The sequence below is a fragment of the Lissotriton helveticus genome, chromosome 2_1 (genome assembly GCF_964261635.1).
Source record: "Lissotriton helveticus chromosome 2_1, aLisHel1.1, whole genome shotgun sequence".
NCBI lineage: Eukaryota > Metazoa > Chordata > Amphibia > Caudata > Salamandridae > Lissotriton > Lissotriton helveticus.
The window spans coordinates 1,226,657,302-1,227,704,246 of record NC_136059.1 but is presented as its reverse complement, the minus strand read 5'-3'; the positions used below and the strand labels follow the sequence as shown (position 1 = coordinate 1,227,704,246).

The following is a 1,046,945-nucleotide window of genomic DNA, read 5'->3' as shown; positions in this document are numbered from 1 at the left end:
TTTCAAATGTGTGCACGGGGGGGGATACAATAAGACACAAATAAAGTCATCATAGAATCTATTCAGCGGAGTGAAGCTTGGATACATTTCAGAGCCTGCAGCAAATGGCCGACCTCAAGGAACACAGGTTGTTTACAAGCCACTTACGCCGCCAGTGCAAAACTTTTAATATGAGAAAAAGTGACGTACGGGCGGCGCTTGTAAATAAGCCCCCCAGTTCTTTAGATGTATTGGACTCAAAAGCTGAAAAATGAAAATAGTATTTAAATACGCGCATTGGAATGAAGTGACACACCGGCGGCGCAAGGGGGTTGTAAATAAGCACCTGGGTGCGTATCTGAGAAACATTCTAATGGTGTGTTCGAAGAACTGGATTCCTGTGCAATGGCCATGCTGCACGCAAGGGACGTCTGTTGCTGGTCGTGTAAAACTGTACAAGAAATCCGGTTACACTTGCTGGTGGAATGTCCAAATATCACTCTGTTTGGCCCATCACTCCTTCATCACACAATGTCTTCCCTTCGAACAAGCCCAAGTCAGAGACTACAACACTTCTTTCACAGAGAGTATCCTCTCCTTTCCTTGTTCCAACAGGGCACATTCTGGTGAACCTGTCTCGGTTGTCCTTGAATCAAATTTTTGGGAAACTCCATCCTCCTCCCTCATCCTCATTCAAAATACAGTCAGTCCCCTGAACCTTTCTGATGTTCTTTAGTCATTTGTCTCTTTCTGATGTAATAGTCTCCCAGTCCCAACCCTAGGGATGTATGACGTTACAACGCATACTTTTACAACGCCTACCTTTACATCGCAAGTTTTACAACGCATACCATTACAACGCATAATGCTTTTGGGCGCTGGAGAGTGAATAGTTTAATTTACTATTCCAACTCCAGTCCCCGTGGATTGTAGGGAAGGTGTTGGATAGTACATTAAACCTATTCCCTATCCTAGAGCGCCCCCCACCGCTATGCGTTGTAATGGTTTGCGTTGTAAAAGTTGCGTTGTAATGGTAGTTCGTTGTAAAAGTTTCGTTGTAAAGGCTGTATACCCAACCCTAGATGTATCTGTCACACCCTCCTTAGCATTCAGAAATCATTTTGGTGACGAACACTGCACCCCGTAAATTAATATCTTAACAACAACATTACTGTTGTTTCCTGTATGAACGAGGTTGTCAGGTTGGGGGGCACTAGGTAATTTTAAGATTAGTGGTCATCCCTAACTAAGGGGTATACAAAAGTTACTACAGGTGAAACTCAGTGATCAGTGCAACAACCCTTTCCTGCTTCAAGGGGTTTGATTATTGGAGCTTCAAGCTGTCCTGGAACTGAGATCGTGAAGGAAAGAAAAAACAGGGAGAGAGAAGGAAAGGCAGAGTCAAATAGAGAGAGAGAGAGAGAGAGAGAGAGAGAGAGGGAGAAAGAAAGAGTGAAAATGTAGTGTCATACTTGAAAACATCTGATAACACCAAAAATTGTGATTTTGTGTAGGAAACAGGGAGCACAGTTCTGTCCAGTACTTTTACTGAGCTGATGGTTGCACCCAGCGTCGGATTAGTAACGAGGGCACTCGGGCAATGCCCGAGGGGCCGGTGTGCAGTCTCAGCTGTGGGCTGCTTTTTTGAGCAGACTGGGGGCGATTTGTGCTATTTCTGTATTGTTCAATGCCGTCAGCGGCCCAGTGGGTGCTTGAGTGGCCTTTCTGGAGGTAGATGGGCGTCCATTACCTGCCTTTTATCAACGGGCAGAGGTGTCACTCCCTTACTCTCGCTGGGTCGGCCAAATAATGTGTGCATATTGAGCGGGGCAGGGGGCCTGAGCTAAAGTGGCATCACTTGTTTTCAGGTGTTTCACCACTGTAACCTAATCCGTGCATTTTTTTAACCCCCTTCTTAAATAAAATTTCGCTGAAGCAGTGTTTTGCAAGGCAATATGCAAACGTGGGCCACTTTTTTTTTTAGCCTGCCCGGGCCGATTTTTAATCCCAATCCAACCCTGGTTGCACCACCACATTTTGCTTGATATAGGCTTAAAATTCTAACGTAAGTTTTTCTAGACCCAAATTCGCTCTTAGCCAAACAAGGATATTGGCCACAAAACTACCTCCCACTTGATACATGATGACTAAACAGACTTGACTCTAGAATAGGGACTGGAGACAACTCTGACGGTCACCCAGAACGGTCTTCTCACCGACTTAGATGGGGCCCAACCCAAAGCAATAATCCTCCTTTATCTTTCTATACTTTACATCATATTAGACCACCATATTCTGCTAAATGTCCTGCAATTATGTCGGGACTGTCAGGAAAGTGATCCAACCCTACCTTACCTCACTAATCACACCAATCCGAATGGGCAGGTGTCAGTCAGGTAAATATAACTTTGCAGCACCAAATGTGACTTCCATGTCAACTTTATCTTTCATTGTTGTCTGTAGACCAGTACGTAGGATGTCATTATACTGATTTCTAGATGTTTGCACATTGTACCCACATCATCAGGCTCGAATTGGCCTACAGTGCATTCTGGCAGTACCCGAACAACAGGTCTAACAGATCGGTGTAGGAACTGATTTTTTGGCTGTTTCTGAGCCTATTTTATTGTCTGCTAAGCCTGTTTTTTTCTGTTGATGTCTCTGATATTACCACAAACATTGCCTGCTTCAAGCAAAAATGCATGCAGTCTTCCATATCTTGCAAACACCTATACAGTTTCTCTTCGAAGTTTTGAACTCCTTTTTGCAAAAGTGGGCAGCTTTTCCGGCCATCTGATTCGCTAATGTGGGCCACTTTCAATTTGTTGTTTAGGCCTATTTTCCCTCCCACTCAGTGCTTTAAATGGGCCGGTACTCACCGGTACTGAGTACCGGTAATTTTTATTTTTAACCTCCTGAGTACGGCACTTTTTCCTTGCCAAGGAGCGTACCGGTACTCATGACTGGTAGGCTCAGTGGTACTTGTGCTGCTGAGGCTGTCTGAACGCCACTCTCAGCCAAAGCGCCACCGTAGCCCTGTGCCGAGCCGCTGCTGAATCAATCAGCAACAGCTCATTTACATTTTGTTAGTGTGGCAGGGGAGCAAGCTCAGTATCACGCTGTGAGTGACAGGGTGCGATCAGACCCTTCACTGTAAATCACAGGTGTGAAATTGTGTGGGCACTGAAAGTCCAGAAAACTGTCTGAGAGTCTACAAGAAGAAAGCTGCGGGACGTAGGAATTGCAAACCATTTTTAAGTCTGTTGTGAGCCTTTTGTGCCAGTGAATGCCTGCTTTTGTGTGAGAGAGCTGAAGCGACAGAGAGAGCATTGAGACATTATCTGAAGGTATTTGAAAGAAAATGTAAGAAATGTTTTATATGCAGGCCCGGACTGGCCGTTGCGGGCACTGGGCAATCCCCTGGTGCGCCACAAGGGCGGGGCCGATTTTGGGCCCCTGGGGGCCGTTTTTGTTACAGGGCCGTTTTAGCAGCGTTGCTGCAAAAACGGCCCTGTAACAAAATCGGCCGAAAACCGGCCCTGGCAATGAGCGCCGGTCGCACCCCCAATCCCCCTGGGGGGTGGGGGGGCCGGCCGAGCACTTTGCCAGGGCCGGTTTTGGTTCTCAGTCCGGCCGTGTTTGTATGTGCATGTTTACTTGGTCTTGTGCCTGTGTGTGAGTGCGTGCTCATGGACAAGAGAATGTATGAATGTTGTAACCTAATAAAACAAGCAAAACTGAAGCTGCAAATATAAAATAACATTTTTAAAAAGGCAGAAACTAAAGCTTAACACATTGTTGGCCTTCATTTATTTTTTTTTGTAAGGAGTTAACCACTTTATGTTCATACATTTATCATGTGTTTTGGTGTGTGCTGAAACTGCTGTACCTAATATGTCCCTTTAAATGCAATGTGCGGTTTACACAGTTGAAAGGGGCATAGTAGGAGGCAGGTTATTAATTGTCTACATATGCCATGCCCACATGTACAGAAGGAATTTACACAATCAGGAAATGTAAGACTATTGATAAGTGTAATTCAAGGGCAAAATGATTACTTGACAGATGGCAGTAGTACCTTTATATAATCATGCCCCGCCCTCAGCTCCGCCCCTTGCCCCGCCCCCTAGCTCAATTTCATGAGTACCTGCACTTATTTTTTCCCATTTAAAGCACTGCTCCCACTCCTACCTTGCACACCACGTCTCTATGCAGAGCAGATTTGGTAAACAGGCCAACACTGTAGAATATTTGGGATGCATTTAGTTCTCAAGAAAGGATGTTTCTTATGCCTGAATGGAGCTAGTTGTAAATGGGCGAAAGAGAAACAGATTTTCTCCCCATAGCTCCTTTGCTAGTACATAAAGTATGGAATCTGGGCAACCTATGTGTCAGTGCTAGAAAAGGGAACACGTCCTGATGACTATCAGGTGGGAATGAAAGAATAATAAGCCTAACAGCTGATGCACAGCACTACGAAAACATTATTGTAAAAAATGCAAGGTAGCTAATATGTTCATTAAGAGCAAACAATAAGAGCAAAACAATGTGGGGGGCATTTTTAGCTTATGCATTAAACATTTTAAGTCAGTTGTGCCATTACAAATGAAAAATGACTGGAAGTGAGTTCGACATTGCACCAAAAGGTGTAGGCAGGCCCCAATTGCTATGCATTATCACATCTGCATAATAACATAGGAGCAAAGGTGGAACTGCTAGACAAACTCAATTCACTTAGGTAGACTCAAAAGCATACAAGAATGGAGGAAATGTTTCAGTCAACACTTCTAACAAATAGGATTGCATCATGGTAGCATTCCTTATCATTTTAGATTACCGTTGCAGAAAATCTCACATTAATGAAACAGCAGCCAGCAAAAAGTAACGTGCATAGAGAGGCCGTGAGCATAACTGACTACTTCCACCATAGGCATGAGGAGGAGGCGATGGCTGCAGATGAGGTTTTGTTGGTTAATGTCACACACACAGACAACCAGGGCAATCAACAACTCCTACAATCTCCCCATGTGACACGCTGAATCATCTTACCTCAGGCTGTCCCTTGGAAGTGAGGGGAGAAGATAAACCAAACAAGACACTTGAATGCAGTTCCAAGAAATTGCCAGTCGATGGCATTAATTCATTAATTCCATCTGTGACTTTGTGATTTGTACCAGGAGATCCCCTAAGTGCAACGGGTATTCTCAGACGTGGGCACCTTGGTCCCTGTGTCATAGGAACCAAGCAATGCTTCACTGACGAGGCCTAAGTATCACAAAACTTCTCTGGGGCTGCTTGTGCTCCCCTCCATATGGTTTACATATGGGCGGTGTAGGAAATTGGGGTACTGGTTGAGGGAGGGTGAAACCCTACTCAAGCGGCAACCACAATATTTGTCAGGGTGAAACACAAGCAAGCCCTAAATTAACCTGTGCTCAACCCTCTGTTAGCTTGTCTTAACTTAGAGCAATGTGTAAAGAATGTATCCAGTACACAAACAATAATAAAGTGAAAATACAACTCAAGAAAAAACCCCACACCAATGTGGGAAATGAAGTAAAATTTTATAAATTATTTGATAGCAAAACGACAAAAATTCAATTAGTAGAACCGGCGATGTGCAATTTTCAGGATTTAGGTAAAAATAGAGCTTAAAAGCACAAAGCGCCAACCGGGTTTATCTGGTCGCGCTGGACCGGGATTAAGTCGCGAGATCAGGTCTACCGCAATGGAGGTGGGCTGGATACAGGGACCAAGTTAGTTTCACTGTGAAATGTACCTTAATTCTTGTTGTGGAGCATTGCACCGAGCAGCAGCGGTCCTGAGGAGCAATGCAGGATTTGCATCGAGAATGCATCGTGCAGCAGAGGATCCAATGGTATATTATGGTACGTCTATTTGTATAGCGCACTAATCACCCATGAGGGTATTCATGTGCCTGAGCAGGTGAGTAGGTGAGTCCTCTCAGAGTAATTCGAAGAACCAGGTCTTCAGCTTCTTGTGGGACTCAAGAACTGTGGGGGAGCCTGTGATGTGATGTGGGAGGCCGTTCCATGTTTTTGGTGTGACGTATGAGAAATAACAACCTCCTTTTCTGTTCTTGTAAATGTGAGGGTTGAGTGAGAGTGTGACTGAACATAGATGTCTGCCAGGCTGGTGAAAGTGTATGCGGTCGTTGAGGTATGGTGGACCAGAGGACTGAGATACAGGTTTGCTTCGAGTCTGCATCACACTGTGTCGGCTCCGATGAGGAGCTGCGAGGTCTGCGTCGAGGATGTCACACTGTGGCGGTTCTGATGAGCTGCGAGCGCTGTGATGAGATAATGCATCAGGCTGCATTACGTTTCATCGGTTCTGATGAGGTTCTGCGAAGAGCTGTGTTGGGTTGCGCTGCATTGGCTCTGGTAGAGAACACAGCTGGACTGGCAGATCACCTTTAGCCCTCACCAGTCCTTGGACTAGAGGGGCACCCCTTGGGAGTTAAGACTAATAGAAGGCAGATCCAGGTGCAGGATTCAAGGTGGCTGGAGCCACCCTGAGGCTCCGATTAGGAGGCCAGTCAACTAGCCCTTGGAGGCACTCTGGTGGTCCTGGGGACAAGATGCACGGCCAGTCCCTCTCACCAAGACAGTCAGGTACCAGGGCATCAGGGCAGCAGAGCAGTAGTCCTTCTTGCAGCAGAACAACACAGCAGTCCTTCTTTGAAGTCTTCCACGGGCTGGAAGTGTACTGATGAGTTGGTCTGAGGGTCCAATAGTTATACCTGGTGCCCACTTTGAAGTGTGAGAAGCTTCTAGAGTTCTCCCCTACAGAGGTGTCTGTAATGTCCTGCCTCCCTGCCCCGACCCCAGCTTCTCTGGGGACAGAAAACACTAGTGTGAAATCTTTTATGAGTGTTTGTGATGTGGAAGTTTGCTAGGTGACAGCTCCACCCCCAAGTCAAGTCAGAGATGGACCATCCTGCCAACACATATTCCCCCTTTGTTTCACTCTCTGGGAGTAATACACAAAGACGAACTGCCAGCTACATCTAGTCATGTGATCCAGGATACAGGCTGCAGTCACCAAATGGTTAGGACAAGAAAATGCCAACTTTCTAGAAATATAAATGCTACAATGGTTCAGGTTATTAGTTTAAGGGAAAACAATTGTGACTTCAAATGATTCATTTAAAGAATCCCACCTAAAAATCATGAAATAATACAGTACCTTTAAACAATTATCAAAAAATATATTTTTTCATTAGTGGAAAATTCAAATATACAATAATAAAGAAGGGGGCTCATAAGGTTACACAAACATATATCAATAATAAAGACAAACTGAGGTATAAACAAAATTAATGTCAAAAAAGGAAAAGATATGTACAATAACAGGTTTGTAGGATAACAAAAACATTAAACACATAATGCTTCCTCTTATTTTTTGCCAAGGAAGGCGTCAACGGCATTTTGATCATATTCATTTGTCAGGTCATCACAGGTCCTTGAAGGATGCCGTTTGTATGTTTTCAGGTGCCAGGTAAACCCAGAATACACTGAACAACATACTCATCTTGGCCTCCTCTCATGAGTTATCTAACACCAGAGCAGAAACAATGGAATTAATTTTGACCCTCAAGACCATGAAAACAGAGACAAAATATGTCAAAGCCATCAATCAGGTGACACCATCAGAAGCAGTACACATGGCAGAGGCTCCAAATACAGATTATGTGAGGGTACAAACGAAAAGTATTGTGCGAATAAAGTGGAGGCAAGCTACACCAATCAGATGTGGGTTCCTCTCAAGACAAAACATCTTGCTTACGCACACCGCAAATCCACTTTGCCAGAGTGCGCCAAGGAGGAAGGAGGCACACCCAAACTGATGGGCCTGAGGTCAAACAGAAAAACACCCAATGACAAGATTGACACATTCTCAAATAAATGAATCTCCTATAGTCCTCGCCGCAGATGGACAAGTGATGATCAGGAAATTGTTATGATCTTGTTAATGGGAGAAACTACCAAAGAAAACATTAACACAATCAAGATGTGAGCTATAGAACCAAAGCCTCACTGTCACAGTGATGACTGACTCAAGGGCATCCGTGAACGTAATTGACTACTACAAAGACTAGCAGCATCTAGGCCTCTGATAGGCTGACACTGATACCACTTGCAAGAATCTTTGAAACCTACATATCACACAAAAGGAACTCATTCAGATCTCAAATCACAGAAAATAGGACCGGCACTATGTTTACTTGTTTGCCCGCAGTGTGAACACCAGGGACATCTATGAGATTCTGAAAGACTAACATGAACTGTTTGTTGACAAGGTTGTCTGAAATCAAAGCCCATCAGTCACATAAACAAATCTGTACAACCAGTGGTGCTCAGATACAAATGCATTATTTTCCACTCAAGAGTAAAAGTAGAAGTAGAACTAAGAAGGCTGGTACAAATGGGAGTCATTAAAAGGTTTGTGGACCCACACCATGGGTCTCACTCATCGTAATAAAAGAAAAACGAAACAACCAGACTCATTGAAGATAGGCATTGGCATGAGGCTACCAAAAGCAGCCACTAAAAAGGGAAAGACACGCTAATCCCATGTAGATGACATACTGGCACACCTAAATGGCACTACATGTACTCTGGTTACCACCAACCGATGTTGAAAGAAACAAGCTGATAGGTTACCACCTTCTCCATCCATGTGGGGCTCAGATACAAGAGACTGATATTTGTGGTATCATTTCAAAACTGTGTCTGTGGGACACTCTTATGTCTGGACAGTGTCATCAAAATAACTAATGATGAACTTATGTATGCCACTCCCATTGCAGAACACCACTGCCTACTGCAGAACACTCTTTGACGCCTAAGGAAATCAGGGCTAACACTACACTGAGAAAAGGTTCTAAGAGACCCCATAGACTTCTTCCATTAAGTGTTCTCAAACAAGTGCATGTGGTAGATTAGTGTGGATCCCAAGAAGGTTGAAGAGATCCAACAAGTGTCATCACCACAGATTGTAACAGATGTATTCAGTTTTGGGGAATGGTAAATTACTCTTGATGGGTCTTTTCCAATTTGGCCACCTTAACTGGACCACTCTGCAACATGATACAATCTAATGTCGCTAGAGCTTGGTTGAATGAACGCCAGTGGGAATTTCCAGACATAAAAACACCCTTCTAAATGACACAACAATGAGATACTACAGCAACAAAGTGGACAATGAACTGATAGAAGATGCCTGTTCTGCAGACCTTGGCCCAGTCTTATTGCAAAGGAAATCGATAACAGCTGAATGCATTTTTGCTAGCAGATCACTTACTGTAACTGAGAGACGATAGTCTCAGGAAGAAAGAGAATCCCTGGCTGTAAAGAGGGTATGTACACACTATCATTTTTGCTTTCATTGCTGTGATTTCAAAATTGTGAGTGTGATCACAAGCTTCTCAGCTACCTGTCTGGAAGGACTCTCCAGCACCTGCCACCCAGAACTGAGAGAGGTGCTCTCCAACTTCGAAAATATAAGTTCACATTCTCCAATAGGCTGCCTAGAGACATTCCATGGGATTACATGCCTCGTCACCCTGTGAGTAAAGAAGAGATATAACTGAGGAATTCAGAAGAACACATTTAACTGGAGGCACAAAGTGTGTGCCCGAAACCACTGTCAACCACTGAAATAATCTAACAGCCAGTAGAGGATGAATGTATCCAACCAGCAATTGGGTCCATAACGTCCAGTGCATGGAAAACAATCCTCTCTGGCCATCAAAATAAAAACATGACACTACACAACCCGTCACGGTGCGATGGAGAGTGAAAAATGAAAGGAGTTTCTTCAAAGAAACCTGATACTGAGAGGTGACAAAATAGTCTTGCTAATAAATCTTCAAGACTACACAGTGCAGCTTGCACACCAAGGCCTGCCAAAGACCAAAGCGTGCTAATGGAGAAAGTGTGGGTTTCAAAAATGAACACTAAGATAAAAGACATTGTGAGGGGCTGTCAACGTTGTCAAGTGACATGTGAACCATACAAGCTACAATCATCACACCATGGTCAAATGTAAGTGGAGATTCTGAAGGAAACAGCTACTAACGATCCATCAATGTGCACCCTAAATACCCAGTGCTGGAGAACATACCATCAACTACATTTGAACACGTCAATCCTGAACCAATAAAGGTTTTAGCTGAGTAGCGGTAACCAACATCTCTGAAAAAAGACTTTGGACCGCTGCATCTCACAGACTGCCAGGACAGAAGAGAAAAAAACAAACAGCAAGTTAATTGACAGGGAAAAGACAAACAACGGGCTTTCGCCCTTGACCATGTGCCTGTTACATACAATTAAGGGACAAATTCTGTACAGGCTTCAAGTGGGCTCCCTGGACAGAGATGGAAAAGCAGGGCACAATGATCATTGCAGAGATGGGAGAGGATAAAGTAATGCAGAATGTATCCTTGTCAAAAAACAATCATATTCCAGACCACTGGAGACTAGGGCTTAAAACTCAAGAACCATAGAAGCAGGAGATGGTGAATGTGCCTGAATCCTCATCCACTGAGACAGAATATGTGTCCAGAGGAGACTGGATTAAGTTACTTGATGAGAAATATGCTTATGTCACCTCAAAGTCTGGAGGACTTTATACCATACCAGGCTGACAGTTCACAGATATGCGAGAAGGGTCAGGTTGGCCAGTTGTGCTGTTTTGTTGTTTACATCAATGCAGGGGAGGGATGTAGTGTGCCACCCAGAGCCATCGTGTGGACTTACATGAATGAACGGTGACGACAGGCGTGTCCTCATTGAGTAAATACGGAAACTGGTCTGCACAGCCTCCATAACCACCAAAGCAAGTTTTGAGGCATCTTTTTTTTAGCGGAGGAGTGTCGCCCCACTAAGAAAAGCCTCAGGCCAGAGTTGAAAAATAACACGGTAATAAAGTGATTTTTTTACCGTTTTATTTTTTAGCAACTGACCCCTACTGAACTGAGTGACAGGATGGGATGTGGCCGGTACTGCTGTGCCGAGTGGCAGCAACAGGGAGCTGTGCCATTTAAAATGCAAATGTCTGTTTGGCCAGCCATCTTGCAGTGGCCAGCCAGACATCCGCATTTTTTATCTTCTCTAACCTAAGAAACCGCAGGCCTCCAGTGCTCTTAGGAGCACTCAGTGAAGCTTCCTCCAATCCTGGCCCTGCTCTCATGCTGGTGAGAGCAGTGCCAGTATTGGTTTGAGGAGTTTGCTGATGGGTCCCGGGTTGGAGCCTGCCAGAAGGCCTAAGGAGGACGTCGCATCATGGAGGAAGGTAAGTCTGTTTTATTTTATTTTTTATTTTTGACACCTGCCCCCCACTCTCCATACATGGTAGCCACCACTGATCTTTTTGAACCAATGTCGGTTAGCCACTCCACATTCTGTAGCTAACCAATCCATTCATCTCGCACGAATCCAATCTACACCCAATTTCAAACGTAACTCTCTTTTGAGGGTTACCTGTTTGTTGAGTGTGGAACCCCATCCCATTTTCTCTGAGTTTGTCCCACTTTTGAGTGGTCTGTCTGTTGTCCACAGTGTGCTTTGCAGGATGAAATGACAGATGTTACTCTTCTTGCCACTCAGGATAAGCAAGAGATGGGGATTGGAGATTTCTGGCCAGACCAGGCACGACCTGACCGGATGTCCAGCTCTCTCTCTTTCAGCCCTGTATGAGCTGTAATAGAGGTGCCTGTCAGTGGCTGAGATGGAGAAGATGCAGCCCAGGAGGGGTCCTATATAAAGCTGCTTCAGGACCACATTCAGCTTTAGAGCTATAAATATCGAATGCAGGCGCTTGTCGTTTAACTGCCATGAATGGGTGAATGAAAACCATGCTTGGGTTCTGTATTGGGAAAGGCCTTTGGTGTTTATTTCTTCCATTGGGCCTGCTTCATAGTGCTCTCATATTGTCAGAGTAGCAGACAGAGGCACGGGGAGCATATGATTCGCTCAAGATCAAACAGTTTGTTAAAGTAGGAGATTCAAGACTGCAGCACACCACTACTTGCTCCAAAGTCTATATGTTTACTATTATATTGCATTTTGGTGAATATATTATGAGGCTATGCTCGGCCCCCTGCCCCTGGTAATAGCCAGTACAGTTTTTTGTTTAACTACACACTTACAAGTAGCATTTAGATTGATTCTAAATACTTTCAGTCTTGCTGGAAATGGAACAGAGAAATAAGTTCAAAATATGATTACCCAAGAGCACAACATTTGGTGAAATGAGGAGACCTATGCCTCCTGGCTCCATGTTTCAAACCAGTCCAATATATCACAACTGCGATTGCAGTGCTTCTGATCGTAGTGCCAAAGGCCTACCTTTTCCAATGAAATGTCACAGTGTTTATGCCCTACCCATATTCAGATTACACTATTTATTTAGGTGGAGTAGTTAAGACAAGATGAGATGTCAAGTATCCTAGTTCTGTGGGTAAAACATACCACTGGCCCACATCTAGTTCTGTTGTCTGACGATTGCATTGGCTTGCCCACCATTTTATGGGCCTCCTGTAAAGAAAAAACTTTTAAATAGCTCCCGCTACCTGTAATTAATAAGCTCCCTTATATTGGCTTAGCATAGACGTTCTTGTTTTGTAATTGATAAGCAAGATAAACGGGCCACAGGTAAAGATGCTCTGTCGAGTGTTAAACGCCAAATTAATGCCAACTGTAATATATGGAGCCTTTACCTTTAAAGACCACTTAGAGGTTTGGCTAGACCATGCTCAGAACCAATGCCATCGTGCAGTTTTCTCGCTGCCCGGCTGTACTTCTGCAGCATGCCTGCTACTCGAATTTAACCAGCCGCAGCCCGTTCGGGTAAGAGCGATAGGGCCGGTGGAGGGAGGTGCGGGGGGGATTTTGACAGACAATAATAATTAATTAATTAATTAATTTTCCCTCCTAATTGTCCGTCTAAATCACCCCATCCCCCCAGCTGGCCCCACCGCTCTGACTTGCACGAGCCGCGGCTGAATTTAACCAGCCCAGACAGAGCCTAATATTCTAGTATTCCAAACTTTACAACTCCTAAACTGAGAAAAATCCTAACTTTAAGACTTTCAGTATTCACAGAAGGCATTTAGGAGTCCTAAAGTTAGGAGTCCTAACTTTACTACTCCTAAACTGAGAAAAATCCCAACTTTAAGACTTTCGGTATTCACAGAAGGCATTTAGGAGTCCTAAAGTTAGGACTCCTAACTTCTGTGAATATCGAAATGAGTAAGTGCTTTCTGTGAATATCGAAATGAGTAAGTGCTTTCTGTGAATAACAAAATGAGTAGGGGCCTTCTGTGAATACAAAAATGGTAGTAAGTTTAGGATTTTGTCTTAAGTTAGTTCTGTGAATCGGGCCCAATGAGTCTGGAGGCTCAGGGTTTTTGGACTTGCCATGGAAAAAAATGCTAATGAAGAAGAAGAGTCTATTACATCTAAGGTGTAAAGTGATTCCATTGAAAGAATATCACTTTGGGCATATTAAAGGTACAAAAGATCTGTCATGTTGACTTTGTGGAGTGCAGTCAGAGTCTCTAATGCACAACATTTGGATCTGTGCCCATTTAATGCCACTTAGAAAGTATTGGCTGCGGCCAGTTCTCCTGCAATTAAATTTGAGAATCTGTAAAGATGCAGTTGCTGCCTGTCAGTCTGGGAAATTTCCGCAATTGTCTCCCACTATTTGAAATGTACGCATTTGGCAGTCAAGCACTTGATTGACAGATCCCTGAAAAGCCTTCTCAGATCTCGGCGGGTATAAGTCTCGAGGAAGACCGGATAAAGGTTGTATACTTCCTCCTAAGAGCTAAGAAACCCCTTCATATGAGATAAATTGCCCCAGGGCGGTACCGCGAAAGCAGGGGGAAAGAGATGGCAAATGAGGACAAAAAAAAAACCAAGAAAAAAAAAATCCCTGAAGCAGTACTGCCGAGCTCAAGACCTCGAATATGTTTAGATCTTGAACATACCAATGGAATGATCAATCAATGATGACATTAATAATTTGTTAATGAGTGTACACCATTCATTTGAATGATTAGTATTTTTAGAATTTAACTTTATATATTGAATCTTAAGTATGGATATTTAAGCTACAAACAGATGTTTCTAATGGACTGCAATGACTTCCAGCTAATGCTCTGAAAGGAGGGCTTGCATTTTACTATTGAGCCAAGAATTTTAAGAACCCATTCTAATTTATTGTAATTGTGTGTTTTTTTCATGCACTTAGTCACTGTTCCAACCATTCAACAGATCTAATGCTTTCTGCTATGCTCTAGCTAAGTCGTCTGCTGCTAAATATCTGTATACTAGTTCTTATAAGTAGAAACAAGATTATTTTTATCCTTGTTTTCTCCTTTTTTAATTTATTTTCTCTTTATCTTTTATTTTTTGTATAGGTTTTAATTAACTAAAAACAAATAAAGACTTCATACTCAAGTACATTTTTGTAAAATTTTATAAAATTGCATAAAACGTTTAGAGAATTAAGCTTTTAGATTGATGTGTGGTTTGCAGGCTCCCTCATTATTTTCACACGATGGGAAAAAGATGTAAGTTGATTGTGATATTTTTTCTTTGGGTCTTGTAGAAGTAGATGCATAGCTGGTTCAAGGAGGGCTCGTTCTATATGGATGGAAGAGTTAGTCATTTCATCTACTCTTGCAACATGGCAATGGCGAGCAGTCAATAATTTCTAGAGCAGGCAGCAAAGGCAAGCGCTTGGCGCTCAAATGCAGAATGACACAGAGATCACACTTGATAACTTCAATATGCGGTCAAGTTATAACTTTTGGGTTTGGCTGATTTAGGGATTGGGTTATAAAATCCCCAAAATGCTCTTCATGATTTATACTCCAAGTGCTTCCCACCAACCTTCTTCCAATACCTCCACTTGATCACAACGATTATTGAAATGTTAAAAGGAAATTTTAAGCAACCACAGCTGAGTGGTTGAAGTGGAAATGTGCCTTCAAGTCGAGATCAAAGCTATTTACTATTTTGATTTGGGTAGCAATTGACAACATTGTTAGCTCTTTTCTCGGTGCACATTTGGGGGCCATAAAGCGCTAGCTGATGGATCAATGTCTGCAAATGAGGTTGGTCAACAAATTAATACATTTAAATAATTTCAAGCACATTAGACTCCAAATGGAAGTCAGAGAGCGGTTACGTTTTATTGAAGGTTAAAATGAATACAAATGCATCATCAAATTAGTGTCAATCAATAATCAATACATGAATGCATCAGTTAATATGAAGTTCAAATCAGTGAAAGTCATAAAAGTAAGAGGTGAAACTATCATAGAGATGCCTAAAAAAAAGCTAAGCTAAATCAGTTCACCCATAAAGTGAGTACCCTACTTTGTTCTAATCTGTTTGGAAAAGGTTTCAAGAGTGTTCTGAACCTGAACTGTAACCTACTCTTCACTAGCATAAATCACACAATTCTAACATTTGCTACACTTACACATAGTTCCAATAAAATAGTCCAATCTGCTTACAGTAAAAAGATACTATCTTGAGCTCATTAGTTTCTCTGGATCATCCATAATACACCCTCTCTAAGTATCCTTCAAACTTACATTAACTTCAACAAAACAAGATACATTGGACCAGCTTGTAATCTGCAGGTGAACTGTTGCAACCATCTAGGGGTTTCACTTAAAAGCAGCACATTTCACATAGGAAAGGGTCAGGGTGAAAAGCAATCCCTATCCTCTAACTCATAAGGCATGCCAACAACTAACTAGGACTGGGAGCGGTGTAGTCCCAATACAGACTTTGGTGCTCCTCGACTGGAGTCGTCTCTTTCTCTGATTAGTTAAGTTCAAATGAATCAGCTAAAACGTTCTCTTAAGAATGACAGATAGAGATTGGCATTGCGAGCCTTTATATAAAGAATTAATAGGCACATTACAATGATCATGCCATAAGCATGTTTTAGCAGCACCCCACATAAATCATAAGTACATAGAATTTAGTAGAGTTCTAAATCTGGCATGGATTCACCTTCTTAAGGGCAGGAAAAGGGTCTCTCTCAGGTACAGACATCAACGTCCATTTATAGAGCTTTAGACAAAGACTTACTTACATTCTGTGGGAATACATGGTTCTCAGGATTTGCACCAATAGAGAAAAAGCTAGAAAAAACAGTTTACTACAAAATACATTTGAGAATTCCCTCAGAATAGAAATATATTGATATTAAGTTGTTCTCACACTTTGTAGTTGAACAATTGAACAGATACATTGTTTGAGCAAAAGCCGGAGACAACACCGAAGCTGGTCCTCGTACATGTTATGGAAGGGATCGGGGGCATTATTTACAAGCGCCATCTTATGCTTCTGGGCTTTACCCTGGCGTAAAGGGATATCGCTAGGGCTTGAAAGTCAGCAGTGGCTCCCTCGGTCTCTGCCTGGAAAAATGGTCTAGACTTTTGAATGGCTCTAGAGATCCCAATCTTTGTAGCCAGGGGGTGTCCCCGAAAGCACTTTAAGATCTGGAAGAGCTGGGCTGACTATCGAGGGCTGAAGCTTGAGCCACCACAGGGGGACCGGAATCGAGACCCAGTGTGACCTCCACACTTTTCATTGTTATTGTCCTTTATTTTCTGATTATGTTTATGCCACTTCCTGCAGCCCATCGGCAGGACGGTTGCCTCGTAGGTGATGATATCTTACAATTGTACAATGACAGTTTTTGATGTGATGTGTTGCTTTGGAATAGACAACAGTGTGCTGGGGGTGGGTAGGGGGGATTACAGTTTTGAAGTTCTGATTTTATTTGTATTGCTTTTCACTTTCTCCTGAAAATGTATGAAAATGGTCAAATTCAATTTATGTATATTCATGCAGCGGCTGCCCCTGGGTCACAGAGCTCTGTGTCATATGTGATGTTTTGACAAATAAAATATGTTTTAAAAAAAAAAAGACGGAGACAATCGGATATAGTCGGTGAGAAACATCTCTGGGAACACTCTGGGCCTAGTCATGCAAACATTAGTAATACTTTAGTTACAATAGAAATCAGCAGTAGTCATCACGTGGCATACTGTGATGTTGAGGCAAGATGGAGAACAGTTTAACACACAACCTGATGTTAGTTTAAGCCAGTTCGAGATGCTCTTTATTAACAGAAAATCAACTCTCACAGTCCCCCTGCTGACGAGTTTAATGATCACTTAAATTCTTTACTACAACACATCAGTCATCAACTTTGGATCATTTTGCTTTGTCTCTCCTAGGTCCTTCAGTGTGTTGTAAAGTTTGCTTTGCATCTCTTAGACTTTGACATGGAGTCTTTTCTGCCTTCGTCCTCTTGTTGCTTACATCTTCTTACATCCACAATTCAACCCCTTCTGTGATGAAATTCATTTGCAAAACTTCAAAGAAATAAACAAAAATGCAATTCCAATAAATATAATCTTATGAGGAGTTAGTAGTAACTTCAGGATTCCTCCTCCTACACGACCAAGCTATTCTCCTATTTTAGCAAACCCTTTACCAATGGATCCAAAGATTGATCCTAATCTTTCCCAGGCACCTGATTATGCCAGTTCAGTTAATTCATGCTTTATGTACATAATGTTAGTAATATAGCTGTCAAGCTGCTTATCTATTCAGGGAATGTATGCTCAGCATTCCCGAGCATAAATTACTTTGCAAACTCTGCCTTCCTTTGAAAGGAGCAAATCCAAAGCATGTACATTTTGCATAATCACAGCTCTTTCTTATTGAAAAGTAACTCCTGCAAGACGATCAACAAAAGTCGACAGTTTTCAAATCTTTACATCATTGAGTGCCACTCCTGTAGATGGCATAAATGCTCAACATATTGCTAAAAATCTGCCTAAAGATGTGCTTGATTATGATGGGTGTAAAGCCTGTTTTGCAGCAGCTCAGATTTGCATCAGCATAGTGAGATTTACTGAGACACTTTGATTTCTTGTCTCTGCTATGTGAATTATGATGTGATGGCTGTATCCGACGATCTTGTTTGTGTGTGCTGCATTTCTTCAATAAAAAGAGTTAATACTAAAGATGTGCTTGATTCACTTAATGTATTGTTCAAGAGGGATGTCTAACTCATTAGTATGGTAGATCCTGGGAAAAAACTAAAGCTGCATAGCAAGTACCCACCCAATTGTGTAGTAGCTGAAAATAACCTGACTTTCCGCACACATAATCTATGTTCTTTATGCTAATTTCTAAATTTGAAAAGGGTTTCCCTTTCATTAAATGAGATATCTGTCACCGTTGGGAAGGAGTAAACCATCCACCAAGATATAAATCAGGCCCTTAATCTTGAAGACGGTTCCTTTAAAAACTCCTTACCTTTCCCAATAATATGTTCTGTATTTGTCTTTCCTTCTTCACTTTTCTCATCTATTCTTATTCATTTGTTCAATTCATCTACAAACCCCTACCCTCTTCGTTAATATTGCATGTTACATGATGTAGGCTAAGGTTAGTGCTGCTCATGATAGTCACGGGGTAAGCATTTCACCACATACTCACTCTGATCCCTTGATTTTGACCCTTGGTGAGAGCGGCACATTTTCTAAAGGACTATTAAAATCAGATTAGAACTGTTTAATAGAATTCAGCTGGTAAAATAGATTCAAGACGACAGAGCAAGAGAATGAATATGACAGAAGCGAATGAAAGTATGCTGCTCTCTCTTTGCTGTTGAGGCAGGAAGATAAGAGCAGACGGAGCAATCTTTTACTTCCATGACCTTTGCATATTCAGACAACATTTGATAATATACATTATATCTGTACACATTCTCATGCTGTGGAAGATGTTAGGCCTTTTTTTAGGGTGAGGAACCATATCTACGGGAGCATTATTAGCTGGAAATGTCATTCCTTCCCGGCAAGCAAATATCCAACAGCTATCCAAACTAAGAAACAAAGACAGAAACTTCCAAACCTACAATTAAAACTCTATAGCATAGTTGCACCACATTTAGCTTAAATCAGATCAAGGAAATTGCTAAAGAGTTATTCTTCTATTTATTTACCCGTTGTCTTTACCCTACACCAAAAAATCTACCAGAAATGTTATTAGCTAAGTGTGTTATTGTCCTCTGACCGTTACCCTAACCTTCTATTCATTCTTAGGTATTTTGCCAGCTGCCAATGTGAAATGGCTTTTTGCCACCACAATTCCATGATCTCAGGGAGGCTTGTTAGAGTCAATCAAGCAGTCATCAGCATCGAACTTGATCTTAGTGAGGTATGTCCAGCCTGGACTTGAGTACTTCCGACCGATCTTTCTTTCTATTTTGATTCATTTTGTATTACTCAACACCAACCCTAAGCCTGTGACATCAACCTGGCCCAGTTGATCTTGTTCCACTAACTCACCATCTTCTCTAATCATCTCTGGTCTCGTCTTGGATGTTAACAGTCTTTTCCTAGTGGAAAAACTGCTTGGAGGTGCTCAAAATTTCTGGATCTGATAGGCTGATTCACTCTCCGGGGAGAAATTTCAGTGTTCTGTCCCAGATTCCACTCCTTTGGGAATTTTCTGCAACAGGTTAGTCTCGGCCTTCCATGAATTTTCACTGTCCCGATGTATGCATATCCTCAATCCAGTTTTTTCTTATAACAGAGTTTGCTGGAATGGTTGCTTTCCCCTTAGTCTCTGGTTCAGCATACTGTTACTCTGATGGAGATTGCGGATTACCGGCCTTCCTCGTCTTCCTCTAAAGCCTATGACACCTCAAATATGGGGGCACTCAAGGAATTGGCAGATGTTGTCTCTGCTTTTCTTCCCCTTTGTATCTTACCCTTTTGGTATGAGAAGAGTGTATCCAATTTGGCAGATCAGCACACTTGACAGCAGTGTTGGGAATCAGGATCACTCGGTGGGGTCCAAGCCAGCTCTGTTCCAAACAAGTCTTGCGAATGTGTTTCTTGATGTGGACCAAGTCACCAGGGTTCAAGTCATACTCTGGAGATTCTCAAACATCTGGAGTAGCAATGTTGACCTGATGAGAGATCAAACTCAGCACATCAGACAATACTTTGCAGTACTCGAGGACCATGTCATCTGGGATATTCACAAAGTTTAGCTGCTGCAACAGTGGATATTCGCGTGGCTCTTGCCATCAAAACATCATGAGGAGACAGTCCAGTTCTTTTACAAGGGCTATTTTGGATACTCATGAGAACTAAAGGAAGAGTGTCAGGCCATTTAAGTGATGTGTGTAGGAAAGTGCTCGTTTTGCATGGTTGCGCTCCACATTTTGCCTGATATCTGATGCACTTTGATTGAGTGTGCACTGTGTCCTTGCCAATCAGGTTCCTAGAGCCTGTGTTCTTTCCCAAAACTGTACCTTTTTTTCCACAATTGGCTCACCTCTGGCTCCTTTGCAAATCCCTTGTAAAAGAGAATGTCTGTAAGGGCTGCAGCATGTATTGTGCCACCCTCAGGGATCCTAGCACCAAACACACACACCCTGCCATTGCAGACCATATGTTTTGGAGCAGACAAAACTTACTAGTCGACATGACACACATCCCTGTGTGCCTTGCCCACCAACCACTGGCTGTGGCACAGGTAAGCCACCCCTCTACCAGGCCTCACAGCCCTAAGGCTGGGTGCACTATACCACAGGTGAGGGCACAGCTGCATGAGCAATGTGCCCCTGCAGTGCCTGTGCCATTCACAGACATTGTAAGTACAGTGGAGTCATATTGAGTACATGGGCTGGGAATTTGTCAGTACGAACTCCACAGCTCCATAATGGCTTTAATGAATGGTAAGGAGATTGGTATCAAACTCCTCAGCATAATAAACCTACTCTGATGCCAGTGTTGGATTTATTACGAAATGCACTCAAGAGCATCTTAGAGGTGCCCCCTGAAAAATGACCAACTCCCTTTTGTCCATCTGACTGGTCTGCACCAGCCTGTCACACATGGTTCTGACTCCCTGTGGTGGGAGGCCTTGTGCACTCGTCGATCAGAGACAAAGGCTGCTTGGGAGGTGGTGGATCACACCTATCTCCAAGCAGGAACAGAATTCAGGGCAGTGAGCCTCAAAGGCTCTAAATATCAAAATATGCTAGCCATGGTCTCTCCAGCTAGTGGAGAGGCCAGTCCCCTTGACCAAGCCCCACTTTTCAGCAGGATAATTAGTAGTCAGGAGAGGTAGGTCCCCTCTCTGCCAGCATCACCTCTAAGGTTTCTGGACCGAGGTGACCCCCTCCTTAGGAAATCATCCATCTTGAATTGAAGAATTTGACCAAATAAGGTTAGAGGGAATGCACCCTTTCCAAAGGGAGGGGACCTTCTAAGTGTGTAGTCACCCTAAAGACAAGTAGCCCATTGGCTACCATCTGCCAGTAACGCACTAAATTCCGTATTTAGTGGCACCCCTGCATCTTGATCCTCAGATTCGAAGGACCAAAGAAGAAGACAGAAAAAGACTGCTGTTAGACCAGGAACTGACCCTCTGCAGACATAACTCGGCAAGAACCCCACCACCTGTAACCGGTTCGCCAGCTGGACCTGCTGTCCTTCCAGAAAACCTGCAAGGCCTCCAAAAAACCCCAGAGATCTTTCAGCCTTCACCAAATCACCAAGAACCTCGCTTTGAGCTAGAGGCTCTAGTCCCCGGCATCAGCTGGTACAGGAACCACAGTGGTGGAGGACCGACACTTGTGTTGATGCGAACCTGCAACTGCCGGAAGAAGGCACTGCAGCTGGACGGCTTCCACGACCTAGAGGGATCCTTTCGGCCCAAGCCACAGCTTTGTTCCTGAGAGCCTGTACGTTCCTGCAAGTGTCCCAGTCAGCCTCTTCCTGCACCGCCTGCACAACTGCAGCCTCTCTGTGATGGCCTGACGACGGCGGAACTCCTCCATCCCCACAGCCGTGACTGCTGGGTTGGAGGTGCCTCCATTGAATATACAGTAACTTGCTGACAACAACCACAACATAATTGGTGTTGGTGGTCTACTGAATCCTCTTCATCTCCATTGCTCTCTAATGACCGCAAGGGTGAATATCATTGTCGGTATCGACCGCCGCAGTGTAGATACCGAGTCCTGCACCTCCTCGGCTGCTCCAGTCTCCATTAACATTGGGCTTAGTGGCCTATGCAACCAGCTGCGACAGTGACGTTGGTGGTGCATTACCTACCTTACACGGAACCTTGCCCAGTGTTAGTCTAAATCCCCGAAGACTGAAAAAGTAAGGTGTGTACTTGCCTGCTAATGCATAACACTGTTTTCCTTCTTTGGATTGCATTGCATTCTATCCATTGCATACACCTGTCTATCTTTTTCCAGTAACCATTGTTACTGTTTCTGATTGACAATACTAAAGTATTCTCAAGACTGTAAAGCATTTCTACTTTCTTGCAAAATTATTCCAACTGAATTTTGAAAAGTATTACTACTTTGAGCATTGTTATTTACCTGCAAGTGAGTATTTCTTGGGTCTAGAAATAAAATAACCGAATAATAACTTTTCATACAAAACAATTGGTCTGAATTGAGTCCTTGAGTGTGTGCTATCATGCGTACAATAAATGCTTAACACAGCCCTATGATAAGCCTAACTGGTCGACCACACTACCACAAATGGAGCTTTTAGTATTATCTACTTAAGCCTCTGTAAACCTCTAGGGATCCAATGGACTCTGGGCACACTATACCTTACTTTGGTATACTATATAAAAAGCCAACTTCTTACATTGGTGGATCAGCGGTGAGGTCTATGAATTTGCATTTGTTGGACTACTTAGTCAACAACTGACCACACAACTGGAATCCAAAATTGCCTTTAGCTTCAATTCATTTTTGAATTGACAATTTTTCTTAAATTTTGAAAAGTCTTGTTAGGGTCTTGGGTAGATCCCTTTAGTATTTTTGATATTTAAAACTCACTGTGGTTGGGGGCAAAAGTACTTAGACTTTTTTTGTCCTTTTTAAAAGAGATTCCAACTTTAGTAAAATAATGGATGCAGGGATTATGGTTGTGGAGCTCGACCTGACCCATACCTCCACCTCAAAATGGGAGAGCTAAGGTCTCTATGTGAAAATCAAAAAAATCAAAACTGGTCCCAATCCTACCGAAGTCCAGTTCCAGGCACTCTTGGCAGAGTATACAAGGAACCCACCTAGGAGGAGGATGAACCCCTGGCAGAAGGCGAAAGTAGTGATGAGGTCAATTCCCAACTCCTTCACCTACATGGAGAAGATGTGACATGTTGAAGGAAATAGTAGAACGGACTGGAGTTGGATAACTCCCACCTTATCTATCAACTTCCAAAATTGTTCCTAGCATCAGCAAACAACCTGTGGAATGCAAAACAAAATTAAAGAGATTATATTGGAATGAAGACAGGCTGTCTAGAATACTTAAATCTTCACTTACAAGGTCATGGATTGCAACTTCTGACTTACTCTGTCTCCAGGATACCTGGTCATTAAGTCCTATAGTCATACCTGGCTTCCATGAAATTCTTTATGCGAATAAAAGTAATATATTTGGAAGGGCCACTGGTGCCCTCTTTATATATCTTAATATTGCCTGAAGCTTAAAATTAAAAAAAGTCCCAGTCGAAGACGACATGATACAAACGATCACACTCGATGGCACAAAAAACAATGGCCGCAAGACAAGGTTCTTATTGATTAATCTATATTTAACAGTTTTGGGCCAGAACGGGCAAAAAGGATGACACAGCTATGCAACTTACTAGATGGTGTTTTCTGTTACCACACTAATCACGAGATAATCATTTGCGGTGACTTTACTCTCCAACAACTTGAGACCGCAATCCACGAACACACACCAGTGAGCACGCCGCTTAACCCCTTCGAGGCTGATGACGAGCTGGGCTCGTCATGGTGCACACCTGTCGTGCGCTGATGACGAGCCCAGCTCGTCATGAGCCCCACCCTTGGGGGAAGCGCTGGCGCTCCCCCCGAGGGTGTCCGATGTTGCAGGCAAGTACGGGGATGGCAGCGGAAGAGTTTCCGCTGCCCCCCCTGCCCCTCCCCATGGGAATCCCTGATGACGTCAGCGCGCACTGCGCGCGCTGACATCATCAGGGATTCCCAGGCACTCGGGAAGCCATTTGTTTCCTGCGCGCCGAGGACGAAGGTAGGTTTTTCGTGTCTGGGGGGTTTGGGGCCGCAAAGAGGCATCAGGGGAGAGGAAAGAGATTTTCCTCTCCCCTGATGTCTCTTTGCAGGGCATTTCTGCCTCACGATCGCGCACAGCGTCGCGATCGTGAGGCGGAAATGCCCCCACTAGCACCAGGGATTTTAAATTTAGGTTATAGGAAGCGACCCCTTGGGCAAGGGTCGCTTCCCCCTTCCCAGGGGGGGCAGAAATTCCCCACTAGCACCAGGGATTTTTGTTGGGGCAATGTTTTTGTTTTGGAAGCGACCCCTTGGGGGTCGCTTCCAGGCGGCCAATAATTTGTTTTATGATTTTCTGCCCCCCCTGTGGGCAAATCGGCCTGTATTTTTTTGTCCGTTTTGCCCCCAGTGGGGGGCAGAAAATCCCCACTAGCACCAGGGAATTCAAATTTAGTTTATAGGAAGCGACCCCTTGGGCAAGGGTCGCTTCCAGGTGGGCTGTGATTATCTTTTTGATTTTCTGCCCCCCTCTGGGGGCAAATCAGCCCGTTTTTTTGCCCGTTTTGCCCCCAGGGGGGGCAGAAAATGCCACTAGGCACCAGGGATTGTTTTTTTTGCAATGGAAGTGACCCCTTGGGCACACTTCCAGGGGGGGGGGGGTGAAATGTAGATTTACATTTTCTGTCCCCCCCCGGGGGCATTTAGGTCTGTTTTTTCAGCCTGTGTTCCCCCGGGGGGGGGGGGCAGAAATACGCCACTAGACACTAGGGATTTTTTTGTTTGTAATGGCGGCTACCCCTTGGGCAAGGTTTGCTTCTTAGAGGGAACTTGTTTTAGGATTGTTTTTCTGCTTCACCCCCCCAACCCCTTGGGGGTGAATTGACCCTTTTCTTTTCTGATTTTTGGCACACTCGGCCCTAGGAATTGAGTTTTGTAGTGTGTGGAAGTGAGCCCTTGGGCAAGGCTTGCTTCCAAAGGAGGTTATATTTTTTGGTTGTTTTTTTACTGGCCGCCTCCCTTGGTGCCAGTTGGTCTTTTTTTTGTCCTTACTGCCCCCGTGTGAGGGGGGTACTGTTAGGACCAAAAGACCGACTGGCACCAAAGGGGTCAGGCAGTAAAAAACTTTCAAAAAATTAACCAGTGTCTTGATGGAAAACCTCACCTAATCCCCATTGGTCTAAGCCCTATTTGATGGCCCATCTGGGCGAAAGTAAATTTGGGGGGCAAATTTGTGTGTTGTTTTTTTAATTGTTATATTGTTTGTGAAATGTGGTAGTAATTCTTTTTTCTTCTCTATTTTTGTCTTGTTCCAAGCTTTTGCTGTTTGGATTGTTCTTGGTTGTGGTTCTGTTACTGCTGGTTTTGCAGCTTGTGTAGTTGCATGTGCTTGGTAAGTGAATGTATTTTGTACTACTTTCCCTAGATGATTGTGTTTTTGAAAAAGGTGTACTTATAGCAGTTTGTGGGGCTCTGTGTTTTTTGTTTGTTTATTTTTTTTCAGCATTAGTGCTTGATGTGCACTTTGTTTTCTAATCTGTAAAAAAAAAATGTATTTCTAGTGGGGTATCATTTCTTTTTGCTGTGTCTCAGCAGAGTAGGTGCTGGTGAGTGTAGCTATATTTTGTAAGAGTGAAATTGTTTTGGATTGTATAGATCTTTGTGTGAAAGCCTTACCTTGTTTACTTCTTACTTAGCACAGTGTAGGTTGTTGTTCACTTGTGTGTGCAGTCTTCTTGCTTTGTAAGGATAATGGCTAGTCGCAGGATTACTGCTCAGCAGGTTCTTTGTTTGCTTTTTGAGTCTTCCTCTGACCATGGTTCAGAGACTGACTCCGATTCGGACCCAGAGGTAGGGGAAGAAGATTCAGGCAGTGAGTTTTCTCTTCGCATGGAATCATCGGATGATGAATCTTCTTCTAGTGCTGATGAAGTGCCTATGGTAGAGGAGGACATTGATGTGCCGGTAGTGGGCCAAGAGGCATCTGGGCTGCTGCCTAGGGCTGCAAGGTTTCCCTTTTTTTTACGTCAGCAAGAGGCATGTGGGCTGCAGCCTGCGCCCAAAAGGCTTCACATTGATGTGGTGCGCCAAGAGGCATCTGGTGCTGTTCGTCTTCCTGTTGGTGTAGTGCAGCAAGAGGCATCTGGGGCTGTTAGTCTTCCCATTGGTGTAGAGCGGCAAGAGGCATTTGGGGCCGCTAGCTTTCCCCGGTGGTGTAGTGCAGCAAGAAGCATCTCAGGCTGCTAGGCTTCCCGTTGGTGTAGTGCAGCAAGATCCCTCTGGGGATGCTATGTTTTCTGTTGGTGTTGTGCAGCCAGAAGTATCTGTGGCTGTTAGGCTTCCCGTTGGTGTACAGCAGCAAGAGGCTTCTGGGCTGCAGGCTGGGGTGGCTGCTCCTCCCGTTGATAGGGATGGCCTCTGGGTTCCCCCTGGCATGGTGCAGCCGGCATTGCCAGATTTCACTGGTGTTCCTGGGAGTAGAGTGAATACTGAGAATTTTCTGCCAATACATTTTTTTCAGTTGTTTTTTGACGATGTGTTTTTGCAAGAGATTGTTGAGCAAACTAATTTGTATGCAGAACAGTATTTGAGGGACAACAGTGCCAGCCTTAAGCCCCATTCTAGAGCTACCCGGTGGACTCCCACAAATGTTGAAGAGATGAAGAAGTTTTTGGGATTAACTTTTTAGATGGGCTTGCTAAGGAAGCCATCAATGTCTTCATATTGTTCCACTAGTCCCTTGATGGCAACAGCTATATTTCCAGCAGTCATGAGTCGTGATCGGTATATGCTTCTTCTTCGGATGATGCATTTCGTTGATAATGGTTTAGCGTTGCCACGCGATCACCCTGATTGTGACCGTCTGTTTAAGATTCAGCCTGTCCTTGATCACTTTGTTGATCGTTTTTCTGAGATCCTTGCTCCTGGTAAAGAAATTGCAGTGGATGAGTCTTTGCTATTGTTCAAGGGCCGCTTGGTTTTTAGGCAATACATTCCTAGTAAGAGGGCACGCTATGGAATCAAACTGTATATGCTGTGTGACAGTGGGACTGGATATGTCTACAATTTCAGGGTGTACACTGGTAAGGAGTCCAGCATTAACCCTCCTGGTTGTCCTTCCACTTTTGGAGTGACTGAGAAAATTGTGTGGGAACTAGGTAGAGGATTATTTAACAAAGGCCACCATTTACATGCAGATAACTTCCACACTGGTGTGCGGTTGTTCAAGGAATTGGCCAAAGTGGGCACTGTTGCTTGTGGCATTATGCACTGTAACCGTAAAGGTTTCCCAAAGGAACTTGTTTGCAAAAGGCTTGTGCGGGGACAGTCTAGTGCATTGCGATGTGGGGAGATTCTAGCTGTGAAGTTTTCAGACAGGAGAGATGTGTACATGCTGACTACTATCCATGATGAAAGCACTGTACATGTGCCTGTTTGGGGTCAGGGTGCTGAAGTGCGCAAACCTGCGTGCATTTTAGATTACAATAAGTACATGGGTGGTGTTGACAGAGTAGATCAGAGGTTGGAACCTTATGCTGCTCTTCGAAAGGCTTACATTTGGTACAAGAAGTTGGCTATCCATCTTTTCCACTTGGCATCCTTTAATGCTTTTGTTGTGTTCCAGAAGTCTTGTCCTCAGTCGAAGATGCCTTTTGTTAAGTTTCAGGAGTCTATAATAGGCAGCCTTGTACTAGTGGAACAAGCAAGTGTTCCTAGATTTGGAGTGGTGGAGGATGTGGCTAGATTGGAAGATCGCCACTTTCCTGAATACATTCCTCCCACATCCGCAAGAGACTTTCTGACTAGAAGATGCAGAGTCTGTTGGCGAAGAGGCGTGCGGAAGGAGTCTCGTATGTACTGCCCTGACTGTCCTTCTAAGCCTGGATTGTGTGTGTCAGCTTGTTTTAAATCGTACCACACGCAAAAGAAGTTTGGGGAGTTTTAATAAGCTGTAAAGTGAATTGCCTGGTCCATATTCTGTAAAAAAAAATTAGTTTGTTTCAAGGATTGGCATTAGTGCAATGTGTTTAGATTTAGAATTTGTGTTAGCTGATTTGTAGGTATTTCCAGTTGTGTCGGCACGGAGATCCCACGCAAAAATGTATGAAAAAGTGTTTTTTAACCTAATTTTAAGGTTTGCAGGGAATTCTGGGTAGGTAACCCTTGGGGGATCCACGCATGCCATACCTTGCTGGACTCCCCCGGGTGTCTAGTTTCCAGAAATGTGTGGGTTAGGTAGGTTTCCCTACATGGCCGCCGAGCCCCGGGCCAAAAACTCATGGGAACCCCCTTGCAAAACCCGGTTGTTTAGTGATAGGTTATTTTGATGTCGCCTCCTTAGGTTTGGGGCCCTTGCCTGTCGTGGGTCCTTGAGCCACCCACGCAAGTGAGGTACCATTTTTATCGGGAGACCTGGGGGAACGCTGGGTGGGTGGAAATTTGTGAATTCACACAGATTCCAGAACTTTCCACCACAGAAATGTAAGGGAAATGTGTTTTTTTGTCAATTTCTTAGCTTTGCAACGGATTCTGGGTAACAGAACCTGGTGGTAGGCAGTCGAGTCACCCCATCCTAAATTCCCCTGGGGTCTAGTTTTCAAAAATGTATAGGCTAGGCTAGGTTTCCCTAGGTGCCGGCAGAGCTAGGGTTCAAAAACAAAAGGTAGGCTCTTTGCCAAAAAAGGGCACGATTTCACTGCGAAATTGAGTTGCGACCACGTTGCGTTTTGCGCTGTTTCCTGTCGCAGGCACTAGGCAGACCCAGGCAAGTGAGGTACCATTTTTTGGGGGAAACCTCGGGGAACGCTGGGTGGGTGGACATTTGTTGATCCACGCAGAATCCAGAACTTTCCACCACAGAAATGTGAGGAAAATGCGTTTTGTTTGTCAATTTCTTAGCTTTGCAAGGGATTCTGGGTAACAGAACCTGGCGGTAGGCAGTCGAGTCACCCCATTCTGAATTCCCCAGGGTGTCTACTTTTCAAAAATGTATAGGTTTGCTAGGTTTCCCTAGGTGCCGGCACAGCTAGGGTTAAAAAACGAAAGGTAGTCTCTTTGCCAAAAAAGGGCACATTTTCATCGCGAAATTGCGGTGCGACCACGCTGCGTTTTGCGCTGTTTCCTGTCGCAGGCACTAGGCAGACCCAGGCAAGTGAGGTACCATTTTTTTCGGGAGACCTGGGAGAACGTGGGTGGGTGGAAATTTGTTGATCCACGCAGATTCCAGAACTTTCCACCACAGAAATGTGAGGAAAATGCATTTTGTTTTGTCAATTTTTTAGCTTTGCAAAGGATTCTGGGTAACAGAACCTGGTGGGAGGCAGTCGAGTCACCCCATCCTGAATTTCCCTGGGTGTGTAGTTTTCAAAAATGTATAGGTTTGCTAGGTTTCCCTAGGTGCCGGCAGAGCTAGGGTGCAAAAACTACAGCTAGGCATTTTGCCATAAAAGGGTCAATTTTTAACTGCAAAATTCTCATGCTAGTATGAGTATTCCCAATTTTGAAAATGTGCAAATATATACTGTTTCTAAACTCTATAATTTGTACCCAATTCAGAAATACATAGGTGTCTTTCATGCGGATTTTTCCATGTATACATTTTCCAAGAATAGGTGCTCTATACCCAGTAAATAATAAAATACCATTGCAAGTTGCTGCTCAGTTTTTGGCTCTGGGTTCGTCGGGTTCTTGGTGAAACTACAAGTCCTATATATCCCCACAACCAGGAAGGTCAAACGGATGTAACGGTATATTGCTTTCCAAGAGCTGTCAAAATTACAAGAAGTTATAGGTGAAAACGTTGAGACAAAAGGCTGTTTTTTTCAACAAATTTTCAATTATTCCAATATTTAACTGTTAGTTTCTATAAAGAAACCTTCATGGATTTAGACAAATGACCCCTTTCTGAATTCAGGATTTTGTCTACTTTTCGAAAATGTATAGCTGTCCAGGATCCAATATTGCTTTCAAACTCATTTCTACCATTAACTGGAAGAAGGTTGAAAGCTCTAAAAATAGCAAAAATAGGCTATGTCCCAGAAAAATGCCAAAACTGTGTGAAAAATGTTGGTTCTCTGACAAAAGACTGTCATTCCCTAAAAGCTGAGAAAATGGAGATTTCAGCCCCACAAACCCTTTTTTTATAACATTTGCAGGGAAAAACCCAGAGGCATTCATTTCCATCCCGTTTTTCCCATTTTTCTGAAAAAAACTAAAATTTCACTGTATTTTGCTTAATTTCTGGGACCCCTCCAAGGGAATCCACAAACCCTGGGCACCTTTAGAATCCACATGATGTTGGAAGAAAAGGACGCAAATTTGGCGTGGATACCTTATGTGGTCAAAAAGTTACAGGGGCCTAAGCGCGCACTACCCCAAATCTCCGAAAAAAGGCTTAGCACAGGAGGGGAAAAGGCCTAGCAGTGAAGGGGTTAACCTGTTATGTAGCTTGCTCAATAAACACACTCTTAAATCTATCCAATATACATTGGAAAACAGTACAGCAGATCTACGATCTCCTAAAACCTTTAAAGGAATAAGCACACTGTCTGCAGCAACTCTAGTGATGAAACTAAAACTCTACATCAATAAACCAGTAATTCACAGGTTAATGCCAATGATAGCACCCTTGCGCCTGGCAGCAGAAACACCAACATGATTGAAAATCAAATGTTACTGCAGGCAATCAGGAACCCACAGACTAATGCTAATGGTAGCGCATTTACGTCTATCAGCAGAAACACCAATACGGAACCTCAGTTAGTACGTCAGGATGACAACAACTTGAGCGTTAAGGACTCTGATGCTGACATGGCGATAGAAACACAACAGTCTGATTCTGCCTTGAGGTCTAAAACCATCCCCGCCAACTTAGTACAACGTCTTTGTCATGACTCCAATCGAGAAGTAGACAGGGACAATAACACTCAACTAGCAACAATGCCCCCGAATCTGGACTTGAGCTCACAGCCTACCTCAAACACTAATATCGACCCACTAGCGGGAACTGTTAGCATGATGGAAACCGCTCAGACGGAGCAAGTTCAAGTTAGCAAAAATGGAGCGCTGGGGAACCTCAAGGAGAAGCGAGGAACCATCCCTAAGCATAACAGAATATGCTTAGATCCTACGGGGATAACTAAAATAAAACTTCCTAGAGAGACACCCTCGGCACAACCCACTAACACACCTGATAGTTCAGACTCTGCTAGGATCGGAATCCATCAAACTAATAATGATCTCTTAAACCTCAGTGCCCAATCTCGTAAAACTTACAAAGCTATGCTTGACGCTATTAAAGATATTAAAAACCTACTGTGCCTGTCTGAAAAATGGCTGGCAAAAATTGAGATTTTTCAATCTTCCTACCATGAAACGCATGTTACACAAAGCTCCACCCCATTGGCTTTATCGAACAGAATTTACCGTCCTCGCACGCAACTCAACTATCTGACTGATAGTGAGCTATTATCTATTGTATCCACATATGAACCCATGCCTACCACTAAAACTAAGCTAGAAGAAAACCATAATATTCAAACTATAGTAACGAAAGCCTGTATAAACTCTCAGGCTAATACTAGATGGATCAATGCCAACAATCTTAGGAGAGTGGCATTAACGCCTGAAGAATCTCTGCCACCCTTGAGCATTGAGCAGAAGCATTTTCGCTGCGCTCTACTCAATTGTCGATCGGCAAATAAACACGCGGCAGACATAGCTGATCTCATTCTTAACCATAACATTGACATAATCATTCTAACGGAAACATGGCTCTCTGACTCTTCATCGCCCTGCCTAGACCTACTGGTCCCCCCTAACTACCAGATTTTGAGGCAGGACAGAATCATCAGAAAGGGTGGTGGCATCGCTTGTATACATAAATCTAACATTTCCATAACAAAAATACAAGCTGAGCCTTTAGAGTCTTGTGAATATCTAGGCATGTCCTTAAGAGCAGCAAATAACCTGAACTGTAAACTACATGCCTTATACCACCCCCCCCCCCGGGTACTAAGACCAAATTCATAGACCAGTTGATAGAAATCATAACTTCTAACTCTAATCTGCAGACGAGCGATATATTCTTAGGAGACTTCAACATGCATTGGGAAGCTCATGATGACAATCAAATCACCCTCTTAAAATCCTTCCTGGATAGCCAATCCTTAGTCCAAGGATGTCATCTCCCGACCCACAATAAAGGATCTATTCTTGATTGGATCATAGCTAAAGAGAAATCTATTGAGAACATTGCAATCACACCCTGTGACTGGTCGGACCACCACATAATTACCTTCGAAATCCCCCTCAGAAAATCTAAATCATCTACACAAGCTATTAAACCTAAAAAATGGTCTAGAGACACCAGAGAAATTAATATGGAAAACTTAGCGGCATGATGCAATATTGATCTGCAGCCACCCATGAGCATGGAGGACGTCAACGACCTAACATTACAACGAAACAATGTCCAGCATCATTGAGGACATAGCCCCGCTAAAACTAAAAATATTCTCAGACAAAGACAAAAACCCATGGTTCAACGGTGCCCAAAATGAAGAAAGAAGGTCACTGAGATTAGCGGAACGCAAATGGCGACAACACCCCTCCTCACCCCAGCTAACCTTACTGAGACAATCCAGGAAAGCGTATAATAAAAGCATTATTAAATCTAAAAAAGAATTCTTCAGGAAAGAACTGGACAATGCAGTAAATAGACCAAGGAAACTCTTCGATCTACTTAAAGATCAATCAAACAAGGCGGCCAAAATAGCTCCATTCCTTGCTAAAACTTGCTTAAACAGCGAAGACTTCTCCATCTTCTTTACAAACAAAGCCAACTCATTGGAGATGGAACTCAAAAAAGCGGCGGATGACATTGAATTGGAGAAGGACCAGGGAGATAAGGTGCTGGATGAACCAGAATCAGCCGAACCCAAAAACAGTGCTAGATGGTCAGATTTTACACAGGTCAGCGAATTAGACATTTCAAAGATCATGGCGAACTCAAAACCTAACAATCATTACAATGATCCCCTTCCGGCGAAATGCTGGTCCTCCATAAATCACCTGCTAATCCCGGCCTGGTCCAAGATCATTAATGCCTCATTGTCTCAAGGTCAAATACCGGCCTGCTTAAAAACAGGACAAGTCATCCCACTCCTAAAAAAAACGACTGAGAACCCCTTAGATGCGAACAACTTTAGACCGGTAACCAATATTCCCATGTTGGCCAAAATTCTGGAAAAATGTGTCCAACATCAATTGAGCCTACACATCTCTGAATTCAAGCTTCTAAACGACTGCCAATCCGGTTTCCGCCCAAATCACAGTACAGAAACTGCGATTCTGCACATAGTAGATGACGCTTTACTGGCTCTGGACCAGAATGAAACATGCCTCCTAATCTTATTGGACCTGTCATCAGCTTTTGACACGGTGAACGATGCCTACATCCTCGATCGACTGAAAAACAGGATGGGATTTGAGGGTACAGTGCTATCCTGGTTCAGCTCCTTTCTGGAGAATAGATCGCAAAAAGTAATGGTCAATCAAACCCTTTCAAGCGCAACTGACAATACTATAGGAGTTCCTCAAGGCTCAACGCTATCTCCATCACTTTTCAATCTATACGTAGAACCTCTTACGGAAATACTTCAAAAAGCTAACATTGCTTACCATATGTATGCTGATGACACTCAGCTGTATATCAAGGTTGGGTCGACTGATGATATAAAGACAATGAACATTGCTCTAGCAAGAACACTTCGATGGCTATCCAAGAACCACCTAAAACTAAATCCTCAAAAAACTGAATTCCTCCTGATTACTCCTAAAAATAGCAAAACATTGATTGCTGAATGGTCCAACCTCATCACGGCTCTAAAGTGCACTCCGAAGATTGTGGAGTCAACTAAATCTCTGGGTATCACTCTGGACAAAAACCTTAATATGTCTGTACATATCAACACAATGGCAAAAAACGCCAGGTTCCACTTAAGCTACTTAAGAAAACTAAAGCCTTTCTTAAACAAAGCAGACCTCAAAACAGCAGTTCAGGCATTGGTCATCTCAAGGATTGAATACGGTTGCACAACTGCTCCCTAAGATCTCAACAGCCCCATTGAAAGCATGCCTTAATGCAGCCACAAGACTCATAGCGGGGTCCAAAAAAGCTGACCATATCTCCCCCCACTTGAAAGCTCTCAACTGGCTTCCTTTCGAAGCACAAATCCAGTTCAAACTGGCATGTGTCACACACAAAGCAATTCACAACAAATCTCCAGTCTACCTCGCCAAGAAACTCACGATGTCGGGAGGGTCCCGTTCCTCCAGGAGCAATGCTGATCTACTACTGAAACCGGCGCGCTTCCATAAGAAAAGAACTTATGACCGAGCATTCTCGGGGGCGGCACCGAGAATTTGGAACGCCCTCCCCCCGGAGTTGAGAAGAATTCCAACCATCGCAAAATTTAAAAAGGAAGCAAAATTGTTTTATATGAGGAAATTTCTCCCTTAAATCCTTAAAACTGTACTTCATTTATTTCATTCTGCCTGGCTGGTAGAATTTCCACACAAGCAACTCACTGTACTAGGTTGGAATGTTATACTAGTTTTTATCTCATTTAAGTTCCAAAGACTTTATGGAAATCTATCTGTGAACTTTTTGGTTATGTTAGCCCTTACGGATTTGCTAATACCGTAATCACCAATGGCTAATAACATGTAAAGGTAAGAATGTTGTTTATATGCTATTGTAAAGCGCTCTGACACCCTGTGCAGGGTCATGTTCGCGCTATAGAAAACAATAAAAATAAATAAATAAATAAATAAATGTACTATGGAGCAGTTGGAGAGTTTCAAAATCCTCTCACTCCAAGAGAATGACCACCTTCCATTTTACACGGTGTTGCCATTAAACTCGATGAAGCGTGACCACCACAAGATAATTGCCACTTCAAAATATGATGAAAAAACACAATTAAACTGGTGAATTAAATGGAGCTCAGTCCCCCTGCAAAACTTGAAAACTTGGAAATCCACCAGTGGTTCTCTTTTAAAGGCGCAAAATGGCAAAACCCTATTTGAAAATTGGGACACAATCATCAAAGACATCCATTCCAAAATTGGCGCCTTCCTAGGCCTAAGGCCTGACAGTTTTAGCAAAAGGGTCTTGTAGGTAAGCAAGCAGAAAATTGGCAGGACACGGAAATTACTTTACGAAACCCAAAATCTGCAATTTAAAACAGACTTGCCACAAAAATTGAAGGGTCAATTAAAATTACATAAGCAGCTGATCTGGTCTAATAAGCATGAACAAATGAAGAAGGCATGGCTACACATCTACTCACTATTAGGCAAATGTAGTCATGTTGAGTTGTGGGGCTACATAAAAAATAAAATGTCCCACCATAGCTCACGAATCACTGCAATAGACAAGGCTCAGTAGACACAGCATATAAACAAACTGAGTGTAGCCAGAACAACTAGCGTTTTTTTAACAATATTTTTAGTACAGAGCCCGAGGTTTTATACAAGGAACCCATTTTTACTGCAAAATTAATTTCTAAAACTGTGCCTAATATTAGAACAACGGGAGCTCAGGGTCGAAATGGTATACCATCAAAGTTTTCAAGGATTACATTGAACTATGATCCTCCATACTATTCCCACTATATCATACATGCTCAGTTACTGGGCAGGTTCCGGAAAGTTGGAGAGTTTCCATATTATATCCAATATTTAAGAAGGGGGACAGACCGGATCCTGGCAATTACTGTCTTATCACGCTTCACGCCATGGAAGCAAAGGAATATGCCTCTGTCCTCATAAAAGAACTGGAGTCTTGGGTGGAAGAAAATTAATTGATCCTGTTTTGTCAAACTGGCTATAGGGCAAAGTTATTACTCATTGATAACACCGTGGCTATATCCTTTTTAATCCAACAAACCGTAAACCAGAATTCGTATCCCTTATATGCATGTTTCATTGATTATTCTTCTGCATTTGTCTCGGTGGACAGGAACAAATTGTGGTGAAACTACAGAACTGGGGCATCCTGAATAATTAGCTGCGGACAATAATATCATTATATACTTCAACTTGGGTGAAGGTCAAGTTATCTCAAACAATCTCAACAGGGAAAATTCAAACAGACAGTAGATTAAAGCAAGGGTGTGTCCTTGCCCCTCTTCTATTTAATCTGTATACTGCAGACATGTTCTCAGCCTTAAAACATGCAAATCTGGTCCCACCAAAAATTGGGGCATTTAAGATTACATTACTACAATCTGCAGATGATATAGTTTTATTAGACTGCTCGAGAATGGGGATTCAGAACGCCCTGAACACCCTTCACAATTATAATGAAGTAAATAAAATGACCATCAATGAGACAAAGACAAAAGTCATCGTTTTGGACGGACAACCAAGAAAACAAACTGCGTCAGGAGCCTGGGCCCCTTAATAGTCCATAGGACTGTAATGATTTCCAGGCAGGTTCCACCGGAGCGTCAGGAATCCGAAGATAATTCCTCAGCCTTCCCCTACGGCCTTCCGACTCTATCAAACACTAGAGTAACGAGAGGCTCGCCAGGGGAAAACAGGGAGACAAAACAAGGAAAGGTGGGGGAAGAAAATAGCTTGACTGTAATCTTCTTTGTGAAGTAGCGTGAACACTGTAAGGACTTCTGGTGGACGTGGGGCTGAAAGAAAGATACAAGCTTTCTAATCACAGTCTTCATACACATAGAACTGAAACTTATCTTTTTTCTGTACACAATCTCTACATACCATGAATGATTCAGGCTAAGCCGCAGAACTGGCGTGTAGTGGTTGTAGGTCTTGGCTTGAGCTAACGCTGGAGAACAACACAACAATAGTAACTACCCTGATACATCTAAGAGCATGTGTAATAAGGTCCTACAATGCAAAGCTCTCACTTGATCCTGTAGAAGGCTCCCAGACGCTTGTCTAAGCCAAATGGAACTTGACCATAATCAGATGCTAACTCCACTGTCTTGCCTGGAAGCCTATGATGCAAAACATATATCTTTAGGACTCAATGTACATATATCACAATCAGATAACATATGTGTAGCGCACAGCGCTGTTACCGTGATTCTGGGTTGGGTAGTAGAAGGTCTGCGCCCCACTCGAGTCCACGCAAGTATCCCCAAACACACCTTTGAGGCTGGCCAGGAACAAATAACGTGAGGGGCCAGCTGATTACAGCCAAGTGTGAAAATGCTGGAAATGGTAATGAGGGACACCACCGGATGGCGGAGACAAAGCCCGGCCGCCGGGTGGTCAGCTCGGAAAAACAAAAGAAACCTAAATACCTAAAAAGGGTCACCCTGTACCCGGCCGCACGGCGGAGACTAAGCCCGGCCGTCGGGCGGAGCAGGTTAGCAAAGGGATAGAGGATGGGAAAGATAGCCCGGCCGGACGGCGGAGAACAAGCCCGGCCGTCGGGCGGAGCCAGCAAGCAAAGGAATGGAGGCGGGAAAAGGTAGCCCGGCCGGACGGCGGAGAACAAGCCCGGCCGTCGGGTGGAGCCAACAAGCGCTGGGATAGAGGCGGAAAAGGTAGCCCGGCCGGACGGCAGAGAACAAGCCCGGCCGTCGGGCGGAGCCAGCACAAGATAAATGTGCAGCAACTATGCACAAGTAACGGGACAAAAATTGGGAGCAATACAAATGCCAAGGAACGAAAGAACGGAGGACTTCCGACTTCAAACGAGAACCGGCAAGACCAACAGGAAGTCAGGCACACTGGAACAAGACGGAACAGGGAACACTACGGAGCTAGACGCAAGAACGTAAAGCGTCGCTCCAAGGGCTCTGGGGTATTTTATAGTGTTTTCTCTAAAAAGGACAGTACGACGGGAATCTCGGGGCAGGACAGTACACTCCCCCCACAATTCCCCTCTCCTGGTTTGGGTTTGTCAGGATGTTTTTGATGAAACATACGTATCAGACGAGGGGCATGTATATTTGACACTGGTTCCCATGTCCACTCTTCTATTCCATAACCCTTCCAGTGGATTATATACTGAAGGTTCTTTCCAACTCTACGGGAATCAAGTATTGCCTCCACCTCATACTCTTCGGAATCTTGGAGGGTTACAAGAGCAGGTCTTTGAGGCAATCTGGTACCTGGTTCGACCGGTTTCAACAGTGAAACATGGAACACAGGATGAATTTTGAATGAGGGGGGAAGTTCCAGTTTCATGGCCACCGGATTTATCATCTTCACCACTTTATATGGGCCAATGTATTTGGGGTTGAACTTGCGTGGACCCCCTAGCGCTATATATCTCGTGGAGAGCCAAACTTCATCCCCTGGTGTGTAAATGGGTTCTAACCTTCTGTGTAAGTTTGCCCCTTCTGTGTATCTCACTTTTGCCATCTCCAGACAGTCTAGTGCATTCTTATGTATTTGTTGTAATTTCTCTATTCTGTCCGTGGCAGCTGGAGTGGAACCATCGGTAGGGATTCCTGAAGGCAACAACTTGGGGTGATACCCATAGGAACAAAAGAACGGGGTAGTGTTGATAGAGGAGTGTGGGCTATTATTGTAGGAAATCTCAGCTAGCCATACGAGCTCCTCCCAATCCCTCAGAGAATGCAATACTTGATTTTGTATGTATTGTTCAAAGCACTGATTGACCCTTTCCGTCTGTCCGTCCGTCTGTGGATGGTGACTTGAGGACAATCGGACCTCGATCTGGAGTAAAGAACATAAACACTTCCAGAAACGTGATACGAATTGGGCACCTCTGTCAGAAACCAGGACGGAAGGGACCCCATGGAGTCTGGTTATCTGTTGCATAAATACGGAAGCCAATTCTCCTGCTGTGGGTAACCCTTGTAAAGGTACGAAATGGGCCATCTTCGTGAATAAATCTACCACTACTAACAATGTGTTGTTCCTTTTCTTAGTAAGTGGCAACTCCACTATGAAATCAAGAGACACTGTATGCCAAGGGCCAGGAGGGGAAGCCAACGGCATGAGTAGGCCCACTGGATTAAGATGAGATACCTTGATTTGAGCACAAACATGGCATGTTTTAACAAAGGATTCTATATCTTTGATCATTCCAGGCCACCAAAACCGTTCTCTCGGGCCTTGGTAGTCTTCTTGATTCCTGGGTGGGCTGCCACCGGATGAGAATGGTACCATTTCATCGCCTGTACCTGTAACTCTGTAGTGGGTAGAACAACTCCCCCCTCGACACATGCCAATCCCCCTCTTGAGGAAACATCTCGGGAACCCACCAAGGTTGTCACGTCCATTGCAGCCTGACTGCTCTGAACTTGTGCTACAAAATCATCTTCAGTCGACATCCCTCCTATTATACTTGTCCTGGGGATGATGTATGGTTGTTCTACTACATCTGTAGGAGATGCAAACCCTAACCTTGACAGGGCATCAGCCTTGCCATTTCGTCTCCCGGGTCTGTATTGGACGGTGAAGTCGTATTCACTGAAGAATTGTGACCATCGCAGTTGTCTCATGGAAAGGGCCTTGGCAGATTTAATGTATTGTAAGTTGCGGTGATCCGTATACACCACCGCGGGATACCTGGCACCCAGTAGATACTGCATCCATTCTTCGAATGCCTTTTTAATGGCCAGAAGTTCTTTATCTCCCACTGCGTAGTTGTATTCTGCAGGGGTGAACTTATGTGAGAAGTAGGCTACTGGATGACACTCACCAGAATCTGTATCTATTTGGGACAATACACCTCCCACTGCCACTTGAGAAGCGTCCACCTCCACCATAAAAGGGAAGGCTGGATCTGGATGACGTAAAACAGGGGCGCTAGTGAAGGCCGTCTTCAGGAGATGGAAAGAGTTGGCAGCATCCGGGGACCTTTCCTCAACAGAGCGGTAATGGGCGCCACTAGAGTAGAGAAATTTTGAATGAACCTTCTGTAGAAATTGGCCAAACCCAAAAAAACTTTGGATTTCCTTCACAGTACGAGGTGCTGGCCATGCCAATACCGTGTCCACTTTGGTGGAATCCATGCGAAGACCCCAAGGAGAGACGATATACCCTAAAAAGGGGACTTCCCGAGTGTGAAAGGTGCACTTCTCCAACTTGCAATATAGGCGATTATCCATTAATCGTTCTAACACATTGCGTACATGCTGCACATGTTCCACCATAGAGGGAGAGAAAATCAGAAGGTCGTCTATATATGCAATAACATATAGGTCAAGTATGTCTTTTAAGACTTCGTTTATAAAAAACTGAAATGCTGCAGGAGCATTGCAGAGCCCAAAGGGCATCACGAGATACTCGAAAAGACCGAATTTGGTACAGAATGCGGTCTTCCATTCATCCCCCTCCTTGACCCTCACAAGATGGTATGCGCCACGCAAGTCTAACTTAGTAAAAATGTGGGCGTTGCGGATTCGGTCAAGGAGAGATGTGATCTGGGGTAGTGGATATCGGTTCTTGATAGTGACGTCATTTAGCTTCCTGTAGTCAATACAACAACGAAGACCCCCTTCGGGATAAAAAATAGAGATGATGAGGCTGGGGAACGGGAAGGTCTAATAAAGCCCTTCTCAAGCATGGTGTCCAAATATTCACGTAAATACGCATTCTCCTTTTCTGTGAGAGCGTATACTCTGCTGCATGGAATCTTTGCCCCTGTCTCTAGGTCAATACGGCAGTCATAGACCCTATGTGGAGGGAGGATCTTGGCTTCTTTTGCATCAAAGACTGATCGTAGATCTTGATAACAGGATGGTAGTTCTGAATTACCCTAATCACAAATGGGTACCTTGTCAACGGAGGCTCCTACTGCTTGTGCCCCTGATGCTGGCGGAAAAGCTATTGTAGAGGTTTCCCAATTTATATCGGGGTTTTGGGCTCTGAGCCAGGGAATACCCAGGAGCACCGGGAATTGTGGAGAACATATAAGATCAAACCTTATGTCTTCCTGATGCTCAGGTTCTATGGTCATGTGTAGCAATGTAGTATGATGTGTTACTGGGTCCGAAACAAATGAGCTGCTGTCTATGGTGGTAACATGACTGGCTATCTCTTTTTTTGTGCAGGGTATCATGTTTTCTCTGGCCCACTCTACATCCATGTAATTCCCTGATGCACCAGAATCAACCATTACCAAAACATGTAAGCCATGCACTCCATGGGACAGAAATGCCGACACATACAGATGATTTGTAGGGGTGCTATTATAATCAGAGGAAGAGACTGTTAACCCAGACCTACCTGGAATCCTTGTCTCACAGGATTCCAGGCTTCCTAGTTTCCCGAATACTTGGATTGGGCGGGTTTCACAGGGCACTCTCTCAAGAAGTGACCCGCCTTCCCGCAATACAGACAAAGTCTAAGTGTTCGTCTTCTCTGTCTTTCTTCTTGTGTGAGGGCCCCCCTTACTATGCCTATCTGCATGGGCTCACTCTCATCACCGGTCTTATCTACCGTACCCTTCTTCTCTCTCAGAGGCATATATCTTGCTTCATGTTTACCCCTCTCCTTCTTTCTTTCTTGAATACGATGATCTATCTTTACCACCAAGTCAATAAGATCAGTACAGGCTGTCGGTAGATCTACAATCTGTGAGAGAGCATCCTTTAAATCGTCTCGTAATCCCCTGTAAAACATGGTACTACGTTTCTCCTCTGGCCAATTGGATTCAACTACAAGTCTGCGAAAGGAAGTGATGTAAGCAACAAGGTCTTGATTACCCTGCTTCAGACTCAATAATTCTGTATCCGAGGAATGGGTATAAACATGTCTGTCGAAAAGTTTACGAAACTCCCTCCTGAATGCGGTGTAACTATGCAACAATGGGTCATCTCGGTCAACTAACGGTATGGCCCAATCTGCAGCCGCCCCACTGAGGTATGATATCACAAAGGCCACCTTTGCCTGCTCAGACGGGAAACGTTTAGCCTTACAGGAAAAATGCAGTTGACACTGGCTAAGGAAAGCGGCACATCGTGCTGCGTCTCCTGTATACCTTTCAGGGGGTGCTAAAGGTAGGGAAGGAGGTGTGGTGACCTGAACCACTGATGGGCCTCCCCCCGTAGCTCCCGCTGCATGTTGTCTCTGTAATGTATCCACTCTAGAAATCAATGATTGGGTCTCGACCTGTAGGTTCCCCAACATGCTAGCTACATCCGATAGGGAGACAGCTTCAAGATCCATGACGCTCGGGCAGAACAAACCACGTGGGCTTTACGTTCTGTAATGATTTCCAGGCAGGTTCCACAGGAGCGTCAGGAATCCGAAGATAATTCCTCAGCCTTCCCCTACGGCCTTCCGACGCTATCAAACACTAGAGTAACGAGAGGCTCGCCAGGGCAAAACAAGGAGACAAAACAAGGAAAGGTGGGGGAAGAAAATAGCTTGACTGTAATCTTCTTTGTGAAGTAGCGTGAACACTGTAAGGACTTCTGGTGGACGTGGGGCTGAAAGAAAGATACAAGCTTTCTAATCACAGTCTTCATACACATAGAACTGAAACTTATCTTTTTTCTGTACACAATCTCTACATACCATGAATGATTCAGGCTAAGCCGCAGAACTGGCGTGTAGTGGTTGTAGGTCTTGGCTCGAGCTAACGCTGGAGAACAACACAACAATAGTAACTACCCTGATACATCTAAGAGCATGTGTAATAAGGTCCTACAATGCAAAGCTCTCACTTGATCCTGTAGAAGGCTCCCAGATGCTTGTCTAAGCCAAATGGAACTTGACCATAATCAGATGCTAACTCCACTGTCTTGCCTGGAAGCCTATGATGCAAAACATATATCTTTAGGACTCAATGTACATATATCACAATCAGATAACATATGTGTAGTGCACAGCGCTGTTACTGTGATTCTGGGTTGGGAAGTAGAAGGTCTGCGCCCCACTCGAGTCCACGCAAGTATCCCCAAACACACCTTTGAGGCTGGCCAGGAACAAATAACGTGAGGGGCCAGCTGATTACAGCCAAGCGTGAAAATGCTGGAAATGGTAATGAGGGACACCACCGGATGGCGGAGACAAAGCCCGGCCGCCGGGTGGTCAGCTCAGAAAAACAAAAGAAACCTAAATACTTAAAAAGGGTCACCCTGTACCCGGCCGGACGGCGGAGACTAAGCCCGGCCGTCGGGCGGAGCAGGTGAGCAAAGGGATAGAGGATGGGAAAGATAGCCCGGCCGGACGGCGGAGAACAAGCCCGGCCGTCGGGCGGAGCCAGCAAGCAAAGGAATTGAGGCGGGAAAAGGTAGCCCGACCGGACGGCGGAGAACAAGCTCGGCCGTCGGGCGGAGCCAACAAGCGCTGGGATAGAGGTGGAAAAGGTAGCCCGGCCGGACGGCGGAGAACAAGCCCGGCCGGACGGCGGAGCCAGCACAAGATAAATGTGCAGTAACTATGCACAAGTAACGGTCACAAAAATTGGGAGCAATACAAATGCCAAGGAACGAAAGAACGGAGGACTTCCGACTTCAAACGAGAACCGGCAAGACCAACAGGAAGTCAGGCACACTGGAACAAGACGGAACAGGGAACACTACGGAGCTAGACGCAATAACGTAAAGCGTCGCTCCAAGGGCTCTGGGGTATTTTATAGTGTTTTCTCTAAAAGGGACAGTACGACGGGAATCTCGGGGCATGACAAGGACAACCTCCAATAATTATCTAGGTGTGTGGCTGACATCAAATGGAGGAAACAAAACTCACTTGGGCCATCTGAAAACCAAGTCTGCATTCAGGGGCGGCTCCTTCATGTGGGCGGAGGAGCATCAACCCACTGCTTTCTCGCAGTGCCAGAAGCAGAAACATAAAATGGTATTATAAATACCATTTTATGTTTCTGCTTCTGGCACTGCGAGAAAGCAGAAGTGTTTGGTTGGGGACAGGCGGGTGGACGCTCCTGATCTAAGTCAGGGGAGGAGTGGCTTGCCCACTCTGAGGGCACTGACTGTTTGGTCGGCCACAGGGCGGACCAAACCAGTCATACGCACTGTGCCTTTTCTCCATGTAGGCTGCATGCAGCCTACATGGAGAAAATGGCCTTCCCATAGATGCCTGTGTGATCGGCGTCCCAACCAATCACAATGCTGCCATTGCAGCATTGTGATTGGCTTAGGGGAGGGAGGTTGCCTGCTTTCTGTGAGAAGCAATGAAGCAGAGATGACGTGGGACCAGACTGGGCCAGCGAAGGTAAGTTCACTTTTTTTTGTAAATTAAACCTCCCCTTGCACAACTCATCCCCGCGCGACTCCCACCACCCCCCCACCCGCGAGCCATGCCGTCCACGTCTGGCTGCATTGATAACTATGAGACTGAGCCAACTTAATACAATATTAGATAGCCCATCTACAATCCCAATTCGACTGGTTCTTCAGGCCTCCCTTTTACCTGCACTCAATTACAGGCATGAAGGCTTTCCAGGTAACCTAACTAAAATACATGGGTGCCTTTTTAAAATATTAGTATAGGATTATCAACACCTTGAAATCAGCTCTTCAACACATCTTTATCCAAAAGAAGAGTCCTTGGTCGAATTAGTTAATTAACTCAGTGGACACTCTCCAAATAGACATGTCTGTGCTAAAACGATCTTGAAAATACAGATAAAATCACAGTCAATATTAACTGATCTGGCCAAACTAAGCCGTACGCTGGTATTTGAAGAAGTGGCTACATCATACACTAATACATGAATAAGATCTCCGTGCACACGTGTGACTTAGATCAATTTGAATCCATTAATTGTGGTGCTGTCCTTGTCGCACTGTGTCTCTCAGTGCCTTAATAAACTAATTGCTGGTGTGATAATGTTATCACAAAAGGGCGCGCTCCTTTGACATGAAACACAGATGTTTCTTAAACTTTACTTAAATGAATATTCATTGATTCCAACATTGTTGATGACGTATTATCTTTATTCGAATATTTAATCTTCATCAAATTTATCAGTTCATCAAAATATTTCCAACATCCATTATAGTCATGGATTATCAATTGCGTTTAATTGTACCCAATGCATTTCGAGTTATCAAGCTAACCCTTCATCAGGGGTCTATGAGAAAGAAACATACAGGACCTTAGTATTCAGTACATAACATAAAAATTCATAAACATGCAAAAACTGTGCATACTCTAGGATTACAAAATACCGGAGGTTCAAGCATGTCATGTTGACTGGTGTTTATGTTTAATCATGCTCTGAAAACCAGACGAAAATATATTCTGAATAATAAAACAAACCATGATAATGTATATGAATTCCTAAGTGGAAGAATGGTCATGTGAAGGCTGTCTAGTGAATCTCCTGGAGAAACATAAGAACGCTACAAGTGATCAAATGCCTAGTGCATTTCGTGGAGTGGTAAGCCTGGGTATATGCGGCATCTTACCGGTAATGGAACTAGTTGGCAAAGTGCTGTTAGTCAAATTGCGCTAACAGCCTAAGAAAAATGGGCAAACTATAGCGATAAGTAACGGCCAGTCTGAAATACGAACATCAACAATTGTATCAACGCTGGAAAACTTACTTATGAAAACGTGTTAAACTTCCAAACTCTGATGTCGGCAGGTTCTAACAAGAGCCAATCACTGTGCTTCTTGTAGAAAGTATGGTATTATTTAAATACAGATAAAGAATAGCAAGTTTGGGGCAAAGGCATGCTATTTGTACTCAGGTATTCTGCAGTGTACCTAGTATTGTGATATGGGGGCATTTTACTCCCCCCAGAGCACACAGTAAGGCACCACTGACCATGCCACCCCCAGGGATCACCACAGGGAGGGGAGTTTGCGGTACAGTTGCCTTTGTGGGGAGCCTTTGGTGCAAGGACCCGGCTCAGCAGCCACATTACTGGCAAGAGAGTCATCTACAGTTGGTAGTGCTCAGCAGCCTATATGTTAATAGAAGCAGTGGCTGCTGCTGACTGAGTTTCTACTGTGCCTTTAATGGGCTGCTCCTTGCACCTCTTCCACTGTAGGTGTTGGGTCTAGGAGAGGACATTCCCGGGAGGCAGCAAACAACGGAAGAAGTTACTGGATCCCAGTGGCCTTGCGGAGGGAGCAGCCCGAGTGCAGAGAGAGCTGCTCGGATACTGGCAGCTGATTAAGGAACCTCCTTGTTTACAAAACATGCGGGTGAACCGAGCAGCACAAAAGAAAGGCGTGCGGCCGCCATTGTAAAACATTAAGCATGGCGTGGAATGTAAAAAATAAAAATAATGTTAACTTGCAAAGCGACCATGAGCTGCATTTTAGGGTTTTAAAAACATGTGGTGGAGCTACTCAGCACAAAATAAAGGCGAGCGGCCGCCATTGTAAAAGATTAAGTGCGGCATGGAAATTTAAAAGAAATATATAATTATAATAAAAACATATGGCCGAGCTACGCATCACAAAACAAATGTGCGTAGCCACCATTGTTAAAAGGGAAAGTGTGCTTGCTTCCCATAATCAAATGCAAGCATTATAGACAAACGGGCAGACGGAATTATTAGGCACTATTAAGCATTGCGTTTGTACTGGTGATTACAGTACTGTGGAGAAACCTTATCTTATATCTTTACAGCACCGAATGACAACCGACCTCAAAGAATTTCAAATATAAAACGTAATGATTGTCGGCACATGCAAGTCTCCAAAGAAGGTTTTTCTAGAAAATGTAAACTGCTGCCGAAGAAGAGGGCTGCAGAGCGTCCCGTTCGCTCCAATATTTCCTGCTTGAAGTAGTGAGAGACTCTCTTCAACCACCCCTAATACCCCAGGCGTGTAAATGTACACAACGATATTCTGTAGCATGCAGAGAGAGGCAGACAGTTGGGCACTAGAAAACATACCAAAAACTGGTCTGGCGCATGGAGCAGCAGTGCATTGTTTGGATTTTACATGCAATTACACTTCACTGTAGAAATGTTTCTTCTGTAAAGACTTTACCATTTTTGTTTACGTGTGCAGCTCAGTTAGTGATATAGTTTGCTAAGTAAAAACAGGCACCGTGTTGAGACATTCAGCACGGTACCCGCCGGGGATGAGTGACTGTGACTGAAGTTGAAATAGAAGCGGGCGCCGTGCTGAGACACTAAGCGCAGCGCTAGTGAGTGTGAGGTCACCGCCAGAGCTATCCTCAGTGGACAACGAGTAAATAAAACGAAATGAAGACAAGTCGGATGGGGTGGGAGGCGGTGGAGAAGGAGAGTGAGCAGCCTTTGATGAGCGAGTGGGGAGGGGGGAAGGGAGGAGGAGAAACGAGAGACACGGCCTTGCGGCCGTGAAAGTGAAAGCTCTAGGCATTGCTGTGGGGAGGGGGGAGGAGAAATGCGACACGGCCGAAAGCCTTTGATGCAGCAGGGGGCGGTGAAGCTGCTGGCGGCAGATGGCTGGCTTTCATGTGCACGCGCATTTTAGGTCAATGCGCTTGCGCATTGAGCTTGCTTTTCACGGGCACTGCATGGAATCGCTCCAATGGTTAAGCTCTGGATAAGCCCCTATATTCTCGCAAGCTCAATGCGTAAGCGCATTGACAGGCGAGAACTAAAAAGGGCTGAACAGGGCGGAAGAGCACTTCGCGTTCTAGTCGACTTGTGCGGCTCTTTCGTCCTTCCCCTCCCCACTTGCCTGTATTCCTTCTGGGTTGTTCTGACATGTCAGAGTGCTTTCGCCAGAATTTTAGTCTTGTCTGCAGCGGTGCACCCGATGCCTCGGGCCTTCACCGTCTTCTTACTTCAGCGGTTCACTGAAAGACGCGGGGGCCTTCACTCAGTTTTTTCACTTCAGCAGTTCACTGAAAGCCGCAGGGGCCTTTACTCATCATTTCCCTGACTACCCAGTTGTTTACCCAACGCCGCGGGGGCCTTCACCTTGATTCCTGCAAAATATAAGGAATTGATTATCTACAAAGAATCCACCCTTTCCAAGTTGGTAACATTTATATTGATTTGTATTATTGTATAATTAATACTTATCTGATATAGTTTCCACGGTGCATGGAGATTCTGTTCCCTTCTTCCATTGCTTGATGTCTTTAAGAAAGATAAATATAATATTAGTCTCCAGGGGCTGATTTATTTTATTTGCATTTAAGCCCTGCACATTTTTTGTGTATGAATAAGTTGGGCTTAATTGATTCCAAGCTGATCATCACTGAGGTTAGTTCTACCTTATATATTCTTAATTACTCTGATGTGTGTTCTAAGTAGAAACCACCTAATAGTCTACTCTTCCATATAGATATATACCATTTACTTTGCTTGTGGATACCATCAGACCTAAGCGGGAGAGGGATCGTTACAGATAGTTATTCCATAGTATTACATTAATTGTGCGTCATTGCTATTTTCCTAATGCATACACATTGTAATACATATACCTTATTTTCACTACAGGAATCATAAGGACCATCCGACTAGAAAATCCCTACCTGATGCGCTTTGGTGAAATGTCTTCCCTTTTCCTTGTTTTGTTTCCCTTCTTCCCCCATTCCTACTGTGTTAGCTTTAACACTGTTTGGCTGGAATTGGTGGGTGTGGAAAGTTGGGACCTCGCTTCAAATCTTGCATCTCGCTCCTGTGGAAACAACTGGGGAGAATTACACAAGGTTGATGTGCCTCCAGACTAAAGATATGAACCCTAAGTGGCACACCCTTTCCATGATAGTTAAGTGCGGACTTTGCGGATACAAAAAGGAAACGTTTTGCCAGCTTCTGTGTTGTTGCCCTGCTCTATTGAATGACGTTGCATTCTGTTAAAACCACTGTTCCTAACACACAGGATACGGAGCTGCAAAGAGGCAACACATTTTGTTTTTAACATAGTGGAGCCATGTGACGTGGCGAAATTTGGCAAATACATTGGCCTGCTACAAGAATCACTTAAAAACACTAACAAGTCTGATTACTGTCCTACCAAAAAACACTAAATTAGTGAATGTTAATGTTTTTCTGGTTGCTTTTTAGTAGGTGTTGGGACAAAGCACTTTTTTATGGTTTTAGACTTTACATCATCTGCACATTTAAGTTACTTGCATAATAATGACCTGGCCATTTTAATGGGGGTCATTATGATAGTGGTGAACCCGCCACCGGCAGCCTGCGTGGTGCCTAGCAAGTAGTGCAGGGAAATGCACAACATGCATTTTTGCCATTGCGGCGGGTGCTGTAGCCAGCAGCATCCGCCGCAATGGTAAGCATGCACAATGCGACCGCCACAGTGGCGGTCACATTGTAATTGCATCTGCGGGACCGCTGCCATATGGGCGGGTGGTCCCGATTCCCAGGATGATGGCGGACTGACTTAAGTCCGTCCTCCATCATAATCACCCCTAGTCTCTCTTATAGCTGCGCTTTCAGTACATGATTAGACAATTGTTTGATCTATGGTATTCAGTCTATGTGCACTACGCGCATTGTTTGCACAGCTAAGCTAATTTGTACAGTAATGAGCTGGCATTTAGCCACTGGGTCTGTTTATGATTCCCAAATGTTTATGGCATTTACTTATATTCGGCCTCTACTTGCGTTATATCCTTGACATTGTTTATGCTCGTGTTCTAGACAATAAGCACTATATGTACTGTTTGCACAGCTAAGTTATTTTGCACAGTAATTGCCTGGTATATTAGCCATTGTTTCTGTTTATGATTCCCAAATTTGTATGACATTTATTTAAATTGGCGTGAACAAGAACCCCTTGGCAACCAAGAAATGAAATTAAATAAATGATAATAAACAGACCTGAAGAACATGTGAAAACAATAGATTTTTACTTTAATTGAATTGATACAAAATGTGTAATTATAAGTTGATGGGGTCGAACAGATCTCCTAGCAATTGTTAATCATAAAACAAATGACAGTAAAAACACTATATACAGAAAGAATCAGCAACGAACAAAGACAAATGACAAGACAATCCTAATGAAAATACATTAAAAAAAACGTTATATAGAAGTTCAAAATGTGCAGATATCGTGCACAATAGAAAATATAGACTAGCAATGTGATCTATTAGTTCACTTTGTATTGTTATTGTGCCTGAAAGTCCATGATACAAAAAGTCAAAAGATCTGTAGATGTGGCAATAAGTGAATCTATGTATTTAAATTGGGCCCTCACATGCGCTAAACCCTTGAGATTGTTTATGCTTGTGATAAATTTTATAGCATTTTCTCTATGATAAAACTTGTTTTTTGTAGCCTATTTGCACATATATTGTAATTATTTTAACTAATTATGCGATAAAGGGATATGGACTGACTGGAAAAGATGTGGACTCTGTGCCCATCTTTCCAAAAGTAGTGGTTAGGGGACTTCACACAGGTGGGACAGGCAGCCTAAGTAGCATTGAGGACAGCGTCAATGAAGAGGAAATCCTTTCAGAAAGGTTGACCAAAAGGCTTTAGAAAAAGAAAGAGCAGAGATAGGTCTAGCACCCATAAATGTTGGCAGCAATATAATACCTAGGGAAAGAGAATCTTCTTATGACCCTGAAATCTCCAAAGGGTTTGTCCCCAAATTTGAGAAAGGTGATTATATCACAAAATGATTCACAGCCTTTGAGAGGGCTTGTGGAATGAGGAAAGTGAAAAAGTCACACTGGGAAGCATTGCTTTGGGAACTGTTCACTGGTAACTGCAGGGACAAACTTCTGACCTTTACAGGGGCAGATGCTGAGTCCTATGACCTCTTGAAGGGCACCCTGATTACGGTCTTTGGACTCACAACTGAGGAATATAAAATTAGATTCAGTAGGGCTCATAAAACCTCGAGTCAGTCCTTGGTTGACTTCAAAACTATTCAGCAAAATCACTAGATGGTTGGTTAACTGCAAGTGATGTGCATGACTATGCTGGGCTTTATAATTGTTTTATGAAAGAACACATGTTAATTAATTGCACTAATGAAAGGTGTCATCAGTATCTGGTAGACCTAGTTCTAACGTCTCCCCAAGAATTGGGAAAGAAGGCAGACCATTGGGTCAAGATCAGGGTGACCAAGATAACCACTGGGGGTGACCAAAGAAAGGGGTTACACAACCTCCCCAGGGGAGAGGGGGTGATCCCCCTAAAGATAAAAAACAAGAGTCTTGAAATGATCTGAAGACTTCAGCATGGGCTGAGGTAGAGTTAAAAACCCATACAGCCATGCTGGAAATCCCAGAGATAGTGTGTGTTAAAACAAGAGCACAAAGTCGAGCCCAGGGTGAAAAAGAAGTGTTGGTGCCTGGAAGAATGGCCCAACCTTCCAAGAGGAAAGGTAAGAAGACTGGGGGAACAGCTTCTGAACAACAAAAAGCTCAGGACCCCTCTCATCAGGAGAGGACTTGTCACCCCAAATGGGAACTGAGCCTAGTGAACTTGAACCTTACCAGGTTGAGCTCTTGGGTCCAGGGGGACCCTCTTGGGAACAGCTGTGCATTGGACAGCAGGTCTGTCCAACTATTGAAAGCCTGAGACCGCAAGCTGCTGCACAGAAAAAGAAGATGTCAGTGGCTCCCACCGGACCTATTGAGAGGAGGGACTCCTTTACATTGAGGCAAGAGACCCCAAACCTGGTGCCACTAGGAGAGTGGTAGTGCCTCAGGCGTTTAGAAAATTCCTCCTCACATTGGACCCAGAAATCCCCCTAGCTGGGCACCTTGGCCAGACAAAAACTTGGAGTAGACTTTTCAGCCACTTCTACTGGCCAAACATGTCCCAGAAATTGAAGGAGTTTCTCATCTCCAGTGTCACATGACAGTGTTTGGGGTTCCCTTTGAAAGGGTAGGGGTGGGGTGGACATTGTGGGTTCACTGGAACCTCCCACAACATTGGGAAACACATTTATACTGGTAGTAGTGGATCATGCTACCAGTTATTCCCCTTAGGACTACTGAAGCCCCTGTAGTAGCCAAAGCTCTCATTGGTATCTTTACCAGGGTAGGGTTTCCTAAGGAGGTGGTATCAGACCGAGCTTCCAACTTCATGCCCGCAAACCTGACACATATGAGGAATGAGTGTGGGGTGAACTATAATTTCACCACACCTTATCACCCACAAACCAATGGCCTTGTTGAAAGATTCAACAAGTCAATGAAAGGCATGATCATGAGACTCCCAGAAAAACTTAAAAGGAGATGGAATGTCCTTTTGCCAAGCCTAATATTTGCCTACAGAGAGATGCCTCAGAAGGTAGTAGGGTTTTGCCATTTGAACTTCTGCTTGGCCATCCTGTTAGGGGACAACTTTATCTTGTAAAGGAAGGTTGGGAGAAGCCGCTCCAAGAACCTAAACAGGATATTGTGGACTATGTACCAGACCTTTGCTCCTGAATAGCAGCGTACATGGAGAGAGCATCCAAAAATCTTGAGGCCATCCAAGAGCTCCAAAAGCTCTGATATGACCAAACGGCTGCATTGGTAGAGTTCCAACCAGGGTAGAAGGTGTGGGTTTATGGAGCCTATGGCACCGAGGGCCCTCCAAGACAAATGGAGTGGTCCTTACCCTACCCTAGAGAAGAAAAGTTAGGTCACCTACTTGGTGGACCTGGGCACCAGCAGGACAACCAATAGGGTGATCCATGTGAACCACCTCAAACATTTCTGTGACAGGGCGATATGACCATGCTTATGGTCACTGATGAGGGTCAGGAGACCGAGAGCGAGCCTCTCCCTGACCTCTTTTCTTTCAGTCCCAAAGATAGGTCAGGAGATTGAGTTGTCTACTCAGGCACCCTCTCTGCCCAACAGCAGGCTGACTGCAGGCAAGTATTACAACAGCATGCTGAGCTCTTCTCCTTAAGCCTTGGACAGACACACTAATGACTTGATGTGGACACTGGAGACAGCTTGCCTGTCAAAACAAAGAACTATTGGCAGTCTGAGCAAATTAAGGAGAGCATTAAAGCTGAAGTAAGCAAGATGCTGAAGTTAGGGGTTATTGAACCATCGGAGAGTCCCTGTGCCAGCCCAGTGGTCCAAGTCCCCAAACCTCACCTATAGGGTGGAAAGAGAGAAATTAGTTCTGTGTGAACTACAGAGGTCTCGATGCTCTCACTAAGACATAGCCACACCCTATACGCAGTGCTGATGATGTGACAGACAAATTGGGTGCAGCCAAATTTCTCAGTACCTTTCTCTTAACTGCGGTGTACTGGCAGATTGGTATGGTACTTTAAGCCAAATAAAACACAGCATTCTCCACACCTGATGGGCATTATCAGTTCACGGTTATGTCCTGTGGTTTAAAGAATTTCCCTGCCACCTTCCTAAGGTTGGTAAATCAAGTCCTTGCTGGGCTGGAGGCTTTTAGTGTAGTATATCTAGACGATATTGACATCTGGTCCTCCTGGGGAGGGTTTTATAGGTGCTGCAATCTGCATAACTATAAAGGCATTCAAGTACAAGAAAGGGCAGGGTACTGTTATAATCTTGGGGCATCTTTTTGGTGGTTGCCAAGTGCCACCCTTACAACCCAAGATCCAGGCCATCCTGGACTGGGAAACTCCAACCACCCAGACCAAATTCAGGGCATTCCTTGGCTTGAATGGGTATTACCAGAGGTTTGTGAAAAAGGTATTGATCTACTGTGACACCCCTCACAGAACGTACCTCCAAGAAGATGCCCAAGAAAGTGAACTGGGCAGTTAGTTAACAAAAGGTTTTTGCCACTCTGAAAGAGGCAATGTGCTCAGCACCAATTCTCAAAGCTCCTGATTACTCCAAGTAGCTCATTGTGCAAACTGATGCCTGTGAGCTAGGGATAAGAGCAGTTCTATCCCAGACCAACTATGATGGTCAAGATGAGCCTGTTGCTTTTCTAAGCAGGAAGTCACTCTCAAACAGTGTTGGAGTGCCATTGAGAATGAGGCCTTTGCTGTGGTTTGGTCCCTGAAGAAGTTGACACCAAATCTGGTTAGTACTGACTTTCTTATCTGAATTGACCACAGAGCTATAAGATGGTAAATGCAGATGAAAGGTGAGTACCTAAAACATTTGAGGTGGTCCATCTCCCTACAGGGAATGGACTTTACAGTGGAACACAGACCTGGGACTGCCCATGCCAATGCAGATGGACTTTCCAGATGTTTCCACTTAGACAATGAAGACTCTCTTGGGAATAGTTAGTCTCAATAGTTAGACTCTCCATCTTTCATTCGGGGAGTTGTGTAGGAAAGTGGCCCTTTTTGCATGGTTACCCCCCACTTTTTGCCAGATATCTTATGCACTTTGACTGATTGGGTGCTGGCCCCCTGCCAATCAGGTTCCCAGTGCCTGTGTTCTTTCCCAAAACTGTATCTTTGTTTCCACAATTGGCACATCTGGATCCCATGCAAGTCCCTTGTAAAAGGTACCAGTGGTACCAAAGGCTTTGTATTCAGAGAGGGTCTCTAAGGGCTGCAACATGCATTATGCCACCCTCAGAGACCCCTCAACAAACATATACACCATGCCATTGCTGAGTGTGTGTTTTGGTGCAGACAAAACGTACGAGTCCACATGACAGACATACCTGTGTGCTATGTCCACCAACCACTGCCTATGTGCCTGCCCACCAACCACTGTAAGTCACTCCTCTAGCAGGTCTCACAGCCCTAAGGCAGGGTGCACTATACCACAGGCGAGGGCACAGTTGCATGGCAATGTGCCCCTACAGTGTCTGTGCCATTCATAGACATTGTAAGTGCAGTGGAGCCATATTGAGTACATGGGCTGGGAGTTTGCCAGTACAAACTCCACAGCTCCCCGATGGCTTTACTGAATGCTAAAAAGATTGGTATCAAACTCCTCAGCATAATAAACCCATACTGATGCCAGTGTTGGATTTAATATGAAATGCAGTCAGAGGGCATCTAAAAGATGCCCTCTGAAAAACAACCAACTTTCTCGAGTCACACACAGACATGTTTCTGGTTCCATGAGGTGGGAGCCCTTGTGCTACTTGTGGGTCAGAGACAAAGGCTGATAGGGTTGGAGGTCCCCAAGAAGGGACAGCATTCAGGGCGATGAGCCTCAAAGGCTTCCTGCCCTTGATATGCTAGCCACGGCCTCTCCAGCTAGTGGAGATGCCTGCCCCCTTGACCATGCAACAGGGGGAAGACCTGGTATCCTAATTATTTATAACTTGTATTTTACAACAACCCCACTATTTTCTTTTAGTGATTGGGTTATTTATTCACCCTATTTTTGTCAACTCTTTCTTTGTAAAAGGACCTTATATCCTTTTCTTGGAACACATAAGTAGTAACATATACATATTTACATACATGACAATTTACATAACATTTATCACAATATACAATACCAACACTTTTTAACAAACACCAATTTGAAGTTATTACACATCAACATAAATACATAACAAAACCAATGTGCCATATATACTCCGAAATGACACTGTTAGATTTCATTAGGCGTTTTTATAATTCAGTCCAAATTATTTCCTGAATCAATTAAGTTTTCTTTGGTATTTTATACACATTTGCCAACTTAATAGCTATTGCCGATGCTTTTCAAGCCACACGGATTCTCAATGGGCTCTCATCAGGGCTTCTTACTCACAACACATTGGAAAAATCTGCCAATGTCCTGAACAATTTTTTCAGTGACCATGCGTCTCTCTCAATTTGGAAAAGGGACCAATGTTCTTGACCCTTTCATATGTCCTTATGATGATGGTTCAATAATTTGGGCAGATTTTCCTAACTTGGGGTATAAAATCAATACACATCTTCGCATTGTTTAACTGGCGGAACATTTCCATAAAGCTGTTCGAAAGTGTCTGCTCCTCAATAACTTAGTCGCATTCTTCTCTCCTTTTCCAAAACCAAGTTGCCGTGTCTCATCGCGCTGCCAAGTGAATTCGAAACGGAAGACCAAGCACCACTTTTGGCAATAATGTCGGCGGGAAAATTAGTAGTCAAGAAAGGTGTGTCCCCTCTCTGCCAGGACCACCCCTAAGGACCTTGGATCAAGGTGGCCCCCTCCATAGGAAATCCTCCATCTTGAATGGAAGGATTCAACCCAATAAGGTTAGGGGGATGATACCTTCCCAAAGGGAGGGGACAGTCTAATGGTGTAGTCACCATTAAGGCAAGTAGCCCATTGGCTACCATTTGACAGCACCTGTAACACCCCAAAATTCAGTACTTAGGGGCACCCCTGAACCTTGATCCTCAGATTCGATGGACCAAGATCGCTGCTGTACCAGGAACTGAACCGCTGCAGACAGAACTCGCAAGAACCCCGCCACCTGTAACCGTTTCGACAACTGGACATGCTGTCCTTCCAGAAACCTTGCAAGGCCACCAAGAAACCTCGGAGACCTTTCAGCCTTCACCAATTTGCCAAGAACCTCCCTATGGGATAGAGGCTCTGCAGGAACAGGAACTGCAGCAGTTGAGTACCGGCACTTGTGTCGATGCGACTCACTGCTGCAAAAGAACCCCAAGACCGCACAGGTAGAGGACCAACATTTGTGTCAACACTCTACCCTGCCAGAAGAAAGCACTGCAGCTGGACGGCTTCCACAACCTACAGGTATCCTATCAGCCCAACAACCCAAGCTGTTCATAGCTCCATTCCCGAGAGCCTGTACTTTCTTGCAGGTGGCCCTGACAGCCTCCTGCACGGCCTGCACGACTGCCGCCTCTCCATGACAGCCCGACAGCGGCTGAACTCCTCCAGCCCCAGTGCATCTCCATCCCACGACCGCGACTGCTGGGTTGACAGTGCCTCCATTCGATCTACAGTAACTTGGTGACGACAACCACAAGGGTAGCGTTGTTGGCGGTCTACTGAATCCTATTCATCTCCATTGTTCTCCGCTGACTGCGAGGGTGAATATTATTGCCGGTATTGACTGCTGCAACGTAGATACTGAATCACACACCTCCTTGGGTGCCCCCAGTCTCCACTGACTACCATTGGGCTCAGTGACATCTGAACTTGGCTGTCCAAGTGCCGCTGGTGGTGCAGTACCTACCTTAAACTGAACCTTGCCTAGTGTTGGTCTAAACCCCAAAGACTGGAAAATTAAGTTGTATACTTACCTGCTAATGCATAACACTGTTTTCATTCCTTAGGGTTGCATTGCATTCTATCTATTGCAGTTAACTTTCTATCTTTTTCCAGTACCCATTGTTACTGTTTCTGATTGACAATACAAAAGTATTCCCAAGACTGTACATCATTTCTACATCCTTGCAAAATTATTTCGACTGCATTTTGAAAAGTATTACTACTTTAAGAACTGTTATTTACCTGCAACTGAGTATTACTTGGTTTTAGAAATAAAATTACCAAATAATAACTTTGTATTCAAAACAATTGGTCTGGATTCAGTCCTGGGGTATGTGCTATCATTTCTTGCCTTAGTCTGTACAATAAATACTAAACACAGCCCTCTGATAAGCCCAACTGCTCGACCACACTACCACAAGTAGAGCTTTTAGTATTATCTACTTAAGCCTCTGTAACCCTCTGGGGATACACTGGACTCTATGCACACTATACCTTACTTTGGTAGTGTAAATAGAGAGCCAGCTTCCTACAATGTGGTAGCGCAAACCTTTACTAACTTAGCTTTCATTGCCCAACTCAGCATCTCTATGATTCCTGATGCTTCTGGTCTGTAACTACAGTGAAATATTTGGTCAGTTCCTGGGGTGATACACAATAGCTGCATGATCTCACTTTTAAAGTGAGTTCCTTAATCCGATTCAAGATGAAGTGGCATCCCAAATCGCGGTATTAACTCTCTCGACAATAGTTTGGCAACTGATAGACTGTATACAACCTCAAGAATACCTGTGGGTCTATATGAACTATCCGCTGAACAACGTCTGAAACTCAACTCAAAAAACAGAAAATGGAAAACCAGAGTGAATCAAGTACCACAGGATACCGCAACGTTTGTGAAAGTACCCATCAGTTATCGATTGGTTCCGCCCTGATCATCATCTGGGCCTCCTCACACCGAGGAGAGCAATCCTGCAACCACTTGGGAATTGTAAAGTGGATGTCCTAGTGTGTTTGAAGGTGTAAGGCAGATAACCGTAAAATGATAACTGAAAAAGCAGTGCGTGTTAAAAAACAAATGATGGTGTGAATGACGTGAAAGAATATAAAATTGGAGAACTAGGAGAGAAAAACTTTATTAGGTATCTCCTATGTTTCCAAAATTTAACAAGCACTGGCGTTGCCAATAGGTCTCGCAGTAGGAAAGTTGTAGCTATTACAATTGCAAATAACAATGCCTTTTATTTTTGTTTTCATTTTAAAAACATAAAGGGCTTTGTCATTTACAAAACCAATAGCTCCAACTTTCCTACTGCGAGACCTATTTTCAACATTGAATGATCCACCTCCAAGACGGCCTATTAATTAAAACAGGCTGGTAACAGCAAACGTGAAATTGTGAGGCACGTTTAAGAAAAGTACTTATAAACAACCAAATCACGAAAGCACACAAAGGAATAAAGCGTTTATTCCTGCTCTCGCATACCAGTAATTAACATTAAACCGCTTTTAATCCAAATATCGGTAGGAAACCCATTTGAGCTACAAATACTGTAACAAAACACGTTCTGAAAACGGATCCGTTCATCAATAATTCACAAAACGCCCCATGCAGCAATCATACCATGAGCTGAAAAGAAAACATGTACAACCGTGATCATACTGGGGCTAGTTCATCTGCCGTAACGACAATTTACATAACAAAATGTGACGTCAATACATTGCAGAAATAACAGACACCCAAGTAAAAAAAAAAAAACAGACCCACCAATCTCATGGTACATACTGTGCACCAAACGGATGTCTACTCATGAAGGAAATGGAACCCAAAATGTACGTTGGCCATCTGCTACACGTCGACTGCTTTAAATAAATATAACTGCGTTTATGCCAGTACTGTTTAATGGTATGCTTACATGTTTAAATTCATGACATCATCTTTGTCAGAATCCAGTATTATCATTCGTTGAGAAGGACATTATTATAGGAACATTTGCGATGCGTGTTTACCACCTTTGTAACGTTGCCTAAATACAATAACAACATCAAGCAAATCTATTATTTAATACACAAGTATGACGCGAGTATACATGACCGAGGAGTTCATTTTGAAAATTTAAAAACGTTAACACTGGAATTCAAAAAGGACCGTATGTGCTCAATATGGGTTCGGTGACTAAACACTGGTATGTAAAAGAAAAAAAAAAAAGAAGCCCTATAATTTATTTAAAAGGTAAAGTACAGAAAGGTTATGCAACAAAACCACGATGGTTAGACATCCTAGGTCCCACAATGTATAGACAACTTTGTATGGGCTTGACTGAGCGCAGACCCACGTAGGCAACCCACTGGGGACCCCCTAGAACCACAGGCAGCGTTAGGCCGCATAAATGCCATGCCATTCAATTTTGAACGGAGTTTATGAAAAGCCTGTGCATAGTGAGATGGTTTTATGTGGAGCTGGATACCACACTAATGCCGTTTCCAATTACACGTGCGTTACTATTATCCAATTTCATAGCACTCAATAACTTACTCTGGAAGTATTGCAAACTAAGCCGACCAAGCTTGGGCCATGAATTGGTGATCAGTGGAAAATAGCCAAGTCAGAAACGAGCATTTAGCGAAGTGAAGCCACTTATATCATCCGACAGAGGGGCCAAATTATGTGACACCGCTTACTAAATTATGCACCACGTTTTGTAGAATAGTAAATTAATTAAACTATTAATTTAAAACTTATAATCCGTTTGAGATAAAAACAACGTTTTTTGTTAAAAATCTGCAGGTTATAGGGAAAATGCGACCAATCCATCATTATGTGAACAAGCATTGGCGGTCCCTTTCAAGTGAAAGCGGGATGTAATTAGGGGGGAGGAGAAGTCTGGGCAGGCAGGATGACTCAGGGGAGGGGGCGGAGCGGGGAGAGCGGCATGTGGATTGTACAACAGACGGAGGGCATTGCTGTGGGGAGGGGGTGTAGGAGAAATGCACAAGGCGGGCAGGGGAGGGGGCGGAGCGGGGAGAGCGGCATGTGGGTGTTAAGAAGCCGGGCCTTTGAAGTGAAGCTAAGCTTCACTTCAAAAGGTGTCGGAGGAATGCGGCTGACGGTGATTGCGGCTGTGCACGCGCTTTTAAGCTCAATGCACATGCGCATTGAGCTTAAAAGTCACGGGCACTGCAAGGAATCGCCACGATTCCTTGCTGCTCAGTTAAAAGTTGTTTAAGCCGCAATAGGCTCGCAAGCTCGATGCGCATGCGCATCGACAGGCGAGACCTAAAAATCAGTGCGGGATATAGTAGATGAGAACAAATAACTACTGTTTAGATCTTAACGGTCGACATGTTTCTGCAGACTATGGACCCAGCTAGGTGTCCTGCTGCTTTCATCAGGACCACATCTCGCTACTGCTTTACCTCAAAGAAGAAGTAGATTATAAGTATTACTTTACGTGTTTTCAAGTGAACAGGACGTCCCTTGACAGGTACTGGTCCTCCTTACTACTAAAAAGAGTTGAGAGAACAGACACAGACAACAGACAAACATGGAAATTAAAGTCAATACCAAATAGAGTACGACCAACTTCAGGTATGCGTATTAAATATCCCCAATTATGTCATTTCATGTACATCTGGGGCTCTTATTCAGGCCCATCACCTGCTTACCTGTTGGGTAGGAGGATGGCACTACGCCTCACCTGGCTGCGGCTCAGGTAGGTAGAGCACCGCGCTAATAACGACAAAAAAGTGAACATAAACACATCAACACAACGAGTAGGTCACATCAATCTGAAATCAAAGTATTTATAGCCACCGATGTAATTAGTGGCGTGTACTAGTCTTAAAAGACTTAAGTGATCATATAGTGGCAGTACGATTATCATCCCCTTGCCTGTTAAACGAAAATGTGTGTTTGATCTATATTTCTTCGCGGCGTATTACTAGAAAAATACTAGAAAAATACATACCCCGGAATGTAAATTGATTGCTATGTATTTGTTCATTTACCCATCATCAACTACTGCTCTCGATAGAAGTATCGGTAAAGTTAACAAAGGAATCACCGTTGTGCTTAGTGTGCGGTGAAACGCACTTGTTCTGCGATGACCCGCACTTATTCAGGGAGCGGAGGGCAGGTCCCCAACGGTAACCCCCACAAACAGCTGTATACACAATGATTAACATGGAGTCCCTCGATGTTTAGACTCCAAGCCCACATCGATAAAGGTCTGTGAGCGAAAGTTAAAAGTACTCAGGAACCTCCCTACAAGTGGCATCATAAAAGGAAAAATAATAGACTGTGGCATCTCTAGGTAGAATATGCCTCGACTCATCGTGAGAACAGGCACACAATGATGAGGATGTATCTCAGCTGATTGCATTGTGGCATTTCCACAAAGTCGATCTAAAGGCGGGTAAAAGGAACATCAGAATTTCCAATGTGAGTCATAGTCACTGCAACTTTCTTGCCTATATTTTGCTTTTGACAGGTCAAACATCATTGGCACACATCTTCTGCCATCATTCTGAAACTAGGATTAAACAAGTAAGAACTGAAGGTAGATACCATTCCATTTCAGCCTATAGAGTTGGACCATGCATGTGCCTCACCATTGCCTGCAGGAGAGAACCAGGAAGAAGTGCTTTTCCCTCATTAGGCACCCAAATATCAATGGCATACTTTACACATCTCATCTTTTCACACTTAGCCTTTTCCAGCTCTTGGACAGAGTGTTGTAAGTCTTTTAGCTCATTGAAGGTGTGTACAATCTTCAGTAACATTTTGGACATAGCCTCTCCCTCTATATTGCATGATTCATCAAGATGGAAGGTCCTGTACTCAAGAGCGTAGTATCGAGTGACTTTGTGACAAAGTCACTGCCACTATTGTGTGCATCACACTTCACCACTGCAATTTCCTTAGGCAGTTGGAAAGCATTTAGCAGAAGTGAAACAAACAACCAATTATGGATAGGGGTGCTAGCCGAAGTCAAAAACCCCAGCTGCAACCATAACTGGCCAAAGTCATGCAAAACTCCAACCCATACTGGCTGTCAATATAAATGGTAACTCGTGAGCCTTTTGAGGTACACCAAGCGTGGGTAAGGGCAATCAACTCAGCAACTTGTGCTGAGGTTACAAGGCACAAATAATAAGCGTCTACCACTCCACTCATACAGCATAGGCAATTCCCAGGATGTCACGTTGGACTCTCAGACAAGACCTGTCAACATAGAGGGTATGGTCAGATTCAAGAAAGCGAACATCCGGTATGTTAGGCCTTGGTTTTGTGCACAACTCAGTTCCCCTGACACAGTCATGATTGGAATCACCCTCACCATCTCCCTACGGGGTTGACAATGGAAATACAGGGTTTAGTGTGTTACATCTCCAAATGGAAACAGTCTTAGCTGCTAAAATAATTCTCTAACAGTAGCTGCTGCTACCAAACAGGGGTGGTGGGGAGTGTCACGGGCACCAGGTATCCTCAGGATCGGAACGAAGAAAAATTGAGTCCACCTCTTGACAGCCCCAAGTCCGGATGGAATAAATCCCCTCGGACTAGTGAGATGGCCAAGCGAGGGAAGGAAAGGGTAGGAACTGCAGAGAGGGAGACCTGAGAACAGAGAAAAGAGAGAGAGAGCAATATCACAACATAATTCAGGGCAGGTAATCAGATTAAACGTTTGATAATAAGAACCCACTCTACCTGTAAAGTAAAATAAGGAGGACTTTCTATCGGGCGAGAAGTGAGGGTGAGTACAGGGTAACAGCACCTTCAATCTATTTTAAAAGACATAGAGATGGTTAGCATTCAGTTTCCTATACAGAGAACGATACCCTTTCTGTACATAGATTATACTCCTGATTCTCTCTCCTACCTTTTGTCAAAGAAGGTGCTTGCCTTTACCAGACTCCCTCAACAGATCTCCCCTAAAAATGATAATGATATAACACCCTGTTGTGGTTTTATCTAGGACCCTAAATTCGATAGTCCTGATTTATGCCCTTATGTGGTTATAATCAATAATATCCTTATAAAGGCATAAGAATCATATCCATATTTAGTCATAGCCCATGCTGTCCAAATTAAGCAAGGCTACTTCCCCAGGCTCCTAGCAAGTACAACAAGTTCTGTAAACAAACCAAACCTCCAGCAACCTGGGAAATCCCCACTGCTTTTGTTTTGATTTCATCCTAGAAGTCCTGTGAGCACTCTAAGAACGGCCAGTTCTTAGTGACATCTTTATTGACGTCTTATGTCCCACCTTACGTCAAGCCCGGCGCCTTTCAGGTATAAATATACCAACGTTGCCTTAAGCAAACACACGGTGGTGGTTTTGGAGCAGAGCGGCTATCTACTTGCCCGAGAGCCGAGCTGATGCGAGAGCCCACGGACGCTGCCCCTCCTCTTTGACGCACTGAGAGAGACGCTGTCTTTTCTCCTGCCGAGAAATCCAGCTCCGGTGTTTCCAGATACCTTCGCGGGTTACTGGGATATCGAGTCCTGAGAGAGAAATACATGACCTCCTGCTTTCTAATACCCAGGTACGGAGCTGACTAAAACCTTATAGAGAATTCTTGAGTCAGATTCTTGACAAAACCAACTTAACTTAAACTGCTACTTACTTACTCCTTCCCACGTATTAGGCTTTGGTCAGGTACACCGGGGTAGGCGTATTTAGAAGCACCAGTTGAGTACGTTAGTCAATGTATAGAAGTATGTATATATTTTATCTATTTTAAAGTATCTTATGGCTAAGAAACCATATCAATGCTTTTACAGTATTATTTCCTAATCCTCCTTTTACTGTACGCACTTTACTTTACTATGAGTATTGCAATTGTGGCATTTCATTTCTCTTGCATGAGAAAGAAGATTGCTCAATAAATAACAGCCTTTTATTGAAAACGCCCGTCTCTTTTTTCTCTGCACTCTGGTGAAACTAAGTATGCACACTTGACTGAGTGAAATAGCTGTCTATTGTTTTCACACGACTCTAGAGATACACTCTTATTCTGAGGGAGCAAAGTTGTCATGTTATATGGTTGTCAGAAGCTAATCCCTTCTTGTCTATCCAGGGAGGTTAAACTCCTCCTCGTTTATTCGAGAAAGTTTCTAGTGACCTCTGAGCTAGCTGGCAAAAACTTAAGTCTAATATAGTCAGTAGAGACCTAGTCGACCTCAGTCCTACGTCTACACTGCTGAATATATTATTCCAATGCGCAGAGCCTATTGGGAATACAGGAACTACACTACATGGCGCCCAACGTTTGGTAAGGCGATAAATCTAACGCAAGACGTTAGAGTAACTCAGTCGTGCTGTTTCACACAGAACCCTTTTCCCGTAAATACTCCAAAAGACGTCTGGAGTGGGTAAAAGGTTCAAATCCGCCGGAACTTAGTAGGAAGAGATTCCTATGTATAGTTTTTGGTTTAGTCAACGTTGAAGGATACAGTGTTCCAAAATATTGTGCACCTAATCTTTGTTTCCTTTAAACTTGATCTGCAAGAAAAAGTTTTCTGTCAGTAAAATGCCTGAAGGAGACGAAGAAAGAGATGCTAGAGCGTCTCAACTGTTGTTGGAGGACACAACTCTCCAACAGAATGACCCGAATGCTATACTCATTCCGGTCAACATAAGAAGAACTATAACTATTAAACTTATAGAAAATGGACTGACATCACGAGGTGGTATAGTCATATTTGTGATAGAGGCCCATGAATATCGGCAGACAGAGGTATTCGATTCATGGATAAACTTTCCAGCAGCAAACGCTGTAACACACGACTTCCACTATTACAAAATAGAGGAACCTCCGGCAGAGTACACCCCTTTCGAGGAGGTGGAAATCCCACTAAATTGCCAAGAGCACCTGCTCTGGTTTAATGGCGCCCTAAAACATAACAATCACATCACAAGGCTCAGTCCACTAGGTAGACCAGGAGCAACGTGGTCGGTTCTAGCCAGCTACACACCACATCCAGACATCGAAAAAATGTCAGTACCAGAACTTTTAGCACAGCTAAAACAACTGATTAAAATACATAGACAATTAGTCCAATATGTAATGCGAACTACAACTGTCCAACCAGCAATTAACATTCCACAGCTGACCCCTCATCAGGGGAACACAAACAAAATAACACCACAGAATATACAAACATGTCTTGGTAAAACACCTGCAAAACGGGAACAAATTCCATTCTGGTTAGCACAAAAAATAACTCAAATAGAGGCAGTATTTCCGGATACTACCCCTACTAAGAAACACAGAATTCTGACTATCTGTCTTCCAATGGGGATCGCACCACATGTGGAGGACTGTGACACTTGGGGCACAGTCTTTGCTTCCATTTACACAAAAACACATGGTGTTCCGTCCATGGCGGTAATACCAGATGTGCTAAGACAGATTAAAAATGAATACGGTCCAGAACCTGCTTTAACTCTGGGTATGAAATTACTGAAAGACTTCAAGCAGGTCTCGGCTATATTATTAGCCAACATAAAAGGAGAAGCAGCACCTGTGGCGATCCGCTAGAAATTGAAAGAAACAGATATAGCAGAACAACCATTTGAACTTGCCAGAATCATAGAAAAATCCTAAGAAGAACTAGGAAGAGATAGTTTGGGTGGGAAACCAGTGAAACCCCAACTAACTGAAAATCCTGAAAAGATGTTTATTAAAAATAATCTAAACACTCCAAAAAAGAACTGGGATGGAAATAAACAATCCACTCCAAAAGAAAAAAGATTCCAGTCCAGAGGAAGGTCTCCTCGGCGGAGAGAAAGATCTCCGGACCAAGGACACAAGTCTCCCCAGAGGGAGCCCTCTGAGAAAAGATACAACCTTAGAAATAGGGATAATTTGAAAAAACCTGATAGATATCATGATATTGACACACGTCCCTCTCGATCTTTTCAGACTTCCTCGCAGAAATCGGAAAGAAGAGGACGGTCAGAACACAGGGAAGAGCACGTCAAGTCCAAAGACAAGGAACCTGCTCATCTAAATAAAAAATTACAATTTCTAAGAAAGAAGGTAGCCAGTATTAAAATAATTAAACATGCCGAGGATACTGAGGACACAACTGAAAAACGGAGAGTGGGCCCAGACAATGCTAGACAGCGCAGCAGAAGTGACAATAGCTCGCAAGATCCTGATGAATCATCTGGAGACAGTGGACACGAATGAATACATTCAGGTAGAAACTGCAGATACCAGAGTTAGCAAACCTCATAAAATATACGAAATGACATTACGTATAGAGGGAGATAAGACTAGGAAAGTAAGGGGTCTATTTTGGGATAACCTTTCAAAAGGCTATGACATCCTTTTAGCTGAGAAAGACTGGCCACCAGAGTTTGTCAGGGAGTGCCCTCATGGCGAAGAAATGATTATGCCTGCCTTCTCAAATCATATTCCAATTCATAAAAAATATACATATGCAAGAAAATGGGCAGTAGCCCAAGCTCCTGCATTATACACAAATCATGTAGGATGGGATGAGGAGTCTCCTCCTCACAAAATCCAGTTAAAATGTCAACCCACTGCACAAAGGCAGTACCCAATCAAACAAGAAGCTAAAAAGCAAGTCAGGGAGATCTTAGATCAACTTGAATACCAGGGGGTGATTGAAACATGCACCTCTCAAATGAACAATCCTTTGTTTCCTGTCTCCAAGCCAGATGATTCATATCGTCTAGTTTTGGACTACAGACACCTTAACTCATGTTGCAAAACATTTGCAGTACAAAACTCACACAGTGCGGCACTAATGAATAACATCGTGCGCAAAAAATACAAAACGACATTAGACATCTCTAATGGATTCTTTTGTCAAAACATTGCACCTGAAAGCAGGTATTTGACGGCTTTCTCAATAATGGGGTCACAGAAAATTTCTGTCGACTCCCACAGGGATTCAAGAATAGCTCAGGATTATTCTCAGCAAGAGTAACAGAGTTACTACAAATGTATGATGATGAGGCATTATCATATGTCGATGACATCTATCTCACAGATGATGACTTGGACACTCACTTGAAAAGAGTGAACACCATAATACTTGGGTTTGCAGCTGAGGGTTACAAATTCAACTTTAAAAAGTCACGAATTGCCCATCTAACAGTCCTGTTTTTAGGATATGAATTATCAAGTGAAGGCAAAAGCCTGGCGGACAATTTCTTAGAGAAATGTGCTGTCCTCCAAGCACCGAAAACGCTGAAGAACTTACAATCAATACTAGGTTTTCTGAATTTCGGAAGAACATACATTCTAAATTATGCAGAGAGGGTTAAACCTCTCTATGAATTAATAAAACCTGATTTCAAACCAATCAATTGGACTCAAAAACACACAGAAATTTTGAGGTCATTGCAAGCAGACATGTTATCTAAAACATACAAACACGCGAAAACACACGCAACCTTGTAATCCGAGTCATCCCAGGAAGATGCGGATTCACGTACCTGACCTCTAATGAGGGAGAAAAGGTACCAATAGCTTACAAATCACACTTGTACACACAAGCTGAAAAAACATTCAGTCTTACGGAAAACATTGTACATGCGGTTCAAACTGCTGTAGCAAAAGAAAGAGCCCAAGCACAAGGCAAAAGAATAACTGTTTTAACAGCAGAATCAGCCTTTGAGGCATTAACAAGCCCACGCAATTTGACTAACGTGGCATTAGATCCAAAATGGATCGAATGGGAAAATTCTCTTGCTGCAGAAGACATGAAATACTATTTTGACCCGAACATGAAAAAACTAGAAAATCTAGAATATGAAGAAGAATATCCTCTGCCAATCGACATTCTACCTCTCAAACAATATAAATGTGTAATCTACATGGATAGATTTGCACAACACTACGATGTTGAGAAAAAATCCTACAACGCAGCGTGCGCGATTGTTAAAGGTCGCTGGCGCTTGGGTAAATTCAGACCATTAATTACCAAAACTGAATCACTCAGAAACTGTTCAACTCAGCGAGCTGAAATAAGATCTTTAAAGGTGGCGCTTGAAAATGCCGATCGCGAATTCCCCGCACTAATAGTGTGCGATTCACATTACTGCGTCCAATCTTACAATAATGACTTGCAGAACTGGGTTCAAAACGGTTACAAAGATGACACAGGTGCCACAATAAAGCATAAAAAGCTTTGGGAACAAGTAGTTCCTTTGCTGAAGGAACTACAAAAGACTCACGTGATACATACACTGAGTCATCAGCGTGATGGCGTTCACGTTGCAGGGAATTCATTGGCTGACACAGCCACAGCGGAAGCAACTAATCCGGCTTCCGTAGCCACAAAAAAGCGTTCAGAAAAATACATAGACGGGGAAACAATGCTGGCGGTAAAAACGTCTTTACAAGGCAACTGTGCAGCATTACCCGTGAACTATCCACTCAATTATACATACATAATAGATGCAAACTCCGTTCCTTTTGCTCGAATCTCTGGAGTGGGGGATAGAGTGATTCCAAACACGAACAGGAGAATCTTCTTGATTCAAGAAGCACATATGTGATTAGTTCCAAGGCACCAGGAGATCATGACATCTCTGAAAGAATTACAATCAGAATACTGGTGGCCGGGGATGAGCCTGCATAACTACAAATTTGCAAAGGGCTGTCAAAACTGCAACAGAGATCGCAGTGGCGAACCGGCCGGAGTATTGCCAGGACCCTTCTTTTAGAAAGCATAAGGCTATCTAAACGCAGAAATCCAATAGGATAAATGCGTCCCATTTATGTTTAAGACTAGATTCACTTAAAATGTAGACACCAGCGCTCGGCTAACGCCAGAACTGTTATAAAAGATTTGCGAGTCCATATCGGCACATACGCAATTGGCATGCTACATTCTGACCAGGGTCCTGCTTTTAGCTCTCGAGCTTATAAGGAGGCCATGACCAGCATGGGCATTGCATTGCGGTACTCTTGTCCTTTCCATCCTGAGGGAAATGGGATTGTGGAAAGAAAAAACCGGGACATAAAGCAATCTATAACGGCGAGGGTATTAGGTTCGGGTGATGGGTGGGTCCAACATTTAACAAGTGTCCAACGTAGTCTTAATAATCTGCCAAGAAATTCTCTAAAAGGTTTCAGTCTGTACGAACTATTGTTCGGGACTAGAATGTATATTCAGGACCTCGATAGTCAGACTTCAGTGGTAGAAGAAAAATGCTTTGATATCAAAGATCGTTTGGCTATTTTACAGGACTTAAATGAAACAAGAAAAGACCTGAGCAACGTAAAGTTAAAACAGCAGCCAACAGCCACTGAAGATAAACAACCTGTCCCAGCAAGGCCTGTCTGGATTCCAAAGATTGGGGATCTGGTCAGAGAGAAGATCGCGGTGAAGAAGGAATTTGGGCCTTCTTACAGAAAAGCAGTACCTGTCTCAGCTATCAACGGAACAAGATCAGTTGTACTACCGCCCCTTGCTGGTAAAAAGGAGAACCGAGTTGTATCTATCGACCTGGTAAAACCACAATCATGTGGCCAATAATAAGTAGTAGGCCCAGTGGACTCCCAAGAAGTAGCAGAGTACCAAAACTTGCTACAATACAAGAGGTTGAAACTGAGAGACTAATCACATTCGATAAACCTGCAGTGAATAAAAAAGGACTATGCAACAATGCCATGGAACTTGTGCCTCTTGAAACCCAAATTGCAACAGTTCGTCAAGAAACACCAGTCTACAACGATGTAGCCTCAGACTATGCTAATGAAACAAGGAAAAATCCAAATGCAAATGAAAATTCGGAAGCAATTCCAACAATTGACAGAACTGCATCTGGCTACTTCATCAATTTCGATGACTTTTCTGAGGATCCAAGCGAGCCTGAAGAACAGCAAACAACAAAAACTTTTAAAGACAAAGTAACAGAACTCTTTCATCAACTCAAAGAAACCTATCTGATTTCTCCATGGATTGAATTTTGGATTGTGTTAGGTGTTCTTTTCCTCCTGCTTTGGCTCATCATGGTTCTTTGTTTGGGAAAATTCATTGAGGGAAAATATAGTACAATGGACAGAGCAAGTCAGAACATCAACTTGGTCCTAAAACCACACAAGTCATCTCACATCGAGAAAAGAGAACTATCATCAGTGAATGTCACAGCCAATCCAATACCCGGTGGGGCAGCATGGGACAAAACGGATTACGAAATCTATGGCCCGGTCGAGCTCTTGAAATATCCACATCAGTTCAAGGTTTCATTAAGTGACTTTGTAAAACAGAGTACATTTTCTGATGATTGGGACTTTGAAAGTATTAATGATATGATGTCAGATTTAGTAATGTCAGCAAAATTTACAGGGAAACAAAAGAGGTCGCTGTACTGTTCCTATGGGAAATGGGGGAAGTGTCTAGCTGGCATGACCACGGATGTTAGAGTAACATCCTGGGGCATCCATTTTGTTGGATATAATGGCCTCACACACCCCGAAGGATGTCATGCTTCATCATCGGCAGTTGCTCCTCGTCGGGGAGGCGGTGCAATCCCCGACGGGCTCACCTCAAAGAGGGGCTCTTTGGCGGAGATCTTTTTCCAACTGCCTTATGGTGAGGTGGGGGTGTGTGGACCGGGCTAGGTGTGGTGGTGTGTGGGGTATTAAAATGTAGCAAGGGGTACCGGAATTCAATTTATTCTGGGGGTCCCCTGGCTGCAGTTAAAAAGAGGGGTTAGGCTCACTCCGAGTCAACAAGTTAGGTCAGGTGACCCTAGATGAGGCTAAAGGTGATGAAGGTCGACATGTTTCACGCTATGGGTATAGTCACCCGCGATTCATCAGGACCGTGTAAATGTGCAGTGTCAAAACATGCTAGTGTCATGTATGTCTTATGTTTACCTCTGTGGGTACTCCTATGCCTGGACATAAGGGAGAGAAAACAAGGAAAAACATTAGATGCTACTATGCATGTCAGTAATTCCAGTCAATGCCAGCGTGTTTATATAGTAAGGCATGCCTTTAGAGTTGAGAAAACATGCCTTGCAACAAAGTCTGTGTGCAAAGTGCCCAGTGAAAAGCACACACAACTGTTGAGCTTGTGAGGAGGTTGGTGATGGAATGTGGACTAAAAGCAAACAATTTAAAACCAGTTTTTTTAAAGGGAACTTAAAAATTAATCAATAAACCGCAGTTTCTGAGGATTTGGCTACTCCTGTTTTGTGAAACACAAGCAAGTATGTTTTTGCGACACCACTTGTCAATACATGCATCTAGAACACACCAAACACACACTGTGTCCCAAACGTGTAAAATATTGGGAAAATACCTATGTCCCACTCACCTAAAGGTTGAGGACTACATGCCACATGAGGCGTCGGCGGGGTTAGACATCAGGGAGAGCCCAAGGTTAAAGCTGAGGATATAAAGTAACATAGCGCCAGGGAATGGAGATTGATTTAAGCCTAGAAAGTGCATCACCAAGCAGCGTGGGGCTTGCTCAGTGTCTACCTATGCAGGAACCCTGTCTAGCGAGACTCACCTCGTTCCTCCTGTGTCCGCGCAGTTCGACCTACCCTTCACCGCCGAGCTCGAGTAGATATCTGAGCTCGGCGGCCTGGGAAATTTAAAGCGCGTTTGACAAATCGGCGTGTTCCGACGCGTCTCCGCCTTTTTAGTTAGGTCACGTGGTTAGGGGATGTACTATGGCGGCCATATTGGAGCGGTACTCAATTACAGCTACCGCTATGAGGGTGTCATGATGTATATAGATAGAGACTACAGATTACATCCTGACGGGGTCAGTTGTTAAGAACCCCCATTTATTTAAGCAAGTCACGTGAACTGAGTCGCATGTGTGTTGTGGTTTAAGCACAAACTATTGTACTTAGGTCATGTGGTTAAGGGGTGTACTATGGCGGCCATATTGGAGCGGTACTCAATTACAGCTACCGCTATGAGGGTGTCATGATGTATATAGATGGAGGCTACAGATTACATCCTGACGGGGTCAGTTGTTAAAATCCCCCATTTATTTAAGCAAGTCACGTGACCTGAGTCGCATGTGTGTTGTGGTTTAAGCACAAACTATTGTACTTTTAGGTAACTTTGTTGGAAAGTGTAGCGCTGGGGCCATCGTGTATCTTGCGCCTAGGGCATGTGTATAACAATGTGGTTGCTAGTCCAATATGGAACACTACGTAGTGGTGAGTGTGTACACATAGGGTGCTAAACATAGCACGTGGGGCATGTCGCTTGGTGTCTGGCGTTCGCATTGCCTCTCGTGTATTATGTATTACCCCGTCAGGATGTAATCTGTAGCCTCCATCTATATACATCATGACACCCTCATAGCGGTAGCTGTAATTGAGTACCGCTCCAATATGGCCGCCATAGTACACCCCTTAACCACATGACCTAAGTACAATAGTTTGTGCTTAAACCACAACACACATGCGACTCAGTTCACGTGACTTGCTTAAATAAATGGGGGTTCTTAACAACTGACCCCGTCAGGATGTAATCTGTAGTCTCTATCTATATACATCATGACACCCTCATAGCGGTAGCTGTAATTGAGTACCGCTCCAATATGGCCGCCATAGTACATCCCCTAACCACGTGACCTAACTAAAAAGGCGGAGACGCGTCGGAACACGCCGATTTGTCAAACGCGCTTTAAATTTCCCAGGCCGCCGAGCTCAGATATCTACTCGAGCTCGGCGGTGAAGGGTAGGTCGAACTGCGCGGACACAGGAGGAACGAGGTGAGTCTCGCTAGACAGGGTTCCTGCATAGGTAGACACTGAGCAAGCCCCACGCTGCTTGGTGATGCACTTTCTAGGCTTAAATCAATCTCCATTCCCTGGCGCTATGTTACTTTATATCCTCAGCTTTAACCTTGGGCTCTCCCTGATGTCTAACCCCGCCGACGCCTCATGTGGCATGTAGTCCTCAACCTTTAGGTGAGTGGGACATAGGTATTTTCCCAATATTTTACACGTTTGGGACACAGTGTGTGTTTGGTGTGTTCTAGATGCATGTATTGACAAGTGGTGTCGCAAAAACATACTTGCTTGTGTTTCACAAAACAGGAGTAGCCAAATCCTCAGAAACTGCGGTTTATTGATTAATTTTTAAGTTCCCTTTAAAAAAACTGGTTTTAAATTGTTTGCTTTTAGTCCACATTCCATCACCAACCTCCTCACAAGCTCAACAGTTGTGTGTGCTTTTCACTGGGCACTTTGCACACAGACTTTGTTGCAAGGCATGTTTTCTCAACTCTAAAGGCATGCCTTACTATATAAACACGCTGGCATTGACTGGAATTACTGACATGCATAGTAGCATCTAATGTTTTTCCTTGTTTTCTCTCCCTTATGTCCAGGCATAGGAGTACCCACAGAGGTAAACATAAGACATACATGACACTAGCATGTTTTGACACTGCACATTTACACGGTCCTGATGAATCGCGGGTGACTATACCCATAGCGTGAAACATGTCGACCTTCATCACCTTTAGCCTCATCTAGGGTCACCTGACCTAACTTGTTGACTCGGAGTGAGCCTAACCCCTCTTTTTAACTGCAGCCAGGGGACCCCCAGAATAAATTGAATTCCGGTACCCCTTGCTACATTTTAATACCCCACACACCACCACACCTAGCCCGGTCCACACACCCCCACCTCACCATAAGGCAGTTGGAAAAAGATCTCCGCCAAAGAGCCCCTCTTTGAGGTGAGCCCGTCGGGGATTGCACCGCCTCCCCGACGAGGAGCAACTGCCGATGATGAAGCATGACATCCTTCGGGGTGTGTGAGGCCATTATATCCAACAAAATGGATGCCCCAGGATGTTACTCTAACATCCGTGGTCATGCCAGCTAGACACTTCCCCCATTTCCCATAGGAACAGTACAGCGACCTCTTTTGTTTCCTTAGTGCAAAACACGGACACAAGCTGCAACTGGACCTTCCACCCACCCCGTGGGTGGTTAACCGTGTCCGTTGATCGATTGATCTCCTTCTCTAATCTCCCTCCTTTTGATACAGCAAAATTTACAGAACATGATTATTTACAGGGTTCATCAAATTATGAAGAAATGTATTGCTACAACCACTTTGCACATCACTATTTGCATAAATCTGCTCAACCTAGAAATGTTTTTAATTATAATCAATGGGAACATTGTGCAACTCCACCGAAAGGTAGTTCAAAAACATTTTACGGGAAATTCCCATATTTTTCAGGATTTAACACAAGTGATGCAGAAACGTTTTATTTCAAAATGTTAAATAAGACAGGAATGAAAACAATGCTGACTAATACTAAATTGATCTATTTGGAAACATTTTATGAAAAAATGATTACATTTGGTTTTGATTTCTGGAAAAACAACATTGAAACAAAAAACATCTGGGGTACCAAAGATTGGCAGGTCCAAGGTCTAGAAGCATTATTTAGAGCCTGCATGATCCCAGAACAAATAATATTCTTGAATGATACCATTCAACAGACAACCTGTCTTGGCCTAGCCAAGATAATAGACTTAAACAAACCGTCTATTCCAAAGCCAACACCTGACAGTAATAGCACTACAGATGTTGAGATAGACGTATCCCATATTTTTAACCAAAACAGAACACATCCTGATTGGAAAAAATGGTTGATCTGGCCCACAGACACAAATAACTGTCAAAATAGATTCCTGAACAAAACACAGGGGTTCAAAATGACCAGGCCAGACCCAAGATACCCCCAGAGACAACATCCAGGGATAGTCACAACATACAGTGTAGGGAAACTCTGCCTCCGATGGCTACAGACATCCACACTGGCTGAAATTAAGCAACACTTGACTTTACTTAAAGACGGTGCTGACTTGCGTGATTTCGTAATGGGACCACGCAAACAGCGTCAAAAACGTTTCATAGCGGCCGGTATATACGCTACTTACAACGAAGCTTGGAAAGTGATGCAAATTAAAACAGCAGAAATAATACGAGAAATTGATCGTATTAATTTGGAAAAATCATTTTCTGTTGTGGACAATGGGTTAATGACTCTGTCCTCCAGAATATATTCCCTGGACAGTATTGTATCCTCTGCTATTGATATCATAGAGCAGGACTTACTAATGTTACAACACGGTCAGTCCCAATTACGTTCTATTGTACAGCTTGACTGGACGTTGCAAAATCTGCGTTCAGGCTACGTGCCCTGGCGTTTAATCAACACAACGTCATTATTCTCTATCTTTAACCTTACTGATACACAAATCAGTTTGGCACAAAAAGGAGCAGACTATACGATTCTGAGCATTGAAAAACTTGAGAGATTACCATTGACAATGTCAGAAAGACCTGTCATTGAATGGATAATACACGGAATAATCACTATTCTGATAACAACTTTCCAATTTAGTTACTGCCAAGAGTATATACCAGCGGGCCAGTATGAAAGGTTGGGTAAAGGGTAGATTAAGTCATCATGGAAATTACCTTATACACACACATGTTACAGTGAACAGAAATAGAATGTATTTCTTAGTGGTAAAAATTGTAAACGATCACTAAGCGGTATACTTCTGTGTCAAGGTATTGACCTGCATGGGGCCTGTGAGGGGATTTCAAATAACCTTTCAAGTCACCAGCACGGCACACCTGCAACACAAATAGAGCCATTCTTTAGACGACTTTCTAACGGGAGTTACATTCTAATAGTGGACCACAGCTGTTGTGGCATGGTGCCAGGACAAGCCTATCTCGTGAGCGTGAGTTCCATGGTCACTTGCTGTATGCAAGTATTGTGTCCAAACAGCACTCCAGATACGGAGGCAACAATTTGGCCTTCTTTGAATATCTCTTTTATTCGAATTGATACTTTAAGTAGAATAAAGTCTGTACTTTTGCAGACAACTGTGCCCATAACGTCATCAAAAGAAACGTATGATCTGCAAGTTGCAAGGACAACGGCAGAGATACATACCCTTTTATCAACAAATTGCTCCGTGCATTTCGTAGAAATGCTAAGCCAAATCCTAAATATGTCAGATACCAGTGGTATCCCACATATATTTAAGACAATTTTTTCGGGACTGTTAACACCCTTCAAAACAGTTCTGGGCATTTTTCCTAATTTTGTCCATTCTGTCTTTGGCGGCCTACCACTTCTGTTGGGACTCGTAGCAGGCATTTTATTTTTGATCCTTCTGCTCCGATATGGCAAGCCAAGTCACAGACAAGACTCCGGCAACAATGGAAGAAACGATCCTAGCTATACGCTATCGGGACCGCATAACTAAAGTCCTTGGATTAGCCCGGCTAAGAGATCTGAATATGACCTGGTTTCTTTCATTCAGACCCATCTGGCAGAATTGCATCTTACCTGTGCTTCGATGTATGCTATGCGCAGAAGAATACGTGTTGGACGTCTGTCTTACACTACCATCAGCAGTACCATTGGATACAGATACTTTGCTAAGTCCTGTAACGGCTCATGCATCGTGTTGTCCCCAGCAGCTACCCATTCTGATGACGGCATTCGTTGAGACTTCACCACTACGATTAGGGGGTAGTGAAGTGCGAGATGAGAGCAACATCACCCAGGTACGACCTTCTGTGAGCATTGCTGATCCTGATATCGATGATAGCAATCATTCTCACGACTGCACTGTTGCGGCATTTTCAAACTTGGTCGAACTTTCACCTGAAGCCGTAGACCAATTTTTTGAGAGTCTGTCTGAAATGATGTTCTCCCCTGAACAGAAAGAATAACTTTTTAAGCAACAAGCACACAGCGTTCCCTGAACTCTGAATTCGGCCTTCAGCTTTGATAAACAAAAGCTACTGAAAATATTTGGAACTATTTTTTTTCTCTTCCCTGAAGCGAAATTATTTTTTCTCCACTTCCAAAATATTTACCTTTTTTTGGCACATGTACTCTGCTTAAAGTAGAACTATTCTTAGAGAACAGAGCTTCTATTTTTAGGAACTCTAGAGACAATATTTTACCTCAGCCTCTAGCATATGTACAGGATTTGTATTATTATGTGATGGAATGGTCTCGACCTTCTTTTCTGTATTAAGAGCCATTTCATGTGTAAATTTTCGCAATTTATTCAGCTGATATATATATGCATTTATTAACTGAATGATACCACTGCTTGAAAAACGTACAGTACCATTACTCACTTTCGTGTATTACCTTATACCATTTCAATATGCAACTTTATGTATTTTGGGGTGGTTTGGAAAACACATGCATCATTATATGTTTCATACTGCTTAGTTTTACGTAATGAGGGACATTAGATCGTGGAATGGGTGTTGTGGTTCTATCTAGGACCCTAAATTCGATAGTCCTGATTTATGCCCTGATGTGCTTATAATCAATAATATCCTTATAAAGGCATAAGAATCATATCCATATTTAGTCATAGCCCATGCTGTCCAAATTAAGCAAGGCTATTTCCCCAGGCTCCTAGCAAGTACAACGAGTTCTGTAAACAAACCAAACCTCCAGCAACCTGGGAAATCCCCACTGCTTTTGTTTTGATTTCGTCCTAGAACTCCTGTGAGCACTCTAAGAACGGCCAGTTCTTAGTGACATCTTTATTGACGTCTTATGTCCCACCTTACGTCAAACCCGGCGCCTTTCAGGTATAAATATACCAACGTTGCCTTAAGCAAACACACGGTGGTGGTTTTGGAGCAGAGCGGCTATCTACTTGCCCGAGAGCCCAGCTGATGCGAGAGCCCACGGACGCTGCCCCTCCTCTTTGACGCACTGAGAGAGACGCTGTCTTTTCTCCTGCCGAGAAATCCAGCTCCGGTGTTTCCAGATACCTTCGCGGGTTACTGGGATATCGAGTCCTGAGAGAGAGATACAAGACCTCCTGCTTTCTAATACCCAGGTACGGAGCTGACTAAAACCTTAGAGAGAATTCTTGAGTCAGATTCTTGGCAAAACCAACTTAACTTAAACTGCTACTTACTTACTCCTTCCCACGTATTAGGCTTAGGTCAGGTACACCGGGGTAGGCATATTTAGAAGCAACAGTTGAGTACGTTAGTCAATGAATATAAGTATGTATATATTTTATCTATTTTAAAGTATCTTATGGCTAAGGAACCATATCAATGCTTTTACAGTATTATTTCTTAATCCTCCTTTTACTGTACGCACTTTACTTTACTATGAGTATTGCAATTGTGGCAATTCATTTCTCTTGCATGAGAAAGAAGACTGCTCAATAAATAACAACCTTTTATTGAAAACGCCCGTCTCTCTTTTCTCTGCACTCTGGTGAAACTAAGTATGCATACTTGACTGAGTGTAATAGCTGTCTATTGTTTTCACACAACTCTAGAGATACACTCTTATTCTGAGGGAGCAAAGTTGTCATGTTATATGGTTGTCAGAAGCTAATCCCTTCTTGTCTATCCAGGGAGGTTAAACTCCTCCTCGTTTATTCGAGAAAGTTTCTAGTGACCTCTGAGCTAGCTGGCAAAAACTTAAGTCTAATATAGTCAGTAGAGACCTAGTCGACCTCAGTCCTACGTCTACACTGCTGAATATATTATTCCAATGCGCAGAGCCTATTGGGAATATAGGAACTACACTACAACCCATAAGCGATTGCTGGTTGCATTACATGTAAAAACACCAATGTCATTCATTCAGGGATGTATCCGTAGTTGTTAGGTACACATGTAAGCATTCAAGGGTATCCCCAGGATTCAATTACGACAATATCACCTTTGGTAACTAGTAGGTTGTATCAGTAGTTCAAAGAAATTATAAAAGTTCCAACTCCTACTTCAGAGAATGAGGAAAGGAAACAAAAAGAACCACAGTCTAAATGCCCTGGTTATGGCGTCACCAAGGTATTACCACGCCTCCTGCATGAGACCGCCTGGAATTGCGTGTCTCTCCAACGGGAGGAATCACGGATACATAGCGTAGAACACAGCCAGGTTCTACTGTGCCTCCCGCATGAGACCGCCGACAATGCAGGTCTCTCCAACGGGAGGGATCAAAGGTATGAGCAACAGAAGCCTCTGTTGCTCCGAATACACAGTGCAAAGAATTAAGGTTAAAGCGGTGCTGGGTCGCACCCTTACCAGGACCGTTCGGCAAACATGAGACGTCCGAGGAATAATCGGCGTCTTCTCCGTGGCACCTTCCTCCTGATAATCTCTTCCGGGAACGACACGTCAGCTGCGTGCTGCGTCATCGCGTCCTTCCGACGGCACTAGAGGATGACGGGAAATGTAGTTTCATTCCCGATCTCAGCCGTCTGCTGTTGTCAGTGCGATCGCGCTACATGGGCCCTGACAGGGAGGGATGGGGGATGGAGAGAGGGGAAACAGAAGGGGGATTAAAAAAAAGCCAATTACCTGAATCCTGCCGGCCGCTGCCTCTCCTCCGCCTTCTCTGCAACAGGAAGCCCTGACCAATCACAATGCAGCCTTACAGCAGCATTTTGATTGGTCTGAGTGCTGTGTTAATGCGCTCAGAGAGGGACTGGGAGCCTGGCCAAGTTCTACACCCTGGCTGTAATTCAGCCTTGGTGGAGAACACACACGCATGACTGTTTGCCTGGCATGAGACGTCCTTCCAAAATGTCATACGCACTTAGGGTGCAGCCACCACTCCTCCTCCTTGTGATGTGGGGAGCCCAGCCCCACCCCACCCTCACAACCTAGCTGCAACTGCAAATTCAATACAACAAAATTAAATGGTAATAACGGAAATTTATTATAATTTTATTTTTGTATTGAGCTTGCAGTTGAAGCAGTGGGGCGACGCTCCTCCGCCTTCGTGGAGGAGCTGCCACTGTTCACTAATAGAGGGTTAAGCAGCTATTTGTCAAATGCTGAGTTCGGGTATGAGTCATGAGGATCTCAATAGAATGTGGCCCCACCACAATCAAAGGGTAACCCATTACCATCCCCTCAATTTGTTGTATTCTAAGGCTAACTGCGGCAACCGCTTTGAGAAACCAGGCAATGCTGCTGCCACTGGATTAAGAGTAGCTGAAAAATAGCCGATGGGATACTTGATGTCTCCATGAGCTCGGGTTAGTACTGACAACGTACACCAATCTCTTTCATGACAAAAGAGCACAAAGACTTACTTATAGTCTGGCATTCCAAGAGCAGGTGCACTGCAAAACTAATTTTTAAGCTCCTGGAAGGCTTCCATGCTTTCAAGCTTTTGTTATCCTTTGGTACCATCATGTTATGTAGTTCCTATAAACCTATATAGGATCTGCTTGTTTAGACAACATACACTGCGGGATTGGTGTCCAGACTGATTCCCGACACCCCACCGAGTATGTTAGCCTGTATACCAGCTAGCTCACAGTGCCACTATAAACCCCTCTTACCAAGGGGAGAATAGTTCTTGGCAACTATCGAACATGACAACTCTGTCCCATCGGGGATTGTGGAAACGGTACCGTACTTTTTACTCAGTCACTCATGCTCACTTCGTCTCAGAGAAATACACAGAATAAACGGTGGGGACATTTTTCAATAAGCATTTATTGTACCAGCATCATTCTAATGTAAAATAGGTGTGCTGAGACAACCATAAGACAGAAAAAAACATAAATGATAGTTAGCACCAATAGAGTAAAAGGATGGTAGAGTCCTACCACTGTGCTAAAACAATGAATACAGGCAAGTATAAAAATAAATGTCAGTAAATAACGCGTCCTCCTACGATGCGACCCTACCTATATGTACCTAAGTGTACCTAGCATGTATGTAGTTGTAGAGCCAAGAATTCCTCCAGGATAAAGCCAACCCCATTACTTGGATTGAGAGACTGAGGGACTCTGTCTTGGTCTTGAGATGGCCACCCAGCGAGGGATGTCAGACCACTGCGCGCTGGAGTGTCTGAGTGCAGGAACCTCAGCGTCTCGCATCAGTATGTCAGCATGGAAGTCCTTTTCTCCTCTCCTGCCTCAGCAAAGATATGGTGTTTATATACCCAAAGCAGTACCCCAAGGGGGTAGGGGATATACCTTGCTGTGTCTTGCCGGACTAGGAGGTTGGAAGGAATGACCCTTATAAATAGTTATTATGCATGAGATGGTAGTCCTGCTGTGATTCCAAGAATCCTCATGCATAGTGAATGAGGCTAGTTTTCAGAGAAAACCCCAGGTCATTTAGGCATTACCGTAACTAGGTAAAAGGTCAGTACTAAGAACCATTATGTAGTGTAATGTCAGGGGAATATAGGTGAAAGGTTTGCTTGCTACCTGAGCCTATATCAGGCACCTGTATGAAACATAACAGGGCCATTGACATCCACGTATGTCAGCCTTAACTTCGCCACAAGGGAAAAGTTTGGGATCCATTGTTGGCAGTAGCCAACTATGCCCCAAAACATCCTCACTTCTCTTAGGGTAGTTGGGAACTTCATTTCAATAACTATCTCAATGCTATCATGAGACACTGACCTTACTCCCCTTCTTATTTCATGCCCCAAATGCATGTTTTCCTTCTGACAATATTGCAATTTCTCGGGCGAGACCTTTTGCCCGTTTTCAGAAAAATGGTTAAGCAAAGCACTTATGTCTTGTTTACAAGCTTCTTTAGTAAATGAGGCTATCAGGAGATCCTCAATATATTAAATAAGGTCAAGCTGCAGGGTAACTGCAGGGACTCTAGATTCTTTTTGAGAACCTGATTGAAATAGGATGGGTCACAACACCTCACAAGAGTTTTCTCTTGGAACCAAAATGTGAAGAGAAACTGACTCTCTTTTTGTAACGGAACTGAGAAGAATGCCGATAAATATCAATGACCGTAAACCACTCTGCTTCTGGGGGAATTTGGAATAGAATCAAGGCAACGTTAGATGCCACAGGATCAATCAAACAGTACGTGTAGAGCACAGCTTATCAGCCATGAGAGTATCTAGGAGCAGGGTTGCTGGGCTTTAGTCAAAGAGCCAGGTCTTGAGTCTTTTCCCGAAGCCCGTCGGTGAGGGAGATGTTCAGAGGTGGAGAGGGAAGGTGTTCCAGGAATTGTTGGTGAGGTAGGAGATGAAGCGGCCTCCGCTATGGCTACGGTGGACACGCAGTGTCTGAGCAAGTGCGATGGAGGCAGAATAGAGGTTTATGGATGGTTGGTGGAAGTTCAGGCGGTGGTTCATGTATGCTAATCCTTGGTTGTGGAGGGCTTTGTAGGCATGTGCCAGTAGTTTGAATTAGCATCTTTTCTAGACAGGGAGCCAGTGGACGTTCCTCAGGTGCTGGCCGATGTGGGTCCCTTTGGGGTAAGGATCAGTCTGGCCGCTGAATTCTGTATCATCTGGAGTTTTCTCATGAGTTTGGTAGTAGTTCCTACATACAGAGCATAGCAGTAGCCCAGACGGCTGGTGATTAGGGCTTGCATGACTGTTTGTCTTGTGCTTATGGGAAGCAATTTGAAGATTCTTCGGAGCATGAGGAGAGAATGAAAACAGGCAGAGGAGACTGTGTTGATCTGTTGTTGCATGGTGAGTCTGATTTCCAGGATAATGCTGAGGTTGCAGGCGTGGGCTTTTGGTGTAGGGACGGGTCTGTGTTCGGCTGACCACCAGGTGTGGTTCCAGGGGGAGGTATGGTTGCCAAAGATTAGCACTCTGGTCTTGTCTGTGTTGAGCTTCAGACAGTTGTCCTTCATCCAGGCAGTGATGTTCTTCATGCAGTTGTGCAAGTTGGTGGTAGTGTTGTCTGCTGAGAGCGAGAGGATGAGCTGGGTGTCGTTGGCATAGGATATGATGTTGATATTGTGGGTTCTGATGATGTCGTTTAAAGGTGTCATGTAGGTGTTGAAGAGGGTGGGGCTGAGGGGTGAACCTTGAGGTTGGCCGCAGATGGTGCTCAAGGTTTCCGAAGTGAAGGGGGAGGTGGATTCTCTGCGTACATTCTTTGAGGAATGATGTAATCCATCTAAGTGTGTCTCCCTTTATTCCGATCTGGTGCGGTCTATTGATGAGTGTGTGGTGGGAAATGGTGTCAAAGGCTGCAGAGAGGTGAAGAAGGATCAAAGCGGCCAATTCTCTTCGGTCGAGTAGGATGTGGATGTCGTCCGTGGCAGCGATTAGGGCAGTCTTGGTGCTGTGGTTGGTTCCTAAACCAGCTTGGGAGGCATCTAGCAGGTTGTTTCTTTCCAGGTGTTCGGTGAGCTGACAGTTGATGGACTTCTCCAGGACTTTGGCAGGAAACAGGAGCAGGGAGATGGAGCAGTAGTTCTGTAATTCACTGTTGTCTGCAGAGGATTTTTTGAGAAGAGGTCTGACCTCTGCAAGTTTCCATGTGTCAATAAAGGTGGCTGTGGCAATGGATGCGTTGAGGATGGTGGTGAGCTGGTGGCTGATCTTGTTGCTTCCTAGGTTGAGGAGGCAGTGGGGCAGGGGTCGGTGGGTGCTCCTGAGTAGATGGAGTTCATGATGGCCGTGGTGTCCAGTGTGGTGAGCTATTCCCATGAGGTGAGATGTTGGTTGGGGGGAGGCTTCCTTTGGAGTGGGAAGGCTGAGGAGGTGGGTGGGTTGGGGCTCTAAGTTCCTGTAGATGGTAGATATCTTGTTGTGGAAGTGATTGGCTAGAGTATTGCATGGTTCCTGTGAGGGAGAGATCAAGTTCTTAGTGGTTGTTGCCCAGGAGAACTTTATAACGATGGTGAAGAGTTCCTTGGTGTGGTTGGCACTAGCCTCAATGCGGTTTGCAAGGGTGTCCTTTTTTGCGTCTTTGAGTTGTTGGTGGTTTGGTCTGTATTGTCCCTGCTGGTGTGTCACATTCTCTCTAGTTGTTTGCAGTTGCGTTTCATTGTGCTGAGTTCCGGTGTGTACCAGCTAGCTTGTTTATTGGATCTGATGGTTTTTTCTGGTTTAATGGGGGCAACCCCGTCAGCGGCATTGGTGATCCAGGTGTTGAAGTTCTCACCTGTCTGCTTCAGGTTGGTTGAGGCGTTGGGTTGGGTAATGTTGAGTGCACACGTTCTTTTGTTCTGTGTCACTTTGCTCCAGCTGCAGAAGGGGGTGTGTAAAGATGCAGAAGTCGGTTCTTGAGGTAAGATTTATTCTGGTCAGTAGGACGCATACATCTTCTTCCTCCACGACAGAAATCCAACTGCCCACCCTCGCATTCTGGAATTCTTCCACCACCACCTTCTATACATTCTCCTGGCGCACATAGAAGCAGCTCACGCCAAAAGAATATACGGAACTAACCAACACTTCTTTCCCCTTTTACATCGAAAAGAAAACAGTAATAATTAATCATAAAATTAGCTGATTACATTTTACAAGCAAAAGTTAAAATTGAACACAGTGTTATAACATACAAGCATGGTAAATAAAGTGACTACAGATAAAGAGTCAGTAATGTAAGCCCTAGAAGACGTGGAACGACTTGTGGCAGTTGTTTCCCCATGACCTTTCACTCAGACTTGATCAATGAGCCTGTCCCCTTGGGATGATCCAGATACAGATATCTTCCCCTTGTTCCACCATTTACAATATTTTCAATTTCACAACAACTTTATTAACCTTCATCGTTTTTTTAACATCGGAGAACCTAGATTCTGCCGTGGGTAAAATCCTGGAATGCTTCACTCTCACCCACATTTACTCTTAACTCCCTGGAACCCAGTGTTGAGCGTGTTTGATCATATTTGTTCTGTGCCTCGACTCACAACCTACCTACATCTTCTATTTTCTTCTCTGGCAAAACAAACTCACCCTTACCCATCCATCACCTCACAACTAGGAAGAAGGTACACGTCCCCGCAGTAAAGCAAGAGGTGGCACACAAGTATCAGAATTGTCAGTAGTGCGCACTGCCCACAACAGCTTCTTGAGTTCCATTCGGCAGTCGAGTCCATTAACTTTTGACAATTGCATATTCTCTTTTATCACTCTGTTAAAGTGTTCGACAAGACCGTTACTTCTTGGTTGGTACAGGGACGTTTTGATGTGATGTGCCCATGAATAGTAAAAACTCCTCAAATTGTGTGGATGTAAACTGACAACCAATATAGGTAAGTAGCTCGTCAGGAACGCCTTCTCTTGCAATATTAGACTCAAGAAACATAATCACACATGCAGAATTGAATGTTTTCACGTATTTAACTTCAGGCCAACGACTAAAGTAGTCCATGAGGACTTTGCCATATTCCAGTATAGCTACCTGGTAAATTCATGGGACCCAAAATATCTATGGCCAATTTGACCCATGGCTTGCTGGGCACTTCAATTGCAATTGCCTCTAACAGACTAGGGATCGGTACCTGCTACTTGTCGCCAACAGTACAGTTCATGCAGTCCCTCACAAAATGTTCTACGTGCTTGTCTAAAGCGGGGTACAATATATTTTCTCTTATCCTCCTTTTCTTTGCACGCATACTTATGTGGCCTTCGTGTGCCAATGCAAGTACTTTGCTTCTCATGATATCAGGGACCACCAATAAAGATGATTGATGCAACAAGCCATCCACAACAGACAACTCATCAAATACATGTTTATACTTGCTGACAGGACCTTGGTCGCCATTCTCTCCTGCCCACCCCTTGCTTATGACCTTAAGGATTTCCTTGATTTCCTGGTCCTTGTCATGAGCCTCTCTCCACTCCTGCTCTGTATTGGCACCACCTGAATGACACTCTACACTACATAACATCTCAGGCTCTCGATTTGCGTCTTCTTCCCCATCACAACCACTGGTTAGTCTAGATAAACAATCCGCCAAAAGATTATTTTTCCCAGGCACATACTCAAAACGATAATCGTGTTCCATAAGCCTATTTTGCCATTTGGCAATCCTGGGAGTAGCTTTCTTACCCCCTCCTATGGTGAGTAATCGCACGAGTGGCTTATGATCAACATGCACCACAAACCTCGAAGCCACAGTTAAACCATGAAATGAGTGATACTCCACCAACATGCGAAAGCTTCCCCTTCAATCACGGAGTAGGTAGACTCAGCTCCTCACAGACTCCTGGAAGCAAAAGCTATCAGTTCATTCTTGCCCTCCCTGTGCTGCATGAGCACAGCACCTAAACCCCTTTGACTAGCATCAGTCATGATTATAGTCTAGTCCTTGGTGTCAAACGCCTTAAGGGGTGTGGCATGTGCTACCTCATGTTTAATCTGCTCAAACTCCTTGGCACATTCATTGTCCAGGCTGAATTTGACATTCTTTTTAAGAAGACATCTCATGTTATAGGTCTTGGCTGCACAATTGGATACAAATCTGGCAAAGAATTCCACGAGTCCCATAGAGGACCTCAATTGATCCTTGTCACCCTGGGTGCAAAAATCTTCAATTGCCTTAACTAGGCCAGATTTTGGTTGTACACCTTTGGATGATAATTTATATCCTAAAAAATCCACAGTGGGCACATTCAATCTGCACTTATCCACACCTAGAGTCACACCTCTTTGTTTCAGCAAAGTTAATACCTGATGTAATCTTTCGTTGTGTTGGTCCTGGTCAGCCCCATACACTAAAACTTCGTCCTGAAAAGCCATTACTCCAGTCATCCCTTTGAACATACTCTCCACGATTCTCTGTAAAACTGCTGATGCGGTAGCAAGTCCAAAGGGCATGCGCTTGAATTGAAAAAGACTCTACAGAGTAATGAACACAATGAAATACTTGGATTCAGCATTAAGTTCAGTCTGGTGATACGCAGACGACATGTCCAGCAAACGAAACCATTTAGCACCTTTGAGCGTGGAGGTCATTTGTGTAATGTTGGATAATGGATGTTGGTCTATCCATGTATGCTCGTTGAGATCACACAGCTCCGCAACATGTGTAAGACACCATTGGCCTTTTTAGCAAGAACCACAGGAGATATCCAGTCAGAAGACTCGATTGGTTCTATGGCATCACATGCAGACAACTTGTCCAGTTCTTGCTTCAGCTCAGATTGTAATGATAAGGGCACCCTCCTGACCTTGTGCACAATGGCTTGGGCTCCCTCCACCAACCTTATTGTATGTTCAAAACCTTTGAACAGGCCTAGTTCCTTCTTGAAAATGTCCGGATACAGGAATTCCCACGATTCTTCCCTGACTGCTTGCACTTGGAAAAACTCCTTTTTGAGTATTACCTGCGGGCATTATTGGGATCTAATATAATACCTAGATTACCTTGGTCTTTCCACCCTAACAGGCAAATGCTACAAATGTGAATTACTGCCTCTGAACTCGACTTACTGCCTCTGAACTCGAAATCAGCGTTGAATTCACCTATAACGTCAATGACTTTTCCTCCATAATCCACCGGGTGAATGGAAGACTCTCTTAAATTACGACTTTGGAATTAATCCTTCCAAACTTTCTCACTAACTAAAGTGAATGGGTGCCCAGAATCCGCCAGAACTCTGACACCTACACCTTTTATGTTTACAGAACACAATGGTCTTCTCATCCCATGTGAATTTACATCACATACGTATTCCGTATGTTCCATGTCCAGGATGGTGAAAATGTGGTCTTCTTCACTGGATGACGATTCCCCTTCAGAGGTTAATTCCACGTTGTGCACCTTTCTAGATGCATTTTTCCTACCTGAACTACACACTCTTGCAAAATGGCCTTTCTTTGAACATTTGGTACATATCTTGTCCACAGCTGGGCACACTCTGGCATTCCTAAAATGATTAGTACTACCACAGCTATAGCATTCTAATCTCTTCCTAGTAGTAGTATTATTAGTACTATCACCTCGGTCAGTCTTTCCTTGGATCTCTTTCACTTTTTTTGTATTTGCTTTTGACTGCCAAAACATTCTGTGCTTGCATTTTCCAATCAGACAATGTCATTTGTTCCATGTATGAACTTGTGCTTTCAATACTCGTCGCAACGTCAAAGTTTTTTGCAATGTCAAATCCGGTTTGGATAACAGGGCTTCTTGTACCTTCCTACTGCTTGTCTTTTCAACTAATCATTTCTTCTTTGAATGCACTATATTCACAAGAGGCTTCTAAAATGTGCAACGCACCCACGTAGCTTGACTCAGACTCTCCAGGTAATTGAGTTCTTTTGCAGAATTTGTGCCTCTGCCACGTTACATTTTTGCAAGCTTTGAATCGTGTGTTCAGAGCTTTGATAGCAGTGGCATCCTCCACATCATCACCTTCACCTTCTTCTATGAGAACAACTTCTTTTGGAATATGTTTTAAAATATTACGGCCCTCTGAACCCAAACAAGGTCTGAGAATAGCATTTTTTTTGTGTGTAAAGGAGTCGATGCCCCTGTTTCATAGCTGCCAAGGTTTCAGATTGCCATGTGTGACATTTTCATAATTTCAGTGAAATTATGAGTGACATTTTAACGACTATGAGTGACACTTTCTCGCGTTTAAAAATCATGCAATGAAGACAAAGGAAATTTCGAAATAGCAGAAAATTACAGCCATGTGAGCAACAAGAAACGCCAAGACGTTTTTAAAACTGCTGCAGAGCACCAGAAAGGGAAGGGCACTAACCCATGTGCTCCCTCCTGTGTGAGCAGAGGAGCCCGCCTTACATTAGTCCACACAGCTGGGCCAGTCAGTGTGTTGCCGGCCGGGCCGGCAGAAAAACATCACACTGACTAGTAAAGTCTTTGAGTGAGGCCAAACAAGTTAGAAAAGGCACGTTCTAATACTGCTTGCAAGTTGAATCCCGTTGGCGGCTGATGACCTTTACACAAGTTTATTGCCAGCCAGTAGCAGGGCCCCACCCGTTCTACCTGAAAAATCTGGAGGATGATGAGAGGACTCAGGGGCCTCTGAGAATGACGCGCGAGTCATGACGACGGACCCCGGGCCTCACACCCCCGCAGAATGAGAGAGCACTGAGAGCCCTGGCAAAAACTACATGCACCACCACCGTCACTTAAGACAAGGCAACAAGTTAAGGTAACTGACACACTACAGTCACAGTGGCAGGCTGCCTTAGTGACCAAAGTAAGTAGTAGTAGTACTTACGGTTGTGAACAACTTCTGTACTAGTCTCAAATAGTAACTGTGGCACTGGCAGGCCCAATTGTCTCTCTGAATGCCGGGGCCGCCGCGGTGGATACAGCCGCACGTGATCGCGGCGGCCGCACAGCAGGCTACATGCAACAATCTCGTCGCAGCGCCTGATGCCTCACCAGCGGGATTGGTGGTGTAGACCTCACAGTGATCATCGGGCGGCGGCTCTCCTGACTCCTCGTAAGTTAAACGGGGTCGGGCGGCTCGTAATATTGTCCTGGTGGCTGCTCAGCGCTACAATCCCGCCGGGTCACCCGTTTTAAAAGTTAAAATGAACAAGCTGTATGCTAGTATGGCGGGGACGAACCCAGTCCGATGCAAAGTGCCTGCAGAGGAGAGCTGCGGGTGGCAACGCCAATAAAAATTGCCGCGCTGCAAGCAAACCATACAGCCCGCCCCCGCTGCTGTGTCATGAGCTGCGCTGGCACCGTGCCGCACCCACACCATAATTTGCCGCCTTCTGTTAGTGCAGTTGATACATTTGTAGCGCTCTCAGAGCAGAGAGCTGAAGCAGTCTGCCTCTGGTTAACTGTTTAGGAGCACGTCGGAAGCAGGCGGCACCTCTCTCAGAGCAGCAGAGAGGGGCTGGGCACTGTGACAGGCGCTGCTGGTGGCTCGCCTGGCAGCAGCTGGCAAATGCGTGACAATGCATTTCAGTGCGGTGATGCGGATCACCGCACTGAAATGCGTGAGTGTCACACCTGTTGCGTGACGCTTGGCAGGACTGCTGTTTATGAAGGTGTAGGCACAGACTTCAGTTGCCAGCACCGCAAGACAGAAGAACAGGCAGAGCTGACACGGCGGTACACGGTTCTTCTCCACAGTAGAGGGCTCCCAGGACGCTCAAAAGTAGAAAAGCAAAAAGGGTGGAACTTTACACTGCTCTTGAAAAGACTGGTAAATGGGGAAGCTCTATGTACGTAGCACGACAGGAACAGCTCTCTATAAGCAGCAGCAGAAGAGGTATAAAGCAAGACAGCAGGCAGGACGGCAGCAGAGGCAGGCAGCAAGGCAGGCAGGCAGGCAGTATATCGGGCACACTTGAATTGTGGGCGAATGCAGCAGGGAATGGAACAGTAGAGTTGTGGGCGACTCCAACAGGGACTGGCACGTAGGTGTTGTGGGCGATCGGAAGGTCACTGGTGGGGTTGGTAGGGTGTCAGAAAGCTTTAAAGTTCGTAGAGTGCTAAAAAGCCTTAAAGTTCGTAAGTAGTTTGTTTGTAGTTACAAGATGCTCGTACCTTGGAGTTGCTTTAAGCATTTTCCAACATTCAGTAGTCCTTGAGGAAACACATGTAGGTTCTTTCCAGATCATCGCCAGTGTTGTAATTGAATGAATGTCCGGTCCAAATGGTATCTTCAAGTGGTTTATCAAGCAAGATGTAAGATGGATGTACAAAGTACAGAAAGAAACCCCACCAGGAGCAGCCTCCTTGCTGCTCAGCCCATACTCTAAACTGACACTCAACCAGGCATACCAACACTCTATGACCTCATCACTCATGCAAACATTCTACAACACATCCACACTGGCTGAGCAGCAAGCTGGAAGCAGACGCCACAATGTTCAACTGAACAGGATAGTGGCGCTGGGATACATTTTCTGTTATGAATTTAAATTCCCAATGGAAACTTCGCGTATTTGTAGTGCAAACAATAAAAATGTAGTTTTATTTGCAACCATAAAGTAAAACACAGCAAAAATAATCTGACAAAAACACTGTCACTCTCAAATTCCTCGCTCAATACTGTTTTAAGAAGGTCGAGTCACTGTCGCACGCAAACCTTTTCACTTCAAGATGGCCGCCTCATACGCAATATTTTCGTTAGTCCACTGCGGCACGAGGCTCGTCTAAAATAAAGGTACGAATCTCCCACAAAAATGGCGTAAAGCTGTTCGTGAATAAGAGGAGAAGCAGTGCGCACGTGGAAGGTGTTTACAAACAGCGCGGAGGGAGGGGCAGGGGAGGGGCAGGAGCACTGCGAGGCCGCCAGCAGCCGCAGACCACGAGGAGCGCTCGGCACCCGGGATAACCAGCCCCTCCCTGCAAGTACTGGAGACAGGGGTGACGGGTGAGGTCCGGCAGGGGTTTTAGTGAGCCTGTCATGAAGGCTGTTGTTGACGAGGGCTTAACACTTGTTTATGTTGCAAAGGCGATCTCTTGGGTCTACAGTTAGTGGATTTGTAAAGCACAAGATTTTTGTTATGTTCACTACATTTCCGATTTATCAACAGTTCCTCACTCTCTACTTAGAATATTATGATTTAATTTCGATGTGTGGTCTCATAACTTTTAATAGCTTTTTTTATGAGTCGTTTTTTTTTTTTAAATAATGGGTTTCTTGGATTTTATTGTATGTTTATTGGGTGTCATTGTTATTGGGTCTCACAGTTGTATTATGTATCATCGATTTGTTTGTTACTTTTCTGTTCTTGGGTGGTGCCCACCAATACGTTTTACAATTTATAGAGTCGTATGTTTTAGAGTGAATGGTGCCGTATGTGCAACAAGAGTCAAAGCTGATTGTTGTAACCTCAGCAGAAACGTCATTGGTTTCTAACCAAGGACCTATTTTGTCCACGAATTGGTTCCTCCAAACATCTTGTGAGACAATTGTGTAAGGAGACCCCGAATCCGCGGCCACTTGGATGACAATACCTCCCACTGAAATCAAACATAACGGTTTAGAAGAGGAAGACCCTGTAATGTTTACTACACTGATGTTTCATGAAGCAGTTTCTTCAATAGCCATGACCAGTGGACAGGGCACACTGGCAAAGTAACAACCGTCACAGTCCATCCACCACATTGTGTTACATGCCCATCAAATGCCTAAACATATCACTAGCAAGAGTCTCAGTCAGTTTCATCCACCAGATGCAGAATCACAGCCGTAAAAAAATGGTACCAAGATTAGCCTTTGATCTCATCCCCTTTTCTGATTTGTGCAATGCACTGGATGCTGTCTCCCATTGTTTATGAACTGTCCCAACATTGACAGATGTAGAAGTTAAATGACCGTACCATAAAGTGAAGCCTCACTTTTGAGGAGAGGCATTCTACAGTCACTTATAATTGGCTTCTGGGTGGATTACACAAATGGGGTAAACCATGGCTTTCGTTGGCCCGTCAGGTGCTACAGAAATCTGCAGCTCAAATTCAGTTGCTCACAAACTTTTTGGGCAACTGATATTTTAAGCTCCATCCATTGACGTGGGGGATCATGGCATGCATTTGTTGTAATGTATTATAGGACGCGCATACGGTTCTTGAAAGTTAGACATAGAAGTTATACCACCAGGTGTACCTTATGCTCAGCTAATCAGAGTTAGTGTGCTTTTGCAACTGCGAGAAACCGTTACCAATGTCACAAGGGGCTACCAGGGACAGTACATGGACTAGTGCCACTTTCAGCCTTGTCACGGCTACTGCTTTGAGCCCCTGCCAAATTCCAGAATTATTTGCCAATGTCCCTCTTCTGCGCCAGGCCACATGAGGTGTCCCTTGGCAGCACCACCCCTACAAGGCCTGCCCATGGCTGCTTCTCAATATCTTCCTTAACATTATAGCCTTTACAAATGGGTGCTGACTGCTACACCATTTCGTATCATAAGATGTCCCGTTCAGTGCGCATTGTGCGTCAGCAAATCTGGACTTTCAGTGGGCCATTTGGTATAATTTCTCTTCTGATGTAGTGTGGAAACTATTCTGCCTATGCCACAGGCTAAGGCTACTGACTTTACAGGCTAAGTTGTATCTTCACCCATCTCTAGAGAATTCATGACTTTGGTGGAAACATGTTATCACCTGTATTGATAACGTTTTTTTGACATTATGAGTGCTGCTTTATGAAGCCTGTAACACTGAAATAACTGTACCTGTGAGATCTCCTCTTTTGCTGACTGAATCTTTTAGGATCAACAACAGGTGAGTGGGGGGTGGGGGGCGGGGGTCGGACTAGGCAAGCAGTAACGACGGATGAAAAAACAAGCATTTGCAATGCAACAGGTCGCGCATTTGTGAAAGCTAGAGCTGTTGCTGTTAAAAATGGCAATGTTTTTTATTTGTGTTTTTGTATGTAGTGGAGTGATGATATCTGCATAGCGCTATTGCCACTTGTATGACCTCGCGGCGCTGGAGAACCAGAACATGGGAAAATAGGTTATGAGGGAGGGGAGACGAGAAGTATGCCGTTCGGGGAAAAAAGGAACAACAATGGAATTATATGCTGCCGGAGCCCCAACATTTTAAACAGCACTATATATTTTACAAACAAGACACGAAATCCACAACCTACTGCAGAATCTCAGATCACAACAAACACATCGTAGCTCAAACGAAAGTTAACAAAAAAGCCTGACAGATGGTGCTGGGCACTGGAATGGTCTCTCCATGTTCAATCCGTTACTGTACAGCTGCTGATTGTTAAATGTAAGTACTAAACTGGTACCAATGAGGTACATCTTTTCCACAGACAGTAATTTTTGTAACAGATATTGTTTTTAATAAAGAGCTCCCCCCACCCCCTGGGCCTTTTATGTGCAAGAAAAAGGGGTGCAAATGACGTCCCAGTTAAAACAGAAGGGAGCGGAGCTCACAGGGAGCTCAGGAGAACAAAAGGGAGCAAGGGGTTGGGTGGGTGCATGGTGGCAGCGTGACTGGCACAGGAGCTGCAGGTGGTTGGGTGTCTGTGGAGAGGTTGGGGTGGGTGCATGGTGGCAGGGTGACTGGCACATGAGCTGCGGGTGATTGGGTGTCTGTGGAGGGGTTGGGGTGGGTGCATGTTGGCAGGGTGACTGGCACAGGAGCTGCGGGTGGTTGGGTGTCTGGGGAGGGGTCGGGGTGGGTGCATGGTGGCAGGGTGACTGGCACAGGAGGTGCAGGTGCTTTGGTGTCTGGGGAGGGGTTGCGTTGGGTGCATGGTGGCAGGGTGACTGGCACAGGAGTTGCAGGTGTCTGGGGAGGGGTTGGGTTGGGTGCATGGTGGCAGGGTGACTGGCACAGGAGCTGCAGGTGTCTGGGTGTCTGGGGAGGGGTTGGGGTGGGGGTGGGTGCATAGTGGCAGGGTGACTGGCACAGGAGCTGCGGGTGGTTGGGTGTCTGGGGAGGGGTTGGGGTGGTGCATGGCGGCAGGGTGACTTTGGCACAGGAGGTCTGGGGGGGTTTTGGGGTCTGGGGAGGGGTTGGGGTGGGTGCATGGTGGCAGGGTGACTTTGGCATGGGAGCTGGAATGATTGTGTGTCTGGGGAGGGGTTGGGGTGGGTGTATGGTGGTAGGGTGACTTTGGGTAGATATAGGAGACTCAAGTACCTCTAATCACAGTCTCACATTTTACAGGAAGCCCCATTATTTTGTCACATCATTGCATTCGCCAAATGCTGGCGAGTTGGCACGAACGAAATGCCATTAACATACATACCTATGATGTTGTCCTAGCCTCAGATCCTTGTCAGACTGAGCCCTCAATAATCCCAGTTTCGAGCCGTAGCCGCACTCTGCTCCTCGCAATCCAGGCACACAGTGTAACCTGTCAGAGCGAGGGTAGGGGCGCCAGGGTTAGCGGCAGCTCCTGAGCTGGGGACACCTGGGAAGGGGAGTGTCCTGGTTGTGAGGGCAACTGAGCTGTTCGGGTACACCGGGGTTGAGAATAGAGATTATTTTGCCTTGCAGGAGGGGGGGGGCGACGCATGCAAACTAACATTCTATGCCCGAAAAATCAAAAGCAGGCTGTAAAGTATTGTACTGCGGTACCACGAACAAACTGCAATTCCCGCCGTGGGAGATATTAAAAACCGAGTGAGATGTTATGCATATGGCTACAATCACACGTGGCATCACATACAGATTTCAACATTTCCAGTCTGAGGTAGACACTACAAATAAAGGCGCTCTCCGTGACAGCAATATTTACGATACTTAGAATAAAAGTGTGCTACCATTCTGCCTGGTTATAAGCAAATCATAGTGAAACACTGAATTAGGAGACTTCGGCACAGAGGCACTACAATGTGCTAACAAGCCAACACTACTCTACAGAACGCATGTACTGCGCCGGAGCCCTGCTGCATGTCCACTTCGAGTGTAGAGAAAGCGCGCCTTAAAAGACGTGACTGGATTTAAAGCTTAATTGTGGTTATCTTGAAGTGATTTTACTCATTATATGTGGCAGGAGTTCTCCCATCCATCGCAGGCAGGCACGGCGCTTTGCGACCCGTACGCGTGCACATCTCCTGTCCTCCGTACGCACAGACAGGGAGGGAGAGAGGGAGTGAGCGAGCAAGAGTTGTGCTAACGCCGTCAGCCGTACGCGCGCACATCTCCTGTTTTATGTACGCGTGCATGTTGTAAATAAGGATAATAACACTACAGTAAAGGTAAAGCTGTAGTTTAATGCAGTAAAAGTAGCAGTAACCCTAACGCTAGCTGCCCAGGCACAAACTGACTCTCACAAGGTTCTAGTTGAGTCAGAGCCATCTAGAATGTAGAACACAAGAAGGAGCATAGAGAATAAAACCATAGAGTTTGATAAGTAAATAATATACAACACATCTCCCCTCATAATACAGAAAAGAAAACAGAAAACAACTATAAATAACAGAAAAGAAAAATAGCAAATTAATCACAACAAAAATCATTCAAATACAAAGGTGGTCTACGATACCTTGAATTCCTGACCACACCAGAATTGGAGGTAGAACCAGAAATTGAATGATTGGAAGTAGTGTTGGGAACGCTACTGCTGCATTCAGAGTCCTAAGCATCACCACCTCCATCACTCCGTCTGGGAACAGGAAAGGAATGGGGAGTAGTAGAATCTTCAGAAGAAGAAAACATATAACCACTATTCCTGTTACTGCAAACACTTTCTCCAAAAGAAACGTTAGAAGAAAAACCCTTGCTACTATCTTTCTTCTGATATAAAGCCACCCTCCGTAGATACCATTTCTCACCGTTGGACAAAATGAGATATTGTGGGAAAACACTTTTAACCATGAAAGGACCTCTAAATTTTGATAAACCACCCATAATCCTGCCAGGTTTCACCTTCACAAGATCACCTTTTTCAATTTTAGAAGAATGAAACTGTGGGCTTGAAGAAACAGAAGGCTGCTCCTCGTTAGCCAAAAGTTTTTTTAACCAAACGGGTGTTAACTTAGTTTTGGGAACTCTGCCTCGCATGATTTCAAAAGGAGACTCATCCTTCAACCCATGACAAGTAGTACGATATGCATATACCATTTCTTGCACCAAGTCATTAACAGGAACACCTTGTGTAAGTGGCATCTGAATAGTACCCTTTACAAGTCTGTTTAAACGCTCACACAAACCATTTCCTTGAGGGTTATATAGGGAGGTCCTATGATGCGTAATACCAGAGCTGCCTAAGAACGAACACATGGAATGAGACACCAACTGTGTTCCATTGTCTGTAATTATAACACTTGGGAAACCTTCTTGTTGAAACAAAGACCTCAAATGTCTAATAGTTGTGTCAGTGGTGATGTCACTCAAAAACTCCACAGATAACCAATTGCTAAACAAATCAATTGAAACTAAAGCAAAACGCTGAGACAATGGCAACTCACCCATAGGACCAATAAAGTCAATACACAAAGTGTGCCAAGGTGATCCAGGATCAGGCAACTTCCCAATGTTAGAGCCAACAGCAATTTTCAATCTTTTCTCACTTTCTTTGCAATAAGAGCAAGAATCAATCCAGGAGCAAACCTGAGAGTCTAAACCAGGCCACCAGAAATTAACTTTCAACCTTTGTTGTGTCAAAGTATGGCCCAAGTGACCTTCATGTGCCAAGGCTATCAACTTTTGCCTTAAACCAGTGGGTGGAACACATTTCTCACCACGCAATAAAATGTTGTCACAACACAACGAAAATTCGTCAATTATCTTTAAAAATGGCCTAACACTGACACTGACACACGACTCTCGCCTTGAACCAAAGTTCATCAATTGAATGACCTCACTCAAAACAACATCATCTCTCATTGCAGCAACCCATTCATCCTTAGACCCAAAGAAACAATATCATCAATCCAGGCAATATTACTGTCAAAATCTTCCAAAGTAAAACCAAGCTTACCCGTGTCCTCCGAGGTAACAGAAAGCCTGGACAAACAATCTGCCTGAAAATTCTTCCAACCCTGCAAATGAGAAATTTCAAAATGGTACTCCTGTAGCTTTGCAGCCAATCTAGAAAGTCTAGGGGAAGAAGAAATGGTACCACCAGGAGAGAATATACGAACTAGTGGTTTGTGATCAGTCTTCAAACTAAATTTTGTACCCCACAAGTATGTACGAAAGTAATGCGTACCCCAAGCCGCCGCCAAAGCCTCTTTCTCAATAACAGAATAATTTTTCTCGGACGGAGAAAGAGTGCGTGAGGCAAACGCTATGGGACGATCACCACCTTTGTGCTTTTGTAAAAGAACAGCGCCTATCCCAGAGGCGCTAGCATCAACCATCAGAATAGAAGTTTTAGTGGTGTCAAAAGGTGCAAGAATCTTTGCATTACAAATATCTTTTTTCATGTCATTGAAGCAACTATCATGTTCAACACTCCAAACAAATTTGCAGCCTTTCTTTAACAGCTCTCTCAAAGGTATGTTTTTTTCTGAAAACTTCTCAACAAATTTTGAGTAATACTCAATCAACCCCATAAAGGAGCGCAATTGGTCTTTATCATTAGGACTTTGAGCAAGACGTATGGCTTCCAAAAGATCTTTCTTCGGCTTGACACCATCAACCGAAATCTCATGACCCAGATATTCAATAGTCTGCACAAGAAAGGAACACTTGTCTTCACGTAAAATGAGACCAGTATCCAAAATCCTCTGCAAAACATCTCTGAGTACTCTGTTATGAGCAGCTATGGTGACACCAAAAAGCAAGATGTTGTATTGGAAGAAAACAACATTGTGTAAACCTTTAAAGATCTCACTTACCATTCTTAAAAACACACTAGCCGCCGAAATTAATCCAAACGGAAGCCGTGTGAACTGAAATATCCCCTCAGTGGTCACAAAAGCAGTGAGTTGTTTTGAGGTTTCGTGCAATCTGACCTGATGGTATGCACTCTTCAGGTCGAGCTTGGAGAAAAACATAGCCCCCTGAAGAGTGGAAACCATCTCACCTATATTAGGTAAAGGGAAAGTGTCTGCAATTACACATTTATTTAAAGACCTAAGGTCAACACAGAACCTCAATTTTCCGTCAGATTTTTTCGAAATGACTACCGGAGAAACCCACGCAGAGGCTTCAACCGGCTCGATCACACCACTCTGCAACATGTCATCTATCAGAGATTTCACCTCACCTCTAATAGACAAGGGAATTCTCCTTACTTTGTGCTGGACAGGAATACTATTTTTTTTTAATCTGATAAGACGAGAATACCCTTTCAATTCCCCCAGCTCATTTGAGAAAACAGGCTTGAACTCTTGGAGAATGCTGTCCACACTCTCATCCTCTATCACCATTATCTGATTCTTTGCCCTAGGATTGATGATAATATAAAGATCATATTGATGTACCCGACCCAAGATGGGTGGGCCATCCACGGAGACATACACTCTACCAAAAGTAGACCTTTTTCGAAAAACAATATCAGAGTCAAAGTAACCAATGATGTCAATTTTTTCTCCCTGAAACCCAGTAGGAGAAATATCACTATGAGCAAGTTCCTTTTCTTGCCATAAGCCCTTGAACAAATCCTGTGGTATTCTCGTATATCTGGATCCAGTGCCCACCATCAAGAACACTTCCCGTTTGTCGATATAGAAGAGAGCCTTGGGTCTATTTTGACGTCTCTCTTCGCCTACGACACCCACATCGTTGACAACAAGAAGTTTATCTCTTTGTTTAAAATCTTCACGTATATAATCCTCAACGACAGTTACACTCTGCTTAATTTTAGACCTACACATCTTAGAGAAGTGTCCAACAAGGTCACATTTGAGGCACTCTTTGTTTGCAGCAAAGCAAAACCTTGCATCAGAAGAATGGCTAAAGCTCCCACATCTTGAGCATTGTTTGTTACTTTGAACATTCCTTCTCTGAAAGGATTCATTTTTATTCTTAACGACTGCAATAGACTCTTCCTCATATTGCTCAGTCTCTGGATATGCCTTCTTGTCCGAGACCTCCGAAACATCCTGTTGTATGATGTTCTTTTTGTGAGAATCTATAACTTTCATACAATTCTCCGATTCCTCAATAACCTTTGCTAGCTCAATAGCTGTTTTTAAAGAGGGATTCTTCGCTGCCCAGAGTCTTTCTTGAATTCTTTTGTTCGAACACTGCACAATGAGTTGGTCTCTAATGAGTTCATCGCTCATAGCCCCAAATTTACACTTGATGGACAGCTCCCTAAGACGCGCTACAAACTCGTCTATAGACTCAGCCTCCCTTTGACGCTGCGTGTAAAATTTAACGACTCATTACAAGATTCTCTTCCTTTGCGAATCTGACTTCCAGCCTTGCGATAGCCTCTTTGTACTCATCCGGCATGGGTTGCCCATTAGCTTGTAGAGCTATAGGTAAAAACGGAAAAACCCTCTGCCCTTCCTTGCCAAGGTTACTCAGAAGAATTGCTTTCTTGCGCTTTGCGGAAAACTCCTGCCCATCTAAAGCTTCAAGGTAATTGTCAAAAATGATAAACCAATCCTCCCATTGTATTTGTGGGTTATCAACATCACTCAAGAAAGGTGGAGGTAAAATTACATTGACAGGAACTATCTGTTGCGCCATTTCTGGTTGGAAAAAAAAATTTCACTCAATACAAGAAATTGAAGATGGTGAAACGCACTTGTAAAAGTTCCTCAGAAAATAGTTAAACTGTTCCTATTATGATCCAAAAGATAAGTTTTTTTTTTTACTATCCTTCAATGAAAACACAGTAGTTATGCCCACAGAATATGCAGTCACGTACCTTGAAATGTACACGGATTACAGTCTCAGAAAGGATTCTTAATAAAAAACACAAATTCCCGATTCCCCTCGAGTTGTGATGAGAAGCGTGTGAAATGAGCTTCAAATAGCATCCCAAAATGGCCGCGATCTGAAAACGAGGCTTGGAACACAAAAGTCCGAGGCCTGGAACACAAAGCGTCACGTCACGCTAGCGCATGACCTCACTGCTTTATTGGCATTGTCCTAGTGAGCGTTGCTAGGAAGCGGGTTGCAGCGCCTCGCAGGGAACGTCGCGCACAGAATGCGGGATCAATTTAAAGATGGCAAACTACTCACAGACCGTTGGGTGAGTCACGGGCCTTCAAGTATTTCTACACGATGTTGCTCAGGAGCGAAATCCTTCCTCCAGCTCGAAGCACGCTGGGAGACTCTTCCGTGCGGTGGGTCCACAGCGATAGGGATCTGCTGCTTGTAGGCTGCTTTTAGAAGACACACTCTCCATAAGTGGTCAAAATAAACTCCAAAAACGATAGAAGTCTTCTCTTCACTCCTGGCCGGCCAAATCCGTCGCCAACAAATGTTGTAAATAAGGATAATAACACTACAGTAAAGGTAAAGCTGTAGTTTAATGCAGTACAAGTAGCAGTAACCCTAACGCTAGCTGGCCAGGCACAAACTGACTCTCACAAGGTTCTAGTTGAGTCAGAGCCATCTAGAATGTAGAACACAAGAAGGAGCATAGAGAATAAAACCATAGAGTATGATAAGTAAATAATATACAACAGTGCACATGTCATGTCCCCCTTCGGCAAATAAATCAATAACAATAGATCTCGCCAAGGCGAGGCGAGACCTAAAAAATTACCCTTGAAAGCAGCAAGCAGTGGAAGGACACTGGGAAAGGTAAGTAGTACTTCTTAGGTCATGCATTAGGGTAGGGACAAATACATGGAGTGGAAGCAAAGCCAGCATTCGGTGACCAACAGGGGAAGGAGATGAGTGGCAATCAATGGGTGGGCTCAAACTCCTGTAAGTAAACAATGTCTTGCAAGCATCAGCGACTGCGCTGTCTCTATGGTAAAGGGAAGAAAGGGTGATTGTAGGGTTTGAGGTGGGTAGAGGTAAAGGGAGGTGAGGGTGACTTGATGGTTCAGCGGTGGGTAGTGTTAAAGGGAGGTGAGGGTGGCTTGAGGGCTCCGGGGTTGGTAAAGGAAAAGGGAGGTGAAGGTAACTTGAGAGCTTAGGCTGAGTAGCGGTAAAGGGAGGTGATGGTGATTCGAGGGTTCAGGAGTCGGTAGAGATAACGGGAGGTGAGTGTGACTTGAGGGTTCAGGGGTAGGTAAGGATGATTGTAGAGTTCAAATGTTGGGTTCAGGTATAAAGGGAGGAAAGGCTGGATTTAGGGTTCAGCAATGGGTAGAAGTAAAAGGAGGCAAGGCTGAATTTATGATTCAGGGTGAACAGAGGTAAAGGGAGGTGACGGTTACTTGAGGGTTCAGGGGCAGGTGGGAAGATGCAAAAGGAAAGAAGGGTGACATGAAGGTTATAGGGTGGGTAGAGGTTAAGTGAAGTGAGGGTGACTTGAGGGGTGAGTGGAGGTAAAAGGAGGTGAAAGTGACCAGAGGGCTCAAGGGTGGGTAAAGGTAAAGGGATATGAGAGTGTCTTGAGGATTATACGGTTAGCAGAGGTAAAGGGAGGTCAAGATGACATAAGAGGCCAGTAGAGGCAAAGGTGAAACAAACCTTTTAAAATCATCTTATGTTTGATGATGATTAAAACATCATCTATATTAGTGATACTCAAAGTACGATCCTGATCTTTACATAAGGCCCCTTAGTCAACAGCAGCATTGAGCTGCTGTTTTCTCGATTCAGCACTAGCATTAAAAAGAACTTAAATAGGCAAGCATTTATTCAAAGGTTAATTGAAATTAAAGGAAGTAAGTATGCAACTAGGTTGTTTTGCACTGCATAACTATAGGAACACCTACATTTTTAAAGACATCTTGCAACAAAGTGTAAAAAGGTGATCAAGTTTCTTCAGAATTTAAAAAAGAGTATTTCATTAACATGCAGAGCTTTTTTTTCCAGGGGCTGGACCAATAGAATGCAGACCTCTCTCTTAACTCTGATTGTATGTTGCCAACCAATCAGTGTGATGTGGTGTTTCACAACATTGAAAGTGTGTTAGTATGACTGAGGGATAAGGATTGAGAATTAAAGAAGATGGATGAGAAGTAGAGGTGATGGGGGAGAAGTAGGTATGAGAAGTAAGGGTGTTAGAAGCAGGTATGATCAGTGAAGTAAGGGTTGAGAAGTAGGGATAATGGATGAGAAGTAGGAATGATGGATCAGGAATAGGGATAAGAATTAGGGGTGATGGGTGAGAAGTAGTGATTATGGATGAGAAACAGGGATGAGAAGTAGAGATGAAGAGTGAGGAATGAGGTTATCCTAAAACGGATGTTATAGAGGGAAGAGCAGCAATTAATGACATAATCCAAAATTGTTTTTTGCACATGAATGTGGCCTAGCTAAAATATACTAATATTCACATTTCTATACACCCTAATTTCAACTATAATCATGTAAATTTAGGATTTGCGTATTGGAACCAACGTAAAAGTTATTTATCAGTATTTTATTATGCAAATTCTAAATCTATAAGACGCTACGTGTGAGAGTTCAACTGAGCTTCTTTTGATTAGTTATGTATGCCTTTATTTGAAAGGTTAGGTGCATAATTTTTGTTGGTGGTAGGCAATGGCACTTCCTTTTTAAGTCCGGAGCTTATTTTCCATCATCACCCCTTGACCATGAGCAAGAGACACATCACGGAGAGAAGTGGGGAGGAAGCACAAAGGGTGAGCACATGACGGCCACAGGTTCAAATCTAGTCGAGTGGTGCGGACCCTGCAATGTTTTTGCTATTTTGGTTTGAGGCCCGAGCATATATTCCAATTGCACGTCAGGCGCGTGACACCCTCAGCAGCGATGTTCAGCCCTGCCAAGCATCACGCATCATGCGTTAGACTAACGCATTTCAGTGTGGTGGTCCGCATCACCGCACTGAAATGTATTGTCACGCATTATTGCGCCTCTTCAGCTTTCAAGCAGCCGGAGCACTGCTTAAGTACCACAAACTATTTGGTATTAGAAGGCCGCGTGTGTTGTGGTGTGGCATGCTTGGGGGCTGGCACAGGCACCTCGCACTAGTGACCAGGGATGGCTACATTGTTTCAAATACCGCAAGGCTCGGCAAAATTAATGACGTCATCCTCATGGAGACTGAGGGCTAGATGTAGGTAACTCTAATTTACCGACTCATAAATACCGAATTTTACCGATTCGGTATTTATGAATCGGTAAATTAGAAGGAGGGAGATGTAGGTAAGATTAAGGAAGAGGTATGGCGCCTTAGATTAAGGAATAGGTGTGGCGCCGCGGCCAGGGTGACTGACGCTGGAATCTGGGGATCACGGTTCGATCCCCGGCTCTGGCGGCAGGTTAGCCCAGCACCATGTGACTCTGGGCAATAGCTTGCTTAATCTTCCCGACGGCCCCCAGCGCCTAGAGACCCTAACGGGTGATTGTGCGCTTTACAAATGTGGATTATTATAGGTAATTTTTTATTTTGAATTACCGAATCTGTAACATTCGGTATTTACCGAATCGGTAAATACCGATTCGGTATTGCCCATTGATTCCTATGGGCCTTGAAGCCCATAGGAATCAATGGGCAATACCGATTCAGTATTTACCGAATCGGTAAATACCGAATCCTGCAAGGGTGCAGGGGGTGTCACTTTGACACCCTCTAGCACCCCAAGTACAGGCATGTGTGACATGTGGCACACATACATGCCCTAAGGGCATGTCTGTGTGTCACATTGCACAGGTGTGCATGCACAGATGTGCATGCACACCTGAATTCGGTATTTTACGACCCAATAGGATTGGGTGGTAAAATACCGACTCTTAAGGGCCTGTGGCACTCTTAGGAGTGTCTGCTACATATGGATTTACCGAATCGGTAAATATACCGATTCGGTAAATTTACAGAATCGGTAAAATATAGGCCCCCTACATCAGAAAACCCTATTACCGGTCGGTAGCGGCCGAATTCGGCCGTTACCAACCGGTATTAGGGCTCCTACATCTGGCCCTGAGTTTCAGCCAGAGCTTAATGTAGCCAATCAACACAGTCTAACTAGATCCCGGGCGGGGCCACGTTTGCAGCCAGCACAGTGGGAACCGTAGCTGAGCTGGCGTCTATATGTTCTGCCCCGAGTAAGACTGACAGCAGTGGAGCACTGTTATCGGAGAATCGGCTGATTTTTGTTTATTTTTCGCAGTTGGAATTTACAACTCAGAAGAGCCCTCTGAGCTATGTGGCGGCTCAACGATCTGCGACAAACCCCTTAAGGTACTAGCACTTTTGCAGGGGGTGCAGAAGTCAAGGAGGCTCCTCCATGTAATTTGCAGGTGAGCCCCTTAAAGTTTAGTGACACAGCTGCTCTGGTTCTGGGGCTCCCAGTGATACACTATTTCTTCCCCAGCTAAGTTACTCCAATCGTCCCGGTCATTGGCTCCCTGGTGAGACAGAGTAGCTGCCTGCATTGGAAGCAGCAACAGCAGTCTTGCCCCCTTGTACCAGGGCTCGCTGTTCCTCTCTATACATGGCGGCCTCGAGAGAAGCACAAGAAGTTGCGCACGGTCCGGGCTGGGGCAGGCAGCGCACGGACCATACTAACTCTAGTGCCGCTCTGCTCCAAGACCTTGGTGTCCTGATCTGTGTGTGTGTCCGGCGGGGCTGGGACAGTCAGGCGCGCAGTTGGGTGACTCGGCCCCATAAATAGGAAGGTACCATTGTGGGACAGTCGAGCTATCAGGCCAGGCCTAGGTGTTGGACAGGGGCTGTCCCAGGGCCAGCAGCGGGGGGGTGGCTGCATTGGAAAGCTGAGAGTGGGAGGCCCTCATTTAGGTCACAACTAGAGAGGCTTGAAGCAATTTTGATTTTTTAGACAGATAAATTACGATTTGAAAAGGTCTGTGCTACCTTAAACATGCCAATAGTCCAGTCTGAGGTGTGAGACTCCAGCTTTATTTTAGCTGCCGACGGAAAACCAGCGGCAGTCGAGGGAGTCTGCGAGGCACTCGGCTGATTATAATTAAATTATACACTTCTTCCAGACTGCTTTATCTTTTTTGTGCAATTTTGGCTAGTCTGATAAATAAAAGCCGTCTAACAATTATTCTTAAGCTTTGCAGCAGTTAACTTAGCGTTTCTCCATTTTCAAAGGGGTGTAATTTCTGATATTTGTGTTACCATTGTCGTCATTGCTTGATTTTTGCTCACGAGAAAGTGTCACTCCAAAAAGTTGAAATGTCACTCAAAATTACACAGAAATTATGAAAATGTCACACATGGCACTGTAAAACCTTGGCAGCTATGAGTTGAGCGCAGGTGCCGCGATTATACCACAAGTAAAGAAATAGAAAAAAAAATCTATTTCTTTACCTTTGGTATAATGGCTGCACCCGCTCTTTATTTTGCATCGCTCATGGCATGTTCTAGGACATCAGATTTAACATCAATGCAACATCAGAAATTACATCAATGACATAATTGATAACAACACTGTGCATGGCGGGGCATGAGTTATACTTCAGTTGACTAGAATGGTACATTTCTGTGTTTTTTTTAGTTTAAAACATTACGTCAAATGACATTTTGATCTAACTATAACATCACTTTAACCTTTGCTTTTTCCATCGAATACCTCTGCCTCTCCATGAACCTTCCATACTTCCTTTACACTGGGGTGTGGTTTGGTAAAAAGATCAGCATTTATGCACCAGGGCAGGCATTGTTGGAGCTGATAGCAGCAGGGCTGGATCAGAAGCGAAACGTGACAAAAACTTTTCTATCTTACTCTATCTCTCTGTCCGTTTGCGCACCCTAGATGAGTTTAACCAGGCCAAGATGCCATCTAAAAGGCAAAATATGGACTTTACAAATGCTGTGTAATGCAACCTAGTATTAAGGTTCTGCTGTTCTTAAACCGATAGGAGTCAGGTTAGATTATTCCACACTGTAGCTAGATGTTAACAGCCAGATGATGATACATATAAGTTACTGGTCGCTCAGTTAAAAAAAATTTACTCTAGTTGCAAGCTGGGGTCGGTGTAGTTGATGAAATTAAGCAAATTGGATATCTTACAGTGAGTAGCTTGGAAGCACTGCAGTTTAGAGGTTTGGAGAAGCATCTGGCTCTTTAAGAATTTGAGCCTCAAATCTGCATGAAGACAATAGAAAAGTGATGGCAAATAGCATTGAAAGATAGCATTCAAGTGGTTGGGCTCAGACCAAGAGGCCTAACAAAATGCTGTTTGAGGCAGCCTGCTTTCGTGCTGAAATGTGGCAAATACCAGTAACTGGGACTTTTGCAAGCATTCTACCAATCACATTTTGTTGTCTTACTCTAGCACCCTAAAAGCAATGAGTGTGGCCTGATACATTAGTTGGATCTCAAAATTTCTGTGCCCCACGTCTTAAACTGCACCTCATTGAGGCCCAAGGCTGTAACTCCGGGGACATGGCCTGGTAGTTAAGGTTAGACTGTTCATTCTGGAACAGGACCAAGACTGATTTGCACATGGTTGCTCTCGCTGTGGCACAGTGGGCAAAGTAATGATGGTCTGGAATGCAGCCAAAAAGATTCAGTATATCTGAGACTTTTTCATGTATTCCATTAGCCCAAGGTTCATATACCTTTGTGATGTTTGAAAGGTGTGAGACCACAATCCAGTGAACATTCCACACCAGTGAACCCATCCACTCGAATAAAGAATTGTGAGAACTTGATGAAGTAAATAGACTCCTACTTGTGAGTCTCCATCCAGAACTACCTGTGCTTCTGCTAGCTCCTCTAAGGAAGTCCCAACAGACCCACTGAGAGTCCGATTGTCATAGGATTAAGTTCTTAAATCAGCAAAGACGTATCCGCTGTCCTCACCGAGATGCAGCAATTATGCGGGCAAGCAAACACCATGGTATGTGAAGTTTGTCCCAGGCCCCTTAGTCAGGCTCAGTACAAAGGTGGGCCCAGGTGCTTGACGTGCCCCCCCACACTTCTTCACCCCATCCACACTCACCCTGCCAGTCCCCAGGCTGAAATCAGTTCTTCTATGCCTTTGTGCGACCGTGGCGGCGTCCCTCATTCCCACCCCAGATGGCAGCAGGCAAAAGAGCTTAGGACTGGCTGAGATGGGCTGCAGGCACCATCTGTCTCTGCCATTGGGACCAAAACACAGGTCGGATTGACAAGTCTCAGCAGCCTCAGCCGCACAGTGCAGTAACTTGACAGGACTGAATAGTGGACATGATGGCCCTGGATCCCCAACGTCTCCCTAGACCACGCTAGGGAGGTGCAAAACACTATTGGACACTTTCCACACAGTACACGTTTTGTCAAGAGAGTGCACAGATGAAAGGAGAACAGGACTTGCTGGTAGTCATGAATCTTTCTTCAACTTAATGCTATGTGAGAGCATATGCCTCACCAGAAACCCCCCATTTTGTACCTCAAAAGACATGATGGAAGCACAGTCATTATGTCATCAAAAAGCCGAATAGGACTGAAAAGGCCCTGTCTGCTTGTCCTGGTAAAAAAGGGAAGAAAAACTGTCAACTCACAGCCCACATGGAGAGAATGTACTTCTACATCAAAACTTAAGCAGTACAAAGAAAAATTCCCCTGAGCCTTCAGTATTGCATTGTATTGTAAATGCATTTATATTGCTCTTACTACCCCTGTACATACCTAGTAATACGTCCCTTAGTCCAGTACTGACCAAGGCTAGTAGTAGAAATCCCAGAGTCACGAGGAGATGCCTCCCACCAATGAAGGTCGTATTTTTGTGGAGAAAAGGCGCAATGAAGCAGGTGCAAGTGATCCATCACACCTCTTTATGTCGCACTGAAAGTGTTTCTCTTCCATCCCAATATTAGAAATAACACAAAACACAAAAAGGAATGTACCCCAGTTTAAATTGTATACACTGCAAAACATCATCAAGTGTCCTCAAGTTTAACATTTGTCTTAATCAAAAAACATATGGGTGTGCCACACGTGACATAGATAATGTAATATATCTGATCAGATGTCCCTCCATGATTATTGAATACATGGGGAAACATCAAGGCAAAGCCAAAATATGGTTCGCAGGAAATAAAAGTAATGTAAGAATTTCTAACAATAAATCACCAGTTGCTGTATATTGTTTTTGAGAAAAACATAATCTTTACCAAATAATGTTCCAGATTCTAGAAGTAGTAGAAAAGCAAATGGATGAAGAGACATGGATAAGATAATACACAAGGAATACTGTTGTATGAATTGCCTCAACAACTATATACCCAAAAGATTCAAACGACAAAGTACATATGAAATGTTTTCTTTAAATTCAGTGGATGCATAAGATTTCAATTATAAAAATTAGATTATTTTAAAACTTGGATTGTCGAAAAATTAAAAGCATGCACACTTGAGATGAAAAAAACCTGATTATAACTGCGCTATCTTGCCACAAGTATACCATGAGCATACTTTAAGGATTGACCAGTGTTCAAGAACAGCAAGTCATATTTTCTTAACTTCTTGAAACAAATTTAAAAAACTGTTTGAAACAATAGATTTGAGCAGAGGGACATCAAGTGCATTGAGTCTTAAAATCTATGGAGGGTGGACACAAAACAAGAAGTTTCACATGAAAAGCTTTTGTTTAAATGAAGGGAAGACATTTAATTTGAAAAATAATCCTGAATAGAAGTAAATTGTTCAAAAGAAAATAGCAAAGCATTAGGTTAGTAAATATCGAGAATGGGACTACAAAACCAGTAATATGATTTATGATAAATGTTATTGAGCTATACTGCTGAAGAAATACAACCCTTTTAAGGGGTTCACTGATACACCTGGTCCTTTAAACCAACAAAGAAGAGATTGGCATGGAAGCTGCAATATAAAACACTGCATTAACCTCACATGAGGGAGACTGTGTCATACAGTACCCTCAGGCCACTGTAGGAGACAGTCTAAGGAGTACAGGGATCAGGGGCCTTATATATGCATTTGTTACATAGTCAGCATAAAACCAAGGGGAGGTCCTGGCACATACAAGAATTCTATTTGACTAATATGGGTATACAAAATTTGCTTGCTCAACAAAGTGGGAGGGATGACATTTCTACTTATATCAGTAAGAATAACCTGACAGTTCTACACTAGGGGCAGGTGCATTCTGCAAGCTAGGCTTTTCTGAGCATGTGCAAGGCTTTGAAAGAGGGAGAAAGCACATGGCGAGCCCGTGGTTAACTAAAATGACTGCCAGGTACAAAATGGCTTTTAGCTCATGCTAACAGCAATTCCTGCAATCTTTAACACTGCGAGTGCACAGGTTTATCTGGAAAAGTGTTAACTAATAAGAAGATGTGTCAGGACACTTAGCTGTATGCACCTAAACCATCTTATTGAATGTAGAAGGACCTACAAGCTGTATTTTGATTTAGACTGTCTAATAACACGCGAGTGCATCTGAGGAAATTATGTGGACTATGTCTCAACCTTTCAACAAGCATGACATTTTCACAAAGATTTTTGTATTCTTTTTTGTGTGCAGGATTAAATTCAAATTTACACCACAGCTCACATCATAGTTCTTCTATGTAGATTCTGAAAGCTCACAACTGCAGGCAAACAGCTGCCTGTTGGTAGATACTTTGGTTTGACTTGATAGTATGTAGTACTGTGGCATAACTCTTAGCTAGTATCACTTGCTTTCTGAACCATTAAAAGATGGTTTAATGAAGTTTCTTCCACAACTTAGTTTTCAATAGTTTTTTTTTTTAATTTCCATGGTAAAGTCTTATAGATGCATAACATGGGGAATCAAACTCCCAGATTCTACTGTATTTTGTGCCTTACCCCTTTCCCTAACAACAAGGTTGTACACCTGTAAACCACATCCTACTTTTAAATCTTCTCTTCACCGCTTCCTGTCCATCTGCCTTCAAACTATGCTTCTAAACTGCTCTCACCCTTCCAAGGATGTAGACTCCCTCCAATTTGCCTATTTGTTTTGTATAATCTGTCACATTTGTATTTCAGTCACATACGTTTCCCCTCCCTGAAAGATAAGTTTTAGCTGTAATGACCTCAAAAATTCAACGTTTTTCCCTTCCCCCTCCTTTTTTTATTTTTTTGTATTTTATTTATTGAGATTTTCTGGTGCAATAAAAAGCGAAAAATACAAATTCATTATTCCTTATAAAAAGACAGATATCATCATACATAATCAGAAATGTTAATGAGTAAGACATAAATATTTAAAACCCTGAACAGACGATAAAAGCATATGTAGCATACGGACAGCTCTAAAATTCGGCATTCATAGATAAAACATTCCGTTAAAGTCTTGAATCCCTCCACTTTTTAAGTGGTGCCCATATACTTCTGCCCATTTCCCGAGTTTTTTTGCCCTTTTGTTCATATAAATAAGACTCTATATTATGCATTCCTAGTAATCTGGCGAGCCACATTTGAAAGGATGGAGCGGAGGTATCTTTCCATCCAGCAGAAATAAGCATCCGAAGTACCGCCACAGAGATAAAAACTAAGGCTTCTACATCCTTTCCCAGCTTCAGCTTATCATCCGTACCACGCATCGACCCAAAGCTCTAAAACTCTCGCCAATGAAATCTGACTCAGCGCACAAAAAGGCGACAAACTCATCGTGGGGCTCGCTTCACGATTCCCCCCACAAACACAGTTTCGATCCCCGGTCACAAACATCCACCCCTTTTCTTAGAGGGGCACCAGACTTCGTTTGCTCCAGAATTAATGGCTCGCCCGAGGAGGGTCTCAAAGTAAGCCCACCAAAAGGGATGTCAATAACTAGCAGCAGTCACAATACCAGCACCAAAGATCTTAGTCTTATTTTAAGCCCAAGCAATCATTTCCCAAAAGAACATATCAATGCATCGATCAACCTATCCTTGGCTCATAATTATTCCACTGTAAAAAACTCACTCGCAAAGGATCTCGGGCAAGGAGCCCCTCAACTTGACACTGGAATGCTTAAAATTGAAGCTCTCTTGGCCGTCACCAACAGAGCCTGGAGCTCTATGACTTGTGCTGCTCAGATGAACGCCGATAAACTTGACACCCAGCTAGCCATCCTACAATTGGTGGCTGACTCCATAATGGGAATTGACTCAAAACTTGACCAACTAAATTCGCTAATATGAAGAGTTCAAAATAACGTGGCCCAAAATCCTGCCCGCGACGCGAATCTAAACTTGGAACCAACTACAATCGCAACTGCATATCTAAACCATGCCCAAAGTGGATGTATTTGCGAGCCTCTACTGAACAAACTTGAAGCACTTCCTGACATAATGTCAACATTAATAGAAGACCTGAGGCTGCAAGCCAAATTCAGAATAAAGAATCATGATACCCCGCCTATCCACCTGCGAACCTCGGAAACCTGCAGACCATCAGAACCACGCTCTAACAGCCTACTCTGCCCAAACACGATCCACATCAGTTCAAAATTGGACCATTCTTCGCTCAAACCAATACCCAATATCCCCCCTGAGCAATTTCTGTCCGCGTCTTCGGACCCAGTCGGTAACTCCTTTTTACAAACATCGAGCGCTCCAAAAGCAACCACGCAACCCAATACCACAGTGTCCCTCCTTACCTCACTAAGCCCCCATAGGCCAGCCACTAAGAACGACAACGATTCAAAAGCAGGCACTCATTTGTCCAGAAAGAACAAGAAGAAGCTGAAGAAATTAAATAAAGCAAATAGAAAGGGGAATGTACTAACACAATGGCTTGGCAAAAATGTAAGCAGGCAGCCCACCGATCTGACCAATAAGGTTGAAAAACCAGCACCCCCAAACACAGAATCCCTGGAAACTATGCCGAACTACATGCAGCCACCAGTGTATCGCAAGCCTCCGGGCAACTGCCCAAAGCAAAATCACGATCTCGCTAACCCTTCCGATAACAGCCTTTTGTTCCCACACACAAATCGATCCCCAAGATTCAGAGCCCAAAAGCAAGAACACTGGAGGGAGGCATCCAACTGACACGAACAGAAGAGGAAGGAAAACAGCCCAAAGCAAACACAAACACAGACACCACTGTCTGGATGGCGCCCTTCCATCAAAAACCTCCAACGCACGGAGACCACTCAAAAACAGTCTGCCCACTAACGATTAAACCAAGCACCCACGCCAACTCTGAGTCCCTGGGTAATGACCTTGCTGGACCTAGCATCAACCCGGTTAAATTGGACCATGACCCTTGACCTGGACAACAACAGCACAGTAAAATACTGCTCTACCCCGAGTAAGAGTCTCAGGGTCAATGGGACATTTTAAACAGAGGTAACATCCTAAGGCTATGTCAGAATCTACCGGGCTTAGAAAATGTGAACACCACGGACATTGAGACGGTGGCCTTCATAGACCCCGCGCCTGGACAAAGAAATGAGCCTACACTAGTAACCTTCTCCAATCCGGAACGGGGGGAAACGCTGATGAAGAGCAAAAAACAACTGTCCGAATGGGGCATCCAGGCCAAAGCTTACACCCCTACCAATTACTCGATGTTCCTCAAAAACCTCTCTGTCGTGGAAAGGACTGCTACCACCAGACCAGATCATAAACAGGACAAATATCCAACCGAGCCATCGACAATGCTCCGGGGACTCCAACAGGAGCCAAACACAGCTTTATGGATCAAGCACCCCCTGCAAGTATTTGCCTCCACAGCAGGTGGCCCACGTACATGCATACTAAAACCGCACAAATCGGAAGACTGGTCCTGGCTCTCCCAGGTGTTAGGGTAAAGCGCCGGCTTCCGCGCACAGCCACAAACCAATCCACGAGATAGCCCATCATTTAAACATCTGCTGTTGGAACATCCGGGGCCTAACAAAGGAAAAGGCGGAGCGATTAACCTCAGGAATGCTGAAAACTTATGAAATCTTTGCCCTACAAGAGACCTGGGCCCTGGAAAACACCATCTGGGAAGACTTTACGATAATAGAATCTATCGCCATCCCGTCCAAGGTAGGCGGCCACGCGTCTGGGGGAGTGCTGATAGCAGTGAAGAACTCTCTGACTACAAAGATAGAAACCCTGTACAGGGGAGGTGGCGATCACGTCTTCATTAGCATCGAGAATAAGAGCCAAGCAAAGGGGGAAACCAAAACAAAAAATGAGCCTTGGATGTGTTTATTTACACCCAACAAAAGCAAGGCGAGAGCTCACTCTGACTACTATACTCCCAATAATGTACAATCTCGAAACTTTGTACCCCACCGACCTGTGGCTGATAATGGGCGACTTTAATGTAAACCTAATGGAAACCGACCCAGCCCGATCCTCTCAAATAACATCTCTCAACGCAATGTGGGCAATCCCGGAGACAAAATTCCAGTACCACCGAAAGGATGTGAAAGGAATACAATTGGCAACAAAACTGAGTCATCTTGGTCTGCGCACTCTCAATGGAAGGATCGCCACTGATCGACCGGCGGCATACTCACATTCATCCTTCTTCCGAATGGCCACCCTAGACTATGTATGGATATCACTAACGGCCTTCCACCTGGTACGCCAATTCCTGGTAACGCCCTCTCCAGATAGTGACCACGCCATTCTAACATGCAGCATTGCCTTGGGCCCCCCTCAACGTCCAACCATAAACCCGATAGGGGCGGCTTCTAGCCTACAGAGTGTGAAGAAACTCCGATGGTCTGAAAGCAACCAGGACGCAATCGAAGCGGAAGTAGACAAGCTTATGACTAGAGGGCTCCTGGCTGATATTAGCCACGTGACTGCCCCTACCTGGGAATCTATACTGACCAACTTAAGAGACCACTTCACCTCAACACCTTTAAACATCAGTTCAAAGGACATCCCGACCTCGACAACTCTGTTAGCGCAACAACAACTCACAACCACTGCCAAGAGTAAGTTAAATAAGCTCCAACGAACAACTGTCTACAATGAAAGTGATCACAACCTTCTGAAGGAGGACATAAACGCTGCACGAAAAGCTTACAGGAAGGCTCGCTTTAATCAAAAGAAATTGGAAGAAGAACAGCATTGGGCAACAGCCTTTGAGATTATAAAGTCTAAAGATCAAAGGAAATTCTGGAACTGGGTCAATAAGGCTACTCAAACAACTAAACCTCCTACCGCAACTAACATCTCCCCTGCGGAGTGGGAGTCCTAGGTCAAAGCGCTTTATTCCGCACCAGATGGTCAGAGTGCTAATAGCCCGGCCATCTTTGATCAACTAACTAATCAGGACGGAACAACAGTCCTCATTAATACACTAACGGACGATATAACCAGAATAATAAAGAAAATGCGCTCGGGCGGCGCCCCTGGTCCGAACGGCATCCCGACCCAAGTTTTCAAAGCCTTCGCCAGAAAATGGGCTCAGATTTTGACCCCCCTCTACGAGGCCGCGATTTTGGGTGGCCCCATCCCAGGGTCTTGGCATGGATCGCTCCTCGTTCCCTTCCACAAAAAAGGCTTGCGTTCCAACCCCGATAACTATCGGATGATAGCCCTTTTAGACGTGGAGGGGAAGGCATATGCTAGCATCCTATTAACAGCACTCACCGAATGGGCGGAAAACAACAACTTGGTCCCCTTCACCCAAACTTGTTTCCAAAGAGGGTGCCACATCGAGGACAACCTGATATGTATTGCCCATCTGATGGAATCCACCCTAGCATCAAAAGGAAAGGCTCTTCATCTGGGGTTTATTGACTTTCGCAAAGCATTCGACAGCGTAAGTCGGCCAAAATTATGGCAAAAACTTGCAAGATGGGGCATTCCACAGTCGTTGTTGAAAGCATTAATCGCCCTACACACTGACACATGGGTAAAAGTGCGAGTTACATCAAGCTGGTCGACCTCAAACAAAATCTATTCTACCAGAGGTTTAAAACAAGGGTGCACCCTTGCTCCAATGCTATTCAACCTGTACCTCGCGGATCTCCCAGAATGGCTGTCACGCATCCGTGCTTTCCCTCCAGGAATAGAGTTAAGAAAGATCCAAACTCTCCAATATGCTGATGACACCATCCTGCTAGATCAAACCCAGGTGGGTCTTCAAAGACTGTTCGATTCCCTTGCCCAGTATTGTACCACCAATATGCTCGAGATAAATGTGTCAAAAACCAAAGCAATGACAATATCTTCCGGAAAAACTAAAAAAATCACGTGGCTCGTCGAAGGGAAGAGACTGGAAACTGTTTCCGCCTATAAGTATCTGGGGGTGTGGATCGATCACAAAGGGAGAGCCTCTGCACATATAACTGAAATGCAGGCTGTTGCTCGCTCCCTGGAAGGGGCTTTTATAAGAACGAAAAGCGCTCTGCACTCCCAGGACCTAGTACCATTAATAAAACTGATCTCAGCAAAATTTCTCCCACAATCTCCTTCGGTGCAATATCATTTAAAGACAAAATGAATAATTGGTTGGACAGAGCTCAATCGTCGTGCTATCGCAGGGTCTTCCGACTGCCAACTTCAACTGCTCACGCCCAAATCCGGAAAGAATTCTTATTGTCCTCCCAGAGATGGATAATGAGCGCACGCTACATCAGCTATTGCCTAAAGACTAAGCATGCTAGCCCTTACACCTTAAAGAGCTGTTTATGGTCAGTCTTCAGTAACCACAAAACCTCCTGGAGTAAATATCTGTCATCATACCTTGAATCCCTCAAAGCAAAGGACATATGGTTATCTCCCGTCCCTATCGACGTGAAAACAAAACTCCTAACCAAACAAGCTAAAATTCTATCAAGCGACTCTGATGAGCAACGTGTCGCCCAGCTCTCCCATGGTCCTTGGGTCTCCAAATTATACGCCCCAAAAACTCTTCCGTCCTACCTTGCATCTTCTACGAAAGTCCACACAAAACTTCAACTAATGCGACTTCGATTCGGCCTAATTCCGCTGATGGCCTACAAGTTTGGCCAAGGATACAAGAAAGAAGTATCATCGCAGTGTCGCTTTTGCAAGCTGGACGACGAAAACCTTATCCATATCCTATGCATATGCCGAAAACTCAGGGCTCAAAGAAACTTCTGGCTGCGTCCAATTTGGCTGCTTCTTAACATCAGGACTTGCCAAGAAGCATTAGACGCTTGCATGAGGGGCGACTCCCCGCAGTTGGCGGCACGTTTTGTTAAGTTTATCTCAGAAATTAATTCCCCCAACTTTGTCTTCTGACCTAGTCTGCGTCTGTTCCCCCCCCAGTGACATTATCATCTGTCCTTTAATTTCCAATTCCTCTGTGTTCGCAATTGATCTGTGTACCTTCTCTTCTTTTCACTATGCAACGGTCATTTCCGTGAGTGCACTTTGCAATGATTTTAACTAATTGTGCAAATAAAAAAAACTTACTTACTTACTTACATCCGTACCTAATAACATCAGGGTAGGGGATAGATTGATTTTATAATCTAGCAGCCCCTCCCAAAATTTCATAATCTCCCTACGGATTGGGACAAGTTTATCGCACTGGTAGAATATATGTAGTAGATCTGCGGGGCCAACATTGCACCTAGGGCACCTATCCTCCTCCCTGACCCCCCAAACAAACAACTTCGCAGGGGTATGATAAAGGTTAAACAGAGTTTTATAATGTTGTGCCCTCAAATTTGAGAACCAAAATAATTTCTTATTTAAAAGGAGGGCTAGATCCAGATCGACGTCTGGGTCTCCCAGCTTTAGTGCCAGTTCTGTTTCGGATTTTTCTAGATCGTCTAGTAAACCCAACAGCAGATGATTATAAACTATTTTTTATCTTTTTGCCCCCTTCTACTAAGTACTCAATCATTGGATTATCTGTTGACAGAGATATCCTTGGTCTAAAAGCCAACAACATTCGTACAATCTGACCGTACAAAAACCAGTGGCTGGGGGGCAAGTCAAACTTCTGCTGAATTGCTTCAAATCCTAGGATATCATTTCCTTCTATAATGTCCCCCAAATTCATCACCCCATGCTCCTTCCAAAACAAACAATTCCTATCCATGCCAAAATGTGGAAAAAGGCTAGAATTCCATAGATGAAGGTTTTCAATCATCTTTGGAATATTCAAAAACTTTTGGGCCGCCTTCCAGGTCCCCCAAGCCCCTTCAAGGATCTTATACCGAGCCCTCTTATAATACCTACGATCTACTTCGCACATCAATAGACCGATAGCCTTTCTCCCCAATAAAAGCTCAAAAATGGAGGGGGGATACTGATTATCCGGACTTAAATCTGATTGAAAAAGTATGGTCATTTGTGTCAAAAGGCATGTCCAATGATATAACCTGAGATTCGGCATGGCCAACCCACCCCTATCCAATGGAAGAGACATAAAAGTAGTGGATCGCCTGACCTTGCCATATTGCCAAAGGAACCTTATAAAAATTGATTCCAGATTTTTAATTACTCTGTCCTCTAACAGAAGTGGTATAGCCCGAATCAGGTACAGAATTTTGGGGAACATTGTCATTTTTAAGACGTTTACCCTCCCTATTAAAGAGCGATGTAACACGTCTATTCTTTTCAGGTCTGCTTCAATTGTTTTAATAAGTGGCAGATAATTATATGCGATAATCTTATCAACTGTGGCGTTAACTCTCACCCCCAGATATACAGCTGAATTGACATATCTGGCATCCGTCTTAATAATGTTTTTAGTACATATTATTTGGGTTTTCCCTTCATTCAATAGGTACCCTGATCGGTTGCCAAAGTCCTTCGCCAGTTGGGCCAGAATAGGCATCGCCTCCATGGGATCGGTGGTTATTACTGCCAGATCGTCGGCATAGGCTAGCAGTTTACTTGCATAGGCGTTGAGCACCACTGGGCTAATCTGTGGGCAACCCAAGATCTTCTGAATCAGGGGATCAATGTATAATGAGAAAAGAATCGGGGAGCAGGGGCATCCTTGACGCGTCCCCCTTTTAATTACTATCTTCTCAGAGCCCTCTCCCATTACTAAAACCCGAGCTACCGGATCTTTATACATTGCTTTAATAGCTCTCATAATTTTACGCCCAAAGCCTCTACCTGCCTGAATCCCCCACAGAAAATCCCAGACCACGCGGTCGAATGCTTTCTCCACGTCGAGGAGGATCATGGCCATCTCCCCCCCCCCACCCCCGCGGCACCATGAGCTTCGAACAGCGCTATAGCTCGTCTAGTATGGTCCTTTGTACCTCGCCCAGGAACAAACCCATGCTGCCACGGGGAGACGAGACCGCCAATGATCCTACACAATCTCTTAGTCCAAACTTTGGAGTACAGCTTTGTATCCGCATTAATAAGCGATATTGGGCGGTATGAACCTGGGTTTTACCTTGGTTTCCCTTTCTTATGAAATATAATTATGTTTGTTTCCTTCCAGGAATCTGGAATCACACCTCAACACATTATACCATTAAAGAGGTCCAGAAGCAGTGGAGCAATCTCAATTTCAAGGCTTTTGTAAACCTCCAAGGGAATTCCATCAGGGCCTGCAGCTTTACCGGCTGCTAGCTCCTGTAATGCGGCTGTAACCTCACTCATACTCAGATCTCTGTCCAGCTCTTCTCAACCCTTTTCATCCAGTTTTGGGCCTTCATCCCCACTCTCCTCATTCTGACGACTAGGACAGCCCTCCTCATCATACAGTGTTTGGTAAAAATTCTTAAAAACCCTTAATATTTCCTTTGGCTCTGTATATTCTTTGCCATCCTCATGTATGCTAGCGATTGTGTTCTTAACCTTATCCTGTCTAATACGGAGAGCCAGAGCCCTGCCAGCTTGTTCCCCCGTTTCATATCGCTTTGCCCTGGAGGTCTGATATTCACTGGTTACCTTCTGCATTACCGTTTTCTGGATCTCTGCTTTAATAATCATCAGTTTTCTTTGGCTCTCAACACCATCTACCCCCTGTGCAATGTCCCTGGTATGCTGCTATTCCGCTTCGACTAGTTCCCCCATAAGTCTCTCTACCGCTCTCCTATCCTCCCTCCTTAATCTTGCTGAACAACTTATAGATTCCCCCTTAAGGCAGCCTTGAATGCTTCCCATACGCCATTATGTGACGTACTGTATCTGTTTGCATCGAAAAATTCCCTTGTCCATTTCCTGAGATGTTCTACAAATCTGTTATCTGCTAATAGTCTCCTTTCAAAAGTCCACCTAGTGTGTTTCCTTTCTATCTTATCCACTTCACAGGACAGGATCAGCGGATTATGGTCTGATATTACTTTCGGAAGTCTCCTTATGCTGACCTTATTCAATTCTGAACAGGAGATTAAAAAATAATCAAGCTTGGTGTATTTCTGGAAAGGATTGGAAAAATATGTAAAACCGGGGTTGACCGGCTCCTTATTCCCCCAGACATCCTTCAACCCATGTGAGCTCATAAGGGCATTCAAAGCCCGGAACACTCTGGGTTTCCGTCCTACATATGCCGATTGATTATACCAGTCAACCGAAATGTTTAAATCGCCACACACTATGGTAGGGTTGGGCCAGCTGGCTAGCTCTCCTTCCAGAAAACCATAGACCTCAGGATCATCTTGATTTAACCCATAGACTACGCATATTGTGTAGCCTAAATAGAGCTCGGCGATAACCCATCTCCCCAGACAATCGGCTTTAAGCCGCTTGACCCCACTAGGGAGGATCTCGCTGAAATTGCAACTCCCCTGACTGACGACATTTGTGATGAACATGCCAGCAACTCAAAGCCTCTAATAAACATCAGGTTTCTTTTTACCCATGGTAAGGGGGTCTCTTGGAGACAGAGTACATCAGTCCCATTATATTTAACAAAGTGAGCCAGCCTTTGACGCTTCCTCCAGTCATTCAACACGCCCACATGGATTGTACAAATTCTAATGTTCAGCATTTTCTTGATCAGGGTTATTTCCTACACATTTCAGAAATAGATGTATCCGTACCTTAAACGGGCCAATGCCTATGCCCAGACCAAACAAGAAACAAAGAAAAACTACCATACACCAAATTATCTCATTTTTTAGTTTCCGCCCCTTACCACCCTCCCGCTTCCCCCACCCCTCGTTCCCCCCCTCACCACCCAGCTCAGACCGCAGACCCCCTGAGATCCCCCCTGCACCCTCTCACATGAAGTGCTCAGACCTGGTCTGTGCAAGTGATGTTTTACAGTAGAAGCAGTGAGGAATATAAAAAAAAAAAGAAGAACAACAACTAATACAAATACAGTCGTGCCCCTTGTAAACTTCTATCTATATCAACAACCAACCGAACCACCCACCTTTCTATGTTATGCTTAACTAGGCTTAGAGAAAACATATCCATAATGAATAGCTAATTGCCCTGAGAGTCAAGATACTCCTTTGCTTTAATTTTAGATGCGAAGTATAAAGTCCTCCCTTCATTTATAATCTTTAATTGGGCTGGATTTATCAGGTAGGGCTGCATCTTCTTCTCCTGATAGGGTTTAATCATTTGCCTCAATCTCCAGCGTCTCTCAACGGTTGAGTGGCAAAAGTCTGGGCGGACAAAGAATGACACCCCTTCGCAGATCCTCTTCGCATCTGGTCTTGCCTTTTCTGCGATGGTCTGCCTCAGAACAAAGTTACCCAGGAATATTAATATTGCCCTGGGTTTGTCTCCTTCCCTCGTATTTCTACGTATTTTGAAGGGGGTATGGTGTGCTCGCTGAATTTCACCAGCCCAGTTCCAGCCAGAGAGCTCCGGAAATGCCTGCTTGAAGAGCTTAATAATGTACGCTCTGACATCTGATCCTTCTGCCCCCTCCGGTATTCCAAGGATCCTAAGATTGTTCCGCCTGAGCCTATTCTCAATGTCTTCAAGCTTCCACTGGATGTCTGCTACTTGAGAGCTTTGGGCATCAACCTTACTCGTGGCTGCAGCGACCTCAGCTTCCGTTGACACAACTCTCTCCTCTAGATTTGATACTCTGTCCCCCATATTGGTGCACGCTTTAGACCGCTTTCTCACCACACACTGTATCTTTCTCATCGCGGCCTGAGATTTGCGACTTTCCTGTCGTGTTTCCTCTCTGTGAGCGATTATATCTTGATGGATTACCTCCAAGAGTGATATTTGGGTTGATTCAACACAGGGGCTACCTTGCAAAGGCATTGCAGATGAGTGATCCCAACGTAACTCGCGGTGAGGATGCTCTGGCCCCTTTGATACAGCCACAGGTCTAACTGCCGTTGCTGGAAGTTCAGCAATCTAGACTCTGAGAGCGATCCCGAGCACAAACTCCCTTCCCCCTCCTGTTGTGTAAGACACATTTTCCCTAGCTAAACAATGCCATATACAGTGGAACCAACATTGCTTGTAGTGCCGCCTTCCTCCAAAATGTAGCACCTGTCTCATTCCATCCTAGATGTTGGCCCATCCATTTTATATCGTGTAAGTGAAGAGGCTATTACCTTTTTAGTGGAGGGCTCAGTAAGGCACCCTTTGGCATTCTTGCTAATTTAGTGTCAGCGATGTCATGGCTTGAATTTAATACTGAGCTCTAGATATTCTTAATCTTGTGGTAGTCCAAACAGTATAGATCACCAAGCATGCATCTTCTCTGTGCTGGTGCTCTCCGATTGTATTCTTGGTCCCCTCTACCCAGCTGTCTTCCTTGTTCTGCCTTCCAAGTTTCTAAATGAGTCTCTTTTACTCTCCCACAACTTTAGTTCGTGTTTTGCTGTTATACAAAACCAACTGTGAATCACTGTCCTTTCCTTACAGCCATTTTTCAGATCAGATAAGGTGCTTTTCCACACTGCCACTGATAGAGGGATGAATGATTAAATTACTGGGTATATCAGAACTGTGTCACTTCTGGAATTTTACAGCCCATTTCAACCTGCTCAAAAGTTTTAATTGTACCCCCTTTGAAGAAGTCCCCCCTTTTCTTCACCCCTCACTTTACAGCGTACACTGTTAGACGGCTTGAATTCAGGCTTATATTCACTCGAGGTGAAGAGAATTCTGAAACGTATAATTTCACTTTGAGTGCATCCTCACTTCTAGTTGCTCTTTATTGGAAACCACTGAAACTTGTCTTTGAGGCTAATAATTGTTCCATTATCTAACTGCTGCATTCTTTATGAGCTTCAAAATAGTAAAGGGCTGAGTAGTCGACCTGGAAGGAATTTTAACATATTTCAAATGTTTTTGGGGTCAGACGTTAGTCGGGACCTTTTGATTTTAGTAAAATCATATGTATGCAACATACTTATATGGAGGGCACTTCATCCACTGATCTGTTGTCATTCAGATTTGTTTTCGCCCATTAAAGAGTACAGCGTGGGTCAGCCCACTACTGTCTAATTTTAGTGTAAATGAAGGCATTCTGCTCTTACTGTATGACGCCACATCAGGAGGGGTGAAGAAGAGGCAGTGCAGTGCAGAAGAAATGCAGTGGTCACCACTACTTGCATATCACACCTTGCATCCCTACGAGCTTGAGCAGAGCAAAGTTCTGACATGAAATGCATGTGTAATTATCAAATAAAAGATTAAATTGGCACTGAAGCCATTGCACAAGAGGGGAACTTGCACAGCATTTCTGGTTCATCATGTCGGAGCAGCATGTGACGTCCTTTGCTGCCAAGAGCCACACTTGCTGTACCTCATTCACTGCTCTTCATATGCAAGTGAGGTGAAAGGCGCCCGTCTTTTCCTTGGTGTATCTGCTTCGAATACATTGTGTGTTTTAATGCACTGTAAAGCTGGGGCACAGATTAGATATGGGGAACATTGCTTTAACCCGCCTCAGACAGGCACTTGGTCCTACCAGGCCTTTGACCGTCCCTCCCATCGACCCCTCCCCCACCTTAATTCAAAAAGAGTAGGAGACCCTGGGTGGAGGTAAAGGTTGCAGTTTAAAGTTAAGTCATAAATCATGAGATGGTCAGAAATCATCATAACAGTAATCGATCATTGATATATGCCAGAAATCATGCAAAAATATCATAAATCAATCATGCAGTGATAAACAGTTGATCCCCAGCCTTAAGCCAGTTTGCAACACCATAAATCATCTTTCACAGCACCATCCGACACCGGTTCGTCTCCATGCACAGGATGTGAAGCCGCCTCGGGTTGCGTGCATCTGCTTCTAGGATTCCATTGCTACTGATGTGGGACATCCGAGGACCTGTCAGGCTCTCCCTGGGCTGCAAGTGCCATGGCTGCTTTGCGACTATCCCCTCAGGGTCTTTCCGTTGCTCCCCAGTGTTCCAACCATCAGGCAACCATAGGACTACTGTTATGACAATTCTTTCCTTTCAGACATCCTACTGACCGCCCTGATGTGTTATTGATGCCGTTTAACTGTGCTGTCTTCACTGTGCCCTATCTACTTTGCTACTATTGCCTCTGGCTCTCCCAGTTGCCCCTTATGGCCCAGCCGTCAGGCATCCCAAGGACTACTATTATGGCAACATCTCATTTTGCTAGCCTTCAGACCCACCCTTCTGTATTATTAAAGCCATTTCTTCCTGCTAGTTTTTGTGGATCCCTTCACCCCTGTTGTGAGCAGTGGTTGTGACTCCCCTGCCGTGATAGGTGTGGGTGGGTGGAACAACATTCGGGATCAGCAACTGACTGTTGACCCCTAGTTCCAGCCTTTTAGGCTTCGGGAGGAGGTCACAACCCCCTCCCGACATTGGTTCCTTTAAAAGGACCTTGACCAATCCTGAGCGCAGGTCTTCCTATGTCAGGACACAGCTAAATGCCAAAACCAAAAAGGGGAGGGGCAGACTGCGTATGCTCTCTGCTTCCCTACCTCACACTCCCTGTATTCCTCTGCATTGATGCCTGCATATCCTGGAGTCCTCTGACGTGTTAGATGCAGCCCCCCCATGGCCTGGCATCGCCTCCCCGGTCTGCTCTTCACTGCCAAATGTGACAACGCAGCTGCAGTACCCGCAGCTAATCTTCAAAGCTGTGGCAGTGGATACACGACTGGCATCTTGAAATGTGGTCTGTTCTAGTAACCAATACATCCAGTACAACTTAGATGTGCACTTTCACAGCCTCAGGCTGCTCGTTTTGTATGACGCATTCCTGACAGTCTGAAAGCTTTGAAAGCAATGCCCCAGACAACTTCCCACACGTGCTTATCGGGCTGCGCGTTTTTTAGGTCGAGCCTGGGCAGCGCATGCGCTGCTGTACGGCATGCTGTATTCGAGTACAGAATAGAAGCCCCGCCCATATTTGTCAACGGCTTGTGTCATTGCCCTTCGTAAATGCCGGCTTCTGATTCGTTAATAGGCTTGTTATTCCCTCCCCAGTACCACCTTGTCTTCATCTGTAACCGCCCATGAGGACTGGCCCTTTTACTTTGGTTGTTACACAGTACATCCTTTTTAGTCTGTAAGCACTATTTTCTTTCACGAGTTTCTTCTACTGCAGGTACGACATGCTTTCCTGCAACAATCAGCGCGCCAGCCCGGGACAATGGCAGCTACTTCTTCGAATAGGTCTCGCATTTACACAAGTTTGAGCTATTGGCATTGTAAATAACAATGCCTTTTATTTATGTGTTAATTAGCAAAACAGATAAATAAAAGGATTTGTCATGTACAATGCCAATAGCTTAACTCTCGGAAATGCGAGACCTATTGCATTGCAAATGCTTGTTAAACAGTGAACGCAGGAGCAGGGACTTTGTCACATATCTGTTTGTGAGACCTCAGTGCTTCTTAATTTACAGTGTGCAATAGTTCTCCAGTATAATCTGTAAGAAAGATACTACGGGCTTCTGTTGGGAGAAAGCACAGCTGACACACACATACCTATATATAATCTTAGGGAACTGAAGTATGTAAGACTGTACTAACCAATATAAACATACTCCTACTACCGGACTTCCAGAACGTTTTGGGAAGCTTGGATTGTGGGTTGGACAGAAGGATATGCAATAACAAATTCATGGTTTCTTTCATATATGCTGATTGCAACACCATTAATGCAAACAGAACTATCACTGCACAGAGTGCATTTGGAAGGGCGGGCTACCCAGGCGTTTTTTAAAGGATGCGGCATACAGAGACTTAAACGCATCTGGTCACATGTTAAAATTCACATTCAAAAGTTTAAATATTCTGAACGACAAAACAAATTATAATAATGCAAAGAATAATTTTAAAACAAAGTAAGAAAAGGAATTTCCAAAAGTCAGTTTCCGATTGTCTTCATTCTACTTATTGTCGCGTTTGTGGTTTCAAACTCATCTGGACCTCAATAAATGAACCTCTTGGAACAAAATACATTTTGTTAGTTTTATTCTAAAACAATTGTTGTGGGCTCTGGCACCAGTAGTAGGTGAAAATTGCAAAAAACACAGTTGATGGACAGAATGTAGAACAATGTCATACATTCACTCCAGTACAAGGATCTGGGCCTAAATCAATCGTTTAGGTAACACGTTGCAATCTCTGTCTAAACATCTTTGACCTATGGCAGAAATATAGGGACGGTATATCACGTCGTGCAGATCTTACTCTATGTAGCTGCTTCTTCATAATAGCGCATTATCTGAGCACACTTTTGTATTGGTCTTGTTAGTCAATCATTCAAACAGGCGTAAGATTTGCTTAATAGTTTATCCTGTTTGTTCGTATATTTTGTGATTGAATAGGGCTGGTCCATGAATAATGCATATGAGAACGCATGGGGCGTGGCTAGGAGTGCAATGAGGACGGCAGCACCCGGGTAGAGCTCCGAGCTGAGCCTCCCCTTCCCCGGGCTAATTATCCGTTAATTACCGTCGAAACCGCCTGAAACTGCAGGCGGACCGCCAGACAGCTATTCTCGGCATCCTGGCCGACTTTCGATTTGGAGATCCACCACCAAAGCACCGGACTTTCTTGGAGCTCGCAGGCGGGGCTCGCTGCCGTGCGACCGGCGAAGAGATCTACGTGAGGCCGGGGACTGGGCCGTGAGTCTGGGCCCCGCCGCGCGGCCTGTGATCCGGACTTGACAACATCCGACTCCAGCTGGAGACGGACCCCCGGGGGCCCCCAGGCGGATTGCTCCCTGTGCCCCCCTCCCTCCCTGCCGGAGTGGAGCCGAGCGCGGTTGCCAGGGGACATGTGGCGACATCGCAGGTGAGCCGGAGGCCCTGCGCTGGCGGTGGCCGAGGACGGGGCCGTGGGTGTCGGGCTCCCTGCCCAGACGCTGCGCTGCGGATGAACTGGGGAGCTCCTGGCGCCACTTGACCGACAGCGGTGACAGCGGGGGCCGAGGCGGAGGCCCACTACCTGAGTCCTACGGCGAGACCCGGGGTGGCGGCCGCGCTCGGGGCCTAGGACCTGAAAATTGCCTGGGCTCGCTGGCGGCTGCCCCTCTCCCCTTGCGGCGGAGCGGACATGGGAGACCTGGGCAGTTGCTACCCGGCGGAACAACACAGCGAGGCAGAAGATGCCCGGACTTGTGGTGCAGTGGGCGGGCCGGCGGCCCGAGCGCCTGCGGAGATGAGACCGGCGCTTAGAGTGCAGACCGGAGGCGGAGGTAAGAGGGCCCTGCCTGCCTGAATCGGGGAGACAACTGCAGCCCCCCCAACCGCTGGCGCTCCCTCCATGGACAGACCCGGAGCCACGCGGAGGAGCTGATATCCACGGCGACCGGCCCACACCGGCTGCACACACGTATAGACAGTGCCCATACCCCGCTGACCACAGCGCCTCCTCACTGGACGACCTGTGTGGGGGGGGAACACTACTGGATTGGGACCCCCCACCTCCCGCACTACATCATAGTGCAGCGGGCAGACCTGGGAAGCACAGTGCCAGCTGGTTGCGACACTTCGAGGCGCGGCCCCGCCTTTCAGGAAACGGGAGACTGCACGAGGCGGACACTGTGGGCCCACACCGAAAGCTGCGCTGATTGTTCCTTGGGGGGCCACTGGATCGCAACAACACTGCTCTGGGCGATCAGTTGACGGTGAGCATTAGCCGCACTTAGTGTCCCCGGACTCCCCAGTGACCACAAACCGCAGGCTGGCCCCTCCTACTGGCCTAGAAAAGACCTTCGGCCCCTGAGACTGTGGGATCGGGCTCACCTGGGGGCCCGGCAACCAGCGGGAGGCCCACGATACCTGAGACTGGGATTGGCGGCCTGACACAACACGCCGCTCCACAGGCCCACCTCTCACGTGGGAAACGCATAGAGGACAATCTGCGCTGCCCCGCGGATACAGGTGCCGGGAGCACCCCCCTGTGCTCTGACGACACGGCTGGAACTGGGGTCGACGGTTACCCCGCCCCCTGGCCTTGCTACCGGTGGAGTCGCCTCGCATATGTCCGGAGGAGTGAGAACCCGCACTGGAACCGGAGGAGCACCGCCGAAGGGAAAATCAGACAAGACATTACGCAAGATGGCGGCTGACCAGGTTACATCATGGTTGGATAGCATGCTCGCTGCCATGGAACGCTTGGAACAATCCCTCCAACAGACCAGGACGTCCCTGGAATCTAAAATAGACAGTGTCGCCATAGACCTTACCCACCTGCGCGATGACCACAAGAAATTGGCTGATCGCACTAAGGTGCTGGAGGGAACGGTGCATGATCTTGGCCCCAAAGTCTCACAAACTGACAAACAAGTACAAGATCTCCTGAACAGGGTAGAATTCCTAGAGGACAGAGCCGAGGACGCGGAAGGGAGGGCGAGACGCAACAACATCAGACTCGTCGGTGTCCCGGAAAAATGGGAAGGTGCCAGACCGACTCAACGTGTGGAAGACTGGATACGTGAGCTATTACCTGAGGACACACTCTCGCCGCAGTTTGTGGTGGAGCGAGCGCATCGAGTACCCACGAGACCTCACACTACCGGTTCCAACCCAAGGCCGCTACTCTTCAAGGTCTTGAACTACCGTGACAGAGACACTATCTTAAGGGAAACCAGGCGGCTCGGAGAGGTCCGGATCGATAACACCACGGTGATGTTCTTCCCTGACTACACCATACAAGTACAACGCCAACGCCATGATTTCCTGGAAGTGAAGCGTCGACTACGGGAAGCAGGCCTCAAGTACTCTCTACTCTTCCCTGCAAAACTGAGGGTAGTGGCACGAGACAACACCTACTTCTTTAACAACCCTGTGGAGGTGATAGCGGAACGGACACAGCGCCGAGACATGCACACCATCCTGAGACGCGACCCCGAGGGCGAGGACCGCGACGCAGACGCAGGAACAGAGGCCACGCGAATGACCGCCCGGACGATCCGACTCACCACTCCCCGCCGCTGGACCAAATGCTCCAGGAACAACGGGACGCTCTCCGTAGGGTCTCCCAACTCAGTGCTTCACCGACCTCAGACAATGCTCAAGCCACGAGCCCGCAGATGGCTCAAAGCGACGATGAAGCTATTTACGGGATTCCAGACTCTCAACTATCGGTGGAGCTTCCGGAGGTCACGCCACAAACGGCTGATATGCCCCATTGAAACATGACACATGCAACCGACGGCTAACGCCGGGGCGGCGGAGGTGAGACTCATGGACGACCGGTCACTGAGATGCAACGGCTGCGGCTGCAGCTGGGGAAGCCCCTAGCCGCCCTGGGAACAGACGGAGAAGCTCTAGCGCAGTGAGTACCCACCCACAGGTATGGACGCTGAGAGGGCACCGTGGGGGTGGGTTTGTTATTTCAATCATCCATAACACGTGGACGAGCTTCTACCCCGCACAATCGGGGGGTACAGTTTGTCTCTCTCACTGATGTGTGCATAGTCACCCGGAGACTAAACCGCCTCTGATGAGGACATGGCCTATTTGACTGCCGCATTTGACTATCAGGCGGGAATCGTTTGTGGCCCGGGGAAGGGCAACAGACAAATCGATCTCACTTGGTTAGACATTGGAGAACTGCCTTATTGATACCTAGCTCAAGCTGCCCCCTAGACTTGAACGTTAATATTTCGCCCTATTGGCGTGTTTGGACGGCGACATGTTCCGTTGCCGACCTTTTGGTATTTACTGCTGTTTAGCACTGTTTGCAAACCCAGTTGCATTCCTCTTTCCCCACATCAGAGTACGGCCTATGCCCTGGATAGCAATGTTGGCGTTTGTGTCTGCGGGGGGTGAGAGGGGGAGGCGGGGTAACTTGTGGAAGCGGTTGCCTGGAGGGTGGGTGACGGGAGAGGCGGATGCCTCCTACCAGGATAGTGCATATGGCTGAGATTAAGATCTGCACATGGAATGTGAGAGGGATGCACACACCATCGAGACGTTACCAAATATACTCATATTTACGTCGCCATAAATTCCATGTAGTTTTATTACAGGAAACGCATCTAAACAAGGCTGAGGTCCACGCGCTGCGTAGGAGATGGCGCGGACAAATTTATGCCACTGAATACTCCTCTTATGCCCGTGGGGCACTTATATGGATAAGGCCGGGGACGCCTTGGGCGGGCATGGATACACAGATAGATGCGGGAGGCCGGTACGTGATAGTGAGAGGCAGACTTGATGGACACCCGGTGGTACTGGCCTCCATATACTCCCCTAACACTGAGCAGGGGGGCTTCCTCGACTGCCTTTCCACGGTACTGGCGCCCTGGCATGGGCTTCCGTGGATCCTTGGAGGAGACTATAATTGTGTCCTGGACATACACTTAGACAGGTCCACTGCTCCCCCACCTAATGCTCAGGCACACGTCACGACGAAGGCTCTCCTCAACTGGGCCCAACAATGGCGCCTACAAGACGCATGGAGGACCCGCAACCCCACGACACGCACATACTCCTATTGGTCAGGCGCGCATGCCCTACATGTCCGCCTGGACAGATACATGGTTTCCCCTGACCTCCTTCCGCTAGTCCTAGATTCTCAATACATGGGCCGCACCCACTCGGATCATAACCCTCACACACTGACCATTGCGTGGGACGCCCCGCATCCTCCCATTCTCACCTGGCGCCTCCAACCAGACCTCTTACTTGATGCGACATTCCGAGAATCCTTGCTTACACAATCGGCCCAATACTTTGAACTAAATGCTGGCACAGCGTCCTCTCCCCAAACCGAGTGGGATGCTTTTAAAGTGGTGACACGGGGACTATGCCTGGGAACGCAGGGACACATGAGACGCCAAATTGAACGAGACCTGACAAGACTGGAATCGGAACTACTAGACCTCGAATGCCCTGCGGGGGCGGGGGGGCGGACGCCCGACTGACCACTGCTAGGGCGGAGCATGACCGCCTAATAGACCGTCTGAAAAGTGTTAACTTTGCGGCACACTCTGCTCGGATCCACAGACAAGGTGACAGACCAGGTAGATTGCTGACTTGGCTGATCGCACGGGAAGACCGATCGGCTCCAATATCGACCATACTGTCATGCCTGCCGTGTGGGTAGCATATAACGTTAGAGTTCATTCCGCTAAATCAGGCCGATTACTAGTGGTTGGCGTTGGTTGGCAAAAAGACATGTTGATGTATTTGCGCATGCGTAAGCACCACGCATGCGCTAGCGAATAGTGTCCGAGTGATAAGCCCGCCTTTGACGCCCAGGAAGTGCTTCGCGTTTAGCCAGTGAGTGTTTTTCCGTTCCGGGTTCACATTGGCGTCCGAGGAGCTAGGGGATTCAGGCGTGCAGGTATTGTGCGGCGCACATGTTGTTCTACGAAGCGACTCGCTTCTGGATACTGTCTTATGCTTTCTGTTCCTAGCGTGGTTTCAGTTTACCGCGGAGAGCGGTGGCAATCTTAGTTGGTTCCGGTTTTGTTCCTCGAGATATTCAGAGGATTTCTTTTGTTTGAATTGCGTCCGGGTTCTTGAGTGATCAAATACTTGAACTTGGATATTTCTCTGGACTTAGTTACAAAGCACCTGCTCGGTGCTCAGGGTGAGTGTCTCTGATATATAGAGAAAAGCGAGAGCAGTAACGCTGGAAATAAGAGTACCTAAAGGGTGTTGTTTGTGTTTAAAGGTGCAGACATTACGTACACGGTCAGTTCCAGCGCAGTACAGAGTTCCTGATATTCATTTCTTTTTGGTTCATGGTTCATTGAACTTCCACAAGGTACAATATAGACGCAGCACATATCATTTAGGGGAAGACACGGGGAGGGGTTGGTTTTCACTATTGTCTCTTCTGTATTTCTGCAGTGCCATAGCGGAAGATTCCATATACCCTTGCGTTGAAGAAGACTGTGGTGTGTCTGTCTTATCCTCCCCCTCCTACCCTTGTTTTGTTCCCCTGTGTTCCCCTGGGTTACGTTTTGGGCGTTAGTGTTCTGTCCTGACGCCCGGAGGGTGACTGGGGGAAGCAGGGTGCATAGCATCGTGGATCCAGGACACTTCCGAGACATAGAAGGTGCGTGCATGACACATACAAGCCGGAGATGGCAGGTCACTATACTCTCAGCGCCAAATACATGAGGCGTTCACGGAACATTACACTGGCCTATACCACTCCCGACTCCATGTTCCGCTACCTGCCATTATGTACTATCTCTCTGCCATACGATTGCCTACCCTGACAGCGGCACAACAGGATGACCTCGGAGCACCACTGGACCCCGAGGAGCTCCGCGACACCATCTTTAACCTCTCGAACGGTAAGACCCCGGGGCCGGACGGCTTACCGGCCGAGTTCTATAAGGCCGCCTCAGACATCCTGATCCCACACCTGGTGAAGATGTACTCCGCGGCTGCCGATAACTTCGCCCTGCCCCCGACCCTTAATGAGGCGACGCTTGTCTCCTTACTCAAGCCTGGCAGAGATGGCACGCAGATGGGCTCTTACCGCCCTCTCGCACTTTTGAACACAGACTACAAGATTCTTGCCTCCGCCCTAGCCCGCAGGCTGGCCCCCATGGTTCCTACGTTGGTACATCATGACCAAAACGGGTTTGTACCGACGAGACACACATCCCATAATATCCGACGACTATTTCGCTTGCAGGAATACGCCACGAGACGATGGCCACGAGCAGGATGCCTTCTGCTCGACCTGGAGAAGGCTTTTGACTCGGTGGAGTGGCCCTACCTGCGAGCAGTATTGGAGAAGTTTGAGTTAGGGGATGACTATCTGATGATGGTCGGCCTCTTATACAGTAAGCACACGATCCGAGTCCGCACTGGGACATTACTCTCTGACCCTATTCGAGTGCGGAGGGGCACTAGACAGGGTTGCCCACTGTCACCCCTGCTGTTCTCCCTAGCAGTGGAACCCCTAGCCGCGATGCTCCGGTCGCAGGGAGCTGACTGGGGAATACCATTGGCGGACGGACTACATGTGGTGTCCTTATATACCGATGACCTACTCTTATACATTAAGGACCTCAACGACGTCCCAGACTCCCTTACTACCATCTTCGGCACCTTTGAGGAAATGTCGGGATTACGAGTAAACTGGGCCAAATCGGGGGCCTACTCCTTTAGCCCGGACGTTCCCGAATGTGACATATGCATCGGGGGTGGAAGGTTGCAGTGGTACCCCAGTACGTTCAGATACCTCGGGATCCACATCTACCGAGACCCAATGGACATCTTGGAGGGCAACCTGATGAGGGCGATCGCCTCTACCAGAGCACAAGTGGGATTCTGGAACACGCTGCCGCTCAATGTCCCTAGTCGCATAGCCTTGGCTAAAATGATAGTGCTACCGCGGCTGTTATACTATTTTGCGAACATACCAACATATGTACCTACCCGGGTGTTCCGAGACCTTGAAGTCCTGCTACGAAACCTGGTTTGGAACAAAGGTCGGCCTCGGGTCGCATTGACGAAACTCTACATGCCCACTGCAGAGGGCGGACTAGCAGTTCCAAACATGAAATTATATTATCTGGCAGCGCAAATGCAGTGGGTGTCGAGCTGGTTAGGTGGTAAGAATCTGAGCGACACGGCTACAGATACCACCGTTTGGTCCCTGTTCCAGATTCAAATACTATTCCATCCGCTGACTCGGACTCCACGACCGCCGCAACTACTGCTCGCAGTAACGCGCAGATGCTTCCTCCGCTGCTTGCGCCTGACACGGACTACGACGCCATATGCGCCGATATTACCACTGTTAGGCACCCCGACGCCGGCAGGGACCCTATCCGCTGTACAGTTGGATAGCTGGATCGCCGCAGAGGTGGAAACGATGGGCGACCTTTACTCTGACGGCGCCCTACTACCCTTTGCAACCCTCGTGGAGGATGCATCACTCCCGGCTGGACAGGTCCTGACACACGCTTCCCTCGTTCATGCGTTGACCACCGCTTGGGGGGACATATCTAGTGAGCCACCGACACACCATGTGCAGTACTTGCATGTCATGAGCAACGGCACTCACATTATTCATTGGCTAACACAAGCGCTTCTCCTACATACACACCCGGCGACAGTACGCCTAAAGGAAAAATGGGCGACAGACAGAGGGCGGGACTGGACGGACAAAGAGTGGGCTATGATCCTGGCTGGCCCAGTGAACATCCCCCGCAGCCCTCGTTTTAAAATCATACAATTTTATATACTGCACCGCGCATATCTCACCCCTGACAAAATAAATAAATACTTTTCAGTGACAGACACAGCCTGCGGCCGCTGCTCTCTCATAGGCGCAGATCTCCTCCACATGCTCTGGCTCTGTCCTGCCCTCCAGCAGTACTGGGATGGAGTGACCAAGATACTCCGACATTGCACTAGGGAACACATACCGAACACGTGGGAAGCGTGCATCTTGGGTTTGTATAAGCGCACACACCTAAATAGGGTCCAGACTAGATACTGGGATCTTGGACTTATCACAGCCAAAAGACTGCTCACCAAGAGATGGAAAGCAGCCACACCCCCACACCTCCGACACTGGTGTCTGTCGCTGACAAATTGGGCGCGGGCTGAAAGCTCTGTCCTGCACCGGGAGGAGACAGCGGGGCTCAGAAAATTCCCCATCGCACGACAATGGGACGACATACTACACTCCTTCCTGCAGAAATGTACGGGACAGGGAATTACGTGAAGGAACACGTGCTGCCACCCCTACTCCCCGATACGACACCTTAATGAACACACATGATGCATCAAGAACCCTCCTGTCGCCGTCAGGCCCAACGCACTCTCTGACTTGTACTCTCCTGTCACACACTGACTATTACCTGCCCCGCTCCCGGAGATGCACCGTCACATGCGACGCTGCGACGAGGGCCCGTGCCCCACACCGGAATGCCACACCCACCGGCCGCTCATGGGCCCACCCCCCCCTACTAGCTCCGCTGCACTGGCGCCTTGCACCTTCCTGAGCCCCGGCCCCCCCCGCCTGCCTACCCCGCAAGACACAATTGACACGCTGACTCAGACTTCCACTTCCTCGACGCTATGGCAAACTCTACACATACCTGCCCCTACCTACCTCCTATATAACCCATGTCCCTGTTTTGTAGTTAGTTGTTGCTTTGGTTTCATCTTCCCTTAGACCATGTCCGTACACATGCAACTTCATGCTTTACACCATTTTGCACCACGGGACACCCTCGGGTGTGAGCAACGACGCTTGGACTCTTCGTCTGGGCACTGAGGTGCGGAACAAATCTTTTCACCAGAATGGATACACAGGGAAGTTACACGCCCCAAACGCGCGTAGTCGCCGAACGCTCTCAACACTCCCTCATATGGCGCCGAGCCCGCCCAAATATCGGCCCGCACAAAGGCACTCACTAATGACACACATTAGGCATGACAGGCACGGCTGCCACCGCTGCCACTGATGAGAGTAGATTCGGCACATCCACTTTGATCCACTGACTTTATACAGGAAAAACCCATAGACCACACACTTACTAAATGCTGAATGTATACATGCTATGGTATAATGTGAAATACTGACATACGCTGCCGGACCCCAGGGTTGCCGGACTTGAAGCTGTGTACTATTACCTTTTGTATTGCAAAGTTCTATATCTGCTGCTGGCCCGGCTGGGTTGTAAGCTATGATGCTGTGTACACTAAGTGTTGTACAATAAAGGTCTTTAAATTTTTTTTTATTTTTTTAAATAATGCATATGAGAACGCATGCTTAAGCCGAAAGGACACATGGACCTTACTGGAGATGTGTTAGCTGAGAATGGCTATAGGTGGATGGCTCATGTTTTTTTCGCTTTATGATGTCGGCATAATTAGGTGAATTAACTGCTAGTCTCCAACATCTGCATCTATTTGAAGGTCAGAGTGGAATCCCAGCAAGGACAACTTAGACTTTCAGTAAATGGAATGGCATTACATTAGGTAATTGTAACATATATTATTTGCAGTCCCTGGAAAGTAGAAAGGTTTAATGAAGACTAGTTATCGTTATTTATTTTGCATTTTCTTTTCTTCAGCTTCATGCAGCTTCTGAAGGAGGTGAGCCATCTGCACTTTGCAACAAGCATTGGCAAAGCCAAAAGGTTGTGCCTATGCAAGATCTATTGACTTAGTCAATGTTTTAAGACCTGTTGCATAGCAGCACAGGCTGCTTTAAAGTAAAGGGGAAATGAACGATATGCCGCGAACAGCGTTGACCGCGTCATAGCACTTTTTTTAAGCCATGTTGCACAGCTGCCAGCTTTGCAGTGAAATATGTCTAAAAATGCATAGGGTGGGGGGCAAGCAACACGAGGGAGGTGCGGGCGAGGATGGAGGAAACAGAATAAACAGATAGTGGGTGGAGGGCTGGGGGGAAGCAACACCAGGGAGGTACATGGGAAGAGGAAGGGAGCAGCAACGGGCAGCAGGAGAAGGGCATTGATATGGAGCAACATGAGGGAGTTGGGAGAGAGGGTGGAGTAAGAAGCAACAACGGAGGACTTGGGCCGTAGAGTGCTATGCACTCAGAGTGGGGGCAAAAGTACCTGGGGGCTTGTGGCCAGTTGAAAAATATTGGCAGCAAAACAAGAAGCTGTGCTAAGTCCATGCTCCACTGCAGGGACAGAAGCAAAAAGCAAGGAAATCAGAGTGACGTGGAAGCCAACCAATAAGTATGGGCAGGATCTAAGCCCATTTTAAGGTTTTTGTTAACAAAAGATTTCAACAACAGCCACGTATGTGGTGTCACTGGCAAAATCTAACAAGTGCCTACACTTGGTACTGGTGAGAACCAGCTCATTTAAAGTGTGGAAAAGTAAATTTTGCCATGTTCTGTGTCCCTACGCCTCATCCATCATATGTTATGTGTGCATGACTAATATGCATATGTTATTTCCCATGTCTGATTAATGACGCAATTCCAGTTGTGTCCACCTCTGGTATGTCAGTTTCCAGTCCTCGTGAATACTACGAATATCAGGCCTATGTAAAGTTATGTTGCCACGTTTCTCAGTGTGCACGTTATTCCATTATAAAGTCCCCGTTTCCAGGCCTCAACAGGGCCCGGACACTAGATTCAGCTCCTGTCTCCTGAAAGCCTCGCTGAGGAGCGATACAGCCCCCACCTGTATCCTCGACCCTTCACTTACTTCCTGCCTCGCAGTGCCCGGTGCAGCTTGGCTCTGCCTCTGAGTCTGCCAAAAGTATGTTATAGTTCCAGTTATCAGTTCAGTCCTCCTTCCCTGCATTCCTAAGCTACTGAACTGCAACAATAGTTTCCGTCATTGTCTAGCCTTCTCGTCTCCACGTTAGAGAAATACTGTATTTAAATGGTCATTTAATATTCTTCATCACGCACTACATGTAGAATAATGCATGGTCCAGTCTTAGAATCAAGTTAGCTTTTCCCCTCATGACTTCTAGTTTATATCAACATGTTCCCTAAACACCAGATACCAGATAGGGTTTAGGTACATGTCGCTCCGACCCTCTAGACTTTAGTCTCTGCTCCTAGCACAGAGTTCATAGCCCCCAGCTTCTCCTAGTAATACGTCATTGCCAGTTTACGCCCACCACCAGGTTAGAGGTCCCGGCTCCTTAGGTAGCCCCCTCCAATGTTTCCGCCCCATTCATGACATATTCTGTTACGTTTGCACCACATGTCTATGTACACGCCCAGTTACACCTACTTTTACTGTTATCTCTCGCGACTGCTACGCGTCACGCCTTCTGCTCCACCCACTGCTACGCCTACTGCAATGTAATGCTATGTGTTCGCGCTATGTATATATGCCTGTGTTTTGTTATTGAATATTAGCGCGCTCATCCCAGACCCAGCCCCGGCAGCTGCCGGGCCTTATTGTCCTATTCCTATGCAGGTTGTCCTGATCCTGTCCTTATGCTGTAATAAACCTGCAGAAACTCCTACTACCTCGAATCTTGACTCTTATTTATTGAGCTATCTGTTATGCTATATGCCTAGTCAAAAATAGGGTATTATTTATTTATTTACCACATAATGGCGCCCGAATAGGGACCTGCCCTTTCCCCACGCGTCGGTGAAGCCACGCCGACCCCCTGACCCTCTGCAGTCGTGACGGAACCATACCGTGCACTGGCAGATATTTCTGCTCCAAGTATCCCTCAGGCCCACGGAGGAGACGGAGGAGGCGGTCCAGCATCCGAACGAGACGGTGGAGGAACGCGGCGAGTCCCGACCAGAGCCCAAGCCGAGAGTCCAAGGTCCGAGGTATCCGGAGGCCCACCCGTAACTGAAGTCCGAAGTTCGTCGTCGTAGAAATCCAGTCCAGTCCGAGGCCTTCCGTTCCGTGCTGCCCGGTGAGTACCATTGCTGGGGTAGTATCTAGACAGGACCAATCTAAATTGACTCCTGGTCCGTGGGTTGGTGGTGCCCAGACTCACAAACGAAGTGTTCACCTAGGTGGATACGGGTCTTGATGTGTCCCTTTATGGGACCGGTATGTTCCGTACTGTTATAGCAGTGCATCTAGTAACTCTAGTCTGTTCCGTTCTCGAGAAAATTCTTGTATTTCTGTTCTCAGTATTCCAGGTAATATTCTGTTCAAACTGTTATTTATAATGTTCTTCATGTATTGTAATGTTGTGGTATGAGTGTGACGTGATTTCGTGTTTATTGTGTATTGTATTGTGTCCAGATTACAGTTCAGTCATGCCTATATTTTCCAAGTTACGTCAGTTAAAAACTAGAAAGGGTCTGCTGGAAGCAGCAGTTCCTGTTCCGCCTAGGGACAGTCCAGGTCATTTTATGTATCAGAAACATGGCATAAGCGCCATATTGTATCTAGATTTATGGGTAGAGTATACCAAACAGTTAGAAGAAAAATATAGATGGCCCGTATCGGGTACATGGGATGCCGAATGTATCATGCGAGTAGAAGAAGCATTATGGAAAAAGAAAGCCAGACAGTCACAGAAAGATGCCATCGAGTTATGGCGTAAAGAAGCGCATAGAAGAACCGAAAAGGAAGTCAGAAAGTCAGAGTTAAGTAGAGAATCCCAAGAACGAGCCCAAGAAAGAGAATTAATCGAGATAGGTGAACAAGTCAAAGCCGAACAGTCAGACAGACAGAGGCATGCCCTCATTAAGGGTATGTATCCTCTTCTTGCCGAGGGCTTGCCAAAAGCGACCCCAGAGGCATCCAGTAATTTCCCGCCACCATTAGTTCCGACCAAGCTACGTCACAAACCGACCGCAGCTGATATTTTTATTTCGTCCTATTTGGACGACACAGTCCCCGAATATGCAAATCCTGTTCGCGCTCCGCCAGTCCCTGTAAATCAGGCACTTCCCGCTCTTCCAGACACCGGAGTACCTGCTACGGTACCCCCGGTCCAGCCAGCATTTCAACTTCCCGCTCCGCCACGAAGAATGTCCGTCGATGACTCCAGTTTAGGGGCCGCAGGAGGAGGTCCTCCTCAAACCCCGCCGCCACACAAGCGTTTAACGTTAGCCGAATTACATGCACAAGCGTCACAGCGTACGCCTAGGTATCAGTCTGTTGCAGAAATAAGAAAATCCCTTGCCGAATGTGTCTATGATCCAGTCCCAGGCGAGGATAATATGGTTTTATATTCATTTCGCGTAAGAAAGGTGGCCGAGTATCTAGTCACCTTACCGAATATGAAAGAAGATCTAGACAGAATATATCGTTTCATCCGTACAGGGGATGATCCAGAAAGTATTAGCGAGACTATGTCTCAAAGGAAAGCCGAGATCCAGCTCATGATATTAAAGTTCCTGATCAATTGTCTAATAAGAGAACAAGATTACCCGTCTAAAGATTCCGCCGAAATGAGAATCCTGACAAGGTGGAGTGATAATATAGCCGAGGGTAAGCACAAGACCGTCGGTGCTATGGAGAGTATGTACAAGAAAATCCGTAAAGAAATAATAAAGATACACGAACAACGTAAAGCAGCACAAGTAAGTGAGAAAGAAAGTAACTCTGATACTGAAGAGGTAGACGACGAGAATCCCGCCAGAATAGCGTATGTAGGAAAATCTAGATTTCCAGATCGCCATTTACGCCTAGAACACAAGTCTATTTTTCATCATTCAGCACCAGAACAAGGTTCTCTAGAACAAGTATTTCAAGCTACCGATCACATTTTGAAATCACGAATCGGTTATAGTGAGTTAAGTACTATGCATGAACAAGAACTAGCCCGATCAGCAGTCCGATGGATTACTGATTCTACCACTTTTCCAGACGAAATAGTGGCACAAATGTTTCTGAAACTGCCCCCAGCCGAGCAGCGACTGGTGGGTATGTATATGATTCAGCACCTCATTACTCTGTATGAGGGTCAACATTCTGATCCAGGTCCGTTACATGATGTTCTGAACGAGTTACTCCAGTATAGATGGAGAGGTCTAGGTACCGATTTAATTAGTGTCATTCTAGAACAGCGTCACAAATATAGAACGTTCTTGAACCCGCATTTTGTTCATGTCTCACCTCCAGAAAATAAATCATTTTACATAGACAGACAGAATCCGTTACGAGAAGTCCACCCAGTCAGAGGGACGGGTGGCGAAATGCAACGAGTGTTTGTATACACTCCAATATCAAAGATGGAACTTCTTGAAATGAAGAAATTAATTCCCTGTCATGACAAAGATCCAGCGGGGTTCCATCGAGAATTAAAAGACATGCTCCGTATGGGAGAATACACTTACCCAGATATCATTAAAATGTTAAAAGTCCTGTTGCCCGCAGGGGTGTATGAAAAGTTAAAGGAAAAAGAATGGGAGGTGGGAGAGAAAAAGATCGATTGGACAGCTCTAGAAGCTGAAGACAAGGCACGAGTACCAGGTACCGGTCTTGGAGATAAATGTAAAGAATTACCAGAATTATTGATTCAAGTTTTACCCAGATTATTGACAACGAGAAAAGAAGACTGGGATGCAATCTCAGCCTGTAAACAGAAACAAGATGAAGATATTAGTGATTTTTATTCTAGGTTTGAAAAATGTTTCAGTATTAACAGTGGTCTCAAGACAAGTAGTGAGTCATACCCTCACCTTTTCGTTACTAAATTAGTCGAGAATTCAAGTCCACAAATTAAAAATCGAGTCTTGAAAGTCGAAAGCACCTGGCAAGCAAATACTCCGTCCCAGATGCTCCAGATGCTCCAGTATCACCAGAATAGAATCAGGGAAGAGCAAGAACACAAGAGAAAACGTATGAAAGATACGAAAATGAAAGTACTAGTTGCACAATCTGTTCCTCAAGACAGTCAGAAGAGGGGTCCGAATCAAGTCAGTCATCCTGCAGCTCCCGTTAAAGGGAACTGCAATTATTGTAAACAGCCAGGTCATTTTATAAACGAGTGTGCAGTTCTGAAACACAACATAGCTACTGGTAAGACTAAAGAAAGACCACGTCCGCCTAGACAAGAACAAGTTTCACAGACTCCTCAGTTACAGAATGCACCACAGACAGTTACAGTACCGCAGCCTATTGCTGCAACACAGCATGTCACATCACAGATGTACCAGTATGCACAGTCTGAGTATCCAGAGTACCAGCCATATTCATGAAACAGCCTAGAGAGGGAGGTAGGCTTGCCTCTCATCGAGATACCTGTAGATCAAGAAGGTCCTTATGTTCATAGTCAAGTATTAGGGAAAGACAGAAAGTTTTTGATCGATACAGGGGCAAGTAGGACCACAATTAGTCATGCCGAAGTTCCAGGGGCTCCGCTCTCAGGCTCAAGAAATGTTTCCCTTGGATTTTCAGGAAAGCCAATAGTTAATGAGATATCTAAGCCAGTTACTCTAGAAGTAGGTCCATTGTCCCGCACTACTGATCTGTTACTTACTAAGTCATGTCCAGAAAATCTGTTAGGCATTAAGACACTGAAAGAGTTAGGTGCAGTCATTTGCTGTTCCCCAGAGGGAATACGATTGTTCCTACGTGACTTCAAGGGTCACTATGTATTACGAGATTTTGATTCCAGACTGTCTAAAGTTCCGCAGCATTTATGGGCGCAAGGTCCAACTGATGTAGGTTACATGCAAATCACACCCTATCGTGTGACTCTCAAACCAGGTGTAGTGTTACCACGAATCAGACAGTACAGACTGCCACCCGAGGCTGTAGCAGCCTTATCCAAAATTATTGACGAGCTCATGGCTCAAGGAGTAGTTGTAGAAACTGACTCCAATGTATGTAATTCTCCGATCATTCCAGTCATGAAACGTACTGATCCAAATGCACCCCCAGTATATCGATTAGTGATTGATTTACGAGAGCTTAATAAATGTATTATTCCTCAGTACCCAGTAGTCCCAGATATCTCTTCCCTATTAACAGCCATTGATTCTGAAGCCACGTTCTTCACTGTCATAGACCTCAAGAATGCATTTTTTAGTGTTCCAATTCATCCAGACAGCCAGTTTCTTTTCGGATTTTGTTTTAATGGAAGGAGCTATATGTTCACACGCGCTCCTCAAGGTTTCACAGAAAGCCCTAGTATTTACAGTCAAGCACTCAAGAGACAACTAGACAACATTCATATGCCAACTGACACTGCCCTGCTCCAGTATGTCGATGATCTACTGATCACAGCCCGTTCTGAACGTGATTGCGAGCGAGCGTCACTTACAGTCTTGTATTTCCTAGCCGAGATGGGGCACAAGGTGTCACCTTCGAAGCTTCAATTCTGTGTCCAGCAAGTGGTATACTTAGGACACTTGCTGTCCAAGAGGGGTAGGCAGTTGACACCCGACCGTATCCAGTTAATAGCGAGTCTTCCCCAGCCCAGAACCCAGAAGGAGGTACGTGCCTTTATCGGCCTTACTTCTTATTGTAGACAATGGATTCCCCAGTATGCATTTCTAGCCAAGCCACTGATACAGTTAACGACACAGGAGGCAGCCGTATCGACTGTCCTCCCTTGGACATCTGAACATACACTTAGTTTCAACGAGTTAAAGAAAGCCCTATGCCAAGCTCCAGTTCTAGCTACACCGAACTACAGTAAGCCTTTTACACTTTTCGTTACTGAACGCGAAGGTACAGCATTATCTGTTCTTACACAAGATCAAGCAGGACAATACAAGCCCTGTGCTTATTTTTCTAGCACATTAGATCCAGTCGCCCAGGCGTTGCCTGTGTGCCTCAAGTCAGTTGCAGCCACAGCACTAGCTATCAGACAAAGTGATTCCATAGTTTTAGGACATTCCCTGACAGTACAAGTCCCACATTCCGTGGAAGTTCTTTTGAACCGAACACAAACTCAGCACTTGACAATTGCACGTTTAACAGGTTATGAATTGACACTGTTCCAGCCACACATAGAAATTAGACGCTGCAACGTCCTGAATCCTGCTACACTGTTACCATCAGTTAGTTCAAATTCTGACCCACATGACTGTGTGGAAGTAATTAACATTACGACAAAGCCAAGACAAGACCTGACAGACATTCCGTTACCAGATCCCGATCTGACACTCTATGTGGATGGTTCATGTATGAGAACTAGTACAGGAGAACTAGTCGCCGCGTATGCAGTAACTACTGACACTGAAGTTATTGAAACACACCGTATTGATACCCTGTCCGCTCAAGCAGCAGAGCTAGTCGCTCTGACACAAGCCTGTATACACGCCAAGAACCTGAAAGTTAATGTTTACACAGATTCACGTTACGCATTTGGAGTTGTACACGACTTCGGAGTGCTCTGGCAGGAGAGAGGTTTCATGACTTCTCATGGAACCAAGATTCAGCATGGTCTCCTTATTCAAGCCCTGTTAGATGCCATACATTTACCGACATCCATTGCTATCATGAAATGCAAAGCACATACGAAAATTATTGACATTATTTCCCAAGGTAATGATCTAGCAGATCGCACAGCCAAGCTTACAGCACAGACTCCAGACATTCCAGTTAACATGACACATACTCCAGATCCGACTACATGCATGACAGTTAAGGACCCTACACAAGATGTCATAGATATCCAGTTACATGCTACTCCCGAAGAAATCAAGAAATGGTCTGAACAAGGAGGGGTCCAGACAGATCAAGGATGGTTAACGAAGGGTAGAGCCACATGGTTTCTCCCCGACTCTATGGTTCAAGTCATTATCAATACCGCACATAGTCCAGCACATTTAGGAGAAAAAGCTATGTTAGACAGTATCCAGAATATTTGGTTCAATAAGCATTTACGAGCTGCAGCCAAACAGAAAGTCCGTACCTGTATGATATGTTGTCAGTTTAATCCAGGTAAAAGTGTCCCGGTGGAACAAGGTGGTTTCCAGCCCCCTGACCACCCTTTTGAGGTCCTCCAGATGGATTATATTCAAATGGAGCGATGTCGAGGTTTCAAGTATGTCCTTGTAGTAGTATGCGCTTTGTCCAGGTGGACAGAAGCATATCCAGTCCCAGATTACACAGCCGCGACCACTGCCAAGCAGTTGGTTCGTGAATTTTTCCCTAGATATGGACTCCCTAGAGTCGTATATTCTGATAACGGTCAGCCATTCTCCTCAGAGTTAATGAAGCATGTTTCCCTGTTGTTAGGGTACCAGTGGAAGTTCCATTGTGTACGCCATCCTGAAGCAGCCGGTTTAGTCGAGAGACATAATCAGACCCTGAAAATCCGTATTGCAAAAGTTTGTAAAGAAAAAGGTGTGGACTGGCTAGTAGCTCTGCCAGTCGCTTTGTTTTATATGCGCATGGTCGCACATTCCAGATCAGGTCTGTCCCCGTATGAGGTCGTATTCGGCCGCCCCCCTAACATGTGGGGTACTCCTAGACCCCGAAGTATTACCGATGTTTCATGTAATATGCTGACAGATTACCTAGCTTCCTTGATGTCTGCCCTCAACTCATGTCGTTCACAGGTTGCTGCCGCATTTCCAGACAACACCGAGGTGGCACCGCATGAAATCGTTCCAGGTTCCCTTGTGATGGTCCGCAATTTTGACAGATCAAGTCCGCTGGAGCCTCGTTGGAAGGAGCCACGTCAGGTCCTCTTGACCACCCGCACTGCCGTCAAGCTGGAAGGCAGGAAGGGGTGGGTCCATCTTTCTCATGTAAAACTTTTCAATGGATTGAAACCAGTCTCCAAGAACATTTCCAAGGATTCCCAAGATTCTAAAGACTGCCAAAACATTGTTTTAAAGGACTGTCCCGCAAAAGACATTACTACAACCCCTCCCTGGTTAGAGAAAACTCCGCAGCAGGAGTATAAGTTAAAGCTCAGGTCTAGCAAAATAAGTCAGTCAGTTTGATTGTATAAGTCCTCCCCTAGGTGAAACGGTTAGACTGTTTCTGACATGTATAAAATAGACCCCCATAGTGAGAGAGTCAGTCAAAGTTCAATCAGATGTATCGTTTTTCTAAGTTTCATATTATTCATCAGCATTATGATTTCCTGCATCAGCTATGCGTTCTATCTGTATTTTCCAGTTCCTCATGTAAATATGTCTGCTAATGCTACAGTAGAGCACACGTTTAGTGATCTGCCTCCTCACGAATATTCTTACCGCCTCGCTATGCGCAACAACTCATTTATCCGTATGTTACATTACTCACACCAGACCAGCAATGCCACTAATTGTTGGGTGTGTGGTCGACTCCCCCCTTTCCAGACACCGAAGGGAGTTCTGCCACTCTTTCCTTATCCATTTTCACATAATGGTTCGTGTGGAGCATGGTCCACGTTAACGTCATCCGCAACAGATATGTCTTTTCTTAACAGTACATGTTTTCCAGATAAGCAAGGTTTCCCCCACAGAACAGGTTTAGATCTAGAAAATGAAGTTTATAATTTAGGTAATTATTCGTCGAATTTCATGGTCCTGAATGTTCAGTCTGATACTACTCCAGACTCACCTGCTATTTCAGTACTACCAGTCAAAGGCGAATTATGTGTCCGTAGTTATGGTTCCATACATGTAGGTCATAGTGAATGTACTACTGTTATCCAGTATAGTGACAGTGGGAAATCTGTTTTCAAAGCTTCACGTCATTCTTATTTTGTTTGTGGTCAAACCGCATATGTTCGTCTGCCCCTCGATTGGGAGGGAACCTGTTACATTGCCTTCCTACTGCCACCTGTTTTCCTAGCCCCACCTGACTACCATAGGAATTCCTTCCTAGTACATACTAGACACAAGAGAAATCTCCCGATTGTCGATTATACTGAAACCGCCGCAGAACAATTCATTGATATAGATAAAGGTGTTTTCCCTTATTTAGGTACAGTTGTAAATAGTAAACTAATCCGTAGGTTAACAAGAACCCTTGAAGCAGTGGTAGATGAGACTGCCTCCGCTCTAGGTAACTTAACTGAAGAGCAATCCTTTATGAGAATTGTCGTTTTACAGAATCGTCTCGTCCTTGACGTCATACTGGCCGATAGGGGCGGGGCCTGTAGAGTTCTCGGATCTAGTTGCTGCATTTTCATTCCAAATAACGCGCCGTCTGTTTATTCAGCTATAACCAGACTCCATAAAATTGCCCATCTGTTACATCAAGACCCAGGCACCTGGACATGGTCCGGTTGGTTCTGGAATATAATTTCCGCATGGGGATGGAAAGTCCTGTCCTTTCTAAGTATAGCAGTAGCGATCATATTTAGCTGCTGCCTCTGTATACAATGTGGCCCTGCGATTTGCAGCATGTGTGCTACCTCTTGTATTCCTAGTCCTAAGCCCCGTTCTAAATCCCGTTCCGAGACAATTCGAGACGAGCAAATGGTACTGTATGAAATGATAGACGGTATCATGAATATTGATGTTTCCTGATGGAAACGTAGTGACAAGGAGGGAATGTGGAAAAGTAAATTTTGCCATGTTCTGTGTCCCTACGCCTCATCCATCATATGTTATGTGTGCATGACTAATATGCATATGTTATTCCCCATGTCTGATTAATGACGCAATTCCAGTTGTGTCCACCTCTGGTATGTCAGTTTCCAGTCCTCGTGAATACTACGAATATCAGGCCTATGTAAAGTTATGTTGCCACGTTTCTCAGTGTGCACGTTATTCCATTATAAAGTCCCCGTTTCCAGGCCTCAACAGGGCCCGGACACTAGATTCAGCTCCTGTCTCCTGAAAGCCTCGCTGAGGAGCGATACAGCCCCCACCTGTATCCTCGACCCTTCACTTACTTCCTGCCTCGCAGTGCCCGGTGCAGCTTGGCTCTGCCTCTGAGTCTGCCAAAAGTATGTTATAGTTCCAGTTATCAGTTCAGTCCTCCTTCCCTGCATTCCTAAGCTACTGAACTGCATCAATAGTTTCCGTCATTGTCTAGCCTTCTCGTCTCCACGTTAGAGAAATACTGTATTTAAATGGTCATTTAATATTCTTCATCACGCACTACATGTAGAATAATGCATGGTCCAGTCTTAGAATCAAGTTAGCTTTTCCCCTCATGACTTCTAGTTTATATCAACATGTTCCCTAAACACCAGATACCAGATAGGGTTTAGGTACATGTCGCTCCGACCCTCTAGACTTTAGTCTCTGCTCCTAGCACAGAGTTCATAGCCCCCAGCTTCTCCTAGTAATACGTCATTGCCAGTTTACGCGCACCACCAGGTTAGAGGTCCCGGCTCCTTAGGTAGCCCCCTCCAATGTTTCCGCCCCATTCATGACATATTCTGTTACGTTTGCACCACATGTCTATGTACACGCCCAGTTACACCTACTTTTACTGTTATCTCTCGCGACTGCTACGCGTCACGCCTTCTGCTCCACCCACTGCTACGCCTACTGCAATGTAATGCTATGTGTTCGCGCTATGTATATATGCCTGTGTTTTGTTATTGAATATTAGCGCGCTCATCCCAGACCCAGCCCCGGCAGCTGCCGGGCCTTATTGTCCTATTCCTATGCAGGTTGTCCTGATCCTGTCCTTATGCTGTAATAAACCTGCAGAAACTCCTACTACCTCGAATCTTGACTCTTATTTATTGAGCTATCTGTTATGCTATATGCCTAGTCAAAAATAGGGTATTATTTATTTATTTACCACAAAAGCACTGTCTAAGTCCAGACCCTTTTTAGTGATACTTGTACTAAACTTGCAAAGTAGGAACATTGTATTTCACAGTTACACAAATGTATACATTGGTTTCAATGTCCTTCCATTATTTATCACCCAGACAAAATAGGAAAGATATATTTACGATTATGTTTATGTGACAACTTCATTACCAAAGTATTTATCTGTGGCACCAGGAGGTTATGGTGGTCTGACAGATAATGGGCATTCACCGTGACCTCACTTACATGAGGATGCAAGAGTGTCTGATTTTAAATGGTCCCAATGCTCGATGAGTAAGCATGGTGCAATGAATACTTCTAATATAGGTTAGAATATGGCTGTCCGTTAAACTGGTGTTGCCGCCCGCCAGCATCGCAAGTGCAAGGCTTATTTCTTGCAGGAACCTGATGGATAGGTGTTAGAGCGCTCTACAATGGCGAATAAAAAAGTTACAAGATGAAATAGGCTGTTACATAGATAAAAAAAATATATAATAAAAAACAGAACTTACACATCAAACTGCTAACTATTAGTGTGACATCAAACCTCAGGAGTTTGGAGGGCACTAAGGTGGGTAAAATGAAGTCAAGAGGCTCTCATAATAGGATATCACATGAAGGTAGCTGAGGGAAGAAGGAATTGGGGAGGGAATGGGGTTGAAAGACTGGAATTTAATGTGGGGGAGTCGAAATCAGAGAAAAATATATATCAGAAGCAAATCGAGGAGTTTCTTTGGAAGAGAAGTTTCGCAACGGGGCCTACTGAGGCAGAGGTGCAAATGCAAGGAAGGATAGACTTCCAAATGCATTCCACACTCCGGAAAAGGACTGTGCCATAGAATGCCCCTTTTGGAAGCGAAGGGCTCTAGGAGCACAGTAACTGTACTGCGTAGTGACCTGAGCTCATCAGTCACTTTAGTGAGTCTGGATGTTTTTTGGGAGAAGGAAAATGGTGGGGGATTTTGAGGGGTAATTATGGCCTTGCAAGTAGTGCAACTTTTTTGGGTACATTCGCAGAAGCAGACCACAACATGTACAACTGATTTATTTGGGTAGATGTATTTTGTTAAGACAAGTCGGAAGAGAATTCCCCTAATGAGCACTTGAAAGCACAATATATTGGGCATGGGTTTGGATGGAAGGAAGGAAAATATCGACAAATCCTCCAAAGAAATCTTGGCTGAAAGTGCAATTTTTAGAAATTGTATTCACTTGCAGAATGTGTCTTTTGTCTCGTATGAAGTACTGCCGACTATTGATTGCCTCTTTGCAAACCAAAGCAACACAGGATTCTGTGTCAGGACCGGAGGTTCAGATTATGCAATGACTTTCTCCATTTATTGCTCAGCAGCGAAAAACCAACATTAACATCGGAACACTAAAGACTACAAATTCCATGAGTCTTTGTTCTAAACAGTTGAAACATAGAGTTCACCATATAAGGTATCCATCCACCAAGGAAAGGTACTTTATCTTTTTTTGCTGCTCAGCAGCCAGATAGTACCTTTCCTTAATGATGCTCTTGTAATGTTGTTTAAATTAGCCCTTTTCTGATGTTTTACCACAAAATCGTCCCATGAATTGGTTTGTTGTCTTTCATTTAAGTTACAGCTTTTTTGCAATAGTACCTGTTTTTAGGTCAAGCCTGGGCAGCGCATGCTGTATTGAAGTATGTATTTAAAGCCCCGCCCACTCTCCGCCCATATTTGTCATTGGCTTGTGTTATTGTCCTTCATAAATACTGGCTTCTAATTGGTTAATAGGCTGGTTAGTCCCACAGTAGTACTGCCTTGTCTTCATTTGTAACCTCCCATGTGGACACCCCCTGTTACATGTGTTACTCGTATGCTTTAATTAGAGCCTAGGAGCACTGTTTTCTTAATTGGCTTTCTTGCTGTTGCAGGCAGGACACACTCGTTCTAATATGCGTGCATTTACAATTGCCGGATCCCCTAACTTGCGGCTTTTTCGTTTGGCAAATAATTTCAAGTAACCACGTACTCTAAGAGCACTCCATCATTGATGTTGGGACTCTCTTCTCTTCTAAGAATATTAATTCTGACCGATCGACAGCAATGCGGTCCTGATTGCCAACTTGTTACAAGAACATACATATTGTGGTTTTCTGCATCAACCTCTATTTCAATAGAAAGGGGGCTTTTCATGCATAAATCAATTGTCCTGATGATGGTCTTATAGACTAAGGCTGCCAAGACCGAAACATCGACTCCCCCATCAACTCCAAAGAAATTTATCGTCTGAAGAGCAATGTTTATTCACTGCTGGTTTACAGTTGCTCTCTGTTCACTTTAGGAGCTGATGCATTTTATGAACAGTCTATTTAATTGATTTATACATCTTTTCATGACATTTTTTGCTGATGGTTCATTCCTTTTTATGTATCCCCTTGAATTAATCTTTGATTTACAAAATATATAAACTATTTTTATATAAATAGGACTCTCCGTGTGCTTTTTACCTCTTATCCTCATTCATTGTTGTTGTACTGTGGACACGTTTGAGGTTGATCTTTCATGACTTACTCGTCTAACTGAGTTAAAAATCACAATTGTACTAAAAACACATTCCCTTGTAGACTATCTTTACATTGCACTGTTTATTGCCCAAGCCTACAAGGGTTTATTGGGTTTCATAAATACTGGCTTCTAATTGGTTAATAGGCTTGTGAGTCCCGCCGTAGTACCGCCTTATCTTCATTTGTAACCTCCCATGTGGACACCCCCTCTTACATGTGTTACTCGTATGCTTTAATTAGAGCCTGGGAGCACTGTTTTCTTAATTGGCTTTCTTGCTGTTGCAGGCAGGACACACTCGTTCGATCTCTCACAATCCTTTTTTTTTTTTAATCTTAGCAGCACGGCTGCCTCAGCTGGGATTATGGCGGATGTGATTTTCTTTTGTTCATTGTTTTTATTTTTGACAGTGGGACATGCCTGCTTTCACTTTCATAATAGCTTGCACAATGCGCTAAATATGTACAGTGGTGGCCGTGCTTTTGTTTTCTTATGCGCAGCTTGTTAAAACAATTTTACATAGATCGATTTCATACTTTTTTAAAGTGCGGCATTCAGTGCTTTCACTTTCATTGTATCAGACACGCTCTGTGCCTTCCAGCACTGCTGCGTCCCTGGATTCACATGACACCCGCTGACCCTGCACCCACTACTCAGCAGCAGAAGCCAGAAGCAGCGGTGCCACGAGTCACAAATGCCATAGCGGTCGGCAACGGCAAGGTAACTGGCACGGGAATCATCTAAATGACCTTTAAATGCAGCATGTGCGTCTGAAGAAGCATATCTTCAGCTTATTTTTGATTGTTACTTTCTGCCGCTGCTTGTATTTATTGTCCTTGCCTTTACCTAGCGTTGGGCTTCTTTTGGTAGGATTTGAGAATGTTTGGGCGTTTTTCTAAGACTAATCCTGCTTGCTTTGGATTTGATGTCTGGCGGACAAACACACACAGAAAAGCATGCACACAGGTTCTCGCAAAAAGTTACTTTGGTCAAAAGTAATTCAAATTGATATCTGTGCTGTATCATATGCGTGCATTATGTACGTTTGATTGCACTGGTGAACTGGAAAATTCTGTGACATGCAACATTGTTCTTTCACTTTCTATGTGAACATTGTTAGGTTAATGAACTAATTTAAAAGGGAGTTGTGTCTCCTGGAGGTGGGGTGATTACAGTGTGGAGGCAGTGAAGTATGAGGTGAAAGGGCCACCTATGCTGGGAACTGTTTATATTTACACGCTTCGGCACTCCCTGTTGTGTCACCTTTTCACATACAGAGGCATTAATTCACAGTCATTAAAGAGTAGATATCATTATCCGCCATCTCCTGGCCAGCTGTGGAAGAAAGGTAGGTCGACTCGTTTAAAATCTGCGTTGTAAAGTAGTTCCTTGCCAGCTATGATAATTGCATACATTAACCATCTGTTAGAACACATGGATAACTGGTGTGACCTCCTGCCCTAATCACCGATTAATAGGACAGATGTTACCATTTACAAGCTGTCTCCTGTTTGCATATTGATGTGAAGACATGCGCATCATTCTTCCATTAAAGGAAGAGACTACATTTCACATGCTGTCGAACAAGCCAAAATTCTCTCTTGCATATTCTTTTTGTGTTAGGCGTTGCATCTCAAATAACAAATACTAACATTTTCATTAGCAGCTTTCTTTTGAATTCCAAGAGATGCTTCTAGGAATTTTGGGGCTGATTTGAGGCCTGGATTCCAAGCCCGGCTTTGCATTGGAGGGTGCATCATTCTCGAAAAAATCACTAACCTCCTACATATTTCATTTCTCTACCTTTGATGCGCTCTCCAGCCTCTTTCCATTTTTCAGCAGCAGGCAGTGAGAATGTCAAAATGCTGCAGGCTGTGGGTTGCTACTCATTTAATTATGCAGATGCCATTTGGCAGCTTGCGTGATAAAGTGTAGGAACCCTTGAGAGAAAATAAGCATTTGCAATGCAATAGGTCTCGCATTTGTGAGATTTTGGAGCTTTTGGCATGGTAAATGATATTGCCTTTTATTTATGTGTTTAAATAACCTGCAATAGTAATAGTCATTGTCATTTACAATACCACTAGGTCAAAGTTTTAATAATGCCAGACCTATTGCATTGCAAATGCTTATTCTTTTTTAAAAGGTCTGACAAGATCCCCTGACAAACCACTCGCTCCGTGGGGCTCCGTGGATGACTCGGCTGCCAAAAAGCTTGCAACTTTTCTCTCAGCTAATGATCTTGTCCAACACTGCTCGGAAATTACACACGCCAAGGGCTCACTTCTGGACCTTGTGATTTCTAAATCAGACCAGCTTACCACTGCTCCCCCCATCCGTGTAGACTGGTCTGACCATTTCCTCATTCCCTTCCGTTTTCACCTCTCGCACATTTTAACTCTCTGCCAACCTAAAAGAGCTGCTACTTGGTTCCGCAACACAAAAAACATTGATCTTGGGACTCTATGTGATTCTGCTATGCGTTCACTTCCTAGTCCAGACCCTAATAAGGATGTTAACGATCTCACTCCACATTGCCTCTCAATTCTGGCAGTCGAAATCGACACGGTTGCTACACTCCAAAGCAAAACGAAAAGACCCACCCCATCAGCTACTTGGTTCAATAAAGCACTCCATGATGAAAGGAAAAACCTTAGAATCTTGGAGAAGCATTAGAGACAATCTCCATCCACTTCCAACCTCTCTCTTTTATGTTCAGCAAGATCCAGATACCACAAGCACATCTTCCCGGAAAAAACATCACATTTCAGATCCCTCCTCGATTCAGCTAAAAACAGACCCAAAAAACTTTTCGGCCTCATCAAAAACACAAATTGTTCTCCCCAAACTGTGGAAATAAATTTGACAATTGTGCCCCATCATTTCCCTGTTTCTGCCTGACAGCCATTTTTCTCAGACAAACACCCATTTTGTGTGTGACATGCTCTCAGCAACTTGTCTGAAAACTGTCCTTCACATCCCCATTGAATCTTGCACAACCCCCTGCTCCTTGTGGTCGAGCCAGTTCCAAGAAGCCTGCCTGTGTGCCTTCCCCCAGTTGTGCCAGAGACTCAGCCACATCCTGTCCATTGTTGGTAACTCAGCCTGTCACACCAACTGCCCTGTGACCACCCCCAACTGAAAGAGGAAGCACAAGGTTGTACACTGTGAACACACACATTTCTGTGGTTCTGCCAATTCTGGGAACCAGCAGCAGATAGTTCCTGTTCTTAACTGTAAGACACCCTGCACCTGGCATCTTAGTTCATTGACCACCCTTTCCTGTGCTTCAGCCAATTCCCAGAACCAGCAGATAGTTCCTGTTTTAAGAATTAGTTACTGCAAGCCAGAGAGCAGATGGTCTCTGTTTTACACAAGATAGTTCCTCTTTTTGACTCTTGTGGTTCAGCCAATTCCCAGAACCAGCAAGATAGCTCTCTGTTTTACACAAGATAGTTCCTCTTTTTGACATGAAGCACGAGCACAAACCCCAAATGAGGAAACCTCCCCCTTCCAACTGTCAGACTATTTCACATCGCAAGTCCCCTCACGAAGCCTAAGACACGCCCCCATTTCTTCACAATCTGCTCCTCTTGCTGATCTTTGTTCCTCTATCTGCCATGACCTGTTTGTTCCTCTATTTTGCCTCGTGACCAAGACTGTATAAATGTCCTGCTGTTGAAAATAAACACACCCCCACTTCAAGAGAGGGACTTGAGAGATTGCTCCTGTGCCCGCTTGGTGCTGGAAGCGCTCCCCTTAACTTGAGTTATTGGTCTCCTCCTCCTTCATTTGAGCACCACGGACTCCTCGCTTTGCATTGACAAGAAATTATGATTTATTAAGCATTGAAATTCAGAAATGAGGTAATAAGTAAATTTAATTTACCACATTAATTGGCGCCCGGAACAGGGACATTCCCTTTCCCCCACGCGCCGGCGATATTGGACCCGGTACTGTCCCCTCCTGACCGTTGACGGACTTCAAAAGTGCACAACGCGGGGAATTCCCGCTAACTCCCTCGAGGCGAAGAGGGGGACCGACTGCGGCCCAGCATCCACACGAGGCGGTGAGGAAATAGCGGAACGTCCTGAACCAAAGCCCAACCTGCGAAGCAGACGAGTCCGAGGTTCTACAAATCCCACCTTGAAACTGCGCGCCGCGTTTTTCCAAAATCTTCAAGAGGCCTTCCAGTTATTTTTCGGTGAGTACTGCTGAAAAGTATAAAGACGAACCCACAGCTTTTGTGGGGGCGGTAAAGATACGCGTTTTGTTGGTTTCTCACCTATCTTTGGTGAGGACTACTAAAACTAGTATAAAAGACGGACTCACTACCTTGTGGGCACGGTAAAGATACATGTTTTTGTGGGTTTCTCACTTATTTTGTGAGGAATACTAAACTAGTATAAAAGACGGACTCACCTCTTTCGTGGGTACGGTAAAGATATTTGTTCTGTTTGTGTTTTTCTCACTTCTAAAATCTTTGAAAGTCTTGCCATCATGCCTATTTTCTCGAAAATACGTAAGATGGCAACCAAAAACAGGGTGGCTAGAAATTTTCCACTCTTGCCCCCATGTTCTGGAATTCTCTCCCCTTTCATCTTAGGTCCCTCACCCAGTATTCCAGCTTCCGCAAAGCTTTGAAGACTTTTTTATTCACTCAGGCTCTCCTTTCGTAAGCTCTGCTCGCCTTTTCAGTCTATGTCTCAGCGACTGATCCTGCCCAGTTGGCTGCCTGCTATTTTAGCGCCAAGAAACCGCCCAGGTGTACGTTGCGCTTGATAAATATTTTAAACTTAAACTTAAACTTAAAAGGAGTATTCTTGAGAAGGAAATTCCCCTTCCTCCTCGGGATACTCCAGGACACTTCATGTATGCAAAACATGGTGTCGGTGCACTTATTTATTGTGATTTATGGGTGGATTATACTAAAGACCTAGAACACAGATATAGATGGCCTGAAAATGGTACTTTTGACATGGAATGTATTATAAAATTAGAGGAACAGTTATGGAAGAAAAAGAGAGTCCGCCAGTCACAGAGTGACTCAGTAGAGTTATGGAGAAAAGAAGCCCATAGGAGGCAACAGAAGGAATTGCATAAAGTTGAAAAGGGTAAGAGAATGTCAGAGCAGGCCAAGAAAGAACAGTTACAAGAAATAGGGAAAGAAGTAGTTAGTGAAAGGAATAAAAGGGAACAATCAGCCATTTCTACTGGTTTTTATCCTGTATTGCCATCTGCACCTGAAAACCTTAACATTGCATCAGCACAGCCTACAGCCCCACTACCAGAGGATACTTTCACCAATTTCCTCTTAGATACTCCACCTCCATATGAGGTTCCAGTAATTCAACACCCTCTGCCTCCGCCACCCCTTTTACAACATAACGCACCACCTCTCACTCCAGAAGGGGGTGCCGTAGGTCCAGACCCAGGTAAAACAATTCCCGACTGCCCCTATGATCCGACTCCGAGCAACACAGGGGAGGCGGGCCGAATAAGTAAAATACTTCATGACTCCTGGGAAGAAATAAGACATCTACCAGCAATTGACACATTTCTTCAAGCGGCCTCTGAGTTTCTTCGTACTGGAGAGAACTCACGAGCCATTAACGCTATGACTACAAGAAGATCACACCCTGTAAAAATGCACATGTATAGGTTCCTCCTTTGCTGTTTCATAAAACACATACAAGCAGAGGAAAGAAATGTACCAGTTTCACTTTTTGACTTATTAGATTCCGCATCCGACCACACTAGTCTAGAACTTATAAATGATTCACTAGACAGGTTCACCCGTAACGTGACCCGTATTCTGCAAAACTTGCAAACAAATGAAGAGAATAAGAAACTTGAGGAGGAAATTACTGAACCTACTGAAAAAGTCCTACCCGTTCGTTCTTCCGCCCCTAATTCACGAACACCCCCGCCTACATTCCTCCAAGGTCACTCTGAACGGTCATCTCCAGATGAGTTATTTGAAAATACATCCAATGCATTAGACTACTGGTTAGACCAGGAACCTCCGCTTACACCGGAGGAGGAGGAAATAGCCAGAACTGCGACCCTATGGGTCTCTCAATATAAGATATATGACAATGATCTCATAGCCCAGCTTTTTCTAGCATTACCACGCTCACATCAAAGATTAGCAAGTCTCTACATGGTACAACATCTCATCACACTCAATGACACACATTTTAAACATGATCCAAGACTCGAAGATTTTCTGTCTGACTGCGCTGATAACATGTTCCTCCACAATAGTTCAGTTTTTCTCAACACATTTATAGATTTCAGACAGAAATACCAGAAAGTGACTGGATATAGATCTCCCCATAATACGTGTGGATCAACTAATAGACTTCCTCAAACACACCAGTTCCCCATGAGAGAGGTCCACCCCAGAACTGACACAAATGGAGCGCTACAACGCGTCTTCATTTATGTACCCTTGACAAAACTTGAGTTACTAAGGATGAAAGAGATGGTTCCCTCCCACTCAAAGGATCCTGCTGGATTCTTTAAGGAATTAGGAGATGTATTAATGATGGGAACATATACTCTTTCTGATATCACAGCAATTCTGAAATTATTGTTGCCATCAGGTATATATGACAAACTAAGAGAAAAGGATTGGGAAGTAGCAGGTGAACACATTAGATGGACTGAACTTCAGAATGACGAAAATACTAGAGTAGCAGATCAAGGTATAGGAGACAGACTAAAAGCACTTCCTGGCACTATTTTAAAGGTGCTACCACAGTTACTAACAGTGAAAAAGGAGGACTGGGATGCCATTTCCTCCTGCAAACAGAAACATGGTGAAGACATAGGAGATTATTACACCAGACTTGAAAAATGTTTTGAGGTAAATACCGGCCTTACGTCGACAAGTGAAGCTTACCCGCATCTGTTTGTTTCCAAATTAGTAGATAACGCCTTGCCAGCCATTAAGGACAGAGTACTAAAAGTAGAAAGTACCTGGCAAGCACATACACCTCCAAAGGTGTTACAAATGCTACAATATCACCAGAATCGCATTAGGGATGAAGAAGAAAATGATAAGAAACGCATGAAAGACACAAAGATGAAAGCATTAGTAGCCCAAACTGCACCCCAGCGTCAACAGACACCAAGTAGCCAGACAAATATAAAAAGCACTTGTAATTATTGCAAGAAGATGGGACACTTCGTTAAAGATTGCCCAGTCTTAAAGCACAATTTGGCTACTGGTAAGACCCAGCCACGCCCATATCAGCCAAAACAGAATGGTTCCCTAGACAGTTCAACACCTTCAGTTCCACTGACAACACAAATGGCCCAAATGAATATTATAGACAGCGCCTACACTGAATATTACCCAGATTTCTCATGATGTTGCCCAGAGAGAGAAGATGACAAACTGCCCCTAATCCCCATTCCAGTAGATCAGACAGGTCCATTTATAGAGGTCCGACTTCTTGGGGAGGATAGGAAATTTCTACTAGACACTGGGGCCAGTAAAACAACAATAAGCCATCAAGAGGTCCCAGAGGCTCCTCTCTCGGGTTCAAAAAGTATTTCTCTGGGTTTCTCGGGACAACCTGTGACAAACGCCACGTCAAAACCACTGCCCTTGCAGGTTGGTCCCCTCACGACAACTACAGATCTTATATTGACAAAATCATGTCCAGAAAACTTGCTTGGTATAAAAACATTGAAAGAATTAGGAGCTGTCATTGTTTGCTCACCTACAGATGTCAGACTATTTCTGCGAGATTTCAAGGGCCACTACACAAGTAGAGAATTAGATGAGCGTTTGAAAGATTTGCCACACACCCTGTGGGCCACTGATTCCACCACAGTAGGATGTATGGAAATAACACCTCACAAGGTTACACTGAAAGAGGGAGCCCAACTACCACGCATAAGGCAATACAAAATTCCACCTCAGGCTGAACAAGCATTAATGTTGATTATTCAGGACCTAATACAGTCAGGTGTGATTAAGGAAACAACTTCTAACATTTGCAATTCCCCTGTTTTACCAGTCCATAAAAAAGTGGAACCAGGAACACCACCTGTCTACAGACTAGTGGTGGATTTGAGAGAGCTAAATAAATGTGTCATTCCACAACACCCTGTGGTTCCAGACATCACCACCCTACTCACAGCCATAGATGCGGAAGCAACGCATTTTTCAGTCATTGACTTGAAAAACGCATTCTTTAGCATACCTATTTACCCAGACAGTCAATACCTTTTTGGCTTCTCCTTACAAGGACGAAGTTTCCAATTCACAAGAGCTCCTCAAGGTTTCACAGAGAGTCCAAGCGTATATAGCCAAGCATTAAAAAGACAACTAGATACTGTTCAAATGCCCACGGATACAGCCATACTACAATATGTTTATGATATCCTCATTACGGCCAGATCTGACGCAGCATGTGCTGAAGCATCACTACTAGTACTAGAATTCCTAGCTGCAAATGGCCATAAAGTTTCCCCTGGTAAGCTCCAATTTTGTTTACAGCAAGTGGCATACTTAGGGCACTTGCTGTCAAAGGAGGGTAGGCAGCTTACACAGGAACGCATCCAGCTCATACTACAAATACGACAACCAACAACACAGAAACAAGTTCGAGCCTTTGTTGGTCTCACCTCATATTGTAGACAGTGGATCCCACAATTTGCACTCATTTCTAAACCATTAGTGCAGCTGACAACACTCGAAGCTGGCGCTACTCCACAATTACCCTGGACAGATGAACACATGCAAGCCTTTCAGTCTCTTAAAAAAGCTATGTGTCAAACCCCAGTGCTGGCAACACCTAATTACACCAAAGATTTTACATTATTTGTAACAGAAAACTCAGGTACAGCACTATCAGTTCTGACCCAACTTCAAGCAGACAAACATAAACCATGTGGTTATTTTTCAAGCACATTAGATCCAGTAGCACAAGCATTGCCTGCATGTCTAAAATCAGTAGCAGCTACTGCACAAGCTATTAGACAAAGCGATTCTATTGTATTGGGACATCATCTGATAGTTCAGGTCCCACACGCTGTAGAACTTCTGTTAAACAGAACACAAACATAGCATCTGACAATAGCCAGACTCACCGGATATGAGATGACACTTTTTCAGCCACACATTGAGATTAGACGCTGTAACATTTTAAACCCAGCAACACTGTTGCCACTGACCTCTCCTACTGAAGAAATTCACGATTGTATTGACATAATTGATTTAGTGACCAAACCAAGACCAGATTTACAAGATACTCCCCTTGCTAAGGCAGAAATGACACTCTTTGTTGATGGTTCATGTATGAGACTCCCCACAGGAGAATTAGCTGCAGCCTATGCCGTCACAAATGGTACAGACACTTTAGAAGCACACAAGATAGAGATACTGTCGGCACAGGCAGCAGAACTCATAGCCCTAACACGAGCATGTCACTTAGCAAAAGGAAAGTCAGTTAACATCTACACAGATTCACAATATGCCTTTGGAGTTGTACACAACTTCGGTACATTGTGGAGAGAGAGAGGATTTCTCACATCACATGGGTCCAGAATACAGCATGCTACACTCATCACTGCCCTCTTAGAGGCCAGTCAGTTACCAGAGAAAATTGCAGTGCTAAAATGTAAAGCGCACACAAAAGGAACAGATAAAATATCAAAAGGAAATGATTCTGCAGACAGTGCAGCCAAGTTAGCAGCAAACACAGAATTAAGTATACCACACCGCCAATATACAATACGAGACCCCTTTTCTGACATCCAGGATGTCCAAAGTCACGCCACACCACAGGAACTGCTAGAATGGAAGGGAAAAGGAGGGGTCCTTACAGATCAAGGCTGGATGACACCTGAAAGAGCAGTATGGTTTCTACCGGATGCCATGGTACAGGTTATGGTAAACATCATACATGGACCAGCGCATCTGGGAGAAAAAGCAATGTTAGACAGCATACAGAATATATGGCACAACAAACATTTGAGAACTGCAGCCAAACAAAAAGTTAAAACGTGCATGATTTGTAATCAGTTCAACCCAGGAAAAGGCACAAAGGTGGAACAGGGAGGATTCCAACCCCCTGACCATCCATTTGAAGTTCTCCAGATGGACTATATCCAGATGGAGAGATGTAGAGGTCACAAGTATGTACTAGTTGTAGTGTGTGCTCTGACCAGATGGACAGAAGCCTATCCCGTCGCAGATTACACTGCAAAGACAACTGCTAAACAATTAGTTAGAGAGTTTTTCCCAAGGTATGGGTTGCCCCGTGTCATCTACTCAGATAACGGCCAACCTTTTTCCTCTGAACTCATGAAGCAAGTGTCTCTTCTGTTAGGGTACACTTGGAAGTTTCACTGTGTAAGACATCCTCAGGCAGCAGGTCTAGTAGAAAGACACAACCAAACTTTGAAGACAAAATTGGCCAACATATCCACTGACAAAGGCGTGGACTGGATGGTAGCCTTACCGGTTGCCCTCTTCTACATGCGTATGGTAGCCCATTCCAGAACTGGCTTATCTCCATATGAAGTGGTCTTTGGCAGACCACCAAATATGTGGGGTACGCCAAGGCCTAAAAGAATAACTGATGTTGACAGTACTATGCTGACTGACTACCTGGCTTCCTTGATGTCTGCACTCCAATCTTGTCGTTCTCAGGTTGCTGCCACCTTCTCTGACAAAACCAACCCGGAAGAACACCCCATCCGACCCGGGGACTGGGTCCTCGTGAGGAACTTCGACCGGACCAGCCCCCTCCAGCCCAGGTGGAAGAAGCCAAGACTCGTACTACTAACAACACGGACAGCAGTGAAGGTCGAGGGCAGGAAGGGCTGGCTCCACGCAAGCCACTGCCGGAAACATTTTGGACAAAAAGACACTGTTGCTGATGGCCCTGCCAATCCCACTGACATTGTGACTGAACAATCTTTATTGCCTTTTGAACTAACCCCACAACAGGACTACAAATCAAAGTTAAGGTCTGCCATTCGGACTCTGGCTAATTAAGTCCATTGGGCGTCGGTCCAGTGGTGAAGCGGTTGGAGCATGAGAATGGATTTTAACACCTTGACTATGTGGGAGAAAAAAAAATGAACTCTAGAAAAAGACATAATGGTCCTACTATATGTTTGACAGTATTATTTGTCCTCATGGCAGTTATGACGTGTCTTGGTTGGATTCTCCACACTGTTTTTCCTCCAACACAACACACCTCTCATACACCCAACAGCACTCAGGAACACACCTATCACGACCTACCCCCTCATGAACAAGCCCATAGACTAGCCTTGCGAAACAATACCTTCATACAGATGCTACACCACACTCAGCAGGCCAGTAATAGCACCAATTGTTGGATATGTGGCCGCATCCCACCTCATCAGAAAAAGGGAGGGATGCCTCTTTTTCCTTTCCCATTCTTTTATAATGGAACTTGTGAAGCCTGGTTCGCCCTAATAACAGCTGACGATACTACCCCCACCTCCTGCCCTGACGGAAATAATTCATGCAAGAATGGGTGGCCTTGGGGGGATTTAAACAAGGTACTCAATACTGCCTGTTACCCTAATAAGGAGGGAAATCCTCAGGCGACAGGTACAGTCCTAGAAAGTGAAGAATACAAGCAAGGGAACATGACCATGTCCTACAAGATGTTAAATACCAAACCTAAAAAGAATGCTGGTCCCCCTTCCATCTCGGTCTCACCAGTAAAAGGACACCTGTGCATCCAGAAAAATGGCTCTGTTCCATTAGGACACAGTGACTGTCATACCACTATAAGTTTTGAAGACAGAGGAAAGTCCTCATTTCTAGCATCTTGCCATACTTATTTCGTCTGTGGCCAAACGGCCTATGTGCAGCTACCCTTGAACTGGGGGGGGAACTTGCTATATAGCATTCCTGTTACCCCCTGTCTTTGTGGCCCCATCCACTTACCACCGAGACCTCCTAGTGCACCATGTCAGATCGTCCTGGGGATGGCAACTGCTGTCAGCAGCAGGTATAATATTCTTGATAATAACTGGATGCTGCCTTTGCATCTAATGTGGTCCTGCCCTGTGCGGTCTATGCACTGCAAACTGCATTCCTAAACCACTTGTCCAGCAGAGAGAAAGGGAAAGAATTATGCTACAAGAATGTATAGATGGTCACATGCAAATTGAGATATAATGTAGGTACACTCTCGGGCAAGGAGGGAATATGGAAATAAAATTGACAATTGTGCCCCATCATTTCCCTGTTTCTGCCTGACAGCCATTTTTCTCAGACAAACACCCATTTTGTGTGTGACATGCTCTCAGCAACTTGTCTGAAAACTTTACTTCACATCCCCATTGAATCTTGCACAACCCCCTGCTCCTTGTGGTCGAGCCAATTCCAAGAAGCCTGCCTGTGTGCCTTCCCCCAGTTGTGCCAGAGACTCAGCCACATCCTGTCCATTGTTGGTAACTCAGCCTGTCACACCAACTGCCCTGTGACCACCCCCAACTGAAAGAGGAAGCACAAGGTTGTACACTGTGAACACACACATTTCTGTGGTTCTGCCAATTCTGGGAACCAGCAGCAGATAGTTCCTGTTCTTAACTGTAAGACACCCTGCACCTGGCATCTTAGTTCATTGACCACCCTTTCCTGTGCTTCAGCCAATTCCCAGAACCAGCAGATAGTTCCTGTTTTAAGAATTAGTTACTGCAAGCCAGAGAGCAGATGGTCTCTGTTTGACACAAGATAGTTCCTCTTTTTGACATGAAGCACGAGCACAAACCCCAAATGAGGAAGCCTCCCCCTTCCAACTGTCAGACTATTTCACATCGCAAGTCCCCTCACGAAGCCTAAGACATGCCCCCATTTCTTCACAATCTGCTCCTCTTGCTGATCTTTGTTCCTCTATCTGCCATGACCTGTTTGTTCCTCTATTTTGCCTCGTGACCAAGACTGTATAAATGTCCTGCTGTTGAAAATAAACACACCCCCACTTCAAGAGAGGGACTTGAGAGATTGCTCCTGTGCCCGCTTGGTGCTGGAAGCCCTCCCCTTAACTTGAGTTATTGGTCTCCTCCTCCTTCATTTGAGCACCACGGACTCCTCGCTTTGCATTGACAAGAAATTATGATTTATTAAGCATAGAAATTCAGAAATGAGGTAATAAGTAAATTTAATTTACCACAAAACCATCAAGCCTGAGGATGCTTCAAAGTGAGCAACTGGGTTCGCTATATTCTGTGATCAAAAGGTAAAATCTCTGGTGGAACAGGTCACCCACCCCCATTGAGGAGCGAAAATCCTTAGTCACTTGGCAGAACTTTGCCGCCATCTCGGAAGATGATCTCCTCAAATGCATCCTCGAAACCAAACCCTCCAACCATTCTTCTGACCCCATACCCAGTGGCATCGCAATTGATTTCTATACCAACACTCTCTCCCACTGGACCAGACTAGTCAATCTCTTCCTCAGTCAAGGATCCCTCCCAGTTGTCCTCAAAACAGGACAGGTTACCCCCTTCTAAAAAAACCCTCTGCAGATGCAAACGACCTCAATAACTTCCGCCCCATCACCAATCTCTTTTCTTTCAAAGATCACAGAAAAATGCTTTGCAAAACAACTTTCCCAACACATTATGGACAATAATCTCCTCGACATGTTCCAGTCTGGCTTTATTCAAAATTGCAGCACTGAAACAGCCCTGCTGCGAGTGATCGATGATGCGCTGCATATCTTGATTCGGGGGAATCGTGCCTTCTGATTCTTCTTGACCTCTCTGCAGCCTTTGACACTGTTAATCACAACATCCTCCTTTACACTCTTCAATAGAGAATGGGCGTGGAAGGCACAGTACTCAAATGGTTTGCCTCATTCCTCTCAGACAGATCCCAAATGATCAAGATTGCGAACAGTCTCTTGTCTCCACTGGTGGTTGGTCAAGGCGTCCCTCAAGGTTCTATCCTTGCTCCCACTCTGTTTAATCTCTATCTGGAACCATTAGGGAACCTCCTAAGCAAATCTGGAATCCTCTACCATCTCTATGCGGATGACACCCAAATCTACCTCAAGGTGTCTTAATCTCTACTCAACTCTACTCACAACTCTATTCATAACTGGATGTTAGTTCACCAACTCATTCTCAATCCCTCCAAAACGGAATTCCTCCTCTTATCTAGCTCTCTCTCCCCACCTCCTGTTCAATCCTGGATGGGTCAGTTGAATTTACTCAACAGTAAACCTGTCATTGTGGACTGCGCTAAATCTTTCGGTGTCATACTTGACAAAAGACTCAACCTAATCTCACACTTCAATTCCATTGCCAAGAGCGCACGTTATCAACTGCGCCTTCTATGGGGGATTCGTCGGTTCTTCCCGGAGAATGACCTAAAAACCTTGGTCCAATCGCTAGTTCTCTCTAGATTGGATTATTGTAATTCTCTTCTGACTGGCCTACCCAAATCTCACCTCTCCCCCCTCAAATCTGTCCTCCATTCAGCAGCTCGCTTCATTTCAGGGTCCAAACGAAGTAACCACATCACTCCTATCCTAGCTTCTCTCCGATGGCTTCCCATTGAGGCTAGAGCTATCTACAAAACGGCGTGCATCACCCACAAAGCTTTGCACTCTTCCTCCCCTTGCTATCTGGCAAATAAACTGAAATTGTCTGGAGGCTCAAGACCTTCTCCGAATGCGGAAAAGTTTCTGCTTGAGCCCCCCTCCTTCAAAAGGGAAACATTTTTGGCACAATCGTTCTCAGGTAATGCGGTGAGAATCTGGAACTCGCTTCCTCCTTTGCTCCGTGCTATCACCTCCATCCAGATCTTTAAAGCGGACCTCAAATCTCTTCTATTCCAAAGACACTTTCAGAACTAATTCCTTCCTTCTCAGACCCCGCCAGGAAGTTCTTTAGTCGTTGTAAATTTGTCATATATATTTATATTTTTGTTTGTACATTCTGTGCTTGCTGTGTTTGATTTTGTGTTCCTTTTGCCTGTGTTGTTTTGATTCTATGGCCTGCTATTTTTCGCCAGGAAGTTCTTTAGTCATTGTAAATTTGTGATATATATTCATATTTTTGTTTGTACATTCTGTGGTTGATAATGTGTTCCTTTTGCCTGCGTTGTTTTGATTCTGTGGCCTGGTACCTAACTGGTTCTATTGTACAGTGCTCTGACACCTTCGGGTAAAGTCCGCGCTTTATAAAAATGCATTAAATAAATGCGGTTTAGGCCTGAATACACGTCGGGCCCTCTAGGGGTTGCTGAGTGCACGGACTCGGTCCGCACTGGCAGCATTCCTAGCTTTCCTTGCGCCTCTGTGCATGGATGTCTAGGGCGGCACATTCGCCACGGATAAGGTTCTGCTTGCAGGCGTTCCTGAAAGTATTTTCTCCCCGTGTGGACCCTCTTAATTTCTGGCGGAAGGATTCGGGGAAACGATTGAGACATGAGTACGAAGTGAGCATTTCTGTCACTTTCAGTGAGACCTTATCTTCAATGTTTACTTCGCTCCAGTTGAGCGATTATTTGAATTGTGGAGTGCTTCGCTGTTTTTCATACCCCTTTACTTTTAGAGGCCGATTTCATAATCCACAAACCAGCATTGGCAAGTACAAGGATATTCCTAATACTCCTCCTCAGAGGTTTGCATGCCATTTGTTTCTAGGGTGATCCCTATATTCTCATTTTGCCTAGCCTGTTAGGCCTAAATTGTACCTGAGCACTATGGCAGGTTCACATTCATAGTTTTGGGGAGCGGTGGAAGAGGAGTAATCACTCCATTCCATACATATGGAGCTGTTGGATGCCATTGACGCCTCACTCGAGAGAGAGATTTCTTATGCCCTACAACCCCTGAGTCAGCAAATTGTCCGGCTGACAGCCCGACGCAATGTGCTACCCCAGTCGGGAAGTGTCCCCACTCGCAACACTCCGGGTGCCCGACAGGGCAAATGAAGGGAAAAATCTTGCCCCAAGGCCAGGGCTGTAACCCCCCCAAGCGGATGCCTTTGAAATGCTTTGTACCACCTTTCTCTAAAAGCGCCTTACATGCTCTACACAAACCATATACCCATCTTGAATTTACCCCTGAGGAAGGCAATTCCTATTCCCCTCAGGAAGTAGAAGAGCATACAGTTGAGGAATCAGAGAAGCCTGATGAGGACTTTGGTGACAAACTGGGTCTCAGTAGACCCTGGCGACAGGACAATGGCGTAGAAAGACCCAGGCTGGATAATCAAGGTGCGTCTTCCCCACAAGACATAATGGTTTCCCAGTATCTGCTGGATCCTGATGACATCTACCAACCCTGATCTGTGGAATTGTTTCAAGCAGCTAAAGTGGCTGCAGATGTGGCCTACCACATCTGTAAATCAATAGACAAAGAGGTCAGGGGCCACCTGAAGGCAGAATTCCCGACACCATCCCTTACTAGGAAGTTGGCATGTACACCTGCAATTAACAGCAAAATTGCGACTTTTGTTACCAAGTTCATAAAAGACCCCAAAAAGGGCCTGGGTCGATCCTGGAAGGCCTGCCAGTATAAGGTCCTTGATGTCCTGGGGCCTTTCATAAAAATATTTGATATGGAAGAGGCAGCCCGGGAGTCCGGTGAACTGATCAGTCTCTTTATTCTCTCTGGCTGGGCCCAGAGGGCTTTATGCTTTCTGGAAACACAAATTGTGCATTGTCCACCGAGTGGCAACACTCTTTATCGATTAAAATTGATCCTAAATTGGGAGAGCTTGCCACTATGGAGGTCGGATCAGTGGCAGATGGTGGCCTCTTTGGTGACTATTTCATCAAGGAGCTAACGAAATTTGTGACTTTTGCCTCGATGGATAAGGCACACAAGTAGATCTAGAGGGATTTCAACCTGAAGGTTTTTGACGGGGCCTGAAGAGGTAGTGGGCACTTCTCTGGACGTGGATTTAACTCCATCAAGTTCCAAACTCGCAGATCCTTGCAGTGCCAATACAGAAAGAAGTATGGAGGCTTCTACCTCACCGGGGGCAAAGGTTGTGCCGGCAGAGGTCCCTACAGAGGACCAACAAGGCCCCTATGGGCCCTGACGGCAATCAATATCCCTTTTTCCCTACCAGAGGTGGGAGGCAGGTTACAATGGTTTCTGCAGACGTGGCCATCGCTCACGAGGGGTGCATGGGTGATGCAGACCGTGCAGGGTTTTCACATAGAGTTCTACAGCACACCTAGACAGGGTTAGTAACGCCATCATCCAAGTAGTTGACCAAAAGGTTCAGGAGTTACCACACAAAGGGAAGATTATGCCCTCTACCCGCCATCCATGGTTTTTTCTCAGAAACATATTCCTGGTGCACAGGGGTTTCCGTCCCATCATCAATTTGCGAGAATTCAACAGGTGGGCGGTATACCGTCACTTCAAAATGGAGGGGAGCCATCACTTTCGAGATATCCTCCTCCTAGTCGATTGGCTGGTTAGGTTAGATATGAAGGACGCTTATCTCATCATCCCTATCTTTGCCCCTCACTGATTCTTCCTGCAATGCAGGTAGAGGAAACAGGTGTTCATGTGCCTTCCCTCTAGCCTCCCCTCCACACAATGGTGCTTCACCAAAGTGTTACACCCGCCAGTGCATAGCTTTGAGCCAGAGGACTCAGACTCCTGGTCTTTTTGGACGGCATCCTGTTAATGTGGCAAGATCAGAGCAAACTAGAGTTACAGTTACAGCTGATGATATCGCTATTGCAAAACCTAGGATTTATCAATTGTCAGAAATCAGTCTTTACACCTCACAGAAGTTGCTCTTTCTGGGCTTCGAGATAGACACAGTGAGTCAGTGTCTCAGACTCCCAAGCAAGATAGTGTCTCTCATCTGCAGGGCACTGTGCAGAACCTTAGAGAAGACTAACGCGTTTCTCTCTTTCATCTAGCAAAAACTGTCAGTCTTCTTTCTTCGTCTATTCAGGCGATATTTCCGTTACCACTGCACTACAATGTGCTGCAACGCTTGAAAGTGCTACACCTCAGACAAGCTCTCTCCTATGCCTAGGAGATCAGTCTGTCAGCGGAAGCACACTTGGAGATTAGCTGGTGGCTCGATCACATGCAAGCCTGGAATGGCAGAGCCATCTTTGGTTCGAACCCAGGCTTAATTATAGAGTCCGATGCAAGTCACCAAGGTTGGGGAGCTCGTTGCAGAGCGATTTCCACCAGAGAGGCGTGGTCAATCGAAAGCTGTCTAGAGCTTCTCGCTGATCGTTTGCAGTTCGCAGCCTGGGAACCAAAAGGGCCTTTTGCTCCATCCTCTTGAAGATGGACAATGTGTCGGCAGTTTGGTACATAAATCATCTGGGGGCAGCCGCTCCAAGGCGCTGATGGTTAGAACCAGGGATTTTTGGAATCATTGCCTGGCCAACAGAATTTTAGTTACGGCGAAATATCTTCTGGGTCATCTGAATCAGACGGCTGATTGGCATTCGCATTACCTTAGGGACTCCAGTACTTGGAAGCTGGACCAGGCCTTATTTCAGTCGCTCATGCTCAAGTTGAATCCATGCCAAGTGGATCTCTTTGCCTCCCATCTCAATCATGAACTGCCCCGCTTCTTCAGCTGGTGCCCGGATCCATTGGTGGAGGCAACCGATGCCTTTCTCCAGGACTGGAGCCTCTTTCGGTGTTATGCATTCCCACCCTTCTCGGTAATTGCCAGACTCTGGACATTGGTCAGGCGACTGAGAACGGAGGTGATCATGCTGACAAGTATGGTATCCAGTTCTTCTGTAACTTTCTATGGATTTTCCAGTCCCACTTCCTCAGACTCCTCTTCTTCTGATGGACCATCACGGCAACTTGCACCAGTTGGTGCAGAATGGCTTTCTTTGTCTGATGGCATGGAAGACTACAGGGTACGTGGGATGTCTCAGGTCTTTCATTACAAGCTTCCATACTTATCAGGAGAGCTTGGGTTGACTCTACGGTTAAACGATATAGTTCAGCTTGGCGTAGATGGTTGTGCTGGTGTCTGGGATGGGATATTGATTCCGTGGGGCAGATGTAGTTCACATCGCGAACTTTCTGTCAGAATTGGCAGGTGCTAGGCTGGCATACTACACAATCTATGAATGTAGGTTTGCTATTTCAGGTGGCCATTTCCATTCCAAGAGGTACCGGTGGGGTAAACTCCCTTGGTGGGCAGACTACTAAGGGGTATTTAATTGTCTATTCCTCCTGAACCACAACACTCTTCCCTATGGGATGTTAATGTGGTGATATGCTTGTTGCTCATCTGGCAGGATAAGGAGTACCTGTCTGCTAAACTAGCGATTCTGTCGTGCCTGACTTTTTTGTAGACTGGTGTCTGGCGTACGAGCGCTTGATATAGCAGCTCGCATTTTTACCCCTGAGGGAGTTTGGTTTCCTAGATCTAGAAGAACTAAAACTAATTCTAAGGTGGTTCATTACCCTGTTTTCCCTTCTCAGCCTAAATTATAAAGCCATTCAAAACAGTCTTGGTGGCTACTATTGCAAGATGGGTTAAGTGAATCCTACAAGAGGCGGGCTTGACACCTCCTCCTTTGGTGCACAGTCGACTAGGGGAGCAATAGCCTCAAAGGCTTTCCCTTTGGGAGGAGGATTGGATGACATCCTCAGGGCACCAGATTGGTCTTTGGACTCTACTTTCAAGACTTTCTACTTTAAGCCGATCCCTGAAACAGCCTCGCTTGGTGGTCAGCCAGCACTATACTTGCATAACCTGAGCCTCCGGTCCTGACATAGAATATAACATTTTCTAGCTATCGTGAAGGAAAGTTTCCGTTCTATTAAGGACGCAGAGGCGAGGATTATCCCTCCTAGTTAGTCATTTACATTGAGTGACCCTCACGCATTTTTTCTGATTTATAAGTACGCGAGGATGAGTATCTTTTCTTTGGTGTCACTATGACGTTGTGTTATAACAATGCCAAATATTGTTGGCAATGTATTTGAATTTCTCTTTTTAACAACTAATTGGACTATACTCTGAGTCCTTGAGGATCTTCACTGGCCCGCTTTCTGTTGCTTATTGCTATATTTGGGTGTTGAACTGGCACTAAAGACATGCAACCAATGCCCAGACTGTGTTACCAACGTTAAAAATTATGAAATAATGAAGTGATACTATTACAAAATGTGCCACATAATTTGCCTTTTCATGCCACATAATTTACTCAACCCTGCCGCATAATTTGCTCCTCTCCTGCCGCATAATTTCAGTGGCCCTGGCCATACGGTACCTTTAGACACATTGACAAGCAAGCAGGGTATCAAAGGACTATTCCGATTAATTAGACAGTGTCTCCAGAAAATGGTACTGTGATTTTTGTTTGTCTGATCAAATTGCTTTTTAACTTGTTAAAATGCTTTCTTATGCATCCATTTGCTGTCAGCAAGGAGTGAGGGGGTTTAAACACCTACTGAACTATTACTTCAAGTAGAACGTTCCAGTGGATTTGTATGCTTTGATAATTTATCTTCCTATTGTTTTAGGTCCTCGTAATGTTTTACTGTCAGGCCTCGCTCGGGGTGGGGGTGTTATTCGTGTTGCGAAGGACTGACCTCACTAGGGGGCGGTATTCAGAGAGATCCGATTATGCGTGCAGATCCTAGAGCACAGTAGCAAAGGAGTAGCCACAATATTTAAATACCCCCCACTTCGATCCATACCGCCAAATCCATTGACCCGGACTCGCCCATCAATCACACTTACATGCTCTCATCCATCTTTTCACCATTCCATAGAGTGTTTGAAATGGAAAAAATACGGGTCCAGGTACCCTGTCAGAGTACCTACTTGTTTCTTGGAAGAGCTGATACTCTCCAATTAAAAGTAGTGCAGCTCTGCTGAAAATTGCGGGTACCCTTCCTCTCAAAATAAAAAAAAGCGCAGATATTCAGAACCTGACAGTACCAGCCCATCTGAAGCATCGGTTCCAACCATCCTTTTCACCAATTCTACCCATTCATCCTGTGTCACTATTCTAGTCTAAAGAAAAACCAAAGGTGGTGATGGACGGAGCGTTGACAATACAAACACTCACCCCCAGTCAACTGATCTGGGTTTAATCCATCACCGTTCTTTAGCTCACTCCGCCACCCCAGTTCAGACATGGCCATATGCAAATCAGTCTGACCCTGTGCCTCATGGGAACAGTCCAGCCCGAACTGCCAAGCCATGTCTTCCCTGGACCGGAATCAAGCTACCCAGGACCGGTTTCTGGCATTCCAGCCGTCTTCAGCCCAGCTTGCTTGACTCCAGTGGCAAAGTGAGCAAGGGACTCACGTCTGAGCATACCCTGCCAATTTAGGGCGAACAAAAGAAAAACCAAAGGTGGTCTAGCCATCCATCCTTTAACTGTTCTAGTCTACCATCCAGCTTTTCATCCATGTGTCCATTAGTCCTTCCATCCACCTTTCCCACTTCCATCCTTCCACAGTCTTTCACACTTTCACAGATGCTGGAAACAAAACTGCTGCACACATTTGTAAATAAACCACCGCTGGCATGCCGGGACACGTGTACGCGTGCCCTGGGTTTACTAGGCTGTTCCTGGAGCAATGCTGTCTGACGTGAGTCATGTTGATATCCAGAAGAAAGAGACCTTTGCTGTCAGGAGGGAGAAGGACCCCCAGGCAAGGCCTGTGATAGGGGGTGGGGGAAGGGGGCAGAGCTGTGGGTGTGTTAGGGAATGGAGGTGTGCTGGGAGGGAGGGGCGAGCGCCGTGGGTGTTCCCCTGGGAGGTAATGCTTTCAGCAGGGAGTCATTCGTGTGCTCACTTCCTCGCCCGCCACGCATCCTGTGGGAACCGAGTGCAAGTTCAAAGAAAGATGCTAATGTTCTTCAATCTGCAGTCACGTGGTCTCCGGAGAGGAGATTACCATTAGACCGCTGCTGCTCAGATTACACCCCTTTGCCCTAATCCCTGCCATGTGGGACCGGATCCCGCAGACACAGGGCGGAATCTCTGGAGACGACTGCCCGTCCACCAATACCCTGCGGATTATTGGCGATTTTAAGGAGGAATTTTCGGTTTTGGGCTGTATTTGAAAAAGAGTGGCTGGCAGAGATCGCACCTTCTGTTTGGATTATTTACTGTTTTTCTCCACACACTCTTGACGATACAAAACCTCTTAGAAATGGGAGCCGGAGCGCTAGCCGTCTGTGTAAGTAGCTCTTTGTGCTTGTTGAAACTTAAAAGTGTATTTTATAGAACTAGTAGTGCCTTGTGAAATGCGTATTTTAAAATCTTCGCCGATTTTGTGTCGTTTCATCGTTGTACTGTTTGAAGTTGTTCGCTTAACCGTGAAATTTGGAAAACACAACTCAAACGCCGCTTTGCCAACAGTTGCGTAGTGACAGTATCTGATTGTGGGCTTGTTTCTACAGCTGGAGGGAGGGAGGGAGGGAGGGACTGCGCTGACAGCGTGCTTAGGTTTCGTCATTTGTTGTACTGCCCCCGTGGCATGCGTGTCCCAGTCAGCCTCTCGGAATTCACTCCGTATATCCCGCCATGAGGGCACGCTTCTGCACTCTGAAACATTTGTGGGTCTGGGGATCATAAACAAAGGTACAATTGTGCGCCCCAAGAGGGTTGAAGCAAACGGCCCGTACATTCGCAGACACAGCGTATAATATAAATTAAGCTTCTCAGATTAGAATAACCGGGAGAGAGAGAGTAGTATGTAGAGATAACCGGGTTTGTGCCGTCTCATCCACCAACTGTCTTTGGTCAACTCAATTTGCGAATCTTTCTTCCAGGGAGCAAGTCGGGGGGACTCGCAGGTACACGGCGTCCACCCACTTGGACGCCGTCCCCACTGTCAAGAAGTTGATCCCCACAGAAATACTCTGAACTTGTCCTGGTGTAATTTTCAGACACCGGGACACGTTCAGTTGCGCCTGTCTGCATGGTCAGCGACTAGCTGCCGCCTCCCCCCCCAATCCGGCACCCAACACCCAGGAACGTGGACACGAGACATCTTTACTTTTTGGAAGGCGGGCGCTAGTCGCCCGGCCGTATTTATTAAAGTATGAAATTAAAAAAGGTTTTTAATTGCATCATCAACAATTTATACAAAAATCAGCAGGACATTTAGATACACAATTCTTCAACAAGTTTGAGAGCCTGACCTTAACAAAACTCTAATACATGTTGTTTCCTAACCGAGACTAAACATCCTCCTCTTGATTTTTGTACATTTCTGGCCATATGGGAGGGTCACTACCGGTGTCAGGTCCTACAAGCTGCGCCTCCCCCTGATACGTGCGCATGCGCAGTGTTACCCCGGGAATTGCCCGATCTACGCCCTGAACTCCATTTAACCACTGAAGGAGGGCCCTTACTCTGCGCCAGCCGGTGACGTCATGAGTATACGCGCGCGGGGTGGCTACCAGCCTAAGGAAAGCGTGAACTACTCCTACCCGCGCTCCTTTGCAGCATGAATTACCTTGCCCCTGGAGTTCTAGGAGTGGCCCGCAGGCCCCTCCCCCTGGGCGGGAACCTCCATAGGATGATGCCCGCCCCCTCAGACCTCAAATATGTGCTCACCGATAATGACCTTACCGCATGCCCCATACCTAATAAATACGACGACCTATGGGAAAAAATTCTAAAGGACAGCTACACTGGCTAATAAATAACAGTATCAACGTATGGCTACAAAGGGAAAAAAGGCCTAACAACACTTGGCATCAAATACAATTCATTTCACACATGGTTTGCTAAAAAGGGGGAAAAAATTCCTAAACAAAAGCATCAACAAAATATACCAACTGTTCCATTTTTACTACCCTGTGAGACATGTGGACAGTACCTTCAAAACTTACCATTCAATCAGACATAAGACTGCTACAAGACTTTGTTCCAAGGGATGGTGGGTGGGAGAACAAAGAAGCCCCGAGCGCGGGGCACACCGTTCAGCGAGGGAGCGTCCAGGGACAAGGGGGTCTCCTGGGCGCTCCCCACCTCTTTATTCCCGAGGGGCCAGGCGGCCCCTCCTTTAGCCCGCCCCCCCCTGACCCGGACCTTCTACCTTGGATCCGGGTCAGGGAGGCCGCCGGCCAATCAGCAGTGGGTCGCGCCCCCCAGGGCACGCCCCCATCGCCGAGTGACAACAACTGGGGGAAAGGGGGGGGCGACGGTCGCCGCGCCGCCATGCGTGCGGGGGGGGCCGAGGGCCCCCCCTTTTCACATGGTCAGCGACTAGCTGCCGCCTCCCCCCCCAATCCGGCACCCAACACCCAGGAACGTGGACACGAGACATCTTTACTTTTTGGAAGGCGGGCGCTAGTCGCCCGGCCGTATTTATTAAAGTATGAAATTAAAAAAGGTTTTTAATTGCATCATCAACAATTTATACAAAAATCAGCAGGACATTTAGATACACAATTCTTCAACAAGTTTGAGAGCCTGACCTTAACAAAACTCTAATACATGTTGTTTCCTAACCGAGACTAAACATCCTCCTCTTGATTTTTAGGTTTCGACTGGAACGGAGCGTAAGCTCCGCCCCCAGAGAAATCTGTAGTTTCCAGTAAGGACTCTTGAATACGCCCCTCTGTTCGATTGGCTAGCTCCATAAATGGAGGCTAGCCATTGGAACAGAGAGGCGTCCGTCATGGCCGGACCAGATCCGGGGGCGTTCCCGAGAATTTTTGGCTTTTGGCTACGTCAGCCAAAAGCCGGGAACGCCCCCGAATCTGGTCCGGCCGGGCCGTGCTTGCAGCTGTCCTGCCTTCCTCCGTGTCCCTCCTCCCGCCGCCCCCCCTCCCGCTCTCCGTGTGGTCCTGCCTTCCTCGCCGTGCTTGCTCCTGTCCTGCCTTCCTCGCCGTGCTTGCTCCTGTCCTGTCTTCCTCCGTGTCCCTCCTCCCGCCGTCCCCCCTCCCGCTGTCCTTTACACCCCCCCCCCGCTGCTGTCCGTGTGCCCTTCCGTCGATGTGACCCTTAGCACCTGCGTTTGAAAACTGCTGGACCCGGCCCACTTAAAGCCCCTCGTAACAGTGGTATATGCGCATTAGCAGTGAAGGCACATGACACCTGACCTGTGACTAAGCAACAATTTCCAAATATCTGACTTCTGGATGGGGCTTCGTGTGCTACCGAGACTTTCCGTGCAGCATGTGCCAGACGAGACCATGACCCAGAGCGGGGCAGGGTTTAGGGAGGGAGGCAGAGGCGGCAACAAAGAGCCAGATATCTGCTCACACGGGTAGAGGGAGGCTATGCTGCAGATGGGTACGGAGCCGCGAGACCAGAGTGAGGCTGAGGATGGCAGCGCAGCACGTGAGTGCTTCCGCGTTCCACGCTGCCTGTTTAAGGGGGCGTGCAGTGTACTCATATCCCCGTGCGTGTAAAGCTGCCTGTGAAGGAGCGTAGCACATGGCCCTAGAGCTTAGTTAGCCCGCAGCACACCAGGGTCGCTGTGTATTTTCTGCTCTTTGTTGTCACCAGTCGCCACCGACCAGGGAGGGGTGGGTGCTGGGTTAGTGTAGTCACGTGCGGGAGGCAGGTTGGTGACGTGAGGCGGGCACTCCTGGCTATGGCGTAACGGAGGAGGCGGGTAGGCTCCTCAGTGTAAACACGCTCTCTGCTCCTGCTTGCAGCTCATCGTGACACCGTGCTGTTCCCTGATCCACCGCGCTAGAAAGAAAGCTTCATGCGTGGCTGTGCGAGGATGACTATGTTCTGCTGCCACAATAGCAAGCTTCCCATTCGTGCTGAGCCTACGCGACTCTAGTAGCTGTCATCTTCCTCGTGTCAGCATTACAATAGGCAGGTTTATTTGCCCAACTAACTGTATCTGGCATGCTGGGACTTGTAGTTTTATTTTTGCTCTATAATTAGTTCTAGCTATAATTCCCAACATGCTTTGTGGTTACCTGCAAGAACAGCACAATCATAAGTTTTCCCCCTCGACGTTGGGGAAGTTGCCAACAGTGGAGTGGACTTATCATACCCGACTTGACATACACATTACGCATGTTTATATATTTTTTCAATTTTTTTGACAAATCACTGACTTAACACTAACGTTCTATTTCTAGGTTTTCAGAATATTTTCCTACCCTGTCATTAACATGATTAACAATGGAAACAACCCCTAACCCGCTGTCCGTGTGCCCTTCCACCCCAAGGAGGTGAACTGGAGGGAATATGAGAGCAGTCTAAGAGAGCAGGGTTAATTTGTAGGCAGAGAGCACTCCAGCCCTCATCTCTGGTACAGTACCCAGCTCCCCTCGAGGGCTGGTATTCATTCCCCACCCCCGTCATACAGTAGCCTTATCTCAGATCACTTCCCTCCTTTCAAGTTCCCCATTGGACTCTGGTTTTCTCCTCTCTCTGTAACTTGACCTCCCCTATGAATAAGGGATTTATTAACACCTCATTAACTTTCCACTAAAACTTTCACTCCCCACTCCCACTCACCCACCTGCCAGCGGCCCCTCCCCTCTCTCTCCCTTTCACTGACCAGCTCCTCTTTTCTCTTACATTGTCCCCTACCCTCCCCCCTCTGCCCTGCTCACCACCAATCACAAAGTCGCCCTTCTCCGCCTGCTTGAGGTCGGATAGGGTCTAGGGAGCTGCCGGCTGCGGCCCGCTCATCCTCCCTCAGGGAAAAAATCCTTTCTTTCAACTGAACTTGAGCAAAGTTCACCAAACCTCTCATGCTTCTGGCTCTTGCCTGGTCCTCCCAGAGGTGCAACCTCAGGATATATTTCCTGATTGCACTTTCTTTCAGCCAGTACCTGCTCTGACGTGGAATGTGAAGTCCTTCCATCAACGAGACAACGTCACATGGTTTGGCGTTGTGCCGTGTGCAGAGTGGTTGGTCTTTGGTTAAATCACCGTCCTGCCTGTCTGGGATTGGAGAGGAGATAGTCTTGTCCTCCATCTCTCTCTCTCTCCTTCCTGTCCTCTCCTCCTCTAGCCCTCCTTCTCCTTCCTGCCCTCCCTCTCTCTCCTGCCCTCTCTTCTTTTTGATCTCTCTTCCTTCATCCTTCTTACTCCTGCTCTCCTTAACTTCTATATCTATCACTTCTTCTCTTGCACTCAGTCTCCATCTCTCTCCCTCTTGCCCTCTCTTTCTTACTCTCTCCTTCTTGCCCTCTCACTCCTGTCTTCTCTCACACTCCTGGCTTCACTAACATGCTAACATGCTTTATGAAATAACTTGTATTCTAATTCACTGTGCATCTGCAACTAATTGCATTATAAAAGCAATCCCTATTTCTGTGTAAAGTAAAACGCATCAACGTTTTACACATAATTCAAAGAAGTTAGAAAAGACCATTTGTCAAAAGCAATACCAAAAGCTCAAACTTTAACAAAGGCGAAACCATTGCATTGTAAATGCTTGTTGTACATTTCTGGCCATATGGCAGGGTCACTACCGGTGTCAGGTCCTACAAGCTGCGCCTCCCCCTGATACGTGCGCATGCGCAGTGTTACCCCGGGAATTGCCCGATCTACGCCCTGAACTCCATTTAACCACTGAAGGAGGGCCCTTACTCTGCGCCAGCCGGTGACGTCATGAGTATACGCGCGCGGGGTGGCTACCAGCCTAAGGAAAGCGTGAACTACTCCTACCCGCGCTCCTTTGCAGCATGAATTACCTTGCCCCTGGAGTTCTAGGAGTGGCCCGCAGGCCCCTCCCCCTGGGCGGGAACCTCCATAGGATGATGCCCGCCCCCTCAGACCTCAAATATGTGCTCACCGATAATGACCTTACCGCCACAGGCCAGCATTGTTAACCGACGATCTGGCCTCCCCCCTCTAGCCCCTACCTAAGGAACCCTCCTACGTGCAAATCCCTCTAGCCAGGCCCAGATATTGTCAGACCACAATATATTCCCTTCCTCAGTTAAATGAACTCCGTCCCTCAAGTAATACTTGTCGCCCCAGATGCACCCATGAGGTATTGACTGTAACAAGGGGGCTCGAAACAACCTATCCAACCGTGTGTTGATCCTCTTTACCGAGTGATTCAACGCCCTGACCGAATGTCCCCCCCGCCACTGCGATCGGGGTATGAGTTGTGACCATACTAGTGTGCAACCCGGGCAGATCTTGGCCATCCAACCCGCCGTTGAGATAATCTCCTCGATCAGAATGCGCCTACCCAGTGATGCCAAATCATTCTCCCCAAGGTGAAGTATCACCCCTGACGGTGGAGATTGCCGGCGCGCTAACAGCCCCTGGAAGAATCCCCTAAACTCGTGCAGACACAACCCCCCTCTGCCAAAGAACGTGATGTCCAACCCTAGTTGTGCCGCCCTTTTCCCCCTGTCACCTGACATAAAGACACATTCTGCTCGTTTTACATAGGAGTGACCCACAATCCAAACACTGTTCTTCATTGTTTCCTGGCTGCCGCTCCGTGCTGATGTATGTTGCTGGTGCCCGACGACCAATTCCTCCCCTGCGTAACAGGTCTGAGAAACTGTAAGAGAGCGGAAACAAACCAAGCGTGAGCGCCATGTAATCACAGCATGTCAATTCGTACATAACGTTTGTAGCATTCTGAGGACCATCTCCCAATTGTCTTCACTCTCTCCACTGGGAGGCCCCCCGCCACCGCCTCAGTCGCTGCCCCAATCCTAAAGGAATGAGAGCCAAACTCTTTAGGGTCAAGACCTGCTTTCCTGACTCCCATCTCCAATACCTTCCTGAATTGATATCTGGTCAAGGGGCTCCCATCGGCGTGACAGAGCAGTGCCCTGCCCGCTGAGCCCACCAGCAGTCCGTGCAATAATTCCACGTGCCTCACTGGGCAGCAAGGGTTGGCGGGGGCCCGTTGGAGAACTATGGTGTGGCCCTTAGACTCCTGGTCGGTCTTAGACTTCTCAATAATCACCCACATGGTGTCCTCCCTTATCGTCACACTAGCCCTTTGCAAGCCGCCCAGTAGGTCTGACTTAGAACCTGCCACAAGTTCGCTGATTCTCAGCGCCCCATAGAATGCCAAAGAGAATGCTGCCTTAAAAAGAAGCACCTCCCACTCCGAGCTACAAACAGTGTCCAGCGTGCCCAGTAAAGCTGTCAACCGCGCTAATCCTATGGGCTTTCTCTTATCCTTATGATGGCCCTGAATATGGCGCCATCCCCTCAACGCCTTACGTATCATAAAGGTATTAGTGGGATCCCGGAAGCCCCTAGCTTGAGCGAAAAATGACACCGCTGCCCTATGTCTGTTTGCCGCTGCCACCGAGCGCCCCTCCTTATGCATCCATTCTAAATAGGCTGCAAAGCCATCCTCCTGTGCCCAAAGCACTTCCCATTGTTGCCCCAAAAAAGAACAATAAGACAAAAACGCCCCTTCGTAAGCCGTCTTGGTCCTGGGGGCTAGGCTAGCGACCACGAGGTCCTGTAATCTGGGGCACCAATCTGCCAACGTACTGCTGGGAAGTGCGCTGGCGAGGGGTCTGCTGTAGGAAGATGCTCCCTGAAAACCTGCATTTTGAAGCGAGAGAGGGAGTCAGCTGCATTGTTCAGAACACCTGGGACATGTTTGGCCTTAAAAATGACATTCAATTTAAGGCACTGCAAAACAATTTCTTTGATCAGACGAAGTATGAAAGGACACCGTGCCCCCTGCTGGTTGATACATTCCACCACCGTCATGTTGTCTGACCAAAACACCACTGATTGATTACATAGGTGTTCGGGCCAGACCATCAGTGCCACCCATATTGGGAAGAGTTCCAGGAAGCCAATATTGGTGTTCAGACCCCATGTTCGCCATACCTCCGGCCACTGTTGAGCAACCCACCTGTTCCCTAGGATGGCGCCAAAGCCCACACTCCCGGCCGCATCCGTCCACAGGCCCAACTCTGCTGATGTTGTCAGCGGGCCGGGCCAGACCACCCTGCCGTTAAAATCCTCCAGGAATGCCATCCATATGAGCATATCCTGGCGAATTTCAACCGATAGCCGAGTGCGGTGGTGCTTCTCCCTCAGCCCCTTCATTGCCTGGGCAATGGAGCGAGAGAAAGGGCGAGCCATGGGGATGATCCTCAGTGCGAAGTTCAATTGCCCTACCACCTCCTGTAATTGCTGGAGGGTGACCTTGTCCTTCCGTAAGCATAAGCGTAGTGCCGTTTTGAATTTGTCCACCTTATCCCTAGGCAATCTAAAACACCCCTCCACTGAATCAATCTCAATGCCGAGGAATTCTAAGCAGGTAGTCGGGCCCACAGTCTTCCCGGGCGCAAGCGGGACACCAAAAGCCCGCATGAGCACGCAAAATTCCTGCAATGCCATTGCACACTCCTGAGATCCCGCTGTACCCAGGAAGAGGAAATCATCCAAATAATGCATGACCTGCTGATGGCCTGTCACCTGTCTCATGGCCCATTCCAGAAAAGAGCTAAACATCTCAAAGTAAGCACAAGATATAGAGCAACCCATGGGCATGCATTTATCCATGTAGAACATATCCCCAAAGGTGAAGCCCAAGAGATGTTGATCCGCTGGGTGTACCGGGAGAAGGCGAAAGGCTGATTCTATGTCTGATTTCGCCATCAGCGCCCCGGGGCCCGTGGCCTGTAATAAGTTAACTGCCTGATCAAAAGAGGCGTACTTCACGCTACAGATACCCTCGTCAATGGCATCATTCAGCGACGCCCCCCTAGGTGCTGATAAGTTGTGGATTAGTCTAAATTGCCCTCTTTCCTTTTTGGGGACAACTCCTAACGGGGAACAGACAAAATCAGGTACCGGCACTTCAGTGAAAGGGCCAGCTATCCTGCCTAAAGATAGCTCCTTGTCAATTTTTGCGGCCACCACACCTGGATTGTGTCTTACCGACAACTGGTTTTTACAGTGCGCGCTGCCCGTGTATCCCGCTGCCGGGATCCTAAAGCCTTTAGAAAAACCTTCTTGGAGTAGGGTGGCCGATGTGTGGTCCGGGTATCTGTTCAACCATGGAATCATTGCCACCACATCCACTGGAGTGGGGGGGCCTAACTGGTTTGTCTTACAGTGGCTTTCCCCTACCCCTCTGTCCCGTGTTTCCTTGCTTGGACCTACAGGTAGTTTCTGGATGAGAGGGGTGACCACAGGAGGAACATGCATGTCTAAACTTACACGCGGCCCTCGTGCAGGTGCGCCTATTAAAATCCCAGCACACCCCTTTTTTCTCTGGCCTACTGGCCCTAAACTTCCCAGGTACCTCACTCGTTTGGGGGGGCCGAAAGGGCTGTTGAGGTCTAGAGAACACCTTGACCGAACCGAACTGAGGGGGAGGTGCAGTATCTGAGAACTGTTTGTGCCATGCCATGGAATCTACCGTGTCCCATGCCAATGTTCTATTAAATTCCAATGCCTTCCTGAAATTGACATCATACCCTTTCCATGCCTCCCCAGAATACTGTTCACTCCACCCCACAATCCTGCTCGAGTAGCATGCCAATGGTGCCTGTAAATCTGGAGGGCGCTCAGCTTTAATAGCAGTGAATACAGCCCATGCTTTCATCCAGTTGTTGAGAGTTTCCTCAACCCTAAATCTAGCACACTGCACCCTCCATTCGCTTGGGAGCATCCACTCTTTTAGTGTTTTCGCCTGCTCCATTTCCCTATTATCTAACAACAAAGAGTAAATATAAACGTATTTGTCAGCCCAAATCATCTCTTTTACAGCTAATGACACATGCTGAGCCAAATTCTCGCTCCTGGAAGGTAGAACACCGTCCCCCAAGAGCGGCAATGCCACTTCCTTACCAATTGCGGGCACCGGGGGCGGCTGCCCTTTTGCTCCGTCCAGCTGGGGAACACTTGGACCTGCAAGGGGAGAAGATATTGGCAATGCAACACTGTCGGCGACCGCTGCCGATCTTATTTTTTCCACAAACCTCGCCGCCTCTGCTGCATGGTCTGCAGAATTCGGGAAAGCTCCCCCTTTTTGGAGCCATGGCATCAAGGCCGTTATCTGGGATAACAATTCAGGGGGCATTGAATCTAAATTACCCCCCGGGACAACAGGTACCACTGGGGTTATGCCCTGTGGTACTGGCGCAGCTGGCAGGGCGGGTGCCAGGTGTGGCAAGCCTGTACCCGGGATTGTGGGCACCGGTGGGGAAGCAGGCCCAGCGTCTACTGGTTGACCTACAGGCACCGGCACCACGGGGGCAAGGGGCGTAGGCATAGGTATATGCGGGGGTGGGACGACCGCCGGCGGCACGGCAGGTACCGGCTCTACTGGCCCTGAGGTGGGGGCAGTATCCCTGGGTCTCTTGGACTTAGACTTCCCAGGTGGGGTGACAAAATCCCCCCTTGGCACTGGTGCCACCCTCTTGCGAATAGGCCTACCCGATGGGCCCGGGGCATCCCCGTGCTTCTCATTGAACCGTGCTTCAAGCTCATCTACCTTCCCTAACTGCTGCTTAATGTCACTCATGTCACGCATCATGGCCCGGATCATAGCCTCCATGTTGGATCCCCTTTTTCCACCTCGCGGACCTGGCATGATTCCGCCCCCAAAAACCGCAGCCTACTCTCCTATTATCACAACAGGCCAACTCTGTGTACCTTTTTGATGGAGGGTCACCAGGGGGCTTTCAGCACCATGCAAAGGCGACCGCAACACTAGCGGCTTGTCCGCTTATGTAAGGGGGTGAGTAAACCTAATGTAGACCCACCCGGCGGCCACCTGGAGCTATGAATGCTAGCCCCCCGTACCCCTCTTACCGACCAGTCCCGTGCACTCGCCGGCGATAACCGTCTGTGATCACGTTCCCCAACCAGGCTGCGCGTTTACACTCCTTACGTCCTCTCTGAAGAATGGATTGGCCCAATAATGTCGCTAAAAGCCTGGAATGGAAAATAGCATTAACACCTTGTGGCAAAGCAGGGGGAAATTTCACAATGACTCAGTTGAAATGCACTGGAGGCCTGAACCCCCCCTTGTCAACCTCCTTTGGGATGTCCTAATAACACTTATAAAAAACAGCAATTCATTATCACTCATTAGACCAAAACAGCAATGAATAATCAAATACCTTATTCTCAATTACACACTCTTATCACAGTTCCCAATAACAATCACAGGTGCCCCTCAGTGCCTTAAAGCGTTGGCATCACAGGGCACTCCACTTTATCCCTCAGACTAATGCTGACTGACAAACAGTACAAAAAACGACGTAAGAAATAACCCCTTTGTTATTACTAGACTGTGTATACTTTACATGCAAGGGTCTCCCATCCAGGTGCTGCCCTGGTCGACCCTGCTTCACTTCCCTTCACAGTTAACGTGCCCTGTGGCCCTACGCGAGTATAACCTTGCTAAATTACTGCCCGCTCTTGCTGGGCTTCTCTCACACGCGTATATACCGTCTGTAGTCGATGCGGGTGATAAAACAGTGCCTTATTGTCCCGCGCCTATGTTAATTACCACCCTTCTTCCAAACACTTTTTCGCGCTCTTTTCGCGCTACGGAGAACCCCCTCGACTTCTTGCAGCCGGCCCGCTGCTTGTCCCTGCTCCCCGCGCCACAATACCTTATGCGGGCACCGAGCGCTCCGCTTTAAAAATCAATCTCCTGCCTGGGAGTCCTCACGCAAACGGCTCTGCTACCGCCGCCTCTCTTTTTCGACTCGCGTCCCTCACACGCTGCTCTCCTTGGCGGCTGGTTCCACGCGGCTGGGCCGATGCTCACGCGACGCGGCTGGAGCTTGATTCTGGGGAAAAATACAAAACAGCACGCCGTCGCCTCCGCTACCGCCGCCTCTGTTTTCCGCCTCGCGTCCTTGTGATCTCCCGATCCGCTCCTTCCCTTCACAGCGCACCTGAAAAAGAAAGGAAAAAAGATCACCACAACAAAGAAGCCCCGAGCGCGGGGCACACCGTTCAGCGAGGAAGCGTCCAGGGACAAGGGGGTCTCCTGGGCGCTACCCACCTCTTTATTCCCGAGGGGCCAGATGGCCCCTCCTTTAGCCCGCCCCCCCTGACCCGGACCTTCTACCTTGGATCCGGGTCAGGGAGGCCGCCGGCCAATCGGCGGTGGGTCGCGCCCCCCAGGGCACGCCCCCATCGCCGAGTGACAACAACTGGGGGAAAGGGGGGGGCGACGGTCGCCGCGCCGCCATGCGTGCGGGGGGGCCGAGGGCCCCCCCTTTTCATACGTTGTCTGCTTGCCATTCCCAGCAGCAAAGTGCAGGCAGGGAAGGGGCTGTTTTTCACCTCCAGCTGGGCCGAAGTTAAAGGGCCTCATTTTCTTTGAATATCCTGACTAGAGGTGGCCTGGAACCTCACACTTAAACGTAAATACCATAGAGGTAAACAGAGGCACACAGATTGTTATTTCTTCACAGGTACATAAGAGAGGCAAGCTTTTGCCCTTGTTCAGTCCCTTTATCTAATAGATGCATGCACTGTAAGAATGTCAGATGTGTTGGTCTGTCCTAGTATTTACACAAATGACAATTTCAATAGCACTATTTTATTTATTTTATAGCGCTATGCAACCCAATGCAGGGAGTCGGAGCTCTTTACATAACATACACATTAAACATTGACAATGAATCATGTAAATCAATGTACAAGATGAGTTGCATGATACAGTGAGGGTTACAAGGTGTAGGAGTCACATATCCTTTATACCTCACTGTGGTATTTTAGAAGGATTACAATGTATGAACTGCAGGTAGCAAACGGATCTCTGTGTTAAAAGCAGTATTCCACTATACTATCTACATAAAATAAAAATCTATCATCTGTGTGATAGATGATGTGCTTTGCAGGAGACACATTTACCTTCTCTACTACTTTGATTGAAATCTGGGACTTCACAAAACACATATATCTCCAGCAAGTGCATTAACCACCAAAGTTATCTCACCATTATTACTATTCCCTGCGATTTACGGGCACCTACACAGCAGATGCCTCAACCTAATCAAATATTTAAAAATGTAGACTTTGCAACCAATTAAGAATAACATATCGAACACCATGCTTCTCCTTTTTGCTACATTCTTTGTGGCAGGGTTTAAAAAAATGAATGTATTAGTTGAGGCCCAGATTTTGCTTCGGGATTGCGCCACTTTTTTTGGCACAACCCCAACGCCAGATCTCATTTGTTAAATCTCATAATGTGCTTAAATGTACTCATGATATACCTGATAATGTATGCGTGAGGTCTTAATATCTGATGTCACTTCTTGTGATGTCACTTCCAGTGATTTCAAGTGCAACGTCGTGACATCATGCGATGTGATGTCACGCGTCATGATTTCACTTGCACACTGCCTAACCTGGTTAGTCCCCCCACTTCTTTTTTTAGGACTTGTGCCCTGCTTTCTTCACATACACTCCTCCCAACAACTTGTATTCAATGACTACTAGCCAACTGACCAGGATACCACACAGACCTCAGCATGGCAGCTTGGAGTGCCCTGCTGGCAACATGTGCTCATCACATGCCACCTCCGCAGAAGGCTCGTAAGTAGCTGTGGCTTCGGGTATCTGGCATCCTAGATGGGGAAGTTAGGCATATGCCAGTTTCCGTGTCTGCCCACCATAAAAGACGGTGGAATGGGTCTTCTTTTTTTTAAAAACTTTAGTTTTTCGTCTTTGTTTCCATTTGGATGGCGTTCTCAATTCTGTATTATTTATGCACTGTTCGCCGTGCTTCTCATGATGGTCAAATGTGTGCAGCAAGTTTACTCTATTACTTTTATATAATGCTGTCTTTGAACTAAATTGCCTCTAGGCATTTGTGCCCATGTATTCGTCAAATGTGATTGTTTTGGTGTGCTGGAGGCTAATTTTCTCAATAGTAGTGTAAGCTCTCGCTTGGGCTGAAGGAATCTTTGCTAGCATACTGGCAAATAGTGGGTCCTGAAAGAGTCTGGGCAGCCATCCGTACCCCTTTCCAAGGGGAGAGCAGTAGCTGGTCCCTCTCATGGTACTTCATGGAGAAAGTTCCTCCAGCCTTGCTAACCAATCCCAAGCACAAAAGCATAGGCCCCTCCTGACCAAGGGGTGTTTTATGGCAAATCAAGACATGGTGGATGTCTGCAGTAGCATATTGTGCTTACAAGTAGCAGCGGTTGCTCCTGAGCGTGGGAAGAAATCTGTTTCATCTAGAGCAGCAGCCTCTTTTATCTTCAGATCTTGTAGTCTGCTCTACTCCAGAAATGGAGAGAGAGATGAAGGACACCACTTGTTGAAAAGAATGAAGATGTAGGAGCTACCCACTCTTTTGCTTCTCCAAGTTCTGAATTGCGTTTGGTTTCTTTCTTAACCGCTACTGACTGCAAATGTGTCCAGTATTCAAGCTCCTACTTCTAAACTGTGTTTCCTATTGGTAACACACTTAAACCATGGGTCACTGTTTTTATTATTCAAGTGCTGCATCATAATGTTCTCATGTAGTCCCTACGTCTATACTGCTCACGTGGTGGAATCTTTGTGCCTAGGGTTTTTGCTTGAATGATACTGACCTGTCTTGGAACCAAGTAGAAGAGTGTATGGTCATCTTTGGGGACGACAGCTACCAGGGGCCGCTTATATCATTCTGTGGATTCAAATTCTTTCGTAAGATGCTCCGTACAGAATTCATCCAAGCTCTAACACCAGATGTGCATGGTGAGTCCAAGAATGACTGACTAAAACAGGAGCTGTTTTAAGTTTTTTTCTGATGGTAAGTTTTGGGTCTTTCTAGGGAATTTGAGAGTGGAACCTAGATTAAGAACTACCTTTTAACCATGAGCGAGGCATCACTTCCCTTTATCATTATTTAATTGATTTTATTTCACCTATTTAGTGAAACTTAAGGCCCCCACTCTATGAAATGCTGACCCAAGTTTGAGATTTCTCCTGAAACGCACTGGGCAGAAAAAAATGCTTTGCCGAACAATGAAAAAATGGTGTACTTTTGACTGAAAAAGATGGTAAAATTAGGATTTGACTGTCCAAATTGGGGCAGTTTACGAGCTAGGCACAACGCCAATCCCTCCACATATTTCCCACAATACCGTAGGCAAGTATGGAGCCTGGGCACCGTAGGTAACACAGGATTTCAGAGGCTCTTCACTCTGGGAATAATGGGAAGTCTGTTCGGGTTTAATTATCTTCAAGGTCCTTACGACAATTCCAGCACCCGTTAACAAGATCACTTCGCGAACGGCTCGTGATCTCTTCCTTATAATGAGATTAGGATGTGTCTCTTTGCATTGGCTTTAATGTTCACAGCTATTTTCTATTCCACACAGAGGACTTTTATTTCCTTTTAAAGTGGAGTACAATAATTTGATATATCTGCTCTGGATCACAACCTAAGCAAAATATTTTTATGTATATCCACCCTGCACATCTTGTTTGTGCATGCTAGTACTATGAGCTTTGGTTGGATGAGGTTTCAGCCATTGTCCAGAGGCAATTATTGGTTACTGGGCCATATCCTTGGTGGTGGGTACTTTGGTTTGCCATTGATCGATCCCTCTGCTATTGCCCACTAAGTAGAAACCCAAGTTACTCATCAAGAGCAACACTTTTTACTTCAGGATGTGGTAGGGGTTGGGAACGCAAATACTGTATGACCCATGCTATTGCATACAGTAAACGTAATATCAAGGGGCAGATCGATTTTTTTTAAAAAAGAATAGGGCTTTTCTTCTTGGGAAGCACAGTATTGCAGTTAAATAAAGAATACCATATCATATTATGGGGCAGAGAACTACCCCAAACACTGTTCTAGCAACAAACATGAATACAACTGGGTAGTAGAGCTTTCCCAAGCCATGCTGACACGTATGCCCTCTGTTGTGGCTCCTGCTGTAAGGACCAGAGAAACGTGTGTACTATTGATGAGACTGGGGGACTTGTCAGAAAAGTGATAGATATTTACTTTGTCACCCAGACAGCTAAGGGTTTTTTTCTGAAGCACAAAAGGCTACCTCAAGTAGGTTATGTACACATGAAGGATAAGAACACCTTTCAACCAGTGCTTAAATTGTGTTTCCGTTTGCTGGTGCACAGTACTTGGAAGTAATTTCTTAACACAGAGACATATTTATGACGGTCCACCATACTGTGGTCCTTTCTTTCTATTTGTAAAAAGAGCTCAACAGTAAGGTGTTAAACAATTTATCATACATTAGAAAAAATACTGGTACGTCTTGGCAATTCTTACAGCTTTAGCTAACCTGAAAAGTTCAAATAGTCACATTTTTAGGAGTGTGTTAGTAGGTCCCACTGATTCTGACATTTTATAAGAGTAGGGTAGTAAGTAGCATTGGTTCTGGTATTCTGGATTCTGGTATTTGGCAGGGACAGTGGGTACCTTTAGTGGCTTCCTCAGAACTATCTTGATCTCTCTGCCTCTTACACATTATTTATTTTACAAAGTAAGTACTGCCTTGAACCATCAGTCGCCCACAGAACATCATTCACACAACCTGATCACCTATCCACCTAACATGTATTCAACTTGCTGCACACAGTAAACTGTATGCCCAGGTGTTTAGATAAAATAGTGTGTTAAAAATATTGTGTGGACAAAATATTGAGTCAAGACTATTGAGGACAAACATATTGTGAAGGTAAGTTTCTAAGGCTAAGCAACGTTTTACTACGCTTAACACCACATCTACGTACCTTGAAGATATATATATATATATATATATATATATATATATATATATATATATATATATATATATATATATATATATATATATATATATATATATATATATATATAAAATCCCATAGACAAAAAATCCTAACTATATATACCTACTGGCTATCGCCAGTAGGTTATATATATATATATATATATATATATATATATATATATATATATATATATACATATATATATATATATCTTCAAGGTACATAGATGTGGAGTTAAGAATAGTGACTCTATACTTACCAATTTTCACTTAACTTCCCAATAGTTTGATCCTCCATGTATTTTTGACATGATATACTGTCCTAGTTTGAACCTCCATATGTTTTACATTGAGATACTGTCCACACAATATTTTTGTTATTGGTGTTCTATCAGACAACCCCTGTGAACCAGCAGGGGAAGCATGTGCCCCTGAACCTCGAATTGGCAGTCCTGCCAAGAGCCACGCATTGTGCGTTAGACTAACGCATTTTGGTGTGGTGGTCCGCATCATGGCACCAAAATGTGAAGTCACAAATTCATAGCGCCTCTGTGAATTTGCTGGCAAAAGGAGACAGGAATGCTGCTATTAGCGATCATTATACAAAGCACGGGCTGCGTGCTGCTCTGGCAGCCCAAAATATGTTACAGACTACACTGCACTGTGCAGTGCAACTACTGCACTGCTCTGGTATTTAATTATAATTAGCATCTTCATCTGCCAGGAGGTAGTTCTGGTTGCCCCGGCTAAGCTGACTTAGTTGTGCTGTCACTGGGGCTGCAGCATCACGACGGCATTTGCAACATTGTCCATTTGCCGTCCGAGACAGAACATAAGTCATTAAATGGACAGCACGAGTGGACGAAAGTTATGTTTGTGAGTTTCGTTTGAAGCTGCCGCTGCTCATACCGCCGCCTGTGCCTCTCATCTTGATGCCCTGCTGTGACTGACTGGACCGGGCTGCTAGGAGAATCCTCGTCGCTGGCATGGGTCTCACAGTCAGTCTCGAGAGCTAGGGCCACCTGCCCGTGGGCCCGCTGCAGCTGCTCCTATCATGCTTCAAAGACAAATAAAACTGAACGTTTCGATGACACACTTTCACAGCGCGGGTGAGATACGTTGGCCAGCGACCACACTGCCAGTCAACCACCCTTCAAAGTTGTTTGCTCAGCGCCGGATGTCAGCTACATCCATGTGGAATAGCTGGGACAGGAACAAAGCTTGGCCCCAGAATACTCTGGTCCATCGAGGTCAGATGAGCCTCAATAATCTTAGATTTTTTATCTATAGTGTGAACATAGTCGAAGCATTTCAGTAATCACAAGACAATATAACAGGCCGCCCGGTTGTTGATACAAACCAGCAGTAGGCGTGAACTGCTTGGTTCATGCGTGAATGGCGCAGTGGGCACAGCCTCGTTATGACCTCACTATGTTGACAACACAGCACTGAATGCTGACACTGCTGGGGGTACAAGCAATCTGGGCTGTTGTTATGCTTGCTACTTGTTCGTGCCTCTACCATCAGGGCACTAGGTGCACTTCATGTTATGCTTTTTACTTGCCCGTGCCTTTGACATCAGGGCACTAGGGGCAGCACTTAATGTTATGTTTCTTACTTAGCCGTGCCTTTGAAATCAGGACGCTAGGTGCAGGCCTCATTTAATCAGGACTCTCCTTACATTTTCTTCGAGAGTTGAGTGCAAAAGGCTTCCATGTGCAGAACATTCTGGTGCCCTCCAGAGCACAAACCAGTTGCAGATAGAAAGCAAGACTGAGTCATTATGTTAATTTTTAGGTCAAGCTGGGCAGCGCATGTGCTTCTCTCCTGAGGCATGCTGTGTTAGAGTATGTACTTGAAGCCCCACCCACTCTCCGCCCATATTTGTCATTAGCTTGTGTCATTGTCCTGCGTAAATGCTGGCTTCTGATTCGTTATTAGGCCCATTAGTCCCTCCTTAGTACCGCCTTAACTTCATCTGTAACCTCCCATGAGGACTGGCCCTTTTACTTCGGTTGTTACAAGGTGCGTCTACTTAAGTCTGTAAGCACTATTTTCTGTAATGAGTTTCTCATACTGCAGGAGGGTCAAGCATTTGGAATTCAATAGGTCTTGCATTTGCGAGAGTTTAGACGATTGGCATTGTAAATGACAGTGCCTTTTATTTATGTTTAAAAACCAAAACATGAAGAAAAGGCATTGTCATTTACAATGCCAATAGCTCAAACTCGCATAAATGCGAGACCTATTGCGTTGCAGATGCTTGTTTAGCAGGCTACTGAGATCATGCGCACTGTTGCCTCTCACAGCCTGTTTGGTACAGTGGGGTCCCACAGTGCCCTTCCAGTTCTGGTGCTTTGCAGCAGTTTTAAGATGATCTTCTAGTTTCTCCTTGCTCAAATAGATGCAATATCTGATATTTTTATGTTTCCCTCATCTTCCTTGCATGATTTTGTTCGCAAGAAAATGTCACTCATTGTCTTTGAATGTCACTCATAATTACATTGAAATTATGAAAATGTTACTTATAATTAATCTGAAACCCTGCCAGCTATGCATTGGCTGGCAGCAACCCATAACCTGGTGGTACAGTAATTACTGTTGACTATGGGTAGGGTGACCAGACGTCCCCGTTTTCCCAGGATGGTCCCCGTTTTTGGAGAAGTGTCCCCGTGTCCCGATACTTTTCTCCAAGTGACTCAAATGTCCCCGTTTTCAAACAGTGTCCCAGGTAAACACAGAAATGTCCCTGTTTTTCATTGTTCCAGTTGAGCATGCGCGCGCATGCTCTCTTTGCACTGGCATTTTCTAGCCTGTGGTGTTTTATTGATTTTTGGCAAATATATGCTGTAGTCCTCAAAAGTGTAAATGTAATAAGAAGTACTAATGTGTAAAGGAGAGGGGTGCCAATAAAAGACCTCGGATTTGTTGTCTGTAATGCTTCATCTCGGTCTGTGGAGGGAGCTGTCGTTGTTGTCCCTTTTCCATGTCTATGACAGCTGTCAAATAATCCTACTTTTAGGTCGATGGTTATTGCAAACCGTAGTCCTACGTCTATGTCTATGACCGGTCCCCGTTTTTGTTTTGAAAATCTGGTCACCCTAACTATGGGTGACATACCCCCCTCCCCCGCAGCGCCTGTCTGTCTGGTGAGAACATGAGAACATGGTAACATTAGCAAGAGATCGTGCACCTACAGCAGACTCGCAGAACTCTCGGCCCTAATGGAACACTCCAGTGTGAGCCAGAAAAGTCTAACCGCGGCATGGTGGCACAACCTTACTGGCCATGCAAAGACATTCGTCTTTCTATAGGGCAGCGGGGTTCTTTTACTGAAGGAATCAAAAATTAGCTAGCATTCGCGCCAAGAATTTTCAATTCTATTAAGGACACGGAGGCGAGGATTATGCTTCTCTTTCTTATATTTGCCACTCACAGCAGCCAATGAAAAACGTTTTGTATGCAATAAAAACTACATTTCCCATGATGCTTGTACATACATCACATCCTGTATAGCCCCATAAGAGCTGCTGCATCCTGTGTCTCCTCCTCTTTCTTTGCTCGAACATATACAGTCCACACCTTAATAAATCCAGTCCATTTTACGGAATATGAGTTTCAATAAACATCCATCAACATGAAGAACAAACATCAATAAAGTCAGTCCTTTTCACGGGATATGAGTCTCAATAAACATTCTTGAACATGGCGAACCATCGTCAACTGGAAGGATCACGTCTTTCAGGCCAGAATAACACCTGCTCCTTCTTCTTTACTCGAAGCTGAAAGGAATGAGACAGGAAACACCCGTAACTTCTGCTGATACAGAATATCAAGTACATGTGGGTGGGTAATTATTACCAATACTGTAATAAACCGGGTGGGATAATCCTCGCCTCCGTGTCCTTAATAGAATTGAAAATTCTTGGCGCGAATGCTAGCTAATTTTTGATTCTATTACAGGACCGGAGGCTTCGGATTATGCTAGTTTAACGCTTATTGACACAACTACAGTCTTAAATCTCCCACCGGTACATAATACACTGTTTAAATAGAGTCTGAGAAACTCCATCAGAAAATTTAAAACCTGCACAACAATGGGAATTATCCAAACAAGAATGATAAGCATTGCACTTGTGCAAACTGCGTATTATCAGTGGGTCTGACACCCATTCCGGCCAAAGGCCCACAACCATCGGCTGTAATAGCCTCGTACTCACATAGGAAATGATAATAATCATCAACAATCATATGAACATATAGCCGAAAAAAGCAGATGGTAATTCCGAGAATCATCGTTGTAAGCCATGAGGCATGTGAAAAACACCCATAAAGTGCAAAGTCGTGTGACAAGGCCCTGACCACACGCAGTTCAGACCTCGCCGACAGGGCAATTTCTTATAGTACATACTATACCTGTAAAACGCGGGCTTGCCTCGCCCTAGGAACCCCCGAAGGTGGAATGCTTCGTAACACAGCCTGACAACATTTAATGTCCCGTTTGGACACTTATGCCACCAAAGGAATCGAAAGAAACCCGACGCAAGTTCAGCAACCTGCCCTGAACCGAGAAGAGCCGCAGGAAAACGGCCAAATGGACGTTATAAGGAGAACGTTACTGAAGTCCCCGTACATTCTTTGGTAACTAATTCACCAGAAGAAATCAGTCCTCACAAGCCGCGAAAACGGCGCACATATTCACAAGCGACCTTCTATCACCGAAACGTCTGCAGGGAAAGAAAGGTCCCAGAAATACGAAAAAGAACGCGTTCGAGAACCAAGAAAGCATTGAGGATACCAGAAAACTGCAAGAAAGAGGCGGGAGAACGAGCCGTCCTCCGCTGACCCAGGGGCATTGGGATTCCAAAATGGAGTCCGCCCCGCACGAAAGATGCGACCAGTCGTCAGAAATATCAGGAACCAGATGGAACAAATCTTTACCGCCATGTAGGTTATGGAGGTATACCACAACAATTTAAATATGAAATCGTCGGCAAAAGGGCCTGAGTCCTGGAAGTAGTCCACTACGAAGATGACCTATATGTCCATATCCGCCGATCGTACTTGCAGTCGAGATATCGTGCAAGCTGAACAGTAAGCCTCCAGAGGCGTGTACGACAAAGAGCCCGAATAACTGGAGGGGTCGGAAAAACTAATTGAATGACGGTGCCCAACACACCACTACCGAGGCAACCACCCGAAGGGAAAGTCTCGTACTAATACCATTGGAAAGTCATCCTCGCATTGTAAAGTGGGGATAAAACCACTGAGACGCATAGGATTGAGGTAAACTTGGAAACCTAAACTAAAGGCCCCAAATGCCTGAAGGTTATAACCGAGCAATCCCAACATCAATCCGCCGATGTCTGGAACTGTGAGGCCCAGGCCTGCTACGATAGATCAACCATACCTCTATGTATCCAATTAACCTGAGAGATAAAACAACACGGTACTTGGACGGTAATGGGAACCGAGGAGGAATAGCCTATCCCTCGCATCAACCATTAGTACCACCATCGGAGCAACTGCCCTCGTAGGGAAGGAGAGAACCAGACTCTCTCCTGAACGCTATATGCCAGAAACTGCGGAAACACGATGGAAAAGAACCGACCCACTAGTGTGAATGCGACCACAAGCAAAGAATGTCTACCCTTTATACACTCCACGATAATAAGTCTGTCCCATAGGGGCCTCTGGTGCCCAACCTTACGATGGCTTTGCGCCTCTCGGGCGATCCGGCGCAAAGGCGTCATACCGACGCTTACCACCGAGCGTGACTGGCTACGACATCGATTTGCAGCCTGTCAGATCTGGGAATCCCTTTCTGAGACGACTAGGAAAAGAGGAAAAACGAATAAAGACAATAACTAACAACGTAAAAAATAAGTAAATAGACAAAAAACGAACGCATGCTGAATGATTAGTGGTAGCCGAACGAAATGGGCGTCCATCAAGCCCTGTCACCCTGAGTTAGGTAACGTCATACATGAGGCCCTGTTGACCACACAAGAACGGGAAGAACCTGGGTGTCAACATAATCAGTTCAGGAGGCTCTTGCGCTCCTATCAGTAGTTGTCATCCTCCAATATAGGAATATATATATACATACATATATTCCAACAACATCCTCAAGGGACATCTGTATACTATATATATGAAAGTGCAAGGCACAGTGCAATGGAGGAGTCGAGGGGGAGCCAACCCTGTGCACACTAAAACAGAGAAAAGAATAATGCATTGGCTCCTCAGCAAAGCTGTAGTCATTATACCAGCCCAGAGGGCGTCGGGAGTCTTCGTAAAATACAAGGAGCGTGTGCGCACTCCGAGGGCCAGCCTATTGTTTAAAGCCTGGTGGCTACCAGGAATCTGTCCAGGTAAGCAGGAGGCACTGAGACCTCAAACAAAACAAACAAGGGACGCCTGCGACGTGCGTAGGCCAATGTGCCCAAAGTAAGCCAAAAATTGTGCCCAAATGGGTTACGCACACCGGAGCGTTATGACTCCATAACCGCACTCGGCAACTAGGGAAAGCCTTTGGCGGAGAAGGCGCGAGACCGCGCAATGATCAGAACAACCCTAAGGAAGTGACAGAAACAGTGTTAAGTCAGCAATCATAATCATGGAAACACCAAATCTCTGAGCCAAAAACCTATACACAAATCACCATGACTCATTTCGTAGCGTTGAGACGCCAGCGCAGTATCGCAGCTCTTGAAGGAGCGGTCGATTCAGTGTGCGGCCAAGCCAGGCCTTGTCATGAAAAGAAAGCGCAGGCCCAACAGGCATGCCGCAGATATCTTCTGCGTGACAATGCTACTCCCGCGGGAGATCGCACTGTGGACTCTGGTGGGTGGAACCAATAGCGCTAGCACATGCACACAAACCATTACAGTACAACCACCAAGACCTTCATCCGATTAATACCAATCGTAATTGTGATTTAAAATAATTTCGTAATTGTGAAAAACACAACCTGAATACCTGGAATCGAACCCTGAACCTCCGGATAATAGTGAAAATGCGGTACAACCACCGAAAACATGCATCCAATTAATACCAATCTTAATTGTAATTTAAAAATAATTTTGTGATTGTGAAAAACACAACCTGAAGAACCTGGAATCGAACCCTGAACCTCCGGATAATAGTCAATATGCTTGCCCCTCGGCCACATAGACTCAGTGCAACCAAAAGGCACGGGAGTCTGAGAGGGTCTGTGGACCCTGTCAATGGGGAAAGGCTACCGAGTGCAGCGCGGGTGTGAGGTCAGCGGGACACAACTACGCCTGATTAGACCACCCGCGCTGAATGTACACCGCCGAAAAAAACCACCGTTAATAATAATACATGGCGGCGCTCGCACACTAAAGGTCTAAATGGCCATAAGCGCAACGCGGCATTCAGAGGCAGCGGGGAGTGAAATGAAAGAAAACCGAACGGGCCGACGGTGAAAGCTCCAAACTCTGCTCAGGGCGGGAGCACATCGCCATTACGGCGCTCCCGGCGGGAACCCTCTCAATCACCAGCGGCACTCGAGAAAGTGAAAACGTGCCGGAGGGGTTCCCGGGTAACCACATACCATGCTTCAGCGGGAGTTCCCCCACGAAATCACACTGCTCCCAGCGGGAGCTTCCAAAGCCAACAATAGCCTAAAACAACGGCGCTAGCAAGCGCCACTCGATAAAGCAAGGCATTTTACAAGGAAAAAACATAAGGGCTCCTAGACAGCCAATACCCATACCAAACACCAGTATGCAATATAGCGCGATATAAGCGCAAACATAATATGCAAAATAGCGCGATATAAGCGCAAACATAATCGACACATCATCAAGATAAATCAACAATCAAGTACGATCATGTTCAGAGCACTTAACTGTCTGCGTGAGCAGCAAAGAAAGAGGAGGAGACACAGGATGCAGCAGCTCTTATGGGGCTATACAGGATGTGATGTATGTACAAGCATCATGGGAAATGTAGTTTTTATTGCATACAAAACGTTTTTCATTGGCTGCTGTGAGTGGCAAATATAAGAAAGAGAAGCATAATCCGAAGCCTCCGGTCCTGTAATAGAATCCCTTCTCGGATATGTCTGGTGGAAAATCATTGAGAATTCTCCCTACAATTCTTCAAAAGCCTCCTGTTGCAGAACCTCCAATCAGAAAGAAGTGTGTTGAGAATGCGTGCAAGCACTTCCTGCTCTCGCAGGTGTGCTCACCTTCTTTTAAACGGCTACTACCAGGTTAAATAGCCGGATGTGCTGTCATCGCTACTGCAGCCCAGAACCTGCGCAAATACTGCTGTATTTGCACGTGTTCTGCCATCAGCGCTGTGCAGGTCGGCGCAGTAAACAGTGGAAATGTATGTGTTGTTAGTGTGGCACGTGCAAAATCTGCATAAATAATTATACTGATGGCCAGCAATTACTAAGACAGGATAACCTGTCACTTACCGTGTTGAAGGTGTTACCTTCATTGCAGGTAATCATTTAAATACTTCCCTTTAGAATACTTGCCTAAAATTATGCCCAACAGCATTTCCGTGCTTAATTATGTGTAGAAAAAAATAGAGGAGGATGTAAAGCATGTACAGCCACAGCAGTTGTGGCATTTGTTGACCAACCGTGAATGTATGGAACTGCCCCCATATTCTTGGCATTTCTGATGGCTCTATATGATTCAGACCTGATTTCAGGTATTGATGTTTCATGATTTATTTATTTTTCTGTTTTGTTGGGCCGAACTGGTGGCTACTTTATAGCACTGTTTGTTAAATGCTTGCACCTGTCCACACCATTGGATTCAGGGGATGCTGAATACCTTTTTAAACAACGTGCAATAATGTACATTTGGGTATTTTTGTATGGAGTATTACCATCCAGGATATCATTGAAAATCCTATAATTGCAGAGGCAGTAATTTTCTATGGTACATGTGATTCTGTTGGTTTTTGGATTTACCTTTATATGTTAAATGAGAGCCTCTGTGTTGTGATAAAGTGTTATCAAAAGTCTGTGCGCAACCAGGTCTCGTTAGTGCCATACAGTACTGTGAAGTAATGCAGAAGTATTTGAGAATTTTTGTCATGGGGGTGTGTGATAGATGCGAACATGGTGATTCTTGAACTCTTCAAATGTAGTAGTTGGATAACCCACCACTTACTTAACCTTCATAGCTGCCTGCTTTATACATGTTTGATTGCAAATAAATTGGGTGTTGAGCTATATGCTTAAAGGGAAAATAATTGCAGACACAAATGTAGTCGTTGGGTATGAGGTACCCGTTCCCCTTTCGTCTTAAAGTGTTGTCTTATGCTGGGGGATGACATTTGCCACACTAGTGCCCTTTGTGTTTGGCCACTTGACTCCCCACCAGAAACCAACCAATCTGAGACAGGCACCCTTTTCCAGCCACAAGCATTATCCCGCATTACCATAACTCAAAGGATATCCTCCAGTGGTCGAGAAGTGGTCCAGCCACACGCATTATGCTGCATTACCATAACTCAAAGGATATCCTCCAGTGGTCGAGAAGAACTTCTGTTTTCTCCAGTTAGGACATGGACAGGGCCTAAGGCTAGAACTAATACCTCTAGTCTGGGTAGGCAGCAGATTACCTCCTTTTTCTATGTATGCTGCATTTTGCAGCACATGTAGAAAGAGGAATATGCCTTTCAGGATTGTTTTTCTGCAGCAAGATGTTGCTTCCTGCTCAAAAACAATCCTGCATGCAACTCAGGCATCCTTGCAACATGGTTGGCATTGGCCCTAGGCAGCCCATAGTGCTGTGGTAAATAAATAAATAATACCTCTCTTTTTGACTAGATATAACAATAACAGATAGCTCAATAAATAAGAGTCAAGATTCGAGGTAGTAGGAGTTTGCAGGTTTAATACAGCATAAAGGACAGGAACAGGACAACCTGCACGGGCAAGATCTGGGATGAGCGCTCACGCTCTTTAATAACAGTGCACAAGTATATATACTAAAACAATTGCATTACAGTACATACAATAGGCGGAGCAGTGGGTGGGGTGCGTAGCAGTCGCGAAAGATAAGGGTGAAAATGGGTGTAACAGGAGGTGTGGACAGGGCGTATACATAGACATGTGATGTAAACGTAACAGAATATGTCATAAATGGGGCGGAAACATGGAGGGGGCTACCTAAGGAGCCGGGACCTCTAACCTAGTGGTGCGCGCAAACTGACAATGACGTGTTACTAGGAGAAGCTGGGGGCTACGACTTCTGCGCTAGAAACAGAGACTGAAGTCTGGAAAGTCAGAGCGACATGTACCTAAACACTATCTAGTATCTGATGTTTAGAGAACATGTTGATAGAATCCAAAAGTTATCGGGGTAAAGGCTAACAGACTCTAAGACTGGTGCATGCATTATTCTACATGTAGTGCGTGTTGAGGAATATTAAATAACCATTAATACAGTATTTCTCTTACATGGAGACGTAAAGGCTAGACCATGACGGAAACTATTGATGCGATTCAGTAGCTTAGGAATGCAGAGAAGGAGGGCTGGACTGATAACTAGAATCATAACATACTCTTGGCAGACTGGCAGGCAGAGCCAGGCCGAGCCGGGCACTGTGAGACAGGAAGTAAGTGAAGGGTCAGGAATACAGGTGGGGGCTGTATCGCTCCTCAGCGAGGGCTCAGGAGACAGGAGCTGAATCTGGTGTCCGGGCCCTTTTGAGGCCTAGAAACGGGGACTTTTCAATGAAATAACGTGCACACTGAGAAACGTGGCAACGTAACTTTACATAGGCCTAATACTCGTTGTATTCACGAGAACTGGAACTGGCATACTAGAGATGGACACAACTGTAATTGCGTCTTTAATCGAACATGGGGAATACATATGCATATTAATCATGCACACATAACATAAGATGGGGAACACGTAGGGACACAGAACATGGCAAAATTTACTTTTCCACATTCCCTCCTTGTCACTACGTTTCCATCAGGAAACATCAATATTCATGATACCATCTATCATTTCATAAAGTATCATTTGCTCGTCTCGAATTGTCTTGGAACGGGATTTAGGACGGGACTTGGGACTAGGAATACAAAAGGTGGCACAAATGCCGCAAATCGCAGGGCCACAGTGTATAAAGAGGCAGCAACTGAATATGATCGCTACTGCAATACCTAGAAAGGACAATACTTTCCATCCCCAGGCGGAAATTATACTCCAGAACCAACCGGACCATGTCCAGGTGCCTGGATTTTGGTGTAACAGATGGGCAATTTTATGAAGTCTGGTTATAGCTGAATAAACAGACGGCGCGTTATTAGGAATGAAAATGCAGCAACTAGATCCGATGACTCTACATGCTCCTCCTCTATCGGCCAGTATGACGTCAAGAACGAGACGATTTTGGAGCACGACAACTCTCATAGCAGATTGCTCTTCGGTTAGGTTACCTAGAGCAGAAGTAGTTTCAGTCACTACCGCTTCAAGGGTTCTGGTTAATCTACGTATCAGTTTACTATTCGAGACAGTACCTAAGTAGGGAAAGAAACCTTTATTGAGATCTATATATTGTTCTAGAGCAGTTTCAGTATAATCAACAATCGGGAGTCCTCTCTTGTGTCTAGTATGTACTAGGTGGGAGTTCCTATGATAGTCAGGTGGGGCTAGAAAAACTGGTGGCAGTAGGAAGGCAATGTAGCAGGTTCCCTCCCAATCGAGGGGCAGACGAACATATGCGGTCTGACCACAAACAAAATAAGAATGACGTGAAGCTTTGAAAATAGATTTCCCACTGTCACTATACTTGACAATAGTAGTACAATCACTATGTCCTACATGTACGGAACCATTATTTCTGACACATAATTCACCTTTGACTGGTAATACTGACATAGCAGGTAAGTCTGGAGTAGAATCAGACTGAACATTCAGGACCATGAAATTCGAAGAATAATTACCCAAACTGTAAACTTCATTTTCTAGATCTAACCCTGTTCTGTGGGGAAGACCTTGCTTGTCTGGAAAACATGTACTGTTCAGAAAGGACATATCAGTTGAGGATGACGTTAACGTGGACCATGCTCCACATGAACCGTTATGTGAAAATGGATAAGGAAACAGTGGCAGAACTCCCTTCGGTGTCTGGAAAGGGGGGAGTCGACCACACACCCAACAATTAGTGGCATTGCTGGTCTGGTGTGAAAAATGTAACATGCGGATAAATGAATTGTTTCGCATAGCAAGACGATAAGATAGTTCATGAGGAGGCAGATCACTAAACGTGTATTCTACTGTAGCATTAGAAGACTTATTTACATGAGAAATTGGAAAACATAAATGAAATGCATAACTCGTGCAGCTAACCATCAGGCTGAGAAACAATAGAAAACTGAGAAAAACGATACATCGGATTGAGTTTTGACTAACTCTCTCACTATGGGGGTCTATTTCATACATGTCAGATACCTGTCTAACCGTTTCACCTAGGGGAGGACTTAGACAATTAAACTGGCTGACTTAATTTACTAGACCGGAGTTTCAGCTTATACTCCTGTTGCGGAGTTTTCTCTAACAGGGGAGGCTTGGTATCAATGTCATTTGCGGGACAGTCCTTGAGAATAGTATTTTGGCAGTCTTTAGGTAAAATGCAGTCCTTGGCAAAAGTTTTAGGTTTTAGTCCGTGAAACTTCTTGACGTGAGACAGATGGACCCACCCCTTACGGCCCTCCAACTTCACGGCCGTACGGGTGGTCAGAAGGACTTGCTTCGGCTCCTTCCAACGAGGCTCCAGCGGACTTGAACGATCAAAATTCCTGACGAGAACCAAAGAGCCAGGAAGGATCTCGTGTGGCTTGACTTCCGTATTGTCGGGAAATGCAGCGGCAACCTGTGAACGACAAGAGTGTAGGGCAGACATCAAGGAAGCTAGGTAATCTGTCAGCATATTACTGGAAACATCTGTAATACTTCGGGGTCTAGGTGTACCCCACATATTTGGGGGGCGGCCGAATACGACCTCGTACGGGGACAGACCTGATCTGGAATGTGCGACCATGCGCATATAAAATAAAGCGACTGGCAGAGCAACTAACCAGTCTACACCTTTTTCTTGACAGACTTTGGCAATGCGGATTTTCAAGGTTTGATTATGTCTCTCTACGAGACCGGCTGCTTCTGGATGGCGTACACAATGGAACTTCCACTGGTACCCTAACAAAAGGGAAACGTGTTTCATCAGTTCAGATGAGAATGGCTGGCCGTTATCAGAATATACGACCCTAGGGAGTCCATAACGGGAGAAGAATTCACGAACCAACTGCTTGGCAGTGGTCGCGGCTGTGTAATCTGGGACTGGATGTGCTTCTGTCCACCTGGACAAAGCGCATACAACTACAAGGACATACTTGAAACCTCGACATCGCTCCATCTGAATATAATCCATCTGGAGGACTTCAAAAGGGTGGTCAGGGGGCTGGAATCCACCTTGTTCCACCGGGACACTTTTACCTGGATTGAATTGACAACATATCATACAGGTACGGACTTTCTGCTTGGCTGCAGCTCGTAAGTGCTTGTTAAACCAAATGTTCTGGATACTGTCTAACATGGCTTTTTCTCCTAAGTGTGCTGGACTATGTGCGGTATTAATAATGACTTGAACCATTGAGTCGGGGAGAAACCATGTGGCTTTTCCCCTCGTCACCCATCCCTGATCTGTCTGGACCCCTCCTTGTTCGGACCATTTCTTGATTTCTTCGGGAGTAGCATGTAACTGGATATCTATGACATCTTGAGTAGGGTCCTTAACTGTCATACAGGTAGTCTGTTCTAGAGTGGATGTCGGTGTCTTGTTAACTGGTATATCAGGTGTCTGAGCTGTAAGCTTGGCTGTTCGATCTGCTAGATCATTACCTTGGGAAATAATGTCAGTAACTTTCGTATGTGCTTTGCATTTCATGATAGCGCTAGATGTCGGTAAATGTATTGCATCTAACAGAGCTTGAATAAGGAGACCATGCTGAATCTTGGTTCCATGAGAAGTCATGAAACCTCTCTCCTGCCAGAGCACTCCAAAGTCGTGTACAACTCCGAATGCGTAGCGTGAATCTGTGTAAATATTAACTTTCAGGTTCTTGGCGTGTATGCAGGCTTGTGTCAGAGCAACTAGCTCTGCTGCTTGAGCAGACAGGGTGTCAATACGGTGTGTTTCAATAACTTCAGTGTCAGTAGTCACTGCATACGCGGCTACTAGTTCTCCTGTACTTGTTCTCATACATGAACCATCCACATAAAGTGTCAGGTCAGGATCTGGTAATGGGATATCTGTCAGATCTTGTCTCGGCTTAGTCATAGTGTTAACTACTTCCACACAGTCATGTGTGGCAGGATTTGAATTAACTGACGGTAACAGTGTAGCAGGATTTAGAACGTTGCAGCGTCTGATTTCTATGTGTGGCTGGAACAGTGTCAGTTCATAACCTGTCAAACGTGCAATTGTCAAGTGCTGAGTCTGTGTTCGGTTTAAAAGAACTTCCACGGAGTGTGGAACTTGTACTGTCAAGGAGTGTCCTAATACTATGGAATCACTTTGTCTGATAGCTAGTGCTGTGGCTGCAACTGACTTGAGGCACGCAGGCAAAGCCTGGGCTACTGGATCTAATGTGCTAGAAAAATAAGCACAGGGCTTGTATTGTCCTGCTTGATCTTGTGTGAGAACAGATAATGCTGTACCATCACGTTCTGTGACAAAAAGTGTAAAAGGCTTACTGTAGTTCGGTGTAGCTAGAACAGGAGCTTGACATAGAGCTTTCTTTAACTCATTGAAACTAAGTGTATGTTCAGATGTCCAAGGGAGAACAGTCGATACGGCTGCCTCCTGTGTCGTTAACTGTATCAGTGGCTTGGCTAGAAATGCATACTGAGGAATCCATTGCCTGCAATAAGAAGTAAGGCCGATAAAAGCACGTACCTCCTTCTGTGTCTTGGGCTGAGGAAGACTCTCTATTAACTGGATACGGTCGGGTGTCAACTGCCTACCCCACTTGGACAGTAAGTGGCCTAAGTAGATCACTTGCTGGACACAGAATTGAAGCTTTGAAGGGGACACCTTGTGCCCCATCTCGGCTAAGAAATACAGAACTGTAAGTGACGCTCGCTCGCAAGCACGTTCAGAACGGGCTGTGATCAGTAGATCATCGACATACTGGAGCAGGGCAGTGTCAGCTGGCATGTGAATGTTGTCTAGTTGTCTCTTAAGTGCTTGACTGTAAATGCTAGGACTTTCTGTGAAACCTTGAGGAGCCCGTGTAAATTTATAGCTCCTTCCATTTAAACAAAAACCGAAAAGGTACTGGCTATCTGGATGAATAGGAACACTGAAAAATGCGTTCTTGAGGTCGATTACGGTAAAGAATATTGCCTCAGAATCAATGGCTGTCAATAGGGATGAAATATCTGGAACTACTGGATACTGAGGAATAATACATTTATTGAGTTCTCGAAGGTCAATCACTAATCGATATACTGGGGGTGCATTTGGATCAGTACGCTTCATGACTGGAATGATCGGAGAATTACATACATTGGAGTCAGTTTCTACAACTACTCCTTGAGCCATGAGCTCGTCAATAATTTTGGATAAGGCTGCTACAGCCTCAGGTGGCAATCTGTACTGTCTGATTCGTGGCAGGACTATACCTTGCTTGAGAGTCACCCGATGGGGTGTGATTTGCATGAAGCCAACATCAGTTGGACCTTGCGCCCATAGATGCTGCGGAACATTAGACAATTTCGGATCAAAATCTCGTAAAACATAGTGACCCTTGAAGTCACGTAAAAACAAACGTATTCCCTCTGGGGAACAGCAAATAACTGCACCTAATTCTTTCAGTGTCTTAATACCTAACAAATTTTCTGGACATGATTTCGTAAGCAATAGATCAGTAGTTCGGGACAATGGACCTACTTCTAGAGTAACTGGTTTAGAAATCTCGTTTACAATAGGCTTTCCTGGAAATCCAAGGGAAACATTTCTTGAGCCTGAGAGCGGAGCCCCTGGAACTTCGGCGTGACTTATAGTAGTCCTACTTGCCCCTGTATCAATCAGAAACTTTCTGTCTTTCCCTAATACTTGACTATGAACATAGGGACCTTCTTGATCTACAGGAATCTCGATGAGAGGCAAGCCTACCTCCCTCTCTAGGCTGTTTCATGAATACTGTTGATACTCTGGATACTCAGACTGGGCATACTGGTACATCTGCTGTGTAACATGCTGTGTTGCAGCAATAGGCTGCGGTGCTGGAACTGTCTGTTGTGCATTCTGTGGCTGAGAAGTCTGTGAAACTTGTTCTTGTCTAGGCGGACGTGGCCTTTCTTTAGTTTTACCAGTAGCTATATTGTGTTTCAGAACTGCACACTCGTTTATGAAATGACCTGGCTGTTTACAATAATTGCATGTCCCTTTAACGGGAGCTGCAGGATGACTGGCTTGATTCGGACCCCTCTTCTGACTGTCTTGAGGAACAGATTGTGCAACTAGTACTTTCATTTTCGTGTCTTTCATACGTCTTCTCTCGTGTTCTTGCTCTTCTCTGATTCTATTCTGGTGATACTGGAGCATCTGTAACATCTGGGACGGGGTACTAGCTTGCCATGTACTTTCGACTTTCAAAACTCGATTCTTAACTTGTGGACTTGAATTCTCGACTAATTTAGTAACAAAAAGATGAGGGTATGACTCACTACTCGTCTTCAAGCCACTGTTTATTATGAAACATTTTTCAAATCTAGAATAAAAATCACTAGTGTCTTCGTCTTGTTTCTGTTTACAGGCTAAGATTGCATCCCAGTCTTCCTTTTTAGTGGCCAATAATCTAGGTAAAACTTGTATTAACAGTTCTGGTAATTCTTTACATTTGTCTCCAAGACCGGTACCTGGTACTCGTATCTTATCTTCAGCTTCTAGAGCTGCCCAATCGATCTTTTTCTCTCCCACCTCCCATTCTTTTTCCTTGAGTTTTTCGTATACCCCTGCGGGCAACAGGACTTTTAACATTTTAATAATATCTGGATACGTGTATTCTCCCATACGGAGCATGTCTTTTAATTCTCGGTGGAACCCTGCTGGATCTTTGTCATGACAGGGAATTAATTTCTTCATTTCTAAGAGTTCCATCTTGGTAACTGGGGTGTAAACAAATACTCGTTGCATCTCACCAGCCGCTGTCCTAACTGGGTGTACTTCTCGTAGCGGATGCTGTCTATCTATATAAAACGGTTTACTTTCTGGAGGTGAGACGTGAACAAAATGCGGGTTCAAAAACGTACTATATTTGTGGCGCTGTTCTAGAATGACACTAATTAAATCGGTACCTAAACCTTTCCATCTATACTGGAGTAACTCGTTCAGGACATCATGTAACGGACCTGGATCAGAATGTTGACCCTCATACAGAGTGATGAGGTGCTGGATCATATACATACCCACCAGTCGCTGCTCGGCTGGGGGCAGTTTCAGAAACATTTGTGCCACTATTTCGTCTGGAAAAGTGGTAGAATCAGTAACCCATCGGACTGCTGATCGGACTAGTTCTTGTTCATGCATAGTACTTAACTCACTATAACCGATTCGTGATTTCAGAATGTGATCGGTAGCTTGGAATACTTGTTCTAGAGAGCCTTGTTCTGGTGCTGGATGATGAAAGACTTTCTTGTGTTCTAGACGTAAATGTCGGTCTGGAAATCTAGATTTACCTACATACGCTATTCTGGCGGTATTCTCGTCCTCTACCTCTTCAGTAAAAGAGTCATTTTCTTTCTCGCTTCCTAGAGCTTCATTGCGTTGTTCGTGTAACCTTATTATTTCTTTACGAATTTTCTTGTACATATGCTCTATACTATTGAGTGTCTTGTGCTTACCCTCGGCTATATTATCACTCCACTTTGTCAGGATTCTCATTTCGGTCGGATCTTTAGTCGGGGAATCTTGTTCCCGTATTAAACAATTGATCAGAAACTTTAATAGCATAAACTGGGTCTCGGATTTCCTGTGAGACATGACGTCAGCAATACTTTCTGGATCTTGTCCTGTACGAATGAAACGATACATTCTGTCTAGATCTTCTTTCATATCCGGTAGGGTGACCAAATACTCGGACACCTGTCTTATACGTATGGAATATATAACCATGCTATCCTCGCCTGGGACTGGATCATAACAGCATTCAGTAAGAGCTCGCCTGATTTCTGCAACGGACTTAAATTTGGGCGTACGCTGTAACGCACGTTCATGTAACTCTACTGCTCCTAAACGCCTACTTGGCGGCGGGGTACCAGGAGGACCTCCTCCTGCGGCCCCTATACTGGAATCATCGACCGATACTCTTCGTGCTGGCAGAGTGACTGATGTGGCGGGAAGTTGTACTACGGGCTGAACCGGGGGTACCGTAGCAGGTACTGCAAAAGGTGCCCCGGTGTCTGGAGGATCAGGAATTACATGATTTACAGGAACTGGCGGAACAGGATTTGCATATTCTGGGACTGTGTCGTCCAAATAGGACGAAATAAAAATATCAGCTGCGGTCGGTTTGTGACGTAGCTTGGTCGGAACTAAAGGTGGCGGAAAATTACTGGATGCTTCCGGGGTCGCTTTTGGCAAGCCCTTGGCAAGAAGAGGATACATACCCTTAATGAGGGCATTCCTCTGTCTGTCTGACTGTTCGGTTTTAACTCGTTCACCTATTTCGATTAATTCCCTTTCTTGGGCTCTTTCTAAGGATTCTCTACTTAATTCTGACTTTCTGATTTCTTTTTCGGTTCTTTTATGAGATTCTTTGCGCCATAACTCGATGGCATCTTTCTGTGACTGTCTGGCTTTCTTTTTCCATAATGCTTCTTCTACTCGCATGATGCACTCGGCATCCCACGTACCTGATACGGGCCATCTATACTTTTCTTCTAACTGTTTGGTGTACTCCACCCATAAATCTAGATATAATATGGCACTTATGCCATGCTTCTGATACATAAAATGACCTGGACTGTCCCTAGGCGGGACAGGAACTGCTTCTTCTAACAGACCTTTTCTAGTTTTTAAATGACGTAGTTTGGAAAACAAAGGCATGACGGGACTGTGGTCCAGACACAATACAATACACAATAAAACACGATAATTACACCACTTTCATACCACGACATTAAAATACATGAATGACATTTAAAATAACAGTTCTGACAAAATACTACCTGGAATACTGAAAACAGAATACATGAATCTCTCGAGAACAGAACGGACTAGAACAGAAACTAGATGCACTGCTAAAACAGTACGAACTTACCGGTCTCATAAAGAGACACGTCAGGACCCGCATCCACCTAAGTGGACACTTCGTGTTGGATCTGTGTACCCCAAACCCACGGACCAGAGACAATTAGATTGACCCTGTCTAGATACTACCCCAGCGACGGTACTCACCGGGCAGCAAGAACGGAAGGCCTCGGACTGGACTGGACTGCTACTACGCCGGACGGACACGAACTTCGGACTTCTGTTACGGGTGGGCCTCCGGATACCTCGGGCCTTGGACTCTCGGCTTGGGCTCTGGTCGGGACTCGCCGCGTTCCTCCACCGCCTCGTCTGGATGCTGGACCGCAACCTCCGTCTCCTCCGTGGGCCTGAGGGATACTTGAAGCAGAAATATCTGCACGTGGCCGGTATGGTTCCGTCACGGCTGCAGAGGGTCAGGGGGCTTGCGTGGCTTCACCGGCGCGTGGGGAAAGGGCAAGTCCCTATTCGGGCGCCATTATGTGGTAAATAAATAAATAATACCTCTCTTTTTGACTAGATATAACAATAACAGATAGCTCAATAAATAAGAGTCAAGATTCGAGGTAGTAGGAGTTTGCAGGTTTAATACAGCATAAAGGACAGGAACAGGACAACCTGCACGGGCAAGATCTGGGATGAGCGCTCACGCTCTTTAATAACAGTGCACAAGTATATATACTAAAACAATTGCATTACAGTACATACAATAGGCGGAGCAGTGGGTGGGGTGCGTAGCAGTCGCGAAAGATAAGGGTGAAAATGGGTGTAACAGGAGGTGTGGATAGGGCGTATACATAGACATGTGATGTAAACGTAACAGAATATGTCATAAATGGGGCGGAAACATGGAGGGGGCTACCTAAGGAGCCGGGACCTCTAACCTAGTGGTGCGCGCAAACTGACAATGACGTGTTACTAGGAGAAGCTGGGGGCTACGACTTCTGCGCTAGAAACAGAGACTGAAGTCTGGAAAGTCAGAGCGACATGTACCTAAACACTATCTAGTATCTGATGTTTAGAGAACATGTTGATAGAATCCAAAAGTTATCGGGGTAAAGGCTAACAGACTCTAAGACTGGTGCATGCATTATTCTACATGTAGTGCGTGTTGAGGAATATTAAATAACCATTAATACAGTATTTCTCTTACATGGAGACGTAAAGGCTAGACCATGACGGAAACTATTGATGCGATTCAGTAGCTTAGGAATGCAGAGAAGGAGGGCTGGACTGATAACTAGAATCATAACATACTCTTGGCAGACTGGCAGGCAGAGCCAGGCCGAGCCGGGCACTGTGAGACAGGAAGTAAGTGAAGGGTCAGGAATACAGGTGGGGGCTGTATCGCTCCTCAGCGAGGGCTCAGGAGACAGGAGCTGAATCTGGTGTCCGGGCCCTTTTGAGGCCTAGAAACGGGGACTTTTCAATGAAATAACGTGCACACTGAGAAACGTGGCAACGTAACTTTACATAGGCCTAATACTCGTTGTATTCACGAGAACTGGAACTGGCATACTAGAGATGGACACAACTGTAATTGCGTCTTTAATCGAACATGGGGAATACATATGCATATTAATCATGCACACATAACATAAGATGGGGAACACGTAGGGACACAGAACATGGCAAAATTTACTTTTCCACAGTGCGCCAGCGCTTGGGAAAGGACAGGAATGCGCCGTATTGTATTAAATACACTGCATTTCTACACCTTCCATTTGACACAGCGCAGCAAGGTGACTTCCTGCACTATAATTTCATAAATATGCCCCTATTTGTTCTCTAGGACTCCTTGGTCGGTGGATTGTGTAGGGTAACGGCGCTCCTGGGAGATAGACAGTGAGTATATACTAGTGTATAATTATGATTGCATAAAGGTGGGGAGAGCCACCCTCCTCCCTAATGTGTGGATAACCACTGATAAACCAAAACAACAGTCCCTTGCACACACCAACAGTATATATTATGTATCATTGACAATAATATAAAACACTCTTGTTCCTCCGTTGAAACAGTCGTTTCAGTTAATCTTGAGATCCTTAGCCAACACGTGTTTCGTCGTGCTCAATTGTTGTGCGCAGCGACTTCTTCAGGGCTCTAATCTCTTTGTATGTATCCTCAGTTCCGGTTGTATTTGCAGAAGAGCTGCGGACACACCAGAGGCAGCCCTGCTACTGAACAGAGGGTTTGCGTTTAAGCCAACAAAGACTTGGTTGCTGCCAAGAGGGACTCACTTAGCCCCCAAAGAGTAGTTTGACTATACCACGTCATCATTCTTCATGATGGATTTATGACTTATACACACAAGATCCACACTTAAGAAAAACATTCTGGAATACTCTAAATCTTGGACACAGTAATCACTGTTGCCTTTTACTGTGCAAATACCACTGGAGTAGTAGAACACATTCCGGGTTGGAAATACAACCAGAGCCCCTGTTTGTTCTGTTATTGTAGATAGTTAAAAGTGACAACACAAGATGTGTAGATGATTCAGACTTAAACGTTCGTCATTTCAAGAGGCCAACACAGCCATGGCATTGCCAAGAAAACAATGTGGAGAAAAAGAAAATAGAAAGCAAGCCTTCCTAAGGTACACACTAGCATTAAACCAAGGCAATGTTTCCCCTTCCTGTTTCCATTTCTAAAAGTAGCTGAAATAGAAAGTCCATATCCTTCTGTTCCCTGGAGTCATAGTGAGAGAGCACCTCACCCCCACCCCATATGTGTACTGTCCTAAATCATTCATTCATACTGCTGTTGTATACATTGTGCCTTTATTTGCCAACTGAGTTTGCAAAACATAAATCCTGAAATATACTTATGTACATATATCATTACAAGCAAAGTGATGTTAACCTTTAGTCTACCCATTGTTTATTTTCACTAAAACCTGGTGCTGGAAATTAATGTTCTGATGAAATGTGTGAACCTTCGTCAAATTCTAGTTTCTGACACTTTTTCTCATCCAAAATCCCTCCCCCGCCCTCCAGACACACACCATAAAGTTCTGTGTTTTGTGTACAGCAACTCATGAGTTAGATGCAACTGCTAGAGTAAAACAATACATTTGGAGCTAGGTCCCTATTGCATGAAATACTACCAAAAATATATTAATGTATTTTAAAGGGAAGAACTTGGTTTAGAGCCCTAATGTTGAAAGTTAAAGTTGGGTCTTTGAAATGTTTTTGGTCAGATAAGCAATCCCATCCTACAGGAGGGTTTCTAAACTCCTGTGTGTCCCTCCCTGGTGAGGTTGGAGATGGTGATCCCTTATAAACCTTTATAAATCGTACCTTCTAGGCATCCTAGCAAGTTGGAAATGGAGGTACGTGGCCACAACAGAAATAAACATGTTACAAAAGGAAAACGGCTATCCGTTTTAAGAAAACCTGTTCTACAGCAGCATGTGGAATTCTTTTGTAGACTCGGTGGCCAGAGTTATGTTTTCTATAGAGAAATTAAGGCATATGTGGCAAGTGAACGCTTACATTAATGGACACAGAATATCTATATGTGGTATGGCAGGTGTCATGGAGTCCTATTTGAGTGGTATTGGCTAAAAATAAAATGGTGATCCATGAATAGGGGAGTGCACAATTGGATGTGAAGGGCTGCCTCAGCCGTTTAACATATTTGGCAAGTTGTCTGTGGGTTGGGACTTAATGTTCCAGAGGAATTTCGAATCTACCAAGGCATTCTTGTGTGAAGTTTGGTTTTGCTTATTGATGCAAGAAAGAAGCATTACTTCCTCGTCCGTTTTCCTGGATTGCAGTCCTCACTACTTCTCCCTTCTGGAGGAACCAATTCCATAGCTGTAATTCAAAAAGTTCCCCCGAGAGGGCTCCCGTTGCCCATCAGCCACTACAAAAGGGAGGAACAAATGAATCACTTCCTGTAACATACCACGCCAAACGACATAAGAAAAACAGGAAAAAGTCAACCGCCATGCCCGGGCGGGAGGGCGGGACTCAGGACTGCATCCAGGAAGACCAGGCCCAGTACTTAATGCATGGAATTTTAAGGGCTGCCGTGAAGGCTAGGTTACTAGTGACACTCTTGCGCGTTTCTGAAATTAAAATGGGATTTTTGGCACATGCGTGAAGACCGCGTTCAGCTCGATGAGTAAAACCTACTCACTTACACGCATGCATACAGAGATGTACAAGGCCGTGCAGCTTGACGTGCGGTTATATTCTTACGTTTAAAATTGCAGGCTGAAGTTCGGGTCCCTTTAGAGTCTGCATGCTGTAGCAACACCTGCTTGATTTGGTGGTGGTGCTGTGTATGGCGTTGTGGGTGGAGCACCTCCTGATAACAAAGACCTGGTGCTCCTGTATCTCTTTCAGTGAGTTTGTGATTTTTAGACATTTCAGACAGATTTTGGGTAAGGATTTGTAACAACTTTTTATGTAGAATTATCAGTTTCAAGGACACCGCCATGCTGGACCAAATAGCTCCCCTGAAACGAAAAAAACACAAGACCCTTCCATCGAGATCGTGGTTCAACAAAGACCTAAACTTAGAAAGAAGACCACTAAGAGCTGCAGAAAGACTTTGGTGCAACAACTTATGACAACCCACCTTGATCAACTCAAAAAGGAACGTAGGAAATATAAAAAGCACATCAAAAATGAAAAATCCACCTTCTTCTGCGGTGCACTAAATAATGCCAAAAATTGCCCCAAAAAACTCTTCAAGATCATCAGTCAGCAAACATCCAAACCATCACCTTCTGAAATTGCGGCCTCCAAAGACCTATGTAACAAATTTGCCAATTTCATCAATGAAAAAATTTCAAAGATTGAGCTCTCACTTAAGGATCACCTCCGAACTCCCAATGAAGGCCCGCTACTCTATAAAGAAGACATGAACCCATCACTGAAACTGAAATTATTGAATTGACTACCAGATCCAAGCCTTCACCACACATTGAGGACCCCCTCCCTGCCCAACTGGCTAAAAAGCTCAAACACTCCCTAGCCCCACTCTGGTCGGAGATGAAAAATATTTCCCTGAAAACAGGAATCATGCCTGACCGCCTCAAAATCGGTCAGGTAACACCATTATTGAAAAAAGTAGGCGCTGACCCAAACAATCTCAACAACTTCAGGCCTGTCTCCAATCTCCCATTCCTAGCATAACTACTAGAAAAATGTGTTCTCCGTCAACTCGCCCATCACATGGACAACAACGATCTCCTCGACCCTCAGCAATCGGGCTTTAGAAAAGGATGCGGCACAGAGACTGCCATCTTGAATGTCATTGATGCTGTCCACAAATCACTGGACAAGGACTGCTGCTGTCTACTCATACTCCTGGACCTTTCGGCGGCCATTGACACGGTTGACCATAAACTACTCCTCAATGTACTCCGAGAAAGGGTAGGAGCAGAAGGGGTGGTCTTACAATGGTTCACCTCCTTCTTACAAAACCGTTCTCAAAGAATAAAAATCAGAAACTTCACGTCCGACCTACACCCCCATAAACAGCGGCGTTCCCCAAGGATCAGTTCTCTCACCCGCACTGTTCAACATTTACATGGAGCCACTCACCACCATTCTCAAAAAAGTCAACATACCCTTCCACCTCTATGCCGATGACACCCAGATCTACCTCGAAACCGCCACCATAGCGGACATGCAAAGACTCAATGACACCATAATAGAAGTCCAAAAATGACTGTCCCAAAACTATCTGAAACTCAACCAAGACAAAACGGAAGTCTTCTTCGTAGCCAACAGAGAGCAGACCCCCCGAATCACGGAATGGATAAAGTCTATTGATGCTCTCAACTGCACTCTCATCCTGGCAGACTCTGTGAAATCACTGGGAATCACTCTAGACCCAACCTTGACATGGTCAAACACATCAAGAACACCGCCAGATGTGCCTTTTTCAACTTAAAACTAATAAACAAAATCAAACCCTTCATTCCTCCACAAGACCTTAAGCAAGTCACGCAATCCCTTGTGCTATCCAGATTAGACTACGGGAACGCCACCCTCACTGGCATGGTAAAATCACATCTTGCTCCTCTTAGATCAACCCTAAATGCAGCAGCCAGAATGGTAACTGGAGTAAAGAAATACAAACACATCTCCCCCGCTCTCAAAGAGCTTAATTGGCTCTCAATAGAAATGCGTGCTAACTTCAGAACTGCCTGTCTGTTCCACAAAGCTTTGCACACTGGTAAACCCGCCTATCTAGCCGCCAAACTCAACAAAGCGGGACAGAGAAGAAATCTCAGGAGCACCAACACCCTGCTACTCATCCGCCCGAAAATCCGCAAACAAAAGACCTATCCCTGTCTTTCTCTGGAAATGCACCTAGAATTTGGAATGCCATCCCTATACATATCAGGACTAACCCTTCCTTCAAAGAATTCAAAAGTCAGCTCAAAGTGCTCTTCCTCAATCAAGCTCTCATGAAGTGACAACGGACCTACAATACCGAACCGCCACCAACTGAGGATTAAGCATGGGCGTAAAATCCGCTCCGATCGCGGATTTTTCGGATTTTCGGCAAATTCGCAATACGCGAACTCTCGCGAATTTGTCGAAAATCCGGATTTTTTGCTTGGTTGCGGCGCGCGGCGTGGTGCACGGCGTTCACTTTCCGTCATTAAGCGTTTTCCGAGTTGTTTTTCTCGATCATATTTAGCGAGTGCCGCGCCATTTTGGATCTTGCTGCGTGATCCCGCGGGAGTTTGGCGCCCGCGAATACGTAATCGCGGCTTGCCACCTTGCACAGCATACCTCGCGAGAGTTCGCAATTGTGAACACGTAGTTGCGGCGGAAAGGAACAATCTCGCACTCGCGAAATAGAGATTTTGCAATTCTGCACAAGAAAATCACCAGCAAACAGGATAAACCTCCAGAAAATTATGATTTTTATCAGAATCACTCCTCAGGTTGACATTTGCATGGCCTTTTTTTTTGCAAGGAGTCCATTTTTTGGGGGGGGAGGAAGGAAGTGCCCCACAGTCTCCAACTTCCTGTTCCTGTCCAGCAGGCTCCTCCCAGTGCTTTGTCCATCTCCTGGTCACTTTCATTTGGATCTGGAGCTGGAAGGATTACTTTTTGTGGGTGCTGCTGGATATTTGGATTTGAGGCCTTTTTGACTGTCTTTGGATCACTTTTGGATTAGAAATCAACTTTCACAAGTAAGTTTGTTTGGGGCATTACAGTTGCTGCAAGTACAATTTTGGAACTTTTTCAGAATATTAAATAAATTATATTGTTGGTAGCCACAGTATCCAGTAGGACCAGGGTTGGTTAGGGGTGCATGATACAACTGTTTTGTTTAATTTAAACACCATTGAGGCCATGGATGGGCTGGGATTGTGCTGATTTTATTGTTTTTTGTCGTTTTTTTGGGGCTGCTGGTGGGGCCTTTTGCCAAGGGGTAGTGGTGCATGGACTGAGTGTGCCTGTAGTGTGGTCTCACTCTCTGTAATGTAAACATCATGGATGGCATTGGATTGTGGTGATTTCTGGCTTGTTTTCTGTTTTTTGGGGGTGTACTGTTGATGTGGACTGTGGCCATGTGGGTGGTGGTGGTGGCCATCTTGAGTCCTGGCTGGTACAGGCAACATGTGCTTGGGGTGTAAGGGGCCATTTTGAAGAGAGGCAGTGTCTGAGGCCTGCACTTATTTTGCCTACTTTTCATCCATTATGCCCAGGGGTAGTGAGTGTTGCATGGGCCTAGTGTTTCTGAGGGGTGTCTTCTTGAATTTAAACACCATTGAGGCCATGGATGGGCTGGGATTGTGCTGATTTTATTGTTTTTTGTCGTTTTTTTGGGGCTGCTGGTGGGGCCTTTTGCCAAGGGGTAGTGGTGCATGGACTGAGTGTGCCTTTAGTGTGGTCTCACTCTCTTTAATGTAAACATCATGGATGGCATTGGATTGTGGTGATTTCTGGCTGGTTTTCTGTTTTTTGGGGGTGTACTGTTGATGTGGACTGTGGCCATGTGGGTGGTGGTGGTGGCCATCTTGAGTCCTGGCTGGTACAGGCAACATGTGCTTGGGGTGTAAGGGGCCATTTTGAAGAGAGGCAGTGTCTGAGGCCTGCACTTATTTTGCCTACTTTTCATCCATTATGCCCAGGGGTAGTGAGTGTTGCATACTTGCATGGGCCTAGTGTTTCTGAGGGGTGTCTTCTTTAATTTAAACACCATTGAGGCCATGGATGGGCTGGGATTGTGCTGATTTTATTGTTTTTTGTCGTTTTTTTGTGGCTGCTGGTGGGGCCTTTTGCCAAGGGGTAGTGGTGCATGGACTGAGTGTGACTGTAGTGTGGTCTCACTCTCTTTAATGTAAACATCATGGATGGCATTGGATTGTGGTGATTTCTGGCTGGTTTTCTGTTTTTTGGGGGTGTACTGTTGATGTGGACTGTGGCCATGTGGGTGGTGGTGATGGCCATCTTGAGTCCTGGCTGGTACAGGCAACATGTGCTTGGGGTGTAAGGGGCCATTTTGAAGAGAGGCAGTGTCTGAGGCCTGCACTTATTTTGCCTACTTTTCATCCATTATGCCCAGGGGTAGTGAGTGTTGCATACTTGCATGGCCCTAGTCTTTCTGTGGGGTGTCTTCAATATAAACATCATGGATGGCATGGGATTGTGCTCATTTTTCTGTGTTTTGTCGATTTTTTGGGGTGTGTATAACTGAACTGATGTTCCTCTGTCTTCCATTGCTTTTAGGTGCACAAGACTCAAGAGAACCACCAGTGCCAGGAAGAAGTCCTGCAGCGGTGTGTGTGTGCAGCATAACGTCACGCGACGTCACGTCTGGACACAGACAACTCTGCAGCTCGTGCAACTGCTGCCTGCTGTTCTGACCTGCTCTGAAGAAGATGGCCCCAAAAAAAGTAACCCGTAGCTCCTCTAGCAAGAAAGGTGCCAGTAAGGAGCAGAAGAAGCAAGTTACCAAGGAGACTGGTGTGCCACCCGCCCCTTTTTTTGGGAGTAAAAAAAAAAGTATGCCTGCAGCAGCAGCGGGATCTGCTGGGGACCAAGCTGGCAGCAGCACCCCCGCTCCATTGGGCTCAGTGCCACCACCACCACCACGCCAACTTAAGTCCAAGCCCTTGAGTGCTGCAGAGGCAGCCAGTATAGTTCTTCAATCACCATCGACCAGTGATGTTGGCTCATCGCAAGAAAGCAGCAGCAATGTCCCTCAATCAACACAGGTTGTTGTAGCTCATCTGACGAGTGTTGAACAACCACAGCCGCAACAACAATCACATGTGCAAGTACAAGCCCAAGTACATGTGGAAGGAGAGGCAGCGCAAGTAGATGCGCAAGCAGAGTTGCATGGAGGGTCACAAGTGCCCACAATAGTTGTTCCTCCCGAAGTAGGGGCACATCAGGAAATCGACAATCAAGGCGAGGTATCATTTGAGGAAGCCACTCCTCCTGATGATCCTTCATTGTCTTCCACACCCCTAGCAAGGAAGAGATCAAGGGTGGTGTCTACATCTTCTTCAAGCACACCTCCTTCTGATGATACGGATCAAACTTGGGAACCAGCACCACTGCCGTCTGAGACTGAGGCACACCATGATCCGACAAAGGTAGTTAAGCGTAAAAGGAAGCTCGTCCAAAGTCTCAGAGTTATGGAGTGTGATGAGGCTCAACAAGAAGTGGCGGATACTGCTGCTGATGAAGACTCTGCCAACGACGACCCAGTCATCATAAAGGTCACTGCAGCCCCAGCGGGCATGCAGCAAACAGACATTTTGACCCTAGCCCGAAGAGCTGCTGAGCGTGATGATGATGATGTTGTCGATGAGTAGGCAGTGGAAACACCACAATCATTGGAGTTAAGTAGTACACCAACTCGTCCCGCTTCCATATTTCTTTCTGGCAAGAAGAGACCTCCATCCACCTCGACCTTAATTAGTGGCGGTGAAAGTGCACAACGTACAAAAGTTGGGCAATCCAGATCCTCCACTTCATCTGGCATTAGCTTCATGACCACCACCACCAGTATCGCCGCCTCCTCCAGGTCCCACAGACACTTCAAGTCCCCAGTTTGGGACTTCTTTACTGTTTGTCAAAAAAATCCAAAGTTTGCCATTTGTACCCTTTGTAAGCTTGCAGTTAGTCGTGGTAAGCCAGGTACCAACTATGGTACCGGAGGCCAGAGAGGTCATCTTAGGAGACAGCACACTGTCCAATGGTTTGCGCACCTAGATGCGATCAAGAAAGGCCGAATTCAAGGAAACGTTGATGTTGCATCTGATGATGACGAGGAGGAAGAAGACGTGTCAAACACTTCCCTTACACCCAGTACCCCTGTCAGCAGCACACCCAATGTGAGGCACACTAAGAGTGTTGGAGCGAGTGAGACACCAACGCACAAAAGTTCACCAGCGAGCAAAATTGGGTCAACGAAGTCATTATCAGTCCGTAAATGCTTGGTCCAGGGCAACATTAGAACAATGCTTACTTCAGACGTGCCATATGAACGCAACCACCCACTGACGCGTCTGTATAACACTAAGCTGGCTAAAATGCTAGCTGTGGACCTTCTCCCTTTTTCTTTTGTAGAAGCGGTAGGTTTTCTAGAATTAGTGGCAACGCTCTGCCCTAAATGGAAGGTTCCTAGCCGGTTCTATTTTGCCAGAGTTGCGGTTCCAGCACTACATGAAGATGTGCTGGAGGCGATTGGGGCAGCTTTGCAGAAGAGTGCTGTTCACACAATACATCTGACAACAGACATGTGGACCAGTGGCGCAGGCGCTGATTACATGTGCATCACTGCACACTGGGTCTCTTTTTCAGGTGTTAAAGCAAAGCTAAACGCAGGTGTTGACCCGGACAAAGTTTTCAAAGCTGCTCGGAAACATGCAACACTAGCCATGTTTGGCTTGGAGAAAAGTCACACATCCGAAAACATTTTGGAGGAGTTTGACAAAAAGGTCTTGAAAATGCTATCCCCCAAAAAACGCCAGATTGGTTATGTTTCCACGGATAATGGCGCCAATGTAGTTAAGGCCATGGCGCTGGGTCGCTATTTTAGAGTGCCGTGTTTGGCGCACTGTATCAACCTGGTAGTTCAAAAATTCTTGAGTGATAGAGACAGTGCAGCGTTCGCGGTAATGGCCACCTGCCGCAAAATGTGCAACCATTTCAGCCATTCTTTTAAGGCCCGGAAGCATCTGAGGAGGCTGCTACTTCAAAGTCGAATACCAGTGAAAGCACTCATCCAGGAGGTGGCAACACGTTGGAACTCAACCTTCTACATGCTTGAGCGTCTGTATGAGCAGTATACGGTACTCGATCACTATTTCTTCACAGAGGGTACATCTCAGAAGGAGGACATGCGGATGGGTGCGGCGCAATGGGACATAGTTAAAAGCCTGACAGACATGCTTCGTCCTTTTGAGTTCTTCACGCGTGCAGTCAGCCAGGAGGACTGTAATTTGGGAAAAGCTATCCCATTGTTGTGCATGCTGGAGCACCAACTGATGGCGGTGTCTTCTGAGTTTGAAAAAGATGAAAAAAAAAAGACCATTTTATTTTGTCTGAGAAGTTATTAGAGCGCCTACGTGGTGATGAACGTCTTCAAACGATCAAGTCAGAACAGCATTACATTTGTGCTACTATTCTGGATCCACGCTACAAAAAGGCACTGGCAGGCGAAGCATTCTTTCCTTTTGCTGATGCAGATGTTCAAAAGTACAAACATTGGTTAGCCTGGTCAGCCAAGAGGTTTGAAAAAGAACGGCAGGTTATTGAAGGAGAAGACAGTACATCAGCATCAGCAGGCCATCCCCAGTCACAAGAATCCACTTCTGCACCTGTGGCTGGGGCACAAGTGACCTCTCAGCCGTTAAAGACACCGGCAAGTGGATCATCTGCACCACACACAATGACAACACTAACAGTGGCTGCGGAGGAGGATTGGCTAAGTTTGATGGGGTATGGTTCTCGAAAAAATGTCACAGGCACGGCAAAAAGTAAGCAAAGTGGAGGAACCGTTGATGACCTTGAGTCGATGGTGCAGGACTATCTGAATGACTCAACAGAGGTCTTTCTTAATGATGAGCCATTGCAGTATTGGCATGGCAAAAAACAATTGTGGCCACAGCGCTCCAACCTGGCTATAAACTATTTGTCTTGCCCACTCGCAAGTGTGTCTTCTGAACGTGTTTTCAGTGCTGCTGGTGGCATTGTAACTCCCAAACGGAGCCGGCTCTCGCCCAAAAATGTGGAGCGGCTGACAATGATCAAGATGAATCAGCACCTCATACCACCAGATTACAAAGTACGAGAAAGCACGCCGCATGAAGACGAGGAGGACGGCAACGTAGATGAGGGGATTTGTTCTCTGTTCGGTGGCACTGACCTCATCCTGCCTGAATTCGCAGAGTATGATGACGAAATCTTCTTCTTATTCCCTGACAACGAGCCCTGAAAATGAGACAATGAATCAATAACTTTCTTTTTCGTCCTTATTCACTTTTATTCCTGTGTGTCTCTCTTTCTTTGTTTTGCACAGTTAATTTAATTCAAACTTTAATCACCTAATCCCAAAAACAAGACCATCAGCAGAACTGTCTTCACTTGTTTGCTTATTGATTTGAAGGTGCCGCAGTCTACATTCCTCAGGTTCACAAGTTCTGAAGAACATGCTCCTCTATCCTCCTCCTCCAGACTGCGATTTCCCTCAAAGCAGAGTGCTGGATTACGCCCAATGAAGAAAGACTCAGCACTTGTGAGGGTGTTCTACTTCTTTGCGGGTGAGTTGACGGATTTGGGCCCATTGCTGTGAAGCTCTAATAATGGATAAAAGTGTTTTGGACCAAATATGAGGTGGAAATTTCTTGCCGTTTTTGCTGACTTGCTTGCCTTTGTGGTGCTCTTTGGCGGGGTTCCGGGTGTTTGTGGGTGAGTTTTGGGGTCTGGGAGCACTGCTGCGACAGTCTAATCTTGATTGCATTTGCTTTTCAGGAAATCCGTGGTGGAAAACAGGAGTTATGATGATTGATGATGACCTAGCTGCACAGCGCGTTTGGACCGAAGGCCGAGAGATATTGTAAGTATGAGATTTAGCTTTTTCGCTGTTTGGGGGTGTTGTCGCGTGGTTTTTAGGGGGTGGGTTGGCGGGTCTTGGCTGGGGCATTCCTGGGGCATTCCTGGGAAGGTCTAATGGCGGATAGAAGTGTTTTGGACAAAATCCTTAAGGAAAAGCCTTTTTTTTGCTACTTCTTCTGACATCTTGCTCAATGTAGCGTTTTGGGGGGCTTCCTGCTGTTCGTGGGTGGGTTGCGGCCGGGGTCTCTGTCGAAGCACTGCTGCGACAGTCTAATCTTGATTGCATTTGCTTTTCAGGAAATCCGTGGTGGAAAACAGGAGTTATGATGATTGATGATGACCTAGCTGCACAGCGCGTTTGGAGGCCGAAGGCCGAGAGATATTGTAAGTATGAGATTTAGCTTTTTCGCTGTTTGGGGGTGTTGTCGCCTGTTTTTTTGCGGGTGGGTTGGCGGCCCGGGTCTTGCCTGGGGCATTCCTGGGAAGGTCTAATACCGGATAGAAGTGTTTTGGACAAAATCCATAAGGAAACACCAGTTTTGGCACTTTTTGTAAGTTAGGGTTCGTTAGGGTTAGCCCTAGCAGCAGGATTGCATGTGTTTCGGGGTGTTCTATTGCAACGCAGTTCTGGGGTTTTAGAGCACTGTTGGAGTGATGCTGGCTATGGATACTTTTGCTTGCTTGCAAGTGGTTTGAATACAATCCACGGTCTGTATTTGGGCCTACTGTTACTTTCAAAGTACGTTTTGTCTCCATTTTTCTGCTAGGCATCGTTTTTGGAGATCTGATTGGGGGTCTTCTACATTTTTGCGACTGGCTTTAGTAAGGGTCTTGGTGGGAGCATTGCTGGGAAGGTCAAATTTTGTTCTAAAACACAGTTTACAGTACACCTACCTTGAGGGGAAAGATCCGCTATAATATTTTGGCCATACTTATTTATCCTTAAAAAGGTGACTCAGACAGAGCACGCAATTTCAAAAATATTCTACTGTCTATTAGGGAAAGCAAAGTGTGACTTTTTGCACCACACAGCGTGCATACCTTTTATTTATTTATCAGTGGTATTGTAATAGCACTTCCTGTTTTCCGTTCAATAATTACAGGCCGGGTTTCAGTCAACATCCGCCAGGCAGGCAGTGGACAGGGTGTCTTCTGTCAGTGGTCACCAACATTGAAGGACGAAGCGTCAGCTGGAATGTAGGAGTGCCGCTAATAAGAGGAATTGTTTGCTGCATGCAACTTACTTACCAAATTCAACAGGACAACTCCAACAACATACAGAATACAGATACAGTATCCATTGTTTTCTTCTATGAGTGTGACTGCATGTGCTTAGCTTTAGTTTGTACCCAAATATTTCTTTATCTTCAATTATTGTTTGTCCAGGGTGTGCTTTTTTTTTTCTTCTCTCAACAAAACCTACCCAAAAAGAAACCCCCATTCCCATCCATTTTCCAAACCCTAACCCTCTTCCCCCGGGCTGTGTTGTTTTGCTTGATGTCTGACTAAAATGACATCAATAATTCCACACACTTGCTGGGGAGGATAAGGTCATAGCAACAGGCTGGTGAAGGAATACGAGGATATCTTCTAGACTTACTCAGCTTCAGTACTATATCTTCTAGTAGTAGGAGCCAATGTCAAATAAATTCAACGCAAGTACTAGTTATACTTGCAAGCAAATACTTTACCATTTGTTAGGCTACATTATGGCACTGTTCTAGTGTACTGTCACCTGCTATATTCTCGATCGTACCGTAACCGTTCTAATGCTACAGTAAGGACAAACAAGGTTTCGTTTTCTTTTTTTCCATAGGCATGCAACTGCCACTGTGTCACACCACTAGTACCACCGCAATGAGGAAATTTCACCCGCCCAGGATTGCCAACGTTAATCCCCATTTCACGTGGAGCCAGCCCTGGGCCTAGCCCTAATTTCTAACACAAATTACAGGTAAGATAAGCGTTTGGTGGGAGGTAGTATAATGGAGTATTATTTAGGACTAGACGAGAGATTGACGGTAGTACTACTAAAGTCCTACGACTGTTCAGGAAAACAAACTTACTGTTACACCCCCGTCCCCCACCCACCAGACTGAAAAGCAGTAAAAAACAGGTATGGTCAGATAAAGTTTAAAAATTTATATTTATGTAGCCCTAACAAAATAATCTCCCTCAAGACCCACCCTAACCCCAACGATTGTCTTTGAAAAGTTCCAAAACGATCCCAACTCCCAAATCCCACCCCCCCAAAAGTCTATAAAAAAAGGGCAAGGGACACTCCACTACTGGAGGGTGCTGGTGCATTTTGCGGCATGGGCATCATACTCCTTGCGGAGGGTGGCAAGCTCGAAGCGGAGGCCCCCCACCAAGTTCTTATAGTTCTGGACCTCCTGCTCCAGGTAGGACATTCGGACTCCTAGGCGGCGTTGGCGTGCCTTGCAGCTCCTGTGGGGGGCAGCTGGTCTTTCTGTTGCTTGGCGGTGGCGGTTGGCTTTGTTAGCCCGGCTCGGTCCCGCTGGAGCACTGCGCATGCTGGCGTCCCGTGGGGTCACGGAGGAGGATGCAGCTGTCCCAGTCGAGGATGTTGTTGTTGCACCGGTCGACTGCGTGTCCTCCTCCTCCTCCAGGGCCACCAGCCGCCGATATTCGGCGACAGTGGCATCCAGCCTCCGTTGCCGGGCCATTCGAGCCTGCTCCCTCCGTGATGTTGATTTGGAAGGAGCAACTATATGAAGAAAGAAAGACATAGTCTGTAACCAATGCTCCTTAGCATTAATAACACAAAGTGATTGAGCCGAAAGTTGGGTCACAGTACAAGTAGCAAATTGAAAGCACAGTACATAACTATTGAGGACAGTATCTATGTAACCTCCCACTTCTGCATCCTTGCTCTAACATTAGTGGTAGTTTAATGAACAAATTCTACGACCACTATGGACTTCCATTACAGTCGACTATGACAGTACACCAGTCTTATTCTTCTTCTTCTCTCTTGTTTAGGAAAATTGGTACGTTATCTTATGCAAGCCGGCAGAATGGCAGCACAGTGAACTTGCACCCGAGAAAAACAGTTGCACACCATGATGAGTGAGACAGACTTGCGTTACTGTACCGGTCCAGTACATGCAGGTGGTGAAGCTATTACTTTTCTATTACGGGTGGCACTGAGAATACTCTGTTACAAGGGCTACTGCTTAATTAATTTACCTTTCACCCTACAGTGCAAATGAGTACTAGAAAAGGAAAATGAAGAAGCTAAATAATTTGATTATCTATCACTTCACATGGGACGTATTTGATGACATATGGGATGACTTTAGGTGCTTTGCTTAATATTGAGTGAACAGTGATACACCCACACATGAATGACGTACTACAACTAAACTAAAGTTATTAAGAGAGGTACGGAGTGTCCACCGTAATAACCAGATATATGCTGTGCTTGCAGTTGCAATACAAAGTACTGCTACTATTCATGGTAGTATTGGACACATTTACAATTTCTTTTCCTTGCCTTCCCTACACTGGAACGGACGTGCGGGTGCGGTGGTACATGCTCTTCAAGGTAACACTTACTTCATCCAGCGACCATCTACTCTCTCTAGATACACATGTGCTATCTAAGAGTCAGAGAATACCATGCTCCAGGCATCCATTCATTCAAAGTATACGCACACATACAGTTTCTGTTTCACCCACCCAGGCTGATGTCCTTCCACCCATCCTTGCTTCATCATTGACCCAGCCATGCACCATACCATATTCTTTCCTTCCCAGCCACCTCGGGGGCCAAGCAAACACATATCGTTCCATCACGTTCGTCTAAGAACTTATTGGGATTCTTCTCACCAAAAACTTCACAGCTAAGTCGAAGTACATTTCGAGGAGGCTACTACCTGGTTGATTTGTAATACACCCGTGCAGAAAGCACACTATGCAGTCTTCAATCTCAATAAGTAAGGAATATATAGCTTACCTGTTCCCGCCACCACCGTGCAAACCCCCACAGGACCGTCCGCCGGCTCTTGCACCGCCTCCTCCCCAGAGTCCTCCGAGTCCTCGCCCAACACCGCCACCTCCGCGCTGGCCCCGTCACCAGATGTTCCACCTACAAAGTACATTTAAGAATGTTAGAATACACCACTCACTACTATATAATATTTGGTCTAGGAGTAATAAAGAAATGTTAAAAAAACAGAATACAATGTAATAATTTGTGACTGTCTACTCTAAAGTAAAAATGTCCCTTTTTCCAGGGAAGGCTGTTGTCTTGCTGCACTTTTATGCACAACTGATGAATGCTTGCTTTTTATTTTTAACACGCACCACTTTTTCTCCTAACAGACAGAAGCTTGACTCCTAAGAACACGACCAGGATCAAGTTCAAACCAGGTGAGAGCTCGGCTCGACCACAAGAAATGTGTCCAATTAATCGTCAGCACTAAGCACTTTTCCGTTTTCAGTTAAATAGTTTTATGACAGAGTAGATTTTAATAAATGTGTTTACTTTTAATAAAGCTTTTAAACTTAAATAGACTCTGTGGTTTTTGGTCCTCCAGACTAGAGTGGATGAGCTAAAGGTTTTGGAATTTTTGCAAGCATGAGTGCCTCTGACACTTCTTGACTGTGCTGTGACTCCGTACTCTTGTCCTGCGTACGATAATCTAGAGATCATTGGGGATCAATCATCGGTGACTTCGGGAGCTAAATGACTCTGCCACACTATCTAGTCAGTAAGGAGACAGTGCATAGAGCTATTGCTGAATAGAATGGGAGTCCAATGGAATTGCCAAATGTCCAATCTTAGTTAGCTACACAGACAGACTAATAAGAATAATCTAGTAATACCACAGGGAGTCATATTCCAGCCAGGATAAGAATTTATATCCAGTCTACAAGAAGATCAAAGACGATTTAGAAAAAATCGAATGAGGAACGCTAGGAAAAAATAGGTACTCTTTATTACAATTAAAACTTACTGGGGCCAGCAAAGGAGCCCTCGCCTGCCCGATCCTGGCCTGCATCCTCCTGAACAGCACCCTCCTCCTCCTGTGTCCTCTTGCCCTTGGGGGGAGCTGATGTACAACATGAAAGAAAGAAAGACCAGAAAACATGGATGAGATTTGTCAACCAAATCAACCATTTCAAAAGAACAATAACAAAATATTTTGGAGAAATAGCAAATAGATAGACAACTATTCCACGGGATCTATCTCATGTGGTATACTACGTTATTCGTATTGCCTGATTTGCGGACCGTTGACTTAGAAAGTTCCTATGTAACTCAATAAACAGACTACTAAAGAGGTTTGCCTAGGCCTGGCACTGCAGGCAGCAGTCCGCAGCACGCGAAGTGACAGACAAAGTCCATCCTGCTTGCAGATCAGTGAATACTCAAACTATCAATCCACCCACCACCACCACTATTTTTTCTTATAGCCATGTGTCTAAAGGAAGGACTGGACTTCAGTCTGTTGGGGCTGATTTAGAAGTCCCTTGCGGCTCATTTTCCTCCATTGTTGCGTGACTTTTGTGACGCAGCGGCAGAACAAAAGACTCGCCATGGTGTTGGTGCGGCGTATATATTAAAAAAAAAAATTATGGGCGATGCATCACGTTGTAAAGCCCTGCGCCATCAGGGGGCGTGCCGACGCAAGGGAGGGCGTACCTGCGCAGGAACGAATCCTAAAAGTGGCTGAGGGAAATCTACAAGATGTCAATCAGTCACTTTTAAGACAATGATGCATGAGTCAAACCCTGCGCGCTTGAAGCCGACGTACGGCTTGATGCAGCATTGGGGAGATAGGGTACCCCAGAGCATTGCTGGAGCTGCGCCATCGTTGGCACGCAACTCCAGCAATGCGCCGCCTTTACGGCACAGATGCGTAAGGCTTCTGTGACGTTTTGGGCCAATGGGTGGTGGTGGCATGGCACACAATTACTGCCGCATCCCTGCTACTTTGCAGGGATGCGCCGGTAATTGAAAATATGACCCTTAGTGTCTAGCATTACGCAGTTCTTATCTTTACACTACACTCATACATAATTTCTCAGGCCAATGAAATGAACACAATTTACAAAACAAATAAGCATAGTAGCAAGCAAGGCTACTGAGAAGGAGAGCAGTGCACCTGAAATGCATAGAAGATTTTGAAATATAATTTACCTACAATGTAATCGGCAGCATTATTGCTCTTGGTAAAGAACAAAGATTTGCAAATAACAGAGCCGGATAAAACAGAGTAGTGATGAATAGCTACTACTACTCACCAAGCCCGGGGACCTCTACGCCGAGCGCGTCCAGCAAGTCCCGTTCCCGGTCCATGACATCTGTCCAGCGGTGGGTGGCCTGGTTATATGTGCGCCGGACCCCAGAGAGCTTATACATGGCCCGGCACACCTTCTCCCACCGCTTCCGGCGCTCCCGGATGCCATAGCCAGTTGCGATCTTGCCGCCTCCCAGGATCGTCTTGGGGAGGCGGCGCTGGACGTGGAAGATGAGTGCAGCCACCTCCTCCGCGCTAAAGATCTCCCGTGGCACCACTTGCTCCCCCCTCAAACGCCCGCACGGGAGCCGGGCACGGGGTGCGGGACCCTTCCCCTTCTCAGGGTGCTTCCCGGCTCCCTTTACCATGGTCTGGGCAGAAATAAAGTTAAATGATAAAGAAGAAATAGAATAGTGAAGAAGAAAAGAAAAGAGTTTAAAAAAGTAGTTTAAAAGTAACTAAAAGTAGCAGAAAACACAACAATATACAGCTAGAAAAATAGAGGGATAGATAATAAGTAAAATAGATTAAATAAACTTCAAACAAGCAAAGGATGGCAGAGATTCAGAGAGGATACAGAAAGCATTCCCAGAACCATAGCAATGAATGAGAAACAAGATGGCCGCGCCCGTTCACGACCGCGTGGGTAAGTTCGCGCAAGATTTTCCTCGCGAGCACGCGTGAAATTGTACTAGCGAGCAGCACACTTTGCGAGATTACACATAGCGGCCGGAAACGGAATTACGTCACGCAAACAAGATGGCCGCGCCCGTGTACGACCGCTAGGGTAACTTGGCAAACGTATAGCTACAAGCTCCTCGCGAACACGCACAAAATCACGCGAACATACACGTCGCAAAAAAAAAATTAGTGTATTCGCAAGCATTCGCGGCTTCCGAAATCGATCTCGCACGGCTTCGCGCCCCAAAAAACGCGCGAAATTGCAGAAAAAACGATTTTTGCTAAACTGAAAGCAATGAGCAGGTGCAAAAGTTCAAACTTAACTTTTGTAACATTCACTGTAGTGCTTCCTGAGGGGCCCCTCCAGAGTTTGCAACTATTCTATGACCCTGCTATGACCCAAACAGCAGGCTCATAGAATAGCTACAAGTAGACCATAAAGGTCCTGTGAAAAAAAATTTCACTGCAACAGAAAGCAAATTACAGATAAGGAAGGAAGCAGGTGCCAGCCAGACTGGAACTTTCTAAATAACTGACACATTAATCAACCCCAAATTAATTCATGGCAGTTGAAGTAGGGGAGGTGTGCTTGCTTTTTTCACCCCCCATAAACTACAGTGATAAACAAACCTAATGGGTGGCAGTGAGGATGTACCAGAGGGTGGCATGGGTGTCCCAGAGGGTGGCAGTGGTGAAACAGAGGGTGCTGTGAACCTGTGATGATAAACCAGACGTAGAAACAACATAGTCGCGGCCGTTGCGAGACGAAAAGTAAGTTCGCAACTGCGAAATTGTCCCAAAATCGGCGCGAACGCTCGCCAACACAAAAAACGGGAAAATCCGCAAATCCGCGAGAGTTCGCGTATCTTCGCGGATTGCGAATCCGTAAATCCGCAAATTCGCGTACGCGAGATCCGCTAGATCCGCCCATGCTTACTGAGGATCCAGTTACTACGATAAGAACAACTCCTTACAGCATCTTTCTCTTGACCCGCACATTACCCGCACATTACCCCCTTACTATTACCACCACCACTACTACTCTGCATTCGAATGCTAAGTGACTTATATCGATCAATGACCCATCCTTAAACACTGTATCTACTCTTCCACTCTTTGTATACTCGACTGTCATTCGACAAATGTTGTAAAGCGCTCCGATACGTTCAGGTCTGGCTAGTGCTATATAAAACTCCTAAATAAATAAATGGAGTCAAATCGCCAACAGGGTGTTTCTTCCAGCCCTACCAAGTCTGCTCTGTCCATGCGTGACATGTTCTTTCTAGGTGTTTTCAATGATTTCTGAGGCTTACAATCTTGTTTATTCCATTGCAAAACGGCACTACAAGTACCAGAATTAAAAGGAAAAATCTGGACCGGAGCAGCACATCACACGCAGGCCTGGAAAACGTGCCAGCTACACTTGAGCAATAATTGCAACTCCATGTTGATTCTTGAGATTCGAGCTGCCTGACATGAAATACTAAAGTGACGTTTCACTGCGTGCAGCCAGCACTGTGTGTGTGTGTGTAATGCATCTGTTTATTCATTGCTCGCCGGAAGGAAGCCAAGAAGACCAGGCTCACTCAGCTGTCCAATGTAATGAGGTCCCTGGAGTTTCCTAGGCAGGTACCACATGTGGGCTGCCTGCAGAGTGTGAATTCCTCCCCTAGCAAGCTGTTTCGCACACACCCAATAAGAAACCCCCCCAGCTCTTTTGGTAACTTCGCTGCACTGCAGCCAAAGCGCATTTCAAAGTATCCTAATAAGGGCTCCCAGTTTCAAGGTATTTCTTTTATTGACATTTCCGTCTGTATTTGTCCATATTTATTTTTTTGCTAATTGTATCTGTATTTATCCATATTTATTTGGGGTTTTATAGAAAACTGAAGCTGAAATTAGTATATTTCCATATTTATTTAACAGGTAAATATGCACTCCTGCGTGAATGCCAACTAGGTTTCATTTCCTGAAAACACACGCAGAAGATGAATCAATGCAATATACAAATTTCAGTATGCATATCTACTGCTTTTACATCCACTTTACTAAACGGCCTTTCTTTTTTAGCCCCTTACCGATCATTCCACACAGCTATTGGCCTGGCAGTCATGGCAGACAGTAGAATTACTCAAAACGCAACCCAATTTCCGTTTTTATCCACATTTAAAAATAAATACAGATAAGAAAATACATGTTTTCTGTCTGTGTTTATCTGTAAAAATCAGTAAAAACTGAAAACAGGGAGCCTTAATCATCATAATTAGCAGCATTATTCTGAAACAAAGGAGATAACACCAGTTTTGACTGTTGTTTTTATTTTTTTTTAACACAGACAGGTTAACTTGCGGGCGATCAGGAGCAGTCGGCGATGCGATGGCCTAAGCTGACTCTTCACCGGAGCTCATATAAATCTCCTGGTATCATTTTCTGCTGATAATTTTTGAGGTTTGACCCTCTGCTGCAGCATGTTCAGGCATTTCTGCTCCAGTGTTAGATGGAATGATAAGAAGCTCGCCCCGCAGTTGCTTGAAATTGTCAACTGTCCCGAAAGGAACATGGAGCTCCTTTTGATTGATCTCGATGCTTTGTGTAGGGTCTTCGTGGTATAGCATTGAATTTATAATCCGACTTGCAAAAAAAAAAACTTGCGTCACTGGACCGTTACATTCCGAGGTTGGTTGCCCACGGAAGCACAAGGGTACCGGCAACTGAATGGATCTTTCAGAAATCGTTCTTGTTCAAACATCGAAATATTGCTCAAAATGTATCCCACAAAACATGTTTGCGCAAATAAGAACCTCAAATAGCGTAAGAATGATAGATCTAATGAGTGACACTCAATTCAATTCAATTCAAGGATTCTTTATTCGATGATTAAAAATCACCATAAAAGCACATACATATATACATAATAAAAAATATAAAATATCATTAAACCATTATCAGAAACCTAGTTGTAATAATTATTTACATTTGACAAAAGTGAAGAAGGAATTTGACACTTTTAAGAGAAGATTAATAACAGTTTTTAGGAATCATTCCTCTCCTCTAGTTACCCTTAATCGGACCGCCACTTTAATAAAATTCATTATACAACACAATGTTAAAGGATCCGATGCTTTCTGTAAATAGATTAAGGCCTCTCTAGCATGTTTCAGTTTGGCTTGTTTTAGGATTTTCACTAAAAATCTACGCCTGGGCATTGAGTAAAAAGGGCACAGGAGTACAAAGTGAAGGGAATCCTGCGGAGACATGTTGTCACAGCCGCAGGTTCCCTTCTGATCGGTTGTGGTTAAAAACCCTGCTGGTGATGCCAATAAATACGGAAGTAGATTTAATCTAAAACGGCACATCAGAAATCTGTCCTGAACATTATGCATAAGGTACAAGTATGGCTCCATTCCCTCTGTGCTCTTAACCAGGTTATGAGCCCTCACGGTCTTTTTGGACCCTTCAGCCTCAGCTCTCTGTTGTGCTTTTTGATCTAAAAAAGCTTTTTTTACAAACGCTTTATGCTGTGGTATAATTGCTGCCGGGTCAGTGAAGAGGTTCCTGTAGCCGATTGACTCTAGGGTACTCTTTACATAGTTGAGCCATGGGATTCTCATACATTTGTCTCTTTCTAAGCAGTCCTTTAGAATTTCCCTGCTCAGAGACGCCTCGGGGTTGACCCAAATTTTTAACCAGGCCACTATTGGTCTAAGTTTTACCAGATCTTCTAGGTATGGCCTCCCCAGTTCCCTATGTACTATGAAGCCAGCGGTGCTTGGGGGTACTCTCAGAATGGTTCTTAAGTATTTGTTTTCTTCCCGCTGTATTTTCACAGTATTAACAAAGCCCCATACCTCTGCCCCATAGATCACTTTGGAGCAGCATATGGAGCTATACAGATTCATCACCTGTTCAGGGCTCCATCTTCCTACCCTCCTACCGTAACTTGCAATAGCACAATTTGTAGCAATCATTTTACAACAGCGCTCCTCAACCAGGGAGTTAAATTGTAAAGACCCGTCAAAGGTTACACCTAGATAGGAGAATGTTTTGACCTCTTCTATTTTATGGTTTCCTATCGTGTACGTGAATTTGGTGCATGGTTTATTGCCAGCCAACAGCACATATGATTTGCCCAGATTGACAAAAAGATCTAAGGAACCCATGAACTCAACAAATCCGTCAATCAAAGTCTGTAAGCTCCTATGCGTACGTGCGAGCAGGACCGCGTTATCTGCATAAAGCAGTACGGGGATATGACGCAACCCCACCCTTGGACAATCTGTTTTTAAATTTAACAGGAACGGCTCCAGGTTATTTATATAGAGTGAGAATAAAAATGGGGCTAGAATACAGCCTTGCCGTACCCCGCTCTTACAGGGAAATGAGTCGGTCAGCCCGCCCTCTCTATTAAATCTGACTTTTGCAGAGGTATCACTATGGAGTTCCCTTAAAATGTTAATTAGGTCAACCTCAATCCCCATAAGAGACATCATGACCCAGAGTTTCTCCCTATTTACACGATCGAATGCCGCTGCCAGGTCCATGAACCCCATATAGATGGCTTCGTTGCTGGTCATGGTGTATTTGGCAGTCAGCATATAGAAGTTCAGGCATTGGTCACTAGTGGACCTCCCCGTCCTGAATCCATACTGAGTGTCCGAAAAGATGTTATTTTCCTCGGTCCACTCGGACAATCTGTTGAGGATCGCCCTTCCCAGGAGTTTGGCAGACACATCAATCAAGGAAATAGGGCGATAACACCGGGGATCGTCCCTATTGCCCTTCTTAAAAATAGGGACGATTATAACCTTTGACCAGGACGGCGGTAAACCACAAGTGATGGCGGTATTTATGACCCTAGTCATTATGGGGGCCCACAGTTCTACACAACTCAGAAACAAATCAGGGGGGATCCCGTCCGGGCCAGGGGCCCTATTTTTTGTCAAGCCCTCTATTCCAGCAGTGATCTCCTTAATGGACAACACTACTGTAGTGCCTTCGTGTGAAGTCCCTACATACTCTTCTGTTGGGCCTGGCTCGTGATTGTACAGCCCCTTATATTGAGAGACCCACTGTTCTTGTAGGATATTTAATCCTATCTCCGGGGCATTATTTTCTTGGAAAGTTGGTTGATTGATAATTCTCCAAAACCCGGACATATCCCTGTTTTCCCCCGCTTCTCTTAGGTCTGCCCACGCTTCTCCCTGTAGAGCGAATTTCCTCCTCTTGGTCTCCCTCTTATATTTGTTCCTACACACAGCAATTTGTAGGATATCCCTTGGTTTGTTTTTTAGGCTGCTTTTGAGCTCCCTCAGAGCCTTTGAGCAATCTCTATCAAACCAACGTGGATTACATTGGTTCCTTATGGGCGCGCTAGTTTTTAATAGACCATCTATAAGGTCAGCAATCTGGCCGAATGCTTCGAGCAACCGTGGACCTTGTACACCCATATCTAAACAGTCATCCATGGCGGGTTTTCCAGAGTCCATCAAGGATTTATAGAAGGTTTCCCCATCTATTTTGGACCACCTTAATCTTCTTCCCTGGTCTGTTACCTTCTCTGTGATTGAGCCTTGGTATCTACTTCTTGAACCCACGGAATGCAGCAACCCCAATACAAGGGGATTGTGGTCACTAAAAGTGCTCCATTCTATCCCTACGCTAGTAACTCTATTTATAAGAAGTCTAGAAACTAAAATGTAGTCAATAAAAGAGGAGCATCCTCTACCCTTAAATGTTGGTGGTAGACTGCCATCCCTCTGCACACCCATCATGTTAATAGTGTGCACTAAATCGTAGTTGAGAAGGAGTTTACTAAAAGCTAGACCATCCGGTGTGTGCGAAAAATGCGGCCCTTTCACTACGGGGCAATGAGACCACTCTGCGTCTATTGGAACCAGTGCCGAGCATAAGTGACAGTTAAAGTCTCCCATGACCAGTAGGGCAGGTACCTGTCCCGCTTTCCTAGCTGAGATTTCCTGACCCAATCTGTCATCTAATTCTCATATAAATGAGGTATGGCCTCCCCCTACCCCGTTGTTATAAATGTTGAAAACAGTTAGTCTTAGCCCCTTCCCTTGAAACCGTACTGCTTGTATAGCATGTGAATTCCAGTCCGTGATGGACCAGCTGCCCGGAAGGTTTAAGTCCACATATACAGATAGTCCTCGCATGGCTCTCCCCGATCTCGTTTTTTGTGCCGGGACGAAAAAGCATTAATACCCCTGGATGTGGAAGTTGCTGTTTTCTAGGGCCCATGTCTCCTGAAGGCTAATTATGTGAAATTTGCTAATATAGGTACGCCACTCTTTATTATTAAATTTGGCTGCCAAACCTGCTATATTCCAGGAAATGGCTCTCATTTCGTCATGAGCATGCTTTGTTCCCCCATTAAGTCCAATTCGTTCCACAGTCTCCACCTGGCCAGGTTCCAACCCATTTCCTCCCATTATAGGTTCAGTAGCTATAACCGTAATCTCATTTGCCTCAGTCCCCCTAGCCCTACTAGGTAAGATTTGCAGTGCCAACAGATTTTGCTGCCCAGAATCCAAAATTGAATCCCTTATAATTACAGCACCTGGGCGTTCATTTCCCCTTGTATTGGTATTTCTAACCATATGTCAATCAACCCCCTCAAGTCCATTCAGACAGCTAAATCGATTAAAGTTATGGAAGGGTGTCACCGGGGGTTGAAAAACTGGCCGAGCCTTAAAGTCATGGTTTCTACCCCTCCCGACAACCCTCGTCCAGTTGTCATGGGCTTGATCGAGATACATAGGGGTTGGAGGGAAGAAAAAAGACACTTGTAGAGTCTGGATTGTAGATTCGAGGGATCTGTTCTTCCCCTGACATATATGGGTAACAGTCCCAGCGTCTCGAAAACTCACCAGGATGCAATCCCCTATTATAGATTTGTTTGTATTACCCACCCAAGGTACCCTTCTCACCATAATTATTTCATTATTAAGGTAGGTCGGAAGGGGTCGGTTCCAATTTAACCACTTGATGACCTTACTTTTCAGTGAGCAAAAGTTCTCGCCTTCGCCCACTACAAGTGGGGGAACACCGGCCATAATTACCATGAAATCATTAGCCTCAGGAGGGAGATTGGGTCTACGGGGTCTAGCAGCAGGCTTCACTGGGGGTGGGGGAGCAGTACTGCCAGTAATTGGCATAGGTGGAGCTGGACCTACTGGCAAGGGTGGAATATTAGGTTTTTGTGGCTGGACTGGAACTAAATTAGCCATAAGGGGTTGTGGGGGGGGAGCAGCAGTGGTCACCAAACTACCTGGCGTATTAGACCAGTTGGGGGGGACAATGGGAGGGGGATTAGTCTCAAAAGATCTACCCTGGTGGCTAACCGAAGATTTCATACTGCTTAATGTGGCCTCCAGGATAGTGAGTCTAATCTCAACCTTTTTAATGCTCTCACTAATCGGCAATAACAGTGACCTAAGCAAAAATTCCAGATTTCCTAGCGGGACAACAGAAAGAGGAACATTGGTAACGTTATTTACCGTGGCATCAGCCAAGTCAGATGTAATAGTAGCCTTTTCGGGCGGTGTTATACGTACATCTTCCAATAACCTCTCAGTAGTTGGGGGGGGGGGGGTTTAGAGTTCTCCCAAAATCAGTGTGAGGAATTTTTGATTTAGTTTTTCCCTGGCCACCCCTCGACTTTCTCCTACGTTTGTTAGGTGGGGGGCCATGTACCCCGTGCGCAAGGGTTGGCTTAGGTTTGGCTTTCCTACCTTTAATGGCAGGTGGGGGCTGGGTACTTAGATCAACAGTCACACAACTTGGGCTAACGGGGGGGTAACGTTAATGATCGGTTCAGTGGGATTATTGGTGCAAAGTAAAAGAGGGACATCGTCCAATGATGATGGCTCCCCGCTAAGTGATATACAGTGATCTCCTAGGGGCCTATTTTTCAAGTTTTCAATGGAACGTCTACGCTCCGCCCTGAGCTTGGTCAAAGTGCTTTCCTTCTCCCCATCTCCCACAGCCCGAGGAAAATAATTATCTAAGGTCCCATTTTTAACTCCCCCCGGCTTCATAGGGGTGCCCTCCGTGGCCGGGGAAGGCATAACAAACAGCTATGGGTGGAAAGCTTAGAGGAAGAAAGTAGCAAAAGACAAATAGTCCAGGGTGCAGACAATTTACTGAAGAGAGTAGGCCCAACCCGGCCTATGAGGGCCTTAGAGGGCCCGCCCTTTGCCCAGGCTTAGCCCCGGGCGCTCCCGCGCGCTACCGCGCCGCGGTGGGAGTGACTTGATTATAAAGGGCCAATTGAACAGGGTGGAGTCCAGTTTGGCGGGGCAGATGGGGAGAGCACGCCAGGTGGAGCAGGCGCTGCATTACCGGGACTCCTGGGAAAGCGAGTCCCGGTTCAAGTGCTCGCAGCCCCTCTGTCCTTGCCTCCGCCCACAGCAGCTCCCCGTTGGTCAAGCGGTGATTAGCGCTGCGGGACCCGCAAAGCGGGTACCGCGAGGTGTGGGGTCTGATCACACAGCAGCCATCCTTACAGGCGGCAGGTCAGTTCCGAAAGGCGTCCCACGCAGTGTAACAAGCCCAGGAGTTTTAACAGGGTGGAGTCCAGTTGGGCGGGGCAGATGGGGAGAGCACGCCAGGTGGAGCAGGCGCTGAATTACCGGGACTCCTGGGAAAGCGAGTCCCGGTTCAAGTGCTCGCAGCCCCTGTGTCCTTGCCTCCGCCCACAGCAGCTCCCCGTTGGTCAAGCGGTGATTAGCGCTGCGGGACCCGCGAAGCGGGTACCGCGAGGTGTGGGGTCTGATCACACAGCAGCAATCCTTACAGGGGGCAGGTCAGTTCCGAAAGGCGTCCCACGCAGTGTAACAAGCCCAGGAGTTTTAACAGGGTGGAGTCCAGTTGGGCGGGGCATATGGGGAGAGCACGCCAGGTGGAGCAGGCGCTGAATTACCGGGACTCCTGGGAAAGCGAGTCCCGGTTCAAGTGCTCGCAGCCCCTCTGTCCTTGCCTCCGCCCTCAGCAGCTCCCCGTTGGTCAAGCGGTGATTAGCGCTGCGGGACCCGTGAAGCGGGTACCGCGAGGTGTGGGGTCTGATCACACAGCAGCAATCCTTACAGGCGGCAGGTCAGTTCCGAAAGGCGTCCCCGTCTGACACTCGTTGTTTGTGCCTCCTGTGACTGTAATCAAAAGAGAAAAAAATTTGATAAAATTCCAGACCAGTAAGTTTGCAAATGCCACCCTAAGCAAAGCATTAAAAAATCAAAACACAGAATCAACAAAAAATTTATAGGTGGCAATTGAGCTTGGTCCACAAATTGAAAAAGGTAGTGGTGAAATTATGATTTTATAAGACGAGTTTTGGCCTAGAAGTTCAAGGGGTCACTTTTCGCGTTTGAACAGTGGGTGTTCTGCACACTCTTTTCTTCGACATTTTTAACTGCTCAACCCTCCGTTTTCAAGGGGCATTTTTTAGAAATTATTTGATAATTGGATGAGAACGGGTGAACGTCAGAATTTTGTCCATGTGCGAACCGGTTTGGGGGTCCAGTGGCAACTAGGCCTCGAACAAGGTGATTGAGTCCATTAACTACTGATGTCCCAGTAATTTCCTACTGGGGTCAATCAATCAATTAATCAGGCAATTTATAAAGCGCGCTACATACCCGTGAGGGTCTCAAGGCGCTGGGGGGGAGGGGGGCTGCAGCTAGCTGTCGAAGAGCCAGGTCTTGAGTAGTCTACTGAAGGTCTGAGGATCTTCTGTCTGCCGTAGGAGTAGAGGGAGGGAGTTCCATGTCTTGGTGGCGCGGTAGGAGAAGGACCTGCCTCCGGAGGTGGTTCTGTGGATGCGGGGGACTGTGGTCAGAGAGAGATCGGCGGAGCGGAGTCTCCTGTTGGGTGTGTAGAATGACAGTCGGTTGTTGAGGTATACTGGGCCTGTGTTGTGAAGTGCCTTGTGTGCGTGGGTCAGGAGCTTGAAGGTGATTCTTCTGTCGATGGGGAGCCAGTGCAGGTTTCTCGGGTAGAGGGTGATGTGGTCTCGGCGGGGGACGTCGAGGATCAGGCGTGTCGAGACATTCTGGATTCTTTGGAGTCTGCTGAGGAGTTTAGCTGGGGCTCCGGCGTAGAGGGCGTTGCCGTAGTCGAGCCTGCTGTTGATGAGGGCGTGGGTGATGGTTTTTCGTGTGTCGGTGGGGATCCATCGGTAGATCTTGCGGAGCATGCGGAGGGTGTGGAAGCAGGTTGAGGAGACTGCGTTGATCTGGTTGGTCATGGTGAACTTCGAGTCGAGGATGACTCCCAGGTTGCGTGCGTGGTTGGTTGGTGTAGGGGCGGTGCCCAGGGATGTGGGCCACCAGGAGTTGTCCCAGGCTGAGGGGTTGGGTCCTAGGATGAGGATCTCTGTCTTGTCCGTGTTGAGTTTGAGTCGGCTTTCTTCCATCCAGTCGGCGACTGCCTTCATACCGTGGGGGAGGTTGGCTTTGGCGGTGAGGGGGTCGTTGGTGAGGATCAGCTGGGTGTCGTCGGCGTAGGAGATGATGTTGAGGTCATGGAGTCTGGCGATGCGTGCAAGTGGAGCCATGTAGATGTTGAAGAGCGTCGGGCTGAGGGATGATCCTTGTGGGACACCGCATATTGTCCTGGTGACTTTGGAGTGGAACGGAGGGAGGCGGACTCTTTGGGTTCTGTTGGAGAGGAAGGAGGTGATCCAGTCCAGGGCCTTGTCGGGGATCCCTGCGTCGTAGAGGTAGAGGCGTGTGTGTAGTGTGTGATGGCAGACGGTGTCGAAGGCGGCGGAGAGGTCCAGGAGGATGAGGGCTGCTGTCTCACCTTTGTCAAGTAGGAGTCTGATGTCGTTTGTGGCGGCGATGAGGCCGGTCTCGGTGCTGTGGTGTTTGCGGAAGCCTGACTGGGAGGCATCGAGGATGTTGTTGTCTGCTAGGTATTGGGTGAGCTGGGTGTTGGCGATCTTTTAGATGACCTTCGCCGGAAATGGAAGCAGGGAGATGGGCCGGAAGTTCTTTAGGTCGCTCGGGTCCGCCTTGGGTTTCTTCATTTGGGCGTTAATCTCGGCGTGTTTCCAGCTCTCAGGGAAGGTCGCGGTCTTGAATGAGAGGTTGATGATGTTGCACAGGTGGGGTGCGATGGAGCCGTCGGCCTTGTTTATGATGTGGTGGGGAAGAGGGTCGGTTGGGGCGCCTGAGTGGATGGTACTCATTGTTTTGATCGTGTCCTCGGTAGTGACGCTGGTCCAAGCGGTGAGGCGGTCGTGGTCGGTGGGGCCGGGGTGGTGGGGTTGGCGGGGTCCGTCTGAGGGTTGAAGCTGTCGTGAATGTCGGTAATCTTGCGGTGGAAGAAGGCAGCGAGGGCATCGCACAGGGCTTGTGACGGGGGGATGTCGTTGGTGCAGGAGCTGGGGTTGGAGAGTTCCTTCACGATGTTGAAGAGCTCCTTGCTGTTGTGTGCGTTGTTGTCGAGGCGGTTCGTGAAGGCGGCCTTCTTGGTGGTCCTGATGAGGTGGTGGTGGTTGCGGATGGCGGTTTTGAGAACTGCGTGGTTGTCGGGAGTTTTCTCGCTGTGCCAGGTGTTTTCCAGTCTCCGACAGGTGCGTTTGGAGTCTAGGAGCTCCGGAGTGAACCAGCTGGCTCTCTGACTTGTATCTTTGTGGGCGTGTTGTCTTGTAGGGGCTAAGGTGTTGGCGCAGTCTTCCATCCAGAGTCTGAGGGTGCGGGCTCCCTCCTCGAGGTCTGTGGGGTTGGTTGGGGGGTTGAGTGCGAGGTGTGTTTGCAGTAGTTCCTTGGTGATTTTGCCCCAGCGGCGTCCGGGGATCTGTAGGGTGGGGTGATGTGCGACAGGTTTCTGGAAGGTTAAGTGGACGCAGCGGTGGTCGGTCCAGGTGAGTTCTGGGGGTGGCTGAAGACAATGTGGGGACTGGAGGAGAAGATAGCATCGAGCGTGTGGCCGGCGATGTGGGTCGGTGTCGTGACGATCTGTGTCAGTCCGAGGGTGGTGAGGTTGTCGATCAGGGAGGAGGAGTTCCTGTCGCTGTTGTTTTCCAGGTGGTAGTTCAGGTCGCCGAGAAGGATGTAGTCGGTGAAGGTCAGGTCGTGCGTGCTGATGAAGTCGGCGATGGAGTTGCAGAATTGGGGGCGGGTTCCTGGTGGTCTATAGATGAGGGTGCCTCTCAGGGTGGACGTGGGGTCCATGTGGATCTGGAAGTGCATGTGTTCGGCGGTGTTGAGGGTGTCGGCGGTGTTGGTGGAGACCCTGATGGTGTTCTTGTGGATGATGGCGATTCCTCCGCCAACTCCGTTGGTACGGTCTCTGCGGGTGATCTTGTATCCGTCGGGGATGGCCACTGCGATGTCTGGGGCGGAAGCTTCGTTCATCCAGGTCTCGGTCAGGAAGGCGATGTCAGGTGCTGTGGAGTCGAGCAGTTCCCAGAGCTCGACGGCGTGTTTGCGAGTGGAGCGGGTGTTGAGCAGGATGCAGCAGAGCTGGTTGGGTTCCGTTGTGGCGGTCGTCTCGGCGTCTAAGATGCAGGAGAAGCTGCAGTTCTGACAGGTGAAGGGGCCGTGGGTGCGCTTGGCAGTGGCCTTGTGGCAGCTGGAGGGTCGTCCGAGGTTTAGAGCGTTGAGGGTGTTGGCGTCATATCGGATGCGGGCAGCCTGGATGGTGCGTGATCCAGGGGTTGTGGCGCTGGGCGTGATCCAGGTGCGGACGGGCGCAGCCAGCGGCGCGCCCGCTGCGCGGCCTCGCAGCGGCCACCATATATGGCGTGGTGGGGAGGGAGGCTCAGCTGGGAGGCGGGGTAGGAGGTAAGGGATGACGAATGAGGAGCGGGGGGGGGCGGGGCCGCAGGGGGGCAGCAGCGGGAAGCCTGGAGGCCGGGGAGGGAGGGGGACAGCGGGGAAAGGAGAGGTGGAGCACCGGGGAAGCGGAGCTGCAGAACGGCAGGGGAAAAGGGCACAGGCGGTCAGGCAGTCTCACAGCAGTCAGGGATACAGAAGGGAAGAGGGGCTGGTCACGAGTAGGCAGGCAGGCAATCAGGCAATCCGGCCGAGAAGCGCGGTCACTTATAACATGACTTATAATATGACCCTCTGGTACCGTAGCATGGCCAGCAGTCAGAGGCTTACTCTCAGACGTGGATTAGGGTTGGAGGCTCCAAACTCAACAAGACTTAAAATATCACTCAATAACGGATTGTCCAGGCAGTTCTTCTACTGTACTAGCAAAAAGTACTTTTTTCTACTGCTACACCTAATTAGTGGTTCTGTGGGATGTAGCATTTGAACTGCTAGGACATATGAAGAATATGGGAAATCTAGACAGGCGCTGGTTTACAAAGGCTTAATAAGCTGCTTCCTTTCTGGTCATTGACCTTTAGTTTCAGTCTGTGACTGCTTCATTGATTGTACTTGCCCCTGTATCAGGACAGGAATGTTTGCAGCATGGTGCACAGGTGTGTTACCCTTCCTTGAATCCACAATAGCATGTGTATCTGAAATTCTGACTGTTATTTCAGACTGCTAATCTACAATGAACACAGAGGCTAAGGTATATCCCTGAATAAGTGAGGCCCCGGACATGTCATGTAACCTGGAGAGAAGGACCATGGTATGGCCCGGTTGCTCAAGCCCATCTCCCATTGGGTGCCAGGGGGATCCCTTCTGTGGATTGGCTCTGGCATGGTTGTTATGGAGGTCCAGTTTTCATGCTGGATCCACGCTGCCTCTATTTTGAAGGAGCAGGTGAGTTCACCTTATAAAAATGCAAGTTGTTAGGGGGGATCAGGGCCCCAGAGACCATTTGGAATAGTCGATATAGTAGGTGCCTGGGGGGTGGTCAAACATGACTCCTTCGAAAGCTATTGTTAGGCGATTCCATGTATTAGATATCATCAATGAAGTGCTGTACATATTGTAAATAATCGATAAGAATAAAAGAATGTTAACATTGCTTTAATGTCGGGTTTATGTTTTTTTTAATAAATACGGCCAGAGAGGTGTTATGCTCTCTAACGCAAGAATGATGTTAGATTCTCTCTGTCATGTACGGGGCGGATTCCATCTCATATGGGGGAGCGGGTCAAGGCCTCTGTGTGGATCAGAATAGGTCTTGGTACAGTCCCCCACCTGTTATAGTGTGACCAGACTTTTTAATCTGTATCATTGAGAGGGTTGCCTACTACTGGCTCTTTAATGTAAAGTTCCGCTATTATGTGAAAACCCAGAACCCTGTGCTGACATCATGTGTATGACTCTGTGTGTAGGAGCCGCAGTACTGAATCCAGTAAAATCCATTTGATTTGGCATGTCACAAGATAGAGGGTGAGGATAGTTTTCCCAGACAGTGGCAGTGTGTTGCCTGTGGCAGAAGTGAGTAGCCTGGAGACTAAGGTACCTTTAGAATGCCATGCACACTTTGTTAGAAAGAGGATGCTGATTAGTTCTTTCTAAGCACTGTCATTTGGTTGATATTACAGATGAAGAATGGGACTGCATTTTTTTGTTATTCAGGGTGAGGAAGTTGCTAGATCAGGTCTGCCCTTTTTGTCTTTCCTTTATTACTGCTTCAGACCGGCTCATGACATCCTGGTGCAGAGAACTCACACTGAATAGTGCCGATGTTGTGAGTGCTCTAGTTTGGAGAAAATTTCTATCTGGTAAATATGTATGAAACTTTTTACAGTTCCACTTTCTTCAGGACCAAAGAAGGAAGTCCTCTTCAAAGTACTTGAAAGACTGCTCTGTGTACAGGGCAGGTATCTGTTGGACAAGCAGTCTCTCGGGATAGAGGGGATATCACTTTCTGCTAGAGTGCTGAGAATTTACGATCTGCCTAGATCCTGTCTGCCTACTGAGAGATGAAAAGATTCTGCCTGTCCAGGAGGAGAAGACTAGCTTGTTCAACGTCCGAAGAACACCCAAAAAAAGTGGACTGCCTGGTCGAAGCCAGGAGCAACCTGTGCTGCAGAGTGTCTCCCATTATCTCCTGTGGTTCCCAGAGAGAACTGCGAAAAGTCTACATGCTTCCTCATGGCTGCCACTGCCACGGTGCTTACTTGAGCCAAGTTGATGCTGCAACTGCTGTAGTACTCATCAACCTGGTCAGACTCAACCACATCTCCAGCCGGGACAGGACCTCGGCTGCTGAACCAGTACCTATGCATTCGCCCCAGGACCACAAAACAACACCAGATTAAACTGAACTGGTGCGTACAGACAGACATAGACTTTGTCTGGCCTCCTCATGACTGGATACGATCACAGTGGCTTTCACCTGCCTTGATATCAAGCCACAGAGTTGATGCTAGTCTAGTGTGAAGGACTAAGACTCTGAATTCCTACCCGCTACACCATTAGAGGTTGAGCAAATGAGTTTACTGGTTGTGTGGTTAACTTGAGGGACACTCAAATCTGCACCTGGGACTTATTCATGATTATACTATAAAGTGCTGGGGGAGAGTTTCAGCTGAGGTCACCCAGGTGAGAGATAGCACTGACAGAGAGGAGCGAGTTAGTACCATAAGAGTTGCGTCCAGGATCACTACTCTCTATACTGGACTGAACTGTGTATTATTTAGTACTGCTGTGTGATTAAAAAGTACTTTGTTTTCTTAAAAGACATACACTGGGGGGGGCGTGGCTTAGATGGCGGCCTGAGCAGACGTGGCTCGGAGAGGCTCCCCGTCCCAAACCCCCAATACAGCATTAAAACCCGCGTATTGCACCCCTACCTGCTCAAATCCACACCTGCATACCAGGGGCTTCTGTCCGGGACCCCGGGCGAGTGCGTTCCCCCTGCTCTTGGTGCGGGTGTTCGTCGACGGCGGAGGCGGCCGCTCCTGGCCGGAGAAAAGAAGCGAGGCGGCCGGGAGCACCAGGAGGCGGCGGCGGCATAGGCGCCCCTCGGCGGAGTGGCTGCCGTCGACCCACGACATAGAGGACCCCTGCCGGAGGCCGAAAGGGCGAGAAGGGAGGTGCCGGGAGCGGGTCGCTGGCCGCCTGGACCGAGCCCCGGGGAGCGAGTGACGGGCTGAACGGCCAGACGCATAAATCGAGGCCCTGGTCTGGGCCTATGCCGGGCTGGTCCGGAGACTCACGAAGACCAGCGGGAACGGAGGTGAGGAGCAGACCCCTGGGGCGTCTGGTGCAGGAGCTCAGGGGCGGATCATCGAGCCCCCGGTGGGAGGCCCAACAAGGCCTGGTAATCGTGGCCGCCCTGCACTCACCCAAGCGGCGGACGGCGGCGCCCCGGGGTGGATCTGGGCCCTTGCGGCTGCACCACGCGACCGGAGGCCCTCTCAGACCGGGAGGGGGCGGCTTCGGGGGGCAGCTATCGAGTCCCCGGCGAGAGTCCAGGAGGTGCGAGGGAAAGAGGTGTCGCACTGCAGCGGTGGGTTCGGGGGCAGCAATCGAGCCCCCGGGGGGCGGCGGTAGGCCGCGGAGTGACACAGAGGCGGGCAGGTGACCCGGCTGTACAAGGCGGCGGCCGCATAACCTCACGGGCCCCCCGTGTGGCCGAGGGGTAGCTTCCAGAGGCCGGCGCGGGGGCTCGAGGACTGCAATCAAGGGGTGAGTTCGGGGGGCACCTGTCGAGCCCCCGGGGGCAAACGCACTGGCGGAGAGGCCGCACTCCAGTGGAGCTGACGGAGCTGCCGACTCGGCAACGGGAGGGGCCAGCCCAGGAGGTGACCAGACTGCCCAGCCACAGGCCCTCTGACTGGGGGGGCGCCATGCATCGCGGCGGGCCCGCTGAGTAGGTATCGGATGCTCAGCGTTGGCAGGCCCAGAGAACGGCCGCATTTCACTGGAGCCCCCGCACTCACGGTAGGCCCAGCAGGCACAGAAGGCGCCGGCGCCCCCCCACCCATGCACAACGCTTCCTACCCGGGCCCGCTCCTGACCACGCAGCCACCGCAGAGGGGCATCGGCCCGTGGAGCCTCACCGGACCTTACCGAGGGACATCATGGCAACTTCAAACCGCAGGGCTGGCCGCACCATCCCCGAAATGCTGGCCAAGGGGGGGCTAAAGGAGAGAAAAGACCTGACAAACCGACCGCCGCGGCCCAACTAAAGGAGAGGGCCAAAGATGAGGAGGAAGCCCCTATCACAAAATCCTTCTTGGAATCCCTTTTCAACTCCCTTAGAGAAGACTTCCAGACCCTCAAACAGGACATGGCGGGGGAATACAGGGAGCTGCGTAGAGATGTGGATGACAACTCGTTAGTTGCAGGGATCGAGAACTCTGGGGACGCCAGGTGCGAAGAGGTAGACCTACTGCGGCAAGAAATTATTAAACTTCACGAGCAACAGACAGACCTTCAGACCCACACAGAAGATCTCGAGAACCGCTCTCGGCGCAACAACGTACGGGTCAGGGGAGTGCTGTCCAAATCGGAGGGGAGCGATGTCACGGCCTACCTGCAGTCTTTGTTTCGGGATGTCTTAGGATAACCGGAGGATTTTGAGATCCGAATAGACAGAGCCCACAGAGTGGGCCTAGCACGCCGAGCACATGCTCCGCCACCGGACATCCTAGCCTTTTTACCTGACTACCCTCTCAAGGAGCGCATCCTGAAAGCGGCGCGCCAAAAGCAACCTCTACACTTTCAGGGTTATAAGATCGAACTGTTCCAAGATCTATCTGCGATCATGCTGCTAAAGAGAAAGGCCTTCAAAGTGGTCACATCCTTCCTGCGCGATAACGGCACCCCATACTCCTGGGGGCATCCGTTTAGACTCATTTTCAAATGGAAGGGTGCCTTATACCAGCTCAGATCCCTTCGAGAGACATGCGACCTGCTGGGCATCACCGCTGAGGGTGGCGACACTGAGGAAAGCCCGGGCACGCAATCTTCTCAGACAAGGTCCCCACAGATGACGAGGGATGGCTGGCAGACGGTCGGACGCAGACGTCTGTCCAGGAAGGGACTTAAGCCGGACCCCGAGACAGTAGCGCAGGAACACGCAGCGGCGATAAATGAGGTCTCCAAGGATACGGCCGGGGATCAGTGAGGGGTCACGGATGGGGGTGCAGCTGCACTCTGAGTTCGATACATGCTGGGGGGGCAGGATGGGGGGCTTTGGAGCCGCCACTGCCACTGTTCTCCCTCCTTTGAGACTTTACCACAGGCCTGGACTGTGCCTTTATCAGGCCTGGGACAATGTTCACAAGTTCAGTTGGGGTTGGGGCACAGGGTGGGGGGTGGGGAAGGGTGGTGAGGGGGTTCGGGGGTGGGCTCTGGTGTGTTCAATTCACTAAGGCAGCGAGGGAGGGAGTTTGGGATGGCTATGGGTCGGGACAGCGGAAGACCAGGATAGGGTACGTACCTCCCCATGGCTGATGAGACTATTCAGGTTCTTACTTTGAATGTTAAGGGGCTCAATAACCCTATCAAAAGAAGGGCAGTACTCTCCTATCTGGAGAACTCCGGGGCGGCCATATGCCTTCTCCAAGAGACACATTTGCTGGCCAAAGACTGGCATCGCATGAAGTCCAGGGCTTTCCCTATTCAGTTTTACTCCTCTACCGTAGAGAAGAAGGCAGGGGTAGCACTTCTTTTTGCCAGTCACTTCAAAGGCCGGGTGGGTGACAAAGTGGCAGAAATCAAAGGCAGACTTTTGGCCCACACTGTTTTCCTTGGGAACTTGACGATTACGGTGGGGTCCGTTTACGCTCCCAACTCCAACCAGGAGACATTCCTCAAAGGTGCACTGTCGGAGATCATGGGCACGGACTCGAGGCACACACTGATGGGCGGGGACATAAACCTGGTTATGGGTAACGAAAAGGATAGGTTGGGGCGGAGGTTCGGCGATTCCGGAGCTCTCTCTACTGAGGGGAAGCGCTGGCTCGCTAGCAGAGGGTTCCTGGACACATGGAGGGAGATACACCCCACAGCCCCGGGGTACACCTTTTACTCGCATGTGCACCGTACATACGCCCGAATAGACCACTTTCTCGGTTCTGCGGAGTTGGCCCCTATGGTACAGGACATGGAGGTTGCACCTGCCGCCCTGTCGGACCACGATGCAATAGTGCTGCACCTACAGGTCCCACGCATGCGGTCGCATAGGGGTAAATGGCGACTCAGAGAGACTCTGCTCTCCCGCAAGGGGGTCGCACAGCAACTTTCCCAGAGCAGCGCGGATTATTTAAGCCAGAACGATACGGGGGATGTGGCTATGGCGGCAGTCTGGGGGGCACTCAAGGCGGTCATCAGAGGAGAGTTAATAGCAATCTCGGCAGCGGACAACAGGGAACGGTAGGAGCGACGCCAGGAGCTGGCGGCACAGGTGCTGGAGCTAGAGAGAGTCCACAGCCGGACGGGGGCCCCTAGGATCTGGCGCAAGTTGAAGGCAGCCAGAGCGCAGCTTGCAAACCTCGATCTAGACCGGGCTGAATACGCAGCATTGCGTCTCAAGCACACAAACTACGTGGGGGGGACAAGACGGGCCGCCTGCTGGCCAGTAAACTTAAAGTGAAAATTGTCCAGTCTAAGATCTCAGTCATTCACGAGGAAAGTGGGGGGGAACTCCGAGGGGACGACAGCATTGCGGAGGCGTTCCGAGCATTCTATGCCACACTCTACAAGGCTGATCCGGCCTCGGATGCTGAGGCAGGGACTGCATACTTGGACGAAGCTAATGTCACAACCCTTAATGAAGCGAACGCCATGGCTCTGGATGCCCCCATACGATTGGAGGAAGTGATCTCGGCCATTGCACGTCTCAAAACGCTTAAGGCACCGGGCCCAGATGGGTTCTCCGCGGGCTTTTATAAATCTTTCTGCCCCCTCCTAGCTCCCATACTGACAAAACTATTCAATTCTTTTCAAGGCCCGGGATCGATCCCCCAAGAGATGCTGGAAGCAGATATTATAGTCCTGCCGAAACCAGGCAAGGACGCGTCCCGGTGCGCGGCCTATCGGCCGATCTCACTCCTCAACCTCGATTTAAAACTCTTTACAGGGATTCTAGCCGCGAGACTGGGCCCTTGTCTTCCAGGTATAATAGAACCGGATCAAGCGGGCTTTATACCTTCCCGTCAATGCGCTGACAACACCAAGCGCTTGATGCACGTGATTGATAAAGCACACTATAACGCTGCGGACGCGGCCCTTGTCTCCGTCGACGCTGAAAAAGCGTTCGACAGAGTGGACTGGATCCACTTAGACAGGACACTGGCGAGATTTGGTATGGGTGATAGGTTCAGGGCTTGGGTGGCGAGTTGCTACGCGTCGCCCCAAGCAACGATTAAGGTGAACAGGACTAGCTCCAAACTGTTTGACATTCGACGAGGCACAAGGCAGGGTTGCCCGCTCTCACCGCTGCTATTCGCCCTCTATGTCGAACTTTTCGCCCAACATGTGCGAGACAACCAGGCCATCAAAGGCATCACATTTGGGGGCGCAGAACAAACTATAAGCTTGTACGCGGACAACATTTTAGTCGCCGTAGACAACCCTAGGGTCTCGATACCAGCATTTTTAGAGGAAATGGAGCGGTTCCGGAAGGTATCGGGCTTTAAAATGAACGTCGGAAAATCAGTGATCCTCCCTCTTGGGAGTAATACCCGCCAGGCCAACAGAGGCTCGCTTCGGCTGGGAAGGTTGGCCACGCAAATGGAGCTCCCATACTTGGGGATCGACTTGACGCCCACAACAGCCCAGACCGTTGAGCTAAACTACGCCAAGCTTCTTGCACCCATCCGGGGGGATGTTCTGAGATGGCGACAGCAGCCGCTCTCCTGGCTGGGCCGGGTGGCCGCTGTTAAAATGTCCTTGCTACCGAAAGTGCTATACCTATTCCAGACCATCCCGGTCACCTCCCGATAGGTATGATTAAAAAACTACAAGACACTATTCAGCAATATATTTGGGCCGGTAAACGTCCTAGGATGCGGCGCGGCCTACTCGCACGGGCTCCAGCGGAGGGAGGGTTGGGCGTGCCCGACTTGCAGAGATACTTCCGGGCAGCACAACTACGATATCTTTTAGAATGGTCCAGGCCAACTTCGGAGAAACACTGGCTGTTTCAAGACAGGGCGATGGCGGGAATGCCGCTATGGAGGGTCCCATTCCTGGCGCGCCCAGACAGGCCAGCATACATTAAAAAGTCCCCCATCACCAGAATGCTCCTCCAGGTGTGGGACGCAGTGACGGTATCCAGAGACCTTACATCCTTCCCGTCCCCGATGACGCCCCTGCTCGACAACCCGGCGTTCCCGCCCGGGATGGTTCCTGGTTCATTTCCGCAGTGGCGCCAGACCGAGTGTCGCGCGGCCGGGGACTTATTTGATCTCCAGGGCTTCATGACACTAGACGATATAAAGGATGGGTATGCCATAGAAAAACCACAAACTTTCCAATATTTTCAGTTAAGGCACTGGCTCACTCACAAAGATACACTCCCACAGGTGGGCCGCTCCCTCACGTCCTATGAGAAATGGCTCTTAACCAAATCCACAGATGAAAGGGCGATTACAGAACTGTATAAGCTGCTGAACCCCCCCCCCCCCTCGCCAATGACTAGATCCGCAGGGCAGAAGCAATGGCAGCGTGAGTTGGGGCGAGCGCTTTCAGATAAGGAATGGCAGGACATTTTCTACCGGGCGCACCACACGGCTCGCAACGTGGCCAGTCGGGAATCGGCGGTCAAAGTGGCCTACTACTGGCACCTGACCCCGGAGAGGTTGCACCAGAGCAACCCTAGTCGGGACCCCATGTGCTGGAGGGGATGCGGTCACGTAGGGACCATGCTTCACCTACTCTGGGAGTGCCCAGAGGTACAGGAATACTGGGAGGTGGTACTCCGAGATATTGACTTATATTTCGAGACAGAGATTCCCCGCTTCCCCGCGTATGCGATCCTGGGCCTGCCCTACAACCTCACTTTCCCACTCGCATGTATGCAACTAGCGCCCCCAATAATCTATCACTCTACGCGCGCAAACCCCTCAGCCCCTTGGTTCTCAGAACAAATCAGGGACCATAAAGTTCGTTGTAAAAAATTGGAAAGATCCTGGCGGAAAAACTACAGGGAGGAGGACAAAAAACTTCTCAACGCAGAGCTGAGAGTTTACAAAGAGATGATCCGCATGGCTAAACGTGCGTTCTTCACTAAACGCATTAAGGAAGCAAATAACTCCCCAACGGAATTATTCCGCACTATGTCCTCCTTGGCAGCCCCCAAACCGGTGGATATACCTCCAAGTCACCAACTATGTGAAGACTTGGCCAAATTCTTTCTGGGTAAGGTAGAAAAGATTTTCTACTCCCTGGACAACCAAGTCATGAGTAACACCTCAGAAACACTTGCCCCAAAAACAAACACTGAGACCGACAGGAAGACTGAAATATTATTGAACTTCACCCCTTTCAGTGAGGAAGAGGTAGCTAACCGGTTACAGAGGATAAAATCGGGCTCCCCTCGTGACCCCTGCCCAGCCACCATTGCTAAATTAGCTCCCTCTACCATTGCCTCGGGACTCACTCCTCTATTCAAAGTCATGCTGGATAGAGGGGAATTTCCCCTACGATGGAAACAAGCGTCCATTCTGCCCCTGCCAAAAAAATCTAACCTAGACGTAACCGACTTGAACAACTATTGTCCCATTGCCAGGCTACCCCTCCCAGCTAAAATCATGGAGGGTATATTAAACACACAGCTGAGTACCTTCCTGGGGACAGGAGAGCGTCTTGATCCATCTCAACATGGATTCCGGGCGGGGCACAGCACAGAATCGGCATTGATCAAATCAGCCGAAGACATAAGAATGGTGATGGATGCAGGGGGTAGAGCCGCCCTGATCCTGCTGGACTTACCTGCGGCCTTCGATGCGGTCCACCACAAATTATTGGTGGACCGATTGAGGGCCTGTGGGATCCAAGGAAAGGCACTTAAAATCTTGCAAGCCTTCCTATCCAGCAGGACTCAGACGGTGGCCCTGGGGGACTTTGAATCAGACCCATTTGTGCTCCCCTGCGGAGTTCCGCAGGGGTCTTCCCTGAGCCCGACTCTTTTTAACGTGTACGTCTCTACCCTAGCGCCAGTGATTAGATCCTTCGGCTTTAACCTTACATCCTACGCTGACGACACGCAGATTGTGGTGTCGCTGCGTCCGGGTGAAATGGATAGTACGGCAGATAGGTTCAGATGCTGCATGCGGGAGGTGAGCAACTGGATGGCAGGAAACTGCCTTAAGCTCAATTCAGCAAAAACAGAAGTGTTGCTGTTTGGGTCTAGAGACAACTTCTGGTCCCCCCGATGGTGGCCAGAGGAAATGGGGGCTCCCCCCTCCCCGGTTGCGAAGGTAAAAAACCTGGGTGTACTGATGGATGATTCACTGTCCTTCAGGCCACAAATAAACGCATTGTCTTCAGCTACCCACTATGTGCTCAAAACTATTCAGAAAGTCCTGCTGTTTCTTCCGGATGAACACAGGAAGACAGTAGTAACAGGACTGGTGATGTTCCGACTAGATTACTGCAACAGCTTGCTGCTGAACGCCCAACAGGGGCTGTTAAACAAACTTCAAATCCTGCAGAATGCTGCAGCTCGTCTGATTACGGGTACACCTAAGTTCGCCTCGGTAGCACAGGATCTTGTGAATTTACACTGGCTACCAGTACGTAAAAGAATAGTTTTTAAGATGCTCTGTGTGATATTTAAGGCTCTACATGGCCTAGGCCCCCAATGCATGACTCTTCTCTTCCAATGGTATAAGCCAGTGAGATCTCTAAGGTCAGCTGAGCAGGGGCTGGTGGTAGTCCCAAGAGTGAGGAAAGCCCGCTGGGGAGGTAGAAGCTTCTCCCTGGGAGCTGCGAAGGCATGGAATGCGCTGCCTTCGAGCCTCAGACAGATTCCTGATCTGCTGTTATTCAGGAGAGCCCTTAAGACATGGCTCTTTACACACTAACTCCCCTGCTCATGCATACTAGTGATTGTTCAGCGCCAGGACACCTTCGGGTAACAGTGCGCTTTACAAATGTTAAAAATAAATAAATAATATAAATAAATAAGTCAATCAGAGGGAAACAAATGGGGCTAGCGATGGGTGCGGCGACACAACACATTCTTTCACTCTGGGGCACCTCCCGGAAACGGATGTATGACGTTACAACGCACACTTTTACCACGCATGCCTTTACAACGCGGTTTTTACATCGCAAACCTTTACAACGCATAGCGCTTAGAGGTGCTGGATAGTGGTAAGTATAATTTTCTATTCCAACTCCAGTCCCCGTGGACACTAGGGAAGGTGTTGGATAGAAAATTAAACTTATTCCCTATCCTAGAGCGCCCCCCAGCGCAATGCGTTGTAATGGTTTGCGTTGTAATGCCTGCGTTGTAATGGTAGTGCGTGGTAAAAGTTACGTTGTTTACCCCGGAAACCCACACACACGGGATGGCTTCACCGGCTATGGTATATAATGGGGATGGAGCGCATACAAGCCTCTCTTACACAAACATCAGACACTTTTAGAGAAACATGGTCACCCTTGGTCTCTTTGTTGTCCCATGAATTCCATGAGCTTACATGCCCAAAATACCTCAGCGTTCTTCGACTGGTGGATGAGTTTCATAAACCTCCCAGAGATAAGACACGGAAGCCTAGTTAGGGGTCCAGTGGGATTCCGAGTGACTACTCAGCGGAACACACCGGAGGTGGTGGGCGGGGGGGGAGGGGGGATGTTCAGGGGGGGGGGGCAGTTGGGGTTAGGGTGGACCTCGAGGGGGGGTTGGTTACAAGAGCTCTACTGTGCATCACTTTGATGGGTATCACCCTCGCCAGCATACATGGACACATGGCATTTACCCCAAGGGACCTGATTGCTAACGTTGGGTCCGACACACGGGGCGGAATAAGCGTACCTGATTGTAATTGTCCTAATATTGCACTGTTTTGTCTTAAAGGAAATAAAAATAAATTTGATCTAAAAAAAAAAAAGACATACACTGGGCTGGACATTGAAGTTATTGTGTCAGTTAGCTGATTGTGGGGTTCTGATCTCGTGCTCCCCCACCACTTTCCTGAGAAGCCAATGACTGCTCACTCTAGCTACCTTTTGGGTCCAATGTGAAAAGTGTTATACTTGGCCCAGTTTGCAGAGCCGGAATATGATGAGCCTCAGAACACAAGTAACAAACTACCTCAGTCACCACAATGGGTGCCTGGTAGCTCATGTATGTCTTGTGGGCCTTGCTTTCCCCACGACCCACCCCACCACACCCCAACCACAACCTAAGTCTGACATCCTTAAATAGTCTAGTTCAAGTTCGATGGGCCACAAAACTGGTGCTGCCAATTGGGAAGAGCAGGTTTAGCTGGGTTCAATAAATTACAGGTCTAGAGCTGTCGCCGTCAAGTTGTAGTTCTGTGTCAGCCCAGCTCTGCCATTTCCCAGCAAATTTCAGCTAGTACAAATGGGTGTGCATGGGTTGCGATTGTGCTGATGAGCAGTTCTCTGTGCCAGTCTCTCAGACCCAAGCAAACCATCCACCCAAACAAGGAGCACATCCCACCCAGATCTCCTAGCAGAAAGGTAGTTCCAGTTTAGTGGGAGACTACAGATGTCCCTGAAGTCCCCGATTTATGTAGTGGTGGCTCAGGCATATAGGTGTTTGCGGCCGCTCTGTGCCTCAGTATCTTTTTGCATATTCATTTTAATTGAGTTAGTTACGTTGTCTTGGATTTCAAGCAGACTTGCTGTTAGAATGGGTAATGGAAGGGAAGGAGGTGTAGCCTGATCACTTCAATTTCATACTGCAGGCAGGCTTTCTTTCTCATACCTCTTGAATTAAAGTGTGCACATCTGAGCAGAAAGCTAATTTCCTACGGCAGAATGTACAAAGGACTACCTTAGTGAGGCATTTACCACTAAGTGAAAGAGTCGGGGTCAGACTCTTCAGCCCCCTGGTTTCTGTTGGGGTGCTGGCTTGGCCTGCCCAGCCAATCAAGATGTTGCTTTCCATTATTAAGCATAGAGTCAGGATTGACTGGGCTGGATGTCAAGCTAATTTAAGCAACTCACACTTGTAGAAACTGTGATTGACAGCCTGGAGCAGGCAGCACTAGCCCCAACAGGCAATGATGCTGTTTTTTTTTAACTGAGCCACAGTTCCATTATAAAGCTTAATTATAAGCCTTTTCAAACATAAGGAGGGTGGGAGCACACTACCTCTTATCCCAGCACTTAATTTGCCCCAATGGATCATGGTGAATTCAGTGCATGATAACACTTACTTCTGTAGTAGTCTTTACTTTTTGACCCTCGTTGGTGCAGCCTGTGCTGAGTAACTCAAAACACATTTCTGGATTCATTTCTTCATCAGAAGCGAGCACAAGTCGTTTTGGGGGTGCTGTAAATGCTGCTCAAAGTCTACTCAGATCTCTGTACTGCAGGTGCATTAACACAAGCTCATCAGCTCAGTTGCTCAAGGGAGCCTTTTCAAACAGAAGGAGGCTGGGAGGACACTACCTCACATCGCAACACTCAATCTGTCCCAATGCATCATGGTAAATGCAGTACATGGGAACACTTACTTCAGTAGTAGTCTTTAATTTTTTCACCCTTGTTGGTACAGTCTGTGCTATGCAACTCTATGCACGTGTTTCTGGATTTATTCCTTCATCAGTAGAGAGCAACAAGTCATTTTGGGGGTGCTGGAAATGCTGCCCAGTCTCTTCTCAGGTCTCTGTAGCTCTCACTGGGCACATGTGCATCAACACAAGCTCATCAGCTCAGTAGCTCAATGGAACCGTTTCAAATAAGAGGAGAGTGGGAGCACACTACCTCACATCCCAGCTCTGTGCATCATGGTAAATACAGTGCATGACCCAGACTAGCTGGGCCTCTTTAAAAAACGGTATATTTTTGAAGCCGAGTCACCCTATTTATTCAAATTGATCAACACGTATACTAATAAATCTCTCTCCTCTCTTTAATGCATATGGGAAGTGGAGCTCAAAAAATAAAATAGAGATCCCCTTCCAGATGAAATAAGGAATACATTCTCTGATAACACACTAAAATAGAAACTTACTCTCTCTCAATGCAATTTCTTCACCCTACACAAGGTCTACTGGAACCCCAACAATCTTGCTAAATTAAACCTCATTGACTCTAACATTTGGTGGAATTGTAATGAAACAACTGGGGGTATTAACCACACGTTCTTAAGCTGTAAATTGGTCAAATGTTTCAAAGAAAAAGTTACATAACATCTTTAAAACTCACATAGAACTGGCCTGTGATATTGGACTCGTTAGCCGGTCCCAGTAATGCCCACCTCACAAAATCAGACAGAAACCTATTGGACCTACTACTAACAATTGCAACTAAGCTAATTCTGATTGAATGGAAACCGGCCAGTCGGATCTCTATACATGCTTGGTGGTTTGGGGTATCAATATTAGAGGTGCACACAGTTCATATCACAATCTAATTGACAATCCTAAGAACTCTGCCAATCTATGGACAGATTACGGCAAAAGCCTGACCCTCCTTAGTACCTCTTTTGGCTAACCACAGATATTCATTTTAAATTGTCATCTTCCCACATTTCTACTAACAATGTATAGCAATGGCTCCATTTCCTTTTCCACTCTGCATAACAGAATCTCTCATTCTACAGTGGTATCGGTACTTTCTCTTACTGCTCTGTCCTTTCTCTCTTTTCCTCTTCTTCCCAGTGGTTTAAATGGGAATGGTTTTTGGAGTTTAAAGGATGTCCTTTCAGGTTTCTGACTAAATCATAGAGTCCTAGAGTGTGTTCTAGTGTTCTTTGGAATATCCTTTATCAATTGTCTAAGAACACTAGAAAACACTATAGGACGCTATGATTTATTCAGAAACCTCAAAGGACATCCTTTAAATTCCAATAACCAACCCTTTGTTCTAATACCGTCACTTTCGCTTTATTCACTTGTTCAGGGCCGGCCTTAGGCATGTGCAAGCTGTGCACCTGCACAGGGCCACCAAACCCCAGGGGTCACCACGCCAATATATATCCTTAATATAATAATCCTCCGATGATGGATACATATTTGCGTGGTGGCCCCTGGCAGGGATTTAGCGGCCTCCGGCTCTGTTCCACTTCCAAACACCCTGACCCTACTCCCTCTTCACTGGCCTCAGCGCTCCGCCCCGCCCGGACCCCCTCTTCCGGGGCCCCCCAGCTACGCTCCCTGCCCAGGGCCACCTTGAACCTAGAGCCGGCCCTGCCTTGTTGGTTATGGTCACTTCACTGGGGTCACACAAGTCATGTGTTTTGTCTCTCCATATGTAAATAGTGTCAATATACAGTGGAGGCTATGAGTGTATAGTTTTTTATTAACACATTTTGTAATTTCAAATAAAAAGCATTTGTTTCGGCTGAAGTAAGTGTTGAATATAATCTCTGTTGGGCGGTTTTCTCTCCAGTCATATGGTTTTCCCTAAAGTCATAGACTAAAGGGAATAATTTTTTTTAACATATTGATTGTATCAATTGCTAACTACGACTAAATCACTTCAAGATAGTTGGAAAGTGCAAAATTCGAAGAAAAAAAATGAATTAAATGAGTTCCTTGTGAACAATTGTGTTGAAGCTGACTACTTATACCCAGTTCACAGGGACGTAAGGGTTGCTCTTGTGTTTTGAAAAAAATGCAATACATTTAATGGCAGAGAACTAGCACTTCTCAGAAGAACAAAATCCGCAGTAATTTCCAGCTATACAATGTCAGTCGCAGTGCAGTGATCTTTACTATATGTCATACATACTCTTCGGTTACTGAGCAGTGTAATCCTTTTGTACATTATGCCTTCCCATTACAGGTTACGCTACACATTTCTGTAATCATTTTGAACCTTACTGCTCGTCGTTACGTTACTCGACACATTTCAGTAATGTTGTATTTTATTGTACCCCTTCCCACCACAACTATAATCACCTATCTACTAAAAACGTTAAATAAAAACAATCTGAAATCCATAGCTGTGTTGTGAGTGACATGTGCTGCCCTTCGGGCGAGGCTCACAGTACGTGGTGTGGCCGAGTGGGTACTTCCTGTAGTTTTTGGGCGATATTCCACTTACTCAGTCCCTAGTCAACCCCGTCCATATCTGGGACACTTGCTGCCTTTTCTTGCAGTGACATTTGCTAGCCCTTCAGTCAAAGGTAAATAAAACAAAAGAAAGGAAAAACGGTGCTTCGTTGAAGGGCAAGTCTATGATAGAAATAATTTCTTTAGAGGTCATTCTTTCCATTTTGCAAGTGATTTCATGATTAGCTCATAGAATTGAATGATGGGGTATGCGATAGGGTGACAGGCGTTTCGGATTTACAGGGACAGTTCCGGGTTTTCGCCAGATGCCCTGGCAGATTTCAGGAAATGTAGCTCATGTCCTGGTTTAGAGAGGGACGGCTGAAAACGGTGGTCGGTATTTTTTTATGATTTGCAAAGCAGGGATAGTTAACAGCTGTTATAAGAAAACAATTTAATTAACCAGCATGCTACTGGCTTTAAAAATGGCATTTTATCTATGTTCTTACTGCCTCTTCTGTAATTCTCTGCTAAGGAGTACTGTCATTCTGTGCGCTGGGTTCAAGTAACATTGTAGTCCTTCTTCTATTTTTGGGAAATGTCACAGTTTTAGGCTTTAAAATCCTGGTCATCCTAGTATGCGAGCTGCGTGCGCACTTAATCAAGTTATCGGGGACCGCCGCCCAAGTCAGCTTTAGAATTTCTCCAGTTTTGCTTGCCCCACTCTGTCCACAGTTATTTGTACGAGAGTTAAACAAACACAATAAAAAAGTAACACACCGCCCAACAACTGCGACGTACATGCATCTTTCTTTATTTAGAAATTGTCTCCAACTGTTACAGTTAGAAAGTCTTAACCCCTTCCATGCGTTGGACAGCCCCCGGCCACCCGACATCACGGTGGGCGTGTGCGTCGGCTGGCCGGGGGCCGTCCGATCTGCGCACGCTTGTAATCCGCCCGCCGCGGCGAAGCAGTTAATTTGTCAGCCGGTCTGCTTTTGAGTGTGATGTATTTTGTACCCGAAAAATGGAAAAGTAAAACCTGATGTGTGAGAGGAAAGATATGGAGGTGGGTGATGCGTGAATTCAGTTAAGGCAGCATTTCACTGGACGTTTCACTTGGAATTTCACTCGCACTCTCAATTCCCAAAGAATTTCAGGTTATTAAAGCTTTAAGAAATAAAAAATCATTTAAAAAATCAAAAACGTACCTGCAGCCTGGCATCCTCTTCAGACGATGCTCACACAGGCTTCCAGCGTCCCCTGCGCCAATCCAGACACTACTCTCATGCTGGCATTAACCAGCATGAGAGAAGCGTAAGGATTGGTCGGAGCGGCCTGGTTCCATGCTCCAGCAGGGACAGGTAGCCTGTGGTCTTGAGCCCTGTTGATATCTCCAAGCAATAGCTTGCAATATCCAAGTGTGCCTGTCTATTTAGCCTTCCTAAGATGGCCGGCAAACCTAAATGCACCCTGGCAGTGCCCTGAGCCCACCACTCCTCCTGCTTCTGATAGCCCCGCCCTCAAGACTCGGCAGTGGCTCTAGAGTAAAATTAAATGATGATCTGCGAGTGAAGGCTCTCACCTCAGGAGGTCAGAAACATGTCTATGGTGGCTGGCTGGTCAGGACCAGTCAGTCAACACACTAACAGTTGGTAGGTTTTCAATGGGTGCCTCTAAGGTGCCTTCTGGGTGCATTGTTTAAAAAATCTGCCACTGGGATCAGTGTGGGTTTATCAAGACAAGGTGTTTGGTACCGAAATACCTTGAGGTACAGTGAAGCCATCATGTGGCTGGGAAACTCTTATTCACGAGGGTCCAGTCCATGTACGTGTCATGGCTTCCCTGTGCACTTGTAAAATCTAAGGTTCTGCTTAAATATCACAGGGACACATTCACTCATGCAGATATGCCCACACATGGGGTATAGTGCACCCTGCCCTAAGGCTGTAAGGCCTGTTGTAGAGGTGACTTACGTATACCTCATGCAATGTTTTGCTGGCATGGCACACAGGGGTGTTTGCCAAGTTGACTTCATTTTTCTCTGCACCAAGACACGCAGGCTTCATTGGCAGTTTGCGTGAGCTTGGTGAGGGGCCCCTAAAGGTGGCACTATTCGTGCTGCAGCCTTACTGGACCCTCTTTAGTTCCAAGGGCCTAGGTACCAGAGGTACCACTTACTAGGGACTTATAAGGACCCTAAAGGGGTGCCAATTGTGGAACAATGGTACAGTTTAGGGAAAGAACACTGGTACTGGGGACATGGTTAGCAGGAACCCAGTATGCTTTCAGTCAAATTTGCACCAGATACCAGGCAATAAGTGGAGAGATACTGCAACAGAGTCTAGTGTCCTACAGGTGGGATGGGAAGGAACAAGAAAAGTGCCGTATGGGATGGGGAAAAGAAGCAGCAGACTATCTGGGAGTAGGCTGGAGGAACAACGCAGAAAGCGCTGGAAGGGAATTTCCGCAAGGAAGCAGCACAGGATTTCACACAGAGTGCTGAAACAAAAAGAAAAAAATAGTTCCCTGAATTTGAGCAGTTATACCAGTCGTCCAGTCAAAAGGATGAAAAACGAGTATTGGCAATGCAGATAGGTCTCGCCGATGCAAGAGCTATTGGATTTGGCAATGTGTTTTAGGCATGGTGTACATGAGTAGGGCTTCTGTTCAGAGTGGCTAAAAATGATCTGGGAGGTAGATAGGGTTAGATAGAGGTGAGGTATATTGGAATGTGCTAGAATGGGGTGGATAGATTGAGGTGGGTAGATTGTGGTGGGGTAGGCTGGTGTTGATTGCGGTGGAGTAGATTGGAGTGGGGCATATTGGGGTGGGAGAGCGGGTGGGGTAGATTAGAGTGGGGTAGTGTGGGGCGGATTGGGGATTGATTGGGGTGGACAAGCTTAGGGCAGGTTGGGATAGGTTTGGTAGGGTAGATTGGACTGAGGTAGGTTGAGGTAGGTTGGAGTGGGGCAGATGGGAGTAAATTGGAGTGGAGGCATTGGGGTAAGTTCGAGCAACGTAGATTGGGGTAGATTGGAGTGTGGTGGATTGGAGTGGGGTGGTTGGTATACTTTGGAGTGTAATAGTTTGGAGTGGAGTAGATTGGGAGGGGTGGATTGGAATGGAGTAGATTGGGGTAGGTAGGGTGGATTGGAGTAGATTAGGGTGTGGTAGATTGAATTGGAGGAGATTGAGGTAGATTGGAGTGGGGTAGTTTGAGGGAGATTTGGAGTGGTGTATATTTTAGTGGGGTAGCTTGAGTAGGCTGAAGTAGTTGGAGTATGCTAGGATGAAGTAGAGTGGAGAGGGGTAGGCCGGAAGATTGGAGGGGTAGATTGGGACAAATTGGAGTGGGGTAGGTTAGGGTAAATTGGAGTGGGGTAGATGGGTTGGAAGTTGGAGTGGGATAGATTGGAGTGGGATAGATTGGGGTAAATTGGATTGGGGTAGATTAGAGTCTGGTAGTTTAGGGTAAACTGGAGTGGGGTAGGTTAGAGTAGTTTAAATGACGTAGACTGGAGTGCGGTAGATTGGAATGGATAGATTGGGGTGGGCTAGATTGGAAGTAAGGTAGACTGCAGTGGTGTAGATTGGGGCAGATTGTGGTGGTTTTGGGTTGGGTGGATTGGGATAGGATGGGTGGGTAGATTGGGGAGGGGTAGATTGGAGTAGGGTAGGTATGGGTAGGTTGGGTGATGTAAATTGGAGTGAGGTATGTTGGAGTGGTGTAGATTGAGGTTGGAGTGGGGCAGATTGAGGTAGATTGGAGTTGGATAGGTTGACATCAGGACTAATGTGTCCACTGTAGTGGCATGTGTTCGACCTCATGGTCACAGATTCAAATTCTGGTGCGTCTTCTCAGCCTTTCATCCTTCTGAGGTCGATAAAATGCTTACCATTGAGTTGGGTAACAATAAACATCTGTACTTCAGCACCAAGATACCATTGGATGAGCGTGCACTTTACAAATACACATGGTATGTTATGTAGATTGGAGTGGGGTGGCTTGAGTGGACTGTAGTAGTTAGAGTGGGGTAGATTGGGATGGGGTAGATTGGAGTGGGGTAAATTGGGGTGAACAGGAGTGGTTAGATTGAGTGGGGTACATTGGAGTGGTATATATTGGGGAATGTTGGGTGGGGTAGATTGGGTGTAGTTAAATGGAGGGGAGTGGGGTAGACTGAGGTAGATTTAAGTGGGTAGATTGGGGTAGAATACAGTGGGGTAGATTAGATTGGGGCAGGTTTGGTGGGGTAGTTTGGGGTTAGTAGATTGGGTAGGTAGATTGGAGTAGATTGGGGTAGTTTCAGGTAGATTGAAGTGGCGTAGATTGAGGTAGATTGGAGTGGGGTAGATTAAGTAGACGAGTAGTTTAAATGGGGTTGATTGGAGTAGATTTCATTGGGGTAGATAGGAGTAAATTAGAGTGGTGTAGATTGAAGTGATGTAGATTTTAGTGGTGTAGATTGGAGTAAATTGAAGTAGTGTAGACTGCAGTGCGTTATATAGGGTGGGGTAGACTGCAGTGGAGTAGAGTCGGGTAGATTGGGTAAATTGAGTGGAGTAGATTTAGGTAGAGTGGAGTGGGGTAGATGGGGTTGATTGGAGTAGGGTACATGGGGTAGATTGGGGCAGATTGGAGTGGGTGGTGTAGGGTATATTGGTGAGGGGTAGACTGGGTGGATTGTGTGGGATGGCGGTAGATTGGAGTAGGGTAAATGGGGCAGATTTGAGTAGGAAAGATGGTGTAGCCTGGAGTGGGGTAGATCGGGTGGGGTAGATTAGAGGTAGGTAGAGTGGGGTATATTTGAGTGGTAAACTTTGATACAATAGTGGAGCACTCCTTATAATATTTTACCTTCACATGTTCTATCTTCTCTTGCTATTATTTTAGCGTGGAGCAGTGGAGACACGCTGTCTCAACATGCCAACTGAATGAACGCCAACTGAATATAAGTCAATCAGACTTATTCCACTGCGCACTGTAGCTAGATGCTAATTCAATAAAATGATCCTGCAATCTAATTACAGTCTTTACACTGCATTTATATTTTCAAACACCGATGAAACTTAGGATTTGTAACATAAACAGATAATAAACATGTACAAGTTGTTTGATTCAAAACATGATTTTTATCATTTGATTCTGTTGATTTCACAGAAGAGTCATGACATTTATTCGGTCTTGAACACTTTTCAATTATACAATCATGCCCAATGCATTTCGGGGCACTTGGCACTTCTTCTGGGGCTTGTGTCTATGAATAAATGAAAACAACAACCATTATAAACACATTAAATGTTCAGAGAGCTTTCCAACAATTCCAGTAGATTACACGATTTTCTTATTTCCTATGCTTATATGCCAAAGTACTTTCCAAAATATACCGTCCAAAGACTTAGATAAGAACTTGTGCAAAGAAGAACTGAACTGGTTCACACGAAAAAGAAATTGCAAAACACAAAAGAAAGGTGCTAGAATAGATAAATCGAAAAAAGAGGTCACATCTAAAGAGACTGCGGTGTCTCTCGTTCCCAAGTCGTGTAGACTAACTCTTCACGCAGGCTTCAGGAATATTAGCAATACGCAAGGCTAGTTGGGAAGGCTACCTCCAATCTCCATTTTGTGCTGCATGTTTTAAGTTAAAAACCAATATGGATTCCGCTTAGCTCCTAATCAGTAATAACCACACACCTGGGCCAACGCACCAGTTCTGCATACATGTGCCCTATCCACAAGCAAGGAATGTGGCAGGACCCTGTAACATAAGACTGGGTAGAACTTTTGGAGAAGCAAGGGCAGCAGTGCCACACCCTTTCACAAGCCACAAATTAAACAAGCATTTGAAATGCAATAGGTTTCGCATTTATGCAAGTTTGAGCTATTGGCATTGTAAACGACTATGCCTTTTATTTGTGTGTTGTTTTTAAAACAGATAAATAAAAGGAATTGTCATTTACAATGCCAACAGCTTAAACTCTCACAAATGCGAGACCTATTGCTGTGGGAATTAGTTCATGCAAAAAAAATAATTAAAAAGCATTAGAATAGAGCGTGTACTGCCTGCAGCAGTAGGCAGGACAAAGCTATTTGAGAAAATAGTGTTCAGCGGCTGTAATTAAAGCCTACCGAGTAACAGCACACATTCGGGGTCTCGCCATGGGAGGTTACAAAATGATACAAGACAGTACTAAGGAGGGACTACTAAGCGTATTGACCAATAAACAGCAACAGTTTACAGTGGACAATGACACAAGCCAATGAAAACTATGAGCGGAGAGTGGGCGGAGCTTCAAGTTTCTTCTTGAATACAGCATGCCTCGCAGAGCAGCGCATGCGCTGCCCAAGCTCGACCTAAAAAAGGCCTGTCCAGCAATTATCAATTAACACCCTGCCATCATGGCCAGTCATCTGTAAGTCAGTGAGCTGAAGATTGTCACAGTCACTAGGAAGGGCATGCATGGTGCACCCCTCCAGACCACAGAGCCCTGCTCTGGGTCTCAAGATCCTAGCTAAAGCTGTCCTTTATGTATAGGGATAATATTTGTGTGCAGCTAGATAAGAGGAAGGTCCACAAAACCCACCAGAGGCTCACTTTTGGGTAAATCAGTGCAAGAATGCATGCTGGCACCATCATGCTCGAGACCTTCACAGTGACCTTTAAATTTAATGAAATGTAATTTTGTTTTTTATAAATTGATAACATTTGTCATACCATAAATCTGGCGTACGGGCCTTATTTGACTACACTAAATCATTGGCTATCTCAACAATTAGCAAGTTTTCAGCATCAAATACAATAATGAGAATATTGATCAGGTTTGTTTCTTAGGAGAATACAATATCAAGTGTCACTGTGAGGGTTAGCACATCATTTCAGACAGGTTCCTTCACCTGATGGGTCTTGTTCTTAGGTTGTCGTTCAAGTGTTCCAGCCAGTACCAGTTGGGATTGCCCTTGTTTATTCTGCAGCTTAACCCTACTAGCTTCCATTTTGAAAGTGAGACCTCAATTAGTAGAGGTCTCACTCAGACCTACTCAAAGTTAACCAAGCTGATTCATAGAACGCGGGCTATGTTCTCGATGTATAAGGGAAGCACTAATGTAAGGATGCAGTTGCATATAATTAGGGTGTTCTGTCCAAAAGTCCAACAATGAATCAGTCTGGCATCCAGATGTAATGACAGTCACTGTGTCTTATCTTAAAATTAGGTAGGCAGACCGTGAAAGGTGCCCAGTGTTCTCCTGCCTTACTACGAATCGGGCAACGACAGTGTGAATCCCTCATCTGAAGATGATCTACAGATGAAGCATGAGTGGTAGGGACAGTGATTGTTTGCCTCATCTGAAAGCTGACCGCTTTGTTTCCCATCCGTTTGTGTTTACAGTTATTGGTGACTCGCTGGCAAAAATCACTTCGTACAAGTGGTTCCTCCTCTAGCATCGATAAGAATTTCGCATCCGTGGACTTTGGTTTTTCCCTTCACTGCATAGAGGGTTCTTAACTTCTCACTCGATGATGACCTGAGGATGCAAGCTATGTGATAGAAATGTCGACTTGCATGCTCTGGACTCTATAGAAATAATTTCCTTCTAAGACGTTGTTATGTGGACAAGCATTAACTCGCGCCCTGTCCTTAAGTTATACAGCCGCTACGCCTTTGGTGAGTTATTTGGAACCGTTTTCCATTTGTATCACGCCTTGCACTGTTTTTCACCCGTGTGCCCTCAGCACTGTCCTGTATTTCACTTTCAGTGTACTTCCTGCTCATAGGAATGTGTCTGCTCTTTTCCTCCTTTCTATAAGTATTAAGTCCTTTCCCACAACAAGGGCAGGATAGAGCATCATTATTTTTATGATCTCTAGATTGGCACCTGTCTGCTGCTGCCATCTGTTGCCACACGTCCGTGGACTGAAACTGAAAGTGTTTTGTACCTTCCGTTTGCCATGCTTCCCCAGCGATCCCAAGTATGACGTTCACCTTTTTGTGGCAAAGTACCCTGGTCATAGCCACCATGGGCTGGGAGAGCACAAGGTCGATCCTTTCTGTGGCACCTACCAGAAGCCTGAGCCACAGGGCAAAGCTTGGGTCGGGCTGGTCTAAAAGATCAGTGTGTGGCCCTGTTTTTCAGTGGCGACTGGCAGGGAATGGGGTGGCGGGGGGTACAAAATATATATTTTTTTAAAACTTACCTCTTCACGGCCGTCTCTCCATCGTTGCTTCTCTCCCAAGTGAGTCCCGGAAGCAGGAAGCACATAGGCTCCCCCAAGTCAATCACAATGCTGCTGTTAGCAGCGTTGTGACTGGTCTGAGCTCCGAGGTTCGGCGCTCAGAGGGGGACTGGGAGCCTGTGCATATTCTCCACCCAGGCTGTGTATTACAGCCCAGTGGAGAACATGCAAAGTCCACATGACTGTTTGGCCGGCCCACACCTTCATGTGCACTTATTGTTAACAAACCACTCCTCCTCCCTGTGCCACTAGCCCCACTCTGCCCTAACCTAGACTCGTGGCTACAAAAATACAATGATAATAGCGTTGTTATTATCATTTTATTTTACACACTGCTCTGAGAGCAGTAACGCTACACTACTCCTTCTTAGCGGAGGAGCCGCCCCTGCCTGTCATATGCTCTACTGGGACAGTTTTTCTGTTGAATTCCCTGATATTAAACAGTAATTATCTGCAGCAAGCTCAAATCCTTGCAGTCTCCCATACATTACAAAACATCCATACAGCGTGTGTTTAGGAGATCAAAACTATTCCGATTTCAAAACATGGGCCACTATTTGACCTATCTGATTCGTTAATGGGGCCACTTTTAAGTTGGTTCCCAAGCCTGTTTTCTGTCCCAGTCCGACTCTGGTTAAGCCCTTTTCCCAAAAGAAACTTAGTGTGTCTTCTAAAAAAAAAAACAGTGTTTTTTTCAAAAGATAATGGGAACAAGAGGGGGGTTGTGTTTATTATATAATGGTTCTCTCTTAAGTGAAAATGGCACTGAGAGTTCCAATGTCCAATCTATAACCAGCCCACTATTGTGGGTTGGAAGGGAAAGAAACCCTTTTCTTAATATAGCCCTCACTCATTCTAATAGTAACATGCTTCATCATCAGGCTCACCCAAACTCCTAAAGGTTGGGGTGGGCTCAACCATGTTTCAGGAAGCACTTAAGAGGAAAAGGTGTATGGGGGCGCAACATTAAAGATAACATTCCTCACCCACTCCTAAAGTATCCTTTATTAGTGGAGTGGGAGGAAAGGTAAAAACACTATAATAGGGTATTAGGTGTGATGGCCCCATGACCCTAAACTAGACACCTTCTTGTTTCAGCCCTCTCTAGTGGCCTAGAAAACTGTCCTGGGCTTTCGTCAGGGCGGGATGCAATAAAGTCACTTCCCCCAAAGACGTGAGTACACAATGGGCATGCAATTTGCATGTGGCACATTAAATAATTCTGTTAGAACAAGTCTAATACTTGCTGCTGTTTTTAAGAGGAATTACCCCACGTTAACAGGGTGTCAGCTCCCAACAGGGGCATGAGTGGGAGGCCTTGTAGTCACACATTTGTCAAAGGTCTGTCCCTGCTACAACCTACTTTGTGCTCTGCTCCCCTGCTTGCTCTCAAGCACCAACATAAAAGTGGCTAATGGGGCCATTTTTATGTTGGTGCCCAGGCCTGATTTCTGTCCCAGTCTGAATCTGGTTATGACCTTTCCCCCACTGGCTACGTTTCTGTGTCCCCTTGCTCTTCACATTCTTAATTCTTCCCATACTACTGCAAACCCAGCAGAAAACAAATCTGTGTGTGTGGTATATTGTAATTAAGCCTCCCTGTTTTCAGTTTTTATGGGTTTTTACAGATGAATACAGACAGAAAACAATGTGTTCTCTGTCTGCATTTATTTTTAAAAGTGTATAAATACAGAAAATTGTGCTGCTTCTAAATGACTGTCCGTGCTGTCTTTCATGAATTATAGCCCAACAGTTGAGCAGATGGACAGCATAGGAAATTAAAAAACAGGATGAAATTTCTTTAAATAACGGCCTGTCAATATACATTTGTGCTATAATGCTAGTATTTACCAGTGGGATGTATTGTTATGTAATATTTGGCAGCTTAAATAGCTAAAACATGACAGACATCAAAGTATTAGTGCAAGTCTTATCAGATTAAATAAATATGGAAAAGTACACTTTTACAACTTCATTTATACGCAAAACACAAAATAAATATGGATAAATACAGATAAAATGGCCAAAACATAAATATGGATAAATACAGACAGAAATGTTTAAAAAAAATACCATCAAACCAGGAGCCCATATTGTAATTGCATTTATGTAACACTTACTACTCCCGATGAGGTGTTGAAGCACTTCACTGCGAATAGTGCACTATTCCAGATTAGTGGTTAATCGGTTATTAGGCTTAGTCTTGTGCTCTTAAAATCGCATTCCATGCATTTACTACAGTTTCTTTTGTGATAACTCCCTAAAATGACCACCGACAAGCAGGGCCGGACTGACCGTAGTGGGCACCAAGCGTTTCCCCGGTGGGCTGCCAGGGTTGGGCCGGTTTCAGGCACCTGGGCTGTCAATATCGGCTCTCTGTAACAAAATCGTCTGAAACCGGCCTTAGCAAGCAGCTGCACCTACCCCCTGCCTCCCAGGGGGGCCGGCCGAGCAGTTTGCCAGGGTTCCCAGTCCGGCCTTGCCGACAAGCAATACGGTTACAATCAATTATTTAAAGGTTAGCTGATTAATCGCTCCTTGTAAGTAGCAGGGAAACAGACTAAATCTGGTATCCGACCAGCCGGGCTCATGTTACAATGATAATTTACTTCTAGGCAGATTAGTCTGCAGAGCTGTCTCTTACAGCTGCTAATTCGCCACAGTTCAAGACGCTGGTCGCAAAAGGAGGAGGGAGAGGGTTGGGGGTACAGTGTTAAAATGAAATCTGTCTGCAGGCGTTTGAAGTTAGGACACTTTAGACTTGTTACTGTCAAATATGCACTTTTTCTGGTGATCCTGCATCATCCTGCAGTTGTTATGCTCTATACGGTAGGTATGTAGCCTGTGAGGGGGCCACGCAGCAGCCTAAATTGGTATTAAGTGCCACAGACCTCGATAGGACTCACTCTGGCAGGGGTCGAAGTGCCTTAAAAAAAGTGTGGTAACTGTGATGCTGCATGCAATGGGGGAGGGGTCAGTGAATGTGGTTGCAGGGTCAAAGGTGTGGCTAAAAACAGATCTGTACTTTTTTTGGGTCGTTCTCCTTCGGGTAACTACATCTAAAATAACACACAGCTTAAATGAAAAATAAATTCAAGTTAAGTTAATCAGTTGGAAATGCTCTATAGTACTTATGAAATCTCTATTAGTTAATACACTCCAGAGTTCTGTGTGTGTAACCAGAGAGCCACAGAATTAAGGGGCAGATTTGTCAATATTTAACGCAGCAAGACAAATTGCTGCTCCTCACTTCGTCAAATGAAGACGACAGGAATACGCTATATTTACTAACATATGGCGCTTTTGTGCTCTCTCCCTGTGCTTGCACACTATGTGCTGCTCAATGCCAACGCAGGCACCCCTGCCCCATGGTGCAAGGGTGCCTGCGTTGCAGGCCGGACTGTTTTTGTGCAGGAATGATCACCTTTCTGTACAAAAGCAATCCTTAGATGTCCTCTTTCTAAGTGTGCTTTAGAATGCAGCACATTTAGAATGAAGACACAATGAGGAGGAATAAAGATATTTTTTATCGTTGCACCTCTATTGGAAAGGCATACAATTTTGACACATTCCCAAGTTTACTACTCTTGGTAAATCTTGGAATGTGGCAAAAACATGGGTGGATGCAAGTGAGCAGCCACTATTCACCTATGTAACGCCTTATCAGTGCAAAGTAACGCAAGGCAGAAATCTGCGCTGCCTTGCATTACTCCAGATTTACCAAGCTGTCAGGGTCACTCAAAGTGGTTTTGCGTGGCTTAATAAATCTGACTTAAGGATTGCGTTGCCCTTGCATCACCCTGTGTGACGCAAGGGCAGCACAAGCCTTTGATAAATCTGGGCATGCATCTTGGTTGGTGGTGGTGGTGCAGTGGAAAATAGTGACGTGCATTTTTTGGTGCTACCAGGTTCCAGCTTGTGACATAAAGCACCATGAATTTGTAAGTCATCATTTTAAACTTGCATTACACACAGTATAAGGTATGCTGCAACAAAATGTGCAAAAAGGTTTAAGATAAAAAGGTGTTTCCAAAATACAGATTTTAGTAATACCCAGACTTACGTAGTTCAGTTCTTTTTATATGGCTGTCCCTTAAAAGCATGCACTTCACATCTCAGCTGGTAACTCCTTGCACTATCATTCAAAAAGAATACATCTGTGTTATCAGAAAGCTTCAGGTTATTCCATCAATTATAGCGAATATCGGCTTCCAATCACCCTTTGCATTTGCAGATTAACTAGTTGTGCACATTTACATTTCCTTCAGGCACCAGCACCTTGACAAGAAAGCTTGTTCCTTGTTTAGCTGTCAGCCCGCCTTCTGTTTCTCTGTACAGGAGACAGATGAATCATTTAATCTATTGGAATTATCTGTGCCGGGACGATTATCTTGTCACAAAAAGTAGAGGAACTGTTTTTTCATTAATTAAAGTATGAGCATGTCTCGTGCCCATCGGCCCCACCTACTTCGACCTCTGGCTACTTGCTCAAGGGTCTTCCCAAGTCGCCTTTCATATGGTATCCATCCAGTACTCTGCAAATGGTATTGATCCAGCGGGTTACCAGCAACTGGTAATCTAACGCCACATACTCCCCAGGGCCCATAAATTCATTCACAACACACTGGCAATAACCGCTGGGGTCATGTTTTGATATTCTCTAGATTAGTTATCTCTATTCCCTAACTAATCTTTCACTGATCAAAAAGTTCTTTCCTCTGGTCAATGGACCATTAGTTGAACTAGTTGATGGTGAAATGACATAAGATTTCCATATACTTACAGATTGGAAATGCTCAGAGTCGGGATGTATTTTAAATTTTATCCCAGATTAATTCATGTGAACGACTTACACTGTACAGATCAAACTCTGTTTCTCACAGGAAGGAAGATTAAAATAATCAATCAAAATGCATTCATTTATAGTTTGTAATGATACTGCATGAAAGGGAGGATAGAGAGAAAAGCACATAAGCGCATACACAGATATAACTGTAATTACCTAGAATGGTGTGAAAACCAACTCCCAGTCCTAGGAATTGGAAGGGGTCCCCCAGGAAAGATCTGGCGAACAAAGACTTCAGGACAGGAATCAGGACAGGACAGATGACCTCTCTATCACCGACACTTGCGAAGCACCCCTCTCTGACACTCTTCCTCCTCGAGATTCTTCCGCGATCTTCTTCGAAATTAATTTGCTTAGGATAATTGGTTCAGCAATTTGATTCTTCTTCAGTATCACTCGTCACTCCGACAGCATCCCGGTCTGGACTTCTTCATCTCTGTCTCCAGTGTAACTTAATTAACTAAGAACTACCTCAATTATACCTTTCTGTGTGCTGGTACCACCCATTAATGTTTAAAACTTATGAAATTTCTAACTCTGATTGGACAGGCAAGGGGCGGTGATCATCACACCATGCTTATTTCCCATTATTTTCTTTCAGCTCTTTGTTTAAAATCCCACTCCTTAAATTTTATACATCAATCTTTATTCCCACCCGTATTCTCATTGTAATTGTCACATATTAGAAAAAAATACTGTAGTTCCGATCCATTTGAGTGGACTGTTGTTCCGGTTCTCATGAAAATATCATTGCGTCTTCTAGCTTGGTAGCACTATGCATGTGTAGTATAACGAGAGGGAATAGACTGTGGTTCGTGTTTCTAGGCCCATAATAAGCACTATGGAAAGAGTCAAAAAGACAAATGTTAAAATCAAAAATAAATGGTTTCACTGTACACCACCTATCTCTACTCTAATCCCATTAACTTATTATTACTCTCCCCAAAATAGCTGGGTTCCGTTTTTCAGCAAGCAGGTGGCAAGCATGTGAGTTTCAAGCGGTCATTTTGTTAACTACTGCGCAAGTGCAGAATGTTCCCTCCAAGCAAAAGATACATCATACTACGTAGATGCGGTAGATGCATGGGCACTAAAGATTTTCGGTTAGCGGCCATTTTTAGAATCACACTCGAGTTACTTATTAATAAAACACATAGGCAAGCTTTGTTCTTACTCATAAATGTTGTGTTATGCATGTTATTTCCACAATACAAGTTTAGTACAGGGTTAGTGGTTACATGAGAAGATTGCTTCCAATCAAGTCTTTTTTTCACGAGTCCTTGCTCCATCAGTATCTACAGAGCTCCTCCCTGCTGCAGTCCGGAAGGGAACTTCCTTTCTTAAATCTTTACATGGTGTACTGCAGCCTGCAGCCGTGCGCCTTGTCTCGGCTTGCCCTGTGGCAGCATGCAAGAGTACTTCTGCAGCAGTTTGCAAGGGACCTGCTACAGCTTTTAAGCGGTCTCCCTGCTGCAGACTGCTAGATTGTGATTCTTCGCCACCCGTCAGAAGTGACTCTATCTGGGTCTGGTGCTAAGAATTTTGAGGCCCCAGCCAGAAAAGGGAAAGGGTGAGCCCACATAATTTGAAATTCGTGACATGACGCAAAGTGACATCACAGAAAGTGACATCACTCTACCCTTTGTCCTCTTTGACATCAGCGTAGCAGCTTTGCAAGAAGTAACTTTCCTGGTACAAACATCAGTAAAACCCTAAATTGATTTTTTTTCTTAACCCAGCGCCCCTGTTAAAAACCTTTTCTCATCTACAGCAACATTATCAGTTCCTTGTGAAACTTTGGGTCGCTGTTATTGTTAACATGTAAAGCGCATCTATGCCTTGGGTGGATACGCAGTACAGAAATCTGCTAAATAAATTAATAAAATGTTTGAATTGTTGTTTCCTTTCTCACTGTTTCTATTCCTTTCTTCATGTATAGTGCTTAGACACGTATCCTATATTACTATGATAAATGCTGAAATAAATAGAACAGCCCAGCAGCACCTACAGCTTTTTCAGTGAACGTTACATTCCACAGTGTCCATTCCCCCAGAACATACTGATTACAGTGTTGCAGCACCCAGAGCCCATAGCGTTTCAGCTTCATGTTAAGAGTATAGAATAAAAAAATCTACTACTGTAGTGTACTGCAAAAGTGCTTAATTTGAGCCATAGTGTCCACTATTCTGGCTGATGAGGGGTAAAACCCCGAAACCGGTACTAGGATGCTTGTTTCCAGTCCAGGTAGGACCTGGCCTGGCAGTTCGGGCTGGACTGTTCCCATTGGGCGCATGGTCTAGACTGATTTGCATATGGCTGGGTCCAAACTGGAATGGAATGGGAAGCAACAAAACGATGGATGTAGGCCCAGATATCTGTACTGGGGTGAATGTATGACATTATTCTGCATTCTGTCCATCAATTATTCATTTTGCATATTGTCCACAGGCACTCATTTCTGTGGACTGGCGTTTAGTTTTCCTCATCAGATATTGACGTGAATAGGAAAGGGAAAACACACTAAGGGCAATGAAAGAGGAAGACTAAGACTGACAAAACGTTAAAAAATGAAGATGCTACCTGCATCGCATGCAGTGCGTCAATTTGGTAGGCAGCAGCTTAGTGCAGCATTCTCCTGCCAGACTGCCCACTTTCTGCCGCTTTATCCTCCCCGTCAAGGCTTGAGGGGGAAGCGCTTGAGCCTAAGGACGAAAGCCAAACCCTTTGACAAGATTACATCCGGGCAGGATCCTTCTTAAATACCCTGCAGCTGCAGGGGTCTTCCTCTTTGGATGAGCTAGCACAGAAAACCCTCCCTGCCTCTTACCCATGTTGACTTGTGTGTGACTACTAATGCAATGCAAGTGTTTCAATGTTTTATTTAATCTTGTTCTGCGTTGCAGGTGGAAGTAAAGGGCAATCCTAAGGACTTAGGTGTGAAATGCAACCACAAGAAAGAGCCTATTTGGGTTTCATGACAATACACCGGGAGTCCTTATGACAAGGCTCCCTGTTTTTCCCATGGGCAGTTTAGGCCTGAGCGACTGAAGGCTTGCCTGGCAAAGCTCCACCTCTGCGTGTGTTATTTTTCTGAACTATGGCGACCAGATACGGGGTGAATCACTAAAGGTTCAGCACCAGATGCATCTATTCCTAGTCCTAATTGGCTAATCAGACGGCCAGCCATCTTGCATGCATTTATTCAGGGTAATTTAGTGTGTATGTGTGCCTGGCTATGAGATATCTGCGCTAAGCAGGAACCTGCAAGAGTTGGACAATTGAGCAGGGAGTGTCAGATAGTGGATGGAACGGCCATGAAGTTGATTCAAACTATGCAGCCTTGGTATTTAGGGTGCTGATGTTTAAAAGCACCAGCTGCAGGAATCTGAGCAGAGCTTTGGGCCTGGCATGTATTCTATTACAAATCAAGCACTTGTACAGCAGGAGTTTTGTTGTCACTGCTTCCAAAACCTAATATGATTAATAATGAAGGGGTGGATTTTAAGACTCAAAAGCTTAGAGGGGTTATACTTATATGGGATATAGTTTCATTTTCGTCATTAAGGTGATATTTTGGGGATACTTATTTTAAATGAACGAGCACGAAGTTCTGAGAGGCAGAACTGTGGTGTAAATTTTGAGGTAGGGTTGCATTATGTTGCCCCATTCTAGGGTTGCACGGTCTTTCTGCCTCTGTTGTGCATTGTTCCCTTTGTAGTTTGCAGGATAGGGTGTTTTCTCAGCCTGGAGGTGCATAGAATGCTGCATGTGTGTATAATGAATGGGAAACGTCTCTGAAAACCCCTCTCATGCTTTAGGAAGACTTGAAGTGTAGCCAGTGTATCATGTGTCCGAATGCAAGTAAGGAAAATACCCTGCCTCGTTTTCTACTTGTGCAGTAAAAGACAGCCATAATTGATGTAAAAAGGCCCACTCAAACCCTGGGTCTTGGTGCAACTGCACCTGTTGCACCAACACAAGCTATGCCCCTGATAAAAACATACTCTGCCCCTGACACAACACTTGCTGCACTGACCTATGCAGTAGCCCTGGGCCAGTCTGATCTGGTGATCTACTCCACAGTGGCTAGTTGGTAAAAAAATAAAAAAAAGTGTTGTGGCTCTTGTCAGGGAGAGGCGGCTTGCACCAAACAATTTCTCCTGTTAGTGCCGCATAAAACAGAACCAGCTGTTAACCAGGAAAGTGAGGAGAGGGTGTGGCTTAATGTCCAGAGCTGCAGACTTTTGAGCTGGGGACCAGGTTTGAATCTCTGCTGTAGTGAGGTCATAGAATTAACTGCAGACATTGCTAAGTTAGCATTACTTAGCATATGCTTGGCAGCCATCTTGCCGCTTTTATGCACTTTAATATTTGGCTTGTGGATAGGCTGCTGGTGTATTCTCACATGAGAAAGATTTGCTTTTCACACATTTAGCTGTACACTGTGCTTCTCATCTGCACAGCGTGTTCAAGGTCGAAAAACAATGTATGCTTTTGATTCACTTTGGTCAGCCACACACCCATAGACATAACATCGAACACAGCTGCACTACTGAAAGTCAAGTGCTTTTAATATGGCAATGCATGCATGAAAAGGCACTGGGAGAGATTCATTCCAACGACGAAGAGCTGTGCTTGTCCTGAGATGTAATTCCTTTCATCTGAAGTTGGAGGTATGGGGTCCCCCTGGCACTGTAAGATATTCTAATGGTGGCACATTAACTGTCCAACTACGCACCATACCTGTCCGGGTTAGTTCTAACATGTCCTGGTTGTCATGCGAACATACACCTAATTTGCATGACACCACTGTCCGTATACATTTCTTACTGACTATTCCTTAGAATTCCCCTATAGGAACATCATCTTTCTGCTGCACTAGTCTATGGCTCTTTATTACCATAGCAAGTCGCCCTTATAACGACCTCTTCCATATAAAATTTCCAAATTTTTACCTTGGCCTTGTGCAAATAAATAACAAGGGGTTATTCAGTATTGAGTATGTCCCTAGTACCTCGCGCTACTACCAATCATCGGGGGTCTATTATCACACTCCGCATACCCAGCGCATCACGTTACTAACATCTTTGCGCGCCTGGCCTTAGCTGCATTGTGCGCATGTGTACATCGAGTGCACAATCCACCTTCTGCAGCCTCGGTTTTTCATCGCGCGGCTCAGGTCCTTACATCTCCTAAGCCTCCGCTATTAATCCTGGCATGCTCAGGGGCCCGACTTCACGCCCTTACTTCCAATATTTTCTATATTTCCCGTGTTCGGACACCTTCATGACTGCGCATGCGCATGGTGCTGACACTGCTAGTGCCACACGCGGGCCGATAACACTACCTCTCAATGACAAACAGCGCATATTCAGAGGATAGTGTTCTTTACACGAGCATGCGCAGCGCGCAATTTCCAACACGCGATTGTACAAACGAGCTCATTGCTCATTTTTTAACACGTCCAATTAGTAATGGGCCAATCACGACGGGGATAGAAGGCATGCTCCCTGCCTGTCCGCTACCTCCACTCCTAGTTGGATGCTTGCCTGAGGTACCGACGGACAGGTAGGTGTGCACTCTGCCTTCTCCCTTCATACTTTTTCTTTTAGGGCTTGGGCTCTTCTCGTTTTGGGCTCATCACTTTAAACTTCGGCACCAGTCTAGTCCGTGTCCTGGTGTTTGGTGTTCTTTTACTTGGGATAATTGAGTTTTTTTTATTGATAGAAATCACTTTGTATTAGCCACTTTTTACATGTTGAAGTTTCTCACATGTCAGAAGCTACACTTTATGGCTATTTTCTATCTTAACAGAGCGGGGCCTCATTTTCCCGAGCAGGTGCCGGGTGAGGTGAGGCTACTTCCCACACAATGCTGGGTAAGTTGAATTCCATCAAATTGTTTTTTCATGTTTTTTCATAACCATTTGGTATTACACAGGAGTACTTTTTACCTTCTGTTGTAGTAAGGATATTGTCCTTGCTTATTGTGTGTGTGTTGTGTTTGTTATCTGTGGATCACTAAGGATACTTGTTGTTCACTTCATTTTTTCCTTAGGTAAAGGACAATTCATTTAGAGTCTCCTCCAGCTAATATTGGGGCTCCAAAATACTGGTAGGATTACTTTTTTCATTAAGAATTGTCGTTCAGATTTTTGCAGTTGCATCATTACCACCTTTGGTCCGGACGAAAGCTTTGTTATAGCTGAAACATGTTGACCACACTGCCTAGCGTCTTATGGTAGTCATAATTTCAGACTACAAGGCGCCTGTTCTTAACCACGACACCAGAGCAGTATCCAATAAACATATTTTCTGCTCTTGTAGTTGTTTTTAAAATTTTTTGTTCACCTTATTTTGAGCACTGCACATTCACTAGTACCACTCAGAAATACACTGTGGCTTGAAGGTCATCACAGTTTTCCAATCTCTGCACCATCTTTGATGGAGTGGGTGAGATTTGGAATACACTACTCACTTCCCACATGACGATGCCTCCGCCACGTTTGGTGGACTGATGGGAATATTTCAGCCCAGTGCTATCTCTGTTCCCTTACTGTATCCACAACACACACTCATTGTTCTCCTGACTATGTGCCTCCCGGTTGTGTATTCATGTCCCCCTGACAAAGCCTAGAGGTCTTTCTATACGTATAATAAACTATCGTATAGCACGGGAGGGTGGTAAGGCACAGTAGTCCTGTTTCCACTGTCATTATAATATGATTTCCCCTTTTGTGCTTTATGGAATTGTAACCATACTAATTATATTGTTCTTATGCATTTTGCTGCTTATGTTGGCTAGTATACTGCATTGTGGAGCACGTTAGTTAAAATAAACATTTTAACGGGCGTTTTCCCTTGGTGGGGCCTACGGCGGTGGCTGTTCAGGTGTGGCATGAGGCTACTCGTTCCCTTAATTGGGAGGGGAAGATAACTATGGAATGCCGAATGCTTGGGTGGCCTATGGAAGACCAAAGGCTTTGACAAATGGGACCTTATTGGGATCTCCCGAGTTGGTGACATGTGGGGAAGGATGGGATCCTCACGTTTGAGACTCTGCAGGAGCGGTATCAATTGCAGGGGAGTGAGCAGTTTCGCTATTTGCAGATCAGGCACGCGTTGCTAGCCAGTATTCCCTGGGAGGTGACCCCCCCGGAGGCCTCCCCGTTAGAGGATCGGGTGCTAGATGGTCATCTTCCGATGAAAACGATCTCCCTGGTTTATAAAAAACTTGTTAATCATATGGGGGACCCTCTCGTGGCTCTCGGAGATCAATGGGCTGCTGATGGGCTGATCCTTGATGATGAGGATTGGAGGGAGGCAGTGGCTTCGCCTAGAGTCATTGCTATCCAGATGAGACTCAGGTTGGTGCAATTGAAGATCCTCCACCGCTGCTATGTCACTGGCCCGCGATTGGTGCGCATGGGTTTGGCTGCCAGTGGTGAGTGCAGAAGGGGATGTGGGGGTATTGGTCCGCTGTTCATGGTAAAATACGCGAGGTGTGGGGAGTTGGCTTTGAGTTGGAGGCACGGCGTTGTCTCTTGAATGTTTGGGAACCAACTGATCTCACGTCTCACGGAAAGGTGTGGGCCACGCTCGCATGTGCTATCGCAAAGCGTAATATTGCTCAATTATGGGGGGGCGACTCAGCCGCCTACTATCGGGAAATGAATGGAAGACCTGGACTGGTGTATGTTCAGAGAGCGTGCTGTGTATGTAGCCAGGGGGAGGCCCAGGATGTGGGGGGAAATTTTGGGGGCCTGGAATGTGTATAGAGGGGATATGTGTGCTCCCCCTGCCGTGCTAGATGATTCACCTATGTCGGAGGATCCCTGAACCCGTAGGTCATTATTTGTATTGTATTTCTTGTGAATAAGAGGATGTGACATAATTTATTGTTTTGCTTGACCGTAATCCAGTGTATTTTATTGTTTGTATTTATGATTTATTTTGGTGTGCTTTAATAAAAAGAATTAAAAAAAAAAACACATTTTAAACTATTTCCTGTCTCTATTTACTCATGTTGTGGACAAGTATGAGTGTATAAACGAAAGAGTTCTTCTTCCCGCAAATCCTGAGAGGAACAGGGTGTTGTGTTCTAGGATGTCTAATCATTGGTAGCTTCGCTGTTGTAGTGAGAATGAATGAGACACTATAGCTAATTGGATTGCGGTTCTGGGCACCGAGGTGGGTTTTCTGGTACACCACTACACACTGAGGTCCTGGTTTCCTGTGCATAGTTCTGTGTATGTGCAGAATCCCTGCAACACGGCATCAGCTCAATATCCTGTGATTCTGGGCAAATCACTTAATCTCTGTGTATAGTAATGTGTCCTTAACTGGTGCTCATGAAAAGTGACCGTGCTCAAGATTAAGTGCCAATGTTGATGATTAAGTGCCAGTGCTGAGCACCGGCTCAAATTAGGCACTGCTTCTCCATTCTCTAGCTTGCTTACTGACTTTTACAGCGTCCAGGAAATAAACAAAGCCTTGGGAGATGCCAAATGAAGAAGGTAGTGGTTCCAAGGCAGACTATATTTATAGCTGGTGTCTGTTGCACTGTCCTACCTCCAGGTCAGTCCCACTCCTTTCTGACCATGTGCCTACCTTATCAGTGAAAACGTCCAAGGCTTTGTTGTCCTACTAATCTGGTGATTAAAAGTGGTATTGAAGGCTGTGGCGAAAATCATTTTTCTGCTCAGCGTGGATAGCACTACCTAAATCTACGCTCAATGAGTTTAAAGGAAAAATAGCAAAAGGCTTTGTCACTTTCCTAGCTGGATGTGGCTAGCAGTAGTGCTAACCAAATTCTTAAACATCTGCTATAGAAACAGACAGTTGCGGGGAAAGCTTCACAGTGTCAATGGAGCAGTAGATGCACTATATAAACGGACAGTTCTCCACCTAACATCAGGAAACTACCACCCGGAATTCCCAAAATGGTGTTTAGCATACTGAAGGGCAAGTACCGCTCCAGTCCAATTTCATACTATCCAGCATAGTGTCTTACTTTATTGACACTATGATTTTCAAAACTTTGATCAATTAGTATTGTAAATGACAATGCCTTTTATTATTGCAGGTTTTTTAAACATCAATTAAAGGCATTGTCATTTACAATGTAAAACAGACACACGGGGACCTTTGTAGATCCCTCTCCAGCTGCACAGTCATGTCCGTTACAAATGAATCGAATAAATCAATTTCATATTTCTATTCTTCAGTTCATCCACTTGTTTAATCAATCGCTTTTCACTTTTTTCATTTGTCATCAATTTATTATACTCATTTTCCATATCATATTCAAGAATATCCATAAACAGGAGATGTTTTCACATGTCACAACTTTATTTATAATTCACCCAATGCATTTCGGGATACTTCCCTTCGTCAGGGGTATTGTGACATAGTCTCTCTCAGTTTCCACTCTTTAACACACTCATAATTCTTTAAGTGTCCTAGCACATCTTTACAATGCCAGTAGCTCAAAATCACACAAATGCAAGACCAATTGCATTGCAAATGCTTGTTTATTTTCTCTCAAGGCGCTTCCACTTTATCACGCAAGCTGCCAAATGGCATCTTCATGATTAAATGAGCAACAGAAGCAGCCCACAGCCTGCACCATTTTGACATTCCCACTGCCTGCTTCTGAACAATGGAAAGAGGCTGGAGAGCACAGCGAAGGTAGCAAAATGAAATATGTAGGAGGTTGAGTCAGTGATTTGTCGAGAGTGACACGACATCCAATGCAAATCCGAGCTTGGAATCTAGGCCTCGAAGTCGGCCCCCAAATCCTTAGAAGCATCTGCTGCAATTCGAAAGAAAGCTGCTAATGAAGATGTTACGGCTTGTTATTTGAGATGTAACGCCTAACACTACAAGAATATGCAGAACGTGCTGTCGAACTGGGGCTTGTTCGACAGCACGTGAAATGTAGTCTCTTCCTCCAATGGAAAAATGATGGGCATGTCTCCACATCATTATGCAAACAGGAGACAGGTTGAAAATGGTAGCATCTGTCCTTCTATTAATCGGTGATTAGGGCAGGGGGTCATGCCAGTTATCCATGTGTTCTAACAGATGTGTAATGTATGCAATTATCATAGCTGGCAAGGAACTACTTTACAACACAGATTTTTCATGAGTCGACTTACCTTTCTTCCGCAGCTGGCCGGGACACGGCGGATAATGATATGTACACTTTAATGACTGTGAATGAATGCCTCAGTATGTGAAAAGGTGACACATCAGGGAGTGCCGAAGCGTGTAAATGTAAACAGTTCCCAGCATGGGTGGCCCTTTCACCTCATACTTCACTGCCTGTCTTCCTCCACATGGTAATCACCCTGCCTCCAGAAGACATTTACTCCCTTTTAAATAAGTTCATTAACCTAACAACGTTCACATCATAAGTGAAAGAACAATGTTGCAAGTCACCGAATTTCCCATTTCACCAGTGCGATCAAACGTGCACATTTCACGGATATGATGCAGCACATCTATCAACTTGAATTACTTTTAAACAAAGTAATTATTTTCGAGAAAAGTCACATTTGTAAAGCGCACAATCACCCGTAAGGGTCTCTAGGCGCTGGGGGCCGTCGGGAAGATTAAGCGAGCTATTGCCCAGAGTCACATGGTGCTGGGCTAACCTGCCGCCGGAGCCAGGGATCGAACCGTGATCCCCAGATTCCAGCGTCAGTCGCCCTGGCCGCGGTGCCACACCTCTCCCAGAATATATATATATATATATATATATGTGTGTGTGTGTGTGTGTGTGTGTGTGTGTGTGTGTGTGTGTGTGTGTGTGTGTGTGTGTGTGTGTGTGTGTGTGTGTGTGTGTGTGTGTGTGTGTGTGTGTGTGTGTGTGTGTGTGTGTGTGTGTGTGTGTGTGTGTGTGTGTGTGTGTGTGTGTGTGTGTGTGTGTGTGTGTGTGTGTGTGTGTGTGTGTGTGTGTGTGTGTGTGTGTGTGTGTGTGTCTGTCTGTCTGTCTGTCTGTCTGTCTGTCTGTCTGTCTGTCTGTCTGTCTGTCTGTCTGTCTGTCTGTCTGTCTGTCTGTCTGTCTGTCTGTCTGTCTGTCTGTCTGTCTGTCTGTCTGTCTGTCTGTCTGTCTGTCTGTCTGTCTGTCTGTCTGTCTGTCTGTCTGTCTGTCTGTCTGTCTGTCTGTCTGTCTGTCTGTCTGTCTGTCTGTCGTCCCCCCCCCACCAGGTACGGAATCCAAAGCAAGCAGGAATAGCCTTGAAAAGACGCCCAAACATGCTCGAGTCCTACCGAAAGAAGCCCAACGCTAGGTATAGGCAAGGGCAATAAATGTATGTGGTGGCAGAAAGTAACAATCATAAACAAGCTGAAGAAATGCTTCTTCACACGCACATGCTGCATTTGAAGGGCATTGAGATGATTCCTGTGCCAGTCACCTTGCTGCTGCTGACCGCTTTGGCGATTCTGACCGGTGGCAATTAATGCTGCTTCGGGCTTCTGCTGCAGAGTAGTGGGGGCAGGGTCAGGGGGGTGCACGGTATGGGCCATTGCCCGGGGCCCTACATCAGCCACCACCATGGGGGCATTGCAAATGCTTGTTTACTATACTGCTGGTACCCCTGCTTAATGTACTGTTGTGATCATTGCTGATAATCCGGGATGGGGTGCAGGGGAGGACTGGCCGTAGCAGGCACCTAGCGTTTTCCCGGTGGACCGGAAGGGTGGGGGCAGGTTTTGGACCTATGGGGGCCGGTCTTGTTACTGAGGGCCTGGTTTTGTAGGGGTGCTGCAAATATTGGCCCCCTGTATCAAAAGCGGGAGTGGTGCTTCTCACTAGCACAGTATCCCCCCCCTTTTCCTCCCTGCCTGGGGTTATTGCGGCCTACCATGCGGTTCTTATCCATTGAAAAGTACAGGATCACGAGGCAAGATGGCCGCTACAGGGTTGTAGAGGATAGTCGCACCTCACTCCCTCTCCTGACTAAGAAATGCTGTCGGCATCCTAAACACAGATATGCTGCTGTCCTATGGGCTAATCCAGAACCAGGCAAGGACAAGTACTGGCGTTGAGCTCCGGATAAAGCAAGGGGGTTCGGCGGCGCTGTGGGTTTTGAAAAACTACTGGAGGAATCTGTACAGCGACCTCAAAATATCCTGGGGGATGTCTCAGCGCACGAGACAAGATAAGGAAAAAGAGAAGCCTCCGCAGGCCTCAACTAGCATGAGTAAGGCGCTAGGACAATGGGACGGATCAGGCTCTGGGGCCGTACCGAAGATGCCTCCACCAAGCAAGCGGTCAACCCCTGCAAACACCGCAGTATCAAAAGCACAGCATAAGAAGGCCGAAAAGGCCAAAAAGGAGAAGAAGCTGGAGCCGAGGCTGACACATGCCGCGGCAGTCGGCACCAAAGCACAGCGAGAGTCACAGAAGGACATCGGATTACAAGCTAAAGAATCCGCGATCCCACAGCGGGTAATTCCTTGCCGATCAAAGACACTAACTTAAGGCAGCCTACCTTAACGGAGTCCTTTGCAGCAAAATCGCCGGCAGGATCGGCAGGATTGGCTGGAGCGGCAGCTAGGCTTTCGGTGAGTCACCCTTCCTTGGAAGACGCCGGGACAGAGAATGCCGTCCTCGAGGACGCAAGCATCATGGTTGCCGGGCAACTGGAAGGAGCAGTCCCGGAGTGTACGCCTCCCGCGGAAACCGCTCAGAGAACAGAAGGCACAAACAACGTACTACCGGTGAGCGGGGGTGCACCAGAGGGGGCAGGGGCTGCTCTCGGGGCAACAGAGAGGCAGAATAACTCACAGATGTTGGATGCTCTGCTGCAAGTTGAAGCAGGACTTAGGAGCGGTAGGAGGCAGAGCCATGGAGCGAAATGGGGGAGCCTGTCAAGCCTGGATTCGCAGCAAGAGCGGGCGGAGAGCAAAGGGGCCAGGGGGGGCTCACCAGAAGGAGACAGGTTTTTCTCTGTCAACGAAGGGTTGGACTCCACCCACACAAGTGACCATGAAGAGGAAAGCTCCACAGATCACACCACAGATTTAGACGGGAGTAGCGGCTCCAGGGGCAAAAGCACACAAACGAAAAAGAAATCTGAGGCAAAGGCGGGAAGGAGGAGGCTCTCCAGCCAGTATGAATAAAAAACTATTATGGGACTACTCTGCCACTTCTAGTGTATATCGAGAAAACAACCAGGGGGAAGGGGCTGCCGGAGCGACGAACGTTGGATCCCCATCGCAGCACGCTACACTGGACTTAATGTTTAATACACTGAAACAGATGCAGGTGGAGGCTAGGGCAGAAAGCCGGAGAGCAAGGCAAGATACGAAAAAGATACAAGCATCGCTTAGGAAAATGAATAAGAAGTACGAAGAAGTCGAGGAGAGAGTGTCTCAAGTGGAGGAAAGAACTGGTAGACTTGAGGATGAGGTAACGGATTGGCAGACCTTCAAAATGGAGCAAGGGAAGGTTGTGGAAGACCTTCAGTGGAAGATTGAAGATTTCGAAAATCGCCAGAGGCACAACAATGTGAGACTTCTTGGACTAGAAGAGGGGGTGGAAGGGCAGGACGCAAGAGGTTATGTCATTAAGTTGCTGAAGGGTGCTTTTCCTGAGGCTCAGTGGCAATGGGAGACGGAGGTCCAAAGGGCGCACAGATTTCCCCTGTCACTTAACCCCTGCGGGGCTGATGACGAGCTCAGCTCGTCATGAGCGTTACCTGCCGTGTGCTCATGACGAGCTGAGCTCGTCATGTAACGCGGTAATTTCAAAATTGCCGCGTACAGCGGGAAAAGCCGCCGCAGCGATGCGGTTAAGAAGAAACGGGGGGCAACCAAGACACTCTGCCTACGGCGATGCTTGTGTTCCTAGCGAATTTTTTGGCAAGGCAAGAAATAATGGAGAGAGCCAGACCAGATTCTAAAAAAACATATAAGGGGGTTACATTTTTTGCAAGACCTGATTTCTGCCATGTAACAGTTGAAAGGAGGTGGAAGCTCGGGCAATTAATCACTCCTTTCCAACGCCAAGGCTCAGAGGCATATCTAATGTTTGCGGCAAAGCTAAAGGTTATAACTGGAGGACAGACTAGGATGTTTTTTTCGGAAATTAAGGCAGGAGAATTCCTAGCGGAACTTACTGAGCAGCACAGGGGGAAAAACAACAGAGGGAAAAGTCCTTCCATTATCCCATAGGGCAGATACATGACAGATACATTGCAGATACACAGGATAGACTATTAGTTGGTATGGAAAGGAGAGGGAGGCGCCATTACAACCTATAGCAGTCACACATAGGTCATGCATGACCTATTTGCCTGTTGAAGGGGGGCATGGGAAGACAGGGGGGAGGGAGGGGGGCAAGGGGCTGGTGATGGTTGTTTGGTAATTGCAGCACAAAAGGAGAAGTTACACAGGCACATTTTTGCTTTGGTAAATGCACTAGATGCACTAGTAGAGGGGAGGACTAACTGGGTAACCAGCAAGGAAACTTTTAGCAAATATAGAAGGCGTTATGGATTGCCTCTATAAATATTTGTGGTCTAAATGATGGAGGGAAAAGGCAGAAGGTGGCTGCTATGCTAAGAATGCTGAAACTAGATGTAATCTGCCTCCAGGAGACACATATTGAGGGGAATAATAAATTTCTGCTGGATCAAATGGGCTTCGAGGTGCTCGCACACACAAAGCAAGGATCTAAGACAAGAGGGGTCGCCATATTAACTAAGAAGGGTGTGCTGAAAGCTAAAAGGAAAAAAGAGGATCAGTGGGGGAGATGGGCAATGATTGAAGGGGAAACAGCGGCTGGCTGTTGTACAATTGTCTCTGTTTATGGCTCCACTGATGACAAACCAGATGTTTTCGAATTTTTAGACTTGGAACTACCTCTGTGGTCAGAACCTGTAATTTGTTGCGGGGACTTTAACATCAACGGTCTGGCGGGCTTGGGTATAACGGGAGGGGGTGTTTATGGGGGTCGGAAGAAGAGAACATGCAAGGATATATGTAATCTAGCGCGACATAATGCATTGGTGGATGTGTGGGCCCAGAACAATCCCTCAGGGACAGGTAGTACCTTTTACTCGGCGCCACATAGGATGGTGGCCAGGTTAGACTACTTTTTGATTTCAAGCTCTTTGCTAGGTGGTAGCCAGCTGGAAAGGCTCCCAAGGATACTATCGGATCATAATCCGCTTGTGTTAACCCTGCCACCGGGTATTAGGGGGGGAAAGAAAGGCCTATACATGGACTTTTGAGAGAGGGCTTTTAAGGGAAGAAGGCTATATTAATCGGATGCAGGTTTGGATTGGGCAGTTCTGGGAGATTAATAGGGGAACAGCTTCCGCTGGTATGGTCTGGGACGCGTTCAAGGCCGGAATTAGGGGGGAAACTCTGAGCTACACGCTCCAGAGGGCTAAGAAGGAGAAAACTGGGATGGATAAAAGGTTCAGTGACCTGGCAGAGCTAGAAGATCATTTAATCCTTGCCATTTCCAACCAAGATCCGATAGAGGAGATATTGCTAAAACTAGAACTAAATAAAGCAGAGGCTAGTGAAAGTATGGCAAGGAAGGCGGCAGGTAACTACCTTGCTAAAAAAGAAAAATGTTATGAGTACAATGAGAGGGTAGGTCACCTTTTAGCAATCTGTACCAGACAAAATTTGGCGGCAGGGGAAATAAAGGAAATTAATGACGGAGTGGGTGGTGTTGTAAATAAGGTAGAAGATGTTCAGGAGATTTTTAGAAAATTCTATGCAGTCCTATATGATTAGAGCCTCCGTAACACAGACTCAGAAATTATGGAATACTTGGCAGACATACCACATGTAGCGCTAAATGAAGAGGGGAAAAAGGAGCTAGATCTTCCGCTGACTCTGCAGGAAGTACAGGATGCAGTGGTTAATCTCCCTTCTGGGAAAGCCACAGGGCCGGATCAAATTCCGGCAGAGTTTTATAAAACCTTCTGGGGTACACTGGGGAAGGACATGCTCGAGACTCTTATGCAGGCACAGTTAGGGAGCTCAGTTCCACATTCCTGGGCAGGGGCAGATATTATAGTGATACTCAAGAAGAATACACCTCCGTTAGAACCAGGGTCCTACAGGCCAATTACGCTCATGAACGCGGACGCTAAAATCTTTTCTAAAACACTGGCACAAAGGTTAAGCAGGGTTATTGAGAGTTTAGTTAGTACTTCACAGCACGGGTTTATTCCGGGGAAAGGGACCACCCAGCACACAAGGTAAATGATCACTATTCTAGATGCTGCAGGGGTTGCAGGAGACCCTGTCGCGGCTGTATTCCTTGATGCGGAGAAAGCCTTCGTCAGGTTCTCCTGGAACTATCTGTGGAAGGCTCTGGAGTGGTTTGGCATTGGCCAGGGTTATATTAAAGCAATTCAGGCCTTATATGTAGAGCCGACTGCGAGAGTAAGGGTTAATAAAGGCTATACAGAGGCAGTACAGATAAGGCGCGGGACAAGGCAGGGCTGTCCGGCCTCGCCTCTCCTGTTCGCTTTGTACATGGACCCTATTTTACGAAGGCTCGAGGGGAAAAATAACATCTTTCCGGTCAAGCTGCATGGAAAGTAACTTAAAATATTCGCGTATGCGAACGAGGTAGCTATTATTACACCAAACCCAGGGGGAGCGCTATAGTAGAGATTGAGCAGGAGGCAACAAACTTTGGGGCAGTGTCAGGATATTTGATAAACAAGGGGAAGACGCAGATTGTTCAAAACAGATTCATAATATATCATGATACCAGAGTGGTGGCGGAAGCAGTATATCTAGGGATAAAGTTTACCGCTGATTTAGACAGACTGGTGGAGTTAAATATGGGGCCCTTACTAGTAAAAGTAAAGGAAAATACTGAAAGGATTCACAATTTACATCTGACTCTGATGGGCCGCATAAATGTGATTAAGATGATTACATTCCCGAAATTCCTTTATATTTTCAGAGCCATTCCGCTGTTTTTTGACCACTTATGGTTTCATAAACTAGAAGCAATACTTAATAGGCTCATCTGGGCGCAGGGGAAGACTAGGAGAGCTTATCGATATATCACAGTACCTAGGGAAAAAGGGGGTTGGGGGGCCCCAGACTTCAGGCTTTATTACTGGGCAGCGGCCTTGCAGTATTTTCAGGGGCTGATAGGGGGCGGAGGAATCGAGCAAGTAGATGGCAGACCTGGTTTCACTAATGTATATACTTCACTGATGGTTGTCGAGGCTGGGAACGGTTTTTTGAACACAATTGATTTTAGTTATTTTAAACATACAAGGTTCAAGACATTAAGAGCTGCATATAACATCTGGAAGGCGGTCTCAAAGAAATTGGGCTTAGGCAGGTATAATAGCTATACACGGCTGTACACGAATCACTCACTACCAGGGGATATTTTTAGGGACACGGTTATGAGGGACTGGGATAACAAGATGATCAGGAAGGTTGGAAATCTTATGGATTATCAGGGGGGTATCCTACAGTTTCATGAACTACAAACAAAATTTAAGTTAACAGGCAATAGCTTCTTTAAGTACCTGCAGGTAAGAAGTTACTTTGCAAATAAACAGGGTGGCCCACTAGGATTTGGCCAATGTCGAATAATGGATTATATAGAGCGCTGTACTCATTGCGCAATTCGGCAGCTTTATTTAGAACTCTATGCATTTAAATGCGATGACAGGGTAAAATATGCCACAAAGTGGGCAGAGAAAGTGGGTTCACAGCCGGAGGGGCTACAGTCGTCTCTAGATCTGGGACGTACTGTTTTATGTTTAGCGACATTACAATCGCAGCATTATAAGAATCTGTATTCGCTTTACCACACTCCTGCCAGAATTGCACAATGGGGTGGCGTTTCGGGAACAACCTGTCCGCGATGTGACTCAAGCAATGCAGACATTGTCCATATGTTTGCACAATGCCCACAAATGTATTCTTTAAAGGTTGCCATTGAGAATTTTATGGAGGGTTCATTGGGAATTGAGGTCAAACTCTCAGATGAATTAATTTATGTTGGGGGTATTGGAAGGGGTAGAGTTTATGGCAGCCGCAGTTTACCGAATTTGTATAGCAAGGGCGTGGCTTGATAGGGCTCCGCCAACTTTTCAAATCTGGATTGCAAGGTTACTCTCTACTTATAATTTGGAGAAAGCAATATACGACAGAAAGGGACGAAGAGCTAGAACACTGGGGGGGAAGAGATGGCGACCTATAGTTAATTGGAAAAATGCGATGGACACTGGAGGTATGCCGGGTGTTGCGTCTGGGGACGCATCTTTAGCTACTGCTTAAAAATGCAAATGTATATGATTTATTATTTCTCCCCTTTGTGTACTGTATTACTTGGAAATATTTGTGTCCTGGTATAATTTGGTATAATTTGATTGAGTGTGCTGTAACACTTACTGGAATTTTTGGAAAAATACAAACTTTTTAATAAAAAAATACAAGAAAAGTACAGGATCGCTACACACACATAACAGTAGCAGTCTGGACCTCTCCACACCATCAGCCCACTTCTTGTTTCCAGTAATCCTGCCGAGGATGCACGATCGCTGTCTGAGTGTTTGGGTAGACTGCAGAGCCTGTGCTCCAAGATCCAGTCAATCCATACTAGATTCCGACTTGTGCAGATGACGCAAATATACATCCATTTATATTATCTGCTGGGCAGCCTGGTAATACTTGTATATATTGTCTAGGGTGATTTCCCTCGTCAGTTATGGATCTTTGTTATGTCTTCAATGAAATTCCAACGGAAGAAGCTCTCTGAGCACTGGGCTATTGTTCTCCTGCAAGGTTCTGTCCGCTAGGTATTCACCTCGTTGTTCCACTTTCTCATCTTGTGTTCCGTTGAGCCGAAATACATATTTTCCCAGCTTGTGCTTTTTGGAAGTTAGGTGGCTTTCTCTTTTTTAGGGGAGGTGACAATTTTTATACTTGCGCAGATATCGAAGTGTACCGCAAAGATGTGAACGTAGGGCTACATAATTTTGCTGGGATAATTATGTTTTCTATGTGGATATGGTACTGCATGAGGTGGCGTGAACTGCACTGACGTGCTCGCTATTCTGGCACACACTTAATGAATCCTATTGCTTCCTAGGCGTGTGTGGGAACTACACAGCCTCACAATATTGTATGCATTGTATCATACACTTATGCCATCACCTTTTGCACAGTGTGCAAATTACTCCTATCTAACATGTGCTTAGTAGGTGCATTATTTTTTGGGGCAAATAACACTGCTATCTTTTCATCCCAGACCTGCAGGTCCTTGTGCCACCCAGTAGCTTTCTGTCGCGATAAGCACAAGCAAGGATTTCTTACCAGAGTCGCATCGTTTGAATATGAAGCATTTTCTGGGTAAATGGTGTTACATTATGCATCATGGAATGTGTACTATGATAGAACCTGCACTGGTAATGTGTACAGGTGTTGTCAGGGGAGCCTAGTTGAAACACGGACTATGTGACAATGTGGAGAAAGGGATACCAGAGCAGAATGATACAGTGTATGCACTATTGCAATTTCACTTCCATTGAATTGATTATATGTTGCAAGTTCCTACACTATCTGGCTTGAAGACTATGGCCTTCGGTGCCTTTGGTTTGATGGAACAGGACATGATCAACCTATACAGTGCAACCTTCACCCTTGTACGTGTCTACGCTGGTTGCTACCAGGCAGCCTACATAGCTTTGCTACCCAATCTTTCACCATTTCCATAAAAGTGTATTGGATAACCTCTGTATCACCTCTTTGTTAAGTGTGTCACAGTGGTTTACCTTGTCATGAATTTCGTTTCCATCCCTTGTTGCCTAAAGAGATGTCCTCCTAGCCACTCAAGATGGAGACTCTGGGAGAAAGGATGCGTTTATTGTTCTTCATTTTCAAGCCAGGCACATGTAGGGACTGGTAAAACTTTGCATTTGACATTCATCTCCGATTTCATCTGGTTAGTGAATCGGCTTACAAAAAGAGAATTTTGCACCTTGTTTCTTCATTTATGGAAGATCTGAGTTTAACATGATCAGTTTCCTTGTGTAATTTCACTAAGTTGTTTTGCTTTGTGCAGCTTTCTCATTCCGTGGCTGCCTCACAAATATTAAACGTCTTTGCATAAATTGCACAGCAACCTACGGGTGGAGGCCCGAAGTATGATTGTGTAGTTTTGACAGTGTTGCGCAGCTGTGAACATCAGTAATTTAATATTTATTGTTACACATCTGAATGTGTCCACCTGCACGTTCTTAGGAAACATGCATCAATTCATTTTAACCTTGTGTAAAACATTCTCCAGAAAATCTCCACAACTTCACTGCGGAAAGGGTGCAGAAAGATGGGTGCACAAAGACTGGGAACCTTTGGCCTAGAGAACAGCAGGAGTTTGGTTGGCGTTCTTCGTGGGGCAAAGCCTCCCTCTCCGTGAGGTCACCCACATGCACCATGCTGTCCAAGTGATGATGCGGAGGAACATTATTCCTATTGATGTATCAAAAGTGAATGCCTGGGGCGTCGATTCTGGATGGGAGGAGTGAGTGTTGAGGCTAGGGGTTGGTATCAAAACGGTGGTAAAGAATCTAAGCTCCATGGGAGGGTCAAACATAAGAGGAAAGACAGCCATCCAATAACAATTAAGGAAATTAGATTGACAAAGTCAACCAACCAGGCGTATTCAATGGGCTGACCCAGAGCCCACTGTAAGATTTTGTATTCTCCACAGTATATCTTCGACAACGAAAGCTGCCTTTAGGTGAGGCCAAAAGAGGAGCTTCAGTTGTGCATTTACAAATGCCTTCCTGTGCTGGGCGTAGGCAGATAAAATGTATGTCTGCACAAGATTGCCTTCAGCGTTCGTATTTGTTAGATTCTAAACCAAACCCTGCATTCATATTTCATATACATTTTACTTTGCGCGTTAATGACCCATTTAATTTGCAGAGGTACGTAAATCCATATTCTATGATTGTATATATTTTTATGGCACAGTTGTTTTACCACTTGTCCAGACCACCAGTCTTTGTGATGTGTATGGATATTTGTATGTGTGTTTTACACTCGAAATAAACCTTCTTGGTGACAACAAGCAACCTATTGTCTAGCTATGGCGGTTTCTGCCTGCAGCTGTTTCGAATTTAACAATTGTATCTCATAATTCGGCGAGCCCCAGTTGTGCTAAAAAAAATGGACACTGCCCCAAAGTTGGGTGCAGATTTGAGCGTTGTACAGAAAGTTTTGAGTTTCTGCTGGTGGAAAAAAACGCAGACCGGCTCATTTGTTTGGAACAAAATTCTTAAAAATTGTTTACAGTTGCACCAGGACGCATAGTCCGTCCCCATCTTTCAAGCGCTGCATCCCACTTCCTGACTGAAAACGCCCCGCGCTCATCACACTGACGCCCTCACGTTGTCGTACCCCTCTGAGATGCCTCAAGTTTTCACAACCCGACAGCACCATTATTTGGCCCCAGAGGGCTCCCGCTGTCTACTTGTTCTGTAAACTCCCGCAGGCTTCCTGGTTCGGGACTGTCTGTCGTGCGGTTGCACAATGTCTGCTGTGTCACACCCTCCGGTTGCTGCAGCGCTCATTCCTTGGATACAGTCCTCCTATGCCAGCTGTGAAAGCACTCTCTCACTCCATCGCCTAGCTACGCCGACTCTGTCCCGAGCGCTCCTGCGCACGCTCGCCTTTTCCTCAGTAAATAAAAGCGCACACGCCTTTGACCAAGGGGCCAGCGGGCTCGCGCACTAAACTTCACATTAGTCCTCAAGGCACTGCATGAGGCGCGTGGTTTGTATGTGAAACGTTTATATTTTGCAGCATGCAGCCGCCCGTAGTGAGCGCGACTGACTGCTCTCTCTTCCTGTGTTCCTTCAAGCAAAGCAAGACGGCCGTGAAGCTGAGGGAAGACATGAAGAAGATGGTGACGCAGCCAATGAGCCGGCACGCCGTCACGTCCCAGAGGAAAATATTCGGAGTGCATCTCCTAGAGCTGCAGCAGCAGGGCCTCCTCACCAATGGCGTGCCCCACGTGGTCTGGAATGTCGTGGAGTACTTGAGGAAGGGGGGTAAGTCCGACTTTTCCTTCTTGTGTGAGCGATGTGTACCTCAAGTCATGTCCGCGCTTTAGAAGTAACATTCATAAAATGAAAACATTGAGCCATCTTCGGCTGGACAAATATAGTTGAAATGGTTCTGCTTTTTCAAGTTGTGTAAGGTTCCAGAAATAGTTGATGTGCAGAGCGTTACCCAATTACCCAGCGGTTGTGAAATGCTTAAGTTGTGCTGATCGCTAAGTGCACTGCCACAACGTTGTCAAAGTTGTGAAGCATTTGTGGCAATTGGCATGAGGTCACGATTTAGCGCCTGGTCTCACAGCGATCATTTCCCAACTGGTTGGCTTTGCGCAAAAGCAATTACATTGAATATTGCTGCAAATGTTATTCCCAGATAAATACTTTGGTTGACTTAAGTTATTCACACTTGTTAGTCTATTGGAATCCATTTCTGTAAACAAATGAATTTAAATTACTTCTTACCTTTATTGTGTTAAAATAAAATCTGTTCTTCGAAGTAAATTAAATGCTCGTGTTTAAACTTTAGAAAACTATTAAGCATGAATAGATATTTATTGGATGTTGACTATTTGTGCACCCTCAATCATCAAATAGTATTTGCGTAGGTTGATCACTGAACTTATTTAACATAGTTTTTTTATTGATTGTTGTTATGTAAACAATGCACACGGTCTGAAAGTAAACAGTGCACATGGCCTGAAAACAAGGCAATCTCCATGTCTGCCAGTACGTCTGTGTAATTAAATCTTAGTTTAAGTAAGTGTATAAACAAATAGCATCAATTTGAGGTGGAACGACGGAGATCTTTTGCACAAGTAGCTGAGATGAGCTCTATTATAGGTTGTACAACTTATGTAGTGAGCCCTTCTTGTTCAGCAAATATGACAAATGAATGTACTTAGTTTGAAGAAGGATAACGTTGAAACCAAATATGAAACTCTGGAAATTGCCATGTATGTTATCTCTTCCCATTAATGAAATTTTCTTTGTGAAAGTTAAGAAGCGGTCAAGAGGTGTAAATTATTCACAGTTCATACGGTGCTAAATGCTAGCAAAATGGCTAGATGGTCCTAGGAGGTGTTGCAAACACAGGGGCCCAGCAGATGTTATGCTTGTGAATTGAAAATAAATAATGTACAAATTGAATCACCAAAGGGAAAGGTAATATACTATACATTGTCTGCACCTTGGGTTTTGTTGTACTTTCTTCTGAATAGGTGGATACAGTGATTAATTATGTTCGGTCACGAAAAAGAACTGACATTTATCACATGGTACATTTATCAGTGCCTACCTTAATTAATTTATTTGTTTAACTTTATTTTCCAATTTTTCTCATAAATCCACGATAAATAAATGTTGGTTCACTGTCATACAAAGTTTCATAACAATAGTCAACTTAATCACATAATATAGCATTGTACTTTTAACACGTCATCGATATTTAAGCATCAGAGTCAGCGCATGGTTAATATCATAGCCCCCATGTCTCTTCCTGTCCAACTTTTCAACCTACAGCTGTTGTTTTCTTCCGTCTCTGGCCCTCGTTTAACATATCTATATAAACAAGAATTGTTAGGGAGAATTAATGTCGTATTTTTTATTTTAGAGTATGGTACACTTAATTACCCTCTCACACTTTTTTTTAAACACATTGTTTTCATTAATACAGACACATATATACAATGGCACCTAGTCAATTACCAACATATCATTCTACAAAAAGAACCTGTGAAACAAAACAATATCAAATAATAATCAGCTATAGACAACTAACATTGGCTTTACCCATAACAATCATTTCTTGTGTCCACCGTTTGAAATGGAGCAGCTTAGAGATACTTCCCTCGTTACCGCGCAGCACTTTGCCCACTGCTCATCTGTAATGACTTGACTTAGGTCATTTTCCCATTCCTTGCGGACTTTGTCATCGCTCACCGGAAGCATGCCTGCGCACTATTTGTATAGTTTAGACATGAGATATGCACCAGTCTCTCCCTCAATGATCAATGTTAATGGCCCAAAAGAGTCTGGTTCAACAGGGTAAGTGGGTAGTGTGGCACGCAGGGCCGAACAAAGTCGCCCTAGTATGAAATTATCCATGAAAGAGACGTATTGGAAACGGGCGTCCTCTGACACTGAGAAGACATGCCCCTCCGGATATAAGTCTCCCGCTTTGTTGATGTCGAATTTGGCTAAGGTGCGTTGCACCAGCTTTTCTCCTGTAATTGGCAACCAGGTGGGGTTGGGAAGGGTAGGACAGATGAGTAAAATGTGGAGGGGCTGGAAAGTCGCCGCATCTTATCCCATGCCCAACTAGTAGTGGATACTGTCTATATGTCTTTTGGGTCTCTGAGGATGCCCTTCGGCAGCACAGTGGCCAGCTTTTCGGGCAATACGACGTCTGCCTCCGGGCGTAGAAATGGGATCTGTGCGTCCGGATGGAACCAGGCATATGCGTAGCAGCATTGGGCCACTAAATAGTACAAGTGGAGCTCTGGGACTCCTAATCCCCCTCTATCATATGGGAGGGTAAGAACCTGCCAGCGGACCAGCGCCCGTTTCCCTCCCCATAGCAGTTTGATGAGGTGCGTGTACAATGTTAAAAAAACGTTTGTAAGGGATATAGGAATATTGTTAAAAAGGTATAAAAATTTGGGTAGCACTACCATTTTGAGGATTGCAACTCTGCCTGCCATAGGTAGCGGTAAACGCAGCCATCGTTCCCCTTGAACCTCCTGTAATTCAAGCTGATGATCTGGGCAGTGTCCAGGTGTATATGTATGCCCAAATACTTAACCGAGTCTTTTCACCACTCAAGAGGGAATCCGTAGTCCCATGGAGCTGCACTGGTAGTAAATGGGAAGATCACTGATTTGTACCAGTTCATGCCTAGCCCGAGAAGCCGTCGAACCTAAGTATTTCTCTAATGAGCGGTTCTACATTTTCCTGAGGTTCTCTAACATAGGGGATAGTATCATCCGCATAGAGCGAAACTAGCAAAGGACCAGTATTAAACTTCAGGCCCCTATTTAAATGTCTCTCCTGGAAATGGTGAATTAAAGGGTCCATGGCCAGGATACACAAAAGGGGGGATAGCTGGCAACCCTGCCGAGTACCGCGGGAGAGGGAGAAGGGTTGGGATAGATTGCTATTCAAGTAGAGTCTCGCAGTTGGCCTGCTATATAATAAAGTAGTGGTGGCTATGAATCCCCTGGGCATGCCCATACGGCACATCACCGAGATGAAAAAGGGCCATTCCAGCGAATTGAAAGTTTTCTCCGCATCTAAAAGAAAAGCGGCAGCAGGAACTTTCGTATCAATTCTATGAAGTACAGAGAATAACGTTCTTAGATTTAATGAGGTGGAGCGGTGTGGGGCGAAACTCGATTGGGCCGGGGAAATGATGAACTTCATCAACTGGGAGAAGCGGTTAGCGATAACCTTAACCAATATTTTATAATCTAAGTTTAAAAGTGAGAGGGGTCTGTATGAGCTGCAATGGGACAGGTCTTTGCCTGGTTTGGGATGAAGAATATTGGCCACCTCTCGTAGCGTTGGGGGCAATATTTGTCTTTCAAGTGCTTCGGCATAAACCTCTTATCAGCTGCAGTGCCAGTACGTCCTTGTATGCCTTATAGAATTCCCCCATGAACCCGTCCAAGCCAGGGGCAAAGGAGCCATGTAGGGAATCAATGGCATCAAATGCATCCACCTCTGATATGGGTTCTGCTAAAAAATCCTGCATTCCTTTTTCTAGATATACCAGTGCAATCTCGGACAAGTAGGCCTCCTGGGCCGAGGGATTGTTACCTACTTTGGTAGTGTATAAGGCCTTAAAATAGGCCAAGAATTCATCACGAATTTCAGTGGTGGAGGTAAGTGTCTGATTTGGGGAGGTGTGAAGTTCAGTAATGTAAGCTCTGCTATATGGGGGTCTGAGCATCTGCGCCAACACCGACTGGGCCATTCTCCCGTGCCATAGCGCCGAGCCCCCTGATATTTGCCCAAATATAATATCTCGCGGTCCGCTGCCTCCCAGAATTCAACCAGGAGAGCCAACCGTCTTTCCTCCCTGTCCGGGACTGTGGAGTGGGGTACTGTGTCATCTAGGTCAGCAAGTTTGCGCTCTATACGTGCCACTGTGTTTCGAAGATCTTTAAGATCTCTGGGGTGTTTCGCTATGCAGACTCCCCGGTTGTATGCCTTGAAGCCCTCCCACAAGACCGCCCATGTGTCTACGGAACCTATATTAATTGATAAGTAGTCGTCAATGGCTTTGCGCACCTCAGCATTAAAAAGGTCATCATGCAGGGCGCGGCTCGGAAAGTGCCATGTTCTCTCAAACCCCTCCGAGCGTGGGACCTTTAGATCGAGTTGTATCGTGGCGCAATCAGAATACGTTCTTGGCAGCGTCACCAGTGACCGGAAGCAGCCGGTAATGCCTGGGGAAACCAGCCAAAAGTCGATTTTGGTCCAAGTGTTGTGTTGGCCAGAATAATGGGTGTACTCCGTGTAGGCAGTGTTACGTTGGCGCCAGATGGCTAGCAGGGATAGGTGTTCACATAACTCTAGCAGCATGCTGCGCGCTCGTGGCTTGGCGTCGGGAGAAGCGGCAGTGCTGTCCAGTCTTGGGTTAAGGAGTCAATTGAAATCCCCCCTTATCAAGAGAAAGCTTGGTTCTAACCTTACTAATTGGGCTTGTAATGAAAAGTCGGGGGAGTCAGTTTTCGGGCCATAAACACACACCAGTGCCGTGTGGTTACCCATAAGTGTTCCTGTGACAATGATGTACCTGCCCTCACTATCCCCTACCACTGAACGGAGGCTGAAAGGAATCCTCTTGTGAATAAGGATGGATGTGCCTCTGGCGTAATTGCTGTAGTTGGAGAAATACCTGTGTGCTCCCCAGCAGGCAGTAAAGCGGGCCTACTCTGATTTTGGTAAATGCGTTTCCTGCAAATATGCACTATCCTCATTGTGTCTCAGTAGATAATGAACAACCCTCCTCCGCTTGTGATTGTCGTTTAGACCTCTGACCTTCTAAGACATTAAGGACAGGCCAGATGAACCTTCAACATTACCTAACTGGGCCATCAGGTGTCAACCATGGCATAATTGCTTAACAGTTAATAACGAAAAACTGTGACAGTGACCATTGCTGTAAACAACCAGAAACATTTAAACAACCAGCACTGGCGTTGCCAATAGGTCTCGCAGTAGGAAAGTTTGAGCTATTGGTTTTCTAAATGACATTTTATTTTTATCTTTTGTGATTTACAATGCCCATACTTTTAACTTTTCGCATTAGGAAAGTTTGAGCGATTGGTATTGTAAAAGACACTTTTTTAATTCATGCTGGGCGGGGCCAAGGCCGCGAGCAGAGGCCGGGGAGGAGTCTATCGCAGGATTTTTATCGCGACAGCATCAAAGACAGATGCGGCTAGCCTGAAATGTCACAGGCCTGCGTGAGCGGTCATTGGATTTCATGAGGAGGGCTGCTGGACCGAAAAGTCACGATATATATCGAATCATCACGGACAGCTCCTGCTATCCATGTTACAATATAAAATGAGTTACCCGTTGGGATCAACTATTAGTCGCCTAAAAGCCATAGCTCTTTCGGTGCTAGTCCTTGGGGATAAAACAAAAAGCCTTCGATGTAAAACTTATAGAGCTGCCTCTAGGGCGCTGCCTTTTGCACCCACGCGCTCTATGAACCCTTACAGTTAAAATGAACACCGACTGCTGTATGTCGGCTTAAAATCCCGCCAGAGGCTCACAGTCCAGAAGCATGCAATGACAAATGTACATTGTGTAGGTGTAATATGAATGTATGCGTCCCTCGTCATTGAGCTCCATAAACGGCTTAAGTCACACTGGCAAAGATGTTTAAAATTATAGTCAATAAAGTGGCACGTCTGCAGCGTGTTGCATCTCTCTCTCTACCTCGTCCTGCGACACAGCTTAGTGACACCATGGGTTGGGAAAATATGGCGCCTGGAAAAACAAACCGGCACTAAGGAGCTACATGCCCGCCTGAATTCTACAAATGTTGCACGCGTGGTTACTGCGGCTTCTTCCAGAGTAATAAATACATTGAAAGCAAGAGTGTGCGAGTCTGGACCATGAATTAGGAGTGTGCAGTATTTCACAGATGTTTTCCATCAGGGTTCAGGTACGCATGGCAGAAACGGTCTAAGTTAGAAAAGGGGAACCAAAAAAAAGAGAAACAGAAACTTGAAGCAAAAAAAACGTACAAAGCGCACAAACAATGGGAGATAAAAAGAAATAGAACGTAGAACTAAAGATGGAAGCGCGCTGGATAAGAACAATTATACCGCGAGAGAAAAGGGGTGAATACGAGACATTATTAACAAAATAGGGGAGATAAAATGGAAAAATGGCAATGATTGAAAGAAAACTACATATACAACAAGAGCGGCCGGGAAACTGAAAGTACGGCCGGCCACCGGCCAGCCATGAATAATTAGGGGAGGAGAAGCCGCAGAGCACACGCTGGGAGAAGCCCTTTGATGTGGTGGCGGCAGTGAACAAAATGCAATTAGGAGGGAGGGAGGGAGGCTGATGCGCGTGCTCGTTTGGTCACGTGATTCACGTGAACTCAAAGAAAACCGCACCAAAAAGCCCTTGGTTTCACGAGTATTTTGAGCACTTGAATTCTCTCCATTTCCCATTCCTTCGGAATGGAAAAGGCGAGATCTAAAACGAAGTTACCCCCACCCACCCCCCCTAACCTCACTACGCCCCAAGCGACGCAGATCAATAACCAAAAGGAGAATTTGAAGGGCCAATTGACTTTACATTTAAATAAAGAACCCCTAGAAGGGTACCTCAGTAAGAACAAGTACAAACCCAAGGTATTCATTGTGAGGGGTGGCAACGCCACGTAAGTTGGACAGCTAGCTAAAATGTTACAGAAAAATATTGTACATTATCCCCGTTCAGTGGCACCCTAGTGCAAAAGAGCATTCCCAACAGAGTCAACCAGTAGCGGAACTGGAAAATAGTTCATTGTATCTAATGACATCATATATCGAGATACTACGGTGGATTTCAATTGCATGATGAACTGTAGACCAAGAAACACTGTATATGTTATTTGTAAATGCAGTCTATGATACTTCGGGGAATCACGTAGTGAGTTCAGAACTATAAACCGTGAATACAAGTCAGCAATTCGTAATAGGAAAAATCTTGCCCCCATGGTAGATCACAGTACAGAACTTGGACATACGGAGAATGAATTTAAATGGACTATTCTTGAGAAAATTATTATTCTTAAGAATAAAGATAACAATGCTTACAGAAAGAAGTGGGAGGTCTTCTGGATATTTACTCTATACATGGTAAAGAAAGGCCTCACGATAGAACGCCTTGGAAAAATTATTTGTAAATCGTGCTGCTTTGGCTGCATTTCTACTCTTACAGTACTGCATGGACGGTCATTATCTAAAGTGTCGAACCAAGTCCCGGGCACACGTTTAGAGTATTGGGTTTAGAGTTACAACCCACAGTTATGGTACTTCCTGTGAAAAAATTGTGAGGGTCGACACCAGAAAGTTCTTTACGTTTAATTTTTAGTTTATTTTTATTAAACAGAACAAATAGGGCGATGGTACATACAATCAAAATAATATGTATTGTGTGGATCATGAGAGCAAAGCAACCCTTTTCATAAATTAATTTACATATAAGGACTATACGCATTGACAAATCAGTATTATTAATCTTTACATGTCCAATCTGTGTCATTCTGAGGCACTTTCGTCGTCTACAAGGTTCGGAGGCTCACAAATATTACCACAAAACTTATTCCAAGCCCCCCAAATTTTCTCCCACTTCTTGGGGCACCCCCGATGTATAAACACCGACTTTTCTGCCACCATAATTTCATCCATATCCTTGCACCACTTACGGAGGGTAGGTAACTTTTCTGAGCCCCACAATAAGGCAATGTTAAGTTTTGCCACCATCATGCCTAACATTACCCTGTTGGCGGTGATTTAAGTCGTTTGGCTCCCATACGTTCAACAAACAACGACGGGGTTCTGGCACCAGAGAAACAGCTATAGTTTGGGAAAGTGTACGCATGACTGCCGTCCAATATGTCGCTATGTGTTTACAGTCCCAAATGGTATGATAGAATGTCCCCTCGTCTCCACAGTGTCGTCAGCAATATTTATGGGGGGCTGACCCTATTCTGAATAACGTTGTTTTAGTGTAATATGTACGATGTAATATTTTAAGTTGAACCAGCTTGAACCTGGAGGGTATTGCTGTTTCCCGGGGGGACGCAAGGGCCTCTTGCCATTCAGACTCATCAAAGTCGCCCACGTCTCTGGACCAGTTCTGTCTTAGTGTGGATGTCAAGTCAGGAAGATTGTTGATCAATTTACGGTAGGTCAAAGAAGTGGCCCTATCTGGCATATATTCTGTCAGAAGCCTATCTTCTAGAGGAGAGGTGTTCTGTAGGTCAGTACCTGCCGGTATGACCGACTGTAGTGCATGTCTGATTTGGAGGTACCTGAACTTCTCCTTCTGCGTCATTTCGTAATGTGTTTGAAGGTGGGAGAAATCTACCACCTTACCCCCCTTCCAGAGGTCACCCCATCACTGAGATGCCTATATTATCCCATTCCCGGAACCCTGTACTGTTACAAAGGAAGCCTAACCTGTAGGAGTCCCACAGCGGTGTCATTTGTGTGATCGCCCGTAGCATTTAAGACACCTATTTGCTTTATACCAAAGATGTACAGAATGTAGCATGGGCCCGAGTAAGTCTGAGGGCATGCGGCGGCCATACAGATTTCCCAGCAGCCCTCTGCTCTCCAAGCACTGTCTGTCAGCTAGATATGCCGGTTCGGTCTGCGGGGCATGCAACCAGTAATTTATCTGTTTAAGATGGGCCGCCCAGTAGTATAACTCAACATTTGGAAGTGTTATTCCCCCATCATACCAACTCTTTGTTAACTTAGCTTACGCAATAGGTGGTGGCCTCCCATCCCACAGGAGATTGGAAACAGTTGTAGCGATAGTTCTGAAGTAAGAGTCAGGAACCAAAAATGGCGTATTCTCAAGGACATATAAAAAGTGCGGGAGCGCCATCATTTTATATAATGCCGCCTTACCCAAGAGTGTAAGAGGGAGAGTTCGCCATACCTTAACGTCTCGCTTAAACCACTCTAGGTGGGGACTAAGATTTAAAGTATAGAATTCGTTTGGATCTGATGTAATATAGATACCCAGGTATTTGAATGCTGTCCCAGTAGTTCGCAGGGGACAACTCGCGGGTAGAACAGGAGGAGGGCCGGTCAAGACATGGAGAATGGACTTGGACCAATTTATTTTGTACCCAGACACTCTACCAAACTTCTCACAAACGTTCAGCAATTCTAGAATGGATTTCATGGGGGAGGAGATGTATAGCAAGATGTCATCTGCGTATAGAGATATGCGGTCCTCCCACGTATTGGTCCAAGAAAGTCCTTTGATAGAGGGTTCCCATCTGATCCAGATAGCAAGTGGTTCCAGAATCAGCGCGAAAAGCAGCGGGGACAGCGGACATCCCTGTCTCGTACCTCGACCAAGTGGGAAGTCTAGAGAGATATGTCCATTGGCCGCAACGTGTGCCAAGGGTTTGTTATAAAGGAGGCGAATCCAGGCGCAGAATTTCGGACCAAAGCCCATATGGCGGAGCACTGCAAACAAGTAAGGCCATTCCACGGTATCGAACGCCATAGTGGCGTCTAAGGAGAGAATGACTGTAGGCTCCTGAATATATGGTGTGCGTGCCAAGACCGAATAAAGCCTGGGTAGATTAAGTGCCGTGCTACGGTGCGGCATGAATCCAGACTGATCCGGATGTACTAAAGAGGAGAGGTGGGGGGTCAGCCGCAGCGCCAGTAGCTTGGCTAGGGTCTTGGGTTCTGCGTTTATCAGGGAGATTGGGCGATAGGACGCGCAGTCCGTTTCTGGTCTGCCAGGTTTATGTATCGCGACTATAGTGGCAAGGCGCTGGTCTCTCTGTAACTCTCCTGCTTCGAGACTATCAAGAAACATCTCTAGCAGGAAGGGAGCAGATGTCTGCGCTGTCCTTTTATACAGCTCTACTGGGAGTCCATTAGGACCCAGCGCCTTACCAGACGCAAGGGAATAGGTTGCAGTCTGTAATTCTTCTATGGTGATGTCCGCCTCTAATAGGAGTGCTGCCTCAGGAGAGAGTTGAGGGACGTGTAGGACGCCCGGGGAGCATACAGTCGCTCGTAATGATCGGCCAGGATGTCCACTATATCATCCGGTTTAGAGATCATGGAGCCTGTGGGGGAGAGCAGCTGTGCTATGATCCTGTTCGCTCTTTCTTTCTTATCCAGCCAGGCTAGCATCTTCCCTGCTTTGTCTCCCAGTTCGTATATCCTATGCCTAGTTGCTTGGAGGTTAGCTATCGTATTTTCCTTTTGATATGTCACATACGCTGTTTGCTTAATCTGGACCTCAAGGGCGGCTTCAAGGGACGGGTGCGCCGCCTGTTCCGATATTGGAGTGGTTAGTTCCTCCTCAAGATTATCAAGCTCTGCCCGCTGCGCCCGTTTGTGACCTGTAATTGAGGCTATTGCTTGCCCACGCAGGACCACTTTATAGGCCTCCCAGAGTGTGCTAGGGGAGTCTACCGAGCCAGCATTCTCTTGAAAGAAGTGTCTGGTAGTGACTGTGAGGTGTTTCATAATGGGGCTTACATGCAAGAAACCGGCATGAATCGGGAACATACGCTTTCTAGAAGTCTGGTGATGTGTGTATTTTAGCAGCAACGGAGAATGGTCCGATATGCCCCTAGGGGGAATAACTACCTCCTCTATTCCTGGCAGGCCATCCGCCGATATTAGGAAATAATCAATGCGCGTGAGACAGTTGTGGACCCCGGAATAGAAAGTGTACTGCTTCTCGTGAGGGTGTTTGTACCTCCAACTATCTGCGAGTCCCATAGCATCTGTGAGACCAAGAAGACGTCGCCCACTCTGTACCCCTGATCTGGTAGTAGATCTGTCTAGTGTGCTGTCCATTATATCATTAAAGTCGCCTCCTATGAGTAGTAGTGTGGAGAAGTGTGGCTCACTGGTTAGAGCAGGCAGACCCTGAAGCAGAGGTCAGACCCGGGACCAGGGTTCAATTCCTGACGCGGCAGGGTCTTGAGCTCAAATGTCCATGGACTCGATAATTCTCGCTTCGGTGCCTGACCTAATCATGGGTTCACACTCTGCAACTCTGGGCATTAAGCTTGCTTAATCTCCACAACGGCCCCCCTGCGGCGGGATGCCTGGCTTTCACCTTGGGGATGCCCTGTAGGGGCTATCTCACAGGGAAAAGCCAGGACGGGTTCCCAAGGCAAGCGCGGAGATACCCCTTCGGGGGTCGATTCAGGCGCTATATAAGAAACATCATAATAATAATAATAGTGTTGCAGCAGGTAGTGTTAGTAAGAATGCTGTGAGAGCAGAGTGGGCTTGTGCGTGAAGGGCCGGTGGGATATAAACAGAGACCAAATTAAATAATCGTCCTTCCCATTGACATGTCAGTGCTGCGAAGCGACCTTGGTCGTCAACTCGCTTCTTTTGTATCCCCAATGGGAAATTCTTCCTGATAAGTATCCCCGTACCTCTAGAGCCTGAGGAAAACTCTGCATGTGCAACCATTTGGTATCCCCATCTATCCATAGCCTTAACAGTCGAGCCCATTAGGTGCGTTTCTTGTAGTAGAGCCACCGCGGGACCACAACGCTTTAAATGCTGTAGCACCAAGCCTCTCTTCACTTTATCTCCTAACCCTCGGACATTCCAAGACAAAATCGTGAAGGCTGTTTGGGGAGTCTTATACTCCTGTGAAACATGTTCAGCCATCAGACATAATAAAATTTGTCAAATATTTGAAGCCACATTTGCTACACCTAGATCCACGATGAAAGGAGAGTGTCGCCCAAAGAACATTGCATAGAATCAACTCAAAAGAATTAAACAAAACATGTACTCCCTTACCCCAACTCCCACCCCCTCCCTGCCTCCCTGCCTAGCAAGCCTGTAACTGCCCGCCACCCCAACTCAGCAGAGTGCTTCGACCCACCCAAGAGTGCAATACTTGCTTATCGGGGGTAATGAGTTCCTAAAGGCTCCAGCCCTTCTCAGACTCCAAGGCTTGCCTCAGTCCAAAGTCTCAAACAACAGCTCAGTCCCGAGAGTCCGTATAGCCGCACTGTGCGACGGGGAACGTCGGTACTTCTGCTCGGTCTATTCCTCCTCTGGCGGTGCCACCTGGCTTGATCCGCGGCTCCTGGAACCCTGCTTCTCCGGATCGTCTTCCTCTTTACTGCGGCGGCGAGGGCCACCTTCCCGCTCAGCGCGGCCCACCGGACGCCATCCTTCCAACCAGTCGTGAGCCGACTCCGGCATATCAAAGAACCAGGTTCGGTTTCCAGCCACCACTCTAAGTTTTGCAGGGAAGAGCATAGAGTACGGTAGTTCCTTTTCTCGAAGCAGTTTCTTGACGTCAAAGAAACTTCGCCTGCGTCTCGAAACCGCTGCAGTGTAATCGGGGAAGAAGTTAACAATAGAGTTCAAATAGCGTATCGGTGGCGAAATGCGCGCCGCTTGTAAAATTGCGTCTCTATCTCTGGAGTTGAAAAGTCTGGCCAATACTGGTCGAGGGGGCGCCCCAGGCTTCGGCCGTCCTCCTGGCACCCTGTGGGCACGCTCCACCGAGAAGAAATGAGAGTCCCTTAGGTTGCAGTTTAGATTTTATCAGCTCTTCAACATATAAATCCATCGCCTGGGCGCCTTCAGTTTCTGAAATACCAATAATTCTAACGTTGTTCCGTCTAGCACGCCCCTCCTGATCATCAAGCTTGTCAGTGAGTACTTTGTTCTCTTTTTCAAGGTGTGCGACCGCCACCTGCAGCTCTGAAGTATCCACAACCAAAGATTTGGCAACCACCTCCACCTCCCGCACCCTATCCATCATTTTGTGGAGGTCCCCACGCAGCAAGGAGACCTCAGTGGATATTGTGCCCACAATGGTCTGGACGCCGGAAAGGGCTTGCATGATGTCCTCGAGTGTGACTTTTGGGGTTCCGTCACCATCTGGCGCGTTATGTTGTGAGGAGCGCCCCTCCGGTGCTGTAGGAGAGTGTCTGCCATAGGCGTGTCTGTTCAGTTTTTGCTGTGTGGTCTGGTTTTTGGGACCCCTGCCCGCCATGGCTCGACGGATCAGTGTGATATCTGGGGCTTAGGTCTTTACACGGTGCAAGGTGCGGGAGGGCTGTTTCCAAAGTGGTCAGAGGGCCGGGGGAGAATGAAGGAGCACGCAGCGCCCCGCAAAGCCAACCGCCTGTGCAACAGAAGAATGGCAGCTCTGTCTTATCCCTGTCCCTGTAAGCAGGCGCAGGAGCAGGTGCGGCTCTGCTTGAGGATTTCGCTCAGCAGGACGCAGTGTGGCAGCAGGATCTGTCCCTCGTCGGTGCAGGTATGGCGTTCACTATCAAGCTCCCAATCGTTATCTGCCCCCTAGTAGGCCAAGTTCAGCAACCCAGCACTCGTCAGGACTTCGGCGCCAGAGGTGGGGGAGGGCGCCACTCCACCGGGTCTGATCCTCGGTCAAAAACAGAGGACGTAGTTTGATCACAGCCCCCCACACACACCCCCCCCCAGTGATATTTCCAGTGCTGTGGGGGTACAAGGCAATGTAAGGCTGTTGGTGGCAGCGGTAATGCAAATTGCGGCACTCACCGGCGCCCCTCGGCTGCGTGCCCGGTTGCCTCGGTCCGGTCCCCGAAGCGGTTCGGCTCCAGCGGGGAATGTGAATCAGGCGACCCCAGGCAATTGGAGCTTTGCCGATCGGAGAGCTCACAGTGAGGGATAGGAGGTAATGAGTCCTCTGCAGACGTAATAAGTCTGGGCGGGTTCCGCTTCAAGGGGTTATTCGCGGATGACAGCCACGCTCTTCACCACGCCGCAGCAGTCTCCAAGCCGGGCGCCAGCACTACCACAGTCCCTGGTCCGGCCGCCGCATGTAGGCCGCTCCTCTTCAGATGGCGATTCCAGCCGCAGGCGGTCATGGATTTTTACCGGAGTGTCACCGGTCAACGCCGCTTGAGTTTGGACGTTAGCTCCAGCCGTTGGAGCACTGTAGGTGGCGGATAAGAGAGCGGATTGATGCGAAGGGCTAGATCAACCTCGGAGCCCAAAGACTAAGCGGCCATCTTAGTCGGTTGTAAGCCACGCCCCTCTACGTTTAATTTTTTTATCACGTTCTTGAAATGGGTAAAGAAAGAGAAACCAGCTGACACATGTTTAGTCACATGGGATTTAACCCGTGACTCTTCAGAGCTGTAAGATGAGAAATAGTAACGTGCGATATTTCGCTGAACCGGTGATAATTCCAACCCGGTCTTAACACGGGTTACTTCGTGAGTTGAAAGTGTAGAGCAAACACCACATAAAGTGAATGGGGAGGACTGGTCCCGGAATGCGAGACGGAGCTATCAACCAACTGTACCAATGGGACCTCTCGCAAGACGGACTTACCCGTCCACTTACTGCCTTGGAACTCTGAATAATCGGGGCTAGCAGACCAGTACACCCCTTAGCATTTGAGATACATATCTCAAATGCTCCTCCCAGGGTCTACCGCACTGGCTGTGTATCCTCGAAGGTAGCTGATCGATTGCGCCACAGGTTTGCCCTGGTGGGGCTTGTTAGCACAAGTTACTGTTAACAGGTTTGGCATTTAAAAAACTATGTTCCAAGGTTCTGCATGTCTTTTGCTATATCGAGTTCTCCCTGGGGACAGGGTGCAGTGTTGGTAAGAGGTAGGGCATGTGCGTGTGTTCGTTACATACAAGGGTCATGAATGGCACCGGGTGGTGTGTTCGGTACAAATGGCCTGCTTCTCTCATTGGATTAGCATGGGGAATGTAGGGAAAGGCTATTGAGCAGTATTTCCTATGGGCAGAGTAGTAGCAGTATTGTGTTTGATATTGATGAGTTTGTAATGACGAATCCTCTCCAATAGTGCGAGTGGATCTGACATTACCTATGTGAAAATGTCACTTGTGGGAAAGTGGGCATTTCGATACTCATGGTTCTGTGTGTCTGTCGGCCTGTCTCCAATTGACATCTGGGTGCAAGGGGGACAACAACATCTGTGCATTCCTTATCGAAGGACATTATCTAGAGCAGGGGTACGCATAGTACGGCCCGCGGGCCGGTGGCGGCCCGGCAAGCCTTCCCTGGCGGCCCGCGGACCGTCCAAACATCGTATGCGTGTTTTAATGTATATTTGTTTTAATAGTGTCAGCAAACACCCCTGCGGCAGCGCGAGTCAAGAGACTGCTGCTCTGTGGGGGCCGGGCGATTCCGTGGAGTTGCAGGGGCCTACGAGGTGAACAAAGCCTCATTAACATGGGAATGGTCTTTTAAAGACCTGTTAATTGCTGTGTGTCTGTGTGCCCGGAAGCTGTCTCAGCCCAGGCACACACAGGCAGGATTTGAAGACAAAGGTGTGTATAAATCTGGTAGGCTTTGTTCTTTAATTAAGGGGAAATCTAGTTGAGATTGATGCTAGCTATACCAACTATAGTTTGGCTTCTGAATCTGAAAACATCTATATTTGGTATTTTTGAGCAAACCGGCACCAGGGGGAGGAAGAAAGGCTACCTGGTCTTAAAGAGGTACAATTCATCCCAGTCTGCCAACCTACCAAATGGCGCCATTTGAAAGTCAGGGGGAGCTAGGATAGAACCAGTCACAGGTCAGCCTTGCATCTCTAAGGGAATGAGGGCTTTGGACGAGTGAGACCCTGTAAGGCCGACGGGGCTGGGCCAGCGTCAGCCACACTTGTGCAGCTAAACAATGAAGAAAGACTACTAGGCTGGTCACTGCATTTTAAAAGTGCAGAAAGGCAGATGTATGCAGCAACATTATATCTATCGTCTCACCTTTAACACCTTCTCGGTTTTTACTGATAAATGACAACTCAGCCGCACTGTTTTTGTTATAGACATGCACGGACTATTTTCTCAGTTTAGGTCCTATCTGGAAATCAAATGAGGCGGGGCGGAGTCAGTCACGTCATGTTATTAGGTTGGCATAGAAGGGTTTGTCATTCTGTTTGTATCTGGAAGAAAATGGAAAATGAAACACTATTTAAAAAGGGAAAACGTGTTCCAAGAAATGGCACACGTTTTTAAGGGAAGACAAAAGCAAATATATGTTACATTAAAATGTCTATATATGGAGAGGAATTTGAGTTTGATACTTAGTCTAGATGGGGCTAAGGAGTTTTAATTAAGGGTCTCAGTTAAGGTTTGATGGGTTGGGCACCAAACCATTGGGCTGGGGCTTAGGACAGACACACATCTCCTTTCCCCTGACATACACTGGGGTGAGTGTTGGGGGGCTTAGGACAGACACACATCTCACTCCCTGAGGGAGAGCGAGGGAGAGGCAGACAGAGGGAGAGTGAGGGAGAGCGCGGGAGAGTGATAGGGAGCGAGGGAAGGAGACAGAGGCAGACAGAGGGAGAGCGAGGGAGGGAGACAGAGGGAGAGCGAGGGAGAGCGAGGGAGAGCCAGACAGAGGGAGAGCGAGGGAGGGAGACATAGGCCGAGGGAGGGAGACAGAGGCAGACAGAGGGAGAGCGAGGGAGGGAGACAGAGGGCGAGCGAGGGAGAGCAAGGGAGAGTAAGGGAGGGAGACAGAGGCAGACAGAGGGAGAGCGAGGGAGGGAGGCAGAGGCAGACAGAGGGAGAGCGAGGGAGGGAGGCAGAGCGAGGGAGGGAGCCAGAGCGGGGGAGGGAGCCAGACCGAGGGAGGGAGACCGAGCGAGCGAGGGAGGGAGACAGAGCGAGGGAGGGAGACCTCAGAGTGAGGGAGGGGGAAGGAGAGAGAGGGAGACAGAGGGAAGGAGGAAGAGGGAAGGAGACAGAGGGAGACAGAGGGAAGGAGGGAGAGGGAAGGAGAGAGAGGGAGAGGGAAATAGAGTGAGGAGAGGGAAATAGAGTGAGGAGAGGGAAACAGAGAGGGAGAGGGTAACAGAGAGAGGGAGAGAGAGAGAGAGAGACTGAGAAAGAACGAGAGAGAGAGAGATGTGTGTATGTCGGGTCTGGTGGCTCAGTGGACGAAGGCGTCCGCTGCAGGGACCAGTGATCAACCTCATGGTACCAGTTTTTTTGTTGCTCGAGCCCCGCCCCCACCGGTGCGGCCCTCGGCCACAAACTACACTGTAAATTTGGCCCCCGAGAGAAAGTTTGTGAGTACCCATGATCTAGAGGCTCAAAGGAAACTGTGGGTCTCTGACTCTGAGAGGCCTTTCTGGGATGGTTACGTGGGGGTTGAATAGCCACCTGTTTTCCAAGGGGCTGGGTTTTGGCCCCAATAAATATAGTGATCAGACCTCCTGGGGTAGGATGGCAGACAGGACAACATTTAGAGAGGGCCTGTGCATTTCAAAGGTGGCCTTATGAAATGATTGTATCCTCAAAAGCCATTGTGGGTGTAACTGCTGGGCTTCTGGCCTCAGCAGTTTGAGACGCTTTTGGATTTGGACGCTGGTTCTTTGCTGGTACTTTGCTGCGATATCAACACAATAGATCCTCAGGGCAGGACGGACGTTCTCCAGGAAGGGGACTATCACTTGGTGTATTTTGCCTGGACATTGCTGGCCTGCAGCTATGTGCCAACTGTGTTGGCCTAGGTCCCGAAGTACTCTCCAAGGGCCTGTTAGCTGGGCTCCTGTCCACGAGATCCCAAGGACACAAAGACTCTCACTGTTTCCACAATATTGTAAGTACCTCACTGGGTGTGTCGGAAACAGGTGAAAGTTATCGTAGGTTGGGAAAAGGACCGTACTGAAGAACACCATCATCTCCCTGTGCAGAGAATTGTGTTGGTAAACATCAGCAGCCACCTGAGGTGCCCAGACATGAGGAGTTCAAGGAGTGCCGAAGAAGCTTGCAGAGCCCGAGGGACCTGTGCTCAAAACCAAGGGGTCCAGTGCTGTGCTAGCTTGTACTCCAGAGTGTGTGGTGTCTGATGGGTGTTAGGGGAACCGGAGCCAGGAGCTGAGACTTTCTCCGACCTCCAGATCAGGAGGAAGACCGTGCCTGGCATCGCAGCTTCTGTCCTTAGTCGATGGCTTCCTCTCCCTTGACCCACGCCACAATGTACTTTGCTGTGGAGAACATTGTGACAAAACCTGAGGGGTTTTGCGTACCGCGTGGGCAGCTGACGGTCTGGGGATATGGCAGTTCACACCTTCGCCTGAGGAGAAACATTTCTTCAGACTTGAAAGCGCACCAGCTTCCTGAGTGTCAACCTTTTGTCTACGGGGGATCCCAATCCCGCACTCGTGCAGGTGCCGTCGGGCGCCTGGAGGACTAATCCCGATGGACGAAACTAAATAACTATTTCTTTCCGTGTTAGGTGGTTCCGACTGTCTAGTCCATGGGGCGCCAGCAGGGGCAACGTGTATCATTGGCTGGTGTGGTTGAATGACTGAAGGGCTGGGTCACGAGGCGTAGTCAAAGACCTGTGACTGATTGACCTTTTTGTGAATGGGAAAGTTAGACAATTGCATATAACTGTAAAGTGTATATACAATATGTATCTCGTTTCTATTTCAATGAGGAAGTTTGACAATTGTATATAACTGTAAAGTGTATATACAATGTATATCTTGTTTTGATTTCATCGTGCGTGTGTGTGTGTAATACAAAGACAAGCGTTTTATACATACGGTGTGGTCTTTTTATGGTGTATGCAGTGTGTTGCGAGGGTGGTGTTGTGCCAATACTTTACACTTGGGCCCTGAGGATAAGCCTGACTGCTCGGTGCCAAGCTCCGTAAGGGTGGGCACAGTTTATCGGGCACATGTTTAGTATTCATCCTATCTAGAGCAGTGAAATCTGATTGGCTTCGATGTGTCCCTGCCAGCTGGAAACCGCTAGGTCTAACAAATCTTTATAGGCATGTTAGTTGTATGCTGTTTAATTACCCATAAATGGGGGAAAAGGACCCTACTTTTTCTTCCACTTATACTAAAATGTTAAGAATGGAAAGATTATATTATAATGTAGCTATGCCAAAAGCATTGGAGTAAAACATAAATATGACCAAATGTGGGATAGAATGGATGAATACGTGAAAAACATTTCCCAGGTTTTATCTTTAGTTAGGATAAAGTGTTTTTTTCTTAATCTTAGCAAAAGTGTGGAGTTCACCTTTCATCTTTTCACATATACCTTATCCATTTTCATAAGCAGGCCCTGTGAATTATATGACTGAGTTGTAAGATCAATCTTGCTGAAAAGGGAGGTGTTGGTATTTCCTGCTTCTCATGTCCAGGAATGTATAAAAGCATAGAAAAGAAACAGAGGGGCCTATTCACAAATGCTTTTTGGAGTACATAAAGTAGTACATCAATAGTGAATTAACCCAAAACATCTAAAATGGAAAGAAACAGGGACTAGTCATAGTCATTTCAAATAGAAAGGACTTACTTATTTGCAGTTTTACTAATATGGTGTTGGCTGATTCAGGCATGTAAGAGTGCCAAAGTGTGCCCTTGTACAGCCATAGTTTCAGGCACGCTTGAGCATGTTTTATTTGGTTGTCAAATTTTTAAAAAGATTGTATTTGACGTTTAACGGGATGGTTAAGGCCCTTCACGTTTAGGGATACTATCTTGATGTCTGCGGCTATTTGCACTGGGGTCTGTGTGATGAGTGTGGTCATGGCGGTCTGTGTTTTTCGCTTGTGCCTACGCAGGTGCTAGAATTAGTCCTTGGTGTCAGATTTGGGCCCAGAGAGACTACCCCCGCCACATGTTACGATTGTCCATGCCGCTTGGCTCCCCGTCCGGCCCTCTCCCTAGCTTTCTTTAGCCTTTCCCTGAGTGCTAGGAAGCCTTTTCTAGTTTCCACCGTCCCTTTCGAGAAGTCTTGGGTGATTATTATCTTATGGCCATTCCACTTCACTGTTTGGCCTTTTCTCGCAAACGCAAAAATGGTGTCGGTGTGATTGGCTCGCAAGGGTTTGCAAATGATTGTTCTCGGACCTTTCGTCTGCTGTTGCTTCATCGCCGGTACTCTATATGCCTTGTCAATCTCGAAGGCTCTTTCGAATTTGAGGCCCGTCAGTTTTGGAATTAGGGTTTCTAGCATTGCTGCGCACGACCCTGCGGCCTCTTCTTCATCCTCTGGCACTCCCAGGATCCTGATGTTCCCCTTCCTGTTTCTGTCTTCCTGTTCCGCGAACATTCTCTGAAGGTCGCTGGATACCTTGGAGACATAGCGTATATTTCTGTCCGTGCTGGCTGTTCTATCTTCTATGTCGCTAATTCTCCTCTCCGCTTCACCTACTCTGCTGGCGATTTTGTTTTGGTCCGCTCGTATTGCAGTGAGTTCTAGCTGAACAATATCCATGGAGTACTTAGTGGCCTTGGCTAGGTCGTTGGCTTCCGTTATCTTTTTGAGGAGCGTCTCCATCGCTGCATCAATGGTGTGGTTGTTTTTCATCTTGATCGGAGATTCCACCATATCCTTCCTTTGCTTTTTATTGTCGTTGGCAGATTTGTCGTCTCTGCCGGTCATCTTATCGAAACCTCTTCTTGCGAGGTATATGGACAGCCTGCCCGACGGCGGCGCAAACTTGCTAGACAAACTCGATCTGCCCAAACTAAGCAACGAACAAAGAGACTCACTAGAGCAGGACATAACTGGAGTCGAGGTGGGGATGGCAATAGACTCGCTGAAGCCAAATAAAGCGCCAGGGCGGACGGATTCACGGCGGCCTTCTATAAACAGTTTCAGCCCCTGCTAAAAGAGACCATGGTCAGAGTCTTTCAGACGTGCGCTGACAGGGGGAGCATGACGAATTCGATGGCAGAGGCAAACATCATTGTCATCCCCAAAGAGTGGAAGGACCCACAATTCCCGCGAAACTATCGCCCGATCTCACTAATAAACGTAGATTGTAAAATATACGCAAAAGTAATGGCTGCAAGACTAAACACATATCTACCTCACCTCATACACAAATCACAAGTAGGCTACCTAAAAAACAGACTCTCACAAGACAACACCAGACTACTCTGGAACCTCATAAACCACACAGCTAACAGCATGGAGAAGGCAGTCATGATTGCGCTTGACGCAGAAAAGGCCTTCGATAGAGTCTCGTGGCCCTTCCTTGACCAATGCATGCGCAAATTCGGCCTAGGGGATAAATACCGGGGTATGGTCATGTCACTCTACAAGAACCCCCGGGCGCGAGTGGTGGTCAACACAACCACGTCGGCGATGTTCACCCTGGAGAGGGGGACGAGGCAGGGGTGTCCTCTATCACCAGGACTATTCCTACTCGCATTAGAATCACTCATTCACATGATCAGGAATAATCCGCTAATAACAGGAGTACGAGTCGGAGGACAAGCTTTCAATCTGGCAGCATATGCCGACGACATCCTGATCACCACTAACGACCCAGAAACATCAATAGAAGCCCTGATGCAAACCATTGAGGGCTATGCGCAGGTCTCAGGATATAAATTAAATTGTGACAAATCTGAATGCAAGCCAATGAACTGCCACACAACTAGGACAGTACTAGGCACGTCCGGACTTGCGTGGCAGACGAAACCCCTGAAGTACCTGGGCCTCCTCTTTGGAAGAGACCTTAGTTCGACCCTAGACCACAACGAGGAGGCAATGCTGAGGAAGATCAGGAGCAAGCTAGAAGCCTGGAGCCCCAAATTCATTAGCTGGTGGGGTCGAGTCGAGACGATCAAGATGATGATCACACCAATGCTAAACTATCTGCTGAGCATGCTACTACTAACCTTAACTACGGACTTTCACAAAAAAATAGATTAAGCAATCAACTCATTCCTCTGGGGTGGCAAGAAGGCCAGAATCAGCCTATCAAAACTCAGACTAAAAAAGTACCAAGGTGGGCTAAACCTTACGAACTACAAGGCCTTCCAAATGGCCTGCCTAGCAAAACGGGGCATACGCTGGATCTCCCCCACACCAGAGTACATGCCGGTCTGGCTCGACCTGGAAAGATGCATCCTGGGGGGGGGGCCGACCCAATCATGGCGCTGACGGCCAACAGACACCCAGAAGCAAAGAATGCAATCATCAGGAACACAAAGACGGCACTACTCAGAGTAGACCGAGAACTGGAGGTCAGCATCAAAGGGTCCAACTGGGAATCGATATGGTACAACTCCAAGGTGACATACAAAGGGGGGACATTAGAGAACACAGAGTGGTACAGCAGAAGCATCACGACGGCGGCCCAACTAGAGCTAGACAGCAACCCTCTCACATTCGAAGCACTACAGCGCACGCATAAACTACCAAACAAGGAGTTCTATGAATTCCTCAGGATCAAGGCAGCCATCACCAAAGCTAACCTCTCGAAACACAAACCATCCATCATACAGTACTCACAAAACCTAAACAAGACAGGCCACCAAACTGCTCACATTTACAAACTCATTACCCCCCGCGCCACAACACTAAACAACAAAACACTAGCATTCTGGGAAGGGGAGTTACAGAGACCACTAAACGAAGATGAAAGGGCCAGACTATGGATCTCAGCATCCAAGAACAAGATAACCCCACAATTAGCCCAAACAAAATACTGGCTACTACACAGACTACACTGGACCCCAGCCAAGCTAGAAACAGTAGGAGCCAGCGAGAGCGGCACCTGCTGGAACTGCCACAAAGCAAGGGGGACCTTGCTCACGTCCTATACGAATGCCCCAAGGTCAAGGTTTCCTGGTGCAAAGTTTACGAACTCATAGACACGCTTACAGGCTTCCACATACAACGCGGCCTACCAGGCATAACCATGGCCTTCCTGGCCACAGAGCTCGACTCCAAAGAGAACCGCAAACTAGTAGACGTCTTGCTAACCGCAGCCGCCAAAACAATTCTAGGTAACTGGAAAAACACGAGTAAAGCCACGTTCAAACGTTGGTTCAACTGGGTAACATTTCTACGAGGGGCCGACAACATTACCGCCAACCACCACCCGGCGAATCACACGGCCAGAGGGGACATGTGGGCGGCCCTGGATGCCCACCTGGAACGATAACCCCCCCCCCTTTTTTTTTCTCTCTCTATCTTTTCTTTCTCTCTCGTGCTCTACCACAAGCCAGACATTATATTTTGGTCTAAGCAGTCAAGAATTGTGACAAACTGTCTGTATATGTCAAATTTATTTGAGATAAAAAAAAAAAGATTGTATTTGAGTCCCGTTTATATCTTGTGTCTCAGTGTATAGCTTCGCAACTGCTCGCATGTTGGCTAAAATTGTACACTAATCTCAGTTGAAATGTCGGAGGGATTAACAGATACATTTTATTTTTATGTACATTTTTCCGTTAATGGTGCACTAAATGTTACCAATTGCGAAGTAAGATGTAGTGAGTGAGGCTTTATAGACCTATTTGCCAATAACTCTCTTTTTATTTAAGTTTTAAAACGCGCAGTGTGCGCCCATAGGATTTCTTAGCAGTGAGTACTGGGCTGGGAACAGAGTGCTGCAAATCAGAAGGCTGGTCGAATAGCCTTTCCTTCATGTTTTATGGATGTCGAACTGATAGAATAGCTGTAAATCCTGAGGTAAAGTGGTGCATGCTTTGGGTGTGACTGCTGACTTCTCTGAGTCCCGACACCATTGGTTGTTGTCTGGAATGGAGTAACCAGGAACAGTCACTGGTGAGTGGGCAGAAGTGAGTAAATGGGGGTGTATTTGATAAGTTATGCTTTAAACGCACGGGCGGGTGCCACATGAACACCGTGGTGAGCAATAGAAAGAACCTGAAAAATGCCTTAAATGTTAGTCATTGCCAGAGGAGCTCGCAGGCTCCACTGTGTAGCTTGAACATGATAAATGCATGTCAGCAGGCTTGAGAACATACAGCTGCTCACATGATAAGGCGCTGTTTAAAACAATGAACACGTTTCTGTAGGACTTGAAAGCTGACGTGTGTAGGATGATGCAGCCTAGCCTCTTCTGAAAAAAAACGTATTATTCTCTCTTCTTTCTTACCTGTCCTCCTTTCTCCTTCCTTTTTTTTGCTGTCATGTAATTCTCTCCCTTCTTAGTTTCTTTTATCTCCTCTTTCTCTAGTTACACTACTTCTTTCTTTCCCTGCTTTTTCTCTTCCTCCTTTGCTGTCCACTATTTTCAGTTTCTTTCCTTTTTATTCATTTCTTAATTTTATACTTGCTATTTTTCTCGATTTTTTTTGTTTCTCATTTCTACCTCCACATTTCTCCTGTTCCTCAAATTTCAGTTTTTTTCTTTCTTCTCCTTTTCCATTCTCTTTATTTCTCTTCTTTTTCTCTACTTCTTTCTGTCCAATTCTTTCTTCTTCTGCTTTTTCTCCTCTCAATAATTGTTTCCTTTTGTTCTTTCATTCTTTCTTTTTTCCTGCATCCTTTTTTTTTATTTCTCTCCCTATCCACTAACTTTCTTTTGCCTTGTTTCTTTTTCTCTGCTGTTTTCTTTTCTTTCCTTTTTTACCTCTTTTCTTTCAGTCTTATTTTCCTTCTAGCTTCATCTTTCCTTCTCTCTGTTGTTCTTTGACTTTCTTTTTCTTGTTGCTTTTACTGATTGTACTTTTCCTTTCTTTTTGTCCTTTTTTCCCCCACTAGGGTTCTTTTCTCCATGTCTCTCCATGTTTGTAATATATATTTTTTTCTTTCTTCTCTTCATCATTTTCTCCTTTCCCTACTTTCCTTCCTTTTCTTGCTCCTGCTTTTTCCCTTCTATTTCTTTTTTGTGCTAGTTGTTTGCCATTCTTTCTTCTCCTTTCATTCTTTCCTTTCACTTTTTTCTTCACGTCATTTTAATTCTTTCCCTACTTTCTTTTGTACTTTCTTTCAATGACTTTCTCTGCTTTGATCCTTCTTATTTTATTTGATTTATCTCTTGCCTTTTTCTCATGCTGTCATTCTTTCCTTTCTTTGTCTCTTCGTTTTGTCTGTTCCTCCCCTTTTTTCTCCAATGTTCTGTCTCTTTCCCTCTCTCAATTTCTCTTTCACCCATTTGTTGTTTAAAGAGCAAAGCGGCAAAACTGATGCTTAGGGACCTCAAATATAAACCTTTTGTGATACATTTCCTGTGTCATTAATGCTCCATGCTCTCTAAGTTATTTGGCTTCTCTGTACATATATCGTATCTCAATATACAGTCTTGGATGGAGAAACATGAGGTCTTGTCTACCTTCCAGGCTGGCTTCAGGCAGGGAACATCAACTGTGGACCAGCTATTTAGACTCCAGGTTCTATACTGGAGAACAGTGACTGTAGAGGGTGGCAGCCTCTACATGATCTTTGTAGACCTGCGGTCAGCATTTGACCTGGTGCCCAGAGCTAAACTTTGGAAGGTGCTGCATGAGTTGGGTCTACCAGGTTACCTTCTCAATGTTCTAGCTAGGCTCCACTCCGATAACTTCGCCCAGGTGAGGTGCGGAAGGTTGGGTGAACTGTCTCCACGTTTCCCGGTCAGGCAGGGGGTCCGCCAGGGCTGTGTACTGGCGCCCACCCTTTTTTGCCTGTACATTAATGGCCTCGTAGATCACCTGCTTGGGATCGGAAACATAGACGCCCCGAGGCTAACTACGGGCCGGGTGCCCGCTTTGATGTTCGCGGACGACACTTTGCTGTTGTCCAAGACATCAACGGGCATCCAGCGCATCCTCGATGGCTTCGCAGATTTCTGTGTCATGCGGGGATTGGAGATAAACCCGGACAAAACCAAGTTTATGCTCTTTAATCCCCCGAGGCAGACACACCCGAATCCGCTGTTGGGAGGAACTCCTCTAGAGAGAGTTAAAACCTTTGATTATTTGGGTATTACCCTGGGTGAGCACTTCCAATGGGAACCACAGTTGGCCAAAGCTACTCTTAAACTAACAAGAGTGGTGGGGGGGATACAGAAGCTCCATAGAGAGTCTGAGTTCAAACCGGCGGCCCCAGTTATAGAAATTTACAGTGTGCAGGCCAGAGCAGCAGCCCTCTATGGGGCCGAACTCTGGGGGCATCAAAACTCCCCCAGTTTGGCGAAGGTTGAACACACCTTTCTAAGGAACATATTGGGCCTCCCTGTGAGCACCCCACTCGTCCCACTGCGTCTGGACCTAGGGTTGCTCCCCATTCAAGAGGTTATGTCATCACGCCCTCTAATATTTTGGAAAAGACTGTGGTCTGTCCCAGAACTCGTGTCCTATAGAAATGAATTTAGCGATATATGGGATGCCATGAGAGGCATGAACATTAGGTGGCTGTCTCATATAAAGTACATTAGCAGTACGATAGGCCTACCTGACCTTTCGGAGACCCCGGATGTTGCCAGCCCAGAGATCACCAAGACTGAGGTGATTCGCCATTACAAGACCTACAATCTAGCCACCCTTCAGGCGAGCTCTGTGGTGGGAAGACTGACCACAGAGTTCCTTGAGGTCAAGGCAGAATATAAAAGGGAAGAATTCTTGGATGTGAAATTCCCCGCACCAGCAAGAAAACTCTACATGCAATTCAGACTGGGCACTTGCCTCTTAGAGTTTTCTCTAGTAAATGGGACAAAAGCAATCCGAAAGAATGCCCCGTTTGTGGACATTCTGTGGAAAATGACATACATGTCTTTTTCTTTTGCCCAGGGTATCAGGGTGCACGTAAGTACTGTCTAATCCCTATTTGTAGAAACTTGGGACTTCGCCAGTGCTCATGCGCAATGAGAGTCCTAAAATATGACACCCACCCCCCTATTGTTTTTGCTGTGTCGCGTTTCCTGAATGCAATGTGGCATCGGCATCGGCGTAGGAAACTGATTAGTGCCTAGTATGTATTCTCGCCAAAACAAATCTAAGTTCGATAATGAAATATAGTTTAATTCCATTTTACTATGTATTTGATTTCTCTCTTTTTGCATACTCAATGTATTTTAAAAGCATTCAATATTATTGTTTTAATATTTGTATTGTACATATTGTTTTGCGCTTTTATGGTCCTTTGAGGCCGAAATAAAGTTATTGAACTAGCGTATCTCAATATTAAGCAATAGCTCATAAAGGTTTTCAGTGTGATCAGAAGTAGCTCTCAATATAGGAAAGGTTGTAGACCCCTGGTTAGAACGGTCTAGGTTGTAGACCCCTTGTCAGAGCGGTCTCTTTAACGGGGGATTTCGCCTGCTGAAATTTTTATATTGTGCTAAATTATACAACTCTCTTCAAACGGATATTAATGTTAGCAAACTCAGTGGTTCTCATTTTATATAGCCCTGGGCAAGATGGAAGGCCTGCAGATTGCACACAAGTCCTCCCAAGAAAATTAATTGACCGAACACCGCCTTCGTGGCTGAGACTTCCTACACTTATGTGACGATATGTGCCTCATTTTAAAATGTATGCCTTATAGTGAATCTGTAGATAGCTGTGGACTATGGTTACACGAACCTTCAAGGGACGTGCTTAATTGACACCAGCACCCACTTGGTAACTGGCATTGCTTTTCTAGAAAACACAATTGTGTTATTGCTCTCTTCCAATCCCCTCTGCCCTACACCCCCACCCCCTAAATTCCCCCAACCCATCCCCTCAACTAGTACCCCCTCCATGCCCCGTTGAAAGGCGTATCAGTGGCAAGCAAGTGATCATTGACGCGAGTTTATGTTCCCAAATGTTTCCTGCACAGTACAAAACCTGAAATAATTTTCTGTTTACAAGACTTCTGTAGGACGGGACTCAGCTTAAGAGGCAGAAGTGACAGACTCTAAATCAAGCGCAAATAAGGACGCTCCTTTTAAATATATTCGATTAAAGGAAATAAATGACTTGCAAAACCCAAAAAGCATGCAGATATGGTGGCTCGACAGTAGGTGTCGCAGCAGCCTTTATATTTGAATTCCGTGCATTTTTACAACATTGTCAAAGCTGCTTTCTGGGTATGTGTTTCGCTACTCAGTTCAGTTCAAATAACTTTATTCAATTCTTTAGAATCATAAAAGTTTACATATAACATAATAACAAGCATTGAAAATGCAATAGGTCTCGCAATAGAAGAGTTTGACATTTTTCGTTTTGCAAATGGATGAGTGGCGTTGCGTGGCTGAGTGGCGTTGCTTGGCTGAGTGGCGTTGCGTGGCTGAGTGGCGTTGCGTGGCTGAGTGGCGTTGCGTGGCTGAGTGGCGTTGCGTGGCTGAGTGGCGTTGCGTGGCTGAGTGGCGTTGCGTGGCTGAGTGGCGTTGCGTGGCTGAGTGGCGTTGCGTGGCTGAGTGGCGTTGCGTGGCTGAGTGGCGTTGCGTGGCTGAGTGGCGTTGCGTGGCTGAGTGGCATTGCGTGGGTGAGTGGCGTTGCGTGGGTGAGTGGCGTTGCGTGGGTGAGTGGCGTTGCGTGGGTGAGTGGCGTTGCGTGGGTGAGTGGCGTTGCGTGGGTGAGTGGCGTTGCGTGGGTGAGTGGCGTTGCGTGGGTGAGTGGCGTTGCGTGGCAATGTTTTTAGAGTACAGGGGTTTTCTTGAAGGCTTCATATTTGAAACAATTTCTTTCAATAAATGTCCATCAAAATAAAATTCTAATGCTAAAAAATAAATAACTTTTTTAATTTTGAATGATCTTTCTCGTATGTTTACATGACAAGTGTTCCCCGATTTACGCGCAACATCTTTGTATGGCTCAGCTCTTGTTATGGTTCTTTTAACAAGCCAGACCCCATGCTGATACAATAAAAGCGGAAGATATATAAAACAAAGGTCCTTTGCCACAGAGTACCCTATTTAACCGCCTCAGCAAAAATTAGACCAAGGAAGATCGCATTAATATGGTCCGCTACTGTAACACTGAGCGCATGTGTTTATACACATCAGTTTGTTTTATATTACACATGACGATTCATAGAAAAATATAAAAAATAAATGCCTTATACTATCAATGGTTTTATATATTTTAATGATAAGCAGCTCTAATCGACATTAAGATATAGGTAAACAACATCACTTGTGCTTGCAAAAGCTACATATAATATACAACTGTTTGTAATACACGCCCGATGTGTATACTAGCAAATGAAGGTAACCTAAAATTCAAGTGTGATTTTAATGTAGACAGCAGACTAAACAGAGGCCATACAAAGTGTTTGAAGTACGCACTCGCTTTGCATGTAAGTAGAAGGAGATGGCAGAAAAACAAATAGTGTGAATTGAATGGCGCCAGCAAACTAAAGAGAGACTAGACAGCCTGTTTGTGACGGGCGCTTGCTTCGCATGTAAGTCGAGGGAGATAACAGTGGAAGGAAAGATATAATGTAACAGAACACACAAAAGAGAGGACAAATAAAAAGTGTTTATAATGCGCACGCGGTTTGCACCTAAGAAAACGAAGAAATCAGCAAAATAAATAGTGTGAACTGAATATTTCACCCCCGTGATCGATGTGCTAGCGGGGGCTTGTGGTGGAGAGTGGGGAGAGAAGCTGAAGTTTCAGTAAGCGGGGTTGGGTTCAAATTTGGATGAGTGAGGGACGTGGGGAGGATCGCATGGCTCGGGAGGAGGCTAAAGGGGGATGGGTGCAGGGGGATTGTGTCCCGGGCTGCGTGGTTCAATGGAAGTGAAGGAATGCGGGGGGGGGGGGGTGGTAATCGGCGGGGCGCAGGAAGAACTGGGGGGGTGCTCGCATGAGTTGGGTAGTCGCATGCAAAAGCCTTTCATCCTTCTGAGTCCGTTTCGGTTGGGGTACAGTTAAAAGAAAAACAAGTCGGATGGGGTGGGGGGTGGGGGAGAAGGAGAGTGAGCAGCTTGAGGCGCTATTGATGAGTTGTAAATGGTGGCGCCGTCGATAAGAAAGACTGTACTCGTGGCTGTGCCAAGTGGGCAAAAACTCATCAGACTGAACCTTCCACTTGTGCGGTACGAACAAAGCAAGAGGCAAACTGTTGGCAGACCGAGGGCCATCGACAAGAAGGTGCATCCCTGCCGTGTAAAGTAGCTGTAAAAAACACGCAGCATATGTCGGCCGGAGCTAAAAAGAAAAGAAAGGTCTAATATTGCAATGCTGGTCAGCGCATTTAGCGTCACGAAGCCTCGAGTAATGTGATAAAACTTATGTTGCACATAAATCAACATGATGTAAATACAAACAAGTGAAAGCGGGATGTAATTAGGGGGGAGGAGAAGTCTGGGCAGGCAGGATGACTCAGGGGAGGGGGCTGAGCGGGGCAGAGCGGCATGTGGGTGTGAAGAAGCCGGGCCTTTGAAGTGAAGCTAAGCTTCACTTCAAAGGTGTCGGAGGAATGCGGGCGGCTGTGCACGCGCTTTTAAGCTCAATGCACATGCGCATTGAGCTTAAAAGTCACGGGCACTGCAAGGAATCGCCACGATTCCTTGCTTCTTAGTTAAAGCTTGTATAAGCCGCAATAGGCTCGCAAGCTCGATGCGCATGCGCATCGACAGGCGAGACCTAAAAAGGATTAAAAGCATTTACGAAGTTTGCACATGTTCCCTTCCATAAATCTTAGTAAGCCAGCAGAAATGAATCAACTTTAAAATCATCATACCCTTCCCCAACACAATTTATACAATTGACTAATTCTTAGTAGTGCCCACACTAAGTATTACATTTATATTCCTTTCATAATTTATAGCGTTTTCTGATTGAAAATGCAATTCTAATAAAACTAAGCACTGCACTTGAAATTGCAGCCGTAGGTAATGACCTCAGGTAGTCAAAGCCCTTCTGATAGGAACAGGGTCGAATAGCTTTCAGTATAGGCTTAATAAAACGTGCTCTAGGGTCTGTATAAAGTGAACAAAACAGCAAGAAGTGCTTTGTACTCTGGCCAGATTGTTACAGGACAGGGGGCTAGCCACTCACACCAGACAACTTGTTTAGGATAGGCCACTAAAAAGTGCAATGTGCCCAACCAAAATCTAGTCAACAAAAAACGCGAATGTACATGCAAAGTAAAAGACAGGGTTATTGTAATATTCATCTAGGCCAATTTTATAAAAGGTATCCTTAACATAAGGTAGCCAAGGGAGTGACATTGCGTTATCTAAATTCATACAATCTTTAAGGATACTCCTACAGAAAGTCAAATCTTCTGAGGACCAGATTTCCCCGCATAAAATAAGTGGTGCAAAATGTATCCTATCTTTCACATATTCAAGGCCCACCTCCAGAATGACAAAATAATGTTGGAAAGGTACTAGGCAACATTAATAATCTTTTTTAAAAATTGTTCTCTAAAACCTGGATCTGATAACTCTTATGGTAATCCCATACTCTGGCCCCATAGGTAGCTACTGATAAGCATTTTGACTTGTATAAAGTTATAATTTCTGCTACCGGCTTGTGTCCTAATTTACAAGCGAAACTAAACAGCTCCTCTGTTATTCTACTGGTGTGTTGTGCCCTTGTCATGACGAGCTCATCCCACTTCAATTTATTATTAAAAACATTGCCTAAATAAGTAAAATTGGGCACCTTCTCAATAGTTTTTCCTTTCACAATAAATGTTCTAGTTTTGGGGTTTTTCAGACCGCAGACCATAATGAAGGATATATTGAAATTTACTTTAAGGTACAATGCTAGCATGAAATCAGTGAAGGCGGTCAGGGCTTTTTGTTGGCTAGTAGCCATTAGAGTCATTAAGACCGTGTCATCGGTGTATGATAACAGAGGCACCAGTTTACCATCTATTCTTGGAAAATCCTGTTGCTGTTTAATCAGGGATGATTCTAGGCCGTTAGCCGTGGAGGCGAGGGGCCAATCTTCTCTCCTCCTGGACCAAAACGAACAGCTACAGTGGTAGATTCATGCAACCTACGTAACCGGGTAATGAGGGGTTCTTCAAAGCCCATTTCCCCCATCATCGTCCATCGCTTTCCCCTACTCCGTCTCCATAGCACTGGACAAGTCCATGAAGGCCAGGTGAATCGAAACCCCTCTGGCCTTCATATACTTGCCCATAATCAGGGACAGGCTAAGACACTGTTCATTTGTTCCCATCCCCTTTCTAAAACCATATTGGGTATCAGCCATTAAACCAGATGCATTTGCCCACAATTCCAATTGTGCTAAAATCACCGTCCCATGACCTTACACGTAGCATCTATCAGGGAAATTGGCCTGAAGAAAGTAGGGTCATTCCTGTTACCTTTTTAAAAAATTGGTACCACTACTACTTCCTTCCATGAAGATGGAATACGACCAACTATTACCGCCTTAAAAACATTAAGCAGCAGATGTGCCCATATTTGAAGATTGCTTTTAAGAAGATCTAAGGAAACCCCGTCTGGACCAGGCACTTTTAGAGATATGCCCTTAACTATTGCATCTTCGACCTCACTCACGGAAATAGTTAAGCTTAGATCATGTGCGGTTTGTAAATTAATAACGGTCTCATCCCTTTGCTCTTGTATTAATATTCCCCGTGTATAAAATATTTTTTTTAAATGAGCTTCCCAAGCTTCACCTGTTATGGTCGAGTCCATGCTCCTGGCATCATTGAGAGAAGAGCGGACGATTTATAATCTCCCAAAAACTTTCAGAGTCCTTGAGCGAACTGGCTCTCTCGAGGTCCTCCCAGGCTATACTTCTTAATTCATTTTTCCTGCAATTAATAACATTTTACAAGTCTGTCTCGCTATCTTTATCAGGGCCATATTCCAAGGAGCCGTTTGCAGAGCTTTCTTAAGTTCTCTTTTCTCCCTGGAACACTCTGCATTAAACCACCGTCTCGTTTCCTAATTGGCTTATTTAATTTTTTGGCCACATCGGCACAGATTAATTTAAAAACTGTATTACTATGTCAGGGGAATCAAAGGTTAGCCAAGTCATGAATTCACTTTGGTTTTCTTTAAGAATGGCCTCCTCAAATTACTGTGAGTCTACTAAATTTCATTTGAGCCTTACCCCTTGGTTGCGATTATACTTTAACGGACATTCATCCCCCCTTACTTTCTGTGCTGTAACATGCATAGAGAGAATAAGGGGATTATGATCACTAACAGGATTTGGTTCAATTGCGAAACTATCTACAAACCATGTGTATTTACTAGAGATTAACATAAAGTCAATTGTACTCACACTACTTCCCCCCCTTCCTCCCTGGTAGGTTGGGAACTGCACAGAGGGATTACTATCGAAAGTATTCAACAAACAAAGATCGTTCACCCAAATAATGGTATTCAATGCATCGCCCTGTGGTGTATGCTTAAAATGCAGCACAGGTTGGTTTTCTATGTCAACTACACCACATGCTTTGTGTGAGCTATATTGGCAAAAGGTACAGTTGAAATCCCCTGCCCAAATTATACACAGGGGTTGGAATTTCGCAGCAACATTATCAATCTCCTCTTTAAGTGTATTAATGACCTCATTATTATTTGGATCGAAAATGTAGTACCAGTTAATTAATAAAATTGTAATATCAGTTAAATTAAAGATTAAAAATAAACGGGTACCAATGGGAGTTTATTATGTTCTCTAACTTTATCGAGCCTTAGGTAAGCAAAATAAAAGTCACTAAACCTCCCTTAGCTCTCCCTGCAGCTGATGGGTTTGCATGTATATTTAATGAGCAATATCCATCAAAAGTGACATCCAGCTGACTCCAAGTTTCCTGGAGACAGATACTGTCAAATGTCTTCACATATTGCAACCACACCTTGTCTGTTAATTATGAAGGAATACCCACGATGTTCCACGATGTAAGCCTAAGAGGCCGTGTTTTAGAATTCAGAGCCCTGGGTACTTCATGAACGATGTCATTATCATTAGAATTCTGAGCCCTAAGTGCCTCTTCAACATTATCAATAACGATTGGATCATCTATATCAATTTTCGAATCCATCTCGATAGTTCCTACATACTCAATATTCGAATACTGGGGGTGCTGTGGGCTATTATGGCAATTTATAGCCTGATTCCTTAGTAACAGCCTCTAAGATACTGACAGGTATGGCGTTTTCCCCTATATTGTTCCGGGCTGGGGTTAGTCAGTCTATTTCTGCGAGGTTACTCAATACCTCATAGCGGTTAGAATGGAGGCAGGAAGGAGGAGGGAGATGCTGTGTTGCCGCTACAGATCTACCCTCTTCTGCAATATGCTATCTAGCTCCTGGTGGCTGGTAAAAAAAAAAAACAATGGGCAGGACAGACATTCCCCCCACACCCTCAAAAGAGTTTTCCATCCTATCTAGTATGGTCCTAACTAATCCTGGAGATCTAACTGTCAAAACGATACAGTCTCTCCGAAATGATTTGCTGGATTTCCCCGCTCATCCTATGCGGCGGGACATTTTGAATTCAGCAAATAGATACCTATTGCTGATACCCGTCCTAGTACTCAAGAAGTGAAGCGATTTGTTCCTCATTGTTGACCAATGCTCCATGTCTCCAGACGTTAGTTTTGGAACATTGGCCAACACCACAGTATATGGCATTTCCTCTGGAGGTATAGGATGCGGGGGGCTAAGAGATCTTTGACCAGAAACCTGTCCATCTATAACTCCTACATTTCGGGGACCTTCTGCGAGGTTAATGATGGACTTATCTTTTGTAATATTTCTTGGCGTATTTACCATCTGGTCTTGCTTATGGCTCAACCCTTCTGTCCGACGCGGCATATCAGTACTATTTATGGGGTGGTGTGCGACCCTTGAATGAGAGGGGTCAACCAGGCTCGCTAGTCTGAGGGCCGGTTCAGGGTGCTGTATATCGCCATTCTTAACAATACCCCGACCACATTTTGCCCACCGTCTACAGAAGATACAGAGGTAGTAAACCCTGGGTTTACCAAACTGTTTATCCTACCCTCAATATCAATGAACGTTTTTTAATATAGGAACTATATGGGCTGAAATTACAAGTTCCAAGTTTTTCATAAAAGAGTCTTCCATCTCTTGAATAGGTGGAGCATCCAAAGGTGCTGCATCGTCCAGTACTTGAAAAGCCCCTTGGTTGCGGTCTGACTCAGCAGATTTACTCCTAAGATCCGGAGGCTTAGAGAAGGCAAAACTCTGCTTACTTTGTTTATTTGATTTATTCGAACCATGCCCCTTTCTTTTTTTTGGAGGAGGTGCATTACTGGTTCCATGGTTAATTTTTCTTTTTGACTCTTGTAACAACGCTTGGCCTCAATCGAGTGTCAGTTTTTTCAATTACAACCGAATTGTCAATGTTTTCAGAGCCAGAGTCAAAGTCAATACCACAATAAGATATCACAATTCCTTCTGGAAAGATAATAAGACCAGATTTTATTAACAGGGCCCAGCCCAGCCTCTGTCAGTCTATGACGGGCTAAGACGGGGGTGAGCTCGCTATATGCGCCTCCTGGCGCGAGATTGTTTTTTTTTTTAAACTATTTGCGACTGCAGTCAAATATTACATTGCTTTTACAGTTAGTATCTGCTACATACAGTCTTTTCATTTTTCTCCCTTTAAGCTTTAGGCATCTGACTTGGTGACTCTCATAATAATGGTCATATAGGTCGCCATCTCCGGCGACGACATTATTATGTAATAACAAGAACTCTTTACAAATAGGTACATATTGAAAACAGTACACCTCTCAGTAGTATGTATGCGACTTTGGACCCAGAGTTTAAGTCATATCCAATCCCCATCTCTCCCTCCATCCCTCCCCGTTTTGTACGTCTCCTGGCGTCCTGGCACAACCTGTTCTACCAGCCTAGGCCTAGGAGCTTCAGAAAGCAGACACTTCCAGATAACTGTGTCCATCCTCCTCTGGCAAACCTGTACACGACTCGGACAAGGCCCCGCTCATGGCCACCCCATCACCCATCCAACAGTTCCCGCTATGAGGTCTCCGCCTGGGAGGGCTTCAAATCCATGGCCTCTAGTTCTAACAACATCCGTTCCCAGTCTAGCACAATCGGATGTTTCCTTAGTCCTCTCTCCTCCTCCCTGCGGAGAACCACACCCTATACCCTGCCCCACTTTAATAGTTCAGCTCGCCAGGTTTCTACAGTTGGGGGTCTTGCAGATTTCCACCTCATAGTCAGAGCCCTGACTGCCAACAACAATGCTAAGTCCAGGATCTTCAGCGGGGCCTTATGCCCTTTGGGTCTTTTCCTATGCCCGAGCAGGCAAGGCAACGGTCCCCCCGGAATCTGCATGCCCGTGACAGTGTGAAGTATGTGACGGACCTGTCCCCAGTAGTCGCTTAATCGTGGGCAAGACCACAGCATGTGGAGAAGTCCGGCCTCGTCTATCTGACACCGGGGACAGCGATGGGTAGAGGCAGGGAACATCCTGTGCAGTCTTTTTGGGGTAAAGTATGCCCTATGGAGCACTATAGCTTGGATAAATTTGAATTGTACATTTCTGGACACTCTCCTAGGGTGTTCTAGGACAGCCTTCCAGGCTCCATCTGTCATAACCTCTCCCGTGTCCAATGTCCAGGTGTTCCTAAGTGGGGCAAGGGGCGTAGCGGCGTGTTCCCTAATGCCAGTGTATAACCACCGTACCAGGTGTCCCCCCCGTCCCCATGCAATGAAGGAGGTGCATCAGTTTGTGTTGTTCGGGTCTACTGCGCTGTGGGGCCCATGTGTTCTGTACGTAGTGTGGTTGCTGTCATCTCCGTGCACTCCTTTAAGTTTTGGACAAAGTTTAAGAAATTTGTGAGGCGCTATCCTTGTCGCACTGGTCTGACAGTGCCTTACGTAATTCAAAGAGTGTGTGATTGAGAAATCACAAAGGACGCACTCATTTAGCATGGTTTGATTGTCTTTTTTGAAAAGAGCCAGTCTTGTCGTTCTTGAGGTTATCATATATTTTTTATTCATATAGATTTCTTTATCGACAATGTCTGTAGAAGTTCATTCAAATCATAAACAATTAATTGCATTACTTCATGCCCAATGCATTTCGGGTTAGTCAGGGTAACCCTTCGTCAGGGGCCTAAAAAATGAAAGCATACAGGACCTTAGCGTTCAGCAAACGAACCGTTAACAGTTGAAATCACATTGCACATAAGTTAAACTAACATGCATTATATCTTACAACATTGTCTAACACCCGAATGAAATTGACATTAGTCAAATGAAAACAATGCTTAGTTGATGTATAACGAACACCATATACATGACAGTGTATAACATAGTGTAGCTAGCGTTATCTATTCTAGTGTCGGGACTACATGAAAATAAGGTGTCATGCTGAGGAAAGTGGGTTAAATTAAACTACTAAACGAGAGAAACTGGATAAAGATACAGCGTAACAAACTTACTGAAAAAGTAACGCGCAGAGCTCTCGGCGTTCCGAACGCAGAACCGGTCTGGTTGGCAATGAACCAATCAGAAGAAGTATTATAACTAGGTGATATGGTCACGTGATGCAGGAAGCGCGGAAAATTCAAAAAGAAAACAAACAATCCAATATGTTGTGTGGCGTGTAATCGCTATGATGGATGAATAACCTATTGCATAAAACAGGTTCAGTGATAACAAAAGCAAAGTTTAAGTTTATATGCGGCGGTTCGAAAACCTTGTACATTACAGAGCGCGCGTGGTGATAGGATAAAAGTCAAGATCACGTGATAGTCGAACCAAAAAGTAAACAAACAATAGCAAAAGGGTGCGATCGGAATGACCGAACGCGGGTTAAGGCAGATGGGACAAAAAGAAAAACTGGTATGTCAAGAAAAACGAGAATCAGTTACTAAAGACACAGGCTATGTGTGCATATGTAAAGTGCAAGGAATTACATAAATCTCACTTTCTATCATGATGACAAATCATGCAATACAATCTGCTGTAAAATAGAAAACGAATCGGATCAAATGGACATGCTTCAACAAAATATACTACAATGATGGATGATGGTAAACATACAAATCCACAGTCAAACAAGGTGATGCTCAATCGAGAATCTCATCAAGATAAAGTGGGGGAACGAAGGGACCTCAGAGTTCCAAGTTGTGCTTAGAATGTCAAAGAAAGCATGAAAATGCAATTCTGTCGTTGATCCCTGTTGGTTGAAGTGAATTAAGTTTTTTGATCCAGAAAAATTCTGCTTGTAAACGATGTTCCACAGGATCCATGTCGCAGCGTTGTGGGAGTATCTCCAGTATGGTAAATTTGAGTTGTGCTATTTGATGGTTACATTCGAGCCAATGGGTGGCCACAGCTGATTTCGTATTCTTTGTCCGAATGTTACTTTTGTGTTCCGACATTCTTATTTTTATCTTCCTTTCTGTCTGTCCGACATAAATTTTGCCACATGGGCATTTGATGGCATAAATTACATTTTTAGAATCACAGGTGCCTGTGTATTGTAGATCGATTTTGTGACCTTTTGTAGGATGCATGAATGTGTTTCCGGTTATTACATTGTTGAAATGTATGCAATTCAAACACTTGTTCATACCTTTATGTTGAGTTTTAATTGCTTTTCTGGTGGTGAGAACCTCCTTTAAATTTCTTGATCTTTTGAACGCAAAAGTTAATTGATCGCTGTATAAGTTTTGTAAGTCTGGTTCATCTTGGATAAGGGCCCAATGGGGATTAATGATTCTCTTGATCTTTTTGGCCACTGTCGAAAATTTTAAGACACATACTGTCTTTTGTTCTGCGATTGGTGTTGTAGGTATCAATAGACTCTCTCTTGAATATTTAGCTACTTTTTGAGTGATTCTTCAAGAATCTCTTTGGGATATCCTCGAGCTAGAAATTGTTGGTGTTGCGCTTCAAAGTTTTTTTCCAAAAGATGTGTGTCAGAGGTTATTCTTTTCAATCGAATGAATAGGGATGTCGGAAGATGTTTCTTTAGAGTTTCAGGGTGAAAACTTTGAAAAAGTAAACTAGAGTTGCGGTCTGTAGCCTTTTTGAATACTTGAGTTTGTAGTTGTTGATTAATGATGGTAATTTGTACATCTAGGAACGATATTGTTTCCTTATGTATGGTATGGGTGAACTTAATTCTTGGGTTCAACTGATTGAGTTCAGTAATGTTGGTCAGTAATTGTTCCTTTTCTCCTCTCCAGATCAAAAACAGATCATCAATATATCTTTTGAATGTCACGAAGTGGTCTGTCCTATTGGTGTTGTTTAGGATGTTATCGTGTTCTAATTTTGACATAAACAAATTAGCATATGAGGGGGCCCCCCCATAGCCCATTGAGGTGCCGTTGCATTGGTTGTAGTATTTGTTATTCCATTCGAAGTAACTGTGATATAACGCGAAATGCATCAATTCAATAAGGAACATTTTGTTGGCTTCATATTCTTCATCTCTGAGTAAGTTCCATTCAAAAGCTTCGAGGCCTTCGTTGTGTGGAATTGATGTGTATAATGACACCACATCTATGGTACACAACCAATATTCGGCATTTGCATCAAGTTGAATCGTTCTGAGCAAATTGAGGAAAGCTGTTGTGTCTATGCTAAGGAAGTGAATGACCGAAAAGTCAGAAAGTATAAAAGAGATACGATTGACTACAAATACGACGAAGTATACACTTGGGCAGACATCTACAACCAAAAGAAATGGCAACAACCAAAACCAAAGCCATCCAGTTACTTCGAATGGAATAACAAATACTACAACCAATGCAACAGCACCTCAATGGGCTTTGGGGGGCCCCCTCATATGCTAATTTGTTTATGTCAAAATTCGAACACGATAACATCCTAAACAACACCAATTGGACAGACCACTTCGTGACATTCAAAAGATATATTGATGATCTGTTTTTGATCTGGAGAGGAGAAAAGGAACAATTACTGACCAACATTACTGAACTCAATCAGTTGAACCCAAGAATTAAGTTCACCCATACCATACATAAGGAAACAATATCGTTCCTAGATGTACAAATTACCATCATTAATCAACAACTACAAACTCAAGTATTCAAAAAGGCTACAGACCGCAACTCTAGTTTACTTTTTCAAACTTTTCACCCTGAAACTCTAAAGAAACATCTTCCGACATCCCAATTCATTCGATTGAAAAGAATCACCTCTGACACACATCTTTTGGAAAAAACCTTTGAAGCGCAACACCAACAATATCTCGCTCGAGGATATCCCAAAGAGATTCTTGAAGAATCACTCAAAAAAGTAGCTAAATATTCAAGAGAGAGTCTATTGATACCTACAACACCAATCACAGAACAAAAGACAGTATGTGTCTTAAAATTTTCGACAGTGGCCAAAAAGATCAAGAGAATCATTAATCACCATTGGGCCCTTATCCAAGATGAACCAGACTTATACAGCGATCAATTAACTTTTGCGTTCAAAAGATCAAGAAATTTAAAGGAGGTTCTCACCACCAGAAAAGCAATTAAAACTCAACATAAAGGTATGTCCAAGTGTTTGAATTGCATACATTGCAACAATGTAATAACCGGAAACACATTCATGCATCCTACGAAAGGTCACAAAATCGATCTACAATACACAGGCACCTGTGATTCTAAAAATGTAATTTATGCCATCAAATGCCCATGTGGCAAAATTTATGTCGGACAGACAGAAAGGAAGATAAAAATAAGAATGTCGGAACACAAAAGTAACATTCGGACAAAGAATACGAAATCAGCTGTGGCCACCCATTGGCTCGAATGTAACCATCAAATAGCACAACTCAAATTTACCATACTGGAGATACTCCCACAACGCTGCGACATGGATCCTGTGAAACATCGTTTACAAGCAGAATTTTTCTGGATCAAAAAACTTAATTCCCTTCAACCAACAGGGATCAACGACAGAATTGAATTTTCATGCTTTCTTTGACATTCTAAGCACAACTTGGAACTCTGAGGTCCCTTCGTTCCCCCACTTTATCTTGATGAGATTCTCGATTGAGCATCACCTTGTTTGACTGTGGATTTGTATGTGTACCATCATCCATCATTGTAGTATATTTTGTTGGAGCATGTCCATTTGATTTGATTCGTTTTCTATTTTACAGCAGATTGTATTGCATGATTTGTCATCATGATAGAAAGTGAGATTTATGTAATTCCTTGCACTTTACATATGCACACATAGCTTGTGTCTTTAGTTACTGATTCTCGTTTTTCTTGACATACCAGTTTTTCTTTTTGTCCCATCTGCCTTAACCCGCGTTCGGTCATTCCGATCGCACCCTTTTGCTATTGTTTGTTTACTTTTTGGTTCGACTATCAAGTGATCTTGACTTTTATCCTATCACCACGCGCGCTCTGTAATGTACAAGGTTTTCGAACCGCCGCACATAAACTTAAACTTTGCTTTTGTTATCACTGAACCTGTTTTATGCAATAGGTTATTCATCCATCATAGCGATTACACGCCACACAACATATTGGATTGTTTGTTTTCTTTTTGAATTTTCCGCGCTTCCTGCATCACGTGACCATATCACCTAATTATAATACTTCTTCTGATTGGTTCATTGCCAACCAGACCGGTTCCGCGTTCTGAACGCCGAGAGCTCTGCGCGTTACTTTTTCAGTAAGTTTGTTACGCTGTATCTTTATCCAGTTTCTCTCGTTAAGTAGTTTAATTTAACCCGCTTTCCTCAGCATGACACCTTATTTTCATGTAGTCCCGACACTAGAATAGATAACGCTAGCTACACTATGTTATACACTGTCATGTATATGGTGTTCGTTATACATCAACTAAGCATTGTTTTCATTGGACTAATGTCAATTTCATTCGGGTGTTAGATAATGTTGTAAGATATAATGCATGTTAGTTTAACTTATGTGCAATGTGATTTCAACTGTTAACGGTTCGTTTGCTGAACGCTAAGGTCCTGTATGCTTTCATTTTTTAGGCCCCTGACGAAGGGTTATCCTGACTAACCCGAAATGCATTGGGCATGAAGTGATGCAATTAATTGTTCATGATTTGAATGAACTTCTACAGACATTGTCGATAAAGAAATCTATATGAATAGAAAATATATGATAACCTCAAGAACGACAAGACTGGCTCTTTTCAAAAAAGACAATCAAACCATGCTAAATGAGTGAAGAAACCCCACGGTTTCATGTTAAATGAGCGCGTCCTTTGTGATTTCTCAATCACACACTCTTTGAATTCCGTACGTAGTGTGTCACGTTGGCGTGTAGAATGTATAGTCGTGGTGGAGCTCCCGTGGCCTGTACAATGGAAGCGTGATCCAGCAGCGTGTCATCTCCAAAACAGGTCCCCATCTCTATTCACTCCCGCATACGTCCAGGGCCGTAATCTGTGGTGAGTCAGTCGCCCCTGTGGCGTCGGGATTCCCAACAGGGGGATATTGTCGGCATAAGACGGGGTCATTGACGTGTACGCCAAAGCTTTCCGCCAGCATGTCAGGGCGGTATGCAAGAGGGGGTGACAGTCTCGAGGTAGCTTGGTCTTGGGTAACAGAAGGGAGTGCAGCTCTCCACGCTCCAACTGATCGCTAGTGTAATCAATTTCGTGTAAATTTCTACCCGCCACCCACCGTGATAGCCATTGTAATAGACTCGCGTAATAATATCCACGGAAGTCCGGCACGCCAAGGCCTCCACATCGGGTACCTAATTGAAGTTTTTTGAGGCCCACTCTCCGCCGCCTATTGCCCCAGATGAGGGCGAATAATAGCGTATTCAGTGTGGTGAATATGTGTTGCTGGAGGAGAACAGGTAGGTTTACAAAGTAATAAAGCATGCGGGGGAGCATAACCATTTTAGAGACAGCGATTCTGCCCATCCTGGCGCGAGATTGGTGACGCGTGCGGGTCCTGCCGCAACGCGCTCAGGGGCTTGTAGTCCTCATGGAGATACAGGTGTGCTCGTCCGTTGCTTTCCCAGTCAGGAAGTAAGGTGCTGTGTGCAGATGGATGCAGGCACAGGTCCCAGGGATAAAGTGTGGCATGCCTGATTAAAAGTAAAGCAGCTCAGGAAATGCGGCATGCCAGGTAACGGACTCCATGTTCAAGTCCTTTTTTTTATATCCTTTTCCCCCCTTCTTTATAGGCTCCACACCAGTCTTCAAAACTGCAGCTATTACGCTTTCCTGGACCGTTGTTATCGCCCCGTTGTATTGCCCCAACCGAAGGTAGTACTGGGGGGTGGGGGGGGAGGGGAACGTCACCACAAGTTGTCTCCTCCTCACCTCACTTCTCGAGGACGGCGACCCAGAGCATCACCGCTGATGCAGCCCGTCTTGGCCAACTTCCGTGGTGCCATGGAATTATATGCAGCCTCAGCATTCTCCTCGAGGTACCCTTTTCTTCTCCCGCGGTCTATATCGGTGTTTCCCTCTTTAAGAACACTTTAAAAACGCCATGCAAGCTCCCGAAAGAAGCCGTGGCTCAAAGCTTCGTCCACAGACTCGCCTTCCTCTACGGTGATCACTTCTGTTTCGATACTCCTTTTAAAGACTCCTGTTGTATACAGCAAACATTTAAGCTGTTTGAAAAAGCATACTTGTTTTTTTCGGAAAAAATCCATAAGGTTTCAGTGAAAGCTAAATGTGTTTTGCTGGCATCCCATGAGACGTGTAGAAATGAAATTTGGTGCTAGATACCATCAGGAGGTTTGTTTGAGTAGAAAATGTCTTTCAGCTAGATATTTTCTGTGCAAATAAGCCTCCTGCTGGTATTTTGCAACACATTTTTATGCGTTGTGTGCACTATCTTAAAGTTACACAATATCACATAATGTGAAATTTGCGAATTTTGCTAGAGACATTTCAATTTTTCCTTTTTTTCACCTATGCCGCTGACACATAATTACTTGTTTGTCACGAGAAATAAAGTTATTTAGTTAAACTGATCCTTCTTTTAGTGTCAAGATAGATTGCCCCCTGGCCACTTTTTTACCAGCCTGCCACGATTTTATACCTAGGCCGGTAAATATATTAGGAAAAGCTTTGTATTCCGGTATTTTTACCCTTCTGAAACATAAACCTAATACATGTAACACATAAATAAATCATTTTAAAAAAGTATTTGAGAACTGTCTAAGCCCTTTCTTAATGATTATTAGAGCCTCCAGAGAGATGATTGTCATGTTACAAATGAATCCTGACTGTTTTGTATAAATACTTTTCCCATAACAGCTCTTAGCTGTCTAATAATAGGAAAATGCAAACAAATGGCTAGCAGGGTAAACTGGCCCGTAGGGCAAATAGGCAGTGCCAGATGGGCTGGTCTGACAGGTCAGTGTTTGGGCCTATTTTATGATGTTGGGGGTCGGATTTTACTTTTGATTTCCCTGATATTACCAAAATATTGCCTGCAGCAAGCACACACGCATGCAGTCTCTCGCGTATTGTCTTTACAAGTTGAAAACGACCCCTGTTTGCAGATGTGGGACACTTTTTTAGCTCTATGTTTCCCTAATGGGGGCCAGTTTTATTATGGTTCCTGGGCCTATTTTCTGTCACAGTCAGACCCTGATAGGCAGTACCTTTTCTAAAAATTAAAAAAGGTGGCAACCCTAACAAGTCTTTACCTGATTTTGACCTTTTTTCTGAATGATGTTCCTGACTGGCCCATTCCATGCAGTCTTTATCTGATTTGATGTTCCAGGGCAGGGGTCTTCAGCCAGTGGCTTGGGAGCGAAGAGTAGCTCCTCGTCTGCTAGCAAGTATGCCTTAGAGCACAGCATTTCATTTAAAAGGTATAGAGCTCGGTGTGCACAAATGTACATAGTCCATAGATTGACCTCCAAAATCCAAAACATTAATTCTTGACCATCTATTTTATCAAGTTTTTCTGGGCGCATTCCCCCTTCTAGATTTCAAAATAGAAAGACACTGTACATTATGTGCGCCTCTGTGCAATAACTCGCTGAGTGTGTCAGCACAGGCCTTGGAAAAAATAATGTTGTGAAAGTTGGAGCGGTTTGGATGCAGCAGTTGGGGTGCAAGTGTGCAATGTGGTTGTGAATGCAGTTATAGCTAGTAGAACAGGAATGGAACTGGAGGCATCTAAAGGTCTGACTAGTTGTAACAGAGGGATTTGGTGTGGAATATGTGCACTAGTGCATGTTTATTTCTGCTCATTAATGTGCGTTTGTGGTTTGAGTATGTTGTGCACCTGGTAGTGTGTGTGTGGAGGTCTGACAGGCAAAGAAATAGGCCCGGGCAACAAAATAAAAGTGCTGGAGTTTTTATATCGTGTTAAGCTACACAAATCTCTTAAAACCCATATTAATGTTAGCAAACTCAGTCGTTCTCATTTTATATAGTTATAAGCAGGATGGAAGGCTTGCAAATTGCACAGTTCCTCCCATGAAGATGTATTGATTGACTAAACACAGCCCTCGTGACTGATATTTCTTACACTTCTGTTGCGATATGTTCCTCCTTTTCACTTTAGTGAACCAGCTAGCTGAAAAAAGTGGTCCACATTTGTAAATAGGACCCATTTGGAACTTGTGAAGACACACTGTATGGGTCTTTTGAAAGGTATGGGAGACTGCATGATTTGTATTTGCGCAGACAATGTTTGTAATAATATCAGGGAATTAACAGTAAACACAGGCCCAGCTGGCCTTAAAACAGGTCCACAAACAGCTAAAAAAAATGGCCCACACACTGATCTGTCAGACTAGTGCATCGGACACTACTTGATTGCCTTATAGGCCAGTCCGACCTTGGTCAGAGGGATACTGTGTGCGTGCCTGCCTCTGTGTGTGTCTGTCTTTCTTTGAATCCCTTCCTACAAGACAGTGTTATTTGCCGTTCCTGGCATCTTGAGACCACTAGCATCATTTGGCGTTCTTCCCCTCTTCTCACAGAAGTCCAGTCTGGCAAAGCAGTGGCCATTCCTGGCATAATGACGGCAGTCCCTTGCATAATGGTAGCATGTTTTGAGCATCCCTGCCTTAATCTTCGACATTGCAACAATCATGTAATCATAATTGTGGCTATTCCGGTCATTCAGATATACGTCCTTGACCTATTGTTTGGTATCTTTGGGATTATGGTGTCCTGCTGTGGCATATGTGCAGACATTCTTGGCATAATATGACCATCCTACCTAATTATTGCCACACCTGATATCATGGTTTCCATCATTAATATATTGTGGGCTTCCTTGGCCTGAACGTGGCACCCCTGGCTCAGTGGTGGCCACCCCGATTATAATTATGGTTATTCTTGATAAATGTTTGGCATCCATAGAATTTTGGTGTCCAGGTGTAGCACAATGTTGGCTCTTCCTTTGATAGCATATTGTGGCCTTCCTTTAGATTATGGTGAGCATCACTGGCATGTGGTAGTAGTGCCTGGAAAGTAGAAGCTTTCCATGTGAGACACACATACATATGAGCAATTAATGAAAATGACAAGCTGATGTTTGCCTCCAAACCTGTTTCTATTGGAATACGAAAAGTGGGATTTTTAAAGCAACACCCCCCCCCCCGAAAATGACACGCTGTTTTTGGGTGTGGAAATTCTCAAGGGTGTATATGTTCAGAAACTGATTAGCTGATTTTTGGAAATGAATGGTACTGCATGTTAAGAGTTGTGGGGACGTATTGCTGACGTTCTTTCCTTGATATAGACTTGCTGATGTGGCATTTATTATTCCTGCAGATGCATTTCACATTGAGGAATCTTATGTCATTGCCGATGCTCAGGAGTTAGTCACTAATGGTAAACCTAAGTGGTATGACCATTAATGTAACCTTGCCTAATGTGGTCATTATTGTAAACGTTATTTGTTCGTAGCTGAGGATGGTTTTCGTTGATCAGAAATATCTCTTATAGAAAAGGTTGGAGTCCCCTGTACTTTAATCAGCACAATTGCATTCCACATAAATATAGTCTTGCCGCGTGTAAGACGTTGGCATACAATACCAGACGTGTCCACTAGATGGCAATATCCTCCTTCCTTGTGAATGAGCTGAACTAGGGTTCAACAATGTTGCATCCGTTTCTACAACATAAGCGTATATCTAATTCTTGTGTGAACTAGGAGCCACTGAATGGAGACAGAGCCAGACCAACGCCAGATTTAAGATTTACTAAGGATTTCTGACGGTGCAAAATCGGTAGCAAGAAAAATGAAACGCTCTGCACTTGTTGGTAATAAATACCTTGGCTGCTGTTCAGTGCTGACATGCGGCGGATTACCTGCTGTCAGTGGCTACTGTGGTGCACTATATTTGTGAACTAGTCTCCTATAGGATGAGGTTCAGGGTAGCATTACAGGTACTTTGTATCAGGTAACACCATTGCAAGTTGCTAATTTCGTTATAGAACAGACACGTTGCCCATTGCTAGGTGGCTCTGTGACTTCACTTTTTATGTTTGCAGTCCAGAGAAACATTGATACTAAATGGCTGAGCCCAGCAATGGCACCTGGCCATGCTTTACTGAAGAAGAAAGACTGTTCTCGTTGAAAGATGAGCAGTCTAAGTGCGTTTAGGTTGCCATCTATTTTTCTTAAATGAAAGTTGTTAAAGTGTGTAGAAATACTGTGATAGTGAAGGAGCGTTGGCGTGGAGCAAATGAAGAGTTGTATGTCTAAATGATAAGGAAAAGGAGAATGCATTTGATGCAGAATGTAATCCATATCTGGCAAACCTAGAGTTAACAATAGATGAAAATGTGATTTAAAGTCAGCAGAGATTTGAGGGGCTTGTAGTATATCCAAGTACCTAACGAGTTTAAAACAGGCCATATTTCATGGTAACTTTGTGTACAGATGCAATTGTAAATGTTTGTCAGGACAGTCATCACTTGTGTTATGTGTTTGGAATTGAGAATGTGTGTTCTTTTATCTAAGTTGTATAATGTGCTAAGGGGGAGATGTTTTGTAAATGGTTATTCTGTTTACACATCGCCTGTGGTGTATATTCACAATGTACGTGTAATGTGCCTGCTCCAACTTATACTACAGCTGGCAGATCAGTATGATGCTCTTCCATCCATGAGCTCCTGCTTCTCAGAAGAGCATCTGTTGAAATAATCTTTCTTTTGCCCATATACGCAGAAGTATTATTTATTTCTGTAACAAGGGCGTTGCTAGTGCTGGTAAGTGAGTCCAATGCTGAGAAGGCAAGTGTCCGCATGCTGTCCAAGTGAGTCTCCTTAGGTTGGAGTTCTATGCCCAGACATTAGCTTGCTGTACTGTAGATACTTAAGATGCCCAGACTGCTGCTGCCTAACAAAGGTGAAAATGTCTTGAGTTGCTTCTGTCTCACTCAGTTTGGCCTAAAAATCTGCTTTTTGGTGGAGGGCAAAAACAAACCAAAAATATTGGATTGGAATGAATCTCAGGGACTTGGCAATGTTTGAGGTTGATAAACAAAAAAACAATTCACACCTCTTCAGATCTGCTTTCCTGTGGGTGGGTGCTCTTGAGATGTAATCATTGGAAAATCATTCTTTTGTATCATTGCACGATCTACGAGATCCAGCAACTTATTACATTTATGATGTGTTTTTTTCTTCTCACACTTTGTTTATGTGCAGGGATGACACAAGAAGGCCTCTTCAGGGTGAATGGTAACGTAAAAGTGGTGGAGCAGTTGCGAGTGAAGTATGAGAGTGGAGAAGGCGTAGACCTGAACTCTGATGGAGACGTGTACTCTGCCGCCAGTCTGCTGAAGCTGTTTCTGCGTGAACTACCTGATGGGGTGGTCACCTCTGACTTACATCCCAAGTTTATCCAGCTTTACCAAGGTAAGTCCTTTCCTTGAGGTCTTCACTCCAGTATGCTAACTTAGTCTGTCACTGGCAGAAACCACAGTTATTGAATTATAAACTCTTTGTAGAACTGCTTTGAGAGTTGAACCTTTAAAGAAAATGACATCACATTAAAATAACTGTTCACTTGTAGCCTATGAACCCAGATTCCCCTCCAATCACTCGGTACCTCTAGCTTTGCCTTCGACCCTGTAAAGTTCTCCACTGCCTTTTGACTATGTTGATGCTTTCCAAATGTCACATGCATGCATACAATATTATCACACAACAGAAATGTTAAGTTCGTCCATTATCACACAGAAGGCGGTATGCAATCCTTGTTGGACCAAACCGGGGTTTAATGTAATATAACTAAGTAAAATATGGAGTAACAGAAAGGGCCTGCAGAGCAGAGGACCAACTTACAACTAACCCCAAACGACTGAGCGCTCAAGCAACTTTATTTCATTCCCACATTGGACACACAGAAAACACCCACCCCACACATTCAAGCACTCACCTTAGCCTACATGAATTGTGTGACTACTGGATTTTAACAACTGAACATATCTATTAATATAGAACAAGCTTTGCAACTACAAGAAAAACTTTAGACCTGCTTTTTCTACCAATCATTATGGACATTTCATGATTCAATGAATTTGAATGAAATTTATAATTGATGTGTGCTAACTGCATAGCTGTTCTTCTGAAACCATAGGGATATCTACATTTTTGGCTGCTTTTCTCAATAGTGCATGAAAGCGGGGTATGTCATCTGGAGGTGAGTCTGGCTGTCCTGGCAACTGGTTACCTCTTTTGGTAGGATTCTTGCTCATAGCCTTATTGATCTCCTTCCTGTAGTTCACTTTCTTCTTCCATTTCCGATATCTTGATAGAATCTGAAGTATCCTGTTCTCTCATTTCTCTAGATGGGGGTGGAATAGGGTATGAAGTTTATGGAGCACTGGAGGAGAGTGCGGACGAGATGTCTCCAACTTTGGGAGAGGTGAAGGCAGGGGAGGAGGTTGTCTGCCATCAACTGGATATTTGTCAATGGTGGATTGATAGACATCCGTGGTGTGGTCACCAAAGATGCCTCCGCCAATGGCTTTGCAGTTGACAGTGCGCTTGTCGACAGTATCTTCAACGGGGCGTCTTAGTCAGCGATCCATGTGCCATTTGGCTTCAGTGTAGGAGTGGTTGTCGACAAATGGACAACTATGATGAAACCTTCATGGATGATGAGGGTTTTGTCCTTGACGCAGAGGACAGCAGACCTGACAGGGCTTCAGTGGAGCTGGATTTCCCCCAAAACATTAGCAGTGTTTGATGTTTGCCCCTTTTAGAGTATGTTTCTGGGAAAACTACTGTTTTCTCTTTTTAGCTGCAGGCGCTTTTAGATGAAATGTCCATCTCTAAAAAAGTCAATATTCTTTCCATTTCAGCATTTGTGCAGCCTTCATGAAAGTGCTTGGTGGAACACTTCTAAAGGCATCAATCATCCCCAGAGACCTTTGGAAGGGAGAATGTTCTTTTTCTTCATCAAAAGATTTTATAGATATTGCAGCTAGATGTCTTGTGTACTGGATAAAGGCAAATAATACACAGATTATGAGGGTCATAAATGGATATTTTCCTCTGTCCAGAGCAAGGTTTATAGCTTTTCCCAGTCAGTCATGTCTGCAGCTGGTGATGGGGAAGGGTCCCCTCGCCAAGAAAGTGGAGATTTCTAAAAATAAAAACCCTAAAAGCAACTCACTATGCTGAAAGCTGACGTTAATGGCTGGATGAAGTGCGGTGAAGACCAGAAAATATCCAGAAAAGATAGTGTACAGGTTAGACAACGCTCTTCTTGGGGACTCGCTCACACAGGACATGTGGTAGAAACCTGAGATATTGTGACTTCTACGGGGATTCAGAGGACTTATCACCTCAACTTAATTTGCTGAAATTTGGGTTGTTTCAAATGAGCTGGATGTGCTGCTAAACAAACATTGCTTCTAAGGCCTGTGACCATTTTAACACGGTTTACCGCGGTATGCTCCTTGTCAGGATGGAGACTTGGTAAGCGCCTGACTTAGTTTAAATCGCCCGACATGTGTGAAGTCCGTTACTTTGGAGCGTAGCGGTCTACTACCATCATTAGAGATTGCCAGGTCTCCTAACACTTCGTCTACTTACTTGTTTGATGCCACAGGAGATCTGTGCTCCAAGACTTAATGGTTGTCAAGTTGACATATACAGTACAATTGTCTTCAATATTCAATGTGTGCGGTCTCGACGTTCATCCAGGTTACTTCCGGCCTTACTGTTATCAGTAATTGCACTTGACACATTCACAAATTAGATAACTGCTACGGGAGACATGATTTTCCTAGCTGTGGTATGGTCTTGGTTCTACTTGCTATGATGCTGTAACCCTCCATCTCGAGATCACTTGCCCAGACTTTTTCACTTGGATCTCTTATTACACGGCTTCGTCTCCTTATCCTTACCAATAGCCTTGAAGAAGTCACTTGTGTGTCGACACACACAGTGCCTATATATTATATTGACATGTACTTTATGCAGAATACTCCATGTTAACACAATAAAGTGAATTTGACTTAATCTACTGGCATCCTTACATTTATGGACTTGATACATGTTTGATTTGACTTCTTTACGAGTGCTCTGGAATCTATTTTGTATCCGATTGTGTGCACCGGATCATTTGACCCAGTGCCTTCGACTCCGTTGGTAGTAGGGGGCCTTTATACATAGTATAGCACCAAACATACGACTTATTGCCTATAATATACTTACCCACAAAATTATTTCTATTGGGAGGTGAAATTGTTTATGCCAGTGCTACCGCTTTGTAAATTTTAAAAATAAATAATGGTTCTTTGGATTTTGTTTACCCATGGACTAGTCACTTATAGGTCTAGACTTGCGAGACGTCATATTAAAGAGGTCTATATTAGCTAAAGTGGGGCAACACTCGGGCTGTGTTGCTAAATATGGAGCCAATAGATTAAAATATGGGATTGTATAGGGTAGGGAGTCAGCCTTTATATTCTCAAAGTCCTGTAAAACTGACCTGCAGATTTCAAATCGAGTTAGATGAGGTCCGTGCTCCGTGAGGCTAGCTTTCCAATCATCATGTAACTTCCATTTGTAAACCAAATACTCAACACTTAGTAAGGAGAGCAAACTCAGAATCTTAAATGCTGGGACATTGGCACATGTCCTTCAAAAACACAATCAGGGCAGTGACTAGATTGTGGAAACTTTGTTTGACAGTTTAACCAAGCAAAGTTCACCTTGTTGTTTTGTGAATAAGCTATTTATACATCGGGTTGTGATTCTGAGGGTTCATTTAGTTCCCTTAGTTGATGGATAACTTTTGAATAGAACATATAAAGTGGCAATCGCTAATAAATAAGGGCACGGGGAAGGATGCCAAGGTGCCATTCCAAAGGACCTTTGTACTGCTGAATTGCTGTGGTGTAAGTTTTAACCGGAAAATGCAGCAGCAAGCTGGGCATCAAGTACATTTGTTATCCGAGAAGTTCTTTCTGCATGCTCAGTTGAATCTTTTAATTTGCACTCCCTTAGGTTGTCCCTTCTTTTAAATTATTTGAGTGCTGCCAGTCAGCTTCTCTGTTCTGCTTTGTAGGGTGCCCATTTAAAGCACAGTGGGGGAAAGTAAATTTGTAACTTTGTTAAAAGTGCATACCTCATCCCAAAGACATCCGTGCACTGTACCAATAAACAAATTTAACATCATATAAATGCTGAAATTACATTAGAAAAATAATTAAAATACAATTGGATAATACAAAGATGTAGAAAAGTAAAACATAAGAAAGATCATAATTGAGGGCAAGTGTAACAGAATGATGCCAGTAAAGTACTGCAGTGCAGGCACGAAGCACCGCAGGCAACAACCGCTTATGTTATGTTTTACTGTGCATTTGAGATAAATGGCACGCACTCCTAAGCAGAGTGACATAACCAGCGGAATGGAAAATGTCCCTAATTATGCAAAATACTTCAATTTCGCTGAGGCTTAATTCTAATTTCAAAATTCCTCTGCTGAAAAAGCTTTACTGCAAAATGTGAGGAAAGCATGCTCTATGTAAATTCAAAGTATCATGGCTTTAAATACATCTGGGGAAAGGGAATGGAAAGTGATGTGGCAGATTTGAAATTGAATCCTGAATTGTAACTGAAGCCAGGTAAGTCTAATCTGAAACTGAGTGATCTGATCACATTTTGGGCAACAGTCTGTAAATGACCTACTGAATGAAAAATAGCTTTTAGAGGGATTAGAGTAGCCTGTAGAAGGAAAAATGTGAAAATATTTCCACTGTCCAATCTTGTGAGACAAAATGGCTGAAAACCAGGAAATAATCTTAAAGAGAAAAGGCTAGGTTCTAAACCAAAAAGGTTGAAAAGAAAATTTGTTGAGTTTGAATATAAGAAAGGCAAAGATGAATACAAATCTAGGAAAGCACAAAAAGGCATACAGCCAGATCTAGAGGAGAGCGAACACCAAGTGAAGAAAGTATAAGAGACACGAGATTGCATTTGGTGTATAAAAGTATGGAAATTGTCTTAATTTGCTTTAATCTCAGCAACAGTTTCGACTCCAATTTTTAATAGCTTGCAGACAAGCACCCAATCAGTGATGGTCTTCCACAGACAATGCCTTCATGTAAGCTGGACGTAATCAGTATACTGGTGGATATATTCTTGTAGTTCCATAACATTAAATATTTCACATAGTCACAAGTTTGAACCTCAAAAATGCATACTTCGGGGGGCGTGGCCAAGATGGCGGCTTGGTAGGACGTGTCCGCGGAGGCTCCCCAGGCCCGATCCCCCACCAGGGATAGTTGCGGACCACAGCCTTGACCAAGCCGGCCACAGCGAGCGGACAGACACCCGGCAGTCCTCCGAAGCCGAGGAGCCGCAGACTAGACCTTGGTACAGAGAGAGGCGCCGAGGAACAGTGACACCTGGCAGCCGCCGGAAGGCGCGAACGGCCCCGTCCCGCACCCCGGCACCTGGAAGCCCAGCGTGGCCGCTCCACAGCATCGCGGGAGCGGGGAAGGCGAAACTAGGACCCCCGGTGACATCCGCGAGGTTCGAACAGTGACGCTCCGGGCGGGGAGTCCGGAGGCCTGGCGGAGAGTGGAGCGGTGCCGGGCTCACCGGCCCTCAGATCTACGCAAGGCCCCGGCGTGGGCCTGGTAGTGGACGGCGCGGCCGGAGCACGTAACTGGCCGGCGGCAGCACGGAGCGAGACCCAGGAGGCGACCGGGAGCACGAGCGGCCCCAGCACCGGAGGTAGGGAGTGAGGACGTCCCCCCCCTGCGAGGCAGCGAGAATCCACGGGGCCCGGGTGCAAGGGCAAAGGGAGAACGGCGCGCAGACCGGGGGCAGCGGGGGTGCGGCTGTGGACCTCCCCCTCCCCCCCCCCCCCCAGCGAGAACAGCGCCGCAGCGCACACACGGAGGCACAGACAGCCTTTGGGCCCGTTTGAGGAGGGGGCCGCGACCCAGAGACACAAGAGGCCCCGAAACTACGGCGAGACTAGGCCCCTGGGACTGCTAGTGGGGGCGGTGGACCCCGAGTAGTGGAGGCCTGGGAGGTCGAACGCGGGCCCAAGGACCGACCACGTGTGCAGGGGCCTACGCTAAGCACGAACAGGAGCAGCAGAGAAGGGACTCAGAGGGGAGGCACCGGGGACGAGAAGCCGGCCCCCACCTCGCGACCGGAGCACGCCTGGGGACCCTACGGGGGCGCCCGGTGCCCCGACCAGGCTGAGGCCTACGGCCCAGACAGCGACCGCCATGACGACCGGCAGTCGCAAGGGGAACCGCAACATCTCAGAGATGCTGTCCAAAGGACCCCCCAAAGCGGACAAAAGCCCAGACAAGCCGGCATCGGGCCCCCCCCCAGGGGGAAGGGACTTCCAGAAGGCGACACGCCGGCGACTAAGGCATTTATGGAGGCCCTCTTCACTTCCTTGAAAGATGATATTCAAACTTTCCGACAGGAGATGACCGGGGAATACAAGGAACTCAGGCGAGACGTCGACGACCTGGGGGAAAGGGTGGCGGCCAACGAGCTCTCAGGCCAGGCCAGGAGCGAGGAAATAGAATCTCTCAGGCAGGAGATCGTCCGCCTTCACGACCAGCAGATGGACCTACAGGCCCACACGGAGGACCTGGAGAACCGCTCCAGGCGGAATAACATTCGGGTCCGGAACGTGCCACTCAAGGCGGAGGGGGACGACATGGCGGGGTACCTACAAGCGCTCTTCCGGATGGTGCTGGGAGAGGGAGAGGACTTCGCGATCCGCATCGACAGGGCCCACAGGGTGGGCCCGGCCCGCCGGACCCAGGGCCCCCCACCGGACATCCTGGCCTTTCTGCCTGACTACCCCCTGAAGGAGCGCATACTGAGAGAGGCCCGTCTCAAGCAGCCCCTTCGCTTCCGAGACCACACTGTGGACCTCTTTCAGGACTTAGCTGCGTCCACCCTACAGAAGCGGAGGGCGTTCAGGGTTGCCACCGCCTTCCTGCGTAAGGAGGGGGTCCCCTACTCCTGGGGGCACCCTTTCCGCCTTGTCTTTAAGTGGAATGGCACCCTCCACCAATTGTGTTCCCTGCGAGACACTTGTGCAGTACTGGACATCCCCTACGAGGAACCACCCCAAGACGGCACGAATGAACGGCGGCCCCCCGGAGCCACGTCGGGCTCCCCCGGGACGTCGGGGGACGGATGGCAGAAAGTGCGCCGGAACAAGCTACGGAAGAAGAATCTCAAGCCTGACCCGGACACGGTGGCCCAGGAGAAGGCCGCAGCGATCCACGAAGTATCTAAAGACACCGGCTCCGCTTCCTGAGTCGACTCCAGCGACGGTCGTCATCAGCTAAGTTTTGACTCCTGGTTGGGGGGGGCTGGGGGGCCGAGAGCCGCCACTGCCACACACCCATTCATTGACTCATTCACTACAGGCCTAGACTGTCTAATGATTGGCCTGGGACTATGTTCTCCAGTTGGGGGGGGGGGGCGGAAGGGATGGTTGGGGGGGGAGTTGGGGCTGGGGTGGGCACGGGGGGGGCTCGGTGTGTTCAGCCTGGATTAGCGACAGGAACTCGGGGTAGGGCTAGCGGGGGGCTCAGGTCGAAGCAGGTGAGAGGCTCGAATACCCATGGCTGTTGATACCATACGTATACTTTCCCTTAATGTTAAGGGACTCAATAACCCCATCAAAAGAAGGGCAGTCCTCTCCTTCCTTGGAGCGCTCTGAGGCCGAAATCTGTCTGCTGCAAGAAACACACCTGCTAGCGAAGGATTGGCATCGCATAAAAGCAAGAGCCTTCCCCCACCAATTCTACTCTGCGACCAGTGAGAAAAAAGCTGGCGTAGCCATCCTGGTGGCCAGACACTTTAGAGGGCGGGTTGGGAGCAAGGTGGCGGAGATCAGGGGTAGGCTCCTAGCACACACGATTCATGTAGGCACTTCTTCCTTCACGTTAGGATCTCTCTATGCACCCAACACGAAACAGGAAGCCTTCTTGAGGGGAGCGCTGTCTGAGACGCTGGCTGGCGATTTGAGGCAGGTGGTGGTGGGGGCGGACTTGAACCTGGTCATGGACAACGTGGTGGATAGGTCCGGGAAGAGGTTTGGGGACACCGGAGCACTGTCGGTGGCCGGGAAGCAGTGGCTGGGGGAAAGGGGACTGATTGACCTATGGCGGGATAGACATCCCACGGCCCCGGGTTACACCTTTTACTCACACGCACACCACACCTACGCTAGAATAGATCACTTCCTGGGCTCCCGAGACATGTTACCCATGGTTCATGACATTGACACCACCCCGGCGGCACTTTCGGACCACGATGCAGTGATCCTCCACCTGGTGGTTCCGCGTACTCCCCCACACAGAGGCAGATGGCGACTCAGGGAAAGTCTACTCTCCCGCAAGGGAGTGGCGGAACAACTGTCCCAAAGCATTTCCGACTACCTGGCTCACAACGACACAGGGGAGGTGTCTCAGGCGACATTGTGGGGAGCGCTTAAAACGGTCATAAGGGGCGAAATCATGGCAATCGCGGCGGCGGACAATAAGGAGCGGAAGGAACGGAGGCGGGATTTAGAGACGCAGGTGCTAGAGCTGGAGCGGGTTCACTGCCGGACGGGTGCTCCCCGAATTTGGCGCAAGCTGAAGGCGGCCAGGGCACAACTGGCGAGCTTAGATCTGGACAGGGCAGAATACGCGGCGCTCCGCCTCCGCCACACTTACTACGTGGGGGGAGACAAGACAGGCCGCTTGCTGGCTAGCAAACTTAAGGCCAAAACCGTCCGCTCCCAGATCACAGTGATCCGCAGTGACGATGGCGTAGAGGCCCGGGAGGATGCCCGCATAGCGGAGACATTCCGTGCCTTCTATGCGCAGCTGTATGCCGCCGACCGGACCGTCGGGGAGGAGGCGGGAAAGTCCTACCTGGACACTATGGAGGTCACCGCTCTTAATGAAACGAACTCCTCGGCGCTGGACGCCCCTTTCCGTTTGGAGGAAGTCATAGCAGCCGTCGCCCGCCTCAAGCCCCTAAAGGCTCCGGGCCCGGACGGCTTTTCCGCAGGCTTCTATAAGACCTTTTGCCCCCTCCTGGCACCGGTCCTCACGAAGCTGTTCAACTCGTTCGGGGGCCAGGGTTCGATCCCGAAGAAGATGTTAGAGGCGGAAGTCATAGTCCTTCCAAAGCCGGGCAAAGACCCCTCAAGATGCGCAGCATATAGGCCGATCTCGCTTCTCAACATCGACCTTAAGCTCTTCACGGGCATCTTGGCCTCCCGCCTGGGTCCATGCCTACCAGGCATCATCGAACCTGATCAGGCGGGCTTCGTCCCCTCCCGGCAATGCGCGGACAACACTAAGCGCATTATGCATGTCATAGACAAAGCTCATTTCAACGCCTCGGACGCGGCTCTGCTCTCGGTGGATGCCGAGAAGGCGTTCGACAGAGTCGACTGGAGATTCCTGGAACACACGTTGCTTAAGTTCGGCGTGGGCCCTCGCTTCCGCTCTTGGGTGGCAGGATGTTACACGTCCCCTAAAGCAACCGTCAAAGTCAATGGGGTTAGCTCCAAACCGTTCGACATCCAGAGAGGCACGAGACAGGGTTGCCCCCTCTCGCCGCTCCTGTTCGCTCTCTATATTGAGCCGTTCGCCCAGCGCGTCCGGGACAACGATGCCATTGCCGGAATCAAGTTCGGGGGCATGGAGCAAACCATAAGCCTCTATGCTGACGACATTCTGGTAGCAGTGGAGAACCCGAGGGTCTCCTTGCCGGCCCTCCTGTCGGAAATGACCGCGTTTGGGGGGGTGTCGGGCTTTAAAATGAACATCCAAAAATCCGTCGTCCTGCCGCTAGGTAGCAACACCCGGCCGGCCAATAGAGCATCGCTGCAGGTCGGGGGGCTCGAGGTCAGCACCACCATACAATATCTGGGGATAGACTTGACGCCAGCGACTACCCAAACAGTGGACCTTAACTACACTAAACTACTGTCGCGAGTCCAAGGGGACATAGCGAGATGGAAACAACAGCCGCTCTCGTGGCTGGGCCGTGTGGCAGCCATAAAAATGTCCCTTCTACCCAAGATCCTCTACATATTTCAGACTATCCCAGTCACTCCCCCACTGGGGATGCTGAAAAAGCTACAGGACATCCTGAACCACTATGTTTGGGCGAACAAAAGGTCTAGGATGCGGCGCGACTTGGTCACGAGACCGACGGCGGAGGGGGGCTTAGGGGTCCCAGACCTGAGGCGCTACTTCCAGGCGTCTCAGCTTAGATTCCTCCTGGAGTGGTCCCGGCCAACTTCGGAGAAGCACTGGTTGTTCCAGGACAGGGCCATGGCGGGCCTGCCCCTCTGGAAAGTTCCCTTCCTCGCACGCCCAGACAGGCCGCCATACCTCAAGAAATCCCCAATCACCAGGACCCTAATGCAAGTGTGGGATGCAACAGCGGTCTCGAGGGGCCTGACAACCTTTCCCTCCCCCATGACGCCACTGCTGGACAACCCAGCGTTCCCGCCAGGCCAGCCCCCGGGCTCGTTCCATCAGTGGAGGCAGTCCGAATGCCGCTCCGCAGGCCACTTGTTTGACACGGAGGGCTTTTTGACCTGGGACATAGTGACGGCAGACTATTCACTGGATAAGCCACTTCGCTACCAGTATTTCCAGCTAAGGCATTGGCTGACGCACGCCGATGTGGCGCCATTGACGAGCCGCACTCTTACACCCTACGAGCGATGGATCATGACCAAGACCTCAGATACAGGGTCCATCACTGACTTATATTCGATGCTATCTCCCCCTCCTCCTACGGAGAAGTCGGCCGGGCAGAGGCGCTGGGAGAGAGAACTGGGGCGCACCCTTTCTGCTAAAGAATGGACAGACATCTACTACCGGGCTCACCACACGGCCAGAAACACGGCTAGCAAAGAGGCGGCGGTAAAGATCGCCTGTTACTGGCACCTGACCCCAGAACGCCTACACCAGGGAAACCCGAGTAAGGACCCCAAATGCTGGAGGGGGTGCGGGCAGACGGGGACCATGCTACACATTCTATGGGACTGCACGGAGGTAAGGGAATACTGGGAAGCGGTACTTAAGGACATAGACACGCACTTTGACACCGACATTCCACGTTTCCCAGCCTACGCTATCCTCGGACTCCCAAACAGCCTCACTTTCCCACTCAAGTCCATGCGGGGAAAACAGATGGGATTGGCGATGGGGGCAGCCTCCCAGCACATCTTGTCGCTATGGGGGACCAAGAGAAAGCCCACACACACAGGGTGGTTACATAGGTTATGGTATATCATGGGGATGGAGAGGATACAGGCCGTGCTCACGCAGTCCTCCGAGACCTTCAGAGAAACATGGCAGCCACTCATCTCTTTGCTTTCCCAAGAATTTACGGAGCTTACGTGCCCGAAATATCTCAGGGTCCTGAAACTGGCGGAAGGGTTTCGAGACGTAAGAGCCAGAGTGGAACATAAGGTCTAGCCTGACCCCGAATAGTCACCATTAAGCGCTACGAGGAACACACCGGGCGAGGGAGGGGGGATGGAAGGGGAGGGGTTTGATGGAGGGGAGGGGTAGGGCACGGTTGGGGATAGTTGAGGGGGTGGGTTTGAGGGGGGTTGGTAGAAAAGAGTTCTCGCGGACGGCGAGGGGCAGGCCTCCCACTGTGCAAGCATACATGGACACATGGCCCTGCCTCACTTATTGAATGCACAGATGGGTACCATGCATCGTAGGGGATGGTCGCAGCGACTGTGCTCCCTGTCCGTTCTGGTCATTGTATACGTGTTTTTGCTTTGTGGAACTCAATAAAAAATATATTTGATCAAAAAAAAAATGCATACTTCTCTATCACTATGCTTCAGAACCACATTCAGTATCTAAAATTTTCTATGGACGGACAGCACTGTCAATTCAAATCTCTTCCATTTAGCCTCATGCCAGCCTCAGAAGTCTTTACGAAGTATCTAGTGCTGGTTGTGGCACATCAACGTATGATGGGCTGTCAAGTTTATCCATATCTAGCCATCTGGGTCCTAAGAGTCAACAACAAGAGGAAGAAGACTCAATGGCAACATATTTGGCATTATTCCATTTCCTGCAGCTGAAACTGAACAGATTTAGGTCATCCTATCACCAACTGCCTTGACTTAACTTGGAGCATGCGTCAACACTTAACAGGGGATAAATATGTCCTTCATCAGATCGAGGGACAAAGCTGGTGGCTCTAACCACAGCCATTTTGGTACTCCGTTGTCCCAGTGCAACAATGCAAGTCTCTTCTGGCCATCATGTTGTCCTGAATACTGCTAATCTGAAGCTGGAGACTGTAAAGGAGAACAGTCCAGCAAGAGTTGGACAGGCAAGGGAAGCAGGGTGCGGGTTCAAGTCGTGACAAGGTGACGGTTACCTGGTGCATAAAGCAGGCATTAGTTTGATGGATAATGCTAAACAATCTTACAAAAAGGTCTGTCTTTTCAAAGTTTGCGGTACCTAATAGTAATGACAACAGACGCATCGATTAAATGATGGGCCTCACACATGCAGTAACCGACAATTCAAGGCTGATGGTCTCTGCCAAAGAAACGTTTGCGCACAAATGTCTTGAAGTTAGAGACGTTTATCTAGATCTTCAAGCTTGATTTTATTGCCTTCTGAATCCAACTGTCCTTATTCCAATAGACAGCAGAACTTCAATACATTATATATGGAAGCAAGGGTGAAGCAAAATCTATGCTCCTGTCAAGGTGCTCAGCAGGTGTCGGTCATGGCCATAGCCAACAACATAGAGCTGATAGCAGAACACTTACCAGGTCTGCACAACAACCAAGAAGATACTTTCAGGAGGTCGCTTTCTGGAATATCATGCCTGGGCACTGCACCTTAACCAGTTGCAGCAGCTGTTCTAATGCTGGTGTTGTTCTCAGATAGATCTGTTCATAACCAGAGACCACAAGATATGCCTTTTCTTCGCCAGCAGGCGTTACCCACTTGAGAACATAGGGTGGAACATTTTAGATGAGCAGGCTCAGTATCTTTGTCTATACTTTTCTGCCATTTCGCCTTTTCACTGAGGTTCTCTGCAAATCAAAGGAGCAATGCAAATTGCTACTGATTGCCCCTATGTGACTGAGACATTGTTGGTAAACCAAGTTTGTACTTTTCTTGAGCTCTCTTCCTGTTCTGCTGCAGGTCTACTTAGAGCTAATGTATAGGCAGAGCAACAAATTCACCACCACAACCCGAAGATCCTGAATCTCATTGCCTGGCTCTTGGCTCAAAATGTTGATCACCTATTTGTTATTAAATATTGCTAAAATCCAGCCTCAAATATGCTTCTCTCAAAATCCATCTGTCTTCAGGTTCATCTTTCTTCTCCCGTCGGAATATCTAGCAATTTATGAAAAGTCTGTTTCAAGCCTTTCTACCTGTGAAACATCCACCAGTACCCTGAGATCTTAACACTGTCCTTCGACATCTCATCGTTCACCTGAGCTATTCATTTTGCAGGGTTTAAGTTCCAGTCTTGGACAATTGCACTACTTTTTGCCGCATACTCTTCAACAGTGAGGGAGCTGCATGCAATAACTGTCAAGAAACCCTTCCTTCATTTTTGAAAGGCTATGGTGGTGCTATGTTGGAATCTATGGCTGTCTGCCAGAAGAACCTCCAGACATCCACCTTAATGAGGAAGTAGTTCTCTCCTCCTTTGTTCCAAGCCCTACGTCCGGTGCGAAAAACTGTCTGCACATTCTGGATATTTGTAAGAACCTTATAGTTTACTTTACTTTACAGAACTAAGTATCTAAGATAAACATACCAGATATTGGTGTCCTTCAGTGAGTCTGGGTGGGGCTGTCCCCTCTCGAAGCTAGGACTATTGAGATAGCTTCCAGCTTGTGTTCTGTCAGAAAAAGACACATGGACCTCTGATGGGAAGACTGACAGCACACTCTACCAGAGGTGTTTCATCAATAACAGCCTTAGATGAATAGTGCCTTTGCATGTGTTGAGTTGCCAACTGGAAGGACTAGCATATATTGACTATATCACTTATGCCTAGACATGGATGCAACAGCAGAAGTTTAAATGGGATAAGGAGTTCTCCTCAACCACTTTAGATAAGGTGAACCTGCTTCCTAATGTACTGCTAACTATTCTCAGTAAAGCATATGAATCTATGGGAGAGCCACAGTTTCTGGAGAGGAAACAAATCACTTACCTGCTTCTAATGTTCTCCAGTGCATTGTTATCTTTCATGGACGTGCACACGACCGACCCTCTTCCCCGTTCAGGGGTTGGTTGATATCCTTACACTTATGTTCTTTAAAACTCTTTGCTTATCCTCAAGAAGGAGTCATTTACTTGATTGGTAAACGTTTGGGTGTTCCTTAGTGACACTGAAAAACACTCTTCATAGGCTGTTGAGAATTTGAACAATATTTATTGCTGCTTTCAACTACTGGGGATTCCAACCCTGATTACGATGATATTGAATAATTCAAGCATGTAACTCTGTGAAAGATGGCAAGCCTGGATAACTGTAGTTACAAGTCTGTGACTTATTTCTTTCTTACAATTTTACTGTCTGCCGTTACCTATTTGAGATATCAGTATTTTATTGGTGAAATAGAATTTCAAACACAAGTGTTTCTGATTATGTGGATCTAGTATGGAGGGTGTGTCACCAAACTGATTGCCTATGAGAAGGCGTAATGCCTCCTCCCAAGGTGAGAAAGGCCAATGTTTTCTTTTACAGGTGGCATTAATGCATGCTTTATGAGTCCAAATCTTCAGTTGTAATGCAGGCTGACAAGATTGGTTACCAAAATGAATTTTGCTAGACCGGAGCTAAAGCACCCACACAATGAGGGTAATATCTACTGTGAGACTGGTTAGCTTCCCTCACAGCTTGATTAACAGTCCATTGTAGATTTTATGTTGATGGCAGCAAAGAATCCGGTGCATTACATTTGTTCATCTTTAAAGAAACAGTGATAGAAAGAACGTAATAGCGCATTCATTCTTTGCTGTTAAGTTACCAAAATGAATGAAAAACCTACGACAGGTTCTGATGATAAAGTACACTAATATTTTGCTTTCTGATTGATACTTCTAACCGATGATTCCTCACTTTTAGAAATTAAGTCCTCAGGCACCAGAGTGCCTCCAGAAATTGTTTTATTCAGAAGTGATCCCACGTGCCAGTATGTGGCGTATGCAGCACTGCATTGACTCTATACCACCCCAGAAGTGGCAGAGCAGCGCTGCATACAAATGCCACCCCTGCAAGCTGACATCAGTTTCTCTCTTTCTGTCCTTTCAACATAGATCTGGAGCTCTGCATCCAATGTTGTCAGTCTTCCAATGGTTATGAAATTCTACATAGCATAAGAATTTGTGAGTGTCACATAGGTTCTGCTCCCACTCCACGTTTCTGGGCTGGTTCCGGGCACAAGGTACATTTTTGCAACCGCTCCACTTCCTGTTCAAAGTCTTTGGGTAAGTCAAAGTTCAAATGTGAGCACTGGAAAGCGAAGCAGGACTTCACCCCATCCCACCACTCTGGTTTAAAAGAGAAACTACAAGGGCAAAAAGATCTGAGCTACACTGGTCCGTTGTCCAACCCACAGCAGATCGAGGTATGAAAGGAAGCCATGCTGCAAATATTTAGTGCACTTCCAACTCCCTTTTGTGCGCCTTTGAGCCCCAAGGAACTGCAGGGGACTCCAGTTTGATTATCGCCATTTTGCCCTCCCTTGATACAGTCTCTCTCCCGGGATCCTTTCCCAGGCCTCTACTGACTCCCTTACTGGGTCAAGGATCCATGCCAGTTACGACACTGACTACATCTGCACTGATAGAAGATCTAGTTGTTGACACCAGTGCTGAACACCGAAGTGATGCTTGCCCACGCTCGATGGATGTCATGCTACAAGATCACAAAAGCTCAATTTGTTATGTAGCCTGCCTTTAACCCCATGCTTCGATTGTGATGCAACGATCAGCCGAGACTCTGATCCTGTTCCAGAACAGGGAGCAATCCAAGATGCTGAGGGTGACGCTGATGGTTTTCTTCCACCTCTTTATGCTGGTGATTCCTTTTACCTTGACTTACAAAATGGCAGTGGGTTTTGAACCTTCCCAGGAGTAGAGCTTGTGAGAGCCACCACCAGGGGAAAGGGCCTTATTCATAGTGGTGGCATGGAGGGCAGCTGATGTACTAGAGTTTCAGTTACCTTTCCTTTGATGCTAAATCAAATGTTCTAATTGAATTATTGCTCCCTAATCCAGTGACATCCGAGCCCCTTCTCCCATTCAATGATGCCCTTACAGGTGCCTTGATGGCTACATGATCAAAACTATGTTCTTGTTTACCCAGTAGTCGGCAAATAGCCAAATGACACAGGCTTGCAATTGGATTTTCTTACCAAGTACTCCACTGCAGAATGTCTTATTGTGCAGGCCTCGACCATTAAGGTTAACTTAACTTGTTTCTAACCTATCTCCCAGATAGAAAATCTAAAGGTATCAATGCTGTAGTATTGAGATAGATTGTGTTTTGTAAAGAATGTCCACTGTTTGAGAATTCTTATTAGAATTCTCCCTTTTACTCCATCCTAGAATGTTCCCTCTACTGCATCTTTGCAATTGCTGTGTACCTTTGAATATTGCTGTTTACTTCACATTCTGTAGATCAGCGTTATTTCAGTTGTACTACTGATCTACTGGAGGTGGATGCTACATTAAATACCTCCTTACTTCTTACTGGATTTTTTGTGATTTATCATTACAAATCAACTTACTACATTTGGCGACGTTTTGGGATTTTGTCTTATATTGGAGCATCCACAGATCGATTTTTGGGACGTTTTAGTAACTTGGAATATTTCAAAAAAGAAAAATGTAACCAGTGTTATTTTGGAGCTGAACTTCCCTGCGGTACACTTTACATTTCTGCAAAGAATCTTCTTTTCATATTTTCTCGTCAGAAAGATTGACATTTCGACCTGAGAAGTAAACTTTGCAGCTGTTGTCCATTTCATTTGCTGTATTTCGAGTAAAGATCGTTAAAGAAATTTAACTTTCTGGTGAAGTTATTACTACGGAACATCTACGGAACATTAAGACAGCGATTTTGGGCATCATTATAATGTGAAGCGGTATGTTACGACAGCAATGGGATAAGGAAGCCGCTATTGCTGTAATTTGTTGCAACAATTTATTGGGCTCTGAAGCGGTTATTGCTGTGATATCCTACTACAGCGATATTGGACATTTCGATTGGTCATACTTGGCTGTTGTTTATTTGGCGAACCGTCGAGAACTCATCAAGACATTAACTATCTTGAAGCTGTTTACTTTGGATGAGGAACTCACCTTCCATTCAGGAATCTTCCGACATTCTTCTCGATTTTTCTTTGAAAGCTGTTGTTCTAGCGCGCTTCGGTGACGCGCACACCGTGTTATCGTCATTGTTAGCCTACATCATCAGCTTACAACGTACATCGTCATCACGTTGTTGCGGCCATTTTGTGTTGTGTTCAGTTGCCTTGGCAACGTATTCACGAGCTTCTATTTTTCTTCGCAGGCAATGTTTAAAGGTGTTTTCTTCACAAGTGGTAATTATTTCTAGATGATTGTTTGGATTTTGATATGTTATGTGTTTTTAAATGATATTTATGCATTTTTAACTTGAATTTCAATTTTAAATATATAGACTATGAGTACAGTGTGTGGCACTCCGACACCCCCTTTTTATTCCGGACCTAATCAACCTAGCATGAAATGGGAAAAATGGTACAGGCAGTTTAATAATTATTTATTGGCTATGGTGAGAAGTTTAGTTCTGAAAGAAAAAAAGCTATTTTATTAAACACCTTAGGGGGTCATGCTGAGGATGTTTTTATTCATTTACCACCATCCTCTACTCCTTCTGGAATGGACAGTGGGGATTATAATTGTTATTTAGAGGCAATTGATATACTTAAAAAGAGATTTACGGAACAACCCCACATTGTCACGGAATTATATAATTTTTATACAAGACATCAACTTATTAATGACCCAGTTGATACTTATGTTGAATGTCTTAGGGTATTAGCTGCCGAATGCGATTTTGGAGATCAAGTTGATAAATATATTCGTGATCAGTTAATTATTTGTTGTTCTAATAAAAAGATTCAAGAGCAACTTATTAGACAACGCAATCCTACTTTACAGGAAACTATTCAAATTGCTAAAAGCGTGGAACGTTCCATCATTTCATTTAACACTATTACTGTTGATAAAGTTACCACTGGTGTTGCTGCAGTTAATTTGAAAGATTCTAATGTTAAATCTCAAGTTAATTTTAAAAACAAATTTGTACCTAAAGGGGTTCAGAATAATTTTAAGCAGTATTCTCGTCCGGCGAAACTGTTTTGTAACCGTTGTGGTTCAAAAACACATTCTTTTCAGTTTAAACAATGTCCCGCTAGGGGTAAAGAATGTTTTAAATGTAAGAAAATTGGCCATTTTGGGACATATTGTCTTTCTAATAAAAGAGTATCAGTTGTTTCCAACATTGATGTTGAAGATGAAATACCTACAGAGCCTAATTTTGAGAATGAAATTCTTGCCATCACTGAGGTTCATCGATTAGGCCAAGTGTCTCATTCTGATGTTGACATTGATTCTGAACCTTATATTCCTCCTATGTGTACTATTTGTGTTGAAGGTAAAGACATTGAGGTCATGGCTGACTCTGGCTCACCTTATACAATTATTTCTGATGTCTTCTTTTTCAAGTCTTGGGCAAACAAAACTTTAGAACCCAATGATATTCGGGTTTTCGGGTTTTGGAGGTAAGGAAATCGAAATGTTAGGTTGTTTATTTCTGATATTAAATTTAGACAAAAAACTATTTGTGGAAAGATTTATGTGGCTGTTGATTGTTTACAAGTGTGAGGTTGGAAACATCCAGCAAAATTTGATATTACTTTATGTCCTAATGCAAAGAATCAAGTGTGTTTTGTTGAAGATTTACATGTTGTTAAGGGTGAATGTAAAGTCAATGACAATATTTTGCCAATTATCATTGACAAACACAAAAAAGTTTTAAAAAAAAGAATTAGGTAAAGTGAAAGGTTTTTCACATAAGATAGTTTTAAAGAAGGATGCTATTCCTTCCAAGCATAAGTTAAGAAATGTGCCATTGTCTGTTAGGAGTGAGTTGTCTGAGATGATGAAAAAGTTATGCATTGAAGGTGTTATTGAACCGGTTAATGCATCTGAATTGATTTCTCCCATAGTTTTGGTTAAAAAACGGAATGGCGAGCATAGGATGTGCACAGATTTGAGGTCTGTCAATAAGCAAATTGTCATGGAATGCTATCCTTTGCCTAAGATCCAGGATTTATTAGCAAAACTTGATGGTGCAAAGATTTTTAGCACAATAGATCTCAAGTCTGCTTATCATCAGGTGGAATTAACTGAAGACTTCAGAGATATTACAACCTTTATCATGCCTGATGGTACTCTTGGGTATATTAGAATGCCTTTTGGGCTTTCTTCTGCAGCTTCTGTGTTTCAAAAGCTAATGAATTGTTTGTTCAAAGACATTGGAAATGTAGTTGCATTTCAGGATGATATTTTAGTCTACTCTGATTCTGGAGAAAGTCATAGAGAAATTCTTGATAAAGTTTTATCAATTTTAGATGACAGAGGCATGACGATCCGCTTAGACAAATGCAATTATTTTTTATCTGAAGTTGAGTATCTTGGACATATGATTAATGCGAAAGGTATTTTTCCTAAAAGAGATTTTCTTTCTTCCATTAAGAATATGAACAGTCATCAAGACAAAGATCAACTTAAATCCTTTTTAGGGTTGTGTGAATATTACTCTAGGTTTTTTCCAACATTTTCTGATATTGTTTTGCCTTTAAGATTGTTACTAGGTGTGGGGAGCGTGGAACTCGTATAAGGGAGACATCTGTGTACCCCCTGAGATGGCACAGCCTGAGGTCCGATTGTCTCCATAGCTCCCCCTTCCCAATGTTCCATGTTTGGTATCCTGACTTTTTGCTCCCCGTCTATATTGCTGTCGAACAGTATGTTGTTGATGAGATGTGCGATCCCCGGCCCCTCCCCGCGGTATGAGCCTAGAATATTTATTTTGCCCTCAGCTTTGCTTCTTCTTCTTTGATTCTTTCTTTGTTCTCTCCTCTTTTTCTTTCTTTCTGTTTCTCTTTTTAGACCCTGGTTGTACTTATTGTTAATTTTTGTTTCTATTGTAAAATTAAACCTGACCGATCCTGTGCCGTGTTTTTGTACTTGGTTCCGAACTACAATACGATGCTGCCTGGCCTCCGGGATGTATGGCTGAATAGCGGTGTACTTATTTTGGTAAATAAAGGTTTTCCAAAAAAAAAAAAAAAAGATTGTTACTAAAAAAAGGTTCCAAGTTTTTATGGACGAATGAGCATTCTCAAGCTTTTTCGTCTATAAAATCTGCAATTATTGACTGCAAACCTTTGTCTCCTTTTTCTTCTACTGCACCCAATATGATCACGGTAGATGCCAGCGCTACTGGACTTGGGGCTGTTTTGAGTCAAATTAAAGGTAATAATGAATGTACGATTGCTTTTGCATCTAGACCTTTATCTCAAGCCGAGTCAAAATACTCTACTATAGAAAGGGAATCCTTAGGCTGTTCTTGGGCAGTTGAACATTTTAAAACTTACTTGTGGGGAAAATCGTTTAAAATCAAAACTGATCATGTACCTTTAACCCCTTCCATGCTCATAACGAGCTCTGCTCGTCATGCAGTACACTGCTCGTGTGCTCATAACGAGCTGAGCTCGTCATGACCACACCCGTTTCTATTGACCCTCAGCACAGAGGGAGAATTCATAGAGCAGTGATGTGGTTAATGTCTTTGTTGTCAAACAATGGAGTTGGAAAAGCATCAGCCAGATTGGTTTGGATACTTGCTAAACTGTACGAATATAATTTTGAGATTGTTTATATTGCAGGTTCTCAACATACTAGAGGAGATTGTTTATCTCGGTTATTACCAATCATTCTGAATATTTTGATGAGTGTGTGGTGGCGTCAGTGGATGATGTAGTTCTGTCTATGTCAGATCTTATTTCGAAAGATGACTGGTCAAAAGCGATGGATTTGGATGAAGATATCATTTTGGTACATAAATATATTAAAGATGGTTGGCCTCTTGAGAGAAATCTTTCAAAAGATCTTGCTGTTTTTTGGAAAATTAGAGATTAACTTTTGATCAATGAAGATTTGGTTTTAAAAGGAGATTGTTTTGTTCCCCCCAAAACTCTTAGACAAAAGATTATATCTATTGCTCATTTAGGTCAATCTAGTATGATTAGTATGATTCAGAGATATTTTTGGGTGGCCTTATATGGACGATTGTATTGTCCATTTTGTTAAAGAATTTTCTCTGTGTGCCAATTCTGACAAAGTGTTGAAACCTCAACATTCTAATTTGGTGAAAGTTGAAATTCCTGACTCTCCTTGGAAAAAAATAGCAATTGATATTTTGGGTCCTTATGAGGGAATTACTTCACAAAAAATGTATATTGTTGTGGTTATTGATTATTTCTCTAAATGGGTCGAATATAAATGGTTAAAACAAACTGACTCTACATCGGTTGTTAATTTTCTTAAACAGATTTTAAAAAAAGAGGGGTTACCCTCTATTCTCGTCTCTGATAATAGAACACAATTTACTTCACACATTTTTTAATCTTTTATTGAGAAAGTTAACATCAAACATATTAAAACTGCTTTATATTCTCCTAATATGAATGGTCTTGTATAAGGATTTAACAAAACCATTGTGGAAGGTATACAGTTAGCTATTAAAGCTCGCATTGATGTAAGGGCTCATGTAGCAGATTTGGTTTGGTCATATTTGTGTACCCCACATTGTACCACTAAGTTTTCACCTTTTCTTTTACTTAAAGGTAGGAATCCACAACATGAACTTTCTCTTCCTTGGGTTACAAATGTTGATATTAAAAAAAAAAGACATAAAAACTATTCATAAATTGGCCAAACAAAATTCTGATGGCCTGAATAATTTTGTTTCTGTAAGAGATTCCTCTATTCATGTGGGAGATAAAGTTAAAATCAAATTACCTGTCTTTGTTAAAAATGGTCAATCCAAATATTCTGATGTGTTTGTTGTTCTTAAAGTTGGAAAAACTTCTGTACTTTTGGATAATGGTTCTTGGTGGAATATTTCTAAAATTGCAAAAGTTAATTCTGTCATTGGTAAAAGTGTTTCGTGTTCATTAGATCCTGATTTTTCTAGTGATCATATTGATTTGAAAAAAGGAGTGGGATGTGATGTTTTTGATTCTGATGTAAATGATTCAAATGTTTCAGATTTAAATGTGTCAGATGTTCCTATTACTTCATTTGAACAGTTATATGTTAACTCTCCTGTTTGTTCCAAAAGACAAATTCGCTTACCTAAAAAATGTGATGATTTTGTTTTATTTAAATAATTGTTCTATTTCTTTTTGTTTTCTTGTTTTTTATAAAGGAAGGAGATGTGTAGTAGTGAGATAGATTGTGTTTTGTAAAGAATGTCCTCTGTTTGAGAATTCTTATTAGAATTCTCCCTTTTACTCCATCCTAGAATGTTCCCTCTACTGCATCTTTGCAATTGCTGTGTACCTTTGAATATTGTTGTTTACTTCACATTCTGTAGATCAGTGTTATTTTAGTTGTACTGCTGATCTACAGGAGGTGGATGCTCCATTAAATACCTCCTTACTGGATTTTTTGTGATTTATTATTACAAATCAACTTACTACAAATGCTTTTGGCAAACAGATTTTTTTCTTTTGCCAGCTTGGTACTGCAGCCCAGAAATACAGTCTGCCTGTTAGGCTGTTAAAAGCATACCTTATGGGACATGGCCTGTGGGATCTTGCTGGTGACCCCAGAGGACTATACGACCTCCCTAGCTCCGAGCTTCCATGATGGGAAGGAAGTGAAGGAAGGATAAGAAAGATGTGGGGAAATAAGACATTTGTGCAAGTCTAGGCACTAATGATTGCATTGGCAGAGCTCTTGGTACTAGGGTCATCCTTCACAGGCATGCCTGGATGATATTTTTTAATTTTTTGTTTATTTTTAAGAGTTTTATATAGCGCTGGCTAGACCCGAAGGTATGAGAGCGCTTCACATAAGGTTCCAACATAGTTACAAACTTACATCAGTTACAAGTTACCAAAGATACCAGTAAAAGCTTTTAAGGAGCATAGAAGAAAAGGAAAATGGGATGAGGAATGGAAAGGGGGTGAAGGCAAAAGGGGTAAGGTATAGATACAGCGGAGAGACGAAGGGAAAGTCAGCCCAAGGTCCAGCTAGGTATGTGATGGCCGAGAGGGAATCCGCGGCCCATCTCCTCTTCAGCTATCAGGTAGCTCCACCGGGCATCGGTCGAATGGCTAGGTCTCCACAGAAAAACATTAAAGGGGTAGAAGGCGAGAAGAAGGGAGCTTAAAGGGGGAAAGGGTGGGGTGAATGGGTAGGAGGGGGATACGACAGAGAGGCGAAGGAAAGTCTGCCCAAAATATGGCCGGGTAGGTGACGGCCGAGGGGGAATCCACACCCATCACCACTTCAACTAACAAGTAGCTCCACCGGACATCAGTCAAATAGCAGGGTCTCCACGGTCGAGGGAAGGTTCAAAGAGTACATTTCCAGGAGGGAGAGGAGGAACAAGGTCAGGTGAGGGATGTGGTTAAGCTCAGGTCGCTGACCAGTTTAATTGTCCGGGAGCGTTAGAGCATCGTGGAGAGACCAACTGAGGCGGCCATTTTGAGGTCAGGCAGGGGGGTTGAGACCTTGGTGTTCAGTTCAGTCGGTCCCCAAAATTCACAAAGAGTTGAAAGCATAGGGGGTGTAATCTATGCAGTGAAGCGGCAGGAGGACAGGGCCAGTGTCCGCATGTCTTTAGAGGGGGTGAGTGGCAGGTCCGGCGGGGTGTCTCCAGATTCATTCTTGCATAATCAGGGAGCAGATCTGGGCCCTTCAGGCTCTGCAGCCCCATCGAGCATACCAGCTCTTCGCGTATGTAATTACATCAAAGAAGCCGGTAAGTTGGACCCCACAATACACACGTAGCCGCCATTTTAGGGTCAGGTCACGGAAATAGAAGTTAGCCGCAAAGTCCATATTATTGTTATAGCAAATTAAGTGACCTCTCAACAATGTTAAGACTGAGCCTTCAGTGCCCAGTAGGCTCAGCTTGTAAGAACATAAAAAATCGGCTTAAATTTGTTGCCATGAAATAAAAATTGCAGTTATAGGAAACAAGGGAACCCGAAGGTAGTACACTAGGGATCTTGGGTGTTTAGCTTATTACAAAAAACAGTTGACCGTAGTAGTTTGGGTAATCAGGGTAAGAATAGACACAAACTGGAATAGTATTTATGTCCTTTGTCCAGCCGGACAGGAATTTATTTGGCGATGCACACAATCAGAAAGTAATGTCAAGGGGGCACAGCCCGTGACCCACAGTGAACAAGACAAAACAATTATAGGCAAGAACGAGCAAATCGGTCTGTATACTTATAATCAGTGAACAGACTTGATTGTAGTTTGAGTGACCATTGTACATAGTATTCACAAGCATATTCAGTACATATGATCCTATTGAAATAAACATTGGCAGATGCTGGAGCGGTCCACATTTGAATCAAGCGTTGTGCGAATACAAATGTTTACAGGTTGACCGAATTTTCTGGCAATGTGCAATTACTGCTGATTGACATGTCTTTTGATGGCTCTAGACCATTGGTACTCCCAAACATTTACCCAGGGGCCACAAAGTACGGTTTGTGGTGTGCCCAAGAGCCGCACTGATGCCAGCAGGGTGGGGGGAAGGGGTGAGGGTGGGTCATGGATTGTGTGAGGAGGTTCAAAAACATGTTAAATAAATGGACAAGCAGTTATTTTCAGGTTAATAAATGCTTGCCCATTTATTTAACATCTTTTTCTACATATTAGTGCTAGCAAATAAACAGCAGCTGGTGCTGCTGTTCACCAGGGGGCCGCATTTAAAGGTCAAGAGGGCCGCAAGCGCCCCCGGGGCGTACTTTGAGTATCACTGCTCTAGACTCTTTGGAGAGCAGGTGCACTCCGCGCTTGTTTAGAAACAGTAGGTCCACAGCATTTTCCTTGGGGCTTTTGACACCTAGCAAACAAATCCCCATCAGTTCCTCGACTATTCGTGCTATTCCAGAAGGCGGATCTATAGACAGTGGCAGCCTTTCAAGCCATTGGTACAGTGGACAGTGCAGTCCTGCAGATGTGCTCTAGCAGACATGATCCAGACAGCAGGGCCTTGTTCTCTAACTTCTCTTCCCCTACTGCCATAGCTCCAAGCCACTTTAGTTTGTCCTCAACGACTTGCGGCCAACAAGTAGGGGCAGAATTTGTTATTGGGTGGCCAGGATTGTTAAGATTTAGAGGAACATACACAATATTTCTTCAGTTTCGTGTTCTCTGGTATTAGTGAGTTGAATTGTTGTGTGTTGGTTTACATTTATTTCAAAGTTTGATTCAGTGCTTTCTTGTACTTTGTGATTGTCCCTTAATTAGTTCCTGGTAATATTTCTCTATTTGCCTAATGTTAGCTTTTGCTTTGTAAGCCTGCATCCATTGCTTCTACTGCTACTCCCTTGTCAGAGGTTTGAATTGTGATGTGTGTCCTCATGTCAAATGTTTTACGTTTCTTGTCACTGGGGAGGGGCAGGGTTGTATCCTATTTTCTATTGCTGTTGAGAATCGTGGACTTTTATCCTGAGTTTTGAAGCAGTCAACATAAACATTGTTGTGCGGTGCTAAGTGGGTTTAGTCTTTTTTTTTTTTTTTTTTTTTTTAGCAATCCTTTTTTGCTCATTAAAGAATACTCTTAGCTGCAGGTGCCTACAATAGTCTTCAATTTTTCTATAATAGTGAACCTTGAGAAGTTCTGTACTAGGACAGAATTTTTGTTGTGGAGAGTGTAAAATATTGGAGGTGTGGATTTACTGTTGACGAGAACAGTTGACTACAGTCATACTACATTGAGCTGTCGTTGGCTCGTACTACTTTATTTATGAACTAGCAGCCCGTCCCGACGTTGTCCGGGAGCAATCAGGCTTCTGGGCCCCCGCCCGCCCCGACGTTGTCTCAGGCTTCAGGGCCCCCGCCCGTCCTGACGTTGTCCGTGGGTCCCCCGGTGCGCACCCGCCACTTTCAAGGCCCCCAATGAGCCGCACACAGGCCGCTTCACCTACCTCAGCCGCCGGTCCTGTCCGCCGCTCCTCACCGCCTGTCCGCCTGTCCGCCGCTCCTCACCGCTCCTCCCCGCCTGTCCGCCGCTCCTCCCCGCTCTCATGTCCGCCGCTCCTCCTCGCGCTCCTGTACGCCGCTCCTCCCCGCGCTCCTGATGTCAGCACGCACGTCGCGGCCGGCGATACTTCCAAGGGACTACTTTTTTTAATCGTAAATATTTTAAAGAACGTATATTTTATTTTTTTATATAGCCTATGTCCATCTGCAGACCCTGCCAATTACAACGATGTATCGGGTGTTTGGATTGGTGCTGTGGTTCCTGAGTTTACCCGCCTCAAAGGTTCAAAGTTCTCTCTTTATAATAGTAGTATAGATATATATGTATATATGTATATATATATATATATATATATATATATATATATATATATATATATATATATATTTAAAGTCTGAACAGGAAGCCCCAAATTAAAGCAAAGCCACACGAAGTTCAGATCAGCACGTTTATTTGCATCCATTTCACTGCTCGCTCCTTGACAGCTTTCAGAGCAATCTGCGGCCGGCGCTACTTCCAAGGGACTACTTTTTTTTAATCGTAAATATTTTAAAGAACGTATATTTTTTATTTTTTATATAGCCTATGTCCATCTGCAGACCCTGACAATTACAACGATGTATCGGGTGTTTGGATTGGTGCTGTGGTTCCTGAGTTTACCCGCCTCAAAGGTTCAAAGTTTTCTCTTTATAATAGTAGTATAGATTGACTTTAATTATTTCCCTTAAAGTTTTGTATTTTTTCAGAGGCTTGTGGTGTTTTTTCTATTTTTTTCAACAAAATGTTCTATTGCTGCATGGTATATAAAAGGTTTCTGCTTCCTTTTCAGTTCTGGGGTACTAATGACCCAAATGTTCATATGAAACTGAATGCAACGGCAATTACATCGACCCAATTCATAATTATTAACTATGGCTGGAAAGGAAGGATCAGTCCAATCCTGAGAGGATCCAGCCACTCTAGCCTCACCTCAAGTCTTATCAGCAATTGTTGTGACACACAGTGCCAGAGTCTGCCAAAAGGTCCAAAAGAATGAGTAGCAACCTTGTTTCAATCCAGTGAGAGCAAAATGTCTCTGATGTTAGCCAGAGCTTGTTAAATGACACTTGATGTGGTATTCACTTACTCTTTCACTTCACTGAGACGTTCTGAGGAGCACCACTTGAAGGAAGGAGGGGGAAAGTTCTTAGGAACCCCTGCATGGCTGGACATCCTTGAGGCCAGCAACAGGTCAGCACGTAAAGGGCAAAGCTGCTGCATCTTTAGAGAAGACAGTGAAGGTGGATTGTCTTGCTGTTGAGAAGATCTCTATCTGACTGCTTGCCCAAACTCGAGGTCTAGCTGTAAAAGCAACCCCCTTGAAAAGTGAGAACAACCCAAGACTAGATCGCAATTTTGAGCTTCACCCCATCCTTAGAAGAGACCATGATGTGACCCCAAGCATGAAGATAAGATAACCGGTTTATTAGCCCCGGTGCTCTGTCATAGTGAGATCCATAAGCAGAATCCTTCTGGGAAGGGTTGATGATACCACGTTGGAGAAAAACACAGTTCAGCAGAACCATCTTGGGTACTCTGCCCATGTCACAAACCAGTTGTTGTGATTCCAGAATCATTGTACAAATCCCTTTGTTTTCAGCCATTTGAGTTACGCGGATTAAAGGCTGGAAATTCAGCAGTCTGTAATTTGATAGCCCTGTTCTCCAGGCAGGTACGTCTGGAGTGTGCCTGCACTCAAAAAATCATCAGTGGGAACCGTCTAACGTTAGGATACTGTCTGGTGAAAAATGTAAACTTCCCCAAGTCGTGCACGGTCAGGTGACATGAACCCGTAAGCAGATATGCTTCCATTCTCTCTGAGAAGTGAGATTGGCTGGTAGTGGCTATCTACAGACACTACTGAGTTCCCCTTAGTACACCAAGGATCAGTTCAGGACATTGGCTAGTCATTGTAAAACCTGTGGCTAGGTCCTAGTGTACTCGGAGTAATTGACTGTACCAGGGAACATTTGTATCTCCTTGAACATTTGTTATCACTTGTGAAAGACTGGCATTTACAAATACTCCGTGTTAATCTGTTTACTGATGACAGTCTCCTGCCATTGACTCGCATTGTTGTTTACTTTTGGCACTGGGCGCTTATTTATACATGCAAGCACGGTTGAATTTTCTTCAATATGTAAAGAGGCAGATAACATTTGGATTACATTTTTCGGTGTAGCTTTGACCTCAATTATACCAGGTTTGTTTTGTAGTTACTTGATTGTGCTGTCATATCAATTGCCTTTGCGCATAACGTCCCGTTCTTCTGTATAAAGACTGGAAATGGATAGACATGAAAAAACGTGTTTTATGTGATTTTGTTTATGTTTATCTGTATCTGAGTTGTCACTGAAATGCACCTTTTTATCACTCTCCTCACATGTGTGAAGTTTATCTTCATAATATACTAGCACAAGAAATCTCTCTGTTTCCTTTGTATCAATGCATGTCAAATAATGCAACAAAAAGCGGATGGAGAAGAGGGAGATAAAGTGGCGGGGCCAGGATGTGTCAAAGGGGAGGTTGAATGAGAAGGAAAACCTCAATAGAGTGGCTTACTATTAAGTCAGTAAAGCCTACCTCAACATGGCACAGTGTGAGAAGCTCTGCCTAATGGTTCATTTTAATTGGGAGGAAAGCAGAGTGAAGGGATTGAGTGAGTTGTGGTATTAGCTTTCTAAAAAATAGATTCTGACACATTCATATTTTATGAACCACTGTCTTTCTACCTAGAAAATGGAAGTGAAGCCGAACGAGAGAAAGGACTAAAGGAATTACTGCTGGAACTGCCCGACATTCACTATTGTCTGCTGAAGTATCTTTGTCAGTTTTTGATGCAAGTATCCAAGCACCACTCACAGAATCGAATGAATATTTTCAATCTTGCAACAGTCTTTGGACCAAACTGTTTTCTGTAAGTCAATGTCATCATTCTTTATTTTGCGGGTAGGGCGTTATCATTCCATAGCATTTCATTTTGTACGACCTTAAAAATAGTAATTATTGTTCTGCTTGATTTTTGAGTAGTCCGTTCAAGTCTTACAGTATAACGTTGAGGTGTCAGTAAAACAATAATCTTAAAAATGGCTGTGTTCCAAGAACTATCTTGATTTCACAGATTGTACTTTACCGCTTCATGCATGATTGCGTTTGGTGGCTTTTTTTTGGCCTAGTAGGTTTGTCTCGTAACAAGGCCCCGGGACGAAATGGGATTCCCCTGACCTTTACATTTCCAGTCTGGAGCTGTGGGCCCCTGCCCTCTCTTAAATCATGAATGCGGCTGTTCCTGGGCCACCTCCACCATTGTTCCTGTTTTTAAAAAAAGGAATAGAGACAGCACACACTGTTATAGGCCAATCTCCCTGTTTGATTCAGTGGTCAGACGTATTTTACTGGACAGATTATCTAGCTGGGCGGTGACAATAACATCTTGTCAGAAGTTCAGTATGGTTTTCGTCCTGGTCAATCGACCATGAACCAATGTCTGAACCTGTTCATGATGCTTAATAAGTATACAGTTGCCCGCCCTGGTACTGTTTACCTAGCCTTCATGGACCTATCATCCGAGTTCGATCTTGTTAATAGAAGTAAGGTGTGGTAGAATCTGTCATCTGTCGGTATGGATAGGGTTATTTTACAGGATCTCCATCGAGACACTAAGGCGGAGGTCAAATACACCAAAGACTTTAAGGAAACCCGAAAGTTCTCTATACAGAGAGGGGTCCGTCAGGGCTGCATCTTGACCCCTTTTTTTGTTTAACCTATATATAAACAACTTAGAGAAGGTGTTCCTGGAGTCTAGGGTGTATTATCCTCAGGTGGGACGGCGCAGCTTCCCTGTCCTTTTGTATATGACGCTGTCTTGATGGCTAGGACTGAGAGGGGGCTGCAAACGTTGCTTAACTCCTTTGTCCAATTTATGGAAGAGCAGGACTTATTGGTCAATACTTCTAAATCCTATGTGATGCAAGTGGGATCTCGCTTGAGTAAGCCGGGAAACATCATTTACTAAGAAGGCATCACCACGCATAACGTTTACCACGGTACACTTACCACGCAAACGTTTTTTCAACGCGGGTGCCTTCCATGACCGTCTTTACCACGCAAGTACGTTCTGCGTGGGTTGGGGGGAGACGTGGTATTCCTTCCAGTCGTTCTGCGTGGGCTTGGGGGGGCTGGGGGTGGCTCGGGGGGGGGGGGTGGCTGGGGGGGGGCTGGGGGGGCTGGGGGGGGGCTGGGGGGGTCTCCCCCCCAAAAATAACAAGCGGGTTACTTAAATAAAAAAAACGCACATTATTTTTGAAGTAAAAGGAAAGAGCCTCCCCCAAAGACGTGCCGTGTACGTCAAAATAGCAGTCCTTTTTTTATTTTGGTAGACGTGTTTTGACGCTTGTTTCCATGGTGGATGGAAGTAAGGGCTGCTGGTGAAAGACGTGCAGGTAAGACGTTTCTACGCGTAGTATAATCCTTCGTTGTAAATTCCAGCGTGGTAAAGCCACTTGCGATGTAAAATTCGCGTGGTAAAGCCATGCGTGGTAATTGTAAGCGTGGTATAATCATATATTCGAGTAAGCCCTGCACTTTTAGGATCAAATCTTTTATATTATTGTCCCCAAAATAACCTCTATTGTACATAGCATGCCACCTACAACCGAAGCTGGGCCAGCTGCGTATAGATGCCAGGTGTGTTCAGGTAGTGTGTACACAGCAAGCTACCTACAACCTATCGGGCCGGCCGCGTCTACATTGCATCTTCTGATGCCAAAGGCGAGCAGCAGTGGTATATCATAGGAACTGATTTTTATCACGAAGAACAGTAAAAATGACAAAAGACAAAAAAGAGAAATGTAAACCATCCCCTCACCCACCCGCCTCCCCATCCCCTACCGAGCAACGCCATGCTAGGGAAAGTATTGGCATTCTACCTGTTTATTTTTCAGGGCTCTTTTGTTAATCTGTCACCGTCACCTCAGCCACCCCTTAGGCTGGGGGATCTGGAAGGAGTCTTAAAATATGTAGGTATGTCCGGCATGTTAGTACCCTGTATTCTGTGGAGAGAATAGAAATGAATGGGGCCCATATCTCGTCATAGGATGAGCTATCAGATGTTGCAGCCATGGACAGTCGTTCCATGCCAAGCATAGGCCATAATTGGTGCAGCCATTGCTTGTAATCGGGTGTTCTATCTGTGCCCCAGGAAGGCAGGTTCACCTGAAGTCCTGTGTTCAATCAATGCTAGGGCTTTCTGTCTTCCATGGATGGATGGATCGGAGTGGGAATGTCAGTGCGTTGGGGAGTCCTAAAACTGTGTAAGCTGGGAAACTGGGGATAGTCGTATTAAAAGCAGCATCTGTGTCGTCTAGGATTTGGTCCCAGTATCTATTCAGCTTTGGGCAGTGCCAGAGGAGATGGAGCAAAGTCACTGAATTGCCACACCCTCACCAGCAGACCCCGGAGCATTGACTGTTCATTTTCTGGGTGCGGGCTGGAGTGTAGTACCAGTAAGAAATGACCTTGTAAGCTGTTTCAGTATGTTCTGTGGTGTGTGCCTTGTGGTGAGTTCTATAAAAGATATCCCTCCATTCTTTGTCTGAAAAGGTTCTGTCCAGTTCTGCCTCCCAATGGGACTACCCAGGGGTATTGTGGTGTGTTTCTATCTTAGTCAGATGGAGATATATCTCCGAGATTAGCCTCTTATCATCTGTTTTGAGAAGCAGCCGTTTTTCAAAAGTGGGTGATCGGCCATCTTGCTCCTGTGTCAACCTCAGACCAGAGCACCCAGTTTCTGAGTTGTGTGTAAGTGTACTGGTCTGTCTAATTAGAGAATAGTCCTTCTTGAGTAGATTGAATGCAATCAGACCGTCCTGATGAAAAAGACATCCCAGGGGTTTACAGCCCCCTTCGGGCCAGTGTCTAAAGTTGCTTTACGTCATGCCTGGGGGGAAGTCTGTATTTGCAAGAAAGGGTGTCAGAGGCGATGGGAACGAGGTCAGGCCCGCAGTAATTGGTACCTTATCCCAAACGTTTGAGAGTCGGCCCTGTCACAGGCGAAGAGCAGGGTCCCCATGACCTGTGGCGCCGGGGCAGCCATACGTCGGGATTATGGTGTTGGTTTCCGACAGCCTTTCCATGTCAGCCTTTCTGACACGGAAAAGCTGTCGGAAAGTGACTTTGGGGCCCGTATCAGGGCTTCCTTCCCCCTGGCCCTCCGTATGTGGCCCTGGGGGGCACCTATTGTGTCCCAGAGAAAATCCCTGCACCAAGTGGGAGGCACCTTACGGTGCCTGCCACACGGTGCAGGGATTTGTCACAAACTCCCATTTCTGAATCGGAGCTTGTGCTGCGGGTGGTGTCCGCCCGTCAAACAAGCTTCCATAGAGAAATGGGTGTGCGCGACCGCACCGTGTGTGGTCGCATCGTAATCGGGTGTGTGGAACCACCGACCTATGGTCGGGCGGTTGCCTCACCAAAACGGTGACGCTTAGAGGCAACTCCGACCAACATCGAAATCATGCCCATTGTGTTCTTTTCTTATCTACCCCGCCAATATGAGAAGATACCAGACCATCTGCCAGAATCGTGGACTTAATCAGCTGCACCTATTGTAACTTTCATATAGAATCTACAAGGATCATGGAATTCTAGTCCATTGCCCGCTGTTTTGGTCTTTCCAGGTCATCTATTGTATGTTTACTTACCTAATGTGTACCTTCTCATTGTACTCTTCCTTTTGCCTTATTGCTACCTGTTTAACTTTGTTATCAAATATCTCTTAAAAAATATGTAATGATTATATGCTAAAATTAAAATATTTTTTTGCAGCCTTACAACAGTGGTGTAACGGATTGTTTTCTGTTTTTGTTAATTGCCGATTCACAAAATAGAAACTATATTGAATAGTGAGTGTGACGCTAAAAGAAGAACAAATAATAAAGAAATGAAGCACTAACTAAATAATTCCCTTTGGAGATCACAAGTGTGATATAGAGACCGAAATTCCTTTGCAGGAATCTGTTTGCCGTCTTATGGTAGCACCACTTTTGCCTCTTTGCAGTTTTTTTTATAATCACATTATCGTAATTTCCCAACTGTATTGCTTTATTGCAAGATTGTTCATGGGCTTGCCCTGACTGTTCCTTCAGGGAGTTGGGTGGCAGCAAATGTATAATGTTATCACAAGAGCTATTACAAGAGCCACTGGAATTATGCAGCAGGGGAGGATTAAATTATGCAGCATTAGTGACTAAATGATGCTGCAAGAAAAGGCACAACCAGGCATCGTATTGCAGCACATTTCGTGATAGTATTCGATGTTTTGTCTTTCTTGGTCTCGGCTAGCGTTGCTGCGCACATGCGCAGCTCGCTTGCCGAGATGTTATGATTTTGAGTCATTTCAGGCAAGGGCTTTAACCCCGCCCCTCTTTTCCATTGGCTGGCATCACCATTTATGCTAAACGGTGGCCAGCCATTGGAAATTAGGTTTTCGTGACGTAGATTTTTCTCTTTTTGAGACGGCCCACTTGGACGGACTTGTCTGCCTTCCATGCGTCGTGAAAGCTTTCTTATCTTTATGGGGCCATGCGTTTCAAACACATGGCCCCATAAAGACAAGAGATCGGCTGAATCGCGTTCCTTCTTTCACTTTCGCGCTTGCTTTACCCCCTACCAGTTTACGTGACCAGCTGCCTGTAGCACGGGGTCACGGAGAGGACAGGACAGGGCTGAGGCAGTAGCCTCTTTCACTTTTGCAGCCTCGCGTCTGTTGGGGAACACGCTCTGACACCTAGTTATTACAGTGCTTTGGAGGGGGTGAGAGGGCGGACGGAAACCACTTCTGTGGCTGGAAAGGGTGGCAGCACTGGGGCACCCCTGCTCTGGGGACTTTGGCTCCGCCCTTCCCCGGACACGCACCTGGTAAGACTGTGTGGAGTGGAGGGGAGCCTGTGAGCCTGAGCCCGGGAAAACTAAAGGCCCAGAGACTGGCGCCCATCAGGGACCCGGTGGAAGAGTAGCAGCGGGGCTTACCGGACTGTCCTCTCTGCTCCTTCTGACATCATATACACTGAAAGCTGGCTCAGAGTGGGTGAGCATGCGGGCCTCCCGTGTAGTACAGCCCTGTGTCAGTCTAATGGCGGGGAATGCACCGGGTGGGGGAGGGGCAGCCAGCAACAGCAGTTTTGTCCCTCACTCACTGCGAGTATGGCGGCTTCTCTTTTCTGTGGAGAACAGGACGTTCAGCTGCTCACTCAGGAATATTCTTCACAGTTGATGCACAACTCAACCACTGCTTATAAAAGAAAACCAGCCAACTCAATAGACTGCTCCACAGTCTCATAACCAAAACACTTCAGGATCACAGCTGCATGAATATTGACCATTCGCTCTGAGTATCACTTGAGGTATTTACAATGCAGGGCATTGTCGCAGTGTGGCCAGGCCACAGAATGCAGATAGTTCAGACCGCCTAACACTATCTTTAAAAGGCTAACAGTCGTGTTTACATATGTATCCTTGTACCTGGGCTTTTCATGCTATATTTCCTTATTGCGTGTTTACACGCAAAGCTCAATCAGATTGAGCGTGAAAAATACAGGATTGGCCCTCTTATCACAAATTAATGTGATCGCCAATTATGCTCTGCGCATGAAAAATACAGGATTGGACCTCTTATCACAAATTAATGTGATCGCCAATTATGCTCCACTTACAAAATAATCACATCTCCATCTGACAATCGGTGACTATATGAAATCACGCAACAAACATTGTTAATAGCCTAAAAAATACCAGAACTAGGTGGTTGCTTAAACCAGGGCCCGAACTGTATATTTAGTCCCTACACCCTGCTACTTCTTTCAGATTTTGTTTTCTCATTTTAAACACAGCCATCCTTTAAGGTGCGAAAAATGTACTTCTTTAATCAATTAAAAAGCCAAAGCCAGGTTCCTATCGCAGCCTGTCGTTTATGGAGTTATACCCGAGTGGGGGTACTAATCCTGACATCCTAGGCAACGTGAGGTGACATATCAGAACCCTACAAGGCCTCTGTCACTCTCCACAGTGGGCACACAGTGCACGTCACGGCCCTGGGCGGCAGCAGCAGTGCACGAATAGCGTGCATTCAACTTAAACTGCACAAGACAAGCAACGGCTTTCGGTCAGCTGGCGTGCAGGCATGCAGCTCTCGTGGCAGAGAGACGCCGTGCCTTCGTTCATCAGCCTGCGGTTTGGGGTGGCACACCAGTCTAACGTGGCTGCCCACTCCAGGATGTGAGTGCACGGCACGCCACGTACAAGCTGGGGTATTAATTGCTTCCTAGGCGACGTGACGTGACATACAAGAACCCTACAAGGCCTCTGTAACTCTACGCAGTGGGCACACATAGTGCACACGCATATTCCTGACACCCCTTGTGTGCTTCCGCCCGTCTTCTGCGGATGTTTTTATTGTGTTATGTTAAACGTGCATCTAGCATACATTCTGCCATGCTATGGCGCCAATTGGTCTAAGTACTGAATTGCCCTGCTTTTGAGGATGGTCATGAGTCTGGCCGAGTCTGTTAGCTGTAATCTTAGTAGTGTAATTACAATTTTGTTACTTTCTGTCATTTTTACACAACATACGCAGGAGTCAAACCTTCTTCCTTTGGCTGTGTATATGGATGGATGAGTGGTTAGTTGGATGGATGGGTGGTTAGCTGGAAGGATGATTGGATGGCTGAGTGAAAGGATGAATGGATGGATGGATGAATGAGTGAAAGGGAGGATGGATGGATGGACTGCAAGGATGGTTCGATGAAGTGAAATGGTGGATGGATTTTTTTCTGCATATCGGCAAATGACAAAATACAACAAATCCCCCAGCAGGGCGCAAAAAGAGACCAGGTGTCCTAAAACGGCTTCCTTCGCACTGCGCCCCCAGACTTGTCCACCGACCTCTGCCCACTGCCACAAATCCACAGCATGCCACCCGCAGCCACGTCCAACTTTCACCACCAGTACAAACCCCCCAGCAAACAGGCATGGCACAAACGCAACAGGTTGCCGAAAACAGCTTCTGCGAACTGTGTTGCTCCATCAATCAGGCTTAGGTGCATTGTGCGGGCCTTTGTCTTCGAGTGCTGCCCTCACGGGGCCCCTGCGTGGCGAGCACTCAGGCCTGGAAAGAGCCCGAGGGAAGGTGAGGCGCAGGCCAGATACGGGCGCTGTATTCATTGTACAGAGCGGAGGCGCTTCGTTGAGAAATGGCGAGTCACTTCATTGCCTGCAGACGGTCACCCCGCTAAAAACACGCCTGTCCGCTCACCTTGTCTACACCTTTCTCTTTGACCCCTAGCAGCAGGGCTTTAAGTGGGATGAAAAAAACGGTGGGGTCTCTCAAAGAGGCGTGGCTAATGTAATTAACGGCGTGGCTTAAAAACACACAAGTTAACAATCTGGGTTTAGCATAGTGTGCCCTCCGACTTGTATTTTGCTGTTTGTCATTGCATCCAGATATACGATACAACAAGTAACATCATACCTGCAACAAGTCCGGACTATTGGCTTTGTCAATGGTTGTTCGTTGTATAAGATAAATAAGCAGCAACTATGGCGTATATTTAATATTGAACACGCATTAAAAATGCAACAGGTCTCGCCTTTCATTAAGTTAAAGCCATTTGCTGTGCTATACATTACCATTAGCAAAGCAAATGGCTTTAACTTAATATTTTTTTTTTTAATTATTCTTTTTATTAAAGAAGCATCAGTAAAATCACAGTACAGAGGGTCCATCATATCCACCGAGCATACATCAGGGGGTCACAGGATTAACAAAACTTACGATTGCAAAGGAACTTCACGGGGAGGGGGGATCATCAATAGCGACATTCAGGGGTGGTGTACAAATATCCCCTCTGTAACTGTTCCAGGGCCCCATATCAATGACCACTTGCGAGGGCGTCCCCTCGCGAGGTATGTAGTCTTTTCCCTAAACATACACCAATCTAAATTCTTTTCCCACACTTCCAGAGTGGGGGATTGTGCAGTTCCCCACATTTGGGCTATATTTTGTTTGGCAATCATAAATCCCAGGGTAGCCCATTGTGTTTGTGAGGTGTTTAGGTCAGTAGGTTCCCATATGTTAAGTAAGCATCTCCTCGCCTCTGGCAGTAGGGAAATCCCCAGTACTCTATGCATTATGTCATGTATGTTGCGCCAATATGTGGTGATGTGCTCACACTCCTAGATAATATGGATAAAAGTCCCAACGAGACCACACCGTCTCTTGCACAATCCCATGTCTGAGAGCCCCATATGTACTAGCCGGGGCCCTGTGAGGTAGATCCTGTGTAGAATTTTAAGCTGAACTAATCTACTTCTTTTGGGGAGAACCTTGCTATCTGCCAATCCTCTTCATCGAGCTCTATCCCATCCTGCCTCCATTTGTCCCTTAACGCCTCAAGGGGTTCAGAACTGTGATTAACCAGTTTTTTATATATCAGGGAGATCGTTTTGTCAGGAAGGTGTCCGTCTAATATCCTATCTTCAAGCGGTGAGGCCTCTAAGGGCTCCGTCTCCTCGGGTAGTGCTGAGAGAAGGGAATGCCTAACCTGCCCATAACGAAAATATTCGGAATTTGCTAGCTTATATTCCACTTGCATTTCCTCAAATGATTTAATTTTCCCCTTTCCCCAGATATATTTAACCATAGAAATCCCTATTAGGTCCCATTTAACAAAACCTTCTGTCTTCCAGAGCTTGCCAAGTTTTTCGGAGTCCCACAGTGGGGTGGCCATAGTCAGTTTGTTTTTCCAGCCCAATGAACTCATGGCATCATGCCAGATCTGAACCGAATGCTTCGTTGGCCCTGTTAATGCCAATTTATTCGGCCGAGAGTACAAGGCTCTGCTATACCTACCGCCGGAAATAAGCCATTTATCCATAGCATATCTAGGGTCATCAACCCGGCCATATGTGCCGTGGGTAATAGCCGCTAGTTGGGAGGCCCAATAGTATCTTTTGATATCTGCAAGAGCGATACCTCCGTCATACCAAGAAAATGTTAGTTTGTTTATTGGAATGCGTGACCTGCCCTCCCACAATAGGCTCCGCTGCATGCTCTTGATCTCACGGAAGTGTCCCGGTGGCACCACATCCAAGGTATTCTGCAGAGCATAAAGAAACCGAGGAAGAGCCATCATTTTAAAAAGTTTTCCAAAAGGGGGGTGGTGATGGACAGAGTATCTGAGTTAATCAGAACACTCCTACCCAGTCAAGAGATCAGGGCTTGATCCATCACCGTTTTTTTAGCTCACTGCACCATCCCAGTTCAGAACCTGGCTATATGCAAATTAGTCTGTCCCTGGCCCAGTGCATCATGGGAACAGGGCAGACCAAACTACCAAGCCAATTCTTCACTGGAAAGGAAACAAGCTTCCGGGGACCGGTTTCTGGCATTACAGCCGTCTTCGGCCCGGCTTGCTTGAATCCTGATGGTGCAGTGAGCAAGGGACTCATGTCTGAGCATACCCTTCCACACTTGTGGTGGCCAAAATATTTCAAAAAGGGGGTGGTGATGGACAGAGTATCTGAGTTAATCAGAACACTCCTACCCAGTCAAGAGATCAGGGCTTGATCCATCACCGTTTTTTTAGCTCACTGCACCATCCCAGTTCAGAACCTGGCTATATGCAAATTAGTCTGTCCCTGGCCCAGTGCATCATGGGAACAGGGCAGACCAAACTACCAAGCCAATTCTTCACTGGAAAGGAAACAAGCTTCCGGGGACCGGTTTCTGGCATTACAGCTGTCTTCGGCCCGGCTTGCTTGAATCCTGATGGTGCAGTGAGCAAGGGACTCATGTCTGAGCATACCCTTCCACACTTGTGGTGGCCAAAATATTTCAAAAAGGGGGTGGTGATGGACAGAGTATCTGAGTTAATCAGAACACTCCTACCCGGTCAAGAGATCAGGGCTTGATCCATCACCGTTTTTTTAGCTCACTGCACCATCCCAGTTCAGAACCTGGCTATATGCAAATTAGTCTGTCCCTGGCCCAGTGCATCATGGGAACAGGGCAGACCAAACTACCAAGCCAATTCTTCACTGGAAAGGAAACAAGCTTCCGGGGACCGGTTTCTGGCATTACAGCCGTCTTCGGCCCGGCTTGCTTGAATCCTGATGGTGCAGTGAGCAAGGGACTCATGTCTGAGCATACCCTTCCACACTTGTGGTGGCCAAAATATTTCAAAAAGGGGGTGGTGATGGACAGAGTATCTGAGTTAATCAGAACACTCCTACCCAGTCAAGAGATCAGGGCTTGATCCATCACCGTTTTTTTAGCTCACTGCACCATCCCAGTTCAGAACCTGGCTATATGCAAATTAGTCTGTCCCTGGCCCAGTGCATCATGGGAACAGGGCAGACCAAACTACCAAGCCAATTCTTCACTGGAAAGGAAACAAGCTTCCGGGGACCGGTTTCTGGCATTACAGCCGTCTTCGGCCCGGCTTGCTTGAATCCTGATGGTGCAGTGAGCAAGGGACTCATGTCTGAGCATACCCTTCCACACTTGTGGTGGCCAAAATATTTCAAAAAGGGGGTGGTGATGGACAGAGTATCTGAGTTAATCAGAACACTCCTACCCAGTCAAGAGATCAGGGCTTGATCCATCACCGTTTTTTTAGCTCACTGCACCATCCCAGTTCAGAACCTGGCTATATGCAGATTAGTCTGTCCCTGGCCTAGTGCATCATGGGAACAGGGCAGACCAAACTACCAAGCCAATTCTTCACTGGAAAGGAAACAAGCTTCCGGGGACCGGTTTCTGGCATTACAGCCGTCTTCGGCCCGGCTTGCTTGAATCCTGATGGTGCAGTGAGCAAGGGACTCATGTCTGAGCATACCCTTCCACACTTGTGGTGGCCAAAATATTTAAAAAAGGGGGTGGTGATGGACAGAGTATCTGAGTTAATCAGAACACTCCTACCCAGTCAAGAGATCAGGGCTTGATCCATCACCGTTTTTTTAGCTCACTGCACCATCCCAGTTCAGAACCTGGCTGAATGCAAATTAGTCTGTCCCTGGCCCAGTGCATCATGGGAACAGGGCAGACCAAACTACCAAGCCAATAATTCACTGGAAAGGAAACAAGCTTCCGGGGACCGGTTTCTGGCATTACAGCCGTCTTCGGCCCGGCTTGCTTGAATCCTGATGGTGCAGTGAGCAAGGGACTCATGTCTGAGCATACCCTTCCACACTTGTGGTGGCCAAAATATTTCAAAAAGGGGGTGGTGATGGACAGAGTATCTGAGTTAATCAGAACACTCCTACCCAGTCAAGAGATCAGGGCTTGATCCATCACCGTTTTTTTAGCTCACTGCACCATCCCAGTTCAGAACCTGGCTATATGCAAATTAGTCTGTCCCTGGCCCAGTGCATCATGGGAACAGGGCAGACCAAACTACCAAGCCAATTCTTCACTGGAAAGGAAACAAGCTTCCGGGGACCGGTTTCTGGCATTACAGCCGTCTTCGGCCCGGCTTGCTTGAATCCTGATGGTGCAGTGAGCAAGGGACTCATGTCTGAGCATACCCTTCCACACTTGTGGTGGCCAAAATATTTCAAAAAGGGGGTGGTGATGGACAGAGTATCTGAGTTAATCAGAACACTCCTACCCAGTCAAGAGATCAGGGCTTGATCCATCACCGTTTTTTTAGCTCACTGCACCATCCCAGTTCAGAACCTGGCTATATGCAAATTAGTCTGTCCCTGGCCCAGTGCATCATGGGAACAGGGCAGACCAAACTACCAAGCCAATTCTTCACTGGAAAGGAAACAAGCTTCCGGGGACCGGTTTCTGGCATTACAGCCGTCTTCGGCCCGGCTTGCTTGAATCCTGATGGTGCAGTGAGCAAGGGACTCATGTCTGAGCATACCCTTCCACACTTGTGGTGGCCAAAATATTTCAAAAAGGGGGTGGTGATGGACAGAGTATCTGAGTTAATCAGAACACTCCTACCCAGTCAAGAGATCAGGGCTTGATCCATCACCGTTTTTTTAGCTCACTGCACCATCCCAGTTCAGAACCTGGCTATATGCAGATTAGTCTGTCCCTGGCCCAGTGCATCATGGGAACAGGGCAGACCAAACTACCAAGCCAATTCTTCACTGGAAAGGAAACAAGCTTCCGGGGACCAGTTTCTGGCATTACAGCCGTCTTCGGCCCGGCTTGCTTGAATCCTGATGGTGCAGTGAGCAAGGGACTCATGTCTGAGCATACCCTTCCACACTTGTGGTGGCCAAAATATTTCAAAAAGGGGGTGGTGATGGACAGAGTATCTGAGTTAATCAGAACACTCCTACCCAGTCAAGAGATCAGGGCTTGATCCATCACCGTTTTTTTAGCTCACTGCACCATCCCAGTTCAGAACCTGGCTATATGCAAATTAGTCTGTCCCTGGCCCAGTGCATCATGGGAACAGGGCAGACCAAACTACCAAGCCAATAATTCACTGGAAAGGAAACAAGCTTCCGGGGACCGGTTTCTGGCATTACAGCCGTCTTCGGCCCGGCTTGCTTGAATCCTGATGGTGCAGTGAGCAAGGGACTCATGTCTGAGCATACCCTTCCACACTTGTGGTGGCCAAAATATTTCAAAAAGGGGGTGGTGATGGACAGAGTATCTGAGTTAATCAGAACACTCCTACCCAGTCAAGAGATCAGGGCTTGATCCATCACCGTTTTTTTAGCTCACTGCACCATCCCAGTTCAGAACCTGGCTATATGCAAATTAGTCTGTCCCTGGCCCAGTGCATCATGGGAACAGGGCAGACCAAACTACCAAGCCAATTCTTCACTGGAAAGGAAACAAGCTTCCGGGGACCGGTTTCTGGCATTACAGCCGTCTTCGGCCCGGCTTGCTTGAATCCTGATGGTGCAGTGAGCAAGGGACTCATGTCTGAGCATACCCTTCCACACTTGTGGTGGCCAAAATATTTCAAAAAGGGGGTGGTGATGGACAGAGTATCTGAGTTAATCAGAACACTCCTACCCAGTCAAGAGATCAGGGCTTGATCCATCACCGTTTTTTTAGCTCACTGCACCATCCCAGTTCAGAACCTGGCTATATGCAAATTAGTCTGTCCCTGGCCCAGTGCATCATGGGAACAGGGCAGACCAAACTACCAAGCCAATTCTTCACTGGAAAGGAAACAAGCTTCCGGGGACCGGTTTCTGGCATTACAGCCGTCTTCGGCCCGGCTTGCTTGAATCCTGATGGTGCAGTGAGCAAGGGACTCATGTCTGAGCATACCCTTCCACACTTGTGGTGGCCAAAATATTTCAAAAAGGGGGTGGTGATGGACAGAGTATCTGAGTTAATCAGAACACTCCTACCCAGTCAAGAGATCAGGGCTTGATCCATCACCGTTTTTTTAGCTCACTGCACCATCCCAGTTCAGAACCTGGCTATATGCAAATTAGTCTGTCCCTGGCCCAGTGCATCATGGGAACAGGGCAGACCAAACTACCAAGCCAATTCTTCACTGGAAAGGAAACAAGCTTCCGGGGACCGGTTTCTGGCATTACAGCCGTCTTCGGCCCGGCTTGCTTGAATCCTGATGGTGCAGTGAGCAAGGGACTCATGTCTGAGCATACCCTTCCACACTTGTGGTGGCCAAAATATTTCAAAAAGGTGTTGGATCTAGCCCTGATCTCTTGACTGGGTGAGAGTACTCTGCTTAATTCAGAGACTCTGTCCATCACCACCCCTTGTTGTAAATAATTTTGTCCACCCTAAGCGTGGAAGGGTATACTCAGATGTGAGTCCCTTGCTCATTGCACCATCAGGATTCAAGCAAGCCGGGCCGAAGACGCCTGAAATGGCAGAAACCGGTCCCCGGAAGCTTGTTTCCTTCCCAGTGTAAGAATTGGCTTTTGTAGTCTGGTCTGCCCTGTTCCCATGATGCACTGGGCCAGGGACAGACTAATTTGCATACAGCCAGGTTCTGAAACTGGGATGGTGCAATGAGCTAAAAAACGGTGTTGGATCTAGCCCTGATCTCTTGACTGGGTGAGAGTACTCTGCTTAATTCAGAGACTCTGTCCATCACCACCCCTTGTTGTAAATAATTTTGTCCACCCTAAGCGTGGAAGGGTATACTCAGATGTGAGTCCCTTGCTCATTGCACCATCAGGATTCAAGCAAGCCGGGCCGAAGACGCCTGAAATGGCAGAAACCGGTCCCCGGAAGCTTGTTTCCTTCCCAGTGTAAGAATTGGCTTTTGTATTCTGGTCTGCCCTGTTCCCATGATGCACTGGGCCAGGGACAGACTAATTTGCATACAGCCAGGTTCTGAAACTGGGATGGTGCAATGAGCTAAAAAACGGTGTTGGATCTAGCCCTGATCTCTTGACTGGGTGAGAGTACTCTGCTTAATTCAGAGACTCTGTCCATCACCACCCCTTGTTGTAAATAATTTTGTCCACCCTAAGCGTGGAAGGGTATACTCAGATGTGAGTCCCTTGCTCATTGCACCATCAGGATTCAAGCAAGCCGGGCCGAAGACGCCTGAAATGGCAGAAACCGGTCCCCGGAAGCTTGTTTCCTTCCCAGTGTAAGAATTGGCTTTTGTAGTCTGGTCTGCCCTGTTCCCATGATGCACTGGGCCAGGGACAGACTAATTTGCATACAGCCAGGTTCTGAAACTGGGATGGTGCAATGAGCTAAAAAACGGTGTTGGATCTAGCCCTGATCTCTTGACTGGGTGAGAGTACTCTGCTTAATTCAGAGACTCTGTCCATCACCACCCCTTGTTGTAAATCATTTTAAAAAGGGCTGCTCTACCCAACAATGAAAGGGAAGCTTCCTCCAGTTGGAGATATCGCTCTTGAGCCTCTGCATAGGGGGGAGGAGATTTCAGGAATTTCTAACCGAGGGATCTAATGAGACAAAAATTCCCAGGTATTTGAACCCTTCTGTGTTGAACTGTATAGGACAGTGTCGCGGAGGGACTGGAGGGTCTCCCTTCAATACAAACAACAAGGATTTCTCCCAGTTCATTGAAAGTCCTGAATTTCCCCCGAAGGAGGCCAGGACATCGAAGAAAACAATAAGGGATTTACGGGGAGAGGTCAAATAGAGTAATATGTCATCCGCATATAAGGATATGCGGTCCTCCCAATCAGGGGACCACTGTAAACCTTTAATCGAGGGTTCCAAACGTATCCAAGAAGCAAGAGGTTCCAGAGCCAACGCAAAAAGAAGGGGGGACAGTGGGCAACCTTGAAGGGTGCCCTGCCCCAGCAAAAAGGGAGCCGAAGCTCTGCTGTTTACAACTACTTGAGCGAGCGGTTCTGAGTACAGCAGGCGTATCCAACCGATAAATTTGGGGCGAAACCCAAACTTGGCCAGAACTGCCCATAAATAGGACCATTTGATCGTGTCAAAGGCCATTGTTGTGTCAAGTGACACAATTATGGCTGGTTCCCGCAATGTATGAGCTCTGGCCAATACTCCATGCAGTCTACGCAGGTTTAAGGCCGTATTCCTATGGGGCATGAAGCCCGATTGGTCAGGGTGGACTAAGTTACTGATGACTTTTATCAATCTATTTGCCCAATTCTTGGCCAGAATCTTCGGTTCAGCGTTTAAAAGAGAGATGGGCCTGTATGAAGAACAGCTCGTTTTGATTTTGCCCTCCTTATGAATCACCACTATCATATCCACCCTCTGATCTCTAGGGAGAACACCCCTGTCTCTAGATTCTACAAATATTTCCCTCAAATAAGGCGCTAGTATGTCTGGTTTAAGTTTATAGAGTTCAATGGGGAGCCCGTTGGGACCCAGCGCCTTTCCAGAGTACAATGAACGGATGGCCTGGGCAATTTCATCAGTTGTTAGCGCACTATCCACGAACTTTCGATCTTCAGGGGAAAGACATAGGAGTTGTATGTCCCAGAGTATCTGATGGGAGTCAGCTTCCGAGCTAGGGGAGACCGATGCATAAACTGCCCGGAAGTGGTCAGCGAATTTATCCACTATATCCTGTGGGTCGGTAAGTTGCTTACCTTCCTCCATTAGAAGCTCTGGGACTAGTCGCAAGGCCCAGTCTTTCTTATCAAGCCAAGCGATAAGCTTCCCTGCCTTGTCCCCCAAGTCGTAAAACCTGCCTTGCTGCTCCCTACCAACAGCTTTAGCCCTCTCAGTGACCAGAGCTTTGTAATCGTGTTGTTTCATGCTCAAATGGTGAAGTTTTGTTTGAGTTACCCCCAGCTCCAATTCCCCTTCTAATCTACGAATTTCAGCCTCCAACTCCACCACCTCTTTCTGTCTCTCTGTTTTAGAGCCAGCTATCAGAGACAGAGCCTGACCCCTGATTTCAGTTTTAAAGGCCTCCCATAAGGACCCGGAAGAGGACACAGATCCCACATTGTTAGCAAAGTAGTCCTCTAACGTTGCGATGAGATCTTTGCGAATTTTGGGATTGCTTAGATACCTCGGATTTATCGGGGCCACCCTACCCGCTGTACCACGAGCTACAACTATGTGGATCCACAAAGGAGAATGGTCTGAAATGCCTCTAGCTAAGTGTAAAGCCTCTGTGATGTAGGATGCTTGTGCAGCAGGGACCAGACAATAGTCTAGCCGCGAGAGACTATTATGTGCCCCAGAGTGGAAAGTGTACTGCTTTTGGTCTGGGTGGTGTAGCCTCCAAGCGTCAACTAGGCCCCTTGCCTCTATAAAGTCTGGTAGCCACTGCATTGCCCATCCCGTCTCCCGCGGGGAATATCTGTCCACCATACCAGAGACGACTGCATTAAAGTCGCCCCCCAAGAGTAAAAGCCAACAGGGAGCGAGAGCAAGAGCGTCCCCAAATCTGCCAGCGTCGTGCCCTGTAACCCGGGGGGATGTAGATGGACAAAAAAGTTATGCATTGACCCTCCCACGTGCCCGTGACACCAATATATCTGCCACTCCCGTCTTCCCATCTGGTAGTGATTGCCAATGGGAATGTCTTACGAATCAGAATGCCCTCACCTCTGGAGCCCGACATGAACCCTAAGTGTGCAATCAAGTTATATCTCATTCTGTGTAGTGTTTCGCATGAATTTCCCACAAGATGCATCTCTTGAAGCAGGACCACGTCTGGGGCCTGTCTTTTGAGAAACTGAAGTACCACACTCCGTTTAATTTTGTCCCCCAGCCCGTTAACGTTCCAACTCAGCACCTTTATTTCTCTATCCCCCATCGTCTACCCGGTACAGTCGGCAAACCCCTGCATTTCGTCTATTGAACCAAATTATTGTTCTGATGCTACCAACAATCCACTCAACTAATAAACCAAAACATTCCCCCCCCAACAACCCCCCACCCCGCTGCCCTGCCCATTGGGCTCCAAACTGCCCACTGAAAAATGCAGTGTGCCTGTTGTCCCAAAAAATTCAAGCAAGAAAAAAGGAGAAGGTTCAGCCTCACCTCCCCACCCCCCGACCCCCATCAAAAACAACTGGATCCCCCCCCCCCCCCCGAGTCCCCCAACCCGCCACCCAGCCAATCTCACGGAGAGTCATGCAGCGGCCCGGAGGCATGACAGTTACTGATATCCGGCAAATCCCGGTCAAACCAAGGGGCAAAAAAACAACCTATTCTTGTTCCGCCGTCGCCTGTTCCTCCAATCTGTCAGGTGTTCCTGGGCCATCTCGAGGAAGAGTGTCCATCCAATCGGCCACAGTGTCTGGGGTGTCAAAAAACCAGGCTCGCCCGTTGGCTTCCACCCGCAAACGTTCTGGGAACATCATGGCTTATTTCAGCCCCCTGTCTCTGTTTCTTCTTGACGGCCAAAATGTTGTGACGCTGCTTCTGGACCGCCTGTGTAAAGTCCGGGAAGAAGGAGAGGGCAGCTTTCTCATACTGGATGGGGCCCCTGGTCCTCGCCGCCTGCAGGATTGTGTCTCTGTCCCTAAAGTTCAGAACTCTGGCGATCATGGGGCGTGGCGGGGCCCCAAGTCTCGGTCTCCCCCCCGGGACTCTATGGGCCCGTTCAATAGTGAAAAAGTTAAACAGGCCTTTAGGTTGGAGATACTTGAGGATGAGATTCTCCACAAATAAGTCTGGGGCGGGGCCCTCCGACCTCTCAGGCACCCCCAAGATACGGACGTTATTTCTTCGGGCCCTTCCTTCATATTCATCCAGCTTGCGCTCCGCCAGTTTGTGTGAGGATTTAAGAGCACGCATGTCGTGTTGCAGCTGAGATACGTCGTCTACTAAGCTGGCCGTCTTGATTTCAAGTGAGTTGACCTTCTCATTAACCCTGGTAAGGTCTGCTGTTATTAGATTAACTTCAATAGACACTGTGTCCAGTTTGGAGTTCAAAGACACCATTTGCTGTCCCAGGGAGGACTTAGTACGGCCTATGGCTGCCATGACATCATGTAGCGTGATGGCCGCCTCTGGATCTGGGAGCCCCCAGGCAGAGACAGCAGAGGACCCCGAGCCGGAAGGTGAGCCCTTCGGTAAAGTGTACCGGTCCAACTTATCAGTTTGAACTGTCTTCAGGGCCCTCTGACCCCTAGAGGAATGTGTCTCTCCATCTGATCTTGGACGTCATCTTCCGTAGCACTCACTACACTGCCCAGTCACCAGCTCGACTTCTCCGCGCCAGTAATTCCTATACTCCAAGTGCTCCGTCACAGCCCTCTCCCCATCAGGGTCTCCAAGCGAGCCTTTCACCAGTGGGGGACCTCCGCGTCAAAACACTGTTTAGTTTAGTTGATAGTCACTGGCTCCAAGACACCTCCCTTGCCATCACTCCTCTCTAGAGCCACTGCAACTTTCAGATCCGGGTGCAACGCAGATCCTCCTGCCGCTCCCCGGGGGGGGGGGGGGGGGGGGGGGTAGTGGCCTTACCTCAGTCACTTGGCCGCAATCAACTCTGTCCCCACTGTTGGACACGGAAGCAAGAGTCCTCGACCTCACCGGGGCAGTCTCACAGTTTTGCCGGGTCCCATTCGAAAATCAGCTATCGACCGCTCACAGGGGAAGAGTCCGGGGGGGGGGGGGCCCACAGTGTGACCCCGGTCCACGCCCACCCCACCAGAGCCAGAACGCTCCCTATCAGTCCTCGCTAAAATCTGGAGTTTTGCTGATTTCCGGGCTCCCCAGCACCACAATTCACTGTCTGGAGGGGAGGCAGGGGCCCCGCAGTACTGCTGGTGTTATCCGCAAGGGGGGGAGGGCCACAGCGTGCCCCCAGCCCACACCTACTCCCTGCCAAGGCCAAACCGCTCCGCAGCAACCCCCGCTGAAATCCTGAGCCCCGCCTACCTCCAGACTCCCCAGAGCCACAATTCACTGTCTGGAGGGGGGGCAGGGGTCCAGCATTACTGCTGGTGGCGTTCACTGCAGCTCCGGCATGCCAGCTCCCGTTTGAGGGGACCCTATCGGCAACTTCCGACTTGGGTCCCCGCTGTTGTTCACCTCAGGAGCGGATAGCTTATTTACTCGAGCTCCCGGCTTTGGCTCCGAGATAGGCCCAGAATCGAGACGGGCCTATCTCCGGTTCTCGGGCAAGCAGGATCTCCGGAGTTCACTCAAAATGCTCCGCGCGGCCTCCAGTGACGGCTTTGGGGCCCTGGGGTCAGAATAAGCTGCGGGATATTAGGGCCGGCGGGCGGACGCAGCTGAGCCGAGAGCTCATGCAGCCATTTTCTTCAGGCGGCTTTAACTTAATTAAAGGCGAGACCTATCGCATTTTCAATGGTTGGTAATTTATGGTATAACACAAGAACACAGGGGGTCTGAACAGCCTAGTTTCTTAGCTGAGCTGCCAATCCGAATTGCCAGAATCTCGGAGTGTTTAAATCACATGAAAACAGCCTATTGTAAACGCAGGTGGACACTATGTTAATAGGAAACACAGACACAGTAAAAATCATTCAGAGATGGTTTTCAAAATCCAAAACATTTAGCAATGGGTTACCATCAAATTGACTTGGTGATCAGTCCTATCATCTGGCCAAACCCAGGTGTGAGTAAGGCTAGTCCCCTGATCATTGGGACCCAGTGAGCCACACCATTTGTTGCTGGTTAAGGATTTGGTCCACCAACACAAATGAACCCTCAATTATGGCTGATCTTTGATGGTTAAGTGAATAATAGTGCAACAGAAACAGCATAGTGAATTTAAAATAGGATGGTGTGTCCTCCTATTACAAAGTTTATTCTACGGCCGAACAACATCTCCTAGTTAAAAACCTAGAACAGTGCAAAAGAGACAGTCAACAAATATCTGTCTAGTAATGGGCCAACATGTTTCTGCGTAACGGGCTTTACGTCCCTCGGCTTTCATCAGGGCCTCTGTTCTTTCAAAAGTTGCACTTTAGTGATATTAAAACAGAAGAGACACCACCAACACCAAAGTGGAAAAATAATAAGGTAAACGGTTGAATACGATACAACCTGTAACAACCGGAGACATTAGCCCTCCATGTCAATTAAGAAGTAAGATTTCTATGGAAGAAAATGTATAATAATTAGTTGTCAACTAACTGTGTCCTTATCCTAAAACATGTGTTCCACCAAAAACATTTATAAGAAAAATAATCTATTCATGCTCACCCTTCATGGTAGGGGAATAGACCTCACCTCACCTGGACCTTGCTCAGGATCTACGTAGGCCCCGCACTACATAGATATAAGAGGTAAAACAGACCAGGGAAACACCATGAAGCGTAATTAACAGCCTTCTAAATGTCCAAAAATATTTCTGTTTCACAACTCTACTTATATCTACAATTCAACATGTGTAGAGACTCCAGCACACCGACTATGTGAGCCCAGTCTCAAAGTCTCCCGGATATATCATGTTTCTCCAAAAAATTGCATTTGAGAGTATCTCAGAGTAATTACATACTATGTTGGGGCTGTATTGATATACTAACTCTACCTCAAAGTGATGACATACTCTATGTGGGGGCAGTATTAATCAACAAACTCTCCCATGTAGATTGCTACAAAACGGCCTCTGTTGCTAAGTAGCCCAAATCTATGCAGCATTTCTCAAAATACATGTAAGAGAAGTTTCTTCAGGCTCACCTCTCCGTCGGTACCACAAGCTCCCATCTGAGTCTTGGGGAAGGTACCGAACAGGAGAGGGCCGGCAATTTAACAAAATCTCGAAGCGGCGCTGATATTGTACCCTTCCGCCTCTCTCCTCAAAGGTGGAATAACAGGCGAGTTTATGATTCCCCTTTAGTTCTCCATACCTTATTCTTGAAGAACAACACCGTAATTCCTGCCTCAGCTCTGTTTATCGGTAAATTAAAAAAGCACTCATTTGCGCTCGAAATCCTGCGAGAGCTCTCGCGAGCGGGACTACGGGATGATGTCATCCCGCCCATAGTTGTAGTTCCTTCACTAAAAAGAACATAATTTTCCACTGTATACAACATTATTAAGGTGTATCCACAGGATCTTAAACACCTTCAATTGTGTCGAGTGTAATTAATGTTATTAATGTTCATTGTTCCACGCACTATTTTGTGCTCTACATCCCTCAGGAAACATCACAAAATGAACTACTGGATGATGTCATCCCGTCCATATTGGTAGTTCTATACCCACAAACAGTGTAATAATAGCACCTTCCTGGCCAGGTCATTAAATGAAGGTTCTAACAAAGCCCCAGACCATATATAAGGAGTTACAGACTCCAAAATGTACTCTTCACGTCCAAACTGGTTATTTGTATGCCATGACTGAATTTAATCATTATCATACACATTGCTTAGCACTCAGAAGACCACGGGAGATTCCGCAAGGTGAAATATATCATCCCGCCTATATTTATGGTTAGTATCCACAACTCTTATAATGAATATGCGACTCTTGTAATACCTATATTATATAAGCCTACATTGGATAGGTGGTAGTGGTGATGGCAAAAATGACGACCGCGCATCGGTGTCTGCTCTATGAAGTTGTCAGCAGTTGGCCCACTCTCACATGCAGTGTATTATAGTGTCCTATATGATAGTTTTTATAGTTTTTATGTCACCTATATGTGATGAAGTGTATAAGATGATAGCAAATGGATTACATCATCTGATATGGAGGGTTACCAGATCGCTATAAATGATTACCTACTGCTCCTCTTATATTCAATCTTCCATTGAGTACTAGGGTACATTATCCCCCAACCTCGACCTCTATAACAGGGTCCAAGGAATGTCGTCGTTCAATCCCTCTGAATCGGTCCGAAGCTTATAAATCCATTTTTGTTCTTTCAAGAAAAGATACCTGGATACATCACTTATATGCCCAGGTATAAAAGGCTTTTCCAGAACAGTCCATTGGAAGTCAGTTTCATGATGCTGTTTCTCCAAGACCGATGCACGGTCGTCATTTTTGCCATCACCACTACCACCTATCCAATGTAGGCTTATATAATATAGGTATTACAAGAGTCGCATATTCATTATAAGAGTTGTGGATACTAACCATAAATATAGGCGGGATGATATATTTCACCTTGCGGAATCTCCCGTGGTCTTCTGAGTGCTAAGCAATGTGTATGATAATGATTAAATTCAGTCATGGCATACAAATAACCAGTTTGGACATGAAGAGTACATTTTGGAGTCTGTAACACCTTATATATGGTCTGGGGCTTTGTTAGAACCTAATAAAATACGTTGAAGAGGGTCAAAGGGAATATTTTTACTGACCTGGCATCTCAATTCCCTCCTATTGTCAAATCAAAATATAAAGTGGAGATGCCACGGTCCACTAGGTGTGTTTCTGTACTAGTTGTCATGTCGTCATGCCTGACTCTGTGCAGAGACAGAGCAGGCACACACACAGGAAACAGGATATGAGGGAAACAGGAACGGGAATGGGAGGGGATAGTCTGTAAGCCAGTTGAAGGCTGGCAGGGAAGTAAAGAAGAAGTGCATACCTTAGCTCCCGACTCCTGTGTCTAATTACAAGGGCGCCGCGACAATGGCGACGAGGGTGGGATGTCCACACTCCCACAGATGAAGACGCGCCGTCCAGCCGCACACCGGCCCGACCAGCGATTCTGCAGCCCATCCCCCCCGGCAGCGCGAGAAGAGAGCGCGAAACGAAGACCGGCCTCGGGAGCTGCCAAGAGCGAGCCCTGACCGAGCACAGCACCATTTGCCCTGGAACAGCGGCGCAGCCGAGAAGCTCGTGCCCCGAGGTGCAAACAACCACGAGGGAGCCTCGGACACCGAGCAGCGCTACAGGGGGCGTGAGAGAGATCCGCCGCCCACCCGCGAAGACGCGAGGGAGCTCATCAAGACAGAGTGAGTCCCGCTCCTATAATCAAGAAGAGAAAGGGTGAGAGCAGCCAAGGCCAAAGAAATACAGCATCCCACACGGCGGCCATTTTGGGGTCAGGCGCTGGCCATTGGATAACCCACAATCTAGACACGGCGGCCATCTTAAAGTCAGGCGCCCTCCACTATAACTCACAAAAAGAGCGGGAAAGCTCTCATCCAGCCGCATCAAGTTCCCTGACATAGAATAAACACTCGTAATCAGCCACAGAGCCTCCACATGTCTGACACGGAACTCGTCAGCACCTCTGGGGGAAACGCCACAGCCGGCCCAACACTACAAGCCAACACAGCCACGATGCCTCACACACCCATCGGGGCATCCTTCCTGCGACAGCCAGAGCCGCTGGTGCTGACGTCCGGCAATAGCATGGGGCCCGCATGGAAACCCTGGAGTGAAGACTTCGAGGACTACATGGCTGGGTCATTGGTACAAGACCCCAAACAGAAGCTTGTCGCTTTAAGAAATTTAATAGGCAAAGAAATAGCACAGATCATCAAAGAACTACCAAACGCAGCGACTGCGACATATGAGGAGACAAAAGCTGCTCTTGACAATCGATTCCTTCACAAACGCAACGTAGATTATGAACGATACACGTTCGGTCTGGCCACCCAAGAAAAAGAAGAGTGCATGAGTGATTTCATCATGCGCATCAAACGGATGGCACGCCACTGCGAGTTCGACAACTTCAAGACAGAGGACGCGTTGCGACTCCGCATTATCGATGGATGCCGATCGGAATCCCTACGCCGGCGGCTCCTGAAGAAACAATACAAACTGGAAGAAATCGAGGAACTCACGAGGATCAACGACCAAGCAGAGGAACACGCAAAACGGATGGAAACTCACAAATCCGACCGGAAAGAACATGCTCTCCGGATGCAGGCACACAAAGTCACCAGACACACATCAAGATCTCACAGATCAAGCAAGCCGACCCACACCTCTCGAAGAGTACCCTCAAGACAGGATTTTCTCCAGGGAGGGGATGAAGCCTGACCCGGAGAAGGTAGCTGCACTCGCTGACACCCCAACACCTCGAGACGTGAGCGACCTCCGCTCATTCCTTGGAATGGCAAGCTACTGCGCCCGCTACATCCGCGATTACGCTACAATCAGCTACCCGCTACGTGAACTCACGCGTCAAGGTCAGCCCTTTGAATGGTCTACTGCATGTGAACAGGCATTCGTTGAGATCAAACAGGCGGTCGGCTCAGCCATCAATCTCGCATACTTCGACACAAAAAAACGAACTGAACTCACAGTCGACGCCAGCCCGGTGGGTATGGGCGCCATCCTGGCCCAATACCGTGAGGAATCTGATCAACGCCACGTCATTGCATATGCGAGCCGCAGTCTCACGGATACCGAAAAGGCGTACTCCCAACCGGAGAAGGAAAGCCTGGCTGTGGTATGGGCGTGCGAACACTTCCATTTGTTCGTGTACGGCAAGCATTTCACGATTGTCACGGACCACCAAGCACTCATCACAATATTCGGCAACCCTAATGCCAAGATGCCGCCGCGCATAGAACGATGGGGACTACGTCTCCAGGACTATATATATACCATCGTCCACAAGCCAGGCAAAGCTGACAATCCAGCTGACTATATGTCTCGCCATCCACTGAACACCACAACAGGTGCTCATTCCCTGGCCGAAGACTACATCCATTTTGTCATCGATGCTGCCTGCCCCCCTACAGTCCCACTGGAAGCCATTCAAGAAGCATCGACACTTGACCCGCTTGTGCAAGCCGTCATGACCCGCATCCGCACAAACTCGTGGCGCCACTTGAAAACGACACCTCAAGACTCGGAGCCACACCTTCGCGAACTCACTGCTTTCCAACGTGTCCAAGACGAACTCTCCATCAGTGACAACGGACTACTCTTGAGAGGGGGGAGGATTGTAATACCACACAAACTACGTCAAGGGGTCATTAACCTGGCCCACGAAGGACACAGAGGTGTAAATGCCACGAAAAAGACTTTACGAGAACGCGTCTGGTTTCCCACGCTAGACCAGATGGTAGAATCCACCTTAAAAGACTGCATGACATGCCAGCTAGTAAGTCGAGAAGAACCACCTGCTCCGCTCCAAATGTCAGAACTGCCAGACGGAGTGTGGCAACAAGTCGCGATCGACTTCTTTGGACCACTGAAATCAGGACAATATATTATAGTCGTCATGGACGAGTATTCACGGTTCCCATTTGCACACCTGGTGTCATCTACCAGAGCGACAGCAGTCATTCCAATACTGGATGAGATCTTCGCAGCCTGGGGCATTCCCCTCCTGGTCAAATCCGATAATGGTCCCCCATTCAACGGCCGCGAATTCACAGACTTTGCAGAACATCTCAACTTCAAACACCAAAAAATCACACCACTATGGCCACAAGCCAATGGCATGGTGGAACGATTAATGGGGACACTCAAGAAGGCGACTCAACAAGCTGAGTCAACACACCGAGACATCCAACAGACTCTGAACGAAGTATTGAGGGCGTACCGCACCACTCCACACAACACCACAAATTAGTGCCCGGCCACTGTGATGCTGGGCAGGGCGCCCCGCACTCGATTGCCCATGATGAGCCACACATCTCAACCGCGGACCATCAATGTTGACCACAACACCCTAGTTGAGATAGACCATGAGAAAAAACGTAAAATGAAAATATATGCTGATCGGCGCAGGCGCGCCAAAGACAGCGACATCCAAGAAGGAGACTGGGTACTCGTTCGCGGCGACCGGCGGACAAAAGCAGACAGCCGATACCTTGACCACCCTCTCCAGGTCAGCAAACGGAAAGGAACAATGATCACGGCGAAGGCCGACCACAAGCAGATAACCAGAAACATATCACACTTTAAGAAATGTCATCCCCGCAACCGTCATGAGGCCTCCTCGAGCCAAACCTCAAGCGACTCATCAAGCCACAGTGACAGTGCTGACCAGAATCATCGCAGTCCCACAAGAGTCACCAGCGACCCGAGCCATCAGGTCCATTCACCAGAACGAGAGAACCGTCCGAAACGTCAGATAAGAAAACCCCGGCGCCTCGTTGAAGAGATATGAGAGACGGTGAGACTTTGTACAAAAGGGGGAGATGTCATGTCGTCATGCCTGACTCTGTGCAGAGACAGAGCAGGCACACACACAGGAAACAGGATATGAGGGAAACAGGAACGGGAATGGGAGGGGATAGTCTGTAAGCCAGTTGAAGGCTGGCAGGGAAGTAAAGAAGAAGTGCATACCTTAGCTCCCGACTCCTGTGTCTAATTACAAGGGCGCCGCGACACTAGTCACTAAGAACCAAAAGGATTACACAAACAAATAATGAGTCACAGCTGGCTGAGAAATTCCCTTCAGCCCACCCTTGTGGCGGAATCTCATCATGTGGGAGTTGTTAAACAATCCGAACACCGCCCAAAACCATCTGTTGACGGTGCGGATGTGGATGTCAAAACATACTCTAGCCAGAGTTACTCAAAAAAGGTGATACTAATGGAGTGCAGTGCTATAGTGAAAGTGATGCTTAAAATTGACTACTTGGACAAAAAGTATGTTTAATAGGGATTGTCCAAGTGTCAAAATTAAAACCACGCCAGGTAGTCTGAATCTATAACTACACTGCGGCGATGTGCGGGACGGTCAACATGTTTCAGCCTAGATGGAAGCTCTGTCCGGCTTTCTTCAGGACCTTAATGATGGAATGCTACTGCAACAATCAGTGAGGTGATGGTAGTGTGTGTAAAAAATGATAATAATAAATAATATACTTTACAGTACTTATATCGACCAGGAACTTGGAGCCCCAATGAACTCTGGACGAAGAAGATTGTTTTCTCCAACTTTTTGTGGGAGAAAGCCTCACCTCACCCGGCAACCGCTCGGGAATATGAGGCCCCGCTCTGTCCGTCGGTACCTCTCTCTTACATCCGAGAGGAAGTGCTTTGTTAGAACCTTCATTTAATGACCTGGCCAGGAAAGTGCTATTATTACACTGTTTGTGGGTATAGAACTACCAATATGGACGGGATGACATCATCCAGTAGTTCATTTTGTGATGTTTCCTGAGGGATGTAGAGCACAAAATAATGCGTGGAACAATGAACATTAATAACATTAATTACACTCGACACAATTGCAGGTGTTTAAGATCCTGTGGATACACCTTAATAATGTTGTATACGGGGGGAGGAGCCAAGCTCGCGTCCGCGATGGCCGCGTTTTAGCTCGGCTCCGTTCGCTCTCCTGCCTGGAACGTCTATCCTGTGTCTTATCCTGCCCCGGGAAGTATTCTTTGGTAGACTATGGAACTAAGACATTTCGCTGGCACTTACCGTCTGATCCGTCTGTTCCTAGGTGCCGCGGATCCTGAGCTGCGCCCTTGTTCGCTTCGGGGCCTCCGGAGCGGGCGGGCCTGAAACTCCTCGGCGGCGCCTGGACGAGGCGGAGCGCTGTGGCCGGCCCTTGGTGGCGGTGTGGGCTCGGTCGGAGAGGCCGATGTGCAATTAGACCGGTTACGGCTCTCCGGGCCTGGTCCGGCGGTCCTGCGGCCTGGTGTTGGGGAGCTGCCTTCCATGGACGGGGGTTGACCGTGTATTGGGCTCGTCTCCCCCTTTGTTCTCCTATCCGGCCATTTGGAGTCCCTCCGCCCGGACTCGGAGAACGGAGCCGGTGGCGTGGGGGAGCCGGCGACCCTCCTTCTTCTGGTGGCCCGCCTTCCTGCCCTGGGGGTGCCGCGGCCCCGCCGGGCTTTCAAGATGGCGGCCGGCGCCCGGTCTCTCAGCCTGGCTGAGACTGGCGACGCTGGTCCGCCGCGTGGCACGTTTGCTGAATACCGTAAGGGTGAGCCTACGCTTGGCGACATTCTCGCCGCCTTGCTCTCCTGGAGTGCTTCCATGACCGCACCTATCGCTGAACTGGAGGATGCTCATTTTGCCGGGCCTGCTGGGCCCCTCCCGGTGTGTGCGGCTTCATCGCTGCTGTGTGCTGATGGGACTTTCCTGGAGGTCGTGGACTCGGCGGCTGCCGCTTGTTTGGGTGTACGGATACCTGCTGCCCTCAATCATCATGTGCTCTCCCCTGTGCTGGGGGTCCGCCAGCCGGATCCCGTCCGGGCCGGTCTCGTCGGATCTCCCATTCCTTTTTTGCCTCGAATGGCCGAACGAAGATCCTGTGGTTGCTCCGCCGAGACGACTTTCCTCCTATTGTCGGCGGAACTGTGCCTGCATTACCTGCAGTGGTTGCCGTCTTTTCCTGTTCATCCGGGTCGACATCGAAATGACTTATGTGGATTGACGATTGGACTCCCTGCTATTCGCCTCTGGTTCCTCATGATCTGGCTCCTTGTGCGTTGGATGCCTACGGCTTTGGATAGACGAGGACAGGGTTGAAATGAACTTGCCTCGGTGGACTATTATTTTGCGGTATGGTCGGATGATCCGTTTGTGACTGTATGACTATGTTCGATTCTCCTTCATGTTCCTGGAGCTTATCCTTGTAATTACTATCTTCCCGTGGGCTTTGAGTATGTTCGGCTGGGGGGGTGGGAGCTGATGGTTTTGATTATGAGGCTCCTCTCCCGCTGTTATTTCCCCATTTCCCCTTCTTCTTTTTGTCTTTGTGGTTCTTTCTTTACTTTTAACTCTACTATATTTCAGGTTTCTGGTTAGGGCGACAGGCACGCTGCTGGGGGGTAGGCCATAGCCTTCTGCAGGGGTGCAGGGTGGGGTGTGCGGGGTGGGGGGGGGTCTGTCATTTTGTTTTTTCCCCCTTTTTCCTTTCCCTTTTTTGGTTCTATGGCTCTTATGTATCCCCTTTTTTCGGGACGCGGTGTCGGCATGTGGGCCCCCTGGGGTGTTTTTTGCTAGCATGGGCCTTCTGGTCTCCCTGCCGTCACGGTTTACTACGCCTTCATTACTCCTGTTACCACTGGTTCCATGTGCTGGTCTATTTTTGAGTGCTTCGTTAGCCATGGGGCGCATGCTGTGATGCTGCGTTCTTTCTTCCCCCCCTTTTTTCCTGATGTCCTTTCCCCTTTTTTCCCCTCCTCCTTTTTTTCTTCCCTCCCCTGGGTTGTTGTAGCGGAGGGCTCTTTGTTATGCAAGCCTAATTTTCGTTCCGTGTATCATTGTGTGTTCTCGTAGTGGTGGGTGGGCGCTGGGCAGCGGTTGCAATTGCTTCTTCATGTGGGACTCATGTTCTGCCTTTGCTAAAATGTGACTGTTCTTTTTGAATTTTCCTGTGTTCTGTACTACTGCTTGCTCGCGGCCCGCCACGGCCCTCTGGACCTTAATGATTGCCATTATTCTGCTATACCCCTTCTTCTATTATAAAATCAACCTTCTCTCATCCTGCTCGTGGTGGTTGCTCTGTGGCTTTTTGCCTTTGATTCCCGTTTGGATTACTGTGGTATCCTGTTGGAGCTTCTGTCCTGACCAATGTGCTTCTATAAGTGTGGTGGCCTGCCCGATGGGTTGTAGGCCCGTATTTGTGAGCAATTTCTGCACAATAAAGGTTTTAAAAAAAAAAATAATAATGTTGTATACAGTGGAAAATTATGTTCTTTTTTGTGAAGGAACTACAACTATGGGCGGGATGACATCATCCCGTAGTCCCTCTCGCGAGAGCTCTTGCGGGATTTCGAGCGCAAATGAGTGCGTTTTTAATTTACCGATAAACAGAGCTGAGGCAGGAATTACGGTGTTTTTCTTCAAGAATAAGGTATGGAGAACTAATGGGGAATCATAAACTCGCCTGTTTTTCCACCTTTGAGGAGAGAGGCGGAAGGGTACAATATCAGCGCCCCTCCGAGATATTGTTAAATTGCCGGCCCTCTCCTGTTCGGTACCTCCCCCAAGACTCAGATGGGAGCTTGAGGTACTGACGGAGAGGTGAGCCTAAAGAAACTTCTCTTACATGTATTTTGAGAAATGCTGCATAGATTTGGGCTACTTAGCAACAGAGGCCGTTTTGTAGCAATCTACATGGGAGAGTTTGTTGATTAATACTGCCCCCACATAGAGTATGTCATCACTTTGAGGTAGAGTTAGTATATCAATACAGCCCCAACATAGTATGTAATTAATTTGAGATACTCTCAAATGCAATTTTTTGGAGAAACATGATATATCCGGGAGACTTTGAGACTGGGCTCACATAGTCGGTGTGCTGGAGTCTCTACACATGTTGATTTGTAGATATAAGTAGAGTTGTGAAACAGAAATATTTTTGGACATTTTAGAAGGCTGTTAATTACGCTTCATGGTGTTTCCCTTGTCTGTTTTACCTCTTATATCTATGTAGTGCGGGGCCTCGTAGAACCTGAGCAAGGTCCAGGTGAGGTGAGGTGAGGTCTATTCCCCTACCATGAAGGGTGAGCATGAATAGATTATTTTTCTTATAAATGTTTTTGGTGGAACACATGTTTTAGGATAAGGACACAGTTAGTTGACAACTAATTATTATACATTTTCTTCCATAGTAATCTTACTTATTAATTGACACGGAGGGCTAATGTCTCCGGTTGTTACAGGTTGTATCGTATTCAACCGTTTACCTTATTATTTTTCCACTTTGGTGTTGGTGGTGTCTCTTCTGTTTTAATATCACTAAAGTGCAACTTTTGAAAGAACAGAGGCCCTGATGAAAGCCAAGGGACGTAAAGCCCGTTAGGCAGAAACATGTTGGCCCATTACTAGACAGATATTTGTTGACTGTCTCTTTTGCACTGTTCTAGGTTTTTAATTAGGAGATGTTGTTCAGCCGTAGAATAAACTTTGTAATAGGAGGACACACCATCCTATTTTAAATTCACTATGCTGTTTCTGTTGCACTATTATTCACTTAACCATCAAAGATCAGCCATCATTGAGGGTTCATTTGTGTTGGTGGACCAAATCCTTAACCAGCAACAAATGGTGTGGCTCACTAGGTCCCAATGATCAGGGGACTAGCCTTACTCACACCTGTGTTTGGCCAGATGATAGGACTGATCACCAAGTCAATTTGATGGTAACCCATTGCTAAATGTTTTGGATTTTGAAAACCATCTCTGAATGATTTTTACTGTGTCTGTGTTTCCTATTAACATAGTGTCCACCTGCGTTTACAATAGGCTGTTTTCATGTGATTTAAACACTCCGAGATTCTGGCAATTCGGATTGGCAGCTCAGCTAAGAAACTAGGCTGTTCAGACCCCCTGTGTTCTTGTGTTATATATGTAGAAGGAGCTGGGGATAATAACCAGGCACGGGTCTTTAAACTTTATATCCCTTGGACCCTCTCGTAATGGTTTGTTTTTGGTAATTTATGGTGACATTGTCTGGGCAAAATGTTCACCTCAGTGCCAGTTTAACAACCAAATACAGCAATAAGCAACTGAAAGATGACTAGTCAACTTTTACTAAGGGTTTTGCACTGCATGGGAACACATATTGCACAATTTTTAGTCACTTTTAGTCCGTTTGAGCTAGAAACAATTATTTTGTTAAAATCTGCGTGTTATGCAGCAGATGATGGATTACATAGTAAATATGGCAAACCCATTATTATACAGAAATAAACGTGCCAACAGAATCACATAATTCCAGTGGCTCTGGTTATTATTCCTGAGAGGTGGCATACTCTTGGAGTAATTTGTGTTTCGATTCTAGGGCTAACATCACTGGGAGTTGGAGTTGGTGTATAGTTCACCTTATGAATGTAGCCCAACCACAGCCAGATAAATGGTAAAAGATACCTGAGTGACCTATTCTATTTACCTCAGTGAATGTGGTGACATAAAGTTGCCACAGTAGTTGCTTTGTAAACTTGAATGTTTGTTTATTTCTAGATCGAGGCACTGGGTTACTTTAACTTTCAATTTTCTATTTACTTATCGAAGGGGCCAATAGTGCTTAGTGGCACTTTATATTCCACAAACGAAATGTAATTTTCTTATTGTATATAAAATGTGTGAATGCGCTAAGATTTCTGTCCTTAAATGAAGTTTGAGAAACAAATGAGCAGTGATTGTACTCTGAAGTCATGCCAGTGTAAAACTCTTATGTTGAAGGATGCAGATAGACAGGCGTCCAGCTCTTAACACCCTTAGTAAGATCAGGCATACAAAAGAGCCCCACACACAGATAGTCTCTCTGAAGGCAATAGCTAGGTGACAGTCCGGGAAAGCCCGAGGGCACGCTCCTCGTGACCTCACTGGACATGAGGTCATGTGGTGTATCTGGAGACTTCCTACCCCCACCCCATCACGGGTAGGGTGACGTGACATGATCCAGCGTTTACAAGTCCCACTCTTTCACATAACTTGGGTTTTACTTTCTACTCTTCACTTGGTCCCCCCAAGGATTTTGCTCATTGTATTGAGGGGTGAAGGACCTTAGGGTAGTCACCTTTACCCAGTTAGGACCAGGAATTGGTAGCCAATTTAAATGGCAAGGAGGGTACTGCCGATTCAGTGGCAGGGAAAGAGTTTGCAAAATTCTCAACCTAAGCATGGGGTCTAACCAGAGTCCGCAAGCATCTCCTCTGAGCAAGAGTGGTGGCAGCTATGGTGACCATGTGCATGCAACCCCTTTTATACCCAACAGACTTCGATACTTTAGTTCATCAGTCTAGAGCTGACACCCACTGTGTCACACTATCATCGTCCGACATACATGAGGTGATCTTCGGCTCACACGGTTCAAAACTGGAAACATTTAGAGTTTTCCCCACATAGAGCATAAGAAATGAGCGTCTGTCATGAGCATACAGCTTAAATCACAATAGGCTATTCATTGTTGGAAGCTTCCCGTGTGCCCATCATTTGAGTCCAGTTCGCACAGGAGTATCAAAATGTTAACATTTTGTAACAGCTTCTTTAGGTTCTCATGGGAAAAGAGCGAAAATGCTACATAAACGAGCTATGAAAAAATGCTTTTTTGTAGACATCTTCAGAAGGCACCGGCCTAGAAATTAACATCAAGTTAAATGCATTTTAAAATAATATGAAATCATTACTATTCAGTTTATCTCTAAAGATGCAAATAGGTAACTTCACTTGTGCATGAATCAGATAGTCAATATCATATTTTGTCATCACATAAATGTTCAATGGTAGGTGTAGTCAATTACTGCAATCAGAAAACCTATACATGTAACATATGCTCACATTTGTAAATTCTAACATCGTTTTAGGAAATTTAGACTCCACATATTAGAATCACATGTGGAAAGTTTCAGTTTTCTACTTATTATAAAATCGATTTTGCACCAAATTATTATTACTCGCTAATACATTAAAACGGTAAGGAAAAGAACAGTTTCTAGTGCAAAGGGTACATTTCTCATTTTATTGTAGTTAGTCTTAAAAAGGCATTTTAGTCAACACATGTATATTCTCTTTAGTCATTTAGAAACATTAATTTGTTAGTTTATTAGACACATTTTATATGATTTTTTGTACTACTTCTACAGCCTAAGCACGCTCTTACGGTGCTTTTACTATATTGTCTATCCTGATCATTGTCATTTTCTAAAACATGTGCAAGGCGCACATTTATTTTTCACTTCTCATTATATGTTTGTGTCATGTATCACAGGGAGGTTGACATGCCACAAAGCTGTGAATGAGAATTTATATATATTGCTTTAACACTAGCCCAGCCATCAAGTGTTTGTAACATTTCCCATTGGATGTTTTTAAGCAGCTAGTGTAACGATGGATATCAAGCAAATGATTGTTCTTCCCACACGGACTGTTGAAAACATACAGAGAGAGCAGGATGCCTTAGATAAGTGCTCCCCGTAAACACATTAAGTGCTGACGCAGCTCTGAAAGTGAACAATGGCTGCAGCATTGCGTAATTTCCTAATTGTTTTTTGTTGCCAGGTAACGTGTAATCTCTGCATTTATCCAGCTGTGGTGGTTGATGTGCAGTGCATTGCCACGGCAGGACCTTTATGAATGCAGATATTGTGTTTCTTTGTTCAGTCAGCGTATGGTTTGCCGTGCAATGGAGAGCCAGCCCGAGTGGCTCATTTTGTCCACCCAACAGCTGATGCTCTGTTGTTTATGCTTTCATATTTGTTGGTTTGCTTCCATCCCACCATTTAACTTCAATTGTCTGATTCTTCATACTCTTGCTGGATGGATTTAACAAGCATTTGCCATTCGGAATGCGTCTTTGTGCTGGATTGAAGATCTTTATTATATTCTATACATTAACTTACATAGAGTAAAGAAAGCATCCATAGACCTCACTGGAATAATACGTCATGGGATATATGACAGTGAAATGTCTCTTCCACCGTTGTACACCATGATAAAACTCACTGGTAACGTGGTACATAATGGGTGAGCCATATCGTAATATTGTAATTGCCACCATAGGCAATAGGCATAGGTCCTATGTATCTCTATTCAGTCAGAAGTCCTCTATGAACTGCTACAACCGACGTGGTTGTTGCATTGTGGAAGCGGTACCTAGAAGTAATCCAAGTATAATAACTCCCGCTCATAACAAACGTGTGCACGCGCACTCAGAACTTGCGGGAAGTATTGATTTATTGCAGACAATCTGTGAGCAAGACCTTCAGGCCGAAACGTGTTGCATGAGCTGGTCTTTTTATATATATATATATATATATATATATATATATATATATATATATATGTGTATATATGTATGTGTGTATATATATATATATATATAAGGTATGTGGTGCTCGTAAATCGAAATGCGCAGCAACAGCAGCAGCAATCGCCGTCGATCCAAACAAGAGCAGCGAGACCCAAAGAAAGTGCAAATAGTCTTTTTATTGAGTGCTAGCCCAGCACCAGTCCGCCATGACGCGTTTCGGCTACAGGTAGCCTTGATCACATGACAAGCGTCAAGAGGGCTGATCACCTTTTTAAAGTGCAAGTTCATCACGTGTTAATGGAAACAGAAAGAATACTGTCATAGTTCCCAAACATTGAGAATATAGCATAACGACATAAATGTCTAATTCAGCACAGGTGTATACCATAATAGTTGATGATAACCTAGCAGAATGTGGTAAGCATAATTAACCTACACCTATAATACCATACATTACATTTACTGCTAGCAGCTATTTCCAAGGGTCAACATGGCATTGGCAAAATCAAAACTTTTAAAATACGATAAAAGTTAAAACCATTAAATAGTCATATAAATATTACAAAATATATAACCATTAAAATTACCAAAACTCTGTACAAAACACAAATAAAATTATTTATTTCATCAAGGTTCCAGATGTCATGGACTCCTAATTCATTATAGTGTTATTAAGCCCAAGTGGGCTGATATTACCTCAGACCTATTACTGGCAAAATACACGTGTGCAAAATGCAAAATTCAATGAAACACAGTGATGAAATAAAGTGCTCCCACAGTTAGTGCTATATTTGATTGGTGAATTAAAATAATGGTCATGGAGATGAAAATAGGGAAACAGTCAATATATATCAGAACAATTTCATAAAGTGAGTCACATTGCAGTAATACAGGTTAAAACTTCATATATGAACAGGCTGGCAGTATAGGCATAAAAAAGAGAGAGAGATGCATCAAGCAAATACAATGGCATCAACTAAACTTAAAAACCTATAGATAGGTGTGGCAGTCCTCCCCATTATTGAGACCCTGTGGTGCTTTGGTGTCTAATAGGATTATATATCGGGTCTCCAATCTACGCAACAGAGACTCCCGATCACCACCTCTCCTTTGGGGGGGAACACAGTCTATCACAAAGTATTTTAATAGGGTAGCATCCTTTCCATGATGACTTTCAAAATGCCTGGCTACCGGGTACGTAGCGTCTGCATGAGTGATCGCCCGCAGATGTTGTAATATCCGCTTGTGAACATGCGGTCGGGTACTTCCCACGTACCTCAACCCACATGGGCATTCCAGGACATAAACAGCGAACTCTGATTTGCAGTTTAGTTTCTGTTTAATCTTGATGGGAAAGGGAGAAAGAGGAGTCCTTACCTCTGTTTTGCTGATGCCGTGTTTGCAAGCTTTGCAACTTGAGCACCTCAAAAAGCCTTTACTGCCACAAAGCCATGAGGCTTGAACTACCTCAGGGCTGCTGGACACAAGACTGTCCTGCATAGCCCGTGCCTTCCGGTAGGTAATACTGGGCCGAGAGCCAAATTGGGACCCAATAATCGGGTCACTGGAGACCAGGAACCAATTGTCCTTGACTATTCTGAAGATGCTTTTGTGTTGACTATTATAAGTCATTATTAGCCTTGTCTCCTCGCCTGACCTATCTGTTTGCAAAGTGGGTCGAACACTACCTGAGCCCAGGAGTGTGGTTCTATCCATCTTATTGGCCCTAACCATGGCACTATCAATGATTATGGGTTTGTAGCCTCTTTGCACAAACCGTTCTCTGCAGAGGGATTGTGCCATCCGGCAATCCTGTTCATTGCTGCAAATTCTTCGAATTCGCAGCATTTCCCCATAGGGGATGCTGCGAATCAAGTGTGCAGGATGTTGGCTCTCTGCATGCAGCAATGTGTTCCCTGCTGTCGGTTTGCGATGGAGTTTCGTTTGAAGTTTACCTGACTCTACAAACACCTCAACATCTAAGAAAACTATAGATGACCTACTGAGAGTACTGGTGAATTGGATATTGAAGTTGTTAGTATTCAATATCTCTATGAACTGTACAGCCTCATCTTCGGTACCGTCCCATACTATAAGTAGGTCATCTATGTACCTTAACCAAAGTTTGACCTGGGTGTTCATGGTGGCAGCATGTTGTTTCATCAGGACCTGCTCCTCCCAGTACCCCATATGAAGACAGGCGTAACTGGGAGAGAAGCAGGCCCCCATTGCCACTCCACGGGTCTGCAAGAAAAGTTGATTAGCAAATAAAAATATGTTATTTTCAAGGCACATTGTGATCATATCGTAAATCATCTTGGAATGTTCTTGGAACCCAATGTCTCTCTTGTCGAGGAAATGTTGCGTGGCCTTTAAACCGTCAGTATGGACGATACTAGTATACAGTGAGGTCACGTCCATGGATATCAAAACATAATTCGGATTCCATGCAAATTCATGTAATTTCCTCAACAGATCGCCGGTGTCCAAGATGAACGAGGGTAGGCCTCTCACAAAGTCCTGTAGGAAAAAATCGATGTATCTACTCATGTTCTCTAACAGGCTATTGCGAGCAGATAAAATAGGCCTGCCAGGGGGTTGGAGTTCATTTTTGTGTACCTTGGGGATAAAATAGATGACTGGCGTCATCGGAAAGTCCTTTTTGAGGAATTTATATTCCTCCATAGAAATCAAGCCCTTGCTTCTCCAAGCAGATAACTTAAGGTAGATTGCATTTCTAGTTTGCATAGCGTCCTGCATAGAGATACGTCTATAGCAATCCCTGTCATTCAATTGTTTGTAGGCTTCCTCAAGGTACATCTTGCGTGGCCACAATACCACGTTGCCCCCTTTATCTGACTGTCTGATCACAAGATTCTTATTGGCTTTCAACTTTTTGATTAAAGCATGATATTCTCTGTCTCTGTATGTGTGGCGTTTAAAGGAGTTAGCTGTTTTTATCTGTAGATCTTTCAACTGTGAGGTTACACGATCATGAAAAATGTCAACATTATCCCTCAGCATCAATGGACAGAATTTAGATTTTGTTCTAAAACTAGTGGGGCAGGCGATAGGTAAAGGCTCACCCCCTAAAGCAGATTGACTTTCAGAATCGATACATGCATCTTCCTGCTGCAGCTCTCCCCATTCTTGCGTAAGAGCTGCTCCTATGACTGGCTCTTCCACACTCTCATCAGGTGCATTTGACGTGAGAGCATTCGCTACAGTCAGCTGAGAGGAATCACGGTTGGGTCTGCCACGGGTAGCAAAGTATTTGCGCAATTTAAGTTTACGCACAAACTTAAAGATGTCAATCCTGGATGTTGCGTAATCAAAGTTACCCTTAGGACTGTATGACAAGCCCAACGATAAAAGGGAAGTTTCCTTGTTAGTAAGAACTGTATCAGATAAGTTGATAACTGCTTTAGAGTTGGTACTATTCAGTTCTGTCATAGGCGCCGAAGAGACCTGTTGAGGCGCAGTTAGTTCCACTGCTTCCTGTAGCGCTGTTTCTTGGGCTTGGCGGTTGGTTTTGCGGCGTTTGTTACATTTGCGCCTCTCTGCGCGTTGCCTGTTGTGGCGCCACCGGCGTTCGCCTGCTGCGCTGCTGATCTCAGGCTGGCTTTGCGATCTTGCTGCACTATTGCCATCTCCTGTGCCGGAGTCAGTTTGCGAAACCCCGCCGTTTGCAGACGCCTAGTTTCAGTCTCTGATTCACTTTCATATTGTGAACTCTCTTCAGACATTGAGGCCGATGATTCCTCGACTGTTCGTATGTTTGAAGCTGAAGCAGTATTGGCACTATTGTTGGTAGTGGTGGGCTTTTTAGGATTAACAATGGGTTGCTGTTTGATTTTATCGTATTTTTTGGCAAAAGTAAAAATCTTCCCATTTTCATAATCCAGTCTGTCGCGCTGGAATTTGTAGGCTTTGCGCTTCATAATGCTCTCCTCCTCTCGCTTGAGCCTTTTATTCATATCATCTCGCATTTTTGTTATTATTTCAGCAGAGGAAGGTAATTTGTCGATTTCTGCATTGATCACCTCGATTTTTTCCAGTAATTTGGCTCTATCGCTTTGAGCGTACTGCACGAGGATAACCATTAGGCGCTTTGAATTGTCCAAATTGCACTGCGCCCAATCAGCAAGCATCTGAGGGTCGGGATCCTCATAGGAAGGGGCCAACAAAGTACGCAGACCCCTTGGCACCCGCCCCACTTCCAAATAGCCAGTCAACGACGTGTATTCCCACCACTTAGCTTGTTCGCCCTTACTGCATTTTTCTAGGCGCTTAAACAGCTCCTTAATTTCAGAACGTGGCTCAAGTACAGTCACTGCAATGTGGCTCGAAATGGACTCCCCAGCCGGGGGGTCCGAAAATATCCCTTTAGACATCTCCATGCGCCCTCTCAACGTGTCGGCGGACATGGTGCAAACAATGGGCAAAAATAAAAGTCAGGCACACACAGAGTGGTTCCTACCAGAATGTAGCGCGGAACGACTTCTGTACTCCACACAGGGGGATAAATTGGTCCGTAACAGCTGCCGTCCTCGGTACTTGAACGATGAGCCGCGGAGACCCCGACCGACACCGCCAGTCGAAGTCCCGAGAACTACTTCCGGTCTTTCCTCGAATACGCTCAGCAACCAGATCCGTTAATCCCTGGGGCGTGGCGGCGTCTCCCAACTCGGAGTTTATCCAGAATTTCCAAAAGGAATGTAGCTTCTTGCCGCCTTAAGCCCAAAACGTGGAGGGGTCTCGCACAAGCCAGGGAAGCTCTCCCAGCTGAAATGCAAGGTATGTGGTGCTCGTAAATCGAAATGCGCAGCAACAGCAGCAGCAATCGCCGTCGATCCAAACAAGAGCAGCGAGACCCAAAGAAAGTGCAAATAGTCTTTTTATTGAGTGCTAGCCCAGCACCAGTCCGCCATGACGCGTTTCGGCTACAGGTAGCCTTGATCACATGACAAGCGTCAAGAGGGCTGATCACCTTTTTAAAGTGCAAGTTCATCACGTGTTAATGGAAACAGAAAGAATACTGTCATAGTTCCCAAACATTGAGAATATAGCATAACGACATAAATGTCTAATTCAGCACAGGTGTATACCATAATAGTTGATGATAACCTAGCAGAATGTGGTAAGCATAATTAACCTACACCTATAATACCATACATTACATTTACTGCTAGCAGCTATTTCCAAGGGTCAACATGGCATTGGCAAAATCAAAACTTTTAAAATACGATAAAAGTTAAAACCATTAAATAGTCATATAAATATTACAAAATATATAACCATTAAAATTACCAAAACTCTGTACAAAACACAAATAAAATTATTTATTTCATCAAGGTTCCAGATGTCATGGACTCCTAATTCATTATAGTGTTATTATTATATATTTTTTTTTTTAATTATTATTTTTTTTTATTTACAACACGAACAAAGGCGCCAAGCCCCTGTTTCTGGATGTTGGTGTTTATTTCCAAGTCAAGCAGTAACAGCATGCATATCTGTGTAACATCCTCTTTGCTCCTAATGCATTTCCGCTCGTGCTGAGGCTTGATCACAGGTGAACTCCCAGAATCTCATCACCTTCAGACGGAAACTAAAAACCTGGCTATTCAAACAACAGCCTTAAACTGAGCTCGTTGGGTTTCATGGTTTATGCGGGTCTTGTTTGCTTCAGCGCCGGGACACTCCTTGGAGTAGCTGTGCTAACATAACATAACATAACCCATTATAGAACTGATATGTAAAAGATACCAGACATTACTGGGCCATTTCCATTGGGAATGGTGCGTACTACTAGGATACAAAAACTAGCATCCATGCCACCACCGCCTGCGTGCATTATAGCAGAACTGAGGAATGCGCACAGCCCAAATAACAAGACAGATATTTCAAAAACTGTAATCTGCTGTTGTTCTCTAATGTGTCATAATTTTAAAGTAAATATTTGGAGATCTATATTTAAAGTTTAGTGGATGGGTTGTATGTCACACTAATGATTCATATTTTAGCATTTGTAAGAAGACGAATGGGATATTTGTTGCTTCTATGACAAAATAACCTACACGCCAAACTCTAAATCAGTTCCTTAGTTATAAATATCAAGCAGATAAACGCAGAGGACTAACCCTCAGACATGAGCCTCCTTGCGAGACAAACTGCAGCAATGAGTATGACAGGATCTTTTGCGGGAGTGGTGAAGCCAAAAAAAATATAAGTTTTACCAAAGTACCATGCCCAAATACCTCTCCTATTTAAAAAAACCCTTGCCCATTGAATGGGTTGTTCATTGACAATTAACATGTGTTCCATTGCTGTGATAATTCCTGTCCGCAATTGCCAGTCTTGGCTATTTGAAGGTCTGGTCTTCTTGAAAGGGGAGGAAGGCATGAAGATGTTAGCGGTGTCCTGTGGTCCTTTTGATCAGCTTTTAGCAACTTCACTGCTATTGCTTTTCATCCTAGAACGCTAAGCCCTGTTTTTATGGTCTGGCTTGACGGTGCATCTGTCGGCAACCGATTATGTGAGCATCACAAGAGAGGCTTTTGCTCTGACTGCATGTTGGGAGCCAGGAGAACATGTTTTGATTGGACAGAAGTTGTGTTCTGCCACACAAAAAAGTGCTTGCCCACTAGTAGCTGTGATTATTTTGTTCATTTATCCAGCTGCCTCAGCTTGAACTTTAAGAGGGGCACACATGACATTGGAATGCTATTAAAGTGTCTTAGATAACTAGATCATTAAAAAAAAAAGATTTATACAGAGTTTTATATATCGCAAACTTGACCCGAATCGGGTATCAGAGCGCTTTACATATCACCTGTTGCATTACATGAGGACACATTCATTTTTGTTAGGAACAGGGAGATTAAGTGATTAGCCCAGAATCACAGGATGTTCAGCGTCATTGCCGAGACTCAAACCCAGTTCCCCAGATTCGAGGTCGGACGCCCTAGCCATTAGGCCAACTCCTTCTTATATTTTTTTACCCTCTGGCAGCAGCACAGATGGAGGAAGACAGTCATTAACCTACATGGAGTTTTAGGTCTGGCTTGACAGTGCAAGTGTCACTTGAGCTTTAAGCCTACACCAATATTATTCTACTGTTCTTTACTTTCACATAAATACATATCTAGTCTCAGGCTCTTGTCTTGTAATGCTTCACATTACCATACGGCCTTCCTTTAAAGCCAGACCTATTGGCATCGTCAATGCTTGTTGATATTTGAGGCTGTTCTAAATTATGCCTTCATAACTTTTTCAACACATGGTATTTGTGATAAACTTGCAGTTCAATACTTCTCAATTACACTGGTACCTCATTTGTGTGTGGGCCTGTGACCTAGTACAGGATAGGCTCCAAAGTGCAGGTAGTAAAAGGGATTCAATAGTCTTTTCTCAGTCATTTTTTAATCTGGATAGTTGCGTTAATTGGGCTTTGGGAGTGAAGACCCAAAGGAAAACCTCAGACCTTTTTTGAAAACTGATGACCTGGGGGAATTCTAGGGTGGAATGGTTTGTGCAGAAGTCACTACTTTTTCTTACCCAGAATAAGCTACACATGTGAACTTTAGGACACATGCTAAAGGTTTCCATTGGGCATGGCTGCAGTGTTTGGGCCTGGGATTCTACTGAAACCTTTTATATAATCATATCAACCCTGGGCATGTCTGAAAACTAGGGACCCACTTGAAACCATGGTAGTATGGTGGGCATTCTTTTTCTTACCCAAAACTCTCTGCATCCATTAACTCCTTAGGTAGGGACATTTTTCCTCCCACGGTGCTGAGACCTTTTTTTGATGTGTGAAGCCTTCAGAACTTTTTCCCACAAAAGGTATCCAGGCCAAACTACGTCATTAAAATCACCTGCTACGATGTGTAGTGACTCAGGTGTTTCCAATATTCTCAGGCTTATCTTCTGCATCATCCTGCCCTGCAGTAGTGGCAGAGCGTATATATAATGAATAGTGAGTGTTTGTCTTTCCCATGTTTCTGACATTCTGGTGTAGCAGACTTTTGTGTCCTCCTATTTCCATAGCGTACAGAATGGGATATCCTTTTTCAGGAGCAGTGCTACTCCCCTCAAACCCCTCGAGTGAAGTCTAGGAAGCCACAGCCTGCCCCCATCATGTGAGTTTTCTGGAGTAAGGCCAGATTAGAATTGTGCCTGCCTAGATGTGGTCTCAGTACTCCTTTAATAATCTGTCAGCCAGCCATTCCTGTTACAAGTCCTTATGACTTATGAGGCTACCGTTCCATATGATAGCTTAATTTGTTGTTACTACTTTTTTCCATTGAATGCAGGGAGACTAGGGATCTATCACCCATCCTTTTCGCTCTGTGTCCCCTTGCTGTTCCCTTCTACTAGAATTCATTTCTCTAATGTCTTCAAATCCAACAACAGTACCATAAAATCCCCATACTCCTTTGACCTCCCCAAAACCCCCATCCAACACGTTGAGCCGGTGGACCCAGAGCTGGCCCTCTGGTAACTCTGGATGCATCAACTCTCCCTCATTGCAAAAAACTAAAGATATGCATGTTGGTATATATGGGCTCTTTCCACTGAAGAACAGTGGGGCAGTTCTGGCAACACTAGAAACCGTAGCCATTTCTTCTAGATCTTCTCTGGTTACATTCCCTCTGTTCCCTCCAGGAGACACACCTCTCAGACATTACTCCGTCTGGCTTTTCCTTTCACATCCTCGACTCTGTCCTTGAGTGTATTGGCCACAGGCTGGAATTTTTTTATGTTTAACTTTGCTCCACCCATATCATCTTCCAGGTTCAGCTGGGTCTCGTTCTTCATCTTTCTTTAGGTCCTAGTGGATCAGGTTTACATCGACAACACCCCTCCCAGCTTCTCCTATTTTGTCTTCTAGTACTTGACTGGTCTCTTGGATTGCTTGCGGGATATCAGATATCTGTGGCCCTCCGCCAGGGGCAATGGAGCCGCAAATCAGTCAGTGTGGCTCAAGTTTTGGCCGAACCAATTGTTTCGGGTCCTGATTGGGTCCTTTCCCTTCCTCCACATTATTCTATTCTTTTGTTTTAATTTGTTCCAGTGCTCCATTACTTCACCCGGTGAGGCCCATCAAGAGGTTGCGTCAGGTTTCGCCACAGTCTGGGGGCCTACTCACACTGCCACCACATTCCAGGCCCCTCTTCTGTCTGTGGGCTGGTCCTCTGACTCCTCACCGCCACCTCTTGCTTCCACTTGCTCCGGGCCACCAGATAGCCCCTTAGTAGCCACATGATGTGGATTAGGGGGAAGGGGTATTTTTCTGACCTTTGCTTTCTTTTTGCTTCTCTGCACTGCCTCAAGGAGAGGGTATGGTATGTAGAAGTGGTCCGCAAATACTCCTAATCAATTCCTGTCCTAGCTCCTGTTCATTCCAGGTCCCCAGCAATCACCTCAGCTGCCTCAGGTCTTTAAGCATTTCTCCTTTATGCTGTGCCAGGGGAAATGGCAGAGGTGCTGATACAGCTCTTTGCGAAGTCTGAGATCAACCTTGTCACCAGGCTTTACCCTCTTTATCAGGGGCTCCATAGCCACAGGTTTGTATATTTCTAAGAAACCATGCATTATTATGCGGTGTGTTGTGTGACCTGCCCTCACTGTTGTAACAATGACACAATTTCATATCTGGTCCCGTTAGCTTCGTTTGTAAAACATTAGCTCAGTCCTGGGTATGTTTGGCACAGAGCAGCCAGGCAGTCAGTCAAATACACTTTATTCGATTTCAAAAATCATAAAAGGCATAAAAACATTTGTGTACACGTATAAAAGTATTTGATACAATTTCATTTTCAGCATGTGCAATACAATAGGTCAAACGGATAAAAACACATAAATAACATGATTAAAAATTCATTATGTCACAGACCGTTGGGCATTATGCAATTTGATCCTGGAAGCCGCCACTAAGAAATTAGCCACACAAAATGTGATGCGGATGCTGCTCAAAGACTGAAGGAAAACTAATGCCGGCCTCACTTGCGTGAAGCCAGCCTCCTTCAAAATAGGCAGCAGGTATTTTTTTCTAATGTCCGAGAAGAGCCCGCAAAACATTACAAAGTGCATCGTGTCTTGGGTTGAAAATTGGTCGCAAGTGCAAGGGGTGGCTAAGTCTGGTTTGACCCAAGTCGGATAGTTGCCCAAATAAAAATGAATCAAATTATATCTAAACTTTACCAATAAAAGCCTATGAAATGGCTTTGTGACAGTTATAAGGTATTGCTCAAGTGAGGTAGAACCTAAAAGCATATAGTGGGATCGCACAGTGGGTTTCAACATTTCCCTTTCCTCCCTGGCTAGACTGGCCCTTTCCATGAAATGTTTTTTGACCAGATTCACATCCGCCTTCCTGATACAGGATGGTGACAGGAAGAGGTCCGGGCGTCCCAGATGTTCAAAGGATTTTCTCAAATACTCCAACCAGGGCACTTTGTGGGAATGGTCTGCTAAAATCGCATGATTAAGGGTTAGTACCTTGTTAAGCCAGATCTTAAGCCAGAATGTTTACGGCGCCAGATTAAGCCTGTTGGTGACATAATCCAGGCCCATCTCCGCATGAGTCGAAAAAGTTGGAGTCGACTGGGGCACGGACAGCAAGGAACGCAAGAACCTGTTTTCTACCCTCTGGATTGTCTCTAAATGTACATATCCCCGTAGGGCCGACCCATACATCGCGATTGAGATGCATTTAGCATTATAGACCTTGAGCAGGGCCTCCATGGGCCTTGCCCCCAACCTTTTTGTGAAACCCATGAGTGCCGTGGTTGATCTAGCCACAGATAGGCTCTTTGCCCTTACCTGAGGGACCCAAGAGCCCCTCTCGTCAAAGAGCACCCCCAGGTATGGGAACACAGCTACCCTAGTAACCACCTCGCCCTTACATTTAAAGATTTTTGATTTACCCCTGTTCCTATGTGATCCGACCACCATGGTGTGAGATTTATTAGCATTTACCTTTAGGTCCAGCCTGTCCATAAATACCCCAAATGCGTCAAGTAAAAGCTGCAGGCCATTGCCAGTGCGGGCTATGAGGACGGCATCATCCGCGTATAGGAGGGCAGGAATCTTTGCATCTCCTATACACGGGACATCCCCATCCACCTCCTCCAGATGTCGACCCAGGCCATTGATGTAGATGGTAAAAAAGAGGGGGGCCAGAATACAGCTCTGGCGCACTCCACGCATATATTTAAAGCGGGTAGTGCACCTTCCCTCGTTAGTGACCCGGATTTGGGAGAACAGCTCTTGATGGAGGGATGCCATAAATTTAACTAATGCCCCATCTATGCCAAGTTCCAGGAGGATTACCCACAACCTGGCCCTGTTCACCAGGTCGAAGGCAGAGGAGAGGTCCATAAAGGCCAAAAATAGCGACCCTCCTTGGCCACCGTATACTTGGCGATCAGCATGTGCAAATTGGAGCCCTGCTCCAGGGTACCTCTTTCTCCCTGAACCCATACTGGATGTTTGATAGCCCTCCACATCCCTCAATACTGCCAGGCTTTATCAGAGGAACAAGTGTAAAGCATTAAGAAGTTTTGAAACAGTAAATAAGAAAAAAACATGACCCATAAAAATTCCAACACCAGTTTACAGGGTATATTTTTATCTTTAAATAGACACCTGAACAACAAAGATCCACCAGCGGGATCCAGAGATATGATTTTTTAAAGAACCACTACATCTCTGCTTTTTTACTCAATGCAAAAAATCGTTGTAATTCATAGTGGTATAGGGTTAGTGACGACAAGCTAGTTACATTTGTTGAAGTTGGCCACTCTTGGACAGGCCAACTCAGACACAGTACCAGTCACAGTGACCACAGAGGTCCAGGGAGACAGCTGCTTTTCTCTTTTAGCAGTCTTCAGTCCTGTTGCAAATCGTTAGGCAGGACTGCTATTGAAGTAAATGGAAGTGGTCTTGATGCAAAGGTTACAGGATGCTGGGATGCTCGGCTGGTGCTGTGGGTCCTCCTGTGGCCATCCCTTGGCCCTCGAACTTGGAGGGGCATATTTGGCCTCAGGAGTCGATCTCCCATAATACTCAGGCGAAGTCCAGCACAGGTTCAGTTACCACTAGGAAACTGGTCCCCGGTTACAGCAAACTCAGTGGTTTTCTTTAACTCACAATAACTTACGTGCAGGATGACCAGAATGCACTCTGACAGGTCCAGCAAACTCGGGGCATCTCTTGAGGGTCAAGACTCAGTCTCTCAGACTGTCCCTTGGCATCCAGCAGTATTCAGGGTTCTTGCCACTGGGCTCTCAGGGTTGCAGGCTTCTCAGCTTGTATGGCCCTGTGGCTGTAGCAGGGAGTCCGCCAACTCACTGTTGGGGTCACTTCTGTCTGGCAACTGTTTCGTGAGTGGGGCAACGCAGGCACAGTCCTCTTTGTTAGAAAGGGTAGTGGTCACAAGCACACCTGTTTAAATGTTTCTCAAAATAATCATTCAGTTGAACGAGTTTAATCTATCTTTAGCGTGCTACTCGGTGTCATAGAGCTGCCTATCCCTAGGATATCTTAACCTAGAACAACACGTTCAAGACACACTCTCTGGAACAACCCGGAAGGACAGCTGTCATTGACTTTTTCAGACTATTTGCACAAATTGTTACAAAAAGTTTAACTACTAAATATGAAGAAACACAAATGCAGTTATTCGTTCGTTTTTCAACGGTGTTATTGTTCAAATCATCATGATTATATTTAGTAGTTAAACTTTTTGTAATCATTTGAACAGTCCTCTTCGTGCCAGGCCTCAGGTTCAGCAGGTTCAGTCCAGTCTTTGGTGAAGCCTCTTTTTGCTGGGTATAGGGACCAGCATGGCAGTCCTTCTTTGGTCTTTTTTGCAGAACAGTTGTGATCTGAGCTCTAGGTGCCAGGGGTACAACTGTTATGCATTGAAACAGCTGCTAAAATTACATGTAGTTTTACTGATAACACTATACGCCACACAAATGACAATGTGTGCAAGTCGAGTTTTGGTGAATATCAATTGCACATCGCCAACTAAAGTGTCTTGATTGTTTTGATCCTATTAAAATAATGGTTTGCATTACACTTCAAAATTACAAATTAATTTGTGCTTTCTTAAATACTGATATATTTTAAATTATTTATACAGTGCACATTTTATTGTGAGAATAAATTATCATCCTCCAGCCTTTCCTTTCACACTCCGCTAAATGGTCACATATTTCACGTTACAAAATGCTCTCACTTTGCAGTCAGAAAAATAAATGTAAACACCAATCTCCATGTTTAAAGAATACGCATCAATTTATCAGAAGTCAGAGAGCTCTACGACAAGATGATAACATTTAAAGGTATCTCTTTTGCTCATTCACCTTCTTTTAGGGTGGGGTGGTGCGGAGGGGCTGCAGATTCCCTACTTCCAGTGCCTGTGGTGGTGTGGCTACACATTCATTGGAAAATCAGTTTGACACAGACTTTCCCTCCCTGCCAGAGATGCCAGCCTATCTGCTTAAACACAAGAGTAGCCATTACAAGAGTGACTAGAATTAGCCCTTTAAAGACTGCTTCCCCTTTGAATAATCCCCCTCCCCCCAGCTTGGGTTCACACCCACTCTTGCCATCCTGTCAGAGGGAGTCATCACACCTCTTCCCTCTGCAGTTCTTTTGTTCCTCTTCCTGAGAGTCGTTCTCACCTCTTCTCAGGAGGGCAGCAGGCTGTCTCAAGGACAGCATGGGTTTGCAAAAGGAAACTGCTACAGGAAAACTTGGGCAACAAATTGGCAACTTTCTGAAGCTACTGATTGTAAAATAGTTACATTAAATTGGACTTGGGCAACAAGCTGGGTTTAATACGATCATTATTTTGATACATTGAAGTGTAGTCCCATCTGGAAGTTAGGACTGCTTGCCGTTGGGGCTTCTGCCTTACTACAGTAAAAACAACAATGCAGGGTTTTTACCGTAATAACATGTAAGTCATCAAAATACATGTTCATCTTTTTAATATAATGCATTCTGCCTTTAGGGCGTGTTAGACCAAACTTTGAGTGACTTATAAATATTCAAAAGGAAGGTTTGGACTCTGCCAAGGGTTTCAAATGGCAAAGTCGAGGTAGCAGTTTGAAAACCACTCTGCCAGCCTGCGATGGCAGGCTGGGATTCATGCTCAGCATTGTCACGTTCGTGGCAGCACAATAAGCTCTTCGTTCCACAAGGGACACTTAACTTACAGGCCCTTGGGACACCTGGTACGATATATTGGGGACTTATAAGTATGTTAACTTAATATACTTTTTAGGTTTAAAGCATTTTATTGCATAAGTATAAAACAGTACATACAACAAAAACTGGTCGTCACAAAGAGGCCATGGTGAGTCCCCACATCCTGAGCGCCGTCAGATATGCAAATGGTACATTCAGAGCAAGTGGAAGGATCATATGCTGGACGAAGAAGCAATGACGACTGACTCCAAAAAACGACCCTCCCCCCAACAGAACTGCCCCTTCCCGCCCTCCCCAGGGTCCCCTCCCCTCCCCCCCCCTATAACGGTGTGCCGAGCCAAAGTCATGTGCCCTTGTTAACAGTTCAACGGATCCGCCTCCTGTCCCACAGAGATCCCCCAGGGGCGACTAAGAATGCGGAGTGGCCAAGGATGTCAGCCGCATGAGCCTGAGGTACCTGGGGCAAGTAATCTCCTTGAATTCCGACTGCAATAGAGTGACGAAGGGTTGCCACAGCTCCACAAACCTATCAACTTCCCCTGCCACCATGAGGGACAGCTTCTCCATACCTAGAACATGCCACAGCCTGTGTAGCCAACCTGTAGTGTCGGGAATGGTAGTGGTGCGCCAATATATGAGTATGTTCTGTATCGCTGAGCCCAATGCAATTGCTATCTGCCTACCCTTCCTGGATCTCAGGGGGTACATCAACCCGTTGGGTAGCCCTAATAAAACATAGGCCGGTAGGCGAGGCAGTTCAATGTCAAAACAGTGGTCGATTTCATCTAGGACTTCTTTCCAGTACGGACCTAGCGATGGACAGTCCCATAAAATATGTGTGAGGGTACCAGTCTGTCCGCACTCGCGCCAGCAGGTGTCGGGAAGACCATGGTTCATGTCGTGTAGTCGCTGAGGTGTATAGTACCAATATGTAGTTATTTTAGTGAAAGTCTCAGTGAGCCCAGTGTGATAAGCTGAGTGACGTGCGCGATAAGATATGTCGTCCCATTCCTTATGGCTCAGTACCCTCCCTAGTTCGCGTTCCCATCTCTCCCTCCCAGGGTTATGGATGTGAAAGGCGGGGGGTTGCAAAAGTTTGTAGAGGTCCGAGACGAGCTTGGCATCTGAAGAGCGGGTCGCCAACCACAACTCGTAAGGCGTAAGTTTCCGGTCCACCAGTACCCGTACCTGCGGCTGCAGCGCCCAGTGGCGGACCTGCAAATAGCGCATGCGCTTGGTCTCAGGCAAGTGGTAATCCCGCTTGAGGTCCTGGAACGACACTATCCCCTCTGGGCCATACATGTGAAACAGAGCGCTACACCTGGCCGCCTGCCAGTGTGCGAATGCGCCAGGCTCCATCCCAGGCTGAAAATCAGGATTTCCGATCAGCGGCGTAAGCGGCGACGGGAAGGAAGTAAGTTCCCGCGTGATATTCACCGCGTCCCACACTCTAAGCGGGACCCGGGTAACCAGGGACGCGTAGAGGTTAGGGGGCCTATGTGCCCTGCGCATGAAGGGTATCTCTTGCAGAGTTCTGCCCGCCACCGCTGTGTCTTGAAAAAGCCAGTGCCTGTCAGATTCCCATTTGCTCCACTCCACAAAGAACCGCAGTTGCGCCGCTTGAAAGTACTTTTGGAGATCGGGGATGCCGAGGCCGCCCGACTCTGGAGCCAGAGTAGACAAGGCTCTCCTAAGCCTGGGTTTGCGACCCTGCCAGACAAAGCGTGCTATATCTGCCTGTGCCTGACGGAGCCACCCCTTCGGTGGCTGAAGCGGTAGCGCTCGAAACAAGTACAGGACCTGTGGCAGAAGAGTCATCTTGACAGCGGCCACCCGACCCAGCAGCGACAACGTGCCCTTGCTCCAGCGGGACAACTCCTCCTTCATCTTACTGCCCAACGCCGCATAGTTCGCCGCCACCATAGCGGGGAGGGAGGGCGCCAGCAGGACACCCAAGTACGGGATTAGGTCCTTAGACCAATTCATGGGAAAGCGCCCCTGTAACTCGAGGCGCGTCGCGTTAGACAGCGAGAGGTCTAGGGCCGACGATTTCCTCATGTTCATTCTAAAGCCCGCTACTTCGGCGAAGGCGTCCAGCTCGGCAATGCAGGCCGGGAGTGCCTCTTTTGGATCTTCAAGTAGAAGGATCACGTCATCCGCGTACAGGCTGATGGTGTGAATATAGCCTCCCATTCGGATGCCAGTCACCCTTGCGTTCTGTCGGACTCTCTGGGCAAACGGCTCCATATAAAGAGCGAAGAGAAGTGGGGACAAAGGGCATCCCTGCCTGGTCCCCCGTTCAATCGCAAAGCGGTCGGAGCTGTACCCGTTAACCCGCACCACCGCGGTCGGGTGTTTGTAACAGTTAAAGACAAGCGTGCGGAATTTCTCCCCTATCCCCGCTTTGCGAAGTACACCGTCAAGGTAAGACCAGCGCACTCGGTCGAACGCCTTTTCCGCGTCGACTGACAATAGCATGCGTTCCCCAGGGACGCAGCAGGCCTTCTCCAGGGCGTGCACCACCCTCTTAGTATTGTCCACCGTCTGCCGGCCGGGGATAAACCCCGCCTGGTCCGGGTCCACAAGTCCCGGCAGGTATTGTGCCAGGCGAGACGCCAGGATCCCCGTATAGAGCTTGAGATCCACGTTCAGCAACGAGATCGGCTGGTAGGAGCCGCACTCGGTCCTATCTTTCCCCGGCTTGGGAATAACCGACACCGTCGCCCAGAGCAAGTCCGGAGGAATGGCACCCGGTTCCGCGAAAGAGTTAAAGAGCCTCGTCAACAGAGGGACCAGGTCCTGACAGAACGTCTTGTAAAAAAGCGGGGAGTAGCCGTCGGGCCCTGGGGCCTTCCCGAGTTTAAGCCGGGAGATAGCCGCAATCCCTTCCTCCGGGCGAATGTCCCGTTCCAGGTACTCCGCCTGCTCCGAGGTGAGAGAAGGGAGGTCAATCGAGTCCAGATATGCAGTCTCCGCGAGCGACGACGGAGGCTCGCCTGTGTATAAGTCGGCGTAGAATCGGCGGAATCCCTCCGCAATTTGAGGGTCCTCCGTTGCCTTCACACCGCTCGGAGTGGAGAGCTCCGTAACCCGCATACGCTGATGTTTCACCCGAAGCTTGTTAGCCAGGAGTCGGCCGCATCTGTCGCCCCCAGAGTAGTATGCATGCTTCAAGCGGAGCGCCGCATACTCCGCCCTGTCCATATCGAGCGCGGAGAGCAATTTCCGCGTCGCTTTAAGCTGCCTCCAAACCCTGGGTGCCCCCGTTCTCTGATGCATCTGCTCCAGCTCCCGCACCTGTGTCGTAAGCTCATCCCGTTTCTGCTGTCGGTCCCTATTCTCCGCCGACGAGATGGAAATGAACTCCCCGCGGAGCACCGCCTTCAAGGCAGCCCATTGCGTCGCACGAGACGTGTCCCCATTATCATTATGGGACCGGTATTCAGATATCGCGTCGCGAATCCTCTGCACCACCGCCGGTTTGTGTAGCAGCGTGTCTCTGAGGCGCCAAACCCCCCGAGAGGGCGACAACGGCGGAAGCTGAAAGGAACCCGACACCGGGGCGTGATCCGACAACGAGAGCACCCCTATGTCGGAAGCCGTCGCCAGCGCGGCCATAGGCCCTGTAACTAGAATGTGATCCAGTCTCGCATATGTCCTGTGCGCGTGGGAGTAGTAAGAATAGGCCCGGGTAGCGGGGTGTAGACGTCTCCAAAGGTCGTGCATGTCGAGCTCGCTAAGGCGGGAGTGACTCAGTCGTGAGAACTCCCCGGTGTGTGGGCAGCGCTGCGCAGATCTGTCCAGGAGTGAATCAAAGACCATATTCAAATCCCCCCCGATGAGTATGTGTCTGTCGGGTGTAGTTGTTATGTGTTCGAGGGCTGAGTGTAAAAATGTATCCTGGCGGTCATTCGGGCTATAAACAGAACCCACTGTGAACAACAAACCCCCCAGCTTGACTCTGTAAGCCAGGAGCCTCCCCTTTTGTTCCGCTACTTTATGCAAGACCTCTCCCCTGAATTTACTAGAGACCAGGATAGCAACCCCCGCTGTTTTAGTGGACCCTGAGGAGAAAAACTGGGTTGGGAACTTCGATGACCTCATTCTAATGCAATCTCGTGTCAAAAGGTGAGTCTCCTGTAAAAGGCAGATGTCCGCCTGAGTATTCTCTAGGAGGGAGAGGATCGCCCTACGCTTAACCGGGTTGTTCAGTCCCTTCACGTTGAGTGTGACTACCTTAAGGGCCATGAATAGGCGACACCAGGGCAGCGATCAATGAAGCAGTGTCGGCAATGAACATCGTGAGGAGCAACGGCAGAAGGCCAAACAAAGGCAAGAGGCCAGCAGCACCGGAACTACAACCCAGCGCACGTGGCGCGAAGCAACAGGAGGAAGAGCAATAGAGCATGACAGCCCAGCACAAAACCCCAAAGTCCCCCCAATGAACCCCCAACCAAACCAACACTCGACCTCTCCTCCTCAAACTGCTGGACTCGCGGCTTCCCCGAGCCCCCCCTTCCAACCCCAACTCTCTCCCACCCGTACCCCACCCTGTGCCCCAACATCCCCAACAATCCAACTCCCCTGGAATGAAGAACATTGTCCCAGTCCAGTCCCTAGTGGACAAGTCTGTGGTAGAGTATTCGTGTGGACGTCCAGCCACCTCCAGCACCCCCCCCGCCGCCCCCTCCCCCCCGGAACCCCCGCACCTGCTATGAAGATGAGGCCATCAGGATCTCCCCCCGGAGTGTGCTCAGGCCGTCAGGGCTGTGTCACTTGGCGATGTGGCTCCGGTAACCGCCAGTATTGCGTCATCTCTCTCAGCTCTGGCCGCTGGTGAAGCCGGTCGCGCGGGCAAAGCAGAGGCCCGGCGCCGGCGGACAGTTTGCCACCCATCTCTAGTGGCGCGCCGCCCGGGCGGAGCAGCGGTGTCGGCGTCTGTAGCTGTGATCCCCAACACTTCACAGGTGTCCTGAAGGGACCGGAGCTGATGCAGGGTGCCGTTCCAGCGGAAGATGAGCCGAAAGGGGTGGCCCCAGGAATATTGTGTGCCGTGTTCTCTCAAAAAATCCGTGGCTATCTTGAAGGATTTGCGCTTTTGAAGGGTGATCGTCGACAAATCTTGAAACAGCGCCACTGGGTGGTTCCGGAAGGTGAGTGGCTGCCGACGTCGAGCCTCGCGTAGGATTCGCTCCTTCAAGGGGAAGTCCGGCAGGAAGGCCAGGATATCAGGAGTGGGCGCGGAGGCCCGGCGCCGCGGCCCCACTCTGTGCGCTCTGTCTATCCTCACTTGGAAGTCTCTAGGCTCCTCCAGAATGTCGCAAAACATGTCGCCCAGGTACGCAGCCACGTCTTCCCCTTCCTCTCCAGAAGGAACGCCGCGAATCCTGATGTTGTTGCGCCTGGACCTGTTCTCGAGATCTTCAGCGTGGGCCTGGAGGTCGATCTGCTGGTCCCTGAGGCGCAGTACTTCCTGCTGCAGGTGCGTGATCTCTTCATCTCGGGCTTGACTGGATTCCTCCACAACGGTCACCCGCTCCCCCAGGGAATCGACTTCCCGCCGCACCTCCCTGACCTCTCCCGCCACTTCCTGCTTCAATGCCTGGAAGTCCTCCCGAAGAGTGCTGAACAACGACTCCAGAAACGATCGAGTCACCGGGGGTTCCCCTCCCTCAGCCCCTCGAGAGCTGGACGGGGGGCTCGGGGCGGGCTGGTTCCTGTCCTGTCGGGGGGGGGGCTGCCCTGCTCAGCATGTCAGGCAGGGTGCGTTCACCTTTCTTACCCCCTCGGTTGCCCGACATCGTCGCGACAGGCCTTTTTTTTTTTTTTTTTTGTGTCCTCATATATGCCACCAGATAATGTCAACTCTAGATAGGCGCTCTCCTGGCCACAGGCATAAACCAGCTGTTCCCGCCCTGGGGTCTATGGATAGCCGATGGAGGTCACCAAGAGGTAGGTTGTTTCCTAAGCCAACTCCCATTCGCGATGTAGCTTGCCACTTTGGGAGAATAGGACCACTAACCTCTGGCATAATCATTGGACTCATTGGATGTTATCGTTCAGTCCATGCATTCAGAGCACACCAGATCTCATTGGCGCTTTCTCCACCACACAACATATCTAAACGACTGACCGCCATGATGTTTCTAAGGCAGTCTACGAATCTGGGAGGATTAATAGACTTCCACTCCCTACAGATTTCTCTCCTGGCAATAACGATAACATAAAAAATAAACTGCGACACACAATTTCGAGTATTATAATCATTAGGGAGACCAAACACAATCAATCTGGGGCTGGGAACAATTGGGGATGATACCACTTCTTCTATGAATTCACACACCTCACTCCAATAACCCTTGATAGACGGACAATCGAAAAACAGGCCTGGACCGCGGCACAGGGGGCACCGCGAAGGACCCGGGTGGGGCGGGTTGAGATGCGCACGTCAGCGCTCCTTGTCACGGTGTTCCGCGGTGCGATCACCGCCGCTGGTCCACCCCCTCGTCGTCCCCCAAAGGTGGGTGGCAGCGATCGTCTCAGTCGTGGAGTATCACCCCCGAGACAGTGCGAAGAAGAGTGCGGTCAGGGAGGAAGGTAGGTGGGCCTCGCCGCTATGCTGGTTCTGCAGCGCCCAAAGGAGTGTAGTCCGCCCAGACGGGCCCGGGCAGTCCCCCACCGCGCCGCGGCAGAGGCGACACCAATCCGCGTCTCAATAGGCAGGTGCCCCCACCGCAGTCAGTGTGCTGCGCCACGTGGTTCCCAGGCCCACAGCCCCGTACCTCAAGTGTCTGCTTCCGGGGGCTCCAGCCCGGTACCGGAGTGAGGTGTGGTGAAGGAGGGTGGGCTCCGTCTTTCGCAAAGTCTCTGGGCCGGGCTCTGCCGTGTCTCTATAGGCCCTCCGATGGTCCCCGGGGGGGGGGGGGGACAGCGCCGAGGTCCCCCGCCCGGGCAGCCCAGGGCGCTGCGGCGCGCGGACAGCCCGTTGCGCCAACCCCTCCTATAAAGCGAGGCGCCGTGTCGTGCTCCCAGAGTGCAGGCCCCAGGGTAGGCCTCGTCCGTCACTGAATCCCCGGGGTCGCGTAGTTGCGGTCCCCGGGGGCTGGCACACTGCAGCTCGGTTGGCAGGCCGCCGGCCCGCTGCGACGTGTCCCTCCGCCGCCTCCAGAAATCTCAGGTCGTGGGGGTGCTGCCCCCTTGGGTGTCTCGGAGGTACCGCTGGGGTCCCTGAGCCGATCGTCGGCTGGCACCGCCGGGAGGTCCGGCAGGGATCCCGGCCCGGCAACAGGCCCCTCCGCCAGGGGACGCCCGGCACACCGCCGCTACACCCCGGAGGGCGCCGGGGTCCCACAGACCGCTCCGCTGCTCTTCCGTGCTCGCCGGGCGCCGGGCTCCGCCTGATCCGGGGGAGATCAGCGGTGACAGGCGGCGCGCGGGGTCCGGGGTCTCGGGAGCCCAGAGGGATGCGTCCTCCTAGCTCGCCATCTTGGCCACGCCCCCTCTTAATATACTTTTTAAGGGTCAGCACGCTTGCGGCAGGTTAGCAGGACCCAGTGCACTTTCACAGTTGGAAAACCAGCAGCATCAGTCCAAATGTTTGGGGGATCATGAAATAAGAGGCCTTTCATTACAGTTTCTATTGAAGTTAATAGCAGGCTCCACGAGTAAAGGGGTGATAATGCCTTTTGAGCCGGGTAATTGTCCGGTCTCAGTGTCGTGATGTGAAGCTCAACAAGGTCACGTGTTCCATCGTCATTGTCTTGCTCCGCTTCCCCTCCCGCATTCTATTGTATTGCTAGATAAGTCATGATGAGATTCTTCTATCACTAGTGTTCTGTATGAACACTTGAGAAGGCTTCACTAAACACCAGCCTTTTTGCTTTAGTATGTGTCAGCCTGTGTGTATTGGTTTGTCGAGAAAGGTAGATGGCTGTCCCTGGAATCTGTGTTAGAGATTAGAAATCCTAACTCAAAGCCACGCCCCTATTCCTCACATTATTTGTTCCATCCATGTTGTTTATGCGACGTGCCTTCTTCTGTCAGCTACTTTCCTCTCCTATTTCTTCTTTGCCCACCAGAAGTCTAAGGTCCTCTACTAAGTACTGCTCCTTTTGGGGTAGATCATTCCTTTTGCATGCCTCCATCCTCTTTTTGTATGGCGTGCATCTTTTATTCTGCTTAATAAATTACATAATCGAAAAATGACTAAATAAATACATATATTGCTTTAATATTGATGTACAGCATGTCTAGGTTTGCCAGTTCGCGCCACGTAGCTTGCAGTAGTACGCATCCAGGCCCAAAAGTTCAGTTTACATATCATATCAGAGCTTAAACTCAAATATAGAAGTGTAAGTACTAAAAATCTCAGGTTATCCGCTTGTTGGTCAGAAATGCTGGCACTCTGCCCTTCGCGTTATGGAAGTGAATGTACTCCGTGTCTGACAGTACATGTCCATTTAAAGTACCAATTATCATCAAATGCACTGGTTAATTGAAGAAAGTGAAGAGTAAATACTAAAACTTCCAGAATGCATTGATTTGGCAAATGAAAGCTTAAAATATGTGGTTGAAGCCAGCTACATAATTACATATTTCCCTGTTCCTGCTTCTATGAAATTAAACGTGTTTTGGCATTACACAAGATGGCCAAGAAGAAAAAAGAAAAATGTTTATTTATTTAATAATTTTTAGCTGTTCTAAATATACTTTTGATGTGCATGGTGTCTTATTTGCGTGTAACAAGAGGGAGAGAGAGGACTAGATAGCTAGTCCGTGTCCCCGAGGGTTTATATGTGATTAATCAAAGAGGACTAGCTTAAGTTGACCAAAGTGTTGCAGTACTCTAATTAGTTCTGTCACGGGCACCTTGTTGGTGTATTCATGAAGCCCTCACCCACCAACCTAGTTGGTGGCATGCTTCATCATCGGGCCCACCCAGTGACACCTAGTATGTCCCGGGTGTGCTACGACGCCTGATTACAGCGGAGCTGGTATATTGCTGAGAGTGCAGTGAGTGAGGTTGAGTGAGTTGTGATTTAAAACGGCTTGGTGGTGGTCCCAGTACCCGGAATTTTAATAACTGGGCCGTCACCAGCGGTTAAAAGTAAGGCTACAGGACGCGTGAGGGTGGCGAGTTACTGCCCCCTGCGTCCTTCAGATGGTCGACATGTTTCAGCCAGTGCCTTAGAGTATTCTGGCTTTCCTCAGGACCGTTTTTTAAAAGGTGTGGTGAAATAAAACTTAGTGTTGTGGTACAGACTATGTGATACACTCACTAAGGCGTTTTTCTATATGTGAGAGGGGGATTCCCTTCTCATGCATACCTGTACAAACAAACATTAATGACAAGGACAAAACATTTATAGAGAGAGTCAGTAGTCAATTTAGACATATGGTCAACAATGCTTTGGTGGCCAGATCTATAGTGCAAGGTGAGAGGACTATAGTCGGCTAGGTGTGATGGTACTGGTGGTGCCATCAGAGTGAACATACGCGACTAATTAGGAGCGTGGTGTGGCTAATACATGAAAATCACACTGTAAGGAGTTGACTTAGTGTGGCAGGGCAGGTCACACAGATTGTAATCGCGCTATCATACTAAGCATGCGCAAAAGACTAGTGTGCAAATCATGAGCAATAACATTATAATCACGCAATCATACTGAGCATGTACGAGAGACTAGTGTGCAAATCATGAGCATGAGCAGTAATATAGCAATCTCGCTGTCATACTGAGCATGCACAAGAGACTAGTGTGCAAACCACGAGCATGACCAGCAACAACACAAAGGGGTAGTCTTTCCACCCTGACTATTCCCACAGGTGCTCATCATTACCTTGTTAACCATAGTATAAAAAGCCCACACGTCGACAGGCTCATTCTACCGGAGGACGACGGCGGGACAACAGGTACAAGGCAGGCACTGACCAGAAAGACTGTGAGTATGACAAACCTGACAAGCCTCCAAACAACAAACTGGGTAAGCGCTTCTTTCCTCACAGGTCCCTAACCCCTGCAGCCTATCTCTTTTTCTCCCATAGGGTCATCCCCTTACCGCTTCCCTCCAGGAAGCCTTGGCTAATAACCCAAAGCGTAAGAACAATTTTCTTGCGCCCTGCCACACTAAGTCAACTCCTTACAGTGTGATTTTCGTGTTTTAGCCACACCACGCTCCTAATTAGTCGCGTATTTTCACTCTGATGGCACCACCAGTACCATCACACCTAGCCGACTATAGTCCTCTCACCTTGCACTATAGATTCGGCCACCAAAGCATTGTTGACCATATGTCTAAATTGACTACTGGCTCTCTCTATAAATGTTTTGTCCTTGTCATTAATGTTTGTTTGTACAGGTATGCATGAGAAGGGAATCCCCCTCTCACATATAGAAAAACACCTTTGTGAGTGTATCACATAGTCTGTACCACAACACTAAGTTTTATTTCACCACACCTTTTAAAAAACGGTCCTGAGGAAAGCCAGAATACGCTAAGGCACTGGCTGAAACATGTCGCCCATCTGAAGGACGCAGGGGGCAGTAACTCGCCACCCTCACGCGTCCTGTAGCCTTACTTTTAACCGCTGGTGACGGCCCAGTTATTAAAATTTAAATTACCCTCAAGTACTGGGACCACCACCAAGCCGTTTTAAATCACAACTCACTCAACCTCACTTACTGCACTCTCAGCAATATACCAGCTCCGCTGTAATCAGGCGTCGTAGCACACCCGGGACATACTAGGTGTCACTGGGTGGGCCCGATGATGAAGCATGCCACCAACTAGGTTGGTGGGTGAGGGCTTCATGAATACACCAACAAGGTGCCCATGACAGAACTAATTAGAGTACTGCAACACTTTGGTCAACTTAAGCTAGTCCTCTTTGATTAATCACATGGTGTCTTATTTTCATGGTTGTGCGTTCACACAAACGGCACCTGCTGCACACAATCTTGTATCACACAAACCTGGAAGCATGCCACCTAGGTTTACTCTCACTAAGTCGCAATCGCCCGACCCTAATTTGGTAGATATCCAAGCCTAACCACCTCCACTGTGAATCGCCTTACAACTGCGGGTGAAGCGGTCACTTGTACATATTAAAAAAAACTCTCCTACATGCGGAGGAATACCTGCGGGAATGATCACTTAGATGACAGCGGAAACCCCCCATAGAACTCGTCAGGTCGCTAATGGAGCAACGGCTTCACACCACAAAGACATCTCTCAGCTTGACCACTCCTGAGGACCAATCCCTCACTTAACAGGGTAAACGCTCAATGCACTCACCCTCTGGATTTATACAATGGCCTAACTACCCTCACTAGCTTGACTACCAAGAGAAAAGAAAGACCCAAACAAGCCCCCCAGCCCAACTCGCTGAGACCCACAGTCTGCGGAGCGACCCAAGTGGTAAACCACACTGCCAACGAGGACAAAATGATTACTGACACATCAACTCCCCTCCACGCCCCCGCAACGAATTACACGAAACCCCACGGCCAAAACTCCTTCTCCATCATCTTTCCCCCAATCTATCACTCAAAGCGAAAAGAAATTTCAAACATAGGCTGATTAGACAGCACCCTCAAACACTATTCGCTGATATCTATCTCTGCTCCACCAATGGCCAGTAGAAAATGGATCTCATTTTCCACACCCAGAACCCTGCAGTCTGTAATACCATTGTGCTAACACACCTCCACATTTCCAAAACAACTAGCACCCCTCTCAAGTGCAAACTGACGTATTCAACCTCTAACCGTCCGAAACGATGCGGCAATACTTCGATGACCATTTACAGCAATGGTCATGTACTGATCCAAGCCAACAATGACAATCTAGACTTATTTGACGCCCTCTTTCCCACACTACGCAACACCTTCTCCCATCTCCGGCATGGCCACTCAAACAAACCCCTGACTACAAACAGACTTACCCCCATGGAGAATATACTAACCAACTGCACGACACACCTTACCATCCTCAACTTACTACCCCCGTCGACACCGTCCCCCCCCCACAACAAGCAGCTAATGCAATCAGCCCTCAGTCATTGACTCCAATCCCTATCCTATCACCGATTCTCAAGAAGATGACGCTTTAACCACGACAGGTTATGCCACGCCACACGTCCTCGACCACCCCTAAGAGCAATTCAGCAAACTTCGACACTGTGAGACACTCTCTCACTAGCAAGCTCTCCCCTCCCCTGATAGCCCCGCGTCCAACTCCAAAAACCTGAACTCCAACATCACCTCCTCTTCGATCATGACTCAGAGAGAAAGAAATCGAAGATCGCAATACTGGGCATCAACAATATCCTATTGTACCTCACTTCACGTCTGGAGTCTTCTCTACTCCCTCACCTCATTCCCACTATTACCAACACTAAACTCACATGACCCCCAAGGCTCAAGGGCACAGCTGGCCCACTATCCCCTCCCTGAACAAACATCTAAGACCCAAAAGAACAACTGCAGCAAAGTCCATGAGTGAGGCGATTTATCTTGACAACTCCTACGACGCTTCTTCAACGGTTAATTCCTACTCCAAAATCAAGGTCATCATGGGACATGGAAGAGAACGCCCCCTACCTAGAACACTGAGGCCTCCAACTGTCCTCACTAATGTCCCCATGATTCCCACTACGAAGATACTCCACATCAAGGAGACAACCAAATGCATTCTCATCAATTGTAGGTCAGCCAACAAACATGCCACCGAACTGGCAGAAACCATCCTCTCTAACGACATCTCATTCATTACTGAAACTTGGTTAAATGAGTCCCCTCCCCCCCAATCATGGACTTGCTGGTCCCCCCAGGGTTCTCAACCATCAAAAAAGATAGAACGAACCACCGAGGTGGAGGCATTGCAATCATCCACAAGAACAACATTTCCGTAACAGAATCCCACTCCTTCAAATATAACTCATTTGAACACCATTAAGACAAGCGACAACAAAACATTAGACTGCCATCTACTCTACCATCCTCCAGGCATCGCCCCTGCATTCGGTGAACACCTTTCAGACCTAATAACGCACTGCTCTCTCCAAGACTCCAACAACATAATACTAGGTGACCTCAGCCTACTTTGGAACGATGAAAACAACTCTCTGATCCTATCCCTGAACAAATTCTTCTCAACAACAATCTCACCCAACACTGCTCCAAAAGAACCCATAACAGAGGAGCAACTCTTGATGCCATCATTACCCACGAAGACGCAATCACGATAGACCACATCCTTCCTGTTGACTGGTCAGATCACCATATCATCCTATTTCACATCAATCAGACTTGCCACCACCTATCCCGTGCACAGGAATCCTTCCACTGGGTGAGAAATCTTTGACAAATCAACCACACCGATCTGGAAGAAAGGATTAGCTCACTCCTTCCCATCACCGCATGCGAACCCTCGACAACCAAACTTACCAAGCAGTACAATGCAACAATGACCTCCATCCTCAACCAGATTGCCACCCTGAAATTAAAAAAAAACCAGGACCATTCCTTCAAGATCCTGCTTCAACACAAATCTAAACTTTGAAAGAAGAAAACTAAGAGCGGCAGAAAGACTGGAGAAACAACCCACAATATAAAAAATTAAGAATAAGAAAATCTCTTTCTTCTGTGATGCACTAAACCAGTGCTTTCCAAAGTGTGTGTCGCGACACAGCACTGTGTCGCCTCCCATGCGTGGGTGTGTCGCGCGACGATGCGGGCTGATTAGGGTAAATGCTCTCTTGAGCTTCTGCCTTCAGTGACGAAGTACGGCGTACGTGGAGGAAGGAGAGATGCGCTGCATGCACGGCCTTGTTCCCTTTGCGATGCAGTGACCACGGAGCCGCAGGTTAGGTAAATTTTCGATATTTTAAAACTTTCCATAGAGTGAGGATAATTACACACTCCATGGTTTTAGTTATGTGCGATTGTGACAGTAACCATATCGCGGAGGTTACTAATGTATTGGCTCTATCAGACTCACATGTATTGTACGAACACAGGGTTTATTTCAAGCATAAGAGGTTCTGATGACGGGATGTAATTGTGACTGTACATACGCTCCTTTGTGCCTTTTGTCTACCATCCCGCAGGTGAGAGGTGCTCGTTTGTGTGTGTGTGTGTGTGTGTGTGTGTCTGAGTGGATGCCATGATTTTAGAGAGCGTTGCGTTAGTGCATGATGCCTTATGTGGCAGTCACCAAAGTGTTGCAGCAGAAATGCTTGCTCGGCAGCCCCAGGTAAAAGGTCAAGGGGCATAGTATGGCTGCCGTTATGTGGCGGTCATAAAATGCTGCCATTGCCTTAACCATGGCCTTGGGGGTCAACAGAGGCACTATTACCTCTGAAGGGGTTTACATGCCAGTGATCTGTGCAGCAAGCAAAGGACATTTGGCGGGGCCAGATGATCTTCACAGATTGCCAATGCGTGTGCATTTCATTTGGTGTTGGGCAAACATTTTAATAGAAAATAGCATCGATTTAGGTTACCCATTTAATTTTTAGAGCAGAGCATGTATTTCTTCAACTATGCACACACCCTTTTATATACGTCTGCCCCCTCCCCTCAGCACACCCATCCTCCCAAACGCACACCGATATCTTTTCCGCATCATCACCATGCTTTTTATTTGCTCTCTCACTTAAGCCATCAATCGAGGCAGCCCTTGTACCCACCATCACTAAATCTATTCAGCCCCGCCCGTACATCCATCCTGTACTTCTGTTGATAGTGACTCAATATTTTCTGTTGATAGTGACTCAATATTTGCTGACATAAGTGTTGTCTGTGTCTATTTGTGTTTTGTTTTCAGCGAATGCATAGACATCTGCATATGCCTTTACACCTGTTGGCCTGTGTGCATAGTTGTCTGTGTTGATTTGTGTGTGCAAGGTTTTCTGTGGGTATCACCCGATGTTTGTGTGCCTTCTGTGTGCATTTGCCCCTATTCTGTGTCTTAGTGCAAATGCACTAATTTTTAGTAGTAGTAAACTTTGTTTGGTCAATAAAACCCGCAACAACTGTGTGCGTGCAGGAGGCTTGTGTCTTTGTGCACAGTGTAGCTGTGCGCAATGCTGTGTGCAGAAAGGAGGCTGGTGTCTGTGTCCATGGATAGCATGCCTCAGGCCTCATCTCTCAGACTCTGCCTACATGAGGATGGATGTTTGTGTGTAGCAGGTTTTCCGTCAGCATACAGTGCGCCCAGGCCTCAAACTCTGTTCAGCAGGCCTCAGATTTGGCATTATTAACCCCATGGCTCAGACTCTACGCTACGTGCACAAGACCCCTGTCTCTGACTGTTTGCTCCATTTTAAGGCTTTCACTGCTCAGCAGGCCTCCTGCTATCTAGTGCAGCAGGCCTCATGGTTTTCAAGTTCAAGTTCAGCATTCTGAGGTTCGGTCTCCAAGTTACACGTTTTTAGAATTACAAAGAACCATACAGAGTAGAAAACAAGGAGGGAGTGCAGGTGCTTCCAGGTTTTGTTTTGGAGTGCTCCTGGAGAGTTTATCTGGTTTCAGCATTGTGTTTGTTAGTCAATTGCCCTTTGTGTCTAGGAGAGTGCAAGCTTTTGTGTATGTGCGTGTCTGAGAATATGTGTTCACCATGCAGTCACTTCTTTGGGTTATCTCTGTGTGTGTGAGCATGAGTGTGTGTATGTGTGTGAGAGAGTGTGTGCTCGAGTCTGGAAATGTCACATATTTCTATGCATGTGATTGTATGTTTGTTTTTGAACATGTGTCAGTCATCCTTTGTCTGTATATTTATGCATGTTTGTGGCAGAGTATGAGGGGGTGGGTATGGGATTCATTTACATACTCCAGCACTGTAAGCAGAGTATGAGGGGGAGATATGAGACACGTTTACATACCCCAGGTACCCACTTCTGTGGTACGGTATGCATGAAAATATTTCAAATGGGCTACAGGTGAAACATGTTTTCTAAGATCGACTTTTTCATGTTAAATGTATTTTTTTATAGTGGTGATTCGAAGGGGCGCAGGTGGCAAGAGGTAACTCATATTCAGCAAGGCAGCAGGCGGACTTTGTGCATGGTTGAAAGGGTTGGCAGTGAGTGCACCCCCCCTTTTTGTGCCGTGGCATGTGTCAATGTGTGCATGATTTTATTCTTGTTTCAGGTACAAACCTAACCTTGCTTACACCCAGTTTTGCCAGTCACTGTTTTTGTTACAACAGATTCACAATTGCTTTATTAACCTTCCTGCATTCTGAAATTTGCTTGAAAATCCACCATTTGCCCACTATTATTTCAAAATGTTCTTAGGGGGAGAACCCCCCCTTCCCCCGAACCCCCTTCAGGTGGTTTGGGCTCGCGAGCTGCGCTTGTTCACGTTACCGTGTTACAAGATGAAGATTGACTAAAAGGTGTGTCACCAACATGAAAAGTTTGGAAAGCTATGCACTAAACAATGCCAAAAATCGATCCAAAGAACTCTTTAATATCATCAGAAAACAAACCTCCAAGCCCCCTTCACCCGCTTTGACGGCCTCCACTGAAATATGCAACAACTTTGCCACCTTCTTCAATGAGAAAATCAACAAGATTGAGCTCTTCTTGGACGACAACCTCCAATCTTCCAACGTTTGCCCTCCCCCTGTGAAGAAGACCTCAACCCACCCAATCACCCCCCCCCCCACCCAATAACTGGAAATCCTTTTCCCCCATCTCAGAAAAAACAATCTCTGAATTGATTACCAACTCCAAACCCTCATCTCACTTCTCAGACCCTATCCCTGCGCAACTAGCTAAGAAACTCAATCTCACCCTAGCCCCGCTTTGGACCAAGATTATAAATAGTTCCCTAAGAACCGGAGTCATGCAAGACTGTCTCAAAATGGGTCAAGTCACACCATTTCTAAAAAAAATGAGGCTCTGACCCCAATGATCTCAGCAACTTCAGGCCTGTATCCCCTTTCTAGCAAAAATCTTGGAAAGATGTTTCTTTTTGCAATTAACACCACACATCGAAAGCAACAACTTCCTAGATCCTCATCAATCAGGCTTCAGAAAAGGCTGCAACACTGAGACAGCGATCCTGAATGTCATAGATGACATTCACAATTCACTTGACAATAATCAATGCTGCATACTCATCCTCCTGAACCTATCTGCAGCATTCAACACTGTTGACCACAAACTGCTCATTAATGTACTGCGGGAAAGAGTTGGAGCAGACAAGGTGGTACTACAGTGGTTCTCCTCCTTCCTGCCGAACCGCACCCAGAGAATACAAATTTAAAACAGCACATCAGGCCTACTCCTCGTAAACAGGGGGCTTACGCAAGGATATGTTCTTTCCCTGGAACTATTCAATATTTACATGGAACCCCTCACCAAGATACTCCATAAAGCCAACATCCCTTTCCACCTATATGCAGACGATACCCAGATCTACCTTGAAACTCCCTCTACTTGATGACATACAAAGACTAAACCTCACCTTGAAAGAAATCCAACACTGGCTATCCCTCAACCACCTGAAACTAAACCAGGACAAGACGGAAATACTCAACATTTCCAACAAAGCACAGACCCCTCAAGTCACAGAATGGCTAAAAACCATTGACGCTCTAAACTGCAGCCTCATCCCAGCAGACTCTGTAAAGTCACTGGGAATCACTCTGGACCCTAACTTAGACATGGTCAAGTGGTAGGCAGACAAAATATTGAATTTTAAATATCGACATACAATAATGCCGATGTTTAAATATTGAAGGGACAGAATATAGAAGGTAAGTTATATCAATATTTTTAATATCGATGGGACAGAATTTCGAAGATAAGTAATATCGATTTTGTTAATATCGATGTTAGTAATATCGATGTTACTAATATCGATTTTTTTGTATATTATTATGTATTTAATATGTATTTTTTTATGTAATTTAAGTACATTTTGTATTTTAGTACTGTAGCAGGTTGTTAGTTTATAGGGGAATAGGGTGGGAAGTAATTTAATTATACTAAATTAATTATTCATTTTTAGGAATGATAAATTAATTTTAATTAATTGGTAATTAATTTTTATGAATTAGTAAATAATTTTAATTAATTGATAATTATGTTCTGTAGCGGGTTATGGGTTTATAGGGGAATAGGGTGGGAAGTAATTTAATTATGCTAAATTAATTAATTTTTTTAGGAATTATAAATTAATTTTAATTAATTAGTAATTCATTTGAATTAATTGGTAATTAATTGTGATTAATTGATAATTATGTTTTGTAGCGGGTTATGGGTTTATAGGGGAATAGGGTGGTAAGTAATTTAAATGTAATTAAGTAATAGTTTATTTTAATTAATTGTTTTATTAATTATATTATTGTTAATTGGTAATTAATTATTATTAATTGGTATTTATGAATTTATTTTTACTTAATTATTTATTGCTAATTATGTGTTCGAGGCATATGAGCTGCAGAGTTGTACATTTAGCAATAGATCGCCACCTGGTGTTGGGCTCGGATGATTGCAGGGTGTTGTCTTCTTGGAAAAAGTCTTTGTAGTCACGAGATAGGTGACTCCTCCCTTGGACAATACTGCGCATGGTCATCGACTCCATCCTCAGATTGTTTTTTTCCGCCACTTTGTTCAGGTGAAAGTTTTCCGCTCCGGCTAGAAAAGACTCTTTTCGGCATTTTTGAAGCGTGAAACTTTAGACAAACAACTTTCGACATCCAAGACACTTTTCGACATCACCAGCTACATCCCGGTGCGTCGACGCGGGCCGTTGGGCCTATCGGCGCCGTACGGCCTACGCCTCATGAACAGAACTCCATTCAAGAGATGCCCGATATGTCGAGCAAAATTCCCTCATAGCGACCATAACGAGGTTTGCAACCTCTGTCTCTCACCAGAACACGACAAGTCGACCTGCACAGCCTGTGCCTCCTTCCGATCGAAAAAGACCATTCGGGATCGGAGGGCCTGTCGACACGAGATGAGGAGATCAGCGCCAGCACCGGAGGCCATCTTTGAGGAGGAGATCGTGCAAGAAGACGTCTCCGAGGACGAGAACCCACTCGAAGATATCTCCGAGGACGACGCTCCACTCATCGCCGAGGAAGACTCGCCTGATCTCCAGATCATATCGGGAGCAGAGGACTCGGACGATTCGATTCCATCTCGACAACCCGTGAGTACCTCTGCCCCTGCACAACAGACACTGCCCAAACCAAAGGCAACGGTCAGGACTCCGCCCATGGGGCCCAGTCGAGACCGAAATTTACCCTCCAACACCCCGCCTTCGGGTTTGGCTCCGAGGAAAAAGACTACGCCTTCCGGTGCCTCGGCACCGAAAAAACCACATGTGCCAATTCCACCTCCTCCATTGGCACCGAAACATCCTTTGACACCGAAGCTAACACACCCTTCGGCACCCAAAGACTCTTCGGCACCCAAACCTAAACAGGCATCGGTGCCGAAACCAAAAACAGCAACGGAACCGAAAGCTTCGACTCCGAAACCATCCGGCTCCAAAAACAAAGACGGGAAGATAGACTCCGGCGCAACAGGCCCAACAAAACCTGTCTCCATGCCGAAATCTTCGATAACGGTACCAAAGACCACAAGGCCTGATACACACAAGCCTAAACCACCTCCGGCACCGAAGAAATTGCCACAGGACTCAATAACTCCTCCTAAGGCAAAAAACAATAAAGAACCACTATCGACACCGAAGAAATCGTCGCCGAAGAGGATTATACAAGAGGAAGAACTATTTAGACCAGATCCAAAGCAGAAAAAGGTCTTTATCAATCTAAAAACTGGACATGTGGAAGCAATTCCACACAAAAAGAGACCAGCAGACACACCACTTCCAACTGTGGTTCCTGCCAAAAAGGATTGTGCAACATCTCCAATGCACCCTTCCTCTCCTTCACCTTCTTCCGCTCCTATCACTCCATATATTGAGCCTATAACTTCTCCTGCTCAATCTCCTGCATCATCACACCACACTGACGAAGAGTATGACTTAGGTGGGGGGGATGATGTACCAGAGACACATACATACCCCTTAGATGAGGATGAAGATGTCAACCCAGAATATACCAAGGAAGATGATGCATATAATTTCCAACCAAATAATGCACCAGACATCCCTGAGCCTCAGTACTACCCAACAAAACCTTCCCCTCCAGAGGATAGTATTGGGTTCAATCATCTACTAAACATAGCTGCACTTTACCACGGAGTTCCAATGCACTCTGATGCCATTGAGGAGGATTTCTTATTAGACACTTTTGAGCAGTCACAAAGATCTACTCAAATACTACCTATGATCAAAGGGGTCATTAAACATGCTCCAGACATTTTTAAAGATCCAGTAAGGTGTAGGGTACTAAATCCAAGAATAGAGAAAAAGTATAGACCAGCACCAGCAGATCCTATCTACATTAAGGGACATCTACCATTGGACTCTTTAGTAGTGTCAAATACACGTAAAAGAGCCAATTCCCAGACTACTGGTGACACACCCCGCCTGACAAAGAATCAAAAATCATTGATGCGTCAGAGAAACGGATTGCTGCACAAGCAACAAACATATGGCGCATAGCAAATACACAAGCCTTACTCTCACGCTACAATAGGGCTCACTACGACCAACTAGAAAAGTTAATGGAACATCTACCAGATCAATACAAAGATCAGGCAGCAGAGCTCTTACAGGAAGGCAAACTAATATCTAATGCCTCCATTAAATGCGCACTAGATGTAGCTGACACAGCATCTAGGGCAGTTAACACCAGTGTTATCCTCAGACGTCATGCATGGTTTCGCATTTCCGGTTTCAAACCAGAGGTACAAACTACCATCCTCAACCAGCCCTTCAATCAGAACCAGTTGTTCGGGCCAGAGGTAGATAATACACTAGAAAAAATGAAAAAGGACACAGACACTGCTAAGTCTATGGGTGCATTACAATCTACCCAGACTAGAGGTTCTTTTCGTCGCTCCTCTTATAGAGGAGGCTCCAAGCAGACCGGCGCAGATAACACGTCATCTTTTAAAACCCATACACAAACCCCCTCTAATAAGGGTTACTTTAGAGGAGGGTACAGTGGCAACAACAATAAGAGAAGAGGTAGAGGTAATAACAACAACCACTCCTCTTCCACTCCCAAACAGTGACTTCCCTCTGCCTCCCCTACAACATTCCACCCCTGTAGGGGGCAGATTATCACAGTTCCTACCTGTCTGGGATTCAATCACAACAGACTGGTGGGTAAGACAAATTATCCAACATGGCTACTGCCTAGAACTCACAGCAACCCCCCAAACATACCACCCAGGCAGCGTCCAATGTCCACAGAAAACATAACACTGCTTCAACAGGAAGTTCTAGCACTTCTACAAAAATACGCTATTCAAGAGGTCCCCTTACAGGAACAAGGAACAGGAGTCTACTCCCTGTATTTCCTAATACCCAAAAAGGACAGGACATTAAGACCGATCCTCGACCTCAGGCCCCTAAACCACTACATTCAATCAGATCATTTTCTCATGATCACTTTACAACAAGTACTCCCATTACTACAGCAGGGAGACTTTCTGACAACACTAGACCTAAAGGATGCCTATTTTCATATTCCTATACATCCTGCGCACAGGAAGTATCTAAGATTTGTCATACAAGGACAACACTGTCAGTTCAAAGTCCTTCCATTCGGAGTCACAACAGCACCACAAGTGTTTACAAAGTGCTCAGCAGTAGTAGCAGCACATCTCAGAAGACAACAGATACATGTCTTCCCTTACCTCGACGACTGGCTCATAAAAGCAAGATCGTTCAACCAGTGTGTACAACACACAAAACAAACGATTCAAACATTACACGACTTAGGGTTTACAATAAACGACACCAAGTCGCACCTAGAGCCTTTGCACGTTCACCAATATCTAGGAGCTACCATAGACACATCATCAGCTCTAGCCTATCCCAGTCAAGCCAGGATTCAAAGCATTCAGAGCTTGGTCTCCCTTTTTCAATGCCAACACTCTCTTCAAGCCAGAGTGTTCATGAAACTAATAGGCATGATGGCGTCTTGCATCTTCATAGTTCCTCACGCAAGACTGCAAATGCGCCCACTACAAGAATGTCTAGCACAACAGTGGAATCAGGCTCAAGGTCAGCTCACAGACCTGGTGTTGGTAGACAGCCGTACATATCGCTCTCTGCAATGGTGGAACACCAAAAACTTGACAAAGGGACGACGTTCCTAGAACCTATTCCACAAATAGTGCTGACAACAGATGCATCCCTCACAGGATGGGGAGCCCATCTCCTGCACTATACCACTCAAGGCCAATGGAACAGCCAACAAAAACTGATCCACATCAATCATTTAGAGCTGCTAGCGTTTTACCTAGCACTCAAGACTTTTCAAGTACAAGTACAAAACAAAGCTGTTCTAATCCGGACGGACAATATGACAGCTATGTATTACATACAAATACAGGGGGGGACACTCTCTGCAACTGTCCCAGGTTGCACAGAACATTTGGAGATGGGCCATCCCTCAAAACATACACCTGACTGTAGAACACCTTCCAGGAATTCACAATCAGATAGCAGATCTGTTGAGTCGTCAATCACAACAGATTCACGAATGGGAGTTGCACCCACAGGTTCTACAACCATTCTTCCAAATGTGGGGGCACCCACAGATAGATCTGTTTGCCACCCACGAAAACGCAAAATGCCCAACCTTCGCCGCCAGGTTTCCACACCTGCGTCGGAGGGGAATGCAATATGGATGAATTGGTCAGGCAGATTTGCGTACGCTTTTCTGCCTCTCCCACTCATTTCACTAGTAGTACCCAAGCTCAGACAACAGTCTCTCAAACTAATACTAGTGGCCTCCACATGGGCACGCCAGCCGTGGTTCACCACACTACTAGACCTCTCACTGGTTCCACATCAGAAATTACGGCTCACGCCATCCCTGTTAACACAGAACCATGGTGAAATAAGGCACCCAGAACCAAGCCAACTGAATTTGGCGATCTGGCTCCTGAGGTCTTAGAGTTTGAATACTTAAATTTACCACCAGAATGTATGAATATAATTAAAGAAGCTAGAAGACCCACCACTAGAGCATGTTATGCTGCTAAGTGGAAAAGATTTGCAATATACTGTAACAATCACATTGATCCATTGGATGTTTCCATCCAAAATATTATTTGTTACCTTCTACACCTACAAAGGTCCAACTTGGCTTATTCTTCCATACGACTGCATCTAGCAGCAATTGCAGCCTATTTACAAAATAGACAGCACCTATCTCGCTTTAGAGTACCTGTGATAAAAGCATTTATGGAAGGATTAAAACTAATAATCCCACATAGGTTACCACCTGCACCAGTATGGAACCTGAACATTGTCCTTACAAGACTCATGGGACCCCCTTTTGAGCCTTTACACAAGTGTGAATTGCAATTCCTAATATGGAAGACTGCCTTCCTTGTTGCCATCACCTCTCTCAGAAGAGTTAGTGAAATACAAGCATTCACAAAAGAAGAACCATTTTTTCAGATACACCCTAACAAAGTGGTTCTTAGACCTAATCCAAAATTCCTGCCAAAAGTGATTACTCCTTTTCACCTTAACCAATCAGTAGAGTTACCAGCGTTTTTCCAAAAAACAGACTCTGTTGCGGAAAGGGCTTTACACACCCTAGATGTTAGAAGAGCTCTTTTATATTACACAGACAGGACTAAATCCTTCAGAAAGACAAAACAACTATTTGTATCCTTCTCTTCCCCACACAAAGGCAATCCCATATATAAAGGAGGAATTGCCAGATGGATTGTAAAGTGTATTCAAATATGCTATCAAAAAGCTAAACGTACACTAAAAGTTCCTCTTAGAGCGCACTCCACTCGCAAACTAGGAACCTCTATGGCTTTCTTAGGAAACATACCACTAGAGGACATATGTAAGGCAGCAACATGGTCTACCATACACACCTTCACTAAACACTATTGTGTTGACGTGCAAGCCAAGCAGCAAGCTGCAGTAGGCCAAGCTGTCCTTAAAACACTATTTCAGTATGCTGCAACGGATACAAGCGACCACCGCTAGGGGAGACACTGCTGCACAATTGTTGCTAAATGTACAATCTGCAGCTCATATGCCTCGAACGGAATATGCTACTTACCAGTATGCATCTGTTCTTGGCATGTAGAGCTGCAGAGTTGTACATGCCCTCCCGCCTCCCCGGGACTTGTATCCGTTCCAGTACTCATCTTTCTTAGATGCACACGCATGGACATCCTTTCTTTTTACTTCTACTAACTCCATCATTTCCCATCATGGCGCCATGCGCAGTATTGTCCAAGGGAGGAGTCACCTATCTCGTGACTACAAAGACTTCTTCCAAGAAGACAACAACAACCTGCAATCATCCGAGCCCAACACCAGGTGGCGATCTATTGCTAAATGTACAACTCTGCAGCTCTACATGCCAAGAACAGATGCATACTGGTAAGTAGCATATTCCTTTTAATAATTATGTATTGGTATTTTGTAAATAGTTTATATTTATTTAATAAGTAATTTGTTTAATATTTTAAAATATGAGTTTATTTATAAGTATGTAGTTTTAACCCCTACGCTATCCAACCCTTTCCCTATTGTTGCACTCTCTGGAGTGGGAATAGTAATTTTTACCCTTACACTATCCAACACTTTCCCTACTGTTGCACTCTCTGGAGTGGGAATAGTAATGTTTACCCCTACGCTATCCAGCACTTTCCCTACTGTTGCAATCTCTGGAGTGGGAATAGTAATTTTTACCCCTACGCTATACAACACTTTCCCTACTGTTGTACTTTTTGGAGTGGGAATAGTAATTTTTACCGCTATGCTATCGAACATTTACTTAGTTTTTTTTATTTGTTTTAAATTGTTATACATTTTTATTTATAGTATTATTTTATGTGGGTAAATTTATTAGTAATTTAGAATATTTTTATTTATTTATAAGTTATTAAAATTATTTTTATAAGTTATTATTAAGGAAGTATATATTATGTATTATATCCAAAAGTTATATGTGTATTATTATTATTATTATTATTTATTAAATTATGTATATTTATTAATTTTAAATATAACATATTTTTTACTATGTTTATTACATTTATAAGTATTATTTCATTTATATTATTTGTTTTTTAATTTAAAAAAACAATATTTTTTAATTACGATATTTTTGACATCGATATATTTTTTTCAATATGTTTGTACTTACCTTGTTAGAGATAGCATGTCGATATTTTTGTCATCGACATTTTTGTTGCGATATTTTTGTAGGTTGATATTTTTGATATCGACATTTTGTCAGACATTCGGTCAAACACATCAAAAATACCGCCAAGAGCGCTTTCATGAACCTAAAACTACTTTAACAAAATAAAGCCATTCATCCCTCCCAATGACTTCAAACAAGCCACCCAATCCCTGGTTTTGTACAGATTGGTCTACGAGAACGCAACCCTCACAGGCACAGCAAAATCCAGAGAACTAAAATCGTTACCAACCGAAATGTGTGCCAGCTTCAGAACAGCCTGCTTTGCTCACAAAGCCCTGCATACCACTAAACCCACATACCTGGCTGCCAAACTCAACAAAGCTGGTCAGTCAAGGAACCTAAGACGTACTAACACTCTACTTCTCATCCCACCAAAAACTCGCAAAAATAAAACTGCATCACGCGCCTTCTCTGGAAATGCGCCCAAAATTTAGAACTCCATCCCAGTTCATATTAGGACTATCCCCTCTTTTCCAAAATTCAAAAGCCAGCTTAAAGACCTTTTCCTCAACCGATCTCTTCTGAATAGACAGCTGATGCTCTACAGTGAATCCCACACACAGCAGTATACAAAGACTCTGAAGAGGTCAAAGTCTCCATCCACCTCCTCCGAAATTGCCCAGTACCAGTGAGCCACTTCTTTGCTCCCCTGTGGTTGCTCCACCAGTTGTTGTTCTAAAGTGCTATATCTCCCCACCGAGGCGTTCTTTTTGAGGAGCTCTCTAGACCAGCTTACTAGTTGCATGTATTTAAACCTTGATAGTCCTGGGCCTACCGTTTCAAGCAAATTATCCCATGATATTAATGCCCCACCAGCTAACAAGTCCCCCCATCTCGTGATTCCCCCTTCTCTTAATGGCATCGAAAGGTTGTCACTCAAACACGGTGGGAGCCCCGGGGAACCCCACATTGGAGCCCAGTTTGAATAGTAGGCAAGCTTAGTTGACCTCTTAATCAGTGTCCAGGCTCTGGCCAACGATTGCAGCACCTTCAACCTCACCTTCTTGAAAAATTTCTGCTCTCCAAATTTGAATAGAAACCCGTCCATTGGCAGACCCGTTCCAGTTAACATGGCCTTAAACATTCTCCCTACTGTTGAGTCCGATGGTGTCTTCAGTAGCATTCTTGAGTATGATAGCTGAAAGGCCCAGGCGTAGTATTGTATGTCTGGAAGGGAGAGCCCACCCTTTTCCCTCCTCCTTCTCAGTTTCTTCCATGCTATCCGAGTTGCTTTGTAGTTCCACACAAACGAGTTGATGTCCTGTTGGCACTTCTTAATTTGTTTTGAATCAAAAGCTAATGGAATGCTGTTGAATATAAAAGTAAGTTTCGGTATGATTGACATTTTTATAAGACTTACCCTCCCATAGATCGTCAATGGGAGGAATGCCCATGCTTTAAGGAACGCCCGACATTCTCGGGAAAATGGGCGGAGGAGTTGCTCCCTCAAGGAGAAGACTGGTGGATAAGATCATTTACACTTTTATATAAAACTGTCAAACCAGCATGGTTAAGGCGAAACCACCTCATCACACTACACCGAGCCTATTGGTCACCACTAAAGTTGGCAAAATTTCAAGCTGGTAAAGGTTGCAATAAGTGCGGTCTTCAGGGTGCATCGGACGTCCATATGTTTATGGACTGCCCGCCAACTAAGATCTTCTGGGCGGAAGTCCTGGATACATTGGGCTCGATACTTAAAGTTTCCTTAACCTGTTCACTAACACTGATAATTTCTGGAATGGCGGACAACGTGACTGGTACAGCAAGGCCGTTACTGTTTTATGCAATTTTACTTGCCAGACGTCAGATATGTAAGCTCTGGGTGGACTCAAAGGCGCCAACACATGCCAGCTGGTTATCATCTCTTATTGAAACATCAAAAGTAGACCTGGCTAGATCGTGCAGTAGACAAAACCTCTCTTTTTGGAATTTGTTATCTTCTTGGTGTTAGAGTACCGGGGTTTTTTTTTTTTTTCCCCGGTCCTATGATTATGCCTCCAAACTTCAGAGTCCACGGTGGCGGTTCCGTTAGACAAGAAATGGACCTCGTGGTAGTCCCTACCCTGATGGAGTATGTGTCGGGTATGGCTGGTCGCCACCCCTCACGAAATACCTCAGTAAACCCAGATCTGGTCTCCCGCCAGAATATTCTCCAAAGAGGTGGAGATTGCGAGTGCGCGTTATCCCGAGTCGCACGAATAGGTGGTTGGCTATAAAGTCTGTGGGTAAGAGGTACAGGCAAATGAGGACAAAAAAGGAAAAAAAAAAAAAAAAAAAAAGACTCTGAAGAGGATGGATACCTCTTTTTTTTTTACCTTTCGTTCCTCTCCTGTGCTCCCCTTCACCGTTCTGGATTTGTCACGAATCATGGAGCCTATCGACTACTCACTGTGTTGGAACTGTACTCGCCACATATCTATATGTTCTTTTTGCTAGTCTGTGAGTCTGAACTTTACTCGACACAAATCACTATGTTTCTCCTACGGTCACTTCTTATGTTTGTGTTGCATCTCTGATTCATGTTGTAAAGTGCTCTGATACCCTCGGGTCTGGCTAGCACTATATAAAAACTCCTAAATAAATTTTTTGCCATGTTATGGGGCCATATTACAGTAAGTGCCCCGGGGGCCATCGGGCGTTTGCGCCCCCTTTGTGCCATATTACAGTAAGTGCCCCGGGGGCCATCAGGCGTTTGCGCCCACTTTGCGCGCCCCTGGGGCACTTTGGTATTACAGAAAGAGGTGCAGACGCTTGTGCGTCCCCTTCAGTGATACCGATAGCACTGGCGCACTTAAAGCTCCAGCGCTACCTTCTGGGGAGCGTTTCCTCATTTGCATAAGGGTGTTCCCTATTTAAATGAGGGAATTCCTTTGCTCTCTGGGGGCACAGTCACTGTGAGCGCGCCCCCTGAGAGTAGCGATCTGGAGGGGGAAAGGAGGTCCCAGCAGACATCCCCTTGCAGGCGGGTACAGTCACTGACTGCGCCCAACTGTAAGGGGATCTCTAATCCCCTTCAAAAGTGCAGGAGGATTACTGCCTGCACTGTGAAAACATTGCCCCAGCTGCAAGCAGCTGCGCTGTGCTTTCACATGAATGCACTGCCCCCAGACCAGCGCGAGTTCGCTGCTGCCTGGGAGCAGCGCAACCATCGTAATAGGGCACATTTTCATTGTTTGCACCTGGCACACCTTTTAAAAGGTGAGCCCGGTGCAAACAATTAAAATGCATAATGCAGCTCATGGTATCTTCGTAGGTTTATTTTTCTTGCTGACTATTGCTTCCATAAAACAGATCAATGAAACGTGAGGGCGAAAATGCTATTGGTTGCTATTGATATTGCTGTGGACCATGCAGCTTTAACTAATATGCCTGTCCCAATGTGATTTTGTTTCTCTACCAGGGCCCAGTCACCAGTATAAGCAGCAAGAATTGTTTTAGCCTGTGTGAGAAAGCGAAACTTCATTTCCGAGGCATGACCTTTCCATGTGTCTCTCTGGACCGGTCGCAAAACAATTCTATTTACTACGCCCTGAAATTATGAACAATATGCAATAAATGGCCACTAAAGCCAACTACTTTAAACCAGTGTACTTGTTTTATTACACATAGCCACAACCCTGCTTTTTAAAACTCTCAAACTAATTATTAAAATGTGCTTTTTTGTTAGGACTGTTTTTCCATTCAGACCGACGATACAGTTATTCTGCAGCTCCAGGACCTCAGAAGAACTGTTGTTGAACAAGTTCTTTGTGATAAGCAGATACTTAGGTTATAAGTAATTGACATGAATGACGCATGTCTGTCTGGTTTGTTTGTCACTGTTAGCTGGAGTGGCATAATATTGTCTGCAAAGTACTTGTGGGTGAAGGCAGTTGTTTCATATTCATTCTTGTTTATTGAGCAAATGCCTTTTATCTCTTCAATTGTGTGCTCAGAAACCACTTCACTTCCTCTCTATTCATTATGCTAGACTTGCTCGGATTCCTGTGGGTGTATTATTATTAGATTGGAAATTCGAGATCAGAGAATGGATAAAAAGTACAACAGCCAGCACAAAGCGACGAGATTTCACCTGAATAAATATGAGTATATCACCTGTATGTTAGTGACTACACGATTTAGGTGTGCCCCCCCCTTCCTGCTCGGGGGTGTTGGAGGTGCCGCCGAGCTCTTTGCCGGGGCCAGTTTTCGGCCGATTTTGGTACAGGGACGATTTTGCAGCTATACTGCAAAAACAGCCCTGTAACAAAAACGTCCCGCAGGGGCCTAAAACCGGCCCCCACACGTGCGGCGCACCGGGGGATTGCCCAGTACCTGCTATGGCCAGTCCGGCCCTGACTGTAAAGCACGGTATTTCAAAAGTACAAACTGCAGACTTCAGATGGCTAGGAGTGTCTGTTTGGTTTGTGTAGATTATTCAAACTCACCATCACAAGCAGATGAACTATTTTAAATCCCAGTGCTCTTAGATCGGTGGAGGGCAGATGGCTGCGACTGCCTGCTGGATTTATACCCAAATAACAGGTTTATTACATTGCCTGATACGAATGCAACCTTTAATTTAGGACATGCACCATTTCTACAGTTTGCAAAAATGGTGGCTTGACTCGCAAACTATAGCCTTCATTTCCAAGGGCTCCAAAGGAGTCCCAAACATTGATAATCTTAATCAGTATAGCGGGGGCGTAAATTAATATCCCTCAATTACAGGACACTCAGAGAAGAGTGTGCTGCCGGTGTAGGGCAGATAGCAAGAGACACTAGGGGAACAAATCGCAAATCAAGAATAGGAGAACATACACACGGGGTGCAGACGAACATTTCAAACTTGAGATTCAGATTAATCCACTATAATGTTATACATCAGATATATCTTACACCAATTACACTGCTTGCTGTTTACCTGGGAAGGGCGCGCACTTGTCCCTGTTTCTTGGCTGAAGGAGCAAACCTCCTGCATATGATGTAGCAGTGCCCCGAGCTGGATATGTACTGGCAGACCAGAGATAACAGGTTAAACACAGCTACAGAGTGGGAGATCCCCAGAGATCCCATATAATGCCTGCTGGGGAAGATACTGATATGCAATTCAAAGGGCCTTGGCAGGATGTTTCTGCTGTAGGTGTTGGCCCTGGCTAAACGGAGAGTGGCTATCTACTGGCTGTCCAGCCCCCACCACCCCCAGGGTGCGTGCATAGGTGAGAGACGTGGCTGAGTGGGCGGTAACTGAGGAGAGCTGGAGGCGTAAATGTAGGAGTGACGATAAACTAGATGACTGTGCTCTCTTTCTCTCAGAGAACTATACAAGGAATATACAGTGTGACGTTAACAATATTTATTGAACCAACGTGATTCTTGTATAAAATATATGTGCTGCAATGATTAATAGACAGAAGCAAATTAAAGTGATCAGAAGTATTAGGACAGTGAACAGAATGAAAAGTTCCACCATCGTGCTAAAACAATGTATATATGCAAGGATAATAAAAAATATATAGAAAATGGCGTATTCCTACTAAGCGTCCCCTAATCTATGTATCTAGGGCGTGGATCTGTTCTACCAAGAATCCCCGTACCGCCTATGTCCTGCCATAATTGCCTGCATACATTTGCTTTCTTTAATGTCACTTCTTGTCTTTAATAAAAAGAATTATAAAAGAAAAAAAAATCCCCGTACTGGATGATCCAATCCCCGTTGCTTGAAGAGAAAGACTGTAAGTCCCAGTCATGGTCACGAGCTAGACACCCCTCGTAGAGATATCAGGCTGCAAGGGTGAAGGTACCGCATATAGAAACCTTGCGAATGGCAGCCAAGTGCTCCTCTCCCAACACATAGAAACAGATGTTTATTTATAACAATATCAACTAAACAACAAAAGAGTGCTGCCAAACAAAGAAAGAGCCAGCAAGAGAAATCGATCTTATATTTTAAAAGAACCCTCCCTCACCAACCTAGTTAGTGAAATGCTTCATCATTGGGTTCCCACCACAGGGGCCGAGTGCCTCTCTGGTGTGCTACGATGCCTGTCTACAGCAGAGCGAGTTTTTTTGTGTATGGAGTGAATGTGAGTGAAAAAGTGATGTTAAAAATTCCTCCGTTTTATCCAAAAATATTTCACGTGGTGGAAAACCAGGCACAAATAAAAACCAGTGTGGTGGATGTTTACAGACTGGTTAAATTGACCAGAGACATCCTAATATGTGAAAAAAGAGAAAAAGTGTATGGTCAACATGTTTCTGCCTTCTGTTGCTGTTAGTGAGGCGTTCTTCAGGACCAGGACACCAAGGCGGTATGCGCGCGCTAAGGCACACTCTGACCTGTGTTGTAAACAGCACCGAATTAACTTACGGTTATGATTGTATCTTCAGAATTTCTGAAGGACATATAAATCTGAAAAGACAAAAAAGACAACACGTCAACTAATCCCACGTTACGTGGTCACTAGAGTGCTTGAATTCGTCTTAAGGTGATAGGGGTGATAAAACTCCTGCCAATACTGAGTGCTCTTCCTAGTGCAGTCATCAGTTAGTCGCTAGAAGACTGTGATGTTTATTCGTGCAAGTGCCTAAATTAGCACTTATTTTCCTGTGCTAAACACGGAACCCGGTAAATTTCCAGGCAGTTTCAGTATTATAAGATTTATATCAAAGGCATGCATTTTACTACATATCAGCACGGGAGTTTCCGTTAAACAATTGAAAAAGATTAAGTGAACAAGACTAAAAACTACGGGGGTATGAGTAGACGTGAGGCTCATAATAACCCTCAGAGAAGGCAGACTTAGTATATGGAGAAAAAAGGAGCTTACTTTAAAGCAATTATGACTTCTCAACATGGGTCCTGGTGGGGGGCGAAAGCTTATAGTCACACTCTGCAACATAAAAAATACAATTTAGTCAACCATCATCATACATGCGTCATGGCTATTGTAATTCCTCCAGTCCGCTTTATAACAATAGACATCCCTGCCTTGGGCCGAGATGTTGATCAGGCTGCCATTGTTTGTGTGTTATATATGGCTATGTCTCAATATGTACGAAAACAACAAGCACATTTGCACAACGTATGTATAAACCTTGCACATGGTGTCAAGGTGGCATAAAGGTGTTCTTGTTAAGCTGATTCTGTAAGCAAGTATAGTTTCCAAGAAACAAATCCAGACTGTCATGGATGCAAATGTGTGTCATAAGTCATCGTGTAGAAGAGAAGACAACTTAGGAAAGACCTGTGTACATGCAAAATGGCAGTGTTTCCTTCCAGGCCTAACTGGATACACACAGGCTCAGAGCTGTGAATGCTGAATCCATTACATGTGCCGTTGTTATTGTTTACACCCTTTACTTTAACATTGTTACCTTCATCGACTACTTTGTTGAGCTAATGCACTGATCGTAATTCCGCTTACCCATGGCTCTCTCTGTCTCTAGCGCCCATATTGTTATGGTTGCTTTAGAATAATCTGCCCAATTCAAATAATGTCAAGTTGGGGTGATGAGCATAGTTGATGTAATTGTCAGTCGCATATTTTGGTCCGCCTTTGTAATTGGGTTTAGGGTTGCAACATAGTATGTATGACAGTATATTGCATGCCCTTACCGTTACCATGCATGCTTATATTATATATATATATATGTATATATATATATATATATATATATATATATATATATCATTTCAATGTTTCGACTTCCATCTTCCTCAGATAGTACAAGATTGTTAGCTCAGTGGCATAGCAAACAATCTTGTCCTACCTGAGGAAGATAGAAGCTGAAACATTGTACTGGAAATATATTTTCGTTCTTTTCTGAGTCCATCTGTTTGACTCACTTCTTTATTGGATATTTCATTTCTTTGTGACTCATTGTATCCTTGGGGTTCTGGATTTTTGCCCTGGCTGGTTGTTGTTTCCTTGTGATTTGTCGTGTGTATGTGTGTATATGGGATAAAGTACCCCCGCTGTACATTATAAAGATATTGCAAGTCACCAAGGAGTTCCATAATCATACAGAAGAACGTGGTCGATGGCCCAGTTCCTTTATAAGATTATGGAACTCCGAGGTGACTTGCAATTTCCTTAGCTTGTACACCAGGGGGTACTTGATACCATATAAAACATGGTCACACCATCAGCTTTCCCTCAAACCACTTATAACCTTGATGCGTAGCTCTTTCATATGAAAGAGTGAACATGTTTGCAAACATGAAGAATAAATATATAAGACCTCCAGTGCAAAATTAAACACATAAAAAACCTGCCGGATATTTGTTACAAACAGATATTAAAAACAGATCAATACATGTCAGTGTAAAAAACAAATAGACTGGAGTGGGTTGGAATGCGGAAAGATTCTAGCTTTTCTCCAACAATGCAAAAAAAAATCATGCTCTCTGCTTGACATCGTAAAGTAGAAAAATGGAGCAGAAGAATGAAAAGCAATGTTCTGTTTTCATTGCTATAAACAGCTGCTTCAATTATGCTCCGTGGACCTGACCTGCCTTTTACCTGGGCTGCGGGCTCTGGCAGCAGGCATTGCGACATCAGAGGTTCTGACTTCTTTTTTTCTTTATAATCATGAACTGGGTGCATTACAAGTTGCCGATTATAAAACAATTCGAATCTGGCACTTAACAGGTATTCAGAAATTGTGTATGTGCACGCATGTGTGTATATATGTATATGTGTATATATATATATATATATATATATATATATATATATATATTCACTGAAAAAAACATAGGTTTCACAATCGTTATAGTTAGGAATTAGCATTTAAAAAAACCTTTGAAATTCACTGAAAAAACCATAGATTTCACACTCGTTATAGTTAGGAATTAGCATTTAAAAAACCTTTGAAATTCACTGAAAAAACCATAGGTTTCACACCAGTTATAGTTCGCTGAACATTTTACTCATACAAAACCATTGAAATTCCCACGTTATAGTTAGTTGGACTCACTATAACTCACGCACCCGCAATCCACTGCTGATGATGTCACATATTACATCATTCATGACATGGTCAGTGACATCACGGATGACATCACTGATGACATCACTGATGACATCTCAAAAGACATCACTGATGACATCACTGATGACATCATCCAGTGAATGTGTGTTCCTGTAAAGTTAAAATGTGTTTAACATATTGAATAATGAGTGTATGTATGAATGTTTGGAGGAAGGATTTAGTAGGTGCGTGACTGACTGTATGAGTGAGTGATTAAATGTGTCTTACTGAATGCATTGGTTAGTGACTAAACTGTCTGAATGTGTGCATCAGTATGTCTGTTGTTGTGTAAGCTGCTGCATGTGTTGATCAGTAGCTATATGAGTGGCTAAATGGGTTATTGATTGGTTGTCCAAGTATTTGAATATGAGGGTTAGTGTGTGTGTGGGTGGCTGGGAGGTGTGTGACTCTGTGCATATATGTGTGAGCAGTTGATTCACTTGGTATATGGGTTCAAGAGTGCATGTGGAAAGAGCTGTATGGGTGGTTGACTGTCTGCATGGGTGTGTTGGTGAGTGAATGGCTATCTCAGTGCTCCATGTCCAAGTAAGTACATATGTAAAACACAGTGCATGTGAGAGTTGGCATATATAAATGACTAAACATCAGAGCCTGTGATTGCGTAAGTGACTCTATGGATCAATGTGTACTTGTATCAAGATTGTAAAAGAGAGTAAGTATGTGTTAGTATAAGTTTGAATAAGTAAGGTTTGGGGTGTATAACTTTGTAGTTGAGGAAATGGGAGTGTTATTGATTCTTTGCATAACTGACTAGGTGTTTGAGTAACTTTGTGGATGAGTGTCAGCATGTAAGTGTCTGTATAGGTGTATGAGTGGATATGATAGTGTTCTATTGATGAGTGACTGTATGTATGAGTGATTGTATGGGTGAATGAGTGGATGTGTGTATAGACCTAGGAATCAGTGAGTGCGTATGTACTTACGAGTATTTTTGTGTCAATAATTTCAGGAATGGTAGTTTGTATTTAACACTGTGTGTATCAAAGGTTAGATTAGAGTGTGAGGAGGTGCATCGTATTATCACATGGAGGATGTCATCAGTGATGTCATCAGTGATGTCATTTGAGATGTCATCAGTGATGTCATCAGTGATGTCACTGACCATGTCATGAATGATGTAATATGTGACATCATCAGCAGTGGATTGCAGGCGCGCAAGTTATAGTGAGTCCAACTAACTATAACGTGGGAATTTCAATGGTTTTGTACGAGTAAAATGTTCAGCTAACTATAACTGGTGTGAAACCTATGGTTTTTTCAATGAATTTCAAAGGTTTTTTAAATGCTAATTCCTAACTATAACGAGTGTGAAACCTACGGTTTTTTCAGTGAATTTCAAAGGTTTTTTAAATGCTAATTCCTAACTATAACGATTGTGAAACCTATGGTTTTTTCAGTGAATTTCATACTTTTTTTAAAAGCTAATTCATTTGTATATCGACTTTGTAACCTACGATTATTATTTTTTTGTTAGCTGTTTTTTACAACAATTAATTATATATTTTTTTTAAATAAAATAATTTGTTCAATGTGTATATATATTTTTTTTACATTTTTTCCTGGTGCACTCAGGGTGCGTGCACTGGTAAGCTCTCCCGAGAGCGCACCGAGAACGCTATTTCTGCGTTCGTAAAAAAAAATATGTATGAAAAGTAAATAATAATGGAAGACATTTAGTACCATACTTATAAAAGCAGTATTTTTGATTTACGAAATGAAAATGATTTTGCATTTCCGTAAAGCTATCAAAATGTCACTCGGGCGCGCCGCGTAAGCGCCCCCGGAAGCGCTCCGGTGCGCGCAGCGTAAGCGCGTCAAGTCATGTGACCTTAAAAAAACTCTTTTCATTGGTTGCTAACAGTTTTTTTTTACAAAGAATGAAATCCCCACCCATTTCCTTCACTTCTTCTTTCACTTTTGTGACTGCAAGACCTGTCTTTTTGCTATCGAATCTATCTTGGATTACCATGGCTGCCAGAGCATCCAGCAGTGAAGATGACACAGAGGGATTTATTGATGAAGAGGTTCCTCAGCCCAAGATAAAAGAACACTTCATATGGAAGTTTTTTTTCCATTCCAAATGATCAGAAACAAGTAAATGCTCCAAAGGTGGAGTGCAGGATTTGTCACACTGTCCTGTCACGGGGTGACCCCACCAAGAAATATTCATTTGGAAACTCCACTATGATTCGCCATGTCGAGAGGAGGCACCCCCAGAACTATGCCCGGGAGAGTGTCAGGGCTCTGGCACGAGAGGCTCCCAGTGATGGGGCCTCTACTTCAACCGGAGGACCAACTACATCAGTGAGGGGGCGATCACAAGAGCTGATTCCTAACATTCAGCCTGCTTTTAATAGAGGCGTTATTAAATGCAGAGATTGTGATCAGCTACTTTGCTATGGGGAACAAAGTGTTCTGCTCATGGTTCCAGCATTGGAGAACCATCGCTGCCGTTCCCAGCCCTAATTTTTTTTTTGCTCCTGTTGAGCAGTTTCCCATTCCCTGTTTTTGTTTTTGTTCAAAAAAAGGAAAAAAGAAGAAAAAAAAAGTTCTTTTCAGAACTACCTCCAATTCTCATCAAAGAGCTGCATTCTTAAAAAAATTAAAAAGAGTAAATGAAGTGGAGTGCATTGAGAGAGGAGAGGAAAATGAGTGAGAAAGCAAAGAAGGGGACGAGAGGAGAAGGGAAGTGAAGTAGGGGGATTGAAAGAAGGTGAGTGTGGGGAAGGAGAGTGAGGAGGAGGAGAGTGAACATGGGGAATGTGGATACGTGAAGAAAATGTAGTAAAGGAACGGGGGTGTGGAAGGGTAAGAAAAGAGCAGTGATGTTTAGGAAAGAGTGGAGATACAGACTGGATAAAGACAAGTGAGTGTGAGACCAGGTAAGTAAGGCAGTGAAGAAACAGAGAAAGTGAAAGAAAAAATAAGAGTAGAAGACTGAAGGCCTCATTTCTGCACCTGCCTCACAGCAGGCGTAAAACTGACTGGCCCCATGTGAAAGGATGCATTGCTGGGGTTGCGTCACTTTTGTAACACACTCCACACTCCAACGCATCACTTTTGTGCTTACAGATACGTCAGAAATACTGACGTATCTGTAACTCCTTGCGACATAATGCGTCATACATTAAATATGACGTATGAGTAGAAGACTGAAGGCCTCATTTATGAGGCCATGCATCACTTTTACGACACCGGTGTGTCACTTTTTGTGACGCACCAGTGGTGTAAAAATTGCACCTTGTTGAGTCATATTTACAAAGTGACACATCTACGTAGATGCGTCACTTTGTAAACCCCTGCGCCACATTATACCTACGTCAGGTGTAATGTATGCAAAAGGGGCGTATTGACGCAAGAAACGGTCGTAGAGGTGACGCAGTGAAATCTATGCGATTTCACTGCGTCACTTTTAGGACGCCGTTGCGTCAAAATCTTGCGCCTGCCTCACAGCAGGCGTAAGACTGATGCAGGCCCTTTCACATGGGGCTGACCCCATGTGAAAGGATGCATTGCTGGAGTTGTCACTTTTGTGACACACTCCAGCAATGCATCACTTTTGCGCTTACAGATATGTCAGAAATACAGACGTATCTGTAACTACTTGCGACATCATGCGTCATACATTAAATATGACGCATGAGTAGAAGACTGAAGGCCTCATTTATGAGGCCTCATTTAAGCGCTGCGAGGCCCCAGGGCAGTTATGCGCTATACAAATGCAATTTTTCATTTCATTTCATTTCATGAGGCCATGCGTCACTTTTACGCCACCGGTGCGTCACTTTTTGTGACGCACCAGTGCTGTAAAAAATACACCTTGTTGAGTCATATTTACAAAGTGACGCATCTAGGTAGATGCGTCACTTTGTAAACCCCTGCGCCACATTATACCTGCGCCAGCTGTAATGTATGCAAAGGGGTCGTATTGACATAAGGAAGGGTCGTAGAAGTGACGCAGTGACATCTAAGAGATTTCACGGCGTCACTTTTATGACGCTGTTGCGTCCAAATCTTGTGCCTGCCTCACAGCAGGCGTAAGACTGACGCAGGCCCTTTCACATGGGACTGGCCCCATGTGAAAGGATGCATTGCTGGAGTTGCATCATTTTTGTGACACATTCCAGCAATGCATCACTTTCCTCTAAACACTCTACAATATTTTTTTACTCAAATTTTTTACACTGTTTTTCCCCGTGGTGCGCTCAGGGTGCTCAGGGTGCGCACCCGGGAGCGCACCCAGCGCTTACCCCGCGGAAAAAATTTTTAAAAAAGTTTTTTTGCCCTTCAGGGTCCTTCTAGGCCCCCCTCAGAAAACCCAGGGGGTGTCTACTCTGCCCCCTTTTAATTATATCCCCCTTTCTTTTTTCACCTCTTGTGTCTCGATTCTACCGAGACACAAGATGGCGGACTCTCCGGACTGTTTAGAATGTTGACAGACACCCGACAGCCAATCAGCTTTCCACTCACGCACTCCCGTAGCGCGCCGGGTGCGCTCCCCGGTACGCGTACCCGTGAGCGCTCGGAGCGCGCCTATAGATATATATGTGTTTTTGAAGTTAATTTTCAAAAAAAACACTGGAGCAATTTTCAGCAAATATAGCAAAGGCACATCTGCGTACTAGTCCCTACAATTTTGCCAAGTTTGGTGTAATTCCGTTCAGCGGTTCGGGCTGTAAACTTGTCAGACCGTCCTATGGAAATTAACATGGGGAAAACACGTTTTGGGACCCCCCTTTTTTCTCAGCCCCCACTTCACGAATCCCCCCCGAAACTTCCAGGGAAGGAGCGGAGCGGATCTGGCCAGAATTTTGGAAAATTTCACACAAATTCCTCAACCGGCGCCAGAGTTATTCCCAATAGAATGTTGCGGATTTCCTATGGTAGCCAATCCTAACTATAACTACCTACTGGCGTCTGCCAGTAGGTTATATATATATATATATATATATATATATCTATATATATATATATATAGATATATATATATATATATATATATATATATATATATAGAGACAGACAGAGAGATATCCTACCCACCCCTCCACCCTAAATGTACCCTTACCAACCCTAAAATTACCCTTACCACCACCCAACCCTAAAATTACCCGTATCAGCCTTTACCACTGCCCACCCCAAACCCTGAAATGTGCAATACTACCCATCGCCACTACCCAACTCTACTAAACACCATATACTTAACCTACAATACTTACTGTGTGTAGTAAATGCACAAAAACTTGCGTGGGTGGTGAAGGCATTGAGTGGTAAAGCCAGCGTTCTAAAGGCTTGATTCCCTGCAATATAGAATATTTGGGAATGTAAACTAAGTCACAGCACAATGCTCCATTGGCACTCCTGCTTAGACTAAAAAGCAACACCTAATACATACAAAGTAAGAACAAAATATATATAATCTTCCTAATGGCAGAAGTGGGTAGCTTTACATGGCGCTTATTACTTCAGACATCCTAAAGCTTGCTAGCCCACGGAAGGGTGATTAACCCCTTGCACGCTGATGACGGAACCGCTCCGTCATCAGCTGCGGGTGCGCTGTGCTGATGACGGAGCGGTTCCGTCATGGCCCGCTCGCCGCTCATGCGCGGCGCGAATTCCGCGCCTGCGCTGAGCGTTCTATTGAGCGGGGCGGGCCATGACGGAACCGCTCCGTCACAAGCACAGCCCAACCGCGGCTGGTGACGGAGCGGTTCCGTCACCAGCATGCCGCGGCCGCCCCGCCCCCTTAGCACTGCGCCGGAATAGCCGCCGCAGTGAAGGGGTTAATACCTTTGTTTACCAATCTGTAATATGTAGCTGTGTTGTTTGTTAGTGGAAAGAGGCATGCCACACCGCTGTCCGCATTCTGCCTGCCTGTCTTTCTCAATTTTTCACTTTAAGGCTCATGTTTGTAAGCCTTTGAAGTTGTCGTAGATTGAAGAATACAGTTACGTTCGTTGATTACGTTTGTATGTTGCTGAAAACGAAAGAGTTGTTAGTGTTTTCATCATCAACGTTAGCTGTGATCGCTGGTTCCTTAAGTTCCCTGTTTTAATCAACGGTTGTATTTATGTGCGAAGATGCATTCTATCCCTGCCAGGGATGAACCCCATTGGTTAGAGTTCAAACTAGGGTCGTTTTCTCTAAATTTTGATACTTTCATATTTTGTTACATGTCTGCAGTGGCTCGCGTATAAATTCTCACCGTTAAAAAGCAACTAATTAATCACTGTTATTTCTTAGTTTGCTTTTGTGGTCCTGGAAAGGATTTCTGGGACTTCAACAGAACTGTTATGTTATGTTATGTTAATATCATTTATTTTGCGCACAGATGCTCCAGCTAAGGAGCGTCCTGGTGCAGTCCTGGCGCAACTGGGGTGCCTTTTCCTGCTCTACTTTGACAACTATAGGCCTCACCAAATTGGTCGACAGTGTGGGAATGGGAAAGTATTTTTTTTTTCTGAGGTAAATACTTACCCATCGATCCCGGTTAGATTTTTTTTAATTCAGCTCTATATTTCTTACCTGGATTTGAGGTACACAACCTCTATTACTGATCCAGTGACGTTTGCTTATTAGGAAACCAAGGCTTTTTACTTGTTCTTTGAGTCTTGGCTTTAAGGTCTTTATCGATTCTAGATCAGTTATTGTTTAACCCAAACATAAACTATGTTTACCACGATTATCTTGTGGGCATTAACTTGATGAAGGATCCAATTAGAGGCACTAAGGGTTTAAGAGAGAAGCTCACAGGCAGATAGATGGCCTTGTATACCAGTACAGTACTACATTGTCACTGTGTCTTTTAGGCCCTCGCCTAAAAACTCTGCAGCAGAAGCTGGACATTGTATGTGGTTTATAGGTGTGGATTACATCTTAAATTATGTGGTTCTTAGACGTGAAAAAATCTTGTGCTAGCAAGAGAATGTTGCTAATCATCTGAAATTGAATGTTTTCTGTAAAGAAAAAAAGATAAAGCGTTGAATAGAATTTTCAAATCAACCCTATGGAAGCCGCTACGTCATGCTGTTGCCTCCTATCCAGTTGCCTTTATAATTGACTAACTAACTCACACTGCAGGCGGCTGAAAGCAGTCCTTGCCAAGTGGTCATGTATTCACTGTAATCCATTTGCTGTCCACTTTGAGACGACAAAGCTTCACAGTTGAATCAGATTTAATTGTAAAAGAAGGTTAGCATTGAAGGGTTTCTCCGAAATGCTTTCAAGTGTTTCTAGGAATCTTGCAGCGAGACACTCGTGCCCTGTGCACTGCATGTTTGCTGAGAATGTGTGCACTCACAGAACCAACAGAGGACCAGAGAAGGCCTCTTCAGTGTTGCAGAAGAGGGTAGAAATCGGGTTTCAACTGGCTGTTCTGCAGCTGAAAGTATTTGGAGGTTTGTTGGTCTTAATCCTATGTGGTCACTGCTTAACTTGTCAAAACAAAAATAAATACATTATAAAATGAAAAAAATTCAATTGGTAAATGGAGATGCTCCTAATTGTTCTGTGGGTCCCATCGCTGATGCTAGCAAAGCCGGGGTTGCTGAATGTCAAGTTTACCTAGCATTGATTCCATCTCTTGCTTCGGTTTTCTGCCACACAATACTTCATCAATCTTTATCTCATTCTTGAAGGGTGATTTTCATCCTTGCTTTCTCCTTCTGTGACTGATTCGTAGCTTTTGATACTTCCTTTGTTATCCCTATTCTGCCTTCTCCCTTCGGGGTGGGACTGGAGCAGAAAGTAGTCCTGGGCACCAAAATAAAAGTGGCCCTTAATCGCGAATCAGATAGCTAAAAAAGTGGCCAACATTTGCTACTCAGGGCATTTTTTAATTTGTAAAGACAAACTGTATATGCATTGTGCAACATTTGAGTGATTCCATGCAATTGTGCTTACTGCAGGGTCTGTTTGTGGTAATACTGGGCAAACAAAACGGCCCACCAGACCATAAAACAGGGGCGCAAACTGCCAAGAAAGCGGAGCACACATTGACCTGTCCGACCAACCCTTCAGGCTGACTTACATTGCCCTATAGGCCATCCCGACCCTCTTGCCCTCTAGTTCAAAGTCCGATAAGTCCAGGTCCCCAAAAGTGAGTGGTGGTGCCTACCACTGGCACAAAATAAACACTGTCTATTAACTTTAATGTGATAAAAGGTCAGGAGCCCCAACTTCTAAAACATTTTCCCAATCTGCTTTAATACTACAGCTCCTCATGGGGCTGCTGCACTCCTTTCCTTTTCATCTGCTTTTGCGCCTTTGCATCTTGTGTGTCCTTTGAACGCGTTGACTGATTTTTGCCGCCATTGCCTCTTAACACTGACAACCCCAGTTTGCGTTACCCATCAAGTAATACTGTTTTTTGTACGTTTCTAAACGTTGAACTGTTTCTAGAGGTAAATAGTGTTAAAACAAAAAAGTTGAATCATGCAATAAGATCCCAGTGTACAAAATTCGCCATGTTTTTAAAACAAGCATTGGCAAAGCCAATTGGTCTTGCCTTTGCAACCTTTTGGCTTTGGAAATAGTTTTAAGCTACAATGCTGTGCCGCGTGGCTAAAGTTGAAAGAAAATAAAAAGCCTTTGACACAGGTGCAATGTTTTGAAGATGCGCACACCACACACGTGAGTGCCTATAAAATGAAGCAGATATTTTATTTTCTACTTTTTAGTTACAGATCCAAGTTGGATTGGTAACTAAACAGTAACTAAATGGAAAATAAAGCATGCAAAAGTATTTTTTTGTAAAAGCGGGCAAGATGACTTCCAGTTTGTTTTATGGGACCTACCATTTTGCTGTATCTTATCCTTCCATGTCGTGATGATGGCAATGGTGGGTGTGGCCCAGTTACACACCTAGCTACTAACATCTTCAGTTGTAGACCAAAGCCCTGTGCGTTTGCAAAGGCCCACCTACAGTCTCAGGATTCTGGGAACAATGCTTCCTACTGCTGTGGGAGGAACTGAAGGTCAAACTACGCCCGAGGTGGATAGAACGACCTAACGTAGGCTGTGAGAAGAAAGTTTATTGGCTCGCAGCATGCTGCGCGCGCCCTATAGTCTCAGAGGGCTGCCATGTTCACAGCACCGAGCAATATTGGAGAAATGGCGGAAAGCGTAGTGGGCTGGGAATCAAAAGCATGAGGCGGCCGTGTTGTAATTGCTCCTCCTGAGCTCATGCGTCAGTTTGGATAGTATTTGCATTAGATAATGAAGCATTCATCTCCCTGTCCTGTAGTATTCTGCGATGAAATCAAACGATGCAGTCTTTTGTCAGCAGAATTTTGTTATATCGCAGGGCCAGGTTTAATGGGGGGGGGGGGGGTAGAATAGGCGGGACTAGACTAGATGCCTGCAGATACCTCCTTTAATGTATGGATGGAGCGCAACTGGATGTTAAGAATTGGATTTGATTCAAATGTATATTTCTAGGCCTGATCACGTCCAGGAAATATGTCCTGAATAACTCATTCCAGCACACTTACAGTGTATTTTAAATATGTGAGTGTGCCATACTGCATGACAACCAAATTATTATTTGTATACCGGTATGCAAGACTATTTCCATGACCTAAAAAGCATCACTGCCTTTATTAGCTACACATTATGCAGTACTGAAACTGCCAGTATCCATATGCGAATAGGAGCTATTCCCACTTAAAGGTTTGGTGTTGCGTTGCATGCCTGACCCCAAAAAGGTCACTGAAGTCTCCACAAGTTTGTACCAATCTCGTGTGCAGTTTGTTAGCTTAATCTGAATACGTATTTTATTGTATTTATTTCCTCTTTCCTCTGGTGTGGTCAGATGTGGTTGACCCTTGCAAAACACTGAAAATAGTTATGTACCAAAAATGTAAATGCTTGGCGGTCTGTTGTATTATTTTTTTACCCTGATGCATCTTTTGCAAAGCATTATTTATTTCGCCTGTCTTTTGTAGGGTTCCATCTGGATTTGAAGGCATGAAGGAACAAGGGATCTGCAACAAGATAATGGCCAAACTGCTATCGGATTACGATAAATTTTTTGAATCCGACCTCATAGTTGAGAAGGAAGAATTCTGCAGAGAAATGCCTCGAATGATCACCGTGAAGGTCAGCAAGTATTTTATTTCACCTTTCATTTGGCGCTTTGAGATGTATTTGCTCAAGGAGGGGTATACGAAGGAGTTTTGTAATAGGTTGCAAACGATGGCCTGATCAGAAAGAAGCACGTTCTACAAAGGCTCTTGCATTGACGTGGAGTTCACTCATCGGAGTACAGTTAATGTGTTTCCAAACCTTCTTTGCCCTGTGTCCAGTCCTGCCAAGTACCCCGCATCAGGCGTTAGACTAACGCATTTCAGTGTGGTGCTCCGCATCACCGCACTGAAATGCATTGTCACGCATAATACATAGTCTCAGCTGTGCACAGAAGCACTGCAAAATAGTGTGTTTGTGGCAGCTGGCAGCGTGCTCCTGTGGCCTGCTCGGGTTGCTTCCACAGGCTTGGAGTGCTTCCAGCAGCTGAGCATGCTCCCAATGCTGCTTCAATGTATCTGAGATTTCCGCAGCGCCACGGAGCTCTGTCTGAGTCAGACAGACTGACGTCAGGGCCCAGCTGGGTAGTGCGCAAAAGCTACTACCGAGACAGCCAGTGCCTGCCGTAGTTAAGTTATGTGTGGCAACTTGGCCGCGGCGATGCATGGGGAAGTTACATCACGTCCTGCTGCCAGGGCACACACATGTAGTTACATTTTGCAATTAACTTGGAGGTCGAGGCCGGCTGCCCCACTGGGTTGCGGGTGGCGCCGGAATCATGGTGCTGGGTTGCCTCGCAGCACCACTAATGCATAGCTGTCAAGGTTTCAGATTGCTTATGTGTGACATTTTCATCATTTCAGTGAAATTATGAGTGTCATTCAACGACAACGACACTTTCTTGTGAGCAAAATTAAGCAATAAAGATGTAAAAAAAGGCTTTGGCACTTGCCCCTCTCAACCATACACTCTGTGTCAGACCTTTCAAGGCTCCAATTTTTACCTGCTTCAGACTAACAGTGTGCATCATCTAGTGGTCTCTGTCGCACATGGGACATTGGAGCAGTAGAATACAGACGTCACTATCCACCACTATCCACCACTTTATTGCTTGATTTTGCTTGCGAGAAAGTGTCACTCATAGTCCTTGAATGTCACTCATAATTCCACTGAAATTATGAAAATGTCACACAAAAGCAATCTGAAACCTTGGCAGCTATGTGTGTCTTTTAATGAGCCAAACATCTCAAGTTTCGCACTCTTGGGAGAAGGATTTGTGTCTGCGAGGATTGTGGAGTGTGTCCTTGGAATTTGTAAACCTGGTTACGTACAGTAACCAAGTCATATCGAAATGTTCTACAGAGTCTTTCTCAGTTATACGTTGTGCTTATTAATTGAGGAGGTGTGATCTGAGAGAGTGATTGAACCGCTGTTATTTTATGTGTGCCCGCGTGCGGTAATGTAAACATGCTTGTAGCCATAAAAAACTGCATTGTGGCAGAACCGATACAAGCAATTGTTTGCATGCTGTGGCTGCAACAAACAATCAGAGCACTGAGAGCTAGTCCCGAGTTCACTAGAACTGATTCAGAAACAGAAAAGTCACAAAAGAATTTAACATCAAGTGTCTCGAGCTGTAATTGTCGGATTTCCCAAAATCAGTGCCCGTGTTTGCTGTTTGATAATAGTCTGCTGGTTGACTCCGCTTATTCCAGTTCATCCCATTGTGACAGGGACACTCGGGCACTCTCTCAGACCTGAAATGTGCCTGCCACACCAGATACTTGAACATTCAGGAAAAGGAGACATCCACAGCTAATCATTCTTACTTTCCCGATTTCCATAATTCTTGTTAGTCTTTCCAGGTATGTTTTGGTAGTAACTAGCAGCCCCCTTGAAAAATCCTTACAGTGGCATGTGGTGGTTTAGACATGTAAAATCAACAGTTGAGTAGAGATATGTTTGTGGTTTTCAGTCGTCCATGCGTTGTAGCAAACGTGTTCAAAATATAACACCATCAAGGCACCTCTCCCCACTTCCCCCAAGCTGCAAAAAAAATGTTACATGTTTAAAACGCATTTTTTTCTTTTTATAGTTTACTTGAAACATGCATAAAGTTGTGTGTGTGTAAATATATATATATATATATATATATATATATATATATATATATATATATATATTCAAGCTCCAATCTCCTATCCCCATACCCAGCCGGGTTGGGAAACCAAGAAACAGCACTCCCGGGCTCAGAAAGGTGCAGCAAACGTGTTTCGGGACAGCGTCCCTTCGTCAGTGGTTCAACAGTGTAAACTACGCAGCGCCATTTTTTTAAATCCACAATGGGTCATGGAAATAAACGGTGGACTCATAACCTTATTCAATGAGGTAGCGCCATCTTAGAGTGTTCAAAGACGGTCATAAAGTCAATAACAGCATGCATTATTCAAACATAGTTATCAGCTGTTTTCTAAAGGATTTCTTTGAACAAATGACACCTTCCGAGCCGTGAATCGGCTAAGACCGCCCCTGCACTTATTTCCTCATGAATTATCTATGTTTACGGGGGTGTTCTCATGATTAGGCTCAGCTGTGAAACTACTTTGTTATACGTCAAAAATTGACAGATATGGTTCTAACCCATATCAGTTAAGGAGACATCCTCCATAAGGTAATCTTGCCGTGGATCGGCAATTGCAGCCAAACGGCTGCATCAAGTTGCACTCGCTTCGTCCCTCTCATTAGACACCCCTCCTACATACAGTTGAAATTCAGAATTCAACAGACATAAAAAAAAACATCATCCACAACAAATTCAGTATCTTCGTACTCTTGCTGGTACCATCATTATACAATTTATAGTTTAAGATTCACCAATGTCACAATACCCAGGTCATTCAATGTGCAGTTTTTTATGAAAGCAGATAACTCATCCTAGATGAGTTGCCATTTCCTCTTCCATATTAAGACCTCCTGGTGCCTTAGTTTCGAGATCAATGATATAACGTGATTCGAGTCTCCTGAGAGTTAAGAGTCTATTCCCTCCTCTTGCACTTTCTGGGACGCAATCCAAACAGAAAAATCTCAATAGATCCCTATTGCTATTATGTTTAATTGCAAAGTGACGGGCAACAGGGTAGGTGAAGTCCTTGTTCATAATAGCTCTCATGTGTTCTAACACTCTTAGTTTCACGGAATTGATCGTGCTGCCCACGTATCTTAGTTGGCAGGGACACATAAGGCAATATACAGCATGGTCTGTCAGAGAGGTCATAAACTTGTTAATCTTTCTTCCACTATGACACCCTCTCACATGGTAGGACAGTGTGCGTTTGCTAAAGGCACAAGCTTTACATCTCCCGCATGGGAATAAGCCCCTTGCATCCTTTAGTGTGCCTTTGACGTTCCGTATGGGTTCCAAATGGCTATGGACCATTTCATCTTTTAAGGATCTGGCTTTCCTAAAAGTGAGTTGTGGAGTCAAAGGTATGTCTGGCCCCACTATGTGGTCGGTTTTTAGAATGTGCCAGTGTTTAGTCATAATTGCCCTGAGTTTAGCAGAATCTGCCGAGTAAGTAGTGACCATGCGAAATTTCCCTTCAGCAGTGGATTTTACTTTCTTTGTGAACAGAGTGTTACGTGGCAATTTCTTTACACGGCTTAGGGTGTCTAGTAAAAGATTCAGTTTGTAACTCCTCTCCACGAATCTATCTATACTGTCAGAGGCCGCTGAGTTGAAGTCTTCCTCATGGGTACAATTCCGTTTTAACCTGAGGAATTCCCCATAGGGGATGCTGTTGATCAGTTTGCGGGGGTGACTGCTAGTTGCAAAAAGGACACTATTACCCGCCGTGGGCTTGCGGTAAAGGGAAGTGGAAACTTTTCCATCCTTTACAGTTACCTGCAAGTCCAAGTAGTTAACCTGAATGTCACTTACATCCCAGAAAATTTGAGATTACAGACATTTTGATTAAGCAGCTCGATATAATCTTTTACTTCATTGATGGACCCATTCCATATCAGGAACAGGTCATCGATGTACCTATACCAGGTCACCACTTTGTTGTTCCATGTGGCGTTTGCGGGACCCCAGGCTTCCTGCTCCTCCCACCAGCCCACGAATAAATTTACGTAGCTGGGGGCGAAGCAGGAACCCATCGCAGTCCCCGACTGTTGCCTATATAAGACCTCCTGGAAAAGAAAAATGTTATTATGTAAGCAGAAGCTAACGTGTTCAAAATATAACACCATCAAGGCACCTCTCCCCACTTCCCCCAAGCTGCAAAAAAAATGTTACATGTTTAAAACGCATTTTTTTCTTTTTATAGTTTACTTGAAACATGCATAAAGTTGTGTGTGTGTATATATATATATATATATATATATATATATATATATATATATATATATATACATACATACATATATATATATATATATATATATATATATATATATATATATATATATATATATATATATATAGAGAGAGATATATGTATTTTGGGTCTTTCAATTGAGAAACTGTTAAATAAAACAGTTTTGCCATCAATTTAGAGGATCCACTGCATTGTAATTAGAGGTGGGCAGAACTCGCGGAGTACACTCCTTGGAATTCTGTGGAGTTATATAAAAACTCTGCAAGATTCTGTGGAGTTCCGCGAGCGGAGTAATTCGCCTCAATGTGCTGCTTGTGCTGATTTTTAGCGCCAGGAGTTTGTTTCATGCTGTAAAATCATCACAAACTATACCATGCGGTGCGCCAGAGGGCGCTGCTTCTTTCTGACGTTTGAGTAGATTTTCTACTTGAGCAGCAGCTTTCTCAACGTGAAGGGTAGGGACCTGCTGCGACTGCCTGTGTTGAGAAATCTCACCGGAAAGTGTTCTAGCTTTCGATATTCTCTCTTGACCGCTTAATGTTTGGCGAGCCACCTGTGAGAAAAAACTCTACCAGACGGCGGTTGGCGAAGTTTTTTCAGAACTATGTGCAGTGGCCAAGACTCCGCAACCTCCACTGGCGGAGTGGAGATAGTCGCCCTCCCCTAATTGTAATGTTCAGGCGACCAGGGAGCTCAATAGCTTGGAACGCTGGAAAGCGGGTGTTAGCCCACATTTCTTTTTTTTTTTTAGCTTTATTTTTCACATTTTTTGTTTAGCTGCTGTTTCCTACTTGGAGGGTGCTTTGCTTTCATTGGAGCCCTTGGCACCCCTGGTAAACCTCTGATCATTGAATTGAAATATGATTTAATTGCTAATTTTTCAGCTTGGGGCTGGTAAAGGACAACGTTGAGAGGTTTCAGAGGTGAACTACAATATAAAATGTGAGTGAAGAGCTTAGGTTCTGTATACTCACTGCTGTAATAGTATTTCAAGAAGCCTTTGAAAATAATTACCAACAGTATTTAAGACCAGCTTACTGTCAATGGAGAAAATATATCCCTGATGGGGTTCTTCTTTAGCCCCCCTTTATTATCCTTTGGCGGACCTATCTAACGCATTTTTCTTTTTCTTTTCCTTAGGTCACCCATCATTCGGGACTGCATTAGAGAGGTTGGCATCTGTCCATATTAGGCTGTGTTTATAGGCCTGTCAGGTAGTAGGGTATTAATGTGAGATTGAGATACACGTATTAACTTAATAAAGGCTATCTAGTTAGCAGAAACAGCCAGCAATTCCGCAAAGATATGCAAGTTAAGTTTAAGTAGTACCCACATTTCTAAAGTAAAGAACACAACAAAAATTCATTAAAAAAAAATAGAGAAAAATTACATGAGCAAAATGGCACCAATCACAATAGGTTAAAAAGAAACTGCGATATAAAATGTCAAAGTTTTAAGCCAAAAAGCGCCAAGAAAAATATAAAGAGACATTCAAAAGTCACTGTTTGCAGTTGACCCTGACCTATGAGTGATTTCAGGCTGAGCGTGATGTAGTGAAGGTCAGATACCCGATGTGGGCTGTCCTAGTCAAAGTTTTATTTTCATGCTTAGTCTTTCCAGTGGAAGTCAAGGGAAGATCTAAGACTATGTCTAGCGAGGATCCCTCAAAGTCAGGTACATCATTGTCGAGCTCCCAATGAAACTGTTGATTTTGGCGCCAACAGCTCGGAGCAAGACAAACCTGGATTTTCTAGTCACTAGGGTCACCTTGCGGGTCTGATAGATTTGCTGCCTCTCCCCAAGGTTTTACTTTTGGACATAGTCTCTTTGTCAGAAGCCAGAATCCTTCATTGGGGCAAGGCTTGAAGCAGTAGCCAGGCAGGTCTCTACAAGACCTGATACCTTTGCCGTGAGATCCTTCTGAAACAGTTTTCATCTCTGCAAAAAGCTCCAAGTGGAACAAACTTGCTTTTCTTGCCCTCCCCCGGGATATGACCTTCCTGTGAAAGTCTCAGCACCACGTCCCAGTCCTCTTGGGTGGTAAAAAGAACTAACACCTAGATTCATCAAAGTCCGTTTTGCAAGTCTGTAATAGCGATTCATAAGGAATCGCTATTAAGGACTTGCAAAACGGGATTCATGTAGGAATTGCAAAAAATATTGCGATACCTACATCTTCCTTATTTGCGATTAGCAAATTGCTAATCGCAAATAAGGAATAACTTCCCATTCATTCCTATGGGCCTACAGGCCCATAGGAATGAATGGGGAGTTATTCCTTATTTGCGATTAGCAATTTGCTAATCGCAAATAAGGATGCGATTTCAAGGGTGCCAGGGGTGTCCAAAGGACACCCTGTAGCACCCCTGAAATGCAAATTTACACAGGTGTTGCGCACCAACATGTCCAAAGGACGTGTGTGTGTAACATGCAACTGAGAAAAATGCACTAAAGTGCTTTTTTCTATTTTTTCGCTATTTACCACGAAGTCAGACTTCGTGGTAAATAGCGGCCAAATATTGTGAATTCGCTATTTAAAATTGGTTAATGAATTGCATTTAAGGAATCTCAAATAGAGATTCCTTACATACAATTCCTCGCAAATATGCGATTTCGCAAATATCGATTTTTGCATTTGGGATGATGAATCCCAAATGCAAAAATTGCGCTCGCCTTTGCGAGCCGATTCTTCTTTCATGAATCTACCTGTAAGTCACAGTTTTCTTCAGGTGCATAGAATGCTCCTTCTACTCATGCAGCCCCAACTCCCCAGGGCAGGCTTCTGTGCACCAGGTCTCTCTAAAGCCAGGTCTCCTAGAAGGTCTAGTTCTCTGTGGTCATCAGGGCCGTCTTGGAAGCAGATGTCATTCTGCTCTTCATGTCCCTGAAGCAGGCAAACAGGAGGCCAACTGCTTAACCTTTGGAGAGCAGTTCCAGTCCTGTGTGTAAGCAGGATTCAGGAGTCCTTCAGTGTGTTTTCCAGCAGGCACCAGAAGCCTTCTTCCTGCAGGGTCATCTTGCTCAAAGATCAAAACCTGGCTGTTTCCCAAGTAACCTCCTGCTAGGTCACGCCCTGCCTGATACTTGTTTGCCCTATGGGCCAGTTAGCGCCAGGATGCCTGCAAGGTGACAGTGCGCTTTATAAGCTAAATAAATAAATTAAATAAATAAAATCTTCTTTGTGTTGAAAATTCACAGTCCAGGAATATTCTGAGAAGGTGGTAGTGGCTGAGTTGCCATGTTTATCCTGTGCACTAGACTTTGCATGGATAAATTCTGCTACCCAATTCTAACTAAATCTGTTCTCTCAGTCATCCCACCTTCTTATGCAGCACTTCCTCTTTGCCTTACTGTAAAATTACAGAGGACGCTCTATTGCAATATTGCAGAACCCTTCTGCCACCAGCAGGTCTGCCTTCAGCTCTTTGACCACTTCCTCCATTTACTTGAGCTCTCTTTCCACCTGACAGGGTCCAAACTGTTTCTCCCCCAACTGTGACTCAAACTTGGCTGTTTGGCAGGGTCCTAGGAATGAAAAGGAGAAGCCATCTGTGGCATCTTTGAGTCAAAAGAGATATTGCTTACCCTGCCCTTTGTTCCGCAGTTTTTCTGTCCACTCACAAATAGATATTCCATGCTAATTAGGCTCAGAGGCAGGCTATTGTTCTCTGAGCCAGACTTATCTGTCTCAGCCAAGGATGTATGTTCCAGCTCTGGTGGAGCTAAGTGGGTGAAATGCTTTTAGGCCAGTTTTGGCTCAGAAGTACAAAGTTAATATTTATAAAGTTACTTTTCCTCTTAAGTTATCAAAAATGTGATATCACCGTTACCACCGTCTTCTAACATTTTCGCATGCAGATATAGGAAATAAATAAATCTAGCTGGCCCTACACAGTGAAATAGCTTTTGGGTTTCATTTCACTGTGAGAGCACACTAACTCCAGTATGTAATATGCACTATTTTATATATTAACTCCCAGTGGACTTGCAATGCACACTTTAGTGGTGTCTTAAAAATACAAGAAAAATAGGCTTTTCCTACATGGCAAAGGCACGTTCACTGCTGTGTCACTGCAGTGCATTTAAACTGCAGCCCAGACATTGTACAGTGATGCTCCTGGCAAACATTTATTTTTGGTCATATACGTGGGTACTATGAATACACACTGTATCCCACTTCTGATATTTAACTTGCACTTCCTGCACCATCTACAATAGTCTGAAAGAAGAGATCAGTAGACCAAAAGGGTGACTCCAATTTTACCAATAGCTGTTTGGGGCCAGAGTACACACAATGGATGCACACTATCAGTGTCACAGACTCTTAATACCAGCATAAATTGGATCCAGTAAAAGGTGCAACATTTGGGGTGACATGTAGAAAAAGTGAGTTTGGTTCAATGCCCATAGACCCTTTTAGACCACAAACTTCTGCCTTGTTATGTGTGTAATACGCTTAATTCAGGCACTACATGAGTTAATGAAACAAGAAGGGGTATGCAGTTCCTCTCTGGGTCACCATGGGGGTAAGTAGAGAGAGGTACAATGTGAAAACCACGTGTAAGACAATGTAGTCCTAGAAGTAATTAGATAGGAGGGGAGTTGGCCTAACGGCTAAGGCGCTCGACCTTGGACCTGGGGATCTGGGTTCGAGTCTTGGGAACGACGCCAAACATCCGGTGATTTTGGGCAAATCACTTAATCTCCCCGTGCCTAACAAAAAGGAATGTGTGTCCTCATGTAACGTAACTGGTGCTATGTAAAGCGCTCCGATACCTGGTTCAGTTCGGGTCAAGTTCGCGCTATATAAAACTGCAAAAAACAAAAAAAATGCCGCCTTTCGGAACTTATTGGGTGCCCGTGGAGTATTGCAGCGCCGACCCGACGAGGAGCAGACCCAACGATGAAGCATGACCGCTAGCTGGCTAGGTGTGTGAGGGCCCTTGTTCTGAAAGGAGGCATTCCCCTCCTATCTAATTACTTCTAGGACTACATTGTCTTACAAGTCGTTTTCACATTGTACCTCTATCTACTTACCTCCATGGTGACCCAGCGGGAAACTGCATATCCCATCTTGTGTTATTACTTGGGCACGTATGCTAGACCTGACCAAAAGCCCTAATGCGATTCCCTCCTTTTTGATTAATACTACGTGAGTTAAATCTGAGACTCCATGGAATCTATATTGACCAAAAAAGATGAGAGTATCCTGTTTTTTCTCCATCATGGGAGGCATACGCTTTAAACTTTTGGGTTACTTACAAACACTGGGAAAGGCAAATTGGTCTTTAGGAAAAAAATGTAGGCATGTGAGGGTCAAAATAGGTTATTTCATCGCTAGAATCATGGCAGTGAACAGCAACCCTACAATAAGATATGATAGATCCTCAAATGTGTAGTTTGTTCTCACAACACCCATCTGTGGCAAAGGATATGGTGCAGCATTTTTTTTTTCTTTGAGCACTTGTGTGAGGCCGGGCAGGGTAATTTGCCTCATCTTCCCAAGTGGGGAAAAAACCTGGGACTAAAGCATGCTGACCATTATGAAGTCTGAGATGGCATTGCGTTTGTAAAGAAGCTCTTTGGAATATCTAGATAACATCTAAAGAAACCTGTTTTAGTACAGATTTGAAATATGAACCATAATTAGACAGACCCAAGATCTTGAGAACATATTAAACATTTCTCATTATTTGATGCAGGAGTACAGATACATTCTATATATGAAATCAGCAATGAGATCTGTAAAATGAGAAGTTCTAGATACTCACTCTGGAATCTACAAGTCTTTCATTGAAAAGTGAGATTTCTATTCTCAATTGATCGCAAGTATACTTATTTCTAAATCATATTTTCATAGTTCACATGCAATATCTCATTTCTGTGGCCTAGGGTTGCCTTGTTTCAACCATTCTTCTTCACTACAATTACATTCTTTAATGTCCCTTTATTGAATAAGAGGGAGACTGCGCATAAAGGCTTATATTGTTAGGCAGCCTATTCAGACTCCAGTATTCAAGAAAACCAGGGAAGATCTGGTATATGTTGCTATATTATGCATGATAGAGTTGTCAGTACTCACTCTCTGTATTTATTGCAAAATGATTTACCTGCCTTTGCCCCTTATTTATCTTTACCACCTATATGTTTCCGAGAGCTGTCTAAAGTACTCTTGACATTTTCTGAGCAGTTATTTTTTATTGAATACAAATAGTTTTCCATTTTGATCTTTTGAAAGATGAGTTGCTCCAAGCAAGAAGTGTGCCAATTTGCAATCAGTGCACCTCATAAAGATGACACAGCCGTTGAGTTACACATTTCCAGTAAGGAGTAGGTTATAATTTGCCTGTCTACTTTAAAGTATGCCTCTTTGTTGGGACAAATGTCTTTTATGTTACATCAAAAGAGAACCCACTTGGTTTAAGTAATGGTCGATAGGGATTTTCCCCATGAGTCGGGGTAATGATTCTTTCCTTCATTTTGTACAGAGGTTGTTTTTAGGTGTGTCCAAATCTGCGCTGGGGTTGCCTGTGTTCCCTTCTGGAGTGGGCGTCTCCTGGCAGTTTGGTGTGTATTGTTCCCCTGAAGAGCATGATCAGTACTAATTTAAATTGCCTAAGGACGGCTTCTGCATAGTTTGGTACGGTGAGCTAAAAACAATGAGTCGGAATACTTTCCAGTATAATTTTCAGTGATAAGTGTATTGGCGAGCTTTCCTCCCATTAGCTTTTGAGTGTTTAACTCTATACTTCCGGTATATTTTACCTGCAGTTAAAGACTACACTGTCACAACCTCTGATTTCAGAATATGGGAAATTGTTATACTCCAAAAGCGTTTAATAATACAATTAACCATTATTAGGACTCAGAAATCCAGTCATAATAAAGAAACCAATTTAATTAGATTTTTTTAAAGTACAAGTACCTGCAGATAACATATGTTGATCAACGGGGGCATAAAGCAATAAGAACATTATTTGAGCTTTTTTAAGTGAATAGCTGCAGTTTTGGGTTTAGTGATTTGCTGCATTTTGTTTTGATGGTTGTTTTTTCCTAATTATGTTTCTTTAGTCTATTACATCCACGCTACAGTCTTTGTATGACTACTTCAGAACTCCTGCAAAACAATCTCGCTACCTAATATCTGCCATAATGTGGTTTTGTGGCGGGTTATGTAGGCCGATGCCTCTCTAACATTAAAACGAGAGAATGAGTAGATGTATTCCATCACCCACTTTGCTTTACTGTCTTTTTAGTGATACGTTGTTAATTGACGTAAATGCTCAACTGGTTTGCCATTACATTTGTCTCACACGCATGCCATTTCTGCAACGTCTGTCAAGTCCTTCATCAATGTGTCTCAGAAAAGTGGACCTGTCTTGAGTGTTGGGCATTTGTCAGTTACCCCATCCTGTGCTTCTTGTTCATGGCGTAAATATGGAGCCATTTTATTCCAAGACCCTGCACCATCCACCTACTGGATGCACATTCCGTACAGAGGAAGTAGTCAGGAATCCCAGTTAAGGCTGGCCGTACATAAAACACATAGAATAGAGGTCCTAGCAGCATTTTACATCCAGTTTAATTGCTCTATGTTGCGACTGTCATATTCAGTCATTAAATGTAAACGTTTGGTTTCATGTTGCGTTCAGCTATTATAAAAAAATATTGTGTTAATTGTATGTGTTCCCTCGTTTTCATGTTAAATTGAGAACACTTTATTTTTCCTCCTTTTTGTAGGAAGCCGCACCAGATGTTCAGTGCGACCCCTTCATTTTTACTTGTGATGTAGAATCTGATACATCAAAACCATCCCCAAGGAGAAGAAAGGTAAGCTCTCCTCCTCACTTGGAGCCCTTTTCCCTTGCCTGCCGGAACGGCTTCAAAACATGGTTTCACAACAGGTTTGTTGCACCATTTTAAGTTACAATTTTAAAAGTGCTTTGTCCTGCATTGTAGGGCTTTCATTAATTCTCATCAACCTTAAAACACTTCCCTGCTGTATTTGGGGAACCAAGAGCACTTTTCCCCCACAAATTATTCGCAAAATGGGTGTGCAGATGTAAAATGTGCACTGTCAACAAGCATTGGGAAAGCTAATAGGTCTCGCTTATGCAAGAGCTATTGGTTTTGGCAGTGTGTTTTAGCTATGTTGTACACCAGCGTGGCTGCTTTCTAGCATGGCTAAAGGTTTGTGGCGTATAGTGGTGTAGAGTGCAGTGGCATAGAGTACTCAGAGTAGAGTGCAGTGGCACAGCGTACAGTGCAGTGATGTAGGTGGAACGGAGTTGCGCTAATGTCCCTTTATTGAATAAGAGGGAGAATGCGCATAAAGGCTTATATTGTTAGGCAGCCTATTCAGACTCCAGTATTCAAGAAAACCAGTGAAGATCTGGTATATTTTGCTATATTATGCATGATAGAGTTTTCAGTACTCACTCTCTGTATTTATTGCAAAATGATTTACCTGCCTTCGCCCCTTATTTATCTTTACCACCTATATGTTTCCGAGAGCTGTCTAAAGCACACTTGACATTTTCTGAGCAGTTATTTTTTATTGAATACAAATAGTTTTCCATTTTGATCTTTTGTAAGATGAGTTGCTCCAAGCAAGAAGTGTGCCAATTTGCAATCAGTGCACCTCATAAAGATGACACAGCCGTTGAGTTACACATTTCCAGTAAGGAGTAGGTTATAATTTGCCTGTCTACTTTAAAGTATGCCTCTTTGTTGGGACAAATGTATTTTATGTTACATCAAAAGAGAACCCACTTGGTTTAAGTAATGGTCGATAGGGATGTTCCCCATGAGTCGGGGTAATGATTCTTTCCTTCATTTTGTACAGAGGTTGTTTTTAGGTGTGTCCAAATCTGCGCTGGGGTTGCCTGTGTTCCCTTCTGGAGTGGGCGTCTCCTGGCAGTTTGGTGTGTATTGTTCCCCTGAAGAGCATGATCAGTGCTAATTTAAATTGCCTAAGGACGGCTTCTGCATAGTTTGGTACGGTGAGCTAAAAACAATGAGTCGGAATACTTTCCAGAGTAATTTTCAGTGATAAGTGTATTTGCGAGCTTTCCTCCCATTAGCTTTTGAGTGTTTAACTCTATACTTCCGGTATATTTTACCTGCAGTTAAAGACTACACTGTCACAACCTCTGATTTCAGAATATGGGAAATTGTTATACTCCAAAAGCGTTTAATAATACAATTAACCATTATTAGGACTCAGAAATCCAGTCATAATAAAGAAACCAATTTAATTTGATTTTTAAAAAGTACAAGTACCTGCAGATAACATGTGTTGATCAACGGGGGCATAAAGCACTAAGAAAATTATTTGAGCTTTTTTAAGTGAATAGCTGCAGTTTTGGGTTTAGTGATTTGCTGCATTTTGTTTTGATGGTTGTTTTTTCCTAATTATATTTCTTTAATCTATTACATCCACGCTACAGTCTTTGTATGACTACTTCAGAACTCCTGCAAAACAATCTCGCTACCTAATATCTGCCATAATGTGGTTTTGTGGCGGGTTAAGTAGGCCGATGCCTCTCTAACATTAAAACAAGAGAATGAGTAGATGTATTCCATCACCCACTTTGCTTTACTGTCTTTTTAGTGATACGTTGTTAATTGACGTAAATGCTCAACTGGTTTGCCACTACATTTGTCTCACACGCATGCCATTTCTGCAACGTCTGTCAAGTCCTTCATCAATGTGTCTCAGAAAAGTGGACCTGTCTTGAGTGTTGGGCATTTGTCAGTTACCCCATCCTGTGCTCCTTGTTCATGGCGTAAATATGGAGCCATTTTATTCCAAGACCCTGCACCATCCACCTACTGGATGCACATTCCGTACAGAGGAAGTAAACAGGAATCCCAGTTAAGGCTGGCCGTACATAAAACACATAGAATAGAGGTCCTAGCAGCATTTGACATCCAGTTTAATTGCTCTATGTTGGGTCTGTCATACTCAGTCATTAAATGTAAACGTTTGGTTTCATGTTGCGTTCAGCTATTATAAAAAATATTGTGTTAATTGTATGTGTTCTCTCGTTTTCATGTTAAATTGAGAACACTTTATTTTTCCTCCTTTTTGTAGGAAGCCGCACCAGATGTTCAGTGCGACCCCTTCATTTTTACTTGTGATGTAGAATCTGATACATCAAAACCATCCCCAAGGAGAAGAAAGGTAAGCTCTCCTCCTCACTTGGAGCCCTTTTCCCTTGCCTGCCGGAACGGCTTCAAAACATGGTTTCACAACAGGTTTGTTGCACCATTTTAAGTTACAATTTTAAAAGTGCTTTGTCCTGCATTGTAGGGCTTGCCTTAATTCTCATCAACCTTAATACACTTCCCTGCTGTATTTGGGGAACCAAGAGCACTTTTCCCCCACAAATTATTCCCAAAATGGGTGTGCAGATGTAAAATGTGCACTGTAAACAAGCATTGGGAAAGCTAATAGGTCTCGCTTATGCAAGAGCTATTGGTTTTGGCAGTGTGTTTTAGCTATGTTGTACACCACCGTGGCTGCTGTCTAGCATGGCTAAAGGTTTGTGGCGTATAGTGGTGTAGAGTGGAGTGGCATAGAGTACTGCAGAGTAGAGTGCAGTGGCACCGCGTAGAGTGCAGTGATGTAGGTGGAACGGAGTTGCGCTAATGTCCCTTTATTGAATAAGAGGGAGAATGCGCATAAAGGCTTATATTGTTAGGCAGCCTATTCAGACTCCAGTATTCAAGAAAACCAGGGAAGATCTGGTATATTTTGCTATATTATGCATGATAGAGTTTTCAGTACTCACTCTCTGTATTTATTGCAAAATGATTTACCTGCCTTCGCCCCTTATTTATCTTTACCACCCATATGTTTCCGAGAGCTGTCTAAAGCACTCTTGACATTTTCTGAGCAGTTATTTTTTATTGAATACAAATAGTTTTCCATTTTGATCTTTTGAAAGATGAGTTGCTCCAAGCAAGAAGTGTGCCAATTTGTAATCAGTGCACCTCATAAAGATGACACAGCCGTTGAGTTACACATTTCCAGTAAGGAGTAGTTTATAATTTGCCTGTCTACTTTAAAGTATGCCTCTTTGTTAGGACAAATGTATTTTATGTTACATAAAAATAGAAAACCCACTTGGTTTAAGTAATGGTCGATAGGGATTTTCCCCATGAGTCTGGGTAATGATTCTTTCCTTCATTTTGTACAGAGGTTGTTTTTAGGTGTGTCCAAATCTGCTCTGGGGTTGCCTGTGTTCCCTTCTGGAGTGGGCGTCTCCTGGCAGTTTGGTGAAGAGCTTGATCAGTACTGATTTAAATTGCCTAAGGACGGCTTCTGCATAGTTTGGCACGGTGGGCTAAAAACAATGAGTTGGAATACTTTCCAGAGTAATTTCCAGTGATAAGAGTATTTGCGAGCTTTCCTCCCATTAGCTTTTGAGTGTTTAACTCTATACTTCCGGCGTATTATACCTGCAGTTAAAGACTACAGTGTCACAACCTCTGATTTCAGAATTTGGGAAATTGTTATACTCCAAAAGCGATCAATAATACGATTAACCATTATTAGGACTCAGAAATCCAGTCATAATAAAGAAACCAATTTCATTTGATTTTTAAAAAGTACAAGTACCTGCAGATAACATATGTTGATCAACGGGGGCATAAAGCACTAAGAAAATTATTTGAGCTTTTTTAAGCTGCAGTTTTGGGTTTAGTGATTTTCTGCATTTTGTTTTGATGGTTGTTTTTTCTTAATTATGTTTCTTTAGTCTATTACATCCACTCTACAGTCTTTGTATGACTACTTCAGAACTCCTGCAAAACAATCTCGCTACCTAATATCTGCCATATTGTGGTTTTGTGGCGGGTTGAGTAGGCCGATGCCTTTCTAACATTAAAACGAGAGAATGAGTGGATGTATTCCATCACCCACTTTGCTTTACTGTCTTTTTAGTGATACGTTGTAAATTGACATAAATGCTCAACTGGTTTGCCACTACATTTGTCTCACACGCATGCCATTTCTGCAAACTCTGTCAAGTCCTTCATCAATGTGTCTCAGAAAAGTGGACCTGTCTTGGGTGTTGGGCATTTATCAGCAACCGCATCCTGTGCTTTTTGTTCATGGCGTAAATATGGAGCCATTTTATTCCAAAACCCTGCACCATCCACCTACTGGTTGCAAATTCCGTACAGAGGAAGTAGACGGGAATCCCAGTTAAGGCTGGCCGTACATAAAACACATAGAATAGAGGTCCTAGCAGCATTTGACATCCAGTTTAATTGCTCTATGTTGCGTCTGTCATACTCACTCATTTAAATAAAAATGTTTGGTTTCATGTTGCGTTCATCTATTATAAAATATATTGTGTTAATTGTATGTGTTCTCTCGTTTTGATGTTAAATAAGAACACTTTATTTTTCCTCCTTTTTGTAGGAAGCCGCACCAGATGTTCAGTGCGACCCCTTCATTTTTACTTGTGATGTAGAATCTGATACATCAAAACCATCCCCAAGGAGAAGAAAGGTAAGCTCTCCTCCTCACTTGGAGCCCTTTTCCCTTGCCTGCCGGAACGGCTTCAAAACATGGTTTCACAACAGGTTTGTTGCACCATTTTAAGTTACAATTTTAAAAGTGCTTTGTCCTGCATTGTAGGGCTTTTATTAATTCTCATCAACCTTAAAACACTTCCCTGCTGTATTTGGGGAACCAAGAGCACTTTTCCCCCACAAAATATTCCCAAAATGGATGTGCAGATGTAAAATGTGCTCTGTAAACAAGCATTGGGAAAGCTAATAGGTCTCGCTTATGCAGGCGCTATTGGTTTTGGCAGTGTGTTTTAGCTATGTTGTACACCAGCGTGGCTGCTGTTTAGCATGGCTAAAGGTTTGTGGCATACAGGAGAGTGGCCTTTAGTGGTGTAGAGTGCAGTGCCATAGAGTACTGCAGAGTAGAGAGCAGTGGCACAGCGTAGAGTGCAGTGATGTAGGTGGAACGGAGTTGCGCTAAGTAAAGCAGAGTGGTGTAGAGTGCAGTGGCGTGATTCAGAGTAGAGTGAAGTGGCATAGAATGGTGCAGAGTAGATAAGAGTGGCCAAGAGTGCGTGCAGTGACGTAGAGTGGAGTGATACAGAGCAGAGAGCATCGATGTAGAGTGTATTGGCATAGCATGCAGTAGGATAGAGTCCACTGGCATAGAGTGCATTGATGTAAAGTGATTTGGCATAGAGTGTAGTGATATGGAGTGGAGAGGTGCACAGTAGAGTGCAGTGGCACAGAGAAGAGTGTTGTAGAGAGGCATAGAGTGGAGTGCCATACAGTGCTGTGGCGTAGAATGGAGTGGTGAAGAAAAGAGTGCAGTGGCACACAGTGGAGTAGAGTGGAGTGGTGTAGAGTTCAGTGGTGCACAGTAGAGTTGAGTGCATAGAATGCAGTGTTGGACAGTAGAGTGGAGTGTTGTAGCGTGCAGTGGTGTAGAGTGCTGTACGGTAGAGTGGCTTAGAGTGGCACCGAGTGTCAAGTAATGGAGTGGGGTAGAGTGGCATAGAGTGGAGTGGCGTAGAGTGCATTGGTGTAAAGTGAATTGGCGTAGAGTGCAGTGGCATAGAGTGGAGTGGTGCACAGTAGAGTGCAGTGGCATAGAGTGCATTGGCACATAGCAGATTGGTGTATAGAGGCTTAGAGTGACGTGGCGTACAGGGCAGTGGCGTAGAACAGAGTGTTGCAAAATAGAGTGCAGTGGCTCACAGTGGAGTGGCATAGAGTGCAGTGGCACACAGTGGAGTGGAGTGGTGTAGAATTCAGTGGTGCACAGTAGAGCTGAGTGGCGAAGAATGCAGTGGTGCACAGTAGAGTGGAGTGTTGTGTGCAGTGGCTTAGAGTAGGGCTTAAAGTGCAGTAGGGTAGAGTGGTTTAGGATGGCACCAAGTGTCATGTAATGGAGTGGTGTAAAGTGGAGGTGAGTGACGTGGGGGTAGAGTAGAGGGGACTGGCATAGAGTCAATGGTGTAGAGTGGAGTGGTGCAGAGTAGAGTGTCTTAGAACCGTGTGTTATTGTGCACACTGAACCCAGTGTCTAACAAATTCTCAAACCTTCCACTACATTGCATATATTGAATTTAATGATCCTAGTCAGCATAAACAATACACTTCAAAACTATTAGAAGACCATGGTAAATAGAACATTCAAAATAATAAATCATCAGCAATATTATTCCCAAACTCCGTCTTGCCATATCAAACAATGCAGAATAGGGACACTGAAACTTCCCAGCGCTAATAAACTGGTGTGAATGGCTTTAGGCTCTTGTGACACCCACTGGGACCCGTGAGTTGATAAATTTATTGTTTTAACAAAAACAAAAAGACTTACGCTTGGTTAGAAAATGAACACATTTATAAAATTCTTCAGTTTGTTCCTGTGACAATGCCTCCTACCTATTGCCTACATCACTTCCAAAAAGGTGACAGCTCTGCATTGCAATAAATTAAATTCTTCCGTCTGTTCCAATGGTGAACAAAGCAAGTAAGTGGTATGAGGACAATATAATATCACATGTAGGAATGTGCAGACAGGGCTCAAGTCTCTCTGATTCTCCGTAAATACTGCCAGATACGAATGCAAAAGCGTGCCCAGGAATCGAATCTTCACTGGAAGTGAAAAAGACATGACATTGGCATCTATGAAAACCAGCTCAGGTCAGGAGGTCTTTTCAGGCCAAGCCTACTAGACTGCGCTGTCTGTTGCCAGGCAGATTGATGTTTACCAAGCTTATAGCGGGGCTTGGGGGTCCTGTCTATTAATTACCATTGGTTGGTTTTCCTTGTCACTCATTTGTGTGCTTCTTTTTAGTGTCCCAGGTTGTCAATCTTGTGTTTGTCCCTCAATGGAGCATTGCTTTTTTACAGTCTCTTTGATTTTCTGTCATTGATGCTTCCACTGCATGGTTTGAAGCATGACTTTTTGTTTGTGAAGCACTCCGTTAGAGTGCATGCACTTTTGAACCGTCTCCTTTGTGTACGTCTCTCCTCCTGCACTCCGTTTTACTTTCTGTTGCCCAACTGCTTCTTCTTGCCTTCCTCCCTCTTACACTCACCTGTGTGTTTCTCCCTATTGCTTTCCTCACCCACGGCCTCCGTGTTGCTTTCCTTACCTACATTTTGCTTTCGCTCCCGTCCCTCTGTTGCTTTTGCGTCCTCTCCTTTGTTGCTTCGGCGTTCTGACCCTCCACCTTGTTTCTTCACCGTTCCCCAGCCACCACCTTGTGGCTTTGCCATTCCCTCCACCCATCCCCGTGCTACACCCCCTTGCCCTCCTGAATTAAAAAAAATAAGCTTTTGCATGTTTTTTTAAATTATGTTACCTATCCAACTTGGATTGGAAACTAAAAAAATGTGCCCACATTCATTTTGTAGGCGCTTGCATGCGTGGTGCGCAAACCTACAAAATGACACCAATTGCTGCGTCAAAGGCTTTAAAAAAATGTTTTTAACTGTTACCGCTGCACTGCATTGTGGATACTGGCAAGAGATCTATTGGCTTTGCCAGTGCTTGTTTTCGAAGGATTCCCCTTGTGTTGGATATTTTCAAGTGCTTCATAGTACTGTACCATTCTTACCTATAAACCTGGTTTTAGTTCAAGCATAAATACAGCACCAAAAAGTTGCATATTCCTGGTGGGACATCACAGAGACAAAATCTCAATAGGATCAAGAGGTCATCAGCTTATAGCATGATCTAAATCCAGTATTAATCAATTTCAGTGGCTATGTAAATAAACGGGAACATGCAAAGAAATACTGTACTTACCCAAATAGCGACAGTAAGCCGACACTGCTGATACATGACCATGAGTATCCAGGGATCAGGGAATTTATGCTTGAGGTGTGTAATCCGACTGTGGGCTCACTTATAACACTAAGGCCTTGCACTAGTGGACTACTTGCATAAGAGATGCCTTTTTAGGTCTTGCGCCTAGCGTTGCAGTGCGCAGCATTGCTCGTGCACCACGAGACCTCTTGTACGGGCTTCAGAAAGCTGACCTCACGCTCGTGCGTGTGATTTTGCTTTCCCAGCCCGTCATTGGCTTTAGCGTGCTTTTTTATAAAATATACGGCACGCAATTGGGCAAAGGCGGGCGCATGTCCCGCCTTTGCTCCACCCATTCCCACCGGTGTCTAGCACGCGCATCAGCGCGGCACAGACAACTGGCTCCCTCACCCCTGCTACTCTGTGGTGCGCGCGCACCACTGGTTAATACCGTGTTTCATACTGCAGGTTTGTCGTTTCTGAGGCAATTTATTATCTAAAGGTACCAGTACCTAGATAAAGTTGACCAGGCAAGACTGCATCCTCACCCCCAGCCACCTATCCCCCCCACACCACGCAAGCAGGCCGTGTACAGTGTGAGTAGGGAGTAGGGGGGTGCAGGGTGACTTCACGCCGCCTGTAAACCTGATAGTTTGTAACCCTGGTCGAGGGTGGGCCATTACCTTTCTGACACGTCCGGCTGGCGTCAGGGACAGGGTATGGTGCATGTGTAGCTGACGTGCACACAGTCCCCGGCAGCTAGAGTTCAATAGAGGCCGGCGCACGGGGAGGCATGTACCCGCGGCTTCCCGACAATAGGTTTCAGACAGGACGACAGGCATTGAGAAATGTGATTACTGTGTGCTTTCAGGCCCGCCGCGCCCGATGAAGGACGCCGACGTGTCTTAGGTCACTCATGGAGGGCTGCCAGGATGATGTCAGAGGCCTGTCATCCTTCCTGTAAACCCTGTGCGAGGCATTGTCCTTCAGCGCTGTCTGTGTTACCCAGAATGCATCCGTGGTGTGTTGTATCCCTGTCTCTCTGGCGCTTAGGGGCCTCCTCCTGGCTGTATCAATGCAGTCTACTAATATAATATTAGTCCCTCATATAGGTCACACCCAGTGCTTTATCTGTAAAATAATAAGCGCCAGGACCGAACTCCGATATGAAGCTACCTAGCAAGCTACAAGACAGAGGCAGACAAGACTTCGTGGAAAAACCCAATGTAAGCATGCTCAGAAAGAACTGACACTAAGACTGAGGCCAATGTGCCCAGCGGTACAAGATTGCTACCTGCACCTGAAGGCGAAGCACAATGAAAGCAACCGAATGAAGACTCATACCAAAGCCAAAGACTTAGGGTATCCTTGATTAAAGCCACAGACCATGGTTGTAAAAGCAGTATGGGAGGAGATTCAGTGCAATGGCTCATTAGCCGAGGTCTAGTGATACAGAAGGATTACACCTTTTAGAAGTAATGTTTCATGTCGATCTACGTTTTGCTAGAAGGACCAGTCCCCAGGTCTGACTTCACCAGGCTATATATGTTTAATCTATAGATTATACTTGACAACATTTTTTTTTGTAGTTTGAGTATTAGCAGCACCTAGGCATAGAGCAATAAAGATCTAACAACCAAGAAACTGCAGCACTTCCGACTTATTCTCAAACTTCATCCAAGGGACCCAGTATATCTAAAGACAAGTACATGGTTACTTAGCCAAGCAGCAGTACCCACTGAAACAGTCCAGAAGAGAAAAAGCCAAATCTCCAACTCAAGGAATGCACGAAAACAACACACCTGATCATGTTGATGAAAATCAAACTCCAATCCAGGACTGCCTAGTTCCAATTATGCCGAACAGCAAATCTGATAGAGACGGGTGTAACATTAACACATCTACCTTGTCAGTGGGCACAGTTTCCCACCTCAGCTTTTGTAGTGTAGGCAGAACCATCTGCTAGAAGGCATAACCCTCATGGTGTAGAGCAGATGTGTGGCACTTAGGATAGTTTAAATAGATAGATTCACATAACATACACCCAAAATTCATGGCATCTGCTGATTCACCTTCAATATTCCAACCCCAGTTTAGCTGTACAGATACAATACACTAAAAAGGCTTTCCTTTGCTATCCTTGTTCAGACCCCTACTCTGCAAACAACCACAAAAGTTCAAAGAAACAAAAAGCAGAGGTGTAGATAAAGCAGCCTAGCTCCTTGGTTTCAAGTACACAAAGTTGTAGACACATGGACAGGACAAAGTCTGCAAATCTTACCCGATACTTGATGGAAGTCTAATAGCCTTAACAGATAATGCTCAATTTTATTAAGTGACTCTAGTTCACTAGTGTGGCAAGGTAACTTCCAGCTTTCCTTTGGAGCCAGTTATGACTCCCTGCAATCTCAGAGTTTGACATTGGATATGAAGAGAGCCGGATGCTTGACAGTGCTCAGGAGAGGCCCATTGATCCACAGCCCTGGGTCTGGCAAGAGCTTCCTGTAAGTCACCCACCCAATTCCTACACAATCGATCTAGCTTCAAATGAACCTCATGTAGTTAGGGGTTCACCAATCCCTATAGGACAAAAAAGTGGAAATAACTCACAAATAGCAATCTTCACTGTAGTAATTTCTTCTGGCCAAGGAAAATTACTGCAAGTTTTGCATGTACCAGAGAAATATCGCTAGTAGGTTGAGATTTTGAGAGCCCAAGCAATACAGAGGGTTTCTACTGGTTTGTACTTTAGTCCTGATGATGACACTGCAAAAGTAATGCTATTAGTGCTGAAAAGTCAATAATAAATATCAGTTCGCCAGCCCACTCAAAGTAAAAGTAGCCAGAAAGGAAAGTAAAGGAACAGTGACTACTCATCTGCTACTTCTCAACATGTATTCGAACCCCTTGTGTGGTATATGCTTTAGATTGAATAATTCTTGTTTGGATTCAATATACCTGTAGTCCCCCGTTTCAAAGATATTTTCACAGATAACCCCGAAATACCCATCGTTATTTGAATTGCCTTTATTACTCTCAGGTTCTCATCAAGTTCTCATGGATTCTGAGATGCTCCTGTTTTGTATAGTGTTAATATTGAAATAGGCCTTGTTCAATTAGATTTTGAAATTGTAGCTTACATTGACAGATAATAGTAATCAAAAATTAAACCCCCCTACACAACTGGCCTTCTTGTTGCATTAGGGAATATGAAAGTACTGTTGTGTTGATTTTAACTATTCAAATTTGTGAAACCTGATAATTTTCTCATTAGTGTTCTTCCCTGACCATGTTCCTCCTATCTTCCTTCTGTTTGCACACTTCTACGGCTAGACCTTGATGTCAAACTCTGTTGAAATAGCAGTGAGCGAGAAACAGGGGAAGGGTTGAAAGGTTAAGAGCATGGCATAGTGATGACAAGTAGAAAGAGGAGGGACGCAGAAACTGATGAGCTAAAGAGATAGGTGATGTATGGAGAGACATAAGTTAAATGGATGAAAGGTGAGGTAGTGGGTAAGAAAGCTATAGACAGAAAGGATAAGGAAGATTTAAGTAGAGAAAGAGAGAAAGGTAAGGATTTAGCGAGAGATTGAGAGGTAATGATTATTAGAAATATTGATAATGAAATGTATAAAGAGCATGCAGCATAGGGTGCATCAAGGGGGAGTAGAGACAGATTAATGTAGAAAAAGGGGTGAGTTCACGCTAAATGCAGAGAGGAGTAAATGGGTAAAAAGGTGAAGTAGTAATCGACAAATAGAGAGATGCATGGTAGAGAGAAAGTTGTAAGAGGGAGAGATCTGGAAAAATGAGAAGTCAGAGAGAAGAGTAAGTGGTTAAAATTGAGATAAGCAGGTGAGAGCAAATGAGGGACTTGGAGAGACAGGGGTGAGGTAGCAAAAGAGAGGTTAGGTTGAAACAATGGTGGAGAAAGAGCAATGAGCTAGGGATGAAGAGGTAGACATGTTCAAATGGAGAGAGTACAGTGCGGTAGAGAGGATGAGTTGAAGTAGAGAAGAAGATAGCAGAGAAAGATGAGAGAGCGAAGGGGTGAGGTAACGTTCGAGAAAGAAAGGTAGCAAGAAAGTAGTATGGTTGTGAGACCGGTAGAGAAAACGTAAGTAGAAAGAGGGTATATGTTGGAGAGACAAGGTAATAAACGAATAGTGTGGTATATTGAAAGGTTAGTTGAGGTAGTGAGAAAGATGCGAGCTAGCTAGAGAAATGAGGTACAGTGAATAGTCAGTTATTGAGTGGTGTAGTAAAGGGTTGAAAGATATAGAGATGACCTGTATAGAGTGATAGAGGTTGAGGTAGTGGGAGGAGAGATACAGGAAGGTGAGACCGAAATAGAAGTGAGGTGCAGAGAGGGATGAAATTGAGATAGAGAGAATAGGTACAGCTACAGAGGTGGATTCAGAGGCAAATACAAGAGAGACAGGCAAATAGAGATGGGATGTAAAAGCGAAGTCTATTGAGAGAGGTGAGGAAGATAGAATAAAGGTAACGAAATGGGGGAGGTACATGGAGATTTACAGAAGTTGAGCGTAAGCGGCTAAGAGAGAGGGGTGCTGCTTTGCGTTTCCCCACCTCCTAGCTTCCATCGCTGCTTGCTCCCTCACACCTCCCAGTGCATGCCCCATCCACAGATCACCCCTCCCCGTCACTGCTTTTCTCTTCGTTCCAGCTGCCCGTTTCCCGCACCTCCTCCTTCCCGTTTTTATTTGCTCCCTCGCACCTCCTGGTGCTTGCCCCGTCCACAAATCATCCCATAGCCTTACCCAGTCACTGCATTAAATCCCTATTGTAGTCTGTTTCCTTCTAGGGGGTGGTGGGGGTCTGCCTTTTATTGTCCTGTTAGGGTATAACTGACGTGCTGATTGGAGCATGTTTGCATGGCTGCTATTACCTGATATGTGTGGTCTGAGTTTATTTTCCGTGTGTGTGGGTACTAGGCATGTGTGCACGTTTACTCCATATGTATTTGTTCGGCAATAGCAAATCAGATCTCAAGTGAACCAGATATGCTCATCACAGGGCATATCGGAGCTTCTAAAGTACCTGTGTCTTCTACTGTCATTGCTTAGCCACATTTCTCCTGTGCTTCTCATTTCATAGGGTGGGACAAATTTCTTCCATCAGGACACTTTCTTACTTTTCCGCATTCACTGGCTAAGTGTTTCCGTGCGCCATTGTTGATTAACTTGAATTTTCTTTAAAGGAGTCTTGATGTCATCCAGGTCTGCCTACCCCTCAGTGTACATGGGAAAAGTAGTCCTTTTTGGGTCTCGGCTAGAAGCGCGCGAAGCGTGTTTTCGCCAGAGAACATTAGTCGTCGGCTCAGCCGACAAGACCCGACAAGGAGTGGAGACAAGAGCTGGCCACGCGCGCAGCATTGTCTATGGCAGAGGCGGATTCAGACGCGCGCCTTCGGATTGGGTCGCGCGTGTGAGCTTGTAACGTAGACAGCTCACGCGCGCGACCCAATCCCAAGGCGCGCGTCGGAATCTTCCTCTGCCATAGACAATGGCGCAAACTCAATGTTGTGGAGCTACAAGAATGTTTCCGTTCTGGCCCGCTGGAGGCGCGTGGTTGTTCATGGGTGCGTATGGGTAGTGTTTTTTTGTGAGATAACGTGAGGGCGCCTGGAAGGAGATGTGTTCATGGTACGAACAAGAACATTGTTGCTAGAGGCAATCCCGATTCAGAAAAGGGGGTGGTGATGGACAGAGCATCTGAATTAAACAGAACACTCATACCCAGTCAAAAGATCAGGGCTTGATCCATCACCGTTTTTTAGCTCACTGCACCATCCCAGTTCAGAACCTGGCTATATGCAAATTAGTCTGTCCCTGGCCCAGTGTATCATGGGAATGGATCAAGGCCTGATCTTTTGACTGGGTATGAGTGTTCTGTTTAACTCAGATGCTCTGTCCATCACCACCCCCTTTTCTGAATCGCTAGAGGCAATCCCGGCACCCTACTGAGGGCGCCGGTTCTGTCCGTCGGAGGAGTGTGGTTGTTCTTGTGTAGGCGTGAGTAGGTAAGGAGTGTCTGATACGCGAGAGCGCCTTGAAGAAGATGTTATCGAGCTAGGAAAGTGCAATGTGCAATGCGTTTCTGGGGACGACCCCAGCACCGTGCTTAGGACGCTTCTGTCCGGCAGTGCAGTGTGTGTCAGTGGGTGCTCTGTGCTTGTGGGCAGCAGTGCTCCGAGATTCTGATAACACAGGCCGGGAGAGCTTTAAATGTGGCTCGCTCTCGGCTTCATGTTTTTTTCCGAGACATCTACTCACGAGCTGCAACTTCTAAAAGAGCAGCTAGGAATAATTGGACATAGAAGCGCATATATGCCGTGCTACGCTTTTTACTCTGTACAGCTACAGAAGTGAAACATGACATTGAATAATATTATTAGCTTTTTTTCTTTGGGGTATAAGTAGAAAGAACTTGCTGCCGACAGCGAGGCGCCACTTCATTGCAGCTCACGCCGTAAATATTCGAAAGCCAGATGCACCCGCATGAGTAAGAAAGAAACCGAAACCTAAAAGCTTATAGAAAGTAACGTGAACTGTGAGCGGCCCAGGAGAGCAGACACATACACACGGGGGAGGAGAGGACAGGGCATCGCGGCCGATATTTTCAACCCCATTTGCGCCGCATCATTAATCCAACTTTTAAAAGGGAGGGTTTATAGTGCCACAAGCACTCCGCATTACCGCTGCCTTTCCTTAGCGCGTTAATGCTGCTCTTTGGCGAAGTTGTTACTCTTGTGTTCCACTTAACTATCGATAGTTACACCTCGACCGGAGCATCAATACTAACTGAGACAACATGCGCTGGTATGCGTTTAGAGACAGTACACATTAAAAATGGAATACGTGACAATTGGCTCAAAGCTGTTATTATTCACACAGCTCTGATGATGCACCTCAGGCACGGGCTCACAGCTGTTATTATTCACACAGCTCTGATGATGCACCTCAGGCATGGGGCACAGAGCTGTTATTATTCACACAGCTCTGATGATGCACCTCAGGCACGGGGCTGACGCAGTTATTATTCACACAGCTCTGATGATGCACCTCAGGCAGGGGCTCACAGCTGTTATTATTCACACAGCTCTGATGATGCACCTCACGCACGGGGCTGACGCAGTTATTATTCAGACAGCTCTGATGATGCACCTCAGGCAGGGGCTCACAGCTGTTATTATTCACACAGCTCTGATGATGCACCTCGCGCACGGGGCTGACGCAGTTATTATTCACACAGCTCTGATGATGCACCTCAGGCACGGGGCTGACGCAATTATTATTCACACAGCTCTGATGATGCACCTCAGGCAGGGGCTCACAGCTGTTATTATTCACACAGCTCTGATGATGCACCTCGGGCAGGGGCTCACAGCTGTTATTATTCACACAGCTCTGATGATGCACCTCGGGCAGGGGCTCACAGCTGTTATTATTCACACAGCTCTGATGATGCACCTCAGGCACGAGCTCACAGCTGTTATTCTCACAGCTCTGATGATGCACCTCAGGCACGAGCTCATAGCTGTTATTATTCACACAGCTGTGATGCGCTCTCTAATAATCTTTACTAATAACTCTCTCCTACTCACTATCAACTTCTCACTCTACTACTTACTCTGTGTGTGGGTGCTAATGCAATAGGTCTCGCATATGCAAGTGATGAAGCTATTGGCAATGTAAATGACAATGCCATTTATTTATGATTTTTAAAAAAACAAAAATAATGAGCAATGCCAATAGCTCTACCTTTAATGCTGCCGAGACCATTGCATTGTAAATGCCTGTTAATGTGGTTGCCAATGCGATATTTCCTCATGTTCACTACTGTGAACCAGCCTATAACTGTGATTCTTTCTTTTCTTTTTTTTGTACAGTTTTTTATAGCGCCAACACCACCCAAATATAGTGGAGCACTGTACATTAGCACCAGTTACTTTTTTTGTGCAGTTTTATATATCCGCAACACCATCCAAAGATATTGGAGCGCTTTGTTAGCCCCAGTTCCTTAACACAAGTACACATTAATTTTTGTAGGCATGGGGAGATTAAGAGATTTGCCCACAATCCAGGATGTTAATCCGATGCTGAAACGCAAACCTGGTTTGGCAGCTCCATAGTCGGCAGCTCTGGCCCTTACGCCACAACCTCTCCAAAGAGGACGCCACATTGTCTCCCTAGCCTCCGCCTCCGGGCCACATTTTGTGATTACGGGCCAATCACATAATCTCCCCTTTTCTAAACACTACAAGCATTGGCAAAGTCAGTAGGGTTTACCTGTGTGAAATCTATTGCTTTTAGGTTTGGGCTAGACAGCGCATGCGCTGCTCAGATAGACAACGCGTGTGTAGTCTCAAAGAGACGTGTTGTGTTCTATCTGTGGGCTTACAGGCGGCCCATCTCCTACCATTGGTAAACTTCAGCGTCGCTCTCTTTTTCTTTGATGCCATTCGTCATGGCATGCAGGCACCATGCCCTCTTCTTGTGTTTGGTCCCCCCATTGTGCATGGACCATGTCTCCCTACAATGCTCCCGGTTTGCACAGCTATTTTATTTTTTTCTTTGTTTTCAAGCACTCCATAGGCGTACTTGTGTTTTCAGGCCGTCTACCTTGTACACATACACACATACTACTAGAATGAATGTGTGTATACATAAACTGCAGCATTTCTTAAAAAGTTGTTAAAACATGAACAGCACTTGTTTTTTTTTTTTTTGCACAATTCGATAGTATTGGAGAACTTGCTCTGTCCTCGGTCTTGCCATAGTGCAAACACTAGCCAATGGTATTGGAGCGCTGTAAGTGCTCATCAGTTACATTCCATAATGACACATTCATTTTTTTCGCTGATCCTGCTCTAATTAAGGTATTTTTACCCCTTCATTGTTGCTTCCTCCCACCCTCGCTCGTTGTTGCTTGCCCATCTCCCCAGCCCCTCCTGCTTCCCTGCTTGAGCCGTCCCCCTCACCACCTTCCTTGTCGCTGCTGCTTTTATTTTTATCTTTTTGCAATACCGATGGTATTGGAGCTCTTGTTCCGTCCTCTCATGTTGCCATAGTGCTGATTCCAGTCGATGGTATTGGAGCGCTTTAAGTGCTCACCAGTTACATTACACAATGGCACATTAATTGTCATACACAGAGGTAAGCGTAAGTGATTTGCCCATAATCACAAACTGTTCAGCCGACCCAGAGATTGGAACCTGGTTCCTCAGTTCCCCTGTTGGAAGCTGTGGCCATTACGCCACATCCTCACTTCACTTCAAAGCTCCTGAACTGTTTATCACTAACACTTTCAGATTTGTTCAGCAGATGTGCTGCTAAATAACATGGCGAACAGACATTTTCAGTGACAAGGCCAATAGCTCGGGCATTGACGAGACCTATTGCCTTTGCCAATGCTTGTTCTTCATCATTGTTAGTCTACTAATAGCAAAATATTTTCTGTATCTTTTTTTTCTTCAGGAAGTCGCATCAGAATTGCAGTCCCAGCCTGTCATTTTTGTTTGTGATGTAGAAACAGATGCTCCAAAGCCGTTACCTAGAAAAAAGGTAAGTTGCCTCTTCAATTAGAACCCTATTTTCCACGTCTTTCAGTATGTAGGGCATGCAGGTACGCATGGCTAGATAGGAGCATGAGCAATCTGTAGATCTGTGGGAAGTAACCAAGATATTTTTATAAGGCTATATCATTTTAGGTTGAAATGTGGTATATGTCTCATTAATAGTGAGAAGTCGTATATTGCTTATTTCTAAATATTGGAATCACAAAAATTAGATTTGCATCTAAAGGGATAAAATAATGCGTAAAAGAGGTCTGCCAAAAAATTTAGCCCTTAATATTTTTGTAGAGGTCTTATTCACAATTTCTCTTACCAGCCTGTTTATATACTTGTTATAATATCTCTTTACTGCTTCCTTACTCTTTAACTAGCGTTAACATTCTTCCATCCAGATTTTCTCTCTCTGTCTTTCTGCTATAAAGGTATGCATTCAGACATTTCTGCTCAGCATCTCACCCAATCACCTAAAACACATCCATCCATATTGACCCTTTCCCTTTGAATCCTCCTACTTTGCTAAAAAAAACTGTAACAATGCATCTTGCTTCCTGCACATTACCACATTCGATAACTGTGACTTCTTTACTGATAAAATAACACCTCATCAGTAAAGTACACTCCAAACCCTCCTGCCTAAAAATAAGCAGTGTTGATCAAATCCTCCTCAAAATATGTTCCGCTGCCCCCTCATCTTTAGAACCAAGGGGATCATGCCACACTAGTACCTCCTTCATTCAGCTATGCTACCGTATCCAATCCACATGCATTTGTGCATCAGAGGATCGTCATTGCTAGTAATAAAGCTTAGAATAATTTCCCTGTACATGCAGACCCCAGAACACTTTACGTCTAGTATACAAATATACTGCATAGAGGTTAAGGTATTCAGCATGTCCAGAAGTAGAGAAGCACTCTCCAAAGCCTATTTAGACAAGTTTGTCTGAGTATTAGACTTTTAAAAGATAAAGGTGAGTGGCTCCTAGGAGGGCCTACCTCCATCCACACTAATCGCATGTCCATCTACTGAGTCATGCAAGGCAGAGATGAGGACTCTCTGGTTGACATGCTGGCTAAAAAGCGTGAGTTGCATTCAAGATAGTAGTTGTGACTGCAGCCAGGGCCACAAAAACAGAAGCAGCTGCTTAAAAAGAAATTGGCAGATCCCATGCCTGGGACTTCTGGGCCATTTGTTTCCCCTGTGGCTTTGTGGGCTATAGACTCTGAAGATGAAGTGGCGCCATCCGCCTGATGATGCAGGACGTCCTGAGGACAGGCTGTCTTATCACTGCATGGAGGCAGATGAAGTCTTGAGACCAGCTGCTGAGCAACTTTGGAGGTGTGATGCGGGTGGGTACTTGTCCCTACATGAACCACTTGTGACGGCGGCTGCCCCTGAGGGACTGGAGGGCATCTGACTGAGACATGTGGAGAAGAGGGGGAAGGAAGCACTGCTCCATTAAACACGGCACTCCTCAGGCCTTAATATTTGGAGGATGAGATGGGCTGACAAGATCCTGGATGCTACTGGGCAAATAACAGAAAATGACTCTAGTGTGCTCAGAGGTAACCACAGTGTAACTGGCACCTCTGTGGCTATGGCACCTCCCTGGGGCACTACTGTTTTTTACAGAGTATGGGAGCTTAGCGGAAAGCTGTGTACCACCCTCTGCTCTAGCATGGCATAGCCTATACAGACATATCAAACCAGCCAGCTGTTTATCTCTCCATGACAAAAACTGTGATGTTGTCTCTCTTCCCTGGATTGTGTTAGACTCCATTGTGAAATCTACGATTCATTTAACAGAGGGGCTCACCCTGAAAGCTGTTCAACGTGATGTCCAGCTATTAGGGGTATATGGTGTGCTGATGTTGTCCGACCTGTGAAAGAGACTAATTAAATGAGTATTACAGAAAAATTTGGCTTGATGGTGATCCCTGATATATGATTCACACACTGATACAGACACTTGCAGATGTTATCGTCAAAGCAGCACACGCTTTGTGTCTCATCTGATGAAAAAAAGTGGCGTGAACGCAAACCTTCTTGTCCATCTACTTACGAGGGTTCATGCCGCCAAAAAAGCGTACGCAGAAAAGTGTGACATACTTTTTTTGCACCAGTCTCACAGACTCTGGAGGAATCTGACTTTTTGGAGATGCCAGCTGAGTAGACACTGCAGAACCTATAAGAGCTCAACCTGACATTGAGCAAAGATGATTTTGTAGCCAGTTTACAAACCTTCAAAACATAATTAAGGGCGCCAAGGACTTTGTTGACCTCAATGCAGATCTAGTGTCACATGCACAACACGTTTTAGCGGTCGCAAACGGAGAATCGGGTCATTTGTGACCGCTAAGACGTTTTGCATGTACTAACCATATTTTGTGAGTCGCTAACCTATTAATGATTCGCAAGATAGGTTTGCGAGTTGGTATTAGGAAGGGGTTTATCAAGGGTGCCCCTTCCTTATAAATAGTTTGAGAGGGATGTATGAATGTTTTGTGACCGGAATGCGGTTGCAAAATATTTGCAGTTTTCTGCCTACTTCAGGTAGGTGGTAAGCCAGTTGCAAACAGGAAGGGGTCCCAAGGGGACCTCTTCCCCTTTGTCAATGGCAGCGAAAAAGTTTTTTAAGAGCGGGCAGTGGTCCCAGAGACCGCTGTCTACTCTTGAAAAATAAAACTGAAATGTTTTTTGAAACGCATCCCGTTTTCCTTAAAGGAAAACGGGCTGCATTTCAAAAATAAAAAGTTGTTTTACTGTCATCAACCATTAAACTGAACATTCAATTTGAAGCTACTTACACCTCAGTTTCTAATATTATGGAAACTACATTCAAGGACTGCTGGCGGTTTACTGTCTCTGGTTCCAACCTTGATTTAGATTATGGAGAAAAAGGTTTTGACGTCTCTCATGTTCAAACCTGAAACACCCCTTGACAAAGAAGTACAAGCCACCTCAACAGTAATCTGCATTCTTAAGATTGTGTCCTGACTAAGATCCTGTATCACCAACATGCATATAACACGATTCAGCTCCAGAAACATTAGCACCTCCTGACCGGAAGAGTGAAAGAATGGATGTAGCTGGTAGATGTGTGCTACTTCTGCCACCACATTGAAAATAGCAGTTTCAATGGCACTATTAGGACAGAAATTGTAAAACAACCAGTAGTTATCTGATGATCTACCAAAGGATTTCAAACAGGATTTCGTGCCAGACTTCTTACCAACCAATCTAGTAGTGAGGATGTAGAAATTGAAGTTTGCACCTTGCATCACTGAAACCACCCTCAGTTGAAAATTCTCAATTTTCCATATTCAGACTCTGATTTTTTTGGCTAGCACACTTAAGGAGAATGTAGAGAATGAAGAATGATGCTGAGACTCTGAAGGCTGTCCACTTGGAGGAGAAAAAAAGATTCTTCAGATCTCAAAACAGTCATATAGCTCACTAAAAGTACTTGACACACAGGGTTTAATCACATAGTATTTATTTATTTATTTGTGAAATTTGATAAAGCGCGAACAATTGCCCGAAGGCGTCTCGGCGCTATAGTATTTGCATCAGGATCTCCACTGAGTAAATAAGTCAGAGAGGGATAGATTAATTGTTAAAAAGCCAGGTTTTTACAAGTTTACGGAAGGACCAAAGAGTGGTGCATCTTCGAATTGACTGAGGGAGAGTATTCCATAGTTTAGGGGCAGAAACCAGGAACCGACGGTCTCCCCAGGAGACCGTCTTAGTGCGAGGCACCACTAAATCATTCAGAGTAGAGGATCGAAGAATCCTCGAGGGACAGTAGAGGGTTAGTTGGTCTTTGAGAAACTGAGGTCCTTGTCCATGGAGAGCTTTATACACAATACAAAGCGTTTTAAACTTGACCCTACTTCTGATAGGAAGCCAGTGTAGTTTCCTGATGGTGTCTGTAGCAGACATGTGTTTAGGAATTCTGGCAATCAGTCTTGCGGCCGCATTTTGTGTTGTTTGCATTTTATCAAGTACCCTAATCTGGGCGTTTGCAAAGAGGCCATTACAATAATCCAAAGTGGACAGCACTAGGGAACTTACCAGAGTTTTCACAGCAGTTTCAGGTAGGAACGGGGTTATTTTCCTGATTAAACGTAATTTATGAAACGCCGAGGAGGCTACCTGGTTAGCATGGGCAACAAAGTTGAGTTGGTCGTCAAAGACAACTCCCAGGTTTCTTACCTTGGGCGTGGGCTTAGGCACAGTTCCAAATAGTGTAGGCCACCAATCAGGGGACCAACTTGGATTGAGTTGTCCAAAGATGACCACCTCGGTCTTATCCAAATTGAGCTTTAAGCAATTGGAGGACATCCAGTCTCCAATTGCCAACATACCGTCCTTAAAACTCTCGGCCATTTTGTGTCCATTGTTTCTAATGGACAGGACCAACTGAGTGTCGTCTGCATATGAGGTAAGGCTCATCCCATGTGCTCGGATGATGTTGGCTAGGTCCGACACATATATATTAAAGAGTGCCGGATTTAGGGATGAGCCTTGTGGTACCCCACATGGCAGAGACAGGTTAGTTGAGTGTAAGGGTCCCAAGGTAACAGCCTGACTCCTGCCTGAAAGAAAGGAGGCCAGTAGATCTTTAGCTGCCTGCTGGATGCCCATTTTTTCGACACGGTCGACCAAGATGGAGTGGTCGACCGTGTCGAAGGCAGCAGATAAATCAAGGAGCACCAGCACTGCTGTTCCACCCTGATCTCGGATGACTCTAATGTCATCCGCTGCCTTGATCAAGGCGGTTTCAGTACCGTGAAACTTACGGAACCCGAATTGGGTGTCATCGAGTAGGTGGTGTTCCTCGATAAATTCGGATAACTGTGAGTTCATAGCTTTTTCTGCTAAGAATGGTAGACTGGCTATCGGTCGATAATTTTTCAGGTCAGCCTTATCCAGGTTAGGCTTCTTTAGGAGTGGTTTAAGGAGGTTTTTTTTTCAGGATTTCCGGATAAATCCCAGTTCTGAACATAAGATTACAGATGTGAGTGATGGCAGGTTTTAAGACGTCCATTGCTGGAGGGAGAATATTGAAAGGACATGGATCTAAAGCTGATCCGGTTTTGATCAAGGAAGTAATTTCCGCTATTTGAAGCTCAGTAATGTCTTTAAATTGTGTAAAGAGCGCCGCAGGGGGAGTGAAATGCGGGGTTAATGAGGAATTATTGATATCAGTTTTGGCTGAGAATGCAGTGTAAATATCGTTGACCTTTGTAAAGAAAAATGTGCCTAGTGCATCACAGAGGGCTTGAGATGGGGGGGGGGATGTAGGTCTGAAGAGTGTCCAGCTAGCTACTTGGTGGTGTCATAGAGCTGTTTTGTGGAGTTCTTGGCTTGCTCTATGCAGTCGCTAAAATACTTCTTCTTGGCCTCTGTAATCATTATTTTGTATTTGGCGAGCATCTCTTTGTAACGAGTTTTATTTACTTCGTTGTAGGACTTTCGCCAATGCCTCTCCCTGTTCCTACATAGTTGTTTCTGAACCCTCAACTCATCAGTGAACCAAGGGGCCGAGGGAGTTGATCTGTTCCTTGTTACCTGTTTTAGCGGTACAAGTGAATTAGTAGCGAAACCGAGCCAATCCTGAAATTGCTTGGTAGCTGTGTTAGGGTCAGAGGATAGTATAGGCTGAGAGGCGGAAAGGCAGGATTTCAGGGTGGTGCTGTCTATATCCTTCCAGGCTTTAAAAGGTTCACGCCTAAGCTTAGGTACCTTGGCCTTTATAGCTTCCGTGATGGTTATAGTCCCCAGGATAGCGTGGTGATCAGACCATGTAAGAGGTAAACTATCTAATATATGAAGACCCTCGAGGTTAGAAAAGATGCCATCCAAGGTGTGACCGGCGTCGTACGTGGGGGAATTTACCAGTTGCGAGAGCCCTAATGTGTTCATGCCGGATAGAAGAGAAAAGGTATCCCTATCTTCTGATTTCTCTAGGTGAAAATTGAAGTCACCCAGTACTGTTATGGATGCTTCAATGACTAGAGGTTCTAGAATTGTGCTAAGATCAGGCAGGAATTCTGACCGAAGTCCCGGCGGTCTGTACATGAGAATTCCTTTGAAATTATCAGAAGGGCAGATTTTAATAGCGTATTGCATGGCTTCGCAAGTCAGGGCAGAGATCTGATAGTTCCTCACCGGATAAGTGTCGCGGGCAATGATGGCTAACCCACCTCCTTTTTTTCGCTGCCGGTCTTGTCTATAAATCTTAAAGCCGCTAGGAACTGCGACTACTAGATCAGGGTCAGATGTATTGTCCATCCAAGTTTCGGTCAGAAACATAATATCTAAGTTTCTATCTTTTACCAGGTCGGCAATCTCTTGTCGGTGTTTCCCAAGAGATCGGACATTGGTAAGTGCAGTCCAAATAGTCTTTGGGTGGTTGTTGTTTCTGTGCGTGGGTGATTCGTTCACCAGGGGAATGATAGCTTTACAATGGGCACAGCAGTGCAATGATGACAATAGGGGTTGAGCAGGGTCGAGCCTATTGCAATTGTTAGTGTCTGGTGGACGCAACTTATGCAACGTGGTAGTTGAGTAAAGCAGGGCGGGAATAGTTATGTTATGTTATGTTATGTTATGTTAAAAAGCGTTTATATAGCGCTCGGCTACTCTAAAAGAGTGTCCCGGCGCTTTCCACAATCAGCTACAATGTACAACAAAATAACAAGAAAGACAGATCCCAGAAAAAGAAGCAAGAAAACCCACCTAAACAGAAAGATTAAAAAGCCAAGTTTTCAGATTCTTTCTGAATTGAAACAAATTGGGAGTGCTACGAAGTGCCAATGGGAGCGAATTCCACAACTGGGAGGCCTTGAGGCTGAAAGAACGCCCCCCCATGCGGGCCTTCCTCACACGTGGAACCACAGCAGTAAAAAGGGATTCTGAACGCAGTGAGCGAGCAGGGCGATAGAAAGCCAATCTCTTCTGCAGATATCCCGCGCCTGATCCAAACAAAGCTTTATGCACAAGCGTCAGGGATTTAAACATAATCCGCTTCCGGATCGGCAACCAGTGAAGCGACTGCAGCAGCCCAGAAGCCCGTGCTCGTCTATGCAGACCAAAGATCGCACGGGCTGCAGAGTTCTGTGCCACCTTCAACCGCTGGACCAAGTAGTCCGGTAGGCCTAGGAAAAGGGCATTGGCATAATCTAGCCTGGATCCGATGAGCGCCTGCACCGTAATCCGTCTGTGCTCCGCAGATAGTAGAGGAAGAAACTTGCGGAGTATTTTCAGAATGCCGAAACAGGTGCCGGACAGGTCGAGAACGTGCGCTCTCAAAGAGAGCTTGTTATCAAGCTTAACACCAAGGTTCTTGGCAACCGAGGAGGATTGTGCCGGGTGACACATGGCAGCCGGCCACCACTGCCGCCACTCGGGATCGATAGCACAGCCGAAAAATAGAACCTCCGACTTGCTGGAGTTGGCCTTCAGACTATTACGCTGGAACCAACCGAAGACCGTGTCCAGGCAATCCCGAATTCTCTCCCCATCAAATGGCTGATCTTTGCCACATGTGAAGAGGAGTTGCGTGTCGTCAGCGTAGGACACGATCTGGGCTCCGTAAGCCTCCACCGCCGCCGCCAGAGGGGACATAAAGATGTTAAACAACGTCGGGCTCAACACAGAACCCTGTGGAACCCCGACTCCCAGTGGCGGCATCTCGGCGGAGCTCTGGGAGACCCAGACCGTCTGGCGGCGGCCCTCCAGAAAAGATGTAAACCATCTGAACACCGTCCCCCTTAGGCCGATGTCATAGAGCCTGGCGAGAAGCGCCTCATGGGGGACGGTGTCGAAGGCCGCCGACAGGTCCAACATGACTAGCATGGCCTTGCCACCCACATCCAAGGTCTCCCTGATGATCTCAGAGACCTCCACCAACGCCGTTTCCGTACTGAAATTCGGACGGAAACCGGATTGGGATGGATGGAGCAAATTGTTGGATTCAAGAAAGCTCGACAAGACGCCATGGACATGTTTCTCCGTGATCTTAGCCAAAGCCGGGAGAAGTGAAATTGGCCTATAATTGGCCAAAACCTCGGCATCAAGACCAGGCTTTTTCAGGAGGGGGATCACCATCGCCCTTTTCCAGGTGCGTGGGACAATCCCCTCCCTCAAGGAAGCATTGAGGATCGGGTTGACCAAAGGATCCACCACTGCCGCCATCCCAGCCAAAAATTTGGCGGGGCAGGGGTCAAGTGGCGAGCCAGATTTAAGACTGGCCAACAGGAACCGGGACATGTCACTGGAGACAGGTGGAAAGTCAGCCAGTACTGCCGTTGGCACGGACGATGTTCTAAATCCTGCCCCGGGACCACAGCAGCCCTCCATCAAGCTCTCCGAGAAGGAGGCCTGAATTGCCTTAATCTTGTTGGTAAAAAAAGTGGCAAGATCACACGCCCACGCATCAGATGATGCAGGCGGGGGTGAATAGAAGGTAGGGGACGTGAACTCCTTCACAATCGTGAAGATCTCCTTACAGGAGTTCGCCGACGCCTCAATCCTCCTGGCAAGGTAATCCCGCTTGGCACCAAGAATATCACGGTGGTAGGCCTTCACCGCCGACCTATAGGCAAGTTTAGCCTCCCCATCATATTGAAGGCGCCAGGCCCGCTCCGCAACCTTACATTGGCTGCGAGCCGCACGCAGCGCCTCCGTAAACCATGGCGCAGATTGCCGTATCGCTGTGGACCGGGGGGTTACCCTTGGGGCAAGATCATCTAACCTCTCAGTCAGCCATCGCTGCAGGGCCTCAGTGTCTCTTTCCGGGTCCCCCACGAGAGGACACGGATGTTCCGTGAGCGCCTGCTCCAACATAGCAGGCGTCACTCTGTGCAAAGCTCTCGAGGCTGATCTGGGCACCGTGGGGGCACAGGTGTCATACCGCCCATTCTCCAACACGGAGAACCCAATCAGCCTGTGATCCGACCAGAGCACCGGCCGTGTATCGATGTCAACAATTGGGACAGAAGAGAACACTTGGTCGAGAGTGTGTCCTTTCTCATGTGTAGGCCCTAACACAAACGGTGCCAGGCCAAGCGGAGATGTAATATCCAGGAGTTTGGTCCCATCCGGATCATCCGGGACATCAAGATGAAAGTTAAAATCGCCTGCCAGCAAACAATGCTGTGCAGACAGTGCCAACTCCGAGATAGCTGTCTGTAGGTCCTCCCAAAAGGAGCCCACCGGGCCCGGAGGCCTATAGACCAGCAGTCCCTTAAGCGCTTGACCAGGAGACAGTCTAAGCATAAAGCCAAGGGATTCAGAGCCCTTGATGGAATTCACGGGAAGAACTGAGCAGGAGATGTTCTTCCTCACCACCACAGCGACTCCTCCCCCCCTCCCCTTAGCTCTGTCTTGGCGAAAGATATTGTAGGTTGGAGGGATCGCAGTAAAGATATCTGGGTTAGACGCCTCTCCCAACCAAGTTTCAGTCAGGAGCAGACATAATGGATTATCCCTGACAAGAAGATCGTAGATGTGCAGGGCATGTCTTCCTACCGACCTGGTGTTAAGCAGCAGACAGAGATGTTTTGCATGAGCCTCGGATGTCTTAGGGACGCTGCACTGTGGCCCAGTGGGCGACCAGCCGCATGCCGGGCAGCGACGTTTCCCCTTGTGTCGACCAGGGAATACAGAGCGACACAAGCTAGATGTAGTGCGCATGGCGTGAAGCGTCGCCGCGGTATAATGAATCATCCTTACCCGCACCTGACCAGAATCCTACGCCGACCCGACGCCTCCAGGACGCTGACGGGCGCAGACGGGCAGGACTCCGGCACGACTCAGGCTACGCGAAGGCGTCCACCTGCGCGTCCCGCTGCGCGTAGGGAGCGACTTTAAATAGACTCTCGAGTGAGCCCTTGGCGCGCGAGTCCGCTCAAAGATGGCGGCCGCCGCCGAATCACAATCCCCAAACAAAGATGGCGCCCGAAATGGAGGCCCAGGACCCGAACCCACCAAAGTGGTGGTGCTTTTGGAGGCACAGAGGTGCACGTTTAAATGCAGTGAGGGGAGCTGGGCGCAGGCTGGAGGCAGCCAATTATAAAAACAGGGGTAAGTTAAACAGAAATAATAACCCAAATACAAAACGAAGGGAAGTTAAAATTGCACAGCGCTAGTCCAGCGCGCTCGCAGCAGTGTGGTAGGTGTTAGAGACCACCTCCACGCCAAACACCGCCTTAAATAGACTCTCCAGTGAGCCCTTGGCGCGCGAGTCCGCTCAAAGATGGCGGCGGCCGCCGAATCACAATCCCCAAACAAAGATGGCGCCGGAAATGGAGGCCCAGGACCCGAACCCACCAAAGTGGTGGTGCTTTTGGAGGCACAGAGGTGCACTTTTAAATGCAGTGAGGGGAGCTGGGCGCAGGCTGGAGGCAGCCAATTATAAAAACAGGGGTAAGTTAAACAGAAATAATAACCCAAATACAAAACGAAGGGAAGTTAAAATTGCACAGCGCTAGTCCAGCGCGCTCGCATCAGTGTGGTAGGTGTTAGTGAATAGTACTGAGAGAACCAGGGGTTGCGGCCCTGGGCCCGGTCCCAGTGCGGACGGGCGCAGACGGGCTTGTCTTCGGCGCGCCGCCGGCGCGCCCGCTGCGCGGACGGGAAAGCATGGTCCTTGTATACAAGGTGGAAGAGGGCGTGAGGCCTCCAGCAGCTGGACCGCAACCCTTTCGTACTTGCAATATGTCGGCCGTAGTGATCCGAGTCACGGCGTCAGCACCTTAGTCGGCTGCCCCGTTAGAGACAACTCGAGCGTGATGAGCCTCTGTGCAACGTGATTCTGGCACAGAGGAATCGGAAATGCTAGGTAAATAAAAATTAGCTTTCTAAAATATGTACAGGTTCTAAAAACACATTTACCCGCATAGGCAAACAATCAGGGATAGAGTAGAGAACCCCCGGCTTCCGCCTCAGGGGAGATAATGCAAGTGGGCGCGCAAACAAATTAATCCCTTAAATATCAGGGAGGGCGTGAGGCGTCCAGCAGCTGGACCGCAACCCTTTCGTACTTGCAATATGGCGGCCGTAGTGATCCGAGTCACGGCGTCAGCACCTTAGTCGGCTGCACCGTGAGAGACAACTCGAGCGTGATGAGCCTCTGTGCAACGTGATTCTGGCACAGAGGAATCGGAAATGCTAGGTAAATAAAAATTAGCTTTCTAAAATATGTACAGGTTCTAAAAACACATTTACCCGCATAGGCAAACAATCAGGGATAGAGTAGAGAACCCCCGGCTTCCGCCTCAGGGGAGATAATGCAAGTGGGCGCGCAAACAAATTAATCCCTTAAATATCAGGGAGGGCGTTAGGCGTCCAGCAGCTGGACCACAACCCTTTTGTACTTGCAATATGGCGGCCGTAGTGATCCGAGTCACGGTGTCAGCACCTTAGTCGGCTGCACCGTGAGAGACAACTCGAGCGTGATGAGCCTCTGTGCAACGTGATTCTGGCACAGAGGAATCGGAAATGCTAGGTAAATAAAAATTAGCTTTCTAAAATATGTACAGGTTCTAAAAATACATTTACCCGCATAGGCAAACAATCAGGGATAGAGTAGAGAACCCCCGGCTTCCGCCTCAGGGGAGATAATGCAAGTGGGCGCGCAAACAAATGAATCCCTTAAATATCAGGGAGGGCGTGAGGCGTCCAGCAGCTGGACCGCAACCCTTTCGTACTTGCAATATGGCGGCCGTAGTGATCCGAGTCACGGCGTCAGCACCTTAGTCAGCTGCACCGTGAGAGACAACTCGAGCGTGATGAGCCTCTGTGCAACGTGATTCTGGCACAGAGGAATCGGAAATGCTAGGTCAATAAAAATTAGCTTTCTAAAATATGTACAGGTTCTAAAAACACATTTACCCGCATAGGCAAACAATCAGGGATAGAGTAGAGAACCTCCGGCTTCCGCCTCAGGGGAGATAATGCAAGTGGGGGCGCAAACAAATTAATCCCTTAAATATCAGGGAGGGCGTGAGGCGTCCAGCAGCTGGACCGCAACCCTTTCGTACTTGCAATGTAGCAACAACAGAGATACCCCTACCAGAAGAGACTTTTTTTTACTGGAATAAGCCATCTCAACCCTAGTCCACAAATAAGTCAGCATGATCCCCATCTGACAACAATCAATCACTTCTTCATCATCCTTCCTGCCATTAACCACTCCAGAGGGGGTTCTATAGCATGGCATTTAAAGGCATGGCATGAGATTTGAGACAACGAGTCAATGCTATTTGCAAGAAGGTTGTATGCTTCATTTAAAGGCTCCTCCAACTATTCCACCAAAGTCAATTACTATGTACTACTTATTTTATTCAAAAGGGATGCGTTCTGAGTTAGAACAATGAAAGAAAATATATAGTCGGGTACCACAAAGTTGTTTGGCTTATCAGGGTTATTTTATTGTTAATTGGTAGACCAGATAGAAGAATACTTTTGGATTATTATTACACTTATTAACAGATGCACTCGACAAGAAAATGGAAAACAAAGACTGAATATAATAACAAAAGTGAAGAATCTCTACATCTTGCACGTAAAGAGATGATATGTTACTTTGACTTGAAGAAGTCCTAATAAATAGCAAAGTATGAAGTACATTGGCTGATTAGAAAGTAGCTCAATGCTGGATATTTGCACAGGAAAGGAGACCATAATAAATAAACTAATTTGATAACAAATTCCTTGGGTTTCAATCAAACAGGATTTATTTAGCACTGCTAAACATCTGCTGTTGTGTAGTTCCTACCAATCCGTAGGATTGTGCATGGTCTAGACAACATAAACTAAGGGCTTGTTGTCTAGACTGATTCTGGAGACCCCTGCAGAATATGTTGGCCTAGAGACCAGCTAGCACTCAGTGCCACCTTAAGCCCCTCTAACCTATCAGGGAGGAAATGGTTTTCTGGCAACCACTGAACATGACTACCCTGACCCCTCAGGGATTGTGGAAACTGTACAGTACCTTTCGCTCAGTCGCTCTTGCTCACTTATTCTCAGAGAAATATACAGAGAATAAACAGTAGGATGTTTTCAATAATATTTATTGAACCAAAGTTATTCTTGCATTAAATACGTGTGCAGCAACGATTAGTAGACAGAGCAGATAAACATGATCATAAGCACCAAAAGTGTAAATAGTGGATATAGTTCTATCATGGTGTTGAAACAAGTTAAACATGCAGGTATATAAAACAAGGCAGTAATTTAGCGTACTCCCACAATACAAACCCTACTCTAAAAAGTGTACCTAGAGTGTGTGTAGGTGTAAAGCCAAGAATCCCCCAAGGGACGATCAGACCCCATTACCTGATGGGATAGAGTGATGGACCCAGTCATGGTCAAGAACCGTACACCCCTCACGAGATGTCAGATCGCTGTGCCGTGATTTCTCAGCATGCAAGGACCTTGGTGTCAGCGGAAGTGCCTCCTCTGCTAACCTATCGAGCTGCTCATCTTTTATAATAGATAGCAGTCTTGCATTGTGCGTATAGATCAGTGATGTTATGGATATGTAGATAGTCCTGTCACCCCATGGATGAAGATAGTGGTAACATTTGTACATAGTGCGAAACGAGACCTGGTACTTGATGTTTAGGGTGTTCTGGTAATGTTGTGCAAAGCTACATGTGTAAACAAGTTTAGTTTCAGGGAAACAAATCCAACATTATCGTACACGCAAATATGTGCAAAAGGTCACAGCTGAAAATGTTATTTGTGAGGACAATGTAAGAAATAAGCTGCTTCTCTACATGGGCCTAACTTGGGACTATAACACCGCAAGGGTATCCAGGTGCTGAGAGCTCTGCTGCTTAGGTGAAATTAATTGAACAGCCAGGTATTGTGTTCCTTCTTGAATTCCTGAAGGGAGGGTGAGGTCCGTAGGTGGAGGGGAGAGGTTGTTCCAGGAATTCGCAGCGAGGTAGGAGAAGGAGTGCCCTCCACTGTTGCTTCCGCAGATACAGGGTGTGTGAGTTAAGTAGAGGAAGGCAGAGTCAGGTGTCTGAAGGGTTGGTGGAAGCTTAGGCGGTGGTTGATGTATGCTAGTCCTTGATTGTGCAGGGCTTTGTAGGTATGGGTCAGCATCTTGAATTGACATCTCTTTAGGACCTGGACCCAATGGAGTTTCTTGAGGTGTGTTGGGATGTGGGTCCATTTGGGGAGGTCAAGGATGAGGCTGGCCGCTGAGTTCTGTATGGTCTGCAGTCTGCTCAGGAGGTGTGTGGTGATTCCTGCATAGAGTGTGTTGTCGTAATCCAAGTGGCTGGTGACATGGGCTTGAGTGATGGTACATCTTGTGCTTCTTGTTCTAAGTCAGATTCTGGATTGAAATATAGACAGCTTGTCACTTGGTCACTCCTTAATCATGAACCTTATACCCCTGAACTTTTATATAGTCTGAGTTATGGAGATGTTTGCCTTTTTGACCATTTTACACTGTATATGTATATCTTTGGTGCACTTATAACTTTCTTCACTAATCTAGTGGACTGCTGTTTTTACTAGGAACACCTATTACTAATCTTGTATGCCCTTACATTTTTACTGTGTCCATAATATATGCTAATGGTATCACACAATGTTATTGTTGATTTATTGATATGAGGGATTTATATTAGCAATCATTGAGGCTCCCGAAAACAGTATTGCTCTTGAAGTAAATCTGAAGGAACACATTTCATGTTGGCATTTACACTACCCATTTCATAGGACTACTGGGCATGCCTCCTGGTTTGTTTTGATTAAATCTACAAGATGCCTATTTTCACATCCCAGGAGCGAAGAAGCCCAACTTCTAAAAATGCATGGCAGTAGTGGCAGTCCATCTTCATTGTCAATTTTTTTTTATTTTGTTGTATCTGCGTAATTGGCTAGTAAACGTTCAAACAAAGTTACGCAAGAGTTGTGTACGATAGTAGCATTATTTCACCCTCTAGGCATACATGTAAATCTGCAGAAGTTAGTAACAATGCTAGTGTATATTTTCCCCTTTCTAGGGTCAACACTAGATGCAACAAAAGGAAGGTGTTTTTTTCAGAGGACAGTGCGCTCAATCAGGAGAAAGTGTTGCCTGCTTTTAAACTCTTGAAATCCCACATCTCGGGAGATATCCTCCCTGCCTAAATCAATGGCCTCTTGCTCATTCATGTCTCCCAATACAAGATGGCACATGAGGCTACTTACAATATTTGAAAGATCAGTGGTCTCCGAAAGAAAAACGTTCTCTATGTCGGTGGGGCAAGAATCAAAATTGAGTACAGGAAGTTGTTTCTTCTAAATACTGCAACACTGTCAGAAATCAGTGTTGCATCCCTAGTAAACTGTAGGCCCGTCTGAACTGAAAAATGTATTGGTAGATGATCTCTGGAGAATCAGTGAGACACCGTACTTTATCAATATCTCAGAGCTGGAAGCAGTCTGTTTGGCTTTAAAGCCCTTCCTGATGACCAGTGTCTCGAGCCAGCCTATGATGTGCTGGTTGTACAAACAGGGAGGTACCAGATCAATATGCCGGTTTCTAAAAGCTCAGATCATTTGGTCATTGACCCTAGCCAGACTTCTGGCGTTAAAGGCAATTAATTTACTAGAGATTCATAATATTCAAGCAGAAGTATTATGCAGGTTTTATAAAGAAAACTTCAAGTAGATTCTGGACAGTGGCATCCTTCAGAAAATGTTTGTAGTTTGAAGGATTTTTTTTTTTTTGCGCGGAGTTTTATATAGCGCTAACTAGACCCGAACCGAATCAGGTATCAGAGCGCTTTACATATTTTTCGAGTTACGTTACATTTTACGTTTCCAGTTACTTTCATTTTAGGCACGGGGAGATTAAGTGATTTGCCCAGAATCACAGGAGGATTTGGCGTCGTTACCGAGACTCGAACCCAGATCCCCAGGTCCGAGGTCGAGCGCCCTAGCCGTTAGGCCAACTCCTCTCCCCTAATCTGTCTGCCACTTCTCAAAACACCAAATTGCAAAACTTTTCCTCCAGGCGGATCGCTTTTGAATAATTGGGTGCCGACATTACAGTATGCTTTGACACCTATTCCATTGGACAATATGGATACTTCAATCTTCCATAATCGTTTAAGGGCATCTGATGAAAGTTTTGCTTTTAAGTGGAACAATTTTTTCTTCTGATGCCAGCAGTACAGCCACAACCCTATCTCCTGGCAATAGGAATAATTCTAGCATACATAATTCATGTTGCCAAAGCTAAGCTGCAGTTCACTTTAGTGAAGGTACACCTTGCAATGAAATCAACATTTAGAAAGGGTCCTCACTACATTTTCCCAGGGTCCCAGTGATTAAAGACTTCCAAAAAGGCTTAAGTAACCTCTTTGCTTTCATAAAACCACATATTCAGCCATATTAGGTCAACGTGGTCCTTTCTGTATTAGTGGGTTCCCTCCTTTTGAACCTATTCACAAGGCTTCATTGCAGCTTCTGTCATGGAATTCCCCTTTTTTATTAGACATCACTTCAGCATGCAGCATTACCAAGTTACAAGGCCTTGTTCTGTCAAACTCTGTATTATTTATTTATTTAGTGTGTTTTAAATAGCGCGCAGCTACCCCAACGGGGTGTCCCGGCGCTTCAGCACATTTACTGAGTCCTACCCAAGTGATTTTAACAGAAAAGGAAGGTTTTCAATGCTTTACGAAAAGGTAGCTCCTCCTGTATCATGCGAATAGAGATGGGAAGTTTATTCCATAAAGAGGAGGCGCAAACCTGAAAAGTTTTCCCCCCAGAGCGAGCTTTTTTAAATCTGGGGGAAAACAGCAGACTTTTTGAGTTGGAGCGAAGGTGTCTCTCATTGCTATAAGGGCGAAGGCAGGAAGAAAGATAGGCAGAGCCTTTCCCCTTAATAGCGCGATGGGCTAAGGTGAGAGCTTTAAATTCCGCTCTCACCAACAGGTAACCAATGTAGCCTGCGTCGATATGGCGAGATATGCTCACGCAGAGAAATGCCAGTGACCAGCCGAATGGCTGCATTCTGGACTGTCTGTAGCCGATGACTGAGGCCAGAAGTCAGTCCAAGGTACAAACCATTGGCATAGTCTAAATGGGATGTAATCAGTGCCTGAACAATTAACTTCCTGGTGCTGCTAGGGAGGAAATTGATGAATTTTCTGATCATCCTAATTTTTGAAAAACAGGCAGCAGACACTGTCTGAACTTGGTTACAGAAGGATAAGCTGGAATCCCATCTTACCCCCAGGTTTTTTACTGATTCCTTGGGGGAGGGGGCTACACTCCAATCAAGTGGCCACCAAAGGTTAGAGTCCAAAGCAGAGGCTTGATGGAAAAAGAGAACCTCGGTTTTTCCTGCATTCAGCCGAAGAAAATTATTATCCATCCAGCGGGCGATGTTACGAAGACAGGATTTCAGTGGGTCAAAAGTAGTCTGAGTAGGAGTGTCATATGAAAATAAGAGCTGGATATCATCAGCATATGAAGTGGCCTTGATTCCTGACTGAGCAATAAGCTCAGCCAGGGGGGAAAAATAAACATTGAAAAACAGGGGGCTTGATGACGAGCCCTGGGGGACACTCCACTTTAACGGACGGGTTTCAGAAGTGAAAGATGGGGTGAACACCGCCTGTGCTCGGTTGGATAAAAAGGAAGACAGCCAGTCCAAGGCTTTGCCTTGAATGCCTTTAGACCGGAGGCGATCAAGCAGGACGGGGTGAGTGACGGTGTCGAATGCTATGTATCATTTTCCATTCTCATAGGGTAGTCATGGGAACCATACTTCTTTTCTTCTTAAAGTGCTTTCAGAACTTCACATTGATAAGGCACTTAGTCTCCCAGTCTTTTTTAGATCTCGACTATTCTATCCTGCAGGGATAGATAGGCGAGAATTATAGTAAGCACTTCAAAAACTCTACCAAACTTGCGGATCACGCACAGTTCATGTGAGCTATGCGCGTGCACGCCATCGCCAGCCACGTCACACCACCATTTGTCTGTGCCTCGCACCAGACTTCAAAGGCTGCCGCTCCCCCGCATCAGACTTCAAAGGAATGCGCTCCCACTCCGCTCCCCCGTCCGCCGCCGCAGCAATGCCGAGAGCTTGTTGTTGTTTGTTCACCCCCATGGATCACCATGATTACTTGTGGCATACAAACTTCTCCCATTATAGTTACTGGCTCAGGGAATTTTTTTTTTCATTTGAAAGAGCTCTGCATGCAAGTGTTCATGTTTCCTTTCCCTTAATCAGCGCAGCGCCTTTTCACCGCCGCCCGCTTCATCTTTCACACCAGACCACTTAAATTTGTTATCGTATTTCCTGATTAGTGCCCACATAGGTACTTGCGACAATGCGCTAGTCCTTCCATCTTAAACTTTTAAAATAGAGGTTTTCCTTGCATTACAACCGAAATAAACACAGAGACAACAGAGGAATTTCTATTTGCGAGAGCTGACTCTGCTCTTATTCTCCACGACGTGCTGCCACTCTGCACCACACATTAACTGTGGCCACTGCACGGTGTCGGCAACAAAAGGCAGAACCACTCCTCCTATAAACGTAGTAGCACGTCTGTGCTGCTTCTTCAACCATGGCCTGGGCTTTAATCAACATGCAAGCATTCCCATAATGTACGAAGTCACCTTTATTTAGTTTCAGCTACAGCCTCTTCCCCCCCACCCCGCGGTAACAGATTTGCTTTCGGCATGAGGCGATGTTTTGGGTTTTGTTTTAGTCTAGCTTCCCCGCATTTGTTAGCCCGCATTATTCTTCAAGCCACACACTGCTGCACGCCACACACTGCTGCACGCCACACACTGCTGCACGCCACACACTGCTGCACGCCACACACTGCTGCACGCCACACACTGCTGCATGCCACACACTGCTGCACGCCACACACTGCTGCACGCCACACACTGCTGCACGCCTCACACTGCTGCACGTTGCAAGCCACACCCTGCTGCACGCCACACACTGCTGCATGCCTCACACTGCTGCACTCCTCACACTGCTGCACGCCTCACACTGATGCACGCCACACACTGCTGCACGCCTCACACTGCTGCACGCCTCACACTGCTGCACGCCACACACTGCTGAACGCCACACACTGCTGCTCGCCACACACTGCTGCACGCCTCACACTGCAGCACGCCTCACACTGCTGCACGCCACACACTGCTGCATGCCACACACTGCTGCATGCCACATACTGCTGCACGCAGCACGCCTCACACTGCTGCACGGCTCACACTGCTGCACGCCTCACACTGCTTCACGCCACACACTGCTGCACGCCTCATAATGCTGCACGCCTCATAATGCTGCACGCCTCACACTGCTGCACGCCACACACTGCTGCACGCCAAACACTGCTGCACGCCACACACTGTTGCACGCCACACACTGCTGAACGCCACACACTGCTGCTCGCCACACACTGCTGCATGCCTCACACTGCAGCACGCCTCACACTGCTGCACGCCTCACACTGCTGCACGCCTCACACTGCTGCACGCCACACACTGCTGCATGCCACACACTGCTGCATGCCACATACTGCTGCACGCAGCACGCCTCACACTGCTGCACGCCTCACACTGCTTCACGCCACACACTGCTGCACGCCTCATAATGCTGCACGCCTCATAATGCTGCACACCTCACACTGCTGCACGCCACACACTGCTGCACGCCAAACACTGCTGCACGCCACACACTGCTGAACGCCACACACTGCTGAACGCCACACACTGCTGCTCGCCACACACTGCTGCATGCCTCACACTGCAGCACGCCTCACACTGCTGCACGCCTCACACTGCTGCACGCCACACACTGCTGCATGCCACACACTGCTGCATGCCACATACTGCTGCACGCAGCACGCCTCACACTGCTGCACGCCTCACACTGCTGCACGCCTCACACTGCTTCACGCCACACACTGCTGCACGCCTCATAATGCTGCACGCCTCATAATGCTGCACGCCTCACACTGCTGCACGCCACACACTGCTGCACGCCACACACTGCTGCACGCCACACATTGCTGCACGCCACACACTTCTGCACGCCTCACACTGCTGCACGCCACACACTGCTGCACGCCACACACTGCTGCACGCCACACACTCCTGCTTGCCACACACTGCTGCATGCCACACACCGCTGCATGCCTCACACTGCTGCACGCCACACATTGCTGCACGCCACACATTGCTGCACGCCACACACTGCTGCACGACTCACACTGCTGCACGCCTCACACTGCTGCATTCTGCACACTGCTGCACTGCTGCACGCCTCACACTGCTGCACGCCTCACACTGCTGCACACCGCACACTGCTGCACGCCGCACACTGCTGCACGCCGCACATTGCTGCATGCCGCACACTGCTGCATTACTCACACTGCTGCACGCCTCACTGCTGCACGCCTCACTGCTGCACGCCTCAATGCTGCACGCCTCACACTGCTGCACGCCTCACACTGCTGCACGCATCACACTGCTGCACGCCGCACATTGCTGCACGCCGCACACTGCTGCATTACTCACACTGCTGCACGTCTCACTGCTGCACGCCTCACACTGCTGCACGCCTCACACTGCTTCACGCATCACACTGCTGCACGCATCACACTGCTGCACGCATCACACTGCTGCACGCCTCACACTGCTGCACGCCACACACTGCTGCACGCCACACACTGCTTCACGCCTCACACAGCTGCATGTCTCACACTGCTGCACGCCTCACACTGCTGCACGCCTCACACTGCTGCACACTGCTGCATTACTCACACTGCTGCATGCTGCACACTACCGCACGCCTCACACTGCTGCACGCCTCACACTGCTGCACGCCTCGCACTGCTGCACCCTGCACACCGCTGCATTACTCACACTGCTGCATTACTCACACTGCTGCATTACTCACACTGCTGCGTTACTCACACTGCTGCACGCCACACACTGCTGCACGCCACACACTGCTGCACGTCACACACTGCTGCACGCCTCACAACACCACCACATCACTCTGAGACACCACCATATCACTCTGAGACACCACCATATCACTCTGAGACACCACCATATCACTCTGAGACACCACCATATCACTCTGAGACACCACCATATCACTCTGAGACACCACCGCATCACTCTGGGACACCACCGCATCACTCTGGGACACCACCGCATCACTCTGGGACACCACCGCATCACTCTGGGATACCACCGCATCACTCTGGGACACCACCGCATCACTCTGGGACACCACCGCATCACTCTGGGACACCACCGCATCACTCTGGGACACCACCGCATCACTCTGGGACACCACCGCATCACTCTGGGACACCACCGCATCACTCTGGGACACCACCGCATCACTCAGGGATACCACCGCATCACTCAGGGATACCACCGCATCACTCAGGGGCACCACGGCATCACTCAGGGGCACCACCGCATCACTCTGGGACACCACCGCATCACTCTGGAACACCACCGCATCACTCTGGGACACCACCGCATCATTCTGGGACCACCACATCACTCACGGAACACCACCACGTCACTCACGGAACACCACCACGTCACTCACGGAACACCACCACATCACTCACGGAACACCACCGCATCACTCTGGGACACCACCGTATCACTCTGGGACACCACCGCATCACTCTGGGACACCACCACATCACTCTGGGACACCACCACATCACTCACGGAACACCACCACATCAGTCACGGAACACCACCACATCACTCTGGGGCATCACTCAGGGGCACCACCACATCACTCAGGGACACCACCAAATCACTCGGGGACACCACCAAATCACTCAGGGACACCACCAAATCACTCAGGGACACCACCAAATCACTCAGGGACACCACCAAATCACGTACAGACACCACCACATCACTTACAGACACCACCACATCACTCTGGGACACCACCACATCACTCTGGGACACCACCACACACTGCTTCACGCCTCACACTGCTGCACGCCTCACACTGCTGCACGCCTCACACTGCTGCACACTGCTGCATTACTCACACTGCTGCATGCTGCACACTACCGCACGCCTCACACTTCTGCACGCCTCGCACTGCTGCACCCTGCACACCGCTGCATTACTCACACCGCTGCATTACTCACACTGCTGCATTACTCACACTGCTGCATTACTCACACTGCTGCGTTACTCACACTGCTGCACGCCACACACTGCTGCACGCCACACACTGCTGCACGTCACACACTGCTGCACGCCTCACAACACCACCACATCACTCTGAGACACCGCCATATCACTCTGAGACACCACCACATCACTCTGGGACACCACCGCATCACTCTGGGACACCACCGCATCACTCTGGGACACCACCGCATCACTCTGGGACACCACCGCATCACTCTAGGACACCACCGCATCACTCTGGAACACCACCGCATCACTCTGGGACACCACCGCATCACTCTGGGACACCACCGCATCACTCTGGGACACCACCGCATCACTCTGGGATACTACCACATCACTCTGGGACACCACCGCATCACTCAGGGACACCACCGCATCACTCAGGGACACCACCGCATCACTCAGGGACACCACCGCATCACTCAGGGACACCACCGCATCACTCAGGGACACCACCGCATCACTCAGGGGCACCACCGCATCACTCAGGGGCACCACCGCATCACTCTGGGACACCACCGCATCACTCTGGGACACCACCGCATCACTCTGGGACACCACCGCATCACTCTGGGACACCACAACATCACTCTGGGACACCACCACATCACTCAGGGGCAACACCACATCACTCAGGGGCATCACTCAGGGCACCACCACATCATTCAGGGGCACCACCACATCACTCTGGGACACCACCACATCACTCTGGGACACCACCACATCACTCAGGGGCACCACCACATCACTCAGGAGCATCACTCAGGGGCACCACTCAGGGGCACCACCACATCACTCAGGGGCACCACCACAGCACTCAGGGACACCACCACATCACTCAGGGACACCACCACATCACTCAGGGACACCACCACATCACTCACAGACACCACCACATCACTCACGGGACACCACCACATCACTCACGGGACACCACCACATCACTCACGGGACACCACCACATGACTCACGGGACACCACCACATCACTCACAGACACCACCACATCACTCACGGAACACCACCACATCACTCACGGAACACCACCACATCACTCTGGGACACCACCGCATCACTCTGGGACACCACCACATCACTCTGGGACACCACCGCATCACTCTGGGACACCACCGCATCACTCTGGGACACCACCACATCACTCTGGGACACCACCACATCACTCTGGGACACCACCACATCACTCTGGGACACCACCACATCACTCTGGGACACCACCACATCACTCAGGGGCAACACCACATCACTCAGGGGCATCACTCAGGGCACCACCACATCATTCAGGGGCACCACCACATCACTCAGGGACACCACCACATCACTCAGGGACACCACCACATCACTCAGGGACACCACCACATCACTCACAGACACCACCACATCACTCACGGAACACCACCACATCACTCACGGAACACCACCACATCACTCACGGAACACCACCACATCACTCACGGAACACCACCACATCACTCACGGAACACCACCACATCACTCACGGAACACCACCACATCACTCACGGAACACCACCACATCACTCACGGAACACCACCGCATCACTCACGGAACACCAACACATCACTCACGGAACACCACCACATCACTCACGGAACACCACCACATCACTCTGGGGCATCACTCAGGGGCACCACCACATCACTCAGGGACACCACCACATCACTCTGGGACACCACCACATCACTCTGGGACACCACCACATCACTCAGGGACACCACCACATCACTCACGGAACACCACCGCATCACTCACGGAACACCAACACATCACTCACGGAACACCACCACATCACTCACGGAACACCACCACATCACTCTGGGGCATCACTCAGGGGCACCACCACGTCACTCAGGGACACCACCACATCACTCTGGGACACCACCACATCACTCAGGGGCAACACCACATCACTCAGGGGCATCACTCAGGGCACCACCACATCATTTAGGGGCACCACCACATCACTCAGGGACACCACCACATCACTCAGGGACACCACCACATCACTCAGGGACACCACCACATCACTCACAGACACCACCACATCACTCACGGAACACCACCACATCACTCACGGAACACCACCACATCACTCACGGAACACCACCACATCACTCACGGAACACCACCACATCACTCACGGAACACCACCACATCACTCACGGAACACCACCACATCACTCACGGAACACCAACACATCACTCACGGAACACCACCACATCACTCACGGAACACCACCACATCACTCTGGGGCATCACTCAGGGGCACCACCACATCACTCAGGGACACCACCAAATCACTCAGGGACACACACCACCAAATCACTCAGGGACACCACCAAATCACTCAGGGACACCACCAAATCACTCAGGGACACCACCAAATCACTCAGAGACACCACCAAATCACTCACACACACCACCACATCACTCACAGACACCACCACATCACTCACAGACACCACCACATCACTCACAGACACCACCACATCACTCACAGACACCACCACATCACTCACAGACACCACCACATCACTCACAGACACCACCACATCACTCACAGACACCACCACATCACTCACAGACACCACCACATCACTCACAGACACCACCACATCACTCACAGACACCACCACATCACTCACAGACACCACCACATCACTCACAGACACCACCACATCACTCACAGACACCACCACATCACTCACAGACACCATCACATCACTCACAGACACCACCACATCACTCTGGGACACCACCACATTACTCTAATACACCACCACATCACTCTAATACACCACCACATCACTCAGCCCAACCACAACAGCATCACTCAGCACCACAACAGCATCACTCAGCACCACAGCAGCACCGTCCTTGCTTGCTACCAACAAGCATTGCCATAGCCAATAGGACTCGCATTAGGAAAGTGTAAGCTGTTGGCTTTCTGAATAACAATGCTATTAATTTATATATTTTCAAAGCCAACACATATTAAAATAAATTGTCATTTACAATACCAATAGCTCACACTTTCCTAATGCGAGACCTATTGCATTGCAAATGCTAGTTTGTACTCCAGCTATTCCAGCCACCTTTTTCCTGCATTCTCGAGAAGTAGTAAGAGCTATACATGTTTATTTCTTACATTTGTTATCTTTGTATTGAGAGTTCTAACCAACTATTAACGCTTTACAACTATGGTCTTGGTGGATTGTGTGGTATCTTACCACAGTGTTGCCATAGGAATTGAGCAGTGGATTGTAGAACTTGGATTGGGAGTATGGAGAAGCTGTGGAATGATGCAGGTGAGTTGCCTGGAAGGGACGTCTCCTGTATGCTGTAATGCATAATAAACCTTCCGGTGAAACCTTTGCTTGGGAGTCTTACTTCATCACAGATTGTTTCCTGTGTTCCTTTCTGTTAGCAGTTCGAAAACAAACCTTTACCAAGGAATCTCATGCGTCATTCTATGAGGGGAAAAGTAGCTCTACAGTTTGGTTGAGAAACAGCGTTGGCTGTTTTATTAAGGCAGCTACTTGGAGTCTGTCTATTACTTTACAAGACACTACTGTCTTAAATACTGAATCCAGGGACACTGACCCTACTGAATTTAGCCTGTGGCACAGAGAGGGAAAGCCCCTGATTTTGATAAAATCCCAGGGGTTCTCTTCCTCTCTGAAGTGGATGTATTTAGTGTCATTCTCAGTTGCTGTTTTAATGCTGTCGTAAGTGGTGCACAGATCTCTGAGCCTTGACTAGGGAACGGAGGTGGTCCCAGTGTATAAAAAGGGAGACAAAAACCACCCCGCTGATTAGCCTGATATCTCCCACAAATTGTTTTCCAGGCACCTGTTGGGAGATTACATGACTGGATTAAGGAAAGTTAGATTCTCTCCTTCAGAAATTGTTTTAGAAAGAATACTGGGACTATGGATTAGCTATTTAGATTTTTCATGATTTTATGGAAGTACGTGGGCATTCAAAAGGAACACGTATACATCGCATTCGAGGACTTTACGCGCTGCCTTAGACCGTATCCCCATGGGGAAAATGTGGGGAGTTCTAGCACAGCTAGGTGTTCCAGACTCCACCAGAGGAATTCCGCTCAGATAAGATGGGGACAAAATGGTAAACTTACTGAATGCGTTAAGGTGGGCAGAGGGGTGAGACAAGGATGTGTTTTGGCCCCAACTCTGTTCACCCCATAAATTATTCGGCTACTAGACCGCCTATACAACTCTACCGGGGACCCCTCCCCCCCCCTAAGATAGCTGGTAGTCCAGTTGCGTCTTTGTTTATGGACGACCGAAAAGTTTTCAGCATCATGTGATGATCCTGGTCTTGAAGTCAATGCAAACAAGACAAAATGTATGGTGTTTAAACCCCTTAAATCTTTTAAGGGAAAAGTGAAGCTAGGAAACTCTGTGTTAGAACATATCTATGAATGTGTATAGTTAGGGGCCAGATTTACTAATACCATGGCATGGTCCTCACATATTTCCAATTCCCAGCTCACCCTTCAGCATGTCAGCTCTGCCCTGTTTAAACAGCCGAAAGCAAGTCCATGTAGGACAGTTACCCCTGCTATTGATATCTATCAGGCAAAGGGGGTAAGTGCTGCTTTATACACTGCTGAGATCTGGGGTTACCAGATCGTAGGGTCCATAGAGAAATCAGAAAATATCTTTGAGATCAACACTGGGCTTACCAAGTATTGCGCCTTTAACCCCTATTCGTTTTTACATTGTTATAACATAACACGCGTGGCAACATTCAGACCTTTAGCCTACTGGACATGTGTCTGGCATAACAATGCACCACTCTCCATGAGAGAATCATTTCTAGAATTAATAGCACTGGACAAAAAGGGAGTATCCCCTGGTTAAAACTTGTCCCAACCTGACTATTTAATTTGGCATTAGTGCGCTGTGGATCAATCCCCACTGTACTAAGAAACATACTTTGATGTCTCTTAAACTGAGATATTGCCACTGTATCTGTGCCCAGTGGTTGAACCGTAACACCGCGGGGGATCTAACTGCCAAGTTTTGGGATTTTAAAGATAATCTGCACTGTGAGGAGTTCCTGAACCAGATTGAACCCCGCAAGCGAAATCTTTATACCTCCAATTTAGTTATGACATTTTGCTACTTATCGTAATTCGCTTTAGATGGAATGGCCAAAACATCTCGCCTCTATGTCTATTCTGTCCAGATAGCCTCGAAACAGAGGAGAATTTTCTATTACTTTGTTCCAGATATGCTGAGAACAGGAGATCTTGGTTAGTTCCAGTTTGTCGCATCCTGTCTGTAAGACCAATGAGGCCCACCATTGGGATTTTCAGAAGTGACTCAACTGCATGGCTGATTTTCACTCTATCAAAATGTTTGTTACACACATGACGTCTTAGATGCAAGAGGATGCCATGATGTGATAAGTCGAAATGTAGCCTTCTGAATTGATGCCTAATCCGAAGGAGTGGTTTGGACCCTGAAATGAGTTACACTAATGGGGCTCTTCTCATTTACTGGTCAAATGTTAAATTTACGGGTGACTCCTAGAAAGCTTGTGTAGTGCCATTCACTGTGTTTGGTTTATTATGTACATAATATGTGTTAATTAATCTTGACCCTAGCACTGATTGTTTTTACTATGGAAGATATTAATGTGAGCAGGATTTCCCATTTTTAAAATGTTATAGATTTTTCTACTGCTAACCTCTTCAACGTGGCACAAATTCCACCACGGTGCGGCGGAATTTGATGCGTGCGCAGTTCGGACGGCCCCCGGCCGTCTGACGCACACGAGCACCATGACGTCGGACGGCCAGGGGCCGTTCGACGCATCGAAGAGGTTAATACAGTAATAATAGGTATGCTGCTAATAATAAATTATGTACCATTATGGTTTTGTTATGAACTGATTAAAGATTACTACTACTACTACTACTGTCTTGAGTCTTATAAAAAAAGCTGACAAACCTAGGTCAAGGTGTAATCAGAAAGTTTTAGTGGAGGCTTCATTATTAGTCATAAGACTTTCAACTTTTATCGATTATGGCTGAGAGTCTCAGAAGGCTTTTGTAATTTGCTTGCTAATCTGTTCTAGCATTTATCAGAATAGGTGAAGATCCTGCAATGCAGAACAAATGATTACTTACTTGTAATCTTGGTTCTGCATTACAGTGGTCTTCATTCAAATCATAAATGATCTCTCTCCATCCGCGACTTATTACCTCACCCCATTCGGGTAAAAGGGATCAGATTATTCTCTAGTTCGACTCTGCATACCATCGAAAACAACTGACTTAGTGAGGCATACTTTCAGAATAATACTTCATGGGCTCGGAAGTTACAGGACAGGGTGATTTTTAAGACGTTTATTGTTAAAACCCAATAGGCAGCTGTTTTTCTATTTTTCTGTCTTATGTTATAAGGCAGTGGCTTTGTAGGTGCTGTACTGTTGTTTTAAGAAAAGGGATTTATTTTTAATGGTCTAACGTTTAGAAAACCTTGCTTGAATGGGCGCTGTCTCTCTACACATTTTCATGCTGGATCCTCATCCTCTCGTTGATATTTTTTTATGTTTTGGATTTAAAATGTTCTAGAAAACTTGCATGCAGCAGGGAATTATTCAGTGGCGTCCGGCATGGTTCGTGGGTGGCGAGGCGGGCACGGGGGTTGTGGGGGATAATTTGTGCGCAAATTTTTTTTTTTTTAAACACCTTGTCGCCAAGTCCCGCGTCTCTGCTCCTGCTCTCCTCGTCTTGACTTGAGGAACAGGAAGCACAGCCAGGCTCCCCTGACCAAGCACAACACTGCAATGTAGTGTTGTGATTGGTCTGAGTGTCCTGGTTCGATGCTCAGCCAAGAAATGGGGGCCTGGGCATGTTCTCCATACAGGCTGTAATGGAGCCTGCATGGGGGGCAGGGAAAGTGTGCATGACTGTTTTGGGTGGCCCGAGAGACCCGGCCAATCAGTCATGTGCACTTAGGAGTAGGCAAACCACACCTCCCCTGCCCTGCTCCGACAGCAGAGATAACCCCCCCCGCACGCTCAGTTATTCTCATTTTATTTTCCTTTATGTTGCACTGCTTAAAAGCAGTGGGGCGACTCTCCTCCGCCATAGCAGAGGAGCCACCACTGGAATTATTCTAATATGTATGACTTCATTGAAGATCACTGCAATGCAGAACCAGGACTAAAAATAACTGTTTCTTATTCATATTTTCAGTTTAACAGAGCATGAGCCAATGTTTTACGTAGAGCTGTACTGAGAACAGACCACTATCAGTGTAACAGAATTGCGTGTACATCTTATGGCTATTTACATGAGTATGCTGTATGGTTGCTTTAAAAAATAAATAAACGCGTAAAAAAACAGAGCATGAGCCAAGGCCCGGGGGTCCTCCTGTCAAACTGTAGGGCTGACTTGGATAGAATATTTTCATGAAGAGAGACTAAATATAGATCACTGTCACATTTCATGCTGAATGAGTTTATTTGATTAAGGGCTGCTGCTGAAGTAAGGCCAGTGTATGCAGCTGCCATAAATCTCTAATATAGGGCGGCAGATTGCAAGAAATGGTTTTGTTACTACGGAAAAGCTGCCCAAACAACAAAATACCATAATGCTTGGGCCTCCGAAAATCCTTACACGAGCCAGTTTGATTGTTACTGCTTGAGGAAATTCCTGTTTGCCCATAAGGTAGGCTACAATCTGTAGTGTTTGTGTATTCATATATGTTTACATTTGCATGCATGGTCCCTACATAAATAACTGAGCACAAGTGGCGGACTTGCGTCGGCTATGTATGGGGTGGATTTTGGGCTAAACTGATTTCTTTAGCAAGATTGTTTGGGATGGTTTGTCTAGCATACAGCATTTTGGGACGTGTTGCTGGTGCAAGCCATTTTGATGGCAGTTGCCATAGCTCTGCTGTGCTTTTGTAAGCTGGGAGACCCAAATAGGTTTTGTAAGCCAGTCGTTTGATGAGAACTTCTCGGAAGTAGAGGGTTGTATCGCCATAGGTTGTCCAGACATATTTTGTGTAGTTAACTTGGAAGCGTGAAATAGTACAGAGTGGGAATTAATCCGATTTCAACTCAAGTGGGTTGTGATTTGGGTTTGTTGATGTGTGGTTGGTTATCTTTTGCACATAATGCCTTCAGATCACTAGTGTATCTGCCATTTCTAAGTAGGATTTCGGTGAGAACCTCTACTTCGAGCTGTTCAGCTTGTTTTTGTACAGTAGGCAATAAAGCTGAAAATGTACCGGAATCTTGTGAGTTAAAATCTAAAATCTTGAGTACTATCCTTGAAGTAACATTGATATTAGGGAGCAGATTGGAGTTGTAACCTCTTACAGTATTTGTTATTTGCAGACTGCACGATAAGTTAATTTACATTCCAGCTCCTCTTGCAGGGTGGGACGAATGAAAATGTGGCTTAGCGCGAAGTTGATGGGGTGTAGCAACAGGGTACTACATTTTAAAATGTGTCTGTTGTGTTCAATACCTGGTGTTCTTAAGATTCCAGATGACTGAAGGTGAGTCACCGTCCGCGCAGCAAGAGTAGTGAGTGCAGAGCCAAAGGATTGCCACACGCAGGTCACTACGTCGTTTCTGGGACGCAGCATGTTGTGGTAAATGAGCCCAGCACCTGTCTTGTCTCCAGAACATTCTGTTGTGAAAGTGGTCTGCGGTGCTGCGGTTGTTTGGAGCATGCGGGTACACGTCACAAAATGTACCTCTGACAGGTCGTCGCCTCTTTGAGGCCAGCTTGGTATGTCCATTTATAGCTCAGAGCAGCACTTGTCGCTTGGGATTAGTTGGCCCTGTAGGAGGAAGTGACGGAGGCACTCATTTGGTCTCGGTGTGCTGAGCGTGCATGCCTCTAAATTGGTTGTTGTTGGTCATAGACAGCAGCCAGCATGCCCACTTCTGATGGGAGAATTGAATACGATTTTAAGAAATGCTCACACCACTCAGATTACATGCAGATGTAGCATTGTGTTTCCCGCATGAAACTAGTTCCTTTCAAAGTACTTCTATTTCTCTAAGTTTGTTACATGTAGTGCAAAGGCAGGGTTGCTGCTCGGTAGTCTAGTGTATATATCCAGGGCTTTAAGTGTAATGAACAAGCTAAGGGGGTCTCTCAATGGGACGTGGCCGATGTAATGAATGGCGTGGCTTAAAAACACGTAAGGTAAAAATCTGTGTTTAGCAAAGTGTGCCGCCGGACTGGGATTTTGCTGCGTCTGTCATTGCATCCAGATATATAATACAGCAAGTAACATTACACCTACAACAAGACAAGGCTATTGTGTAAGATAAATAAGCAACAACTGTGGCTTAATTGTATATAATATTACAAATAATTCAGTTCTGAAATGATTAGACTGAAAGAACTATAGCAAGTCTCTTTGAAGTTACCTCAAAGGCAGTGAACGGTGGTACTGCTACGAAGTAAAAAAAAAACAATTCACCTGAGACCCTTCTCAGCACCTGCTTTTTAGAACTGCCCCACTTAAAGCATTGCATATATATATATCTACGAATCGCAGGTGGTCGAAGATTAACCAAAAAATTGTGTACTAAGATAATGCATTTCAAATGCTTTCTAATTGAAATAATTATTCAGATGGCATCCTTAAACAATTCGTTTGAGGCTAAGAATAACTGAGAACACGTTTTCATGGGAAACAATGTAATTCCGTTTGGATCAGGAGAAGCGGACTGGCATTAAAAGGCGCTCACCAGTGCATTCCTAAAAGAGGAGGATGTTCAGCTAAAACCAGTAAATGTTGGAACGTCCGAGTTGAAATTGTGCCAAAAACAACATTACATGCACTGCACACATTCAGAGATCGCAAGATAATGATCCCACAGTGTGTGTGCCCGCGCCAACAGAACATGCGAGACGGAATTGACCCTATCCACAAGTCATGATACCCTTGTGGTCATCCTTGCAGTGTTAGAAAGGTCCATAGATATGTGGGACTTGTGTGTACGTTCACCCTTCAGAATTAAGAACCAAACCTCTCCTTAAGAGGCAGCGATTACAAATATTGGTGCAAAACAGATAATGCACTGCTATTTTTTTTTAAGGGTGTGCATCATATGTGAACTCCCTAATTAATGCAAAGATGTTCAATGTTCCACAACAAAACTTTTGTCTCCTTATTGATGGAGTATAAACAAAAAGTAAAAGGGAAAAATAGATGCCATTACTATATATATCTTTAAAAGTGGGCGTACATTTAACTTGTATATATTTTATAGCATATTTAGTTCCCTCTTTTGCCAGAATATCGGATGAAATACAATCATGGGGAGGTAATCACCTCAACTATGTAAAAAAGAAATGCTGTGTCTGTCAGTTGTTAATGATAACGACTGGTCCAGCGGAATCTGGCATCATTGTCCACAAACAAACAACATATGCAGTGCAGCAGCAAGCCATGCAGGGAATATTGTGACGTCTGTTAAATACCTAGTTCCTGTTCACCACATTTTTAGTGTTTATTAGCTCTGTTTGATTTCTTATGCTAGTGCAGTGCCCAAGAGTTCAAAAGGAACGTGGCTTCTCGCCACTGGCTATGAGGGCTCTAGAAGCAGAGAGATAACCAGGGGATCTTAGGGTAGCATGGGAATTTATCCAGATATCCTTGTTTTTCCTTGTCATCAATGAAATCAATGCAAAGATAATGTTGGATTGAAAATTCGCTGTATGGAACATCAAATCAGCATCGCTGTACGGACCTCTGTTTATCAACCACAGCCTGTATAAGTGCTTTAACTCAGGTGTTCCTAAGCAGCAAGTTCACTTATCATATCCTCTGTGTCTTGTAATTTGTTTTTCTTTTCACTTCATGAGATATGCATCATTGATTGTTCCAGTGTGTTGCACCATTCGACCTCTATGAGCCAGTTCTATGTTGTTTTGACAGAGAACTCTGTGCAGAAGAGTTAGCAGATTTTGAATGTATTGACATCTGGGGTATGTATGTTCTGGATCTTTTAACTTTAGGCTCAAGTATGCGCACCGCATTACTTGGTTGCTTTTAAGACTCATAGGGATGGAGGACCTCTGAGTGTGTCTGTTTCTCAATCATTCTGAATGTGAGTGTAGTTCTTTTTTATGAGGGATGTCGGTGACAGATCACCATGGACCATTATTTAACCACTTTAAGAAGTAAAATAGGCACCTTAACGCATCTGACCGGTTTGCATATACCGAGCTCCTGAGGACTCTGAAGATTTCTGCAACACAGGACGTGGGTACCTGAGCATCTCTGAGGTCGATATGCTCTCTCAGCAATCCTGAAACCAGCATCCCTTGTGGGAACAGTGCAACCCGAACCCCTGTGCACTGTGTACGTTTGCAGCAGCATATGCTTTTTGGCGATCCCTGAGGCTGTGCTTTGGGCTTCGTGTAGTCCTGACCCCGAGCAGTATTTCCACCGAAGATTTCCGGCCTCCACTCCACAAGTGCTCCGTGGGCCTGTACTTCGTGATTCAGCTCGAGGTCCCTTGCGATCCCTGGTCCGTCGGCCTGTGGGTCCCTGTTAAGGTAACTTTATTTTCTCTTGGGCTTTCCTGGTTGCTCCAGACGTGCCCTGACTACCCATAGCTTGGAGAGTCTCCAGGACCTTGCTGGTCCTTACTGTGACTTGTTTCCTCTGCCCGCATGGGTAGCATTTGCCAAGGCTTGTTGGTACTCGACATCCTTCGTGGGACAGCTCTCTTCCGGACTTTGGTTATCGTCGACGTCTCCTGGTCCCTGTGGCTGCAGAGTCAAGCTTCCAGTTTTCTCACCTGAAGCACCCAACATCGGTGGGCATTCGTCTACCAAGCCCCTAGTCACTTGAAGTGACCCAGACTCCGTCCCCTCTGCTTTTAGGTTCTTCTAACCTCGGATCCATGCTTGGATTCCACCGTACACTTTTCATCTTCCCGCCAGCAGCACTTCTTTGAGTCACGCCATTGAAAACGACGGTTCTCAACACTACTTGACCCCTATGCACCCGGCTCCCATGGGATAGGTAACACGGGTACTCCAGTACTCACAAGGGTGCTGGCCTTAGAACCTTCTATGTTCTAAAGGGTTTGCTTGAAGTCCTCTCCGAAGTGTTCTTAAACTGTAATTTTCCAACCGCAACTTTCCCTTAGAGTTGTACAAACTTGCCGCTATGTTCACACACTGCACCGGTCCTCCGTGGGCTCCCTGTGTCACTCCTTTGGGTGGTTCCTTGGGGTCCCAGCGATTCTACGTGCTCTAGGCACTGTGTCAAGTGAAGTTGTTGTTGTTATACCATTTTTTTAGTATATGGTTCGGTCTCCCCCTGGAGCCCGCTATTTACTGTCATTCTAATGATTAAGTATTGTGTGCCTTATTTTATTTATTTTGACAGTTTTGTATAGCGCGAAGCAGGCCCGGACTGGCCGTTGCTGGCACCGGGCAATCCCCCGGTGGGCTGCATGGGTGGGGGCTGGTTTTGGGCCCCTGGGGGCCGTTTTTGTTACAGAGCTGCAAAAACGGCCCTGTAACAAAATCGGCCCTGGCAAAGAGCGCGGTCGCACCCCCAAATCCCTCCCTCCCGGGGGGCGGCCGAGCACTTTACCAGGGCCGGTTTTGGTTCCCAGTCCGGCCCTGTCGCGAACAAGACCCTTACGGGTATCAGAGCGCTTTACAACGTACATACAGGTGAATGACATATACATACAATGAGTTATGCAAATACATTACTGGTAACTAATAGAGACTAGCACATATCTACAAGAGTGTATAGATAGTTCAGGTGAATTTGGACAAGAGAATCGAGTTCACTTCTTTTTTGAAGAAAGCAGCGGACGGATTTAGTCTCGTTTCTGGGGACAAGGCATTCCAAATCCTGGGGGCCATTCCTGAGAAGGTCCGATTGAATGTTTTTTCTTGTTTTAAGTAGAAGATTATCAGTACTCCTAGTAGATCTGTACCACCCGCTAGTACTATCTTATCCGCAAGGTATCTCAGGGTTTTGTGGCGCAATGCCTTATGTGTCATACAGGCGATTTTCAAATGGATTTGGGCTTCAAAAGGTAACCAGTTGAGGGAACGAAGGTCAGGGGAAATGTGGCAGTTTCTTTTGCAGCCTGTGAGGAGTCTAGCGGCTGTATTGATTGAGGCTCTTAGTGGAGCGGTTGTTGATCTGGGAAGGCCACAGAGAGCAACACTTCCATAGTCCACTTTGGGAATTACTAGAGTTTGAACTGCCTGTTTACAGTCCTTTGCGGGGATGAAAGGTTTCAGTTTTCTCAGGGTGTTCATTTGAAAATTAGCTCCTTTGGTTGCAGCGCTGATGTGTTTCTGCATATTTAGCTTATTGTCCAGGGTTAGTCCCAGAGATTAAGCGGAATCAATGATGAGAGGTTGACCGTCAAGTGCAGTTAGGTGCTTCTCGCGGATGATGATTGTTTGGTTGGGGGGAGCGATTAAGAGGAATTCTGTTTTTAGTGTGTTTAGTTTTAAATGGTTCTTTGCCAGCAAGGTCTCTGTTTTTTGGAGCGTTGAGTTAAGGTACTTAATGGCTTCAAAAGAGTGGACCTTCATGTAGAGTTGTGTGTCGTCAGCGTACATGTGATATTGAATGTTTGAGGAGTTGAGAAGCTAAGTGAGTGAGCCTTGTGCTCTAATCTCGTATAGAGGTTAGTAGAGAGTGTTTAGTGATAAATACATATATTTTATATATCTCTTGTGTGGTTCTCCTTTCATGTGGTTATTCAGGAGGTTCTGATCTGGTAAAACAAGCTGCTTTACATTCCTTCCAGGCTTAGCCTGAAGGCTGCTGTCCACAACTACCACTAGGACAGCTTTCTATAAAGGTTGTCTTTAACCTAATCATCAATAAGGGTTGTTTGGACTGATACAAGGGGCCCACTTTAATTAGTGGATTGCATATACCAGGCGAACTTGTCACAGACTGCACCACGTTAAAGGGCACAGCAGTGTCACAAGATTAGTACATTTCAAGAGTAGAAAGAGAGGGTTGTATGACGGAAAACGCGTGCAAGTACCACGCATGCCTTTACTTCGCCATCAGTACAACTCATGCGTCATTACCACGCATGCATTTACAACGAACATTTTTACCACGGATATGGCTTTCCCACCCATGTCTTTACCATGACAATTTTGTGATAAAGGCATGGTTGGTAAAGACATATGTGTAGTAAAAGTTTACACAAGCACAACTCCTACCATGCTCGCAGATGAGGCAAATTTGTTGACGGCGATTTGGTGTCTGGTACCCCCGTGGGCTTAGAATGGCGGCTGCAAAGTAACTGGCGGCTTATGGGCAGAACATACCAGGCCGGGGCCTGGATTCACATAATGCTGATGAGCCTGGTTTTCAAAATGCTGACTTCTGCCAGCCTTGTGAGGACTTGGGGACATCCACACAGACTTCCAGCAGGCCATTCAGAGGCTGAGTAAGAGGACGCTGCGAGACCGGGAGGAACACAGGATAATACAGGTGATGGAGCCCAGATTCCCATCATTTTAGTGACAGCACAAACTGCCATTTTAAAGGGGTAAATGGCAGAATAGTAAAAGCTGGCTACTCACGGACTCATTGAAAAGACAAAACTTAGGGGAGGTGCAGAAAAGGCAGAGTAAAGGTGGTAACCGTACTGCCATTTTAAAGGGAGATACGGCAATTGTGGCAAATAGCAGGGTAACGATTGCTGGGCTACCGTGTAAAACCTTAGGCGTTGTGCTGTGACAATGGCTGAACGACCACAACCAGAGACAATACATCTTCAAAGATGTGGCTTTATGCCTCTGCATTGGACTGGGGTTTCTGGAATCTTCATTGTTTGATGTATTTACTGCCGGGGGGGCTTTCCACAATAGACGGCACTGCAGAAACTGGTTTAATTGATATTTGTGATATGGTTCCCTTTGTCTTTTCTCTTTTTTTTAACTTTCTTTCTGCCCTTCTGTTCCTCAGTAGCAACCAAAGTAACACTGAACAGTCTACCCTGGGGCTGAGCTGTACTCCACACACACAGCACATAACTCCAGCTACAGCAACCACATCATTGTCTGTCATCACGGGATACATGTAATCCCCTGAACCCCAACTGACTCATCCTGGTGCAGAGCTTTATTCCCCACACTGCAGTCACCCCTTCCACAGCTACCAACTCACTACTGGCTCTGTAGGCAGTTCAATTCCTTCCTGGTTAAACCAGCAACAGTAAAAATGACAGAGCAAAGCCAGCACCTTTACACACGTTAGTCTTAGTAGGCCACTACAATGTGGTCATAACCACTCATCCAAACATGCCTTTACCACGCATGCCCGATTTTGTAGTAAAGGCATGCATGGTAAAGGCATATTCGGGGTAAATGTTATGTGGTAATGGGCATGAGTGGTTATGACCACATCATAATAGTTGTTTCCCGAATGAGAGCATTACAATAGAGAAAATCATTATCTTGCATAAGCCTGGGTACATATGTCAAGGGTTATAAGGAACCTGCAGAGGGGCCACGGTAATATACCTTTACATGTGTGTTGCATAGCTTTAAATGCATAGAGGTCCTAATAAGTTTCAGAAACCGAGTGAGTCATTATTTCAAAGGAGACCTCAATTTGTCTCTATCGCTTATTGACTCGCCATTTCCAGGCTTCTTTTTCAGCCCATCTCCTGGTTATAGATTCCATCCACTCTAGTTCTAAGGAGGGTGTCATCATATTTCCTCTTATTTAAGTAAGTAAAAAACTTGTAGAGCGCACAAGGCGTCTTGCAGCTATGTGTAGCCGGGGAGCAGCTTGTGGTCAGGGTACTAACGGCTTCATTCCCTAGCATGGAAAAAGCCAGGTCTTTAGCATTTTCCTGCACTATGGTCTGGAATTCTGGAACCTTATAATAGCTGGTAGCTCATTCCAGAGCTTTGATGCTCGGTATGAGGGACTTCTACCACCTCATCTGGCCTTATTAATCCTGTGGACCTGAACTAATCCTTTTTTGGCCGATCTAAGCATCCATTTGGTGAATACCACTCAAAACATTACTGTAGGTCCCCAGAACCTCCCCCATACAATGCTCTGTGCTCCAGGCATAAATCCTTAAAGTCAATGCGCTTTTTTATCGGTAACCAAGCAGCTCCCTAATGCTATTTAAAATATGTTGGTATTTAGGAATGTTGAGCAACACTCGAGCTGCAGTATTTTGCAGTGATTGAAGTTTTATCAGTTGGCACTTGTCAACGCCTAGGAATAGTGCATTATAGTAATCGATAAGGGAGAGGACTAAGGCATCTATAACCACTTTCCTGAGGTCTAAAGGGATGAACTGTAGGACTTTACGTAAGATTTGCAAGAGGAAAAAGCAAGATGATGTCAGCTGGTTAATCTGTCCGGCAAAGTTTAGTTGGATGTCAAACAGGTTTCTAACCTTTGCCGAGGGGTTTGGGCAGTGACCTGCTTCTGCCAGCCACCAGGATTGATCCCAAAGATGAGGCCCTATCCCAAACTTGATGACCTCCGTTTTGGTTGTATTCAGTATGAGATAACTCTGATGCATCTACTGCATAATTTGCTTCAAACAGCTATGGAATCCCCCTACCACCATTTTGGCATTTGAGGAACTGGAGATGACGATTTGCATGTCATCGGCGTAAGGTTACCAACGAGAACCTGTGAGCCCCCGTTAACTTGGCCAACGGCATAACATCTATGTTAAAAAGAGTTGGTGACTAGATAGCGCCCTGCAGAACTCCACAGGGAAGGGAAAACCACTCCGATGTAAAATTGTCCCAACACACCATCTGTTCTCTTGTAGTAAGGAACGAGGTGAGAAGGGTTAGAGCTGCCTCTTGAATTCCTATTTCCTATTGCCTTCAGCAGTTGCGTCAATACCAGATGGTTCACTGTATCGAACGCGGCTGATAGGTCAAGAAGTATCAGGACGGCTTTACCACTTTTGTCCAGCTGTTTGCGTATTTCCTCCGTTGCCATGATTAACACTGACTCTGTGGAGTGCCTTGGTCTAAAGCCATGCTGTGTTGAATCCAAAAAATCATCCACATCCAAATAGCGAATTATATCTTGATTAATTGATTTTTCTAGTATTTTTGTTGCCAGTGGAAGGCAGGATATAGATCGGTAGTTTTTCACCTCAAGTGGATTAAGAGAGTGTCTCTTTAAAATTGGTCTAATTAATACATGCTTTCTTCCAAGAGACTGGATAGGTTCCTGAACTAATGACGTTGTTCAGAAGCAGAGTTAGATTGGTACTGATTATATCAGAGGCCAGATGTATTATTGCGGGGGACAGGGATCAGTCGGAGGCCCAGATTTTGTATCTAATCTAATAAGCTCGTTAACTTTGATCATAGTTAATGAAGAGAAACTGATCAACAGACAAGTTGTGGTGTCAGAAATAGACTACACCGCCGGTGGTATGGGGAGTCCGGTCGATGCCAGGATATCACTATAAAGCTTATTTTAGACCGTTCCGACCTTCTCCTGGAAGAAATTAGCCATTTTGTCATAAAGGGCTTGGTCCGGTACAAATGTATTCACCTGTTGCAGTTTGGACAAGGCGGTGACGGTCTTAAAAAGCTCTCTCAGCTATATAGTTTGTTTTAGTGCTTATAATCACTGCCTTATAATCAGCTAGTGCTAGGTTATAGGTGTGTTTACCTTGATAACTATATTCTGCCCTCCATGCCCTCTCTGCTCTTTTACACTTAGATTTTATAGGTTTGAGGTCTGAGTTAAACCAGGGAGATGAGGTTCTATTATTGCGGACTTTGGTTATTCTTACTGGGGCCAACTGATCTACGGCTGCTCTAATCCAGCCATCAAAATTGGCTGCCTCCTTGTTCGTGTCTGCCACTAACAAAAGTGGGCTTTTATCTAGAGTCTCTACAATGTCTTCTTTCTTAATTGTTTTGCGCAATTTTATTTTGTCAGGGGGACAGTTTGTTTAACTGTAATCTGGCATTATCCATGAAGAATAGATTAAAATGGATGGCCCTATGGTCAGTCCAAATAAGAGGTGATACTTTATCCACTGTGAATATTGGGATTGTTCATGATAAATCATCCAGAGTATGAAGGGCCTTATGCGTGGGCTCTAAGACTAACTATGTTAGTCCAAAACCTTCCAGATTGTCTAGTAAAATGGAAGTATCCACATTAATGTCACTCTCCAGGTGATAGTTGAAATCCCCCAATATCGTGAAGGTAGGATGTTCCAGGCAGGATTCCATAAAGATCTGTAATCCTTGCATAAATAGGGCTTTTGGTCCAGGCGGCCTATATATAAGTAGCCCGGAGAAGGATATGGCATAGGAAATTTTAATGTTAAAGGACATAGCTTCTGCTCCAGGCAGCTGAATAGGCTCGAAAGTAGCTTTAAGCCTAGACCTGTAAATAATTGCGAAGCCACCTCCCTTTTTCCCCATTCTGCCCAAATTGGACATTGCGTATTCTGTTGGTACGGCAATAACCCAGTCGGACTCTGACGTTTTGTTGGCCCAGGTTCCTGTTATAAAGACCACATCAGGGGTTGCTGTTTGCAACAGCGATTCAAATTCGTACTTATGCTTAATCACTGATCTAGTGTTATGCAGTATAGCCTTTAGCACGTTAGCAGTAGGTCTATGGTGGTTGTTTTTCCCTATTGGGGTATTATGTGGAGGCCCAAAGGCCAAGGTAGCTATATCAAGTAAGTTGTTGTTCCCACTAGAAGGACTATGAGCAGGCAGGCTTAAAGGAAGGTTCAAGTCCTAAAGGGAAAGTTGCAGGCGTTAGCGTGAAATGGATGCTGATCTTTTCTCCCAACCTGAGTGGTAGGATTGCAGTGCTTACCCTTATTAAGTAAAAGTCACACAATTGATGGACGGAATGCAGAACAAATCAAAACATTCACCCCCAGTCAAGAGATTTGGATTGAATCCATCATTCTTCTGCTCACCATGCCACCCCATTTTAGACTTGGCCATTTGGAAATCAGCTTTGACCATGTGCCTCATGGCAACAGTCTAGGCCGAACTGCCAGGCCAGGTCCTCCCTGGACTGGAGACAAGCATCCTAGGACCGGTTTCGGGGTTTCACCCCTCATCAGTCAGGACAGTTTGAATCCAGTGGTACAGTGAGCCCGGGATCCCCGTCTGGGCATACCCGGCGCACTTAGAGCAAAAGACACGCAATTGATGGATGGAATGCAGAACAAATCAAAACATTCACCCCCAGTCAAGAGATCTGGGTTAAATCCCTCATTCTTTTGCTCTCCATGCCACCCCAGTTTAGACCTGGCAATGGGCAAATCAGTCTTGACACTTAGCCTCATGGGAACAGTCCAGCCTGAACTGCCAAGCCAGGCCTTCCCTGGACCGTAGAAAAGCATCCTAGGACCAGTTTCGGCGTTTCAACCCTCATCAGCTAGGATAGCTTGAATCCAGTGGCACAGTGAGCCCGGGACCCCATGGACAACATGACTACCATGTTGTACTGCAACAAGCAAAGCGGAGTGGGATTTTGGATCGTGTGCTAGGAGTTGCTGTATCCCTGGAGGTACCTGGAAAACAAAACCTCTGTCTGGCGTACCACGAGTGGTGTCTCTATACCGAGATGGTGAGGGGTGTTTTAGCAATACCTTATTGTGGACACAGTGAAAGGATAATTTTTGGCCCTTTCAGCTTTGTTATGTTTACTTGACCAGTTGTTGTTTAAATCGCAGTGATGTGTTTTCTAAATGGCTTGACACACATTTCATGCAAGCCATTTGTTATATCCCAGTGTGACCATAGTCTGGTCAATAACATATCTTTAGTGCATGCCCTTTAAGCTAATGCACAGTTGTTCCTTGAGACTCTTTACTCTGAAGACAGTCTTTGTCATTTCCATCACATCCACGTGCCATATGAGGGAACTGTACATGCTGTTGGAACATTCACCCTACATCACCTTTTACCCAGACAAATTGATGTTGAGAATTCTGGCAGCATTCCTTTTAAAAGCCATAACACCCATTCATGATGGCCAATCGATGACTCTGCCAGTGTCTTTGCTCCCCCTGTTCACTCAAAGGAGAAATACACGCCATTATTATTATCCCAAAAAATCACTTTGCTTTTCCATTGACCAAACAAAGGACTATCGGGCAGACGATCAGCTCATTAAAGGATTTTCAGGTTCGGAAAACGGCAAAGCACTGAAAAGGAGAACCTTGTTGTGGTGTTCAGACAGAAGACTATGGTAAAGCACCAAGCAGACTTATTGGACTTGAAAGGATGAAGATCACTCTGTCGCCCATAGACTCCAGTAGGCTTCAGTCTCCACCAACCTTCCAGTACATTTCAAACCCCCAACATGCTATAGAATTCAAACTACACAATCCTTCCATACAGAAGCTGCAAGAGGTAATTAAGCTCGCAACTAGGCTTATGTGAAATGAAATACTACATGCTTTTTTCTTTCACAACATGTATTTTTTTAAACCAACAATAAAACAACAAAAACAATACAAAACAAACAGGAACAAATAAATAAAGGAAAGCAAAAGTAAATTTACAAACCAGTTCAAGCATTAGCCCTGCATGGTGAAGATGACTACAGAAGAAACAATCGTCCTTAACCTGTAATATAAAGAGGGTTCCCTAATCCCAACAGGCACCTTGTGCTTACAAACACAACACTGTGTTACCTGCGACCTGAATACTTGTCTGCCACCATTTAAGGAACTATTTCCCTGATCATACTCACTTTCTGGAGGAGCTTCCCTGTCTTCTTGAGTAGCTTCTTGTAATTGAACATATCTAGATCCAACCTTAACCACTTTGGCTACCTTCTACCAATATCACCCAATAACAGGACATCAATGCTACATACTTATCTTACAAAAGGGGATTTTTTTATACAAACGGGGACTCCCAAACCAAAGGTTTAACACATGCTTTTTTTTACATCATAGTAACATTTTTGTTTACATTGTGCACTTTCAACTTTGTTCCTTACAAATGAGCCAAGATCTCGAATAGACGCATTTTGATTCAACTACTTTGACATCCAAACAGGTTTTAAATCAGTTGTGCTTTTTCTCCCCCTCAATAACTCAAAAGGGGAAACATTGGTGGAAGAATGATGCGTAGTCCTGTAGAACCATAACATATAACAGCAGTGGACACAACACAGCTATGTGACAGAGCCCAACTTATACATTCCCCCAAAACTTTATTCAAATGTCCAACCAGACTATTGGTCTGAGGGTGATATAGAGAATTCTTGGGATGCCTAAAACCACTCATCTCTAGAAACTCTGTGGAAATTAGCCTTTTTAGGGGCCCACCGGTGCAGAGGTTCACCCTGATCTGACCACTGGTCTTTAAACCAACAAAATAGTGATTGGCACGGAAGCTGGAATATCAAGAAAACAAATGTATTAACACTCATGAGTGGGACTACATCAATACAACACCCTTGGGCACTGTATGAGGTAGTACAAGGAATACAGAAACCATGGTGCTTATATGCCTGATTTGTTGCTAAGTAAGCATGGAGACTCAAAGAGGAGGTACAGGTATATACAGGAATAGTTATTGACTAACATGGGCAGACAGAAATCACGTGGTCATCAAAGTGGGAGGGGAAACATAATTGTTAACTTGCGTTGGAATAGCCTGACCATTACATTCTAAAACAGGTGCATTCTAGCAGCTACAGGCCTTTCTGAGCTCATACATTGCTCTGGCTTAGACTAGAAGGAGTTAACTAAAGCTGATGACTCAAGCAGAATAGAAAGGCAGGCAACAGTAAAGACGGCAGAATCACATGGCTAACACATGGCTAATGCAAATGGATGCCTCAAACAAAAATGGCTTCAGCTTATGCTAACGGTAATTTCTGCAATTTCCACAACTCTTTGATTTCTGATGAAACAAATTGAAGCCCCTTGTGAGGGACAAGAAAGTTTGAAAAGCCTTCTCTCATGAAAACATCCTACAAAAATTCAACACATCCTTGGAATCCAGTTCACCAATAAATCTGACCTCTATCCACTTGGAGTAATAATCAGTAAGCACCAAACCAAAATGTGAGTCGTGTGATAGAGAATTTGATGGTCCCATTAAATCAATGATAAGTTTCAATGATGGACCTGAATGTATTTCAGTAGGAATTGCCTTGAATGTTCCTCCTTCTAATTTCCAAAATGTCTTCAAAATAGCAAAACAACTCAATTTTGCCAGGTGCATAGGACACCGGAGAGCAATCCAGTGGCAACAACCATCTGTCTTTCCAGGTGGACCGAAATAGTTCTTGAGTGATGATGGTAATCCTAACACCTAAATCTACTAACAAATGTAGAATCTCATCCCAAACCTAAATGTTAACATAAGAATCTACACTCTCAGGTGGATGGCCTCATTTTGCATCACACTTACCAACTACCAAGATCATGTATTTAATTTCATTGATAAGGTCCTCTGAGTCACTCTTCTTATCATCAGAAACATATGCCACCTTCCCACTCACACGTCTGGTACATTGGTACATTTTCATGAAATTCAGCAATTTATTACATTATCTCCAATACGCATTTTGTGCGTCGCAAAAATGTTCCTCCTTTCTTGTGGTTTTGATTTCCACACCTGAAGCGCACATTAGTTTGGTTGAAGAAGTGGTTAGGTTTGTTGGGTTTTGTACCCTTGTTACTATCAACCATAAGGCGAACTGGATTAACATGTTCACTTACCTTGTCATCTAACTCCCTAGCAGGTTTTTGAGACGTTTCAGAACCTTTAGAAATTCTTTAAGTTCCCTACAATGAGACATTACCCAATGAAAGAAGCGTTTGACGAATACCTGTGTTGGTAGAATGACTAATGATATGGTCCCAAATCAGTTGGCCACTGAACTTCTCAAACTGACTCTCAGCTATCAGTTTACCTAAAGCTGTGACATAGTCACCCACAACTTCACTCAGTCTCAATACTCTCCTAAAATAATTGTGCTTTGAGACAACCAAGCTTGGTTGGGCACCCAAACCTGTTCACCAGCTTCTTGGCGGCCTTTTGGAATTCATCTAACTTCTCACCATTGACTGACCCCAAAGTCTGGGAGCTGTTTAAATGTTGATCTCTCCTCAAATCCAAGAGAATGGAGCAACAGGTGTTTTTTCCTGGCAGGTCTAATCCTTGATGCTCTAATTGCCCCCAAATAGGTTTCAAAAGTATCAAACCATTGCCTCTAAGGAATAGGTTGATCACCTGGCTTATCAAGAAATGGAGTTGGAGGATTACCTTACTGCATGGGGTGTGCTAAACTAAATTTAAAGAAAAACAATGTAGTGACAAGGAATGTTCTACACAAACGACAACAGTCAATTACACAGTAAAAAAACGCATCACCACACTGTAAATACAAGGTGTGCACATCACCATGTATTGTGTGCAGGAAAATATAAAGACTTTTCAAGGAACTGTTTTTGTTGTTGTTTTTTACAAATGATGTACCTCGCCGTTATTCACTTTTTCCCCCTCACTTGCGGAAGATCCTGGGAGAAAACCAAGGACCCTGCAAAGCGCCACACCCCTTTTCTTACAATGCAGGCTATAGTAAGAGATTCTGGGCAAATGTCTGCAGACGTCACACCCCTTTTCTTACAGTACAGGCAGTAGAAAGAGACGCTGGGCTAACGTCCCTGTTATGACCACTGACATCACACCAATATGCCTTCCCAGTGCTTTGCTGAAATAGACGCTGGACACGTGCTGGACAGCTGTAACGGAAAGTGCGCTACAGGAATTACGACTCTCTTTGGCTGGAACCAGACACGAACCAAAACTCCACAGTCTCGTCACAACCTGGCTGGAACCATGAAACAAAATCCAGCAAACACCCGTGAAACCGCAAGGATATTTTACCACAAGATCCAAGCTGATGTTGACGGAAGAAAACCAGACGCAGTCTTCACACTGTAAGCAGGGATATCTTAAGGATTTTGCGGCCACGCATATTAAGGGGGCCCCTGTTCGTAACAGCTTTGAGTTTATTATCCAGTTTCTTCTCTTTCATGCCCTCTTTGGCTCAGCCACTGACAGTGCACAGGCACACTAATCCACATTCTAAATGTGTCTACATCTAATATTCAGGGATAGTGATGTATGTGTGTTTTCAATATTGTAACACAGCAGCTACTCACTGATTTTGCAAATCTAGATGACACCCTCCCATTTCTCATTCATGAGGTCCTGTTTTGATCTTAAAAGAATCTTTTTATGGATGTTCCATGAAACATAAATACAACATTTCTCTGCAAAATGTCTGTAATAGACTTTGACACATCAACCACATTAAAAATAAATTAAATGAAAACTGTATTCAAAACAGTCTGTTTAAGAATTATTCAAGGCCATCAGACTCTGCATAACTGAAAGGCTGGTGCCCTGGGCCAGAGCCCACTTTGCCCATGCCTTAAAACGTCTCTGACTGTAAGTAAGCATACGTTCTTCCTCTGCGGAGTGGTTTGGATGCTCCTTGCTGCAATTTTTAGCTGGAGTTCAAAAGATACAAGACTGTTTGTAAAGTGCGAAGCAGGTTTATTGGAGTTGTACAGGGCGAAAACCACCCAGAGGAGTACATGCTCCCAGTCCGCTGCAGTCGCCTCCAACCTTCCTTTACATTTCAAACAGCATTCTATAGGATGTAAACCACTCAAGTCTACCATACAGAAGATGCACGAGGTAACTATGTTAGCAACAAGGATTGTGTGAAATTAAATAGTTTAATTGTCTAGGTTGCTAGCCTTCTTTAATAAAATCTGCTATGGACTGACCAAGAAGCAGGCCCTGATGACCTGCACACCCATTTCACAAGGGCCAAGGAAGTTCCAACGGTGTTGTTAAGAGGGGTCCCTGTTCTAGATCCATAGTCGTATACATATCTAGGGGTTGCCCAATTGATCCCACATTACCTGGGCGAGAAATTCTTCTAAACAAGAAACAATGGTGTAAATCTGAATTAGTCACTGGTGATGTATGTAATTATGCAGAACAATATGTTCGAGGCATATGAGCTGCAGATTGCACACTATGCATAGATTGCCACCTAGTGTTGGGCCCGGATGTTTGCAGTTTGTTTTGTTGTAGAAAAGTCTTTGGAAGTCACGGGATAGGTGACTCCTCCTTTGGATGATACAGCGCATGGTCATCGGCTCCATCCCCAGATTGTTTTTTTACGCCACCGGGCTCGGATGTGTTTCCAGCGCTCCGTGTTGAAACCGAATTCCTTCGGCATGCAATCCTCACCAACTTTCAGAAAATAAGTTTCGACCGCTTTTCCACCCGACGCTATTCTTCAACGTCGAATACTTCGATTCCGGTCGTCGTTGACGGCCTTCGGGCCTAACTAGGCCTCAACTCCAGCCCATGGAAAGGACGCCATTCAAGAAGTGTCCTCAATGTGGGTGGAAGTTTCCCCACACCGACCTTCACGAGGTGAGTAACCTCTGCTTTTCTCCAGACACGAGGCAAAGGACTGTTCAGCTTGTGCCTCTTTCCGCTCCAAAAAGACTATCCAGGACCGAAGAGCGAGAAGAACAATGGCTCGATCTTCAACTTCCATTTCGGACGACATCTTTGAAGAAGGCGTCAACGTCACAGAACAATAAGACGTCGACAGCGGATCCGAACAGGAAGAAGATTCGGATGTCGAGAACATCACTCCAGCGCAGCGGGTCGTAAGTAAGACCGTCGACCCCGACTCTTCCTCGACACCCCCAAAGAAGGCTCGGGTGCACACCGACACTCTGCTTCTACTTCCCCACCTTCGGGCCCGGCTAAGAAGCCAATTAAGCCTTCAGGCGACTCGGGCTCGAGTCAGCCTTCGCATGGTGCCGGCGCCAACTTACCGGCACCGAAAAAGACATCGACACCGGCTACGCCGACGTCCAAACCATCGGCGCCGAAACCCACAACTCCTTCGGCACCGAAGCCCAGGTCGGAACCAAGCAAAGCTTCGGATTCCAAAAAACCACCGGAACCGAAAAAACCATCAGATCCAAAGAAACAATCGGATCCAAAAACAACACCCGAAAAGAAAAAACATTTGGAGCCGAGAAAACATTCAAAGCCGAAAAAACATTCGGAGACAAAAAAGACTCCTGCTTCCCCGACAAAGGACATTGCCAAAAAACCAAAGCAAGCCACTTCGGTGCCTAAACCTTCTCCAGCACCAAAAGATCGGCCTCCGACTTATCTCATCCAGACCCTGCTCAAAAGACTCTGGCTAGAGACCCAATCACTGGACAGTTGATTTTGGCCTCAAAGAAACGACCACTGGACAAACCAGCTCCAGCTTCGCATGCCTAGAAGAAGGACATGGCTACCTCGCCTTTATGACTGCCTTCCCCTTCTCCTCCACCTATGCCATCACCACAGGCTCCCATACCACAGCATTCCCCAGCATCCTCTATAGACCATAGGGATGATAGCTCTGATGATATGGGGGGTGACATGCCTGATCCAGCCACACCTACTGGATCACCTGACCCATGGGATGATTATACCACTCCAGATGTCCCAAATGTCCCTCAGGATGACTTGTATCCCTCAAGGCCTTACCCACCAAAAGACACTATAGGGTTTAACAAATTGATACACAGGGCTGCACAATATCACGGGGTAGACATGCATACTGACCCTGTAGACGAAACCTTCCTGATGGATACCTTTGATAACACACAAAGGTCTACATCTATTTTACCAATGCTTAAGAGAGTAATTAAACACGCTTCTGAAGTCTTCAAAGACCCAGTCAGAACTCGAATCATTAACCCTCGTATAGAGAAGAAATATAAAGCCGCCCCTTCAGACCCGGCATATATTAAAGGACCAGTACCACTAGTACCCACTTGTAGTTTCCAACGCACGCAAGAAAGCAAACTCGGAAACACCAGGTGATGCTGCCCCACCGGATAAAGAGTCTAAGTTACTGGACGCATCAGGGAAGAGAACTGCACCTCAAGCAGCAAACATGTGGCGTATCGCCAACACACAGGCATTGCTAGCCAGATATGATAGAGCACATTATGACGAGTTCGAGTCACTAATGAGACGCCTCCCTGATAAGTACAAGGATAGAGCGCACAAACTCATCCAAGAGGGTAAAAACATTACAAACACACTGCCCTTGACGCAGCGGATACTGCGTCTAGAGCAGTTAACACCAGCATCTTACTACGCAGACACGCCTGGCTACGTATATCAGGATTCAAACCTGAGGTACAAAGTGCCATTCTTAATCAACCTTTTGATGAGCAACACCTATTTGGACCCAAAGTGGATGTATCTCTTGAAAAAATGAAAAAAGATACAGACACCGCCGAATCCATGGGAGCCCTGCAGTCGCAGGCTCCCAGACGTTCATTTCGTCGCTCATCCTATAGAGGTGCCACCAGAGGATATTCCTCAGACACAGCTTCTGCCTCATACAAAGCCCCCACACAATCCACTTACGGCAGAGGCTACCAAAGGGGTGGGTACAGGGGTAACAATAACAAGGGCAGAGGTAAAAATAAAAACTCCCGCTCTGCCTCTACCCCTGTCCAATGACTCCCTTCCCTCGTCCCATTCCACTCCTGTCGGGGGAAGACTCCAACAATACCTGCCAGCCTGGGAAAACATCACATCAGACAGGTGGGTGTTACAAATTATTCAATCAGGTTACTGTCTGAAACTAAAATCTACCCCCCCAAGCATACCACCCAAGCAGCGTCCAATGTCACAGGAACATTTAACATTGCTCAGACAAGAGGTACTATCCCTCCTGCAGAAAAATGCAATAGAAATAGTAGCACAGCACCAAAAAAACAAAGGAGTATACTCACTGTATTTCAAAATACCAAAAAAAAGACGGATCTCTAAGACCCATCCTAGACCTCAGACCTCTAAACATCTACATTCAGTCGGACCATTTCCATATGGTCACACTTCAACAGGTCCTTCCACTACTGGTACTAAACGACTTCCTTGCCACTCTAGATCTCAAGGACGCCTACTTCCATATTCCCATTCACGCAGCACACAGAAAATATCTCAGATTTGTGCTAGACGAGCAGCACTACCAGTTCAAAGTGCTCCCATTCGGAGTCACAACAGCGCCAAGGGTGTTTACTAAATGCCTAGCAGTAGTAGCAGCACACTTAAGAAGACAGCACATTCATGTCTTCCCATATCTGGACGACTGGCTCATAAAAGCCAGCTCATACAGCCAGTGTGTACAACACACTCACGCTACCATTCAACTGCTTCACGACTTGGGATTCACAGTAAATCACACCAAGTCGCATCTACAACCCTCACACATACAACAGTATCTCGACGCTACAATAAACACCCAACTAACACTAGAGTATCCCTCTCCAGCAAGGATAACAAGCGTACAAACTCTCCTAACAAAATTCAAGCCGCAACACTCGCTACCAGCTCGAGTGTTCATGCAGCTCATAGGAATGATGGCATCTTGCATATTCATAGTACCTCACGCAAGACTGCAAATGCGTCCACTTCAAGAGTGCCTAGCACGCCAATGGAACCAGGCTCAAGGTCAACTTACAGACCTAGTGTTGGTAGACGGTCGGACTCATCGTTCTCTGCAATGGTGGAACACCAAAAACCTTTCCAAAGGGCGACCGTTTCTAGAGCCAGTTCCTCAAATAGTCTTGACAGCGGACACATCGCTCTCCGGCTGGAGAGCCCACCTCCTGCATCACACCATGCAAGGCAGGTGGACACCGCAACAAAAGCTACTCCACATCAACCACCTAGAGTTACTAGCTGTGTTTTGAGCCCTAAAAGCTTTTCAAACTCAAGTGTCAGGGAAAGCTGTCTTCGTCCGCACAGACAATATGACAGCTATGTACTACATAAACAAACAAGGAGGGACACACTCTCTGCAGCTCTCTCAGTTAGCACAGCAGATATGGAGATGGGCTATACCACTAAAGATCTTCCTATTAGCCCAACACGTCCCAGGAGTACAAAACACTATGGCAGATCTGCTAAGTTGACAAACTCAGCAAATCCACGAATGGGAACTTCATCCACAAGTTCTTCATCCATTCTTTCAAATGTGGGGACAACCTCAAATAGACCTCTTTGCCACCCACGAAAATGCAAAATGCCCAAACTTTGCCGCCAGATACCCACACCCATTGTCCAAAGGCAATGCGATATGGATGAACTGGTCAAAACTATTTGCGTACGCTTTTCCTCTTCTCCCACTACTTCCATTAGTGGTCCGCAAACTACAGCAACATTCCCTAACGCTCATCCTAATCGCTCCAACTTGGTCCAGACAACCGTGGTACACCACGTTGTTGCAGATGTCTGTAGGGCCACATCAAAAACGAAACCTATCTTGACGCCTATTAACGCAGAACCATGGAGAGATCAGACACCCGGATCCAGCTCAGCTCAACCTAGCGATCTGGCTCCTGAGGTCATAGAGTTTGGTTACCTCAACCTTCCCACAGAATGTATGAACGTTATCAAAGAAGCTAGACGCCCCACCACTAGAGCATGTTACGCTGCTAAGTGGAAAAGGTTTGTCATATACTGCCAGAACAACCAAATTAATCCTTTAGATGTGTCTATTCAACACATCATTGGATATTTATTACACCTTCAAAAGTGTAACTTAGCCGACACGTCTATCAGGTACATCTTGCGGCCATTGCGGCATACTTGCAAAATAGACAACATCTATCTCTTTTTAGAATGCCAGCTATTAAAGCTTTCATGGAAGGACTCAAAAGAATAATTCCTCCCAAAACACCACCTGCACCAGTGTGGAATCTAAATGTGGTTCTCACAAGGTTAATGGGACCTCCCTTTGAACCATTACATAAATGCGAATTGCAATTTCTAACTTGGAAAGTAGCTTTCCTAGTACCCATTACCTCTCTCAGAAGGGTTAGTGAACTACAAGCATTTACCATTCAGGAACCCTTTATGAAAATGCATCATAACAAAGTGGTTCTTCGTACTAATCCTAAATTCCTTCCAAAAGTCATTTCCCCTTTTCATCTAAATCTATCTGTTGAGCTGCCCGTATTTTTCTTGCATCCTCAAACAGTCGCATAAAGAGCTCTACACACTCTAGATGTCAAGAGAGCATTACTGTACTACATTGAAAGGACACAACCTTTTCGTAAGACAAAACAACTTTTTGTGTCTTTCTCACTGCCACATATAGGCAATCCCATTTCAAAGTCAGGGATCGCTAGGTGGATTGTTAAATGTATACAAATATGTTATCAAAAAGCCAAACGCACATTAACAATCCCGCCAAAAGCCCATTCTACCAGGAAGATAGGGGCTTCAATGGCATTGTTAGGGAACATTCCCCTAGATGACATATGCAATGCAGCTACATGGTCTACACCGCACTTATTCACAAAGCATTACTGTGTAGATGTGCAAACTAAACAACAAGCCGCTGTGGGCCAGGCTGTACTAAAAACTCTGTTTCAAACAACTGCAACAGATACTGGTGGTCGCCGCTAGGTGTGGGAACTGCTATGTAATCTATGCATAGTGTGCAATCTGTAGCTCATATGCCTCGAACGGAAAATGCTACTTGCCAGTATGCATCTGTTCTTGGCATGTAAAGCTGCAGAGTTGCACACGCCCACCCGCCTCCCCAGCTACCTTTATCTGTTCCAGTATTATCTTAATTAGATACATACCACATGGACATCATTATCTCTTATACAGCTCCATCACTTCCCTAATGGCGAAAAACAATCTGGGGATGGAGCCGATGACCATGCGCAGTATCATCCAAAGGAGGAGTCACCTATCCCGTGACTGCCAAAGACTTTTCTTCAACAAAACAAACTGCAAACATCCGGGCCCAACACTAGGTGGCAATCTATGCATAGTGTGCAACTCTGCAGCTCTACATGCCAAGAACAGATGCATACTGGTAAGTAGCATTTTCCTTATTCTGATTTTTTAACAAGATACATAATCTTCACCCCAGGTACAGGTGCTTGAAGTGTGTCAAATATAACACTTATGACATGCAAACCTACAAATATTAATACAAATATTAGGGTGAACCATCCCCTTTTCGAAGTCGCCTTAACCAGTTTTTTTGGGGTATCCTCTGTCTATTAGTTTATCAGTGTGGTGGCATTCCTGAAGTAGTCATCTTTGTTGGAGCAATTCCTCCGGATCCTCAGGAATTTTCCATATGTCAAGTTTCCCTTGAGATTCTGAGAGTGACCACTGGAGAAATGTAAAGAAGTGTTACAGTTGGTTGGTTAGTGTATAGGTCATCCTGAATGAACCCTGTATTGTTATATAACCAAAGGTTGAGAACGTTAATTTTCTCCTTGTGGCTAGTCATGATAAATTTAAGGTTTGGTGCTCTATTGTTGAGCCAGTCGTGGAATGATGCCAGGGAAGATCTAGGACCCGATGTAGGTAAATGGCATTTACCGATTTGTAAATAACGAATTTTACCGATTCGGTATTTACAAATCGGTAAATGCAATGTAGGTATATTTACCAAATTATTTACCGAATCTGTAACATCCGGTAATTACCAAATCGGTATTTACCGATTCGGTAATTGCCAATAATTCCTAAGGGCCATGAGGCCCATAGGAACCAATGTCAATTACTGAATCGGTAAATACCGATTCGGTAAAATTACCGAATTTACAAGGGGGACAGGGTGTCACTTTGACACCCTGTTGCACCCCTGATTGAGGCTTGTGTGCCATGTGACACACATACATGCCCTCAGGGCATGTATGTGTGCCACATGGCACAGGTGTACATGCACAGATGTGCATGTACACAGAAATTCGTTATTTACCATGCAATAGTATTACATGGTAAATAACAAATTCTTGGGGGCCTGTGGCACTGTTTCCAGTGCCACCTACATATGGATTGAACCATTCGTTAAAATTACCGATTCAGTATTTTACAGAATCGGTAAATTTACCGATTCTATAAATTTACCGATTCTGTAAAATATAGGCCCCCTACATCTCAATCACCAAATACCGGTCGGTAACGGCCGAAATCGGCCGTTACTGACCGGTATTTGGTGACCTACATCTGGTCCTTGGTCCCTTCTCATAACATCAACACATCATCAATATAGCGGAACCAGTGTGTAATGGATTTTGAGAAAGGGTTACAGTCTGTGTAAATCCATTGTTTCTCAAAATATGACATAACAAGGTTGGCTAATTCTGGGGTGAAGCTTCAGCTCATTGCTACGCCTTTTTCTGTAGGTACAGATTGTCTTTAAAGGCAAAAAAATTCTGTTTAAGGGTTAACGATGCTAAGGATATCAGGAACTCTATAGGTATTTCATGTGGTGCGGGTCTGGAATAAAGGAAGACCCTCTATACTTCTAGTGCCTTGTTGGATGTTGGTATATAATGCTTCCATGTCAAAAGTAACAAGCAACTGTTGTGACTAATCAAAAGGAAGCGCTTCTACCTTACTGCAGTTATTCACAATTTATTGATATTTCCCTGAATTCATCAGTTCAGTGCCAGCAGACGTTGTGCAACGGGTGAGGGGTTGGGGGAACAAGGGCGGCGCACAGATGTTTCCTCTATATATGTTCCATTCATCCATATTTGTGTCTACTTTCAGGGCACCATCTGGCTACATACACTGTTTTTTCCCTTATCATGCACCAGTCCATGTCTTTTTTCCAAGCGCTTACTGTTGGCACAGTTGCGCCCCCCCCCCCCCCCACAGTTGAGCAATATTGCGTTTGGCCACCGTCTGACCCAATGTTACCCAAGTTTTCTCTTTATTATTTATATCTGTTCAGATATTCAATAGGCACCTTTTAACTTCAGGCTCTAGTTTACACCCCAACACCGCCTCCATGCATTGGAGCACTCCCACTCAGTAGCCACTGATCTGGGGGCACTCCTACATCATATTTATAAACGTGCCCTCCCGGTCACATTGCCGCCCGCATCCCGAATATTCCCTGTACCCCATCTTAGCTAGTGCTGGGCCGGTGTAATATATTCAGTGAATTATTTTTAATTGCAGCAACTTTAGTCTGGACGAGATTGTGACCTCCCTGGGAGAGGCCAATGCTTCCTGCCATTCATCATCCTCCAACTCCCAATATATCTGTTTCCCATTTACTACCGAGTTGCGAGAGGGGGTCTGAAGTGTGGTTAACCCCTTCGCCGCGCGACAAATTCCGCTGCGGTGCGAGGGGGGGCTGGGCGTGACGCTCGGGTCGTCAGGACGGCTCCCGGCCGTCATGAGTCACAGTGTCTGTGGGCTCATGACGACCTGGAGCCGTCCGAACTTCGCCCACTGATTAATTCTCCCACACAGGCGGGGAATTTATCGCGCGTGGGCGGAGCAGCAACGTTCGGATGGCTCCCGGCCGTCATGAGCACACGTCTTGCGTGACTCATGACAGCCTGGAGCCGTCCTGAGCATGGAAGGAGTTAATACGTTTCTGATAGGTCAGGGATATTGCTTTTTTGGGCATGTACCCATCACGGAGCCTGTCTTCCAGCGGCGAAGCCTCAGGGGGAGTCTCCCCTCTCGGGATTTATGCCAGCAGGGCGTGACACACCTGCAAGTATCTAAATCTTTCTGTATTTATCATTTCATACTCTTGCTGTAGGAGTAAAAATGATACCACATCCTATTTCTTCCAAACAAGCAACAAATAGCAGTAGGAATCAACAGTTGCACTACCCTAATATATACACACGAGTCAAAAGCAAAACCTTGTTTGCCACAGTTGCCCACCTCTTAGGTCCACTGCTATAGAACCTTAGTTAAACAGACAAAAATAGAGAACAGAGAGGCAACAGTATACAGTACAGTGCATATGTCAAGTGATTTTCAAAAAGGTATTCATATATGTTCACAAAAAAGAAGAAAGTGGCGGGCCTTCAAGTTATTCTTCAAGAGATTTTTATTGCAGTCTTCAAACACAATCTTGACAAAGATGACGGCCAACGCGTTTCGCCCAAATCGGGCTTCCTCAGGGCTGTAAATATAACCGTACAACAATCAAGATATAGACCAACAAAGATTTTTTCATATATAAAAAAGCATTTCATTATTTCACCATAATGAGACTAATAACATTTTCTAATACAAAATGTACTATGTATATAAATATAAGTGCCCTAATACAATACATGTCCAGAAAATTGAAGGACCAATACAAGAAAAAGAAAAGATGTACAAGAAACTTATATGAGCAAGAATGGAAAGGAGATATATTACATGGCATAGAACAGGTGGTATTTCATCACAGTATGTGAAAGACAAAGTGATTAGCCTAATTGTTATAATAACCTCATGTTCAAACAGTCAAACTAATACATCCATAGATATATTAGCCCATAATGCCACATATTAACATGTCTAACATGGAATGAACTCAAACTAAACAGAAGAAATAGAAATAACGGGACACAGAGAATGTCCAGCAAAAAATTATGAGAGAAGAAAAAAAGGAAAACACAAGCAACGAAAGAAGAAAAAGCCAGAAAACCATCAGCAAAAACCACAAAAAATAATAATAATATAGCACTGTATCCAGATAACGTGAACAGCAATAAAAGAAAACCATGAGAACACCCAGACATTGTCTGAAATTGGTTGTTTACACCTAACTGGTGATCCACCAAGTACCTAGGTTGTGAATCTAATGTCGCACACATAGTAACCAAAAGACAGGACCAATATACACAAACTCACCAAAATGGTATTTTGAATGTCAATGGAACTTCAGTGTGATGTCACACGAAGGGCGGACCTAATTCTTGAGTATCCAATTAAAGCTGTAAATATAAAATAAAGCACATTAGTTGTGCATCCACAAATTGAATTAAACGTGTCGGCCAATACCATACTTATTTAGGGAAATAGATTATTCTACCTGTCTAAAAAATGAAAAGGTCCACGCGTTTTCTATTTACAAGTGGATGCCAGTCTGCATGAAACATGAACTCAGTGCTGACGCAAAGTTTGCTTTCAAATGGGTTATCCTGTTTTGGAAACATTTAATAAAATAATTTAAATTTAAAGTGTTGTCTATATGATTGTGCCTAATTAGATAGTTTATCTGATGATAATCCTTACATGGTGGATTTAAATTATTTTATTAAATGTTTCCAAAACAGGATAACCCATTTGAAAGCAAACTTTGCGTCAGCACTGAGTTCATGTTTCATGCAGACTGGCATCCACTTGTAAATAGAAAACGCGTGGACCTTTTCATTTTTTAGACAGGTAGAATAATCTATTTCCCTAAATAAGTATGGTATTGGCCGACACGTTTAATTCAATTTGTGGACGCACAACTAATGTGCTTTATTTTATATTTACAGCTTTAATTGGATACTCAAGAATTAGGTCCGCCCTTCGTGTGACATCACACTGAAGTTCCATTGACATTCAAAATACCATTTTGGTGAGTTTGTGTATATTGGTCATGTCTTTTGGTTACTATGTGTGCGACATTAGATTCACAACCTAGGTACTTGGTGGATCACCAGTTAGGTGTAAACAACCAATTTCAGACAATGTCTGGGTGTTCTTATGGTTTTCTTTTATTGCTGTTCACGTTATCTGGATACTGTGCTATATTATTATTATTTTTTGTGGTTTTTGCTGATGGTTTTCTGGCTTTTTCTTCTTTCGTTGCTTGTGTTTTCCTTTTTTTCTTCCCTCATCATTTTTTGCTGGACATTCTCTGTGTCCCGTTATTTCTATTTCTTCTATTTAGTTTGAGTTTATTCCATGTTAGACATGTTAATATGTGGCATTATGGGCTAATATATCTATGGATGTATTAGTTTGACTGTTTGAACATGAGGTTATTATAACAATTAGGCTAATCACTTTGTCTTTCACATACTGTGATGAAATACCACCTGTTCTATGCCATGTAATATATCTCCTTTCCATTCTTGCTCATATAAGTTTCTTGTACTTTTTTTCTTTTTCTTGTATTGGTCCTTCAATTTTCTGGACATGTATTGTATTAGGGCACTTATATTTATATACATAGTACAATTTTGTATTAGAAAATGTTATTAGTCTCACTATGGTGAATTAATGAAATGCTTTTTTGTATATGAAAAAAATCTTTGTTGGTCTATATCTTGATTGTTGTACGGTTATATTTACAGCCCTGAGGAAGCCCGATTTGGGCGAAACGCGTTGGCTGTCATCTTTGTCAAGATTGTGTTTGAAGACTGCAATAAAAATCTCTTGAAGAATAACTTGAAGGACCGCCACTTTCTTCTTTTTTGTGAACATATATGAATACCTGTTTGAAAATCACTTGACATATGCACTGTACTGTATACTGTTGCCTCTCTGTTCTCTATTTACATCCTATTTCTTCCAGAAGTCTCCCACATTGGATATCCCGATAGAATCCCATCCATCAAAGCCTTTAGTTTCCTGAGCATACCCAGTTGGTCCTAATCCCACAAGGGTGTATAGCAGTGTGATTTTTTTTTTTGCCCAACCTAGACTTATTGGCGGTATGCCAAACTTGCAGTGTCTCCTGGGTCCTGTGATTTGTATTTTTTTGCGGGCCTGGAATAGAGCACCCCCACATAGGTACCACCAGGCAAGAGCCATCTATCCATTCTATACCCGAAGACATCAAAGGGCCGATATGTGCAGTGGTTGATGGCTATTAGGTGTGACGCCCAGTAGTATATTTTGATGTCCAGAAGTCCTATTCCCCCGTCATACCATCCCCTCACCAATTTTCGGAATGCTATTCGGGGCTGCCCTCCCCTCCAGAGCAATTTTCTCTGCGCACCCTCCACAGCCTTAAAATATGGCGTGGGCACAGGGTTGGGGGAGTTGTGCAAAGACGTATAAGAAGCACCCCAGAGACATCATTTTAAATAGCGCTGCTCTCCCTCAACAGTGACAAGAGGAGGGCCTTCCAGGGTGTCACATCATTTTTTAATCGCTAGAGCGGGGGCTGGAGATTGTATTCATAACTCAACTTCTGGTCGGTGTGATGTATATGTCAAGGTATTTAAAACCATCTTTGGCAAACGCCATTGTACAACCCTTGGGCAGGGCAGGACTCTATGTAGTGAGGCCCCAGGCGATGCCATGTACAACAGGATATCATTGGCTTAGAGGGAGATGCGATCCTCCCAGTCCTCTGACCACCTCAACCCACGTATATTAGGATCTTTCTGAATCCATGCTGCAAGGGGTTCAAGTTTTAGATCAAAAAGTAGGGGGGATAGTGGACAACCCTGCCTGGTCCCTCTTTTAAGGGTAAACACTTCAGATTTTTTGTTGTTTAAGACTTTTGGTGCGAGTGGGTTCATCTATAAAAGCAGAATCCATCCTGTAAAGCTGGGACCAAATCCCAATCTTCCCAGGACCGCAAATAGGTGGGGCCATTCCATCTTGTCAAATGCCATAGTGGCGTCCAGTGACAGCACTGCATCTTTTCTCAGTGTGTTTATGCGCACCATCACCCTGTGCAGGCGACGGAGATTGAGTACTGTGTATAACCTGACTGGTCTGGGTGGACCAGCCTCGAGATAACCTGGAACAGGCGAGTCGCCAGTAGTTTCGCCGATATTCTGGCTTCAGCATTTAATAATGGGATGGGTCGGGGGAGGAGCCTAGCTCGGGAGCGTAATGGCCGCCTTTTAGCTCGGCTCCGTCGGCCCTCCGGCCAACCTCGAATATCCTGCAATATATCCTGTACTGCGACGATACTTCACTACAGATTTTGGACTTTAACGACCCACTCTTACTCACCGTCTGGTCCGGAGGCTCCTACGTGCAGTGGGTCCGCAGCTGTGCCCTCGATGGGATTGGGGCCTCCGGGCGCTTGAGACCGGGACCTCGCCTGTGGGACCCGACCGGCGGTGCTGAGATTGCCGGCCCCGGCCGCGAGAGTGAGCCACTGGTGGGAGCCGTTGTGTGTATGCCCCGGCGATCCTGAACCGGCCCCGATTTGTGGACCGTGCGGCTGGAGGGGGACGAGATGTGTCGGGGGCTGACTGTGTGAAGGGGTCCCTTCGCCTTTGTTCTGTCCGGCAGCCCTGGACCCCGCGCCTGGCTCTCGCTTGTGGGGCCCGCCACTGTTCGGAGGGGCCCCCCCCCCCATTGAGCGCCGGCCCGTTCTGTGCCGGTGAGGCCATTGTTGGGAACCTCCGGAGGTCTGTAAAGTCCTACATTTGGGAACTGTTTGGGGGCCCGCGGTGGAGTGCGGGGCGGCGAAACTCACAAAATGGCTACCAACAACGTGTGGGGAGATCCGCTCTGCACCGACGAACCTTGCTGGCCGGATTGCGCGGAGGCTTGGGCGTGTGCTCAAGCGCCCACGCTCGGAGATGTCCTGGACGCCTTGATGTCTTTGTACGCTGTCTTGGCCGCCGGTGCTTCTACCGACCCCATGCGGCCCGCCGCCATTTTGGGTCGTCGCTCTTTCATGCACCCCTCTCGTCCTGATGCCTCCCTTGCTTTGCCCCCTTCGGCTGCGCCAGGAGTTGCTGTCGCTGTTCTTCGGCCGCTTGACGGGCCGGTGGCTTTTGAACCTCTGCTTTCTCACCGCCCGGACTTCGAGGACTTGCACACGACGCGGAGATCTGCTCCTTCCCGGGCAATTGGGAACTATGGTGGACCGCTGTTTGCTCCCGCTTCGATGGGTTCGAGCTTCTGTCCTGGTGGGGCACCTTTGCATTGTCAAACTGCGAAACTGGACTCCGGCTTGCCTTTGCTTGCCCTGTCGTTGCTGCTACGATTGACTTGCTTCATTGACTTTTTGTATTCCATTAGTATGGTGGCTCTCCCTAATCTAAATCACTGCCGTAACCCTGGTCAACATTACGATTATTCTGTGCTGGGTGGTCCGCTCCATGTTATCCTTTATTGGGTTGGTTTCGTGATTAAGAAGGGTTGGGGGTAAGTTGCAAGTTACTGATAGATTGCTGGTTTACCTGTCCGTTGCACTGATGCTTGTACTCTCGATATTGTGAAACGTTAAAATTTCCCCCCCCCCCTGCGGGTTTTTGCTGTAAGTGAAGGTGTAGCATTGATTTGATGATTATTCATTTGCTGGTCGGGGGAGGGTCGTAGCCGAGTGTGTTTGTTCATATCCTCTGGCTCCTCCCTCACATTTTCATTTTATCTTTGTTTCATATTCCCTTTTCTCCTTCTTTTTGTCTCCTTATTCTGCTTCTTTCTTTACTATATTTCGGGTTTCGGATTAGGGCGACAGGCACGCTGTTTGGAGGGTAGGCCGTAGCCTTCTGCAGGGGTGCGGGGTGGGACGGGTGGGCGGGGTCTTTCAGATGTTTCTTTTTTGGTTCTATGGCCCTCTTCTATCCCTTTATAGTGGTGCCGCTTCTGTCCTCGCTTCTCTGGCATGAGTGGGTTGGGGTCTGTCGCTATGCCACTTTTATCTGTTTCAATGCTCCGTCGCGACTGCCATACCCTTCTTCTCGCCAGCTCTCTACTTTCTTCTGCATTGTTCGCCGCGGGATGCCTGGCCCGGGGTGGCGCCCATCTTGCACGATTGTGTTTCTCCTTTTATATTTCTTTTATTTCTTTTTCCTTTTTAATTTTTCGTATATTTTAGATCAGACCGGGGGTCGGGTGGTGTTCCTTTTGGGTAGGGTTTAGTACTCTGTGCTTATGTTGTTTGCACTGTTTATTGGATTTGTGTGTACGGCGTTGATATTAGTACACAGCCATTGAATGCTCGCATATCCTGTTTTCGCTTCCTGACTATATTTCTTAGAGGGCCTGTATCCTCCTACATGGCTTGTTCCGCGTAAAACTCGCTTTATTGTATGACACTGGATCCTTTCTTCCTGCTGTAAGAATGTGCCCTCTCACGTCCTGCTATATAGTGGTTACGTTTGCAATTACAACCTGCAGTGATATATTGATTGGGTAGGTGCTGACTGGCGCGGAATGAAGTATAGTGTTTATGTATCCTGTCTACAATGTTCACCGCACAAATCCTAACTATTGCTGCTTCTTTAGTTGATAATATTTCGCATGGCTCGCCCTTTCGGTTGTCTGGTCTGAATGTATGACACCTCTTTAAATTTATAAAATGAAACCTACGTTATTCTTCCTATGTCTGCTGCTAATATGCTGTGGCGCTCTTATTTTTTAACTTTTCCGCATAGCAAGACGACCTGGAATGTTGTTGATTGTCATAGCGGCCGGCCCGTAGTGGTTGTAGGCAGACGCTGTGTACTGTGCATAAGATAAATAAAGGTTTTCATAAAAAAAAATAAAAAAAAATAATGGGATGGGTCTGTATGCTGAATATTTATTTTTGGGTTTTCCCTCCTTATGCATGACGACCACTGTGACGATACTTTGTTCTCGGGGGAGCCCACCCCTCTAATGGCTCTCTTCTAACATAGCTCTAAGTTACGGGGCAATTCTGTCAGGTTTCAATTTGTACAGTTCGATTGGGTGACCGTTTGGCCCCATCGCCTTCCCGGATTGGAGTCCCCTGATTGCTTGAGCTACCTCATCGTTTGTGATGTCACTTTCCAGAAAGTCAGTGTCTTCTATTGACAGTGTGGGGAGTGTCATATCCGACAATAAGGCTCTCGAGTCTTCCTCTGGGAGGGAGGTGTAATAACTATAGACTGACCTGTAGTGCCTAGCGAATTCATCCGCTATCTCCTGTGTGTCTGTGATCATTTCACCTGACTCTCTTGTTAACTCTGTGACAAGGCGATTTGCGTACTCTCGTTTATCAAGCCATGCTAACAGTTTCCCAGCTTTATCTCCCAGCTCATATAGCCTACCTTGCTTGTCTCTGCTTAGAGTTTTTGCACTCTAAATTGTTTCTATATTCCACTCTCTTTAAGTTTAAAGTATGCATCGAGTCTTCATTCCCTTTGCTTTTTCCCTCACTCTCCAATCGGAGTATATCTTTTTCCAGTTCCTCCAACTCTAGATTTCCTTTCTTGCGTGCCCCAGCAATCTGAGAGATCGCCTGTCTGCGTACAACTGTTTTGAAGGCCTCCCAGAGTGTTTGGGCGGACCCCACCGATCCTTCATTCTCTTGGAAATAATGTTCTATTACTTGTGTAATTCTTTCTTTCGCTACTGGAAGGCTGAAGTACCAAGGGTTAATTGGTGCTATTCTGCCCACTTGTCTCTCCCCCACCACCATTCGATGCCCCCGATTGGAATGTGTATTGTCTCATTGGGGTGGTGGACAAGCCATGCATCCACCAACCCCATTGCATCCAGGAAGCCGGAGAGCCAAAGCTGTGAGGGCCCTAGGTCCTGGGGGGAAACCGGTCAAGTCTCCCCGATATAACTGAGTTGAAGTCGCCCCCTACGAGCAGCCGCCCCTCGGGTAAATCATATTGTCCAAGTCTTTGAACATCGAAACTTGTAGTCCTGGTGGGACATACACCAACACTATGGTGAGTATTTCACACTCCCATCTCCTCGACACCGCAGCATACCTGCCACCTGCGTCAGTCCAGGTGTGCTCAGTTGCCATTGGGAAATATCGCCTTGTCATGATGCTCACTCCCCTGGATCCCTGGGTGAAACCTGAGTGTACTACTAAATGATACCCCCACCTTGACATGGTCCTACAGGTGTTACCAATTAAGTGTGTCTCCTGATGTAGGATTACCTCATGGGTATGCCTTTAGACAAACTGTAATACTATGCTTCTTTTGAGTGTATCCCCCAAACCATTACCATTCCAAGACAGGCGTTTAATACTTTTGTCCATCGGCGAACCCATGATTGTGATCCCTTGTATCTGCTGCCCACCCATTCCTAATGATGCCCAATGCTGTTTTGTCATCTAACATACAAATTGACACAAACCACCCCCAACAACCCCCCTCCCTGCTCCCCTGCACGTAGAATTGCCCTTCACCCCAACTATGCAGAGTGCCTGTCACCCAAACTCTGAACTAATTGTAGATTATAAGGAGGTGTACTAGCATCTCCAATGCCTACCCACTGTGTGTATTGTACATACTACTCAATCTAGGCGATTTAAAAGTACTTTTCAAGTCACTTAGCGTTTCCAGGCCATCTCGGTCTGACGGCGATACAGCTCAGAGGCGGCTCCTGTCTGGCTCCGCTACTCCATCGGCTTTTCTTCTACAGCTGAACGTGTAGGTTTCTCAATTGAATCCGAGTGCTTTGTCGGAGGTATCTCTCTTCTTCGTGTGTCATTGTTCTGCTTTGACGGTCTCCGTCTGTCCAACCAGTCCGCCGCTGCCTCCGGAGTATCGCAGAACCAGGCCCTTCCTTCGGCCTCACTACGGAGTTTCACAGGAAATAGCATTGAATATTGGACATCTTTATCCCTTAGCCCATGAAGGACTGTCTTTGTCTCTGGACATTGATCGTAAAGTCCGAAATGAAGGTGATTTCACTATTTTCATACATGACTTTGGGGGGGCCGGTCTGGAGTATTTTGTCTCTGTCCCCGAAATGGAGAATCTTCGCCAGCATCGGGATGCCCCTGGTTTAGGTCTTCCCCCGGGACCCTGTGTGCCATTTCCACTGTAAAAATATTATCAGGCCCTTAGGTTGCAAGTAATTGATTATTAGGTCCTCGACAAACAGGTTTGCGGCAGGTCCTTCCGACTTTTCGGGCAGACCAATAATTCTCATGTTATTCCAACGTGATCGCCCTTCATAGTCCCCCAGCTTACTTTCTGTCAGTTTCCTGAAGGTCTGGAGGTCTTTGATTTCCCGTTGCAATTGTTTGGTGTCTCGGTTAAGTTCTGTGGTGATTCTGTCCATGGTCTTAACCTTTTCGGCCATTTTGTGCAGGTCAGCTCTTGTAAGTGTGACCTCTGTCGTGATTGAGTCCATTCTGTGCTCCAAAGATGTGCGCACTCCCGAGATGGCGTCCATAATGCCTTTCAAGGTCGGATCTTCCTTTTCTGTACTCCGCCCATCCGATGAGCTACTTTCCATTATTGTGTCTGATTCAGCTGCCTTCTGGATTGCATATTTGTCTAATTTAGTCTGGTGTGTTCCTTTTGTGCCCTTGGCACCCAACATTGTCACTGGTGTTTCAGCTCTGTTCTGGGATTCACTTGCTTAGATCCACCACTTGATCCTGGGAATTTGGTGTGCCTCCCGGCCTGCAGGGGTCTCCCTCCCCCCTCCCCCCCACCCCGAGAGTCCGCACAGTTTCTTTGGAGGCGGGTTGCGTGGCCCCTCACTTAGCTGCCCCACCCCTCCCCCTGCTGCCCCTCCCCCTCCCCCTGCTGCGACTCCACTCCTCTCTTGGACACGTGTTAATGCGGATTGCAACCCAGAGACGGCAACTCGGATAATGTGTTTGCCAAGTGGCTAAGGCGGCAGAAGAATAACTGGCACAAGGATTAACACCTCCTTCCACACCGCTCTGGCCCAGTTTTGTATGCTCTGCGATTTCGGCTCAGGAGCCCCGATGCAGCCCACACCGTAACAGACCTTCTGATCTGCTGCGACCACCCCAGTCAAATCTCAGGTTACCAAGATGGTCGGCTATTTCCACAGCACTCCTCACATGTACCTGCCTTTATTTGGGTGCACCTATGTCCCAATGGGGAGTGCCTGTTGCTGCCCACCTCTCGTCCGATCCTCAATGGCTGCTTTATCCCTTTATTCTTGCTGGTTTAGTGACATTTACGCTGAGCAGTCTTTTGTGTGGTGGTTCGCCAAATCAAAATGTCAGGCACACCTTCCTTCCTACTTTAAGGAGAGCACCATTCTTTTTCCCTTTCTTCCGGTCTCCCGCGCTTCAGCGGAAGTCCGGTTCTGTCGACTGTTCTCTAATTCATATTTTCACGGTGGAAAGTATTTTGCGCAACAATGAATTCCCATATAATACCATTGTTTCTTGTTTAAACTAGATCTCTACCAGGCTGCGATATAGGTGTCAGTGCATATGTTTTCAAAACATTACTTCCTTGTCGGCCAGGTGTGGCTGTCATGTCACTTTGCCTGCTCAGTTCTGTAGGACATTTTGGTCTGAGTCCTCTCCCCAGACACTCCACCCCTGGAAGGGAATGCTATGGTGTCTATTCTAAAGGTGATGTCAATGTTGTTAAAAGTATCCATCGGACGAATATGTTACTTACCTTTGGTAATACTCTTTCAGGTGGGTACTAGATCTAACCACAGATTTCTCACTGGCCGCTCACCTCCCCATTCTGTGGAGCTGTCTCTGTGTTAGAAGGTCCCATGTTACTGATCAACACACTGTCGCATATATTTTGCCTTTGCTTCGTGTCTCCAGAGTCAGAAGGAGAAAAGAAACTGACATCAGTACACTGGGGTGGAGCTTAAATTCAGCCCTGCTTTGGCACTTACGGGGCGGTACGAAGTTACCATGCAGTTATATGTCAGCACCTACGGGCACGCTGGAACATTGCTGAATAATTCTCAGGATCCAGTCCGGCACCTGGGGATATTCAAAGGGTGAGGAATCTGTGATTAGATAGAGTATCCATCAGAACGAGTGCTCCAGAAGATAAGTGCTTGTCCTTCTCTGTTCTTCTATTATCTGGAATTTATTCTCATGTGATGGCGTGTGTTTTTCAGGTCTTTTCGGAGCCAGAGCCCCCTTCAGTGCTTTTGCAGTGTGATTCGGAAAAGGCTGCTCCGAAACCTTCACCGAGGCGCAAGGTAAGGTTGACACTCTCCTTCTTTGTTATCTTTCCTACCCTTCTGCAGTGGTGCAAGCTTGGTTTTGTTGGATGTCTTATTTATGAACAAGCTGTTGTAATTGTGTTGAAACAGTCAAAGCCTGCCTCGGGGGCATTCTCCCCTATAGGACTTGTAGCTGTATTTGATCTCTTGCTTATTTATACGTGTTGCCATCATATCTGCTATTTGTTGAAGAGAGAAGTTGAGTAAAAGTAGGAATTGCTTAAACTCTATGCAGTTCCCATACTGACAGTTCAGTTTAAATAGTGATAGCTGCTCCTTGTTTCTGAGAGTTTACCTTTGATAATTTCCCATATAAAGACTCTGGTGACAGCCACATGCCTCTACCACGTACTGTTTAATCTGAGTTTCCTTTCTAAGAGCTTGCAGCAGGACTAGCTGCAAATTCAGGGGGACCTTCATCATAATAATATTGATAGCCCCAAATGTCCATTGTTCACGATCACCTAAAGGCATACCCCCCCTCCCATCCCCTCCTCACCTCGACAGGTGAAACCTCACTTTCATCCAATCGTTAGGGCCACATATCCTGATAGGAAGCCAGAAGATACAGGCAGTCCTATAATTCAACTTAAGTCCCCCCCTCTCCCACGCAAGTTACTTGGAGGTGGCCCCCTACACTCCGGACCCATTAAAGTTTGCAAACCGTGCATAGTGCTAGAGGAGGCTTTCTTTACGCCACTGGCTGCTATTTCGGAATGTTCAATAGGCATTCGGGCATGGCCTGAAAGAACTGCTTTGACAGATCAGTATGTGGGCTGGTTTTTGGCTCTTTGGGGGACTGTTTTATGTCCTGTTGGGCCGGTTTTATTCTGATTTCCCAGATATTAAAACAAACATTACATACAGCATGCTCAAACCCACTAAGTCTTCCATACCTTGCAAAACACCTATACAGTGTGAATACATGTCAACATCTTAAAATAGGTAAGTGGAAGATTTAGAAAAATAAATCGGGAGAAAGGATCTTCCCCATTGATTAGTATTGAAGCAGAGGCAATTTCAGGTGGAAGACTACTGAAATAAAGCTATTTTGGGCTTCAAAAATCGGGAGTCTCACTCCTGAATCGGTTATATCGGCCAGTATGAGTGTGTCTTTACAAGTTCAAAACTAGAGGTAGACAAACCAACAAATTAACAGGGATAGCCAAGCCAGAGTCGAGTGAAAGGTCTGGCTTGGATCTTAGAGCTGTGCATGACCCGTGCCCTGAAAATGTTTGCTATGTAAATTATAGACCAAACATCACATAAAATATGATAGTCTCTTCAAAACTCCCAAAAGTGTATTTCTTTAGCATGTGAAACCTTTGACATCAATACTTTAGATTATAGGCCTGCACAGGGAAGTACTTTATTAAAAGTAATCATTTTTAAACATGAATCTTTAGTGAACTAAGAGGCAAGACAATTGTCATGTAAACCCCTTAATGGATAATTGTCATGTAAACCCTATACTGGTCCAGATTATTCTAGAGCAACATTCCTTGTGTTAAGGCTTTATTTTTATCTCTTTGTGCACCTTTAGCCACAAACACAACCCGAAGGTATTGGAGTGCTTTACATAAGCACCCTTTACGTAAAAGTCACCATTCATTGTTTACACGACTGGGGAAACAAAGCTATTTACCCAGAATCACAGGATGTTGAGTCAACAACGAGACTCGAACCAGGTACCCTAAGTCCAAAGTCGACAGCTCTGGCCTTAGCACCCCATCCAGGGTACAGGGAGGAAGGCAGGCTGAAGTTACAGTACAGCTCGACTCACTATGGGCTCAAGGTTCCAACATGATCTTGAGCTGAGCCGCTCGCCCACCTCTATTCAGAACTGTGCCAATTAGTAAACATGGGCCGGGTTTTGTTATTTATAATGCCAATAGCTCAAACTCTCACAAATGCGAGACCACTTTGATGGTGGCTACGCCCCTTTCTTTTGACGCTGCTTGCCGTGCTCGGGTTACAGTGAGCAGCGTCTAAAGAGAGGGGCACGGGCAACATTAAAGTGAAAGCGCGGTATGGGGCTCTTTTACCCAAAAATGAAAAAAAAAGAAACTAAGGTTCTGTAGTGTGGTTGCTAAAGGTAAAGCAGACCGTGCTGGAAAATTAACTAAATAAAAAAGTGTGTCCACTATACTTAAAGCGGACTGCGCTGCAAATTAACAAAAAAAGTGCTTGCTGCTATAGTTAAAGGGGACCTTGCTGCAAATTAAATACATAAACAAGCGCGGCCACTATAGTTAAAGCGGACCCACAGCCATTACTATTAAACATATAAAAGTGGGCGGCTTGTTGCCTTGTAGAAAATTACGTTTTGGATCATCAAAGAAAATAGTGCTCACAGACTAGATAAAGCAGGCCGTGTAACAACACAAGAAAAAAGTCCAGTCCTTATTAGAAGTTTCAAATGCAGACAAGGCGGTATCAAGGAGGTACTACTAAGCCTATTTATCATTCACAAGCAATGATTTCTAAAGGACAGTAACAGGAGCCAATTGAGAAGATGGGCGAGGAATGAGCGGAGCTTCTATTCCATACTTCAGTACAGCATGCCTCGCAGAGCAGCGCATGCGCTGGCCAGGGTCGACCTAATAAATGTACTGTGGATTTACCAGGTTTGAGTGAGTAAATTGGGTTTTAGTTTTGGGCATTGCCTATGGAATGCCCTAGCCATGCGTAATTTGAGTGCATTGCTTAACGAAAGGTCAGTAAATAGAATTTTCTGATCTGAGCAGGCGAATTTGTGACTCTTCATGTACAGTCTTTGTTAAAGGTAAAACCTGCCTGCAAATATTAAAAAAAATAAGTAAAGTGTATCCTTTCAGTTCATGAGATAGATAGCACCACCCCAAACGTCCATGAACATACTTAGGCTATTTGGTTTTTAGGGTTAAACCTATAATAACTGATAAAGCCTCACCGAAAGGAAAGTAGCCATCACCAGTGTAAACATATAAACACTGAAAAAACACCTTCACAACCATAAACTATGTGCCGTTCAAACAAAGAAAAATAATCTCAGTGAAATAATCATTTTTAGGTCGAGCCTAGCGCAGCGCGCATGCTCTTCTCTATGGGAGGTTTCTTGTGAGCACTCCAAACGTCTCCGTGTGAGTCGGACTCCTCCCACACATAGGATTGGCCTTTGCGTGTTTCTTTCAACAATGAAAACACGCAAATGGCCAAAGGCGGGTGCATGTCTCACCTCTTCTCCAAAGCAAGCAGCGGCACGCAGGCTGGCAGCTGCATTCCTCTCTTGTCGTGAATCAGGTTACTAATTAAACACTGTGCGTCGCTTTTACTTTAGCAGCCACGCTTGTTGTTTTGTGTGGGCTTTTTATTTTTATTTTTATGTACTTTAGGTACCATGGTAAGAAAAGCAAGGCTTGTCTCAGCTTCTTTTGCCACACGTCATCTTTCGTTACGGATGCTGCGCTCTCTTGTTTAGCATGAGTTTAGTTATACATTGGTCTCCTTTGTGCAGCTTTTTGTTTCTCCTAGTTTCCGTGGAGCCATAAGGCATTGCAACCCCTCCCGTAGCTCCTGTCCCGCACTCACCCCTCCCACCATATTACTTGCTTAGTTCAAGCCCTCCAAGCTGGATTCAGGAGTTTGAAACCCCTCACACAGTACAATACACATAAAACAAGCATGTTTGCTTGTGCTGGTTATCAGACACACAAAGCAAACTTGTGCTGTCTTGTCTTGGCACCTCACACAAATCCCTGCGGCAGTGCTTGCAGCTCTGTCTGCTTGTAAGGTTAGAGCTAGCAGCCTGAGGGTTTACTACTATCTCCGCAGTAGTAATGGACCTCCCATGCAACTTCAGTGTAAACAGGCTGTTTATTTCCTGCCGGCACTTGTGCCCTGGTTTTTGGCATGTGCGGGTGTGAATGAGAGAGCCTGCCACTTTTGTCCCCAAGTATTCGGAGCAGATTTTCAGAAATACACTCTCCTTTCCGTCATTCCTTCTCCTTCACCCAGTATTTACCCCATGTTTATTTGACTATCTGTGAAAAGTAAACATACAAGAACTCTTCGTTATACATAGATCCGACTTATACGTCTTTCTCCGGGGCGATAATCTGATGCATTAGCCGCATAGATGCCTAATACTTAATAGAGTTTCCTAACGGAAATGGCGAGAGTTCCTGCAACCAGCACCTGTGTTGAAGCCAGCAAAAAAGCCCTCTACATCGGCATTGATGGGTTTTCTGGGCTTCGGTTAAAGCTGTCTTGGTGACTTTTTAGTATTTGATGATTCTGAAGCTACACTTAATATAGGTCACTTGTCATCACACTGATAGTTTCCTGCCACTGGCAGAGCAGAAGTGCGCCTCATTGTTTGCCCGATCTGCTTCTGGAAACAATTATCGGGGCCCAGAGCCGGGCTTTATGCTGTATTATTTATTGTTGTGTACAGGCCATAATCGGCCATACCCTAAAAACATTACCCAAATCTCTGGGTAAACACTTATAAAATCCCAAAGGCAAGACCTATTGGCTATGCCAATGCTTGTTATTTATTCCTGAAGGGGCCAATACAATGTAATTTTGTTATACAAGGCACCAGCAAGAAAGACTGGGCTAACATTCTGCTTGAGGTTTGTTGTTTAGGGATATCACTAAATGATTGTTTCTTCTTACTTCTGCTTTTATCAGTTTTGAGGCGTTTGGTCTAAAGATGCAGTGTTTAGAAGCATGTTTTAGGTCTTATTTAATTATTTTATAAACTGTAGAGGATTAGGAAATATTAAAATCATCTTTGATATTTTGGCTACTTTTGATTTCATAGATCGGTAAAATGGCTGGCTTCATAAGAATCTTTCCCAATATGTACCATCACAATTACCCACGGACAATGGGTGTAATCCTTTGATACACCCGCCCTCTTTTCTAGCAAATTGGTATTTATTGTAGGTGAATTGCCAAACATCCCAGGTTTTAAAACATTCAATGCAAGGTGTAGTGACCGGTATATGTGAAAAGAGTTGTCACCAAGTATCTGAGATAGTGGTGAAAACACAACACCAGATGTTTGATAAACATGGAACGCAGGGTCACTTGGAATGTTGCTGCAAAGGTTCCTACCAAGTTCAATAAAGATTGAAGTGATATTGTTTGTTTTTGCAGTAATTCAGCTACTTATATAAAAAAGTTGTATGATGACCTGTCAAAATCGATACCTGAGCTGAAGTGCTTCCCTTTAAAAGATCCTTGTCACTTGCTAGATGTTATGCTGAAAGCCTCTTTACAATCTTCAGAGTTAATGAAGAATGCTAATAACTTTGTGGTACATTCTGTTGCACTGTTTTATAATGCCCACGAACTAAAATGCTAATATTTCTCATTTGATGCTTTGTGTGACATCAAAGAGAGAGTCATCCTAACTGTGTCATTTAGCGGTGGTTCTCAGTCCTAGAGGCTTTGAATGCTATATTAGTCAAATGGCAAAAGGTTACAGAATTTTTGCTTAGTGATGATGCCAAAGGCAAGTAATGTGATGATCTTTGGTCACATATTGATAGTGATGTGAAAAAGTACAGTCTAATGCATGCTTAGGTTTTTACAAGAAAACATGCCTGCTGTGGTGGACATAATCAAAATACTAGAGTCTGAAAACACCCTTGTCTACCAAGTGTTCAACGTAATTGGTGTAGATGTGAAACATCTCCTTGAGAGTAGGCTGGGTGACACTTTTTAGTGACTTTGGCACTGCAACATGCTAGAATTCTTGCCACTTGGTTAGCAAAGAAATGTTGAGGAGCGATTCAGGAAATTTTATTTTACAGTGTATAGGAAATGGTCAGCAATGATGTATAGAAATGTCCCTTCACCAAACATGGCATTTGAAGAGGTACACTCTGCCCAAGTTCTAGATCCTTTCTCAATTTTCTTCAGGCTTTGAAAAGTACTGCTTCATTTTTTACTGCTTCAATAACTGAGGACATATGCGCCCAATTCAATGCATATGTTGCAGAACATGTCCTAGAGAATCGCAATCTTCAGATGCACCAGTATTGGCATGGAAAGCTATGTCACTTTGTACTGGTTGTTTTGGCATTGCCCATTTCAAGTGCTAATGTTGAGAGGTCCTTTTCACTGATAAAAGTTCACATAGGAAGGACAGAGCAAGTGTGCATGACCAAAGACTCACTAAAGGAGTATTGTATGGTTTAATACAATAAGTTTGATTTGTAAAAATGTATTTGGACCTCATATACCCTGTACACACGCTGTCTATACACATGCACTATCAGTGCGGAAAGCAAGCAATAATTAAAAGCGAAACATTCCACAAACACCAGGAAAAACACTGTTCCTGTTGTTTTTCTGGCTCGAATATGTGTAACCACTGATAACCACTGTTTTTTAAGGTATAGAAAACACTGAAAAAAAAACACCAGATTGACCAAAAATAGAAACTGAAAACAGGAAAGCCTAAACATAATATAAATGAAAAGATTGTGGTGTTTATTTGACTTAAAGAAGACATCTGAATTAAATATGAAACATAAAGGTGAGCCGTGCTTTACGTTAGGTAAGCATGCGTTTAAAGACTACTTCACAGCAAAATGTGAATCATTGAGAGCTTTTTTGTTAAATGGTATCATGCAAAGACACGAGGTGCAATAGTCAGTCATCGCAGGTATTGTAATTCCACAGATTAACAACCATCTGGTGTACATTTGAGTCTTAACTAAAATATATATTTTTTAAAAGCCTGCTGCAGTAGAAAAAACACTTTTGGTGTACAGTACATAGGTTAGGTAAATAATTTAATGTGTCTTGATTCAAGGGCTTTTGAGATTAAAAATAGCGCCTAATACGTTACAGTGGAACCGTTTTGTAGGAGGCTGAACAATGCTTCAAACAGCCAATAGCATGAGGTGAGAGATAAATGCTCTGGGTAGAGCCAAAGCTCTCTCTATGAATATTTTAAAGAATTGGTAACACTATAACCTGCAGACAGCTGTGCTGTCAAGTCGGTTCTAAAAACGCTGGAGCTTGATTTATTATGTCTGAGAATCCCCTGCCCCATTACTCTGCTGCGTTTCTCTGACCAAATTAATGAGGATGCGGCTAGTTAAGTGGCTGGTCAGCCATCTTTTGTCTATTCATCTCTTGGATGAATGCTAGGCAGGATTTCGATCAGCCCTTTGTACTGATTCTGTACTGGTGGTTGTAGCTTACAAGCCTCAGGTATAACTGAGTGAGGATGAACGACTTGGCCTGCTATTGCTCTACCTACCTGCAGCATTTGACATGCTTGACGTTATCTATACTCCAGTGTGATCATTGCCTGCACAGTTCTCCATCGTTTTGGTTTATATATCCATCCTTTGGGAGAGTTAATTGTCCCATTGGTAAGTTGGCTTTAACACACTCTTTTATGCTGATGACAGACACCCTGCTGTTGCTGAAATTTAACCAAAAGTCCGTCATCTCTTTCTGTCACTCAACATGTTTTCAGCATCCAGAGCTAGATGTCCTCAAATTTTTTTAAATTAAATGGCGAAAAAATGTAGCTTTGTTTGATCAAGCGAGATAACTCCTACTGGGCCTCTAATGTGTTCCCATTACAAATAGTCCAGTTCCAGACGCTTGTTGCATTCATCAAGATTTCTTTCCTTTCACCAAGATTTTGGCATTTCGATTTTTCTTTCCAAAACTTCCCTCTTCCTAGTTTTAAAATGTTTGCATATATGCTATTTAACTCTAACCTTGCTACTCACTAAAAGCTCTTCAATGCCTCATCAGGGGTAGTAAGCGCTATATAAATACTATAGGCAATACTATGATAATTTATCCTTTGCTCCACAAAGTCAAAAAGTCTAGTTCACTGGCTTTCTACAGCTTAAAATGCTGAAGAAAATTATCTCTTTCATCCCTCTTTCCAAGCATACCTCAGTATGCAGGGTTTGTGTGCCATTATATTTAGACTACTGGAATGTGATTTATCTTTTTATAGCAGTGTATGAGATTTTTAAACGCCAGTATCTCCAAAACGTTTTGTGCAGACTATGTATGGCCCATCACACTCTTCACTAGCTTCCTGGTAATTCAAGAGTCCACTTGATTATTTTTTGTCTCCTGCATTAAGCCTTACACAGAATTATACATTCCTTTCTCTTGCACAGACAGACTGACTACGTCCCTGCCAGAACCCTAGGGTCTAGTGCACATTTACTATTAGAAATCCTCCGTTTTAGACTGGCCCACTGCGGGCACAAAACCTTTCATGTTTCGGTGTCCCAACGGTTGAACGCTCTTCTCCTTGAGTTTTGTGGAATTGCAAAATTTTCCTCTTTCAAGTTGGCTCTGAAAACAATTTTTTCTGTTAAGTGTTATTAGCTGTGCCCTTATTTGTCCCTCATTGGTGAGTGTTAAGATGCCTTTTAGGTCTAAGCCTACCAGACATTGATACCGACATCTTGGGGACATTCCGAAAGCTCACCAAGGAATGCATTCTGCTTGTTGCTTCCCATTGACCTTGTGGTTTGTAACTCACATTTTCTGGATTTCTATTTGCTGACTTTATTTGCTTTAGGCTGCTCAGCTTGAGTTGGTCCCTCCCATTTCCCAAACTTTGATTACCGTATTCTTTCTTCCACAAACTAAAATGTGTTTCAATCTTGTTCTTATTTTGTCACATTTGCTGTACATTCAAAGACAAAGGTCAAATGTTGGGCTTTCTCTTCCAGGGAGCTTGGCATTTTTTTTCTTCCTCTGATTTCAAAGTGAGAGAATGTATGTGGCAATTCTGCTGAGTACTCCTGTAAGAGGAGAGGGTGTAAGATGTTATTTTTCCTAGCACACAAAAAATAACTCTGCTGATGTTTCACAATATATCATAACTCTACAATCTACCCCAATCGGCTCCACTCCAATCACCCCCAAGCCACTCCACCCAGTCTACCCCACTCCACTCTACCTCACTCCACTCCAATCTACCCCATCCTAATTTACTCACCCCACATTACTCCAATCTACCCCACATTAGTCTACCCCACTCTAACTCAGTCTACCGCACTTCACTTCAATCTACCCCAATCCATTATGATCAATCTACCCCACTCCAATCTACTCCACTCCAATCTTCTCCACTAAAATCTGCCCTACTACACTTAATCTAACCTAATCAACCCCACCCCACTTCAATCTACCCCACTCAACCCTAGTCTACCGCACTGCACTCAAATCTACCCCACTCTGCGCCAATCTACCATACTCCAATCTATCCCAATCCACCCCACTCCAGTGTATTCAGTCCAACCCACTCCCCTCAAAAATACCAAACTCCACTTCAGTCTACCCCCTCTCCACTCCAGTCTACCCCAGTACAATTTACCCCACTCCATTCTAATTTACAACACAGCAATATATCCAACTCCTCTCCACTCTAATCTACCCCACTCCACCACAGTGTACCCCACTGTAAGCTACCACGAGCTGCCCCACTCTATTCCAATCTATCACACTCTAATCCCCCAATCTAATCTACTTCAATCTACCCCACACTCCACTGTACCCAAATCTACCCCACTCAACTTCACTTTACTCCAATCTATCCCACCCCACTCCACCCCATTTCACTCCACTCCACTCCAATCTATCCAACTCCAATCTACCACACTCCGCTTAAATCTGCTTACTCCACTCCAGTGTAGCCCAGCCCACCCAACTCCAATCTACCCCACCCACCCCAGTTACCCCTTTCCAATCTACCCCACCCCAATCTACCTCACTATAATCTACCCCTAACTACTCCAGTCTACTCTACTCCACTTAAATCTACCCCACGTCACCCCACTCCACTGCACTATACTTGTCCGCACTCTACCCCACTCCAATCCATCCCACTCCACTCCAATCTATTCCACTCCAAACAAACTCCCCCACTCCAATAGTCCCTCTCCAATCTACCCCACTCCAATCTACCCTACTTCAATCCACTCCACCCCAATCTACACTCCAACCCTATCTACCACAATTCAATCTATCCCACTCCCCCACTTCAATCTACCAGACTGCAAACTACCGCATGTAATCTACCCCAGTCTACCCCACTCCACCCCATACCAATTTCTCCCCCACCACTCCAATCACCCCACTCCACTGCACTATACTTGTCTGCACTCTACCCCACTCCAATCCATCCCACTCCACTCCAATCTATTCCACTCCAAACAAACTCCCCCACTCCAATAGTCCCTCTCCAATCTACCCCACTCCAATCTACCCTACTTCAATCCACTCCACCCCAATCTACACTCCAACCCTATCTACCACAATTCAATCTATCCCACTCCCCCACTCCAATCTACCAGACTGCAAACTACCGCATGTAATCTACCCCAGTCTACCCCACTCCACCCCATACCAATTTCTCCCTCGCCACTCCAATCTACCACACTCCACCCTACCCAAATATACCCCACTCCACTTCACTCCAAGCAGCCCCACTCCAATCTAACACACACCACTCAAATCTACCCCACTTCATTCCAGTCTGACCCACTCCACCCCAATCTCCCCACCTCTTCCCATTTCCTACTCCAGTCACCCTCCCCAAACTTCCCCACCCTAAAGTACCCCTCTCCAATCTGCCCCATCTACTGCACTCCAACCTACTTATCCCACTCTACCCCAATCTACCTCACTCCATCCCACTGCATTCTACCCCACTCCAAGCTAACACACTCCACTCCAATCTACCCCACTCCAATGTACCCCACTACCATCATCCTTCTTCAATCTACCCCCCTAATCTACCCCATTCCACTCTACCCCACTCCAAACTATCTCACTCCAACCTCAACTCCACTCCAAGTTATCCAACTGCACTCCGCCCCACTCCACTCTACCCCAATCTACCTCACTCCAATCTATCCACTCCAGTCCATCCAAGCTACCCCACTCCACTTTACCCTAATCTGCCACACTTCATTCTTCTTTATCTAACCTATCCCCTTCCACTTCGTACTACCACATGCCACACAAATCTACCCCACTCCAGTATAGTCTAACCTACTGCACCCCAACCCACCCCACTTCACCCCACTCTAGTCTACCCTGCCCCAATCCACCCCAAACTACCCTACTACATTCTACCTCACTAAATCAGCCCCAATCCAATCTACCCCACTCTAGTCTACTCTACTCCAGTCTACTTTACCCTAACCAAATCTACCCCACTCCAATCTACCCCACCCTATCCCAATTTACGCCATACCATTCTATCCAACTCCACTCCAGCCTGATCCACTCCAACCTACTCAACTCCAATCTAGCCCACTCAATTCCAGTTCACCCCACTCCAAACGACTCCACTCCTTTCTAACTCACTCTAATCTACCCCACTCCAATCTACCGCACTTCACCCCAATCTACTCCACCCCAATTCAATCCACCCCACTCCCTGACTCCAATCGCCCCCTCTACAATCTACCAAAATCTACTCCACTCCAAGCGACCCCATTTAGCCCCACTCCAATCTACTCCATCCCATCCCAGTCTACCCCATACCACTCCAATGTACCCTACTTCCCCAATCTACCTAACTCCATTCCAATCTATCCCACTCCAAACTCCCCCAATCTACCCGACTCCACTCTAGTCTACCCCACTCCAATTTGCCCCAATCCACTTTTACCCAGTCTACCCCACTCAACTCCAAACTACCCCAATATATTCCGCTCCACTCTACCCCAATCTACCCTACTCCTATCTACCCCAATCCACACTAATCTACCCCAATTCAATCTATTTCACTCCAATCTACCCAATCCCCCCACTCAAATTGACTCCACTCCACTTTAGCTCACTTCGACTCAGTGTACCCCCACTCCACTCTACGCCAATCTACTCCACTCCACTCTACCCAAATCTACTCTATTCTACTCTACCCCACTACAATCTCTCCACTCTAGTCCATCCAACCCACCCCACTCTACCCTAATCTGCCACACGCCATTCTACTTTACCTATCCTACCCTCCTCCTCTTCACTCTGTACTACCACATAACCACTCAAATGCACCCCACTCCAGTTTAACCCACTCCACCCCAATCCACCCCACTCTAGTCTTCCCTGCCCCACTCCACCCCAAACTACCCTGCTCCAGTCTACCTCACCAAATCCTCCCGCCTCCAATCTACTCAACTCCAATCTATTCCACCCTAACGCAATCTACCCCACTCCAATCTTCCCCATCCTATCCCACTCTACACCACACTACTCTATCCAACTCCTCTCCAGCCTGCTTCACTCCAACCTACTTCACTCCAACCTACTTCACTCCAATCTACTCCACTCCAGTCTACCCCACTCCAAACTACCCCACTTCTAGCTAGCTCAATCCGATCTACCCCACTCCAATCTACCCTACCCTACTACACTCCAGTCTACTCTTCTCCACTCCAATCTACCTCATTCCACTGCAATCTTCCCCAATCTACTGCATGTCACGTTTCCCCAGTCTGCCCCACTTTACTCCAATCTACCTCAATATTTACCACTCCAATCTACCCCGCTCTACTTTACCCCACCTCACTCTAATTTACCCCACTCCACTGACCTCCACCCCAATGTACGGCAATTCAATATAGCCCACCCCTCTCCAATCGAACCCACTCCAAAGTACCCCACTCCTATCTCTGCTACCCCATCCCAGTGTACCTCATACCACTCCCATATACCCCACTCCCCCAATCTACCCAACTCCACTCTAATCTATCCCACGCCACTCTATCCTACTCCAATCTAGCCCCACTACATTCCATTCTACCCAACTATAATCCACCCAGTCTACCCCACTCCATTCCCCCAACTCCACTCTAGTCTACCCTGCTCCACTTAAATATACCCCAGTCCACTCTTACCCAATCTACCCCAATATATCCCGACCCCACCCCAATCTGCCCTAGTCCTATCTACCACACTCCATGCTAATCTACCCCGCTCCCCCAATCTACTCCAATTCAATATACCCACTCCAATCGACCACAGCAATCTACCTAATTCCCCCACTCCAATCAACCTCACTCCACTACAGCCCTTTGTACCCCCACTCCATTCTGTGCAAATCTACCCCACTCCACTCTACCCACAATCTACCCCATTCCACTCTACCCCACCCCACTAACTTTTAGTCTTGCTGAACAGCAGCCACACTGGTGTACATGTCTAAAACACATTGCCAACGCAAATAGCTCTCGTTAAAGTGACGTTAGCCAGGACCTTTTGATTTGACTAAAATTATATGTTTAATATACTTACTTATAGGAGCTTTTAGTCAGCCCTCCAGTGGCGTAACGAAACTTGAGGTGGCCCCTCTGCAAGGTACAAGGCGCTCTCAGGCTAGGGTACTGTGCTAAGGGGCTCCCCCTAGAGCTCGGCCCCCACCCGCACCGGGGGGGCGTGCTGAGAGGGGCCTATGTTACACCACTGCAGCCCTTTTCATCCATCTGTTGTCATTCACATTTTCCTTCTGCCCACTACGGAAAGCAGCAAGGGACAGTGGGTCAACCCGCTTCACTCACTGGCTAATTCCACTGTGAGTCATGGCATTTTGTCCGATCACAGTGAGATTGTTCACTGACAAATTACTTCCCTTAAGTGACAAGGACTACTATGGCAATATCTTCTTTTTGAGAAATTATTTTTGCTGTTAGCCAATGTTTTCTTTTTTCATATTGTTGAGGGCCTCGCAGCCTCTCTAACAAATTTTTATTTTACAAAAACAATGACAAAACGAGTATTGACAAAAACAAAAGGCAGGCAGGCAACGCCAGTCCTATTGCTTGTGCCCCTGCTTGTTTAATAAGTATTCAGTTCACAAATAAATACTAATAAATGTGTGGCTAATGTTCAGAGGTATTTAGCTGCCCTAGTCCAGAGTAAATGTGTGAAGATGTTTATTTTAAGAAAGCCAACCTATTTAAATGAGTAATCCCAACTATTTACGCTTCAGGTTTTTGTACATTAGAGATAACCTTCCTGATACTGAAATGATAGATGTACACGTTGGAAGGTGCAAGCGTTCTGGCAAAGAGAGACAGGAAATACCATGTAAACTGCCTCCAACTAGTGATTTCCGAGAAATGCTGAATTGGTGTTCTTTGTGTTCTGTTTTTGGCAGTAGAGAGGCATATATAGTAATTTTCTAAAGAGTACTCTGTGATTATTTATAGCCGATAGTTGATTGTAAGGCACAATGAAGCATTCTTTTGTGACCTTGTACCTCTTTCCATCTGTCCTGTTTTTTAATTACGTTTTTAATACATTGTAGAATCAGATTAATTCAGTGACGTTACTGTGCAGCAATGCTGCCGTGGTGTACCATGCTCCATATGTATATATACAGGATCAGAGAATTATTGTATATTACCTTGTTTGGAGCAATAGGTTCTCTTTGCAACTTCATCTCCAGGATAGGTCATCCTCATACAGACTCGCAGGCAGTTTGATCAGTACTGCAATGTATTGTATTGCAGCATTTGTGTAGCGGTCCAGGATCCTGTCGGCTCCTCTAAATGCAAAAAGTACAGTTGATGGACAGAATGCTGAACAATGTCATACATTCACCTCAGTACAGAGATCTGGGCCTAAATCCATTGTGTTTTTGCTCACCATGCCATTCCAGTATGGACCCAGCCATATGCAAATCAGTCTTGACCCTGCACCCAGTGGGACCAGTCCAGCCCAAACTGCCAAGCCAGGTCCTCCCTGGACAGGAAACAAGCATTCTAGGACCGGTTTCGGGGTTTCACCCCTCATCAGCCAGGCTAGCTTGACTCCAGGGGCAGGGAGAGCACGGAAACCACGTTTGGGCATATCCGTCCCACTCGGGGAGACAAATGCAAAAAGAACAATTGATGTACAGAATGCAGAACAATGTCATACATTCACCCCATTACATAATTTGTTGCTGCAGCACCTGTCAGCTCTTCTAAGCACTTCGAGATGGTCAAGTACGAGACTAGCCACTTAATATATGGTTGACATTTTAGCATGGCCTATATTTGGTGTTATGTTATGTAAGTACATTTCCCTCTCACAACATTCCCTTTTTTTTGCCAAGTATAGTTGATTATGCTACCCGCGCACAATTGAAACCCATGACTTAACCTGTTGGTTGGTTTGTATTTGCTACTTGTGGTCTATCTTCAGAATCCTTTGCTTACAAACACCTCCAGTACATACCCTGGAACCAGGTCTGGAGCAGATCTCTGGGCCTCATGCAGAACGAAAACACAACTTTAATAGAGCAGACCACTGCCAACTCCCTTCCATCCCTGCCCTATAGATGTAATAAGTACTTAATGGACCCTGCAAGAAAGTGTTGTATGGCCTCGACGAGGTAGGAAAACACAATAGAAATGCTACCATAGAATAGGCTCACCTTGAACAATCTAAACATGAAATGGGAGCTGGGTCCTTGTTTCTGCTTGTAACAACCCCTTCATTGAAGCACATCTTGGTATTGATGAAAGGAAATCGCTTTATAATCTTCTAGGAAGAAGGTGCTGATTTGTATCACATTTCTTGACTGTGAAGGGACTGTGGTGGTCAAGGATACGGGCATTGTTTTCCTCTCTGGAGCATTTTTTAATATTTCTGGAAATTGCCAGTAATAACTCACACAACCAGCTGATTTCCCGAAATGTCTTGGGAAGCCTTTTGCTGCCGCGGGAAATGTGTAGCAAGGACCAGCAGAAACAGGTTACTCTCCGAAATCTCTGGAAATGCTTAAAATATGGTGGAAATAGCTCTGGTACTGTTTGCAGATTGTATTGCCATTTCTGCTGCATTGTGTGGGAAGTTTAGCTTTGCTGACTAAAGTGATTTGTGGGTAATCTGGTACGGTAATAAATGGAAATGTTTTACTACAGCTCATGATATTTTCCTAATGTCAAATCGATGGATTATTTTGTTAACGCGGAGCTTTCATGTGATAGCCAGCCAACAGTGCGGAGTTATGGCTTTGTTTAATCCACTTGACTTGTTGATTTGAAACGTAGCATGTGTTCATATTTTGGCATATGAACTACTAGTAAATTTTGCTTAACTGCTAAGAAACTGTTTGACCGTTTGTGAATATTTTGTGGCATTTCGTGGATGTGTTGATTAGTTATTTTAATGTGGTCTCTAAATATTTGTAACCTGCTACCTTTTAGCTCTGGCTACAGGTCTTTTTTTTCTTTTTTCTATTTATTATTACAATTCTTTATTACATTTTTTCCAAAAGTACATAAGTGAATAACTTTCACAAATCAGCATGTTCATGAATAAGATATGGAATAAAACAAAATAAAAGAGGGAAAAGGGAAAAAATAAAGGACATCTAAGAGCAAAAAACAAAATGTAGTACTGTAATTACCGTAATCACTGTTCCTAACATTGATAAAGTGAATAGTACAACAGAAATAAAAAATGTATATTCACACAAAAAAAAAAATATATATATATACACACACACATACATTCAAAACTAAAATTCCTAGTGTTAACCCATGGATATCAAGAAAATACAACCTAATCAAAATCTCCTTGAATTCCTCATTTTCGAGTTTACGGAAGTTGCTTATTGACCTTGAGACATGCAGGAAGTATATACCAAATGTATGGTTAACGTGTCCTAAAAATAGCTAGGGTCAAATATTGTGCAGAGAGCTTTGTATGTGGAGAGTGGCTGAGTATGGAGAGGGCAGCAGAACGTCACTTAACTTCTTTCTGTTGACAGTAGAACTTTGATGTTCAATTAGAGGTGCTTCTTAGACCGAATAGAAATTAAGCTTTAACTAATGGGCCATATAGTACGAAAAAAAAGCGGATAATTGTTATGAGAATCAAATTCTTTTTGAACAAGCCATATGTGGGCCTGATTCACCTATTTCGTTTTATTTTCAGGCCCATTTGCTACCCCTATACTCTTTACCCTTGCCTCCTTTCATTCTTTTTTAATCTTTGGAATTTCCTCTACATGCAAAATCATGTATTCTTTTCGGAGCCAGGCAAAATTAATTTTCTAATATAATGGATAAATTGACTTATTACAATGTCACATGTATCTTCTTAGTTCAGAGGAAGCCACAGGCAGTGAGTTGGAGCATTGTCGTTGGATCAATAGGAATTCTGCTGTAGCAACATGTCAGAGCCAAACCAGTGGAGCAGCGGAGAAATGAGTGGGAGGCTGCAGAAAGTTTGGATTTTTGCATTTGTTTCTTCAGGTTTACAATGGCAGGACCATGTAACACCTTCCTTCTCTATGCCCCCTTTGAAATGAGGAATTACCAGGGTAATTCGGAATCTCAACCATTCCCCTGCCTCGTTTCCTCCCTGAAATTTCACCCCATGCCAATCTCTATTTTTTTATGTGCTGTGGCTCAGATGCTAGTTCTGCTCCTCCATTGGGCAGTTCGCAAGACTTTTTCCTAGACCTTTCAGAGGCAGGGATCACCTAGCCAAGTTAAAGGTGAGAATCTTTGTGTTCCTACTGACCAAGATGCTGGATATTTGGCCTAAGATAAAGCGTTATCATTAGAAGTAATGAGGTAAGCCAGTGACCCTCAGAACCTGGGTAAGGAAACTAAACAACAACAATGGTTCTGTTGGGGATCACAATTAAATTGAAGAATGTATTGAATACAAAAATAAAACAATATATCCAAGGAAAGTTATATGAGGAAACATACACTGACCACAATAGTTGTAAAGGTAAATCTTTTAGTATAAACCTTATAGCGACTGAATTCACAATTCTTTAAATAGCTGTCCAAAACAAACAAAACACATGGACTGGGTATACATTGAGTGAATAGGTCGTGACTGGTGACAGAGTGCTGTAAATACTTGGAAAATTACCAAAATAATTATATATATAGACGAAACATGACATCATGAGTTTCCACTTTAGAATACAGTAGTCTCAAACGGATAATTTATCTCTTTGCTTCGTTGAGACTCAGTGTGGACCGATACATAAACAGAACGTCGACGTTTCGACCCTAGATAAATGTGCTGATATGTGTGCATCCGTTACGGGTCTTCATCAGAACTAAAAGAAGAAGGAAGGTGGGACAGCCTTATTAGAGGTGAGTATTTCTTCCGACAGGCCCTTCAACGAGGGGGTGGAAAGTGTCAGCAGACAAACTCCATGGTCATATATGGCGAAAGTATTTCTTGTTTCTTTGTATGTAATCTTCAGCACCATCCGGTGGGAAGATCGAGAGAAGGGGTGCTGCCACAGGATATATGACCATGGAGTTTGTCGGCTGACACTCTCCACCCCTTCGTTGAAGGACCTGTCGGAAGAAATACTCACCTCTAATAAGGCTATCCCACCTTCCTTCTTCTTTTAGTCCTGATGAAAACCCGTCACGGATGCACACAAATCAGCGCATTTATCTAGGGTTGAAACGTCGACATTCTGTTTATGTGTCGGTCCACACTGAGTCTCAACGAAGCAAAGAGATAAATTATCCGATTGAGACTACTGTATTCTAAAGTGGACACTCATGATGTAATGTTTCGTCTATATGTATGATTATTTTGGTACTTTTTCAAGTATTTACAGTGCTGTCACCAGTCACAGCCTATTCACTCAATGTATACCCAGTCCATGTGTTTTGTTTGTTTTGGACAGCTATTTAAAGAATTGTGAATTCAGTCGCTATTAGGTTTATACTAAAAGATTTACCTTTACAACTATTGTGGTCAGTGTAGGTTTCCTCATATATCCTTCATTGGATATATTGTTTTATTTTTGTATTCAAAACATTCTTCAATTTAATTGTGATCCCCAACAGAACCATTGTTGCTGTTTAGTAAGATAAAGCGTTAGGCCTCCTTAATGCTTCTGCTTTTGTGATCTAGCTCTCAAGACCTAGATGATCGTAGGAGGCATGAAAGTTGATCCACATACATTATGACCGATGTCAACTCAGTCACATACACTCTTGGCCGAGTGAGTTACATTAAAAAAATTAACACACTAAGATCAGCGTAAACAAAAGATTAAAATCAACAGCGCAAATTTAACATGTCTAGCCTTTAGCTTTGGGGTTAAGACTCTGTTGGATGATTCATTTTTGCAGAACATCTTTCACTAAATATTATAGGCAAATGTCTTATTAGAGTTCAACACAATGAATAGCTTAAGAGCTGTCTAAAATATTGAACATTAGCAATGAGTGATATGGTGGTGCAATGTTGGAGGCGTATAGTAGCCAAAGGTAATGGGACTATATTGTGTAATGATAGTCCGGGAGGTGTAACTCTTTGTCCACCTAGGGGTTAAAGCTTTTTGGAGTTTTTTTTGAGCAACAATCCATTGAAAATAGAAGTGCAGTTATCTAATGCCCACTTGATTGCATCTCAATGTTTTAGTTCTTTCCCTCTTCTTCAACTCATGATTCCTGTGTCTCCTGATACCTTTTAATTGGGGTTAGGGTTCTCCATAGGCCATTAGGAGCAATCTCTTGGTATCTACCAGTGGACAGTGAAAAATGTTAGGGCCTCTGAACTTCTTGTATAAAACTTGCCTTTCGTTAGGAGTAGGAAAGCCGAAAAGTATTTGAGCCAAGATTGTGTTTGAAAAAATGGAATTGTATTTTTTATTTCAAGGAAGTCATGTGTCCTTCTCTTAGTGTTAGAGGTTCCCTGACCTTAAGGAAAACTATTTGTTCAGAGCAAGGGGGATAGCCACATGGGCCTGTTGCACTGGACTCTAGGAAGTTCCTCTAGGAGATAGATGGAGGAGGATGAATGCCTGTCTAAACTCAAACAAGAAATTTCGAATTCAGGCCTGATCGGTCAAAGGACCTTATGGTCCCATCAAAAGCTCTGGATCCAGGGGCACATAAACTGGCTGGTTTATAGAGTTTCATATGCCTTTTTAATGGACTTGAGCGGAGTCTGGTAGGGTCATTTTGGTCAGACAACTAATATGGCTGTGGTTACTTTCTCAAACCCTGGGAGCAAAGTTAACATCAAATGGGAGACCGCCAATTGAACAGAAGGCTTACATTACTCATTTGGGGATTTTAGCATGAATTCATATAAAGTACACAAGAAGCATACTGTGATTTAACGCACAGCCTAATGCACTTAAAATAAAAGAAGATCAACCTCCTTCACCCCCTGATTCCCGTTTAATGTCCATTTGGTCATTATGGCTTCAAAAATTGTAAATTTAGATCGTATGTATCCAGATCATCTTACATTACAAGTTGATGCTTAAATCAACCATTCTTTTGGTCGACACATCACTCATTGGCTGAGAGATTCCTCCAACTTTGCGTTTGGGTAACAGTAGAATATTTCCTTCCAGATCTAAATCTGTATCTTACCACTCTAGCTTCTCTTTTTACAAAAACCTGCAGATAGTCCAGAGGCTTGAATTAACAAATGGCTCATTTTCTTCAAACTAGTTAAAAGATTGGTCAAGGATCGGAACACAGTAGGTTTAAACAAGGTGCCATCCTCCACCTTAAAAGCTGCACCAGCATAGGCTTCCATTCTTATTACTGATAATGGCAAATGACTTGTTTCGTGGGCTCAATTCTTACGCTCAGTTCTACTTAGCATACATTTAGAAATTTTCTTTCCCCTATTTTATTTTGTTTATAAAGTTTTATATAGCGCAAACAACCTCAGAGGAGAAGCTGCAGTCCTTCCACATGTTAGGAGGTGTTCTGTTTAATTCCCACCCTAATCGTTCTGTCCAGTTCCCACCACTTGTGGGGAGTTGCTGCTGCGCATTTTTCCACAATAATGGTTGAAATATTGCACACGTTTTGTGAATTCCTGGCAAGTGTACATGAATGAATATATGCGGATGCTTACTCTGTTTATATATGACTTTCAGTGAAATTCGGGTTTAGGAAGATATTGTTATTTCCTCAGAATCTTAGTTTTATTGAAGTTGTGAGGCCAGGATTAAGAACACAAGTTACCTGATTGAGTCCCAAATCGACAATTTGGCTTCTAGACCTCTCCCCTGTACATGCCCCTGTAATCACACCTGCAGTCATAACCCAGTGGGTGATAGGACAGCTTTTCAAAGAAACTGCCGGAACTCTGTTCTTGAAATGCCACGGTTATATTTATAAGCATGTATACTATTTCTTAATTGATTTTTCTGCACCTTATGGGTGTGTGCTGCTGGGATGTATTTGAAGCAAACCTGCCTGGCCATTCTGCAAATCTGCACTGGCGTCATTTGTTCTGCTTGGCCTCTGTTCCTCTTACCCTGCATTTTTTTGAAGTCGTGTGTTTGAAAAACTGTCACTCTGCTTTCCTCACAGAGATAAGTGTGTGTCTGGGATTAATTTGCTTCAGTGAGCTGTAGCTTCTCATTACCTCCTGTGTGTCTCTCCAGCTTGTCTCACCCAGGAGCGTGGTGGTGCCGCTGCCAGTACCTGAGCCGCCTCCAACCCCAGTGCCACAGCCAGGTACCTCCGATGGGATTCCTCAGGTCAGTGTCCGTTTAACAAGCAGCAGAACCACCTTCTTAGAAGACATGGATTTGGCGGAAGAACTCTCACTCGTTAACACGAGCAATGAGTTCACCAGCAGGTGAGTGCTTATTTGTTTGCCACAAATGTTTTGTATTTTGTCATTTGTCTCATGCTGCCACTAGGCAAAACGTGATCTCTCCAGCAGCATCATAAAACACCAGAGTTATCTTAACATTGTTATTGTTGCCTGAAAACTGCTGGACACATAAGGACCTCTGCAGCAGGCTGGGATACTCCAGACTATGTTCAGAAGGGCTGTCCTGGGCTTTGTACACAACAGGCTATGTCTCTTAATGTTTAAATGATGTGTACATTCAGAATCATATGTCTAAGCTGCCTGTCCTGGATATAAAGCACTGTGTATAATATTTTTTATTTCTACAGCTTACATTCTCCGATTGCTTGCTATCTTAGAAAACCTTCTCCCACAGTATTCCTAAAACCCTGCTTGAAAAAGTGACCTTGGCTTACGTTTTTTCTTCAGCGTGATCCTCTTCTTACCTTCCATCCTCTGCATAAATTCTATTTCTGAGTATAACCTGCTCTCAGCATCATTGCCTAATCTCCATCAGCCTATCTATCCCACCAACCCTACGCCTGAAAACATGCAGCCCCTGTTAATGGTCAAACCTACCTGTTATAAATGCATTCAATGTTTTCTTTAGAGCACATAACTAATTGCAATAGCCAACAATAACCACTTGATTAACCACTAACCTTTGGTTACAAAGAAGCATGTGATTCGCTGTAAGACACTTAAACACCTTGTTTGGGGGCAGTAGGCACTATATAAATCCAATGACAACGTATTGGGTCGAAACAAAAAACACACTCTTCCAAGAACATATCATATCCTACACGGTATAGCTTGCTATGCATTTGGGTAAGCGTTAGAGCGTCCAACATAGAGGTAAAAAACGCCGTACAATATGCATTCTCAATCAGTACAACAGCATTTGTGTATAATGCCAGTTCGGTGTGAACGACCTTACTGTGGCATGACTGAATAATTCAGTAATTGGGAGTGAATTTCTGATGCACATAGTAATAAAATACTTAACTTAAATGATGTCTCAAATATAAAATATCAAAGCATGTTTGCCCTCTCTGGGACCTTAGGCATGTTTCTGATATCTCAGCAGGGAGATATTCACTGTCGCAGTTAAGGGGTGAATAGTGACTTCTCGATGCCCTGCTGGCCATCCAGGGTGACGTTAACCTATCATGACTGACGTCAATTTGCCTCATGGTGCCCGAGTCAGGCGGCTGGATGGTGTTAAGGTGCTCTCTGTAGAGGACATATTCTCCTCACCCAACCTTCAGACTCCAGAATCCTCCTAAGGCATTGTTAAATGTTGCACTACACAAAAATCTTATATTATATTTTGAATGCTTTCACGTAAGGGTAATCGCATATGTATAGACTGCTACTGAAATAATGCCATCGATTTATGTTGGATTGTTCTCAATATTAGTTATAGATACAGGTTGGCATGTAGAAGCATTTGGCATGTCCCAGGACACCTATTGTACAGTATTGTAAAGACGTGCCATGAAAATCCCAATCGAGTTTTTCTTGTTCGGTTCTGTTGGCTCGAGTGTAGAAAGCAAAGTCTCCCTAAATAAATTGGTGTCTACATTGACCAGTTCAATGAGTACCTGTTTGAAAGCTTTAATCACTTTTTTCCTACTTTTTTTATTAAAGAGTTTTTACTTTTTTATTGCATCTCTTTTTTTGTATTTAATTTATTTACTCTTTGCTGGTGGTAGTTCTTAGTGCCTCTGTTATTTTGAGTAATCGTAAGAACTACGTAATTCTGAATTTGTCTCTTCACATGTCAGCCGTCATTGGCTCTTTCATAATGTTTTGCAGTACCAGTTCACATCCCTTGTTTTCCCACAAATAATGCAAACGTTTGAGCCAGAATTGTTGAGACGCCATAGATGAAGGTTGGAACTTGTTAATTGCAAACTCTGAACTGTTCTAGGAAGCCGCCATGTCTTATGGCATGATCGTGAACAGTTTAAATTCCCATTTCAGAAATAAGGTGGCTCTCTGAGTGAGACTGGGGTATTGCACCTAAAACTGCCCATTATGTTTAAGGTGCTCTCTGAGCATGGGATTGGTCTAAACTCTTATATTTTTTAATATGGTGTGCATAAATGCCACGTTTTGACCATGTCTTTCAGTTTCGTACAATTTTGAATGATATGAAATGTCGCTTTATTGTGATCCATGACTGATTTTAATCCTAGGTTCTATCATTGGTCATAAAGCCTGAAGATACTGTTTGTTTGGCCTGCGACACATTAGTACAATACAGTGTTGTTTCTATACAGTACAGTGTTGTTTCTTTTCATCATGGTGCATCCATGAAAGATCGCATAGTTGTCTCATTGTCATTGTTCTGCGTTGCTGTATAGAAAGCGTGACGCAGGAGGTCTTCCATTGGAGCGTGTTTTTCATAACTCTGTGTTGTTTAATAAGTCTACTGGGTCGAGGACACCATGTTTTTCAGTTTTATTGTGTTTACTGGGCATGTAGGCATTTGGCTGCCACTTTACAGTGCGGGATTGTCTACTTCAAAGGCAAGACATTCATCCACATTTAAAAGATGTTCAAAATTGTATGTACGGTGCATTAATGCAAATTCTTTACGATTGAGGTGGGTGCCCCAAGGAAATACAGTGAGCAGTAAGCTCAGCTTGCATTATTGACATAGATTACAATACAAAAACATGTACATGTAGGTAGTGCCCTCCATTTGTGTATATTGTCATTTAACGTGTCCAGACACGCACTTTGTTCTTTTAAAAGCTGTACCTAAAAGGCACCTGGGGCTGATTTCAAGAAAATGTTGTAACATAGATACTCAGTAATTTGAATTTAATGAACTTAAAAATTCTGACTCGGAAAGTATCCGAATTTGTGGATTTTTCCGACCTCACGTTATTACTGGAGAAAATTGTTTAACATGGGGATTGCCATTGCATCTCAGAAATATAAACTAACGTACTCCTAGTTAGGTCGGGGTTAAGTGTTTTCAAGGGTGGGAAAGGGCATGTAACTCAATGAAAGAGTACAAAAGAAATGACAAAATAGGCATATGTGCTCATGCACATTACTCATGCAGTTTGAGTAATCAGCGGAAGTACGTAGGCGAATGCAGGGAAATATACTTTGCTTGGATGTCCATGTCTGCCCCTGTGGATTTTGTTGTGATCCCGTATATAATCATAATGCTACACCCATCATTGGATGAAAACACGTCATGCATAGGTTTCTCAATTTTTACAGAACCTTTTGTGAAGTGGTCCTGAGTAAACTGTACTGTACAGAACTGAATCCTATCTTTTGATAACAAGTTCCTACCCTTGTTTGTCCAGTCACTCAATCGCCCCATTAACGATCTGACAGCTGGTGCACTGTGAGTGCTTTCAATGTATGGTTCTTCAAGGACGGAGGATGTCATGAAAGTCTTACTTCAAAGAGGAGACCTCAGGAATTCAGTTGTCCACAAATTGCCTGTGCCTATAAACGGGCCGAGGCACAAATAGCAAACGTGTTTCATGGTACATGAATTAGCTACTGAGGCACTAATATTGCTGTGTCTGTGGCTGCTGCTGGTCAAAAGCAAAAACTCCAAAGAATAAGCTACTCGCATTCTTACAACGCGTGTCCCAGAATGCAAGGGCATGCTGACTGGGATCAAGCAACTGAGTAAGGGTGAGTACTGGAGAGGGTAGCCATTTTCCAAGAGATGTCTGCAAACAATATAGTAACTGATTTGACTGATTCTCTCACAGAGATTTCAGGGTTTGATGTAGGAGCAAAATATTTGTAGAATGCGTTCCCCTTCCACAAATGCTGGACCAGGATCTTTTCTCTGGTCCTGGTTTTGTCAATTGATTTCAAGCAACCCATCACTGATACTGCTTCATTAGTAAGGACCAGTATTCTTGCAGCCACTTGGGACTTTCCACTGCGTGCACTGTATCAGACTAGAGTGTGGCGGGAGAGTTTGGAAAGGGCCTGGAATCTAAACCCAGCCAAAAACGTTCCCACAAAACTCAAATTTAGGGGATGTTCGCAGATGTTTACTTGGCCATTGCAACTCTGAAAACATGCTTACTTTGTCAATAAGTGCCTGGAGATGTTGAACATTTTCTTTCTGTGTTGGAGCCAGAAAGGGCAGGGAAATGCGGGCAGTAGGGTATGAAGTTAAGGAACCACTAGTCTACCCACAGTAGACAAAAGAAATCCTGTAATAAGGAAGAAGATTATAGTGTACAGGAAGAACATTGCAGTGTATTGTAAGCATCTTGTGCATATAATTAGACACAGTGCCAAGTCAAACATGACCTCTTTATAGGTATCTGCAATGCCAGGTCCTTCCATGCGGACTGTGATTATTAAAGGGACCACAACTGTTTTTTTAACACGCACATGTATCTTTTTTTTTTTAACTAACCGTATGTAGCCTTTTCAATGCGAGCTTAGTTTGAGCATCTTCTCCCCAAATACTACTGGTACAAATATGCTACTGACTGTCAGTTTTTCTCCATGGAAACACTTTCAACCATGGCTCAAAGCACAGATAGCTCTTTCAGCCATGCACCCACATGGAGTAGCGAGCTAAACTGATGGACAACCTTTTCAACATCCCAGATAGGGGTAGTAAGTGCGCTACAAAAGCTCTACTACTATACAATATAAACAGTTCTTCGGGTATCATTGAGCTTTGCTTTACGTTTGCATGTTTTCCTGACGTTGAATACTTCAGTTACACAAAGTATACTAGCTATTAGAACATTGGAATGTTGGGAGCTCCATTGAAAACAATGGAGTGCTCTGGGCTTATAATGGCTGGTATAAGCCCGGAGCTCCAACATTCCAATGCTTATTTGTTCACAGCTCTGGCAGTGAACAAAGGCTTCAGGGAGCCTGAGGGAATTCCAATCCCCTCGCGCTCCCATAAGGCTTTGTTCTTTTTTGTTAGAACATTCTGCCCTCTAGTGGCAGAAGGGCAGAATGTTCTAATAGCCTTATAGCCCGTCGTAGTTGGGCTATACCGGCTATTAAAGTCCCTCTCCCTTGTTAAAGGCCCTCGCCTTCGGCTCGGGGCCTTTAACGCTGGAGAGGGCCTTTAATAGCCGGTATAGCCCTCTACGGCGGGCTATAAGGCTATAGTATATTGAGTTATTTTTCACTTTAGTGTACCAAAAAGGAAAGTATTTTCTCCACACTTGTGTTTAGTAAGACTGGTTACCATGTAACAGATGCCAAATAGAAACTCCTGCTGAGCTTGTCTGGTGATTGCCTACTAAATGCCCGTTGTACAGGGCAGGGACTTTGCTGCAAAGCTGGCACAGGTATACTGTTTTTCAGTTAGAGGCATCTGACTTGGTCTACGTCTCTTTGGTCCCTCTCATAGTCCACCACCGTGACACTTTTGCTAATCTTCGGACTGTGCCCAGAATGACAACACAATACTGTACGCAGTAAGAGTTCTTTTGCAGCGTGAATCTTTCTGGATTCACTATGCTGTGCATATTCCGCAATCTGGTGGTTGGGTCCGGAATCGTAGTCTTTTTTCTCTTTTTTTTATTTTTTTGTCGTAGCCCAGGTGGGCGTCGACGTCCCACCATTTGGTGTACCTTCGGTGACGTCAGCGTGCTTCCGGCGGAAGCTACCACCCTTGGGCGCCATCTTCAGATTCTTTTTTCCGCCGTTGGGTCTGGATCGTCGCGTGAAGCTCCAGAAGTTTTGGAGGAGGAAAGAAGAAAATACAGCAAAAATTCACAGGTGAAGACCTAAGAACATCGTCGTCTCCTCTCTAAAGGTCCTCTTCTGTCGAAGAAAGGAGAGAACTTCGAAATCTTCGAACTCCTTGAATGAATGCGCACACAGGGGGCCCCCTGAGCGCAGGGATGTACAAGACGCCGTTTAAATTCTGCAAGAACTGCCACCACAAGTTCGCACAGAAGGACCAGCACCCAGTCTGCAACCTCTGCCTGCCAATCGACCACGAAAGCAGAGACTGCAACGCCTGCTCCGTCTTCAAGCCGAAGACACTCAGAATTCGAGAAGGACAGAGGACAGCTCACCACACGATGCAGGGCAAGGGCCAAGCCCCGACGCTCTATGAACTTGGCCTCTCCACCGACGATGAGGACAACATCGCCGAAGGACCAGATGACTTCACGGTCGCTGAGACCGATAAGAGTACGCCTGATAAGGTAGGAGAGTCTACGACCCTGAAAACTCCCACAGGGCCTCGAAAACCTGAGGCAGACTCTCGAAAGTCAGAGTACAGAGCCTCGAAAGGAGCACCGGCGCCGAGCAAATCGATGACCGAAGCTGCATCCTCCGAAAAAGAGCCCAGCGGATCCTCCGAGAAGGACTCCCGGAGGCAGAAGACCAGCGAAAAGCAAAGGTCATCGAAGCAAGCCCCCGAAAAAGGGCCTTCGACTTCGACGTCGAAAGAAAAAGAGCCGAAGAAAGCTTCGACGACGACGCCGAAAAGGGCGGCCGAAACGCTCGACGACGAACAGGCCGCAGAAATGCAGGGAAAAAAGAGAAGGCTCGAGGCCGAAATGGAGAACATCCTTCAGAGAAAGAAGGACTTCGACGAAAAAATGAAAAGTTACAAGATTCCCCCGAAGCCGGCACCGACCGTCGCTGAGGTACAGGAGATCGAAGAGTTCGACATTGAAGAGCCGCCGAAAACTCCTGAACCTTCGGAGCACGAAGAGGAGGAGGACCTCTACTACACAGAGGGGGATTACGGGGAACAGCAGTCAAGCTACGGTTCAGGTTCCTCGACGGCCCAAGACCAGGAATGGCAGGACATCGAGGCCGAAAACCCAGAGGAGGCGGTAGAAACATATCCCTCGAGGCCTTCGCCACCGGATGACATTGGGGCATACAATGAGGTGGTAAGAAAGGCGGCAACAGCTTATGGAATTAAGCTGGAAGAGGAGAAGCCAAAAGCAGACTTCCTGCTCGAGACACTGCTCCCCATACAGACAAGGAGCCAGTTCCTGCCCATGCTCAAGAGTATCACGGCCCAGGGAAAGGAGGCCTTCAAGGACCCGGCTACATGCAGATCTGTAACGCCGAGGACCGAGAAGAAGTCCTGAATAGGCATCAATACCAGCACTGGGAGGAGATGGGACAGTTGCTCAAGCACCTCCCAGAACAATACCGTGACAGAGGAGCACACCTGGTAGAGGAAGGGAAGAGCATCGCCAACTCATGCCTGAAGACAGCCTTGGACGGGGCAGAAACATCCAGCAGACTGATGGCTATAGGCATCACTGAAAGAAGGCAAGCATGGCTCAGGATCTCAGGATTCAAGGCTGAAGTCCAGAACAACATCCTGAACACACCCTTCAGCGGTGAAACATTGTTCGGAGCCCCAGTTGATGATAAGCTCACCCAACTGAAGAAGGACAACGAGACGGCAAGGTCCATGGGAGCCCTGCAGTTCAGAGGGATGAGAAGGGGCACTCCGTCGCGGAGGCCGAACGGCAGAGGTGGAAGCCAGCGAGGAGATTCTCACCAGAGTTTCCACCAGGGGCAACAGAGTGACAGCCAAGGCCACCAGGGGCAGCAGAGGCAAAACTGGAACTACCAAGGCAGGGGCCAGTCCTTTCGATCGAGAGGAAATGGACGGGGCCAGAGAAGAAGAGGCGGTGAACAGCCCCCCTCTAAGTGACTTCACACGAGAGAAGGTGTTCTACCACCCACACCCTCCGGGGGAGGAGCACGGGAAAACAAAGAGGAGAGGGCTACACGGACAAGACACAAAGGAACATGCAACTCCTAGGAGGAAGATTGAGATTTTTTCTCCAGGAGTGGAGAAAAATAACAACAGACAAGTAGATACTCAATATTATGCAGTTCGGGTACTGCATAGAGTTGGAAAAAAGGCCACCAAACAGAAAACCAAAGAAAAGACCGCACTCAGGAAGAGAGCTGCAACTTCTGCAAGAGGAAGCCCAAGAACTCCTCCTCAAAGCGGCCATAGAAAGGGTCCCCTTCAAAGAACGGAACATGGGAGTGTACTCAAACTACTTCCTAGTGCCAAAGGTGGACGAAAGCCTAAGACCCATCCTGGACCTAGGGTTCCTGAACAAATACGTCAAAACTCAAAAATTCAAAATGACGTCCCTACAAGAGGTCATTCCTCAGATAAAAGCAGGGGACTTCTTGTCCACCATAGACCTCAAAGATGCATACCTGCACATCCCCATGAACAAGCAGCACAAGCGCATGCTAAGGTTCACAGTAAACAAGGATCACTACCAATTCACGACCCTAGCTTTCGGCCTAAAGTCCGCACCAAGGGTGTTCACCAAATGCCTTGCGGCAGTGGCCGCACACCTAAGGAGAAAGGGGATACACGTGTACCCCTACCTCGACGACTGGCTGGTGAAGGCAAACTGCTACAGGACATGCAAAGAGCATGCAGAACAGGTGACAGGAACGCTAGCAAACCTGGGTTTCTCCATACACTGGGGCAAAAGCTCGATGGAACCAGAGCAAGTGAAGATCTTCCTGGGAGCCCAGATCGACACCATACAATGCAGAGTCTTACCGAGCGAAAAGAGAACGCTCAGCATACTGAGGGAGAAACGTCACTACCAGAAGGGGCGATCTCTGACAGTGAGGACTGTGAGCAAGATCTTGGGGATGATGGCATCATGCATTCACCTGGTCCCCAATGTACGCCTACAAATTAGACCACTCCAAGAGTGGCTGCAACAACAATGGTCACAAGCTACAGGAAGTTGGGAGGATCTAGTGGTTGTAACGCACAGGGTGCAGGAAGAGATAAGGTGGTGGACCAAGGAGAGAATAACAGAAGGGAAACCTCTAACACCACCGGACCCAACAGTGACCATCACCACAGACGCATCCCAGAAGGGGTGGGGCGCACACATGAACAGGCTCAGAGTGAGGGGTCTGTGGAGCCCTACAGATGCAGTCAGGCACATCAACTACCTGGAACTGAAAACTGTTTTGCTAGCCCTCAAGGCCTTTCAGAAACACCTACACAACCGGAAGGTGCTAATACAAACAGACAACACCACAACGATGTTTTACATAAACAAACAGGGGGGAACTCAATCGTTCCCGCTGTCAAACTTGGCACAAGAGATCTGGAAATGGGCCATACCACTAAAAATAGACATGCTAGCCATACACCTGCCAGGGAAGGACAATGTGGAAGCGGATTGGCTCAGCAGGCAGACTTCAGCATCCCACGAGTGGGAACTCAACAGTCAGGAAACAGAGAGTCTATTCAGGAAGTGGGGCACCCCAACAATAGACCTATTTGCAACACACCGGAATGCAAAATGCCAATACTTTGCATCCAGGCAACCAGAGGCACGGTCCCAGGGGAATGCCCTATGGATAAGCTGGTCAAAAACATTTGCCTACGCTTTTCCCCCGATACCACTGATCCCCAGGGTGCTCAACAAATGCATGAAGAGCAACATGACGCTCATCCTTGTGGCACCACAATGGGCCAGACAGACGTGGTATTCTCAGATAATGGAGATGGCGCAGGGGCCTCCCCACAAGTTCTCAAAAAGAAGAGACCTACTCTCCATGGAAAACGGAGGAATCCTACACCCAGAGCCAGAGAGCCTCAACCTCTCAGCCTGGCTCCTGAGGACTTAGAATTTGCACACCTGAAACTACCAGAGAGCACCCTGCGGGTGCTGCGAGAGGCAAGAAGGCCCAGCACACGCAAGTGCTATGGGGAAAAGTGGAAAAGATTCACTCAATGGTGTTGCAAGAAACAACTCCAAAGGAGACTGACCAAGGAGTCCACGGTGCTAAGGTACCTCACACACCTAATCAAGGCAAAGCTAAGCTCATCCTCACTGAGAGTGCACCTAGCAGCGATTGTGGCATACACAAGAGGAGAAACAGGGAGAAGCTTCTTCACATCTCAAGTCGTGAAAAGATTCCTGGAAGGGGCTAAAAGAATAGCGCCGCCAAAGAGAATGCCGCCACCGGCCTGGAACCTAAATGTGGTACTGACGGAGCTCAAGAAAGCACCTTTTGAACCCATCCACAAAACATCACTGCAGATGTTGACAATGAAGACGGCTTTCCTGGTGGCAATCACCTCACTACGAAGGGTGAGCAAACTGCAGGCACTCACACTGCAGGAACCCTACATCCAGATACACAGTGACAGGGTCGTGATGAGAACTGACCCACACTTCATGCCAAAGGTGGTGTCAAGGTTCCACATGAATCAGAGTATTCAGATCCCTAGCTTCTTCCAAAACCCCACTACAAGCGCTGAGAGGTCGCTCCACACCCTAGACGCAAGAAGGGCTGTGATGCACTACATTGAAAGAACGAAGGACCACAGGAAGACGAAACAGTTCTTCGTGTCCTTCGCTAACAGTTACATGGGCAAACCAGTTACTAAAAACACCATAGCCCGATGGATCGCACAGACAATTCAGTTCTGCCACAAGCAAGCTGGCCAGGAGCTAACAGGAGGGGCACAAGCCCACTCCACCAGGAAGAAAGGAGCAACAATTGCCTTCCTGGCCAACACACCGATTCAGGATATATGCCTGGCGGCAACATGGGCTTCAGTGCACACTTTCACGAAGCACTACTGTGTGGATGTACAGATGAACAAGGAAGCACAAGTAGGACAAAAAGTGCTTCAACATATTTTTAGCAACCAACGCTCATCTTCCACCCAACCGCCACAAAAGTAACGAAAACCGCTACAAAATCTATGCACAGCATAGTGAATCCAGAAAGATTCACGCTGCAAAACGAATAGTTTCTTACCTGTCGGTGTAGTTTTGCAGCTTGAAGATCTTTCTGGATTCACTAGCGAACCCACCCGCCTCCGCCAGAAAGATGAGGCTGGAAAAAGAGGGTGGAAAAACATGGAAAAGAAAGCAAGTTGGAACAATTACAAAATACGTGGAAACACTAACGTTGAAAAAACGATTAACATACATTGCCATGGATTCACTACAAAGACAAACAAGGAAAAGAGACAGAAAAAAGAATCCGAAGATGGCGCCCAAGGGTGGTAGCTTCCGCCGGAAGCACGCCGACGTCACCGAAGGTACACCAAATGGTGGGACGTCGACGCCCACCTGGGCTACGACAAAAAAAAAAAAAGAGAAAAAAGACTACGATTCCGGACCCAACCACCAGATTGCGGAATATGCACAGCATAGTGAATCCAGAAAGATCTTCAAGCTGCAAAACTACACCGACAGGTAAGAAACTATTCGTTAGGCCTTACCAGCTCTGTTATTTTACATGCATGTTTTTTTACTACACTTCATTCTCATTTTACATTTTGTTCTGCGTATTTCTATTATTGCTAATGCTTTGTCTGTGGGTGGAACGCCATCATGCACCTCTACGTTTCTGTTTAACTTTTACACCTTGCAACAATTTCTGTCTCTTCTGAACGTTTACAACACCCTGCCAGGTGTTAGACTGGCCTTCAGTTAGTTCATTAAACGTGTGTGTTACTCAGAGGAAACGTCTTTTGGACAGATACCCATCTGATTTCCTTCTTCACCTTACCTATACTGCTATACATTCAATATATGTTTTACGAGCTCTGTTCACATTTCTATTAATACTTCTAGATTTCTTACAACCCTTGGCCCAGGGTTCACTCTGTGAAATGCTGTGATGTTTTCTTAACAGTGGCGTTATTGCCACTGGGCTTGTTTTACCACTGCTATTTGCTCAAGGAAATATTACATACCGATTGTGTACTCTGGGCGAGATCTAACTGTTCTTTTTGCGTATTATTGCTGTACTCATGAGGTTTTGAGGGAACGGGATGGCTCTGGAGCACAAACATAGTTTGTCTTGATGGGCACAAAACAAATCCTGGGGCCTTCATCAGTGGTTTACTCAAATGATGAGAGGCTGCTGTCAGGGTCAGACTCGGAGAGAAAATAGGCCCAGGCCCCAAAATAAAAGTGGCCCCCATTTCTTAATTAGTTAAAAAACTAGCCATGTTTGTCGAGTTTGGCACTTTTGAACTTCTAAAGACACCTTATATAGATGTTTTGCAAGGCATGGAAAACCTCATGGATTTGTGCTTGATGCAGGCAATTTTTGTTTCAACATCTGGGAAATCAACTGTAAAAACCTGCCCAGCAGACCTTGAAACAGACCCACAAGCTGACAGAAAAGCAAGCATCTGCAATGCAATAGGTCTCACATTTATGAGCTATTGGCATTGCAAAGGACAATGCCGTTTATTTTTGATTTCGTTTTTAAAACATAAATAAAAGGCATTGTCATTTACAATGCTAAGAGCTTAAACGCTCCAAATGCGAGACCTATTGCATTCCAGATGCTTGACCCTCCCGCCCTCCTGCAGTAAGAAACTCATTAAAGAAAATAGGCACACATGCATCAATATCGGCTTTTCCGATTTCTAAATTGCGAAAAATAGCGATTTGCAATTTAGAAATCGCAAAAGCCTATGCATGAATATTTTCGGTTTTTTTTTGCAATTCGGTAAAAATCGCTATTTTTACCGAATTGCATAAAAAATGCAAATTTTCAATTGCGAATTCACAATTCCCTTTCATTCCTATGGGCCAAAATGCCCATAGGAATGAACGGGAATTGCGAATTCGCAATTTGAAATCGGAATTCATCAATGCATTTCAAGGGTGGAGAGGGGGTGCAAATGACCCCCCCCTGCACCCATGAAATGTACTTTTCAGTATAAGTTACATACACACATGTCCTAAGGACATGTGTGTCTGTAACTTAACAGTTTAAAAAATGCATTTTTGTGCATTTTTAAACAATTTCGCAAATTACCACAAGGTTGAACTTTGTGGTAATTTGCACTTCCAATTTGAAAAATTGCACATTTTTATGAAATGATGCATAGCATTTTAGAAATCGCACAATTGCGATTTCTTATTTGCTATCGCAATTTTAGAAATTGCAAAAAAATTGCAATTTCTAAAATAGCATGATGCATCCCAAACAGCACTTTTGGAATCGCAAACGGCCGATTTTAAGGAATCGCACCGTTTGCGACTCCAAAAAAGCTTGATGCATGTGGGCCATAGTGCTTACAGACTAAAGAAGACATACCATGTAACAACTGAAGTAAAAGTGCCAGTCCTCCTGGGAGGTTACAAATGAAGACAAGGAGGGACTAATATGCCTAATAACGAATCAAAAGCCAGCATGTACGAAGGACAGTGACACAAGCCAATGACAAATATGGGCAGAGAGTGGGTGGGGCTTCAAGTACATACTCCAATACAGCATGGCTCGCAGAGCAGCGCTTGCACTGCCCGGACTCGAGCTAACAACCCTAACACAGACCTGTCTGGTCAACCCATTGAGGATTGCCCGATTGTCCTGTAGGCCAGTCCGACCCTAACTGCTGCAATGCTAGTGTCTGCATTGGAGTTGTTGGACCACACACCTACATGAAGCATAGTCCAGTTTGTCATGAACCATAAGTGCAGTTTTTTTGTGTGTCCAGGCACCTTAAAATTATTGAATCTGTGCAAATGACCATCTCTCTACCTACCGGCGCACCCAGATCAAAGTAGATGTTTTTTCCACAGAACAGCGAGTTTACAGACTTATTCCTTTTTATGAAGCAGGCAGACACTTGCTTTTTCTCTCATGACAATTAAAAGGGTGCATTTAAATATATATATATATTTGTAATGCAAACTTTCAGTTTATCCTTCCAAAGGGCACATCATGTTCTGTATGCAGTTTGTCAATGTGTGAAACCGCTTTAAAAAAATAAATGACCGGTTTATTTCTTTGGTGACTTTTGGAAACAATTCTGAGGATATCACTGTTGGTTCCTGCCCCGAGTAGTCTTGGGCCAGTCGCTGCTTTTATGTTGCGCAGAAGCCATGTTAACAAAGACTGACAGCGCCGTGCCCAAAACTTGGCTGGATGCATTGAGGACTTTGGTTTCCATTGCTCAGTTAAAATCCTATCAAGAACGCTAATAACAATATCCTGCAAATGATGTGGGAAAATACTTGTGTTCAAGGACGGGCAGATATGAATAGCGAAGCGGCGTGCTAGCTCCTGGCATCACCCACTAAAGACCTTGTAACCGAGTTAAGACTGGGATCACAAAGTGCTTTATCGTGACGACCCTTAAAGTAATGTCTTAAAATCAGTGCACTCGAAGACTGGCATTTGGGAGGTACAGCTGAATCTTTGGGCCTATTGGTGAGGTTGCCGAGGCCTTTGTCGCCGAGTTTTCTTTAACTTTCTTGTGCTCCTTCGGTTGGAAAACAGCAGCTGACTTTGGAATGCAGCCTGATAAAACCCCGATTGTGTTCTGCTGACTGTGGATTTTGCTGCGCCTTCGTGATTGATTTGCTTTTATCGGTGTGTTATATGTGATCATTATGTCCAAAGTAACAACACGTCTATTAATCAGGAGCCAGCAATCTGGCATATCTTGTTGTCAGGAAAAAGTTATCTCACGCAGTGCTCTCGTTTGATAAAACGAGCGTCGGTCTTGCAGTGTGGCATTTGGGTCACTAAACCAAAACAGACTTACTGGCATGCACGCGCATTTTGCATAGTTCAACCTTTAACACTTTAGTTTTGTTCGGACACGATGGGGTTTAAGATTTCGGCCATTTGTTTTTTTATCTGCCCAGCATTTTATTGTATGGGCCGTCAAACATTGAAATCTCTTAAGATTAGATATGTGTTTTTATATTGTTGCTAGGGCTCGCCAGTTTATATTATCCCAAAATAATCAAATATGTTTTAGAATTGTATTTTTTGTGTGCAAGTTTTAGATCTTGCCTGCGACTGCATGCTCACTCTCGCTGGTGAGAAATATTGTATACAACAGGGGTACTCACAAACATTTCCTCAGGGGCCAATAAGTATGGTCTGTGTGCCAGCATGTGGCTTCTGTCTACTACCCACGCTCTAAGCTCATGTCCCAAGAATTAAAGACAAATCTTTTGATGTAAAACGTGGGAGAGAAAGAGATACTTCTTTTGTGGGTAAATTGCATAATGTGAAACCAGAATATCTGGGATCAATCCCAGCTTCTCCACTGGGCTAAATTGTGTGATCCTAGACAATTGTTTTATTTAACTTTGCCTCCTTTTTCTTCATTACCACATATGAGAGCATCATGAAATATGAGTTCAGTATGTGTGCTGTACAAAACCTTCTCTTGTGTTTGATTTATTAAACTATAATGTTGTTCCAAATATAACCAAAGCCACACAGAGGGTGAACCTGACAAATGGCTTGCCTATTGGTTCACTAATGGCATTGTTGTCTCGATGGGGCAGCATGAATGTTCCTAGTTCATGTTTGAAAATTATAATTTCTAATAAATGCCTCAATAGAGTGATATCATCTTATGTACTTTGGTGAAACACTACTGCATGTTAATGAAATACACTTGTTTGATTTTTGAAGAGAGTTCATCATATCCTTACATATTTATTCCAAGATGTCTTTTAAAATCAAGGTGTTCCTAAAGATAAGTTGTGTAGAAAGCCCTCTTTGCTTCTTCAAGGTTACTTTAGTTAACATGTTAATAAATGCTTAAAATTTAAATAACTTTCTTAATGCTTCTTCTCTGTCAAGTAAACAGCAGCCCGGTGCTGCTGTTCACCAGGGCCTGCATATAAAGGTCATGAGGGCTGCTCTTTGAGTGTCCTTGGCATACAACAAGGAGCTTGCAACCCACCCATTGTTCAACATCAATTGGCTTTATTGTCACTTTCATTTGCTGCCTTCTAGTTGACCAGCACATGCTTCACTTCCTATTCTTTCGACTGGAGCATGGACCAAGTGCTGATTGCTTCAGCTGATTTCTGTTCTTCTGTTGATTGTGCTGTGATTGAAGCACTGCTTTCTTTGTTTCTTCCCTGTTGTCCTAGTTGAACCTCTTGCCATTTGTAGCTATGTTTTACTATGCTACACACACTTCAAATAAGTTCTTTTCTCCTTTGAAATGGATGATTATTGTAACAACAGGTGCAACTAGGAAGAATAAAAACGTTTTGCTAAACTACTGTAAAATAGTAGGTAACATTTCTTTGAAGCATCATTTAGTAATATCTGTTGATGTATGCTAATATTTCCCAAAACTATTCCTAATGGAAAATCAGTGCAGTCAGTTTCAGCAAGATATGGTAATCACAAAAAGAAACAGGCATTGGTAAAGCCAACATGTCTGATAGATTGGTCATCCTTTTGGTTTTGGAAATGCATGTCTTTTTTGATATGATTTTTGTAAAATTTTGTGGAAACTGCCAGGCCGGGCACATTATAATAAACATTGACAAAAAAAATATGTTTTGATCACAAAAAGTTCACATTGCCTCAGTAGTCCCTGGCAATGAACAAAACTACTTTGTGTGCATATATGTTCCTTGTTAAAGAGCGAAAGCCAGTCGATGGATGGATGGATGGATAGATAGATAGATAGATAGATAGATAGATAGATAGATAGATAGATAGATTCAATTGTAATAAAAACAAAAGGTCTTGGTTAACTCCAGACCTAATCAAGGGCCCAATTCTTAAAGAAAGTCACACATTTGCACCAATGGTATATGTCCTTGCATTAGTACAGATTAATGGCTTTTGTGAATTCACAAGAATTTACAAAATTAGGCAATGACATTGTACTCCTAGAAATTATTTGTTAACTGCTTTTTAGCATGAGTAAATATGGAGGTGTAGATTTGCTCATGTGAAAATCTGCTGCTTTTATAAGTTACCTTTCAGTCCGACCACTTTTTCACCCAAACCTGGAAGAAGTTTTAATTCTGCCATTGTCAGGAATGAATTTCCAACCTTTCTTAGTATGAGAAAAGATTAGAGAAGAGTTGGTGAAAATACATAAAACATTCAATTTAATAGGGCTGCACACACTCAAAAGGGCATTAAAACCCTGGAACTATTGCTTAGCGCTATGGTCAGCCCCAGTATGTAGATCTGTGGAAAGGTGGCAAAATAAGAAAAATGCTAGAATTCAAACTCCATTATAGTATGATCCCTGGCGTAAACAGAAAGGCAAATAGCAGATCTTTTGTATAATGAGATTGCTGCCATAATTTGTCACTGCACTACATTGCACCAAGGGGCAAGTGGATTTATTTTACAGGACAAGTAGATTTATGAAGCAATCTGTCCCATGGACAAGTAAATATTTTATTAAATTCCACACCCCACTCTATAAGTTAACTTCCTCTGATCTCCTGTCTGGTCCCTGTCCACTCCTCCCCTACAGTTAACTTTGCTCTCACATCTAGCAAGAGGCCTTTGAGCAAAAATAATTGCAGCCAATGGATGTAATTTCTTGTCCTAGACAACACCTAATTCAACCTCTGATGCCATCAAGCAAAGTGTGTTGATTGAGTCTATTGGATACTGTCGCTCAGGTATACCATAATAAATAAAATAGTTTAATCTGATTTGCTTAATATTCCACACTTCTAACTTCTCCTTCTTATAACTGAATAGTAATAATAATATGTAGATTTATAGAGCTTCTGGTTAGATCACACCTGTGTGTTCCCGTGCTGAAACCATGACCAAACTGCAGTGAGACCACAGAAGCGTAAGAGAAGGCCCAGATGGGCAATTATGAAGAACTAAAGAGCCAGGTTTTTAAAAGATACCTAAACCTGGTCTCAAGAGGATTCGGCTGTTAATGGTGCCGAAAGGGAATTCCAAACCTTACCCGCAAGGAAGGAGAATCAACAATGGTCTTCAACAAGCGCTGGTTGCTTGCACTTTCAACGTTTCGAGTTTATGGGGGGTGAAGACGGGTCGATTTTGAGCGTGATTCCTTTAAATCTAATGGAAATGAAATATTTTTGGAATGAAAGAAAGGTTTTCAGGGCAGATGCTCTGATTCATTGTGTACGGGAGACTTTTTACTTATTTGGAGGGTAAAGATGAGTCCAAGGGGGCTGACATCATTGACAGGTATGCCGAAGGGCACCTTTTATTCCTCTCAACCAAAGGCAAGCACCCTAACTGTTTGCTCTGCCATTTGAACCACATCAGGTGTGTGTATTAGTGGTTTTAAGGACAACTTCTTCCTGTGTTGTTTCTCAGTTGCTTGTCTCTTTGTATTTCCAAGCATCTGCTTGCGTGGAATATAATGGCCATGAATCAAATTCATGTGGCACAGAGTAAATTTATTTATTTATTTATTTCGTGTTTTCTATAGCGCGAACATGACCCTGCAAGGGGTATCAGAGCGCTTTACAGAGGTGTTTCAACATTAGAACCATTAAGAACCATAAGTTGCAGAATACAAACTCTTTACAACAGTACACTTCAGGGGAGCGTATAGCAAATATATCAGAAGCACATTAAGTCACACCACCATATGTGTTACATATATACCCTGTCATGTGTGTGAAGTGAGATGCTGGCGGATGACTGGAAGCAAACATGGAAAGATTATATCCATAGGTACTGCTGCTGTCCTGCTGCAAGGACTTATAAACTCCTTGGGAGCCAGTTCATTTCGAACATGTGTTCTGCCTTGAACAACGTAGTCCTTGGCTTCCAAAAGTATTTTTTCTATGCAGGGTGAAATGATTTCGAGTAAGCCAGCTTAACGATGCAAGATGGTGTCATTTATTCGGATCATACAGGTGCATTGCACAGATGCAGTGGTACCCGTCAGAGGATCAAAGCGGGAACTGCAGAGATGCAGATGCAGTTAAACCTTGAGAATAGGAATTCAGGCCTACACGGTCTTCCTACCCGTGGCTGCTTTTCACTTTCACATCCTTAATAGAGTCAAACGTTATCGTTTCAGAGCGATATTGTCCTCCTAAATCTGTACTGGTATAAACTGGCAAATTTAGGATGGAAGATTACTGTTTCAATACCACAAAAACAGAAACCTAGATTCAAAAAATACATGTAAAGAAATTGCAAAATGCTCCTACAGAGCTTAATCCAAGACAGAGATAACAAGAATAAGGGTCAGATGTATTCCTTTGACATCAAAAGTAGGGGCACTTTAATTTGCAGCTCCACACTCTGTCACAGGCGCTGAGCCTTCTCTCCAAATACAGTCTGTTTTGATATGTAGTTGTATGCGGAAACCTAAAAATGTTCACTTAATGGAGTTGCTTTATTAAATAGATAACTTGTCCTCGCTCGTAGAGCCACGGATTCCTTGCGTTTCCCAGCTCGTGGAAACTGATTATCAAGCAGAAGAGGCTTTGTAAGTTAGTGACCTTCCAGGCGGCTCCCGACCTTCAAGATAACAGCCTGCGGTGCCAGAGAATCTTAGATGAAAGAGGCATTCATAGAATAATCCTTGCAGCAGGCATAGCGAGCAGTCATGTGTATGGATGACACATTTCCCTGCTTAAACCTCTTTTAAACAGCTACAGATAGTGTATTATCAAATTCACTTAATGCTCGTTAAGAGGAATAGTTTGAGAAACTCGAAGCAGTGCCAAATGCAGGAGACCCTGAAGTGGGTGGGCAATATGTTCTAGTTAGTTGTTTGTGCATGTTTAAGTGTCAAACTAGTCAAGTGACTTGCGAGAAAGCCTCATCCCCTTGCACAGTCAATGCAGCTAGAAACCTGGCCTTTGTTTTCCTCCTGTGGCCACCTTTGTACATGTGTGAGGGTAGTCAGACAGATAGGGCCAAACACCTTTTATTCATTTACTGTGCAGCACTCGGAAATGGGCCTTATTTGGTCAGTCCAGTTCCTCTCAGTGGTACCAGAAGTTGCTCAAAAAGGGATATGCCCTCCTGGTTGAAACTGAATCTGAGGTTAGGAAGACTTGTCTCTTTATATCCCTTCTTCCCCATTTATTGGTGAGCCCATCAATAACCCACCAGTTCTCTGCTGTCATTGGCCTCTTCAAATCTGGCGACTCTATAAAGAAATATTTTTTCCCTTTATGGAAAGTGCTGATATTCCTCTCTTCCTGAAGTCCCTCTTGGTATTCCTCAGAGCTGGCTATGCTGAAGGTTTTGAGCTGTTCGATAACTGTTTCCTCGTCTCCCCTGGACCTTCTTTGCAGTGACGGCTGGGGACTTGCAGAAGTGCACACTCACTCAAACCCAATCACGAGCGCATGCACTCACACCCATCCACTTACAAGCAGACACATATGCACATGCACAAATCCATTCGGCAGGGAAGATTCAAGCATGTGCATCTATGAAAGATTTCAATACTAGAGAACTGCAGTATACTGATAAGTTACTTGTTTTTTCAGTTTGGAATATCTATGCCAGCTACTCTGACTTCCAGGTGAGAAATGGATCCTATTTAGAAACAGTATCCATGTTTCATTCCAAAACATTTTATAAATATAAACCATTTAGATCAGTGCTTTCCTGCATTTTTAGAACCACAGCCCAATTTTTAGAACATAAAGTTTTTGCGCCCCACCTAACTTTAATGGACATGTAAATAAAGTATTTTGTGGTAGTGTACTGTCATTTACGGAGCGTACATTTGTCATTGAAATAGTCACTAAATGTGCACAGACGTACTGTTTTATGGATAAAAATATGTTGCACAGAAATGATAATGTGTACAGATTGGGTTTCAGTACATTTTGTATCAATTGTGCATCACCAAATAAAGTGTCTTGCTTTGTTTTGATCCTATTAAAATCTGTGCTTCCATCGCACTTCAGAATTACCCAATTTGTCCTGTAATCCACACTACTTTTGTTTCTTTGACTGCAAAGTGAGAGGAAGTTGTAAACTCCAATCCCCATGTTAAAAATAAGCGTAATTTTTCAGAAGACATGGCCTGGCCTCTGATCAGTGGGTCGTGCCTCACAGTTTGGGCATTACTGATCTAGGTAGCTCAGATCCGAAAACAATGCTCTTTTCCAGGTCCTCCATTCCAGACCTGCAAAATGAGGTGATAGAGCTATTAGAATCTAGGGAACCCATTTAGGGAACAACATTTCTTTGATAATACACCTTATTACTACCCTGCTAAATTTCAGGAAAGCTATAAAAACCTGGTTATGCTCTCAGTAACAAAACCACCAGCATCCCGTTCTCCTAGTAAAATAATGATTCTGTTCTAACTTCTATAGTGCTAAGAGACTCCGTTGGATTGTGAGTTATGCTTAATAAATATCCATAAAGAAATAAAAATATTATCAACCTCCGTATAGCGTCACGGCACCTTCTTGGTGTCAGTGATATGGACTACACTGACCAGGATAAGGGAAACAGGCCCAGGAAAGGTGATGATGGAACATTTATTCAGAATTCTTTAAATGCCAAATCGTATGCAGACAATGGAAGAGGCAGAGGATCTCCGTTTTTCAGAGGCAAGAAATCTGGCAGCTTTGCCATACAAAAATACTGAAGTCTCTGGCGAAATTGCATAAAAAGTTGAATGTTGAGGAATAGGGGTTGATGGCTGTTGGAGTGAAATTGGAGACAATGGCCTGTACACTAGATGGAGAAGAGAAAGGGACATGACGTTGGAAAACAGGGTGGAAAGGTCATATATGGGGACGGGGACTGAACAGGACAACTCCATTAGATTCCAGGTCTGTGCAGCTATCTTAATGGTTCAGCTTCAGAGTAAAGTGAAACTTTTGGAAAAGATGGCAGCCAAATGTCACTTGGAGTCCTTTAGCTAAAACATTGTCTACTATGAGTTTGGAATCTGGCGTTGTAGATGGACAGTAAACATGTTTCCGGCATTTTACATTGAGACGAGAGTTACAGATAGTGCACCCAAACAAGGGGGCACTGTTGTGGCCATAATGAAAGAACTGGGATGAGTGAAGCTATTGAACGCTCTGACAAAGATAAATAACATAACTTAACTCAAACTGGAAAGGAAATGTTTCTGGACATTAGAATGGTGCTTTTCCGGGGGCGTGGCTTGGACGCCGATGTGAGCGGCAGCAGTCTCCGGAGCTCCTCCGCAGCCGCATTCTCCCACACTGATCCTGACTTTAATACCGGGCCCCCGACACCGCATTGTGGGGCGGAAAGCCAGGTGATTGCAGCTGGAGGAGTGTAAGGCACTAACGAGCGCAACAAAAGTGCAGAACTGACCTTTTCCCGTTTCCAGTGCGGGCCGTGGCACCGAGGCTCAAAATGACGGCCGGGAGTGGCGAGGGAGAAGCCTGACCAGGGTCCGCCTGCCGCCGCAGGGGGAGCCTTGGGAGTGCCCCTGATCTCTCCTATGGCAACCGGAATAGAGGCGGCAGACCCCCGTGGCTACCCACAGTAAGGAGACGACGAGATCGGGCAGTTGATCCTGCTTTGCTGGCCTGCCGCGTTTTGCCTGACTTTAAAATGGCGGCGCTCGCGCTGTAACTTGACGCCCTTACCTCCGTTGTTGGTGAGGATTTCGGCTTGGTGGCTGGAGCTGAGCGCTGCGCACAGGTGCTGGCGGGGCCCCGGAGGCTGAGCTGGAGGGCAGCGCTCCTGAACGTGGCTTGTGTGAGCAGGGGTGCGCTGAAGAATACCCCGAGGCTGAGGAAGGGGGACCAAGGACTAGCCTCCCGGGCGGCGGGGAATGGAGTTCCCGCGCGCTCGCGATGCCCCACCTGACTGTGTGCCCCTCGTGGTGGCCCCTCGCGAAAGATCAGACCTGTGCTGAAGGACATAACCCTGGGGGCAATTTGAACAACCACCGGAGCAGCGTGGTAGCAGACCTGACTTCCTTGGACCCAAGATGAGAGGTGGGGAGCGGGGGCGGCACTTCAGGGAGGTACTCTGGACCGAAGGTGAAGGCACCCATTGTCCGGACTTCCCCGGGAGATCTTGGCTGCAGAGAGCTACGAGGGCTATAGGTCTGGCACGACCTAGAGAGCATTGGTGGATGCACCGCGGCCCCTACGGGACCTGGCCCACACTGCGGGTCTGTGCGACGAAGCTGCGGTGGGGGCTGTCGCTGTAAGCAGCTTTGGAGTGCGGGCGGCTGCTTCAGGGACTGGAGCGGTGTAATTCCTGACTACGAGGTGCTTGGGGCACACTGCCTGCTGGCACGCTTTGTCTGCGGGTTTGACTGAGCAGAGGTCTGGTGGGAAGCGCGCCCAGTGGAGTGCCCCGTGCGGAACTGCCCGGACCTGAGGAGAGACATCGGACCCCTTCCCGAGGGGGAGTGAGCATATAGACTCCGCTGCTATTGCTGTCTATTGCTGCCTGTGGATTTCAAGATGGGCAGAGTGACCAAGAGAACGGGATTCAAGGTGTTGCAGATTGAGGAATCGGGTCAAAACATGGATGAAGAGGAGACTACCCCTGAGGGTAGTGCACCCACACAACCTGGGGACCCTTCCTTGGGTGACATCATGCAGATAATCATAGCCTCGAGGGAGGCACTGGAGAAGAGGATGGATACCATCGGCTCGGATCTTTCCCTGCTAAGGGATGACCACCAGAAACTCAAAGAGCGGGTGGCGACTAACGAAATCACCATGAAAGACATTCTGGATACGGTCACCGCCTTGCAAAAAACACTGAATGAGGTGGTGCATAGGGTTAAAGTGTTGGAAGTGAGGGCAGAGGACAGTGAAGGGCGCTCAAGGCGCAACAACCTCCGCATAGTGGGAGTCCCGGAGCGAGAGGAAGGATCTGATGCAGTACAGTTCTTGGAGGCATGGTTGAAAGCGGAGGTGGCGCCGGAGGGCCTATCCCCATTTTACGCACTGGAGCGGGCACACAGGGTTCCGGCTCGCACGCCTAGACCTGGGGCCCCGCCCCGCCCAATGGTGGTGAGACTCCTACACTACCGAGACCGAGATTTCATCCTGCAGAGGGCTAGGGAACAACAGAATTTGCGCATTGGAAACAGCCAAGTAATGATATTCCCAGACTATACTAAGGAGGTACAGTGCCAGAGAACCCCCTTCTTGGCAGTCAAACGGAAATGGCGTCAACTACGCCTCCCTTATGCAATGCTGTTCCCGGCCCGACTACGAGTGACTGTTGACAAGGACACACACTTTTTTTCACGCCGCGGGCCGCCTGGGACTGGCTGGATGCCCGGGGGAGCCCGGTGCGCGTTCACCACACGCACCTCGTCTGGAGGACACCCACCGCACCACCGACACAGAGGCCTGTCTCCCCCACGGACTGGCGCCAGGAGCGAGACAGGGCAGTTTTAGCGGGGGCAGCCATTAGCCAGGGAGCTCTTAGTCCAGCCAGTAGCAACTCTTAGCGCGTGAAGAGTGGAGCGGAGAGCCCAAGTTCAAGTAGCGCCCATGGGCTCTCAGATGCAGATCTGCCAGTCGTTACTCCACAAACGGCAGATGGGATGTTTGGGAGAGGGGGCAGCAGGGGCGGCGCGAAAACATCTGTAAGGTGACTGCTCTGACTATTGGCCCTCGAGACTCCTTTGTCATGTAGTGGCGGGCGGCCCGGGCGCTCTACAAGAGTTATGGGGGGCCTGGATGTATGTATTAGATTGCGGGGGAGGGAGTTGGGGGGGTTCTGGGGCCATCGTGATGGAGTTCTGAACTGCCTTATCTTGATAGATTTTTGTAGGCACGTTTTCATAGTTTGGATGGGGTTGCCTCGTTGGGTGCCAGTCCTGGGGAGGGGGAGTTGGAGATGTTTGACCTATGTTTTTTTTTTTTTTTTTAAGGGGAACCAGGCGTATCACGTGGGTGGGAGTTGTGGGACATCATCAATGTCACTACATGCATTGGGACCCGTATTAGGCTACACATGTCTCACATGGAATGTACGGGCATGCATACTATGCTTAGGCGCCACAAGATGCATTCATTTCTGACTCGTAGGGGCATACACTTTGCATTCCTTCAGGAAACCCACCTCATCGCAAAAGAAGGGAAAGCGCTACAGCGCCGCTGGAGGGGTCAGGTTTATTACACTACATATTCTGTATATGCGAGGGGGGTTCTAATTTGGATAGGGGCTGGAGTTTCATTCCAATGCACAACACAATTGATTGACACAGAGGGCAGATATGTGGTAGTACAGGGGAAATTAGATGGTAGGGACCTTACTCTGGGATGTATATATGCACCTAATGCGGACCAGACTGCCTTTTTTTCCTACTATCACGCAAGCTAGCAACCGTCCTCACAGGGCCACTATTACTAGGGGGTGATTTTATTTGTATCACGGATGTTGACCTGGATCGCTCCCACCCTCCTCTTCCGAATGCTCCAGCACATAAACTAGCAGAGGAGCGTAGTACCTCGCAACAGACATGGGGATTAGTCGACACTTGGCGGGCCCAACACCCATTGATCATGGATTACTCCTTTTTCTCTGCCCTGCATGTATTGCACGTCCGCCTCAACACCTTCTTATGCTCCCCGGATGTGCACGGGGAGATTCGCAGTAGTGAATACCTCACTAGGACTGTTTCTGACCATAATCCGTTGATGATCCAGTTGGGATGGTCGCGACTGCTCCCTAAAATCCCCACCTGGAGATTGCGGCCGAAAGCGCTTGACGATCAAGTTTTCCGCACCAGAGGGAGGAGCCAAGATGGCGATCGGAACAGTCGCATAACCGCCTCGCTCCGAGATCCCTTCCTCCCCGCCACCTATCCTGTCTTTAATCCTGTTCGGGGTGTTCCGAATTTGGTTACCAAGGAAGAGCCTTCACTTACCATCCTTTTTCCAGGGCTCTGGCGTGCAGGGATTTCTGCGTTCTACCCTTGTCACCTTGCTGGCCTTCCCGGCCCTGACGCCGGGGCCTCGAGTGCTGGGCCTGCCCGGAGATGTTCGAAGTGCCGGCGGTCCGGAACCGGTGGAGAGACCCGATGGTGGGAGCCTGAGAGCCACGGGCCGGAAGCCCCGGAGCGGACCCACCCCCGATGGTGGACCACCCCGTATGCCCGATTGCCTGCCGGCCCGAAGAAGAGAAGCCGCGCTGTCCGGCACCCCTCAAGTGAGAAGCCCACTCCTGTTGCTTGACCCGCCTGGGATCCGGTGCTGGGCTCCCCCCGAGTGCTGTGGGGAGCACGCCCGTTCTTCTGGTGACTCTCCTTTCTCCGCCGAGCGCCATCCGCCGCGGATCGGCTGTGTGCCCTGGGCCGCCGGTGCTCCTGGTGGACTTGGAGTCGGCTGCGATGATGGCGGTGGGCGATGTGCTCAAGATGGCGGATGCCCCCTCGGAGTTTCTTTCTCCTGGAGACAGGGAAGTTGCTGCATTTGCTCTCTCCGAGCCCCGTTTGATTCGGGCGGCCCCTACTCGGAGTGTTGTCTTGTTTGCCCTGGCTGCTCTGCGGATCGACCTGTCCTTGAAATGCCGAGACTTGGAATTGCGGATCGCCGCCATGGTTGCTTCGCCATTTTGTGACGCAGAGTCGTCTCCCCGAGTTGTAATGGTTGAAACTTCTCCAGCTGCTGTGCTGGGATCTCCGGCAGGGTGTTCGATTCAATGGGATCAAATGGACCCGGTGCCGATGCTGCAGTGTTTCCTATATCCTGATTTCTTTGCTTCGTGCTGGACAGCCCAGAAATTGTGCTTGGCCACGTGTATCTTTGAGGTACTTTTGCATTCTGACTCTTGCCGAGCTCTCCTGGTTGCTTCTTGTTGGCCGGGACGGTGTTTTGCGGAGATCCCACTGGCCGTCCCTGACTGGTATGGACCCACTGTATCATGCGGTTCTTTGGCCGTGGCGGGGTCTGGCAGCTCAACTCTTCATAGAAGTGGACAGGGGTGATCGTGCCTGGGTGCCTGTGGGACCTTTTTAAATGGCATCTCCGGGCCTCGTTATTTTGGACAGTTCCTGTTTCTATCCTTGTGTAGGCTTTTCTCAATATCCTCTTCGTCCTCGATTAGTGGTCCGTTGTTGCGGGGGGGTGGTGTTCTATGTTTCGGTCGCTGGCTCCTCTCCTCTCCCTTCCTTCTTTTTCCTCTCCTTCTTTCTCTTTCTTCTTTCTCTTTCTTCGTTATTATTCCCTTTCTCTTTCTTCTATATTTCGGGTGACTCTGGGCGACAGGCACGCTGTTTAGTGGGGTAGGCCGTAGCCATTACAGTGATGTAGGGTGGGGGGGGTGTTTGTTATTTTAGTTTGTTTTCTTCTATGGTCCCTTTTTTGCCTTTTTCTAGGGGGTGGGCTATGTCCCTTTGTTTTATATCCTTTGTTTCGTAAATGTCTGCACTTTCTCCTTTTTCGGGGCGGGAGGGCTGTACATGTGGCGTCCTCTTTATTTGTTTGCTGCGATTTGTCCTTTATTTTTGAATCTTTGATGGGCGTGGGATGACTCTGGGCCTTGCCCTACTGTGGTTATCTGATTGCGTGGGGGGCTGTTTCCCTCCCGCCCCCCCCCCTTCTTTCTCTGTATCTGTTGCATGACGCTCTGGTAGACATGGTTGCTGCCTCCTCTATAAAACGTAAAATGAAACCTTTTTATCCTGGCGCTGACTGTGTAACGACTTTATTCCACGTCTATCCTGTATTCATTCTATCGTACACATTGATGTTGCTTCTTTTTGAATCTCCTGATTTTGCGGCCGGCCCTCGTGGTTGTAGGCCTGCGCTTGTAATAATACGTATCTTTCAATAAAGGTTTAAAAAAAAAAAAAAAAAAAAGTTTTCCGCACCACCATTGCAACGGCTATTACAGAATACTTCCAGGTTAATGAGGGAACAGCGGGAGCGGTGACCGTGGAGTGGGACGCCTGTAAAACGGTCATTAGGGGGAGGTGTATTTCGGCTGTGGCTGGGGCCAGAAAGGTCCTCCTGCAAGACATCCAAAGAGATGATGTGTGCTTGCGCGCCCTGGAGAGGGAACGCCCTGAAAATCCGGCCAAGCAGGATAAATTGTTAGAAGCCAGAGAAGCAGTGGCAGTGAATGTTGAGCGCCTGCAGTGCTTTGATTACAAAAAATGTCACACGGGCGCATTCGGAGCGGGATAAGTCGTGGGCCCTCCTAGCCTGGTTGGCCAATCCGGCTCGTCGCGGCTCAGTCATACTGGAGCTGCGAGATCAGATGGGGATAGCCCGCTTTGCTCAACAGGGGATAAATTATCTGTTTTTTGATTACTACACGGAGCTTTATCGCAGCCGAGTAATCACTTCTGAGGAAGAACAGCAGGACTTTACGGAGGGTGTTGCCCTGCCAAAGTTGGGCGATGAGGACGCGAAACTGTTGGGGCGGAGCATTGACGTGCGTGAGGTGCGAGTAGCCATCAAAAGTATGGTCCGTAATAAAACTCCGGGCTCAGATGGCCTCCCAGTGGAATTTTATCTCACTTACATTGATCTCCCTGCCCCCCACCTCACGCGCCTATATAATGAGGCTAGGCGGATAGGTTGATTGCCAGATTCCACTAGGGAGGCGATCATTATTCCTTTGCTAAAACCAGGCAAACAACCTTGGGACAGAACGGCCTACCGCCCGCTGTCCATGCTCAACCTCGACTAAAAAATCCTGACCCGGATACTGGCCACTCGACTGCTTCCCCACATGCCTACCCTCATCCATGCCGACCAATCTGGGTTCATCCCAGCTCGCAACACAGCGCTTAATATACGAAGGCTCCTACAAATCTTGGAGGCCGATTCCTATGATGTGGATACTGCGTCGATATTTGCTGTTGACATAGAAAAAGCCTTCGACAGCTTAGAGTGGGAGTACCTATTACATGTAATGAGACGAATGGGCCTCGGCCCTGATTTTGTGAGATGGACGGCCCTATTGTATGCAGATTCGACCGCCAGAGTCAGGACGGGAGGGGTGATCTCCGAAGCATGGAGGGTGGGGAGGGGCATGTGACAAGGGTGTCCCCTCTCCCCATTATTATTCGCTATGGTGGTGGAACCCCTGGCGGCACACGCTCGATCGGGGCGGGCGTACCTGGGCCTTGACGTTTATGGTCAGATCCACCATATCGCACTTTATGCGGATGACCTCTTAATGTTCCTGGCGGATACAGGCGAATCATTGCAGGGAGTGAAGTCCCTGCTGCGGGCCCTGAGTAAAGTGGCTGGCTTAAAATACAATTGGGCGAAATCGTGTCTCTTCCCGGTGTGCAAAGGCAGGATAGGCCCTCAGACCACTGAAGGGGTGAACTGGGAAGAGAGATGTTTGCCCTACTTGGGCACGGTTATTTATCTCGAGCAGGAAGACATACTTGAGGGGAGCGTTGGGAAGGCGATCAGGGGAGCCAGGGCTAACTTTGACTTCTGAGGTACCTTACCATTGTCAGTGATGGGACGTGTGGCGCTACTCAAAATAATGACCCTTCCGCGTTTACTGTACTTTTTCAGGGCCCTGCCGATCTGGATTCCGGCAACCTATATTAAGCGGCTCAGAGCGATGGTCATCTCTTTTCTCTGGGGTAAGGGCAGGCGCAGAGTGGCCCTCAACACACTCATGAGGCCCCGAGCGGAGGGAGGACTAGCGGTCCCGGACTATGAAACGTATTACATAGCAGCCCAGCTCCAATGGCTTACACAATGGGTGGCGAGGGCCACTAGGGAAGAGGGTGGACCTGGAGAGTTGTCGGGCCCCCTGATTGTACTATCTCGCATGGTATTGCGACTCCCACTCGGACCCACACAACTTACCCGGGAATTTGCACAGCCTAGAAATGCTGAATCAGATACCTGCGGAGAGGGTCTATAGGGACCCCTTATACCCCTGACATACCGTTGAAGATGTGCAGGGCCCTACCACATGGGGGCACCTGGCAGAGGTTGGAGGCCAGGGAACAGCAGGGTTTGTTGACGATAGGAGACCTTTACGAGGACGGTGCCCTGATACCTTTTGACGACCTACGAGCCTGTTATGACCTGTGGGTGGAGACTTTCTGCTACACACTGCACTCACAACAGCTGTTCGAAAGCACTGGAGGGCGGGCCTCACAGAACCACCCACTTCCATGGGATGCCAATATGTTGTTGTGGCAGTGGGCACCATCAAGGCGGTGACATGTCTGACGCAAGAAGCCCTGCCCCCATTGGCAGCCCTGAAGATGAAGTGGGAAACTGACATAGGGAAGGACATCCCAGATGCAGCATGGGATGGGATAGTAGAGAGGGCCTGGAAAAGCACATGAAATGTGCGATTCCAACTAGTGCACTTTCACATCCTACATAGAGCATACTTGACACCAGTCCGCTTGCATAAATATTTCCCTACCCAGTCGGCGTCTTGCCCGAGGTGCACCATGGTTGAAGCCGATTTTAAACACATGTTGTGGGACTGTCCATATCTTGACCTTTTTTGGAGGGAGGTGACGGCCCTGTTGATGGATGTAATGGAGAGAGACCTACAACCCTCCATGGCACACTGTTTCCTTCATTGGTTTCCCCACACCTCAAAGAACAAAATCACTAGCAAATTCATAGACTTAGGTTTCCTGCTAGCCAAAAGAACTATAACCTCCCATTGGAAAGCGAAAAAGGGCCCTAGTTTAGATAAGTGGAGGGCACTATCCGACTCCAAATTGCACATAGAACGGGCAATGAAAAGGCGTTGGAGAGGGCGAGAGCCTGGGAAAGGCTAGTCATGGAACATACAGCCCCTGAGGATGTAGTTGTTGATGCCCCAGCAAATAGTCCCGAGGCGCGCCCAGCATAACATACCACAGTAATCGATGGGGTTACACCATGGGCTATCGACGAGATGCTGCCCCTACCCGTATGTGAGACGCTTACTACCGCGGTGCTTTCATTGATCCCGTTGCATGGTAAACTCAGGGTTCTGGCCCCTCTGCGCAGCAGCGAGTGGCCCACTATGACACCCTGGGGGGGTGGGATACGAGGGAGGGAGGGGGGTTGTTGGGGATGACTGAGTTGGGACTGGGATCGGGGTGGGGGGGCAATTGTGAATGGACACTTTTACGGCACCCACACACAAACTGCACCGAAACTGGAGGAACGAGACGAATGCAGACGAGGCAATGGACTTACTTGCATATATGTTTTGGTTACCTATTGAATACCCTGTGGAATGCTAACATACATGATTGTTATGACACTTGCCAGAACGGCATTGTAAGTTGATGACAAACTAATAAAAATTGTTTAAAAAAAAAAAAATTAGACTGGTGCTTTTCCTCATGAGTCTACATATGACTGTGGTGTACCCATCACAGCTTAACATTTACAATACAAAACTATATTGCTGTTTCTTTAAGTGTGCACAGCTCAGAAGTTCTTCAAGAATGAATACAAAGGTGCTGAACACAGGTGGCAGGTCATAGGGCGGGGAGGTAATTACATTTTGCACCCTGAATTACCCCAAACCATGTGGTATCTCATTGTCATTACTAATTAACCCCTTGCACGCTCGTGACGGAACCATTCCGTCACGAGCCACGGTGGGGCTGTGCTGGTGACGGAATGGTTCCGTCACGGCCCGGCCGCCGCTACTTCGCGGCGCTGATTTCGCGTCTGCGCGGTGCGTTCTATTGAGCGGGCGGGGCCGTGACGGAACCATTCTGTCACAAGCACAGCGCCACCGCGACTCGTGACGGAGTGGTTCCGTCACGAGCATGGTGGCGCCGCGCGGTCCCCCCTCCACCCTAGCGCCGTGGCGGAATTACCGCCGCGGCCAAGGGGTTAAGGACTCCATTATGGGAAATGCCTAGTACACATGTCTTCCCCATCACAGGGCCATTTTACCACCCTCTGTTCCAGCTAGTTTGAACAAGTGGAACTACAACCTCTTTTCAGTGGCCCAGTTATTTTCTGTCTGGTAAAAGCAGCCAACTCGGAATTGGGCGAAGTAGCATATCTCGTGGAGATACCACCCCTCCCAACTTGGGACCGGCCCGACGACACAGAAAATATGAGACCTCGAATTTGGACTGTGTTCTGGTTATTTTATGGACTTTACCTTTGGGTGCTCATTCTGTAAATACTAAGCGGCGGGGAAGGGCACCAGAACCTGCTGGAAGAATCATGTGGGAGAAACTAGGGGTAGAGAAAACTGAGTGGATGAATCCTGAAAACACACAACGAAGTTGGACCCCGTCAGTTTCCTTTTCCTATCCCCATGCCTCGCTCGCCCCCTGTGGTAAGAGAAATACAGAGTTTAAACGGCTGTGGTCGAAACGGCTGTGGTCGTGCTCTAATGGATCTGATAAGAACTTTCATTATGCACTTTTTTAATTTCAAATTTGTTTTTTTGGTTTTAAGGGTAAGAATGACAAGCAAAGCAAGGTAGCAGGTATGTAGCAGGCATATATAGCGAGCGAGACAGACGGGCACGTCTTCTCTAAGAGTCTTCAGGGAAGCAAATAAACCATGCCCACGCAGAAACGCATTGTCTACATTTTGGTAAAAGTGCCATGCAAGAAAGTCAACCGAACAGAACAATAAGACGAACCCAGCCCCCCACCCTCTTCCCAACAACCCCTCCCCCCACCCCGACCAGTATGCCATTAATCTGGAGCCTCTGTTAGAGCACGTTCAGAGTGGTATGTTTCAAGGTGTTCAAATTCGTGGGATTATGCACTTTTTTAAAGTGATTTTGGGAAGGTAAAGACTTTTTTATAGATGACTTTGCTATGAATGGTACTGCTTCTCTGGTACTTTAATATAAAGATTTGAACAGAACGCCGCACAATATCACACAGATCAATAGCAATAAGGCAGTTATAAATAAATACATTAATTAAAATACATCTCAAAAGTGAATTGGAAGGGTCTTTTTAAACGCTTACGATACAGCTCTGTTACAAAAGCAATGTCTGGGCGCTCACACGGCTGCCCTCGAGTGATGAAAATCCACCAAGGTCGAGCGGCACAACTTGTTTTATGAGTCAGGAAAGGCTGAGCAGAGACCTGAATGACAAACCTGCCCTTGGGAGTTCCAAACCCCAGCCCAGTCACCCAGCCTGCTGCCAACTGATAGCCCGAGATTAAAATGTCTTTATTTGCCCGTGTCACGGTTGAACCCTTTACACAAACATTGCACTGTGCTGAACAGTATGTTCATAAACAGTTCTCCTCTGCTGCTGAGAATGTGCCACTGTGGTTTATTGGCTGCTCTGATAATCACAATAACTCCAGTAGTACACCCAGTGCGGAGCTACAAGCTAGCTCCTGTTTAGCTGCTTTGAAAATGCGCTGGAGGTGTGGTGTTCAGACCCCACAATCGCTAGCCACCCCTGTGTCTGCTGCTGCGAGTGTGGGGGGTGTTGTGGGGATAAACATTATGTAAAGTTATATTCTTGAATGGTCTCCACTGATGGGTCAGCATTAGTGCCTCTCAGCAGTTTAAATGGGTAATAGGCAGTGCTTAAAATGGAAAAACAGAAGTGCAGGTTCTCCGTACCAGAGTACCTGATTGTTTCTGAGAAGTGCCAGTACTCTTCAATTAAAAGTATTACACAGCTCTTGAGAAGTGCCGGTACTCTCCCTCTCAAAATAAAAAAGCGCCGGCACTCCGCCCCAGGCAGTACCAGCTCTTTTAAAGCACTGGTAATAGGTTAGTGGCGCTCTAACCGCACTAGCTAAGAAGACTGTCGACTGCGGCCCTACTCAGCATTGTTACTATATCTTCCATAGTGCTACTCCAGGTGTGTGTTGTATGTGTGTATGTCTATGTGTAAAAGTAGAGTGTATTCAGAGTTGCCAATGCACCTTCTGTGCGTGGAGGAAACTTGCCCTGCAGCTACCTGCAATGAATCTGAAGAAATGTTGTTCTACTACTGCACTTACCAAGCATAGATGAAGCATGGTCTGCTGTTGTTTCTGAAGGAAGCTTGGGCTACTGTTGTTCAACCAGGACTCTTGCCCTACTACTGGTAGCACAACATGTGTAGGAAATATGTTCTCCTCAAGAGTGAACGACAAACAGTTGTTTGTTTTCCTATTCAGGCCAACATATCATAGCTTCTGTTGGGGCATTCAGTCCAAAATCTAATTTTGCTTATTGCAAGCAGTGATAATTAATGAAAGCACGACTAGGTCATTTCTTTTTAATCTAAGATGTCCATTTGAAAAGAATTATCTGTTATTTTCCAAAACGGGTACTCTGTGTGAGGATTAAAAAATACAAATATATACGCACAACTGCTTTATATAATCGGATTTAGGATTTAGGAAACACTTCGTTGCAAAGCAAACGAGTCAGTAGCCACATCATGAATCAATTGCTGTATTTAAAAATAATTCTCAGAAGCAAACAATGCATCACATGGAACATTCATTCCTTGTCACGTTCTACAAGGAGTAAATATAGCCCTCAAATCGGGTGTCATGTGGAAAGTCACGTTTATAGTGTCATATTTAAAAATTAAAAAAACAAGAGTGGATCTTGGAATGTATTTCAAATAACTTGTTTTAAGATAGACTTAAGACACACGCACTCTCAGTGCATGTGCAAAAGTAGATTTGAAAAAGTACCTGCTGGCTGCTGGAAGGAAACTGGCTACAGGAAGCAGTACTTAGTCCAAGCTCCGCAACATGGGAAACAATTGAAGAATCTGAAGTATAGGAAGAAGCTTGAGGCCAGGAGGAGATGCTGACCAATAGGACGCAAGGAAACGTGACTCTCATGGGGGCCAGCCATTGGTATGTAAAGTGACGTGGGAGCCACTTGGGAGTCAGCCAATGGTAAGTAAAGGTAAGTAATGGGTGGGCTCTAAACCCCTTTAAGATTGTTTTTCATATAATATATTTTGCAAGCACTTTACAAGGGCTGTGCAGGCTTTACCTAAAAAACAGGCACTCTCAGCCTCATCCCTGGCACAAATCAGTGTGTGGTGTCGCTTTAGCTTGTGAGGCTGGAGTCCGGTAGATACAGTGTTAATTATGGAACTGTATCAATGTAAACTTCAAATTAGAAAATATTTTGCTGTTTTTTTTCTGTCTACAGCTGCTTTTTGGCCATTAAAACAATACCTACATCCCTCGATCAGCACTGCAGTCGCATTTCAGTGTGGTGCTCTGTGATGAGTGTATTACCAATATCAAACTAACTGCCTTCTTGACTGTACCCAAGTCCAGCGGTGTCTGTGCCACAGCATTAGTGACCGGTTTCAATGTCCCAAAGCTCTACGTCAGGTGAGCTGCTCAACTCCGAAGTGTATAGATCAAACAGTCCAATTGGTACATTATATCCAGTTTGACTTTGTTGTATCTGTGCCTAGTTCTTAAGCCATGCAGGTCTCCTACACAAGTTGACACCTGCTTGGGTGCACACAGCCGGTTTTGTGCCCTATGCTAAAATGACACATTTTGATCAACCTTTAAAAGGGATTGTATGTGCTTGCAGGTGTGTAGGTTGAAATTAACTTTGTTCTCCTCAGGCAGCTTTTCCAAAAGTGGCAAGGCTCTTCAACTGGTTTGAAAGGCGCGTCACTCATGAATACCTTAACTAATGTCATAGGCCACACACCACACTCAAGCAGTAATACTTGAGATGTGTACATCAGGTGTCTGTTTTGATGCGCGTTTGCGTTGGCATGCAAAATATTACAACTCAGTCTGACATTCCAAGATTCCAAGATTCTCCTCCCTCCTCTTCACTATAACCAGTTGTAGGGTTGTCCAAGGCCATTTTAATTTTGCCATCACTGTATTCGGCCACTAAAGAAGGATATTTTTCCCTGACAAATGGCAAATTGAGTATCACCGAACATTTTTGAAGTTATAATGAAGATGAGGTAATATCACAAACATTTTGAGGAAATATGAGGAATTAAGGTGCAAAGAATTATCCTGCTGCTGGTAGGGATTGCGGAGGTGGAGAAGCGACAAGCAATCCTTGATGAATATGTTACTACAGCTAGCTGTCTACCTTGATATATCCCGGGGATTCTTTAGCTTTAAAGTCTGGGTATTACCAATTCCCTCCTAAAACAAACAAGTATTTTTTATTCTTGACACAAATATAAGAGATGACTGCATTTTCGCCCACTCAAATTTGCGATTAGTATATTAGAAGGGATTCATTTCCTGACTAAAACCTAGACCTACACTGCTTATCAGTTTGGCTCTGAAATATGTTGATGATGAATGGATGTAAGAGATATTAAGGCTTAAATACATCAAAGAGACTATTTTAATCCTGTCCAAAGACTACCAGGTATTTTAGGATTATTCCTTTAGGTAATTTTAACCTCCCTTTACCCCCACCCCCATACAGTCTTAAGCACGCCCTCATAAGAGGTTGTACAAAAGGGGGTGGTGATGGACGGAGCATCTGAATCAATCAAATACTCACACCCAGTCAAAAGATCTGGGTTTAATCCATCACCGTTCTTTAGCCCACTCTGCCACCCCAGTTCAGACATGGCTATATGCAAATCAGTCTGACCCTGTGCCTCATGGGAACAGTCCAGCCCGAACTGCCAAGCCTTGCCTTCCCTGGACCGGAAACAAGCTTCCGAGGACCGGTTTCTGGCATTCCAGCCGTCTTCAGCCCGGCTTGCTTGAATCCAGTGGCAAAGTGAGCTAGGGACTCGCGTCTGAGCATACCCTGCCACACTTATGGCAGCCAAAAGCGGTACAAAAGGGGGTGGTGATGGACGGAGCATCTGAATCAATCAAACACTCACACCCAGTCAAAAGATCTGGGTTTAATCCATCACCGTTCTTTAGCCCACTCTGCCACCCCAGTTCAGACATGGCTATATCGCTTTGTTCGCCCTAAGTGTGGCAGGGTATGCTCAGACGTCAGTCCCTTGCTCACTTGGCCACTGGATTCAAGATAGCCTGGCTGATGAGGATTATGAATCCGAAACCGGTCCCAGGATGCTTGTTTCCGGTCCATGGAAGACATGGCTTGGCAGTTCGGGCTGGACTGTTCCCATGAGGCACAGGGTCAGACTGATTTGCATATAGCCGTGTCTGAAATGGGGTGGCTGAGTGGGCTACAGAATGGTGATGGATTAAACCCAGATCTCGTTTGATTTGTACCATACTAAAAACCAATCCTTTGTTCACGGGGACTTTATTAACAATACTCTAGCTCCTAATCACTCAGCATCTATAGAAAGAATTTCGTGTAACTGGGCATTTTTGTCTTCTAAATAAACGAAAAAGATTTTCGGCAAGTATAATTTTCTATTTTGCCTCATGTATCCGAGCTCCATTGTGTGTTTTTTTCCTTCTTTACTGGGTGCTGGAATAAAAAGTTAGAATCGTACGTGGTGTGCCTATCGACAACACATATTTATCGCTGCCTAGTGTGTTACACACGACTATGAAAGGGACTGCGTACATCTTCCATTTATACTCGATGTACGGCTTAAACGCTTCCTTAGGGACCTGGAGTGACTCCACTTCTAAACAATGACAGCGTCTTCCAGGAAACAGTAATCGTCTCTAGTAACTCTTACTGCTGCGAGGCTCTTACGAGTTCTGCATTTCAGTGATGCTGTAATGGCGGAGTGTGTGCTACTGAAGGGTGCGTTAATTACAGGTTGAGCTGTTTGTTTTTGCCCTCAGTGAGGAGTAACTCTGGGGTTCGGTATTTCTGCTGATTCTCCCTCGTTTTAGCCATTCTTCCCGATTTAATTTCCACCTGCTTTTCCCAGGCAAAGCATGTCCTGGTAAAAACCCAGAGAGGCTGTGTTGTTTTCCAAACAATCTGTAATTCCAATCCGGCTGCTAACTTTTGTTAGCAGCAGAATCAGGATTTGTCCTAAACACAACTCGTAATGAGGCTGTTTATGTGTATTGTGCACTGTTCGCCAAGGCTACTTCGTCAATGTTTATACCGAATCCGGTACCAGTTCAGCTCGGCTGTGTGATGTTTCCAGCCCTTCCATAACTGTGCATACATGAGGGAGCACTCATCCAATGACCTGAAGTGGACTATCCTAGCAAACATCAAGAATACTCCGGGAGCTGGAGGGGACCCCGATGTCCGCCTTGCTCAGAAAGAGGCCTACCTCATCTTGAGATTCAACACTGCTATGGTGGGACTGAATGATCTTAATGAACTGAGTAATCTCTAGATAGCCTGCCTGCAGCCGTTGTCTGCTTTTGCTGCTTGTCGCTCATGTGTCTATAAATATCCTCACTCCTAAACGTATTGATGTACCCGTCACCCCCGCCTCCCCTATTAAGATCATATAAGGGTCGGATTGCCATAAATACATGACTCCTTGGAGTGACAATTTAGTCCACACACAATGCTCCAGCTGCCCTCTTTTAGAATCATGTCCTTCTTAGCTTCACAATTGCACTCGTGGGTGTCAGGGTTACAGCGGACCACATGTTTAACCAGACCATCACTTACGCGTTAAAACATTGGGACACGCCCTCTACTCACTTGCGTTACAGCGGACTACATGTCCCATCGGACCTTTGCTAATGCATTACGCGTTTAAAAGATCGGGACACGCCCCCAACTCACTCGCGTTGCCAGTTCCTTGCAGCTTGTGTGTCCGACGTGCAGACCGATTGAATCGTCAAAAATGTAAGTCCCGCTCTATCTCGGTGTTTCTAATAGAGAGCCAGTGAAAGCCTTCCCGGCCCTTTACTGATCACCGCTTCCCTTTGTCCCCACAGTTTCTGAACTGCAGCGGCGGCTGCCGCTCGAGTTCGTGCACAGTCACGAACGTCTACCCAATAAGGTAGGAGCCCCTTTTATCTTTGTGGCAGTGTTAGCTACATGTGCGAAACCAAACCAGGGCGCTTGGAGTTTGGTTACTAATACATAGTGTTGTTTATCTTCCCAGGCATAATCCTCGTAATCTTTGATTTTATGCACATCGGCACCCCATACACTTTGTAGTGTTGTACCCATCAAGGTACGTGTCTTCCTTCCCTTGATCATTTGGAGGCCCACGTGTTGTATATGGCAAAGTGACTAATTAGGGTTTATATCATCTTACCCACAGGGAATACCCACAGGGAGTATCCTGACATTCCAGTACAAGGTACTCATATGTTTATGTACAGTGCTTCAGTTTCAGTGAGGTGGTAGTCAACATCGTATTGATACCAATCTTTTTAAATTCACAGCAACAACGACCCCCCAATCCTTGTCCTGAGGAGAACCCTCAACTTATTCAATGGGTTCGAAACGCGTCGGCGTCCTACTCCACCCAGATACTGCAAATACCAGGGCACAATAGGAACATAATTCGCACAAATTCTACACTTCCGCTTAGTTTTGTGTGTTCCTATTCCGTTGTACCACATGTCAAAATTAATACGTATCTAGTGGTGGTGGAAACAAGTAGGCTAGTATTTTATTTTTCTGTCCACTTGTTCATTTTGTATTCAGGATTGGTGCCTCAGCACAACGTTATATTTTGAGGCATAGCACAGTTGTTTTTTGTAATCACAATTGTTATATGTGTACATTGTAATTTTATGTATTGTTTTTGGTTTCAATGCATTTGTGTACTTCTGTGAATGTGGTGTGCATCCCTTGATGCCAAAAAAACGTTTCAAAAAAACTTTTTCATAAAAATACAAGTGATCAATCACAAATGGTTTGTCCGCCTAGCAATTAATTATACTAGGTGTGCATTTGTTTGTATTCATTCAGACTGTCCGGCACTTTCTTTTGTTTGGTTTATAAGAGTGGTCCAAGCCGGTCAGAGACAGGACCCAGCCTTTCCCTCTTCTCTGCGTCTTTGAACGGGTCACTACCCGTAAGGCTTCAAGTCGCTTTACTTCACACAAACAAAACATTAATTGTATTCCGTTTAGGAAAACAAATGGCAGAGAAGGACACACTCTCATTTAGTGAGGAACACATTGAGAAACTCCTTGCTGACTCCACACTGTTCACTTCATTCACATTGAGCGGCACGGCTAAGCAGCAAAACGTGGCAGACAAGCTTCTGAGACTTCAAAAAAAGCACATCAGAACAGAACTTCATGGCCAGTTCTTGTTGGCCAATTTAAGAGCTGGTACAATACCGTGGGGGCTACAGATTAAGAACGTTCCTGTCCTCTTCACCGACGATCCAGTTTACAAGAAAGGCTTCAGCTGCATCAGCACGAAATGCAGCAGAGACCTTATGGTCCACACCATCGAAACAGCCCACAGAATTTGTAAAAAAGAAATCGAGGAGATCGAAGAGCAGCTCCAGAATATCAGAGATAACCATACAGAGTCAGAGGCAAAACTCCTTCTAGAAAAGATAGAAAAGGAGATTACAACATTCAAGGACAATACAATAAACTTCAAAACAACGAAGTTTGAGAAAGATAAAAAGGCGTTCAATCTAGAGACCGTGTACCCATACTTGAAGGAGGACTTCTATACCCGTTCTGAGTCAACCAGATATCTCAACACGTACCAAGGAAGATCAAAAAAGAGATTTCTAACGTTTTCCGAAACCTCATCCTCCGACTCGTCTGCGGAATCCGACCCAGGCGAAGGATCATCGAATAGGGGTCAACAGAAGAGGCCTTTTTTAGGACAGGGCCAACCGCAACAGCGGACCAAATTCAAACAACCACAATGGGAAATGTCAACGCGCAAACGGAATTACAAGTCCTAGAAGACTCCTCCATCATTAACATCTCCAATAAAGTCCTGACCAAGGCAGAAGAGGAATTACTGCAATTGGGACTTTCATTTGTACCTGGCACACATATCGACTTCACTAAAGTCAAATTAGAGGTGATCGAATTCTTTCGTAAAATTCGCCTCAGATGGTTCTTCAAAGACTCGACATACGAACCACAAACTGAGGTATCAGGTCTTAGAAACAAATCTTTCTTTTGTCCGCCGAATAACAACATGGCAAAGAATATCATTACCTTCGAGCAGAAAGTGTTATCTTCTTTGAATGAGCTGGAAAAGAAAAGAAGATTCGTACCCAACAATCTTACCAAAGATCAAAGACAGGCCATAACATCCTTGAAGAACCAGCAAGAAGCCGTGATCAGACCAGCAGACAAGGGAGGTGCGGTTGTCCTCTGGTCTAAAGACCTCTACAAAACCGAAGGAAGGAAACACGTGTATAACACCGACTGGTACCGCCTCATTACACAGGACCCTACAGCTGAGATCACCTATGAAATCTCACGGATTGTCAAAGATGCGAGAGACAACGGGATTATTGGCCCCAAGGAAGCTGAGTATCTTGTCAAACGTTTTCCACGCACCCCCCATTTGTACTTCCTTCCAAAGGTGCACAAAGATCCAAGTACCCCACCAGGCCGCCCGATAGTATCGGGTTGTGACTCGGTGTTGGAACCAATTTCGAAGTTTGTGGATGTTTTCCTGAAGGAGTTCACCATCAAAGTACCATCCTTCCTTCGAGATACCATGGATTTCCTGACTAAAGTTGAGGGAGTTGAGTTCGATCCAAACACCCAACTCCTAGTCACAATGGACGTGTCCTCTCTATACACCCAAATCCCGCAGCAGGATGGAGTTGATGTGATAGAACTGTATCTCAACTCAAGACCACGCCCACACAGAGTGCCCACTGAACTCATCGTCAATCTGGCGTCCCTAGCCCTAAAAAAGAATTTCTTCATCTTCGAGGACGAGATGTTCCTGCAGATAAAGGGATCGGCGATGGGGTGTCCCTTCGCCCCAGAAATGGCCATACTATACATGGCACAATACGAGGACAGATTTGTCTATAACAACAATCCGTATGCAGCACATATTGGGCAGTGGCTCAGGTATATAGATGACGTTTGGTGCATCTGGAACGGCACACCTGAGTCCCTTGAGGAGTTCCACCAGTGGCTGAACAACCGCAGTCCAGACATAAAATTCAGTCTGGCATACGACTGCAGATCCATGTCGTTCCTGGACGTGGAGATAAAATCTACACCAGAGGGCCTGAAGTCCACACTCTTTCAGAAGAAAACAGACAGGAATAATGCGTTACATTACGCGAGTTTCCACCCTAAAAGCCTGAGGAACAACCTCCCGTATGGCCAATACCTTCGGGTAAGACGGAATTGTTCGAGAACAGAAGACTTCACCACCCATGGGGAGGCCCTGACGAACAAGCTGAGGGCACGAGGCTATCCAGCAAAACTTCTAAAACAGTCCATGAAGAGAGCAAGATGGACCCCACGGGAACATCTCCTACAAAAAAGAGAAAAGTCTACCGTTGAGCGAATGGTCTGCGTCTCTACCTTTGGTCCCCACACCAACCCGGTACAGAAAATAATTTGCAGTAACTGGCACTTGATTGAAGAAATTCTACCCCACATCGGCAAACCTCTGTTTGCTCTCAAAAAAAACAGAAGCATTGGCCAACAGATCTCGTCCACAAGAGGTGTCACAAAAAAAGAATCACAAGGTACCCTCTTCAACATGGGCCCGGTCATGGGTCACCACAAATGTGGCACTTGCTCAGTGTGCAACCTGACGACAGAAGGAACCCTCTTCACGGACGGTCAAAAATTCTGGCGCCATAATAATTTCACGAACTGCAAGACCAAGTACGCAGTATATGCTATAATGTGCCCCTGTGGAAAGGTCTACATTGGCAAAACAACCCAGGAGGTGCGCCAACGCATCATCCAGCACAGATCTAGGATAAACAATAAAGTTTTAACTGCGCCCCTGGTATCCCACTTTCTGCGAAAAGAACACTCATCCAATTACCTGAAGTGGACTATCCTAGCAAACATCAAGAATACTCCGGGAGCTGGAGGGGACCCCGATGTCCGCCTTGCTCAGAAAGAGGCCTACCTCATCTTGAGATTCAACACTGCTATGGTGGGACTGAATGATCTTAATGAACTGAGTAATCTCTAGATAGCCTGCCTGCAGCCGTTGTCTGCTTTTGCTGCTTGTCGCTCATGTGTCTATAAATATCCTCACTCCTAAACGTATTGATGTACCCGTCACCCCCGCCTCCCCTATTAAGATCATATAAGGGTCGGATTGCCATAAATACATGACTCCTTGGAGTGACAATTTAGTCCACACACAATGCTCCAGCTGCCCTCTTTTAGAATCATGTCCTTCTTAGCTTCACAATTGCACTCGTGGGTGTCAGGGTTACAGCGGACCACATGTTTAACCAGACCATCACTTACGCGTTAAAACATTGGGACACGCCCTCTACTCACTTGCGTTACAGCGGACTACATGTCCCATCGGACCTTTGCTAATGCATTACGCGTTTAAAAGATCGGGACACGCCCCCAACTCACTCGCGTTGCCAGTTCCTTGCAGCTTGTGTGTCCGACGTGCAGACCGATTGAATCGTCAAAAATGTAAGTCCCGCTCTATCTCGGTGTTTCTAATAGAGAGCCAGTGAAAGCCTTCCCGGCCCTTTACTGATCACCGCTTCCCTTTGTCCCCACAGTTTCTGAACTGCAGCGGCGGCTGCCGCTCGAGTTCGTGCACAGTCACGAACGTCTACCCAACAAGGTAGGAGCCCCTTTTATCTTTGTGGCAGTGTTAGCTACATGTGCGAAACCAAACCAGGGCGCTTGGAGTTTGGTTACTAATACATAGTGTTGTTTATCTTCCCAGGCATAATCGTCGTAATCTTTGATTTTATGCACATCGGCACCCCATACACTTTGTAGTGTTGTACCCATCAAGGTACGTGTCTTCCTTCCCTTGATCATTTGGAGGCCCACGTGTTGTATATGGCAAAGTGACTAATTAGGGTTTATATCATCTTACCCACAGGGAATACCCACAGGGAGTATCCTGACATTCCAGTACAAGGTACTCATATGTTTATGTACAGTGCTTCAGTTTCAGTGAGGTGGTAGTCAACATCGTATTGATACCAATCTTTTTAAATTCACAGCAACAACGACCCCCCAATCCTTGTCCTGAGGAGAACCCTCAACTTATTCAATGGGTTCGAAACGCGTCGGCGTCCTACTCCACCCAGATACTGCAAATACCAGGGCACAATAGGAACATAATTCGCACAAATTCTACACTTCCGCTTAGTTTTGTGTGTTCCTATTCCGTTGTACCACATGTCAAAATTAATACGTATCTAGTGGTGGTGGAAACAAGTAGGCTAGTATTTTATTTTTCTGTCCACTTGTTAATTTTGTATTCAGGATTGGTGCCTCAGCACAACGTTATATTTTGAGGCATAGCACAGTTGTTTTTTGTAATCACAATTGTTATATGTGTACATTGTAATTTTATGTATTGTTTTTGGTTTCAATGCATTTGTGTACTTCTGTGAATGTGGTGTGCATCCCTTGATGCCAAAAAAACGTTTCAAAAAAACTTTTTCATAAAAATACAAGTGATCAATCACAAATGGTTTGTCCGCCTAGCAATTAATTATACTAGGTGTGCATTTGTTTGTATTAATTCAGACTGTCCGGCACTTTCTTTTGTTTGGTTTATAAGAGTGGTCCAAGCCGGTCAGAGACAGGACCCAGCCTTTCCCTCTTCTCTGCGTACATGAGGGAGCAGCATGGGGCTCAGAGGCCAGGGCCACCCTGGGGGATCAGTCCTCGTATTGCATCAGCACGGATATTCACAAAAAGTCAGAAAAGGAGCCGAAAATGTGTTTGATTTTAACTGGAGATGATGAGCCTTGAAGATGCTGATTGGGGACCATTTTACAACAAGCGCCGCTCTCTTTCTCAAAGGGACCCGCTTCCATTTTCTACGTTGAAAGAAAATGTAGCCTCTTCCTCAGAGAGACTTGCAGGTGCTTGACAACTGCCCATTGCTTACCATTAGTAGGCCTTCCTATCACTTTCATTTGCCTGAGGTTAAGCACTCCACTAGAGTGCATGTTTGTTCCACTTTTCTCACTCGAATACATCTCTAACCCTGTATCTGTGTTGCTCACTGTTGCCTGTGTACTGCTGCCTGTGCCCTCCATCTTGCAGTTTCTTTCAGTTGCCAACCTTGCTTTCTCGCCCTCCTGCACCCTGTTGCTCTCCCTTGTTAATTCTTCTCTCTAACCCCACCCTCCATGATACTTCCATCTTTCCTGCCTTCCGTTTTGCTTGGCCCCATCTACGCCCTCCTTCATTGTCGCATGTTGCTTCTCCTCCCTGCCTGCGCCCTCCGTTCTGCTTCTGTCTCTCCACCCTCCGTTGGTTCTCCTTCCCAACCCACTTGTTACTTCCCCCCATCTGAGTCCATGTCTCCCCACCACGCCTTCAGTGTTGCTTATTTCATGTGCTCGTCAAAGAAATATTTTCACACAGATTCTCATTTAGTTTGCTGATCCAACTCATATCAGCAAAAAAAGGGGGGGGGGCGACTGGCAGTGTGGTGCACGCGCCCACAAAATGACCCAGCCAGCTGCATCGTAGGCTTTTGTTTCTTAGTCATGCTATCCAGTATTGGGGATGCTGTACAGCATGGCAAAAAAAAAATTGCTAATATGTCTCAATGGCAAGACCTATTGGCTTTGCCAATGTTTGTTGTATATTTAGCAGCAGATGGTGACAGGCGGAAACATAAGCCAGCAAATGAGGATGAGAGTAAGTGTTTTATGAACAGTATACATTGACCACAGTGAGTGTCTTGGTCAAAAGTCTTTAAGGCCAAGAGTGATGAGAGAGAGAGACTACTTCTCAGCCTATGCAGGAAAAGTAGTTGTACGGTGGGTTTAAGGGTGTGGACGCATTTTGGTTCATGTTCCTGGGATGGATTCTTTGGAGTTAGACAAACTAATTCTATATGTTCTTTTTGAAAGTGTGGAACAGGAAAAGTTTGCCTGAAACCGAAAGAACCCAAAAACTTTTAATAAGAATGAATTTTCCCTTGAACGCAGTGGGCTGAAACATAAGAAGTTACACACCAGAGCACTGCTGAGCTTTAAAGGGTGGTCCCTTACAAAATAGCATTTTAGCTGTGAGTGCATTGAGGTCCTGAAAGCAACAAGACCCTTACGATTTAAAGTGTACTGGAGATTTGGAAGGAGGTGTGCATCTTGAGCATTGGTATTCAGATTAACACACTAAGATGTTCGGCTTCATCCACCTTTGGTTACATTTTCTCATTTCAACTCTGAAGTGAATTACTCTATAAGACCGAGAAACGAAAAATTAAAAGCATAACAAAGAGTCCAGATAACCATTGCCCTAAGGCTGAATGAAGGCTGATTGATTGAACAATTTGCTCTTTTTCTGTTGAAGTTCCAGTGTCAGTAAATGGGATGCATGCACAGGTGCATTTCAGTATTCGTGTATATTTTTTACTAAACACAGAATTCATAACTTCCTACTGCAGAATTCTGTAATGGATTAAAAAAAAATCTTCTCCTAAGACTGAGTGGGGAAATGGGTTATTTTCCTGTTAGCAACTTTGTTGACTGTTGTGCAGTGTCCGTGGTGAATTGAGAACAGATATCTGGTAATTTCAGTTTGTGCCCTGATCTTTTTTGGTATGGCATTACCCAAGACCTTTTGATTTAACTAAAAGCATATGTATAATATTCTTACTTAAAGGGGCTTCCAGTCAGCCCTCTTCTTCCATCTGTCTGTTACTATCACTCACATTTTTCTTCCACCCATCACAGCATAGAGCATGGGGCAGTGGGTCAGCCCACCTCAGCCATTTCTAGCTTCACTGTGAGTGACAGCATTCAGCTGTTTCACAAGGAGCACATCCACACACAAAGTTGTTCCCTAAAGCGTCAGGGACAATGATGGCATTATGCGCTTTTTAGACCAAAAATATTTTTGCTTTTAGCCAAAGGTCTGGTGGTTAAAGACCGACCTACTGGTTTGTTCATCCTGCTGTAACAATGCATCCATTTCAGCATGACATTTCGAGGTTGCTTGCCCTCAGACTTGCGTGCGCTGTTTTAGGAATGGGTGTGAAAGCAGGCGTGCAACGCCCATTGGGCTGAAAGGGTTTAAAAACCCCACCGTCGTGTGTGTCAGCCTGGGCTGCTGCTGTGGGCTCAGCTGGGCAGTGTCTCAAGACTCGGGTAGAAGCGCACCCGCTGATACCGACCACATCGACCATCATGCTCCGGGGTCACACGCTGATGGGACGAGCAGTGTGCAACCTCATTTGGACATACTATTTATACAGGCTCCCTTGAGCCGGTGGAGGTGACGACCTCGAGACAACGCACCTGCGCGCCTTAAGAGGTATCTGGACCTACGAATATTTTCGGCAGCCCATGCAGCAACCCCGTGCACACGCCTAATCCCTGCTGATGAGCGTTAATGAACGCGAAACACGTGTCCAGGGATGGCAAGCACACCAGTGAACACACTCAAGACTCGGGTAGAAGCGCACCCGCTGATACCGACCACATCGACCATCATGCTCCGGGGTCACACGCTGATGGGACGAGCAGTGTGCAACCTCATTTGGACATACTATTTATACAGGCTCCCTTGAGCCGGTGGAGGTGACGACCTCGAGACAACGCACCTGCGCGCCTTAAGAGGTATCTGGACCTACGAATATTTTCGGCAGCCCATGCAGCAACCCCGTGCACACGCCTAATCCCTGCTGATGAGCGTTAATGAACGCAAAACACGTGTCCAGGGATGGCAAGCACACCAGTGAACACCCTCAAGACTCAAGACTCGGGTAGAAGCACACCCGCTGATACCGACCACATCGACCATCATTCTCCGGGGTCACACCCTGATGGGACGAGCAGTGTGCAACCTTATTTGGACATACTATTTATACAGGCTCCCTTGAGCCGGTGGAGGTGACGACCTCGAGACAACGCACCTGCGTGCCTTAAGAGGTATCTGGACCTACGAATATTTTCGGCAGCCCATGCAGCAACCCCGTGCACACGCCTAATCCCTGCTGATGAGCGTTAATGAACGCGAAACACGTGTCCAGGGATGACAAGCACACCAGTGAACACCCTCAAGACTCAAGACTCGGGTAGAAGCGCACCCGCTGATACCGACCACATCGACCATCATGCTCCGGGGTCACACGCTGATGGGACGAGCAGTGTGCAACCTCATTTGGACATACTATTTATACAGGCTCCCTTGAGCCGGTGGAGGTGACGACCTCGAGACAACGCACCTGCGCGCCGTAAGAGGTATCTGGACCTACGAATATTTTCGGCAGCCCATGCAGCAACCCCGTGCACACGCCTAATCCCTGCTGATGAGCGTTAATGAACGCGAAACACGTGTCCAGGGATGGCAAGCACACCAGTTAACACACTCAAGACTCGGGTAGAAGCGCACCCGCTGATACCGACCACATCGACCATCATGCTCCGGGGTCACACGCTGATGGGACGAGCAGTGTGCAACCTCATTTGGACATAGTGTCTGGGGTCTTATCTCCGGCACGCCCGAGTTGTTTACAAGTCTTTAAAGTCCATTTGCATATTTACATATCTTTGTAAACTGATTACCTAGGCTTAGTTTTTTTCTGGTTCCTGTACCCCCTGGGCCCCCACTCTGCCTATTCCTTATATTTGGATTTTACTTTTACTACCATAGTGTGAGAATGCATTTCATGAAACGAAATATAAAGTAGGGTTGTCCGAAGAAAAATACCACCTATTTCTTGTTTAAAGAGCCTGCATTTGACACTAAATAGGGTTATAAATAACATCATATGTATTCATTTGTAATATGACTTTTCTGTCTCTGTTCCCTTTAATTATCAGTCATGGGTCATTCAGGCAGCCCTAGAACACAATTAAAAATGCTTTCTATTTAGATTTGCTTTTCCAAGTATGCACAGAAAAGTGCTGAAAATAGTCTTTAGGTGACTGCTTATTTTTGTAATGTCTGGGACATCAATATAATGAGCTGGCAACCCTAATCACAAGACTGGAAGTTTGTTGCAGGATGAGCACAATATTTATTTCCTCCACCCTCGATCCCTGAACAGGGCCGGACTGGGAACGCAAACCGGCCTTGGCATTTGAGTTGGACCAGCCACGGAGGAGAAAGATGGGTTCTGGGAGGGGGTGCGTGTGGAAAACACTGCAGCTGATTTTGGTACAGGAGGCCGATATTGCAGCACTGCTGCAAAAGCGGCCACCTGTACCAAAATCGTCCCCCACTGGTCCAAAACCAGCCCCCACCCTTCTGGCCCACCGATTAAACGCCCGGTGCCCGCTACGGCCAGTTCGGCTCTGTCCCTGAATAATTCCATAATAGCAATAGTTCAACTTAAATCTGAAACCCTATGCCAGCCCTCAATAACATATTGAATTTCTTTCAAGTGTCTGGAATGCACTGCGCATTCAGACCGCTCACTCCTCATTCTTGCCCTTCACTTTCACACTCACCCTGCACTCACAGCGATCACAATGCACTCACACTGGTCACCATACACTCACACTATTCACCCTGTACTCACAATGGCCACAGAGCACTTATGTCACTCGCCATGAACTCACAACGTTTTCCCTCCACTTACCCTGTAGTCACATGAGCACACTGCTCTCACCCTGCACTTGCGCTGATCACCATGTACCTCACCCTGCACTCACACGAGCACACTACTCACCCTGTACTCCTGGGACACTTCACTCACCTGTCTCCTTCACTACTCACTCTACAGTCTCACTCAAACAAGCCCATCACTAGCCATTCATTCATTCGTCCCACTCCGTACTTACATCCACACCCAAATTCATATGGTAACCTCACTCGCCCTGCAGACACTACTCTCACACTGTTTCATCTCTTACTGTGCACTCACATGGGCACTCCTGTCACCCACACAGGGCAGAGAGTTAATGTGCCAACTACAAAGAACGTGTACCAGGCAAATCACTGGACTGAGTGTGATTAAACTAAGAGTAGCCATGAAAAAAATGAAATGTTTGTCAGATAGGGGCTATAGATAGATAAGGTGCATCTTTGCCGAGTAGCAGTGAAGGAATTCATGGAGAAGAAGGCAATGGGGGAGGGGTGCCAAAAAAGACTTGCACCGTGCACGACCAGTGCTAGGGCCCTGGCTGGGAGTTTGGGCCAGCCCCCCTCCCCCCTGAAGTTCGGGTCTAGTTGCACCCCTGTGTGGAAGCATGCAGTTCTTAGCACCACTAGAGTAGTGGAACCAGCCTTTCAGTCTTCTGTGACTAGAATGCATGTTTTAATGTTTTTAAACAAACGTTTTTGCAGCCACTATTCCGGTGTGACCTCTGTTGCCCTGTGTGGGCAACTCGGAAGTCCCAAATGCTTATTTATTCCCTTTCTGACCAGAGTACATTTCCTTTGTGCCACTCAGACTAAAGGCAGCTACTCATTACTCGTCCTTTGATCCACATGTTGATCTTTGTCTTCTCCGCCTGCTCTTCTTCAGGAAGAGAAGCTTCCGGATAACACCTACGTCACGCGTTGAGGTGGCGCGCGGGCTGGTATCTAGGTACCCGAGGCTGGCGCGCGGCGTGGCATCCTACGCCGTTCCAGAGGACGCGGCCTCCTGTGGTCCTGCTCGACACTGAGAGGACAGTAAATACGTTCCAGTAAAACGCAGCCACAACAGTCATTTATGGAGGATAGGGTAGCCAGTGGCGCTGTGACGGAGACCCGTTTGGCACGGGCTGCCTCTACCGAATTTCATACGGATAAAAAGTTATTTATAACCTCTGGGAGAGAATCTACGTACACTGACGAATTATAGTTATATGGCAATCAGTCGCACCATGAATCCTTCTTAACACATCTCTGCAACGTGCATCATAAACGTGACGGGGCGCGCGCCTCTCCGTGCCTTCAGCGCTGCTCACGAGCGAACCCTGCATCCGCTGTGTCAGTGAAGTTCATTCCATGATTCACTTCCTCTTGGGAGCATATATTTCGTAGCCTTCTGTCAATAACGGTGAAATTATATGGAGTGGATGACGTTTTATGACAAAATAACTTTCTAAATATAATGTTGCCTGATTGAGTCACCCTTTAAATCCAAACTCGAATTAAAAATATGCTTGATAAATCCTGTTGTCGAGCAAAACCTTAAGCCAAATTCATGTATAATGAGCTTCTTTACATTTGTATAGTATTTTTCCTTTATTTCATTTTCTCACCATATCATCAAAAAAGATTGAACTTTGTCATCCCGCCAACTTTTGTTTACCTGAGCATCAAACTGTAGAGTCTCGTGCTGAAAACATGTCTGAATGATGAAAAGCTTTTAAAGATGGCTGTCCTTAACGGACAGGGTCACTTTTGAAATTACTTTGCCTTTAGTTAATAAACTTGTTCCAAGATATCTAGTGGAATATTTTAAGTCAGTTAAGACAGTTGTTCAGTGTGTCACAGTGCAAACACCTCTTGATGAAAAGCTGCGGTGGTGTACGGATTGTCTCAGGGTATGGTTCTTTTCTATTGCGCACAGTGGGCCTGATTCGCAGAACTAACTTAAGACAAAATCCTAAACTTACTACCATTTTGGTATTCACAGAAGGCACTTACTCATTTTGGTATTCACAGAAGGCACTTACTCATTTCAGTATTCACAGAAGTAAGGGAGTCCTAACTTTAGGACTCCTAAATGCCTTCTGTGAATACCGAAAGTCTTAAAGTTAGGATTTTTCTCAATTTAGTAGTAGTAAAGTTAGGACTCCTAACTTTCGGACTCCTAAATGCCTTCTGTGAATACCGAAAGTCTTAAAATTAGGATTTTTCTCAACTTTACTACTACTAAACTGAGAAAAATCCTAATTTTAAGACTTTCGGTATTCACAGAAGGCATTTAGGAGTGCTAAAGTTAGGAGTTCTAACTTTACTACTACTAAACTGACAAAAATCCTAATTTTAAGACTTTCGGTATTCACAGAAGGCATTTAGGAGTCCTAAAGCTAGGATTCCTAACTCCTGTGAATGCCGAAATGAGTAAGTGTCTTCTGTGAATACCAAAATGAGTAAGTGCCTTCTGTGAATACCAAAATGGTAGTAAGTTTAGGATTTTTTCTTAAGTTAGTTCTGTGAATCGGGCCCAGTGTCTCCACTGCTTTCAAACTCCATAACACTGAAGCAAATTAACAACTGTGTTACATACCAATATGTGCCTATTGTGTGAAGACCTCATTCCAATACTGAAGCTTAGGATCTAAGGTACGTGGCACAAAGAAATTCACAAATGAAAATCCCAGAAGTGCTACAGAAGCATTTTTCTGTTTTATTAAACAGATTTCAAACCAGGAAATTAAATGTCTGAGATATAGGAAACTTGCAAGAACATGGGGTTGCAATTTGTGGTTGTTGCAGTGGCTCATGAAAGTAACTAAACATTTTATATCCTGAAAAAAGTGGGAGACAACTGTTTATGGTTGTAGGTTGGCCCACTGGTCTGAGTGCCCGTGCATAGACCTGAGAGTGAAATGTGTAAACCCCCTCCAGGAGAAATCAGTCTTTAACTTGTCAATTGCCCTTAAAATAAGTACCTCTGAATTGCATAATAATTAACCCGTACAACCCTAACTGCCTAGGTACAATCCAGTTTTGTTGTGTGCCATAATAGTTGTTTTTGTTATTATTTTAATAATAACAATAAAAACAACAATAATAATAATTATTATTATAATACGCATTACTGGACTAGGTCTGCAAAAATGTGACTGTGACAGAGAGTTATACAAAAGCCAGAGTGAACATCAATAGAAGTAATACCTCAATATTGCTAATTTAATTATAGGTAAAGCAGTAGCAGTCAAGGCACAAGGGTTTGAATTTGTAGGTAGGTAGTCGTAAGTTCTTCTGAAGGTAAGAAGTTGGAACCAAGTACTGTTGTGGTGGAGGTGATGAGATTTCTACCCCATTCTGTTCTTAAATAATGTACATAATTTTAGATAGGTTTCTGTCAATAGCAGGTTGTTTTCAACTTGGCAATTCCACGTGACATCAAATAGACTAGAGCAAAGCTTAAGTTGTCTAGGGTGCGGTTTTGAACCCAGGGGTGGAAGCACATTAGTGACAACTATCAATCTACAGTTTTGTGTTACATATGTCCCGCCAAATCCTGTTTCCTTTTTCAACAGATCCCTTAGATCAGCTGTGCAAGGGCAGAAGAGTTATGGTGGAGTCATGCTATATCTTAAGCTCTCTTTCCCGAATTGTACTTGAAAAGTAGCATATACCATGTGCCCTGCACCCACCCCATCACCCTTGTCAGTACTCTCTCCAAATACACAAATTATGCATGATTTGCTGCCACCCTCCCACACCACTCTTGCTACCCCTCTCCTCTATCAGTTCTAACATTTAAAAACAAAAATGCCTAACATCTTGCCACCCACACCCACCCAGTAACTCACCCCAACCTTATTTATTTTTAACGAAATGTGCGGCGTCTCGCCACCCACCCCCTCTGCACTGTGCTGCTCTCTCCTTGCCTGAAGCTGTGTACAGAAAGCCTGAGCCTTGCTGACAGCGGCTCTCAAAGGTCTGTGTTGGCAGTTGGCCGTCAGCATAGTCTGCTCATATTGCAGTTCACAGGAGTGATGGCCATTGTCCATGCAAGAACGCTACCTGCCTTCCCTAACGCTTGAGGTCTCTGAAGACACAATTGAAGGTCGTGAGAGGCCATGGAACGGATGTATGACGTTATAACGCATACTTTTACTCCGCAGACCATTACAACGCGACTTTTACTCCGCATACCGTTACAACGCATAGCGCCTTGGGGCGCTGGATAGTGGTAAGTATAATTTACTATTCTAACTCCAGTCCCCGTGGACCCTAGGGAAGGTGTTGGATAGTAAATTATACTTATCCCCTATCCTAGAGCGCCCCCCAGCGCAATGCGTTGTAATGGTATGCGGAGTAATGGTCGCGTTGTAATGGGTCTGCGGAGTAAAAGATCCGTTGTAACGGGTGTATACCCCATGGAACACCAGCTACTCGTTCACTGCGTCCTTTGGGTCTCTGGGCACCCGGGAGAGGCATGTGAGCCGCGTTTTCCAGAGCATGGCCGAACATTGAACAGTAAGGCATCAGAACATCGTTCAAAGTCAAGCAGACATTAAGAATTCAGAGATTTTTGTTTGCATGAGAACAGATCAGAATGTAATTCCCCTACGAAGGGAGATCACCTATCTTGCAGGTACATCACTGTTGCTGAATAACGGTTGTGTACTTTTCTTCGTCATAGTTATATGAATATATTCTATGTGAGTACATATTTAAAGAACTACAAAGAGTTGTCTAAAGATTAAACGTAAAAAATTTAGTAATTTCAATTAATCAAATCCATACAAATATAATATTGTTGAACATGGTTTGCACAAGTGTCCAAACCGTCCAATTCTGTTAACTTTGGTTAGAAAGCCCTGTGCGGTTTATCTGTTGAGATGATTCAACATCCATCTCTTCTCTCAAGTAGACATGCAGTTCTCCACTGTACTCAAGACTGTCATGCTTACTACGGTTGGTGATAGCTTGCCCTGCTACATTGTGTATCAAAGATTCTGCAGTGCTTTTTTCCCCCCATCATTTTAAGTAATTCAAGGATGTGCTTGCTAGGTCTTGAAGATCACACATGGCCTGGGCGTAAATTGGATATTCTTCTGAGAATCGTCATATGATTTCTAGGACTTGATCTGCAAGTGTCGCAGTGGCATATACCTATGCCCGCTCCTCACCTCCCCTGGTGTCTTGCCTTGACCCCCCAAAGCATAGCTCTCAAGTCGAAGACAAACTGCAAGGAAGCACAGACTGGTCTCCATAGTACATTGTCCAAAGGAGCTGAATGGTCTGGTTTGTTCTCAGCTCGGACAAATACACAAACTGCCACACCCGACTTCCTGTCTGGGCAGCAGAGGCGTTACAGGATTTTCGAGAGATGGGTTAGTGATGCTGTCTGGCTTTTGCACCCAATGGCTGCCTCATGTATGGTTGTTGAAGCCTAGGTATGCCCTCGAAGTCTCATTGCAGTTCCCTCTTTGCACTTGAAGGTGTCTAGATCAGTAGGTTGGATTGCATTCATACTTAAAGTAGAAATACAACTAGTCAATTGCCAGATAGACAGCCGTAATTCTGGCTTTGTAATACTGCTGCCCTGGTGGCATTAGTGGTTGCATTTAGTCTTTTATAGCATCGTAAATACATGGAATCATTTGAAAATGGACCAAATTAAAGAACTGTAGACTTAAAGTCTGTGTGGCAAACCCAAGTCTTAACATCGCAGCCATTACGCCTGCAAAAGACTTCCAGAGGTGTTTGGATGGCATCATTCATTCTTGGAACAAGAAGCGATTAAGCCAGCAGCCAAGAGAGGTGTTCTTTTTCTGTCGTTTGTTGTTCACTTCGCACATTTCATTAAGGAAGGAGATCTATGCTCTTTTATCTTGGCTCGTAAGCAGGGCCCAATAAGAATTTGGTACACACGTGCCTTTACTGGGCAAAGGAAATGATTTTTACATGTGACGTTTAGGATTTTAGGTGCAGCGCAGCTCTTTGTGAGACCTATCATTTAGTATGTGCATAGTGTGCTTTGAGTTATCCCAATTTAACCATTAACTTGTTTGCATCATCTCCTTTAAAATATTGCTTTTAGACTGCATCAATCACATCAGCCCTCAGGAATATATATCTGTCTCCTACTACAACTACTGGCTGTTTGATTTATCCAAAGGCGGAACGTCTTTGAAGGGCCTGGGGCTTTTCCCCCCAACCGCCTTTTTTCAAAGCATGATGAGAGACAGAGAAAAAGGTCAGCCTGACAGACACGACAGACACTCACCATGTCAAGCAGCCAGGTGCTTTCCATATGCTAATGTACAGGCGCCTGGCAGCCTGAGCCAAGATTTTCCAGGCTAAAGATCCTCAGAGTCCCGCAGGCAATAACATACCCAGCCATACCAGCCTTGCATAGCACTGTGAGGATCCCCTCCCTTCATGATGAGGTGGATCAACACTGACAGCCTCAGCCCTGGGCGATTGAGGTTGAAGACCTGAAGTGACCGGGCCAACTGTCTATCAGTGACACCTCACACCACCCTTCCCCAATGTATCACAGAGTGGTGTGGGATTAGCAAGTCTTACTGAATCCACCCCACTCTGTAACATGTTAGAGAAGGTCCTCCTCTCATTGGCTAACCCTTGACCGGCAACCTTAGCCAATAGGGAGAGGTGGTGGGATCTTCTGTTGCCTGCTTTCCTTCCGAAGCCTCCAGCTCCGGTCCCGTTATCACCACCATCGCCCTGTATGTGCTTTATTGAATGCCTGAGCGCATGTGTGTGTGCATGTATGTGTGTTTGTGCATGTGTGCTTGTGAATAAATGAGTGTGTGAATGGATAGGTATGAGTATCTGCTAGTGTACGCTTATGAATGGATGGGTATGAGTGTGTGTGCTTGTGTATGGATGGAAGTGAGTGTGCATGTGTGTGCTCACCCCAGCGGCGGCTGGTGAGATTTGGAAAGTGGTGGGCATAAACGGTTTGGAAGAGTGTTGCATCGCGAGCGATCACCGCACGTCTGTCATAACGAGGTCTTGGGGGGGGGGGGGGGGGGGGGGGAGTTCTCCCCATGAGAATTTTTTTTTAAAAGACTAGGCAGTGGCGCATTTTAACCCGTTCGGTGCTGATGACGGCTCCTGGCCGTCATGAGTTACGGTGGGCATGTGCTGATGACTGCCGGGAGCCGTCATGACCACACGCGCGATCGGAATGTGCCGCACAGGCGCGGAATTCCGGCCGCAGCCAGGGGGTTAAAGCAAATCTGACAAAGCAAGACTGTTTATAAAACAATTATGAAAGTGCAAAAGACTTGAAATATTCAAATACACCCAGGTGCCTTGCCTAAAGCAGGGCAGCAGCATCCTGCCTCTCAATGGTACCAACATCAAAGCAGGACAGCCTTGGTGAGGTAGCAGTGCTGCCACTTTGTAAGTCATGTGATATCTGACTAGTGCTACTGCTGAAGTGCGCACTAAGTAATAGGTGTCCTAGTGTTCATTTGATTTGAAGACGCCGTTGTCGGGAAGCTTCAGCGATGTCACACAGATAAGAAGCAAAACACACATGATGATGGACGGAATGTTGCACAATGGCAAAACATTCACCCCCAGTCACAGTTCTGGGTTTAATCCATCGTTATTTTGCTCACCAAGCCACCCCAGTTCAGACATGGCCATATGCAAATCAGTATTGACCCAGTGCCTCATGGGAACAGTCCAGCCCGAACTGCTAAGCCAAGTCTTTCCTGGACCGGAATCAAGCATCCTAGGACCGATTTCTGGCTATCAGCCTTCATCAGCCAGGATAGCTTGACTCCAGTGGCGTAGTGAGCATGGGACCCATGTCTGGGCATACCCTTCCCACATAGGGTGAACAGCAAAACACACAAGATGATGGACGGAATGTTGCACAATGGCAAAACATTCACTCCCAGTCACAGATCTGGGTTTAATCCATCGTTATTTTGCTCACCAAGCCACCCGAGTGGGACGGGTATGCTCAGACGTGAGTCCTGTGCTCTCCACACCACTGGAATCAAGCTATCCTGGCTGATGACGGCTGATAGCCAGAAACCGGTCCTAGGATGCTTGATTCCGGTCCAGGAAAGACATGGCTTAGCAGTTCAGGCTGGACTGTTCCCATGAGGCACAGGGTCAAGACTGATTTGCATATGGCCATGTCTGAACTGGGGTGGTGTGGAGTGCAAAAAAACGATGGATTTAGGCCCAGATCTCTGTACTGGGGTGAATGTATGACATTGTTCTGCATTCTGTCCATCAACTGTTGTTTTTACACAGATAAGAAGCAACATAGTAAAGCACATACCTACCACAATTAAAATTGGCAAAATATTATATTGCCACAATCTCTACAATAGTAGTCCTCAAATGTTCCCACTTGCTAGCCAAGCACAGTTAGGGTTCCTGCCTGACTGGTTTTCAAGCAGCACCATCGATACTCACTATTCTATTGTCCCAGCCAGTACAGAAATAAGCAAAATCCCTTAAAGCTGGTATTTTTAGCTCTCATCTTTAAATACTTCAAACAGCAAGCACATATAAATAGAAAGCGCTTTTAAATGTGTTCGACAGCTGTGCAACCATCCCTGACTAAGAATTAAAGTAAACAAAAGCGGAAAAGTAATGTTGCATATACATGCAATTCTATTTGCAGTCCTATCATGTCCAGGCTTTTGCAGACTCTTCAAACGACTAAAAAAATGCCAGTATTTTATTTTTCTCCAGGAACGGTGGCAACTCTACACTTAAATGTAAACTCTTCTTTTACAGTGTGAATCTTTCTGGATTCACTATGCTGTGCATACTCCACAATCTGGTGGTTGGGTCTGGAATCGTAGTCTTTTAAAAAAAAAAAATTGTAGCCCAGGTGGGCGTCAACGTCCCACCATTTGGTGTACCTTCGGTGACGTCGGCATGCTTCCTGCGGAAGCTCCCACCCTTGGGCGCCATCCTCAGATTCTTTTTTCCGCCGTTGGGTCTGGATCGTCGCGTGAAGCTCCAGAAATTTGAAGGAGAAAAGAAGAAGAAATCGCCGAAAAGTCTACAGAAAGAACTTAAAAAGACTAGGAGAAGAAGACCATCAAAGCCGGGACGACGAAGGAGGAGAACTAACTCGAGATCTTCAACGTCCGACGGGGAATGCGCGCACAGGGGGCCCCCTGAGCGCAGTAATGGACAATACACCCTTTAAATTCTGCCGTAACTGCCATCACAAGTACTCGCAGAAGGACCAGCACCCGGTCTGCAACCTCTGCCTGCCGGTCGACCACGGGAGCAAGGACTGCAACGCCTGCTCCGTCTTCACACCGAAGACACTCAGAATCCGAGAGAAGCAGAGGATAGCTCACCACACGATGCAGGGCAAGGGCCAGGCACCGTCGCTGTACGATCTGGGCCTCTCCACTGATGACGAGGACAACATCGCCGAGGGACCAGATATCTCCACGGTCGCAGAGACCGATAAGAAAACATCAGACAAGGTAGGAGAGTCTACGATCCCGAAACCCTCGACAGGGCCTCGAAAGCCAGAGCCAGACTCTTTAAAATTAGAGTCTAGAGCCTCGAAGGGGGCACCGGCGCCGGAAAACCTCGACGACTGAAGCTGCATCCTCCGAAAAACAGCCCAGCGGATCCTTCGAGAAGGACTCCCAGAAGGCGAAGACCGGCGAAAAGCCAAGGTCGTCGAAGCAGGTCCCCGAAAGAGGAACCTCGACTTCGAAGGACAAGGAGTCGAAAACCACTTCGACGTCGACGATGCCGTCGAAGAGGGCGGCCGAAACGCTCGACGCTGAGCATGCTGCGCAGATGGAGAAAAAGAAAAGAAGGCTCGAGGCAGAGATGGAGAACATCCTCCAGAGGAAGAAAGACTTCGAAGAAAAGATGAGAAGCTACAGGATCCCCTCGAAGCCCGCGACGGACGTCGCCGAGGTAGAGGATCACGAGGAGTTCGACGCCGAAGAACCGCCGAAAACTCTGGAGCCCTCGGATCAGGGAGAAGAGGAAGACCTCTATTACACAGAGGGGGAATATGGGGATCAGCGTTCGAGCTACGACTCGGGATCCTCGACGGCTCAAGACCTGGACTGGCAGGACATCGATGCCGAAAACCCGGAGGAGGCTGTGGAGACATACCCCTCGAGGCCTTCGCCGCCAGATGAAATTGGGGCTTACAATGAAGTCATCAGGAAAGCAGCAGCAGCTTATGGGGTTAAATTGGAGGAAGAGAAGCCTAAAGCGGATTTCTTGCTGGAAACCTTGCTTCCCACACAGACAAGGAGCCAGTTCCTGCCCATGCTGAAGAGTGTCATGGACCAAGGAAAGGAAGCGTTCAAAGAACCAGCGACTTGCAGATCCGTCATGCCAAGGACGGAGAAGAAGTACAAGTTCTCCTCCCAGGACCCTCCCTACATCAAGGGGTCCGTCACAGCAGACTCAATTATCGCTGCAACTGCAAGGAGAAGGGCCAACGTCCCGACAACATCTGGGCCACTACCTGACAATGAGAGCAGGAGGATGGACCTAACAGGCAGAAAAATCGAAAGAAACGCTGCAATGCACTGGCGGATGGCAAACTCCAACGCCCTCCTGAACAGGCACCAATATCAACATTGGGACGAGGTGGGGCAATTGCTAAAACGTCTCCCAGAGCAATACCAGCAGAGAGCCACACACCTCGTTGAAGAGGGAAAAAACATCGCAAACTCCTGCCTGAAGACAGCCTTGGACGGAGCAGAAACCTCCAGCAGGCTGATGGCGATAGGAATCACAGAGAGAAAGCAAGCCTGGCTCAAGATCTCATGCTTCAAGACAGAGGTTCAGAACAACATCCTGAACACTCCATTCAACGGAGAATCGCTGTTCGGCGCCCCAGTGGATGAGAAGCTCACCCAACTAAAAAAGGATAACGAAACAGCAAGGTCCATGGGGGCCCTGCAATTCAGAGGGATGAGAAGAGGCACTCCGGCAAGGAGGCCTAACGGAAGAGGTGGTAACACACCGGGAACATCGCACCAGGCGTTCCACCAGGGTCACCAGGGTGACAATCAGGGCCAGCAGGGCCAGCAGAAGCAGACCTGGCACTACCAGAACAGGGGCCAGTTCTTTCGCGGGAGGGGAAACGGCAGAGGCCAGAGAAGGAGAGGAGGTGAGCAACCCCCCTCCAAATGACTTCGCACGGAAGGATGTGCTCCCCCACTCAAGCCCTCCGAGGGAAGAGCACAGGAAAGCAAAGGGGAGAGGGTTACACGGACAAGACACAAAAGATCATGTAACACCAGTGGGCGGCAGGCTAAGATTTTTCTTCCAAGAATGGAGAAAAATAACCACAGACAAGTAGATTCTCAACATCATGCAGTTCGGATACTGCATAGAGTTGGAAAAGAGGCCGCCAAGCAGAAGGCCAAAGAAAAAAGAGCACTCGGAAAGGGAGCTAACGCTGCTCCGAGAAGAAGCTCAGGAACTCCTCCGTAAGGAAGCCATCGAACCGGTCCCATTCAGAGAAAGGAACAAGGGAGTGTACTCAAACTACTTCCTGGCACCAAAGGTGGACGAAAGCCTAAGACCCATCCTGGATCTACGCTTCCTAAACAAACATATAAGGACTCAAAAATTCAAAATGACGTCCCTACAGGAGGTCATCCCACAAATAAGAGACGGGGATTTCATGTCCACCGTGGACCTCAAAGATGCATACCTGCACACACCGGTGAACAGGAAGCACAAGCACATGCTAAGATTCACAATAAACCAGGATCACTACCAATTCACAACCCTGGCTTTCGGTCTAAAGTCTGCTCCAAGGGTGTTCACAAAATGCCTCGCAGCAGTGGCCGCACATCTGCAAAGAGAGGGGATCCACGTGTACCCCTACCTAGACGATTGGCTGATAAAGGCGAACTCTCGCAAAACATGCGAGGAGCACGCACAGCGAGTCACGAACACGCTGATGAACCTGGGATTCTCCATACACTGGGGAAAATCCTCAATGGAGCCGGAGCAGGTGAAGATCTTCCTGGGGGCTCAGATCAACACAGTCCAAGGCAGGGTGTTACCCAGCGAGAAGAGGACACTCAGCCTACTAAGGGAGACTCGCCACTACCAGAAGGGGCAAGCTCTGACAGTGAGGACAGTGAGCAAGATCATGGGGATGATGGCGTCATGCATGCACCTGGTCCCCAATGTACGCCTTCACATGAGGCCACTCCAAGAATGGCTGCAACAACAATGGTCACAAGCTACAGGAAGTTGGGAGTATCTAGTGGTTGTAACGCACTAAGTGCAGGAAGAGATGAGGTGGTGGACCAAAAAGAACATTACAGTTGGGAAGCCTCTAACTCCACCAAACCCAACTGTGACCATCACCACAGACACATCCCAGAAGGGATGGGGCGCACACATGAACAGGCTCAGAGTGAGGGGTCTCTGGGCACCAGCGGATGCGGTCAGACACATCAATTACCTGGAACTGAAGACAGTGTTACTGGCCCTGAAGGCCTTCCAGAAACAGCTGTACAAACGAAAGGTGTTGATACAAACGGACAACACAACAACGATGTTCTACATCAACAAGCAGGGAGGGACTCAGTCGTTCCCTCTGTCCAGCCTAGCGCAGGAAATATGGAGATGAGCAATACCACTCAAAATAGATCTGCTGGCCATACAGCTACCAGGGAAGGACAATGTGGAGGCGGATTGGCTCAGCGGGCAGACTTCAGCATCCCACGAGTGGGAACTCAACAATCAGGAAACAGAGAGACTATTCAGGAGATGGGGCACCCCAACAATAGACCTGTTTGCAACGCGCCAGAATGCAAAATGCCAGTACTTTGCATCCAGACAACCAGAGGAACAATCCCAGGGGAATGCCCTATGGATAAGCTGGTCAAAAACAGTTGCCTACGCTTTTCCCCCGATACCATTGATCCCCAGGGTGCTCAACAAGTGCAGGATAAGCAACATGACACTGATCTTGGTGACACCTCAATGGGCCAGACAGACATGGTATTCACAGATTATGGAGATGACGCAGGGTCCACCCCACAAGTTCGCAAAAAGAAAGGACCTACTCTCCATGCAGAACGGAGAAATTCTACACCCAGAGCCGGAGGGCCTCAGCCTAGCGGCTTGGCTGCTGAGGACTTAGAGTTTGCACACCTAAAGCTCCCAGAGAGCACCCTGAAGGTGTTGCGAGAGGCAAGGAGGCCCAGCACACGCAAATGCTATGGGGAAAATGGAAAAGATTCACTCTATGGTGCAGCAAGAAAAAGCTGCAGAGGAAGCTGACCAAGGAATCAACGGTGCTAATATACCTCACACACCCACTGAAAGCCAAACTAAGCTCATCCTCGCTAAGGGTTCACCTGGCAGCAATTGTGGCATACGCAAGGGGAGAGACTGGGAGAAGCTTCTTCAGATCAAGGGTAGTAAAGAGATTCCTGGAAGGGGCAAAGAGAATAGCGCCACCAAAAAGGATGCCGCCGCCGGCATGGAACCTGAATGTGGTACTGACAGAGCTCATGAAAGCACCTTTCGAACCCATCCACAAGGCATCACTGCAAATGTTGACAATGAAAACAGCCTTTCTGGTAGTGATCACCTCGCTACGCAGGGTGAGCGAACTACAGGCACTAACACTGCAAGAGCCCTACATCCAGATACACAGTGACAGGGTTGTGATGAGAACAGACCCGCACTTCATGCCAAAGGTGGTGTCAAGATTCCACATGAATCAGAGTATTCAAATTCCTAGCTTCTTCCAGAACCCCACGACAAGCCCCGAGAGGGCGCTCCACACTCTAGACGCAAGAAGGGCAGTAATGCACTACATTGAAAGGACGAAGGAACACAGGAAAACAAAACAGTTCTTCGTGTCCTTCACAAACAGTTAACTGGGTAAACCAGTGACTAAGAACACCATAGCTCGATGGATCGCGCAAACGATACAATTCTGCCACAAGCAAGCGGGGCAGGAGCTAACAGGAGGGGCACAGGCCCACTCGACCAGGAAGAAAGGAGCAACAACTGCCTTACTGGCCAATCCAGGACATATGCCTGGCGGCAACATGGGCTTAAGTGCACACATTCACTAAGCACTATTGCGTGGATGTACAGACGAACAAGGAAGCACAAGTAGGGCAAAGAGTGCTTCAACATATATTCAACAACCAGCGCTCATCTTCCACCCAACCGCCACAAAGATAACAAAACCGCTACAAAATCTATGCACAGCATAGTGAATTCAGAAAGATTCACGCTGCAAAACGAATAGTTTCTTACCTGTCGGTGTAGTTTTGCAGCTTGAAGATCATTCTTGATTCACTAGCGAACCCACCCGCCTCCGCCAGAAAGATGAGGCTGGAGAAGAGGGTGGAAACACATGGAATAGAAAGCAAGTTGAAGCTTACAAGATATGTAAAAAGAATTGCGTTGGAAAAAGGATTAACAAACATAGCCATGGATTCACTACAAGGACACAAAAAGAGAAAAAAGAATCCGAAGATGGCGCCCAAGGGTGGGAGCTTCCGCGGGAAGCATGCCGACGTCACCGAAGGTACACCAAATGGTGGGACGTCGACGCCCACCTGTGCTACAATAAAAAAAAAGAAGAAAAAAGACTACGATTCCGGACCCAACCACCAGATTGCGGAATATGCACAGCATAGTGAATCCAGAAAGATCTTCAAGCTGCAAAACTACACCGATAGGTAAGAAACTATTCGTTATCGTGAGATGGCAGTATTTGAGCGTTTGTGCCAGCCCAGCCGTGCCACCGTTTTGTAACTCGTGTGGCATCAGCAAGTAATAGGTTAAGTCAATGACGGTGTACATAATGCAGTTGTTTTTAAACACAGCATACCGTCGGACTCGGGAAAGCTTCAGGAATCTAGTCTCTTATGAATCCACCATAGTAATAAGAGAGCACATTTTTACAATTAACATTCCCACAAAGAAACAAACTACAATAGTTTGTAATTATACTGGTTCACTCACTTGCCACAACAATGCCATGCACTGACTGACACACTGTGCCTGATCATGTAAGTCACAGAGGAAGCCTAGAAAATGATGACACTTACTTTATTTATGTGTCTGTTAGCTTGAAAGCGCGAGTCACAGCTTATTTTTGAATAAGCGCCCAGCACAAATTGCCAACCATGAGGACTATGAAATGGTCGAATTTGCTTTGAATTCGGGGCCTGAGCTTGACACTGCAGAATGGTGCAAGTCAGACTGTTACATTCATCAACAGAAACACATTTAATTGTCCGATGGTGACCTCAAATTATTAAAAGTCCCTCACTCTCAGTCTTTTCCAAACAGAAAGAGTAGTACCTGTATAACTTCTTGGGTTTCACTTTCACTTCTTTTTTTAAATTTTATTTATTTATTAAGCTTGTAGAGCGCGGCAGCTACCCAAAAAGGGTTTCCCGGCGCTGGACGGACATGTGCAGGTAATAGCTTATTTATACCGATAGACAGAGCTACTAGTTAAATAGCCAGGTCTTTAGGGATCTGCGGAAGCGTGTGTAGATGGTTTCTTTGCGGAAGTCAGGGGTGGGGGGGGGGGCGGGAAGAGTTCCATAGCGATGGACCGAGGTAGGAAAATGATCTCCCACCCATCTTGGAGAGTTTGACTCTGGGTACAGTGAAATTTCCATGAGTTGTAGACCGTAGATGGCGAGTGGGAGTATAGGGACGGACAAGGGATTGTAAGTACTGTGGAGCCATGACCATTTCGATTTTAACCATATAGCTCAGGGTTTTGAATTTGATACAACTGTCAACCCTGAGCCAATGTAGGTCGCTACTTCCGAACCTACGCCTTGCTTTCCAGCTAAGTATTCAAACAGGAAGCATCTTGGCTGTTCGTAAAACAAATAAAATGTTTTTGCATTTTGCTAGTTTGATTCAATAAAATGCAAAAACATTTTCTTTAATTTACAAATATCTAAAACACATTAAATCCAACTTTTGTTACTTCACAGTTTTTTCTTCTAACTATCGGATTTCCTTTGGCAGAGAAAGAACAACAAGGATAGCACTCACTGCACCATGTTTAGTTGTTTTCAACATTAGGGATTTTACGAAGTGGAGCTTAAAACACACCCAGTAGTTAAACAATAAGCCCATATATTTCAAATCTCACCACAGTGACATACAATTAAGCACACTATTGCACAGAATACAAAGACATTCAATGTTTACCTTGCTCTAATTATTATTATTTTTTACACCACATAGTGTCTCCGACTCAGCGACTCCGAGTGTGGCACTGCAGAGAGTAAGGAACAGAAGTGGCCAGTCACTGTATGGCTTCATAATAAAGCCATGCAGTGATTGGCCATTGTTCCGTAGACCTGATTATCCCCACCTCAGCGCTGCATCTTGTGCAGGCCTAATTGTGTGACCGAAGCCAATCTAGATGTTGCTCTCTTATTGTTGTGCTTACCAAAATAACATGAGACCAGCACCAGGATTGGCTTGGTCAGAATAACTCAGCGCTCATCAGGAGTCCCGTGTGCTGCAGGTGTGATCCTCCGCCTTACTAAATTGCGCAGGTGGTGAGAGGCTCAGAGGCCTCTAATGCGCCTGTCAGGCTGGTCACTAAGAGGCAGCCAGCCAACCTGACATGCGCACTGAGTGTGTGTTGCCACAACCCAGGTGAGTAGCACCAGTGCCTGCTGACATCTCTTATAAGCCCCACCCTGGCCCGCACGCTCTACCTCACTCATCCTGCTGCTGCCTGAGCTGCAGCTGAAAAAAAGCAATGCAGCCCGAAAAAAATATATAAATGTATATTTAGTTGCATGGTGGAAGCTAAGTGGGGGCACTATGAGGGCTTGAGGGGTCAACTCCCCGGTGTTCCAATTTAGCTGCTGCCGCTGGTGGAAGTACTTGAAGAAAGGATGAGTGTTGTGCCCTCCCTACTCACCCTGTACTTAAAGGCATGATTCTTGAGGAGCTAGTCTGTACACAAATAGGAATTATCGCAGTGAAAGTGGACTTCGTAGCAGCTGCCAGGATGTCCTCCAGAAGAGCTTAATAAGTAAGTAATTTGCTGAAATTCTAGCACTGGGCAGTAGTGTAGAGCATCAGCCTTCTCAGTAGATAAGTGCCTTCTGTATCCTCGGCTGAGACAGTTGTGCAGGTCGGCATCTGCAAGGGTTATGTTTCATCCATTTCTGCCTAGACCTAGGAGTTCTATATGGCCATTGAGACATTTTCTGGGTCAGATTCATCTGCTCCCCTTGGTCAGAGAACCCATGATCTCTTGGGACCCTAACCTCTTCCTTAGACATTGACCCATTGGCCTCAGAGAATTGTAGCCTTCCTCGTGACAGTGGCCATAAGATTGTCCGGGTGCATACGTAAGCTGGCAAGTGTTTTGCACTTCAGAACCATTTATGGTACTTCATCAGGACAAAGTGGTTATGAGGACATGTACCATTTTGTTTCAAAAGTTGCATTTCAACAAGGAGTACCATGTGTTTAAATGTTCTTTGCATGTCTCTATTATTGCTTTGCTCCAACGCCTGCACGCACGACTTTTAGGTCCTTCACTTTAAACTTGAGAACTTTGGTTCTACCATTTGTGACATGTGGAAGCAGTAATGCCCCCTCGTGGTAGCTAAAGCTAGCATTGCCAGATGCATTATGCCATGCATGCACCCATTGCTACTCTGTACAGGAAGTCCATCTTCTGTTGTAGCGGTCTCCACCAGGACGAAAACTGGTGGTGGTGGTGACAAGTGTTTACTTCTATGAGATGGAAGGTAGACAGCCAGTTGGGTTGACCCACTGCCTACATTATGCTCACATGACTTCTTTCCAGAATGCCGGTAATTTGAGCAGGGAGATCTGTGCAACCTGTTTGCCTATGCTGTCTGATAGTGCCTTTTCCATCCTCCTTTGTCATTCTGAAATGCTGTGAAGTCTCCTCACAAAAATTAAAGTGGGAAAGACTCTTGAGTAAGGAAAAGTTACCTTTTATGGTGAGTTGGTTACTTTGTTGTTATTCAAACAATCAAAAAGTAAATTTGGCTAGGACACATATTCATTCGTACAAGGAATGGTGTTTACCATTTATGACAATTGTATGCATGTATACGTAAGAGCTCTCAATTACAAGTTTTAGAAGTAGATTCTGGTTTTGGTAGTAAGGGGCAGTGTACTTTGAGCACAAAGCTTAAGTTACCTGTAGATCCTCAAATAGGCACCGTTGTTATTAATACCAAATATACTGCTGACATTTCTGTTCCTGATGGTGAGTGAACAAATTAAAGACAAACACGTTTAAAGACCAGGACTGTTGCTCAGCTCGTGCAAAAAAAATCCAATTTTGGCCTGTTATGACTTTCTCAGCTCTCACTTTCCTTTGCCTCGCACTTTATTTATTTGCCGCCTACACAGCCGCTCCCTCTATTGAATTGTCTGTCTCTACCTGTAGCTCTCCCACACGGTGTGTTGGCACGTCTCAATTGCGAGTAGAGTGGCATACAGGCGTCAGTGATAAACAAAGGCCTTCCCGGAACTAGAAAATGTGCTGCTCCGTGGGAATGGCAGTGAAAAGTTATTTAACCCCTCCCATGCTGGTGACGAACCCCAGCCTTGGGGGGATGCTGACGTCACAACGGGAAGTGACGTGACGAAAGGTGGCTTACGCTATCAGACTCATTGACTCCCCTCGCTCACCCCTTAGATGAGATTGCATCAGAGAAGCCAGCGCGTGAGCAAAGTTCCTAAATGGGCTCCGATCTCGCCCCAGAGAGGCCAAAGAGTGAATGTGTGGCTCCATTTGCTCGAGTTATCGAGCTCCTGGTAAAATAAGTGGGGGGACGCCGTCCACCCGCCTGATACTCCGACTCGAGCCCTGGTTATATATCTGGATGAATGGACAAAAGCAGCAAAATACCAGTAGGATGCGCACCATGCTAAGCACAGATTTTTAGCTTGTGTTTTAAGCCTCGCCATTAATTACATCGCCACGCCCCGTTGAGAGACGCCCTAGTTTTTTTCATCCCACTTAAAGCCATGTATGTGTGGATGCTGCAGAAAGATGCGGCCTGTGAGACCATGTAAGGACACGAGTTCTTTTTACTATACAATATGTGTAAATAGGGACACCACTTGCTCTACCGTACTAGAGACTCAAGTTGCTGCAGTCTGATTTTACATTTAGGATTTGTGCCAGGCTGTGGCTGCGCAGCTCGTAATTGCCGAAATTGAATTCCACCAAATTGGGTATGCAGTTTGACACTATTTTTTAACTTTGAAATTCTTTTGGACACATTTTGATATGTGCCCTGTCAAAGGACTTTGCTCCTGGGCATGCCTGGGTTAGTTGTATGTTAACTGTTTGTTCAGGGATCTATTTGGTCAAGAGTTTCTGAACATTTTTTAAATGCTGAGAAGTTGGATTTCATATTCCTGCACCGCCTTTCAAATGTCAGGTAAATACTTATGGCTGCAAGCACTGTGTGGCATAAAGTTTGTGTGTTTTGGCACAAGACTCCGCAATAACACGAAAAAGAGATGGCAATCAGAGTGTTGTTTTGCAGGCATTGCAGTCGTTGTCCTTGCCGGTCCGTGGTCATTAGCAGCCTCTTGCAGTTGCTATCTTTGTCTCCTCAAGGCCCCGAATTCCAGATCAAGTGGAAACTTTGACTGAGAGCCTTGCAAGCCCTCCTTCCTCTGTTTCGTTCTCTGTTTCACTTCCATTTTAAGGATTATGGGGGCCAAAAGCAAGACCTATTTTGGGGCCCTATCTGCAGAACAGCTTTCAATTGATTGGTCCGTTTTCAACTAATTCAAGTCCCCATGATGCCAAACAGTATTGAATTGCATGTAAAAAATTTCAGTAATGCGGCCACACAGAAACAGCCAAAAGCTCAAGCTGTCCCGCATCCACCAGACAAACAGTACCAAAGGAAAGCTATAACACGCACTGATTATGATTAAGTCCTTTCTTTTTGGATCTAGATTTTATTTTCTTGAAATGGAAATATTCTACGTGGAATTCAGTGTTTTAACAAACCTGTTCTATTGTAGCAAAGACCGGGTAAAGGGAGACTTGGTGGAAGCTTAAAATTAATTAATCTGCACGTGGCACTTGAAATTGAATCTTTAATCGCCGGGTTTTTGTAATTGCAAATAAAGCCCCCTTCACAGTTGGCGTTCTTGCGCAACTGAGAACATCAGAGCTCTGCTTTGAACATTTTCACCATTCTATCAGGTGAAATCTGATAACTTTAGATAACTTTCTGCTTAATTCTTTCTCTGCCTCTGCTCGCCTCTCCACTATCTATGCACATACTTCTCTGACTAGACTGTGACCCCTAGCACTGCTGAGAAAGATAAATAGGAGGAGACAAGAAGACAGAGAGATAAAGAAAATATTCCAGTGAGATAGGTGGAATAGACAGAGAAGGGGTGAAGACTGGTATAACGGAGACGAATAGGTGATGCACGGGAGATTGAATGTAAAGAGCGAAAGATGAGGTAGCCAAAAAGAAAGATACAGAGAGGTAGGAAGAGGCCGATAGAGAATGGAGGCAAGATGCTAAGAAGGTAGAGAGACATGGTGGAGACGTGTGGCGCAGCAACCAGGGTGGCTGACTCCGGAGCTCATGGTTCAATCCCTGGCACTGGCGGCAGCTCAGCTCAGCCCCATCTGACTCTGGGCAATAGTTCACTTAATCTACCCGACTGCCCCCAGCGCCTTGAGACCCTTAAGGGGGAGTAGTTTGCGCTTTACAAATAGCGGATTTAGATTTTAGATTTAGACGTGCATTGTGTTTATAGATGGGTATACGAAAATTTAAAAAGAAAGAGAGAGGAGGGATAGTCAGAGGTGTGAGGCTGACCGAAATGAATTAGAGCAGTGAGTTAGGTAGTAGTATAGTAAAGAATGATGAGGCATAGAGGGATGAGAGAAAGACAGGTGAGTTAAAGAGAGATGAAGTTGAAGGAGAGGTTAGATAGATGAAGAAAGATACATGCAGTTGAGATAAAAATGGCATTTGGGTGCAGAGAAGGATCGGGTAGAGAGCAGGAGTAGAGCATTTTAAATATAGTAGACAGTAGAGACCAAGACATGTGGTTGATACATAGAGATGTAGAGGTAGGTAGAGAAAGGCCGAGAGGGGTATGGTAGATGAGGCAAGGTGAATTAAGGAGAGAGGCATGCAACAGACAGATACTTGAGGCAGAGAAACAGAGGCACATGATGATAGAGGTGATCTAGAGGTTGTCGGAGAGACGGAGGTTGAAAAGGACAAGAGTCCGAGGGAATGGCAGAGGAGATTTAGCGATTGGCAAGGTAGATGGGGAGATGAGCTACAACAAGATAGGAAAAGAGCAAGAGGGAAATTAGCTAGAGAAGGGGAGGTTGAAAGAGGGTGAGGCAGGAAGAAGCGGCATGTTAGATACGGGAGGCAAGACTAAATAGGATGGAAGTAGAAGTAGAGAGATGTAAAGAGCAGTGCACTAGGTAGGCAGAAAGAGATGATGGAATGAGAGATAAGTGAGATATTGAAAGAGGTAAATAGAAAGAGAGTAAGCAGTGATATAAGGATAGGCGGAGAAACAGATTTAGTGGTGGAGGCCGGTAAAGAGAAGGAATAAGGTTAAGCTATAGAAAGAGATGGAAGAAAGACTCTAGGCCCTACTCAGAAAGGTAAATTTGTTCACAAACATAAGTTTCCATCCAAATGTAAAAATGTTTACTCCTGTCAGGAACTCAAAAAGAGATTTCTGGTAGACGTAGTCCATTTATGTGTGTGGAGATCTTCACTATGAGTGTGAAGGTTTCCGCTTCTGTAAATTCCACTCCATTAGCTGGAAATGGGCGTTGCAGAGTGTGGTTAACGTTGGAACTTTGTGAACGTCCACAAAAACTTTTTAGTGTTTTTGGGATTCACAAAATCCTCTCATTCCTCTTTCCACTCTGGTAACTGTTGTATTGTTACTCAATCAATGCCTGGTTTAAAGCCTTTTCCAGGGTGGGAAGGGGAATGGATCACCCCCAGATTTGGTGGGTAATCCTATTCACCTGGCACCGTGTCACCTTGTTCCTGTCAGGAAAACTTCCACAGGGAGAAAAGGACCCTGCTGGTAAAGTCACATGCCCTTGCTGAGAGTAAGTTTGGAAACCTTCACTTGGCACAGCTTGCCAGGTTTATTGTTGGGAGTGTTTGTGAATACCATAAAGTCAGAAAGTATGTGTTGGCACAGGCAGAGAGTTCTGTAATTTTCCAGCTTTATTGTTGAATAGATCTTACTGGGAGATGTACTTCAATTAGTAGTTTTGTAAATTAAAAGCCGCATGCTTTGCCGTTCGGTCCTTTAGAAGCGCACTGCTTTTCTTTTCATAGTTTGTTAGTCTGTTTATTGTACTTTGTAATACTTACATTTTAGATGTCAGCATATTCCAAAGTCAATAAATAGGCCTTACATACCATCGTAAGTTAAATTCATCTGTTCTTAGAAGTAGTAGTTACCGACTTCAGTATAAGGTATTGACTTTGTTTTGTATACGCTGAACCACCTGAAATTACCTTTCCGAGTGCCTAGAGGTGCATGACTTTGCTGTTCTGAGCACATTTGCACTTATCTTTGTCATCCCAAGTGCTAACAAGCATTGGCAAATCCATTAGGTCTCCGCAATCTGAGAGTTATAGGCGTTGGCAATTTTTATGTGTTTATTTATATTAATAAAAACACTCCCAGAGCCGTTCACAAATGCATTTACATTGCCAACGCCTATAGCTCTCGAATTGCCGAGACCTATTGGCTTTTGCCAGTGCTTGTTTCCTAGGCCGGCATGTTTTCCACTGGTTCGTGTATACTATTGTACCTTATTTGAACCATGCTTCATAGGGCACAGTTGTGCACGCAAGAAAACAAAGGTGTGAAACTGCCAGGCTGAGCGCGCGCACGGTGTTTTTCCCACATAGCAGCGCCGAACCACGTGCCTGCCTCGACCTGCTCTGAAGGGTTAATGGAGCTGTTATTTGCAGGGCAGCAGCAGTGAAAAGCGCTCCCCCGGGGCAGCTACGTGCCCGAGAGGATGCCGCGCGCTCTGCATGGTGGCTGCGCTGCGGGCACGAGGGGACACAAGATAACATCGCTGGATTGTAATATGCAGGGCGTGTGCTTTCAATCGGCATGTTGGTGAAAGGGTAACAGCATAAATATGTATTTGGGGCGGGAAGGAGAGGGTGGGGTATTCCTGAAGGAGCGGTGACTCCCAGCTGCCTTGTTTTCCTCACTGTCAACTCGATTTGCTTCCTGGATTCTTGGGTTCGCCACAGGCCCTGTCGTGTGTTCCGATTGGCTGTCGCTCCTGATAGGCATCCGCCGCCGCTTATGAGCGAGGACTGAGACGCGTGGCCGTGGAGGGGGCGGGAGCGTGTGGTGCCTCTCGCGTCTCTGACAGGCTGGCGGCTGCCAGCGGCGGGGTGAAGGAGGCCAGGCTTGCTGCGGCTGCTGCATGGGGAGCTGCTCACACTGCGCGAGGAGGCGAGGAGCTGCACAGCTGGTCTGGGACTTTGCTGTTCTCGGTCCTTGTTCTACATTCTGCATTGATTCCCCACGGAGCCTCTAGTCTGGGGTTTCTCGTGAACATTTGAGGTGCTCTGGGAGTCTCTTCGGGAGACAGAAGCGTCTTCTGCTATTCCTGTGAGCTCTTGGTATGGCTTGTGAAATCATGGCTCTGCAAAGGTACACATGGAATTCAATTTTGATTTTTAATTTAATTCAATTACGTCTTTCGTAACATGGTTTTGCATTGCTGTCTAACCGATTCTTTCTTTCCGTGCAGCTTCCAGACCACAATCCTGTAATATTGTGACTGTGCTCGCGAAGATTTTAAAAGTCCTTATTGCACGCATTCAAGTTATCATAGCTCAGTAATGGGAAGGAAATGTTACTGGCTCTGGCCCCCAATGCAGAATTACTGACTTACGCAATCGCACAATTCAAAATATGTACTTTATAAAAGCCATAAGACTTTTATTAAGTATTTTCACTCATACCGAGTTTCAAATGCGTGTTGCACGTATCGCGGCTTTATAGAACACATAGATTTTTACCGCTTGCGTGAAACCTCCCAACGTGACGTATGAGTCCGAGGTGTAATATTCCCCCTCCTCCACGGTATGATATATGTTGTACTTTAATGTCCTTTGTCCTGTTCCACTTTATGCCTCCCTGATCAACAACTTTGTACAGACCGATTGTAGCGTGAAACCGAAGTGCTATGATTTTGGTGTGCTACACGAGAGAACGTTTAATAACCTATATTTACATAAAAAAGAAGTACATACATCATTGCACCTTCTCATAAGGGAAATAGAAAAAAAGTATTTTAAAAATGTATGCGAAAAACAACTGGAATGACCCCGTATCCGTTTGATGTGGTATTGTCAAAAGGTTGTGCATGTAGGTTCAAAACCTTGTCACAGGCACCCTTGTAGGAAAAGGCACCCCTCTTGAAAGCTTTAGGTGCATCAGTGGTTTGGTAAGGTGGTTTGCAGAGCAGCAGGGCCATCTGGTCTCGATGCAACCCGTTTAGGTACTTGAGGGTTTAAACACTATTCAAATATGGAACCAGAATAAGTTGCACCCATTCTCTTGCCTTCCACAGCACCACTTATTGTGCCACCCCATAACTCTCTCAGCTCTTCCCATCCCCGTGGTGGTCACAGGCCTGCAGTCGCTCAGTTCCATGCGTGGCTTTTAGGATGTATGTACTTGATTTTGTTATGCCAATGCCTCAGTGACGAGTTTTATATCTTCTTTCAGCCCTGGGCCTCCATTGCACGTATATATTTGAGGTATTTAAGTACCACTGTATCTTTACTCCCATTATTTGCTCCCTTGGCACATATCTGCCTTTGCACCCAATAATCATTCATCATGGTAGGCAGATCTGAAGACGCCATTTCACGGCATCCAGTATCACTTGGATTAGTTACCATTCTCAGGACTTCAGGAATTGACCTGGCCAGCGTTGGAGCCTATGAATTCACACATGTCCATTCACAAATAGCCTCTTTTTGAATGGTGAAGGATGGAACACCTCTGCAGGCACACCATCATGGCTTTTCCATATTGGGGCCAGAGCTATAAAGGAGGATGTTGGCATCTTAAGTTGCAAGAAGATTTTGGATGCATTGTCATTGATTGTTAATGCTAATTAACACTAGTTTAGGACACATTCTGCTGCTAGTGTGGTACCACTGCACCTTGAGCATGTCAGATTACTGAGCTGTGAAGTTTTTGTTGTTGTGGGTGAAGGAGCACAGCATTACGGAATTTGTTTTATTTTTCCTAAAGTATGTACTGCTGCCCATTGCCTGACAAGTCAGGTACGCGGGTGTTAAGTATCTGATGGAAGAAAATGCTGCTGGGTGCCTTAATAGGCAATTAATTGCGTATTCGGTCTGAGCTGGGCTTACACGATATGTGTACTGTTGAAAGGCGGTATGTGATAGATAGATCTTTGTGGGTAGGGCTCCTGGATGTTGACGCCAAACTACATGTCATGTTGTTGCTGTGTTGTCTGTAGAGGGCTTTGTGTAATGCACTCTCTTCAATAAAGTGGAAGGTGCAGATGACTTAGATAAATGTTTTGATGATCGCCCTTGCACCAATGAATATACAGAAGCAACCAGTAGCAAGGTGGAGTTCGTCTCTGTACTTGAATCCGTGTGTCAACAGCTGGAGAGGAGCAGGAAGTCTTACGTTGCACCGTGTCCTCAGGAGCCAGTGCTCCAACCCTTGGCTTTATTTGAACAACATAGTGCATTGTGAGATTTCTAATTTTGCCTCATGTCAATTGAGCGAATTGAGCAGAAATACCAGATTACAGTGGTTTGTTACAGGAAAATCTAGGTCTGCTGTATAATATTTCTAGTTACTGAAAGCCGCCAGATAACCGTAGTAGGAGGGACATGCAGCATTTTCCCCTGGCTCAGTGTAGGAATGAATTAATGGATTCAGTTACTCATAGTTTTCACAGTTGATGTATGTTTTAAAGGCCGTGCGTTTAGCTAATTAATTTGTTTCAGAGATCTTGTGCAAGCTGTGCGTCAGAGACTCGAATACCTCTTGCTGTTTTACACCTCTAAACCTTGCTAAAATTAGTAAGTCAATCCAGTGATCACGGTTCTAGTTTCACTTCCTGAAACAGCCTCCAGTTGTGTGGTGCGATAGTTGGATGTCGTCACCGTTAAATATTGCATGACATCAAGCACACACCAGGATCACCTTCTGTTTGACATTCTTTACCTCTTCTAATAGAATCCCTTGTTGATGAAGTTAGTATTTTCTCTTTTATATTGGTTCTAGAACCTTTTAGGTAATTCTCTTCAATTTAGACAGTTGCAAACTGCTGTTCTGTTTAAAAGTATTTCATTTAACATCCACCCATCTCGCCGACTAACATCGCTTTTGCAGACTGCAGGACTAGCCCCTTCGAAACTTTACCTTCCGTTCATGTCATTTGGACTTTCTGCTCGTTTGAAGTATGTATGCCAACAGTTTATCCAAAAGTTTGAGTTATAGAACGGGAATTGTATCTTCTCAGCCCCTGGCAGTGGGATCTGTAAGCTGTATGGATGTTAAAAGAAGCACCATAAACAAGCATTGGCAAATCCAGTATCCTATTCAGGAGCTATTGGCTGTGACAATGTTTTTTGCCTTGTTGCACACTAGCGTGGCTGTTTATCATGGCTAAAAGTTAGTAGCGTGGAGTGTCCTGGAGTTGAATGCGGGTAGTAGAGTGTCGTAGACTGGATTTGTTAGAGTAGAGTGTTGTAGATTGGAGTAGGGGGAGTAGAGTGTCTTAGATGGGAGTAGAGCTCCGTAGTTCAGTGGCAGAGTGTGTCATGAAGGGCAGTGTCGTGAAGGGGTGTGGAGGAGGAGGATAGGCTGGAAATAAATGAAGTAGGTTGGAGGGGATTGAGATAATGGGGTGAATTGGAGTAGATAGGGATGGATTGGACTAGATGGGGTGTGTTGGAGTGATATGATTGGGGTGGGTTGGATTGGAATAGAGTGGGGTGAATTAGGGTAGAGTGGGGTGGATTAGACTGGACTGGGTGAGGTGGATTGGAGTGGGGTGGATTGGACTGGAGTGGAGTTGGCAGCAATGGGGTGAATTGGGATGGGGTGGATAAGAGTGTGGTGGGCTGGTTGGATTGGATTGAGTGGGGTGGACTGAACTTTAATGAGGGTATTGAATTGGGGTAGAGTGGGATGGATTGGACTGTAGTGGAGTGGGTTGGATTGAAATGGAGTGGGGGTGGGTTGAATTGGAGTGGATTGGATTGTGGTGCATTGGATTGGAGTGGGGTGGATTGTATTGAGGGTGGATTGGCTTGGAGTTTAGTATATTGGAGTGAGGTTGATTTGATTGGAGTGGGGTGGATTACGTGGGGGATTAGATTGGGGTGAACTAGATTGGGGTGGACGGATTGAATTGAGGTGGTTTGGAATGGGGTAGATTGAATTGATTTGGATTGGATTAAAGTGGGTGGTTTGGATTGGGGTGAGGTGGATTGGGTTGGAGTGGTGTGGACTGGAGTGGAGCAAATATTTGGATTGGAGTGGGGAGGATTGGTTTGGATTGGAGTGGGGTGGATTGTTTTGGATTGGAGTGGGGTGGATTGTGGTGGATTAAAGTGGGGTGGTTTGGGGAAAGAGTGGGGTGGATTGGATTGGCGGGGTTTGATTGGATTGGGGTGGAGTGAATTTGTGTGGGTTGGCTTGGATTGTGGTGTAGTGGATTGTGTAGGATTGGAGTGAGGAGAATTGTGATGAGTGGGTGGATTGAATTTGAGTGGAGCTGTTTGTTTTGGATGGGAGTGGGGCCAATTGTTTTGGATAAGAGTGAGATAGACCATAGTGGGATGGATTGGAGTGAAACCGATTGGAGTGGGCCGATTGTATTGGAGTGGAGCGGTTTAGAGAGGGGCAGATTGGAGTGGGATAGATTGGAGTAGGCAGATTGTTTTGCATTGGAGTGGGGCAGATTATTTTCCATGAGAGCGGGCAGATTGTTTTGGATGGGAGTGTGGCGGGCTGTTTTGCATTGGAGTGTGGCGGGCTGTTTTGCATTGGAGTGTGGCGGGCTGTTTTGCATTGGAGTGTGGCGGGCTGTTTTGCATTGGAGTGTGGCGGGCTGTTTTGCATTGGAGTGTGGCGGGCTGTTTTGCATTGGAGTGTGGCGGGCTGTTTTGCATTGGAGTGTGGCGGGCTGTTTTGCATTGGAGTGTGGCGGGCTGTTTTGCATTGGAGTGTGGCGGGCTGTTTTGCATTGGAGTGTGGCGGGCTGTATTGCATTGGAGTGTGGCGGGCTGTATTGCATTGGAGTGTGGCGGGCTGTTTTGCATTGGAGAGTGGCGGGCTGTTTTGCATTGGAGTGTGGCGGGCTGTTTTTTTTTTTTTTTTTCTTTTTCAAAAACCTTTATTGCACTTTCACATTTTACACAGCTAAAGGCCTACAACTCTGGGGGCCGGCCGCATCTGTATTAAAGCAGGTATAAATCAACAGGAGAGTGTCACCTATCGGCAGCTAAGTTTGGTGGTTGTTTAAGGTGTAACGTAGTGAAGGTGTAGAAGTCGCAGCAGCATGCCGATCTAGTTCAGTTCGGTTTTTGTTTTTATAACATTAAACAACATAACAGTGAAGAAAACCACATTTAGGTCGTCAGTGAACTAATTAGCTAACACCAACTGTGTCTGGTAGTGCACCCGTTGAGGCTTGCGGTGCCAGTATTCCTATAAACGGCCGAGGCCGCGATGTGCATGTCTGCGTGCGGTCAGGTGTGCCTGGGCCTATTGGGGCAGAGCACTGTCTGTCTCAACCACTTCCTGCCCGCCGATTCTCAATCCCACCCTCCCTGCCCGTGGCCCCTCACTCCCCGCTCCCATGTCTAGGTTCTCTCAGTCATCTTCCTCGTCGTCATCTGATGTTAGTGTGTCGTCCTCCGGCAAGAGTTCGCAGATCTCCCCCCTGTATACATTCCATGGGGCCCATATCTTGTTCCATTTCCTTGGACAAGCCCGGCTTGCACACACTGCCCTTTCTGTAATCATCACCCTGTCCATATTATTACACCATTGCGTTTTTGTTGACACTTCTGCCGCTCCCCATTTTTGCGCTATATCACGTTTCGCGATTATCATGCCTAGGGTAGCCCATTGCTGTCCGTGTCTGGACAAATCGTTGGGTCCCCATACATTTAGTAAACATTTTCGTGGCTCCGGGACCAATGAGGTCCCCACCGTCTGCGATATCGTGCGCATTATTCGCCTCCAGTGTTCGTGAATGCTTTGGCAATCCCATATCGTGTGGAAGAACGTGCCCTCTTCACCACATCCACGGAGGCAGTACGGGTGCTGAGCACGGTGTATGAGGTGTAGCGTCGTTCTAGTATAGTACACCCTGTGGAGAATTTTCAATTGTACCAGTCGGAATTTAACAGAGATGCCGATCTCCTTTGACGCCAGTGCCGCATTCCATTCATTCTCGTCCATAGCTTCCACGTCTCCTTCCCATTTGGCCTTCAGTGTGTGTGTGGGGTCAGGCAAGTTATTAAGTAACTTGCGGTAGACGAGGGACGTCGCCCGTTCTGGCATGAAGTCCGTAAGGAGGCGATCCTCAAGTGGAGAAGCCTCTGGGACCTCCGTCTCGGGGGGGGGGGATGGCCGTAAGCAGTGCGTGCCTAATCTGGACATACCGGAACAATTCTCGAGTCCCCAGTTTGTATTGCTCCCTCAGCTGCTCAAAGGGGACCACCGTGCCTCTTTCCCATAAGTCTCCCACCGTAGATATCCCTATGGTATCCCAGTGTGAGAAACCCTTGCTATTTTGCAGTCCTCCCAGTGCCCGAGAGTCCCACAGCGAGGTGAGTTTGGTCATCCTTCCTTTCCAGCCCAGGGCTGTCTGCGCCGTGTGCCACAGCGTTGCGGTAAGTTTCGTGGGGCCCACCAGTTTGCGTACTTTTCGTTGGTCGTATAGAGGGGCTATTAAAGTATCGGTGCCTAACTGCGCCCTGTCTGCTTGGAATGGCGGGTCGTTCTGGGGAGCATGTAGCCACTGATTTACGGGCTTCAACTGCGCCGCCCAGTAATACAGTTTCAAATTAGGCAATGCGATCCCTCCGTCATACCAACCCCTATGCATTTCGACCTGTGCTATGCGTGACGGACGTTTACTCCATAGAAGACCAGCCACCAACGCCAATACTTTCCTGAAGTATCCTGGTCCCACCAGGTACGGAGTATTTTCTAGAATGTATAAGAAACGGGGCAGTGACATCATCTTATAGAGGGCTGCTTTACCCAGCATTGTCAGAGGCAGCCCTGCCCAATACGTAAGGTCCTGTTTAAGCCGCTCCAAGGGTGGCGTCAAATTCTTCCGGGCAAATTCTAACTGATCCATTGTGACATGGACTCCCAAATATTTAAAGGAGGAGCCGGCTACCTTCAAGGGGCAGTCTGCGTTCAACGCCGGAATTGGGCCCCTCAAGACGAACAGTTCCAATTTAGTCCAATTCAATGTGTAACCCGAGACTTTCCCAAGGTCATCACAAAGGGCCAATAGAGCTGGAACACTACACTCCGGATCTGTCAGGTACACCAGCATATCGTCCGCATATAGTGAGAGGCGGTCTTCCCACCCATCTGCCCATGATATTCCCTTCAGCAATGGGGTAGACCGTATCACGTTCGCTAACGGTTCCAAGGCGATTGCGAAGAGCAACGGCGATAGAGGGCAGCCTTGTCGGGTGCCTCGCTTCAACGGGAATGTTCGCGAAATGTGGCCATTTACTACCACATGTGCCATTGGCTTGGCATAGAGCAGCGTGACCCATGCTATGAACCTGGGTCCGAAACCCATACGTGTCAGGACCTCGAAGAGGTAATTCCATTCCACCAAATCGAAAGCCATCTTCGCATCGAGCGCCAGTATGACCGCCGGTTCGGGGATCGATTCCGCTCTTGCCAGCACGCCGTGCACTCTGCGTAAATTCATTGCCGTGTTTCTATGCGGCATGAACCCGGATTGATCGGGATGTATAAGGTCAGGCAGGTGTGCCATCATCCGGGTAGCCAGTAGTTTGGCCAATATTTTAACTTCTGCGTTAAGCAGAGAGATAGGGCGGTAGGAAGTGCACTCCTCTGGTGGCTTCCCCGGTTTAGGGACTGCGACGATAGTCGCCACTCTTTGGTCATGGGGAAGTTCGCCCATCCCCAAGCAGTCCGTATACATAGCAAGTAAGTATTCGCTCAGTCTCTCCGACGTGGCTTGGTACCATCCTATCAGGATGCCGTTCGGCCCAAGCGCTTTTCCGGGCTTTAACGCTCGTATTGCCCCTGTATTTCTTCCGTAGTTATATCGGCTTCCAATCCCGCCGACCTCTCCAGCTGTAATGTTTGTGTTTGGATAGAGTCCAGTGCCGCCCTGGCCGCGTCAGCAGATACTTCCCTTTCTGGTGTATACACCTCCTCGAAGTAATCTGCAAGAGTCTCCACTATTAATTCGGGGCTTGTGTGAACCATCCCTAATCTGTCTTTTACTCTTTGGATACCTCTGGAGCTCCCTCCCTTTTTATCTAGCCAGGCCAGCATCTTACCTGCCTTGTCTCCTACATCGTAAATTCTGTGTTGCGTGTCAGTAAGTTGTCCCCTCACCTGATGACGTAAATGTTCCGTGTACAGTTGTTGTTAGATGTGTAGGGCATGGGAAGTGTCAGGCCCAGGGTGTGTTTCGTGCGCTACCGTTGCTTCCCCCAGCGCCAGTTCCAGACTAGCTAGGTCAGCCGCTTTTTCTCTTTTGTGCCCCGTGATCGAAACTATGGCCTGGCCCCCAAGCACTGTCTTGTATGCCTCCCACAAAGTCGCTGCGGAGGGCACCGACTTGGCATTCTCCGCAAAGTAGTGCGCCGTCGTCGTCTTGAGTGCCTTCCTGACCTTGGGTACCTTAAGAAATGCAGCCTGTATGGGATAAATTTGTCTATGTGACTTTTCTTGGGTGGAAATCGTCAGGGAGACCGGTGAATGGTCCGATATGCCTCTAGGGTGGATGTCTACGGTGTCTACGTGTTGCATGCCATCCCCCAATGCCAGGAAATAGTCAATCCTCGATAAACTGTTGTGTACAGTGGAATAGAAGGTGTACTGCTTTTCTTGAGGGTGCGCATGCCGCTACACATCCACCAGACCCATAGCGGTTAGGAATCGTTGAAAGCGGGAGGGACCTCCCATCGGGGTCACCACTGGGAATTTGTCCAGTAGGGTGTCTATTGTGGCGTTGAAGTCTCCCCCCATTTTAACATCTCCCTCTGGTATTGTTAAAAGAAAATCACCTAGTGCCGGCAACATGACTGAGTGGAGCGCCGGGGGGATGTATACTGAAACCACATTAATGAGTCGCCCCTCCCACTGTCCCTGCAGTGCTGCAAAACATCTCTGTCCGTCAACCTTTGTGCCTATTGGTATGAATTGTGAGGATTTCCTGAGTAGAATGCCGGTTCCCCTGGACCTTGAGGTGAATTCGGAATGTACTACCATTTTATAACCTCTCCTGTCTAGGGCCTTGGTTGCCCCCCCCATTAGGTGTGTCTCCTGGAGGAGTGCTAAGGTTGGCCCTTGTCTTTTCAATGCAGTAAGCACCAGGCCACGCTTTACCTTATCTCCCAGCCCTCTTACGTTCCAAGTCAGCATGCGGAGTGGCGCGCCCCGCTTCCTCGGCTCCTAACCCTCTACGCTACGTGCTGTGCAATCGGCCATTGATCATCTTGAGGTGAAATGTATAAGTGTCCGCCCTTCTCCGCCAGTCAAACAGTGTAAATAGCCATTCGCACATGGTGACCCAGTGTGTGGTATTATCAGGTTTTTGAGTGCGTGCCTGTCGCTCCTTTCGGCCCAGGTACCCGGGGTCCTCCTGTCTCTCAAGCAACTCAACGGTGAAGCATTATGTCCAGACCTTACTTGTGGATTTCTAACAACTACTAAACACCCTCACCCCTCTTCCCCCCCTCCCTGCCTCCCTGCTTAACGGACCTTCAACTGCCCGCCTCCCCAACTGAGCAGAGCGCTTGACCCTTCCCAAAACCAGAGTACTTGCGTGTCGGGGGAGAGCGTCTCCCCAGGCAGGCGGCATCCCTGCGCTCTTCCGGGCAACCCAGTCCAGCGGCCAACCGCGACTGCTATGCAGATAGTACAATTAGGGAATGTCAGCGTGCATCATCGCCCCGGGTGGTCCGGTTTATTCTCCTCCGTCGGTTGCAGGTAGTTCCAGTATCGGTGACCTTCCTGCGCCCCCTCCGCCCGATGTCTGCGATCCGGTCCGGCTGCCGTCCCGGTGTCCGTGGTTCGTTCTGTGCGTCCTGCGTGGATGTCCTGCTGTGCGCCACCCCTCGAGCCAGTCCCTTGCGGCATCGGGGGTGTCGAAGAACCAGACGTTTTTGTCAGCGACTACCCGAAGTCGGGCTGGAAACAGCATTGAGTAGGGCAGTTCTTTTTCTCGCAGTGTCTTCTTAACCTCAAGAAACGTTCTTCTTCTCCGTGACACTTCCGCCGTGTAATCCGGGAAAAAGGACACCCTGGAGTTCTGAATTTGGATGGCCGGCGCCACTCTAGCTGCTTGCAAAATGGCATCCCGGTCCCGATAGTTGAAGAGTCTTGCTAAAATTGGCCTCGGTGGGGCCCCCGGCTTCGGCTGGCCTCCTGGTACTCTGTGGGCCCTTTCCACAGAGAAGAAGTGAGAGAGTCCTTTTGGATTAAGCTGTTTTTTGATCAGGTCCTCCACGTAGAGGTCCATGGCTCCTGTGGCTTCCGACTCCGGCACTCCCAGAATTCGGACGTTGTTCCGCCGGGAGCGCCCTTCCTGATCGTCCAGCTTCTCTCTAAGCGATTTATTGTCAGCCTGCATTTTTTCCATTTGGAGTTGTAGCTCAGACTCATCTTCCACTAAGGATTTAGTAAAAACCTCGACTTGTTTCACCCTTTCTTTCATCTTTTGTAGGTCTGCGCGAATAAGGGTGACTTCCGTCGCTGTTGGCTCCACCGTCGCCTGCACTTGAGCCAGGGCGCTGAGCACATCCTCCAGCGTTGCTTTCTTTGTTCCGTCGCTCTCTGTCGTTTTCCCCACAGACTTGCGTTGCTCCGACAGAGGGGGAGTCTGCTTTTCATAGGCGAATTTATCAAGCTTGGCTTGCGTGGAGTTGTGCTTCGGCCCTCTTCCCGCCATGGCTATGACCTAGAAGTCCTCCCGCCACAGCCCGGGCGCCGTACTGTTGTCCGGGTCTCGCGCACCCCCTCTGAAGTGGTGGGTGCCGTGCGCAGGACCACTCGTGCTCTCGTGGATTCGACCGGTGCAGCTGCGGCCAACTTGTGTCCTAAGTAGGGCCCCTCGAGTGGATCCCCTTACCGGGGCGGTTACGTCTCTGTGCGGTATATGCGCCGTAGTGCACCAAGCCCACTCTTCAGCGAAGTCTGTGGAGCACTAGGTCTGCTGGCTAAAGGAGCATATGTGAAGGTCCCCTTCCGCTGCGCCCATGGAGGTGCCCACTCAAGCAGATGTGAGGGCCATCCGGTAAGGTCTGTAAACACGGTATTCCGCTCCTCCTCTGTGGGTACTATTTGGCCTGCCCTACGAGGTATCCTGCGGTATCGCTCGTACTCACTGCGTGTGCCAGCTAGTGCGATGTACGTTGCGCCCAGTCTATGGCGCGCATGCCCTCTGTCTAGGCAGGCAGTGTGGGGTTTGCTCCAAGCGCCCGGCCCCCACGCCCTACAATCGTCCGCTCTGACCCCCGCGGTGCCACCAATGCAGGTGTCTGGCGTGTGACTCCGAAGGGTATGCTGCCCGGGATGTCGCCGTCTTGCAAAATGGCGGCGCCGTCTCTTGTGTCGCAACGTCCGCTACTGCGCCCCCTCGCCGTCTCCCGCAGTGTTGTGCCGCAGCCCGACCTCTATCAGAGCTCGCTGGCAGTCCGCGAGGCACCCCAGGGTTTCCGTGGATGTTCCCCGATCTTTCTCCGCACGCGGGTCACTTCCGGTATCCGGTGCCCGTCGAGGCCGCACTTCCGCCCGGGCACCACTGCTGCCACAGTCCGCTGCTTGCCGGAGGGTACCAGGCCCCGTCAATCGCGCCTTCTCCGCGTTGGTTTCGGATGCGTCGCTGCTCCCAAATTGCTCCTCCGGTTGCCGCTTGGTCACCAGTCCCGGGCCACTTCCTCCGAGCAAAATTTTTTAACGGATGTGTGGACGGATAGTTGCGGGATGCCACCTTACTCCGGGAGCCTCTCTAGGTTGCCGCCGCCGTCATCGGCTGCTAGCCACGCCCCCCCGTGGCGGGCTGTTTTGCATTGGAGTGTGGCGGGCTGTTTTGCATTGGAGTATGGCGGGCTGTTTTGCATTGGAGTGTGGCGGGCTGTTTTGCATTGGAGTGTGGCGGGCTGTTTTGCATTGGAGTGTGGCGGGCTGTTTTGCATTGGAGTGTGGCGGGCTGTTTTGCATTGGAGTGTGGCGGGCTGTTTTGCATTGGAGTAGAGCAGATTGTTTTGCATTGGAGTGTGGCGGGCTGTTTTGCATTGGAGTGTGGCGGGCTGTTTTGCATTGGAGTGTGGCGGGCTGTTTTGCATTGGAGTGTGGCGGGCTGTTTTGCATTGGAGTGTGGCGGGCTGTTTTGCATTGGAGTGTGGCGGGCTGTTTTGCATTGGAGTGTGGCGGGCTGTTTTGCATTGGAGTGTGGCGGGCTGTTTTGCATTGGAGTAGAGCAGATTGTTTTGCATTGAAGTGGAGCAGATTGTTTTGCATTGGAGTGGAGCAGATTGTTTTGCATTGGAGTGGAGCAGATTGTTGTGCATTGGAGTGGGGCAGATTGTTGTGCATTGGAGTGGGGCAGATTGTTGTGCATTGGAGTGGGGCAGATTGTTGTGCATTGGAGTGGGGCAGATTGTTGTGCATTGGAGTGGGGCAGATTGTTGTGCATTGGAGTGGGGCAGATTGTTGTGCATTGGAGTGGGGCAGATTGTTGTGCATTGGAGTGGGGCAGATTGTTTTGCATTGGAGTGGGGCAGATTGTTTTGCATTGGAGTGGGGCAGATTGTTTTGCATTGGAGTGGGGCAGATTGTTTTGCATTGGAGTGGGGCAGATTGTTTTGCATTGGAGTGGGGCAGATTGTTTTGCATTGGAGTGGGGCTGATTGTTTAGCATTGGGGTTAGGCCGATTGTTTAGCATTGGGGTTAGGCCGATTGTTTTGGAATGGAGGGGGGCAGATTGTTTTGGATTAGAGTGGGATGGACTGGAGTGGGGCAGATTGGAGTGAGGCGAATTAGAGTGGGCAGATTGTATTGGAGTGGATCGGTTTAGAGTGGGGCAGATTGTTTTGAATTGGAAGGGGGCAGATTGTTTTGAATTGGAAGGGGGCAGATTGAAGTGGGACAGATTGTTTTGGATTGGAGTAGGGCAGATTGTTTTGGATTGGAGTGGGGCAGATTGTTTTGGATTGGAGTGGGGCAGATTGTTTTGGATTGGAGTGGGGCAGATTGTTTTGGATTGGAGTGGGGCAGATTGTTTTGGATTGGAGTGGGGCAGATTGTTTTGGATTGGAGTGGGGCAGATTGTTTTGGATTGGAGTGGGGCAGATTGTTTTGGATTGGAGTGGGGCAGATTGTTTTGGATTGGAGTGGGGCAGATTGTTTTGGATTGGAGTGGGGCAGATTGTTTTGGATTGGAGTGGGGCAGATTGTTTTGGATTGGAGTGGGGCAGATTGTTTTGGATTGGAGTGGGGCAGATTGTTTTGGATTGGAGTGGGGCAGATTGTTTTGGATTGGAGTGGGGCAGATTGTTTTGGATTGGAGTGGGGCAGATTGTTTTGGATTGGAGTGGGGCAGATTGTTTTGGATTGGAGTGGGGCAGATTGTTTTGGATTGGAGTGGGGCAGATTGTTTTGGATTGGAGTGGGGCAGATTGTTTTGGATTGGAGTGGGGCAGATTGTTTTGGATTGGAGTGGGGCAGATTGTTTAGGATTGGAGTGGGGCAGGTTGTTTAGGATTGGAGTGGGGCAGGTTGTTTAGGATTGGAGTGGGGCAGGTTGTTTTGGAGTGGGGCAGGTTGTTTTGGAGTGGGGCAGGTTGTTTTGGATTGGAGTGGGGCAGGTTGTTTTGGATTGGAGTGGGGCAGGTTGTTTTGGATTGGAGTGGGGCAGGTTGTTTTGGATTGGAATGGGGACAGATTGGAGTGGGGCAAATTGTTTTGGATTGGAGTGGGGCAGATTGTTTTGGATTGGAGTGGGGCAGATTGTTTTGGATTGGAGTGGGGCAGATTGTTTTGGATTGGAGTGGGGCAGATTGTTTTGGATTGGAGTGGGGCAGATTGTTTTGGATTGGAGTGGGGCAGATTGTTTTGGATTGGAGTGGGGCAGATTGTTTTGGATTAGAGTGGGATGGACTGGATTGGGCAGATTGTATTGGAGTGGAGCGGTTTAGAGTGGGGTGGATTGGAGTGGACAGATTGTTTTGATTTGGAGTGGGGCAAATTGTTTTGGACTGGAATAGGGCAGATGGTTTTGGACTGGAGTGGGGCAGGATTTTTTAGACTGGAGTGGGTAGATTGTTTTGGATTGAAGTGAAACAGATTGGCGTGCTGTGGATTTGAGTAGGCAGATAGTTTTGGGATTGGAGTGGGGAAGATTGGAGTAGGCTTGATTGGGAGGGTTGTAGTTGAATTGGATTGGGTGAGTGGTAATGATTGGGGTGGTTTGGATTGAATTGAGTGGTGTGGATTGGTATAGGTTGAGGTGAGGTGGGGTTGATTAGTTCAGAGTTGAGCGGGGACGCATTGGTTTGGGGTGTACTGCACAATAATGTATTAAAGCCTCTTCAGAATTTACACATATGAAACAAACAATGTCACTTGCAATATTTAGAACAACAGTATCTCAAGCGAGCGAGGGCATGCTCTGGCAGGCTCAAACCTAATACAGACAGCAGTTTTGGAACAAGATGTGTGGGTGTTTGTTTTAATGTAGTTCCTCTACATACTCTATGATTATATACTCCATGATGACGCTATAACTATGATGGAAACATTGTTGCGCGTTAGTATCTGCCAGCCTGGATGTGTGGATTGGAACAAATGAGAACATGTTACCAAAAGTGAACAACTTACTCGCACACCTTGTAGTATCTCGGGGTCTGTTTTGAATAAACAAATGCATGAAAGTCTGTATCGCATCTCTGTGCACTGTATCTGCCAGCTGCTCAGTGTTCCTGGTGGAGTGTGCATACAGAGTGCAGAAGAGGTGAGTTTGGATGGTGGGTGGGGTTGTTAATCTGAAGGAGACACGGTTAGACTTCCTGTGGTTGTTCACAGGAAGCTCATTCAGTAGGCTGTTTAACTTCGTTAGAATTGTGCCTTGTTAAGGAGCCATGGATCAGATTGTGGTAGCAAGGGCCTAGGGTGACTCAAGGTTGGCAGTATGTTTCTTCTAATGTATTCCGACCTTTCACTTTGAGTCTGGCTGACCGCATTAAAGAGAAATGTGGCATACTTAGAGACCTGATGTCAGACCTTGGTTCTGATTCACAAAGCTTTGTGTGGAGCGGCAAGCTACTCCAGGAAATTGAGTATTACGTTCTGCCTATTTACAGGGCGATCTTAGGTAATTGAATTGACGGGAGTGGCATGGAATTCCAGGCCCTCCTAACACTGTTAACCTTTTTAAGTTTCAAGTTACACAAAGGTGATCACAGGACTAGATGTATGGGAAGAGTTATCTGATCTTCACTCACTGTGTGTCTCCCCCCCCGTCCTACCATGCCTATTTCTAGGCTGTTCTAGTTCTGGCCTTGACTTAAAAAAATAAAATCTGGTCACCTTGCTTCACAGTGATATCTCGGATCTCAAACTGCCTGGTGATGGCTCCAGTGTTTGCCCAGACTCAAGTTGGAAGGTGTCTCATCAACAAGACGGACATTTTCCACGAAGTTGTCTGTACTACTGAACTCTCCACAGATGTGTTGCCCTCGTAGGATCTCCAAGATGACACAGGAGAGTTTGCTGTTTCCAGCGAATTATTGCTTTTCTCACACAATTCACTATTCTTTCTCAACTTCCAAAAACATAACAACAAAGCTTCATCAAGTTAGTCCTGTGCAGATGCTTGAATGTCTGTTTGACATAACACCATCAGCCCCACCTTTGCAAGGGAATTGGCGTTGCACACCTATTACATAATATTCCTGTTCAGCTTGATGTTACACCTTAGTTTATTATCCCTATGAGGTTGACATGCTAGCACCATCAAGCAAAACACGGCTGAAGGCCAACACATCCTCCGTGCAATTTACCACTGCAAAATCCACAACTTTAAAACCTAATTCATCCACTTGTTTATATTGGTGGAGTTGACTTGTGCTGGTCCAGGAGGGTCATGCCAGCCGAGGTCCAGGGTATTTTCCCTGGTACCACTTTGGGAATGGTCACATGGAGAGAGTTGGTGTAGTTTAAACCAGGAGTTCCTGATTGTCCTCAGAAAAACACTTTTGCTCTCTAGAGCGACGAAGGGTAGTATGTGTTCAAGAGACACTGAGAGAGCAATGTACCGCCCACTACCCGCAACGGTACATAGAGAGTCCTTTTGAGGTCTCGCCTAAGCAGCGCGCATGCGATGCATAGGAGGGCCTTTAGCCGTTGTTCTGCTTATTTTTAAGCACATACTTGTGGTAGTGGCGGCATCCACCTTGCGGGAGCGAGCAGGGGCGCGCATGCTAATTGACAAGATATGTCTCTCGCACCGCTGCTGCTCGCTCCCGCAAGGCGCATGGCAGCACAAGCGCTTGTCCCTTACGCTTGTTTTAACTTTCATGCGTGCAATTGGTCCTTTTTAGGGCTCGCCTGGCGTTGGAGCGCGAAGCGCTCCCGCCAGCGAGTTCTATAGTCACCGTGTTCACTGGCAAGGGAGTCTAGGGCTGTGCACGAGCCGCTACTGGCCTGTGAACGGGCCGACTCAGCTCTGTGGACGCGCACGTCTCCGGAAGACGTGCTGCGCCCGAGCCGCCTCCCGCTTGTTTTCATATGCGCTCTCCTACAATCTTAATATCAGCTGTAACATTATCATACCACGTCTGTTTAGCATACCTATAGCTGCGTTAGCAATGCTGCCGTTGAACACCTAGTCTAGACAGTTCTCGCATTTCAAGCTAGCTCCCTCCCCGCCGGTGTAGGGGGTGACGCCACGTCACCAGGCTCGACTCAGGCTAGTCCGTCGTCCATGGCTATGGTGTGGCATCTGTGCGGGCGCCGCTGATGGCGGCGGGCGGGCGTGCGCCTCTGTGTGTGACAGCTGGACCCGGGGGCTCGTAGGTGCTCCCATGCTTTGTGCCCATGGGCTGCCGGTCCGCGCTGCGGGTGACTCTGCTCACCTTTTGGCTGCTGCGCTGGGCGGCGGCTCTTGTCAATGCATTCCCGGGGGAAGGTGCCAGCGAGAGCCGGAGCCTCCGCTCCCTCCCCGGCTCAGGTGCTGATGTGACAGTGGAGGACGACGAGACGACAGCCGAGCAGGAATACTACGAGAGTGGGGCCCGTGACGACCGGCCGTCCAGGTGAGCAGGGGCGATGGTGTTGCAAGCCAAGTGGTGTAGCTATCCCAGAGGACTTTACAACTTGTACATTTGCAATTGTTTACATTAGTGGCAGAGGGCGCCACACAGACCACTTGCAGGATGCTGCCCTTGACTGCACGCCATGCGTGCATTCCCTTCTATTTTTTTGTCACAAGGCTCTTCTCCTGTTTATTTTATTTCCCTTTAATTTTTTTGTCAGAATGGCAGTGGTGGCCGCCACACACATCACTAACAGGAGGCTAATAAAATTACCATAGACGTCTGCACTGCAGTCGGCGTGTCAGCTGGATGTCTGGGCATACAAGGTGCTCCTTGTGTTAATTTTCTGCACAACAGAGACGCTGCCCTTGACTGCGCGCTATGAGCTTAGACTTAGACTCCCCATGACTAAAAAAGATGGTGCCGATCTAAAATGCAACTGGTGATCATGTAAAGTGCTCAGATGTACCGGTGGTCCAGTCGCACTACATGAGGACCTTGTTTGTTTATTCATTGACTGACGGAGCAAAGCAGAGAGGATGTGGCATAACTGCCAGCGCGTCCGACTTTGCAGCCAGGGAAGCAGATTTGGCTCTCGGCGTCTTCTCAAACATCCGGTGATTCCGGGCAAATCGCTTAGACTCCCCGTGACTGAAAAAGAAGGTGCCGGTCTGAAATGCAACTGGGGATCATATAAAGTGCTCTGATATACTTGTAGTCGAGTTTGCATTACATAAAACTGCAAATAAATATAAGAGGATGATACAAAAGGAGATAATGTATATATGTGAAACTACCCTCTTTTTAGGGATCGAATTTCCTTTCATTAGAAAAAATTCAATCTATTCTATCAGAAAAGCCTTTACAGCAGTTCAGTTTAATCATGAATCAGAACATTTCACTTGTCATGCACCCAAATCTTCTACTTTATGATTTTAAATGATATGCGATAGGCATTTTTTCGAGAAATAAACACCATTCAGCGTGCCCAAAAACTGAGTAGGGCAGTAGGTGGCTGCGAGAGCAAGTGCTGGTAAAAAAACATAAAAAAATAAACAAACATTTGTAATGCATTAGGTCTCGCATTTGCGAGATTTTGTGCTATTTGCATTGTAATTGACAATGCCTTTTATTACTGTATGGTTTTTAAACATATAAATAAAAGGCATTGTCATTTACAATGCCAATAGCACAAAATCTCGCAAATGCGAGACCTATTGCATTGCAAATGCTTGTTCTATTCATTCTTCTATCTCTCTTCCCTTCTTCACAATGGTCTTTCATGCTTTCTACTGTTCTGCCTTCACTGCTTATGTAACTACTGCCCTCTTCTCCAGTCTATTTATTACCTTTACTCACTCTTCCTTTAATATTTTTACACAGCCTGGGCGAAATTTTAAATATGTTGGTGAAATTCCAGACATTTTCGACTTTTGCCTTACGTGAAAGGTCACTTTCTACTTTTTGTTTTGTAACTTTTTTTGAGCGAGTGGTCAACATGTTTAAAAAAAAAAAAAAATCTCCTGAGATACTAGCAGGGGACTGATTTGCACTGAAAGTATGTTGCTGAGAGAGGTGTTTTCTTAAGTGCGAGGTGTGCATTTGCACAAATAAAGCCACATAAGGTACCAGCAAACCGCATTTTACTCTAAACTGTAAGTCATGGAAATTCACAAACTTTAATGAAAAAAAGCTGCGATTTTGCAGATCCCCTGCTTCCACACTTAGTGCTTTCTTTGTTCACATTCTTGTCCTTTCTTTCGTCCCTGCTTCTTTTACCCACGCACTCTTGAGTTCCTTTTTCTGTTCTTCCCGTTGTGTCAGTGCTCCTCTTTCCCGGTTTCTACTCTTCCATTCCCCCATCTAACCAACTTTCTAGCCTCTCTGCTTGCCCTTTTCTTTCCTGTCTGCCTACCTAGCCCCAGCCACAGTTTCTTCTCCCTTTACCCATAACTAATCTTCTTTCCCTTTACCCAAACTCTCCTCTCCCCCATCTCACACTTACCCCTCTCTATCAGTCATCCCAGGCCTCCGATCAGCAATTCAAATTGGTGGAAAGGTTTGCCTCCCCGATAGCCTTTGCGACGGCTCTTAACATTATTAGAGCAGATGCCACATGCCCCCCCCCCCCCGACCGATAATAATACAAACCAGTATTGATCTGACTACAACCTTTCTTTCCCCCTTCCAGTGTATTGTACTCTTTCCATCAATCCATCCCCCGTTGCTGGAGCAGGGGCGCAGCTACAATTGGTGCTGCAGGTGCAGTGATATCAGGACCCATTGAACCTTGATAAATGTTGCATTTTACTGCCACATCAGCAAAGGGAGCATGCACCAGGGCCAATGGCATCCTTCTACACCACTGCCTCGGAGAGAGCGATTTTACTCTTGGAGTCTCTTCCGAGTCTTTCTCCTTGATATCATTGTCCTCCTCAGCGGTCTCTCCTTCTCTGGATTGCATGATCTCTTTTGAACCCTCTCGGATTTTCACTTAACAGTATAAACTGCTATTCTGAGCGAGGCTGTTTTAATTACTCGACTGAGTGGTCTCACGGCTAGACTGCCAACTTTGGAGCCGGAAAACCAAGCTTCGAGCCTCAGGGCAAATCACTTAATGTCCAGTGCCTAACAAAACAAGCATTGGCATAGCCAATAGGTCTCGTCTTTGGGACTTTATAAGTGTTTAGCCATGCAACACTTGGTGTTGTTGCACCAAGGATATTGTGCTGGATAACTAAGGTCCCAAAGGCAAGATGGAGCTCATAGCAGGGGTGTAACACAGGCCCACGCAGCCCCCGCGGTGCGGGTGGGCCTCTAGCTCCAAGGGGCCCCCTCGGCACTGGACTGTGGCCGGAGAGCTCCTGATTGAGCCCGGAGGGAGGCCCCCTAACTGTTCGTTACGCCAGTGGTTTATAGCAGTAGGAGGAGGTTTGGGATGAGTAAAGCGGAGGCGGAGGTAGACGAGTCAGAAGGAAAGGTTTAGAAAGGCTTATTTGAGAGATCTGAATAGTAAAAGAGGCATGAGATGATACAAGGTAGGGTAGAGGTGGGAAGAGACTAGAAAGGGTTATTTTGAGGGTGATGGTAGTAGAATGGGATTTGGGATGAGTAAGAGAGTGGAGGGGAAGTCTATAATGAGAGATGTATAGGGTGAGAAATAGGGTAGTGCACTGGAGATGCTGAATTAGAAGGAAAGTAATACATTTATTATTGGTGAAAAGAAAATGTACTAGTGGGTTTAACTTTAATCTTTAAAGCAATGCAAATACACAAGGCTGATGTAACATAAATAAAGATGTATAAAGAATGAGAAAACAACACTGGTGAAAGAAAAGTATTGGCACTTAATTGCACTTCTTTTAGGCAAATGCGCACGTGATGAGGCAAAATGCAATCACAATGCACCGGGCTAGTGGCAGAAGTAGCCTGACCCACTGTCCTATGCTGTATTCTGTGGTGGGTGGAAGTTAAATGTGAGTAACAGCTAACCAGACCAATGGATGAACAGGGCTACCCAAATCCTCTTTATGTATCTAACTAAGCATGTGTTTTCATTTGGGATTTATTTTATTACTTGATGCTGTTTGCCCAGCTAAAGGAGCCTCAAATTCAGGGCTAAAAACGACGCTGTGTTACTGCTCACATTCCCGGAAAGGTCTTACGTGGAGCAATTGATGCAATAATGACAGGCACTTTAAAGTTTAGACTATGCCCTCTTTCCGACACAAGAGCAGACAGAGAAGAGGGTGGAGCGGAAATGTATGACAATCTGTATCAGTCGCCAAATAACAGCTTCCTTGTAATCTTGCCAGGCGTTTAAACATGTTCATAGCTACATTGTAAAAGTGTTACTAAGGGAGAAAGAAACATACTGCCACCAATTACGCAACAGTTTTATGATGGATGCATCCTGTACCTCTGGCGATGCACAGCAGTCACAAGGCGTGTGCATGCTTCATACATTCTCGCGTTCCGGTTCATGGAAATTAATTGATTAATATTAATTTGCTCACGTACTGTATGTTCTTCTTTTTTTTTTTATTGCCTCCCCGACGTTTTCTTCTCTCTCTTCTCGATTCTGGGAGTGCAGCAACAGTAGATGCAATTTTTGAAATAAGGTTAAAATATGATTATCCACAAGCTCGCCGATCAATCATATGCAGCATGCGCACCTCAACTTGCACTGAACAAGATGGCGAAGAAACTGGGCCTCCGCTGACGTCTTGCCAGACACCTGTACTCCCTAGAGCTAGCTATACTTTAGCAACGGCAAGGGGTTCCTGGAATAATATAAGCTCCCGTGGGTTTTATGCTTTACCTATGTATACCCAATTGTATGCTTCACCCCAAACCTCGTGGGAACAACAAAACAAGAGCCAAAGGTTGGTAGCAAGCCTCTAATATCAGGCAAGCATTTTTCCAAAACAAGCGAACAGCTGACCAGGAACATGAGCATGCTTACTGTCATCACGAATACTCGTGAAAGCTGGGCACATCGGGAGTTGCACAGACCAGACGCTAAAAACTCAAGATTTGTCAAACAGCACTAACAAGACAATTCCTGCATAACTTCTAAACTGAAAAATACCTCTCGGGAGGAATGGTGTAGCCTTAAAGGTTTCATTTACTCGTTAATATTTAGGATATCTATGGAGTGCCGATCTAGCCAAAAGTGCATCAAAGCGTTGCACGTTTACCAGAGAGGAACAAACTGAGCAGTTTGTGACGAGGGCAGACACTATGCAACTTCCTAAAGCACAGATTTTGCACTGGACTGCAAGGGCAAGAAAAATATGTGAGCAGGATTGGTGCTCCGGCTCCAGTAGGAGGACTTCCTATGACCTGGTAAACGAGAGCAGAGTACTGCCCTCTTGACCGAACCACAGCTGGCGGGTACCATGCAGAAACAACAGTGAGACTAGAACATATAGATGGTCCTACCCCATGAAAAAAAGGTGCTTTCTATACCCATGCCTGCCTACTCATATCATCAATACATCTTTACGTAACCTCCCCATCTGTACATGGTGTGTGCTAAAATATAAATATTTATATATATATATATATATAACAGTGCAAGTATCATTAAGCTCATTAAGCATGCATTTGACCACCCTGTGACATTTTCATCTTTGTGTTAATCTCTCTATTTACCCTAAAAAAAAATGTTGACTGCTCTGTGAGACTTAATGTAGAGGAGTAGGGAATAGAAGCCCTGCTCACTCTCCGCCCATATTTGCCATTTGCTTGTGCCATTGTCCGTCCTAAATGCTGACTTCAGATTCGTCAATAGGCTTGTTAGTCCCACCTTATTACCGTCTCCACTTCATTTGTCACCTCCCATGGCGACTAGCCCCTTTACCTCGGTTGTTACACGGTACTTGTTATTTAAACTATGAGCACTATTTTCTTTAATGAGGTTCTCCTCCAGCAGGCATGATATGCTTTGGTGTCTTCTTACCCCCACCCCCCGGTTGTTGTGCCTTCTGTCCCCCGCCCGCCCTCCCATTGTCCGGGCCTTTTCCCCTACCCCGGCCTACCCGTGGCCGGGCCTTCTGCCCCTCCCTTGCCCGCCCTCCCGTTTTCCTTGATGTCTACCATTTGCAATGCATTAGGTCTTGCGCAAATGCAAGACCTTTTGCATTGCAAAAGGCTTGTTTTAAAAGGCATAGCTCAATCCTTCACTTCCTTACAGACATTTACACTTCAGTTTTTGGCAGAGAACACCATTTCAGGGAAAGAATAAAGTACACTTTTACTAGTGGACAAGGAATTGTGCAACGAGACAGAAGACAAGAACTCAGATTCTGAAGCTTTGGACAGGACACACCTGAGCTTCATTTGTGTATACCATAATAAAATATAAACTCTTGAAGCAACACCTATCTCCCCATCAACCTTGCCTAGCTAGTCACCATTGTAAATTACACCGCCCTAAGCACCAAGGTCAAAAGCCTTCAACTCAAAACAAGCATTGGCATAGACAATAGGTCTCAAAAACAAATAACACTTTCTAGAGTCTTCCCTCCACTATCCTTTTCAATCCGACTACCATATCCACAGCTCAAATCAATTTCAAATTTCCCTATACAAATTCCCCACTTATCCTGCTTTTTGGTTCGGGAATAGTGAGCTACCTGCCGAAAAGCCCTTCAACACCTCATCAGGGGTGGCAAGTGCTATATAAATGCAAACCCTTCCCTCTTCAATCCATCCACTATCCTTTTTCAACCGAAATAACAAACTCACATGTCCACCTCTCACATTAATTTAATATCTTCCTATACTAATTCATCACTAATCCTTTTTGGGTTTCAGAGTAGTGTGCTACTTCCTGAAAAATCACCAACAGCTTTTTAGGGGTAGTAAGCGCTATATAAATGCAATTACAATTTTTCTGTGATATGCTTTAAAACTAAAAATTAATTGTAATCTTTAGATTAATATTACAAATGTATGGCTCCCGCTTTTAGGCAGCAGCATGTTTTAACCTTTTTATTTTTGTGATATATGGTTCCAATATTTTTTTTTTATACTAGCACCAACTTGGAAATTCAAGTCATATTGGCTTTATTTCCGTCTCTGTTTGACAGAAAGACTTGTCAGATTGTGGAGGTGCTTAGAAGGCGTCAAACATGCAACCCTTAGTATCTTTCTTTGGTTGGTTTTGTTTCGAACATTATCATTTTTAATTTTCTTCTATTGAATTACATGCCTACGTTTTTGTTTTTTTGTTTTATTGTTTTTTATGCCCATTCCAGGTTTCGTTTTCTTCTGTGTTCACATGCAATGGCTGTGAGTCTACTTTGGGTTGGTATCTGTTTGCTTATTTTTACCTCTGCTTAAGTGACACTTGGTCACATTTTCTTGTATTATATGTAGTGATGCATTGGCCAATGTGACTTGATTCCATCTGTTGATAGCTGGAGTAAAGCACAGATTCAGTGCTTCGGCCCGTTCATCATTATTTGTATAAAGACCCGCAGTGATCTGGCCCTCTTTTAGCAAACTTTTTAAGTGAATTAGGTTAATAAATGCAAATGCCATGACTTTGTAGACGCTGTGGTACTGAAGGTTTGTGTACCTGCATAAAAGGCGCTACACGAGTCCGCTTTTCTAGATGCACCCACACAAGTATTTTTTTGTGCCTTGTAGAAATGCTATGCTCAGGCATTTCTTTCTTCATGCCTCACTTGCTCTTGAGGTTTTGTGAAGTGAGGCACAGTGCGGATGAAACACTGAGAGAGGGCAGCCAGTTTTAGAGTGCCGGGTTGATCTACTAGTGGCGCTCTTTCTTTTAAAGGTGTGGTATGTTCAAGATAATAGTCATGTTACCAAACTTTAAACCTTAACTGTGAAAAGTTGAATAAATTAAACCTGATTATGGTACAAGTTTAAAAAAAAAAAAAGTCCTATGACACGGCCATCGCTTTTTAAAAACTATTATCCATGCTGCACAGCAGCCGCACTGTTGTAAAATATAATTAAAAGACATGGACAAAGCCAATAGCTCTCGCATAGACGAGATCTATTGACTTTACCAATGCCTGTTTTTCTCTTACCTCTACAAAATCTGACCTCCCCTGCTTCTGTCTCACAGTAGGTTGATCTACTGTATATTATATTCCTAATTCTCCCTAACGTGGTTGAAGTATTGATGTGTGATCTGTCAGTGGAAATGATTTTGAAAAGTTTTAACAAAAAAAAGCTTTAAATACTTTAGTAAATCTGAGTAAAAAAAGTTGTTTATAAATATAACCCTTTTGGCACAATAATTATTTTTCTCCCAAAGTACATAAACGCGTGTTTAACTTGGAGTTGGGCACAGACATTGGCACAAGCCTTAGCGTGATTAGGAGAGTAACGTTGCAGTGACCCATAGTCGGTCAGTTGCACGCCTTGTATGTGTTCTTTATCGTTCATTCGCATTAGCAGCGTGTCTGTCACAATGTGGACAAAACAAGTAGAAATGCGGCGGTGACATCTAGTTTGGAAAATGTTTAGAAACCAGTGTATTAATTTGACCTTGCAGTTACCTATGGAATTCTTCTGCAGTCTTGGTACCTTTAAACGCCTATCGCAATAGATTGCGCCATATAGATCGGTTTTACCTGTTGCTTTCCGTGAAGTGGTGCCAGTCCTCGGTTTATGTCTGCCCTTGTTTTGTCTTTTAGCTGTCTCATTACATTAATAATTAGATTCTTAGTTTGTGTGTAAGCGCACACGTGCAATGCTGCCCTCTGGCCTTGGCTAATAGGCTGTCTGTTCAGAAGGCCTCCTCCAGCATACGTCACTGCTTGGTGCGCGGCCCCGAGAGCGAGCACGAGGTTGCAGAGCTGTCTGGATACTGTCAATATAAGGGAGGGACGATCCTTTTTGTTTCCTCATTCTCTCAAGGTGTGTGTCTGTGCTAAAGTATTTTTAAAGTCGGTAAATAATGCTGCATTCCGAATGCTGTGATGTGTCTTCCCGAGCTAACTCTTCACGGTTGTGCAAGTCTTGATTATATACAGGGTCACTGGAATTATGCGTTGCCGAGGCATTTTTTCTCATAATTATGGATTTGCCGCACGTGCCACATAATCTGAAGATTTTAACAAACAAATAGTTTCTAGCTCAACTGGTTCAAAAGATAATAAAAACCAAGTGGCAGGAGTTGTTTGTACAGGCTGACTGGTCACTTTTCTATTGCTTATGCTATACTTTGGTAGTCAACTGCTACTAATGAGGTGCACCTTATGCTAGACAGGGCTAACTAGTGTAAAAATGAGAAAATAATAAAGTAATGCTATCACCAAAGTGCCACATAAAGTTGCATAATCAGCCTATTCTTGCTGCATAATTTAGTCAACCCTGACACATTATTTGGCCCTCCCTGCTACACATTTTCAGTCACATTTATTATATATTCCCTTTAGTGGGTGTATATTGGGTGCAATCTCTTTAAAATAACTCCCAATGAAAACCTCATGAATATTTCTCACCCTGGATTTTTCTGACTTTTTTTGGGCAACGTGGTCTGGCACCATGCCCACCCCTTTACAACGTCAGGTAAATCCCCCGAGTTGTCTCGCATCCATTTAATATGAATAGAAAAAAGTGATATGATTACCCTCTCTTGTCCTTTAGGAGCGTCTCCCCGCATTTCTATATAGTGCTATTAATTAACTGTTTTAGCTAGGAGCTGTGTGTGTTTGCACCGGTGGAAAGAGATCCTTTGTATGTTTGTGGGGTGATAACACAATTGGGTATGCACTACAGGATTGTTTATGCCTCCAACCACTCCACTCCCAAGCTTGCAAAAGACGGAATCACAACAAAAAAAGGAATGTTTCGTTTTCATTGAAATGTGTGAAATAAATGCATGTTTCAGCGTGTTTATGGTCTTCCAGAGCCCAGTAAATGCACCCTGGCACTAAATTGTGTATTTCCAAACCAAAAAAGAAACAGGGTGACGAACCCGTTGGATAGCACCTCACTATGATACTGCAAATTAATTTTTAGAAATTGTGCACACTGCTGCAGCACCTGTCACCCTTTTGTGCCACTGACTACAGATTACAATACAAAGTAAACAAAAGGAGGTGCACCAAAGAAAATTACTTTAGTCTGTTATGTTTACAAATTATTTCTTTATTCCAAAATTCATATTCATTCATAAAAACAGCCAACACGTTTCGTTCCCAAAGTAAAACTTGTGGAACTTCATCAGGGCGTTTTTAAGTTGTAATCAATCGTACCGTGAGGATATATTTCGTAATGCAATTTCTCTTTATGGTAGAGGTAAGCTCCAAAGGCTAAAGCTTGACACCTTGATAAGCATCAAGACTCTCCTTCTGTGGCGCCGTGCGAGTAGCTCCATAGTTAGTGTATGATTAAAAGGAAATGGATTGTGCTTTTATTATAAGATTAATAGGCACAATTTTTAAATTAAACAGAGAAATCTAAACACAATTGAATATTTTTTTGCTGATAACCGGACATGACCAAATTATCAAAGCCAATTTTTTGGAAAAACTAGGTGCATTTTGGGATTATTAATGGTGGTCGAGTCGAATTCTGGCACTGCATTATATTACGATTTGGCGACTTGGCCACTTTACATTGATTGCTGTGCTGCACAAACTGCGTAACGTCCGGCAGTTGGCATTGATCCATACCCTGGATACCGCGCCAATGTCTGTGCTTTATGTTGTTTCTCGCTGGCTGGGTTTGCCCATTGTCACTGGGTTTTCCAGCCATGGTTCCGCTTTTCTTGTGTGCATTTACCGTAACCCCAGCCTGTCACACAGTGATTTCAGAGCTCTGGTATGGCAGGACTGGCTGGTGCGGATTTCAGCCCACAATGACGTCTTCATAACATCCAGGCGGCGGCTTGGACTCTATTCCGCGTGCTCTCCTGATCCCCACTGCTAATAGTGCTACTGCGCATGCGCCTCTGGGCTGATGTACTGTCCCGGTCTGATGCTTACCGAGGATTTCTTTCAACACGTTTTTCTTATTGAACAAATCAAGTTTTGCAGATTCAAACTGCAGGAACATGAGGCCCCATGTGAATAGTAGGCACTCCGTTGAGAGTTACTGCAACTTCTTTGTGTCTGGACCAGTAGATTCAGTTTTTGTGTGTAACTTAGCACAAACCTTGTACTTCAAAGGTAATGTCAAGTTTCACTTTTGTATACCATGAACAAGCATTTACAATGCAATAGGTCTCGCAGCATTAAAGTTTGAGTTATTGGCATTGTGTATGACAATGCGTTGCATAAAATTTTTAGCAAACTTTGAATTGGTGAGCAGTGAGAGTGTGTGCAAGAGTATGCTGTTCTTGAAAGCAGTGTGGTAGAGAGTGCAGGAATTTGGGTGACCTGAGCAATGTGGATGATGCACCTCACGCACGGGGCTGACGCAGTTATTCACACAGCTCTGATGATGCACCTTGGACACGGGCTCACAGCTGTTATTATTCACACAGCTCTGATGATGCACCTCACGCACGGGTTCACAGTTGTTATTCACACAGCTCTGATGATGCACCTCACGCACGGGGCTGATGCAGTTATTATTTACACAGCTCTGATGATGCATCTCAGGCACGGGCTCACAGCTGTTATTATTCACACAGCTCTGATGATGCACCTTAGGCACGGGCTCACATCTGTTATTATTCACACAGCTCAGATGATGCACCTTAGGCACGGGCTCACAACTGTTATTATTCACACAGCTCTGATGATGCACCTCATGCACGGGGCTGACGCAGTTATTATTCACTCAGCTCTGATGATGCACCTTATGCACGGGCTGATGCAGTTATTATTCACACAGCTCTGATGATGCACCTCACGCACGGGCTCACAGCTGTTATTATTCACAGAGCTCTGATGATGCACCTCACGCACGGGCTCACAGCTGTTACAGTGCTTCCTTCTTTTTACTGGGGGCAACCTGGCTGGATAAATACAGCGACGTTTCTCAATGTAAAGACTTTGCTGCCTTCGCTGCATGTTTACTTCGTTTCACTGTCTCAGAAATGTCCCTTTAAGTGGTTAAAAGGCTACCTAAACAAGAGCAAAGAAAATACACCCAAAAAAAACGAGCATCGGCCGATGCCACACCACGAGTGATTGCCGACAGCACGGACGGGCAGAGCCCCTTCGCGCTCCTCTGCCAGGCTGGCTGAGCCCCGAGAGGTGCTGCCGGCAGTGGCAAAGGGAGCTTACTGTCGGGGAATGTAGGCCGGAGGGGCTGGAGTGAAGAAAAACAAGTTCAATAGTTCAATTCAAAGTCTCTGCTCTCGAAGAGGGTGGGCTCAACTGTGCACCTCTCTCCCACTCATATGGAGGGTATATCAAGAAGCTAAATAGATGGGGTACATATACAACCGTACACAAATCCTTCCATCAGTTTGTGTGCTTCTTTTTTTAGCTGCAGCACCTTGGTATGTACACAGTTGTCAATCAATGTATCATTGTATATATGTATTCATTTAGAACTCCTGCAAATCTGCTTCTGTGTCTATCTGCCATCACACCCTCCACCGATCTAGCTATCTTTTTTGACTATCTGTGCTGCCCATCTAACCACCAATGTAACTATTATTTATTATTACTCAATGTGTTTACTTACCCGGTTAGCTTCTGCATCTTGCTATGATAAAAACCCTCTCTTTTAACTGAAGATGGATGCACCTACCTGGCGGACACGCCTAGCAGTAAACTGATGGAGCCATTTAACATAAGCAAACATGCTTGCTTCGTCGGGCAAGGGGCTCCCGGTGTTACCGGCACCCATGCTTTTATCCCCAGGGTACTATGCGCAAGATGTAAGTCTATATAACATGAGGGACATGTCGAGAAGAGGGCGCACCCTAGAAACCAAACGAACCAAGGCGAGCGACCCTCTGGGACAGGTCCCCCAATCCTCAGTTCCAGCAGAACACACAGCCAGCTTGCACTGGCACTGGGAGCGCGGTGCCGGAGTAAAGAAAACATGCATTCCCGCAGGGCTGAGTCGACCTGTAACAAAAGCTGCTTTAAACACCGTCCCACGAGAGAAGCAGGGAAGGCAGTAAGCACGTTACATAGATGGCGCCTGCGCCTGCCTCGCGAACAAAAGTGAAAGCTTATTACAAAAAAAAAAGACGTTCGCGCGCAGACAAAAACGAAACCTATCGTGGGGCGGGACTTCCGTCTTGGGGAGCCCGCGCCCACGGAGTGCCTGGCCAGAGGAGCAGCGGTGACGCTGGGCTCCCATGCCTGAGGGAGAGCCCCGCGGAGGTTGCAGATGTCCGGAGTGGCGGTAAGTGGGGCTTAGTTGTAGGGGGGACTTGGTGCGCGTGTGTGCGCGTATGTGTGCGATGGCGGGGGGGTCTCTGTATGTGTGCGTGCATGTATGTGCACTCGTGTGTGTGTCTCTGTGTGTGCGCATGTGCGTGTGAAAGCAGGGAGATGTGTGGCTGTGTGTGTGTGTTGGAGTTTCCCAGGAGACAGGAGATGGCCACAGCGTGCGCGTTCTCACGCCGAACGCCTTTTGGAAGATGCGCGTGGCCAGCTCCTGTCTCCTGGAAAGCTGAGTCGCTGACAATAGGTCTCTGGCGAGACAGCGCTTCGCGCTGTAAACGCCACGAGACCTAATGACTAACTTACTGATTTCAGTGCCTCTTAGCTGGAGGTAAGCCACAGAGCACGGCTGTCACGTCCAAGACCATGCCCTCAGCTGCCCGGAAGGGGCGCTGTGGGAGCGGCGCTCTCTCCTCTGCTCGCTCCCGACTCTATGGTGAGAGAAGAGTGAGTCGGACAGCGCGCGCGGGAAAACTGCGAGCAGTCAAACTGTATACACTCAGCGCCCAGCCTCCACTGCTAGTAGGAGACCTACCTTCTCCGGCAGGTAAGTGGTGAACCGATCGCTGTCGCTGATAGGCATCCAGCGCCCGCGGGGAACCTCGGGTACTGGCTGCACGGGGCTGAGGAAGCGATTAATTTAAGTGATGATCCATCTGACCCCCGAGCACTGCAGGGTCAGCCGGCCACAGCAGTGTTTCCGGCGTACAACAGGGGGTTGATCCACCACCATGAGTCTGGGATGTGAAACACTCTACACCCCAGCTGGGGGAAACAGCGCTATAAAAGTTGAACCCCCCTGTTCGAATTCTAACTCTACTAAGAGATCTCTGAAGTTCCCCAATTCTGAAAAGAGCTCCTCCCCAACTAAGTTGTTTCCTTACGGAGGATGCCCCCCGGCTCTAAGACTGCATGATACTCAATGCTATAATCGCCTGCACTGTAAACCCACGGAAGAGAGCAGGGTACCAAACGCCGTTCACTGGTGCTTCAGCGTGACTGCCCCATTCAACACAAATCCCCTCATGAACTTGTGTTGCCCACAGCCTCCTAGCATGCTCGCGTACATATCATGAAGCCCATAGATTCCTGTTGTTTTGTCCACCCGACTGTCCCTTTTCTTGTCTGGCATGGTATAAGTATAGGAATGATGGTTGTGCAACTGGGACGTCGTTGACTAATGTTTCACAGATTTATGCCAGTGTGATCCGTTTGCCCGAATACACACAGGGAGCTGCGATACGTTTCACTAGAGTTCTCCGTTGTATGATCACAATTGGATGGCAACATGCTACTTCATAAGTGCGATCCTGTAAGCAAGTAGTCGGAAATAGGATGGATCTCCTGAGGAAAATAACAATACACTTTCGGTTTTGTTCTACGGTTACTACACAGAAAAAAAATAGATACGTCTTCTGTTAGCTGTATTTGTGTACAGGGAAGTTTGTTGTCTGCAAGTCTATGTTTCTTTCCTCGGCTTCACACTGTTGTCATTCAAGTGAGATCCCACAGGTTTTAGAACAAGCTTTGGGTAAGCTAGTAGCTTGGGGTTTAATGTGACAACACAGGCATGCAGAACATACGTTTTTATTCCTCAGCAGTTCAAAGATGGAGCTATTGACTGTGACGATACTTGATGTAGGTGGTGTTATTGCTATTATTACTGCAGTACAGCCAATGACAAGGTTAGGCCGCGAAACCGAAACCACGGTTGTAGCGCAGGAGACGCCGTCGCCTTGCGCGTTTGATGTCCCTGCGCAAGCTGTGATGAGAAGACACGCCGAGACGAGGTAGGGGATGTGTGTGTGTAAACACGGGGGGCCGGGGGGTTCTGTGTGTATGTGTGTGTGTGTGCGCACGGCGGCGGGGGGGAGGTTCTCTGTGTGTGTGCGTGTGTGTATGCGTGGCGGCGGGGGGTCTCTATGTGTGTGCGTGCGAGTGTGTATGCGCGGCGGCAGGGGGGGAGTTTCTCTGTGTGTGTATGCGCGGCGGGGGGGTTCTGTATGTGTGTGTATGTGCGGCGGGGGGTCTGTATGTGTGTGTGTGTCTGCTTCCAAGGAGCCATGGGAGACAGGAAGCGCGCGTGACCTGATCCGTTTACGCGCGCGTGCACATCACTTGTCGCCTGTCTCCCTTGACTCCTTGAAAGCAGAAATGATTGCAGTAGAGTCTCGCAGCGACGATCGGTTCGCAGTGCGAGACCTAACAAGTATACTAAGCCACAAATGTAGTTCAGCGAGCTAAGAGCTCTCTGAATTATGTTATAGTCAGAGTTTCAAATCCCGGCAGAGCAGATTTGTCTTTACTTTTGAGGATGGTAAATCGAGGGTCTCCAAGTTGAATGATACTTTATGTACAATGCTACGAAGCTACAATTTACTGTGTGGAAAGCGCTACATAAAATGCTATTACTGTGTTCTCCTGGCCCACAGCGCTTGCTTCCTTGGTGTGTTTTGAAATGCTGGTTGAGAATCTGGTGACGAGAAAACGGCAAAGGCTTGAATTTAACTGTTTCTGCTTCTGTCAGTATTTTGAATACAAGTTTGAAGTCTCGCGCTTTACTGTTAAACCCCTCCCCCCCCATAGGCCTTTCCCTTGCCTCAGCCTGATGGGTTTACAGATTAACACGCGAAGCACAGAGCACTGTTCCTCTGTGCCAGAAGGACTGCGCACACAAATGATGGCACCTGTTGAGGAAGCAGTACCAAAATGTAATTTTATTTATTTTTACACCGCAGTAGTCGATTTTGAGAAAAAGCATGAATTCACATATTAAGAACCTCCCAGCTGTTCTCCTTTTACCTTTGGAAAACTGTTTATGAACATGAACCAAACTGAGGGTTGGGTCTTTTGGGACCTTTAACCTCCCTGCTCCCCCTTAAGACTGTGGGCAGTGGACTCCGGTGGCTCCCCGGTACTAGCATCCTCCGCCAAATCATCTACATTGGACCTGGGCCCTGTACTGGGATCTCCCGCATGTTGTTGCAATGGGTCCTGATATGAACCCAAGAAGATAAGCAAGGCTGGTGTCGAGAACCTTCCACTTTACTGTCTGTGAGCAACATCCAGATTTCCAAGAAACTAAGGTACTTCAGGGGACGCCTTGGACCATATTATACAAAGTCCTTTGTGTGCACCTGTTTGCACCAGAGATACTCCAGCACAATCACAAGGGGCCTTCGTGAATAGCGCAGCGATGTGGCCCTTGTGGATGAGGGAACCCTTTGCCATGGAGCAAATGCCATACTACAGACACTGGCACAATGTAAGAGGAGCAGTCGGAAAGTGCTCTGGTTGTTCGCCGATGAGGTGGTACAAAGTCATTATTCACCCCAATACCCCCCGCCCCCATGGGGATTGTTTTTCCCTCTTCAGACAGAGTCGGGTCTCAAACCACTGCGGTCTCTTTCTTGCACTAATGTACTCTCACCAGCGCAGGAGTAAAATGTCAAGAGTTTGCGCTTCAGCTAATGACACTGTGTGCAACTGGAGCTTATCTAGACAGTGTAATCAATATATAATTAGGGCTCTAATTTGAATGTCTCAATTTCCAAACCTGCCTCGCCCCAGGCTCACCATTCTCCAGAGACACATCATACTCGGACAAAGAGTTAAAGGATTTTCACATAATAAGACACGAGATCTTCTGTTATCTTTCCTAGGCACTTAGTTTTTTTATTTGCTCTGATGCAGAGTAATAAAGCTTTGCAGGTGAGTGCCGGAGAGATGGTTATCTTCGACGTTGAGTCAGTTATCCCCTTAATACATGCACACTACTGCCCTGTAAGTGGCACATGCCATTCCTACTCAGTAGAAAAACAAAATGTGACGAGTGGAGTACTTGAATTATTCTCATCCACTACTAATCACCCTGGGATGCTTTCTAACTACACCCGGGACCAACTACATCCAAATCAGTCTTGGCCTCTCAAAGAGAACATTAAAACGGTGTGCTTGGTACCTTTAATCCACTATTGGAGCTGCCAGAAGCTCTTCGGCTCTGCGTTGGGATTTGATCTGCTTTTAGCAACGAAGCAAACCTTTCTGCAGATTTAAGGGTGACGGTGGAATGTCTAACTATTTGGAAATGCTGAGGCACATCTGAGCGTGTTTGACTTTTAAGTGAAATGCCTATTTTTATCACATTCCTGGGGCTCCTCTGCTCTTCTTGAATAATCAATGTTGCTTCACTGTACTCCAGTTGTCCTCGCCTCATCAATGGTTCTGAAATATAGTCAAAGCAACAAGTACTTCTCATTCCCATACTACGAGTATGGAGTACTCCTTCTGTGATAATCCAGGTATCCACATGCTTGGAGGCACACATGTCTGAGGAGATTAGCCTTTATTTTCTTTTTTTTGTATAGATATCTGTGTCCAGAGAGACTCTAAAGCAGTGGTGGTTGTTATTTCTTGCCCACATTCCAGTGAAATCGATCAAATTCCCCCTGTTTTTGGTTCTTAAAAAACAGAAAGCAAGAATTTTCCCCCCCATCTGTTGTGTCTTTTTCAGTCTACTGCCTGAAAGATGAGCATGGCTTTGCCGCACAAATACTCAAATTTGTATATATTAGATGTGATAAGGCACTAGGGTCAGCTTGACGTGAAACTGAGTTTAGGGAGTGATGGTGCCGAAGGCTTGTCAGGGGATGGGCGAGAGGCAGATGCATCTGTGCTGTGCAGCTATTGGCCAAATATGGAGACATATTCACTGGTTCCTTGCAGTCATGGACACATTAGCCGGTGTCAGTGTTGACTATAAGTATACATTGTTCTCAGGCTATAGCCCCACGATCTGGAAAGAACTCCAACCCCCCTCCCAATATTCAATAGGACCACCTCAGTCCTGCTCCAGTTTAGGAGCTGAAGACCCACCTCTTTAAAGAACAGTACAACGTTACAAAGTACCTGCTCACTTCCAGTCTCTGAGCCCAGCTACCCCTGCATTCATTTGTTACTGTGTGCTTACATATGATCTCATTGCCTGCACGTGGCAAATTGGAGCATTAATAACTCAACCTAGTGGACATGTTCAGGCAGTTTCCTTCTGCCATTGCAAAAGCAAGCAGCCTCTGATAGCCCAAAGGGCTTTCGTGGTATCTGGGTGCAGGATGTGTCCGCGGTTAACTTTCACCCTTTCCTGTGCCAGCCCACAAGGCCAAGAAGAGACCACACAGTCTAATGGGTAATCCGAGTCTGTGGTTTTTAATGCATATGGGCTTCCTCTGAGGAGATGTGAAACCTGCCATGTGTGACACCACACTATGTATAATGGTGAGACGTGATTAGCCGTCTGTGGTCAGCAGTCTGGAGCTAATGCAGCACGTCTCGCCTCCGGCACATTGGTGGTGAGCATAAGCTCTGCTAAGCCAAGCAGCTACCTGTGGAACTGTTACACAACCCTGCTGTCATTCTAAAGTACACTGTTATTAACATGAATTGAAAGCACCCAATCTGTCATTAGTAACTTAATGTAAGTGATGCAGTTGTGTATACCATGCCATACACTAATGTCCAGGAGACCATTTATTTATTCTGTATAGTGGTCATCTCTAGCAGTCCGTTTAGTGCAAGATGTATCTCCCTCAACGTTTTTACATATTTACTATAGGAGTAAGAAACACAATATATAACCTGTTCACTACTCCCCCTTTTGGTTCTCCTCTAACCTTCCTTGCTCTCCTAGCCTTTACTGCACTTTCTTAAAGCACTCTGAAGCAGCCTGATGGCCAGCTGGCTCGGTGGGTTCCTGCTCGTCACTGACTTCTGCTGTGATAGGAATTATGAGGTGAAATGCTGGCAATGCCTACACAGCTTTCCATTTTGTTGAGGCCAAAAACGGAGTACTTAAGGTGGGGAGTAGTAATACCCGTTATTTACAGCACGTAGAAACGGCAGAATTGTGGTATGCAGCGTTATTTAAGAAAAAACATTAGAGCAACCATGTTAAGTACCATGCATGTCACCTACATGGTGTGATTAATGGTCTCTGTTCCCTCTTATATTCTCCCTTTCTGTCCTGTGCGCCTCGGAGATTTGATACAGTCTGACTGCGATTCTAAAACAGTGCAGAGACTCGAAAGTAAATGAGTAGTTTAGGGAAAGGCAGCAAGAAAGGGGTGACGCTAATCTGTTTAGGATGGGAAGTTTGCTGCATCTCCCGGAGTATCACTCGAAGACCATACCATGATTTCTAACTACTATTGCTCGCCAGGCTAGATTCTTTTCACTATCACTCAGGTTAACCCCAATGTATGCCTCCTTTTCACTCCTTCTCTACATATTCCTCTCAAGCTTCCACATGCCTTTTGTAATCCCTGGCCTACTGAATAAGACATTGAAGGATGGTAGACTTCAACACACTCCCTTCTGTGCGATCCAAGCTGAATTATTATAGCATTTGTTGATGGCGTGATTAGCTCATGGGATGTCCTGGTGGTAAGCTTGTAGTTTAGTTCAGCCTGGCACCAGAACTCCCCATAAGAGAATCTCATGGATAACACATACTTGCATGGAGCAAAAGCGTGTTGTAGTTTATCCATAGCTGTCTTGTTCATGTTCGGAGGGTGAGCATTCAATTCACAAGACGCCTTCCTTGCTACTTTTCCCTCCTTTGTGTCTCCTTTCTCACCTCAGTGGTACAGTGGCCTCAGTGTAACATAAAGGGTCACACAAGCACCCACCGTGACCTTGCTTTGTAGCTCATTTCGACATGACATGCAGCATGTTGTCGTAAGCAAAGAAGTAAAAGAAAAGATAAAGCAGTCCATATTTTCTCACATCTGCCAGATAGTCCTTTCGTTTCTCCCAATCAACACCTATTCTTGGCAGCGCCTTTCCAGTGCATCAGTGGACCAATAGGATATGTGAAGTAAATGTATTGATTTGGCCTGTCCCCTGGCTCATTGTTTCTATGTACCATACTGAGAAGTCTGGTCGGGTCTCCCTATCGTTGGCCATAAAAGCTGAGCTGTACTGCTGATTTTGAGTGAAGTTCTACCGCAGAGGCGATTTCTCGTATCTCTTGCGGGAGCGTCTTGGATGCAATGAAAGCAGTGAATATTAAGGTCAGCACCAAATGTGGGCAGCTTGTTTGTCTGTTCGTTAGATCTCGGACAGTTTAATCATGGTATTTACAGCCTTCCCTACAGTCACACCACGAGTACTCTGTACTCCTGTAGAAAGTTCCTATCCCATTAAACTTCTTTAGGACGATCTGGCATTGTTGGCAGTTTCCAAAACACATGTCAACAGTTAGGGCTTCTGGTAGCCACGTTCTTTAATGTGTGCATGGGCGGTTTCTTGTATCTGTTAATTCCAGTTAAATATGAAATTTGCACGACCTTTAATGCCCCTCATCCAGCTTTCAAATGCAAAGTATTTGCGTACAGCGGCACAAGTGGGACTGTCCCAAGTTAACGGCCTGCTGGACACCTCTGCTTATCCCTAGCTTCCCATGTGGTGGTGTGAAAGCATCAATCTTAAGTAACCAGAAGTGGGCATGATGAAATGGATAAACTCGATCCCTTTTCTTGATTAGACCAGAGTTTGAAGACAATTGTAGAATTTACAGAATGGACTTAGCAGAAGACGCTGTGCTGTACAATTAAACATTTCAGAGTATCCAAATAGCTATGGAAATATTGTATACGTTATGCATTTGGTCATTTTAAACCAAGCGGCTTTCATTTTAATATATGTTATGAATGATTGGTGATCGGTTGCAAGTGTGAAATTCACAATAATTCTTGCTGCCTGCACTGTTGTATGTTTCTTTCTCTGTATTTGGTGTTCTAAAGGTTGATCTATGTTCAGTACGATGGTTACACATAAGAACTCTGTAAACTAATGTTGAGGCCTTTTTTTTTTAGACTGAGACAGTGTGTTTTGCATGTTGCCAGTCTGTGATTTAATTTGCCGTATGACTCTTGCATACATTTAGAGCTTTTGGATTGGGCGCTCTAGAAGTTTAAATCTTCCCCAGGAGGCCACGTGTCCGTGTGCAGACTGACACAAGGATTGCAGCTGATCCACCCAGGTTAGTAGAAGGGGATCTCGGCTTTGCATCACCTAGGTCGCTTCTCAAACTACTAGTCTGCGGCGAGCCATTCTGGGGTAGTGGTCCTTTATTTAAGATCTGACTTGCAGCGCAGTTTTTTACAAGTCATATTGTCTAAAGTTCTTTCAAATATCAGTAGAGAGGCCTCTTGCTCCACTCGGTGGAGCAGCACATTTCATGCTATTGGCCCTTGGTGTATCTATCACCTTCTATGGAAATGGATGAGGGACTATTTTAAATCTGTAAAGTACCCTCGGTCATCATGCTGCTTATGTCGGTAAGCTCATTTATGCATTCCGTCTAGATTTGTGATCTTTGTTTTTCCCTCCCACATTGGCAAGACCAATAGGGCGTGCTTTAATGTGGTCAACAGTATTCGTGCAACGCATATAAACCTCATTTGTGAATGCCCCTGTGAGCTTAGCCAGTGCTTGTTCTGTGAAGTGGTTACCTGCCCATTTTGGATCCCACTGCGACCCCTAACCTCAAATGGATGTCATCAGATTGTGACAGCTCAACTAGATCTTGTCCATCCGTGTGTGTTAGTGGAGAACGATTTCAGCAACGCTTTGTCAAGTCCCCCAGAAGCTGGGACTGTCGGTCTGTACCATCGGACTGCGTGCAGAGCTCTGCTCTTTTGGTGTTTAGTTTGTTTTTATCAAGCTAGTCACTTGCTTAACAGTGAGATCTTGTTTTTTTTATTTCTTAGATTGTATATCTGTTCAAAGGTCATATATAATTCAGTGTGTGCTGAACGGGTCCTGCCAGCGTGATCCGTTCCATTAAACAGAGTGCTGTTCTGAATATTCTTTGCTTACGTGCATGGAGATTGATGTGACCTTTCCTCTAGGAATGATGCTGGGAGCCATGTGCTCATGTACACCACATTCCCAGGCGTGTGTTCACGAGCAGCCATCTCATATGCAGCCCTCCACAGTCAGCTGCCATTGTTCCCAGCTGAGTCACCCTCTGTGACGGCTCCCCGGCTGCCACCTCTTGCAGACAGTGCCTTCATAGGACCTTGCCTACAGGGCCTTTCTTCAGCAAATGTTTGTTTGTTCGTCTTTTCCTAGAAGTGTATTGCGAATCCTTAAGTTTTTCCAATGCATTGCGGACTCTGGCACACCTTTACACTGGAAGTGCCAGCGATTGGAGGCTGGCTTGCCTGCTTGGAGATGGTGGCTCGGGAGCACACTGTGATCCAGGTCACAGCCTGGGTGCAGGTGAGCAATCGGTACACCTTGTTGCTGGGTGAGGCCATGTGGGCCTGACTACCTGAGTCAAGTCATCCAGTTAGTCAGGTTAGACCTCTGATTTCTCTTTGCTGATAAGATGGGCGAAATGTAAAACAGCGTGCAGAAACTGATAGGGCGTGAGGGTTTATTAAAAGAGCTGTGAGGGAAAACGAGGTATGCTTGTTGAGGGGAGAGCAGCCAATTTTTATATTTTAAAGGGCAGGGTATAAGAAAACAAGTTTTTCTTGATTGATGATACTGTGGATAATTGCCAAGGCACATTATGATTTCTTGAACTCTTGTTCTTGTCTCTGCACCTGCTTTCCAAGTTAATGGATTCATTTTGTGTTCAGTTTTATCCTTGATTATGTTTGCCAAGTTTATTCTTGTAGCATACGGCCTGGGTTTCTGGTTGGCAGAAGAGGTATGTACCCTGTCCAAGAAGGAAACACACAATTGTAGTCGGGATAACTCAGTAATAAATGTTAAATTAACCTGTGCTCACCCCGAGGTAGCCCGGCACAGAGCAGTCAGGCTTAACATAAAAGGTCATTTGTAAAGTATTTGTGCAATACATCAAACAGTAATACAGTGAAAACGCCACAGAAAGACTTCTCTCCATTTAAAAAAAATAGATAATTTTATAAATAAAACAAGACCAAAGCAGCAAAAATGTAATTAGAAGTCGAGCTATGAATTATTAAAGATTAAATGCAAAAATAGTGCGTAGAAGTAGAAAGCGCTAAGAGTTACTTGGTCGTGTTGGACTGTGGCAAAGTCAAGAATTCAGGTCAACTGCGATGGAGTGCGGGACGGACACAGGGCCTGCTGAACAAAAGTACCTTCATCCTGGTTGCCAGCAATGAGATGCATCGGTGATCTCGGATTTGAAGTGATGCGCTGGATTTCTCCACAGAACTGGGGTGATGTGTCCGTTCTGTGAGCGATGCGGTGGTTCCAGGTGCCGAGCACCGGGTTTCTCCACATTGTAGAAGTGATGCATTAGTCTTATCCAAGCAGTGGGGGTGATGCATCAGTACTGATGCAGCCATTTCGGATGCAATGCAGCAGTTCCAATCGTGATGTGTCGATCTTGTTCCCACAATGGCAGGGATGCATCGGTTATGATCAACACAACAATGTTGATGCGTGGGTTCTGGCAGATGCAGCACTTTATTCTCACTTCCAAGGGCCCAGGACTGGAATGGCACCACTTGGAAGAGGAGGACTCACAGCAGACAAAGTCCAGGTCCTGTTTGCAGGTTGAATAGAGAAGTCCTTGATATCCCTGAGACTTCATAAAACAGGAGTTAAGCCAAATAGCTCTTGGAGATACTTTGGTTCTGGGATGTAGATTCAGGTCCAGCCCTCCTCACTCCAAGGCAAGAGGCAGCAGGCCATCACAGCAAAGCAGTTCAGCAAAGTGGCAGTCCTTCCTCCTAGTAGAATGTCTTCCGTTCCAGAAGTGTTCTGATTTGGGGGCGTCAGAGGTCCCGTACTTATACCCAGTTGGGCCTTTGAAGTGGGGGAGACTTAAAAGAGAGTGCACAGAGTCCCTTTATTTCCTTACCTTGATCCAAGTGCACTACAGGGGAGTATGCAACCCTTTGTTTGGGAACAGGACATCGCCCTTTCAGGTGCGTCCGCTCCTCCCTCCCAATCTGCTCAGGATGACCCATCAGCATGCAGCTGGCCACACAGTCAAACCTACCCAACTTTTATGTGTGGCTGACTCGAGGGAATGCAGGAAGCCAGCTGTCACTCACCCCAGATGTGTATTCCGGAGACAGGCAGAAGGCACCAAATGGTTACAGTAAGAAAATGCCAACTTTCTAAAAGTAACATAGACAGGGGTGGTGAGATGCACACCATCATTTAACCGTTCCTCATTTATACTCCATCTTTATACTCCATCTTTATACTGCCTTCATCTGTTTTCAGCGTGCATGCTTGCTTCGCGCTCTGTCCATTTGCGCTGCAATCATAAGAACATCCGAAAGGAGCCACTTGAGACTCCATCCAAGCTGCACAGCCGTTATCACCGAATGAATCTAATCAATCAAATGTTAAATTAAACTTTTTATTCAATCCACTTTTACTCCGTTATTTTGCTCCATTATTTTCTTCTATGTTTATCCTAATTTTCTTTAATTCATTATACTCATTCTTTTGTATGCTTTTCCATACAAACACAGGAGAGTCAAAATGTTTCTGTGTCACAATTTATTTGAGAACCCAATGCATTTCGGGAAAGTCCCTTCATCAGGGATATCTAGAAAAAATAAATTAACATCAATTTGCTGAAATATATTTAAAATGATGTACAGATTATGAGTAGAGTTAAACTTAACAACTCCATACTATTCCGTCCTATTTACAATCACATTGTAGCGAAACCCACATTACTACCTACACATTACGCATATTTCCAGTCTAAACCTCCCGTGCTGTTTTGAAAACCAGAAACCTTTTATTTTTAATTTCTAAAATTGGCATTTCCGGAATTGCAGTTTAAAAACCAAGTTCACCATATGTTTTAAAATTGTGATTTCAGAGACACCAAATTTGGGGGCCCATCTTTTCCCAATTGGAAATTACATTTATAAAATGTAATAAGGTAATCCCAATGTTATCCTATGGGAGAGATAGGCCTTACAGTTGTGAAAAACACATTTAAGAGTGTTTCACTACCAGGACATGTGAACATTAAAAGCACATGTCCTACCGTTTAAACACAATGCACCTTGCCCATGTGTTGTCCAGGGCCTACCTTAGGGATCACTAATGTAAAATATAAAAAAAAAGGTTTGGGCCTGATAAGTAGGTTAACTTTCTGAGGCTGACATGGCAGTTTAAAACTGCACACACAGGCCCTGCAGTGACATGCATGAGACTTGTTTGAAGGGCTACGTAAGTGGGTGCCACAATCAGTGCTGCAAGCTCACTAGTAGCATTTTATTTACAGGCCCTGGGCACATGTAGTGCACTTTACTGGGGACTTTTAAGTAAATCAAATATGCCAAATGTGGATAACCCAGTGAAACCTTCTTTTAAGTAAAGAGCACATGTACTTTAGCACTAATTAGCAGTGATAAAGGCCCCAGATTCCTAAAGCCTGCAAAAACAAAGTCAGCCAAACAGTCAAAACTAGCAGGTCAAAAGGTAAAAAGTTAGGTGAAACCATGCCGAGGATGCTAGGTCTAACATTGACATTTTCTTTTTGTTTAAAGTGATTTTCATTAGAACATTGGAAAGCTGCGAGCTCAATTAAGAACAATGCAGAAGCTTAGGGCCAATAATGGCTGGTACAGAACGTCTGCTCCAACATTCCAATGTTTAGCTTGCTGTTTCTTCCTTTTTAATTAACAATTTTCTACCCTCAGTAAAGCTACTCTGCTACTTGTGACTCGGGCCTATTCCTTGGCTTCAGGGTCTCGAACAACGGTTACAGGCCACAGCAGAATTCTGCAATGTTTTATTAATTTAAAATATAGATATACAGAGAGGCCATCTTAATACAGCGTTGACATTATCAGAAGTGCCCCCCAGTAGTCCATCCACAGTAGCATTCAATAGATTACTCTGTATGTGTGTGTATTTATTTTTACAACCTCCTCACATACTGATCCCCAGATCCCATGTATTTGTTAACACACTTGTGGTATATGTAGTATCATGAGAGTAATGGACGTAAATCATCTGCTTCCGGCAATATAGAATAAAACAGACCTCTCCATAGTGCATTGTCCTTCTCGGCTTTAGGATCTTGTTTCACCTTTACCTCATTCAACTCTTCTGCCACTGCCCATTTCAGGACGTCTTCGCGCCATATGTATGGGTGGTCCGGTTCTACCGGCTGCAAACCAATGTATAGCATTTCTGGCTAAATAATAAGCTTGGTGACAAACATTTACTTTTCATTTTCCTTCATTTTGACTTCTTACATATTCCTTGCCGATAGTAATTTGTCATTTATTCAGTCTACCTTCTACCCACCTGCATTATCTTCACCTGCCCCTCTCAACAGTTCTGTTGTTTGGCATGACCATAGCATTTGTATGATATTTGTGTCCTCTGTCCCCCTTCTCTGAAGGAATATATCCTAGGGAATATTTTGGTTGCCATGTACTCTTCTCCCCTTCAATGGCTACCCGGACCTGCTCCTTCGTTGTCTCTCATCCACACTTAGCCGTCGGACAAATTGACTTGATCGAGTCATTGTGCCTTTTGTCCCCATTTTGATCATCCTTTAAAATATCTGCATTCCTGACTATTGTACAACCCAATACAGAAATCAGGCTGTGAGGCTGCTGGGGCACTTATCTCAGTTCCGCTATTCTGCTGGCGCTTGCTCATAGGGACATCTCCCAATTACAGCCATCCTGCCACCATGATGCTAAATATTGCATGTTGGCTGCACGATTGTGTACCCCAAATCCAGGACTGCAAGTTCCATATTATTGTAATACATCTGTTTAGTTTATGAATAGTCACTGTGGTGCCGTCATTATTGTTTTCTAGAGATCATATTAACATCTGTGCTATACAAACATTGTAACCAAGGACAACCTTCTCATCAATGAGAGTGACGATTTGATCCAGTTTCTCAGATCCTCTTAAGACAGTGTTCTTCCACCCTTTCAATGCCACGCCTCCCTTCCCCTCCCTCCCATCAGCACGTAAAATGAATCGCCCCCCATCATTCCCCCGAAGTGAAAAGATATATATTTTTTACAATTATTCTAGGAAAGTGTCAATGTTTAAATATGCCCAACCATATTTGAACATTGCAGTATGTCCTGTCATCCCTTTTAAAAATGCAATCAAATACTTGGTTGCCAACATGCACAGGGAGACTAGACTGGTCTTACTAAAGTGTAAAACTGCCCACTGTGTGATTCTTTATCTGAAAGGAGTGAGGGGGTGATGATTATTTGGATGTGCTCCCTCTTTGACACCTACTCCCAGCAAGGCCATGAGTGACAAAAGATGTTAGTGATGGCACAGTACTGAGTGGCTCATTGCAGCTCTGTTTTTCAATTAGCATGATGATTCTCTTGGCCAGGGCCCACGCCCAGGTTGAGACCTCTGCTTTAAGACCCTACATCACAGTGTCCTAGTCACTATCTGTCACTGTAACTCCAAGATGTTTGATAATATGCAGTTGCCACAGCAACCCTGGGTCGGGCCTCTCTCCCCTACCATCTCTCATCATCTCTCCCAACAGGAACAACTTGAATTTTGCAATGTTTGATGTGGCCCGATACTGAAGTAAGCGTTTTTATACCTGTGTGACTAACTTAACATCTGACAATGAATTGGTTGAGGGTTAGCACGGTCTTGGATTTTCTCCTCTGACACTCTGCTAAAGTTCACCTTTCCACAAGCCCTGTGCAGCGAGGACTGAACTGTGGGCCTACTGGGCTCTGAGGAAGAAATGGACAGGTCTCCAGTTTTCGTGGAACACATATATTCGTCCTAGGTTAAAGCACTAAGTCTCTTGTAGCTTCCTTCCTCTTACAGCTGCAGCCTAGTGCTGCAGGCAAATCTAATGTTTATCCAACCTTTGTATGCTTTCATTTTCTTTAACTTCTGACTGTTAAGTTTATCTTCACTGCCAGACACAAAGAAGTGGAAGTCTTTGTCACTGTTCCTAGAATGGGTCAGTGAAGGTATGTCTTCTGTTTCTTATGATTGATCCACAAAGTGAGACTAAGATTTGGTCTGATAATTGGACCGAGGAACCAACGGCCACATTCGGAATGCAGGGGAGTTTCACGTGCCTTAGTTCAAGCTTAATAGACAGACTAACCCACTCCATGTTTTTATCTTCATGGTACAAGAGATGTTCACTATGCTTTCTGTGAGGGAGAGCCTGTAATTGCATAGCTCCTCCTCAAGTCACTTCCTGGTGTTCCTTCCTCACGCCCTCAAATCCGGTATGCTCTCTAAAGCCAATTGTACCTTTCTGTTTACAAAGCAGTCATTTTGTTTTTGGTTGCTGGTACTTTAATTTTCATGTGGTTTCAGTACTCGTTACAAGAAACTTCTCTGGAACCAGAGAACTGCCCAAGACCCACCTCCAATTTGCAAGGGTCCCACCCTGGTTTGGTTGTGTTAAAACCTCAAATTTTGAGGCTGTGCGTGCAAAGCCTCGTGTTTTGTGACTGGGCACAGTCATCTGGAGTGCACGGTTGCACCTGGATCCCTGCACAAATGCACAAGACGATTCAAGGCAAATGTCTTGGAAAGCTCCCCTCGTGGTTGACAAATGTTTGATGCCACAGGTCTTGGGGTCCAGATTCTCGCCACAGCCAACAGCAAAACAATGATCAAGAGGGTGGTTAAGGGGTTCAGATGTGAACATTTCCAAACCTGCAGTGTTACTGGACTTGGGCACTCTCCTGCAGCAACCTTCCTGAATCCCCAGGCCTGGGACGAGGACACCAACTCTTCGTAAGAGTCACTGAAGTTAAATACTGCACAGTGAGGTGCTACTGGTGTTAGGATAATTTGCAAAACCACTGCCCCTCTGTTTGAAATGTTGCTTAAAGACCATGTGGAGCAGGAGCTCGTGTTGTATTCAGCTAAGTCCAGTGACTGTCACTGACCACCAGGTCCCCAATAGTCTAACTGGACGCTGGAATGTTGACCCCTGACCAGTTAGTTATCTGATACAGTGAAGCAATTCACCATCTGTTGGTGGGGATACCAGTTGACTTTTGGCTGGTGGGTTTTTGAGAGTTAAAAAAAATGCTGTACTTTATATTTTAGAAATGTTGGCGGATTCTCAAACTTGCAGATTTGTCCTATTCACACCAGGAACTGCTGAAAAACTAGGAAAGATGGATACTATGGTTACTCGGCTGAGCAACAACTGACCGTCACATGACCTAGGTAAAAGGTTAAGCAAGTTACACACAGAAAGGGGCTGTGTTTAGGGTACGTGCCAACATTCAGGTTAGCATGAGTACATGCCTATTAGCTTAGGATGTATAATACAGCAGTATTGCGGACAATGGACCCCGTGATTTGGTCTTTGGAGAAAAAAATATTTTTAGAATCTAACTAAATGTGAAATAGCTTTTGTTCCAACTGTGCTTAAGAAAGCCGTTCATGTTTTGTTGTTTGAGAAGCAGGTCACCCCACCTGAAGTGGGTGGAGTAAGAAAGCAAACAATGTTTCCAGTAATCCCTTTAAAGAGAATTGTGTCAATCATTTTCAAAAATACCATAGGAGCTCACCCATAGTACCATCAAATGCAGTAACAAGATTCTGCTAGTTGTGTGGATAGTAGAAACCATCCAGTTATTATCGTGGCAGACCGATCCAGAAACAAAATCAATTTGTCCAGTTCATCTACATTTTCATACTTGACATATTAATAAATATAGGTGCATTTCAGACGTTATGATGTTGATGGTGCTGTGCATGCCGAATATTGAATAATTTTGTACATTGCAACAAGAAAAATATAGGTGGACAAAAATATTGTGTAAATCGGGGATCAGGAGCATATTGATTTAGTCGATTCTTGTTTGGTGCAAATTCCAGGTTCTCATCAGGAGAAAGTTAAAACAGCTGTCAGTCTGCACACTACAAAAATGACCAAGGAAAGGGGGAAGGTTCAATTTGGGCCCCAATCAGTCAAAATAAATGTCAGTCAGTTCTATTAGTTAAGAAATGGCACTTCTCAAACACGAACAAGTATTGGTTCATATGAACTACAGCGAGTGTTAAAGTAGGTCCCAATATATGAAAACCAGTGCATTTATTTGCAGAAAATGTAGACAATATTCTGTTTGGTGCTTACTCGGTCGTAACAGTCCCACGGGAGAGACTATGGGTGCATGTGAATTACAAAATGAAAATGTCACATGTTTCAGTGCAGTATAATCCAACGCATCAAATTAAAAAGTCTGAAATTGCGAGACCACATGCCAAGTCCCAGGCTTACCCACAAGACTGTGCGTAGTTAAGAGAAACCGGGACATGGCTTTGTCGCTGTCTGCAGCTGTCCTAAGAATAGAATACGCACAGAGCTCCGTAAGATAAATGGTGCAAACCAGCAGGTAGTTAAAACGGAGAAGTGTTTGGAGATCTGGTAGCTGTGGCCGAAGAGGAATTTCCTGATGGCCTAGAAGAGGAGGAACTTTTATTTAGAGCACCATTTTTCTTAATCTGCTGGCCAGATCTACAGCCACGTTTTGGATTTCCTCGACACTGTCCAGTTACCTGGATGCCTATGTCAAACGAATTACCATTGTCAAATGTAGGCTCAAAAAGACCTTTATTATTTGAATAGGCAGTGGTGTTTTCTTTGGCGGCTTACATGACAGCGACGTTTACGGGTTGCACAGTAAGTATCTGCCTTTAAGAAAATAGCCAGTCGCACTGTCCAGACTGTAATCTTTGAATGCTTTATTGATTCTAAGAAAATGTACTGAACTACTGTGCCTCAAAGGGATGTTTGAGAAGTCATTTGCAGAGTAGCAACGTACACAGCCTTGGTATTGTTTTGTTTTAATTGCATGGATATGCTATTATAACATACCATACCTGTGAGAGATGGACTGTGTTTGGCATGCCCAGTCGCCATTCCACAGAGATGAACGCATTTCCCAGAATGTTTTTTGATGCATCTTTGTTGGCTAGTCCAGAGAAGTCGAATCGGCCTTTAATAATATGAGATTCTGTGTGTAGCAGCACATCAGATGACATGAAATTAAGAACTTTAGGTCTGCACAACGTTTGGGAAAATATTTTTTAAATGAATTTTTTAAATGAATAATGCTACATGAGATTGCACTTCAAGAGTTGTAAATCTATGATTCAAAGAGAGACAAACATTTTCTATGTAACGAATCAGACCATCACAGAAACGCACTGTCTCTGGCTGTACGTTTCAAAAAGATATTTTTTTATAAGATGGGTGTCACCTCCTGATCCGCAGCATTTCAAAATCTAGTAGATCGAGCCAGCTATTGGTGGTCTCAGAGGCTTCACCTAAATGTGCTGCAGGTGGCTCCAAGTGGGGGGGGGGGTACCCTGGCTTGCAGCCAGGCCACACTGGCTCAAAGTTGTTGAACCTTTGGTTTGATGGCATCAAAGCATCTGTGTGGAAGTCGTTGAACACGCTACAGATAAACTATAATGCAGTGCCCATCCAGCAAGCTTGAAGCTGAATTCTCGGTGCAATGGGAGATCGGGATTGGGTGGATGGGGGTAGAGGGGATAGAACCGCAATGGACCTGATCAGCCACATACTGGACTTTTTGTAACTGTGGTGTTTATTTGATTCAAATGTGAAAGATTAACCTTTATAGTGATGTGATAGAATGTATTACCTAGTTTGGCACCCGATGGAGCTGGTTTGTATTTGATGAGACTAATAAAATATTTCTTTAAAAAAAAAAGCTGGATGTGCTTTACCCAAACACTCAGGCTCTCGTTATGGGTAGCCTGTTAAAAGCCTCCTTTTTTCCACTCTGGATTTTAAGGGAACAGACTGTGTGTCTATGCCGATCTCCCCTTGTTTCCCCTGGAGTTTCACAAGGAGATTTGGGCTCCCATTACCCGGGCCCATTGGATTTTACTGGCCACTTGTAACAAGGCCTCCATCTGTAGCGCTAAATTCAAAGATGGTGAACTTGAAGCTTGAGGTTCTGTGAGTGGCTAGTATGTCTGTGGTAGAACAACTAAGTGAAGACGCTTTTCTGAGGCTGGAGCATGATGCTGGTTCAACGACAGGAGCTTGATGTGGATGTTAATGCTGATTTCAAAGGGTTACAGCAGTATAACCGAAACCCAGCTTAGGTGCTTCTTCTTCATAACTGGTTCTACCAAGCTCGGCCTTCTTAGTTCAAGGATTTTCTGATGAGCACATTAGTCTGGTTCCAGCGGCCTTCCAGTTCCTGAAGGCGGCCTGTCCAGTAAGCAGCCGTCCCAACATATGCAGGGCCAATTATTCCTGGGATGCGAGCCACAAAACTGGCTCTCGTAGTTCTGTATTCAAGCCCTGGAAACCCAGGGGGGCACAAACTCCGAGTTCCCTTGTCAAATGTTAGAAGGACTCTTTGCAACGGATATGCGTGTCAAGCAAATGTTTTTAAAAAGGAAACTGGTACACATTAGAAGGTGATCCAAAATTAGTCCCACACATCTCATTGCAACGTAAACTTTCTGCCTACTGACAAATAACCCTTAGTCCCTAGTGGACTAACATCCAAGATGGCTAGGGACATCTTTGTACATGGGAACCCCTAGCTTTCCCTCCAACTGCACTCCAACTAGTTCACTCTAGTCCCCTTTAAAGTGTTTCACGCCCATGTTCCTGGCACTACTTCTAGTAGACAGTTTATCAGATACTTTCTACCGAAAGGAACAGGTCTAGCCAGTCACAAATGGAAAGGGCAATCGGCTCGGGTCTCCAGCCTCCTTCCTTTTTGTGGCATGCTGTATGTGTCTTTTGAAGCTTGAGCCACTAATTGCCATTCACAGAGGTTGTAACATAATATAAATATTGTGATGACCTTTTGTTACAAAGATTAATGTAATTTTGCCACTAAAGCTGGATCAGGTAACCAGAAGTGGGTAATGCAGATCACGCTTCACATTTCAGCCCAAGTAAAAGCATGCTGTAATTTTGGAGTTGATCACATTTATCAAACTCAATATCAACATTGACAGTGATGTTGCATTTATTTGACTGAAATGTGCCTGCATTACAGTTGTCCAAATTCAGCACAGCCCGAGCTGTCTGTCATAATCAGTGATAAGGAGATGATTCTTCCTGCTCTACAGTTTTCATAACTAACTTAAGTGCAACAAGACACCCTGCCTTATTACTTGAACACCAGCCGTTAAGATTTTAAGCAGGCCTCCTCGACAGCAAATGCCTTGACAAGGAGTTAGGTGGTCCTAGAATACTTAGGTTGCACCGAAAAGACTAAGACATGGCCTTTTATAGCGTAATTAGGGAAGTTGTCTGTTGAGCAAAAATACAAAATCAGAGCCCAAATAGAAACCAGCATTGGGGAGGCCAAAAGGTCTCCCCTTTGGGACACATTGGCTTTGCCAATGATTTTTACCAAGCTGTAATGCATCCCCAAAACTTTGCAGCATAAGGCACTAAACCTAAAAAAAAAAGCAAATGTTCAGTGGGGGGCAGCAGCGCAGCGGTACAGAAGCAACATGGAGGTTGGGGTGGGGAGGAGAGGAGAAGCAATGGGAAATAGAGCAACTTGGAGCGTGGGGATAGCAAATGGTCAAAGAGAAAAGTGTAGCAGGGGCAAGATGCACACGAGTGAGAAAGAAACACAGATGCGAAGCATGTGACAATGGGTACGTGGAGAGAGCGCAATACGACACTCGAGTGGGGGGCATGTTAAGAGAATTAAATAAGGAAGACAGCTGGAAAATGCATGCACTGTCATGGAGTGCTTAAATCAAAAGAAACAAGCATTTACAATGCAACGGTTTCGCCTTTTCAAAAGTTAGAGCTATTGGCATTGTAAATGACTAAATTTTTATTTATGTGTTGGTTTTGAAAACCGATAAATAAATGGCAGTATCATTTACATTGCCAATAGCTTAATCTCTCGCAAATGTGAGACCTATTGTACCCTACTGGACGAGCTCAGCAGACAGCAATTACTTGCAGACGAGTTCTATAACACAACAGTGACTGCTAAATCCAGCGCTTCACAATAGAAACAGAAATGATACATGAGAAGATTACGAGTGAACAAATTACAAAAGCAGACGTTAAGTTACATGAGGCAAAAGTGACAATTGTGAGCAAACAAAATACACGAGGTAGCAAAAGGTACATTACAGGAGTAATATACGAACTCGAAACTGACAAAGAGTAACGGGCAGAGGGTGTCATATTGGATGAAGCGGGCACTTCAAGTGAGTGTCAGCGGGCACTTTGTCAGGCAGGGGTTGGGAGGAGCGGGCAGAGGGGTTGTAGAGAGCACTTCAAGCAAGGGGCAACCTGCACTTCTCCAGACAGGGGCTGAGAGCAGTGAGCAGTTGGGTTGAAGGGGGGGTGAAGAGGGCACATCAAGGGATGGGCACTCTGCACTTCACCAGACAGGGGCAGGTAGACTCCAACATAGGAGGTCAGAGTTGGTGCAGAATACACTTTAAGTGAGAGACAGCCTGCACTTCACCGGACGAGGGCAGAGAGATGGTGCACTACACCCGTGCCCCGGGGTGATGCCCAAGGATGACGAAAAATAAGTTCTTGAAAGTGCTGACGCCACGGAAGTTGTGAAAGCGTGTGCTTGAAAGCTAATTATGGACCTGTGTGTCTATATGGACGATAGAGCATTTATAATTTCAAAACGTGCGACGTGCGTGTTTCATTGCCAAGGTTTATGTGGGGGAAACAATGTCTAACATATACCAGGAATTGTAGTTTACAAGTGCGGAGGGTCTTTTAATATCACAACACGTCATTAAATCTACATTTTCTGTGTTCGGTATGAATGACATTGTGTGCCTGCCCCCGCCCCGAACGTTGACCCATTTGAATATTGCTAGGTTTTTTTGTTTCAAATATTTTATTGGCATTTAAAAGTAATGTGCAAAAAACATTCAAGTGTTACAGAACCCTTGCGATGCATACAAATAAATTTACCATGATACATTAGTATGGAAGGCGTACATGCAGTAGTGAGCGTGAAAATCAGCAAAGACACTTAGGCTCATATTAGTTTGAAGTTATTTTTTTTCTGATTGGCTTTGGTAAGCTGCTGTTCTTTATAAACTGTACATTTATTTAGGATGCGTGCGTCCATTGTGCCAGTGGGCGTATTGGGGTAGGAAAGACAGGTACAATCAGCCCTGGCAGGCTTTCGGTAGTCACGAGTCCGGCACTTATAGAAACGCGGAGAAGTGGAAAGAAGGGGTAGGTTTCGAGATTATTGGATGGGAAAAAGTACTCGAGACATTGAGAATGCTAGAGAAAATGGGCAACAGAAAGAAAGCCAGCAAACGAAGGAATTAAAACTGAAAATGGGGGTACAATTAGGAGAACGATCGGAAGAGAGAAAGGAAGTATGACAGGAGGCAGAAAAACAAACAAGGAAAGAAACAGTCATGGGTAGAAAGAGAGAAGCAAGGAAGAGAAAGCAATGTGTAAGAAAAGCGGAAAGGTAAAAATAGAAGTTTAGGTAAATGCACGTTTGTGGATCAGTGTTTGGTAACTATATAGGACACGTGTTTGAAATTTAAAAAATATGGAATTTGTTGTAGACCAATAAAACAGCTAGCCTCGTGTGAAGCTGACGTGCGGGGGCCTCGTGCCTTCCTTTTAACCGAGAGTCCATGCGAAGAATTTGTTTCTGCTGGTCTGTTGTGGGGGTCTTGCGCCTTCCCTGTCCGTGAGGGTCTCCGCCTCAGGCTGGTGCGTGGGGTTTCTGCGGGGACAAGTGTCGAGGGTCTCCGGCGGGAGTCACTGGGAATTGCTTTTTGTGGGTCTTGTGCGTTGAAAGGACCGTGTGCCGTGTTTTTCTCGTGTGGTGCATTGGGGGTTCAGTGGGGTATTGTTGCAGGGGTCTACTGCATTTATTTGGTGGGGGCTAGGGAGTCTGTAATGGGGTGCGGAGTGAGTTCTCTCGCTTCAGAGGCCCGGTACCCCCTTTGCGGGGTCTGACAGTGTTCTGGGAGGGGGGGGGCTGCAGCTGGGGTGAGGGGACCCGGCAATGAAATGCCCCGTCAGGGTTGTTTGCAGTGAACACTGGCATATGCACGATTCGTTCGGCAGAAAGCTGCGGCGCCCCGTCCTCCTCCCCGACACCCCCACCTGCACCCCCTCCAGCTTAACTTTACCTCCTCTCTAGCCGGGCAGAGGGGGTGCCTACGGAGGCCCCCGGACCCCATCATGTTCCCCTATATCCGCCATGTGCACCTCAAGTCTGACAGTTTGCACGGAAGGGCACACGTGTTCTACTTGTGCAAACGCACGCCAACATGTGAGCACACTTGACAAAGCGAGGGGACATTACTTTGCAGAGGGGGGGGCTGGGGGGGGGGGGAGGATAAAACAGGCCGGGGAAAACATACGCTGTAGTCATAGACGGAGCGAAAACAATGTTGGCCAGAACATTGAGGGAAGAAATGTGGTGGGTAGCTGACCCGGGGATCCTTGGTGGCTAGAATGGGCAAACTGAGTAGCCTTTTAGAACTAGCATGTCCCAAACCGGAAGGAACGTTCACAGGTCCACACTGTCACGTTGATGGTTTCGCTTCCTGCTGCTGAATCTGGTACCTCACCCAGGCATAAAGCCATGGCGAAGGGAAAAACAGCGCAGCCCTCGCCTCTCCCCGCCACCCCCAACACTCACCAGTGCGGGGCTCTGAGGCGGCTGCCTCTGCTCCGGGTCAGTCCTCCTCCCTCTGGTCGTGCAGTGCACGCTGGGACTAGTAGTCCGTCGGCTACAGCCTGGCTGTGAGTGCAGAAGGGTACATAACATAATGCTGCTTTAATGGCTGAGATCAATCCTCCGCAGCGCCCGGCCCTGCATCACACGCTCTTGTCCCTTATGAGGGGCTTGGAGTGGCTTAAATCATGACCTGACATCATAGTAAAACTACAATCCCCGAAACACCTGTCGCCCGATATGCTCCAAGTGCTACAGAAAATAGCCAATCGGAGAACGTCATCTGCCTGTTATGTCATCACTTCCTCTTGCTTGGCTTTGTTTGTAAAGTTAAGAGGACCAAGTCTGTATTTTTCTGCTGGATGATTGGTTAACTTAAGTGTAAGGTGGCAAAAGTCGTAACCTGCCACTGTAGGGAATACGTGGTAACTGATTAGTTTATAAGTACTTATTGGATCCGTTTTGTAAGATTGCCATCTTTGCTTCAAGCAATATACAGAGTTTAAGCACCGAACATGAAGTGAAACGCGACACGTGTTTTATTAACAAACAGATGCGTTAGCAGACAGGTTTACTTGTATTTGTACATACCACTTGTCACCACGCTCTTGCATAATGTGCCTGCCGCAGAGCTCTTTGTGCATCTTGCAAATTACACGTTTGTTTCCAATGTAAACCTAGCAGAGAGTCGGGAGAGGACACGGACGGCGGGAGGGGGCGGGAGTGGACACGGACGGCGGGAGGGGGCGGGAGAGGACACGGACGGCGGGAGGGGGCGGGAGAGGACACGGACGGCGGGAGGGGGCGGGAGTGGACACGGACGGCGGGAGGGGGCGGGAGAGGACACGGACGGCGGGAGGGGGCGGGAGAGGACACGGACGGCGGGAAACGTGCACAGGACAGCGAGGGGGGCGGGAGAGGACACGGACGGCGGGAGGGGGCGGGAGAGGACACGGACGGCGGGAAACGTGCACAGGACAGCGAGGGGGGCGGAAAGGCACACGGAGGGGGCGGGAATGGACAGCGCATCTGAATTCACTTTCAGTGAAAGGGGAGGGAACGGGAAAAAACGTAACTCCGCCCTGGGAAAAAATCTCCGGAACGCCCCCGAATCTGGTCCGGCCTTGATGGACAGATCCGGCACTCAATGGCTAGCCTCCATTTATGGAGCTAGCCAATGAGAGCCGGGGGACGTTCCAGAAGTCCTTATTGTCGACATAGGATTTCACCTGCGCTGAAAAGCTGCGCAGAGCGCAGCCTTCGGCAGGCGAAACCCAAAAAGTAGGTCCCTAAAGTGAGCAGTGGAAGAACACAATGCAAGGGACAATACTCCAGTGGAGGGGCAGGCACAAGATGGAAAAAGCAAGCTATTTATTAAGAAGATATATGAGTGACATGAAAGTCAACCAATGGTAAGCAATGGTCGTTCTCCAAGCTCCTGTATGTTCTTGGGAATACCACAATATTGTCTCGCACCAGATACCGTCTGCCTCTAGTAAGCTTGATCTAAATAAAAATTCATACAAATAAAGATAGATGGATTTCTTCTCTGTCACATTAAAAAAGTTAAAAAGACGGGCAGTTTGGACCAGCGATGAGGGTCAAATTTCACTCCTAATTTAGAATTTTAGTGTGCCTGCCACAAAGTACCCAAATTATGTATGTGATTTGTGAATTTTGTAGATTTTGTTGTGCTGCGAGAAGTTGGCACTCAAAAGCGTTTGAGATATGACAATGTTGGTGTATACTCTATTCATTTTTATGTTTTTTGAGGGATGGAATTTTTACATCAAATGAAATGACACGCATCTTGTATTCCTCTAAAAAACGAATATTGGAATCCTACACATTTTCTCTTAAATGCAAAAGTGCTTCCTTACCTAGCATGTTACTTGCCTGTGTGTTGAAGGAGGCCGTACAAAAGATACACGTAACTAACCTAAGCATATGTGTAAAACAGTACTGAAATGTTGCAAACGATGTCGCTGGAAAGGGCTGACTGTTACATCAAGGTAGAACGGTACTGGTAAACGAGCAGACTGTACAAAAAGAGGGGAAACTGATTTTGAATGCAAAAAAGGAAAAAAGTGACTCACTTCAAAGTATGAGAATGGAGAAAGGTGCCATGGGTATCACCGGTTCCCTGCAATGGAAGAGAAATATGTCTCTATGCAACTTCTCCTGCAAACATGCGTGCGAGATGGTCCTAAACTGATTATTTTAGGGAACAGTTATGTGCTATTGTGCTAAATAAACATGCACCACCATCTGAGTCATCAGGCACTGATCACGGTTGCAGCGATTGGAGGCGACAGATGGCGTGCTTACTCGGACACGTCGCTCACGTAGGCATCAAAGCAAGGAGCATCCTCCGTTTTGAAACAGCTGTGCACACTGGTACGGTTCTACATCCTAGGCTACCACTACAGTACACATGTGGTAAAGAAAAAGCCCTTGCTTAACTCCTGCTTTTTCTCTGTTGAACCATCAAAACGTAAAAAAAAAAAAAATATATATATATATAGTTAATGGTTATATTAGAGGTGGACGAGTTAACAAATTAACGGCGCGAGCCGATCCATAGCTCAGCCAAGTGTCTGGCTCGGATCCTAGAGCCCGTGCATGAGCCGAGCCCTAAAAATATTTGCAATGAAGATTATAGACCAAACTTCACTTGAAATATGATTGTCTCCTCATAATTAAAAACAAGGCATTTTTTTTAACATGGAAGCTTTGACAATAATTCAGAAGTACATTTTTGTAAGTGATTTTTTTTTTTAAAACATCAACGATTAGTGAACTAAGAGGCTAGACAATTGTCATGTATACCCTGCGCGTGGTCCCGATTTATTATAGAGCAACATTCCTTATGTTACGGCTTTGTCCTTCTTCTTGTGCACCTTTCAGTAGTTTTTAAATAGCGCAAACCCAACCAAAGGTATTGGAGCGCTTTGCATAAGCATCCGTTACATTACACAAGGCCATCATTTATTGTTTATAGGGATGGGGAAATGAAGGTATTTGCCCAGAATCAAAGAACGTTGAGCCGACGCCGAGACTCAAACCTCGTTCTCCATGCCCAAAGTCTCCAGCTCTGGCCCTAACGCCACACCCAGGGAATTGGGAAGGGGGTGGGGGGGGGGTCAGGCAGAATACACATGAAAGCTCAGGTTGCTGTTGGCTCGAGGTTACAACACGACCTCGAGAAGAGCGAGGCTTCAGACTTGAGCTTTCCGAGGCTCGCCCACCTTTACTTTTTATAATAAGTTGGATAAAGTACCACCTGCTGAGGAGTTCCATGGCTATATAAAGGAAAGTCGAAAGCAAAGTTCCTTTATCAGGTCATGGAGCCACGAAGTAGATCACATCTCCAGGCTGCGTGGATATGATCCATGCCATGGTGTGAATTTACGTATCTAACAGTAGTTGCGACCAAGTTTGATGCAAGAACTGTACTGTTTTCACAATCGGGCCTTTATACACACCAAGTTAACTGGGCAGAAGTTCTTTTATACTTTTATTCCGTGTCTACCTCTGGAGTTCACTATGCAACCGGTGCAGACAAAGGGTACACCCATTTTTCCTCATATCAGTTCAATATCCCTCTGATGCAGTCTGAATATCCTGTGGGGTACACCAGCCCTCTACAGCTTTTCTGGGATTTTAGGCCTTCCCTGTCTGTAATATGCATTTCTTGCTAAAAGGCAACAGGAGCTCCTCTTCTTTTTAAACAACCAAGGTTTTAGTAGGGTTTAACAAGGTTGACTGACATTCAAAGTGACTAGTGTGTGAGTAGCTTCTGTAGACTTGTTGTGAAGAACAGTTTAGTGGTTTTACCATTTGCAGTCCTTTGGTATTGAGTGGACGTAGATTGTGTAGTTAGTAACAATATGCCTTCATGACCGAACGTCCCTGTACTGGGTGATGTGACACCATGTCCAATCCTTTTCAATTTACAGTTATATTTGCAACTTTAACCTAGTAAGAAGAACTAATGAAGGGCATCAAGTTGTGGCATTAGACCCAGACCGCCAAACGCTGTAAAACAAAATTCTTTCAAGGTTAAACAAGAGAACGTTGGGAGGGGGGGAGAGCCTAGGGCAACCATTCCATGTATTACTGACCGTTCCGCAGGCCCATTGTGGCAGTTGAAGGGGAACCTCACTCCCTGGGAGTTCTCCTCCAGTTGACATTGTCATCTATTGTACTTTCAAGCACTATGGTTTATTTTATATAGACAACAAGTGCAAATCTGCTCAGTGGTTCCCCCTGGAATTTCGGCTTCCACTAGTAGTTGCGACAATGTTTGATGCGAGATTAGTGCTGCTTATTTCTACTGGTGTCATTGGTGTGTGTAGGTCCCACCATTGTACTGTTCTGGAAACCACCATTCCAGAATCGAGGCTGGCAGTCGATAGAGCAACATTGTGGTCTCTTTTCTGTTGCAGTCTCGGATGTAAATTCAGTAAATTGTACATCTCTCCTGCTCTGTAAGTATCTATTTGGGATATTGTTGGCTTCCTGGGACTTAAGTGGCTCTTCTCTTCTCTTCTCTCCACTTCCACTGCTGGTTCCATCCTAAACAACACCTAAAGAGGTGGGATTTTCCATCCGCAAACACTTTCTGCTTCTTTGTGAACAAAATGTACTTCAGAAAAGTTCTCACAGGATGACGGTCCCTTCCTGGAATGCTGCCGGGTCTTGCATGGCTCTCTCCTATTTTCTGCACTTCTCCAGAGTATGCCGTGACCTAGACCCAGTCTTTTCAGACATTGTTAAAGAAGTGGAATTTCCCATCCACAATCACTTCCAGCATAACTGTGAAGAACAATATGTACTTCAGAACAAGGTCTTAAAGTTTCCTTTTCATGCCTAGATAAGAGTTTGGTTCATTTTGTACTGTTTTTTAATAGTCGGAGGAGGAGGGTGAATGTGTACAGTTGCATTCTCTTATCTTGTTGAGCTGAGGCGCCTTGCTCGCTGGACAATAAAGTAAAAGGTTCCTATAAACAGTACCTTGGCGATAATGGGCTGTTTTCTGGCACCTGGTTGGGAAGTGGGGGAGGAAGCTCTGGTCAGCTGCGTGCCTTTTAAGCCGTAAAGTATTTGAATAGACCTACGGGAGCGATCTCCTTCATGATCTAGCCCTTTAGAAATAGTTACATTGATGGTCCCCCGGATTTCTCTGTCATGCATTATTATGACTTTTTCTGTTGTGACCATATTAAGGCATCTTCTGCTCTTTATTTTAGGAGCCTTACCCTTGCTTACCGTTTCTGTAACTAGTTGCAAAGTTCCACAATTCCTAGTTCCATTGTGGTCACTGGTTTATGCGTTTGGCACTCTGTCCGCAAGTTTGTTGTGCTCTGTTCTTAGCACCTTCAACTTTTATCACTACTGAGTCTGTCTTGCCCTTCTGTGGTCAGTGCGTTGCGGTCTTTGGTGCAAACTTAGAACATGTGCCTTTTGGGTCCTCATGATCAGTGGAGCTTATGAAGTTTAGGGGGTGCTTCCCAGAACAATAGAGTTTTGCAGAAACAAAATGACCAGAACACCTGCATCGACCAAGGCAAAGAGCTGCCAATGCCTGACCAATTGACTTTGCCAGTGCTTTTTTTTTTTACTTCTCACTGTAGACGTAGGAGTCCTCATGTTACCAGTACTTTAAAAAAGTAAATTCAGATTGAGGGTCTTAGGGTCCGGCCATTTTATTCATTGGCTGTTGATGGATTTTCCATGGCTTGTGATTGCTTGTGTGGGCTGACCCTCAAGGCTATGGCATTTTGGGGTTTACTTGTTGTCCCATCCGTGATCTCATTGGTGATGATGCTCAAGAAGCTCTTCAGTAGCAATATTTGTAGCTAGTAATTGAGCACCAAATTGTGGTGTTTGATGTATTTACTTTACTGGCATGGTAACCTTATAACGGCTGGCTTGTGGTGTTTTTATTTAGGAAGGTTGTCCCGTTTGTCTTTATTGCAGGCTAAGGCTAGTCATTAATCACCCTTGCAAGGTCATTCACCTTTGCTGCCTTTATAATGTTCTTAGATTTTCAACTGTTTTTGTTTACAAAGTCAAGACATGCAGGCAATGTCAAAAGTGTTCAGTATGCAGTAGTTTTTTGTATTCACCACTTCAAACACAAATTTAATGTTCTTGCTCTTTCCACATACAGGTTAATTCTGCTAATGCAGTCCATTTAGCTAAGGTGCCCAGCTTCCATGTAGTTGTTTCTTTTTAAAAAAAATATTTTTATTATTGCAAGAAGAACATCTTCATTAAATTTACATAGTATAACATACAAACAAGAAAAACAAATATAGACTAACAAATATCATTAGAAACCATGTAGTTGTTTCTAATGATATTGCTTATTTATTTTTTATTTTTTTCTGGAGTAGCTGTTGGCAACCCACACATTCGCCCAACTATTTAAGAAACACTTCTTATAACAAAAAAACAGACCTGTTGACATTGGCAGTGCTTGTGCTTTTTGTTTGTGGTGGGTCCCTATTGTACATTGTGCTTGTTGCTGTCATGGACCGGCCCAGCAAGAGTCTGGGAGGGACACTTCTGCCCCCTTGGTAAATGAGGTCATAAAGGCTCAGCTGCCTCTGAAAAGGCCACTCGTGCCCACTCTGGCCCTCTGGAGACCCCTGAACAGCACAAAGACAGCCTTAATCAGCCTAGACGCTAGCCAAAAAAAAGAGGCCAACAGCTGCAACCAGTCCATTGCCCGAGTGCCTGTCTTACCAGTCCGATCCTGTGTGGATTAATCTAAGGTTTCCTGTCCGTGTGTTTGTCTGCCGGCTACGTGCCACCCCACCTGTGGACCGGTCAATCAATAACTTCGGGCCTAGGTCTCATTGCTGGCCTGACTACATATTTGCGAATCGGGTTGATGTGGAGTTCACAACGGGCGAATTTGTTAATAAAGACGCGATCTTGTTCGCATAAATCAATATATCTTTTTTAATCAGTATTGACTTTTTCCATATTAACATTTGCTGAAGCAATTTTGCAATAGCCACATTGACGACAATTAAAGAGACAGAATGAAAGCCATCTGAAAAAAAAGAAATCACATTTTTTCATGTAGAAACTCTAAGACATGACAGAAAAATGTGAACAGATAAAGAAGCTTCTCAAATGTCCTTAGTCATACTATTTTATAAAGATATTATGCATCAGCTTTTATTACCTGTCTTAAAAGGAAAATTAAAGTCCGATTTATTGAGATATAGTCAATTCAGAATATGCTTGACGATCTCTGATCAGTGAGATGCTTGAGAGAATATAACAACAAGACTATACATTGCTAGTGTGGGTTACAGCAGTAAAAGTATAGAAATTTTGAAGAAACAGGAAAAGAATTAGGGAAAAGAATTAGGCTGTGTGTGGCCAGCCAAGAGGCTCTGTAAATACGGGGTGCAATTTTGTGGCATATTTGCTGACTGCGGACGTATAAAGCATGGGATCTGCTTGTTTACGCCCCCATTTCAACAAATGTTGTGATCCAAGCAGTGGTCGAAGTGGGCGGGATTGGCAGGGCACGGCGTGTCCCTACTTCTTTAATTCAATAGATTCCGTTCCCCTACTGTTGATATTTCAAATATGCGTCCCAGGACGGCAGAAATAGCCATGGCCTACAAATGAGGCTTGGCGTTCGGGGCGGGCTGGTGGGCAGAGAAGGAAAAGGAGACTGTCTTTTCTTTCTTGCCCAGAGAAGACAAGGACAGTGTCCACTTCTGCTCTGCCACTAGCAGCTGCCCCTCTCTCTTTCTTTCTCTTATTCCCTCTCTTTCCTTTCTAGCCCCTCCTCCTTACTTAGTGAAAACCGTGACTTCAGGAAGCGGTTCTCACCCTATCTTTCATGTATTTGTTATCCTGGGAAATGGATCCAAAAAAGAAAATCTTTTGCTGGAAATGTCGTCTTTTTCTGACATATTTCTTTTCCAAAGTGCAGCTTCGGGAATAAAAGGTTCAAAATATTAAACAAATAAATAACTAAATTAAGCAAGACAGAGAGGTCGCAAAGTGACCAGATTGATTATATTCACACCCAAACATCGTCATTTTACAGAGTTTGCACGTGAAGCACTACTTTGTTTTCTTGTCTTTCTTTGCACAGCATTGTTTTCCCCGGGTGGGGGCATGCACCAATCCTGGAGGTACTGCAATGCCTGATTGATGGGAGGATTGGAAAACAAAATGTGTACCGTGGCTCTGTATTCACAGATGTGGTCTTTTTAAACCATATTGCTTACATTTTTAGGTCGAGCATTCAAGACCTCTTGTATATACTTTAGTATATACTTATATGTATATGTACTTTGTGGGCTCTGGAGATCAGCCCTAGGACTTGTCTGCTTCCGCTTAGGGACTTGTTTTCTGTTCAACTGCCTCTATTTAACCGTCTTGACAGAAAACAACCAGTATAGGTCAGTAAAATACCAGAATTGCTTTCTGCTGAGGGACTTTCTTGTTTTTATTTTGTCTGACAACTGCATCTATTTAACTTTCTTGATAGAAAACGACCAGCAGAGGTCAGTAAAATACCAGATTCACTTTAGCATTCTCTAGATTACAGTCCATAGAAATTGTCTTCCACGAGCACCCGTAGACTAATATTTTTTTTCAATCTTGTATTTTCAGTGATATGACCACCGAAGGCCCTGATTTATATTAAAAACAGAGATTTTTGGACTATACCTTTTCCCGCTGAAAGGCAATATTTCCCTCCATGTGTTCCCATACCTGGCGACTCACGCAGTTTGGTGCTTACTTTCCCTCCATGTTAAAGAACAGTAGATGTTCCAGCACCCAGGCTAATGTGCTGTATAGCCAAATATATATATACGGTCCCAAAGGCGAGACTGAATGCATTGCAAATGCTTGTTTAAGGATATACGCAATGGACATTAAATTGGTCCCTTCCGGGCCCTACAGTCATGTCCTTCACTTTTCAGGCAAAAGCACTCCCTGATTTCAGAATAGTGAGTGTAAAAGTGTTAAGGTAACCATGTTGTTCCTGCTTACATTTCACATGCTTTACTTAATCTTGCATTCCCTACGAGTGTTTGCTTTTTCCAGGATGTTACTTTCTTTTTTTTTAGACCGCATATTGCTTTTGTCTAGTGCATAATTTGAATTGAGTGGCATCCAAGTGTTTATAGAGGGCCACAATTGAGGTGTAGGTGAAGGCAGTGCAAGTTTCTCTCTGTGGGGCAGTATGTTGTTCAGTAGGGGAGAGAATGTGGCATTATGGTCAGAACTGCTGAATTTGGAACTGGGGTACCAGGTTCAGACCTGGTGTCTTAGCACCAGCAGGTGGACCCTAGTGGTGGCATGTGTTGGTGAACCTTGAAGGCCTGTCCATCATAATCCATACTGAACCTCATCTCCTTTACTTTTTTAACTTTATTTCAGCGTATAAGCCATACAAGCACATGAAATAAAACATACATAAAACATTTGACATTTACAGTATAAATGTACAAAATTCAATACAATAATGTTACCAGTGAACAACGTAGGGATTTAATGCAATTTGTATGGGAGGTGCTTAATACCTCCCTAGGCTTAAATTAATTGTTAACATAATTGAAAATCCAGCTATCCTGAAGCTAAGCGAATGTGGCTTTTTATAGGCAATAAAATAGGCTATTCACCTGCTAAAAGAATATAAAACTCTAATCTTAATCCTTTTATACAACAAGAATTACCCTTCCTATTCTCCGATTGTACAGCAGCCTTGTTACTGTTTGCCGCTTATACAAGTTTCTTATAAGGGATGCCTAACTTGTAGCTTATTCTCCACACACTCATCAGAAAATGAGAGCGAGACCAAAGATTGACAACCTGCATGTGTCGTATGTCCGAATCCTTAGTGCTTCCTTATGTTCCCTATCTCCCAGTTTCTGCCAGAGCGGAATAATCCAACACCTCCTTTGTGACACATAGATTGGGCAGAAAACGATAATGTGCTCAATGGTTTCATTTTGATCCCCACAGGCCAGGCAATGCAACTCATTTGCCCATGGTACACGCTCCCATTTGCAGTGAAAGCCTGGACAGGTAAAGGTCCATACCGGAACTGCAAGTAGAGACCTGGCTGGAGGAGGTTCTATTTTGTCCAGTAAGTCCTTTAGCTTGAAGGAATCCTTGTCTGTGAGATAGTAATTTGTTAGGTTTCCGTGGCTTGACTGGCTATACATACGATTATCTTTATATCGCCAGTATGCAGTTTTAATATTTGATTTGGAACTAGCCTCAGCCTGCACTGGGGTATTCTATAGACCCTTGAGGCCGATGGTTGTTAATGTACCCTTTACATGTTTTAGTCATGGAATTCTGCTAGAGCCCGCTAGGAACAAGATTTCCTCTAACCCCTGTCGATAAGCAGATAGCTCTGGGGTGACCCAGATCCTCCTCCAAAAGAGTATGGGGCGCTGTGCCATTTTTTGTGAAATATTTCTTGCTCCATGGTACAGTCTCCGTGGGAGCAAGGGAGTGCTTACTGGCAAACCGACCAGCTGTCGCATAAAGGGATTTTCCACCATTTCCAATGAGCTTGTACCTTGATGTCCCCATAGCTCAGCACCATAGGCAGCAGTCCCCAAGGCTTTAAGATTGTATATTTGGATTGCTGGTAGAATATGACGATGCTACGAACTGTGTGGCATTTTGAGAATGCCTCCCACCACTTGCTTGGTTTTAAATTGTTGCTGTGTAATGTGAGCTTGCTACCCCAGGTGTTCTGTAAGTGTGAGCCTGAGGTACACAAATGTACGGATACGTTCTAATGGGGCCCCTGCCACAGTGAGATGTGTCATTGTCGAAGGCCCAGCATTAAGTACCATATACTTGCTTTTGCTTACATAATCTCCAATCCCCTCATCCTGCAGAAGCAATCAAATTGATCCAGAAGCCTCTGAAGTCCCATCAGGGTTTTGGAGATCAGTAAAGTATCTTCTCCAGTATTACATCTTTCATAGATTCACATGCTTGTATCTTCCCCGTCGTCATGGTGGGAGTCTCACGGTAACAGAATGACCAAGCAGTATCATAGAGAAGAAAAACTGCATAGAAAATCCCCATAGGGGCTGTATTATTTGGTAACCAGACCATATCTTTGTTTGGACCAAAAGCCAGCCAATCAGCATTGCTGCCCTGCCCTCACACTCCCCAGCAGAAGCTTCCTGCCTCAGATTTCCAACCGCCTTCGTGTGATAAGGAGTCTCCCTGAGCTCTGCTCAGTTTTCTTCTGTTCCTGAGTGAACTTTTGACCTTTTGGAATCTTGTTTCCTGTCTTCTACATTAAGGTACTGTGTGTACTTATTTCTCTTATAATGGCTGACGGCTCTAAAAAGAGGCTGTTCAGGCCATGCAGGTCCTGTGGGAAGGCCAGACTGTTCTCTGAGGACCCACATGAGGACTGCCTTTACTGTCTCCACCCTAAACACCTGGTGAAAGACTGTAAGTTTTGTAGAAAATTTTCTGACAAAACTAAAAGAGACAGAGAGGCTAGACTACTGTTATGGCTTCAGAAGAAGAAGGCCACATCAGGCTCAGATTCTGAGGAGGGATCTTCTCATTCAACTCCCAAGAAAAGAAAGGCTTCTGTTTCTGTGGAGAGAGTGGAGTCTAAAAAGAGTAAAACTAAGGAGAAATCAACCGCATCTCTTCCTATTACTCCTGTGGTGAGACAGTCCAGTCTTAAGGAACCTGGGTCTGCACCCTCTACCAGCTCGCTGGCTTCTGCTCCAAGATCTGTGGTGAAGACTTCGGCTCCGTCAACGACGACTTCGTCGACGACTGTGGCTTCGTCGACGATAAGGTCTAAAGCTACGTCGACGACTGCGACGTCTACGATTACAACATCGACGAGTAAAATCTCAATGTCGACGAACAGGCCGTCGACGACGACCACGACGACTCCGTCGACGACAGGTTCGACGTCGAAGATGTCTACGGGGGCCCCGTCGACGAAGGTCCCGTCGACGAAGGTCCCGTCGACGAAGGTCCCGTCGACGAAGGTCCCGTCGACGAAGGTCCCGTCGACGATGGTCCCGTCGACGAAGGTCTCGTCGACGGTGGTTCCGACGACGGTGGTTCCGTCGACGAAAGGCCCGTCGACGACGGTTCCGTCGACGAAAATCGTGCTTTCTTCCGCAAAAGCATTCAAATCACCGCAGTCGAAGACCATGATCTCGATCCGGTCTTTTCAGTCTACAAGGGGTTCATCTACCATCAGTGAAGCTGCAGAGTTCACCTCGTGGACAAAGATTTCACCTTTGCCGCCGTCCTCATTGCTAGAGCAGGACTCAGATGGCGAGGAGTCCTCAGGTGCCGCCTACAGTCCTTCTCAGCTGCAGATAAAGAGCCAAGACACGGATGAAGAGGAGGTTTATTCCTTCAAGGACAGACCACAATCTTCCAGATATGAGTCATTTTAGGAATCTGGTGATTATGATGAAGAAGAGGAGGAGCAGCATGAGGACTCGAGGGAGGAAGATCATCAGGAGACGATGTCTATACCCCTCAACCTTGTCTCTGATCTTAGGTTGATGTTGAATGACTACTACCGTCGCTTCCCAGAGGCGAATTCCTCGCAACCAGCTAGGCAGACGCCTTTCTCTCAGACACCTGCAGCACCTGCTCAACAAGAACAGGGGGTGAGATCGCCGCAGGTTGTTACTATAAGGGACGACCTTACGGAATCCGACGAGGATGAGCAGCCTGAAGAAGGAGAACTCGTTCAGGATGCTTCAGGACAGGAATGGGACGAATACATTTTACCATCGACTGCATCGCCTGAACCACTCAAATCTACCTCCCCTCCTCAAGATATCGGAGGTTTTCATGATCTCATGGAAAGGGCGGCCAAAAGATTCAATCTGGATGTTGAGGTACAACAAACGGATTGTTTCTTGTATGACTTCAAAGATGAAAACAAGAGGTCGCTTCGCTCTATTCCAATTATACCTCACATCTGGGAGGAGGGTCTGAAGATCTTGAAAACACCTGCGTCTATTGCGGTCTCAGTTCCCCGCATTGACAAGAAATACAGAGCCCCAGAGTCCACAAAAGCCTGCCTCATTGGGCACCCCAGGCCTGAATCAGTTGTGACGCAGGCGGCACAAAGAAATTCTAAGAACCCGGTGGCTACTTCCCTAGTGCCACCTGACAAGGAGGGAAGGAGAATGGATGGAGCAGGTAAGAGGTTTGCAGTCATGGCTGCCTCTACCATTAAAGCGGCAAATGCTATGGCACTGCTTGGACGATACAACAGGCAAATGTGGTCTGATATTGCACCCATACTTTCTGCTCTTCCAGAGGACAAAAAGGAGGAAGCGGCAGCCATACTTAAGGAAGGCTCTAAATCTGCTGCCGAATCTATCGACATCGCCATGGATATTTCGTCCATGGCCTTCAGGCAGATGGCGGGAGCGGTTTCGCTTCGCAGACAGGGCTGGCTCAAGGCGACGTCTTTTCGTCCAGAGGTACAGGCGAAAATCGTTGATATGCCTTTTGACGGTGAAAACTTATTTGGAAAGCATATCGATGAGGCGTTGCAAGGCATAAAATCGGACACGGATACAGCTCGAGCGCTGGGATCACTTCAGCAAGGAAGGTTTCAGTCCTTTCGGAGGAGAGGTTCAAGAGGTCAATTTAATCAAAGATCCTCTTTTCAATCCAACCGATATCAGCCGTACAATCAGCAGGGATATCGACAGTATAACACTAACAACCAATTCAGGTCCTCCAACTCCTCTTACCAACAACAGTCCAGAGGCAAATCTAACGCCAGGGGGAAACCTCAGCAGTCTAATAGACGTCAATGATTTCAGGCCGGCGCTCCCCACACAACGGATCCACGACAAAGACCACTATCTGTCTCAATTTTACAACAACTGGATGTCCATTACATCGGACAAATGGGTTTTAGATGTCATAAGCAGGGGCCACATTCTGGAATTTGTGGAGATACCTCCGGATCAACCCCCAGTACTCGGGCTCAGCAAACATCGCCAGGAAATGCAGAAGGAAGTTCTCTCGCTTCTGCAAAAGGGAGCCATAGAGGAAGTGCCGCAACATCTCAGAGGGAAAGGCTTTTACTCGCATTTCTTCCTCATCAAAAAGAAACAAACCCGGAAATGGAGGCAGGTATTGGACTTAAGGGATCTAAATCGATACATAAAAAAGATACCCTTCAGAATGTTATCGTTACAAGAAATTCTTCTACTGATAAAACAAAACGACTTCATGGCCTCCTTAGATCTCATGGATGCGTACTTCCATATTCCAATTCTTCGGAAGCACAGGAAGTATCTCAGATTTGTTGTGGAGAGTCGCCACTTCCAGTTCAAGGTCCTGCCATTCGGACTCAAGTCAGCCCCGAGGGTATTCACCAAATGCATGGCCCCGGTGGCAGCCCATTTAAGACTGCAAGGGCATTACATTTACCCATATCTGGACGACTGGCTGGTGACCGGTCCATCCTTCAGGGAGGCAGAAACATCTCTTCAGAGCTGCATCCGGCTGTTTCAGCGATTGGGCCTGAAGACCAACTTAGAGAAATCCTCGCTGACTCCGGCCAAGGGCATCCAGTTCCTGGGGGCATGGATATGCACCAGTGCAGGGAAAGCCTACCCTTCCGAAGAACGAATGGGAAAGATCATGAGGCTAACGGCAGCTCTTCAAGCAAAAAGGTCCACTTCCGTGAGGATATACAAATCCATGTTGGGGATGATGTCATCCTGCATCCCTCTGGTGCCAAACTGTCGGCTTCGAATGAGGCCTTTGCAGGAACAACTGGACGAGCAGTGGGCCCAGGCCAAAGGTACCTTCGAGGATCGCATTACCATCACGAGCCATATGAAGGTGGCAATGTCATGGTGGAAGATTCGAAAGAACTTGGATCAAGGCTTGAGCTTCATTCCTCTAGATCACGACTTCGTGATGACAACGGACGCTTCGCTGAAAGGATGGGGTGCGCATCTTCAGGAGCTGGAAATTCAGGGCCTTTGGTCAGACTGGGAAGCTCAGCTTCACATAAACATGTTGGAGCTCAAAGCGGTGTTCCTAGGTCTTCAAGCATTTCTCCCCAGAATACGCCAATCGTCAGTACTGATCCAAACGGACAGCACCACTACCATGTTTTACCTACTAAAGCAGGGCGGTACGAGATCCAAACAACTGTCGACATTGGCGCAAAGAATCTGGAAATGGCTCATAACCAATGGAATTTCAATTCAGGTTCAGCATATTCAGGGAGTCCTCAACACACGGGCGGACGCCCTGAGCCGTACTACCAAGGCGATGCACGAGTGGGAACTACACCACACTCAGGTTCGCCTCTTGTTTCAAAGGTGGGGCACTCCCACATTAGATTTGTTCGCAACGCAAAACAACTCAAAGTGCGTTCAATTCGCGTCCAGATACCATCAACAGGGCTCCAAGGGAAATGCATTCCTCATGGATTGGACAGGAAGGTTTGCATACGCGTTCCCTCCCTTCCCGTTGATACCGCGAGTACTGCGCAAAATGAGATTGGAACCGTGCCGGATCATACTGATAGCACCAGCCTGGCCGAGACAGGCGTGGTTTCCAGACCTACTTCTTTTGTCGAGGGGCGAGAAAATCCAGCTCCCGACATTTCAAGACCTCATCTCCATGCAAGAAGGGCAAATTCTGCATCCGAATCTACAATCTCTAAAATTGTCAGCATGGAACCTCACGAGCGGGAGTTTCAAAATCTAGACATTTCACAAGAATGCAGACATGTTCTCTCACAGGCTAGAGCTGTATCAACAAACAAAACATATGCAGCGAAATGGACACGTTTCTGCCATTGGTGCAGCAGACAAAACTTGCATCCGTTTGAAGTACCACCTGAAGGTATCCTCCCTTACCTGCTGTCACTATCTAAGGCAGGTCTGTCGCATGCCTCGGTCAAGGTACACTTGGCAGCAATATCGCGCTTCAGGCGGAAGCCAAATGAACCATCTCTCTGGTCCTCCAGGATAATAAAGGAGTTTATCAAGGGACTTTTTAGGGTTTATCCACCCATCCAACGCCCTCCTGTGCCGTGGCACCTCAACACAGTACTATCACAGCTTATGAGGCCTCCTTTCGAGCCTATTCACAAGTCAGATTTGCAGTTCCTGTCATGGAAAACGGCCCTCCTTCTCGCCTTAACATCAGCAAGGAGGGTTAGTGAAATCCAGGCCTTTTCAGTGGAGGAACCCTTCTTACAATTTCGTCAAGACAGGGTTATCCTAAGGACAAATCCTACCTTTATTCCCAAGGTGGCAACATCTTTTCACCTCAATGAACCCATTATTTTGCCTACTTTTTTCAGCAATCCTTCATCGGAGGCAGAAAGAGCCTTACATTCTTTAGACATTTCCAGATGCCTAAAGTTCTACATTGAAAGGACAAAAACGTTCCGCAAGTCCAAGCAATTGTTCATTGCTTTTGAAGGGCAAAGGAAGGGTCTTCCTTTGTCAAGACTGAGTATTGCCAGATGGATCTCCGCAGCTATCCTGAAATGTCATGAAAAAGCGGGGAAGCCGCTATATTCTAAGGTACATGCACATTCCACAAGGAAGATGGCAACTTCGATGGCCTTGTTTGCAGGAGTGGCGCTGCCTGACATCTGCAGAGCAGCAACGTGGAAGAGCGTGCACTCTTTTACGAGACACTACTGTCTGGACACTGCGTGGAAAGAGGACACGGCAGTGGGACAAGCTGTTCTGAAACGTCTTTTTCAGTAAGGTATGACATAATGGCATGTTTTGTTGTCTATGCAATACTTTGATTTATGTGTCAACATGCATTTATCGTATTTCTTATATTATGATGTGTATTGTTATACCTTTGTCTTACGGCAGAGCTTCCTTTTTTAGTTCTGTCCTGGAAACGCTACTAATTTGGTGAGCACTGCTTACTACTCTGATACAAGCATGTGAATCTATGAAAGATGTAATACTGGAGAAGGAATTAGTTACTTACCTGTACACTATAGTTCTCCAGTATTATCTTTCATAGATTCACATGCGCCCGCCCGCCTCCCCGTTTCTCAGGCAGATCCTGTTTCTCGGTATTTATCCATGTCTCTCACTCGGGGACGGAAATCTGAGGCAGGAAGCTTCTGCTGGGGAGTGTGAGGGCAGGGCAGCAATGCTGATTGGCTGGCTTTTGGTCCAAACAAAGATATGGTCTGGTTACCAAATAATACAGCCCCTATGGGGATTTTCTATGCAGTTTTTCTTCTCTATGATACTGCTTGGTCATTCTGTTACCGTGAGACTCCCACCATGACGACGGGGAAGATACAAGCATGTGAATCTATGAAAGATAATACTGGAGAACTATAGTGTACAGGTAAGTAACTAATTCCTTCAGCAAACTTGATGGCAGGGACCCTCATGTTTGCTAATCTAGGCGCGTTGTTGTCACATTGGTCCAGAAATTTAACAAGCTCACCTCCAGTCTTGTAGGCAGGCCTTTGAAGCAGCGCCCCCTAGAGCAATATTGACTGCCACTGAGGTTACAGGACCCCTGAGAAGGGCCAGCTCTAGGTGGTGGGACCGGTGTGACCGCAACAGGTTCTGACTTTGGTTGGGGGCGTTTTGTTTGCAAGTATATTATGGTTTTTAAAAGGGCTTGCTGCCTCCTTCCTGGCCTCCAGCAATTTTCGGCAACAATAAAAATGTCGTGATAACTCCAGTGATTAATGTTCTTCCTAGAGAGTGATCAGAGTTTTGTCTAGTAGAAGTTTTGACTCGTGGAAAGGTAGTGCAGAGGGTTAATGTGCCTGCTGCAAAGAACATGCACCATGCAGATCACAAAGTGCACATAATATATAAATAGGTAAATGGGTTACTGCTTTTGTCAGAGAGAGCCTTTTGTTATTTGTAATTTTTAAATTATTATCCTAACGTAGAACAGTGAACTATTAGCTGTCACCTAAGAGGTGCATGCAAACGGCAAGGTATAAATTAGAGCGTTATGTTTTATTGCCCCAGTCTTTGATTATACTAATGTTGCAAAAAGTGTTCATTTGGATATAAATCAATTTTGATTATTAAAAAGAACCCCCCTAACCATAGTATTACATTTTAAATTCTGAGTTTGTTTCTCCAGACCAATCCGTATTAAAACTATACTGCCTACTAGTATGGTTGTCATGTGACTCCTACACTGTGTAGTCCTTGGCCTTATGTAACATTTACTTAACAGTGATTTACACATGTATAATTGATTGTCTCTGTGTAATGTGTGTGATATAAAAATGCTCTGACACCCTACACTGGTATAAGTGGCACTATAAATCAAATTAAATGCATATGAGCGAGAGTGTGGTTATGGAGACTTGGAGGGGGCTCTGTTAATGGGTGGTAGTGAAGGAATCCATGGCAGAGGTGGGCATTGGGGGGGGGGGGCACCAACAAACATTGTTGCACCAGGCACAACTAGCGCTAAAGCCGGCCCTGCCCTTGACTCCAGTCCGCCTCACCCATTGGTACCTCCATTGACCTTGTTTCTGCAGTAGTAGCTGCAACTCACCAGGATCGGCAATGCAGGATTTTCAGGCACACTAAACTATGTTCGCAAACTTTACAGTCTCTCTGCTTCATGCACAAGCACTTTTAACATGTGCTGCCTGCTTTGGGGCTGCTGAGATTATGCATCAAAGGAGGACAAAATGATGCTGCGATGTTGACTAAATTATGCAGCAAAAATGCTGCAGCGTAATGCAGTATATTTCCTGACACTTTATTATTTTTACCCATGCAACAGTCTCTGGAAAGATTTTGCCTTATTAGTACCAGTGTAACATACAAATGCAGCAGTGAGAAAGGTGATCAGTTAACCTTTGCAAAGGGCCGTCCACTTCGCAGCAAGACAAGTCACATTTCTTAGTAACTTTTGATCTGTTTGAGCTATAAACAATTTGTTAGTTAAAATTGTCATATTATGCAGCAGATGTATTATGTGGCAAATAGGACAGAGCCATAATTATATAGAAAACCAGTGCAAACTAGGATATTTTGCTACTCATGTTTAAACTGCTCTTGTAGAAAAGGGGAGGAGAAGCACTGATGACAAACTCCATGGTTCGGAGACAAATGGCTTGTGCTTTCAATTTTTTAGCACATTTGGAACATGCTGTGATAGGAAACATCCCACTTTTGAATGTATTTTAATGCCAAAAACTCATATTAAACCTTAAATAATCATATGTATCTATTGGTTGAATTAAATGAAAAAATAACCTGAAACTGTTCAGTTAAATGCAGGGCACAAGTCCTAAAAAAAGAAGTGGGTGGACGCTCCAAGTTTGGTGGTCACCCAAAGTGTCTACACAACCGGAAGTGACGTCACGAAAGGTAGTCCCCTCATTACAGGGAGTCCTTCACTTTGACCCTCTGTCACACTGTGCCAGCCCGGCTGCCCTTTGTGACTTCTTAGCTTCACGCATTTCAGCAGCGACAGGCACCTCTCTGCTCTATCCTATGGGTTCAAAGTTGTTGAGTCTTTTAAACCACAATTAGAACGCGCAGCCTTATAACTCTTGTATAATTACAGGTCGCGATCTCACCAACTGTGACATGGTCGCATTTGTTGGTGTCTCTCCATCTCACGGGTTGTCCCGGAATAGCTCCTGAGCCTCAGGCATCCAGCTCTTCTTCCAGGAAAAAACAGTGAGGCAGAGGGGACGGCGTCCACCTGGTAAAAACCCGGTAAAATAAGTAGGGGACACCGTCCACCCGCGTGGTACCCCAACTCGAGCCCTGGTTAAATGCCAAACAAATACTAACAATTGGGATGTTTTGCGCATTCGGGCCACACCTCTGACTCCACTCCCTGATCCAATCCTCGGGTTATTCCCGCCCTCTGATTCTCCTCCCACAGTTCCCCTACTTCGACCACTGAATCCAAGACACATTTCAATCTCCTTGTGTCCCAGTTACCTGACAACATTTGGAACATGGCGAAACAACTGACTCCCGGATTAGAGCTCTGTTAAATAAATTAAAGAAAAAGTATTTTCATTCAAGCGAGAACAGATCCCACCGCCTAAAACACGACAGCGTCTACACCTATGTGTGTGCACTGGGCCTCAGTGCTTATGCAATGCTGTGTGATGTCAGGCTCCCTTTGTGCGCATACCCTGTGTACATCCGCGTGTCAGCACCCTGCCACCTTTACAGCCCTGGTCTTGCACCCGAGAACAACAGGATTCATCTGCTTTTTGTCGGAGTCGCCCTGTCACTGCCGCCGGGAGCCATCTTCTGTGACATCATCACTCATGCTGTCACTTCAACACCCTTTCTACCCATCGACCCAGTTCTTGTCCTGTCGGCCAGTTCATACTGGTTATTTTCAGTCCGTGGGAGCTCGGGCCAGCCCTTCCCCTTGGTTATTTTGGAGCCCCCAGGCTCGCACACACCCGGGCGGCTCACTCTGCCTTCGTCTGGTACTGTACCTCACATGCTGGCTTTTGATCCTTGCTGCGTTTCTTCATCACGCCCTTCGCTCCCCGAGGCCCGGCAGCGCGACCATGCTCCTCACGGAACGCAGGCTGAGGTAAACTCTCGGCCGGCCTTCCTTCCTTTATGTATTTGTAAGCGTTATGTGCAAGATTGATGCATAGAAGCGTGTACAGGAAAAACCTCTAACCCTGCTCTTGTTTTCTGTTGTTTCAGTGTCAAGGATGAAGAACGGCCCATGTCGCCTTTCTACATGAGGTGAGTCATTTTACCGCCCTTGGAGCCCCCTTAAAATAAGTTGGGTTAACCTGAAATGTGTGCAGGAGATTGAGTGACGCAGTGTGCGCGTTTGTGGTTTCGTGTCTCCCTTGCCTTTGTAATGTGTATATATATTTTTTCTTAATCTGACAGGATATTTTATTGCGCACCACAACTTCGAATCGAGGGCGTTATTATGTAAAATGTACTTTAATATAGCCAAATGTTTTTTCTAGGTAATATTTTAAAATTGTATGTGCATTTAATGCACATTTGAAATTGAAACCCACTTTACCGACCTCCGAGTAGTGAAAGGCTTTCAGCGTTCTATGTTTAAAAACGGAGACCTGGAGATCCGGCAGATCGCATCTGCGGGTGTTTAATCTAGTTATTCTTAGCCATCTGCACAGATTACGCTTGAAGTGGTGAACAAAAAGTGGATTGCGTCATAGCTTCGTGTTAGGAACGAGACGTCATTAGTGACAGCCGTGTTTTGAATCTGATTGAATATAGGAAGAACCTATTCTAAGTCTTAGTTCGAATCCCACCCGCTTGTTTACCATGTTGTACTGCTGATGCGTCACGTGAATTGCATGTGTGTTGGGTGATAGTACGCGCCTGTTACTTAAGTACCAAGAGACTGCTCGGTATCTCGCGTAGATTATAGAAGTGGTTTAAAGGATTCCTCAGGCCTGCCCCGCTCCTCCCTCAGTGTGCTCATGTGGGGTTGCTATACTAGCCTCTGGAATCCACCTGGATAGGCAACAGAGAGGCGATAAAAGCATTGTTTTTTAATTGAAAAGGTAATGGTAAGGATGAAGTCGGTGATCTAATCCACTAATTCATTCTGATCGAGGAGCCCTTGGAACAACAAATCCGATAGTTGTAGTTGTTGTGTGGGTGTGTACGACAAACTAACGTGCTGAAAAATGAACACTTTTTACCACGCTTCTTTTATTGTGCCAATCTTGCCTATCGGGAGAGATTTAATGATACAAATGTAGTTGCCCTGCCTGGTGGGCTAAAGTAATAGAAAAGAAAAATGCGCAGGAGGTCATCCATAAGAAATGAGTGGCCCAGTGACATTTTGCAGCTGTTGGTCCCTAAAAGAAACGGAGGGCAGGTGTGGGGAAGGGGGGTCCTGGAACGGTACGGGCGGGGGAGCTTCAGTAAGCAGCAATTGAATGGGGGAGCTTGAAGGGGTGGGTGGTGTAGCCAGACTAAGGGGCCGATTAGGATGGCGGTTTTTCCGCATCCTCCGGGCCGGCGGAAGTGTCCGCCGGCCTGGAGGATGCGGAAAAACCGCGGCGGAGACTCCAAAGACCCACCGCCAAATTAGGATGGCTGGTGGGTCTGGAATTCCGTCCGCCGCTTTTCCGCCGCGGTCGGCTTCCGACCGCGGCGGAAAAGCTATAACATGGCAGGCGGTGTCTATGAGACACCGTCCGCCATATCATGATGTGTGTGTAAATATGCTTTTCCACGGCGGCATTGCCGCCATGGAAAAGCATACGGACCTTCACTTCGGGGGCCCGTTGCGGGCCCCCTGGGTGAAGGGGTGGTGGTGGGTGCACATGGGGGGTACCTATGGTACCCCCCTGCATTTGCGTGCACAATGCAGCAGGCACCGCGCGGTGCCTGCCGCTTTGTGCACGCAAATGCTGTGCATGCATTTTTTACATTGGGGCGGGTGCAGCTTGAAGCTGCACCCGCCGCAATGTTAGAGATAGAGGATGTGACCGCCACCCTGGCGGTCACATCCTAATCAGATCGGAGGGAACGCCGCAGCCCATGCGGACGTTCCCTCCTCCTCAGGGGTCGCGGACGGACTCAAGTCCGTCCGCGATCCTAATCGACCCCATAGTGTGTGTGCACTACTTTTTGAATGTTCGCATCTGCAAAATGGTGTGGGCTGATATCAACACTGATATACAGGCCTGTGCGCCAGTGTCAGCGGAACGTCAGTAGCCAATGGCTCAAAGAGGCTGTTCTAACGCCCCTGTCTATGTAGGCATGGTGTGTGAGGACACTAACCCTCAGAATCTACAAGGGTAGAATGAAGGTCCAGCATACAGGACCCCAATTGGGCTATGCGAATCAAAAGGCTATGCAGTTCCTAACAGGAGCAGAAGAGGTTGGTAGAAGCCTGAAGCGTCAGATCGGGAGATCTGATTCCCCAGGAGCAAGAGCTCTCACACCCAAATGGGTGTCATTCTTCATCATTGGGCAGCTCCTCCTTGGGCTGGCACTACAGTGCCCAACGGGCCCAAGGAGAGGGGGGTCTTTGCCGGAGTTCTTTTGTATTTTGCTGACGTGAAGAGTGAGGTACATGATAATGTGAGTAGAATGGTGTAATGTGGGATTCAAAATAACTAAGGGATTCCCTTAGTCAGTGTAATGTGGTGTTATCGTTTAAAAATAATGAATGGCTGGAACGTGATTAAATGGTCCAAAATAGCTCAGTAAGTGATAATTAAAAGAAAGTCAACATGTTTCTTGCCTATTTAATGTCAAAGCTGATCATGACAATTCATCAGGACCAAAATCCTAATCTACTTATGGTTGGGTCAGTAAAAGGTGCATAATATGTAAACCGTACCCAACAGCTTTCACAATAGTATGTAGTATACCTTCAGAGTTTTAAAAAGCGACCTGAAAAGAGGAAATCAACAATGAATCGATATATTTACAATCAATAGCATACTGTGCAATAGGAGCTGTGCATTCCGGGGTCATCTACACCCTAATGGTGCAGATGTGGAATGACCAAAGTAAAAAATTAACCATAAAAAAAAGAAGTACACACACATGGACAAAAGACACGCGACTCACAACAAAAGCCCAAATGCGCAGTTTGGGGGCAGTGAAGAAGGCAAGAGCCTGTGTTCCAAAGAGAGAGGCTTACTATATGAGGGAAAGTACTATACCCTAACAATAAGTGGCAGAGGAAAACGAGCAATTAAGTTTCAATATCAGAGGGGAGCCGCTCCATAGAAGTCCAACATCCTTGCCTCGCTGAACGCAACACACTGAACTTATGATGTCTTTCCATCCTTCTCCATTCCAAGTCCTTCACTGGCGAAACTTTTACCCACTGCTGTAGTCATTCTGAATGTTTTCTTTACTGAACTAGTCTTCCCTGCAACACTGAAAATTAGTCAAATTCTCCCTCTCGGGGGATCACATAGTGGCAAAGCTTTTTAACTTTCTTTTCAAACAGTTGGACACACGTATCCTTATTTAATAGAAACATTTTTATGTATAAGATGTATTTGGCTGAAGCAATTATTCGTCTGTGCACTAACGTTGTTCTTAGAAAAACCTCATCAAAGATAAACTTGCAGCGCAAAAGTGTGCATACGATTGTACTTAAAAAAGCTCTTTAAATGGTAAACCTTCAGAGAAAACAACGTGCACATTTTCAGCTTGCATTTTATCGATTACAGTTCAAAATACTTGTGCAACATAAAGAAATGTATCCATCAATGCGTACAAAAACTGCACCATTGAAGGTAAACAATAAATCTTTGCAAACTGCTCTAAGGGTGCACATCTTTAACTTCTAAAACTTGGATGTGATTAAAAAAAAAACTCCACATTACCCTACCCTCGACCCATGTTGTCTGAGCATCTGCTCCATCACTCATCTCCCTTTTGTCAGGAAAATTCTTTCAGTGCAGTTTGGGCCCATAGTGACACACATCAAACTGAATTACTGCCAGTTGTGCTTCACACCTGGTTTCATTACCGAGATTGCCACCATCCAGGTATTGGTTGTTGCCCTCCTCATTCTCGACTTCTTTGGCCTGGACCCGATGGTGTTATTAGATCTTTGGCTACCTTTGATCCTACCGCTCATTTTGCCTCACTCAAACACGCTTTGCTTATGCATGTCCATAAAATATAACATTTTAGAGAGACATTTCCTATTTCTGGGAGATAAAACACCTAGATTTTCAAATTGGGCTAACCAGATTCCAACTTCTGCCAGTCATAGTCCTCTGCAGTGCTTACGAGGACTCCTTTTCTCCCTGATGATCTTCAGTGTTGATATCGAACTTGAGTTGGTGTTGTTTTCCTTGTCATCTGCAGCTTCCACTGTTGCAATGATGACATATAACTTGGCCTAAAAATATTATTGGACAACATTGGCCATCTGCACAGGACTAACCTGTCTCTCATCCAGGCCTGAATCCATAATATACCTAAAACTCACAGACTGTGAACCGGCAAGCCATGGGCCACCTGAAAAGAAACCCTACCCAAATAATAATTTTGTTAAGTATGGGTGGTATATTTTGTTAAATGGTTAACTTTCGCAGCCACATTGTACCAATTAAAATATTATCCTATAAGAGAATTTAGGATTTACATAAAATTAGCAAATCACCTTACATTAATTCCATAAGAAATATATTTACATGTTGTATTGTAAGTGCATTTATATTATATATGGCAGACAAATTCGAGGTCAGCACTGGTCCAATCCAAAACCCATTTCATTTATTGTCGAAGCAGAACTACTTGACAGGTCTAACCCACTTGCATGACCCGTAACATTATACACTAAGACGACAACCTTTTCTTCATGCTCGAGTGCCCACTCTGCCCTTGATCCCAGCAATCCTTATTAGATGACCCTTTCCTGACTTCATTCACCTTTTTTGCTGCATAGGCTTCTCCATATTGGTACACTGGTCAGAAGCATGGACCCTGCGTTCTGTGTCACAGAAACTACCAACCCCATAAATGGTCCATGCTAGGTGCAAAATTGTTCATATAAGGCCTTCACTGATTCAAATTGTGAGATGTAAAGTTCCCCAAAAGTATTGAGTAACCAGAGGAGCAGTGCTAACCTCACTAAGAGGGCTACCTCGGCCGCTGTTATTCGCCCTTCTCAGCTGTATTGTGGAAGCAAACAACAGCAGTGTCTCAACAAAGACTTCTGTTCCCTCGTTCAACAACCTAACCATGTGGAACATGTTCTCGCCTCATATCAACCGTAAGCAATTAATATCACCTACCAAGGCAGCAAAGCGAGAATTAAGCCTCCTGCCTGATAAATTGAGAGCGTTGGGGTCTAATACTTCTTTGGGCTCATGGTCGACCATGCCTCCACAGCAATGGAAAATACGTTTTGTAAAACCCCACATTATTTTAATACTGCATTCAGTGCCTTTTGCCCAGAGGAACTCACTGTGTCGCTGCCACCCAAGTGAAGAATGACCGCTTCTGGCAGCCTGTGCCCCACATGTTGTATAATTCTCATTACTGTCTTGGTGCCTATAGAATCTGAACCGTCCAACACCTAAGCACTGGTTTTATAAGCCTCATGTGGGCCTTTTTTTTAGTTTTTCACTCACATCTCCTAGCTACACACAAACAGATGACCAAATACCCAAACTGTCCACATCAGGAAAAACTAGACAGAAGAGATGACAGAAAATTGTCAGTAGCTGAACACAATCAAACCACAGCAAATAAAGCCGGATTTACCTCTTGTAATAATCTTGACTCCCGCCTATTAATTCTTTACATCCCATAGCTCTAATCCCGTCCCTGCTGCTGTGGTTACTGCCTCTATCCTGAAGTATGTGGTGTAAACTGCTGAAGGTTGATCCCTGCTGTTTCCAGTGCTATTGAGAACACTCCTGCAATTTGAAAACCAGTCAAGGGACTGAAGTCTTCATTAATAAACAGAGATTGCACTGTAGCGCTGTCTTCATGTAACACTTAAGGGCTTCTATTGGGGCACAATGACTGGTAAGGGGCTATCCCTAGTGTGTCCCAATGTTCCTTCATTCCTAATAGTTTTTTAATTCTTCAAACTAATCAGTCACCTGATCTGACCCCATTCTAAGCATCTTTATATATTGCTTTTCACTTTTATCACATTTCCCCAATGCAGAATACCCCATAAAAGGCCATAGTGAAGGCTGACTTAAAGACTGAACTCCTAGTGTCAGAGGGGCATACTGCTGGCAGGTCTTCAACAGTGATAATTTCTCAAAATAAATAGGTCCCCTCTTCTCCTTCGGGATCCCTCAATGTAGCCGTACCCAACCAGAACTTTCCTCACTATAAAAATGTTGTTTTAGAGCCTAGGCGTCCCTGCAGTTTAGCGAAGAGTGCCATTGCTGCAAACTGCCTTATGTGTACAAGCAGCTTGGCTCCTACTTCCCTCAAGTGCCCATGTATGCTATCCTTCCCTCTAAGGAAGGTAAATCCTTAATATTCTCACTTCTAACAAAGGGGGTGTCTGAACCCAAAACACCTTTATAAGCTTTCTTGGTGTTGACAACTAGTGATGCTGCAGTAAGCCCCGGTTACTAAGGCAGCAATATTCCAAAGTTGTTCTCAGATATCATGTAGTTTGCTAAGCTTTGTGAAAGGCCTGGAATGCCTTCATCTTGGAAGAAGACAACACATCGACAGCATTATTCATTGTCCTGTAACATACTGTGCTATCTTTCAAATAAAGCAGCACCACTGCTTAAGCAACTTCTTCACCAGCTTACAAGCCCCTCCCCCCCCCAAACCTCCCCCTGTCGATTGATTGCGTCCAACACAGGCATACTATCTGACCAAAATATAACACAAGGTTTACAGAGTCGCTTCCACCAAATGTGTATGTGTACCAAAATTGGGAGCGCCAAGAAGGTGATGTTCCTTACCAAACCAGACTCGTATGTAGCAGCTGGACAGTGACGCGCCAATCTGACCTAAGTATTGTTCCAAAGCCTACACTGCCTGGGGCATCTGTATGCAGGCCAAACTGCTCTCTACGGATAGGTCCAGAAGGGCGCATCATTATGCCATTGAAGTAAGTCGAACTCTTCTAAATTCTCAAATCCTCACGCACTTTCCTGTCATCTAAGCAGGCTTCAGTGGCAGGTCTGAAAGCCTCAAGTTTGTCTAGGGAAAGCCTGCGTGCCCCAATACTGATCTAATCTCAGTCCCCAAAAATGAGAGGCTCAAAGTTGGCCATATTGTTTCCTTTGTAGCTAGGGGGACTCCCAGCATGCCCATCAAAGATATGAGTGGCCAGAACCTTCTTGCATGCCCCACTATTCGGGGCGAAGGGGACCATAAACAAGAAATGATCAATGTATTGAATTAATTTGTTTAAACCAACAACCTTGTGAAAAACCTATTCTGAAAAAAGGTACTGAAGCGCTAGAAGCAAGCACAGGACATTGGTAAGCATATAAACATGCACGTTAGTAAAGGAAGCCCTGGAACTGAAATCCTAGTAACCTGAAATCTTGAGGATGAACAGGCAGGCAGTAGCTGAAAACAAATTCAGAATTACCATTTGCGAAACATGCCCCCTTTCCTAACTGCTGTAAGATGAGTATAGATTTGCGAAACATGCCCCCTTTCCTAACTGCTGTAAGATGAGTATAGCAGTGTCTATGGAAATGTATTTAACTAAACACGGCTCTGGACAGTAGCATCATTAATTGATCAGCCTCTTCGGATGAGAGGTTGTGGATCTACCGTATGTCTCCAGCGTCCATTTTGAGCACTTTACTCAGAGGTAGGTTACCGTAGACCATTAATAAATAGAAGGGAGGGAATGGGTCTGCAAACGTGCCTAGTGACGACTCCTTACGTATATTGTTGGTAGCTACATTAGGATTCGTTAAGAGTGTTGCTTCTTCTCTGCTGCTCTACCTCTGACCTCATCTACTGGTATTCTTAAACCATGTGTACAACCTAGATAAATCTCCTTTGCATCGACACATCTGAGTACACTAAAAGCCAATAAACCATGTTATCAATCTTTACCGGGGGATAGCTTGTATAAAGAAGGCCCCCATCTTTTCCAAACCATAATTTTCTGGGCATTGTTTCCCATTACTTTTTTGTTACATTTAACCTCTGGTTTGTAAGCGAGAGCACAGAATTAGCAGAGATGTTTGGATTTATATGGTCCAGGAGGTCTGGTACAGGCTTGCCCATTGAAGGCTCAGTATGAGCCTTGTTTGGCGGTCCAGTCTCTAGGCCCTTGCAAAGGGAAAAATGAAGAAGGTCTTTTTAGGGGTGCCCCTGTGGTGCATGTATCCAACCAGAAATTAATTGATTTCTGACCCCCATCTCAAACTACTTTTGCCAGCCTTTTCTACCTTGAAATCTGCCACACACCAGCCAGGCATACTCCCCAAATTTGCCGAAGGTCCTGATAAGTTTTTTCCATGTACATCACCAGTTATGCACCTGCAAGTAAGTCTTTCCTCCCATGAATGAGGCGTCAAACAAACAGTCATGAGGGTGAACGATTAATTCCCCAAGGCTTTATAGCCTCTCGGTTACCCTCGGAACCACAACTGATGTGGCCTTCATGATTCATGTCTGGCTACCCATGCTCCAATCAGATGTGCTGAGATAAACCCCCACCAAAGGCGAGAGCAAAAGGAGCTGAAAGATTAAACAGTACATACACAGCGTTTCACTTTCAAGGACCTAAGACCCCCTAAGGCCTACCCAGCCCATAAGACTCCTCACCATCCCATTCTTGTCCAGTTGTGGCTCCATCCGTGTGCTTCAAAGGCTTCACCTCACGCCTGATCACTTCTCCCAAATCGGTCAGATTCAAAAGACGGCCATCAAGACCTAGTTTGCAAAGAAAAACATTTTAGTTTGCAAAGAAAATGAAGACAACTTAATCGCAGTGTAATGTAATGTAGAAATACTGCACTATTGTACAGGTCCCAATGTATGACTATCAAATGGCGGCAACCCTGTAGCTACAAGCAACCTGAATGAATCTATGGCATCCATCAGAATTGTTTTGCGTGCTGCAGCACAACTCATCAAACAGCAGAGAACTTGCTGCCACCCTTGCATGCCCATATCACCCTCAAATAGAGCTGCATCTACCTACTTGGCCATTGTGATAAAATCCTCTGTCTATATGACAGAGAAACTCCTCAAATTTGGCAGCCCGAGCAACACGAGGCATGGACTAAAAATACAAGCATTGGCATAGCCAATAGGTCTCGCTTGTGGGACCTTAGAAGTATTTAGTTTTGCAGCATAATATCCGATTATGCAACAAGGATATTGTGCTGCAAAACTAAATACTTCTAAGGTCCCACAAGCGAGACCTATTGGCTATGCCAATGCTTGTTATATAGTGCGGACAACAGTAGTGATACATGAAGCAAAAATTACAAGTGAGCATGTGAGCATGTTACAAAAGCAAACGTTACGTTACATGAGACAATAGTGACAGTTGTGCAAGTATCAAGAGCAAACAAAATAGAGGTAGCAAACGATATGTTCTTAGAGGAAACAAGCTTCTCGGCATTGCTGGGTCGGAGCAGCAGGCAGATGCGAGTGGAGCGCGCGCTGGAGAGGTAGGGGGTGGGAGGACTAGGCAGCGGGAGAGAGGGAGAAAGGAGCGCGAGAGCCCAAGGCGATGGCGGCGGCAGAAGAGCGAGGGAGCAGTTTTTATAAAGCGAGGACAACAGTAGTGATACATGAAGCAAAAATTACAAGTGAGCATGTTACAAAAGCAAACGTTACGTTACATGAGACAATAGTGACAGTTGTGCAAGTATCAAGAGCAACAAAATACAAGAGGTAGCAAACGATATGCAATAGCTTATCTGAGGGAACGTGGCCTGGGGGAAGCTGGCTGGGGAGGGGGAGGAGAAATGAAAGGAAGGCTGTGTGCGGCGTAATTAGGGGAGGAGAAGCCGCAGAGCGCACGCTGGGCGAAGCCCTTTGATGTGCTGTGCGGCAAATGGAGGGAGGCTGATGCGCGTTCATGTTTGAACACGTGGTTCACATGAACTTCATGAAAACGCCAGCAAAAAGCTGGTGGTTTCATGATGTTTTCGCCGCTTGAATTCTCGCTCCGCTCGATGCGCATGCGCGCATCGATAGGTCGCGAGACCTAATAAATCAGACAAGACACTGGAGCCACCATTCTTGGACATTATGGTAGGATTATTGAACTGAGTCCTACGCCACCTCAGGTTTGCTTATGCACCACCTGCTGAAGGAGAACCCTTTTCACTGCCCCTAAGCCTCAACCTAAAGAGTTAAATCCTCAAAAGACCCCGTGCTTATCACTTGCGTGTCACTGACAATAAAAACCTCTTATCCTGTTCTCCTAACCCGTCACCCGCACTGCTCTTCAAACGACCTTCTGTTGTGCATCGATGCCGAGATGTTTAGACTTACACTTCAGAGTATCATCAGCTATGTTTGACTTCTCATTTGTGTTGTCTGTCGAAAAATAAGAAACCGGATGACTAAGGCCGAATAAGCCTGTGTCGCAATGAGTACGGTACTGAGCCATGTCCTTTCTCTGACTTTTCCCTTTTGCCCCATTAAGTGTTCCTTTGTGTTCATTTCTGGTCTCAGTAAAATGACATAAAGCTTGGAGAACAAGATACAGCCCAGTGTTGTTCCTCTGCTAGGCTTATACGTGTTAAATCTCAAAATAAAAGCATGGTAAGAGTATCAAGGTGAGCCGTGCACCACGAGGGCTCTTGTGCATATTTGCCCACACCCAAACAAGTTCAACTGAAATTGTGGTCTTTCGGCAGGCTGCACCTGATTTCTGCCGGCTTGGGACCAGCAGTAAAGGCGTGTACCACAACTGCACGGTTCTGGAACACACAAACCGACCACTTAGGAAATTAATGTTTCAAGTCTAAAATCCCTGCGCTTTAGGCTGGCTCGTTCAGAGTGGGATGCGTGTCGAAGTGCGTGCAAACAGCGAAGTGACTGGAAACAGGACATAACATGTTAACTAACTGTCGAGATTTAAGGACATGATTTTTCATTGTGCACCGACTATTTGCGACCCTCCTAGAATTTTGTGCTACCTCTGATGTACTAACCAGTCATGTCGCCAGATGGATTATTTGTAGGTTGCGAAGTGTCCTGGGCATCGAGGCAGGTTACGTTGTGCGAATCTTTATGAAATGCTGCGAACTCATTACGACCTGCGAGTGATAGCAGACCTCCATCTACTGTACATGCCGTTGTGTGTTTCAAAAGCAGAACCTTTCCCTTTAAGGGACACGGGCTGCTTTAAAAAACAAAGAAAAAATGCTGACCTGCTAGGAAGAACTCAAAGGAGAATGCAGCGGTCCCATGGACCATTTATTATCTACTTCACTTTACCCAGAGCCCCACCCTACCCCACCCCATCCCTGTTGAGTGGCGTAACGAAACTTGAGGGGGCCCCCCTGCAAACTACATGGAGGGGGCTCCCTCCCATCCTCCGTGCCAGTCTAGAGCTCTCAGGCCAGCGACCCGCCATACTGCAGGGGATGCGGGGCGATTGTTAAGCCACTGTCACCAATACAGCCGTTATAAGTAACACTGGATGGTGGAGTTAAAGGTTGGGCTTAGTCAGCCCGCAGGTTATCATAGGTGGTGGTCCATTCATTACAGGGTCCCTGCCATCTGTACGCCGGGGAAGTTTGCCCAATTTTAGGTGGGTTTCCTGATGCAGACTCCTGTCATGATATACAACATCGGGCCCACTCATTGTTCAGTTTTGACAAAAGTGCATCCACTGCTCCTTCTGGTTTCCGTTTTAAATCATTAGACAAAGCGACAATGCAGTATTACAAAAGCTGATGTAACTACAAAGAGCACACTTTGATAATACATTTTTATTAGTAGACAATAGCAATCTTAAGAGGCATTGCATAGCTTCATACACACTGTGACTCCAATTCCATCACAGTCTCTCTCTTCTCTCAATGAGTCAGTCTCTCTCGCTCAGTCAGTCAGTCTCTCTCGCTCAGTCAGTCAGTCTCTCTCGCTCAATCAGTCAGTCTCTCTCTCTCTCTCTGTCATTCAGTCTCTCTCAGTCTGTCAGTCTCTCTCTCTCTCTCTCTGTCAGTCAGTCAGTCAGTCGGTCCCTCTCTCTCTCTGTCAGTTTCTCTATCTCTCTCTATCTGTCACTTTCTCAGCCAGTCAGTCTCTCCGTCAGTCAGTATTCAGACTCTGAGTCAGTCAGTCTCCACTCTCTCTCCACTCTCTCTACTTTCTCGACTCTCTCTCTCTCTCTCTCTCCACTCTCTCTCTCCACTTTCTCTCCTCTCTCTCTCCACTCTCACTCTCTCCACTCTCTCTCAACTCTCTCTATCCACTCTCTCTCCACTGTCTCTATCCACTCTCTCTCACTCTCTCCACTGTCTCTCTCCACTCTCCCTCCACTCTCTCTCTCCCTTCCCTCTCTCTACTCTCCCTTCTCTCTCTGTACACTCACTCCACTCTCTCTACTCTCTCCGCTCGCTCTACTCTCTCGCCACTCTACTCTCTCTCCACTCTCTCTCCACTCTCTCTCTCCACTCTCTCTCTCCACTCTCTCTACTCTCTCTCCACTCTCTCTTCTCCACTCTCTCTCCACTCTCTCCCCACTATCTCTCTACTCTCTCTCTCTACTCTCTCTCTCCACTCTCTCTCCACTCTCTCTCCACTCTCTCTACTCTCTCTCTCTACTCTCACTCCACTCTCTCTACTCTCTCCGCTCGCTCTAATCTCTCGCCACTCTACTCTCTCTCCACTCTCTCTCCACTCTCTCTCTCCACTCTCTCTCTCCACTCTCTCTCCACTCTCTCTACTCTCTCTCCACTCTCTCTACTCCACTCTCTCTCCACTCTCTCCCCACTATCTCTCTACTCTCTCTCTCTACTCTCTCTCTCCACTCTCTCTCCACTCTCTCTCCACTCTCTCTCCACTCTCTCTCCACTCTCTCTACTCTCTCTCTCTACTCTCTCTCCACTCTCTCTCTCCACTCCCTCCACTCTCTCTCTCTCCACTCTCTCTCTCTCCACTCTCTCTCTCTCCACTCTCTCTCTCTCCACTCTCTCCACACTCTCTCTCCACTCTCTCTCCACTCTCTCTCTCCACTCTCTCTCTCTCTCCACTCTCTCTCTCTCCACTCTCTCTCTCTCCACTCGCTCTCTCTACTCTCTCTCTCTATTCTCTGTCCACTCTCCACTCTCTCTCCACTGTCTCTCTCTCCACTGTCTCTCCACTGTCTCTACTCTCTCCCCACTCTCTCTCACTCCACTCTCTCTCCACACTCTGTCTCCACTCTCTCCATTCTCTCTCCACTCTGTCCACTCTCTCTCCTCTCTCTCTCTCCACTCTCTCACTCCACTCTCTCTGAGGATGGAGTCGATGACCATGCGCAGTATTGTCCAAGGGAGGAGTCACCTATCTCGTGACTACAAAGACTTCTTCCAAGAAGACAACAACCTGCAATCATCCGAGCCCAACACCAGGTGGCGATCTAAGGATCCGAAAAAAGCTCCGACTCCGAAGCCTTCCGGTTCCAAAAATAAAGATGGAAAGCCAGAGTCCGACGCTGCAAGGCCAACGAGACCTATCTCCACTCCCAAATCTCCAACGTCGGTACCAAAAACTCCTACCAAGCCGAAACCACCTTGACGGCCTGGATGGTTCTAGGATGGACAAGCGCCTCTTGGGGACAGCTGTGGCAGTGGCCAAGAGGGACATAGCAGCGCATTGGTCACAGGCTAAGGCACCTACTGTGCAGAGATGGAGGAGGGGAGTGGACTGGTGTGGGATCAAGGAGGAGGCCCTATTTGAAGCTCAAGGATGTCCTGACTTATTTAACAAAGTGTGGGGTAAATGGTTTAATATGCTGTCACCATGATAATCTGTCTTCTTTTTACTCTATGTCACACTGTAACCACCATACAAACTGCTGTGTAAGCTCTGATGGAGCGACCCTATTTGTATCATCAATCATCCCTGTCATGTTCCCTTTGATGCTTATTGAACTGCAACCAATGAATTTTCTCTGTTCTTATAAAACCAATAAAGTTGATTATCAAAAAAAAAAACATTGTGGTCAATGGTAAAAGCTGCTTAGTGACAAATGGTCAATTCGGGGTTAAGTTACTTTCTACTCTCACAGGGTAGCTAGCGCTCCAGGGAACCAGGTTCAACCGGCGGTTCACTTTTACAGTGCTTGGTGAGTCCGGGTGCAGATTTAGCTTCGGGCTGTCATTCACCTTGAATCCGGTAACGCCAAGGCTGCTTTTTCCATATGGACGCTGCCGGTAAGATAATGATGCAGGTATAGCAGAGCTAGGTCATAACTGATGCTGGTCGCTGTTCATGAGAGCTGCTCTCTTAATGCAGTCAACTTACGGCGTCAGTCACCAGCCTGGTGACCAACAAGCCTTGGTTGCATTAACAGTAATCCAAAGAAACTTCTGCAGCTGGAGGTCCACCGTAGTGAGGTACTGGCTCAAGACTTCAGGGAGAACTGGACAACAACTCCCAGAGTGCACTGCACCACTTTTCTTCAGGCGATCTCTCAGCGGGCTCTGTAGCCAGCACTACTTTGGCTTCAGCACATTGTTTTACCTGCAACCTGCAGGGGACTAGTTCCACCAATCCAGGGGAGTCTGAAACTGCTTCTGGCTCCCATACAGGTCTCTCTGCCAGAGAGTGCAGAGTTTTAGCCATGGACAAAAGTTGCTGACGCAGTTCCAAACAGTGATGCCACAGGGATTCAGTATCCTTCTCTTCCTTTGTGGCAGAGAAAAGTCTTGTTGGTAAAAATGGTCTCCTTGCTGTCCTTTGAAGTATGTCGATCAGATCTGGGTTTCGGGTTTCAGGGGTGTTCCTTAAATCCTGGATTTAGGGGAGTTAGGGGTGTGGGAGCTAGTAGCCAACGGCCAGCTACTCCACCCCTGTGGTGACCCCATCCGGTGGTGTGGGTCACTTTTCTTACACAGAACCCACTATTTCTGCCCTCCTAAAGATAGCAGAAGTCCAATTTTGGTGTGCAGATTGACTGCCAACGCTTAGGGGTGTAGCCAGCCTATTTGGAGGTGCACATCGCCTGCATACCTAATTTCCGACCTCGCCCAAGTCCAGCACGCTTAGGGATAAAGGGAGGGCTTTGTCTTTCACCGGTAGACAGCCTTCTTGCATATCTGAGGCGGTAAGAGCCTTTGAAGCTCGCCGCTCTAATGTCTCACTTCACTAGCCTACTCAGGGGGAGGGAGGTGTGACCTTCTTGCCTAAACCTTTGTTTTACCTCCTGGGAGTGTGCATACTACCTGGTAGGAGGTCAGAACTCTGTCTTGGTGGCACCTGGGGTGGGAAAACCTAGGCCTGCCATCCAAAGTACATGTCAGCTCGGGTAACCAGGTCGGCAACCTCTAAGGTAGCCACCTGGGTGCATGTCAGCCTTCCCTTGACACAAGATTTTTATCAGGGGAGAGAAGGCAAGATGTTTAACACCAAACTCGCCATATTTAGGTAGTACTAAAAGGGAGATACCAACCTTGGTATGCCTTGGTACTGGTTCCAAGTTATCCTATGGACCACCTATCACTTATAGTGCACTTTAATTGTAAAGTCACTATAGAGACATGTAAGCTTGCACTCACATGTCTACACTCTTAATATACTGCACCCTGCCTCCTGGGCTCAAGAGGCCTGGTGTAGGGGTGACTAACATATGCTAACAAGCATTAGCAATGCAATAGGCCTCGCATTTATGAGAATTTGAGCTATTGGCATTGTAAATTGGAATGCCTTTCATTTATATGTTTTTTTTAAAACAGATAAATAAAAGGCATTGTCATTTACAATGCCAATAGCTTAAACTCTTGCAAATGCGTTCAGCGCCTGTGCTATAAAAAAAATTGAAAACGTTAAAAGAGGACTTGTCCTGCCTCAACAGCAGACAGGAGAAAGCTATTTGAGAAAATAGTGCTTGGATGCTGTAATAAAAGCCTACCCAGTAACAACACACGTAACAGGGGGTGTTGCCATGGAACGTTTCAAAGTGAGACAAGGCGGTACTAAGGAGGGACTACTAAGCCTATTGACCAATCAACAGCCACAGTTTACAGTGGACAATGACACAAGCCAATGAAAAATATGGGTGGAGAGTGGGCGGAGCTTAAAGTCCCTACCCGAATACAGCATGCCTCGCCGAGCAGTGCATGCGCTCACCAGGTTCGACCTAAAAACAGTGCTGGGACTTTGTCACACATGGTGATATAGTTGGATTGGAGCAGTGAACATTGTTCCTATAGTCTGCAATGGCAGACCTTTTGTCATTAGTTTTCACTGTCACTCAGATTGGCACAACCAGAGCTGCAGGCCCGGATTACCCCTTCACCAAACATGCCCTGGGCACCACAGGTACCACTTACCAGGAACTTATAAGGGAGGTGAGCTCTTGCTTTTTGGGGATGCCAATTACACGTCATTTTTGTGAAAAGAATGCTGGAGTCTGGTTAGCAAGCTTCAGTGCGGGGTTAGAGTAAAAAAACCAGCATCTAGCAGTTCAAATGGGGGCAACAAGTGGGGGTTCATCTGCAAGCAGACCCGTTTCCTACAGGGTGCTACTACGAAATGCTTTAGTAAATGTGGCCCCTAGTTCTTGTTCTGTCCTCATCATTCACCCCTTCCATGTTTAGCAAGCAAAATGTTGAGGTGCCTTCTCCCAATATTGTTGTGGGAGAAACCTATGTTGAGCTGTGCTTCTGAGTATGACCTGCTCGTGTACCTGCATGTATGGAGCTGATTGCATTGCCGTGCTTGGTTATTGTATTGTAATTGCATTTATATAGCGCCTACTACCCCTGACTAGGCGTTGAAGCGCTTTTTTGGCGAGTAGCACGCTACTCCGGATCCCATAAAGGATTAGTGGTGAATTAGTATAGTGAAATATGAAAGTGATTTGAGTGGTGGATATGTTAGTCAGTTATTTGGATTGAGATGGATACTGAAGGGATAGAAGAGGGGGAAACGGTTTGCAATTATATAGCGCTTGCTACCTCTGGTGGGGTGTTAAAGCACTTTTTCGCAGAGTAGCACGCTACTCTGGAACCCATAAGGATTAGTGGTGAATTAGTATAGTGAAATATGAACGTAATTGAAGTGGTGACTATATCAACCCGTTATTTGGATTGAGAAGGATAGTGGAGGGAAAGAAGAGAGAAACATTTTAGTGTGTGTATATCGCTTGGCTATGTTAGTTATTTGGATTTAGAAGGAAGAGGGAAGGGTCTAGAATTAATTTATAGCCGTAGGAGAGTGGGTGAGTAAAGAGGGGTGAAGGGGATTTAGTATAGGGAATATGTTATTTCGTTTTTTGGATTGAAAATGATATGACTGAGTTGAAGCGGCTCTGGATTTTGTGAGAGTAATCTGAGCAGAGGTGTTTGTTTCCCTTTGTGTCGAAGAGCTGATTCTTAGCCGTGTGTGCTTGGTTATTTGACTCAGGCGGTGCTACCGTGGTCTTGTGAGAATGTTCTCAGCATCCTCTGGTTGGTCTCTGTTTGTCATAGAGCTGTTTGCCTAGCAGTGCACAGTTATTTAACAGCCTGAGTGCCTTTTGAGAATAGTCACTCTGAGCATCAGTTGTTTGCTTGTCATGGAAGTGTGTGTTTAGCTGCGCTCGGTTATTTAAGCGCTTGGTGGCGTTCCTGGGATTCCGAGGCAGGCGTCAGGACACAGGCTGAATGATCCCGGAGGAGCGGAGAGTGAAGCCCAGGCGGCCACCTTTACACAAGCATCAGTGATTGGGCAGATTTCGGCACCCTGTCTTTTATTGGCGGAGGGGGTGTTTTCATTGGATGTCAGCCAGTCCGATGCTTGCCACGAGACTTGGTTTGGTTTTCTGCCCGGTCCGCATTGTGATTATCCACATCACCCCTTTGCTCGGTGTCGCGTCCTTTGACTGTTTTGTCGTCCCATTTACAGCGCATTAGTGTAATGAGAGCGCTTCAAATACAGACATTAGTTCCGACCCAAGAGCCGGCCGTGCTGTGCGAGGCTGCCTCTTCGGATCAGTGGCTCTGGGTTGGGGAGGAGGGCGGGCAGAGCTTCTCCAGGCATTGTACTGCGTGCATTGCAAAGGATGCGTTCTCCCATGGAAGTCTGCAGACACCACACGATGCAGCATTTTATTGAGGAGTCTTAGCCCGGAGTTACTCCCTGTGTCTACCTTATGCAGTAGTGTACTAAGTGTAGCTATTCATGGGCAGTATGTCTTGTACCCAGGGCTTGATTTGTGAAGGAAAGAGTGCTGGTGCCTGAAGATCTGCCAAGAACATTGCGGCCTTGCACTTTAAACGTCGGCGTGCAGAACACCAAGCAGTGAAAACACTACCGGACACTCCCTGTCTTTTTTCTCTCACTCTTTCAGGGTCCTGCATTCTCCCTTTGGGACTGTTTTGCCATCTTTCTCTTCCTCAGTCTTTCTGATCTGTGCTTTTGCACTCGGTAAATATTGATATGGGGTAATTAAGTGCCGGTGACCCCCACCCCCTCCAGCAACCACCGGCTCAAATTAAGCACTGCATGTATTGCGCATTGTATTTGAGATTATTTTCTGCATGGTAAGTCCTGCTCACAGACCGCTAATATCTGTTGTGCTGTCTGATTTTGATGCTTCCAACACTTGCACAATTAACTCATCCAAAGTGTCATTGACTGGCTTTCTTGCCAATCTTAAATGGTTGCTTCTTATTCAACCTATTTCTATCTCCTTCTTGGGGTGTCCCTCCCTATATCATAGCTTCATCACCACAGTTTTCATTGGATGGCTTGTGGCCTAGCACTGCTAATGTCTTGGAAACATTTTTTATTTGTTTTTGCTTTAAGCAGTCTGTAGGAATGCATGGGTTTCTTTCTCCCCCTGCGTGTTTCCGGTGGACTGTTTCTCCCTTCACATCCCCATGTCCTCTGCTTTCCATATTGCTCTCCCACCCGAGCTCATCTTTGCTTCTCCCACTTCACCCCGCCCCACTCACCCACTCAGTTTTTTTTTGTTGTAACCCCTCTTCTTTTCCTCACACACTCCTGCCGTCAGTATTTTTGAATTGCTCACGCTCTCCTCCTCCCCGTCGCTCAGCTTCAGATTGCTGCACATTGCTGGGGCAGGTGGTGTTGTGTGCCATGCACCTGAGGGTCAGCTAGGGACGTCCATCGCTCACCTCTCTTCTTTTCTTGGTGCTCTCACTCACTTTCAATCCCCAGCAACTCTTGCAGAAGCATGACCGCAGAGGCCACAAGCTCAGCCCCTGATGCTAGAAGTGGACTGACCAAAGGTTTACGTTCTTTACATAGGCGGCTTCCATCTTGGAAGAATAGATTACTAATGTGTAGCCAATAGAGTTCCAGCAGAACTCGCAGTGTTTCAAATGTCTTTTGTGCAATTTAGAGCTTGTAAATTTCAAAGAATATTTTTAATGTCCTTATAAATATAATTGTTGTGATATTTTTCAGCAACGTGATGTTAGCCAAGGTAGTTGTGCTGGATGGGGGCTTGCTATGTATAAAGCGAAGCAATTAAAATCTGGTTTATGAGTGGTGCAGATTGTTGAATTCCACTCATCAGACTCTCCACCTTTTGGGAAGTACTGCTCTAGTGAGGAATCTGCTGTTCGAAGTATCCATCAAGTACAACTTGGGTGACAATTTCACAAAGAAGGTCATGGCCCTTTACAAAAATCCCAAAGCACAGATTGCTATCAACGGAACGACTTCAACCACTTTTATCCTCCAAAGAGGGACTAGACAAGGCTGCCCACTATCCCCACTGTTGTTCCTACTAGCACTAGAACCACTGATCAGGGACATCCTAGCAAATAAGAACATAGCAGGCATAACCATCAACAACAGCACAGCTAAACTAGCTGCCTACGCGGATGACTTACTAATTACAACAGAAGATCCTGCCAAGTCCATACCGGCTCTCATGCACACCATTGACACCTACGCATCTCACTCCGGTTCCAAACTAAACAGAGATAAATCAGAGTGTATGCCACTGAATATACACACAACTAAAGAGGTACTGTGAGACTCAGGGCTAGCTTGGCAAACGGGCTTTGTCAAATACCTAGGAATCAATTTTGGGAGGAACCTAAGAATCACCCTAGAACAAAACGAGAACAACACACCCTAGACAAGATAAAAGGGCTGCTGGAAAATTGGTCTCCCAAGTTTATCACGTGGTGGGGAAAAATAGAAACAGTTAAAATGATGATCACCCCAATAGTTAACTACCTAGTCAGCATGCTTCCCCTAGCACTAACAGACGGCTTCCACAAGAAAATAGACCAAATACTAATTCATCTGGAGAGACAAAAAGCCGAGAATAGGCCTCCCGAAACTGAGATTGAGGAAAGAACAAGGAGGCCTCAACTTAGCAGGCCTGAGAACCTTCCAGACAGCCTTTGTGGCCAGGCAGGGGATGCACTGGGTACTCCAAAATCAGGAATACACTCCTACCTGGCTATTACTAGAGAGAGCCATCCTTGACAACACTGAACCACTAACCCTCCTCACCACCAACAAACAGTCACTAAAAGGGAACCCGATATTCAAGATAACGAGACAGGCTCTTCTCAAGGTAGACCAAAAGTTAGAGACAAGCATCAAAAACTCACTGTGGGTAGCACTCTGGGCAAACCCCAAAATCAAATACAGAGGCAGACCCTTAGACATAATAGCATGGAAACAATTAGGCCTCTCGCACCCAGCTCAGCTGGAGGAGAAGGGCATGCCCCTCACGTTCAACAACATGAAGGAAAAGCACGCCCTCCCAGACTTAGAGCTATACAATTTCCTGGCTATTAAATCGGCCATCACAAAAGGGAAACTAAACAGGCTGACTCCCTCAATATTCCAATACATGGAAAACATAAACAAGACCGGTCCCCAAGTATCTCACCTGTACAAACTCCTCCGACCAGCATCCTCAAAGCTCAACGCTAAAAGTACAGACTACTGGGAAACACAGATAGGTTCGAAACTCACAGAACAAGAATTACATACCATGTGGAGGTCCCCAACACGTAACATGATATCACCGGTACTAGCCCAAACAAAATTCTGGCTGCTGCATCAAGCACACTGGACACCGGTTCGACTAGCGAAGCTAGGTCTGAGAGAGAATAACCGCTGCTGGAACTGTGAGAGAGAAAAAGGGGACCTAGCCCACCTCATCTACTATTGCAGCAAGGTCAGCAAATTCTGGAGGAAGGTCTTCGACTTTACTAACAAGGTCCTAGGCTGCACCCTGAAACAATAATTTGGCACTATAGCCACAGCACACTTCAATACAGACATTACCTCACAACTAGACAGAAACCTTCTCGACTTCCTCCTAACTAGTGCAACAAAGACAGTGCTAGCCAAGTGGAAAGACACCACCAAGGCCACTTTCAAAGGGTGGCTGAATTGGGTGACGTACCTAAGAGGAGCAGACATCACTGCACTAAGACACACACCTTGGAGAAAGCCCAACAGAGAGATGTGATCATCCTTAGATAGCTTCCTAGACCCGTACAGACCACCTTAGACCGCTGCGGGAATGCAGAATAGGGAAAACCATCCACAGTATTCGACGGTCGATCCACAACCAGCCGCCAAACACCTGTATGTTATATGTTTACGTTACATGTTAAAACCAAGCACATGACCGAAAGATAAGGGGTCCTTTGCAACCAAGCCATAAAGGCCGCTAGCCCATCGGGACATTTGAACGGCCATCCAACAACCACCTACGAAACACTTTTATGTAATTTATGTATGCTAAATGAAACAGCGAATTGTTCTAATTGTTATATGTATATGTGTATCTTGTCAAGGAAAAACAAACTTTTTTTTAATACATATTTTTATTGTCATTTTATACAAATCGGCACACTGGATACAGAAAGGAAAGAAGGAAATACAGTACATCAATGTTATTTAGACTATACAGTCAATAATTGCAGACTTCTATCCTCTGGCATCAAAAGTGTCGAACAGTTTCAGTGATTCATTATAACAATTTTTCTCTTCGTCCCGTACCCTTCTAGTTTCAGTTTCAAAATGCTTTATTCGGTTTGTACAGGTACAACCATGTAGCAACATACATAAATACAGTTTCAAATCATTTATGTAAGTTTCATAATGAAACAATTAAAAATTACGTCAATATCCATGCCAGTCTCATTTAAATCAATAAGGTATATCACTTGAGTACAAAGTTAGGTTTGATCACTATATACGTTTTAGCAGCAGTTGTTGTAGAAAAAATTAGTGCAAAAAGTCAAAAGTTGCCAATGTAAAGTGCAAAATCAGAAAGACCTATTATGTGCATTAAGTGCTATTGACATGTGCAAATATGCAGAATTAGAGATAAAGTGCAACGTCTGTTTGGTCACTTTAACATTTTAGCAGCAATTTGTTTGCAATAAAGGTTTGTGCAAAAATGCAAAAACCGAAAGACAGTCATTACCATAAGGTGCTTTTCGGCAGGTGTAAATATGCAGAATAAATATAAAAGTGCATATGAATAAATACACATACAAACAGTGTAACTCAAACGATAAGTCATAGATAAAGACACATTTGTGGCATAAAATGTAACAGCCAAGGGATAGACGGGGGTAAACAGGGGGGGAAAAGTCATATGATGATTGATTTCCTGTGCCAGATGCATTTTAGAATATAAATAGCCACACGATAACACACATCCGGGGAAGCCAGGTAAAACAACAATTGCATTGCAGCTCTGGTATTGCACATGTTATGTTCTAAAAATAAATGCTTCAGGTAAAACTTTCTAAAACCGGTATAAAAATTGCAAAAAAGTAAAAAGTGGCAGATGCTCTGCTTAGATTTCCCATCACATGGACACAGACATGTCCCGGGTTTTTTTACAGTTGGGAAGGCCACCAAATGGTGCACTATTCCCAGCCTCAGGCGAGCTAAAACAAAGCGATGGGAATTAATGCTGACAAATGTAAGATAAGGGGGGAGACCTGTGCTAAGATTGTACTCCATATATAATTTAAACGTACTTTGCATTGCATACTCCTTCATTCTGGTCCCTTTTACATGGTCCAAGTAAATGGATTTGAGGTCACGCTTTGTTAAAATTGATTCAGTTAATGTATCTTTAAAAATGTCCTGACCAAAAAGGGTCTTATGCCAGGAATGAATGTGTTTTAGCCAGGGGATTTTCGAGTGTTGGTCGAGTTTAATGCAATCCATAATTACTTCCTGGGTAAACCTGGTTTCTTCTTTGGCCCATATGGACCGCCATAAGGACAGGGGACGCAATGCAATCAAATCTGTAACATGATTTATGCCTAACTCTCTGTGAGTAATCTCGTTTGAGGCAGAAACAGGGAGGCATAATAATCGTTTCAGAGGGCAGAGGACATACATCTTGAATTGTAGATGGAGATCATTTCTCGGATTCTACGACCCCCTAATTTAGATGCAAATCTGAAGATGCAATTTACATTTCTAGTCATCTTCAGACCAGCACAGGATTGCTCGTTTACCCATCTCCCATCTCCTGAAAAAGTAATGCCTAAGTAGCAGAAATGTTGGACAGCCTCGAGTTTATCCCCATCTAGAAAGAATGACTTGTTTTTCTTCATTTTCTTTCCGCAGGTCATAGTCATTGTCTTGCCCTTATTGATTTTGAGCTTTCTGCCCTGAATAAAAGTATGGAACTTCTTAATTAACTTTTGCAGCCCGTTCGCGGTCCTGGAAATCAGGCCCGCGTCGTCCGCGTATAAAAGGACGGGTATTTGCTTTCCATTGATGATGGGGGCATCAGCATAAGATTCTTGTAAAAATTGGTCAACCTGATTTATAAAAAGGGAGAATAAAAGGGGGGCAAGCACGCACCCTTGTCGAATCCCTCTGCCAATTTTAAAAAAGGGGGTACATTCACCGTCTGTTCCAAATCTAACCTTACTAGAAAGACTACTGTACATTCTGGCCAGGAGGTGGATGATTTCAGGCGGTGCACCCATAGCAAGTAGTGTTGGCCAGAGCAGTGCGTGTTCCACCAAATCAAATGCTGAACTTAGATCGGCAAAGCACATGAACAGGTTCCCGTCCTTAGCTTTTGTGTACTTGCCGATAATAAGTTCCAGGTTCACGCACTGCTCCATAGTTCCTAAACCCCTACGGAACCCGTACTGGATGGGCGAAAGAATATTATTATCTTCTGCCCAGGACTCTAGTCTCACCAAGAGTACACGACTCAAGATCTTTAGTGATGAGTCCAGAAGTGAAATTGGGCGATAATTTCGTGCTTCTGCCCTAGAGCCCTTTTTAAAAAGCGGCACTATAATAGATTGACCCCATGAAGTTGGTAACTTGTCCTCAATAGCAGCATTAAAGTAACGTACCCTTCTAATAACTTAGTAAACTATTAGCAGTAGTATAAGAAATTGCTTACATCTTCAGGTAGTGACTACATTCTCCAGTACTTGCTCCACTATTGCTATTATAGTACGTCGTTTAGGGGGGTGGCCTTCCATCATTGGTCCTATGTATACGCATACCACTCATATTTGTATGTCTTCCATTATGGCTACTAAATGCAAACCGTGTAATAAACAGAGAATGAAAAATAAAGAAAAACTTGTGCACAGGAGTTGTGTAGACAGATTTGTACTATAGAGCCCAGAGGGAGTCTCAGCATGAGACCGGGAGGATTCCCCCCCCGCCATGTACTTTTCTTACTTGAGTCAGACCCCCGAATTCCCTAGAGATTGCGGGGGGAGTATCTCGTTCACCGCTAACTGGTTGGGACCCTTGTCCTGGCTCAGCTTCCTCACTACTAGAACCCTCTGGCTTCTCCCACGCCACTGCTTAGCCATTGGGCGCTTTCTCATTCCTTTGGCTTCCTCCCAACTTAGTACTCTACTTTCTGCCCCAGTCCACATAACAACATCTCTGTTCCAAGTTTCAAACTGTGGACCTCTTGCAGACTTCCACTCCATCGCTATTCTGAGCATAGCGAGTCCCAGCTCGAGGTCTATCAGCCTGTTCCCAACTTTGCGCTTAGGCGGCCTAGGGAAGAGACCCAACAGGCACTTCTGCATCATGGGGTCCAACACCTTCCCTATTGCAACTCTGATCTTACCCAGCACAACCTCCCAGTAAGGACGTAAGCATTGACAGTCCCAAGTCATGTGGTGAAAATCTGCATCCGGGTGTGTATATCGGGGGCATTGTCGTATTTTCCCCCCATATGTCACATTAAGTCGGTGTGGTGTCATATAGGACTAAAATGGATGTATTTTAATAGTTTATTCTGGGAAATCTTTTTGGGATGTTGCAAGATTTTACGCCACTCCGCATCTGTAAGGTCTCTGCCCCCGACTGTGTCCCATTTTGCCCGTAGCCCACTCAGGAGGCCAAAGGACTCTGCTATTAATGTGGCATAGAACCATTTCACTAGGTGCCCAGCTGTGCCACGGGTGACTAAGGCATGCAGTACAGGGTGCATTTCAGGTTCTTCCCTCCCACTGCCCCATAAATGTGCAAACGTGCGTTTCAACGCCTCGTACTGCAGGAACTGACCTGGGGTGAGCCCACAGCTCAAACGCTAGTACAAACTAGAAGTTAAAAGAACCAATTACAAGTCCTGCTCAATAAAGGGCTTTGGGTTTAACAATTCTCTAGTAAACGGGATTAGCAAGTATACTATTACTATTTAGTAAAGTGGACACAGTGCAAAATCAGATGACTTGATTACCTACAAAAACTCCAATTAATAAATAACCAAAAATGAGTTGCAAGTAAAACATCAATCTCAATCGTAAGAAGCATAAAAAAGTTGCGTAATATATATAAACCCCTTACGTGTCAGTCTTGGTTCAAAAACATAATTTTCTCAATCATATAGGAACTCCGTTAAATAGATAATTAAAATTTACACTGTTCTCCGTTATAGAAAATGTCTCCTTTGCTTTCAAGCCCAAAGAAATGACGCTACAGAAAAACATACATACGGGTCATTGAGCTTTTTCAAAAAGAACAAGGCAATACAAAATTAAAAATCATTCTCCGCTCTAAAAAGAAGGCTTCTCCCAAAGGAGTCACTGCAGTTTTTACAACTACCTCTCCAGTAAGTTTCCCAAAAAATGACAGAGAAAAATATATGCACATATATACGACATACAGGGGCTTTTGGTAAGCTCTTTTCAACCATTGGTCTGTTCAGGTTTACTTCTGCCCAGCTCAGTGTTACTCGTGAGTCAGTTGGTCCGCTAACTTCATTCAGTCACTGTGTGTCACTGTGAGTGACAGCATTTTGCCCGCTCACAAGTACAGTTCCTCATGTAAAGGGGTACACTGGTGTGTCTGGCTTCCCGGGCCACTCATTTGTTTTTTATATTTTTGATAATTTCTTTTTGTAAACTTCGTTTGTTTGAAGGGGAAAAAATCACGTTTGTTGTGAGGCCAGCCTTACTGACTTTGCCAATGTTCGTTGAAAGAGTTCGTACTGAAGGAGAATGCATTTCTCAAGTGAGCAGGAACACAGACGCCTTGACGCTCGCAGTTACTCCTTCTCAAACTAGTCACGTTAGGGAGTAAACTGTACTTCCTCAGTCGCTGTGATTAAGCAAACGTCACAAGTGAGAGAGAACAAAGGAGTAAATAGTGTGGCCTGCACGGCAAGGCTTTCAGAGTTGGGTGTGTTATATATCCAGAGAACTTGTTTGCTGTAGAGGACTGGTCCGCTGCTGACCTCTTGTGCGTGTAGCTTTGTCTATATATATATATAAGGTGCTCAGTTTTCTGTTTCTATTTTCTTTTCTCCAAATACTGTCAGAAAACAAACCGTTTCAAAGTCTGTATTTATTTCTCCACGTGTAAAATGCAGGAATGACTTGACGTGAGTCTCTCCTTGCTTCCTGTCATGATAGTGAGGCCAATAGCTATGTATGTCGACATCGTTTAAGGTTTAAAACAAAGGATGAAATATTCTATTGAAGCTTAAATAGATGCGGATTTGTGCTCGTCCCTGTACTACACCGCTGATCTATTCGGGTGATTGAATTGTTTCATTGTGCACACCCACTTAGTGTATTAAACTCCTGCACACATCCAAGTGTGAGTGAAGGTCAGTTTAATAAATGCAAAACTATGCTAGTTGCAACCTACGGAAAAAAGGTATTCGTAGACACCAATTGGATATGAAAAATAAATATGGATGAGAACCGACTGAGGTGTCAAAAAAATACCATGACACAGGGAGCCCTACTATAGTCAGTGCGAACCGAACTAAGTAGCACCTTGCAGCACGATGACCTGAAAGCAGTGGAAACCCCCAGACGTGTAGTATATTGGTTTCATCCGTTTTAACAGTGTGTATTTTCAGGTTAAGGAATAGTCAAGGTACTTACAGGTGACTGGCTGAAATGTGTTAATTTGTGCAGGTAACATCTCTACGTAACTAAATGCCTGAATGGCATTAAATAGTTAGCAGTTAAGAAATTACTTAACTTTAGCGACATCCTCGGTACTAGTCGATAGTCTTAAATATGGGGAAAAGCCTCCACCACAATCACCATCGGAAGCCGTTTGTTTTTGGTAATCTCCAGTGGGACATTTTTGTGTACCCTTTACTCGAATATCTGGCGGACTCAGAACTTGCATCAACAGACAGTATTAGAAAAATAGCATTGTGTCACAGGACCCACTGCAAGCTAAATCCTATTTTCTAGTCATTCTTTAACTGAAAGTGGAAAAAATGTTCATCCGGGTTTAAGAAGATTAAAATGAAACCACAATCTGGCTTTGGATACAGAGATTTCCCATGTGTTCTGTTTGTCGTGAATGAATTGTATTCTGTGGCCTGCCTAGGGCTGGATGGGTGGGTCTCTGTGCCTGAGATTTAAAAGGAAAACATCGAAGCAAAGCCAGGCAACCTTGGGGGCGAGCGGGACAGGGAGAGCTTACAAATTCCTGGTTAGTGTGAGCATCCAAGCACCATGATCGACATGCAGGCATTGTTCCTCTCAGACCCAGCCTGCCCAGCGTGAGCCCCTCTGGTGTATGCCCCAGGGTGGCATCATGGGCTAGTGGACTGGGCATTGTAAGAGCTACCCCTGCCTGGAGCTGCCTATCTTTGACTTCACACAGAGACGTATGCCATTCGGGTTGTGAGAAATGGTCTTACTCGCTACATGTATTCCTGACCCAGGCAGGCAGTACTGAAGTCCAGCACTGACTGCCTTTTTTACTGAGACTACTATTAGTGAACGCTTGGCTACAAACAAGAACATATCAGCCTCTTCCAGGAACCACAGGTGGAAGAAAACTGCGAGCAGCAATAGTCACAAGGCGGCCGTTTGTGTGCCAGCTGGCCAAGGCCCTGGCACTCCTTACTTCCTTATGACAATAGTAAACGTTTCTTACATAAGGCTTCACACTACACTTCTGCCATTTCTTAACCTGTAACTAACTGTTGCCAACATCACTTACTTTAATGGCACGGATTGCGGGCCTCGGAAGGATGGACGGCTATGTTGGGCTTGGGGATTTGCACTTGTGTTCTACTGATCGCCACATGTTTCAGTGGTGGGCGTTCAGCGCCACATAGCCAGATGCCCATTGTGAAGTATTTCAGTACCAAGCTCACCTTGTTACAGGGCGCTCACCCGAGCGTATTGAAAAAGTTTGGTGGTTGTAATTTATTTAGTGTTATGCACAGCACCATATGCACAAAAACCTATGTGCAAGTCCTAGTGCAATGATCTGCATATCTACAGTATTATGATCCGAAATAAAGGGCCCAGTCCAATTGCCATCGCTAATGCAAAAATGTGCACGGGTTGTTCTTTTACTTAGCACCTTCAGTCTCTGAGCATCACTGCAATGTGGATTTATTTGTGCGATTGTTTAGCCGCAAGAAGTTCTAAAATGTACTCCCTTCTTTCCATTCAGTTTTAGAATCATTTAGAATTCACAAAACGTGTCTAGGTTACACCTCAAAACATGCTCCAGTTTCAGATTTTTAAGACAACATCTTGCATCATTTTTCCGAATTCTCTTTTCCTCCGACATCCACTCATACTCACGGAACATTGTGAATAGTAAGTTGAAATGAGGAGAAAATGTCACCCTTTTAAATGTCTGAAACCATCAAACAACTGCTGGAGACCAGTTAAGCTTTGCAGTGTCAAGTGCGACGTTGCACCACGTGTACAACTATTTTAATGCATATGAACTAGAAATTTACAAAAAAAATCTGCCATTTATGCAGCTTGTGTTGGATCATGTGGCAAGTGCTGCGAATTAATATTTAAATGGAAAAAGCTTTGGCCTTGAAATCGCCTTTTTCCAGAGTCCCTGCTTAGTGTTCGTTTGCTACAGCAGTATTTGGGCAAGCTTTGAAAAGCAGTTTTTTACTTGACCTGAGGCGGTAAGGATTCTACGGAGCTACCTTGGGCTGTTGAACACCATGCATCCTTCTTTCTCTGCGCATGACACATGTCGCTCTTTTTGATGTTAAGCTTGCTGTCCTGCAAAACGGGCAGAGTTAACTAAATTATGCAGCAAGAGGAGGCAGAGAGTGTGTCACGTAAAGCAGCACTTCGTGTGGCAATATTGTTTCGTCATTTTAATGGCATTCATACTGTCTGGACAGACGTGGAACGCCTAAATCAAGCATTCAGGAACGGAATGTGAGCAGTTATGTTTTGCAGTGGATCTTCCACCGCACCTCAGTACTTTGCACATTTTTTTTTACATTACAAACATTTGACAATTTGTGCTCCAAACTCATGTTTCGTTGAAATCTGCAAATTCTGCTAAAGATAGTGTATCATGTGACAAGGGAGAAAAACCCACAATTATACAGAAAATGCCACATCTGCAGAATCAAATAATTCCGTTGTTTGTGCCTTACTACAGGGACTAGTTAGTTACCTTACCTCTTATGAAGCTACCTTTTTAAGCTGTGTATAGAAGTGTTATAAGCAGCAGTTAATTGCTCTTTTTAAAATGATCCGTTACCGTTTCTTGCAAGCGGTAAGATGGGTGCCTGACGGTCCCAGTCCGCATGGATGCGTATCAGATCCAGACTGGGGCTACGGCCTTCCCATGCTGCACTTGATCCATCTAGGGAAGCAGGGCAGTTGTTGATCCTTAGACCGCTGCTGGGACACCTTGAGGTGCAGGGAGAGAGGCATGGCTTCCAACACATACATGTGAATGGCAGTTGTCTGCCATTGAGCCCTTCTTTAACGGATTTGGGCCATCAAAGACAAAATAGGTTTATCTGGATGAAGTAAAAATCTTAATTACCCACATTAATAGAAGGGACCGCGAGGTCTGGAAGTTCCAACACAGCAGTGTTTTGGAACACAAAATGTAGGATTCCAAGATGAGAGAATAAAAAATGGATACTTCATTTAACTTTTGAGATATTTTTCTTGATACAGCTTCTTCACTGCCAATCTTCTTAAGTGAATTGCAGGCAGAACAGCATCTGGGCCATAGCTCTTTATACTATAGCCGCCACAAAAACACATATGATTAGACTGTTCAGTGAGTATTTCATGTAGTGTAATATTTATTTATGAACTTGTTTTGCTTTGGAATATCTTCCTTACTGAATTGCATGTTGAAATACACATTAGAAAATCATTACTTAAATATATGAGCACGTTGCATAGATATCAAGGTTAAAATAGTATACATCCATTATGTTGCCTTTGCTCAATTTCAGACAAGTAGGCCAAATCATAGCCTCACTGAACTTTGTGAAACCTTCATAGATTTCCATTGAGGAAGTGTGAGAGATTCCTATAAGACTGGTGGGTGAGTTAGTTATTGTAGACCAGATCAAATGTATGACCATGCGAGAGATCAGTAGATAGCAGTGCACGGCGAGGTGAAAATACCCAGATTGAAAACGTGGGAACATCAGAATAGGTAGGAGATCCTTGATCATGTAAGAGGATTCAGAGATTCAGGGTCAAGTGAGATCTTCAGTAGCTGCTTGAGATATTTAGGCGAGATTCAATAAGCTGATGTAGACCAGGAGCTGGACTAGACTTTTAAAACCCCAGGCATGTGTCTGTCTAGAAAAATAGCTAAAACCTTTTCCATGGCCGCCTCAAATCGGTACCTCCTATTCTGATGGTGCTTCTGCGCCAAGGCCTATAATCTGGAATCATTTGTACCATGTAGGTTGGAGCACATGGCGCTGCTGGGATTTATGAGTAGTCTTAAGTCCGATTTTGTTCTTTCCCTGCAAGGTTCTTCTGGCTGTGTGATATCCGACTGTGTTAGTGTGGTGCCTATGTGTCTGTTTGGCTAAATACATGTGAATGGGGGGCCGAGTGCATGTCTGAAGTGACCAGATGCCACTGGGCGCCCCTTTTACAGTCCTCTGATACATTTGACAAACTGTGTTCTAGAGGTCTTAGTCTATTTGTACTTGGACTAAAAGGGCTAGCACGGCGATGAGGAGCCATGTTATCACCCTATGGAAGCCAGGATATTGGATCTTAAGTCTGACTGTCTCTGAGGTGTTGTATTTAAAAGGTGTATATTTTATAAACAAGTGATAGTATTTCTGCTTGAGTATAGTGTCAAGCAGCTTTACATATAACTAGTAAAGGAGAACCAAGAGGTATTTCTTCCTGTTTGATTAGGTTTGTGTTCTATTATGTTGAAAACGTGCTGTTTTGTTACTGTTTTAGGTTGAAAATGAGGTTTTATCTTCCTCTGGATTTGTGTATGGCTCATAATCTCATGCTTTGAGAGCTTGCCAGTTTCGTGCTGCAATTCTTGTTTGTATTTGCGTGCGAACATTGTGAGGGCTTAATACAATTTTTGGGAGCGATTAATGTGATGATTGTAAGTACATCATGATGACCTCATTCTCCTCTTGAGCATTGCCATGTATCTCCTGAAGGTTCGGCTAACATCTGTTTTTATCTGCTTTTCCACAGCACCCACCCAACTCAAGCCAGCAATGTCCCTGCTGCCAGCGGAGAGTAAGTGGTTCTATCCGTTTGTTGTATTAGAGTTTTTCTGTTTAGTGGAATACAAGAAGAATGATCTTGCCTCATATAGACAATACGTCTTGTATTAGAAATGGTGCATTTATCACAACCCTTGTATTGCCAGTCGCACAGATTCTGAACCTTCACAATCTCCTCTTCAAAGGCATTTGAAGCCTATGAGTCACTGTATTCACTGCTTGAGTATATTTAACGATTTTTCATCTGTATCTTATTTTTGTATCGTTTTACAAGGTTTTCTGGGAGCATATTTGTTATTGTTTGATTGAAAGGGAATTGAGGGTTAGAACAAATCTATCAAAGTGTAGATCCCTCTGTCCCCGGGCAAGATTGCATCAATGATTAACATTATAACGACCAGAGTTACAGATTTGAGCGTTACATGGCTCCTCATTAACATGTGAGACACGCCATTTTGAGGAAGAGTTTGTGAAATTCAACTTAGAAGGATCAAGTACTTCAGGGCAGCTGTGCGACAGGCGCAATGGCATCTGCAAATGATTGTAGTGACCGTAAAATTAAGGTTACCTGTAACCTCTTTCCTACAAGCCAGAGCTATAAATATACCCAAATTAAAAAAAGACCATTTGGCCCTCACGGGTGTACCTGGAAACCACTTAAAATTTCCTCACTAGGAAGTACCAATACAAAAGAGGAAGGAGGGGAAGTGAATAGGGCTTTCCCAGACATGACACTCCTAAAGGATGATAAGTTTTCCACCTTCGAATGTCGAATAACTTTGGGACTTTCGTGCTTGCTCACTGGATCCCACGTGTTTTTCGAGCCTTTTTGCTCACTCGGTTAATTGAATGTTTTTCCTGCTAAAAATGTGCATGGAGAAAATTGAGCCAGCTGTAGTGTTCTGCACGATTTATAATCTCTATTGGTCCAGTGATTTTACGACATGGCAACATTACAAATGCACCTGTAATCAGGGCCTTAGAATACCCGTTGTGTTGCCTGTAGTGGGCTATGCGAAGGCCTAAGTGTTCTCTGGCACAAAGGTGTTCATATACAAGTCAACTCTTTTCTGCATGGTTCAAGGTAGCATGTTATCCACTGGCTCTGCTATTATGTTATGCAGAACAATAACTGCACCAAGAAGGCTAAACCTAAACGCTAATTTTTAAGATAATAATTTTTTTTCTACCTGTCTAACAATTTGTGTCTGTTTGCTAGAGGAAGCTGTGCCAGCTATTTTTAAACTGTGATGAAGAGAGAAAAGGACCGCTGTGCATTTCGGTCTAAAATGTAATAGCTTAATCAAAGAGGATAATTGTATTAATGGGTAACTAATGCATTCATGTGACATACATTATACCCTCTCTCCTATATAAATACGTCAGTGGACAGCATCAGAATGTGGGTTCGTTCATAGCAATAATCACTAATATTTATGCAAAATCGTTGTTTTTTTTAAAAAAACATCATAAATGCAAGGGCCATGGTTTCAGTACAAAAGTGTTCTATTGTTCTTCATATATTCACATAGAAGTTGTACGTATAACTTGTTTCCAGTATCATATATGTTGTTATTTTTGGAAGACAACCAATGTGTGTTTTCGTTTGCCATGCCTCACCGCTGTGATTCACATAAACCAGCATGGACCATATTTTGTTAAGTATTTCTGAACCTTTTACCATACATATGACGATTTGGTTTTATATAACTTTTTTCAACTAGCATCTTTCATACCGATTTAAATTTTGAAAAAGCTCCAGACCCCTGTGTCACAATGCGGTGAAACACGGTCTGGACGAGTCTAAAAATGCTAATGCTGTGATTCTGAAAACAACTTCTACATGCAACTTCTATGGAGAAAGACAGTCAATATACTTCTAATTTGAGAACCATCAACCTTGAATTTATGACATCTTGTCAAAATAGTTAATTTGAATGAATATTAGTGATTATTGCTATGAACGTTGGTACCCATGTTCTGATTTTGCTGCATTGGTTTGAAATTAAGGCAGTTATGGGAAAACTTGTAAGTAATTAACCAGAGGTGGAGGTAGAGAGCAGTATGAGTTGCTTGTTTTCCACTGTTTAACCCCGCGCTTTGTTCTCAGGTACCTGGAGAGGACCATCAGATCGGCAGTGGAACAGCATATTTTTGATGTGCATGGCTCTGGAAGTCACAGTTCAGAAGACTCTGAATCTGGAACGTCTTCAACAATTCCCACGTTGTCTGCCAGACAAAGGAGGAGGCATCTCAAGGAACAGGACGAAGCCTGGAGGAATAGAGATGTGTAAGACCAGAAGGAATATCATACACTTCCTTTGTCATCGTGTGTAGATAGATGCAATGCTGACATGCACCACCTTTTCTTGGGAGTTCTTCATTAGCTGCCAGGTGTACACCTCTGACGGCACGGAGTAGTTGAATTTTAAGCACTTACTACCACAATGCATGTGACTCTTGAAATGTTTAGTCATTATTTATTTTGAATAAAGATTCAAATTCATCAATGTCTTGAAAAAGTGGTACTCTGTGTACTAATGAGATGTCAGGTACACCTTTTGTGGTGGTAGGCCGCACACCAATGTACTCAATCTATTCCCAACTTTAAAGTTCAACAATTTCGAAGCTGTAACGGCGTGCAATATTGATCGCGCTCCACCCAGTGCGCTGAAAAGTTTATGCAACAAAGGGGAACCTAGTCTGGTCCCCCTGCAAGTTGCACAGCCACTTCTAAATGAATCAACATCTCATTCCATCACTGTTTTAACACTGTTTAATCCATTTCTTTTCACTTTTGTTCAACTTTGTTTTCAATTCGTTTTATACATTCAAATTATCCTGCGAAGGGTTTTAGTAGGATAGTAGAGTAAACGATTCCACAACTCACGGTAGTCAATTATCAATATTCACAAGGCATGTGCATACCAGTTTTCCTTCTCCTTAGACATGCCAATAAAAAAGTAGCTACTGAGAAGCATACAAATGGATCCAAGAGTTTCTTTAAAAGGTATAATGCCTGGCGACATTGATTCAAATTCATTTTCTTTCAAATTGGACTTAAAAATCTAACATGTTCATTCTTATAAAACCCCCCAAAAAGTATATGAGGGTCCGACTGCTCTGAGCCACAGTCACAAGGGCAAGGTACCAAATCAGTATGTCTAAATCTCTGTAGGAAAACCTAGCATGAGTGGTATTAGGTTCAACCGAATCTAAGCCAGATAAGTCTGTGCTGCGAGTTTCTTATAAGAAAATCATTGTGCACTCCGAAAAGGGAAGTATCCTTAGATAATTCAAATGGTCCCGTGGTCATCAATGCACCATCAGGCGTAGACCTCACCCAATGCAGTGGATCTTGGATCAGTGCTCAATGATTGTGGTGTTTATCATGCTGAGGCTCAAGGTCCTCAAATTATCATCTTCAACGCAAATTGGGGTGGTTGAAAACCTAACTGTTTACTGCAGAATCTTTGTTGATGCCATGGAAAAATAATTTGACATACCCGAATAAAAAGACACAAGAGACTTCCCGGCAGTGCCCCAAAAAGAGGTATATGAGAAAAGATAAGTTATGAAATGATGATTGACCATCGATCACCCATGTAAGTAGGCTGGAGGAGGATGGGAGAATTGAATGCTGAAGCAGACTTGAGTCAACTTCTTATTCCATCGAGCCTTTGACTTATCAACCTTGCACGCAGTGAAGTGGGGAACGTGGTGAACTACTCTTCACCTCACCCTGCCATGGCAAGATTTACTCTTTGCAGCAAACACATATTGCTCGGTAACATGTTATGCCACTTTCACTGTGTGGTTTGTTACATTTTTACCTTGATATGAGTTATTAGATCGGACCATTACCCCTGATAAGAGTCAGAGGGCCGATTCACAGAACTAACTTAAGACAAAATCCGAAACTTACTACCATTTTGTCATTCACAGAAGGCACTTACTCATTTTGGTATTCAAAGAAGTTAGGACTCCTAACTTTAGGGCTCCTAAATGCCTTCTGTGAATACCGAAAGTCTTAAAGTTAGGATTTTTCTCAGTTTAGGAGTAGTAAATGTAGGACTCCTAACTTTAGGACTCCTCAACTGAGAAAAATCCTAACTTTAAGATTTTCGGTATTCACAGAAGGCATTTAAGAGTCCTAAAGTTAGGAATCCTAACTTCTGTGAATACCGAAATGAGTAAGTGCCTTCTGTGAATACCGAAATGAGTAAGTGCCTTCTGTGAGTACCAAATGAGTAAGTGCCTTCTGTGAATACCAAAATGGTAGTAAGTTTAGGATTTTGTCTTAAGTTAGTTCTGTGAATCGGGCCCATTATTTATAATTGGTTACTCTAAGTACAAGTTTCTTTGATCAAATACATTTTTTTCAATTAAGAAAATAATTTTGAACATCTCATCACGAATATCACAAAACTGGCAACATAAGGAAGAGACTCAGGCCGTAGACATTGAGGCCATTGATATGTTGACTGCATTCACTAATACTCAGAAGCACTCCAGCATGGTTTTTCTTTTCTCTGGGAACAGTTAGAGTGTTTCTGAATAACCTATTTCCACAAGTAAGCCTAACAGCTTGGCACTATAATCTTGGCCAGTTTGCACACCATTGTCACTTCTTTGTAGTTTGTCTGTAATCAAAGTCACTTCCCGATTGCTGAATGAAGAGTCTACTTTTCTCTTTTGTCTTCTTGTACCTTTTTGCATATTGAGAGATTTCTATAAAGTAGCAGTCAATTATGACAGTGCCTAGACAGCCTGCCATTGGATTGCCCCCTTCAACCCAGATATGATGTCTTAGGTAACGTTTAACTTACTTGGCCACCATTTTATGATCCTCTGCTTCAGGTCCGTGTCAACTAACATTCCTGAGCGAATGGGCTATCACATCTCTGTATATCTCTTGAAAGCACTTCCCGAAAAAAAGGAGTGGGTTCAAGGAGATATAAAAGATAGTGTGGTTTGATTTGACCTGTTTTTCCTGAAGGAGTGGCTATTAGTCTGAAGGAAAAGTGTTTACTTTGTAACCATCACCTCCATCAGTGAAGGCTGATGTATGGAGCCCATGACATTTTATTAGAAGAGTCTCTTCCTTGAATGTCTCCCGAGTCTGTCATTCCAATATTGTATTATTTTATCTTCATAATTCCAATCATGTACGCATGCATGTATCATATTTTTCGTGTCCAGGAACAGTTTGTGATTGTAAGCCCTCATGTGTCACTTAAACGGATTTTAGTCCAATTCCTCTGTTAATTGGGTCCCTCACCTCCAGATAACTTGTGCTCTGTGCCTGTGACGGACCAATCTCCAAAACTGGGCGCATTATTGTACATGAGGTCACACCATCCATTGATTGACAATGCATCATCATAACTTCCTCTTTGCAAGCGGATGTTCCTCTTCTGCACTAGCATCCCTCTGCAGTCATACAGTCTCTTAGCAGCCATGAGCTTTGCCCATGTTGAGCCATTTCTTTTTTTGGCGCTCATCAGTACTCAGGTGAACATGCTACATACCACTAATGCAATGAGTCCACTCTGAATATCAAGCACTAATAAAATGTAAACTTAAAGAACTAATGCATCGAGTGCATGAATTAGTTTGTGCCATTTTTTAATCCTGGCAGGATAGATTCAGCCTGTCATTCTTCTGCAGTTCATAAAACTGTGATCCTTTGACTTTTGTAGTAATGATATATCCCTATTCGGTTGCCCATGGACAGTGTTGCAGCATGTGCAAAGTAAATGGTCGTTATTAGCATTATACATTGTACCCCTAAATATTGACCCACACTGCACTTGGCTTTTCTGTCCAATACTTCTGAGTAGAAGTCTTTCTAAACTACCATGTGAAATGTGTATGCAGGCTGGACCTTAGCTTGAACAGACAATCAGTTAGAAAACTGACCCATAAGCAAGCTTTCTTCAGTTCCCTCAATTAGGGAATCCTGGAACTTGATGAGTAAAAAATGGTTTCCCACCCTCATCTACCATCTACTTGCCAACTGTTCTTACTTTTTCGTAATCCGCTAGTTTTGGTTTAGATTTTACGATTGTTTCATATTTTCACTAATATGCAATCAATTCTCTATGAAGTGTGATGGAGAGCTTAAAAACTCTTTTCATCGTCGCCTTGCGATTTCCCGCATTGGAGTTCTCACACGTTGACTCCAATCTGGGTTTCCTTTACACTGTCCCTGCCTTTTTCTACTGCATGTATGGCTTTTAGTTGTTCTTGTAAGGCTCATCAGGAGAAGGGAATAAACCACGAAAAAGCACACGTTGGTCTCAATAAAGAAGTGGCCACAGTAGCTCAACAAATCATTATAGTGTACCCAGTCATCCGTGTGCAGGCTATTAAATGAAAGTCCTCATTTCAAGGGAGCATTATTGGACTCTGAAAATAATGTCAAATTCATTCATGTTTATTCTGAGAGGGATAGCACGAAAGAGGCCCAGAGAAAGTGTGTGATTGTTTCTTTTCAATTAGTTTTTTCTTTCTGTAAGTGGAGGCTTGCTAGGGTAGTTGAGCCCCAGACCGCCCGTAGGCAGCTTGTTTTAAATAACCAAGTTCTTACATTACCAAATGTGTGATCTAGCACAGGTGACATTGCAATACACTGAATGTAAGAGTAGGTCACAGAAAATGTATTTGAATTGTGACTCAGACTTCGAATTATTTACACATGGGCAAATATTCGGTAGAAGGTGGCAGCTGGCAGGTGTTTATCGCACTGTTACGCACACACGATAACGTCCTTCTCCTTGTTGGAGACTCCATTAAAAATGTAGTACCCCGGACCTTATGAAATACTCATTCCTATTTTTATGCATTTATTTATCTTGGTACTGTGGTGGCGTGCGCTCAAGAAGGTGAATTTTAAAGTGTAGCCCTCTGACTTTCAACTTGGTTTCCTATTTAGAGAGGTCATCAACAAAGAAAATATCCCTTCCAAGTTCGGAAGCCTAGATGAATGCATTCTGGCTGCTCAGGAGGTGGAGAAGCTGCAGGAGAAAAGCTCTGGGTATCTTGAGGAGAGGATCAAGCCCAAACGCCAGAAATCCAGCACAAAGCTCTCAGAGCGGAATGATAACCAGGACAGCCCCTTGGTAAGTGGAATGATATTGTTATCAGACTGTTGCATGTCGTGGTGTAAGCAAGTACAGACACCCAAAGAGCACTGTGCTGGATACCAAGCTTCAGATGAATCGATTGACAATATGCTATCCAAGCTGCCAAGACACATGCAGCATTTTATTTAATTTATTCAACTTTAAGTATGCATTTGACAAAAATGCTGCACATAGCAACAGAACCGTCGTACAAAAGGTAGTAAACAAATAGCAGTTTGAGCTTTGTGTGATTGATATAAAGTGAGTGTGAAACCAAATAAGACAAAGTGCTAAAAATCAACCTAACAACTGTATAAATATATGAACGTATTTACCATACAGTATGTTAATTGGTAATGTTTAGTTGTGACTACTTTCTAGCATAACTGAGTCTTTCTTAGGCAGTTTTAAAAGTGGAAAGAAAGAGCAGAGTTAAACTGGAAGTCCGTTCCCGAGGCATAGTCAGAGTAGCTTGAATTATGGTTGTCGTAATCATTCTTACTCAGGACGTGTGTGTGTGCCGCAGTATGTTATCTGTTTTAAAGAAGATCTGGGGACTCATTGTGCTGATGTTGAATACTTGGTATCTCGCAGGAGGCTGTGAAAGTGATGAAGATTCTGGTCTTAGATTGCCTGAAATACACACGTAGGTTTCTGGTTCAAGGGGTAGGTTTTGAGATTGTCAGTGAATTAGTAGGTGAGATGGCTCTGGTGTAGCAGGGAAGTAAATAGGTTCAGTCTTTGCGGTCTTTAGCATAAAAGAAAGGATAGCCATGTAGTCATGAACAGATGTGAAGTAGTGGCAGGCTAGTAGTGGATTCAAGCACAGAGGTAGGGGAAGGAGAAGACAATTTGTGCCGACAATAGTGAAATGTTGCCTCCTGCGAATGTAATGTAAAAGGGAAAACCACTTAAGTATGTTTCATGATGATGTCCGCTTTAAATGCCCAAGCACACATCAGTATGTTTATGCGTGCTGTCTGATGGTAAGATCATTTGTTGTCAATTTGCTTAGGAATTATGAATCCAACTGCCTTTTACAGTTTGGGCTTTTGACACAATTGTATTCAAACTTTATACGAGCAAAACTCACTGTTAATAGTTTTGAACAATAGTGAAGGACCCCACCCTCTGTACCTCAAAGAATCATAATATTCATAACCAATCCCTGCCAGGTTTTCAAGTATCAAACAGGTCTGCAAAATGCATCTGAAAAATAATGGAAATGTGGTGTTTTGGTAGGGGCACTGGAAAAGACATTTACGATTAGAAGCTAAATTCGCCCAAATGTTTTTAAACGTCTGTTCTCTTCTCTCAGATTTCCAGCTTTTAAGAGTTTCATAAAAATAAAATGGAGTCGTCCTTATAATCATCCAGACAGAGCTTCCCTTCGGTATGTTCATTGCAACACTTTAATGGGACAGTCCCCATGAGTAGATGTTGTGTATGTGTGCATTTACACTTCTAGACCTCCCACCTTGCTTTCTTTGAATATGAGGGCCATGCTGTCCCACACTGAGAATCGTTTTCGATAGTTGAGCAGCGACGCGTCTTACTCGTTTGAATGTTCGAAATGTATTTCCCCTGATGAAGTGCTAAAAGGCACGAAATGCATTGGGTCCAAGTTGACTTTGTGGACAAATGTTTATTGGAAAACGATGAATTGATACACAGCTGTGACGTAACAGCTTAACCTGAGAAAAGTGACTTAATCATTGAAACAGAAGAATAAACTTGTGAAACCAACAGTTTATGATGGTATACTGTTATGATTACATATTGCGTTTGAACTGTATGAATATCAGGGATTGATTTCCCCAAAAGAGCGCGACTGGCTAACCTGTCAAGCCTGACAGCTACAACTTGTTATTGAGAACTCCCCTAAGGCCAGAGGGAGCAAACCGGTCAGCACCTGAGCTATCAGAAGTTGAATATTTGTGTTTACCCAGCAGTGTGCCACACCCCCCCCCCCCCCTTGTTGATCCACACTGGAAACACACATGCTCCTTTTGCAGGAGAATTGTTCAGATCCTTTCTTAGGGTAAATTATGTGGAATACCTAGCTTTGTAGGTGCGGAAAAGCTGTTGACTCATTTTTGCTCCTGTATGCTCTACCCTAATTCGGACTTACTAATAGGGAGAAGTCTGTCAAGTAGTTGCACATTTCTTCTGCAAAAATCTGGTTTCTGGTAGTCAAAATTGCCATTTTACAATCTCAAATCCAGCTTTTTGTGCACTTCAGTGACACTTAGGTGGCGCATTAAACATGTACTCACTCTGATCCCATTTTTTTTTTTTTAGTAATTCAAGATTTGCAAGGTTTTCCAGAAATACAAATACTTTTTGCTCAAAGTATGAAGGATGGTTTATGCCCTAGGAAATCCTAGCCACACCAAGGACACAAAAATATGTTTGTCTTTGGCTCCGTGGAACATGAAAAGATTCTTTGGTTTTAGGTTCTTATGAATTTGGTTTGTTAAATAGATTTATCCTCTAGATCTATAACAACAAGCACTGGCGTTGCCAATAGGTCTCGCATTAGGAAAGTGTGAGCTATTGGTATGGTACAGCCAGTGCAGTGATGGTGTGATGGTAACACTGTTCTTAAGTGATCTCCTCTCCTCGTTCTCACAGCCAGCCAGGCAGCTTGAGTCTGCAGTACTTGAAGATTTTTTTTATGTCTTTTCTGTTTCTAAGTGATATTGCAATTGCTTTATCTTGACTCCCCACATCTTCCAGCATGGCGGGGGTCTGATTAGAGCCTTTTGGCTAATCACATTTGACTGTAGACTGATTTAGTTACCTTCCTAACTTGGGATCCAAAAGACAGTTCATTATTACATTTTCATTGTAGTCCATGGCAGTGATTCCTGGTTTTGGTGAGAGTTTTAGAGAAGGCGACCAGTGCAGGTATCTGCGCTACATAAAATGTAGTATACTTGTAAATGTAGTATACTTGTAAAGCGCACAGCTGCCCCAGCAACGGGGCGTCCCGGCGCTGTATAACTCTGGGGAACCCGTCCTGGCTTTCCCTGTGGGATGGTCCCTTGCTGGGAGTCCCCAAGGTGGAGCCAGGCATCCCCGGAATTGGTGGGGCCGTTGTGGAGATTAGGCAAGCTAATGCCCAGAGTTGCCGAGTGGAACCCCTGATTAGAGTAAGCACCGAAGCGAGAATTATCGAGTCCGCTGACCAAGGTCCACAACCCTGCCGCGTCGGGAATTGAACCCTGGTCCCAGGCTGACTTCTGCTCCCAGGCCTGCCGCCTCTAACCAGTGAGCCACACTACTCCATAAAGGATATCAGTTGGAGGATACCTGTTCTTCCAGGATTCCGAGGAGGATGGGCAAGTTTGAAACAATGAAATAGTTTGGCAGAAAGGAAGGCTTAAGGGTGGACTTTTTCATCCGAGTTGGCATTCATGACATTTTCATCTTTAGGGCATTTGTACCACTTTTATGAAGAAATTAAGTTTTTGATCAGAGAATAAAGAGTGTTTTTGCACCCCCTTTACCAGCTTGAAAGGAGAAAGCTTGTAGGAGAGGTAGGATTTGATTTTTACTATGTTGTTTGTGGTGATGGTTTTGTCAGGGCATACTTGGTTGAAAGTGAATTGTACAGTAAGGGGATCTTAACCGGTGTTTCTTGGTCGCTGTGTGGTTTTCATTTGTGTGAAGCAGAGATGCTTTGCTGGTTGTTTGCCAAGGCTAGATATTCTGTGGTTCCGAGGGCTGTGTTGGTGAGGAGGCCTTGCTAATCAATGCATCATATTATGAGAGGGTAAATGAAGCAAGGGATCTTGACGTCAGCAGGTATTACAATCTAGCTGACCGAAAAGTAATTCGAAAAACAATTAACCAACATGGCTCCGTTAAAAAATAAAAAACAGTTTCAAAGCGGAAAAACATATGCATACATTACAAAAGCATGACGTGCAAGCGGACTTTCATAGCATACAAATTAAAACACATTGCTGCTGGTAACTGCCTGCAAACAAACTCCCATCTGTTGAATGAATGCGTAGGGCAAAAACATGTGCATCAGAACACGAGCCGACGCAGGAAACAAAACAAAAAGAGAATTTCAGTCGCTGTTGCGCATTGATTATTTAATACGAAAGTCGAAAAAGATAAATGCACGGATTCGAAACAAGTGGTGCGCGCGCACCACAGAGGAGCGGGGGCGAGGGAGCAAGGCAGCAAAGCGAACGTGCACGTATTTATTGCAGGTTTTAAACCTAACATGTTAAATGAAAGCCGAGCTGTAAGCGCAGGATGTGACAAGGCAGCAAAGCGAACGTGCACGTATTTATTGCAGGTTTTAAACCTAACATGTTAAATGAAAGCCGAGCGCTGTAAGCGCAGGATGTGAAAGCAACAAGCAAGCAAGTTTACAAATTTCTAAAGGCACTGCAAATAATTAAAAAAAAAGCAATGTCCTGAGCAAATGGTGTACTGAAAGTACGGCCGGCCACCGGCCAGCCATGAATAATTAGGGGAGGAGAAGCCGCACAGCGCACGCTGGGCGAAGCCCTTTGATGTGCTGTGCGGGCGTTAAAAAAAAATGCAATTAGGAGGGAGGGAGGCTGATGCGCGTGCTTGTTTGCTCACGTGATTCACGTGAACTTAAAGAAAACCGCACGAACTAAACCCTTGGTTTCACGAGTTTTTTGAGCACTTGAATTCTCGCTCCCTCAATGCGCTTGCGCGCATTGATAGGTCGTGAGACCTAAAAAAAGGGAATTCATTCAGACAGTAGACAGTGACAACAAACTATACAGACAGGAAAGTTAGCTTATGTCTGTTCAAGGACAAATTCTGTTTACATATTTGGTGTACACCTATAAAGCGCTACGGAAGTCAGAGTACTACAGTTTATGCTGAATTGGGACACAAAGGTTCCCAAATGTATAACGAAGAAGGCACATGCTGACGGCCCACAAATTGTTGTCTTGATGCCCAGTGATATTTCAGATACAGCCGCAAGGTTCCATAACTGTATGCTGGAAGTAGGCATATGGATGAAGGGCAATTGCCTTAAGTTAAACTCTGGGAAGACTGAGGTCCTCCTATTTTGGAATGACATTTCCTTCTGGTCCCCCACCTGGTGGCCACAGACGCTGGGAATTCTCCCAGTCCCTGTTAGGAAGTAAGACATTTAGGTGTCGTGTTTAATGACCAACTCAAATTAATGCAGTCATCTCTTCATCATTCCGTATCTTAAGGATAGTAAAAACTATTTTGTGCATTTCTTTTGAACTTCAGAAGACTGTAGTGATGACCCTTGTTCTTTCCAAAATCGATTACTGTCATACCCTTTATATAAACGTGAAGTAGTGACTGCTGAGCAAACTCCAGACTTTGGAACTTGGGGATCCCTAGCAGCATGCTGGCTGCTGCATTCTGCAGTCAGTATTGCAAGACCTACATAAGTTACACTGGCTACCAAAAGACTGTACCGAAGGCCATGACTGTGATCTTTGGCTGTCCATGGCGAGTTGTGCACAGGATACATTCAGATGTGATATAAGAAAACAAAACGAAAAAAGTAAAGGTGCTTGTAAAGTTATGGTTACTTTTGGTTGAAACACATTACATAGGTTTACAAAGACTTCGCCAATTCACTGGATACACTACTGTTAAAGTGCTATGGCTATTGTGATGTATTGACTCCTTATGTACTTACTTGTGCTGACCGTGAAATAGTTGTGCTGACTGAAAAGTGCTGGTAATACACCGAAAACACGTTACAAGAGGTAAGCAATTGCTCTTCAGTGGGAACCCGCATGCATTTTATTGCTCCATGTGGCACTCTTGTTTAGAGATGCTCTTTATTCACTAAAATATTCTCTGCAATGCACTACACAGTTGCCTGTACACTATATTAAATACACAAATATTATAAAATGAACATTTAAGAAATCTGTCCTTCTCTGGCACTTGTTCCCTAGTATCTGAACTGCTGCATAAGTTCTCTCATTCATGTCCCGAAAATTAGAATATGCATTGCCTAAGCCAATAGGTCTTGCCTATGAGAGCTATTGGCTTTCACCGTGTTTTTTAGCCCTGCTATGCAGCAGCGCTGATGCTTTGCAGTGTGGCTAAAACTAGTTTTTAAAAAAACACTAATTGTCAATATAAGTATCCATTTCAAAAGAGAAAGGGCTCCTTTGAAATGTGTGTGTGGTCTTGTAAAACACCTATGAATGCCAAGAGGTTCAACAAATATGACACGGAAGAAGAAAAATAAAAAGTAGTGCCTCTGTCGCAGCGCGATCAGAGGAAGGACTGCGATCAAGCTAAAGCAATCAGTACTTGGTTCATGCTCAAGCCAAGAGAAGAGGAAGTGAAACCAGCACGCGCTGACCAATAAGGAGGAGGAAAATAAGCATGACAATGAAGCCAACGAATGTTAAGCAATGAGTGGGCTGTAATCCCCTTGGTATATACAATATCTTCTTGCAAGCAAGATTGCATGCACTGTTGCAGACAAAACCGGGAAAAAAATCACATTTATTTATAGGCATTGTTCTAGTGCACAAATTGGTTTTATTAACATGAAAATTGTTTCAGTGTTAAACTTGTGTTTTGAGGATTGATTATAGATAGTTACTAGTGTATGGTGTTTCTGTGCCTCTGAGCAATGTGTGTGATTTCAGATAACTGAGAAATGGACAAATAATTAAATGGTGGTAGATGTATTAGTCTAACACACAATGGTGTCCTCCAGTGTTATGGTAGCAATGGAGAAGGGGCATAGTCTACAGATCTAGCAAGCTTGTTTTTCTGTTGTGGTTTGCCATAAGTTTGTTTTAATAATTGATAGGCGAGCAGCGTATCGGCACATTACTCTCATCAATACTGATGCTAAAATCCTCACGGAAGTGTTGGCCAATCGCCTGGCGCCGCACATGGCGCATCTGGTGCATCAGGATCAGTGCGGATTCATTCCGGGCCGCAACACTGCGATGAACCTCAGACGCCTGAACCATATTCTCCATGAAGTACGGGATAGACAGGACCCCCAGGTCCTGGTGTCCATAGATTTGGCCAAGGCGTTCGACACAGTAAATTGGGGGTATCTACTGGAAGTGCTCCATCTGGTGGGTCTGGGCCCCATCTTCTGTAACTGGATCCGGATCCTTTATGGGAAGCCCCGAGCTAGGGTTAGACTCGGCGCGGCGCGATCGGAGGACTGGCCACTGGGCAGGGGTACCCGGCAGGGGTGCCCCCTCTCGCCGCTGCTCTTTGCCTTGGCAATTGAGCCGTTGGCAGTCCTCGTGAGGATGGAAATGGCGCAGTGGGGTATCAGAGTGGGGGACACCGTCAATGTGGTCTCCCTGTACGCAGATGATGCTTTGTTTTATTTAACGTCCCCGAGCGAGTCGCTGCCGATTTTACTACGGCTATTGGATCGATTCGGCGCGGACTCGGGTCTGCGGATTAATCCTGGCAAGTCCCTCATTTTTCCCTTGGCGGGTTATGGCCCCGACCAGCGGGCGAACCTCCCACACCTGGGACTGCGATGGGAACTAGATGCCTTCCGGTATTTGGGAATCCAGGTGGCATCGTCGGATGACCAGTTGCTGGCCCGCAATGCTGGGCGCGTGGTGCGCTCCCTTCAGCAGTCGGTCTCGTTCTGGAACACACTTCCGCTTTCCCTCATGGGACGATTAGCGGTGGCTAAAATGGTGATGCTCCCGCGACTGTTATACGTCCTACAGAATTCGCTGTGCCCGATCCCGCCAGGTCTGTTCCGCACGCTTGATTCATTACTTACGTCGCTACTCTGGGCAGGCAAGCGCAGTCGAGTTGCTTTGCGCACTGTCGTCCGGAGTCGGGAGGAGGGAGGTCTGGAGGCTCCGAGATTCGACCTGTACTATTACGCGGCACAGCTTCAGCCAGCTGCACGCTGGTTCGCCGGCACAGGGAATTGGGAACTGAGCCTTTTGGCGGGTAGAGCGGATGAAGAGACTCTCCAGGTAGCACTGAAGCAAGGGAGGGGAGCGGATACGTCTTTACCTTATGTGGTGAGGCACACTGCAGGGATTTGGCAGAGATTCGTAGAGAGAATCCTGAGACGGGCCCCTTTCCATAGGGAATTACCGGTGTGGATTCTAGCGCCTGTGGTGTCGATGGAAGAACATATGTCCTTCCGGACCTGGAAGGGGGGGGGGGCTGCGAAACCCTGGCGGACCTGTACTCAGATGACTCCTTTGTAACCTTTGAGGGGGCTACGGAGGCCTATGGCTTGACAGAGGGGCATTACCTGCATTATAGGGGACTGCAGGACATGGCGCGGGTGACCTGGCCGCAGTTCCCGGAGGCGCCCCCGGTGTCACACACCCTTAACATCCTCCTTTCCTGTGGCAGAGGCCGACGGCTGATCACGCTGTTGTATTCAGCCATACGCAGGGACTCGGATCCACCGGTCTCCCCGGCTTGGGCTGCATGGGAGGCGGATCTCGGTGTCGCCCTGGAGCCTGACCAACGCAAACGAATCGGGGCATTGATCCGTACGGTATCATGTAATGCACGGTTCAAGCTCATCCATTTCAATTTTATGCACCGCACCTATATGACCCCGATATCCTTACACCGCATCTCAAACGACAGACGGGACGACTGCCCTAGATGTGGACTGGGTGGAGCGGGATTTCTCCATCTGGCCTGGAAGTGCCCGCCGGTAGCGACCTTCTGGGGGCAGGTGGTAGGGCGCATCCGGAAGATCACGGGTCTCCGGATCGCCTTGGATGCACTACATTGTCTGTTGGCCCTGGTACCCAAGCCTAAAAAAAGAAAGTTGTCCTATAAGCTGTTGCAGCTACTATTGGTGCTGGCAAGGCGCAGGGTGGCTATCACCTGGATGGGAAGTCGAGCCCCGGAGCTTTCATTCTGGCTTAGAGATTTCAAGGAATGGTCCCTGGCGGAGAAAACACATATGCAACACACACGTAGGGATGAGAAGCTGCAGGAGGATCTGTTGGCATGGCGCATGATGTGTGCTGTGGGGTCTGTAGATAGTGACTCGGATGCCACCAGCGCTGAGCTGTTCACCCCGCAGGGGTCGGACTCCGGGGAAGAGGTGGTTGGAAGTGGGGATGATGGGGCTGCTATGAGCTAGTGTCTTGCAAGTACCGCGCGCATAACCTCTGTAAATATGTGATTTGCTCTGAGTCCCAAATGGATCTGTGTTTGATTTTGATTTGATAATTGCGCCCGGATGGGCCCTGATCACCTGAACGGAATGTATATGCCTGTGTTCTCACTATGCCAAGTTTGTAGGGGAGGGAAAGTTTTTGTTATTCCTGAATTCTATTGAAATTTTTACTTGTCCAGTGTTTCCAAACAACGAACAAGAACAAAAAAAAAAGTGATGATGTACTTTCACCTGGCCGTATAAGCGGCATGTTTATTGTCTTATCATGACTACGGAGTCCATGTTTCTGGTACCATACTGCCGCCCGGCCCCCGGGATGTGGGCTGAATGGCTGTGTCCTGTTGGTTAACGTCCGGGCCCTCGACTCAAGGAGGAGCCATGAACTGATATACTCCAATGTATGTTTTTGCATCACACTCAAAATAAAGTATTTAAAAAAAAAAATTGATAGGCGAATTATGGAATATAAGGAGTATGGTCCGCAGGTCTTGCCCAAAGTGTTTAGTTAAAATGTGGGTTATTTAGCTTGTCCATTTCCAGATGTGTTTATTTGAGAATGTTGGATGGAGTTAGTATTGTTGTACAGGAGTCATGATCTAAATCTTATCTACATGGTTTTTTGGTTGGATATTAAATAGTTAGTGGTCTGTTGGTTGGCTGGTGTGTGAAATATCAGGAAGTGTGGGTACTGTTACAGGCACAAGATGTCTAAATAAGTTGCATATGTGTGCATTGTTGAATGTGTGCGATATGTTCTAAAATGTTGTTTGATTTGTCTTAATTTCGCTGAAACATGTATGTTTTTGATACATCATTTGGCGGTTCTGATGGTTTCTATTTTTTTATTTGGTTTTTAAATCGAGTGACATTTCTCCTTCCCAACCCTGCACTATAAAAACGGAAATAGCAGAACCTGTTGTATAGCAAGTATTCTATCATATCCCTAACATGTTTAATATAAAATGTTGTTTTTGGCTAATATGTAACAGAACAGTGTCTTACATCAGCCACTGTTTCATCTGTCAGGAGACTCCCCCTTCCTATTCCAGGCAGCTGTCAATGTCTTTCCAGGCAATCAGTGGCTTGTGTCGCAAATGCATGTTGACATAAATAGTCTTCCCTGGGGTACAGCAGACCTGACTAAACCTTCCCAATGGACATGCTTGGAATACCACTGGCCCTGCACTGCCTTTTGCTAAAGAGGCCATGAAAGAAGTCGAACCTTTATTGTGTTTCTGTATGCGCAACAATAAAATCTAATTTATTTCTGAAATAAGGGTTGAATTCACTTAAGGAGAGAGAGTATTGTCCTCTTTTGAGTTCTAAATATAGATATATTTTTTGCTAAATCTTGATTTATGTTTATTTGTAATTTAACATTAGGTTTTTAAAGTGCGCCTCACAAAGCAGGAAACAAAACTTCAGCTCTTCAAACAAGCTGTGACTGTGCCAGTACCCTGTCATCTTCTATGGTTCATTAAAAGAGCATCTGTGCTTAGATACTTAATTGCATACGTTATGGAGGGTAAGGAAATAGCAGCATGCTAGCCCCAGATTGCATTAGGACAAATTCTTCCTGTGCTACAGTAAGACCCACTTACTTTGCTGGCACTCATTTTTCCGTGGAGTCTGCCACAGACCAAAGCGCCTGCGTTGTTTTTCAAAAGCTGGGAAGGTGGCTGTGAATGCCTGGCTGATGCTCTGTGGCATCTGATACCTTTGAGCAGAGGAAACGCATGGTTGTAGCAAGAATATGTTAAAGATTCACTTGTCACACATATACCATGTACAGTTTGGCTGGCAAAATGTGACATGTTTTTCTCTCGAAATGTTGTTGTGATCCTCGACAGTGGGTTTTTCAATAACAATACTGCTAGAGGATGCCGACCAGAGGTCCGCAATCTCACATGTTTAGATTATTTAATTTGTTTTCAGTCTATCTAAACTAGTATGGAATATATTTGTTGACGAAATCACTCAAGGCCTCAACATCGTGATTTGGGGTTCCGTTTTTTCAGCAAAGGACAGTTCATGCAACATAATGCAAGACCGTATATTTTCTGTTGATTTGGTTGTTTGCGTGACGGAGAGTTTCTGCCTCTAAACACAGTTTTGTTTTAAATTGTGCTTAGTTTGCAAATTGCATGTTCCCCTTTGTAGATAAGTGCAGTCAACAAAGTGCACTTCATTTATTTTTTGAGTACCGAGCAGCCCTTGCTTACCGCAAGTTCACGCGAAAAGCTGGTAAGCTCCAGCAGCAGTGCCATTGGGCGCTGTATGCTGTGTCTTCGTAGAGGTGCTCAGTGTTTGAAACCTTCAAGGAGACTGATGAGGCCAGGCACTAAAGTGAGAACGAGTTGGAAAATGTGACCAGGGTTAACCCGTTGGAGCCAGTTGCATAAGGCTATCAAATAGATACGGGTTTTTCACTGCCACAAATGGCGGAAATAGCCAAGTCTCCCCAAGGTGAAAATCCCCATTTTTGTGACAGAAAAGCCCTTTAAGGTCACAAGACGGCACCATCTTCAGGTCTGGAACACATACAACTAGTAAAGCCCTTTGATCACCAAAAATTTCGGAGTGTTAGGTACAAGAGGGCCCCATAAGTGTTGTCAGCTTCTGGACCGGAAAGGTTTGCACCTGCGTTGCCCTTATTGCAGGGACCCCCTCAGGTCAGAGCATCTCTTGATTGACGTAAAGATCTTGTGCACATGACTGAGAGGTGCCTAACACATTGCTCCATCAAAAACACAGGGAGTCCCTTACAACGTGTTTTCATACCTGTTATTGTGGTGTTATTGTGCAGTACACTTGGCTACAACGTTTGCCTCTAACTGAGGAAGATAGCTTTTCGAACTGGGATTTCTATTCAGTGTACTAAAGCAGGCTTTCCACACAGTATAGGACATTCTAAACGTTGCGGGTAGAGAGCTCTATTATATTTGAGTGGGGCCTTATGTATCCGGAGAGACATCATGGTCATTGCAACTTTATTCTAGGCTAGCTGACTGCAACTTTGTGCCAATCACGTGGCTCTGACTCGGAGCAAGGTGTTATATTTTCGGTAGACTTGCATGTTTTACTCTCTTTTCTAGCAAGGGGTCAGCTGAAAAGAAGCAGTGGCGTTATACCCTAGTAGTATATAGTTTCGTGTGCTGCCAATAGTCTGATCAAAGCTGATGGCACACCCTCTAGAAAGGAGGTGCCTTGAGTGGAAAACATCTGCCACCTGACACCAAGGCGAAAGGTCTTAAATCCCCCTTGTCATGTCCAGTCAGCGTTGTGAGACTCAATATAGCCCCTGAAGCATCCAGGTTGTAAAACAAGCTCTCATCGTCTACGGCTCTGAAGAGGGCACTCGCTGGGCTCCTGTTTTCGATAATGTACATGGCGACATTGCTAAGATATTTGGAAGTGCAGACAACCCCACTGGGCGTCGTTTCATTGGAAGCTGAGCCTGCTTCATAAACTTGTCACTTTGAGGATGCGCGCACTCTTGATAGAAATGATGTAAATATAGAAACGGTCACCTCGTGGCCAACCCGGATCATCCGGTGAGGGGGGAAACGTTCTGGCTGCGTTTGCTTGTTCCTGGAGCTTGGCCAGTCAGTGACCCCGGAGAGTGCCCGCCATTTCTTAAGAATGTGCTGCGTGCTCGCTTCTGCGCGCGTGCAAATGCGCAGATGTCCAAGCGCCTCAGACGGACAGAAATGCGAGCTCAGGAGAGGCCGGCATACACGCCTGCCACCTGCTGCCTGTTGTTGTGGCCGGGGCTTGTTTATCATCCCAGGCTGAGCCCCTCTGACCGGCGACGCAGCCATTGCTTTGCGGGCATCTTAGTGCGTCATTGGAGAGCTAGCACAACGTCACTGCAAAATGTTTTTAATGTTCTTGAGAATAGCGACACTGGCTCAAAGTCAGTGAATAAACTGTAATGTCTTAAATGCACAGTCCTCTTCCCTTAGGCTGACGACGTTATGATCATCACCTGCCTACTACAGTTAATGAAAAAAAAGAGTGACATAGAACTCGAATTTTTACATTGGATTTTGAGTGAAGGGGTGATGAAGTCACTACCTGAGTCAGCAGCCGGGGAAACGGATGCACAAGTATGAAACCCACCCTCATACTTTACGCCCTAGAGAATCAATATAATTAAGCACTGAACTGACTTATTTATTTTAGCCATAAAACAAAGCACGTTTTCACCCCAAAGCTATTTATTTAGATATTTACGACTGCAGATAGTGTTCCCTGTACGCTGCTTGTATAGCGTTTATACCATGGCATGGCCTCTTAAAGGGCTGCAGAAGAACAAAGGATGGAAGGAGAGGACGTAAGAAGAGAAGGATGAATGGAGAGGCTTACTATGTGTATAGTTTGACTATCGGCCTCGGGTCTTCAGTGCCCAGGCGCATACCTGCATTCTGCTGCATGGCCATTATAGCGACCTACAGAGCACCCAGGTTTAATCACTGTGATATGACCGCGTTGGTGATACTAGCAGTCGGAAAAGCAATGCACAGAGGGAGTAGGCTGGTGATCTCGAGTATTCACCCCAAAGTCAAATGACTATAAGAATAAATGGGGGGGGGGGGGGGGGGAGCGGTTGATTCTGTTGTTCCTACGTGCCCACACCCCGACAAATTATGATAAGCATTTGCACTGCAATAGGCCTTGCATTTGCGAGAGTTTAAGCTATTGGCGTTGTAAATGACAATGCCTTTTAAATGACAATGCCTTTTATTTATCTGTTTTGATAATCAACACATAAATAAAAGACATTGTCATTTACAATGGCAATAGCTCAAACTTTTGTAAATGGGAGACCTATTTCACTTTAAATAAGCTGGCACCATTGTCTCGGGTTGCTTGGAAAGTGAAAGCGCGCATAGCGCGCTGAATGTTGCAGGAAAGCATGTCGTGCTTTCTGTAGGTGAAACTCATTAAAGAAAAATAGTGCTTACAGACTAAATAAGACATACTGTGTAACAACAGATGTAAAAGAGCCGGTCCTCATTGGAGGTTACAAATGAAGACAAGGCGGTACTAAGGAGGGACTAAAAAGCCTATTAACTAATCAGAAGCCAGCATTTACGAAGGGCAATGACACAAGCCAATTACAAATATGGGCGGGGAGTGGGCGGGGCTTCAAATACATACTCCAGTACAGCATGGCTCTCAGAGCAGTGCATGCACTGCCCAGGCTCGACCTAAAAAAACTTTAGGGGCGCTTTTTAGAATCTGGATTTAATAGCATCTGTAAAAGCAGCAGTTCTTGATGTGATGGGAGTACGATGCTAATTGTGTGGCTAGTAGAACCAAAGCACACGGTCGCGAGGAATCGTCGATTATTATTTTAACCCAAACCTCAAATGTTTGGGCTCTTTTGGCTTAAGGTTCTGCTCTGCATCAGTCCTGTGCTGCTGCCTTCAGGTATGCACTCGGCACCCACTTCCCACCCTAGTAAATGAACAGAGCAATTAAATCCCTAGCATTTAGCAAGAGGCAAGGAGGTTGGCAGAAAGGATGTGAATGAACAACGTAACGATCATTCACCAGGTCTGTCAGGCAGAAGCCAAGGAACATGCAGGGCATCCAGTACATTTGGCCAAACTGAAAGTCTGTTCGGGATGTGGCAGAGTCCTTTGTTGATTGGCAAGCAACATTTTCCAGTATTTTTTCATTGTGTTGGCAACTTTCCCCAAATCCTGTGGCAGCAAATGAGAACATGCCAATAATAGCTATAACTCAGTTCCCTAGATAGATATATCGAATTAAAGGCTTACCATAGCAATCTGTGAGAATTTATTTTGTGGAGTAAGTATGTATGATTGCAATGCCAAGCATGTTGGTGTGGGTTGTGCAGTATGTGGGGCAGACCGCTCCGGGTTGAGCTCTGACACAGCAAAACAAGCACTGGGAAATCCAAAAGGTCTTTCCTTTCAAAGGTATTAGCCAACCTTTTGGCTTTGGCATTATTTTTTGGTGATGCTAAAGAGCAGTGGTAAAATAATTCTGGTTTCCGAATCTGAAAAGAATTGGCATAAAAAAAAGTCAAAATGCCTGATGCAGCATGATGATGCATCTGTGCACATACAAATGTTATGATGGAAGAACTGGTGATTTTTGTTTTTAATTCATTGTTTCAAGATGGACGCTCATTTTGGATTTGTAAATTAAAAAACACAAGGCAAGCTATGTGAAAGCGAACTATAAACAAAATAACATGTTATTAGCAGATTGTAGTTGCCGAACCGTCCCAAAAAGTAAATGAATTAAGTGGGGAGGGCTGTATGAGGAAAGGAGAAGTAGGGGGAGGTGGAAAAACAACTGAACACCGCCAAGTGGCGGAGAGCAAAAGTGCCAAGCAGAGAGAGTTGGGGTGAGGAAAGGGGTAGTAGAAGAACTGGAATGCACAGGAAGAGATTTTGAAAAAAATGAGGGCACAACAGGTAGGGGGTAGGAGAAACGGACGACCTGGAGAGGCGAGGAGAAGAGAGCAGCACAGAAATTGTGGGGAGTGGGGATATGAGGGTATGCAGCACATACTGGAGAGAGTGCACGAAAACAATTGCACATCTATATAGTCCTCAAAGAAAAGAAAAGGTTAGTTCTATAAGGAAGAGAAAGCTACAAGCCATCCAGTCAAAAGGATGATAAAGAAGCTATGCTCCAGTGTAGGAACAAATAGAAGATGATTATGGAAAGTCATTGAATAAGAAGCAAGTAAACAAGATAGACCAAGTCCACCAGTTGTGGGTAGGGGACTGACCCAAAGCCGTCTGGTCTGCGAATGGTTAGCATTGTACGCAATAAGCCTTTGACAAAAGACAGCTAAAAGCTATCTGTCTGAGAGACGTGAAAAAAAACATCTGAACGGGGGACCCATGAGGCTCTATGTTTATTTCCTTTGCTGGCTGACGAAAAAACTGTATCTGCCTTCCTGTCACATGGTGTAACTGTCAAACAGCGTCACCAAAAGTGCTTGTTTTGTCACGGGGTGAAGAGATAACTTGCATATTGTTATTTACCATTGACACCCCAGGGTCTTATGTACTAATTCATTATAGTGTAATAACTAAGTTATTAACAGTTACATATCCGTTTTTCTTAGTAGGTGTTTCATTGCGTGTAACCTAGATTTTGTTCTTTTTAAGATAGGTTAGTGATGCAATACCTTATTGCCTCCTGATTTCTGTTATTCTTTGTCCATTAGGTCTCTTAATTTGTCAAGCACAGGATTCTATTCCACTTGTATTAGGCTGCTCCCTTAGTTACATAGGCCACACCTCTTGCAGGATGTTTCTTAGCTATGAGTCTTGGGCCACACCCCTTTAATTGCCTGACACTTTTTTCTATTCATCTTAAAGTACTTTTTATGAGCCAGATATTTTTGGGTCCTGGGTAAAAAATTATAGTGCCTCAACTTAGCAGGTCCTTTCATTTAAACTCTTTGCCCCCATTCCATCTCTCCGTGCTACCTCCAAATCCTTCCCCACTCTGAGATGCAAACCGTAATGAGCGTTATATAAAAACATAAGTCGACTGTATAACTACTGCAAAGCTTATCTTTGTATCCAAGTGGATGCAGCCAGTAGAAGTCACTTCCACTTGTTGACAGAAATATTCTTCTGGAGTAATGTTTCTTGAGCTGTTTGCTGCACCCAGTTCTCTTTCTTGCACACACCCCATGTCCGTTCATGAAGTCAGTGGTTTAACTTGGCAGCTGCATCTGCATGCAGAGGTGTTCGGCTTTCTCATGGGACCGCAGATCAATATTCCCTCCTCATGGATGGAAACACCAGAAGCAGGCTAGATCACCCACTGTCATAAAAAATTGGGTTCCTTAGGTATTGGCACAGGGCCAAATCCACACTGACGTCCAGAACCCTGTCCCAGGCACCAGAACCATATTGTTATTAAAATGAATCTGCAAGAGGCCAGACATTCTCAGTCAATTATGCTGATGCCCATGGTACTTAAAGCAAGCCAGAATCCATCTTTCATTACAGATGGTAAGTAGACCAGAGCCACCATGACGTTAAAAGCGAGTTTCCAGACATGGTTCTCGGGACAGACATCATCTGTCTTGAAAATTTTCTCTCACACACTGGAAGCTACAATGAGGGTTGGATGGATGGATGGGTGGGGGAGGGTTCTGGCATCATGCTCATGGGTGATTAGTGATCAGGCCGTCAACCTATTTTGTAAGCGGCTCATCATTGTTTTGTTTCTCCCCTTCCTGTGTCAAGGGTAATGTACAGGATTCAGTATGTATCAATAAGAGGCTAGACCACATTTGGTAGCAGTGTAGTCATTTTGAGGAAGACACGGTCTTGCACTTAAGTTCAGTGCTACTGTGAGTGGTCGCCAAGAATTAACATTATTTATTTATTTATTTGTTGAATTTGAAAAGCGCGACAGCTACCCGTGAGGGTTTCCCGGCGCTAATTGACCAAAAGCAACCGGACACCTAACGGAAAAAGAAAACTAATGATTAAAGAGCCAGGTCTTTACTGCTCTTCGAAAGCAAGCATGGCTGTCCTCCATACGAATAGCCAGAGGGAGGGAGTTCCAAAGTTTGGGTCCTAGATAAGAAAAGGCACTACCACCCATTCTGGACAGTCTAAACTTGGGTACACAGAAGAGGTATTGAGAAGAAGAGCGGAGAGAGCGAAAAGGAACATAGGGCTTAACAAGAGACTGAAGATATAGGGGAGCAACACCCGCCTTAATCTTGTGCATGTAACTGAGGGCCTTGAACTTTACACGGCTTTCGATGCGGAGCCAAGGGAGTTCCCTCGGACGCTCCGTGATATGGTCCATTTTTCGACAGCCGCAGAGGAGCCGAGCAGCGGCGTTCTGAACTAATTGGAGGTGGCGAGTGACCGCCTTGGTGGATTCCAGATAGAGCACGTTACCATAATCTAATCTGGAGGTCACCAAGGCGTCAACCACAGATCTCCGGGTGTCTGAGGGAAGCATCCAGAAGATTTTTCTGAGCCACCACAAGATGGTAAAGCAGGTGGCTGCTGCCTTGTTGGCTTGGTCCTTCATGGATAACCCCTTGTCGATGGTCACTCCGAGGTTATGCACACGTTCAGACAGGATCGACAAGGCACCCATGGCAGAAGGCCAATGCCTCGGGCGCCAGAGATCTGGTTTGTTACCCAATACCAGGACCTCCGTTTCCCGCCATTTAATTTAAGCAGGTTGCTGTTCATCCAGCAAGCTATGTCGCTGAGTCCTGTTTGCAAATGGGATGGCAAAGCCGGGCTGAAGACGGCGGTAATGCCAGAAACCGGTCCTCGGAAGCTTGTTTCCGGTCCAGGGAAGGCATGGCTTGGCAGTTCGGGCTGGACTGTTCCCATGAGGCACAGGGTCAGACTGATTTGCATATAGCCATGTCTGAACTGGGGTGGCAGAGTTGGCTAAAGAACGGTGATGGATCAAACCCAGATCTTTTGACTGGGTGTGAGTGTTTGATTGGTTCAGATGCTCCGTCCATCACCACCCCCTTTTGTACGGCAGAGTGGGATCAGCATGAGATAGGGAAAAAACAATCTGTGAATCATCGGCGTAAGTGAATAAATTCAGCCCAGATTTTTGAGCAATATGAGCCATGGGGTAACATAAAGATTGAACAAAAGAGGACTCAGAATAGAACCTTGGGGTACACCATGAGGGGAAGAATACATTTTAGAAGTGGATAAGTGGGAAACAATTTGAAAGGTCCGATCCTTCAAAAAGGACGAGAGCCAATCCAAGGCTTTACCCCCAATGCCAATGTTCGCAAGGGCTCTGATGAGGATGTTATGGTATACGGTATCAAATGCTGCACTGAGATCAAGCAATATCAGTGCAGCCGTTTCCCCTCGATCCAGAAGCAGGCGTAGATTTTCAGTCACCCCTAAGAGAGTAGTCTCGGTGGAAAATCCCGGGCGAAAGCCGGACTGAGAAGGGTGTGATAAGTTTTTGAGCGCAACGTATTGGGACAAGTGTATGTGAATATGTATCTCCAGGATTTTAGAAAAAATAGGCAATAAAGAAATGGGACGATAATTGGAGGAAACATTGGGATCAGCAGTGGGTTGTTTCAAAAGTGGAGTGACCATAGCATGCTTCCAGCAGCTGGGAACAGTAGCGGAATTTAGAGAGTGATTAAGCAGCGTACAGATGGTAGAAAGCTGGGGGAAGTCCAAGGAGCATAGTATGGAGGGAGGCACTGGATCCAATGGTGAACCTGACTTAACCTTGCTCAGGGTATCCAAGAGGGTTGAAGGAAGGAAATCAGGCCAGACCAGAAGTGGAACCGATGGCTGTGTTAGAGAGGCAACGGCCTCACCAACGTCATGGAGCAGGTTGACCGAAATATTACTGATGTTACTAGCTCCTTGAGCGGCAATGTCCTGATGTATGTTCTCTATCTTGGAGATGAAATACTGTGTGTGCTCGTCGCATTTATTATTAGATAGGGAGGGAAGTGTGGCCATAGTCCTGGAGCCAGCAAGTACCTTGACCACGCTAAACAGAATTTTAGATTTATTGACTGCTTCGGAAATCGTGTTATTCACATAGCGTGCCCTAGCCTGGGCACAGGTTTTGTGATAATGCTTCAGCTCAGTTTTATAAGCGAGGCAAGTGGAGGCGGAGTAATCCCTTCTCCAAGCCCGTTCTAATTTTTTACAACGGGATTTATCGATTTGAAGAGACTCATTATACCAAGGGGCAGGAGTTCTGTGAATGGTACTTTTCTTCAACATGTGCATACCCAGCAAGGGAAGAACCTTTTGTTTGTCCTAGAGATGATCTTTGTTAACCAGGCCTCTCCCATCCTGTGGAGCATTGGAATCAGTACTTTTTGGGCCCCAGCAATCTTCTGGCCATGATATGGTCAATACTATACATCTTTCTGCTAAGACAGATCAATGTAAACACTGTGGCATAATGTTCCAGTGAACGGCATAATGTGCCAGTGAAGAGTACCCTTAATGACGACCTACAACAGCTAACGTGTTGTACTTCATTGAGGTCAGAAGTGTAGGCCTTCCAGGCAAAATGCAGTTTTGTTGAACTGTGAATCAGCCTTTCACAATAGTGCCGCAATTGTGTCTTTGTGAGAGAAAATGTTGTGTTTTATTTTGAAAAATATTTTTCTGCAGTGTGCGTAAGGCCTCTAAATCTTATCAACTGATCTTCTTAGCAAATGAGACTTGAGGATTGGTGACAAAAACCAATAGTCAGAACTAAAGCTGCATCTAGGCCTGCCTACTAATTCGAGTAATGTGCTATGGGTAATTAAAAACAAGTCTTCAAAAAACTTCGGAAGAAAAATCATGTAAAGTGTAAATTAATGTTTATCTCTATGGTGTGGGCGTGTTCTGTTGACATCATTGACCCAGGTCGCCTCCCAGTCCATCCTATCTACTCTTGTCTAATTTGATAGCTTAACTAGGCATGGTTTGCGCACCCCGCTATCTGGGAGTGAGATTGTATCACTCCCCTAAAGACCTCTACGAGGGGAACCATCGCAAAATATTGGCAGGGCTTCGAGCAGCAGTTACCTTCTGGAAGACTCTACCCGTGGCCCCATAGGGCGTATAGCCCTAGCCAAAATGATAATTGTACTCCGACTACTCTACTCCTTTACAAATCTCCCGGTGATACCCCCTTGCTCCTTTTTCCAGGAACTTGACACACTACTCACGACGTTGATATGGGGAGGAGGTAGACACAGAGTAGCCATACGAACCCTCTACTTACCCACTACACGGGGGATTGGGGGCCCCCCTCCTTCGAAGCGTATTTCCTAGTGGCTCAAATCCAGTGGAAGTCCCATTGGACAGTGGAACGCCACATGGAGGAGACATTCACTAATGATGGTCAGGTGCCCCTCCCGGCTATTCGGCGGCTACTGATGCCGGGAACCAGGCCGAAGAGCACATACCCTCTACAGGTAGTGATAGCCCGCAAATGCATGATGCGCATACACCGTATGTCAAAGGGCCAGCCTTTTTACTCCCCACTACTCCTGCTAGTGGGATTCCCTCAGAAAGAGAATTATTTCACATCCGGAACCCTCTGGGTATGGACAGAAAGTGAGGTGACAGAGGTGGAGGCGCTGTTCCAGGAAGGACAGTTGAAGACGTATGACCAAATGCAAAATGAATATGGCCTCCCCCCAGGACAGTTCCTAGTGCACAGACGGTTGGTAGACAGTGTACGACAATGCTGGGATCTCACCGACTGAGAACTGCCAGTGCTCCACACAATCCTACGTATGGGCAGGGGCAGACATCTAGTCACTTGGCATTATAAAGCGATAAGGGAACTGATCTCTACCCCGTTATTAGCCCTCTGCCAACGATGGGAAGATAGGATTGGACGCGTGCTTAATGAACAGGAATGGGAAAAGGCCCTAGAGTACCCAAAGAAGGTGTCACAGAACGCACGGTTCAAAAACTTCCAATTCAACATATTACACCGCACATATTTAACACCTCACAAACCTGAAATATAGAATGTATACTGTGTCGGATGCTCCACAATGTGTTTAAGTTGGTCGAAAACTTGTGCAAACGTGACATAATGTCCAACAGGCAAATATGCAATGATGTACCATGTAAAAAAAAATAAAACGAAAAAACTCTCAAAGAAATTTTAAACAAAAAAAGACTAGGCATTGTTTGATGTTCCTTTTTTATGTGGATACTATTATTTTGCATTGATAACTCTAAATATATGTTGTGTGCTTTTTGTAGAGCATGGAAACTCTTGGCTCCCCGAGGTCAGCAGATACAGTTGGACCCGACAGCATGGAAGTGTTGTCCGAAGAAGGGTAATTGTTTTAACTGGCCTTTTTTTATATTAATGTTCGCTCACTTGCAGTTGGTAATGCTGTGACTGAATTCCCTGCTCACTTGCAAAAGAAAATAAGAGCTGGGAGCAGGTGAGACCCAAAGAAGTTAGCATTTTCCCAATAATGGAGGGCTTACCCATTATGTTTTTAGCCACTAAGGTCCTTATTTCTTTCACTCATTGGAAAAAAAGAATGGAAAAAAATGCAGTGATCAGGGAAGACCTAAATGCCTAAGGCAGGTGTATGCCACGTAAGCCTAGGAGTGACAGATCTGGGCCTATATATTCAGGATTACAATGACTCTACGTGAGCTCTGTTGAGATTTATTGAATGCAAATATCTTAAATAGATACCCTGAAAATCTGACCTGACCCCCAGCCCTAACTTCTGCACACCTGTACTCAAGAATTCAATGTTTAGCCAGACCCCTGTGTCTGCTAAGCCATGGGGCACTTCCACCATTAAAGATGGGTGGATTGGGTTAACACTGCTTGACTAGACCTAAAATCCTGGTGCATAAAAGGATGACATTTCAGTAACACTGTTGAGAAAGAAGGTGCTCTGCCTCGCTGATTTGATCCTGTGGAACGTTCAGGAGTGGAGTGCAACTAATTTGAAGTACATTAGCAATGGTTCTGCTAAATCTGGTGACAAGTATGGGGTTCTTTGTCACATGCAGCTGTCCAACAGGCAAGAATAATGTAGGACTAAGGAGATAGGAAACCAAAGTGCAAATTAATGGCCAGAACACTGGAAATGAATGGGTGGAATCCCAAGTAATTAATTATCAACATAGTTCAGTAGTAAGTGGTAGTCCCGGCATATTTTCATTTCTTCCTGCACAGTCTCGCCTCTGCCCTGTCGTCTGTCTTCTCGAGATCTAATGTTCTCCTTGGTATTCATTGGCTGTGTGAAAGTAGGACAAATTAATGAACAGGATATTGCATTTTAGTTGGTGGAAGGGTGCTAAGTGGCCTAATCTTCTGGACAAGGTACAATGGTGTCTTCCTGCCTCCCCATGTCACCTTTTACTGCTAAGGGGTCTATTACGATGTCAGGAGCACCGTCTCGAAAACTGGACCGAATGACCTCCGGTCGGCCATCCTGACCGCCTCATCATGATGGGACCGAGCACCGTTCAGCCGGATTGTCCCATTCCTCTATGGGAGTTCGTGTTACTGCTGTAAACCCTCTAACACAAGCTCCAATAAAGGAATGGGAATCTGTGTTGATCCCTGCACTGTGTGGCAGGCACCTCAGATTGCTTGCCACATGGTGCAGGATGAACAGGGGGGGCACAATAGGTGCCCCCTCGGCCCCCAACCGGAGGCCGCAGAGGCAAGGGGGCAAGTCTGACATGGAAAACCTGCCGGAGACAGAGTATCATAATCCCATGGGCAGAAAGGCGGCCCTTTGGGATTACAGGCAGGCCTCTGACGGCCCGGCACGCCCAACACGCTCCTTGAGCCCATCGGAAGCCAGCCAGTTTAATTTCCGACCACCAGCATTGTAATGCGGTGGTTGGAAATTAAACCGAGATGCAGACTGGAAAGGCTCCGACCGATGCTCAGAGCCTTCCCTGGCCGCATCGTAATCGGCTCCTAAATGTCTGGTTTTATTGGGGGTCTTGCTTATTCCACTTGTAGGGTGACAATTCTGACTTTTTTTATTTTATTTTTTAGCTACGCATAGGAGGTAAGACGCCTAATCAGATAAGACTGTAGCTGAAGCCTGTGATGAGAAAGGAGAGTAAAGTATCTGTATTGGTTATGGAAGCACTGTATCCAATAGTCTCTTACCAAAAAATCAGTAAAGGAGATTCACTTTTCCCTTTTTTACCTGTAACACAAAAAAGAAAGGAGCTGTAGATTGATCATTTTCTTTCAATTTAGGCCAAGTCCGTAGCAACTGTGATTTGTCCTATTTTGTGTTGAGCAGTTGAGCGAGAATCCGTGCCCGGCATTTCTGCCTGGTGCATAAATAGAATATGGGTCATCTGTAGGTGTCTAAAGAAAATTGTAACTACGCTGTCTTTAACTCATGTACACCGCAAGTTTTGTAAAGCTAAACTAGATTATTCTCCTTTTCTTTTTAGCAAAGACGGCGAACCTGACTCACACTATGGTAGACATTCACAGGTTAGTGTCCAACTGTTGTCCAGTGTCGATAAAAATGATGGTTTTACCGAAATATAACTATTTTTTTAGTGTTAACAATAGAATAGAATTACCATTCCTCCCCAATCCGACTTCAAGCAGGTGGTCCAAGCGCGTGTCTTGCAGAGGCTTGACTACGGCAGCGCTTCTCTCTGTGGCCTTCCCAAATACACTCTGGCTCCACTAAAGGGCATCACTGAACGCTGCGGTTAGATTGGTGTCTGGTACCAAACAAAATAAGCACGTATCTCCAGTCCTAAAATCTCTTAAATGGTTGGCCTACGAAGCTAGAATTCAGTTAAAGATTGCCGTTCTGGTGCACAAAGCTCTGCATCTCAATACTCCCAGATACCTAGCGCAAAAGCTTGAATTATCATGTGGTGGAAGAGCCTCAAGAAGCGGTAACACTTTATTTATTTTATTTTTATTTATAAAGTTTTATATAGCGCAAACAATATCCCGAAGGATATCAGAGCGCTTTACAAACACGATGGAAGGAAGGACATAAGAGCAATAGGTATATAGCAGGCTATGCAGGAAGGCACATTCTCTTTCACCGGAAATTCGCAGAATCTCCTCAACGGCCGCTTTCAAACTGGAAGCCAAAAGAGTCAGAATTAATACATTTTTACCATTATTGGGCTAGGTTTCTCCTGTTCGAAGCTAGTGATCCTACGTTCACTGTACAAACATTTGATGCTGTTCTTCCTTACCGCATAATGTGCCTTCCTGCATAGCCTGCTATATACCTGTTTATTGTATTACTCATCCTGTCATATCTGCCTTGTAACCTTGTAATTATGTGATTATTCCTTGTTTTTTAAATTTTTTTTATTCTTACTCTATGTCGTCATTGCTCTTATGTCCTTCCTTCCATCGTTTTTGTAAAGCGCTCTGATATCCTTTGGGATCTTGTTCGCGCTATATAATAGATAATGGGGTACAGATGGAGTGCTGGTTTATCCCATTATACCTGGGTTTCTTTTTGAGTGTGTTTTGTTTTAGGGTGCACTGTTGCATACATTATTCAATGAAAACATAATCTCCAGTTGAAACTGCCTATCTCCTCTACTTCCCAATCTGTATCCTTTGTGTTTCCCTCGGTATCAATGTTTCATCTTGCTGCCTTGTTTCAAACTTTCCCCTTTCCTCCTTTCTTTGCCTCTGCTCCTTCGGGATCCCCTGCCTGCACTGCATCCTCTCTCCAGTGGACTTTGTTTAGCGCTTCAGTCTAGTCACTATTTTGCCTCCAGGGGCTGGACAACCTTTCCCCTGAGGGCTGTCCTGAGCCCCATGTGCTTTTAGGCTTCTGTCTCCCCATGTCCTCATTAGCTTACAGGTATGGGCTTTGTATGGTACTTAAAGTTGAACTGTGACACTACATTGCCACCAGCCTCTTATTGTGTTCAAGATGGCAGCATCATGCAATGCTCACTCGAGACTCGTTGGGTGTATGGAAAAATTCCAAAATCTGACTACTGGTTTTCACAATCAGCCTTTTTAAATTGGTCGCAAATGGAATTTTGTTGAAGTGGTCCTTCAAAATGTTTCAACATGAATTCTCAACTTTCACAGAGTTGATTAACCAAGTCATTCTATATGTCAAATGTACTTCGTGGTGCAAAACCAGTCATCAGTCTTAACACATTTCTTAATATCGACCCTTCACTAGGAGAGTTTGACCAGCTTTTCTACTATTACCCACTAGAAAAGCAACCCAATAACCCCTCTCATATGTTGACATAAAAAACACAATATTTGAATTTAAGGTCGTGGTTGAGGTAGCAAACCTGTATCAACATGTTTAGTGTTCTCAGGGTGATGATGACAGTGTTGGTATTTGCAATGCTATCGCCATCAATGTTGATTTTTCTCCCCACAATCCCTTTCACTTAGGTTTATCATGTGAATTTGGAATGGGTCTCATCACTGTGTTTCTGAAATGTAGAAAAAGGTCATACCATACTTACAGCCAGTGGCGTAACGAAACTTGAGGGGGGCCCCTGTAAAGTACTGGAGGGGCCCCCCCACGCTCTGGACACAGTCAGGAGCTTTCAGGTCAAGGGCCTGCCACCCATGCGGAGTGCCGGATGCCCCCCACCCACCACAGGGGCTGCGTTCGATATTCGCACGCTGCTGCTTACAACATATAGACCAGCCTAGTCAGGCAGAGAGTATGAAGTTTTAAGTGCTTTGTTGAGACCAGGGTTCGCTGCATAACTGGAAAGATTGTTTGTTAGTTGTTACATCACATGTGTGATTGGACTGTACTCAAATTGACATATACAGTGGCTTTATTTGCAGTGCTAACTATACTCCTAACAAGCTGATCCAAATATTTCTTTACTTTATGCAATTCTGGTACTATGTTTAAGCAATGTTAAACATGCTACCAGAATTCTTTTGTTTTGGGACTTCGAAATGAATGATGTTATAGACAAAAGCAAAATGGTCTTCAGCAGAGTACTTTATCTCCGAATGTCCTAAACATGCAATGCACTCAGTTGTCCTCTGTGTTAACAAACTACTTTCTTGGCCTCTTACATTGTAGGCTTTCCCAACGAGCCAAAGAGACTTGTTTATGTACAAAGAAGCTCAGTGGGATCCATCTAGCATTCTTACATGGACTTTCATTAAGCAAACTGTTGATTGACATTATCTGTCATCATGCCTGGTAAATAAATGTGTGATCATCTTCATCGGTACTGGGGAGTGTCGTGAAGAGTGAGAGCAAAGAAATAGATGCTTCTGCAATAAGATTAAGCTGCTTCTCGGAACCTGCTCAATGAAAATATTACTTTATTTGACACTTAGCAGAACCATTTTAGAGTAGAAAACTTAAATCTATCCAGTCTGAGTCGCCTTCGAGAGACCCTACGTTCAAGATCTTAAGATTAATTCAAAACAGTCTGTTCAGAAAACTTTGGTTGCTTGTACCACTGGCTATAATATCAAAGCAATCTGACTAGTCCTGTCCGACCACAGTTCATTCCTGTTCACTTCAAAATGCATAAATATTGTTACTATTCCCTTAATTACCCTTATTTCCACTGCAGATATTGTAGTGGATACAGGTCCCCGATTGTGTAGGTTCCATACCATCGAGTAGTAGGCTGGCACGGAGAGGTGCCAGTTGCATGAGGGCATGCCTCATGAACCACTATGTCCCAATTTAATATTGCAGCATAGTGAAAAGGTAAATGACTCACACTTGCGTAGGCATTTTTCTGCTTTGCATGTTAGTAGGGCCTGTGTGGATCACTGGGCTCCACAAAGCGCACTGGGTTCACAGTAGACCCTGCCTGCATAGGGGTGGAGCTCATAGAGGCCTGCTTTCTAGGGGAGTGAACATACCAAAAGATCCTGCTTTGATGAGAGGACTCCTTTCCAGCATGCACTCCATTTTAGTGTTGTGAGAAACTGGTCTGACAGGTATATGTAAAGAGCACTTGACTCATTTTCTTGCTTGCATGACGGAGAAGGGTTCCCTTTCGTAGGGCCTCTTTGCCCTTGTGGCATAAAACATTACCCTAACATCATTTTATGTAAGATTCTTCAGGAGGTTCCATTAACATTTCGAAGCTCAGAACTACTGATCAGTCACACCTCTACAGGCTTTGCTTCTATTTAGTGGTGATTTGTTCTCAAGTTTGTAGGTACATGTAAGTAAATGGGTTATTAGTTGAGAAGGATGCGAGTCATTCCCAAGTATGTCCAAAAGTCTGTGAGGTCCAAATCACAAGTCAATAAATAAATCTGGATTTAACTCCTTGTAGCTCAGAGCACGGAACATACAGGCATTTCTAAAAATAGAGAAACACTTAATGAGGAAAATTACATCAAACCCACTAAAATTCAATAGGAGGAACCAGGGGGATCATTAAAAAAAGTTTTAGTTTGGGAAAAGAAAAGTACCAGTCAGAAGTCAGTGGTCCTGGTTGACCGGGACCTAGGTGCGTTTTCAGGCTGACTGCAATAGATCAGAAGTCAGAACACCCAAGCATGTCATCACGGTCAAAGATTTTACCTTCTGACTTAGTGTCTGAATTGAAAATTAAAATCCTCTATCTGGGCATGGCTGCAGGCTGTATCTGATTAAGTCCTCTCAGAGTCGTATTTCCATTGAACTAGGTCCCTCTCAAGCAGTTTGTTTTGCAAGGGAAAGCTCAGAGAGGGAACATGCACATTCCGTGGCTGCTGAAGCCCTCTCTTCCAGCAGCTACTTTTCGCACCTTTGCCAAGTCAAGATTTTTACCATCAAACTTTGTCTTTTCTATCGATCTCAAAATACTCAATTGAGGCAAGCCTGAAGCTGTATCCGACAAAGTCCTCTCGAAATTGAACACATTTGCTGTGATGCTCCAGAGAGATGTTTAATTCCTGGCGCAGTTCCTCTTGGACTACTCTTAGGCCCCCAGGACCTCAGTGACCGCATTTAGGGTGCCAGGAATCACTGCTGCAGAGTCCACCAGCCGAGTCCAGTTGCTACCGCTCAGCTGGACACTTCAGGAAAAGGCCTTTTGCAGCTTGTTGTGGCCCTTTAGCCACAAATGAGGTCAGCCAACTGACCCTTGAAGTCCACTACTCAGTCCTAGGTTCGAGGGGGTGGGGGGGCCCTTCAGGTCTCCATACAGGTCACAGACAACAGGTCCAGTTTTCTTCCATTGTTCTGCAGGTCGAGATGTGTTCTGATGAGCTGTAGGTGATGTGCCTCTTTTGTAGGGTTCAGTGGCCAGTGGGTGGGGCACTTTGGCAGAAAGACCCGAGTGTTTGGTACTTGACTCTTATAAGCTCAGGAAAGGCTGCTGGAGAAAAATGAACTTCAGCAACTTGAAAGAGAGCAGGTTTAGGCCCATCCATTCATTGTTAATGAAGAGGGAGCCCTGAGGAAGAGAAGCTTGTGTTCTGTGGGCAGTATGTAGTCAGCTTGGCTTTAGCCTGGTGGAAGTGGGGGCTGGCCCCAGAACCAGTTTGATGTAGTTGAAGAGACAAAGATTGCTCATTTCCCTAAACACACCAGTGTCTGGCAGACCGGCAGCAAACAAGGGCCAATAGGTGCTCTCATATCAAATTTGCCACCAAATAATGCACTGTGGCTTAATTTGCAGTTAAGCAAACATGATGAAAAGAGGGATTTTCTCACTGTGCATCTATATTTTTTATGTGGGTTGGGCAAGGGAAGAAGGACATTTTATTGATTTTGTGCCAGATAAAAACCGAAAACAATAAGTGACAGTCACAGCAGCGCTTTGGTATTCAGAAAGTCAGTTGTACAACATTTGAGGTAACTCCAGAAAATTTAAAATTTCTTTCCACTAATCTTGTCGCAGTTTCATAGTCTTCAGACCTCGGAATCTGATTCAATTCTGGGGTCAGATCAAGCATTATACCTCTATATTGACACCACTCCTCCAGATCTTATGTTCTTTGGACATCCACTTGCCTTCTGAACTGGTACTTCTAAAGTCATACAGTGGTCCATCTTGTTTCATCAGGCTGCTACTGAAGGGGCTTCGGTGGATTGCCAGTTTCTGGCAATATCTCTTCTGGCTACAAGGATGCTCGGCAGCAGTAAGGTCAGTTTATATAGTTTCATATCACAATCAACCAATCTATGAGGCAGTGCTTATTTAGGATCAGGCAATAGCTTCCATCCCAGCACCACCCTTAATGTGTTATGCACCCCACTTCAAAAGAGTTTAAGTTTGCTGCATTGGGAAGTTGTGTGTAAGAGATCTGTGTCTTGGCGTGTACGTCTGAGAGACTCCGGGAGGGAGCACACACCATTTTCCAGAGCTTCTCCATGGTCCGGAAGCTACAGTGTAGATATTTAGGCTGGATCAGTCTGAACTTTGATGCTAGTGTGGGGACAGTCTTGCATCTTGCCACTCATTTGTCAGTTCTCCAACATCTCTCTCCCATCAAAAAAATCTGAGGTATTAATGACAGATAATTGGTAGTGTTGGGATATCTTGTGTTTCTTCATTTGCCCTGTTAATAATTTAGCTTCAGCTAGTTTGAAGGCACCAGGTTTGTATCTTAGTACTTTCAAGAACAAAATGTCCCTGCGCATGAAGGAGAAAACTCTTATTTGACTTTTTAGTGGGACAGAACTGTATTTAGAGTGAGGTTGTTTCAGTTATTGAAGGGCACATAATACCTTTACATTCATTTCCATTGTGGGAAAATTGCACCTCTGTGTGGACAGAAAAGGATCACATCCTCTTGCTACGGATTGTGAGGGCACATTGCTCATTGAAATCCATTGTAATTGCATTTATATATTGCTTACTACCCCTGATGAGGCGTCGAGGTGCCTTTTCGGCGAGCAGCACGCTACTCCAGAACCCATAATGGATTAGTGGTGAATTAGTATAGTGAAATAAGAAGTCATTTGAGCTGTGGATATGTTAGTCTGTTATTTGGATCGAGAAGGATAGTGGAGTGATTGAAGAGGGAAAAGGTTTGAATTTATACAGCGTTTGCTACCCCTGATGAGGTGTTAATGCGCTTTTTCAGTGAGTAGCACCCTACTCTGGAACCTATAAAGGGTTAGTGGCGAATTAGTACAGTGAAATATGAAAGTAATTTGAGTGGTGTATATGTTAGTCAGTTATTTGGATTGAGAAGGCTAGTGGAGGGATAGAAGAGGGAAAAGGTTTGCATTTAGATAGTGCTTGCTACCCCTGATGAGATATTGAAAGCGCATTTTCGGCGAGTAGCACGCTACTCCGGAACCCATAAAGGATTAATAGTGAAATATGAAGTAATTGAATACATTTTCAATGGTCTCTCCTGAGTATATGCTTATCCTACCACCATGAACATCTTGGCTCTGTTATGGTGTGATCATCTAGCGGAGTATTTACCAGGTCTCAAGGTTTTTTCGTCACAGATGAGCTTCTGCAGGTGTTTGTCTCTCAGTGACTTTTGCAACTCTGCGACAGTTGTTTGCTACCTACGACTTGCGTTACGAAATCTTTCATTGAGATTTTCTCCAATTGAATGAAAGTGTTTTCAATCCATTATATTCTAGCACGTTTAAATTCACAAATTGATAAATATTTTCTTTGGAACCTGATAAAGCACATAAGTGAACACGTTGGCAGCCTAATTTTCCAAATGTCTCTGGATTTTTCCAACATTCACAAAAGAAGGATACACTTAATGGACGCATACGTTGGAACTGTTGATGAGTGGGCAAGAAACACTCATACCATCAGGAGCATAAACATTTTTACCAGAGAGAGAGAACAGATGTGCCTAATGGTTAAGTTGACGGGAAATACATAAAGGAAATGCTAATAGTGTGCCTTCATTTCACAGGTTCAAATTTCAGTCACATGTTCAATTTTGTTTGTGGCTATGTTGAAACATGAAAATATAAAGAGACCATGCTCCTTCTAGAAAAAAATGAAAATCGGAGGACATTGAACTGTGTCCACAGTTGGGGTTACTATTAACTGCAGATTTCAATTAGGCAACATGAGTACCCCAAGATAACTTTTTCCTACCATGCCCACCTCAAGAACAAGGCTGCGAAATGCAGATACAGAGTGCCACTGCAAATAAAAATAAAAAAGTGCTACCACGCTATGTATTGGACCATGGATTCCTCAAGGTAAAAGAACAATTTACTCTCAAGCGTTTTCCCTTCCATTTTGATAATGTGAAAATACCAGATCTGTTGTCTGGCCAACCTAAAGCACTAACCGTTATTTGGTTTGAAGATGAACAGGACGATACATCGTAGCAGAAAGCAAGCCAGGACTTCATGCAAGTGTGTCTGTTATTAGTCTAAGAAGGGGGGAAAATGAGTTTGAGAATAATTTCTGTTAGAAGTACACAGATTGTTTACATTGTCGAAGATGGCACATGGACATTGGAAAGTAGTGCATTCCGTGTGTAACTTGGCCGAGATGTCTATAAGATACATGACATCTAGAGTCACCACTAGAATGACTCCAGTCCTCCATACTGATCCTCTAAGTGGAGGGCAACACTATTTTCGGTGAAAGGTTTCTACCTTTTGGTAAATCAACAACTTTGTTTTTCTCTAGATTATTTGTGACTACTAATATGGTCACTTTCTTGGGTTTTCTGCCTATGAAAAATACCACTTGAGTCCAGGGCAGGTGATACCCTATGGCCTAAAAAGTAAGTGGTCTACGTAACTAGATTGGAAGAGAAGAGCGAACTGAGGCTGCCCCTTGGGCCGAGCGGTAAACCAGAAAGCACAAAACTGAAATAGCATGAAAGGGGCCAGAAAGCAGAGATGATCCTGTAATGCTTGCGGAAGCTAGTGGCTTGTCTTGTGCATCCGTGCAGAGAAACCTGAAGAGTAGGGATGGTCCTCCTAGGTCCAGGAGGGCACGGTCTATGCCAGATTTGCATGATATCCGCGGGATGTGAATACTACTTATTCGGATAGTCAATGATTCCCTCAAATTTGGCATGTTACCTTCCCTTCTGGTCCTACTTCGAAACCATTGTGACCACGGACAAGCATGAGGTTGCAGGCCTCGACAATTCACTGTGCAAGAACAGTAGAGAAATACTTAAAAAGCCAAAGGTCTGGAGAGACTCATAAGAAATGGGAGGAATTACAGTAAGCTGAGAAGTATCCCCCCTTGGAGTGGCTTAAAGAAAAGACCCATGATTGGATTCCTGGACAGGAGCCTATCTTCCGTATCTTTCTTTCCGGCGATATGCTGCCGGAAAGAAAGATACAGAAGGAAGGTAGTAGACCACGCTCATGGTAAATGCACCGGATATGAGGTATGATCAGTAAGGCACAAGAAGTTAACACTGAGGGCAGCCTAAAAATGTTAATGTTAATTGGGAAATGGAAATGAAAAGAGCAAAGGGAAATAAGAAGATTTTTGTTTTAGCTTAAGTAGAAATTAAAGAAAGAGCCATGTTACAGACTCTCTCAATACCAGGAACCAGGGCTCGAGTGGCGTCCCCCCACTTATTTTACCGGGTGGACTACGCCCCTACCCCCCTGCCAAACAGCTGGACTTCACTCTTTGGCCTCTCTTGGACAAGATCGGAGCGCACCTTTCGTGACGTCACTTCCTGTCGTGACGTCAGTTTCGGTGACACCGTCCCCCCTTCTCTTTTTAGGACTTGTGCCCTGCCAGGCGCCTAATGTTGAAGGCATTGATCAGCATTCAAAAGTTGACAGGTACATTTGAGAAGCTGTTAGAAATGGAAATAAAATAAGAGTCGGTGTAAATGTAAAAAAAGGCCCCTCTATATCCTGAACAGTCACAAAATGTAATTTAAATGCGAGATGCATTTTTGGACAGGGAGAGGGAGTGAGAGCAGAGCATTGGACTGAGGAATAATTCATTAAAAAAACAGTATTCGAGCTTACCAAGCAAGCACTGCTACAAACAGAATAGAGGCCGTTAAAACCTGAGAGAAAGCACCGCCACTGCCCCCAGCGCGCTTTCCTAACATATGAGTGACCCCGACGCCCACCGCCGGCGACGCTGCGCAGACGGCAGGACGCTCTTCGAAGGAGGGAATAACAGTTGACATTCTTGCATGCATGCAGAAATATGCAATAACCGTCCGATTGAAAAAGGAACCTACCAGCGTCACGCAAAACGAACCGTGTATTGCTACTGCAACTGAAGCTTACAGAAGCAAAAATAAAACGTTAGAGTCCGAATGTTCTCTTTTCCCTGCTGCCTCGTGCTGTGCAGTTCCAGTGTCTGACTAGCATATTCTCTTTCATCCTGAGCAGTTCATAATGAATGCAGGCTCTGAAGGTAGGCCTGCCACTCTAAAAGGCTTCAATTCCAGCAAGCAAGATACCCAAGTAGACTAATGCATCTTTTGTAGAGAACTCTGTGAGACCTGCAGGAACATGAGCCGGGGATGGGTGCACTCGACCTTTCATCCTTCCTAGGTCAATAAAATCAATACCACTGAGTTGCCTAATAGTAAGACTTGTTAATGGGCCCTATAGCCTATCCGGTGCATAGTATATGTGTAAAAAAACATATTGAAGCTATTTCCTTACTTCCGTGCACCTTCCCCAATCAACCCCAAGAAAATGATTGGCCACAAGGCATCTCCCAGAGGCAGGTCTTGCTTTTTTTCAAATCTGTTGGTGTGGACAGTTTCTATTACCACAGGCTTGCAATTAACTGAGACCATGTTACGCATGTTTGGCCAACTTTACTGCCTCCCTGTTAGTCCCAAATTCAATTCAGGTGCTAGTGCAACATAAATAAAAAGGCATTGCCAAAGCCAGGAAGTCTTGCCTTTGCTAACCAGTTGTGACCTACTGGCTTTGCCACTGCATGCACCGCACCGCTCTTGTAATGGATTTTCTAATATTTTTTCATACTCCTTTACAAGATGGCCACAGTGATTGCACACGCATATAGTTCCCTTATAATGGGGTTTCAAAAAAGAAACTGAAGAACCGTCATTAAAAGGTGGTCAGAGTGCAATCATGTATGGTGGCCGTTTTAGATAGTTTGACATTGCCAATGCTTGTGCATCTATAGACTGTAAGGGGTAGCAGCTCAACGGTGAGTGACCGGGACAACTTAAAAACCCATATAACCTTCTACAAAACACAATGGTTACAAAGGCAAATCACCCTGCTAATGGCAACTTTAAAAAAATGCCAATAGCCAACGGCTGGAGACTGAACAAAAGCTCACTCTTCTGTATGTATGTGCAATGGTAAAATGGAGTTTCTGACAGATAGCTACATATGGAAGCACATAAAAGTGCAATAAGCCTTGCGCCAGTGCCACTGAATTTCCAGAACTTCTTTTGACCTCGGGTCAGAGGCATATCAGCACGACTTGGTTAGTCCTTCAACCAGCATCCCGAGCACAGTTCGGCAGCAGCACTATAAAACCCCCTCCCATCACACAAAATAAATACAGGCAGCATTGCACGCCCTGATCTCTCTAATGTTGTGCCTTAGGGAAGCAATATTCTCCTTTTGCTCATTTAGAAAATATATACCTTGTTTAAATTGGGTCTCTTTGTTACCCCATACAAAATACTTTAAATCACACATCATTACTCACATGAACCTAATGCTGTCAAAATTGTCTGTTATTGTTTTCAAATAAATAATATATATATTTTTAAATATAAAAGCAATTGAAGAGCTACACTTCAATTAAAATGGAAACAAGTAGATCTGCCTAGCTGATACGATGATCCAGGTCCACAAAGAATAAAAAGAAGCTTAAACTGTTGAACATGGTGGTCCGGCAGCCATGCTCTCCGGTCAGAAACAAATCTTGCCAAGGATAACACAGTTGGTGCATTTGTTCCTTCGTATGCAGGATTCATGGCTTGAGGTTTTCTGAGAAGTTTGCTCAAACCTGCAATCACACAACTGCTTGCCATGGCCTTATCCCGAATTGCACAGAGTTTTAGGTTGGTTCTCCAAATAAACCCAGTTTGTAAGCATAGAGTATAAGTGAACAGGGTTTCAGGAAAATGACATCAGAGTAGATCATTTTTGAGGTCTCACTAAAGATCGCTTCAGCTATCTGTCTGGAGACAGCATTGCATACCAAACTCCACAGAGCCAATCCTTGCTCAAGATTGGATGGCCTTAGTGTAAGTCTCCGTTACCGTGCTCCTATATGTGACTTTCCTCCCTTTCTGTGTTTGACCTGCCCACAGGAGCGTTTGTGTAGTTGTCTCTAGCTGCAGCCTTCTTCCAGCTCCCAACACAGCATTGCAAACAGAGCTACATTTAAACACCAGTTTGATGCCTTTCAGAGCCACCTAGTGGTCACTAGAAATAATGTGGCAGAAATGTGCAAGATACAATATTGAATTCTTGACAGACTATTTACAAACAAAAATCGGCAGTGCCAGCCTGTTTTGCATTTATGTAAAGTAAGGAATACCAATTGGCATTGACAATGCTTGTTAAGAAGTGTGTTGATGTACCACTATACACTTAATTCATACACATCTGTATGAAATAGCGGAGCACTGCATTCTAGATCAAACGTGTTTGTTCCGGTTACTTTCCTTGTGTTTATGGTCCAGTTGTTGCAAAATGAGAACAGCCTTTAATGTTTGAAGATTGGCGTAAAAAGTGTCCAATTTGCTTGCTACCAGGAAAGATAGCAGATATTGTGTGGTCAATAATGCTGCCTTTGAATAAGTCAATTGAAAATAGTAACCCAAAACGTCATCTGCTGGAGGTGTTTTGTGGTGTTCAGAAGGTAAACAGACAGTTAATAACTATTCTACTGCTCCCTTTCCGTACCTCCCAGCTTCCTCCCCGCCACTAAAAAACAACCACTTATTCAGATCGCATTATGAGGAATTAAAAGGTCAGGAACATGTTGCATTCCTCCAGGATAGTTTTACATTCCTTGTGCCTGGTAAGCCTGTTGCGGGGGGGGGCGAAAATACATACTCGCAGTAACAGAAGAGTTGTCGGGATGTAGGACTAGCAGATTCGCTCGAAAGAGGCGAATGCGAGAGAGATTAGGTAAGAGACATTGGGTAAAGTATAGAAAACCTGGGGCCATTAAAACAAATCAACTCTCAGCAAATGTGGACGACTTACACAACAAATGGAATTGCCATGGCTAGGTTATCCTCTGGTTGCTTGGTTTTTACAGTACCTAAGCATGAGTTGGCCGAAAACTATTGGGAATGGATATGGCTGACCACGATTCTTAAAGGAACACGTTCAATGAGTGAGACATATCTTAGTTGTCAAATTTAACAACACATTATCTAGCTGGTGTGTTAGTACATCCGCCGCAGGTGTTTGTAAACTGTGGAGGTTGTTTTGTCCTATCTGACCTGGGTCAGCACCACATTTCATCTTCCCGAAGCCCAAAAAAAAGTCAATAACATTGATTTGGGTCAACGGGACACCTGATATTTTAATGTTACAAAGGTGCAAGCTGATTATGTCCGCAAGCAGGATATTTAAAGCACGGCGATGCTACAGGTCACATATATGTCCAACATTTAATCTCGTTTTTTTCTTTAGTTTTTACGATTTCCACCTTCCAATTACGGTGCATATACTACGTAGTGTCTCCCAGTCTTTGTGTGTGAGGGAAAGGCTTTGAAAGTCCAGTTACCGTGAGAATGGTAAAGACCTGATTTTCATCTCGATGATCCTTCCTGAGCCACGGTGAGTTCCAAGTTATGAGTGCCACAGTCAACCACTTTTAACCATAATCCATAAAGTCTTTTGTGAAAGGTTCTAAATACTTCGGAAAGACTGCTGGACATCTTCAGTCCTCATTCAAGCCCATCCTCCCTCAGTTTCATCGGAGCACGCTAGATCTTATGTTCTCAGTATTTCAACAAATGCGTGGAAATGTGTCCTTTGAGAAACTCAGACTTGGTTATTGATCTCAGTTTTGTTTTACATCATCATGCTCCATGCTGCCCAGTCCTCTTCCTCAAAGCAGAACCTTCCACAAGCATGAAGTGAGCCCCCTCCTTCATGTGCCGGGCACCCTGCTGCCAGTCTTCCCCAAAGGCAAAATTAGGTCCCTTACTCTTTGGTACAACTTTTCACTCCGGTGACTGTATCTATAGGGCGCATAGATTATTTCACCCACCTCCACTTGGCACGAGCGAATAGGCAGGCCAGAGCCTGTTGTAGGGTTGACCCTCAAGGAAGGCAAGCCCTTGGGTTTCTGATCTGGGCATAGATAGCACATTGCCGTAGGAAGAAGCAGCACAGTTTAAACCCTTGTCATTGTGCAGGAGGCCTCTGTTCTGTAAGACAGCAATTAGCAGTAGCCATCCAGAACTAAGAGAATAGACTGAGTACAGTGAAAATGTCTAGCTACCAGTTAAAATGTATGAAGCTAAAGCACAGCTAGCGGATGTTTACTTCCTCTCGGTATGCCCAACCCAGTGAAAGGAAGTGAAGCATGTATACCACAAGCGTACAACCTCTCAGTATGCCTGATTTGTTGAAAGTGAACAGGAGTTGGTAGCTATCCAGTTTGTATGGACTGATGGTCTAAGGGTTGAATGAGAGCAGTGTGCCGCTACCTGATCGGCAATGAATGATGGAGGGGTATCAGAAGTGAAAGACCCACTCCCTTTGAGGGAAGCTACTCAATCAAAACAAGCATAGTCTGGTATTTGGATCTTGGTGGGTCACCGCCTAGTGTGCCACCATTTAACTGGATCCTCTTCTACTCCCAGAGATGCTGTGTTCCAGAGGCTGGCTACGTGCTGATAGCCAAGCAACCTGCACGTGCTGCTGTAGAGCTCCTTTCATGTGAGAGCCTTCTCAAGTCAGCAGAGTCACTAAGAACAAATGCCAGGAGGTGCAATAATGTATTACTTGGAACTTTAGCATACTGTGGTATCTGCTCTGAGGACACACCTGGTGAGACCGAATAGCATGTGTCCCCACATGTGTGTGCCTTGGCAAACGAAAAGGGAGTCTAATCCTCCATTGCTCTTGGATGGGTCTACTCTAGCTGGGAGCAGGTTCACCCTTTAAAAAAAAAAACGTGGGGAGGTTGTTCTTACTGATTCTGATGACCCCTTGTTGTACTGGGGCTGACAGAATACCCTCCTCACCTCAGTGAAATGATAAACCAGTCTGTTGTCACTGTCATCTGCTAGCACGTGCTTATAACTGGGCCAAGAAAAAATTTGACTGTAATAAAGGTTTGCACCTTTACAATGAAGGGAGTGACAGGAGTTCAGAATTGGGGAAACAGACTGAACACATGAACTTTCAAAGAAACAGCTTCTTGTAGTTATAGCCCCATAAGGTGAAGAAATTACTAGCATAAGAGACCTGTTTTAGACCTTAAGAATGGTGGGCCATGGCAGTGACCGTCTCACAAGGTGGTATGATCTTGTTTCTGTCTTGGGACGAGGAAGACAAAATTAGAGTGTTAAGATCACCTAATAATAATTTAGGCACTTTGTAAGATCCATGTCCGCTTAAAAAAAAGAGTGTATATACTGAACTAATAATTGTCCATACAATAGTTGGCTATCAGCTGCTCTGCTACAAAATCAGTAAATAGAGAAATGTATATACGAATGTGTGTTTGTGGTACAGATGTGTAAACCTGGTCTAATGTTTGGGCGAGAAAGTGAGCTTTTGTGGCCTTCCTCTATGGTCGCGTTAAAACAGCATCTATTGCATTTTGTCTGTGTTTTGACAGTGTAGGTGTCAGACAAACCTTTTGCTTAGAACATACATAGAGTGAACTTTGAATCTACCCCATTTAAAAAAATGTGTTTCCTTTTATCAGCCTCTTTCAGCCATTGGCTCGTGGCTTTGTCAATCACGTCTTTCTACATCCTGGTGGAGTATTCATTTCTCATCTATCGGTATTGCCTGTTTGGGTATATTCTTCTGTTTCCACTCAAGTGCTTGAATTGAACTGCTTGAGAGACTAATTTAGAACTAAAGCCCTCTCAGCCACCCCTGCAGGCTCCCTCTTGGATGTCTTGCTGTAATGTGCTAGCTCTGCATGTGTCAGCACATTAAACCCAGACCAGTTGGCTTTGCTGATACTTCTTTTCTGTTATGTCCTTTGCTAACATAATTGTTCTTTGTGTGCTTTTTGGTTATTGATCGAATATTGTAGTATATTTCAGCTCCCATTATAATGAATCTCCTATCTTTTATTTTTCGGTGCTACTAAATTATGCTGTATTTACATTTGTCATGTGCTCTACCAAAATCCAGATTTATGAAATCATATTTGTTACTTTAGTTTCTTTACATAACTGATTTACTAAATTGTGTACTTGTACCGCTAAATTAATATTGCAGTGATCCATTTAATGTATTGACACCAGGTGCAGTTATTGTCTATTTTCAGTCTAGATGGTTCTCTAAACATGTGCCTCTAGTTTGCCATGAAGCGGACTCTTGTCTTTGTGACCTGTACCTGAGGCACTGCGCTTTGGAATTAAACACAAACCAAAAACAGTGTGTCTGGACGTCCACCTTCTTTAGCTTTTTCACTAAATCTTTGCAAAGGTGAGGACAATCTTTGTTTTTAAGTGGGGAAAAAAAGCGCTCAGCTAAAACACTATTAAAGTAGAGTTAAAGAGTTAAAGATTTGATGAAAAACAGCATTTTGGTTGATGGAAAGCTGTGTACTTGAATTAATATTAAGCGTTGTGTGCTAGGAAGTAAAACCTTTACTAATAGTAATAATCTGCATTACTTACACTTCTTTGAATTAAGGTATTAGGTGTTCCTTTAAATGTGAACACTGGCCTTTGTTGCGCTTTTTGGCATGTGTGATTTGAAAACTATAGTAGGATGCAAAGCCTTTGCTGCTGACAGGACTGGGTGGTTTCTTTCCCTGCAAGTAAAAGCAGTGGTTTAGTCGGGGAGTGACATCGGTTCTGTGAAAAGAAAGCACAACCCATGCTGAAGTAAGGACACAGATTTGGTAACATGTTGTGTGCCCCTTGGATTTATGGGGTCTCCTCCATCTGTCGCCCTTTGGCCAGCAGTTGACCTTCAGCAAATTCATCAAAGGGATGATGGGCAGCAGCAAGACTGGGAAAGGGTTGGGTGGCAAGGGAGGTGGAAAAGAGGGGCTGAGTAGTACGAGGTATTTTGACAAAATGCTGAGTTGTAAATATTGGGATACAGAAATATCAGAAAGAAATATTGGGATACAAACATTTTGTATGCAGAAATATCTTTGTCAGGAATATACTTTTTTTCCTGGTAATTAATTTCATTGTTGAGAATATTGTTGTTCTTAATATCGTTTTCAATAATATTGTTGTAAAAAATATGGGCCAGATGGGTTTTGCCCATTCTGTGTCTGGGAAATTGTGTTGATGCATATAGCCCATCGTTTATTTTAATCATCTGAATGTGTTTCAGTTCATATATATGAATTGTGTGTGTTATTTGTATAATTGTTAATATGTTTAATTATAGTTTGGAATTTTAAGTGATACATAATTTGTTATTTAATTGCTAATAGTAATTTATAGTGTAGTAGCAAGTTGCTATGTGCGTAGGGGTTTAGGGTAAGTAATTACGTAATTATTTAATTGATTATCAATTATGTAAGTTGTGTTGTGCTTATTTTAGTTATATTTTAAGTGTGGGCTACTAGGTTTATAGTTGTGTAGTGTGGGAATTTAATTAAATAATAAAAAATTATTTTTGCCATTGATAATTGTGTTTTAAATTGTTTAATAATCTAAATTGTTTTATTGTTGTATTGTTTTTTATTTTATATATTTATTTTCGTGGAGAGTTAATTATTAATGTTCACATTAAGGGTTTTATATTTGTTCTAAATTAACATGGTTAGTCAAATATTTAATGTGTTTGAATTGAAGTACTTTCGGTCCTGTTTCTTAGACTGGAGTGGGATTAGTACATTTCACCCCTCTGAAGTCCAACGTATTCACCACTGCTGCACAGACTGGAGTCTGATTAGTAATTCTAACCCCTCCAAAGTGACAGTTTTTACTGTTGTTAAACAGACTGGAGTAGTAATAGTTAATTTAATCCCTCGGAAGTCCAATGTTTTACCTACCGTTACACAGGTTTGGGGGACTCCTTTCCCTAGGGGACACAGATATAAATGAGGGAGACAATGCATTTAATGTAAGAACGACTCTGGAAACTGCTGGTATCAATATCAGTGAAGGTGGTAATACTGATTTTAGAATCGAAATTTATTCCACCTATAATGAATGATGGCATTGATGTTTTTTCTGATTTGTTGGCTAATGAAATTAAAAGAATACAGAAGAAGGTACATGTGAAAACAAGGGCAGTCGATTGACAAGATAAAATGTTTAGACAAGTCCTAAAAAAATGGAGCAATGTTGAGAATTGTGTGGTTAGACTCTCTGACAAAGGTGGCAATGTTGTCCTCTGGGACAAGAATATGTATATGTGAGAGGCTTATTCGCAATTGAATGACAGACAGAGCTATATACGTGTGGGTAGAACAGAGTATGAGAGAGTGAAGGAGATGTTCTTTAAACAACTGCTTGAATGGAGGAATTAAAATCTCCTGAATTGGGATGAACAGACGTTTTTGAGTAAGGAGTCACCGGTAGTTCCAGTGTTCTACCTTATTCCTAAAATTCACAAAGATAATACCAGACCCCTGGGAGACCTATAGTAGCAGCCATTGATGGTCTGTTTGAGAACACCTCTACATATATTGATTGGTTTTTACAACCCATTGTACTTAATCCGCCATCATACATAAAAGACACCACAGAGTTCCTCTTTAATGTGGTATGGGAGGATGATATGTTGATGATGGCTTTAGACTTGACCTCCCTCTATACCAGCATCAGACATAAAGATGACCAAAGGGCCACACATTTCCTGAGATCTAGAGCCATGAAGTTCTATAAACATAATGTGATGATTCTCAAGATAATGGAATGGTGTCTGCAGTACAATATCTTCTGGCTTAACAGTGACATTTTTCAGCAGCTGCAGAGAACTTCGATGGGCACCTGCTTCGCCCCCAGCTTTGCTAATTTGCATATGGGCTGGTGGGAGATGAAGGTGCTCCATGGTCCCGAGATCAATGATTGTGTGGAGCCCATAGTTTTATGGGTAAGGCACATAGACAACGTCTTTGCACTTTGGAAGTGTAGCAAAACAACAGCTAGAGCCTTAGTGAATAGGATCAATGACAACTCCTTAAATCTGGATTTCACCTGTGAGATCAGTAACCGTGAAATTATTTGTTTGGATGTACACTTGGAAGCCAAGGGCTCTAAAATGGTTATGTGTATAAATATACGAGAGAGACCCCTTTAACCAGACCAGGGGATTAGAGTACTTTTAGACAGTAGAAAAAAGGGAGGTCCCTTGGTGGACGAAACACTCTTAAACGAATCTATGTGCTCTTCACACAGATTGCAGCCCATGTATTAGAATTTACACTTAATTCCAACACCATTAGTTACAAGATGAGTAGATACTATGATTTCTTCATTTTTTTGTTAAAATCAACGTCCTAAACATTATAACAATCAATACTAAAAATTCATTTCCATTAAAAACATATACAATAATATTGCATTTACATATAACAGCAACTTTTTATAAAAGGTTAAACCTGGACAATACTGTACTTAAATTACACAAGCTAAATGCTAATAGGCACTAGACCACAAAGAGAGACAAAAGACAGACACTATTCTTGGTCATGGAATCACACATCCGGGTTAACACTAATTCCTAGCTTTTCCCTGATATGCTCAATATTTCATATCTAAAGGATAGGCTGTTTCCCTTGATTGTATACAATGAGGCGTCAACGTGTTTCGATGGTTTATATATGATAGTCCATCTTTATCAAGACAGTTATATATGTCTCTCTTTTTACGGGCACTGGTTGGTTGCCACTTTCGTTCCTGTAGACAGACACAATTGAATAATTGTTTTATAAAACAGGGCAATCTATAACTGTCCCATGCTAGACATTTCTAATTAGACATGATTATATAAACATATTCCAACTGCACATTCACCTGGGTGCAAACTTCGTTAACTTAAAACATTCTTAAGGGATCTTGTCTCCTTTTCTAGTTTATACAGTTTTGTCACAACCACTTATAATTCTATCATTCTAATACATAGGCTGTACCACATCTTTCATGTACATGCCTCCCACTGTTTCATCCCAATGGTGCATATATACATCTGCTCTGTAACCAAATCTAAGAGAACAGGAAAGGTAGGTTTGATGGTAAGGAAAGGAAGGGGCCTGCCTTCGCTCTTGGTTACAATCTTTCAGCTTCTACTAGAACGTGTTTTTTAGAGGAACTACAATTCAAACTAATGGTGTTTAAATTAAGTGTAAATTCTAATACGCAATCTGTGTGAAGAGCACATAGATTAGTTTAAGAGCGTTTCGTCCACCAAGGGACCTTCCTTTTTTCTACTGTCTAAACTGGTTACCATATTGTATAGAAACCCCCCTGCGGGTAACAACATTTTGCACGCTAACAGCTTCCACCCACACACCTGAAAACAAAGCATACTGTACGGTGAGCTGCTTAGAGTGGGACATATTTGCAGCACTGAGGAAGGTTACCAACAAACTGAAACAGAGATGCTAGCAAAACTGCAACAAAGTATTAGTATAGATTAGTGTTTTTACAGTAGGTCTTTGATGTAGTGTTCTGGTATGTGATAGATATGTCGTAATCAGATCTTTGTTCTGTGTTCACGGGCGTAGGAAAGGGGGTGAGGTGGGTGCGGACCACCCCGGTTGTCATCACTCAGGGGGGTGTGACAAAATGGCAAAAATATGTGTTTTAAACACATATTTCTGCCATTTTGTCCAGCCGGGGGTGACAAGAAATGTTCCGCACTGGGCACCACCTGACCTTGCTATGCCACTGTCTGTGTTTACTTACAGGAGGACGACAACCTAATGGAGCATAACGATAACAGCTAATAGGGAATGCAGCTTAGTGGAGAGCAGGTTTATCTCTACTTAGATAAATAGTGTTGAGCAATGAGAAAAAAGAGAAGCACGATGCATCCAGTGTGGTTGAATGGTAATCTTTTGTTTTGATTGTTATAAGTTTTAGCCCACAGGGGCTGTATTGAGTATTATAACCCACAGCAAAATCTGTACCCACTGGGTGCGGAATTATGACATCATTGTGAAACCACACAATAAGTATTTAAGTATTTAGACGTGCATTTAAATTTTAATTTCGATTGATTAATTAATTGTGCATTGGTTATTCTGGCTGTAAAACGCTATCATTTTCTGCAATTTGCTTGTCAAAAGGTACCTTTGGTGCTGATTACGCTATATAGAGTGCCACACTGGAACTAGTGGAGCCTGGTGTGTATACTGGAACTAGTGGAGCCTGATGTGTACTAAATGAAAAACACAAGCAATAGGTGTACGGTATCAATGATATTGAATCGAAGTTTGATACATTACGTTTTTATGCCATTTGATGTACTATGGTTAAGATTTATATGCCTTAGATAAATTAAGGTTGCTGTAATTTACCAATGCTGTTACAACACAACGAATTCGTTTTGTTTTCTTACTAGTATTTAACTGTTCCAATATGGCCGCCAAGAATTTATAGTATGTTGAAGTCCTCTGTCCATGTTAATGTGTATTGAACACCCGCATTGACAAAAAGAAAGAAAAACAGTATACAAAATGGTTGGTGTTAATGTGACCAGCGTCGTGACAAAGGTGCAAGTTAGCACCGAAACGCATTGGCGTATATGTAACTCTGCATCAAAATTAAAAAAATTATTGGCAACTTACACTGGAGTGCTGAGGTTTCTAGGTTTTTTTTTAACACGGATTTTATTGAGTTTTTTTGTTTTGTTGAGGTACACATTCCATTCCATCATGTATATATGAGGCAATCAGTAACAAACATATCTGGTGGTTACTAAGTTACTTAACTACAATAAAGCTTACTAGTATAACATATTCCAGGGTATCCAGTTGTATATATTAATCGCATACATGAATACAGTAGACAAATTCAGTATGTCATATACAGTCGAATTACCTGATGCCTACAGTCATGAATGCAACATCTACCATCGTTCAGTCAAATACAAAGAAACAACAATAAAGAATTGAGCTCCTACAAACAAAGTGTCTGTTTCAAGTACTTTATATAACACAAATTGCCCGAACCACAAAATCTCCACAAGCTTATTAAGAGGGAAGAGATCAATTTATTGTGATCACCCTCGACATCCTACTTAGTGTCAATGTTTTTTATCTTTTACAAGTTATGACAAGCTATATGGCAGAAAACAACAATACATTAATTATTTACACACCTATATATACTTTGTACATACATGAAAAACAAATTCTTTACACAGTACAAAAAGAAAAATTCTTGCATCAAACATTACAAAAAACTAAGAATACATCACAAACAACATTAGAACAAACATAACAATCAAAAAATGAGAAAAATAGGAAAAAACAATCCTAGGGGGAATTATAAGCTAATGAATGGCTCTTAAACTAATCACACCCTCACCCCTCACAACCCTCGCTCACCCTCACAACCCCACACCCTCACACCCCCTCACCCTCACACACACCCTCACCCACCCCCACTCACCCTCACGACCCTCTCACCCCCTCACACCCTCACACCCCTCACACCCTCACCCTCCTCTTCACCCTCACCCTCCTCCTCACACCCCCTCACTCTCACACCCCCTCACTCTCACACCCCCTCACTCTCACACACCCTCACTCTCACACCCCATCACCCTCACACCCCCTCACCCTCACACCCCCTCACCCACCCTCACCCTCACCCACCTTCACCCTCACTCACCCTCACACACCCTCTCACCCCCTCTCACCCCCTCACCCACCATCACACACCCTCACTCACCCTCACAACCCCCTCACCCTCACAACACTCACACCCCCACACCCTTACACCCCCTCACACCCACCCTCACACCCCCTCACCCACCCTCACCCTCACACACCCTCTCACCCTCACACACCCTCTCACCCTCACACACCCTCTCACCCTCTCACCCTCACACACCCTCTCACCCTCACTCACCCTCTCACCCTCACTCACTCACCCTCACTCACCCTCTCACCCTCACTCACCCTCTCACCCTCACACCCTCTAACCCTCGCACACCCTCTCACCCTCACACCCTCTAACACCCACACACCCTCAACCCCTCACCCTCACACACCTCCTCACCCACCTCATCACCCTCACACCCCCTCGCCCTCACACCCCCTCATCCTCACACACCCTCATAAAACAAAACATAGCATAGCATAACAAAATAAAGCATAGGATAGCTAAACAAAGCATAGGATAGCAAAACAAAACAGCATAACAAAACACAACACATAGCATAACAAAACATAGCAAAACACAACTAAACATAGCATAGCTTAACAAAACACAACAAAACATAGCATAGCAAAACAAAACATATAATAGCATAGCAAAACATAGCATACCAAGCACAACAAAACATAGCATAGCATAACAAAACGTAGCATAATAAAACACAACAAAACATAGCATAGCATAACAAAACATAGCATAGCATAACATAGCATAACAAAAAAGAGCATAGCATAACAAAACACAGCATAGCATAACAATTCAAAGCATAGAATAGCAAAACATAGCATAGCATAACAAAACAAAACATAGGATAGGATAGCAAAAAAACACAGCATAGCATAACAATTCAAAGCATAGAATAGCAAAACATAGCATAGCATAACAAAACATAGGATAGGATTGCAAAAAAACATAGCATAGCATACAGCATCACTCCGCACCACTCAGGGGCACCACAACATCACTATGCGCTACTACAGCATCACTGAACGCCACAGCATCACTCGTTCACCATCACAACATCACTCAGCGCCACCACAGCATCAATCTGTGTAACTAGAGCGACACGTAACATCGGTCCTCAGTGCCCATGTGGAAGCCAATGGTGGTCTTGCGTCTCGCCAGGCTGGCTTTCGGCCCAGGCACTCCACCGAGTCCGTCGTGGTATCGGTCCTGAACCATCTCAGGGAAGGCATGGACCAAAATAACAACCAGGCTCTGGTGCTCCTCGATCTTTCCGCCGCCTTCGACACGGTGGACCATTCCATCTTACTGTCCCGTGTCGGAGCGGCGGGGGTCGAGGGCTCAGCCCTGGTTTGGCTATCGTCCTTCCTGAGGGACCGTACCCAGGCGGTTTGGTTGGGGGACTTCTCGGCCACTCAACTTAAAGTCACTTGTGGTGTCCCTCAGGGTTCTTCTCTTTCTCCCCTTCTGTTTAATCTCTACATCTATCCTTTGATTTTTGCCCTTCAACAGCTGGAGGTCACTGTGTTTAATTATGCAGATGACCTCCAGCTTATCTTTAACCTGTCCTCCTCCCCTCATTCTATGTCTAATTTCCATTCTATCATGATCTTCATCAGGGACTGGATGAACCACAACCATCTGAAGTTGAACCCTGATAAAACAGAACTGGTCCTTACAGGTGGTTCCTCCAGTCCCTGGACTTCATTTTTTTGGCCTTCTTCCTTGGGATCCCCTCCCACACCTTCTTCCTCAGTTAAAACTCTGGGCATCAAACTTAACAATCAACTCAACCTCCATTCACAAATTAGTTTGGTGGTCTCTTCCTGTTTTTTTGTACTCCGAACTATCCGCTCTGTTTCTCGTTTCTTTTCTCCTTCTGCACTTAAGTTAATCATGTCCGCTCTGGTTGTCTCCCGGCTGGACTACGCTAATGCCCTCTACAACGGCATCCCGGCGTATAGTCTGCGGAAGCTCCAGCTGGTCCAAAACCAGGCGGCCAGACTGATTTATGGCCTCCCCCGCTCTCACCACTCTACCCCCTTACTGAAAGCACTACATTGGCTACCTGTCAAGGAGCGATCTCTCTTTAAGACTGGTTGTATGGTCTTCCAGGCTCGCCAAGGGACTGCCCCTGCCTTCATCTCTTCCCAATTAAAAGAGTATATCCCTGCCCGTGAGCTGCGGTCATCTACTCAATCACTCCTCCAGGTTCCTCGGTATAGACGCAAGAAATGGGGCGGAGCCAACTTTTCTGTCTTGGCACCCTCCTTTTGGAACTCCCTCCCCGATCACTTGCGTTTGGCCACACACTATTCCTCTTTTCGTAAAGATCTTAAGACCCTTCTTTTTACTCAAGCCTTCCCAATGTAATTTGTTCTTTTTTTCCCTTTTACCCTATTTGTCTTCTGTTTTACTGCTATATTTGCCTCCACAGCGCCAAGAAACCGCATGGTGAACGTTGCGCTTAACAAATATTTTAAATTCAAATTCAACCATTCAACAACAACTGGTTCAAATATGTTCTCTCAATGTTTCAAGCTTTATTACAAATTTAACAAAAAGATGTTAATATTTCACTTCTATTCTTGGATTTTCGTCACAACAAAATACACTGAACATAATCTTCTCAAAAGTTATTTACAAAACTTTAAGCTATTGCCATTATAAATTACAATAACTTTTATTTAAGTATTAATTATTGAAAAAAAGTAAAAGCCATTGTTATTTGTAATATCAATACATGTAAGTCACGTAAATACAACACATATTGCATTACAAATGCTATAGATGTCCCATTTGCAAAAGTTATAACTATTGGCATTGTAAATGACAAAGCTAATAATTTCGCTATTTTCTAAAACAATACATAATTAAAACATGTGTCATTTACAATACCAATAGCTCAAACTTTCCTAATGCGACCTATTGCATTGCAAGTGCTTGTTTTAGGACTTGTGCCCTGCTGCAAGTCTGGCTGCATACATCTGCTAATGGGCAACAGCGCGTGAACCATGAAGCCATTGGCCACAGTTCCCTTGATCTCGCATAACACGGGTAAATACACGTGATCGCTGCTTCAGTCGGCGCGTCTGTGCCACGCCCACAGAGCCCAGCATGTAGCGGCAAACAGTAGTCAGTGTGTGCGCATTAGCCGCGTGTTGATTGTCTGAGACAATATCTCCTGTGTATTTATCGTGAGGGTTGATTACTGTCAATTGACTTAAGTATCCTCCGACTCACGAGGTCAGCGTCAAATAACGGTCCGTGTAGCCCTTGGCAATTGACAATAATTGTATGTTATTGTTCTGTTTCCGTTGATACCGGAAGATTGTAATTGGGTATCCAGACTGGCGCAGCATTTTTGTACTCACCTTTTATTCGATGTAAACTTGGAATACGTTTTATTTATTTATCAGAGGACTACTGCACGTTGTTCAAAATGCACAACTTTTGGCCTCACTGCTATCACTTAAACATGTACAATTGAACCAGGTGATTGCGCGCACTTAAACATTGGTTGGGCAAAGAAAGGTAAACTATCCGTCATGCAAAAACAGCACACAGAATGCATGCTTTCAGTGACGTGTAAAGCCGCATGAAGGCCTTCACGTCTGTTGGCATATTGTTTCCTGGCACTTGGCCACGGCTTGCGTTTCTCCCGGCTGCGAGGCCGGGGCCCCGCAGTCTGCAGGAGGGGTGGATGAAGCCCGGGGCACCGCGCAGCGCCCAGCACAGCTCAGCTTAGCGCTGCGATTGATGCCAGCCGTCGGGCGCTCGGCCTGGCGGCTCCCGCTTGCTGTGCTGCCAGCATCGCCTTAGCAACGCAAGCCGTGCGACTTGTGGCGCTGTTATTCCCAGCAAACGCCTGCGTCCCCCCGGGACCGCGGCTGATCAATACCCCGTCCCCCGGCAGGCCGCCCCCTCTCAAGGAGCCGGGGTCGAGGAGGGCCGAGGGGCGGATGTTTTCGCATTCCTCATTAGCCGCGTGAGTCACTGGCCAGGGGGCTGGCACTCGCGGACTGGGAGCAACAGGCCTTGTTGTTGTGGCTTTGAACTTTGCGGAGGGCTGCTCGGTGGTTTCTAGCGCCTGCCGCCTTTCTAAGCCTGGCTCTTGGCTTCTCTTGCAGGTCTCCAGCATGAAGATTCCGGAGCACCAGGGCGGCGGAGAGGCCCGGCCGCAGAGGGGCCAAGAAGCGGAGGTGCCCGCGGGAGAGAGCTTCGCCCACGAGGTGCCGCGGCTCGACTTGACCTCTCTCTCTGGAGACACCAACTGGGAAGGTAAGATTGTAGAAGCTTTCTCGAAACGGGGCATTAACTCGAGTGGTTTATGGCCCTTCCTCCTGCAGATGCACCTTGCATGCCCCTTACTTGTTCGAATCCCGGCTGAACGCGGTGGTGCAGTGAGTGCAGTTTAGGTAATACGTACATTTTCGAATCACAGAGGCTGTGTTACATCAATTATGGGTTAAATATTATTTTGTGAGTCAGAATGGCTGCTTCATATTGTCGATTATGTTACGTTAAAACGATATAAAGCTTGCAGAAACGATAAAAAGCCCAACCAGTTCCTGCACAAATCCTGGCTCTTGTGCGCTAGAAACCGACACAGTGTGCCCACGGTTAGTAAGCTGGCGAGCTGGCCTCCAACTGCAGGATTGTATTCGTAAGTACCGCGAGGCTGCAGGAAAAAAAAACCATGGCAAGATTGGTTCTTCATAAATAATGCGTTTTCCAATACAATGAGCTAAGTACCCCATTGTTTTAAAAGGGGCTTCCGCCCATCCTGGTCAGTTCTTCTTACCACTCCCCGCTACACAAGCGAGGCAGGCTTGGCAGCGTGACTTGTGGATCAGGTGCCACCCTACCGGACACACTTGTCAGCACAAATACATGTCAGCAGTTAACAACAAGGGTCTGTGCGTTGGCTCGCCCCTCCCCCTCCTCTGCACCCATCTGCTGTTTTGGAAGTGGCGACTTTTTTTTTATTTTTAGAATTGATTATAAAGAAAAAGAAACGTACTTTACCCCCGCACCCTCCCTTTCTATTTTCGTTTGGTTGTTCCGCATCACTTAAGAAAAGCACCCCCCCCCCCCCCCCCTCTGTCTTCACAGATGCTGAACAACATTCAGGCGCTGTATTTGAACTTTCGCAGTCTGGGCAAACGTGGCCGGCTGTTTGAGCCCTGATTTTAACTTATATATCCTGTGTAACCTAGATCCGGTGAAACAGAGTTGGGTATGCTGACGGGCATCAATGGAGATATTCCGGATAGACGCGTTGATAGATTGGTGGGTTAACGATCCTGCTCAAAATATGTGTAACTTGCATGTCACGGGATCGACGACAGCAGGGTCAACAGCATTTCTCTCCTTATGTCGGATATATAACAAGAATTAGGCAAGTATTTCATTTAAAGCAGCTCCAAACTTCAACACTGTGGAAGCCAGACCTATTTTTAAAAAGTCAAATAGGCCTAGCCTAAGCAAGCCTGTGATTAGTGTTCATTTTTGCAACTATGAACTGGGCATTACATGTGATAAAAAGGTTTTAAAAATCTACGGTGTAAACCAGTGGTCTTTAAACGTTGTAAGGCCGAGCACCTTCAGCAAATTGTTTATGACAGGGTGGGTGGACGGGCCCTCAAATTATCATGCTGGCAGGGATTACATTTTGGGGAGAATGGTTGATGTATAGGGCAAGGAAGTTTATTCAAATGGATTGCACCTTGGCGATTGCCCTGGGGCACGAGGGGTATAGGAATGGACTATTCTTCTGGTTTTCCCCACTCCTAGCTACTACACTAGTCACTACTACCCGCTTGCATTGCTACATCTCTCCAGGTTCCTGCAGCACCCCCCCCTCTGTAGTGCCACAACCCTTTCGATTCCTGCAGCTCTGCCTTCCTGCCGGCCACTGCACTGCGGGTCTCCAGCCTACCCAACACAATGTTGCCAATGAACCTTTCGCAATAATTGGGTTTTGGTTGGTTTGGGCTTCTTTCCAAAGAGTTGCGCAGTTCGGCTTTTTCCACACTTGATCCACTAAAAGGTTAGAGCTTACAAGCTTCTTAGATGTGGAAGTGCACCCCTCTAAAAACTAAGCCACAGCCTCCACGGGGTGACCTCACAGTTAGAATACCCCTGGAAGATAATGTGTATATGTATGTTAAAGAAATAGCCCATCACAAAAATAAAAGAATGAAATGAAGGCAGAGATGACAGTCGAGTTGGCATTTCCACCTTGGCACCGATGTACCGGTTGTTTGCAAATACAAGCCAAGTGAAGTCACTCACATTGAAGTGAACCAGTGGCTGGAGTGGACTGACTTGTCCCCCCGCTATATGCTGTGGTGGGCAGAAGTGAAAAATATCACTGCCACTTGATGCTGGCTGGTCGCAAAACCCATTTTGTATACCTATGAGTGTATTTTTATTATATTTTTTTTGGAGCACACAAGGCTGGCGAGACAGCTAGATCAGTCTCAAAGTCCGATCTAAAATACAAGTAAAGGTGTTAAAATACATGGACAGGAGAACAAGTGTAAATCTTCATCAATATATTGTCGTACTTGTTAATGTACCGGTCAGATGAACCTTTGAGTTGTACTCTGCTCTGCTCATAGTACGTAGGCCTGCATTGTTTTATGAAACAGCCCATGTGGAATTATAGTGTCAGCAGCCATCGTACATTACTTGACGCTCCTAGAAAGAAACAAAAGCTTCTTATAGTGTTCTGGTGGCCATCGCAGTGCTTTGAGAACATAGCGTCCTCTCTTTTTAAAACACTTCCTAAGCCTTTCGGTATGGAAACTTTCTACTGTGTTATTATTGTTTTCATGCGGCATTCCCAGTGTTCTACAGTGCAGAATAAGCCCACTGTATGAAGCTACCATCACAGAAAGCTTTGTGTGTAAGCTAGCCATCCCAACGTCACTGTGGGAGGGCAAAACACGTTTATAAAGATATTGCTGTTTATTTTTCCAAGAACTGTGCTGTATTGCGTTAATTATTGTCGCCCACCCTACACGTTTAGTGTTCAAAACATCCATTTCTCACTGTTTTCTCGCAAGCCCGGGGGCGCAGACCTACTAGGTTGCACGGCAGGGCAGGACCCTTGATGCAAGTTTGACTAAAGGGCTACCCTTTTACCTCCTGTGGTCCCCAGTGACACAACTTCTCTCCCAAAGAGGGATGGAGAAAAAACTGTTTTAATCAGATAAATAATCTGTTTACTCATTTCTAAGGAGCAGCTTTCTGCCCTTACATAAAAGCAAGATAGGGCACCCCCTCACCTTTCCTCTGCTTTATCCAGGGAGGACTCGTCTCACTGCAGTGAAGAAAGTCCAGAACCGTTCTGGCCTCTACAGGACTGAAATATGTTGGCATTATGTTCATAGGACCATAACACTCACACTGACCTTTTTAATATCCCTGACAGATGCACCAATAAATGGATACTGGGACCTGTCAGCCAGTTTTTAATCTTTAACTCCCCCTGGCCAAAAATCTCTCTAAGAGCTCCCTGAAATACTGTCGAGCCCACTATGACTTCTAGGCGTCCGGGTGACCAGATGATGAAGCATTACACCACTAGGGTGTGTGAGGGTAATTAAAACAAAAGGAATTCTTTCCTTCCCCACTCCTTAGTGGGTACCAACTCATGAGTTCTCAGAGTAGCTTCCCTATTGTACCTTTCTTTGGTTCATCTTACCCCTCGTGGAGTATTTTTGTGGATTAATGCTCATACAAGGGAGGACATACTCCTACCTGAGAATCCCTCTCAGCCCTTACAGCACAGGGTAAGTTCTCTATCCCCGTTTCCCATAGTCATTGTCACTATTTTCTTCCCTGTTCACTTTGCCTGGGATGGTGCCAGGGGAAGGCTTGTTTGCCCTTCTAGAAGCAGCGCCACTCTGCTACCTTTCTCATCACAGGCTATCAGGCATATTTGGTGCCCTCTGCTGCTGGCGCTCTAGCCGGAGATCTTATTTTACCTTTCCACCCCCACCCCAGGTGTGTGCTGTCCGTTTAGGTGGTAAACAGGAACATTAAAGTTTTTCCCTCAAAGAGGTGAGATCGGGAGCACACTGTGGTAGTGTGGAAACATAACTGGACACTTCGCGAAACCCATCCCTTGTCATGCGTCAACAGGGTCACCGATAGTGTACAGAGTAGAAACCCATTTTACAGGTTTAGAATTTGTGTGAATTTAATCTAGCAAGTGGCATTATAAATGTAGTACTTGACCATATAATGCCCTCTTCCTTTTGATCCCATGTACCCTCAATCGAATCTTGAGTTAGAGTACATAATTGAAAGGAGTCTTTAAGTGTTTACTGATATCTACACTCTGCTCCATGTGTAATGGAATTTTTGCAGAAAGTATCCCATGGTTGAGAGCGTCTCTGGAGTTCTGTGGTTTCGGGAATCAGACCTTTGCATACATATGAGCCGGAGTACTCCTCTGCCCTCAAGGTGAGGCATCATTTCAGAACCAGCAGCCAAACCTAATAATCCATGTGGGTTAATAACTGCCCTCCTCCTATCTGTGCTGCTGCCAGAGAAAACATCATGAATAATCTAGATAATTATTTTTTTCTGACCAGACAGTATTACCATACCAGTACCCCTAGGTCTTACTTTTTAAAGTTAGTAACTTTCAATCTCACTTGTTTGCGGTCTGGACATTAGACAGTTGGTATCAATGGATGCACTTTTTCAGCCTTTATGAAGCATTAAATGTGAGAGAGATTTACTCTATTGCTAATATAAACATATTTTACATTGCCTGTTTTTAAGCACTCGAATTTTGTATAAACCGAAGCTAAAATGTTGCTTTCTCAACCATTTCGAACCACTATTAATTTTCCTGTTTGCAGCAATTTCATTTTTTCCCACTAATCTAGCTAACCACATCTGTGTACACAAAGCCACCACAGTGCTTTCTTGCAACTAATTCTTAAGGTAACACACATCAGACCTAACAAATATATTTGTGAATGAAACCTATTTTGAACAATAGTAATGGCCAAAATAAGATTACGATAACCCCACTTGGCTTATGTTTTTGATAAATTATGGGAAGCAAAAAACTTATTTTCTATAGAACTTAATCTGTTTCAATCGCTAAAAGTGCTTTTATTTTGCAAATCTGTGCCTTTTTGCTCCAAACTACGAATTGATCCCAGAGTAGTCTGTCTCATTGGTCTTAAAACGCTGACCTCTTTTGAACTATCTGCTACAACATTCCAAAAGAATACAGGAGAACCCATGATTCGTGGTATGTTTGCACCCCCACTTGCCTCACCTTCTGCTTCTATGTCCTATTTCACAGTCTCCCCCACCTGTCTCCATCTACCACTATTGAATTGTATTGTGGTTGAACTTATGTAGCTCAAAGCATTCCTTACTAGGTGTTGCAGCCCTTTATGTCGAGTAGATGCTGCTCCAGGGCTGATGGTTAGTGATTAATGTAGTTTTTTTTTTTTGGTTAGTGATTTTAGACTTTTGCTCTCAAAATAAACCCATCCGTACCCCAATATGTTTGAGATCGTATTAGGAGTTGGACATACAGTGGTCACAAAACCATTATTTTCTTTTATGCTTCTCCTTCAGTGTGCGTTATTTTAATATCGGAAACTCAGTTAGTCTACAATATGCTATTGCCCCATCACGTGATGTGTGTCTGTGCGTATGTAATCATAAGAACATTAATTACGTCTGAGCTTTTTAGCTTACGGTTGTTTCCTAACCTATCCCTTTTGATGTCTGGAATTTGGCAGCTTAGCTGTCAAACAGACCTATTACTAACAATATATATTGAGTAAGCTCTAGCCCCACCCCTTTCAGCCACTAGTGTTTTTTTCTAACCATGCCTTTCAGCCATTGGCTTGAGGTTTGTAAATCACATATTAGCTCAGCCCAATGGAGTATTAATTTCTCATCTTCACGAGGTACTACTTTACAGCTATAGTCCTTGCTTCCTGTTCTTTCTGGCTTCCTCCTGTTTGTCTCACGCTAATGCGCTACTGTTGCGCGTATTTGCAGATTAAAACCAGAGATATTGGTTTTGCCAGCACTCCTTAGCAGGACTCCATTTAGAGCAACACAGCTTCCCCCATGTGCATGAGCGAATAGTTTTTGATCTACACTTTGCCTATGTTTATCCCATGCAACTAAGTTGACTGTGACTAAAGCAAACCTTTGGTCCGTATGGGATGCTCTAAGGGTTCGGTCACTTTTATGCTTTAGCTGGGGTTGGGGCGCTGTAATCCCTGCTTCAATTTAACGGGTGTCTTAATCCTTCAAGTAGCAAACTGCTGCATTCCTAAAGATATATTGTATGTTATGTTATAGAAATGTATTAAGCGCAAACAATTACGCGGAGGTGTAGATGCTTCACAAAGTGCCTAGCGGTTTTATGGCGTCTTGTTGTAGCATTAGCTTAACTCTTAATTATTCTGCCCTCTGATCACCCATAAAACACCCTGCTCCCCACTCAGAATTACACCTCGTGCCACCGCTGCCTACACTCTGGTCTATAGTAAACAGCCAACAGGCACTTGTCTGTAACCTCATGGCATCTTACGGTGTGGATATGGCTACTTGTGCTCCTGGTCAGTGAATAAGTAGCCCCTTCAGCAGCATAGTCTGTGATATCATTAAGTAGTGATTCTTTTCCTTTAGGCTCCACTTGAAGATTGCATCCCATTCAAAGCAGCCTTATTTTAACATAATGCGGTCCACCAAAAGAAACAGGCTTGCTTGGCTAGCAAGATGACAGTCTTCAGTTACTTTAGGCTCAACCACAGAAAAAATTATTGTTTGCATACAATTCTCCCTTTGCACACACACTCAGTGTTGGTCCTTCTCATTTAATGGTCCCATCAACCAACTTCCGGCTCGAAGCCAGACACTCTGTTCCAGACTGCCAATATTTGATTTAGAATATAGTAACTTCTGGGGGGGGGAAACCTCCATAGAATATTACTAAAATCCTGGCTCAATAAAACACAGACGTTTGGCCTTGCTCGTCGACTCGCCTAAGATTTGCATTGTGGCGCCTGCTGCCCACTAGTACAAGGCTTTGAACTGTTTGCTCTGTCAGTATGTCGAATTGACTGCACATAACATTGTTTATTAAATATTCTTATATTGTATGTTTGCCAGCAAGCTATCTCATCTACATGAAAAGTCTCGCTGTGTAAAATTGTGCATCAGTTCCTATAAGGTATGTCATAAATGTCAGATACATGAAAATAAAGTGGAGCCCTACTTGAAATGCATTTACTGCCATGTTGTTCAGGAAAAGTTATTACACATAAAGGCAACACATCACGTCCCTGCATGTTATATCCCACCCAGTTCACACCAAGCATGTTGTCCTTAACCTTTGCATTATAATAGGTACTTATCTGACAAACCTTATACAGGAAATAGGTTTTGCAGGCAAGTAGTTTTCTGTTTGCGGTATATGGTAAAATTGGAGGACACGGCAGCCCAAAGTAACGCAGTAAAAAAGTCTTATTCTAAATTAGTTAGTACAGGTGGTTGCAGGAAAAGAGATGAGGACGGTGAAGTGAGTAACTGAATGCCGAAAAGCATTGAGTTGACATGGGAAGCTATAACTGTGTGACAAAAGTAATAAAGCTGAGGACCAACCAGTATCTGCAGTTTTAGAGTAGTCGATAAACCAGTCATAGGGCCTAAAATCCTCAAATACAGTCAAACTCTTTGTTTCAGTGCACACATACCACAAAAGCACCCAATTGTTTCACCCCTCACCCTTAGTCGCTGCAAAGGATTATTACCGGATTAGTTTTGAGGATTGTAAAAACTATCAACAGAGATCAATTGCAACATACTTTACACAGCTTGCTACTTGAATGCAGTGGAAGGAAACTGGGTTAGAGGTAAACATATCTGATGCAGCTGCGACACATACAAAAATAATCTTCATTCCAGGCAATTCCCACAAAAATGCTAACAACCTTTGATCAACATTGTGCTTGTTTTTAGTACATGTTTTGATTTTAACAGAACTCTTCAGATTTTTCAAAAGTAAGAGGTCTTTTAAAAGAGGTAAAAAATTAAAGTGACCATGGTTTTGGAAAAAGAACAATTGATGGACAGTCAGTGTGGTCTGGTAGTAAAGCTGCTGACTTTGGAACCTGGTTTGACTCCTAGCCTCAGCACATGCTCGGTAATCATGCGATTCTGTGCGAATCACATAATCTTTCTGCACCTAAAAGTGTAAACATTTGAAATGCAATTATACATATGTGAATTGTAATTCTGTAATACAAAGATTTCACTCCGCACTTCATGTAAATCATACTTTTTTGCCTGAAATACCCCCATAACATACAGTTCTTCATTACTGCCCTGCAAGTTTAATGCTTTGTAAATAGTAAAATCTAAGGGCAGACGTTTTGGCTCAGAAGAGGGAGAATTATGAAAGGATTAGGGTTTGAGGGTTGTGTTCAAAGTAAAATGCTGTCTCCAGTCTGTAGAGTACTGACTGTCTCCTTTGTTGCAAGTGTGTATCAGAACCCTAAGTAAAACTACTCTTGCGTTCTTCTGTTTTTTGATCAGTGGGTGCACTGTTTCCCAGTGCTAATGGTGCATTGGTTCTCAAAGTGGTTCTCAAAGCTGGGGCCAGATATGCAGCCACATGTTGTCAGTCACTCTATCTCTAGTTCGATACTCACCCTAGAAGACTATTCCTTTTTTCATGCCAATTGATGAGAAATAGAATCTGCTTCTCTTATGTTTGTTTCCATCTCTCAGGTCGCCTGCTCTTTTTTTTAAAATCTTGCAACATTAATACTTACACTGGCTGTTGGGTCAGCCCATTGCTTATTATTGTTTTGCTTTCTTGTCACTCATTTGGTTGCTTATTATTTTATGGTTTTTCTTCCTCTTCTGTTTGTCCCACCATAGGCGCATAGCTTCTTTACAATACTTTTAATTGAATCCCCTATCTCCCTCCACTACTCAAATTCAGGGAACTCCTGTTTCCATTTGTTATGAAGTAGTTCATTTCCCAGTGACCACCAGTCCGATCTCCTTACTCTCCATACTGAGGAGGCATATGGACAAGCTTAAATAAATCTGGTCCAGACCGAGGCCACTACCATGGTACATCTTCTTGATTGGCGTCTCTTGTTTCGAACCTGCTATAACAGGCTTGTTCATAATATGGAACTTTTTTCCTAGCTCCCTGAGCAGATCCACTAGTGTGACGCCTAAGTGGATGAGGCATAGCCTGCAGTATCTGATGAGCAATCTAGCAATTCAGCTTTACTGATAGTATTATGAGTATTTCACTCCAAGACTTCATCTTGCCTAAGCCTCTGGTGCACACCCAAGATCACACAGTGGATCTGGATAGGTCTGGACTGGTAAAACATGCATGCCACCTTGCTAATGTTCTGTCTTCGTTTGTTCTTGATGCCCCTCTGAACACCTCGAGTGACAAAAAAAAAGAACTATGGAGCCAGCTAACGTCCATCTTGCCCCACAAGGTTCAGTGCCGTCAACTTTTGCTGTTCCCTTAAACCGTGACCTCGCCCCTGAGACTGATTCTTCACTTAGGTCAACTTTCGCAAAGATTCAAAGAATGCTGCAGTGGACTGGGAAACCTCCAACGACCTGGGCTGATCGTTCCTTGCGCAGCCTGGGCTGGATGTCCGTTGAGTGGCACTTCACACTGAGAAAATAGTCTGTGTAGAAGTTCCGGTGCGATATTGGTATTTTGTTACAGGGTGACGGGGAGGGAGGAGCTGCAGCACTAAAGGTGTCCTGCCTAACACAGTTCTTGAGACATACTTTCATCTTTAGTATTCCTATTAAGGAGGAATGTGGACACCTAATGAAGTGGCCCTAAACTAGCCGGGAAGCATTTAGTGCAGCCTGGCCTGCGGAATTCTCCATATTGACTTAGTAAGTCCATCCTTGGGAAACTGTGCATTCCTATACGGATCACATCTCTGGTTATGTCTGTTGACACCTTGGTGGCATGGCAACAGACATTTAAGGTTTGGTAGTTGCTTCTGCTCTCTCATTTAAGCCAACCCCCCCGCATTGAGCCGGAAGTCCTGAAACAGTTTCAAGAGATATAGAATAAGACTCTGAGCCCACCAGGCCAAAGTCTTGGCAAATGAATGCAGTGTATCAAACAACGGTGTTTGTGCCCATCCCTGCAGTTCCATTTGTGGGATTAACAGTGGCCTTCCTAAATGAGAACAATTCCTCGTCCCATACAGATAAAGAGCCTTGGATACCTTAAAGCTATGGCAGGAAAGTCTGCAGACCTCACTAATGAGATTCTTCCAATATGATTTGGGCCTCCCACTGAGAGTATCTGTCCAAACTTGTTTATGGATCACATAAAATATATTGCTTCAAAATGTGTGTCAAATTTGAAAGCAATCACTGCGGCAACAATCACTTCCTTCGACTTTGTGGGATGTCCCTGAAGGATGGGTCTTCTCTAAAGACATCTTCCTTCTGGTGCCCCTCATTGCAGGAGTGCTCAGCTTGTGGTGGATGGTCTGAGCAAACAGCTACACACATACTGGTGGAAGCTCAGCCGAGTCGTTCTGGACTCAGTCTTTGATGCTTAGCGTTGCTTGGAGATAAATATCCGTACAACTCATCAAAACTGAAATAGAAAATTCAGCACCTGTTCCGAAGTGTGTTTTTATGATCATCTAGTCTTGGGAGTTCCTCTATGCCTTCTCTCCAATACCTCAGTTTCATAGGGTCCTTCAGAAAATCAACAGCAATCTGCAGTGTTCGGCTATTATTGTGGCTGTGATGAGGCACAACATAGATATGGATTGTGAAGCTCCTATTCCTTCATCAAGTAACCCGTCCACTCCTGTTGAAGTAAGACCTTTGAGGGATGGAGTGACTGGTCCATCATTCCTTCCTACAATCACTTATCTTGAGCACCTGACTCTAGAAACATTAGCCTTTGTCACTTTGGGCCTTTTGTCAACCAACCTGAGGCAGTTGACTTTGACTTGAGCCAACAAAACCTTCTCGAAAAAGTACCTGTTGACCAAACTTAGGCCATCCATCTCAATAAGTGTACACCAGTGGGAATTATGAAAACAACTCTACTTATGATTCATTAACATTTTTGGGTACCCTAAATTTAGGATAACAAATGCTTTGTGTACCCACCTTTTTTTGTTCTATTTAGGGCCTTAAAATAATTGCTTATCCTATGTGGTGCTCCTTTTCTGATGTAGTATAAGCTTACCTGTTCATTGCTCAGTGTGGGATTTTCCCTGTTGGAAATCACTTTTGGAGTGCCTAAGAAGTCCTTTCTTTTGTGTCCAAGTCAGAGATGAAGGTCTCTTTGTTTCAACCTGTGAGCATATGAACTCAAGAGGAATAGGCTCAAATCATTTTATTTGTGAAAGTTCATCTGCTCAGCAACTAACCAAATATTTTTGTTTATCAATGGACTAGTAGGAAAAATCGTTTTGCCATTATCTCCCAAGGAAACGCAAGGGGATTTTGAGCGAGACCTTCCTGTAGAACTCGGTTTCATAATTTCATATACAATCAGGCCTGTTTTATCTAACTCTCATCAAGAGCCTTTGGTTCTGCATCTCTGTTTAACTCGCTTGCCCGTCCTAGGAGCAGGTAGAATTGCATCGACCTACCCGCATTCTGAAAACACGTATACATGGCACCTGAGTAATAAGTTAAAAGCCTAGAAATTCTTTAAGCTCAAGCCTACAGGAGGTGCACTTGAAGCTAAATTTGAGTTACTGATATCTAGAGAGTCTTCACCGTCCTTATTGTTTACTGATATTTCAAATTATATTCCTTTATGGAAGCTCCTTTATAAGCCAGGAGTTATTCTCTAATAGCTATCTTCTCAAGTTGATGGTTGAAAAACAAATCTGACGGTTAAGTGTCTGTGTGTGGTGCATGATGGATCTCTGAGCAGCATCATATAAACAAACTTTTGGAAGTAAAAAGTTATAACTTTACGAGAAAATCGCAGAATATACACCGCAAATGTACCTACATTCACAAGAGACAAACGACGTAACGTGTTGATGTATCCATTCTTGACGGTTGTCACTCTGAAAGAGCGGAAATCTGTTAGGTCATTCTTCAGTCTTTCCTTTCAATTGCCCCTGGTAAACCTAGCTAGGTTAAAGTGCAAAGCTTTTGGGGGGGGGGGGGGGGTAGTTATAGAACGTGAACTAGACCCCAAGGTATCCGAGCGCTTTACATGAGCATCAGTTGCGTTACAGACAGACACATTAATTTATTTTTGTGAGGCACAGGAAGATTAAGTGATTTGGCCAGAATCACAGGATTTTGAGCTTCCCTGCAGAGACTCGAACCCGGTTCCCCAGCTTCGTGGTCAACCGCCCTAGCCGCTATAGAATTGATGGCCCTCTGCATTATCTGTTCTTGTATAATTGCTTTTTCCTCTACTGTATTCACCTGAAAAATACACAACTAATTGACATCTGCCCCTGTATGTTGTCAGTTGTTCAAGGTGTGAGGGCACAATAATAAAATCAACCAACCCACATATTTCTGAAAGTAGAACCTCTTAAACCATACTCTTTTGCCAGCACACTCAGCCAGACCTCTCTCATCTCTCCAGTTCCTAACATGAGGTGTCGTCATGGCATGGCAGTAGTTGTAAATCTGAATGCACAGATCGTCTAGGCTGCAAAATGGCTGCTTGTTCTTTGAAATGTGTTAATGTTGAATGATTAAACCAGCTGCTTTTACAGATAGTTTATCATTGTGAACCTAAGTTACAAAGCTGCTTCATTCAACAATTCTAATTTCTCTACTACATCCTGCCTGGAAAAGAAAATGAAGGGGTACAATTGTGTTTGCGGCAGCAGTACTGTAGCATACTGCTGTTGTAGTAGTGTTGAAGAATTGGAAGTCTAATTCTCATCATCATACTTCTTTGCACGTCTGGCTCGCCTGCCACATACTTCCCGGGAGACAGCACATGCTCTAGTGTGAGAATGAGATATTTGCGCAGCACACATTGTATACTGAATCAGGTGTAGGTGTTTGTATGTTATCAGGGTGTGAACATATTTTTGCTTGAAACAAAGTTACTCAAGCCTCCACAGCAGTACACGCTTCCCCACAGTCACCAGTGCACCTCGAACATTTTCAATTGAGAAAAGTAGGTCAGTATCTGCTCATTAATTTATTTTGCAGCTGTGCTAAGACTTCCAGCAAGGGTACAAAATTGTGCCAAGTATCAAAGAGGTTTTTTAACAGCTGAAAAATGCCCCACTGAGAATTGGAATGAGATCAGAATCACTTTTTCTGTCATAAGTTCTCAAACAGATCACCAGAAGTTAATGAAAGTGGAGGTGTACCAATTTAGGTCAGTATTGAACAGCCAATGTGGTGCTCCATACAGTTCGCCTAGCAAACTGGGAGTGGATAGTCTGTGAAGGGCCTGGAGCTGGCATGTGCATTTGTTAGCCATCGGAGTATGGGGATGGGGCGAGGAGCAAAAACAGACATAATAATTGAAGGAAGGCAGCTACAGCATTCACAGCCGTGGTGTAAGGAATTCAGTCCTTATCCATGCAATAAAAAAATACTACCAAGCAACAGGGCTGAATTCTTAAGCAACCGGGGGTTCGACAGCTCAAAGGTATTCTTGTTCAATTTAGACACTCTGTTTCATTAAATGTTAAGAAATTAAATCCATGTACTTTACATAAAAAAACGGGCTAATTTGCAGCTAAAGGCCTTTGGTATTATCAGAGTTCAAACATGCCTCCTCAATTAGTTTAGCAGTTTAATATCTTCAGTACATTTCCAGAAGGAAAAGCGGTTCTGCTTCTTAACTTTGATGTTATGCTTTGTGTTTCCGCTTCTACAAGGAGGAAACGCGGTGAAACAGTTATGTCCTAATGGTTTCTTCAACACTCTCAGGGGGCCAATTCCACCCTTTCACCCTAAACATAATCAGCTCCCTTTTAGTTTGTTGATGATCCTGACTCCGTAGCTGCTTGTTCGTATTACAGGGTCACAGCACAAATCTAATCCTATGGTGTGCTAAGAAGGAGCATGCAAACCAGCTTAGGATCGTTACTTCTGGATGAATGGCACATGGTAAGGACAAAGCAACCGGTCTGAAGCAGTTGCCTCGTTGTAGGTACGCTGTGTTTTCTGTCACGCTCTGCATGCTTTCACTTACCCACAAAGTACTGTGATTGCTTCAGTGCAGATGGCCAGGGAGTTGTTGATGTCTCATGAGTACTTACCATTACCTAACCAATATCCCTGTAAAAAACAATGTCATGAGCCCATTTCTTATTTCTTTGGGTTAGGGTGTCCGTAGTTATTATTTTTCACGCAAAAAACATTTTATCATAACATTTGCACAGTAACCACATTATTTACATATTGTTTACAAGTGAGACCTAGACTTAACAGAGACTCTAGTACATGGGAATCACCTAACCATAACTAGTCTGCTCCTGTGCAGCCAACAAAAAAATGTCCATAACCATTCCGAGTGAGATCAAGACCGGCTCTGTGCCCCTTCCTTTTACACCTCCGCCGTCCCAAAGGATGGAGGTCCTCCTTATGGGAGGGCCCCACCTTCCCTCCCCAGTACTGGGAGCTCTCCCACCTCGGATGTTCCTGGGCAGGGGACCCGGCGGCCCTTAGGATACCCACCGTGGGCAGCCCCTACATCCAAGTTCCTTGTCCCCCAAAGGCCAGTGCCAAGTTGTGCCCAAATGCGCCTGCGTGTGTGGTTGATGGGTAAGGACCGCGTGTCAGCGACCGGCCAGAACCCTGCGTCTCTGCAACCTTCTTTCGACTTGGTGGCAGCACCCCTTAGAGGATTCAGGGACGCTGATGTTAAATTTGATAGAAAAAGGATGCCGTAAAGGGACCCCAAATGTTTCCCCCTCTCCCAATCTTGACCTCACCCGCACCAGCTTAAATTCGACAACTCAAACAGACTACATTGAATGCTAGAGAAGAAAAGGTTAAGCATGACATTACATACATCCTGGTAAATCACTGCAAAAGACAACTACATTGTTATTACTATGTCCCCCATTGCCCAACCACTGCTACCGCAAGCATCCCTTAGGCACCCTCCTTTGGGGATGGTGGGTGGGGAAAAACTCTCTAGCCCGTACGGCTCTCAGGAGGGCAATGAGATGGGAGGGGGCCCACCAGCAGTGCGTGATTGTTGTGGGGTGGGCATCGGGGGGAGAGAAGCGACTGTCCTCATCGGTCACGAGCAGGAACCAAGAAAGCTGCTCGCTGCCGTGCGGCACTTTAAATAGAACATGACAGACCATACACCCTTCCAGCTTTCGATAGTTGCAAACTGGGAACTGCTGCATGGTTAACAAAGAGGTTTTCAAATCAGTAGCTCTTCTGCACTTCGATTCTACCGTTTTGTTGCAGGAGTAAGAATATAACGTTCTGCATATGTTTTGGAGTTACTGGGATTTGCTTACCATAAGAGTGTCCTTACGGGCTAACAACTTGCAGTTCTGAAACAAAAGACGCATTTGAGGTCAAAAGTATTTTAACTGCATGCGGTTTTATTTGAGATTGGTTGCTGGTCACAAAAATTGAAAAAAAATAATTTGAACAACAGAATCTTGAGCAATTGAGTGATCTGTTAACAAATATGAAGTTTGGCTTTAGAGAGAACTTGCTCTTAGACTCTACAGATTTTCAGTCTAGTAAAACATTGTTTTTGGTCCACCCGCAAGGTGTTTCACAGAAACTAGTAGGTGACAAAGGAGAAAGTGCATGCAGTGGGAACACCGGAAGGCAATTTAATTTTTCCTGAGTAGAGAGAGAAACTTCGTTTATTTAGACCATAGTCTTTAAAACAGTACAAAACACGATCAGGATCCAAATAATATAGACAATCTAAATTCTACTGCATAATAAATAATTAAAATCCAATACATGTTAAAAGAAGGTATCGCCCTAGAAAACATACCATTCATTGAACCCAAATTTTACAGAAATCTCTAGATTCCTAAAATAAAAGAAAAGTTCACATTTATAAAAGACCTAGAAACCCTTAAAATCAATGCCCCTCCTACAGTATTTCCCTTCCAAATTCTTTTATGGCCTTCAGCAATTTTCCCAATCCTATTGCAATTTCTAATGAGGGCATATCTGTAAGTAAACAAACCGCTTGGGCACGCAAATGTATCTTATGTGATAAAAATATAGGACGTAAAAACAATTTCCGTACGGCAAGTACAAATGTGCAATCAAGCAATATCTGCAACATGTCGTTTCTTGATCCTAGTCCACAGTTACAATTACCATCTAGGCCAATCAGTGCAGACTTTATTTTTCCGTCTATCTTCCCAGGGTTAACCCCAACTCGGGTCCTTAGAATTTCGTATCTTAACCCTTGGTTGGGCAATATATCCAAGTACGGAAACCAAACTTCATTTACCCATGAGATCTTTAACCACTGGACCGATTTTTTTCACTAGCATATAATCAAGGTCCTGTGCCCTTAAAAAGGACTGACCTTGTTCCCTAAGCGTTCTCTTTGTAAAATCAGCCACCAAGGAGTCCTGGGAGAGTCTCACATTAAGGCGCCCTGCTACTTTCTGGAGGATTCTTCTCACGTCCTTTGCCCAACCAAGGCTACTTATTTGAATCTCCTCTGTACACCATTGTGCGACCTTCTGTACCACTCCTGGGTCTTGATGCTTCCAAAATCTTACCAGGGCCATTTCGGATTTCACACTCCAAGAGGTTAACCCTAGTTCCATTCTGATTGCTTGAACCATTGTGTACAGCTAGGTAAAGACAATAATATTTTTAAAATGTGTCCTTCTTCCTGATCCCACTCACGTTTACCACTCAGGTATAGAACCTCTGCCCCGTACAATACTTGGGGGGGGGGGGGGGGGGGATCATTGCTTCAAATGCCTTCAACATTGGTTTGTGTGTGAATTCGCCATATTCTCTATTAAACTTTTTTAGCCCACATATGGACAAAAAAGCTTTAGCTTTTTGAGCCTCCAAATGGGTGCACCATTTTAGCGCACTGTCAAACCAGAGGCCTAGATATCTATATTCTTTAACTGCCTCCAATTTGTCATGGCCCAAAAACCAATTAAAATTCTTCTGACTCTTCCCAAAACATAAAACCTTGTTTTTTTCCATATTTACAGTCAATATTTTTCTATCACAATAATGTTTAAAAGCATTTAGTTTCCTTTGGAGTCCTATTTCAGTTTGATCAAGAATCACTAGATCATCAGCGTATAGGAGACAAGGCACTTTGTGACCACTCATTCTTGGGCTTGCGCTTCTTTCAACTTCTAATGCCGCGGGGAGATCTGCCAAGAAAATTGAAAATAACAGGGGTGCCAAAACGCACCGCTGTCTAAGGCCATTCCCTACAGTTATCTTATGAGTTAATGACCCCTGCGTATCTCTAATGACCTGGGCCCAGTTCCCTCTGTGTAACTCTTTTAAAATCATCAACAGACCATCCGGGATTCTATATTTTAACATATCTTCCCAGAGTTTATTATGGTCCACAGAGTCAAACGCTGCCCGAAAAAATCGACAAAGCAGCAATGCAACTTCCCATTTTGTTCTATCGATTTCCGGGCCAGGGCCCATAGGGCAAAACAGTGATCTATTGTGGAATGGCCTTCTTTGAAACCACCTTGTTCAGCTGGAATAATTGATCCCTTTTCTGTCCAAGTCTTTAACCTACCTAATATTATTTTAGCAAATATCTTTTCACCAATATCAAGTAGGTTAATTAATCTATAGTTCCTAGGTGCGGAGACATCCCCTTTTTTATGGATCGGGCTAATTAACGCACCCTGTTTCTAGGATTACTGAAAACATTTGGGAGAAAAATTCAGCCCACCATGATGTCCGTGACTTTATTATCAAAGCTGGCAAGTTATCTGGGCCAGCAGGTCTTGTTAAGTTTAGGGTCTTTATCGTAATAAGAACATTTTCTACTGAGAAATCTGGTTTTAAATCATCTACCAGACCACTCCAGTCCCCTAGTACTTCCTCTTCAATTTTTCTCCCGGGGGAATACAATTCCTTCAGATAGTCCTCCCAGGCGCCCTCTTCTATACTGATCGAACTAGCTTCCAGAACAATCGTATGTTCTTGGATTCTATTGCCTCCAACAATTTCCCCCAACAGGTTTCCTTATGGGCTCTTTTTGTACTATAAAGAAGCATGATGTATTCTTTCTTTAGTTTGACAAGATTTTCTGCCCTAGACTTATCAAATTTTTAATGTAAACTACGCTGTTCTCTCCTTAGTTCTCTTTTCTTATTTAAACAGTCTATATTAAACCAGTTACCTTGCCTAACCTGTATATTTTGTTTACTCTTGGAGGCCTTTACATCTATTTTAAGTTTGACCGTGATACTTTGTTCCACTTGATTTATTTTTTCAATGTACCAGGCCAGATTTAATCCAGCTATACTTCCTAAGGTGATATTTTGTTGGAGCCTGGTTAACCTTTCTATATATTCTTCGGTTAACCGTGTTGAAATGCGCCTGGGATAATCCATCTGTTGTATGATTGCTTTCTCAGCAACAATCTGATGGGAATATGCCAACTCCAATTCTAGAATATTGTGGTCACTGTCTTCTATATGGTTGCCCCTGTAGCCCTTTATTAAGTTGAAGTTCCATGCTGGCATAAAAACATAATCTATGGGGCAGTTTTGTGTCCCTTGTTTGAAAGTTTTCTTTGCCGGGCAGTCTTGTGGGAATCTACCATTCAAGCAGAAGAGACTTTTGATCGCTAGGTAGTTTCCCAGACTTGCACCATGCATTGAACAAGGACTTTCAGGAAACTTTGCTTGAATTATATCGTAGGACTCAAAAATGTTCAAATACATAAGGTCATGCCGCTTAGGGTTAAGTTTATGGTTAAAATCTCCTACCAGCAAAATCAAATCTGAATCGTACTTTTCACACTAAATCTAAATCATTCTTAAAATGTCCCATTTCAACACCATATTCCTCCTGAACACCCCATTGCATATACACATTTAAAATCAATTAATTTTCTTTCTTATTACCAGCAGCAATTAGGGTTATTCTACAACAGAGTAGCCATTTGCATGTTACAGTGAGCTGGAATACATTTTTCACTAGTTTTGTAGATAATAATGTCAGTAACCCACCTGCAGGGCGGCCGGACCTCGATTTTACTGCCGGGCGATAAACTTGACGAAACCCATCCACTATGGGGGTCTCGCCACATAGCCAGGTCTCCTGGATACAAATGATCTCGTTGTTTTTCGCCAGTTCTTTTATCCGTTCAAGCTTTATTTGGTTTCCCAAACCATTTATATTCCAGGAGACCACTTTTAGGCCATGTGGCGGCCCCATTACCTATTCTACGTCACTAAGGGGCCCGTAACCATTGTATTCCTCCAAGTATCGCTGAGAAGGCCCTGGGGGGCTAGTACTAAGGCTCCAATTCTTCCAAGAGTCCTCCGGAGCGGAATTATTTATTATTATGTTAAGATTTCCCAAGCCTAAACCTGCACCTCTTTCTAGTAGTCTTACTTGCCTTTTTCCAAGCCCTGCATGGTGCTTTAGAAAAGCTTTTTCTTGTTGAACCTAGTCTTCTGACCCTACTTCTTCAATGGGTACTGGCCGAATCCCTGCTTTTAGTAAATCACTCTCTGCTCTCTCTATGGCAATTTTTACCAGGTCAGAGTAGACTTGTACTTTAGTAAACTCTTTTCCATCGAGGGTTGGTTGAAAGCCTACCTGTCGGAGGTCTTTTGTGCCGATTCCTTTCAAGTTAGGGCAATGGGCGAATAAATTAAGGAGAAGTGATCTATTTAAATATGATCTCTTCTTCATTTTTTTCCCGCCCCTTCCCATTTTTACTTGTTCAAAATACAGCCACTGGTTTCCTTTAACCTCCATTCCTTTTGATTTTGGCCCCCTATGTGGTTGTTGTATATTAGTTCTAACCCCATCCTCTGATATATTGCTCAGATGATGCCACTCTTTAAGGGTAGCATTTGTAGCAGGTTTTCTAGTTATATTGCATGGTGCATGTTTTATGCATCTAGTCAACTTCTCCTTGTAATTTTGTTTCCTACTACCAATACCCTTTTTTGCTTGATTCTTTGCTGGTTTCCCAGTGCTTCCTATTCTTATTCTACTCACTCTCTCTCTCATGTTTTTTGGGGTCTTTAATTTTAACCCTTGTTCCACTGATCCTAAGGGTTCCTCCATCTCTCTCCCTTTTCCCACTACTCTGCCTATACCCTTTCATTGCGCGCCTTTCCTAATGGGTCTCCCCCGTCTTAATAAAGTATGTCTATTATATTCGCCCCTTCATTTTACCAACATCGTCCATCTTGAGATGTATACTTCGTGGTTGGCAGCTGGGGGTTCTATATTCCCAATTGATAGTGAGTGAATTGACCTGCGGTAGGCAACTTGGCTAAGGTGTGCTGATATCTGCTCAGGTTACAAGGCATTATGAGGGTACATTTTGGATCTTTGTTACACCTTCCTCCTGACAGATTGGGCATGCCACCCTTCGTAGACTGAGGTCACATAACCAAGCTCTGCTGGCACACCTGCTCTTATGAGCACCATTCATTGGATGGCCTCCATAATGGCAACTACATTTTTCACCCATCTTTGAAGAACTAATAGGTTTGTCAGTTTCGGTGTACATCATAATTTGATAGTCCAGGTATACCCCCATCTTATTCACCTCAGACAAAGTTTGCGGTGGTTAGTCAAGTACAGCGGACCACCTCAGTGTAGGAGGGGCTGGTCCTGGAGTTTTTTGTCTTTTTTCTGGTATTGTTTGTAGATTAAAGGTCGTCCTGTCCTTGCCCTCAAATGCGTCAGTGTACTTTCTGCCAGAGCCAAGACAAAATCTGTTGCTTTACATAAATGTATGCGACCACCTGCACATGAACATGGAGCGTCACATACAACGCCACTATGCTTTCTGGTATCAGTACTCTTCATTACCATTTAGGAGTCAATGCTCAGTTTGCCCAGATTGTACTTGGAATCTTTTCCTTGTAGACCGGGTTTTACCTGCTCTGTAGCCATCCAACAAGTTATCTCTTAACAGGTAGTCCAAATCAAATTAACATTTATGATATACTTAATAAAAACCATTGTAATTAAAATCACAAGCACATACAGTCAAGCCTGGCCCTCAGTTACGGAAGGTAATAATATCATTAATCTCAGACTTGAAAACAATAAACGAGAGCTAATCTTCAACATTGTGATATTTTTACTAAGTCCAGGAATTTCACAATCCTAGAAGACTCTTGTAGTGAATCTTCCTTCAAGCATAATAATGCAGCTTCTTTACAGGTTTTATTCCTAGGTTCAGAAACACCAGACATTGCTATTTTCTATGCATTTCGAGCAAACCTGCAAAGGTGCATAGAGTATGAATGAAGTTCTCAAACGTGTGATCACAAAACCCGAACTTAGGGGTTGGCAATGGTTTCCAGGTAGGTACAAAATCCAAAGCTGAGATAAGCAGAGCTGACTCCGAATTAGTTTGCTGTTCCTCCTAGCTATAAATCGTGCTATAAAGAAAGATTGCTCCTCATTGAAGTGATTTGTGCTTGACACAAAACACATACTATATAAACAATCGTCTTCACCATACCCGGCGAGACCCGCCTCTAAGCAAGTTCTGGACTGACCTCGAACACTAGATGTGATCCAAGAAGATTTTTTCTACCTCTCGGCTTTACCCGCAGTTTCTCATCGACCGTTGACGTATACCCAGACGTACTCCCACAACCAAGTGCGCCCTGCGGTAACACCCGATTAGGACCGGGTCGGAAGTATCACCGTTCCACCGACCCCGTTCCTTATGCCCTTTTGACAGCTTGGCTTTCTGCCCGAGGACGGGCTTGTTATCGCGCTTTCGCGCTTTGCCTGCACCAGAGGAAGGCTGACCGGCCGGGCTTCGCTCCGTCGGTCAGCTACTGAACTACAGCTCCCAGCTGCCCTTGGCCCACGAGACCCGTCACCGGAGCGCGCCAGGAGGCGCATAAAGCGGTGACCGGTGCGGAGTCCTTTGTGTTCACCTAATCTGTTTTGCAGCTTGGCTTTCTGCCCGAGGACGGGCTTGTTATCGCGCTTTCGCGCTTTGCCTGCACTTTGCCTGCACCAGAGCTTCGCTCCGTCGGTCAGCTACTGAACTACAGCTCCCAGCTGCCCTTGGCCCACGAGACCCGTCACCGGAGCGCGCCAGGAGGCACATAAAGCGGTGACCGGTCCATCGTCCCGCGAGGGCGCGCGCGGGAGCGACCGGGAGAAGCCCGGGCAAAGGGCGGGCCGTCTGAGGCCGTCCAAGGTCGGGTTGGGCCAGGGACTCTGCACAATTTTCCATAGGCCTGCTAAGGGTTGTTGCAATCCGGATACTTTGACGCACAGGTACCTTTTTATTATATTTTTTTTTTACTACTCATTTTGTTTTGAGCTCCGACCCTGCACTACCCCTGCATATTGTTGTACAGATGCCTGGTAGAAAGCTAACCCCTGTTACAAACACCATGAAGAACTACCTAGTCCAAAAAGTGACTAAAATAAATAGTGATAGAAGGTCCTCTTTGGGCTTAGATTCATCTATGCTATCTCCATCATTAGATAAAGAGCTCGAGCCCGAGGATCCCTTCGATCTGCTAAATAGTAGTCTCTCTGGGGAGGCGCATGCTTCTGTTCATGATTCTGTTATTATCCAACCCAGTGGTATAGTAGCTAGTACTGCTGACAACAATGTTCATGAAGTAGTGACTGTGACCCCTTCAACCAGCGAGTCCAGCACTGTAAAGTCTGTTCCTGTTCCAGCACCGAGGGCTTCAAGGGCCAAGAGGAAAGTTACACAGAAACGGGGGGGATTAAGGTCAGCCAAAAATAAAATAACTTCGCCACCAAGGTCAAAGTCTGATGAGGAGGCGGACGACTCGTCTGATGAAACTTGTGTGTCCTTTTCTAATGCCCAATTTCAGAAATTTTGCAGCATGATGGATACAAAAATCAAAGGGATAGTTAAACCTTTGATAAGTAAAATCGATAAACTATCCGCTGAGGTATCCAAACTGGAAGGCTTACTTGGAAAAACCCTGGGAGAGGTGGGAAAACTCCCAGAAGTTATTACCTCTAGTGTCCAAACCTTGGCGAGCGAAATTCAACTGACTAAATCTACTGAACTGATTTCTACTGCCGCCCCAAACCCCCCAATGGCCCCATTGATAAATCTAACGGATGATACCCCTGGTACTGTATCCTCTGCCCCTCTTCTTGGTGAACCTAATACTGCGCAGGGGTCTTCTGAGCTGGTGGTGGAAGCCTCACCATTAGTTCTTGTACTGGCTAATGTGCCTCCTTTAGGCTCTGGGGAAGTAGAATCAACATCATCACTCCTTAACAAATCCTTATCTTGGCTGTCTGATAATATGTCCATATCACCATGGGGCAAACAGCAACTAGCCGAGGAGCTGGTTAACGCAAGAAGAGTTGAGTGGATCGGGAATAAGGAAAAGAAGTTCAAGGGTGACTGTGTAGTCATCAATCTCTCTGACCCTGAGGTTCTACCAAACATCCTGCCTCACATTTTTCCGCCGCAGAGACGATCTACCTCTATTGTACCATTGACTCTTGACTTTTTCTATCCTCGAAAAGGCAGAGGCCTTAACCCATGCACTTTAAGAACAAAATGGAATGTTATACCCAAAAGGGGCAGTAAGAATTTTGGCTCCGTTGGGTGGGGTCTAGGTTTGGAAAATAGATTTTCTGCTCTTTCTAACTTAGATGCCTGTGATTGACATACAAAGTGCCGTTTACCACTGCTAGAAACTTGCTCAGATGCTTGCATAACTGAGGGGTATAGTCGAGTTACAGGTGGGCCAAATGATCTATCTAACCTTGTTGTCGCTGTGGGACTACTTCCTGTAAGTAGTAATGTTAACGTTACAACTGATGCTGAGCTAAATGGGTCTGATCACAGTCCTGTATTAAGTATGGTACGAGCCTCTGAAAATTTATTATCATGGAATATAGCTGGGCTTAGTTCCAAAATGGACTGTGGAGAATGGTTTGCGTTTGTCAGCAAGTACGACGTTTGTATTTTCCAAGAAACATGGGCCTGTGATCCTGTCTTCGCTTTGGGGTACTTGAACTTTTATGTACCAGCTTCTAAGGGCCCCAAAGGGAGACCGATGGGGGGTCTTACTATATGGGTCCGCCAGTCCCTGAGGATTGTAGTAAAAAATCTGGTGCTCAACCTTAAAGATATACAGCTTATTAGACTTACGAGGGACTCTTCCGCTTCCATTGACATTTATAATGTATATGCTAGGGGAGGAAGTGGTGGTAAATCAGCAGTCCTATCGTCTCTGTATAGTCTTCTAGACACTCACTCCTCTGGGAATAACATTATACTGGCAGGTGACCTAAATCGTACTTATGAACCCCTTGATACCGGAGAGGCTTACCTAGGTGCGGAGGAAGATAAGATCTGGGATATCCCCGCACTTGATTCAATCCCAATAACCCGTTGGACTGAGGATGTTCTAGGTCTAAATGCTATGTGCCTTGAACACGGGTTAAGGGCTTTGAATGGTCGTACTAAGTCAGACAGAGTGCCAGCCATGACTTTTAATAATGGCAGATCCAAGAGTCGCATTGACTATGTCATTTGTAGTATGTCCTTATGGTCATCTATTATTGATATGGAGGTCAAGGAAAGGCCAGAGAGTGACCATAATCCCCTATGTGTTCGTCACAAACTGTGCCTGTTTGATGTTACTGCACCTAGTATTTTTGCTGATCCTTTACCCCCATTGATTGTGCCAACTAATGATTTACGCAGGCTCAGGTGGACTATTGTTAAAACAGACCAGCTGGTTCTAGAAAAAATAAGTATGGCAACTGACAAGGCTATCATGGCCCTTGAGGGTGCGGATGCGCTCCCTCTGAACAAAAATAATGTTATCAAAGTCCATGAAGCTCTTTTCAGCGAAATCAAGTGCCACTTTCTGAAACCGGTAAATAAAAGGCGGATCTGCACCTATAGAGCAGCAAGATGGTACAATCACGAATGTAGGGTGGCAAGAACACTTTTGGGTGACGCAATTAAAAACAAAAATCTAGAGGTTATTAGATTAGCCAGGAAGCAATACAAACAGTGCATAGCAAAAGCGAAAAAAGATTGGGACGAGGCACATTGGAATAACCTAAAAAATGCAAGTGACCGCAAAGACTCTAGGTTATTTTGGCATATAGTCAAATGGGGACAAGACAGATTAGAAGAGGCTAGCTCTAATAATGTCCCTCAGGATGCTTGGGTCAAGTTTTTTTGTGATCAGTATGCTTGCAGGGAACAGACAGTATATAGAAGTTGTATGCCGGCGCAACTAGCAGAGGAGGACATGTTCACTCAGAGTGAAATTGTTATTGCTCTCAAAACTGTTCGAAGTGGGCGGGCTCCTGGAATTGACGGGGTTCCGGCAGATGTTTTTTTGAATGACATTGAAAAATGGTGCAAATACATTTACCTGTTAATAAATTTTATCAGCAGAGGTGCAGACATCCCAGTAACTTGGCGGGGTGCTGTAATTATTCCTATATACAAGAAGGGAGATCGTGCCCAGCCTGGTAACTATCGCCCCATCAGTTTAATTGACACTATTCAGAAGGTAGTGGGGCGAGTAATTGTCAACAGGTTGCTAGACTGGATTGAGGACAACAATATCCTATCCCCCTTTCAGGCCGGATTTCGCAGGGCAACCAGCACTGTGGATCAAGTCTTCCGTTTCCAACTGATACAGTGGAAGACCGTGGTGCTAGGCGGAGGTAGCCTGTATGCAGCATTTGTTGACCTGCGGGCTGCCTTCGACCTGGTACCTAGGGCCAAACTGTGGGAAGTGCTAGAGACACTAGGTGTCCCCGGGGACCTGTTGACTTTAATTATGCGTTTGCATGAGGGCACCTATGCCAAGATACGTTGGGGAGGGTACGGGAATGACACTGCCGAATTTCCCGTAGAGCGCGGGGTTCGCCAGGGTTGTTCAATGGCCCCTACATTGTTCACCCTTTTTATCAATGGTGTAGTTGCCCGCATGCAAACTCGGGCTGTGGATGCCCCTTCTTTGGCAGGCGTGAAAGTCCCTATTTTAATGTTCGCCGATGATACTTTAATTTTATCAAAAACACCAAGTGGTCTGCAAAAGGCATTGGCAATATTTGACGAGTTTTGTGTCTATCACGGTCTGGAAGTGAATGCGTCCAAGACAAAACTCATGGCTTTTAATCCACATAGAAATTTTAAATCAAATATTTCCATGAGTGGTCGCACTCTGGAACTTGTAAAATCTTTTACTTATCTGGGGATTCTTATCTCCAATGATAATAAGTGGCAACAGCATCTAAATACTGCTATACTGAGGCACAAGCAGCTAGCTGGTACTATCATCAAGGAGTATAGGAAATCACTGACAAAACCCATTAAACCTCCCTTGATAATATACGAGGCAAAAGCTATTGGGTCTGCCTTGTATGGGGCGGAGCTTTGGGGAAATGAAAACCTCCAAGAGCTCCAAATATCAGAAAATAAATTTTTTAGGCTGCTAACAGGTATCCCGCAGAGCAGTCCACTCTTGCCCCTGCGCTATGAGTTAGGAAGGAGAGAAATTTCGGAAAAGGCTAAATTACGTCCGATTTTATTCTGGCGTAGACTTTGGACTACGCCAGAGCTCTCTCACTACGCGGATGGGTTTATTGACGTTATTAAATCTGACCATTACCATAAAATTAGATGGTTTAAAACATTGAAAACTGCATTGTTTAACCTAGGACTAAACGCTCTATGGACTGATCCTGCTGGGGCTTTATTCCCCACTAAGATCACCTTAAAAAATATTTTTTGGGAACATGTCGCCAATAGGAGCATGCTTAGTACCAATAATGGGACCTTGACTACCAGTTTCTTAGAAATCAAGATGTATCCCAATTATGAAAAGTATTGGGATTACATCACAATCCCCATGGACAGAAAATTGTTATTCCAACTGAGGGCAGGATCGCTCCCTCTTCGCAAGTTAACATCCAAATGGGAATCTGGGGGCACGGCTACTTGCCCAGTCTGTGGGGTAGGAAATGAAACTCTAGGTCACTTTCTGTTTTGTTGCCCAGCATATTCTGTTCCAAGGCGTGTCTGGTTGGCTCCTATGTGTAGGAACCTAGGCACAAAAAGTAGTATGGTGGCATTGCGTATTGCAAAATCCACTACTGAAGACTGGATTAATATTGCCATTGCAAAATATTTGGGGTGGGCATGGGTATTAAGGCTGAGACTGTTGGCAAACTAATTACCCTCTACCAAATTGACTACGGACTGCAAGACAAATGTCTATTCTCTGTATCTGTTTAATAATAGTCCAGAGATTGCTAAACTATTGTTTACTCTCTGTAACTGTTGATCAGAGACTGCTAGATCTTTGTCTATTTTATGCTAAGGATTATTTAATGTATCATCGGTTAGAACTTTTAATGTTATGGATGTTAGAGGATTCTCACATTGTCATTATGATTGTTACTTCTCTGGCTTTTGATGGAAATTATTTTTTTGCACCTGTATATATGATGTGTCAGAATTTTCATAATTGTTTAATTTTTGGTAGGCGTTACGTCTTTTAAATGTTTATATTGTATATGTGCTTTGTCTAAATTGACTTTGTAAATTTAATCGTTTTTATTATATGTTTGTATGTCTTGCTTTTATGAGTAAAACTCGAATAAAGCACTTTGAACTGAACTTTCTGGTATCAGTACTCTTCATTACCATTTAGGAGTCAATGCTCAGTTTGCCCAGATTGTACTTGGAATCTTTTCCTTGTAGACCGGGTTTTACCTGCTCTGTAGCCATCCAACAAGTTATCTCTTAACAGGTAGTCCAAATCAAATTAACATTTATGATATACTTAATAAAAACCATTGTAATTAAAATCACAAGCACATACAGTCAAGCCTGGCCCTCAGTTACGGAAGGTAATAATATCATTAATCTCAGACTTGAAAACAATAAACGAGAGCTAATCTTCAACATTGTGATATTTTTACTAAGTCCAGGAATTTCACAAACCTAGAAGACTCTTGTAGTGAATCTTCCTTCAAGCATAATAATGCAGCTTCTTTACAGGTTTTATTCCTAGGTTCAGAAACACCAGACATTGCTATTTTCTATGCATTTCGAGCAAACCTGCAAAGGTGCATAGAGTATGAATGAAGTTCTCAAACGTGTGATCACAAAACCCGAACTTAGGGGTTGGCAATGGATTCCAGGTAGGTACAAAATCCAAAGCTGAGATAAGCAGAGCTGACTCCGAATTAGTTTGCTGTTCCTCCTAGCTATAAATCGTGCTATAAAGAAAGATTGCTCCTCATTGAAGTGATTTGTGCTTGACACAAAACACATACTATATAAACAATCGAAATGTAAAATAATGTTTTCTAACTGCTTCAAATTATTATAGCTCCCCTCAATACTCCAAATGTCACTTAATTAATATTTCAGTAATTCTTTTACAATAGTAAAAATCCATCGTCGTGTCCTAAGCACTCAACTAACTTTAACCAGTTTAATCAGTGGTATGCAATCTAATTTGTATCATCGTTGTTTACAATTTGTGCTGTTTGTTTTCTCGTACTTACCAGATTTTGTACCTGTTCATTACTTTTGCAGTTATTTTTCCCAAAAGCTGCCATATGCTTTTGATAACAAATTGATTTACATCTTTGATTTTGATAATCGCGTTATGTATGTTTAAATGCACTTTGGCTGTTATTTTTGCAGATCCCGTTCCATCTTTCCCATCCTGGCAGAGGGATACCCCTGAACCAGATGAGGCCCGACTCTCGCCACAGGCTGGGCGACTGATTCAGCAACTTCTAGAGGGAGATAATGATCCCATGTTGTCTCCACGCTTCTATGCCTATGGACATAGTCAACAGTTTTTAGACGACACTGAAGTGCCTCCCTCTCCTCCAAATTCACATTCATTTATGAGGTACGTTTGGATGGATAATGGTGATTTGTAGTGAGTTTTGTCTTTGTGAGCCGTGCTGTGATGGTAAATATTTTCATTTCTTATAACTGTGAATTTCTATTTGCTTATGTTGTGTGATAAGTGGCTTATTGATGTGTGTTTTTTTATCTGTATTGCTATGACTCGAGGCTGGTTGCAGTGCACAAGCCAGCCTCTGATACAGTTGTATTTGTAAAATACGTCACATTTGTCTACATTTTTGCTCATATTCCTGTTTAACATGTAAAAATCAACTGTGCAATAAATCTAAATCCGCATTAGTAAATTATTAGTAAATTATCCTGTCGCTTTCCGTGGGATGATGCATTCCTAATGTTCGCATCTAGATTTGCGCAAAACGACCTCAACTTCAAGGAAGCAGTGGAGGTATTTTCTAATTACTAATAAACTATTGCTCTCCTGCGCTTCCTGTCTTATCAATATAAATTGTGTAAGAGGAATCTTAAAAGCTAAAGTAAACACTAATTAAAAGAGATGTAATTCCCTTGATGTTAAAACTCTTCACGCCATGACATTTTACATCCCAGTTTCTGCTCTGTATAGGTAGCTCTCTATCACCTCGACTTCATATTGTTTCACATTTCCTCAGGTGAGTTGGCCAAACTCGATTCCAGAAAATGATAGGATACAATGTGAGCATTATTGCACCCAGAACAAAACAGAAATGCTTGTTTATGTGGCAGTCTCTTGTCACTTCTTTTTGTTTGGTTTCTGTTACACTTCTACTTATTTGTCCAACAAGTGTAAACCCATTGCATAAAATACGACACTTTGTGGTTCACGTTCGTCTTATCCATAGAGATACAATATCCATAAAACATGTGATGGATCCACGGATGATTGTGGATGTAATAAATTAATGAGTAGTGCACAAGGGACTAAAATTAGGTCTTTCTGACAGTCACATCTTTCAATCAGCATATCAATCTACGTAAGGGATGATGATGAAACATGTGAAGTGAAGGAAAAACGTTTGTATAGCAAAAACAAATTCCAAACTTTATTTTCATTTTGAAACAAACATACAGAGATTGTTGACAAGCAAATCACTGGTGTGTTATAGAGTAAGTGGACATGTCAAATGTGGGCATCTGAACGAACATAGAATTAGTCAGGGTTACAAATAGGCATGTAGCACAAACAACAGCATCGACAACAAAGTAAGTCTGCATTGCAGCAATTTTGTGAGGGTTACTCAAACAGCGGCTAATGGGTTCACACACTATTTGTCTAAGTACAAAGGCAGTCTCCACATACCATAACTTACATAATGCAGGATAACATAGAGTTCTACATCACTCACCAGTGGGCTGTGCAATAAACTTCCTCTCCTGTCGCAAACCCCATCAAAGAGCAATCTCTCCTCTCTCGCACTCCCCAGCTCCCTCTGGCACACCTGCTCCATTTAAATAACCTGATAGGGTTCCTAGATATCCTTTGGGTGAGTGACCATCAGCATCAGGTCAGGGTTGCATCCGATTGCGTGTTACAGTAAGCCATGTCAAGATGCCTTTCTGTCAAGGTCGGCAGCAGCACACAGGCCCAATGCAGCGCTATCCTGCGCCTCGAAAGCGCTAAGCCAATAGCCACCAAGCCCCTAGCCAGACCCGGGATGTCCCTGTCGTACCCCAGCAGCGCCATCAAGGGGGTCAGCTCTGTATTCACCAACAACCTCCCCTAGTACTGTCTGCACGCCTTTCTAGAACTTCTGTATCCCCTGACAGTGCCACACTACGTGTACAAACCCCGTCTCCTCTGCACCACAGCGGTGACAGCGAGAATTGTCACGCAACCCATAGCAAAACAGATGAGCTGGACTATAATACACTCTGTTAAGATATTTGAAGTTCAGTAGTCTGTGGCGACTGTTCAGAGAGACGGTTAAACATGTGTATAGAATTAATGCTCCTGCCTTAGTTGACATTGCTGTGCGAGACCTTTATCCTCTGTTTGCATATTTGGTTATCTCGCTTTACATCTATGTAGCCGTGACAGTGTCTAGAGATTCCCGAAGAAACATAAGTAAATGTGTCTGCTCTCATTGGGCTGTCTAACTAACAGGAGACGCAGCTCCTCCCTGGGATCATGTGATGAGGATCATGAAGATCTTTCACCTGTGCAGCTAACCCGGAAGATCCAGGGTCTGAAGAAGAAGATCAGGAAGTTTGAGGACCGGTTTGAAGAAGAACGCAAATACAGGGTGGGTATATTTTTTCCTCAAAATTGTATTAAAAAGCTTTTTTTTTTTTTACAGCAGCAAATTAATGGTATTTTTGTGGTGCCAATCTGCTGCCAAGGAGTACAGATAGAGTAAAGACTATTTAGCTAAATCATGTTTTATTATCTGTGACCATGCTGTGTTCTTTTCGGATGAAGTTAATTTCGTGTACTAACTCAGCTTGATTAAACACAGGAAGTAACAGATGCTTCTTGGATGAACTCAGCAGTTTTATTTAAAAGTGACCGTGAGCAAAGTAATTCATACTCTAAACAGAACGCTTGTAAGATTTATCATATGCCAAAATGTTGCTACAGAAGCTAGGAGCCTTGTGCAGTAGGGAGTGTATCGCAAAACGATTGAAGTTTGTCTTACAGTATCACCCAATCCTTTTTTGTGTTGTATTGGATGTTCTAATTTTGCACAGCTCAAAAATGACATTCACAAGGTGTCGATGAACTCCTGCCTTATTCAAATTCATGAAACCTATTCCCTGGGTGAATGCAGGGATGGGGGCCTGCGAGGGACACCAGACCTCCTGAGCTCTGTGTCACTTAACTAAAGGCTGACATCGCAGTGGAATGAAAATAATTGTGGCACATTGCTAAGAGAGAGCATGCAGAGACTACAAACATTCACATTGTGGGAGCTCTCCTTCAGGATCCCATCCATGTCAGTTGTGAGTATTCTGTCAATGTTTTGTGACCACTGGATTGGTCACAAACCATTGATATATCTCTTCCGGCATCACAAAGTAGGCCGGGATAATGCCACTTCAGCACCTCCCTTTACTTATGATTTGCAATAATTCTCAATGTGGACATTGCAAATCACAAGCCTCATTGTAGCTCGCAGTGGATCTATAGTATATTTGATTGGTATTTTTGCCCTCAAGAAGCTAACGATTTACCACAGTGCTGATTTTATGAATGCAAAATCTCATACTACCCGAACCTCAAAATCTTGCTGTTTTCAAGTCTTGTTTTGTCCCATCAAGCTTCTCTTTGGCCTGCTTGCACAGTTATTCCAGTGGGTGGTTTTCAGTTGTGATTTTGTCTCTATGAACAATTTAATGTTCGCTCATGAAAATTTATTTCAAAATATTTTCTTCTGATTAATCTCTCAGTTGTCTTCTGCTTTTGATTTCCACTGCAGGATGTGAGGTAAAAATGTGCGTTCTGTTAATTTCGGCAGAAAGAAATAGCACCGTTTTAACTTATTCAACTATTTTTCTGTATCATTAGGTTATTCTGAAAGATAATATTAATGAACAAGATTGATCCAGTTTTTTGCATTATTGCCTAGGAATAACATAACCTATGTCTAAAGAGATCCACTGCCGCCTTCAATGGTTTTTACTACGCATCTTTCTGTTTTATGTTGTTGCTAAGGTCTCTGTTCCTCAGGCCATAGGGTACATTCTTCAAGATCAAAAGCAGGTACTTCACTGATAGTTACATTGTAGTGGCCATTTTAGTGGCCATTTTCACTTGCTTCTCATGTGCTTCTCATTCTACCTTTATCGGTCAGCCATATTCTACAGTTGTACTTCATTAAACCAACCAGAGTTCATTGGTACTGGACAAATCTTATTTGGGGGCGGGGGGGGGGGTGTGAGGGGCTACTGGTGTAAGAACAGTTAAGATCAAGAGGTTGTTTGATCAAATATGTGGACTGAAATGCTTCAGTAGGACTGCCACTTTGTTTTTATTCTGAATAACATCACCATGCTTGAACTGTATTTGCCAAAATGAAAGACAGCTAGAATATCGGAAAATAGGAAGAACTAGAATAAGGTGTATGCTTCTTGAGTGAGAGCAAGAAGGGAAGTCAGAGAAGCCTTTGATCTATTTGATCTATATATGCATAAAAAGGTCGCAATTATGTAATCTCTTCATTTTGTTTTTCTTACACATTGTGTGTCTCTTCCACTTTTGTGATGACTATTCAGTTATGTTAATTGGAAAATTACCTATTACTTAAGTTCACCCAAATTTCCCTGGCTATAGTTATCAAATTCTACAAGTACACAGAAGCAAATAGCTGATCTAAGTGAGCCTAGCAGTTGTTAATGATGTCAGTGTCTTAAAAACTGGTAGGGTTCCCCCTCATAGACTGGAACCAGCCCGTTGCTTGGGAATTCCCTATACAATGGACATATGTGCTGGGTTCAAATACCTCGGTATCCATGTCACTACCAAAGTAAAAGACTTCATGCAGGATAACCTGGGTAGAATCCTGGATGAATATCTGGCTGATGTTGAATTTCTAAGAAAGCTCCCGATATCGGTCCTCGATAGATCCTCGATATACAAAATAATTACTCTCCACAAGTTCTTATATTTGCTCCAAATTATCATTATCATTTACGTTATACTAGGTGCACTAGACCCTCAGCTGCCAGACATTCATGACCGCCAACTTCTCGATCTAATGTTGACACTGGCATGCAAGGTTATCCTTTGTAAGTGGAAGAGCTCATCAGAGGTCAATTTTGGAATGTGGCAGAATGGCTCTCTTTTCTGAGAGGAGCTGACAATCCAGCTCTACAAGCGGCTACATGGAAATCCTCTAACAAGAAATTGTGGAAATCTCTGGATGCATCGTCTTTTCACTATGACCCTCCGTGATGTAATACTCGATACTATATTTTATTCATATGTGGTTGTGTATATAGTTCTCCTGCTGATCACATTGTGAACACCTTACTCTCTGATAAGCTTGGATTTATTTATTTATTTATTTATTTATTTATTGGAAAGTTTTGTATAGCGCGAACAAGACCCGTGGGTATCAGAGCGCTTAACATATAGGCGTATGCGACAGACAATATATATCACTCAGTTATATGGGCATCGGAACGAATTACATATGAGGCGTGGACAAAGACATATATATCAAACAGTTCTACAGACAACAAATATGAGGTAGATGATAGGAGGTAGGTAATAAATATAGACAGTGTTGGATATACTTCAATCATGAGAAGATGTGTAAGCAACTATGAGGTAGATGATAGGAGGTAGATGATAAATAAGGTCGTAGGTGGATATATATCTATCATAAGTAGAGTGTGTAAACAGGTATGAAATTTAGTTCATTGTCAGTTCAAGACTGATCAGTTCTAGGTAGTGTATTTTTTCATCAGATAGCTCTTTAACTCTCGCTTGAATGCTTCTACATTTTGGATCTTCCTGATGGTAGGAGGAATTGAGTTCCATATTCTGGGGGCAGCTCCTGAGAATGCTCTGTCATAGGTTTTTTTCTTGTGGAAAAAGGCTGGTCGTAGTAGAAATTCTTCAGTACTCCTCGCTGGCCGATTCCCTCCCGAAAGCTGGAGTTTCTTCGCTAGGTATCCCGGGGTGTTGTGATGTATCGCTTTATGAGTGATACAAGCTATCTTCATTTGGATTCTGGCTTCATAGGGTAGCCAGCTTAAAGTTTTCAGGTGTGGCGATATGTGGTCGTATTTCCTGGATCCGGTGATAATTCTTGCCGCAGCGTTTAGGCATGCTTTTAGTGGTGCTGTGGACATTTTTGGTAAGCCCGCTAAGGTGGTGCAGCCATATTCAATCCTAGAGATAACTAAGGATTGGATAGCTAATTTGAGATCCGCCTCTGAGATGAAAGGTTTCAGTTTTTTTAAGTAGTTCAGGTGGAATCGAGCATTCTTGGCCATTGCGTTGATGTGGGCTTTCATGTCTAAATTCTCATCCAGAGTGATTCCTAGAGATTTCGCTGACTTGATTAAAGTTGGGGTGCAGTTTAGCGCGGTCATCACTTTCGTCCATTCCTTTATTTCCGTACGGCTCCTTGCTGGTGAGATTAGTAGGAACTCCGTTTTGTTGGCGTTAAGCTTCAGTTGGTTGGTAGTTAACCATTGCATAGCCATTTTTAGAGCCTTATTTCCTCGTTCCAAGTCTTGTAGGGACGAGATCTTTAGATATATTTGCGTGTCATCTGCATACATGTGATACGAAATCCCTGCTTTTTGGAAAATTTCTGTAAGCGGCTCAACATAAAGGTTGAACAGATCTGGGGATAACGTAGACCCTTGAGGGACTCCGATTGAAATAGGACAGGGAGGTGAAATTGACTGGTTGACCAGGAATCGTTGTGATCTGTTCTGTAGAAAAGAGATGAACCATTTCAGCACCCTTCCTGATAGACCCATCCTATCTCGTAGCCTGGACAATAATGCTTCGTGATTTACGGTGTCGAAGGCCGACGACAGATCGAGGAGAATCAGTAGGCAGGCTTTGTTTTGGTCGAGTGCCTGTAGCGCATCGTCAACAATATGGAGGATCGCAGTTTCCGTACTGTGACCTGTTCTGAATCCTGATTGGCATTCATCAAGCAATGAGAACTTGATGATGTGTCGGCTTAGTTGGATCTGTACGCATTTTTCAATTAGTTTGGCCAATAATGGGATGTTGGTCACTGGGCGATAGTTGTTTGGGTCTGATCTATCTGCTGTAGGTTTTTTGATTAAGGGGGCAACTTGACCTGTTTTTAGGCAGTCAGGGAGGATCCCTTGTGAAAGTGAGGCATTTATAATTTCGGTCCATATCGGAATCAGAACGTGATTGATTTCTTTTACACATTTTGCGGGAAGGGGATCTTGATAGTGATTGTTTGGTTTAATTTTGGAAAGCGTTTTGGCAATACTGTGCTGGTCATACAATTCGAACGTGTCCCAGCTTGCCTCATTTTTTGTTATGGTACTCTCCGTTGTCGCGGCGATATCTATCGTAGGCATTAGTTCCGTGGGAATGTTTGCCACAGCGTCTTTGAGCTCAATTTCAAGAGATTTCGCCTTCTCTGTGAAAAATGTAGCAAATTCTCCGCAATTTAGGGGTGTTTCTGAGTTCTCATGGGTAGATTTGGCTAATTTGTTTGATTGTTGCTTTAGGATTTCAAAGAGTTTTCGTGGTCTGTTTTTAGCACTCTCCAATTCTGATCGTATGAATTCCTGTTTTGATTTGATGATCATTTTATTATAATGGCCTCTGATTTCTCTGAGTGCTTTCAGCTCTGGGGATGAAGGGTGTTGTCTCCATTTTCTTTCGGCCATTCTCAATTTACGCCTTTCTTCATTTAGTGATTCATTAAACCATGGATTTTTAGTCTTCTCCGAGAAGTTTTTCAGTTTTAATGGCATGGTGTTATTGACAATAGTTTCGACCGTTGTTAAATAGTGTTCGGTCAATTCGTTTACGTTCTGCAGGTTGTTGTGAGTTTTTAGTTCTCTTTCACAGCTTTCCACTAGAAGCTCTACGTTTGCATCTCTTGTGTCTCTTGCCCATTTTTTGGTCTTAAGGGGTTGTCTTGTTGTGCCTTTTTCCATTATAGGTAACGTGAATGTAATGGCATGATGGTCCGACCAGTCACATGGTGTTATAGAGAGGATTGCTGCATCGTTGTTTCGCGCAATAATCCAGTCTAGTGTCGCTCCTTTCGAGTGTGTGGGTTGTGTGCATAGTTGAGTAAGGTTCAGTTCGGCAAGGAAATCTTTCAGCGATTTGACCAGTTTGTCGTTGTGGTCCTCCCAATGTAGGTTGAAGTCGCCAAGAAATATATTCTTGGCGCCGTCATTAGAATTGGTCGTTATGATCTCCATTAGCTCCTCTGTAAACTTTTCGCTGTCTCCTGGTGGATGGTGAAACGAGTGGAGGTTGAAACTTTGTTTGGTAGCTGTTCTGAAGTTAAGACCTAGGTATTCACTTGATTCTAGGGGGTCGGCTTGGGTTTGTTTGACCTCGATCTCGGATCTGTGAATGCAGGCTATGCCTCCTCCTAACTTTATAGGTCTATCGAGTCTCAAAATGTTGTACTGGGGTGGTACTAGGAGATCCATGATAGGTGATGAGGATTCCGTCAGCCAAGTTTCAGTAAGAACTGCTACATCAATGTCCTTGTTGATGATGAGGTCAGCTATATCTGATGCATGTTTCGATGCCGACCGACAGTTGAGCAGTAGACATGCCAACGGTTTTTCTTTGTTGCTGAGGTTTACATTCATGTTCTCTGTGGCTGTTAGCTGTACATGTTGTAGATTGTGTGGATTAGCTGTTCTATCATTCTTTCTCGATGTTCTGTTTGAGTCGAGTGGTACTGTTTCGATTCTTTCCTCTCTCTCGTGTTCCGGTGTTTCATACGATCGGGTCAAGGCCAGAGTTTCCTCCTTTGATAAAGGTTTTGCCCTATTCGGTCTGTTGTCATTATGATTCAATTGCCAGATCGTTTCGTTACTCATTCTTTGTGAACGGTGTATCACGTTTTGGATGTGCGTGACCTTGGAGTGAATGCTCGTCATCATCTCCTCGATTTTATCCATTGCTTGTGAGGTATTTAAAGTGATTTGTGCCATCTTGTTTACAAATTTCTGGAGCATTTTAAAATCTTTCCTGTTCTGACGTGACTTCTTAGGGTGGGCAGATCTATTGTTCCGGGGTTTGTACTTTGCTCTTATCTTTATTGCCTCGGTTCTTAGTTCTGTATCCCTTTCATTTGAAGCCCATGTTTGATTGTTCCTTCCGTTACTACTGGGAGTGTCGTCATTGCTCGCTCCATTAAGTGTAGTCATGGGTGCGTTTGTGGGAGAACGTCTGCATGATGTTGGTGTTATACTCGAGGGAGGTGTGGGGGGGCTGATAACTTCTACATCGTCTACTTCTTGGTTGTCATGGGGTATTATTCTCGCGATCGATGTATGCTCTACCAGGGAGGCTTCTTGGTTCCTAAGCGAGGACGAGTCTTCTCTTTGGGGCCAGTTCTGTTCATTGTTTGTTTGAATGAAAAAGCTCTCCGTTCTTTCTGTTATGATCTCCAACTTAGGCCTTGCTATCTCAGGTCTATCTTCTCGTACCGAGCTTTGGGCACGGTGTCCCCTATATGTAATGGCTCCACTGTTGCTATCATTAGCGGCAGGAGTGTCTCCTGGTGGGATCTGGTGTAGATGGAGTCTTGGATCATCTAGGGAGACTTTCATTGTTTGGAATATCTTGGCAAATTTCTCCAGTTCTCTGTTTGCAGCTTGTATCAGCACTATACCCGATTTATAGATGGTAATACTTAGTTCTGCTCTGCATCTATATGATGGTGAGGTCATCATTTTTATGCCATGAGGGATGTTTGTGGTCGTTTTTATGGCAAGTGTCCTTGCGAAGGTGTCTCGCCATTTTGTTGTTTTGTTCGTGTAGAATATGAGGTCATTCATTGAAGCGCCATTAGTTATATTGAAATATAGGTCCGTAAACAGTATGTCTTGGTTTTTTCTTAGGGTGTCGTGTTTAAACTTTTTAGCTGCATTCTTGGATAGATTGGGTGGGTATTTTATAGTCTGCGCTTTCGAGCCTACCGTCTCTTGGTATCGCCCGCTCATACTGGCACCGTGTAACACGTCTTCAAGTGTCTCTTTCCTCAGCTTGCTTCAAGGAATAAGGTAGCAAGTCTTCATGTGACTCTTACCTCCGCTTGTTTCATATAAAAGTGCTGCCGATGATGCTTTGTTCCCCTTCTGTGCTTACTTTCTGAATTTAGTCTTATTTTATAGAAGAGTTTGCTGTATGAAATTATCAATACAGTTTACTCCTGGTATCCTTTTTGTCAGTTATAATTCCGAATGGTCATGGTTAGCGAACTCCTAGCTCTCTTGCTGTCATCTTAGATGAATTGTCAATTGGGTTGTGTAATATATCACCCCGATAGTGCAAGATGGCCGCTGTCTAGCTGGTTCTTGTAGGAGCAGAGAAGACTTTCTCTCTTTCCATTACATCGATGTGTTCCTTCTTCCCTGGCCAACTACTGTTCTTCCTTGGTTATTACACAGAGGAGCTGGTATTCCCGATCTAGAGGTGATCTTACTTTAATCTTACTTTGGAAATTTAATTTAATTGTCACCTCAGCTTAACCTGGAATGTTCCATTATTAATGTCGCTTTATGTATGTTTTTATTCCTTGGTTATTGCACAAAGGAGCTGGTATTCCCCCGATCTAGAGATGACCTTGCTTTAAATCTTACTTTAGATGTTTAATAGATACCTCAGCTCAGCTTGGACTGTTCGGTTATTTATGTCGCCGGATTATTGTTGATGTTTATGTCCGATTTTGGGCGCCATTTTAAGGTCAGGCAGGGCGTAGTTTATTCTCCAGACTGATTCCCTTTGCCTGATTTAATTAAATCCTGACCCGTTATCCTCCTCACTCACCGCTGGGTGCAGGGACCTCGGTGGGCCCCCGTTTTGGACTACTGTCCTGCTCCTGTCCTCTGCTTGCAGTTTCCGCCGTCTCAGCTGGATGTAATGTACCTGATCTACTTGTCTTAATTTTTCCTTTGGTTTTCTGTAGGCGTCAATTAATAACATGTTTGAATCAATCTCTGTAATTGAAGCTTTATTGTATTGTCTTTCCTTTCTTTTTTCCTAAATTCTCAATAAAAACGATTTGAAATAAAAAAAAATATTTGCTCCAAATGAAAAATTATGCCAGTGCTAAGTTTGAGTATCATAAATTAATGCAATGTAAACATTATCACCATGCATTCATCTCTGGATATCGAGTCTTGGTAGAAGGAATCCATATAGATAACTATTTTCAGTTCTTCATCTTCGAGCATCTGAAATGGGAATGGATCCTGAAATGGGAATGGATCCTGTTCATAAACATCTTCCTTGAAACAGAAGTTCTGACACCGGTGATGAAACAGACTATTTTACAATCAGTCTTAGAAAGAAGCTCTTGTTTCTGCAGTATTGTAGGCTTATTTATGTGGTGGCCCATCCAATCATGAGTACTGGAAGAACTGACACCTAAAACTAGCATAAGCACTCTCCAAATTCACATACAAATTTCACCTTAACATTGAGCACATATTGTCGTCTTAATTCAGGGGATCTGAAGATGAAGTCAGTCTGATAGTGTTAAGTACAGAGGACATCACAAATGACATCAAGTGGTAACCTAGTTCTTTGCCATTGACAACATCACTATAGATACTCAGTCATTTTCTTGCCTGTGTTATTGTGAAGAATGGTTCTAACTGCAGATTCCTCACCTTTTTGACTGGATCCGTAACTTTTTCAGCATTTGCTGCTGTGCTCCAGTAGGTGGCGTCATAGGACTCTGTGGTGGTTTGGCATAGCCTCCAGAAGTGACAGCAGCGAGCAGCATATAGGCACCCCCATGTGCTGACATCAGTTCCTTTCTTTTCACGTCCTGCAGTGCAGATCGGGAGTTTCACTCTAAAAAGCCTTGCCTGTGTATTACCAACCTCAGAATGGTTTCCAGAACATGTGCTGGGACAGTGTTTTCCCTGAAGATCTTTTGTGCTCTACAGGAAGCAGATGTTTGCTACGGTCCTACAACAAATGCTGCCTGATACATCCGAAGTTCGACAAGGAGCATGCTGCAAAGCTATACGTTATTGAGCAGAAGAAATTGGGCAGGTCACACTCCAAGCTTTGGTCCCCCTCTCCCTTTAGATCTCAGTCCCACTCCAAATGCAGTCCTGTAGAAAGTTGAAGTCGAAAGCTAAGTCTTGCCATAAGCATAAGAAGCACAAACAGCTTTCCCCTCCCTCCCATCACTCTAGCTCCCGCGAGAAGTTGTGCAGTCAGCATTTAAATGATCTGACTCTCTTCCCTGATTAATATTGGAACCCTTCCAGATGCTGGTCACAATGCACCACCAGTATCGTGGGCGGTCGCCTACTCGACAGCAAGTAAAGCCCTTCCTGGATGACGTCCTGTATCTCTGCTGGATTATTCTGCGTTCCTCTTGACTTCTTGAGTGTGTTCTGGTATCATGGATCTACTGGGGACCCAAGTTATTCTTACACTAACAACCTATCCCTGCACCAGCTGACCTGGTTGGCCCCCCCGCTCGGACCACACCTGAGCTGAAGGCCTTGTCGATTCCAGTTGGTCTGACTCTGACCTTGGCTTGATTCTGGACCCACCTCCAAATTCCTGTTTTGAATCCAGAGCCAACTTCAGGCGAGGTTGGCCAATGTCCTATTATGAAATAATTAAGGTGCAGTATCTGGTGTGGGAGAACTCCCAGGCAGTACCACTATGCGGATGCTACTACTAACAGAGAAAGACACTTTATTTCAATCAGATTCATATTGGACACTTCTCTAAAGACAGTGTTGAACTGTCCACTGGGATCCCCTACACAGAAAAGCACCTCTTTTGCAGTGGGAGTCCACAGAGCGGCAGAAGTGTTGGACCTTCAAGTGCCCCATGTAGCTCAAAACACATCTGCTAAGCACGATCTTGCATCCTGGCCCTTCAACTTCAGAGACCTTTATTTAGAGGCAATGATGTTACCAGTCAGGGTTTCTAAGCTGTGCTCTGCTCAGCCATTGAGTTGGCCTGTATTTGGGAATCCTGGGCATTCTCCTGGGGACCCAGCCTTTGTAGCCCAGTGCTCAACTCTTGAGAGCTTAGTGATTCAGGCTTCCTCCAGCAAGTTCAACCCTAATGTTACCCTCTACCCCGCGCGATCAAAAGTCTGCTAAGGTGCTATAGATAAGTTGTTTGGGCTGTGGCCAGTGAGATTTTGCTCAGCCATTCCAGTGAAATTGAGCATAGCGTTTGCACAAACACTCCATAATGGATAGGACCCAGCTGAGCACATATTGAGATCTGATTTGGACAATACAGACTGCATGATTTGCAGCATTGCCATTCATGTGGTGATTTCACGTCATGCTTGATGCGCGCCACTAGATTTTCTGGATACATCAGGCGTCCATCATGAGTATGCTATTTGAAGGCTTCATGCTTATTAAAGAGAAAGCTGATTCTTCTTTGAAACGCTTCAAAAATAACTGTGCTCTGCACGATCCGTGGGATTTTTTTTTCATCCCGACTGTTCCACCAACAGTACTGTAATTTCAGAGGATTCTCATGGTCTCACCTATTGACAGAGGCTGCCCTTGCAGCCCTTTCAAGAGGCTGTACAGCCTTTTCGTGATACCAGAAAACATTGTGGCAGCAAAGGCCGTGGTCACCAGCATGTACAGTAATTCTCTTTGTCGCCTGTCATGACTACAGTGAAGCCACTCTGACTTCACCTCCCATGATAATGGGCAGCCGGTAGAGGGCAGAAAACAGTTTTATTTGCCTGGATGTTAAGCGGGTACCTCAGGTCCGTGGGTGCTGCTAGTTCAATGTTATTAGGCCCTCCCTTTTGAGGCTTCTCACCCTCTTGTAACTCCAGATTTTATTCCGACGTCTGCAGATAATACTTGCCCAGAAATTACGGTCACTGTTGACCAAAGGGGTCATCGATGAAGTTCCAGAAGCAGTAAAGGGCTGGGAGGATTACTCTTGGTATCCAGCAAAGACTGAGGGTTCAGGCCAATATTTGACCTTTGGTTCTTGAAAACCTTTCTTCAGGTGACAAGTTCAAGATGTTGACTCTTGCCTAGATCCTCTCTGCCATGGATTTAGGGGACTGGATGTTGTCTTTGGATTTTCAGTATGTGTACTTTCGTGTACGCGTCCTGCAGTCCTACAGACTCCTTCAGACTCCTTCTTCGGTTCATGGTGGGGTTGGAACATTTTACGATTACTTCCCTGCATTTCTCCTTCCTTCTGTCCCTGGGGTGTTTTATGAAGGTGGTGGCAGTTGTTGCTTCTTATTTCTGAGGTTGGGTTTCATGTAGCCCTGTACCATGACAACTGTCTATTGAAAGTGAGCACACCACCTCCAAACAGCCGTCTCCCTGCTGTCTTTTCGTGGATTTTTTATAAATTAACTGAAATCCCATTCACAACTGATGCATAGGACTTCCTCCATAAGGGCCATCTTGGACATAATAGCTTTTAAGATCTTTCTGCTCCTCAGCGAGTCCGTGGACATTCTGATAATGATATTGATGTTTCAGGTTCAATCATGTGTTCTGATGCAGACCGTTCTCAGGCTTCTTGATCTCTTGCGTCTTACTGGTTCCCCACGCTCGTTGAGACAAGCTTGCTTTTTAGTGAAAACCCTGCCTACAGTAGGCTCAGTACTTAGTATACTACTCTGACAACATCCTTATCATTGATGAGACAGTCCAGGACCTTCAGTGATTGCTGAGCGAGGCCGCGTTGAAATGTTGCATGCCATTCTTCAAACCCTAACCAAAACTTACAGTAGGGACAGGTTCATCATCTCTAGGATGATGGTGGTCCACTGGTCCAGATGGAAATCAGGGGCCTTTAGACTCCGGGAAGCAGAAACACCAAATCAGAATTCTGAAATTGTGTGCCATTCGGTTAGCCCCCGAAGGTCTTTATCCCATCCATTAGTGGGAATCGATCCACATCCTGACTGACAACACAGTCACCATGTGACTGTTGCCAAGCATGACAGTGTGAGGTTGTGGAAACTGGGCCAGGAAACGTTTAGACTCTGGTGGCGGCTCACTTCCAAGGGATCTCTCTGGCAGCCAATCATTTGGTGAGCTTGCTAAGTGCCAGAGTGGTTGAGCTCCATGTATGTCATCTGTCAGACCATGAACAAATGGCTTCTTCACCCTGAGGTGGCTCAAGGTATTTTCACCCAGTGGAGTGATCTGGGCCGATCATTTCACCACTGCAGCGAATGCAGGGTTCTGGTTACTGTGATCTGGAGTTCCCGGCGATAACACATTCTACTTAAAGTGGGGCTGCAGTCTCTTATATGCCTTTCCACAACTTCCATTTCTTCCCGGGTTCCGAAGAAGGCTCGGAGGGACCGATCTCAACTACTCCGGTTAGCACTGCATTTTGCCAGAAGAGTGTGGTATTCTGAGATGCTGAACCTGAGCATTTGCCCTTTGTTCCATCTCTCTTCAGGAGGCCCACCTTTCCCAGCAACAGGGCAGGGTTCATCACCTAAACCTCCATCCTACACCTGCATGCTTTGCGATGAAGTAGAAGTAGCACTATTAATGTCATCAAAGATGTTTCAGGGGTAGCTCACTCGGATCCGGACAAGATAGCGGAGGTGTTCAAGGACTTTTATGAGACTCTATATGGCAAAAATAAATCTGTAGAGGAAGATAAGATTCAGGACTACTTAAACGAATGCGAACTACCCAGCCTCTCCACTGATGAACAGATAAACCTCAATGCACCCATCACGACCATAGAAATAGAACACGCAGTCAAATCACTAAAGAGTGGGAAGGCCCCAGGCCCTGATGGGTTCACAGCTAGATTTTATAAAACCTTTCCATCTCTATTGATGGAACCTCTACTGAGCCTCTTTCGGGAAATAAATGAATCAGGTGAAGTTAAGGGTACCCTGTCTGAAGCTATAATTGCAGTACTTCCAAAAGATGGGAAAGACCCCTCTCTACCCAAAAACTATAGGCCCATCTCCCTCATTAACCTTGATTGTAAGATTTTGGCCGTGATCCTTTCTAGTCGCCTCCAGAAAGTTCTTCCCCAGCTGATCCACCCCTCCCAGGCAGGATTCCTGAAGAATAGAATGTCTAGTGACAACACCAGAATACTAGCGCACGTGTTGGAAAAGGCGAAACTCCTAAACACACCCACTGCGGCAATAACATTAGATGCCGAGAAGGCTTTTGACAAAGTTGACTGGTCCTTTCTGAAAGCGGTCTTGCACAAGTTCAACCTGGGTGAAACATTCACGAAATTAGTGATGTCACTCTATTTCTGTCCATCTGCAAAGGTAAGGGCGGGTGGCTCCTTCTCCTCCTCTTTAAATCTACAACAGGGAACAAGCAAGGGTGCCCCCTATCACCTTCTTTATTCCTGTTGGCCATAGAGCCATTCCTGTACCACATAAGACATAAGAACGCCATTGCTGGCATTCCATTTGAGGGTTGTACTGTAAAACTCACCGCGTACGCAGATGACGTACTAATTATGTCAGAAAGAGCTGGAGAAGCCATACCCGCACTTATGGCAGACATTGACGAGTTTTCCCGTGTCTCAGGCAACAAACTGAACAAGGACAAGACGGAGGTCAAACTCCTCAACAATATAGGCAGTAGAGATATACTTGGGGACTCTGTTCTAACCTGGCAACCGCACTGTTTTAAATATTTGGGATTAGACTTTGACAAAGATCTAGTCACCACTCTGAAAATAAATGAAGACATAACCTTAAAAAAGATCTCAACATTGCTGGAAGGGTGGTCACCCAAGTTCCTCTCTTGGTGGGGCAGAGCAGAGACCCTTAAAATGATGTCCACTCCGCTAGTGAATTATCTGGCTAGCATGCTCCCCATGATGTTTTCGGATGATTTCATCAATAAAATAGATAAGCTGTTTGGCGGATTCCTGTGGCGAGGTAAAAAAGCCAGGATATCACTGAAAAAGTTGCAACTAGCAAAAGACAAAGGCGGCCTGGTCTTCCCTCGTTCAGGAACTACCAGACAGCATTCCTCTGCAAACAGGGGGCACAATGGTTGTCAGAGTCTCCATCTTATGTCCCTCTGTGGATCCATATTGAAAAATCTCTCATTGGTAACGCCCCTCTATCATCCCTGCTTACCATGGATCTGTCTCATCTGCCTCACTCTAAGTATATCATGTTAAACACCAGACGGGCCTTGTTAAGACTCGATCAGACACACAAAACTAACCTGGTAGTCAAAAAATCTACTCTTATGGCCCTATGGAGAAACCCCTACTTTAAATTTGATGGTAAAACCCTTTACTGGGAATCGTGGTCCAAGAAAGGCATTAACTTGGTGAGGGTCCTTTATGATGGTTCACAACCGCTCCTGTTCTCAAGCTTACAGGCAACATATGACCTAACACCTATGGACTTTTACGAATTTTTGAAGTTGAAGGCCAGTATATCGGCTCGTGGATTTACCCCTCACGTGCCTTGGCTGGTAACCCATCTGCCACGCCTCTTGTCTGCAGGTCACTTCGTTTCTAAAGTATATAAGTTGCTACTCCCAATGCCCAGGAGATCACATAGACAGGTTGAGCTCAAATGGGAAGCTGAACCTAACTCCTCTGGGATAGAGTTTGACTGGGATCTGATACATAGAACTGCTCTATCTAATAAGGTATCGCCCATCCTTTTTCAAACAAAATATATGCTCTTGAATAGGACGTTCTGGACTCCGGACAGGCTCTTTAAATGTCACTTGAGGGACACTCCCACATGTTGGAATTGTCAGTCTGGGACTGGCGACCTCGCCCACATGCTCTTTTACTGCCCCTCCCTACAGACCTATTGGGGGAAGATCTTCGACTGCATTCACCATGTTTTCAATCTGAAGCCTGCAAGGGAATTTGTATATGTTATATTGGGAGTTCTTGACCCAAATTTGTCAAACACACAAGATCGTCAACTCATAGACTTGATTCTAACTCTTGCCTGTAAGGTAATCTTGTGCAAATGGAAAAATACATCAGAAGTGCATTTTAAAATCTGGCAGGAATGGCTTTCATTCCTGAGAGGTGCTGACAATTCGGCACTGCAATCGGCCACATGGCGCCCATCCAACAAAAAACTCTGGAAGTCGCTAGACATGTCATCCTCCCACTTTGACCCACCGTGATGTAATGATTGATGCTGCCCACTCCGGGTACTGCGCAGTCTGGCGCCAGACCTTGAGGTTGGTAGATTGGAATGTCGTGTAAATGTGCAATTCTCTGATTCCATTTGTACGCTTCCGTATTGTGTAATCTTCATTGTGTAATCATTTTTTATTATGTAATTTTGCCCGCAGACATTACTTACAAGCACTATGTGTCTTTTCTTTCTTTTAGGTTTATGTATTGTACTCATGCATCACAACTGTGCTAATTTTTGTACTGGAAGACTTTCTGTACTGTTCTTTTCATTTTTCATAAATAAAAATGTTTTGAAATAAAAAAAAAAAGAAGTAGAAGTAGCAGACATTTTCCTGGTAACTCGGTGGCTGTCTACCAAGTCTGTTAATTCTGGTTGCTGGGTGAAGTTTGTGGCCTGGTGCTATCAAATGTTTTGCTGTTTGTTAGCAAGGCTCTGCAATGGGCATTATTATAGCTTATTTGCCTGCCCTTTCAGGCTTTCTGTATTTGTCTGGCCAATCCTTGTTAGTTAAGTCCCCGGTTGTGAGGTAGTTTTTGAAAAGGTTTATGTATATGTTTCCTCTTGTGCCCTCTATCATGCCACAGTGGGACCTTAAACTGGTACTCACTTACTTGATATGCTACCCTTCTGAGCTTATGCTGTTCTCTCAGGTTACTGACCATTAAGACTGTTTTCCTTATTGTGATTACATGTGCACACTGCATCATTGAACTGCAGGTGCTGTCAGTACAGCTGACATATACTACCTTCTCCTGGACAAATTGGTGCTTCGGATCTGGGCATTATTCCAATTGAAACTGGTGTTGCCTTTTCATCTGGGCTGTTCCATTATGTTTCCCAGCTCCCCCCCACCCCACCCTCTGCCTTTTTCTTCTAAGGCTTCATCCATTGGATCCAATGAGGGTTTTTAGTTTTTACATTGATCAGACTAAGGAGTACCAGATGGACAACTGTTTTTTGGGGATTTGCTGGTGCTAACAAGTATATTTATTTATTTATGTATTTATTTATTTCAATTTATATAGCGCATTATCACCCGGGGGTCTCTAAGCGCTTGTACCAGGCAAAACAGACAACTCCATAGAACAGGCAGCACCCCTACAACTCTCCCCAAGCTTCTCGAAACAGTAATGTTTATATCAGCAAGCATTGGAAATGCAATAGGTCTCAAAATAGAAAAGTTTGAGCTTTTGATGTGGAAAATGTTTTTTTTTGTGCAAAATATAAAAGTATTAATTAAGTTTTTACAAATGGCAATAGTTATTAAATTATCACATGTTACATGTATAGCACTAGTAAAGGTACAATATATAGTTTCCCCCTGTTTTACATGTATTGACCTGACAAATGAAAATGTTTTAACATGAACAAAAGTGATAACCTTTAACATATTGTTCTGACATTTGTGATAAAGTTTGAAACATTGCTAGAAAATAATTGAACCAGTTGTTGTTGAATTGTTGCACAGATTGATTGTGTTGTGGCGCTGAGTGATGTTGTTTTGGCTACAAGTAATGCTGTGGCGTTTAGTGATGCTGTTGTTGCGCATAGTGATGTGTGGTGCCCATGAGTGACGCAGTGGTGGTGCTGAGTGATGCTATGTTGATGCAATATATAGAGTAAGTGCGATAGATAGATAGAGGAAGGATGTTAGATAGAGGGAGGGCGATAGAGGGTGGACGGTAGAAGTAAGAGGAAGGACGATAGAGGGAGGGCAATAGAGGGAGGGAGGGTGATAGAGTGATGTAGGGCGTTAGAGTGATGTTGGGCGATAGAGTGTTTGAGGGTGAAAGAGTGAGGGAGGGCGATAGAGTGAGTGAGGATGGTAGAGTGATGGAGGGCGTCAGAGAGTGCACAAGAGGCGGGGGTGGAGGTTAAAGTAGACGGCTGGGGAGGGGGAGATACGGGGAGGTCTGGGTTGGTGCAAAAGGAGGGATCCGGGAAAATGCTACTGAAGAAAACCAGTGGACGAGGTAAATGGAAAAGGAGCGGCTAGTGAGGGAGAGCAGTGGGAGGAAAGAGAACAATATGGGAGAGGATGGTGAGAAAGGGGGGGTTGCATAGAAGGTGGCTAGCGAGGATGGGGGTGAGCGCTGGGGAAAGGAGGAGGCTGGTAGAGAGGACACTGGGGGGGCAGAGGCTCGTGACAGAGCATGGGGAAGGAGAGGAGGCATTTCAAGCAGCTCGAGTGAGAGGGCGGGGGTAGCGGGCACAGAGGAGGCAGGTGAGGGAGAGTTCATGAGGGCAGAGGACGACGCACACGGAGGCTGGCGAGAGAAGAAAGGGGCACACAAGGAGGCTCTGGGGATCAGCGCACAAGAGGGGGCTGGCGAGGGGGGGCACGTGAGTGGGTGGTGTGGAAGAGCAACCGTGGGAGGGTGCAAACGAGGTGGCACTGAGGGACAGCAAGACGCTTAAGGTACAGGAGTGAGCTTGCGAGGGCAGAGAGGAGAGCACGTGAGGTGGCTGATCTGAAAGAGAAGCAGGGAGGGGGTGGAGAGGAGGCTCTGAGGCAGAGCAGGCAACTAAAGCTACAGGAGGAGTGAGGGACTGCCACAGCGTGAGAGTGCAGAAGAGGAGCCGCGAGGGGCTAGTGTTGAAGAGCAGCAGTAGAGGGGGTGGAGAGCAGGCACCGAGGGCGAGCAGGAAACCAAAGCTAAAGGAGTGAGCTAGTGAGGGACTGCCACAGCGCGAGAGTGCAGAAGAGGAGCAGCGGGGTGCTGGTGTGGAAGAGCAGCAGTGGAGGGGGTGGAGAGCAGGCACTGAGGGTGAGCAGGAAACCAAAGCTAAAGGAGTGAGCTAGTGAGGGACTACCACAGTTCGAGAGTGCAGAAAAGGAGCCGCGAGGGGCTAGTGTGGAAGAGGAGCAGGGGAGGGGGTGGAGAGCAGGCACTGAGGGTGAGCAGGAAACCAAAGCTACAGGAGGAGTGAGGTGGTGAGGGACTGCCACAGTGCGAGAGTGCAGAAGAGGAGCCGCGAGGGGCTACTGTGGAAGAGCAGCAGTGGAGGGGGTGGAGAGGAGGCTCTGAGGGAGAGCAGGAAACCAATGAACACCTGGAATACAGTGAAGGGGGTGAAGGTGAGGGTGTGTTTAGGTGGGCGGGGTTAGCGAATAGATGGTTCTACCACAAGGAACGTGACGGAGGCAAATGAGACAGCAGGTGGAGGGCAGGAGGTCCTAACAAAGTTTGTGAGGGAGAGCGGTTTGAGGAGAGAGATAAATAGGAGTAGTGACATGGTCTGGGCAGGGGGCTGCTAGGGGGAGCCACAAAGGGGAGAGTGCACAAGAGGCGGGGGTGGAGGTTAAAGTAGACGGCTGGGGAGGGGGAGATACGGGGAGGTCTGGGTTGGTGCAAAAGGAGGGATCTGGGAAAACGCTACTGAAGAAAACCAGTGGACGAGGTAAATGGAAAAGAAGCGGCTAGTGAGGGAGAGCAGTGGGAGGAAAGAGTACAACATGGGAGAGGATGGTGAGAAAGGGGGGGTTACATAGAAGGAGGCTAGCGAGGAGGGGGTGAGCGCTGGGGAAAGGAGGAGGCTGGTAGAGAGGACACTGGCGGGCAGAGGCTCGTGACAGAGCATGGGGAAGGAGAGGAGGCATTTCAAGCAGCTCGAGTGAGAGGGCGGGGGTAGCGTTATTAAAGACAAGCCCGGAGTTGTGTTGAAAGTTAAAAAAAAAACGAGACACGGCCTACCGGCCGTGAAAGCCCGGAGTTGTGTTTAAAGTAAAAAAAAAAAAAAAACGAGACACGGCCTGCCGGCCATGAAAGTGAAAGTACTGCCGGCTGACCGGCCGTGAATAATTAGGGGAGGAGAAATCCTTTGAAGAGCTGCTGGCAGCACCAAGCTGGGGAACAGATGGCTGGCGATTTGATGCTGTGCACGCGCATTTTAACTCATTGCGCTTGCGCATTGACCTAAAAGCGCACGTGCACTGCATCAAATCGCCACTTTGGTTAAACTCTGGATAAGCCCCTATATCTCTCGCCAGCTCGAATGCGCAAGCGCATCGGCAGGCGAGACCTAAAAACTAAATTGTACGCTAGTTTGTATGGTTAACTAAGAAAGGAAGGGCTGTTAAGAAACTGACCATCTCCAGATAACCATGATTTACTTAAGTGTTATGCCTGGCCCTGAACAACTCTTAAGAGGGCCATCAGGCCCATTCCACTAGACTGTCACTACAGTGGTGGCGAAAGGTGTTTCAGTACTACACATCTACCAGGCTTCCACATGGGCAGCCGCCACACTTTTTGGGTCTCGCTGGTAATGCATCCGCAAGGATGCATGTGTCCAGCTGGAGACGTATAGTTATCTGTTACGGGGGAAGGACGGACAAGACGGTGGTACGAGCTTTTGCCTGGATTTGTGTGCACGCACGTCGCGTCCCGCGCTGTACACATGTGCGCGCATACAGACAGACACTCGCTCACACACACACCCCCTCCCCCACAGTCACACACACGCACTCCAAGACACATACACACACACACGCACGCCCGCACACACACATACACAGCCCCCCGCGCACGCCCGCACACACATGCCCCCCCCTTCGCCCTCGCAGCTCAGCAACCCACTCACCGGCTTCCTTGGTGCGGCGGCTCTCCTCAGCTGCAGGGCCCGGCAGCAGGACTCTTCTTCCCTCCTTCGGCACCGGGGCGCAGGGTAGGCTCCTGCCTGCTCCGGTGCTCCAAACAATCGCGGCTCTTCCGTGGGAGGCGGGGTAGGCTCCCGCCCTCCTACTTCCTGTTTCCGGTTGTCGCGCCGGCCTGCCTGACTGCCTGGTCGCAGGCCGGCTGAGTGACGAGGAGCGTACTCTGGTTACAGCTGGTTTTCCTGTGCAGCACTCATGAGACTCTCTTTAAATATCAGTCCCTGGGAAAGGAACCGCTCTAATTTCAGTAATGATTACATCTATAAGAGATCAATGCATGCGTGTGTGTGGTGCTGTTTGCGACTTGGGTAGAACCGGACTCTTTGGTAATGTGCAAGTTGTGAAGGCCTGACAGTTACTTCTAAGTAGAGGGAGAGCGAGCTGTGACTGGCAAGCAGTCTGACGCAGGGGACCGTTGATTCTTTTTACTTTTTTAAATAAAGTATTGCTGGGCATGTGTGATTTGCAAGCCAGCAAGATGGCTACGTTTTGTTTTCTCTGCTCCGTCGATGGCATTGGCATCTAATGATCTAATTCAGGGCTTTTATTTGTCCCTTAATTGCATATATACTGTCCGATGCCCAAGAAGCATCCAAGCAGCAGCTCACATTTGCGAAAGTTATAACTATTGGCATTGTAAATGACAAAGCTATTAATTTAGCTATTTAAAAAAAAAAAACATAAATAAAAACTTTGCCATTTACAATACCAATAGCTCAAACGTTCCTAATGCGAGACCTATTGCATTGCAAATGCTTGTTCTAGGTATCAATGTTGTTTCAAAGCTTGTCTGCAGGAAGATCCATTTCGCCTGCTTGCCCCTGCATGTCTTAGACCCTCCCACCACCTTTTGGGCGGTACTCCTTTTGGTAGCTGTTGAAAAATTGAGGAATCTGCTGATTCTTCACTACCTTCCATCTTCCTGTTCTGTGGTTGGACTTTTTCGGCACCAAGTTAAGGTTTTGTACACTGTCATATTTAGAGTCTGTCACAGTTGATAGTGTCTGCGGGCGTGGAAGATTGAAAAAGAAAACTGACGCTGGTGCACAGGGGCTATCGCTTTCAGAGATAGTGCGAAGCCTGTGTGGAGTCCTAAGGCACCCCTTACCAGCGCATAGGAGCAATTGCTAAAAGAAAGGATTTTCAGCCGAGTACAGCACCTGGAGGACTTCAAAAGTTGAGGAATCTGCAGTTGGAGTATCCACAAGAAGAAATAATGTTCCTGAAGGTACATAACTTGTTCTTTGTGTGAGGGCGTGGCCTAAGTAACATGGCTGACTAGCTGCATTGACGGGCGCCTCCGCTCCAAACAGTGGAAATTGGGCTTTTCCCTTCCTGTCCCCAGGTAGCACATTTAGCTCCAATTGATGGTTAAAGAAGTGGTGGACTGAGATGCAGCAGCTGTCCGCTGCTGGAAGGCTCCAGTGGAGAACCAAACCGCGCCAATGCAGGGGCCTACGAGGCTACCCATGTCCTACATTGGTATTACTACAATGGGGTAACCCTGTGTCCCTCAGAACCTGGGTACATATATAGAAAACTACAGTGGTTCTGTCAGGGAAGAATGATCGCTTTACATGAAATGAATAAATAAAAAATGTAACGTTATATACATTATACAAAATCAAAGAATTATATTTATTTGCTTTAGAGAATAGCACGCATATTAAATTAAGTTGGAACACATTTTTGAGTGACATATAATATAGTGACAGTGGGTGCTCAGTGACGGTGGTGCAGTGCATATCATATGTACAAGGTGCAGTTATATACAATTTATCAGAGAAAAGCTAAAGGTGGTCAGAATAAAAGACAATGTCTCTGGCGAATAGCACTTTCGCTTATTAATTTGAACCAAGAGACTTGATAAAGCTGAACCATATGTTTTCGTCAACGTTTCGACACCGACAAGGCACTATTTAAATGTCATAGCGGGTCTTCTCCAGGACATGGGTGGTGGATAACAGCTCAGCGTGGGGGTGGGGAGGTACCCCCAGGATGTCCCTCGTAGAATGAAGGTTGCCAAAGGATCCGCAAATGTCAGGAAATTGCTTGGTTGTCGGAGTTCCTCGTGTCATGTAGTCTTTAATGATCTAAGCGACTGTAGTCATGGGCGGACCGTTACAGCCGGTGTGGGAGGCAACCAAAATCCGGTCCTCAAAGTTTACCAGTTATCAATCCTGGCGATGCGCACATGCTCCGCTGCAGTCGCAGGGACATCCTGGGGATACCTGCCCAGGATTATTATATGTCACTCAAAAACGTGTTCTTAAGTCACATTGACAGCCCCTTCAATTATTGTAAATACATTTGAAGGCTTCAATTTGCATAGAGTAATAACTTCGCAAGCATCTACTAGCCAGTGTTTTTGATTTTGTGTTCCAACTGCATTTAATATGCGTGCTATTCTCTAAAGCAATTAGATATCATTCTTTGATTTTGTATAATGTATATAACGTTTAATTTTTGATTTATTAATTTCATGTAAAGCCATGTCCTACATTGGAGCTGATGGACCAGAGAAGGCGGATGCTGATTAGACCTATGAGAGGGACTATCAACAGGCCGGATATTGGCAGAGTGCCTCCTGAATAAAGACTACAACACAAGGGTGCAGAATGCAGAGGCAGGCCGCTAAAGAGAAGGCAAGAGACACACAAATGATGGACGGAATACAGAATAAATTAAACATTGACCCCCAGTCAAGAAGTCTGGGTTAAACTCAATGTTCTTTTTCACACCATGCCACCTAAGTTTAGACCCACCCATATGTAAAACCGTCTTTACCCAGCACCTTGTGGGAACAGTCTAGCCTGAACTGCCAAGAAACCAGCCTCCCCTGACCAGAAACAAGCATCATGGGACCGGTTTCAGGGTATCTCCCCTTATCAGCCAGGCTAGCTTGAATCCAGTGCCACACTGAACCTAGGACCCACATCTGGGCATTCCCATCCCACTTAGGGTGAAAAAGGAGCAGGGTCAAGACTGATTTGCATAAGACTGGTTCTTCACTGGGTGCCTGATGAGCAAAAGAACAATGGATTTGACCCAGATCGCTTGCCTAGGTGTGAATGGTTGATTTGTTCTGCATCCATCATTTGTGTCTCTTGCTTTCTCGTCCTAAGTGTGCTGGGTATGCCCATAATGTGTAGCGCCAAATAACCTGTCCATTTTCTTCACAGTAGAAAGAGCACATCGGGTGCCCGGGACATGCAACATCCGCCCAACCCCTGCCTCACCCCATAGAGGTTGGAGCAGCCCCCTAGGTCGGTAGTGACAAAATTGATGATCTACAGAGATAACCTCCTGCATGTGAGGGAGGTGGTAGAGAATGTTCCTCTACCCAGATTACACTATGCCGTACATCACTAGTGGAATACATTTGTATAGATCAAGCTCAACCTTGTGAGTGAAATTCGAGAGAGGAAGTGTTGGGTGTGTCATTGCTATCCATCCTACATCTTGACAGCCAAAATGAAGTGCCTCAATGCGGGGAGTGGGAATGATGATGGAAATTATGTATCGCTTAGTTGGTGGTTTTTGTATGAAATGTGGAACGCGCCTACAGGTTGTTGTTTGTCAATATGTAAAAATGTTTAATAAAATTATTTTAAAAAAAACAAATTTTCTTTGTGTGTGGCTTGTTATCTATTGTTAGTTACTATTATGAAATGTAACATTAACCTTACCATCGGTCAAGCACTGGGCCCACCCTTGTGGCGTGTAGTTGTGCACAAAACGCTTTGTGTGCAAAACACATTGTGCACAAGGCCTGGCCATGCTCCCAGCCCTTATATGAGCATAACCCATGGTGCCACACAGCTGTAGAGATTGGATGCAGGATCTGTGCCTCGCCTCCATGTAACGTTTGGCCAGGCACAGCTTGAGTTGAGTGCCAGGCTTGGCCTTTGACCAAGCCCGTGCTGAACCTCACAGTTTGTCCAAAACCCACAGCACACAACCAAGCACACCATAAGCTAACATCAGAGTATTGCTTTGAGACCAACCCCAGTGTGGACCCAGGTTCTATTGTTATTGATCAAAATTGGTATTTAAAACTCACTTTCCTCTCAGTCCTGCAGGAGTATGAAAGACAGACTTTTAGTTTTTGGTCAATTCGATATAGCATTAATGTTTTATAGTTTTTATTATGTTGCCACATTCCGTTCAGAGCCTGGTTAATTTGAAATTGCCGTACCTAGAGATGCTAAGCTTTAGAAAATGTGTAACTGTGCAAATCTTGAGCATAAACAATGATATAATCATGAATGTTTTTGGAGTCAACTCCAAGTAGTCCTGCAGGTTTAAGACTTTAATCATGCAATAATATTTTGTTGAGATCTGTAAAGAAAAATTACAAGTTTGTGGTCCATTACCGCAGTTTACTACTATATTCCTTAGCCAGAATGGACCATGATTTATTGCTAATGTGCATAGTTGCTCCCATTGGAGGTCGTATCTATGTCGTTCTACACTAGGTGCGAAGCTATCATTTTGTCTGCACACTATAATCTAGCATTTTGCACTGTCTTTATATCACTAGCACCTATTTCCTCATTCGTGTCCATCATATTACTTTTCTATCTTCTTAGTAACTGAGAATGATGAAACTCTTTACAAGTTAGCATAGAGATTAACAAAGTAGTTGCTAGTACAACATGATTTTCCTGTTCTAATCCTGTTGTGCCTGTCGATAGTATGCTTCATTTTTGTGGGCATGAGAGAGACTGGTAGGGACCATTTTAACTTTACTACGGCAGATGGCCTTATTGGAAGGGTATAAAAAAAGTTTTCTTTTCTCTGAAAGTTTATTTATTGATTGCTTTGTGAGCGAATTAAAATGTACTTTGAAGCTATTTAGCAGAACATATCATTTGATATTCCTTTTTATTCTTGTCCCTTCTAGCCTTCGCACAGCGACAAAGCAGCCAATTCGGAAGTCTTAAAATGGATGAATGAGTTGTCGAAGTTCCGTAAGCAACTGAAAGGTATGTAGGACTTATTTCATTTAAGAAGTGTTTGGATCTGCATTCTGGTGTTACAGTGTAGTTGAAATGCTTAGCCACTTAAACTATATACTCTGCGTGTAAAGTGCATCTTGATTGAAGTTACAAACGTATGTCCAATTTTTATGTGGGCGTCCAGGGAGAAATAAGTAAAAGCTTAAGTTTAAATGTGTAATAGACACTTGCACCAAACACCTTGAATTCATTTCTGCAAAAATTAATGCAAACCCTTTGCTAACCTCAGTCTCTTGTATTCCAGTTTATTGGTCCACTGCTCAGAAGTTCCCATTCCAAGATGCTATGCATGTACAATAACAATAGTTTGCTCTGTACACCTGCCAAGGTCTGGGCGTTGAGGGTTTTCTGTATAGATTGTCTTTTATGTTATAGCACTTCACTGTTCTCTGCCCCACCAGAGTCAAAATTGAAGATCTCTGAAGAGGACGTGGTTCCCCAGGTACGCCAACGGAGCAACACCCTCCCAAAGAGCTTTTTCTCACAACTGGAGGAGGACCGAAAACAAGAGGCACTTGATAAAGCTGCAAAGCCAACCGTAGAGGAGACACTGGAGTCAATCCAGAAAAAGCTGCAGGAAAAGAGGGCGGAGACAAACCGGTCGGATGACATCAAGGTAATAACTTCCAGAGCAGACTTTGAAGTCTATGTGATCGGGATCCACAGTCTGACAGTTCCATTCTCGTTGTCGTTAAGTGTGCCATTACTATTATGATGTGATGACATCAGAAAACAATAATTATACCTTTTACAACAACTTAGTATGTCAGCCAGCCAGGAATTTTCAAATAGGAAAAGCTTCAAATAAATGGAGAGCATTAAATATAAAAGTGATATATTTGATACATTCAGAAAATGAGTACACAATTGATCTCTATGTCCTCCGTTTACCCATGTACATTTGTTTCATTTTGATTTAAAAGGATACCTGTTAATGCAGAAAAGTGTGGATTGCAACAGTTCTACTAATAATTTGAAATTAAGAAAGAAATAAACATACCGATTTCTGCCTTTGTACTACAAGAAATATTGTCTATTAGAGAGAGATCCTGATTTCAACTCGCTTTCCGAGTAGTAGATCCAAAGCAAAAAGTTCTGTTTGTCTTCCTGTTATCTGTGATGCCACTATTTATTTTTGCTTCATACGGAGTTCTGTTTTTTTTCCGTTTTTTCTTTTTTTTGCTGACTTTCTGCTATCCTGCCGAAAGCCACCTTGAAAAACCCCACTGGCAAACAACTTGATGTTAAGTTAAAAAGGTTTTCTCTTAACAAAAACATATTATCGACAAATTCAAGTCAAAAGAATTGTGAGGATTCTGATTCTGAGTCAATGCATTAGTGTTTAAGGAAAACAGAGTTACAATACATGAATGGTGGAAACAAGTATATCCAATTTAAAATAACGTTAAGAGCATGAATACTTAAAAATCAAAAGGTGAAACCAGATGCCTTTCACTCTACAGTTCCTTTAATCTTCACAGCAATGCGAAAAGGTACTGGCCTCGTAGAAAAGTTGCATAGTGAGGAGCATATGAAGGGATTTTTATCTGGCTGGAGGGAGGGTGCATTAGAAACGAATATTCAAGTGAAACTGTGCGAGGTCAGACAGCATGCATACATCTTTCTTTAAATAAAAGACCACTGTGCAGAACAGATAAGGGGGTATTTGAGGGAGCGAGGTATGGTAAAACGAAACCGAGAGATATTATAGGGGTTCTTACTTCTCTGCATGCCCACAAAAGGACAATGAGAGCCATTTCTACTCCAAAAGAAATTTGGAAGTAATTCCTCGTTTTGGAGCATTAATAGTTTTTGGGTCAGTTCTTCAGGTTCCGTCCAAAGCATTTGTCAGTTTTTTGTTTAACACATACTCATAAATGGTTACTAATTTTAATAGGCCTGTTCCAAGATTGTTAATACAAACCCATTGTTCTCTCAGCCACATTGATCAAACACACAGTCTAGCTTTATTTCTTTCTCTTGCCAGTGGCCTGTTTTTATCACAATCTTCACTCCACCATCTTAGATGCAGCTCATTGGGTGAAAATGTGTCTTGTTTTCCTTTTTCTTCTTTCGAAGACGGAATGGAGGGATTGGCATACTCTCAGTAAAAGTACAAACTGTTCATTTATGCCCTTCATTTTTCACCTTATAGGGCCACTGCTGCACAGCAGATTGACATAAAAACTCATTACTCTGAAAGCAGACCTCATGAGAGGTTTTTATGGGTAATGATGGCCCACTGCTGCTTCTCCAGTCCGTAACTACCGGTCCACGGAAAGTGTTTATACGGAGGCACTTTTACTGAGGCTTTCATACATGCCCTTTAAACATCCAGCAAGTCACATGATTCCTTTCATTCATTTACTGTAGAGCATTGGGCTCTCAGGATTGACTACAATTTCTTACTTGCCTTGAAAAAGCTTTTGGCTTATTTGCTACTGTAGGGTGAAACACGTGTTGGCCGTACTTCTACAGCCTCACAAAATTCCTGTTCTTTATGGATTGTACCTTCACAGCTTTCAAAATCACTTTCAATTAATTTGCACTTGTATTGGAGATTTGAGGCCTGATTACGAGTTTGGCGGTCCCCATGGCGTCCGCTGTGAGTCTGCCAAACCCGTGGTGTGACCGCCCTACAGATCAGGAGTATTTTGCCTGGGCATGGAGGGCGATCATGCTGCGCTCTGAGAGCGGCAGGCTTTCAGCCTCATAAAAGAGCCTAACAGGCAGACCCCCGCTCTCAGAGCGCCGACTTCACCTTCCTGCATGGTGTGGCATACATGCCACACTGTGCAGCAGTATGAGCATGCATATTTACAGAGGGGCACACCATGTTCCCCCTTGCATTCACCCACAGGCCCAGAAGCACAAGGAGTCCCGTTAGGGCTCCCTTTTATGCCTCACTGCCATACTTTTCATGGCAGTCTAAACGCCATGAAAAGGGTGGCGTTGAGGCATATGCTCGTCGATGATGCTGCTTCACCGCCAGCATATTACTCCCTCTGACCAGTGCGAGACCACCGCGGGATCCTGGATCCCCGGCAGTCGCAGAAGTCCTGTGGAGGTCCGACCTCCACACCAAATACTGCAGGTGGGCCTGCAGTATGGTGGCAGTCAGACCGCCACTACAGGTTTGGCGGTCCTATGGACCACCAAACTTGTAATCTGGGCTTTAATATTGTGTGCGTGTGTGTATATATATATATATATATATATATATATATATATATATATATTCACTTAAAAAACCATAGGTTTCAGGCCTTACCCCCTAGCCCTTCTTAGGGGGTCCCAGAAGGACCACCAAGTGCAAATTTCTTTTTTTTTTTAAATCGCGGGGTACGCGTACGGTGCGCGTACCCCGCGATTTTTTCGAATTTTATTTTTTTGTTTTGCCCTTGGTGTCCTTTTGGGACCCCCTGAGAAGGGCTAGAGGGTTGGGGGGTCTCTACCCTGCCCCCTTTTCGTGTTTTCCACTCTTGTTTTGGGCTCTCTTGTGCCTCAGTTCTCCTGAAAAACAAGATGGTTGCCAACACTTCCTGGTTTGGACAGTTTAGAATGTTGACAGTCGACTGCCAGCCAATCAGAAACTCGCTCGCGCACGTAAGGGTACGCGTACGGTGCGCGTACGGTGAGCGCATATAGATATATAATTTGCTCAAATTCAATTTTCTCAACAACTTCTGGAGGGATTTTCACCAAATATAGAAAAGGCACTACTGCATACCTGTCCCTACCATTTTGCCAAGTTTGGTGTAATTCCGTTCAGCTGTTCAGGCTGTAGCCGTGTCTAAAGGTCCCATAGAAAATGCCATTTGAAAATTTTCAAATTCAATTTTCTCAAGAACTACTGGAGGGATTCTCACCAAACATAGCAAAGGCACATTTGCATACCAGGCCCTACCATTTTGCCACGTTTGGTGTAATTCCATTCAGCCGTTCGGGCTGTAGCCGTGTCTAAAGGTCCCTATGGAAATGAACATGGGGAAAACACGTTTTGGGACCCCCCTTTCGGCCCCCGCTTGACGAATCCCCCGAAACTTTCAGGGAAGGAGCGGAGCGGAGCTGGCCAAAATTCTGGAAAATTACACGCAGATTCCTCAATCGGCGCCAAAGTTTTTCCCAATAGAATGTTGAGCACATATAGATATATAATTTGCTCAAATTCAATTTTCTCAACAACTACTGGAGGGATTTTCACCAAATATAGAAAAGGCACTACTGCATACCTGTCCCTACCATTTTTGCCAAGTTTGGTGTAATTCCGTTCAGCCGTTCGGGCTGTAGCCGTGTCTAAAGGTCCCATAGAAAATGCCATTTTAAAAATTTCAAATTCAATTTTCTCAAACTACTGGAGGGATTTACACCAAACATACAAAAGGCACTGCTTCATACCAGTCCCTACCATTTTGCCAAATCTGGTGTAATTCCGTTCAGCCGTTCGAGCTGTAGCCGTGTCAGAATGTCCCTATGGAAATTAACATGGGGAAAACACGTTTTGTGACCCCCCTTTTTCCTCGGCCCCGCTTGACGAATCCCCCCGAAACTTTCAGGGAAGGAGCGGAGCGAGGCAAATTTAAGCAAAATTACAAACAGATCCCTCAATCGGCGGCGCCAAAGTTATTCCCAATAGAATGTTCGGAATTTCCTATGGTAACTAGGTCTTAACTATATATACCTACTGGCGACCGCCAGTAGGTTTTATATATATATATATATATATATATATATATAACACACAACAGATGAAGGCTCCCAGTGTTGGGTACTGAGGAAGCCAAGACGGCGAAATGCATCTACCGCCACTGGGACTGCCTATTTGTTAATAAAGCCCGTTTTCCTAGTCCCCTCCGGGCTCCTGCTTCATTCATTTTTGGAGGAAGGTTTTGTTCACATTATTTGTGCCTGCCAGTTGCACAATACAGGAGCACCGCCACGCTTTGGGAACCGGACATTTGCTGGTACTTGCCTGAGGGCGTCCACTGTTTCCTGGGAAGGATAGTCCGGAACCCGCCTCGCCTGCAGAGAATACGGAGCAGTGAGGCATTGCCTCGTTCTGGACTTTGTGCACTCGCACTTCTGATCCCTGCATTCATGATTTTCTGCTCGCTGGGCTGTGGCGTCATAAGGGGACTGGGAGACTGGCTTGTTAACTCCATGACAGTGGTCATCGTGTCCTGCTTGGGTGACCGTGGTGAAGACTACTATCACACCCTCCCCATCTCACCAACCCGGACTGCCGTAACCATTAGGCCTTCTGGGAGATGGAGTCCTCTAACTGAAACGGACTGCAACAGGTGAGCCTTATTGCTAGGGGGAGGAGCGGATCGCGCCAGTATTTCATCGGAGGCAGCAGGATCAACACACAACAGATGAAGGCTCTCAGTGTTGGGTACTGAGGAAGCCAAGACGGCGAAATGCATCTACCGCCACTGGGACTGCCTATTTGTTAATAAAGCCCGTTTTCCTAGTCCCCTCCGGGCTCCTGCTTCATTCATTTTTGGAGGAAGGTTTCGTTCACATTATTTGTGCCTGCCAGTTGCACAATACAGGAGCACCGCCACGCTTTGGGAACCGGACATTTGCTGGTACTTGCCTGAGGGCATCCACTGTTTCCTGGGAAGGATAGTCCGGAACCCGCCTCGCCTGCAGAGAATACGGAGCAGTGAGGCATTGCCTCGTTCTGGACTTTGTGCACTCGCACTTCTGATCCCTGCATTCATGATTTTCTGCTCGCTGGGCTGTGGTGTCATAAGGGGACTGGGAGACTGGCTTGTTAACTCCATGACAGTGGTCATCGTGTCCTGCTTGGGTGACCGTGGTGAAGACTACTATCACACCCTCCCCATCTCACCAACCCGGACTGCCGTAACCATTAGGGCTTCTGGGAGATGGAGTCCTCTAACTGAAACGGACTGCAACAGGTGAGCCTTATTGCTAGGGGGAGGAGCGGATCGCGCCAGTATTTCATCGGAGGCAGCAGGATCAACACACAACAGATGAAGGCTCCCAGTGTTGGGTACTGAGGAAGCCAAGACGGCGAAATGCATCTACCGCCACTGGGACTGCCTATTTGTTAATAAAGCCCGTTTTCCTAGTCCCCTCCGGGCTCCTGCTTCATTCATTTTTGAGGAAGGTTTCGTTTATATATATATATATATATATATATATATATATATATATATATATATATATATATATATATATATATATATATATATATATATATACAAATATCGATAGTAATATATATTTAAATACTTAACAATGGACAATAGCATTATCATTTATATATAAACCACTTGAGAAACGTTTTTAAATAGCAATTTGTAATGTTTATTATGTATATTCATTCTGTCATTATTTAATTGTGATATATATCGAGATCTATGGGCTATAACCTATTCAGATGCTTTCACAATCAATGGATAATCAATGGATAAATTGTTGTAACAAATAACAGGTTATTATAGGACAGCAGTAACGAGTGAATAGCCCTGTACTTCAATGCAAAAATATATACTTGCGTGGCTGTGAGCAGGTCAGCTTTTTATAACCAGTCATTCTGAGAATTGAAGCTGTTTAAAGTTTTCCTGCGTACAAACTGAATTGCCAGTTCGTCAGTCTGCTTCAAATAAGAGCATCTCTCTCAGTCAAGCATACATAACTAGCAAGCAGTAGCCTGGAAAGAGGTGACGTAAGGCTTTGTACACAAATGTGATTGGTTCAAACACAGCGCCTTACGTATCTAAGAGTGTGTAGAGGCAAGTCCTTGTGTGTTCAGGTTCCCATGTCAGCACGTCCTCTGCTCTTTAACTTTTAGAGGCTTCCTGTCCTATAGAGGGACATTTCTCATGTTATCATCAAGCGTTTTTGCATCGACTTCTACTTGCAGTTTCTTTGTTACCCAATGCACTCTTGCATGATGTAGCTCTAAGTTGAGCAAATGTTCATGGATTCTGGTAGTTTCCATGACATTTACTGGCCAAAGTACAAGCATCTCCTCAACTTCATCACATTAACTCTTGCCCAGCGTAAACCAAGCCCCCTAGCATGCCAAACTTTCCTGCTGCAGAAGGTGCCGTGAACAGGCAAAACACCATCAGATTTTTGAATGATCCTATTCTTTAGAAGTTTCCTTTGTTGGTCATGCTTGCTCATTGGCAGGGATGGTCTTCATGTACCCTTTAACGTTTCAGGTACTGAAATTAGGATGTCTTGTGTTCAACCCTTTGCTGTGTAGTTAAGGCCGATAATCTCTCCTGAACGCCATGGCTGAAAGATACTTAATTTTTTCAGACTTGCATCAACGTTTCTCTCCCATTTGTATTTACATATGTTAACAAATCCAAGCTCTGACAAAATACGGTGCTTGGTGAGGGGCTACAACTATAGCTTTTCAAGGGTGTATAGCACTGTGTGTCACATAAAAAATATCAGCTGTGAATCATCAAAATGTGATTAACTAGATTAGCGACCTAGTTGCTAAAATATAAGAAGGGAAATAAATGAGCTTAATAAAGCGGAGATCCTGTTGCTCTGCTTTTTGCCACTGATGTGCGCTATTAACACTCTCCACACTTGTTGTCAGTAGTTTATGCTCTGTTCTCCCATTTGTATTGAGAGTAGTTCTAAAAGGAAATCAGATTATTGAAACCTATTGTGTTGTCTTTTACTGTTGCACGTTTAAGCCAAAGAAGCTTTACATGCTTAAGGTTTTTAAATATGCAAATTTCCCCATTATACAGTTGTTCCATCAGCTGAACACTTAGGCTCCCATTATGAGTGGTCAAGAAACTGATAAGTTGTAATTTGTGTTAACCATGTACACTTAAATTCTTAGGCCCCTGGGAACTGTATTCCAAGGGTCCAGGGAATAGTATTCCCTGCTAGGGAATACATGGGTATAATTCCGAGCCACATATCAAATCAAATAAGCTTTATTCGATTTATCAATAAATCATAAAAGCATACAAATACAATTTATGCAGACAGTTTAAGAACAGTTTTCATATGAACAAAGTTACAAAAATAGATAAAACGTTTCTCCAAAAATTAAAATCTAGAGCAATCATTCGGATGAAGGACCTCGTTTTGCACTAATCAGTCAATATAAACATGTATTAGTTACCTCATTGAGTTTCTAAATTTCATCACTGACATTAAGAAGCGGGAAACAGCAAAGATAACATCCACATCTTCTAAAAGCAATAATTTTAAATATGCAGATTTACATGTTCTTATCCCCCAGCGTTTAAGTAAAGGTAGAAGAAATGATTTCCTCGGGCTGGTATATAGATTACAAAAGAACACGATGTGAATGTTACTTTGTGTTGAATGGTCGTCGCATGGACATATTAATTTCAATGAGGCCCAGTCATTCTGTTTCGGCAGAGTGACCAGGCGGAAGAAAATCCCTAGGCGCAGCCTGGTTAAAAGCATGCGAGCATAGGGTGCTTTTTCAATCCCAAGATAAGATTGCAGGCCTTCAGTAGGGGTAATTTGCTGATAGCTCAGGGTTGTGCCTTTAAGTTTCTCAGAGTCCCATCTAGCGCACTCTAAGTGTATGGATAATAGTTTTTTAAGGGCCGGTCTGGTCAAGGTTTGTAGGGTCTCTGGTTCATCGTAAAATTCAGAGTGCCCAATGTTAGTAAACATCGTTTGTACGTATCGCAGCCACTTGACTTTTGCTGCACCGTCCAAAGCCATACAGTCTTTTATGAGATTTCTATTCAATTTGCACTCCTCTGTGGTCCAAATCTTATGCCAGAGCAAACAGGGTGATATTTTTATAATGTCGCTAAGGTATTTAATGCCGGTCTCAATGTGAGTCATAAAAGTCGACGTGGTTTTGGACACACCTAATAAGTAGCAGATGAAAATGTTCTCGCAAGTTTGTAATGAGGACACATTCTCAAACCCCCAGAGACCTGCGCCATATGTGGCCGTAGCTATGCACTTTGCCCGGTAGATCTGTAACATTTCCTGGATAGGTTTACCCCCAATTTTGGCTGCAAAGGTTCTTAAAGCACCTATGGCACGGGTAAAGGCGAGTTTCCTAGCTGACACTGCGTGTTTCCACCTTCCCCACCTATCAAACACAATGCCCAAATAGCAAAAAGTGTCTGTAATGGCAATCTTTTGCTGATCTAAATATATTGAGCATGATGGTCTGTTGTTCTTTTGGGAGCAGGGCATGGAGAAAGTTTTGGAAATGTTCACCTTTAAATTTCTTTTACCCATGTAGGATGAAAATTCATTTACTGCTCTCTGTAAGCCTACTTTTGTCCTAGACATGATTGCCGCGTCATCGGCATATAAAAGAATGGGTACGGGCCTGCCATTAACAGCCGGGTAATCGCTTGACAGAGTAATTAAGCTCTCAGCGATAGAGTTTATGTAAAATGTGAAAAGCAAGGGCGCAAGTATGCAGCCTTGCCTCACCCCTCTGTTTATGGCGAATTTTTGTGAACATTGCCCCTGGGTCCCAAATCTTACTCTGGCCCCCGCTTCTCTATATAGTTCTTTAATAAATGTGAGGATAGTTGAATCCACCCCGATGTCTTCCAGTGTCGACCAGAGCATCGCATGGTCCACACAGTCGAATGCGGAGCTGAGGTCGACAAAGGTGACAAATGGGTCCCCTTTTTTTGCCTGCGTGTATTTAGAGACTAATAGGGACAAGTTTAGACATTGCTCCAATGTCCCTAGTCCCTTTCGGAACCCATATTGGAACTCCGAGATAACCTTCTTCTCTTCTTCCCAGTGTTGTATCCTCTTAAGGACAATCCTGCCAGCAACTTTCATGAGTCCGTCCAATAGGGATATTGGACGGTAACAAGCCGGGTCGTCCCTATTCCCTTTTTTAAATATGGGGACTACGATTGCGTCCGACCAGGTGGTAATAAAACCGCATTTATTTCCCATATTTAATACGTTGGTTAATAAGGGAACCCAGAAATCCGGTTCTGATTTATAGAGATCCACTGGGGTGTGATCAGGGCCGGGGGCTTTACCTGAAGGACTTTCTCTAAGGGCATCTTCCACTTCTAATGTGGTAAATACCAGTTCAATGGGGTAAGGGGGTGCTGGGGACACAGTTAGATGGTTATCCTGAATTATGCTATCTGAGGGTAAGGTCACCCTGCGTGGGTTTGGGGCATTACCCTGTGTAGTGTTGGAATAAAGATTGCCATAATGTTCTTCCCAGAGCTCAGCCGTTATAGCCACTTCTACAGAGTTATCTCTATCTTTTAAGTTGTAAACAGATCTTATGACTTTCCAGAAGGCATTGCTGTCCTTATTCCTGGCGGCTTCCCCCAGAGCTTCCCAGGCCTCCTGCTTCAATTTCGCCCTCCGTTGTTTAATTGCCAGCTTATAATCGTGCCTCGCTTGACGAATTTGGACCCTATCTTTAGGGTCGGCAGACAAAGCTTTCTTTAAGGTTTTCAGTGTAGATGTACATCTAGAGTCAAACCACCCACGAGTATGCCTCCCGTTGTCTTTGCAGTTCCTAGTCAGTGCATTTTTTATATGGCGCTGAATGTTAGAGAAAGCAACCATGATGCTCTTTGGGTCGGTGTCTTCCTCTAAACAAGCGAGTATGTCCGTGGAGCAAGAGGATAGGAAGTTTTGGAAGAAAGATGTAGGGTTCATTTTCTCCCATTTAATTACATACCCATTGATCTTAGTTAGGGTAACCTCAAATGGATATAGAACCTTACTAGGTTTCTTTACTTTGCCCTCTATGAGATTTACCCCAAAGGTGATGGGATAATGATCACTCATGGGGTCATCCCCCGTTTCCCAAAATGTTATAAAGTCAGGATGGGTGGGTGATATCAAGGCAAAATCGATTGTGGATTTACAACCTCTTCCATTGTACGTTGGGGCAAAGGGAACCGGGGGGGAGCATGCCTGGTTAATAAAAGTGAGGTCAAAGGTAAATATAACATTGTTAAGAAGAGACCCCATGTTGGTGTGGGAGAAGTGCAGAGGACCGTCCTCCCCGAGATCTGACAGGCCGCACAAGCCTAGCTCAGAAGACGGACAGACGGGACAATTAAAGTCACCCACCCACAACATTATGTGCTCCCCTGAGCCTTGATCTCTCAGTTTGTGAATATGATGGATCATAATGTTCAAATTTGATTCCACCTCGCTAATTGGCAAATTATTATAAAAATTCACAAGAATCACCTTTTGCGAAGTGCCCCATTTAAATAGTATGATTTGGAAGTACTGATTGGATTGGAAATCGCAAACTTTTACATCCCCTACGTTCGAGATATATGTACACAGGCCCCCCTTGTTGCGGCCCTGGGCTGATGGCACAGCTGGGGAGTGAAAAGTTCGGTAGCCCAACATGTGCACTTCCTCTATAAGCCAGGTTTCTTGTAGGCATAGGATGCCATACTTCTGCACAATCTCCAGCCAAGGTTTGTGGGTGATCTTACTACCGAGGCCTGCTACATTCCAAGAAAGGAGAGAGTGCATTGGGTTTCCAATTTCCTGTGGATGATGCCTTGCGATCCCCGTTGTGCCCATCCGAACTTGCGGGTGAGTAGGGTCTCCCTGTAGTTTGACCTGTGCAGTAAGAGCATGGTGTTCAGGGGGGTTTAGGTCTATCCCAGCGTGGCTTGGAACTTGGGGTATGGGCATTAATTTTTCACTCGGGACAGTCTCCATTAGGGGATTTTGGACATTGGTATGGATTGGTGCGACACTAATTCCCAGTCAATCCACCTGATCCAAACACTCAAACCTGTTCATAGTGGGCGCTCCTTCCCACCAGTTATTAATGGGTTGCCAACCATCCCCATGACCTTTCCATCTACGGTTGTGGGCTATTGACCAAGCCCCAGGTGGCTCAACAGTCTGTTTTGGGGGATAGAAAAAAGTGAGGGGTCTGGTGGTAATAGATTGGTCAGTGTCCTGTGAATCCCATGTAGTAATATGCTGGGCCGTGTGGCGGTCTGCAAATGAAACCACTATGCAGTCTCCAGGGATGGATTTATAGGTACGACCCACCCATGGCACTCTCCTAACCATTAGAATCCTAGTCCTAACAGTAATGGGGAGCTGTCTATTGATGTTAAGCCAGTGAATCACCTTATTCATTAGGGACCACTGGGTCTCCATAGAATGCGGGTCAAGTGGTGGTACACCAGCCAGTATGACGACATAGGGCTCAGCGTCAGGAGGAAGATCAATATAGCCCCCACGAAAGTTCTGGCGACCATGGTACTGGTTGGTTATACGCGCAGTAGGGGGGATATTAGTCTTATTGGGCTTGTGGGCAGCCTTATGGATAGGGTTGGGTAAGGTCTGGTTCTCGGGGCCTTTTGCCACTGGTATTGGGATTTTTGGTATTAGGGGAAAGGGGACGTTTGACTTAGAGCGGGGTTTGGGTATTGGGGTCGGTTTTGGTGGGGGTAGGGGCAAGACCGGGGGCGGCATTTCAGGTGCAAGAGAGCTAACGTTAGTTTCTGGAGCCGGATGAATACCATCGTCATCCTCCTGAGGAGTACTCTCACCAATATGAGGATAAGTTGCTTCCAGTTGTTTTAGGCTAAGGGTGGCCAGGGAGACTAAAGTCTTATCCATCTCAAGGAGATTATTCTCAATGCGTGAGAGTCTGAGTTCTAAAGGTAACAGTAGTTGTTTTAATGTACCCCAGACTATCGTGAGAAAATCTTCGTCTTCACCCCCCTTGTCTCTATTACGCCCTGGCTCACTTTGCCCTCCCTCTTTTGGTTTCTCACCATGTGTGGGGAGAGGCCCTTGAGTTGGGTCAAGGACCACGTTAAAATTACTGTGTTCCCTGTCCCCCCCTATTAGGTGCTTATCCAAGTTTGGCGCTTGTATGGTCTCCCCCGTGGTGGGTAGGGTTCTCCTGTTATTAAAGAACTGCAGCCTTGCAATTTTTGCTTTTTTACGGGCATAAGCAGATCTTGCATTGTTTTTCTTTGTTAGGGTTGGGCCATCTTTGTTTTTATTCTTTGCTACAGGGGGAGAAAGGTCAGGGGGGTCAGGGCTGTCCGGCGGGCTAATGGCAATTCCGGGTCCAGTGGGCGCGATTCCCTCGAAAATTTTAGGGGGCACAGAGGTTGAGGTGGGTATGGGCTCTACTGGAAGGGGCAGAGGTGGGGAAGCATGGTGAACATCGGCATGGGTTATCAGTGGAGGAGGGCAAGAAGCATGTTGTGGAGATACAGCAGACGCGATTTTCCCTAGGGAAGATTTTTTTGAATTGGCAAAGGTCTGAGAAAGCCTACGTGCCGCATCGAGCTCAAGTGACACCCTCTTCTGCATTTTGGTAATTTCCGCATCAATTGCTAGATTAGTCTTCACTAGGAAATCATCCAATGTCCCGCTGGGCTTACTCAGCCCCAATGCAGTTTTACTGCGAGTGCCCCGTGTACTCATGGTATATTTGAGTTGCAGTGCCCGCAAAGTACTTACTGGTGCAAAAGGGACGAGTCAAATAACGAGAACCAAGGGGGGTGGGCCAGGCCAGTCCTCTATGTCCTCGAACGGCCTCAAACGGCCCGCTCTTTGCCCGGTCTTCGCCCCGGTCGCTCCCGCGCGCTCCCGCGCCGCGGCTACCCCGCCCAGTTATGTGGGGTGCTGACAGGGCAGGGGGCGTGTCCGGCAGGGAGAGCGGCCACAGGTGTTCCACGCAGGGACTCCTGGTCAACGGAGTCCCTGCTAGCCTGCTCGCAGCCCTGCCGGTGCGGGAGGGGTCTGTTGGTGCTTCTCCTCCTCTCCCCGGGTGCTCCTGGCGCAGCGGGACCCGCAGAGCGGGTCCTGCAAGTCGCAGCGTTTCCTTCCCCACAACTAGGGAACAGACGAAGGGTTGGTTCCTCTCACGGGCAGCAGCAAACAAACAGCAAGGTTTCCCAAGGGCTGGGTGCACTGGACGGCCTTTGTGCTGTCAGGGGGCGTGTCCGGCAGGGAGAGCGGCCACAGGTGTTCCACGCAGGGACTCCTGGTCAACGGAGTCCCTGCTAGCCTGCTCGCAGCCCTGCGGTGCGGGAGGGGTCTGTTGGTGCTTCTCCTCCTCTCCCCGGGTGCTCCTGGCGCAGCGGGACCCGCGGAGCGGGTCCTGCAAGTCGCAGCGTTTCCTTCCCCACAACTAGGGAACAGACGAAGGGTTGGTTCCTCTCACGGGCAGCAGCAAACAAACAGCAAGGTTTCCCAAGGGCTGGGTGCACTGGACGGCCTTTGTGCTGTCAGGGGGCGTGTCCGGCAGGGAGAGCGGCCACAGGTGTTCCACGCAGGGACTCCTGGTCAACGGAGTCCCTGCTAGCCTGCTCGCAGCCCTGCCGGTGCGGGAGGGGTCTGTTGGTGCTTCTCCTCCTCTCCCCGGGTGCTCCTGGCGCAGCGGGACCCGCAGAGCGGGTCCTGCAAGTCGCAGCGTTTCCTTCCCCACAACTAGGGAACAGACGAAGGGTTGGTTCCTCTCACGGGCAGCAGCAAACAAACAGCAAGGTTTCCCAAGGGCTGGGTGCACTGGACGGCCTTTGTGCTGTCAGGGGGCGTGTCCGGCAGGGAGAGCGGCCACAGGTGTTCCACGCAGGGACTCCTGGTCAACGGAGTCCCTGCTAGCCTGCTCGCAGCCCTGCCGGTGCGGGAGGGGTCTGTTGGTGCTTCTCCTCCTCTCCCCGGGTGCTCCTGGCGCAGCGGGACCCGCGGAGCGGGTCCTGCAAGTCGCAGCGTTTCCTTCCCCACAACTAGGGAACAGACGAAGGGTTGGTTCCTCTCACGGGCAGCAGCAAACAAACAGCAAGGTTTCCCAAGGGCTGGGTGCACTGGACGGCCTTTGTGCTGTCAGGGGGCGTGTCCGGCAGGGAGAGCGGCCACAGGTGTTCCACGCAGGGACTCCTGGTCAACGGAGTCCCTGCTAGCCTGCTCGCAGCCCTGCCGGTGCGGGAGGGGTCTGTTGGTGCTTCTCCTCCTCTCCCCGGGTGCTCCTGGCGCAGCGGGTCCTGCAAGTCGCAGCGTTTCCTTCCCCACAACTAGGGAACAGACGAAGGGTTGGTTCCTCTCACGGGCAGCAGCAAACAAACAGCAAGGTTTCCCAAGGGCTGGGTGCACTGGACGGCCTTTGTGCTGTCAGGGGGCGTGTCCGGCAGGGAGAGCGGCCACAGGTGTTCCACGCAGGGACTCCTGGTCAACGGAGTCCCTGCTAGCCTGCTCGCAGCCCTGCCGGTGCGGGAGGGGTCTGTTGGTGCTTCTCCTCCTCTCCCCGGGTGCTCCTGGCGCAGCGGGACCCGCGGAGCGGGTCCTGCAAGTCGCAGCGTTTCCTTCCCCACAACTAGGGAACAGACGAAGGGTTGGTTCCTCTCACGGGCAGCAGCAAACAAACAGCAAGGTTTCCCAAGGGCTGGGTGCACTGGACGGCCTTTGTGCTGTCAGGGGGCGTGTCCGGCAGGGAGAGCGGCCACAGGTGTTCCACGCAGGGACTCCTGGTCAACGGAGTCCTTGCTAGCCTGCTCGCAGCCCTGCCGGTGCGGGAGGGGTCTGTTGGTGCTTCTCCTCCTCTCCCCGGGTGCTCCTGGCGCAGCGGGACCCGCAGAGCGGGTCCTGCAAGTCGCAGCGTTTCCTTCCCCACAACTAGGGAACAGACGAAGGGTTGGTTCCTCTCACGGGCAGCAGCAAACAAACAGCAAGGTTTCCCAAGGGCTGGGTGCACTGGACGGCCTTTGTGCTGTCAGGGGGCGTGTCCGGCAGGGAGAGCGGCCACAGGTGTTCCACGCAGGGACTCCTGGTCAACGGAGTCCCTGCTAGCCTGCTCGCAGCCCTGCCGGTGCGGGAGGGGTCTGTTGGTGCTTCTCCTCCTCTCCCCGGGTGCTCCTGGCGCAGCGGGACCCGCGGAGCGGGTCCTGCAAGTCGCAGCGTTTCCTTCCCCACAACTAGGGAACAGACGAAGGGTTGGTTCCTCTCACGGGCAGCAGCAAACAAACAGCAAGGTTTCCCAAGGGCTGGGTGCACTGGACGGCCTTTGTGCTGTCAGAGGGCGTGTCCGGCAGGGAGAGCGGCCACAGGTGTTCCACGCAGGGACTCCTGGTCAACGGAGTCCCTGCTAGCCTGCTCGCAGCCCTGCCGGTGCGGGAGGGGTCTGTTGGTGCTTCTCCTCCTCTCCCCGGGTGCTCCTGGCGCAGCGGGACCCGCGGAGCGGGTCCTGCAAGTCGCAGCGTTTCCTTCCCCACAACTAGGGAACAGACGAAGGGTTGGTTCCTCTCACGGGCAGCAGCAAACAAACAGCAAGGTTTCCCAAGGGCTGGGTGCACTGGACGGCCTTTGTGCTGTCAGGGGGCGTGTCCGGCAGGGAGAGCGGCCACAGGTGTTCCACGCAGGGACTCCTGGTCAACGGAGTCCCTGCTAGCCTGCTCGCAGCCCTGCCGGTGCGGGAGGGGTCTGTTGGTGCTTCTCCTCCTCTCCCCGGGTGCTCCTGGCGCAGCGGGACCCGCGGAGCGGGTCCAGCAAGTCGCAGCGTTTCCTTCCCCACAACTAGGGAACAGACGAAGGGTTGGTTCCTCTCACGGGCAGCAGCAAACAAACAGCAAGGTTTCCGCTTAAATTCTTAGGCCCCTGGGAACTGTATTCCAAGGGTCCTGGGAATAGTATTCCCAGGCTAGGGAATACATGGGTATAATTCCGAGCCACATATCATTGTCTAAATGCCTTTAGCAATCTGGACTTCACCTAATAAATATTCATAACATTGAGCTGAAATTGGTAAATTGCATATTTGTTGGTTCTACCGAACACCTGAGCAGCTGAGTGCCTAAGTACTAGAAGAATGTTTTCCTTGGATCTAGAGCTGCTAGATGCTTTCTTAAGCCATAGATTTGAAAATAACTAATTTAATGAACGTACGACCTTAGTGAGATAAATAGAACTCTTCAAGATTAACTGAACTCTTCTGAGGATGGAGGGAAGACTAAAGTAGATTGCATGTTTGCTGTAGTGTTTACAATAGTGGGTTGAAGTGATTCCTCCACTAAAACATATAGTGAAAATAAAGTAGCAACCTTCCATGCTTGAATGTCCAGGATTTGGGGAGATGAAAACCCCTTTCAAAGTAACTAGTGAACATGTCCATCAAAGAGGAACAGCTCTTACTATCCTCACCTTTTGTAAATTTGCATAGAACGTGCCCCATGACTGTGCAGAGAGGAAGTACTCCTTTTTTGCTGTGCACTGCCTTGGTATGAGTGCTTGTGTGTATTTATATGTTATTCCCATTGTACAAACCTTGACATAAGCCAGCGGAGTGCAGTACATGGTAAAAGATGAGCATAAAGTCAACGAGTAGTAGGAGAGGAAGCTGAGTTGTTTATGGTTAATACATTTGTAGTGCTCTTTAAAAAAGTGAATCTTGAACTTGAACATTCCCAACCTGGAGGAGCATTGGGACGGTCCTGATGGCTACGGCATGTTGTTCCAGATGCAGGGTGCACAGATGAAGAAAGCCTGTAGTCTTGTTTTCTTCTTTTTTGTACTTCTTAGATTGCAGTCTGATTGTGTCCTGGCTGCGAACATGCCAGAGATGAAGGGCATGTCTGCAGTATGTGCTGGGGTGCTGGTTGTTATGGCTGTGTAAAAGATGCATCTGGTTTTGAAGATGGTGCGTGCTGGTAAGGGGAGCAACAGAGTTCTATCTTGGTGGGTTGATGTGGTCATCTTTCTTCACGCCTTGGATGAGACATGCTGCAGCATGTAGAATGCCCCTAGAGGGGTGCCAATGTGGAGTCTGTAAGTGCAACATAGTTCAGATATGTTTTCTAATCTTTTTATGTCATCACAATGTTCAAAATGGGAGTTTTTTATTTACATGATGCCGTAAGTCGCTCATTGACGTCTTTAGTTCTCAGATTGTGCCCCATTTCCATTGTTTTTTTCCAATGAAAATGACAGTCCAGGCTGATGGTACTGTAGCTTAGTATGAAGGAGTGATATTTTGATGTGGCCAGGTATTAAATAAGGAGCCTACCCTGAAGTGGCTGCCGATAACAAGTTGTCCTCTTTTCTTTCACAGGACCTGACAAGAGACGAAATTGCTTCAGAGAAAGTGGCCCTTCAGAAAGCTCTGCTGTATTATGAAAGTATTCACGGAAGACCGGTATGCCCATTTTTCATCACCATTTATTAAAAGTGTTTGTAGCCTTACTGCTAGAAATTAACTTTCAACTTTATAGCTTCTGTAGCTTTCTTTATATTTTGTGTTTGCTATCAGAATGCACACCAAGGCCTTCAATGCCACTTTGTGTTTTAGCACACAATTGAATTAAAAACGAATCTAAGTAAACCACACGTTAACTACAGCCATTGTGGCGCTTGGAGGACCCTTTTTGTTTAAAGGTTATTTTATTTTTTAACCAAGGAGAAAACAGTCTAAATCAATTGACAGAATCAGGGTTCGACCCTCAGCAGTGTCACAGTTCTTCGTTATGCATCACATAAAGGGGCTCTGTAAATATTTCCGCTCCCCCCAACTCTAGCTATTCTACACTTGAGTTTAGATTAGGGGTAGGTAATGCACCACAACATGCTATCTTTTTCATAAGTTTAGCGTGCATCTCATGGTGCAGAATTCCCCTTTGAGAGCCACAGGACCTGGTCATCTTCACTGATGAATGCCCTCGAGCTTGCCTTTCTCAGGTGCGGGTGTGTGAAAAGTTAGACATCATCATCATCATCATCCTAGATTGTCCACTTAGGAGGTCAGTGTCGCTATGCTGCATCACCCACTTAATCAAAACTTTGGTGGTGCTTCTCAGTTGACGCTGTGCATTTCAGTAAAACAGGGTGCGGTCACTTTTCTTAATTCTTGCTGCAGCCGCGGTTTCTGAGGAAGGGAATTGGGTCTCCGCCCCCTTTACTTTCACCCCCAGGATCATCCATTGGCAAAGTTTAAACAAACCCTTTAAATCACGCACATCTTTCTTGGGGCCGGGGCTGTTGTTGCTGTGCTTACCCTCATGATGAATAAAGCCGATATAGGGGGTGTGGAAATCGCACACTGATGGTAGTATGATGTTTCGATTGTTCACAATGTGGGTGGTGCAACTGAAGTGTACCCCCAGAGATTGAAAACTTAAAACAGTAATTCTTGGAGCACACATGCACAATTTAAACTCTCAGTTTGTAAATATTTCAAGAAATCCGCAAAAAATATCAGCGGGGCTCTTTTTGTTCTTTTTCTTTATTTTCACCACACTCCAATCCCTTTGTGCCAATGCGTTTCGCCGTGGTTGAGTTAGCCTACGGCTTCGTCAGGGCTGGAAATAATACAGATTGCACATTTGTAATTACAAGCAATAGCTCTATGAGACTGTGCTAGTACTGTGCGGAATTCTTGTGATATTTACAAACTGAGACTTTAAATTGTGAATGTGTGCTCCAAGAATTACTGTTTTAAGTTTTCAATCTCTGATTGAGTTTAGGAAAAAAGGGTGTTCTCTTCCCATATTTTGGATGCACCAGACTAACTTGTTTTGCGAAGTGATATTGAGTGAAAATTACTATATGGAAGTCATCCGTCCCACAGACCTGCAGAAAACCTGCAAAAAACCTGCAAAAAAAACCCCAGATAATGAAGATTCAAGTAACCTTAGATTCAAGTTATCTTGAAGTCGCTCCGACGTTGTGACTTCACTTCCCTGAACTAGAAATTGCTTCACAAATACGTGACAAAGAAAGCAAATGAGGCAGTGGAGGAAACTATAAGCTTTGCATATTTTCTAACCGAAAACTAATACGGTAAAAAAAAAAAATCAATAAGTAAAAGAACCAAATCATAAGTCTGTCTGGCCCAGCAGCAATTGCATGTGCCAGTTTGCAGCCCACTATAGAATTGCGGATGGGAGGGGTCTTACACTTGTACCCAGTAGGCACGTACAGTGCAAACTAACTCAAACGGAGTGTCTTAACATCATAACGTTTAGCCTGCAACATCAGCAGGCACCCTTAGCCGAGCAACGGGCAGTCACAGTCTCCATAGTTGTAAAGTCAGTCCATACACCACAAGAAGCTGCCTCTGCTCTCCACTAGATGGTACAGATTACGGCTGAGCTTCTGCTCTTACTGTTCTTTGGACGCCAGAGGGCAAGCAAACAGGGTTAGGGAATTTGATTGTATATCAAAACTCCAGACTCCATGCTCTTTCGCACTGGAAACACTGAGAGGGTTTTAAGACCACTCATCATTAGGTGTACTCCGTAGCTGGTGCTGTCTGAGCGTGCCTCATTAGTTTCTCGTAATTTGAGCAGTACAGTAATTTTGGATGGACTTCGTGTGAGTTCTGGTGATAGAGAAGGCCACAATTTGAAAACAAAGACCTCTAACCCACGTTTGCTGTTGGGTTACCTCTTATACTATGAACTTGCACCTGGGAAACATAAAAACAGCATTAAGAGGCAGCAGGCTTCAGATGAAGAGAGCAGTGGCCTGTGTGAGAGGATATCAGCAATGGACATTTTGTCAAGAAATATGAGGCATGTTTGATTGAAAGTATGATGCACCTCTAATAAATAAGTGTACCATTTTTTTGTGAAGTGGAGTTGAATGTTCCACAGGAAACTCCTTACACTATTCTGGCATACATGTAACCAAGTTTCATACAGATGTGAATGGCCCGGTATTTATTTAGGGAAATAATTTAGGCATTTATTGTCCTTTTTAAACTGGCCTTTCAGGCATTCTGGCACTGCCAGATGGGCCAGCTTGAAAGGGCCAGTGTGTGGGCCGTTTTTGTGGTCCCATAGACTGTGGCGAGACCCCCCCAAAAAAAACAGCCCGCACACTGACCCTATCAAGCTGGCCCATCAGGCAGTTGCAGAATGCCTGAAAGGCCAGTCCAAGGCTGCAGAAACTAGATAGACGGCATTGGTGGAGTCTATGTATTTGTGAAGCTGTTTAGAACATCTTTAGGCAACAGGTAGATGCATATTAGCGTGTTAGTCTGCATGGTTAGGAGACAGTCTGAGCACTTGGGGGTACAGTCTCGTACGCATTTTCAAGGGAAGTTTGTTGCATAATGGTGGCATTTGCATGATGTCCACAGCAAATTTGGGGACATTCTGATGTATATTTTGGATTCAGCTTGTTGTATTTGTTGGACATACTGATGTATATGTGAGAGGCTATCCAAAGGGGTGCAGGCACCTGCATATTTGAGGGGCATTCTTATATATTTTGCATGCTTTTGAGGAATACACGTTCATCTTGTGGCTGATTTCATAAGTCAGGTTGTGCATGCACAAGGTGAATTTCAGACGTGGTATTTTTGACATACGTAGACCATTCTGCATTACAGCCATAACAATCACATTTTGTTTGTCACAAAACTGTAAGAACGTTTCCATGTTTCAGAGGCTGGATGTGTAATATTCATAGACAAATCTGTCTTTTATGCCAATACAATTCACATACCTGGACTGGGAGCCAATGCTTTAAAGGGGAAAACAAAATGACATGTTATAATGCAAACAGCTGTTGTCAGAACAAGTCAGGATTGCCTGCTGTCACATAGGCCCGGGATTATTCGGTAGCTATAGATTGGCTGCAGGGTACTGATTCTACTTGTAGTTCAGTAGTACATTAGTAGATTTAATGTCATGATGTACAGTATGGCAAGGTAGTTCAGATGTTTCAGCTCCTGCTGCGTAAATCAGTCTATTATTTTAAAGTCACATTTTAAATCCAGATACTTCACCTTCCATCTGTCTGACCTGAAGAAAATGAGTGTCGCTATTAAACAGTTTCTGGATGATGTCTTTGTGATGTGGATGGACCAGTACTAAGCTCTAATTTAACATCTATAGCATTCTGAATATTGTAGATTTATGTAATCCTAATTGGGCTATTGGTGTACCAGATTACACAATGGTTTCTATTATATTGATGATTGGAGGTCGAACATTTTGCAGTGGTCTTCTTAGAAATGCTTGGACATCGGCACTTCATTTCTATGCACAAATTAAAGCAGTGGTAGAATCCCTCCAGTACTTATTTTGACGAGTGCCCTTAAGGGCTATCTGTAAATCTTGTGTCTTGTTTTTACAAATGTATTTTCAAACTCTTTTACAAAAAGTACAGTTTGGCTCATATAAAAAAAAGAATGCTTTAAAAGAACATTTGCAGAAAGCCCGGAGGAAAATTAGGCTTTCTCGTTTGGCTCAGCTACTTTAGCTCAGGTCAACAATTTAAGCCTCACCAACCAATTACAAAATTCACTGTCTGCCACTGCCGTGCTGAGCCCTCATTACTGTTTGGATGTCGAATGGTCGACTGATTTGTTACTTTCTTTCTGCTCAAAACCAGTCCCCACACTGCTTTTGGCTCCACCTTCCCCACTGGTCGCTGGCCGCAGCCTATCGAATTATGGGAAGAACAATATGAGAACAGAAGGCTAATCAAAACCACCTTAGTTCCCCATCAATGTTTCATAAAAATCTTTTCTAATAAATTGCTCCAGTGTGCTGGAAATAATTTTCCTTGGAGGAATCCCCACTAGCCGAGATTCTGTAATCTATTGCCATGACGATGCATGCATCCTCAAACCCAGAGTTTCTTCAATTTTCCTCAGATCCCTGGTTCTCTTGCCTGTAATCGCCTTGTCTTTGTTAGCATAAACACGATGTATCCACATCAGCTATTTGGAAGTTATCTAGAAGGAGTCCAGTGAGTGATGCAACAGACTACCTGTGAAGCCATACAACCAGACATGTTATGCAACCTTGCTCCTGCCTTATCGTCTTTAAGTTAGACAAGGAAAATGTACACAGCGCTTGTGTTGCATCTGTCAGTCCACAATAATTAAAATAATTATCTGTTCACTACTTCTGAATGACTCTCGATCATATTTTACTTTCCCTTCAAATGCAGATTCTAGGTGTTGCAGGTTTCACAAAAATGTTTGTCCATGTTGTTTCCCTGCTTTTGTAGTTTTCGCCTTTGTTCTGTGTTGTAGCTTATCTGACTTCAGGTGAGATTGTACGCTTTACTTTAACCACTGGAATGAATGCTTTGGAAAAGTACTGAGATTGACAAATGAACTGCATAAATTAGCAGAACAAAAAACTGGTAAAGTGAATAAACAAGCTCAAATCCACATGAAGGGCCCGAGATAGGAATGGATTGCATAAACAAAGTGCTACCACCATGGCGTCTGGGCCAGACACAGCTTTCAGGGGTGCAGTGAAATGAGAGCGGCATTAATAAAACCACAGGGGCAGCTAGTACAGGAATTTGCACACCACTGTGGAATTTTAATCCATCCGCCTAGCACGAAGCAAAATAAATACATCTTGCTGCTTTGCCACCTTCTAACAAGTACGGTAAGTCCAGGCATTTCCTTTTTATTTGCATTGAAAGTATTTTAGCCTTGTCAGTCTTATTTACAGACCCCTATGCCAACACAATACGGCTATGCTGCATGTAATGTATGTCAAGATCTCCATTAACGAGGGCATGGTTACTGAAAACATTTTAATGGGAACCAAAAGTGTTGTTTGCAATTTGACCTAGGAGGCCTACATATATGGTACAGAAATGTAGAAACTGGAATGTGAAAGAGACACGTTAGTGATAGATTCCTTACCTTAGAATATCCTCAGGCGTCAGACTGGATCCGGAACGTTTTGCTTAACAGTACCCCTGTGCGCCAGTAGGTGGCGTCCTGCATCTCCGCGCCCGTCGCTGGCACCGTATGCTCCGAGATGACGTCACGGAGACTACTTAAGTGCCTTAAGTGCTCTGACGTCAGTTCTTTCTTTTTCCACGCCAGCAATCGCAGATCCGGATAGAGCACGTACCTTAGTCACTTTTTGACTACTCTTTTGAGACTTTTGTCTCCCCTTTTTTCTCCTGGTGAACGAAGGGATGCCTGGCTTAAAGTCCTTTTGGGGTCTGCCATCGCAATATGTCGGTGGCGGACCCCCATGATGTTTACCTCTACTGCCTGGAGACCGACCACGACTCCTGGGGCCTGTCGTGACTGTCTGGTTATGGCCCTGAAGGCCTTGAGGGAGCAGCGCAGGAAGCTACTGGAGGTCCGGCACTCGTCCCGATGCCGCCCGGAGCCCAGGGATCGTTCCCGGGACCGCTTGCGGGGTCGCAGTCGTCGCTCCTCGGGCTCCAAGTCTTCGCCCTCGGATTCCGGTAAGCGACGACATAAAAAGAAGTCGAAGAAGCGTGTTCGCTCTCCGACGTCTCCCCCACGTCGGTCCTCGGATGCTGACGAGGGGGACAGGGGTTCTGCCCCTGCGGCTCCCTTGGAGCCTGGGAGTCCTGCAGTCTACCCACCTTTCCCGGGTCCGTCGGCGGCTCCTGAACAGGTGCAAGAGTTTCTTGCCATCATGGACCGCCTTTTTAGGCCTCGGGCTCCCGCCGGTGCGCCTTCGGGCCCCACGGTCCCGCGTCCAGATCCTGTTGGGCTGCCAGTGGATCCAGCTTCGGCGCCACAGGATCCTGTGCCGTTGGCTCGGGCCTCCGCGCCACACGGTCCGGCACTGCCGGCTCCGGCCCCAGCACTGCCTTCGGCGCCATGCGTTCCGCCCTTGCCCCAGTTCCAGGACCATTTTATTCCGGCCTGGGATCCGCATTGGGAGACTGCCCCGGCCGGCGCCGTTCACGTTCGTCCCTCCTTCGGTTCCGGCTCCGCCGCCATGGCCGGCTTCTACAGCAACGGAGGTGGAGAATGATTGGGAGGGGTCCGAGGACCATCTTGCCTATCAGTGTGCCTCCGGGCATGACTAGTTGGACGATCTGGAGGAAGCAGGCGACCTCGATGTCTCTTCTGACCCGGGGGTTGCCTCTCCTCCGCCCACGATGGAGGAGGGCGCTTCCTACACGATGGTGCTCTGTCGGGCCGCTGAGGTCCTCAACTTAGACCTTCCTATGGTGGCCCTCAAGACTAACCTCCTCACCGAGGTGCTCCAGACGGTGTTTACCTCATCGGAGCCCCTGCTTCCCTTCAATGACGCCCTCACCAACGTCCTGTTGGGTACTTGGTCGCGGCCGGCCACAGGGACCCCTGTGGATAAGAATGTCGCCAGGCGTCACCGCCCGGCGCCTGGTGACTCAGCCTTCCTTACCACCCACCCAACGCCTGAGAGTCTGGTTATCCAAGCCTCGACGTCGCAGAGTGCTTTTCCCACGGCTCCGCCGGATAAGGACTCTAAGAAGCTGGAACAGTTCGGTAAGAGGTTGTTCTTCTCGGCCAGCTTGGGGCTGCGGTCGGTGAACACTGCCTGCCTCTTAGGCCGCTATTCCCATGCCTTGTGGGATACTGTGGCTCAGGTCATGCCTCAGTGTCCTGAGGAAGTTCAGGCTGTCCTTTCCCAAGCGTTTGCTGAGTGTAAGAATGCGGCTGGGGGCGTGGTTTGGCGTCTGGCAAGATGGCAGCGCTGTAGTGCTGCTCTGCCGGCCACCGACAAAAATCCTTAAGCATCCTGACGACTCCTACCTGGATTTGAGGCAGGCTGCCTGTGGAGGTGCTCCCGATTGAGCTCCAACCCTGCCTTGGCGATCCTTTCTGTCCTGGGGGCCGTGTGAGCGGCGGACGGCGGCTGCGGTGGAGAGCGGGATCGGCCGTATGGTGTAATGGCGGCGGCGCCATGGACAGCCATCCGGCGCGGACGGCACTCGGAGGTGCTGCGGCTGTGGCGACGCTGCTCCTGTGTTCGAGAGCGCCGGAGAAGAGGTGCCCGCCGGCCCCGCAGTGCCTTCAGATAAGTGCCCCATTCTGCGGACCTGCGGCGCTGCTGACGGATCAGGGGAGGAGCTGCTGTGCGCCGGGCCGCGAGCTCACTTGAGCAGCCGGCGCGACCTGAACTCTGGGCCCTGTGTAGGCCGCATCCTGCCCCTTTACACGCGCTGGGCTGCGATCGGGCCTCAGACTGCTGTTGGCCACATCTGTATGGGGGCCGCCCTGACGCTTGGACTCTGGGGTCGCCCTGCTGTCTTGAGGGAGCGACCGGATTGCTGAGGCGGCGGCTGGCCCTGCTGAGTGGGGGGGCCGCTCTGCGGTCCCCGCCTACGTACATGTAGGGGCTGTGAGGTGTGGTGCCCCCCCCGCGGAATCTGCTGTCTTCGCTGGTTGTGTCGGGGACCCGGCAGTGGGTCGTCACTCCCCGCTTCTTCTGCGTGGGCCTAGGGTGGGCTGCCGCGGGGCAGTCCCGCGATTCGGAGGTGCTGCGCTACCACACTGGTGCCCCTGGACCCCTGCTGGGCCGAGGATAGCCTGTCCAGCGCCCGTTGGGGAAAGCCTCCACTGGTCCGCCCTCGCTGCTGCGGTGTCCCTGAGGCCTCTTGCACATCTACGTGAAGCGTGGGGCGTCGAGTGCGGCTGGCGCGGGGCCTGCTGAGGGGGCGATACCTACGTTGGTGAGTGCGGTAGTTCCACGCGGTGCTGTGTCCCGTGACGAGGTGTACCGGCCTCATCATGGGCAAGCCGGATAAGTCGCAACCACGTCTCACCTTTGAACTTCGAAGAGGCGGCAAGCCCTCGCAGAATGCCGTCTCTGACTCGGAGCTGGAGGAGGCGTCTCAGGGGACATCGGCGCTGGAGAAATCACTGGCAGCCATTCAGGCCAGCCTTCAGGCCATAGACGGTAAAATAGAGGCATTGAATGGTCGTATGGACCACTTCTCTTCTAAACTTGATACGCAGGCGGCTCGTATAGGGGAGGCTCAGCAGAGGATATCAGAGACTGAAGACTGCCTGCGGCAGGTAGCGACCAAGACGTCGGACATGGCTAAGCTTCTTGCAGTGAAACAAGCCAAGAACGAGGACATTGAGGCGCGATCGAGGCGCAACAACATCCGCGTCCTCTGCCTGCCGGAGTCCACAAATGTGGGGCGCCTCGAAGACTACATGGAGACGATGCTGCGGGAAGTGTGCGGCGCTAATGAATTGTCCCCAATGTTCGCGATCGAGAGGGCCCATAGTTCGCTGGCGGCTCGTCCTTCCCCTGGGGCTGCGCCTCGGCCCGTCATTGCCTGCCTACTGAATTTCAGAGATCGAGACACTGTCTTGTGCGTCACCAGGCAGAAGGGCACGGCCACGTATCAAAATAATGTCTTATCCTTTTATCCAGATTTTACGGCTCAAGTGCAAGCTGCCCGCAAGGAGTTTCAAGGGGTGAAGAAGCTGCTGGCCAAAGAACAAATACCTTACGCCATGCTTTACCCCGCGCGGCTGCGCATTGGTGAACACGCTTCTGGCAAAATCTTTACGACCCCTAAACAGGCAATGGAATATGCACGCTCATTGAGACACCGACGAAAGTCACCGGGCCACACATCAGACATTGATGACTGACTGTCATTGTGTTTGCAGTCCTACGTTGGGGACTAGTTGCTTCATGGAGGGCGATGTGTTTGTGTTCTTTTGCTTCTATCACAGTTCAGAACGTTTCTATGACAGGCTGCAGTAAGCGCATGGGAAGGGGGGGCGGAGCGTACTCCTACCCTCCGTAGTAACTGTACAAAGCTTCAGAATTGATGAACGAGTTATTGCACAGGACGACCTTTCGATTTAACGTTCTGCAAGGTGGTACGTCTGCAGGCACCAGATTACTTCGTCATTACATGGTTTGCATGACAGTGTAAGCCACTGTGGGGATGAGAGTCTCTCCACACTGTCCGGTGCCGCCCCCCGCCTTGTGCTGGGGGTGGTTCGGGCCACTTCACGCCCCTGCTGGGTATGACCCACAATTTTGTTTTGTGCCATGTGGGAGATTGAGGGTGGGGGGTGGGTGCGATGGACCTTTGGCGATTTGGGGTTGCTGAAGTGGGCGGGGGGTGGGGGTAGTGTTTTTTCTCTTTGCATCGGGGGTCGCTCCTGTTTGACACCTGTTTGTTGTGGTTTGATGCTGTTGGTTGGGGGGGATGGACGGGGCGTGAGGGGGAGGGGAGGCTGAGCCGCTTTGTGATTGGAGTTTCCTTTCGGACTTATGCACAGCCTTGCTATATGCCCCGCAGGTGTTAATGCCCGTGCCTAGGTGGCTCCTGCCCAGCTCATTATGGTGTTCCTGTGTGTCTGATGGTGTGTGAGAGGTATAATTGTGTCACCTAGAATGCCCGAGGCTTGAACACACCCAGGAAATGCAGACAAGTCCTGGCATATTTAGATCGTCATACCGTACATGTTGCTCTTTTGCAGGAGACCCACCTCACCAGACACTCGGAGGGTGCAGTGGCCCGGCGTTGGGCGTCGTTTCGTCTGACTTCCTCGTACTCTAGCTATGCCTGTGGGGTGCTGATTCTAGTTAAACGGGGGACCCCCTTTCAGACCATTGATACTTGTGTTGCGGATGACGGACGATGGGCCTGGTGCGTGGCAGGTTGGGGCGAATAATGGTTACGATTGCTAATGTTTACGGGCCAGTGGTGGATGAACCGGCGACGTTCCTTAAGATGTTCCAGGTTGTGCGCGCATGGCCTGACTCAGTGCTTCTGCTTGGGGTGGTGGGCCTCAATACCTGTCTTGACCCACTTTTAGATAAATCTAACACCACCAGTGTGCGCATGGTTAAAGTGGCGCAGTGTGTGCGTGATTTCATGGAAGAGGCGGACCTGGTGGATGCATGGCGCTTGCGTAATGCGGGGATCCTGCAGGGCACACACATTACACCTGCTCACAACACATGGTCGCGCCTGGACTATTGGCTGCTAGACAGGGAGGCGAATGGATGGGTTGAGGAGGTGCGCGTCCTGCCACGGACTCGGTCAGACCATAACCCCGTTATGCTCCAACTCGCCGTCCCGCACACTACTAGACACCCCTTCACCTGGCGTTTTCGCGCGACCTCCCTGCTCGATCCGATCTACGCCAACACCATCTATAAAGCATAGTACAATACTTCGATCTCAACACGGGTACGGTGGACAGGGGTACCGGCATTACATGATTATCTGGCAGACACGGCCTGTGCCTGGCTTTCAAATGGGCAGCGTAATGACCTTAGCCTACCGATAGACGAGAGAGATATCAGGGATGCTATCCTGCCTCTCCCAAATAACAAAGCTCCGGGCCCAGATGGGCTGACAGCTGAATTTTAAAAGCACTATGTTGATCTCCTGGCGATGTGGGAAGCCTTTAAGGCAACGATACGCGGTGTGTGCATCAGCACATCAGCGGGCATTCTGCGGGATCTGCGGGGACAATTGAGTCGCATGGAGGAACGGCTACGTGACCTAGAGGCTCAATATGTGGTTGAACCATCTCCAGAGGTGCTCACGCACATCAGGGAGTATCTGGAGGAGTACAACACTGTGGCAGCCACGGAGATCAAATACTTATCTAAGAGGCACGTGGTGAGGGCTTATGGGGAGGGGGGTAGACCTGGCAGGGAGTATCTGGAGGAGTACAACACTGTGGCAGCCACGGAGATCAAATACTTATCTAAGAGGCACGTGGTGAGGGCTTATGGGGAGGGGGGTAGACCTGGCAAGGTGTTGGCTAGTCGACTGCGGGATAGGTCGGAGGTATCCCAGATTGACCACATTGTGGATGATGAGGGACTGGAACACTACACGTGTGATGCAATCCTGGCTCAATTTCGTACCTTCTACGAGACCCTGTACACTTCGCAGGGCGACATGGATGCACCGGCATTACATGATTATCTGGCAGACACGGCCTGTGCCTGGCTTTCCAATGGGCAGCGTAATGACCTTAGCCTACCGATCGACGAGAGAGATATCAGGGATGCTATCCTGTCTCTCCCAAATAACCAAGCTCCGGGCCCAGATGGGCTGACAGCTGAATTTTAAAAGCACTATGTTGATCTCCTGGCGATGTATGCGGAAGCGCATGAGGTGGGCCACCTCCCTCCCTTCTTGCGACAAGCATTGATAGTCACTCTACCGAAAAAAGATAAATCTCCGGCACGTATCGCCCTCTTTCTCTCATCAATAACGATGCGAAGATCCTTGCTAAGGTACTAAAACTGAGCCCCTTGATGCCCATGCTCGTCTTGCCGGACCAATCGGGCTTCATCCCGGATCGATCCACCTCCTGGAACCTTTGCACGATCGTCACCATGCTTCACGCGCAGGGGTACTGCTGATGAAAAAAATTCTCTGGATCTAGTCTGACGCCTGGGGATAATTCACAAGGTAAAGAATCTATAACTAATCTGTCTATTACAGATATATTGTTAACGAAGGTAAGTAACTTGTTCTTTAGGTGAAGGAGCCAGACTATTTGAGCCTGGGTTGAAATAAGCACTGTTAGGGGAGGTGTGGCAACACAGGGGCTCAGTAGAAAGAGAAATGAGCAGAGATGGTAGCAGCAGGTCATTACCGAATGAAAGTGGCATGGATGCGAAGTGGCACTCGCAGATTGTTGGGGGGGGGGGGGCAGAAAGAGTTATAAAAAGCTTGTCATCTGGAAAATGTGTTATTTGTATAGCACAGAAAGTAGTTGTGTCAAACAAATTGTCACAAACATGTCTTGTCTGTGTCTCTTTCCAACTGTCTTTTTATGATTAGCCCTTCTTTTCTAGTACTCTCTTAGGTGGTGGTTGCGCATCCTTTTTTCTGGGTGTTTATTTTCTTCCTTTCAGTCTCCCAATTCCCTTCGCTCGCTCTCTCTCTCTCTCTCTCTCTCTCTCTCTCTCTCTCTCTCTCTCTCTCTCTCTCTCTCTCTCTCTCTCTCTCTCTCTCTCTCTCTCTCTCTCTCTCTCTTTCTCTCTCTCTCCATTTTCTTCTGTCTCTTCCATATACCTCTGCTCAGATGAATTTCAGAACTCATTCTTTTTCTCTATTTCCCTCTAGATTCTTTTTTTGTAGGAAAGTTGGGTGGATATGGAGTTTAGGCAGTAAAGTAAAGTCCACATTTGTAAAGCGCACAATCACCCGTAAGGGTCTCTAGGCGCTGGGGGCCGTCGGGAAGATTAAGCGAGCTATTGCCCAGAGTCACATGGTGCTGGGCTACCCTGCCGCCGGAGCCGGGGATCGAACCGTGGTCCCCAGATTCCAGCGTCAGTCGCCCTGGCCGCGGCGCCACACCTCTCCCCTAAGGCAGTGAGTGTTCAAGCTGAGAGAACAAATTTAAAAGATAGGAATGAGTGAACAGAAGTAGACTCAGACGTGGGAGAGAAACCGCAAGAGATAGAGGTAAGATGATGAGGATAGTAGAGATTATCTATTGTGAGGGGTGTTAGGAGATAACATTTGTATCGTGCGACTGCACAACGGCAGTCCCTCCTGTTCTCCCTTAGCCCTGGGCCTTGCCCTGATGGCTTCAGCGTTTCCATCATAATCCCAGTAACGAATTTACATACAATTAAACTATTGTATGCACCACTGGCTGAACCATGGGTTTTCCCATAGTTTTAGAACACTGCTGAGGACAGGAACATTTCTTACAGGATGCACAGACCTTGTAACGCAAAGCATGCTGTGTACAAAGAGGATGCCTTTCTGACGTTTGAAAATGCTAAAGTCATTTTTGAACTAGGGAATGGGCAAATTCCTGTAATATGTTACATAGGACAGATAGAGAAACGTGGCAGAAAGTCACAGACATCTGAATTATTTCTAACCTTGCCCACTTTACTAGATCTCACAACTACCATTTAGAAGAATGACAATGCTGTAAAACTATTACTAAATTATATGATCCTCAAAGAAGGAGAAATGAGAGTTTAACTGTGGTGAAAATATTCAAACTAAGAAATGGGATAAAACTCTTAAGTGGCACACAAAAGTATCTCGTAACACTAGATTTAGAATATACTTTTTAGTGTATTGCACAGGATGAATTTCACCGCCACGACTTTACATAAGATGGAAGCCTACTAAGTAAGTCCTTTAAATGCGGTCTTGCCCCTAAATAAGAGCATTGTATGGATATTGCTGATATGAATAGTAACTGTTATTTCCACCTGATGAGCATCCCTCATAAGGCACTTATACAAGTAATCATGATATACTTCTAATAAAGGGTTTATCTGAATACGAAAAGAGTAATGTTATTTGATGTGAATTGATAAATTAATAATACATTGCTATTAGTTGATATCAGGCACAATGTCCCTATTTTTGTAGCATAATATATCTGCATTCCGAATGTAATATGTACTGTTCTAAATGTTTCTATTATGTTATAGTGTAAAATAAACAAATAAATACATAAGGAAAATACTGCCCCTGCTTTGCAAGTATGAAGGAAGTGAAAGGGAGAGAGCATCCCTCACATATGCACATTTCGTGTTTCTTGCCTAAAGTTATATAGACTATGTAAATGAATTGTTCATCTATAAATTTATAAAGCAAATAATTATTGTTCAGACGTTTGATCTTTCGCTCCTAGCTTCACCTTCTTAGTCAAGCTTCTTAAGGTCTTGACCTCAAATAAATTTACTTTTGTAGGGTTTTACGTCCCCTTTTTTGCATTCTACATATATGTCAAGTATCAGATAGCTTGCACTGTACTCTTGATAGCCAGGGTCTGTAAGTTGTTTACATATCTTGGAAGGCACAGATGTACTAAGTAAATATATCCTCTGCTTGTTCTCTAGCCCCTTCCCTGCGGGAGTAATTTCCCCATGGTGCGAGGGTCCATGTGGGTGAGCGCGGCTCCTCGGTGCTCGTGACGAGACCAGCTTGTCACGAGTCAGGGTGGAGCTGTGCTCATGACGAGCTGGTCTCGTCACGACCCCCCCACTGATTAATTCACCCGCCCAGGCGGGGAACCAATCGCGCGTGGGCGGAGCGGAGCTGTTATGACGAGCTGGACTCGTCATGAGCACCGAAGAGGCTAGACTACATTGTCCATAACAGAGCACAGTAAAAAAAAGCTTCACTACTGACTTTAAGGCAGATACTGTCCAGGGATTAAAAAAGTCTTGTGGGCAGCATGTGACTAAGCCTCTCGTGATTTAAATATCCCTGACGTATGAAAAGTTTCAGTATCTGACATGCAGTGCCAACACAGGGACATGCAGTTTAAATTACTCCCCCTAAAGTTCCATCTAGTTAATAAAATGCAAGAAGTATTTCCTCTAATGTTCCCTCTGTCCTTGAAATAATATTTATTTCTGTTGCCGTATAATTTCTTAGATGCTGCCAAGCTCATTAAAGTACACCACTCAATTTATCCAGGACTTTCACATAGTTCTCCTATCCTTCATCGGTGCAAGTGTCACTGCTGACTTCCTGACTATTGAATACTGCAGGAGCCTATGATAGATTGCTATTGACTCGCCTACGCCTTGGCATCTTTCACACTAGGGTTACTGTCCCAAAAATTAACGACTGGTCCCGCACCTTATGTTTATGCCCGTGTGATAACATCTCTGCTCAGGCGACAATTCATGTTATGTTTTTTTGAAGTTTTATTCTATGCCCAGGAAAAATGGATTTTACCAATTTTAATGAGTTATGGCTTAAGACAATGCCGTCCCGCCCTTCTAAAGTTGCAATATCTGAATGACAGATCCGTGATTGATCACATTGTTAAATACTTGAAAGGGGTGGTCAGACAACGGCTGACCATGGATGGTCCCATCTTTTCTTAAAACATCGCTTGAATTCTTATTCTGTATATATACATGAAATGTACGTTTTTATTTCTTATTATGTTTTGTGCTTTTATGGTTTAACAACTTTTTAAATCGAATAAAGCGTATTCTGATCTGATCTGACTTCTCCAGTATTAGGGGTGTCTTTCATAGATTCACATGCTTGAATATTCCCCGTCGTCGAAGTGGGAGTCCCACGGTAAATAAAATAGCAATAAATGCTAAATATATATATATATATATATATATATATATATATATATATATATATATATATATATATATATATATATATATATATATATATATATATATATATATATATATATATATATATTGCGCTCGTCACAATCCTGAAATCCCAAGGAAGAGATGACAGCACTCGGGGGGTACCTTTGATCACACAGTAGTTTATTCAACTACAAGCTTGCCACAGACGCGTTTCGGCACTTGGCCTTCGTCAGTGTGTGTGTTTACACACGTATAACCGGTACATTTAATACTGATGACCAAGTACAAAGGTTACACCTCTCAGTCGACATCGACAGAGGACTACAGCTCTCCCAACAAGCGCCATCTTGTAATGGTAAAATATACATACATTATTGAATGCTCATAATAAGTGTTCTCAACGTAATCATACCTACAGATAGGTGAATATGCACGGATGGGAGGTATCTTATACAGTTCAAGTGACTTGTTGTACACTATTTAATATAGCCGTGGATCGGCAATGGTCCTCTAAAACACAGAGAGGGGACTCTATATACAACCTATTGTACAGAATTATATACACTAAGAAATTAAACGTGAACATATCATACATAGTGCAAAGAGTGTGAGGTACCAAAGAAACCGAGAAGATATACCAGTGGTAAGTTGTAATCTAGTTAATGTTAATGTAACATATAACATAGGAATCAAAGAGCCCTTTGAACCTATTAAAGTATCACTTATTTAGAACAATGTACGTGTATAAATATATAAAGTTATAAAGTGGAACTAATTCTCTGCATTAGTTAAATATATGTGTGCTAGAGAGGCAGTTTATCAATTCATCCTAATTAACCTCCCCTGTAACTGTACAGGGACATATAATATATATACACACAATGATATATACAGTGATCCACAAAACGTCCGTGAAAGCAGAATACATTTAGATATAGAGACAGCAGTGTTACTATTTGCCTAAGTGAAAGACCATTTCTTCCCCACTATTCATCCCTTTTGGCCACTTAGTAGAAAGATCTATAATGTAGCGCGACTCAAGCCTGCGTAATCGTCGCAGGCGATCACCCCCTCTAGCGTTGTTTTTAATGGTATCAAGACCAAAATATTGGAGCTGGTTGCGATCCCTGTTGTGTTTTTCGGCAAAATGCCGGGCAACAGGGTATGCTTGGTCGGCCTTGTCAATAGCTCTTAAATGTTCTAAAATCCGCAACTTCAGCATATTGATAGTGCTCCCTATGTAGCGGAGACCGCAGGGGCAAACCAAACAGTAGACTGCTAGGGGAGTGCTGCAAGTGATGAACTGTTTTATATGCAGTTTTTTGCCAGTGTCTTGATTTTCCACTGAGAGAACTCTTTTGCTCCCAGCATACGCTTTGCATTTTCCACAAGGGAAAAAACCACTCATAGATTTTAAGGTATTACTTTTAGGGAGTGGTTTTTCTAGATGGCTGGTCACCAGATAGTCTCTTAAAGATCTGGTTTTGTTAAAAGTTATAAGTGGGTGAACAGGTAGGTCGTCTTTGATAGTGCTATCAGTTTTGAGAATATGCCAGTTTTTACGCAGCATGGATCTGAGATCGTTAGCTCCAGCCGAAAAAGGGGTTATAAGCCTAAACTTTCCTTTACCATCATCAGCTTTCTCAGTGGCTGGTTTAGTAGTGATTAGGGAATCTCTAGGGATAGCCCTTACTTTCCTCAAGGTGTTTTTCAGAAGAGACTCTCCATACCCCCTGGCCTTAAATCGATTCACACACTCATTGGCTGCCTCATCAAAGTCTTCTAGTCTTGAACAGTTCCTACGGAGCCGAAGTAACTCTCGGAATGCTCTTGATTAGTTGAGGAGGGTGGCTGCTGCTAGCAAAAAGAGTGGAATTGCCAGCAGTTGTTTTTCTGTGTAGAGCTGTGTGGATCTGCTGGTCTTGTGAAAACACTTTCAGGTCTAGATATTCAGCTGATACTGGGCTTACCGTCCCTGAAAAGTGTAAATTATAGGCATTCTCATTCAGTTTGTTGATAAAGGCTTGTGCTGTTGCTAATGAGCCCCGCCACACAATAAACAGATCGTCAATGTACCTGAACCAGCCCTCCGTCTTTCCTTCCACTCCATCCACCATACAGCTCCTGGGCACCTGCTCCTCCCACCAGCCGACGAAAAGGTTCGCGTAGCTGGGAGCGAAGCAGGTACCCATCGCTGTCCCAGACACCTGTCTAAACAATCGATCCTCGAATAGGAATATATTGTTGTTCAAACAGAATTCGATGAACTCAAGAATCATGATATTGTGGGTAGTGAACCTCAATTGTCTCAAGTTCAGAAAGTGCTGGATAGCCTCTAGGCCCTGTTGATGGTCAATGACAGTGTACAAGCTTGTGATGTCAAGTACAATCAATAGGCAATCGTTATCCCAATTCACATTCCTTATTTGGTTCAGGAAATCCTTGGTGTCCCGTACATATGAGGGTAGTGTTAATACCAAGGGAAATAGGAACTTGTCTATAAACCGGGACATATTTTCGGTAAGACTGCCAATCGATGAGACGATCGGACGGCCCGGAGGAAGTAGACTGTCCTTATGTAGCTTTGGCAGATGGTAGAATGTTGGTGTGAGGGGTTGGGTTGTCCGGAGGAAGAGAAATTCATCCTTACTGAGCATATTGCAATTATGCCATTTCCCTATCAGTTTATCATAACTCCGGATACTTTCCAAATATACATCGTTGGTGCATTTGACGTAAAACTTGGTGTCAGAAAGTTGGCGTTGTGCTTCAAATCTGTAGTATTCTCTGGTGAGAAGTACAACATATGATGATTTTTTCATCCTTCATAAGATCTTGTAGGGCCATTTTTTGTTGCTCTGTAATGTTGTACTTTATAGGATGGTTTGCTTTTCTATACTGCATGAGTTCTTGGGTCATGGCTTCTGAAAAAGCGTCAATCGCATCCCAGGGCATCTGTGGGATAAATGTTGATGGGGGTTTGTATCCACTCTCTTCACGATCTTGTTCGATACCCAAAGCGAGAGCTCTTTGTCCTCTATTCAGGGATCCAGATGAATCCTGTATACGGTCTTCTTCACGCAGCTCCTCAAGGGTTTCAAGAGCTTCAATTTCTCTGCCCACAAGGGCATCCGTTGCTGTTGCTCTAGTTCCTATCCCTCCCCTTTCTTTTAGGTGGGGCCGTAGTTTGAAGTATTTATGCAACTTCAGCTTGCGTGTGAATCTGAAGAGGTCTATTCTTGTTTGGGTATATTCAAGTGGGGTGCTGGGGCAGAAGGTCAGTCCGAGGCTGAGTAGATTAATTTCTATATCAGTTAAAGTTCTTTCAGTCAGATTGACCACCGTTCGGTTTTGACTGGTGGTTTCTGCAGCCTGAATCACTTTTTGTTGCCTCGTGTCCGGTTGCCCCAGTTGTTGGGCTTGACTCTGCCTCTCCCCTTGCCGCCGTCGTTTGCCGCCGCCTCCCCTCCTTGTCCGCCTTGTTTTTTTGTTTTCTGTGATTGTTCTGCAATGTCCGGTGGTTTTGTCTTGCCGCCTCTTAGCCAGGCCCCCTTGATAACATCGTATTCCTGGTGAAAAGGGGTCTTCTCGCTGTCATTTGGCTCCGTTGATCGTGGTTTCTGCCGTGTTTTGGCTGGCACCCTTATATTCTGTTGCTCATCCCCGGATTCGTTCTCCGTCATATCGGATTCAGACGTGGGGATTTCGGGTGTTGAGGTAGTTCTGGATTGCAGTGCTTGACGCGAGGCATCGTATTTCTTTGCATATGTTAGAATGCGCCCCTGCTGATAGTCATCCTCATCTCTTTCGTACTTCTCTTGTTTCCTAGTACGTATTTTTTGTTCGTATTTGGTGAGGCGTGCTTTCATGTCAGTCTTAAGCTGAAGCACTAACTCTTTGTCAGATTCCTCCTCAAGTTTCTCTTCTAAGTTTTTTATTTCCTCCAACGCCTTCTCACGATCACTCCAAGCATACTTGATTAGTATCTTGAGGGTCCCTTCCGTGTACGCAGCTGTATGTGATTCCCAGTCCGTGAGCAGCTGGGGGTCAGGGTTCTCGTATGATGGTACGGTATGAACCCTTAACCCCCGTGGTACTCTCTTCACCTCAACATAGCTGGTGAGGCTTGTGGCTTCCCACCATTTGCGTGTCTCGCGTTCATGCAGCCTTTCCAACTTAACCATCATCTCTTTTATTTTCACATTTTGTGGATCTGCTACTGGCACATCTTCATTGGTCCTCTCACGTCTTTCACGTTGTCTGAACATGTCTTTTGCCGCCGTGCGGCGTTCCGTTTCTGAGAACATGGTCCCGGTCTTCAACTGCGCTTCTTGCTAAAATGTAGTGCATGCGCAATAGTTTGTAGGCTTTGCTTGCGGTGACTGTGTGAAAAGGGTTGCCCCCCTGACGCTCTGCCTAGATGTCCGCTCCCTCATACGAAATTCACACGAGTAGGCAGGGAAGATTAAGTCAAACGACGATCCGCTTACCCGTCTCAGTGTTCCGATTGACTCCAATGGGGAACCCACGGCTCACCGGTGTCCTCCAGGAATCGGCTCGTACTGTCCGAGGTGGGGGTGGATCAATCCGTAATAGACCCTCCTGCTGGCGGTTAGGCGGTGCACAGAAAACAAATGAGTTTGCCGCTCCTTTCCTTCGAAAATCCTGTGCACTCGTGAGCGGGTGCTGTCGGCGGATCGAAGAACGCCGCGAAACATTGCGCTCGTCACAATCCTGAAATCCCAAGGAAGAGATGACAGCACTCGGGGGGTACCTTTGATCACACAGTAGTTTATTCAACTACAAGCTTGCCACAGACGCGTTTCGGCACTTGGCCTTCGTCAGTGTGTGTGTTTACACACGTATAACCGGTACATTTAATACTGATGACAAAGTACAAAGGTTACACCTCTCAGTCGACATCGACAGAGGACTACAGCTCTCCCAACAAGCGCCATCTTGTAATGGTAAAATATACATACATTATTGAATGCTCATAATAAGTGTTCTCAACGTAATATATATATATATACATAAACATAATACCAGAAAAGAAAGGAAATACACTGAAATCCTCTAAAAACCATTCCTACATAGGAATGCAAGGCAAAGAAAAAAAAAACATTTGTAACACATTAGTGTCATTATGTTAGTCCAAACTGCAGCCAATCAGGCGCCAGCACCCTCTAGAACCTTCTCCTCAGAAGCTCAAGCCCTCAGATTTTCTACCGCACGTCGTGTGAAGGGAGTCTCCCTGAGCTCTGCTCAGTTTTCTTCTCTAAATCTCTACTTCCAGCAATTTCTTCAACATGTCAAGTAAGAAGTCTTTATTTAGACCCTGCTCTTCTTGTGGGAAGCTGCGCCTTTTTGAGAAGGACCCCCACCAGAAGTGTATTTATTGTTTATATCCTGATCATGTGGCTGCCAACTGCAAGTACTGTAGAACTTTTTCTACTAAAACTTTGAAGGACAGGGAAGGCCGTCTTCTCCTTTGGCTGCAGCGTCTTAAGGACAAGGACTCTGTGGTGTCCGACGCAGAAAGTTTACATTCTGGTTTCTATTCAGCAGCCTCAAAACGTGGTAGTGTTCATGAGGTTCCTTCACCTTTCCTCAAGAAACCTAGATTGGCTTTGCCTGGGGCTCCTGTGATGTCTTCTGCCACTCCTACCACCTCTACGCCCACGAGACCTGGCTCTCAGGCGTCTTTGGCTACCTCTCGAGATGTTTTCACACATCTTCAGGTTCCACCGTCGACGGGAGCGTCGACGAGCGCTCCGACGACGAGAGCGGCATTGCCTGCATTTTCGACGACTACGCTGACTACCACATAGAGCATTTTCATCGTCGACGACGGTTTCGTCGACGTCGACGAGGGTTTCATCGTCGTCTACACCTGTCCCGTCGACGATTCCCATCTCGTCGACGAAGAAGAGTGAGTCCTCGTCGACGAAAGGCCCGAAGACATCTTCGTCGTCGTCGACGAAGCCGTCGACTAAAGCCTCGTCGACGAAGCCACCGTCGACCAAGGTTCCGTCGACGAAGAAGATCTCGTCGACGAAGATAGGCCTGTCGACGAAGACAGTCCCGTCGACGAAGACAGGCCCGTCGGCGAAGACTCCGTCTACGGACTCGATACCAGCATCGACGGTCGCCCCGTCGACGACGTCCCCGTCGACGACTACAGCTCCAGTGGATCGCCCGTCGACGGTGTTACCGTCGACGACCACTCCGTCGACGAAGATTTCTTCAAAATTGCCAAAATCGGCCTCGTCGACGCTACCAACGACGGCTCCGTCGACGTCGGAACCAAATTCGTTTGCGTCTTTACCGTTAGTGCCATTGAAGACTGCCAAATCTTCACACCCTCGCACTACGGTACCCTGTCAACAAATCTCTCATCCGGAGCCTCAACCACCATCTCCAATGTTTGCAACTAGTACGGAGCATGACACTGATTCGGAGCAGGAAGAGGACACGTTTGGGGCAGCACGTAGTCCCTCTGAATTGATAATTAAATGTCAAGACACAGATTCTGATGATGGCGATGGCCCAGAATTTCAACAAGAAGAACAGTTCACTCAAGCTCCTGTGGCTACCATTCCTTTGGCCTTGATATCTAATCTCCAACATATGCTGGACGATTATAATCGCCGTTTTCCTGCAACACCGCAGACTACACCTGCGCTATCTCCCGCTCCTGTGGCACTACCTCCACCTGCATTGCCGTCTATCGTACCACCTGCACCTTTTCAGGTTCATCGGTCTATAAGCATCCATACCACTATATATCCGCGGGATGCGGATGAGGAGGAGGCGGATGCGGAACGTGAGGAAGGTGAAGTCCTTGACAACACGGATGATGAGGCAGGCGACCAGGATATGGCCGAATGGGATGATTATCGGGCGCAGACGCCCTCTCCTCAACCTGGTACCTCGAGTGAGTCTCCACCAGTAGATATCGCCAGCTTCCATCTTTTAATGGATAAAGCGGCTCAACGTTTCAAACTCCCCCGTTCCCAACGCGAGGAGGATTGTTTTCTATACGATTTTAAGGACAAACCTTTCAAGCAGGTGCACACAATCCCTATAATTGAATTTGTATGGAAAGAGGGTATTAAACAGATGAATGCTCCGAACTCCTTACCTGCTCAAATTCCACGCCTTGAGAAGAAGTACAAGGCCCCTACAGGTTCTCCAGCTTGCCTGATTTCTCATCCCAAACCGGATTCTGTCGTGACTCAGGCAGCACAACGTAGAGCACGTAATCCGGCGTCCCAAATCACAGCACCTCCGGATAGAGAGGGTCGACGCTTGGATGCAATTGGCCGCAAGTTCTCGACCATGGCCTCCACATCGGTCCGAGCAGCTAATGCTTTGGCCATTTTGGGTCGTTATGACCGGCAGATGTGGTCAGACATTGCAGATTACATGGCACTCATCCCTGATGCTTCCAAGGCTGATGCACAGCAGATTCTCCGCGATGGACAAAGAGCAGCGGAAGAAATCATCGATTGTGCAGTGGATATTGCAACCACAGGTTTCCGCCTCCTGGCAAGTGCGGCTGCACTTCGACGTCAAGGTTGGCTAAAGTCCACCTCCTTCCGGCAGGAAGTCCAAGCCAGAATACTGGATATGCCATACGATGGAGAATCGTAATTCGGATCCCATATTGATGATGCCCTTGAATCCATCAAGAAGGACACTGATACGGCGAAGTCCTTAGGCACGCTACAATTTCGTAAGCAGTCCTTTCGAGGTGCGCGCGGACGCGGCACTTCTTCCAACTTTCGAGGTGGTCAGCAATACCGTTCATACAATCAGAGCGGCCAACGTTACACGCCCTATCAACAGTCTCGCCAACAACCCGCCAAGACATTCAGAGGAAAGTCGTCCTATCGTGGCGCAAATCAGAAACGCCAATGACTTTTGCCGCTCTCAACGTGTTGGAGGACGAATCTCTCTGTTTTATTCCCAGTGGTCCTCGATCACCTCGGACCGCTGGGTTTTGGACATTGTCAAACGGGGACATACCCTGGAATTCACAGAGATTCCTCCTTGCACCCCACCTCTTGGCCCACCTCCTCCACATCTCGAGGAGCTTTACCATCAGGTCCGTCTTCTTGTGTTAAAAGGGGCAGTCGAAGTGGTCCCAAAACATCTAAGAGGGAAGGGTTTTTACTCTCGTTTTTTCCTTATACTCAAGAAGAACGGAGATTGGCGACCCATTCTGGATCTGAGGGCTCTCAACCAGTTCCTAAAGTCTCAATCATTCCGTATGCTGACGCTACTGGAGGTCCTGCGTCTTCTGTCCAGCGAGGGTTTTATGACCACCATAGATCTTCAAGACGCTTATTTCACGTCCCCATCCTCGCACAACATCGCCATTACCTACGTTTCACAGTGGGAACCGTGCATTTTCAGTTCAAAGTTCTACCCTTCGGTCTGCGTTCAGCTCCTCGTGTGTTCACGAAGGTACTGGCCCCGGTGGTGGCTCACCTGCGTCTACAAGGAGTTCAGATCTTTACTTATTTAGACGATTGCCTTCTCAATTCTCAATGCCACCATCAACTGAGTCAGGACACGCACCTTTGCCAGCAGGTGTTTCAGTCTCTGGGGTTGACCATCAATGTCGAGAAGTCACAGTTTGCACCCCTGCAGACCAGGTCCTTCCTGGGAGCGATCCTAGACACGCAGCTCTCAAAAGCATTTGTCTCTCACGAGCGGCGTCTAAAGATACTTCGTCTGGTCGCACTCATTCGGCGAAAACAGTTCATTTCTGTTCGGACGTTAAAGTCATTCTTGGGAATGGCTTCGTCATGTATCGCACTGATCCAAAATTCAGGAAGAACTGGACTTACAGTGGCGTCAGGTCTCCGGGTCCTTCAACGACCTAGTTGCCGTCACAGCCTGCATGAAGATGAGCCTGTGTTGGTGGGCGCAGCCCGCGAATCTGAAACTAGGTGTGTCCTTCCTCGATCACGTTCCGGACCTGACGCTGACGACGGACGCCTCCCTGGAGGGGTGGGGCGCTCATCTCCAGGGCCTCTCCATCAAGGGCAAGTGGTCGCCGACGCAGCGCACATGGCATATCAACAGGCTAGAATTGATGGCGATCTTTCTAGCTCTCAAGTCCTTCCTCCCAGTTGTTCACGGGGAATCAGTGCTCATCCAAACGGACAACACCACCAGTATGCACTACGTGAACAAACAGTGCGGAACCAGGTCTCCTCTTCTGTCCCGCTTGGCCCAGTCAATCTGGGATTGGGCTCTTCGCCATCGCATCACCTTGACGGCTGTCCACCTTCCGGGGGTGTCAAACCTTCTGGCAGACTCTTTAAGCAGATCCACGTCCTCAACACACGAATGGGAACTGCACCAACCGACTCTGGATCATGTGTTCCGCCAATGGGGTCACCCAGATCTGGATCTCTTTGCGACACCGGAGAATCGGAAATGCCCGTCTTATGCAAGTTGGCATCCCCACCCAGGGTCCTGCGGGAATGCCCTTTTGATCAACTGGTGCGATCTATTCGCTTACGCTTTTCCACCGCTCCCATTAATACAGCGAGTACTGTGGAAGATGCGGAGGCAGCCGTGCCACATTCTGTTGATCGCACCTCGTTGGCCCAGACAGGCATGGTTTACGGAACTTCTTCTGATGTCCCAGTGCGAGCCCATTCCTCTACGTCCTCGTCCAGACCTCCAACTATGGACAAGGGCCTAGTGTGTCATCCAGATCCCTCAACGCTTCAATTGTGGGCATGGAACCTGAGTACCTTGAGTTCGCGGACTTGAACATATCCCAGGAGTGCAGAGACATTCTAGCTTAAGCCAGAGCTCAGTGTACCATTAAGACTTACAAACTTAAATGGAAGCGGTTCTGTCATTGGTGCGTTTCAGCCAATATACATCCCATCCATTCCACTCCTGAACAGCTCCTTCCATTCTTTTTGAGCCTCGCTCAGTCAGGACTCTCTCATGCTACACTGAGAGTTTTCTTAGCTGCAATATCTCGTTTCCGACATGATGGCTCTTCATCCCTCTGTTCCTCACGAGTTATACGTCAATTTTTCAAAGGGCTTTTCCGCAAGTTTCCACCTGTGCGTCGCCCTCCGCCAGCTTGGCAGCTCAATGTGGTATTAGCTCAACTTATGAAGTCACCATTTGAGCCTATCCATAAGGCCGATATGAAATTCATCACCTGGAAGGTTGCACTTCTTCTGGCTTTGACCTCATCTCGTCGCGTGAGCGACCTTCACGCTTCTACTGTCAAGCCTCCTTATCTACAGTTCAAACCTAACGGAGTGGCACTGCGTACCAACCCTTCTTTCTTACCTATAATACCTACGGATTTTCATTTGAATGAGCCTGTGTTCCTAAAGACTTTCTTTCCGGACCCTAAATCTCCGGCGGAGCAGCGCCTACATTCGTTAGACATCAAGCGATGTCTTACATTTTATATTGCAAGAACTGCTTTTTTCCGCAAGTCCGACCAATTATTCATTGCATACGGACGACTGCGCAGAGGACATACAGTTTCCAAGCCGACAATTGCCAGGTGGCTTTCCTCAGCCATTGCCTTCTGCCACCAACAAGCGGGCAGACCATTGCAGTCTTCAGTGAGGGCTCATTCTACGAGGGCGATGTCATCATCCACCGCCTTGTTTGCTGGTGTGCCACTTCATCAGATTTGCCGTGCAGCGACATGGTCCAGCAGGCACACCTTCACCAAACATTACTGTTTGGATGCCATCAATGAGGCGGATACCGCAGTGGGGCAGGCAGTGCTTCGCCATCTTTTTCAGTAAGGTGAGCCTCTGTTCCCTCCTCCTTATTATTCCTGTGATTGCTCTGATGTTATATGACTGTATTATTTTTATTATAGTACTGTCTTGATATATGCTTCTTATGCTTAGCAATCTCAGTTCTAGGAGGTTACTGCTTTCTATTCTATTCAAGCATGTGAATCTATGAAAGACACCCCTAATACTGGAGAAGAACAATTGTTACTTACCTGTAAACAGGTGGTTCTCCAGTATTGGTGTCTTTCATAGATTCACATGCGACCCACCCTCCTCCCCTCAGAGGCTCTTTTCTCCTCATGCGCTCTTAGTTACTTTGTGCTACGAAAATCTGAGGGCTTGAGCTTCTGAGGAGAAGGTTCTAGAGGGTGCTGGCGCCTGATTGGCTGCAGTTTGGACTAACATAATGAGACTAATGTGTTACAAATGGGTTTTTTTCTTTGCCTTGCATTCCTATGTAGGAATGGTTTTTAGAGGATTTCAGTGTATTTCCTTTCTTTTCTGGTATTATGTTTATGTGTGTATATATATATATATATATATATATATATATATATATATATATATATATATATATATATATATATATTAGCATTTATTGCTATTTTATTTACCGTGGGACTCCCACTTCGACGACGGGGAATATTCAAGCATGTGAATCTATGAAAGACACCAGTACTGGAGAACCACCTGTTTGCAGGTAAGTAACAATTATTCTTCCTGACTATTCTTGACACGTTCTGGAAGGGCGAACACCGGCTGGCATTCAGGGAAAAAGCAGCATTCATGTGTCACTATATCAACATTGTCATGCAGCCTTGTGATTATGGGGGAGCTTTTGTTACGTCCTTAGTCTTTCTTAATTTTACTTATTCAACACAGGCCACTTAGGTTATAATGCAGTTAAGGAAATCCACCTTTTCTGCACGTTCACCCTGTATTTTTCGTCTTTTGCAGGACTCTATATTTTTTTGCTGGTTTTAGAACTCTGCTTACTTTACCCCTTTTAACCAGTAGTAAGTGCGTGTACTCCCCCTTTAAACGTGGGTGAGTTGTCATTATCCAAATTGGTATGGTTAACTTAGCTGTAGGTCCCTGGTATATGTTACAAAGCTTATCCAGCCTGTGAGTTGCATGTCACAAGTAGTCTGCAACACCTGTTGTGCCGTTCAGTACAGTGACAGTGTGAAATATGGCTTCAGGCCTACTAGTGTTGTAGAGGCAAAACTGCAGTTCGACCTGTCAAAATAACCTGTTATAACAGGCCAAATCTCGCTTTTAAATATTAATGAGTCAGCCCTATATAGGCCTTGTTGCTAACAAGGCAGGGTGTATGGTATTTTAAAGTAGGGCATGTAGAAATGTAATGTTCAAATTCTCTTACAGTAACTAGCACCCATTTGTTTTCACTGTTGCAGGCCTAGCTGTCATATGTAGGAAACCAGAGTACAGATAAAAATTCTAATAATTTATCTCAGGAATTAAACTAGCTAGAAAAATAATTGATTAGCTATTTTGAAAAGTTGTTAAAAATCAAATTCAATAGCGAAGTTGGATATCTAATGATATTAAGGAAAGGTCTCTTTTGGAAACTTACAGTTTACCTGAAATTTCTAACGGCTGAATTTGCATTTGCTCTCCCACTTCTACCAGCTAATAATTACCATTTGAATTGTTGTGAAAAAGGTGTGAAGTATGTCCCAAGAGCAAACAATAGGCTGACATGAATAGACAGAGAAGGTCTCCTTTGAACTTCCCAGAATGGGAAGGGTGGCTGCTCTAAGCGACCTATTTGACATTGCAGTGTCACTTTAAGGAATAATCTGACAAGAGTTGTGATTATTCCTTGAGGTGGCTAGTCACTTGCCTCAATGAATAATCCCATTTCGTGCACCTAACCATAACACCTACCCCGCCCCCAGGATATTCTAGTGGTATTGTTACTGATCAGTGTAGTCAACTCTACCACACCCCTCCCCCAACACACATGCACACACACAGATACACCTTCCATGCTTCCTCCTCTCTCCATTGAGCGAATAGACCATTATTTAATGCCTTCGGTTTGGTAATTAACAGTCACGTGCTAATTATTTTAGACCTGTTCTCAGATTGCACCTAAATTTTTATTAGCTTTGACAGAAACAATTTTATAATTCAGTTCCCTTCAAGTGTTAACTGCTTTCTGATTATTGCTGTAAGGCTTAATAGATCTATTATGGATATTGTACTGATACCCTTGATATGGCAACAGATGTTGCTAAACAGGATAGCCCTGAAATGCAAAATAATGTATATTTTCTTTTAAAATATGTATTGAAGTACTTGGCTGCCAGGGGTCTGTAGAGAATACCCATGTTGTATGACCAGTTGTACAAGAGTCACTAAAGCTTCCATCCCATCTCGGGTAGATCATGTTCTGATCCTCTGTTCAAGTGTCTCAGTTGCATGGAGTCACTGGCCCTGCAGTGCAAAGAAGCACATTCTTAGTAGGACAGGCAGGTATGTGTTTCAGAGGAATTGGCTGCTGAACAATCTCTATGTCCTTTTCTAGGTCACCAGGTTATCTATTGTTCAGCCAAGAAGTCTGTTGAAGAAATGAAACATTATTGACAGACATGGGTATCTGCTGATCCGTGCATTAATATTAAACACCCTCTCTTGTGTTTTCCTAGGTAACAAAGATCGAAAGGCAGGCCATGAAGCCTTTGTATGACAGATACCGACTAGTCAAACAAATTCTGTACCGAGCGAGCACCATTCCTGTCATTGTGAGTATGGCTTTTCAGTTATTTTATGCCTTATCCCCAATGTCGTTTTTCAAACTTGTTAGCTCACAGATATCTCATTTATTAAGTATAGAGATGAAAAGATGCTACTTATACAGTTCCCGTTATCCCTCCTCATACCAATGCAAAATGCCAGTTATGTTTGGTTCGAGCCATGTGGGCTGCTGCATTCATATCTGTGCATAGATCGCCGCCTAGTGTTGGGTCCGGATGATTGCACTTTGTTGTCCTGGAAGAGTCTTCAAAGTATAACGAGATAGGTGGCTCCTCCCTTGGACTACAGTGCGCATGGGCATCCTCTCCATCCCCAGATTGTTTTTCTCCGCCATTGGGTTCGGATGTACTTTCCTACTCTCCAAGTTCGGAATCAAGAAAACTTCTCAAAAGGCCAGAAGGCCTTCGGATACCGTCGGTATTGTTAAGCGCTCGGTGCCGATACACTTTTTACAACTCGGTTGCACTCCAGTCGTCGAATCGGGCCGTGAGGCCTTCTCGAAAACACGTGGACGACCATCGATGGAACGAAGTCCGTTCAAGTACTGCCCTCAGTGCAACTTGAAATTTCCACACACAGACAAACATCCAAATGCCTATCTCCGGAACACAACGAAGATAGTTGCCAGGCCTGTGCCCAATTCCGATCGAAGAAGACTATTCGGAATAGACGGGCAGCGAGGCAAGAAATGCAACGATCGGCGCCGGAGCCCCATAACATCTTCGGGGACGAAGACGATCTAGCAAGCGCCGAAGACTCAGACCGAGACGACGGACAATACTCGGAGCCCGACTCCGAATATTACCCCGAAGAGGGAGACCTAATCGTCGATCTCGAAGACTATGATCAGGACATCGTAGCAGTTGAAGACGACTCCGATGACGGCGAGGGGCGAACCGTGAGTACACCGCCCCATATAGACACTACACCTCTATCAGAGACTCAGGTCAAGGCATCGCCAGCAGGCCTTAGCCGAGACCAACAACCACGTTCTACAGCCCCGCCATACCGCCCGGCTAAGAATATATCGAAAGAGCCCTCTGAGACACGTCACACAACATCGGTTCCTTCAAAACCGAAACTTGTCGACAAAACAGTCTTCGGACCGAATTACGCCGACCCGAAGGTATCTAGGCCTAAAGGCGTCGACCCGAAGGCCACAGTACCCTCGAAACCAAAAACCGTCGAGTCGACATCGAAGACAAAAGCAGTCGAGTCGAGCTCCAAACCATAGGCCGTCGAGTCAAACTCAAAGCCAAAACACGTCGATTCGACGCAAAAACAGAAGCACGTCGAATCGACACCCAAAAAGCACGTTGAATCGAGCAAATCAGCCTCAGGTATCGACAAGGGGAACAAACCAATCGACGACAAAACAAGGCCTACGCCCAAAACTAACGTCCAACCTAAATCGAAACCGGTTTGACCGACTTCTTTTCGTCCACCTTCGAAGTCCATCGACCCAAAAAAGGGCGTCGAACCGAAACAGCAGGCTCCAAAACAACATAAAGAGACTCTCGAACCGACAACACCGCTCGGTCCGAAAGAAGTTGTAAAGCCAGCAAAGAACATTCTGTGGCTCAAAGTGCTCCTTGGCAAAAGCTGGTGTTGAATTATTACATAACGCAGGCCCTTCAGAAGTTATTCCATCAGCTGCTTGCAACCACTGATATGAGTCTCATAGTCTAATAAACTGTTTTTCCAAATCCAAAATATTAAATCAATGGATGTTTCTGAGATGGTGGGAAATAGATGTTCCTGAGAGTGAGTTATAGATCTGTTTGTGCATCTTCTGATGCTTACCACCATCGATTTAACTGAAATATTGATTCTTGACTCATTCAGAGCTCCACCACAAGTTATGACCGGTTGTTCAAGAAGCAGAACGTCCCGCAAATATTCTGTATATATATATATATATATATATATATATATATATATATATATATATATATATAGTGTGTCAGTTCTCTTAACACCCAAGATATTTACACAAATTATCGTTCAATGGTGATTAAGATAACAGCATACTGTCATGCTTCATCTGAACTAGTAAGTTGGACACGCTTCTGTCATTGTAAATAGTTAATGAAACCATTGGGAGAGCTGTAAAATTAGAATATCTTTTATGTTGTCAACATTCCCAGTTCTCTAAAAATAGTAACAAGAGATGGACTAACTCCCAAGACTATTGACCCACAGATGGTTTTTTCCACACAACTAATGCCATTGTTTTACTCACTGAGCTTAAAGTTTGGCTTCATCCATTGGGGTTTACAGTCAGCGTACATCAACGGAGGCACCATGATGAAATATTGTGATTTATTTGAAGAACAACCTGTGAATCGTAGTCGAAATAATGAGTCCCAGAAATGGCATCCAGGGTTGCTGAAAACTACATACCAACGGGTCTGCTCAGAACCTTCAGAAACTCCAGAGGTCAGTAGAAGCATTTGGAAGCAGAAAGATAATTACTGTACAACAGTACATATGATGGTTTGTACCTCCAAACCCATCCACATATTGACATCAATTTGAACAATAATTGGTCGGCTATTTTTGTATTCAGGATCCTGCATTTCTTTTAGCATAAACCAACAAAGAGAAAGCCTCTGGTGCTTTCACTTTACATCGTAAATGTTCAAAATCATACTTGTTCTGGAGGCTGGACTTTGGCAATTGTTAAATTACCTCCGGTATCTTTGAATTCATAATCCCCAGAAACGCTTACGATCTCAATATGAGCTAGTCCAAGTATCTTAGAGGTTGTATCTGTTCTTGTATATCTAAAAAAAAAACACAGAAATTCACTTCCTATTTTATTTTAGCATAAATGCATAAGGACGTCTGACTGCAAGAATGTGTTGCCATTTGTAATTGAAATATATGGGTTATAAATCATCCTAAATTGGAGGATAACCAGCACAATGGCAATGTGTGCACAATTAAAGCGGGGCTGACCTCAAGATGGCGCCCAAGTCAAATTAGAACTTTAATGCTTTTTACATTGCTCTGGCACCCACTACACTCTAATGGCAGCCAAGTCAATCTCCAGCCTTCAGCAACAGTAACTAAGCACCAGGCAGCCAGCAATTGCCTGAGAATCTCATTCTCAAATGTTTTAGTTGTATAAAACTGTATGTGGGGGTAGCGGCCGTCTGCCGCGGGGGAAGCGGCACGACTGACCGCCCCATCAGCTTCCAATGACCTGGATGATACTGGGGGCTATTAAGTGAAGCCTCCCGCAAGGTGGTGTAGGCTGACGCGAGGGATCACTCCAGAGTTTCCTGACTCTACGATGGCGGCCTATCCTGAGGAAACTTTGTTATCTGTGGGACTTGTCGGTGCCTACAGGGAGAAAATCAAAATACCTGAGTCCGAGGCGAGCGGCTTCGAGACCACTCCCCTAAAAGGTTGGACTGGAGTCCGCATGCTCTTAGCGCCAAGTGAGCTTCGACCAGCTGAAGAGAGACGAGTGCCGGAGAGATGGAGGTTTAAGGCAGACGGCGCCTCCCAGTAACACCAGGACTGGTGCGGCCGATGGATCTATGACGATGCCCCCTAGGTGAAAACCTTTTATGTTGTACTGACCGCTGAGCCCGAGCAACATGGCTGATGCCCGGTGAAGCTGTTTCGTCAGCTATAGAGGAGATTGACTTTGGTTTTACCCCCTTGGCCGTCCCATACCCAGCCGGACATTGGACATTGTTTTTCCTCGCCTCTCTGCTGTCTCCTTTCCCTCCCCTACCTCCACCCTCCCTGATCCTGTGGCTGCCTCCTCCCTCTTCCAGCCCTGCCTGACTTTGTCTGTTTTGCTTTTTTTTATCCCTACACCCTTGTCTCATTCCTCCCCCCCATCCTTATGCTCCTATTGACTCGTATCTGTTTCTATTGTATGCTATTGTTTCTGATGTAACTATATTCAATCTGTTCTCATGTAAAGCGCTCTGATACCTCCGGGTCTAGCCAGCGCTATATAAAACTCTTCAAATAAATAAAAAAAATGTGTTATCTAGCCTGAAACCTAGAAAAGAAAGTTGAAAGTATTTCACAGTCTCGCCTTCTTCACTGTTGTGTTGCAGTTTCAGAGTTCACTGGATGTTTTTAGTTACAAGTATACCCCAATCCAAAAGGAAAGTGAGCACTTCACCTTTGAAAGACTACAATGTGCAGAGGAGGGCCCTCACTGGAGAGTTACCTTTTATCTGGAACGAAATGGGTTAAGGACATCCAGGTGTCAACCCTTTGTGCTTCAGAATCTAACCAGCACACTTGTAATGCATGAGCCGAGAAATGAATTGGCAAAAACTGACTACTGGTGAAGACGCCATAGTATCTGCAATCCTCAGAGGTTTTTGAAATTCCTGACGTCAGTTGTAGCTTGGTTGTCTACAAAGTCACTGAGGATAAGGGATATTTAGAGAAGCAGCTTGATTAACCTGGAGGTTATTCATCGGGAAAGGATCTCCATCTTTTTTTTTTAATAACACATTTTATTAGGTTATTTGCACTATGAGGGCACAAGCCCCGCAGCGACCTGTAAGGGTGAAAGGATATTATTTGCACCAATAACCACTTTTATGTAAGCAGTATCTGCCAAACATGCAGGTGAAACAATATGAACATTATGCAGACAGTTTTCGATCTCCACAGTGGGACATACGGCACACCAGATTCAATGTATACAACATAGCAGGGCAGCAAAGGAAGGATCTCCATCTTTGAGGTCAGATCTGTCTGATCACGCCAATCCGTTGGGCAATGAGAGACTCTTGTTCCATGAGATTATTTTTAGAGTTAATCTAGGGTTGTGCAAGGCCACTGCGGAAAGAAAAGTATTTTGAGGCCTCTTATATGAAGTTGGGGTGAGATGGGAGGAGTAGTTTTATCAGGTCGATGATGCATGCAGAAGTAAAGATTAGTCCAATATAAAATCCAATTTGGTAAAAAAAAAAAAGAAATTCACTAGTACTCCCAAATTCTTCCCTTCACACATCTTGGAGTAACATCCCAGCTGTTGAACTACACAGAGAATGGGTACTTTTATATTCCCAAGTATCTGAAAGTGTCTTGACTACTCCACCATGAGTGAGAAACAAGAGTGGGGAGTAATCTCTGGGAAGACCCATGTATGCACGAGACATGTTGGCTCACACGACCAGGCTCTTAACCCTGAAGTACTCCCCTCCTCTTGGTTCTCACCCTGGATGTAGCAGTCAAGACACTGGAGTGGGCAGACTAATGGGTCTGGCTAACTTTTTTGGTATGATTACTGATTAACTGGTCCTGATAAAAGTGTTGCAGTATGATCAAACACTGAAATACGTCAGGCTCACATGGCTGAAACTTGAACCGTCCAATCCTTTGCTTTAATCTTGTGGTTGGAGGGGCATCAGTAAAATCGATACCAGAGAGGTATTCCTCTCCTGACGGAAATTTTAGTACCCTAGGGGTTTATTCACTACTCATCCTCCTCCTCCAATAAAACTTCGGCCCAGCACCAGTATCAATTAAGAATTACCTGGGATGCTTTCCAGTGGTAGATGTGGAACCTGATGTTGAAGGCTGCCTTAGTAAATGGGTGAGTATTGTATTGTACCAAGGAAATTGTACAGCACTTACGACCCCTGTGTGGGGGTACTGAAGCAATTACCAACTGAGATAGCAATCTACACCAGATAGGGTGTGTAGTTGGGGGATCCTATATGGGAAGTGCTTTCATGTTGTGCATGATGACCACCAAGGTGAGGTTATCTTGCTGTGGGACACTGCACCCCGGAGTCTGAAGAGTGAAGGGTATGTGAGAGATAGACTCACAAATTCTAATCATTTTAAGCACTGACCAGCTTAACCACAGGGGCAAAGGGATGCTGTGTGTTTGCAAACCAAAAGAGGGAATTTCGAAAAGGCCCAGTAATCCACACGACAACATGTGCCAGGCAGCTATGCTGTCAACTGCCTAAAGGAATACCAAAAGTACAAGAATGTGATTGGTGACCTAAGCAATCACCATGGACCATTGTATTTTATTTTCTAATTATTTATGTATTTTAAAAAGGTAAGGCTACTGCTGAATAAATACACCCCATGAAGGAGGAAGAAAGTGGAAGGGCAATCCAGGCTAGCAACCTAAGTAGAAAATACTCAAAAGTGTAAAACATTTGGTTTCTCCTACTTGGTCTAGGCCATAGCAACCGAAAATGTTGAATAGAGGTTCCCATCCCAAGGCCCTCTCAAGCTCTAAAAGGCTATGACATGCAATGAAAGAACTACTCAGTCTAGAATCTTTCGGTTTATGGGTCGGACCCCAGGCAGACTGGCAGCTGCACATGCGATGATGAGACAAATTGCTTGGTAAATTGCTGCCCTGACAGCACAAGAGCAATCTGCCTGCCTCTTGTTACCCTGCTGTTCTCACTCCTCCATGCACGTCTAATGCATTTCTTAGATTCCAGAGACCATTAATCCTTCTAGTTTGAATAAGGAGGCATCCTCCTGACCTAAATTTTCTTTCTCAAACAAATTGCACTTTATTAGTAGTGAATGACATTTCTGGGTAAGAAGAGACAATGTGGTGAAAGGAGACTTACCCTGCTTCCCCTCATCATCCTGGTGGGTACCATCTCCCCTGAACCTAAGAGTTGGAGACTCCACACAATAATTGGATGAACTGCACTTTATGGTATACAGTTATTGGAACAGCCCATAGAAACAGAAAATGAAACAGAAAACACTGCAAATCTCGATATACATTGTAGATTTAGGTCAAGGTCCTCTCCATACAGTCTTTGAAGAAATATGTATTGCTCAGATAGATTATATATTCCACCTGATCCATCAGTTGATGCGAGTATCTGATGCAAAATTGCAATATAATTCTTATAGTGGTGCTGTGGAGAGGAAAACGGGTTCATTCCAGATACAGAAGAGATTACTTGTAGCAGTGTGGCATTGCTGAATTTGGGGCTTGACTCCTGAGATCCCAGAGTATAAGTAGCATGATTTTGTAAAGGACCCTCAGTGGCAGATGAGCAGAATAAATGATTTAAGGTTCACCAACACAGTGGCATTCATAAAAGCAAACCGTTTTATGGTATTTCATAATATGAAGGTATATGGAGCGCTATCTTGCTCTGCTGGTAATGGTTTGACACTTCTGGCCACTTTGACATTAAACAACTATTTCAGCTTTTGCGTAGTAGAAGCACCTACATGGCAAAGCAAGGATATGTGATATATCCAGCTACCTTTTGTTGTATTGCCCAAGTCTTTCTACTGCAAAAGCTTTTTCAACGTTGCACTAAAGTACCACTGTTCCAATTAAATACAATTCTATGAAGGATAATGCTGGTTACAGGTAAGTAAATTATTCATGCTATAACTAGAAGACCTATAGTAAATAACCAGGCTGGTACTGTGCTATAGAAACACCATCTCACATCTCTGTCAAAAGCATTACATTTCCCTTGTTGATAGCAAAAATAAATTGTTATTTTGTAGATACATGGGGGTTACTAGGCCCATTGGAATTATGGGTTTAGTTGAAATACTTACATTCATTGGTATTCCACCTGGAGTTTTCACCCGCTGCCAGCTAGTGAAGTGTCTGGGTGAAATACCAGGGGAAACCATGCAGAAATCACACAGTAAATTAGATTGCTATACGCTGTTTTCCAAAGTTGCATTATCTCGGTTATCCCCCCCCCCCCACTTACAGGGGCCGCGGTAACTGTAAATGCAAGGGAGAAAATAATGGGTATTTTTACAGGCCATCTGTAATGAGGAACTCGGTAGCCATTTCTCAGCGATAAATGAGCTCAAGTACTGACATAAAGTAACTTCCTTTGAAGGTCTTGTAGTAGAAGTCTCTTGCAGTTTAGGTTGTGGCCTTTACCAGCTTTCAATCGGGTCGGTTTGGCTAGTTAAGAGCATGTCAACACATATCAAGCAAATTTGGAGGAAAGATTGGCTTTGGTACCGGTGGTTTACTTGGCATCATAATGTCTTTTTTTATTATTATTATTATCATTATTATTATTATACAAATCCATCATTTATTCAATGCTGAACGCAAGTATTATCTTCTAGGGATGGAGAAGGGAGAAGTCCGTCCTGGTATGAGCATGCTGTGTATTGTCAGCTACTACAAAGCATGGTTAAAGCAAATTCTATTTAAGTTTGTGTTGTGCATTAGCACCTGGCATCTGCAACCAGGTCCGTATGAGTAGAACAATAGTAATGTTTGCCTGGAAGCTAAGCGATTTGTATTCCCTGCAAGAAAACTCCAGGCTATGATGGTCACTGCGATGAGCACAGGTGGAGTGAGGGAAAAGGGAAGCATTAATGTAACAATACTTGTTAACACCTGTCACAGGGATCCCCTACCAGCAAGCGGAGAAGCCCTTTGCTGCAGCCAATTATCGAGGGCGAAACAGCTTCCTTCTACAAGGATATAAAGGTGAACACCTCCTGCTACTAACTTTCTGCTGAATCCGTCTCAATCCTTCGCCAGCCAATGAAATAGAGCACACTCCTCTTCTTAGTTTGTTGATTATTTGCAGTGGCACCTGAAAATCAGTAGTCGCTTTTGAGCAAAGCTATCATGAACTATACCCTCCTCCTAAATCCTCTCGTCGCAGATTAGCATAAAATACTGCCTTTGCTTTGTGCTCTTTAGCATCTCACTACGCATAAGTGTGCGCACTTCTTGCTTTTTTCTTGGGTATTTCTTGCATTGTCATATCTGCAAAGTGTGTGATATCTGCAGAATTAACATGAAGCTTTGCTGCTTCCCATGAATGTAAGCCATGGTGAATGCTTCATTTGTATTTTTACACTAAGCTTGTGCATTGTTCTATGTGCCTATTGCATCACATTTTCCATTTTGTTCGGGGGCACTGAAACATGGCCAGATGAACAGTGGTGAATATTGCAATCATTGCCAAGAACACCTTTTGGGAAATTGTGGATTGTTGATTAAGATTTATTGCAGTGTAATTGAAAAATTATTATATATAAAAATAATTGTCTCATCCAAGTCGTGTCTCTACATGTTTAGTCACAGAGCCACGTAGCAGCTTTTTACCTTTTAGCTTTCCAGGATGTCCTTTTAAAATAAAGCTGTAGCAGACACCTTACTCTGTAGGGTACCCCTTCACTGGTATTCTCTGATCATTCTCACCAGTACGGTGTTACTTAGAAAGTGTTGTAGTAGAGGGTAACAATTGGCTTCCACCTCCAAAAGTCTCCGTTCTAGGTAAATACTCCTTAAATAGCAAGCTCCAAATACACCTTTCTAGGTAAGGCCCCCTTAATATAGATAGTAGCTTTGACTCAAATTGTTTTATTAATTCTAAGGCACCTGTTTCGGTATAAAATTGGTACAAAATGATGATATGCAACATGACAAAGGTACATATAATAAAATTACCTTTAAATCTGTCTTTGCTCTGGTTGAAGTAATACCAAAAATGCAATTTTGAGCTTGGAATGTTTTCGTTTTGTATGGTTTACAGTGTCAGGTTTGTTGGGGCAGGAATGTCTCCTCCATGGTAAGCAGCATGTACCTGTGCTCTTAGGGCCCAACTGAATGTAAAACTGGTACCCTAACGTTTATTTTGGCGAGGAGTCGCACTAAGTCATAAACTCATAAGTCAAATGCTTTTGTATAGCGCACAATTCACCAAAAAGGTCTCAGGGTGCTTGGCAGTGAAATAACAGCATCCTTGACGAAGTACGGGGACTGAGGAGGAGATGTTAATTAGGGAAGAGCCAGGTTTTTAGATTTTTATGAAATGCCTGGTGATTAGAAAGGGACAGAAGATGATGGGGCAGAAGATAATGATGCTACTAACCTAGCATGTGCATAGAGGCCTTGGTCTGTGCCTGGTAATGCTAAACCCAGAGACTGTTCTGTAACCTGGAGGCGCAAGCATGTCCTCACAGTGAGCATTGGACTGCTATTAATTTCCTGTAGGCTTTACATAAAGTGGTGGCGACAGCGTACAGTGTTCTTTAAATCTATAGTGTGACTGGTACGTTTTTCCTGTGTTGAGGAGAGGTGTGTCTACCAGCTCCTAAAACAGTTCTGCTGTGGTGTGAAAACAAGATCCGTGCCCTGTTATCTAGTGTACATGTATAAATAGAGAGAGTTTAGTTCATGTATGGTAGTAGGACACTTATGTGGGGTGGGAGTTTAAAGTGCTGGGGCTGGTGAAATCCAATTTGGCACAAGATAGAACATGAAGACCGCTTCCTCCAGGCAGTGGAAGTGCATTGCCTGCATTTCTATAGCTGGAGAGTGGAGACCCAGAGACTTAAGGGAGGGAGAATAGACACCAGATTGTCTTAGAAATTCAATGAGGAATGTGTTGGCAAAGGACTGCTGATTAGTTCTTCCTGAGCACTGCCATTTGGTAGATGGTTGGGGTGATGGATGGAACTAAAGTTTCTGTTGTTCAAGGTGAAGACGTTTCTAGGCAAAAAATGCCCTTTGTCTGCCCCTGATTACTTCAAGAAGGCTGATGACAGGCAGGTGCAGATATCTCACAGTTCAAGGCACCCTTTTTTTGGTACTTGTGGTTGGAGGCAGACACATTGCTAGCTGCTGAGACCCATCACTTTGCACACAGGCTGTCTCTGCAGAGCAACCTGGTAGGCATTGCCATTTGGTAGAGAATCAACCCAATCCGATTCTGAAACCTTTGGCAGTAGATTCACATCCATGGTCTGGAAAATGTGTATAAATGTGGGATCAACAGGCTCAAGTAATTCGTGATCAAAGAGGGGAACTGCTCTGCAGAGTACAGAAAGAGCTGCTGTGCGAACATGGCTACATTTTGCACGAGAGCCAGTCACGGAGAGTTAAAGGGGTATCACCTGAAGTCTCCACTTTCCACTAGAAGTGCCTTCAATCATGCCTGCCTGGCTCTGCATGAAGAGAGACTTCCCAGGAGAAGCCCAGTGTGGAGATGAGGCGCGCTCGTAGAAAGCTGACTTGTAAAAGAGGCAAGGCAGGAAGGAATTGCTTGTGTTGTTACATGGTTCCCTTGTCACTTCGCAGTTTATTTGTGAGCTGCATAAGACAGACCACATAAACACCTTTTGCAAAACTGTAGCCTCAAATATAGACCACCAAAATCTCAGAAGTATTAATATCTCCCTACAAAACTTGTTACCTATATTTGATTTATAAATCCAGCCTCTCTCCTCATATATGTTCGCTATGGGCTTCTTTACTATTCTTACCATAACAGTAATATAATTATATAATTATTGGGCAGGTGCTTCATAATGGGATTAGGTGCAGGGTTAAACATTTTGTTGGGGGATTTTTATGTATGGTCAAGAATTTGGCTACCTTGTTTTAGGAGGTTGTTTTTGAACAAGATATGTTTGCAGTCTGTTTTTGCATGCTTCCATATTTAGACCAGTCACATCACTTATCACTGCTCACTCAATGTGGATTGTTCATAGCAATTCACAGTAAACGGTGATTTGACAGTAACATATACTAATTATCAGGGCCCTCATCATGAAAAGAAAAGCCTTTTCATATGCATATCAATCACCATGCTTGGGGTGGTCAAAGCCTGAATACATAGGGTAGAGGAGTCTTCCTAAAGTGAATGCCTGTGAATAGGTATTGACATAAATCACTTAAATATAACATGTCTGCGACTCACCAGACAGTATGGGTTCTGTTTGATATCAGAACCACCATCTTTTGTAGTAAATGGGAACTGTTTGCCGATTTGTACCAAGCTCAATATAAAGTTGTAGCTGCAAAATCCCAATACTACTCTCGGGTCATCCGGAAGTTGGTGTGCCTGACCAACACTTGGGTCAAACTTTTGTCAATTTGCCCATGCTAAGACTTTACAAACGGAGGCACTTGCATGAATTTGGGCTTCATTTTCTTCTTCAATAGGCTATATCCCCATTCGAAATGTGAAGCATTCCTGCGCACATTCAGTTTTGGGCCACCCTGTGTTTAAGGTACTCAGTCTTACATCCATAAGCAGCTGGTTCCACTTAGTGACTGGCCTCCTGGACCCAAAGGAAGATCCGCGCATCCTCTCATTTAGGATATATTTAGAGCGGAAGTGCAAAACGTATGTAAACCTATAAATTGCTGTCTAGATTTTTCAATACGAGTTGGCTATTGAAAAATATATTGTTGTGGACATTACAGTTTTCTAGTTACAAAAGAAAAGGATATTCTACTAAAATTTGCAATAGAAAGAACATTTGTGCTCCAAAGAAATTGAGTATATTTATGCAGGGGTGTGGAATTCCTACAGTCCAACTCCCAGGACATATTGTTTAGGGTCAAGGACAGCAAGTTGTCATTATTATGTTGTCCTTGGGACAACTAGGCCCAACCTCTGCAGCACAAAACCTTTGGCTGCCAGTTTTCGGTACCACATTATGGATCAGGCAAGGGCATTGTCCGCAGTTAAGGGAATATTTGTGTTCATATGTTCGAACTTGTATTTGTAGTTCATTAATATAAAGCCTTTCTTATAAGGGCGAGCTGTATAATGAAATGTTGTAAGGTAGAACTGCACTCCTGACAGTGGTTCCAGTGTAAAAATGCGTACACACGTTTGCAAAGTTTAACAATATGAGGCTACTTACAATGCTCCCAAAATGATATCTAGATGCAAATATCTGCAGAAGCTTGAAAGCAAGATTGATGATCCTTTGCTTCAAAAATAAAATGTTTTAAAAAAATGCAACTAGGAAGAATAAAATGGTGTTGCTAAACTACTGTGAAATAGTAGGTAACATTTCTTTGAAGCATCATTTAGTAAAATATTTGTATGTATTCTAGTATTTCCTAAAACTATTCATAGTGGAAAATCAGTGCAAACAGTTTCAGCAAGATAATGGTAAACATGCAAATAAACAAGCATTGACAAAGCCAACAGGTCTGATATTAGTGATCAGCCTTTTGGTTTTGGCAATCCGTGTCTGTTTTGATATGATTTTTGTAAAACTTTGTGGGAACTGCCAGGCCCTCCCCATTATAATAAACATTGACAAAAATATTTTTTTATCATAAAAAGTACACATTGCCACAGTAGTCCCTGACAATGAACAAAACTACTTTGTGTGCAGATATGCTCTTTGCTAAAGAGCGAAAGCCAGTCGATGGATGGATGGATAGATAGAATTTTAATGAAAACAAAAAGGTCTTGGTTAGCTCCAGACCTAATTAAGGCCCCTATTCTCAAAGTAGGTCACAAATTTGCACCAATGGTATATGTCCTTGAATTAGTACAGATTTATTTACAAGAATTTACTGAATTAGGCCATGAAAATGGTACTCCTAGAAATTATTTGTTAACTGCTTTTTAGCACGATCAAATATGCCGGTGTATTTTAGCTTATGCGAAAATCTGTTGCTTTTATAAGCTGCCTTACTCTCCGACCACTTTTTCCCCCAACCCTGGAAGAAGTTTTACTTCTGCCGTTGTCAGGATTAAATTTCCAACCTTTCTCAGTATGGGAAAAGATTAGAGAAGTGCTGGTGAAAACATGCAATATAGTAGGCTTGCACACACTCAAAAGGGCACTCAACCCTGGAACTATTGCTTAGCGCTAACGCCAGCCCCAGTATGTAGATCTGCAGAAAGGTGGCAAAATAAGAAAATTGCTGATACTCAAACTCTAGTATGAGCTGTGGCATAATCGGAAATACAAATAGCAGATCTTTTGTATAATGAGATTGCTGCCCTAATTTGTCACTGCACTATGTTGCACCAAAGGTACAAGTAAATTTAGGACAAGTACATTTATGAAGCAACCTGTCCCATTGACAAGCAAATCATTTGTTGAATTCCACACCCCTGATTTATGGTAGTTTCTGGTAACAATGAATACTGAGGATGGTGTCCTATCCAACAGTTGAGTTTCCTCAACCATTTTTGTATGGTGACTTTGCAGCATCTGCACAAGTGTTTCGACGGGTAGACCCCTTGTATCACAGTACTTCCACAATTAGTTGGGTACTTCAGCTATGCAGAGGAAAGTTTATGGACTCAGACAACCTTGATCTTTTATGTGCTAATTCAACATCTGGCTGGATGCAAAGTTTAATACTGATCGGATGGCTTTCCAAGGTGCCTCGGCCAGAAGCAACTATTGTCACATATGCATCTCCCTGTCGATGGGGACCAGATGCATAGGACCTGACTCCTAAAGGCCATTGGGCACAGTAGGAGGAAAAAGGCACATAAACATCCTGGAGATAAAGGTATCCAGGCCTGCTTTCCAGTTGGATATTGTCAAAGTCAGATATTGGTGTCCTTGATGGGCAATACAATATGTAGAAGGCTAATTTCATATTCAGAAGTAAAACTGCCCAAATCACCATAATTTTCCGAGAAAGCTCCAAAGCTATGGGACTTGTACCTAGCTCATTACAACCATGCAATTCTGGAGCAAATCCAAATGGGTAGCGACCAAGCAGACTCGCTGACCACCGCTCAGTGAGCTTGCCATGATAAGGAGCCAGACCAGAGGCCGTCGGGCAACTGCTCCTTTTACCACGAACAACAAATGAATGATTTATTTGCAAATAAGTACGTCCATCGGGGCAGTCTGTGAGATTCTTTCTCTTGGTTTTAATCAGAATGACTGAGAAGACTAGATGAGAACCTTGCGCAATGATCTTGGCCCCCTGGCCCATGTGAGGCAGGTGCGGTAAACCAAGCTGTGGAGGGTGTGAGATGCGCAGCACCCCAAACTCTGGAACCACCCCACCCAAAGGATGAGGATCTAACTACTGGGTATTTGTGCAAATTACTGCATCAGTTTTCAGCTTAAACCATATTAAGTCCTAATATATCTTTTACACCTGGAAGAGTTGGAGCAGGGCCACAGATTCATAAAAATCAATTTCGGAGCTATATCAAGATTTAGAAATGACAAAAAAATATATTTTTCCTTAAAAATGTAATCCAAGATTATTTAACAAGGGGCCCAATCTGAGGGGAAACATCCTTTACAACGGAACCGCTACAACGCGGTACCGTTACGACTCAGTTTTAACAACGAAAGTCGTTACAACGACTTTCGCTGGAGGGCGCTCTAGGATAGGGGATAGTTTAATTTACTATCGAACACCTTCCCTACTATCCACGGGGACTGGTGTTAGAATAGTAAATTAAACTATTCACTATCAGCGCCTCCTCAACGCAAGTCGTTGTAACGACTTGCGTTGTTAAAACTGCGTCGTAAAGGGACTCATTGTAACGGTACGCGTTGTACCGTCATACATCCATTCTGAGAGTTTCCCAACCGCTAAGCTCTTTTATCAATGGGAGCTGAGTATGATGCTTGGAAACTGATTCACACACCTGTACCGAACCATCTTTCCTGAAATAATTTTATGTAGAAAAGCATTTCACACTTTAAATCAGTTTTCTATTACTTGAAAAGGCATTCCACAACCTGGATCAACTGTTTGTTGCATTTGGACATGCTGAGATGGAACATCCTATGTTTAAGCAAGGTATAGCAAAGTAAATACTGGTGTGCATCTGCCTTTGCCGTAGTACAGTGAATTGAAGCAATAGAGGCCTGATAAGTGTGCATTCTTCAAAACGAATAGTCATGGGTGAAGCTCTGCAGGCACTTCTGTTTCAGTACATCTGCAGAGTGGCGACATAGAGAATGGCATAGTTCGAGGCATATGGGCTGCAGATGGTACATTTATGAATAGATCGCCATCTGGTGTTGGGCTCGGATGATTGCACTTTGTTTTTCTTCTGGAGAAGTCTTTGTCGTCATAGGTGACTCCTCCTCTCGGTGTTAGTGCGCATGGGCATCGGCTCCATCCTTAGATTGTTTTTTTCCGCCATCGGGTTCGGATGAGGATCGAAGCGCTCCGGACCGACTTCAACAAAGAAGGTTATAACCGGCGCGTATTCCTTTCCAAATCGACGGTATCGTTATCGAACGCGACTTCACTCCATACCGACGCGATTCGAAGGACGACGACTACGAGAAACTCGACGTAGTCCAGCCCGGGGTCCATGGAAAGGACTCCATTCAAAAAATGTCCAACGTGTGGTGCTAAGTTCCCACACAAGGACCTACACGAAGTGTGCAACCTCTGCTTGTCCCCTGAACACGAATCCAGGGACTGTGAGGCCTGTGCAGCGTTCTCGTCAAAGTCGACGATTAGAAACCGTCGAGCCCGAAGACACGAGGTATCGAGAATGCAGTCACAAGCAATCCCGGAGCTGTTCGAGGACCAGCACCCAGAAGAGGAGGAAGAAGAGGCCGACGAGGCGGGGTCAGAAGCGGACGAGTCCGACGTCGAGGAAATCGACGTCCAACAAACCGTGAGTGACGACGTCCCTTTACCGAAAAACAGACCCCGCACGGTGTCGACCCCGCCCTCGAGCCCGGTCAGACAACCGAAAAAAGTTTCCAACGCCCCGCCTTCGAGCCCGGCAACGAAACAGAAACCGAAACACTCGGTCCCCCATCATAGTGGTTCCGGTTCCGATAAACCAACCACATCGACATCGAAGCACCAGGTCAAGGAAAGCTCGAAGTCGAAGCAGTCCATGTCGACACCGAAGCACGCTTCGGCGCCGAAAACACCCTCGACACCGGGGACATCTTCGATACCGAAGAAGTCGGATCCGAACAAAACTTCGGCACCGAAAATACAAATGGACATTTCAAAGAAAAGACACCTTTCGGAACCGAAAACTGCGGTACCGACACAGGAACACGGAACGGATCCTAAACAAAAGACTTTGTTTATTGACCCAAAGACTGGCAAAGTAGTCACAGAGCTACCTAAAAAGAGGAAACATGAACATTTGGACGACAAGGCTCATCCAAAGAAGAGAACAATGGGGACGAATACAACTCCTCCCCCTTCTCCCAAACCTCACACACCATCTTCGCCTATTCCTCACAATAGGCCAGAGATTCCTCCCACACGTCCATCTACACCTACAACAGATGGAGAAAGTGACACAGGGGAGGGGGGACACCCTGGGGATGATGAGGACACAATCCCAGAGGAGGCAGACCCATGGGAGGAGTATAATGTGGGATCAGGTAATGATACCGACCTTGAGTCATATCCCTCAAAACCTTCACCTCCTGATGACAATACTGGGTTTGCACAACTCATTACTAGAGCAGCAACATTTCATAAGGTAGACCTACATACAGAACCTCTAGTACAGGACTTCTTATTAGAGACACTACCTACTGCACAAAGAACATCAGGAACACTACCAATGCTAAAAGGCCTTCTCAGTCATACATCAGAGATATTCAAAGACCCAGTGAGGGCTAGGGTATTGAACCCAAGAATTGATAAAAAATATAGGGCAGCTCCAAAAGACCCAATATACATTAAGGGACAAATTCCTCTAGACTCACTAGTGGTCACAAACGCTCGCAAGAGAGCAAACTCTTTATCTACGGGAGAAGCGCCACCTCCTGACAAGGAGTCTAAACTAATAGATGCCTCTGGCAAGAGAGTAGCATCTCAAGCGGCAAACAGTTGGCGCATAGCTAATACGCAAGCACTACTTGCAAGGTATGACAGAGCGCATTATGATGAGTTAGAAACACTCATCAAACATCTCCCTAAAGAACATCAAAAGAGAGCTGATCAACTTATACAAGAAGGGAAGTTAATTACTAACACTTCAATAAAGTGCGCCCTAGACGCGGCAGAGACTGCGGCAAGGTCGACAAATACAAGCATCATGCTAAGGAGACATGCATGGCTCAGAGTGTCAGGATTCAAACAAGAGGTACAAACCTCGTTACTTAATCAACCTTTTGATGGGAAAACACTTTTTGGCACAGGGACAGATGAGGCCCTAGAAAAAATGAAAAAGGATACAGAAACGGCTAAATCAATGGGAGCATTGCAGCAGCCGACACAAAGAGGTTCCTTTCGTAGATCCACCTATAGAGGAGGATCCAAAAGTACAGGTACAAACCAACAGCAAACCTCTTTTACACCTACATCACCCAGAGGTAATTCTAGAGGTGGATACAGGGGTAACAACAACAAGGGTAGAGGTCGCGGAAACAACAACAACCGCAACTCTCCAACCCCAAAACAGTGACTTCATAGAGCTTCCCCCAGACCATATAACACCGGTAGGGGGACGCCTATCACAGTTCCTACCTGTCTGGGAAAACATCACATCAGACAAGTGGGTAAGACAAATTATCCAACATGGTTATTGCCTAGAACTCACAGCTACCCCACCAAACATCCCCCCCAAACAGCGTCCAATGAAACAAGATCACCTGACACTGTTAAAACAGGAAGTAATATCACTGCTAGAAAAGCATGCCATAGAGAAGGTTCCACAGCACCAACAGGGAACAGGAGTATACTCCCTATACTTCCTAATCCCCAAAAAGGACGGGTCTCTAAGGCCAATACTGGACCTAAGACCCCTCAACGCATACATAAATTCGGAACATTTCCACATGGTCACGCTCCAACAAGTACTTCCTTTACTGAAGAAAGGGGACTTTCTTTCTACACTGGATCTAAAAGACGCTTACTTTCATATCCCTATTCACAAAGCCCACAGGAAATACCTCAGGTTTGTGGTAGAAGGACAACATTATCAGTTCAAAGTCCTCCCATTTGGTGTCACGACGGCACCAAGGGTGTTCACAAAATGCCTGGCAGTGGTAGCAGCTCACCTAAGAAGACAACAAATTCATGTCTTCCCATACTTGGACGACTGGCTAATAAAAGCCAGGTCGCAAGAGGAGTGTCTGCAACACACACAAAAGACAATTCAGCTACTACACCAGCTAGGGTTCACGGTGAACTACACAAAGTCACACCTACAACCAAACAAAGTTCAACAATATCTGGGGGCTACCATAGACACAGAAAAAGCCAAGGTGTACCCCAACTCAATAAGAGTCCAAGCAATGCTTACAATCATTCAGAGATTTCAGCCACAACACTCACTAGCAGCAAGAGTGTTCATGCAGCTACTAGGCATGATGTCATCCTGCATACTGCTAATACCATATGCAAAACTACAAATGCGTCCGCTACAAGAATGCTTAGCGACACAGTGGAATCAGGCTCAAGGACAGATTACGGATCTGGTGTTGGTAGACGACCGCACACACCGCTCTCTGAAGTGGTGGAACAGAACAAACATTACCAAGGGGCGGTCGTTCCTAGAGCCAATTCCACAGGTGACAATAACAGCAGACGCATCGCTCACCGGATGGGGAGCACATATGGACAAATACACAGTACAAGGAAGGTGGAGTGTGCAGGAAAAAACACTGCACATCAACTATCTAGAACTACTGGCAGTGTTTCTAGCATTGAAAGCCTTTCAGATACATGTTATCCACAAAGCAGTCCTGATCAGAACAGACAACATGACAGCAATGTATTATATTCAAAAACAGGGGGGGACGCACTCTCTCCAATTATCCAGACTAGCACAGGAGATTTGGAGATGGGCCATTCCTCAAAACATCTATCTGTTAGCCGAACACCTACCAGGAGTTCAAAACCAGATAGCAGACATCTTAAGCAGACAGTCGGAACAAATACACGAATGGGAACTGCACCAACAAATACTGCAGCCATTCTTCCAAAGATGGGGACAACCAGAGATAGACCTATTTGCCACTCATCAGAACGCAAAATGCCAAAGCTTCGCGTCCAGGTACCCACATCACCTGTCGCAGGGCAATGCGTTATGGATAAATTGGTCCAACAAATTTGCATACGCTTTTCCCCCTCTCCCACTAATCCCATTAGTGGTCAGGAAACTGCAACAACATTCAATGACCATGATACTAGTAGCACCCACGTGGGCAAGACAGCCGTGGTTCACCACGCTCCTGCAACTCTCACAAGTGCCACATCAAAAGCTACGAATTCTACCCATGCACCTTACACAGAACCATGGAGAGATAATGCACCCAGATCCAACTCAATTGAACTTAGCGATCTGGCTCCTGAAATCCTAGAATTTGGGTACTTAGATCTCCCCCCAAATTGCATGGAAATAATTAAACAAGCGAGACGTCCAACCACCAGAGCATGCTATGCAGCTAAGTGGAAGAGGTTTGCTATACACTGCACTAATAACAATATCAACCCTCTAGACGTATCAACAAGGGAGATTATTTGCTACTTGTTACACTTACAGCAATGTAATCTAGCGTACACATCTATCAGAGTACATCTAGCAGCTATAGCAGCATACCTACAAAACAGGCAGCGCATATCACTGTTCAGAGTACCAGCGATAAAAGCATTCATGGAAGGTCTTAAAAGAGTCATTCCACCAAGATTACCACCTTCCCCAGTCTGGAACCTCAACGTGGTACTCACCAGACTAATGGGACCACCCTTCGAACCTATGCATAGGTGCGAAATACAATTCCTTACATGGAAGGTGGCATTCCTTATAGCCATTACCTCACTCAGAAGAGTAAGCGAGTTACAGGCATTAACAATACAAGAACCATTCCTACAGATACACCAGAATAAAGTGGTTCTTAGAACAAACCCAAAGTTCTTGCCTAAAGTAATTTCAGCATTCCACATCAATCAGCCAGTGGAATTACCAGTCTTCTTTCCAAAGCCACAGACGGTGGCAGAAAGGGCTCTACATACACTAGATGTTAAAAGAGCCATTTCATACTACATAGCAAGAACACAAGACTTCAGGAAAACTAAACAACTATTTGTAGCATTTTCCCCAACACATAAGGGCAATCCTATCTCTAAAGCAGGCATCGCAAGATGGATTGTAAGATGTATACAAATATGTTACATTAAAGCAAAGAGAACATTAACTGTTCCTCCTAGAGCTCATTCCACAAGAAAACTAGGAGCATCTATGGCATTCTTAGGGAACATTCCCCTAGATGACATATGTAGAGCAGCAACTTGGTCTACACCACATACATTCACAAAGCACTACTGTGTTGATGTACAGGCTGCACAACAAGCCAGAGTGGGCCAAGCTGTATTAAAAACTCTATTTCAGACAGTTGCGACAGACACTGGTGACCACCGCTAGGGAGGTAACTGCTGTACAATCTATTCATAAATGTACCATCTGCAGCCCATATGCCTCGAACGGAATATGCTACTTACCAGTATGCATCTGTTCTTGGCATAGAGGGCTGCAGAGTGGTACATGCCCTCCCTGCCTCCCCGGAAACCTGTGTCTGTCCCAACATTATCTTATTTAGATACATTTACATGGGCATATCTTTATGTACTACACTACACTACTCCATCTAACCCTAGTATGGCAAAACAATCTAAGGATGGAGCCGATGCCCATGCGCACTAACACCGAGAGGAGGAGTCACCTATGACGACAAAGACTTCTCCAGAAGAAAAACAAAGTGCAATCATCCGAGCCCAACACCAGATGGCGATCTATTCATAAATGTACCACTCTGCAGCCCTCTATGCCAAGAACAGATGCATACTGGTAAGTAGCATATTCCTTCCTTCCCTTGGCACTTCTGCTAGGATGTACATGCCCAAACAGAACCAAGAGTGGGGCAAGCTTTGTCTAGAACCTGTTTAGAAAAGGTGACTCATCCCACCTCCATTCTTTGCTCAAGATACATGCAGTGCGTTTTCAAAGATTGTAAGAGATCCAGTGCTGAAGAAGCCAATATGCCTTCCTTATAACTAAAGGTAGTATATTTCACAGATTCACAAAGGACCCACCCATCATTTAATGCGGCTACATTGCACATGTGTGTGAGAATCTGGAAACAGCCTTCATGGGTTTAGCTTAGCATACTGGCCCCATAGGCTAAACAAAATGACAAACACAATGAGGTGGAGAAGCTATATAACATTAAAATAGATAATGTTATTGCAATGTTTATTTTTCAGAGTATTCCCAGACAGCAGACAGGAGTTATTCAAAGCATGTGAACCTATGAAAGAAACCAACTGTAGGAAACTGAGCTTTTGTTGCAGTTATCCCCAAACTTTGTGCCCCCCCCTTTTAGCTATTAAAAGTTGATTTGCAACTCTGACAGTCCACTGAGGCCTGTTAACCAGACCTCCGTGCCAGTGCTCCTTTACCTGCAGCTGCTGTGCCTCCAGAAGCCTGCTTGGACTTCCTGCCTTCAACAAAGACCCAGGAACACCCTTGAAGTAGCGGAGCTGCTTCCCTGCATCCTTCAGGCACTCCAAAAGAACTGTGCGGACTCCAGACTGCCGCAAACCCAACACGGGAAAGCACCTCTAAACCAGTGCCCCCTGTCCCGAGGTGAAGTGGGCTAATGGTGCCAGTATGGTCCCGTGACTCTCCAGAGACAGCCCACCTTAGGTTTGCCCACAGTGGACTCGCCTGCAGCCTCTTTGTGCAGGCCCCCTCTACCACAAGGGTCTCCGGTGATGAAAACCCGATGTCTTAGAACACTTCTGCACCCGGCCACCCTGGCCGCAGGAGATGAAGACCAAAGGTGTCACCGAGCATCGTGAGACCTGGGCCCCATTGTTGGTTCAGCATAACTGGTCTCCCAGTCCCAGCTTGCAACCTCTCTGCAGCTGGACCGTTCCCTCATTAAAGGGAATGGGACACCAGACACTGTAACACACCTCTGTACCCAGATGCCTCAGGGCCTCCTGAGGTGACCTGTGGGTGCTGCCTTGGACCTTGCCCTTTACGCACCTTAAGTCCAAAATATTGGTCTCTTAAGTCGTTGATAAGTGCCCAAATGCAGTACATGTTTTCCACCCATAGGAAAACATTACCACTCCCAAAAATTGCACTGTCAATTTTTGAAAATTAAAAAAATTCCTAACTCAAAAAGAACTTCCCTGATTTCAATGATCTTGGTATCTAAATTCATATAAAATTATGTGTTATTTTTAGGTCTCACGTGTAGCGTTGCAGCGAAACGAGTTGCTCGCTCTGCGAGAACTCTTGTAATGAAGGACATTTCAGAAGGGGGTTATTTGATAACATGAATTGTGTATTAAAGAACACCAGTTATTAAGTTTAAAACATGATTCGATTTGAATTGAGTGCTACATAAATGGTTGTGATTAGTCTAATAACATCCTCAAAGATGTATACCATGCATGCATGCAGAGCTGGAGAGAGTAAGACGCTTTCATGTCTCTTGACTGACTACCCACATATTTATTTATTTTTTGCAATGTGCTTTATGCCAAAGTAGTGAATTCGAAGTGCTAACACAAACAAGCATTTGCAATGCAACAGATCTTGCATGACCGCAAGTTTGAGCTATTGGCATTTTAAATGACAATGCCTTTTATTTATGTTTTGGTTTTTGAAACATAAAAAAAGCATTATCATTTACAGTGCCAATAGCTTGAACTCGCGTACATGCAAGACCTATTGCATTGCAAATGCTTGTTATAAATTGGTGTCAAAAATATTAGAGTGTGTCTCATAGCCTTTGTGTGTGTGTGCGATAAATGCTTAGCCCTACCCTCTGATGTGCCTAATTGCTCCCCCACACTACCTCTAAAGAGGGTATTTGGGGTGTCATTTGTGCCACGGTAATACCTTTGGGGTTTGCGTGGACTTTTTACACAATGTACCTCTTTTTGTTCCACTATATATAGAGCCAGCTTCCTACATCAACCACTGAGCAAATATAGTTCCAAAAATGTTTCTGTTCAAGGCATGTGTGCTGTAGATAAAAATCACATGCTTTGCATACTCCTGCCATCTAGTGTTGGGGCCAGATGTTTGCAAGTTGTTTTTATTCGAAGAAGTCTTTCCCAGTCACGAGGTAAAGTGACTCCTCCTTTTAGTGATAGTGCCCATGCTCATTGACTCCATTGTTAGTTTTTTTTTTTTTCGCCATTGGGTTCGGACGTGTATTGCTGCTGTCCGGTTTGAAACCGTTCTTCTGGTTCCCCTTGACACGTAATCCTCTCTACCCTCGATGGTATTGTTTCGTACGCGTTTCCCACTTCTACGCATATCATTTCGGTCAACGGAATGTACTTTTCGATCAGAAAGCTTTGTGGACAGCCTTCGGGCCTAACCACGTCGAATCAGCTCTCTTCCGATGGAAGGGACAACATTAAAATTCTGCCCTCAGTGCCACGCGAAGTATCCGCGCACTGATACTCACAGGGTGTGTAACTTGTGCTTGTCTCCGGAGCACAAGGAAGAAGACTGCGACGCTTGCAGATCGTTTTAATCGAAGAAAACTCTTCGGGATCGTCGAGCTCGATGTTGAGAGAGGCAGTGTCACAGCATTGAAGACGTGCCAGACATGTACGGTGAAGAATCCGGCCAAGAAGACGTTGAGGCATCAGCGACAGAGAAGGAAGGAGCCTTCTCCGTACAGGACTCCGTGCCGAAGAACTGTCGCAGGGACAAGCTGATGTGAGTACAGAAGACCCTTTGCCCCTTTAAGTCACTCCCAAAAAGCACAAAGTTTCAGCACCACCTCTGCCTTCTGGCCAGGGTCGGCACCAAGATAATGTTTCTGATGCCCCACCTCCAGGCCTGGCTCCGAAACAGCCAGTTAAGCCTTCCAGCTCTGTACCGAGTCAGCAAAAGTCCTCGTCGGAACAGAAGCCTGCCAGTTCCAAACAGAAATCCGTCTCGGAGCCGAAATCATCCATGCCGAAAGCCAATCAGCCTTAGGAACTGAAATCTTCCATACCGAAAGGCTAGCAAACGCCGGCACCGAAAGATGTTACTTCGGATCCAAATTTAGACATTGTTCCATTGAAAATGGATCCCACACAAAAGAGACTATATATTAACCCTGAGACTGGTCCTATTCATACCAAGCTGCCTCAAAAACATAAGCTTCCAGATGAGGACTCTCCTTAACAAGATCCCTTTAAAGAGGAAATCTGTTGCTACCAATACTTTTCATCCACCACCATCATCCCTTCCACCATCTCCTTCTACCCCTTCAAATCGTTTGTAAATCACACCTCAGGATGTTCCTCAATCGCACCATGATGACAAATGTTGATGATGGGGCGACACATTTACTAGTAGAGCCGTGGACAGATTATACAATTGATCATCCATCAGAATATGACCCAGACCTTTACCCAGCCAAGCCATCTCCTCCAGACAACAATGTATCCCACCAGGAACTCGTTGCCAGGACTGCACAATTTCATGGGTGGCACTGCACTAAGAATCATTAGAAGAAGATGTTTTGTTGGAGGCCTTAGGATCCACACGTAGGTCGTCACAAACACTTCCTATGCTTAAGGGCATGATGAGACATGCTGATGAAATTTCTAAGGACCTAGTACGAGTACACATCTTGACTCCTAGAGTTGACAAGAAGTATAAAGCCTCCCCAACAGACCCAGTATTTATCAAGGGCTTGTTGCCACTAGATTCTCTGGTATCTAATGCTCGTAAGCGGGCTAATTCCCAAACATCAGGGGATGCTCCTCCACCAGATAAGGAGTCTAAGTTAATAGATGCTTCTGGCAAGCGCATAGCTGCTCAAGCTGCAAATCAATGGCACATGGCCTTCTAGCCAGGTATGACAGGGCACACTGGGATGAAATGGAGCAATTGCTTCAATATCTCCCAGACGAGCAGAAAGCTAAAACGCAAAACCACATCCTCAGACCAGAATACCTCACCTACAGAGGTAACAACCAGTCCACTCTCTCAAGAGGTTTTTTTGAGGAGGTTATAGAGGGAACAACTTTAAAGGTAGGGGTAAGGGCAACACACCCTGTAACTCCCCTTCCCCTAATAAGCAATGACTTGCCTACACTCCCCCTCCCCCCCCCCCCGACTACACCACACTTGTCTTGTCGGGGGAAGACTTCAACAATTTCTCCCTATTTGGCAATCTATAACAACAGACAAATGGGTGATTGGAATTATCCAACATGGTTATTGCCTGGAGCTTACCACCAATCCTCCAAACATTCCACCTCAACCTCACAAATTGTCGCTAGACCACCTACAATTGCTCGAACAGGAAGTGCAGTCTCCTACTGAGAGGAGCTATAGAGCCGGTTCCAACACAGTACCAGGGCTCAGGGGTTTAATCTGTATTTTCTCATTCCCAAAAAGGAAGGTTCCCTAAGACCTATTCGGGATCTCCGAGAGTTAAACCATTATATACTGTCAGTACACTTTCACATTGTGACCCTTAAACAGGTACTTATACGTTTACAGAAGGCAGATTTTATGTCTACTCTAGAATGATGGCATCTTGCATCACAATTGTACCCCATGCAAGACTCTACATGCATCCCCTACAAGAGTGCTTTGCACGTCAGTGGAATCAGTCACAGGGTCAATTAACCAATCTAGTAGGCCATCCTTCCCATCGCTTTCTGCAGTGGTGGAACCTATACAACTTATCAAAAGTACGGCCTTTCATCGACCTTATTCCACAGACCGTGCTCACAGCAGACGCATCTCTGACAGGTTGGGGTGCTCAGCTCCAAGATTAAACAATACAAGGCCTATGGAGCAACACACACAAAAGCCGCCACATCAGCTATCTAGAGCTTCTAGCAGTTTTTCTACTGCTCAAAGCTTTTCAAACTCACCTCATAGGCAAAACTGTCTGTCAAGACTCGCTCAAGCCATTTGGAATTGGACGATCCATCACAAGATTTATCTTCTGGCGAACTTTTCCTAGGAGTAAACAATCACATTTCCGGCCTTCTCAGCAGGAGACAGAAATTCATGAGCGGGAACTTCATCCCCAAGTTCTTCTTCCCTACTTTCAACAATGGGGATTCCCACAAATAGACTTGTCTGCCACAGCAGAAAACGCAAAATGCCCAAGCTTCGGTTCCAGGTTCCCACACCCGCTCTCAAAGGGCAATGCCCTATGTATGAACTGGCCAGGGATATTTGCCTACGCTTTTCCGCCTCTCCCGCTCATTCCGCGTCTGAAAATACGGGCTTCAACATCTACAGGTTAGCCACCGCTTGGGAGTATACTGCTTTGTAGTCTATGCAAAACATGTGTATCTACAGCAAACATGCCTCCAACAGATAATGTTACTTACCCAGTAAGCATCTATTCTTGGCATGTAGAGCTGTAAATTCACATGCGCCTCCCCGGGTACCTGTAGTTCTTCATTATACATTTATACGCATGGACATCTCTATACTGCACTTACTTACTCCATTCTCTCCCTCTTGCGGTAAAACAATCTAACAATGGAGTCGATGACCATGCACACTATAACCAAAAGGAAGAGTCACCTTAACTTGTGACTAGGAAAGACTTCTTCGAAGAAATACAACTTGCAAACATCCGAACCCAACACTAGATGGCAGAAGTAGATAAAGCATCTGAATCTACAGCTCTACATGCCAAGAACAGATGCTTACTGGGTAAGTAACATTATCCTTCTGTTGTAATTGTAACTACATTTCGGCCCATTTAAAAAAAATAAAACACTAGTTTGGTTGACAGAAAACGTTAACCCTTTAAAAAGATATTATTTTGGGGGGGGGAGAGAGGGCATGGGTTGCGCTGGTGCCATGAAGGCACTCTAGTGGTGAACAACCCAGCCAAACCTGCTCAAATGCCCAGTAAAACGTGCTTCTATCAGCGCTTCCTCTGCAACAATGCGGAGGCCAAACACACTTTCTAAGTACCCAGAGGACGAAAATTATCCTAATGTGGAGCACCCCAATCAACATGGTGGCCATCTTCGAACCACAGTGAGGCCTCCCAAGACAGCAGTTTGTATGTGGGAATGCTGGCCACACTGCTACTAGGAAGCCCCTGAGCGGATATAGAGAGTTGAAAGACCAGCACACTTTTAGATCTTGCCAAACTGCACTGAAAAATAATGTGGGCAGCACTGATTCCCCGGAGCACTACGCCTCATGAAATCTTCACAATAAGAGGGCAAGCTAACTGTCGATTTCAGAAGGGGGGGCTCTTGTTGGGAGTGAAACTGTTTGACACAAGGTGCAAGGGCAGGTGGATCAAACCCCCGACACCTACTAGGGTTCGATAAACCAAACAGCTAGTGAACCTAATCTAAGCACTCACCCCTGAAGAGTTGTCAAGCAACCTCCCAAGGACATCAGTCCTTAACAATGCCCACTGAATGCAGCGCCTATAACAAATCGCTGAAATTTCCACACCAAGAAATATAGCACACATTAGAATCCAACAATAGTAAGACCATGAATCTCTGGTGCCTCATTTATAAGGTTCCACATTAAGTGAGCAGACACTTCCAAAACACAAAGGGACTTGAAAACCTATTGGACGCACAAAATGTCCCACAAAAAGGCAAAGAGGATGGTACCAAATGAGAAGGGCTCCCAACTGCTCACAAAACAAGACCTTCATCATGCCTAGCTGAGCTCTTGAACAAAGCTGATAAAACACTTCCAGACAAAATTCTTACTGTGGACACTGAAATGCAGTCCACTCTAGATACCTTTTGCAAAGCCCAGTCCCTACATTAGAACCAGGGTAAGTGCCAACGAAGAAACAATTGTGGAAATACAGACTGACCTAGAAGAAATGTAAACCATGCTGTGGACAACTACGGAAGGATTGGAGAAGCAGAAAAGGAAATGTGAAGTTTTTTGTTTTGTTTAAGATTGATCAATAAGCAATAACATGCACATCTGCAATGCTAGAGAACAAATGGAAGGTACAAATTTACAGAAGTCTGCACAAACCTATTCACAAAAATCCTGGGAGAACAACTCCCCACTATTGGAATAGTGGTAGTGTATAGAGTTGGCTCGAACCGAGGTGAAGTAGGCACACACCCCATAGACTTCTATCTAAATTAGCTTCATCAGACAATAAAGACAGGATATTTCAAGCAGCGCTCCATCCAGAGGTAATGTTTGTTGAATGCACCGTGCAACTCTATCAAGACATATCCCTCACAACTCTAGCAAAGAGAACAACCTTAAGGAAAATCCCTTCTGAACTTAAAAGCTTTTGAAATACAGAAGGGCCTATCTCCTGTGAGTTGATCTGCTCAATATATGGAACCACTAAAGCAGGCAGATTGCTAAAAGAAGCAAGAGCCACCAGGGTCTGCTTTCAAAATGAGCGAATGAGATTGGTCAACCTAAGGATGGAACGTCAAACTCTAGAAAAGGAATATACCTTCTTCATTCACAACCACTGCACGTTTTCTGGAATCAGTCAAGTCTGGAGCACTCGCATTACTACACAGGCAAATAGACTAGACATTACTTTAATTGTGATTTCCGACCACACATCCATATATGTGACCTGGTTTCGAACAAACATCGCTAACGCCAGGGCCGTTGGAGATTTGATTAATGTATACTTAGGCTTTCCCGTTTTCAGTTTCTATTTTTGGTAATTTCTGGTGTTTTTTTTCAAGCATTTTCAATACCTTCAAATAAATTGTGGTTATCAGTGGTCACACATTTTGGCGCCATTAAAAACAACAACCTTCCGGAGCCGCGTGATCCGGCGTGTCTTTCCCTCCACCCCTCTGCCGCCAGTCCACTTTTGCAGACTGCTTTTCCCTCCCTGCCGCCACTGTTGACTCCGCCGTCCCGGGAGGCCCGCTGGTTGGACTCTTGGGGGTGCAACATGTTTGCCTTGACCAGCGCTGCCCTGTGGGCCCTTAACACCTTGTGTGTACTGGCTAGGGCCTTCTCCTGTTTCTGGGACTCAGCTGAGTCTCTGGGATCCGCAGCTTCCCAGGAGACTTTTCAGGTGGACTTACGGCATCATGAGTTGGAAGGCCGGGAGCTGGCGGCGTTTATTCTCCTTTCAGCTCTGGACATCTCGGAGGTGCTGGGACGGGCCATGGCTTCCTCAGTCGCTCTCAGTCGCCATGCTTGGCTTCGGGATGGCGTGTTCCCCGAAAATATTGGGGAGCGACTCGGTGATCTTCCGTTTGATGGTAGCCTGTTGTTCCATGCCTCGGCTGACTCCACCATCTAAAGGTTCCTGGCAGGGCTCCGTCCTCCTCCTCCACCTTATCCTTCCCCTCCTCATTGACTGCTGAGTTGAGCTGGTTCTGGACCTTCTTGGGACGGTCGTTCTTACTGTAGAGTGTGTTTTCTGGCCATTGAGTCCTCCTTGCTGGGACTCGGCATTGTTGGCTGCTGGATGGCCCTTTGTTCACTGTGTGTGTTTTTTGCTGGAATTGTTGCACGGACTTTGCCCTGAGATTAGGCCTTCTGTTTTTTTCCTTTTGGGCAGCTTGTCAAGCCTTTCGCGGGGTTGTTTCCCTTTGGTCTTTTGTTTTTTCCTCTGCTGCGGAAGTTCTTCCAAAGAGGGTTCCCATTTCTTAGGACTTAACGTTCCCTATGTGGGGTAGTGGTAGCTGTTATATAGCTTGTGCTCTGCTGGGGAGTTCTGGTGGCCCTTGGGTGCCTGTTCTCCATGGCGTTTCTGTATGTTGCTTTGCTTCTTGGGGTCGTGTGCACGGCCCCTCGTGCTGGTGTCCACCGTTTCCTCACCCCCTCTGCTTCTGTCCTGCGGGCTGGGATACTTCTGTGCTCTCCCTTATCAGGCGTCGCCCGCCTGGTCTTCCTGGGGCCCTGGGCTGTTTTTTCTTGCTTCTGGCGGCTTATGTCGGTGTCGCCGCTCTGGCTGGCCTGTTGCCTTCCATATGGGGTGGACTCCCCTTCTTTTCCCTCGTTTCTTTGGGCCCTCTGAGCTCTCCCCCTGGCTTGGGTGGAAGCTTTGTTGCCTAGGAGTGTAGGGTACTTCGGCCTCTCTGGCCTTCCCCTTGGTTCCTCTATCGTGAGTGTGAGGGCCTCTTCTTTCTTCTTTCTTCTTCCTTCTGGGGTCGGTGGTGTTCTGCTTGTGGGAGCTCCTCTTGCCTGGGAGGGACTGGGTTACTTGCCCAGTCCGCAGGTCTGGTCCGCTGTGCGACCCTCTGTCCTGTCATGGCTGGTGGGGTCCTTTCGTGGCTGGTGGGGTCCTTTTGCAGACCCTCCTTCCCTGTGGATATTGCTAGGGTATCTATTCTACGTGAAGGAATCTGTGGCTAGTAGTCTCTATCAGATGTACGAATTACTTACCTTCGGTAACGATGTATCTGGTAGAGATGATACTAGCTGCAGATTCCTATACATAACACCCTTCCTCCCCGTTCTACGAGGACCCTTGCGTTGGTCTTCAGTGTTCGCCTCCAGGTGGGGGTCTCTTGTGAGTGTCTCATGGCTCTTGACGGTGGTCCGTCTTGTTGCTGTTCATTCCTCCTCTTTGGTTTTTCGGAGGATCGGGTTGCGGTGTTCCTGTACACCGCTGCTCTGGCTGCTCCAGGTTTGGGCGGTTGGCCTTCCAATCTCTTCCCTCCCTCTGGCTCACTTCCCTCCCACTTGCTACTGGGGGCCCATGCCTCTCTGCTAACCTCTGAGTTGGCGTTGGCTGGTCATGCCTTGCCCTTGTTCCTTGGGGGGTGGTTGCGCTCTATGCCGGGGTGGCTTGGCGGTTGGTTGTTCCTGTCCGTTTTGGGACTGGATCCCCTCCTTGTTTCTGCATAGGGGTTGTAGGCCTGCCACATGTGTCATGACCCTTTACGCATTGTCCTTTTATATGGGGGCAGGGAGGGGGGGTTGTCTATGTCCAGCACAGTGGTTGGTCAGGGTTCTGCTCTGTTCTTCTTCTGTCCCTGCCTTTGGACACTGCAGTGTTGCACTGTTCCTTATTGTGTCTTTTCTACTCTTTTGCACACTGTTCCCATGCTCCCATAGTTTTTGTCTGGTGGCTCCGCGTTGTGGTGCGGAAAAGTTCTCAGAAGAAAGCTGACGTAGGTGCGCCGGGGCGGGGCTTATGTGACTTCCTGACGTTACGTACGCGGAAGACGCCTGGGCGAAGCCGCATGATACTGACTGCCCCGCCCCCGGCGCAGGGATGCTGTGGCAAAAAGTTTCCGGATCCAGTCTCACGCCTGGGGATAATTCTACGTGAAGGAATCTGCGGCTAGAATCGTCTCTACCAGATACATTGTTACCGAAGGTAAGTAACTCGTACAACAGTGTTTTTCCGGTATTTATGAAACATTTTGCTTTTATTATTGCTTGCTTTCTGCACTTAGAGTGCATGGTATTAAGACAGTTTACCTACACTGTATATGATGTTCAAATAATTTTTTTTAATCAAACTAATTAGTACACCATACAATACTTCTTCAGTGAGTCTTTGATCATGCGCACTCACTCTTTCCTTCCCATGTAAACTTTTATCTATGAAAAGGCCCTCTTAACATTGGCACTTGAGAAGGGCAACGCCAAAACCGCCAGTACACTTCGCTAGCTCTGGCCACTGATAAAGCTTTCCATGCCAATTCTGATGCACCTGAAGATTGCGATTCTCCGGAACAGGCTCTGCATCCTATGCGTTGAACTGGGCGCATATGCCCTCCCAAGTTATTGAAGCGGTCAAAAGTGAAGTAGTACTTTTCAAAGTCTGGAGACAATTCTCCTTTACGGAAGGGATGTAGAACTTGTGCGGAGTATCACAGCGAGGCTTCACTGACTTCAAATGCCGTGGTTGGTAAAGGCACATATCTGAAAGAAACAGGTTAGTATTAGATTCCTTACCTTAGAATATCCCCAGGCGTCAGTCTGGATCCGGAAACTTTTGCGTAGCAGTACCCCTGCGCGTCGGTAGGCGTCGTCTGCAGGCGTCCCCTGCGGCTCCGCGTCGTCGGCGTCGTGCGCCGTGATGACGTCGCTGGAGTATATAGACGCCGCCTCCGCGCGCTGACGTCAGTTCTTCTTTTTTCCGCGCCAGTTAGCGCAGATCCGAAGAGCAGTACTCCGGTCTTTTGACCAAGTTTTTTGATTGATCTTTACGGTGCCGGTAGGATGCCCGGTTTCAAGAGTTGTGACGAGTGCGACCGCATGATGTCGGTCACCGACCACCATCGACTCTGCCTCCGGTGTCTGGGCGCGGACCACGACGTGGAGTCCTGCGTCGACTGTCGGGCCTTGACTGGAAAAGCTAGGCGGGAGCGGTCCCGCAAGCTTCTCGAACTCCGGTTGTCGGCCCCGCGTCGAGAGCGGTCCCGGTCCGGTCGGAGGTCGAGGGAGCGGTCGAGGGAGCGGTCGCGGAGCCGCCATGGGCGCTCCGGGAGTCGCCACCATTCCTCCGGCTCGTCAGGTAAGCACAAGAAGTCGGGGCGTCGCCATCGCACCCCCGACTCCCCCCGACGCCCGCGTGCTGCGGCCGGGGGCTCGGGTGACCCCACCCCCGCGGTCCCGCATGGGTCGCCGACGCCGTCTGCCCCACACCTGTCGGTCCCTGGGGAAGGCGCGTCGCGTGAGGAGATCGAGGCCTTCCTCATTGCTATGAGGGCGAGGTCTTCTCCGGCGGGGCCTTCGGCGCCTGCGGGCCCGTCGGTCCCGTCTGGGGGCCCGAGCGGTTCGGGTGCTCCTGCCCCGGCGCCGCCGGTGGCTCCGGCCCCGGCGCCGCTGGTTCCCTCTGGTTCGTCGCCGGCTGGTCTCCCGGCCTCTCCGGCGTCGGTTCCTGTGGGCCAGCCCATGGTACCGCCCCCGCGTGGTGCAGCGACTCCGCCGTCGGCTCCGGCCGGCGTCGGGTCCCCGGCACCGACGCCGCGCGGCGCCACCCCCCTTTCCTCCCCGACTCCGGACTCGGAGCCGGACCGGCGTCGGCCGACGCCGGACCCGACGCCGATGGGGCCTGTTGACCCCGATGTCTATATCGTCGACCCAGAATATGGGTATGACGAGGAGGAGTATGGTGAGGGTTGGGAGGGGTCTGAGGACCCTCTATCCCGTGCCTGCCAGTACGATGTGGACTGGGTAGGTGATCTGGGTGATGCCAGTGGCCTGGACGAGTCGCCCAACCCTGGGTTTGTCTCTCCGTCCCCTGTGGCGTCCGAGGCGGGTGCTGCCTATTCGGTGGTCCTGATGAGGGCTGCCAAGGCCTTACACCTTGAGCTCCCCGTCGCGAAGGTCAAACCGAATATCCTGACGGAAGTTTTTAAACCGCAGTCATGCCCCCAGGAGCCTCTGCTGCCGTTTAATGAGGCCCTGACGGATGTCCTTCTGGGCACCTGGTCCAGGCCCGCCTCTGGTGCGCCGGTTGACCGGAACGTTGCCAGGCGTCACCGTCCCTGCGCGGACGACCCTGCCTTCCTGTCCACCCATCCCTCCCCGGAGAGTCTGGTGATCCAGGCCTCCACTTCGCAGTCCGCATTTCCGTCGGCTCCGCCCGACCGGGAATCAAAGAGGTACGACCAATTCGGAAAGAAAGTGTTTTCCTCTTTGAGTGCTGGGCTGCGGTCTTGTAACACCGCGTGCCTCTTGGGCCGCTACACCCACTCCCTGTGGGATACGGTCGAGGAGTGTTTGCCGCAATGCCCCCAGGAAGTGCGGGACAAGCTCACCCGGGCCTTTGTTGAAGGCCGGGATGCGGCGCGGTACTCGATCCGTTGTGGTCTGGACACCACGGACTCCCTGGGACGGGCCATGTCCACTACGGTGGCGATTCGTCGCCATGCCTGGCTGAGATCTGCCAACTTCTCACCAGACGTCCAAAATACGCTTATGGACATGCCATTTGATGGCAGTCGCCTATTTGGTGACAAAGCGGACCACGCGCTGGAGCGCTTCAAGGACTCCAGGGTCACGGCCAAGTCCTTGGGTCTCTCGACCCAGACCCAGCGCCAGCAGACGGGTTCGTTTCGGCCCTTTCGTGGCCAGGGGAGAGGAGGTCCCACACGTGCTGCCAGCCACGCGGCGCAGAGCGCTCCCCAGCGCGGTGGCGCCCGTGGTTTCCGCCGTGGTGGCGGTAGAGGCCAGCGTCGTGGTCAGTCCACGCCTCCCTCCGCTGCGGCATCCAAGCCTTCCTAGTCCGAGCTTTCGGGCTCACGTGACGCCAGTGGGTGGCAGGGTTCGCCATCACCACTCCCGCTGGCGCGCGATAACATCGGACAGGTGGGTGCTGCAGCTTGTCCGAAGGGGCTATGCCCTCCCCTTCGAGTCCACTCCTCCAGCCATGCCACCGCAGAACCACCGTGTGTCGGGGGACCACTTGACACTTCTGCAGGAGGAAGTTACGGCCCTCTTGGCCAAGGGGGCCATCGAGCGCGTTCCTGGGCCAGAAGTAGGGTGTGGTTGCTACTCCCACTACTTTCTGGTACCCAAGAAGGACAAGGGAGGCCTGCGTCCTATCTTGGATCTACGGAACGTCAACGGCTTCCTCCGGAAGGAGAAGTTCAAGATGTTGACTTTGGCTCAGGTCTTGGCTGCTCTAGACCCACAAGACTGGATGGTAGCGTTGGACTTGCAGGATGCGTACTTTCACATCCCCGTCCTGCCGGCCCACCGGCGTTACCTGCGGTTCACGGTAGGCCACGAGCATTTTCAGTTTATCGTGCTCCCATTCGGCCTTACCAGCGCCCCACGGGTGTTCACGAAAGTGATGGCGGTGGTCGCAGCTCATCTGCGCCGGTTAGGGGTTTCAGTCTTCCCCTACCTCGACGACTGGCTGTTGAAGGCGGGCTCGCCCCAGACAGTCGTCCACCACCTTCAGATGACGGCAGACCTCCTGCACGAGTTGGGGTTTTCCATCAATGTGCCGAAATCACACCTGTGTCCCTCTCAAAAGCTCCTTTTCATCGGAGCGGTTCTCGACTCGGCGCAGTTTCGGGTTTATCCCCCGGAACGGCGGGTCCGGGATATTCAGGCTCTGATTCCCATCTTTCAGCCGTTATCCCGGGTTTCGGTCAGGTTGACGCTGCGGCTTCTGGGGCTGATGGCCTCCTGCATCCTTCTGGTGCATCACGCCAGATGGCGGATGCGGGCTCTGCAGTGGGACCTGAAGTTTCAGTGGGCCCAGCATCAGGGCAACCTATCCGACCATGTCCTGATCTCGGAGGGCACTGCGAGACAGTTGCAGTGGTGGCTTACAGACCGCGATTGGGTCAGGGGCAGATCCCTCTCCCTTCCCCAGCCGGAGCACGTGGTTGTGACGGACGCGTCCCTCCAAGGCTGGGGTGGCCACTTGGGAGAGGCGGAGATCAGAGGCCTCTGGTCTCCGGCGGAGTCCCGGCTCCATATCAACATGTTGGAGCTGCGGGCGATTCGCCTGGCACTGAAGGCATTCCTCCCCTTTGTCAACGGGAGTGTAGTGCAGGTGTTCACGGACAACACCACCGCCATGTGGTACTGCAACAAACAGGGCGGTGTGGGGTCGTGGACCCTTTGCCAAGAGGCTCTGCGCCTCTGGCAATGGCTGGAACGTCAGGGCGTGACTCTGACGGTTCAACACCTGGCAGGTTCTCTGAACGCCAGGGCGGACGAACTCAGCCGTCGGTGCTCGGTGGATCACGAATGGCGTCTGAACTCGGATGTGGCGAGAGGCCTCTTTCAGCAATGGGGAGAGCCTTGGTTAGATCTATTCGCCACAGAAGAGAACGCGCAATGTCATCAGTTCTGCGCGTTGGAGTTTCCAAGACGGCACTCGCTCGGCGACGCCTTTCGGCGCGAGTGGAGTTGCGGTCTGTTGTACGCCTTTCCGCCTATACCACTTCTGCCCAGAGTGCTGAAGAAGATCAGGCGCGACCGGGCCCAAGTTATCCTTGTGGCTCCGGACTGGGCTCGAAGGTACTGGTATCCCGAGCTACTCAGCATGACAGTCGGTCCCTCGATCCGCCTGCCCCTTCAGGAGGACCTTCTGTCGCAGCAGCAGGGGACGGTCCTCCACCCGAACCTGTCCAGTCTCCACCTCCATGCGTGGAGATTGAGCGGCGACAGTTGAGGCCATTTGACTTGCCTCCTGAAGTCTGTGATGTCATTCTGGCAGCCAGGCGTCCCTCCACAAAGTCGGTATACGCCTGCCGGTGGAACAGATTTGTGGCATGGTGCACAGCAAAGGCTGTGGATCCCCTTTCTGCCCCTCTATCTGAGGTTCTCCTCTTCCTCCTTTCCCTTGCCCAGCAGGGCTCTGCTCTGGGCACTATCAAGGGCTATCTTTCTGCCCTTTCCGCCTTCTTGAGGCTACCTGATCAGCCATCTTTGTTCAAGTCCCCTATTGTGTTAAGATTCTTAAAGGGCATCACGCACATGTATCCTCCAGCTCCGTTCGTGATGCCTCAGTGGGACTTGAACCTGGTTTTGACTTTCCTGATGTGCGCTCCCTTTGAGCCCCTTCATTCCTGTCCTCTCCGTCTTCTCACCTTAAAGACGGCCTTCCTGGTAGCCATCACCTCTGCCAGGAGAGTGAGTGAGCTCCAGGCTCTTTCTGTTCAACCTCCTTTCTTGTCTGTTCATCCTGATAAGGTGGTTCTTCGGACCAGACCTTCTTTCCTGCCCAAGGTAGTCTCTGCTTTTCACATTGGGCAGTCCATCACCTTGCCCTCCTTCTTCCCGCCTCCGCATCCTTCAAAGGATGAAGAGCGGCTCCATCGTCTGGACCCAAAACGTGCGCTTTCATTCTATATGGATCGCACACGCCAGTTCCGGGTGGATGACCAACTGTTTGTTGGCTACGTGGGTGAGAAGAAGGGAAGGGCGGTACAGAAACGGACCATCTCTCGGTGGGTCGTCCTGTGCATCAAAGCATGCTACTCTTTGGCTCGGAAGGAGCCTCCTGTTGGGCTGAGGGCCCATTCCACTCGGGCCACGGCGGCTACTACTGCCCTGGGCCGGGGAGTCCCTTTGCAGGACATTTGCCAGGCGGCCACGTGGGCCTCGCTGCACACCTTTGCGAGGCACTACTGCCTGGACAGTCAAGTCCGGAGGGATGGCTTCTTTGGCCGTTCGGTCCTCCAGGACTTTCTGGTGTAGGTTGTATTGGTTCGCAGACCCACCACCGGGGTTGGTATTGCTGGGGTATCTATTCTAAGGTAAGGAATCTAATACTAACCTGTTTCTTTCAGATGAACAAGTTACTTACCTTCGGTAACGATATATCTGTAAGAAACAGTAGTTAGTATTAGATTCCTTACCGCCCCGCCCATCCTCCCCGTTCTGCGAACTGATACCTAGGGTTAGGGACATCCCTTTCAGGGCCCTAGTTTCAAATGGCACCAGTGTTGGTTCTCACATGGCTCTGCGTGTTCTGGCGCGGAAAAGCTGTGTGCAAAGAACTGACGTCAGCGCGCGGAGGCGGCGTCTATATACTCCAGCGACGTCATCACGGCGCACGACGCCGACGACGCGGAGCCGCAGGGGACGCCTGCAGACGACGCCTACCGACGCGCAGGGGTACTGCTACGCAAAAGTTTCCGGATCCAGACTGACGCCTGGGGATATTCTAAGGTAAGGAATCTAATACTAACTACTGTTTCTTACAGATATATCGTTACCGAAGGTAAGTAACTTGTTCTTCTATGCATCATTGCAAGCCATTTCTCATGCATTGTAAAATAACATTTCCTGGATTGCTCCTCCAGATTTCTTTGCTTACCGAGTGGCAAGCATTCAACATGGAACATGTTGCAGTGCCAAAGTCACTAAAAGTGTTGCCCAGTCTACACTGAAGGAGATGTTTCACATCTACACAAATTACACTGAACACTTCATAGACACTGTAATTACGTCCACTACAGTAGTCCTGCTTTCCTGTAAAAATGTAAAAATGCAATTGAGTGTTACATTTTTTTCACCTCACTATCAATATGCGACCAAAGCTCCTCACATTTCTTACCTTTGTCATCATCACAAAGCAACAATTCTGTAAATGGTCACCACATGGATAATATAGCATTCACAGGCTCTAGCATTCACAGCCTCTAGCACTGGCTAAATGACACAGCAGGAATGACTCTTTCTTTGATGCCGTTGTGTTTTAGTTCCCATGTATAACAAAAAAGTGCATCAAAATGGACTACAACGTCAATAGCCTTCTTCATTAACTCTGAAGATTGTAAAGATGCTTTCAGCATACCATTTAGCAAGTGGCAATGTTCTCTTATAGGGAAGCACTTCAGCTCAGGTATCAATGTTGACAGGTCATCACACAACTTTTTCATATACGTGGCTGAATCACTGCAAATACAACCAATGTCACTCCAATATTTGTTGTACTTGGTAGAACTTTTTGCAGCAGCATTCCAAGTGACACTGCATTCCATGTTGTCCAAAAGTCTGATGTCATGTTTTTACCACTATTCCAGATGCTTGGTGACCGCATTCTTTTCACATATACCTGTCACTACACCTCGCATTGGATGTTTAAAGCCTGGGGTGTTTGGCAATTCACCTACTATAAATACTGACTCACTAGAAAACGTGACCGATGTATCAAAGGGTTTCAACCATTCTCTGTCTCATATTGAGAAAGATTTTTATGAAACCAGACATTTTATCTAAAAGTGAAAGAATCAAACATAGCCAAAATATCAAACATGATTTTGATATTTCATGATTCTCTACAGTTTATAAAATAATTAAATAAGACCTATACATGCTTCTAAACCCTGCATATGTAGACCAAAGAGCACAAAACTGTAAAAGCATAAGGAAGAGGAAACAATATTTTAGTGACATCCTTAGCCGCTTCGACGCAGCTGGAATTCCCCCGCCGTGCAGGCGAGTTCCACGCGTGCGCGGAACGGGCGACCCCCGGCCGTCCTCCGCACATGCCCACCGTGACGTCGGATGGCAGGGGGGCGTCCGACGCATGGAAGAGGATAAACAACGAAACTCAAGCATAATATTATTAGTCCAGTCTTTCTTACTGCTACCTTATAATAAATAGTTACATTGTATTGGCCCCTTCAAGAAGGAATACAAATTACTCTTTCACTCTCCTTTTCCTTTCTTTGAATGGCATTTAGCTTGTGGTTGTGCTGGTGTTTTTTCAGTGTTTATGTGTTTACACTGGTGAGGGCTATTTCCCTTTCAGTGGGGTCTTATCAGTTATTATAGGTTTAAACGTAAAACAGAATAGGCGATCTATACTACAAAACAAAATCCTTGAAAAATAAACCAGACCAGATAGAGGAATATTTTACAATAAATATGGATTTACTCCCAAGGTGAGTCGCCATTCCAGGTCCCTTTCACCCTCTTCAGATAAGTCCAGCATGACAAGTCGAAGAACAGTAAAGCACAAGAAGTCCATGCAAATCTATACAGTAGGAGTATCTACAAGCTGAATAAAGAGGTCTTATAGCTGACGTTCAGAAAATCTGGCTACTGCCTCCAGGTCCAATCTGATGCTGAACCTTGAACCTAAGTGTGCCGAGTTCCCTGGGTCATTGTCTACTTCCCAGCAAGCTGCAGCTTTCAAAGAGGTCATGCTGTAGAAGATATTTAAGTTAGTTCAGGATCTCTCTGACATGCCCTCGTGCCCCTCTGTTTTTTTTTTTTAGATATTTTTATTGAAAAATGTTTTCCCCTCATTTTCTTTCCCCCCCTCCCCCATTACATGGACAAGGCACAATACAATTCATAAGGAAGCCACATATTCGAAACAAAAAGGGAAATAATACTACAATATACGTACTACATATCGATCCTATCCTATTATATATACATACAAAATCATATATATTCACCTTCACCTATGCATATATGAATATTACACATTTACTTATTCAGTTCCCAAATTCCACTGAATTAGAGGGCCCCAAATTTGCATACCCAGCTTTTTACCCTTTCTCCCTTTCCTAGAATAAATAGCTGTTTCCAATTTTTGTATTGACAAAGTTTTCCCAAGCCATTGATGATACGTGGGAGGATTTGGATCTAGCCAAGTTGAGGCCACAAGCAATCTAAAAATCGCCATTGCTACAAACAAAAAATGTTTACAGATTATTTGTCCATTGGGGGAAACACCCAACAACATTGTTGCTGAATCCAGCTCTATTGTTGTATCCAAGGCATTTCGGAAAAAATTCCCAATATCATGTTTTATCTCATCTAAATGCGGACAAGTAGAGAAAATATGCAGCAAGTTAGCCTCCATACTGCCACATCTAAAACACGTGGTGCCCGAAACAGCCCCCCATTGAGCAATTTTCCATGGCGTATAATACAAATGATATAAACTCTTATAGTGCTGGGCCTGAAGAGACGAACATAATACTTTACATCCCATCTCGAGTGACTCCGAAAAAATATCTCTTTCTCTAGGTATATCTAGATCTAAGGACCATTTAACTATCCATTTCTCAAGATCATCTTTTTTTAACTTTGTCATTTCCAAATAAAATCTTTTTATAGTACAGTCACTACCTTTTTGTATAAGATCCATCATAATACTCCTCCCGAATCCTAAGGCCCCGCCTCTTTTATTTAGTATACAACTCCGTATTTGTAAATATTTAAAAAAATGATTTGTGTTTAACATATACTTATTTTTTAGGTCAATAAATTGTAAAATACCGTTATCATCCATCACATCTCCGATCATGCCAATACCTCGGCTCTCCCATTCTTGATATATCACCCCTGAAAACACTGCCCTAGGTAATAAAGGATTATTTTTGAATCTGGTATATGCACTATATTTCCCTATTCCAATTTTTTTAGAAAATCCTTTCCATATATTGTAGGCCGCCATAATTGTCTTAAAACGAGTTCTTTTATAGTAACTTCCGTCGGTAAATCTCAAAAAAATATTTTCAGCATTCATACCCAAAGCTAAACCATATATAGCAAGCAATCCTATCTTATCCCATCCATCCATCTCAGCGCCCCCCATTAATCCAACCATTCCTTGCATTGCTGCTGCCCAATAATATACTTTTAAATCCGGCAGCGACCATCCCCCTTTCTCCCTAGGTAGGGACATATACCTCAATGCTCTCCGGGTCTTGCCTCTCGCCCAAATAAACCGATTCACCATTCTTTCGCAAGTTTTGAACCACTTATTTTCAATTAAAAGTGGTATTGCCCTAAAGAGATATAGTAATTTGGGTAAAATCAGCATTTTAATAATATTAGCTCGTCCTACTAATGACAGATGTAAGTTCTCATAGCGATCCAGATCTCTTCTCGCTTTTTCAATTACTGGAGCGATATTGCTATCCACCAGGCTATCTAAATCAGACATAATATTAATTCCCAAATATTTCCCTGCCGACACTACTCTACTGTCGTCACAGGGCGTCAATGAATTTTTAATAATCTGCGTTTTTGACGCATTTAGTAAGTACCCTGAAACTTGGCCAAATCTTAAAGCCTCAGCCTCTACAAACATAGTTGCTTCTGAAGGGCAGGGTGTAATCACTGCAACATCGTCAGCATAGGCTAATATCTTACTTGGCCCAAGAACTGTGCAAAATGGTGTAATTTCTGGTGCTGATTCTATCTTGCGTATTAAAGGATCCATATACATGGCGAATAACAAGGGAGAAAACGGACAGCCCTGACGAGTTCCTCTCTTAATTTTAAATTGACCTGTTTTTCCCCCATTTATCCTTAATACCGCAACTGGATCAGCATACAAAGTCTGCATTGCTTTCAAATACCCTTCCTTAATCCCAGCTCTTCCCAAGATCTGCCACAAATATTGCCAGGAGACCCGATCGAATGCCTTTTCCGCATCCAAAAGCATAACTGCCATCGGGTCTCCTGCTACCTCCGCCACATCAAATAAAGTTATCACTTTTCTAATATGATGAGTGGTCCCTCTACTAGGAATAAAACCGTGTTGATTGTCACTGACCAGGGTCCCTATAATACTTGCAAACCTTGCGGCCAATGCTTTTGAATATATTTTGGTGTTATTATTCATCAATGTTATTGGGCGATAAGACCCTGGTTCGCTCGGGGGTTTCTCTTTTTTTAAAATTAGAACTATATCAGCCGCACTCCATGATTTAGGAACAGATGCCCCACTTTGTGCAGCTTGAAATGTTTGAATTAAATCATTACCTAAACAACCCCAAAAAGTCTTATAAAACTCAGTTGGTAGCTGATCAGGTCCGGCTGCCTTCCCGGAAGGTAGAGCATTCATTGCTTTTTTAATCTCGATATCATCCAAGACAGTCTCAAGCTCGTCTGCGTCTTCCGGAGAAATAGTTTTAGCCTCGATATTCTGGAGATATTCATTTATTCTTTCAACAGTACTAGAATTTCCCTCATCATATAAAGATTGATAAAACTTCCTAAATACCTTCCGAATTTCTTCTGGATCTGATTGTAATTGTCCCTTTTCATCCTTTATTTCCTTAATCATCCCTGCCGCCGCTATCTGCCTAGTTCGTATAGCGAGTACTCGCCCAACTTTCTCGCTGAACTCGTAACATCTCTCCCTTCTGGCTGTGTATTGCTTTGCGGCCCTATTAGCTAATTCTTCCTCTGCATCACTTTTCACCTTCAATAGTTGTATTACAAATTGTTCAGTCGGCTCCCCCCTTATTACACATTTATTCAGTTGTTCTTCTGCCTCTAATACTTTTTCCTCTCTCTCCTTGTATTGCAGTCTTTCTGTTTTTCTCTTGAAAACACTATAACTACATGTTTCGCCACGTGCTCCTGCCTTAAAGGCATCCCATACTATACCAACTGCAGTACTCCCTCTATTATGCTCGAAGAATTCAGTGATCCACTTAGACATATGTTTTATATAATCATCGTCTAAAAGCAGTCCCCTTTCAAATGTCCAATCCCTCCTTGTTGTTACTTTCCCACTCTGCTTTAACGTTAGAATTAAGGGGTTATGATCGCTGAATAACCGGGGGAGTCTATCAATTTCTACTAAACTAATTAAATCGTTGGATACCAGGAAATAATCCAGCCTAACACATATCTGATGCGGTGCAGAATATTATGTATATCCCGGCTGGTCTAGTCTAGTTGACCCCCAGACATCTCGTAATGTATTATTTGCTAAAAGGTCAGTAAGGGCCTTGTACACCTTTTTCTTCCTACCCTTATATTGCCTTATTGAACCCGATCCCAAACCTTCCGCACCGTTAATATTTAAATCTCCTCCTATAATGACTCGTGGTGCCCAATCTGCCAGCTCAGTATCCAGAAAGTGTAATATTTCAGGATCGTCCTGTGTAGAGCCATACACTGCGACTAGTGTTGTCCACACCCCCCCTAATAGAACCTCGGCCATAGCCCATCTCCCCCAGTTATCTCTAAGCTTTCTCCTTATTACTATGCTTTTATTTCTTGAAAGAATGGCTACGCCTCTCTGCTTAACTCCCTGCTTAGAAGTGACTATTAATTGAAACCCCAACTGATTAAGAAGACTCTCCTGAGTGCTCATTATATGTGTCTCCTGCAGGAACACTAAATCTACATTCATTTGCCGTAGCCGCATTCCTATCTTCTGCCTTTTCAATGCATCATTTAGGCCGCATACATTCCATGTCGCTAATCTGGTAGACATTTTTTCATTTCTTTTTTCTTCCCTTCACCCCATATCCGCTTGCTTCTCTTTAACATTCTATAAACATTATGCAGTGCTAAGTCTTCAACATCACTATGCACAACATACAATTGATATACGTTACTTTTATCAAATCCTGTCAAGCATCTTATACTTATGTGCCCTGTCCATTTCCCTCCCCATCCCCGTCCCCGTCCCCACCCCAGACTGCCCTCCCTCATTCTCCCACCCCCCCTACAGGCAAATAGGTCCGACGGACCTATATCTGGCCGACTTTGCCTCCTGGATGTCGAGCCCATCAACTCCCCTGACTTTCCACTTTATCTCCTTGTGCTCAATACATAACCACCAAATTCCACCCCTATTTGTGGTCGGCTGCCACCACCACTCTTATTACACTAATACCAATCTTTAACCTATCTTTTACCTGTTAGAGCAACAGAAAAATAAAACAAATCCTGACAAGTGACTTTTCACCCCCAGATATCACCACATACATCCCTTTTTCCCCTCCTCTTCCAAATTCTATTTATCTTCGTTTCTTTAGGAAGATATCTCTAAGGGCAACTGTATGATCACTATTCTCAGTGTTCTCTCTGTGTCTTGTTTTCCGTTGATCTTGCAGAGAGTTGAGATATTCTTGTGCAAGTATCTCGGAGTAGAAAATTTTAAAGTTCCCGTTTGACCCAATCTTCAATCGAGCTGGGAATAGAAGATAAGCCTCACATCCTATATTTTGAAATGGAGTAATGAGCTGCCTCATTCTCCATCTTCTTTCCACGGTGGTGTGGCAGAAATCAGGACGTGCAAAAAAACCACATCATTATATTTACATTTGGCTTGAGGCTTTGCTTTGTTGATTATTTCCTCTCGCAAAAGAAAATTCCCGACATAGATAAGTATTGCACGAGGTTTATCCTGCACTGCTTTTTGAGTGATAGGGAAGCGATGCGCCCTTTGTATTTCAAGTTCCAGATCCCAAGTAGATAACTCTGGGAGGGCACCCTTTAATAAATCGATGACATACTTCCGAACATCACTCCCCTCTTTCCCCTCCTGTATTCCAATCAAGCGTACATTATTGCGTCTTTGTCTATTCTCAAATTCCTCTAGTTTCCATAACATATCAGATGTTGTCTTATCTTGTTCCTTCCTGTCATTCTGCACTTTGACCATATCGTCTTCCAATTTCCCTGTCCTATTCTCTACTTCAGAGACTCTCTCAGCCATCTCCTCATACAGTTTGCTGACCTTACGTAAAGAAGATTGCATTCTCCTATTTGCGTGCTTAGCCCTTCGCTTTGCCTTTTGGCTCTCAACCCGAGCCTCACTCTGCATTTGTTTTAGAGTTGTGAGTAGAACTTCAAAGTTGGATGTACCACCTTCTGCTCCCCGAGATATAGAGTCCGTAATCCCTGTTCCCCCATTTACAGACTCATCCGCAAGCATTACAGAGTTCTCTGCCTCCTTGTCCCAATTTAATTTCTTTACCACTGTCTTCATATTTCCTTCGTGCTCTTTCGTTGGTCTCTGTTGTCTAGACCTGTCGCTTCGTTTACTTGACTTCTTTTTTTTTTTTGTTTTACTCTTATTTTTAATGTTGCCCCTAGTATTAATACTACTCGCAATGTTTGTTTTTGGTCTCAGGGAAATCTCTTTTAGTGCCTTTTCTTGAGTTAATTTCTTAGACTCTTTATTGATAAATTCTGTCTCGCTACTGATAGAATTAGAGGTGGTTTCAGAATCAGCCCCTGATTCAGTCTCTATACTTTCCGTGTCAGTGTTCAGTGTTTCATCGCCTGAACTTTCTGTTTCAATTTCTGATTCGGTATCTATCACTGATCCCACGCTTTCATTTACGCTTTCTTCATCATCTGCCTCATCATTGCCAGTGAAAAAGACCTCATCACTGGGGGAGGCAGGGTGTACATCAGATAATTTACTTTTATTTTTACTTAACTCCTTGTTGGTCGTTAACTCTGTTAGCAATGGGTAGTTGGCGCCCTCAAAACTTCCTTTTTCAAAAATAACACCCTCTGCCAAGTTTTGACATGTACCTGTATCTTTAACTCCAAACACACCTGGAGCTATGTGAATTAGAGCCTTCTCCTTTAAGGGCCTAAGACCGCCCTCTGCTTCAGCTGTAGAAAGGTCTTCGATTTCTACTACCTCTGTAATTCCATTCCGAGGCTGAGCATCCTCAATGCAGTTATCGCCCCCATCCGCGCCTTCCTGCGCCGTCGATTCCCTCTCCAAGGTAAGCTGCGCCAGACCACACAGACACGCCAGTGTAGGGACTTCAGCTCCTCGTGGCAGGTCCATCTGCGAGGTTGTTTGGACAGGCGGCGCTGGTGTTGCAGATAGAAACGTCTCAACAATAGTCGTTTGCCGGAGTGCGCTCTCCTTCACAGCTTCCTTTCCAGCCATCTCCCCAGCGGCGCGTTTCACCTCCTCTCTTCTCCTTGCAGTAGCTGGTGGTGAGACTGTCGACTTCTTCTTTTTCGCTCCTTCTTGTTTCTCCCGCATTTTTCTCAGTTTATTTTCCTTTGCCGCATCTCGTCTTTGTTGCGCATTAGATCGCGCCTTCCCTCGCAGATTCAAAGCTGGGGCACCGAGATTATCCATATCGTCCTCTGCCTCACAATCACGGACCCAGTCAGCTCGCTCTCGCTCTCGCTCACGATTTTTTCTTGAGCAAGGTGCAGGTTTTGACGCCATAAACTTTAAAGTAGTTTTCCAGCGGTGGTTCCCGGAGAGAGACAAACGAGCAGTCAGAGATGAGCAGTGGGTTTGCAGATATTTATACAAGGCCCCCTTTCTCTCTTGAGGAAATTCAAATACCATAAACAGCAAACCGGTAGGCTCCCTCAGCATTGCCTTATGTCGTCGAGTTGCACTTCCCAAAATGTAGACTGCCTCTGATCTCGTTCCAAAGTTCGCCTTGCTCTTCCACCAGCAGGACAAAACTTCTCAGCATAAGCTTATTTTAGCTCCATTAGCTTGTCTTGGTTTGTCTCAGCTTAGCGTATATAGCCTGCGAGCACATAAAACACCATATTTCTTCGTGGTCAGTCAGGAGAGTGTTTGGATGCGACTTCCACTACGGCGTCACGGCGGCCATCTTGCCTAGAGCCCTCGTGCCCCTCTGGGTCTGTTAGGCTTCCGGCAGGCTTCCACCAGCAGACCCTGTCTCTGTGCCAATTGGCCCTTGACAACCTCAACCCATCTGTTTTGGTGCTAGTCTCAACTTCTTTACGGCAGGCTTTACTTTTTGTTCTGGTGCCAGATGCCAGCCTAACTCTATTTTCGGAGGCAGCTTCTGCACTGGCTCGCACCACAAAAAAGGTCAACCTCAAGCTGAGTAGGATTCTTCCCCCTGTTCTTTTACCTCAATGACGCTATTTTTCGGAGGAAAGAGGCTCTCTTTAGTTCAGACCCTGATGCTCTGCAGAACCTTGAACATGTCCCTTATAATGAGGAGGATGCCAGGAAGGTAAGTCACTTGCTCCATCCCCATGTTACTTATGCCGGCGTATATTTTGACCTCCAAAATGTTAGTGTCTTGTGTAATGCAGACTCTGCCTCACCAGAATCTGCATTAAATCCTCCAGCAGAAGAGATTGCGTCTTTTGCAATGGTAGTTTGTAGAGCTAAAGAATTCATAGAATTACAGTTTCCCCACTGAGTAGACCAAGGCAAGTCTCCTTACCATGATTTTGCAGCATGTACCTTCCTCTTCAGAACCAGTGAAAGAGGCTCTGACTGATTCGCTTATGGCAGCCTTTTCAAAACCTTTTTCAACCCTTTACATAAGTAGACCCTAGTGTAAGGCAGCATAAGCCAGCACCAGGTGACCTGAAATTCCTGGTGCAACATCCTGCCCCAGAGAGCCTAGTGGTACAAGGCTCCACAAACAAAGTTCAAGGGAAGCTACTTTCCTTCGACCTTTCTGGACAGGGGGAGGGAAATGGATTGAGGTGATGGGCAAAAAGGTTTTCTCATCAGCTAGCTTAGTGCTACGCTTCTTAAATGATGTTTGCATCCTGAGTCTTATACCCATGTCCTGTGGGATAGGATGCCTGAAGTTTTACATATGGTGCACTGGGATTTTCTTAATGCTTTTGTCCAAATGGTAAATGATGTGCCCAAATGCATATTGTGATCTGTTCTGGACACCACCTACTCTGTTGCTCGACCCAAGGGCACTGTCCTCATCAGATGCCATACGTGGATGCCCACCTCTCGGTTTTCCATGGAAGTCCAAGCTATCCTTATGGATATATGACCAGCTTCCTTGTGGAGAGAAAGAAGATTATGCTCTCATGCAGTTAAGAGGGCAAAGCTACAGCTCGTTCCTTAGAATTACTTTCTCCTGCTCACCAATTCCATCAGCAGTATGAGAAATTCAGGGCATATTTGAAGGACTTTGCCTTTCAGAGATACCCCTTACAGCCTGAGCAGCTTTTTGTAGCTCTAAAGGCTGGGGGGAGGTACCAGAGAGCAGCGGTCAGCAGCACCTCCTTGCCCTTTAGCTATGCCATCCAGTTGGTGGGGCCAGTTGGGGGGCTTGATCCTGGAGCGCATTTTTTACTGGCAGTGATTACATGGTATCGGTGGGTCCTTCAGATGGTCCAACTTGGTATATTCTTTCTTTTTTGTATATGCCTCCCACACATTCCTCCAGTTTTTTCTCAAGCTGTGGCATATCATGCCTCTATTTTCACCAGAGAAGTATTCCAGTTGATCTATTTCCCAGCAAGCTACAGCTTTTAAAGAGGTCATGCTGTAGAAGATATTTAAGTTAGTTCAGAATCTCAGGATTGTGCCTGAGACAGAGGGAGGAATGGGCTACTGGGCTCAATGCTTCCTGGTCCACATAAAAGACAGAGGCAGGAGGCAGACTTTAGACCTCAGCTTGCTAAACTCGTTCCTAAAGTTCAAAATTATGACTCATACAAGTTCTTCAGGTCTTGGACACTGAGGACTGATTGGTGTGCTTCAATCCTGCAGTCCCACAGGAAGTATCTCGGCTTTGTAGTGGGATCAGACCACTTCCAATTCACTTTCCTGTCTTTTGGCCAAACATCATCCCCTCTAGTCTCTACAAAGGTCATGTCTGTGGGTGAGGGAACTCTTCGTAGGTCAGGATACATGTGTTCCTGTATTTAGATGACTGGCTGTTGAAGACTTGATAAACTCCGCTAGTGTCTGACCACTTCGAGAAGATTGTTTAGCTGGGTTTGTCCAAGGTGTTCAGATCATCTTCTTTCATCCATGAGAATTTTGGGGCCTTTAAGGAAGCATTGCCTCTTACCCGCCACAGCAGCGAATCCAGGATGTTCAGGCTATGATCCCAATGTTTTAAGTGAGAGCTGCTGTCCCATCCTTAATAGTTCTGATGCTGCTTGGTCTTTTTGCCTTCTACATTTTTGTGGTGCCTCACGCTCATTGTCACATGTGGGACCCTTCAATGTAACCTATGTCTGCAGTGGGACCAGCACTGGGGTTGCCTGTCCAACATTATTCGCATCTACGATGAAGCTGCAGAGCTCTTCAGTGGTGAATAACTAACATCAACCTGACACGCATGAGACAGTTGCCACACCTCCGCTGGAGATAACAGTGGTAACAGGTACATCTTCTTTCTGGTAGAGAGATCACCTGGACGAGGTGGACATCAGAGGCCTCAGTGCATCACATAAATCATTTTGAACTGTAACCTGTTTGACTGGTCCTCAAGACATTTCTGCCTTTCATGAAGGGTAAGTCTCTGCAGTTTCTATTGGACAACACAACAGTGATTCCATTCTGCCACTAGCAGTGAGGCTCACCAGCCCTCTGTCTGGTGGCCTTGATACTGTTGAAATGCCAGAAGCTTCAGAGGACCTCCCTGATGGTCTTATCTTCTGACAACGTCCCTCAACGTCAGGGCACACTAGCTCTGCACATGTGATTTTGCTTATAATGAGCAGTGTTGTACTTGGCCCTTCCGCAGGTTCACCCCTAAACTTTTTGCATTGCTATGTGACTTAGTGTTGGTTGATTTTGGCTTCTGCGCACTTTACTACTGAGTCTGCCCTCCCATAGGAATGCATGGGGAATGTATGTGTCCATGTTAGTTCCTGATGTGTGGGGAGTGCAGGGTCGAGTTTGGTATGTGCAGACTCGTGTGATTAAATGCTGCGCGATGATGTGTGCGGCGTTAATGTGCCTAGTGTGGAAGTGCCACTTCTAGAAGTTGGCTTGTCTGTGTAATAAAGGTGAAATGACTGTCTGGCTTGTGATTGGCTGGAGCTGGCTGGTGTGCCTGGCTCCAGGAGTCAGGATGGGTCTGCCCTGGTGGTGAATGTTGAGATCTGCATGTTGATGGCAGGGAGGGGTTCACCTGGGACCAGAATGGGCTGGGCTTTCCCTACACAATGCTGGCTCCGCCCCCTGTGGTGCGACTGATGTCCCTGACCTGTCCTGTGAATAGGGAGAGGGACTGAGCAAAACAAAGTGCTCAGGAACCAGTTGCATCTGGTTCACCCCTTGCCTGTACCTTTAGAGACAAAGGGATTCTGTGTATAAAAAGAGGCTGTGACCTCATGTTAAATGTTCTTGTTTCCTGACTTGAATCTACCAGGGGCGTGCTGCTGCTGGGGCCCAGGGGAAGGCTTGCCTCCCTGGGCCCTGCCCAGCCCCTGGATGCCCTGGATACTGGAGGACTTCTTTTGGACCCTTCTGCCTTGCTGGAGTATTTCTAGGACCTTGAAGAGACTCTGGGGGCTGCCCCAGCACCTAGGCTGTGCTGGCTTTCATTTTCCATGCCCCTAGCTCTCCCTGCACTTTGTCCCCCTCTGGGAGAGCTTTATTTGAGCTTTGCAGCGTGGAGCTGCTCTCTGTCCTGCTCGTGTTTATAGCAGATGCCTACCCTGCATTATGCCCGTGGTGGTGTGGGGTTAAATACGGGTGCCCACCCCGTTTTTATGTCAGGGTCCAATTTCGGGTGCCCACCCCGCTGATGGCCGCCTCCTGATAGTTATTTGTAAAACCGAGGGAGCCCACCCCTTATTTGGCCCCCGTTAAGTCACCACTGCGACCGGGCCGAAAACGGGAAGTCAGGTGGCCGGGCGGGACTTCCGCTTGCTTCCAGGAAGTCCCGCCCGCCGCACCCTGATTGGGGGAGCCCCAAGAGGAGGGAGTTGCCCCGGAGCCACGAAGGCTCCACACACTAAGTCCCGGTCCTGAGATGTGAGACCGGGTGAAGACCGGACGAAGCGGGCGCATTCTGAAGGCAGGGCTCTTGTGTGGAGAGAGAGCCCCGCAAAGCGCTACCGCCGCCTGAGGAAGAGAGCCTCCCCTGTGCTGAGCCGGTAAGTGAAGGCGGCAGGGGGGAGGGCAGTAGGGAGGCACCACGCCGGTGCCTCCCTTGAGGACACACCTGTTTCCGCTCCCACGGGGAGCACAGAGCTAGGGCGGCCCCTGATGGCAGTGGGCCGCCCCACTGTTTTACCGAGCCCAGGCGGGGCTCCAACAATGGCCCATATTTGTTTAAAAGTCCCTGGGGGGGGGGCTTTGGGGCATGTTTCGCTTTAAAGAGCCCGTGGGCTCCTGGGGGCAAGTATCCCCTACAGAGCCCCGTAGGTTTGAGAGCCAGAGGGCTCACAGGGGGCACAGGTTTATTGACTAGAGCCTGAGGGCTCCAGCGAAGTCCCCATTATTTTCAGAGCCTAGATGGCTCCTGGGGCACAGTTGTTTTCCGAGCCTAGAGGGCTCCAAAATGCACCTATGTTTGTTCTAGGGCCTAGAAGGCTCCCACGTGTGGCAGTTGTGCTCCTAAGGGCCAGTGAGGGCCCATGTCGCAGTTTTGATCTACAGCTGCCCAGAAAGTAGTGGGCAGCTGCACCGTTTAGGTTTTTGCTTCCTAGGGACCTGTCTCTGGACTCAGGAGTGAGTCGCACTCCTTCGCCCCAACTTGGGCCTTCCACAGCTGTGCAGCACTTAGTGCCAGCTGCAGCGTTTAGGCCCTGTTCTTGTCCCCAGCTGCCCAGCAAGTAGTGGGCAGCTGCTACGTTTAGGTTTTGGCGTAATGGCGCAACCTGGACCCTAATGTGATTTATGTGCTAATGCTTTAGGTGTTAGGAAATGTATTGTGTGTAGTATGTTTTGCGCACCCTGTGTTCTGATACCTCTAGACATATGTTTATGCTTAGGAGGTTGTTTAATATAGTATAGGTTATGCTAGTGAGTTCATGGTTCCCTGCGTGATATATGCCTAAGGTGGTTAGGATTGCGTATGAGGTACTTACCTTCTACCAGTGGGTACTGGTTGTGTTCTACATTTGCTATTTGGTGCTACAATTATTCTATGTTCTAAGTGCTATTCCTACAAAGTGCTATTTCTACAAAGTGCTAGTTCTACCAAGTGCTTATTCCTCCCTCCCACGTCTGTTTATTTAGGCTGTTGCCGCTAAGTTTGTCTGGTGCAGCCTTCCGCAGGCAAAACGGTGTTAAACAGCTTTTCTAATTGTCCTTGACCTGGCAAGGTTTTGCTGTGGGCACAATTACGGGTTAGTTATCGGGTTTACCTTGTTCAAGTTACCAGTGCAATGCATTTTTTTTGAAGGGCTTACACATATATTTACCCCAGTTACCTTTTAAAATGTTTCTGTGGGATCTTAATTTGGTCTTTGCGTTCCTCATGTGTGCTTCTTTCTAGCCTCTTCACAGTGGCTCTCTGGCTGTTGACTTCGAAAGCTTTCCTCCTGATTGTAATAATGTCAAAGCATCAGCGACCTACCAACATTGTTTGTCCATTCCCCATACATAATCTTTTTTCTTGACATGCTGGTGCTTCGAACTTGTGCGTCCTTTGTTCTGAAAGTGATGTCATCCTTTCATGATAGGAAGTCCGTTATGCTCCCCACGTGCTCTCCATTGCGCTTCCTATGTTCTTCTCTCTACCACATTTTTCTAAGGAGGGTGCTCGGGGGTACTACTCCACTTGGATTACATAGATATGACTAAGTAAGTACAGGTTGGATGATCACCTTATTGTTGGATTCGCCCTAGTGAAGAAAAGGTGCGAAGAAAGGACAGGTGAATTGATTTTTGCATCAAACTGGGTTATGCCCTTGCCTAAAAAGATCCTTTAGTCTCGTTCCACCAGAAAGTATGGCTTTCACTGTGTGCGTTCTGGTTTTGAACATCTGCAGACATGCGCCAGGGCATCTGTTTATGCTTTCACCAAGCACTACTTTATCGATCTCAAATCCACATGGAGGGTCATATTGCCCTCTGTCTTACCTGGTGAAACATCCACTCTTCAGACCTGCCTCCTTGGAGGGGCCATTGCTTTGTTATTAATTCTCATGGTGAGGATTCTGCAGTTAAAAGTATCCATCAGAGGAATAAGTTACCTTGGGAAACCTTCTGTCTGATATCAAACAACTGATTCCTCACCAACTACCCACCACCCTATTCTATGGGGGGACTATTGGAAATTAATAACGTTCTTGGGTAGGTTTGAATACTGCAAGCTTGTTTCCATCTATAAGCACATCTCCGCATCTTAGGGTGCCAAAAAGATGGAGAAAATAATGTCAACACATAGGACTGGCACTTATAATCTGCTTCATGTTGTCATGCCTCAATGCAGAGGGAGTTTTGATGGATGCTGACGGCAGCACCTTCCAGCACACAGGAGCAAGAACTTAAAGTTTGACACTTGGGGAGATTCACAGTATTAGGACTTTGCGATTAAAATATCCACCATAAAGAGCAGTTCGAGGCATGTGGGCTGCTAAATTCATATCTTTAGCATAGATCGCCGCCTAGTGTTGGGTCCGGAAAAGATCGCCGCCTAGTATTGGGTCCGGATGGTTGCACATTGTTGTCCTGGAAGAGTCTTCGAAGTATCACGAGATAGGTGGCTCCTCCCCTGGACTACAGTGCGGTAAGTGCCATTCATTAGCGAGCAATGTTTCCAAATACTTTCAATCACTGAGCAAAACTTACTTGATATTTTCCTAATCTTAAAAAAAGCAAACCTTTGATATCTTTTTAACTGTTCTCCACACCTGTACACTCTTCCTTTTGGATCACTTAGCCCATTCACAAGTGAAGTTCCTACTGGGCCTATGAGAAACCATGCCTTCGACCAATAAATCATGGTAGTAAGCCTCCATTTGAAATGGATGTGATAAACAGATTTGGATATCAGGAGTAGAGTCTCAGCAAACCATGCACAGTTCCACAGATCAACACTACAAATTATGTCAACTATTGTTGATGTATTACTCGTTTAACCCTATGGATGGAACTCCTGATTAAGGTTACTGCTGTTGTACTAAAAAAGCTATATTTGCTTTCTGAAATACTCATTCGGTATAGGTTTGTCTGGGATTTTATGTGCTTGCTCTGCTGCTTAATCATCTAGCTCTGCATGGGTGTGTGTCTCTGTTTTCTGGATCTGTATGCACATTGTTCTTTCTTAAATTCGACATCTATGATGAAACTCAGTTGCTTTTCTTTTACTTTCCTTGATGATTATAATAATTTTTACAGGAAGAGGAAGATGGATCAGATGATGAAAACAATGTGAAAGAGGATTTCACAGTCACCATGAAAGCAAGTTTCAGCATGAGAAGTTTTTTGGAGCAACTTGAAGATGATCCAGATGGCTTCATCTCACCAGCTGACGACAAGACAGCTTCCAAGACCAGCCAGGACTTGGGTCTTTCTAACCTTCATTCTGCATCAATGTACGTAATTATTCTTTAACCCCGTCCACGCTCATGACGAGCTCAGCTCGTCATGAGTTGCGCCGCTCGCATGCTCATGACGAGCTCAGCTCGTCATGTAACGCGGCTTTTTTAAAAAAGCCGCACAGCGCGAAAAAAGCTGCCGCACGCATGCGGTTAAGACCAGATTGCATCCAAAAATAATGTTTACTAACTCTTGGTTTGTCCTCTGAAGTGCCTTCATGTTATGCACTAAACTGCTGGTTATCTCCAGCAGGCACAATGATTCAATTTGTATAAATAAGCCATCCATGTTAAAGATAAAAGCACTGGTTCTCCGTCTCTACTGGACCATGTTAAAGGGTACCCAATCGTCCCCTTCTTTCAATGGTTCCCATTAGGAAGAATCACTGGTGGAGTGAAGAGAAGGTTGACATTTGAGTCCTTCTCACATGATCCATATGCCCTCTATACCCTTGTACCAAGGCTTATTCTTCAGGACTCAGTGCTACAGGACCAATACACTTATGAGGAGTGGGAAGAATTTGAGCCATTGCATTAATCAAGCTTTGCTTTCATCTCTATCCTGTAAGTAGTCCTCCATGTAGATTAAGATATATAAGACGAATTAAGAAAAGAAGACAAAGGGGCAGCTATGATTATAAACTTGCACCCAAATGATTGAAATAAAGCAAACCAAGAAATTATCACCATGGAAATAAGACCAAGTGCATGGCATGAGGACGAAGTAGAAAAAACATGAATGAACCACACAATTAAAAGATGGGAGGTATGTACTTTTAGGAGAGGCAGCTAGTTCAAGGATTTGCTTCCTCTTGAGCACTACTCTTGAATAGGTGTATATCCTTGTATTGTTCTTGATAGTTTAGTCATTTCAGCCTGCACAGCTAACCTGAGCCACTTCACCAACTTCCTTGAAATTCTCTCTTCTCTTTGCTGGAAACGAGAGAAACTACTGATTTGCAACTTTTGCAGAATCTTTGGATTTCATAACCTTTTTGCACGCAGTGATCCGGTGCCTTACCGTCACATCACAGAACACACCAGCCCTACCTGAAAAAGGAGTGCATTGTTCTAGAAGGTGCATTATTTAAGTTTAGGTAAGTGGTAATTGGGACTAAACGCTGGATATAATCCACTTCCATGCATAACATCTCCTGTATTTGTAAGTTTCTGAAGATCGAAATAGGGAGGTTGCTCATGAGACATATTTTTTACGAGGGTCCAACATTTTTCGGTGCATACTTGATAATAATAAGTGACAGAAATCTGTTAATTTTCAGGTTTTTTTCTGTTCCTTCAAACCTTCTCTAGAGGAACTTCTGATATTTTACTAATTACACCCCAATCTGCATTTGGCATCCACAATCTCCTCATCCATGTTTGTGCATTTAACCCTTAGGCCAGAACTCATGGAGCAGTTGCACGAAGCAAGGGAGGAGAAGAAGAAAATTCGAAAAAAACTAAGAGAATTCGAAGATGACTTTTTTAGACTAAATGGAAGGTACGTCTATTTCAATTAAATGTAATTTTGTGTCTGTACATATGAGGTGGTCCAATTCCAAAGTCTAATTCAGTTACTATTACTAATAGTCTTGTTAATATCTACAGCATGTAAGTTCTACACGTTTAGTCGAAATGAGGTGTAACGTGGAAATGGTAGTGAGAGAAAGATTTTCAGTCATTCAATCATTGAAAAATTTACTGAAGGAATAGTGTCTACCTGGAGACAGCCTTGAGTTCTAGGTGCAAATGACTTTTTGATCATTGGTCTTTCACATATCCCCACCTCTTCTCATGCGTGACCTCTATAGAACTTTTTTTTCAAGTTTTTAACCAAGAAGTGGGGGTGTGCTACCGTAGCGTTTTGTGAGAAACAGCTGCCTAGTTCTGCTATGTGTTTCTTCAGCCCTCTTGGCTCGTTACAACAGTTTTTGAACTTTCTTAAATGCAGTGCCTTCTTAACCTCTTGCTTGGTCTATTACAAAGATTAAATTTAGCCTTCATTTTAGTTTTCCTTTTTAATGTCGAGCCAGTCAGCCAACATGCGCTTTCTGCAAGACCTGCTGTAATCAGTAAAACCACTCTATTTCTACCTCCTGCTTACCATGGGTTCTTTCCAGCATCACTCTTCTTTGCAGCCTCCTGTCTCGTTCCTGCAGCCGATACCTCACTTTCTTTCAAGGCTGAGGAGCACCAGTAAAGTACAGTGTACTAACGCTTACCTTCTTTATCTCCTGTTTGGGTAAACTTTTTTGTTGTTGATTCTTTCAGCCCGTCGCTGCTTTTTTTGCCGTCTGCTTCCGTCGCGGCTGGTTTTTTCTGGACTGTTTAACAGCCAGCCTCTGTGCAGATGTATGTGCATCTGAGCTCAGGTCTGGCAGGTAGAACCATTTTCTGCTCACACAGGCCACATGTTAAATCTGCCATTAGATTCTGCCAGAGCCCATGGATAGGCCATTCCTAATCTTGAGCCATTTATTAAATAAATGCTTTTCAGTTTCGGAAATATGTTCTAGATCTATTTAAACACAATATTCAGCTTTTGGGTGTGACTGAACTTGCTGAAAGCCTGAAATTGTGCGGTATTAATGTCATGGTGACTTAGTAGGCATTGTTAAATAGGTTATAATCTGGAGGGCACTGAGGAGACCTGCATTACACAGCTCTTTAATTGATGCATTACAAGCATTCTGTATGTTTTAAAGACAAAATGCCAGGTAGAGAAATCAATTGGAAGTGGTCGTTTTATTGCAATTTACTTTTTGGCTTTCTAGTTTCTTCATAATCTTGGAAAAGTTTGTTCTCCTTCTCTCTCTCTCTGTTTCTGTGTTTTTGAATGATTAACAAACACTGAGTGGCAGTCATGCGTATCTTCCTCTGGCCTGTCCCAAGTGTGCAGTTGTTTGTTTCTCCATTGCTGTGTTTTTTTTCTGGAGTGATTCTTTGAACTGTGCTGCTGTCATGATTTTGTGTTTTTGCGTCAGTCCGGGTGAATTACTGTATTGTAGTCATCTGGGAGCTCGCAATTCGATTTTCCTCCCACTGTTTTCTTGCTCCTGTTTTCTGGAATGGTTGATCCTTTATTGTTTTTATTTGTCAGTTATATATAGCGCAAACTGTTTTTGTGCTGCAGCGCAGCATTTTTGTCTGGGCTACTCCTGGTCAAACTGTGTATTCATTTATTGCTCCACCAATCTTTCTGGAATTATTTAGTTAGCTCTGTTCAACGTCATTGATGTTTTTTTCTGTCTGTGAGTTGGGCTAAGTTTGGGATTTGGTGTCACTTTGGCTTTGTTAATTCTCCCCCTTTCCCCATCCTCCTCCTCTAGTCTTTCCTGGAACGAGTAATCGCCCCGTTAATCATCTGTCCATGTGATCTGAATGCGAGCAGTTAGAACCCGTTCCACCCGGTTTCTTACATATGCCCCGATAATAAAAAGGGTGTTCGACGCAGCAATGGCCCACGGATTACTTACATCCTGGACCCAATCAATTCTAGTACCCATCTTTAAGAAGGGGAATAGAGAGGAGGTGACCTGCTATCGTCCTATCTCCCTCCTGGACTCACTGGGGAAAGTGCTGGGCAGAGTGGTTCTCCAGCGTTTACAGGAGTGGGCAGACGATACCGGGACCCTCTCGGACATTCAGTATGGTTTCCGAGAAGGCCACGGAACAACAGAACAAGCCCTGAACTTGGCCCTACTGACGGGAAAGTACGTCTCAGCAAAGCGCGAGAGGTTGTACATGGTATATGTCGACCTCTCCGCCGCTTTTGACTGCGTCAGTCATGCAAAACTCTGGTCAGTTCTGATTAACATGGGAATGAACGAAGTTCTTGTGACCTTCCTTAGAGAACTTTACTCCAACGCCTCCGCGAGGGTGCGTTTTGGAGTACGGGGTGAATTGTCAGATTCCTTTCCTGTAGAGCGCGGCGTCAGGCAGGGTTGCATCCTTGCCCCCTTCCTCTTCTCCCTCTACACCAACGGCCTCGAGGTAGAGATGCTACGGGGGGGACTAGACTTACCTCGCGTAAAAGAGCGATTGGTCCCCGCGCTCTTGTACGCAGATGATGCGGTGATTATAGCACGCACCCCCCGTGAGCTACAAAAATCCTTGAACAGCTACGCAAAATTCATGAGCGACTTAGATCTTCTCATAAACATAAAGAAAACCTTTGTTATGGTAGCTGGACGGGTCACGAGAAACGGAAAAACAATCTTTTTAAATAATGAAAAATTAGAATCCACTTCCCAATATCCCTATTTGGGAATAATGATAGATGAGAAGCTCTACTGGAGAGCGGCCATAGAAGCTCGCAAGCACCAACTTTTGCGATCCATCGCCGCCCTCATGAAATTTGCCCAGAAATTAGGGAAAAAAGCCCCAGTCGAGCTACTCCAAATCTACAGAGCCAAGTGCCATTCAATCGCACTCTATGGGGCGGGCTTATGGGGCCACAAACACACAAAAGCCCTCCAGGTTGCAGAGAACACTTTTATAAGATTTCTACTGTCAGTCCCTAAAAGAGTATCGACTTTTGCCTCTCATGCAGAATTGGGACTACCACACATCGAGGACTTGGCCAAAATCGAACCCGTACTTCTTTGGCGCAGAATATGGGTCTCAACAAAGAACTCTCTCACTAAAGCTATTGTCGCAGACTGTATGACCCTAGAGCGTGCAGATAAAATAGACTGGTTAAGATATGTTAAAAATCTCCTCACTGATCTAGGAATGGCCGAGTATTTCTATAACCCGGAATCTATTATTGGAATTCCTAAGAAAGACCTCAAGGCAAAGGCGTTGAGTCACTTCGAAGAACTATGCATCACTGCGGAGATCAAGAAACCTTCTGTACTGCACTCCTTGGCGGTCACAACAACAATGGAAATGGAACCATATCTAACCTATGTTGACTCGCAGTTTGAACGATTCCTACTAGCGAGATTCAGGCTGAATATTTTCCATAGGGTCGTAGCATTCCCAAACAGAAATAGCTGGGAGGAGAATTTAATCCCCTGCCCTTGTGACGAACTATCTGAACAGTCAACGATGCACACTGTCCTGTTCTGTAAATATTATTCCGCCCATCGAAGACTTTGGCTATCCCCATTGTTGAGAACCTTAGGCCCCCGAAAATGCCGTCACGTCATGTTGTGGCTACAATTTTTAACCTCAGAACATGTTTCTAAAGTCGTTAGTACTTTCTTAAAATGTATTTTTAAATTAAGGCTGAATCTTCAGAACAACAACCTCTAAATTGCCTTGACAAATCATCATCGTTACTAATTCTAAATAAGCTGAAAATGTTTTAGTATTGTTAAATTGTATGCAAATATATTGTATAAAGGCTTTTATGGTAATGCATGGAAAATGAATGCCGAATAAAGATTTTACTACTACTTACTACTACATAAGTGTTAAGTGCTGCTGTGCTTGTCAAAGAAGGGTGGCTGAGGAGTGGAGGCTGGCAATTATGTTAATAAAAACAGTTGTAATTATGGGCGGTGCAAGCACTGACCTCTAGTGCAAGCACTAGTGGCAGTGCAAGATGCAAATGCTGCAGGTGGTAATGGTGCTGTGGCTTGGAAACGTGAAGCACTTATTCGGAACATGAACAGCTGAGATTTCCTGAGTGCTGTTTATTTGTTTTACAGATACAGCAGCTTTACGAACGACTCCCCAGCATAGCGGCCAAGTTTTCAGATTGCTTATAAATTACCTTTCTATTGTTTCATTTTTCCTATGAGTGACATTAAAGCGAGAGTGCTGCAATTGCTTTCCATTGCAGTAGCTCTCACATTACTGCAAGTTTGACCTATTTGCGCTGGATTATTAATAGCATAGCCAATAGATCAAACTTTGCATTGCAAACGCTTGTTAATTTAGCATCTTTTTAAGATAGTGGTTTTCACTAATACGATAAAATGGCACACAACATATATGGGATAAGGCAGGTGTTTTATTATTTAAACAGCGTCCATTTTGAATTCTGCGATTGGCACGTCAACACCAGAGTTACCATTAATGCTGCAGACAGCTGTGAATGAGAGGTAGCTCCGCAGGCCCTGATATTCATCCTGAGAAGGAAGATAGCTGTGCAAGTAGAAATGTGTGCAGGCTTGTACACTGAGACTGAGTGCATTTGTTAATGCTCTGATGCCGGCTTCCTGAGACATTACACCAAGGTATAGGGTTAGATCATTCCAACAGGGTCTGGCAGAAGGGTACTCCCACCATGCTGTCACTAGTTTAGGGGTATTAGTGATAGAAGGGAGTAACATTAGGAATAATTAACGTGGTTGAATTGTTTGTTTCCACCATTCTAATGCTTATAACAATGTGTCTCATCTACTTATCACAGTTCATGTTTAACTTACAAGTATTAGATCTTTTCAATAAGCTTTTGAAAATGTATTATTGTCTTTTCTCTTTGTGAAACCATGTGCATGCAAAAGTGACAAACGAAAGTGTTAGATATGTTTTCATGAATTCCTTGGGAATAAGAGTGGTCATGTTCGAGGTTGCCAACAGGATCTATAACTCTGGAGGTTTAGGAGTTTAGATGTGGTACTGTGAGCTAGCTAAATCAACATTTACTGTTGATATAAGAAGACTTTGTCCCTACATTAGGAGGTTTTGTTGATCTAATACACAATCCTACTAAATTCATTGGAATTGTATAGCAGGTCAGCTGAAATGGGCATGTTTGCTGCAGTTCTAGATATTTTGGCATTGTCTATGGTTTGTGGCTCTGATTCTAACAGAGTGTTTCTAGTGTAATTTAGTCCTGTGATCAGAATAGGAGTGGTTGTACAAACATCTGTGCAATGAAATGGCAACTTAGTTGCAGCATTGATAGTTGCAGCATTGAATATGCTGTTTCATGTCAAATGATCGCCCCATTCTTAACTCCTTTTTTTTTTTGCTTTTTTTTTTATTGAGCATGATCTGTAGTAGTCAAACAAAGACGTATTTTGTACGGTAGAGAATAAATTCTTAATAATACAATACAACATCCGTAAAATTTTAACGAAAACAATATGGAAAGAAAAAAAAAAAAAGAAAAAAAAGGGAAAACGGAAAATAAAATAAAAAGAAAGAAGGTAACAGAAGAGACAGAGAAAAATGAAAAGAGGGGTCATTTATAAATTATACATTTTTTTCCATTTTCTTAACATGTAGTTCCCTGTCAGCCCTTATCATATCAGGTGGAGGATCTTACATTGTGATACCAGTTCGAAATTGGGGCCCAGATCTGGGTACCCCTAGCTCTTGTTTTCCTACCCCTTGTGCGATATATAGCCATCTCCTGCTTGTAGATGGCAAGAAATCGGCCGAGCCACATCTGAAAAGTGGGAACATTAGAATCTTTCCAACATGCCGCTAGAAGAATGCGGAAAACGGCAGTACCCAGAAATACAATTCTCTGTTCCTCTACGCTATGACCTAAAGATTCATCGTGACCCAAAAGATATAAAGTGGTGGAGGATCTGAGGTTCCGTCCAAAAACTTGATTCCAGAATCCTTCGATCATTGTCTGTAAGTTATTTAGTTTCGGACATTCGGAAAACATATGAATCAGATTAGCTTGTCCCTGTCTACATCTGGGGCATCTGTCATCTACTCGCATACCCCAAGTGTACAGTTTAGCCGGAGTAAAATAAAGGTTGTAAATGGTTTTAAAGTATTGTGCTTTAAGGTTAGATGCTAAAAATAAAGTTGTGTAAAGAGTTATACTGTTATTAATATCTATATCAGAATTTCCAAGTTTTTGTGCCCAGGACCTCTCAACACTTTCTAGATCATCCTTAGAGGATTGAGAGAATAAGTTATATAGAGTACCTATTTTGGTATCTAGTTTCCCTATAACAGAAAAAAAGTTAAAGCTATCTAGGTTGATGATGGCTTTAGAGTTACGAATGTTGGTGTAAACTTGAAAGTATTTTAAGTAGTCTGTAGTTGGTATATCAAATCTCTGCTGAAGTCTCTCAAAGGATGGAGCAACGTTCTGTCCAAACAAATGGCCAAGTGTGTATATACCTGAATTTTCCCATCTCCTAGAGACAGCATCTTTTAGGGATGATGATATAACCTCACTATGCCAGAGAGAGATATACCTTGTTATTTTAGGTATACCTAACTGTTTAGAAGCAAGTTTCCACACCTTCCATACATCTTCGATTACTTTAAACTTTGTTTTCTTATAATAAGATGCTTCAAGCTGTTTCAACAGTAATCCTCGGCATTTGTCTCCTAGTCCCAGTTCAAAAATAGAGGGGATGTAGGTGTTTGTGATAGGTAAATTGAGAGGTTTTAATTTAAAAAGCAAGCCCATTTGTTGAAGTAGTGTAGCCCAAAGATAGAATGTCAAATTCGGGATTCCTAGACCGCCTCTATTCGGGGGTAGAGTTAAAGCTGGTAATGCTCTCCTTATCTTACCGTAATTCCAAATGAATTTAGAGATTGTTGAATCCAGGATTTTTATAATGGTGTAGTCGGCCATCAATGGGATAGCTCGGAATAGATAGAGTATACGAGGAAATATACTCATTTTAATATAGTTAGCCCTACCTATTATTGTGAGGTGTAGATTATCTACCCTCTTTAAATCTGTTTTTATTGAATTAATCAATGGATTGTAGTTGAGCTGATTAATTTCTTTTATTTCCGGAGAGATATTCACCCCAAGATATATTGCGTTTTTCACTTTATAGGGACTGTCATATGTGATATTATTTGTACATATTACCATGGTTTTATCTCTATTAAGTGAATAACCAGAATGAAGTCCAAAATTTTGAGTTAATTGTTCTATTTCAGCTATTGCATCTGCTGGTTTGGTTGTAATAACAGATAAAGATACTCGCAAATCGTCTAAGGGGAGTGATCAAACATCTCGTATCCCCGTGGCAACATGGCTTTATTTCAGGGAGGGGAACAACTGATCATACTCGTAGAGTCATTGCCTTATTCGACATCATGGGCGCCACGGGGGGAGAGATGTCAATGGTCCTATTAGATGCTGAAAAAGCGTTTGACCGAGTGTCTTGGCGGTTTTTATGGGAAATTATGAAGTTTAACAACTTTGGTCCTGGCTTTATTAAAGCCGTGAAAGCCTTATATATTAATCCTAAGGCTAAATTATCAATTGAGGGTTTTGAGTCAGAGTATGTCGAGGTACAAAGAGGTACTAGGCAGGGTTGCCCGTGCTCCCCGATATTATTTGCCTTAGTAATCAATCCCTTAATCTTAAAGCTTCTTAATTCTCCCCAAATCCAACCAGTAAATGTGGGTCCATACTCTACTAAAATATTGGCTTATGCCGATGATATTGCTGTTATTACAACCATTCTTAACTCCATTGAAGTATCCTCTCTGTCTAAGACAATCTGTTAACTTGGGTAGCCCACAAAATGAGCCCTGTGTCAGCAAGTCAGTCCTCATTATTATCTAATTGGTGTGATGACTATTTTGCTGACTGAGTCCTGCTGAGGTAGAAGATATTTTTTTAAATTACTGCTTTTACTGCTGTATGTTTACAAGAGTGACAGATTGATGGATTTGTTTGCACAACAAAAGTGTGCTTTATTTATAAGATTATCATTGCTGGGTGTGTTTTCTGGGTCAGCTTGCTAGGTCAACAGGGTTGTGCCGTCTGTCTTGGGCTATTCAGGGGCTAGATATTGGTTTGTTTGTTGAACCAGCCAGTTGGCAGTGTATTCATTTTGTAAGTCTGCTAAATGTAAGATTGTAGTATGGAGGTAGGTTAGCACGGTCAGCTGGTTGAAGAGTGGTTGATCACAAAATCTGGAATGAAGGGGTGAGTTTTTTGGATCATAAGGGAGGAGTTGATAATGTCTTCACGATTAGCTTTACGATTTGTTTGATTGCAGGAGGTACATCACAGCCTAAACATTGGTTTAAATTATATAGCCAACAGATGACTGGGGTGCAGGAGGTGCCGAAATTTGCTGTTAGCACAGCAGGGTGGGGATTGATATGATTTTTTCATACAGTTCTACTGTTTCTGTTACAATTGGTGTACATTTCAACTCCAGTTCCAGAGTTTCTCTTGATCCTAGATAGAAGCAAATATTAACGTATGTATTACAAACGAAAAAGGAAAACCACATTGAGTGATTTAGTATTGAGTGATTTAGTAAAAATGAAAAATATACATTTCCCACTGTTTCATATGTCACAATCAGTTAGACTAAGGTTAAGTTTTTAAAATGTGTTCTATTAATTCACTAATTCCACTCTCTTCCTCACAAACCTGCACATGATACAAATATTGGGGGTGATTAGAAGAAATGGAGGAAGAAAGAAACAAAGGAAAAAAATAATATGATTGAAACAACTTTAAATGTACATATAGTTGTAAATTAGATCTACTGATGAGGAACGTGGAAAGTAAGTCGACAGTTGTCAATTCATAAAGTTCTTCAGAATTCCGTCAAACACAATGAATCTGCTTAATGTATTTTTTCAATACACACAGTATACTTTTTATCTCCTAGTTAAAACTACATTTCAGGCCTATGGATGGATGTTCATTACATTCGTGTTAATCTGTTTTAGCTGGCATTGGTGCCTCGTGAGAATGAGCCCCAGGCTGTTATGGATTTGCTGTGTTATTCGGCATTCATGTGTCTGTCATGATCTCCCTACAGGAATGTTCAGAAGGAAGATCGCTCTCCAATGGTGGACGAATACAGTGATTACAAACAAATGAAGGCAAAGATGCGACTACTGGAGGTACTGATCGGCAAGAGGAATGCTTCAAAGCCTGTGTAAAGTGGGATCTAAGAAGTGAGACAAGACGTCATGCAAAAAGCATAGAAAGAACTCATCAAGAACCCGTCGGAGAGAACAGCTGTTCTTCAAGACCTGCGAGACTCCCATTCTGGATGGCAGAGGGAAGAGGACGGCTGTCTCTTACTCTGTGCTGTTAAGCCTCTCTGTGGTGTGCACTGCCGCTGCACCAGCCTGACCTGCTCCTTCTGGATGGGGAGCTGACCATTTGCTAAGAAGCAGTGGCATTTGATTGATAGCAAAATCTCTTTGTGTTATCTGTCATATAATGTATTCTTCCCTTCACTTTCACTATTATTTAAAGTGACGAACAGCTAGATGAGAGAGAGATCTTTGCTTTTCCCCATTATGAATTGCTGCAGAGTGCCAGCTCACAGGTAGATCCCAGCTGAAATTGATGTTGGCCCGGGGCGAGAGGGATCATGTACATACAAAGAAAAAGGAGTAAGCTAAAATATTTAGGAACTAGAGTTTCGATTTCGTTTACACTTCTACTCTTGTGGGTGGATGCTGCAATCAGCTGCTCAGCAATATGTATTTTATTGCAAACGACCTTAGTGGCCCTTAAGATGGTCTTTTTGTAATCGATCGTTATAAAAGTGAAGATGCCCCGCTGCTTTCTTAAGACAGGTGTGCATGCCAAGTAATGGTATCTGTGGAACATTCTACCTCTGTATTAACTACTTGGCATTTACTGATTTATTGTGCAACTGTGCAAGCAGTGCTTCTTGAAGTATTGAGTGTGCTCAACCAGAGAATGCAAGCACGTACACCACCTGACTTTCTTTCAGTTCTGAGGAATTTTATCTACATTCAGATGTTAGATGAAAGGAACAACGTTCACACATGAAAGAGTAAGTGAGTGGAGGACAGGGTACGGTGAGCTGCCTTGATGCTGATGTACTAGACAAAAAATCATGACTTAAGTTGGTGTATATGAGGGGATAGAATGGGTTGTGCTCTTAGTTGTCCGGTATGGTAGCTACTTGGGCTTCAATACATTTTGGACAGTAGTCTGAAAGACAAAGGAATTTCCCTCACACATTTACCACATCATTTGGTCCGCCTTCCAAGATACAAAAACGATACAAGGACACTGCTCCTGGATACGTAGGTGCCTTTATTGGTGGGTGGTACTGCAGCCAAATCGCAGGTAAAGCATCCTTCCAGGTCTATTTTGCAGTGCAGGGCATTGTCTTAGCAAGAAGGTTTAATGATAATGATGTACTCTGCCATGTGCGATGGAAGACCCCTCTGTACAGACCCAACAACAGTGTTCTTAGCCAACATGCTTCTCAAGTGCTGCGCAGCAGTTCAGGTTTGAAGACTCGTCTGTGATGAGTCCTTCAGACCTTTGCTCTGTAAACAGCTTGTGCTTGAAGTGTGGCCTGTGGTGGTGGCGGTGAAGAATTGTGGTGACTTGCAGGAGAAGTGAATGAACTACACATTCAACAAGTGAATGGGCATTACTATGTAATTGGGAGCTTTGTTTGTGAGACTGCACATTTTCTACTATTTCTATTTTCCCCAAAGAGCTCTAACCCTTCTTTTGTTCCAAAGATCCAGACTTTTTTATTACATGTGAATTATCAGAATTTCAAACAGCCCATGTGTTTTTATGCACTTTACGAAGATAATTATTTTATTAACACTCAAAAAAGAATTTGATGGTATGAAAAGCTACATATCCAAAATTGTACATCATAGGTAGACTTCCACATATCTGTTGTTAAACCAGATGTTTGTGCCACTCTGCAAAATGGTTGAAATTGGAAAACCGGAAACAGCTGACATCTTAAGAAATATCCAAGAGCTAGTAACACAGAACATGCTGGGAGAATGTAGGTTGGTTACCATTTTAAATTAGACTGCAAAAAAAGTGGTGTGTCCTCTTAACATAGTCTCTTCTCTTCTATATTAAAAAGGAGCAACCAACTGTTTTGCCTGTGCCTGAATCAGATGTAAATTACTGAGCACTGACAAGCTGTCGCTTTAAAATGAGTATTCACGCACCCAACAACATTATCCTTGGAAAGTATTTTTTTTTTAAATGCTTTGCTGTTATGAAGATATTGTGAATAAGAGGTGCAGGTTTTTAAAATTTTAAAACAGCATAAGACAGTTTAAAGTCAGAGGATGCCTTGTATATAGGTATGCCGCAACATTTGAGTCCTCTGAAGACGAAGAGTGCTTTATATAGTCATAATAATGTCATCATCGGCATCAGTGCACCCTTCACATCGCTGTTAATACTATGCGATCATAGTGATGCACTGAAATAGTCACTTTTTTAAATCACTTCAATAAAAGAAATACCTAGCATTGTGAATAGACTCGACAGACTGCAAGAGATTAAATAAACTCTACAGAAACCGACTTGTAATTTTGATGTAGCAGCAATAAAGAATAGGTAATATTTTATCTTGTGATTCATTGTCAAAAGGCTTTACCTTGTGTTCTATTCTCAGTTATTTTTGACAGACCACGTCTTTTACTCATTTATTTCCTGGTGATCTCATACAAGAATGTGAGGGCGACCGGTGTGGTGCGAGAAAACTGACCCCCTGGTCTTTGTTCTAATGCCTCCCTACCCTTAATACGCTATAGTGTGCCTTCTAACAAGGGAGTATTTTTCAGGTGTTGAGTTTCCGCGTTACACCCAGAAATTGCCCAATAGAAAATTATGTAAAGGCGTCTGGCTCATGTGTATGAGGCAGCATATTGGTCAGGCTTCAAAGGGTACTCATCTTTGTTGTCCTCGAATAATAGGTCCCCTAAAGCATATGTTTTTTTTACTAAACGGTAGGGGTAAGTGGTGATATCTGTGAATGTTTCTGTAACCATGGGCCTTCGTATATTCTTCTGTAATTTAGGGTAATATAGCGTTGCAGCACTTTCTGCTTTCCTGTAATATTCCAGATACACTGCATAGAGATATAGCAATGTGGTACTACCCCTCAATTGTTTTGCTTTTCATTGACATTTCAATTGTCATTTGAGGGAACGAAGGTTCCCGAGCCTCATACAAGAGCAACATGTTTGTATTTGCATAAGGCGCTAACCAAAATAGTTTATCCAGTATGTCTTCAAAGTCGCTTTATTGTTTTCAGATTGCTTAGTAATGACCGGGCCCTTGTGCATGTCATTAGTTTAGTGTTAATTGTCTTTGGAATTATCGCATGTGCGTGTGTGTACGCTTTAGTAAATAACCTATTGCCCATTGCATGTATTACTGTTTTTGCTGCAGATGCAGCATTAATACTGAAGGGCAGACTACAATCATTCCCGAAATCCTTGAGATCCACAGATTTTTGAAGTGTAGTGCTGAATCAGGAAAACAATCGTTCTAGAGGAGTAGTGGTAGGTCATTATGCAACTGTCACCTGCAGCTTTTCTGAAGTGGATGTTGTACTATTGGTTTGCTAAGAATTAATTTCAAGATTTGTCAGGACAGATCAGTCGTCCTTTTGTTTTCTGTCAGTGCGTTGGGCTTCAGTTGCATGCTCAAGTGCTTCGAGTGTATGATTAAATTAGCAATGGGGTCGTCAAACACACTATGCTGCATAGAAAAGGACATTTCCTGCCTTTGTCCTAAAGGTTTTTTCCATCTTTGCCTGTGGTGCTAGTTAGAGTGTGTAATTGTAGCCCGCTGTGTTCTCCAAGTGAATATGTCTTGCTGAATCTAATTCAATTTCCTAAATGGATTAATATTTCAGCTGAAGGAGTGAACGAGTTAGTCAGTATTTTAATGCGTTTTCAGCGAGGATTTATTGCTTTCGATTTCATTCAGCTGTCTAATGACACTTGGCTTCATGCTGGCAGTGCTGTTTTGTAAACACAGCCCACGTGCTTTTGGAATACCCCAAAAGGCAGGAAAACCTGGCCCAAATTCAAACATTGCAACACCAGGGCAGACTAGACCAGCTTCTCAATCACTACCCAAGAACATCTTAGCTCCACTCTCTGTTTCTCAGTATACCATGGAGTGTTAGTACACCTTACAATCGACGGACTGACTTAGGGCCTGATTTAGAGTGCGGGGGACGGTATTAACTTGATCAGGGCAACAGAGTATTTTACCCTTACTCAGCATTTAGAGATGTCTTCCAGCCCGCCTGACATCTCTAGTCAGTGGCAGGGACTGCCATCTCTGTGGTTTCCTGATAAGGTGTTAAAAGCTTGACGGACTGCTCTGGGAAACCTAACAGCTGCCCGTCAAACTTTTAATAGCTTTATGCTTTTTTAATTCCTAAAGTGGGATTTTGATGAAAAAAACGAATTACCCCCTCTCACATTATAGCAGTCGGCTCCTATCATGTAGGGGGTCTTTTGTTTTCCCGCCGTCCTTTGGCGAACAACAGTAATACAAAATTTAATTAACATAGTCTACTTTAAATCGGGCAGATGGTGTTATATGTAAACCTCTGGCGGACCATACTGTGATGGGCTGTTGGAGGAGTATGTCAGGGACAGAGCCAGGGTGGCTCAGTCGCAACATACTTAAGATCTCCCCACCTATAAATCCGGTGAGTGGACCAAGAGTTTGGCGGAGAGTGTACACTGTCACAGTTGCAACAGAGTATATCCTCTATGCCAAACTCTAAATCAGCTTTTTAATCTTGTCCCAGATGAGATTTATTACAGACAGTCCATTGTCTGACACTTGAGCTTACAGCATATGCTGCTGTAATAACATGCTGTGCACACTCATACCATCTGGTTTTGGGCTTTGAACAGTACCATTGGATTTGCTTCAAAAAGGAGTTATGGATACGAGGTGACTTGGGTACTTTACCTGATACCTGCACTGTACCAGGCCACAGACTCTACCTTAAATTGTTTTTTCTTCATCCGGTTTGGACGCATTTGAATATTGAAAAATAATATTTTAGACGCTGAAACACTGATAGTTTAAAGAAATTGAGGCCATTCCGTTTCATCAACTACTTCAGAACCAGACCGTGTGACAAGGTCACATAAGAATGATTATTTGGGTAGAGGGTATGGCGAATACAGTATTTCATTTTTCCCATGTTTAGCAGTATATTCCTGTGGAAAAAACAACATTGGGTTTGTAACCTCTGTCTGCCAAGGGACCACAACAAAAGCTACTGTTTGGCATGCAATGCTTTGAAATCCAGAAAGACCATTCAGCACTAAATGGACAGAACATTGGTGCATTACTCCACAAGCCAGTGCACGGACTCTGCCAAGCCGCCATTTACTGCAGCTGCTGAGGACATTGAACAAGTCAACTCCAGCAATGAAAGAGGGATCCTCATTTAGTCTGGAAGCCCAATAGGAGATTCACATCTGTATCCTCAGCACTACGACTCCAAATACCAAGACCTTCCCGGGCCCTCATAAAAATCTGCACCCAGAACTGGGAAAGTATCTCTGTTTTCAGGGCTGGGCACAGTGGACCGGACACAATACCCTCTGCCTCAAACTGCTCATCCACACGCCAAGCTTCCCTCTGGAGATCAATCTTGAAAAGAGCCTTATCTCCATAGCAAGTAATGGCCCAGAGAGCATCATACCTTGATCATGAAACCTCTTCTTAAAAAGGGCTTTGATGGGCATTCAGTCATTCACTGGCGTATGCACATTCCTCAGATTCATTATGCTCACCCCTTCCATATGGGATTGCAAGCATCCTTTAACGCACCTTATCATAAACTTGCTTTTAACATCTCTGCTTATTGATCTCGCGTCTGCATGTTTCTCCGAATATATCCACAGAGGTGCTCAATCAGTGTGTCTTGCAGTGACAACCTTGCCGAGCTAAACCACAATTAAATAAACTGAGTCCCCTATGCTGGATTTCATTCTTATAAGGACGTAAGTCTGCTGCACGGGCATTGATGTTTCTACTTCTCTTGCTTGTCAAGAATTTCTGTTCATCGCTCATGATCATGGAAGAGGTTTTAGACTCTAGCTGATCTATTAAGTTTTTGGATTTGGGACCTTTTGTGATGGCTTGTTTCAGTTTTGACTGCACGAGGACTTTAAGGAAAATTATTTTCTGTATTTGTCTAGTTGAGTTACACATAGTAGGCCCATGTTCTCCTCCCTCTGGGAATTCCACTGTAAGCAGCAGTACCTTTGGGTCCATAAACTGCATATTGGACTAGATTTGAATTAATTTCCTTTGGACCTCAACCTCTTGCATTCTAAAATGCTTGAGTTCTGTTGGCATGAGTTCCATTTGTTTCTCCTTGCAATTGATTTGCAAGGAGATCATCTGGGGTTAATCTGGAATAGGTTTTGAGTGCATCATTCTAAGTTTGTCATCTGTTCTCTTGTCTGCATGTGCTTGCTTTCTTTAATAGAAATTATGTTAATTGCATCGGCATAGTAAAGAGTTTTCTTGCTTATCTACGCCAGAAAGAACTTATCAATACATTGATTAGTTTGTGCCAAGATGTGTCAGCTTTGTAGATCCCAAGATTGTAGATAGTTGTGATGTAAACTCTTGTGACTATACGTCAGCTCATATGTGAATGCAATCCATTACTTAGATTTTTTTATTCTTGCTTTCTTGTTAAGCTCCTGAAAATGTAGCTCTACTGAGGGTCCTTCCACTAGACATTCTGTTCTCTTTCTCCATTTTCACAGGTTATTGCAGATCAAATATCTCCAAAGCTGTAGTGTGGCTTTGGTCACTATTTAAGTTTTCATTCCATTAAAAAATATATATATATTGCTCTGCTTATTAAGATCCCTAGTCTTTGCTTCCCTTTCCTCGCAACCAGGTTTTTAAATTATTTTTTAAGCTATATATGCAGTGTCAATATTCATTCCCACTAATAATCTATTCAGGTAGATTTGAGAATATATTTTTAATAATATGGGATAGGACCGTTGCAATGGCCTAATACAGATACTGTGATTGTTTCTAGTATTCCATTACACTATTTTGTGGTAAGGATCATAGCATCTTAGTATAGTGCAGTGGTGAACCGTAACTGTGGATGAAATACTCCTCAGTATTTGCATAGAGAATGCCTTTCAACACAATATTGTCTCCAGGCTGTGTGGTAGGTTGTCTTGAGCAACCTGTCAACTCAGCAGTTGCAAGCCTACTTTAAGGTTTCTCACAGCGGTGGTGGGACCCCTTTGGTATCAACAGAATGGTGTAGGACCTTCTAGTAGGACTGGTCAAACAATTATGAGACTTTATAACCATCTTAGTATCATAATAGCAGATGTATGGGGGTCATGACATCACATTCAATTTACTAAACGGAAATGAGGACGTTTCAATGAAAGGTATGAGAGAACTGGCTTAGAGAATTTTTTAATGCATAACTACGTAAAGAGATTAGAGTGGAACATTTCAAATAACGAGATACCAACAAAATACTTTTTTTGTGTGAAAGATTGTCATTTCATTAATGGGAAATATTTGATTGCATTGTCATCATAATTGTAAAATGGCGTGCGGTGAGAGTGAGCATGTGAAGGTTAAAGGGAAAAAAGGTTACATGGATGAGTTCAGCTGGAATCCTGTAATTATCGACATGTTAAAAACACGCTGCTGTGCATTGCACATCACCTGCAGAGCTGACGTTCAGCTAGGAGCTAGTCTAAGTGCTGCAGCAGCTGAACCGTTTATTTCACGTGCATCATAACAGTGCCAACTAGATAAGAATGTATCTACCACTCTGTTCACCGGATGGGAATAGGCTGCAAGTCTGCTTTTAATGTCGATTTTGACAGAGACACAAGGATGTTATAAGTGTCTAGGTAACATGTGAAAGTGTACTTTACAAAAACATTTTGCAATAACCTAGATTGCTAAACTTTTGATCTTGCATGAATATCTCCTTGTAAAAATCTTACCGCTTCACCCCCCTCCACCACCCCCCTCCCCACACACACACCCAATCCCAGCTTCAAGGCCTGCTAGAACTGCAGTGAGAATAGTAAATTAGCTTAGTCCTAAAATAAGTGGGCAGTGAGTTTTGATAGATTTAGGAATTTAATACAATAGAAAAAACCTCCAGGGAGATAATTACATATGGTCAGGGTTTTGCCAAGCAATATGTATGGTCTAGATTTTTCCAAATGTTATTTTTGCAGTTGTTTGGAAATTCTTTAATTCCACATGGGTCCAGAGGATTTGGGTGCCTCTGTTGGGGAAAATAAAATTCTGCTTAGAAGAAAAGGGGGTCGGAAGAATGTTTTGTCGGCTTCTTTCCAGGATAGATATTTTGTGTTAAATGTAGAAGAAGTGATTAGGAGAACTCTACGTGCGGAGATCAAATTGTACTGAAGAGGTGCTGATTGCCTATTCTTACAACAGTGGATTTGTGGAGATGAAAGCAGTAATTGTTCCTCTGTGGAATAAATTGATTTATCTTTATTTCTATTTGCTATTGGTTTGATGAATGATTTAATTTTTGTTAATGGTCCAATCACACACACCTGCCATTGTTCTTTAACATATTCCTACGAGTCAGAATTTTATAGAAGGGTTTGCTTATAACTTAGAAAAAGGAGATTCCAGTATGTCTGTGATATCTGGACAAATAATGATTGGTAGGGCAGCAAACACAGTATACAGGACACATGACACTTCAACAGCTCTCCACCTCGTGATGAACGGACCCTTTGGGACCTAAGGGCCTTCAGCCTCTATTTGCGCACAATCATTTTCCTGTATTTCATTTTGTGAGCATGAGAGTGATGCACTGTCGGTAGTACCACTATTTTTTAGCCTTGAATCAAATCTTGCTTCAGTGAAGCACGACTAGTGGCTCCAACCTTACTTTACATCCCATGACACCACAGTTTTTGGTAGAGCATGGTAACCCCTGCACCAGGGACACCTCTAATAACTGTAGCAGGAGGAGGTGAATACACCTAACCGTGGAGAAGTTGTACCAGTGTTATCAATCAGTGACCGCTGGGAATATGTAAATATATTTATCTATGAATGTTTGTAGTTCAGAAGCCAATAATAGCCATATACCATAATCATTTTCCAGATTCCATCCAATCTCTGCATGAAAGCAACCATCAATACTGTACAAATATATATAACAAAATATTTTCTTTTCTGATGTGGGCCCAGCTTTTAACGTTTACACGGTCTATGTAAGTTTAAAAGAAAATTGAAAGGAAAGTGTTGTTTTGTATGTAAATGGATCGATTGAAAAAAAGTTATGTACATTTTCGTACATAATTGTATTTTGTATAAAAGAAAGGAATAAAAATTATTTTTGACTGGACATGTTCATCCGTGTTTGTTCCTCATATGATACGAGGAGACTTTTTATTTGATGTTGAAAATGTGAGCAGAGATTACTGTATTGTTTTTGATCAAGTATTTAAAAAATTGCAGTCAATATTTTCTTCATAGCTTTGCCATTCGTGCCTGAGATGTATTTTAACTGAGCATACTGCTCCTGAGTGACCCCTGTGAGGGCTGAACCTAGCAGGCAAGAAAAACTACACTTACAGTATCCCTGCCAAGTGGCACGCATCAATCAATCAATCAATCATAGCATTTGTATAGCGCGCTACTCACCCGGAGGGGTCTCAAGGCGCTTGGTGGGGGGGGGTCTGCTACTGCTCGAAGAGCCAGGTCTTGAGTTGCTTCCTGAAGGAAAGGTGGTCCTGGGTCAGTCGAAGGTGGGTGGGGAGGGAGTTCCAAGTCTTGGCTGCCAGGTAGGAGAAGGATCTTCCTCCGGTGGTAGCTCTGCGGATGCGTGGGACGGCGGCGAGGGCAAGGCTGGTGGAGCGTAGCTGGCAGGTGGGGATGTAGAAGGTCAGGCGGTTGTTGAGGTACCTGGGGCCCAGGTCGTGGAGAGCCTTGTGCGTGTGGGTGAGGAGCCTGAACGTGATCCTCTTACTGACAGGGAGCCAGTGCAGGTCTCTCAGGTGTCCGGAGATGTGGCTGTGTCGGGGGATGTCCAGGATGAGTCGTGCAGAGGCATTCTGGATTCGTTGGAGTCTTTTCTGAAGTTTGGCTGTGGTTCCGGCGTAGAGGGTGTTTCCGTAGTCCAGACGGCTGGTGACGAGTGCCTGGGTGACCGTCTTCCTGGTTTTGGTGGGGATACCCGGAAGATCTTTCGAAGCATACGCAGGGTGTTGAAACAAGACGACGAGACGGCGTTGACTTGTCTCGTCATCGAGAGGGAGGAGTCCAAGATGAAGCCCAGGTTGCGAGCGTGGTCCGTTGGCTTGGGTGCGGTGCCCAGGGCAGCGGGCCACCAGGAGTCGTCCCAGGCGGAGGGTGATGATCCCAGGATGAGGACTTCCGTCTTGTCTGAGTTCAGTATCAGGCGGCTGTTCTTCATCCATTCGGCGACGTTTTTCATCCCTTCGTGTAGGCTGGTTCTGGCGGTGGCTGGGTCGTTTGTGAGGGAGAGGATCAGCTGGGTGTCGTCAGCGTAGGAGATGATGTTGAGGTTGTGTTGGCGTGCGATGGCTGCGAGGGGGCTCATGTAGACGTTGAAGAGGGTGGGGCTGAGTGATGATCCTTGTGGTACGCCGCAGATGACTTCGGTGGCCTCGGATCTGAACGGGGGCAGGCGGACCCTCTGGGTTCTTCCGGTGAGGAACGAGATGATCCATTCCAGTGCCTTCTCTTGGATCCCGATGTTGTTGAGGCGCTGCACCAGGGTGCGGTGGCAGACCGTGTCGAAGGCCGCGGAGAGGTCCAGGAGGATGAGGGCCGCTGTTTCCCCGTTGTCGAGCAGGGATCTGATGTCATCTGTGGCTGCGATGAAGGCGGTCTCGGTGCTGTGGTTGGCACGGAAGCCGGACTGCGAGTGGTCGAGGGATCCGTTCGTCTCGAGGAAGGCGGCCAGTTGACTGTTGACGGTCTTCTCGATGACCTTTGCGGGAAAAGGGAGGAGCGAGATGGGACTGTAGTTCTTCAGGTCGGTGGGGTCCGCCGTTGGTTTATTCAGGAGGGCGCTGAGTTTGGCGTGCTTCCAGCTCTCCGGGAAGGTGGCCGTGTTGAAGGAGGTGTTGATGATGTCCCGGAGTTTGGGTGCGATGATGGAATCAGCTTTGTTGAAGACATGGTGGGGCAGGGGTCGGTTGGCGATCCGGAGTGGATGGTGTTCATCACGCGGGCGGTGTCCTTGGTGCTGATCGGAGTCCAGGCACGGAGGGTGGTGGTGGGGGGCGTTGGCTCGGTGGTGGGGAGCGTGGTCTGTTCGTCGAAGCTGTTGTGTATAGCGCTGATCTTGCTGTGGAAGAACGAGGCGAGGGAGTCGCAGAGGTCCTTCGAGGGAGTGATGTCGTTGTTTCCGGCGCTGGGGTTGGGGAGCTCTTTGACGATGTTAAAGAGTTCCTTGCTGTTGTGGGCGTTGTTGTCCAGTCGGTACTTGAATGCTGTCTTCTTGGTGGTGCGGATCAGCTGGTGGTGTTTGCGGGTGGCGTGCTTGAGGGCATTCATGTTGTCTGTGATCTGGTCGTTGCTCCAGGCTTTCTCGAGGGTGCGGCAGTTTTTCTTGGAGTTCTTGAGTTCCTCGGTGAACCAGAAGGCTTTCTTGCTGCCTGTTCTGCTGGGAGGGGTCTTCAGTGGTGCGAGGTAGTCTGCGCAGGTGGTGATCCACTGTGTGAGGTTGCGGGCTGCTACGTTGGGGTCCGTTGTGCTGTCGGGGGGGTTTCTGGCTGAGGCAGGCGGTGAGCTGGTCGTCGGTGATCTTGTTCCAGCTCCTGCGAGGAGCCTGTTGCGGGTGGTGGTGGGCCGTGGTTCTTCTGAAGCTGAAGTGGATGCAGCTGTGGTCAGTCCAGTGGAGTCCGGTGGAGTGGCTGAAGGAGATGTGCTTGCTGGAGGAGAAGACGGGGTCAAGCGTGTGTCCGGCGTAGTGGGTGGGGGTGTTCACCAGTTGCTTGAGTCCGAGGTTGTTGAGGTTGTCCAGCAGGGTGGTGGTGTTGTGTTGTTGTTGTTCTCCAAGTGGAAGTTGAAGTCCCCTAGGAGGATGTAGTCATCAGAGGGGAGGGCGTGCGGGCTGATGAAGTCTGCGATGTCTTCGCTGAATTGTGTGCGTGGTCCCGGGGGTCTGTAGATGAGGGTTCCTCTGAGGGTCGTCTTGGGGTCGGTGTGTATCTGGAAGTGGAGGTGTTCAGCGGTGGTGAGGGTGTCGTCGGAGTTGGTCGTGATACGGATGGTGTTCTTGTGTACGATGGCGATGCCTCCTCCGATCTGGTTGATGCGGTCCCTCCTGATGATCTTGTACCCGTCCGGGATGGCGATGGTGATGTCGGGGGCTGAGGAGGCGTTCATCCAGGTTTCCGTGAGGAAGGCGACGTCTGGTGATGTTGTGTCGAGGAGGTTCCAGAGTTCCACGGCGTGTCTGTGGACGGAGCGGGTGTTGAGCAGGATGCACTTGAGGTGGTTCTTGCTGGTGCTTGGCTTGGCTTGGCGGGTGCGGTGCAGGTTCGGAGGCAGGTGAACTTGCAGGCTGTGCAGGTGAAGGGTCCGTGGGTGCGTTTCGGGGTGGCTCGGCAGCAGGCGGGGTTCTGGCCGGCATTGAGTGCGTTGAGGGCGGCGGCGTCGTAGGTCTGTCGGGTGGTCTTGCATCGGCGGGGGCCAGGGGTCCTGGCGCTGGGCGCGGTCCAGGCGCAGACGGGCTTGCCTTTGGCGCGCCTTCGGCGCACAATCGGCGCGCCCGCTGCGCTTATGCGTGGCGTCATAAGTAGGAGCCGGGAGGGAGGAGCAGCTGGGTGGCGGGAGCGGGGCAGCGAATGGGCAGGAGGGGGGCGGGGCCGCAGGGAGGCAGCGGCGGGAAAGGAGGTCAGAGGGCGGCTCAGCGGCGGCTGGGTCGTCCGGGGGAAAAACAAAGGCACAATGAAGGCAAAAACAAAGGCAAAAGACGAGGCAGAAGCAGTGGTGTGTGGGGGCGACCTCGCCTGGTTACAGGCTCAGCGGTCGCATCGAGTGTCAGACTAATGCAATTTCATAAATCTTCCTGCATTCCCCCACTGGAACTTTGTCACTACATTTTTTAGGGCTCCTTTGAGCTCAGCAACAGTCTTTCTGTGTTATTGTCACCCAGTGGTAAAAATATCAGTACAGCTGCTATAAAAGTTTACAGCTAGGATAGATAATAAATGGTCTGGGAAAGATTTAGCTGCGGCACCAATCAGGATACTTTATTTATATGTACCTTATTGAAGGGATTTTTCTGTTTGTTTTTAATGACAATAAATTTTTACTCTAAGTGTCTCACAAAAGGCATGAAATGTCACTGCACACGTAAACGATGATAAGGTCACACATCATATATAATCTGAAAACTTGGATGCTATGTTGCAGATGACACCTTACTTGTTTTTTATGTATTTATTGAATGTTAAAGTAACCAGAGAATTTGTATTCAACCTCTTTGATATATCTGATTTAAAGTCTTTTTTCCTTATACTGATGAACTGCCACGGCCTGTGCAGGTAAGAGCGGGTTAGGGGGGGGGGGCGATTTCGACAGAGGAACGAATATGAATTATTCACTTCATTTTCCCTCGTGGTCATCTGTCGAATCGCCGTGCCTGCTAATGAACACTTGAAAGTCCTAAAAGACCTCATTTACATCTGGCAGGAATTTACAAAACAATTCCTGCTAGACTTAAATGTATTTATCACGGTAGGCTTCTCATGCATTATTAGTGTGGAGAAAGCCACAGTTGTATGTCCAAACAAAGCAAGGAGTTTGAAGTAAGCACTACATGGTGTGGCGTACTTTATAAGTTTGGGAAAGCCCACAGTGATATGTTTCGGGCTTTCACAAACGACAGTCTGACCTTCTTGTGTCGTGGAAATGGTCAGAGATTTACCGTAGGGCTGAAGAACCTTACCTAACAGAATGAGAAGGGAAATGGTTTTTCCACGTTTGTTGGAGATGTATGGGAGGGGCTTTATTCAAAGGGAAGAATGTTTTCGCCATGGAGAAAAAATATGCATGCATTTGCAATGAATTGTACACCATGTTCAGTTCTGGGCAGGGGCACTGAAAACCTGGAGTAAATGTTACATGACATTCCCAGGAGTAGGCCTGGAAATCTGTGCCATGAGTGAGTTTCTAGGTGCACTTCTGCATTTGTCTGTGAATTGGAAAAAAAGATGTAAAGTACATTCCGATGGAGATGTAATTATTCAGTGTTACATGGGCATTTTCTTAAAATCAGGCTCATGGTATATTTAGTGAATTTAAACTCCGAAGACGCAATTAAAAATGATGGAATCTGGAAAAGATGACACGCCCAAGTGTTTGATAAGCCCACCTAAGTTGAAGAAAGGATATGTAGATCACTTTTGGAAATAAGTCCAAGGATTGAGAGAGAGATATAAGCTTTATTTCGATATATTAGTCATATCCTCAAAAGCATTACAACACAATCAGAATTATTAAAAATACAATACATTTTAACATTTAATCCTCACTTAAAAATAAGCAAATTAACACTTGCTAAAAACATAAAAGTTACAATTAAGCATGGACAACACTGTTTGGAGCAGCTCATTAACAATAAAGAATCAAATAACAACTCGGAGGTAATTGTATGGCTAGTACAGTTCATAATTAGTAGAGACTCAATTGCCTGGCGGATCTAATTCGCCATGTCCAACCTACAAATTTTGCCAAGCAACAGGCAAACAGGGGACGGGCATCAGATCTTAAGATGCGCAAGGCCTCCAGATGGGATCTAGTACCTAGATTCCTACATAGAGGTTTCAGCCAAATGCGCCGCGGGGCTGCATAGGCTGGGCACTCGAACAATAGGTGGGCGACTGACTCAGGCCTGTTGTCACAGAAGGGACAGTATGGTACAGTTTGCAGCGGTGGCTTCCAGCTTGCTGTCAACTGGCCTAGAGGCAGTATGCCCACTCTAAATTTAAAATATAATGCCCTATCCCATGATTTATAAATCAGATCTAAGTAGCATTCTCTAACCGGGAGCTCTTTAACCATCAAAAATTCTCTGGTAGATCTACAAAGTTTAGGATCACTATTTCTCCCATTTACCACCCAAGTCCAATATAGATTCTTTAGGGTCTGTTTAGTGGGGGAGGTTCTATTAACCCAGGCATCTTCAAGGCCAAGGTCATAAAGAAGCCGCTTAACTTCCTTGAGCCAACGGACCTTGTGCCAGCCAGGTGTTGAGAGGACTTCCCTTAGGCCTTCCGCATAACTAGACAGTTCTGGTACCCTCCAAATTCGTGCCCACAAAAGAAGGGGACGCAGCCTTGCCTGCTCATTTATTGGGCGTGTACCCGTATCCAATAAAAGTGGGAAGGAAGGAGTGCTATGTGGAAGCCTCAAGAGGTCTTTGTGGAAGTTATTTTCTAAGCGCCTCAAGTAATCAACATTCTGCACACCCCACAGTTCAGACCCATACAGAACTGCGCTCACCGCCCGTGCCCTGTATATATCTAGTACAGCACCTACTGGTTTAAGGGACGAGGCGCGTTGTTCCTTCAATAAAGCCCCTGTTATCCTTTTGTAAGTCAAAAAGATCTTTTGATGGTGGGACTTCCAATTCATAGAATCACAGAGGCGGATACCTAGGTAATCAAACTCTTTTACCCTTTCGAGCAGGACTAAGTCCAAGGTGGGGGGAATAACAGTTTTCCTTGGAGGGTTTAGTACCAAGAATTTAGTTTTGCCTACATTAATAGCAAGACCCCTAGAATCACAGAATGTCTTAAAGCTGGAGAGTAAAGATTGGAGGACTATTGGGGTTTTTGAGATCAGGAGGGTATCGTCCGCAAATAGGAGGGTAGGGATTTTTCTGCCAGCCAGGGAAGGTGCATCAGCTGGATGTTTAAGTAAGTGCTCCACCACTCCATTAACATATAATGAAAACAGAGTGGGGGCTAGCACACAACCCTGGCGGACACCCCTATTTACGGGGATACGTGGTGTTTTTTGGCCCTGCTCTCCCCACCTGATCTGTGCAAAGTTACTCTCGTGAAACTTGGTAAGCACGGTACCTTGGATTTTACTGCTAGTATAAGTTCTCGTTTAGCAGCGGAACAGGAAGGAGAATACCATTTAGCTCTATTCTTTGATGTAATCCTGCTCGTGGCCCCCACTCTACCCTGAGGGACAACAAAGAGCTCGCTAAGTGCTAGGGTAGTTTCTGTAAACACGTTGCAAACAACAGAATTGCTAGGTTCCATTGCGTCTATGCGCATCTTCACAGTTGACATTATGGATTTTGCTTGGGCCATCCTCCCCTCATCTGCGGCAACTTTATTCCATTTTAACCGCCTGCCACAGTTCGAGGGGACTAATTCATGGGACGATTTCCATGTGTGTGGTGAAGGAATTGGGAACGTATCTTCCCATGGGGAAGTAAGAGTCAGGGCTAGTGGGTTATGGTCACTATCGGATGTCGCTAGAGCCTCCATGTCTTGAAGGTAAGGCCAAAGTTTGTGGTTCAGCAAAATATAATCAATTCGTGAAGTGTGGCCCACCCTATTGTAAGTGTGTGCTCCCCCGGTATCTGACTTTTATCTGCCATTAGTTGCTCTAAGACCATATTCCATACAGAGGCCATTGATGTCTATGGCACTTTGGGTCCACTTTTTAATCGGGTTTAGAGAGAGCAAAGGAATACCTCTCCCAACATCATCCTCCCAAGTGTCTAACATGTCGTCGCTGGCCAGTGGCTCAAAACAGCTATTGAGGTCTCCAGCCAGTAAGACCAATCAATCTGTGTTACAGGACCTGAGCTCCTCCTCAATTCCTGTAGAGGATAGCGAGGAGATACTACCCCTTTACCCCCTTAGGTAGAGGTTAAACACTTTTCACTTTATCCCTCCTTGACATTGAATTGATAGTCTCATCAGATCGGGTGATTTTGTTGGCATTTGCCTTATGGCTAGCCCCAATGTAATACTAACCCAAACCAGAAGACCGCCCGAAGGGCGACCTTTGCTACCAGAGTCTTTAGATGCAGGTAGAAAGTAGGTTGTAAAACCTACCCTGTGACGAGGTTCCAAGCACCATGTTTCTTGCAGAAGACAAATCCCGAAGGGATCCACAAGGGTATTCCAATCGGGAGTGTCGATGTTACGTGCAAGACCTGCAACGTTCCAGCTTAGGAGCCTCAGTATTGGGTTTCCTTCAACACTCAGCCCCAATGGGGGAGCACATACAGGGGGGCCAGAGACAACGCTAGAATTTCTTGACCCAAGTGTCGCTACTATAGGGTCAGCCACAACCCCTAATGGAATTAAAATGTCCTCCTTCTTAGAGAAGTTGGATACCCAGGTGTCTTGAGGGCCAACATCAGTGGTCTTTGTACTAGTAAGCGATGTCACCGGGTGCAATTTCAATGTAGTCAGTGGGAGGGTAACAACCTCTTGACCTGAATCGTAAGTTATTTTAGAGATGGAATTTTTAGAGGTGCTGTTTCTAACAGGTTTAGTCGCCAGAGGTAAAAGGTCCGGTACCACGCGAGGCAAGGGGGCCTTTGCATAGGATGGAGAGCCAACAGGCATAGGAAGTCAATCAACCTCTTCGAGGCACCCAAACCTATTGGATGTTGGGACCCCAAGCCACCTTCTATTTGGGGCTTGCCATTTATTATTTACCCCTCCATGAGCCTGGTAGCGTACAGAAGACCATTCCCTCCCATGATTTTGGTTTAGAAGTGGGGGGTAAAAGAATGGTAAAGGCCTAGGTACAATGGCTGAATCTTCTCCGAAAGTAGTCCATGAGCATACGTGCTGGGCCGTGTGAGGGTCCTCAAAGGACACAACTATACAGTCACCTGGGCTAGATTTCCGCGAAGGACCCACCCAAGGAACTCTACGCACCATCAAAATTCTACTTCTCACATCATTTGGGATTGGTCTATTCACATTAAGCCAGTGAATAACCTTGTTCTTCAAGGACCCGTGGTTTTCTTGGCAGTTATTCTCAATTGCTGGCACACCTGTCAGTACCACCACATATGGGTTTGCGTCTGGGGGGAGATCTATGTAACCCCCACGAAAGTTGCTCCTATTGTGAGTGGCCTGGGATGTTGAGGAATCCGCCTTAGTTGCAAAAGACTTTGAGGCAACTCCTGCTTTGCGATATGTGGTAGATTGTACAATAGGGTGCTTAGGTGACTTTGGTATAGGGTTGGGAGGTTTGGTGTCATAGCCCTTTGTACGTGGTTTAGGTACTGGCCTGGGTGGGGATGGTACTAGGGGGGTAGTAATGGGTATCGATGGAGCTGGGATGTCCTCTGGAATACCGATGGTTCCCTGACCTTGCAGACTAAGAGTTGCTAGTTCTAGAATACTCTTTTCCACCTCTAACAGGTGGTTCTCAATGCGTGAGAGTCTTAGGTCAAGAGGAGATAACAGCTTTTTTAGGGTTTCCCAAACTATTTTTATAAAACCCACATCCTTTCCTTCCTGTTCCTCTAGTTGTGTCCCAGTACCCTCTACCATATCATTTTCCACGGGGATTCCCAGGGATGAGCTATCCTCATCTGCTTCAGTGGACATCTGTGCAGGAAGAGCAGGCCCAACCTCAATGCTAATCACAGGGGGGTCGCTAACATTACCTAGGTGGGCCAAAGCAACTTTGGCCTTCTTACGCGAATAGGCAGACATTATATCGCGTTTCCTTTTGTATGTTGTGCCCTTAGCGATGGTGCAAGAGGAATTATCATATAGCTCTGAAAGCTGTGGTGTATTAGTGTACAATTGATCTTGGTCTAAACCAGGGGTGGTCACGGGTGGGAACTGACTTATGGACTGAGGGTTGGGGCACAGAGTTGGTAATAAAACAGGGGGTGAAACTAAGGAATGATGGACATCAGCATGCGTTATTATACACCGTGGGATAGCTAGTCGCTCCGGGGTCATTGCAGCCGCAATGTGGCCCAACGATGATTTTTTGGACTCGGCAATAACCTGCGCCAATCTCCTAGCTGCGTCCAGATCAAGGGAAACACGTTTTTGCATTTTAGTGATTTCCACATCTATGGCAGTATTTGTCCTCGTGATAAAATCGTCCAGTGTCCCATTTTGCTTCAAACGCCCCTTTGCAGCCCTACTACGGCTTACCCTTGTACACATCTCCTAGAACACTATACAAAACAAAACAATTTTAACAATGAACAAGTTCAATTGAATATTACCAAAAAGACAGGGGAAGGCGAAAGGGGTGTGGCCCAGCCCAACCTCCTCAGACCTCGAACGGCCTCAAACGGCCCGCTCTTTGCCCGGTCTTTGCCCGGTCTTCGCCCCGGTCGCTCCCGGTCGCTCCCGCGCAGCGGTCGCGTAGTGATTTATAACGGTGGTGACGCTCTGGGGGCGGGGCTGCAGGGAGAGCGGGCCAGGTGTGAGCTATTGGCCGGGCAGGGACTCCTGGTAGTTGGAGTCGCTCGCAGCCCTGCAGCGCTTCACAAACTCGCCTCAACAGGAGCAACAGTCAACAGTTTGAGCCCTGGTATGGCCAAAGACCTTCCCCACGAAGCGGGACCCGCGCAGCGGGTACCGCGAGGAGTGGAGACGAATCCAACGACGAGGTCACCGGTCAGGAATCCAAGAAGCAATCCACGCTGTAGGGAGGGCAATAAGACGAGCAGTGAGTCCCACAAACACAGGGAGCAGATGGAATTTTAAAGGAGGCCGTGCTCTGGGGGCGGGGCTGCAGGGAGAGCGGGCCAGGTGTGAGCTATTGGCCGGGCAGGGACTCCTGGTAGTTGGAGTCCCTGCAGTCGCTCGCAGCCCTGCAGCGCTTCCCAAACTCGCCTCAACAGGAGCAACAGTCAACAGTTTGAGCCCTGGTATGGCCAAAGACCTTCCCCACGAAGCGGGACCCGCACAACGGGTACCGCGAGGAGTGGAGACGAATCCAACGACGAGGTCACCGGTCAGGAATCCAAGAAGCAATCCACGCTGTAGGGAGGGCAATAAGACGAGCAGTGCAAGGATTGCAATTAAAGAAGATCTACTCAAGGCAATTTTTCATATAATTTCTGTTCTCATAAAGATCTACCCAGAAATTCTGTACCCTGTTGCATGTTCATATCAGATGACGTAAGGTGCCTTGGTTCTGTTGCATGTCAGTCAGTACATATTCATTGGCTTCAAGAACAACTTGACAATCTAGTAGAGCCCAAAAGCAGTTTGAAATTCCATTTTAAATATATGAATGTCATTCCTCCAGAGCGTTAAAGGCATGTAACGAAAAAACGTAGTACTATTCCATCCAAGAATGAGATTTTAAAATTTTCAATGGAACACACATTAAAAGAAACAAAATGAAATTTGAATATGCCATCATGGTGACGTACAAACCCTGAGAATGTAGATGAACTGAGTACAGCCACAGACAATTATTTGTCTGAAGGAAAATCTCTAAAACACTTGGGGAGGCATAAAAAGGTATGAGGAAAGGGAAGTTAATATCTGGATAAGTCGGAGATATTAAATTAAAGGAAAAGTGTAACACTTCTGATGAATACTTCTAACTGCAGAGTCCTTACCTTTGGAACATCCCCAGGTGCCAGATTGGATCGCCGGTAGGCGGTGTCATGCAGCTCAATGTCGATCCCGCTCCGCCCCGCTAGTGCTGGCTGGCGCAGCATGTAAGCGCCACCCATGCACGCTGACATCAGTTTCTTTCTCTCTGCGCCTTTGTATGTGGATTCAGAGCTATATCCTAACTTTTTATAATCAGTTGACTAGTTTTTTCTTGAAATTCTTCTCCAGCAAAGAAAAATACAGTGTTTAAACCTTATAGGAACTGTCACAACCAAATGTCTGTGACCAATCCCCTCGTGCTAGGTCTCAGGCATTTGGGTTCAGTTTACATGCGAGGAGTGTGCCCTTATGCATGCAAAGGCTATTTAGGATCGCAAAGCCAAACGGTACATCAACTAACACCACAGGAAGTCTTGTGGGCCCGAAGTAGAGTGCTCTAACCAGTTCACGCTGTTGGGGCCTATCTTGAGACAGTCTTCATCGAGGTCTAAGTTTTCTGGTAAGTCTAATTCCAAAAAGAAACAGAAGTCCAAATCGACCTCGTTCCAGCATCTCCATTCTCATTCTTGCAAGGGTGTCCAGTTGCTCATCCATCTAGTCCAGGGTCATCCAGCTTCTCCATGGTCTTTCTCCCAGTCCCCGCAGAAGAGGTGATTCTGCAGCTGGTGCCAGTGCACCTGAATTTCCAGGAACGTTTGCAATGCTGTAACAGGTTGAGGAATTCAAGGAAACTGTGTTGGGTTTCTTCGGGTCCTTGCTGGCTACCTCTAGTGCCACTTAAGTCCCATCAGATCCCCAGAGGCCACTCTGTGGTTATCAGTCTCTACCCTCTGTGCTATTAATGCCTCCCGAACCTGCTCCGGGTTCAGCTCAAATTTTAGAACCAACTCCACATCTGGCTTCATGATCCATGTCCGTTCCTGCCACGTCAACACCAGCTTTGACGATGCCAACAATGGAGGAGGATGCAGGTGCTATTATCCTGCTTTACTCTAAACCAGGATTGGATCACTCCCTGCCTTCCGCGGGAGCACTTAGATTGTCTCTGTTTTAACCCCACCACCCTCACTTGCTAGCGCTATTTTGCGCTTTTTAAACATCTTTTTTCCTTACCTTGTCTCAGGGGCCCTGCCCTCGACCCCCTGTCCCGCGCAGCCGAGCTTGACGCTGCCGCGGCCCCGCAGTCAATTGCCTGCCGCCTCCAGCGGACGCTCCCCCGGCCACGCCCACTCCTTGGCCACGCCCATCTTTGCCGGTACATAGGAGCTGATTACAAGCTCGTTCTTGATTGGATCACTCCCTGCCTTCCGCGGGAGCACTTAGATTGTCTCTGTTTTAACCCCACCACCCTCACTTGCTAGCGCTATTTTGCGCTTTTTAAACATCTTTTTTCCTTACCTTGTCTCAGGGGCCCTGCCCTCGACCCCCTGTCCCGCGCAGCCGAGCTTGACGCTGCCGCGGCCCCGCAGTCAATTGCCTGCCGCCTCCAGCGGACGCTCCCCCGGCCACGCCCACTCCTTGGCCACGCCCATCTTTGCCGGTACATAGGAGCTGATTACAAGCTCGTTCTTGATTGGATCACTCCCTGCCTTCCGCGGGAGCACTTAGATTGTCTCTGTTTTAACCCCACCACCCTCACTTGCTAGCGCTATTTTGCGCTTTTTAAACATCTTTTTTCCTTACCTTGTCTCAGGGGCCCTGCCCTCGACCCCCTGTCCCGCGCAGCCGAGCTTGACGCTGCCGCGGCCCCGCAGTCAATTGCCTGCCGCCTCCAGCGGACGCTCCCCCGGCCACGCCCACTCCTTGGCCACGCCCTTTAGCTGCACTATATATCATGTGCTTTTACCGTTCGCGCAGCGGACGGGCGCGCCGTTTGCGCGCCAAAGGCGCGCCTAAGGCAAGCCCGTCTGCGCCCGTCCGCGACGGGCCGGGACCAGGGGCCCCAGACTCTGCCCGTCCTCTGGTATATTCTTCGGCACAACTCTCTTCTATCCCTGCCTCTATCTCTCTTACCTCCTCTGCAGCTTCACACCTATCTTCGCTCGGCATCTATGTCCCCCCCCTCTCTGGTTCTACCCCGTCCTTATCTCCTTCTTTAATATCTCCTGCGCCACCTCCTATGCCCTCCCCCGCTCTTGTTTCCCCCGGTTCCCCTGCTGCCTCTGCTATTCTTCTGAACACGCGTTCTGCTGTCAAAAACCAAGTCACTCTTTTCAATCTGTTGGACACCGACCCTCCGGATTTCCTTTTCCTCACCGAAACCTGGTTTTCCTCCCATTCACTTCCGGACCTCCTTGCTATTCTTCCCGCCACTCATTACGCCCTCCGCGCTGATCGCCCTGATGGAAGAACTGGGGGCGGCGTGGCGATGATAGCTCGCCGCTCCCTGCAATTCCAACTTCTCTCGCACCCTTGTATCTCTAGCGTTGATTTTCTGGTGGCCCGTTCCCTCAACCTCCCGGTTCCCCTTACGGTGATCCTCCTCTATCGTCCTCCTCAAAACATGCCCTCCTTCGTATCTTCTCTGCAGGATCTCTTGGCCACCCTGGCTGTAAACAACTCATCACTACTTCTGCTTGGGGATTTTAATTTTTGGCCGGGCGATCCGCGGGAGGACTCTTCCTCCAAGGATTTCTCTGCCACTCTTCGTTGCCTTAATTTTTTACTGCACGTTTCGACCCCCACCCACACCCATGGTCACATCCTCGACCAGATCTGGTCTTTACGTTGTAACCCCTCAGTCTCGTAGATTTCTCCTTGTGTTTGGTCAGACCATTCTTTGATCTCCTTTTCCATCCCCCTGGCTCAACCTGAGAAAGCCCTTCTGCCCAAAAACATCTGGGCTCGGAGCTGGAATAAGGTTGATCTCAATGATCTCTCTTCTTCTCTGTCTCTATCGGCTCCTACCCTGACCGACCTCCCTGTGGAAAATCAGGCGGATGCTATCCGTATCTGGCTTTCTTCGGCTTGCGACCAGGCCGCTCCTCTTAAAAAGATCAGATCGGCCCGCCTTCACGACGCCCATAAGTGGTTCTCCAACGACCTCAGATCCCTGAAATTAGAGCTCAGGCGGTCTGAACGTCGTTGGCGTCGTGACTACTGCCCCTCTCTCCGCCTGAATTATAAGGCTCTCCTTCAAAAATACAAATCAGCCATCCTAGCCGCCAAATCTAAATATTTTACGGACCGCGTAGCCCTTTCGGCTAACAAATCTCGTGAGATTTTCTCACTGGTCCGTAGCCTTGCCACTTCTGACCGTGCAGGCCTTTCTCCTGCCCCCTCTCAATCTCTTTGTCATTCTTTGAATGACTATTTCATCAATAAAATAATCACTATTAAGGCCAACATTCCGATCGTGCCTTATCTCGACGTGCCGGATCATTCTTCCCTCTCCCCTTCTGTTTTGGATCACTTCAAACCCATTACATCAGAGCTCTTTCTTGACCTTCTTGGTAAGGTCAAGTCTGGCTCGCCGGCGGACTGTGCTCCTGCCCGCATTCTTAGAACCCTTTACACTAGCTGTCCCACCCTCCCCCCCTAACCTTTCTCAATTCTTGCTTGGCTTTGGGTTCTGTCCCCTCTTCCTTCAAGTCTGCCATCGTGCTTCCTATCCTGAAGAAAGCCGGCCTGGACCCCTCCCTTCCATCGAATTTTAGGCCGATCTCCCTTCTTCCCTATCTTGGGAAGATTCTTGAGAGCCACGTGACATCCTGCCTCTCTTCCTACATAGAGGAGAATAACATCCTGGCCTCTCACCAGGCTGGCTTTCGACCGGGCCACTCAACCGAGGGTGTGGTCCTTGCGGTCCTGGATGAACTGAAGGGCAAGGCCGATAGCAATCTTCCCCAGGCCTTAGTCCTTTTGGATCTGTCCGCTGCGTTTGACACGGTCGATCATGCCATTCTTCTTGACCGTGTCAGCGCAGCGGGCATCCAGGGCTCTGCCCTCTCCTGGATCGCGTCCTTCCTTCAGGGACGGTCGCAGGCTGTTCATCTCTCTGACTTTTCTGCACCCCCCCTCCCCGTCACTTGTGGGGTACCCCAAGGCTCTTCTCTGTCCCCTCTTCTTTTTAATCTCTATATCCGCCCTCTTATCTCCTCGCTTCTTGAGCTGGGGGTCTCGGTGTATAACTACGCAGATGACCTCCAGCTCGTCTTCGATCTATCCTCCCCCACTTATTCCCTTCCTAAGCTTAGCTCTACTCTTGTCTTTATTTCCCAGTGGATGAGCTTCAATCATCTGAAGCTCAACCCCGACAAGACAGAGCTCGTTCTCACTGGTGGCCCCTCTAACCCCTGGTCTTCAGCCCATTGGCCCCTCTCTTTTGGTTCCCCTCCTTCCCCTGTTCCCTCTGTCCGGACCTTGGGCATCAAGATCAGTAATGATCTTTCTATGCACGCGCACATCAGCTCTGTTGTATCTTCTTGTTTCCTTTCCCTCCGCCTCATCCGCAAAATTTCCCGGTTTTTTTCTGTTGATGCCCTCAAACTCATCATCACTGCCCTCATCACTTCCCGCCTGGATTATGGCAATGGCCTGTATGTAGGCATTCCAGCCTACGAGACTCGTCGTCTCCAGGCCATCCAGAACCAGGCGGCCCGTCTTTTTCTTCGTCTTCCTAAGTTTTCCCATATCACCCCTGCCCTCAAAACCCTTCACTGGCTCCCCGTTCATTTCAGGTCCCAGTTCAAACTTGCTTGTCTGGCCTTTCGGGCGCATGCCCGCTCCGCTCCTCACTTTATTAACTCCATGATTTCCTCTCACGTTCCCAGCCGCACTCTTCGGTCCTCTTCCCTTTCTCTTCTTCACGTCCCCCGCTTCCGCAAATCTCGCACTGGTGGCACCCGCTTTTCTGTGCGGGCCCCTCAGATCTGGAACACTCTCCCTCTCTCTATTCGCTCTATTCCTATCTTTTCTCACTTTCGCAAAGCTCTTAAAACTTTCTTCTTTCTTCAGGCTTTCCCAGGCTAAATCCCTTCTTTCGTGCCCTCTTGGCAGACATTGATGTGATCCTTAGCGCCAGGAAGCCGCTTGGCCGCAGTGCGCTCTAGAAATTACTTTTTCATTTCATTTCAAACCAAATCAGTCTAAAAAATGACCGAGGTCATGCCCCAGAAAAGGTTCAGACGCACCTGGCCCCAGTTAATGCGGACCTGACAAAACAGCACCTCTACCAAATAGCTCCCCTTCAGCACTCCAAAAACATTAGTGATCGGACTTTGACTAAAGTTAAGCTTTTGATGACAATGGTGATGAGGGGGATGAATTTCCCCCACAATATGACACCTTTTATCTGATAGAGACTACTTTCCACAGATTCCTTCACGTAGAATTATCCCCAGGCGTGAGACTGGATCCGGAAAACCTTTGCCACAGCATCCCTGCGTGCCAGGGGCGGGGCGACACCATGCGACTCCGCCCAGGCGCGCCTTTGTCAGTTTTTTCCTTTTCCGCGTGCAACGCGGATCCAATCATCCTTGCTATGGGCCTGTTTGGGCCCTCTTTTTCCTTCCATTGTCTCTTCTTTTTCTGGAACAGTGTGCGAATGCCTTCGGGCTTCAAGACTTGCACGTCGTGTGGGCGTCTTATGTCGGCGACGGATCCTCACCTCATTTGTATGTGGTGTTTGGGGGAGGATCACCACTGATTGTGCGGCATGCTAACAGTAGAAGCCGAAGTCGAGGCGGGAGCACCGGATGAAACTTCTCTCGGCGCATCTCTCCAGGTCGACGTCCTCATCCTCGGTCTGCTTCGGCGGACGGCTTCAGATACGGCCGTGGTCGTCGTCCTCACCCTTCTCCGATGTCACGTGAACGTCGCTCCCCGGTGGGGAAGTGTTGCAGTTTGTCCCCGGGGGCGTGGTCTCTGCGCTGGTGATGCGGCCCTTGTGTCGTCCTATCCACCGTTTCCCGGTGCTGGGGCGTCGAGAGTCCTGATGGAGACATACGCGGCGGCTTTGCAGGTCTCGCTGGCGTCTCCTCCTCATTCCCCCCCTGGGGCGTCAGCGGGTCCCTTGCCTTGCGCGGGGCCTTTCGTGGCGCCGCCGGCAGCTTAGGCCCCAGCGCCGACTGGTTCAGATAAAGACTTGGAGGATGTGATGCTGTTGGGGCGCGGCTCCTCCGGGGCACCTCCTTCAGGCCACGGCGTCTCTGCCTCGCCGCAAACTCCCGCAAGAGTCCCTGTGATGTCGTGGGAGGTCGCCGGGACTCAAGTGGCATCCCCGAGCCCCACTCGGTCCTTTGACAAGGTGGTCCTATCTAAGGCCGAGGTGACGCCACTACGGCGCCGGCAACAGCTGGACCATGCGGAGCCACAGGGGTCGGTGGACCCTCCTCGTCCGCTCCGGGTCGTTGCTGGGTGGGGACCTCTCGTCCCTCCCCAGGGGCGGCTGAGGTTGAATCGTCCCTGGCACTGCCACATAGGTTGCCAGGCGATTTCCGCCACATTCTGGGCCGCGGCTGGCGGAAGGCTTTGTGTCACTCCCCATGCCCTTCTCGTTCCTCCGCGCAGGTGGCTGCCTCGGCGGGGTCGAGTCTGCATCGCACAGGCGCCGCCCTGGGACCAGTTTGGCTCCGGCTCCACTCCGGTCCCCGACGCAGTGTGACTTGGAGGAATCCTGTCAGGGGACGCCGGGTGGTGCCGACGTTCTGCCTCAGGCGGCGGACTCGACGGCTCCGTACATGAGTGTGCTGCGGATTCGTCTTCGGATGCTCCGTCTTCTCCGGAAGTAGGCTGTATATTGGTGTCGTCCTCCCCGGAGACTGGTCGTCGCGTGGTATCTTTTTCACCGGCGTCGTCGAAGGGCGGCTCCCCGCCTTTCCTGAGGCAGATGTGTTCGTCGGAAGAGCGGCAGGTCCCTCATTCTTCAGCTCCTTCTGACTTCCAGGTCCGGCCCTTGCCCATCGTGCTTTGCTTCGGGGACGGCCGCCTTAGTTTGCAGCCGTCGCCCACGGAGGAGGTGCTTTCTCCACCGTGGGACCCTACGGAGGCGGGTGCGGCCTTTGCTCACGCGGTGTCCACGGCCGTGGGCATTCTGCACATGGGTGACCCGGTTGCTCACTTTCCGGCGGACCATCTCTTGGAGATTCTCCACCAGGGCTCTGGTGGGAGGGAGATCTTACCTCCCTTTAAGAGTTCGCTCCTTTCTTTCCTGACGCGGGTTGGGAGGCGTCCCGCCTCAGGGGATCTGGTGACTCAGCACCTTCTGCACCGGCATCTTCTGGCGCTGCGTGACCCGGCGTGCCGTTTCCTCCACCCCTCTGCTGCCAGTCCGCTTTTGTGGACCGCCTTTCCCTCCCTGCCGCCACTGTTGACTCCGCCGTCCCAGGAGGCCCGCTTTCTGTATTCTTGGGGGCGCAACATGTTCGCCTCGACCAGCGCTGCTCTGCAGGCCCTTAACACCTTGTGTGTTTTGGCTAGGGCCTTCTCTTTTTTGTGGGAATCGGCTGAGTCTTTGGGATCCGCAGCCTCCCAAGAGACGGTCCAGGTGGACTTACAGCATCATGCTGTGGATGGCCGGGAGCTTACGGCGTTTATTCTCCGCTCCGCTCTAGACATCTCGGAGGTGCTGGGCCGGGCCATGGCTTCCTCAGTCGCCCTCCGTCGCCATGCTTGGCTTTGGGATGGCGTGTTCCCTGAAAATATTCGGGAGCGGCTCATTGATCTTCCGTTTGACGGCAGCCTGTTGTTCCATGCCCTGGCTGACTCCGCCATCCAGAGGTTCCTGGCAGGGCTTTGTCCTCCTCCTCCGCCTTATCCTCCTCCTTCCCCTCCTCAGTGACTGCTGAGTTGGGCTGGTTCTGGGCCTTCTTAGGCCGCTTGTTCTGACTGGGGAGTGTGCTTTCTGGCCATTGAGTCCTCCTTGGGACTTTGGCATCGTTGGCTCCTGGATGGCCCTTTGTTGACTGTGTGTGTGTGTGTTTTGCTGAAGTTGTTGCTCAGATTTGGCCCTGAGATTAGGCCTTCTCCTTTGCTTGGGCTGCTTGTCAAGCCTTCTGCGGAGGTGTTTTTCCCCGTGGCCCTTTTGTTTTTTCCTCTGCTGTGGAAGTTCTTCCAAAGAGGGTTCCCATGTCTTGGGACTCAACGTACCTATGTGGGGTAGTGGTAGCTGTTATATAGCTTGCGCTCTGCTAGGGAGTTCTGGTCGCCTTCTGGTGCCGGTTCTCCATGGCGTTTCTATATGTTGCTTTTGCTTCTGAGGTCTTGTGCGCGGCCCCTCGTAGTGGTGTGGCCGGGCATTTTCTCACCTTCCTGCCCCTGTCCTGGGGGCTGCAGTGATTCTGAGTGATCCCTTGTCAGGCGTAGACTGCCCGGTCTTTCTGGGGCCCGGGCTGTTCTTTTTGCTTTGGCAGCTTATGACTGTTGGCGCTGTTCTGGCTGGTCTGTTGCCTTCCATCTGGAGGGGGCTCGCCTTCCTTTCCCTCTTTTCCTTGGGCTCTCTGGGCTTCTTCATCTTCTTCCTCCTCTTCCTGTCTTGGCATTGGATGGAAGCTCTGTTGCCTTGTCAGGGAGTGAGGTGCTTCGGCCTCTCTAGCCTTGTCATTGGTTCTTCTGCTGTGAGGGTACGGGCCTCTTCAGTCTCCTTTTCCTCATACACCCTCGGGGGTCGGTGGTGTCCCCCTTGTGGGGGTTCCTCTTGCCTGGCGGGGATGAAGTTTCTCTTCTGGCTTGCAGATCTAGTTCCCTGTGGGACCTTCTGTTCCATCCAGGCTGGTGGGGTCCTTTCACAGACCCTCCTTCCCCGTGGGTATTGCTGGGGTATCTATTCTACGTGACGGAATCTGCGGCTAGTAGCCTCTATCAGATGTACGAGTTACTTAACTTCGGTAACAAGGTATCTGATAGAGACGATTCTAGCCGCAGATTCCTTCACGGCCCGCCCTTCCTCCCCTTTCTGCGAGGACCCTTGGGTTGGTCTACGGTACTCTCCTCTTGGTGGGGAGCTGTCTCTCCTGTGAGTACCTTCTTTTGCTCCTGACGGGTGGCTCCGTCTGGTTGCGGTTCATTCCTCCTCTTGGTTCCTGGAAGGATGGGGTTATGGGACTTCTGTGCCCAGTTGCTCTGGTTACTCCAGGTTTGGGGGGGGTTTACCTTCAATATCTGTCCTTCCTGTTGCTGCTGAGGGTCCTGGACCCTCTGCTTACCTTCGAATAGGGGTCATCTGGCTAGGCCTTGCCCTTATTCCTTAGGGGGGGGGTGCCCTGTATGCTGGGTGGCTTGGAGGTTGTGTTTCTGCCTGTCTTGGGACTGGCTCCCCTTCCTTATTTCTGGATGGGGGTGGTGGGCCTCTGAGGTGTATCATGGCTTTTTACGCATGTTCCTTGTTTCAGGGGGAAGGCTGTCTATGTACTGGCAGGGTGACTGCTCAGGGCTCTGTTCTGCCCCTGCCTTCGGGCACTGCAGTGTTGCACTGTTCCTTATGGTGTCGTTTGTCTTTCGCACACTGTTCACATGCTCCCACAGTTTCTTGTCTGGTGGCTCCGCGTTGTGGTGCGGAAAAGTTCTCAGAAGAAAACTGACGTAGGCGCACCGGTGTGGGTCTTATGTGACCTCGCTGACGTCACGTACGCGGGTGACGCCTGGGCGGAGTCGCGTGGTGTCGCCCCGGCGCCCGCGGATGCTGTGGCAAAGGTTTTCCGGGTCCAGTCTCGCGCCTAGGGATAATTCTACCTGAAGGATTCTGTGGCTAGAATCGTCTCTACCAGATACATCAATACCGAAGGTAAGTAACTCGTACATCTGGACCTGCATGAGGCGAATGAATTGTACACTTTCCCTAGCACTAAGTCGGGTTCTCCTGTTCGTACAGCGGAATAGGACACCATTCTCTGTAGTCATCAGACGAGCAGTGAAAGTCCTGGACTTACAATTGCCATCTGTTGAGATGAAAAACAACATCCTCACTGAAGTCTTACAGCCAGGGCCAATCACTTCTAAGCCCTTTCTGCCATTCAAGAAGCCATGACTGACACTCTCATAGGTACTTGGTATATAATTTGCTTTTGCCATCCTGTGAACAGATAGGGAGCACAACAACAGAGGACTGCTCTGAGTGACCCTGCCTTCCTGACAAGCACCATCATCCTGAGAGCCTGATGGATCAAGCATCTTCCTAGCAGGGTCAATCCCAATACATTCCTTGGACCCCCCAAACAGTCCAAAAGAATTGAGGCATTCAGGAAAGGGATGTACTTCTAAGCTAGCCCAGCCCTTTGGTCAGTCAATGTTAGCTACTTGCTGGGTTGGTACTCCCATGCATTATAGGACATGGTTGCAGATATGTTGCCAGCTGTCCTAGAGGAATTCCATGGCAACCTATTGCAAACTAAGTAGGATGGCTAATACGTGCTAAATAGGTTATCAGATCAGGAGTGGTGAATACTGTCTGCTTAGGCAGAGCAGTCGGGACTCACCAGAAACAACACAGCAGCAAGCATGTGGGCCATCCACTCAGGGGCCCCAACAGACCTATGCCTCCACTACCTCTACAACCTGGGAACAACACCACTCTGCACCACCCTGACCCACATCATCATACCTCCATCATATCTGCCATGTTTCCAGATGACTGGAAACTTGGAGAAATCATTGCCCGCCTCAAGAAGCCCACAGCTGATTTGAATCAACTGAGCAACTTCCGACCCATCTCCTTCCTACCCTATCCACCCAAAGTGATTGAGAAGGCCATCAACAAGCAACTCACAACCCACCTCGAACTTCACCATCTTCTAGACGGCACCAGAACAGCATTCATTACGGCCACCAATGACATTCGAATCATCCTGGACAGGGGAGAACCCGCAGCCCTCATCCTGCTTGACCTCTCTGAGGCCTTCGGCACTGTCTCTGTTAACACCCTCGTCAGAAGAATCCATGAGATTGGCATACAAGGATCTGCTCTGAAATGGATCTGTTCGTTCCTCATGGGAAGGACCCAAGGTATCAGGCTGCAGCCCTTCATGGGAAGGACGAAAAGTATCAGGCTGCAGCCCTTCACATCAGAGACCAAGAGATTGATATCTTGGTATGTATGAAGTAGGCGCCTTGACGCCCATTGGGCTAAGTTCGCGCAGGACAAGACTCCTTTCATTCATTCATTCATATGCGGATCCCCACAGGGATCATCCCTCAACCCCCTCGGACACTGCTTGCAAACATCATCCAGTCATCTCCTACTTTGATTACACCATCCTACCTTGACAGACCAGACAACCAGGACCAACCTCACCAACTGTATGACTATAGTAACCCCTGCATATGTGAAATGTTTGGAACTTATGTAATGTATCACCCCCACCGGGGATTTGATTTGTAAAACCTCAACAAAAATATTTAACAAAAAAACTATAGTAGCAGGCTGGTTGGGAACAAATTGCCTGCTGCTCAACTCCGCCAGAACGGCAGTACTGGTCTTTGGCAACTAGACCTCCCCATAGGACTTCACTTGGTAGCCATTGGAGCTAGGATCAACACCCAAAGACCGCACAAGAAATGTAGGAATCATCCTATATGACAAGATAAACATGACGGCTCAAATCAACACAGTGTGCACCTCCTTTTTCCACATCTTACACATGCTATGAAAGATCTTCAAATGGTTGCCTCAAAACACCAGACGGATCAACACACAAGCACTCATCACCAGTAGGCTGGACTACGGCAACACACTCTTAGCCGGAATCTGCAAACATCTTCTACACAGACTCTAGAACACCGCTGTAAGACTCCTACTAAACCTCCCATGCCACACCCACATCACCCTCACCTCAAGAAGCTTCACTTGCTTCCCATGCCCAAGTGCAGCCAATTCAAACTTCTCACGCCCACATACAAAGCCCTACACAACACAGGACCAGAATACCTTAACAGCTGCCTCTCATCCCAGCACACTTCAGCCCATTGCATCCTGGTAAATTCAGTACGCTTACTTTCAAAGTTGCTGTAGTCTTTCACCAAAGTTGGTGCAGGTAGTGCTTTTATCTCTATAGAGAACAGCACTACCTGCACCAACTTTGGTGAAAGACTACAGCAACTTTGAAAGTAAGCGTACTGCATTTACCAGGATGCAATGGGGTGATCTGTGCTGGGATGAGAGGCAGTGTTCTCCCTCCCCCCCCGTGACCTTAACAGCTGCATACACTTTCACCAACCAACCTACGCTCTGTCTCACTCTCACACACATACCCTGCATCTGCAAAAGCAAAACTGGATGTCGCTTTATCTCCTACATCGCACCCAAGATGTGGAACGACCTCCATCAACACATCAGAGCCTTCTCTCTTTTTGAGTCCGCAACAAGCTGAAGACCTGGCTCTTCAAATAAGCTCCTTGAGGACCACACTCCTGGATACCCTCTTGGGGGATTAGTGCACTGTACAAATCAATATGACATAACATGGTGTTCAGGTGATAAACTTGATTGAGACAGGCTTCTTGGGTGATATTACGTCACATATGCCTTTTCCTTTTGACAGGTCTCGCTTATTTGGCGAGATGGCCAATTCCAATAGAAAGTTTCAAAGAAAGCCAAACCAAAGTGCGCTCTCTTGGTCTCTCCACACCATCAGGCAGTAACCCCAACAGCTTTGCCACTTTTGTGGCATTGTCAGGGGCTTTACTTACAGCATCTCCAAGGCCCACCACTCCAGCATCAGGCACCCCAGTCCGCTCAGGGTCGAGGATCCAACAGACAAGGTCCAGCCCCACAGGTACTACACACCTCCCAGTCCCCTACAACCCTGGCAGCAGCCTGTAAACCATTTTAATTTGCCGTTAGAGACACACAACCACCCTGGGGGAAGTAGAATCAGTCACTTTCTCCAGGGATGACCGCCCATATATTCCAGCAGGCGAGTCCTGCAAATAGTTCAACAGAGCTATGTCCTATTCCTTTCCAACCTGCTGCATCATCCATACACATTAGAGCATCTTTCGGTGGCCTATTTGTCTATGGGGAAGTTTAGACTCTTGGCAAAAGGAGCCATAAAGAGAGTCCCAGCTGGGAAATAGGAACTGGATGTTAACTCCTGTTAAAAAGTGTGAAGTCCTTTGTCCTATTTTAGATCTCTAGCCTCTCGATTTTGTCCTGTGCAAGGGCAACTTTAAGGTGCTCACGCGGCCTCAATTCTGCCTTGGATCCAGGTGCTACTTGTGTTTTAAGGTAGGGGTCTTTACCATTTTCAGTTTTCTGACCTCCCTTTCAGCCTCACGATTGCCTCTCGGGTGTTCATGAAGATGATAATGGTGGTCGCAGGTAACCTCCAGAGGTGGGGTATACCTCCCTTTCTCAATGACAGGCTTGTGAACCTCGAAACAACTGCAGACCTTTGGGGATCACTATCCACGTGCCAAAGTCACACATGATTTCCTTGCAGAGGCTGCCTTTCATCTGCACCATCCTGGGTGCAGTACATTATCAGGCTTTCCCTCCATATCGGAGAGTCCAGAAGATTTGGGCTATGATCCAAATGTTTCAGGCTCGCTCCTAGGTTTCAGTGAGGAAGGTTCTTGGAATCCTGACCTCGTACATCCTGTTTGCGGCCATGCAGTGGGATCTTATTTCTCAGTGGGCCCAGCACCATGGGTATCTGCCATTTTCCATCCAGATTTCATCATAGCCAGCTAAAGATCTGCAGTGTTGGCTGCTCATTCGCAAATGGTCTAGCGGGAGACCCCCCCCCCCTCTCCCTACCCCGCCCAGAGCTGAGAGTGGTGACAGATGTATCACTGCAGTGTTGTGGGGGGGGGGTTCTTCTGGGATAGGTAGATCTATATGTTTGAGTTGTGGGCCATTCTGTTGATGTTGAAAGCCTGTCTGACATTCATCAAGAAGATGCTGGCTATTGTCCTAAGGAATAACACCACCATGTGGTATTGCAACAAGCAGGGCAGGGTGGTGTCCTGGGGCCAGACCAGGAGGCCCTGTCCCTCTCGAACAGGCTGCATTGTCAGGACATTTCTCTGATCAGACACCATCTGGCAGGATCTTCAAATGCCAGGGTGAACAAACTCATCTAACGAAGCCTATCCCATCTAGATTGAAGAGATATACTTTTTGGGGTTACTAAGTTTAAATTGGTAGATATTTTGTCTTTTATTTTGTTAGCAAACCATAGTCCGAATTATTTAATTTTCTGAGAGGTCCAGGCAATGTTTGGAACATACAAATTCTTGAGGAAGAATTTTGAATTTATCAATATTTAGTTTATAACCAGAAACTATAGCAAAGTTGCTTCCTTCATTTGAGAATTCTGGTAGTAAGGAGGAGGTCAGATTAGATATAAATTGACTGACGATGCTTCATTCTGTTCTTTGCGTTTTTTGGTACGATGTTATGAGAGCTGAACATGGCTCAGACCTGTAAAATTATGTATCTCATACTCAAGGGAGTTCTTGACATCTACACAAACCTTTTGGGGACATTTCCAATGGATCACACTCTTGGACACGTCATCCTTGTTATTACTCGAACCAGAACCAACCTATTGAAGGTTGATCTAAGACTACAGTCCCTGAATTGGGTCCTCCACTCTGGATCAACACTCTACCCCCAAAAACCCACCTGGTGGTGTTACCAGTGCCATGATGAAGCCCTGTTTAGGGAAAAACAGGTTGGCTGCACGTGTACTTGGCTGAAGCCATTAAAGAAGAATTTTATATATCATCTGAGGACTCAAGAACATTTCTTTGGTCATTTGACCGCCTATATCTGTTGCCTCTCTTTCTTTTGTGTTTTGTGTAAGATTATAAATAAATATTAGAATATCATCAGCATACACAGACATTTTAACTTGCCTTTCATCATATTGAAAACCTGTAATATCAGGATTTTGCCTAATTTAAAGGAAGAAAGGTTCTAAAGCCAAAATAAATAGTAAAGGTGAAAAGATAGTCCTGTCTAATTCCTCTATATAACAGGGTTTTGATAAAAGACCATTGACAAGAATCATAGCTAACGGATAAGACTATAAAAGAGAAACCAAAGAAAATGTGGGCCAAAACCAAACTATTTAAGTGAATGAAAAATGAAAGAAAAGCTCATGCAATCAAAAGCTATCTCAGCGTCTATAGAGATCACTGCTAAAGAGCAGGTATGTTAATTGGATCTGCTTAATATATTAGGAAAGAGTAGAGTATTGTCTGTCAAATTCCTGCCTTTAACAAATCCTGATTGCTCTCGACCTATCAGTTGTGGTATTAGTAAATCAATGCGGAGAGCAATGAGCTTTGCAAAAATGTTATAATCCAGGTGTACTAAAGTATTGGGCCTATAATTTTTGCAAAACTTGGGATCTGTACCTTCTTTAGGGATAAGACAAATTAAAGCTTCTTGAAATGCCGAAGTATTAGGTATAAAAAATGAGAATAAAAGTTTAGTTAACAACATTTTTGAAAAACAGAGGTAAAATTCAATTGTGAAACTATCATGTCCAGGGGCTTTTGCCTTCTTAATTAAATTTGTAGAGTTAAGAATTTCTCGGGTAGTAATCTCAGTCTCAAGAGGGGTAAGTCAATAGAAGAGTCATGTTCTTTATGAATGGAAGAGAAATGTTGTGGGAGTGAGTCAGAAGAAGGGTGCGAGTCCGGATTATATAAAATGGTGTAATAAATAGGACTTTAATTCTTCTAGGATATCAATATCAGTTCAGAGAGGAGTATTTTCTTTATTGAAAATGGACTCTACTCTGAGATGTTCTTTTCGCACCTTAAGATAATTAGCTTGGAGTTTGCCCACTTTATTTTGCCCTACATCATATTTAGCACTAGATATAAGTGAACAAGAGGTGGCATCTTCAATGGAAAGTTTTTTTAAAAGAGAATTTAGCTTTAAGTAACTGATCCAGGTAGGGTGTGGATTTTGAACTATAGTATAGGGGCATATTATACATACTGCACATTTCCCTTGATTGCCCGGGCACACATTTCAAAAGGTGCGCCCAACGTTGTCAAGGTAAATGCACCATATTAGGATGAATGCGGTGCACCCATGGGACCCCATTTCACCCCTCCCAGAGGGCTGCTATCAGGGAGCACGCTGACACGGCGCCACCAGACAGCTTCTTTGCCTCGGCACCCGCCTCTGTAATAGGGCCCGGGTGCAGAGGCAAAGGGATTCCCTCACTTGCATGGGGCCACTGTTAGGGAAATAAATAATTTTGCACCATCCCAGGAGCAATGAAAGAAACACACACAACACTGCAGTTTGCTCAGGAACAAATGACATGTATTTGTCTGTATACAAGCATACTTGTTGGCTAGCAAGAAAGAAGCCAGGGCACAAACTGGTGCTCTTAGCCTGCTTCCTCCCTCAGAGACTAGTTTCTGGGTCACATATGCACTTAGTAATGCCACCCTAGCAGAACTAAAAGGGACATGGTGCCAAATATGGTCAACAGAGAGCTGCAAGATCAGCACTGTGCCATTTTATAATACAGACATACAGTGTAAGGAGAGATGAACATCCCAATGAGCAAGCTAACAAGGTAGTGAGAAAAAGAAAGTGATCCCTAAGTTTATTCTGAACAGCTGCTGAAGATTGTCCAGGCAAGGTCAGATGGGTCATAAGAGCATTCATATGAATATGTAGATACATATTTTTCTCCAACAATCGGCCCTTTAGTATAGTCATATCCTATGTAAGTGTAAAACAAATATAAATATATATGAAATAAACATAGTTCTATATCTTTGGATGGCATTACCCAGTGCATATATGAAATGCATATATTGTCACATAGATGCATTCTGATAATTTAATCATTATTGAACATCGACAAAACGACATACTAGTATTCAATTCATACTACTTCCTGTTGCATAGTGATATCAGCCAGTGGTGGTAATACAGCAGCATACTCATAATTAACTGTCCAACAAATATTGTTTGCACTATGCAGTGCATATTACAACAGTGTCCCTTAGTCACTCAGTTCCAGGGCATTTTTTGTAATCAGTAATGTAAAGGTACACAGTGTGCTGTCATCTGCTTGTCCTCCTGGTCCGCAGTCGTCTTGTTCAGGGGCGGTTTCATGGATCTGCCCTGTGTTCTCTTCAGTCTATTTTTCCTGCAGGTGCAGACCATCACCTTTCTTTGAGAATTTGTTGTGTACTTCATTACATAGTGTCAGTTGCCGTCACCGTTCCTGTGACACTTTATGATAGGCCCTCAGTGTGGCTCTTAGGAATGATCAGGTCTGTCCTCTCCTTGTCTGGTATGTTGCACAGCTCCTCTGGTGACAGATGTACATCAATTTTTGATACCTTCATCTTAAGGCATTGGTGTGCAGCCCTGCATCTTGTTCCTTTAATACGTTCAGGGCGTCTGTTCACCTTCTGTGGTCCAGTCCACCTACAAGTAAGAGAAACATCTTTTATTTTTCTCACCATGTCTTCCAGAGTTGCTTTAGATGCCTTCTCCTTTATTGCGTGCAGTACTAAAAGCAGCGCGTCGGGCCTTTTCAGGCCTGTTGCATCATTTGTCCTTATTACTCTATTTTTTTTATTTTGGAATGCATCCTCTTCCCCCCCTGGCATGAACTTCGGGGGATGGTATGGGACATGCAGTTTCCACTCGATTCCCAAACATGTCATAAACTCCCCCCACTCCCCTGTCACTATTTATGTCCTGGGGAACCCAAAATCTTGGAGCGATGGCTTTCATGAAGTATTGAATGACGGTTGCTGCATTTTTCTTCCTTGTGGGAACTCCCCCACCTATTTTGAAAACTCATCCACACACACTAGGAATATTTCAAATCATTCACTGGGAAGCAGCATGCATCTGCACATTCATCCCCTCTTGTGCAATATCAGTTGGTCTATGCTCAAGCCTTTGAAGGGGAAAGGAACAAACTGCATGGGGGCAAAGGGCTCTCATCCCAGTTGACCCACTACCCGTTATTCCACTCTCTCCTCTTCTGGTGGTGCAGACCACTGGGCTTCCGTCACATCAGTTTGCTACAATAGTGTCTGAATGAGCTATATTTCTGGAATGCTTTTTTTTCCATTAAGGGCACCATCTCTACTGGGTGTAACAAGCTCTCTTTTGCTGCTGTGTGAGCCATGGTGTTCCCTCTTGCTAGCAAAGTATTAGCTTCTGTGTGGTCTTCACCTTTTATTACCGCTATGATGTTATGTAATCATATTGGAGCCTACCTAGTGGCCGAACCAGATTGGAAAGCAGGGGGCATTGGTGAGGCACAGAGGCGTGGAGACTTGGCAGAGGGGGACCGGTGTGACCAGCGAACATCGCAGGCCGGCAACCTGGCCAGAGAATAACTGGCGGACGCTACTTGCTTGTGGCGGGGCTGCCCACGTGCGCCAGGACACGTTAAGCTGCTTCCAAACGGACACGTGGCGCTGCAACACACACTCCAGGCGACATCAGAGCTCCTACATCCCATCGCCTGTGAGCTCTCCCCTAACCACGCTCGCTGGGACTGAGACACTGTCCGGGTACACTGCGGACCACCTTGCCCACGGACATAATACGCGCGACCGCGACGCTGCCAATGTCTGGAGGCACTAGGACACGCACAGGCTCTGGTGGAGTGCAACCGCGAGGCAAGATGGAAAACTTGCGGAGCGCACCACAACTTTGGAGAGCTCGGTGTCGGACCTCGAGCCCCGGATCACACAATCTGATAAACTAGTGAGAGACCTCCTCAACAGAGTGGGGTTTCTGGAGGACCGAGCGGAGGATGCGGAAGGGCGGGCGTGACGAAACAACGTGAGAATAGTGGGGGTGCCGGAAAAATGGGAAGGGAATGATCCTGCGACACATGTCGAAGACTGGCTGCGCACTCTGCTACCAGAGGGATCATTGTCACCCCACTTCGTGATGGAGCGGGCACACCGGGTTCCGACAAGGCCTCTTCAAACGGGCTCCAACCCACGACCGCTCCTCCTCCGCATACTGAACTACAGAGACCGGGACACAGTCCTGAGGGAAGCGCGCAAACTCCACAACATTCAAATCAAAAATGCAAAAATCATGTTTTTTCCTGACTATACGGTGCAGGTACAGCGCCAAAGACATTCTTTCCTAGCAGTGAAACAGCGCCTGCGCCAGAATGGCCTCAAATACTCTCTCCTGTTTCCGGCAAAGCTCCGAGTGGTGGCGCATGACAAAACGTATTTCTTCACCAGACCGGAGGAGGTGGAGGACTGGTTAGACAGTGGTACGGACAAGGCCCCAAGAAGAAACACAGAAAGCTTTCAAGCGAAGCGGAACAGAGGCTCGAGGCGGAGACGCCGCAATAGATCAACACTGGCCATGGACGAACAAGCACAGTCGCGAACCGGACCACCGGAGGATGTAATACAACAGGAGCAGCAGGATGCCCTACGTATGGTCGTGGAAATAAGCACCTCGCCAACTCAACACTCGATCCCCACAACCAGCCCTCAGGCCCTGCCTAGTGATGATGAGGCAATTTATGGGCTACCGGACTCTCAGATATCATCGGACCTTCCAGACATCACACCTCAGACGGCGGACCTGTTTGGTTGAGTACCCGACCTGCCTCTTCCCCCCCCCCCCCCCTCTTTCTTCTTCCGGGCCAGACCAGGGCGCCTAGTGGAGGGGGCCTCTGTGGCCGGCAGTGTCTGGCTGCGGCGGACTGTCGGCACCAGGACGGCACACAGGGAGCCGCCACTGAGACAACGGGTTGCCGAAAAGAATACGCAGTGAGTATTGCCCCAGATTGTAAGGCTGCTGGCGGACGAAGGGACTGCCGGAATACGTGACTGTGTTGGTCGGCGGGTCCTGGACGACCAGCTCCCCTGATATAACGAACCTTACAGAACTGGGAACTCGCTGCAACCGGCTAGCACATCCCGGGGACAGGAGCAACGTGGGCCGTCGCGTTGCCCTGATCTCCATCTGACACACTACTGGGCTAGCTGTGCCCACCATCTACTCCCCCGGGAGGGAGAACACAAACTCACATCTGTCTATTGGTTAAGACACGCTAACCCTGCTCGGCAGGCAGACACCCCCCTAGACTTAATGTTGACTGTCTCGATAGAGTGTTTGGACGTCTGCGCGTTTCGCAGTCGACCTTTTGGTATTGTTCCCCATGATTGTTATTCAAGTTTAGCAGCACTAGTTGGACCGTTTATTGTTTTACTGTATCCCTCTGTCTTCAATGCAGGTAATCATGATTGTCTTCTCAATATGCGAATGTGGGGACCTTTGGGAGGCGGAGCCTTTGCGGCGGGGCTGGTGGTGTCAGATTGGAGGGAGGCGGGGATTACTTGAACAGACTCAATGGCAGCGATTAAACTCTGCACATGGAATGTGTGTGGTATACATACACCTTCACGTAGATACCAAATTTACGCCTATCTGAAGAGACACCGAGTCCAGATTGCACTCCTACAAGAGACGCACTTAAATGACACGGAGGTACGCACACTGCGTCGTAGATGGCGTGGTCAGCTATACGCTACCGGTTACTCCTCCTATGCCAGGGGTGCACTAATATGGGTGAGACCGGGTACCCCCTTCGAGATGGAACATTCCTACATTGACAAGGAGGGAAGACTGGTGGTGGTGAGGGGAAGGCTAGATGGGCGCCCTGTAGTGCTATCGTCATTATATGCCCCTAACACAGACCAGCAGGGGTTCCTCATGAACCTCTCTACTATCTTATCCCCATGGCATGGCCTCCGATGGATATTGGGAGGTGATTACAATTGCGTCTCAGACGCCACACTCGATCGCTCCTTCCCGCCCTTACCGAGCGCCCCTGTGCTGGGATCCATGAAAGCCTTCGCTGCCTGGGCCGCGCAATGGAATCTGTGTGACGCATGGCGATGTCGTAACCCGGATGCCCGGATATACTCATACTACTCGGGCGCGCACTATCTTCATGTGCGGTTGGACAGATACATGCTGTCTGCTGATTTGCTCCCACAGGTGACTGACACTTACTATATGGGTCGCACACATTCTGACCACAATCCGCACATTTTAGACCTCACATGGGCATACACACACCCCCCTGTACCCACCTGGAGGCTGCAGCCCGATCTGTTGCTCGACGCCCCATTCCGCGATTCCTTATCCGCACAAATAGTTCACTACTTTTAGGACAACACTGACACGGCGTCCACCTCCCAGATAGAATGGGACGCTTTTAAGGTCGTGATACGGGGCCATTGTCTAGGTACACAGGTGAACTTAAGGAGGCAACTGGAAAAAGATATAGTCAGGGTTGAAGCAGATCACATACATAAAGAGTAAACGGTGGACGCGGGAAGCGGAGGGGAGGTATTGGAAGCTCGGGCAGAACACGAGCGATTGCTGGACAGGCTGCGCTGCCTTAACTATGCGGCCCATTCGGCCCGCACGCACAGTAAGGGCGATAAGCCTGGCAAACTATTGGCCTGGCTGATCAGCAGGGAGGACCGAATGACACCAGTGACGGCGATACAAAAAGGCGTGGGCGACATACTATACACACAAAACGAAATACATGATGCATTCATCACTCATTATAACGCACTGTACCGCTCCTACCTACAAGCTTCCGATCTAGACATAACCGCCTATCTGTTGCGCATACCGTTACCGGCATTGCGAGACACCCAACGCGAAGACCTGGCAGCCCCCATAACACCGGAGGAGCTCCGTGCGGTCATCACCGCGCTCTCCAATGGCAAGTCCCCAGGCCCGGACGGACTGCCGGCGGAGTTCTACAAGGCCTACTCGGACTTGCTGATCCCAGAGCTAATCCGAATGTACGAGAGGGCAATAGAGGATTCCTCGCTCCCACCGACGCTCAATGAGGCAACCCTGGTCTCCCTCCTAAAACCTGGCAGAGATGGGAAGCAACTAGGATCGTACCGACCCCTTGCACTTCTGAATACAGATTATAATTGACATTGACTGTGATTTTAGTAGCGCTGGCGCTTGGTAGCAAGCAGGACTGCTACAAGCGTTTCTCCTTGTATTCCTGCTAGCCTGTATTCTTAGCTGATTTAAAAAGCGATTTTAAGTGTACTGATTTTAAAAGTGTACTTTGTGAAATTTACTGATTTTAAAAGTGTACTTTGGGAAATTTACTTACCTGTTGTGTGCTCGCTCACTCCCCGGTCCACCGCAGCTACCAGTGCTGTTTGTTGTGGAGGGAGGCAAGCGGCACAACTTCCTGGTTGCTCCATCGGAGGCGGCCATATTTGGTGGGTTGACGCGCTAGTCTCCCACTCCGCCTTACCTACTTAGTTCTTATTCACTCGCGCAGCGGTAGCGCCGTAGACGCGCCGGAGAGGCGCCAGAGAGAAGCCAGTCTGCGCCAGTCCGCGTCCAGACGCTCCGGCGGACCGGTGGGTAGGCTGGCTCGCTATGGCACACCCTATACTCTCCTATGATGTCCATTCATTACTTGTCCTACGCCCTCCTACACGCCCTCACTGTGCCCATTTGTTTGACCCATCTGATACCAACTACCTCTGTAGGAATTGTAACTGGAGCCCATCCTTTTCATATATAGCCACTTCACATTCTTCCCCTGCCTTGGAATGGAGATTGTATCTCTTAAACTGCAGGTCCGTTTGTAAACATCACACGGAAATACATATATTGATCGAGGAGCTTAACCCTCACGCCCTCTTCCTAACGGAAACGTGGCTCCACTCAGATAACGATCCAGCTATCGGGTGGGCCATTCCTCAGGGCTTTACACTAAAGAGGCTTGATCGTCAGACTGGGAGAGGTGGGGGACTGGCCATTGTCTATCGAGACAATTACAAATGCCGCATTACCCCTACCACCTCACCAACCTGCGAAAGTGCCCACTTTTCATTAGAATTCTCCCCTACCACCACCTTCTCAGGTATACTAGCCTATCGCCCTCCTGGTGCTCTAAAAAGCTCCATCGCTCAAATAACGGATCTCGCTGCTAGTGTGGTGTTGTCCTCACCCAATTTTACTTTATTGGGGGACCTCAATCTGCATCTTGATGATCCTCGCGACACAGCAGCCAATATTCTCCGTTCTAATCTTTTAGCACTGGATCTTCATCAAAAGGGTTTTCATATAACCCACAATAGAGGCCACCTTTTGGACCATATTTACAGCAACAGTGACGATCTTACGGTGCTACCCCCGATCCCGCTACCCTGGACCGATCACTTCTTAGTACCTTTTACTTGGCACACATATTCTTCCACCCCCACGTGTCATCCTGCTAAACAGCGAGGCAGGAAGTGGTCCTCACTCTCCCTCCCTGATTGGGAAGCTGCCCTAGTCAGAAATCCCCCGATGAAGGCACCGAATGTTAATACAGCGGCCAACAATTTTGATGGTTGGATTTCCTCCACACTGGACATGACCCTCCCCGTGCGAGCCACCAATGTCACAAAAAGACTTAAACCTGCTCCATGGTTTACTCCTAACCTTAAATCGAGGAAACTACTCTGTCGTAAATATGAAAGAGCCTGGAGACAAGATTATTCCCAAGACAGGAAGGTTAGTTATAGAGCGGCTATTAGGCTCTATAAACAGGAGTTAAAAACAGCACAGGCCTGTTATTACGGCAGTAAAATCGAGGCTGCCGCTAATGCTCCAAGGGAAATCTTTAAAATCGTGAAATCCCTTATCTCTCCTCCTACGGAATGCCCCTCCGTGGAGGGTGCCCAGAATCGCTGTAACAACCTGGCTAACTTTTTCTCCCAAAAGATTCAGACCATATACTGTTCTTTTGGAGAGGCTGACAGCGCTCCGGACCCCCCTGCCCCTCCTTCCCTGTCCACCGCTACTCCCTGCCAGCTAAATACAATTCCTCTCTTGGATATGTCGGCTTTGGACAGACTTATCCCACAAATTACCTCCGGCTCACCTAGTGACCCGGCACCCCCCCAGACCCTTCTTAAGGTAGTGGACATAATTCGCCCGGTCATATTGGACGTCCTCAACACCTCTATCACCACAAATTCCGTACCTCCTTCCTGGAAGTGCGCAATGGTGAGGGCTCTGTTGAAGAAGCCCAACCTGGACCAGAACAACTTGGCGAATTATCGCCCCATTTCTTTGCTCCCCTGGCTGAGTAAACTACTAGAGAGGCACGTAAACAACACCTTGATGAACCACTTGGAATCAAATGGTCTCCTGCGTGCCTCTCAAACAGGGTTCCGCCCTCGACATGGAACTGAAACCGCTCTTCTAGCGGTAACGGAGGAAGCCAGAACTGTGCTGGACCAGGGTGGAAAGGTCGCCATTATCCTACTAGACCTAAGCGCTGCGTTCGACACAGTCAACCATGTCACGCTTTTACAACGTTTGGCGGACATGGGTGTGTCGGACGCAGTCCTAGAATGGTTGACATCCTTCCTGGCTGACCGCTTCTTTCAGGTCTTCGAGGGCGAGGTGGCATCCCCCAAACATCCTCTCAGATGTGGGGTTCCTCAGGGCTCCTCCCTGAGCCCCACTCTGTTCAATGCCTACATGGAACCCCTAGACAGGATAGTCCATCCCTTCGGTGTGCGTATTGTCACCTACGCAGACGACACCCAACTGGTGGTCTCTTTAGACCACCAGGAGGGCTCGTCCAGCACCCTAGGCTCCTGTCTGGAGGCTGTCTCCAGATGGATGCAATCTTCATGCCTAAAACTCAACGGGGAGAAGACAGACGTCATCCTGCTGGGTAACCCTTCCCCCTCGGGCTTTGCATCCTCATGGCCCCCATGTTTAGGCCCGCCCCCTATGCCCAAACCCCAAATTAAAAGCTTGGGGATTTGGTTTGACACCGACCTGAATTTCTCGGTACAAGCTACGAAGACTGCGGCTACCTGTTTTGGGCTGATGAGGATGCTAAGGAGGGTGCTCCCTCTACTCCCATTTCAGGCAAGGAGGATCCTGGTCCAGGCCCTTATACTATCTCGCCTGGACTACGGGAATGTCCTCTACATGGGAGCTCCTGCGTACACCATCCAGAGGCTCCAAGTCGCCCAAAACAGTGCAGGCCGTCTACTCTACAACCTCCCCCGCTGGCAGTCAGCAAGGAATGCTTTAAGGGAACTTCATTGGCTTCCCATTGCTGAAAGAATACAATTTAAGGCCATGTGTATTTTACACAAGGCCTTCCATCGCACTGGCCCCGTAATTCTTCAGTCCCTGGTCACTCCCTATGTTCCATCTCGCTCCCTCCGTTCTTGCTCCCTCCAGCTGGCTACTCCCAGCAGAGTCAGGAAGGCTCGCTGGGGTGGCCGCTCCTTCTCACATACTGCGGCAAAACTCTGGAATACTCTCCCTCTGCCCCTGCGGGGAACTGTAAACCATCTTCTTTTCAGGAAAGCCCTGAAAACACACTTGTATGCTACACTCTGCTGACCTGCCTCGAGCCCTCGCTAATTAAGCTCCTGTCATAAGCGCTACGAGGCCTCCGGGTAGTTTGCGCTATACAAGTGCTATTTCATTCATTCATTCATAATATCCTAGCGTCCACCCTAGCGCAGAGACTGGGCCCCCTCGTACCCGAACTGGTACATGCCGACCAGAACGGGTTCGTGCCCAAAAGGAACACCTCATACAATATCCGTAGACTATTCAGAGTGCAAGAGTACGCAGTGAACCAATGGCCGCAGTCGGGATGCTTAGTGCTCGATTTAGAAAAAAGCATTTGATTCAGTAGAATGGCCCTACCTCCGGGCGGTGATGCAGAAATGTGAGCTGGGGGATGCCTTCATAGACATGGTTAGCCTACTGTACCAAACACCCCCAGTGCGGGTCCGCTCCGGCGCCCTATTGTCCACGCATCTTAGAGCACGTTGTTGAAATACACATTTTAAACTTACCGTGTCTCTGATTACTCACGTTGTAGACTTGTATGAGAAATATAAACAAAAGAGTGTTCTTGATTCCCACAATTCCTGAGAGTATTCTAAGTCGCTTGTTCTAGGTTGTCTAATCATTGGTAGCTTCGCGGTAGGACGCAGAACGAATGAGACACTGATGCTAGTCGGATAGGGGTTCTGGGTACTGAGGTGATTTTCTGGTACTCCACAAGTCACTGAGGGCCTGGTTTCCTACGCGCAGTTCTGTGCACACACAGAATCCCCACAACAGCCTCAAGTGATGCAGATGCCACAAGGAGGTCATCAGCGTACTACAAAACGGTTCCACCTTCCAAGAATAGGTGGTCAAAGTCTCTCTTTAGTGCCTGCACATTGACCTTTGGACTCTCAGTGAAGGAAGTATACTGGGTGATGGCAAAGAGGCCCTCACTCCGTGGGTGGACTTTAGTGCTTGGGAGAGAAAAATACTTTGCCTCTACAGGTATAGATGATAATATAGTATTGATGTCAAGCACAACAGGCTCTAAGGGAATCACTTTATCTGGACAGCATATTTTCACCAATACTCTCTTTTTTCAAATATCACTTTATAGGGAGGGTTATAGTTTTTCCCAAACTTCTCAGTTTACTAGTTCTAGAACCTTGTTTTTTTTAAGTAATATGTAAAGCCATATTCCCTTTACGCTTATCAATTTGAAGTCTAACACCCTCATTTATCATTTCTCAACACATACACAAGTGTTAATAGAAATGTAATATCCTTAGTTCTTTGTTGGTCTTGAAGGCGTTTGACGATCCATTTCTTCAGCTATAGGCCTGTTTTGTTCTGAAACTGGCACTAAAATAATCTTTCTTCTTATGGGCCTAGTCTAATGCTCATTGCCCTTCTTGTACTACATATAATGTGTCCTCGAGCGACTCTATTGTCCAGTACAAATATTTGTCTGGTATGCTGGCGTTCCATTGAGGCACTGGCCCTGTGTATAATGCTGCAATACGGTGTACGGGCTCAGGTACTAGTGTCAATTGTACTAAATGAGTGACCAAGTCACTCTCAATGTCAGGGCTGTATTTAAACAGTTCTTGAAACCTGTTCTTATAGAAAACTCCCTGTAACTGAGTTCATTGGTAACATGTTGGAGAGCGGGACAAGACAGGGGTACATATAAAAAAAAATCCTCTTTTAAGTTACAAGCAGTAAGTGCTCTATTCTAACCTGCCATCAGGTATGTGTAAGTAAATCCCATTTATTGAAAAATACCGTGTTGCAGAAAGTTTGCAGAGGAGTTATATCCCCAACAAATTGGTGGGGCACATCCATATTAAAATTTAAGAAATTCATCTCTTTATCTCCTACCTTAGATGGAAACATAGCATTCTACTTGGGTGTGTCTGATACCTTCAAATCTGATAGAGACTACTAGCCACAGATTCCCTAACGTAGAATTATCCCCATGCTTGAGACTGGATCCGGAAAAATTTTTGCCACAGCATCCCTGCTCGCCGGGGGGGGGGCAGCACCACGCGACTCCGCCCTGACGCTGGCCGCGGACGTGGCGTCAGCGAGGTCACATAAGTCCAACCCCGGCGCGCTGACATTAGTTTCCTTCTTTTCCGTGTGCAACGCGGATCTGGAGTGAGTTCCCTTGACTGGTTTTCAGGCCTCTTTTAACACCTTTGCGTTGGGAACAGTGTGTGCAATGCCTTCGGCTTTCAAGACGTGTGCTTCTTGTACGCGTCATATGTCGGCGACGGACCCTCACCTTATTTGTGTGTGGTGTTTGGGCGAGCTCTGTGATTCTACTGACTGCGACGCTTGTTAGCATCTCAAGCCGAAGTCCCGGGGGGAGCGCCAGATGAAATTGCTTTCGGCCCGCTTGTCCTGATCGGTCTTTTCACCGTGTCCGTCCCCTACTTCGGAAGGGTCCAGAAGACGCCGATTCCGGCTGCGGCATCATCCTTCGCCGAGGCCCCACGGGCGTCGCTCGCCTGCCGGTAAGTCTTGCAGCTTGCCATCGAGACCCTGTCCTCGTTCTGCAGAGGGCGCGGGTTCCTCTCGGGATGTGCGCCCTCGCCAGTCGCCACCCTGTCTGCCGTTTCCTGGCATTGGGGTGACAAGGGCCCAAATGAAGGCTTACGCTATGGCTCTGCAGGCTTCTTTGGGCCCCCCTCCTCTTCCTGAGATGTCCGTGGATCCCTCGCCATGCGCGGGGCCTTCCCCGGCCTTGCCGGGGGCATTCGGCTTCAGATTTTGGAGGTGTGGTGTCGTCGAGGTGCGACCCTACAGGGTTCCCCTCTTTGACACACGGCGTCCCTGCCTTGCCACAAACCCCGCGGGGTTCTCTGTGGTGTCGCAGGAGGTTGCTGGGACTCGCAGCTCGTCCCCGAGTCCCCCTCGGTCCTCTGGGCAGAGGGCTGTCTCACTGGAGGCCAAGCTGATGCCTTTCCGGCACCGACTGCTTTCCTCCCCGGCCCTGGCCGCACCACAGGTGGAGGTCGGGACCCGGGACGCCTCCCCGAGTCCCCCTCGGTCCTCTGCGCACGCAGCTGCCTCATTGGAGGTTGAGCTAGCGCCTTTTCAGCGCCGTTCATGGGCCACTTCGGGTCCGACCCCCCCTTTCTCCTATGAGGCATGTGATGGTGGAGGTCGACTCGGCACCCCTGGTGGACTCTTTGTCGCCGATCGAGGACCCACCGGTGCCCATGGCAGACTCCCTGGCGACGTCCCGGTGTCAGTTCGTCTACTCTTCTCCGGATGTCCCTTCCTCTCCGGAGGATTATCACCTCCTTGTCTCTTCTTCACCGGAGACTGGACGCCGCATCGTTGCCTTTTCCCCGGTGGCTTCCGGAGTGGGTTCTATGCTGTCTCTGTGTCCACAGACTCGGACCCGCTCTTCTGTACCTCGCAGTTGGTGGCCCCGCAGGCTTCTCCGCCTTCTCCGGAGACCCCTCAGGCCCCTCACACGTCCATGGGTCCTCCATCCTACAGGGGCTGGCCGTTTCTTCCTCCAGCAGGGCATGGGGACAGGCAGCTTAGTTTGCAGCCTTCGCCCATTGAAGAGTTGCTCTCTCCCCCACGTCGCCCTATGGAGGCGAGTGTAGCCTTTGTCTGGGCCATCTCCACGGCTACCAGTATTTTGCAAATGGGCAACCCGGTCGCTCCACTCCCACAGATCACTTGTTGGAGGTTCTCCACCAGGGCTCTGGTGGAGGGGAGCCGCTTCTTCCATTTGAAGCTTCGCTCCACAACTCTCTTCTGGGGGCCTGTGGGTGTCCTGCTACGGGGAATCCGGTGCCTCAGCCGCTCTTCCACCACCACCGTTGTGCCCAGCACGATCTAGTCTGCCTTTTTTCCCACCCATCTGCCCAGGGCCCTGTCCTGCAGACTGCTTTCCCTTCCTTGCCTTCAGTGTTGTTCCCTCAGTCACAGGAGGCCCGGTGGTTGGACTCTTGTGGGCGTAACATTTTCGCTTCCACTAGTGCTGCTCTGCGCTCGCTCAACACACTTTGTGTGTTGGCCAGGGCTACCTCTGACCTATGGGAATCCGCGGAGTCCCTTCTGTCTCGTATCTCCCACGGAAGTGTCCGTGCTGATCTGCGGCACCATGTGCTGGATGGTCGGGAGTTAGCAACATTTATTCTCTGTTCGGCCGTGGATGTCTCCGATTCTCTCGCCCGCGCTATGGCAAGTTCTGCGGCCCTCTGCCCCTATGCTTGGTTGCGGGATAGCGTCTTTCGATAGTATACTCGGGAGTGTCTTGTTGACCTGCCCTTTGATGGGATTCTTTTACTTAACACTCACGTGGACTCCGCTATTCAGCGACTCCTTGCGGGGCTCCGTCCTCCTCCCCCTCCATAAGCTTTGGCTTGTCGGTCCTCAGGTGTTTTTTGGGAGGTGTTTATCCCACCTTTCTCTTAGGACCTAGTGTTTCGGTTGGCCCCTCTGTGTGCTGTGTGTGGCTGGGAATGCCTTCAGGGTCCTTAAGTTGTCCCCTCTGTACTTTTGGCTGCTGGTACAGCCCTTTGGCTTTTGTGGTGTGTATTTTTTGACTGTTAGTGAAGCAGTTTAGGTCGTCAGGTTGGACCATCTGTGTAGTTTTTTGGGCTGATTGGTAAGCCGTCTGTAGTGATACCCACAGGTCATTTATGTTCTTGACTCTGCTGCGGGTTTCCCTAAGAGGTGTTCCCCTGTTTTGTTTTGGGACTTGTCATACCCTAGGTCGGGTACTTGTTGGCTATGGTGCAGCTTTGTCCTAAGCTGGGCAGATGTGGATACCTTCTCGGGTTCCTCGCGTTTCCTGGCGTCACTCTATACCACTTGGTGTGGTCTTTTTTCTTCCGCCTTTGTGCTGCTCCAGGTTCTGTCCTGCTCAGTATGCGATGGTGTTTCCATCCTACTTCTACAGGGCTTGCCTGTTGTATGTTTTGCCCTTTGTTCCTGCGGTATATTTGCTTCTGCGCGTTTTGCCTTACCTCTTCAGCCTCTGGATCGCCAGACCGACTTTTGTCATGCCGTCTACGGCGTCGTGTCTTGGTGTTTCCACCTTATTATCCGACGTTTGGCCTGGTCCAATACCTTGTGTTCCAGGGGGGGCTAGGATATTCCTGGTGTTCTCCTGTTTTCTGGTTGACACTTTAGGTCTTTTCTACATATTTCTTTTCACCGGTCCCATATCTCTTCATGGGCCGGGTTGTGCCACTGGGACGGTCCTTCTCTGGGGCTTGTTCTGGGGTTCCCTTGCCTCTGTCTTAGTCTTGCGCTTGGCCTGTTCTGGGCACACAACTTCATAGTATGTACCAGCTGTACCCGTGTGCTCCTGTCCCTTGCTCTGCTGTCGCTTTGCGCAGCTGTGTCTTCCTCCTCACACATGCGCTTCTCGGCTGCGGGCCATTCCTGCCTTGCCCCCTGCCTCGGGCTGATGCTCGTTCATCTATTCCCTTCGCTGTGTGTGTTCTCCTGAGGTGGGCTCTGCCTCCATTCCCACCTCTTCTCCTTGGATTTGCTGGTGGTTCTTTTCTTCCTTTGGTACTCTCTTGGTGCTGACTGTCCCACCGGGTTCTCTGGCGGAAGCCCTTTGCCCCTCGGTAGGCTTGTGGTATCCTGGCCTTCCCTTATCCTTGTTCTTATTTACTTCTGCTTGGTGGGGGCTGGGCTGTCCTTCCTCTCCCCATGACACATCCCCTGTTGGAGTCATGTGTTCTTTTAAGCTGGTGAGGTTCTCTCGCAGACCCGCCTCCCCTCTGGGTATTGCTAGGGTATCTATTCTACGTTAAGGAATCTGCGGCTAGTAGTCTCTATCAGATGTACAAGTTACTTACCTTCGGTAACGATGTATCTGGTAGAGACGATTCTAGCCGCAGAATCCTTCACGGTCCGCCCTTCCTCCCCATTCTGCGAGGACCTTCATTTTGGTCTTCTGCACTTGCCTCCCTCCGGGTGGCTTTGTCTTCTGCGAGTGTCCTTTTTTACTTCCTCCCTGGCAGGATGCTTCGTTTTGTTTTTATGTTCCACCCCTTCCTATCTGGTACTTGGACGGTAGGTTTACGTGTACTTCTGCATCCTGGTTATTCCAGTGTGGGGCCTACTCATAATCTTCTCCCGCATTCATTGCTTGGGGGTTTCTGACTCCTCTGCAGTCCTCTGGGTTGGGGTCTCTTGGCTGTGCCTCAGTCCTTAGCTCTTTACAGAGGATACGATACTCCTTGATGGTGTTGTCTTGGGTTGATTTATCTTTACTCATCGGTTCCGGATTTGTTGCCCCTTCACTGTTATAGATTGTGGTTGGAGACTTTCTGTCGTCTGTTAATGACATTTTTCACATGTTTTTCTGCCTCCAGGGTGGATATCGCCTTCGCTTTGCAGGGTTGCTTCTCAGAAGCGATGCTCTGCTCTTTCCCTTCCATGACTTTCAGTAACACAGTGCCGGGCACTGTCCCTCACTGTTCTTTTCTTCACCATTCGCTTCTTCCCTTTCTGTTTCACTTATTTTTTTCGCACACTGTTCCCATACTCTCACAGTTTTGTTTGTGATGGCTCCGCGTTGTGGGGCAAAAAGTTCTCCGAAGAAAGCTGATGTCAGCGCGCCGGATGGGTCTTATGTGACCTCGCTGATGTCACGTCCGCGGACAACGTCAGGGTGGAGTCGCGCGGTGCTGCCCCCCCCGGCGCGCAGGGATGCTGTGGCAAAAAAAAAATTAGGATCCAGTCTCATCTACCAGATACATTGTTACCGAAGGTAAGTAACTTGTACATTAAAACACTGGGCTGGGTGTTCCGCTATGCGGATCCTTTGTTTTTCCTAAAACGCGTTCCTTATGTCGCGATGTTTCGCCTGTAAGTCTCTTGGCATGGGCAAGAATAACACTAATCCCTACTCTTGTATCCTCTATGGTCATCCCGTCTACGCTGCGCCCCTGGTAATGTTATTCAGTATGGTAAGCCCCACCTTGTATATCTTCCACAAAGGTACTATTCTTAAAGAAAACAGTGATATCCCCTCTGCTCCTAACAGAATTTGCAATGCTTCCTTTAGCCAATCTTGTCAGATGCATTACAAACAAAGTTGTGTTAATTGACACGGCAAGCTGCACCATAAAGGCGTCAATCATTTGTTTTTTGTTCTTGGACCTAAAACAGACCTGTAGTGTCCAATCTAGTTCCAGGAGGGCCTAATGGCGGGCAGAATTTCATTGCATTAACTATGTAAATGTTTCCATTTATTAAATGTATTTAAATTACTAATGACGATATCCTGAATATTTTTAACATGTATTTAGCATCAATTTGACCCTATTTTTCCTAGGCACATGAAAGCTTCAGACATCAGAGCCAAGTTCAATTTAGCATTTGTATAACTCAGCACTTTTAAACTGCTATGTACTTGTCTGTACATTACCCGTAGTGTGTTATACCATCATGTAATATTTAGGAAATCTGATACAAATTAATTTCATTATTGTTAAACTACTCTTCAGGATTACAAGCATTTATTAAATACATCCTTCCTTTAGCCCGCAAAGCCTATTCAGAACAAGTTGGACTCTAGTGAGCTTTTGCTTAACATGTAGGAAACTGTCCTACATTTAGTGCGGTGATAGCTAACACGACACAACACTGCACATGTTTGGCTACAAGCTCCCCTGATTGGGCTGCTATTAGACGGATCTCTAGGTGGGTGGGCCCGGAAGGTGGGGGGGTGGTGTTGGGAGGGGCGGTGTTCAGTTACACGTTTAGCTGATTGGTAATGAAAATGACCATACTAATTGCCAGTTCGGTGAACACTTTTAAGAGGCAACCTGAATTGGATACATTGCTGTTGAATGGGAACTGTAATGCTCATTGTTAAGAGTTATCTATGGGATATACCTGTTTAAACATGTGGAGTGTACCTAAAAAAACGCAATAAAGAAAACGTTAAATAAAAAAAATATATATATATGTGTGCCTACAAGCTTCTCTACATGAAGCATTTGCTGCAGACAAAAATAGAAGCACAACTATTGAAAATAAATATCTTCCCCTCCAAACCAGCTCACTATGTTCAGTATTGTTATTATTAGTACAAGTGCTATATAGTAAATGTACAAATCGCATTTACAAAATTAAAAATGTATATGTACATCTACATATATATCTCATATTTAAAATATGGTGATGATTTCCTGTCTTGCTTTCATAGTCTAATGTTGACCCTTAAGTACTAAGTCATTTGTATTGTGACACCATCTCTTTTTGACCATCCTGGGACATTTGCCTGGCTATTGCACTTCAAAGAAAAGCTATGTTTGTAGCTTGGCCCTCTCAAATAATGTTGATAAAATCAATTTTATTAGTGAGCTTCTTAACAAAGTGGTGCAAAATAAGGCCTGTGAATGAGATTGTTTTCAAACTTAGAATGTGATATGCAGTACATACCCCTTCATTGTTTCCTAAACTCACATTTTACACCACATAGCCGGTATCTTATCCACTTTAGCCATCCTCGCTCTTTCAAAATGCAAAACTAGGAAGGGCGGTAGCCTCTTTACTGCCAAGCTCTGTCTGGCCTTAAGAGTTGTGAAGCAGTTACATACACATAGCTTTTATATTCACTCTCCTGTGTCTCTCACACTCACACCGCCAGGCTGTGATATGCCCAGGTGTAACTGGAGACTGCAACCTACAGCATTATTGGATGCAGCTTTCCATAGCGAGCTTGGTGAGGAAATACATGATTTCTTTCAGAGAAACCGGGGGTCTGTGGACAGGGTGGAAACTATATGGGAGGCCTTTAAAGTCAGAAAAGTAACCGCACCCTAAAAGCTATTGCCTTACATTGTAGGGTATCATGAAAAGAAAGTGCTGAAAAGTTTTATTGGAAATAGTTACTTTGCTTATATTCTCAGTAGTAATGTTAGACTTTATAAAGATCATAAAAATGATTTTAGTAAAATGAATTTTAAAATGAATTTACATGTATGTATGTTGAAAAAAGTTGTGGTAGTAGGCCATATTTAGCCTTAATCATCATTGAATAATAATCACGGACAATTCTGTTGCTGTTTCTTTACATAAAATATTTAATTTATTTATTAAGTTTAATTCTAATGTGGAGTTTATTTCATGCTAAGCTAACAACTGCCTTTAAATGCATTTATTTGTAACACTTGCATAACTTCGTTTGAAACTAAGCACAACATGATTGTCACCCCTAAGTAAGCTTTACTGAACCATAGAAAGGTTTGCTTTACCCTTTAGAAAGAAGGAATCCTTAACCTAAAAACCACAAATGTGCTTTCAGGGGAAGAAAAGAAAGTCCTGACTTTCATCTTCTGTTTTTCCAAAATAATCGAACAATATTTCTAAACTTTCAAGACTTGTTGCCTTAATGCAAGTGCTTTCATGTGCCATTCCATATTAACTTATCACCTAGTTGCCACTGTCTTCCATTTACAGCCTGTGTCTTGGTAGGCCCTGGCTTCTTTATCTAGCTGTCTTTTATGACCAGCAGATGTCAGCTTCCACAGCTTTGCAGGAAGGAATGCATTCCGTTCCAGGGCTCATAAATCTTGTCGGAAAATTAATGACACAGGGCCCCTATCTGTTCCTGAGATCTGAAAGTATAGCTGGGACTGCCATTTAAATAAAAGTCTCCCAGCTGTCCAGTGGGATGTGCAGGGAATGTGAGCCCCACCCTAGAAGTCAGCAGCAACACTTAGGGGCATATTATCAAGAAAGGGCGTTACATTATCGCCGCTTTTATCGGCAGGAAACTGCAGATAAAGCGGCGCTAATGTGCTTGATAATATGCTCTATGAATTCCAATCGAAGCCCATGTTAGATGTGAAGACATCTAACATGTGCTTCGATTGGAATTCATAGAGCATATTATCAAGTACATTATCGCCGCTTTATCGGCAGTTTCCTGCCGATAAAAGCGGCGATAATGTAACGCCCGTTCTTGATAATATGCCCCTCAGTTTTATGTTCCTGTATAGCTGCTCCACGTTCCACAGATCACACCTGTTTACACAGTTGCTGCAGAATTTGGGCCCACCTTGTGCTAATGGGTCTTTTCTCTGGAGACATACCAAACGAATGCACTAATAACCTTAACAGTGAATGACAGCAATGTGTTGTATTCTAATGTCCTCACTGAAACCCAAAAGGGCGATAAACCACTCATTATCCCCTGCTCAGAAGTGCTCCTTTGGACAGCTCAGCAGCTGTTAAAGCTCTCTTGCTGGTGATGGGTGATGGGAATGAGCTCAATTCATTCTACTGAAAACCAGGCATTCCACACTAGTCAAAATCTATTGTTTGCTGTGCAATAAAAGGAGGACTTTTTTTATAAGTTTACCCCCACTGCAGCCACCAATCACTCATATATTGTGAATCCCTTTAATATTTAATATCATCTAAGGAGAAGCAAATCTACGCCACGTCAAGGATAGATTCAACTTAGCTTTCCTATTTTTATTAACAATTTTACTTGGTGTATACACTATTGACATATTTAGTCTACTCGAAGTTTCATTATAAAGTGCTATAACGTATTAACTGTAAATTAAATGCTACCAGTGGGCTGCAGCACATTCTTATTCCATTTGCACAAGTAGTCTTTCAAATCTGTCTCAGGCCTGCCATTTCAGTGCCTGTGTGCGCACTTTACTGCTACTTCGACTTGGCATTTAAACCTACTTGCCAAGCCCTGAACTCCCCTTTTACTACTTATAAGTTACCCTTAAGGTAGGTGCTAGGTTGTTAAAATCTAGATCGTGGCGTAAACATTATCGGCGCCATCTTGTCTCTTTTTAGATCCATGCGTGCGCGTAAGCAGCACCCATTTTGAATGTCATGATCTCCCTGCCCACTGTCGATAGCCAGCGCATCTTCCCCCCCCCCCTTCACCCTCTCGCCTCTTAAGCATCCCCCGCGCTCGGACAGCCCCCGATCTCTCCTGCCTGGGCCATAACGCACCTCCAGCGCGACCCTGCCTCTGAGCCACATCCCGTGCCGAAACCCCCACACTCTTTCATCTCATCCATAAAACGGGCCCTTTTGATAACCTCTTCCTCCTTGCCCGATTGTCCGGCCCGACCCCAGGCCATCACTTAGCCCAACAGATGCGGTTTATTGCCCCTACAGTAGGACCTCGCCTCACATCAAAGGAGCGGGGATTAATCAATGCCCTCACACCCCTAGATCCGATCGATCACCCGCATTCCTATTCCCAGCGGAATGTCCAGCTGCGCGATAGCCATCATGCTGAGATTGGGGTGGGGACTCCTACTGTAGATATGTGTGGGAACGGGCCTGAACCGGGGATTCCAAAGACGCCTTTTCCGTACTTCAAAGCATTACCAAGACTGTGTTGCATGTAATAAAGTAATAAACCAGTGTATAAGAGGCCAGGCCTCAGAGATGTTGAGAGAGCACCTTGAGAAGATACCCTGTTGTCTGATTTGACGTGTTCTGTTCCGTCGGAAATAAACTCCTGTTTCCTGCCTTCCAGTCTCCAGCGCCTGCCTCTTTATTTGGTAATCGTGAGTTGAGTGAGAAGCGGCTAACGCCGGGCAAATATGGGAAAGGGGTAATCGACCTGACCTGCCTGAACCCTTTTTCATCAATTGGCGTCCCAAACGTGGGGCCCATCAGCGACACGTGGATCCAGTGGGAGAGGTCCCGACGACGGAGTGAACGACTGCAACGATCGGGAAGTGCACCTGCCCGATAGACCCTCGTCTGGCAGCCGATCATCCGAACTTCACTGGTTCCGAGCAGACCTCTCTCGAGTGATCTACGGTCCTGACTGGGAACCATCAGGAGTGCCACAGCAATTACGGAGAATAGAGGACGATCGGGCGCTGGAAGCGGAAGACGAGAAACTGTCCATACGGTCCGGGTAAGGTCGTGTAACACGACAAACTGGGAAATATTTGATTGTTTGATTGGAAAATACTAGTATTACTCTCCGAATTGTTGGTTCTCTTGGAGATTCTCTGTCTGCAAAGGGAGAGGAATAAAAGTATTCTCTCTTCCTTTGCAGGTAGTGAAGGGTAGGTAACGCAGGCCTTTGCCCCCGTTGTAATCCGTCGTGCCTATCTTTCTCCCCCACTGATTGATTGTTTGCCCGAACATTGTTTGTTCGAGGATTGTTTTCTCGAGAATTCTCTGTCTACAAACGGGGAAGGATAAAAGTATTCTGTCCTCCTTTGCAGATCGTGAAGAATAGGTAACGCAGGCTTTTGCCCCCATTGTAACCCGTCGTGCCTATTCCTTTCTCGCCACTGATTGTTTGATTGAACGGACATTAATTGTTCGATATTGGTTCTCTCTTTGGGTATTCCCTATTTGCGAATACTACAGAATAGGAATATTCTGTCCAGTCTTCGCAAAGTAGTGAAGGATAGGTAGTGCAGACTTTTGTCCCCATTGTAACCCGTCGTGCCCATCTTCTCCCCATTGGTCAGTAGTTGGTTCAGCCCGGACCGCTTATTAGAGGTGGATCATCCGGCTCCTCTGGAGGGCACCCCTAATAAGGATATGTTTTTAAAATATGGACTAGTCGCCGTAGCTTATAGTAAGTTATGGAATAAATATACTAAAAAGGATCAGGAAAGTCAGTGGCCACTGATAGGATCCTTCGATGACGCAAAAATAAGCGTGCTGGAAACAGCCCTTTGTAACAGTAAAACCACGCCCACTATGCTTGATAGTTTCGGCATGTGGCGCAAAGAAGCAGAGCAACGAAAGAAAAGAGAAGAAGCAAGAATAGGAAAAGAGTTACGAAAGGCAGCCCACCTGGCCGCTAAGAAACTAGAAGAAGAGATAAAAGAAAGAGAGGAAGCCAGACAAAAGGAGGAATCTGAGTCGACAGGCCAGTGCCCTGTTAGGACCCCCTCTACGCTCTACCCTGAGCTGCCCTCCAAACAACGGGCGAACGATGAGT

At 45.6% G+C, this 1,046,945-nt stretch overlaps 1 protein-coding gene and 1 long non-coding RNA gene across 6 annotated transcripts; one reads left to right on the top strand and one right to left on the bottom strand.

The window, feature by feature from the left end:
• Positions 1-91,082: 91,082 nt before the first annotated feature.
• On the top strand, positions 91,083-997,496 carry FAM13A (family with sequence similarity 13 member A). 5 transcript variants are annotated; one of them, XM_078676111.1, is made up of 28 exons: positions 91,083-91,208; positions 292,002-292,191; positions 340,704-340,913; positions 369,666-369,846; positions 463,487-463,640; positions 475,685-475,774; positions 478,041-478,130; positions 480,378-480,467; positions 493,250-493,336; positions 560,263-560,346; positions 581,768-581,964; positions 728,997-729,038; positions 760,796-760,840; positions 762,938-763,117; positions 767,765-767,951; positions 789,876-789,952; positions 792,069-792,111; positions 818,601-818,751; positions 847,364-847,577; positions 849,678-849,816; positions 874,941-875,022; positions 875,457-875,671; positions 893,105-893,188; positions 922,312-922,407; positions 930,795-930,878; positions 977,243-977,439; positions 978,842-978,943; positions 988,119-997,496. In XM_078676111.1, exons 2-28 carry the CDS (start codon positions 292,035-292,037, stop codon positions 988,240-988,242), a joined length of 3,402 nt encoding a protein of 1,133 aa, XP_078532237.1. In that variant the 5' UTR covers positions 91,083-91,208; positions 292,002-292,034; the 3' UTR covers positions 988,243-997,496. The 5 variants fall into 5 exon arrangements, with proteins under 5 accessions (XP_078532237.1, XP_078532235.1, XP_078532236.1 ...); XM_078676109.1 differs by lacking the exon at positions 91,083-91,208 and having other exon boundaries at positions 291,945-292,191; XM_078676110.1 differs by lacking the exons at positions 91,083-91,208; positions 930,795-930,878 and having other exon boundaries at positions 291,945-292,191.
• On the bottom strand, positions 977,129-987,632 carry LOC144818574 (uncharacterized). The gene is made up of 3 exons (XR_013607137.1): positions 986,803-987,632; positions 982,853-984,357; positions 977,129-980,856 (listed from the first exon to the last, which is right to left on the bottom strand). It is a non-coding gene; the product is annotated as an uncharacterized LOC144818574 (long non-coding RNA).
• Positions 997,497-1,046,945: the final 49,449 nt, after the last annotated feature.

What these genes read in the sequence shown, in the direction of transcription:
- FAM13A (XM_078676109.1), top strand. Translation starts at nt 291,945, where the DNA reads ATGCAGCCGCCCGTAGTGAGCGCGACTGACTGCTCTCTCTTCCTGTGT. An exon ending in GTTTATCCAGCTTTACCAAG is followed by an intron (nt 340,914 to 369,665) that starts GTAAGTCCTTTC and finishes CTTTCTACCTAG; the next exon opens with AAAATGGAAGTGAAGCCGAA. An exon ending in CGAGCACCATTCCTGTCATT is followed by an intron (nt 922,408 to 930,794) that starts GTGAGTATGGCT and finishes CACCTGTCACAG; the next exon opens with GGATCCCCTACCAGCAAGCG.